At 43.2% G+C, this 1,153,433-nt stretch overlaps 4 protein-coding genes and 1 pseudogene across 18 annotated transcripts; 3 read left to right on the top strand and 2 right to left on the bottom strand.

Moving 5' to 3' along the window:
• Positions 1-209,076: 209,076 nt before the first annotated feature.
• HUNK (hormonally up-regulated Neu-associated kinase) lies at positions 209,077-322,438 on the bottom strand. Of its 2 annotated transcripts, XM_033856016.2 has the most exons (11): positions 321,570-322,437; positions 275,034-275,326; positions 263,015-263,070; positions 257,068-257,203; positions 243,941-244,068; positions 235,639-235,774; positions 230,223-230,385; positions 226,267-226,350; positions 221,139-221,186; positions 215,453-215,633; positions 209,077-212,399 (listed from the first exon to the last, which is right to left on the bottom strand). In XM_033856016.2, the coding sequence occupies exons 1-11, from the start codon at positions 321,828-321,830 to the stop codon at positions 211,741-211,743; spliced, it is 2,145 nt and encodes a 714-aa protein (XP_033711907.1). In that variant the 5' UTR covers positions 321,831-322,437; the 3' UTR covers positions 209,077-211,740. The 2 variants fall into 2 exon arrangements, with proteins under 2 accessions (XP_033711907.1, XP_073660539.1); XM_073804438.1 differs by lacking the exon at positions 221,139-221,186 and having other exon boundaries at positions 321,570-322,438.
• Positions 322,439-439,480: 117,042 nt separating this feature from the next.
• On the top strand, positions 439,481-495,810 carry SCAF4 (SR-related CTD associated factor 4). 4 transcript variants are annotated; one of them, XM_019922480.3, is made up of 20 exons: positions 439,481-439,935; positions 460,542-460,625; positions 461,527-461,571; positions 463,084-463,245; positions 464,406-464,541; positions 464,868-465,007; positions 465,632-465,802; positions 470,256-470,473; positions 470,828-470,936; positions 472,357-472,521; positions 473,054-473,139; positions 473,820-474,010; positions 474,944-475,044; positions 475,488-475,601; positions 476,458-476,614; positions 478,217-478,374; positions 480,098-480,263; positions 480,353-480,439; positions 480,596-480,787; positions 494,526-495,810. In XM_019922480.3, exons 1-20 carry the CDS (start codon positions 439,906-439,908, stop codon positions 495,446-495,448), a joined length of 3,435 nt encoding a protein of 1,144 aa, XP_019778039.2. In that variant the 5' UTR covers positions 439,481-439,905; the 3' UTR covers positions 495,449-495,810. The 4 variants fall into 4 exon arrangements, with proteins under 4 accessions (XP_019778039.2, XP_073660538.1, XP_019778041.2 ...); XM_073804437.1 differs by having other exon boundaries at positions 465,626-465,802; positions 470,259-470,473; XM_019922482.3 differs by having other exon boundaries at positions 465,626-465,802; positions 480,662-480,787.
• Positions 495,811-498,028: 2,218 nt separating this feature from the next.
• SOD1 (superoxide dismutase 1) lies at positions 498,029-505,640 on the bottom strand. The gene is made up of 5 exons (XM_004322979.4): positions 505,475-505,640; positions 502,245-502,338; positions 500,476-500,545; positions 499,544-499,661; positions 498,029-498,440 (listed from the first exon to the last, which is right to left on the bottom strand). The coding sequence occupies exons 1-5, from the start codon at positions 505,544-505,546 to the stop codon at positions 498,333-498,335; spliced, it is 462 nt and encodes a 153-aa protein (XP_004323027.1). The 5' UTR covers positions 505,547-505,640; the 3' UTR covers positions 498,029-498,332.
• Positions 505,641-505,782: 142 nt separating this feature from the next.
• TIAM1 (TIAM Rac1 associated GEF 1) lies at positions 505,783-1,010,732 on the top strand. 11 transcript variants are annotated; one of them, XM_073804432.1, is made up of 33 exons: positions 505,783-505,929; positions 507,882-507,970; positions 517,449-517,679; positions 528,214-528,324; positions 696,114-696,166; positions 735,907-736,074; positions 864,041-864,218; positions 873,676-874,652; positions 890,675-891,122; positions 897,063-897,235; positions 912,167-912,391; positions 914,273-914,458; positions 920,202-920,348; positions 921,845-921,886; positions 922,888-922,962; positions 925,431-925,601; positions 931,641-931,745; positions 938,912-938,993; positions 944,563-944,649; positions 952,799-953,023; positions 967,026-967,129; positions 976,638-976,817; positions 978,131-978,199; positions 978,512-978,637; positions 984,021-984,129; positions 987,596-987,775; positions 987,872-987,990; positions 994,647-994,755; positions 998,739-998,797; positions 999,714-999,816; positions 1,002,267-1,002,354; positions 1,004,292-1,004,464; positions 1,008,292-1,010,732. In XM_073804432.1, the coding sequence occupies exons 8-33, from the start codon at positions 873,687-873,689 to the stop codon at positions 1,008,759-1,008,761; spliced, it is 4,821 nt and encodes a 1,606-aa protein (XP_073660533.1). In that variant the 5' UTR covers positions 505,783-505,929; positions 507,882-507,970; positions 517,449-517,679; positions 528,214-528,324; positions 696,114-696,166; positions 735,907-736,074; positions 864,041-864,218; positions 873,676-873,686; the 3' UTR covers positions 1,008,762-1,010,732. The 11 variants fall into 11 exon arrangements, with proteins under 11 accessions (XP_073660533.1, XP_073660532.1, XP_073660535.1 ...); XM_073804431.1 differs by having other exon boundaries at positions 507,878-507,970; XM_073804434.1 differs by lacking the exon at positions 517,449-517,679.
• Positions 594,776-605,713, top strand: LOC141278611 (small ubiquitin-related modifier 2 pseudogene; annotated as a pseudogene).
• Positions 1,010,733-1,153,433: the final 142,701 nt, after the last annotated feature.

Genomic DNA, 1,153,433 nt, shown 5'->3' with positions numbered 1-1,153,433 from the left:
CCACCACCCTAGCCCCATGCCCTCCAGATGCATGCAGCATGTTTGCTCTGATGGGAACTGACCGTTTCTTCTCAAGGCCCTGCACACCCCTGTCCCCTTCCCATGCCTCCTGAGTTCTCAGTGACATTGTCCTCCTCCTTGTGCCCTGGTCGCAAAACCCTAGAGTCACACAGCCTCTTCGCCATTCCTTGCCCCACCTCCAGTCAACTGTCAGGTGCCCTCTCTTCTTTCCCAAAGCCTCTTCTTCCCCTCCCTGCCCATTTCTCCGTTACCATTTATCCTTATTCAGGCTTCATTATTTCTTGCCTGAATTATTGCTTAGTTGGTCTTCATGCTTTAATTCCTACCCCCTGATCCAATGAACTCACCATTGTCAAATGAATCTTCTCACGTTCGGTGTTACATCATAGCACACGGAATACAGTTCTCTTAATCTGAGACTCCAGTTCTCCTGATCTGGCCCCAGATGGCTTCCCAGCTATATCGCCCACTTTTCCTATCTGGCACTCTAAGCTTTTGTCAACCAGAACACGCTTGTGTCTCACCCCTGCCCTTTTTCTATATATAGAGAGTTCTTACTGTCCTTCGGGGTCCTGCTTGAATGCCACTTCTTCCAGGAAGCCCTTGCTGATTTCTCAGTCAGAAGTAACTTCTCCCACCTCACCATTCCTGAATCACTTCAGGATGTTCTTCTTGCCTCATATGATTTCATATAATAATTTTGTGGGAAACTTTCCTGCAAGACTAGGATTTTTTTTTCCCCATGGCCCAATGTGTTACGAGACCTTGTGTGCTGGAGATAATTAATACTTGTTAAATAAGAGAAGAATTTTAATCCCTTGTCTACTTTGTACAGTTATGATGATAAACGGAAAAATGTCTAAGCTGAGAAAAAATTTTATACCCAAGCATTCTGAATTGCTTTTAATATTTCAGAACTGACATATAAGACTAAAACGAAACTGCCCCAAAATGCAGTGGTGGTGTGGGGTTAGAAAATTCATTGTTAGCCAATGTAAATAGGAATTCAAAGGAAAAATACCAAGTTGAACTCATTTACGTGTGTAATTACCCACCTGTGATCACTCCACTGTCTTATGTATTCCATCTTTCTCCTCCCACATCCAGTTAAAAATACTTTGTATCATTTTTTTTTCCTAACCAAATACAATGAATTCTTGGAATTGGGGGTGGGGTGTGGATGCAACTCTGCCACTTGAAGCAAGATGCAAACGGGCCTCACGTGTGCAGTCAGTGTGGGACAGAAGCTAAGCAGATAGACATTTAAGCCACATTCAAATATGCAAGAGGAGGTTTGGAAATAAATGGCATTGGAAATATCTTGCTGCTTTTAGCTATCAGGAAAGCCATGAGAGAAAACCACAGCTCTTAATAACGTGGAAATCCACCCTATGGTAACCTGAAATTGTTGCTTCCTCTCATGAGAAGGTACTTGATAGGGTAGGAAGGTGTCAGGGGCTTTGCCTTCTCAAGACACTCTTTTTGCACGTAGTAAAGGATGTCTCAGAGCTTGGGGAGAGAGGCCCTTAAGCTTGAAGAGGCAAAAGAAAAGTGGTTATTTGGGTTCCTTAGTGTCTGGGAGTGGGAAGGAGTTGTAACCCCTGGGGATGCTCTCCCGGGCGCCTGTGGTCCACAGTGCAGGGCTCCTGTTGGAGCAGCCCTGGCTCACCCAGAGGGAAGGGGCCTTCCCGCGAGCCCCTGGCCACTCCCAGCATGGGCATCGCTTCCCAGACCCCGCCAGGCCCGCTGTGAACCAGAACCCGAATTCAACAAGACCCCCGGTAATCCACATGCACGTTCACGTTTGAGATGCGCTGCTTAGAGGACAGGGAATAAACGCCCCTTTCGTAGGCTCATCTGTTTGGTCACGATTATTAATGCCTCTGAACACCATAGTCACTTTTTCAGCGCCTCATTTGACACTTGTAAAGTAGGTTAGTATTACTCTCTGGCCTTTGAGGTTTTTTTTTTTCTTAATCAAACCACAAGGGGTCGCATTTCACCACATAAATACTCATCGCGTCCAGCCTGATCACATCCACAGCGGCAGTCGGAGTTGCTGCAGAAGCCGCTTCCCAGAAGTAGGCCCCTGAGCCTCAACCTGGAGTCCATCCGTCTCAGCTCTCGTAACCAAGCTCCTTAATTAAAGTAACGGGCAAGGCTTCTCCCCGCCAGCCCCCGACCAGTGCCAAGGGCTTGGGTTACGCCCATTCATTCTGAAATTGTCCACACCTACACTCCCACAAGCTTTCCCCCAAGAGATTTACATTTTACACTGGGAAGTTAATGATGTTTTCTCTTTCAGTCATTTCTTATGTTTCCATGACTCAGGTTCATTACTAGGTCCCCTCCCCCAGTGCTTCTGAGACCTTAATGCTGTGTTTGCCAGCTCCCTTTGGAATTGCCAAGAGGGGTGTCAGCCTTCCCAAGGAAGCACATTTCTGATCACCTGGCCCATGTGTCTGACTCACAAGACTTCCCAGGAATCCTCGCCTCTATCAGTACCATTTATTCATTTGGAAACATTAAGGGACACTATTATTTCTTTATAGGATGAGGCATCAAAAGCATTTTATTCATATTAAAACATTTCCCAACATCTTAAATAAATTCAGACAATTCCATTTTGAATCAGACTTCTATTCACCGAAGCAGAAGATTGTTTCTTTTATACTCGTTCATTAAATTATTTTGCTCAACAGAATATAGCTGAGGCAAACAAACAATGCTGCGAGGTCGGACCAGACTAGGAAGCCTGGTGCCTTAGGGTGTGGGTCCCGCTGTGCTCTAACTAGCAGAGCAATTCGCATCCTCGGCTTCCTATCTCCCAGCCTCGGTTTCCTCAACTGTATAATGAGGAGGCTGAACTAGAATGGTCTATATGTCTCCTCCTTTAATTAATCCAGTAAAAGCAATCAGAAGTTTTGTTGTTTTAATTAAGCCTTGATTGGAAATCGGAAACTGATAGCTATCAGCTATCTCTATCAATAGCTGGTAGAGAATCTTACCAAGCGTCTGTAATCTGATGGGCATCGACAGTCGTAGGTGGCTGGCAGCTGGCGCGTCTTGAAGATATTCTTGAATCAGCTCACAGAATCCTGAATAGGATTCACACATGGGTGTGTGAGCATTTAACAGCGTCTCTGGTCACCAATGTTTGATTGAGAATCTTAATTATTAAAATACATTAGTGATTTCTTTTGTCACTACTTGAGTTGCTTTCAGTGAAAAAAATACACCTCCTTCTGTAGTCGTTTCACTTTTGCTTGTCCCCCTGTTCTCTCCCCCGGTCCCATCACTGTGTCCCCTTAGCAAAGACATAACCAACCAGAACTTAAATTAGTCAGGGTTGGATGTCAGCCACAGGGTAGGGCGAGTGAAATCCCGTGATACCAGCTCACCAGGCAGAGTTTCCAAGGCAACCGCTGTTGTCTGTATCTTCACTCTGAAGGGAAACCTGGGAGAATCTCGTCCTGACGTGGCTCCGAAGAGAACCAGCGTGGGGTGAAATGATCTGTGAATGAGGAGACTTTGATTCCAGCCCTGTGTTTGTTTTACCTCTGTAAGGATAGATCTTATTCACATTTATTTTCTCTAGCTCTGAAATGAGGATTTGAATTGAACTATTTGGGGATGGGCAGTTAAAAACAGATTTAAAATATATACACACTACGGGTCTGAGAATCACTAGATGATCTTCCAGTGATGAAGAAGTGACAGAGTCAGAAGTCTCACAGGAAAAAGAAATAATTTTTGCCATTAAATGAAGGGTTAGCATGGGCCAAGATGCAGATAAAAGGGCAGAGAACAGTCCCCAACCAGAACAGCTTCCATCTTCAAGATTTTCTCATTGTTAGTGAAACTATAACATTTATTGTCCAAACCAAGACACATCAGAGGGTAAAAGGGGGAGATATAGTAATTAAAGGTCAGGCCAGGATGACAGATGTAAACCTTCCCAGGCTAGCCTGTGTGTACATCACCCCATCTTTTGCGCTGCATGGTAAGAAGGCTTTGGAACAAAGAGCCCCTCGGCTAAAAGAGTTTGAAAACCGCTAGGCTCAAGTGATGAAGATTCCGGGTCATCTGTTGAGACTTAATCAGGTGGGAGTGGAATAGAAAAATGGAGAAACATGGGAGGGTTTGAACAGTCATTCAGGGAGACTTGACAGGGAATCAAACAGAAATGAATGGAAAAGGCTTGGAGGTCTTGATTGTCGCTGAGGGAACACAGTTTTCGTTGGCCCCAGTCAGCAGATTTGTGACTTTATCCAGTCAAGACTAGAGTAATTACGATTTACCTTTGAGCAGGTTTCTGGGGAAAAAAAAATCCCAACACAATAAACATGAAAACAGTTTGTGGTTATGATTAATCTTGTTTTTTGTAAAGAAATTCACTCAAAGTGGACATCAGTAAGCTTATGAAATATACTTATTGTTATCCTCAAAGAAATAAACTGAGTTTGCCATATATTGCAAGTTAATGATAAGATAAAATAAATGGAAAAGGCTGCAGTCCTTTTATAGTGTTAAATATACTTACCTCAGGTGTAAGCACATGTTTGTTTTTTAGCCAGATGAGTTTTCCTGATGGAATAATCTTAAAAGTTTAAAATTATGTCTTACTTCGGGCTACTATAACAAAATACCACAGACTGAGTGGCTTATAAGCAACAGAAATTTATTTCTCACAGTTCTGGAGGCTGGAAGTCTAAGAGCCGGGGGGCAGTACCACTGGGTTCTGGGAAGAACCCTCTTCCAGGTTGCAGACAGCTGTTTTCTTGTTTCCTCATGTGGTGGCGAGAGGGTCAGAGAACTCTCTGGGGTCTCTTTTATAAGGGCACTAATCTCATTTATGAGGGCTCCACCTTCATGACCCAATAGGCCTCACCTCCTAATAATATCACACTGGGAGTTAACATTTCAACATATGAATTTGGGGTGGGGGGCAAAACACAAGCATTCAGATCATTGAAAAGTAATCCAGAAATGTACTTTTATTGTAGAAAAATTAGAAAATACAGGTAACTGAAATAAAGACAATAAAACCATCTGTAAATCTAAACACTATTAGTATTTTAGTGTGGATCCTTCCACAGTATTTCCTGTGCATTTATTTATACGTATAATTATGAAAATGACAGCTGCAGTAATTATTATTATTAATTATGAAGTTTTCCATGTTAACAAACATACTTTTACAACATTGTTTTAATGACTGTATAATAGTTCACAGTATTGAATAGTTCATTTAACCAAACTCCTGGCATTAGGTAGAAGTTTGTTTCCAGACGTTTTGTATTATAAACAATGTGGTATTGAACATCTTCTAGTGAAATCTTTGTGCACATATAGTGAATGAACCTGGAGTGTGTGATGCAGCGGTAGGTCTGAGGGCTGAGATCTGCTAGCTCTGGGCTCCGTTTGTGATTCACCTGTGGAATGAACACACGATAAGAATGGAAGAGGAGATGTGGGTTTTGGTTCCCACCCAGATACACAACCCTGAGCATGTCACTTAACCATTTCATGGTTCAGTTTTCTTATTTGTAATGACTTTACAAAAAAATAGAGATGATGAATGAATCTGACCCTTGAACTGGACAAATGTAAGGATTAGATGGGGTAAGTTATAAAGCCATTTACTGTATAGGGACATATTCTTTTCTTTCCAAAATGCTATTTAAAATTTTTCTATTACGTCAACTAAAACGGTTTCTAATTTTTGACATTCTCCAGAAGATGGATTTTTCCGAGCCAATCAACAAGTGTTGGGTAATTTGGAAGTTGTGGTCCCTGAATGGGCACTTCCAGGCAGAAGCTAATAGAAAGCTACAGGCGAATCAGGCAGCCTGGCCACCTCCTGGATGATCACACACCAAAGGCAGAGGGAGCACGCGGCTCGCAGAGGCAGCACCCCTTGCTGTGTGATCCCGGGGGGCGGGGAGTTCGCTCCCTGGCCCCTTCACCCTCCCTCCGGCTCCCATCAGCCAGGAGGCTACTCTGAAGCTGGAGAGTGATTTGGGCCTGATCCTGTCCAGCCTGAGAGAGACAGAGGCCAGCCTGCTGTCAGAGATAACAACAGCTGTTACAAGGGAAGTCTGGGGAAAATATTTTAACGAAGAATCCTGGGAATTCCAGCTCCAGTTGGGTGAGGGCCCCAAAGGGACAAGTAGGGAGCATGAATGGAAATTTGCGGCCTGAGGACAAGGGACAAGCCTACAGCTGGAAACTGCATGCCTCCCACGTACCTGTCACTCATCCATAAGAGGGAAAAGCAAAGGGCGAAATGCTATCCACCAAACATGAAGGGGTCTAGAGCCTTCCTGCCCTCTGTTCCTTGTCCCCAGGATGCCCCACGCTGGTGGGCGGGCACCATTCACACGGTGTTCTGCGAGATACTGCATCCCCTCGTGCTGGAGAGGCCCCATGGGCCGCACACACTCTGTCTCTTTCCTCCTCCCCTGCCTCGGGGAGATGTTGAGTGCATAGTAGGTGCTCATTTTGTGCTCACCAAATGGAGGAGTAAACAGTACCGGACACAGAGAGGGGAAGCTGAGGCCCTCCTACCCACCCACGGGAGACCTTGGCACCCCTAGCCTGCCAGCGATGCGGCCTGCAGGACCTGCACGTTAATTCTCAGCTTCCTAAAGAAAATAACTTTATTCCCACCCACATAGGAGGAAGAGGTCTTGGGTTAGAAGGAAAGGGGTAAATGCAAAATTGTAAAGACAACAATTCTGAGTTATCTGAAATGTGCATTGTAAAGCTAACATAGTTTCCATCCATGGAGAGGTCCCCAAACTGGAACTCAGCGTGGTAGGAGTCCATCTGAGTTAAGTAAGGGAGAAAGCAAAGGCTAGTTCTGGCCACATGCTGGAGCTGACCAACAAGAGTCCACTCATTTTACTAGAGCAGAGACGGACAAGTGCTAGGTTTTGAAAAGAACTTTCTTTGTTGTAGGTATCTCGGTTGCAATTTTTTAAAGTTCTCCCAGCTAACTTAAGTATGATATATAATGCTGACCAATTAAACATCCCAGCACATTTCCCCAACTCTCTTAAGCTGTATGATGATGGAGTGGAAGATGGGGGGCCCTATTAGTAAAACTGACCTTTATTTTATTTGCTATTTATAGAGAAAGACTTGTAGTACCTGAAAAATATGAGGCAGTGTCCTATTTTAGGCCATAAACAATGAAACACGAATGCATCCTAGAGTCATTAATCTCATGTGCACATAGAGACGGTCTCCTGCCTGCAGGAAATAGAGGCTGGAAAAAGGCGTTCGTTTGGAGTAAATAGCTAACTTTTGTGGTGACCTTCAAATATCAAGTTTCTATTTTTGTTTGACGACTTCAGTTTTTCAATTGCTGGCAAATCATAATGGGAGGGACAGATTGATATGGGTTTATTCTCTTAAATGTTAAGTTCGCGAAGAGATATTCAAAAGCTCCACTTGGGGGCTGAGAGGTTAAAGGTTATGTCTCTGTTTTGAGCTTCCCAGACCCCAGCATAAAGTGTTTAAGGGGAAACATTTTTTTTTTTTAATTGAAGCATACTTCATTTACAATGCTGTGTTAGTTTCTGGTGTACAACAAAGTGATTCAGATATATATACACATATATATACTTTTAACTATTTTTTCCATTATAATTTATTACAAGATATTGAATATAGTTCCCTGTGCTACACAGTAGGACCTTGTTGTTTGTCCGTTTTATATGTAGTAGTTCATATCTGCAAACTCCTAATTTATCCCTCCCCACCCCTTCCCCTTTGGTAACCATAAGTTTGTTTTCTGTGTCTGGGTTTCTGTTTTGTAAATGAGTTCATTTGTATCATTTGTTTAGTTTCCACATATAAGTGATATCATATGATATTTGTCTTTGTCTGACTTACTTTGCTTAGTATGATAATCTCTAGGTCCATCTGTGTTACTGCAAATGGTATTATTTCATTCTTTTTTATGGCTGAATAGTATTCCACTGTATGTATGTATGTATGTATTCGTGTGTGTGTGTATACACACACACACACACACACACACCACATCTTCTTTATCCATTCATCTGTCGATGGACATTTAGGTTGTTCCCATGTTTTGGCTATTGTAAATAGTGCTGCTACGAACATTGTGGTGCATGTATCTTTTCCAATTTGTTTTCTCTGAATATATGCCCAGGAGCGAGATTGCAGGATCACATGGTAACTCTATTTTTAGTGTTTTGAGGAACCTTCATACTGTTCTCCATAGTGGCAGCACCAAGTTACATAGAGAGAATCATTTCTTAAGGAGAAGTGATGGTTAGTGATCTAAGAATTTGGGGTTAGACAACTTGAAGAGAAGGAGTGTGGGAGAAAAGAAGAGATAGCAAGAGACAAAGACAGACAGACAGTCAGGCACTGTGAGTTGAATTGGTACTTTTAGGAGCCGCAGAAATCATCCTGGAATATTGTTTCCTCAAGGTTGTTCACGCAGGTGAGAGAAAGACTCACTTATACCTCGTTACCTCTTAAGAGACAGCGTTGGAGGAAATGTGTTAGAAACCCTTCCTTCCCCTTCTTTGCCACCTCCAGGGCTCACAATTCTATCAGACCTTCTGGACTGAGAAAGAGGGGAGAAGAGGGGGTAGTAGCAGAATAGCCACACCAGGGAGTCTGGGTGGTTAGAGAAAAATTAGATCTTATACCTGTGCAATCAACCTATGGGCAGCAAGGCTCCTTCCAGAAGCCCTGGGGGCTCCGCTGGCCCCCAGCTGGGGGAGCCAAGTGCTGGAGACTAAAGACTATGGGCAGGGAAGGGGTGGGTGGCTGCACGTGAGCCCCCTGGGGGACTGGAGAGACAGCATGTGGAGTCCTGGCAGTCTGGGTGTCAGAGCAGGGTGACCTGGTCTGGCTCCCAGCCGGTCAACATGGGAAATGGTCAGCATGCTGGTTACACCTATGTGTCTCTACAAAGATAACTGGCTGTCTTTAGGGATTTGTTATGGGGAGAGGGAGGCTTGGTTGGTACAGAACATCTATATTGTTCAAAAAAAAATTTTTTTTTAACTAGTGTGTATTTTATAATTAGGAAAAAAACCCCAGTATAGATATTTTCATTTTGGGGGAAAAAAATTGGGGCATGAATCAGGGCTCAGTTAGGTTCAGTGTTAGGGACTGGTGGGCCCCATGCTGCTGGTTGGCTCATGGGCTGGGCCTAACGTCAGGGAAAGAATGTTGGGTCTGAAGTCACAAGGTGGCGCTTTTGTTTCTGTCCTGCTCTTTCCCATCAGGGAGCAGCCATCTTCTGAGCCTCAGTGTTTTCCTCTGTGAAATGGGGTGGTTGAAAGGCTTAAATGACACCTCACAGAGCGGTTGAGAGGCTTAGGTGAAAACTCCCCATAAACATTGTAAGGTCTCACCAACAAGTTTGTGTGATTTTTTCCCCACTGAGACTGGAAGATCCATGGGGTCTCCCCTTTGCTTTCACCTCCAAGACAGAGTCAACTATCACTCATGTATGAGAGAAACACGAACGTCAGCAATGAGTGTCTGCTTAGCATTTCGATTGCCTTTATGCTGTGTCTTTCTTCAGCTGGTAATCCTGTTTTGGGGAGACAAGGAGATGCAGCATATCTGCAGGGCTCTGTACACACAGACTGTTGCATGGAGGGGGAAAAAGACCCCCATGCTCAGCCTCTCACCTCAGGTCTGTAAATTGTCAGCGAATAATGCCCCTTCATTGCTCTGCGAGGCTGTGGTAGGAGGCCGGGGTCCCCACCCAGACTTCAGGACACCGTGCTGAAATGCAAGATGGTGAGGACCTATCAGCCATCGTTCTCTCTGCCAGCAAACTCTTGAATCTTGCCCAGCCTGGGAAGTTTAATGACAGCTAAGAAAGCGATCTTGGATTTATTTTGGGGGCTTTCCAAAGCTCGAGGGGAAAAGTAATTTTATTTATATAAAGAAGAAAAAAATACCCAGAAACCTTTTGCCAGCTGAGGCCTTTCTTCACCTTTTTTTCCTAGCTTCTTGACTCCTGTAACTTCCTGAGCCTGGAGTAAGGCAAGTTTACTGTCTCGAACAAAGGGTGGTTTATATTCTTTTGCTGTAAGACAGATGGGGGAAGGGGAGGAAGGAAGAGAGACTCTGGGTTCAGATCTTTCTTTCTAGAGAATATGAAGTTCTTCTGGTGAAGTAACTCCCCTGGTCCATAGGTTAAATAAATATCACACATATGGCAAAAGTTAGAGAGGACTCATGAAGTCCATGGGGCCAGAACGATGTCTTGTTGGTATTGAGTGAAACAAAGAATTCCACTGAGAGCCTATGTTAAGATCTCTGACCCCGTTAGGTCTGAATAAAGAAGGGCAGAAAGATGAGTTAATTTCTGACACTAGTTTTATTTCCCTTTGGCTCCAATGGTTTGAACATGCTGTGTATTCGTCTATGTTCTGGTCTACAAATGGGACCCAGTCCATGTGTTCGATTTGACTTAACATGCTTTTATTGAGCACCTACTATATACCTGGCTTCTCGCTGAGTATTGTAGGCAGACAACCAAAGAGATATACCAACAAGGGCCGTGTGGAGAATGGAAAGAGCATGAGTACGAATCCAGCACCTGGGACCTTGGGCTAGCTACTAATGGCATTAAATCTCAGCTCCCTTGTCTGTAAGATGGGGAGAGATCACCTAGAGGAGAAATTAAACTGCATGAGATAACATATATAAATGTCCTGAAGTTCTTTGGATTGCAAGGAACAAAACCCTCTTCAGACAAATTTGACCAAGAAAGGGAGTTGGGTGTTGGAAGGGCACTGGGGTCTCTCCTGGAATTCACTGAAAGGTTAAGTGTAGGGGCCAGTGGGAGGGCCGGACCGGGGCTATGCTGGGGTCTCGGCAGCGGGAGTGTCTTCCCCACAAAGTCTCCAGGACAAGGTTCCACTCCATTGCCGCTCCCTGTGCCTTGCTTCGCTCTGCCTCTCATCAGGGGGCGTCTGTGTGGCTGAGGGAGGCAGGGCCTGGCCTAGCAGCATGGGGAGGATGGGGCATGGCTGCCATAACAAAGTTCCACAGACCAGGAAGGGTGGGGCAGGAAGCTTAAACCACAGAAGTTGATTTCCTCACAGTCCTGGAGGCTGGAAGTCTGAGATCAAGGTGTTGGCAGGTGTTTCTCCTCTCTCCTTGGCTTGCCCATGGGGGTCTTCTCACCGTGTCCTCAAGTGGTGTTTCCCCTGTGGAGGATCTGTGTGCTAATGTCCTCTTCTTATAATGGCACCAATCACATTGGATTAGGGCCCACCCTGGTGGCCTCATTCTTGATTACCTCTTTAAGGACCCTATGTCTGAACGCGGTCACACTCTGAGGTGCTGGGGTTTAGAATATCAGATATGAATTTTTGTGGCACACAGTTCAGCCCAGACCAATGCCCTCCAGCAAAGAGGGTTGTCATGGGCTGGGAAGACAAGCCCACAGTTGTCTGCTCTAGAACAGCCTGAGATCAGGGCTGGGAACGTAGGAGTCTCTTTTGAAATGTGGGTCCTCTCCTCTTCTCCCTGCAAAACACCGCAAAACACTCATCCTTCTCCAGGGGAGATGCTGCCTGCCTGGGGCCATGAAAAAAATCTCGAGCCCTGGGGAGGACACAAACTTGGGACTTGGGAGTTTGGGTCTGTGTTGTGCCACTGCTCACCAAGTGGGTCAGAGATGTCACCTTTCAAGTCTGTTTCTTGTGTGTGAGATGGGGAGGGTAGGTAGAGGTGAGTGGGCGCAATGGCCTGAGGATTCCATGATTCCAAGCCGTGCACTAGTTAAGGGCAGAGTGCCAAAGTGAGGGGTAAGTAATTGGTGTTGGCTCAAGTCACTGGGAAAGGTTTTGCGCCTGCTTAGAATGGAATGTTTCCCATAATCTTTGCTTGGGCTGGGGCCAGCCATCCTCCAGGACTGACTGACTTTTTTGGTCAAAAGTAACTCATCTCTTTTTCTTCTGGCCAAACAAAACCAAAAAACAAGAAACACCCTCAAACCAGCCCCCCCCCCAAACAAACAAAACCGAAACAAAGAAACTTCTGCCCTTCAGAGCCAAAGCAGCACAGGTTTTGGGGGGAGTCTCAGAGAAAGACACTTTCTGCTTGCTCCCCTCAGCCGTCACCCTGTCTGCCGGGCTCCAGCTCTGGCCGACTCTGCTGGAATCTCTTTGCGCAGCTCCAGATGCTGCCCTGGAAATTCCGAAGTCCAGTTACTGAGAGAGAAGCCTCTGAAACGGGTCAACCTGGACCTTGGTGACAAAGTGAAGGAGTTAGAACAAGAGTCAGACAATCGAAGAGTAGGAATATTTCCTCAGCTCTGGTTCTGGAATGTTCCCACAAGGAGCATGCCGTCGGTTGACTGTTCATTTGAATGACTTGGGGCTTTTCCTTTACTCAGAAACCCTTGTTGGGGTTAAGGGGCTCAATACACCGCACTCTCCCTTCCTTGCCTGAATCCTGCAATAACTGATGATCAGAAGAAAGGGACAGAGGATGAGCCCCCAGGGCACAGTCATGTCTCCTAATAGAAGCCATAGAGTCAGACACAGGCCCGTAAAACCAGTGGTTAAGAAGGAACAGACCAAGCGGTGTGTCCCAGATCTAAACGCCAGGGGCTGAGTGATGCTGGTTTGCTGACTCTTTCCAACAAATGACGGAAGAGTCACTGAGGGTCTTTCCAGTGAGAGGCTGAGTGTTATGCTAGGAAATGTCCTGCCTGAGGAGAGGAAATGTAAGAACAGGGAAGAAAAGCGTCTCCTCCATACTGCTGTCTCCCCAAGACACGCACCCAAGACATTCAGGTGTGAGAGGTTCGATAGGACACCAGCAGGACACCAGCAGCTTAACACGGAGTACGCGCTGCTGGCCCTCCTTGCCTTTGGAAGTCCTACGGCTAGACCACCACCAGGAACTCCTCCCTGGGTTCCTCCTTCCCAAGACTTGTCCTCCTCTTGTGTTGCAGGATCCTCTGTACCTTGAAGGGACTCTGCAAAATTCTCCTTCTTCATTTTAGCAGTTCATCTCCTCCACATCTAAGGAACGTTAAGTGACTCTGCTATCATCTACTTTGGCATTCACCCTTTATCATCTCAGAAGAGCCAGCAGGGACTCTGCAGTTTCTCTCTCCTTCGCCTGTGTAGGTGGAAGGGAACAATTTAGATATTTACTTTTCCACTGAGGATGAAAAATGCCACCCTCCATTAGAAGGCAGAAGTGACTACAACCAGTTTGGGTGTGCGGGAGAATTCATTTACAGTTTATGACCCTACCATAATGGGCTAAATGATCCCCTAAGCATTTAAGAGGGTAATGAAGTGAATGATCGGTTAACCAATTAAGACTGTAACTTTGAGAACGTGTGAATGACAGGGCTAATGCGATTTTCTGAACGGAATCCAGATTTCAGCTCCACTTGTGCAATAGTCCATTTTTTCCCCTCTAATTTAAATTGCTGCCTAAATTATTTACTGAATATGTACGTTGCTCTGGTTTGGGACTCTATTTTATGTCCACTGATCCATTTGTTGCTGTGTCCGCAGCACACTTCGAAAACTATGATAACCTTATGGTATATTTTGATATTTCCTAGAATCCTCCCACTGTTATGCTTTTCCCAAAGTTTCTTGGCTTCATGTACAGATTTTTAGCTCCCATTGATTTTTTAAAAATCAGCTTTATTGAGGTATAATTTACGTATGATAACATTAGTGGAAAATAGAGTCAGTGTACAATTTGATGAGTTTTGACAAATGGATACAGTCCTGTGACCGCCATTACAATGATGATATAGAACATTTCCATCACCCAACAAAATTCTTTCGTGCCCTTCTGCAGTCAATCTCCTTCTTACCTCTGGCCCCTGGTAACTGCGGTTCTTTCTTTTGTTACTAGGGTTTTCCCTTTTCTAGAACTTTATATGAAGGGAATCAGACAGTGTGCAGTCTTCAGTATCTGACTTTTCTCATTAACCTACTGCTTTTGAGATCCTCCATGTTATTGCAGGAATCAGGGGTTTGTTCCTTTTTATTGCTGGTGGTGACCCATTGTATGGATATACTTGCAGTTGGTTTATCTAGTCATCCGATGATGGGCATTTGGGTTGTTTCCAATTTTTGATTATTATGAATAAAACTTGGAATGAACATTTGCATAAAAACCTTTGAGTGGTCATATGGTAAGTTTAGGTTTACCTTTATAAGAAAAGTTTAGGAGTTCTCGTTTCTCTGCATCCTCATCAGCACTTGCTGTTGTCAGATTTTTAATTTTAGCTGTTCTAATAGGGGGGCAGTGGTATCTCACTGGCATTTTAATTTGCATTTGCCTAAGGACTAATGATGAACACCTGTTCATGTGCTTGTCTGTCACCTATACTACTTTTTGGTAAACTGTGTCTGTTTAAGCTTTTGGACTTTAAAAAACATTGGGATGTTTGTTTTCTTACGGCTGATTTTGGGGAGTTCTTGATATATTCTAGATACAAGTCCCCTTTATCAGACACGTGATTTTCAAATAGGTAGCTTGTCTTTTTATTCTCTGAACAGCGTTTTCACAGAGCAAAAGTTTCTAACTGCGATGAAGTCCAATTTAACAATCTTATCTTCTCTGACGTCCTGAAAACTCTTGGCCAAAATCAAGATCACAAAGATTTTCTCTTATGTTTTCTTCTAAAAAGTCTAAAGTTTTGTTTTTCGTTTTGGTTTATGGTCTGTTTGAATTAGCTTTTGTAGAAGGTGTGACGTTTGTGCTAAAGGTCTGGGTTTTTTGTTTTTCTTTTTGGCCTATGGACGTCTAGTCGGCAGCACCATTTGTTGAAAACGTCATCCATCTTCCATTGAATCATTTCTCACCTTTGTGAAAAATTGGTCGTATTTGCGTGAGTCTGTTTCTAGGTTCACTATTCAGTTCCTCCAACACCACACTGTCCTGGGGAGATGGATCAACAAATGAACAGAGAGTTCACTCATTTGTTAGGACTGAGCTCACACCTGTATTGGCAGAATTCTCTTAAAACGTTACCAGGCAGAACTGGCCTCCGCACCGTAAATCCTCACTGCCCCTTCCTTCGATCACAGCTCCACAGCCCTGTCAGCTTTTGGAGGGCAGGGATGGTGACATTCCTTTCTCTAAGCGTGGCACAGGGCCGTCACATAGGGGACGCTCAATAATATTTGTTGAATAAAATGAGTAACCATGGACCAGCTGCAAACTGGTCTACTTTTAAGAAGACACAGGAAGTCACGTTTTGAGGCAGGCTTTTTGCTCACAGAATAACTTTCACAAACGAGGAGCAGACAGAGACATTTTGCCATGCAGCAGCGCTGAGAAACAGTTTTTTAAAGTATAATGTAATTCAGGTGAAGAAATATATTTGTGTCCTATGACTTTTTTCCCCAAAGTGAAATGGTTGTATTAAGTCCTGCGGAAAAAGATGACAATGTGTTTTTATATCTAAGATTATCTATTTCTTGCAATAAAAGAACATGAAGGAGGAAACTGGCACTGCTTTTCAGCTTCGAAAATGTCCATATTCAGGTAGATTTGAGAAGTGACAGCCAGTAGAAGCTTTATCATCCTTCTTCCTGAAGTGGCTTACAGCTCACACTGGGAAACCAGTCAGTCTCAGGCTGTTTCTTGCTGTTGTAAAGAGTTTTTTTTTTGTAAGGAATTAACTGTCAAGTGATCGACAAGCAAAGTTGCTTTGAGCCTTCAGTGAGGTGTGGAAATAGCTTGATAACGCAGTCTTTCAAAATGGTGCTGTTGATAATGAAATGTTACCTGTTGCGGATTGACATGTGTTATCTTCTGTGCATCAGGGGACGAAGGGGGTGTCAGAAACCCAGCCTGAGATCCCCGGTCCCTTCTCTGATTCTGTTTTCCTTGCTTCAGACTGTCGGGTCTAGCAGACAAATAACGAGACTGGGAAAGTAGCCTCTGAGTCTCTCTAAATTTTCAAAGACTTTACGTGTCTTCCTTCTCAAAAAGGGACATACTCAGGACGTAACACATCATCCTAGCACCCCATCTTCGTTGATGGAGAAGTATGGGCCAGTGACCATTTTCAAGTTGCCACTTTGGTGTCAGATCTATGAACGTTGTCCCTCTTACTTTCTTGAGCATTTCCGATTGTCGATTTGACACTTTGCTTCTTCAAATAAAGCAGTTCTCCACTGGAAGGTTGCTTGGATTTTAATTGCGTTCCCTTCAGTTGGTGAAGAACTTATTTGTTTTAATTTATTTTAAGTATAGTTGATTTACAATGGTGTGTTAGTTTCTGCTGTATAGCAAAGTGACTCAGTTATACATATATACTTTTTCATATTCTTTTCCATTATGGTTTATTACAGGGTACTGAATATTGTTCCCTGTGCTATACAGTAGGACTTTGTGGTTTATCCATCCTATATGTAGGAGTTTGCATCAGCTAATGCCAAACTCTCAATCTAGCCCTCCCTCTTCCCCCTCCCCCTTGGCAACCACAAGTCTGTTCTCTATGTCTGTGAGTCTGTTTCTGTTTTGTAGGTAAGTTCATTTGTGTCATATTTTAGATTCCACATGTAAGTGATATCATATAGTATTTGTCTTTCTCTTTCTGACTTACTTCACTTAGTATGATAATCTCTAGGTTAGCCATGTTCCTGCAAATGGCATTTTTTCATTCTTTTTATGGCTGAGTAGTATTCCATTATACATATATACCACATCTTCTTCATCCATTCATCTGTTGATGGACATTTGGTTGTTTCCATGTCTTGGCTATTGTGAATAGTGCTACTATGAATATAGGGGTGCATGTATCTTTTTAAATTATAGTTTTTGTCCAGATATATGCCCAGGAGTGGGATTGCTGGATCATATGGTAATTCTATTTTCAGTTTTTTGAGGAACCTCCATACTGTTTTCCATAGTGGCTGCACCAATTTACATTCCCTGGTTGGTGAAGAATTTAACTTCTACTTTCATAATAGTACACCAAATGGTTTTACTTGAATCTGACAGTGAATGGTCAAAGCTGTGAAATTGTATATGAAAGTTATGAACTGGTAAGTACCCTCTCTACTGACTTTGAAAAAAACGTGAGTATAAAATCACTATGGCCTTTCTAAAAACACTGAAAGCCAAATACAACCTTGACATTTAAATGTGACTTTGAGGGGTAGGACCACATTTCAGCAGCGTAAGAGGCCTCATTTTTTGCTCCTTTATTTAAAGAGAAATATCTAAATATTTAACCAGCAACTGTCAAGTCTCCCAGAAGTGAGCCATGAACAAAACTTCCTGTGTTATGGGGACTGTAGTGGCTGTTAGGAAAATAAGTCACAAATAAATGAAACCAGGGAGGAGGCACGTAAATGGCCTCTGCTGTAATTGTTCACTGAGAAGTGAGCTCTACACACATTTTCTTTAGTCATTAAAAAAGAAAACAAAAGCCAAGCCAACCGACGCTCAGAAATAGCAATGAAATTGTGACTTACATAAACCTTTCTGACACGGATGCTTGCGGCAGCTCACGTGTATAGAGTGTGCGTATGAAGATAGCTATGTAGATATGATCGGGAGTCGACTTTTATTGTGTACCTGAGTCTTATTTAATCTTGACAACAACGTCGTGGGCTCCTATTATTCCCATTTTACAGATGGAGAAACTGAGGCTGGCTCTATCTCCTGATTTTGCCCAGGGTCACATAACTGGTCCTTGTTGGTTCTCTTCATCTCCAGACCCTTCCAGCACTGATGTTCCTGAGTGTCCCCTACAGACATGGGTCTGTGATTCCCACATGGTTTCTGGCAATTAAGATCCAATCCTAACATCGAAGTTTCCTCTTTCTTTCCTCAGAACTTCTTTTGTTTTCGCGGTACCAAGAAGAAACAGAAGTCTGTGTTTCAGGAAACGTGATCGGGAATAACCCAGGAGCCCCTTGCTGTCAAATCACACTGTCTTTTTCCTTTTAACCCATGAAAGACTTTCTCCTTAGGAAATGCCCTGGGCATGTAATTAATGTGCCGATCCTGTAGCACTTTTTTTCCACGAAGAGCTTGATAGAGTTGGAGGCTTCTTTATTTAAGAAACAGCAGGGCTTCCCTGGTGGTGCAGTGGTTGAGAGTCCGCCTGCCAACGCAGGGGACATGGGTTCGTGCCCTGGTCCGGGAAGATCGCACATGCTGTGGAGCGGCTGGGCCCGGGAACCATGGCCGCTGAGCCTGCGCGTCCGGAGCCTGTGCTCTGCAACAGGAGAGGCCACAGCAGTGAGAGGCCCGCGTAGAAAAAAAAAAAAAAAGAAACACCAAACACCAAACCTGAGGGCAGAACTCAGCTGAGCCATTCCCTTTTCTTCCTTGTCGCTTCTCCGTGACCAGAATACTATCAAAGTTTCCCGAGGACACTGTCAAGAACCTCACACGCATACCCGGCCCCTCCACTGGGACCTTTCTCTGGTTAGAGTCATGAATAACAGAGAGGGCCGCTCAAGAAAGGATGATGATGGGTATCCTCCCTCTTCGGCCTTCTTCTCAGCATTTCGGGGTGAAACTGATTGGAATTTTAGTTTCTGTCAGAACTTATCAGTATCTGGTAGGCTCTGAAGATTTTTTGAGGTGGGCTAGAAGACTGTTTCTGGGAACCAGACATTGCACAGATGGCTTCAACTTCAAGTTCGGGTAAAATAACCTTCCCCCTGTCCCTCGCTCCTGCCTCCCCACGGGAAAACGAATCCCTGATATTTATAATAATTGATATTTGTGCTGGGAATCAACTTCTCCTGGTCATCCTGAAAGCAAGGGTAGAAAAGATATACCTTGGAATTATATGAAAGCTTTTTCTTTTAAAAAGCCCCTCCCTCATCCTTATTAAAAGGGTTACATTTGTATGTTAAGAAGAAAGTAAAAATTACTTATAGTCCCACTGCACAGGTATAAACACTATTAATATTTTGTTAAGATTTTTTCCCCAGTGCTCATATATGATTTTTTTAAAACACAACTGAAATTAAAAAGTCAATGTTATGTCAACAAGAGGAATCTGCATCTGCGGTACGCAGGCCTCTCACTGTTGGGGCCTCTCCCGTTGTGGAACAGAGGCTCCGGACGCGCAGGCTCAGCGGCCATGGCTCACAGCCCCAGCCACTCTGCGGCATGTGGGATCTTCCCAGACCGGGGCACGAACCCGTATCCCCTGCATCGGAAGGCGGACTCTCAACCACTGCGCCACCGGGGAAGCCTGGAATCTATATCTCTTATGCAGAACTAAGAAAGGTTTTGTTTGTTTGTTTTAGGAAACTAATCCTCACAGTGTGAGGTTGGAATGATTATTTAGATGTTTTGCAGAAAAGCAAACTGCCTTGACCTGGAGGACTCCTAATGTCCTTCTCCCTCTATCCATGGCCCCCAAACTCCCCCCTCCTTCTTGACAGCAGCAGCAGGCAGAGACAAGAGTGCTTTGACTTAATGGAGGTCACTGGAAGCGGTGCATTCTTTAAGATGCAGGAGGTGTTACCTGAGAACTGCGTTCACTTCTTGGTGGGTGTTGAGGCAAAAGACACAATGAAGCCAAAGATCAAGAGAGGGAAGGATGTATTATTACTTGTAGCCAGTAAGGAGCGCACCGGGGATCTTCCCCAAAGCAGTGTCTCCCTAAACAGCAAAACTGGGGAAGTTTCTTTGTTTTTTTTAAATTTTTATTTTATTTATTTATTTTTGGCTGCGTTGGGTCTTCGTTGCTGCGCGCGGGCTTTCTCTAGCTGCGGCGAGCGGGGACTACTCTTCGCTGCGGTGCGTGGGCTTCTCATTGCGGTGGCTTCTCTTGTTGCGGAGCACGGGCTCTAGGCGCGCGGGCTTCCGTAGTTGTGGCTCACGGGCTCTAGAGCGCAGGCTCAGTAGTTGTGATGCACGGGCTTAGTTGCTCCGCAGCATGTGGGATCTTCCTGGACCAGGGCTCGAACCCGTGTTCCCTGCATCGGCAGGTGGATTCTTAACCACTGCACCACTAGGGAAGCCCCAAACTGGGGAAGTTTTAAGCTAAGGGTACACGTATTTTCATGAAGGGGCTTGGGCAGTCGACAGAGTCCAAGCTTTAGTTGACTGAAGTCATGAGGGTCAGAAAAGGTCAACATTGTCCTCCCTCAGGTTCCAGTTGATGTGGTGGTTGAGCTTCAGCCTAATCTTTACCATTGAAACAGAACTGGGAGTCTTTACAACTGATATTATCAATATTATCTTTGCTATTGGTACTTCTCTTGCCTGATAACATCATTTGTTTCCGCATGCCTTTGTTCCCTTAAGATCATTAGTTACTGAGACCTGTTCAAGGGCAAGCACTGTGGCCAGGCTTACATCACAAAATGGCTCAGGCCCAAAATGGCTTCTCTTCTGTCAAGACAGCAGTGCCTGCTTCTCTTTCCCTGGGGACCCCCCACCCTTTCTGGTTACAGAGGGACTTGGCACCTGTGGCCCTCTGAGGAAGGGAGGGGTGGCAGGGGCTAGAAAAACTAGGGTGTAGTGAGGATGGTATTGGGGTTGACTGAGGAAGGGGCAAGGGGATAACGGAGAGGGAGTGGTGACGAAGGGGTGTTAAAGAGGAAACCACAGGCCCAAAATGGCATCACTTGTGCTAAAGCCCAAGATACCAAACCTAGATTTAATCCCTGCCCTAATTGCAGTTTCGACCTTCCCCAGGAGAGTATCCCTTATAGGCCAGTCTGGAATTTTCTGGTCAGAACCAATGAGGTGATCTGTCACGTGGGCCCTCTCCACCCCCGCCCCCCGTACCCTTCCCCCAAGGAAGCAGAGGTAACCTGCATGATGGGCCCTCCCCCTCCCCCCAACAGAAGGTGACCTGACTTGAAAACAATCCTTTTTTTTCCCTTTTTCTGTTAGCTTCCTTGCTCCACCCTCCTTCTACCTATAAAAACCTTTCATTTTTGTACAACCCCTTGAAATGCTATTTTAGTTACTGGATGAGATTCTGCCCAATTCATGAAGCTTTGAATAAAGCCCATTGGATCTTCAAATGTACTCGGTTGAATTTTGTTTTTTAAAGGGGAAAAGCCAGCATGACCGAGACCAGGGTTTCATCTGTCCCTACGTCCCCTGCAGCTTGCTCACAGCGAGGCAGGGTCATGGGACACGTCGTGATTAAAGTAGGTGGAAGTAACGTCAATGACTTCCAGGTTGAAGTAAAGAGGAGCTGGTGTGTGAGCCCCCAGCTGCCTCTTCTCCCTCTGCGGGGACCAAGGTAGCCTTACTTTACAGATGGTGCACTCCAGACCCCTGACAGACTCCACAGACTTTTGGCAGGCGAGTGTGTTAAGCCACTGAGATTTGGGGGTGTTTCTTACCACAGCAGAACCTATTCTCTCCTGACTAATTTAGCCGTGCGCCTTCCCACAGTGGAGGCTGAAAGTGACAGAACCTTGCCGTTTTTGTCTTGCGCGTGGCTAGGTGTGGGCGGTTGCCCATCGGCACAGGTGGGGACCTACCGTGGGGCTTCAGAAAATGACTTTCTTGCCTCAAGAAAAGAGATGAGTGAGGAGAAACTGCTTTTTTCCCTTCTTAAATTTTTTTTAAAATTAAGATATAATTGACATATACATCGGTTTCAGCTGTATAACATAATTATTTGATATAAGTTCATATTGCAAAATGATTACTGCAATAAGTCTAATTAGCATCCGTCATCACACAGTCACACATTTTTTTTCTTGTGATGAGAACTTTTAAGATCTACTCTCCTAGCAACTTTTCAAATATACAATACAGTATTATTAACTATGGTCACCATGTTGTACGTTACATCCCTATGACTTATTTATTTTATAAATGGAAGTTTGTACCATTCTCTTCTTTTGGCAAATGCTGTCGTATGTGGATATGGTGCTTGGGGCTGTGGCAGCCTCATTGTGATCATGAGGGGAGACACCACTGACATTCTAAGGATGGAAGAGCAGAAATATGGAAAGCATGGGTCCTTAATGACATCATAAAGCCAAGGAACAACCTTAGGCCTCCCTGTCTCTTTGCTTTTGGTTGAGTCAGTTTAGAACACCCTTATCATTTTAATCACTTTTAGTTGGTTCTTCACCTATTTGCAGTCAAAGTATTCTAGCTGTCTGTTTAATGTTAAGCAGTACACTAACAATAAAACCATTAATATTATCATTTTTCTAATTATTAACAATATAATTTTATAATTTTGCATTTGTGAGATGCTACACTTAGAAAACACATTTAAGGGCAGGGCTTATTCCCCAAAGATTCTTGTTTTATAAGAGGATTTATCAGATAGAATTGTTTCAACTAGCAGTAACCTGTCTGCACTTCAGTGATGAATTTTATAATTACCATATGGTGAAAGGATTAGGAGCCATCTGTAAATTGATTATCAAACCCAAGTAAAGTTTAATGATAACACTGAATAAAATTATTAGGGCTTAACCCATTGCAAGTGTTCAGTAAAAGGCAGCCATTAGTACTAGTATGCTTATGTCAATGGAGCTATACTTTTTGAACAAAGATGCCACTGGCAGGAGCACAGGAATGCTGAATCTGTCTCTATACAGCAACAACCTGGCAACCTCGGTGGCTTGTAACAACATCAAGGTTTATTTCTCACTCGTGCTGCAAGCTCATCTCAGGTCAGCTGGGGCTCTGCTCTCATCACCTGCAGTTCAAAGGCTGATAGAGCAGCCTCTGTCTACAACATCACTGGTCTCATGGTAGAGGGAGGGGAGAGGCCATGAACCATGTGCTGGCCTTTAAACTTCTACCTGTAAGTGACACACATCGCTTCTGCCCACATTTCATTGGCCAAAGCAAGTGGATGGTGGGGGGAGGGAAACCACAAGAGGAAGACAGAATTTGGTGAACAGTAATACAATGTACCAGAGGCCCTGAATGGGAGTGTCTGAGACTTTTAAGTCAGCCCAGTGTCCCTAAAAAGGACAGTGTCCTTCTCAGGTCGTTACCTACGTTCCTGGCATCTTCTCTCTCTAATAGCTGTCCCCCCAATCCATTCTCTTTTCTCTCTCAGAAATAGAAGGCTTAATTTTTAGCTGGACTCAAGGCTGTCAGATTAAGTCTTCCCTTTCCCAGTCTCCTTGGCAGTTAAGTGTGGCTGTGTATCTAACTCTTGGTCAATAGAAAGTGAGCCAAAGTGATACATGATCCAGATCATCCTCTTAAAAGGAAAGGGCAGGGCTTCCCTGGTGGCGCAGTGGTTGAGACTCCGCCTGCCAACACAGGGGACACGGGTTCGTGCCCCGGTCCGGGAAGATCCCACATGCTGCGGAGCGGCTGGGCCCGTGAGCCATGGCCGCTGAGCCTGCGCGTCCGGAGCCTGTGCTCCGCAACGGGAGAGGCCACAACAGTGAGAGGCCCGCGTACCACAAAAAAAAAAAAAAAAAAAAAGGAAAGGGCAGATCCCCCCTCCTCTACCCTTTCCCACCTCCAGGCAGCTGAAATTTAGCACTGTGCTGGACCATCAGTGGACAAAAGTGACAGTCTAAGGATGACAAATCAACAAGGTACTAGGAATTTGTACCCCTTCGAGATCTATGCCATACCAGCCTGTACTTTTGCACGAGAGATAAATAGATTTTGATTTAGTTTTTGCCATTATAATTTTGAGTTTTAGTTCAGCAGTCTTACCCATTTTCCACCCAATACACTCCTTTGTTTTTCTTTGGTAAAACTCAGCTGGCATTAAACAATAGGGTGAAAACAAGCAAGGTTATATTTAGTAGGAAAGACGTCCATTTGCAGCTAGTTTCCTGATGCTCTTAAGACGGTGTACCTGCTCCTCAACTAGCTCACCCAGCCAAGGAGAGTGAGAAACGCCTTCAGCTATTAGACATGACAGCTTCTTGGAGGAAAGATGTACTTCTTTAACTGCATCTTTTCCCACTTTGTTCTGCGGGCATCCTTCCTGTCGAAACACTTGTCCTAAATGGTGGACTGAGGAAGAAGAAATATGGACAGACAGGTCTGCAAATCATACCTAAACCCTGTGTCACAACAAAGGAGTCACAAGGCTCCTTACTCTCCTTTGCCTTTGCAGAGGCCAATAGTTAAATTGGCGAGTCATCTAGGCTTCTAGCTTCTTTGTTGATGTTTATTATTTTTTTAAAACCCAACTGCCACTTTTTTTTTTTTTTTTTTTTTTTTTTTTTTTTTTTTTTTTTTTTTTTTTGCGGTATGTGGGCCTTTCGCTCTCCCGTTGCGGAGCACAGGCTCCGGACACGCAGGCGCAGCGGCCATGGCTCACGGGCCCAGCCGCTCCGCGGCATGTGGGATCTTCCCGGACCGGGGCACGAACCTGTGTCCCCTGCATCAGCAGGCAGAGTCTCAACCACTGCGCCACCAGGGAAGCCTGATGTTTCTTTTTTTGCTGGTGTAATTTCTCCCATTTGTTAGTATTATTCCCAGTAGAGATGTCAAACAGGTTTCACCTCATGTATCAACTCGTATATTGGTAGTGGCTGCACGGCCACAATGTTGAGAAGGATTCTGTGTCGCATGTCTTAGGTTGGGTTCCCCGAAGCAGAACCTGAATCAGGGATTCTGATGCTCTGGGTTTATTGAGGGAGGACTCTTTGGAGAAAGGGAGTGAAGGAAGCCATACAGGGCAGGGGAAGGAGCTACAGAAGAACGTGGTCGCGGTGCAGCCTAGCTTCAGCCTGATCCCAGTGGGGTCCCTGGAGCATGAATCACATCTCAGAGTTGGTCTCACCTTGAGGCAAGGGCGCCGTTCTTTTGTGGCCCCTGATTAGCCAGTTATCGGTTGTAGGCTGCCTTGGGGGAGGTACCTCCCCCTTCATCGATGGCAGTTCTCTGGAGATGAGAGCAGCTGTGAGCCTCTAGCAGCCGACCTTCGTAACAGCTGGGAGATGGAAGGGCATACTTTCCAGTAAATGGGATCTGGGTGGGACACCAACAGCATCTATTACTCTGCAGTCATGCTCAGGGTACAGGTATTGTGATCAGTTAGTAATGTCTTCCATGGGCATGGGCCCCACCTCTGTAGAGACTCATGCTATGAGAATAGGAAGGGCTAAAATAGGGTCTGCTCTGTCAACATCTCTACTAAGAGGTTTGGTTATGAGGGGTATGAAAATTACGGAACAAGACTTGTGTTATGGCCCAGCCATTGCCTTAGAAATTGAAGGCTGGCATGACCTATTTCCTGAGGACTCAGAAGCAGAACTTGATGGTAAGGTCCTTTGGCTGCAAGCAACAGAATTTATCCCTGGTTAACTTCAGCACATTTGGGACTATGGAAAGGAAACTGGGAGAGCTTGCAGAATCAAAGAAAGATCTTAAGGCTGAGCAGGAATTAGGGCTACCCCAGGGACCGCAGCAGCAGAATCTCATGGACCGCTTCCTGGGGTGGTGACGTAACACTCAGCTTCAATCACTTTTGGTCTCTATGTTTCAGTTTCTCTCACTCTTTTAAATCAGCTTTTCATTTAGAATAGTTTCAGATTTACTGAAAAGTTGCAAAAACGTTGGAAAGATTTCCTACACCCAGTTTCCCGATGGTTAACATTGCTATGGTGCACTTGCCACAGCTAATGAAGTGACATCCATACCTTACGGCTAACTAAACTCCATGGCTTATTCAGATTTGCTTGGTTTTTACCCAATGTCCTTTTCCATGCCAGGATCCCATCCAAGGCACCACATTACATTTAGCAGTCAAGACTCCTTTGGCTCCTCTAGACTGTGCGTTTCCAGACTTCCCTTGTTTCTGACGACATTGACAGTTTTGAAGAGTGCTGTTCAGGTATTTTGTAGAATATGCTTAACTTTGTGTTTCTTTTAAATTTTGGCCCAGTTTGAGTCCAGCACCTTCCTCCTTGGATCAAATGACCATTGCCAGGGGCAAGGTGAGGCAGAGCAGGGCCACGGGGGATCTTTGCGAATCCCAGCCACCTCGGTTTATGCCTACAACCCCAGAGATCAAACCAGGGCCTCCTCCCTGCAAGATCAGATGACCTGAGTCACAACTCCCAGCAAGATGAGTACATGCGCCCAAGACAGTAAAGTAAGAATTGGCATAGAACCGATGGCTAAGGTCAAGCAATTACAGAGAAGTAACCTAAGTGATTCTGACCAGAACCAAATATGTGACTGCTACATACTTTATTCTCTGTGCCTAAGCTTAACATAAGCCAATAAGCCTGAAATTCCTTCTCCATTGCTAGACATTTCGATTACCGTGTTGCAGGAAGGGGGATCCCTTCCAGGGCCCGAGAGTGGGCTCTTGTCTAACTCTTGGAAATGAATTGTCCGAGGAGACACACGTGCTGAGAAAGCAAAAGACTTTATTGAGAAGGGGCGCCCGGGCAGGGAGCAGCAGGTAAGGGAGCCCAGGAGAACGCTCTTATTTCTTTGCTAGGATGTAAATGTTAAGGAAACTCAGACAATTACCCTTCTGTGGCTACGTTTTGTTTTCAAATAGAAACAACCTTGCTGTGTACGTCAAAGCTGGACAAGATAAAATGATAATTTCCACGTTCCTGATGATTCTTCTAACCTCTGTTCACTGTCTAGTAAATACCCTGTAGAGAAGGAGGGAGGAAAGGCAAGATTTTAAGGCCACCATTTTTTTTTTGGTAACGGGTTTATTGAGATAGAATTCACATACCATACCATTTACCTATTTAAAGTATATAATTCAGTGGTTTTGACTACATTCACAGAGTTGTGAAACCATCACCACAACCAATTTAATTTAAAAAAATTTAAAAACTTTTGGTCATGCCAAAAGTTCCCCAACCAGGGCTTGAACCCAGGCCGCCACAGTGAGAGCACTGAGTCCTAACCACTGGACCGCCAGGGAATTCCCAGTCAATTTTAGAACATTCTTGTCACTTGTTCAAAAAGAAACCCCAGCCAGAGGCAACCACAAACCTTCTCTCTGTCTCTATTCTGGACATTTCATAGAAACAGAATTGTATAATATGTGATCCTTTTTTTTTTATATTCTTTTTTTTTTTTTTTTTTTCCCTGTACGCGGGCCTCTCACCGCTGTGGCCTCTCCCGTTGCGGAGCACAGGCTCCGGACGCGCAGGCGCAGCGGCCATGGCTCACGGGCCCAGCCGCTCCGCGGCATGTGGGATCCTCCCGGACCGGGGCACGAACCCGCGTCTCCTGCATCGGCAGGCGGACTCTCACCACTGCGCCACCAGGGAAGCCCCAATATGTGATCCTTTGTGACTGGCTCCTTTCACCTATAGCATGTTTGCAAGGTTAATCCATGTTGTAGCATATTTCAGCACTCCTTTCTTATTGCCAAATAATAATATTTCATGGTATTTACATACCACATTTTATTTATCCATTCATCTATGGATGGGTTGTTTCCTTTTTTTTTTTTTGGCTATTTTGAGTAGACTCCTAGGATTATTTGTGTATATGTTTCTGCGTGAACATACGTCTTTATTTCCCTGAGATGTATACCTAGGGGTTGAATTGCTAGGTCATAGGTTAAACTGGATCTTTTAAATAATATAACGTGCCAACTCTGGGAAGCAGGCTCAGTAGTTGTGGCTCACGGGCCCAGCTGCTCTGTGGCATGTGGGATCTTCCCGGACCGGGGCACGAACCCGTGTCCCCTGCATCGGCAGGCGGACTCCCAACCACTGCGCCACCAGGGAAGCCCAAACAGAGATTTCTTAAATGCCCAGAACGAATAAGTCTCTAAATCTTTGTGAGGGCTCTGTGTGTGTATTGGGTGTTTACCTTTAACACTCAGACAAGTAGTTTACAACTTTGCCTTAGCCTTTACTTCCTGCTTGCACAGAGCCACAAGGTCAGTCAGAATTGAGAGCTTAAGACCTCCTCAGGTCTTGCCTGAGCGTGACACAGCTGTGGTCGTGCCCACAGTCCTATGCGTGTGTGTGGCCTTCTAGATTCCCAGGAATATGTCAGAGCTTTGAAAAGCCCCCTCTGAATAACTCATCCCCCAGACTTTCCTTTTAAGCTTTTTGGTTGGCTTATTGTTTGCCTTGGCTGTTATGCACTGTCCCAGGCAGCCATGATGTTAAACAACTGTCTCTGATTGTTTTTGACAAATGTCTTGAAGAAAAGGCTGTTTTTACTTGGAGAGCTCTGAGTCAAGAAAAGACAGTCTTGCTAGTGAGTTTAAAACCGCTAGGTGGCATTTTGGGGGTTCCCAGGAGCTCCGGTTCTTTATGTCTCAGTGCAGAAAGAACTCAGGGAGAGGCAAAGTGATAGATAAAAGTGTTTTAGGGCTTCCCTGGTGGCACAGTGGTTGAGGGTCTTCCTGCCAATGCAGGGGACATGGGTTCGAGCCCTGGTCTGGGAAGATCCCACATGCCACAGAGCAGCTGGGCCCGTGAGCCACAACTACTGAGCCTGCGCGTCTGGAGCTTGTGCTCCGGAACAAGAGAGGTCGCGACAGTGAGAGGCCCGCGCACCGCGATAAGGAGTGGCCCCCGCTCGCCGCAACTGGAGAAAGCCCTCGCACAGAAACAAAGACCCAACACAGCCAAAAATAACTAAATAAAATAAATAAATTAATTAATTAAAAAAAAAAAGCAGTGTTTTATTAGAATAGGATGCTTGTGAGGCTTACAAGCGGGCCAGCAAGAGGGTGCCACGCCCCAAGAACTTAGTGGGCTACAGTTTTATAATCAAAGGAAAAGTGGGGAGGGGAAAAGACCACCTTCTTCCTCATTCTTGAGTAGGCGTCAAGCTTCCATCATCAGCTCCTCCTTCATGTCAGGTGGGGGAGTTTTCCTGTCCCTACATGGTCAAGTCGGGACTGTCATGGCACAATGGAAATGAACAAAAAGGTGGTAACACATGCTAAAAATGGTAAATCATCTCAGGTTTTAGTATAATGTCACCTTTTCCTTATATTTTCGTTTTTAGTGCGTGCAGAGGAGTGTGTCCTAGGAATCATCACCTTACTGAACTCACTGGGCACGATATGTGTCTCATGCCACCATTGTTTTATTGTTTCGAGACGTCTCATGCTTCTGTTGCATGGTTTTGTTGCTAAGCAAGCCTGCTTGGTTTTGCGGTTAAGCAAACCTGCTTTCTTGAGTGATCATTAACTTACAGGGGTCTCCCACACATTTTTCTTTACTTACCATCCTCTAGTGGGATTAACTCTTTAATTACCTACTTTGTCCCGTTACTCTGTATCTATCAAGTTCTTCCAGGAACCACCAGACTGGTCAGATAAAGATAGTTGTCTGGAGACGAGGCTTTGAAGGAGCTCCAACCCTGTTCTGCCCTACTCAATGGCTGCCAGGATGCTGGTTTTCACTGATTGTGAGCTACTGGTTTTCATGAGTACTACAGATCTGAGAGTGAGTGGATGGGACTAGAGCAAGTTAAAATGCTACAAAGTTCTCTGCTCTTACAAAGATTCAGCCATTTCTCTTTAATAAGTGCACCTAGATTGCTGCTAGCCTTTGGCTAATTTCTACATTTTTGAAAATTTGGATTTTGACAGTTTTTTGCCAGTGTTTTTATCGAGGGGTGGTGTTTCAGAGATTCTTGGTCCACTATTTTTTTTTAAATTTTTTTGGCCATGCAGTATGGCTTACAGGATCTTAGTTTCCCAACCAGGAATCAAACCTGAGCCCCAGCAGTGAAAGTGCCGTGTCCTAACCACTGGACCGCCAGGTAACTCCCACTGGTCCACCATGTTTGCTGACATCCCACACGATGCATTTTACGATGAGGACACCACAAAGTTTTGGAACTTCCTTAGAATCTTAGATTTCTCATCATGGTCTAAACTTTGATATTCTATCTTGCTATCTTTTCGTTTCTATAGTTACAAATAATGGGAAAACCTACCATCAAACAGCTTACACTAAACTGTGTCTTTCCATTTCTGGTTCAGATATCTAGGTTACACTAATCATGAAACAAAGTCATCACATGCCAGAGAAATAGGTGACTAATGGCTCATCAAAATAATCCAGGAGCCTCCTAATCCTCTAGAGGACAAAGGGCAAAGAAGAAAGACAGCAGTTCATGTGCAAACAAAAAGAAGATGTCTACACTCAGCCAGGCTCTGTCTTCCCTCTAGAGCTAGGGTGATATATCCTGACCTCCTTTAAGTCCTGGACTATTCCCTAGTAGACATTATTAGCACATGACCCAACCCCACACGCACCTCACGCCACTATCCCTTGCTTCTTGGCCTATCTGGGTCCCATTTTCTGGGAAATCAGCCTTGTGGGGAAGCCACCCTCTTTCCTGTTTAGGAACAGCTAGTGGAAAAGCTTTTAACAGTCAGGCCAGAGCCAGAGATATCTCCCAGATGTTGCCCCACAATGCCGCCTCGGTAAGTTTTGGTGGAAAAAGTGATTTAGACCGGACAGTGTGAGTGCAGGGAGAAGACGCCCCCTGGGGCAGGGCAGGAGAGAGAGCAAGCAAGCCTGGGCAGCAGACTGCTGACCCTGATTTGCAATGTCTCTTTCAGAGGCTTTCAAATCACATTAGGCTGTGGCTGTCACTGACTTGATAAGCAATGTCGGAATTGCCAATAGCTCTTCCGCTTGGCCTCACCAGGTGGCCCAAGCCCCTTGGGAGTCAATGTTTGCCGTCTCCAGGCATTGCTTGGCCTACTTCCCTGCCCCCCGACTGCCCTACCTGCCTCCCAGATGCCTTTCTTCTCACAGAGTCCCAGGTGTTCCCCCTTGGCATCCTGGACTCAGTTACCAGACACAGGTGCAGGGTGTGCTCTGGCATGGCTAGATTTTGTCCAACCAGTGGTCTCAACCCTGGCTTCACATCAGAATCATTTGGGGAACTTTTAAAAATGCTGAGAGACGTCCCTGGTGGTCCAGGGGTTAAGCGCTTCCACCGCAGGGGGCGCGGGTTCGATCCCTGGCGGGGGAACTAAGATCCCACAGGCCACATTGCACAGCCCAAAACACAAAAACAACAGCAACAAAAAATGACCGAAACCTGAATCCCACTTTAGGCCAATTAAATCAGAGGCTCTGGGAGGGGCCTGTGATTTTCAGATGAGGAGACTGAGGCCATGAGCAGGTGACTTCCCAATTCTGCACAGTTGGTGAGTGGACTGGACTCCAGCATTCGGACGCTCAGCCCAGGGCCCACTGTACTATTATTAATATTGCGGTTGTCTCTACTCATAATTTTGAATCCAGGTTTCTGAAGCTAGACTCCTCACACTGTTAAGACTTTTATTCCTAGATATGGTAATAGGGGTTTAAGGATTCTTAAAAGCTTAATAAAAATTATGACTTAGTCTGTGATTAGAACACATGGGCTTCTGCTTAGTAAGTATACATTTCTTGGAAGACAAAAAGCTTTTAAAGTCTAAGAGCTCACAGAAGAAAATTAACAAAGCGGTCAACCTTTTGTTAAAAAAAGAAAGTTGGGAAGTGTGGCACAAAGTTTCCCGAACTAGGACTCTTGTGACCTTGTCTAAATCCAGGTCTCTTACCCTCCAAGGTTCTGGCTGGTGGGTCTGGCATTGTCGGAAATGTCAACGGATTGAATGCAATGAACGATCTAGGCAGAGCCTCACCAGCGGCCAAGATGTGGTGAACGCTCTGAGTGAACGGCCAGGGGAATGTGGTGGAGCCTCGTGTCTCATCCCAGAGTGGAGGCTTCCAGGCTTTTCAGGTGGACTTGGTTGCTTTGCTCATCGGAGAAGAAAAGTGGAGGAGTGAAGCATGGGCGGGCCAGAGGGTGAGGGAGCATGACCTTTCATGGTGTGATTCCCCTCCCTGGTGAGCTCTTCCTAGAGGACAAGAGAAAAAGGAAAGAAACAGACAGACGTGTTTCCTTCCGTGCTCCCTGTGGCAGGCTGAATAATGGCCCCCAAATACGTCCACATCGTAATCCCCTGTTAATTGTCCTAGCTTATCCAGATGGGCCCAATGTAATCGCATGGGCCCTTATCAGAGGGAGTCAGGAGGGTCAGGGTCAGAGCGGAGATGTGACCACAGATGCACAGGTCAGAGTGACACGGCCACGTGACAACAAAAAGCTGGAAAAAGCAAGGAACTGGATCTTCCCCTAGAGATTTCAGAGAGAACCGGTCCTGCCAACACCTTGACTTTAGCCCACGGAGACTGATTTTGGACGTCTGACCTCAAGAACATTAGAAGAGTTCCTGCGAATAATACTAACAGTCATATAGCTAATTTTTTTCAGTTAAAAAAATTAATACTTGAATACAGTCCATACTTGAAAGAGAGAAAAGGGCATATAATGCAAAGAGACTCTCTCTCCTCTCCTATCTCCCAGCCACCTGTTTCTTCCCTTCTCTGGAAGGAACTGCAGTTAACCACTTTCTTGTGGATACTTCCAGGGCAATTCTGCATATACAGAAGCATATATGTACATAAACATACATGTTGTGCAGATAGTCGCATATTATACACAGTACTGCGTACTTTCTCTTTTCACTTCATATTATCATGGAGCTCATTCTGTTTCAGAATGTACAGTGTTGATTCTTGTTTTCAACGGCAGTGTTGATTTCCTTTGTACGTACGTGTCTTCATTTTTACAACCAGTCATTTACTGATAGACATTTGGGTTGTTTCCAATCTCTTTCCAGTTCAAACAATACTGCTCTGAATACCCTAGGAATACTGCATTTTGTGTATATGTAAGATACCCACGGGATAAAATCCTAGAAGAAGGATGACTCTGCTAAGGGGAGGATGCACTTTTTATCTGGATAGAGATTTTATTTGCCAAGGTGCCCATATCAGAGATTGTACCAATTCACCCTCCCAGCAGCAATGTTTGAACTTGTCTGTTCCTCAGCCCCTGGCAACGCAATGTGTCATCTGACTTGATCGTCTCCAGCAACTTGACAGGTAAAAACTTGAAGACTTTGCTCAGCTCTGCAAATGGAGTCTGGAGAAGTACTGGGCCTCAAGTTGAGTCACCAGCGTCCAAGCCTGGAAAGTCTCCTGCCTTGTGTCCTCAGCAGCTGCCCCCCTACCTTGGCCAGGGGGCTTCTGAACCGAGACCAGCATCTCCTGTTCCTCACATGGCCCTCGGCTCTCCTGGAGGAGCTGGTGTGAGAGTGTGACTTCTCCAGCTCCTTCTTGAACAACATCCTTTATGGCTGGATAACAGTTAGGGCCCTGCAGCTGAGAAAGCAAAGTCTGGGGCATCCAGGGACAGGATGGCAGCAGTGAGATGCTTCATGTTCCTGCGACCCTGGAAGGTCGAAGGATGAAGGCATGACTGCATTTTCAGGACGCATTAAAGTCACGCCTTGTGATCGCTCTGCATTTGACACATGTCAGGCCTCTCTGAGTAATGTGAATAACAGCTTTATATAAGGGGAAGTCATCCGGCCGCTCAAACAAAAAACACACAGGTCGCCTTGATGTGCGTCTTTCCTCTCCCACTTGACGTGCCTCTGTCCCATCTCCCTGCAGCAGGTTGATTTCATGAATAGCATAATCAGCCCATACTCACCCTCTGGTTAAAAAGCATTATTAATTTTAGATTTTCTCTCTTCCACAAGCTTCTTATTCACCAAACAGTTCCCCACAGGTATCTATGACACTAAAATCAGAGTGTGTGGGGAGGGATGGAGTGCAGCCCAGGGAGTGTCTTTGTGGGTACTGAGATAGAGGACTGGGAGAGGAAAAAATGGAGTTTGGGGTCTTATCAGATATTTAGTCTCTGAAAAACTTAAAGTGACTCTCTCAATGCAGCTGGGTGGGGATTAAATCATGTAGTGTGGGCTATGCTCTTTGTACATAGGATCCTGGTCATCTTTCTTTTCCTTCTGCTTTCTGCTGTTGCAGTTTGTGTTATTATGAAGTCCATTTGGAGAAATGTCTGGCCTGGCCAAATGGTCAGCAACAGGGACAGGAAGCTCGTTAGTTTTCTAATCCCCCGTCCAGCATAGATCCTTCCCTACAACTTGAATCATGGTTGCCCGCCTAGGATTGCCCTCAGAGTACAGCTGAAAGTTGGTGGGGAGAGGGCTGAGTTTGCCTATCTCTAGGGCACCTTGCAGAAAGGATCGTAGGGAGATGGTAGCCATCTCCCAAAACAGACCCTGTCATTAGAAGATGGTGTCTGAGGTGTCAGTTAAAAACTACAGTTGGAAGGGGGTGCAGATAATTTCCCGATTGAAAATGAGAGAGAAGAGGGAGGTGTGATTTGGTGGAGCAGTTGCAATTTCTTCCTCCTTCATCTCTCCAGTTGAAAATCCTGCCCATTGGTTGACTTGTGTGGGCTGTTGACTGGTTGGACAAAGAAGGAGCTTACATATAAATTTAAAAGTCATCTTAAAGAAATAAGAGTCGCTCTACTTTTAGTGCCTCCATTAAAAACGAGTGGGTCATATTGTTCATCTTTTCCTCAACAGCCATGAAATTGCTCTGATTTATCGGAGAAAACATCTCTGCTTCCCAAACTTTGTTCCAAGTGAGCAATGAAATTAATTTTCAAGGACTGTCTGTGATCATGACATCATAGCGTTCCCTGAGTTGAAGTGGGAGTGGGGCACAAGGCACATTAAAATACATCAGTTCTATTCAATAGGCAATGTCAGCCCAAAGCCCTTCTTGACGCTGTGTCAGAAATGCATAAGGACATGGAATCGAAAAAACAGTACAAAATAACTTATTTACAAAACAGACTCACAGACATAGAAAACAAACTTACGGTTACCAAAAGGGAGGGCGGGGAGGGGTAAATTATGAGTATGGGATTAACAGATACACACTATCATACAGAAAATAGATAAACAACAAGGGTTTACTGTATAGCACAAGGGAACTATATTCAATATCTTGTAATTACCTGTAATGGAAAAGAATCAAAAAATATTATATATATATATACACACACACACATATATGTATAACCAAATCACTTTGCTGTATACCTGAAACTAACACAACATTATAAATCAACCATACTTCACTAAAAAAACGCATAAGGAAATGGTGGGACAGTGCACAAAATAAATACAAATGGCTAATAAAGAAGAGAGGTCACCCTCTCCAGGTATCCAAGTGGGCGAATCAAAACGACACCAAAGGACTTCCCTGCTGGCGCAGTGGTTAAGAATCCGCCTGCCACTGCAGGAGACACAGGTTCGAGTCCTGGTCTGGGAAGATCCCACATGCCACGGAGCAACCAAGCCCATGAGCCACAACTACTGAGCCTGCGCTCTAGAGCCCGCGAGCCACAACTACTGATCCCACACGCCTAGAGCCCATGCTCCACAACAAGAGAAGCCACCTCAATGAGAAGTTCGCGCCCCACAACAAAGAGTAGCCCCCCGCTGGCTGCAACTAGAGAAAGCCCGTGCATAACAACGAAGACCCAACACAGTCAAAAATAAATAAATAACAAAATATATAAAAACAAACAAAAAAACAACACCAAGATACTTCTTTTTTGTCTCCTAATTGTTTTTGTCTTCAAATTATTAAAGCTACTTGAAAAATAATTCTCAATGTGGGTGAGGGGTAAGGATAATTATAATAGTATTATTAATAATCATAATGACATAAACACCAGGGTTTTTACTATGAGCTAGTGCTAAAAATTCTTTTTTTACAAATAACAATTCATTTCGTTCTCACTGCAGTTCTATGGGGTGGGTGGTATTTTTATTGCCATAGTCAGCTTGAAGAAACAGTATGGAAAGTTTACAGGAAATGCCTAAGTTCACACAGCTAAGAAGTGGGTACCAGCACTTCCCAGTAGAGCTGCTGGAGTCTTCAAGAGGAGAACCTGTCTGGGGAAGTGTTTCCTTCCCAAGGCTGGAGAGGCAGTCGAAGGAAGAGCTGGATTAAGAGATCAGCTTGGTGCTTTGTGACCACCTGGAGGGGTGGGATAGGGAGGGCGGGAGGGAGGGAGACGCAAGAGGGAAGAGATATGGGAACATAAGTATAATTGATTCCCTTTGTTATAAAGCAGAAACTAACACACCATTGTAAAGCAATTATACTCCAATAAAGATGTAAAAAAAAAAAAAAGTCAAACAGCACCATTCCCTATTCTATGGCCTTGGGCACACTAGGCAACTTCTCTGAGTTTTGATTTCTTTACCAGAACAACTGGGTTGATGTTCCTCCGAAGAGAAGTGAGATCAAATGTAATAATTTGGGCATGTGGAAGCCCTTTGCTAACCTGGAGTCCTGGGCAAGGTGCTAAAGCAAAGACTCGGCCCCCTGCTCTTCCGGGACTCTGTTAATTAAGCAAGCGAGCCTGTGTGAGGAGGAAAGATCTCAAAGGGTCCATTTAACCTGTCAAAAGCACAAGACTGAATAAACTTTGGCAAACTGTCCCTAAAATGCTTTAACATACGCTAAGCTTTTTGTGAGAGCAGTTCTCATCCATCTCTAGGAACCCGTCCAGGTTTAACATGCTTCGATTCTATTTTTTCAGAGTTTATTATTATCTAGAGGATTCCATGAAAGGCAAAGTAACTCTTAAAGCCACACTGTATCAAATGAATTTTCCTTTAGATGAGCTGCCTTACATCAGTAGAATGGCTCCTTCAAGAACAAGAGCCACAGCGACTACCTGGCTTAGAAGCACCTGCGTGTTTGCCTAAGAAGAGAATCTGACAACCAGCGGTGCCATTTCCAACCATTTCAAACGAGGGGAGTTTGCCCATTGCTTGGCTCTGTTTCCCCCATTGGAAGGGAGGCCTGGTGACGAGAAGTTCAAGCACATGGATCAGCCTCTACAGAACGGACACATGATGTAGTTATACTGTACGTACCACCTACGACCAAAATTGAGACGGAAGTCCACGTTTATGCTGGGTTGTTCAAAAGGACCTAGAAGGTCAAAGCTCATATAAATTGGTGGTTCCTAGACTTTGGAGGAAGGGTCACAAAATTTGATAAAACAAGAGAAACTCTCTAGAAAAACACATGTCCACATATCCATGGAAAATTTTGTGTGCAGTTTCAGGAGCCTCTAGATTAAGAATCTCTGATGGAGAGCGAGAGCGAGAGCGAGAGCGAGCGAGAGAGAGAGAGAGAGAGAGAGAGAGAGAGAGAAAGGTGGAGAAGAAAAGAAATACACTAAAACCTCAACTAAAGTTTTCTCTTGAGCCTTGCATTTAGTCCGGGACTTTAAGGCACATGTAGGATGGGTTATAGAGTTTGCAGGACCCCATGCCAAATGAAAATGCAGGGGCCCCTCGCTCAAAAATTATGAGGAACTGTGAGGCAGCAATAGCAGAGCTGTGGACGAAGCATGGGGTCCTTCTGCATGGGGCACACGCCTGGGAGTTGGCTCCGGTTACAGGAGGCAAAGAGGCACAGTGGGCTCTTCGGTCTGGTTTTGAAACCATAGCCTTGTATTGCAATATCCTGCACTGAGAAATGGTTGGTGAACTTAGCATTAAAATTTTCTTTTAAACGTCAACACGATCTTCCTATTTATGGTGGATAAACCAAAAAAATTAAAAACAATAAAAAATCCCACACAAGCCAGTCACTTTCCCTCCTTAGGCCAATGTTGCACTGCTAGCAAGAGACGCAGCAACTCTACCCACAGCAGACAGCTGTGTACAGACGGGCAGAAAACACGCTGTCTGGCAGCGTGCCAAATACCCCGGCCAGTGGGTCTAGCAGGCCAGCTGCCCTGGGATAGCTGAGAGGCGTCACCTTTGAAGTTTGATGATTCTGAAGTGTGACCCCTTTAACAGGTTTATATTCATCAGAGTATCACATAGGCATGGTGTAAAAAAAAAAGAACGTTTCCCAATGACTTCTGTGAAAAAACAGCTGTCCCTGAACCTACTACCCTCTACCTTCCATCTTTCGTTCCAGGCCTTTCGACTCTTGAGCCGTTTCCTGTGGTATTTACCAACACTTCTCCAGTTAAGATGGCCATCTGCGATTTCTGGATTCATCGCTTTTCATCATTATCTGCTGACTTCTGGAAATAGACATTTGTTATTTGTAGAGTTTTGATATTTTTTGAACACTCCTCGTATTCTGGCCATTTCCTGTGTGCTGAAGATAGAAGCCATAAAAATTGCATTCTCAGCCTCCCTTACAGCTGGGGTGTAGAGATGTAATTGAGACTTCATCAGTCAGATGCACCTGCTAGAGTTTTGATTCCGAAGTGAGCACGTGAGGAAAGGGGCCTATAGGGGAAGGAGTCTTCTGGCACCCATGGTCGTGTAGGGTCTGGCTTTCGTGAGTCTCTGATGCACGGTCCTGGGTGTCAGTGGTGTGACGTGCTGGCTGCAGCATAGGTGCTGGGCCCTGGAGACAGTGAGGTGTCCACCAGTGCAGCCCATGGTGAGTTAGGTGTTGTTCCTGGAGATTCTAGAATGCTATCTGATTTGATAACCCATCCCCTACTTTAACAAGCCAGAGTGGAGTCTGTTGTTTGCAACTAAGAGCCTTGACTTACACTCTGGGTGGAGGAAGCTGTGGCTCTCCCACCCTGCTCATCTCCCATTATGGTCCCATCACCATTTTTGGTTACATCAGTCTTCAGTGTTTATGTGGTTAGGACAGTATAAATGTTGCTTATTGTTGAGCCAAGTTGCATATTATGTTAAAATGGGACCCCCCTTTTTTCTCTCAATTTAGACTGAATCTCCAAGACGACAGATGCTGCTGATTCTCACATTCCAAAGTGAGGCCCGAGGCTGCCTGAGCAGGACTTGCAATGGAGAATCCAATAACTGGGTTCTGCTCTTAGCCGACCAGCCAGCTCCAGCCTGTAAAGAAAGGCTGTAGAAGCCTAGGGGATTGCAGATTAGGTGAATATTTTTGGAGAGAGCTGTCAGAGTGCCGAGGATCCTAACACCAACACCCTCCCACCCCGACAGCGACATACACGGGAGAGAGGTGTGAGAAACTTTTCTTTCACCTCCAGCCTAGGGAAAGAGGCTTCAGTGGGTCCCCTCAGAGCCTGATCTAAATCTCCAAGAGCTCAAAGGGACTTAGTAGGTGGTATCTGAATCATGTCTGAAAAATCTAAAAGGGAGACCTGTGACTCTGATGATGGAGACAAAAGAGGTGGTGGCATGGGGGATGCCCTGCACTCCCAGAGTTCATCAGAGCAAAGGTTGAAGGACACTAAGCCCTGGGGCAGATGGCCCACATGAGAGAGATCATCTTATGTCCAAGAGGCCAGCCTGGAGGGGCATGGTGTCCCAAAGAGAGGGGTAGACCACTGGTTTCTCAGGAGCCAAAGGGGGAAAAATTGGTGGCCAGATGGGGAAAGGCATTTGCCTCTGCCAAGAGAATTACAGGTGAGAAACCCCCAAGAATTGTTGAGGTGAGGGTATCTCCAAAACCCGCACAAAAGTACACCATAAGAGAAGGCATCATCTTCAAATACACGCCCAGCTCAGAAACAGCTTTGCCATTTCACGACACCACTCATCAAATAAAGCCTTTCTTGCCCCCCTTACCTCTCTTTTCTTCCCTCTGTTCCCACCCTAAAGGGGCCAGAACTCTTGCTTAGCAAGCTGAGACTAGAGAGAGGAAACACAAGGCTGAGCTGCCCACCCCCTGTGACAGCCAACCTGCCATAGACCTAAATAGTCAGAGGGCATTAGGTAGGTCTGGAGATTTTAATTACTGAAACAAGACATTTTTATGATTTCTGATGGCCAGGGAGCTTTTAAATTATTTAATAAAGACCACTGTATACACATACAAATCAGAGAACTTGCTCTAGATTTCATTCAAAGAGTGGGGCAAAAACTAGCTTTGCAGAGTGGATTTAAGTAGGGGGTGGGGGAAGAAGAATGAAGTGGGGCTTGTTTTCAGTGCAGGTAGTTTATTTGAGATGCAATCCCAGAAACCAGGAGTGATGGAGCTGGGAGAATGAGACAGAGAAGAAAGACAAAGCCATACAAAGGTGTATTAGTGAAGTCATGGAGGTAGGCAAGGGTGGCTCAATCCTGCCGGGACTTTTGAGGAGTATACAGACTGCCTCTCAGAACTGGCCATCCAGTGCATGGAAGGCTGTGACATTTATCTATCAATGCCACGTCTTCTTTGTTGAAAGTTATATTCTAGGGTTGCTGTGTTAAATTACCTCTAAGTTTTTATGACTCTTTCAGTGTCGTAATTACACACATTTCTATTTCTTGTATATTTTTTTGTTTATTTTTTCCCCAGAGTTAATGATTGCTTCATTTGCTTCATTTGCTTCATATTCCATGAACCCCTCTAATTGCCCCATCAACAATTTGTTTTACAAATGTGCAAACATGTCCTGTAATTCATTTGTTTGATTTCCTCTTCCTGCTGACTTCCTCCCTACGGCCTCCACACCTTCAGCAGGATGGTTCTTGTCCTTCTCTTTACTTGCTTCCTGAAACTTTCTTGTGCCTCTCTCTGAATTGAATCTATGAGTTCAGTGAATTGGATCCATGCCTTTCTAGTTCTTAATTTGCTCCTTGGTTTAGCAGGAAAAAAACTCCCCAGTATCTTCAAAGCATGTGCTGCAAGGTAAAATTTCCAGGGCTTGTACTTGTCAAATGTTTTTATTCCACCTTCACACTTGATTGATTTTTAGTTGGGTACAGATTGCTAGGTTGAAACACACTTTTAGGTAGAATTTTAAAGGTATCACTATCTTGTTTTCTAGCTTCCAGGGATGATATTGAGAAGTAAGGTGCCGTTCTAAATTCACCCCTTAGTATGTAGTCTGATTCCCCTCTCAGTCTCTAAAAACCTCAATATCTTTCTTTCTCTTTGGAATCTGAAATTTCATGATGACATGTACTAAGCATTCAGTGAGCCCTTTCAACTTGGAAACTAATTTCCTTAAGTTCTGAGGAAAATATCCTGCTCTGTTTTTTTCTTTATTATTAAGCCTTTATTCTTTTTTAAAAGAGCAGCTTAAGGTTCACAGCAAAATTGAGGTAAAGGTACAGAGATTTCCCATGTACACTTGGCCCCCATACATGCATAGACTCCCCCATTATTGACATTCCCCAGAGAGGTACATTTGTTACAATTGATGAACCTATATCATAATCACCCGAAGTTTAGAGCTTACATTATGGCTCACTCTTGGTATTGAAATTCTGTGGGTTGGACAAATGTATAATGACATTTATTCATCATTATTGTATCATAGAGAGTATTTGCACTGCCCTAAAATTTCTCTGTGCTTCACCTATTAATCCCTCCCTTCCCAATCCCTAGCAACCGCTGATCTTTTACTATCTTCATAGTTTTGCCTTTTCCAGAATGTGTCACACAGTTGGAATTGTATAGTACGTAGTCTTTTCAGATTGGTTTCTTTCACTTAGTAATATGCACTTTTTTTTTTTTTTTAGTAATATGCACTTTTTAAAATAACATAGTTTTCCTCCTTATTTTCTCTATTCCTTCTTTCTGGAACTCCTCTTGGTAGGATTTTAGACCTCCTGAACTGATCCTCTGTCTTTTATTTTATGTTTTATATTTCTAGTCTTTTTGTTCTACTTTCTGACAGAGTTTCTTAATGTTGTCTCCCACCTTTATTATGAGAGTATTTTTAAAACCTTCTATTACATAAAAAACTTTTCCAGGAAAACAGAGTAGAGGTTACTCAGAAAATTAAAAACAGAATTATCGTATGTTCCAGAAATTTAACTTCTAGCTATATACTCAAAAGGATTGAAGCAGGGTCTTGAAAAATATTTGTATAGCCATGTTCATAGCAGCCTTATTCACAATAAACAAGAGGTAGAAGCAACCCAAGAGTCCACTGATGGATGAATGGGTAAGCAAAGGGTGGTGTAGACATACAATGGAATATTATTCAGCCTTAAAAAGGAAGGAAATTCTTACACATTCTACAACATGGATGAGCCTTGAGAACATTACGCTAAATGAAATTAGCTAGTCACAAAAAGACAAATACTGTATGATTCCACTTATAGGAGGAATCTAGAGTAGTCAAATTCATAGAGATAGAAAGTAGAATGGTGGTTGTCAGGGACTGGGGAGAGAGGAGAACAGAGAGTCATTGTTTAATGGGAACAGTAAACAATACTACAAATACTTCAATTTGGCAAAACGGAAAGTGTTCTGGAGATAGAGGGATGGGAGTGATGGTTGTCCAACAATGTGACTTAATGCCACTGAACTGTGCACTTAGAAATGGTTAAGATGGCAAATTTTGTGTTATGTGTGTTTCCACAATTAAAAAAATTTCCCAAGAGCTATTTTCTATCCTCTGTTTTACAAAGCGCCTTGTGCTTGTTTCGAGAATTCAAAATCTTCTCATCTTTCTGAGGAATGAATTTTCCTGTAGAAGTTGTTTTGTGTTTGTAAAAAACGTATATTTTTCTGTTTCTAACAGTACCTCTAGAACTCAGGGTTTCTTTATTCCTAGTTTGTTTTGGTATTCGTCTTTCATGTTGAGGGCTTTCCTCAAACACCAGGCAAAACTCAGATTTCTGTTCATGTTTGAGTGAGGTAAGGAAGAGCTGAGTGGAAATCCTCTGTGTGGGGAGGGGCTTCTTGATGGGTAGGTTTCACTGTACAGTCAGGGGAAAATGAGGCAGCCTTTTCAATTGGGAATCTGAAAATGGCCACATCTGGAGGTCTTTATCCTGGGGCTCTTTCTTCAGAATCTCAAGAGGAAAGTTTAACTGCCTTCCAGGGTTCTGAGAAAGAGTGGAGTAAGTGTACAAGGATTCCACCCTTTTGTAAATAGACTTTTGCTTGGTTCCCATATTTTCAACCCAATTTCCCCATTTCCCTCTTGCTTGCTTAATTCCTTGAGTTGAGAGCCTCTTTAGTTCAATTTCTCTAGAGAACAAGTTTCCTATCTCAGGTCCAGGAGACGAGGATGGGAAAAGTAGAGATTCACTTGTCTTGTGTACAGTTGAAATTGTCCTCTTTTTCAGCCTTGAGACCTCCTCTCACTTCCTGTGTCCCTGTTGTCTCTGCTTCCTGGGCTTTCCCATGGTTCCCTGGGGTGGGGACTGGCTCACTTCTCTGATTTTTCCTCTGAGGTTTCTTTAGTTCTACTAGTCATTTACCCCCCCCCCCCTTCATCTACTTTGTAATCTATCTGGGCTCCTGTGTCATTCTTTTCATCCTCATGGGCTTACCATTAAAAATTTTCCTCTACTGTCATTTTTATAGAGTTTGGGGAGGAAGAGGAGAAAAACAGGCAAGGTTAATCTGTTTAAGTAGGAGCCACAACTGTTGACTTAAAAAAAATCCACACTATTAGAGAAATGTCATTCTTGCTTCTGATTCATCAACTTGGGTTCATCACACCCCATTTCTCAGAAACTGGCCAACTTTATTCAAATACTGGGCCAACCTTGCAAGATAAGCCATTCGTTTGAGTGAACAACAAATCATATGGCGTCTGCAATGACAGAGCCTGCCCAGGTAGCTGTCTGCTCTGAAGAAGCTTGTCCTGCTTAGATTAGTTCTTCTTCTCTTTATCCTCAGTCGAATACTTCTGTATGTAGTAAAGGGTTTTGGTTAGCTACGTATACATGTTTTTTGCTCAGGTTGTTAATATGTCAACATCAAAGTCTACGTATTGTAGGCAACCTTTTGTGGCAGAAACCGTTAATTTCCTACCCAACAACTGTCCTCTACGCCTTTACCAACAGAACCCCAATTTGGTTTAGGGCAGTAATATTCCCATATTTAAAATTAACTCTCCATCTCCCGGTCTTCTTTACAGATAAGAGAATTCTGACCAATGAGATGCAAGATGGATGGGACTTCCGGGAAAGCTGTTTTAAATGGAGCTCACTCAGCTGGCATGAAGCTTTTGGCCCTTGTTCTTCCCCTGATTCTTGACTAGACCGTGGGCAGGGTGCTGAGGCTGGAGCAGACATCTTACAGCCGTTAGCTGACCAACGTGAGGATCGAAGCCACACGGCAAAGATGGCTGATGGCAGGACGGAAGGAGGCTGCATCTCTGATGGCACTGTCGGAGCCACCATGTCAGGTCTGGTTGGCTTACCTCTGAATTTCTTGTTTTATGAGAAAACAAAACCTATAATATCTTTCAGCCACTATTGAGTCACATTTGCAGTTACTAGCAACTGAATGCAGCCCACGCTGACACAGATTCCCTCTGTGTCTTTTATTGTGAGTCTGTGCTCAGTTTTATGGTCGGAGGAGACTATGGTCTATGATGACACGGCAGATGCTGCTGGTGCCTCACGTGTCACCTCTCTGTGCTCAGCATTTCTCTGCACACCAGCCTGATTGCCTCCATCTGGCCAGCACCAGTGACCCTGCCTGAGGGCTTCCTACAGCCACTGGGGACTGCTCTGTTTACCTGTGGGGCAGGCTGGAAGGATGTTCCAGGGAATTAACGTTCCCCTCCTCTTCACATCCAAGAGCATCCTTCACCCAATGCCTGATGGGGTCGGTGTATCAAAACCCTGGTTCCCTTGCCTCTCTGGTGGATAATTCTGAGGCAGGTTCTACATTGGCTGCCAGGGTTCCCCTGGGGTCCTGGGGGCAAGAGAGAGCTCCACTTGCTCACAGTAGTCACTGGCTTTCTAGCATATAACTTAGCAGCTGTCTCCCTTTTTCTGTCTCGTGTCCCCACTCTCCCACCAGAGTTTTCTGGGATCACCTCCCAGATCAACTACCTGCACTAGAATCTCAGTCTCAGGGTCTGCTCCTGGGGGAACCCAAACCAAGATGATGGAATTTTACCCAGGGTTGCTTTGAGGTCACGAAAGTTAACGGGAGCCCAGAAGTTTTTGTATGCCCTTTGCATGTACCCAGCTAGTCTTTGCAGAGAAATCTCAGGCAATGATTCCTGCTAACCCAGCACTGCAGGGCCTCTGGCTGGCAATCTTTTTGGTGATTCTTTTCCTCCTCCACAACTTTCTGTGATCCAGATGCCCCAGGTGGCAGCCCGAGAAAGAGGCATCAGTGTGAGGCCCAGGTTGGCAGACATCCTGATGGGGGTTGTTGTGGGCAGCCGAGAGGACTGGGCATAAAATGCAAAAGTAAGGAGAGGACATCAACCCCAGCTCTATAGTTTATAGCTGAACAAAAATGCTCACGATTTCTGGAAAGCTAGGCATGGTTTACCCTAGGTAGCCCACTTCTTCCTTCTCTGGTTCTCCTACTTACTGAAGCTCATCTCAGAAAATAATGTGTCTTCCAAGTAGCCTGTGAAATAACCTGAGTTTGTAGTATTTTTCAGAATAAGGAGCATATTTGAGGAACACGGCTAGATCTCATGTTCTTCATTTTCAAAAAAAAAAAGCTCTGAATTAAATTATTCTGCCTCATTGACAGACAGGGATTCAGAAATTAGTGAGACCCAGAGTCTTGGCATCAGGTGCGATCAAACCCACACTCGGTCTAGAATATTCCACACTGTATGAAGGCAAACTTGTTCCCTTAGACCAGGGGTCAGCAAACTACTGCCTGCAAGCCAAATCGGGTCCAGTGCCTATTTTTGTAAATAAAGTTTCACTGGATACAGCCATACTCATTTGTTTACATAATGGCAGTGGCTGCAGGGCTACAGGGATGGAGGTGACTAGTTGTGGCAGAGACTACGTGGCCTGCAAAACTTAAACTATTTACTATCTGGACCTTTACAGAAAAATTGCACCGACCCCTGTATTAGGCAACCTCCAAGTATCCCAACCCAACCTGCCCCTTCAAGCAACACCTCCTTCAGCCTTACCCTCCCCCGTCCCCCATCCCACCGCAAGTGCCAATCCATCCCACCTCAATTCCTGGAATGGTGCTTCTGAAACTCTAATGTTTAATGGCGATCATTTGTTGGAAACACAGGCTCTGATTCAGTACCTCTGGGATGCAGCACAAGACTGCATTTCTAACAAGCTCCGCAAGACTGATGCTGCTGGTCTGAGGGCCACCGTTTGAGAAGCAAGGTTCTAGAAGACTGGATTTTTCTCACCAGGACAAGCAACTTCTTCTCACTGTTTCTCATGGTTTGGCATTGTCAGGCGAATACCACCCCATCCCTGACCCACTTCCTTCCCTTACACAGACACACACACACACACACATAGACACACCCAGACACACACACACACCCCTTAGTACAGGAATATGGCATCACTGCCTCCCCTTTCCCATGAGTTCTGGTCTTCAGCCTGAGCAGCATTTTCAAGAGTTAAAGAGCTGTGAGGCCGACAGCAGGAGAGATGCCAGAACTCTAATTGGTCTCTCTTTTTATATTTAGTTTGCTATTAGATAATGCTCGACACCTGTTCTCTAGACAGATCTGTTTTTAATCTCTTTGATTTCACTTTCTTGGACACGTGGCCACACAGACATGTTGCACCGCATGAGTAATGCAACGAAAGCCAAACAAAATAGCCGTCTCTTTGGAATTAGAAGCACGACAGGGACTAAAAACAACCGAGGCCGGGTTTGGGCCAAGCATGAGGTGCTGGTGGAGAAAACAGCTCTGCGGCTGGAGTTCGCCCCCTACCACTTCGCTCTAGCTTGCTTTCCTCCCCTTGACTGAAGCTCCAGGGAGTCTGAAATGCATTTGCCACCCTCAGGATGAAAAGGGAGGAGGTGACAAGGAAACTCTCCTCTGCCGGCTGTGTGGCTGTGCTTTAATCAGAGAGCAGGCAGAAGGTTTCTCCAGAAGCGATCTAAATATTTCTAATTTTGATTTATTTCATTTGTGTGAAGTTGCCTAAAATATGCAGTTTCAGCCTGAGGGATCCTGAGACCTTTCCCCAAATGCTGCAAGCGAACCAGAAATGTTGAATCCATTTAAAAACCCTTCTTCTTGGGTCCCTAGGCTTTATTATCTGTTTGGCTATAGCTGGAACTTATTGATAGATGTGGAGATTCAAATCATGCAACACCTGTAGATGGGCAGCTCATGTCAACCACACTGTATTGGGGAAGAAATAGGTAGCAAAACCTCAGAGGGCTACAGCTATGGGGGTAGATTTCAATCTGACATAAGGAACCACCACAGGACAACGTCTTTTTTGAACCAGTGAGGACAGATATTGTGAAGAGAGTGCTTGGCTTACAAATTGTCTTCGTTCTGAAAGCTACCCTGATCCCAAACTTCCCCAGTCTAACACGGTGAAGAGAAACTCAACTGGGGTGTTAACAGAAAACTGTAGCAGGTCATTTTTTTAAAAAGAGGGTCACCTTAATGTACATCCTTAAATTAGGACTTTCCTGTCCTAGCTCTCCTGAAACATTCTGCAACTTTTTTTCCACTCACAAAATGAAAATGCAGTGTTAGGTGACTGAGTCAGTGTTTGTAATGTTTGATTTTATTTTTTATTGACGTATAGTTGATTTACTATGTTGTGTTAGTTTATGCTGTACAGCAAAGTGATTCAGTTACACACACACACACACATGTGTATATATATATATATATATATATATATATATATATATATTAGATTCTTTTCCATTATGGTTTATTACAGGATATTGAATATAGTTTCCGGTGTTATACAGTAGGACCTTGTTGTTTATATAGTAGTTTGTATCTGCTAATCCCAAACTCCTAATTTATCAGTTTGATTTTATTTTAAGTTTTCAGTGTTATGTTTTGGACAGAGGTGAGGCCACACCCAAGTGCTCCTGGGAGAGGTCACACCTGAGGGCATAGATCTATGCAGTCAAAAATGGGATCACCGGGCTTCCCTGGTGGTGCAGTGGTTGAGAGTCCACCTGCTGATACAGGGGACACGGGTTCGTGCCCCGGTCCGGGAGGATCCCACGTGCCGCAGAGCGGCTGGGCCCGTGAGCCATGGCCGCTGAGCCTCCGCGTCCGGAGCCTGTGCTCCGCAACGGGAGAGGCCACAACCGTGAGAGGCCCGCGTACCGCAAAAAAAAAAAAAAAAAAAAAAAAAAAAAAGGATCACTGAGCTGCATGGTGCTGTAGAAACACAAGCGGTGATGAGCCTGTGCCTTGGAGTCTGAATGTGGGTTTGTTACAGACAGGAAGACTAAACATCTCTGCTATTGGAGTGGCGACCATGACAGAAGGAAGCGTTGGGTCCTGAACTGGCTCCAGGTAAGTGTGTTGGGTGACGCCAAGTGCCCCCAGTGCCTGGCCCTTCAGTCCCAGCCACCCTCCCACCAGCAGGCTGTGCTGGGAAAACAGACCATACCCAGCCAGCAGCCTCGTCCCAGGACCTCACCAGGACCCCTCCTGCTGGCTCTCTCGAGCCCTGGGCCTTCTCTACAACATCCCTAAGGCTTCAGCCCTGACTCTACACTCCAATATGAGATGTCTACTTCCTGCCTTTCTCTTCCCCTCACCTGGGCTACCAGCCTTGGCTCCTGGCAGACAAGACACACACACACTCATGGGACCCCTGCCAGGGCCGGGGAGTCAGCAACCAGGGGACGAGAGAAGCAGGGGATCCATCTAGAAACAGGCTGTCCCTCAGCTACTTCTGACTGAGGTGTTTTCCAGGACAAAAGCATGAAGGGCTTGGAACTGAACCCCAGAACCATGCAGTATGTTACTCTCAGTTTATGGGATTAGTATTCGCCACACAGTAAACTTGGATTAGTTCATGTCATAGGATGGGCTCAGTCATTTTAATCCTACTGCCCTGGGGTTAAGATATTATAAAGGATAGACCCTTCCCTGGGAAGTGGAAACTGCAGGCTGTTTCTGTCTGCATGAACCACATGTCACACAAACCCAACCTTTGTACCATGGACCTAGGCCTAGATGGTTATTAGCTGGGGTTCTCCAGAGAAACAGAACCAATGGGAAATGCAGAGAGATTTATTATAAGGAATTGGCTCACGTGATTATGGTAGCTGAGGGGTCCTGAGCTCTGCAGTTGGCGAGCTCGAGGCCCAGGAGAGCCAATGGTGTGGTCCTACTTCGAGTCTGAGTCTGAAGGCAGAAGGGCGATGCCCCAGCTTGGAGACAGTCAGGCAGAGAGAGTGAGGTCTCCCTTACTCAGCCTTTTCTGCTATTCAGACCTTCAGTGGGTTGGATGAGGCCCGAAGCATCCACCCCATTGGGGAAGGTCATCTCCTTGACTCAGTCCACTGACTCAAATGATGATCTCATCCAGAAACACCCTCACAGGCACACCCAGAATAATATTTGACCAGATATACGGGCAGCCTGTGGTCCAGGCAAGTCGACACATAAAATGAACCATCACAGATAGACTAGAATTTTTTTTTTTTTGCAGTACGTGACCTCTCACTGCTGTGGCCTCTCCCGTTGCGGAGCACAGGCTCCGGACGTGCAGGCTCAGCGGCCATGGCTCACGGGCCCAGCTGCTCCGCGGCATGTGGGGTCTTCCCAGACCAGGGCACGAACCCGTGTCCCCTGCATCGGCAGGCGGACTCTCAACCACTGCGCCACCAGGGAAGCCCTAGAATTTTTTTTTTAATATAAATTTATTTATTTATGGCTGCGTTGGGTCTTCGTTGCTGCGTGTGGGCTTTTCTCTAGTTGCGGCGAGCAGGGGCTACTCTTCATGGCGGTGTGCGGGCTTCTCATTGCGGTGGCTTCTCTTGTTGCAGAGCACGGGCTCTAGGCGTGCGGGCTTCAGTAGTTGTGGCTCACGGGCTCAGTAATTGTGGTGCACGGGCTTAGTTGCTCCACGGCACATGGGATCTTCCTGGACCAGGGCTTGAACCTGTGTCCCCTGCGTTGGCAGGCAGATTCTTAACCACTGCGCCACCAGGGAAGTCCCAGACTAGAATTTTAAATCATCCCCTCCCTTCCTCCCTTCCTTCAGGTTTCTCTGGAGCATAAAGTCTATATTTAAAAATAATACTCCCACAATATCCTCTGTGCACAGAGAGAATCTTCCTTGAGAGTTTTGCCAGAAAAGTTCCAGAGAGGACCCTGGTTGGTCTGGTTTGGGTCAACTACTCATCCCTGAAAAACTCACATCCCTTTAAAACTCACCTCCTTGAAAAAGTCCACAGGGACAAGACTGGCCAGCTTGGGTCACCAGCCAGTCCCTGCGATGAGGCAAGCAGTGTTCCTACACCAGTGCTCTGGAATCTACTGGAATCTACGGACCTGCAAATTCAGGAGGTTGGTGAACTTGATCTAAGAACTTGTAGTTTTATTTTAACTGTCCTCTAACTGAAATTGAACGTTTCCTTTAATGACAAACATAGGCCAGTAGTATTAATAGTGCCTTCAGCTTTGAAACCAGTAGACATCACAGATCTATTTTGTATCATACAACAGTTAAGGCAGACACCTCGAAATGTCAGTTGTGCTCATCACCACTCCAAAAGGGTTGTAATTATTAGGTCTGCCCCAGACCTTGGTAGTGTGTTCATAAAGAAACACGGATATAACTATATCACGGTTGATAATCTTTTCGATAACTGTCTTTCAATAGAGTTGGTTCCCGTTGTAACATTATGTGTCTTATTTCATGAATTTCAAAACTTTTTTCTGAGGAAGCGTCCACAGGCTTCACCAGATGGCCAAAGGGGTCCCTGCCAGGGATTGACTGAGTCACGTGGTGAGTGGAGGAAGGAAAAAGCAGTACCTGCACGAAGACTCAGGCACGTACAAAGTAGTAGATACTTCTGCTCCTTCTGGCGGGATGTAAGCATTTTTGCACTGATTTGGACCTAACTGTCCTTATAGAGAAACTGTAACTGAGCAGGACCCTATGGGGACTTCCTGGGACACACCCTCCCCCGCATGTCCTCCCCCTGCCTCTTATCTGTAGAAAAACTTCAGCCAAAGAATAAATTTAATCAGAGAAGTGAGAAAATGCAGTAGTGAAAGAAAACAGTCAAAAAAGACAATAATAATTTAGCCATTAAACAAAGTCAAGGACCTTTTGTTCCTCCTCAAGGGCTACAGATAATATCCTGAGACGTATCCTGTGAGCTGTCTTACAGATGCTGAAACTGCCACCAGGTGGAAGAAGTTAACTACATGATGACCAGACTGTAGCCATGACGTAAGCTGCTTCATCTTGCACAACTCTAAGAACTGGTCTCAAGAAAATGGGAACAACAGCTCTGCTTCTAATTAACAGAGAATTGGACTAGATCAATAGTTCTTAGTCTGTTCAAGTAAAAGGGCTCTTGTCATTTTAAAATTCAGCAGTGGTGGGGAGTTGTAGGGTTAAGTGTAAATATCATTAATTGCATGAGTGGAGAAAAGGTAAATGTGCCTATGGAATGGCAGACCCTTTGCAGAAACTCTTGGAACCCACAGCTTGTAGACCACTGAATTAGATGATCTCTGAATCCTTTCCACTCCAAAATTGAATGCTTTTCGTCTCTTACCTTTATTTTATATATTAGCCCTAGAGTAATTAAAAGTATATTTGTTAATCAAAAAAAAAAAAAGAGAGGGCTTCCCTGGTGGCACAGTGGTTGAGAGTCCGCCTGCCGATGCAGGGGACGCGGGTTCACGCCTCGGTCCGGGAAGATCCCACATGCTGCGGAGTGGCTGGGCCCGTGAGCCATGGCCGCTGAGCCTGTGCGTCCAGAGCCTGTGCTCCGCCACAGGAGAGGCCACAACAGTGAGAGGCCCGCGTACCGCCAAAAAAAAACAAAAACAAAACAAAACAAACAAACAAAAAAAGAGAATGGGAACAAAACAATCCTGGAATTGAAGATTAACTGTGCTTAAAACAATCAAGATGTTGCTGATCAGAACACTGCATGATCAATTTCAAGATGACCGTCAGAGCTGACTGTGCTGTTCTGCACGTAGCCCCCTCCCTTCGCCTGTGCACCCCTGAAACTCCCCTTTAAAACCTCTTGCCCCCGATCAGTAGTTGGGAGTTGATTCTTGGACATGAGTCTGCCTTTTTCCCAGGTTGCCGGGCTTCTGAATAGAGCAGGCTTTCTTTTCCCACCAACACTTGTCTCCCAAGCCTTGGCTTTCGAGCAATGAGCAGCTGAACCTGAGTTGTGTAACGAACGCATCTTGTATCCACCTCCTGACAAGGCACAGATCTCAGTGGTTGTTGAATGAATGTGTCCTGTTTCCCTTAAACTCTAGGTATGGGCAGGTGAATCAAGTGCTTTCCATGTGGAGGGGAAGGAACACAGCACGGGCAGGGCTGAGGGGGCTTTGATGGGCTCCCTCTTCACCTCGTGGTAGAAAACAGAAGCCTGCAGAGTTTAAGTGACTGAAGATTGCAGTTGCCAGTCATTGATGATTTTGGATGTGCAAGTGTCTTTCGATTTCTTTTCCTGAAAGCTTTCCTCCATTCCTTTATTCTGGCCACACAGAGGGACTTACTAAGACAATGGTTGTTTTCCCATTTCTTGCACAGGTACAGGGATGTGCATGAAAAGGCACAGGTGTGACTCCTCCGACTTCTGGAGAGTTTAAAAATACTGTGTCCACTTCACTGGGGGTGACTGAGATTCCCCGTCACCACAGCCCTATTGTTTCAGAACTGTGGTTCCCAAGTGGGGGCAATTTTGCCTCCCAGGGGCCACTGAGCAATGTCTTGAAGACACTTTTGGATGTCACAACTGCTCCACTGGGTAGAAGTGAAGAATGCTGCTAAACAACTCACAATGCACAGGGCAGCCTCTCAACAACGAATTCTCTGGCCTCAAATAGCAGTCGAGCCAATGTTGAGAAACCACTTCAGAATTGTCCCCAAAGCTCTCCTGGCCAGTGGCAGAGGCGCATACTACAGTGTCAGAAAAATTAAATAAAACCAAAGCAGGGACAAATCTGCTGTCTTGAAAAAAAAAGGAATAGTTTAACAGGTTACAATTGGAAGCAGTGGCCCTCTTAAAGAAAATACCTTTCTTAGAGAAAGAGAATGGCTTTCAGGGCAACATGGAAAAAGGAAACAGAGACCTTTTCTTTCTTTCTAAAGATTCATTCTCTTGAAGTTATTTATGCAATTCCAGAGCTCCTTATTGTTCACCTTGACTGCATATCATCTATCTATCTTTATTATTAATATTTTTATTATCTACCTGTCATCCACCATCTATCGTGTCAAGAACAAATTGCTCAAACTTTAGTAAAATGGAATGACATCATTTCCCTTTGGGCCAAGACACATGAGTTCCTATTTCTGTTGCTGCCAGGGGATCTGGCCGTGGATTTCTGATTCTAATCGGCAGTGGCTGGAAGGCCCCACTAACGCAGACCTTTGCTTGTGAACTCTTCAGGATTTGGAAGACCTTTCTCCTTACTATTGAGGATGGTACAACACCAGGATCCCCAGGCCCGGCCACTCACACCCTCTCCTTAACTGTGCTGACCGCCCCTGGGGGAGGCTCCCAGGCCAGAGGAGGGATCCTTTCAGCTCATGTTAAAATGAAACAAGACAAAATTAACATCGGAGACAGATTCTGGGCACAGAACCTTTGCCGTCTTCCCTCATGTTTCATTATCCTGAAAGGAATGTGTTGCTCCTGTCCTTGTCTCATTTGATGCTGATTTCATCTGACGTAATCAGGTAGACTAGAGATGGGGGCGGGGCCAGGGGCCACTTACAAGCAGGATGCAGTTGTCTGCCTCACAGCTGCTCGTAGCCCTGGATGCTGTGAGTGGGAGAGACCTGAGGGTGGGTGGACAGGTGACTGCTCCTGTCTTCCAAGGGGCTGCCCCTGACAGTGGGTTATTCATCTTGCATGTTTCGACTTGCATCTTTGGACTAAAGGAGAAGGAGGAAGGAGAAGCTTGGGGGCGCCTGAGCTGAGGAGGGAGGGGAGATGGTAGAGTGTGGGAGAATGGAGGTGAAGGGGTAGCGTTTCTACCACACCCACCACGTCCCACTGTTGGATGCTTTGATGCCCCTTAGAGGATGAGGCTGAGACAAGAGGCTGAGAGAGGTGAACCCATGAGAGACCGCATGAGACTCTAGAACATGCAGACGACAGAGTTGGGGGCTGGGGGCTGGTCTCTGTCCTCCCCCCATAGCTCCAGTGTGGCCTCAGAGCCCTGGGGCTTCAGGGCACCTCAGCAGAGCTGGCCAAGCTCTGGACCTGGGGAGGGGCACAGACGTGAAGGAGGCCCGATGTGGAGACCAGAGGGAGATCTGAGTGGAATTGTCCTTGAGCAGAGGTGAGACCCCAGGGCAGGGTAGGGGTGGAGGTTGCCATCCTGCTCTCAAGTGGAGGGTTTCGTATGAGGATCACTGTGACAACATGTGCAGGTGTGGGATGCCCATCCTGTCCTGGGGCTAGCCCATAGGATCAGGGGGCTCACAGGACCAGTGATTGGGGGTCTGGGGTCTGGGTACAGGAGTCAACAGAGCCCGGAAAGCAGACTGCAAAGTAGGTTCAATTAATACCGTTGCCCTAGTCTGTTCAGGTTGCTATAACAAAATACCATAGACTGTGTGGCTTATAAACGACAGCAATGTATTTCTCACAGTTCTGCAGGGCAGTCCAAGATCAAGGTGCTGGTTGATTTGGTGTCTGGTGAGAGCTTCCTGGTTCACAGACAGCTAACTTCTCACTATGTCCTCACATGGTGGAAGTGGTGATGGAGTTTCTGGCGTCTCTATTATAAGGACACTAATCCCATCATAAGGACCCCACCGTCAATCCCTAATCACCTCCAAAGGTCCCGCTTTTTAAGACCATCGCACTGGGGGTTAGGATTTAACAATGAATGGACATTCAGTCCATAACAAGCATGATTTATGGTGTCACTTCCCTCTGAAGGGTTTCATTTTGCTCTGGCCCCCAAACATTCAAGACCCCCTGAAGTTGAGGGAGAAAGAGCATAGGTAAAAGCGTGGCATGAATTTTATGCTGAAAACTGGAGATGGATTTGGGGCTGCGGGATACAGTAAATTTCTGCACCTTTGGAGAGAACAGACATCGTGAGGCACCAGCTATTAATTGTGAACTTCAGACTATAAACGTCCTTTCACTCATTTATTTGTTTAATGGGCATTTATCTGTCATGCACCTATTATATGTTGAGTCGGGGGGTGCAGACATGACCACAATGTAGTTTCTACCTTCAAAGGTAGGAACAGTCCTGTGGGCTAAACAGGTCCCTATGGCTGAACTCAGATTATAAATCCAGCATATAAGATGTCTTGCTCCTTCTTTCTACACTTCTGTTTCATTTTCAGGGAAACCTGTGTTCCTTGGAAGATGAGGGCGCATACAGGGAATGTATTTATAACACATAGGACTCAATTGTGCCAGTTCAATAAGACTTGCAGTAGCAGAAGTACCACAAAATGGCCAGGAGTGGCAGGACGTAGAAATAATAAATGCAGAATTTCTAGGTCAAGCTGAACTTCCACGGGTCTAAAGATGGCTGGAAACTCTTTTCATGGCTTCACTGCCTATTTATTACTCCCAGGCAGTGAGGCCAAAGTTGTCAAATGGTCACACACCATCTGCACCACAGTTGCCTTTGTCATATTTGATGGTTGGTTCACTTTACAGGAGCTGCAGGGGTGAGCCTTCTCCTGAGAGTGTGGTGCTGTCACTGCAGAAGCTGAGGACAGAGGGAAATTAAAGTAGTGAAGGGACTTACTTTGGGTACCTTGTTTAGTGATTTTTTTTTAAACTTGGAGACTATGGGCTTCTTTCAACCCCAGCAATTGTCTGCAACATTTTGTGGGTAGGTGGGATATACATTTGGGGGGAGAGAAGGTCTATGTATTTCATCAGCTTCTCAGGGGTGTCTATCACCAATGCTCATCATCAACTCTCAAAACAGAATCAAAGGTTTGGAACCATCAGGGCATCTTCTGTTTCTCATTTTTCCTCTGTATAACAGAGATGAGTGGCACCTTTAAGACACCAGGAGGGTTTATGCATTACTGTCGCCTGCAACTGGCATCACCAAGCTGCAAGCGAGGAAGAAGGAAATAAAGGAAAAAGAGAGAGACTGAGGTTGACGCAGTTGATGACTGCGTTTCAGGAGAGGAAGAAGGGGGAAATAGTAAAAAAAAATAATAATAGTGGAGAAAAAGAACTACATTTCACTACCTCATGACCCTTTGAGGGCTACTTGAAAATAATTGAGTTTTCCGTGGCACGTGGTTGAATTCTTCTGTAATCTTCACATTTGCTAATGGATCTTTAGACTTTTGTAGACCCAGACTTATGATGTCAAGGATGGGGTGGAAGAGAAGGTGAGAGTCGTTCATTTCCTGAGTGTTTGTTTGGTAATGGCTCAGTGCTGGGTGCTGTGATAGGAGCACAACAAGGAAAATTCATTGCTCTAGATACCCCAGAGTCCAGTGGGGAGAAAAATACACACAGAAAACTAAGAATGTATAGAAGGGTAGTGAGAGAGGTGGGCATAGAGGGTTACAGGAAGCACAGAGAAGGGACCTCAGGCTGGGTGAGGTGATGTAGGAGGTACCTGCAACTGACACTATTTGAGCCAGTTCTTAAAGGGTGAGGGAGTGAGTCACGTGAAGTGAGTTTGAGGGTAAAAAGTAAACGATAAAGGGGTGAGAGAAATCGCAAGGGGGAGAACCAAGACCATAGCATCTGGAAGTGCTAGGAGTACAAAGTATGAGGCAGGAAGCTGGCAGACACAAGGCTGGAGATCTGGGCAAAGACCAGACCACGAAGGGCCTGGAATGTCTCTTCCTGCCTCACTTCTGATACACCCGCACTCTGATCCCCGGCTTTTTGCACACAGCCTGCTTCCCATGGTTCCTTGTGCTCTTCAATGATGTTACAGCTCCTCAGCTGTTTCTCCAGGAAGTGGATTTTATTTTAAGAGGATCCTATAGATAGCCCGATAGGAGAGAAATGAACCCTTGAGAAAATTCCTGCTTCTTTCTTTGAATGTGCCTTGGGCTTTAGAAATTCCTTTGATGGGCTCTGACATTCACTGGTTTGATGACCTCTGCTGGGAGCTAGTTCTCCAGGGGAGAATTCTTTGCACATGAACAGAGGCACTCTTATTTTGTTGCAGACTCTCTTTTGTGTAACAAACAGTCCGGAAGATAGAGTGAATGAACGTCTTCCTCCAGGGCGAAGGACAGGCGTGTTGACTGCTCACTGTAAAAGATTTGAGTTCCGTAAGCTGAGGGTTCCTCTCTGTGTGTACAGGGGATGCTTGGCCTGCTTTGTGTCGCTCTGAGGGAACTGGGCTTGGGGAAACTGCACAAAAGCTGACACTTTGCCTACGGCTATTGCTGTGAGTCATAAAGTCCTTTGTCTCTGACCCGGGAGGTTTGTGCCTCCTGGAAGCATCCGTGAAACTGGGACTGGTTACCTTAGTCAGCTTAGACTGCTTTAACAAAATACCATAGACTGGGTGGCGTAAACAACAGACTTTTATTTCTCACAGTTCTGGAGTCTGGAAGTCCAAGGTCAGGGTGCCAGCGTGGTCGGGTTCTGATGAGAGCTCTCCTCTTTGTTACTCTGTCCTCACATGGTGGTGAGAGAGCTCTGGTTTCTTCTTATAAGGACACTAATCTCATGGTGAGATCCCACCCGTTTACATCCCAAAGGCCCCACCTCCAGATACCATCACATGGGGGAGTAGACCATGTATGAATCTGTGGCAGGGGGACACATTCAGTTCATAACCCCTGCTGACCTGTCAGCTTGCAAATAGGGTAGCATCTCAGACCCTTCACAGTTCTGGGCAGCTTCTTCCTAATAATCCAAGGAATAAGGAATTACCTGCGCATCTCTGACCCCACAGTACTCTGTGTCTATTCCTATTATAGCTCATATCCCACTATTGAGATTTCTTACGTGAGGGCCTCCTCTGCTGTTATCAGCCTTGGCCTTAAAAGAATGGGCTGCATTTTTACACAGTCTGATTTAAAAAATTTTTTTTTACTAAAGTACAGTTGACTTACAATTCTGTGTTAGTTTCAAGTGTACAGCAAAGTGATTCAGTTTTGTGTGTATATATATATATATATATATATATATATATATATATTCTTTTTCTGATTCTTTTCCATTATAAGTTATTATGAATATAGTTCCCTGTGCTATACAGTAGGTCCTTGTTGTTTACCTGTTTTATATATAGTGGTGTGTATCTGTTCATCCCAAACTCCCAGTTTATCCCTCCCTTCCCCTGACTTTCCTGTTTGGTAACCATAATATTGTTTTCTACGTCTGTGAGTCTGTTTCTGTTTTGTAAGTAAGTTCACTTGTAACATATTTTTTAGATTCCACAAATAAGTGATACTGTACTTGTTTTTTTCTGTCTGACTTACTTCACTTAGTATGATCATCTCTAGGTCCATCCATGTTGCTGCAAATGGCATTATTTCATTCTTTTTAATGTAACTAGCCTATTTTCATATCCCCAGAACATATATTATGGGGACACATAGTAGATGCTCAATAAATGTTTGGGATTCAGTTGAGGCAGAAACTATGCATATTGGTTCTGAAAAGAGGTAGCAATCAAGAGGTGAATTTCTTCTACTCCTTTGGTCTCAGGTTGACTAACTGTCTTCTTGGAGGTGAACCCCGAACTCAAGACCACCTGCTGAAACCGCCCATTTTCTGTGGACCTTAGTGCTGAATTACCTACAACCAGCCACTGCCCTAGCCCTTGAATCAGCTTCAAAATATGACACTGGCAGAAGGCAAACTTTCCAAGTTCAGGCCCCAGGAAAATAAAATTAAGTAAATAGGAATGTAACACCAGGTGGCCTGAAAGGACAGAGCTGGCGTGCAGGATTAACTGGCTGGTAATAAAAGCTGTCATTTCAGAGTGTCATCGTTGGCAGGTTATTTATTAGCTCTCCCCTTTAGATACCAAATGTCAAATGTGTTAATGTGTAGAAACCAAACCTTCCCCTCCAGCTGCTCCAGTGTCAGGCTGCCAGCTGCATTGTCTCCTTTGCAGGTCTTGCCAGGAGTCCAGCATTCATATGGCACGTTATGCCTGCCATACTGCACTTAAGAAAGGCCAGATGAGGCCAACTTGGCCTCATAGTCAGTCTGTCAATCATTATGCTGCATTGTGCGTGGAATTATACGCACAAACCTTTGTTCTCGGTTAGAATGGGCTCTCTCTGGACCCCGTGCACCAGACAGGAACGTATGGTTTGTTTCACCAACTGTTGCCTGGAATCAGAGGTGTATCTATCAATTCAGTGCTCATGAAGGCTTAGGGAATTGCAAAATGCCTGATATGAGAAACATTTTGCCCATGTGAATCGTACTTTGTTTATAGACTGCCCTTAGGCAATCTCTTTGTCCCTCCCTGTCTCTCTTTCATTCTTTCTTACACATACACATGTACCCTAAGTTAGTTTTATATACATCATTCGGTTCTTTACTGTATCTGCAACTAAAGCACAAAGTTTAACCTCAAGTAACCAAATACTACATTGCATAATCTGAGAACAAATGCAACCCTGATCAATCAAGTTTGGAGATCATTCCCATTGTTAAGCAAACATCAAGCTAACAAGCGTTACCCCCAGCATCCCTCCCTTTACACAGCCCCAGCACCACTGGGGAGGCCAAAAGAACGGAAGTTCTGAAGGAGCCTATAGGTGCCTGGGAGATGCAAGTGAACACGCCCGTGTTATGACCTTGCTAGCTTGTACTCTGCTCGTTATTCAAGACAAAATTATTTGGGACAGAATAGACGTGTGGTCAGAGAAAAGGGTTTCCGGAATGTTGCCTGAGTCATGGTGATTGTCGCCACTTTTTGGGGGGTGGAGTTGCTATCGAGGCTACAGAGTATCAGAAATTAAAGGGACTATGCCGGTGTTGCCTTCAAGCCATACGCTGGGGTCTCCACGGCATCTGGGACTAAGATGGGGACGTGGGAAGCTACCTGTGCACTGTCAGTGGCTAAATTAAAACACCCCAGCTGCCTGGAGTGTACATTGAACAGGACCCCGTGCAGGTGCTGTGGAAGGTAAGAGTGATAACGAGCTGAAGGGAATGTACCTGCCCTCAGGTGTAATTTACCAGGGATGCAAAACTCAGATGGGTGAGAATTTCCACCAGAGTGCGAGACGAGGTGTCCGGGAATACTACGGGGCAGTACACCGTTGCTAGGCAACAGGTGTAGCCCCGGGGCTGTGGGTGCAGAGGAAACGGAGATGTGGGCCCTGGGAGCATCACGGTGCTGTGGGAGTTCAGGAGGGTCTTGGTGGACACTGAGAACTAGGCGGATGGAGAGAGATAACGGGCGTTCCTAGGAGGGGAGAGTGATAGGAGCAGGGCCCAGAGGCAGCGAGTATTGTTGGGGTAAAAAGGGACCCAATTAGGAGCTCCTCTCTTCCCTTCCTGAGAAATAGGAAAAGGAATAAGGTAGATGGGAGGCAAATATTGGGTTGGTCAAAAAGTTCATTTGGGTTTTCCATACGATGTTATGGAAAAACCCATACGAGCTTTTTGGCAAACCATATATATATATATATATATATATATATATATATATGTAAAATCACTTTTATTACTGAAAAATCTGGTATTGGAGGATGTTGGTAGCACTGACATAAGGGGGGTGGCTTCCTAGCACACTCGCCGGCAGCCTGGGAGGAGCTGACTCTGAAAACATGGGCCTGTGTCCACCAAGTGGCCAGCTTGGCTCTCAAGATAAAGAGGGAAGAGAGAGGGGCTGGGCTATGAGGCCCTGTTCCTTCTCCCAAACCCACCGTCAGAGAAGTCTGTCCTCCCCCAGGGGAGCTTCGCCCTAATGGAAACCAGTTGCAGGGGAGATGGGACCCCCTTGAATTACAGGGTTCAGGGAATGGTTAATAGGCCCTTATGAATTGGCCAGGTTAGATGGAGGCCAAATGAAGTCTCTTGACTGACAAGCAAAGGAGCCTGGTGTTTCCTATCAATGGGGACCACTGAAAATTTCAGAAACGGATTTAAGCACCTTTTGGGGGGAGATTCACCTATGACTGAAGTGTGGGATGGGTTTCCCCAACGAAGAGACTGTAGGAGAAAGGCTGGCAGGAACTGGTCCAGAGTTAACGCAGGAAGGGCCTGAACTAGTGGGTCAGCGGTGGGTGGTCCAGGAGCTCCATGAAGAGGCAGAATGGCTGAGATCCTGTGGTTGGTTGTGAGGGACAAGGGAAGGGAGCAGCCAGGAGGAGCCAGGGTTTTGTTCCCAGAAGACGGGGAGCAGGGTGTTTCCTGAATAGAAATGAAGGCGTCCACCCAGGGAGCCCAACCTCTTATGGCCGTGGGGATAACTTACCATATATACATATTGAGTTGGAAGCAAAAGTGGGGCATCCAAATGGTCCTATAGACTGGGGTGCAGGAGAGAGGGGGGAGATGTGTAAGTCTGAGGGGGAGGCAGTTACCAGAAGGAGGTGGGAAGGTTTCAGATGCCACAGAAGTCAGGTCGGATGAGGACAGATTGGAAACCAATGTGTGGTAATTGGGATGTCGCTGGTGACCTTTTCACAGTCAACGCAAGAACAGAGACTGAGAAAAGATTTCAAATGTTCTATTTCCTAAAGAGGAACCCATGGAACCTGTATCTGGCTTTTTCTGTTCAACCTGGTGGCAGAATTATGAGTGAATAAGAAGATGGCATTTGGACATTTTATCTGTCATTTCCTTTCTTATCTGATCAATATGGAAATGAAATCCCAGTTTTTAAGCTTCCCTTGATGATGTCTTTGAAAATGTCCTGCCTCGTGGTCTCATCCCGGGAGAAGGAGTGAAAACAAGCAAATCATGTCTGGAGGGCAGTATCATCGGCAGCATCTCTTGACCCAGGATGATGAGCTGGTGGAATCCCAGATGTTCCCACGTGGCCGTTATGATGCTGGGGGCTTCCTCAAGTGGCTATTTTGACACAGCCCTTGTGATAGAAATAAGGAAGAGGGTGAGACTCAGGAATGGGTATAGACAGAAAGGGGATTCAGAGATTGAGTTAGAAATGCCTGATACTCATAGAACTTGGACATTTAAAAAACTCAAAAGGGCTTCCCTGGTGGCACAGTGGTTGAGAGTCTGCCTGCCGATGCAGGGGACACGGGTTCGTGCCCCGGTCTGGGAGGATCCCACATGCTGCAGAGCGGCTGGGCCCGTGAGCCATGGCCACTGAGCCTGTGCGTCCGGAGCCTGTGCTCCGCAATGGGAGAGGCCACAACAGTGAGAGGCCCACGTACCGCAAAAAAAAAAAAAAAAAAAAAAAAAACTCAAAAGAATGCCATTCTCTTAAACATAGCCCTTGAAGGATGTTCTGTTAGTCAGTGTTCTCCAGAAAAACAACCTATAGGATGTCTATGGATAGATATAAGAAGAGGTTTATTATCAGAATTGGCTCACATGGTTATGGAGGCTGAGAAGACCCGCAATATGCTGTCTGCAAGCTGGAGACCCAGGAAGGCAGGTGGTGGAGCTTCAGTCCAAGTCTGAAGACCCGAGAACCAGGAGAGACAGTGTCTGAGGGCAGGAGGAGAAGGACGTCCCAGCTCAAGAGAAGAGAGTGATTTGACCCTTCCTGTGCTCTTTTGTTCTATTCAGGCCCCCAGGGGATTGCATGATGCCCACAGCCTTGGGGAAAGTGATCTTCTTTGCTCAGTCTACTGATAGAAATGTTCCAGAAACACCCTCATAGACACAACCAGAAATAATGTTTTACCAGCTTTCTGGGCCTCCCTTAGCCCAGCCAAGCTGACACACAAAATTAGTCAAGTTAATACATTACATTAATTATAACAAAATTATAAACATAGTCTGTGTGTGTCGCCAAATATAAAATGTTTTTATGTAGTTCATGAGGGATTGCCTTCAGGTTCTGTGGCTTACTCTTTCCATGAACAATAGTCAATTTTCCTCTTTAGAAGGTAGATTTGGGTTGCAGAAAACAGCAAAGAGCAATTCAGAGCCAAGTCTCTGTAGATGGGTTTTGAAACGTGAAGCCAAGTGAACCATGCAAGGTGAATGACGGACCTAGGAAATACTGTTCTGTACTGGGACACAATTTCCTTCCAACACTCCTGAACTGGCCTAGGAAATCAGTTTCTTAGGAAAAACACCCAAAGTAAGCATGCCACCATGGTCAGGACAGCCACTCCCAAGGCGGTCATTTTGATAAGGGACACGTCTCCCTAAGGGTTGCATGTCTTCTAATCCTTAGGGAGACATGTCCCTTTTCAAAATGAGACATATTCCTTTTCAAAATGGTTATGAAAAGTCATTCTTATGAGTTTATGTTAATAAATCACTTTATATTATTGTTCTTGTCTATGAGAAAAGATAGGTACAAAACTCATATGGTTTGGTAAAAATATCATGATGTTTCCAGTTTACAGCTGTTGCAAAAAGAAATTGCACATTTTATTACTTAATTTTCTTGGTGCTGTATTACTAAAACATACTCCGTAACAATGGTGGTCTGGGTGTTTTATGTAATCTGAATGCGATGGACCCTTTGTCGTGGTGAATTTAACAGGTGTAGTTTCAATATCAGAGGTCCATGATGTGTACGGCTTTGTAATTTTGCTGAAGTAGGATTTTGGTTTAATGGGTTAAAAAGTTTGTGTGTCTATGTGCGTGGGATGGGGGTGGGTGGGTGAAGGGTACTGGTACATGAGGTAACTGGTTCTTGAATCCTTGCTTTCACATGATATCAACTTTTGTACTGATAAACCTATTTTCATTGGGAAAAACTCATCCCTAGGAGAAATGGGGGCAGTTGTGCTATTTCGCCACTTGGGAATCTAGGGACATTTTGGAAGATGTCCTTCAAGAAGGTTGAGGACTTACCATCTTGCACATATACGCATCTCTGCGTGCTTCTCCCTCTTTTGAAAACATAGTCAATATAAGAGATGTCTTTCCTTCCCTAGAATAGAATAGTGGAATTGGATGGGATCTTGGAGATCATTTTCCTTACTTCAGAGGCAAGAAACCAGGTCTCTAAGAAGTCAGTCAGAACCCAGCCCCACACTGTGGGTTTCTGCCCGAGCTGGATTCCAAGCCTGCAGATCCCTGTGCTTTTTCTACTGCACCATGTTCTCGGGTGAATCTATTCCCCGCCTGAGCTCTCTGCTTCAAGAAGCATCTGTGGAAAGCTAAGTGCCAACTCTGCTTATGATGAGCCCACCTGAGGTTCACTCACCGTTGCAGGTGTCAGTGTGGTGAGCAGTGCTGAATGATAAAATGGAACTTCTCTGCAGAACTCAGAAGCAAGAAGGAGGCAGAGCCTGCTTTCAATATATATGACTTTTAGGGCTTCCCTGGTGGCGCAGTGGTTGAGAGTCCGCCTGCTGATGCAGGGGACACAGGTTTGTGCCCCGGTCCGGGAAGATCCCACATGCCGCGGAGCGTGTCCGGAGCCTGTGCTCCGCAACAGGAGAGGCCACAACAGTGAGAGGCCCGCGTACCGCAAAAAAAAAAAAAAAAAAAAAAAAATATATATATATATATATATATATATATATATATATGATTTTTAAAGAACCACGTGCAGTTGGCCTCATTTAAAAATCGGACCTTTTTTTGGTCTGTTTATAGGTCCTTTTAGAAACTTGAGTTGGGAACATTCCTGGATCAGTATTTCCTAACGGATAAGAAGTGAAATGCAGACCATGGGGAGGCGAGTGCCTAAGAAGTCACTAACACTCTGCCTCTTGAGCCGTGGCAGACATGGCCGGTTGATCACAGCCTGCTGCTCCTTCCCATGAGCCCAAGCGTGACCTCAGAATCCTTCTCAACAGGCAGCCACGATCAATCAATCAGAATTGATGCACCAGATGAAAACCAGTCCTGATACTGCAGCTTGCTCCAACAGAGCTGTCATAGGAGATTATCTATCTATCTATCTATCTATCTATCTATCTATCTATCTATCTATCATCTATCTAATATAAATATATATTTACATATTATATAGCAATAATGATGGTGGTAAGAATAACAACTAACATTTACTGAGTCCTTACTGTGCACCCTTGCAGACCCTTGCAAAACATTTTACTGATAATATCTCATTTCTTTTCAAGACAACCTTATAAATATGTGTGAATATTCTCATTTTACAAATAAGGAACCTGAGGCGGGGAGAGGTTGAGTAGTGTGCCTAAAATCTCGGACCTGTTAGTAGAAGACTGCCCAAATCATCTACTTTCTGAGGTCACACTCTTAATCACTCTGCTACGTTTACTAGTTTCTAGATGCTGATGAGGGACTGACAAACAAGCACTTGCCCCACATCCAATCCTGCACAGAGATCTACCAGGATCTTCATTTCCATCATTTCTGTTTCCTTGACCCCTCTTCGCCTGGCTTCCTCTGGACTTCCATCTGTCATCTAGAGGCCAGATGTCTCTTGGCTCTTTGGCCTTGGGACATGAGATTCCCATTGTCCTGGCCACTTCTAATGAAATTAGAAGACCTGTCAGAGGCAGCAGGCAGGCAGGTTTCACTGGCTCAAAGGTCAGTGTTGTGCTGACCTCACCTCCGAGATCCATTCTAGTAGGCAGTGTCAGTGGCTGGCACAGACCCCCTGGCTCTCAGAGCCCCAGCTCTCCTTATCCTGCTCACTGGCCAGTCCTCTCACTCAAGATAAGATAGAGGAGGACCCACCCCCCCCCATCACCCATTAGGAAGAATTGATGGACCCAGTTCACTCTTCAGGAAGAGTTGTGGACCTCCTGCTCTAAGATCCAACATCCAGAAAGACATAAATGTGATACTTGCTACCCATCAGTAGGTCAGAAGGAGGAGTTCATTGGATTAATTTGTAGAAAGAAGGTCCTTAAGAATTAAACTCTGACACTACCATGTGTTGGCAAAGATATGGAATACCAGGCATCTCCCATACCCTGGGGTCAGTAGTGTAATTGCTAAACCACTTTGGAGAGTCCTTTGGTGGCATCTAGGAAAGTGGACAATGTGTTATGGACTGAATGTTTGTGTATCCCCCCCAAATTCATATGTTGAAACTCTAATCTCCAATGTGATGTTAGTAGGAGGTGGGATCTTTAGAAGGTAATTCGGATTAGATGAGGTCATGAGAGAGGTGTCCCCATTAATGGGATTAGTGCCCTTATAAGAACCACAGGAGGTCTTGCTTGCTCTGTCTGCTCTCTGCTATGTGGGAATACAAGAAGTTGGCAGTGCAACCCAGAAGAGGGTTCTCACCCTGATCTCAGACTTCCAGCCTTCAGAACTGTGAGAAATAAATTTCCATTATTTACAAACCACCCAGTGTATGGTGCTTTGTTATAGCCACCCAAACTGACTAAGACTGTCATTCAACTTGACAGTGTGCTATTCCTCATTTATGAACTAGAACGCCTTAAACCTGTACCTCCTTTTCCAGAAAGTTGGTGATCATGATGTGCAGAGCACTAAAAGCACTGAGTAAAACAGAAGAAAAGAAGAGTGACCTGGCAGTGAGAAATCCTTCAATGTCAGATATGAATCCAGAAGGGCAAATCAGTGCTGCAGGTGGCAGTTAATCCAAGGATCATCAGCAAGCTGCTGGTGGACAAGAGTGTTGATATGTGTGTGTGTGTGTGTGCATGTACACATGTGCTTGAGGGAGGTTATAGGAGATGATCTGGGGCCCACATAAGGTTTGAGGGTGAATCAGAGACCACCTGCCCCTACTAAACCTGAGACCTCCCCCAAAGAAAGCCAAGACCTCCAGAAGCAGGCAACCAAGAAGAAACACTGTCTCACCAAAGTAAAATATGAAGATTCTTAACTATGTTGGCTTTGACTCTGAATATAGGGGAAAAGAAAGGTAAGAGTCTCAAGCATTCCTAATTTCAAGACTTCTCTCACGTGAATTTAAAACTGGAATTCATTCTGTGTATGATCACTGGGATCCATCTCTCAGATATTGAAATCAGCAAGGAGAAATATAAAATATGTATTTTATATGTTTAAAGAAATAAAGGAGAGTATTGAAAGTTAAATGAAGGGATAAGGCACATTACAATGGACAAGAAAGATTAATAAAATTATGGATATAAAAATATAATAATTGAGATTAAAAACTCAGATGGTTGGGTTAAAGAGCAGATTAGGCAGCTGAAGATAGAGATTGAGAAATTATTGAGAATGCAGCATAGAGAAACAAAGGATGAAAATAAGAAAGATGAATTAAGGGATATGAAAGGCAGACTGAAAAGGTCTTACATGGATTTAATCAAAAGGAAAGACTGGAGAGAAAGATGAAGATGCAATATCTGAAGAGAGAATGGTTTAGAATTTCCTCCAAATGATGACAGATGAATGAGTAGATTCAGGAAGCTCAGTGTATGCCCTACGGGATAAAGAAGATGTACCTTGTACTTGATAGAACACTAAGACAAAGAGAAGATTTTAAATGAGAAAAGACACATTACCTGTAAAGGAATGACAATTAGATTGATAGCTGACTTCTCAAAATCAGCAATAGAAGCAAGACAACATTAAGATAATATCTTCAAAATGCTGAAAGAAACCATTGTCAGTCTAGAATTATAGAGCTGACGATACAGGCTACTAAGTGGATATTTATTAGTAACTTCAAAGAATATAATTCAGGAGGAAAAGAAATGAATCCAGAAGGAAAATACAGTAAGAAAAAGGGAAAAACAAAAATGTAAGCATTTGGATAAACCCAAGGAAACAATGACTATATAAAACTACAACAAAATTAATAAAGTCTAACTTCTTCAAAAATGTCTTGACTTTTTGTCCCTCTGCATTTCCATATAAATTTTAGAATAGGTTGTTAATTTCCAGGAAAAAAAAATTGCTGTGATTTTTATTGGATCAGTTTGGAGATAAGTGACAGCTTTCCAATGTTGCATCTTTCCATCCATGGACATGGTCTATCCCTTCATTTACTAATAGTTATTAATTTGTAATATAATATTAAGAACAATGTTTTATAGCTTATGTGTAAAATCTTTTTCTAGATTTATTCCCACAATTTTGATTTTTTTGATGTTATTGTAAATGATGTTTTAAAGTTTTCTAATTTCAGCCTTTTTGTATAGAAGTACAATTGATTTTTCTAAGGTGACCTTTTATCCAATAACATCGCTAAAATTACTTAATAGTCTGTCTGACTGAAAGTTCTTTGGAGTTTTCTACACACGCGATCATGTAATCATGCCATGTGGGAAGAATGAAAAGTTTAATTTCTTCCTTTACAGTTCCTACATTTTTCTGTGTGCCTTTTTGCAGTGGCTAGGACCTTCAGTACAATATAAAGAGACATGGTGAAAGTAGGTGTTCTTGTTTTATTCTTTATCTCAGGTGGGAAGCTTTCAATAATTCACCATCAATATCATATTTGATGTAAGAATTTTTTATAAAAGATATTCTTATCAGATGGAGAAAGTTCTATTCCTAGTTTGTTAAAATTTTGATCATGAATGGATATGAAATTTATCAGATGCTTTTCTGCATCTATCAAATGGTCATATAATTTACCTTATGTATTCTGTTAATATTGTAAATTTATTAACTGATTTTTAAATTTTAAGCTAGCAGCATCGTTTATCTGGAATAAATACAACTAGATCATGAACGGTTAACCATTTTATTTAGCACTGGATCTGACTTGCTGATATTTTATTTAGGATGTTTGCATCTGCTTTCTATTTTTTCCTCTCAAAACAGGGCAACAGATTTACTGTAGTAATAACCTGATATTTTAGTTACAAAAATTTCTTTCTTCTGATGAGAACTTTAAAGAGCTACTCCCTTAGCATCTTTTCAAATGTGCAACAGGGTATTATTAACTATAGTCATCATGCTATACATTATATTCCCATGCTTATTCATTTTATTATGGAAGTTTGTACCTTTTGACTCCTGTCACTCATTTCACTCACCCCTCTTCCCCTGCTTCTGGCAAACACCAATCGGTTCTCTCTATCTACGAGCTGTTTTTTTTGTTTGTTTGTTTTCAGAGTCTACATGTAAGTGAGATTATATGGCATTTATCTTTCTCTCTCTGATTTACTTATTAGCAGAATGCCCTCAAGATCCATCCATGTTGTCACAAATTGCAAGATTTCACTCTTCTTTACGGCTGAATAATATTCCATTGTGTGTGTGTGTGTGTGTGTGTGTGTGTGTGTGTGTGTGTGTGTGTGTATACACCAATTTTTCTTTTTCTGTTCATCTGTTGATGGACATTTAGGTTGTTTCCATGTGTTGGCTATTGTAAATAGTGCAGCAATAAACATGGGTGTGCAGATACCTTTTCAAATTAATGCTTTTGTTCTTTGAATAAATACCCAAAAGTGAAATTGCTGGATCATATGGTTGTTCTATTTTTAATTTTTTGAGGAACCTCCATACCGTTTTCCTCAGTGGCTGCTCCAATTTACATTCCTACTAACAAGGCATGAGGGTTCCCGTTTCTTCACGTCCTCACTTATTATTTCTCTCTCCCTCTCTCTTTTTTTTTTATAATAACCATTCTAACAGGTGTGATGTGACATCTCATTATGGTTTTTTTTTTTTACATCTTTACTGTAGTATAATTGCTTTACAATGGTGTGTTAGTTTCTGCTTTATAACAAAGTGAATCAGTTATACATATACATATGTTCCCATATCTCTTCCTAATTGCATCTCCCTCCCTCCCATCTTCCCTATCCCACCCCTCCAGGTGGTCACAAAGCACCGAGCTGATCTCCCTGTGCTACGTGGCTGCTTCCCACTAGCTATCCATTTTACATTTGGTAGTGTATATATGTCCATGCCACTCTCTCACTTTGTCACAGCTTACCCTTCCCCCTCCCCATATCCTCAAGTCCATTCTCTAGTAGGTCTGCGTCTTTATTCCTGTCTTACCCCTACGTTTTTCATGACATTTTTTCCCTTAAATTCCATATATATGTGTTAGCATATGGTATTTGTCTTTCTCTTTCTGACTTACTTCACTCTGTATGACAGACTCTAGGTCCACCCACCTCATTACAAATAGCTCAATTTTGTTTCTTTTTATGGTTGAGTAATATTCCATTGTATATATGTGCCACATCTTCTTTATCCATTCATCCAATGATGGACACTTAGGTTGTTTCCATCTCCTGGCTATTGTAAATAGAGCTGCAATGAACATTTTGGTACATGACTCTTTTTGAATTATGGTTTCCTCAGGGTATATGCCCAGTAGTGGGATTGCTGGGTCATATGGTAGTTCTATTTATAGTTTTTTAAGGAACCTCCATACTGTTCTCCATAGTGGCTGTACCAATTCACATTCCAACCAGCAGTGCAAGAGTGTTCCCTTTTCTCCACACCCTCTCCAGCATTTATTGTTTGTAGATTTTTTGATGATGGCCATTCTGACTGGTGTGAGATGATATTTCATTGTAGTTTTGATTTGCATTTATCTAATGATTAATGATGTTGAGCATTCTTTCATGTGTTTGTTGGCAATCTGTATATCTTCTTTGGAGAAATGTCTATTTAGGTTTTCTGCCCATTTTTGGATTGGGTTGTTTGTTTTTTTGTTATTGAGCTGCATGAGCTGCTTGTAAATTTTGGAGATTAATCCTTTGTCAGTTGCTTCATTTGCAAATATTTTCTCCCATTCTGAGGGTTGTCTTTTGGTCTTGTTTATGGTTTCCTTTGCTGTGCAAAAGCTTTGAAATTTCATTAGGTCCCATTTGTTCATTTTTGGTTTTATTTCCATTTCTCTAGGAGGTGGGTCAAAAAGGATCCTGCTGTGATTTATGTCATAGAGTGTTCTGCCTATGTTTTCCTCTAAGAGTTCGATAGTTTCTGGCCTTACATTTAGGTCTTTAATCCATTTTGAGCTTATTTTTGTGTATGGTGTTAGGGAGTGATCTAATCTCATACTTTTACATGTACCTGTCCAGTTTTCCCAGCACCACTTATTGAAGAGGCTCTCCTTTCTCCACTGTACATTCCTGCCTCCTTTATCAAAGATAAGGTGACCATATGTGTGTGGGTTTATCTCTGGGCTTTCTATCCTGTTCCATTGATCTATATTTCTGTTTTTGTGCCAGTACCATACTGGCTTGATTACTGTATCTTTGTAGTATAGTCTGAAGTCAGGGAGCCTAATTCCTCCAGCTCTGTTTTTCGTTCTCAAGATTGCTTTGGCTATTCAGGGTCTTTTGTCATTATGGTTTTGATTTTCATTTCCCTGATGATTAGTGATGTTGGGTATCTTTTCATGTACCTGTGGCCATTTGTGTGTCTTTTTTTTTGGGAAAAAATGTTTATTCAGATACTCTGTCTACTTTTTAATTGGATTGTTTCCTTGCTATTGAGTTTCATGAGTTCCTTATATATTGTGGATATTAACCCCTTATTTGATATATGATGCAGGGACTTCCCTGGTAGTCCAGTGGTTAAGACTCCATGCTTCCACTGCAGAGGGTGCAGATTTGATCCCTGACCCTGCAGAGGGTCAGGGAACTACTATCCCACATGCCATGAGGGATCATAATGGATACAAATATTTTCTCCCATTTAGTAGGTTGCCTTTTCATTTTGTTGATGGTTTCCTTTGCTGTGCAAATCTTTTTAGTTTGATGTAGTCCCACTTGTTTACTTTTGCTTTTGTTGCCTTTGCTTTAGTGTCAAATCCAAAAAATCATTGCCAACACTGATGTCATGGAGCTTACTATGCTTTCTTTTTGGGGTTTTATTATCTTAGGTCTTACATTCAATCCATTTTGAGTTAATTTTTGTGTATGGTGTAAGATAGTGGTCCAGTTTCATTCTTGTGCATGTGGCTGTCCAGTTTTCCCAGCACCACTTATTGAGGACACTGTCCTTTCCCATTGTACATTCTTGGCTCCTTTGTTATAAATTAATTGACCTTTTATCATTGAGAAATATTGTGTTTATCTCTAATAATGCTTCTTGATTGAAAGTCCAACTTAATTGATAGCTAAGCCAGCATTCTTTTAGTGTTTGCACAGCATATATTTTTCATTCTTTTACTTTCAATGTTCTTATATTTAAGGCATCTTGTAAGCAGCATATATATTTTTAAAAAATCCAGTATGACAATCTCTACTATTTTTAAATAACTTTATTCAGATATAATTCACATACCATAAATCCACCATTTTAAAATGTAAACTTCACTGGTTTTTGGTATATCCACAGAGTTTTGCAACCATAACAACTATCTAATTTTAGATCATTTTTATTAATCCCAAAAGAAACCCATTAACAGTCCATTAACAGTCACTCTTCATTACCCCCACCTTCCACCCCTGGCAAACACCAATCTACTTTCTGTCTCTGTGGATTTGCCTATTCTGAACATTTCACTGGAATCATACAATATGTGGTATTTTGAGACTGGCTTCTTTCACTTAACATAATGTTTTCAAGGTTCATCATCAGTACTTCATTCTTTTTATTGCCAAATCATATTCCAGAGTATGAATATACCACAGTTTGTTTATTCATTTATCCATTGATGGACATTTGGTGTATTTCTGCTTTTTGGCTCTTATGAAAAATGCTGCTAGGAGCATTCAAGTACAACTTTTTGTATAAACATATGGTTTCATTTCTCTTGGATATATATGTGGGAGTGGAACTACTGGGTCATATGGTAGCTATATGTTTAGTATTTTGAGGAACTGCCAAACACAGTTCCAAAATTACTGCACCATTTTACAATCTCACCAGCAATGCATGAGAATTCCAAATTTTCCACATCTTTGCCCACACTTGTTATGATCTATCTTGATCCTAGCCATCTTAGTGGGTGTGAAGTGGTATCTTATTGTGTTTTTGATTTACATTTCCTTAGTGACTAATGATATTGAACATCTTTTCAAGTGTTGGTTGGCCATTGACATATCTTCTTTTCAGAAATGCCTATCCAAATCCTTTACTCATTTTTAAATTGGGATACTTGTGTTTTTATAGTTGTAAGAGTTATTTATAAATTCTGAATACAAGTCCCTTATCAGGTATGTGATTTACAAATATGTTTTTCCATTCTATCAGTTGTCTATTTCTCTTCCTTGATGGTGTTCTTTGAAGCATAAATTTTTAAAATTTTGATTAAGTCCAATTTATCTAATTATTTCCTTTGTTGATTTTGGTGTCATATGTAAGAAACTATTGCCTAACTCAAGGTCATGAAGATTTACATGTATGTTTTCTTCTAAGTGTGTTATAATTTTAGATCCTACATTTAGATCTGTGACCCATTTTGATTTATTTGACCATAAAAGTGAGAGTTAATTTCTGCACTCTCAATTCTATTCCATTGATTTATTTGTCTATCCTTATGCCAGTACACACGATTTTGTTGTAAGTTTTGAAGTTGGGAAGTGTAAGTTCTCCAACTTTGTTCTTTTTCAAAATTGCTTTGGCTATTCTGGGTCCCTTGCATTTCCATATGAATTTTAGGATCATCTTGTCAATTTCTGTAAAAATAAAAAGACATCTGGGATTTTGATAGGATTGCATTGAATCAGTAGATCAGTCTGGTGGAGTATTGCCCTCCTAACAGTGATCTTCTGATCCATGAACATGGGCTATCTTTGCATATTTTAAGGTATTTTTTTCTTTCTTTCAACAATGTTTTATAGTTTTCAGGGTACAAATTTTTTGCTTGTTTTATTAAATTTATTCCCAGGTATTTTATTCTTTTTGATGTTATTATAAATAAAATTGTTTTTAACATCCTTTTCATATTATTTATTGTTAGTGTATAGAAATACAAATGATTTTTGTGTATTGATCTGCATCCTACACCCCTGCTGAACTTATTTATTAGTTTAAATGGTTTTTCTGTGGATTCCTTATGATTTTGTAATAAAAAATTTTTTATATGCAAGATCATGCCATCTGTCAATATAAATAATTTATTTCTGCTTTTCCAATCTGGATGAATTTTATTTCATTTTCTTGTCTAATCATTCTAGTACATTGTTGAGTAGAAGTGGCAAGAATGGACATGTTTGTCTTGTTCCTCATTTTAGGAGAAAGTATTCATTCTTTCACCATTGAGTATGATGCTAGCCGTGGATTTTTCCTAGATGTCCTTTATCAGGTTGAAGAAGTTCCTTCATTTTCTTAGTTTATTGAGTGTTTTACAATGAAAGGGTTTTGGATTTTGTCAGATGCTTTTTCTGTGTCTATTGAGATTATCATATTGTTCCTCTCCCTTTATATTTGGAATATTGTGTATTACATTGATTGGTTTTTGGATGTTAAATCAACACTGCATTCCTTGAATGAATTCCACTCAGTCGTAGTATATTATCCTTTTATATGCTGCTGACTTTGGATTGCTAGAATTTTATAGACGATGTTTGCATGTATATTCCTTCCAGGACTCACATTATGCATCTGTTGGTAAATTTGATGTTGTCCTACAGTCTTTGAAGCTCTGTTAATTTTTCTTTGTTGTTTTTTCTTTTTGTTCTTTATGTCATTTCAGTAGACATACCTTCAAGCTTGTTAATTCTTTCTTCTGCCAGCTGAAATCTGCTGTCAAACTCCTGTAGTGAATTTCTCATTTCAGTTATTCTACTTTCCTACTCTATATTTTCTATTTGGTTGTTTTAAATAATTTCTATTTCTTTATATTTCCTGTTTGGTGAGATATTGGTCTCATATTTTTCATTAATTCTCTGGATATGATTTATTTTAGTTCTTTGAACATATTTACAATAGCTGATTTAAAGTCTTTGTGTAGTAAGATCAACATCTGGGCTCACTCAGGAATAGTTTTTATTGACTGCTTCTTTTCCTGTAATGGGCCATATTTATCTGTTTCTTTGCAAGTCTTGCCATTTTTTGTTGGATAGTGAACATTTAAAATAATACAATGTGGCGGGGCTTCCCTGGTGGCGCAGTGGTTGAGAGTCCGCCTGCCGATGCAGGGGACATGGGTTCGTGCCCCGGTCCGGGAGGATCCCACATGCCGCGGAGCGGATGGGCCCGTGAGCCATGGCCGCTGAGCCTGCGCATCCGGAGCCTGTGCTCCGCAACGGGAGAGGCCACAACAGTGAGAGGCCCGCGTACCGCAAAAAAAAAAAAATACAATGCGGCAACTCTGGAAATCAGTTCATCCCTGCCCCTCAACATTTGCTGTTGTTTATTACTGTCATTGTTTCTTTTTTGTTTGTTTGTTTAGTCACTTTCCTGGACTTATTCTATAAAGATTTATTCTTTGTTGTGAGTGGCCACTGGAGTTCTGCTTGGCTAACTTAATGCTTATCTAGTTATTAGACAAAGATTTCCTAAATGTCTTGAACCAGTAAGTATCCCAGCCTTTGCCAAGTAGCTCTGCGTGTGTGTTGGGGTATACATTCAATGTTCTGGTAATTTACAGTTCTGCTGCTCTCTTCATTTACTGCTTGTACAGAGCCCCAAGGTCAACCAAAGGTTAGGGCCTTCTCAGGTATTTCCTAGGCATGCATGCAGTTTGACCCATGAGCATGAGCTTCTAGATTCAAGGAACATGTTGGAGTTATTCAAAGCCCCCTATGGACATCTCATTCCCCACATTTTCCTTTAGTGTTTTTGGCCAGCTCTTGTTTGGCTCAACTCGTCTTGCCAATTGAGGCAGCTGTAATGTTAATTAATTGGCTCTGACTGCTTTTGACAAATGCCCACTGAGCAAGCTCTGAGCCAGGTCAATTAAGAGAAGGCTTTATGAATAGGGTTTTCCAGGGAACTGACAGAAAGGTCAGATAGTGACAGTTCTCTGGGAATGGGTTCTTGGGAAGAGCTTCAAACATATTCTGCCCCTTCCAGTGGCTGTTAAGTGGCTTTTTTCACAATTACTGTGGTTGTGAGTCTGCTGATTTTTAAGGCTACCACATAGCTATACAGAGGTGGGAATATGGTAAGTTAAAACACCACAAACTGACTGTCCTTACCAAGATTTAGCTGTTTTCCTTGAACAAATATTCCTCATATCAGCAAGCATTTGGTTAAATTCTAGAGTTCTGAAAAAGTTCATCTTGATAATTTTTTTGCCATTGTTTTCTTTGTGCTTATGAAGGAGTGGAATTTTGGAGGTCTTTATTCTGTCAGCCCAGAAGTGTCTGCCCAATCTTTGATTTTTTTTTTCCTGTGCCGTGCAGCTTGTGAGACCTTAGTTCTCCCTCCAGGGATTGAACCCAGCCCCGGCAGTGAAAGCACCAAGTCTTAACCACTGGACCGCCAGAGAATTCCTCCAATTTTTAAATTGGAGTACTTAAATTGTTTACATTGAATGAATTACTCTAATATATTTGTGTTTATATCCACTATTCTATTGTATATATTCTATTTGTTGCATCTACTTTATTTTCCTTTTCCCGTTAATTCTATGCTTTAAAAAGAACGATTATGTTTTACCATTTCCCTTCTGTTAGCTTGTTAAACATGTATATATATATATATATATATATACTTTTTTTTTTTTTTTTGCGGTACGCGGACCTCTCGCTGTTGTGGCCTCTCCCGTTGCGGAGCACAGGCTCCGGACATGCAGGCTCAGTGGCCATGGCTCACGGGCCCAGCCGCTCCGTGGCATGTGGGATCTTCCTGGACCGGGGCACGAACCCGTATCCCCTGCATCGGCAGGTGGACTCTCAGCCACTGCGCCACCAGGGAAGCCCAAGAATCTTTTATTAATTAATACCTTTGCCACTTCCCGGTTAATGTTAGGGCCTTAAAACATTTTGACTCAATTTTCCTCCCTCTTACTTCTTATAATATTATTGTATGCATTTTTATTCACATATACAGGAAGCCACACAATACATTATTATTATTTTTCCAGTCAATAGACATTTTGTTTTGCCCATATATTTATCCTTTCTGTTGCCTTAATTCCTTCATACATTTGTATCTGCCTGAAGAAGTCACTTTAGTATTTCCTTAACACAAGTCTGCTAGCAACAACACCTGAAAAATTCCTTTATTTCTCTCTCACTTTTATGAGATGTTTTTTTCTGGGTGTACAGTTCTACGTTGGCATTTATTTTCTCTTAGCATTTTGTTTATTTTTTTTTATTAATTAATTTTTTTTTGCGGTACGCGGCCTCTTCCTGTTGTGGCCTCTCCCGTTGTGGATCACAGGCTCCGGACGCGCAGGCTCAGCGGCCATGGCTCACGGGCCTAGCCGCTCCGCGGCATGTGGGATCTTCCCGGACCGGGGCACGAACCCGTGTCCCCTGCATCGGCAGGCGGACTCTCAACTACTGCGCCACCAGGGAAGCCCCTCTTAGCGTTTTAAAAATGACCTCTGCCTTAGTCTGCTCAGGCTGCTATAACAAAATACCACACACTGGGTGGATTAAACAACAGACATTTATTTCTCATAGTTCTGAGGCTAGGGAGTCCAAGATCAGGGTGCTGGTTGATCCAGCTCCTGGTAAGGCCTCTCTTCCTGTCTTGCTGAAGATCATCTTCTTGCTCTGTCCTCACGTGGTGGAGACAGAGAGCATAGCTCTCTCGTTGCTTCTTATAAGGCACTAACCCTGGATAGTTGTTTTTTGGTCCTGATTTTTGGTGTCCTGACAATCTTAGATTGAATGCTGGGAGTGTGTGTGATAAATTATGGAGCTCTGGATGAAGCTATGTGCCTCCATAGGGGATTCGACCTACATCCTGGCAGCCAACAGAAGGAAGATCGACTCAAGACTGATTTGTGGCTTTTGTTAGGCTTGGTCTGAGAAGTGGGAAGCATTTTAGGGTTTCTTCTCCTCGGTGAGTCCTGAAGTTGAATTTTAATTTCTCATCACTGTGAAAGCACTAAAAACTTTGTTTTTCAGCTGTTTCCGCTTGACTTTTTAGCACCATGCCTGCTAAGAAGAAAATACTTCAATAGGAAGACTGATGTTGAGTGTCAGGCCCACTTCTCTGCTTTTTTTTCTCTCCCGAATCTGGACCTCTCAAGACCTGGTTGCTTTGGCATCCACAAACTTCAATTTTTGTCTCTCTCGCCTTGTGAGATTTTTATATAGCTCTGCTGGCTTTTCAGACCCCCCCCAAAAGTTGGCAAATGCCTCAAGGGGAAAAGCTTCATGCAAAAACGTGGGCTTCTTCAATGCAGTTTCCTTCTCTCTGGCATCTGCTGTCTCAAGTCCTGGCATCCTTAAAAGCCCTTTAATGCCTTCAAACAGGTTTTTTTTTTTTCCTTTTAATCCAGCTCTTCCTGTTTTTTTTTATGGGAGCATTGACCTGCTAAGAAGTTACTCCATTATAGCTAGAATTAAATGTTTGAATTTAACTTTTTTAATAGACAAGAGAAGCAAAGTTCCCTTCCTGTGGGTCATGCATTGAATGTGACTAGTTGAAGAATTGATATCCTTTCTCTCCATTCCACATGGCTGGGAGAAGGCACATTTATTGCTTCTCTTGGCTCCTGTGACAAAAGGTAAGCAGAGCAGCCACTTTTGGGATACTGATACGGAAAGGAAATGCAAGTTCATAACCTTGATCTGGGTTGACATGCCAAACTTGAGGCCACCAGATTCCTTTTAGAGCCAGGCGTGAGGGTAAATGTCCTAGCGCTGTGAGCATTCCTCTTTCTCTAGTTGCCTTCTAAAGTGATGGAGAAGAGCGGGAAGGGATAATGGAAGATGCAAGATTTAAGATACAGGAGGATTCACCAAGAGAACTGGGCAGTCTGCTTATAAATGTTTCTGTAGCCTTAGAGCTGTATCCACCCAGCAAAAAAGTGAAGTGGTAATTTGGCAAACATGATCATTAGTTATCTAATTTGGCTGTTTACTCCAATCAAGTTAATTGGTTAACTGCGAGGTTTCCACCCCTCTTTGAATTACTCAGGGACAGCAAAAGAGAAGGGGGATTAAACCATGCATCTGATGCTTTCCTATATAGCTGATGAAAATGTCTTTAGGGAATAGCTATTTGGCCTTTAAGATACTTTATGATGAGACTTTTCTTGCATTTTCTTTGAAAAATAACAGAAGAGGCTCAGCTGGATTTCCAGCCCATTAACTGACTTAGGTACTGAGATTAGGCCAATTTTTCACTCCCAGGTTCCAGACATTATTTAGCCATGGATCCAACAAGATGCACTTAAGAGCAAGATGGAAAACTTCTGCAGAGGCTGGCCATGTGTCCCTGGCCTTGGAGAAGAGAGTGTGGAGGCAGCATTCAGTTCACTTTCAGAATTTTATGTCCCTGCATTGAAGATTATTATATACCCTTCCATATTCATTCATTCATTCATTCATTCATTCATTATTGAACATGGGTAATGTGCCAGGCACTATACTAGGTATGGCAGATGCAAAGATTAATGAGCCAGGATCCTTGTCCAGAGGAATTCCACATCTGGTTAGAGAGCAGGGGTGGGCTGTAAGTCAGTGACGTTACTATGGATGAGCAACGTAATAGGGGAGGCATGTACTACGAACGTTGGGTGCACCGAGTTGGGAAGATGGAGTCTGCTTGAGTGGGTCAGAGAAGGTTTGTTTCATAGAATTAGAAGTTAAAACTGTTAAGTGAAATGTAAATAAGATCCCTCCCCCCCCCGGAGGGGCAGAGGTTGAAGAGGAAAGTGTTCTAAGCATGACAACAGCACACGTGAAGACACACGGAGCAGCGTGTTCTTTAGGGGAGCTGCGGGGTGCTCACTGAGCCTGGAGCTTGGGGTGCAGGCTGGAAAGTGGGGACTCTCATGCAGTGCTCAGGGAGTCCTTGGAGAGTTTTAAAGGGGAAAAATCACTTGGCCAACTTTGGAAAGGTCACTGTAACCAGATGAGCAGAGACTCTGGAAGCAGCAGGAGACGATTCAAGGCCAGGGCCACTTTGTTTCTTTTTTTCAGTTTTAGTCAGGTTTATTAACATCTATTTTTCTTTTTCTTTTTTTAAAATTTTTATTGGAATATAGTTGATTTCAATGTTGTGTTAGCTTCAGGTGTACAGCAAAGTTATACATGTACATATATTCACTCTTCTTTAGATTAACGTCTACTTTTTATACATGAAAATTCACCCTTTTTCATTTTTTAGTTTTGACACTCATACAATCATGTAATCACCATCACAGTCAGGACTGTTCCATCGCCCTCTAAGATTCCTTTGTATTCCGTTTTAACCGCCCCTCCCCCAACCTAGCCCTCCGCAACCACTGATCTGTTTTCTGTCTTTATTACAATTTTGCTTTTACAGAATGTCAGATAAATAGAACCATGCCTTATGTCGCCTTTTGAGTCTGGCTTCTTTTACTTAACATAATGCGTTTGATTTTTGTCCACGTTGTTACAGGTATCAGTAAGTCCTTCCTTTTTATTGTCAAATAGCCTCCCATCATATGGATGTACCAGTTTTTTTATTCATCCACCAGTCAAAAGACAATTGAGTTGTTTACATTTTTGACTAATGATGCTGAGCATCTTTTCATGTGCTTATTTGCTATTCATTTGTCTTTTCTGGTAAAGTGTTTGTTCAAATATTTTGCCCATTTAAAAAACTGGGTTGGGGCTTCCCCGGTGGCGCAGTGGTTGAGAATCTGCCTGCTAATGCAGGGGACACGGGTTTGCGCCCTGGTCCGGGAAGATCCCACATGTCGCGGAACAACTAGGCCCGTGAGCCACAACTACTGAGCCTGCGCGTCTGGAGCCTGTGCTCCGCAACGAAAGGCCGTGATAGTGAGAGGCCTGCACGCCGCGATGAAGAGTGGCCCCCGCTTGCCGCAACTAGAGAAAGCCCTCGCACAGAAACGAAGACCCAACGCAGCTAAAAATAAATAAATACATAAATAAATTAAAAAAAATAAACTGGGTTGTTTTCTTTTTTTATAATTTATTGGACTATAATTGCTTTACAATGTTGTGTTAGTTTCTGCTGTACAAAGAAGTGACTCAGCTATATGTATACGAGAACGGACATGTGGACACGGGGTGGAGGGGGGAAGGGGAGGGTGGGACGAATTGGGAGATTAGGATTGACTTATATACACTACCATGCACAAAATAGATGGCTAGCGGGAACATGTTATAAAGCACAGGAAGCTCAGCTCGGTGCTCGGTGATGACCTACATGGATGGGATGGGCAGGTGGGGTGGGAGGGAGGTCCAAGAGGCAAGGCCACTTTTTCACTGTAGCTTTGAGGAAGTTCCTAGATACCACTGAGCTTAAAGAAAATAGGATAATAACACATTCCTTGAAATATTGTTGAGAGAATTAGAAATGACATCTATAAACTACCTAGAACAGTATCTGAAATTTGTCATTATAATTATTGCAGGATTAATATAATGGATTGGAAAGTAGAAGAGTCTCTGAGTCAAGAGTCCTGGGTTCTGATCCTAGTCTTGCTTCTGACTAGATGAGTATCTTTTGGCCTATTTCCTAACCTTTCTGAACCCATTTTTGTACTGGTAGATATCTATTTATTCAATAAACATTTATTAAGGACCCTATGTGTGCAGCCCTGTGCTAGCAGTGGAGTTAACATCAGTGAACAACTAGGCACAATTTCTCCCCAAACCCGTAACTCCAGTCTAATATGGGAAAAAAAAAATCAGAAAGTTCCAACAGTGGGGCAGCCTACAAGATACCTGACCAGTACTCCTCAAAACTGTCAATGTCATCAAAAATAAGAGAAACTCTGAGAAACTGTCACAGCCGAGAGGAACCAAAGGAGACATGACAATGAAATGTAATGTGGTCTCCTGGATGAGATTCTTGAACAGAGAAAGGACATTAGGTAAAAATCAAGGAAACCTAAATAAGTATCGACTTTAATAATAATGTATCAGTATTGATTCATTAATTGGAACAAATATACCATACTAATGTAAAATGTCACTAATAGAGAGAATTGTGTAGCGGAGGCAGGGGGCTATATGGAAACTGCATTAGCTTCTCAATTTTTCTGTAACTCTATAAACATGGTCTAAAAAATAAAATCCATTAAAAACTGGCATGGTCCCTGACCTTGCAGAATTACTCTGTGAAGTGGGAATAAGAAAACTGACTCATAGGGAGGTCTTGAGATCTAATGACAAGCTTATAAATGAGTTCACACAAGGTAAGTGCACGTGAGTTGATGACTAAATGTTTTTTCTCCTTTTTACTGAGTTCCACTGATCTTCGTAAATATTTAAAATCTCACATCCATACATTCATCTACATATGCAAATATCTATTGATCATTTACATATTATCCTCTGTGTGGTAGTCATGTGTGTAGTATATTTGCAAACATTCTGGTTCAAGTTTACTCCTAGGCACATGGAAGGATTGCATTTCCCTGCCATGTTTGAAGTGAGGTATGTCCATGGATCTGCTTTGGCCAATGGAAGACAAGAAGAAATGAATTGCATCCTGATGGGTGGGAGCTTTCCGCACAAGTGTGCACGTCACCACTTAACGTTTTCCTCACTGGGATGTCAGCCAAAATATATCCAGGGAAGTGGAATCACTATGAATGTTATGGGATAAGGGATTGATTTCAGGAATTAGATCTTACACAATGGTGGGAGGAACTGGGGAAGTGAAGGTCTGGAAAGGAGAGTTAGAGGCGTAGAGATGAAGTTATTAGTCAGTCTTCCTTACACACTGGTGTGAGTGGACAAGTTGGAACGTTCAGGGGAATCTGAGAGGCCTGTTACATCCAGCCACTGAAGTGGGACCAAGAGCAGGAAGCTTCTGGAGGTATCCATGGAAAGTTGCTGCCTGAGTGCATCTGCCACTAAGTCTGGCAGTGAGCCTGGGACCACTGTTGGTGATTGGGATCTATATTCCGGAAGATGAGTTGGATATGGAACAGAGGAAGCAAGGACAAGCTGAGATCCCCTGGGCATCTCTGTATGTGCCATTTCTGTATCTGATGATACCCTTTAGAGAGAAATTGTGCTGCTTCACTTTTGCCTCTCAAACCTTTTTTCAAATTCCCTTTTTAACCCAGAACCATACAGGGAAGAGAATTCTGGAAGTGAAATTTCCAATTTAACCAAGTGGTCCACAGAAAACTCCAGCACAGTTTACTAGCTTGGAATCTACACACACATCTTTTAACCATTAATTCCAGATAAGAGCAATAGAAAAATAACTCATCCACCTAACATGATGAACAACTATCTGTGTACAACCAAAAATATCCTAACTTCTCCCCCAAAGAGGATACACAAAGTCTCCAGAGTTTTTGATGAAAATTCAGATAGTATTCAAATTTTGTTCTCATATATGTAATGTGTCATTTTCTTCTGGTTGCTTTTAAGATTTTCTCTTTATTTTTGGCATTTAGCAGTGATGTGCCTAGGTATGGTTTTCTCCATATTTACAGCTTCTTAAATCTGTAAATTTATGTCTTTCACCAAATTTGGGAAAATGTCATCCATTATTTATTAAAATATTTCTCTGTCCCAATTTCTCTCAACTCTCCCAAGATTCTAACTATTTTCTATATGTTAAAACTTTGATAGATTTTTTAACTGGTTCCTGAGGCTCTGTTAATTTTTCAATCTTGTTTTTTTTCTGTTGTTGTTTTTTTTTTTAGATTGAATAATTTCTATGGATCTATCTTCAAGTTCATTGATTCTTTATTATTTCCATCCTGCTTTCAAGCACATACAGTGAACTTTTAATTTCAGATTGTGTTTTTCAGTTCTAGAATTTCTATTTGGCTCATTTTTATGGTTTCTAGTTCTCTGTCTTTCTTTAAGTCAATGAATGGAGTTCAAAAGACGTTTTAAAATCCAAGACTGCTAATTTCAACATCTGTTTGGTCCCTATTGATTGCCTTTTCTCTTGAGAATGGATGACATTTCCTTGGTCCTTCATATGTGGAGTAGTCTTTTTTTTATTATGCCCTGGATATTATGAAATTTCTGTTGTGGAATTCTGGATTCTGCTATATTCTTTCACAGACAGTTGATTTACTTTTTGCTTTCTTTGCTTTAGCGTCTAATTAATTTAGTTGAACTCAAACTACAAACTCACCTTTAATGTTCCCAAGCCATATTGTCATTCCTGATATAGCTCTTTTAATTGTATGACAATAATAGGTTTAAGTGTGGGCTTCCCCTCTACTAAATTGTAAGCTTGTTAAAGTTAGTAACTGAGTTTTATTCATCTTTGTGTCCTTTACACACAGCTTAGTGTTGCACACAGTGGCCTTGCTACAATGCTGGATGCATGAATGGGGTAATGAGTCATGTAATTCAGGAAACATCCACCAAACCAGAACTGTTATAAAGAAGACCCAGCAACCAAGAGGAAAAGCTGGGAGTCTTATGAGTATATGTCAACTTCCACCTTCCTATGCTTGGTGTCATTATCAGTTGTTATCCACTACCAAGAATGTGGGCCTCAGCTACATTTAATCTTCAATATTTACACCCTCATCTATTATTCCCTAAAGAGTACACATTATAACAAAGCCCGATTACAGTAAAATAATTAAAACAGCAGATAGTGATTATTTAATCATTACTTCAGCTGCATTTCAATAATGCGGAATTAATCTAAAAAGTATAAAAATGAATCACAATTCAAACCCACAATTCAAGCCTACTTTATTTATTCATTTGATAAACATTTGAGAACCTGTGCTGTCGCAGGTACTAGGTTCCAGAAATATAAAAGTTAATAAGCACAGTTCCTGTCCTCAAGAGGTGAGGAAAATACAGAGGTTAATCATTTAATCAGTTATTTGTAGATTCTACAGATCTTTGTTGAGCACTTATTTTGTGCTGGGAACTTTGCTAGGATGCAGGATACAATAATGAGAAGGTGGACAATTCTCTGTCCTCAGGGAACTCAGAGTTTTTCTGGAAACTATTAACTCTAAGAGAGGTTTTCTTATATTGCAGTCATTCACGTACTACTCTCCCTCTCCCCCACCCCCTCGGCTCATACAATATGTACCGCTAATTCATATTTTACTTGTCTCACTCTTTAAAATCTTAATTTAATTTAAAAAGAAAGATTATATCACAGATTGGATATGCTACTTATGCTTTTCAAATTCACATTAAAAGTGAATGATTATTAAAATACAAAATGACTAAATTCAAAATACCAAGTATTGTATGTCCCACAGTCTGGGAAACACTGCTTTAAGCGTGCTAAATGTTGTTAAAAAGATATTTATAAAGTACATAAAGTGCAATAGGTATGTTAAAGGAGTTATTACTCCTGTCTGTGTTTATAAGGAAGGCTTTGCAGAATAGTCTCCTTGAGGGAAGTCCTAGTATCCCCTTCACCATTTTATCCTCTGTCGTAGTCAAAATAATAGCCCCCCTTCCAAAGATGTCCACATCCTAATCAGAACTTATGAATATAATACATTACAAGGTGAAGGGGTTTTAAGGTTGCAGATGAAATTCAACTTTCTAATCAGCTGGTTTTAAGATAAAGAACTTACGCTGAATGATCTGGATGGGCTCAATGAAATCAAAGAGGACCTTAGGGCTTCCCTGGTGGCGCAGTGGTTGAGAGTCCGCCTGCCGATGCAGGGGACACGGGTTCGTGCCCCGGTCCGGGAAGATCCCACATGCCGCGGAGCGGCTAGGCCCATAAGCCATGGCCGCTGAGCCAGCACGTCCGGAGCCTGTGCTCCGCAACGAGAGAGGCCACGACGGTGAGAGGCCCACATAACGCAAAAAAAAAAAAAAAAAGAAAAGAGGACCTTAAAAGCAGAAGCGGGAGGTGGAAGAGAGAATGATTTGATGTGAAAAGGACTCTACTGCTACTGCTGGCTGTAAAGATGAAGGAAGGGTCCATGAGCCAGGGAAATCATGTGGCCTCTAGAATCTGGAAAAGGCAAGAAAACACATTCTCCAGAAAGTCACGCAGCCTTGATATTAGCCCAGTAACCCATGCTGGATTTCTAGCCTACGGAAGTCTAAGATATTTTGTGTTGTTTTAAGTCACTGAAGTTTGTGATCATTTGTTACAGCAGCCATAGGGACCTAACACAACCCCACAGTGCCAGATGCATCTTAGACATTGGCTAAAGATAAACCAAACTGAATGGGGTCGTCACTCTAATTTCTTTAGGGGCATGGACCTCACCTTTTTGTCCGTTGTAGACCTAGTAGCTGCAATCACATCTAGAAAATAGTTGCAGGTCAATGACTATTTTGAGTGCATTTTGAAGGAAGGCACTATTTGAACTGGCTGATCAAGAATGGGTCGGATAGATTGAGATATTGGGATTGACATATACATACTACTGTATATAAAATAGGTAACTAATAAGGACCTACTGTATAGCACAGGGAACTCTACTCAGTACTCTGTAATGGCCTATATGGGAAAAGAAGCTAAAAAAGAGTGGATATATGTATAACTGATCCACTTTGCTGTACACCTGAAACTAACATAACATTGTAAATCAACTACACTCCAATAAAAATTAAAAAAAGAAATGGATTGAAGTTTACTATGCATGGAAATAGATTGAGGAAGGGCTCCGAAGATGGGGGGAGCGTTTGAGCAAAGACATCAATGCTTATGGTGTGTTCGGAGAAATAAATGATTCTCTGGCAGAAGACAGCGCGCTCAAGGAGAGTGAGTGATAACTAACCCAGGGCAGTGGCAGGCAGCAGAAGAGGAAGGGCCTTGGGTGGCATGACCAGTAGTTTAATTTGAGTCCTGAGCACCACAGGTAGTCACGTGTCAATCTCCTTCTATGTGGCATTAAAGGCCATAGGGGCTTGCACGCTCTCCAAGTTGGTTTCTTCATAACATCTCCTGGAATCTTGATTTTCTGGAACCAGGATCCTTGCAATTCATGCAGATGTTTTGGGAGAAGGTCTGATCTTATGGGCTTGGGTTCTTGGGCCGGGGGTCAAGTCTTGCACAACAGGAATGGCCAGAGAGAGGAAGCTAAGCAGCCTGAGAACCTGGGTGACTCCCAGGCTCCCTTGAGTTCCCTCCCTGAAGTTGCTGATGAGTTGTCAAAGTTTCCATCATAAACCCCACACTCCACGTGTTCTCGGTGTAGCCACAGAGATGTGCATGGCGTCGGGGGCTGGGGTGTGAGGGCTTAGCTCTGGAGGCACTGCTTCCTCTCTTTTCCTGTGCGTTTTCTAGAGAGCTTGGTTTGCCTTCTTAGAGTTATGGCGGGGAATAAAGGGACAGTAATAAGTTCCAGATGCTTTTATTTTTCTCCTTCTATAATTGGAAACAAAAATATAGCATGGCTTTTAAATTGAAAGTGTCAGAGAGGAATGATGCTTTTAGCTCGGGGTTTTAGCTGTGATTTAGAGCCCAGCTTGAGGCTGTGGCCGTCGTCACCACACACCAGCTCGGTCACACTGCTCCCTGCAGACCCAGCTCCAGGCTTTATCTCAGAGGCTGAATGAGGTTCAACTGTGAGTCCTATTTTAAGAAACTCTAATATATGAAACCCACACTTGCAAAGCAGATAGATGTGGGTGGGGTGAGCGGCCACGCATTCAAAGGGTGATTGTTTTGCAGAAGGCCATACACCCGACTCTTTTAATTGCAGCTCCCTTGGTGCACCTAAAAGTTTCCCCACACATCATTAATTTTTGAGGAAGGGGACAAAGAAACTTCCAGCCGATGTTCCAAATGTAAAGTACCAAGTGAAGATCAATTAAAAAAACCAAGAGACCAGAATCTTGAAATATAAAGTGATATTGAGAAGAAAGAATGCTTGAATGACCACGGACTCATTTGTACTTTTCTGGAGACCTTGAAAGCCATCGTGTGAAGACCTGACTCCGAGCCATACTTGGAATTGGAAACCTCGTGAGTTAGACAAAGAGATCCTCCTGAACATGCAGGAGGAAACACCTATTTCAATTTAGATCCTTTGGAAAGCTGCACTCTTCCTTTGGCCAATTGCTGTTACAAAATGGAACAGTGAGGAAAGTCGGATTCGGATTTAGACTGTGGGAAAGCACTTGGCCTCCACTATAAGGCATAATAATAGCAGATTACATTCTCTCCAGGGAGATCATCTTTAACACAAAGCAGATCCTAGCCGCCCCCTACCCCCAATCTAAAGCAGGCCAGGATGGGAAGATAAAGCTAAATAAACGGCCACTCCATCCTGACATGATTTGCACAGCATACTGGTACGGAGAGGAATTCTGGCTCCCAGTGCTAAAATTTAAGACTGGCCTCTTACCTCTTGTTCCTAGCAAGCCAAATAGTTCAAATTCTCTTTTGATGCCAAAACTCAGGTCAGTCTTGATGAGCAATAGAGGCTGTCTCCCTCATTCTCTCACCGCCTGCTCTCCCATTGTCTTTTATGTTTTCCTCTTGCAACCATGCAAGTAATTACTCCTCAGCACGTTGAGCTGCCATCCATTGAGTACCTATGCTGTGCTGGCCACCTTACAGAGGTACGTGTTGTTACTGCCGTTCTCCAGACCCTTAAATTGATCAGCCAGTTCCAAAGCCTATAGTCTTCCCCTACATTCTGCCCTGTCTAATCGTAAGTAGCCCGTGATGTGGTATAAAGAGGTTGCTCGGTGGTTTTTAACCCTTTTGGAAATCTTACCAAGGTTGGGGCTCTACCCTGGACCTATTAAGTCAGAGCCTCTGGGGTCTAAGCATGTGTGTCTTAAATCTGCTCACTGTGATTCAGACGCACAGTGGGGCTAACAGGCACTGCAGGAGCGTCTTAGGTGATGCGAGGTATAAGGGGAGATTTGAAAGCTGACCCCCTTTCAGGGAGCCCTCCGTTCCGCCATGGGTACTGAAGCCCACCCACTCATTGCCTCTCATATGGTCTGAGAAATTAATCAGCGAGACCGAGGCAAAGTCATGCTCCTCATTCCTGGCAGGTCTTCTGACTCTAGTCTAGCTCTTTCCTGACCTTCTGAGTTGGCCGGGTAGTTCAATAGGAAACCTTGGGGTCCATGTCCATCCCCCTTACATCCTAGAGCCAGGTTTCTGTCCCTCCCCTCTGTCTCTCTCTCCTATTAGTTCTGAGGACCTGAAGAGGCCTCCCAGGAAGTCTTTCCCCGTTCCTATGGGAAACTTGCTAAGCCCTAACGACACAATGTTTAAAATATGGAGGAAAAAAGGAGAAAACTTGAGAGTCACCCATGTTTCCATTTTGTTGATATCTCCATTCCACTGAATATTCACAGGGTCCAACCTGCAAGGGGAGGTGGGCTAGGCAGAGCCTCTAAGCTAATGTGATTTTCTGCAGTTGGGGGATTCCTCAGGCTCTAACCCCCTACACCACGGAAGCCAGGGACCGCTGGAGCTGAGCTTCTAAAAGCAGACACAAACCCACTCTTCCTCTCTGGGTAAACTTACTTCAAGCCTAGGTCCCCTTAGAAGGATGTGGAATGTGTGATTTTCCGAAAAACGTCTTTACAGCCATGATTGTCTTTTTGGAACTCAGCTTATGTAAATAATTAAGGGTGTGCTCCCACAGCTAGTTATGAATGTTCACTGTAACATTGATTTTACTGAGAAAACTTGGAAACAACCCAAATTGCCAATAAGAAAGGATTAGATAAATGAATCACGTCACTACCGAAGACCATGGTGTACGTTCCTGCTCTGGAGCATGGAAGGTTATTTATTATATTTTAAATGCCAAAAGTAGGTCACAAAACAATATGGACACTATGATCTCATTTTTGCATCTGGAAAAATGCATACCAAACTATTAATAATCACTATCTCTGGGTGGGGATTGAAGGTGGTTTTTCTTTCCCCCTCCTTGGTGTGTCTGTATTTTCTAATAATAATAATAAAGAATGTATAGTCCTTGTTCAATTGGTCCAAATCTAATGCTGGTATTGAGTGAGGACAGGATTGAAAGTGAGGCAGAAAGGAGAGGGAACACAGGCCCCCTACACGATCTCCAAAGGCATAAAGGCCGTGTCCCCATTCACATGTTACACCAACTCCACTTCCCAGCCACCATGGACGTCAGCAGGCATGACATGCATTACTTACCAGCAAGGCCTTCATATGTTTTTAATTAACCAGAAGAGAAAACAGGTAGAACCAGACTCCACAGTGGCTACACTCTGTCTGAGGTTGCCTCAAAGAGTTGTAAACCTTCAACGCAAAGCGACCCAACCCCAAAGACAGTTGAACTGAGGAATACACACTTCCTTTCCTGTTGCGGCTGGGCAGGGCGGCTCCCAGGTTTGGAGCAATTGTGATAAGAGATGGGCATCATGCAGAGGGAGTCACAGTATCACTGTCGTCTCTGGGAAAGCTGGGTTTGGAGACCACGGTTAGTTCTCTTAGCCAAGTGGTGCGGCTAATCCTTCACCCCAGAATGAGGCTGGACCACAGCTCTGTTAGTGGCCACCTGGAACGGCTCCAGGCATCCCCGTGGTGTCCTGCCCTGTATGACTCCCAGCATCCCAGAGCTCCCTACAGTCTCGCAGAGCCCCCTGAAGAGGGGGGGTGGTCTGAGTTCTCCAGTGAAACACATCCATCAGTCCCAACACCTCCTCAGGGGAGGATTAAGAAGGAGAAAGGCCCAGAGTGTTATTCTAAAGTAAGGGTCAGCAAACCACTCCCCTGGGCAACATTCGGCTCCCTGCCTGTTTTTGTAAATGAGTTTTATTGGAACACAGCCACGTGCGTTCATTTATGTATCATCTAAGGCTGCTGTCATGCTCCAACAGCATAGCTGAAGAGTAGTGACAGAAACCATATGGCCCAGAAAGCCAAATATTGTTGACCTCCGCTCTACAGGATGTCTCGCCAGGAAAACGAAAGAAGAGGGACGTTTTTGTCTGTTCTGGGACACACACTCTCCTGGTGGTCCTCCCCTCTCTGGACCATGCTGCTTGATTTCAAGTGCCAGTCCTTGGATATTAAAGTTCATCGAGATCCATGCACCCCAATGTTCACAGCAGCACTATTCACAATAGCCAAGGCATGGAACCACCTAAGTGTCCATCAACAGACGAATGGATAAAGATGTGGTACATACGTACAATGGAATACTACTCAGCCGTAAAAAGGAATGAAATAATGCCATTTGCAGCAATATGGATGGACCTAGACATTATCATACTAAGTGAAGTAAGTCAGACAGAGAAAGACAAATATCATATGATATCACTTACATGTGGAATCTAAAAAAATGGTATAAATGAACTTATTTATAAAACAGAAATAGATTCACAGACATGGAAAGCAAACTTATGGTTACCAAAGGCGAAAGGTGGGGGGAGGGATAAATTAGGAGTTTGGGATTAACTGATACCCACTACTATATAGAAAATAGATAATCAACAAGGACCTACTATAGAGCACAGGGAACTATATTCAATACCTTGTAATCATCTATAATGCAAAAGAATCTGAAAAAGAATGTATACATAAATACACATATATGTATGTATAACTGAATCAGTTTTCTGTACACCCAAAACTAATGCAACCTTGAAAATCAACTCTACTTCAATTTAAAAAAAATGAAAAAATAAAGATCATCTGGCTTTTTTCCTCAGCCTCTCCTCTCGTCATTCTATATTCTCAAAACCTGCTCTCGGATGTCTCAAAGACCTTTCAGATCACACACTTGTTAGCCTAGGGTGACCCTATAATTGATTGGTCCAAACCAGGGCATTTGGGGGAATAACAAATTCTGGACAAGACTTTGAGATAATAGGCATAACTTGGATTGTGCCAGAGAAACTGAGAAGTAGGGTCATTTTAGATGAAAACACTATTTCTCTTCTTTCCCCAAACCTGGGTCCTTCTCAGTAGCCCCCAGTGGCTCTGGCATCACCACCTTGCACATGGTACAGAGAGGAAACCCAGGACATATCCTTTACACCACCTTCTCCCTCACTCCCCACCTCCAATCCATCACCAACTCCTTCTTCCTGCACTCTTTGGAATCCACCCACTTCTCCCCCCAGCTTGGCTGCTACATCCAAGTCCAAACAGCTACCATATCTTGTCTGGGCTTCTCAAGAGCTTCCACACTGACCCACTGGCTTCAGCCCCTCCCACCTCCTCGCTGTGCAGCAGCCAGACTGATTCCTCTGAAACATCGGTCTGATTGGGCTACCCCTGTGTGTAAAGCAAGTGGTTTCCCCATGTCTTTAGGACAGAGATAAAGTCCTTACACCTGGACCCTCAGGCCTACACAGGCCGCCTTCTGCCCCCATCCAATGACCTTCTTTCTTTGTACGTTTAGGTAACACTTGAAAGCTTCCAGAGCCTTCTGGGTCTTCCTACAGATTATTCCCTGTAGCTGGAAAGCTCCTTCCCCCAGTGGAGTTCAGGTCTCTGTTTAAATCTCCCTCGCTGTCCACACAAGGCCATTACCACGTCACCACCTGTCATGCACCCTCATGGCACTTACTGCAGACTGTAGTCACAGCACGGTGGTTATCTGCTTACTGACCATCTCCCACACCACAGGCTGCCTGAAGGTGGAGTTCACGTCTCTTTGCTCACTGTTATACCTCAGCACCTCACTCAATGTCAGCGCATGTTCACACTCAACAAATATCTGTCTAAAGGATGATGAAACAGGACAGCATCTCTGCCTACGCCGTCACATCACCTTCTCCCCTTACGTGTCAAAACCCCCTCTTCTATAAGTTCTTATACGGACACTCGTGATGGTACTGAGGGCCCACCAGACAATCTCCTCATCTCAAAATCCTCAACTTAACTACATCTGCAAAGACCCTTTTCCCTAATATGGTCATATTGACAGGTTCCAAAGATTAGGATGTGGACATATCTCTGTGATGGGGGTGGGGGGAGGAGGGGGGAGAGCATTTCCACCTACCATGGGGACATAGGACTAGATGTGGCCCAACATTTCCTGTGGCCCAGGAAAAAAAGAACTGTCTTGGGAAATTCAGGATGAAAACCTCTGCAAACTAGAAGACAGAATAGATTTCGATGACCATGGGGGAGAAATATCCTTAAGATGTTTCCCACCGGGGTCAAAACGGACACCATTGTTGTCCCTTCCCCACTCTTGTCTTCTCTGCCCACAAACAAAGATCGCTTCCCCAGGCAGAGGGCTCAGATGAGAGCCAGTTCCTATCCAATTGTTGAGATTCATGCCTGACGAGTCCGTGGAAAGATGCCAGAACTCACATTTGCTCCATAAAGTTGGACAAAAAGCTTCGTCTCATATAGCTTCAGTTTCCCCAATGATAAATCAAGTTGTCTCTTTCCAAGGGAGCGATTGGTATTTTTCTTGCCATTTCTCATGTGTCCTGGGACAGTAGCGTTAATATAAAGCATCGTTCTGTTTACCGTTCTAGTTCCTTGCAAGGACTGAATCTTACCCTCAAGGCTACTTCTTTCAGCTGCGAACTCTCCAGCTGCCTTTAAAAATAACAACAAAAGTCCACCCCAACACCTCTCAGTCACCACACACCTGGGTCTTTTCAACTTTCAGGAGGTGTCCCCTTCAACTTTTCCTTGAAGTATACAAGAGTCATCAGCTATCTCAAACTGCACTGATAAACAGGTCCTCTGTGATCAGGACTTAGAACATCTTTTAAAAGGTGTAGCTTCCTGAAACAATTAAAAGTGTGCAAACATAGGGCTCTGGCCACAAATAAATGCTACTGTATTTTTAGAAGGCTGGGTTCTTTCGTTTTTAGGTAATGAGTCCAATTCGATTCCTATACACCTCAGTGTTCCTTCTGCGGTTTAACTTTGAGCACCTTGTGCTTCTATGCAGCTTTCTGAAATGGCAAGGCTTCTGGGTGTGCTATTTATGAGGGAGAATTGGGGTGAGGTTCCATTTTTGGCAAAGGGTAAAAATAAAGATTTTTCTCCTGAGTGGGCCCCTCTCAGAATCCAGCCCAGCCGCTAGGTCTACACTGGGCACACGTGTACAGCATATGCCAGGCTTGCCTCCGAAGAGAGATTATGAATCACTCTGCCTGGCTCCACTCTGGGGAGCTTTAAATCACGCTGCTGCTGCAACATGTAAAGCAGTGTTTGATTTTCTGGGAAGGAGGTTATGGATATTTTTTTGCAGTAAAAGATGAACAGTGAATACAGTCGGTCCCCACCGTGAGGACTTAAGAAAAACAAACTAAAAGATGACCCTCAGACCACTTCCCCACCACAGGGAGCTTCCAGACCCTTTTCCTGGAAGCTCCCTGTGGTGGGTGGTGGGATGGTGGCAGTCCTGTGAGAGGGTGAGTTCATTTCTTCAATCAACAAATGTTTCTGGAAGCCCTCCCCTGTGCATTGGGGAAACACTGGGGTCGTGTAGAAAACAGTGAGCTGGGGGTCATAGTGTGTGTTGCCTTTTAATGAAGTGAGTCACTCCTAGCTTTTCCAAAATCACAATCCTAACAGCAAACTGATTCATAATGACCAAGTTCAAGTGCAGATGCGGCGTTTCACGTGTACAGAGGTCCGTTCTCCCTATCCATTGCAAGTGAAGAGAGCTGACCTCGTCTGGATTATAGTTTGGGGACTCCAAGACTTTTCTGGGGGTTTGGAGAGATTCTGGAAATTAGACAGAATCAAATGTGGTATCTGCTGGGACCACACTCCTCCAGGACCCTCCAGGTTTGGGTCAAAGCCACTCAACCCCCTGGGACCACCCTGGGAGTGTTCGCAATCTGCCAGGTCCCAGGGGATCCCCAAGGTGCCAAAGCCCCCAGCTGCTGTAGGAACTCAGGAGGAAAAAGACAAAAATGGATTGATTCAACCAGAGCCCAAACTCAGGAGGCAGGAGGCCTCTGGGACACCTCCCGCTGAGGGCATGAAATGTACGAGACTCTCAGGGTTGTGCCTACAGGGAGGGCAGAGTGAGAGGCAGTCAGGGGCCCGCGCAAATAAAGCCGGAGAGAGGGCCGATGCTGGTGAGGATGGGGTGATGGCCAAGGCTGAAAAAGTCTGGAGACGCAGAGGAGAGGAGGAGGTGGGGGGAGGAAGGAGATACGAGGAGACTTGAAAGGGGAGATGCTAATGGACCCATCCGCCTTCAATGCCAGCATCTGCTGTTCTGCTGAGGGAAACCTTTTCACGCAGATGGGTTTTTACACAATCATGCCATCTTCCACCAGCGACCATTCTCATCCATCTTGCTCTCTACTCCAACCCTCATTAGAACTCCAAGCTCCCTGCTCCCCGCAAAAGAGTTACTTCATTAAAAAGACATTGGCTAAACGGGTAACTCAGGAGCTGGGCTGAGAGTGGGACCGCAGCCTCCTTTCCAGAGAGGCTGATTCTGCCCCGCCTCCATCCACAAGTTCCCCACCGGAGTCCCTTCTTTCTGCACTCACTTTGTGCTTTCCAACTCCATCCCAGAAAGGCCTTGTGCCTCAGGGTCATGTGGAATTTTCTGGAATACAGCATACAGACTGACAAAGCCTCAGGAGATGTATCTCCAAGCACAGACCTAGACGGATCCCTAGCCAGTCCCTTGGCTTTTTCTGGTCAGGTATATGTTGAGTTTGGTTAGGGTTCAAGCTGCCTTCCTGGTGACACCTTCTAGAGTGGTGGCCCTCCAACCCATCTTCCCCCTCCCTCTTCCTTTTCTGGAACCTGTAGGTGTTGCCTCTGCCCCAGTAGGCTTGGGGTCCTGGGGAAGTCCCCCCACTGCCTATGATTAAACATCCTAAGGAGGGGTGTTTTTGGACCAGGCCCTTTGCTCTGTTCTGGGCCGTTGGGGGAGTGGGTGCTGCTTTTTGACTAGACTTGCCAGCTGGGAATTTACGGGGGACAGGAGAATCACCCGCATACGATGTTCCAGTTAAACGCTGGCTGTGTTTGCTCCCAGCTTCCCATAAAGATGTTCACATCTTTTTAAGACAGGAAGCACTTAATTCTCTTTACTGACAAGACATTAAATATCAAAATAGAAAGAAAAGAAAACCAACATTAGTACCAGGCACACACCATCTTTTCTTACTTCACTTGTATCATTAGGGGCCCATCTCACACGGTCTATGCTTAGCTGATTTCAAACAAATGCTCACTGTTGGTTTCCTGTTATTTTGTTTCACTAAGAAGGTCTGAGTCCCTTGGTCTGCCTCTTCCCACGGTGGACAATCTCCTCTTTCTGGAAGAGTCTGGAATAATCTTCCTCGTGATGCAAATCCTTCCCTGCAGAAACACAGTGTATTCAAGGAAAAAGCACAGAATTGGAAATCAGACAGATTTAGATGTGAATCTTTGTTCAGCTCTGTGTCCTTCAACAAGTGATTTCATCTCTCTGAGCCCTGGTTTTCTTATTTGTACAATGGTCGAACCTAACTTCATTGCCTACTAGCTGTGTGACCTGGGGCTAGTTACTTAACCTCTCTGGGCCTTAATTTTCTTTTATCTGTGAAATGGGGTAAACACTGATATCTGTTTCAGGGTTGTTGCTGTTACTGAGTTACTATGTGTAAAGCGATTAGCTCTGCGCCTGGCACATGGCAAGCATGATGTGAGGGTTTGCTATCAGGATTATAATGGGTGGTTGTATGGACTGGATGAATGAGATGAGTATGTATGTCAAGCACTTTGCACATGGGAGGTACTTGTCCAACCTATTCCCCCTCCCCTAACTCCTTCCGTGCCCCCCTGCCAGCATCCTCAACTTCTCCCTGATGCTCATCTATGAACAGGTGTCTGTCCAAAGGCAGGCCTCACCTGGTCTCTTTCTCAGCAGCCCTGACCTAAACTGCATGTATCTGCACTGACCCCACCATCTTCTGTCAGGTTTAGTTCCCCTCTTCAGTTTGAAGCCGAGTGGATGACTAAGCATGCCTCTTACAGAGACCATTCCTGCTTTTCAATATAAATAACATTCAACAAGAAAAATTAAGCCCACGGGGCTTCCCTGGTGGCGCAGTGGTTGAGAGTCCGCCTGCCGATGCAGGCGACGCGGGTTCGTGCCCCGGTCCGGGAGGATCCCACATGCCGCGGAGCGGCTGGGCCCGTGGGCCATGGCCGCTGAGCCTGCGCGTCCGGAGCCTGTGCTCTGCAATGGGAGAGGCCACAACAGTGAGAGGCCCGTGTACCGCAAAAAAAAAAAAAAAAGAGAAAAAGAAAAATTAAGCCCACATATAGTGTGGCCGATTAAATACGGCCCAAACTTTTGCAGCTCAAGAAGTGGAGTCTATTTGTCCACCTTTTGAAACTGGGCTTGTGACTTCCTTTGACTAATAAGATGCAGTCAAAGTAATTTTGTCTGACTTCCAGAACCAGAACACTGCCATGAGGATGTCACGTAAGGAAGCTGGTCTAACCTGCTGGAAGATGAGGGGCCATGGGGCGAACTGAGGTGAAGCTCGTACTAACTGCTTCTGCTAAATTCTTACCCACTCATGTAGTCTGTGTCCCTAAGTAAACTTGACTAACACCACGGAATGTAGATGTTAAAAAGAATTCCTCAGAGATGGCTCTTTTGGAAAAGGTATTCCAATGCCACGTGCACATCTTGAGGTCTTCTCCAGGGTGTGTTGGGTGCCAGGGATTGGAATGAGATGCAGGTCTTTGTAGTGGAAGAGTTTATCCAGGCTTGTCAAGCATTTTGGAGCTTTAATCATGAAGGTCACACCCTGAATGGAAAATGCTCCCAGTTAAATTGTAGACAGGGCCAGGAGTGGAGAGGGACAGCCATTTTATTACTAGGGTGAATGAAATGTTCCCTGTGAATTGCTCTATCTCTGTAATTCCAGTGTGACTTAATTCTGCACTTTAGAGACCATGAAAGCAGAGATCAGAGGAAAGTTGTGTCTGGAGTTTCAGTCGGCATCAGACTCTTTTTGTATTTGACATGGACTCTGTCAACATGGAATCCAGAGCTTAGAGTAGAAAGGAGAAGTGCAAATGTGATAAAGGGATTTTACACCATCTGAGAAATGCAAGTCTTTCTCTAGGCAGGGAAGAAGTTCTCAGTGAGGAAAATGGGAGTATGATGGTGGCATAGAGTGGTTAAGAACTTGGACTGTGGTATCGAACACATCTAATTTCAAATTCTGCTTTTGCCATTTACTAACTAGTTGTAGCAGTTACATATTGCTGTGTAACAAACCACCGCAATTCTTAGTGGCTTCAATTAACAACCATACACTTGTTCAGAATTCTACAGTTTAGATTGGTATGTATCTGTTAATCCCCAAATTTTAATTTATTCCTCCCACTCCCTTTCCCTTTTGGTAACCACAAGTTTATTTTCTATATCTGTGAGTCTGTTTCTGTTTTATAAATAAATTCATTTGTATTATTTTTTTAGATTCCACATATATGTGACATCATATAATATTTGTCTTTCTCTGCCTGACTTACTTCACTCAGTATGATAATCTCTAAGTCCATCCATGTTGCTGCAAATGGCAATATTTCATTCATTTTTATGGCTGAGTAATATTCCATTGTGTGTGTGTGTGTGTGTGTGTGTGTGTATGTGTGTGTGTGTGTGTGTGTATACCTCATCTTCTCTATCCACCACCTGTTGATAGACATTTAGGTTGCTTCCATGTCTTGGCTACTGTAAAGAGTGCTGCTATGAACATTGGGGTGCATGTATGTTTTCAAATTAGAGTTTTCATTTTTTCCAGGTATATGTTCAGGAGTGGGATTGCAGGATCATATGGTAGTTCTATTTTTAGTAGTTTTATTTTTAGGTTTTTAAAGAAACTCCATACTGTTTTCCATAGTGACTGCACCAATTTACATTCCCACCAGCAGTGTAGGAGGGTTCCTTTTTTCCACACCCTTTCCAGCATTTATTATTTGTAGACTTTTTAATGATGGCCATTCTGACTGGTGTGAGGTGAAACCTCATTGTGGTGTTTTTTATTTTTATTTTTTTGCTGTACGCGGGCCTCTCACTGTTGTGGCCTCTCCCGTTGCGGAGCACAGGCTCCGGACACGCAGGCTCAGCAGCCATGGCTCACGGGCCCAGCCACTCCACGGCATGTGGGATCTTCCAGGACCGGGGCACGAACCCGTTTCCCCTGTATCGGCAGATGGACTCTCAACCACTGCGCCACCAGGGAAGCCCCCCTCACTGTGGTTGTGATTTGCATTTCTCTAATAATTAGCAATGTGAAACATCTTTTCATGTGCTTATTGGCTATCTGTATGTCTTCTTTGGAGAAGTGTCTATGTAGGTCTTCTGCCCATTTTTTGATTGGGTTGTTTGGGTTTTTTTTTGGATAGTGAGTTGTATGAGCTGTTTGTATATTTTGGAAATTAAACCCTTGCTGGTCGCATCATTTGCAAATATTTTCTCCCATTCCATAGGTTGTCTTTTTGTTTTGTTTATGGTTTCCTTTGCTGTGCAAAAGCTTTTAAGTTTGATTAGGTACCATTTGTTTACTTTTACTTTTACTTCTTTTGCCTTCGGAGGCTGATCTAAGAAGATACTGTTATGATTTACGTTGGAGAATGTTTTGCCTACATTCTCTTCTAGGAGTTTTTTGGTGTCTTATATTTAAGTCTTTAAGCCATTTTGAGTTTATTTTTGTGTATGGTGTGAGGATGTGTTCTAACTTCATTGATTTACATGCAGCTGTCCAGCTTTCCCAACTCCACTTGCTGAAGAGACTGTCTTTTCTCCATTGTATATTCTTGCCTCCTTTGTCAAAGAGTAATTGACCATAGGTGTGTGGCTTTATTTCCGGGCTCTCTATTCTGTTCCATTGATCCATATGTTTGTTTTGGTGCCAATAACATACAATACAGTTTTGATTACTGTAGCTTTGTAGCATTGTCTGAAGTCTGGGAGCTTTGTTCTTTTTCCTCAGGATTGCTTTAGCAATCCTGGGTCTTTTGTGGTTTTATATAAATTTTAAGATTATTTGCTCTAGTTCTGTGAAAAACGTCACAGATAATTTGATAGGGATCATACTGAATCTGTAGATTGCTTTGGGTAGTATGGCCATTTTAACAATATTAATTCTTCCAATCCCTGGAGCTTTCCTAACAACTCCAAACCAGCTGCACATACCCAGCCAGGTCAGATCCCTGGGGCCACATTGTTAGGTGTCCACCCCAAAGGGCTTCATTTCTTCAATTCCTCAGGTGTGAGGTGTTTATGAGTGCAGACTTTAGAGCCAGGTGGCCTGGGTCCTAACCCTGGCTCATCTATTGCTTGATGACTTGTGATTGGGGGACAATTTATTCTCTATAAAATGGGAATAGTGATAACCTACCTCGTGGGTTATTCTGAGGATTACCTGTGCTAATACACCTGCCACCTCTAGAACAGTGCCTGGCACACAGCAGGCACTGAGTCAGTCATTCTTGTTATTACTTAGGCTCTGTAGCATTTGCCATTATTAACGGACCCCTCTTTTTGGTCCTCTTCACCCCACACCTCTATTATGTAGCATTAATATTGGCTGCTGCTTTAATTATTATTGTTTTTGTACATTCATTCAATCTTTCCCCTTTTCTTCATTTATTCAAACACTGCCTGCCTGCCTTCCATATATTAATCACTTTGCTAGACACAGGGGACAAAAAAATCAATTCAGCTGCAGTCTTTGTCCTTGTGAAGACAGTCCATTAAGCAAACGCTTTAAAAATCCCAACAGCAAGAAAGTACACGGAAGTGTGATAAAGGCTTTGGTAAGGGCAGCAGGATGCTATAGGAGCCCAGAGTGGAAGCAACCACTACAGCCTTTTTTGTAGTGTTCTAAAATGCTGTTACAATAAATTATGCTGGGATAACTGGGCCATTACCTGAGGCTTGCACATATCTTGGCTGCACTTCACTTGGATTTTGACTGTAACTGGATTTGACTTGTATTTAGTGGCTCCATTTCCTCAGGGTTGAAAATGAGGTCACATCTTTCAGGAATGGGACTTGACAGTGAGTAGCATTTCTTCTTGGTGAATTGCTTATCGGGAGGAGGACCATCACATGGCACTGCGTATAGTGAACTTGGTATGTTACAGCTAGGCTGGTGGACCAAGTTGTTCCAGTAATGGAGTTTTAAAAAAAATTAATCTGGGGCTTCCTTGGTGGCGCAGTGGTTGAGAGTCTGCCTGCCAATGCAGGGGACACAGGTTCGTGCCCCAGTCCGGGAAGATCCCACATGCCGCGGAGCGGCTGCGCCCGTGAGCCATGGTCGCTGAGCCTGTGTCTGGAGCCTGTGCTCCGCAAGGGGAGAGGCCACAACAGTGAGAGGCCTGCGTACCGCAACAAAAAAAAAAAAAAAAAAAAAAAAAAAAATTAATCTGTACTTCTAATAAAGAAATCCATGGTCCTAGTTTAAAAAGTCAAACAGTATTAAAAGGCTTCTATTGAAAACAGCAGTCCCCTGACCAATGCCTCCCCTTCTATTTAATCTCTCTTCCCCCGAGGGAAACACTTCCAAGTCTTTTAAGATGTCTCTTATGGTTTGCCTCTGTGTTTCTAAATAAATATGTGTATATTGCTATTTCTTGACTTCTCTACTTTGGATGTTTTTGTACCCTGCCCCTCCCCCAGTACCCACCTACACGTCTCTGCCTCCCCAGCCTTCCAATTTTTTAATATATATACATAACTATGTTTGGTCAAATAGTATTTAAGGTTTGTATTTTTTTGACCGTGTAGATACAATCGCAGCTGAACCACAGAGTTGACCATGATTACTTTTTCTTTCTCATACAGAGATTTTGTTTTCCTAGAGTTAGTAATTGCCTCATTTTAAAATTTGCTTAATTTTCTCTGTGCTTACCATGAATCCACTGTCTCTATCAGAGCTTAAATCCCTTTGAATACTAGCGCATCAAGCTCCATTTTTATCTTAGATACATCTCTTCTGGACAATTTCTGGACTTGCCTCCAGAAAGACTCCAGACACCAATTCTGTCGCTTCCCTTTACACTCATAGCAGGATTTCCCTTCCTTACCACCATGAGTGTTCACTTCAACTCTTTCCCATGTTGGATCCTTTATTTCCTTAACTTCACATGGTCTTCCTTTAAAAAATTACTTCCTTGTTTTGGTGGAGCGTCTTAGTAGGTGGAGCCCATGAATGTCTGAAAATAACTTCATTCTACCTCCAGTTTGATTGCTAGACTCTCTGGTGTGATGTTTAATTTTTTGTGTCAGCTTGCCTGGACTAAGGGATGCCCAGATAGCTGGTAAAACATTATTTCTGGGTGTGTCTGTGAGGGTGTTTCCAGATGAGATTAGCATTTGATTCAATAGACTGAGTAAAGAAGATCCACCCTCACCATTGTGGGCAGGTCCAAATAGAACAAGAAAGTGAAGGAAGGGCAACTCACCTCTTTCTTCTTGAGTTGGGCATCCACCTTCTCTTGCCCTTGGATATCAGAGCTCCTGGTTCTCAGGCCTTTAAATCCTGGGACTTATACCAGTGGCTGCTCAGTTCCCAGGTCTTCAGTCTCAAACGGAATTATGCCACTGACTTCCTGGTTATTCACCTTGCAGACGGCAGACTGTGGGACTTCTCAGCCTTCACAAGTGCAAGAGTAAATCTCCTCTTATCTATACCTGTATCTATATCATCTATAGCTATATTATCCATATCTCCTATGGGATGTGCTTTTCTGGAGAACTCTGACTAACATAGCTGGGTATACAATTTTAGTTTACGTATAATTTTCACTCCGTTTTAAAAGCATTGTTCCATTCTTTTCCAGATTCTATTATTACTATTGAAAAGTCTAATACCATTCTAATTCCAAATCCTCTATATATGACCTAGTTTTTTTCTTTCCTCCCTGGAATTTTTCGGATATTTTCCTGTGCCAGCTCTTCTAAAATCTTCCAATGGTTTGCTTTCATGTGTGTCTCTTTTTCATTCTTTGTGAGGGAGACTCAAGGTAGTCCTTTCAATCGGGAGACAAATGCTTTCAGTTGGAAATTTTTTTCTGTATTTGTTCTTTAATAACATGCTTCCCTCTACATTCTCTTTTCTCTTTTTCTAAAACCCCTATTATTCAGCTCCTATTATTTTGTTGGCAAACTTAGACTAATTCATAGATTTTTTTTAAACATATTTATTGGAGTATAATTGCTTTACAATGGTGTGTTAGTTTCTGCTGTATAACAAAGTGAATCAGCTATACATATACATACATCCCCATGTCTCCTCCCTTCTGCGTCTCCCTCCCACCCTCCCTATCCCACCCTTCTAGGTGGACACAGATCACCGAGCTGATCTCCCTGTGCTATGCGGCTGCTTCCCACTAGCTATCTATTTCACATTTGGTAGTGTATATATGCCCATGCCACTCTCTCACTCTGTCCCAGCTTACCCTTCCCTCTCCCCGTGTCCTCAAGTCCATTCTCTATGTCTGCTAGACTAACTCATAGATTTTCATTGTCTTCTCTTCTCTTTCCTATTTTACATTCTTTGTCTTCTCTCTGGGTGATATTTTCAACTTTATCTTCTTACTCTTTGATTTTTTTTTCTATTAACTAAAAAAGGTATCTCATACTTTGAATTCCCAAGAGCTCTTTCTATACATTCTACAAATACAATATTACCTATTTTTCTTAGCACCAGCTTTTTGTATTAAATTTTTAATACCTTTTCATCTTTCTGAGGAGAACTTAAAAATTTTTAATTTAAAAAATTTCCTTCTGCTCTTGTCCCTCTCTGTCTCTTTTGAGTTCTTCTTGTCTGTTGTTTTTTTCTGTCTGTCATTCATGCCAGAAGTTTTCCCTCGGATGCCTGGTGACACCCTGGTTGTCCATTTTTAGTCAAAAGTGAAGCAAAGGGATTTCCTTTTGGGGTGATGAAATGTTTTGGAACTAGATAGAGGTGCTGGTTATACAATATCGTGAACGTACTAACTGCCACTGAATTGTTCACTTTAAAATGGTTAATTTTATATGATGTGAATTTCACCACAACAAAAATTGAAGAAATAAAAAGAGAGAGAGGCTGTACAGTTTCTCCAGTGAGGAATCTTCAATTTCCTGCCTGGGTACGGGTATAAGTCTGGAACCCCATGTCTGGGAAATCAAGACTGGGGGAAAGGACATGTTGACTTTCACTTAATCTCCTTTTTCTCAGTGTGGCTGTCACCCCACTGCGCTAATCCTGACATCTCTGAGGTCAAAGGCACCTGGGTTCAACCTCTCCAGAGCATAAACTCTGACGCAGTTTGCTGCCGGGTTAGGGAGGGACAGTCCTCTGGCTGTGTCAATCTGAGAGCTTTTCCTCACACTGATTCTGATTTTAGTCCCATCCATATCACTACTGTCCTGGGTTCTGGGGCCTCCAAATCTTGAGACTTTCCAAATTTCGGTTTCCCTCTTGATACTCAGCTGTCTTTAGCTAACCCCCAGACACAGGTTTCTTCACTCTGCTGGCCAGACTGAGTCTTCTTTTTTCTTCCCCCAAGCACAAAGATGCCATCTTTTCGGCCTAAGATGTTCCTCTGAGAGGTTGCTACTGAAGTTGCATTGTCTGAAAGAGGGCAGCGTGGAGACATGTGTGAACACAGGATAGGGGCTGAGATTCTTAGGGCCGAGAATTCCCTTTGGCACTAACTGGATATTTGCACTTGAATGTGCCGAGGGGCTACTCTGCATTGCAGTTTCCTGACTATTTCCTGATCTGTCCAATGGTGGGCTGACGGTAGATGCCCTTGCCAGTCCTTAAAGCCAGTGCTTGGGCAGAGGCCTTTGGAAGATCTGGTGTCGGCCCCTTTGGGAGTTGAGCATGACTCAGAGTCCCTTTGAAACCTCGAGCTGTCATTTAATCCTGTTGGTACCTTTGGAGCAACGTTTTCAACTAGAGGTATAAAGCGCATTAAAAGTAAGAGAATACTGGCAATGCAAGTTAATCCCCAGGGGACAGAACTGTTGAATAGAACAGGTGACTAGAGCTTAGCCTGTTGGCTGAAATGGATATACTTTAAATTTTCATGCATAAAGGATGACTATTAGTTTGGCCTTACATTCCTCCACTCAATGACCCTTCTCCTTCCTTAGATCAAATTCTGGCTCTTTCTGCCTTCACACTGACTTTCCAAATTGCAGTTGAAACTGGGGTGTCTGCAGAACTCATGCCAGAGTAGCTCCTCAGCACATTAGAAAAGCCAAAACAAGCCAATGATGAAGAACAAATATTAATATTCTAAAAAGATAAAAGACAGCCTCATGTACATGCAGATACAACTTTGGAGATGGGGGAAGCCAAAGGTATTTGGGGGGAGTAGGTTTAGGGTACAGAGGGAGATACAGGCAGTTGTAGGATCCCCTTCAGATATATTTTTTTTAAATGCAGAGCCCTTTACAGCTGTATTCAGAATCTAGGCTACTTCTGAAACGCTGCTGTTAATTTTAGAAAATAAGTATTGGAGGCAAGTTTGTGTGGTTTTGGTTTCATAAGTCTTGAGAGAAACTTCCCTTTTACGTGTACATCTCAAATGATTCCTTCCTCCCCTGCCTCCATCTTTCACCCCTCCCTCCTTTTCTGTACCTGGCTTTCTCATCTCCTCTCACTTCCTTCTCTCCTTAAAGCCCCCATCCCGTCTCTCTCTCTCCCTGTTTCCCCAAACACGGCTGAGGCCCCGCACCAAGCTTGGGGGAGGTGGGAGGCATGCAGACCTCCCTCCTCCGACTGCCTTTTTCGCCATCCCATGGCCTCTCCTCCCTGATGTCAGGCCAACCTCTTAGCCCTCTCCACGGGGCCTCTGAATCAATCCCTTCGAGTCCCCAGTGTTTATCTTCCAAGTTGAAAAGTTCAATTGCAGCCCAAAGTGGGGCCTCGGAGGCCGAGCAGGGGAGGGTGGATGTGATAGATTCTGCCCGACCAACAGGACGATGTCCAATACCCACTGAGGGGCCACTCAGGGTTCAACACCCAACGAGGCTGTGCCCGCTGATGATTAACCAGCATGTGAGAGCTGCCAGCTCTCTCTACATGTGCAGTCTGGTCTGCTCATTTCTTCTCTGAAATCTAAATTTCTTCTCATCCCATTTTTGCCTGACTCTCACTTTTTTCTCTTTGGTGCAAATTCTTCAATTCCATATGTCTGTTTTAACTGAGAAGTGCTGCAGGAGCACACATGGTAGAAAGATGATCACAGGTAACATTCCATTGTTCTGCTGCATCCTAGCGAAACCTGTGTTTGGGTCTGACTTATTGGAAGCGGCCAGAAAGGTTAGAGGGGAAACAGCTTCCTTTGATATGTTAAATCGAGTCTATCTTTTTTTTTTTTTTTTTTTTTTGTGGTACGCGGGCCTCTCACTGTTGCGGCCTCTCCCGATTCGGAGCACAGGCTCCGGACGCGCAGGCTCAGCGGCCATGGCTCACGGGCCCAGCCGTTCCGCGGCATGTGGAATCCTCCCAGACCGGGGCACGGACCCGCGTCCCCTGCATCGGCAGGCGGACTCTCAACCACTGCACCACCAGGGAAGGGAAGCCCCTCGAGTCCATCTTTTTGCCTCCTTGATAAATGGGTGGGTTCAAGAGCTTGCTTTTTTTTTTTTTTTAACATCTTTATTGGAGTATAATTGCTTTACAATGGTGTGTTAGTTTCTGCTTTATAACAAAGTGAATCAGCTATACATATACATATATCCCCATATCCCCTCCCTCTTGCGTCTCCCTCCCACCCCTCTAGGTGGTCACAAAGTACCGAGCTGATCTCCCTGTGATATGCTTTTTTAAAAGAAGTGTATTTTTAAACATACCCGCATTCCAAAGGTCTCCGAAGTACCTGTCAAAAGTGATGTGAAATCCTGAGCCTAGGGGAGAAATAGGAGACCCCCAGCTGGGGTCTCCAGGGAAAGATTACGTGGCATCCTGAGTTCCTATGGTTAAGGTGGGGAAACACTGGGAGGCCAATGGATCCACAAATGTTTCCCAGCTGATTTACTGTGCAATTTTGAACCCTTAGTTTCTGCTCCACTATTTCCTTATGTGCAAGATCGGAAAGTATAAAATAAATCCTGAGATGAATTTTCATGGCATCCGCGGTCTGAGTAAGAAGTGCTCTGCCCTGTATACCATTATGTCTAGGCAAAGTAGGATTGGCCAGAAAGTCAGTTGCTAGGTTGGTTTCTGAGGATGTGGTGCCTTGGCTTCTCCATTTACTCACCTTTTGCTCTCAACCTTTCCCAAGCAACCAAGTTGGAAGACATTTAATATTTGTATGTGTCGCAGGAGAATGGGGCATGGGAGGATGGTCATATCCCGGGTCTCGGGCTAGTCCTTGGGATGGGCCGCCAAGTGAGTGTCCTTGGCTTTGTGCAGGAAAGAATTCAAGAGCGAGCCATGGTAAAGTGAAAGCAGGTTCACTGAGAGAGATACACACTCCACAGGCAGAAGGTAGTCCGTCTCAGAAGGTGAGAGCGGCCTCGAAATATGGGGTGGTTAGTTTTTATGGGCTGGGTAATTTCATAGGCTAACATGTGGGAGGATTATTCCAACTATTGTGGGGAAGGGGTGGGGATTTCCAGGAATTGGGCCACTACCCACTTTTTGGCTTTTATGGTCAGCCTGAGAAGTGTCACGGTGCCTGTGGTGTGTCATTTAGCATGCTAATGCATTACAGTGAGACTATAATAGGCTCAAGGTCTACTGGAAGTCAAATCTTCTGCCATCTTGGGCCTAATTGGTTCTACCGGTTTTTGTCATATCCTGTTCTTCTTAATGGCTGTGTCATTCTTTTAATGGTTGTGCCCTGCCCTTTTCTCTCCTGTCACATATGGACAAAGATTCTCTCCTCTACTAAACTCTACTCGTGTTCTTTCAAACTCTTCAACTAGGCTTTGACTTTTGAACTTTCATGTTCGTCTCTGCATTGTCCAATTTTAGCAAGAATCCTGCTAAGTTATTTTTATTTTTTTTAACATCTTTATTGGAGTATAATTGCTTTACAATGGTGTGTTAGTTTCTGCTTTATAACAAAGTGAATCACTTATACATATGCATATGTTCCCATATCTCTTCCCAATTGTGTCTCCCTCTCTCCCACCCTCCCTATCCCACCCCTCTAGGTGGTCACAAAATCCCCACCTTTGATATTTGATCTTTATCCTCCACTGTGCCCCAGGTGATGTCTGATCACCCTGGCCTGCCTTCTGCAAGAATCAGGTTTGGTCAGTTTAGCAAGAATCCCCTCTTACCCCTCTTGTTTCCTCTTAGTCATTTTCCATCCACTGACCCCCACCCTGCTCCTTGGCTCTGAAATCCCATTGACCCAGGTGGTATTCAGAGATGAGTCCAATTTCTCCCCACTGCAGTGGTCCTACACCTATTGCCATGGCCCCCCTTGAATAATCTTCCTTACCACGCTTTCACAAGTGTCATTGAATAATTTGTTCTTTAGAAGTATTTTTTTATTTCAATGATTCGTTTTCTACTTATAATATCAGCCTGTGACGCAGCTGTTATTATTACTATTGTTGCCTCACAGATGAAGAACAAAACCTCAGAGAGGTTGGGTGACTCACTCAACATCACACACACAGTTGGGAACCAAGTCTTTTGACTCCCAAATCCACATGCTTGCTTTCCACCAGAAGCAGAAATGAGGTGCATCTCTAGTTTGAAGAATTCTTGGAGCAAAAAGTGTTAGTGTCAGTGCCGAGTATGGAGTATAATTTTGATGAATTCTTATTCTCTACCCCAATAAACAGGGGCTGTTTTATCTGCTAAAACAGGAAATTGCCAACCCTTATGAACTAGCAGGTGCATTTCCCAAGAAGATCACTATCCTAGCAGCATCTAAGCTTTGAAAAGTACACTGGGAATGGTCTGTTGGATATTTTGGGCCAGATCTCTACCAGGGGACATAGCCAGAGTATTTGAAAGAGCTTTTTTAAGCCCACCAAGCCCTGTGATGAGGTGGTATGTCATCAGAAATGTCACTTGCCTCTCAAATGTTCTCCAAGTCTCCCATTCTCACCAGCAAATCTCAGACTCATTGCCACCGGGCCAAACCAGGAGCTAGAGGACACTCTGGAAGAAATAAATTTGAAAGGAGCCCAGACGTCCTACCATTAAGTCAACAAGCTCAAAAAAAAAGGAACAGAAGAGAATTTGTAGCTCTCATCTCTACTCTGCAGGGGTTGCTAGGAAGTTGTCATTAAAGGTTAATGGCAGTGTGTTTGAGATGAATGCTGTTCTTTATGAAATGACCCAGCAAGGATGTTAGACAGGAAGCCTGGGGGAAAGAAAGCAGGAATCATGTGACCTGGGTCTGAATTCTGGACCAATTATTAACTACTGTGTGACCTTGGAGAAGTCACCATTCCTCTCTTGTCCTCGGATTTCTCATTTGTACAAAGAAGTCGTTGGGTAAGGTGATCCCACTTTTTAAGCCTCTTATATCCATCTGACATTCTTTAATCCTCAGTTTTCTGCCTCAGCTTCCACAGAGCCCTGAGGAAAAGGATCAGGGCAGGCTGTAGCTATTGCGATTGGGCAGAGAGAGTACCTGCCAGCTCCCTGTCCCCAAACATACTAAGGAAATAATAGTGTCACTGCCCCACACAATGCACATTCAAATGGGGATTTACAGTTACAAAGCCTTCCATGTACATTATCTGAATTATTAAGATAAGCAACCCAGTTTTCCCCAGGCTACTGGGAGCCCTGACACATACAGGTATATGGAAAACGTATCTTCCTTGACCAAATGGAAGAGGCAGGGTGAGCCTCCAGACACTGGCCACACTCAGAACTAGACCAGCTGCTTCTCAGTACAAGCTTTTGATCAACCTCTGAGGTGATGATTCTGTTTGTGGTTGTGTGTTTTTATCCCTCCTTCTCCCCTTCCTCCTTTCATCCACCCACCCATCCATCCATCCACCTGCCCATCCATCCATTATCTATCATCCATCTGAAACAGGAGGAAGGGGGCAGGCCACAACCTTTAAAAGAATGACATAGCCACTGAAGATATGACATAAACTGGCTAGAACCCACTAGGTCCAAGATGGCAGAAGATTTGACTTACAGTTGACCTTGAGCCTCATTATACGCTCATTGTAATACATTAGCATATGCTAAACAACACATCCACAGGCGTCATGACAGTTCCGAAGCCAAAAGGGGCCGCTGGCCAAATTCCTGGAAATTCCCGCCCCTTCCCCCAAATATTCAGAATAATCCTCCCACTTATTAGCTTATGAAATTACCTAGCCCATAAAAACTAACTACCTCATATTTTGGGCCCTCTTCTTGTCTGAGATGGCCCACACTCTGTCTGTGGAGTGTGTTTCTACCATGGCCACATTTGCCTTTTGAGACGGATTGCATTCTGTCTATGGAATGTGTATCTCTCTAAATAAATCCACTTCTTACCTATCACTTTGTCTCTCACTGAATTCTCTCTGCGACGAGAGACATGAAGAACCTGAGCTTCATTAAGTCCTGAGGCCAGGTGTGAGATCCTAATTAAAAGACAGTGGGTTCAAGTCCCGGTCTGAGTTGTGCAGTTTCACATCCATCCATCATCCATCCATCTAGCCATCCATCCATCCATTCTATCCATCATCCATCCCTCCAGCATTCACCTGTCTAGTCATTCATCCATCCGTCCTTCCATCATCCACCCATCATCCATCCATCCATCCATCATCCATCCATCCATCATCCATCCACCCATCCATCCATCCATCCATCATCCATCCACCTAGCCATCCATCCATCCATCATCCATCCATCTAGCCATCCATCCATCCATTCTATCCATCATCCATCCCTCCATCATTCACCTGTCTAGTCATTCATCCATCCGTCCTTCCATCATCCACCCATCATCTATCCATCCGTCATTCATCCACCTAGCCATCCATCCATCCATTCTATCCATCATGCATCCTTCCATCATTCACCTGTCTAGTCATTCATCCATCCGTCCTTCCATCATCCACCTAGCCATCCATCCATCCATCATCCATCCACCTAGCCATCCATCTCCCATCTATCTATCATTCTCCAAAAGTATTTACCGAGCACACAACTTGGTTCATAGGGGCTGTGGAAGGTCCTCTGTGAGATACGAAGGACATGTTGGAGATGGGAGCCCTTTTTTGATTTGGGAAGACAAACTCCTGAAGCAAAGATACTGCAGCTAGAACTATCAGTGCAGAGGAGTACAAGGGAGTCATGGGGCCCTCTTCGCCCCTCGCCTCCCCTCTAGCCCCTTCATTCGCTGGGACACCTGTGTAGCAGACCTATCCCTGTCAGACTCCTTCCTTATCTGAAAGTAATTATGGGTCACATTTACACAGCTGAGCAAAGCACATTATGGATCCACTTCACAAAGGCTTCCTGAGCGAACGGCGTTATTATTGCAGCTGAGCCCTCCTATTCACCCCGAGGAATGTCACTGTGGTACGTGGGCCCTAACTTGGTTTTCTCAGAGCATATTAATAATAATAATAAAAAATTAGATGTGTCTTCTTTTGGATAGAGCCTGTTAGTATGACTCCCATTCAACTTGTTATTTTATCATTAACTGTATATAAATGAATAGTTAAAAGGGTAAGTGCTTGCTGTGATATTCGACTCTGACCATCCCACTTTTAAGAGGGCTGTGGTAAACTGGAATTCGTCCAAGGACTATGATTGGTATGGGGAGAAGCGCGTGCTCTAGACCATCCACCACATCGACAACTGGGGACGGTTAGTGTGGGGAAGAACCTCCACACGTTAGAGGGGTTCTCACTGCGGAAGGAGGACGTTTGGCAAGGGTTCACCTCAAAGGTCATAGCTAAGACAGAATCCTAAGGCAGCATTAGTACCACAGAATTTTAGTTCAACATAAGGAACTACTTTTTGAAATAACCAAAATGTCCATTGAATGAGAAATGGATAAATAAGACGTGGCATATCCATACAATGAAATATTATTTAGTAATAAAGAGGAAGGAAACACTGACTCCTGCTACAACATGGATGAACCTTGAAAACATAATGCTCAGTGAAAGAAGCCAGTCACAAAAGGCCACATATTGTATGAATCCATTTATACGAAACGTCCAGAACAGACAAATTCATACAGACACAAAGTAGATCAGTGATTGTCTAGGGCTGGCTGACCGGAGGGAAATGGGGAGTAATTTTTGTGTGGGTGATGGAAATGTTCTAAAATTAATTGGGGTGATGTTTGCACAACTCTGTGAATATATGAAAAACCACTGAGTTGTACACTTTATTTTTTAATTTTCTTATTTTTGGCCACGCCATGCGGCTTGTGGGATCCCAGCTCCCCAACAAGGGATCGAACCCCGCTGAGTCCTAACCACTGGACTGCCAGAGAATTCCCAGGTTGTGCACTTTAAAAGGGTGGATTGGGACTTCCCTGGGGGCACAGTGGTTAAGAATCTGCCTGCAGTGCAGGGGACATGGGTTCGACCCCTGGTCTGGGAAGATCCCACATGCCGCAGAGCAGCTAAGCCCATGAGCCACAACTACTGAGCCTGTGTGCCACAACTATTGAAGCCCGTGCACGTAGAGCCTGTGCTCCGCAACAAGAGAAGGCACCGCAGTGAGAAGCCCGCGCGCCGCAACTAGAGAAAGCCAGCACACAGCAATGAAGACCCAATACAGCCAAAAATAAATAAAATATAAATAAATTTATAAAAACAATAAATGGGTGAATTGTATGGTACGTAAATATCCAAAAAATGCTGTAATAAAAGTTAATTTGCCTGTTTTTAACTTTTAAAAAAGAAACTACTTTTTAACAAGGAGAGTGAAAGAATACACTAGCACAGTCTTCAACCCATGTTAAGCCCTGGGTACAACTGGCTCACTTCTGTTCCCTTGTCTTGTTCAGCAATGGGAAGATTTAGCTGGGGCAGCGAGAACTCCTTTTATCCCTGGAGACACCAGCAAATACTGGGTGACCGTCTGAAGCGGGTACGAAGACGGTTCCTGCAGTGAGAGGGATGGTGGGTCTTGGTTTGGAGTTTCTTGAAAGTAGCGTCTGAGGCTTGGACTTGGGGCAGGTCATAGATTTGGGAGGTGATCCCAGGAGCCAGTGTGAGGAGCAGGGCGAGGGAGGCAGAGAAAGACCTAAGGTCAGATGTATCACCAAGGCAGGGGGCCAGCCCTCCTCGGGAAGGACCCTCCTGAGCACCATATAGAATGCCTCTCCAAATGTTCTGCTTCCCATCCACCACCTTCTCTCCTCACTGGCTGAGGACCGTCCCCAGGTTGTGTTCACCCTCCCACCCTTCCAGCCTGTGCTTGAACGGGAGACGATGGGACCACCACGAGCCCCTGAGGGTTCAAGGAGGGAAGCTGCTGTACAGCGAGCCTGGGGTGAGATGGCAGAGTGAGGTGAGCCTGGGCTCAGACACAACCTTCCTCCACAGCTGAGACTGAACTCAGAGGTGACGCAAGGAGGTGAGTTATGGGCGCCAGACGCGTCCACCACAAAGGGCAATTCTGGTTTACATAAACAACTGAACGGATATGACTTTTTATTTTATTTTATTGGAGTATAGTTGATTTACAATGTTGTGTTAGTTTCAGGTGGACAGCAAAGTGATTCAGTTATCATTCACATATATTCCCTCTTTTTTAGATTTTTTTCCCATCTGGGTTATCACAGTGTACCGTGTAGACTTCCCCGTGCTATATACAGTAGGTTCTTGTTGGCTATCTATCTTATAGTAGTGTGTGTATGTTCATCCCAAGCTCTGGATTTATCCCTCCCTCCACACGTTTCCCGTTTGGTAACCATAAGTTTGTTTTCTATGTCTGTGAATCTGTTTCTGTTTTGTGAATAAGTTCATTTAAAAAAATTAGCTTCCATATATGCGTGATAGCATATGATATTTGTCTATCTCTGTCTGACTTACTTCACTTAGTATGATAATCTCTAGGTCCATCCATGTTGCTGCAAATGGCATTATTTTGGTGTTTTTTTTAATGGCTGAGTAACATTCCACTGTATACATGTACCACATCTTCTTTATCCACTCCTCTGTCAGTGGACATTTAGGTTGCTTCCATGTCTTGGCTATTGTAAATAGTGCTGCAATGAACTTTGGCATGCAATAATCCTTTCAGATTATGGTTTTCTCCAGATAAGTGTCTAAGAGTGGGATTGCTGGGTCATATGGTAGTTCTATTTGTAGTTTTTTAAGGAACCTCCATACTGTTCTCTATAGTGGCTGTACCAATTTACATCCCCACCAACAGTGTAGGAGGGTTCCCTTTTCGGATATGACATTTTTTAAACGAAGTAAAATAAAATAAAAATGCTCAAATGGGATGGCATCTGAAAAATAGCATTTCGGGAATTTTTTGTTTTGTTCCTTGCTAATCGTATCTGTGTGCGTGTGTATGTACTGGGTTGTAACATAAGAGGTCTTTGTTTCTAGGGCCACAGTGAAAAATACTGCTCAGCTGGAACAATCCGTAAATTCTTTCAGAAAGGGAGGTTCATTTTTAAATAAGGGTTTAGGTTGTAGCGGAGAAAATTGAAGAGCTGTGTGTCCTGATGGAAAGAACAGGAGTGAATTATGAGTCCAAGGAGATTTGGGCTCCAGTCTTTGTTTTTTAGGAATGACGTGATCTAGGGCCACTTACCTGACGTAAAGAGATTTATTTTAAGGGATTGGCTCATACAGCTGTGAGGGTCAGCAAGTCTGCAATCTGTAGGGAAGGTCACGAGGCTGGAAACCCAGGCAGGGTTGCTGTGTTACAGTCTTGAGGAAGAATTTCTTCTTCTTTGGGAAATCTCAGCTTTTGCTCTTAAGACCTTCTACTGATTAGATGAGGCCCACCCACATTAAGTTCCTTACTTAAAGTCAGCTGATTGTAGCTGTTAACCGCATCTATAAAATGCCTTCAGAGCAACACCTAGATTAGAATGTGATTAAGTCACTGGTGCTACAGCCCAGCCGAGTGGACACATAAGGGTGACCATCACACCTGATGTGCAGGGATTTGGACTTGTGGCAGCCTCAGTTCCTGTAAGTCCTGCAGCTCCTTGAAGGTAAGCTCATTCTCTGACCGTGTTAAAGTCAAACGCCTTAAGGAGAATAGAATTTGCAGCCTAAAGCTTGTGCTCTTTTATCAGAAATTCCAGAATTTTTTTTTTTTTTTTTTGGCCACACCTTGCAGCATGTGGGATCTTAGTTCCTCAATCAGGGATTGAACCCGCACTCCCTGCAGTGGAATTGTGGAGTCTTAACCACTGGACCGCCAGGGAAGTCCTAGAATTTGTTGTTGTTGTTTTTGGCCACACCTCGCAGCATGCGGGATCTTAGTTTCCTGATCAGGGATCGAATCCGTGCCCCCTGCAGTGGAAGCGTGGAGTCCTAACCACTGGACCGCCAGGGAAGTCCCAGAAATTCTAGAATGTTTGAGCCCAGCTCTGTTCCCAGCTTTACAGCTGAGAGGACACAGACACAGAGAGCTTATCCCACGCTGCAGAGGCCCCACCATGAACGTGTGGTCAAACCCTTGCCTAGTGACACATCTTATCTTTCTTAGAGACAGCCAGGGGTTCCAAAATGATAATTGGCTGTGGGGAAGGAAATACTGTGTTTCAACAGAATCTCAACTACACTGCAACTGGTTCCTATTCTCCTGAACAAGGGGATGATCATGTTTTCATTTGATAGTGAACATTTGTGTGTGTGTGTGTGTGTGTGCGCGGTACGCGGGCCTCTCACTGCTGTGGCCTCTCCCGTTGCAGAGCACAGGCTCCAGACGCGCAGGCTCAGCGGCCATGGCTCACAGGCCCAGCCGCTCCGCGACACGTGGGATCCTCCCAGACCGGGGCACGAACCCGTGTCCCCTGCATCGGCAGGCGGACTCTCAACCACTGCGCCACCAGGGAAGCCCTGATGGTGAACATTTTTGAGAGCACGTCTCCTATGGAGAACAGACCTGATTCCCTTCCTCTTGGGAAGAGAAGGAAGAGGAGAAAGAGAAGGAGGAAAGGGGCGCTACTGCTGTTATGAGAAACTCAACCCACTCCCACATGGCTGGGTTCAGTCATCAGAACCAGATGTGCCTGGGCCCCTCCGTCTCACCACAGGGTGACAAAGCCTGGAAGGGCGGCTGTGGCTTTGTGAAGGCTCTTTGGTGTCTTGGGTGCTGGGGGTCCCTCAGCACAGGGTGGGGAAGGGGCTCTGCAGCAGGAAATACATTGGCCTTTCTCTCAACCCCCCTTCCTCCTTGCCTGCTGGCCTTCTAATCATCTAAACACGGAAGCCACCGCACTCAACTCAGGGTGCCCATGTCTACATATATTCAGTTCCTGCCCTAGCAGAGTTGTCAGCAAGGTTTGAACTGGTCAAGGTCCCAGTCTCTCCTCGGTGAAGAGCTTAGTTGAAGCTATACTTTTATCTGTCTTATAAATTGCAGATCTGTGTAAAATTTCACTTGAGAAAAACAAATTCCACTGCTTATATACAAAAGATCTGGAAAGCATTGCGAAAGATAATGGGAAATTATTTAAGGTGTTCTTCTGAGATGTGATGAGCGTAATATAATATTAATACATAAGGGGAGGGCTTCCCTGGTGGCGCAGTGGTTGAGAGTCCGCCTGCCGAGGCAGGGGATGAGGGTTCGTGCCCCGGTCCAGGAAGATCCCACATGCCGCGGAGCGGCTCCCACAGCAGTGAGAGGCCCGCGTACTGCAAAAAAAATAAATAAATAAATAAGGGGAAAAATGACTCAATCACATATGACCCTCCAAAATCCTTTTTTTTTCAATAGCCTCATTTATTGTCTCCTCTGTACAAGTCAAAGTGTCAAACATCCCTGTACACAGTCAGAAATTATCGAAGAGGCAAAGGTGTACATGACACAAGGCAAGACACATCTTACTTGGACAAAGTTGGGATGGGATGGGACCCAGGAGCCCAGTCCAACATACACATGCATCAGAGACGAGAGTGAGTTAGGGTGCATGGCATTTCTTACCCAAGGGGCAGGGCAGCTCCAGTACCATCCGTGAATGAACAGTGAGTCTGCCCGTTCCAGCAGACCCAGCTGAATACTGGTTTACCCTCAAATGGACAGTAATCTCCCAAGGTTCTCATTTCACACTCAGAGAACAGAATAAGTCCAGCCAGGAATACAATCCACCTTTTAGATGGGAAAAAGCCCTGTCGCTTACAGAAACCTCAGGTTACTTCTAGTTTCTTATTTTTCCTTGTGTGTACATAATAAAACAAAATTAAAAAAATACTGCTTGGCCTCAGAGGGACAATAAACACCTTCTGAAATTAAAAGGACCTAGTGTGATGTTGACTTTTAGTTTTACTTTTGCTCATGGGAAATAGTTGTTACTTACCTTACAGCCAAATTTGTTCAGAGAAGTCATTTCGGTGTTTCCATCAAGCCAAAAAGTGCCATGACCACCTGACATTCTGTGCTGGAGCTGGTCTTTACTTGTATTGATAGGGATCATGGCAAAGAAGTGTGTGCTCTGGCACAGGGGCCAAGGCCAAGAGCAATGAGGGGAAGGACCAGGATGGAGCGCCCCTGTGACAGCTGGTGGCAGCACAGCATGGTGTCACAGGAGCTTAGCCTGGGCTCTGGAGCTTCAGGAACCATAGCATCAAGGAGTCATACATAGCATTTCACAGAATCCTGCGGGGGCACCTGTGGATTTTCTATCTCCTGCATTCTCTCTCCATAACACATGTCCTCCTTCACACCCATTCCGGATCCCAGGATGGAAGAATGTTCTTGTCTTGTCCTTGATCCAGGTTTCTCTCGTAGGCATTTGACTTCAGGCGGGACTTGGAGGGTAACTATGACCCAACACTTGGCTGGGATTTCCTAGTTTCCAACTTCCTCTGTTTCAGCTTTTGTGTGTGTGTTTTATTTTAAAATTAATTAATTTTTGGCTGCGTTGGGTCTTCGTTGCTGCACACGGGCTTCCTCTAGTTGCAGCCAACGGGGGCTACTCTTCGTTGTGGTGCGCGGGCTTCTCATCGCGGTGGCTTCTCTTGTTGTGGAGCACGGGCTCTAGGCGTGCGGGTTTCAGTAGTTGTGGCACTCAGGTTCAGTAGTTGTGGCTCACAGGCTTAGTTGCTCCACAGCATGTGGGATCTTCCCGGACCAGGGCTCGAACCCGTGTCCCCTGCATTGGCAGGCGGATTCTTAACTGCTGCGCCACCAGGGAAGCCCCTCTCTGCTTCAGCTTTCACCTGAGAAACCCAAGCTTTCCTACAGAGTGTCCCTGAGCCTGGGAATCAGCATCACCTCCCTCTTTTGTCTCCTGGCCCCCTTCGTCCACAGGAGAGCAGAAGTGTGCCCTGCTGGTATCCTGACACTCTACCATAGATGTGGGGCTAGGTGAAGAGCAAGATGGCGAAAGGGGGCTGGAAGGAGAGCTGGCCAGGGCCATGTGCACTGTAGTGAGGACTTTGAATTTTATCCCAAGCAAGAGAGGAAGGACTGGAGCATTTTGAGCAAGAGGGTGACAAGATTATTTCAGGCAATTTCTGGTTGTAAAGGCTTTCTGTGCTTTAAATGCGTAAATGGCCTGTAGAAAACAAAAGGAGAAAGATGGACACCAGCTGGGAGGCCATGGCAGTAGTCTAAGGAATAGGAGAGGGAAGGGGGAGGTGAGAAGGAGATGACGATGGAAGGGGAAAAAGATGAGGCAGAAGAGCTGAGACTTGGTCCCGTAGCACGCACGCAGACCCTCTTAATACTAAACCTGGCAGTTAAGGGTTAACTCTTATTCGATTAGAAGGCATTCTCTTGGGCTTTCCTAGAAGGCAGGCGAATGACCCGGTGGTGCCTGTATCAGGCAGAGTGGAGAGGATTTATGTGCGGAAGAGCAGGGGCTTCCCCTCAGCCTCCCTTAAATTAGTCACCATCAGTCACCCAGCAGCCTGAACTCTTGAGCCCCTTTCAGGGAGGCCTGTCCGTTGCTTAGGGGAGGAGGGAAGAATCTGGCCTCCATTCAAGAGAACGAATGTAAGGAAGACAGAAAAGAAACAAGACAAACTTACCGTCAAATGAAATTCAGCATTCAGACAGCACAGCTCCTAGCCGTGTCTAATTCGGCACACAGTTTTAGAAAGTTGCTGTCCTGCACACCCAGCCCCCAGATGAAGGGCATGCTATGATTAGATTTTAATGGGAGAAATATTTCCACTACATACATTGATCACCATGTGTTGAGATTTATAGGGTCATTGATTTTGGTGGAGAAAGGTTTTTTCCCCCCAAGTGATGGGAAAATGTTTCAATAGAACACAGAGCACTGAGAATGAAACTATTTGGTTTTGGCATTGAGGAGAGAGTCACAGATAGTAATAGCTGTCATAGAACTGCTTTAAGGTGTTGCCTGTTAAGCCTAAAAGTAGTGTGTCACTAGCAAGAACAACTATACCAAGACGCAAAATCCTTGGGTAGCATTAAGGAGGTTTTCAACTCCAAGCGGCTTCAACATTCAGGGTCTTATTATCTCACATATCAAGAGGTTGGAGGTTGGCATGTGCAGAGTCGGTAAACTCAGCAGCTTGTTGACATCATGGCTCTATGTCTGCTCACTGAGATTTTTCTGGGCTTTTGCCTTTGGGCCACAAGATGGCTGCTAGCACTCTACGCACTGTAGTTTTATATCACAGTGTCAAAAAGCACAAAGTGTGAGTGGATACATTTTTGTGTGCCAATTTTGATAAAGGAAGAAATCTTTCCCAAACAACCCATAGCAGACCTACTCTTCTCATCTCATTGGCCAAAACTGGGTCGCATGCCTATTCCTAAACCATCCCTGGCAAATTATGAATTACCTCCGTAACGTTGGGTGTACCATCTCTGAGTATACTTCTGCTCAATATCTGTACAAAGTCCTAAGCTGGGTTTCAAATATATCTAGCAACATGCCATGGTTCTATAGACAGAATGTTTGTGTCTTCCTCTCCCCGAATTCATATGTTGAAGCCCTAAACCCCAATGTGATGGTATTAGGAAATGGGGCCTTTGGGTCATAAAGGTAGAGAGCCCTCATCACAGGATTAGTGCTGTTGTAAGAAGAGGTCAGAGGATTCTCTCTGCCATATGAGCACACAGCAGAAGGCAGCTGTCTGCAAGCCAGGAAGAGGGCCCTCAGCAAAACCTGACCATGTTGGCACCCTGATCTCAGACTTCCAGCCTCCAGAACCATGAGAAATAAGTTTCTGTCATTAAGCCCCTTAGCCTTCGATATTTTTCTTGCAGCGGCCCAAACCGACTAATACACATAGTTTATATTTACTGAGTAAATGGACCATGGACCATGGGCCAGGTCACTTGCTCTATGCTTTGCATGTATTGTCTAATCTTTATAATACACAGTGAGTTAGAGATCTCCCTTTTGCAACGGAGGGAATTGGAGCTCTGAAATGTAAGGCAATTTGTCCATGAGCTCATAGAAATAGGGAATTAAAATCTTGTTCTAGCCAACTCTAATGCTTGAACTATTAACACTTCCCTAGGTAAAGTAGGGGGAAGGGAGGACAGATTTACCAGAAACCTATTTTTAAGGAGAGTCCTGGGAGACAACTCATTCTCAGTGAAGAATGAGGCAGGTACGCCCAGACTACGCCATTGAAAAGACTTTGTTGGTCAGAGAGAATAAACAATCTGGAATATAGCATGGCATCTGTTGTCTCAGTCCCTGTTGTCTGAAACATTATAAGACATCAGGGCCCGAATAACACTCCTTGGCTACCTCTCTGAGTTGATACAAAAGTGGAAAAAAATTGGATGACTTAATAGAAATTTATTCTCACAGTTATGGAGGCCAGAAGTCCAAAATCAAGGTGTTGCCTGAGCTGCATCCCACCCAGAAGCTCTAGGGGAGATTCTATTGCCTGGTCCAGCTTCTGGTGGCTGCCAGCATTCCCAGGCTTGTGCCTGCACTACTTCAATCACTGTCTCCATCTTCATGTGGCCATCTTCTCCTCTCTCTGGTATGTCTCTTATAAGGATACTTGCCATTAAATTGGAGACCAACCCATATAATTCAGGATGATCTCATCTTGAGATCCTTAATTTAATTATATCTGCAAAGGCCTTTTCTCCAAATAAGGTCACATGCACAGGTTCTGAGGATTAGGATATAAACATGCCTTCTGGGAAGTCACCATTCAACCCACTATAAGCAAAATAGGGCTTTTTTGGTTTTATGTGACAGCACCACTACCCAAATTACAATAAGCTAATGGAAATCTGTGGGTTTATGAAAATGGAAAGTATAGGGGAGGTTCTAGCTTTCAATAGATCTAAGGGTTAAAATGATATTAGCAGGGTTCTTTTCTATCTTTTGTTCCATTTCTAAGCCCTACTTTTCTCAGCTTGACTTGATTCTTTCTGCAGGCCTTTTCCATGGGGCTATGAACATAGCTCCTGGAAGCCCTGTACTCATAAACTTGCAGTTGAAGAAGACTGGGGTAGCTGTTGATAGCACTATAGAAAGTTCCTAAGGAAGACTCTGATTGACCATCCTGAGTCACACGTCCATTTCTACAGAGGGAAGTGTGGCAGGAGGGACTTTACAATGATTGACAAACCCACTAGAACTACATGGAAGACTGGAAGCATACTTCCTGCAAGGAAGTGATGTTGGATAGACAAACTAAATATGTCTACTACAGGACATTCTTTCCCCCCTCCACTACTTGAATGAAGCATAACTTTACATCTAGAGGGCTCCAGGCCCCTGCTTCCATGAGACAAAATCAGCAGATAACACATTACGTTGCAAATTTGCATCAGGAAATGGTGGAAATGGGGTGGCACCTGAAGGGGGAGAACTTACTTGTGACTCCATGTAAGAAAGATTCCTATATGGAGACCTCAAAATACTTGTTGAAGAAAATTTTATAGGAAATGAGAGCCTGTGTATATATTTACAGACTGGTGGGACCCAGAAATAATGACAAAAGATTCTCAGAAATGTCCCAAATGTTTGAATATTAACACACTTCTAAATAACCTATGGGTCCAGTAAGAAATCACAATGGATATTAAAAAATATTTTGAACTGAATGCTAAGTAAGCTGTGACATATTAAAGCCTGTAAGAATGCAGCTAATGCCATACTTAGAGGGACATTTATAGACTTAAATGCATATATTAGTTGGGGTTGAGGGAGCTGAAAAGATGAGATAGACATAAATTTCAAAAAGTTAGGGGCTTACAAGATAAGGAAGCAACCTAAGTGTCCAACAACAGATGAATGGATAAAGAACATATACACAAAGAAGTACAACTCAGCCATATAAAAGAGTGAAATTTTGCCAGTTGCAGCAACATGGACAGACTTGGAGTACATTATTTTAAGTGAAATAAGTCAGACAGAGAAAGACAAATACTGTATGATCTCACTTATATGTGGGCCCTAAAAAATACAACAAACTACAAACTAGTGAATATAACAAAAACGAAGCAGACTCACAAATATAAAAAACAAACTAGTGGTTACCAGTGGGGAGAGAGAACGGGAGAGGGGCAATTTAGGGGCAGGGGATTAAGAGGTACAAACTATTAGGTATAAAATAAGCTATAAGGATATATTGTACAACACAGGGAATAGATCCAATATTTTATAATACGTGAAGTATAACCTTTAAAACTGTGAATCACTATATTGTACAGCTGTAACTTATATTGTATAGCAACTATACTTCAGTGAAAAAAAAAGAGTGGAAAAACAAAAAGCAAAACAACGACAAAAATAAAAGAAAGTTAGGGACTTAGCCAAAATGAAGGAATTATTGGCTCCTGTAACTGAGAAGTCCAAGTGAATTTCTGTTTTTCAGACACATCTAAATCAAGGTGTCAAAAAATATCATGAGTTAGTAGCTGCCTACCCTGTTTCCCTGCTTGCCTCCGTGTTGACTTTTTTCTCAGGTAGGTTCTGTTCATGTGATGATGAAGATACCCCAGGTTTATATCTTCCAAGTTGAGCAGGAAGATAGTTCAGTGAAGAGAGGAATAAATAGTTCTAAATAGCTCCAGCAAAGCTTTCTCCATTGACTCTGATTCGTCAGGCTTGGGTCACATGCCCACCTCCAAACCAATCAATGTGGCCTTTGGAATCCCACTGGATTTGAATATGAAACAGATGATTTGTGGACATTTTAAAATGTGATCTCTAGGAATCAGCATGTACTCTTAAAAAACAAACCAACCTCATTCATTTTTGTTTTTGTTTTGTTTTTTAATTCAAAAGGCTTCTCCTTCACAAGATTTGATTTCCATTAAGTACTTGACAGTCTATTGTGATATCTTTGTGGTGGATGAGACAGAATCTTAGTGCATTTATAGCTGGTTGAGTTAACCAGTTGGTTGAGTGACGATGATCACGTGATCCTTTTTCTAACTAATTTCCAAGCCATCTGCTTAAAATTTGTTGACTATCAGTGTGACAGGATGTCTCTTCAATTGACATTCTTCTGGAGAATTCTCTTTAACGGTTAACCCAATGCTTTTTTTTTTTTTGGCTGTGTTGCGTGGCATGTGGGATTTTAGTTCCCTGACCAGGGATCGAACCTGCACCCTCTGCATTTGAAGCGCAGCATCTTAACCACTGGATTGGCAGGGAGGTCCCCCCAATGGTTTTTTTTTTTTTTTTTTTTTTGCCTCTGGCAGAATATCTTTTCAGTATTTTTCTTGGACAAATGTATTAAGAAAGTTTTTTTTTTTCAGTTTTGAAAATGATGTGAATGCAAAGTGTAAGATAATATTCTTTGATAAGGGAACATGTTGAATTTGACTACAATTTTGGTTTGAAGGGATTCAGATGAGTTTAAATAGCAATTAATACAAAAGCATGCATTTAGGTTAAAAAATCCTCTTGTCCAAGTTTAGAAGGTGGGGAAACATAACTGGCAGCAACTTATGTGCAAAGTCAAGATCAAAGTAAACCACAGGGCAACCCAGCTCCTAAGGAAAGTACATGCAGCCCGCATATGGAAGACCAGACCAGAGTTAGGGATGTCCAATCCCAGGGGTGCCTGCTGCTTGCTCCAATTCTAACAGTGAGTTTGGTTCCTGGGGCCTCATTTTAAGGGGGCATTGACAATTTGAGAGCGCTCCAATCAAGGCATTCCGATTAGTGAGGAATTTGGAACCATCCTGCGGGAATACTGGATGGAAGAATTGGTTATATTTAGCCCAGGGAACTGGAGATTACAAAAAAGAAAAAAAAGAACAGTTGCTTTTAAATATTAAAGGGTTGTCATGTGGAGGAGGAAGCAGTCTTGATCTTGTTACTCCAGAAGATGCACTAGGAGAATGGGAGGAATTTTTAAGGGAGTAGATTTGACTCAGAATGAGACATTTCCTAATAACTCAAATTGGTAAAAAAAAATGGAGTAAGCACCCCCTTTTCCTGCTGGCGAGCTCTGGCAGGTGCTCAGGGAATTTCTTGAGGCAGAGATGGTATGCATCTACCTATAGGATCCAGGCCTATAGGAGCTGGATTTTACAGTGCTTGGCAGGGCAGGTTGTCTTTCTAAGAATTCTCGTTTGTTTGTTTGTTTATTTGCATGCTGTCAAATGATGTCCTAGGGAGTCCTGCTAAGGATGGACCTCCCTGTGGTGGGATTGGCAGGGAGACAGGTCACTGGGCTCTGGCTCTGGTCCAGGACCTGGGACAGCTCTGACAAGTTGGTTCTCTTGGGGAACTTGCAGACGAGCTGTCCACACTGGCAGCCTACCCAACCACCAGCTGCCTCTGGCTCTACCAGTGTGCTACCCAAACCCATGGGCTTCCGAGGAGGAGGGAAGGGTAGAGGGGCTTGGTTGTCCTCTGTGGTTCTGGTGAGATGCACACAGAGTGCATCTGTACATCTCCTCTAAGTGGCTGAGGAGATGAGGGAAGGGGGGGCCATGAATGTACCAGGAAGGCAGCCAATTTGCCCGCTGAGAAAAACAGAACCTCAAGAGAAGCAGTGAGGCGTATGGGAAAGAACATCTTCATGAGGTGGCTGGGACCAGGTTGCCTGGGTCTGAGTTCCATCTCTGCTACTCACACCTATGAACTCAGGCAAGTGACTTAGCCTCTATGTGCCTCAGTTTCCTCATCCACACAATGGGGGCAGTAATGGTACCTACTTCAGAGAACTGTTAGGATGAAATGAGGTAGTACTTGTAAAGCAGTTGAAACAGTGCCAAGAGCATAGACAGTGCTAAAAAAAAAGTGGTTGCTAAAAAAAAAAAAAATTAAGGTTGTATAGTCTCTGGTTCATACCTTGGTTCTGCTGCTTTCCGGCTGCGTGACATCAAGAAAGTGTCTCAACCTCCCTGGGCCTCTTTTCCATCCATGAAATGGGAATGGTAATGCCAACTCCATAGGGCCGTGCAGGGCAGCGTGTGTAAACTCAGTGGGGCCCCGGCATCTGTCACCAACACTGGTTAATAAGCAAGACATTGAGGACAAACAAGAGTGAATACTTGGCTTCATGATACTATTTCCCAGAAAGATTCCAATAAAAACAAGGTCAGGGAGTCAGAGATCATTTTTTAAGAGCTGCAAGGGGGGCCTGGAGGACCAGATGACCTGCAGTAATAGTAACAACAGCAACAGCAGCAGCAGCAGCAGCAGGAATTCACTGTGTCCCAGGCCCTGGACCAAACACTTCACATACTTTATCCTGTGGAACCCTCAAAAGTCTGTGAGGCGGGGATGACAGATGAAGAAAGTGAGCGTCAGCATAACTCGTTCACACAGTAAAACTCGGGTTGGAAACGATGTCTGCCCGCCCCACACCCACGCTCTGAACCACCAGGCACACGGTCTTGGAGCCACTAAAGACTAAGTTTCAGCAGAACCTAAGGGACCCATGAGGAAAATCTGAGGGTCTTAATGGAACACAAGACTAAATGAGCCAAAACTGTGACCTAGCTACTAAAAAAAAGCAAACATGCTCATTTCGCACAATGTGATCAGCAGACATTTCTGGGCCTGTTCTCATTGTCATCTCATTGTCATCTGCTCCACCCGGGCCTGGCTCTGGAAGTTCAAATACAGCCACGTTTGGATGGCCTGATTTTACTAGAAATTTCCATTGTCCTGGAATGCCTTTAAGGGGAGTTTTCTTCAAGTAGAGATAATCTTTGAAATGCAAACACTCTAGGTCTGGATAGTACCTTAACTGAAGCTCACTGATACTGGGGACAAATTACCAGCATCCTTCCTTCTGCAGACTGGTCCTCGTCTGACTGCCTGCAATGGCAGACGAGATGAGAAGACCCAGCTTGGGAGGTTGGGGGTTTTGAGGGGGTCCAGCTTCCATCCTTGGTGCCTAGGGCTGTGGGGTGTAATCCCTCAAGAGCCTCAGTGTGAAGTCCCAGGCTGTTTCCTGCAAGTCATTTCTCCAAGTGGAGCAGCTGACAGAAGGGTGGGGGGTGGGAGGAGAAAATGGGAAATGAGAGGAAGAGAGAGAGAGAGAGTGAGAGCAAGCAAGCACAAAGGGCAGGATCCCAAATACACAAGGGAGTCAATTAGGGTGGAAGAGTTGAAGTCTAGCAGGGAGGAGACTGGAGCCCACGAGGCTGGGTGTTCTTCCGGGGAAGGTCGGAGGAAAGACAGGGTGGGAGGAAGTGACTCAGGAAAGCAAGCATATTGATGAAGACTTAAGTAACAGAAAGAACACTAGGAATAACTAACAACGCTGTGCACTTATTGTGTCAGGCATTGTATTCCCTCCCAGCCTCATTTTACATAGATACCTCAGGTTACCAGGAAAAGACAGGTAAAGGGTGAACAGGCTGTCAACAGGAAGAGGTCAGGTCAGGTCAAACTTTCATACTTTTCAGAGACCGATAATAGCAACCTGTCGATGAAAATTAATCAATCGTCAATCTAGGAAAGAAGTGGAAACTTTTATTCGAGCCAAATTTGAGGATTATAACCCGGGAAGAAGAGCATCTCAGAGAACTGTGTTTTGACTTCTAACAGGCAGAACAGTTCTCAGAGCTTCCAAAGTTTTTTGGGGATGGAGGGCTGTACATTCAATGACGTATAATTGACAGTTTATACAATCCAGATCTAAGCACCGTCGTGACCCCTTACGAGATCGGGAAGGAATGTTATCTTTTAAGGAGTTGTCTTTTGATGCTAGGAGAATGTTGCTCTTTCTGGTTGAGCAGGTATTTCTGCCAATGGGGGCGGGCTGGTCAATGCATAAGACAGATACACAAGGCACAGTAGGGGAGAGAGAGGAGGCCAAAGGGCAGGAAGAACTTACGTTTAAATTTTTCTTGTCTTGCCATAACATATGAACTTTATTTCACAAAGCCTAGTGCACGGGAATGTTTTGTCCACAGAAGAGAAAATTCATAGAATTTAAGTAACTTGCCCAAGGTCACACAGTAAGTGGAAGAGCCAGTATTTTAACTCAACAGTTTTGGCTCCAGAATGGACTGTATCACGTAGAGCATGAACAGGCCGTTAGCATTGAAATGTGTGATGAAAACCTCTCTATCCTCCCTATGAAGTCTTCAGTAAAACCAACATTGCTCTCCAGTTCTTTTTGTGTAATGGTCTCTTGCTGGGGCTCAGGAAGAGAGGTTATGTCCTGCCTTGAGATGGACCAGGGATGAAAATGAGGGAACGTATGGGAACAGATGACATCAAGGTCACAACAAGTCTTGAACAAGGGGAAAGAAAAATTCTTTCTAAGGCCTCGAGCAGAGGTAGATTTAATCTCTCCACAACATCCTCTCCTGATGAAGCAGTGTCCTGGCGTGCCCAGTCCAAACCTAACCACAGCTTCACAGAAAGAGGTCTAAGCCCATTTCCACATTAAGTTCTGAAACACTCAGAAAAGGCTAAGTGTGCTGCGGTAACAACAGTCCCCAACCCACAGTGACTTACAGCCACAGAAGTTTATTTCTTGCATAAGTTACATGTCCATCACGGGTAGACTACACCCAGCTTCATGTCATCTTCTTTGGGATCTAGGCTGATGAAGCAGCCTTTTTCTGGCCCGTTGTCCAGTTTGGGGAAGAGGGAAAGAACACGCAGCAAACCATGGTCTGGTTCTTAAAGCTTCTGCCTGGACAGGACGCATGTCACATGACTTTGTTAGCGACAGCAAGTCACATGGTCCAGCCTGATGCTGGGGGTTGGGAGGGGGACAGCAGAGTATCACCTCCTTCAGGAAGGGCCAGCACATGTTTTTGAATAATAACACCATCTACGACAGTCTCAGAGCATTAAACCCTTGAGGACAGACCAAAAATTCTACTCTTAGCACCATGACCCAGTAAAGTGTCCTTGCCCCTGATCAAAATGCATCCTGGGGGGAGGAGGGAGGTGTGTGAAAGGGAAGGGGGAGCAGAGAGGGCATCCTGAAGGCCAATTAGTGATGGCAAAGAAAAGGGTACAGTGCAGCATCAGCTGGTAAGTGACAAGGGTGAGTGCCCTTGGCCCAGGGAGGAAGGGAGTTTGCAAAGAGGCCCATGAAGAAGGCAGGCCCAGAGGAGGAGAATCTGGCACTGCCCGGAGCTATTATCTGGTTAGAAAATGGAGCAACTATTTTTCTATGACCCAGTTTTAATACTGTGAGTTTGTAAGGAAGCTGAGGGAGCCAAACTTTAATCTCTAAAGGAGCTTAATTTCTTTAAAAAAAAAAGCACTTCTCTACAGATAAGTACAGTTCAGTTCAAGTCAGAATAGAAAAAGTAAATCAGAGGGGACAGCAGGTGAGGGTGACTGGCTCGGTCTTCTGAGTTCATACCCTCTGGGGTTGACAGTCAGAGGGTGAAAAGGCAAAATAACATCAAAGGATGGCATTCAGCTGAGGGGCCCGAAGGGATTATGACCACGTTTCTTCACAAAACCCACAGCGCACACACTTACAAATGCATTTATGTGAACTGGCCCAGAATCTTTTAAATTAAAATTGTCATCAAGATCTGGAATATAAGGTCATGGGGCCCCCCGGGGTTTCCTACAACTGCTAAAACCGAGGTTCCCTCTCTGGAGTGGAACCATACGATTTGACCTTTCCATGGGCTCTCTGAGAACCTGAATATTTTCTAAAGGGTTCTGGGCCAACTTCCTGAGATAAGAAGCCCTCTGGGTGAAAGTGGTGGATAGTGTTGATTAACAGGCAAAAACAGGTGATGTGTGTGCAGTCATTTCAACAGGAAAGGGAAGGTTCAAGTTTGACTCTCATGTTTTCCGAACACCAATAAGTGTGCGTGATGAAAAGCAAATTACTTATTGATGCAGTTAGGATGTATTTGTTCAGCTGCTTTAACAGAGATGAAAGTAGGAGCAACTTAGATAAGAGAGAAGGCTCGTGTTCCTCTCATCTGAGGTTCGAGCTATCCAGGCAGTCCAAGGTGGGGAGAGTGCAGCAGTTCTGATCCACTGGGTCTGCCAGGGATCCAGGTTCCTTCCTTCTTGCTGCTCCACTGCTACCAGGTTCCTTCCTTCTTGCTGCTCCACTGCTACCTGTGGTCTCACCCTCATTGGACCTGGTCCACTATCCCTAAGTCTGCCTTCCAGGCCGGGTAAGAGGTTTGGAGGGCAAGCAGCTTCCCTGAAGGGCAGGACCCTGGGAGGGCACGTCTCACTTCCACAGCATCCCATTTTCTGGAACTTAGTCACGTGGGCATGGCTGGCTGCAGGGGAAGGTGGGAAATGTAGTCCAGCTGGACAGTTCTGTACCTACCAAGAGGAAGGGAGGGTAGATCCTGGGGAACCATGCTCAGTAAACAGTAAATGATATACACCCCTATGAGTCAATAAACAAAAATTGTATGTTGTCAAAAATCTCTGAATAGGATGCTATAGCTAATAACTACAATTGTGACTATTTCTCAAAGTTAAAAGACTTCATTCATCGTCTTCAGCCTTGGAACCTCTCTTTGGCACCTCCAAGGGCTGCACAGCCACTCACTAGTGTAGCAGATCCAGAAGGGAGATGCTGTTGGTGAACTGGCCCATTGGCCACATGTTGTCTGGTCCCAAAGTCCTCCATTCAGGACAGCTAAGCTTTCAGAGGTCCTGAGCTGCACCATGATCCTGGGAAAAACTGAGGGGAAGACAGAACTTGAGATGGGACCCCCTCCTCCACTGCATCTCCCGGACTCCGGGTGGTACTGCTGGGGCTGCAAGATTCAACATGCCTCTCATCAAAACCGAGCCTCCTGCTTCTTCCCTGCACCTCTCTCCCTACAGAGAAACAAGGCACCTTCCTCTCCTTCGTGTCTTTCTCCATCCCTCTCTTCCTTCAGGTAGAACCCCAAGCCCCCACGGATAGCCAAACAAAAGCCTCGTGCAACTGGCAAGAGAATCCATTTAAAGGCTAGTTTGTATTTGTCCTTCTTACGTAGCCCCTCATCCTCACTTCAAGCGGGTAGCCAGGTTTTGTAATTCTTCGCCAGAGAAGCAAGCTGGCTGACCGCTGTCCCTAAACTCTTGGCATCTCCTTCAGGGCCTTTCCAGTGGTCAGAGTCCCATTACAGTCCCCACAGGCACTCAGGTTTCCATGGAAACTGCAGCACTCTCCTCGGCTGTCCAGGCAGATGCCTCACAATGTCAGGAAAGAGGGCTGGCTGTCAGCGGGGCAGCAGGTGTCCCGTGACAGCAGGGAGGGAGAGTGCGACATCGCCTGCAGGTCTGGGATGACAGCGTGAGGGCCCGGGCAGTGTCCCTGTGAGTTAAGCCGCTGCTAAAAATGGCAGCAGAGACAAGGTTTGCAAAGCAGAAGGACGTGCAGATGAGCCTGGCCTCCTCCCCTTCCCTAGGGCTGGGGAGCTGTCTGGGAGCTGCTTCGGGCCGCTGCCATTGTGGGCAGCCTGACATTCCTGATCTGTGAATCTCACTGGGGCCTCTTAAGGAGACGGACAGATGGACAGATGGAGGAGGGGAGGGGTGGGGGGAGGGGAATGGGAAGAAGGGACAGAGGGGACAGGAGAGAGGGAGGGGAAGAAGCAAGAGAAGGCGTGGGAGGGGAAGGAAAGGGAGGAAAGACGGAAGGAGGGAGGGAGGAAGGAGGGAAGCTCCCGCCCGCAGCTCAGTTTAGGGGCCCAGGCATTTCTAATTCAAGCACCTTCTCATCCCAGGTGTTTCGTTAAACTGAATTCCTCCCTCCGCCTCCACCCCTACCCGTTCCGCCACCCAAAAGATGTGTTGACCTCAGAATTTGACCTTATTCGGAAATAGGGTCATTGCAGATGAAATTAGTTAAGATGAGGTCATACTGGAGCAACCAATCTGAAATACGTACTGTGTGATTTCACCTATATGACATTTAGTAAAGGCAAAATTATAGAGAAAATTCAAAAAGGTCAGTAGTGGCCCTTGGTGTGGGGGAACGGGGAGCGACTAGACAAAGCACCGATGATTTTTAGGGCAGTGAAAATGCTTTGTATGATATTATAATGATGGATACGTGACATCATACATTTGTCTAAACCATAGAATGTACGATACCAAGAGTTAACCCTAAAGTAAACTACAGACTCTGGGTGATTATGATGTTTCAACGAAGGTTCATCCCTGGTTCAAAAAAAATTTTTTTTTGATGACTGACGTTATAATGCAGGAGGATATGCATGTGTGGAAGTAGGGGTGTATTGAAAATCTCTGTACCGCCTTTTCAATTTTGTTGTAAACCAAAAACTTCTCTTTAAAAAACTAAGTCTTTTAAAAACTCAGAAAGCATGTATGGTGCGGGCCAGCGAGAAAAGCAAATGTTGACACTGTCTCGGCATTCTTCCCCCCAGTTATTCATAATGACAATAACCCTCGTGTGGGAGGCCCACCACGTGCCAGGCACTTGGGCACAGACTTTTTACAAGACAAGTGAAAAAAGACTTACTACTTTTCACAGTAACATGACCATTTCTCCCCTTCTACCGAAGAAAACAATTAGGTAACGACCATAAAGCAAGTTCCGGAGAAGTTAAATAGTTTTTTGAGGCCACCCAGCCAATGGCGTGCTTGTATTCAGACCCCAGTCTTTCTGACTCCGAGGATTGTACGATTGTATTCTTTGAACCAATTCTCTCTCTCTCCTTTTTCTTTTGGCTGTGCCACGTGGCTCTCAGGATCTTAGTTCCCCGACCAGGGATTGAACCCAGGCCCATGGTAGTGAAAGTGCCAAGTCCTAACCACCGGACCGCCAGGGAGCTCCCTTGCCACCAATTCTCATAACCGCATTTTGCACTTAAGGAGTCATCAAGATTAGAACTTACATGGGGAGAATCCATCTCTTCAGCGACTCTGGACTATCTCATTATTACACACTGGATTCCAGTAATAATATTCCCCCAAATACAGTGGCTCAAGTGAGATAAAGATTTATTTCTATCTCATGAAACAGTCCAGACAAGTAGTGCAGGGTCACAGCTCAACTATGTGTGGACTCAGGACCTTTCCACCTCCTTGCTTTCCCATCCATAGAGTCTTCTTGAACAACTTGTCAGGGATAGCTCTCCATCACCTCACATTCCAGCCCATGAGAAAGAGACAAGGAAGGAAGGGAGCACGGGCGTGTTTTCTTTTACAGGAACACCCCAGAAGTTGCACACTCTGTACCTGCTCACATCCCAGTGGCCTGAACCTGACCATACATTTGGTCATATTTAGCTGCAAGGGAGGCTGGGAAACATCATCTTTTTAGCTGGATTAACCAAGCTGAAACTTCTATTCTTATGGAAGGGAATAAAGGTTATTGTAGAAGACAATGGCAGTCCCTTTCACAAAATTAATAGAGGAGATTTCCTTAACCAGAGCACATACAGAAGAGATGGAAGTTTGTCCAGGAAGTGGGAATAACCAGAATCAGGACTCTCTGATTTGTTTCCCCAATTTGTGGTCTTGGTCTTCACAGTGACTGTCCTAGTTTGGGTCCTCAAGCCTCTGGACTATTTCACCTGTTCCATACTTGGTCTTTTTAGCTCCTGTTGCTTTCCCATATAATTTTCTACATCACCACCCATATTCTAAAGTGCATTCTAAAATTCAAATCTAATTATGTCAATTCCCTGCTTAAAGCCTTTTGATGGCTCCCCACTGTCTAGAGGACCAAGTCCAATGCGCTTAGCAAAGCACTGGAACCCTGGTCAACTTTGAATGCTCATCTTCGTCTGCCCTCACATCATTACCCTAAGCTGTAGGCGGATGGAGACAATAGCAATTCTCAAAATGCTACATCCTCCCACTTGTATGCAGTGTTTCATTGCCCTTATATATGATGTTTCTTTTGCCTGGAAGGCCCATCTCTGCTTTGTCCTTCAGGTGAACTCAGTCTTCGGTGTACTAAGGAAAAGTATACAGATATCTGCAATATACTTTGAATTGTGTCCAAAAAAGTGAGAAAGTCTGATGGATGGATAGCTGGGTGGAAAGAGGGATAGGTTTGTAATTTTTTTTTAAAGTGTAGTAAAATGTTAATGGTAGATTCAAGCTGTGGGCATATGGCTGTCCACTGTACAATTTTTTAAACTTTGCTATAAGTTTGATATTTTTCATAATAAAGATAAAGAAAAAGACCCCATCACAAAGTGGTTTTAAATGTTTAGTTTTTTTTTTTCTCCCTCAAGTAACAGTTCCAAAGTGAGTGTGCCAGGTTTGTGGGCAGTTCTGTTCCATCTGTTCGTTTAGGGGTGCCAGGCTTGTGGGCAGGGACTCAATTTTTTCCAAGTTATCAAGTCATTGCTCCATTATCCTTTAGACCCAAGGATATTGTCCTCATCTGTGGCCAAAGCTGGACCACTCTGTCCCAGTCCCAAGAGAAAGAAAGACTGCAGGAGGCATGCCCATCTCTCAAGGCCTAGACCCAGCTGTAGACAGCATGACTTCTGTCAACACTCCATTGCAAGAACTGAGTCATATGGCCACATGTGACCACAAAGAAGGCTGGGAAATAAGTAGCGTCGTGCTTAGGAAGAAGGAGAGTATCCCCTACCCTGCGCTCTCTGAGAACACACCAGACAACCATTTATCACACTGTAGTCATTTGAAACCTGCAAACTCATTACAGGAAGAAATAGTGTTTTGCACATCTAGGAATCAAACAGCAATCAAAACCGAACACGAGGCCTGAAATGAGAAAGGTGTTGAAGAAATGTTTGCTAAATGAATTAGTGCGTGAAAATAAAAATGCATAAATAAAAGAAATGAAGAATTATAGTACTTTTTGGACCATACATTTCTCAGTATGTATCTACTTTGATTTGTGGAAAGCAAGCCATCTCTTGATATTGTAGATCTATAATATGCCAACTCATTCAAATCAAGTAATTCTTTATTAATTTAGCCCTCTTTCCCATCCCTCCTCTTTCCTCAATTTTATCTTCATGAGGGATAAGAATTACTCTTTTACAGAGTTTACCAAATAACTTACATGCCTTGGAAGAAAAATATTTCACCTGATTAAGAATGGAAACTCCTTTCCATGTTATTAAAGCACTCAAGTAACACCAGTCTGTATTAAAATAATGTGAAATGGCATATGAAAATTGTCTACTTATTACCATCGACCCATAAGACTTCTACTTGGTTACCATTAAAAAAAATATCTATGTAGGTGCTTAGAAGTAATATATGTTTCTTCCATTATATTCTGTAATTCTAACTTTCATTAACTCATATTGAATTCTTTGCCAATTGATCCAAATTATTGTGTTTTTACTGCACTTCTCCAACATTTAACCTGAGATTTAAAGAAACATGATACTATAATAGATGGCATTTAGCTCAAGTATTAATTGGATCACTATTGAAAAAATAGAATAGGAAATCTTATTTTCTTTCTCGATTTTGATGGGTTTGCCTTATACAAGATACAGAACTGTCCTTTCCAATTCTCATGTCATTTCTTTCTGGTCAATCCAGGGACCTCCTGCTTTTCTGCATTCGCATCAAGATCTCCACATATACCTTTGTTGTAAATAGTGACTTTTCCAGGTTATTTTAACTGTATCTCCTGTGTCTGTATATTGGAGATTATTTTCAGCAAGCTGGTATGATATGCATATGCTAGCCCAGAAGATACAGTGAATTTGGATGGTTCAGCAATTGACTGTCAGAAGAAGGATCTTGTTTGGATAGGTCTGAGCCTGGGTTTGTGCCTGGTAAGAGAAAGCAGTGATATGGAAAAGGGAGACTTTTCTACAAGAGGATAAGCAGAAAGAAGGATGGCTTACCCTGGCTTGGGGATGAAGCAGTGAAGGCTGCAAAGGACAACTAGGAGGTCAAAAGTGGTGGAAAGCGGCTGCTGTGAGCAACCTGGCATGACTGAGAAGAGACCTGTCAACCTGGACATGAGTAAGACTAGAATGTCTCCAAAGTCTAAGATGAAGATACTGATTACTTCTCATGGGAATTTGGCCAGGTGGAGTTCCACTTTTAGGGTTGCAAATTTCAGGACCACCATCAATTTTGTCACAGATAAGTTGGGGGTCTTCAAGACCACTTTCATTCTGACACAAATTGCAAGTTTGAGCCAAGACTGTTACCCAAAAACTAGGTTCACCTCTTGGTGGGTGTTGAGCTAAAAGAAACAACCAAGTAAAAGATCAGGAGAAGGAAGGATTTATTACTTGCAGCAAGTAAGGAGAACACCAGGGATATTTCCCAAAGCACTATCTTCCCAAACAGCAAAATTGGGGAAGTTTTAAGCTACGGGTACACTGCATATTCATGAAGGGGCTTGGGCTGTTGACCGAGTCCAAGCTTTACTTGATGGAAGTCATGAGGGTCAGAAAAGGTTGTCGTCATCCTCCCTTAGGTTCCAGTTGATGTGGCGCTTGAGCTTCAGGCTAATCTTTACCATTGAAACAGAACTGAGAGTCTTTACAACTGATTTATTATCTTTGCTATTGTTAATTATCTTGCATGATGACAATTGTTTGTTCCTGAATTTTTTGTTCCCTTAAGATTATTATTTTTTATTTTATTTAATTTTTCTATTCAGCAGGTTCTTATTAGTTATCCATTTTATATGTATTAGTGTATATATGTCAATCCCAATCCCTTAAGATTATTAATTACTGAGACCTATTCAAGGACACGCATTGTGGCCAGACTTAGATCACAAAATGGCTTAGGCTAAAAATGGCTTCTCTCATGTCAAGAAAGCCATGCCTGGTTCTTTTCCTCCAGGGACCCCTCCCTACCCTATCTACTTACAAGACCACCTTCAGCGTTAACACAACATTGTAAATCTATACTTCAATAAAATAAATTTTTTAAAAAAGACCACCTTTGGGTTCAATAATTTGTTAGAAGGGCTCACAGAGCTCAGAAAAGTCATTATACTCATGGCTCCAGTTCATTAAAGTATTGATAAAAGGATTCTGATTAAAATCAGCCAAGGAAAGAGAGTATAGGGCAGGGTCCAGGAGTCACCAGATGCAAGTTGTCCCAAGAACACCTACTTCTCCATGATATAATATGATGTGCAGCAACATGCATGGAGTATTATTAAGCAGGGGAGCTCAAGCATTGGTGTCCAGAGATTTTATTGGGGGTAGGTCATGTAGACATGGTTGGTGATCTGCATGGCGGACCTTTGTCTCCAGCTTCTCCAAAAGTCAAGTTGATACCACGTGGTCCAATTTCCCCCACCATAAATCACTCTGTTAGCATAGACTTTCTGTCCTGGCCCAAGACCTCCAGATAAACAAAGACACTCTTATCAGGCAGGGCATTCCAAGGGCTTAGAAGCTACTTCAGGAGCTGAGGCAAAGGCCAAACTTTTCTTTGGGAAGGTAAATCCTGTACTGCACACAAGGGTCATTCTTGATTAGTGGCCCTATGCCCAGGGCACATCAAAAGATCAAATCTGTGGCAGAGCATCAGATAGAAACGCACTGTCCTTGTATCCAAGGGGCAACCTCAGAGTTAGCACAGAAAATAAAGCCCCAAAGTCTGGACAGGGAAGATGAGCAGACATGAATAAGGGAGTCATACCCAGGGCTGAGATACTAGAATCGTTTTCTTATTGGGTGCTTATATCCTATGATGCTTGGGTGGGTCTCTCATTAAAAAATCTAGAACTGGAGTGGTCCAACTGAAAAACTTAAAAAAAAAAACCAACCAAATCACATTGGTTGTGATGACTAATCGGGACACCTGAAATTTTCCATCTCTCTATAGCTTGACCTGGTTGTAGAGCAGATAATTATATGCAGAATAATTGACACTCCAATTGTGCTGATGGACAGTCATGGGGCCTGGGTATGGGCATAGATGCGAGGCTCCAAATGGCATCCAAAGAGGGCAAGCTTCCCTTCTCCTTGGGGTGGGAAGCAGCAGTGATCCCAGGTAAATACAAGCTTCCTGAAGAAGATTCTTCACAAGCTCATGAATAGTAGAGTCTGTTCCCATGCCTGTCCTGCCAGGTGAAGAGACAATCTAAAACCAAGCTTCTCCACCATTTCTTAGACTAAGTCATGTTGGACTGGAATGGGATTACCAAGCATGAAGCATTTCTAAAGATCAGATGGAGGATCCTTATAGAAAGACTTTGACAGAGCCTGTAGCCAACGCGTTCACTTAATCAACTTATCCTTAATATTTATTGAACACCTCCTAGGTACCTGTCAATGGATCCAGTTCCAGGGATATCACCATAAATCTCACTCAAAAGGAGCTTATGTTCCACCCTAAGTCAAACATTTATTGAACACCCACTGAGTGTAAAGTGTGCATTCTCTTATTTGTCCAGGGTTTGCATGGATTATGTGATGGTGACATCTGACTGCTCCATGAAAGGTAGTAGTTAGGATCTAGTTGTCTCTCTATCTCCTCTTCCTGAATACCCATGGGTTTCTGAGCTTTGGAGAAGCTCTAGAATCCCTGGTGACCAAGAGAAGGAAACTACTGGTGTGAATGATTAGGGGAAAAGCTGAGGAAATCAGCTGTACACCTGGTACTGAAGTAATGGCTGGAGTACATTCTGATTGGTCAGGTTTGTCCCATACAAGCTGCTAATTCTGAATATCACCTTGGCTGTGTCCTCTCCTTCCAGGGCTCCTCCCCATCAAGGGCTTTCTCTTCTCCAAGAGGAATCCTGATCTGATGGACAAAGATTGCCTTAGAGGGCACTTTCTGGAAACTTCCACTTTTCTCCTTGAATGGTGATTTTCCCCCATCCCACCCCCCAACTTCATAAGCCCTAAGGATTCATCTCTGGGCAATGAGCAAATCTTCAGCATCATTTCACTGTTTCATTCTATCTCAGGACCCGGTGTGGTATTTGATTCTGATAGGGTTTCTTTGTGTGTGAGAAACTCTTCTGAAATCTGCTAACAAGAAAACCAAGTCATATTATACTGCACTGTATGGGAAATCCACACAATTCTCCCCCTCCCTAGTGAGGGTAATCACTGCCAATTCATGATGCTTTTGTGAAAATGAGTTATTTGGAGGGGATCCAAAATAGGCAAAGAAAGGAGGTAACAGATCAGACTGATGGATTTGGTGGCATTAAATCACACAGATTTAAATGTGGTGCACTTTGTAGAGCTGCGTTTTTAATCCTTGCTGAGAATGTTGATTAAAGAAAGAAGTTACCTAGATTTGTGACATTTGGTAATATGATTATATTACCCTTTAAAAATTTTTATTTTTGACTAGATAATATATGCAAGTGTTTTAAAACTCAAAATGACATGCAAATGTACACATTGAGAAGTCATGCTCTTCATCTTCCTGTATATACCCTGCCCCCAGAGGTAACTACGTTTGTATCATTTTATGTTTCTTAATGCAAATACAAGTGATGAAACTTCCTCTTTAGTTTGGGGGATCCCACACCAGAAGAGCTTGTCCCCGCCTCCATAAGCTCAAATTAACAGATACATCCCCAGCCTTCCCCACAGCTGGGGCGAAGTCATATGATCTAGGCTCAGCCAATCAACAACACCTGCCCAAAGTGTGACTTGGAAGGAGGTGACATCCCAGAGCAAGCACAGGGGAGAATCTTCTCATCTCATTTTCAGAGACAGTGAGGCTAGTGGTTCAAACTGCTGCATTTGGGGTCCATGGCCAACGGGGTCAGCAGTGCCCACTGAGGCATTTGCAAAGCCAGATTAACAGCGAATCCAATGAGTCTTTACCTTCAGGCCTCCTCACTTGAATGAGCTTCTTCCAAAGCCTGGAAGCGGGTTCCAGCAACGTGTTGACACATTTTTGTAAAATCTGCAGAAGCCAGATATTTTAACTGCAATTGGTTAAGACTCTTTCCTCTCCAACTAACCCTTTGTCACACTTCCTTTTGGACTATGTGGTGCTGGTATGACTGCAGCACTTTGAGGGGACAAGCTAATTAGGGGGAAGCTGAGTTAGGGTACAGTTAGTTTGGGCTTAGTGTGACACGTTTATGTCATTCATGATTATTTCCATAGTCTTTGCTATCCATCCTGAGGTCAGAATGGCTGCCAGGAACATTTCAACCTCTCACTGTGCCAGTTCACCCAGCCTCTGGTCATGAAGGTGCAGGGACAGAATTTGTACTGCAAAAGGATACGTCCTGACTGCCAGGTCCTGAACTATGTGGAGAGCAGAGGAGAAATAAGATACAAATACACAGAGCCAGAAGCTCGTCTATGGGAAATCCTTCTAAACCTTCAGGATCACAAATGAAACTTGATAGAGGTTTTCCCAAATCTGACAACAGTCCAACAACTTTACACGACGTTGCCAATAATGAGTATGAAGCTGAAAGAAACTTTTCTAAATTATAAAAAATATGAAACAACTTTGGATCTCAGCCAGGTGGGCTGAGATGGGATGAAAGTGGTTCTTTGTCTGTGTGGTCTTCCTCTCCCAAACCTAGAATCTCTATCAAACCATGAGAAAAACAGACAAACCCAAATTGAGGGACATTCTACAAAATACCTATAAAACTCAAAACTGTCCAGGTTACCAAAAAGGAGAGTCTGAGAAACTATCGTAGCCCAGAGGAGCCTAAGGAGACATGGTGGCTAAATGAATGTGATGTGTTATCCTGGAACAGAAAAGAGAGCTTAGGGAAGAACTAATGAAATTCAGATAAAGTGTGGAGTTATTTAATAATGATGTTTCAGTATTGATTCATTCATAACAAATAGATGATAGAGAAAAATGGATAAGGAGTATACAGGAACTCTTTTCACTAGCCTCACATTTGCTGTAAATCTAAAACTCTTCTATATTTTAAAAGTTGCTTAGAAAAGAAATTTGGATCAACCATGCTAAAAGAAAGACTGAATTATCTATTCTCTCTATAGAAAATATTATAAATTACATTTTATAACCCTATTCTTACATAGCCCAAGATTGAAATGGAAAAATGTAATGTGAAGTGTGTCAGGCAAATAATTAAACTATTATGTAATATTCTAGATTTTGTGTTGTTTATGGTATTTATCAGGTTTTTAAATATTTAATTTTTGTGATTTATTTTCTCTCATTCTAAATATTTACTTTTGTGCCTAATTTCCTGTTCATGATTTTTTGTTAGAGAACAGCCCCTCAAAATCCAGATCTGCCCCTGGGTATACGTGTGCAGCCGTGGGCAATAGTGTTATCACGGTACCAGTCTATAGTATGCTGTGGGACATGTGTACTGTTCTTCGGCCTAACCAAAGGCCAAAGATATTTATTTAAATATTGTTTAAATAAATTGCTTTTTTTGCATAAATTATCCATAGTTTGTTTCTGCTGCTTGTAAATGAGAATTTGATGAATAATTTGGGCATAATTTAAAGCAGTGGTTTTAAGCCCTGGCTGTGCATTAGAGTCCCCTGGGGCAGGAGGAGGGAGTTAAAATATACTGATGGCCAATCCCTGATGCTGAACCAGCCTTTCCAAGGCTAGGGCTTAGGCATCAGTAGTTTTTAAAATTCCCTAGATTATTCTAATATTCAGCCAGACTTGAGGACCATTGAATATAGTCTTGTTTCCAAGTGGTCCAAGTCAACTATTCATGTTATGAGTCCTAATTTTGTGCCCATCACTGTTCTAGGAGTGACAGATGCACGGAAGAGTGAAACAGACCATCAAGGACCCCTCAGTCTGGACATCCCAGAGTGAGGTTGAGGTGTCTGGATTTCCCTTTCAGAAGCATCTGAAGAGAAAATTGAATGCACACTGCCTGGAGACAGGAGCAAATGAAAATGTCCAGGAGAGCTGTGTTTTGCTTTATCACATCTAGGGGTAGTGAGAGATTCTGAAAGAGTGTTCTATGAATTCCCAGAAGCTCCCAACCAATTTAAGTCCATGAAGAACCTTCCACCAGAACTCTCAGCTTTGACATTAATGAGGGAAAAGATGATCTCAGATGGCCTGTGGGCACTGAGCCCCGAGCCCCTGCCTTCTTGGAGACCCGACTAACAGCATTGTGTGGTTGTTAAGAAAGAGAGAGAGGGAGAAAGGTTGCTCACAGTAGCAACAAAAATATAAAATACTGAGGAAACAAGTGGTATATAGGATCTGGGGTCAGAAAACTACAAACTTTACTGAATACGTTTTTTAAAACTTACTAGAAAAAATAGAATTGGGAAAGCTTAACATCGTAAACACATTTATTCATCCTAAACTAACTATATACATTCATTAGAATTCCGGTCTCTATCCCAATGAAATTATTTTTGGAACTTGACAATGATTTTAAAGTTGAACTGGCAGAATGGGTGAAACCGGTCGAGTTTTTTTTTTTTTTTAAAGGAGGAGCATTGATTTTACCGGATATTAAAACATATTTTTTAAGTGACAAAAATATAAACAGAATGATACTATCTTAGGAACAAACAGATAAAGAACAGAATGAAAAGTAAAGAAAGAGCTCTACTTATAATAAATAATCAGATATGATAGAGATGGAATTACAATTAAGTGGGGAAGAATGAACCAGTCGATACATCTTTTTGGAATAACTGGCTAACCATTTGGAAAAAATCAAGCTGGATTTCCTCCTCATGACATCCATGGTAATAACTTGCACATGGCTTATATATATTTTTTTAAATGTAAAGGTACCAGAAGGAAAAAGAGGTAAAATTTTATGTAAACTTGTAGTAGGAAAAGCATTCTAAGCATAACACCAAAGGAAATATCAATAAAGTAACATGCTGGGAGAAACGATTATAAAAAAAATATTTTAGTCTTATAAATCTAAAAAACGAAGAAACTTGAAAGGCAAATTACATCTGGGAAAAGAGCTATGACACATGTGACATACATAGGATTTAAGATCTTAAAATACAAAGCTATACTGACAGAAAAAAGAAAGAGGTAAATAGTTCAGTATAAAATAGATGAGATAAAGTAAGAACTAACCATTCTTACAATAAGTGCACACAGCCGATATGAAAAAAAGCATACAACCTCCTTAGTCAATAGAATGCACACGAAAACAAAGCCACTTTTGGCCTAAAAAATTAGCAAAGAAGGTATGGAGAAATAGGTTCATCTCCAAAAAATATCAACTGGTAACATGTTTCTGGAAGACAATTAGGTATTAAGTCTTCACAGTCTTGCAAAGATTCATCTCCTTTGGGGAAGTCATTCTAAGAACTGCTGGTGCAAAAGCACAAAGTTAAGCACGTGGCTAGGCATCAGCAGAGCAAAGAAAGCTTTTTCTTTTAAAATAAAAGAATTGTAGGGGTAGGAGAGAGGGAAGTGGGGAGGGGCAATATAGGGGTAGGCGGTAAAGAGGTACAAACTATTACGTACAATATAAGCTACAAGGATATATTGTACAACATGGGGAATACAACCAGTATTTTACAATAACTGTAAAAAGAGTATAACCTTTAAAAATTGTGAATCACAATATTGTACACCTGTAACTTATGTAATATTATACATCAACTTTACTTCAATAAAAATAGAAAAGGAAAGACTTATATATTTGATATTCAAAAAAGGACCGGAGGAGTATCATCTTAGATAAATCAGAATCTTGCTGAACCTTTTTTATGATTTTACTATTTTTATTTTCTAATCTGAACTAGACAAGGGAATGCAGTGGGAGAAACCATGGTTTCTTTTCACTATTTCATTTATCTTTAGATCTTTTTTTTTTTTTTTGAGAGGCTGCATTTCTTACAAGAGAATCATCAGACACCTCCCTCAAGCCAAGAGAAAATATGTTAAAAGGTCCATGCAGGAGATGGACCTTAGTCCTTGGGACATCAGGGAAGGAGAGGCTATCAGACTCATCCTTAGCAGTATAAAGGTGAAGGTCATCGCTAGAGTGTTCTGTGGTGGGAGAGGGCTGAGACAGGAGCCAGCAAGGGAATCAAAAGATTAAAAAAAAAAAAAATAAAAACTGCTACAAGATGAAAAAAATCCACAAATTTGTCAAATTATAGACAAATTACATTCTAAAACTCTTTGTCTGGAAAAGAAAAAGATTTGGCTAGAGGTTTCCCAGTAGTATAGCAGAAGCAATAGATTTTACTACCTCTCAGTAGCGAGTGGTGACCAACTTGCTTGGGAATGAAGACACTGGTTGGTCCTTCTGGAAGGTTAGCACCCTTGCTGCAGTACCTCGTTGGTCTATGTGGTTCTTTTGGAAAGAGCGTCTCTCAAAAATACTTAGTTCAACTCCCATCCACAGGGCCCTCCACCAGGCCAAGGGAACCATGCTTCTTATCTTTAGATCTTTATCCACACTCTGCATAAAGATATTTAATCTACTATTAATACTTATAGTAATGAAAAACGAGAAAAAACAGTAGATAAAACAATCAACGATTTGTTTCAAATGTATGCACAGTCTTATAATGGAATACGAGGAACCACTCAAAACCATAATTGCAAATTTCTATTTATTGACGTGGTTAGATATTTCCAATTTATGAGAAAGTTCAAAACAAGTTCAAAAACAATCATCTGGTAAGATCCTGTTTTCGTTAAGTAAATATTTAAAAGTGTCTCGATGCACAGAATAAAAGCCCAGAAGAATAAATACTAAAATGGATACAGTTGGGGGCAGATGATGGTTAGCATTTTTAAAATCTGTGTTTTCTAAATTTTCTACAATAAAAATGAATTACTTTGGGGATACAGAAAAGAAGTTAACGGAAACTTTTAGCCACCCAGTTGTAATACTTTCTGGAACAAGGCAGAGTGTAAATTAATTATTTAATTTTTAAAAAATATAGAGCATTCAGTCCATATGCCTGGTCTCATCTCCAAATAACTAGGTACCGTTGACAACGCCGTATATTTGTAAGACTCCTGTAGATTCTAAAATATTTGATCTTCAGGCATCTGTCCTCTTGGTTTTCTTGGCTACCCTGAAAGTGCCTGGAGGTGCTCAGCCCTTGTTAAAGACGAGTGGGTGAACCCCAAAGAGGGGAAGTGGCCTGCCCAGTGTCACGAAGAAGGGCAGAATCCTCACGGGGACTAGACAGGCCCCTGGGGCTGCTGCTTTCCGACCCACGGCTGAAACGTTCAAGGTATTTTGCCAGTCCTTGCTGTACATTCTGTCCAGGCACCTCCTTTTGCAATAGATTCGAGGCCTTTTCCTTCCTCCCTTATTGGGGTAGGGTGCATGGGGACAGGGGTCCCTTATTAGGTCGACATTTGTGGGGCACTGTGAAGAGGCCACAGTCCGCGGGAGAGAGAGAATGTGATCAAATTATAATGCTGTCTCCAAAGGAGATGGTGGAGGCCTAAATACAGCCCAGGAGAGTGACCATCACCCTTGGGGAGCCACAGAGTTTCAAGGAGGGTTGACACCTGAGGAGAATGATGCCTTTGGTCCAGGGAGCCCGACGCTTCCCTGGAGCCTTGCGGGCCTCTCAGGGAGGCCTCACAAAGATGGTCCTCCAGCCTCTCTCCTGTGATCACAGCAAGGGCGGGGGGCGGGCACTCCCAGAGGATGACCCTGGCCCTCCTGTCAGTCCCCTCTTCGCCTTTTCTTTTGTGCTCCCACCACTGGCTCATACCCAAGCTCTTGTTGCCTTCCAGGTGGAGGCAGGCTTGGCCCAAGCCTCCTGGAGCACCGGAGCACAAGCTTGGGAGAAAGGCCGCCCTAAGCTCTGTCTGTGATGCATGCATTGCTGGTACGGAAGGGGCAAGGCCCGGGGAACACTACAGTGTCTGTGTTGTGCTCCGCGTCGCGGCTTCTGTCTCTCTAGAGTGGGGATACTAATGTCTCCATGCAGAACTGTTAGAGAACTGAGGTAATTCAGGTAAAAGACCTGGGAGATAGGAGGTACTCAATAAACATACATCAGTTACCACTTGGACCGCAGTCTCTTCTTCAGGAGAAATGCAAGAGTTGGTGGGGCAGACTTGATGGTCCCAGCCATCTTCGCTCTCTGTGAGCCACCCTCCTCCCAGAGTTAACAGCTCTCAAACGAAGGGAAGGCTTGTCGTCGCCATAGATTTTCCTGAAAAGGTTTTGATATCCATTAGCCAGACACTATAACGAGAATATCTCTTGTTTTTCTAGAAAAATATGGTTTTTAGCCTTCTCTTCTGGCATATTATATTGTTCTTTTATCCTTTCTTTAAAAAAAGTCTTTCAAACTGCTTGCCTTCCATGGAAGAATAGATAGTATATCATTTCTGGAGGGACCTTGTAAATGATTTAATATCTTAATTTAAAGCAAATTTACTGTAAGAAAGTTGCAAAGCTAATATTGATTAAAAACAAAAATTTTTTTTTTTTTTGGGCCCAACTCTGCCCAGCTGCAGAGATCTCAAGTGAGAAACTGGTCTTTCAGCTCCAGTGTTACATGGTGGTGCATTCACGGCCGGCCAAGCGGGAAGCAGCCGTTGGGAGGCAGTTTCCCCGTGGAGATGGATGGGGAGAGGATGGAGAGCCTGGGGGAAGGCTATGGTCCAGGGTTCTCTGAGCTTGGAGCGTGCAGAGCCAGAGCAGGACAGAGCCCCGCAGAGACCAGTGAGCTGGGTGATGGACTCATCCTGGGAGCTCAGGCTGGGAGAGCAGAATGCAAGGGACTCGCCTGACTGCCTTCCCGTCCTTCCCTCATGACCCTTGACCTCCGCCTGCCCTTCCCCCTTCTTCAGTGGAGATACAGTGGGCTGGGGAGCCAACGCACAGAGCATGGAGAAGGACTTTCACCTCCCGAGGTGTGGAATCCAATGGGATAATAACGTATTGAATAGCAGTTTCTCGTTTTCAGATCACATCACAAGTGTTTGCTCGATTCAGACCCAGCTCTCATCAACTCCACTTTGAGGAGGAAAGAGGGACACGAGCGGATCTGGTGACTTGGCCCAGCGTCTGGGAGAGGACCCCAACTTGGGCCTCCTGCTTCCTGCCCACACCCCTTCCAGTGCTGGCCACACCATGCATCATCCTCAAGAACCCCTCGGCCAGGTGCCGCTATGCCTAAACCCAGGAGTCGGGAGCCCAGAGAGGGTGAGTAACCTCCCCATGGTCACCCAGCTGGGTGGTGGGAGCCTGTGAGCCCTCCCTCCAGGCTCTGCCTCTGCTCACCTCACTCCTCTGAGAGTCCACTATGGGCCCCTCCTCCCTCACATGCCTTATTTGATTGACTACTTACAATGTCCCATGATGCCAAGGCCAGATGACTGGTCCGAGCTCATCCAACAAGTTCTTGGAGTGGATCACAAAGACAGGATCCCTTCGGGCTCTTCCAGTGCCAGCCCGGGGCACCTTTCCCACCCGCAGGGCCTGGTGCCACACTCGGCTTGGTCTGGGTTACAGTGACGAGAGCTAAAAGTCCATCGGTCCTCCTGTGTTTATTGTACTGATCACTGATTAATGTTAACTGTAGACAAGGGATAAATTGGATGGAGCTACTGAGAAAGATTTCAGCTCTATTTAAGAGCGTCCCAAGGAGGGGGAAGGTAGGAGTAAGTTCCCCTTGCTAGAGGTATTCACACTCAGAATGGACAGTCACTAGCATGGGTGTCAGAGCGATGACGCATCAGCAGAGGCTAGATCATCTTGACCTCCAAGCTCCTTTCTACACAGGGGCCTAGGAAACACTCCGTGATGGTCTCCCACCAGCTTTGAAACACAGGCATATGTGGACCCAATACTGCCCTCTCCCTATGGAAAAACCAGCTGTAATGGGTTAAATTGTTTCTGTCCCCCCAAAATTCACATGTTGAAGTCCTAACACCCAGTAACCTCAGAATGTGACCAACATTTGGACACAGGGTCATTGCAGATGTAATTAGTTACGATGAGGTCGCACTGCAGCAAAGTGGCCCCAAATCCAATGACTGTGTCTTTATAAAAGGGGGAAATTATGATGCAGACACGCACACGGCGAGAAGGCCATGTCAAGATGCAGGCAGAGATGGGGCTTACGCATCTCCAGGCCAAGGAACAGTGAAGAGTGCCTGGAAAGCACCAGAAGCTAAAGGAGAGGCCTGGAGCAACTTCTCACTCACAGCCCTCCGGAGGCAGCAACCCTGCTGACACCTTGACCTCAACCTCCCAGCCTCCAGACCTGTGGGACAACACATGTGTATTGTCTCAGCCCCCAGCGTGTGGTACCCGAACAGACTGCAATTCCAACTCAGGGCTCCTTTTCTGGCCTGCCAGGGACAGCCACATTTGTTACTTTCTCTGTGGGAGATGGCCCACTTTGCTGCTCTGTTACTCGGGTGCTTGCAGGGGCCTGGCAGCTGAAAGGTTGCTGCTGGGAGACAAAGCTATTCTTGAAATGATCAGGCATGGGGCAACCTCCTGGGCCCAGGAGGCTCTAGCTCTGCTGCACTTTTGAATGATCACCAGGAAGGGAGAAGGCGGCCATCTCCCGGTCAGTGGTCAGAGCCCCACAGGGCTACAAGGACAGAAGGAGGAAATAGAGAAAGAGGCGCCTGGGCAGCCAGAAGCCCTGCTCTACCACCTCCTAATGACCGGCTTTCAGAGCTGGGCTCCCTTTATCCAGACAAGGGTTTCATTCAAGTCAGTAGGGCTCCGTCCTCGGCCCAGTTTCATGCCAGCAGTGCGTAGGCGAATGCACCTTTAGAAACCAGAATCCACGGACCTCAGCATCCTGGGGTTGAGCCCTCAGGGAGGACCCAGGATGGAAGGCCAGGAGCCGTGGCTTCCACCACCACCTCCCAGAGACTCCATGACAACAGCTCACATCCCTCCAGCCCTCACTCTGTGTGAGGCGCTTCACGTGTGCTGCGTCTTTCATCCTCTACCTGCTTTGGGGGTGGGGGGATCCTTTCATTAGCCCATCTCACACACGAGGAAAGTGAGGCACAGATGGATTAAGAAACTTGCCCGAGGCTGCAGCGCTATAGATGGTGGAGCTGAGCTCTGTACTAGTAACCACTGTTCTAAACAGTGTCCACCTTGGCTGTGTCCTCCCCGCTGGGGGCGTCCTCGGGCAGACCGTGGGCAGGCCAGGAGGGCTGATAGAGACCCCAAAGTCGTGAAGGACAAGGTTGAGGGCCTGGTCCAGGCATCGTGTCTCCCCCCGGAGCCTGCTGGCCCTGCTGAACATAAAATCACACCCTGTAGAGCTGAACGGGACCTTGACATTCATACAGTCCCCATTTTTTTCACAAAGAGGCTGAGGTCTAGTGAGGTGAAGTGACTGGTCCCAAACCCCAGAGCAAATTAGTGGCAGAACCAGGCCAAGAGCAGAGGTCCTGGTTTCCGATCCAGCAACCGTTGTTAAATACCATGTTCCATCTTAGCAAGAGGGGGTAATTTTCTTCCACCGCCTGAGAGATTCATAAAGGATGCTGAGAAAACCTTTCTGATCCCCAAGGCCATGATGTATTTGGTCAGGTTTTCCATGGTAGATCTTCCATGGGAGTTTAAAAAATGGGGCAGAGGGACTTCCCTGGTGGCACAGTGGTTAAGAATCTACCTGCCAATGCAGGGGACACAGGTTTGAGCCCTGATCCAGGAAGATCCCACATGCTGTGGAGCAACTAAGCCCGCACGTGCCACAACTACTGAAGCCCGTGCGTCTGGAGCCTGTGCTCTGCAACAAGAGAAGCCACCACAATGAGAAGCCCGCGCACTGCAACTAGAGAAAGCCTGCATGCAGCAACGAAGACCCGAAGCAGCCAAAATTTAATTAATTAATTAATTAATTTTTTAAAAATGGGACAGATACCATAACTCCCAACTGGGACAGGTACCCAACCTGCTGCAGATTCCCCTGAGGGGGAGCAAATGCAGGCTAGAATCTCCCAAGACCATATTTTAGGTGAGAAGTTGAGTGAACTAACCTTTTGTTAAAAGTCCATCAGTCCTCCTAAGCTTATCGTACAGATCACTGATTAATGTGAGCTGAAGACAACGGAATAATTTTAGCACAATATTTTGAGACAGCTGAGAGAGAGATCAACATTTGGTAGTTCTTGAAGCATGTCTACCAAATTTTCCGTCCATTCAACCACTTTTCGATCCATCCATCCATCCCTCCATCTATCCACCCATCCATTCATCCATCCATCCACACATCCATCCATCTACCTATTCATCTGTCCATTTATCCATCCATCTGTCTATCCAATCATCCATTTATTCACTGTTCCTTACTCTGTGAAAAGTATTCTGCTAGACCTTAGGATTTACAAAAGTAAAAATTGAGTTCCTGCCCTCAGGAGAGCTTAGATTCTAGTGGCAGAGTCATGTTGTAAACCTGTAACTACAACTCCTTGTGTTCAGTGAGGGAAATAGTCAAAAACCTGAGGAGGCAGGAGAGAGCTTCTGGAGGGAATGATATTTAGTTGAGCAGGGATTCATTAAGCAGAAAATGGGGGAGGGGGTGGGCATTCCAGATAGAGAGGCAAAGATGAACAACAGCATGGTGTGGGTTAGGCAGGTAATAACCGTAATCCTTGCGTTAGAGTGGAGTTCAAATCATATTTGCAAGGTGTGTTCACAGCTTTTGTCACAATCAATTCTCCAGCAACCCTGTATGGTTGGGAGGGTGATGCCAGGAAAGGAAATGAGCACTTGTTCAGAGTCACAAATAATGCCATCAGCTAGCATCCTCTGAGCCTTCACTGTATGCCAGGCTCTCACAAGCAATCCTTAAGGCATCACCTCTACTTTGCAGATGAGAAAACTGAGACTTAGAGAGGTTAATGAACTCACACACGAGCAGGTGGCAGCGATCTGGACCAGGTCTTCCGAGATGAGCCCAGCCCAGGTTAGATACACCCGTGGTCTCCTTAGTTGATGAGAGTGGACGAGCTGGATGATGAATTTGGTAGTGATCCCAACACTGGAGTTTAAGCCTTGAGTTCCAGCTTCTTCTTTGAATAAAGGCTTCCTATGGGTTGCTCTCAGATAAGCCGACAGGCGGCCCCGAGGAGATGCTGGGAGCAGTGTGATGGGCAAAGCAAGCCCCAGACCCAGAAGAGATGCCACGTCTGCCAGAAACACACCCAATCTCGTAGCAGCCTGAAGTTATTCGTTCCCCAGCACCCACTCCCCTTTCCCTCCTCTCTGCAGATGGATTTTATAAACAAGATAAAATCAGAACCTAAAAACTAAACAGACTCCACAAGGCCTCTTTCACTGGCCAGCACAGCCCACAGTACTATTTTTCCAGATGTTTTCCCAGCCCATTTCTAGGAGAGGCCAGAGGTAACGAGTGCCGGGAGAAAGCAAGTGCTGGAAGGATGAGGGGCCTCAGTACCATCCGAGGGCCAGGAGAGCTGCATCACCTGAACAAACACTGTGCCTCCTTATCTTCTTGTTTTATGACCACCCCTACCCCCACCCTCCTCCTTCTGCCCAGAAACCCACGCTGCATCCTGACTGCTCTCCTCCCAGGAAACACCAGGGCACCGTTAGGTCAGCCCCATTCATCACTTGCAAATGCAGGCCAACAACATTCCCATCATCTGCTGAGAACACACATCCTGAGGTTGGGCAGGGATGGGCTGGAGGAGGGACCAAGCTCCACCACAGGCACCCGGAGAGGCAGGTCAGGGGAAGGGAAGCCCCCAGGCTGGTGATTGTTTAGGGCTCGTGCCTGGTGTGAGTCCTGGCTTCCCTTCTGCCTTACTCAGTAAGGTTTGCAACATAAAATGAGGTTGCAGCTCAGTATCCAACTGCGAAACCACCAGGGTATCAAGACCAAAACATTCCTATTTTACTGTTTAAACTTTGGATTGTGCCGGGAAAACCAGAAGTGCTATTGGATTGGCAAGTTCAGCAAGTCCACTGTATGCCAGCATCACAACTGCAGGGGAAGAGAAATCGTGTGACATGCAGTTATAAAAATAGCCAGTTAAAAAGAAGAAGAAAGAGGAGGGGGAGGGGAGAGGGAGAAGAAGAAGGAGAAGAAGAAGAAGAATCTGCAAGAGACTGTAAGAGACCAAGTTGGGATCTGAATCCTAGGCAGTCTCGCCTAAGAGTCCGTAAGCTTAACTGCTACACCATGGAAGCCACAGCGCCTGGCATCTGCCTTCCCTGGTATTAAGCCTTTGGGTGTCAACAGGCACAGCCAGCCCACTAATCTTGTCAAGAGACCCAGAGGGTAAAAACTGGACCCCCTGCTCCCAGCATTGGAACTTGACGGACTGACGGGGAAGTCCTGGGGGTGGAGAGCAGGCTTCAGTCTGGTCTGGGGCTTGGAGGCTATCCTGTAAGCTCTATTTCTCAAAAGTTCACCTGTGGTAGAATCAATCTGAGGGACTGTTAAAATGTAGAGGTCCAATCCCAGACGCATAGATTTAGCACTTTGGGAGGTGGGACTCTGAGAGTTTGCATTTTAAACAAACCCCACCTCACCCCTCACCTCCCACACTGGCCTCAGTGACACCACTGCCCAGGAAAGCTGCTGGAGCACCGAGGTGACTGCCTGCCTCCCAGCTGACCATTCTGAGCTCACGTCTCTCCTCCCAGGGGCCGGGAGCTCTGAGCCTGCCGTGTGGATAAGCAGGCGGCATTGGCTAACATAGAGGTCTTTCATTTGTTAGGGAGCGATTGTCATCCACGTGGATCGCTGGGTTTTGGGGTCGTGCGTCAGTCAGGGTTCTCCAGAGGAATAGAACCAATAGGAGATACAGGCAAATGGACGGATGGATAGATTAGGGGAGAGATGGATGGATCGATAGATCGACAGGGAGATAGATCTAGACCTAGATCTATCTATCAATGGATCAATGGATCTCTCCATCCATCCATCTATTCATCTAAGGGATTTATTTTGAAAAATAGGCCTGTCAAGTCCCAAATGTATAGGTCGGGCTGGGAGGTTGAATATTCTGGTAAGAGTTGAGGCTACAGTCTCGAGGCAGAATTTCTTCTTCTCCGGGAAACCTCAGTTCTTTGCTCCTAAGGCCTTTCAACTCACTGGATGGGGCTCACCCACCTTATTGAGGGTAATCTCCTTTACTTAAAGTCAACATATGTAAATGTTAACTGCTTCTACAAATACCTTCCCAGAAACACCTAGACTAGTGTTTGATTAAATAACTGGGCACTGTAGCCTGGCCAAGTTGACATATAAAACTAACCATCACAGGGTATTTCTTAATTTATTTATAATTACCCAAGGTAGAACTGGAGGAAAAGAACATTTGTTGAATAACACACAGTAATAAAACTCCACAGCTTATGGCAAAAGCTGACTTCAAAGGAAAAAACAAAACAAAACACCCCACATCTGCTGCCAGAGAGAATCTTTTTAAGCTACTCAAGGCAGAGGATCACTTCAGTACTAAGCTGCCCGGGTTCAGCAGGCAATGACCTTTCATAATCCCTGTCTCATCCTGTCTCCTGGCAGCCCCAAGTTCTGGTCTCATTATGAGTACTTTAATTGCGATGAATGTTCATAAGTATCAAGGAAAAGTAAAATGGTGCCTTAATTACTTTGCCTCCAACCAAATAATTTTCCTAAATATTCTTTCTTTCTTACTAAGGATTTTAAAAGAGACAAGCTTAAAGGTAGGAGCAGGGGGGCAGGGCTGAGGGGAAGATTAACATGTTTTTCCAGGTTGGGGTTCTTAACATGGCGTTTGTGGGTTTCCTGGGGATCCCTGCTATTACGTATAAAATGTGCATGTGTGTTTGTGTGTAAGTGCCTTTTCATGAGGAGAGAATCCATACTTCCATCAGATTCTCAAAATGGTTAATGATTCCCGAATAGGTTCGGGACCTTGTTACAGAGTTTGGAATGATGATTCCATCCCATCTAGAGGACAGTGTGGTGGCTGATCCAAGAACCAAGAACCACATACTGTGATTTTTTTAAAAAATAAACTTTATTTTTTAGAGCAGTTTTATGTTCACCGCAAAATTGAGTGGAAGGTACAGAGATTTCCCATATACTCCCCCCATATACTCCCCACCCACGTGAATACACAACGTCTCCCATTATCAACATGCCCCAGCACTGTGGTACATTTGTTACAATCGATGAACCTACATTGACAAATGATTATCACTCAAAGCCCATTTGGACAAGTGTAGGACATGTATCCACCATTATCGTATCACACAGAGTAGTTTCATTGCTCTGAGAATCCTGTGCTCTGCCGATTCATCGCTCCTTCCCTTCTAACCTCCAGTAACCACGGATCTTTTTACTGTCTCTGTAGTTTTGCCTCTTTCACCATGTCATACAGTTGGAATCTCACAGGACGTAGCCTTTCCAGATTGGCTTCTTTCCCTTGGTAACATGCATTTAAGTTTCCTTCATGTCTTTTCATGGGTTGATAGCTCATTTCTCTCTAGTGCTGGATAATATTCCATTGTCTGATGTGCCACAGTTTATTCATTCATTCACCTAGTGAGGAACATCTGGAAGCATCATCTCGGTTGCTTCCAAGTTTGGGCAATTATGAAGGAAGCTGCTGTAAACATCCATGTGCGATTTTTTGTATAGACATAACTTTTCTACTCCTGTGGGTGAAAGGAGTGTGATTGTTGGATTAATATGAATTTTATAGATCAATGAGGTTTTCTTTAATCTTATGACTTGACCACTAATCAGCCCAGCAGATTGAAAAGCCGGTCCTGAGAGTGGAAAGGCTTCTGTGTTTGAGACAGCACATTCTCAGACTGACCGGTCAGAGGGTTCTGGAGCTATGCAATCTGGGTTCCGAGCTGGGTTCGCCTCTGCCACTTAGCTGCTTGACTGGGCAAGTTACCCACCTTCTCTGTGCCAGTTTCGTCATGTGTAAGATGGGAACGATAATGGCAGCCTCCACCTCATAGGGCTGTGAAGTCTAAGTGAATTAACATGTGTAAAAGGCACAGAGTAAGGGTTGGATTTGATCAAGCTTCCGGGTACCTGGGGTCGGCCCAGGAACCAACCTTTTTAACAAGCTCCCCTGGAGATTCTATTTGCAGGTACAGTTCGCTGTGGACACGGGACTAAACCGAACGTGCCGATTCACAGTGCGGGCCCTGTTTTGCAAATCACCGCTCACGATGCACTGGAATACCTGTGAGCTTCTGAGCCCTAGTGCCGGTGCTGGCTGGTGAGCCAGCTGGGCACGGCCCTGGCTCAGACGGGCCCCCTAGGCTGGGGAGGTGTGACAGGTGCCTGTTACAGCGGCAGAGGCTGCTTCTGGACCCAGGGGCTGCGGTGATGGTGGATGCAACCCAAATGTTTCCTGGCAACCGGGAGGGAACCAAGATGATGTGCGGAGCATCCCAACGGAGGCACGGAGCACAGCCAGTCGTTCCTTCCAGCCCTCCCAAGCCCACACGGGAGCCATCGACATGGCAGCGCCCACCCTCTCGCCTGTTCAAAGACACCTTCCCCAGGAGCCTTCTCCCATCCTCTGCTCCCCAACTTCTCTCTCCGGCCACGCTTTCTCTCTCTTTCGCTTTACGCTGTGGTCCCCCCTTCTCTGCCAAGGTTACAGAGGACCCAGGGGGCATTTAGATTCCCAATCACCCTAGAAGCCGATGGCCTCAGCTCTGGTTCTGCAGGCCTGTAGGCAGATGATGCTTCCAGAAAAATCAGCCAGACCTAGGCCCAGTCACCCAGATGATGCACAGAAGTGCTGGCAGCAGGGACCTAAGTCCATAGGAAGCACTTCAGTGCCCGGTCTGGCAAGAGTGTGGCCCCAAGTCCTGGAAGCCCCTGCACCAGGTGGTGACATGGTGGGAGTCGGAGAACTGGGCCCAAGGTGGCACCCAACTGGAAGGACAGAGACAAGCAGAGAGAGAGGAGGGGGGCCCATGTCAGATTAACTCAAAGGTGAAAAACTGAAGTGTTTGTGCTTCTGGAGGGCCTGCCCACAGCTCAGCCTTGCTCTTGAAAACAGGGCCCGATTCCACAGGCGGACATCAAGTGACTCCAGCTGCGAGGGGGAGGCACCAGGACCCCATCGGGACATGGCCTGAGGACAGCCATACAGTAAGTCACAAATCCCAGCCCCAGCCCCCACCACTGCTACAATTCAGTGCCCTTTGTAGGGGCCGGGCGTGCACGGGGACGCTCTACCACAGCCCTGTAAACTAAGCCTTAGGGTTAGAGGCTCCGAAAGCCAGGAGTGGGGACTCTGGAGCCAGGAAGCCTGGTTCAAACCCCAGCTCTGCCACCGACTAGCTGTGTGGCTTTGAACTCATTTCTTCATTTCTCTGATCCTCTGTTTCCCAATCTGTAAATGGGCATGACATAAAGAGTTCCTGCCTCCGTGAGCTGCTGTGAGATTAAATGGAATTATCCACATAACGTACCAAGCAAAGTGCCTGGCACCCAGGGACAGGAATGGCAGCCGAGGTCACAATGTTACCGTTGTTATTCTTCTTCTTCTTAGGTGGGCTCTGTGAGCTGTGCTCACGTGGCTGTATCAGGGGAGGAAGAGGTAGGCAGGTAGGCAGATTGACACTCCCTGAACAAAGGGATCTGGGTCTACCTAAAAAAGAACATGCTTTTTAAAGTGTGCTTTACATCTGTTTCCCCCGCGCACACTTTAGAGACATATGAACCGACCACAAACCACTTTCCACGTGACCTTGGAAATGCAGACATCAAGCCACGCAGGAGAAGTGCCCAGATTTTCCTCAGATATTCTTGCAGAAACACTGTCTGCCGAAGACAAAGATCTTTCTTTGGTTAAAAAAAAAAAATCATCCATTAGGAATGTCAATAATATTTATATTGAGGGAGGGAGGAAAATAAGGGAGAAATAAAAGCAAAATCCTTCAAGGCTTATTATGATACTAATGTGCAAATCTCTGCACATGTGACCTCTCTCGCCTGGCATGCCATCTGCACACGTTGATCGAGCTTTAGGATAAGAGCCACCACACCCAATTTTACACGTACTATGCCTGCACCCTTCTGGGCTGAGGGCCCAAAGCATCCTATACAAAGGCCATCGTTTCGCAAATGTAGCTGTAGAAAGAGTAGGAGCCACCTGGGCACGGGGACAGGCAGATATGCTGGCGGATGCAAGCAGGAAGCAAGGGAATTGAAAGGAAAGAGAAGTAACCCAGATGCATCCCTAGAGTTAGGACGAGAAAAGGCCAAGACGAGGTGCATGGAGATGGATACATTTGGGGATGGGGCAAAAGGCGGAAAAATGATGGGTGGTGATGCACTGACCCATCATGATCGAGGGCCATGAACCTGAGAGGGGAAACTGAGGCAGGACCTGAACAGGTTGCCTCGGGGTGGACTCCCAGGGCTGCCGTTTCCTGGGGTTGATCCTGACCCAGTGTCTGATTATCCCAGCCATGGTAGTGGGAAACTAGCCGGGAAAGACTTCATGAGCTGCAGCTGACCCTTGAACAACATGGGTTTGAACAGTGTGTGTCCACTTCTATGAGGATTTTTTTTCAACTAATATATTGGAAAATTTTTTTGAGATTTATGTCAATTGAAAAGACTCTCAGAAGAACTGCATAGCCTAGAAAGAAATAGCGAAAGAAGGAAGAAAAAGTTAAGCATGTCATGAATAAAATATATGTATATATATTTGTATATATGCATATATAATAAAATATATGCATAAAATATAGCTATGAATCTATCCTTACATAGGCATAAAGTGAGTGATATTGGATATAAAATTAACAATGTGTTCGTTTTCTTACTGTTTCACAACTTCGCTTTCAAAGAATTACATTACTGTACCGAATGCCTCTCTCCCTGGTAATTGGAGAAACTGCATATCAGCCTATCATCACAGGTAAGTGGTTTTTAAAAAAATGTAACAATGTTTCCAATATTATATTATGAAGATGACTGTAACACTGTGTGCCATGAAAATTTTATAATGATTCATTCATTAGTGGCTCAGCTTGGCTACCGTGAAGCAGTTGTAATGATTACATTAGGCTGCTCCTTCGTTATCAATGCATGAATCATTATACTTGTAAATGAATATGAATTTCTTTTTCACATTATCTTTTCACTTTCGATGTCTAGTGTTAGTAATACATATGACATCTACATTGTTTTGTATCATATAAGATAATACTGTTGTGGGTATGACAGACAATTCATCTTATAAGCAGATGATGTAAATTTACGATATGGATAAATACGGTACATGATTATCAATGTATTTTCTCTTCCTTACAACTTTCTCTTTTTTTTCACTTTTTACAAAAATTTTATTAGCATATAGTTGATTTACAATGTTGTGTTAGTTTCAGGTGTACAGCAAAGTAATCAGTCACACATGTACATATATCCACTCTGTTTTCGATTCTTTTCCCATATAGCCATTACAGAATATTGAGTAGAGTTCCCTGTGCTATACAGTAGGTCCTTATTAGATATCTATTCTCTTATGATTTTCTGAACAACATTTTCTTTTCTCTAGCTGACTTTATTGTAAGAATACATTATATAATGTATATAAAGTACAAATTATGTTTGTACCTAATTGACTATGCTATTGGCAAGGCTTCCACTCAGCAGAAGACCATTAGTAGTTAAGTTTGGGGGCAGTAAAAAGTTATATGTGGAATTTCGGCTGTGACCCTGACCCTCAGGTTGTTCGAGGGCCAACTGTATCATGATTATATGTACTCAAAATATAAACAAATGCATTTGTAATTATAATGATGTTTGTACCTATATGAATATGTTTACTTAAAATGCATCTGCACTGCTTTCCTCCAATGCCTAGCATCCAGGTACATTGGAGGCACTTTGGAAACACTGGTTGAGTAAATGTTGGTCGGTTTAGTGGTGATTTAGGGTCACAGTCCCAAGCAGGAAGCCCCCAGCCAGTCATCCTCTGGATCAGGTAGTAGTGAAACATTTCTTGGTCACATGCTATTCAGACTGTGAGTTCCTAGAGGGCAGGGAAGGTGACCAATGTCCTGGTTGACACCCCACATGGTCCACCTGGTAAATATGTAGACAAATAACATGGCAGAGCAGAAACCAGCAAGGGGAGCTCAGGACTAGCTAAAGGTGTGGCCGAGGATGTGGTCTCCAGGAGACAGATGACCAGACAGAGGAATCTCTGAAAATCCCTGAGTAATGGGACACATATATACACACGTGGGAGAGGAGCCTGGAGGGAGATCTTCACCTGGACGGTCAGTGCGATGCTTCAACAAAGCACGCTGCGCCCACGTGAGTGCCTGAGGTGGAGATACCGCCCCCCAGCCTCGGGCTGATAACTTCAGCAACAAAGTCGTGTCAGAGCCCTCCGATTTGGGGCCGGGGTTGGAGATGGCCTCTGGTACTCCTGCTGAGGATCGCTGCTCTGCGCACAGGAACTTCCAGTGCATGGCAGAGGATCACAGGCTGCTGGGGACAAAAGCTCCCCACCTCCACCCCAGGTCTTATTGGGCAGCTCTGGGGGGTAGCTCAGAGAATCTCCATCTCTTTCTCTCCCTTCTCCCTTCCCCTTCCCGCTCCCCCACCCCCAAGACTACAGGGGGGAGAAAGTCATGCATTAAATGCTTGGAAAGGATTAGTCCATAAAGCCAGATCAGATGGTTAGCTTTGGGGAGGGGGGAGGAGGATGAAGTTAGATCCTTCACTTTAACCTAGACTAAAATTAATTCCAGATGGCTTAAAGAATTAAATATAAAACAAGGAGCCATCAAAAAAAAGAACTTCAAAGGTGCAGCGGGTTAAAGGATGATCCCACAGATGAATTTCCCAAACATAAAAGCAAGGGAAGGAGTCACAAAGAAAGCTTGTTAGATATGAATGCGTAGAGATACAAAGCTTCTCCACAGCAAAAAGACACCCTAAGAAAATTAAAGGGCAAGTCACAAAATATTTGCAACATATACAATAGAGTTAATGTTGTTACTATTTAAAGAATTCTTACAAAACAAAAAATGGAAAAATCAGCAAAATGGGTAAGAAATGCAAATATATTTCATAAAACAAATACAAATGGATAATGTACATAGGAAGATGGTAAAAACAGCTGGAAAAAAAATAAATATGTAAGCCCACAAAAAATTGTAGTTTACTTATCAAAATTAGCAAAAATTTGGAAAATTCTGTCATTCCAAGTATGTGATTCTAATCACATGAGTACGTTGTTATAAATTAGTGCAACTTTTCTGGAAAAGCAAGTGGCAATAAGTATAAAAGATATTAAATACATTCCCACTCTTTGAAAGGCAATTCCTACTTTTGGAATCTGTTCTAAGGAAATAATAAAAGACATAAAGACATGGGTGAAGACTTACATTTAAAGACATTTCATGCAGCCTTATTTATAACATTGGAAAATTGGGAAAAGCCCAAATGTCCATCAGCTGGGAAATCATTTGAAAAAGATACAACCATGTGATGCTGTATCAACTAACCTATGACACCCATAGCTCAATGCTAAATGACTAAGACTATACCACTAGAAAACTATACACAAGTATAATCCCAGTTTTGAAGTGTCTCTCTTCTCCCTCATTTCTCTCTGTGTCTCTGTCTCTCTATCTCTGTCTCTCTTCCCCTCTCAATCTCTCTTTCTCTTTCTTTCTGTCTCTCTCTCCCTCATTCCTCTCTCTGTCTCTGTCTCTATCTCTCTCTCTACCTCTCTTTTTATCTCTCTGTCTCTCCGTTTCTCTCTGTCTCTCACACACACAGATGCACACATACACAACTACAAGGAAATTAACCAAAATATTAATAGAGGTTATCCCTGATAGGTGAGTATATTAATAATATTTTGTACTTTTTAAAACAAGTATATAATACTTCTATGATCAGAAAAATAAACTCACATTCATATTATAAATTACACAGTGAGAACGAGCCCCATCTAATAGCAGTGGGTTCATGGCACGAGCTCTGCTAGCTGGTTGAGTGCACACTCACACGACTGTAGCCATGGCCACCCAGACACTGGAGCCGTGGTTGGGGTATTTTAATAGACCACAGAATATGATGGCAACCTAGGATTCTAGTAAATTCTTCCTCAGGGGACTTTTGTGGAAAATTCCACCCTGAGAGTTACCCAATGTGGACTCACCTCCCCAACTTCTGAAAAAACGGTCAGAGAAAGTGCCTCAGGCTTGGGGTGAGGGGGCGACAGTTTAGAGCAGCAGTCAGCCAACTCTGGCCCAAGGGCCAAATCCAGCCCACCTCATGTTTGGTATATCCTCAAGCTAAGAACAATTTTTATATTTTTCGATGATTCTGTAAGTACCTCTGTAACGTCCTCGAGTTTGACTCTCGGACCACAAAGCCTAAAATATTCACTAGCTGGCTCTTCCCCACACCCTCACCTCCACCTTGGTGTTTGGCTTATTTTCAGTTGGAATGTATGTACACTTCAGTCAAATACTAGTAGCAATTTTCAAAAAGTAGTGCCTTTTTTGAAAACTAACAATGGTGATATTAGTTATGGTTTGGGAGAACATATATGCAAGGAAACTTATTCTCTGGTACTGCTGCGAAGGGTGGACCATTTTCATATCTTTCTTTGCAATAATTTGGAATTACATATCAAAAAGGCTTCATTAATGCAAACTTATTTACCTAGCAATTCCACTTTTCAGAACTTATTCTAAGAAATGTTATATATGTGCACAAAGATCTAGCTATACCAGTGTTCACTGAAGCATTCACCGTGGAATTGAAAAATTGCAACCAGCTTCAATGTCCAGCAACCAGAAACTTGTTGGACATCCATCGATGTAATATTATGTGGCCCTAATACTAACATTATTGATAGACATGAACATACGTTCATGATAAAGAGTAGAGTAAAACAAAATAGATTAGAACAATTATACAATATGATTATTAGCATGCATAGAAAATCCTCTAGAAAAATATAAACAAAAACGCCAGCAGTGGATATCTCTGTGTGATGGGATTGTGGATAATTTTTATTTTTGCCTTTTCTGTTTCTCTGGACTTTAGGACTTTTATACAAGGAACATAGATTATTTTTGCCTCTGCTCCCTTCCCACCCACACAACCTGACAAAGTAGACCAAAAGCTCATAAACATACTGTAACCAAGCAGGACTTTATAGGGCTTTCCTGGAGCAGACCCGACCCTCGCCCCAACCTACCCACCATGTCCTCTACCTGCCTTTTGTCTGTAGAAAAACTTTAGCCTCCTAGGCCTTTCCCAAGTTCCAAAGAGTAAATTTAATCAGAGAAGTGAGAAAATGCAGAAGGAAAGGAAAACAGTCAACCAAGACAAAATAATAATAGTTTAGCCACTAAACGAAGTCAAGGACTTTTAGTTCCTCCTCAAGGACTATAGAGAATATTCTGAGCCATGTCCTTTGAGCTGCTTTGCAGATACTGAAGCCCCCACCAGGGCGAAGAAGTTAATGGCATGCTGCTCACAAGCATGTAGACCCCAGACCAGTTGGAACCAGAAGGTTGATAATGTTGACTCCTGATTACCTCACCACCAACCAATCAGAAGAATGTCCACCAACCAATCAGAAGAATGTCCATGAGCTGATCACACACCCCAAAACCCACCTCCCTCACCCTGTCTTTAAAAACCTTTCCCTGAAAGCCATCAGGGAGTTCAAGCCTTCTAAGCACTAGCTGCCTGGACTCCTTGCTTGGCACCCAGCAATAAATGCTGCACTTTCCTTCAGCACAACCCAGCGTCAGTAGACTGGCTCTACTGCATGCAGGTAAGCAGACCCAAGTTTGGTTCAGTAACAATAGAATCTTACAGACATATCCTATAACATCTTACAGCAGTGTTGTACAAATACTATTTGGAATTAATTTTCGTCTAGGTTGACGTGAAGGATCTAACTTTATCCCTCTCCTCGCCACCCAAGGCCAACCAACTGATCTGATCCTTTGCAAACGTTTAATGTGCACGTATTCCTCCCATTCTGTGTATCTTAACTGCACCAGAAAGGTCCATGTTTCTATTGGCTTTTGCTGCAAAGTAATATACCCAAAATTCAGTGGCTTAAAAGAGCCACCATTTTATTATGTGGTCAAGATGTTGCAAATTGGATAGTTTGGTGGGGAGAGCTTATCTCTGCTCCACATGGTACCAACTTAGTAGCTTGAGCATCTGGGGCTTTCTCACATGGTTCTGCATGGTTCATGTGTCTGGGGCCTCGGCTATCACTATTGGGGTTGGGGGCCTGTCAACTATTCTCCACACGGCTTCTTTACACAGTTAGCTTGGGCTTCTTCTGGCATATTCATCTCTGGGTGATTGGACTTCTTTCATGGCAGCTGACTTCCCCAGAGCACAAAAGCTGAAGCTATTGGACCTTTAAAAAGTATATACACAGAACTGGCTCAGCATAACTCCTGACACACTTTATTCTTTAAAGAAGGTCCAGGCCAACCAAGATTCGGGGGAAGGGAACACTGGGAGGGGCCTGTCTTCACTGGAGGCCACCAAAGAAGCAATCTCCCACACTCAGCATTTACAGGAATATGTTAGCAAGTTCTCTGGAAATGTACACTGGTTGATTACTAATATGATTTATATTTCCGTATATAGAAATTCTTAAACTCAGCAATACTGTGAAAGGAAGATTCGTTATATATTTTACTACTAATTTGCACCTCTGATTTGACATACTGTGTATTTGATCGGTTCAAACATCTTAAACTGACTACTTTTATTTATACACTCAACAAGATAACTGTCCTTAAAATATCAACATCTACTTATCATTCCCTTAAAAGCAGTGAATGGCTTCAGTACATTGGAGCTCACATAGAGCTTAGGCTCCAGACTTTTTTGTTGAGATTCAAGTTAGGCTAAGTATGTTGGATACGAGTTCCAGAAACTTTTCCACCCAGATCAATGTTTCTCACAGATTGTCAGGAGGGACTAAGGGAGGCTACAGACATTCAGCTGAAGTCACTCTAGCTGTGGTGAGCAGGGAGGTGTTGTCTGGTGGGTGGAGGGTAGCATGGAGACCTGGAGGGTCAGCCACGAGATCTCTTGACCTCCCCACCCCACTCGTCTGCACCACCTCCCGCAGGGACCAGAATCTTGCTCCTCAGCTTCCTCTGCTCTCTTCTGTAGTTTTCAACCTCTCCTTGTCTTCTGGTTCATTACCAAAATACTGTAAAACTCAAGTCATCTCAGATTAAGACTATACAAGCAACACACACTAAATGTCCCTCAGCTCCTTGTATCCAACCAAAACTATTGCTGTGCCTTTCTTCTTTTCCCATACCCAACCTCTGACAGAAGAGCCTGTACCTACTGTCTGCCCTTCCCCACCTCCAGCCCTCACCCAGTCTCCACTTTCCCGAGAAGTCCAGACAGAGCTCACCCATGACCACTGCCACCCAATCCCTGATAGATTTTCTTCAACCATGTGGCTGAACTTCTCCACAGCACAGAACACTTTGATCCATCAATCTGCTCTTCTTGAGATATTCTCTTCCTTGGCTTAGTTCTTAGAGCATCTTGGGTCTCTTCCCATCTCTCAGACCAGCCTCCTTCGCAGGCTCCTTTTTCTTCGCCCACACCGTGAATGTTGATGTGCCCCCTAAAGGCTATGCTTGACCCTCTTTTTGCCCTTAAGTTTGTTCCAGACCAGAGGTTCTTAATCTTGAGTCTGGGACTTCATGGTGATTCTGGAACCAGAAATGTTATGAAGATTTTTGAGTGTGTTCTTTTTCTGGCAGGGAGACTAAAGCTTTTAGTAGATTCCGCAAGAGTGCTGTGACCCATTAAAGGGGGAAATCCGTTGTCTTAGGCCACTTCACTTGCTGTCCTGACTTCCTCCATCCTCTGAAGGGTGAAGATTTGTGAATCTTCATGTCCAGCCTCTACATCTTTCTTAAGCCCCAGTCGTGTGTGTTCAACCTAGATGTCTCACAATTATTCTTATGTCACTCAGATCAAACTCAATATATCCAAGACCCAATTTATTATGTTCCCCTGAAACCTGGATCCTTTTTCCCTCTTACCAAAGCTCCCAAGTTAGAAAATAATCTCTTTTCCTGACCCCATATTCAATCAGTGGCCAAGCCCATTAATTCTATTCCTTTTACATCGTTACTGGGCCTGTATCTTTCTGCCATCTCCACCTTATTGCCTTGGTTTAAGTCAGGAGTTGATAAACTTTTTCTATAAAGGGCCAAATAGTAAACATTTTAGGCTTTGTGGGCTGTGTGGTCTCTGTCACAACTACTCAACTCTCTCCTTGTAGCTCAAAGGCAGTCCTAGATAATCAGGAAATAAATAAATGTGCTGTGTCCCAACAGAGCTACTCTTGGACACTGAAGTTTGCATTTTATATAAGTTTTACATGTGACAACATGTTATTCATCTTTTGATTTTTCTCAACCATTTAAAAATGTAAAATCCATTCTTAGCTCCTGGGCCACACAAAAACAGATGGCAAGCCAGATTTGGACCATGGGCCATAGTTTGTCAACTCCTAGCTTAAGACATCACATCTCTTTCCCGAAACAATCTTTCTTTCTCCAGGATTCCTTCCTCAGATCTGCTTCCCACGGCGTTCCTACAGCGATCTTCTTAAGAAGGAAGCTGGGTGCGCCACTCTCCAGCTCTAAACTCTCCAACAGCTCCCCATTAGCCTAAGAGTAGGGTTTCTCAACTTTGGCGTTATCGATACTGGGGACTGGATAATTCTTTGGTGGGCGGGAGAGGGAGGTGCTGTCTTGTGCTTTCAGGATGATCAGCATATCCCTAGCCTCTACCTAGCAGTTGCTAGTAGCATCCTTCCCTCCCCAGTGGTGACAATCAAAAATGTTCAGATACTGGGAAATGGCCTCTGTTGAGAACCCTGGCCCTGGGAGTAAAGCCTGAGCTCCCTGCAGAGCACACAAGGTCCTCCCCGACTCGGCCCTGCCTTGTTTGCTCCCTATGCTCTAGCCACGCTGGGCCACTTGTAGCTCCCCAGGCACACCAGGCTTTTCCTCCCTCCGCTGCCTGCACAAATGCCCTGTCCTCCTGCCCAGTGAGGTAGATGCCGACTTATGGTTCAACGTTTGGTGCCACCCAGTCTTATGACATCGTGGGGAGATTTGAGCTTTTCCTCCACTGCGTCCTCATGGTCAACCCTACATACTTCTGTCAAACCCCCAAAATGTCTTCAAGCCCTGATTTTCATGTTTGTCTCCCACCTTAGATTGTAAGCCCCCTGAGAGCTTGGGTCATGCCTGATTCCTTTCTGTAGCCTCAGCACATGGTTGAATGCATACATTGGTAAACTGATGCTCAGACATTCGGCGTCCATAATGGGAGAGCCCAAGATCAAGGATTTTCATGGTTGAGCCAGAGCTGGAAGACCCATCTGTCCTAATCCCAAGCCCTCTACCCTCACTCTGCCATGTCGACCCCCGAGCCCCAACTGTCGGTTTAGATATCTGAAGACTTTGCTCTTACAAATAAGCGGGAACCATTTCTGGTGAAAAGGATAAATGGGGGAAGACATTTTAGACACATGTTGCTGCGCTATGAAATCTCTGGAATTCACTAGCTGTGCCAATGGGTGAGGGCACACTGCCCTACAGCGTGTGACAGGCCTCTGCGCAAACTCAGACCAAGGTGACCTTGGCTGGATCACCGAGGCTGGATGAGCTGAGGGAAATGGGAACATAAACACAAGATGCACCCAGATCTCAGGAACTCGGATCCTTGCCTGTCACAGAGGATTTTCTAACTGCTGCAAGCTGAGAAAAATTCCTATAATTAACCCATGGTAAAGAATAATATTATGACACATGATTTTTGCAGCAAGCTCTGGAGCACCTCGGAGCCACGGGCAGCCACACTGCTTGCAACAGCCGTGTACTCTCTGAGACACGCAGCTCAAAGGGGGTTTTAGAAAAGCATTCACGGCCCTGAGACATCAAGCATCTGGTTTTTATTTCAGAAACCCAAACCTTAATAAGGCATAGAAGTCGCCAAGAGGATTATAAAACAAAGGCAAGAAATTGACAAGTGGCCCGGACCCTACAGAGCGTGGGGACAGTCCTGCTTGTGCTTCTGAGTGGGAGCAGTGCCGCAGGTAAAGGTCATCTAGCTGGCAATATTACTCCACCCCAAGCCCCTGGTTTGGACACGACGGACGGGCCTCATTCAGGAAGTTCCCTCTGCCTAAGTCAGAACCCTATGCCTCTTCCTGCACTTCCCTCCCACGGGCGCAAACCACCATCAATCTGTGCCCAGGGAAGGGAGCAGGGACCCCCAGACCCCGACTGGAGATTGCAGAGGAGGAAGCACTGGAGAGTATCAGACCTCGATGCCCGGCAGCTGGAGGGCAGGCTGAGACTATCTCTCCAACGTCCATCCTATGGAGGAGGCGCCTGAGGCCAGGGACAGAAACCATCTGCCCGGGGAGGGTCACCTGCTAGAATGGGGTTGAGTGTGCGCTAAGGTTCTGCTTTCTCCCAAACACCCTGCAATAGTGGGCAGGTCCCATAAGTGGTGGTATTTCCACACAGTGGAGAACTACGCAGCCTTCAAGAGAACAAGGTTACTCTTGAAGGATTGATAGGGAACAGTCTTCAAGACACACTGCAAAGTGAAAAAAAGCCAAGTGTGGAAACTCATTCGGGTGGAGAAAGGATTAAACACATGTATTTGCTTGGATGCTGTAGTGGACTGAATTGTATCCCCTCCAGTATCTGTGAATGTGACTTATTTGGAAATAGGATCTTTGCAGATGTTATCAAGTTAGGGATCTTGAGATAAGATCATCCTGGATTTAGGACGGGCCCTAAATCTTAGTTCCCCGACCAGGGATTGAACCCAGGTCTTTGGCAGTGAAAGCAGAGTCCTAACCTCTGGACCACCAGGGAATTCCTGGAGAGGGAGCTTTCAGACACATAGAGAGAAGATATATGAAAATGGAGGCAGAGATTACAATTATGTTGCCACAAACCAAAGAACACCTGGGGCTGTCAGACGCTGGAAGAGGCAAGGAAGGATTCTCCCCTAGACATTTCAGAGGGAGCACAGCCCTACTGACTCCTTGTATTTGGACTTCTGGCCTCCAGAATTGTGAGAGAATAAATTTGCATTTTTTAAAAAATTTGCATTCTTTTAAGCCACCAAGTTTGTGGTCATCTGTTACGGCAGCCCTAGGGAACAAATACTGATGCTAACTGATAAGAATATTTTTGGAAGTTAATTTAGATTTTATTGAATACAAGGTCAGTGTGGAAAAAAAAATCAATAATCAACAAATAATTAGAAAATAAAAGATTTAAACTTTACCATTTATAAGAGGATCAACCATGTTAAATACCTAGGAATAAATTTATAACAAAAGACAGGCAGGACCTCTACACACAAAAAGTAAAATATTATTAAGAAAAAGTAAAGGTTTGATAAATGAAGGTATATATTGAGTTAATGGATTGGAAGGTTCAGGAATGGATTAATGCAGGAGTCACAAGGTAGATGAAATGCAACCACAATCAAAATCTAGGTAGATATTCGTGAAAATTGATAAGCTGATTCTAAAATGTGCGTGAAAGTCCAAAAGTTCAGGAACAGCCAAAACATTTGACAAGAAAGCTAGAACGCTTACCCTTCCTGGAAAGCAAGACTTATTACCAAGCTAGTCATTAAAATAGTGTGTTATCGGCAAAAAGACAGAAACGTAGACCAATGGAACAGAATAAAGCACCCAGGAACAGAACTACGTACAAAGGAACACTTTGGTTTTTGATTTATAGCCAAAGATTTGTACTGCAGAACGGAGGGGAAGTGGGGGCTTTTCAATAAACGATTCTGGGTCAATTGGCTGTCTGTAGGGCAAAATATTTCTCTTATCAGCCCCCTCACACCATACATAGAAATCAATTTCAGATCAGTTATAGGTTTAAATGTGAACAGCAAAACGATAACAATTCTAGAAACACAACAGGGGAATGTCTTCCTGACTTTGGAGTCACCAAAGGTTTCTTCAAGACACATAAAACAATAACCATAGTGGAAAATATTGACTTACTGTATTTCACCAAAACGGAGAACTTCTGTTCATCAAAAGACGCTATTAAGAAACTGGAAAGGAAAAACCTCATAGAAGAGCCTATCCTAATGAGCAGTGAAAATAAAATCAATAAAAAAACAAGTTTGTGGTACTTTGTTATGGCAACCCTGGGAAATTAACGCAGATGCCCAAGACATTTTAGAAATGAGTTTAGATCTGAAATTCCCTGCCATGGGTCTGCCATGGATCAGATCCTGCTGAGGCCACAGCCAGAAGATTTTCAATTAGATCAAAAAATAAAATAAGTGAAAATAAATGAAAAGGTGCTCAGTCTCATTAGTCATCAGAGAAACGCAGATTAAAGCCAAAAGAAAAACCATGCGCACCCGCTCAGAAAAGCTAAAGCGATGAAGCAGACCATTTGGTGGCAAAGATACAGAGCAAGTGGAACTCTTAATACGCTGCTGAGTAGAAGGTCAAATGGCACCGTTTCTGGAAAACGTTGGCAGCATTTACTAATTTGTAAATGTTGTACCTCTATATACTATGTTTACCCAAAGATATGAACAAGAATGTTCATAGCCTCATTATTAGTGATCACTCAAAGATGAAACCACCCAGAAGTCCATTAACAAGAGAATGGATAAAGAAATTATATCTTCATACAATGGCACTAAGTAACAATGAAATGAAGGCAGCACAGCTACAAGCAAAAAAAAATGCAGAGGGAAAGAAGCCCTCCTTAAAAGATGACAAATAGAAAATGTTTCAACACTAACCTATGGTGGTAGAATTCAGAGTAGAGGGAAGGACGTGGGCATCGGAAGGAAACCTGAAGGTCCTGCTGAGGACCCATTGTTTGACCTGGGGTGGGGCTACATTCGTGTGTCCATTTCTGATCATTCATTGGATTGTACATTTATGATGCTTATGTGTGTAAGGTACACTTTCATGTATGTCCCTTAGAGAGCAATTAACATTTTCTTTCTAAAAACTTTAGAAAAGATCAGAAAAGCTCAGACATTCAAAGCAAAACAAAACAAATCTCAAAGGCTTGGAAAAAAACGTTACTGCTGGAAGAGGTAGAAATGAAAGGGCAGTACGATTTCTTAAAGGAAGTGCTCATTCTGAATCCACCACTTTCTTCCTCGTTTCCCTCTTGCTGCACACACTTAGGGAGCAGAAACCCCTCCAATGGGGAGAGAGGAGGGGTGGGAGGGCGGGAGAGAAAGGAAAGATGGGGAGAAAAAATGAGCAGGAGGTATTGGGATCAGAAAGAAGCACCGCCTGACACCTCCTCAAATCCCAGCGCTTTGGCTACCCGGCAGCATTTTGAAAAATACAAATGTTCTTGGAGGGGGGGTGGGGGTCGTCAGACTCTAGCAGTAAAGTATGGATCTATCAGTTAAGCTCATCTTGTGCCCAGCTGATGAGTATTCAAGAATGGGGCCATTTGAGTGGAAGAAAGAAGAAAATGAGTTTGCGGGCCTCTCACTGTTGTGGCCTCTCCCGTTGCGGAGCACAGACTCCGGACGCACAGGCTCAGCGGCCATGGCTCACGGGCCCAGCCGCTCCGCGGCATGTGGGATCTTCCCGGACCGGGGCACGAACCCGCGTCCCCTGCATCGGCAGGCAGACTCCCAACCACTGCGCCACGAGGGAAGCCCTAAAGTGAGATTTTTAAATAGGACCAGTGGGGAAAGGTCAGGCTTAGATGGACGATCGTTAGAAGCCAGCCAGAGGGCAGCGGGGAAGACCCAGGCACACGGGGACAAAGGAAAAGAGCTATTCAAGAGCTCAGAAAAGAGAACCCACCAGCTTCGCAGTCGTGCCAAGTGTCTGCCCACCTGTGTCTCAGGCTTACCCTTCCTGGCCCCCCTGCCCCCCATGATGGTCATTAGAGAATAAACTTCATTCACAACGCGCTGGAGGTACCCCCCCCCCCTACAGGTAACCCGCGTGTCGCCCAGCCCAGCTCTGCCCCATAGATGGATTTAACCTACAGGCTCAGCCCTGCCCTACCCTTGAGGGCCTGAGGGAAGATTATTGGAAGAGCCGGGGTCCCAAGGCTCAGCGGATCATGGTGGCCTGGGGCCGCACAGCTGCTTCCCTGCGGCCCCCTCACTCTCTTGTAGACCTGTCCTCCAAGCACCCCGAGCACCCAGCCTACCCACTACCATCAGGCTCTGCTCAGCCAGCCCACACCAGGCTGGCTGCACCCCCTGCAACCGCATCAGCTGCTGGATCCCCACTCACCTGCCTCACCACGGATGGCCTGTTTGATTTCCAGGCCTGGCTCAGCCCACCACCCCGGAGCTCCACTTGGTCCAGGGGAATATTGCCGTTGCTGCTGTCGCTGGCGAATAGGTACAAAGTTTCTGCTGCGTGACAAGCATCGTTCTATGCACTTTACTGGTGTTCTCATGTGACCTCACGCCAACCATAAGTACTATTTGTTAGCATTCTTATCTTACAGATGAGAAGCTGAGGCACAGAGAGGTTAAGAGACTTGGCCAAGGACACACAGCTGTCACGTGATGGTACCAAGAGTCAGTCTCTTAACCGCCACGTTATGCTGAGTCGGGCAATGAGGAGGCCGGGTCCAGTCACAAAATAACACCCTCAAGATGGGAGGGATCACATACGGCAAGAATGACAAGGGACTCCCAAAGGTGAAGCTGGTGTTATGCTTCCACTCTGGCTGCGGCTGCCAGCTGACAGGAGCACAGCCTCTCTGCACCAGGCTGGGGCTCCAGCCCCCAGCGGGGAAGAAGGAAAGCAGCCTCAGCCCCAGAGCCAACAGGCTGCATGCTGGACTCTGAAGCTGCTGCCCCGGAAGGCTCTGTGGCGGGTCAGGGGCTGCAGAGGCCACAGGCCGAAGGTCCCCGCAGAAGGTGGAGGGACCCAGCCCAGCTACAGCTCCAAGCCCGTGATCTTGTCATCTTCTCGTCCTCCTCCTTTCCCACATCACCCCTTCTGCTTCCTTTCTATTATCTGACATTGCCTCTCGCTGGAATGTTAGTTAGCTCTGTGGGCCTACGGGTCTCATCGCGTGGTTTTTTCGTCGCTGCGTCCCGAGCACCTGGAACTGTGCTGAAGGCATCGTAGAAGCTCAATAGATGTTTATTCAATGAATGAGTGGGAATAAACGCGACAAAATACACGCAGACTTTCGATTGAACGGACTCAGGCCTGCAGGTCATTCTCCAAATTCACCTGTGCCCTTTTCTGGCCTGCTCTGTCCGGGAGGCTGAGTCCCTGCCTGCGCTACCCAGGCCGTCTTGTTGGCTGCTGCCCCAGCAGTAAACGGGAGCACGGGAGGGAAGAGGTTGAGAACAGTTTTCCCCACGCCCTTGACAGGTCCTCATGGGGCCCAGAAGACACCACTTCCTCCCCCTCCCCCCAGGCCCAGGGGTGGGAACAGCATCCCCTCTTGTCAGCACCTGGGAGCCCTCCATCCTTGGTCCTTCCCTCCTCCCTCCACAGCTGAGCCGTCATCACACTCTCTCTATCTGCACCATGTGGGATGAAGTGTTTCTTGCTGGAATCCTGTCTGATAAGACAGGCAACTCTCCTTTTCTACATATATACAAACTAGTGTGGGCATGAATTATCTTTCTTTTTTCTTTAAACATTTTTTTTTTAAATTTTGCGACTCTATTTTTAGACCATTCCCTGTCACTGACATACAAACTAAAAGTGCCTTGTATCTGCACTGTGGTTGTGTGTGTGTGTGTGTGTGTGTGTGTGTGTTTGCCATCAAGGGAAAAGTTTTCTTATAACTGTATAAACTTTCAAACCATCTAAAGAACAAACAATATCTGAAACAAAACGGGAAATGTTTAAAAATTACAAAATAAGAAAAAAATGGTCACAAAATTTTAACTCCCCTAAATTAACCTATGAATTTAGGACTAATCTAATAAAAATATTGTTAAGTATGAATGGAGTGTTGTTGTTTAGGGTTTTTTTCCAATTGTTTTTTAAAAATTAATCAACATTTATTCAGGTAAATGTTCCTTGTACAGACTTCTAATAACAGCTCATGGCATAAAAAAATGGTCTTTATTGTTTTAAGTGTCTGTATCGATGTTAAACTTCAGTGATGGTCAGAGTAAAAATAGACCTTTTATTTAAATCAAAATTCTACAACAGTGCTTATATTATCTAATTCTAGAGGGTCAGATGGTATGAAAATAATGTATTCCTAAGGATTATATTAAGAATATATTAAGAATAAAAATTCATAAGACATATTAAATAAATCTTTATTTAAAAATACTATCCTAAAACAATAATGTTACATCTACTTGAATAATTGTGGCATCGGTTAAACAACAGTAGCTAAACTAAAAAGAAATAAATCAAAATAACTTTAAAGAGAAAACATATGCAGATGTTGTGCTGTGGGAGTATTCAGAACTCAGCGGCTGGGGAAACTGAGTCAAACCAGCAGGTGACCTCAGATCCCTGAGCCCTTAAAGCGTGACTCTCCTGCTTCCTGGGAAGTCTGATGACCCAGGGCATCCCCTGACACTTCGGGGCCCCTGTGGGCTGTGAGTGGTGCCGCAGGAGCACCAGGGCTCCTTGGGAAAGGCTGGAACTTGGCTCGACCTTGGCCAGCGTCTTCCTGTCGTGCTCATTTCCGTTCCTTAGCTCCTTGCGCTTTCTCTCAGTTGACACAGCTGCCATCCCACGTGCTTGAGCTCTTTTCTCATGGACGCAGATCTCCTTTCAATGGTAGGAATTGGTTCTCTTTTTTTTTTTTTTTTTTTTTTTTGCGGTACGTGGGCTTCTCACTGTTGTGGCCTCTCCCGTTGCGGAGCACAGGCTCCGGACACGCAGGCTCAGCGGCCATGGCTCACGGGCCCAGCCGCTCCGTGGCATGTGGGATCTTCCCGGACCGGGGCACGAACCCGTGTCCCCTGCATCGGCAGGCCGACTCTCAACCACTGCGCCACCAGGGAAGCCCGAATTGGTTCTCTTCCACTCTTTGCCCATGTCTTCCACCATCTTCTTATAGAGGTCATGATCCTCAGTCGTGGATTTCACGTTTTTACACACGCTGGGAAGTTTCTCCTCCATTTCTAAGCAGTGCAGTTCCTCCTCAAGAAATTTTTTCTGAAGTTCTGTTAAAAGATATTCAAACATTTCAGGCAGAATTTGAAGCTGCAGTTTCAGCTGCTGAATCTCTCTTTCCGGCTGTGAATTCTTGTACTGCAGAGATGCTTCTTCCACTTCAAGACTTGGTATTTGTACTGGAAGCTCTTCATTCATTTGCTTTTCTTCCCAGAGTGGTCGGGCTATTTCTTTAGGACTCCAAAGGGACACATCGAAGTCAGCATCGCCAATGACACCCTTCAGATCAGCTTCTGACCAATGGATGGATTGAGGGCTGTTTTCTGCTTCCTTCTTTTGTGGGACTTTCGAGTTCCCATCATCCACATGATCTCCAAGGAGGTCAGGTAAGGGGATGGTCTTCAGCGTGTGCTCAGACATTGATGTCGGTTGGCTGATTTTATCATTCAGGATGTGCTCTGTTTGTGGCTTTGACTGCTCCAGACTTTCTTCCTCCTTCATTTTCTGGACTCTCTGCTTCCACCTGGCAATTTCTTGGGCGAGCAGTTCCGAACCTTCTGGAAAACGAGTGGTCTTATTCAAATCATCCATTTTCTTCTGAGGTTGTTCTCCACCCTTCAATGATGCTTTTAAGATGGGTTTTCCATCAGTGACTTGGGAAAGTTGAGGAGGCTGGCTCTCCCGTGCCTTTTCCAGAAAGTCATCATTTCCCCGAAACGAGGACTTGCTCAGCATTGTATTCATTGCTAATAAGCACAGGGTTTGTAACGTGGGAGGGCTGGCCTCCACGCCAGGGCACCTGAGGACTTCAACAGCTTGTGCCTTGGTCCAACACTCTCATTCTCACTACAGGCTTCATCATGGGCAGAACTCCTTTTGCCTAGCAACTTCACACTTCTAAAAGCGTGCTGTCTCTTTACTATCACAACTAGCATCACAGCACATACCAGGATCTCCCAGGGAAAGGCAGGGAGACCTGGGATGTTTGTCAAACTTTCAGAAACCACCGCAAGAGCACCCCGCAGAAAGTGGATCCTGAGGCAGGCAGCAGGCTCTCCAAGGCTGTGAGGGCTCCACAGCTCTGCCTCTGAGAGCCAGGGTCCAGCTGGCCACAGCTAACAGCTCAGAACCCTGCGGAGTGTTCCGTCTTCAAGGTAAACAATTGCTCCGTTAACCAGGGTAGATCTGTTGGGCTGGGGGAGGGGGAGGGGCCAGCCAGGTTCTAGGAAACAGTTCTCCCTAACTGCTCTGAAACAGAAAATGATCTCACTTATACAGGCCCTTGGGGAGGTGGAAAGGGCTGGTCACAGCCTGGAGTTCAGCCACTCTAGGCCCCACCTGGCCCTACACCCAACCTAGGGGATCAAAGCAGGGCCAGGCTATGTCCTTTTTCATATACAAGAGCACATTGGGGCAGATTGGTGGAGCTCTGTCCCCAAGTGAGACCCATTCTCCTGATTTAAAATTTCCTTCTGCTACAGGGAAGCCTGGTCTTGCCCTCAAAGGCCCTGGGGATCTCCCTTCTCTGGGGCTCCCTGTCTTCTTTGTGTGTGGTCACTGTGGACAGGCAGGCAGGGGCACCAGACTGAAAGGTATCCCCGAAGTTATTAACTAAGAGACAAAGATTCCAATCCTAACAACTCAGGAGAAATCATTTGGAACTGGCAAGGTCTTATAATTTCAAGGATTTTCTGTGGAACCAGTTTTGTTCAATCCAAGGATTCCTAGGAGGGGGTGACTCAGCTCCAGAAGCGACACAGTGACTGGAGTTCTTCCTTCATGTTCTTTCTCCATCTTCAGCCCATGCCTCCCAAGGTGGCCCTCAGAGGGTCTCTAATCCACTGAGACCTCTTCAGAAGTGGGCCTCTGGGGAGGGAGTGGGTTCTTCTTCTGGCTGAATTGCCCCCTTTTACTTCATTAAACCACATTTCACTCTCCTAGTATCTCTTTGGTAGACCAGTCTCAGAGCCCCCTTGTCTATCCCCTGGGACTCCACCATGCGTCTCTTATCCCCAGTCCATCTACCTGAGAAGGAAACAAGAGAATTGTCAGCAGAGGCCAGTCTGGGGGTCCTGAGGGGTGTCAGGGCTCAGGCTGCAGGGGCTGTATGGATGGAGAGAGCCGAGGCTCTGACCAGGTCTTGTAGTGAGGGGAGGAGGGGGCCAAGTGCCCACAGTGAGCATTGTTTCTTTTTTAAATTTTTAATCAGACTATTTTTAAAGAGCAGATTTAGGGTCAAAGAAAAATTGAGCAGAAAGTACAGAGATTTTACATATATGTCTTTGTCTCCCTGCAAAATGTCTCCTACTATTACTATCTCGTATTAGTGTGGTGCATCTGTGACTAGTGAACCAAACTGATGCATTATTATTAACTAAAGTCTACCACTTACCTGAGGGCTCACTCTTTGTCCTGTACAGTTTTATGTTTTGGCAAATGGGTAATGTCATGTATCATACATAATAGTGTCACAGCCCTAAAAACCTACTGTCCCCCACCTATTCATCCCTCCCTTTCTCCTCTGGAACTGCTGGAAACCACTGATGACTTCCTTGTTCTGAGGTCCGCTTTGTCTGATATTAATATAGCTACTCTCACTTTCTTTCAATTAGTGTTAGCATGGTATATCTTCCTTCATCCCTTTACTTTTCATCTAATTATGTCTTTAAAGTAGGTTTGTTGTAGACAACATAGAGTTGGGTGTTGTTTTTGATTCATACTGATGGTGTCTGTCATTCAATTCATGTAGTTAGAACTTTGATTTTAAAATGATCATTGCTATATTTGGACTAATATATTTGTTACTGTTTTCTGTTCATTGTCTTTTACTACTTTTTTGGTCTTGCACTCTTTTTTGCCTTCTCTGATTTTAGCTGAGCATTTTACATGATGCCATTTTATCCCCTCTTTTAGCATATCAATTATACTTCTTCTAAAAAAGATATTTAGCAGTTGCCCTTGACTTGCAGTATGCATTTACAACTAATCCAGGTCCACTTTCAAATAACATCATACCACTTTATGTGTAGTACAAACACCTTAGTAACAGAGTATTTCCAATTCCTCTTTTCCATCTCTTGTAACACTACTGTCATTCATATCACTTATCCATAAGCTATAATAACAAAATACATCATTGCTATTATAATTTTGAACAAACTGTTATCTGTTAGATCAATCAAGAATTTTTAAAAATATATTTTATTTTACCTTCGTTTATTTCATCTCTAATTCTCTTCCTTTTTCATGTGGATCTAGGTTTCTAACCTATATCATTTTCCTTCCCTCTGAAGAAATTCTTTTAATTCTTGCAAGGCAGGTCTATTTGATTCAAAAATCAAATTCTCTTGATTTTTTGTTTGTCTGAGAGACTCTTTGTTTCCTCTTCACTTTCGCAGGATAATTGTGCAGAGTACAAAATTCTAGGTTGGTGGGGTTTTTCTTTCAACACTATAAATATTTCATTCCACTATCTTTTTGCTTGAATGGTTTCTGAACAGGAATCCAATGTAATTCTTATCCCTGTTCCTCTATAGGTAAGTGTTTCCCCTCCCTCCCCCAGTTTCTTTCAAGCTTTTCTCTCTGTCTTTGATTTTCTGCAGTTTGAACAGGATATGCTTGGGTGTCGTGTTACTACCATGTGCGTGCTGCTTTACGATCACTGTGTTCCCACAGAATTAAAGTGGGGGATTCCCCTTGCAGACACACACACACACACACACACACACACACACACACACTCTCACACACAGCTCTCCGTTCACGTGGAGAAGTCCAGCAGATGAAGGAAGGGCTATCAGCTTACCTCCCTCTGACTGACTAGTCGTGGACTTTGTTCTACCCAGGATGCCCCAGGGGATAGAGGCACTAGTTCCATGGGGCAGCCTGAAGGGACCTTGTGCCAATGTTCAAAGGACACTATTAAGGACGAGCCTTCCAGATCTTAAAATGAACGCCTGGGAGTGTCTGGCCTTGTCTGGGAGCACTTCAAGCCCCTCACAGAATGACTGGTAAATGCCACCTCCATCCTGAGAGGGCCCCAGACCCATTTCATGCAGCAGGAGACAGAAGGGGTGAGACACAGGGACCTCCACCGTGGGAGGGAGGCAAAGACAAAGGCACCCTGGGTGGCAGCCAGTCACGTGGACGGGGGCCACTGTAAGGTCAGATGATCTCTGGTATCTTCCATGGGTCACAGGTGTGACCCATGTCACTGGACACCCACACATGTGGTTCAATCAGAACACGGCTGGGACCAGGGTGGTTTTGTCCTCACCCATCCCTGTGCTGCAGACACTTGGGTTGAACTTCACATACTTTCCCCTGAATGATGGTTCATGTTCACACGTGAACTTGCTTCTTAACGCACCCCCATTAGTCCAGCTGAAGGTTTCAGGGCCCCACTCCATCCCTGAGTTCAGACAGTCAGGATTATGATCCTCACCCTTCACCCTAACTCTTTGCACTGCACACAGGTACCACAACTGGGCCTTTCTCTGTGTGATCATCGCTCCTTCTCTTATGCTTTTCCCTTGAGAAGCATATGCTCATGTGCATCTTTAGTTCTGGGTTTCAACTTTCCACTGAAACCCAAAATACCACATAATTCAAGGTGTGTATTTGCCAGGCTGAGAGATAGGATAGCTGTGGGTCACCTTGCCCATGTTTCCAGGATGCTGTAAAACATGGTCTAGGAGCTTGTCCACGTAAAATGTAAGATTTATAGATTCTGAGGCACCCTCCTATTTTCTTGATTTAGAATTTCTTGACATGGTTCGGTGTGTGTGTGTGTGTGTGTGTGTGTGTGTGTGTGTGAGCACTCACACATATAAACATTCTCACACACCCACGTACATATCACTCAACTACATGCACACATGCATACATGTGCATACCCCACAGTCACATACACACACACGTTCTTACTTACAGGTACATGCACACTCTCATGCTCACTCACAGGTACACAGTCACACTCCCGGACACTCAGCCACTTTTACACACGTGTGCACGCTCAAGCTCACACACTCTTATTCACATGCGCTCTCTCATGTTCCCTCATGCACACACTCTCAGACACACTCGTTTACTCACTCACACACATGCACACACTCACTCACACACTCTCACACACACCCCTTCCTCCCCTGCATCTAAAGAGATAGTGACCAGCCTTGGACAAAGCTCTGTGGGTCAACTTTGCCCCTCCACCCGGCAGGATGCAGTAGACAGTTGACAAATTCACGGAGTACAGACCAGATGAGACCCCCTGAGGGAGGCCCCTGTGTGTGCGTGTGCGTGTGTGCACACACGTGTGTGTATGTGTGTTTCTGTATGTGTGTGTGCATATGTGTGTGCGTTTGTGCACGAGTGTGTGCGTGCGTGTGTGCATGTATGTGTGTGCGCACTTGTGTGCGTGCTTTCGTGTGTGCATACGTGTGTGTGCGTGTGTGTGCGAGTGTGTGCGTGTGTGCATGTGTTTGTATGTATTTGTGTTGCGTGTGTGTGCATGCATATGCGTGTGCATGCGTTTATGTATGTGTGTGTGCCTGTGTGTGTGCATATGTGTGTGTGCGTACGTGTGTATCTGTGTGTGAGTATGTGTGCGCGTGTGTGCGCATGTGTGTTTGTGCGTGCGTGTGTATGTATGTGCGTGTGCGTGCACTTGTGTGTGCTTTCGTGCGTGCTCGTGTGTGCGTGTGTGCATGTGTGTATGTGCGTGTGTGTGCACTTGTGTGTGTGCTTTCGTGCGTGCGTGTGTGTGCGTGCACGTGTGTGCATGCGTATGTGTGTGTGTGTGTGCGCGCGTGCATATGGCTGGCGGGGCTGCTGAGTGCCTGTGCTCCTCTGGATGGTGGGAGAACTCTGCATGGTCTGCTATTGGCCCAAGGAAGCTGGTGTGAAGGGATGTTTTCTAGGGCAGCCCTCCTGCTGCAGCCTTGGTCCTCTGCTTCTCTCTTGGTTACTATCACCCAGATGATCCGATCATTTCCTCCAAAGCCCTGATCCTGGGGACCCCAGACTTCTTCACACCTTTCCTGCACTGGTGCTCTGCCCTGCCTCTCAGAGGTGGCTTTCTAATATTTGGGAGATACCGGCGGACAAATTATTATCATTCCCTACTCATTCATTCCTGCTTTCGTTCAGTAAATAAACTCTCATCGATTGAGTGCCTCCTACGAGAGAGGCTGTGCTCCAGGTGCTGAGAATCCTGCAGTGAACAAAATAGAGAGGAACTTTGCTCTCATGGGGTGCGTTTTCCAGTTGTGGGGTTGGGATGGAGGGGGCCAAATATAAATAAAAGAAATGACAATGTAAATGCTATAAAGAAACATAAAGTGCAGAGGGAACACGTGTGAGTTGGGATGGAATGTTCCTAGTGATTTACCCCTGCTGGGATGGGAAATCCAGGGACAGCTGGGGCCTCATGCATTTAAAAGGATCACTCTCTTTGCAAATGAAGTGACCAACAAGAGATTAATCTCCAAAATATACAAACAGCTCAGGTGGCTCAATATCTAAAAAACAAACAACCCAATTAAAAAATGGGCAGAAGATCTAAATACAGCAAGTGCCCTACATACGAGCCTTCAAGTTTCGAACTTTCAAAGATGCAAATGTGCATCTGGTTCCAGCGAGGAACCAGAACCTGTGTCATCAACGTCAGGCATGAGTGAAATTGCAGCCCTTCATCTCTTATTGCTGACGATCCTTCAGCTCTACCATCTCCCACCTCCTCTCCCTCCGCCAGTCAGTAGCTCTTCTTGCCTGTTCGCTCGATGCCAGCCCCTGGATGCCAGCTGTTGTACTGTACTGCTGTACTTTTCAAGGTACTGTACTGTAAGATTTAAAATGTTTTCTTTATTTTTTGTGTTTGTTTTTTATGTATTGTTTCTGTGAAAAGTATTATAAACCTATTACAGTACAGTACTATATAGCCGATTGTGTTAGTTGGGTACGTAGGCTAACTTTGTTGGACTTATGAACAAATTGCACTTACAAACACGCTCTCAGAACAGAACTCATTCGTATGAAGGACTTACTGTAGACATTTCTCCAAAGAAGACATACAGATGGCCAAAAAGCACATGAAAAGATGCTCAAAATAGTTAATTATTAGAGCAATGCAAACCAAAATTTCAATGAGGTATCACCTCACACTGGTCAGAATATCCATCATCAAAAAGTCTACAAACAATAAATGCTGGGGAGGGTGTAGAGAAAAGGGAACTCTCCTACACTGTTGGGTGTGGGAGGCTGAAAAGATGAAAACCATCAGGCAATGCAGGGGGATGTTTGAAGAAGGGCAGGCTCAGTGGCCCAAAAGGGCACAGCAATTCTTATGTGTCACACCCTCCAAGGTGGGTCTAACAGCCCCCAGAATCTTCCTTCCGTGGCTACTTTCTTTTCTCTACCCCTTACTGGAACAGAGGGCCCATCGTTTCTCTTCACAAGCCTGCTCGGCCTCTGGAGAGATGGTCTGCCATGCAGACAAGCATTAGGCAGACTGGGTGGGCACCGGTCGTGGCTGGGTGACCTCAGGAAGCTACTATTTCTGTCATGAGTAAATCAGCTGCCTCCCAGGAGTGCTGTGAAGGTTAAATGAAATGATGTACATAAAGGGACAGATAGTAAGTGTGCAGCAAGTGGCAGCTGTCATGGTACACGCCCAGACATACACCAAATGTGGGCAGGAAAGACTGACACACAACCAACCAGACACCGGGCGATATCTGACAGTTCTTCAATGCAAGCATCCATGCATTACAAGCATAGCCAGTGGTTTCTTTGTGTGGCCTGGTTGTGAGTTCATTAATAAAGTAGATGGTGGCCTCTTGGCTTTGCCAAACCCTTTCAGCCAGAGGATGAAACAACTCTTAGCAATCACGATGAACTGCTCACATTCTGAGGCAGAACCAGCTCAACTCTTTTTCAATGTCTGTTCTTGACTACAGGCACTTAACTCTACCGTGATATTATCTAAAGGCAGCGCAAACTTAGCTTTCTCATAAAAAGTAAAGCCAAAACAATAAAATAAAAAGCAGTGTCTGTGACCGCAAAGAGCAGAGTATATTCTGTGGGTGGTAATAAAAGAAGGTCAGGAGGACCCAATCCTGGGACATGGTGTGGCAGACACATCTGGCTGAATCATCAGTATTCTGTCCATTTATTTCCTCGATTAAAAAACAAAAAGTGTTCTGGGGTGAGTGGTGGTGGGGGTGGGCATGTAAGAACGCCCATCCTAGAGGATGAGTCACGATTGGCCCAGCCTGTCTTTCAATCACCTTCCCCTTGGCCAGTGATTGGCCTAGGAGTGAACATGTGACCTAATACTGGCCAATGAGACGTAAGGAGGGATCTGCTGGGGACTTTTGGGGAAGGTTATTTCCGCCCTGATCAAAAGTGAGGCAGGTGAGGGGCCCCCTTCTATCTTGAGGCGCTCACCTTCTCTCTTACCTCCAGTCCTTTGTGAGACATCTCCAGTTCCACGTTGCAAGCTTCCAGAGAACAGGGATGATGTCTCAGTCATAGCTTTACCTTCCAGTTGCTGATTCAGGTAAGAAGTTTAATGAGTTATCACAGACATGTGCAACCCATGTCTGCTCTTTGAATAAAGTCATTCTACAGCCATGGTCCTCAGTTGGGGATGACCTTGCTCCTCCACCCCCAATCCCGGCACCAGGAGTTGCTTGGCAATGTCTGGAGACATTTTTGGTTGTCATGACTGGCCAAGGGGAGGGCTGCTACTGGCATCTAGTGAGGAGAGGCCGGGGATGCTGTTAAACACCCTACAATGCACAGGATGGTCCCCCATAACAAAGAATTATCTGGTCAGGACTCAACAGAGCCGACTCTGAGAAACTCTGCTCTGTAGACAACCAACTAGGGAGCCTTCCTCTCGATTCTTTTCAGTCAAGATGAAATAAATGTTTGAAAACAAAAATTTTTTTGAAGAGTGGAATCTTTTTTTTTTGAAGTATAGTTGACTTACCATACTGTGTTAGTTTCAAGTATACAGCAAAGTAATTCAGATATATAGATATAGATATTCTTTTTTCCCAATTCTTTCCCACTATACTTTATTACAAGATGTTGAATGTAGTTTCCTGTGCTAAACAGTAAATTCTTGTTGTTTATCTATTTTATATACAGTAGTGTGTCTCTGTCAATCCCATACTCTTAATTTATCCCTCTCCCCTACCTTCCCCTTTGGTAACCATAAGTTTGTTTCTATGTCTGTGAGCCTGTTTCTGTTTTGTAAATAAGTTCATTTGTACTATTTTTTAGATTCCACATACAACTGATATCATATGATACTTGTCTTTGTCTGTCTGACTTACTTCACTTAGTATGATAATCTCTAGGCCCATCCATGATGCTGCAAATGGCAGTATTTCATCCTTCTTATGGCTGAGTCATATTCTTAAAGGGTGGAATCTTAAGACACTAGACTCCAGGTTATCTTCGCTGATTAACGAACAAACCTGCATGAACAGTTCGCTGTCAGTAGGGAGACCCTGTTCATACTTCACAATTAGTCTACGGCTCCTCAGCAGGCCAGCAGCATCACACAGCGAGAAGGGCAAGGTTATTCCTCTTTTTTTTTTTAAATTTTTATTGGAGTATAGTTGATTTACAATGTTGTGTTAGTTTCAGGTGTACAACAAAGTGGATCAGTTATACATATACATATATCCACTCCTTTTTAGATTCTTTTCCTATATAGGCCATGACAGAGTATTGAGCAGTGTTCCCTGTGCTATACAGTAGGTCCTTATTAGTTATCTATTTTATACACAGTAGTGTGTATATGTCAATCCCAATCTCCCAATTTATCCCTCCCGCTACCTTTTCTCCCTGGTAACCATAAGTTTGTTTTCTACATCTGTGATTCTATCTCTGTTTTGTAAATAAGTTCATTTGCACCATTTTTTTAGATTCCACATATAAGCGATATCATATGACATTTGTCTTTCTCTGACTTCACTAAGTATGACAATCTCTATATGTATGGAATATTACTCAGCTGTAAAAAAGAACGAAAAAATGCCATTTCCAAGGTTATTCTTTGATAAAGAGGCCAGTGTGACTGGGGTCTCCTCACCTCAAGGCCATGTTCTGGAGCATCAAGGTGAGGTGAGTAGTGGAGCCAGGCTTCTGGTCCATGGGGTGGGATAGCCACTGAAGTGGATGGTGGCAACTCAGATCCTTTCCTTCATTTCTCAGAGAAAAGATCTCTCCACTGACAAAGCACAGCTTGTAAGAAACTCCCCTCACGTGGCCTGTGAGACAAAGAGGGCCTAGAAGAACAAACTGGGGTGACTGTCCCAAGTTTGTGGGACCTCCAGCCAGGTAGGACAGTGACTTGGGGGCTGGTTGCAGTAGATCAGTAGGTGGTGTGGCTGGCTCGTGCTGAGCCAGACCCAAGGCCCAAGCCAGGCAGTGGACAGAATCCTCTGGGGGCCTGAGGATGCCCGGTCTGGTCGGTCTCCCCACCACCTTGTATGGTGGCTTGTTTTGTTTGTTTGTTTCACTTCCAGGAAAACTGCCCTTGCCGTCTCTTTCCCCTGATTTCACTGTGTAATTGATTGTCAAGCTACCACACTGGCCCTTCCAGAAACTGCAAACCTGGCCTGTACAATACAAACAGAATTTCTCCCGAAAGCCCTGTTTCTGTCTGTTGCCTCCGTCCCTTCCCACTGCTCAACCACAAGTGGGGTACAGAGGGGCTATCTCTTCCGCTTGCGAAGCCCTCACGTTTAGTTCCAGGAACACTTTGGCTGGCGAAGGTGATTTCTGAGATTGTCATTTTTCCAGCTAAGCTCCAGGATCCCCCCAGGAGAAGAGAAGGCCTGGGAGGGAGAGGGTGCCAGAGTTCCCACTCTACCCCACGCGGAGGCGGAAATGCAGGCGAATTCACATTATTTCTAGAGAAGGTCCCCAGGGGTGCCTGGGCCCTCTGAGGAGTTTGTGCTTTAATTTAGAATTTCAGGGACCAATGCTGGGATTGGGTGAAAGCCTAGAATATCGGAGAACCCCCTGAGTACCTTTCAACCTCCCTACCTCCTCTCCCAGGCTGGTCCCCAGCTCTCCTGCTGCAAACCCTGCCCCCTGGAAGACAGGAACCTGATAAACTCATTTTTACCGTGGCATTCATGATGTCACCCTGTCTTCTCAGGGATTTAAAAAGCAGCACGGAGCCTCTAAAAAGGAAATTCGAGAGTCTGAGGTCAGAGTGGAGACTTTGTGTTTTAGGTCCTGGGAAACATTCCTTAACTTTTCCTCTCACTGAGTTCTCTGTTCAACCAACTAGCAGCTCCCCTCTTCAGACAACCTGAGTTCCCCAAACACCAGATTGAGAACCCCAATGATTGTAGGGTCCAATGGGTGAAGGTCTTACTTTTACACCTCAGGAGGAGAAAGGAAAGCAAGGCTTTGGCTACACTTGGCACTGAGCTCTGGAAGGACCCCTTAGTGAGACGTTTGTGGCTCTCACTCAGGGACTGTGGACCAAGGACACACACACACGCACGCACGTGTGCACACACGCACCCCACAAAGCCGGAACTGCAGGCAACGCAGCAGGGTGGGGAGAAACGGGTAATCTGAATGAACGATTCAGAAGAACCTCACGCTGTTTCGTAGCCTTCTCTCAGCCCGGGCACAGCTCTGGCTGACCAGACAAGGGACGAGCAGGGGAAGGTTCTCTGTAGCTACAAGAAGTTTAGTTGTGCAGCTGGTTTGCCTGTGGGGTGAAGGGGTCGAGGGAGGGCATGGAGGCCTGGGCTTGCAAACCCTTCCCCTGGGAGTATGGTCCTCTGGAATATGCCGTGACAGGTGCACATGCCCGATGCTTTTCGGTTGCCTCTGTCCTTCCCAGCTCGGCTCTGCGACCTGCGGGGCTGGCCTGCATTTACTGCATCGCCAGCCTCCCTCCACCTGGGGTCGCCAGTGGGAGGCAGCAGCGGAGGGAGATGGAGGGGCAGAGCATGCGCTTGGGCTGTTTATTCTCCAGGGTCCCTTTCTGCTGAGAGGCTCCCAGTTGGCTGTGTCCATCTAGCAAATGTCACTGCTCTGTTGGCGGTCCTCGCCGCTCCACTGTCCTCTTCACCCGGACGTAACCGCTCGCTGTCCCTCCCCTCCAGGCAAGGGGAGGTAAGGGCTCCCGCTGATGTTATCCCCCAGGGTAATGCACCGTCCCTGTTCTTTCTCTAAATCAGCCCACACCTTTGTAAATAGTCCTTTTAGGAAACATCCCTCAATTACCCAGCTTGAGAATACCTGTTTCCTACCAGGATCCAGACCCAGAAGATAAAGAGGAAATGAGCCACTGGGATTCAGACTGGCTCCATGGAGTCTGGTGTGAACCATCACTGTGATGAAAATGATGCGATATTTTCAGACTTCTAGCTCTTTTCCACTCACCATCTGATGTTGAATTGGCCAGCAAAGCCCCCCACCCCGCAATTCTGTTTTCTCCCCCCAAACTGACAATCCACACTCATTTAAGAAACAGCTCTGGTGTGTCCTCTCTCTGTAGTGGGTGGAAATAGAGCTCCAACTTCTCACATGTAAAGCAAGAAAGTTTTTTGCTTTGTAGAAGCAAAAGTTTGTAGAGGAAGGGAAAAGATTTTTACAGAGGGAAAAAAAAGTCCAAAAAAAGTGAAATTATATTTCACTCCCAGGGAGGGTATCTTCCAAACAGGTCTGTGCCCTGAAGTCATTGCTGCCCCAGAAAACATGGTCTTTCTTCCCCCAGCAGCATGCAAGCTCCACAACAGTAGTGATTTTAGACTGTGTTGTTCATTTATACATCCCACGTGATTAGAACAGTGCCTGGCACATAGTGGGTTCAATGACAGGAAAAAGGAAGGAAGGGAAAAGGGGAGGAAAGAAAGGGATGGATAGATCATGGAGATAGATAGATAGATAGGTGATAAATGATTGATGGATAGATATATAGATAGACAGATAGATAGATAATAGATAAATAATACATGAACACAGACCTCTTCCTTAAGCTGAGGGGAGGTATGAGGTACTTCAGGGCCCCAGCATCTTACTAAGACATGAGAGTCAGGGCAAACCCCAGAGATGAAACTCCAAGGGCTGTGGCCTGGGAGGCCAGCCCACCCTGTGTGGCCTCTGGTCAGTGGCGAGGGTGGCCGGCATAGCTGGAAGAAGTAAGACACAGACCTTGTGGTCAGGCCACCAGGTCAAGTCCTTCAGCTGGTTCTCAAACTCTAGGTTCATTAAAATCATCTTGGTTGGGAAGGGGGGCTTGTTTAAAATATTGACTCCAAAACCTTCATTTAAACAAACATCCCTTTGTGATTCTGAGGCAGGTGGTCCCTGGGCCATATTTTGAGAAACATGGCCCCAGAGGACAGAGAAGATTGTTATTCCTGGAGGAGGCCATAGGAGAAGTATAACCTTCCAAGTCATTGAAAAGAGCCCTAAGAGGTGCCTACAGGTGAGCCCACCAGAAGAAACAACCCAGCCTAGAGAACACCTGAAGAAGGACTGCTGGCATAACCCCAGGTACAGGTGTGCAGAGCGATGGAAGCAGAGTTGCCATGAGTCAAGGCAGGGGCTCCCTGCTGTCCTAGGGTCGAATCAGTGCCTGACTCATGGTGAGCTCTCAGCAAACGTGTTAAACGACTGTTTCCAACAAGGAAGGTCTACTGATGATTTCATGGAAACCACATATTTTAATTTGTTTTAGAAATTCTTGGCCTCAGCTGCCCATTGAAATCTCCTGGGGATTTTTGAAACAAAGTCTTGTCATTTGGGTTCCAACCCTGGAGATTCCAATTTAATTGGTCTAGGGTATGGCCTGGGCATTGTTCTTGTTTTGTTTTGTTTTTAAAGCTCCCCAGTGTAATGTACAGTCAAACTGTGAACCAGCGCTTTAGCTGTTAGTGAACTTGTAGGTATTAAGCTGATGTAAAATTGACCTACAAGAAAGGAAAATTCATATGGTTGAACTTGACATTTCATTTGAAGAGTTGGCTTTGCTTCTCTTTTATTCGTGTCTATGCTTGGTTGTCAGAGTTAAAAGCATCTCAGCTCAAATGAAGCCCAGGCAGTTCTGCTTTGGGACACTGAATGAGTAATATCTAAAGACAGGCTGGTCCTGGGTCAGAGAGGGCACAGAAACCCTGTCTTCCACGGGTGATGACTGCATGGAAGCTATGAGAGGCTTGCTCTTCCATTTGGGCCAAATAATGAACTGATTCTGCACCTAAGAGCAAATAAAAGATGCTAATCTGAGCCTGCTTTTCTAATTCACCCTGTAATGTAGGAAAGGTTTAACTGGATCCATGTATGAAATGCTCAGAAATCCATGAAGGTAAGTGCTCTGCAATCATTTCCACTTCTTCATTGATAACTGGAGATCTGGTCCCAGAGAGGACCAGTGCAGGACCAGTGGAAGGAAGGGAAGGGGATGATGGAGGAGGCAAGACACACAATTAGTCACAAGGGAAAAATGAAGCTTCCATCCTTTTTCCTCCCTCTACTGCTGGTCTTTGCTTGGGAAGATGTGAAGGCTGGGGGCTGTGCACACATAGCCCTTGCCTCTGGCACCAACTGCTAAGTTCAGGGGGGCACATTTCCCCACCCTGGGGTTTGATGATTCATTAGAAGGACTCACAGAACTTACTGAAAGCTTTCTACTCACGGTTACAGTTTATTACAGTAAAAGGATGCAGATTAAACTCAGCCAAGGGAAGAGAAGCATAGGGTGGAGCCAAGCAAGATCCAAGTGCAGAGTTCCAGTTGTTCTCTCCCAGTAGAGTCAGGCCAGCATCACTCTCCCAGCACAGGTGTGTGACAGTCCACACAGGGTCCTGCCAACCAGGAAAGCTCAGCAAGCCTTGGAGTCCACAGCCTTTATTGGTGCTCCATCGGTTTCAACCTGGTCAGGCCCCCACGTGGTTGACCTCAGTCTCCAGCTCCTCCAGACGTCAGCTGATACCGCATAACCCAAAGCACCCACCCTAAGTCACATTGTTGATGTGGCTCAAAACTTCCAGGCAAACAAAGACACTCCCATCAAGCATGACATCCCAAGGGCTTGGACGTCCCCTCCTAGAAGCTGAGGACAAAGGCCAGACTCTCTCTGGGCAAGGTTGAATTCTTTCCACACAAAAGACAAGACTTCTTTCTCCCTCAAAGGAATCCTGCCATGCGTCGCATTTGCTTTTCTTCACTGGGCCTCATCAATCTGGACAGACTCAATGCCTCAGCCTGTTTGTCCTTTCTAGGTCAGATGTCATCCCCAAACCCTAATCTAGATTAGTCCTGAGTCCTTGGGGTCCGCCAGTGATGGGAGTGGAGGTTGGTGAGAATAAGGTTGATGCAGCTCTCTGAAACCTTCCATGTAGGTGACGTCTACATGCCTTAAGTATAAGACAAATCTGATTCACTTTTTTTAAAGGTAATCTTGGGATTTTGTCATCTAAAGTTCAGGTCACGAGCAGGTATAACATGAATCTGTCATATTATCTGAGGATATTTAATTCTGTGATGGAGTATAGGAAATGAGATGAGTTGGATGAAATAAGGTGAAGTACAAAGAATGAATAAGCAAGTAGCTTGTAAGACATAAGCAGAATTTGTAAGAAATGTCAAGTATAGATAATAAATTAGTAACCTGTAAGTGATGTTGTATGATTTTTAAAAAAATGGATGGACTAGCAAGACTGCTGCTTACAGATAGAAAGGGATGGAAAGACCAAGTCATAATGTATGGGTCATGCCGCCTCTAAGCTGATTGTTTTGTCATCCCTGGATTGGCCACCCGTCTGTGGCACTCAGTATGTCCCATTCTGAATCCCCATGTGCTCTGCCCAAGGAATGCTGGTAAAACCCACAGCTGTTCAGTAAGCTAGTCGGCAAACTCCAGCTATGACTGGGCATAACTCTCCCTGCATCTCTCCAGCAGAACAAGTGTATGTTGACCCCAGGTGCTTTCTGCCTGCTGACCCCTGCTCAACCTTGGCACCAAACCATCACTGCAGAAGGTTGATGGAGCTGTAGAGACAGGGTGTGTGTATGCCATGTAACCCAGGATTCACGTGGGCTGCCCATTATGCTAACTATGGTAACTACCCCATCCCAGCCCCTTTGCTTCTTGCTGTGTGTTTTAAGTTGACTTAACAAACCATGAGATTCAAGCATCTTAGTTTGGTCTGTGTGCTGTCTGTTCAGGGACCACTGGCATTGTTTTCAGGGTAGGCTACCACTAGATCAAGGTGATTTCCTACACGACAGCAAGGATTAAATATTACAAACTATTATAAAAGGACATACAACTCAGGGGTGGACCCAGCATATCACAGACCTTTAAGGAAGGAAAGAGGAAGGCATAGGCAGGGCTCTCCAGGGGCAGCATCTGCTCCCTCGCATCCCTAGGGAGGAGTCTGAATTTTCACGCAAATGTTGAATCAGACAACCCTCTGCCTTACTGGTTCCCTTGTGGGAAGGAAAAGTCATGAAGCCAGGATTTGGGTATTTCTTTTGCTTCATGCCAATTAAAATACTAGTATTTTACTTTTTAAATGAAAGAGGATCACCATGACCATCTATGATTTTGTCCTCAGAGGCATTCTACCCGAGAGGAGATCAGGATCCAGGACTAAACGTTTTCTCTCTCCAAGTGGAATGATTGAGGAAGAAGGGCCTTGGAAAAATAAATTATCTTAGAAGAGAGATCTTCCCTAAGAGACTGGACTTGGCCTTGGAGGAAAAAGTGGTAATAAAGTGGAGGGAATGTAGCCCTGAGGAGTGGGAGGTGATTTGCTACTGGGGCAGGGGATTGGGTTTGAGAATCTTCCTCTTCTCATCCTTCCTTCCTCTCCCCCAACATCATCCCCTACTCCTTAATAATACACCCTTCTCCTTAATAATCCCCAGTAATTCTGAAATGGCTCCAAGAGAGTTAAGGAAAGAGATGTGGGCCAAATGCTCTGGGAAAAATATAAATGACCAATAAATATAAGATGTTCAACCTCACTAGGAACTCCAGAAATAGGAATTAAAAGCAGCAATACAATTCTTTAGGAGGGTTTTGAACGACTGAGAGAAGTGGTCTCCACTCTTTCCAAGTAAGGAGACCTTTAAGCTTATAACTCCCTAGGTCTGCCTCAAGATGGACATGATTCTGATTTTGGAGGGTTTTTTTTTTTAATGATAGTGAAATACTACCATTATACCGACAAAAGTGGCAGGTATTTGGGGATTTAATAAAAGCATGGTCTCCAGGGTTTATTGAAATCATAATTCATGGCAGTCTTGAGAGATGACAGTCATTTTTTTCTTTGCCATTGGTTTTGTAGAGATTTCATTTGGAGAAATCAGAGTCTATAACCAGCACTGAGTTTTGCAAGAGGAAATTATCCCACCTCTGTGTTACCCAGACCCTTCTCTTTCTTCCTCCTAAAAGACTCTCCCATCTATGCCCTGACCCAGTCCTGCCTGTTCACGTGTGCACTGGATTCTGAGCAACAGAACTATAGAACGAATAAGCTGTCGAAACCTGGGTACCTTCTTCATTAGCAGATCTTCTTCCTTTCCTGCCCAGAGAAAATTGAGATTTGGAAGTTCAGCAAAGAGCTTTCTGGCTGGGTTCCCCTCTGAAATGAAACTGAAACCACCTAGCATCACCTGTGAACAGACATCTACAAGATGGAATGTCTGCATGTCCCCTCCCCCCTTGTCCAGTAGAAGGACAGATTTTTATTCCATACACCAAATGCCATTTCCTATCTCCTTCCCTTCTCAGTTTCCTCCTATTCCATCAGGAAAGAGGAAAGTTCAGAAGTGAACTTGAAACTTCCTGCATTGCAGAAACGCCATAAGGCGTTTCTTTCTCCTGTGAATTGGTCTGTCCATAGCCTACCTCCAAAAGTTACAGCTCTGCAAAATGTCAGAGATACAGGATGAGTGAGGGCCACCTTCTGCAGGGAATCCGGCAGATCCCTTGGAAAGTTCTGCAATCATTCCAAATGAGATGAAGAGATGGAAACGCTTGCACGGGGATCATTAAGAACCATTTTCCAGAATTAATGCAAGAAGATTTGATAACATTTCCCTGGCCACCACCATCGTGACCATCAGGAAAGTTCACCAAAGCAGTTAAATCAAACAGCAGGATGACGTGAAACAGAAATGCTGGCAAAACCTCCTATTTGGACCTTCTTTTATAAACTGGTCTAACTCACTACGGTGGTATGTTTTGCCCCAAGCCTTTGAAACTATCAAGCTGGGGTTTCTGGCTGTCAGGGAGGACCACTGACACACGCCTTGCCTTGAAATTCCTGTCTGTGTCCACCCAGGAGCTGTTTGGCATCACACGGATGGCGACAGGCTGGGTGCCAGACCTGCATGCCTATTCCAGGCAGCGGATGAGGATATCTGAGAGGCTGCCTTTCATCCACAGTTTCCCTGCCCTTTGCCAACATGAACTCCTCTGGGAACCTCCCCACCCATCATGCTGAAAGGGGGCAATGCCTGGTATGTCCCTGCCACTCATACTCCTGGCTCAGACTCTCTGAGGCTGCAGTCAGCTGCCAGAAAGAAAGGTCAGGCTGGGGGAAATACATAGGGGGCCCTGGAAAACCCTATCCCCTCGGCAGCAGTGCCAGGTGCATCTGTGGCAGCCAAGGCAAGGGTCCCACCTCATCCATGTACGCACAGAAGCATCAAGTGGAGGCCAGAGGCCGTAGGCTGTCTTTTAGTCTTGTGTATCTTGCTAATATAGTGGTGACCAGCCTTTGTGGAGGATGCTATAGACTGACTTGTGTTCCCCCACACCCCCCCACCAAATTCTTACGTTGAAGCCCTAACTCCCGTGTGGCTGTATTTGGAGATAGGCCCTATAGGAGGTAATTAAGGTTAAATGAGGTCATAAGGGTGGGGCCCCAATCCTATAGGCCTGGTGCCATTATAAGAAGAGACTCCAGTGATTCTGTCTGCACTTGAACAGAGAAAAGGCCATGTGAGGACACAGCTAGAAATCAACCATCTACAAACCAGGAAGAGAGGTCTCACCAGAAACCAACCCTAACAGCACCTTGATCTTGGACTTTCCAGCCTCCAGAACTGTGAGAAAATACATGTCTGTTGTTCAAGCCACCCATTCTGTGGTGCTTTGTTATGGCAGCCTGAGTAGACTAATACAATAGACTTTGTATGAAAATTGGGCAAGTCCAGGGAAAACCAAGACAAGGCCCTTACCCTACCTAGAGGTCCCCATGCCCTCATTACCCTTCCTGGAAAGCCACAAGTGTATATACTGCAAGCCCCGCTCCCACCATGGGGGGGTCATTGCTCTTTGCCTCATCTCCAAGGAGCACAAGCCAGTGCTGGGCTACCGGCCATCCCCAGGGATGTCAACTCCCTGGCACTTCCACTCCATGCCCTTGCAGGTGAAGCAGATCCAGTGGCAGGCATCTGAAGGACACAGGTGCAAGCATATAGGAGCAAAGCACATGGAAGCTGGGGGATGCACGCGCAGAATGAGTAAAAGGGATTCCTGGACACCTGGACATCAAGAGTGTCCCTTGGTGCTAATATCCTCCCATTTTACAGATGAGCAAATTGAGGTACAGGGAGATTAAGTAATTTGCCCAAAACCAGCGAGCTTTTGTTTGAGACACCTTGATTTCAGACTTCTGGCCTCCAGAACTGTAGGAGAATAAATTTTTGCTGTTCTAAGGCACTCTGTTTGTGGTACTTTGTTATGGCAGCTACAGGAAACTAAGCCAGGAGGGCTCTGTAATTATGGACTCAGGGGAACAGCTGTAAGGGCCCTGGACAGTTGAGGGGTGTTTTATCCAGTGGGGACAGCCAGGGAAGCTGCTAAGGTCCTGAGGTGCAAGGGCCCTGGATTCGATGTCCAGGCAAAACAGTTGCTACTGGAGCAGCTCTGCCTCTGCAATCAGCCATTGCTAGCTTGACGTTCATCTGGACTGAAGCAAACCCCAAACTTTTGTTTTCCCTTCTGAACCTCAAGAACAAGTGTTAGAAATCAGGGCTCCCTATGGACCTGCTATCGCGATATTTCTAAGTCTGGTGGCTTAGTGCACCAATAAGCTGAAAAGGAGCATCACTCACCAAGGCTCTTTCTCCCACTCAGTGTCCCCACTCCAGGTCATCAGGTTCAGGGAGTCACCCAGGACACAGGAGACCCAGTGACCTGCTGGCCTCGAAGCCTGGGAAGAGTAAGCACTACCCTCCCTTCTCTTTACAAGTCCACTCATGGCAGGGAAGCCATAGCCCCGCAGTGGAGTAGGAGGCTGCCAAATAAAATGGTATTTATGGAGAGGTTTTAGTGACAGGGCCAAGTGCTTTTGTTATGTATCTGTATTTTGTTAAGTAAATAAAGCTGGTGGCCACAAAGATTGCATATGCAATTAAAAAGAAAAATAAGGTTTAAAAAATCATATATGTTGACAATCGCACTATGGTTATAGAAGATATTATCACTAGGCACAGCCATTAGGATGGTTATTATCAAAAAGAAAGAATATAGCAAGTGTTTTCAAGGATGTGGAGAAATTAGAACACTTGTGCTTCACTGGTGGGAATGTAAAAATCGTGCAGCCACTATGGCAAACACCATGGCAGTTCCTCAAAGAACTAAACATAGAATTACCACGTGATCCAGCAATTCCACTTCTGGGTATAGACCCCCAAAAAAAGTGACAGCCGGATCTTGAAGAGATATTTGTACACCGATGTTAATGGCAGCATCATTCACAATAGCCAAGAGGTAAAAGCAACTCAAGTACCCATCAATGAATGAATAGATAAAGAAAATGTATTATACATAGTATACATTGTATAGTCATACAATGGACTATTATTCAGCCTCAGAAAGGAAGGAAATTCTGAGACATGCTACAACATGGATGCCCCTTGAAGCCTTTATGCTAAGTGAAATAAGCCAGTCTTGAAAGGACAAATACTGTATGCTTCCACTTATATGAGGTGCCTAGCACAGTCAAATTCAGAGACAGAAAGTAGAATGGAGGTGGTCAGGGGCTTGGGGGAAGGATGATGGGGCATTCTTGTTTAATGGGTCAGGTGTTTTAGTTTTGCAAGATGAAAAATGTTCTAGAGACGGATGGTAGTAACGGTTGCACAACAATGTGAATGTACTTATTGACACTGAATGGGACACTTAAAATTTATGTTTTGTATATTTTACCACAATTAAAAAAAATAAGGGAATTCCCTGGTGGTCCAGTGGTGAGGACTCAGCACCTTCACTGCCATGGCCCCGGGTCAATCCTTGTTTGGGGAACTAAGATCCTGCAAGCTGCGTGGTGCAGCCAAAAATTAAAATAAAATAAAATAAAATAATCACTGGGGGAGGGTACATGGGAACTCTCCATACTAGTTTTGCAACTTGTATGAGCCTAAATTTATTTCTAAATAAAAAGTTAAAAAATAATAGTAAGATGAGCAAACCCTATAAAGGGTAAAACTGTATTTATAAATGCATGGGAAAGAATTACAAATGTTTTTAGGCATGGGATTTGGGGTAAACGGTTTTTCCTTTTTTCCTAACCTTCTAAATTTGCTAAAATGCAACAGTGTTATTACAATTAGGGGGAAAAAATCCCTCACTTTTAAAAAACGCTCTGCTATTTTCTAGTCAAATATAGAAACATGAGTCTCTTGATATTCAAGGGCCAAAACAAAGTCTCATTTTTAGATCCCCAAAGACTCACAAAAAGTTATTCATAGACATATATTTATAGATTTATAAATCTATATTTATAAACACAAATAAGTTTTTATTGAAGGAAATATAATAACCATCCCTATAATGAATGGTGAGATGAAAACCAGAAGAGCAATTGCTGAAAAGACAACAAAGGCATCAGTCCCCGCCCAGGCTAAAGATGGGATGCTCTATTCTGAACAGGAAAGAATGTTATTGCCACAAACAGACTAGTGGCCTTGTCATTGATGATCAGGAAGCTTTTCTACGAAGTTCAGTCACAACCTGGGGGCTCTGGTGTCTTTCATCAGACTCCCCGTCCTTTTCTAACCCCTTCTCCCATAGTAACCCACCCCACAAACTGCAGAGAAAGTTCTTCTCAAGAAGAAACGTCATTTTGAGCAAAAATTCTCATTTCCTAGCTGACTGGCTGTTATAGGTGAAATTGTATCCCCCCCAAAAAAGATAAGTTGGAGTCCTAATCCCCAGTACCTCAGAATGTGACCTTATTTGGAGATAGGGTCTCTATAGAGACAAATAAGTTAAGATGAGGTCATTAGGATGGGCCCTAATCCAAAATGACTGGTGTCCTTAGAAAAAGGGGAAATTTGGATACAGAGACAGACATGAACAGAGGGAAGATGATGTGAAGATGCAGGGAGAAGACAGTCACCTACAAGTCAAGGAGAGCCTGAGACCACCAGAAGCTAGGAGAGAGGCCTGGAGCAGATTCTCCCTCAGAGCCCTCAAAAGAAACTAAACCTGCTGACACCATTATCTCAGACTTGTAGCCTCCAGAATTGTAATACAATATTTTTCTGTTGTTTAAGCCTCCCAGCCTGTAGTACTTTGTCACGGGAGCCCTTGGAAACTAACACACTACCCTTCGTTTCATCTTCCAAGCCAGTACTTGCCTGACAAGCCCATATCAGGCCACTGAAGGGTAGGCTCTGCCTTTGGATCAGCTGTTGTTAAACTCTCCTTCCCAGACCCAAATCTGAAATGGCTGTTTTCCCCTGTGTACCTCAAAGACACAAATTTGTCTTCTGTGTCCCTCCAGCCCTTTTACCTTGTTATTTTCCAGTCTGGTGAATTGCTCACCAAAAAGCTGACTAATTACACTAATACGCAACTGGAAGACCCCTCCCCCAATTCTACCTTGCCACAGTCCAGAGCAAGGACCACAGGACCTGATGACCTTCGGGATCCAAGATGCCAGCCAAACTGGGAGGCTAAAGGCAGGACATGTGGCCCTGTGGTAACCTTGCTAGACAGCTGTTATACAGCCTTGCATTTCCCAGGTCAGTTGGTGCATGGCCACAGCCACAGATCAGGGTGCCAGGTTCCCACCATGGGAGGATTGGATGGTGGCCCCAAACCCACAGCTTGTGGCTTGGCCCAGAATCAAGGGAATTCACAGCTCACACACTACATTGGGGAGGGTGGTTGGTGGGTCCAAATGGGATCATGAGCTTCAACTCTGTGTGGTTTGGCAGCATGAAAAACTGGCAATACTAATACCTCCAAACCTCAAACCTCCCCTGTGTGTGGAGAAAGGACCCTCAGGGAGTCTTCCCCATCCAAATTCTGCAGGGCTGCCCTGCCTGTGCACTACTGACCTCCAGTTCCTTGAAACTGGTGCATGTTGCTTCTCCTGGCTTGGTGGGTGGAAGGACGCTAGGTACAAGGGGGGCAAACAACTTGCCATGCTCTTTACTCTCTGAACTACTAAATTCTTGGGCAATCTCAGCATACATCAAGTCCAGCCAAAGGTCAGATCTTAAAAGCAGGATGAGATCTCTATTCATTTCATTATTCAACAAATGTTTGCTAAGCACCCACTATGCTCCAGGCACAGCTGTTACTGGGAATACAAGATGAGAAAGATATGATTCCGAAGGCTGAAGAGCAGTTGGGGGTAAAACGGGCAAGATGGATGCAGAAATAGACAACTACAAACTAACGTAATAAGTGAAGTGATCAGGATATGCATCAATAGTTATGGGAGAATCAGAGAGGGGCATTGTTGTTGACTGAATAATGCCCCCCACCAAATATCCACATCCTAATCCCCAAAACCTATAAGTATTACTTTTTATGGCAAAAATAACTTTGTAGATGTGATTAACTTAAGGATATAAAGATGTTACCATGTGGGGGAAGTGGGCAGTGCCCTGGATTATCTAGGGCCCTATCTAATCACAGAGGTCCTTACAAAATGGAAGGGAGGGTCAGAGTCAGAAAAAAGAGGTATGATGAAGGAAGCAGAGATAAGAGTGATATAACTTTGAAGTGGCCACAAGCCAAGGAATCCAGGCAGCTGCTAGAAGCTGAAAAGGCAGGAAAACAGCACCTCCAGAAGAAACCAGTCCTGACAACACCTTGATTTTAGCCCCATAAGACTCATTTCAGACTTCTGACCTCTAGAGGTGTAAGAGAATGCATTTGTATTATTTAAGCCATTAAGTTTGTGGTGATTTGTTATAGCAGCAATAGGAAACTAATACAGGCATATGATGACCCACTCCAGGATGGTAGGAGTGGGGACAATGATGTCTCCTTGATAAGAGAACATTGGACGTAGTCTTACAAAATGGGCAGGAAAAGTGGGAGAGAGGGGCCCAGCAGAGAAGACAGCAGATATGTGTGTGGAAATACGAGCAGCTGAGCATGGCTAAAGCACAGTTACAGACAAGGAATGGTAAGAGTTGAGCTTGGAAGATAAGCAGGGACCAGGTTGCACAGAGTATTCTTGCTAAGCAGTGGGGGTTGTAGCCTGTGGCTATTAGGGAGCCAATGAAGGTCTGTAAGTAGGGCAGTGACATGGTCAGAGTTTAATATTAGGAAGATCAGTGACCAAGTGGATGAAGGGTGGATTTCAGGAGACCAGTTAGATGGTTGTTGCAATAGGCTTGACCCAAGATGATAAAGACTGGTGTAAAGGCTATTGAAGGGAAGTGGCTTCAATGAAGGGGTGGAAGAAGCAAGATCCTGAGGTTGGTTGAACGTGGGAGCTGAAGGAGAGGAATCAAGCATGAGAGCTAGGATTCTGGCCTGGGGGCCTCAGGGCAGAAGAAAACAGAATGGAGGAAAGAGAACAGATTCAGAGGGGACACTTGTAAGTCTGGCTTTGCACATGTTGACTTTGAGGTGCCTATGAGATTGCTGAGATTTCCAACCAGAGACTGAACGCTCATGTCTGAAGTTCAGGGAGATATAGATGTTAACAACTTTGGCTTGGAGGGAGGAGCTGAAACAATGACAGTGAGTGAGGTGGTTGGGGATGGGAGGTGGGGACACCAGCATTTAGAAAGCGGTGAGGGGAGAGGAAATCCAGAGACAGACAAAGAAGGAAGAGTCAAAGAGATGAGAGGAGAATCACGGAACTGGGAGGGTAGAGAGTTTCTAGGAAAAAAAGTGTATGAGTCAGCTAGGGCTGCCATAACAAAATACTGCTGGAAGTCCAAGATCAAGGTTGGTTTCTCCTGAGGCCTCTCTCCATGGCTTGTATAGATGGCAGTCTTCTCACTGTGTCCTTACATGCTCTTTCCTCTGTGTTTGTGCATCCCTGATGTGTCTTCCTCTTCTTATAAGTTCCCCCAGTTCTATCCTATTAGGGTCCACCCTTATGACCCCATTTACCCTTAATTACCACCTTAAAGGTCCTATCTCCAAATATAGTCACATTGGGGTTAGGGCATCAATGCATGAATTTGGCAGGGGGATATAATTCAGTCCATAACAGAGACAGTCCAGTGAAATAAATGAAAAATATGCATTATATTTGGCAATGAGGAAGTTCCTAATGATGCTGGAGACCAATTTCAATGACACAGTGGGAGAAGACCAGAAGGCAGTGGTGCCTGGTGGATGGAACAGCGTGAAGAAACGGAAGCAGCAAATGTGAGAATATCTTCAAAAAGTTTGGATATGTTGGGATGAGAAGGGGAAGAGAGGGAACAGATCCAAGTTGGAATTGTGTTGGGTCAAGGTAGGGCAGTACTGGAGGGGCTCACAGTGGTGTATGAGGCTCTACAGAAGATAGCTTGGTGGGGAACTTCTGGCGGTGGTTCCTAGCCAGATGACATGTGGTCCTTCTAAGGAGAGTGTATTAGTCGGGGTTCTCCAGAGAAAGAGAACCAATAGAACATATATACCTATAGAGGTGTACACACACACACACATATATATGGGGAGAGAGAGAGAGACACACACACACACACACACACACACACACGGGGAGAGAGAGAGAGAGAGAGAGAGAGATTTATCATGAGGAATTGGGGACTGAGAAATCCCACAGTCTGCCCTCTGCAAGCTGGAGACCCAGGAAAGCTGGTGATATAATTTAGTCCAAGTCCAAAGACATGAGAACCAGGGGAGGATCTAGTATAAACCCCAGTTCAAAGCCCAGAGATGAGATGAGATGTCCCAGCTCCAGCAGTGAGGCAGGAATAAAAGGGGAGAATCTCTCTTTCCTCTATTTCCTGTTCTATTCAGGCCCCCAATGGATTGGATGATGCCCACCCACCTTGCGGAGGGCCATCTGCTTTACTGAGTCCACCCATTCACATGCGACTCTCTTCTGGAAACAGCCTCACAGACACACTCAAAATTATGTTGAATCTGGGCACTCCATGGCCAGACAAGTTGACATGTAAAATTCATCATCGTAGACAAGACAAACATTTTTGACTCTTTGCACCAGGAATATCAGTCCATCCACTGCAGTGGATTTCTGTGTATCCAAAGGGGTGGCCCGTGAGACTTGTGGAAGTCAAAGACTGATCTTAAAAGGGACTTGCTATAACCCGCCTTTGCCTGACGGCTGCAGGATTTCCCACAGCAAGCAGACAGCTCTGTGCCAGGGGGTTGAAGAGGATGTGCATGTTGCTTCATGTCTGAGTAAAAATGATGGCAGTTTTAAGAGCAAAGAGTCTCCAATTTTGTATAAAATAAAACAATGGGTAAGCTAGACATCTGACTTTTTTTTCAAAAGAAAGCATTGGGAGAAAAAGCCAAGAACATATGGCAAAGAAGAGAGTTCTTGATTGTCATGGAAGGCTTAAGAAAGGAAGGAGCTGGTTCAGCGATGGAGAACGGGGAGTTGCCTTCTCACTCAAAAGAGCAGTGGAAATGCTGAAAGATCGGCACACTGGACAATTAATTGTGAGCATGATGGCTGAAGTGTTACAGTCAGATGGAAGAGGACTTGAACACTAGAGAGATTTCTGTGAAAACTTGCCAAGAATTTTAATTCATGAACTTAAAGCTAAAAAGCCTTGGCATTTGCTCTGATTTTTCAAGGGGGGTTTGAAGAAATGAACAAGCACAGGTTTTTGAGAAAAATAGTAACTAATCATGGAACGTGGTGTTTCTATTATCATCCAGAAGCTAAGTTTCAACATTTATGGTGGAAAACTTCAACATCCCTAAGACTTAAGAAAAACACCCCCTTCAAAAGCAAAAGGGAAGGAAGTGTTCATTTGTTTCTTTTGCAGCAGTGATGTTGTTCATGCTTAATTCATCCCACAAAAGCCAAGAGTTGATCAGATTTTTCTAATGCATAAACACAGAAGTCATTGAGAAATGTTAAATACTTTAAAAAAAAAAAGACTGGCTGTGATTTGCTTCTCAACCATGCCATTGCTTTGGTTCACCACTTACTTTCTGTCACATAGTTTTTGATGAATGAGATTATTTAACTCACTTGATTACCAATCTATGTCACCAGATAAGATTCCAAATGATGTTTAGTTATTAAAATATTTTTAAAATCCCCTCACAAAGGAATTGGACTTGGCACTGTTGATGGCACTCAAAAGAACATAATGAACCAGGGCTCCTTGGGAAAATGGCTGCTTCTAGGACAGAGGCAGGGAATACAAGATGAGCCTGGAGCACCTTAGAATGCCAGAAAGTAAGGGAGTGTTAAAAAAACAGAAGGGAGGAAGCATGTCAAAGGGATGCAGAAACCAACCTGAAAGGGTTCTCAATGCCTAAAACTGGAACAATTTGGGCAACAAAATAAATAATGTATATTGGATTATAACCTAAAGTATAAACCACGAGTCCATACTGATATTAATAAGTGACTGAATAAACAAATGGGCAAAAAGAGACATATCTTTCTTAAAGAAGAATTTCAAATAATGTATGTAATACTCCCTCTTCCCAGAGGTAGAGCTTGATTTCCCCTCTTCTCACTTAGTCACTGGCTTCCAAAAACTAGAAAAAGGGAAAAAGAGGAACTTGACAACAGAGAAACCTGACAACTCTACCTTTACCAAATGATTGAGGTTCATATCATCATGTTGCCATGTGGCTCCCAGGTACGCCCTGGTACAATGGGTTGAGAAGGGTACTTCTTCTCCATGGAATTCCTTACAAAGACCCATACTCTAGTCTACTCATGAGGAAACCAATAGAAAAACCCAGATTAGGAGACATTCTACAGGATACCTGGCCAGTATTCCTTGAGACCCGCAAGGTCATGAAAAACAACAAAAGATTGAGAAACTGCCACAGGCCAGAGGAGACTGGGGAGTCATGACAGTTAAATGGAATGTGGTGTCCTGGATTGGATCATGGGACAGAAATTGTCCTATTAATGGGAAAACTGATGAGACCCAAATGAAGTCTGGAGATTAGTTAATAGTAATGCACCAATGTCAGTTTCTTAGTTGTGACAAATATACTCTAATAAAGTAAGATGTTAACAATGGGGGAAACTGGGTAAGGAATATCCAGGTAAGGGGAACTCTCTGTACTATCTTTGTAATTTTTCTGTAAATCTAACATTTTTCCAAAATAAAAAGTCAATTAAAAAAAGAATATTTTGAATTCCAAGAGAAATACTAAAACAGAATTCCACAAAAGCATTCTGAAAACTGGCAGCAATGCTAGAACACGAGTTCACTTTCTCAAGGGGCTGAATTCAACTGTTTTTGTTTTATGTCAGTGAGGAATCTCTCCCTAGAGAGTGGGACAACTTGTCCATAGCTCCTTAATGCAGATCAAGGCTGAGGACGCAGGCCCCTCGACTCTGGTACTCTGTACAACAGCACAGCAAATTGCCACAAGATAGCTTACACACCTATAGCACTTGCTTTGTATCAGACACTTCTAAGTGTCTTGCATATATTAACTATTTAATCTCATTTAACTTATTATCCCAAATTCTTACTTTGCAGATGGTTCTGGATTTGATGTGTCTTCCACTGCCCCATGCTAAGGGCATGAGAAGAGAGTGGATTTCATACCTCCAGGTGGAGTTCATACTAGCCCTTGGTAGCCCTTCGTCTTTGGAGGGTGGAACTAACAGGATTTGTGAATGGACTAGAGGTGGGAGGTGAGGGGAGAATGTGGTCCAGGATGATGCTCAGGTTGGGGCTTGGGCAAGGAGGCATCTGTGGTGCCCTTCACTACAAGAGGGAGACCAGGAGAATTTGGTCTGAAGAATGAGATAATTTGTTTTGGATACACTGAGTTGAATGTGGTCCTTCTCTGGGGCTTGGTAAACATGCCTGAAACTCCAGAGAATATTCTGATGTGAAGATAGAGTTTTAGGACAAACAGTATGCTGATCCATGGATTTTGTGGAGAATCGAGACTTCATAAACCCCTGGACACAGCATTCCCACAATTCAGCATCCCCCCTCCCCTCCAGGGTTGTCTCTCTGTGAAAGTCTATGTCAGGAGGTGACCAGATTATCAACTTGGTCCCAGTGTCTGCCTTCCTTGGGGTGGACCTGCCAATCACTCCACATGGTCAGATGTGGTTTCTGCTCCTCCCCACCTCTGAGCATCCCAAAGTTTCCACCCAAAGCATCACTTCCTAACATACTCAATTCTGAACATCTCGAGACTTCACAGAGTTGACTCCCCCGTGGTTCCCAAGGCCCTGTGCCAGGTCCAGACTTGCCAGGCCTCTGGTCCTGGTAACAGCAGAAGATGGTGACACATCCATCCACCACGCACCCATCCATCCATCAGCCACTCACCCATCCATCCACCCATCCATCCACCACCCACCCATCCATCCATCAGCCACTCACCCATCCACCCACCCATCCATCCACCACCCACCCATCCATCCATCAGCCACTCACCCATCCACCCACCCATCCATCCACCACCCACCCATCCATCCATCAGCCACTCACCCATCCACCCACCCATCCATCCACCACCCACCCATCCATCCATCAGCCACTCACCCATCCACCCACCCATCCATCCACCACCCACCCATCCATCCATCAGCCACTCACTCATCCACCCACCCATCCATCCACCACCCACCCATCCATCCATCAGCTACTCACCCATCCACTCACCAATCCATCCACCACCTACCCATCCATTCATCATCTACTCACCCATCCACCCACCCATCCATCCACCACCCACCCATCCATCCATCAGCCATTCACCCATCCACCCACCCATCCATCCACCACCCACCCATCCATCCATCAGCCATTCACCCATCCACCCACCCATCCATCCACCACCCACCCATCCATCCATCAGCCATTCACCCATCCACCCACCCATCCATCCACCACCCACCCATCCATCCATCAGCCATTCACCCATCCACCCACCCATCCATCCACCACCTACCCATCCACTCATCATCCACCCACCCATCCATCCACCCATCCATCCACCATCCACCCATCCATCCACCCATCCATCCACCACCTACCCATCGATTCATCATCCACCCACCCATCCATCCACCCATCCATCCACCACCCACCCATCCATCCATCAGCCACTCACCCATTCACCCACTCATCCACCTACTATGCACCCACCCATCCATCCCTGTGTTGGATGTACTCGTGGAGGACCATGAGTACCCAGAGAAGGGCAAGACAAACCATGCTTGGGAAGGTGGAGAGAGCGGTTACACATACCCTCTTCCTTCAAATACTCCTCACAAATCAATTTCCTTCTTTCTATTATCCACCCTTTCTGTGGCCCAAAATTTGCAAGACGGAATGAGTAGACCCCAGACATCGTGACACTCCTAAGCATCCCCAGCCCCTCCTTTAATTCTGGGCTCTTCACGCAGGGTGGTGGGAAGAGAACTGACCATGGAGGCAGATGTTGCCAATGACAAGTTTGAGTTCCTCATGCCTTATTTCTCCATTCTGGCCTCAAATGCATCATCTGTAAATGAGGGAGGTTGACCCTGACTGTGCCTCTTAAAATTATCCCCTGAAATATCCAAAGCAGAGAGGACAATCAGGGGTGGATTCACAATATGCACACTCATTTTGCATCTGAATACATGACATATGTTAGTTTTAAGTAAAAAAACAAAAAAATTGTTTTAATTAGCAGTGAGTTATAAAAGCTGTGCTCCAAGGAGCTGCTTCGTGCTTATCTTGAGAACCCGTTTCCTGTCGCTCTTTGTGGAATGCCCCAAACTCCTGGGGGGGGACTAAGCCCAGGAACTAGGTGACCCCAAGGTCCTTGTGATTCTGTGACTTGGACCCAAAGGCTCTGAAAGTGAGAATGGCTCACGTAATTGAAGTGGCCATGGTGGGAAGGGCTCTGAATGGGCTCTCTGGGGCTCTCTGACTCAGATGGCACGATTCATCTTTCAGTGGAGGGGATGCTGGTCCAGCCAGTGGCCACACCATGTCATTCAGGTTTGAGTAATGGTCATGATTCATCTACAAGACATCATGCAGCTACACATCTGCTCTAGATTTAGACTTTTTCCCTCAAATGTTGACTAAGCTCTCTCTTTTTATGAGCAAGCAAGAGCCCATTTTGGAGAGGCCATTCACAAAGAGAATGGGAAACGGCTTGAATGGAATGTGATTTGAGCACCAGGGCCATGCTCTTCTGTGTGGGTGAAGCAGGATGAATCCGAGAATGGGGACTAATAGTGGCAGCGGCAGACCGGTGACCAGGACGTTCTCTTGGAGTGTCGCCGCGCCTGTGGATGGAACCACCGCTGGAAGTCTACCAAAAGCAATAAGGAAGGAGCTCTCTTTTTCTTCTTTTCAGGTGGTGGGACATTTTGAACATCTGTGGTCTGTGACTGCATTAGTGCTGGTTGTGTGAACTGGGCAAAGCTACCTCAACTTACTTGTAAAATAGAGACAATCTGACCAATCTGAACCCAATCTCACAGGGTTCTTGTGAGGATTAAAGCGGGAGGCCTGAGGGCCAAAGTCTCTGTGGCCTGTTTTTGTCTGCCCACCAGATATTTTTAAAGGGTTGTAGAAAAACAAAAACAAAACACAAAGAAGAACATACCACAGACTGCACGATAATCCACTAAGCGTAAAGTATTTTCTATCTGGCCCTTTACAGAAAAGTCTGTGGGTCTCTGGATTGAAGGAAGAAATATACTTGAAAACAACTGGCTCATGGGTCTAGCATATCGGGGACACTTGGAAAAGGTGGAATTTCACTCCAAAAAAAAGGACAACTTTCTGGGAGTAATTTAGTTGCAAGAAAAGGGTAAATGAGATTCAACATATGGGACAAAATCTGTAGGATTTGTAGAATATATAAATATTACTATTTGGCCTCCCCACCGTGTTAGTCTGCTGGGGCTGCCATAATAAAATACCACAGACCGTGCGGCTTAAACAACCGACATCTATTTCCTCACAGTTCTGGAGGCCAGTAGTCCAAGATCCAGGTGTCAGCATGTTGGCTTTCTCCCGAGGCCTCTCTCCTTGGCTGGCAGACGCTGCCTTCTCATTGTGTTTTCACATGGTCTTTTTCCTCTGTCTGGTGTCCCCTCTGTGTATCCAAATTTCCTCTTCTTATAAGGACACCAGTCAGATTGAATTAGGGTCCACCCTAATGGTGGCCTTTTTAAAACTCACCTCTTTAAAGGCCCTATATCCAAACACAGCCACATTCTGAGGTACGGGGGGTTAGGCCTTCAATCTATGAATTTTTGAGGGCATACAATTCAGCTTATAACACTCTTCTTAAATTAAAGGAAGTATCTATAATTAACAATGCTTATCCCTTTATGTAGAACAAATAGTCCTTACACGTGAAGAGGGGCCATAACTGTGGAACAATGGGAAAGGCCAACCCAATTTTAGGGAACCTTTAAGGGAGAGGCATCTGTACTTCCCCTGTGGCAGAAACATTCACTGCACCCAAAATATCCATATGGTCCCACACATTTCTCAGCCTCTTGCTCACAGGCAGGGCCATAGGACTAGTTCCAGCTCTCACGAAGCTCTCAAGGGCCAGGGGAAGCCCTCCAGCTCGCCCTTCTTGGCTGTAGCAGCTAGAGAAGCTTCATTTTGAGTGGACAGAACTGGAAGCTGGAAGCAGCCTGGATCCCTGAGTCACCACATGGAGGACAGCTACTCTGGAGTCAGCCAAAGTGCATAAATGTTTGTGTAAGTAAGAAATAAAGCTTTATTGCACAAATCCCAGAGATTTGGGGGTGAATTTCTCATAGCAAAGCCTGATCTATCTAACACACTGGCTGTCAGAGAAGAGTACACTGGTGAAGGATCACAGAAGGCACTACGCTCATTTCAGACCTGCCGTGAATTCACTACCTAACCTTGGACAAGCAGCCTTAGTCCTGACACAGGCTTGCACTCTGCCCTTTGTTAGCTGGCTGTGGTAACACGGCCTAGAAAAAATAAATTTTGTTATTCCTGAGGGTTTATATATAATATTAGCCAAAGACTTTCCTTTCAAAATAGCTATGGGGGGACTTCCCTGGTGGCACAGTGGTTAAGAATCCGCCAGCCAATGCAGGGGACATGGGTTCAATCCCTGGTCCGGGAAGATCCCACATGCCACGGAGCAACTAAGCCCGTGTGCCCCAACTACTGAGCCTGCGCTCTAGAGCCCGCGAGCCACAACTACTGAAGCCCACGCACCTAGATCCTGTGCTCCGCAGCAGGAGAAGCCACCGCAATGAGAAGCCCTCGCACCGCAACGAAGAGTAGCCCCCGCTCGCCACAACTAGTGAAAGCCCGCATGCAGCAACGAAGACCCAATGCAGCCAAAAATAAATAAATAAAGTAAATAAATGATTAACAAAACAGCTATGGGCCATCTTCTGAACAAGGAATATGTGTGTAACTAACTCAGGCCCTTAAATTGGATCCATTTATTAAATAAAAATGCAGCGTCCTGGCATTGTCCACTCTGTGATGTGTCACTGGTTAGTCCGAGTTTGCTGCACATTAGTCTACTCTACACTCCCAGAGCTCATGCCCCCAAAGACCTCCTTATCCGCACACCAGCTCAAACGTGGATATACATGTAGAAGGAAATTGCAAAGGCTGAGATGCTTCCCGCCCTTTCCCACCCCCAGGCCCCTTGGAGCCACAGACATCAGCTCTCAGAGATAAGTGTGTGTCCTGAAAACAGGTCCACAGAAACGAAGTGCAAATACAGACGCCATTTGTGTTTGGAACCAGGTGTCTGAAAAGCACCCTTGACCAAAAAAAAAAAAAAAAAAAAAAAAAAACCTGCCACAAATAGTACACTCATTTACCACTCAGGAAATATGCTCCTTTCATTGAAAAGTGATGACATTAAATTGAACCAGTACTGCTCTGCATTATTCTAACTGTGCCTGTAACACTTCGAGGGTCTTACAAAGAAAACAAATACAAAAATCGAGAGGCTTCCAGACCCCCTAAAAATATCAGTCTCACATTCTTTCTGAACTGGTCTCACATTATGACATGGCTATATAGAAAGTATTTTATTGACTTAATCTAGTAAAACCCAGTAGCCTTTTAACAGCTAACATAGATAACGAGGCTATCCAGGGTGGCTGCTTACTTGGGAGATCTGTTGAGAATGAAAGAGTTTTTGTCCGGCTTCAAGAGTTGCCATACTGAGTGAAGTAAGAGAAAGAGAAATATGGTATGATATCACTTATATGTGGAATCTAAAATAAAATGACAAAATGAACTTATTTACAAAGCAGAAACAGACTCACAGATTTAGAGAACGAACTTACGGCTACTGGGGGGAAAGGGAGGGGAGAGGGTTAGGGAGTTTGGGGTTGACATGTACACACTGCTGTATTTAAAATAGATAACCAACGAGGACCTCCTCTATAGCACCTATACAGGACCTCCTGTATAGGGAACTCTGCTCAATATTATGTAACTACCTAAATGGGAAAAGAATTTGAAAAACAATAGATACATGTATATGTATAACTGAATCACTTTGCTGTACACCTGAAACACAACATCGTTAATCAAATGTACTCCTGTATAAAATAAAGTTAAAAAAAAAAAGAGTTGATGGTAGACGGAAGGCGTGTGATGCTCAGGAGCTCTATAACTGAATCACTTTGCTGTACACCTGAAACACAACATCGTTAATCAACTGTACTCCTGTATAAAACAAAGAGTTTAAAAAAAAAAGAGTTGATGGTAGACGGAAAGCGTGTGATGCTCAGGATCTCTATAACTGAATCACTTTGCTGTACACCTGAAACACAACATCGTTAATCAACTGTACTCCCGTATAAAATAAAGAGTTTAAAAAAAAAAAAGAGTTGATGGTAGACAGAAAGCGTGTGATGCTCAGGATCTCAAGAGGCTGCACAATTTTGAGAACAACTTAAAACAGCAAAGACCTGGCCCACGTGGAAACCCCAAAGATACATGCTGTAAGCACAGCCCGATCTGCTGTTGACTTTCCCCTCTGCCCACGGTGGCCATGCTCTCTGATTTCTCTGTGTTCTTTGAGGAAGGTGCCCTGCCCCCCAGACCCACTCAGGGACCCTGGAGAGTCCTTAAACCATTTGGGGTCCCAGTTTTCTCTTCTTCAAAAAAGCTTGGGTTGAACCCCATGATCTCAGGTCCCTTCTGTTCTACATTGTTCTGATTCCTAAAAGAAAACATCATCATCAAAACTAGACACACCTTCTTGCCTCCCCCATCCCCACCCCATCAAACTTCAGAGCGAGCTTTGCATAGTGGAAACTGTGGGCCTCTCACTGTCTACCATGCTGCACCGTACAGGGGAGCCACACTGCAAGGGGGACACAGGGCTTAAGCAAGTCTGTAGATACGAAAAATGTTTTGTGAACAGTTATGAAAGAAGTCAGAACTGGGCCAATCCGAACACCCCGTCTGGACCCCCCTTCCATTCTACTCACCACTCCTCTTCCCCCAACCCTCAAACAAGGACAAAAGCTAGAGGTAATGTTCACAGATGGCATTCTTCATGTGCCATTTTCAGAGTCTACAAGGAAGATCCTGATACCCCCGCCCCCAAAACAGAAAAATGCTGATTCGTCTTGAACTGCCACCTGCCGGACATCAGGCAGATAGATGTTGGCAGACACCCTGTGGCAAGTGAAACGAAGCCAAAAATGCCCTCAGATACCCACACCTTGATTCCCTCTTGTATCCTGTCAGTTCCTGGGCCAAGAACTTTACGTAGAAGATGATACCACTATTTCGCAACGTGCTCTTAGTTTTAAGCTATATTAGCCAATAAATGAAGCAGCCATAGTGAGGGAAAAGTGTATTTCACAGTCGTTATAAAAGTACATATATTTAATAATGGTGACACAAATACAGTCCTTACTTATGACCAGATGGTACAACGAAAGCCGACTTTTCCTCCCGGATGTCACACGAAGATAGTTGTCACTTCCGGCAGTAACTATAGGCTGACTCAGCTCACAGGTGCAGACTACTACTGAGAGACAGTCATGGGTCAAAGAGACAACACGCTTTGTACCTACCAAAGGGATAATCAAGGTCTCCATATAAATATAATAAAATAATAAAGAATTAACATTTCTTCTCTCACTCGATTCCATAGATTTGTCAGGTGCTCACACACACAAAATACAGTTTCCCCCCTTCCTCACTCCCCCCTCACCTCTCACTGGGTTTGGAAGAAACCTGAGTTCACAGTTCAAGTTGCCAGTGGCGATGCATTTGGTCAGTTGTAGGAGAGCCTGCAGCTGCTCTGGAAGCATACGAGGATCGGGGAACACGTCCCAGCAAGCTAACAGCGACACAGAAATGCTCATGTTCTCGAGGCAAGTAAAACACAAGAGAGAGACATAAAGAGCGAGACCAAGTTCACAGGCACGTAGCCTGCAAGCCTGCAGAGTCGGCACTTGCAGCTGGAAACCATCTTCAAAAAGGCTTCTTCGGCGATCAAAAACCAAACACTTCATGTCAAATGGAGAGAGGGACTTTTTCAGATGCTTTTCTTCTCTGGACTTAAAAAGCTCTATTTTCAACGGAAAGTTCCGCAACCCAGTCTGCAGCCATCCAAAGGAGTGCCACCGACGGCGGGGAGCCTGGCTTACTCCCTAGCCCTAGGGCTGGGGCGAGCCCATCAAGGGGGAAGCAGCAGCCCCAGGTCTTGTCAAGGTCAGCCAAGACGGGCCACGGCAGTGGCTTCTGGGGACAGCCAGGTATCCACTGTCTCCTTGCTCAGAGACGTTTGGGGCGGAAGAAGGTCACCAGTGCTGAATGAGAAGAAATGAAGGACCATCCCCACTCCTCTCTGGCACAGGCTGGCTGCCGGTGGAAGGGAAGGCAGGCTTTGCAAATGCTCAAAGGCTGTGGCCTCTGTTCGGGATCAGTGGGCTGGGAGGACTAGCCCTGGGGTGGCCACATTAGTGGTTTCTGGCCGCACCTGCACCAGCCAACAGTTGAAGACTCCAGGCTGCAGTGTAACCTGTCTCCGAACTGACCTCTATCCAACCTGTGCTGATTCTTCTTCTTTTGCCAGTTCTGCTCACCACCAAGGGGTCCCCGCCAAGTGCCAGGGCCCAGACCCCAGTGGAGACAGCCCCCGGGGGGCTCCAAGCTACACACGGTCAGACAACGCTGGGGTTCACAGAACACGTACAGAGGGACGGCACAGACACAGACCCAGAGATGCATCTTTGGTTCCATCCTCGGCAAAAGGTGTGAAAACAGAACATGGACTCAAAGCCTGCGTGAGGAGCGCTGCTGTCCTCAAAGAAGATACGATACTGTATTTTGAACGTGATGCCCTCCAGACGAGCCTCTCACAGCCCACGGCACACTGGCTGAATTCTAAATCACGCCTGTTTCCTTCGGCAGCTTGAAAACCGCATTGCACAGAGCTAATGGCGCCTTCCGAGTACCTCCATCTCCAACCTCAATTCTCTTCTCTCTTTCCAACTATGTGTTACACTTTCCAGCAGGATCAGGGCTCTGTTGATCCGATGGGAAGAACACACGGCCGGCTATGATCTCACCCCTGCTGCAGGCCAGCGTAGGCCACCAGCCGCTCAAAACATCACCCGGGTGAGCTTCGATGCCCTCCACGCTTATCCTCCCGTGAGAACAGGAGTTTGGTGAAATCAATTCTCATCTCTCCATCCAGGTTTTTAAAAATCATGTTGTTTCGGTCTAATGACATCACATAAAGAAAAGTCATCTTCGGAGAAGAGAATTCAACCATTAGCAAGTTTCAACCAAAAGAGAAAAGAAATCTGTCAAGACCTTGCTTGTCCCCATCGGCCCTTTCCTTTCACTGGCATCCCCACTGTTCGGATCGGTCTTCGACCAGATGCCCCTTTTTGCTCAGAGGGGACGGTGCTGGTTTCGGAGGTTCCTGCCTGTCCTCCCCAGGGGTTCATGGGACTGGGCGCTCCAGGTCGCCAACTCTTGCCACCCCTGCAGGGATCCACCTCTATGAAAAGAGGGGAAACCGTGCCTGGGTGAACCAGTTCGTGACGCCGCCATCTGACTGCTGAAAAGAGGACAGTCCGTTGAGAGGCGCACACAGAGCACGAAGTGGAGAAACAGCTCAGAAGGGTCTGTCATCTGAGTGGCCCAGAGCCCGATGCTGGCTTCTCACCCCCAGCGCAGTTGAGGGAGGTGGGTGGAGCGTTCGTGAGTGGGTGGGAGGAAGGAGGCCGTGCATGACTGGAGCTGGATGCACGGGCAGGCAACCCTCCTGGGGGATCCCAGCATCTCCAGGGGGCCCTACTCGGGACTGGGCTGTACGGGCTCTTGGGTCTGTGGGTTTCAGCTGTGGGGACATCGCATGTCAGGAGGAGGTGAGACCGTGAAGGATGCTCTGTGAGAGGCCTTTGAGTCTTCATGCCCTGACAGATGTATGGAGCTGCTCCATTGCTTTCCTTAGAAATGCCAAGAACCCCACTGCTTGCCCAGGTTAACACTGGCCTTTGACCCCGTCAGCCACGTCGAAGGAGAGGCTCACGGGGGCCAGGGGCTGCAGCGGGGGCATGCTGGCCTCCAGGGGCCTGTCTGCGGAGGGCTGCAGGCTCTGATGCCGCTTCCTTAACATCTGTCCGATGCCCATCATGGGGAACCTGCCTCGGCTTTTCACACAGTTCGGGCTCCCCAGGGGCTGTGTGGTGCTGTTGCCGGGCCCCGGGGCTGGGGGACACATGCCCTCCTCTTTGGGGGGGCTGTTCTTATCTTCGTGGGCAAAGGAGACCAGAGTGGGGTGCAAAGGGGTTTGGAGAGGTGACGGGCTTCCGGGCAGCAGGACGGGAGAGAGCGTCCGCTCACCGGGATTCCCTCGAGCCAGGCCTCCAGGGGAGCTCAGAATCCTATAGTGATGGGACGGGGACAGCAGTTCCGTCTGGTCATCACGATCCACAGACTCAAAGGAGCGCACCATATCCAGCATCGGGGGGTCTTCCTTGGCAGGGATGCCAGCGCTCCCAGGCCCCTGCTGAGGGGCCTCTGGTTTCTTGACAATCCTGGGTGTCCTGGGGGGTGGCACAGGGATGAACTCCATGGAGGAGGAAGCCACGCAATTGGAGTCCGAGGTTTTGCGAAAAATATTGCGGCAGCCGAAGGAATCTGCACACCAAGAAAGCAAAGGAAACATGAAGACGGCCGCATGAACAGTGCCAATGGCCCACTCCCGCCTGCTCTGACCTCCAGCTCCACTGAGACAGTGTGTTATCCAGGGAGGTCAGATGGAACCATGAAGTGAGTGTGCTCAGCATCCCATCCTCCCCATGGGGAATCAGACGGTCTTCCTAGAATGGAGGAGACAGAAGGCTGGTGATGGGAGGCCTCCTGGATTCTGATTTGCCTCATGGCTCCAGCTTAACATCTGTTCTCCTGTCGGTTGCTTAAAATTCCGGACCCTGCCGAAGAGCCTTTGAATGACAAGGTCCACGGCGCAACAGAACGACCACAAAACTGGGGAAGCACACGGATACCAGCTCTCTCTGAGGACTTGCAAATTTGGTCCTCAGATAATCAAAGCTGGAAGGAGGGTTTCCCTCGTGACTTTTTAAAAAAAAATGATGGTAAAAATTACATAACATGAATTTTAAAGTGTTTATTTATTACTTAACCACTTTTAAGTGTACAGTTCAGTAGTGTTCAGTACATCCACACTGCTGTGAAACAGAACACTTCACCTTGCAAATCTAACAGTGGTTGCCAGGGGCAACCGGTCTATGAATCTGACTACTCTACGTCCCTTGTATAAGTGGAATACACAGTATTTGTCCTTTTGTGAGCGCCTTGTTTCACTGAGCACGATGTCCGCAAGGTTCCTCCGTGTCAGCATAGCACGGGTCAGAACTCCCTTCCTTTTTAAGGCTCCCTCGTGTTTTTTGGTCTCACCGGAGCCTCACCTAATTCTGAACAGGGGTGAAACACCCTTCCTCTGTATATTTAAGGCAACCAGCTGACCCCCACGGTTTCCATTTCAAGTTGGCACAGACTAGAATCCAGGTTTGCAGACTCTGCCAGAAAAGAAAGGGAAAACCTCCACGAGTTTGGAGGTGAGGGAAGTAAAGCCAAGTTCCTGTGGAACAGGCCCTGTCTTAGCTGCCTTTTCCTACCATCATATTTTATAGGCCCCGTCGGGGCTCAGAGGCAGGAGCAAGCTGCCGCCCCCGGCAGTGATTTCGGGGACAGCCCAGGGCACTGGGAATCCTCTTCACCTTACACAAATAAATACACAGCTCCTGAAATAAACCTCCTCCTCGGGCCAGCACAGATGCCCGAGATTCACTGGCAGAGAGAAGGAAAATTTCATCGATGGCTAACGTCTCCAGTGTTCCAGCTGGCATGTGAGGTCCCTGTCCCTCCGAAATGGCTGCGTGCTCCCAACTTGTAGCCCGGCTTCTCCCTCCGTGCCGTCCTGCTTCCTTCACTTCCCAGAGGTGCAAATCCTGGGAGGACGCCCCTCACACTGGCCCTACTGATCCCCAGCTCAGAGTCAGCCCCGGGGCATACAGCCTGACACTGCATTGTCCCTGCAAGAAGGGCATAGTCACCAGCCCCGACCCTCGAGCGTGACTGCTGGCTCGTCTTCATCCCATCCTGCCCGGCAGGCAGTAGGCTACACTGGTCAGGAGAGAAACTTCTAGAGCCAGGTTGCATGGTTGGAAATCTGGGTGCCGTCACTCACCAGCTCTCTGACTTTGGACAACTCTCTGGGCTATTTCCTCATCTCTAGAAATGGGGGCGAGAATGATTTCCCTGGGTTGAGGCAAGAGTTGAAACACTGCCTACCACACAGTGAGTGGTCAGTGCTAGCAATTATATAGGCTCCGGGGTGCTTCTCAGCAACAGGCTCTCAAATCCCAGGAAAATGCAAAGAAACAGAGGACAGTTGGTCCAGAAAAGTATCAAGAAACGCACTCCATCTCTGGGGCTGCAAAGTTACCCCCAAATATGCAGCCCTGACCTAGATTTTCCTTGGGGAATCCACAGGACGCCACTGCCAAGGGTCCTAACGGGATTTGCTGCCTGTTCCCAAGCCAGAAAGGAGGATCCCCCAAGGAGGGACAAGCACAGTCCCTCCAGTGGGGTCCCTACCTTCCTGAAACCTGCAGAATGAAACTGAACTAAATGGAGGTGTTCTCCTCTGGGTGAGAACCGGTCTCAGAGCCAAATGGACCGCGCTGCTTGGTGCTGTTTGAATCTCTCTGATAATTTCCTGCTTGCCCAGGGAACCACTGGTTGATCTCAGACAGCCAGGGCCCTCCTGGAACCTCAGTCTCTTCGTATTTAAAACAGAGAGATCGAAGACCGGACTCCACAATCTCTCCCATCCGCCGTCTGTAAGGAGAACCTCTCCCCTACCCCCCAGTTGGCCTCAGGATGCTCCCCGGCTCCCTGTGCCCGCCTCCCGGCTCTCAGTGTGTGCTAAGCCTCCCTTCTGCATCGCTGGATGCTTGCCCCAGAGGAAGGAGACCCGTATCGATCAGTTATCTCACGTGCTGGCTGATGAACGAGGCAGAGTAGCCCACACGCGGATCTCATTCGAGCCACCCGATAGCTCTGATGGGTAGATTTCCTCACAAGTGAGGGAACCAATTAAGAACCTCAGAGGGGAGGGAACTTGGGCCGCAACCAACTATAGAGCTGGGTTTGAGCACCCTACCTCCACCCCAAAGCCCACATCACTGCCTCTCAGGGTGCACTTTTCTGGTGAAGGCTCCCACAAGAGCACGCCCCCATCACGGCTCCCGCGCCAAGATCTCTGTCCCTCCAGTACTGAACACCCATTCCTGGCTCCATGATACCATGCACCCCAAGCTCTGCTCCCGCAATGCCACGCACCCTATCTGCTCCTGCAAAACCATTCCTCCGATCTCTGCTCCTTCATCCTGATCTCTACTCCCGTAATACCTTACACCCTGATCTCTGCTCCCACAATCCCGTGCACCCCATCTCTGCTTCCTCAAATCCTGCCCACACCGGTGGACAACACCAGGCAGTCTGGACTTGCTTATTCTCAGGTTGCCTTGCACGCATTAATCCTGCTTTCCCACGGGCACGAGAGGTGTGTCTGTCCCAGGGGCCTACACAGCCACCAGCATGGGGTACACAGCGGCCACGCAGCTGAACACAAATGGCCTGGAGAGCCCCCCGAGCCGACCCACCTTTGTCGGGGAAGCCAGGCTTGGCGGCCTTCCGGTCCTTCAGCAGGGCCCTGGTGCTCTGAATCTGCGTGATGAGCGAGGCTGAGGGCTGTTTGTGCGATGGCAGGCTCTTATCCAACTTCTTGGAAAACGGCCGATGAAGAAAATCCCCTCTTTTCTCTTGTTCTTTGGGCTTTTTATCCTTCCAATCAGAAGCAACATAGGTACTCAGACACACACAAGAATACACAATGGAGTCCCTCTCTGAAGAGTTATCGAATAGAGTTAAGAAACGCCAGTTTTCCAAAACCCTAGGCTCTCAGCTACGTGTTGAACAATGGAAGCGCTGAGGCCCAGCGGATGCTCCAGGGAACCTCCCTCCCTCCGCCTGGGCCACAGCAGCCTTCGGTGGTCCCCAGGTCCCTGCCTTATGCCGTCTTGATGTGTTCCAACAAGGGCAAGGTCATCCCTGGGCAGTCCATTATTCTAGAACAGGCTGAACAAACAGGCAAAGCAGATGAGGACTCCCGGAAACCTGCTGCCTTATTTATAGCAGAGCCCTACGATTCTGCCCACAGTAGTGGTTTTGCAAAGGCAGTTCTACAAAGGCAACGCAACTGCTTCCTCAGTGCTTGTGTGTTCAGTCAAGCCAGGAGGTGGACGAGCAGCCCACGGAGCCCTGAGCCCGCCTAGGTGAGCTTCTGACCCCTTTACCCGCTCTGGGCACGCGGGCTCTTACTTGCGTACTTAAATCGGCACGATGCAACCACTTGTGCTGTCAGTCTTGCCTTTATTTAACTCAATTATAATCCCTCTGCTAGGAGTGAATTTGACTGTTTTATATATCTTCCACCCCACAGCCTCGGGCATGAAGCCAGGCACAGAGAGAAAGCTTAATAAATAGTTATTGAAATATTAAAAAGCAAAAACAAAAAAGCCAGTGGAAACGGAACTGAATTAAAATTAATTGGGTTCAAGCTTCTGGGAAGGGTGATGCTGCGAAGAGGAAGCTTTTTTCTGGCCCTAAAGATTACGTTTGATGTTTACTGTTAAACAGAGGCAACTGAAACCGGACCTCACCACAAGGGAGGGGGGGAAAAAGAGACCGATTTTCACATTTCTTGCCTTAAAACCTTAAGAGCATTTGCAATTCAAGAGAGCTCATCTATTTTTCATTGATGTTGTTGAAAAGCTTCTCAAGGAAACATCCCCTTGCACTCAGGTAGCCCTTTCTAATGAGGATTTTCAGAGCCTTTACGAACTGGGGTTCATTATGTCCAGGTTTTGAGTGGGAAAGAACGACTGGGAAGAGATGGAAAGTGGGGATGCCCAGCACAGCCTTGAGCGTCACCATGAGGACGATAGCTCCCCGGGGCTTACGCCTTGTCACCTGGGGAGGAGTGAAGTGGGATGAAAGCAGAGGTGAAACTTCTGCAAACACCCTCCCCAGCTTCTGGGCAGCCACTGCCACCTTTACTGAGGACGCCTGGAATGCAAGACCCTATTCTAAGAGCACGACCCAGGATGAGGCAAATACTGTTATCCCCTCTTGCAGAGGAGCCTGCAGTGGTGAAGAATTCTCTCAGAATATACCCAGACAAAACTATAATTCAGAAAGAGACATGCACCCCTATGTTCATAGCAGCACTATGCACAATAGCCAAGACATGGAGACGACCTAAATATCTGACAGAGGAATGGATAAAGAAGATGTGGTCCATATATGCAACGGAATACTACTCAGCCATAAAAAAGAACGAACCGTGCCATTTGCAGCAACGTGGAGGCACCTAGAGATGATCATACTAAGTGAAGTGAGTCAGAAAGAGAAAGACAGATAGCATATGATATCACTTATATGTAGAATCTAAAATATGGCACAAATGAACCTCCCTACGAAACAGAAACAGACTCACGGACGTAGAGATGAGACCGGTGGTTGCCGAGGCGGGGGTGGGAGGTGGGGAGGGAGAGGGATGGCCTGGGATTTGGGGCTGGCAGGTGCAAACTATTACATTTAGAACGGGTAAACAACAAGGTCCTACTGTATAGGACACAAAAATAGATTCAATATCCTGTGATACACCATAATGGAAAAGAATATTTAAAAAAAGAATGTCGGACTTCCCTGGTGGTGCAGTGGTTAAGAATCCGCCTGCCAATGCAGGGGACACGGGTTCGAGTCCTGGTCCGGGAGGATCCCACATGCTGTGGAGCAACTGGGCCCGTGCACCACAGCTGCTGAGCCTGTGCTCTAGAGCCTGTGTGCCACAACTACTGAAGCCCACACGCCTAGAGCCCGTGCTTCGCAATAGGAGAATCCACCACAGTGAGAAACCTGCGCACCGCAGCGAGGACCCAACACAGACAAAAATAAAATAAATAAATAACTAAATTTATAAAAGAAAAAGAAAAGAATGTCTACATGTGTATAACTGAGTCACATTCCTGTAAGGCAGAGACTGGCACAACATCGTAAATCAACTATACTTCAATTAAAAAAAAAAAAAAGAATTCATCCAGGAGCCGGACGGCAACTCAGTTGTTCACAGTCCTCCGTGAAAGTCGGTGTTCTTAACCCTTGACTCCACACTGCCCTCCAGAAGCCTGGGGCAGGGCCAGGCGTTTCCAGTGGCATAGAGGAAGGCTGGGCACAGCGACTGCAGGATCAGGGACCACGCTGTAGTCCCAGGGCTCCGGGTCGGCATCTGGAATGCTACAGAGGAGGCCGTGGGCAGGACACTACGGAGGGGGGAAGGGGGCATCTGCTCCAGGCCAAGGCTAAACACAATTCTCCACTGCCCCCCTCTCCCCATTTCTATCAAACACCAACAGGCCCCCGTCTCTACGGCAAAGGAGAGTGAGCTTTCATGCTCCCCAGCCTCCCCCAAAAATCAAAGGGCCTGTCCTGAAAAGTCTGGCAGAATTCCATCCTTTTGCTCTGTTCTATCTCTGTTTTTATGAGAAAACTCATAAGTTCTACCTGATAACACCTTAAACAGGAAAAAAGAAATCAAACACGCTTCGTGATACATTGTAAAACAAGAGTATTTGGAAGAAAAAACGAAACTGGAGTCCCCCCCTCCCCCCGCCCCCAGCCCCTTTTTAAGGATTTTTTTAAGAATGATGAGCACGCCTTCCTCTGGGCTGCCCTGCGTTCCCTACGCTCAGACGGCTTCCTGCCGACGGCTTCCTGGGTCCGGCTCAGCCCTTTTCTAACTCTCCGTGGGTTCTCAAAGCTAAAGGTTCCAGATGCAAACTTTCGGGGGGCCAATATCACCACCCAGATAGAGTTCATCGGGATAACCCGCTGGGTCAGTCAGTCCCGGTGGAAGGGTCACCAGCCCCCAGGAAACAAGTTTGCTTACAAGCAGCCATCCTCATGCCTTCCAAACACAGGTTACAGATGCAACTGATTATCCAATTCTACCTTTTCATTTGCATGGCCTATTTTCTCCAAAAGAGATTTCCCAGGGAGCAGGACGCTAAATTGCCTTATGTAACAGAAACAGATCTTCAGGAGGACTAATTACGCTCCCCCTTTGACATGCCTGCACCCATTCCCGCGCACCCCACCCAGCAACGCTGGCTGCCTTCGGGTCTCTTTGGTTTCCCTTTGATTCTCACGGGAGGGCGGTGCGCCCCTCCCCCGCGTGCGCCTAAGGTTGGGCCGTGGAGCTGAAGCTTCAGGGGTCTTCTCTGCCCCCTCACGCCCGGTCCGCACCCCCAAGGCAGATCCAAGAGGAGGCCACAAGCAAACCCCGCACAAAACAGCTTCTTGTTTTCTTTCAACCATGTTCCAACCACCACACATGTGCGTGGACATTTACAAAGCTGGACACTTTGAAAATGTGACCCCTTAAAGGATTATCTACCCAAGACTCTTTGGATGTCGTGGATTGTTTGATGGAGGAGAGGGAGAAACCAGTGAGTGAGGATCCACTGGGCTACGGGAGGGAGGTGTCTGCAGGCTCGGCAGCCGGGCCGGGGGGTATGGGGGAGCCAGTCCTCAGCTTCTGAGATCTGAGCTCCAGGGCGCGGGTCCCCTTAGACTCTTCCCTGCGACTCCAGGCTCCTGGCTCCAAAGAGCCGAAGCCCTCCCCCTGCCTTTCCCGTTTTGCTCCTGAAGGTATGGCCAGGTGACCTTCAGCAAGTCATTTCCCCTTGAGGGACGGGCCTCCCCATCTATAACCAAAAGGGCGGATCCTTCCTAAGCTCTTCGGTTATATAAATGAACCCCACATCTCGCCTGCTTCACTGTCTGAAAGGCAAAGGCATTCATTCAACAAGGACAGATGCGGCCACGCCTCCTGGGCCCACCCCCTCAGCCCCGCACCCCCGAGGCTGCAGGAGGAAGTGCTGCCCAGCCGGGCCACCTGCCCCTCACGCGGTGCAGAACTGACCACAGGGTGTCAGTGATGGCACAGCGGAGGGGCCAGGGGACTGGGGGCGAGCTACAGCTGTCCTCTTTGAGGAGCCTTCAAGTCCATTCAGCTTGGGCTTTCTGGAGCCTGGTGTCCCCTTCATGATGAGACAACCTCACCTGGATGTTTGGAACATCAGAACCAGGTGCGGATCGTGGACACCTGGGATGGCCCAGGGGCCCAGGTGTTGTCTGCTGGATGATTTTGGCTCCTTGCGGCCCATCCCATAAGGGAAAGCCACAGAGGCCTGATTTCGCCATAGGAAACAACCAACTGAGTTGAGAAAAAAGAGGGCTTGGTTCATAAATTAGGCCACTGAGCCGGGAAGCCCTGGACTGTTGTAAACCCCACTTCTTTTTTTTTTTTTAATAGAGGATGATGTTGAATAAGTATGTCCTCATTAATTAATTAATCTATTTATTTATTTATTTTTGGCTGTGTTGGGTCTTCGTTTCTGTGCGAGGGCTTTCTCTAGTTGCGGTGAGCGGGGACCACTCTTCATCGCAGCGCACGGGCCTCTCACTATCACGGCCTCTCTTGTTGCGGAGCACAGGCTCCAGACACGCAGGCTCAGTAATTGTGGCTCACGGGCCTAGTTGCTCCGCGGTATGTGGGATCTTCCTAGACCAGGGCTCGAACCTGTGTCCCCTGCATTGGCAGTCAGATTCTCAACCACTGCGCCAAACCCCACTTCTTTACAGGTAGAAACACGAACGCATAGCCAAGAGTGTAGTTTTAGCAAGACAATAAAAAAAATGGTCAACTACGCATAGACAGCACTGATCTGATCTGAGGGATTCTGACAAATCCACTTACAACAGGATTCTGCATGGTGGAATTCAGGACAGGCTGGAGGTGTGCAAGGTCCAGAGCCCTGGGCAGAGATCTGCCAACCTTCAGGGTCATAGGTGATGGTTACTTTCATGTGTCAAGTTGGCTAGGCCAGGGTACCCCGTGTCTAGTCAAACACCAGTCTAGGTGCTACGGTGAAGGTATATGGTAGACGTGACTGACATTTACATTGGTAGGCTTTGAGTAAAGCAGATTAGCCTCTACAGTCTGGGTGGGCCTCGTGTAATCAGTTAAAGGCCTTAAGAGAAAAAGACTGAGGTGTCCTGAGGAAGAAGGGATTCTGCCTCCAGGAGACATGGGGATGAAGCTGAAACATCAGCCCTTCCCTGGGTGTCCAAGCATCACACACACACACACACACACACACACACTATTGGTTCTGTTTCTCTGGAGAACTCTGAGTAATCCAACATAACCCCCCAAGTTCTTACCTGCACAGCGTGAAATTCGAGGTCTCTTGTCCAGGTGCCCAGGGAGGCCTGTAAAAAGCAGCATTTTTCAACAATTCAAGAAGCTTCACTTGCTGTTTATTTCCTAAGCTCTACCCCCTCCCACTTGCAGCTCCGGTTGAGGATTCTCCATTTCAAAGTTTATAGACGAGAAGCCAAACTGTCGTGGAAGCAGGCAGCAGATGTCCTAACGCCTGCCCTGGATAGATTTTCTAGGCAACATTTTTATTAAAGTCTAGGACACATAACACAAGGGTGCTCTGATGATGAGTAAGGAGTTCAATATGTTGCCTCAAACAGCAAAACCACATCGCAATGGCACCCTGATCAAGACACAGAACCCAGCTGGCACCTGGAAGTCCCTCATTCCCAGCATCCTCTCCCTGTCCCCAAAGGTAACCACTGTTCTGATTGCTAACAATTCAGCTTGACCTGATTCCATACTTGATTTTAAAAATTTGTACACGGGCTTCCCTGGTGGCGCAGTGGTTGAGAGTCCGCCTGCCGATGCAGGGGACACGGGTTCGTGCCCCGGTCCAGGAGGATCCCACATGCCGCGGAGCGGCTGGGCCCGTGAGCCATGGCCTCTGAGCCTGAGCGTCCGGAGCCTGTGCTCCGCAACGGGAGAGGCCACAACAGTGAGAGGCCCGCGTACCGCAAAAAAAAAGAAAAAAAAAATTTGTACAGATTTTAAAATGACACAAAGAAAAATCATTGTAATATTTTACCTTTAAACTTACAGTCCCCGTTATGGGTTTAATTTTATTCCCCCCACATTGATATGTTGGAGTCCTAACCCCCCAGACCTCAGAATGTGGCCTTACTTGAAGACAGGGTCAGGACAGGCCCATCACATCCTCTTTGAAGCTTGGGGGAGGGGGGAGTATGAAAGTTTGCTCTCCTTTGCCTTTGAGAAGAAGGAGTGTTGGTGTTACCTTGACAGAAGTAAGTTAAGATGAGGTCATCAGGGTGCGTTCTAGTGCAATGTCACTGGTATTCTAATAGGAAGGGGGAAATTGGTCACACACACACACACACACACGCACACACACACACACACAGAACGCCATGTGAAGATGAAAGCGGAGATCGGGGTGATGTTTTTACAAGCTAAAGAATGCCAGAGATTGCCAGGAGCCACCAGAAGCTAGGAGGCGTGAAAGATTCTCCCTCACAACCCTCGGAGGGAACCAATCCTGCAGACACCTCGACCTTGGGTTTCTGGCCTCCAGAACTGGGAGACAATACACTTCTGTTGTTTAAGCCACTCAGTTTGTGCGACTTGGTTATGGCGGCCCTAGCAAACGAATACAGTCCCTCCACACCCCTGCACAACTTTTCTTCCAAAACTGCAGTGTTACTTTGACACGACAGAGAAGCCCTCCAGTCCTAACTTACATTTTGCTACAAATTAGCATTATTCTTCAGGACTAAACAAACTTGGCTCCTGGCTCTCCACAGCTTTAATAAGCCAGTTTAGAGATGATGACTTTTCTGCCACGACCCCCATGGTCCCCCAGGGCCTCTGTCTTAGGAAAAGGAATCTCTGGGGCACATGCCTAAGGTGAGACAAGTGTCCCACTTTTCCAGACATAATCTCTGCCTGTTACAGGAAGAAGAGGGGAAGAAAGTGGTAAAGTCATAAAATGACGGCACTGTAGTCCCAAGAGGGAAGCTCTTTCCACTTAATTCAGCTCCTCCGTCTCCTTGGAGAAAAAGAACCAGGATCGAGAAGAAGAGACCATCACGTGCCCTCAGTGCCCGGACACGGCCGCGGAGCCGCTCCCCAGCCGGCTTGTGTACAACCTTGAACTTCATTCCACGGTTCCTGCTCACAACACCTCCCGCCCCTGCCACTTGGCCGCTTCTCCTCCTGGACCAGCTGATGGTAACTGGGAAGAACCCCACAGAGGCTCTGAGTGGGCTTTACCTGGAAAATCTGGCTTCTTTCAGACTTTCTCACCACTTTTTCTAACTGGCCCCATTCCACTTTCTAGGTTCCAACAGAGAGAGGAGTTGCATCATCTAGTCAGAGCCTGTAATTTAATTAGCACAAGGATTGCTGCAGTTTGGAGAAAACAAGTGGATCACAGAAAATTGAAATGCTGTCTTCCCATTAGCGTTCCTATTGAAACCCTAACCATTAAATATTTCGACAAATGTTTTAAAATGCTTACTATGTGTTTTCCGGGCCAAATGAAATAATCAGCTGAGAATAATAATCTGGATGAAAAAAAGAGGCCCCTTTCCCATCGCGGTTCTGACACTTAACACACAAGCAGGGCAGGGTACTAGGGCAACCAAGGACATGGGCGTCAGCCACGTGGCTTAGAGCTGCCTAGGCACACACATAGCAGCATGCGGTACGTCTAAGTTTGTGTTATTACCTGAGGCCCTAAACAGTCAAACCAAGAGGCAGGGGAGCCTAACAGTGAATTCACCCCAGCCGAGGTGCCTACCCTCCCTGCAAGTGACTGTAAGAGGTCCCTCCCTGCCACAGGGCATGGCCATCAGGTGATGATAATTCGACTTGCACGCTATGGTGCAGGGGGTCCCCTACTTTAATCAAGCTAGGTGTCCCACCTGGAAGGTTCGACCTTCCCCAGATGCTGGCCCAATTCTATTTTCTGAGACTAGAGCCAAGGTCCACTTGATTATTTCGTCTGTTCATCTAGCAAATATTTATTGAGCCTCTACTGGGTGCCAGGCATTGTGTAGGCTCTAGGGACACCGTGAGGAGCAAAAGTGACACCGTCCCTGCTCTTAAGGAACTCACAGTCCGGAGTGGGGAAGACATGATAATCAAATAATCCCTGAACAAACAGAACCCTGCCAATGCGACAAGCCCCAGGAAGCAGAATGTGTGTGACCGTGTGTACTGGAGGGATGCAACCCAATGGCAGAGGTCAGAGGACGGCAGGGGTCCACGAGGACGTGAGCTGAAGTGGGAGCTGAAGATACACATTAACTCAGCAGAGAGGGGTGGGGAGAACATTCTGGAAGAGAGAACAGGGTGTGGCCAGCCCTGGCAGCCAAGAGAGCACAGAGTCTCAAGGCCCACGGGACTGAGCATGAAGCAAGAAGCAGGGCTGTGTGCGGGGCCTGGGAGACAAGGCTGGAGTTGCTGGCAAAGCCAGTTCAATCCGGGGCGTGGTGGCCACATCACAGAGTTTGCCTTCCAGGTTAAGGAAGCCTTTGAAGGTTTCAAGCGGGGAAGTGACATGGTCTGATTTGAGTGTAAATCGCTCGCTCTGGCCGGTGTGTGGACGGAGCGCCAGGTAGTCACGGGGAAGGAGCGGGACCAGTTAGGAAGGAGGCTGCAGCTGAGGTCCACGCAAGAGGTGATGGTGGCGAGGATGGGTCGGATGGAGAGTGGAGGGGTTGGAGAGTTTCAGGAGTCAAACCAGCAGAACTTGGCGACAGACTGGCTCTCGGGGTGAGGGAAAGGAATACAAAGGTCTTCCAGGTTTCTGCCCTGTACTGAGGGTGGGGATGCCATTTGCAGACAGAAAATAGGGGCCAGGGGTGGGGGGAGATGGGGGAAGAGAGGTGGGGTTGGTTCCAGGCCTGCTGGATTTGAGACACCTTCATTCACGCCACAGAAGGTTCAGTAAGCAACTGGCCGGAGGGGTGTGGAGCTCAGGGGAGTCTGGCCCTACACCATCTCTGCTCTCCCTCTCCCAGCCCTAGAAGCCATGCTCCCCGCCCAGCCCCAGTCCGCACCCCCCTGCTACCCCTCCAAAAGCTTATCTCCGTCCTCAGCATGCTGGTGCCTCACAGCCAGTCGCAGAGGAAGGAGGCCTGCAGCCTGGGGTCAAGGCCAGGGCCCACCCTGGCTGCTCTGAATGCATGCCCTTCCCCCCCCATCACGGGTGTTCCTTCCTCTGCCTCCCAGCCCGCCTGCTCCCCAGCCCTTCTTCACTGCCGGTGGCAGCGACGGAGAGATCTCTGTTCACGGTCCTCACTCCCCCCAGTCCACGCAATCTCCTTTCTGCCTTCTCCACCTCCTCCAGGACGAGAAACCGCTCAGCTGTCACCACTGGCTGCTTTTACTTGACCTTTCCCATGTCCTCCCTGGCATCCCTCCCTCCTGGGTCTCCGGCTGCCCCGTTATCTTCGCTAGCTTCTCTGTCATCAGCGTCTCCTTTTCTCTGCCTCCTTAAATGGTACCATCCCCCAGGCTGTGTAGATTGACCAGCCCCGCCCTCCTCCTGCAGCTACCCCAGCCGACCCCCGCCTCGATGCTCAGGGGTGGCCGCATTTACACGTGGTGCCGGCAGTTCAGCAGCCCCGTCACCGGCGTCACTGGGCTGGCCTGGGCCGTGTCCCACTTGCTTTCTGCTGCCGCTGTGGAGCGCAGCCCGGCTCGTTCCATATTCCACGGAAATGCACTGAGAAGACAGGCGGGCCCCACTGCACAAAACAGCAAATGAGGAGTCCTGGTGGCGGGACCCTTACCCTGTGTTCCAGGCCTTGGATCTCGAGTTCCCAGGCACAGTCTCTTAACAAGCATGTATTTGGGGTCCAAATTTGGGGCGATATGATACCAGTTTTTACTCTGAAATCAAAGCATCTTGGTATTTTCTCTCAGGTACGTTCCAGGTAGCGTCAAGTCATCAGGGACAGCTGACTGGAAAGGACTGTTCCACATACTTTTTCCTGTTCCTCACTGTACTTTGTTCTCCTGATGCCAAGTGTTACATACACTTATATTTTTCAGCACCTTGTTTTTAACCTCTTGGAGATCTGACAGCGGATTCCAACCTTGATTCCACTGGGAACCATCCAGGGAGCTTTAAAAAATACTGACCCCCGATCTCGTTGGAGATCGAGAATGGATCGATGGAATCAGTCTGAGGTACGGCCTGGGCATCCAGATGTTAAAATGCTCCTCAGGGATTCCACTATGTGGCCACAGCTGAGAACCACAGTCTAGAGACTGAACGATGGTGGTCCCGCTGTAAACCATGTCTCAAAGGCTCAGTTAAGTCAGTATTTGTCTTTGGCTACTTCTGTGTCTACAATCATGGGTTTCCTTTCCCCGCTTCCCCCCAGAATGGAAATCCACTCTTCCTAAGAGATCCTGGGGTTTGCTCTGGGGGCCACTCACCTCATAGGGCTCCTTGGTGGGCCTGCACTTTTCTATCTGGTAGAGCTGGGTCTTGTAACAGACGCTGTCCTGGATGTCGGATTTCTACCAGAGGAGAAGAGAAAAAAAGCCTGGCTTAACTCACAGGAAATAGAAATGTCCATTAAGCATTCATTAATTTTTAAACCAGCGCTTGGCTGAGAAAAGGCAGAAAGGGGTTGGCAAGGCACTTAATTGCAGTGCAAAGCCTCATCCAAGGACGAAGTGTGGGGAGAGCTCGGCACCCAGGATCAGGTGACCTACTTCTGTTCCTGGCTCTGCCAGGAAAGGGCCAGGTGACCCTGGGCACATCACTGCTCCTTGCCGGGCCTCAGTCCTTTCATCGGTGCTTGAAGGCCACTCTAAGACATGAAAAATGGATAAATAACAAGGACCTACTGTGCAGCACAGGGAGCTAGATTTAATATCTTGTAATAACCTATAATGGAAAATAATCTGAAAAAGAATATATACATATATATATATATATATATGTACAACTGAATCACTTTGCTGTATACCTGAAACTAACACAACACTGTACATCAACTATACTTCAATTAAAAAAAAAAAGCCCTAGTTCCTGCCCCCCGCCCCGATAAATGTCACAGCAATTCATAATATAGCTTAAGGAAGAAGACAGAGAACCACACCTAAGATGATCTAGGGGCACCGTTTAGGTGCAATCCTCTCTGGCGACAGGTGAAATTAAATGACTGATTAATTTTTCAGCCAACGAATATTCACAAAATGCCTTTACAGGCTCTCCAAATTAAAATCCACGCTTCTAGGTTTTAGAAAGAGGAAACAAGAATCAAGGGATAAGGGGAGAAATGGCAAATAATTAAGTTACAATATTTTACTTTTTTTTTTTTTTTTGCAGGTTATTAGTCATCCATTTTGTACACATCAGTGTATACATGTCAATCCCAATCGCCCAATACAATATTTTACTTTTTAGTTCACTAGTTTTGCTTTCAAAATTATACACGGTTGTTAGTAATTGGTTAATGATATTCATAACTGGCACAGTACACAGGTGCAATTAAATTAGCCTTGTGTGGAAATTACTGAGTGGACCAGCTATGGCTGTCTGTGGGGAATAATTCATTCTTAAAAGCAGCCACCCACCTAGACAGTGGTTCCCACACCAGCTATGTCCTATGATTTAAAGTTTAAGTGTGAAACAGACAATAAAATAAGAAAGAACCTTCTCCAGTTAGAACTAAGTTAGTTGAGTTTCCAGGAACTTCTCAGGAAACAAAACCACAGAGCTTTGCAACACTGCACCATTTGTAACCCTGATGCTGGGCAAACACAGCAGATGGCAAGACAGCCAGAGAAGGCAAGACATACCCTAAGAGCTTCACACAAATGTCTCTTACTTGGAATGAGCCGTGTGATTAAGAGTGTGAGTAACCAAAGTTTGCATCTGTAGATGTGGAGGTAGACATAAGAAAGAAACTAGGGTTTCCCTGGTGGTGCAGTGGTTAGGAATCCGCCTGCCAATGCAGGGGACGCGGGTTTGAGCCCTGGTCTGGGAAGATCCCACGTGCCGCGGAGCAACTAAGCCCATGCACCACAACGACTGAACCTGCGCTCTAGAGCCCGTGAGCCACAACTACTGAGCCTGCGTGCCGCAAATTCTGAAGCCCGCATGCCTAGAGCCGGTGTTCCGCGATGAGAAGCCCTCACACCGCAACGAAGAGTAGCCCCCGCTCGCTGGAACTAGAGAAAGCCCGTGCGTAGCAACGAAGACCCAACACAGACAAAAATAAAAAATATAATTTAAATAAGGAAAGAAACTATTTTAAAAACAAAAGCCCCTCTATCTTATTGATCAGTATCCAGAAAACTGGTTCTTCCAAAAGAAGAATGTTTGAATCTGCTAGCTCACTCAGCAAAGTAGCAATGTCATCCTTTAAATATGTGAAATCATAAACTTTAGAGTCAGTTTCATGGAAACATTTTTTAAAACGAATTTTTGAACAACATTCATCATTTCAAAAAGAAAATCAGCGTGTGACCCTCCTCTGTTCCTTTTACTTGGGAACTACTTGTCCCTAGCATGGTGGTTCCTAAATGGTGTGACCTTGAGCCCATATGAGTGAAAAAAGTTGTTAGCAGGCATCTACAATATGTGCACATTTATTTATAAATTATAAGCATGTACTGTACTAACATATCGTGTACATTATAAAACAGACAATAAAATAGGAATTTAAAAGGATAAGATAAGAAAGAAATATAGGACATATGGTCTTCTTATAAAAGAGAAATGGCTTCAAGTCTAACATGTCTTTTAAGCTCATCATCATAGGTGAACAGAGGACCTCTGTCCTCTGGTGTGAGAGAATTTCCTAATCCCTCCTATCACATAATAAAATGATGTAAATAACATACTATGTATCAAAGGTCCAGTCTTTCTGAACTCCACTTCTCTCCTGCAGTAGCTTTCCCGTGACCATGACACGGGCTCTGAAATCCAGCTGCATATCTGTTCCCTTCCGAAGTGTTGTCCCATCACTGCTTCTGGAGCACGTTTTTTTCCCCCATAAAACATTGCTCTTATTTTTAAATGCCTTTTACTATAATGTTTCTTCTCATGTACATCATTCCTTTGGTGGCTCACCAAAAAAAAAGGTGTCCTGTGGATCATTTCCTGTTGAAGCCAAATCTAGGAAATACCCTAAGCTGAATCCGCTTCGAAACATCTGTACTTTTGTTCCGTTGTTTAACAACTCTCCCGTCAAGCTTCTTCATCTATTCGGCAATGTTTTCTAGATGTCTCCCCAATCCATTTGCTAATGAGAGACACATTCTGATCATGCTGTCTTCTGGGCATGATTTTGGTCATTTTCTCCCTCATCAGGGAGAACAGCATTTCCCCAACTATTGGTGAATTTTCACCTTTAGCTTTAATGTAAAAACCTCATAAAAGGTTTGTAAGCCTATTGTTTAGTGCAATGTTGTGTGATATCGGGCTATCACATGACTTTAAATAGTACGGAAAACTCTAGAAGTTCCTCTTTACGCTCTGGATTCTAAACGTCTTCCTAACAGTGATGACCCCATACAACCTGATCTCAAGGCGCCATACAGGCAAGGTGAAGGTCATCCTTCAGGAATGGGTATGAAATCAAATTTCAGATGGGCTTCCTGACAATTCCAGGTTTCTCTGGCTGACTTCCTGTTAGATCTGGTCAGTCCTCACCATTCTGAGTAGGAGAAACAGAAGAAGTGATATGCAGAATCCATACTGCCTGGGATCCAGTTTTCTTTTAACCATTGGAAAGAGTTGATTTAGTCAAAACTACATACTGAAGCATGTAAATTCCCTCATCCAGGCATGTATGAACTTCATGAGGCGGAAGGATGAAGGTGACCAAAGCATGAGGGTACCATGGTCCAAAACAGGCTCCCAGCTCTACCTCCTTCATCTTCAACACACGCGACACCTGGACTATCTGATGCCCAGACTGAGTGAAGGGGCCAAGGTTTCACTTTTGTTTTCTAGAGAAGTAAATGTAAATAGTGGCTTTCTCATCTACCATGCTTTAGAGGTGAATGCTTGAGGGGCTCTGCTCCCCAACTTTTATGATTACACAAGCCCCAGTGCATCTAAGTGGGGACCCCAAGGAGAAAAGAGAAACAGAGCCAAAAAGGCAACAAGAAGCTGAAAGGAACAGAGGCTTGAATCTCTCACGAGTCTGCCCAGAGCTTAACTCTGTGGGAGAATATTTTTAAAACACCTCAGATAAAAAGCGCTCCCTGAGAAGCAGGTTTTGCTACTATTGTATCCCACCTTCAGGAAACTCAGCCTCACATTAGTTTCAATTAACAGCTCAGATCAAGTGTCAGTAACTGGGAAACACTTCAAGTGTCAGAGCTCGTTTTTCCACAGAGAGCAGAGAAAACCACGGCGGGGCTCCACTCACCCCTGACAAATAGCGCTCGAGCTTCTTGTTTAAGAGGAAGTAGATGGCAAGGATGTGGCAGGCGCGGTTGGAGAGCACGGTGTTGATCACGTCGCTGTTCTTGTAGCCCAGCTTCTCCGTCATGTGCAGCACCACACTCGGGCTCAGGTCTTCCAGGGAAATCCTGGGGGGCGGAGGGACAGAGAACCAGTCACCTCTCCACTGTGGCTGAGAGGCTCCAGGGCCTCCTTAGCGATGCTCACAAACATGACAGCACAGAAATCGCCCCCCCCCCCCGCACAACACACACACACGCCCCCTCATGAACAATCAGTCCATTCATTCACTCATTCATTCACTTGACTTTATTTTTTTTGCGGTACACGGGCCTCTCACTGTTGTGGCCTCTCCCGTTGCGGAGCACAGGCTCCGGACGCGCAGGCTCAGGGGCCACGGCTCACGGGCCCAGCCGCTCCGCGGCATGTGGGACCTTCCCGGACTGGGGCACGAACCCGTGTCCCCTGCATCGGCAGGCGGACTCTCAACCACTGCGCCACCAGGGAAGCCCTCACTTGACTTTTTATTATGAAAAGTTACATATTCAGAAAAGTAAAGGGAATAGTCTAATAGCTTATGTGTGTACCCAGTTCCTGGTTGAACCAGTTGTTAACACTTTGGCTTTCTTTCTTCCTTCCTTCCTCCATCTCTCCCTCCCTTCCTTTCTTTCCTAAAGTATTTTAAATCACAAACATCATGACATCTTCTTTCCTAAACACCTCGACATGCATCTTTAAAAACCAAGGACATCTCCGTAGAACCACAATACCATCAACAACCCAACAAACTGTTAGTAATCTCTTAATATTCTCTGATATCTAGAATATATTCAAATTTCCCCAGTTGTCCCAAATTTCTTTACAATTTGACATGTTTTCCTTAAAATGTATTTATTGGAGATGGGGTGGGGCCCACACTTAGGTTGGGTGGAAGCTGAGTTGGGAAAGGAGGGTGTTCAGGAGACAGCCCAGAGCGTGTTTGAAGGAACAATGTGAGTTCACAGTTCACAAATAGGGGATTTGGGGCTCAGCTGTAAAGTAAAGTGCTCTCAGAGGACAGGTTAAAGCTTCTACACAGGAGTATTATGAAGATAAACTCCTTGGGATAAAATGCCAAAGAAATGAACGCTAGGCATTCATTTAACCACTCATTCATTCATTCATTTATTCAACAAGTCCCTGCCTCAGGGAGTTTACATTCCAGTGGGGAAGAGAGAAAATAAATTCATTTATTCTTCATGACAGTCTTCTGAGTAGGTACCATTATTATCCCCATTTTACAGATGGAGAAGCTGAGGGCCACAACAGGGAAGTAACTTGCCCAGGGACACACAGGCAAGAAGTGGCAGATATGGAGAACACAAAAACAGGCTGAGGGGCATACAGAGTATGTGTGTTGGTAGTGGAGGTGTGTCATCAGAGAGAACGTGCTACAGTCCTTAAGAGAGATGCAAATACAGTACTCTGTGAGCAGAAGGCGAGCACATCTGGCTAGAGAGCTCTGTAACCACCGCCAAAGAGTCTGAAGACATTTCTGGTGGAACCTCAGAACCATAACAGTAGGAAAACCCACACAGTATAACCCCATAATGGTGCAGAAGAGGAAACCGACTTGCCAGGTTCACAGGCCCGTTAGTAGGGGCAGCAAGGGCAGACCTAGGTCTCTTGACCATTGCAACCTAGGTCAGCTCTCCCTCTATTTGGCTAAGTGCCGTCCAAAGAAAAGGTGCCCAAGAAACCACAAAATCTGCTTTCCTCACTCCTGTTGGCTACGAAATCACAAATTCTAGAAAGCAGGTTGGAGTATGGTTGGTATGATTAATGGTTAAAAATAAAAACGTTTGTTTAAAAAGGATACAATTACGTGAAGATTGACACAAGCACTTAACACAGAAAGCACAACTGTTTGAAACTATCTGGTAACAACCGCGTGCCAGCAGCCCTGCCCTAGGTCAATGACACCACTGCTGCTTGACCTCACTCCTGGCCAATGAGATCACTGACATTGGCCAACCAGACCACAGCCTCACGGCCTCACCTTCCAGCCAATCAGATCATGAGTTTTGTGACCCTCCCCCCCACCCCTGGCCAATCACCCACAGCTACACACGGATGGCCCCACCCCCTACCAGGAGCAGGCCCTGGAAGGGAGGGTGCTCTGGGTGTGGGATGCCACCAGGGTGGGGCTGGGGGTGGAGGAGAGAGGAAGAAAATGAGGAGGGGGAGACACCCCGTCTCTGCCGTTTGTACCCGTGTCTTCCAAATCAGGTGAACTCTGCCCAGCATAGACTGTGGACTGGCTCTTGACTGAGAGTAATATTTTAAACATTTTCAATAAGCAATGCATATATTTAGTGCTCTCTTGTATCAGTTGTTGAACCTGTGTTATCTCTCCAAGTTTCTTTCTTTTTTAAATTTTATTTATTTTTTATACAGCAGGTTCTTATTAGTTATCCATTTTATACATATTAGTGTATATATGTCAATCCCAATCTCCCAGTTCATCCCACCACCAACCCCTCCCCCCCACCGCTTTCCCCCATTGGTGGATGAAGAAGATGTGGCACATATATACAATGGAATATTACTCAGCCATAAAAGGAAATGAAATTGGGTCATTTGTAGAGATGCGGCTGAATCTAGAGACTGTCATACAGAGTGAAGTAACTCAGAAAGAGAGAAACAAATACCGTATATTAACGCATATATGTGTAACCTAGAAAAATGGTACAGATGAACTGGTTTGCAGGGCAGAAATTGAGACACAGATGTAGAGAACAAACGTATCTCTCCAAGTTTTGATGATATAGACAATGGTAAAACATGTTCCAGAACACTAGGTATAATTTTGAGTAAATTTGCATTTTATTCCACTTTGGTCTAATTCCGTCCTGTGAACCAATGACCTGCTTTCCCTCCCACTCATCTCCAGAGCTAACTGGAGGTGTGGGAGAGTGTCCAGGCCCAGGCAGGACAGGAAGGAGGTATCCAGGGTCGGCTCTAAAAAAAAATGTCTGCTCCCAGAACAGGGAGGGGAGCCTGGCACACAGCAAACATCTGTGACTAACTGGCATGAACATTTATTATAAAGAGTTTACATTTAAAGACATTTTCCTCTTGCCTCATGGGGATATCAACTTGGAGGCCCAAACAAATTAACAGAAGGCTTTAAAGAAGAGTGATATAAAACACAGGACCTTTGTTTTCTCTCTTTCCCAGAAGTAAAACATTGACAACGTCTAAAATAATTAAATCTGGGGCTATGAATGTTGGGAAACTATAAAATAGACTTTATAAAGAAAATATTCCTTTCCCTGGTCACATATTCTTATTCCCTTTATCTGTGTGCTGGTAAAACCAGAAAACTAATCATCAGAAGCACATTTTTTTTTGCATTATATATTTTTCACAATAAAGACTGTAAATAACTCGTGTCTTTTCCAATAGTTGCGATTTCTGGTTCCATTACTTAAAAACTGGACATCGATTTGCCTCTAGTATAAAATGCGTAACGAACCTTACCTAAACAGAAGATATTCAGCTGCTGTTTTCCTTAATATACAAGCTCTTAACCAGTTTTACAATCTACCCAACTAGATCATGTGCAGCCTGCATTGCTTTCGACCAAGTCCAAATGCAGAAATGACCCATCTGGCAAAGCCAGTATAGGTTACTAGAATTGAAGTTTTAATCTACAAAAGCCTGTTTATAAGCTACAAAATGAGATGCCTGGGCCTGAATCTTTGTGAATGAAGATGTGGTCAGCAAGGAGGGGGGGACTGTATTTTTAACAGCGGCTTCACTTCCTTTAACAGCTGCTGCATCGAGTGGATTGATTCTGCTCATTTAGACCGTGATTACATTAGGCTAATGACCCATTTGGCTGCCACCGGCGCCTCCTCCTTTACAGAGAGCACACCTGGGCGTCCCAGGCAGCATGAGCCCTGGTGACGGGGCATGGCGCCTCGGCTTTGCTTTCCGTCTCATGCTGGGCTAATATTCCCGGTGTCTATTTCAGGTACTAGCTCAAACCGAGCCAGCACTGGAAACCAGCAGTCTATTTCCAGGTTCCCTTGGTAACCTAAGTAACCTAGACTTTGTTTACATTACCTCCCACAAGTCAAATGCTAGAATTGTAGATGACAGCTATCTATGGCCATGGTGAGTGCAAATGTGGCCCAGTAGCCAGGAGGCGGGTCCAGCACCGTCCACCCACACCCCCTGAAGTTCTTCTAGAACTTCCTCCCCAAGACGGAGCTCTGCCTGCCCATCTCACTTGGAGAAGTCAGTGCTGCAACTTTCATAAGTCTTGGTGGATGTTTCCAGACCTTCCTGGGCATTTTGAAGATATGATCACAGAAGACACCTCTTCCCTGCCCTGTCAGTGCTCTACCTGTCCCACTTCATCAGTGGTTCTCTTGTCTTCATCTGAGCTTCAGATCTAGAATGTGCAGGCCACTCCAGGTCTGAAGAAAGAAGGGACTCAAGGTAGGTCCCAGTCCTGGGGGGTATTGGACCCATAGGTCCTCACGTTGGCTCTAAAGTCACCAAGGGGAGGGTCCTCATTCCTCCACTCGGGCTAGTTAACAATATGTCAGATGAGTAGGGAAAAGTACAAGGAAATGTTTTCCTGTACCTGCTTTCAAATCTGTACTCGACACCCGCGCATGGGGACACGTGGGCCATCATGAGGTGTCCCTCAGTGACACCTGAGGACTCCTGTGGACTCCTGCCTGTAAGCTTCCCTAAAGATTCCTCCTCACAGAAATGGCACAGGGAGACACGGCCCGAAGCAAAGGACTCCAGCTCTTGACTTTTCTTTCTGCCCCCAACATTTCAGGGCAGGGGACTTAGGGCTGAAACAAACATCGGAGCAAAGAAGTGGCAGAAGAGGAGCCCGGGGGATGGTTTGAAAAGGGAGAGAGGCGATTCCACTGGATTCCGGCCGATGCCGACAGGAGAGCTCTTGAGTGGAACACACACACACACACACACACACACACACTCAAACAGACACACACAGACACACACACACTCACTCAGGTCATAGCTAGTCTACACGGTCCCTTGGTGTGAATTAGAAAGAGGTGCTGCTCTGGAAAAACGCACGCCCTCGGGAGCAGGTTTGATAAGGGGAGTGCGGCCTGATTTCAGCGCCCGCACGCCCTCCGCCGGGCGCCCCCTGCAGGGCGCACTCTGCACAGCCACACGGGCCGGCCCCGCCTTCACTTCCGCTTGTGTGTGCAGTGGGGAAGGGCGGCCAAGAGAAGACGTGGCCTTTGCTTGAATCACGTGAAGCTTCCTGTCCAGAACTATTCAGGGGCTCGTAAGACAGGCCCCATCTTGCCCGAGGAGGAGTCCCTCTGTGTGCACTTGATTACCTGTTGGGATAGGTGACATTGCATGGCGCTTTGCCCATGTAATTCTCATTAAGCCAGCGATTCGCCAGTGCCTGCTGGATATTGGGCCTCTTCACAGGATCTGGTTCCAGGAGAGAACGCAGGAAGTTCACGGCTCCTGCAAAGACATTCAGCAGAGAACACGCACGTGTTACAGGCTGAAGGAAGACCCAGGGCAGGGGACCCACCACACCTCCCGAGCCACTGCTGATCTATTTTCTGGATCTCTGGGAGTCATAAGCCAAGAGTTTAAGATATCTGTCCAAGAGGTGCACCTGGAACACGGTAGAGCACGAACCAGTACGGGTCTCCCCACATCCTGTACTTCCCCAAACCACCTGTGGTCTTATGGTCCACCGCTGTGGTTTTTTTCTCTGGCCCACTGCTAAAGGTGAGCCAAAGAGGGAGGAAAGAAAGTAAAAAGACAATGCTTGATCTCAAGGTAGGTTTTGAGGAATATATATATATTATTATATATATAATATAATTATATATTTATATATTATATATATACAAATTCTTTTCTCTTTATAGGTTATTACAAAATACTGAGTATAGTTCCCTGTGCTATACATGCATCCTTTAAGATTATAACAGTGGAGACAACTACACAACATGGGAAAATACGTTTATAATGCACATGAAGGTCACAGGCTCCAAAATTGTTCAGCAGGAGAATATGCAGGTCTTCCTATGGACAAGGAATGCCAGGGATTCCTTCAAAATGAAGATGGTCTGTCTTGCTTGAGCTTTGGGACCAGGATATTTTCTTATTTATACTCATTGTATGAAGCATTGTGATATTATCCTTGCAAGAGAAAAAAAATACTCTTTTATGTAGCTTTGTACATGATATCCAATTTCCAATATACCAAGTAATAGATTCCGGAAAATAATCTTAATTTGCTTGGTCACCAAACTTTTCTGTCTTCTCTCCAAAGCTATTTTTCAGTTTTCTAAGATAATCTAAGTTTTCGGTGATAAGTCATAAAAATTCTCACTTTCTCACAGGCTTTAGCTGTCATTTCAAAAACTGTCCTTTACAGAATGATGGGTGTTACTGTCAACCATCTTTTGCGGGGTAAAAATGAAGCCATCAAAAGAGGAGCTAACTCTGATGCCAGAATCAACCCCAAAGAAATAGCCTTTGCTAGTTCAGGACCCCAGGTAACCTCTCCAGGTGGGTTCCCACACAGTTGATGAGGTCACCAGAAGGTCATTTCCCTTTGAGAACGTTGTGGGTAAAAATACATGCGTAGATGCGAGAACAGTCAATGAGGCACATTAACTATTCTAAGTTTTATAGCTGGGTCTCCAAATAAAACTTTTCTAAAATGTTCTTCAATGCTCTGAAAAGCAAGTGGGGCTTCAAAAGAGGGGTTCCTCTTGTTGGAACCTCTATCTCCCTTCTCTCACCTCCCCTATATTGTAAGGTCATTTCTATTTGCTTTATCGGGGCATCTATTGGTCAAAGAAAAAAAGATGTGAGCTAAATGAGTTGAAACGGGGAGGCTATTCAGTAAATGATGTTTCTTTTACAGACATCTCTGTTGCTTACCCTCAAAGGACCTGAACAGCAACCCAGGCTTTCTCAGAGTATGATTAACTAAGCTAAGAACAGAGCTAAGAACAGACTGGATGTGTGTTTTTGTTCTATTTTCAGAACAAGCGCTCTGCGCCTTCACAAATTGCTGATGAGCACAAGTAATTTTAGTTCAGATCTCTACTGGTGAATTTTCTTTCTGTGGACATCAAAAATATTGCCTTACTATCCAAAAAGGACTTAGAAAACATGCTTACAGCTCTTTGAAGTTTGTGTTAGGGTCTTGAATATCCCTATGACTCAAGAGCAAAAGGGATTAAAATACTCTCCACTGTCCTGGAAAGCCATGGGGGGCACAGCCATGAGTCCCAGCCCGTCTTCTAAGCTAGCGCTTGGGGTCTCCACTCGGGCTCAAGCGTAGGGATGGCCCACACGGGGCGCACTCCCTGTCTGTGCTCCATGTCACAGAAGGTACGCACTCCTCCAGTGCAAAACCTGTTACCTCCATGAGCTTCAGCTTTTCCAAAGTCTGGACTGGCTTGTGTGAGCTCCTGACACTGTGCCTAGGGAAATAGCCGCAGGAGACAGACGAAGCCATCAAACATTTTGCTCCAGTGCCGCCCATGGAACGACAGCTGGGGTCTCCCACACCTGAAGCTCCTTCCTCATCACCTCCCAGGAGGAAGCAGCAACAACAATCATTGGACAGTTGAGGCTTCTCAGAAAACTTTTTTTTCATATATATGTATGTATGTGTGTGTGTGTGTGTGTGTGTGTATATATATATATATATATACACACACACACACACACACACACATATATAAAAATATATGTATTCTTTTTCAGACTCTTTTTCGTTATAGGTTATACACAAGGTACTGAATATAATTCCCTGTGCTATACAGTAGGGCCTTGTTGTTTATCTATTTTATATATAGTACTATGTAACTGTTAATCCCAAATTCCAAATTTATCTCCCCCCACCACTGCCCTTCCCCTTTGGTAACCATAAGTTTGTTTCCTCTGCCTGTGAGTCTATTTCTTTTTTGCAAATAAGTTCATTTAAATCATTTTTTTTAGATTCCATATGTAAGTGATATCCTATATTTGTTTTTCTCTGTCTGACTAACTTCACTTATGACAATCTCTAGGTCCATCCAAATTGCTGCAAATGGCATTATTTCATTCTCTTTTTTATGGCTGAGTAATATTCCATTGTACATATATACCACATCTTCTTTATCCATTCATCTGTTGCTGGACATTTAGGGTGCTTCCATGTCTTGGCTATTGTAAATTGTGCTGCTGTAAACATTGGGGTGCACATATCTTTTCCAAGTAGAGTTTTCTCCAGATATATGCCCAGGAGTGGGATTGCTGGGTCATATGGTAGTTCTATTTTAGTTTTTTAAGAAACCTCCATACTGTTCTCCATAGTGGCTGCACCAATTTACATTCCCACCAACAATGTAGGAGGGTTCCTTTTTCTCCACACCCTCTCCAGCATTAATTATTTGTAGGTTTTTTGATGGTGGCCATTCTGACCAGTGTGAGGTGATATGTCATTGTAGTTTTGATTTGCATTTCTCTAAAAATGAGCGATGTTGAGCAACTTTTCATGTGCCTGTTGCCATCTCAGCAATCTTAACTGGCTTTGGCTCAACCCTCACAAATGCTAACACCCCACCTTCAGCATCACTTCAGTGACTTCATGGTGCAAAACCCTCTAGATCTTAACTGAGTGTCTGGAATATATTCTAGGTGCCATCATTGAGGTGTAGTGATGAAAAGGTAAATGTGAAAACCATGAAGGGCATTCACAACTCTGTGATGTACAAGCACCAACAAGCAGAAAGAGGAACTGTCTAGAAGCCAGAATTGGCAAGATCCCAACAGCTTAAGCTTTCAAAGTACATGGTGGAGAAGAGAGGCAATTCTTCAAAAGCGTGCAGAACAGACTCACAAGGGCAATAACACTGTGCTCTTTTTCAGCTCAAATATGGCAAAAATTTTTCCAACTTAATCCAAAAAAAAGAGTGCTATTATACAACAGACGTGGAAAGATCATCACAAACATGAATGACAGGGGACTTCCCTGGTGGCACAGTGGTTAAGACTCCATGCTCCCAATGCAGGGGGCCCGGGTTTGATCCCTGGTCAGGGAACTAGATCCCACATGCATGCCACACCTAAGGGTCCGCATGCTGCAACTAAGGAGCCCACGTGCCGCAACGAAGGAGCTGGTGAGCCACAACTAAGGAGCCCGCCTGCCGCAACTGAGACCCAGCGCAACCAAATAAATATTCTCAAAAAAAGGATGAATGATAGAATCATCAAATTAATAAAGATGTGTTAGTGAGACACAATAAAATGGCATATCCTCAATTCGGATGTTTCCATTTTGATATTACTCAAAACATGAGGACAACAGATAAAACCACCAAATCTGGGGTGGGGAGGGGAGTGGAGGCATCTTATACTGAATAACATAAAGAAAGATAGGGAAGCAACCCAGTATAGTCGGGAAGTTCAGGTTTGGGGGTCAAGCAGATGCAAATGAAAAACCAGAGAAGCTATATGACCTCACCGAGACTCAGTTTCCTCCTTAATAAGTTGGGAATAATAGAACTTACCTTACAGAGTTGTTTTGAGAACAGGAGGTGCTATGGAAAGCACTTACCAATGGCCATTCAGTAAATGACAGCTACTCCTGTTACTGTAAGCTTGTATTCTGGGATGTAAACGAGGCAGTATCATACAGTAGCACAAATGAAAGTGGGCCAGGCACGGTGGAAGGGAGAAGTGGTAAACTCGGGGTGCAGAGAACAAAGGGTTGGAGAAGCAGGGGGCTGATGGAAGGGCAGTGGCTGATCCCCCAAACTGAAGTCATTCCCTCTGTAAACAAGATGACCTGAGCTTCCTCAGCAGCTGGGGCACAGCTCTGGGCCCTACCGCATGGAGCCAGATCCCATATCTGAGTAGTCAAATGAATCTATGGGCTGCCTTCCCAGACCACACACTTTAACACAAGTGCCAGAGACTTAGATTCCCTGAGCAACTACTATGTGCCAACGCTATGTTTTGTACCTGGCACAAAGGGTTAAAGCCCAAGTTGAGTAGATATACACATATCCCAATGGCAAAAGAATAAAAGGGGGAGGAAAATGTCCACATTCCTTCATTGTAAAATCAGGTATAGAAATGCACTTCATGCTTGTTCATGTCTGACCGGTCAAGACCACAGCATCCTGTAGGAATGTGAAGACCTTTAACAAGCACACACAAAGCTTAAGGCCAAAGTCAAAACTGTCTGCCCAGCGCAGGAGCCACGTGAGCTTGGACACCAACTCCAGGGATGCTGACATTGCTGGGAACATTTCTAATTTTTCTTCTGTGGAATTTCCTTTGGATTTTTTATTTTTTAACATTTTCAGGGGTGCAACTTTTACTTCTTTAAGGGTAAATTTAATTGTCACAATCAGAAGACACTTAGAGCCTAGACTGCTAAGGCCAGATAATAGTACTGGGGTAAAAACAAGTTTGGTTCAGAAGTAATGAGACTGATTTCCTCGTGCTCTTACTCTACCTTTCCTTGCCCTGCTGCCCAACCCTCCTCAGTGATGATGGCAGGGGCCACTGACCACCCCCCGCCCCCACTCCTCCTCCTACAGCCTGTGGCTCACACTGATAATGCTGTTTGGTCAACGGATATTTCTGGCTTTCTGCCTTCCAGATATATGGTAGGGTTGCCCTTCCTCAGTTCCTTTAGCTGGGTGAAGCCATGTGACATGTTTTAGAAAGTTAGGAGTTATGAGTGGAATGTTGGTGGAAGATTTCACTGCTGACAAGAGACCTTCTAGATTTCTCTTTCCCTCTGCACGCATCAGATACATTTGAAATGGTGGCTGCCCCATTGGTCTGGGACCCTGACTAATTAAAATGAGCAGAACCCTTTGACCTTTGATCCAACTCTCCACAGGCATAAAGCAGGAATGAGAAATGAATCTTTGTTGAATTCCCTGGTGGTCCAGTGGTTAGGACTCTGTGCTTCCAATGCAGGGGGCACGGGTTCAATCCCTGGTCGGGGAGCTAAGATCCCGCATGCGACATGGCGTGACCAAAAAAAAAGAGAATCTTTGCTGTCTTATGCCACCGAGATCTGGGGGCTGTTTGTTACTGCAGCATAACCTGGGCTATCCTGACTAATACAGTGAGAAGCAGCTCCAGCTCTTTAGGGTCTCACTGGGATTCAAAGTGAACACTGTCTGCCTTTTCCAGGCATGAGGATACAAACAACCTCCTATTGTTCTTTGTATTGGGCCACTTAAGACAAAACAGGCTCTGAATCATAAGAGGAACTTCAGAATCACTCTGAAAGATGGCAGTACTTATGACAATATAACTCTTAAAGAGACTACCTTGAAAGACTGAATTTATTTATAAACATTAAATCTTTTTTGTTACCACAATGAGGTATCATTAGACCCTATCAGAATGGCTAAAATAAAAAGTAGTGAGAGTATCAGATGCTGGCAAGGATGCAGAGAAACTGGATCACTCACACATTGCTAGAGAGAATGCCAAGTGGTACAGCCACTCAGAACAGGAGTGTTAACAGTTCCTTACAAACCAAACATGTGCTTACTATACAACCCAGCGATTTCACTCCTAGGCATTCATCTCAGAGAAATGAAAACATGTTCACACAAAAACCTGTACATGAATGTTGACAGAATATTTATTCATAGTAGCTGGAGACTGGAAGCAACCAGTTGTCCTTCAATGGGTGAATATTTACACTATGGTATATCTATACCATGGACTACTACTCAGCAAGAAAAAGGTACAAAGGATTGATACATGCAACAACTTGGACGGGTCCCAAAGGAATTATGCTGAGTGACAAAAAGTGATATATATATAAATATACAGCATTTTTGAAAGGACACATGATAGAGTTGGAGAACATGTTAGTGGTTGCCAGGGGTTAATTAGGAGGCAGGGAGGTGGCTGTCGCTAAAGAAGGGTAGGACAAGGAATCCTGGTCCTGGGACTGTTCCCTACCTTGACTGTGTACTGTCACATGACTCTGCACGTGTGATGAAACTGCATAGAACTAAATACACACCAACACACACAGGTGCAGGCATATCTCAATAAGCTCAGTGGATTCTAACAAGGTCCTGGTGGTGATATTAAACTACAGTTACTTAAGATCCTACCAATGGGGGAAACTGGGTGAAGGGTAAACATATCTCGCTGTATGATTTCTCACTGCTGCATGTGAATCCACAATTACACCACAACAAAAAGGTGTTTAAAAATTGTAATTGGTTAAAAAACAACAACAACAAAAACCTATCTTTATTCTCTATCCCCTTATCCTGGTTTATCTTATTTTCTTTAGAGCATTTAAACTATTAAACATCACACGTGTTTGTTTATATGTTATTTTTTTGCCTCCCCTGCTGATAGGTATGCTCTATAAGGGTAGAGACTGTTTTATTCTCCTGGTGCCTAGAGCATTCCTAGCACAGAGTTGATGCCCAGGACATATTCATGGAATAAGTGAATGAATGTGAAATATGGAAGGAATGAATGAATGTGCTTTCATTGCAGCACTTTCAACATTTCCGAAAGCTCTAAAACATAAAGATAACAATTCAATCAACATTTTTCACATTTTCTAACTCCAGGAGTTATGGCTCTTGGTACAGAACTATTTCTTTTACAACGACAGAACTGTGTAACTCATCTTTCTAAGTACGTAATGCCTGCTTTGCTTTCAGCCTCCAGAGATTCGAACCTCCCCAGCAGAGGTGAAAGTATGAACCGAATTAGATAATTACCTATAGGAATGCATTTCATCTTGGGTGCCATTTGGCAAGCATTAAATTCCGGGTCAGCCTCATGGATGCTTTATAAACTCAAGAAGAAAATACCTGATAGCAGTCAAACAAAAATGCTATATTTTAACCATGTTTCATACATTGAAATTAAATAATTACTCCTTTTTTCTTTCTTGGCCACAGGCCTGATCTTAGTGAAGCTGAGTTTATTCTAAGGAGCCAATTAAATGAATGTCGAGGCCAAGCCAAGGCCAGGAACTTGAAGTGAATTGTGAAACAAACCAAAGAACAAACTGTACTAATCTGCTGGATCTGAAACCAAACCTTAATACGAACTGTTTACTGAAACGTGAACCAGGTAAAGTTGAGTGTACTTTCCAAACACACCTGATGATTCAGTTTAATCAAGTAACCAAACCTATATATATTTAAAAGCTCCTGAACAGGCTCAAAAACTCACATTGCTAAACAAATCCCAGACCAAAGTTGAATGAAACTAATATTTCTTTACAGTGACTTGACTAAGGAAGACACAACAGAAACGTGATGTTCAATTCTTTTCAAAGTCAACATTATAATATGGTGAGTTTTAAAACAAGCCAGCCTGAAAGTATTTTTCCAAGGGAGACTATACGATCCTTTTGATATGTGTATTTTGTGCAGAAGGAGGAAGTTAGGGGTTCAGAATTACAACGGAAAAAGAAAGGATTGAGGAGAGTGCCTCCTTAGGGATGGGAAACCCAACCATATTTTGCGACTTAGCTTTAATACTAGGAAGAGACCGAGTACAATCAGAGGGTCGTCCTAACTCCAGTGCTGCAAAACAAACACTGCTTCCAGTGGTCAGAGTGCAGCCCTGGACCCTGAATCGGAGTGGCAGGTGCATTACCTGTGGAGAGCTGGGTGGGAAGGGGGTTCATTTCCTTGTCCACCATCTTCTGGTACAAAGCCCTCAGGCTAAAAGGCTCCACCGTGAAAGGCAGGGTCCCGGTCAGCATGGCATACATGTTCACACCTCTGAAAAGAGAGACACCAGAGCATGAGACCAGAAGAAGACCCCGGGGAGAGGAGGACAAAGAGGACATGGGCTTGGGGAAGCTGCAGTCCTGCCACTTTCATGTCCACCGCGGTGCTCCTTCCTGGTCATTTTCTAGAACACTCAGCTCTTCTCTGAAACAGCAAATGTGAAAGGCGTTGGTGAAAGCAGAACTCTGACGATTTGCACAGGCAATCAGAAGAGGTTAAAGAGCTTCAACATGATACAAATGAACTTATTTACAAAACAGAAACAGATTCACAGACATAGAAACTTATGGTTACCAAAAGGGGAAGGGGGGGATAAATTAGGAGTTTGGGGTTAACAGATACACACTACTATATATAAAATTGATAAACAACAAGGATCTACTGTATAGCACAGGGAACGCTACTCAATATTCTGTAATAACCTATTATGGGAAAAGGATGAGAAAAAGAATGGATATATGTATAACTGAATCACTTTGCTGTACACCTGAAACTAACACAGTATTGTAAATCAACCATACTCCAATATAAAATTAAATTAATAATTAATAAATAAAGAGCTTCAAGAGCTATCCCAGTAAGGAGGGGAAACTATGTCCCTTCCTTCTGGAAGGAAGTCCAGACCAAATGATGTGAAAAATACCTGGGGAACCTCATATAAATAGGAACCTCGAATAAAAGTAGGTCTGCCGTGATGTGGTTTTCCAAGTACAGTTTAAAAGGTGGATCCTGCAGGAGGCCAGACCAAAAACTACACAGCAAGACCCTGCCCAGGAGGTCAAGTCACGGCATAGCCGGCGTGCCTGGCTACCACTCAGCCCTTTGAGACAGAAGTCTCAGAGCCCACACTGGTGTTCTGCTCTTCCCTTGAGTTCTGTTTTGGCCTGACCCTGGAGAAATTCCTTTGGGGGTGGGGAGGGGAAAGGAAGTCTCTTTCCCACTTTTATTCTCTATCTTATTGTTTATTGAGAGATTCGGCCACCCAGCTCTGGACCAGTATCTCAGATGTGGTCAGAATACCTTCCGAACGGGCTTAACTATACTTCTATCCAAAGCCAAGCTAGAGAGCAGCAACATCTCTTGGAGGATTTTTATTTTCCTGATGTGAAATCCTAATATCATTTTGATGAGATTTCCTGATGGGGATGAAATGCCTTGCCTGCCAAGAGGTCTGAAGTGTTCAAAAGAGCCCAAGGGAATGTTTTAAAAAGAGGCAACAGGATCTCCAGTCAAAACAAATCCAATGAGACGGACTGAAATGAAGACCCTTGGGGCCCGATTCCACCAAGGCGCCTCTGAATCACAGCGCTCTGGAGAAGGACAGGTACAGAGCCCACAGGCTCCAGCTAGAGATCATTCTCGAATTGCAGGCATATGCCAAGACCCAGCTCCTGCTCTGTAACTCGCAGTCGAGTTAGGGAGACTGATACGTCAACATTCATTCCACAGATGCTTGCAGGTCGGCTCTCTGCCCCAGGCAGTGGAATAGATGCTGGCTCTGGGGCGGGTGGGGAGCCAGACAAGGAGCCGCCATCTTGGACTTAGAATTGGGTGAAGGCTGACAGCCAGCAAGTCAACAAATAAACAAGCACAGTTCTTTCCAATAGCGAGTGCAGAGGGGGTACGAAAATGCTGAACTCTGCTGCCCTTGACACCAGAGGAGTGGAATTAAGGGCGACAGAGGACTATAATAAGTACGTGAAGATGGGAGGCCTCTCAGGGGTAAGTATATGTGTGTGAGCTTATCTGTCTTGGCCGGCTGGATATGAGGAAACACTGTGTAGACCAAGAAATGGGGACAAGAATGAACAAAGCACATGCAGAGCCGTTTAGAGCAGCGTTTTCCTGTGTGTGCTCAGTGGAACACGTTTCCCAGGACAAGCATAGATGTTGGGTGAATAAACCTTCTATGGCCAGATAATGTGGGGAGTAGTCACCTGGCATTAAGTGGATGGGGGCTCAGAATGAGCAGGAGACTGTGTCATGTTGTTATTAAAGTCTGAACGGGAGGGATGGCGTGCAGTGGAAAGAGAAAGGCAAATCAGCAATAGAGACGTCTGAAGGGGATGCAAGATGCAAACATGGAAAGCCGGATGGTGGTGGTGAGCGTGATAGAAGACAGGAAGCTGGGAGGAGAGCCAGTTTGGGGGCAGAGGGAAGGGGTGTTAGGGGATGTAACCTGTCTGAGAAACTGGGATGCAGTGCTGCATTGTGGGTCTGTTTGAGGCAGAGCCAACCATCCTTGCTTGGAGGACGCTTGGAGACTGATGAGAGGGGAGAACTAAGAGGGCCTCCAAATTTTATCGTTTTTGCATCAAAGGGGTCTTGGACACACGGCTCTTATGGATGGAAACCCCATGAGACACTCCACGAGGTTGTTGCTGGAGACCCCTGAAGAACCTCAAACAGCTTCCAACCTCCGTAAGGCAGCTCGGGCCATTCAGGGCAATGCATGGGGAGGGGCTTCAGATACGAAGGCCAAAGGCTACAACTTCTACCGGTTGGCTGTGGGACACGACCAGTCAATCCTGTCCCCGCTCACCTCTGTGTGCCTTAATCCTGGCTCTGACACTCACACCTAAAGCTGAACAGCCTGGTACTTAAACAATATCATCTTTCCCACAGGTGTTTTACGGTACCCAACCCATACAGTGATTCTCAAACTGAGGCCCAGGGACACAACTTCAGGGGCTCAGCAGTCCTACTTTTGCTTTTCTTGTGGTGACAATACTAAAACATTTGACAAAGCCCAACCAGGGACATGGGCCGGCCGCCATGTAACCCAGTCACCCTCCAACTGTACACACTTGACTGCAGTGCCTGCTTTTGCGTTTGTGTTTACCAACACACACTTTTATTAAGGTGTGTGCTAACATATATCACCTTTATTATCATAGGCCAATGAGAACGGAGCCGAGGTGGACTTAATTTGTCAGTGATGTCTCTGTGCTTATATCTGTGGGAAAGAAAGCCTCCTGATTACCTGAAGAGTGTGGTGGTTCCCAAAGTGTGGTCCTCAGGCCAGCAGCCGAGGCATCACCTGGGAACTTGTTAGAAATGCAAATTCTGGGGCCCCGCGCCAGACCTACTGAGTTTGAAACTCTGGGGGTAGGCACCCGCCCCCCACGTGCTTCCCGTGCACACCCAAGGTTAAAAGCCACTCAAAGAGTGAAAAGTGGTGAGTGAGTGCAGTGATCACAAGCTGGGACTGAGCAGCTCAGAAAGCCTGTGCCCAGCGGTGAGAGCCACACTCAGACCGCGTACAGCAATTCAGCTCCCACCCACAGGAGCCTTAGCATTTAGTGAATGTTGCTCATTTGAATATTTGGGGGTTCTTTTAGTCTTGGTTAGATTTAACTTGTAAATGAGTTTTGGTTTTTCATTTCTACAGGACCCTAAATAAAAGGAGTTTAATTTTTTTTTTTTTTTTTTTGCGGTGCGCAGGCCTCTCACTGTTGTGGCCTCTCCCGTTGCGGAGCACAGGCTCCGGATGCGCAGGCTCAGTGGCCATGGCTCACGGGCCCAGCCGCTCCGCGGCATGTGGGATCTTCCCGGACCGGGGCACGAACCCGTGTCCCCTGCATCGGCAGGCGGACTCTCAACCACTGCGCCACCAGGGAAGCCCAAAAGGAGTTTAATTTTACATGCAAGCACAATAAGTAAAACTTAAATAAAAATCACGAGTCAACACGCGGGGTTATAAGAGTGAACGATACTGAAGTTTGACGAATATCGCCCTCTGACCGTTTCTATTTCCCTTTATCTTTAGGGACACAGAGCATCCTGTGACAGGTGGGGTGCCTGAAATAGTGCAGAATGCTACATAAGGTAGCATGTTATGGTAATGGGACGGGGATCCAACTGAAGAAGTTTGGTGAGTGTGGTATATGGGGTCAGAGAACTGACTCTAAAAGCTTTATGAACTTTCTTCCTTCAAGGAGTTCTTAAGACGTCAAACCGCTTGTCTCCTTGTTACCCCTGGCTGCAAAAGATGACAGAAATCTCCTCCAGGGCTTCCCTGGTGGCGCAGTGGTTAAGAATCCGCCTGCCAATGCAGGGGACACGGGTTCGAGCCCTGGTCCGGGAAGATCCCACATGCTGCGGAGCAACTAAGCCTGTGTGCCACAACTACAGAGCCTGCATTCTAGAGCCTGCGAGCCACAACTACTGAGGCCGCGTGCCACAACTACTGAAGCCCGCGCGCCTAGAGTCCATGCTCCGCAACAAAAGAAGCCACCGCAATGAGAAGCCCGCGCACCACAACAAAGAGTAGCCCCGCTCACCACATCTAGAAAAGCCCGCGCACAGCAACAAAGACCCAAAGCAGCCCAAAAAAAAAAAAAAAAAAAAAAAATCTCCTCCAGTCGCTGCCCCTCTCCACAATCTGGCGGTGACCACAGATAAAGGTAGCAGATGCTTGTCTTAAAAATGGTGCCCATGAACTCTGTGGTCAGACCAGGATCGAGCAAGTGGTTTTTATAGTAATTCTACCTGATTATTTCACCAAACTCACTCCAGGTTTCCATTTCTCTTGGAGGAGTTTATCATCAACAAAAAACAGTCACAAATCTGTAAAGAAGACCCAGCTCTCTCATCCAGCGTCTCTCATCTATAAAACGTGGATAATAATAGTACCTACATCTCAGGCTGTATGAGGGTCAAATGAACTAAGCCACAGAAAGTGCTGAATGCTGTGCCTGGCATAAGTTTACTGCTTGATAAATGTGACCTGTCATTTCATCACAAAACTTTTAAAAACGAGAGATAAAAAGCTCCCATTATATTTGTACCTTATTGCCAAATAATAATAGAAACGTACATTAATAGTCCTACAGCCTCAGCAGATTTGAAAAGGGAAACCAGACTGAGCATCTTAATTCCCCTCCCCTAGAGTTTTCATACACGTTTAATATCTGGATAAAGAGAAATCCAGTCCCTTTGACATTTCAGAAGGATGTGAGAATACCAAGGGGGAAATGTGGAATGCGGTTTATAAACCTCTGTAATCCCATAGAATTAGTAGGAGTTTCAAAACATGCTCAGAATTTCCTGATGTGTCTTTTGAAACACGGCCCATGGGCTTTCTAGCTTCTCCATGGCAGACATGGGGCCCCCAAGAACCACAGGTAGTTTTAAAGAAAGAAAGTAATGAGATGCTGGGATGAAGGAGGGCAGCAAGCACATACAATTCAGGGTTTTCCAAGCAGAAAGAAATAAGGATGGAAGCAAATCCAGAGAGGCTGGCCAGGTGGAATACTGTGATGTCAAGAAAGAAGGAAAAAGTGCCACTGAAGGGCAGCTGGAAGAAGAGAGGAAGGGGCCCCAGGAAATGTAAATGTGGAATCTTTGGGATTAAATCAGGAGCCAAATGGTGGTCCTGATATTAATCCGAAACACAAAAATATTCCCTGGAGGAAAAGTTGGGGTATCACCTGGCATCTCCGAAAGGAAAGACATAGAGTCGCAGCTCCCTGGAGAAGTCAGCCAGCAACTTTAACAAGACACAAGGGACAAAGCAATTGGCAGAGCTATGGTGTCAGGGGAGGGTGTGGATACGGGTTCTCACAGGGCCGGTGGGCAGCCCAGTTTATACCAGGGTGAAGCTGAGAGAACCTTCAGCTGACACACCTTGCTTCTGTGTGATTCTTCAAGAAAGAAACTGCCTTGGAAAAATTAAAACTCTCCACTTAAAATCAATAGCCTTCCATCTTTCAGTATCAGTTTTCAGTACAACTTCTGATTTAAGGTCTTAAAAACAGAGCAGGAACAGATCCATCCATTTGGTAAATCTCAAAGTTCACAACTGCTCCATTCAATGGTCTGTGTTCAGCAAGAAATCATTTTCTTGTGGATTTTAAGGCTTCCCCCCCCTCCCCCCACACACACTTTTCCTTTTCCTCTCCTATTTTAAATGCACGTGCTGGCTACAAAAACAAAAAAGTCTTGTATTTTATAACTGAAAAAGCTCAAAAGCTAAAGAAACCTTCTCTTTTAAAAGTCAAAGGCTCTAAACTACCCAAAAGAAGCCATCAGGCTCCTCTTTCTGCCTGCTTCTCCTGCCATCTTTCATTTTAAGGGGGCCTGAATGAAGAGAAAACGCTATCCTTCCAGATTTGAGCCCTGGAAGTAGCTGATGGTGTCTGGCAGTACTTTTACAAAACAGAGTCTGAGGACTGGAACAAATTCTCCCGCTGTCCCTCCTGAATGCTTAGGTCTATATGGGGATAGTAGGGCTGGGAACAAGATGTCACCCCTCGGCCAACTTGTCTACCCAAAGAGACAGCACTGGAACAGAGATTTCCCACAAAGTGAAAACAGACTCACTGAGCCTGGGAAGGTGGTCTGGGTGTATCGTGCAGGACACTCCACTAAGTACCAGGTCTTCACAAAAATGCTTCCCTCACCTCAGATGCCCCCACGAAAGCAAAGAGCGACTTTGGTGAAAAAATGTTGCATTCTCAATGTTTTGGGGATAGAACTCTCACTTTCTGTTTTCCCTACCCTTAGAGAGTCACGGAAGTTCTCCCAAGAGCATTGTAATATTTTGAAAATTAAGTTAATTTGGATTCTTTTCATTTCAAAAGTACATCTGCATTAAAGGGTTTTTTTAATTAGCATATATGCCACTCTGAGGAAAAGTCAGTTGCCATAAAAAAAGTTCACTGCACCAGAATGGGTATTTAATATTTGTGTCTGAAATTTCAAAATTCACTGGAGATAGAGATATAGATATTTCATTCACAGGGGTTAAAGGAAAGAAGCGAATGATCTTAAAGGTATTCATAGGGCTTCCCTGGTGGCGCAGTGGTTGAGAGTCCGCTTGCCGATGCAGGGGACACGGGATCGTGCCCCGGTCTGGGAGGATCCCACGTGCCGCGGAGCGGCTGGGCCCGTGAGCCGTGGCCGCTGAGCCTGCGCGTCCGGAGCCTGTGCTCCGCAACGGGAGAGGCCACAACAGTGAGAGGCCCGCGTACGGCAAAAAAAAAAAAGAAAAAAAAAGGTATTCATATATAGTTCAAATACAAAAACAATGACCATTGAAAATAACGGGAGTCCCCCAAGATGGCACACGTCTTTTTCCATTTCCATTGTTAATTCCTGATTCACTAGAGGAGGAGGATCCTGGGGGCCCCATTTGTGGGGAAGAGCTTTCTTTCCCAAGCTTTCCTTGAATGACAAGCTGGTTTTCTCCCTGAGTCAGTGTCAGAAGTCTTGAAGAAAGGCCCCATCCCTCTGTCAAGGTCCAAAAGAAACCTCTGGAGATGGGAGTTTGCTTTGATTTCGGAAGCAAACTCTTCATTTTATTTTTTCAGAACAATAAAAGGGATGTTTTATAATACTGGTGTCTGACCCAGGGAGAAAATTGGTCCCACTTTCACTCTCTTTTTAAACAGCCTTTAAAATTAAATTCTCTTTGGGTTTTCCATTTCCAATGCCGCCAGCAAAGTCGTGGGCACCAAACAGAAACCTAACCAGTGTCTCAGACACAAACATCCCAAAGCAGTGGAAAATTAATCTCTCAAGGAAGGTTCTGAAGTTTTGTTTTCTCCAAGATTAAGAGCAAGAGGAATCAGACTTTTCACAACTTCCCGCCTTTGAACAGGCTGTTCCCTCTGCCTGGAAAGTTTCCCCTCCTTTTCTCCATCTGGCAAACTCCATGTCATCCCTCAGGAGCAGATTAAAGGCTCCTCTGATGCCTTCTTGAATTTAACCCAGCTGGGCATCCTCATTTGTTCTCAGCACCGTGCCTCCTGACATGCTCTATTTGTTTTCAGGTGAGACTTCTAGGTCACCTATAAGCAGGTATCTTGGTCAGCTTGGGCTGCCATAACAAAATACCACCGACAGGGTAGTTTAACCACCAGAAATTTATTTTCTCACAGTTCTGGAGGCTGGAAGTCTGGATCAGGGTGCCAACGTGGCCAGGTTCCGGGGAGGTCTCTTTTCCTGGCTTGTAGACAGCCACCTTCTCCCCGTGTCCTCACACGTCAGGGAGTAAGCAAGTTCTTCTTAAAAGAACACCAATGCCATCATGAAGGCTCCACCCTCATGACCTGCCAAAGGTTCCACTTCCAAATACCATCACACTGGGGGTTACGGCTACAAAATATGAATTTGGGGGGGAACACACTTGTCCATAGGAGTAGATAAGTATGTTCAATTGCAAAACACACAAACAAAAAAAGACAAAGGCCACAAATTCCTTGCTACTCCCCCATCAGGGGGTGGAATCTCTCTCTCCTCTTGACTCTGGGCTTTGCCCAAAGAGACATGAGAAAAGGTAACACAGAGGCATCTTGAAAAGTGCTTCTGCACCAAGGCTTGTCCTCTCTTGCTCCAGGGACTCTCCCACCATTATGTGAATGAAATTCTACATGTTGGTGGTTTTCTTTTGTTTCTGGTTTTCATGCAGCCAATAATGTACGGGGAACAGCAAGGACTGAGACTTCGGTATATGGTCTGACCTTTTGGTGACCTCTGCTGGGGGGCTGTGAGGGGTGACCAAGACTTCAGCTAGTCCGTTTCACTTGTCAGTTAGCGCACTTGATTCACTGGGAAGGAGAATGGCTCTTGGGATCTGGAGTGGTGAGTTTTTACTCACCTTTCACCTTTCCTGAGATTGCAGAGCTTAAACAAAGGAAATCTCACAATTCTGGAGGCGCAGAGTCTGTGATGAAGGTGTTGGCAGTGTTGGTGTCTCCTGAGGGCAGTGAATGAGCATCTGTTCCTTGCTGCTCCCTGAGCCTCTGGTGGTCTGCTGGCCATCTGGGGTTCCTTGGCTTCTAGATCCATCACCCTGATCCCTGCCTTCATTGTCACATAGTCTTCTCTCTGTGTCCAAATTTCCCCTTTATGTGAGGACACAATCATATTGGACTACAGCCCATCCTAATGACCTCATTTAGCTCATTAAAGACCCAATCTCTAAGTAAGGTCATATTCTGAGGTCCTGGGGTTTAGGACTCCAACATACCTTTTTCTGGAGGGACACAAGTCAATCCATAACTTTTTGTTGCCCACCTGCTTATAATTGTCCAATAGTCTCTCACTACCTTTAGTGCAAAATTCAAACCCCTTCCCACCCCTTCCCACTCTACAGCCTTCACACATCCTGTTCTGTCTGCCTACAGCCTTCTCCCACACCTTCTTCTTCCCATAGCTGATTCTTCTCATACTTAGGATTTGGCTTTGAGGTCTTCTCAAGAGGCCACCCCCAGCCTTGTTCCCTGCATCCCGCCCACTTCTTCCACAGCCATTACCGCACTGAGTTTACAGCTTTTTAAAAAATTGTCCGTCTGCCCCACTAGTCTGTAAATCCTACAAGAGGAAGTACAACATAGTAGAAACAGTAGAGGGTGACGATGAAAGGCAGACTCCAGAGTCAAACCCCCTCGGTCCATCTTGGCTTGATCGCACACAAGCTGTGTGTGTTATCTGGGCAAGTGCCTTCAGCTCTTCATGCCTCAGTGTCCTCATCTGTAAAGTGGGACAACAAAGCGTTCCCTTGAAGCGCTGTGAGGCAGACGAGATGAGCTAAAACTCGCAGAGCCCTTGGAACGCTGCTCGTCACTCAGCGGGAGGTATGTGAGGGTTAACAGTGATCATTACAGGAGCAGGACGGACCATTGTGCACTCAGAACTCGGCACAGGGCCTGACTCCACAAATATCTGCTGAATGAACAAATCTCTAGTAAGCCAATATAGGGCTCACATAGCTTCCTTTTGTTTTTCAAGCTTTATCAACAGCTTCTAAAAAGGGCCGAGTTTATACCATCCCTGTGAATTAGGTGTGGGTCATGTGGTCTCATCCCCTAGGGAATGTTCCAGAGTGTCAGCTAACACAGAGCTGCTCTGGGGAAACCTTGTTTCTAAGAAGGAATAAAACATGACCCTTTGTAGCTGAGCAAGGGTAAGAATTTACTCCACCTCAACTCCCCACCTCAGGGCACCAGAACAGGGACTCAAGGGGCTGCGGTTTCTGGTCTACCTGGACGCATCCCACACGGGCCTCCAGAGCTTTGCCGTGATCAGCTGAAGCCCAGTGTCTGTAAAGTGTCTGACCGTTTATCAAAGGCTTTGACATACATTACTTGATGGTATCATGACTAAGAATATTGGCCCTATTAGAGCTTTCAGGAGACTTTCAGCTGCACATCATCTTCTGGAAAAAAATGCGATTAAGTGGAGGTTAGCAAAGAAGTGTCCAGCTGCCCCAGACACAGCCCTACCAGGCCAGCAGCCAGGGTGGAGGCGGGAGGCGAGAGTCCGGGCATCCTGGTCTTGGGTCATCTCCATTCCTCCTGCAGCTTCCCCTTTACCTGCCCTCCTCCGAGGCCACCATTACTTCTGGGTAGAATCACTGGATGGATGGCGACACAGCAGGTGGCAATGGACCATGTCCCTTTACTTTATTTTATTTATTTATTTTTTAATTTATTTATCTTTGGTTGCGTTGGGTCTTCGTTGCTGCGCGCGGGCTTTCTCTAGTTGCGGCGAGCATGGGCTACTCTTCACTGCGGTGCGTAGGCTTCTTATTGTGGTGGCTTCTCTTGTTGCGGAACACAGGCTCTAGGCATGCGGGCTTCAGTAGTTGTGGCACGTGGGCTCAGTAGTTGTGGCTCGCGGGCTCAGTAGCTGTGGCTCACGGGCTCTAGAGCTCAGGCTCAGCAGTTGTGGTGCACGGGCTTAGTTGCTCCGCGGAATGTGGGATCTTCCTGGACCAGGGCTCGAACCCGTGTCCCCTGCATTGGCAGGCAGATTCTCAACCACTGTGCCCCCAGAGAAGTCCCAAGTCCCTTTATTTTAATCATGGGGCCCCAAAACTAAGAAGTGGAGCATCTGTGGTCACTAAATGTGGATTCCTTTCCCACGTCAAGGGACTCAGAAGAAGAAGTAGGAACAAAGTCCGAGCTTAATACTGACCCTCAGATGGTGCTGTCTTTTGCAGCCTGTGCTTTTCATTTTCCTTTGTATTTCCCCACACAGGATAAATGATTTGTCCCCATCTTAGTGTTAGCACAAGGGGACGAGTGACCCCAGGCTGGTTATAAGGCCAGGCGCTCTCCTACAGCTCTGACAATCCACTGGCTTCTTCCTTCCTGCCTTCCTGCCTTCCTTCCTTCCTTCCTTCTACCAGCAGTTCTAGACTTTGCGGAGGTGCCTGCTTTGTTAGTCGTGGGCCAGAAAGGGTCCCTCTCACACAGGCTGAGCTTCATCACCATGACAACCAGGGACGACACTGTATTATCCAGTCCCCTCTAGAGCAGGACCTCAAGAGCAAACTGTCACCTCTTCTCCAACCTCTCTTTCCCTTTGATCACTATGTCGCCCACCCCACTGCCTGTCACCACAGTTTTACGTGACACCCCTGAACCCCTGGTCTTTCAGACTCCCCATTCTCCACATTTTTTTTTTTTTTTGGTACACAGATCATCCCTCTGAAAGCTTTCCATTTAGCCTAAATACGTACCCTAACTGTTAAGCAGAGAGAATGATTATAGACTCAAACTTTCATAGTCACCCATTAATAAGTAAATACTTATTAAGGGCAGATTATGTACCAGACACTTATGACACCAAGAATGGATTTCACCTGTGTATTGACTCTGATCCATTGGTGTTGGCTGCCTGGAGGGCTGTGTTGAGAAGGATTCTGAGGCCCGTCTGGGCACAGTATAAAAAGAGTCTGGGATTAGCATTGCCAGTCACACCACCCAGCGCACCTCAAAGAGAAGGTATCCTCTGCCTCTGCTTCCTTCTGCCACTCCCCCCTACCCCAGTGGCCCCCAGCAAGTCAGCAGCACACGGCACCCTCTCTACCTGCAGCCTTCACACATCCTCTGGAGAGAGGGAAGGAACCGGGAGCTCAGGCTGAGGCGTGAAGAGCCCTGAGTGCAAAGCGCAGCTCCCACACCTACAGGCTGGGTGGCTCTGGGCCACTCTAACTACAGAGCTGCCCTCCTGTCTGTGTAAAAGAGGGTAAGAGCCGGCCTCACAGGTTGTCCTGAGGAGCAAAGGGGACAGTTAGCTTCCTTCGTTCCTTCTTTCCTACCTTCCTTCTTCCCTCCCTCCAACCCTCTCCAGCCCAGGCTCTGTGCCAGGTGCTGGCATCCCCGGAACAAGAGATGGACTCTGCAGTGGTGACACTGGACAAACACCGGAATGTGGGAGTGGACGGGCCATTCAAAGAGCTGGGAAATGGCATTCCAGGCAAAACCAACAGCGAGTGCTGGCCAGGGGGGAGGGGGATGGGGGGGCTTGAGCAAAATAGGTGAAGGGGATTAAGAGGCACAAACTTCCGGTTATAAAATAAATAAGTTACTGAGATGTAACCTACAGCATAGGGAATATAGTCAATAATACGGCAATAACTTTGTACAGTGACAGATGGTTGCTAGACCTATTGTGGTGACCAGTGTGTAATATACCTAAATGTCGAACCACTGTGTTGTACACCCGAAACTAATACGATATTATACGCCAACTCTACTTCAATAAAAGAAAAGAAACAGCGAGTGCAAAGCCCAGAGGTGGGGAAGACAAAACAGAAGCTGACATGTGTGAAGAACCGTGAGCAGAGGGTGGGGTGATAGGTGCAGAGGCAGGAGAGGTGGGCAGACCCATGAGGTCTGGGGCCAGGCAGCAAGGCTGGGATTTACGCTGATGCTGGTGAAAAGCTTTGGGAGACTCCAAGCAGGGGAAGGATATGAGTGACCCGTGAAACCAGAACGTGATCTCGGCGAGGGCACGCCTCTGTTTTCTTCCCTTCCGGCACGTTAATGAATTTTGATAAAGGCCTTTCGGGCAGTTGGTGGAGAAAAGACAGAAAGAACAGAGGTGGAAATCAGGACCCCAAAGAATCACTGCATATATATCCCAGAGCCTATAATTATAATTCATGCTCATCAAATACTCAAAGGTTATTTCATAAGAAGGGAACAGCGGAGACAGCAGGAGGGCGCATTCAGTCTTAGAAGCTCAATAACTCACATGGACCAGACATCGATTTTGGGGCCGTATTTCTTCCTGGCAAGGAGTTCGGGCGCGGCGTACGCGGGGCTGCCACACTGTGTGCTGAACGGGTCGGAGTGGCCCAGGATCCCGGCACAGTTGCTCAAACCAAAGTCTGCAAAGAGGGGAGGACAAAACCAGCCCTGAATTAGAAAACCATGGAAATGAAAAAGGGGGGAGGGTTGGGGGAAGCAGCAGGAAAGGAAACATTCTCTCGGGCTAACACATCATTTCACATCCAAAAGGAAACCCAGCAGCTGTGAACCGTAACCTCTGGGTATGGGTCTCAAGACAAAAGTTCCCTTGCTGAACTGGAAACATTTTCTATCAGGCCTCACAGTCAAATCCAGCGAGAGCTAAAAAGTATGTTGAACCAAAACATATTTTCATCAAATCTTGGAAATGAGTCATCCAGAAAAAAAGACAGGCTTGCTTTCTAGGACTAAAGGCAGAAGGAGAAAACGAGCAGAAGTCCTTGGAGTCGGCCTGCTGGCTTCCAAGTGGCCAAGTGGGAAAAAGCCGAAGGAAGATTGATTTTCTCTGGCTGGTGTTGGTGTCACCCCAGGTGACATGCGATCCCACCAGTTAGAGCTGACTTTTTTGGCTGAATTCTTTCCTTTCATGCAAGTCTCTTAAAAATGCTCCTAATGCATGAGGCAACATATGGTGATTTGACGAGGGGGGAAAAATACACCCAACAATTTAGACAACGCTGAGCGTTGGCCGGAAAAATAACGCCAGAAAGATAGCAATGAGAACTAGACTAAATGACCTCCTAGCATTGCTTTGGTCCTGGATGATTAAGGCCGGGGGGAAGAAGAAAGAAGCGCCCGGCACATCTAAAGCCATACTGGGTCCATTGTGCCTTTTGTGCTGTGTTTACTTTTGATCTTACAGATCCTGTAACTGACAGGTCATTAGAGGGCTGTTAGTGTTAGGTGCTCATCTGATATCTTTCCTCCATCTTCGTTGATTGAAGAATTAAGAGCATGGCTCCTCCTTTGAACTTCAATGTAAATATTATGGTTCTGGTCCCCAAACAGAAGGCTCAGGCCCCGGGGCTCAGTCAGAAAGGGGCTGTGGTCGGAGACAGGCTCCACATCGGGAACAAAACCCTCGCACTTTCTCAGCTGGCAAGATATACATCTAATTTCGTTGACTGTTTTCTCCTTGAGGCTAACACGTCTCCACCTGCAAAGCCATGGCTCTCGTGAAAGCTGCGGAAAAGCTCAGGAAAGGAGAGACACAGGGTGGGTCTGTGCTATGAGTCCGCGAAGCTACTCACACACCACGGATAAAGATGCACCACCAAAACTTCTCCCCACAGTCGCTGGTGTAAGCCGTATAAGGAAAGAGCGCTTCTGAACAGAACCCCAGGACTTCCCTGGTGGCTCAGTGGTTAGGAATCCGCCTGCCAATGCCGGGCACGTGGGTTCGAGCCCTGGTCCAGGAAGATCCCACACGCCGCGGAGCAGCTAAGCCCATGCGTCACAACCACTGAGCCTGCAGTCTAGAGCCCGCGAGCCACAACTACTGAGCCCGTATGCCACAACTACTGAAGCCTGCGTGCCTAGAGCCCGTGCTCCGCAACACGAGAAGCCACCACGATGAGAGGTCCACACGGCAATGAAGAGTAGCCCCTGCTTGCCGCAACTTGAAAAAGCCCGCGTGCAGCAACGAAGACCCAAAGCAGCCAAAAATAAATAAATAAAATGTTAAAAATAAATAAATAGAACCCCATCCAAGCAGAGCTCTGAAAACACATCAAGGCTCTGAAGATCACCCAAACTCTTCAGCTCAAGATTCGAATGAAGAATCAGAACCAAAACTGGGGTGAGGAAACCAACCAGGAATGCTGCCTGTTCACATACTTGACTCTTCCTTTGTTTGGGAGAGTTTTTTAAAATATGATTTTATTCCTTCCTCTTAATCTCCCTCCTCCTCTCTTCCTCTGCTCTCTACTCTTCCACTCCCACCCTGACAAATAGGGGGACAAAAGGCCCCGATTTCTTTTCCCATCGGCCCAGCCTGCAATAGCAGGCCGCACGTAACCTGCCCAAAAAGGCCCTTCCGGGGCTCCACGGCTCTCCTGGATTAGCAGGAGATCTCTGTTCAAAAGGATCTGAGGGCCCTGCTCTCAGGTCCCACCCTGTAGTATCACTGAAGTAGGAGAAGTGGGGGCATCACAAGTAGAAAAATCATATTGAGCTTTAAACTGAATGGCGTTTAAAATTCCCAAAGGAAATTTAAGGAAGCAACCAGTGTGTGAAGATCACCCACTCTGGTAAGACGGAGAGGCAGCGCCATGGAATACACATCATATTAACCGGGCCAACATTTCAAGGAATATTTCTTTAACAGTCATGTTAGAGGCCCAATCTCCTAAGAGCCCCTAAACTAAAAGCCTCCCTTTCGAATCTCCGTGGGGTTCCATTAACTGTGCAGTGGTTGAGAGTCCGCCTGCCGATGTAGGGAACGTGGGTTCGTGCCCCGGTCTGGGAAGATCCCACACGCCGCGGAGCGGCTGGGCCCGTGAGCCATGGCCGCTGAGCCTGCGCGTCCGGAGCCTGTGCTCCACGACAGGAGAGGCCACAACAGTGAGAGGCCCGCGTACCGCAAAAAAAAACACAAAAAAACAAAAAAACCCACAACTCCTTCAATTACTCCCTCACCTCCTGACTTGGGGTCTACAACAAAGTGCTTGATCTTAAAAGAGGGCAGCGGAGGGGAGATAAGAGACCAGATCACCCCCTGTGCTCCCAGGCAAGCTTGTGCACACAGCGTCTTGCCTTGTCTTAAGTTTCAAGAAGATAAATAAGAAGAGGATCTGGGGAATGCAGAAGATAAAATCTACATTTAAGTGACTTATGTTGACCTAGTCGAAAGGGTTTAATTTAAAATATATTGTAGAGAAATAACTAATATGTTTCACATTCATAACTGTAATTATTAAAATTTTACACATATGCCTATAATTAGAATTGTGAAACTAGGGAGAAGTTGGCCTCCCAGTAATGTCACATGGGTCTGCCTCAATTAGATTTGGTAAACGCATAAGCCAATTATCACTCAATTTTCTGGGAGCTACACAATGAATTTGAAAAGACGTCGTCCAAATGAACGCTGTTTTGGAAAACTGAAGTGCAAAACCGTTTTAAGTTGTGGCTGATACATTTTAAGATTATACTAAACTAAAAACATCAAACTGCTTTTTTTTTTTTTAAAGGGGGTGCGGGGGAAGGATCCTGATTAAATCAAATCTCATTCCAGCTAATTCTAGTTAACTTGAAACATGGCTTACATGGCTTAAGTAAATTTATTTAAATCAGATTATTTCAAAGAGAAACTATTAAGAGAAAATGGTAATAGCTATAATCAACCTTTGAATAAACAACTAGGTAATTCCTTTGAAGAAAAGGTTCAAAGGACTTTCAAGTTGCAAAAGGACAGTTGTAGAGACATTTGATCCAAATTGCCCAACCCAGGGGCAAGAAAACCCACAAGACACTGGGCCTTCCTTGCCTCCAGCATCTTCCCTCCCCTCCTTCGGCCTCCTCTTTATGAAAAAAATGAGGAAACACAGATTCTGCTAAACAAAACGCAACTCCCAGCTGCCCTCTGGGATGGCATAATGTCTCCTTCCATTAGGAGTTTGGTTTTAGCAGATCATGAGAGAAGTAGGCGCCAAGTGAAAAGTTCTAACAAAGGGACATCTAATTATCAGAGCCTCTTTTCCAGCCATTTTGGGAATTCCAGTTTCTGACATGGCCCATTTTGTCTGGATGAGCTGAAATCCCTGCGTGGGTACCAATCCAGCATTTGTCAAGCTGGGAGATGATGATTGAGTAAAATGGTCCCTGGTATCCAAAGGGTCCACCTCTCATCCCAAGGCAACTGTGGGCTCTAATTTAGGTCCATCCTGTCTTCATCTTATTTGTACCGGTCTCCTCTAAGAGGGTTTATTATGCAGCCAATCTGTGAGCTACTTATTAAATGCATCTGCTGTTGACAAGAGATTGGTTCTTCGAGGATCTTCTCAGCAACGAAAAGATCTGTGCTTTTCAACACTGTATACTCTCACAAATGGTCGTCTAGGGCTATCATTTGAAGAGAGAGAAGGGAAAGCAAGCACAGGGGCAGACAGGGAGGCAAAGTGAAGGGAAGAAACAGTGTAGGGGATGCTGGGTGGGTAGGGAGACCCCCTGCCGGTGGCCTGCTCTTTGCTGGAATTACCAGCCTCAGTATAGACGGTGCGCAGGGGAAGTGAATTATTCTTACTCGTACGGTCGTGGACATCCAGCCTTCACACAACCTTTTCTCTTACAATCTCTGCAGCTTTAGGGCAACTCTGTGACTGTCACCTACACACTTGCCAAAGACAAGTTCCAGGTCACCCTGCCAGGGAACCTAAAAAACAATCTCCTTTCCTCCATCCCTCACCGGAACATGCCTTTGTTTAATGCCGCAGATCCTGGAAACCAGGACCAGAAAGACATCCTGCAGGCATTTCAATGTCTGCCTTGTTTAGCGCTGCTGCATTTGGCCCTCAGGACAACTCAAATGCAGTAGTAAAACAATCTGATTTAAAAAAAAATTCTTTGAATCATCCAGGAATCTTTTAACAATACCTCCTATAAAATCTTTGGGGAAAAAAAACTGGTTTCCTCTTAATTGTTAATCTCCTAATAATGGGTGTATTTATCAACGCCTGTCAGTGGTGCCTAATCGCGCAGCCAAGGGGTCTGGAGTCCCTTGCAGTCTCTTGACTGTTACTGGGTTGGAAGCCAGCTGGACTCCCAAAGAATATAACTGGTCACTTGAATGATATGTTTTAGAAAGTCTTGAGATGGTTTTCAGTATTTGACAAACAAAATTTCCTTCTTGGGTACAAAAGTTAAAATTCACAAAGTTTGGGCTTCCCTGGTGGCGCAGTGGTTGAGAGTCCGCCTGCAGATGCAGGGGACAGGGGTTCGTGCCCCAGTCCGAGAAGATTCCACATGCCGCGGAGCGGCTGGGCCCGTGAGCCATGGCCGCTGAGCCTGCGCGTCCGGAGCCTGTGCTCCGCAACGGGAGAGGCCACAACAGTGAGAGGCCCGCGTACCGCAAAAAAAAAAAAAAAAAAAAAAAAAAAAAAAAAAAATCACAAAGTTCTATTGATCCTTCTCTTTTCTTCTAATATAAAGTTTTTTCAAGCCATTGAGGTGGAAGAAATTACTTGCACTTGAGGTGGGAAAAGAAAGAAAGGAATAAAAGATGATGCTAAAATCTGGGTGGAAAAATGATGCCCTGAGATTTTGCCAAGAGCAACAAGACAGGCAAACAAAAGCAGAAATTCTAGAGAATAAGCCATGGAGTGAATTCTCTTCTGGACCCTGACTTGTGAACCAATTATGATTCACTCCATCCTGGACCCTCCTTCCGATTGGGACAGACCTCTAAAGGGTCCCTCTGTGGGGATTTCTCTTTGCACGACCATCAGTGTACTACAGGGCTTGGCTAAAGATATTCAAATGAGAAGGTAGGTCACATTCCCCCTTATTTCAGTGCCTCTACATTCACTGAAAAGTAAAATAAGGCATGGCCAAGCTAAGGGCGGCATTTCTGAACCAAACTATTTTCCACTATTTTTAAGAAGCGTTCTCGTGAATTCAGATAAAAAGAAGCCCTATAAAAGTTCAGCTCCGTCTGACTTAACAGAGAAGCAGAAGTTTGAAGAATCCTAAGAACATGTTTTATGTCTAAATTATTCAAATTAATTTTCTTTTTCAAAACCATTGTTAAATGTTGCAGGTAAAAGGAGGTGAACTAGAAGTATTGTCTGGGGTTTAGAGATAGATCATGATAATTTTCAAAGTCAGAAACAAATAACTGAGAATTGATAACACAGCACTTAAAGGATAATCTTGCTTTAAAAAAAAAGTCATACCAATCAGCTTGATATTATTGTCTTCATCTAGCAGCAAGTTTTCTATCTTCAAGTCTCTGAAATAAACAAAACCACACAACATTTCAGACAAGCACTTGAAACAGTGGAATGACATTTTGCTTCTGAAGGGAAACAAACTGCTTTAGAGCCACTTTGAACCAACCCATAAGGCTTTCTGCCAAAACTCACACAATCAATAAGTAAATATTTATAAAACATGATATAAGTAATTGCTGCAGACTGAAAAAGCTAAAGGATTTCAGATAAGATGGGGAGCAGGAAGGGCAGAACCAATAAGCTTCCAAAAGAAATGGGACCAAAGCTGAAACTTGGAAGTTATTAAGACCGGGAGACAGTGGAAGCATCACTCAAGGCAGGCACTGTTGGAACAGTCAGGGAAATACAAATGTGGCCACGTGTTTGTGAGACGGTGAGCAAAACCCACCAGAGTAAGGAAGATTCAGGGAAACAGTTTTTTAAAAAAAAAATGGAAAGCTAACATAATTATCGGTCCTACAACCTCCATGCTTGGAGCCCAATCCACAAATTGGCAAGTGATAATACATTAATCGATTTAGCAATCAGCTATTATGGTGGGTAGAAAAGTAGACCCCAAAGATGTCAGGGTCCTAATCCTTGGTATTATGCCCGAGGATGTGTTAACATTACATGACCAAAGGAAATTAAGTTTGCAGATGGAATGAAGATTGCTAATCAGATGGGTGACTTTGATCATGGACACTGAGATGATTCAGAAGGTGGGAGGGAGAAATGCACTCAGGGTCATGCTGAGTGTGAGGGGCCTGTGGTATCTGTACAAGCTGACTGTAAGCCCCTTGAAGGCAGGAAACACGTCTGCCTTGCTTACCACTATGCCCCAGTACCTTTGCACATTCCATACTCAGCAAATACCGATGAATCTACATTACCAAAGAGATCATTTGGGATTTCAGAAGGAAAAAACACAGGCAAAAGTATAAACCTCTTTATACTTGAGCCTCTTAAGTTGCAGCCTGTCAATTCAGACACACCATGAACATTAAATATGTAAGAATATTCTTCCCTTCTGTACACACACAAAATGATCTCTTCCATCGTTTTGAAACACAGCATCCTTGGTCCAGCTTTTATTTTCCCACTTCTGAAAAGAGACATGGCCAATAGGATTATTTTTGTCCTCTTATCGCTATTGTTAGAACTAGAATAGTGTGGTCATGATAAACAAAAATGGCAACTGATAGCACTTCTTCAAAGTGCAGAGGCAAGGGGAGCAGCAGTTGCTAGGACTGTGGTAGCCAGGAGAGCAAAAGTGTCCCATTTAACGGGGACAGTGTCTCACAGCTTGGTCTCAGCACTGCCACCTCATCCTGCTTCCCAAGAGAAGCCAGAAATCTAGATTCGATCCCAGTTTTTTAAATGTTGGCAACAAATTCACATTTAAAACAACAATAACAATCACAGTGCGTGGGCCAACCTTGCAGGCAAGATCCAGCCTACAGACTATCAATTTTCAACCTCAGTATGGGTAGAAGCTGAGCCTGGAAAGGACATGAGATGCCCAGGGAGAGGGAAGAGAATGAGGGTGAAAAGACCAAGGACGACATGCTGGTGGGAACACCGACATTCAGAGCGGGCTGGGAAGGAAGAGTCGGGGAAGTATTGGCCCAGGACGACAAAAGGGCAGCATTTCAAGACGAGAAGAGTTAAGGAGTCAAGTGCAGAAAAAGGTGGGCTCTAAACAGTGACCAGTGGATTTCAAAATTGGAAGGTGGCCGGTAGCCTTAAGGCTGGACACTTGAATAAGGGAGATTGCGTTGAACCTGGCAGCTGGGGAAGGTAAATCGATAGTCTCTAATCCGCATGCACCAGCAACGGGAAGAACTGTATACCTGCACTTCAATTCAAATGAAACGATACACTTGGAAAACTGTGCCAGGCTTTAAAAGATGTCACATATGTCCAAATGCAGGGTGACCCCCAGTGCAAGATGTTCCTCCGCACTTTCCCAGTGGGAGGACCCTGCCCCTCAGAAGGGTTTTTGGAAAACACAAATATATAAATTTTAGAAATGCAATGAAATTATCAAATGACTATTTATACTATTGACCTACGAAGCGGCACCTTCCTAGTTAAGAGCATATACTACCATCTTAACATAATTAATTGTAGAAATATTGTTCCCACACCCTCACATTTTACGACACAATTTCATTCAAACGTGTGGCAGGCAGGGGCAGGATGAATCCTGCTTCAGGTGATTCAGCAGAATCATCGCCCGCTGTTTCCAGTGTAAGATGATCTTTAAGTTGATTGGATATTTGAGATAAAGCACTTTTCGAATCTGTCTGTGACGCGCGCTTGCCGGAAATATTATCCCAAGTCATTTAAATAACAAGAGCCCATTTAAAATCTCTATAAATTATCTGCTGAGTGAATCGATTTTAGAGTGGTCTCACAAACTATCACAATTGTGAGTCATCTCTCTTTAGAAGTTATTATTAAAGCCACGCAAAATGCCTCCCCTTCTGTTGGTTTCCTCAGGCGACTTCTAGAGTTCCCAAAGTCCTCAGTGAGTCAGGTCAAGGTTAACTGGTCCTTTGTTGTTGAAAATAAAGAAATGGAGATTGTGCCCCCATACTGTCAGAGACTTTGCAAGCACTCTGTAAGGCACGTGTTCTTTCCTGAAGAGAATGGGGACAGAAGACAGCACCCTTATATTCAAGCAAATACGGTAATTCCCAGCCACTTGCACAGACTCAGAAAAACAGTGTGCCAGCAATAGCCCAAACTGTGATTCTGCGAAAACTGATTATAAAGCAGCAGCATTATTTTAATCTAAAGGAGAGCCACAGTTTGTTTCCAGCAAAATTAAACCTCTTTCCCTGGGAAGCATGGAAGCCACACTAGGGCATTAAAGGAGATATTTGGTTCAGAACAAATACTATAAAGAAAAACGGCTTAAAGAGGCGAGGGAAAAGAATGCAACTGTCGAGAGTAATAAGACTAAGCTGGATAATTCTGGGGCCACAAAAGCCCAGAGAACAACCACAGCGATTAGAAGAATGATATAAATAGAAGGCTAAAACGAGAAAAATGTAGAAGAAAAAAAAAGCCCACTTTTAAAACCGGGAAAATGTCATATAACCAGGGGAGAAGGCATTAAAATGTAATTATTAGGCAAAATGAGAAAAATGAAATCAGTTTTTCTTTTCACCCATTGCATCCCATAGCCACCCACCCCAACCCCTAGGAAAAATGCTCAGAACAAACTTGGTTAATGGCTTGTTTACCCATACCCTTTGGTCAAGGATTTCAGTGATAACCAATCTAACTGCCTCCATGACTAGTTAATGGAAAGGTAGCTACATCAGTATCTGCCCAGATCAATGTACTTAATCTACCCAAATGAAGGGAACATTCAACCTCTTTTGGCTTTATTTCCACCTCCTGCTTTGTCTTTGGAGATTTAAATAGAAAAAGGAGAAGAAGACTTTCCTTCTGACTCTTTAGGAAAAAAGGGTCTAAAATCATATTTTAAAAAGTCGTTTTAGCCTAGGTATTTACCCAAACGTGTTGAAAACTTATGGACACGAATGTTTACAGCAGCTTCATTCGTAATTGTCAAAACTTGGAAGCAACCAAGATATCCTTCAGTAGGTGAATGGATAAACAAATTGGGGGACATCTCAGATAATGGAATATTATTCAGCCGTAAGAAGAAATGAGTTATCAAGCCATGGAGGAACCCTAAATGCATGTTTTTAAATGAAAGAAAGTAGTATGAACATACTACATACTGTATGATTCCAAATTCTGGAAAAGACAAAACTATAGACAGTGAAAAAAATCACTGGTTGCCAGAGGTTGCAGGAGGAGGGCTAGAATGAATAGGTTGAACACAATTTTTTAGGGTGGTAAAATTATTCTGTATACTATAATGGTGGCTACCTGACATCATGCATTTGTCAAAACCCATAGAATGTATAACACAAAGAGTATCCTAATGTACTAGGTACCCTAATGAACCCTAATGTAAACTGCGGATGTTAGTTAATAAGAATGTATCAATATTGGTTCACCAATTGTAACCAATATCCTACACTATCATAAGACACTAATAATTGGGAAAACAATGTGGAAGGGAGGTGGGAACTCTGCAGTTCTGCACAATTTTTCTGTAAACCTAAAACTGCTTTTAAAAAGAAAATCTAGGGCTTCCCTGGTGGCGCAGTGGTTGAGAGTCCACCTGCCGATGCAGGGGTTGCGGGTTCGTGCCCCAGTCCAGGAAGATCCCACATGCCGTGGAGCGGCTGGGCCCATGAGTCATGGCCGCTGAACCTGCGCGTCCAGAGCCTGTGCTCCGCAACGGGAGAGGCCACAACAGTGAGAGGCCCGCGTACCGCAAAAAAAAAAAAAAAAAAAAATCTACTAATTTTTTAAGTAGCTCTTGGATATTTTCTCCCTTCCTAGGAGATCAGTACTAGGAATGCTATGGCTACCACCAAGTACCTCATTCAGGATGTTCACTGTGGAGCATCCTTACCACCTGAAGTTAATTATGAATCCATTCAGCACAGTGGGCCACTCAGACCCTCTGCCCAGCTACTCAACATATGACCCCAAAGGCCAAAAACTGAAAGATAACTACATGAGTAATAAAAGAAGGATGAACTTATTCACAGGTTTTAGTGTTAGTGTATCACAATGTACCTTAAATATATAATACACAGAAACTCACAAACACACACACACACACACACACACACACACACACACACGCACGCACACACTGGCAGGCCTCTATAATCCAGAAAACCTCCCCCATAGTCCATGTGAAAAGCATGGTTTTTAGCTCCATCCCGAAAGCAAAATATTTGTCTGTGTTAAGTGTCAGATCTGTCAGATGGGAAGGAAGGTTCTGACAGCTGACTGGTCTGCACTTGATGATGGGGTAATGCTCAATTTCATATTTATGGTCCTTGATTGGATTTAGCACTTCGTGGAGACGAGAGAGAAGTGGAGGGCTCTTCCTCCCGTCCTGCAGTGTGAGAAGTTCCTCTCTGTGTCTGGCAAACTTGAGGTGGTGTGAACTTGCAACTGAAAGCCAAAGGGAAGGAAAGAAAATGGTCCCTGGATGGACAGGAAATAGCTTTTCCTTGGCCAAAGGGGCTTCCAAGAGGAGTCAGGACAAGCAAGAAAGGGGATGGGGCACATGTGGAGGATCCACTGACTAGGACAGTGCTAGGGGACAGGAGTGGCAATGGTGTGTCTTAGGAACAAAGGAGAGTATCCAGTGAAGTGGCCTTTGGCAAAGCACGAGGCAGCCAAGCCCAGAGTGCAGGCTCAGATGCTTCTGGACCCGTCTCTAGTAACTGGGCAGTTCCAGGGAAAATGCCCAGTGGGACTCATCATGGCGGCCCTCGGCAGACCAAACAGTGTTTGGGGGTGGGGAGTGGGGGTGGGTAGGCATCTTTCCAGAGACTGAGAGAAGGCCCAAGGGGACAGCCCTAATCACCAGCCCTTTGTTCTAGGTTATTTCAAAAGAACAAGCTCGAACAGGCCGCAGCTAATAATTAAAGGTTCACCCACAGGCTACCAAGCACCCCTCCCCCTGCCCGCCCACCCACCCAGAGGTTCCTTGCATTTCTTTAAAGATGATAATCTCTAAGATTTGGAGACTGGCCACAAGGAACTCTGCCCTCCCAGACTGAGGGGTGGAGGGGAGGGCCTTGTTGCCATAACAAACACAGGGTCCTGGGGCGCCATGGGGGAGGGGAGGGCCAGGACCGCCAGGACGCTGCAGAGCGGGAATGTGGGTGTGCGTGCTTACGGGAAAAGCACACATCCGTGCATGGGTACTCGTATGAGACTGCATGTGTGTGAATATGTGTTGCACGCCCACCCACGTGTGTGCGAGCACACGTGTGCGTGTGTACGTGTCTGTGTGCACCTGCACACACACGCTTCCAGAATACCGGGATGGGAATGAAGGAAGAGTTCCTCCCCTGGGCCTCACCTGGCCATGCAGTGAGGGTGGAAGGTCGGGCCTCTAACAGACCCCGGGCCTAAACTGAGGGGTGGGAAACTCGAGAGCCTCCAGGGGCCACTCAGGGCTGAGACCCAAGATGAAAGTGAGGAACTGAGGGGCATAAACTGGAGGCTGCCAGGCTTCCAGGGAAGGGAGAAGAGGACAGAGGGAGACATGGGGGAGCTGGGAAAGAGCTGGTGAAGGCCCAGGGTGGAGGGGCTGAGCAAGGCCTGGTCCAACACGAGAGCCTGGGGAGGGAAGGAGACGGGCTCTGGAGGCTGGGTCTCTCTCACTGACCCGCTGAGCCGCCCTGGGCAAGTTACATAAACTCTCTGGGCATCTGATTCTTCTTTGGAAAATGGCGTCATGAGAAGGGCCACCTGGCAGGGCCATTCACGGCGGAAATGAGAAAATGGGCCACTCTCAGCTGAGTAACCACTAATAGGTAAGAGGTGAGAGGCTGGTGTGGCCAGGGGAGGATATGAAGTTAAAGGTTCTAAGACAAAGTGAATGGGGAGACTCCAGGAAAGACTTAAATGGTTCACTTGGTGATAAGCAAACAGTACTGGGGGGCATGAGCCCTCAAAGGAAAGGTCAGAGAGAAGGGGCCCGGGCAGGAGGTGGGGAGCCTGGACCAAACCCACAGAGGATTAGGTCTGGGGGAGAATGCTGTACCTGTGGAGATGGCCACAAGATGGATTTCAGTCATAAGCTAAGAATAAAGCATTCCAGAAAAGCACATAATTCCCCAAGGCAATAAGCATTTTGCCGTGAACAAGAGGTGTTTCTGTTTTCGTTTTTGATTAGGTTTTATCTTCAGAAGCACTGTATTAAAACCAAATGATTTTTTAATCTTTGATTTATTTACAAGATGGGCAATTTGGTAAAACATAAGAACAATTTGTTAAGCATGTACCTGATTTATTTATTCAAAATGAAACCTTTATTGAGTTCCTACAATGCTCCGGAAACAAATTCTGTTTATAAAATGAAAGAGCTGGTCATTCACTAAAAAGATGCCACTCTACAAATTGTGACCTGAAAAATAAACAAATTGGTATGAAGTCAATGAAGAAACTCCCTTAAAATTCCAGGGAGAATATGGAATATTCCAGAAAGAACACGAATGGGTGACCAAAAGCTTCCATCCCAGTGCTAATTCTGACACTAACTGTATCCGTTCAGTTTCCCTTCATTTATCCAACAAAGTCTCTCTGTGTGAGTACTGGGCTGGGCGCTGGGCTATATGGTGGCCTATGCAGAAGACAGATAGCAAGCAAGCCAGTTATCTTGTGAAAAGTGTTTGGAAATCAAAGTAGAAGGTGCCGGGGAATCTATGACCAGGGGTCCTAGCCTGGAGGGCATCCTGGAGGACGTGAGCTTCCTAGCTGGGACCCGAAGGATGAATACGATTCATCCAAAGATTGCAAGGGCAGTACAAGCAGAGAACAGCTGTGAGGCCTTGAGCACACAGAACTCAGCCTCGGTGGATAAAGTGAATGAGGTGGACTCAATGGTAGTTACGGCAAAAACGTACTCAGTATTTCCTAAGGGTCTCGGTGTTAAGCATTTTACATGAACTGACTCATTTAATCCTCACAACAACAACATGAAGTGGATAATCCCTTATACCTGCTGTGTAGCTCTGGAAGGCGAGGCAAAAAAGCCTAAGTGATTTGCCCAGTGCAGCTGTTTTTTTCCTCATAAATTTATTTATTTTATTTATTTATTATTTTTGGCTGCATTGGGTCTTTGTTGCTGTGTGCGGGCTTTCTCTAGTTGCGGCGAGCAGGGGCTACTCTTCGTTGTGATGCGCAGGTTTCTCATTGCGGTGGCTTCTCTTGTTGCGGAGCATGGGCTCTAGACACGCGGGCTTCAGTAGTTGTGGCTCGTGGGCTTCAGTAGTTGTGGCACGCAGGCTCAGTAGCTGTGGCTCACAGGCTCTAGAGCACAGGCTCAGTAGTTGTGGCGCATGGGCTTAGTTGCTCCGTGGCATGTGGGATCTTCCTGGACCAGGGCTCAAACCCGTGTCCCCTGCATTGGCAGGCGGATTCTCAACCATCACGCCACCAGGGAAGTCCAGCCACAGTGCAGCTTTTAAGTGGTAGACCCCGCACGTGGACGCAGGCGGTCTGGCTTTAAAATCCACATGGCCGACCACCGTGCAACCCAGTCCACAAAGTTGTCACGTTTTTTCAAACTCAATTAAACAAAAAACCTCTGATCTATATAACCAGCACCTCCAGATATGTGCTCAGGCCCTGGTATCTCCAACAGCCCCCGATATGAGCAGAAGTCGCTCCCTTCTCGTGTGCCTTGTCCTCTCTCCCCTCTCCAAGGAAACTTAAAAGTTAAAACAACTTCTTAAAACCCCCCACCAGTACAGGACGGGCTTGCTTCTTGTCAGGCCCCTAAGAACAAAGAAGACTCCCCTCTCTTGCCCCATAGTCCTCCCAAGTGCAGAAGGTCCTTCCCCAATACTGATGAGTGAATAAAGACATGGCTCTGGGAGCAGCCGTGCTGACACACAGGCTCCCGTTCACTTTGATCGTCTGTGTCTCTCTCCCGGTCCTCGGGCCCCTATGGCTTGTCTCTTCCTGCTTAGGGGATGGCGGTACTGTGTTACCCAGGTATGTTTTTTCTGTACAGTTTGATTGGACTTTGTTATTTTGAATGAAGAGAGGAATCTCAAAGTAGCCTCTTGGCAGAATCAGTATTCTTGATGATGGATGTGAAGAGTCAACGTTCTTCGTACAATAGGAAAATCATCAGATTTGGGCACCCTGCTGGGTGAGCCCAGAAGAGAAAATGAAAAAAAGAAAAGAAACCCTCATTAGATTTTAAACCGAAAGCATCTCAGGCAATCCTCAAATGGTGTAATGAAGAAGTTAAGACCATATTCTAACTTTGCAAACGTGAACGACAACCGTGTTGTAGAAGACACAGAAGCTATGGCAGGTCCAGTTTTAAATGAAGTTCTCTGCCAGCTAAGGAAATCTGCTTTATAGACGTTCAGTTTCCTTTTTTCCCTTCTACTTGCAATAGTTACAAGATTTTTAAAGATTTGCTTCCTTTAAATGATATTTAAATGGTTCTGGAGAGAGAATTAAATATTTAGATTTAATTTCACAGGAAATGAGGGCTCTGCTAGGCATTAAGTTGATGATGACATGACGATATAGGACCAGCCTCATCAGGAGCTGTGCTTTTTAGAGCATCCTCTAACACATGACCAAAAGCCCTTTAAATCATATAATGTAGCCACCAAAATTCATCCTAAATCCTTTCGGAAGATCCAATCTGTTTGCTCACAACTCTTCCCGCCAGGGACTCCAGGACATCTCTGAAATGCTATCTAAACTCTCTTACTCATTTGAAAAATCTAACCTCAAAATAAATTATGAAATTCACTCCACCTCCATAGCATAAAGGAGAAGATTCTCCACCACTGAAAAAGGCTACAGCATATAGGATACCGGCCAGATTACGGCTGCTAAAAATGAGGCGTATAGAACCTTTCGAAATCAAGACAGTCCAGGTACAGCCACCCATGAATATATTCTAAACAAACATTTTCCTGTGCTGTCTCAACCACCTGATCACCTGTGCCCAGATGTGCACAGGTGACACTCATTAACATGATTTCTAGAGAAGAAAATAAAGAACTGCTCCGAAACAACACCTGTATTTCCAATCTTCCCTAACTTTAAAAGATCTGAGCCTTTGCCACTATTGGCTGATGAATATATTTCCAGGGAGGGGGGAAGTAGAACGCTGGATATTGGAGAGAGAAAAAGCACACCGTCTTTGCTATCAAAACATTATTAAATTCATTCCTTTGACATTCTGACAGTAATTGCACTGAGAGGGATTGGATTTTGTTAAAATTACTTTAAAATGGTTGTTGAGAATTTCCTGTGGGAGGGACCAGCGAGCGATGCACAGCCTTTGCTGGCTTTCCCTTTGTTGTCCTCAAAGCTCCAAGCTCGGTGCACATCTGATCTCTGACAGCACGAAACCCTTGTAATAACACCTTGAGTCTCTTGGAAAGCTCTTCCCCGGGTTCTGTCTTCTGCCGTGACCAGCTGAGTGGGTAACCCAAGCTGATTCATTCCTGAGGTTTCTGCCTTTGTCATCTTAGTCACCAAAGACAGAAGCAGAAGCACTTACGACCATCATTTTCCTAATAACGGCAGAGCTCTGACACGGCAGGTTACACAAGGGTATTGTTGGAAAGAGCCAAAAATAGCGTTATTCACTTAAAATTTCTGAATGTTCCCTTCCTTGCTGATCGAAACTCCAAGAGTTCTAATGAATCGTGATTTCGTGACAATGTGTGTGACTAAAAATATGTACAAGGAGAGGTTTTCTTACCTTAGTGAGAAAAGGATGCGCCTGAATGGGGGCTGGCCAAGGCTGGCTCCCTCCCCCCAGTGCCACCCCTCTGCCCCTGAGCCCGGGACCTCCCCACAGTGTCCCAGATTCAAGCACCCAAGGTAGAGCATCCCCCGGTGCCAATCCCATTGGTTAAGTTAAGTGAAAGAAGCCACTTATAAAAGACCATATATTGTTTCCATTTATATGAAACGTCCAGAATAGGCAAGTTCATAGAGACAGAAAGCAGATTGGTGCTTATTACCGGGGGCTGCTGGGAGGGCTGGGAATGGGGGGGCGACTGCCAATGGGTACAGGGTTTCTCGTTCGGGGCGATGGAAATATTGTAAAATTAGACAGTGGTGATAGTTGCACAACTCTGTGAATATACTGAAAATGACTGACTTGTACACTTTAAAATGGTGGCTTTTATGGTATGTGAGTTGTATCTCAATACAAAAACTTTTAAACGTATGTGTGTGCACATATATATAATTCCTTGCTCTTGCTTTTGTAAATGAGAATCAAACGTGAGCCCTAAGTTTTCTCAACAACCCGGAGTAGCTGTGAATTATGACTCCGTGAAGGAAGAAGTACGCATTTATCGGTGAAGTCAACGCTTTCCTGGGAGGGAAAGAGAGCGCTTTCATTTTCTTATTTTATTGTATCGCATTGACCTCATTTAGTCTAGCGCTAAAGTCAGCACCCACCACCAACGGCAACACGGCTAAGAATCCTGTTTCCACTCGGTTTGCTTGCAAAGCTCCTCCTCAGGAAGGAACAGGCTGTTTAAAAAAAAAAGGTTGATTTTCATAATTATCTGCAACGTTGGTTTGGCTTATGGAGAACATGCCTAACTTTCAAGGGCAAGTTCACACTTCACGCGGTGATTCAGTGCCATTGAATGAAACAGCTATTAAGCGACTACCATATGTAAAGCAAATACGATGAAAGCACCGTCGCTCGCTGAAAAACAACCTCACGCCATCTTAACATTGATGCTTCTTTCAGGCACCTGAGCAACTGTTCTCATTACTTTGCAAATAATAATAATGAGAGCCGCCAACACTAAACGTGTCCCTTACTGTGTACCAAACGCTGTCCCAAGCTCTTTCCGTATATATATAGTTTTTCTTTAATTTTTTTTTTTTTTTTGGCCATGCCGTGCGGCATGCAGGATCTATTTCCCCGACCAGGGATCGAACCCAGGCCCCCTCCATTGGGAGAGTGGAGTTTTAACCGCTGGACCACCAGGGAAGTCCCTCTTTCTGTATATTAACTCATTTCCCCTTATACCAACCATGAGATAAGTATCACGAATATTCCCATTTTACAGAAGAAGAAACTGAGGTTCAGAGAGGTTAACTAACTAGCCCAGAGGCACACAACAATTAAAGGAGAGAGCCAGGATGCAAACCCAGGCAACTCTGACTTCAAACATTATTCTTTTAACCTCATGTTAGCATTAACCCGACTCACAAAACAAGTCCATGAAACAAAACTTCAGAAGAATTGTAAAACAGGCTGCAAGGATTCAACCTTGCTTGGAGCACGCTGGAGCGCAGTGCCGTCCACTCAGCACAGAACTGGCGATCAGCATCATGGTGCGGCCCTTACCTGTGGACCACCCCGGCCCGGTGCAGGTGCTCCACCGCAGAGATGAGCTGCCTGATGTATCTGCGGGCTTCGGATTCCTCCAGCCGCTTCTTCTCATATATCTTGTGCATCAGGTTGCCCCCAGGACACAGCTCCATGACCAGGTAGTAGCTGTTTTCTGTCTCTAAGATATCAAGGAGCTGGGTGATGTTAGGGTGGCGGATCATCTGCTGGATCTGCCCCTCTCGCCGAAGGTTTTTGGTGACATAGGTGTCTTTTTTGGCTCTCTTCTTGTCGATGACTTTTATGGCCACCTAAGGAGACACCAAGAATATGGCTGTTGTCAGACACTGCAGGCAAAGTTTATTCCCTGACTATTCACAAAACTCTAGGAAAATACATAGCTGCTCATCTGCACCAGGAGAAAAACTTTATCTGAAATAGCATCAAGGGAGAAAAGAAAGATGTAACATCAGCGAAGATCGAAAGATTCAATTATGAAGGACGAGAATGAAATTTACTCAAGCAAACTCAAACGGTGGTCCGGAAGCCTCCGTGAAGAGTCAGCGTTGAACTTGGTTCTCCGCAGGGTGAAACACCAAGTTCTCCTCCAGCAAAGGGCCCCTCCCCGCTCCCTCTCCGGCCTCGCCACCATCCCTCCAAGTTGGGTCCCCCATGACTCCATTTCTGAAACGACCAAATCTGCCCCATCTTCAGTTCTAGGGCGTGTTTAGGGAGCTGGGGGATGCAACGCCCAGTGATGTGGCACCCCTGCCCTTCCTCCCAACCCTTTCTCTGCCCTGTACCAGGACCTCAGGCCAGGCCACCTCTGTCCAATGGTTACCTCTTGCCCTGTGAATCACTGTACAGGTTACCTCTTGGCCCCAAGTCCAGAGAGGTATCTCAACTGCCCACTGGATGCCCCTCCTGGGTCACTTCCCCCACAATCAACATGTCACATGTGTGGACCCTCCAGCTTTTTATAAAGGGAGGGAAGGGGGGAGGGAGGGACAGGAGAATGGAAGTAACGATGGCATGAGGGAGGAGAAGGGAAGATTGTCCCTTCTGCCCAAGTCTGCACCCTTCCCCACTCTCCCTTCCTTCAACGGCTGTCACCAATCCACTCACCTGGCCTTCAAACACACCACCGTTTGGCCCTCTTCTTTTCTTACTATGTCTTCGCTCCTCTCTAACGTGACCAGCCAGGGACATCACGTCAATGACTTCTGCTAACTGCCTTCCTCACTTTCCCTTCCTCTCTGTTCCCATGCCAGGTCGGGTTCATTTAGGACCTTGTTTCGCAGCACCCAGACGCATTGTCGCTACGTGAGATTCCAGCAACCCAAGGGATGTTCTCATACAAGGCTACCAAGCCACTGGGCTGCAGGACAAAAACAGTGGGCCTACCATTTCTATTTATTTCCTTTTTGTAATTATATTTTTTAACGGCTTCATAATGCACTCAATGTGCAGAGGTGTGATATAGATCAATCAGCAAATGATTGATAGATGACAGATAGATAGATAGATGTTTGCAGCAAGGGGCTCAAACGTTATTTTCTTGACAGAAGTTTGTAATAAAATGAAATAAAAGTCTATCCACCACTAGCCTGGACTATGACATCAGCGTGCTACCTCTTTTTCTCGATGCTCATCCTGGCCCCTCGAATTCATACTCGAAATCAGTGGGTCTGGAACTCTGATTTCTTGCTTAAAGCTCTTCGGCGGCTCCCTGCTGCCCACAGAGCAAGGTCCACAGCCTCAGGCAAGCCCTGAAGCTCCCTCCCCATCAGCCCCGCCACTGTCCAGCCCCGGCTCCCAGCTCCCCGGGGCGGGTCTCCTCACTGCCCAGACCACACGTTCTGCTACTCTCCAAGCCTGCACTCACAAGCCCACTTCACCCCTTCAAATCCGCCTGGTCCTGCAGACGCTAACTCCAGGCCCACCTCCCTTCCAGGAAGTCTCTTCAGCCCTCCTTCCTTACACTCTCACCACACCCACTGTCTGCGATACCATTTAAAGCTCCCACCCCTCCCTTAAAACAGGGGCTGCTCCCCCCTCACCACACACAGCACTTTATAAACAATGAGTGAACGACAGGTCACTAACTGAGCAAATCAGTGAACCTTTTTTTTTAACCATTGAAGCAAAAATAGCTGTAACAGCTTAATCTAGTATCTCTTCTGGGGAACAGTCTTTTTTTAAGCTTTTTTTAAATTGTGATATAATTGACCTATAACAGTGTATTAGTTTGTACAACATAAGGATTTGGTATATGTATATATTGGGAAATGGTCACCACAGTAAGTTTAGTTAACATCCATCACCAGTTACAAATTTGTGTGTGTGTGTAATGACAACCATCAAGATCTTCAGTATTAGCAACGTTCAAATATACAATACAGTATTGTTAACTGCAGTCACCAGGCTGTGCATTACATCCTCAGGACTTATAACCGGAAGTGTGTATCTTTGGACCACCTTCACCCGTATTCATGGAGATTTTCAGGCCCTTAAACCAAAGATATGACTAAGACGGGACAATCAGCCATTGGACCAGACAAGCTGGGGGCCTGTACTAGCCCTGGGCCATGAGAGGTTGGTGCTGTCAGCCCACAGAAGCGGGCTGTAGTTTGGCCTACGAGTCCAGTATATATGAAACTAAAAGCTTTAAAAACTGTACTCCTTTGTGTGTATATATGTATAACACATACGTATACATATATATACATACAAATATATATCCATCGTCTTGTGGAGGTGGAGAGAAAGAGGAATGCTGGAAAGTACAATCAGATTCTGTCTTTGCTCGAGTCTACGTTGCAATGTTTCAAAAATTACACTCTTTGGCAGTGAAATCCTCAAAGGTACTCTGAATAAGTAGTCTGAAAACCCAGCAGTAAAACGATCTGCCTTTCTTAACAGAGCACACAATTATTATTAGGATAATTTATTTAGCTCTTTAATTGCCTGGAGTAGGTTATACAATGGCCACCCAGAGACGTTAAGGCCCCATCTGTGGACCAGGTGAAAGGGACCTTATTTGGAAAAAGTGAAGGATGTTGAGATGAGATTCACCTAGATTATCTGGGTGGGCCCTAAATGTCATCACAAGTGTCCTTATAAAATAGAGGCAGTGGGAGATGTCACACGAATACACAGAGAAGTGGCGAATGGGGCAGAGGTGGCAGGGATGAGCCACAAGCCAAGGAATGGTGCAGCCACCAGAAGCCGGGAGAGGCAAAGGACGGATCCCCCTAGAGCCGTCAGAGGGAGCACTAGCCCTGTCGACACCTTGATTTTGGCCCAATGAAATCGACTGTGGACTTCTGGCCTCCAGAACTGTGAGAGAATGAATTTCTGTTGTTTTGTGATAACGCATTACGGCGGGAAACTAACACACCAGGTGTCTGTTCCACCATCATGTGCCATCTTGGTTCCCAAGTTCTACTGTTTCTGAGAGTCCCTCTGTGAAAACCCTGCACCCTTAGGCAGCCTCACCTGGAGAAGGTTTTCTATAAAGCTCCCTCTCTATTTTTAAACACCCTTACTTGTAAGCGACCTTAAACTTATAAGCTCTGCATTGATAATACTGAAAATGGAATCCGTTCTTGATTACACAAAACCATTTAATCAACGTCATCTGTAACAACTGAAAAGGGAAAAACTAAATTGGAAGTTAAGGAAAAGGCAGTGATCAATGATCAGCAAAGGGAGGCATCTAATTTAATCTGACAGTAATCAGAGATTTACAGGCACTAATTCTACCCGGGGGGAGCCCAGTGTGATGATGGGTCTCTAGCTGAAAAGATAAACTGCTTTAGTCAGGGGAGTTTTAAAGAGTAAAATTAAATCTGCACAGACTGACTGAGGCCCCAAGTCCCAGGGCCACACTGGAACTCCCAAGCTGGTCCTCAAGTGTGGGAGGGAGGGGAGGGGAGGGTGTCAGGGGAGTTTCTGAGTTGCATCCTGAGCACATTGGGACAGGAAGTTTTGCTGTGAAAGGTCAATAAAACGAAGACTCCAACCCTTCGATGGATCCAAGTTGCAAAGCCTCCTGAAATTTTACAGAGGAAGCCGTTTTCAAAGATTGTCCCCATATTTCCGAGTAAGTAGCAGTCTTAAGGTGCTAGGAACTTAGTAGAGAGACATTAACACAGCGCCAGTATACCACAGCTGAAACTGATCACTCATCAACTTCTTATTAAGAAGTTGCACTTCTGTGACTTCCCTGGTGGTGTAATGGTTAAGAATCCACCTGCCAATGCAGGGGACACGGGTTCGAGCCCTGGTCCGGGAAGTTCCCACATGCCGCGGAGCAACTAAGCCCGTGTACCGCAACTACTGAGCCTGTGCTCTAGAGCCCGTGAGCCACAGCTACTGAGCCCGCGTGCCACAGCTACTGAAGCCTGCGCACCTAGAGCCCGTGCTCCGCAGCAAGAGAAGCCACCGCAGTGAGAAGCCCGTGCACCTCAATGAATAGTAGCCCCGGCTCGACGCAACTGGAGAAAGCCCGCGCGCAGCAACGAAGACCAAACGTCACCAAAGAAAAGAAGTTGCACTTCTCACAGTATGGCAACTCCCACCCCCCCCCCCACGCCCCCGCGGCTCCCGCCAAAAAAATACCTATCAATGATGGATAAAATCAGCAAACTTTTAAATAACTAAGCTCATACGAAAGAAAAGGAAACCCTCCAAGGCCAAGAAAAAAAAAAGTGAGTAGATCTAAGATGAGGAGAGGGCAGCTATGGGGTAGTGAAATAGAAGATACAGGAAAGAAGGAGTGACTGCAAGGAAGGATCCTGAGGAAGGAAAGGAAGAGGTGGCAGAGCGCTCTGCAGGGATGGGAAGCACGACTCCCTCCCACACGGGAAGGAGGAGGGACCGAAGCGTGTGAATCCCAATTCTCCAGGAGAGGCGCCAGCTGCAGAAAGGTATTCATGCTTAATGGCCCCTGTGACGTATTAGGAGAAAAATTCCAACACAGAATTGTACTTAGAATGCGGGATGCACAAAATCACATGGCTGCAGTCACGGCACACACTCTCACAAACCAATTGGTACCTAAGATAACGTACGTAAAGCACTCAGTACAATGTCCGGCACATAGTAAGAGCGCCTGAAATTGACATTCTTATTATCATTTTACTTTCACTGAGGCAACCTGTAGAGGGTGAAAAGCGTTTAAGCTTAATTCAGCCAAGAAGAAAATGTGCACTTCCTTGACCTGTCGCTTTGGCATATTTCAAAAAAGAAAAAGAAGCCTGAACCTCATTTCAGTGTTTTGAACTCTCTGGAATAGAGTTGCTTTTAAATCCCAAGGAGGAGGTTTAATATCAGTCTAGTCTCTCATCTTCTTTAAATATTGACTTAGTTGAGACTGTCTACGTAGGATCAGAGTTAACAGGATTTAAAATTCATCCCTTCATCCTGGATCACCGTTCACTGCCTTTAAAATTCATTCCTCTGAAACACATCGAGGGGTTGTTCACGTAGCCGATCTCCAAAATGAAAATGCAGATGCAAAACGGATGCATCTTCCATACAACGGAGAGGGAGGGAAACACCGATCAAAGAAACTACTCTTTAATATCACAGCAATATACATATATGTTTTACCCATCGTACAATGCATGCTGTGTAAGTTCAGCCTTTCTTTAATTAAAGCAAGTTTATACCATGATGTTTTAAATAATCAGAATGCACAGGGAATAGAAGGCTGTCATCAGCAGGATTTTCTTTTTACATGGAAATTAGCCAAAAAGAGCTTCCTTTCCAGAACATCTTGGTTTCTTAATAAATACTGTATGTTAAACTCAACTGAATCTTTTCGTCTTCAGCAAACATTTATTAACCACCTAAAATATACGTGACACTGTTCTACATGCCAAGAGTACACCATGAGAGAGATACGGATCTTCAGGCCCATTTGCGGCCATAATTCAGATTTTTTATAGTGGTTTAAAATGACCATCTGTCATGGGCTGAACTGTCTCCGCCCACACACCCCACCCCCAAATTCACATGTTGAAGCCTTAATCCCTAATGTAACTATATTTGGAGATAGGGCTTTTAGGAGGTAAAAAGGTTAAATGAGGTCATAAGGGTGGGGACCTAATCTAATAGGATTGGTGTCCATATGAGAAAAGGAAGAGATACCAGAGATCTCTCTCTCCACACATGCACAGAGGAAAGGCCATGTGAGGACACAGCAAGAGGAAGGCCATCTACAAACCAAGGAGAGAAGCCTCACTAGGAAGTAACCCTACTGGCACCTTGATCTTGGACTTCCTGCCTCCACAACTGTGAGAAAATAAACGTCTGTCACTTAAGCCATCCAGTCTGTGGTCTTTTGTTATGGCCACCCGAGCAGACTAATGGACCACTCGAGTATCGTACAATTCTACTATGCAGAAGAGTGTAACTGTAAGAACCAAGGGCTAACGTCCATTCTCCAAGGACTGGGGTCAGATCTGATAGTTCCTTTCCTGCCCTCTCCCAGTTTTCCACACCCCAGCAGTTCAGAGGGTGGAACGGCACAGCAGCCAGACATACAGATTCCGAGGTTGGATGCCTTGACTTCAAAGCCTGCCTCTGCCACCCAGTAGCTTGGACCTTAGTTTCCTCGCTGTTATAAAAAACGGGGGTGGGGGGGGGCGGCTTCTCTTCCCTGGTGGCGCAGTGGTTAAGAGTCCGCCTGCTGGTGCAGCAGACACAGGTTTGTGCCTCGGTCCGGGAAGATCCCACATGCCACGGAGCGGCTGGGCCCATGAGCCATGGCCGCTGAGCCTGCGCGTCTGGAGCCTGTGCTCCGCGACGGGAGAGGCCACAACAGTGAGAGGCCCGCGTACCGCAAAAAAAAAAAAAACAACAACAAAAACCGGATGGGGGATAATAGTACCTATCTCGTGGAGATGTTGGGGATATAAATGAGGAAACCCAGGAAGGATGGTGCGCACCGGGAACATTTCTGGAAGCCCTCGGTAAGTGTCCACTGTTAGGATTTGCATGTTTTGTGCAGGAAGAGAAGCCAGGAAGCCCCTGCCACCCAGCCTCCATCCCCATCACTCCCCCTCGTCAGGGTCCCCAGTGCCTCTCGACCACCCAGTCCACAAGGTCACTCTCCCTCCTTGTCTCCTGCTTTTCCTCCCAGCCCAGTCTTCCCAAGGTTCTGCCCCAGGCCCCATCCTTCCTCACATTAGGGATGTACGGTCCATCTCCTCCACTTCCAGGACTCCTACGACCGTTCATATGCTGACCAGTCCCAACACCTCCATCCTGCTGACGCCTCTTCCCCGAGCTCTGACGGCCCCGTGGACACCTCCCATTTGGGTGATCCACTGGCTCTCCAAACCCATCACTTCCCCCTGGTCCTCCCTGGGGCTCCCCAGCTCAGCCTGAAGCACCTCCCTCCATAGGTGTCCTTGCACCCCAGCTGTGCATCTTCCTCCACCCAGCGCACCGCTAGTCCCCCACCTAACTAATCACTGGGGCCAGTCACCTCCACCTGCTAAGACCTCCCCACCCCCGCTCTTCCCCCATTCCATCTGCTGCCTGCTGCACCACCATCCTCTCCTGCCCAGATGTCTCCCAACTCCGCCCACCACTGCCTGAAATTCCCTCCCACACAGGGCTGTCTGGGTCAGGCCAACTCCCAACTCCCACTCCTCTCTCCAACCTCAGATTACAGTTTGCTTCTCCATCCCAGACTGGCTCGGGCCACCCTGCAGTTCTCCAGCTGTCACACCCATCACACACACTCTTAACGGTGTGGGACACCCTCCACTGTCATTTCCAGGAAGGCAGGACTTGCCCAGCCTCCCCACTTTTGTGTTCCTGGCTTCCACACCGTGCTTGGCTCATTTAGGACAAGTACGTGAGAGAAAGAAAAAAAAAAAAGAACAAAAGGTCCCAGCAGTCTGCTACAGTGGGTCAGGATGGTGAGCTGGGGGTCATCTCTACGCCTGCCTTGGGTAAGCTGGCAGCTCGAGCCCTCCCCTTCCTAAGCTACAACACAGGCAGACCAAAAGCCTTCCCTTCAACCATTAAGGTTATAAAACGTGATGCCACCTGTGGACGTGGTTTCAGCTCGTGCGTGACTGTGACGCGGAAACACTCCCTTCCCCTTTTGAGAGATGTCACCTCGTCAGAGGCTTCCCTAACCAGCCTAATTAGCGCTGCACCCACGCCCTCCAGCCCCGCCCCCAAGGCAACACTCATAATCCCCTTACTCTATTCTGGTTTTCCACTGGGCTCCGATAGGACATTCCTCCTTCACAGCATCAAATTCTCCCAGATTTGGGGATCAGCCCTGCTGATCACCCTTCTTCAAGCCTCATCCTTTTCGTAGAATACTCTTCCAGAACCCCAATCCCCGTTGCCACTTCAAACAGTGCTCACCCTTCCACGACCTGTGCCGAGCAGTGTCAGGAACAGAGAAGAAGCTCAAGGAACGTGTACTGGACCAATGACACAGCCAACAATTGTGCAGGTTAAGGAGAGAGGAAGGGAGAAAGGGAGGGTGGGGGAGAGGGAAGATGGATGGATGGCTCCGGTCCTTCCCACTTACATGTGAGCTTTGTGGATCCCCGGATAGAAGCCAGACGATGTACCCTAAATGCCCACGCTAGAAAACAGATTAGATGACATGGAACAAACAGTATCCTTGGTGACCCTCTCTGGGAGAGCCAGAGCAGACAGAGAAATTCAGAAGCCCTGCTAAGCTAAAGGAGGTGTATTGTGGTCCCCTGCTCACCACGTGTGGACTGGAGCTGCCCAGCCATCCTGCTGCAGAAAGCAGTTTCTTACCTCCTGAGGGTCTGGCTGAGAGCTGGGAGAAGTCACCCAGGAGAAGGGGTGCTGGAGGACACCCATGACCAGCGGTGAAGAGTGCCGTCTGGGGACCTGGTGTCCACCACAGAAGCAGCCTCACTCTTCCCCCTCATGCCCGCTAAGTCCCTCCTACCCCAACATCTTATTCTGGCCTGTGCCCCTGCCATGTACCCTTTCTCCCTCCTAAACTTGTCTGAACCATCTGTCACCTTCTCTAGAACAGCTAATCTAGAGGGGCAGGAAAGTTCCCCCAAGGCAAGGACCACCCAAAAGCACCCAGAATCCCCATTTCTCCCAGAGAAAGAGCCAAAGTCCTGACAGCGCCTGGACACCCATCTCCCTCCCATCTCCTCTCATTCCCTCTGCTCACTTGCAGGCCTTCCTGTAGGTCCACGAGTGTGACAGGTGTATTCCCGCCCTGGCCATACACTCTCTCCCTCACCTCCAAGACTTGCCGAGACGTCACTGCTCAGAGAGGCTCCCGTGACCCACCTATTTACAGCCACACCTGGCACTCACCCTCCCCTCAATCCAGTCTATTTGTCCCCATAGTGTTCATCACCTCTTAAATCCTATAGAACTCACTGACTGAGTGTGGAATCTGCCTGACCCATGGCAGCTCTAGAAGGGAAGAAACAGTTCTTTGTCTCCTTTGCTGTCATGTTTTCAGCATCCAGAATCGTCTCTGGCTCATAGACAACATTCAATAAATATTTCTTGAATGAATGAATGAATGCAAGTGCAGTTGGAAGAAAAAGATTCTATTAACTATATCAGAACTTGTTATGGACCAAGTTGTGTCTCCCCTCAAATTCATATGTTAAAAGGCCTAACCCGCAATGTGACTACTTGGAGATGGCTCTTTACAGAGGTAATTAAGGTTAAATGAGGACATAAGGCTGGGGCCCTGATCCAATAAGACTGGTGTCCTTGTAAGAAGAGGAAGAGACACCAGGGATCCACTCACAGACAGAAAAAGCCATGCGAGGACACCGCAAGAAGATGGCCATCTGGAAGCCGAGGAGAGAGGCCTCAAGAGAAATCTAACCTGCTGACACCTTGATCTTGGACTTCCAGCCTCCAGAACTGTGAGACAATAAATTTGTTGTTTAAGCTACCTAGCTGTGGTATTTTGTTAGGGCAGCTTGAGCAGACTAATACAGAATCTTCATGAAAGTTATCAGTGATGATAGGATGACTTGCTCTGTAGATCTCATTACAACAATGATATCTAGGTGACCATGCTGGCTGAAGTGAGTTGAGCAGGGGTGAGCTGGAGGGGACATCCCAAAAGCCATGAAGAAAACAGCAAGGGACTGAGGACTCTGAGGCTCTAGCCCAAGGCTGAATTCGGTGTAAAAGGGCTGAAAACTGTGGTGATTAGCGTGACCCAGTGGGAAGATTTGAAAATAAATTGGTTTCACGCCTTTTTCCCGTAGAAACAGTGTATGTGTAAATGGATTGGAGTAGAGAGTGTGCCTGTGCGGAGGATACTTACTTAACAGAAAGCAGAAAATATCCTCTGCTGGCTTTATAATTAATTTCAGGGTAGCTCCAATTCACAGAGAAATGATGCTGGACAGCACACACAAATAGCTCTTTTATGGGGCCCATTAATTACTGCTATTTATGTCACAGAGCACAACAGCTCTGACCCCTGGCTCCCCGCCGGCTGTCTCTGTGGAAATGAGGGGGGAAAGTTTCTTTCCCCAGTTTAAACAACAGAGCTCATTAGGGCTGATCTCGGTGACGAGAGCAGAACTCAGTGCTGGGCAGATGTGAGCAGAACCCAGCTCGCGGTGCAGGGCTGGGAGACCCTCCCACACCCACCCTGGGAAGTTCTGAAGCCACCATCACCGGGGTTCCCTGCGCCCTGACTCCAGCTCCGATTCAGAAAGCAAATCACGTCCTGACACCCTAGAAACATCCCGTGGGTGGGAAACCAGAAACTGGTTCCTGCAAGGAGGAAAAACGCAAAGCACAGAATTTTGAGAGAGCTATGTAGACCGGCCAGGCTGCCCCCAAAGGGCAGCAGGTGTGCAGTTGTTGGAATTCTTATCAAAAGCCCGCCTACTTAGTTAGAATATGCATGCCTCATTTGTCGTCAGAATGTATTTATTATCCACAAGGATAAAAGTAACCCCCAATTCCCTGCCCAGTTGGAATTCACCACAGCTCATGAATCCTATGGGGAGATGAGAATTAAACGATGAATTAAAACAGGTAGTGCTAGAATCATTCCTCCCTGGTTTTGGAAAAGGTTCAAAAAGCCCCAGCTCAGTAACAGATTACAAGTTTTTTGAGACCATGGGTAATTCATCTTGGTATTCCGCACAGTGCCTGGCTCCGAAAGTACCAAATATATTAAATCGATAAATATATTGGTTAAAAAACTGAATGTCCATTTGTCTCAAATACTCTTCAACTCCGATCCCCCCAGGAGCCTCTTCCTGCTCCAGTTCTAACTCCGCCCCACTTTTGAATGACCCAGAATGTAACTCGGGGCCAATATGGAGGAAGCCACAAATTACATCATCTAGAAGCAAATCGATCCGTGGAATCCAAAAGATAATGGGATGGTTAGGCTTGACTACCCCTCGCCAGCCATCAATGTCAACTGGCTGGAAACAGCAACTCCCGGCTGCCCGCGGGACACCCACACGGAGAGCCGGCATCCAACCCTCCCATTACAGCCTCTCCAAGATCATACCCACCATGCTCCTCCTCTGAGTGAATCGCTCTCTGTGCTCCCCTCACTGAGGCCATCATCATCCCCACCTATTGGCTGAGCACTTGACTCCCTCCCCTTCTCCCCCCAGCCCCCAATTCCCGTGGCAACCAGTCACCAAGTCTCTTCTGGAAGTTTCCTTCCTCGCCACCCCCACTGCTGCTGGCCCAGCCTCCTAAGGGCTTCCTGGGGCTCCCTCAGGTCTCCACCTTCTTCCTTCTCTACACACTGAGGCATCAGAGGTTTCTTTCTAAGGATGGTTATGATCATCTTCTGTGCTCAGAAACTTTTAAAAGAAACTTGATCCCTTGAGGAGAAATTAAAAATCCTTCATGATCCGGCACAAACCACCACGCCCCCTTACCTCCCCCTCTGCATATTTTTTTTTAAGCAAAATTTTGACTAGCTTACATTCTATCAACTTCCATTTAGCCCGACTGCTGTCAGCCAAATGACATTTTCCTTCTTTAAAGGGTTTCACATAATAGTCATAGTGAGACGTATAGTCATGAAGTTTTTGTTTGTTCTTTATGATTTATTTTTATGTTGAGAAAAGACACCTAATATAAAATCAAGCATTATTTTTTTAACATCTTTATTGGAGTATAGTTGCTTTACAATGTTGTGTTAGTTTCTTCTGTACAACAAAGTGAATCAGCTATATGTATACATATATCCCCATAGCTCCTCCCTCTTAAGTCTCCCTCCCACCCTCCCTATCCCACCCCTCCAGGTGGTCACAAAGCACAGAGCTGATCTCCCTGTGCCATGCGGCTGCTTCCCACTAGCTAGCTATTTTACATTTGGTAGTGTATATATGTCCATGCCACTCTCTCACTTTGTCCCAGTTTACCCTTCCCCCTCCCCATGTCCTCAAGTCCATTCTCTACATCTGCGTCTTTATTCCTGTCCTGCCCTTAGGTTCTTCAGAAACTTTTTTTTTTTTTAGATCCCATATATATGTGTTAGCATACAGTATTTGTTTTTCTCTTTCTGACTTACTTCACTCTGTATGACAGACTCTAGGTCCATCCACCTCACTACAAATAACTCAATTTTGTTTCTTTTTATGGCTGAGTAATATTCCATTGTATATATGTACCACATCTGTATCCATTCATCTGTCGACGGATACTTAGGTTGCTTCCATGTCCTGGCTACTGTAAATAGAGCTGCAATGAACATTATGGTACATGACTCTTTTTGAATTATGGTTTTCTCAGGGTATATGCCCAGTAGTGGGATTGCTGGGTCGTATGGTAATTCTCTTTTTAGTTTTTAAGGAACCTCCATGCTGTTCTCCATAGTGGCTGAACCAATTCACATTCCCACCAGCAGTGCAAGAGGGTTCCCTTTTCTCCACACCCTCTCCGGCATTTATTGTTTGTAGATTTTTTGATGATGGCCATTCTGACCGGTGTGAGGTGATTCCTCAATGTAGTTTAAATCGAGCAGTATTAAGTATACCATTCAGGGGCCTCAAGTACATTCCTATTGTTGTGCACCACCACCCATCTCCAGAACTCTTTTCATCTTGCAAAAGCGAAGCTCCTTATTCTTTAAGCAACAGCTATCTGTGACGCCCTCCTTTGGTAATCACCTTTCTACTCTTTGCTTCCATGGGTTTGATTTTTCAAGATTCCCTATAAGTGAGATCATGCAGTATTTGTTTTTCTGTGTTTGGTTTATTTTACTTAGCATAATGTGCTCCAGGTTTATCCATATTGTCACAAGTGGCAGGAGTTTCTTCTTTCTCATGATTACATAATATTCTATTATATAGATGCCACACTTGCTTTGTCCACCCATCCAACAGATATTTAATTTGTTTCCATATTGTGAATAATTCTTAACAATCTGTTTTATGCTTTCTTTTTCATACTGAGTCTCTGACGTCTGATGTGGATTTTACACTCACGACACATCTCAGTTCAGACCGGGCACACTTCCAGTGTTCCACAGGCAGACGTGGAGAGTGGCCAGGGTTAAACAGGCAGTCCTGGCTCCATGACTTGGACCAAGTCACTCACCCTCTGAGCACAGGACCCAGCACGCTGTCTGCCTGAGACAGAGAACTCAACAAAAAAGCCTGGCGAATGAAGAAAGGAATGAAGAGGTGCTCCTTGGCCTTCATCTGCACATTGTGTAGGAGAACGCCAATCACACAGATTTGTAGTGAGAATAAAATCACACCTTTTGGAGCCAAACCAAGGTCAATCTCCAGAACTGAGAAGTCGCAGGCAAGAAACTTAACCTCAGTAAACCTCAGATTGTCGATCGGTAAACTGGGGGTGATGGTGGTGGCCGGGATACGCCGCATAAAGTGCTCGGCACATAGCGACTGTTCATTAGTTGAGTTAAAACTGAGCAAACAATGGTTACAACACAGTGGGATAAGGATATTACTGCTCTAATCACACCGTGCTAATGTGGAGGGGAAGGAAGGAGGGGAGGGAGGAAGGGAGGAAGGGAGGAAGGGAGGAAGGAAGGATGGAGGGAAAGATGGAAGGAAAAAGGATGGAAGGAAAGAAGGAAGGATGGGAGGAAGGGAGGGAGGAAGGAAAGATGGGAGGGAGGAAGGAAGGATGGGAGGAAGGAAGGATGGAAGGAAGGAAAGAAAAGAGGGAGGGAGGAAAGGAGGAAGGAAGGAAGGAAGGGTAGACTGCAGGGGCAGAAGGGGGGCATCTCATGGAAGCCTTCAAGAAGAGGGACGTACTGCTCACCAGCCCCCAGAAAATGAGGCAGGGCAAAGGCCCGGGGGAGGGAGAAATGCGGTGGTTCCAGAAAAAGAAAGTCAAAAGAATAGTTGTGCACCCACCGAGCACAGGAATCTTTATCAGCCCTCCCGCCTCCAGCGCCCGGGACGGCTGCTGCCCTTTCACACGAGGTCCTCAATCAGTGTCTGCAATGGCTTCCCCGCGCCACACGCACACAAAGCTTCCTTCCTCTCCGCGTAAACCACACGTTAAACATCAGGCCTAGCCCCAGTGCCTGTGCTCTTCAGAACGCGAAAACTAGGTCTTTTTCCCACTCTTGCTCTGATTTATACGCATCCATTTATGGTGTCAGTCTGTGTGAAAGGAGAATTTGTGTTCCTGCAATGACACCATAAATCCTCCCGGTCTCTCTTCCATTTGCTGGGAATCCTGAAAGCTCCGCTTCCACTGACAGCAGATAATGGCTTTTAGGAAGGGCCAGGAATTCACAAGCTGATAACAAAGGGGTTCGGCAGGCAGTGTACGAGTGTTCGCAGGCACTTGTGCACAGGGTGCAGTAGGCTGCGTGGAGAGGGCCTGGGCGAAACCAGAATGCTCCAGTACTTGATTCTTTTTTCGTTTTAATACAGGTTGTTCTTTCAATCATTTTAATTAACGTCTCCCAGTGTATTCGCTTGCAAGGGCTGCCGTAACAAATGACATCAGATCAGGCGGCTTCAACAACAGAAATTTATTTTCTCACAGTCCTAGAGGCTAGAAATCCGAGATCAAGGTGTCAACAGGGTTGGTTTCTTGTGAGGCCTCTCTCCTTGGCTTGCGGATGGCTGTCTTCTACCTGAGTCTTCACGTGGTCCTCCCTCTGTACATGCCTGTGTCCTAACCTCCTCTTCTTTTAAAGACACCACTCAGAGCTTCCCTGGTGGTGCAGTGTTTGGGGGTCCGCCTGCCGATGCAGGGGACACGGGTTCGTGCCCCGGTCTGGGAGGATCCCACATGCCACGGAGAGGCTGGGCCCATGAGCCACGGCCTCTGAGCTTGCGCGTCCGGAGCCTGTGCTCCGCAGTGGGAGATGCCACAACAGTGAGAGGCCCGCGTAACGCAAAAAAAAAAAATTAAATAAACTAATCTGTTTGGCCAAGAATTAAAATTATTTCTCAACTCAACTGGATCGTCAGTACCTAGGAAACATTTTTTGTTATTCTGATGGCAAAAAAGTAACTGATGAAACAACATGAAATATACACACACAGCAACATAAATATTTATATAGTCAAGTCCAATAAAAGAATCATTTCAAGAGAACAGACTATCACAGACTTCAAAAGGATGTTTCCCACTTAAAAGAAAGGGATCACTAACCATGAAAATACATTTTAAATTCTGAGATTTTTTTTTTTTAAGTTTTGGTGGAGGTATACCTGTGATGGGAGTTATTACCCAGTTGATGATTTCCTACACTACTGGGTCCCATACTGTGAATTTCGGCCAAGTACCAGTTATCTATTTCTTCCATCGAAATTAATGGAGCTTTGCTATGTCAAAATCAGGATGGAAAGATTTTAATAGTGTCTTTCATAGGAGACAAAATTTACTGGTTGCAAACCCCACCTCTCCCCCTTGAAAAAGAAAAAAAAATACTTTGATCATTATCATAGTTTTTAAAGTGGATCAGTAGTGATAATCTCATTATATTCAACATATTTTTATCATTACATAAAGAAAAGATTCATAGTGCGAATAGTATTAAAAATTCATTTTGTAGGGCTTCCCTGGTGGCGCAGTGGTTGAGAGTCCGCCTGCCGATGCAGGGGACACGGGTTCGTGCCCCGGTCCGGGAAGATCCCACACGCCGCAGAGCGGCTGGGCCCGTGAGCCATGGCCGCTGAGCCTGCGCGTCCGGAGCCTGTGCTCCGCAACGGGAGAGGCCACAACAGTGAGAGGCCCGCGTACCGCAAAAAAAAAAAAAAAAAAAAAATCATGTTGTAATTAGGATTGGGTCTCTGTGGTCCAGATAACTCGATCAATCAATCAATGTAGGCAACTGTCTGAATAACTGAAGCTATGCAAATATTCAAAGTGGCTAGGGGTCCATTTAGCGATCTAACTTGTCTAGCTGAGCTGTCTGTAAGCATAAAATCAACGAGCTATTTGGGCAACTGCCATTTCTTTGTCAACTGCATAGTGTGAAAACAAATTAAAAAGTACGCGCGTAGACCACAGTCACCAAGCCACAGAAAGCTCAGACTGGGACTAGTCCTGTTTATTAAGTACTTGCCAAGCAAGGCTCTGCAAGACGTTTTACATGTATTGACTCATGTAACTCCCATAGATCCTATTATTTTCCCTTTTTTTTTTTTTTTGGCCACACCGCATGGCACGCGGGATCTTAGTTCCCCAAACCTGGGATGGAACCCGTGCCCGCTGCAATGGAAGCGCAGACTCTTAACCCATGGACCACCAGGGAAGTCCCTTTTTCCCCTTTTTACCAGAGGGGAAACTCTTGTTTTACACAGATTAAGAAACTTGCTCACAGGTCACCCAGCTGGGATCTGGTACAGCCTGAATTTGACTCTCAACCCACAGCTAAGCTCGTCTTGCCATGGAGAGGGGCCATTGGATCTGAGTTGGAGCCCGAGCTAGACTACCCAGTGGATTATTTGATTATTGTAAACAGCTAAATCAGGTAATTCGATGTAACCAAGAAAAACAAAAACAACTTATTTTCCTATCCACATTAGTCACTTAAAAAGCCTAATTCCCAAATCTCTACATCTTCCCACTGCTTAATAAGACATCCTACACGAACTGACTTAGCAAACGGGCAGTAGCTCAATCACCCGCAGGAGCACAGCACTTGGTGAACAGAGAAAGAAATCGTACAGGTGGGACAGTGTGAACCGAAAAGGGCAAGTGACAAGCTTAAACATTAGCTAAACACAGATGTGACTGATGCTGGGACCTTAACTCGAAGACCTCGAAAACTCTCTCCAAGAGGGCCTACCAATTCCTGCCCGTGGGAGAAGTGCTTACAGTGTATCCACAGCCAGGTGTATGGACCAGAGTTATTTCCCAGGGACTAGAGGGGAACAGGGTGGATGGGAATGGTCAGATCCTTCTCTTCACCTCCTTCACCCCTGAGGGAGCATCCCTCTGCCCTGGCAGACTTCATTGCCTCACCCAAGTCAACCTAGCAGACACACCCCAGGCTCTACGGGGTGTCATGGGTTGAACTGTGCCCCAAAACAGTCAAGTTGAAGTCTTAGCCCCCAGTACCTCAGAATGTGACCTTCTTTGACATAAGGTCACTGCAGATGTAATTAGTTAAGATGAGGTCACTAGGGTAGGCCCTGATCCAATGACTGGCATCCATATAAAAAGGGGAAGTTTGGACACAGTCGCACATGGGGAGAAGGCCATGTGAAGGTCAGAGTTATGCTGCCACAAGCCAAGGAACTACCAGAGCTAGAGGGGAGGCCTGGACAGATGCTTTCTAGAGCCTTCAGAAGGAGCCTGGCCCTGTTGACAGCTTCATTTTGGACTTCTGGCCTCCAGGACTGTAAGAAAAGCATTTCTGTTGTTCTAAGCCACCCAGGTTGTGGTTCTTTGTTAGACAGTCCCAGGAAATGCATCCAGGACGCTAGGGTTACTGGCACCCAGTTCATCCTGAAACCTCTGGAAAAATCCTTTCCAACCACTCCATATCCAGTCCATCAGGAAGTTAAAAATAAACCACAATAAACCAGCGGCCGACTTTGGATAAAAGCTTTCTTCCACAGTACTGATTAACTGAGGTCTCACACAGGGCTCGGCAGTCATGTTGCCCAAAGGAAACCCTTGGACGGTGACAAAGCCTCAGAAGTACAGCCAGAGCCTCCACAGGAAGACCTCGGTTCTCCCGAGCTGCCAAGTCCCACCATGTGCGAAACATCAGGAGAAGCACAGAAGAGTATTTATTTTGAGTGACTAAAACCTGGTTCTACCTAAACAGTCCTACGAATTGATGAGGAAGCTAACACATGCTCCCTCATGACCAAGACGTCACATGGAGTGTGAGAGGTGACAGGGGCAGGAAGACACAGAAGCAGGAGAAACTGCTTCTGGTCGGGCAGATCAGGGCAGGCTCCGTGGAAGAAGGGGCATCTCAACGGGGCTGGAAGGGTGGGCCTTCGAGTGGCACCAGCAGGGAGCAGAGGCATGCCACAGGCCCCCGAGAAGGATACTCCAAGGACAGAGAACCCATCTGGCCTGGGTGAACACAAACGCTGATGGGAGAGAAACCAGAACACAGCTCGGGGACTGAACACTGGGAACCCGGGACGCAGGGGAGGGAATTTGGAATCTGCTCTGTAGAGAATAAGAAAACCAACCAATTGAGGGTGGTTTTGTTTTTGTTTTTGTTTTAAGCAGGGCCGTGGCATAGAGTTGGTTTCTAGATGGTTAGGATGGATTCTGGCCCTGAGGATCTGAGGGTGGGGCGGATGAACAAGGACTAAACCTGAATGCAGCCAAGAGACTGGTCAGTGGGTGATAAAATCAAAATGCAACGCGGAAGTGGAACTCACAGGAGCTGTAAATAACCCGGGAGGGGCTGAGGCAGCTGGAGGAGAGGACACCAAGCCTCTGAGCAGAAGAAGCAGGGAAGGCAAAAAGGCGATCGGGGGGCACAGATGGAGACAGATGTGTTTGGGGTGGAAATGTATCCCCTCAAAATGATACACTGAAATCCTAACTCTCAGGACCTCGGAGTGGGCCCTTCTTCGGAAACAGGGCCATTGCAGAAGTAATTAGTTAAGGCAAGAGGAGGTCCTACAGGGGTAGGAAGGGTCCCTTATCCAAGGTGGCTCGTGTCCCCATGGGAAGAGAAGGGACACAAGGAGAATGCCTTGCGAAAACAGAGGGCTACAAACCAAGAAACACAAAGAGGGCTTCCCTGGTGGTGCAGTGGTTGGGAGTCCGCCTGCCGATGCGGGGGACACGGGTTCGTGCCCCAGTCCGGGGGGATCCCGCGTGCCGCAGAGCGGCTGGGCCCGTGAGCCATGGCCGCTGAGCCTGTGTGTCCGGAGCCTGTGCTCCGCAACGGGTGAGGCCACAGCACTGAGAGGCCCGCGTACCGCAAGAAGAAAAAAAAAGAAAAAGAAACACAAAGCTTGCTGGCAAACCGGAAGTTGGAAGAGGGGCAAGGAAAAACTCCCCTACGGGTGTCACAGGGAGCCTCGCCCTGCCGACACCTTGATTTCGGACCTTCTCGTCTCCAGAACTGTCAATGAATTTCTGTTGTTTTAGGCCACCTTGTTCATGGTACTTTGTTTCGGCGGGCCCGGGAAACGGATACAGAATGTGGAAACAGAAGATCTGAGCAGTGTTAGCTCCTCGGCAAATCACCGCCAGCCCTAAAGCCATGTCGTCTGTAGCACTAAGTACGGGATTCAGCTTTCCCCCCATTATACTCATATACCTATCAGAGCAGTGGAAGACGGTGATAACTTATAATCACTGAAACTGTTTCCCCTGTAACATCCATCATCAATGTTAGTGACATTAAGTCATAAAGGAGAGTAAGTTCACAAACGGTGGTCCTCCAGAGGCTCCCAGCGAACTATTTAAGCATACTGATGGGATGCTTTGCGGATATCAAAGTCTTTACTTTCAAATCCATCTCTTTACCAGCAGCAACTGCCTTTCGCCTAAACTTGCCGAACTCCTTACTTCCCTCAGGGCTGGGCCAACGTTAGTCAGCCTCCTCCCCACCCCTGCCCTGGCCCACCCCAATCCACAGCAAAGTTCAACGCTGAGCCTCTCCAAGGGGCGACCCAGAGACAGAGGAGAGGCCTCCAGAGTCCGGAAGGAAAGACAGCTGGCAAAACGCATATTCAATACACTGACTTTTGCCCTAATAAAACCCCAAAATATAAAGCTGGTCTTGATAGTAATCACGAACCATAAGATGGTTCTGCCAGGTGGGGATTCACCAAGGGGCACGTGGGTGAACGTCAAGGCTCAGAAATACTGGACCCAGACATGAGCTGGGAGCCCCACAGATGGGCAGGCTTCCACGGAAGGCAGAGAGCTGAGCAACACAGGGCAGAGTTTCTCAGATCCCCTCTTCTTAGGAAGACACCAGTCCTACTGGATCAGAGCCCACCCGTACAACCTCGTTTTACTGTAATTACCTCTTGCAAGTCCCTATCTCCAAAGACAGCCACATTCTGAGGTCCTAGCGGTGAGGACTCCAACATGGGATTTGGGGGCAGGGGGTGGGAGTTGGGGGATACAGTTCAGCCCATAACAAAAACCCCAAGATGTGCAAGACTTGGATCTCTCTATGGGGATGCTCAAGATGACGGTGGCTCACAACCACTGCAAACACCAAGCACCCGCTTACACACCCTTTCGGGGCAGAAGCCACACTGAGCAACTATACTGAAAAGGTCGCTGATGCCCGGGCACCAGTGAGGCATGGCCCACCCAGCTGTTTGTGATCAATCAAAAGATACTTTCCTAATGTTGAAATTTTCCTCTGTCACAGTGAGACGGATGATCCTCTCAGATTATACACGGAGAAACCCAAAACGATCACGTTCCTTTCCCAGAAAAAACAACAACAGAAACCAACTCTGTTCAAAGACTCTGGCTTCTCATTCCCTCCACTTGCATGTAATTGTCGCTGACCCTTTATTAAGCGGTCACACTATTTACCCATCCAAGGGAGGTATTGTGCCGAGGGGCCTGAGGTGCAATCAGTGCTTTGGGGGAATTTTTCTGTTCAGACTCATAGAGCAGGGTCTATGGGACCCCAGCTGAACAGCTGCTGCAGCTCTTAACACACAGGAAGTCTGAGCCCTGGGCCTCTCCATCGGCTTGAATGATGACTCAGGAGATGGGGTGGGTCACAGGCCTTGAGGCTCCAGTGAAGGGCATTTCCCCAAGATCTTAACATTACATATGCCGGAGTATGTCTTATGTCTTCCGGACAGTGAGTAACACAAACACAACTGAATTTATTTCTCACCCAGATGCTTCATCTTGCTTGGCTTTCTCTTATAGAGCAAAGCAACACAGTGGATGTTTCCAGAGAGGAACCAGGACTGATTCTGCAGAATTTTACTGGAGTTTTCCTAAAACCCTAGGACTCTTCATCTGTCACTCTCTGAGGAAATTTTTTTTTTTTATCTTATTGAAGTATAGTTGATTTACAAGGTTGTGTTAATTTCTGCTGTACAGAAAAGTGATTCAGTTATACATATATTCTTTTTCATATTGTTTTCCATTATGGTTTATCACAAGATATTGAATATAGTTCCCTGTGCTATACAGTAGGGTTTGAGGAAACATTTTCACTGTAATACCATGAGCTCTGTGTTTGTGGTTCATGGCTTGGTTCTGATTCTAGAACCCAGGTTTCCTGAGGGCAGATCTGATTCTTCTGCCTATTCACAGTGCATCTGGTGCCTTACACACACACACACACACACACACACACACACACACACACAAACACCCATTGGAGGGGCCGTTTGGGACAGAAACCCAGACTCCACTTGACTTGCCAACCCATGTGCCCTGGAGGTGCCAGGTACCATGGTGCTGCAGCCACTCGTGGGGGGCATCTTTTTCCAACTGGTCTAGCAAAGGAGACTCCTTTTTCTAAACAGTCTGCCCAGGGCAACACCTTTTTCTAACCAGTCTGTCTAGACATACATGTCTTTTCTAATTTGTACAAAAGCCCATAGAAGTTGCCAGCAGCTGTGCATAATGAAAGAAATCAATAAATGTTTGAATGAAAAAACACATGATCATCTCCAACGGCCAAGTAAAGGTAATGCTTTCTTTAAAAACCATCCACAACTGGGAAACTTCTCCAGCCATGAACGTTCTGACCTCACAGTACACCTAGCAAATGGCTTTAGATTAAGAAATAAATCTTTAAAAAGGACAATATGAAAATGGAAAGAGTGCTCCATGAGTGTAGAGGGAATGATTCAGAAAAAGGAGAAGAAGTCATCAGCTGCTTTCTCTTTTCGCTTCTCTTTCTTCCTTTCCCTTCCCCTCAGCCTTGAATGACCTTCCCTTGTGTAACAAAGCGATCTTAAACAGGCTATCTTCAAAAGTTGACACTGAGTACTTTAAACTCCAAAATTAGCTCTAATTCAAGAAGCATTCCTGTCCCACAGGCAACAGGAAACAATCAATAGTCTATTCTCACATCATAGGATGGCTGGCAGTCAAGTGTAGCTGAAAAAATACAAGAATAAAGTTGCCTTTGAAGGGGGGCTAAGTTTGGGAGGCACTATAGGAAATGGAAACACAGATATTTTGGCAATAATAATCCAATAAAAAATTCTCAATCCAATCCTGGACTCTAAGGAGATCTTAGATCACACTGGAAATAATGGGAACTTCTAGCAAAGGGCCAGTTAACAAATGCAGTGCCATATCCCCAAAACCACAAATGGAGAAGAAATCAGAACCCCTAAAGACAGTAAAATGTTACTGAGTGTTGAGGAAAGAGTTGGCTACCAAATCAAACACATGGAGAACTAAGTTGTCTAATACATTTTTCTAAACCATACCAATCTGGTAACTCGTGGGGAATCACCTATAAATTGACTCTTTCTTCTACTGTTAAAATCATTTTTTACTGTTAAAGGATGCTCAGTGCCAAAAAGGTGACAAGAAGGTCAGGGCAGTATGGATTCAAGGATCAGACCTTCCAAGCACTATGTCACCAATTCAAAAAATGTCAGGGAACCAAATAATACTTAGAAAGAGAAGAAAGGGAAAACCAGGAGACAGAGAAGACAAAAGGCAGAGAGGGTGGGCCGGATGGAGGAATATTCCCTAGGAGCCTGGGAAGCTCCAGGCAGAGGCAGGGAAGGGAAGCGGAATGTTTGGAATGCAGACATCCAGGGCCCTGGGGAGTCCTGCAGACCTTCCAGACCTCAGGGAGGTGCTGACTGCAGAGGTGAGAGATGTAGCCCTAGTCTTTCTTCCTCACCTTCCCTTTATCATTAAAATAAACTCCATCTTCCATGATGAACTGAGTGGGTGTCTGTTAACTCGCTATCTGAAAGAGCCTAATTACAAATCTTTAAGGATTAAATATAAATGTGAAAATAAAACAGAGGAAGATAACCAACTGCCATTTGTTCACTAACACAATATTGAACACATTTTCAGGCTAACTATGTGCTTTACCCATATATACACATACATACACATCAAATACACAGTATATATATATATATTACATACATGTGTATTTTATACACACACATATATATTTAATCAATTTTCTATTGAATTCCCGTGAGATATTATCATTATTTTACAAATACAAAAACTGAAGTTTAGAGGATTTAAACACCTTGCACAAGATCACACAGATACTAGGTAGCAGCAGAAAGGACATAGGAACCCAAGGCTTTCAGCTCCTAAGCCTGTGCTTTAGTACATGACCCCATTAAGTTAAATCATGCAACAGGCTAGAAAATTCAGTCAAAAATCCCTACTCAACACAAAGATTTTTCTGCAGATGACAATGAAACACTGGCAAGACTCACTGATAATGTATAAAGCAAAATCAACAACAAATTCTCTAGTTTACTTAAGCATAAAAAATAAGAGAAAACTAAAGGAAAAAGACTAATTGGTTTAACTATACAAAATATAAAATCTTATGTACCCCCTCCCCAAAAAAGGAGCCATAAAATGAATCAAATCCAAATATCAATTGGGAGAAAATATCTGCAACATAACATATGAAAAAGCTAATATTCTTAATATGTAAAGAGTTAGTGGAAATCAACAAGACAAACAGAAGAAAAATGGGGAAAATCATTACCAGTTGTTAATAAGAGGAAACACATTTTCAATCAAGTACACAAATTACGATAAACTCTACTAATTATCAAAATATGCTTTTTAAAAGTATATACATACTCACATATGTATATGTGTGTGTGTGTGTGTGTGTGTGTGTGTGTGTGTGTGTATATATATATATATATATAGATATATATATATCTGGATCACATGTAACCAGCCCAAACACCTAAACCCACTGATTATTGCTGGGTTGTATAATTACAGGTGATTTTTAATTTCTTCTTCGTGTTTGTGTTTATTTTCCACAAGGAACGAGTGGGGAAAATTATGTTTCATTAATCAGATTAAAAAAGGATATTTTTTTTAAGGTATCTAAAACAGAAGGGGAGTATATAATGAAACATGTCAAGTGTGGTAGCGTTAATAATGAAAATAGGGCTTCCCTGGTGGCGCAGTGGTTGAGAGTCCGCCTGCCAATGCAGCGGACACGGGTTCACGCCCCGGTTCGGGAAGATCCCATGTGCAGTGGAGCGGCTAAGCCCGTGAGCCATGGCCGCTGAGCCTGCGCGTCTGGAGCCTGTGCTCCGCAACGGGAGAGGCCACAACAGTGAGAGGCCCGCGTACCGCAAAAAAAATAAAAATAAAAAAATAATGAAAATACGAGACAGGAGAAGATGGCGGAAGAGTAGGACGCGGAGATCACCTTCCACCCCACAGATACATCAGAAATACATCTACACGTGGAACAACTCCTACAGAACCCCCACTGAACGCTGGCAGAAGACCTCAGACCTCCCAAAAGGCAAGAAACTCCCCACGTACCTGGGTAGGACAAAAGAAAAAAGAAAAAACAGAGACAAAAGAATACGGACGAGACATGCACCAGTGGGAGGGTGCTGTAAAGAAGAAAATGTTTCCATACACTAGGAAGGCCCTTCACGGGCGGAGACTGCGGGTGGCCGAGGCGGGGAGTTCGGCGCCGCGGAGGAGAGCGCAGCCACAGGTGTGCGGCGGGCAAAGCGGAGAGATTCCCGCATGGAGGATCGGGGCCGACCGGCACTCACCAGCCCGAGAGGCTTGTGTGCTCACCCACCAGGGCGGGCGGGGCTGGGAGCTGAGGCTCGGGCTTCGGTGGGAGCGCAGGGAGAGGACTGGGGTTGGCGGCGTGAACACAGCCTGAAGGGTTTAGTGCACCACGGCTGGCCGGGAGGGAGTCCGGGAAAAGTCTGGACCTGCCGAAGAGGCAAGAGACTTTTTCTTCCCTCTCTGTTTCCTGGTGCGCAAAGAGAGGGGATTCAGAGCACCGCTTAAAGGAGCTCCAGAGACGGGCGCGAGCTGCAGCTAACAGCGCGGACCCCAGAGACGGGCATGAGACGCTAAGGCTGGTGCTGCCGCCACCAAGAAGCCTGTGTGCGAGCATAGGTCACTCTCCACACCTCTCCTCCCGGGAGCCTGTGCTGCCCGCCACTGCCAGGGTCCCGTGATCCAGGGACAACTTCCCCGGGAGAAACGCATGGCGCACCTCAGGCTGGTGTAATGTCACACCGGCCTCTGCCGCCGCAGGCTCGCCCCGCATCGGTGCCCCTCCCTCCCCCCGGCCTGAGTGAGCCAGAGCCCCCGAATCAGCGGCTCCTTTAACCCCGTCCTGTCTGAGCGAAGAACAGACTCTCTCCAGCGACCTACAAGCAGAGGCGAGGCCAAATCCAAAGCTGAACACTGGGAGCTGTGAGAACAAAGAAGAGAAAGGGAAATCTCTCCCGGCAGCCTCAGGAGCAGCAGATTAAATCTCCACAAACAACTTGATGTATCCTGCATCTCCGGAATACCTGAATAGACAACGAATCATCCCAAATTGATGAGGTGGACTTTGAGAGCAAGATAGAATATTTTTTCCCCTTTTCCTCTTTTTGTGAGTGTGTACGTGTATACTTCTGTGTGAGAGTTTGTCTGTATAGCTTTGCTTTCACCATTTGTCCTAGGGTTCTGTCCATCCGTTTTTTTTTTGTTTGTTTGTTTTTGTTTTACTTTTTACAATTTTTTTCTTAATAATTATTTTTATTTTAATAACTTATTTTATTTTACTTTATTTTATTTTTTCCTCTTTCTTTCTTTCTACTTTTTCTCCCTTTTATTCTGAGCCGTGTGCATGAAAGGCTCTTGGTGCTGCAGCCAGGAGTCAGTGCTGTGCCACTGAGGTGGGAGGGCCAAGTTCAGGACACTGGTCCACAAGGGACTTCCCAGTTCCATGTAATATCAAACGGTGAAAATCTCCCAGAGATCTCTGTCTCAACACCAAGACCCAGCTTCACTCAACGACCAGCAAGCTACAGTGCTAGACACCCTATGCCAAACAACTAGCAAGACAGGAACACAGCCCCATCCATTAGCAGAGAGGCTGCCTAAAATCATAATAAGGCCACAGACACCCCAAAACACACCACCAGACGTGGACCTGCCCACCAGAAAGACAAGATCCAGCCTCATCCACCAGAACACAGGCACTAGTGCCCTCCACCAGGAAGCCTACACAACCCACTGAACCAACCTTAGCCACTGGGGACAGACACCAAAAACAACGGGAACTACGACCCTGCAGCCTGCAAAAAGGAGACCCCCAAACACAGTAAAATAAGCAAAATGAGATGACAGAAAAGCACACAGCACATGAAAGAGCAAGGTAAAAACCCACCAGACCTAACAAATGAAGAGGAAATAGGCAGTCTACCTGAAAAAGAATTCAGAATAATGATAGTAAATATGATCCAAAATCTTGGAAATAGAATAGAGAAAATGCAAGAAACATTTAACAAGGACCTAGAAGAACTAAAGAGGAAACAAGCAACGATGAACAACACAATAAATGAAATTAAAAATACTCTAGAAGGGATCAATAGCAGAATAACTGAGGCAGAAGAACAGATAAGTGACCTGAAAGATAAAATAGTGGAAATAACTACTGCGGAGCAGAATAAAGAAAAAAGAATGAAAAGAACTGAGGACAGTCTCAGAGACCTCTGGGACAACATTAAACGCACCAACATTTGAATTATAGGGGTCTGAGAAGAGGAAGAGAAAAAGAAAGGGGCTGAGAAAATATTTGAAGAGATTATAATTGAAACCTTCCCTAATATGCAAAAGGAAATAGTTAATCAAGTCCAGGAAGCGCAGAGAGTCCCATACAGGATAAATCCAAGGAGAAACACGCCAAGACACATATTAATCAAACTGTCAAAAATTAAATACAAAGAAAACATAATAAAAGCAGCAAGGGAAAAACAACAAATAACACACAAGGGAATCCCCATAAGGTTAACAGCTGATCTTTCAGCAGAAACTCTGCAAGCCAGAAGGGATTGGCAGGACATATTTAAAGTGATGAAGGAGAAAAACCTACAACCAAGATTACTCTACCCAGCAAGGATCTCATTCAGATTTGATGGAGAAAATAAAACCTTTACAGACAAACAAAAGCTGAGAGAGTTCAGCACCACTAAACCAGCTTTACAACAAATGCTAAAGCAACTTCTCTAGGCAGGAAACACAAGAGAAGGAAAAGATCTACAATAACAAACAAAACAATTAAGAAAATGGGAATAGGAACATATGTATCGATAATTACCTTAAATGTAAATGGATTAAATGCTGCAACCAAAAGACACAGACTGGGTGAATGGATACAAAAACAAGACCCGTATATATGCTGTCTACAAGAGACCCACTTCAGACCTAGGGACACATACAGACTGAAAGTGAGGGGATGGAAAAAGATATCCCATGCAAACGGAAATCAGAAGAAAGCTGGAGTAGCAATTCTCATATCAGAGAAAATAGACTTTAAAATAAAGATTATTAAAAGAGACAAAGAAGGACACTACATAATGATCAAGGGATCGATCCAAGTAGAAGATATAACAATTGTAAATATTTATGCACCCAACATAGGAGCACCTCAATACATAAGGCAAATACTAACAGCCATAAAAGGGGAAATTGACAGTAACACAATCATAGTAGGGGACTTTAACAACCCATTTTACCAATGGACAGATCATCCAAAATGAAAATAAGTAAGGAAACACAAGCTTTAAATGATACATTAAACAAGATGGACTTAATTGATATTTATAGGACATTCCATCCAAAAACAAAACAGTACACATTTTTCTCAAGTGCTCATGGAACATTCTCCAGGATAGATCATATCTTGGGTCACAAATCTAGACTTGGTAAATTTAAGAAAATTGAAATTGCAGCAAGTATCTTTTCTGACCACAACACTATGAGACTAGATACCAATTACAGGAAAAGATCTGTAAAAAATACAAACACATGGAGGCTAAACAATACACTACTTAATAACGAAGTGATCACTGAAGAAATCAAAGAGGAAATCAAAAAAAAACCTAGAAATAAATGACAATGGAGACACGACGACCAAAAACTATGGGATGCAGCAAAAGCAGTTCTAAGAGAGAAGTTTATAGCAATACAATCCTACCTTAAAAAACAGGAAGCATCTCAAATAAACAACCTAACCTTGCACCTAAAGCAATTAGAGAAAGAAGAACAAAAAAACCCCAAAGTTAGCAGAAGGAAAGAAATCATAAAGATCAGATCAGAAATAAATGAAAAAGAAATGAAGGAAACAATAGCAAAGGTCAATAAAACTAAAAGCTGATTCTTTGAGAAGATAAACAAAATTGATAAACAATTAGTCAGACTCAAGAGAGAAGACTCAAATCAATAGATTTAGAAATGAGAAAGGAGAAGTAACAACCGACACTGCAGAAATACAAAGGATCATGAGAGGTTACTACAAGCAACTCTATTCCAATAAAATGGACAACCTGGAAGAAATGGACAAATTCTTAGAAATGCACCACCTTCTGAGACTGAACCAGGAAGAAATGGAAATATGAACAGACCAATCACAAGCCCTGAAATTGAAACTGTGATTAAAAATCTTCCAACAGGGCTTCCCTGGTGGTGCAGTGGTTGCGAATCTGCCTGCCAATGCATGGGACACGGGTTCGAGCCCTGGTCTGGGAAGATCCCACATGCCGCGGAGCAACTGGGCCCGTCAGCCACAATTACTGAGCCTGCACGTCTGGAGCCTGTGCTCTGCCACGAGAAAGGCAGTGATAGTGAGAGGCCCGCGCACCGCAATGAAGAGTGATCCCCTCGTGCCACAACTACAGAAAGCCCTCACACAGAAACGAAGACACAACACAGCCATAAATTAATTAATTAATTAATTTACAAAAAACAAATCTTCCAACAAACAAAAGCCCAGGACCAGATGGCTTCACAGGCAAATTCTATCAGACATTTAGAGAAGAGCTAACACCTATCCTTCTCAAACTCTTCCAAAATATAGCAGAGGGAGGAACATTCCCAAACTCATTCAACGAGGCCACCATCACCCTGATACCAAAACCAGACAAAGATGTCACAAAGAAAGATAACTACAGGCCAATATCACTGATGAACATAGATGCAAAAATCCTCAACAAAATGCTAGAGAACAGAATCCAACAGCACATTAAAAGGATCATACACCATGATCAAGTGGGGTTTATTCCAGGAATGCAAGGATTCTTCAATATACACAAATCAATCAACGTGATACACCATATTAACAAATTGAAGGCGAAAAACCATATGATCATCTCAATAGATGCAGAGAAAGCTTTCGACAAAATTCAACACCCATTTATGATAAAAACCCTGCAGAAAGTAGGCATAGAGGGAACTTTCCTCAACATAATAAAGGCCATATATGACAAACCCACAGCCAACATCGTCCTCAATGGTGAAAAACTGAAACCATTCCCACTAAGATCAGGAATAAGACAAGGTTGCCCACTCTCACCACTCTTACTCAACATAGTTTTGGAAGTTTTAGCCACGGCAATCAGAGAAGAAAAAGAAATAAAAGGAATCCAAATCCGAAAAGAAGAAGTAAAGCTGTCACTGTTTGCAGATGACATGATACTATACATAAAGAATCCTAAAGATGCTACCAGAAAACTACTAGAGCTAATCAATGAATTTGGTAAAGTAGCAGGATACAAAATTTATGCAGAGAAATCTCTGGCATTCTTATACACTAGTGATGAAAAATCTGAAAGTGAAATTAAAAAAACACTCCCGTTTACCATTGCAACAAAAATAATAAAATATCTAGGAATAAACCTACGTAAGGAGACAAAAGACCTGTATGCAGAAAATTATAAGACACTGATGAAAGAAATTAAAGATGATACAAATAGATGGAGAGATATACCATGTCCTTGGATTGGAAGAATCAACACTGTGAAAATGACTATACTACCCAAAGCAATCTACAGATTCAATGCAATCCCTATCAAACTACCACTGGCATTTTTCACAGAAGTAGAACAAAAAATTTCACAATTTGTAATGAAACACAAAAGATACCGAATAGCCAAAGCAATCTTGAAAACAAAAAATGGAGTTGGAGGAATCAGGCTCCCTGACTTCAGAATATGCTACAAAGCTACAGTAATCAAGACACTATGGTACCGGCACAAAAACAGAAATGTAGATCAATGGAACACGATAGAAAGCCCAGAGATAAACCCACGCACATATGGTCACCTTATCTTTGATAAAGGAGGCAAGAATATACAGTGGAGAAAAGAGAGCCTCTTCAATAAGTGGTGCTGGGAAAACTGGACAGCTACATGTAAAAGTATGAGATTAGAACACTCCCTAACACCATACACAAAAATAAGCTCAAAATGGTTTAAAGACCTAAATGTAAGGCCAGACACTATCAAACTCTTAGAGGAAAACATAGGCAGAACACTCTATGACATAAATCACAGGAAGATCCTTTTTGACCCACCTCCTGGAGAAACGGAAATAAAAACAAAAATAAACAAATGGGACCTAATGAAACTTCAAAGCTTTTGCACAGCAAAGGAAACCATAAACAAGACCAAAAGACAACCCTCAGAATGGGAGAAAATATTTGCAAATGAAGCAACTGACAAAGGATTAATCTCCAAAATTTACAAGCCGCTCATGCAGCTCAATAACAAAGAAACAAACAACCCAATCCAAAAATGGGCAGAAGACCTAAATAGACATTTCTCCAAAGAAGATGCCAACAGACACATGAAAGAATGCTCAACATCATTAATCATTAGAGAAATGCAAATCAAAACTACAATGAGATATCATTCCACACCGGTCATAATGGCCATCATCAAAAAATCTACAAACAATAAATGCTGGAGAAGGTGTGGAGAAAAGGGAACACTCTTGCACTGTTGGTGGGAATGTAAATTGATACAGCCACTATGGAGAACAGTATGGAGGTTCCTTAAAAAATTACAAATAGAACTACCATACGACCCAGCAATCCCACTACTGGGCATATACCCTGAGCAAACCATAACTCAAAAAGAGTCATGTACCACAATGTTCATTGCAGCTCTATTTACAATAGCCAGGACATGGAAGCAACCTAAGTGTCCATCGACGATGAATGGATAAAGAAGACGTGGCACACATATACAATGGAATATTACTCAGCCATAAAAAGAAATGAAATTGAGTTATTTGTAGTGAGGTGGATGGACCTAGAGTCTGTCATACAGAGTGAAGTAAGTCAGAAAGAGAAAGACAAATACCGTCTGCTAACACATATATATGGAATCTAAAAAAAAAAAAAAAAGGTTATGAAGAACCTAGGGGCAGGATAGGAATAAAGATGCAGACGTAGAGAATGGACTTGAGGACACGGGGAGAGGGAAGAGTAAGCTGGGAGGAAGTGAGAGAGTGGCATGGACATATATACACTACCAAACGTAAAATAGATAGCTAGTGGGAAGCAGCCGCATAGCACAGGGAGATCAGCTCCGTGCTTTGTGACCACCTAGAGGGGCGGTATAGGGAGGGTGGGAGGGAGGGAGGCGCAAGAGGGAAGAGATATGGGAACATATGTATATGTATAACTGATTCACTTTGTTATAAAGCAGAAACTAACACACCATTGTAAAGCAAGTATACTCCAATAAAGATGTTAAAGAAAATAATGAAAAAAGTATAAGTAAGGGGCTATGCAAGAACAAAATACATGGCAATTAACAAATATTACCCCAGGATTTTTTTTGATAAATTAAAACCCACAAATATTCTAGAATGTGCCAGTGACTAGACTAGCTGAAAAAATTCTAAAACACGAAGTACTTGGTCCAAAATACTTTAAAAATTTATTTAAAAAATATAGCTGATCATAGGAAAAACACGGATTTATACTAGATGATTTACATATATATTTTTAAAAATATGCCCTGCTGAAATCTATAGCACATTATTCCAAGTCTGATTATTGGAAAGAAACCATTTGTTACTCTATGTGCTCTCAGGTGCTTTAATTTAATGGCTTCTACGACAAAAAGCTCATTTTTGATCTAGGAAGAAGCATCTCAGGGTACTGAATTGGGTGGGAGTACCATAGCCATAAAGCACCTTCCCTCCAGAGGGAAATTCAAGTTTCATTATGTCAAATTGGGCTTGAAATTACAGCCACTGCTCACAAATGTTAGTTTTTAATAGAATAAAATGTCATCCCGGGGTTTCCCTGGTGGCGCAGTGGTTGAGAGTCCGCCTGCCGATGCAGGGGACATGGGTTCGTGCCCCGGTCCGGGAAGATCCCACGTGCCGCGGAGCGGCTGGGCCCGTGAGCCATGGCCGCTGAGCCTGCGCGTCCGGAGCCTGTGCTCCGCAACGGGAGAGGCCACAACAGTGAGAGGCCCGCGTACCGCAAAAAAAAAAAAAAAAAAAAAGTGTCATCCCGGGGAACTGACACTTTACAAACCTGAAGAAGTATTTTCAAAACAAGTTTTTTTATTAATATTATAAATGTAAATGTTCAACTGAGAACTGAGTCATCAACTAGTTTCTCTAATTAAATTTTTAACCTGGAATAAAGAATACACTTAAAAACCTCGACTTCTACATCAAAGCAGTAATTCCACCGAAAGACCAGATTACGTAAGTGATAACACTTATCTCTATCCATTTGGTTTCACTAAAGTAGGGCTCAGGTAACATGCTAGAATATTCTGATCCCAGACTTTACAGTCACTTTCCTTGCAGCTTCATTTTCACTTGGGCACTTCCTTCTGTTTGGCTCCAGAGTCCCTTCTTAGCCCAAATGGGGACAGAGCAAAGGCTTAGAAAAGCTAGTCTAGCTCCAACCGTCTGCATAAATAAACTAGGCAAAGGTACTGGGTGTTCTGCATTGTTTTTTAATAAATAATCTGTTCATTCTTGAAGGAGGGTGGTCTAACAAGGAGACTCTCAGGGACTGTTCAGTGAGCTACATAAGACGTGCATTTGCAGCTTACCTTTATTCAAAATCCTCTCTCCCCTCATACAGATTTTTCTCCCTCCAGCGCAAAAGAAAGGTATTAAAACTAAGACTGAATGCTAATCAGAGCTGCTCAAGGTAACTCCTAGTACCCATCGCTTCCTTCATTAAGAAAATCTGCTAGCGGGTCTTCCCTGGTAGCGCAGCGGTTGGGAATCTGCCTGCCAATGCAGGGGACACGGGTTCGAGCCCTGGGAAGAGCCCATGTGCAGTGGAGCAACTGGGCACATGAGCCACAACTACTGAGCCTGCGCGTCTGGAGCCTGCGCTCCGCGACGAGAGGCCGCGACAGTGAGAGGCCCGTGCACCGTGATGAAGAGTGGCCCCCGGTCGCCGCAACTAGAGAAAGCCCTCGCACAGCAACGAAGACCCAACACAGCAAAAATAAATTAATTAATTAAAGAGTGAAATACCTTGTCATTAAAAAAAAAAGAAAATCTGCTACCAAAAAATTATGTGTGGGGACTTCCTTGGTGGTCCAGTGGTTAAGACTTCACCTTCCAATGCAGGGGGTGTGGGCTCGATCCCTGGTTGGGGAGCTAAGATCCCACATGCCTCATGGCCAAGAAAACAAAATATAAAACAGAAGCAATATTGTAACAAATTCAATAAAGACTTTCAAAATGGTTCACATCAAAAAAATCTTTGAAAAGTTGTGTGTGTTTATATTTAGCTCGGTATTATGATTTTTATTTAATAATACACACACACACACACACACACACACAGAGCAGGTTCAATCTCTTCATCTCATTGTGAACTTGTAAAAGATGGCAGACCAGGACCTCTGCCCACACTGGAGACTTGGAGTGCACGGTGAACCTAACATATTGGAGCCCAGGGGTGGGAAAAGCCCCCCTCACCACCCAGGACCACGAGTGGAGGTCTTCGTCCACAACAAGCATCTCAGTTACGCCCAGGGCTTTGGGCTTTGGGGTTTGGTACGTTCATCACTTATTCATGACCTGATTAACTGCTCTTTAATACTTTCATTTGAAAACCCTCAGTAGGATTCCAAATACTGATGAGATGTCTTCTTGGGTTCCTCTGGTTTTGCTGTTATCTTAGGAGTTTCCCCAAATGCAGGACTTTAGAGACTCTTGGGCACCCCGGACGGCTGGTTAACCTAAGCTACAAAACTGGGACAACACTGCCTACTACAAAAGCCACTGTAAGGAATAAATTCTATTCTGCAGCAAAGCATCTAGGACATGGCCTAGCAGATGGTATGCGATCCATAAATGTTAATTATTACTATTGTTATCAGTATTACATCCTCGTGGTCAAAGCAAAGAGCAAGCACGCAATCCTCTCCTGTAGGTTTTTGGTGACTCAGAAGGTCACGAACACCCTGCTCTGCTCCAGGTAGACAAGAGAATCATTGGGATTCAGAACTTCATCCCATCATCTGAAACAGAGAGAGCAAGCCTCCTCGTGGGTGGCTGCTGCATTTTCCGCTTGCTTTGTCCGCCAGCACCATGACCAGGGGGCATCCCTCACTGCTGTTCACCCTTCCTGTGCACAGAGCTCTGGCGAAGAGCAAGTCGTGACCAAGAGAAGAGATTCGTGGAACAGGAGTATGTGAACAGGGCTTCCCTGGTGGCGCAGTGGTTGAGAGTCCGCCTGCCGATGCAGGGGACGCGGGTTCGTGCCCCGGTCCGGGAAGATCCCGCATGCCGCGGAGCGGCTGGGTCCGTGAGCCATGGCCGCTGGGCCTGCGCGTCCGGAGCCTGTGCTCCGCAACGGGAGAGGCCACAGCAGTGAGAGGCCTGCGTACCGAAAAAAAAAAGAGTATCTGAACAGGGTCAGAAGGATGGCCAGACCCCTTACCAAAAAGCCATGGGGCAGGATGTAAGACAACAGAAACTCAGTAGGAGATTAAAATGACAGAGATACAACATCTCTAGTTATTAGAGAAATGCAAATCAACACTACGGAGGCACCACCTCACACCGGCCAGAATGGCCATAATGAAAAAGTCCACAAATAACACTTGCTGGAGAGGGTGTGGAGAAAAGGGAACCCTCCCACACTGCTGGTGGGAATGTAAATTGATACAGCCACTATGGAGAACAGTATGGAGGTTCCTCAGAAAACTAAAAATAGAGCTACCATATGATCCAGCAATCCCACTCCTGGGCATATATCCAGACAAAACTATAATTCAAAAAGATACATGCACCCCTATGTTCATAGCAGCACTATTCACAATAGCCAAGACAAGGAAACAATCTAAATGTCCATTGACACATGAATGGATAAAGAAAATGTGGTACACGGAACTCCCTGGCAGTCCAGTGGTTAGGACTTGGCTTTTTCACTGCTGTGGCCCCGGGTTCAATCCCTGGTCAGGGAACTAAGATCCTGCAAGCCGCAAAGCACAGCCGAAAAAGAAAAAGAAGATGTGGTACATATGTATAATGGAATACTACTCAGCCATAAAAAAGGATGAAATCATGCCCTTTGCAGCAACATGGATACAACTAGAGATTATCATACTAAGTGAAGTGAGTCAGAAAGAGAAAGACAAACACCATACGATATCGCTTATATGTAGAATCTAAAGTATGACACAAATGAACCTATCTATGAAACAGAAACAGAATCATGGACATAGAGAACAGACTGATGGTTGCCAAGGGGGAGGAGGTTGGGGGAGTTTGGGATGAGCAGATGTAAGCTTTTATATATAGGCTGGATAAACAGCAAGGTTCTACTGTGCAGCACAGAGAACTATATTCCATATCCTATGATAAACCATAATGGAAAAGAATATAAAAAAGGAATATATATATATATACATATATATATACAGACACACACACACACATATATAAAACTGAATCACTTTGCTATACAGCAGAAACTAACACAACATTGTAAGTCAACTATATTTCAAAAAAAAAAAAACCACGACAGAGATAACGCAAGGAAAGGGATGAGAACGAATCAAATGGCTCAGAGAACAGGCAAGACAAGCAAGCAGGTTTGCTAAACGTTTCGGCAGCAATTTGGCTAAGAGACTGATAAACTTATAAAAAAATCTTTAGTTAAAGAGACAGAATCCAAAACTCCATATATCTCCATGGGAAACATCCAAAGGAATGTATGTTTGCAAATAGCAACGTCGCCCATCTGCTGCAGTGTTGGTACGTTTTCTCAGGAAAGAGCTGAGGGTCCATTAACAGTCCCATGACACTGCAGGATATCTTTCTGTCTCTGGCTGGTCCCTCTGATACCTAGGTGACTTCCTTAACAAGTCCCTGCAGAAGGCACAGCTGTCCTGGGTCTGGGATTTTTCCCAAAGAGCGCCAGCTGAACAAGCTGTCCAATCTCCTCACTGCTCACACAGGCGCACCCAGGAGCTGCAAGGAAGTGAGAGAGACAGGGCTGTCAAACCGTTCCCGGCCAAGGAATTCCCTGGTGGCCCAGTGGTTGGGACTCCATGCTTTCACTGATGGAGCCCGGATTCGATCCCTGGTCGAGGAACTAAGATCCCGTAAGCTCTGTGGCACAACCAAAAAAACAAAACAAAACCATTCCGGCCAACCGTCCTCATGGCCTGGGGAGATCAAAGCATTCTTTGATCCATTCAGAAAATATTGACTGAGCACCGTCTCTGTACCAGATACTATTCTAGCCACCAAGCATAAAGCAGTGATCCTTTCCTCATGGGGCTTACGGTCTAATGGGGAGAAAAATAATAAACATATGAACACAGAAATACATACCATGGGGTCAGGTGATGGTATGAATTGAATGGAGTCCCCCCCCAATTCATCTGTTTAAGTCCTTTCTTAGTCTGTTCAGGCTGCTATAACAAATACCATAGGCCAAATAGCTTATAAGTAACAGACATTTATTTCTCACAGTTCTGCAGGCTGGGAAGTCCAAGACCAAGGCAGATGTGGCGTCTGGTGAGATCACTCTTCCTGGTTCCTAGACAGCATCTTCTTGCTATAGCCTCACATGGAAGAACAGGCAAAAGAGCTTTCTAGGGTCTCTTTTTTAAGACCAGGAATCCCATTCATAAGGGCTCTGTCCACATGGCCTAATCACCTCCAAAAGGCCCTACCTCCTAATACCGTCACATTGGGGATTAGGTTTTAACCTATGAACTTTGAGGGGACACAAACATTCAGACTAACCCCCAGTACCTCAGAATTTCACCTTATTCGGCAATAATGATCTTGACAGAGGTCATCAAGTGAGGTCATTAGGATGGACCCTAGTACGACTGATGCGCTCATAAAAAGGGGAAATGTGGACACAGAGACAGACACACACAGAGGAAAACAATGTGAAAATACACAGAGAGAAGAAAGCTATCCCCAAATATCCCCAAACCAAGGAGAGAGGCCTAGAGCAGATCCTGCCCTCACAGCTCTCAGGAGGAACCAACCCTGCCAACACCTTGATTTTGGGCTCTGGCCTCCAAAACTGTGTGGCAATAAGTCTCTGCTCTTTAAGCCACCCAGTGCATGGTACTTTGTTACAGCAGCCCTAGCAAACTAATACAGGTGGTGAGAAGCACTTTGAGGAAAGACAAAGCAGGGTGAGGGGGCAGAGAGTGACAAGGGACAGGAGCAATAGAGAGGGTCATCAGAGCGAGGCCATGCTGCCCTCCAGGACTCCAAACAGGCCCCGTTCACTCCACCAGTACCACCCGCCGGAATGCTTCGAGCGTGGACAAAATAGCCCCAAAGGGTCCCAGGAATATTTTTACACACGTGCTTACACTTGACTCGGTGCATTTTATGTCCAAGTTAAGAGGCAGCTATTGCTCCTTAAAAGGTTTTCATTTCCCTCGATGCTCCCTCTTTCTCTTTCTTCTCAACCATCCACCATCAACTGTATCTATCACCTTTCCCATGAAGAAATAATGGGACACGATTCAAACATGTCCTAGCAAGAGTCAACGTCTTCCAAAAATCTGTCCACACTCTATCATGCCCTTTCTCTGTGACCCAGGCATGGTGGGGGACAGGAAGGCAGAAATTAGGCATGCCAAGCCAAGGTCACAGTCATAGAATCACCTGCCTAGCCCGAGTGTAACCTGCAACTTCAGCCCAGTTAGTACAGGTGCTAACACGCCAAGGTGATCCAAATCCTGATCCCAACATACAAACCTCCATTCAGACAGCATTGCTGACACAGATGGGCAACGAAGCAGTGGCTCTTAACATTTTGGGGGTAAATAATTCCTTGTAGAATCTGGTGAAGTCATGGATCCTTGCCCCAGAAATATAATTATACACATACAATTTGTAGGGGTCCATGGAACCGCAAAGCTCCTTATGGCCCCTCACTAGTTAGTAGAATCCAGGGAAATAACCTCTGCAATGGTGAGGATGACCAAGAAACAAAGACAAAGAATAAGCAGGGAGCAAGCAAGGTGGAGGAGGCTTCAAAATATATCACTGGAAGAGGACTGATGGCCTTAAAATATAAAAAGTGCCTATAAATCAATAAGAAGAAGACCAAAAACCCAAGGGAAGATGGAGAATGGACATGAACAATTAACAGAAATGAAATCCAAATTGTTTTTGGACATATGAAATATGTTCAATTCACTTACAAATATGATAAACTACACATAAAAAAGATACCATGTTTAATCTACTAGATAGGCAAAGATCAGAAAGTTTGAGAGTACCTTATATTGATAAAGATGTGGAAAGAAACTCACATACCAGGTTGATGGAAGTATAAACTAGGACAACCTCTTCGGCAGGCAATTTGGCAATATTCGTCAACAGTTAAAAGTCATACCCTTGGGAATTCCCCCGTAGTCCAGTGGTTAGGACTCAGAGCTTTCACTGCAGGAACCCAGGTTCGATCCCTGGTTGGGGAACTAAGATCCCACAAGCTGCACAGTGTGGCCAAAAAAAAAAGAGTCATACCCTTTCGCCTAAGACTAGGAATTTATCCCTCAGATATACCTGAAACATTTACAAGATGACACAAAGGCACAGATATTTACTGCTGCACTATTGGGGAATATGAAAAAATTGTATACAACCTAAATGTCCATTCTTTAATTGTGCTTAATTCCTTAAGTAATGTCCATTGGCATACTTATCAAGGAATGACTAAGTAAACATGTTACCTCCATACGATGAATACTATGCAGTAATTGAAAAGAGTAAGGCAATTCTGTAGTAATTTGGGGGAAGGATGTTCAAGATATATTGTTAAGTGAAAAAAGCAACATACTGAACAGCATGTATAGTGTAAAAATATATTTCCCTATATCTATACCTTTACAAATGCATGCATATGGAGTATCAAATGTATGTACACTTGTATGCAGATAGAGTATGTTTGGAAGGATACACAGGAAACTAGAAGTGGGGTTGCCTCTGGGGAGAGGAACCCGTCACTGAGGCACACAGGTAAAGGCAGAATTACCTCTCACTGCATCCCCTCTTGAAACCTTTCCATTTAAGACCACGTGTCTGTATTTCCTATTGCAGACTTTAGCCAAACGAATCTTAAAACACACACACACGTGATTAAAAACCAGAAAGAATCCAGTAATTAGAAACTGCATAGCTGTAGGGAAGAGCCGGTTCGCTGGAGGTAGACGTGGTAAGAGGGTGTTAAGAGATGGCTCCCTCCCGAGCAATCCTTCCTGTCACCCGAATGTCCCGAATCATGACTCTGTTTCGCAACAATCCAATTTCCCACAGCTCAGGAGTGATGGGGGAGGGACGATCTCTCCCACTGTCTCTGACTAGACACGCTGGTCGACAAGTTAGCCTGACTCTGTGGACATAAAGTCCTCAAGAGAAAACACATAGAACACATGAAAGTACCCCAAAGGTACCCACAAACCCAACAGTGAGCCCTGAGCATCCTACGTGAAAAGAAACGTGAGGCCAGAGTATTCCCAGGATGCTCCCTGTTAGGAAGTAGACTGTGGCTGTTCCCTCATTTCAGGTGGAGAAGCATCATAACCAGGTGGGTAAGGTAGGGCGGGAAGCTGCCCACTTTGTTTACGGATCCGGCCTAGACTCAGATCAAGACCCTGGACTCTGGCCTGTCTCTCCCAGTAAGCAGTGGACACCTGGCCGCGCTGCACCACTTCCCTTTCTGGACTAAGAACTTCCTCCCCAGCTGCTGACCTCTGCTGCGAGCTCACCCCGGGAACTACCCTCAGCAAGTGTCCAAAGCCACGCCCCTTCCCAGGGCAGCCCTCATCCAATGACGGGTCCAGGGTCCAAAGTTACAAAGGCTCAGTCCCCTCGCCCCAACCTGGATACCTCAGTAGCTATAAAGATGCAGAGCCCCAGCTTGGACCTCTCACCTCCGGAGTGCAGCATGGCATGGGCAGGGGGCTTCAGCTGGGACTGCATCGGGGCCCAACTTCTGCCTCTGCCCCATGCTGCCTTGCCCCTCTCCTCGCCTCTCCTCCCCTCACAGGTGCTGGTCCCGAGTATACACCGTAAGACCACATTCCCCTCCTTCCTTATAAGGAGAGGGAGATTTGGAGACAGAGAAGACACACAGGGGAAAGAAGGGCATATGAAGGCAGAGGCAGAGATTGGGGTGTTGCATCCACAAGCCAAGGGATGCCGGGGATGGTCAGCAAACACCAGAAGCTGCAAAAGGCGTGGAAAGATCCTCCCCTAGAGCTTTCAGAGGTTCTGCCAACACCTTGATTTTGGACCGCTGGCTTCCAGAAGGCTAAAAGAATACATTTCTGTTGTTTTAAGCCGCCCAGTTCGTGGTCATTTGTTAGGGCAGCCCTAGCAATAGAGAAGAGAAGGTCAGAGGAAAAATCTACTCAGGGCATACCTCCACGTAGTCAACAAAGGTAAGGACACCAGCGAGTTGGTTCTCACCTGCCCAGGGCTGCTTCTAGCAACTAATGAGAAAATGCATGGAAGACCCTGAACATGCCACAAGGCGCTATACCGCTGAGCTGGCGTTCAGGAGACAGGAGAGGCAATAGCTCTGTCTACCTTTGTAAAATTATCTACCTCCTCGGGTACCATTCAGGTCCCGTGGTTCACGCCTTTCCTGCTGGTCGTCCTACCAGCCAGCACCATTTCATCAGAGAGCATGAAATTCAATTCAGGTCAGCACTTGAAAGTGGCCAGGGCCCAGGCTGAGCAGAGGAAGAGGTTTCACCAGTTTGCTAAAAGTAAGGCTTGGGGATTATCTACGGGTTTCAATTAACCAAGAGAGCAGGTCGCTGGGTTACCATGAATAATCGAGATGGGGCGTACATCCCGAGGTAAACGATACTTGGTGTCCAAACCACCTTCCCACAGGACACCCAGTCTGCTCCTCTCTCTGGGCAGACACGGCTGCCACTCCCCACACCTCCTGGAAAAGTTAACCCCTGGGATGGATGACTGCCACGCGGCACTGGAACAGCCACCAGCGTGCGGACCACTGTCGTTGAGCCCAGCCTGTGCCGGTGACTCCACACCCGCAGAGAAAATGTCAGGCTGTGTCCTCTTCGTGGGCACTATTCAGCACTGTTGTGCTGACTCAAAGCGCCCTTTGAAGTCCATGGGACCTGCGTATCAATGAACACTGAGAAGTGAGCCCAAAGTGCCAATTTCCATCATTCACAAGGACTTCAAAAAGATGAGGCAGGGCAGGAAGTTCAAAAAGATTGTGCCTGTGAACTGCAGCATGCAATCTCGGAAACTATAGGCACTGCTTTATCACAAGCAACACACTGAGCAGGTGCTTTTCCCCAATGCCTTTCGCTTGCCAAGAAATCCCTGCTGGGGACTAATAGGAATTTCCAGTTCCCCAGGCATTTCTTGAGCCTCAGAGCTATTACCCCTAAATTTCTAGCACTTAAAAAAAAAAAAAATACAGGATTTAGCACCTGTTTGTTTCCGAAATACTTGCTAAAAACAGATCTGCCAAAAGGCCACCTCTAAAATTAGTCATATTTCCTGATCCAAAAAACATAGTAAATTGTATTTTTAGTAACTCCTTCACTCCAGGTATCTGGTGCTGTCATGCTTGAAGCATAATTATTGGCAACTTACTAAGCAAGCAACCCTTATTTTTAGCCCCAAAATAGCTCCAATGAAAGTGATAAACAGGTTTGTTTTTTTTTTTAACCAAGGGTTAGAACAAGGTAAACATCTCAACCAATCATTTTCTGTACCTAACTTTGTCTCTCAGAGAGACTTAATCACACAAAAAAGTAACTGTGGCCTCAACTATTTTTCCCTTTTTGCAGCTTTGCCTACCTGTGGAACCTGCTCTATACTTGAGATACCCCTATGCTCTTCTCTCTAAGCCTCTGCAACTATATTTTTTCATCTTTAAAATGAATAACCTATCATGTACCAGAGACTGTGCATTTCGTAGGTATTGGGGACCGATACCGCGGCCGCAAGCACACCTCTTCCTGCACATTTCAAAGTTATCACTTAATACTCCTGCACAGCAACTTTGCTCTTTGTCTCAAAGCCACTGAGAATCCTTTTTTTCAAAGTCTGATTTTGTGATCATTTTCCCTTGTCTAATCATCAACTTAGTCAAAGACAGACTGAGAACGTGCGGGTTAAGAGTTTCACATGATCGAGTGAATGATTTATTTTCAAAGCCGCGTTAACGGAGGATGGCAGCAACTCAAAGCTACAGGAGGACAAAATTAGGTCTTGCCCAAAGCCATCCTTTCTTTTCCAGTGGTAAAAGGGCACTAGATTCAAATGACTTTCAAACAACTTCGGAGAGAGGCTGGCCAAAAAAAAAAAAAAAAATACTGTCCCGCAGGCAGTGGTGGGAAAAGGAGCCTCTTGATAAGATAGGATTGAAGCCTGATTGAAAGTCAGGAAAAAGCGGCTCCGTTTGTCAGACGGACTCAGACGGTAATTCTCAGCGAGCCATGTAGGATGGCACCCAAAGCTTTTTGGAAACGAGCGCCAAGTCAAAACACAACACACACACACACACCCTAAGCCAGCAACACTCTGGCTGTTGGCATAAATCACCCAACACAACGTGCACAGTTTGAGACTGCAACTGCAGGCGTGGGGGTACCTCCCCTTCTTCCCTTTCTCCATCCCCCTTTGCAGATTTTTCGTGAACTGATTCCTCAGGACGGGCTGCCCTGGATCCTTCCACTCAGGGGATGGCGTGGGGGGGATACATTTATTTCTTAGGACAGCCTTCATGACTTAATTCCCCTCCCGCGGTGGTCTGTGTCCTTTCCAAAAAAAAGGAATAGAGAAAAGTGAAGTGCTTTCTCCAGAAAGTATGCACCTCTGCAAAGGGGGAATTATTGAAGGGAGGGGCCCTTCTGGAACACTCACATCACCCACTCTGGGGACACTTCGTCTCCTCCCTTCCTCTGGGTCCTGTCACCTCGAGGTCTCCCCTTGTTTGGCTCACAGGAGTAACCCCTCTCTGGGTGAAAACCCTCTTAATAGGTCACCTTGTAAAGAGACCTGGAGGCTGCAAATAGTGTGAGGTTGACTTCACCTTTGTTTTGGCCTTAGTAAGACATTATCCAGCACATGAGTGGGGCTGGGGACTCATGAACTCAGCAATACTTCCCAGGCAGAATCATGTACACACACACACACACACACACACACACACACAAACATTTTAATCTCTACGATCTGCCAAAAACCAAATCTTTTAGTTAAGCATTAAGGTGTTGGATCTGGGAGATAAAAAGCTATGAATGACACCCATTGTTTCTTTCAAGCTGGCCATTAAGTGAACTAAAACCCAGATTTCTCACGACGCCTGCATTCCCTGAGCACTGATTCTCAGGGCTGAAGTAGGGCACATCGGAAAAATCTCTCAACCTCCTTCTCCACTCTAAGAACCACATTCCTTAACTAGATCCAATCAATTAGTCCAGCACAATAATTTTACGTCCAATTAGTTGTTCCTCCCCTTGTGGAGAGGAAGTGAGATGCATCATTTAAGAAAGACAAGATGAGATAAACGGGCGTTAGCACCTAAGGGTGAGGGGGAATCCTCACCGGACCCCATCCGGGCAGGAATTCCCCACATTTCAGTGAGCCTTCGGGCCCAGCACTGAGCTCCAGAACCCAAGCATCGGGCTAGGGACTGAGCTCTGAGTGCATCCGCGGGCAGTGCAGCCAAAACGAACAGCCTGATGTTAAGAAGCAAAAATGCAGCGGAGAGGAGCCGGACCCACAGCACGGACCGGAAAGGGGAAGGCAGCCCGAAGCAGCTGAGCCGCAGGGCAGGGGAAGCAAGCGTGCCTCTAACGTTGCCCATTCTGCTGTCAGCATAACGCCCCGTCTCTTTTTGCTAAGTTTCAAGAGGAAACACACACAACTAGACTGAATCCTATACATTTCGAATCAAAATAAAGTTCTACCCCCGTGTGCCGGGCACGGAGAATTGAGCGCACTGTAGTTAGCTGGCTGGGGCCTCGGGCATCCCTGTGCCATGACGGGATGTGTAAGTTCCCAGCCCACTGCGAACCCAGGAGTAAACGGTGCCGCGCTCCCTTTGGACTAGAATGAGGTTTGGAGTTTTTTGGTTTTGTTTTTGTTTTTCTTCTTCTTCTCCTTTGAAGAGTTACTCAATTCAGTGAGTTCATCCTGAACACTCCCATTATGCATGGAAATGCAAGCAAGAGGCACTTTGAGAACTGCTCACTCTAACCCCACTTACCCAAAACAAAGGGCACCCCACCCAGAGCGGCTGTAGGAAAAGGACAAGTGACAAGGGTGATGGAGACCTGCGCTCAAATGCAAGGGGCTCCAGGACACACTGGGGAACCGAGGAGGGAGATTACAGACAGGTGAGGCTTGGGACTGGCGGGCAGGGCAGCTCGCCCAGTAATCAGAGGTCACACGGCAGTGCACTCCCAGGAACTTCCAGGCCGGACAGAGGATCCCAGGGCAGAGGGTGGAAGGGCAGGTAGGAGGCCTGGAGCTTCCCACTCCCACCCACACTGCTGATGCCTCCCTGGTGAATGGGCCACAAAAAGGGGCTACTACCCCACCTGTGCTGAGCAAGCCCCAGCCTGGGGGGAGCCTTGAGTCTCAGAGGATCATGAGCTTGGGGCAACCCCAGCCTGAAGCAGCTCCAAGCTTAGGGTAAGTCCCAGGCTGGGGCAGCCTCCCGGCTGGAGCCTCACCTCAGAAGTAAGTCATCATATTACGGGTTTCTTCTCACAGATCTAAGTTACAACTTCGGTCTAGCTGAGGCTTGCCTGGCAAGGGTTCACACACTGCTAACGTCTCACAAGGCTGGAAGGGGTACCCTTGCAGGTGTCTGGGGTTCCTCCTTTGCTTTCCCCTCTTCTAGGAAGATAAGAAGGCGTCTCCCAACCTCTGAAATCTGGGGAGAGCGGTGTGTAGTTCTGTATCTGCCAGAGCAGGATCCTTACTGCAGCTCCCACCCCAGCGGCTGGAGTGAGGAGGGAAGGAGGGGGTGATATGGGGATGCAGGGGTGGGAAGGGTGGGTGGAGGGAGGAGCGGCGCGTGAAAACCCTCCTGTGAGCACGCAAAACTTCCCCTAGCTGCCGCAGCCCACAAGCGGGTACGTCCCTGGGCTCTCGTCCTTCTCCCACCTCCTACCCAGAGCCCAGGGTGCGGATCAGACTCTAAGTTCCCCCAAGGGCTGGCTAATCGGCTCTCCCACCCTCAGCGTAAGGGCCCACGCACTCCATTCCTGGCTCCAGTCTCTCCACTGGTCTGCCGCCCCTACCGGCCCGGAGATCAGAGTCCCCCAGACCCCAGCCCTCCCCACCCCCGCGCTGGTGTCCGCCAGGCGGCGCCCTTCGAGGAGCAAAAAAAGGCTGCGGGCGGCTTCGCGGAGAAACCAGTCGCCCCCCAGGGAAAGTGACCCCAGATCGCCCCTCGGGAAAGGCCGGTATCCCGGCTGCGAGGGTCTGCGCGCGCGCCTGGCTCGACCCCACTTTCAACCCGAGAGGAAAAGCCGACGGAGCGGGAGGCGCCCGTCCGGGGCTCCGCAGCCAGACTCGCAGCGCAGGGCTCTCCGCAGGGTCCCCGCCGCCCCTGCCTCCCCGATCCCCCAACCCGAAGGCCAGGGGCCGGCGCCCCGGGCGGCTCACCTTCTCTCCGGTCAGCACGTGCAGCCCCTCGCGCACCTTGGCGAAGGAGCCCTCGCCCAGCTTCCTGCTGCCTATGAGGTAGTTGCCCACGCGCTTGTGGTGCTGGAAGTCGCGGAGCCGCTCGCGGGGCACGCCGCTCACCCAGGCCGGCAGGAAACTTCCCTCGCAGGCCGCCGCCGGCCTGGCCGCGTCCTCGGCGCCGCCGCCGCCCCCGGGCGCCGCCGGCTCGCCCAGGAGCCCGTCCCCCGCCGCCGCCGGCATCACGCTTGCCCGCTGCCCGCGCCGCTCCGGCTCTGCTCCCACGGGCGCGGCTCCTCCTCCTAGTCCGGCCCACGCGACTCCCCCGGCTCCTCCCGCCGCCACCCCGGGCCCGGCCCCGCCCGGCCCGCGGCTCCCGCGCCCCGGGCCGCCGCCGAGCGCCGCGCGCAGACAATAGCGGTCGCCCAGGCCACAGGGTACCGGGGACCCGCCCACAAGAAGTTCTTCTTCAGGGGGTCGCCCGGGCCCCTTTCGGGACCCCGAGACCCTGCCCGGGGTCCCGTCCGGGCGGCTAGTGACAGTCGCCCCGCTCGGGTGCGCGGGGAACAAGCCGGCTGCGGAGGGGCGGGCGGGGGGGGGGGGGGTGGCGCGGTCCGGTGCCCGGTCCCGGAGCCGGGGTGCCTGGTCCCGGAGCCCGGGCGCCTCGGCAGCCTCCGCCCTAGCCGCCGCGGGCTGGCCCGCACGGGCTCGTGTCCGGCTCGCTGGCTCCTAGCTGCGGCCGCCCGAGAGCAGCGCGCGGCGGGCTGCAGGCGCCCTCTGGAAGGCAGCAGAAGAAAGCCCCGTTCAGTTTGAATTTGCAGAAATTTAATCCGGGCGCGGGCGGCGGGAACAGATGCGAGCTCCACTCTGCAGCCTGTACACTTTCAAATCCCTCGTAGCCCCTCCTTCCCCGCGCGCAACAGCCAAACTCGACCCTCGCCGGAGAGGGGAGGGCCCTGGGAGGGGAGCAGCGGAGTGGGCGGCGGAGCCACCTGAGCGCCGGACAGGGGGACCTCGCGCTGCCTCGGAGACGCGCGCTCCCGGGACGCCCAAGTCGGGCCGCCTCCGGCTGCGCCTCTCGCCTAGATTCGGGGCTCGGGCTTTCTGGACCTTTCGGCGAAGAAATCCCCCACTACCAGCCGCACCCACCCCGGGCAGGAGGAAGGGAGGGAGGCTCTCTCGAACCCGGTGGACTGTGGGTTAGGTGCCCGGTGTGCAGCCCCGGGCGTGGCACATAGTAGGACCCTCTGGACCCTGGATGGGTGGATAGATGGATGGGTGGAAGGATGGAGAGGTGGCGGGGCGTCTGCCCGGGCTCACACCAGACGGGAACGCTGTGTTGGAGGAGGAGCAGCCGCAACAATACTAGTAGCAGCAGCAACGTAGGAACCAGGGCATTTGCTGCCTCTGCTCGTACGTTTACACCTTCTCTGCTTTCCATTGAAATGATGCCGGTGATTGCAGGATGCGATGGACCAGCGCTCCCTGCTCCTGGAGGCTTTTGTTCTGTGCGCGCCCTGACTCTGCTCATCCCTCGTAAACAAGTGCAGCTGCCCTGACCACTCTGATCTTCTCCAGGATCCCCAGCGTCTTCTCAAACCAAAAATGAGGAATCTCGTGGCAGGGAGGGGGGAGGAAGGGGGAGGCATTTACAAAATGCTACCTGTTGAGCAGCCAGATAAAAGGCACCAGCGTTTCAAGCATACTTAACCCCTGACATTACAGCATCAGAGTTCAAAGGCAGGATTCGGTCCTCAAGTTCCTTTCACTACTGACTCCGCTGTAAACAATTATGGTATGATCCACGTCAGTGCTCTGAGATAGGGGCGGGGCGGGAAGAGGAGGTGGTGCACAGCAGTCGTTAATCCAGTGTCTTGGGGGCTTTCTGACCCATGTGAAAAGTGACCCAGAGGAACGCCTGTTTTAAGTAGATCTAATTTTAAATATGCTATGATCGACTACTCACGTGTTATGACTGGGGTTGTTTTCCATCAGTCTCCTCATTGTTCCCTCTTCTCAATATTAAAAATACACTTTCAAATGTTTTTCTTGCTGTGCTTAAGGGACTTCATTACTCCCACCCCACCCCCATAATTTCCACAAGGCCAATCAAATCGCTATAATGTCTCCGATTCAATGATCAAATTTTAGGACAGTAACCTGGCGGAAGAAGGGGGCTATATGACCAGCACTGAGTGAATGTTCAACAACGATCTGATGGACGAGGAATATGGAGCTCACTTTGGGATCAAAACCATTCTGCATCTTCTTTCTGAAAAGGTTTTAGAGTTTCCCCAGTTAGTAGCCTATGTGTTAATAGAGTATGAATTTCTTTAAATTTTAGGATAATTCGCTCTGTATGAAAATTTAGAAATTACTTTATTATAGAATAAGGCAAATGTCAGAGACAGTTCATCAAATTACCTTTATGGCCTAAAAAAAAAAAAAAAAAAGCTAGCCAATTCAGGCACAAAAATGGTGGAAGATATTTACAATGAAATAGAGATTTTCTTTCCTTTTAATTATCCTCTCGGGGTGGAGGTCAGGAAAGGAGTGAAGAAGAGAGAAAATCCAGGCCCATTAATTCTTTTTCAAGCCTGATGCCTGGGTTTGATTCAAGTTCACTGCTAATTCCATCAGCTGGGATGGATGCCAAAGAGAAGTTCAAATCTTACCCTTCCTGGGCTTAGTAACTGGTTTTTGAACTATAGGTCCTGTCCTCTGAAATGGCCTTGTTTAATAAGGAATAAGCCCAGAAATTCCTTTATGTAGGACAAATTAGTACACGAAACAATGGACTGCCCTCATGTTAGATACGTAGGAAACATCTTGTTGAAAGTCCCAGTCCAGCATTGAAGATTCTCTACTAATTATTCCAAACTATATGTCTTCTCTTGCTGTGGGATGTCCCTGAGCACTACATTTCAGCTGTCTTTATCCGGGATGGGGCTTCCTCCCCTCTGCACCTTTTTTCTTTTGGCTGCATAGGGTCTTTTAGTTGCGGCACGCAGGATCTTCCTTGTGGCACGCGGGATCTTTGTCGAGGCATGCAGGATCTTTCATTGCAGCGCTGGCTCTTTGTTGTGATGCGTGGGCTTCTCTCTAGTTGAGGTGTGCGTGTTTTCCATTCTCTAGTTGTGGTGCACAGGCTCCAGGGCGTGTGGGCTCTGTAGTTGTGGCGTGTGGGTTCCAGAGCATGTGGGCACTGTAGTTTAACAACAGTGAGCTGCAATAGGCTGATCGCTCGTCCTTCTCTCTTACTCTATATCACTCATTCTTCTTAAGTTCTGTATTACTTCCTGTGAATATCTTTCTTCTCTTTTAGACTTTTTGAGAACAAGAGATTCTATTTGCCCTAGAGAACCTAGCACAGTGCCCTGAGACACGGTCATCATTCAATATATATTTGCATAAATGAAAGCAATCGTGGGACTTCCCTAGTGGTGCAGTGGTTAAGAATCTGCCTGCCAATGCAGAGGTCACAGGTTCGTTCCCTGGTCCAGGAAGATCCCACATGCCATGGAGCAACTAAGCCCATGTGCCACAACTACTGAGCCTGTGCTCTAGAGCCCGTGAGCCACAACTACTGAAGCCTGCTCGCCCTAAAGTCCACACGCTGCAATTACCGAGCCCACGCACCGCAACTACTGAAGCCCACGCGCTGCAACTACTGAAGCCCATGCACCTAGAGCCCATGCTCCTCAACAAGAGAAGCCGCTGCAATAAGAAGTCCACGCACCACAATGAAAGGTAGCCCCCGCTCGCCACAACCAGAGACAGCCCACGCACAGCAATGAAGACCCAATGCAGCCAAAAAATAAATTTAGAAAAAAAAAGAAAGCAATCGTTCACGGATTCTCAAATGAGTGGAGCTTCATTGCTCCAGACAGCAAGATCCCCTCTGTCCTGGTGGAAGACACTTCTAATAACTTTCTAAAAGCGTTTGCAGTTATATTGTTCGTTGCCTATGGGTAATCAACAAATATAATTGTTTGTCTTGTCAAAGATGGGCCATTCTCTAATTCGGATGCATTAACCCTTTAAAAAACATTACCAATTACAGTGGGCTGGAAAGCCGTGAAAAGCTTTCTCAGTTGACTTGTACCAGCTGCCTCCTTCCCGTCTCTTTCACCATCTCCTCCTTCCATATGGCTGGGAGACTGTCTATGTGCTCCCACAGAATGCCAGCTAGGAGACCCAGCTGGAAGCAGTCAAAGACAATTAGAAGTAATCAGCTGGCACGACCAGGAAATGAAAGTTGTCTGGAGGGGGTTAGGATGGCAGAAGCTGGCTTGTGACAGGAGAAGGAACGGAGAGCAAAGCAAAGAGAGCAGGCATGAAGAAACTTTGCCTGGAAGACATTCTCTGAACCCTATACGTTAATTCTCCCCAAACAAAGCTTCCAGTAAATCCCAGAGGCAGGACTTGAACACCTGTCCCCAGAGTTCACGTGCACCGTTATCTTTTCACAGCACTCGGCTGTTGAATGTGCACAGTGCAAAGGCTGAGGAAGGCGGGGTCCCTCAGTCACAGACGGGGGTGTGGAGGCAACCTAAGCTGGCACTGGAGAGCAGAACGTGCAACACCCCGCAGTGATGTCCTTCTCTGAAAATGAATCGTGACTCACCACCTCCCCGTGCCTCAGTCTCCTCCATCTGTAAAAGTGGGATATTAAGGAAGCGTGAGGCTTAAATGAGATGATGTACACAAGCACTCAGCCTAGCACCTGGCACTTAGAAACACACGGTGAACTTTAGCTCTCACTCCTTCCATCAATACCGTGAGCATCACAACCCTGGGAGAGGTCACTCAAGAAGGCCCCAGAATTCCACAAACACAACTACCCTTATTACTGAGGAAGCCAATGCATTTTCTCCAGGTGGGATCACTTCCCTGAATCCAGAGTCCTGTGACCAAACCCTCTTCTTCTCCACCAGGCTGTCTGAAAGGATCTGAGACTTAAACTGGGCTCAACACACCACACACACACACACACCCTGCTCCACTCCTATTCCAGGGTTGCACCCCAACTCACCCCCAAATCTAAGAATCATCCTTTGCTTCCTCTCCTTCCTGAGCCTCGTATCCAGTCCCTCAGCAAATGCTGTGGGTTCTACTTTCACAACACAGCCACATGTGACCATGGCTGGCCATTCTCACCATCGTCACCTTCTTCAAGCTACCATCCTCTCTCTCCTCCTAACTGGTATCCCTTGCTTCCATAGCAAAGCCCAAACCATGCCCTAAAAATGGGAATCCTATCACAACACCACTTCCCTTCCCCAAACTGTCCAACAGAGCCGCCACCACAGAAATGATGCCCACATGCCTTATCCTGGCGCAGCCCCTGCTTCCCCCTTCAGCATCCGGCCTCCCGAGAGTCACTAGCGGTACCTCCCTCCTGCCCCGACTGCAAGCCACCCAGCTCCTTTCCACCTCAAGGCTCTTACCCTCGCTTTTCCCTCTGTGCCAATGGCACACTTCTCCTCGATCTTGGTGTGGTCTGTCCCTCCCTTCATTCAGGGTTCTGCGCTCTGGACCAGAGAGCAGGGAGACCTCCCCAGGTCCCCTCATTGCCATCCTCTAACCCCAAACTCTACTCCATATTTCCTTGTGCCATTTGGTCAGTAGCTGACAGAAGGGTGCACATTCATTTGTTTAGAGCACGTCTCTCTCTCCCTCTAGACTTTAAGGTCCATGCAGCCAGGACGTTGGCCGTATCCCAACCCCCGTGCATGCCCGGCATATTGTAGGAGCTCAGCAACACCTGTGGAACCCCATCTCAACTCCTGATATGCCCATGCACGGAGTCTGGATGGTGGTACCAAGCCTGCCCTCCTGCGACTGCTTCCCAGCAGCACTGAGGTGATGTCTTCCAACAAGATCCTGATGGCTGCCCCCAAGGGAGCTCAAGGTTTATCATGGTTGAACCTCCATCAGGCCCCAAGAGCCAGATATCATGGCTATTTCAGTAAGAAAAATGTACCGCCCACCTCACAGCCACACGGGAGCCTGGGCTTTAGGATTCCACAGCTAAGGTTTGGTCCCTTCCTCCAAATTCCAGAGAGAGGCTATTGAGAAGGATTGGAAGTTAAAATATTTTACAGGAAGTGATCATCACATACACTCCTCTGGACCGTTTCTCCTTGCCTGCACTTCTCCTTGGCAGTCAACTCCAAGAGCACGCCCGAGAACTACGAGGCCCTTCCCCCTCCCTTTACTTCTCTGACCTGTCTCTCCCTATTCACTCCAGTGAAGCCACACTTCTCCTGCAGTGGGCCCTTTATGTTTTCTATCCCCTGGAATAGCTTTCTCCCAAGTATCTGCAGAGCCAGCCCCCTCACTGTCTTTGGGTCTTGGCTCAGAGGTCACCCGCTCTGTGAGCCTGTGACTGACCTCTTCATTTACAGCACAGACGTCCGCCAGGCTACCTCGTCCCCTATCCCCCTGCCCCTTCTCTGCTTGATGTTTCTTCCTGGCACTTAACACCATGTGACAAATCATATATTTTCCTTATTTATTTTGTTTACTATCTGTCTCCCTCCCTAGAGTGGAGGCTCCATGAGGGCGGGGATTTCTTGTTCAGTGTCCTAGGCGCGGTACCAGGCACACAGGAAGTACTCAATACAAATCTGTCGTGATTAAATGAATTTGTAATTCACAGGTTCTCCCGTTGCTGAAGAGGGGACCATAATAAATGAGAAAGCAGAAGAAAGAAACACAGCAAAACTGAGTTCTGTTAGAGAAAGCTTACATCAAAAAGAAAGAATTGAGGGCTTCCCCGGTGGCGCAGTGGTTGAGAGTCCGCCTGCCGATGCAGGGGACACGGGTTCGTGCCCCGGTCCGGGAAGATCCCACATGCCGCGGAGCGGCTGGGCCCGTGAGCCATGGCCGCTGAGCCTGCGCGTCTGGAGCCTGTGCTCCGCAACGGGAGAGGCCACAGCAGTGAGAGGCCCGCGTACCACAAAAAAAAAAAAAAATTGAAAAAAAAATCAATATTTATGCCGCAAAGATAAACCTCCATAACAAGCTCCACATTTGTAGGATGGCAGGAAGGGAAAGGTTATTATCAGCACTAAGGCTTGTAATACGTGGCCTCCATTTACAGCTGCGAACGTCCGTCCATTTCTTGCTGGGGACTGGGCAGAACCATGCAGCATCATCAGGTCCACAGTGGCACCTGGAGAGTGCGCACACACAGTGGGGCAACTCTAAAATGTGACCCGTAGGTGGAGGGTCAGTGAGTGGAAGGGCATTCTGGAACTGAGCTCACTCACCAGTCACATGTCAGGCACTCACGCAGGCTGATGGCAGAAGCCTGCTCTGGACGGTCAGCGGCCAGACTCAGACAACAAGAATCAGGCGCCCCCTGCTGGTTGACTCAGCTCTGCTTTCCCACCACAGCCCAAGGAGCCACAGACAGAACACCAGTCTAGAAACAAGAAACCTCCTCACTCGCTGGCTTAGTGACCCTCAGCAGGGCACTTATTATCTCTGACATCAGTTTTCTCCACCTGTAAAGGGAATAACTCCTTTCTGTCATTCCTAGTTCCCAGGAATGTCCCCTGGATAAAATGAGGCAAATACGCATGCATGTACCACGAAAATAGAAGCTATTTTGGTCATTGCTGTCTTAAGTCAAAATGGAAAGTGGGGCTTCCCTGGTGGTGCAGTGGTTGAGAGTCCGCCTGCCGATGCAGAGGACACGGGTTCGTGCCCCGGTCCGGGAAGATCCCACATGCCGCGGAGCGGCTGGGCCCGTGAGCCACGGCCCCACCATCTTGAAGGTCTCTTCTCATTGTGGTTTTGATGTGCACTTCCCTGATGATTAGTGAAGTTGAGCACCTTTTCATGTACCTGTTGGCCGTCTGTGTATCTTCTTTTGAGAAATGTCTATTCGGGTCCTTTGCCCATTTATCAATATAGTTATCTGCTTTTTGCTATTGTTACATGAGTTTCTTATATATTTTGGATATTAACCCCTTATCAGATGTGTGGTTTGCAAATATTTTCTCCTATTCTGTAGGTTGCGTTTTCATTTTCTTGATTGTTTATTTTGCTGTGAAGAAGAATTTCATTTTGATGCAATCCCACTTATCTATTTTTGCTTTTGGTGTCAGATTAAAAAATATATATTGCCCAGCTTGTTAGATCCTATATGCCAGGAGAGTACTCCCAAATTGATAGGCTCTCCTTTATCTAACTTTATATTCCACACCCCTTCATCCAGCATCTGAGAATTCAGTTCCTTGTGTTCTTTTTCCACTTCTGCCAGCACATGTCGGCTAGGTCCTGAAGCATATGGTTGCATTGTTCCCTTATTCAGACCAGCACTTTACCGGCTGTGTTATGTTGTGACTTAATCCTAACTATTGCCCTCTTGGCCAGAAGGGGAGGTTGGACCAAGACCTCTGCAACGTGCCCAAGCAAGAAGAATGTGCTAGCCCTTAACAAGGAGATGAGACTACAATAGTAAAGAAAAGTGAGTCCTCCGGTGTCAAGATGGACATGAAAAGTAAAAGAAATGCAATATATACGGAGAAAACTATAATTTGAAAAGATATATTCACTTCAATGTTAATTGCAGCACTATTTACAATAGTCAAGACATGGAAGCAACCTAAATGTCAGATGACATTTGAATGGATAACAGATGAATGGATAAAGAAGATGTGGTGTGTGCATATATATACACAATGGAATAATACTCGGCCATAAAAAATGAAATAATGCCCTTTGCAGCAACATGGATGGACTTAGAGATTATCATACTAAGTGAAGTAGGTCAGAAAGAGAAAGACAAACACCATATGATATCACTTATATGTGGAATCTAATATATGACACAAATGAACTTATCTACGAAACAGAAATAGACTCACAGACGTAGAGAACAGACTTGTGGTTGCCAAGGGGTGGGGCGGGTGGGGGAAGGATGGATTGAGAGTTTGGGATTAGGCGATGCAAACTATTATATGTAGAATGGATAAACAACAAAGTCCTACTGTATAGCACAGGGAACTATATTCAATATCTTGTGATAAACCATAATGGAAAAGAATATGAAAAAGAATGTGTATATATCTACGATGGAATCACTGTACAGTAGAAATTAACACAACACTGTAAATCAACTATACTTCAATAAAATCTTTTCAAAAGTAAAAGAAAAGTGAAAGTGAAATGCTACTTTTAGGTCAAAAGCATAAAACTTAAAATACAAACCAATCTCAAAAGAGAATCAGTAAAGAATATGCACATTTCAGCTTATACAAACAAATCTAAATGCACAATAGCGGGGCTTCCCTGGTGGCGCAGTGGTTGAGAGTCCGCCTGCCGATGCAGGGGACACGGGTTCGTGCCCCGGTCCGGGAAGATCCCACATGCTGCAGAGCAGCTGGGCCCGTGGGCCATGGCCACTGAGCCTGCACGTCCGGAGCCTGTGCTCCGCAATGGGAGAGGCCGCAACGGTGAGAGGTCTGCGTACCACAAAAATAAATAAATAAATAAATGCACAATAGCAAACTAAGAGTCCAGACTTATACCAAAGATGTAATAAAAGGTTTCAATGAGGTCCACCTTAATTAAAGTCAAAATTATAGCTTTTTGGTGATACATTACACTGTGCAAAAGAAAACAGGCATAAAAATAAAGCTTTGGCAACTGACTTATGGTGTACCTTCACTTCCAAGAGAATGCTGAAGACTGCCAAGGAAGAAAAAACCCAGGCACCAAGATGAAAACAACAACTCGATGGAAATATTCTAAGAGAAACCCCTGGGTTTTCTTTTTTCCATTTAATACGCAGGAAAAAAGAAATGTAAGACGTCATTGATGAGCTGACATAGTGAAGTATTTCTATTTCAGTTTACTTATGCTATCAATGCATTTCTGGACTTCCTGGGATTTTTTTTCTTCCTGTTTTGTTAAGATGTAATCGACATAGGGCTTCCCTGGTGGCGCAGTGGTTGAGAGTCCGCCTGTTGATGCAGGGGACACGGGTTCGTGCCCCGGTCCGGGAGGATCCCACATGCCGCGGAGTGGCTGGGCCCGTGAGCCATGGCCGCTGAGCCTGTGCGTCCGGAGCCTGTGCTCTGCAACGGGAGAGGCCACAACAGTGAGAGGCCCGCGTACCACACACACAAAAAAAGATATAATCGACATAGAGCACTGTATAAGTTTAAAGTGTACAACATAGTGATTTGACTTAACATACATCATGCAATGATTACGACAGTAAGTTTACTGAACACCATCATCTCATATACATATAAAATTAAAGAAATAAAAAATATTTTTCCTTGTGATGAGAACTCAGCATTTACTCTCTTAACTTTCATATATAACAATACGGCAGTGTTAATTATATTTACCATGTCGTGTATTACACCCCTTGTGCTTATTTATCTTAAAACTGGAAGTTTGTACCTTTTGACCACCTTCATCCAATTCCTCCTACCCCTACCCCCCACCTCTGGTAATCACAAATCTGATCGCTTTTTCTATGAGTTTGTTTGCTTGTTTTTGAAGTAAAACTGACCTACAACACTATGTTCGTCCCTGTTATACAACATAGTGATTTGATATTTCTGTACATGTCAAAATGATCACCATGATAAGTTTAGTTATGATACGTCACCATACAAAGATATTAGCATAGCTATCGACTATATTCCCCACACTGTACCTAGCAATATATACCTCTATCATCTATCTATCTATCTATCATCTATCATCTATGTATTTCAAGTTGCTGATCTCTTAAGTTCAGACTCATTGTAACAGTCCTGCATTTTATTCACCCCCTCCCAAATTTACTGCTTTTGACATCATATTTTACATCTTTTTGTTTTGTGAATCCATTAACTACTTCTTGTGGATATAGATGATTTTACTACTTTTGTCTTTAACCTTCCCTACTAGCTTTGGGCGTGGACGATTTACTACCTTTACTGTATATTTGCCTTGTAATTTTCATGTTACTAGTCATGGCCCTTTCTTTTATGCATAGAGAAGTCCCTCTAACATTTCTTGTAAAGCTGGTTTTGTGGAGCTGAACTCTCTTAGATTTGCTTGTCCGTAAAACTTTCGATCGCTCCTTCAAATCTGAATGAAAGCCTTGCCAGGTAGCGTATTCTTGGTTATAGGTTTTTGCCTTTCATCACTTTAAATATATTGCGCCACTCCCTTCTCACCTCCAAAGTTTCTGCTGAAAAGTTAGCGGATAGCTTTATGGGAGTTCCCTTGTATGTAACTTGTTGCTTTCCCCTTGCTGCTCTTAATATTGTCTCTTTAATTTTTGCCATTTTAATTACAGTGTGCTCTGGTGTGTTCCTCTTTGGGTTCATCCTGTTTGGGACTCTCTCTGCTTTCTGGACCTGGAGGTCTTTTCTTTTCCCAGGTTAGGGAAGTTTTCAGCTATTATTTCTCCAAAAATGTTCTCTGCCCACCCCCCTCTCTCCTCTCCTTCTGGGACCCCTATAATGTGAATGTTACTGAGCTTGATATTGTCCCAAAGGTCTCTTAAACTGTCCTCATTTCTTTTTATTCTTTTTTATTTTTTTTTCTGTTCAGCATCAGTGATTTCCACTACTCTGTTTTTCAGCTTGCTGATCCGTTCCTCTGTATCATCTATTCTACTGTTGATTCCTTCCCGTGGAGTTTTCATCTCAGTGATTGTATTCTTCATCTCTGTTTGGTTCTTCTTTATATTTTCCAACTCATTGTTAAAAGCTTCCAACTTCTCACTCTGTTCATCCATTCTTCTCCCAAATTCTTTGAACATCTTTATGATCATTACCTTGAAGTCTTTATCAGGTAGACTGCTTACTCCACTTCACTTAGTTCTTCTTCTGGGGTTTTATCTTGTTTCTTTGTTTATAACATGTTTCTCTGGCATCTCATTTTCCTTAATTTGATCTTTTTAATTTCTACGTATCTGGTAGGTTGCTGACTTTTCCCAACCCTGGAGAAGTGGCAGTCTCCTCTTTTTTTAGGAGACATTCTATGCATCTCAACAGTGCACTACCCTCTGGTCACCAAAGCCATATACTCTAGGAGCGCCCCCTATGTGAGCTATGTGGGTCTTTCTGTTGTTGCAGGCTGACTACTGTGGGTGGTCTGGTAGGCATGACTGGCCCCCAGTCTGGTTGGTTGCCAGGTCCTGCCTTGTGCAGAGGCTGGTTTCTGGGGCCAGAGCATGCGGCTGTGGGTTGTGTGGTCCTAGGGTTCCCAGGGCTAATGCTGGGTTCTGGGGTGGGTGGTTGTGAGGCCAGGGATCCCGGATCTAGTGGTGGACTATTGGTGGGTGGGCCCAGTTCCTGAAAACAGCTGGCTGTGGTGTCTGGGATGTCCCAAATCTGGTGTTGGCCTGTTGGTGAGTGGGGTTGGATCCTGGGGCAGCTGGCTGAGGGGTCCAAAGTGTCTCAGTGCTGGTATCAGCCTGCTGGACAGGGCTGAGGCCCAGGGGATCCCAGGACTGGTGCCAGCTCACTGGTGGGTGGAGCCAGGTCCTGAGTCTCTGGTGGACAGGGCTGGATCCCGGGGCAGTTGTGGGCTCAGGGGGGCTTAGGACAGCAGGCCTGCTGGCGGGTGGGGCTATGTCTCTGCCCAGCTAGTATCTTGGCCTGAGGCCTCCCAGTACTAGTGCAGAAAGGCTGATGTATGGGGCCAGGTTTTGGTGCCAGTAAGCTAGAGGGAGGATTCCAAAGTGGTGCTTGCCGACATCGGTGTCCACATGGTAGAACCAGCTTCCCAGGATAGATGCCGCCAGTGTCTATGTCCCCAGGGTGAGCTGCAGTTGCCTCCTGCCTCTCCAGGAGATTCTCCAGGATCAGCAGGTGGGGCTGACCCAGGCTCCCTTCAGATTACTGCTTCTGCCCTGGATCTCAGAGCACGTGAGATTTTGTGTGCGCCCTTTAAGAGTGGAGTCTCTATTTCCCACAGCCCCCAGGTCTCCTGAAAATAAACCCCACTGGCCTTCAAAGCTAAATGTTCTGAGGGCTTATCTTCCAGGTGCAGGACCCCTGGACTGTGGAACCCGATGTGGGGCTTAGACCCCTCACTCCCTGGGGAGAACTTCTGCAATTGTAATTATCCTTCTGTTGTGGGTCACCTTTGGGGGAGTATGGGTCTTGACTAAACCACATCTCTGCCCCTCCTACCTGTCTCATTGTGGTTTCTTCTTTATGTCTTTGGTTAGAGATCTCTTCTGCTAATCTTCTGGTTTTATTTATCAGTAGTTGCTCTGTAAATAGTCATAACCTTGGTGTGGCCATGGGAGGAGATGAGCTCAGGGTCTTCCTACTCCACCATCTTGGCCACTCCTCTTCCTGGGATTTTAATTAAGAATAAACATATCTTGGGGATATTTTTTACAATTTCTGCAAACTCTAAATAGAATCAGACAACTCTGATGTGGACCGGAGACTTTGTGTGGGGACTATGGAAATATCTGGAATTCTTCACAGGTGGCAGGAATTCTTCATCCTCATACTCAATGGTAAAAAACTGATAACTTTTCCCCTAAGTTGCAACATCTCAACTCTGAGTGATGGATAGAGACCACCAATGACAGGGGTAAACTCCTTTATCAAGGATCTTCTGGACCTCATAAAAATGGCAGAAAATAATACAGACAGTCTTAAGTGTCCAGTGTTATCTTTCAGGGCTGAGACATCTCTGGAACCCTGTTGACCTTACACAACCAGGACTCCTGTTACAAATGCATAATTCTTGAATAATGTAAGCCCCCCAAATCCTAGCTAATACAAAGTACAAATACCTTGGTATAACAAAAATTTTCTGGGTCCAGTGAAAACAAAATGTGGACTGAATCTGTTAAATGAACTTATATGAGCTAATTTCACATCTGTAAAAATTTGTTTATTAAATTTTTTTTAAAAAGATCTTAAATGGTTACTTATGTTATCTTTTTAAACTCAATGTGTTTCCCCTTCAGGTGCAAATGTTCGTCTTCTTCCTAGAGCCCAGAGAAGCAACTGGGAGAAAGTGCCAGTATCCCTAATGAGGAAGCAATGTTTGAGCCCATCATCATATACTCAAGGATGTAAAGCTGTGGCTGGACCAAGATTCAAACTAATTTCAAAGAATTCCTCATGATTCTGGAGGTCACTTAATTGACATAGGAAGAGGATATGTTAAATGGGCGAGAACTTAGAAAGATATAGTAGGAAACCACTGCTAACAAAGATCTCAGTACTGTTCATTAGAAGCTAACATCAGTAATAGTGACAATGTCATTGCACATAAACCCTGCTACAGGATAGTAATCTGCTGCTACTATAACATGGCCAAAGAAAATTACTGTAATTCCTCTCAATGGATGCAGAAAAAGCATTTGACAAAATTCAACATCCATTCATGATAAAAACTCTCAACACTCTGGGTATAGAAAGAGCATACTAACATAATAAAGGCCATATACGATAAGCCCACAGATACCGTCATACTCAATGGTGAAAAGCTGAAAACTTTTCCTCTAAGATTAGGAACAAGGAACAAAGATCCCCACTCTCACCACTTTTATTAAGCATAGTACTGGAAGTCCTAGCCAGAGCAATAAGCAAGGAAAAGAAATAAAAAGCATCCAAATCGAAAAGGCAGAAGTAGGGCTTCCCTGGTGGCGCAGTGGTTGAGAGTCCGCCTGCCGATGCAGAGGGCACGGGTTCATGCCCTGGTCCGGGAGGATCCCACATGCCGCGGAGTGGCTGGGCCCGTGGGCCATGGCCGCTGAGCCTGCGCATCCGGAGCCTGTGCTCCGCAACGGGAGAGGCCACAGCAGTGGTAAAAAAAAAAAGGCGTACCGCAAAAAAAAAAAAAAAAAAAAAAGGCAGAAGTAAAACTGTTTCTATTTGCAGATGGCATGAACCTATATATATAAAAGACCAAAGACTCCCTTAAAAAACTGTTAGAACTAATAAATTCAATAAAATTGCAGGATACAAAATTAATATATAAAAATCAGTTGCACTTCTAGACACTAACAATGAAAAATCAGCAAGAGAAATTAAGAAAACAATCCCATTTTCAACTGCACCAAAAAAGAATAAAATACCAAGGTATAAATTTAACCAAGAAGTTAAAGATTTGTAAACTGAAAACTATAAGACTTTGGTGAAGGAAATTAAAGAAAACACAAATAAATGGAAAGATATTCCATGCTTGTGGATTGGAAGAATTAATACTGTTAAAATGCCCATACTACCCAAAGCAATCTATAGATTCAATGTAATTCCTATCAGAATTCCATCACATTTTTCACAGAAATGAAAAAACAATCCTAAAATTTGTATGTAACCACAAAGACCTTGAATAGCTAAAGCAATCTTGAGAAAGAAGAACAAAGCTGGAGGCATCACACTCCCTAATTTCAAACTATATTACAAAGCTATAGTAATCAAAGCAGTAAGTATTGGCATAAAAACAGACACATTGATCAGTGGAACAGAATAGAGAGCCCAGAAATAAACCCATGCATGTATGGCCAATCAATTTATGACAAAGGAGAATATACAATAGGGAAAGGATAATGGCTTCAATAAATGGTGTTGGGAAAACTGGACAGCACATGCAGAAGAATGAAACTGGACCCCTATCTTACACCATAGACAACAGTCAACTCAAAATGGATTAAAGACTTGAACATAAGACCTGAAATCATAAAGTTCCTAGAAGAAAACATAGGCAATGACAACTTTAACATCAATCTTGGCAATTTATTTGTTGGATTTGACATCAAAAACAAAGGCAGCAAAAGCAAAATAAAAGGTGGGACTACATCAAACTCAAACTAAAAAGCTTCTGTACATCAAAGGAAGCCATCAACAAAATGAAAAGACATCTACAGAATGGGAGAAAATATTTGCAAATAATGCATCAGATAAGACGTTAATATCCAAAATATATAAAGAACTCATACAACTGAATAGTAAAAATACAAACAATCTGATTTTAAAATGGGCAGGGGAACTAAATAGATGTTTTTCATAGAAGACAGATACAAGGCCAACAGGTACATGAAAAGATATTCAACATCACTAATCTTCAGGAAAATGCAAATCAAAACCACAGTGAGGTATCACCTCATGCCTGTTAGAATGGCTATCATCAAAAAGACAAGACATAACAAGTGTTGGCAAGGCTTGAGGGAAACTGGAACCCTTGTGCACTGGTAGTAAGAATGTAAATTGGTGCAGCCACCTTGGAAAACTATGGAGATTCCTCAAAATAAAAATAGAACTACTGTATAACCCATCAATTCCACTTCTGAATATATATCTGAAGGAAACAAAAAGACCATCTTGAAGAGATATCTGCACCCCATATTCATTGCAGCATTACTTGCAATAGCCAAGACATGGAAGCAACCTAAGTGCCCATCAACAGGTGCATAGATAAAGAAAATGTGTGTATATATACAATGGAATATTAATCAGTCACAAAAAGAAGGAAATGCTGCCATTTGGGACAACATGGATGGACCTTGAAGACATTATCGTAAGGGAAATAAATCAGAGAAAGAAAATACTGTATGATCTCACCTATGTGGAATCTACAGAAACCAAATTCATAGAAACAGAGATTAAATTGGTAGTTGCCAGAGTTGTAGAAGGGAGGGGTGAAGGTGGTCAAAAAGTACAAAATCCCACTTACCAGATACATAAGTTCTGAGGATGTAATGTACAGTATCATGACTGCAATACTGTATTGTATATTTGAAAAGTGCTTAAAGAGTAGATCTTAAAAATTCTCATTGTAAGATTAAAAAATTGTAACTGTATGAGGTAATGGATATTGAATAAACTCAACGTGGTAATCATTTAACAATATATACAAGTATCAAAACATTATGTTGTACAGTTTAAAGTAATACAATGTTATATGCTGATTATATTTCAATCAAAGTGGGGGGGGGGGAGAAAATTACTATAAATCACTTTATTTTTAATCTAAAAATTAGAAGCTTTAGTATTTTATTCCACTGATAGCATTTGCTCTAAGGGAGATAGAGACACAAACAGATAAATGTATGTTTTACAGGCCATCTTCCTGATAAGGTTGAGGTAGTTGTCCATCACACTGGCTAACCTAAATATGAGGTACCATGAAACCAACTGGTTTATAGAATGTGCAACATTTAAGCATGCACAACTTACGATACAAGCTTAGGGAGAGCTTGATTATACGTAGATGATAAATTGTAAATGCAGCTACAGCTGCGTTATGTGATATGATAGCCTGTTTCTTTACTCCGCAACTGTAGTGAGACTATAAAAGTTAGATTATGCATCAGTATAACACCCATCATTAACATAACTAAAGGTGTGTCACAATGAAAGAGACAAGATGGTCACTAAGAGGATTAAAACTCACAGAACAATCGTTTCTAAAAGATGAAATGTCATATCACTATCATAAAACAAAAAACTAGAATCGTCTCTTTGTGTACATCTAGGCTCCAGGTTTTTGTTCAAGCAAGTTTGCAGTCATGTAGCACAAGTAATGTGCTACAGTCACGCCTCTCACCCTGCAATTTTCTTTGCTACATAGAACTGTGATGAATTGGTTTGCAGGGGGATTCAATTACTAGGGACACATTTCATTTTCAAATCTGAACATTTTTGCAAAGATGGATATTTTTAGAAAGCCTCCTAATATTGCTTTTCAGAAGCTCTACTGATTTTATTGAAATCAAAAAAGCAAAAGCCATAAAGATCAACATTTAGAATAGGCAAAAAAAAAAGTATGCTTTATTGTTCTAAAGAAAATAAATCTAATTTAAAACATGCAAGAAAGATTTTGTTGACTGTTCAGTTTCAGTTTCTCAGAAATGAGAAAATCATAATGAATGAATATATGTGAAAGATCTTGAAAGTGTATATACCTTTTGACCCACAATTTTACTCCTAGGAATTTATCCTTAAAAGAATTATTAACAAAAATGCATAAAGACATACACACAAATAGGTTTACTGCAGTATTTACTTACAGCAAAATACTGGGAAATATTCAATTGCCTAATACTACAAGATCAAATACGTAAAGTCCAGTACCTCTGAAAATGTGCAACTACACAGACATATTGTGGTGCAGAAGAATATTTATGGACATGGGAAAGTTTTAATATTAAGTGAAAAATATTATAATGTTAAGGGTACTTATAGAAGTGATGGTTGAGTAAAAAGGACATATGTGTATACAGTCCCTGCGTTGAAAAAAATTAGCAGAAGCATTATTTTAATAGTGATTACCTCTAGGTAGTAGAATAAGTGTGATATTTCTTTTGTTTGGCTTGGGCTTTTCTGTTTATGCAATCAATAAATGCTCGTTGTTTATCTTCTGTGTACTAGGAACTGTTAGGTGCTGAATGTGTGAGATGGTTTGAAAACATCACCTTAATTTTTTCTTCAGCTTTATTGAGATATATTTGACATATAACATTGTATAAATTTAAGGTGTACAACGTGATGATTTCATATATGCATATATGGTGAAATGATTACCACAGTAAGGTTAGTTAGCGCATCTATTCTCTCACATAGTTAACTTCTGTGTGCTATGTGTATGTGTGTGTGTGTCTGTGGTGAGAAAATTTAAGGTGTACCCTCTTAGCAACTTTCAAGTATGCAATAGAGTATTGTTAACTATAGTCACCATGCTGTACATTAGGGGCTCAGAACTCATTCATCTTTTTTTTTTTTTTTCATTCATCTTATAACTGGAAGATTGTAGCCTTTGACCACCTTCACACATTTCCTTACCCCACCCCCCTTAACCGCCCAGTTAACCAAGCCTCTTCCACCTGGAGTTCTCAGAATGCTCATTGCCCAAACACTCCCCTTGGATACTCCCACCCTGAACCCAGTCACTGTGCTGTGAGACACCCAACTCACAGGTGAGGCACGTGGAGGTGCTGGGGTCAACAGTCTCAGTGGAGCCCGTCCCTCAACCAGCCCAGCCTAGGCCCCAGGCAGGTCAGTGAAGGAGCCACCCAGGATATGGTTCTTGCAGCCTCTGCTCTTTCCACCTTGAGTCCTGCCAGCTGAGACCAAGACATCCTGGAGTAGAGAATATTCATCCCCATGGTGCCCTTTCCAAATTCCTCACCCTCAGAATGTGTTAGCACAATAAAATAATTGCTGTTTAATGCCACTAACTTTGGGGTGCTTTGTTACACAGCAAAGATAACCAGAACAGCATGAGACAGTGAAGAATAATAAATAAGATTATGGGTTCTTCTCCATTGTTTTTTTATTGTTCTTTATTACTATCTGCTGTATATGTAATCTACTTTACTTCTTTATCTTGTCTATCGTATTAATCAGTATTCTCCACAGAAACAGAACCAATAGGAGATATACATAGAAAGAGAGAGAGAGTGACTTTAAGGAATTAGGTCACATGATTGGGTGTTTGGCAAGTCTTACGTCTGCAAGGCAGGCCAGCAGGCTGGAGACCCATGAAAGAGGAGAAGTTGGAGTCTCTAGTCTTACGGCAGGCAGGAAGCAGAATTCCTTCTTCCTCGGGAGACCTCTCAGTCTTGTCTCTTAAGGCTGTCAACTGACTGATCAAGGGCCACTGACACAGCAGGGGACAATCCTCTTTATGCAAAGTCTACTGACTGAAATGTTAATTACATCAAAAAAAATACCTTCACAGCAACATCCAGACGCATTTGACCAAACACTGGCTACCATGACCTAGCCAAGTTAACACAAAAAATGTACCATTTCATCTGATCTCTGATTCTCTCCACTGGAACACAACCTCCATGTGGGCAGGAATTCTCATCTGAGTCACTGTTCCAACACAGGGAACAATGCCTGGCACTTAGCAGGCACTCGTTAAATATTTATGGAATCAGGGGCTTCCCCGGTGGCGCAGTGGTTGAGAGTCCACCTGTCGATGCAGGGGGCACGAGTTCGTGCCCCGGTCCGGGAAGATCCCACATGCCGCGGAGCGGCTGGGCCCGTGAGCCATGGCCGCTGAGCCTGCGTGTCCGGAGCCCGTGCTCCGCAACGGGAGAGGCCACAACAGTGAGAGGCCCGCGTACCGCAAATAAAAAAAAAATTATGGAATCACTAGGTTAGTGTGTGAATTGACTGGGGCAGTCACTTTACTCAAGTGGTCAGGGAAGACCTCTCTGAAGAAGCAATATTTGGACAGAGACCCAAAGACTGAGAAGGAAGGACAGTCAAGAAGCAGAGACCCACAACTGCTACTGCACAGATCTGGGGACAAGCATGTTCATAGAGGGAGGGAATTTGCTGTGGCTGAAGCCCTGGAAACAAGGGGCAGAGCGATAAGATGTGGTGCTGGACCGTGATGCTCATTGACACTAGATGCCATTAGAGCCTAGCAGTCAGGGAACCTTTGCACAGATTGGAGAAAAGCACCCTCTCCTCAGAGCAGAGGTTCTTCCTGTGGCAGGACACAGACCCAGGCTCAGGCCATATATCAGCCCTTGGACATGGTGGCCAGGAGCCCAGAGCAGGACACAAACTGCCCCACTGTATCCAGTGGCTCCGCTTCCAGCTCAGTGTAAGGCATTTGGACTTCATCCTGCGATGCGTGAGGGTGACAACTGTTGATTTGCATTTTAGTAACACAACTCTGACTTTTTGGAAGAAGACGAAGACCCTATAAAAGCTACTGTGCAGACAAGTGACAAAGCTCTCTTGGGCAAGTGGCATGGCGACAATGTGCAGAGAGGGGCACAGATCTGACATCTATTTTGGAAGTTGGACAGCAGGATTGATGATGGATTCAATGTAGGGGGTGAAGGAAAGGAGGAGAGGGGAGTAATGAGAAAACAGTCTTCAGTGGCTCCAAATCTGGGGCTCAGGCAGCTGGGTGGGTGCCTGCCATGGCTAAGACAGCCCAGCCTCATGAGGAGTGAGTGTCAGGTGGAGGGTCGCGTAGGGGTCTGGGTGCGGGGAAAGATCCGGAGCTCTGGCAGACATCAGGTGGACATAGTAAACAGGTTTTTGGACACACAAACCTGGAACTCAGAGGAGAAGAATGGGTGAGGATATAAATTTGGGGATCCATAGCATATAGATGAATTGAAGCTCTGGGCCTGGATGAGATCACCCAGGAACTGGGGTAGAACAGAGAAGACAGAACAGTCAGGCTAAGCCCTCCAACTTTTCTCCGATGCATTTCTAATTTCCAAGTTTTCTGCACTCAGCATAAAAAAAGTTTGAATTAGGAAAAAGAAATGAATAAAGATCTTCTTCCAAAAGATAAAAAGCCATTGTATCGAGGTTCCTCCCCATGGGAAACACATGGCCCACTCGGAAGGGAAATGCAAGCTGATTCAATGAAGGGAGGACGAGCCATAAAAGTGTGGGCAGCGTTGAGGGAAGCCAGCAGAGAAGGGAAGCCTTCTGAGCTCAGGAAAGCAGGAGCGCCTCCCACCCCTGGGCCTGGAGGAGCGAGAGGCAGCAGGGGTGTGGAGCTGTGGATGGCAGCCCTTCCACAAACCGTGCCCAGTGGGGAGGCGGCTGGGGGGACATGCTCCCACCTGTGTCTCCCTGTCCACTCTCCCCGATGCCCAGACCCAGTGGGAATCCGGAGGGCAAGGAGCCAAGTTGGTGCCGTTTGGGAAGTTGGCTTCTGTGATGCCCAGGAGGGTGGAGATGCTGAGGGCAGCCCTGGGAGGGGAAGGAGGGGGAACGGGGCAGGGTGGCCACCTGCCCTTGCCACACAGAGCAGCTGCAGGTCCTTGAGCTTAAGGTTTTTCTGGAATGAGTCAAACACCAGCCTACCGCATCACCCCAGCTGTGGGACACGCACAGCAAGCTCTCTGGGTGGTCCCACGGGATCCCCTTTCCCTAGACTTAGGAAGAAGTGCAAGCACCCCTACCTCCCTTTTGGGGTGAAGAGACCCCGAATTTGTCAACCACCCTCTCTAAGGAAGACCCTCCTCTAGCCTCCCTCTTAGCTCTTTTGTGCACCCTGTATTTTCGAGAAACTAAGAGTCTTAAAACCCTTCTGCCAACCCTTCCTGGTTCTCTCACTTGGAAAGTGGGACATGGCATCTCTTGAGAACCCAGCTAAAATAAGATGAAAACAACTCCATTATCACTTCCTGTCACCCACGTACAGATGCGAATTTAATATTTGACACAATGGGCATCTAAATCAGAAAAGACCAGCCATTCAATAAATAATGGGACACGTGGTTATCAACTAAGGGCAAAACTTAAATCCCCACTTCACACCGTTCATACAAATAAATTGCATCAGGATTAAAGTGTCATTTTAAAGGATTAGCTGGAAATAGAGGATAACATGTTCATCCTCAACCTTCTTAAGAGACAAAAATAAAAAACCACACACACACAAAAAGGGCCCCACCCCCTGGGCTCTGAAATCTATCGCTGTGTGGCACTGAGGCCACCCATTTTCCCATGAGCTCCTCCCAGGCAGTGATGGAGCACAGTGGGGATACTAAGGCAGCCTGGGAGCAGGTCTGGCTTCACCGGCACAAGACCCACGCAGTCACACAGAACATTCCACTCATAAGGGCCCCGTACTTGGTTGAATGCTCTGCTGTTAAAAATTTGTTAACAAGAGGTCCTGCATGTTCACTTCACACCGGGCCCTACATATGATGTAGCTGGTCCTGCCTGGGAGATGGGCGACCCCCAGGTGGGCTCAAGAACTACCTGGTATCCTTGCAGAATCTTCCTTAAACTGCTTGTCGGTCTGGGACCTTTCCACCCAACCCTCCCTCCCTTCTCTTGAGGTCTGCTGACTCTCCTGAATTTTCCTGGCCGCCTTCCGCATTTTCTCACAGGCATCTGCCCTAATAAAAACCTTGCTGCTTAAGCCCATTTCAATGTCTGCTTCTGGGAGGAAGCTTAAGCGATGCCAAGGGCGGTCAGACAATACAGGCAGAAAGATGGGGATTTGTGACTACCCCATCCACCATGTGGCGGGCGAAGAGGATGCTGTCTGGGCCGGTAGGTCACAAAGCAGCAGCTCAATTGCTAAAGATTTCACTGGTGGTGGCCTGGGAAGGTATCCTGGTGGTAGGGCATGCTCCGGCAGGGGCCATGATGCGGGCATATGAAAAACCTGTGGGGAAAGCCTACAGAGACAGCAGCATCAGCTGAGTTATGCTAAGTCACGCTGAGGCCCTGCAGAAGCAGGAAATGGCAGCGCGTGAGAGCTAGAGCACCTCAGTGGATACTCGCAAAGAGGCCCAGATCAGCTGCAGAAGAAGGATAGACACAGGCTAGCAGCAGGCTAAGACCTGATTCGGCTGCAGGTAGCTCCAGAGATGTCTGACTGCCCAGCCAAGGCAGGTGTGGGATGCGCAGGTCAAGGCCCTGGTGAGGACAACCTGGATGGGGGTAACCCAGCCTGTGGAATAAAGCCAAACAGAAACAAGGAGAGACAAGAGACAGAAATGACACAACATGACATGAGGCTCTGGATTCAGCCATACCTAAAGCCAAATCCATCTCTGGGCTTTTCAGCTTTGAGAACCAGTATTATTCCCTTTCTCTAAAAGCAGTTTGAATCTAACTGCTGCCATTTGCAGTGCAGAGTCCAGTCATAGCTTCCCTTTATGTATCTTTTTGCACAGATAAGCATCTCTTCTCTATGTATTCCAGCTCCAGCAAGAATATCTATATGTTTTCCTTCATTTTTTTGCAGAAAGAGGGAAATCATAGATTCACACAGAGCATGATTCGGTAAGCTGGTCTTGTTTGAATCAAGAAACTCCTGATGGTAGTCTGGAATCCATTTCATTACTTCATTCTCTGCAACCCCCTTTGAGGCTTCCTCTTGGCAGACAATGAGTTTTACATAGGATAGCTCCAGATTACTTTTTAAGCCCTGTCTTATACAATCTGGCTCTGGAACTAAGCTCCTCCGTTTCTTGGGATTTACAGCCTGGCTTTCTGCTGATGTGAATTTCTTCTAAATCTTTAGAAGTTCCAGACGTTTTTCCTTCTAATATTATTTTGAAAAGACACAATAGATGTAGGGTTGAGGGAATGGATATTGCGGTTTCTTTACCCAATGATGGAGGGAAGTTCTTACTTAGTTGTAGTAATAAAAATCTCAAGATTATTTTAACCTCATTTCAGCTTTTCTCATAATTCAAAAAAGCACACAATCGTGGACTTCTACTCAGAGATAATGGCTTATAGGGTTGGGATTTGAGAATGCATTGGTACATGATTATTTATTGTATGAAGTTGTTTAATTGACAAATATTTACTGAATACTATAGCACTTTGCACGATCGTTCTCAAATATTTGCTGCCCCTCCCTATGGAAAGATTATATTTCCCTGTGCCAGTGACATCAGGTGAAAAGTCTGTAGCAGTGACGTGTCATTTCCAAGCAGAAGCTGTAAGAAGCAATGTAAGTTTTGCCATGTTCTGTTTTTACCACTGCCATGGGCCAGCAATGTTTTAGCTTGAGTCTGCTCTGTCAGCTTGAGTCCCAAAGTAGGAGGATATGTAAACAGAGCCACAAAAGATGTGCAATGGACATCCAATATAAGCAAGAAATAATGGACCTAGCAATTGTCATACTGAGGGAGGTAAGTCAGAAAGACAAAGACAAATATCATATGATATTGTGCATACGTGGAATCTAAAAACAATGGTACAAATGAACTTTTTTACAAAACAGAAATACACTCACAAATGTAGAAAACAAACTTATGGTAACCAAGGGTGAAAGGGAGGAGGGATAAACTGAGGGATTGACATATACACACCACTATATATAAAATGGATAACTAATAAGAACCTACTATATAACACAGAGAACTCTACTCAATACTCTGTAATGGCCTATATGGGAAAAGAATCTAAAAAAAGAGTGGATACATGTATATGTATAAATGGATTCGCTTTGCTGTACACCTGAAACTAACACAAGATTGTAAATCAACTATACGCCAATAAAAATTTAATTAAATATACATATAAGCAAGAAATAAATCTTTTGTGTTGTAAGCCACTGAGATTTGGGGGTCATTTGTTATAGCAGCTTCATATAACCTACCCTGAATAACACAGAGTGCCCACTATATGCTTATCATTGAGCTGGATGAATAATTTATTTACACATACAACTATAAGGCTATGGCCCCCAAATAGCTTTGCTTAATAGAAACTTCTTTTAAACAAGGGTACTATATCAGAGACGATTTCAAACTTTCTTTAAGCAGCAGAGCCCTCCTTATGCAGAACACCAACTATTAAACTGATACCAGCAGAATTGCTCTGGTTGAAAGAGTGGGGGCCAGGAACTTGGCAGTTCTATCTCCCCAAAGACCATACTCAAGCCAGTGTCAGACATCTGACCAGCACTCAGTGAGTATTCGTTGAGTAAACAAACAAATAGATTATTTCCTGCAGAATTCTTTGAAGACTCTCTGGGGAACTCTATATAGGTCCGTAGAGTAGAGTTTAAAATTTCCATAGTAACAGTATGGTCTTATAGGAAGTTTCAGAATTAGTTGTCAGATTCCTATATACAGACTAAGAGGACAAGAGCAGAGATGGTAAAAATTCTGATTTTATTTCAGCCAATTGTTTCTACGTCTTTCCAATCACAATTCTATCAGAGATGCTAATGATTGTTATTAAATAGTTTTAAGGGTTTTCTATGACATCTTTTCCATGATCCAGCCAACAGAAGAGATGCTAATAAATAGAAGGGAAAAAAAACAAATAAAAAATATCTAATAATTCACACATTGGGTCCTAAAACAATAATTCAACCCCCTGTGTTCAGACTGCATGTTAGGGAAGTCTCTAAAAAACTGATAAGTTTAGAAAACTGGCTCAAAATGATACTTTCAATGTAACAAGAATTCCTTTCCTTACTAAATCTCTCTCTTTCTCTCTCTTCCCATAAGGGTAGCCTGCTAGACATAGGAGCCTAATGCTCATATTATTCCAGTAACGGTGATCTCTCAGCAAAAGACTTTTTAAAAACAATAATAGGAGGGGGCAAGCTGTGCTGGCAAGATGACAGGCTGAGATAAAATAAACCCCCCTCCAAAAACTCCTAGATATGCTGCCTAAAATATAGGGGTTTTATGGGGTTTTTTATTTGTTTATTTATTTATTTATTTATTTATGGCTGTGTTGGGTCTTTGTTGCTGCGTGTGGGCTTTCTCTAGTTGCAGCAAGCAGGGGCTACTCTTACTTGCGGTGTGGGCTTCTCATTGGGTGGCTTCTCTTGCTGTGGAGCATGGGCTCTAGGCGCGTGGGCTTCAGTAGTTGTGGAACACAGGCTCAGTAGTTGTAGCTCGCAGGCTCTAGAGCGCAGGCTCAGTAGTTGTGGCGTACGGGCTTAGTTGCTCCATGGCATGTGGGATCTTCCCAAACCAGGGATCAAACCCATGTCCCCTGCATTGGCAGGCAGATTCTTAACCACTGTGCCACCAGGGAAGTCCCTACAATATAGTTTTTAAAAATCTTTTTAAATGTTATAGTTGAGCTCACAAGAAAGAAAGAAGAAATCCCAGGGCCAGGTAGAAGAGAGAACTGAAAACTGCTGTGTGAGCTGACACTGCAGATACAAGGGCAGGTGGGTGGAGTCTGTTCCAAATGACAAAGGACTTGAGTTTCAGTGTTCATGTGTTCACCCTGAGCTGAGGCCCAGGGTGAGATGAAGAAGGAAGAGTGAAAAACCCCACATGGAGTTTACTTGTCAAATAGCTGCAACCTCAGCAAAAGAGTGGACCAGAAAATATCATCCATCAGCAGAGCCAGTAGTTAGGGAAGAAAGCTCGTCTGTTTTCTGCTTGGGCTCTGGGTAAAAAATAAAAGAAAATTAAAACTTTAAGCCATGGCTTCACGTATCTGAGATTATAATTTTACTAATTGTAGAGTCTAGGAAACATCAAATTGGAAATTAATATAGAAATTGGTCATGGACCAGGGAAAAAACACAGGGGAGAAGAAAATACAAGATGATCTCTTAGAGTCTCTGCAAAGAAAGCCACACTAGACTGCCACAATGTAGAAGCCTTGCTAAAGATGAACTTTCAAATATATTACATTATATATTATATATACATATATTCATATATATGTATGTATGTAAACACACACACAATCCACAGAGACCATAAGACAAATATTGCAATATAAATAAGCGGATTAGAAACCCTAAAACTTTAAGATTTTAAAAATGAAGAATGTGGAAAATAATAAAATTTAAATATGCCTAAAATAAGTAAAGACTTAAATAGGAGATATGAAACCCTAAAAAGTGAACAGGTAACTATAAACGAGAACAAGGAGATCTGAAAAAAAAAAAAACAAAAAGCAAATAGAAATTCCAGAAATGCAAAATATATTAAATGACATTAAATATTAATAAACAGAAAAGCAGCAGATTAGACACAGCTAAAAAGAGAATTGATGCATTGGAAGATAGATATGGTGAAATTACTCAGAATGAAATACAGGAAAACAAACAAAAAAATGTAGTACAGCCACTATGGGACACAGTATGGAGGATTCTCAAAAAATTAAAGATAGAACTACCACATGATCCAGCAACTCCAGTTCTGGGAATATATCCAAAGGAAATGAAAACACTAACTCCAAAGGATGCCTGCACCCCCATGTTCACAGCATTATTTATAGTAGCCAAGACGTGGAAATAACCTAAGTGTCCATCAATGGATGAATGGATAAAGAAATTGGGTAAAGAAATTATACATATACATGTATAACAAAATATTATTCGGCCATGAAAATGAGGAAATCCTATCATTTGAGATAACATGGATGAGCAATGGAGGCATTATGCTGAGTGAAATAAGTCAGACAGAGAAAGCCAAATACTGTATGATCTCACTTTTACATGAAATCTAAAACTAAAAAGTCAAACACATAGAAAAAGGGATCAGACTTGTGGTTACCAGAGGAAGAGGGTGGGGGAAGGGGGAATTAGAGGAAGGTGGTCAAAAGGTACAAACTTCAGTTATAACATAAGGAAATACTAGGGATGTAACGTACAACATGAAGACTATAGCTAACACTGCTGTATGATGCATAGTAAAGACGTTAAGAGAGTAAATTCTAAGAGTTCTCATCACAAAATAATTTTTTGTCCTTTTTTCTTCATTTTTTTTCTTTTTATTGTATCCATATGATAAGATAGATGTTAGTTAAATATATTGTGGTAATCATTTCACAAAATATGTAAATCAATATATATAAATATTTATAAATCATTAAATATCTATATATGTAAATATTTACACAATATATGTAAATCATGTAACCCATCATGCTGTATGTCTTAAACTTACACAGTGATGTATGTCAATTATGTCTCAGTAAAACTGGAAAAAGAAATGAAAGAAAGAAAAACAGATGGAAGAGTGGTTAAGAGACTTGTAGAATGGGGACTTCCCTGGTGGTCCGGGAGTAAGACTCCATGCTCCCAATGCAGGGGGCCCAGGTTTGATTCCTGGCTGGGGAACTAGATCCTGCATGCATGCCACAACTAAAAAGTCTGCATGCCACAACTAAGAAGTTGACATGCCACAACTAAGAAAGATCCCACATGCTGCAATGAAGATCCCGCTTGCCACAACTAAGACCTGGTGCAGTCAAATTAAATAAATAAACAATAAATTACTTAAATAAATATTTTTTTAAAAGAGACTTGTAGGATAAAGTTAGAATATCTAATATAGTTCCTCAGAATTTCATGGGAGAGAAGAAATATTGCAATATAAAATATTTCCTAGGATCTTGGTGTCTTAAATATGACACTAAAAGCACAAGCAACTTAAGAAAAAATAGATAAATTGGACTTCATCAAAATTAAAAACTTTTATGCCTCAAAGAACACCATCAAGAATGTGAAAAGACAATCCACAGAATGGGAGAAAATATTTGTAATTCATATATCTGATAAGTGGCTTGCACCTACAATGTAAAAAAGTTACAACTCAACAGTAAAAAGACAACCCAATTAAAAAGTGAGCAGGGCTTCCCTGGTGGCGCAGTGGTTGAGAGTCCACCTGTTGATGCAGGGGACACGGGTTCATGCCCCTGTCCAGGAAGATCCCGCATGCCGCGGAGCGGCTGGGCCCGTGAGCCATGGCCACTGAGCCTGCGCATCCGGAGCCTGTGCTCCACAATGGGAGAGGCCACAACAGTGAGAGGCCCGCGTACCACAAAAATAAATAAATAAATAAAATAGTGAGCAAATGATCTGAGTAGATATTTCTCCAAAGAAAACATAAAAATGGACAATAACTACATACAAAGATGTTCAACAGTATTAGTCATTAGAGAAATGCAAATCAAAACCACAATGAGATACACCCACCAGGATGACTACAATCAAAAAGACAGACAATAACAAGTGTTGGTGAGGATGTGGAGAAACTGGAATCCTCATGCATAGCTGATGGGATTGTAAAACGGTAGTGCCCCTTTGGAAAACAGTTTGATAATTCCTCAAAAACAAGCACAGAATTACCATATGATCTAGTAATTCCTCTTCTTGGTATCCACCCAAAAGAACTGAAAACAGACGTTTGAATAAAGACGTGTGCGTGAATACTCATAGCACTATTATTCATAATAACCAAAAAGTAGAAATAACCAAAATGTCCATCAACTGATGAATGGATAAACAAGATGTAGTATATTCATACAATGGAATATTTTTTTGGCCATAAAAAGGAATACTAAAACACGCTACAACCTGGATGAATGTTGAAAGTATTATGCTATGTGAAAGAAGCCAGTCTCAAAAGACCACATAATCCATAATTCTATTTATGTGAAGTATCCCAGATAGGCAAACACATAGAGACAGAAAGTAAATCAGTGGTTGTCAGTGAGGAATGGGGAATGAACGCTCACTGGGTATGGGATTTCTCGTTGGCACGATAAAAATGTTCTGAAGTTAGATAGTGAGTATGATTGCACAATTTTGTAAATAAACCCAAAGCCACTGAATTGTACACTTTAAAAGGGTGAATCTTATGCTATGTTCATTGTATCTAATTTTTTTTAATGATTAAAAACTATGAATGAGGAAATAGACAACCCTAAATACAATAATGCTTTGATTGAGAAACGGTTGCCAGGAAAAGCAAGAGGTTATAAGTTAATTCTGTTGTTTAAAAACACACACACACACAACTGCAGAGCTTCCAGTTCTCAGTTCACACTGATACTAGTTTTTAAAGAGTAATGAACAGGACTGCCACTTGTGGTGGTACTCAACTGGAAAAATAAATATTAATTTCTAGGGCGGATACATGGAGCTGAGACAATAGTAAAGGGAAAGAGCCAGCCCACAGTGCCTGGCAGGCAGGGAAGAAGATGAAAAAAGACCCCAGGTTCACCCTTGTTCTACCTTCGGGCCTCCCACCAGTGCCTTCCAATGGCCAAACGCAAATGGAATCCAGAGGTCAAGGAAGTCCACTGATGGACGCTGTAAGGATCAACTTTCCAAGATACTGAGCCGCGTAGATGGCTGGGGAGCAGAACCGGAGAGACAAAGGAAGAATGCACAGTACCCATTATTAATTCATTTTGCGTAAGATTTAAGTTAGAGGAGAATCTATGTTGCCCAGTTTGGACCCGGTTCTTACCTCTTGGGTAGGGAAGGACAGAGCTTTTTTTTTCTTTTGCGTCACGCAGGCCTCTCACTGTTGTGGCCTCTCCCGTTGCGGAGCACAGGCTCCGGACGCGCAGGCTCAGCGGCCATGGCTCACGGGCTTAGCTGCTCCGCGGCATGTGGGATCTTCCCGGACCGGGGCACGAACCCGCGTCCCCTGCATCGGCAGGCGGACTCTCAACCACTGCGCCACCAGAGAAGCCCAGAGCATATTGATTTGCTCTCACATTAAGACATTAAGAAGTAAATCAAGGTACTTTGAGGAAGATAAGGCAACCTGGTTTCCAGAGAGTGATACCCACCATGGACATCTTTTAGAACTTAAAAAAAAAAAGACTTTAGTACTTTTGTAATCCCAAACAACTGGCTACAACACAAAAATGAAAATGAAATGGACTGTAAAACTAACTGGCACCTGGTCATTGGGTCTTCGCTATCCATGAGAGGTTAAAAATCCAGTGAAAGGTTAAAAGTGAATCTCTGTAAACAATGATAAAGGAATTGCTTCCCTCCTCTGCACAGCTCTGCGTTAGTGTCTGTGGGAGAGGAGCAGTGTCTGACAGCTCAAGTCTAGGTCACAGAGTTGTATTTCTTCATGCCATCCCAGGGACATTGACTCCGAGGTCCTCTCTACCGAGCATTGGATATAGCACACAGTGGTCAAGGTAACTTGTCCAAGATGACTCAGCTGGTATGTGGTTGATCCAAGAACAAAAGAAGAACCCTTGTTTTCTCCACGATGCCATACTTTCTAGAGATATTCTAGTCAACAGCAAGCTCTAATGGCTAATGAGGCAACTGGGGACTAGAGAGAAGAGTTGCCCAATGTCACACAGCTAGTTACTGAAAAAGGCAGAATAAGCTAGTCTTCTGATTCCTAAACCAGTGCATTTTCCATTACACAATGGAGAATAGAGAGAATTTCATTATTTTGCACTTGCTTGTTCTCCCCATCATGAAATGGAAGCAAAAGGGATGAATGAGTGAGAAACAGGAGAGAACATAACTGAGCTCTGTATTTTATCTAAGTCCCTTTTCTTTCATTGGGAATGCATGAGCGAAACTGACATGAATAGCTCTCCACGTGCTTCCAATACTGGAGGGCACCACATAGAGCAGTAAGAGTATGCACCGTCAGAAACAGTATGCAAATTCGGATGTGAGGAAAACTCATTTGATTCTCCATCTGTCTCCCTATTTAATTACTTAGCCATAAATTAACACTTTTTACTAGCTACATTCAGCGAATGTGATCAATTCATTGACTTTAATTTCAAATATGGGAAATTTTTGACTTTCAAGTATTTAGCCTCTTAATTTACTTTCACATTTGGAAATCTAAATTAACTATCAAAATCTACCCAAATACAATGTTGGGAATATTTTCCTATTTGTCTTCTCATGAAGATATTTCTTTGATTGAATCATTGATGATGCTTTTTTGGAAACACTGTTTATTTCCCCTAAAGGGCAAGAAAATAAAGCGTTTTTAGCATTTAAAGTATACGTATATAGGAAGTGTACAGGAAGCCTATCATGGATAGTGTGAACTCATGGTCTTAAAGACACAGAGCCTGTAACTCTGCTTGAATTTGCTTACAGTCTGACAAGATGAGCACATTCTGCCTTCCCTACACTCACCTTGTCAGACTTTCATCAACAGAAAAGGAACAGCACTTTCCAGCCCTCTCTTGTGCATATTCTCTTAAACAGGGCAACTTTCCAGCTTCTCTGTTGGTGAGATCACCCCTTATTTACTGTGTAATCACAATGTATCAAACCACTGTGTAGGCCCAACAGAGAAATAAAGAGGATGAGATGACTTCTGGTATTAGAATATCAGGGATGAGAGAACAAGCTCACACGAGGTAGAAAATGTTAAGGAAACATAATAACATAACTACAAATATGTATTTGCATGTACTAGTATACACTGTACTGATATCCTACCTCTACTTATACCTTGCCCACAGAATCCCAGGTTTGTTTAGGAAGGTAATGTACCCAGCTCCGAGCAATGGATCAGGATTGAAGCCAGTCATGGCAATCCTGCTCCCTAAATTCCCAGATCTCTTGCAACTACAGAGAGCCATGGGACACAATCCTAGCTAACAAAATATAATAGGAAGACTTCTGTGGGCTTCTAGAAAAGCTTCTGTCTCCTTGATATAAGCTCTGAGGTGCCCCTCCCACCCTTTCCTGTTATGAATGTAAATGTGATATTTGGAGTGGTGAAGCCATCTTGAGATTGTGAGTGAAAGGCAGAAAGAACTGCCAAGATGCCAGCCCTACAATCTTTGAATGCCTGAACTAATGCCAGGAACCACCTACATTAGGACTTCTTATTGTATGAGAAAAGTAAATCTTTTGTTACATGCAACTGAATGCATTCCTAACCAATATGTATATAGGTTGCAAAATATATTTAAGTACAAAAGTACTAAAATACATTCATAAAAGAAGAGTTACTGGAAAACTAAGAGTTAGTTCAATGTCTGCTCTCAATTAGCCTCAGAACACCCAGCTGGTCCAATTTCAGTTCCTCAGTTGGGTGCTGATTCATCAACCCACTAAGACAGTGGGTTCTAAAGTGTGGTCTTCAGGCTGGAACAAATGCAAGAGAGAGATGTGTTGGTGTTTTGAGTGATGTACTTAGCAAGTACTGGAAGGGAAGACAGGCACTGAATGTTCTGACTGGCTTCACTGTTCCAACTCATCATGGACAGAGTGCTGGGAAGTTGCTGAGCCTCCTGGCTAAGAAGTTCCAAGGTTAAACCCTCTGGAATCAGGTGAGAAGCTTCTCAATAGTCCTCATAGTTCCAGAAAAAAGCCAGAGCTGGGCCCAAAGTGATCTACAAATTCAACACAATCCCTATCAAAATTCCAACAACTTTTTCTTTTTAAAAATGAGAAAAACAATTCTCAAATTCCTATGGAATTGGTGAAGGTTGGGGGGGAGCTCTGAATAGCCAAAGCAATCTTGAAAAAGAACAAAGTCGGAGAACTCAACACTTCTCAATTTCAAAACATACAACGAAGAGAAAGTAATCTCCGAAGGGTAGTATTGGCATAAGGATAGACAGAACAGAATTGAGAGTCCAGAAATAAACCCATACATATATGCATCAACTGACTCTTGACCAGGGTTCAAGACCATTCAGTGGGAAAAGAACAGTCTCTTCAACTGATGGTGCTGAGACAACTGGATTTTCATATGCAAACGAATAAAGTTGGACACGTACTTTATACTATATACAAAAATTAACTCAGAAGGAATCAATGGGGGCTTCTCTGGTGGCGCAGTGGTTGAGAGTCCGCCTACCGATGCAGGGGACACGGGTTCGTGCCCCGGTCCGGGAAGATCGCACATGCCACAGAGCGGCTGGGCCTGTGAGCCATGGCTGCTGAGCCTGCATGTCCGGAGCCTGTGCTCCGCAACGGGAGAGGCCACAACAGTGAGAGGCCCGCGTACCACAAAAAAAAAAAAAAAAAGGAATCAATGACCTAAATATAATAATTAAAACCATAGAAGTCTTAAAAGAAAACATAGAGGTAACTCTTCATAACCTTCGATTTGGCAATTCTCAGATTCTTAGATATAACACGAAAGCACAACCCACAAAAGAAAACATAGATAAGCTGGACTTGATTAAAATGAAAACATTTTTTCCATCAAAATACAAAAAGACGACCTACAGAATGAGAGAAAATATTTGTCAATTCTATATCTGATAAGGATTTTATATCCAGAATATATAAAGAGCTCCTACAACTCAACAAAACAAACAACCCAATTTTACAATGAACAAAAGAAGATACACAAATGACCAATAAGCACATGAAAAGATGCTTAACATCATTAGTCACGAGGGAAATGCAAATGAAAATCACAATGAGATACCACTTCACACTTAATAGGATGACTATAAAAACAAAAACAAAACCAGAAATTAACAAGTGTTGGTAAGAAGGTGGAGAAATTGGAAGCTCCACACATTGATGTTGAAAATGTAAACTGGTGTGGCCACCATGGAAAACAGTTTAGTAGTTCCTCCAAAATCTAAGCATAGAATTACCATATAACCCAGCAATTCCACTCTTACAGGTGAATGAGGGCCGTTGGGAGGACAGAATGGAAAGTTATTGGTTAATGGTACTGGTTCAAACTCTCAGGAGCTTCCCAGGTAAAACTGGCCCCTGTACACAGAGGGCAGGGAGGAACCAAGGAAGAGGCAGATCATTCCAGATCAGTAGGTGGCGGTTTTAATAAGCAAGAGGTTTTTCTTGGGCTACTACAAGACGAGTAGATCTCTGCACCCGTCTGCCAGAATCTTAAAAGTTTATAGAGAGGACTTAACAGGGTTCAGTCACATATAAACCGTCCAGATGGTCCCAACAACACATTGCTCTTTCAAGGCTGCGTCCTTCAAAGTAGTTCCCATGCTGAGAACAGTGGGCAGAACTTACCTTCCAAGGACAGGGGAGGAGGTGAGGTGCCTCTGATTGCCCAGGTCTAGCTCATGGTTCAACTGGTGGTCACATCCTCTCAATGACCTCCTCCAACAAATGGGTACAAAGTTTCTGTGTGGGGTGATGGAAAAGCTTTGGAACCAGATAGCAGTTATGGTTGCACAACTCTGTGAATGTACTTAATGCCACCTTAAAGTGGTTAAAATGGCAAGTTTTATGTTTTATATATTTTACCGCAATTTTTAAAAATTAAATTAAATTGAAGAAGCAAGAGCTGGGGCCCACTATACAGGCAAAGAATCTTTAAAAGAGTGGATATATGTATATATACAACTGATTCACTTTGCTGTACACCTGAAACTAACACAACATTGTAAATCAACGACACTCCAATAAAAAAAAATTTTTTTTAAGAAAATTAGATAGCTTACCTTCACACACACAGGAACAAAGAGCTGGTGCCCAGAGCCCTGGTGAAGGGAGTCACATTCATCCTGCTCTTGGTTCTATGAGAACCCAAAGATTCCTGAACAAGAGCCCTGGAATACCTGCTCAGCAACAAAAATTGACTGTTTCAAGGTCACTGCCCTGGGGAAGTTGGGTTTTCCCTCCTCCTTTTAATTAGTGACCACAGCTGGTTATAATGAAGGTATCTTTTCCCATGACTTTTCTCTGAGAGAGGATTTACTGACAGTCTGAGAAGCACATAAAGCACCTTCCTTTTACCGGAGCATAGTTTCTTGTTTCCTTCCTTACCGTTCTCCTGTAATTCGGGTGGCTGAGTAACCCAAGTGACTGCCAACTAAATAGGCCTCATCCACAGAGCAGCAAGGTCTGTCCTTCCCCTACTTAAATGTCACCTTCCTTTCAGTCAGGCCTTCCCATGTGGAGCCCATGTGCTCTAGTGGCCCCTCAACCTAGCCCATGGTTGCAGGGAGACAGGGGAGAGTAAATTATTAGAACTCTTGTATTAATTTCCCATCTCTTCCTTTTTAACCTCGATTTTTATATGTGTTTTGTAATGTTGATAATATATTAGTATAGTAGCACATGTATGTTATTGACAAAAATAAATATACATATATATCGGAGGGGCATGCTTACAATTTTTCCTTACTGATAAAGGTATTTGCTCAAAAAAGGTAGGACACCAAGGCTTTAGGACCTTTGGGGGAAGGATTTGCAGCCCATCCCTTCTGAGCTGGGGTTTGCTATGGACAAATATTTTATGATTCCACTCATATGAGGTACCTAAAATAGGAAACTTCACAGAGACGGAAAGTGGATTTTGTGTTGCTTCCTTTTCATAACTGAAGCTCTTGGCCCCCTTTCCATGCTGGCCCTTGGGCTGGGCCTCTTCTTTATCCACAAATGACTGATGGCACAAAACCAGTTTTCATATCAGAACTCAAGGGCAATAGAAAGGGATTATAACCTGTAATAGTAAGCAACTTATAATTAAATAGTTGACATCAGTGTTCTGGAATGTTCCTTGTTTATTCTCACCACTGGGAACTTTGCTCGGCCCATCTCCTCCTCAGGCCCTGGCTCTTACCAAGTTGCTGGGCCCCTCCTCTCATGAAAGAAGCCTTCTCCATCTTTCTAGAACCTCCTCCCTTACAGACTTCCAGCAATTTCCAGATTCCTGCTATTTGATTACACATAACGGTACAGCTCCATCACTGTTCACATCTCCTCTTCCAGACTTTATGCAGACTTTGCCTTGGACAACCAGAATCTCCCTATGAAAGCAATTCTTTCCTTGGGCAGATTCGTGTGAGCCTCAAGGATCCGAATTACATAAGCATTTATTTAAAACACAGATTCCCGGGCCCCCAGCCCAGTGCTACTGAATCCAGTTGCTGGTGGGTGTGGCCTGGGAAGCTGCTCCCCCATGATTCTGGGGCTCAATGAGGTTGGAGAACCACTGGCCTCTCAAGTAGAGACTCAACCTGTGGAGACAGTTGAAACTTGAACAACATGGGAGTTAGGAGCGCCCCCTCCCTTTATAGTAAACCCTCCATATATGTGGTTCTCCATATCCACGGTTCGGCCTCCGCAGTTTCAACCAACCAGTGGATTATGCAGTACTGTAGTATTTACTATTGAAAAAAAATCCCTGTGTAAGTGGACCCACTCAGTTCAAACTCATGTTGTTCAAGGGTCAACTGTATTTGTTTTTCTTTCTGTTACAGCTGATTTGCTACTGAATGTATTGGACAAAATTATCTTTTGCCTTGTTACCCATGCCACACCTGTGTTCAGAGTACTTTTCCAAACCACACCTCTGACAAGTGTTTCAATGTAACCCTCCAGGTAGATGAGCCCAACAGGTACACAGTTTACAGGGGGCCCTGTAACGATTAGAAAAAGGCATCCCTTACTCTGGGGATACAACCCCACACAAGGGTGAGACACTTGCCAAGCAGATGTGGGCTGGGGTTCAGCTGGGAAAGGAAGCAACTTACACACCCCTGCCTTTGGTATAAACCTATCAAAATAATAATCATTTTAGCTCCTTCTCTCAGATTTTGGGCTCCCCAGAGTAAAGTGGCCAGGAGCTAGTGCCTAAACTTCCTGGGAGCAGGACAGCAAACAGCTGAAGCATCTACATCCAAGCTGCTATGAAAGGCTTGTCTTCCTGATGACTGTTAAAGAACAAATCATTCTGACACTTGTTAAAACAGTAAGGAAGACTTTATTTAGGGTTATTGCAATAGGTGTCAACACTATCACAACAAGGGAGAGAGACTGGGCTCAACTCTGAATGCAAAGATGGGTTGGAACTTATAGGCAAGGGCCAGGATAAGGGGGCCAGTTATAGGCAAGGGCCAGGGTAAGGGGGCCAGTGGATGGGAAATTATAAAAGGAGACATCAAGAGTAAGGGGGTCTTGCTGAAGGTAGCCAAGGTGATCAGATATCAAGGGTGGGGGATGAAGAATTTGATCACATATCAAGAGTGATATCAAGATATCGAGTAGAGAGATTCTCTTTTAACTGACTTAGCAGGATTCTTGCTACAGCTAGGCTATGCAAACCCTGAAGGGAGAGGGGTCAAAGTGGAGGCACAGCTGAGAAGAAGGCTTAGAGGAGTCCAACTAAGTTTTGGTCAAAGCGAGAATCTTCGTCATTACTCAACAGAATCATAGTTTGTCTTCGTGATTACTCCATGTTGTCATTCTGGTCTGAAACACAGCCAGGGGCTATTAAGTTATGCTGGGTGGGATGTTCCTTCACCAGGTATGCCCAGGAGATGGCTTCCAAATTCTTAAGTCTCCCTCTAATATTTTGATTGTCACTATTCTTATTACTCTGTTAACTGTCATTTTTGTGCTTGTCATCATACTTGCCTTTCCTATTTGCTGCTTCCAGTCTGCTGTAAACTAGGGAGCCAGACTGCTAGCTTTGAGTGAAATATTTCTAATTAGAATAGTGGGACTAGAATGCTAGAATTCTGGTTGATTGTTCTGGGAGATCTCTGGTCAAAATCCCTTTTAAAAACCTGGCACTACTCATCCTCTCCATTTATAATTTTACTCCTTCCTTCTGGGAGGGAAAAAAACCAATATCCATAAGTGTTGTATTCAAGAAATAAAAGCTGGGTGTTATCTCCTTCAGAGTTGTAAATTTCACAGCATTGCAACAAATTAAATACATGGATGCTTGCAAACCTTTTGCAAGAGATCTGTTCCAAAGAACCGAAAGGGGCGGGTCCATTAGGCCTGCCCCAATCAGGCAATGGAGATGTGATTGGACGTTGTTGCTGTCAGTCACATTTGCGCCAAGAGAGGCTGTGAAAGGTCCCACACTTTCTCCTCCTTCTGAGCAGTTGTAGGGTCCTCTGCAAGTAGGACGGTCCTGGTCTGGCTCAGACCCGTGCAAACATAAATCATCTCACCAACAGAACAGAAGTCTGCTTGATTATATCTAAAAGATGTATTATATTTTTTGAATAGAAAATAAGGGGAAAGCAAAATGACTCTTTGAGGATCCTAGGTGTCCTGAAATATTGATTGACATCATCACCAAGAATTAGACTTGAATCAAAGGAGAAGATCCACTCTTGATTTTGGCCAACAAATGCAGTGCCTTTTTAATGTTTTAAAGTTAAAATAACACTTCTTTTTCAACTATTAGGGTCTAAAATAAGAAGGGAGAGATGGAATGAGAACCAGAGGAGCTTTCCTGTGAACACAGCTGGTAAACTTCTGGGCATGGATTTTGTGAGATTGAAGCTTACTGACTTATAAAGTGTCCAGCTTTCTTCAAAGCTTCTATGGGTAAATTCCAAATGGCTGAGCTCGCAGGGTGATGAGTTGCTCCCTTAAGGAAAAAAAAAAATCAATGTAAATAATTTGCACTTAGAGAGCACTGCTTTGTTCTAACATACATTCTTTTGCCATGGTAAAATTTCAGGTAGGTTAGGAGATTTCCTTCTGTGAAGCCAAGGGCTTCTCTTTCTTGCTCGTGAGGATCCAGGCAGCCTTTTCTTGCTTGGGCACTGGGTCTATGCCCTATCATCACAGCCCTCCCCTGGGTGGCCGCAGATGGTCTCCATGGCTGACTCCCTGATTACGGAAATGTTGTCTCATTCTAACTCAGCGTTCTTCAATAATTTCAGGCTATAAATCTATATTAAGAGTGTGACTGTAGGGGGGGGGAGGGTGACTGAAATTAAAATTCCACAAAATAATTCTTAACCCTTGTATTAATTTGTTAGGTCTGCCATAATAAAAGTTCCACAGACTGGGTGGTTTAAACAACAGAAATTTATTTTCTCCACAGTTCTGGAGCCTAGAAGTTAAGATCAAGATGTTGACAGAGTTGGTTCCTTCTGAGGCCTCTCTCCCAGCTTGTATATGGCTGCCTTCTTGCTGGGTCCTCACATGACTGTCCCTCTGTATGTCTGTGTCCTAACCTCCTTCTTCTAAGTATACCCAAATATTGGATTAGGACACACTCTAATGGTGGCGTGTTAACTTAATTACCACTTTAAAGACTACCTCCAGGACTTCCCTGATGGTCCAGTGGTTAAGACTCTATGCTTCTACTGCCTGGGGCATGGGTTCCATCCCTGGTCGGGGAGCTATCATCCCGCATGCTGCGTGGCCAAAAAATAAATAAATAAATAGACTGTCTCTGAATATAGTCACTTTCTGAAGTGCTGGGGGTTAGGACTTCAGCACATGAATTTTGGAGGGACACAGTTCAGCCCACAACACTCTTTTTGCATGCATCCAGTGCAGTCTGTTATTTTGTACTCTGTTCTGTTTTTCAAAAATACATGGTGAGATGCTCTAAAATTTGATTTCATGACCCAATAACAGGACACAACCCAGAGTTTGAAAAACACGATTTAACACCTTGGCGTTACTCTGTAGTCTGATGATTGGCAAATAAAACCTTGATAAAGAGTCAGAAAACACAGCCTTCAGATGCTGATCGTGATCCTTGCCTGTCCTTAGGGAGAAGTGAAAAGAGCAAAAGCTTTGGGTGAGTCATACCCAGATAGAAATCCCAGCTTTATCACTCACTCACCGCGTGGTCCTGATCTGACCAGATGGACCACTGAAATATTCTGGCTTCCTTCCTTCCTGGTTTTGTAAGTCCAAGATGGTGAACCCTTAGATCCTGATTCCAGAATTAAATGTTGGTCCTTCTATATCCTTTGGTCTCCCCAGAAAAAATCACACAGATTATCAGCAGAATGGGGCAGTACTTCCTCAAGGGAAATTTTATTCCTCATTCACACAAATTCCCCCATAAATCAGAAACCTTGTTTTCTTTGGGTCTGCTTTACAACCATCCCTCTTCCCCATGCCTCAGAGAACTGAGTTTTCATGTTACATAAAGGAGTTCCTATAATTAGTGTTTCTAATTTGAATTATTTTTTAAAGGATTGTTAACATCTTTACCTTTTCTTTCAATTTAATTCCCAGTGAATTTCTTTTGTGCATAATTAGGTTTTTCTTTCTTTTGAAAAAAGAAGTTTTTAGGTATTAAAAAAGATGAGCTGGTTATTAAATACGAATTTAAATTCTTGCCACCTACATCTCAATGTTCAGTGACGTTTCTTGGGTGCTCAACATCAAATAATCCTGTCCTCCAAGAAAGGTGGGCAGGTGCCATTTATGAAGATGAAGATGTGATATCTTCCTGGGAGAAGTTAAGTACACAGAGTAGACCTGAACTGGAGACCTGCAGGTTAAGAGAAAAGGAAAATTCAGAGGCAAGTACCCAGAAAAAACACTGTACACAAGAGAACCTAAAAGGAAGCTCTCATTTGGAGAGAAAAGAAACATAGGTACCCTGAGCTGCTAGGACAGCAGACACTTTCATCAAAACCTACATTGGAGCATTTTCTACTTTCTGGCTAAGAAAATGAGGTGAAAGGTGCATTTTAGAAGGAAATGATCTCAGCACCATTTTTAAGAAGAGAAAGAATACCTGTGGTGGCCAAGATGGAAAGAATTTCTTGACCACTTTTTGATTATATGTTTCTCCCTTTCCTCTTCATCTTCACGCACTTCTTTCCATCTCTACAATCTCACTTTATTCTGTCATCTCACTACCCCATTTCCACAATTTTGGTTGCTTTCTCTTTTTTCTTTTTCCTTCTCCCTTTTAGAGGCATCTTTAAGTATTGCTACACCTCGCCTAAGCCCGTACCCCTCATCCACAAATCTCTACCCCATCATGTGGAGTTTAAGGCATCAGAGACTCTTGACTTGGATTCTAGATTTTGTGGTACACACACTGCTATGCTATGTTATACTTTGGTCCCTGCTGTCTGAGAGCCTACAATCTTTAAGTATTGCTACACCTCGCCTAAGCCCGTACCCCTCATCCACAAATCTCTACCCCATCATGTGGAGTTTAAGGCATCAGAGACTCTTGACTTGGATTCTAGATTTTGTGGTACACACACTGCTATGCTATGTTATACTTTGGTCCCTGCTGTCTGAGAGCCTACAATCTATATAGACAATATGAAGTGGTCAGCTTTTGCTGGATAACAAACAGTCTCCCAAATTTCAGAGGCTTCCAGCATCAAACCTTTATTTCTCACTCCTGTTATAGGAGGGCTGCAGTTCAGGCAAGATGACTTCAGGTTTGCTTCACATGTCTTCTCACTCTGGGACCCAGAATGGAGAAACAGCCCCATGCGTCATGCTGTTCTCTTGCAGAGGGCAGGAGCTCCAGTGGCCAAGCCAAACCACACAACTGCATCAAAAGCTTCTGCTCTGAAGTGGCCTCAGTCCTGTCTGCTCACATTTCACTAGCTACAGCAAGTCGCATGGCTGAGTCTGTCAATATACTCCACCTCCAGGGAGGGAACAAAGAGTTGTGACCAAAACTAAACATACAACAGACAAATGTGTGGACATATGAACAAGCAAGAGACCAGTACCATGCAAGAGCAGACATCTAGTAGCTGATGATTAATGAATCAGTATTTTCACCAATCTGGGTAACTGTCTTTTAAAAAGGTATTCTTTTGGGGGTAAAAAAGTTAATTGTGGTTATTGTAAAAAGTTAGGAAAATATGGGGGTAAAAGAATAAACAGGAAAGAAAAAACCATCCATAATATTGCTACCCAGAGACAATTTTAGTGTATCTTCTTCAGGAATTTTATCTATAAGTGGGTGTGAGGGGGAGACGATATTTAAAGTGTGATTATACTTCAAGGTTTTATATCCTGCTTTTCTTTGTTAACATTGTGTGCCTTTCCCCAGGTCAGTAAAAATCCATCACAAATCTCATATTATATAAATGTGTTATACTTATTTTTATTATGTAGAACAACAACTTACTTTACCTACTCCTATTATGGTACATTTAATCTGCCTCTGAATTTTTATGCTACTGTAAATATTTCTGCAATGAACATCCTTATAAATACATTTTTGTGGTATCTATGATTATTTCCTAAAGATAGAATTTATTGAGTTATAATTGAATACAGTATACTACATGTATTTAAAGTGTGAAATTTGGAAAGCGTTGACATATGTATACATGCATGAAACCATCACCACAATCAGTAATGGATAATCAACATATCCATAACTTCCAAAAGTTTCCTTCTGCCTCTTTGTAATCCCGCCCTCTCATTCCTACCCACCCTACTCAAACTATTAAGCACCTTTCTGTCACTATAGATAAATTTGCTTTTTTAGAATTTTATAAAAATTAGAACCATACAGTATGTACTTTTCCTGTCTGGCTTCCATCACTCACATAATTAGCAATTCATCCATGTTGTTGCATGTATCAATTATACTTCCTTTCTTTTTATTGGGCAGTAGTATTCCACTGTATGGTTATACCACATTTTTTTTTTTTTTTTTTTTTTTGGCTGCGTTGGGTCTTCATTGCTGTATACGGGCTTTTCTCTAGTTGTATACCACACTTTTATCCATTCATCTGTTCATGGACATTTCACTTATTTCCACAATCAAAACTTGTTTCCAGTTTTGGGCAATTACACATACAGCTCATATGAATATTCATGCTTAAATCTTTGTATGGACATCTGCTTGCATTTTTTTTTCACATCTTTATTGGAGTATAAATGCTTTACAATGTTGTGTTAGTTTCTGCTGTATAACAAAGTGAATCAGCTATATCTATACATCTATCCCCATACCTCCTCCCTCTTGAGCCTCCCTCCCACCCTCCTTACCCCAACCCTCTAAGTCGTCACAAAGCACCGAACTGATCTCCCTGTGCCATGCAACAGCTTCCCACTAGCCATCTATTTTACATTTGGTAGTGTATATACGTCAATGCTACTCTCTCACTACATCCCAGCTTTCTCTTCCCCCCCATGCCCTCAAGTCCGTTCTCTATGCCTGCGTCTTCATTCCTGCCCTGCCACTAGGTTCATCAGTACCACTTTTTAAAATTCCACATATATGCGTATTTGCTTTTCTCTTTCTGAATTACTTCACTCTGTATGACAGATTCTAGGTCCATTCACCTCACTACAAATAACTCAATTTCATTCTTTTTTTATGGCTGAGTAATATTCCATTTATATATGTGCCACATCTTCTTTACCCAATCATCTGTTGATGGACATTTAGGTTGCTTCCATGTCCTGACTATTGTAAATAGAGCTGCAATGAACATTGTGGTACATGACTCTTTTTGAATTATGGTTTTCTCAGGGTATATGCCCAGCAGTGAGATTGCTGGGTCGTATGGTAGTTCTATTTTTAGTTTTTTAAGGAACCTCCATACTGTTCTCCATAGTGGCTGTATCAATTTACATTCCCACCAACTCTGCAAGAGGTTCCCTTTTCTCCACACCCTCTCCAGCATTTATTGTTTGTAGATTTTTTGATGATGGCCATTATGACTGGTGTGAGGTGATATCTCATTGTAGTTTTGATTTGCATTTCTCTAATTAGTGATGTTGAGCATCTTTTCATGCATTTGTTGGCTATCTGTATATCTTCTTTGGAGAAATGTCTATTTAAGTCTTCCACCCATTTTTGATTGGGTTGTTTGTTTTTTTTTTGATATTGAGCTGCATGATCTGCTTGTATATTTTGGAGATAATCCTTTTTCAGTTGCTTCATTTGAAAATATTTTCTCCCATTCTGAAGGTTGTCTTTTCGTCTTGTTTATGGTTTCCTTTGCTGTGCAAAAGCTTTTAAGATTCATTAGGTCCCATTTGTTTAGTTTTTATTTCCCTTACTCTAGGAGGTGGGTCAAAAAGGATCTTGCTGTGATTTATGTCATAGAGTGTTCTGCCTATTTTTTCCTCTAAGAGTTTTATAGTATCTGGCCTTACATTTAGGTCTTTAATCCATTTTGAGTTTATTTTTTGTGTGTGGTGTTAGGGTGTGTTCTAATTTCTTTCTTTCACATGTAGCTGTCCATTTTTTCCAGCACCACTTATTGAAGAAGCTGTCTTTTCTCCATTGTATATTCTTGCCTCCTTTGTCAAAGATAAGGTGACCATATGTGCGTGGGTTTATCTCTGGGCTTTCTGTCTTGTTCCATTGGTCTATATTTCTGTTTTTGTGCCAGTATCATACTGTCTTGATTACTGTAGCTTTGTAGTACAGTCTGAAGTCAGGGAGCCTGATTCCTCCAGCTCTGTTTTTCTTTCTCAAGATTGCTTTGGCTATTCAGGATCCTTTGTGTTTCCATACAAATTGTAAAATTTCTTGTTCTAGCTCTGTGAAAAAATACCACTGGTAATTTTTATTTTATTTTTTAATATCTTTATTGGAGTATAATTGCTTTACAGAGGTGTGTTAGTTTCAGCTTTAAAACAAAGTGAATCAGCTCATTGCCACTAGTAATTTGATAGGGATTGCACTGAACCTGTAGATTGCTTTGGGTAGTATAGTCATTTTCACAGTATTGATTCTTCCAATCCAGGAGCATGGTATATCTCTCCATCTGTTTATGTTATCTTTGATTTCTTTCATCAGTGTTTTATAGTTTTCTGAGTACAGGTCTTTTGTCTCCTTAGGTAGGTTTATTCCTAGGTATTTTATTCTTTTTGTTGTGATGGTAAATGGGATTGTTTCCTTATTTTCTCTGCCTGAGCTTTCGTTGTTAGTGTATAGGAATGCAAAGATTTCCGTGCATTAATTTTGTATCCTGCAACCTTACCAAATTCATTGATTAGTTCTAGTGGCTTTTCTGATGGCATCTTTAGGATTTTCTATGTATAATATGTCATTGGCAAACAGTGATAGCTTTACTTCTTCCTTTCCTATTTGGATTCCTTTTATTTCTTTTTCTTCTCTGATTGCCATGGCTAGGACTTCCAAAACTATGTTGAATAATAGTGGTGAGAGTGGACATCCTTGTCTTGTTCCTGATCTTAGAGGAAATGTTTTCAGTTTTTCACCATTGAGAATGATGTTTGCTGTGGGTTTGTCATATATGGCCTTTATTATTTTGAGGTAGGGTCCCTCTTGCCCACTTTCTGGAGAGTTTTTATCATAAATGGGTGTTGAATTTCATCAAAAGCATTTTCTGCATCTATTGAGATGACCATATGGTTTTGCTCCTTCAATTTTTTTATATGGTGTATCACATTGATTGACTGGCGTATATTGAAGACTCCTTGCATCCCTGGGGTAAATCCCACTTGATCATAGTGTATGATCCTTTTAATGTATTGTTGGATTCTATTTGCTAGTATTTTGTTGAGGATTTTTGTGTCTATGTTTATCAGTGATACTGGTCTATAATTTTCTTTTTTTGTGATATCTTTGTCTAGTTTTGGTATCAGGGTGATGGTGGCCTTGTAGAACGAGTTTGGGAGTGTTCCTCACTCTGCAATTTTTTGGAAGAGTTTGAGAAGGATAGGTGTTAACTCTTCTCTAAATGTTTGATAGAATTCGTCTGTGAAGCCATCTGGTCCTGGGCTTCCATTTGTTGGAAGATTTTTAATTACAGTTTCAATTTCATTACCTGTGATTCGTCTGTTTACATTTTCTAATTCTTCCTGGTTCAGTCTTGGAAGGTTGTACTTTTCCAAGAATTTGTCCGTTTCTTCCAGGTTGTCCATTTTATTGGCATATAGTTGCTTGTATAAGTCTCTTATGACCTTTTGTATTTCTGCGGTGTCAGTTGTAATCTCTCCTTTTTCATTTCTAATTTTATTGATTTGAGTCCTCTCCCTTTTTTTCTTGATGAGTCTTGCTAAAAGTTTACCAATTTTGTTTATCTTCTCAGAGAACCAGCTTTTTGTTTTATTGATCTTTGTTATTGTTTTCTTTGTGTCTATTTCATTTATTTCTGCTCTGATCTTTATGATTTCTTTCCTTCTACTAATTTTAGATTTTCTTTGTTCTTCTTTTTCTAGTTGCTTTAGGCTTAAGGTTACATTGTTTATTTGAGATTTTTCTTGTTTCTTGAGGTGAGCTTGAATTGCTATGAACTTCTCTCTTAGAACTGCTTTTGCTGTGTCCCGTAGGTTTTGGATCATTGTGTTTTCATTGTCATTGTTTTTAGGTATTTTTTTATTTCCTCTTTGATGTCTTCAATGATCTCTTGGTTACTTAGCATCACACTGTTTAGCCTCCATGTATTTGTGTTTTTTACTGTTTTTTTCCTGTAATTGATTTCTAATCTCATAGCGTTGTTGTCAGAAAAGATGCTTGATAAGATTTCAATTTTCTTAAATTTTCCAAGGTTTGATTTGTGACCCAGAATGTGATCTATTCTGGAGAATGTTCCATGTGCACTTGAGAATAATGTGTATTCTTCCACTTTAGGGTGGAATGTCCTAAAAATATCAATTAAGTCTATCTGGTCTATTGTGTCATTTAAAGCTTGTTTTTCCTTATTTATTTTCGGTCTGGATAATCTGTCTATTGGTGCAAGTGGGATGTTAAAGTCTCCCACTATTATTGTGTTATGGCCAATTTCTCCTTTTATGGCTGTTAGCATTCGCCTCATGTATTGAGGTGTTCCTATGCTGGGAGCATAAATATTTATAATTGTTATGTTTTCTTCTTGGATTGATCCTTTGATCATTATGTAGTGTCCTTCCTTATCTCTTGTAACAGTCTTTATTTTAAAATCTATATTACCTGATGTGAGTATTGCTACTCCAGCTTTCTTGTGATTTCCATTTGTATGGAATATCTTTTTCAATCCCCTCACTTTCAGTCTGTATGTGTCCCTAGGTCTGAAGTGGGCTGCTTGTAGACAGCATATATACGGGTTTTGTTTTTGTATCCATTCAGCCAGTCTGTGGCTTTTGGTTGGGGCATTTAATCCATTTACATTCAAGGTGATTATCGATATGCATGTTCCTATTACCATTTTCTTAATTGATTTGGGTTTGTTTTTGTGGGTCTTTTTCTTCTCTTGTGTTTCCCACTTAGAGAAGTTCCTTTAGCATTTGTTGTAAAGCTGGTTTGGTGGTGCTGAATTCTTGTAGCTTTTGCTTGTCTGTAAAGCTTTTGATTTCTCCATTGAATCTGAATGACAGTCTTGCTGGGTGGAGAGTAATCTTGGTTGTAGTTTTTTCCCTTTCATCACTTTAAATATGTCCTGCCACACCCTTCTGGCTTGCAGAGTTGCTGCTGAAAGATCAGCTGTTAACCTTATGGGGATTCCCTTGTATGTCATTTGTTGCTTTTCTCTTGTTGTTTTTAATATTTTTCTTTGTATTTATTTTTTGATAGTTTGATTAATATGTGTCTCAGTGTGTTTCTCTTTGTGTTTATCCTGTATGGGACTCTCTGTGCTTCCTGGATTTAATTGACTATTTCCTTTCCCATGTTAGGGAAGTTTTTGACTATAATTTCTTCAAATATTTTCTCAGACCCTTTCTATTTCTCTTCTTCTTCTGGGACCCCTATAAGTCTAATGTCGGTGCATTTAATGTTGTCCCAGAGGTCTCTGAGACTGTCCTCAATTCTTTTCATTCTTTTTTCTTTATCCTACTCCGTGGCAGTTACTTCCAACATTCTATATTCCAGCTCACTTATCCATTCTTCTGCCTCAGTTATTCTGCTATTGATTCCTTCTAGAGTATTTTTAATTTCAGTTATTGTGTTGTTCATCATTGGCTGTTTGCTCTTTAGTTCTTCTAGATTCTTGTTAAATGTTTCTTGTATTTTCTCCATTCTGTTTCCAAGATTTTGGATCATCTTTATTATCATTACTCTGAATCATTTTTCAGGTAGTTTGCCTATTTTGTCTTCATTTATTTGGTCTTGTAGGTTTTTACTTTGCTCTTTCATCTGTAACATTTTTTTTGTCATTTCTTTTTTTTTTTTTTTTTTTTTTTTTTTTTTTGTGGAGCTGTATTCCTGTGTTACTGGTTGGCCTGAGTCGTCCAGCACTGAAGTTGGCAGGCAGTTGGACAGAGCCGCATCTTGGGCTGAAATGAGGGCCTGTGGGTGGCCTCACCCAATTAATATCCCCTGGGGTCTGAGGTTCTCTGTTAGTCCAGCGGTTTGGACTCAGAGCTCCCACCACAGGAACTCAGGCCTGACCTCCAGCCTGGGAACCAAGATCCTGCAAGTCATGTGGCATGGCAAAAAAAAAAGAAAGAAAGAAAGAAAGAAAAAAAGGAGCAGTACAATAACAAAGTGTAAAAAAACAAAATAAAATTAGAAAGATAAAAAATATATTAGGAAAAATAAAAATATAATTGAAAGAACTGCAGCAAGGTAAAATAAAGCCACACAGAAAGAAGAAAGAAAAAGAGAAGGTGTGGGGGGGGGGGAACAAGCCAAAAGGAGAGAACAATAACAAAGTTAAACAATAAAATTAAATTAGAAAAATAAAAGATTTATTAGAAAAAATAAAAATATAAATGAATCAACAACAACGAATCAACAAGGTAAAACAGACCTGAATCTAAAAGAGGGGAAAAAAAAAGCCTTGGCTATGGGGGTGGAGTTTAGGCAGGGGTGGAACTTAGGCAGGGGCGGGGTTTAAGGTGGGATGGGACCTAGGCTCAGGATCCATGCAACCAGAAAAGGCCTTGAGTGCTGGGCCTAGGCTGGACGACATTCAAGCATGGGGCAGGGCCTCTGCTTAGGACCTGCGCAGACGGGGAGGGGCAGCATGTCCAAAGGAGGGTCTCTGGAGTGTGGGGTTCTAGAGTTTGGAGGTAAGTCCCTGGGTGAGGGTGTGTGGATGGGGTTTAGGCCCAGTGCGGTTGGAGGGGGTCTCAGAGGGGGTCTCCGAGTGTAGAGGTGGAGCCCTGGGTGGGGGTGTAGGGGCGGGGCTTGTGCTCTGCACTCCGGGAGGGAGGCTCCGAGGGCAGAGGAATAGACCCGGGAGCCCAGCAGGCTCCCCGGTGCCACAGTGGACAGGTAAAGCGCTGGCCCTGTTCCCTTCTGTTCCTCTGTGTCCCTCCCCCACCATCTCCCCCAGGGTCTCCCCCATCCCCCTAACCATGGGTGGGTCCCGCTGGATGTAGGACACCCTCCCCTCCGCCAGCCGCCCCTCAGGGTGCTGGTCCCGGAGGTCCAGCCTTTGCTTTAGCTCCCCCTTCCCTCCCTCCCACTTCTTCAGGACCCCCATGGCTGGAGGGGGCCTCGGTGGGCAGAGGATCAGGCCTGGGATCTCAGCAGGCTCCCTGGGGCCCAAGTGGGCAGGGGAAACCTGACCACCCTCCCTTTGGATCCTCTGTCCTCCCAATGGTCCCCCAGTTTCCCGCTTCGGGCGTGGGATCCCTTCCCATCCCCCACCCACCCCTCAGGGACTCCAGTCCCGTCCCGCCTCCACTTCTCCTCCCCCTTCACTCGCCCCATGGCCCATGTCCTACCCGGTCACTGGGGGTTCCTCCTGTCCCCTTAGGTGTCCGTGGTCCACCACTGGTGCCTGGTAGGTGCCCTAGTTGTGTGGAGACACGAATTACACGTCCTCATCGTCCGCCATCTTGACTCCGCCCTCCATCTGCTTACATTTCTCTGGGGTAAATACCAAGAGTGGGATGGCTGGTAGGTAAGAAACCGCCAAACTGTTCCAAAGTATTTGTACTATTTTATATTCCCACCAGCAGTATATGAGAGTTTAATATACAGCTCATCAGTACTTAGTTTGGCCAGTCTTCTTAATTTTAGCGATTGTATTAAGTATGTAGTAATATCTCAGTGTAGTTTTAATTTGGATTTCCCTAATGACTAATGATATGAGCATTTTTTCATGTGTTTATTTGCCATCTTTTTGGGTGAAGTATCTTCTCAAATTTTTTGCCCACTTAAAAAACAGTTCAGGGACTTCCCTTGTGGCACAGTGCTTAAGAATCCGCCTGCCAAAAGACCTAAATAGACATTTCTCCAAAGAAGACATACAGATTGCCAACAAACACATGAAAGGATGCTCAATGTCACTAATCATTAGAGAAATGCAAATCAAAACTACAATGAGGTATCACCTCACACCAGTCAGAATGGCCGTCATCAAAAAATCTACAAACAATAAATGCTGGAGAGGGTGTGGAGAAAAGGGAACCCTCCTGCACTGTTGGTGGGAATGTAAATTGATACAGCCACTATGGAGAACAGTATGCAGGTTCCTTAAAAAAATAAAAATAGAACTATCATACGACCCAGCAATCCCACTACTAGGCATATACCTTGAGAAAACCATAATGCAAAAAGTCTCATGTACCACAATGTTCATTGCAGCTCTATTTACCATATTCAGGACATGGAAGCAACCTAAGTTTCCATCGACAGATGAATGGATAAAGAAGATGTGGCACGGGCCTCCCTGGAGGCTCAGTGGTTGAGAGTCCGCCTGCTGATGCAGTGGACACGGGTTCGTACTCTGTATACAAGTCCTTTATCAGAAATATGATTTGAAAAACATTGTCTCCCTATTTGTGGGTTGTCTTTTCATTCTCTTATAGGGACTTATGAAGAGAAAAAAGTAATTTTTAAAAAATTTACTGTGGTAAGAACATGTAACATGAGATCTACCCTCTTAACAAATTTTTAAGAGTTAATACATTATTGTTGACCCTAGGTGCAATGTTGTGCAGCAGGTCTCTAGGGCTTATTCATCTTGCTTGATTGAAAGTTTATGCCCATTGATTAGTAACACACTCCCCATTTTTTCCAGCCCCTGTTATCCACCATTCTGCTCTTTGATCCTATGAGTTTGACTATTTTAGATACTTCATATAAGTGGAGTCATACAGTATTTGTCTTTGTGTGACTGGCTTCTTTCACTTAGCATAATGTCCTCAATTTTCATTCATGGCGTTACATATTACAGAAAGTCCTTTTTTAAGGCTGAATAGTATTCCACTGTATCATGTACCACATTTTCTCTATTCATCCACTGTCTACGGACTTTTAGGTTGTTTCCACATCTTGGCTATTGCGAAGAGTGCTGCAATAAATATAGGAGTGCTGATCTCTTTGAGATCCTTGTTTCAATTGTTTTAGATAAACACCCAGAAGTGGGATTACTGGATCATATAGTAGTTCTATTGTTAATTGTTTGAGGAAGCTCCATACTGTTTTCCATAATAGTTGTCCTATTTTGCATTCCTGCCTACAGTGTGCAAAGGTTCCAGTTTCTCTATGTCCTTGCCAACACTTGTTATCTTCTGTTTTTTTGATAATAGCTATCCAGAGAAGTGTGAGGTGATAGATCTCCTGTGGTTTTAATTTGTGCTTCCCTGATGATTAGTGACATTGAACATTTTTTCATACACCTGGTACACATTTGTATGTCTTCTTTGGAGAAATGTCTATTCAAACCCTTAGCCTATTGTTTAATTGGATTATTAGTTTCTTCACTATTGAGTTATAAAGGTTCTTTATACATTTTGGAGATTAACCACATAACAGATATATGGTTTGCAAATATTTTCTACAATTCCGTGTGTTGCCTTTTCACTCTGTTGATTACTCCTTTTGCTGTGCAGAAACTTTAGTTTGGTGTAGTCCTACTTGCTTATTTTTGGTTTTATTGCCTGTGTCATATTCATAAAATTGTCAAGATCTATGTTATGGTACTTCTACCCTACATTTTGTTCTAGGAGTTTCATACTTTCTGGTTGTATGGTTAAGCCTTTAATTCATTTTGAGGTGATTTTTTTAGTATATGTGCTGCTGAAGCAAGCACGAGGTGATTTTTTTTTTATATGATGTATAAGAGTCCAATTTCTTTTGTTTGCATGTGGATATCCAGTTTTTCCAACACCAGTTGCTGAAAAGACTAAAAATTTTTTTTTTTTTTTCTTTTTGCAGTACGCGGGCCTCTCACTGTTGTGGCCTCTCCCGTTGCGGAGCACAGGCTCCGGACGCACAGGCCCAGTGGCCATGGCTCACGGGCCCAGCCGCCCCGCGGCATGTGGGATCCTCCCGGACCGGGGCATGAACCCACGTCCCCTGCATCAGCAGGCGGACTCTCAAGCACTGCACCACCAGGGAAGCCCTAAAATATTTTTAATTCTGATGAAGTCCAACTTAACAACTTTCTTTTCTTTTATGTTTTGGTGGGTTTTTAAATTCTGTTAATGTGAATTATCATTTACTTTATTTTGTTTTATTATTATTTTGTTAATATAAATTACATTGACGGAGGTTCAAATATTAAATCAATCTTGCAAATTCCGTTTAGTCATGATATATTATTACTTTTACATATTGTTGAATTCAATTTGCTAAAATTTTTTTCTATTTTCTTTTTTTTATTGAGGTATAGTTGATTTACAATATTAGTTTCAGGTGTACAATATAGTGATTCAAAATTTTTATAAGTTATACTCCATTTAAAGTTATTATAAAATATTGACTATATTTCCTGGGCTCTACAATATATCCTTGTAACATTTATTTTATACATAGTAGTTTGTACCTCTTAATCCCCTACCCCTATCTTGCCCCTCCTCCCCACTGGCAACTACTAGTTTGTTCTCTATATCTGTGAGTTTGGGTTTTTTTGTTATAGTCACAGTTTGTTTTATTTTTTAGATTCCACATATAAGTGATATACAGTACTTGTCTTTCTCTGTCTGACATTTCACTTAGCATAATACCCTCCAATCTTGTTATGGCTGAGTAATATTGCATGGTATATATATACCACATCTTCTTTATCCATTCATCTGTTGATGAACGCTTAGGTTGCTTCCATATCTCGGCAGTTGTAAATAATGCTGTTATGAACGTTGGAGTGCATATCTTTTTGAATTAGTGTTTTCAGGGTTTTTTTGGATATATACCCAGGAGTGGAATTGCTGGGTCATATGGCAGTTCTATTTTTAGTTTTTTGAGAAACCTTTATACCGTTTTCCACAGTGGCTACACCAATTTAATTCCCATCAACAGTGTATGAGTGTTCTCTTGGGAAAGTTTTAAAGTAGTTTTTAAATTTCCTTAATAGACATAGGGCTAACTATTTCTTCCTGGATGAGGTTTAGTAGTTTATGCCATTTACCAACTGTGTCTTTTTCATCTAAGTTATATATAGGCATAAAATTGTTCATAATATTATCCTTTAACTATCTGTAGAATCTGTAGTGATTTGGACCTCTTTCATTCTTAATATTGGTCTCACTTTTTTAAAATAAACTTTGAATTTTAAAATAGTTTTAAGGATTTCCCTGGCAGTCCAGTGGTTAGGACTCCGTGTTTTCACTGCCGAGGGCCTGAGTTCAATCCCTGGTCGGGGAGCTAAGATCTCAGAAGCCGCGTGGCACAGCCAGTAAATAAATAAATAAATAAATAAATAAATAAATAAATAAAATAGTTTTAGATTTACAGAAAATTTGTGAAGATAATACAGAGAATTCCTATATGTCCTACCTACTTTCCCCTATGTTAACATCTTCCATTAGTATCGTGAACTTGTCAGTTAATGGACCAATGTTGATACATTATTATTAAAGTTCATACTTTATTCAGTATAATAAATTCTTTTTTTCACCTCATCCTTTTTCTGTTCCAGATTCCATCCAGGATACCACATTATATTTTGTCATCATTACTCCTTAGGCTCCTCTTCCCGTGACAGTTTCTCAGATTTTCCTTGCTTTTGATGACTTTGATAGTTCTGTGGAGTACTAATTAGGAATTTTTTAGAATGTGCCTCAATTTGGGTGTGTCCGATTTTTGTCTCATGATTGGACAGGGGTTATGGGTCTGGGGAAAAAAGACCAGAGAGATAAAGTGCCGTTCTCATTATCTTATATCAAGGGTACACACTTTCAGTATGACTTAACACTGTTGATGTTGACCTTGACCACTGGCTGAGGTCGTGTGTGTCAGGACTCTCCACTGAAAAGTTACCCTCTTCTCCTCCCTTTCCATATCATACTATTTAGAAGAAAGTCCCTTTGTGTGTTGCACACTTGAGGAGTGGGTTTTTATGCACCATCTCCTTGAGAACATAGTGTCTACATAAATTATTTGGAAATTTCTGCACAAGAGATTTTTTTCCCTCACTTATTTATTCAGCCACTTATTTATATTAGTATGTACTAATGGATATTTATTTTATACTTTGGGTTATAATCCAATATACTTTGATTATTTTGTGCTCAAATTGTCCCAGCTTTGGCCATTGGGGGTTCTTTCAGCTGTGTCCCTTTGACACATCTCCACCATTGAGGGGGGTGGCAGTTGTAGTGGGGTTTTTGGTAGCACTTCCTTATTTTCTGGCACCACAAGATGCTCCACGTTCATCTTGGATATTTTTACCCCAGTCTTAAAAGCAGATGTCTCTTTTTTTCTTTTTTCTTTTCTTCAGTCAAATAATAGTAAGTTAAGTCCAAAAGGGGAATATTTCCAGACTTGGTTAATATGGAGACCAAAAAATCAAGGACCCGGGCTTCCCTGGTGGCTCAGTGGTTGAGAGTCCGCCTGCCGATGCAGGGGACACGGGTTCGTGCCCCAGTCCGGGAGGATCCCACGTGCCGCGGAGCGGCTAGGTTCGTGAGCCATGGCCGCTGAGCCTGCGCGTCCGGAGCCTGTGCTCCGCAACGGGAGAGGCCACAACAGTAAGAGGCCCGCGTACCGCAAAAAAAAAAAAAAAAAAAAAAAAAATCAAGGACCCAAACTAACTGTTTTCCTTTTTACCATCCTCGGTATGCTGGTTTATCCTTTAGGTGGGCTCCTCTAATGGTCCCAAAAAGGCTACCATATTTCCAGGCATCACCTCTTTTTTTTTTCTTTTTTTTCTTTTTGCAGTACACGGACCTCTTACTGCTGTGGCCTCTCCCGTTGCAGAGCACAGGCTCCGGACGCGCAGGCTCAGCGGCCATGGCTCACGGGTCTAGCCGCTCTGCGGCATGTGGCATCTTCCCGGACCGGGACACGTGTCCCCTGCATTTGCAGGCGGACTCTCAACCACTGCGCCACCAGGGAAGCCCCAGGCATCACCTCTTTACAACCCACACAAGAAGCTGAAAAAGGAGCATGCCCACCTCTTTTAAAAGCAAAGGAAAATTTCCTCTAAGATCCTTACCAGATTTCCCCTCTCATCTCATTGTGTCACAAACCCATTCATAAACCAAACCCTGGGAAGGGAAAACAAGATTCCCTATTCTGTGCCTGGGGGCACTGCAAGGCCGTCCTAATCTGAATAGCATTGCCACACTTTGGAGAGTAATTAAAAATGGGATTCTGTTCACGTGGAAGAAGGGAAGCTGGCGTAACTGCTGTATGCAGGTAACTAACGGTGTCTGCCATAGAAAGCTATAATAATTAGATATCTCAGGAATACATCTTCTTTGATAGAAGAGACATCAGTCCACTCTGGGATTTAGGCAGAAAGTGTGTGTTGGGTTGGGAAGAGGTCGTGGAGTCATTACTGAGAATAACTGGTGAGGGCCTTGAAAAGCCATAGTGCTACAAAAGTTTCTCTCTTTCATCTTTTCTTTAGCTTTCTTCCATTGTCCTTCTAATTATTTTAACAACTGCCCTCCTCCCCCCTCCAAATTCTTTTATGACTTTTCCTGCTTGAGGTCTTTTTTCTTTAAGTTTCTAAATTACCAGACTCCCTCTAGGCACTAAACAAAATGATAAGCAAAGCATCTGTAAAAGGCCTCAGGAGCACAATGAAAGAGTTTAGGTCTCTGCCCTCTGCCCTGGAATATTTTTGATAGCTTGACAAAGGTACAATGAGAATCAACAAAGGAGAAATTTCTTTATTCCAAACCAATAGTCTTGAAGCACGTGGGCTTAATGTGGACTAAAGGAAAGTGGGCAGGGGGTAGGAAAGTACCTGCGGGAAGGGAAGAAACAGAAAAGAAAATATGACACTGTCTTCAAGATTTACAACACAAAAAAATTAGAAAACAAAGCAACGTTCCCACTGGTGCCCAACACAACACCCTACACTCCAAATAAGTTCGCCTCTCTCTCCTTTTTTCTCCTCACTGTGCTTATTATAGCAATTAGCACATGGTCAGCTAGAGGTAATGAAAAACTGTAAACTCCTAGGGGGTTACTTTTTTCACATATTAAGATGTCCAGAGGGAAGGCCTGGCATTAGTTTAGCTCATTAGGAACCCAGCACTTTCTACTCTGCCACCCTCCATTTGTTGGCTTTTTGTCTTTGTGTCTGTTGCTTCATGGTCACAAGATGGCTGCCACAGCTCCTGGATTCATGACTGCCTTCAAAGTCAGGATGCAGTGAGGCAGTCAGAAAGAGAGGGCTGATGTTCCTGCCTTCCATCAAGGGAATCAAAATACTTTTCACAAGCCTTCAACAGACTTCCCCTTTGTCTCACTAAGCACCTTGGTCACATGACCCCTCACTGGCTACAGCAAAAGTGAGTACATAGCAAACAGGATTAGCTTAGCCATGATTGGCTTAAAACCAATCCCAATTCATCCCTAAGAGCTGGGCATATTGCTGCCTCCTCACCCTCTCAAAAAAAAAAAAAAAAAAAAAAAAATCAGAGAAAGAAAGCAGAGAAATGGCAGGTAACCAGGTCTGCCAAGTTCATCTACACATGTGCCTTTCATCCTGTTCACCTCACCTGTAGTGGCTTCACCGACCCCCTCCTCTTACTCAGGATCAGTTCATACCTCAAGACCCCAGCTGACCTTGCTGCCTTTAGGACCCACCCAGGACCGCAGCCCCACCCTGAGAGGCGGGCTCAACTGACCAACGTCTCTGGCCCAGTGGAAGAGTCTGATTTCCTGGGTTTGAATCCCAGCCAAACCTCTTTCTAGTTTCAGCCTTTAGAAATTGTTTTGACCTTCCAGGAGTGAGGACACTTCAGTTCCCACATCTGTCCAAAGAACGTGAATAGAGTGACTGGCCCGAAGCTGTCTTCGGTTTTAAAAAACTGGTTGGATGGATGGATCGTACATACCTCCACAGAACCACTGAAAAGATTAAGTGAGACATGTATCTGAAAAATCTGAACGACTCCTGGCATGTAGTAAATGCTCATTAGACACAGGTAGAAACCAGTCGTATCACTGCCCTGCTTCAAAACCTTCAATCGTTTCAGTCAGCCTTACGGAAAAGGATCGAGTCCAACCTGTTTAAACAATCTGGCCTTTGCCTACCTTTGGGACTCAGCTGTCATGCTTGTGGCTCCACTGACCCTGTCACTCACCTGCACACCTGCTTCTCCCACCCATTCATCTTTCATGCCCTGGCCCAGGAGGCTCTTCCTCCTGGGGACTTCACCACTGCTCCTCTCACAAGCCATGCCAGGTAAAGTTCCCAGGGCGACGGGAAGTTGGAACGTCTGAGAGCTCAGGGAGAATTTTGGGAGCCGGAGAGCAAGAAAGCATCCTCTCAAATCTGTACCTCCAAGGCCCAGGCTACAACTCCCCTCACCCCTCCACCTCCCCCCACTCCCCCCTCACCCCTGCCCCCCATCCCTGAGAAGTTCTGCGTCTGGGGAAGTTGAGGGAACCAGGGCTGCAGCTCAGACCACGATACCGCGCAGGATGGAACTACAAAGAGGGGCATGTTCCTCGAGAAACCAAGCCCTCAGAACTCAGAAAGACCCCATAATTACCCAGGAACCTACAGTGTGCCAAGAGTTATAGTTGCAGTCTCCTGAGATGCCTCGTTTTGTAATATTTTCTTATACTCCTATGTGCACGTGCAAAGTTAAACTGCTCATCTTCTCTTTCTCCCAGCCCCTTCTCCCCCACTATCTCTGTCCACGGGCTGCCCCGCAGCCCATCCTCCCAGGCATCTTTCATCCTCTGGTCTCCACGTGGTGGTGGGACTCACACCCTTCCCACGGCACCGCCCCTCCACTGCCCCACTGCGCAAGCTCAGACCTTGCTCTCACTCCTCCAAGACTCCGCATCTCAAGCCCCTCCCTGCTCTCATCCGTCCTGCCTACAGAGCCTGGACCCCTTCCTAAACCACCGCTGTCATCCCCTCAGCTCAGACACCTTCACTGGCTCCCCGGTGTTTCCGTTAGGTGCAGACGTCTCACCTGGCGCTCTAGACCCTGCACAGTGAGTCCTCAAGTGCATTTCGGTCCGGCTTTCTTTGGCCTCCTCCTCCCCTTTTTTCTTTCTTTGTTTAGAAACAGGTCATACATTCGAGAGTGTTCATAAGAGATGTACAAATTATTCTTGTAAGGACCACACCTGTGAAACCACCACTCACGGTAAGACTCGACGGATGTGTGGAGTTTGTTAGATGGCCACTCATCTCTCTGCTCCCCACTCCCCGCCCCCCTCAGCTATTCTCCTGACTCCAAGAGCTGACACTCCCCTGACATCTGCAGAACCATTCCCTTGATTTCTTTACAGTTTTGCCACCTATTCCTTTTTTTTTTAAATAATGTAGTTATGACTTAGATTTTATTTTTTAATTAATTTATTTATTTTGGGGCCTGCACCACGCAGCTTGCGGGATCTTAGTTCCCCAACCAGGGATTGAACCCAGGCTCTCACCAGTGAAAGTGGGGAGTCCTAACCACTGGACCCCCCAGGGAATTCCCTGCCACCTATTTCTAAATGGCATACTGTTTAGCGTCACCAGGTTCTGAATTTTCTATAGCTTGTATCATTCTACATTTATTGTGCTGTGACTTTTTAATGGTTTTTTGAGATACGATTCATATACCATGCAATTCACCCATTTAAAGTGTACAATTCAATGGTGTTAGTTCATTTAGTATATTTAAGCTAACCATCATCTCAGTCTAATTTTAGAAAACTTTATCATCCCCAAAAGAAGCCCTGCCCCGCAACCCTGGGCAACCAGTAATCAACTTTCTCTCTATATAGATCTGCCTATTCCATTCTATTTCAGATGAATGGAATCACGCTCATTTGGCCTTTTGCACACTCTGTGCCCTTATTCACCCAGACTGTTCTTCTCCCCTCGTGTGTGGAACACTTCTTCGTTCTGTCTGGAGAGCCTGCCCGCCCACTGCTGCCCAGCCAGGGCTGTCAGTTTCTGCAGGACCCAACCCCAGTTATCTCTTTTCCGTGAAGCCATTCCTCTTTTCCTTTTTTTTTTTTTTTTTTTTTTTTTTTTTGGCAGAATCCTAGTTCCCCGACCAGGGATTGGAACTGCGCCCTCAGCAGTGAAAGCCCGGAACCCTAACCACTGGACTGCCAGGGAATTCCCAAAGCCATTCCTCCTTCCCATGCCACCCTGTGTGATGCTTTCCTCGTTAAATTCTCAAAATATGCTGCGTGTCAGTTTGTCTGGGGGGGTCCAGTGTCTCCCCACTAGCCTGTCAGTTTCTGGGAGGCTGAGGGCCTTGCTTGGTTCTGTTCTCTGTTGGTCCCTAGAGCCAGCTCTGAGCCTGGCACGTAACTGGTGTCCAGTGAGTATGTGCTGAGAGAGCGAGGGACATGCGTGTCATTCTGTTTTAGATCACCGTCATGCGTGAATATAACTAGTACTCCAATGAGAGGGACTCACTAGGTACAATCAGAAGTGATGTTTTCTTTCCCCTGAAAGGGCTTGTCTGACCTGTTCACAGAGCAGTGCCACAGGGGCTGGATCGTCCCCTGCTCCCAGATGAAATCTCAGGTAGGCCCCGTGGCTTCCAGCTCACGTTCCCGCTGGCGTTCCCAACGTCCAACCCATATAATAGTCAAATCTCCGTTTTAAAGTTAAAACTCCTCCCTAGGTCAGTTGAGGTCTCCTTCCGGCTGGCACCTGGAAGCATGTGGTTGGTTTCTCCTCTCCTTCCCTTGCCTTGTCTGCACTTTCTGACCTCTCCATGGTTAGAATCAAGAGGGGCAAAGGTAAGTATCCATCAGCCAAAGCTCGTGTGTGAAGCCAGCTCTTTCTCTGAGCATCCCTCCTGCTCCCCCTTCCCCTGGAACCTGGGGATATTTTCCACCTGTCATGCCCTTGACTCAGGCAGAAGCATCCCATCTAGTTGGTCACCTAAGAGCCCTCCCTTGGTCCCTGGTCACCTAGCAATACCTCTCACTTCCTTCTGCTCTTAGAATTCTCCATGGCAATCTCACAGGGCTCTCTCTCACGTGGTTCACCCCTGCTCTGCATTGAACTTGCATCTTTGGCCTGTGGTCATCGGAAGTGCCGACACACGGGCTTCTTCTCTGTGGCCTCAGCCAGCCCCCTGCCTGTGAGCATCCACAGGCCCGAATCCGACTCTGGTCCCTGAGTGACCTAAGTTCCTGGGACACTGAATGTCATCTCTAAAAGGCATCACTTGAAGCTACCCTCACAGACTGAGGAAAGAAGGTAGCGCCCCACTCCTGCTCCATGGACGGGTAAAGCATATTGTACGCTGCCTATTTCTCTTCAAAGCAACCCTCCACTAACCTCCAGCCCCTCTCTCAGCCTCTTGGATGTTTTGTATAGGCTGCAGCTATAGGTGATCAGCTGGCGGCTTTGAAGCTGGTTTCCAATGACCTCCTTTGCAGTCCTGCCTGGGAAACCACACACCTCACCTTGGAATGTGCTCTTTCACCTACCGACTTGGGGCCTGGGGCCTGGGCTTCCCTGGTGGTGCAGTGGTTGATAGTCCGCCTGCCGATGCAGGGGACGCGGGTTCGTGCCCCGGTCCGGGAGGATCCCACATGCCGCGGAGCGGCTAGGTTCGTGAGCCATGGCCGCTGAGCCTGCGCGTCCGGAGCCTGTGCTCCGCAACGGGAGAGGCCACAACAGTGAGAGGCCCGCGTACCGGAAAAAAAAAAAAAAAACTGAGACAAGAGTCCCATTTTAAGTCCTGTACTTGTCTCATCCCTTCGTGAGAATGTACGCTCCTGGAAGCAGGCACTCTGCCATTCTCGTCTCCACTGCCTTCTCCCCTCTTACCTGGTGCTTGGCGGTGCCGTGCTCAAGGTGCTGGGAAGTATTTTAGAGGAAAATCCCCGTGGCACTCAGCCAGGAGCATGAAGGAGCATGGAAGAAGAAAAGCAGAAGAGTCCAATTCTGGGGTGATGACTCGAGAGCGAGGCTTTAGACGTTTCGTTTGAGAAGTTACTCAGGCTTGGAAGCTATTTTTCAATGAAATCAGAAATCTGCCCCGTCCGGTTGCCTCTGGCATTGAGTCAAAAACAAGTCTATAATGTAAGTAATGTCATACAGATTGACCTTACAATGCTGAGAATGCAGAAAATAGAAATCATGAGGGAATTCCCTGGTTGCCTAGTGGTTAGGTCTCCAAGTTCTTACTGCCAAGGGCCTGGGTTTGATCCCTGGTCGGGGAACTAAGATCCCGCATGCTGCGTGGTGTGGCCAAATAAAAAAAAGAAAGAAAGAAAGAAAGAAACAATGAGGTTTTAAGAGGAAACAAAGGAGCACTCTGACAGCATCTAGGTCCCTCCAGTGATTTTTCTAGGTAACTCTGTTCCCAAAAATCAGACCTGTCACCCACCACTTCTTTGGGATATTAGGAAACATATTGGTCCATTTGTTTAGACCTGGTCAAGGTACATGCTCAAAGTCTTGGACATACGGAGAAGCAGAATTTATTAGCAGGATGAAGAGTCCTGGGATAAGACACCAAAAGGTGTCCAACTCCTAGCTAAGCAACAAATCTGGGGTGCTATACTGAGAACTGGATCTCATCACTTTGCAATCAGTGTCTCTGTTACATCCTAAACTTACGGGGTTACACTCATTTGTTTGACACTAGGTAGGAATTCTGAGTTAAGGGCTCCAAACTTGTCCCTTCTACTAAATTCCCTGCCTTGGTTTCAGCCACCAGCCTCTTCTCAAAAGGTCCACTGTAGAAATGGCCCAAGATTTTGACCTACCTCTCCCCTCCCCCATTATTGCTATTCAACCTACCTCACGAGTACCTTCCCAATCCACCACCTCCTCTCCATCCCCGCCACGGCCCCCAGTCAGGTCTTCACCATCATCCACCAAGTGGACTTGTACAAAAGAGCTTTATAAGTGGTTCATTTCACTACCTACCAGTCTTTCTTACCTGTATGCCTGCTATGGACTTAGTTGTGTCCCCCCAGAAATTCACATGTAGAAGTCCTAACCCCCAGTACCTCAGAATGTAACCATATTTGGAGATAAGGTCTTTAAAGAGTATATAAGTTAAAATCAAGTCTTTAGGGGGACCCTAATCCAGGATGACCGCTTTTCTTATAAGAGGAGGGAATCTGGACACAGACATGCACACATGGAGAGAAGGTCGTGTGAAGACAGAGGGAGAAGGTGGCCATCTACCAGCCAAGGGGAGAGGTCTCAGAAGAAACCAACCTTGCCAACACCTTGATCTCAGACTTCGAGCCTCCAGGACTGTGAGAAAATAAATGTCTGTTGTTTCAGCCACACAGTCTGTGATATTTTGCTATGGCAACAAACTAATACAATGCCCATTAGCTTCCTACGCATAGACCTGTACGTTCTCCTGTTTAAAACCCTTCTAGAGGGAATTCCCTGGCAGTCCAGTGTTTAGGACTCTGCAGTCTCAGTGCCAGGGGCCGGCGTTCGATCCCTGGTCAGGGAACTAAGATCCCACAAGCTGCGCAGTGTGGCCAAATAAATAAGTTAAATAAAACCCTTGTACAGCTCTCAGCCTCCCTGTTTCCTTTGGGGTCAGGTTCAAAGTCCTTATGGCACACCTAGCCCTTCCTCCAAGGCCACTGATGTCATCTCCTGCTCACCTCTCCTGGTCCACGTCACCATCCCCAATAGCATAACCCAACACATCAACACAGACCTCAGCACACACTGTGCCTTGACCACCTCCCTGACTTGGCACTTCTGTCACCTCTGTCTGGGATCACCCCCTCTGTGCCTCCCTCATCCTTCAAGACTGGCTCAAACGTCACTTTCCCATGATATCTTCTCCCAGGTAGAGTTTGTCCCCCATCCTCTGTGCACTCCTAGCAGTTTGTCTATTGTTTGCACTGAGCTCCTTGAGGCAGAGACAGTGTTTTACTCATCAGCACAACTATAGCACATAGTAGGTGCTTAATAAATATTTGTTGACTGACTGATGTTATGTACTTAATATTTGTCTTCCCCTCCAAATTCATAGGTTGAAGCCCTAACTTCCAATGTAATGGTATTTGGAGATGGGGCTTTTGGGAGGTGATTAGGGTTAGATGAGGTCATGAGGGTGAGACCCTCATGATGAGATTAGTGCCCTTATAAGAAGAGACAACGGAGTGCTTCTCTCTCTCTCTCTCTGTCTCCCTCCTCCCTCTTTCCCTCCCCTGTCTCCCCACACCCCCACCCTGCTCCCTCCCTTCTCTCTCTCCTTCCCTCACTCCACCCTGCCATGAGAGGACACAGCAAGAAATCAGCCACCTACCAGCCAGAAAAACAGCTCTCACCAGCAACCGAATTGGCCAGCATCCTGCCTCCAGAACTGTGAGAAAAGTTCATTTCTGTCATGTAAGCCATCTAGTCTATAGTATTCTGGTATGGCAGCCCAAGCTGACTAAAACAGCTGGGTGGCAGAATAATGCAGGGCTGTACCCCCCACTATTTTAACCAAGGACTCCTCCCCAGACCTGGGAATTGTTTCCTTACGTGGTCACTGTCTGACACTCAGTCTCAGGCAATCCCCATCTATCTTGTTTTCCTGACACTGATGAGCTCCCTTGGGTCCTTAGAGCTTTTGCATGTGTAGAGCATTGTCTGAGCTGTATGGCCTTAACCAAGGACTCCTCCCCAGACCTGGGAATTGTTTCCTTACGCGGTCACTGTCTGACACTCAGTCTCAGGCAATCCCCATCTATCTTGTTTTCCTGACACTGATGAGCTCTCTTGGGTCCTTAGAGGTTTTGCACGTGTATAGCATTGTCTGAGCTGTATCGCCTTTCTAGCCACTTTCTGTTTTCGGGGCTTAATAATTGCATTTGACTTTTACCAAAAAGTATGCATTTTGTTTTTTCCACCCTGAAAATTCCTTGTGCCTTTCTTTTGCCAGGAGCCTGTTTGTGTAAATGGACGCTTCCCAGTCACCTCCCTCACAGGTCTTTGCCAATATCACCCGATTACAGTTGGAGTATTCTGTCCAAGAGAGATGGTGCCTCAGTCGGAAGCTTAAACCCAGCCTGAGCTGCTTTCCTCCGTGCAAACCCAGGACTCTTCAAATTCTTCTCTCGTTATGTAATTGTAATTCCCACAGGCTTGCTCCAAAAACGTTTGTAATATTGCACCTTCAAGCATGCATAAATCACTCTAATAACTTACATTAGTTTAAACGTACATGAAACTGGCATAGAAATATAACCCACCTGGGATTCCGGAGCTCCATTTCAGAGCTGGCCATTGTCTCCTTCTACACATATGCAGATAAAACTGTTGTGTCAACAAAGAAAGTTCTTGGCGAAGAAGCGACATTTTCTCTCCTGTATTACTGACATTTCAATAAGCCTTTCCCCAACCTACCTTACAACTTGCCCTGTGAAGAAGTCTGAGAGCTTGCAGAGAAATTGCAGGGCAGTAAGCTGAGTGTTTGCTTACTTTCTCTGGTGTCAAGGAGCCTAGAGGGGGGTGATGAAGTGTGCCTGGATCGCCTAAGGGGAAAAACTCCACTGAATTGAGATTTGGAGCGCGTAGAGGGGGAGGAGATACAGCCATGGTCTACCACGGCAGGGTTCAATACTGGAGCAACTAGCCACATGCCGCTATTTAAACTGACATTAGTTGAAATGAACTAAAAGCGACAACGCCATTTTTCAGTCCCTCTAATCACCTTTGAGCGCTCGAGAGCCACCTGTAGTGGCTACTGTACTGGAGAGGGCAGTTATAGAATATTTCCATCATTGCAGAAAATTCTATTCGGCAGCTCTGATCTATAAGCAAGTAATGCTTATAAGGAAGACCAAAATGTGAAGCTCCTACCATTAAAATGTGTTGGAGGGCTTCCCTGGTGGCGCAGTGGTGAGAGTCCGCCTGCCGATGCAGGGAACGCGGGTTCGTGCCCTGGTCTGGGAAGATCCCACATGCCGCGGAGCGGCTGGGCCCGTGAGCCATGGCCGCTGAGCCTGCGCGTCCGGAGCCTGTGCTCCGCAACGGGAGAGGCCACAACAGTGAGAGGCCCGCGTACCGCAAAAAAAAAAAAAAAAAAAAAAATGTGTTGGAAAAATATGGAATGGATTTGGGTAACCGTAATAAGAGTAAAACATAATTTTTTTTAAAAGGCACTCAGATTTTCTCTCAATGCTGGTGAAAGATATAACTGTAAATGGAACAGAACCTTTAAAAATTATATAAAAAAATAAAAATTAAAAAAAAAGTTTAAAAAAATGGTGAAAGAAAGAAATGAAGGGCAGAGAGAAGAAAAGAAGATAGTGAGATGGTTATCAGCACTAAGGTGTCTCCTTGAAGATCAAGAGAACCCACCACATCTACAGCACAGGAAAGCCAGTGGCCAGGGACCAACTTGTCTGAAGCCCCATCTGAAGGTGGCAGGCACGTTCTCATCTGAAGAAGTGGCTTCAAAGACGTGATCGTGCAGACATGATCATGGGCCATGTTTGATGTGGCTGTTTAAAGACCTAATATGAGGAAGGAGGGTGATGTCACCTTTAAATCGCTCCCAACCCCTATTTACACATGGCTTCCTCTTCTTAAGGTCACGGTGGATGACTGGCCAGTGGTGCAATAACCTATGTGGGTGCCACCACTGGGGGAAAAAACACACACAGGCAAAGGAACTGGTTGCACTTGTTCAAGATGCCAGGAAAGAAACCCCAAGAATCTGTAATCCCAAGGAGTCTTGGTATTCAGACTCAGGGGCTCATGACAGTGAGTGATGCCCATGTTCCTGGCTTCTCTAACCTACCAGCCCATCTCTCTAGGTCTTTAAACCTTTGCTCTGTTTGGTAAGACTCCATCCCTTCCTCCACTGTCAAGTAGTAAATGGCTAGTGTACATCCTACAGCCATATTGATTTTTCAAGACTCGTTAACAGCCATCCTGCAAGAGTAGCCTTGGCTTCTGGGCTCCGTGAAGTCTAACGAAAATCAGGTTTGCTGACTCCTCACTCTGTTCACCCTGTCTGCTGGGCTAGCCAAGAATGGAATTATCCAAACAAGCTCTGGAACTGGGCAGGATCATAAATGTGAGTGTGACCCAGCCAGGGCTGACGTGCCAACGCCTGTGCTTTCTTATTCACAAAACCCTAGCCAAGTGTGGGGCCTCGAAGCACAATTCATATTCTACTGCTGAGCAACGATCGCAGAGTGAACTGCTTCCAGAAGTTCCACAGACGGGCAGCATGTTAGTGGCGAAGCCCGGCGATGATCCCCTCTGCCTCGCGCTGTGACCAGCGGAGAGGCGATGACAAGAGGCAAACCCAGGCCTGGAGACAGGCCCCGCCCCCAGCCTGGGCTCTGGTCCTGCTCACCCCCTCCTTTTCCCCCCTCCCCCAGCGCTGTCACCCACCCTCTCACCAAAACAAGGAGCAGGGGAATGTCTCTGCACCCACATTTGGGGGCTGGCAAGCTTGTTCACCACCCGAGGTCCAGAGTATAACCATAAACTCTCAGGGATCTTTTAAGAAGGCTATGTGCATACTGGCATGCACACACACGCACAACATACACACACAACATACACACACACAACATACACACACACACACAACATACCCACACAATATACACACAACATACACACACAAGATACACACACACAACACACACACACAACATACACACACACACAACATACCCACAAAATATACACACACACACAACATACACACACAAGATACACACACACAACACACACAACATACCCACACAACATACCCACACAACGTACATACACACACACAACGTAATCACACAACGTACATACACACACACAACATACACAAATATGCACCCATTCCCCAAACACATAAGTACCTACACAATCATGTACACATATTCATACACATGTATCTATACACACATATACACAACATACAAACTCACAAATATATACATACGCACCGTGCATATATACACACATGCAACATACACACTTAAACACACTCAGACAACATACACACTCACACATACACACACACAACACACACACATCTACATGCTTACATGCTCTGGACAGCGCTGTTCTGCTTGGCTCAGCTTTAAGCTGCCCGGGAATAGGAAACAAGCTCCGGAAGTGGGGCCTCGCCTCCCCCCTCCCCTTTAGCAGCAGCTCTGGAGAGGGGTCGGGGGGCACATCTGTGCTGAAGCCTTTCCCACTTCTGCCCCATCCCAGAGGCATTCGCCATCAGCCTGAGCTCAGGGCAGAGCGTGGGCTGCTCTTCAGTGTTTTAGCTGTACTGTCACATCAGCTCCATCTCTCATTACAAGACATATGTCATCTATTGATAGAATGTCATGTGGTCTATGATATTACATGTATGGTACATAAAACATATATGAGCGATGTAAAGGATATCTATGAATAGGCCAACCAGAGAAGAGGCGGGGGGAGGAGCAATGCAAGAGCTCTCCAACAGGAATCCGACAGCACAGTTAGAAACTGGCCCCGTGGTAAGTCAGACAGCGAAAGACAAATATCATATGATATCACTCATATGGAATCTAAAAAAAGGGGACAAATGAACTTAATTTACAAAACAGAAGTAGAGTCACAGATGTAGAAAACAAACATGTTTATCAGGGGAAAAGGGGGGAGGGATAAATTGGGAGATTGGGATTGACATAATACACACTACTATATATAAAATAGATAATAATAAATACCTACTGTATAGCACAGGGAACTCTACTCAATACTCTGTAATAGTCTATATGGGAGAAGAATCTAAAAAAAGAGTGGATATATGTATATGTATAACTGATTCACTTTGCTGTACACCTGAAACTAACACAACATTGTAAATCAACTACACTCCAATAAATTGTTTTTAGTGTAACCATAAAAGAAAAAGAAATCGGCCCTGTAGCCCACCAGTAATGCGGCCTGGGCCCTGGGCTCTTTGCATATAATCCCTTTCACACACAAGTCAGGCACCTGTGGCCTCTTCTAATCCACTGAGAGGCTCATGCTGCAATCTGCAGGAATTCAGCTATTTCAAAGGAATCGAGAAGAAATAAGGATGGAAGGGCAGAAACGTACATTTTTAAAGGTGGAGCTCACTGGCTAATGATACCTGGGTTTCAGGCTGTGCGGCATGCTCTCCGAGGCTTCTGCAAACGTGAACTAATCAGCCTGTTCTCAGAGGTGGGCGCACATGTGAGTTGTTACCACTCGAGCTAGCAGAACCACTTAGCTCTGTCACACTTCTTGTAGCAATATGCCAAATAATCACTAAAAACACACTGGGTTTAAAATACCTGGATCTAAACTGATAGACCTGGGGGAATCTGTGAAGCCGCTCATGCATTCGAATTCGAATTCTCCCTCTTCTCTCCTAGCTCTTGGCTGCTATACGTTCTTCTAGACTCTGATGGCCACTCAGTTATTTCCCTCCTCCACAAAGCCTTCCCCAGCTAGGCTTGCTCTAAAATCAATCCTTCTCTGTAGTGACCAACTGTCCTGTTTTGTCCTGGACTGTCTCACTTTTAACATTCCAAGTCCCATGTCCCAGGAGACCCCTTAGTCCTGGCTGGTCACCCTGAGACTCTCACCACCCTACAGGATTGGTAGCATGTGATTTTGCTATTAATTACACTGTATGCTGTCTAGTAATATAACCTACTGATTCACATGCTGAGTTTGTCCCAACTGCTCAAGTCAAGTGTCCTTTCTTAATCTCCTTGGTATACCTAATTTGGGCACCAAGACTTGCACGTTGACTTCATTTCTTTAAATACCAGGTCTCTGCTATGACACAATACAAAATAAGACCCCCGCCCCCCACAACAATGGTTTCACCTGTAAAGGCAGGATGGAGCCTTCCCACCAAGTGATGTCTTGAGCTCCAATCCTCAAGATTGAAGGTCCAGACAAAGAAGGACCTACGGATTTTGCCCTGATTAGTAGAAGAGCTCTGAGAGGCCAACTCTTCTCAGTTGGTCCCAACTGGGGTTGTTTAAATGCAGGTTCCTCCAGCCCGTCCTCAGAACTTCTGACTTCAGACTGCAGCTCCCCTGATGATTCTGATTCAACTGGTCCTTGAAAATTAGAGTAGAAACCCTTTCATCAGACCCTGCTGGGGACTAGTTGTTGGTTGCCAATCAAAAGGACCACTTACAGTGAAAATCCATTTAAAAAAATAAAAAGATACATACTTACCATACTTACCTTAAACACTTCCTTGTAACTTAAAACACGTAAATGTCCATTGCTTCACCTACCTCTTGAGGAATGACCAAAGTCTTTCTTGGGTATAGGTTTGCTGATTGTATGTCTTCATTGTTTTTCTTGTATAAATCACATTCATGTATTTCTAGTTTTGACTACTTTAAAATAGAACAAGAACTTAAAGACACTTGTGAAGTGCTCTGTGTGTGGAATCCTTCTAGATCTTGGCAATATTTTTTCAAATCTTTTTACAGTTGTCTTAACCACACCAAATTCAGCAAAAATTTTGAGCAACTCACATGTGTTGAGTCTCACAGAAGCATTTAACGTAGTTCACATAGATACAACTCTATGACGTAGTTTTTTTTTGCATAAAAGATAAGTTACATGAAAAAAGAAATCCTTGTTTCTTTGTTCATCGATTTATTCCAAGCCTGAAGAACAAAGCCTGGTATGTTGTTGGTGTTCAATTTGTTTTTCTTAAAAAAAAAAAAGTTCACATAATATTTAATTTATTAGTTATAGTAATAAGTACAACCAGCATACAGATATTTGGGAGCTAACACCTGACTTGGTAAACACAGCAGCTAAATCCGCAAGTGGGTGAGAGAGTGGTCAATTAGCTCTGTGATTCAACTTACCATGGGTACCTGTTATGTGTTTTGGAGGCAATGGAGAGTGCCCATTAAGCTGGGGAGTCAAGTGAAGGTTTGTCATGAGACTTTCCTCTCTCCTGATAAGATAAGGAGCCTAGGTCAACTGAGGCCCGAGAGACAGAAAGAAGTCAGGTAGAACTTCTCCAATTTCCAGTTTGCCAAGGAGTTCTTCTCCCAAAGAAATCATTTAAAGTCTTTCAACCCCTTCTAAATAGCTAGGGGTTGCTGTGATTTCCAGCAGGGGGTACACATCCTGCCACCATTTTAAGAGCAAGATACCCACTTACTTCCTGATGTTCTTTATTCATGTCCTCCTTTGCCAAGAATGCATCTGATTAAAATCATCTGAAGCTGGAACAAACACAACATTGTAAATCAACTATAATCCAATAAAATTTTTTTAAAAAGTCATTTGAGACCACATCTAGAATGACATCAGAGATTCAGACTGCCTTGTATGATCCTAGTGTTACATCAGCAATGAGAAACCTGGGACAAGTTCTTTACCTTCTCTCTACCTTGCTGATAACAATTCATGGGGTTATTGTGAAAACTCATGAGATAACACAGGTGAAGATTTTGAACCCAACATGTTGTTAATGTATCTGTATCTGTGCTGTGCTTCTTTCTCAGGGCCTAGTGAGTGTCAAAAACAAATAAGCAAAAAAACAAAAAAAATTGTTGATTGAATTTCTGCTCCTACCACAGAAGAATGAGTTTTCAGTGCCCTGATCCACTGCATGTAATTAACATTTGCTTCTTCAGATTTCAGACCACTTTTGTTTCTGGGACAATCAAAACTTATGGCAAGAGGCAAGTAGAGAATACCGTACTTTCAGACAGATTGGGAAGACTGCAGAAGATTCAAGGAGTGACGTGGGTCTTGTCATTGTCCAACAGGCTCTCTCTCAGACCCCAGCTCATTAGAAACGTAATATTACATTTACTGGATGAAACCTTACCTAGCCATTAAAATGGATTGCTTTCTATTGATAATGGAAAATGATTACAGTATTAGTTTAAGATTTAAAAAGCAACCATTCATTTAGGCATTCATTTATTAATGTGGAGCCATGGCAAATAAAACAGATGCTATCCTTGGCTTCATGAAATATATGTTCTTCTAAGATGGCTTAGGATTCTTGGGCTGTGAGCTGCAGCTAATGTTTGAATGGTTGGTCATGAACTTGGAAGGAACAATATTGGAGAACTAGTAACAGGATTTGAGAAGGTATGTGGATGGGCTTCTAGGAGAGTGCCTCAAATGCAAACTCACTAAAAGACTCTCACTCCACAGTGTTCCCAATGGGTACTCAATAAACCAATGGACAAGATGCCCACTCCTGTAGCTATTGGTCAGTCTCCTCCCCAGCCACCCCAGTGGTGGTTCAATGGACTCATGAGCAAAGAGGCCATGGAGGTGGGAGTGGAACATACTGATGGACTCGAAGACACAGATTTCACTGAGGCTAACCTCCCTCCCTCCAGCACTGAGGTCCAACTTGCAAATGGGATGAATCATCCTTTATCCCCTAATACTGTCTTCCCTGGATGGACCAGCCTGCTACCTGGTGGCAGATGGACTGAATTCAATCCCTTCTATCATGAGGCATCAGCATTTGTCCTCATGGATATAAACACATTCTGGATTTGGACTTGTTTTCTGCACCTGTCATTCTTTGGTCAGCATCACCATCTACCATCAAATTGTGTCTGTCTAAGGAACACACATTACAGGGAAAAAAAGGTGAAAGAGCTGCTGCATTTATAATTCACTGGTCCTACATTGTACACTTTCACCCAGAAATAGCTTTGCAAGCAGACCAAAAAAAAAGATGTGTTGTTGGTTGCATTTGATTGCTCTTGACTATCAACAGGGAAACAGGGCTGCTGCTACAAACTAAAGGCAATTGGAGATGGATGGAACCCATGGATCATTGGGCTATCTCTTAATATTACTGTGCCCAATGGTAAAAAACCAATCAAGGGCTATAGAAACACACTTCAGGCAAGACCACCAAGATTTCAGAACTCTTAGAATGAAAGTTTGTATCATCTCATCAGGTTCAGAACCCTGACCAAGTGAGATGCTGTCTGAGTTCAAAAGAAACATGGTGGTAGTGGAGGGGAGATATATTCATCAACTTAATCCTCTTGACCAAATACAGAAATGAACTCCTTAATTTTCTTCCTCACTAAAATATATATGTTGGTATTTTAACTAACTTTCTTCTCCTTTCTCCCACTATTTTATATCAGGTGATGGTTATTACCCTTACAAATTTTCCCAGAGATTACAAAATATCAAAATGAAATCATTATGGAACAGATGAGAAATGGTCATGGCCCAGAGATCCTGAACTCCAAGCTGGACTCAGAAGCAATGAGACTTTGAGTCACCTATATTTAGGAGGTGAGAGCATATTTTCAATGGCATGAATGATGGTTGTTAGGTGGGAAGTATAAGTATAGGGATAAGAGTATATGTTATTGGGCTGCTGAAGGGGTACACGCTGAAGGACAATTGACTGCCCAGCTTCTCATTCCCCACACAGAGCCTCCAAGGAATACAAAGACAACCACCCCTGATACGTGCTGGAAATGACAGATGTTTTCTTCCCCAACCTCCTTGGACCCAGATTCCTTGCATCAGACACATCCACATGGACGGCAGATGAGGAATACGTGCTGATACGAAGCCAGAATGGCAGAGAATTCTGTGTATGTGTGTGTTACAGTGGCAGGAGGATTGAGGCGGAGGCACGGTAGCAGCAAAAATGGCAGAGGGATGGTGATTAGAGGCATGGAGTTCCTGGGTCAGCAATGGAAGCCAAGGCATCCGGGGCAGGCTGTGGCATCACTGTCCTCTCTGTGGTGTAGTTGTAGACATTTTTTTTTCCTTTGCTTTCTAGTTCCAAGCCTAGTTCTTCAGCCCTCCAGAAGCTTCCAATAAATACCTATTATTCTTGTAGGAAATTCCTTTTCTACTTATATCAGCCATTTTGTCTTGCATACAACTAAAAATACTGACTGATTCTGAATATGCAAGAAGGGTAATTAAATACCCCTTCATAACCTGACCCACACCTCAGTTCTGCTATTCAGACGAGGCTACTTTGAACTAAATTCTTCTCCCTTCTTTCTGTTTTCACATTTCAGCAACCTGTCTGGATCCTGATTCTTGCCTCTGCTATGTACCTTTGCCTAATGTTTCCAGGGGTTCATCCAACTCCAGGGCAGCAGGGCCCAATCTCTCTGTTCTGGAAAAGCAGGCTTTTTTTTTTTTCCCTTTGCATTTCTTTAAAAAATTTTTTGTTATATTGGAGTGTAGTTGATTAACAATGTTGTATTAGTTTCAGGTGTACAGTAAAGTGATTCAGTTATACACATACATGTATCTATTCTTTTTCAAATTCTTTTCCCATTTAGGTTTTTACAGAATATTGAGCAGACTTCCCTGTGCTATAGAGTAGGTCCTTGTTGGTTACCTATCTTAAATATAGCAGTGTGTACATGTACAGTCCCAAACTCCCGATCTATGCCTCCCCCCAACCCTTCCCGCCTGGTAACCATAAGTTTTCTCTAAGTCTGTGAGTAAAACAAGACTTTTAGACTCTAACAACTTGGGAAAAACAGAGATTGTATTTGGTTTGAAGGAAGGCTCACAAGGTCTTATTACTGTGTTTCTAAGTTTCCACTAATTGTCTTCCCTTTTGGGGGGAACCTCACATTCTTTCTCATTGGATGTTTTTGTATTTGTTTTTCCTTTATCTGACAGCCTGGCTTGATGGCTGCAGTTTTTGCTACTGAAAAGTGATTAGCCATCCTCTTGATACCAGAGCCTGAGCCCCAACACTTGTCCCACTGCTTCTGCAGGGCCCTCAACACTGACACTCTCCTTCCTCGGTGATTATAAATTTCCAGGGCCCCAAAAAGTAGCCTCAATCTTTCTGATTAGATTAGAGTTGATTTGAAGGGTACCATCAAATACTACATCAAATGTATTGGTCACTATACCTGACCAGGAACCACAGGACAACCCAGGCAATCTCAGACCATTTTCTCCACCTTCTTGAAATACCCAGGTACCTACTGATCTCAGACAAAGTGGGCAGGCTTTGCCTCCCTGATTTGAACCAAATACCTCAAACAGGTATTCTGAGGCTCTACCATGAGTCCCAGGGATGTCTTTCTCATTTCTCCAAGGAGATTTGGAATCCTCACACAAACAGGATTTCTGGTTACCTCTGGTACCCCAGTGTCTCCAAGTGGACAGACAGGTTAGGCCTAGATCATGACCCTCACATGCAACGAGACAAGCAGTGCAGTCAGTTGTGAGGCAACCTGTTTTGGTTTGCCTTGGACGGTACCAGTTTTAGCACTGACAGTCTTACATCCCAGGAAAACCCTCAGTCCCAGAAAAACTGGGACAACTGGTCAACCTAAAAATCCGCCAAAGTGGAAAAAAAAAAGAATGCCTACAAGCAGAGATCAACTGCATGTTGGCACAAGTAGTTTTTTTTTTTCCTTTGTGTCTATACACAGTGCATTTTCTTAGATCTACCAAAATGCTAAAGTAATTATGTCCCCTCTTTATCATAGCTTGAAAATATTCATAGAAGTCTTGGAGCCGGCTTTCTTCCAGCCGGCTGACTGCTTAGTGAAGCATTTCCCCGCTTAGCTGCTTCAATCTTCTCGCTTTTCATCATTTTAGCTGATCTCTTCTGGAACCTCTGCCAATTTGTCTGCATCTTCTTCATACCATGGTACTCCGGATTGAACGCCAGGCACGTTTGTGTAGACTTTCACCTCCCCATCTCATTAGGTGCCTCAGGCAGCAAACGCAGCAAACCCATGTAAGCACCTTGTCCAATTATTGTAATTGCTTTTAAGACACATACACACAGACAGATACGCTTTGTTAGTCAAGAGAATTAAACACCATCCCTTTTGGTTAAAAAAGGCAGGGCAATAATCTTGGAACACTGATGAGCATAACAGTAGGAAGGGAAGTGGATGGCGTTCTGAGGAGCTTCTTAGAGATCCAGCTCTGCCCCAACAGCTGGGAAACCTTGGAGACAGCCTGGCTTTTCGTTTTCTCATGAATAAAAATGAAGGTTTAGAGAGGTCATCACAAAAGTCCTGAAGAGCTATTTGGGAAAAGACAGACACTACTTCAGGATAACGTTTCATCCAGTGGATCTCAATAGAGGTGGAGCTGAATCACTTTTGCTAAGTACACCGGCTTTTCCAGCGCACTGGCTGCTGCCCCTCCAAGGCAAGTCAACATTTGGAGAAAGGGGAAAGAGACATTTCTGCTTTATGGAAGTTCTTCTAGTGATTATGATAGTGACCGTGGTAGGCTAAATAATGCCGCCTCTTAATCCCTGGAACCCGTGAATATGTTAGGTTACATGGCATAAGGTATTGAGTTGCAGATAGAATTAAGATTGCTAATCAGCTGACCTTAGGTAAATTACACTGAATTATCCAGGTGGGTCCAATGTAATCCCCAGGATCTTTAAAAGTGGAAGCAGGGGCAGAAGAATAGGTCAGAATACTCGATGTGAGAAGGACTCTTTCTGCCATTGCTGGCTTTGGAGATGGAAGAAGGGCCACAAACCAAGAAACATGGGCAGCCTCTGGAGCCTGGAAAAGGCAAGGAACAAATTCTCCCCTAGAGTCTCCAGAAGGAATGCAGCCCCACTGACAACTTGATTTTAACCCAATGAGACCCATTTTGGACCCCTGACCTTCAGAAATATAAGATAATACATCTGTGTTGTTTCAAGCCACTAAATACGTGTCATCTTGTTGCAGCAGCAACAGGAAACAAAAACAGTGACCTCTGGGGCCAATGTGCAGACACATACACTCACTCTCACACACATTCGCACACACTCATGTGGTCACACTCACATACATATTCCCACCAACCCACACTGTCTTTCATGTGCACACTCATGTACACTCTCGCACACTCGCATACACTGACACACACACGCACTATTCACTCACATACCCATGCACACGCACTCACTCCTCACACATGCTCCCTCGCATATACACACTCATTCACACACATACTCACACACTTGTCCTTAAAAATGAATCCATGCAATTGCCCTGGACTTTATGGAATAATACGTAGAGGCTTTTCAGTGTCCCCAGGAGAAAACTTTAAATCTCTTCTAACCATACCAAGAAATAATTGGCAGTGAAAGAAGCTATGGAACGTGATGGGCGTTCTGGCAAACTCAGCTTCTGCCAGGCTCACTCTCAGTGACCTTACCCCACCCCACCCACACTCCCCCAGGGGAGCATCTCTCCTTCATCTCACGCCCCCCTCACCCCCTTCATCCCCTCCCCCACCTTGCCAATCTCCCTCCCTTGGCTTGAAAGAAGCTCCTTACTTTCTGTGCTACTCAACACAGCAAACTCTTAGACCAAGAGGATAACCAGCCATAAGACTGCTCTCCTTGCTCCTTTCCTCCCTGATGCTTCCCTCCTCCAAGATGCATTTGAAATGCTCTTCCTGATACCAGGATCTGATTTTCTTTTCATTTGCTTAAAACTTCCGAGGCATTTAGGGCACAACTTAGCACTGCAGTTCGTGGCGCTCGTTGGGGTCCGCGGACGGCTAATCTGATGGGAAAAGTACTGGGCGTGGAGTCAAGAGGCTACAGGCTAGTCCTGGCTTATCACGTTATTTTGTGGTCCCTTAATTACAAAATATGTCACTCTCCACAAAATAAATTAGGCTGCTGGTCTCTAAACCCCACGCGAAATGTTTCATTGTGAGAGTGTTTATGTTCAGTGGGAATGTTCTGTGTCCCTCAGAAATTAAAAGCTCCTTCAGGGCATGAGTTGAGCTTCTATTTATTTTTAATTCAGCGCCACACCTAGTAAAATGTGCCGCATCCTGTGGGTGTCCAGTAGGTGTGGGTTGATTGACTGCTGGCCTCAAAGGAAGAAAGCATGACTCAATTCAAATAGTACAAATTATGAATCCACTTAGGAAGGAAAACTGCTGTGCGGGCATGAATTTGGATCTTCCTCACATCACCAGTGACATTTTGGAACTCTATGTCTAAATGTGTAACAACTTTTAGCCTGCTATAAAATAATTATTAGCATCATTATAGCTTCATGCTGTAATTATGTTTTTACAGCAGAAAGTGTTTCATGTGAAAGCTAGACTTCCTTACTTTATTTAGAAGGCAACTGTTATGAGCTAAATTTTGTTCCCCCAAATTCATACGTTGAAGGCCTGACCCCAGTACCTCAGAATGTGACTACACTTTGAGATAAGGTCTTTAAAGAGGCAATTCAGTTCAAATCAGGTCATTAGAGTGGCCCGAATTCAATATGACTGGTGTCTTTGTAGGAAAAGGAGATTAGGACACAGACACATACAGAGACAGGACTGTGTAAAGACTCAGGGAGAAGATGGCCATCTACAAGCCAAGGAGAAGAGACTCAGAAGAAATCTTACTGATGCCTCGATCTCAGACTTCTAGCCTGTAGGACTGTTAGAAAATTAATTTCTATTGTTTAAGCTACCAGTCTGTGGTACATTTTTTTTTTTTTTTTTTTTTTTTTTGGCAGTACGCGGGCATCTCACTGTTGTGGCTTCTCCCATTGCAGAGCACGGGCTCTGGACGCACAGGCTCAGCAGCCATGACTCACGGGCCCAGCCGCTCCGTGACATGTGGGATCTTCCTGGACCGGGTCACGAATCCATGTCCCCTGCATCGGCAGGCGGACTCTCAGCCACCGCGCCACCAGGGAAGCCCTGTGGTACATTTTTATGACAGCGCTAGTAATCAAATATAGCAAGTATATAGGCAAATTTTGTTTATTTCAGATGTTTGTGGAAAACATATTCATTTTGAAATTACATACTTAATACCTGATCGTTGTAAAACATTTTTGTAAAGGGAAAAGAAAACAGAAATTTGATGAAATTTATATTTCCCCTTCCCTTACCACTGGTGCAAATCCTTCCAAAACTTTTAAAAAACAAAAATATATGCATATAAATATAAAAAATTTTTAAGTGGATAATACACATACAGTCTATAATCAACTTTTTACTAAATATGTGTCCATTTTGTTCTTCCCTTTTAATAAATTTAAATTTAATAGCTGTCTAGTTCTCCATTATATAAATGTATGATAACTCAATCAGTCCTCTTGTTTCACAGGTAAGCTTTTTCCTGGTTTTTACTTTCATCTGATAAACAATGCACACTTTGCATTTGCCTGGTAGCTTCCTTCGGATAAATAGGAGATCGCTGTATCAAAAAGAATGCAGTTTCCAGACTTCTGATACTTTTTTTTTTTTTTTTTTTTTTGCTGCATGGCTTGAGGGGTCTCAGTTCCCTGACCAGGGACTGAACCCAGGCCACAGCAGTGAAAGCCCGGAATCCTAACCACTAGGCCACCACCATTTTTAAGAGACTCATTTTGTTCTCCACCTAGTCCTCCGTACCTCAAACGAGGCCCAGCACAAAATAGAGGCCAGTCAACATCTGTTGACTTCATCAATGTTGCCAGATGAGGTAGAGTTACTCATATCATGTCATTTCTAAATCTATTTTAAGATGCCATAAAATTAAAAGTTATTTTATGTGCACAGCCATGTGTGAAACAGATAGCTAGTGGGAACCTGCTGTATAGTGCAGGGAGCTCAGTTCGGTGCTCTGTGGTGACCTAGATGGATGGGATGGCAGGTGGGAGGGAGGTCCAAGAGGGAGCGGATATATGTATACATATAACTGATTCACTTCGTTGTACAGCCGAAACTAACACAACATTGTAAAGCAAATATACCCCAATAAAAAGAAAAAAGTTATTTGAAGACCCAGAATTCACGGTTAGTCAGAGACTGGCAGCAATGAGGGCCCATTGGTGCCTTCAATCTCATGTACATCAGAGAATCTTACCTATAGCATCTGAATCAGAGTGACACATCTCCCAGGTGACGTTGCTCTCAAAAATCTGCACTTTTGGCAATGTATGGACTTGGAAAGAGTGGAAGTGGTTAGCCTAAATCATTTGCCACTATTAGAAAAACGAAACAAAAAACTAAACCCACACATTCACACATACGCACCTCACCCAAGCTCAGCTTCCTAGAAGGCCGGCATGTAATGCCTCTGTCTTAGCCCATTCAGGCTGCTATAACAAAATACCGTAGACTGAGTGGCTTATAAATGACAGAAATTGATTTCTCACAGTTCTAGAGGGCGGGAAGTTCAAAATCAAAGTGCCAACTCATGCAGTGTCTGGTGAGAACCTGCTTCTAGGCGGCCATCTTTCCACTGTAAGCTCACATGGGCTAAAGGGTGAGAGAGCTCTGTGGGGTCCCTTTTATAAGAGCACTAATCCCATCATGGGGGCTCCACCTTCATGACCTAATCACCTCCCAAAGGACCCACCCCCTAATGCCATCATAAGAGGGTTAAGTTTCAACATAGGAATTTTGGGGTGGCACATTGAGTTCATTGCAACCCCCTCTTCAACAGAGATAAGAAAAGCAACACCTTGCCTATAGCAGTGGACTGTCTTTATATTAAATTTTGCGTAATGTATATTTCATCACACGCACACACCCACCCACCCACACACACACACACACACACACAAACTAGAGATACTGATAACATAGAAAAAAAAATAAGCAACAGCAAAAAAAGTCCTGCAGATTTCCAAAATTCTCCGAGAGTGGAACTGCACAATTAAGCATCAAATATGCTTTTTAAAATAGAGGCCCAGGGAATTCCCTGTCGGTCCAGTGGTTAGGACCCGGCGCTTTCACTGCCAGGTTGGGTTCAATCCCTGGTTGGGGAACTAAGATCCCACAAGCCTCGCAGCGAGGCCAAAAAAAAAAAAAAAAAAACTGAGGCCCAAACACTATACTTTAAACGGGGAATGATGCAAGTGTGAAGGAGAATATCTCAGGGATGCCAAATTGGTTTTCTCTCAAGTTCCATTGATTGCTGGAAGTTGACCGAAGTGCTATGGTGAGAAGGCATCTAACCTGCCTTTGAACTCAGCAAGGAAGATCACCTAAATCTATCAACAGTGCCTTCCAAGGGCAAAAGAATGAGGCAAGGGTGGCCATGTGTCACATGTGTGCGGACTCAGAAATGTAAACCCTCTTACTCTGGACATCTTCTGCCTGTGAATGAAGCCTAAAATCAAAACAGCTTTTTGGGGCTTCCCTGGTGGCGCAGTGGTTGAGAGTCCGCCTGCCGATGCAGGGGACCTGGGTTCGTGCCCCGGTCCGGGAAAATCCCACGTGTTGCGGAGAAGCTGGACCCGTGAGCCATGGCCGCTGAGCCTGCGCGTCTGGAGCCTGTGCTCCGCAACGGGAGAGGCCACAACAGTGAGAGGCCCACGTACCGCAAAAAAAATAACAGCTTTTTGGCAGGAAAAAAAATGCAATTGACATATCAAGCTCCATCTTCCCACATTTTGCAAAACATTTCAGAATTTAAAGCAAAGAAGAAACATTGGGTTCAAATATTCAAAACCATATGTATTTCGCTCAACAAGAGAAACTCACTGTGACAGAGAAATAGGGGAAAAAAATAGAACGGCTTAGTAGATCTATAAAGCCTGGTTTGGGGAGCAGTCTGGAGGTATTTACACTCAGGCAGCTCCAAAATTCAAACACCGAGTAAAATTCTTCCATGTATTAACTTGGATCACATTTTCCTTCCATAGTCTGCCCTCTGGTGACGTTACTATGAAGCAAACTCATCTGAGATTGAATTTACTGAGGGAAAAGGGGGAGGGTAAGGAGAAACGGGCCAATTCTGCCCTAAGACCTTCTAATGATGGAGGAAATATTCTGTGGCTGCTGGTGATGGTGCTGGTGATAATGCTGGTGGTGATGACGGCTGTAATATCTAATCCACATGTAACTTTCCTCCATGCCTGGCTCTGCTGCAAATGCTTTACATACATTCATTAATGTAATCATCACAACAGTCTTCTGGGGCAGGTACTTTTATGATACCTACTCAGACGTGAGGAAACCCAAGCAAGAAACCGAGAGGTCCGTAACACCCTGCTCTAAAATATTAATTAAATAAAATTTCCTAATAGTTTGTTCCTAATTAAAGTTTCGTTAAGATGCTCTCTCAAAGGAAATGTATAAACTGGTTAGTGAAGGCCATCAGTCATTCACACATGTGTGTGAAGTACCTTAATCAAATATTACTCCAAATACTTGGGAGTTTTCATTGAAGGTGGGAAGGGAGGGGTGGCATTGGAGGAGAAGCGCCTGAAGAATAGGCTTGAGGGGAGGGGCTGCTGTAGTTGGAGGGGCTTGACTCAGGCAGTGAGAAGGCACATGCATTTGAGTCAGAAACAGGGTGTCAAGCAATCCCACTACTGGGCATATAGCCTGAGAAAACCATAATTCAGAAAGAGTCATGTACCACAATGTTCATTGCAGCTCTATTTGCAGTAGCCAGGACATGGAAGCAACCTAAGTGTCCATCGACAGATGAATGGATAAAGAAGATGTGGCACATATATACAATGGAATATTACTCAGCCATAAAAAGAAGCAAAATTGAGTTATTTGTAGTGAGGTGGATGGACTTAGAGTCTGTCATACAGAGTGAAGTAAATCAGAAAGAGAAAAACAAATACTGTATGCTAACACATATATATGGAATCTTAAAAAAAAAAAAAGAAGGTTCTGAAGAACCTAGGGGCAGGACAGGAATAAAGACACAGATGTAGAGAATGAACTTGAGGACATGGGGAGGGGGAAGGGTAAGCTGGGACAAAGTGAGAGAGTGTCATGGACATATATACACTACCAAATGAAAAATAGATAGCTAGTGGGAAGCAGCCGCATAGCACAGGGAGATCAGCGCGGTGCTTTGTGACCACCTAGAGGGGTGGGATAGGGAAGGTGGGAGGGAGGGAGACGCAAGAGGGACGAGATATGGGGATATATGTATATGTATAACTGATTCACTTTGTTATACAGCAGAAACTAACACACCATTGTAAAGCAGTTATACTCCAATAAAGATGTTAAAAAAAAAGAAAAAAAAGAAATCGGGTTTTCAGAAAACGGGAGGGTTCCAAGCATGAGGCTTATTTTCCTTGTAAATTTTCCAAGAGACTGCTCTTGACATGTATGACCTTGGTTTATTTTTCTGGTACTGTCATGGATTCCATCCTTATAAAGCTGGTACAGGGCTTCCCAAGACCACGTATTGGTTAAGGTTGTCACTGGAAATCATTACCATGATGGTTTCAACTGCCTAGTAATTGTATCAGCGTCCCAAATAACCAAAACATGTATTTAGGAATAGGCTTAGAAAGGTTTAATGTATTCACCAACTACGTTTTAACAAAAGGGAAAGGGGATGGGGTTGGGAGGGTAGAGAAGATGATAAAATAGCCCTGGTGAGTTGATTTGACTCGGTATCATGATTTCCTCAGGATTTGGAATAGTGTAGATGCTCAGTGAATGTTTGCTGATAATAACTAAAGGGATGAATTCATGAAATATACCAGGGACATCTCTAAAGCAAGAAGTCTGATTCGACATCAGTGACGTCACTGTCAATCTCTTTCAGTTTCCACGGATAACACATCTGTAGTCATATTTTACGTGGATTTTAACCCCTGGATTCTGAAATCATTGCGTCTCTGAGTGACGATACTGAGGGGATGTGGATGACATGTCCATTACGAAACAAGACGTGACTGTTGGTCTGATATGATTCATGGATTTGTGTCAATGGATGGGATTTAACAGCAGATGCTTTATTAGGGACATGATGTGATGTGCAGGTAACATCAGTTGGTGGTAAGTATTTCACAGAGCATTCAGGTAGGGTGGAAAAGAGTGCCTGGTGAAAAGGGTGAAAAGTTGTGAGAACTTTAGATTGGGAGATGAGAAGGACTTCCCTGAGCAGATGACATTTAAGCTGAAACTCGGATGATCACAGGAGCCACCATGAGAAGATGGGGACCCCGCACGTGCAGCGTCCACGGAAAGAAGGTGTGGCATAGACTGCGAAGGAATAGGTAGGGAGAAGGGTCTGCAAAAGTAGGAAGGCCGTGACCGGGTGGGACTTTCTAAGCTAGGGAAAGGATCTTGGCTTCTGTTTTAAGTGCTATAGGGAAGCCTAGGTGGGTGGTGACGGCTTAAGGGAGTGGCACGGTGTGATTGTAAAGAACACTGGCTGTGTTTGAGGAATTGGTTAAAAAGGACAAGTGAGGCAGCAGGGGAACCAAGAGGAAGGTCCTTGGCAGAAGTCCAGGCCAGCAATCACGGTGGCTCTGCTAGGCTGGAAGACAGAGGGTGAAGAGAGAAGGGCAGAGTCGGGATGTGTCTTAGGAGAGTGGGCAGGACCTTTTTGGGGATTAGTGGAAGAGGAAAAAGAACGGACTCAAGGATTGGATTTGGGGCCTGAGCTGCTCAGAGGATACGGGTGCCACTTACGGAAATGCGGAAGACCGTGGTTGGAGTCATTGGTTCTTCTCCTTTTGGACGTGGAGAAGGAAGCAGATCCAGAATTTATTTTAGCCTCATTAATTTTGAAATGCCTCTTTGACATTGGGGAGGAATTCAGGACATTGGAGGACATTGGAGATGCGGGCCTGAAATTCTAGCGAGAGGCAGCCGAGTAGCCGATGCGTGTAGGTAACAAAGAATGCATGTGCGCTGCATCTGTCACATCGTGGAGCACGTTCTGCGTGCCTGAGCCCAGTAAGCGCACAGCCTCCTTGTGACGGAGTTACTACTTCTGCACTTTTACTGGTTAATATTAACACTTTGCGTCTGTGTCTCCTGTTAGAGTTGCCTAAGCACTTCTCCAAGGGCTGTCTCTGTCACATTTCGCTCCTGTAAATCACACTGGGAATTAGAAGGCCTGGGCAATGGTGGCCATAAGGACAGGAATTATACCTGTAGAAACTTATACCTGTTGAGACACACAGATGACGTCAGAGGGTATGCACACCTGTGCTTATTCTCTAAAAAAAAAAAACAGTTTTTTTTTTGTGATGGACACAAGAGCCCTCTGCTGTTCAGACTGGGCGTATCCATTAACTACAATTTTTCAGCTGAACTGTGTGCAACTATTGAATCAGAATTCTCTTTAATTTTTGTAAAATGTTCTTGGAATAGAAATCCTACATGATGTATAGACTGATGTGTATAAAATTGATGACTAATAAGAACCTGCTGCATAAGAGAATAAAGAAAGAGGGCTTCCCTGGTGGCGCAGTGGTTGAGAGTCCGCCTGCCGATGCAGGGGACACGGGTTTATGCCCCGGTCCGGGAAGATCCCACATGCCGCAGAGCGGCTGGGCCCGTGAGCCATGGCCGCCGAGCCTGCGCATCCGGAGCCTGTGCTCCGCAACGAGAGAGGCCGCAACAGTGAGAGGCCCACGCACCGTAAAAAAAAAAAAAGCATCTGGCGCCAGGCAAGGTACTTTGGGCATCATTATCTGCCCTGGAGAATTGCTATGTGGCATAACAACTAATTAATAGCAAAGGGCTCTTGACACCTATAAATCCAGATGTCAGTGTTCAGTGGTAAAAACAGATACGCACATTACGGTAGAAGTGGTATGGAGCGTGACTGGCCCAAATAGTGCTTCCAGGCTACAGCTGGAATCTCACTAAATTTTAAACAAGTTAGGTTTGTACCGACAGGATTTTTCCAAAACCATTGGTTTCCTTGGCCTCCTGCACAGCTAAATGGGACAGTCCCTGGAGAGGTAGGCGGGTTTCCTGATAGGTCACACCTCCCTGGGCAGGCCTGCTCAGCCCCCCACAGGAAAGCCATGGTCTCATCTTCATCAGCCATTGAATCTTGCTTAACCCAAGACTGACAAGACCAAAACATATCCCGCTGGCGGCCTCCTGCCTTGTGACAGGGTCAGCTGTGTTGAAAGCAGAGCTGACCCCCAGCAGTAGGTGACTGAAAGAATTGTAACAATGCCCTCTTCTCATCGGGAAATGAAATGTGTTGCAAAGCAATTCTTATAAATCATTAGGGGTCCAAATACAGACCACTGAGACACATAGGTGTTCTGACACAGCCTAATTGGGGTGCTTTTGGAGCAGCAGTGAGCCTGTAACTTGTGAACCACTGCAGAGCAAAAATGAGAACCAAGAGATGTGATTGCAGGACCCTCTTATCACATGCACGAGGAGGGCTGGACCAGGAAGCTCACTGTAGCAGTGTTTGTATGTTGAAAAACCCCCAGGAACAATCTAAACGTCAGAACATCAGTAAAGGAATAGCTAAATAAAATGTGACATGTCCATAGGATAGAATTCTAGACAACAGTAGAAAGACATTATCTCTCTCTCTCTCTCTCTCTCTCTCTCTCTCTCTCTCTCTCTCTGTCTCTCTGTCTCTCTCACTGGTGTGTGTGTGTGTGTGTGTGTGTGTGTGTGTGTGTGTGTGTGTGTGTGTTTGGCTATCAAAAATTTAGTATCGAGTGAAAGTAAGTTTCTAAATGAACATCCAATATAGTATCATGTGTTTTATAAACATATAAAATAATGTTATATTTTTTCATGGAAAATATATTTAAAGGTATACGATATATATTTTTGATGAGCCAGAAGGATACTTGGCAAATTTATAGCACAGATTATCTTAGAAGAAGGAGAGGATGCAGGGACTGGGGAAGGATCAATGGGACTTCCGTTCACTTTGAAAAATTTTATTTGTTATATGTATATGTATATATAAAAGACCAAGCAAATATGTCATGGTTCATCCTGATGGTGAGAGAAGAGGGGTAGGAGAAGGAGAGACAGGAAGAAGGAGCTAACTGCTTTCATTTGGCAGACAGGGCTCTTGGCAAAAAAACCACAAGGAGCCCCGTCCCTCCCTCCCTGCTGCACTTTGAAGAGAGAGAGGAACCTGTTCTCTCTACCCTGCAGGCCCCCTGCATGGCACCCAGGGGGGATGCTCAACGCAGCTTCCACTCCATTTCTGCACAAGCTGAAAGACTTGCTTCTCCCGTCTCCCTCCTCAAGGCCACAGACGACAGCCTTGGAGCAGGGACACCTGTGATGTCAGCCCAGGGGTGACTTCCCAGGAAGGTCACAGAAGTGTCTTGTAGGCCAGTGGCACGCCCCTTCCTGGCAACAAGCATTGATCACAAGACCAAGGGCAAATTATAGCCTTTGCGGCCCATGTGTGGCTGTGTCTAGTCACCCAGCTCAGAGGGAAATTCCCTCAGTTAGACTTGTCCTTGGTCAGGGGAGAGTGTCCGCTTCCTGCTCTGCCCACCTCTTCTCACGGAAAGATCCCCAGTCTCAAGTGTCTGTCCAGCGTTTTGGGGAACGTGGGACTCTAAAGGGGTGGATCCTTCACGCTCCCCACCTCCCCTGCTCCGGTCTAGGAGCTCTGCCCCCTCCACACCTTGCCCTCACATCCTTCAAGATCTCGGCTTGCAAGATCTTAGTTCCCTGACCAGGGACTGAACCCTGGCACTCAACAGTGAAACCGCGGAGTCCTAACCACTGGACCAGAGAATTCCCCCTCAAGATCTTCTTAAGTCTCCAGGTCCTTCTTTCATCTGGGTCAGAGGTATGTATCCCTTTCGGCTCCTGTGTGTCCTGGGGGCAACCTCAGCAGAGAGGAAGGAAAATACTCAGAAAACCAACTGTTTTCTCTGCTCTGATGGAGACCCCTGCTCCCTGCGCATTAGCTGGGTTGATCCTTCCACACTAGCAAGTGGATTTTCTATTATTCCTATTTGGCAGGTGAGGAAACTAAGGCGTTGACTCGACCCCGTACCTGGTCTCACTAAGGAAGAGTTCCATTTCTCTCCTTCCTCTTCCCTCCAAGGCAAGTCTTTTGAGATAGAGAATTGGGGAGGGGAGAAAAAAAACCACAGAGGCAAGCAGGGGAGGGAGCAGGGACCAGGGGAGTATTTTAGGTGGGGTGTCTTGAGAACAGCATCTGTGTTGTACATTTGCAGTGAATGGGAGAGAGGAAAGGGGGATTTTCAGAGCTACAGTGATTATGGGTTTCCTCGAGTACAGGAAATAGATGAAACAAATCTGAGATATTTTGAAATGACGGTTGGTTATTGAGACTGTCTTATTTTGAAGGCAACAACATATTGTAGCCAATCCATGAGGGTCATACCTTTAGAAGCTTTGTAGTAATTAAGTGAGGACCAGGGTCTGACCTGAGGCCTCTGGGGTCTGGCACCATGTCCTTTCCACTGGCCCTGGCTGCCTGTCCCACTGTTCTCATGACCTTGACCTAGACCTGGGGCAGTTGGACTGTTGAAGAGCCTATCAGTTAATGCTTAGCCTCTGATATATTGAGGCCCCTGAGCACCCACTGGTGACTGGGCACAGCCAACCTTACCTACAGCATCCTCTCTGCTGGAGAAGATCTGCCCCTGTGTCCTGCTGGCAGTGCCCCATTTCCTCCTCAAGGCCACCACCTGACCAGTGAGGGGCCATGGAACCAGGATGGGGCAAGGAAACTTCTCGCTGGGACTGTGGGTAAGCAAAAAAAAAAAAACAGAGGAGAGAGTAGAACTTACACATACATGGAAATAAGAGGCCAAAGATTAAGATGACCGAGAGGAATCTGAGGAACCAGAAGCAGGACCCAAAGCTTACTGTTCTGGTAAGCCTAGCATCCCTTCCCCCATCCATCTCTTCCTTCATTCACTTGCTCATTCATCCATTTACTCTACAAATGGGTCTGGCACTGAACTCTGTGCCGGGGGCACCATGGAGAACCCTACAATGCTCTAGTCCTTGAGTGTTCACATACCAGTGAAGGAGGACAGAAGGTTCGTTCACTTTTTTCCGTAAGGAGGCTCTAGTAGCGCTTAGTTGCCTTTAACTTCTTTTGAAACAATTTTGTTAGACTGTACTGTGACCGCTGTCATATCAGCATGCATTTTTTAAAAAGTCATCAAAATTGGTGATAGGCCATTTTAATATTGAAGATGAAAGAAAAAAAGCAACATTTTCAGCCTATGATGCTTTATTATTCCAAGAAAGGTAAAAATACAACTGAAACGCAAAAAAAGATTTGCACAGTGTATGGAGAAGGTGTTGTGACTGATTGTGTCAAAAGTGGTTTGTGAACTTTCATGCTGGAGATTTCTCGCTGGACGACGCTCCACGATCGGGTAGACCAGTTGAAGTTGATGACGATCGAATCCAGACATGAATTGAGAACCATCAACCTTATACCATGTGGGAGATAGCCGACATACTACAAATATTCAGATCAAGTGCTGAAAATCATTTTCACCAGCTTGATTACGTTAATCGCTTTGATGTTTAGGTTCCACATAAGTTAAGCGAAGAAAACCTTCCTGATTGTATTTTCTCATGCTATTCTCTACTTAAATGTAACAAAAACATTTTTAAAACAAATTGTGACAGGTGATGAAAAGTGGATTCTGTGTAACAATGTGGCAGGGAAGACATCATGGGGCAAGCGAAATGAACCACCATCAACCACACCAAAGGCCAGTCTTCATCCAAAGAAGGTGATGTTGTGTATATGGTGGTATTGGAAGGGATCTGGAATTAGTCAACAGAAAACCCATAATCTTCCCTCAGGATAACACAAGACCGCATGTTTCTTGGATGACCAAGCAAAAACTGTTTCAGCTTGATTGGGAAGTTCTGATTTGTCCACCGTATTCACCAGACATTGCACCTTTGGATTTCCATTTATTTCGGTCTTTACAAAATTCTCTTAATTGAAAAAATTTCAATTCCCTGGAAGACTGTAAAAGGCACCTGGAACAGTTCTTTGCTCAAAAAGGTAAAAAGTTTTGGGAAGATGGAAGGGTGAATACATTGTTCAATAAAGTTCTTGATGAAAATGAAAAATGTGTCTTCTATTTTTACTTAAAAACCAAAAGAACTTTTTGGCCAACCCAATATAAGGTCAAGTGGCGGTAAGTGCTACAAAGAAAAATAAATTTGAGCAGGGAGACGACGAAAGCCTAGAGTGAGGCTGGCTTCTTCAGTTTGGGTGGCCAGGGAAGGCCTCTGAGAAGGTGACGTGGCCACTTGGATAAAGGAAGAGGGTGTTCCAATAGCAAGTGCAAAGGCCCTGAGGCAGGACCCTGCTAAGGAACTCTGAGAAACCAGTGTTGCTAGCCCAAGGGAGCAAGGAGAAGAGTGGCAGAAAATGTGAAGAAGGAACAGCAAAGGGCTTCCCTGGTGGCGCGGTGGTTGAGAGTCCGCCTGCCGATGCAGGGGACACGGGTTCGTGCCCCGGTCCGGGAGGATCCCACATGCCGCGGAGCGGCTGGGCCCGTGAGCCATGCCCGCTGAGCCTGTGCTTCCGGAGCCTGTGCTCCGCAATGGGAGAGGCCACAACAGTGAGAGGCCCGCGTAATGCAAAAAAAAAAAAAAAAAAAAAGAAACAGCAAAGCTTAGACCATGGAGATTTTGTCAGCCAATAAAAGGACAGATTCTTTTATTTTTAAGTAAGATGGTAACCCATTGAAGAGTTTTATGCAGGGGAGTGTTATGATCTGATTTTTTTTTTTTTAATGTAGCCCTAACTTGGCCATACTCAAGTCAGCAGGGCCCTCTTTTGAGTCCCAGAGCCAGAAATCTCTGAAACTAACCCATTTCTCAGCCCTCTTCCTAGATTCAAATCTTCTTTCCTCCTTTTCCAGCTATTTGCCTCATTTTTCTTGTGTGTTGATTCACGCTTCTTGCCCCCGAAGCCTGCCAGCCCCAAGATGTACTTCTACAACGGTTCTATCACTTATCTGTCAACTTCCGGCCCAGGAGCCCCAGCAAAAGTTGCAAAAGGCATATTTGCATCTCACCCGCAACAGTAGAGCAAAAAGGGGGCACAGCTGTAATAAACAAATAGTTGGAGGTAGGAAGTTCTAAAGCTAAAAGAGGAGGGAAAATGATTCCAACACAACTAAATATAGATTCCGCTGTGGACCATGTTGCTGAGGTGCAGGCTTTTACAGAAGACGTTCAGTTTTGCTTAAGACCCTTTGCAATCATTCTTAAGCTGTACATTAAGGGGCCCTTAGGGAAGGGCCACCCGTTGCCTTACAGATGGGAAGCTTGAAGTAGCTCACCGAGGGTCACAAGGCTGCTGAGTGTCAGGGCTCAGCTCCATCCCAGGCTCGTGACAACCAACCAAGGCCTCTTTTGATAACCCTAGGAAAAGATTTATGAAAGGCTGGACAACAATAAAATAAGCTTATGTAACATTTCTCCCCAGTGCAAATTAAGAAACTGATTTGAGGAACAGAAACTTGGTGAAGGCTTGCCTACCTACAAAAGGCGCTGCAGAGAAAGTTGAATACTTAAAATAGAAGAAAATAGAAGAATGGTCTGTCAGGGGACTGGGAACATTATTTCTGCTCTGAATAACTGAGAGGTTGCCTGTGAAAAAGCTTACACTCAAACTTGGAAATTTCAAAGTCTGATGTAAGTTTCTCCAGTAGACCATAAAATAACCAACATTTGCAGAGTTTAGGAGTTTGCAAATCCCGGTCATCATAAACATCCGCTCGTTTAGTCTTCACAGTAATCCCAAGAGGAACTGAAAATCGGTATCATCATGATCTCCATTCTACAGCTGAGGAGACTGAGGCTCAGAGAAATTAAATGACTTCCTAAACTCAAACAGCTGAACTTTGGACCTCAGTCTGCTGAATTTTTTTCACAAGCTATAGAAGAGGGAAACTCAAGCGTGAAGGTAGCACGATGTGGATTTGAATCCCAGCTTTGCTACTCACTTACTACACCTAGGCCTCAGTTGACTCATCTGTAAAATAGAAAAAATAACACCTCCGTGGTAGCCATTGTGAGAATTAAGTGAAGGAATGTATAAAAAGCACCCAGATCAGTGCCTGACACAATGCAGGTCTTTGTCATTATTACTATTTACAGCTTCTTTTCATTAATCTCAATTTACAGCCTTTCTAGCCACTCTTTGCTTAACACATGACTTAACAGACACAGGGGAGGCTTAAAGACACAGGGGAGGCTTCTTTTTTTTGGTCTCACTCCTTCATTCATTGGCTTGGCTTCTTATTGAGAAAGATGTTGGCCTGGTGTAAGCAGAGATTCACTTATTAAAAGAATCAGTCGAGTCACCAGGAAGTAAATGTGACAGAGAAGATGGTCAGCACTTCATTCATTCATCCAATAAATATTAATGAAGTTTCTATCATACGCTGAGCTCTAGGGAGACTATGGTGAACCAGGCAGGGAAGCCCTGGGTCTCAGGGAATTTACAGAGAAAGCAAACATCAAGCAAGTCATCACCAACTGTCTTAGTCCGTTCCATCTGCTGTAACAAAATGCCATAGACTGAGGCTTAAAAACAACAGAAATTTACTTCTCATACTTCTAGGGGCTGGAAGGTCCAAGATCAAGGTGTTGGCAGATCCCGTGTCTGCTGAGAATCCGCTCCCTGGTTCATAGATGGCTGTATTCTGACTATGCCCTCACACAGCAGAGGAGGGGAGGGGTCTCTCTGGGGTCTCTTTTATAAGGACACTAATTCCATGACCTAATCACCCCCCACAGGCCATCACCTTGAGGATTAGGATTTCAACACATACATTTTAGGGAGACACAACCATTTAGACTATATCAAGAACTTAGATACCTCTGGTCCCCTGGCTTTTTGGGGTTTCAGAATCAATACACAAACAGAGCTCCTTCCTCCCCATCTGCCTCCTCCACTTGTCCACAAAATCATCTCCAATTAATGAGCATCAAATCTAAGCAGAGAAAATAATTAAGTCCTCAGTGATTCCCATCACTGCCACTCACATTCCATTGCTAAGAACTAATGACGTGACTGTACCTGGACGTAGCCCTTGACTGGGCAGTCACTTTCCACACTGGGGAGGGGAGAGCATAAATTTTTGGTGGTCAACTGGTCACCTATGTCGCTACCAGAAAGAAGGGCAAACATATCAGTAATTATAACACCTAATGAAAATAACACAGGAAAGTTAAATATAAAGATGTGGAAAGAGATAGAAAAAGGCATGCCAGGTACATATTAAAGGCATGCCAGGTAGAAAATTATCACCTACCAAATATGTCACAAACCTTTATGACCTAAAAATCTTAGCCTCAAAATATATAAAGCAAACCCTGATAGAAATGTGAGGAGACACTGAAAAACTCTTGTAATGGGTGACTTTATTATTTTTTAAGCCTTTCTTTTTTAAAAAAATAAATTTATTTCTTTATTTAATTTTTGGCTGCGTTGGGTCTTTGTTGCTGCACGCGGGCTTTCACTAGTTGCGGCAAGTGGGGGGCTACACTTCGTTGCGGTGCACAGGCTTCTCATTGCAGTGGCTTCTCTTGTTGCAGAGCACGAGCTCTAGGCACACGGGCTCAGTAGTTGTGGCACACGGGCTTAGTTGCTCCACAGCATGTGGGATCTTCCCAGACCAGGGCTCGAACCTGTGTCCCCTGCATTGGCAGGCGGATTCTTAACCACTGCGCCACCAGGGAAGTCTTGTAATTGGTGACTTTAAACACACCTCTCAGAAATTGGCTGATTATTACAAAAATGAATACGGCTCGAGAAGTCCCACCTAATACAATTAACAATTATCATTTAACAGGTATCTGGAGAGAAATAACTTTTTACCCAACAGAGATTACACAATCTTTTCAAAATTTCATGAGACATTCTCCAAGTGTATTAGGTCACAAAAGAAATCATAACACAAAATCCCAAAAGGAAAACTCTGAGAGTACATATTCATGAACTATAATGGAATAAATTAGAAAATAATAACAGAAAGATAACCATCAAAAAATCTATCCTCTTGGATATTTTACAACATTCAGCTAAGTCCTAGGTTTTAAAGGGAATAAAACTGGAAATTATAAGCTATTTAGAATCACAAGAGCACTTACAGAGAGAAGTAAGTCAGAAAGAGAAAAACAAATATTGTACATTAACGCATATATGTGGAATCTAGAAAATGGTACAGATGAAGAGGTTTGCAAGGCAGAAATAGAGACACAGAATGTAGAGAACAAACGTATGGACACCAAGGCAGGAAAGCGGGGGTGGGTGATGGTGGTGGGATGAATTGGGAGACTGGGATTGACATGTATACACTAATATGTATAAAATAGGTAACTAATAAGAACCTGCTGTATAAATAAATAAATAAATAAATATTTTTTAAAAAAGAATCACGGGAGCGCTACATATGTATCAAAGTTGATAAGGCAGCATTCAGAGGAGAACTATATAGCCTTAAACACATATAACACTGATAGAAAACCAGAAAGGTTGAAAATGAATGAATCAACCAAGTTTTCAACTCAAGAAGCTGGGGGGAGATGGGGAGAAGAGAGATAGAAAATAAATCTGAAGAAAGTTGAAGAAAGGAACCAGGGAAGATCAAAGTAGAAATTAATGAAAATTTAAAAAGACAATAGACTCGATTAACTGGTTCTTTGAAGGAATTAATGGAAAGACAAACCTTTGGCATACCTGTCGAAAGAAAAAAGGCAAAATATTAAGTCAAAAATTGTAAGAATATTACCTTTGTGGCAAGCTTTTAGAAAATCTGTAGATGAAGTGAGTAACTTCCTAGGGAAATATTCGTTATAAAGATTCATCCAAGGAAAGGCAGGAAACTTGAATAGAATCTCAACCATAGAAGAAAGTGAAGAGCTATTCAAAGATCTACTAAAATAGGCATCAGTTCAGAGGGATTTTCAGGTAGATTCTACCAGATCTTTAGAGAAGAGATAAATCTATATAAACTGTTTTCAGAGCCTGGAAAAGACAGGAAGCTTATCTAATCATTTTATAGATTCCATACTAGGATACACCCTTACTCTCCACATATATGTGTAGATGGTATATATATGGTGTGTATATATGGTAGAAATACACACACACACACATATATATATATACCTCACTTAAAACAAAAATACAAAATTCCACATCCAGCAGTGTATTAAAGGAATCATGAAAAAGGGTCATTCTAGGAATGTATAGATGTTTCAATATTAAGAATCTATCAAAGAGGGACTTCCCTGGTGGTGCAGTGGTTAAGAATCTGCCTGATAATGCAGGGGACACTGGTTCGATCCCTGGTCCGGGAAGATCCCACATGCCATGGAGCAACTAAACCCGTGCGCCACGACTACTGAGCCCACGTGCCACAACTACTGAAGCCCGCGCGCCTAGAGCCCATGCTCCGCAACAAGAGAAGCCACCACAATGAGAAGCCCGCGCACCACAACGAAGAGTAGCCCCCGCTTGCCGCAACTAGAGAAAGCCTGCGTGCAACAACAAAGACGCAACGCAGCCAAAAATAATAAATAAATAAATTTATTTAAAAAAAGAATCTATCAAAGAGATGAAAGTAGAAAAACCATATGCATTCACAGATGTTTTAGAGGCTTTTGCTAAAATTCACCACCCATTTGAGATAGCAAACCAGGAGAAGAAATGTCTTAAACCTGATAAAGTGTGTTAATAACCTAAGCAAGTTCCATTTCATGGGTCAAATATCATAAATCCTTCCCATAAAAGTCAGAGATAAGACAAGATTCCTATTCAACATTGCGCTGCAGGTACTAAATACATCAAGACCAGGAAAAGCGAATGCTATTCATTGACAAGTCTTTTCTTTGGGTCAACAGAACCAATTGTCTATATCTGTTTGCATTTTACAGTTTAAAAAGAGTTCCATAAGTACTATCTCCTGCAACCCTCACAGTGTGCAGGTGAGATGAGGACAAAGATTGTCATCCCAGCTTTGAGGATGAGGAACCTCAGGGACATGGCACTTTTAGATTTCCCTAAAGACACAGGGCCGGTAAGCAGTGATGGAGGAATAGACCCCAGGTTTTCTTATTCTTAATCAAGTTCTTCCTCGATGCCAGGGAGCCTCAGTTAAAACACAATACACCTCGTTGCTACCAATGACTGACACTGGCCAGGCCACTGTGCCTCTGAACAAGTTGGGGTCCCAGGAGCAAACTGGGGTGAAGACGGGGGGACATTGCATGGTGACTAAGACGGAAAGAAGAGAGAGGGTGCTGAGGACAAACATTCTTGGTGCCACGGCATATAACCCTAGACGCTGTTTAACAGATGATGCTGGCCAACGCTCAAGGGTGCACCAGGCACTCTCCCAGGCACCTGTCTATGTCAATCATTTAATCTTCAGAGCTCTCATGAGGTTGGCACTATTAATATTACTCCCATTTTACAGATAACAAAGTTGAGCAATGCACCCCAGCTTATGGATTTAGCAAGGGTAGTACCAGGATTTGAACCCAGGCAGCCTGGCTCCAGGGTCTTTGCTCAAAATCACTATAGTGTCTTTAAGCCAGTACCCTGGTTCCGGGGGTGAGACCAGAAACCAACCTGCCATGTGTGTATTTTAGATATAAAAAAAAAATCATCAGAGCATCAATTTGCTCACTCCAGTTTTCTGATATTGCTGAGGCCAGGAGGAGGGCAAAGGTTCTAACATACACACAATCTGCTTAGAAACATCTGTTTTTATTAAGTATCAGTTTTGCTGCCTCCTAAAATTAGACTTAGCCAAGAGAAAGGAAACAGTGTTCCCCTCAGCTTGCTCCCTTCACACTATAGACCTGTGCACTGAATCTTACTCAATAAGAACAAAAAAACAAAATCAGGAAAAAAATATGATTGCCCTGTTAGGACCCTAGATAGGGACTATAAAGTGTTATTTTAAAGAATTACAAAACAAAAAGAAAGAAACAAAGAAAAAGGGGGTGGGGATATTAGGGGAACAAAAGAAAAAAAACAGAATTACCCACATAATTATAATTCATTGCTCAAAACTTCTGCACCTTTCCCCAGGGAAATGCAATCCCTATTGAGGCATAGCCAGCTAGGGAAGAATGCTGTTGCCTTAAAAAACAAAAACAAAAACTCTTTTTAAAATAAAAAAACCTTTTTTTAAATTAGAGTATAATTGATTTACAATGTTGTGTTAGTTTCTGGTGTACAGCAAAGTGATTCAGTTATATATATATATATATATATATATATATGTATATATATACACACACACACACAAATATATTCTTTTTCAGATTCTTTTCCATTATAGGTTATTACAAGACACTGAATATAGTTCCCAATTCAAAACTTCTTTTATCTGCAGCTATAGTCATTTCTTATGTCAAAGGTCCTTGATGCTTTTCCCATACCCCCAACCTGTCTCTAGACCTTGTTGCATTTCCCAGAGAGAGCCTGTTAACCCTGTGGTCTAGTCTAGTTTTTCCCTTAGCACATATGTTTATAAGCATAGTTAGATAATCTCAACTCTATGTTCACATGGACCTGCTGGATAATATCCAAACAGAATTACTTTACTTTGTACAATGTGTTCCTTCATCTTGGAAGACCTTTCCCAACCCAGGGATATCCTGTGCTTCCTTTAAGACCTAGTTCACCTCTTCCAGGAAGTCCTCCCTAATGACACCATCACATGGGCTCCAGTAAAACCCATACAACACACCCACAACAGTACTTCCTTTAGCACTTCCCACGTTATAATATTTTTTTTTAACTTGTCAGATTTTCACCTGAAATTGCAGTCTCCATGAGGGCAGGGACACTGTTCAGATCTATGTTTATTCAGATCTATGTCTCCACTGCCTTTGGATTAAGAAATAAATTAGTATTTCAAGTTTATTGATTTGTCCTAAAAATTTAAGATCAATGCTTTCAAATATACTAAATATATATTATAATATTTTTAATAAATAGGCTTTAAAGTTTTAAATTTTCATAAATAGTAAATTTTAGATAGAGGTAACTTAGAAACAATTTATAATGTTTCTAATAAGGACATTATAAATAATGTTTCTAAGGAAGTAATGAAACAAGGGTCCTTTGGCATTAGCAATATATTTGGACACTTCCTTAGGAATTTTGTATAAAAAACCCATAAACTATCTCAATAAATCAGAATGCAGACAAGGATTGGGACAGCTACTGTCATTTAGGTGATAATATTTCTTTACCAAAGTAATAATTAGAGAAAAATATCCAAGGAAATAGGATAAAAATAAAAATCTTTGCATTGATACTTTGCGTAGGGGGAGGGGAAAAAAGAGGGAGTTATGAATGATTTTGATAAATGGATGGAAGGAAGATCAGGTATTAAATCTTACCCAGACTGGGATGGTAATAATGTCACTTTGCCAGAGAAGTCAATGAAAATGTCGTAGATAATAAGTACAGAATCTGTCAATCTGAATAGTAACATACATTAAAGATTTATGAAGCGATGTCCTTACATTATAGAATGATAGGAGTTATGTCTAGGGGAGACAGATTCTTAGAGTGACAGGTATTACAGGAGAATACTGCGACAATTTTAAGAACTTTAAAGACAAATTGCCAAAAATGATCCGTGAGAAGCAATTCCACTGAAAGAACCAGATGTGAGGTAACTCTCACGTAGCCACTAATAGATCATTTTAAAACGTAAAACATCAGGACATTAAAAATGCACAACGGTATAACCCCACTCCAGGCACGTAAACTGGATCTGTTTATGCAGGAAACATATGTCGTGGGCCCCAAACTATTTTCCCAAGGGAGAAATCATAATGAATTTGATCTGATCCATCCAAATTCTTCTCCTTGAATCTCTTATAAGCACAGATGTAGAAGATGAATACCTGAGATTAAGAGGGTGACAAGGCAATCACGAAAGAGTGGAAAGCTAGCTGTTATAACACGGGACCAAACTTGGGAACTGCTCTGTTTCAGGAAGTGTATGCGAGGTAGGGGGTGGGGACAGCACAAGACCTAGGCCCCCATTTCGCTTTGATCTGATCTCGGGGGAGATGAATCACTCCTTTGATCTAAAGGAGAGCCTCAGATCATAAGACACGTTTGAGGAGGAAAATGAGCCTCCTCAAATACAGAAGAGCCAAATCCACAACTTCTTGGCGGGCATTGGGTAGGCAATGACAATCTGCACTTGATGTAATAATAACAACAATAATAATAGTTGCCCCTTATTTGTGATATAGGTAAGGTGGGTGAACAGTTTTATATTCGTAATCCAATAGAAACAAGAAGGAAATATTTATCTTTTTTGAATCTAAAAAGTGTGAGATTTCCTCTCTCTTAAAGACCTTAAAACCCAAGTATTTCTCTAAAAAAGATGTATCTAAAATAGAGGAGTCGGCAAACGTTTTGTGTAAAGGGTCAGATAATAAATGTTTTAAGCTTTTCGGGCCATAGGTTCTCTGCTATAACTACATGACTCTGCCACTGTAGCATGAAAGCAGCCATAGGCGATATGCAGATGAATGGGCATGGCAGTGTTCCAATAAAACTTTATTTCTAAAAACAAGCAGTGGGCCACATTTGGCCCATAGTATGCCTACCCCAATCTAAAACACTGTTCAAAAAGTAACAAATAATGGGCTTTTACATAAAACATTCTTTCATGCATAGTAGGCAAAGACAAACCAGATCAAAATGACACTAGTATTTGAGGAGAGATACTTGAAGGTGACAATTAATGGTGGTGATGATGGCAAGTAACAAGGGAAGAAAAAAAGCATGTTTATTTATTATTTAACAAATGCTTACACAGTGCTTACTAAGTTCCAGGCTCTAGTCCAAATGCTTTATAAATATTAGCTCATTTAGTTCCCAAAACAACCCTATCATAAACAGCCATTATTATCCCCATCTTACAGATAAGGAAACTAAGACATAAAGAGGCTGTCACTTGCCCATCATCAAAACGCTAGTAATGATGGGAAGACAAGAAAGTCAAATTAGGAGAGACTCTCATAGAAATATTATCGGAAGACTAAATTAAAATTCCCTTCCACAACTAACTAGCTAGACCATGTAACTAGCTGGTATACACTCCTCTCTAAGTACCTCAGAAAACTGTGATCATAATGCTGCCCTCCCTTTTGATTGCACAGAGTCCCTGCATCTCTCAAACGTGATTATGCATTGGAAAGGGCTTCATTACTTCTATTTGCTTCCACAATATGTTAGTTGATATCAATACTCAGTTATGAAGCACTGGGATATAAACACCAATAGATCTGTTATTTTCTCGGATATGAAAATCAACAACCGAAATAGGAAATGTAGTATTTATACTAGAACCAAAATTCATGAATGATCACTGTGACCATCTCAGCCTTGCAGAATTCAAACATAAAACCTGCCTCTTGGACTTCCCTGGTGGTGCAGTGGTTAAGAATCCGCCTGCCAGTGCAAGGGACACGGGTTCAAGCCCTGGTCCAGGAAGATCCCACATGCCGTGGAGCAACTAAGCCCGTGTGCCACAACTACTGAGCCTGTGCTCTAGAGCACAACTAGAGCTCTAGAGTGCCACAACTACTGAAGCCCGCGTGCCTAGAGCCCATGCTGCAACAAGAGAAGACACTGCAATGAGAAGCCTGCGCACCACAGCAAAGAGTAGCAGCCCCTGCTCGCCACAACTAGAGAAAGCCCGCACGCAGCAAGGAAGACCCAACATAGCCAAAAATAAAATAAAATAAAAAAAGAAATTAAAAAAAAGAAATATAAATGCTTCCATATATGAAAAATAAATTAGAATTTAATTGACAACTTCTAATAAAAAAATTTTTAAATAAATAAAACCTGCCTCATCAATGTCCTGGGCTCTAAAATGATTTTTCACATATATGAATTAATTTGATGCTAACAACAATTGTTTTGCATACTAGAAATCTAAGATTCAGAGAATCAAGTTCACCTTATTAAATCGTATTAAAAACCAATTCCCTGGACTCTGTCCAAGGCTTCATAATAGTAAAGTAGCTCAATGTGAGGGACATGGTACAGTGAGGCATAAACAGGTTTATCATTTTACTTGCATAAGTATTTTCTAAATGCTTAATAGTGCCCATTTATTTGTATTACTTGGAATTGAGTTGTCAACATAAATTTTTTGGTAATTAAAGTGTATTTCTTTCATTATAAAACTATACATTTCAATCTTTCTTTTTTAAATAAATAAATTTATTTATTTATTTATTTTTGGCTGCGTTGGGTCTTCGTTGCATAGCGCAAGCTTTCTCTAGTTGTGGCGAGCGGGTGGTACGCGGGTTTCTCATTGTAGTGGCTTCTCTTTGTCGCGGAGCACAGGCTCTAGGTGTGCGGGCTTCAGTAGTTGTGGCACGCAGGCTCAGTAGTTGTGGCCCACGGGCCTAGCTGCTCTCTGGCATGTGGGATCTTCCTGGGCCAGGGATCGAACCTGTGTCCCCTGCATTGGCAGGCAGATTCTTAACCTCTGTGCCACCAGGGAAGTCCCTCAATCATTCTTTAATCTATTTATTTCCTTTCATGTCAATATTCACACATGTTATATTGCCATCTTAGTCCAGATTCTAGCCACTCTCATCTTGCAGGACAGTAGTGATTATTATAAAGGAATACCAGTTCTGGAGGATGCCATTAGGAGCTATAAATGCAGAAGATTTTATATTGAATCAATTAAGATATTCTCAATTATGAATAACTGCATAAACTGGCTTTAACAATAAGGAAATGTATTGACTGTCATAATTCTAAGTCCAGAAGTAGAGCAGGCTTCAGGGTTGGTTTAATCCAGCAGATCCAGCAGATCCAGATTCATAGTTGTTAGACAGCAAAGGGATGAAATGGATCAGGGGAGGCATTTGTCATTGTTTTTGGCTGAGTAGCCTCTGAACCTCCTTATGTTTGGGATAAGAATCTGGATTTATTTTCCCAGATTATAAATTCTGGTGGAAAGCAAACTCTAATTACCTATGATTGAAACTGAAAAACAGATTTGTCAGTCCCCAGGCACTTTTGTAGCTAAGGTGTAGGCAAATGACCTAGACCTGGTCAACTGGACACCTCTCCTTCCCTCAGTCATCCCCAGAGATGAATCAGTAGCAAGTGACCCAAGGAAGCAGGGTCAGAATAGAATCTGAATGGTCTGCCTGGAAGGGATCTTTCACCATGGTTAATTGACCATGGAATTTCTAGGACCAAAATCATAAGGAGCTCATAAACAGAGGCATGGTCTGAGACACTTCAGGAGAGATTCTCAAATGCTAGACCTGAATTAGTTTACAGACCCAGAGCCTCTTGAATGAAGGAAAGGTCAGGAACTCTTGGTGAGGAACACTACAATATGATCACAAATATATATTGAAAATCCTCATTTTGATCTTCCTCCAAAACAGTTACCATCATTAATCAGAATAAATGTGTACTAGAGAAGCGAAAATACCTAGATCTTCAGAGCATTGTTAGAAACTGGGTCTGTTACTAATGCTAACTCCTATGGAAGCAGAATACCACTGTTGTCTACCAGTCAGAGAGATTTATGGGGAGTAAGGTAATAAATTGAGTTTTGACTTAAGTTTGTCTTCATTAGGCTCAAAGAGCCCCCAAATCTGTATTTATTTCCTCAGCTTACAAAGGTATAACAGGAACCGATACACACAACAGAGTAATTCTCCACTTTGGCTCTCTAAAATCCATGAACTAAGGGTCATTATGATAGGAATGGCCAAGTGCAAACTGATGGAGCTCTCCCTACATAAAATAGCACATCATAAGTAATATCACATCCCTAGGAGAATTTCAGAGGTTAAAAGACCTGAAAGATCCAGAGGTGATGATTGCTACCACATTCCCATTTAACTTTCTAGTTCGGCCAGTGAAGAAAACCAGATTGGTCTTGGGGAGTAACAGTAGATTATTATAATCTTAATCAGTTACACCTGCTGTTCCAGCAGGCTTCATTTGACAGAAGCAAACATACAGAGACCCTGGCACTTGGTATGCATCTATGAATTTGCCAAAAGCGTGTTTTCTCTATCCCAACACCCAAAGAACACCAGAAGCAGGTGTTTGTTTGTTTGCTTGTTTGTTTTACCTGGCAAGGACGATAGTACACCTTTACTATCTTACTTCAGTATTATGTTACTTCTCTGATACTGTGCCACAGTTTGGTCTACAGGAATCTCAGTTGTCCAAAGGACATCAAGTTGACAGAATCCAGGGAGCTGAAGTAGCAGACACCCAGGATGACTGGGTTAGACAATTCACATCAAAGCGTGGAAGTTGGACTTCCCTGGTGGAGCAGTGCTTGAGAAACTGCCTGCCAATGCAGGGGACACAGGTTCGAGCCCTGGTCTGGGAAGATCCCACGTGCCACGGAGCAACGAGGCACGTGAGCCACAACTACTGAGCCTGCGTGTCTGGAGCCTGTGCTCCGTAAAAAGAGAGGCCGCGATAGTGAGAGGCCCGTACACCGCGATGAAGAGTGGCCCCCGCTAGCTGCAACTAGAGAAAGCCCTTGCACAGAAACGAAGACCCAACACAGCCAAAAATAAATAAATTAATTAATTTTTAAAAAATGTGGAAGCTAAGTTCATAAAACTACATCAGATTTGGGGTAGTGGATTTGAGGAAGAGGTGGGGGAAGGGGTCCAATAATGGAGGACATGTAGGGCTCTCTCTCCAAGAGTACGCTGTTACACCTTGCAAGCCCTATCCCTGGGAGTCGGGTGCCATGTTTTGACTTTAGACTTGTATAATACATTGGGTGTGCCATCTGACTCCATGGGTGACTCAACTCTCAGTTTGGAGAGGAAGAAAGTCCAGAGCTGGTCCAGGCTGTAGTATCAGCAACTCTGCCATTTAGCACTTGTGATCCAGCTAATCCAATGAGGTCTGACATGTCTCTGGCCATTTGGGATACAATAGAGTCTGTGGCAGGCTCTGATAGGAGAACCAAACAGATGACCCTATGGTTCTAGCAAATAACAAACAAACCTCTCAGCAAATAACAAACCTTTAGAGAACCAGCTCTTGGGTTGCTATGCTACCAGGCAGCATGACATAGTGATTGGGAGCTCGGGCTGGCTTTAGGCTGCCTGAGGTTGAATCTCATCTCTGCCACTTACTAATTGTGAGACTGTGGACCACAGCTTATCCTTCCTTTGTCTTGGTTCCCTACCCATAAAGCTGGCTTAACAGTAGAGACTTGCCGGGAGGATTCAATGTGCTCACGCGTGAGAAGGGCCTGGCATGGCGTCTGGCACGTGTGAGTGCTCATAACTATTAGTTATCATATCCCATATGTTGAACAAGCATGAATCGCACCACAAACAAAACCTTAGTTGTGTTTCCCCTCACCCCTTCAACCTCTCCTCAGTGAAATTAGTCTTCTCATGAGCCTAGATGAAACTCTAGGAGGTCCTAGAGCTTTTCTACTCATTTCTAGGTAATAAGTGAGTCACCTTAAGTCACAGTTTCAATTTACTACTTAAATGGCAGAAAACTCAACTTGACAGTGTTAAATCCTCACCCCTCCTTGACTTTTTGTCTGGAAGCTTCTGCTCCTCCTCTGCCCCTGCTCATGTCCTCCCCAACTTGCCAGTTGTTAGTGTGGTACCACCAGGGGGAAGCAGGAGGGGGGAAGGAGGAGAGAAGGTGTCTAGACCAGCTCTCGTTTTGCTGGTGGCTTCATGCTGAGTCTCAGGTCTGACAGATGGTTAGTGTCGGATCTCCCTCATGGGTGTTTTGGTGGGTTCTTTAGAGGTTTTTCTCTGAATTCTTTTCTTCCCCTCTTCCTTTGACCACGAAGGATGTACCTATTCTGTGTGGTCTTTTGCAATTCCTTCTTTAATCTCTGGGCACGCAATACCTGGTCAGCTCTAGCCTCTTTCTGTCAAGGTCTCCAGGTGGCCTATCCAATAAGACCCCAAATGAACCACATCACTGCTTTCCGTCTCCCACTCAATCCTGAGGGGTCCTCAGGAAACACTCAGAGTCACTTCCCCTACCCACCCTGGATCCAGGCGTCACAACCCTGGTTCTGCCACCAGGAAAGATCTTACCCTCTAGATTCCTTAGGCGTCAGACCCCCAGCCCGTGGGCTACATTAGTTGCCTTAGGCGTGGTTTATACCTGTCTCCCACCCTCCACAGAACACATTTCAAAACTCTCCCAGTGACCCCTGAAGTCTTCCTCATGAAGCATGAGATTAGAAGTCAGCAAACTTTGCTTGAAGAGAGCTGGGTAGTATATTTTAGGCTTTGTGGGCTCCAGGTCTGTGTCATAACTACTCAGTTCTGTGTTGTAGCTTGAAACACAATATATGGACAATATAGACAATACGTAACCCAATCAGCATGATTGTGTCTCAGTAAAACTTTACTTATTTATTTATTGTAGCATATTCTTGTTTAAAAAAACTCCGAGTGTTTTTTTTTTTAAATTGCTTATCTATTTTTTGGCTGCGTTGGGTCTTCATTGCTGCACGCAGGCTTTCTCTAGCTGTGGAGAACGGGGGTTACTCTTCACTGCCCTGCACGGGCTTCTCAGAGCTCAGGGCGCAGGCTCAGTAGTTGTGGCGCACGGGCTTAGTTGCTCCTCAGCATGTGGGATCTTCCCGGACCAGGGCTCAGAACCCGTGTCCCCTGCATTGGCAGGCGGATTCTCAACCACTGCGCCACCAGGGAAGTCCCAAAACTTCACTTATGAAAAGGTGATGACCAAACCCAAAGTTTGCCGAATGGGAGGGTCGTAGTCCTCTACCCCTCGTCTCACTTCCCAATTATGTGGGTTGGAAGCAGCCGCTTTCTCATTACCAATCTCCTTACACCAATTCCTCTCTCTTTGTAATCTGACCACTTTTATCATCTCAAAGTGGGGAAGGATGTTTAAGAGTTTAAGAAACACTTTCTCAGACATTTCCCTTGAAAATGTTCGCACATGGACTTGCCTCACCAACACTTTTGTAACTGATAACAAATTGTCCACTCATGTGGCACCTTAATTGAAAATGAGGCAGGAAATGTTTTAAATGCGTTAGCCTGGAGAGGGCTGCAGACTCCAGCTGGTGCCTCCAGTAGAGAACTGAAGGCTGTGCCTTGAAAGTCACAGAGTGAACTGAGTTCCTTTCTCAAAAAAGGCATAGCTATTGTCCTCCATTCTATCATAGGCTGTTTGCTTTCTTAAAGAACGTGGCAACACCCTCAGTTTCCTTGTTAACTGGGGTGTGACATTACAGCAGCCTTGTTGTGACTTGCTGTAAAACAGATGTCACTGGGGGTTATGGAGGTGCCTAGAACTGGTTTCCTTTAAAAAGAACGGCCCTGACAACTTTGCCTTGATGAGTTCTTGTGTCTGCTTTCTACAGATGTTTCTGTCTCCTTCCTCACTGTCAGCCTGTCAGCAGTCACTTCACATTGCTGTCAGTTTGCCTATCCCTAGCAGCCTCCTTCCCTATTTTGCTACCTTTAATGTGCTTGGACTTAAAAATCAAAGACTCAAGGTGTTAGAATTGTTGGATAATTGTAGTAAGAGTGAGGGCTGAGTGACTGTCCAGTTGGTAGCATATATGGTCTTAATATGTGGACAATAAGACATCTATTTTGGCTGCTTACAGAATTGTTTTTATTTGTCTGTTTAGATGGAACATTTATTGTGGCTGCTTACAGATATTATCCATTCACTCATCCTTCATTTATTTATCTTTTGCTTGAATGCAAGGGTTCAGCCGTGCGGCTAATATTTTGCCCCCAGAAATGACCTTTGTTTTGGATGGGGTTAGAATCGCTTTTTTAATCTTCTGATTGATTTATGTACTCACAAATGTATAGAATTTTATATAAATGCATACATGTGATCTATGTATTTTTTGGACACCTTTTTTTTTTTGCTTTCATCCTCTCCTGCCTTCATCTACATATCCACATTAGGGCTCCTTTCCCAGCTGTGATGTAGCATGTGCCAACAACTGGGTTTATATCCTTCCACATTTTCTGCATATGCGTATACAGTCACACAACACACACTCACACGTGGAGTGTCTTTTGTTTAGATGGCAGTCAATCTTTGTTGTCCACTCAACAGCCATACCTTAGGGCCGTTCCTCCCACTTGTTCTTTGTTAACAGAATTTATTTGTTCCGATAGTATGCAAAGATCTCTTGGTATGAAGAAAGTCACCCATATTCTAGCTCTAAAAAATGAATCTGGATTGGTTTTAAATAGGGAATCTCATTCTTCTTTTCCTTTGTTTAGAGATGATCGTATAGCTCAGTTCTGGTAAATAAGAGGTAAGGAGAACTGTGTAAAAAAGTTCCTTTTTTTAATATAAGGAAACGTACTATGCCTGCTGGATTTCACAATGGGGCCACTTGAGATTCATGACCATCACTATTACCTGAGAATCAGATATCTCAATCAAAATACCAATAGAATTTGTTTTTTCTCCAAAATTGACAAGCTTTAGCTAAAATATATAAGGAACTGCAAAGGAACTAGCATATCCAGGATAATCTTGAAGAACAACAAAATTGGAGGACTTACTGATTTCAAAACTTTAACCATAAACTATAGTAATCAATACAGTGTGTTATTAGTGACCAAAGGAACAGAATAATAAGTTAGTTCATAAATACACCCACACATATGCAGCCATTTTTTCACAAAAATGTCAATGCAATTCATTGGGGGTGGGGAAGAAGGCTTTTCAATAAATGGGGAAGGAACAACTTCTTAAAAAATGAAACTTGAATCCTATCTCACACATACACAAAAATTAATTTGAGGTGAACCATAGACCTAATACAAGCTTTAAAACTATAAAGCTTCTAGAAGAAAACAAGGCAGATATCTTCATGACCTCAGGACAGGCAAAGATTTCTTAGCCAGAATACAAAAAGGATTTAAATATAAAAGAAAAAATTACTACATTTTACTACATAATAATCAAAAGCTTCTGGAGACTTCAGCTTCTAGTGATGAGGTAGTAACAAGGTTCAGATTTACCCTTCTGCTGTAAAAAAATATTTGAAAACTGGAAAATTTATAGGAAACAACAATTTTCAGAAAATGGACAAAAGGCAAATTACTGATGGGGAAACAAATATAAGAATTATCAAAGACTTCTCGGGAGAAACTATGCAAACAAGAAAACACACATACAATGTGTGTTTGTACGTGTGAGATAACACACATAACAATGCTGGGGGGGGAATCCTGTAAATGTAGTATTCTATACCCACTGAAAATATCAAAAATAAAAATGAAATATAGGCTTTTTCAGGTAAACAAAAGCAGAGAGATTTTCAGTGATAGTAGACGTGCGCTAAAAGAAATATTAAAGGAACTTTTTCAGGAAGAAAGAAATGAATACCAGATGGAAACTTGGATCTATATAAATGAATGAAGAGCACTGGAAATGTTAAATATGTGGGAAAATATAAAAGGATTATCTTGTTTTTTAAATGTCTTTAAAAGAAAAAAGACTGGGAATTCCCTTGTGGTCCAGTGGTTAGGACTCAGCACTTTCACAGCCGTGGCCCGGGTTTGATCCCTGGTCAGGGAACTAAGATCCCACAGACCACGCAGCATGGCCAAGATTAAAAAAAAGAAAAAAAAGGAAAAGAAAAGAAAAATGACTGTCTAAAGCAAAAACGATACTAATGTGTTGTGGACATATGTAGGAGTAAAATACAGGACAACTGAGCACAAGGGTTGGACAGAACACAGATAGATTAAAAGTAAAAGCGTGAAAAATATATATCATGAAAATATTGATCGTAAGAAAGCTAGGGATTCCCTGGTGGTGTAGTGGTTAAGAATCTGCCTACCAATGCAGGGGACACAGGTTAGAGCCCTGGTCCAGGAAGATCCCACATGCCGTGGAGCAACTAAGCCTGGGCACCACAACTACTGAGCCTGCACTCTAGAGCCCACGCACCACAACTACTGAGCCCCTGCGCCACAACTACTGAGCCCGCACTCCACAACTACTGAAGCCCGCACACCTAGAATCCATGCTCTGTAACAAGAGAAGCCACTGCAATGAGAAGCCCGCACACTGCAATGAAGAGCAGCCCCCGCTTGCCACAACTAGAGAAAGCCCACGCACAGCAATGAAGACCCAACGCAGCCAAAAATAAATAAAATAAAATAAATAAATTTTTTTAAAAAAGAAATTGCATGGTATTAAAAAAAATTTTTTTAAGAAAGCTAGAGTGGCTATATCAATATCAGACAAAATAGATTTCAGTCTCAATAAATTTAAAAGGACTGAAGTCACACAAAGTATGACCTCTGACCACAATGAAATTAAATTATAAACCAACACCAGAAAGATATTTGAAAAATTCCCAAATATTTTGTATTGTATTCCCAAATGTATTGTATGTAAATAATACATTTCTAAATAACTCATGGATAAAAGAAGAAACTACAAGGGAAATTACAAATACTTTGAACTAAACAGAAATGGAAACACAACACATCAAAAAACATTTCTTTTTCAACACATCAAAATTTTGAGAGGGAAATTTCCTTTTTTTTTTCTGGCCATGCTGCGGGGCATGGAGGATCTTAGTTCCGGGGCCAGGGATCAAACCCATGCTCCCTTCAGTGGAAGCACAGAGTCTTAGCCCCTGGACCACCAGGGAATTCCCTAGAGAGAAACTGAAAGTTTTAAATGCTTATACTACAAAAAAATATGTCTCAAATCAGTGATCTATGCTCCCACTTCAAGAAGCTAGAAGATGGGGCTTCCCTGGTGGCGCAGTGGTTGAGAGTCCGCCTGCCGATGCAGGGGACGCGGGTTTGTACTCCGGTCCGGGAGGATCCCACATGCCGCGGAGTGGCTGGGCCCGTGAGCCACAACTACTGAGCCTGCGCGTCTGGAGCCTGTGCTCCGCAACGAGAGGCCGCGATAGTGAGAGGCCCGCGCACCGCGATGAAGAGTGGCCCCCGCTCGCCACAACTGGAGAAAGCCCTCGCACAGAAATGAAGACACAACACAGCCAAAAATAAATAACTAAATAAATAAGAAGCTAGAAGAGCAAATTAAATACAAAGCTAGCAGAATAAAGAAAATAATAAAGAGTGAAAATCAATGAACCAGAAAGTACACAAACAGTAGAGCTAATCAATAAAACCAAAACTCTTTCTTCAAAAACATCAACAAGATAAGTACACCTCTAACAACACTGAACAAGAAAATTCTAAAAAGGACATTCAAGTGACCAACATCAGGGTTGAAAGAGGCAGTATCACCACAAACATAAAGAAGATAATAAGAGAATATTATGAAAAACTTTATGCCAATAGATCATCAACCTTTAAATAGACAAATTTCTCAAAAAATACAAATTATCAAAACTGGCTCAAAATAATAGAGCACCCAAAGAGCCCTATATCAATTTTAAAATTGAATTATTAATATAAAACCTTCCCATAAAGAAGACTTTAGGCCCACATGGTTTCACTGGTGAATTCTAACAAAATCTTAAGGAAGAAATAATAGCAATTCTATGCAAACTCTTTCAGAAAATAGAGGAAGGAGGAACTACTTCTCAACACATTTGATGAGGACAGACTATTCGGACACCAAAACCATTACAAGAAAAAGAAACTACAAACCAGTATCACTCATAAACATAGAAGTTAATATTCTTGACAGAATATTTGCAGACTGAATCCAGCAATGTATAAAAAGGGTAATACCCCGCGACCAGTGGTATGTGTTCAGGAATGCCAGGTTGGTTTAACATTCAAAAACCAATCAATGTAATTCACCATTAAAACAGAATAAAATAGAAAAACCATACGGGCCTCTCAATAGACATGGAAACTGCATCTGACAAAATATAACACCCACTCATGATTTAAAAGATTTTTTTAAAAACTCTCAATAAACTAATAGAAAGGAACTTCCTCAACCTGTTATAGGGCATCTATGAAAAACCTACAGCTAACAATGTAATGGTGAAAGAATGTTTACCCCTGAAATAAGACACAGGATAACGATGTCCACCTTTCCCTCCTTTTATTTAAAATTGCCTAGAGGGGTGGGATAGGGAGGGTGGGAGGAAAGTTCAAGAGGGAGGGGATATGGGGTATATGTATACATATAGCTGTTTCACTTTTTTGTACAGCAGAAACTAACACATTGTAAAGCAATTATACTCCAATAAAGGTGAAAAGTAAAATAAAATAAAATTGTAATGGAGGACTAAGTGCAAACAAGAAAAATAAATAAAAGACATACAGAGTGGCTAGAAAAACATAAAACTGTCTTCCTGCAAGACATGATCATGTATAAATGGCCAATATGCATATGAAAAAATGCTCAACATCAGGGCCAGGTATTAGACTCTGGGGAAGTAGTCCCTGAGGAAGGAATCTATCTGTTTGTGGACAGGCTTTCTCTAGTTACGGCGAGCGGGGGCTACGCTTCGTTGCGGTGCGCAGGCTTCTCATTGTGGTGCCTTACCCTGTTGCAGAACACAGGCTCTAGGCGCACAGGCTTCAGTAGTTGTGGCACACGGGCTCAGTAGTTGCGGCACGCAGGCTCAGTAGTTGTGGCACGTAGGCTCTAGAGAGCAGGCTCAGTAGTTATGGTGCACAGGCTCAGTTGCTCCGTGGCATGTGGGATCCTCCCAGACCAGGGATTGAACCCGTGTCCCCTGCATTGGCAGGCGGATTCTTAACCACTGCACCACCAGAGTAGTCCTGGAATGTATCTGTTTTTGCTTACTGCAATATCCTAAATACCCAGTGCAGTGCCTGTCCATAGTAGGTGTTTGCCTTTATTTTGTGAATGAATGAATAAAAGGGCAAATGTTAGATTGTGGTAGTTCGGTCCTGAGAGGTCACACTTCACTTCAGTCAAGACAATTTTAATATTTCAATTTTGGAAAAAGAATCTTAGATCCCTATTCTTAAGTAAGACAGAATATGGCTAAGAGAAACTGTTTTCCTTTAGCAGTTACTTTTGATGGTTAATTTTCTGTGTCATCTGGCCTGGGCCACCAGATACCGAGATAAGTTATTTCTGGGTGTGTCTGTGACGGTGTTTTGGATGAGATTAGCGTCTGAACTGATGGAACCACAAAAATAGAATGCCCTCTCCAATGCAGGTGGGCATCAGCCAATCCACTGAGGGTCTGAACAGAACAGAGGTGGAAAATGGAGGAATTAGCTCTTTTTTTTCCTGCCTCACTGCAAGAGCTGGGACATCTCATCTTCTCCTGCCCTTGCACTGGTTTTCAGGCCATGGCCTAGGACTGCCCACCAGTTTTCTTTCCTTTTTTTTTTTTAAATAATATTTTGTGTTTTTAAGGGCCTTGAGTTTTGTGGGGGTGTTTTTTAGAAACTTATTTATTTTGGGCTGTGTTGTGTCTTCGTTGCTGTGCGCGGGCTTTCTCTGGTTGCAGCGAGCGGGGGCTACTCTTCATTGCGGTGCACGGGCTTCTCATTGTGGTGGTTTCTCTTTTTGCGGAGCACGGGCTCTAGGCGTGCAGGCTTCAGTAGTTGTGGCTCGCAGGCTCTAGAGTGCAGACTCAGTAGCTGTGGCACACGGGCTTAGTTGCTCCACGGCATGGGGGATCTTCCTGGACCAGGGTTCGAACCTGTGTCCCCTGCATTGGCAGGCGGATTCTTAACCACTGCACCACCAGGGAAGTTCCCCACCAGCTTTCTTGATACTCTAGCTTGCAGATGGCAGATTTTACGTATATATGTATCTCCATATACAGTCATCCCTTGGTGTCCGAGGGGGATTAGTTCCAGGACCTGTTGTGGATACCAATACCGAGGGATGCTCAAGTCCCACAGTCTACCCTCTGTATTCACCAGTTCTGCATGAACGGATTCTACCAAGTGTGGATGATGTATTAAGTTTGCTATCCACATTTGGTTGAATTTGTGGATGCAGAACCTGAGGATATGTAGGGCCAACTATATATTTACTGAAAAAAATCTGCATATAAGGGGACCCACATAGTTCAAACCTGTATTTTTCAAGGATCAACCCTATATAAAATATATATGGAAAAAAAATATAGATATATTAATGGTATATATATGAGAATATAGAGAGAGAATATATATTTTAATATACACATATATATATATATTTATTCTAATGGTCTGTTTCTCTGGAGAACCCTAACTGATACATTACTCATATGCTCATATGTTTACTATCATAAATAAGATTGTCTATCCAAAATACTTTAGGGTTGCTACACACTTATCTGTATGATTTCTTTTTGTAAGGAGCTTACTCTTTATGATTACAAAGGTAATACATGCCTTCTGTATGGAGTCTAGAAAGTGCTGAAAAATTAAGTAGAAAGTGAAAATTCCCTAAAATCCCATCACCCCAATGGACATTGAGCTCTTCCTTCTTCCACTTCCTGTTTTCCTCATAGTTTTTTCCACTATTTTGGCACTAACAACATAAAGGGCATGGAGATAGAGATTGGCACAAAAAGGAATCAGGTGGGTCCCTTGGGGACAGAGGGGGATGGACGTCCATGTGGAATTTTCTAGTGGGTAGTTGGAAATGTAAACCAGGAGAGATTTCAGATCTCTAAGTGGGGAGGGAGAGGGGTCACAGAGGTGTCAGGTGAAATCTCAGGAAGGGGAGGAAGCTGGCCAGAGAAGGAAAGCAGGCCAAGAAGAAAGGAAGAATCTTGTACAGTATCATTAGTTTATACTTGCTCCAGAAAGTATATGGGGTAACGCATTAGAAAGAATCGGTTTTCTCTTGAATTCTTATCTATGAATGTTCTTCTGGGCTCTTCAGGAGTGAGATGCTTTCTTTCTGTATTCTCCACACCTGCAGACTGTAGCCAGCATTCTTTTCAAGAGAGTGAGTTGACATGTGAAGGGCACAGAATTAACCAGAATACTACTTTCTGAATGCCATCTTTTCTTTCCTCTGAATATTGATTTCATCTACTCTTTTTAAAAACAAGTTTGTTTGGAATGGCTTTTCAGAACTGTCTATTTCCACACACACATTATGAATAAAGAATCTGTTTAAATCAATGTTCTTTGAGAGAAGGCAAGTTTGCAAGTGGATAAAATGTCTTGCTGATTCTTGTCGCATGCATTTATGATCCTCCAGCCATCTTTTTAATAGGCTGCATTCCTACTGCTTCAAGGTGTGCTCACAAAGGACAGATCTCATGAGTTTTTGTTATTAGCCCCTAATTTCCTATTGTACGATTTGACTTGTGTGCCTAGAGAGACAGAGACAGAAGTCCAGCAGTAGTTCTGCAAGTGGTTGCCAGACGTCCCAAAGCAGATAGAGGTGCTGCCTCTATCTTCTGAAAAGAAAAGTGGTAGGAAATGCTGCCAAGGCACCCAAAGCCTAGTCAACAACACATATTCCCCAAACAACTTGTTTAAAAGGCCTCCCAAACACTATAACATATAAACCAGACAACTCTATACAGAAAAGAACCCCCTGAATCTAAATTATCTACCTCAAACACAAGGATATCAGATGTCAAATCTTGTTCCTTGTACGTTCATATCTCAGTAGAATGGTGCACAGGAAATGTTCTCCTCCTGGCCATCATTCCCTCAGTTCAGCAGCCATTACAGAGCTCAATAGCTATCATGCATTGAGTCCCAAATGCAAAATGTCTGAAGCTGAACTCACCACCTTCCCCCCAGCTCAAGACTTCAAACTTCCTTAGGCAAATCCATTTCCCTGACTCACAGGAGGAAAGAAGATTACAGATATGAGCTGGGGGAGAAGGAATTCCATTAGGCTTTGTGGGCCCATTTTTAAGATCTGCCACGGTTCACAGAAAGAGGGAGAGGAAGGGCAAGGGCACAGCAGACTTTTCCGGATAATAACAAGACAAGGTAAGATGTGCTATAGCCGGGTCATGGAAGCATATGGTGGGAGACGTTGAGTCTGGCTAGGAGGAGAGTTGGGAAGCTTTTCAGCACAGTGCATGACACAAAGTAGGTGACTGATAAGTGATTAATGATTGAAAGGAGGTAATGTCTGAATATCAACCTGATGCTAAATGGGCCTGCCTACATGGAGAAGCCGGGAGAGATTTTACATGAGAGCAAAAAAGGCAAGCTGTGTCAATTCCCAGACGTGTCCAGGAAATGACAAAACTTGGGTTGTGCCCTGGCAGTAGGCTGGCAACATGGTATGGGGGTCTTGGACAGGATTTGGTAGACAATGGAGATCCAGAAAAGCCAAAGGGTAGATCTACTAAGAACTATATTTCCTTTTTTATTGGCCACACCGCATAGCACTCGGGATCAAACCCGTGCCCCCTACAGTGGAAGCGCGGAGTCTTAACCACTGGACCGCCAGGGAAGTCCCCAAGAACTATATTTTCTAATGCAATGTTGGTGGTCCTATGTATGACTACTCTGAGAGAAGCAAAATGGGCTTAAAAAAATATAATCGTAGTTCAGCTGAGAGATAAAAAGGGAGTGAAACGAAGTAGATGTTAGATGGGCCCCCAAAGAATACTTTTTTTTTCCTTCAACAAATAATTAAGAGTACACATCATCTCACATCCTAAAAGAAACAAGTACACTCCTCCTTCATCCTGCAGCTTTTCCCTGGGGCCCTCACAAACTTGCCTTCACAGTCAAGGCTGTAAAATATCTCCTGCTGCCTTCCCTTCGTTCTTTTTTTTTTTTTTAATGTATTTATCTACTTATTTGGTTGCACCGGGTCTTTTTTTAAATTTATTTATTTTTGGCTGCGTTGGTTCTTTGTTGCTGTGCACGGGCTTTCTCTAGTTGCAGAGAGCAGGGGCTACTCTTTGTTGCAGTGGGTGTGCTTCTCATTGAGGTGGCTCCTCTTGTTGCAGAGCACGGGCTCTAGGCGTGCAGGCTCCAGTAGTTGTGGCGCACGGGCTCAGTTGCTCCGTGGCATGTGGGATCTTCCCAGACCAGGGATCAAACCCGTGTCCCCTGCATTGGCAGGCGGGTTCTTAACCACTGCACCACCAGGGAAGTCCCTACACCGGGTCTTAATTGTGACAAGGGGGGTCCTCAGTTGCGGCTCCATGGCTCCTTAGTTGTGGCATGAGAACTCTTAGTTGTGGCACGCATGTGGGATCTAGTTCCCAGACCAGGGATCGAATCTGGGCTCCCTGCATTGGGAGTGCGGAGTCTTATCCACTGCGCCACCAGGGAAGTCCCTGCATTCCCTTCTTGAGGGCACATCAGTTCGGCTTTGGCCCTCTCCACTCCTGCCAACGTTCCTCCTGAGATCCCATTGCTAGCAGGTACTTCCTAACCTTTACCTTGCTGACTTCTACCTTCAGCACCGGACCAGGCTGACCGATTCTCCTATGCTCTTTCTCGGCCTGTTCTCACTCTAGCTTCTTACCCCTCACATAGCTGAGTTTCCAGTTTCGTGTCCCTTTGTCAGTTTCAGCTCCTCCCAGCATGCTTTGCACTACTGACTCCCAGACCTCCACCTCCTCTCAGCCATCTCTCCTGACTCCACACGTGTTTACCCAACTGCCTCTTAGACACCTTCACTTATTTGCGCCAGGGGCAGCTCAAACTCCACAGGCACCAGAAGGAGATCATCTGGCCTTGGGCATGTTAGCTAACTGAATTGGGTCTCACTTCCTCAACTATAAAACAGGGGCATTACCAATAGCCACGTCACACAGAAGCACATTAAATTAAACGAAATAACACAGAATGGCATGTCAGACCCCTGGCACATGGTAAACGATCTACAAGTGTTAAACCATTACTGTGACTTCACTCAAACCCATTCCTTCCTACCCATATATTCCCTAACTTATAAACCCACCACCCATGTCCTTCATCAAGCAAATACCTAGAGCATCCTCCTTGATACCTCCCTCTTCCTTAACCTCATAGTTGTTCTGTCCCAACCCATCCATTTCCCTTCTTAAGTACCTGAGCTTGTCTCTCCTCTACTCCATTGCCTTAAGCTCTCAGCATCCCCTGGGCTGAGGGCTAGGGCTATTCTTTCCCTGACCCCACTCTTGCTCCTCTACACATTAGTCGTGAAAGAGCATATTGCATGACACCACTCTCCTCTTAAAAGCTTTCAATGGCTTCCCACTGCCTTGGGGACAAAATCCAAACTCCTTGGAAGGACACAGAGGCTCTTCAGGACCTGGTCTCAGTCCTCCTCCTTACTCCATAAGCTCCAGCTCGTCTTCCTTGGGTAATGCCACAGTACTCGTCAAGCTCAGTTAGGCCACAGTGCCTTCTCCAACCACTCTTGCTGCTTCTTCCAGATGTAGCTCAGGTGCCACTTCCTCTAAAAAGCTTTCCTGGACTTCCAGTCAGATGAATATCTTTGTCTTTGTTCCACAGAGTCTCTGCCCTAACACTTACCATGCTTTAGTTATTACCTGCTCATTTGCCTATCCTCTCCCACTAAATCGAGCTGCCTGCGGGAAAGAAAAGTATCTTTTAATTTCCATATTCCCAGAACCCAGCACAGTGCCCGGCAGGCAGTAGGTTGCACGGGAAGTTAATCAGAACAGTCTTTCCACCTAAAAGGAAACGTGGTTTGGGGAATCGATATTAGTGTTTAGCGAATCCACTCCTCTCGCGGTACAAGGCTGCACAGGGGTTCCTTTAGGCCTGCGTGGATATCCAGTGCCTGCATGTCCTTCTCGGGGCTTCAGCTCAGGCAGATTTAACCCTCACGATTAGGGCAGACACAGGACTGCATCGGCAGAGCCTGCACGGGAGCCTGCAAATGCACGCTCAGCGGGCTGAGGTCAAATCCTGAGCCCTTTGTTCCAGGCGGCGGAGGGCAAGTGGCTCCGAGCCCGCCAGCCCTGACGAGTGCAGGGCCTGCCTGGGCAGAATGGCACACAAAAACGCACCGGGGAGCGCCGTGTCGGGCAGGGGCGCGCGTGTGCACTGGCCCTCTCCGTGCCAGACTCCTGGCCCTGGGACCCCGCGCTCGCCGGCGCCCCTCTCGGGGACCCAGTCTCTGGGATAAGCCGACTTCTCGGCCCGCGGCCGCAGCGGGCGGGAAAGCACTCCGTTGCCCAGCGTCACGCGCTAGCGGCTGGGCGGGCGGCGCGCGCGCACGCGCGGGGCGGGACGGGGCGGGGCGGGGCCAGCGGGGGCGGGGCGGGGCGGGGCTGGAGCCGGGCACAGGAAGAGCTGGGAGGCCCAAGCCGTCCCAGCGTGCCCCGCGCGGCGTGGACTCGGGCAGCTGCCGCCATCCCGCTGGCGAGGAGGAGAGAGAGGCCCGCCCGCTTGCCGGTCGGGCCAGTGTGGGCTAGTGCGTGAGGGCGCGGGGGGCCGTGTCAGCGAGACGCAGAGCGCAGCCGCCACCACCAAACGGACATGTTGGAGCCCAGGGCCGCCGCCGCCTCTTTTTCCTTATCCTCCGAACGGGACTGAGAGGGGGCCCGCCACCCCGCCGCCTCTGCCTCGGCCGCCCGCCCCGCCGCCTCGGCCGCAGCCTCTTCCTGCCCGGCCTCCAGCTCCGCAGCTCATCGCCTCCGCCGGCCCCTCAGGCCCGGCCGGTTCCCCGGCCCCGCTCCGCCGCGGCGCGAGGTCTATGTGACCGGCGGGCCCGGAGCAGCCGCCGCCGCAGCGCGAACATGGACGCCGTCAACGCCTTCAACCAAGAGGTAAGGGGTGCTTGGAACAGGAGGGTGCCGGGCCTGCCGTGGAGTCGGGGCGTCGTTTCTCCTGCCGCCGGAGGTTTAAAGCTTAGGTCGGGGTGGGGACTCTTCCTGCCCCGGTTCCGGGGCGGCGGGGCCTGCGCGGAGCGGCCTGTGGCCCGGGGAGGTCGCGGCGGCCGCGGGAGCCGACCCCACACCCCTCCCCCACCTCCCACTCCCGGGCGGCGACCTCGGGCTGCCCCTCTCGCCCCCTTCCGGCCTTCTCCAGCCCGCGTCGGCGCCGGTGCCTCTAACTTCGCCCTCTTTCAGGTCCGGGTGCTCTCGCTCTCTGCTCCCAGCCCCGTATTGGCTTCGCGGTACCGGGAGCCCGCAAGGGGCTAAGAAAGAAGCGCGGGCGGGCGTAGGGGGCGGGGGGAGCCGGAGCATCTGCTGGTCGCAGGGCTGGCGGAGCGGCGGCCTCGGCTCTCCTGTTGCTCGGGCCGCGGCGCGACAGCGGCTGGACTCTGATCCCGGGTCGGGGAGGAGTTGGAGAGGGTGTTCATCCCTCTCCCCCGGGATTCCTACACTTGGGAAATGGGCTTAATAAACGGGGCTCCTTATCTTACCGAGTCGTGAACCCAACCCTCTTATGGGCTCTGTGGCCCCAACGTGACACCTAAAAAGTTGAATGGGAGGGAAGAGTATTCGCTCCGCCTTAGACCGCTAGAATGCCGGCTTTGGCCTCCAGTCCCCCACCCTTGCACCCTTCTCTCGGCAGTTAATTCTCGGCTCCCTTCTTTGGGAGCATTTACATGTGAAAACCTCCCAAAACCGGGAACAAAGCTGCCTGCCGCCCTAAAGCTCTCTGGTTGTATCTCCAGACATTCCAGGTGCTGTTTTTGAAGCGTAGAGTCCACACATTTCTATTTTTCAGAATCGATTTGAGGGGAGAGGTCTTGACCATTGATGATTTAAAATGTAGTTACAGAATGGAAACAATTGTCATGTGTTGAGTTGGATTATCTTCCTTTTCCAAATAACTAAAGGTAAACCCAGCACTGAAGAAGTCAGATGTAGTAGTGTAGTACTAGATGTCTTGGGACAGCGTTAAAAACTTGGTGCATCTCACAGTGAGATTTTTGTAGTTTCACTTGTGACAGAATTAGGGTGCAGTAACTTTCACTTTGCAGTGCTATAATATCGTACCCTCCACTAACACTGCAGTTAGCACCGTTTATTGCTTTATCAATTATCCTAGAAATGATTTGTCTTCAACTGATGGATACATAACATGTCTTAACTGCAGAAGTTGGGCAGTGTCTTGTAAAGTTCAGTATTGATTATTTTCAAAATGATGAAATAGTATTTCCTCATTTTTGATGGCTAGAGAATTTGTGATAATGCTCCAAAGATTTCAGGGTTGGAAGTTGACTTTGTTTCCTTAAGGCAAAATACACTGGAATGTTGGCTTCATGAGGGCAGGGAGTTTCTGTTCTTTGCTTTCTCCCCCCACCCAGCATAGCACATGGTTGGCAAATACTTGTTGAATGAATAAGACTTTATACAAATGGTACAATTTTTTAGAAGATAAGTACATTTCTTTCTCAAGATAAAAACTTTTTGAATGGTTTTAATGAACAAAGAGGAGGGTTTTTAGTGTATTCTTAAGATCAGAAGTATTTAATTCTGATTGAGACATTATGGAAGTTCACATTAAGCACATTATTAAGCAAAGTGTCTTATGTTAATTCTGGAAAAATGTCATCAGTAGTTTTTACTTTGAAAACCAAAATTAGGAATGATACTGACTCCTTGAAAAAGGAAAATGGTATTTTAACCTTTTTAAATGTACAAAATGAGAATTTTCTTATCATTGATCATTTTCCTCTTTAAATAATTTCTATTTCCATTCCTAGTCTTTATCACTGCAAATTGCATTATGTTAGGTGTATGTTACCAATTCCAACTCTCTTCTGCCAGACTTTCTTCCCAAAACACTTTTTTCTGGAGAAAATAGTCTGACTTTAAAATCCATCTCCTTGTGCCTGCCTGATTGTAGTGCTTCTCAGTTAATTCCCCCCATTCATGAAATGTTATTGATTAGTTCAAATCTGTAACTTCAAATCTCCCAAATCTTCATTTTGCAAACCTGCTTAGCTGTAAAGCTGTGTCCTTAATACGATGGCACTACTATTGAGGACCTCTGTCCCATAGGAGCCTAAACTAATAGAGGACACAAAACTTAAGCAAGTAGCTTTAATATGGGATAGAATGGCTTCCTTTGGGGCCCTTGTAGAGTACTGTGGGATGGCCGTGGGGGATTAGACTTGGATGGAGAAGAAAGTGTCAGTCTCAGGATTTCCGAAGGTGTTGGAAAAGTAATTCAGAGGCTACAGTGGTGAGAAATAAGGAACAGTAGTTTGACTCCTGAGACTACTGGAAAGTAAGAATCATTAAGGTATCAATAATTTTGGGTCTGACAAGTTTTACATCTCTGATGTGTTTGAATTTCATTTTTTTTTTCCAGGTCGTGGATAAATTGAAGGTTTTAAGTAGTGGAGTGATAATCAAAATACTGCTTGATTTGTAGTATATATTGGAGAAGGCAGAGGTTTGGAGAAATTTGGCGGGTTGGGGACTGAGGTAGGAGAAGCAAGTAGAATCTGAACTTGGCACGTCTGTAGAGGGAGTGGAGAGGAGGGGAAGGATGTGGACCAGAAGAATCCATGGACTTGACATCTGGTAGGTTTAGAAGCACCTTTTGCCCCCACATTCTGAGTGCTGGGAGAGGGGGGATGCTGTTAACATGACAAGCAGTCATCAAAAGTATATTTAGTGGATGGGAAAATATGCTCGATTTTGAACAGCTTGAGTTTGAGTGGAACAGTCGTGTAGAAATTTTTGGCAAGCAGTTGGTCATGTAGGACTCAAACTTGGAAGCAAGAGTTAGAGGGAGACATCAGGGAGTCACTCTCAGATGTGCCCTAGAGAAAATTGAGAGGGGGAGACAAAGGAATTAATATTTAATAAGCATCTATATAGCATGTCAGTCACTTTATATATACATATCTAAGTTAATACTCCTACAACCTTGCGTAGACGTCCATTTATAGGTGAGAAAACTGATTTTCAAAGAAGTTGAATAATAATTCTCTCAAGGGCATACTACTAGTTAATGGCAGAGCTGAGATTTGAATACAGATGGTCCCCTCTTAATTGCTGCCTGAAGATAATATTTTATATAATACCAGGGGAGTGGTCACAGGTTAAGACTTAAGTAAGAAAAAGGCCACAAAATTCTTTGAGGGTAATGGAATCTGTAGTTTAAAGTTGAATGGTGATAGGAGAGATAAGGAAATAAGAGGTAGCAAATGTAAAGTAGTTGGGGTTTTTTGTTTGTTTTTGTTGTTTTAGAAGTTTGGTTGGAGGTATTCCCAGGGAAAAGTTGCTTCAAGGATGAAGGGAAGGAAGAATAATTAACAGTGTAGTAGGCACTGGTGCTAGCCCTTTGGTATGTTTATATAGTGTGTATATATAAAGTCTTAACCTAAGTAAGTGGTGTTCAAGCCCTGGTCTCTATTAGATGGGCATAGAAGTTAAAGCATGTTGAGGGACGGAATGTGCAAAAAAAAAGCATAGTTTAAAGCAGCCAGAGGGATTGGTTAACTTAGAGCAAAATTGTGGATGAGAGGAAGGGAACAGATCTGAGGCACAGGTAAAAGAGGTCAGTATATCTGTGATAAGAGAGGAAGGAAGATAAAAAAAGCCAAGGTTATTAAAGGCATTTTGACAGGACTTTTATGACAAGACACTGTGTTAAGTGTTGTAAAAGATGGAAAGATGAGTAAAAAAAATCAGTGATACTTAATTGTGTTCTATTATGTTTATATATACTCCTTAATAAGAAGGGTTTGGTAGTTCATAAGTTTGTTGAATGGATAAAGGTTATAGATAGGATTTTTTAAATCTGTAGATTGCATTTTTAGCCTTTAATCAGTCTTCGCTAAATCCAAAAGAAGAGCTCTTCCCTCTCCCTCACTTTTTTTTTTTGGGGGGGCAACATCTGTGATTTTAAGATGTTTAAAGTACAAAAAACGTGCAGAGAATATAACAAGAATCGACAGTTGTTATTTATGTGTTTTTAATTTTAAAATAAAGTATTATAAAGTCCTTCTTTCCTCCCATCCCCTCTATCCCCGCCCCCCCAGTCAGAAGCAATCAAGTAATGAATTTAGTATAATATCAATCTCTGGTCCTTAAACATATTCTATATTTTGATATACATGAGTAGTATATTGTACATATTCCGCAATGCTTTTTTGCTTAAACATTATTAATACTGTATATTAAGATTTAGTTCTTTCTAACTGCTGTGTAGTATGCTATTATTTGAATAGACCATAATTTATTTATCTGGTTCCCCAGTTGATGAACATTTGTTTCTCATTTGTTACTGACAAACACTGCAATGAACTTTCTCAATCATGTCTCTTTGTGGAAGAGTTTCTCTAGGACAGCTGTTCTCAAACTTTGGAGTTTGGCTCGTTTAAACTCTTAAAAGTTAAGGACCACAGAGAGCTTTTGTATCTATGGGTTATATCTTGATATTTACCATATCAGAAATTTAAGCTGAGAAATACATTTATTAAAAATGATGTACCTATTGCATGTTAACATAAATAACATTTCTAATGAAAAATAACATTTCCAAAACAAAAAAAATTAGAAGAGTGACATGGTTTTATATTTTTGCAAATCTCATTTAAACTTACGTTTAATAAAACTTGAATTCTTGTATATACTTTTTCATTCAGTCTCTTGCATCAGGTAGCCTCTGGAAAACTGCTGTATACTTGTGAGAAAATGAATGAAAAGGGCAAGAAATGTCTTAGTATTGATATGAAAACAGTTTTTACCTCACAGACCACTGAAAGGAACTCAGACACCCTCTTCCCCACACCGCTCCCCACAGCCCCCAGGATCCTGGAGTTACTTTGTGAGAACTACTTTATCGAGGTGTGGTATGCATATAATGCTACTTTGAAGTGCAGGAAGAAAATATGAGTGCTTTTATATTTGTTTATCTTTAAAATCAGACAAATTAAACTTTATGAGTAATTTTAATACATGAATCGACTTTGCTGCTCTTATTCACTTGGGCTGACAGTCTTGAATCATGTTACTCTGAAGGAAGAATTGAGCTCCACATCTCATTGGGGAGCCTGCCACTCTTCCTATTCCCACTGGAAATTGTTCTGTATGAACTATTGTATATTTTACCTATTGATTACTAGGCATGATTGTCTTCTAGAATTTAGGTCATATGATGAGTATTGTAAAGCATTTTTTTTTAACCTGTAATGTCAGTCTGGTTGCTTTTTGATCATTCCTTTCTTCTTTGAGAGGTCTATCTAAAGAAGTGGACAAAGATTTGAAACACGGTTCTTACTGTGTGGAAGAGATGTAGAGGACCAGGGCAACAGAAGTAAAATTGGAGGTTTCTCTTGACTCATTTGACAATGTCACGCTGTTAATCACAGGAGTTGGGATACTAAAAGTTATAGTTTTGTTCCTCTGCTCTTTCTTGACTCAGAGAATTGCTTATCTCTGACAACAGTAGAGGTCTGGCTTTATGGTGAGTGGAATAAAGCTGGCTCTTCAGAGCTTTCTGTAGCAGGATTTATCACTGATGTTCTTGTTGAAAATATTCCTCTCCCTAGTCTCTCATTTTGTTTAGTATTTTGTTTCAGAAAAATGTGTGGACGTATGATAAGGAACTGATTCAGAGAAAAATTGGAGTAATGGAAAAGTTGGCTTGTAAATCTTGTGAAACAGGATTCAGGAGATAAAAGTACCTAATAAAAAGTTGACAAAATGGTAGTTGGTTTTTGTATGTGTATGTTTTGTTTGTTTTGTGGGAGTTTTTTTGTTTTGTTTTCGGCTGCGTTGGGTCTTTGTTGCTGTGCACGGGCTTCTGTTGTTGTGGAGCACGGGCTCTAGGCACCCGGGCTTCAGTAGTTGTGGCACACGGGCTTAGGTGCTCTGTGGCATGTGGCATCTTCCTGCACCAGGCCTTGAACCCGTGTCCCCTGCATTAGCAGGCAGAATCTTAACCACTGCGCCACCAGGGAAGTCCCTGTATGTGTATGTTTTTGTGGGAGTGTTTTTTTGTTTACCAGGTACAAATTGTAGGTTGCTGTCCTCGACATGGAGCCCAAGTGAATATATAATTCACTTAATCATTACAGGAAACTTTTTTTTTGAGGCATAGTCGGTTAACAATATTGTGTTAGTTTCAGGTGTGCAGCATAGATTCCGTTTTTTTTTTGCAGATTATATTCCATTATATGTTATTATATTATTACAGAATATTGGGTATCTCTGTGCTATACAGTAAATCCTTGTTGCTTATCTATTTTATATATAGTAATTTGTATCTGTTAATCCCATACGCCCCCCCCTCTCCTTTTTGGTAACCGTAAGCTTGTTTTCTGTGTCTGGGAGTCTGTTTCTGTTTTGTACATAGATTCATTGCATTATTTTTTAGATTCCATATATAAGTGATATCATACAGTACTTGTCTTTCTCTGACTTATTTCACTAAACATTCTTTAGTTTCATCCATGTTGCTGCAAATGGTAATATTTCAATTTTTATGGCTGAGTAATATTCAGTTGTGTATATATACCACATTTTCTTTATCCGTGCACCTGTTGATGGGCACTTAAGTTGCTTCCGCGTCTTGGCTATTGTGAGTAGTGCTGGTATCGAACGCTGGGGTGCATGTATCTTTTTGAATTAGAATTTTTGTTTTTTCTGGATATATACCCAGGAATAGAATTGCTGAATCATGTGGTAGTTCTAATTTAGTTTTTTAGGGAACTTCCATACTGTTTTCCATAGTGGCTGCACCAATTTATATTCCCACGAACAGTGTAGGAGAGTTCCCTTTTCCCCGTACCCTCTCCAGCATTTATTTGTAGACTTTGATGATGGCCGTTCTGACCCATGTGAGGTGATACCTCATTGTCATTTTGATCTGCATTTCTCTAGTAATTAGCGATGTTGAGCATCTTTTCATGTGCCTGTTAGCCATCTGTGTGTCTTTGAAAAAATGTCTATTTAAGTCTTCTGCCCATTTTTGGTTTCGTTTTTTTGATATTGAGTTGTATGACAGGTTACTTTTCTATAGATGTCTGCCTGCATTTAAAATTCATTTCAGATACACCTTGATAACATGATAGGAAAAAAGTTGTTAACATAAATGATGAACTTTTAGTGTTATTGATATTTGTTGAGATAATATGTGGAATCTTTTTTTTTTTTTTAGCATACTTCAGAGCAACAGCATGCAGATTTAATAATAAGCCTAAAACAAGTTACGCTATGTTATCAGGTAGTATATAGGATAAGCAGCTTAGCTATTAACAGTTGAAGTTTTGGTAGAGTTGGTAATAGTTAAATTTGTATTAGGCCTTACTAAGATCTGTTGAGAGCTTAGTCTTGAAGAGACATGTCTACATTTCTGTGTTAATAGTAAGTGTAATTAAAATGTACTGTCATGATTTTTTTTTGAGAACTAGAAGATTGCTCAAACAGTATTGTAAGTTATTATGCTCCAGTCACCTTGATCCTTTTCAATATTTGCATGGTTTGTCGATTACTTTTTATTGTGTTATAGTTAGAGCTCTTTATTGGTGCTTGTGAATTCATGGATAAATACATAGAAACTTTGATAATACTGATGAAGCATTGTACAGGTTAGTAGTGAATTCAACAAGAAATCCAGTGAAACTCTGGAGTTAAGAATTAGAAGCCAAGCCACTATGGAGAACAGTATGGAGGTTCCTTAAAAAACTAAAAATAGAACTACTGTATGACCCGGCAGTCCCACTACTGGGCATATACCCTGAGAAAACCATAATTCAAAAAGAGTCATGTGGGCTTCCCCGGTGGCGCAGTGGTTGAGAGTCCGCCTGCCGATGCAGGGGACACGGGTTCGTGCCCCGGTCCGGGAAGATCCCACATGCCGCGGAGCGGCTGGGCCCGTGAGCCATGGCCGCTGAGCCTGCGCGTCCGGAGCCTGTGCTCCGCAACGGGAGAGGCCACAGCAGTGAGAGGCCCGCATACAGCAAAAAAAAAAAAAAAAAAAAAAAAAGTCATGTACCACAATGTTCATTGCAGCTCTATTTACAGTAGCCAGGACATGGAAGCAACCTAAGTATCCGTCGACAGATGAATGGATACAGATGTGGTACATATATACAATGGAATATTTCTCAGCCATAAAAAGAAATAAAATTGAGTTATTTGTAGTGAGGTGGATGGACCTAGAGTCTGTCATAGAGTGAAGTAAGTCAGAAAGAGAAAAATAAATACCGTCTGCTAACACATATATATGGAATCTAAAAAAAAAAAAAGGTTATGAAGAACCTAGGGGCAGGACAGGAATAAAGATGCAGACGTAGAGAATGGACTTGAGGACGCGGGGAGGGGGAAGGGTAAGCTGGGACGAAGTGAGAGAGTGGCAAGGACATATATACACTACCAAATGTAAAATAGATAGCTAGTGGGAATCAGCCGCATAGCACAGGGAGATCAGCTCAGTGCTTTGTGACCACCTAGAGGGGTGGGATAGGGAGAGTGGGAGGGGGGAGACGCAAGAAGGTGGAGATATGGGGATATATGTATAGCTGATTCACTTTGTTATAAAGCAGAAACTAACACACCATTGTAAGCAGTTATACTCCAATAAAGATGTTTAAAAAAAAAAGAATTAGAAACCAAGGTTTAGATTGGGGGGCGGTTGGGAGATAGCAGGGCTCAGTGAAAAGTAGAAGGTCATCCAACTACCCCTTGAAAGTTATAATTGGTGTTTGGATAATTTGTGACTTTTGGTGTAAATCCATGTGGGTCACTTGGAAGAGATCGTAGAGCAGTAGTGTACCTAGCATATTTGACATCCAGAGCAGAACTGTCTTCTTTTTCTTTCTTCTAACACATTCATCTTCTACAACAAAACTGTTCTCAGAAATAATCATGAAATTGGCCAGGAAAGAAATTTGAACTTCATGCCGGTTACAAATAAATATTACAACAGAGAGAATTAATTGATTAATATTTTTAAATTTCATTAATACTTTTTTGATAAAAGTAGAAAATTTTATCTACATCCTGCTCTGTCACAGTAATGAATAATAATATTCCAGTTTCTTTTTAAGCCTTAACTTCTGCATATTTGTCAATGATTGTCAGTTGATTTTCACAATATTTGAGTTCAGTAGACAGTTATAGTCAGATTTAGCAATTTTACCTTCACCTGTAAGTGACTGAAAAAACACTTCTCATTAATTCTAATTACTAAAGGTTGTATGTGAAGCAGCACATATACAGTAGTTGGGACGACTTAAACATAAGGTTTCCTTTAGCAGAAATTTAGAAAAAGCTCACTTCACAGTAAATTCTAGAAGTCACAATACTGTCCATGTCTTTTTTTGGCATCGATTCTAGTGACTTCCAAACGTACTCTCAGTCAAAAAATTTTCACTAAAATATTTTCACCCAGAGTTTCAGTGTAGGTCTCTATTATGATTGGTGAACATCTTTGAAATTATGTGTAATGGCATTCTCCATAATTTTTGTTCATGGATCATCAAGCTTTGTGTTTCTTTGTTAAAGACTAATTCTGGCTGTTTTTAAGTATTTACACCAGAAAAAAAAGATATATCAGGAAAGAAGACTTGCAAACAGCTATCATACTTTAAACGTACCATTTAAACATACGAATATATATACATAGGAACTACAGAATTGCAGACGTAAACTGACCCTGAGGAGAGTGCAGGCCATCCTGAACCTCTTTGTAGTCATTCTCCAAATGAACAGGTGTAACGAATCTGCATGTTCTATGCACTGATCATATAACTGGAAGGTTTCCTAATGAAATTCCACTTAGAATAGATTGCTTATTAAAGGATACATAATAAAAATGTACAGATTTGATGTTTATGTATTAAAAACTTATCAGTTACCACAGCAGTAGTTTAAAACAAGAATCTCAGTCAACAAAATGTTTTAGGGGAAGGAATATTTTATCCCTGATATTATTTAGAATTGCTAGCATTTGGTGATAAATAAAACAATTCTCAAACAGTTTTATTGTTTTATTTAGAGTCTTTATAGACAGTTCACCCACTTTCTGCCTTCCCCTGGGTGGACTTTTCCCACTGTCCCTCTCTAGGTGTGTTATTACTTTGGAGAGCGATAGTTGACTAACCCTATAGTCTGTAAATCTTTTTCTGCAATATCCCCTAAATATCTTTATGCACTTTACCATGAGTATTCCACTTTATTCCTCCTTTTGTCAGAGGTTAGTTTTAGCTGATGTAGAATTATAATACCCTGCTTAAAGGAAACCTATAATAAGGAAATTTATGGTAATATCGCTTTTAAGCTTTTAGGAAACATAAAATACTCTTTTAAACTTTAATGGTCATATATTATCTAGTTTACTGTAATTAAGAGTTGCTGGATGATAAATCACTTTAGAAAGGATAGCCACATTTGGGATTCAGAGATACATTCAAATCTTTATAAAGGCCTTAACCATTTCTGAGTAAATACAAGAGCATATTTTATAAAGTTAGGGGTTTTTTAAATATATGAAATAATCCAAAATGGGCAAATCCATAGAGATAGAAAGTAGTTTATTGGTGGTGGTATGAGGGAGGAATGGGAAGTGACTGCTAATGGGTATGGAATTTCTTTGGGGTGTAATGAAATATTCTGAAATTAAATAGTGTTGATGGTTGTATAACTCTGAATATAGCAAAAACTACAGAGCTGTACATTTTAAAGGGGTGAGTTTTATGGTATATTAATTATATCTCAAAGCTGTTTAAAGAAAAACACAAAAAAGTCAGGTTTTAACACCGTTTTCATTGTTTTGTTGCTTGATCTTATTTTCTATCAGGTTGAAAACAATATCTCTTAGCTACTGAGTGGCTCTGGAAGTTATTTTGTTGATCCTGAATCCTAAGTTTGTTCAAAGGATATCTTTAGTTTTTACATGCTATTTTAAGAAGTAATCCAGTGGAGCCAGTTCAAGGGAAGGACAGGAAATGAATCCTGCATTTGCTCATTAAATACCAACCAGATGCCAGCATACCAGTTAGGTGTTTTATATATGCCTTTACCTTCCTTCCATTTTAGAGGTAAGGAAACGGGAGGGGTGGTGTGATTTGACAGAGTACTGTAAGAGGCTGCCTGAGCCCAGTCTACAGCCCCACATGGCTACTCGGAAGTTTTTTGAGCAGCTGACCTTTGTCTATTGTTTATGAAGGGAGAGGGCTCCCTAAACAACTTTTGTATATTTGAAGAAAGGTAGCAAGGCACTGTAATGTATATTTGTGGAAGGATTCGCCAAAGTTTAAGAATGATGAAGTTTGGGAGTTTTTAAGTCATCCACAATAATGCAATAGATGCAATCAATGTTTAAAACTTAAGATATGCTTTTAGGTGTTTATGTTTCATTTACTAATTTATATTCACAATTAAAATTTAAAATTAATTAGGGATTTTATAAATGTTAGCATTTTCAGTTTTAATCCCATTCTTTTGTATAGATCTAGTCATTACAACTTTGTGGGAGAAAAATAGGTATAGATAAAATATATAATATATGAGATAATTTTTTTTCTTCTAATCAGATGATTTTATATCCTGGAACAAATTTTTATTTCTTCGATTGAGGTCTGGAAGGAACTATGTAATTCATAAAAATGTTTTATGGCCAACTTTGGGTGGACACAAAGTTTACTTAGTGAGGCACAGTAAAAGTGATTTTGAAACCTGGCGTCTATGCTAGTAAAGTAGAGTAATGGCATGGATAAAATATTTGGCATTTCCTAAAATCACATCCTGACCTATTTCTCGAACAAGTGAAAAGGAAGTTGAGGATTGATTGCAGTTCAGTGAATCAAAATGGAGGTAAGGAATAAAAAATGACCTGTTGTAGTAAGTGGAACTGAAGGAGTTAAAAGCCCTGATTCGGGGGAGGCAGCCTTGGTTCTAAAGTAAAAAGTTTGAGTGAAGGGTAGACCCTTGGAAATTGTAAGGGAGTTAGTCTTAGTTGAAGAATAAATTAGGGCATACTTTGAAGCAAGGTAGCAAGTGAGTTGTCAGAAATTAACTACTTAGAAAATTAGTGCTGCCAGCAGCAAATGGTAACAGAATTAGGAGTTGGTGATATAATTAAAAAGTGATGAAGTTTAAACTCCTGTTTGCTATATTACTATATTCTATTTTCATAAAGCACATAGAAACTTAAGTAGTTAACTTGAAAGTGGTTTCGTATTTAATATTAACTATATATTTGAACTTATATGTGTGTACTTTGTAAAGCATTTCTCTAAATTCTGGAACCAGGAGAAAAGTTTATGTTTGTGGGAAAGTGTAGTAAGGTAAAGAAGTGTAGACCTAAGTATGAAAAATTTTAAAACTCTTTAAACTTGAGAATATTATTTGCAGGTTTGTTGTTTGTAAAAATATCTGGCTTGGAAGCTTTAGAAGTCTGAAAAGTGACTTTTATGGAGAAATAAATAGAACTATTTTGTAGTGTTTAAGTCAAAGTAAAGACCCTGCTCTGTAGGAGCAGGAGAACAGTACAGTTTCTTTTTCTCATCTCTGTTTTAAAGAGCCATGTAAATTTGCTCTATTGTTAGGTATATTTTGTATTAATGCCAGACCTGTCTTGTCTCCAGACAGTCCTCTAAGCAAGTGGAAAATTGGTTAATTATTTGCGTTTCAAAGGATTTGACTCTCTGGAAAGTAAATAGAGTTTACATGGGAGTAAATCATATGTCAGTAATTAAAAGGGATGCTTTCTTTAATGCACAGATGTCAAAAATATATTTAAGAAATTTTTCAGATTTGGGTTTTATGTGCACAGAGGCTTCAGTTACAAAGATTTAAAATGGCAAATTTTATTTTTAAAATTTTGTTTTAGCAATTTTGAAAAGTTGTATTAAAGGTTTACAAGGCATTGATTTAAACATAACTTAACTTCAAAGACACGATTTACTCCACGGACAGGTTGTACCTGATAATGATGATTCTGTATATTTTACAGTCAAGTTGGAGAAATGCATTTTTGTGTCTCAGACACAAAGTTTTTCATTGTTAATCCATGAATTTTAATTTTTTCATTTTAAAATTAGTGCAAATTATGGGACTTCCCTGGTGGTCCAGTGGTAAAGAATCCACCTTCCAATGCAGGGGATGTGGGTTTGATCCCCAGTTGGGGAACTAATATCCCACATGCTGTGGGGCAACTCAGCCTGCGCGCCACAACTACTGAGCTCGCACACCACAACGAAGATCCCGAGTGCTGCAACTAAGACCCGAAGCAGCCAAAAAAAATAAAGAAAATAAGTAAATTAAATAAATATTTTTTAAAAAGAATGAGAAATCACAACAAAATAAAAAAATGTTTAAAAATAAAGTTTATAAAAAAAATAAAATTAATGCAAATTAGGTAAATTTAAGCTAGAAAATAAGAAAGTATTCTACCAAATACCATTAACATTTTAGAGTATTTCAGTCTTTTTTTCCCTTCCACTTGTGTATGGAAACTTTATATATGGTTACCAGATCTTTTCAATAACATGAATTATCTTCTAATTTTAAAAGTCATCTTGGGAAATTTGGGAACATCTGATTATTTTAGATAAATTTCTAAAAGTGGAATTGTTGGTTTAAAAGATATGGACTTTTTTAGTTCTTTGCTTCATGCTAATCTACATTCATGACAGTTAGATAATTGAAGAACTGTATCTCATTGTCTTAATTTATACCTTTTTGACTACTGATAAGACTGAACATTTTTTTTCTATATTAGTTTGGGGTTCTCTTTGTTAATTGCGTTACTCTCCTATGTACAGTTTTCAGTTTTATTTTCTCTCTTACTGTTTGTATGTGCTATTGATTAACTCATATGCAATATTCTGCTTTCAGGTAGAGTGGCATAATGATACTTGTCTAGCATGTGCTTGCAGCTCCCCTTTCCCTGTGTGCCCCACCTCTCTCCCCCTCTCCTCCCCCCCCCCCCCACATACACCTGTTCCCCCCATCACATTAAATGCCCAGTATTACGAGAGTATTACCTTTTGGTAAAGGCATAAACTGAAATGCCAGGTAAGAAGGGACTGTAATTGTTCTAGCAGTAAGTGTTTTACGGAGCTATCTTCAGGCTATAATTAGATAGACAAAAAAGCATCTTTGTGGAGATGATGATTTTAAAAGATTTTTCCACTAAGTTTTGTTTTGTTAAATTTAATGTGTACTTTTTTTTTTTTTTTTTTTTTTTTGCGGTACGCGGGCCTCTCACTATTGTGGCCTCCCGTTGCGGAGCACAGGCTCCGGACGCGCAGGCCCAGCGGCCATGGCTCACGGGCCCAACCGCTCCACGGCACGTGGGATCCTCCCGGCACGAACCTGCGTCCCCTGCATCGGCAGGCGGACTCTCAACCACTGCACCACCAGGGAAGCCCTAATGTGTACTTTTATAAAATATATTTTACAAGCAAACATTTAAGTTATGTTGGCTTTAACTCTTGATTTGGTTGAAGCCAGTGTATCAGATTTGATGAGTCAGATGAACGAAAGAGGAGGGAAGACTGTAGGCTTGAACACTTTGATATCTTCATCTGTCAGAAGGGAGATTTGAGTACCAGCCTGTTACTGTGAGTGTATGTATTTCTGTTTGGAAGCATTCAAATTTTTTCCTGAAATTGAACTTTGTAATTATTAATAACAGGAGCTTAAGCCAGAATTTATCATTTTGGAGGTCATAATAGCAAAGGAAGGAGTACTAGATATAATCAGTATAATTCATTATAAAATAAAGTTAAGGAAAGCAAATACTTAAAAGTTTAAGTGGGGGGAAGGTAGGGGTAAGTATCCCATTGAAAGAGATTCTGTCTAGAGATATCTAGTCACTAGGAGCCAGAACAGATTCTCACAGGCCAAATTAAACATTTTTCTTTTGTAAAGTTTGTTTGTCTAGTGATGACTCTAAACCAAATATTTCAGAAAGATATTTGTCATGATTTCATCATGAATAAATTTTAAAAATACATAGGATGAGAGTATTGTTAAGTGAATTTTAGCTGACTGGCAGGGCCCAAGGAATATCACATAAGGTCATCCTACAAGTAGGTCCTGTTTTTAATATTTAAAAAACCATGGGGTTGGAGGAAGCCATATAAAGTAGTTTGTGAAATTTGCAAACTGATTGGAATAGCTGCTACACTGAAAACAGAAAATCATTTCCAGACTACCTAAGTAGATTGAAAGTACTGTCAGAAACCAACATAAAATCAACATGAAGATCTAGTTTTGATAAAGATTCCAGTGAAAACAGTCTGAGGGTTTCAGTTGATTATAAAGGTGAGTTAATAATTAAGCAGTATTTTTAAAAAATAATAAATGATCTCCCCTACCCCAGGATGTCCATGTTCTGAATCCTAGAACCTGTGAATATGTTTCCTTACCTGGCAAAAGAGACTTTGCAGATGTGATTAAGGGTTTGAGTTGAGTTAATTATCCTGCATTATCTGGATGAACCCAGTGTAACCCCAAGGGTCCTTCCTTGAGAGAGGCAGGAAAGTCAGAGAAAGTGCTCTGACAGTGGAAGCAGAGGTTAGGGAAGAGAGAAGATGCTATGCTGCCAGCTTTGTAGATGGAAGAAGCAGCTATGAGCCAAAGGAATTTATGCACACTTTGGCTAGAAAAGGCAAGAAATAGATTTTGACCTAGAGCGCCCAGAACGAAGGCAGCCCTGCCAACACCTTGTTTTCAGACTAGTGAGATTCTTTTTTTAAAAACAAGGTACAGTTTTATTTATTTTTAAATTTATTTATTTTTGGCAGTGTTGGGTCTTTGTTGCTCCGTGCAGGCTTCCTCTAGTTACGGTGGGCGGGGGCTACTCTTCCTTGTGGTGCACGGGCTTCTCATTGCGGTGGCTTCTCGTTGCGGAGCATGGGCTCTAGGCGTGCAAGCTTCAGTAGTTTTGGCACGCAGGCTTAGTTGCTCCGCGGCATGTGGGATCTTCCCGGACCAAGGCTCGAACCCATGTCCCCTGCATTGGCAGGCAGATGCTTAAACACTGCGCCACCAGGGAAGTCTGGAGATTCTGACTTCCAGAAGTGTTGTTTTAAGCTAATGTGTTACTGCAGGAATAGGAAACTAATACAAAAGACAATCCACTAGATTCTACAGGAATATATCCGGGCTCTGTTTATTTTGGTTTATTATACTTGAAAGGAATTAGCCAGGATAGTCGGATCTAGGAATCATATCATTTGGCTAGTAGTTGAAGAAGATAAGAGAAAGGGAAACATGCTTAGTTATATTTATTTTATCACATGAGAAAGATCACTGTTGGTCTGTGCTCCAGAGGCAAAACTAGAACAGGAGAAGGAGGGAAGGTTATCAGAAGGGAGATTTGGGGTCAGTACAAAGAAGACTGCTGTAACCGTTGGGTAAGGTTAGTTATGAGTTATTAAGCCTGTGGACTAATATGGGACCTGCCGGGTGTATTGTGAAAGCAGTTCTGAATTTGGTATGAGTACTGGATTACATACTAAGGTGCTATACAGCTTTAACACTCTTTGATACTACTGTATTTTCAGTATAGAGAAAATTTCTCTAAATTCAGTCAGCACTTGAATAGTAGATGTAATACAAAAAAGGTATTATGGTAAGCCATAACAAAAAATTAAACTCGAGGTGTGTGTCAAGATTCCCAGGGCATTATATACCTCTATTTACTGAGCCATTTATATGTCAGGTACTAGGCTAAGAGATTTATATACATTATCTCATTTAATCTTAACAGTCTTACGAGGTGAAGTGAGTGCTATTAATCCTTTTTTTCAGATTTCAGAAATCCTTGATATTTAGAAAAGGTTAACTAAACTTGTCAATGTTTATACTGTTAATAAATAGCAGAGTATCATGTTACTTTGACTAACCCCCAAACACTATGAATTCTACAGGTGTCATGGGCCAAATATGCTCCTTCCTTATCTTCTTTTGAAACTGTTCTTTATTGATATAAGGGATCGTTGTGAGTGATTATTCATAATTTTTCGAATACTTTGTAAATCAGGCATCCAGCAGAGCAGTGTTCATATTTAGTATTTTCTAATAGTTATTTAGCTGGTGACAGCAAAAAGACAAACTCATATCTGTTGCTGACAAGTATTTTTTTCTTACTAAGGCTTTCTAAGGAGGTTTTGTACCTTTTGGGTCCTACTGCTGCTATTATTTTATATAAGAGAATTGCATGGTTTTCTCTGGCTGCTTTGACACATTTGTTTTCTTTGACAGATTACATTAATTCTGAATGCAGATCTGTAATAACAGGGAGAACACTGCACCTAGTGATGTTTATTGGGCACTTGCCCTGTTGCAGATGATATACTAGTCGTTCATACACAAAAGCTAATTTATAACATTTGACCTTGCCAAATACCTTTAATTTCTGTTATTTTCTGGTGTTCCTTTGTGCAACTCCCTTCTCTGTACCACATTGAAATACTTGGTATACCCTAGTTAATTATATCATCTTTGTTCTCGTCTTACTCATCCTCATGGCTTTGATTCTGTGACCTTTCAGTTTCTAGCAGAACCTCTTCTTTGTTCAAGATGCATTTTCCAGTCTGCTGATATCTCTACCTGAATATTCAGTAGGCATCCCAAATTAAATTCATTATGTCTTATCATTATCCCTGAATCAATACAGTATACATATAGACAGGCACAGATGCCTACTTGATATTTTGTCTGTGTTCCCCATCATAGTTAATGGTCTCTGCATGTATTTAGTCAATAAGCAGCAATTGTATAAGGAGATGACTATGCTATTAAGGATTGTAAGCTTTAAAATCAACAAATTATAGTCCAGACCCGTTCCCTGGGCATCATCCGAAAACAGATGCAATCCCTTTGGGTATCATCTCAAAATAGGTGTAACAATCTATGTTAATTGTTAATATGATTAAATAAGATAATGTACCGTCAAAGGTAATTCTTCCTTATACATAAGCACTCAGTGTTGGTTCCCTCCTCTTTTCCTGAGTTGTGCCGCCTTTAGTGGAATAAACACCCTTCCTCTGTCTCTTAGATGGTAGCACTTGAATGCTCTCTTGCTGTTCTATTGCCTGTAGTCTGTATTTTAATTTTTTTAAATAAATTATGATTTAAGTATAAACTGTGGAACGTTTCATCGGAAGATACCACTGGTCTGTCTTCTGTGCTCAGTTGTCTGTTTTGTTTTGTTTTAATATGGGGAGTTCCCTACTGCGGAAATAATCAAGAAGTGCTATTTGGGACATTAAATGAATATTAGCTCTGGCTTAGGCTTCATTGAAATATGAGTCTCTTAAGCTTTTAATGGCCAGAGAAGTAGTTCTCACTGTTGCTTATTCTTTTTTTTTTTTTTTTTTTTTTTTTTTTTTTGTGGCTGTGTTGGGTATTTGTTGCTGCGCATGGGCTTTTTCTAGTTGCGGCGAGCGGGGGCTACTCTTCGTCGTGGTGCTCGGGCTTCTCACTGCAGTGGTTTCTCTTGTTGTGGAGCACGGGCTCTAGGCCCGTGGGCTTCAGTAGTTGTGGCACGTGGGCTCAGTAGTTGTGGCTCGCAGGCTCAGTAGTTGTGGTGCATGGGCTTATTAGCTGCTCTGCGGCATGTGGGATCTTCCCAGACCAGGAATTGAACCCATGTCCCCTGCACTGGCAGGCGGATTCTTAACCACTGTGCCACCAGGGAAGTCCCACTGTTGCTTATTCTTAAGATCCATGTGTAAACTTTTTTGTCTCCCCTTTCTCTGCTTTAAGGTCCAGAGAAGGAAATAGAACCACGGTAATAAACAACTGTCTTAATAACTTTTATAACTTAGAAATGGGCAGAACATGCCCTTTTATAAAATGTGTGCTGTATATTTCATGCAGTGTTGATATTTTTCAGTTTGTGTTGAAGTTGAAATATTTTAAATCATTTCGTATTTTCTCATTGGTTTTTATAGTTTCAAAGATTACTGTCTCCTTTCTAATTGTTTTTCAATTAGTGAGCTTTTATTCTCAAGGAGAATTTTAATTATGTTGGTAAATAAAATGATAAAGAATGACCTTATTTACTTAATCTCTTTTTAAAAAATGAATTTCTGTGTTAATACCTTTGTGTTTTTCCCATTTTCTGTATCTTAGTATTATTTAATGGAAAAATTCTACTTTTCTCTGCTTAGGCAGGGTATGTATCTGGTTCTTATATTGATTATATCTTTCATTGCGTACTTTTTCTAAAAATTACTGTTACCGTTGTCTGTAGTCCATTGTGTCTGTAGTTTTGAAAAGCTGTGAAAATTCTGTTACCAGGGAATTTAAGGTATGTTGCTAGGTAGGGCTATTTATTCTGGGAAAGGAGACTTTTGTTCTTTAGGGTAGCCTCTTAGTAGTGGTCTAGTAAAGATGGTCTATGTCTTAGGGGTTCCATATTTGAAATACCAACATTAATTAGAAAGAAATGGAAACATGGTTCATATAAGGTTGATAATGCTCAGGAAGCCCTGAAACTTATTTCAAGATGTATTTTTAGAAGAGTATGTGTGTGTCTATGATTAAAACAAAACAAAAACAAGAATTTAAGAAGCTAGATATAAGCTTAATGTCTTTTATCTTTGTAACCCTCTATGGGCTATCATTATATCTTGGTTGGATTTAAACTTCAGGGGGAAGGAGTATGCATGTGTGGTTAAGTCTCCTGTGAGCACCTGATTGCTGGATTTACTGTAGTGAGATTTGTTAAATATGGTGTCATTTTTATTCCTGACTAAATCAAGAAATTGTGAATTCAGGCTTTATAATGGCATGTTAAATTTCTTGCCTGATGTAATACATGTGTTTCTCCAAATGAACGTTAGAATTATTTGAAGTTCTCCAAAATCTCAATGAGGTTTGGAATGAAATATTAAATATTGAGTCACAGTATTGCCATTTTCAGTACAGGAACATGGTGTGTTTGTTTCCATTCAAATCATTTTTGAGTTCTCCAGCAAAGTTTTGTAATTTTTTCTGTTACAGATTTTGTAAATATTTTACCTTTTTCCCCCTCTTTTGCTACTTTTAATATGATTTTTTTCCCATTGTATTTTCGAAGTGGTGATGCCAGTATGTAGGAAAGCTCTTGTTTTTCTTTACTAGACGAATTATTAAACTTAGTTCCAAAAATTTATTAGTCTTTTTTTTTTTTTTTTTTTTTTTGCGGTACACGGGCCTCTCACTGTTGTGGCCTCTCCCGTTGCGGAGCACAGGCTCCGGATGCGCAGGCTCAGCGGCCATGGCTCAGGGGCCCAGCCGCTCCGTGGCATGATCCGTGGGATCTTCCCGGACCGGGGCACGAACCCGTGTCCCCTGCATCGGCAGGTGGACTCTCAACCACTGCACCACCAGGGAAGCCCCCAAAATTTATTATTCTTTTAGTTAATATATTACAAATACATTTGTAGAACTGAAGGATTAACCTCTAATTTTACTTGTAATTAAAACATTTTTTTCCTCTTTTTCTGTTTTTTAAGCTCTTTTCACTTATGGATATGAAGCCTCCCATCTCTCGAGCCAAGATGATTCTCATCACGAAAGCTGCTATTAAAGCTATTAAGGTAAGCGTAAAAGAAATGTATTTAATTTGGAAAATGTTTTTGAAATTTTGAAAATGTTATTGTTAAATGTGAGAATTCATCTTGTGAATTAGTTCAGGCCTGAATCGAAGAACATTCACCAGGTTTTGCTGAAAGTACATAATAATACAGTATGGTGCATCTACATTGTAACATATTATTTCAAAACCTGTTTTGTTGTTAATATTTTCCCTTTATATTTTTTAGCTTTACTGAGGTATAATTGACAAATTCAGTAATATAATGTAATAGAACATGATTTGATACACATGTACATTGTGAAATGATTACCTCAGTTAAGCCAATTGACACGTCCATCACCTCACATAATTGCCTTTTTTGTGTGTGGTGCTAAAAAAAGTTGAACTCATTGAAGTAGAGAGTAGAATGGCAGAGGGTTTTTTGTTTGTTTTGTTTTGTTTTGATTTAATTCTTATCATAAATCAGTGGAGTATTAGCTTCATTTTTATTTAAAAACCTTGGACTTCATGAAATTAAATGTCTTACCCAGTCACACCTTGAATAAGTGAGTCTCTTTAAAAACTGCATTATTTAGTTCCAGTTCCATTGTTCTTAGCCCTCTCATAAAGTTCCTTAATAAACTACTTTATGAAGATTCACTGATTAAAAATCTAAGAAAAGGACCTTGTGTTTGGGGGAATTTTTGTAGTTTTCTGTTTTAGTTTGTAGTTTCATTATGATGTGTTAAGATTTTTTCAGTTGTTGACTATGGGTTGACTATGGATTATTTCCCATGTTTTTTCAGTATCATCTTGGGAATTAATTCAAATTGTGCAAATTTCAAGATTTTTAAGTATTTTCTAATTACAAGGAATGTAGAAGTATGTAAACTGGATAATGATTTTCTTTTCATTCTTTTCAGCTTTATAAGCATGTAGTTCAAATAGTGGAAAAGTTCATCAAGAAGGTAACTATCCATTTATTTATTACCTCATTTTAGTTGTGATCAGTATTTGTAATTTACTTTGTAAATAGTAATTTGGATAATTGCTTCTAAAGCCACTCTACAGAAAAGTTGTCACTAGAAGTTCTTTTTAATCACTAGAGTTTTTTTTTTTTTTCCTAACAAAACAAAAATTTATAGCAGTACTGTTTGAGCACTTACTATGAGGTAGGATTCAACAACAGTTTCTTCTCTACTGAACAGGACTCTTCCTTGAGCCTGATGTGCTTTCTCTCCCCTTTGCCCTGTCTGCTCTGTTGACATTTAACTCATCTTGGAGTACTTCAAATGAAATCACTTCTTAAAGTTTTTCCAACTTTCCCCTGCTCCCGTCATAATTAAACAGTTTTTCACTTCTACGATTATATGGTGTGACTAGCACACGTCTTTCTCAGTAAAGGACTGAGAACGGAGGCTTACTTAGATATCCTTGTCTTCTCCCCCAACCTGGAGCTATGCCATGTAGTACACTCTAATAAATGTGTGTGGGAGTGTCTCTGGTCCATGGCCATTTAATACTGGCTGTGAGATAGGAGTTAGAGCTCCAACAGACTAAAAAGTATAGTCAATAGAGGTTTTTATAGTAGCAAATCAAAGTACCAGTAAATAAAACGGAAAAACAATTAAAATTACCTATATGCCACCACCCCAGTTATGATGAATATTTACTCATGTTTTAGTATGTACATTTATAAAAGGAAAATGAAGACATAGGCTGATGGATAACCTGCTTTTCCCACGGAATTTATTATAAACATCTGCAAAGTATTCTAACATATGATTGTTTTTCACGATTTACTAAGCCAGTTCCCTATTACTGGCCATTTCACTTCAGTGGCTAGCCTTGTGGAAAAAATTCAGAGGCATCTTAATTGTTTTCCTTAGGATAAATTTCTAGAAATAGACTTGATGGATCAAATAAGGCTTTACTTTTATTGCTAAATCTTTTGTAAAGGTTGTACCACCAGAAATGTGTGCAGGTGTCTGTCTATTCATTTTACCTTGTCAATTTGAAAGGCCAAAAATGACCTCTCCTTTCAGTTTTTGTTTCTCTGGTACTGTACTTTAATAGAATTGAAATTGATATGTTGTTAAAATGATGTCCTTGATAATTTTAAAAGGTAAAAATTATTTTTTTGAGCAGGATGAATTACAGCAGAGATTTATCCATAATAAGTGGATTTGTATGGAGGTGGCTTAGGGATTGGTAAAGTCATGTTGATTCTGGGAAGTTGTGTGTGGGGAGACAGAGGGATCAGAGAAAAATGAAATATTGGGGGTCTGAAGTATCAAGAGAATGGCAATTCTGTACAGACCTGTGGGAAATTTGACAAGCTAGCCAGTGAGAACTAAACATTCAAGTAGTTTCTAAATAGAAGTAATTCTTGGATATATAGTTTCATGAAAGTGAGATTAATGGGTGTCAAATTGTGATTTGCTTTTCCTGTATTGAATTTACATCTTTAATCTTCGTAGTGTAAACCAGAATACAAGGTTCCGGGATTATATGTAATCGACTCAATTGTGAGACAGTCTCGTCATCAGTTTGGAACTGATAAAGATGTTTTTGGGCCAAGATTCTCTAAAAACATAACTGCCACATTCCAGTATTTGTATCTTTGTCCATCTGAAGATAAGGTAGAGTTTATAATTTTTAAATTAAGCTTGTATTCTTGTTTTGGTTTTGTTTTTGTATCTACTTAAATCTATTTAAATGTATATTAGATATTTAAAGCCTACTGTATTACTAGAAAGATAATCATGCACTTGAAACAAAACCCAGTTTTTTCTGTAGTAGTCATATCTGTTTTCTTGGGAAGTCCTTCAGGAATGTTGTACTGTTGAAATATAAAAGGAGCACAGTCTTGCTTTAAGAAGACATTGTTGGAAAGATTTCTTGTGGTTGAATGGTAAAGAAATTCTGCAAGTAGAGGAGAGCAGTGCTTATCTCAGATTGTTGCTTATTCCAAAAGGAAGGGACCAATAATTGATGGCTTTCCCCAGCATATGGAGCTGCTAGAATGTAAATGGTATTCATTAGCAATCAGACTACAGTATTTAATTCCTCACATTTATAGCTGGTTTTACTATGTACTATAAAAAGATAGAAAAACATTATAGACAGAAAACTAGACTCCAGTAAGTGGGAGAAATGCACTGGTAGACTCAGAATAATGAAGACTGGAGACTACAATAAACGGCATATAAATTTGAGTGTTATGGATTCTGTATATTCTTGAAGGAATGCTCTTGTGGGGAAAATATACAAGAGAAAAGAAGATCATTCCATGAGTAGGAAATAAGAGTTACAACCATGAATAACACGTTTTCTCTGGATCTCCTTCATATTTACTAGTCCACAAAACAATTTACCTAACAATTACAGGCCAATAATGGTCTTAAATATTTTAACTGTTATAGTCATCCCGGCAAATTCTTCACTTCTGTAAGATAAATGGTTGTTTCTTTGTACTCATAAGTAAAATATAATGGAAACTTCAGATACATTTTTAAGTATTATAATGCATTTCTTTTGATTCTCTAGGTTATATTTCTTTTCTCTTTCTTTCCTCCCTTCTGTTTCTTACTCTAGATTGCACTACTGAAGAAAGGTCAGTTAGTGTAGTTTAACCAGGTTGTAATTCTGATGATAGATTTTTTTCTGTTTATGAAAACAGATATAGCATGGAAATATTAGCCTGGGGTGGTTTTTTTTTTTCCTCCTCTTTTTGTCAGAGATATAATAAATTATTTATGCAAATATTTATTGTATATTTATGTTTTCTCACACATAACAGAGTAAAATAGTTCGTGTGCTGAACCTTTGGCAAAAAAATGGAGTATTCAAAATTGAAATCATTCAACCGCTTTTGGACATGGCAGCAGGAACCAGTAATGCCGCCCCAGTAACAGAAAATGTTACTAATAATGAAGGTATGGCAGATGTATCTGTGAGCTTAGAAGATGGTATAATTTTTTGTGCATGAAGTGTTTGGAGTCTGTTTATAGTGATGGAAGTTTTCTATAAGAAGGAAACTTGAGTTTACATCTTAGAAGGTATAGTTTTCTTCCCATAATTCTTATTTCTAATAAAAGTATTCAGTGCTTGTTACTGTATAGGCTGTATTACCATAATCTGTATTTTTTACTCTATGTTAAACTGAATGCAGTATTATTTTAGTAAAGAAGCTTAATGGAGATTGAAAGGAACATTTATGAGTTAAAGTTTACCGAGTGCTTAATGATATTTTCTTTTTTAGGTTCACCTCCACCTCCAGTTAAAGTTTCTTCTGAACCCTCACAAGCCACTACAAACTCCATACCAACTGTACCACAGTTGCCCAGCTCTGATGCTTTTGCTGCTGTGGCCCAACTGTTTCAGACAACTCAAGGTCAACAGGTAAACTGCCTATCCAAAGATTAAATTGTTTGCAGTTAGGTACTGTTGTCAGTTCTTATTTTTCATTCCTAGTTAATGAGCACATTGTGGGGAGGAAATATTTCTACTTTTCAAATAGAAAGGCCTTTACTAGGAAGGGAAGGGATACTACGTAGGGATAATAGGGGAAATGTGGGAAACAAGGGAACAGCATACTGAGAAATAGCAGTACCCCTTTGCAGAGAACTGCAGAACCGCTGAGTGGTGGTATTGTTGCTCACAATTCTAGCATTTCCAGATTTCAAAATTATTTGGATTGGTGGAGATGATTTTTTTTACACTTTTTTAGAAAACATATTTACCTTGTTCACAATTCAGTGTATTTTCTCTTTTCTCTGACCATCATTTTCTACTGTTGGGGTATCAGCATACATTTTTAACCTTAAGTGACACATCTTATATCCCTGATACATTCATTCACAATAAACGTAACCATTATTAAAAGGTTGGTTCCTTTTTCCAGTTTACTCTGTGCCTATGCTATTTTGAGTCACCATTAAGGTTTTTTTTTAGTAAATTAACTTTTGATACTGTGATTATACTTTATTATGTGGTTTATCAGTCTTCCCATTCTTTAAGCTTCAGCAGATCCTTCAGACTTTTCAACAGCCTCCAAAACCACAGTCTCCCGCCATTGACAATGCTGTGATGGCTCAGGTTCAGGCTATCACAGCTCAGTTAAAGACAGCTCCTACACAACCACCTGAACAAAAAGCTGCTTTCCCCCAACCTGAACAAAAAACTGCATTTGACAAGGTATGCTTCTCTCACATAACCCACCCCATTGTTTACATCACTCAACTTGGAATGTGGAAGTTACCCCTTCTCTAGCTTCTCTGGCTTGTTCATTTTGTTGTTTTGTAATTTGAGGGATTTTCCCCCTCGACATCAAAACATTGATTATTATTCCTGGTTAAAAATCTAATATATACTCATTGCACAATTTTCAATATAAAGGAAAAGTAAACAGTGTAAAGGAAAGTAAACAGGGGAACATTCACCATTAACCCCCATACGTGAAGGTAACTACTGTAACATTTTGCTGTGTATCTTTTCAGAATTAATTTCCTGGATATATGCTTTTCTTTTTTGGTCATTATATATGTGTGTGCATATATAAAAGTGTGTGTTTTTAGTATATATATATACACATATATATACATACACACTGTTTTTAACTTGCTTGTTTTGATATTAATCCTCTTGTCTCTTTGTTGTTGTTAAGGTTAATAGATGTAAATCTACACATTTACTGAGTGCTTGTTAGGAGTATTCCATTACATAGAGACATCACAATTTAGCCATTCCCCTATTGATAGACATTTAAGTTGCTTTCTGTTTTCTGCTGTTAAAGACATTAGTTACCATATCTATAATATGAGGGTTTGGGTTGGTTGAGTGTCTTCCAACTTCTCTGTTGGGCCTTCATTATGTTTAAGGAGCTGCCACTAAGGATATAGATGTGCTGGATATGCCTAGCTTAGAGCTTCCTGTTGAAATGTTAGCCCAGACAACTCCACTCTTGTCTGTTTATGTCATGTCTATTTACTGGATTTATGACTATATACAGTTTCATCTCATTTTACAAGTTGCAGTGCAAAAACCACAAAAGTTTGAAAATCCTAGAACGAAGTATCTTTCAATCATCTCTAAAATTTTTGATTCTTTCTAACATTCTAAGATACAAAACTTTATTGCTGGTAGTCCAAATTAAGAATCCATATGATAATTACTGCTTGTTATTCTAGTACAAAAGAAGTACATGCTTTTAGGGAAAAAATTGCAAATAATACAGAAAGTTCTAAAGTAGAAAGGGAAATCAGTTCCACTCTGCTTTGAACAGAGTTGTGTATGTTCCCATCCATATGTGAACATAAATTGTTATGTATTGTGGTTTTGTTTTTTAGTCTTCTGTGTTGTGTTGTGATTAGGAAAACTCTCTGAACTTGTATTAAAAATTCTCTTTCTTCTAGTAGTTTTATATTTTTGTTTTTCATGTTTGTCTCAATCTATCGAGAACCTATTTTAGAATATGGTTCAAGATAGTTAAATCTTTGTTTTGGAAATAGCCAATTCTCACAATTCTTGTCATACATTTAATTCCCATTTGTTTCTGTGTCTGTCTTTGGACACTGTTCTGTCCCACTAATATCTTTGTTTATTTCTGCAACATAACAGTTTAAACACTTGCAACTTGTATTTCATTTCTAGATGTGTTCTCTGCCCTTACTCTTTTTCAGGCATTCTTTGGCTATTCTTGGGCATATGTGTTAGGGTTCTCCAGAGAAGCAGAACCAGTTATACACAGAGACACACAAAGGGGAGAAAGGGAGGGATTTTCTTTAAGGAATTGGCCCACACAGTTGTTGAGGCTGGCAAATTTGAAATTTGTAGGTCAGAGTGGCAGGCTGGAAATTCAGGTAAGAGTTAATGCTGCAGTCTTGAGTCTGAATTCTGCAAGGCAAGGTTTTCATGTTGCTGTCTTGAGAATGCCTTTTTTGGGAAACCTAAACCTAAGTCCTTGCTCTTAAGGCCTTTGATTGGTTGAGGCACAGCCACATTATAGAGTGTATTTCTTTATTCATAGGCTCCTAATTTAAATGTTAATCACTTTTTTTTCCCTTGCTGCACCATGCAGCTTATGGGACCTTAGTACCCAACTAGGGATTGAACCCAGGCCCTGAGAACACGGAGTCCTAACCACTGGACCGCCAGGGAATTCCCAATGTTTTCTTTGTTTTGTTTTGTTTTGTTTGTTTGTTTTTGGCCATGCACATGTGGTTTGTGGGGATCCCCGACCACGGATTGAACCTGGGCCCATGGCAGTGAAAGGGCAGGTCCCAACCATTGGACCACCAGGGAATAATTCCCTGTTAATCACATTTTTAAAATACCTTCACAGCAACATCTATATTAATTCTCCCGTTGCAGAGCACAGGCTCTGGACACGCAGGCTCAGTGGCCATGGCTCACAGGCCCAGCCGCTCCGCGGCACGTGGGATCTTCCCGGTCCGGGGCACCAGCAGGCGGACTCTCAACCACTGCGCCACCAGGGAAGCCCTATATTAATCTTTGACCAAACAACTGGGCACCATAACCTGGCCAAGTTAACACATATAATTGATCATCACAGCATACTTTACCAGATGAACTTTAGCATAAATTTTTATGAATTTATAGGTTAATTTAACAAGTACTGATAATTTCTTACACAGAATCTCAATTTATTAGATTTTTAATATGTCATACATTTCTTGTGTCATTTATTCTTAGATGTTTACTCATTTTTCATGTTTAGTGTTTCATAACACTTTTGTTTAGTTAATAATGCCATGCAGGAAAACTACTGATTTTTATTTTATGTTGTAAATTATCATGGTATTAGAAGCTTAGTTTTCTAGTTGTTCTCTTAGATTTTCTAGGCTACTAAATTTGACTTTTCCCATTCAACATCTAGGCCTGTTTCTTTTTCTTTTCTTACTGTTCTGGTGGCTAGGACTTCCAAAAAAGAAATGTTGAGTAATAGCAGTGCTACTGACATGCTTGTTTTGTTGTTAATTTGAATTACAACTAATTCCTGTAGTGTTTTATCTTAAGTGGGTTGGCCAATGTTTGTTAGTTATATTAAGTTTAGAAAAAGGAATTCTGTGCTTTTCCTTTGACTGTAAAGGTCTATTTTAAGCTAGTCAGACAGCTGACTGGGAACAGTTTTTCTATTTTGGCTGCTTCATAGATCTTCAGTTTCCTAAAAAGCAACAGAAATGTCTTTAGATAGTAGAGATCTCAGTTTAATTTTTTAATTGCTTCAAATCTTCTCCCAAGCAATAGGTATAAATCGTAAAACTTTAAGGAACATGTATATATGCGATAAACTGCAAAGATCATAGGCTTTGTGGTTTTTTTGTAGACAGTTTAGACCCAGGTTTTAATTTTGGCTCCTGTCATTGACTCTATCTTGATGTTGAGTTAGTATTCACTGTGTACCACTGTAAAAGAGCTATGGTAGTACCTATATTTTTTTATTGCCATGAGGGTTAAGTAAGCTAACGTGCGTAAAGCAGCAAGGTGCCTGGGCCATGTTAGATCGCTCTGTTATAAGAACTTTTAGTCACGTGGCCTAGAATTATGAAGAAAGAAACAGAAGTGTTGTCCAAGAAGGGGACTTCCTTTCCTAATTTAAAAATCTGTTGTCCAATAAAGTAGAACCAGAATTTCCAGGCAGAACTATCACAGAACAATACAAATTTAGGAATTTGAGGTTGGAAATCCATGAGCAGGAAGGGCACAGCCTGAGAGAAATGACAGCCTTGTTGGATGCCAGAGACTGAGGGCTTTGAGGTAGAAAAGACCATTGTCCACATCCTAATTGTACATGTATTAACTGTACAGTCTTGGTCATGTTTCTTAATTACCCGAGCCTTAGTCTCCTTGTCTGTAAGAAGAAGAAGCTATATCTACGTTGCATGTTTCTTTTGATGATGAAATATTGTGTATAATCTATCAAAACACAGTAGTGGTTGCATTACTTTCATTCCTTCTTTTCTGAGTAAATGTAACCATATTTTTAAACGGCTCTTCTTCTAGACACGTGATCCTGTGAAGTGCACTGATTGGTTTTTTTGATTTTTTGTTTTTTTTTTAATGAAAGTTTCTGGTAATCTAAGGTGGGTTGTGAAGTTTTAAGAAAGAAGCAAGTGCACAGGTAGACTTTGCAGCCCTGTCTGTGCCATTCTCTTTTTTATTTTTCATATTCTCGATCAAGCGGCATATGGACATTTTTCTGTAGGCATTTATAATGATTGGATAAGATGGTCTTTCTTTCTGTACATTTTACAAAGCCGACTGAAAATGTGTACCCATTTTCATATGTGCAAAGTTCCAAAAGTTTTTAGTCTAGGAAAATGAATGGGTAAAATCTTTCTATCACTAAATTAGTTATAAAATCATATAGAAAATAGTCAAAAAGAAAACACTGTACTTAGAATTGGGGAAGAAAAACAGAATTTTTTAAAGTGTCTTTTCAAAATGGCATTTGTGTAAAAATTGTCTGTGAACTAGGGTCCTAAGAGGCATGTGGGAAGGTAAAATTGTACATGACAGCATTGCGGGATTATAGATGGTGGTAAATACCTGTTTTTATAAAGTTTTTTGTTCAGTGAATCACAGTCTGAATTTTAAAATGGAAAATTGACATACACACCTATTCCAGAAGCTACTTGATAGATTTGATTACGATGATGAGCCGGAAGCTGTGGAAGAATCGAAGAAGGAAGATGCTGCCGCTGCTGCCGCCGCCGCCGCCGCCGCTGCTGCGACCGCCGCTGCCGCCGCCACCACAGCACCTGCTGCTGCTGTTGCGCCCCCTGCATCTGCTGCTGCTGTACCTTCTGTTGCTGCGACTGCTGCTTCTCCTCCACAGGCACCCTTGTGAGTTGCTTTCTTTTGATTCCTCAGCAGATAGAGATTTGGTAGTCATTATAAGGCATAATGCAAGTAACACTTAATAACAAAATCATTTTTCATATAGTCTTTTAAAATTCTTTTTTTAAATTGTGGTATTTGGAGTTTTCTTCTGAATGGAGAGGAGATCCTGTCAGATTTACAATAAAAAATGACTTTTGGGGAAAATGCTGTGTTTAAGTTAATACAGGCAAATATATGATTCAGTAAAGTGTTGATTATTAATAACTCCTGAACAGCATTCTTTAAGTTTCTGTAGTATAAATGTGGCTAAGATTCATGTGTTTTCGAATGGGTGAAAAGACTACTCATCTTTTTTAGTGGATTTCCTGGAGATGGCATGCAGCAACCAGCATATACCCAGCACCAAAACATGGATCAGTTTCAACCTCGAATGATGGCAATACAGCAGGATCCAGTGCACCATCAGGTAGAGGCATTTTTCTTATAGCTGAGTTTTAATAACTGAAGATCTATTCATTAGAGCATATGGGTTGCACTTCCCAGACCACTGTTACTTAGCTGTGTGCATGGCTAAATACTATAGCTACAGTAAAAGCTGTTGAGTACATAACTGATTTGAGTTGCTTTTGCTTTAATTAAAACAAGGATGCTAAACATTACATGCTGATAATTTAATAGGCATTTTTGTTTAAATAATTTAGAGAGAGATTGTGGTTCTGTTTCAGGGAACTGGCCTGTTTAGTTATACAGCTATTTCCCTTGTGAGAAGCCTTTTTTTCTTTTTTTTTTTTTTTGCGGTACGCGGGCCTCTCACCGTTGTGGCCTCTCCTGTTGCGGATCACAGGCTCCGGACATGCAGGCTCAGCGGCCATGGCTCACGGGCCCAGCTGCTCCGCGGCATGTGGGATCCTCCCGCACCGGGGCACGAACCCATCTCCCCTGCATTGGCAGGCGGACTCTCAACCACTGCGCCACCAGGGAAGCCCAGTAAAGTATTTTTTAATTAAAGTATATATGTTGGTTTTTTTAGACATAATGCTATTGCACACTTAATAAACTACAGTATAGTGTAAACATAACTTTTACATGCTCTGGAAAACCAAAAAATTCATGTGACTTGCTTTATTGCGATATTCGCTTTATTACAGTGGCCTGGAATCGAATCTGAGATGTGCCTGTATTTGGTCATATGAAATTGATATTGTGATTTTAATGACTTGCTGAGGAATGAAGTTTGAAAAATATTTTATAAGCCTGTTTAAAATACAAAGAAGGCCTATGAACTTATTTCCAGATGTTTAACAATTGCTGAAAGTTTATTAATAATTTAGAAAGAATATTTTGTGATACTATAATGGCATTACAATTATACTTTTAATTCTATTAGCGTTGGAATGTCACATGTAGAAAATTGTTACATTGTGGCATAATTACTCTCTTTATTATGATATTTGAAACCCTAAATATCAAACCCTAAGTATTATGTATTCAACCCTAGGCATGTTGGTTGAAACTCCCCTTGGCGTAAAATGTTTAAAATATACCTAGAAGTCAATTCTTCTAGCCACTTTTCCTGCCCCCAAAGCTTAATTGCCTTTAAAGTTGAAGAGAGACAGTTTGCGATAGAGAGTACCTTTGAGTTTAAGTTCAGTCTGTCACATTGCTTCCTCATATAAATGAAGTTATGTTTTTAAATTATAAAACCAGATCATGTATTCATAATTTTAAAACGAGTTGTAGGATTTTTACCCTGTATTCTTGGATATATAACAATTCTTTGAATAAAGATTGTACCAATAGGAATTGTCAGTCATGGTTCCTTGATCAAGGTTTTTTTTTTTTAATTACTTAAAGTCTGCTTGTACAATTTTTTTAAAAAACAAAAGGTTCCACTTCCTCCTAATGGACAGATGCCAGGATTTGGCCTTCTTCCTACACCTCCATTTCCTCCCATGGCTCAGTCTGTGATTCCTCCAACTCCACCCGTGCAGCAGCCTTTCCAAACTTCCTTTCAGGCACAAAGTGAACCACTTACACAAAAGGCACATCAGGTAAAACTTCATTCTCAGATTGTTGATTATCTGTATGGTTCCCTTGATTTATAAATAGATTGCTGCCTGTTGGCTTGTTATCTTCCATTTTGAATATGAAGAAAGACTATTACTTCAGGCACAGATTTGCCCTCTCTGTGAGCGAAGTTTTTCATTTGGAAAGTGGACATCATAATACTACAAATTTCCATACAGTTTGTGAGGATTGAGATAGAGTATAGAATGTTTAAACAGTGCCTAATTCACTGCTTTAGGTGATGGTTGGTAAACACAGTATGTAACTTTTACGAAATAATTTCCAGAAGTAGATCAGTATTTCTTCTAATCTTGTAAACCATATAAAAAAAACTTTTCCCACTCATGGCCAGTCATTATTAAACTAGTAATTTGGTCTCAAGTAACCAAAAGAGAACTTTCAGGGCAAGAGATTTGTAATTTAGCATTTTTTAGATTTTTGTCCCGTTTTTTTCTATTTATAATTGCCACTTTCTCTTTTAATGATGGGTTTTGTGTTTTGTTTTTCTTTTTAAAGGAAATGGAAGTAGAACAACCTTGTATTCAAGAGGTTAAGCGGCACATGTCCGATAACAGAAAGTCAAGATCTAGATCAGCATCCAGGTAGTTTATAGAAAATGTTAATCCAAATCTGTATGTTTTAGGAGCGATAGAATTTAAAATCTAGTTGGATTGTTTTCAGATGCCCAGGACTAATAAAATAACACTTGGTATGTTTGTATGCATGTGTGGATTGGGGGTAGGAGAAGTATTAATTTTAAAAAACTAAGTCATCTTAACCCACATATTTTCCCTTTGAGTTGCTTTAATGCCTATTTACAGATATACATGGAATCATAAGATTTATGTATTCAGAGTTCTTTTACCAATTTATCAACCCAAAAAAGTGGAAAGAGAATAAGTAATACTGTAATCGGATTACATGTTTTAATTCCCACAGAAAAGACTTTACTGAGAAGATAGAGAATAGTAGTCAGTATATCTCAATGATGACATTAGCTTCTTCACTATAAAGATGTCATTTAGTATAGTACCAGAGGTACCAAAGATGGGAGGTACTTTTATAAGTTAGCATCTTTATTTATCTCATTTATAATATATTTGTGCTTTCTAACTTTGAGCATATTAAAAATCTTTAAAATGAATTCCCTGCTGTCAAATTCTTACATACCCAAACATTAAATTACCTAGTTGTATTTTTTCTTTTTCAGATTAACACGTGCTTACATTTTCTTTTTTACCTCCATGTGTTAATCCATTCTCCCTCGTTCTGAAAATATTAGGTCACCAAAAAGGAGACGATCTCGATCTGGTTCTAGAACTCGAAGGTCTCGTCATCGACGTTCTCGATCTCGGTCCAGAGATAGACGCCGGCATTCTCCTAGATCTCGATCCCAAGAAAGAAGGGATCGGGAAAAAGAAAGAGAGCGCCGACAAAAAGGCCTTCCTCAAATCAAACCAGAAACTGCTAGTGGTACGTGAACGTTTATATTCAAATTTCCTGCATTTTTTTTCATGTCATGAGTTTAAAATGTTTTATAACTGTTAGCAGAATACCACTTTATGAGGTCTTACTCATTTGTGCTTTGGCATATACCCTTGGATTTGCCTTTGTACATTAAGCCAGCTGTAAAGCAGCAATGAGGAGCGAACCAAACTAACGATGAGGAAGTGTGTCTTGAATCGAATGTATGATACAGAGTCATTAACTAGTTCTCCTACACATGGTGGAAAGGTGGGGTTTTTTCCCCCTAGAATAACTAGTGCCCTCTTTTATAAAGATTTATGATTTACAGAATGTACTAGCTTACATTATCTCCCAAATTTCATGATGTGTTTAGAATATGTTTAATAAGGTGTGCTAGACATATTCTTGATACAACTCTAGCTATTAATGAAATTTTAATTTATAGTATAACTAGGGCATATATAAAACTTCTGACTCTGCAAGGCTTATTACCGAGGACACAACATGAAACAAAACTCATATACACTCGACAGTTGGAAAGGAACAGCTACATGCAGTGAACAAAAGCACTGAATTGGTTGGTGATCAAGATAGTTGGGATCAAGTCTTAGCTCTTGTGTTCACTTGCCAAGGGCGATCTTGGGCAAAATACTGCTTCTCTGGCCCTAGTTTACGTAGATGAAATCTTCAGATGTGTCTTCAAAAAGACCAATTTTTTTTTACCAACTCATAGGTGTACCTTTCACTATCCTGGTTCCATTTCTGGAAGTACTACCACAACTTTCTAGAATTTTTTAAATGTATTTGGGGTTTTCTACTTAAACTTGTGGTATCTTAATGTAACTCATGCATATCTTCTTTAATGATTTTTTTCATGTAAAGTACAGTGCTGTTCATTATTGAATGTGTATATTTTTATGATTATAATTTTATTTTAAGTTTGTAGTACTACACTCTGGGTGGGACAGCTGGACAAAAGGACTACTCAGCAGGATGTTGCCAGTCTCTTAGAAGAGTTTGGTCCAATTGAATCAATTAATGTGAGTATTTATTAAATCACTTAATGACAGTAGATAGATGTGACTAATGTTACTCTATGAAATTAAGGACTTGAAACCTAAGTTAAAATTTTCCCATGTTTGTAGAAGATGTGGCTAGCGTTCAGGTGTTCTGAGTTCATGTTTAGCATTTAACTACATTTCTTGGGTCACCAAGTTTAATCTAAAACCTTTTTCTAAAAAGTTTTTCTAAAAAAGTCTTTATATAACAAAGCTTGGGAACTGTAGATTTGTCGATAATTGGAAGTTGAGACCAAACTGGAACCACCAATTTAACAATTTAATCTCCAGTTATAGAACTCTGGCTCTGGAGGGTGCAGGGGGTTTGAATTGGGCTTGTTGGAACTGATTACGTAGTATTGTATCTTGTTGCTTTTTTATTTTTTTGTTACTATATTTTATAATATTAAAATCTTTTGGAGCAGATGATTCCTCCCAGAGGTTGTGCCTATATTGTTATGGTTCATAGGCAAGATGCTAACCGTGCCCTGCAGAAACTGAGCCGAGGAAACTATAAAGTGAACCAGAAATCCATAAAGGTACTGTTTTATAGTTTATAATTCATTCCTTTTAAAACCTAATATATAATATTATGTGACTTTTTAAAAAAAACTGTAATTTTGGACACGGGGCATTATCTGTGCATCTTTTTTTAAAGAGGTTATCTCCTAAGAGTTAAAATAAAATTTTAAATGTTAGGTGCATGGTAGAATTTTGTCTTTTTTTTTAAAGGTAGGTAAGTTCATCAAGGTATTTACTTGGCGCTTTAAATATAATGTCATTTTGTAAAATATTTTGTCATTCAGAAAATTTTGTATTCTTCACATTTTAATTTTAAAGTTTGCCATCTCATCTTAGAACTATGAAAAATACTCACTGAAGATAGAGGAAAAGATATAGGTACATGGGTATTACTCTGAGGGGCCAGAGTCAGTGTTTCCTTAATGTTATAATACCATGTTCTACCTTTGGATCGCACCGCAAAAGGATTTTGTCTGATGTTGAGTAATTCCGAGTTACCCAAGACTTTTAAAAGTGCTCCCCACTTTTTTATGCTGAGTTGTATAGGGAACTTCAGCCTGTCCCTGATAAACTTTTTCCTTTTCTCTTAAGTTTTATGCTGCCTGGGTTTGCGGGGTGGTGGGTGGTTGGAAGAGTGAGTAAGGAAGTGATTGCCAGTCAGATTTCCATCCTAGGAGAAACAAAGTGAGATGGTAGGGTAACCAGTTTCTTAGCACCGAATAAAGTTTTGAGTGAGATCCAGAGAAAGCCAGGCCAGATTGCTCCCTTGCTGACAAAGTCTGAGTAATTAGAATCATGAGGAACAGTTAACTCTCAATTTATGACATTCTTCTCCTTTCCTTTCTTTTTATATTTTAACAAATGGTGAAATAGATTGCCTGGGCCTTAAACAAAGGAATAAAGGCAGATTATAAGCAGTACTGGGATGTAGAACTTGGTGTTACTTATATTCCGTGGGACAAAGTCAAGCCTGAAGAACTGGAGAGTTTTTGTGAAGGAGGAATGTTGGACAGTGATACACTTAATCCAGGTAAAGCAGTATTTAATTTTTTTAAAAAAATTCATCTGTTTGCTTGATAGTGCTATGACAAATGTTTATTCTTTGCCTTAGGATCTGAATTTCGAGATTTTTCAAATACCCACTATGTGGGTGCCAGTCTCTCCATTATAATAAACTGAGGGAACAACAGTGAATAAGACAAATGTGGTCCTTGCCCTTATGCAACTTACATTTAGTGGGAGAACTTACACTTAGTGGGAGAGTTGCAGACACAAATAAATACTGATTATGGGCTTAATTATTATAGTATTAAGTGGATCTTAGGTAGAATTTTTCACTGTAAAAACCTAACAGATCAAATGAGTCTCAAACTGAACATTGTTAGTAAAATCCACTGTTTCATAGTAATTTCTTAGAAAATGTTTAAATGTCCAGAGAAACCATCAAAAGTAAACGTGTAAGACAAGGAGGTGCAGTTATTTGTAGGCTGAATATTAAAAATGCCAGGTTGATAGTGGAATTGCATTGGGAAAAATGGCAGCTTGTGGGGGCATAACCTGAAGATTGATAGATAGCAGGATGAAAGGAGCACAGGGTGGCATGGCAAAGTACAGTAAATACTTAAAGCATTAAAGAACTTCAGTCAGGAGTGATGATTTGAAAAGCCAAAAGGCAGTGAAACAATGCTGGACTTTCCCCATACACCACCTCCTCCCTCCTTGGTGCGTAATGCCTTCGCTTAAGGATTGGACTAGGTTTCTGTTCAGGCAGACAGGTATTGAGGGTCTACTATGTGCCAGGCATTCTGGGAGACTCTGGTCCAGGGTAAAAAGAATCCTGCTCCTCCCTCCCAGGGTCTTTAATCCAAACAATACACTGTTGTGGTTTAGAACAGAGACTTTAGAGCCAAATATGCCTGGGTTGAATCCCACCTCTGCCACTACTAGGTATGTGACTTTGGGCAAATTGTCTTTTGTTTTCACCTCTTGAGAAATGGGAATAATAATAGTAGGACCTACTTATAGATGGTACTTATAGCTGGTTATGAGAATTAAATAAATATATATATAGCTTAGAACTGTGCCTGGCACGTAAGTAAGCATTCTTTTTGCATGTTTGCTATTGTTAATTTAAATAATTAATGTTTATGAGATCAGCATAGGCATTTCTTTAATAATCAGAATGCTCTCTGTTTTGGGTTTGGTTTTTTTTTAATTTATTTTTGGCTGCCAAAAATAAATTGGGTCTTCGTTGCTGAGTGCGGGCTTTTCTCTAGTTGTGGCAAGTGGGGGCTACTCTTCGTTGTGGTGCACGGGCTTCTCATTGTGGTGGCTTCTCTTGTTGCAGAGCACGGGCTCTAGGCACTCAGGCTTCAGTAGTTGTGGCTCACAGGCTCTAGAGCACAGGCTCAGTAGTCGTGGTGCACAGGCTTAGTTGCTCCGTGGCACGTGGGATCTTCCCGGACCAGGGCTCGAACCCACGTCCCCTGCATTGGCAGGTGGATTCCTAACCACTGCGCCACCAGGGAAGTCCTGCTTTCTGATTTTAATATCAACATTTAAAAAATCATTTCTGGGTTTAAAGTTATAAGCTGAAATGTAAGCTTTTCTTAAATTTCTTTAACTCTCATAGATTGGAAGGGAATTCCCAAAAAGCATGAAAATGAAGTTGCTCAAAATGGAGGGGCAGAAACCTCACACACAGAACCAGTATCACCCATACCTAAGCCTTTACCTGTGCCTGTCCCTCCTATTCCTGTTCCTGCACCTATAACAGTACCACCTCCACAGGTAAGACTATTTGGGGCATTGTTTAAACTTTTAGAAAGATACCTTTCTAAGTCTTACTATAGATGTATGTCTAGATTCATAGTCAAAGATATGAGTGCATATTAATTTTTTGTGTGTTGGTATGTCAGACCTATTATTTATAAATGCTTTTAAAAACCAGAATAAATTTCATATTGCCTTACATCTGTCGAGATTATTCAGTGTCTTACCTCATAACCTTTTTGACTTGAGATGTGATTTTCCTGTTACATGTTAAGAGCTAAGTAAGTAATGTTTTGGTAAAAATTATAAATACTTGACCCATACTTTTATATATGATCCATTAGATTTTTCTTTTCTTTCAATACCTTCTTTCCCCAATTTCTCACATTAAAACTGAATCAGATAAATCTGAGCTATCACAAAACTGGGTTGCCTAGCTTCTTCATTTTTCGTAGTGTTAGGAGAAAATTACATGCTTTGATACATACTTAGCTGTGATATTTTATAAATGGAGTCCTCAAATTGGCACTCTTTAGCTGACCTTTTGGATATGCCTTCCAGTGCAGGTTCTAAATAAGATTCAATGAAAGTCAAAGAAACTTGACTAATCTCTTAAGATTGATTATACTTTTTTGTAACAATAGCTAACATATGTTGGGTATTTATTAAGTGCCAGGCACTAGCACTTAATATTTATTCACTCTTTAATCCCCATAATTATGTGAGGTTGGCACTTTTCCATTTTACAGATGAGTAAACTGAGGTACGGCTAGGAAGTGTAATGTAAGTAGCTTGCTCAAGGTCACAAAATGACCTGAAAGGGGGACCAGGCACTTTGACCCTAAGGACCTGTGATCTTAGTCACTGTGCAGATTAGCAGGTAGCTTTTTTTTTTTTTTTTTTTTTTTTTGCGGTACGCGGGCCTCACTGTTGTGGCCTCTCCCGTTGCGGAGCACAGGCTCCGGACGCGCAGGCTCAGCGGCCATGGCTCACGGGCCCAGCCGCTGCGCGGCACGTGGGATCTTCCCGGACCGGGGCACGAGCCACCAGGGAAGTCCCGAGAAATACAACTTTTAAAAAAGCTCCCTGGTGGCGCAGTGGTTGACAGTCCGCCTGCCGGTGCAGGGGACACGGGCTCGTGCCCCGGTCCGGGAAGATCCCACGTGCCGCGCAGCGGCTGGGCCCGTGAGCCATGGCCGCTGAGCCTGCGCGTCCGGAGCCTGTGCTCCGCAACGGGAGAGGCCACAACAGTGAGGCCCGCGTACCGCAAAAAAAAAAAAAAAAGTTGTATTTCTCAAACTTATTGACCTAACCATGAGACATTTTTTAACATATTAATATTCTAGCAGAACACCAATACAGGTGCTGGTGAATTACAGTGTGAGTTTGCTGTCATAAAGTAGAGAGTAAATATGTGATTTCTCGGAATTCCTTGGTGGTCCAGTGGTTACGACTCCATGCTTCCACTGCAGGGGGCACAGGTTTGACCCCTGGTCAGGGTACTAAGATCCCGCATGCCGCGCGGTGCGGCCAAATAGAAAAAGGGAAAAAATATGTGGTTTCTATTGTTTAGGGGTAGGTGCAGATTACCACCTGTTATCTAATAAGTGTACTCACATAATAAGCACAATTTAGAGATTCCGTTTTTCAAATTTTCTCAACAAGGTATTTTCTTTGTCTCTACACACTGTGGGTGGGAGGGTGGCTGGATTTGTGCCTTCATTTTCCATTTTCTTTCTAGGTCCCACCACATCAGCCGGGACCTCCTGTAGTTGGTGCTCTCCAGCCACCCACTTTCACGCCTCCTTTGGGAATTCCCCCTCCAGGCTTTGGTCCTGGTGTTCCTCCTCCTCCACCTCCTCCACCGTTTCTGCGCCCAGGATTCAACCCAATGCATTTACCACCAGGTACACTAAGTTATTTGAGAAGACATTCTTTTTTTAGAGCCTGAAATAAAGTGACACAACTTCAGTTGACATTATTTTTCTTATTCTAGGTTTTCTTCCTCCTGGACCCCCACCTCCTATAACTCCACCAGTATCCATTCCTCCTCCTCACACTCCACCAATAAACATCCCAAACTGTAAGCATGTTTTTCCTTTGTGTTCACTTGTCCTCTTGGAATTGAGAGTAGGAGGGAGAATGGACCAGTAATAGGACCTATAGTATGGCAAAAGAATGTTGACCGGGAGATAATTATTTATTCAGCTTCACATGTTGATGTAATTATATTCCTTAGCTACTATCGCTGGTATAAATGAAGACACTACAAAAGACTTATCTATTGGAAATCCCATTCCAACAGTGGTGTCTGGGGCTAGAGGAAACGCCGAGTCTGGTGACAGTGTGAAAATGTATGGTTCTGCTGTGCCACCTGCTGCACCCACGAATCTGCCCACCCCTCCTGTAACCCAGCCTGTTTCACTTCTTGGTAAGTTAAGTTTTTTATCATTAGTTTTCTTTCCCCTGCCCAAGTTAGGCTTTTTATATAAACAATGCTACTTTTGGTAAAACGTTCTCTGAGGCTATTTTTCTTTGAGGAAGATCTTTCTCTTAAATATGTGTACTTTAGTCTTTACCAAGAATATGCTCAAGAGACAGCCTCAAAAATGAAATCATGTTTGTTTGTCTGTCTTGAATAAAAGTTTGGATTTGCACATCTTAATTTGGTATAGCAAAGTGATTAAACTAATCTCTATAAAAAGGAGTTGGTACATAGTCCATGATGAACAAAACCCCAGACATCGCAGCTTTATAAGAGAGAGCATTTCTTTAACAATGTGGGTTTTTTCCCTGTCTGGATTAATTTTTATACATTTAAAATCCCTGGACTTTGGTAGCATTCTCTGTGGGCTAGCAAAGAAATTATCTTTGATACATTGCCAAAAAATGGCTTTGTTACCTGAGTGCCAGTTACACAGCCTGAGGCAATGCTTTTTCCACTGACCCCTCAGTTTTCTCCTGCAAGAGTTCATCTGTTGTATTCTTTACCCACAACTCTACTTCTGTGATCCATGGAAGTGTGGTTTAGATTGTTTACATCTTTAGGAGGCCTTACCCTTGCTTGCTTGAATTATAAGTGAATATGTCATATACTTGTTATAGTGACCATCCTATAACAATTAATAAATTGTTGTATTTGAAGTGATATTGCCAAATATAATTAACACTTGATTCTCCTAATGGGTAGTTAATTCATCCTTAGTGTTAAAATATTCTAGTCCTATGAGCCCATTGTATTTTTCAGAGGTATGTGTGTGCAAATGTTCGCTTTCATAATCTTAGGTTTTTTAAGGAAAGAGCATATTGGTTACTTGTGGAATGTAGGACTGTGGGACATTGGTTTGTGATGTAGGACTTTTACTTTTCACCTACAGCTTTCAGTACTGTTGGAAATTTTCACTTCGTTGCATGTACTACATTTATAATAAAAATCAATTTGTTTTTAAATGGCATGCTGTTTTCTGCCCTCTCCAAGACTGAGTTTAGGCTGATAATAAACTTGATTTTTATTTCTTTTAGTACACAGACTGGGTAATGGTAAAAGAGGATTTAGGGTTAAAATTTGTCACAAGTAATGTAGTGTAGTCATCATAATGATGGAAAATGATTTGTTTAATGGGGAAGTTGCTTAAGAGGTCTGTGCCCTAATGGAAGTCATAGTAGAAGGAACAGTGAACTAGGAGCCAGGAAACCTTAATATCCTTGGATCTCAGTTTTGTTATGATTCTCCACCCCCCCCATATTTGTAATAAGATGGTTACACAAGAATCAAAGAATCTAAGTTGGGTAGAATTTTCTGATCAGCTTCTTTCCTCCACCCCACACGCATGCTCCTGATTGTGAATTCTCTTTGAAATGAAGTTTCCTACTCTGGTATCCATGGGTATTAGGCCACCTGAGACTGTTTACAGAATTTCATGCATTTGTGGTTTTTTTCTGGTCTTAGTAAATTCACTGAATGAATGAAAAGATTTCCTCATCTCCAAGACTTTAATAACTGCTACTTTCGAACAACCTTTAAGAACAAATAACCCAGGGAGTTCCCTGGTGGCTTAGTGGTTAGGATTCTGGGCTTTCACTGCTGTGGCCCGGGTTCATTCCCTGGTCGGGAAACTGAGATCCCACAAGCCACACGGTGCAGGCCCCCCCCCCCCAAAAAAAAAGAATAAATTACCTGCCTTTTATTTAACATTTATGTCTTGGAGACTCTGCCCTTTTATTTCTTATCACTACTGAAATGTATAATTTAAACTCTCAGCCAACATGTGAAACAAAATAAAACACAAATCAAAAGTTGGTGAGCATGAAAAATAAACTTAGTAAGCTAGTCACTGCTAGAAAAATAATTAAATTTCTTAGGATTTATCATTATCTAACATACCTATTTGGATGTCCATCTCCTCCCATCCCCAAGAATGGAAGCTCCATGAGAGAGGAACATTATTATGTAAGTGGGTGGATGGATGGTTTTCAGTGTAGGACTGTTTATACTTCACCTCTGATGATGATCTTTGTCTGTAACTTATAAAACAAAATTTAGAAATTGAAGGCTGTTCCAGATCTGGAAAGGTTAAAATATGACATAACATAAAAATGAAAACTTTTGTTAAAATAGGCACTTTTAACTAAACTGCAGTAGTTTAGTTGAATCATGAGAAAGAGAGCCTTCCATTTTCCTTCAATTAGAAATCTTGAAAAGAATATCCCATGAATTTGACCTTTTATAGAAATGAGACTTTTTAATGCATATGCAAATAAAGGATTTAACCAAAAGACTAGTCACAATTCCATCATTTTGATAAAGGAATATTGTAATCACATGCAATATTGTAGCACTAAAGGATCAGTAAATAGGTTGAATATTGTTGATGTTAACCAAGTAACAGAATACTAGAACTAAGATGCTTTCAGGTTTTCTCTTGGTGCTCTAATGTTTTCTCTTACGATAATAAAAAGCAGTGTTAAACTACACAGAAAACTTTAAGCCTAGAAGGTGATACTAAACTTGCTTCTTCAACTGTGAGAAAAGGAATGAAATGTCACACCGGGGTGTTGTGATCATTCAGTTGGGCTAACATATATAAACAACTGACATGGGGCCTGCCACAGAGTAGGCACTCAGTGAATGGTGGGTGCTTATTACAGGTAAGGAATGTCATAGACGATATTTAGCATACCTAGAGAAGAGTACTGGAAATTCTAAAATTATATTACTTACTTGTGATTTATTTAAAACTGTTATAATTGTCAGCAGAGGAAGCAGCCTTTTTAGGAAAGTATGTATCTTGGCGTGGTTGCCTCAGATATTTCATGGTATATTAGACCAGGAGATAAGTTCACATGTATTAAAGTTCCATCAGTTGGCTTACTGAGAAAATGTGTGTTAGTCATAGTGGCATTTCATTTAAATAGCACAATATGGTATCTGTATTCTTCCTATTAATGATACTCAAATTGTTTTCTTACAATGGAAGCTAAATGTATCCTTGAGACTTAACTGAGTTCTTGGATCCTAATTTCTGAAATGTGGCAATTATATTTTTGAAGTAGAGGGGCCAAAAAAAAGATTTCAACAAACATCTTCCGAAATTCTGTTGTAGGCCCTGGTTATGAAGGAGGTGGTGGGGTGCTTTAAGGATGGTTTGGTGTAAAGAATTTTCTGAATGATCAGACTTAAGTGTGGATGTTAGTTTGGGAGTGATGACTACCTGTTTCTTGAATTGGGCTGAAGTAGCCCTCGCAGCCAGATTTGTAGGGAACCACCTCCATCTTTTAGAGATTTTGATGATTTTAGTAACTGATAATCTGAAAACATAAAACTATTTGATGCACAATAATCACTCATTATCACTTGATTTTAAAGGAATCTGTTCTTAGTACCTCACACTTCAAAATAGCTAGAGCAGTGGTCATTTCATAAAAGCTAAAGGAAACAGTTTACAGTTGTTGACCATTTAGGAGAGAAGGCATATTAAAGGTGATAGCAATTCATCAGTACATTCTCTTTACTGTATAAGTGTATGTGTTTACTTTTCCAAACTTTTGTATATGTATCTCTAATACAATGTACAGCATATTTTTATTTAAAATTTCATTGTAAATGTGAAATTTGGGTTACTTTGGTGTTCCAAACAATAAAAAAATACACAAAAAAATGTTTGTTTGTGTTACATATCTCTATTGTGTTACCAGCATATCCATAATATCTTTTCAAGGAAAAATTAAGCTAAATCGGATTCATTCCTATTGTGGAAAATTAAAGTCTCTTCTCTTGCCAGATACATTTACTCATTAATTGTTATTATACAGAGATTCTCTACAGTTTTGTCACACTGCTATAGATGATGGTAAAATTTATAAATAAGAATTGGGTATGTGTAAGATTGCTTCTTATTGATAATATTTGTTACCAGATATTTAAAGCAAAAGTCACAGATTGGTAGCCTACAGGCTGACTTGCTAGGCAGTAGTATGATGTATACTTCATGCTTGATTTTCACACATCCTTGCCTGGCCTCGATAGGCATTTGATGTTCCAAACTTTGGACACTTCAAGAATTATATAGACAGAATTGGTTTGTGAATTAAACAGGCGTGTTCGCTTTTATGCAATAACTATCTATGATGAATAATTTTACTATCAAGTTCTGTAATTCCATTTGACTCTTGAACAACGCGGTGATTAGGGGCGCCAACTCCCATGCAGTAAAAACTCCACACATAACTTTATAGTTGGCCCTCCATATCCGAGGTCCCACATCTGCAGATTCAACCAACTACGGATCATGTAGTACGTATTTACCGGAAAAAAAAAAATCTGTGTATAAGTGGGTCCGTACAGTTCAAACCTGTGTTATTCAAGGGTCAACTGTACTTTAAAATTGATATTTGACTTGTGATTTCACTTAGCTTTAGATTTTTCTGCCTAGAATTTTGATACTTTTATAATTAGTAATTTTCAACACTATAAATTAGAACATTAGAGCACCAATCTACTAGTGTGAATAACATTCAAAGGAAACCTGAAGAAAATTCTCAAAAGTTTTTTTTAATGGTAACACCTAATTTTTTAAACACTTGTTGCATTTTAATATTCTTCCTTATTGTAGACTTTGTTACAATATTGGTTATGTTAAATTATAACCCAGAGGGGTCTACCAGATGTTTGTTTATCCTTTAAAAGTGTTCTTTGAAAGCTTTAAAATATTTGAATTGGTACTCTAAATATTGCATTATATTATTCCACTATGTTTCTTTTCCCAAATACTCATCACAGTGCCATCAACTTTGTATATAACATTGTTCAATGAATGTTTTAATAGTGATCGATCCACAGCAGATATTTACCTTGGATATGAATTTATGCATGAATACACACTATATTTTCTCAGAAGGCGAAGCAGTTCAAACAAAACATGGAGAAGGTCTTGCACGAAAACTTGAAAGCTGCTTATCATATTGTCTCCATCTCTCTCTGCACTTCCTAGGCTGCAGAACTCCAGCCTAAAGAGTCTCTTTTAAGTTTAAATCTCTCTGCCGTCTCTTTGGGCCTGAGGAAGGTGGGAGGGGCAGAAACTCTGGGCTCTAGATTGATTTTGGTAGACAAAGATAATGCTGTGAAGAATTTCAGGTAAGATTTTTTCCAGCTAACATTGAAAATAAAATTTCCTATGGATGATCTCATTCAGTGATGGATTACCAGTATATCCCAAGCTTCTTGACTCTAATAGTACAACTCTTTAACTCTTAAGTCACAGCTGTTATACTTTGCCAGTTACAATAAAATAGCAATTCATATACAAATTCTTAAAAAACGACTATAAATGAGCCATAGGGAAATTGACCAAACCTTATTGTACGTTATTTTGCAAAAAATCCAAGGAGACATTTTAAAGAGATAGTAGTCTCTGATTCTTCATTTGAAATTATGGTTTTCATGTATTAGATTTTATCAAAACATAATGTGCCCCATGCTAAAAATAGATACACGTGTTAGTCTGCCTGCACTATATGTTATTGAAAACTCAAATTTCTTTTAGCAATCTTTTGCTACCATTCTAAGAACGATTTTTTTTTTGGTATAGTAATGTATAATGCAATCTAAAATGTGCTCTCTCTCATTCTTTGAAAACTAGCTCCTCATTTTTCCATTCTCCCCTTCTCCCATCACAGTGCCTCCTGTAAGAATCACCTGGGAGTCTTTTCAAAATAATTAGGGCCTAAATGTAGTTAACTGGTGAATCTAGGCGAAGGAAATACATGTATGGGTTGTACTGTTATTTCAATTTTCTGAAGGTTTGTAGTTAAAAAAAAAAAAACACCACTTTTAATGATTAAACAAATACATACATATATATGCCTTGGGGCTCTCAGGGCATTGGTGGGAGAGATAAGAGTGGCTGGTATATCTTTTTCCTTGTATGAACAAATTTTGAGTTAGGTCCATGCACAATGCCACAGTGACATTCATTCGTTTGGAATCAAGAAAAGGTGGAACTGCGACTAGGAGCGGAAAAGGCGGTTGTGAAAGAACATTGCAGCTTTTCTCAAAATTTCAGATATTCATAGGTTTACAATGGAAAGAGACTCACCGCCCTGGGGGAGAGACCTGGACCTTGTAGCCACTGCTTTTGCCCCCCGAGAGGTATCTTGTTGATGAGTTTAGTCATCCCTTATGCCACCACCATTCGTTCATTCATACGTTCAACATGTATTTACTCGAGTACCTGCTGTGTGCCAGGCACCCTTCTGGGTACTAGAGATCCCTGAATGACAAGACAGGGCCTTTCTTCCTGGAGCTTACGTTCTAGTGGGGACTTAGATAGTAAGTAAACTAATAATTTCCCATGAAGCTATTCCTATGAAGAGAGTAAAGCAGAGAACGGGATTGGAGGAATGTCGTTTGAGATGTACTCTTTTATATAGGGTGGCCAAGGAAGGCTTCTAAGGAGGTAATACAGAGAAATAATAGAGGAAAGAGCCATAGAGACACAGGGAAAACATCTCATTTAGAGGAGAACAGAAGGGGAGCTTGGACTGAGAACAGACTTGGCTTGTTGGAGGGACTACAGTGGGCTGCTAGGGTTGAGCAGTGCAATCATACGGAAGAGCGGCAGGTGATGAGTTCAGAACTGGTTGTCAGGGGCCAGTCAGAGTACAACAAGAAGTATAGGTCTTAAACACTTTAAATCTGGTTTCCATTTTTCAAAGGATTATGGATGGCTGTTCTATAGAAAGCAAACTACAGGCGTTGGTAAGAGTGGAAAGAGGAGACTGGTTTGGATGCCACTGGAGTAGATGAGATTAGAGTGCTAACAGCTTGCACTAGGATGGCACAGCAGAGGTAACAAGCATTTGGATTCTGAACTTATTTTGAAGATACAGCCTTCAGAATGGCCTTATTATATATGTGAGAGAAAGGAGTCAAGGACGACTATGTTTTTGACCTGAGCAATTTAGTTGAGTGTAATTGCCATTCCTCAGATGGGCAAATCTCAAAGAGGAGTGGGTTTAGGATGAGGATGTCAAGTTAAATGTTGGATGTTTTAACTTCGACATTCAGGTGCAGATGACAACTAAACAACTGGTAAAGTCTAAAGATGTAAATTCTGGTGTAGTCAGCAAATAAAAATAATATTTACAGCCACCAGAGTATGTGAGATTACCTAGTGAGGGAATGTAGTGAGAGGGATGAGCCCAGGAAAACGTCAGCATTTAGCAGTTGAAGATATGATACGGAGAGCTAAGACATGATGGGAACTCTTCTAAGGAGTTTGTATATATATCAGTCATTTAAGCCTTACAGTTCTTTGAAGTCAACACAGTTATCCCCAGTTTGTAGATGGGGAATCAGAGGCGTAAAGAGATGAAGTGACCTGCCCAAGGTCACAGCTCCATGTGGCAGCACCTAGAATTCAAGGTACACTTATTCCGGCACCTGTGCTTTTTAACCACTGTCCTCTACTGTTCCATCCAGCAAAGGATACTGAGAAGGTGCAGCTAGAGGGCTAGGAAGCAAAAGTAGAGGAAGGTATTTCGGAAGCCCAGTAAAGAAAGTTCCTAGGAAGGAGGGAGAGATCAACTATCAGATGCCATTTTTGGGTCAAAGAAGAGTGCTGAGACTTGCTAACGGGATTTATCAAAATGAAGGCTTCTGGATGACCTTGAGAAATGTGGTTTTATTGGAGTGATGGGTTCACAAGTATATATAGATAGGGTCAGGAGAGAATGAGAGATACAAGAAATGGATACAATGATTTTGGACATCTCTCTGAGGAGATGTGCTATATAGGGGAACAGTGAAACGGCGGTGAGCTGAAGGGAGATAGAAGGTGAGGGCAGTTCTTTCGTGTTTATTTCTAAAAGACAACTCTAGCATGTTCATTATTGGAAAACCCAGTAGAGGGGAAATTTTTGTTGCAAGAAAGAAGAGAGATTCTCTAGGTTGATATTATGTAGGTGAGGGTATGGATTCTGAGTTTGAACGTGGGGCACAGATGTTGACAGATGGAAGGAGTAATACAGATACAGGTGCAGGTAAATCGGTAGATTTGGTGGTAGGTAGGTGGATTAAAAAAGCCTTTCTAAAAGTCCTTTTTTAAAAAAATATATACCAACTAGGATAAATAAAATGTATTTCCATTTAACAATACTTGATAATGAAAAGAAATGAAGTACTTATACATGCTACAACGTGGATGGGCCTTGAAAAGATATGCTAAGTGAAAGAAGCCAGTCACAAAGGGTCACGTATTGTATGATTCCACATTTATGAAATGTCCAGAATAGGCAAGTCCATAGAGACAGAAAATAAAATGTATGGTTGCCTGGGGGTTGGGATGGAGTTGGGGGGAAACAGGAAATGATGGTTAATGGATACAGGGTTTCTTTTGAGATGATGAAAATGTTCTAAAATTTATTTCGATGGTTGCCCAACTCTGAATATATTTAAAAAAACATTGAATTACACCCTTTATGTGGGTGAATTGTAGGCTATGTGAATTTTACCTCCCAGAAGCTATATAAAACCAGCTAAGAATAGACAGGATTAAGGAGAAACAGGAACATGTGAAATAGATATCCAGAAACATAAGAATGTGAATTGACTAGGGAAATTAGAATTGCTGGCCAGGATTAAGGGAGCATTTGTGGTTGTAGTTATAAATAAAATGAGACCAGTCAGCATGTCGGAGGTGGTGCCCAGCCATATTCAGGTGCAGGTTAGGTAGAAGAGTTGCATTTAAAGCCGGTGTTGAGGTTTTTCCAGGCAACATGGTAAGGGAGAACCGTGGACTCCAAGACAGGTAAGGAGGAAAGTAAAGACGTGAAGGGCATTGGGGACTTGATCCTAGTGGGATTGAAGGTTGTTTTGGGAAAGAGGGTCAGAGAGTGGGGTACTTGAAAATGAGAATTCAGAAGTGATAAAGTTACTTGTAATGAAAGGTCCAGGACTTCCTAGAGGCGTTGGCTGTGGTAGAATGCAAGACAAGATGATGGGCGGAGAAGAGGTAGAAGAACTGCCCTTTCTACTGATTCTCTGCCCTTCCTTTTTGTGTGTGTGAAAGATCCAACTTAAATTTACATCCTCCATGAAAGGGTTCAACTAACATTCTCCTGACATTTCAAGGTCCATACTGGTCTCCAGTCATGATATCAGCCTTCCCCTCCTTCACCACCCCTTTAATCTTTTAACATACCTGTTCTTTATTTCCCATAATTACCAACGTCTTCGCTATAGAAAGCACTGGCACCTCCCCTTTAATCTTGGTTTTTACTTTTTGTGAAAGTGGGTTTTTTTTGATTCATCATAGGAAATAGCCTTGGTTATTTAAACTTCAGTGTATTTCTTATACTTCTTGAATTGAAGTAGAGACATTTGGGGCTGTCACTTTTTTGGTCTGCCTTAAAATCTTGCTGTATTAGGAAATTTGGAGTCTTCTGTCTATAGTGTGAGTTTCCCCAGGTCTGAACTCTTCCCTTTTTTGTTTCATCCATGTTCTGGATAAGTTAACACCATGGTTCTTCTGAGCTCTGTACATTTAATCAATCACTTCAGCACATTTCCACCAGGTGTAGCCTAGGCCCCTCCAACTCTCAGTATTAACATGTGAAATTTGTTGTCTGTCTCCGAAAATTGTTCCTCTTTCTAAATTCCTGCATTGAGTTGATGCCTTCATCCACCCACTCATTCGAAGCAGCTATGTTCCTCCATCTCATATTCTGCCAGTCCTGCCTACTAAAGGGCTTAAATCTGTTCATCTCCCGCACGTCGTTCAGTTGTCTCTCACCTCTTTTCCCTAGATTCTTGGAATAAGAGCCTAACTACTATTCAGTGTCCTCTGCCTCCTTGCTTTCCTGTATGCTATTTGCTGGAGGGGTCTTTCAGAAATGAACATGAGGATCATCCCTGCTAAAAATTTCTCTGCGGTTTTCCCACCACTCTAGATCAGAGTCCAGGTTCCTTTCCATGGCATATAAGACCTGGATTGCCCCGGCCTAACTGTTCAGCCTCACAAACCTCATTTGTTTCTTTTTTAATTGATAGCAATCTGTTTTCATACAGATTCTTTCTTGCTGCTTCAATAATAAACCTCATCTTTTCTCTCCTTGATTCTCATCAAAAGACATTCTGTTGCAATTCTCAGAACAACACACTTTACTGCTTCACTTTGCTAATAATATAATAGGCCTTTCCAGAAGCCGCTGTTCTCTTTAACCAGTAATGTCCTTCCTTAAATTGGCCTTGAATGTTCTTCCTTTCCTTTGGGACCCAATTCAGACATTCCCCTGGGACTCCCGCTCAGATTCACACACACTGACTTTGTCAGTTCCACCTTTGTCACCATAATAGTGTGTGCCGTCTCCTATTGACAGCAATTGACATTTGTCTGTTTCTACTAGGTTATGTGCTGTTTGAAGGAAAAGATTATTACTTTTTTTAATCTTTATATCCCCAGCACATTAAATATGTTAATAATGTAAAGCTTAGATGTTCAACATATGTATGAATAAATAAATTTTTTAAAGTTTTTAACTCTAGAAAACTTGTCAGGTATTTCACGTCATACTTCCAAACAAAATGAATAATTGCTTTGAATGTCCTTTAGACTTGGGTAACTCACTGTGTATTCCATTGGTATATGCATCATGACAGCTTTCCTAATAAAAATAAAAATGAAATTCAGCTCTTATGCCTACCAAGGGCTTATGCCACCTGATATATTTTTTAATTAAATATAACTGTTATTATAAAAGCAGTACTTTTTTGTTCACTGCAGAACAACAGAAGAGAAAAAAATATCTAATTCCACCACTTCTGTGCCCTGAAGGCCAACATTTGGAGCTGTGGGAATTCTATTGGGGGAATCTGTAAACTTTGTTGGTCTGTAAAGGGTTAAAAGGAAATCAGCTTATTTACAAAAGAGGGAAAGAATTTGAATAATATTTTAAGTAAATCCGAAATACAAATATCCACATATATGGAATAGATGAATTAGGCTATGTTTTTCTCTTTATAAAAAATGTGCTTTGTAGGAGTTTTAAATATATGGGTACTGTAAAAGTTAACCCTGTTAAATGAACCTGTATGTACCCTCAAATGCATGTTATAAAAAACTTAGAGATGTGTTGCTAGAGATCGGTTTATATTTTACAAAGAAGCATTGCCCATTTGCTCTCTTCTGTACAAGATTGAGGTTGGCCTTGCTTCCTTTGGCAGCTGTCAGATTGGTAGCTGAGGAAGCCATCATTATGGGGAAATCAGGAATAGGACCTTCCCATTGTCCTGCAAAGGTCTGTTTCCTCTTAAAGGTTCATCTGAACTTAATTCTTCTGTTACAATAAGATGCTTTGAACCCCTTCCTCATTTTTCTAGTGTTATTTAAAACTTGCTATTGGCCCCTTGAGCATATCGTTAGGTATTGGAATGTGCCACAACAAGTCTTTAACAGAGTAAACATTTACCGGTTTCATCCTTGAGTAAAGCTGGTGGGAAAGTAAAGTTCAATTTGTTGAAGTGTGCTTCTCTATATGATGACTCTATTGAAGGAGGCTGTATATGGGTGCACATTTTATGTTGCTTGTTTTGAGTTAAAGTCCACAAATGTTGCGGCTCTACGATTTCTTTAAAAGGTGGGAGCAAGGACATATCTTAGGTGTCTTGTTGTCCCTTGTATGGTATGTACTCAATATATGTTCACTAAATGATATGAGAATGTTAGTTTGCCATGAATTTTATATCAGTCTGTGATAATAGTATAAGCTCTGTAATATATTCATTGTCTGGGATTTCCTGAGGAGAGTGTAAAGAGTCTATGGGGTCTTGGCCTTGTTCATCCAATTCATCATTTCTGGCTTTTCACTATGGTAATTAGCATTTCTCAACTTTAGGCCTGACATATGGAAGCATAATTTTTTCCCAGTTACCAAAGTGCTTGGTGGATATTGGGGGACCAGGAGAGGCCAGTAAGGTCTCAATGATCAGAAAAGAAAAATGTGTTTTTGCAAAGTGAAATATTTAGTGTTAGGATACTTATCGTCTGTCAAAATAGATGTGTAGAATAATAATTTCAGCACTTAACTGTGTGCCAAGCTCTGAGCTCATGCTTATGTACTTTATCCCATTTAATCTCAACAAGAGGCAGGTATTATTATCCCCATTTCTGAGGCATGTGTCCAAGGTTGCTCCTATGTGAGATCCTTTTCACTGAATGTATTTCTCTTTAAGCATTTAAAAGAAGGTACTCTGTTTAAGTAAATACCAAGGCGGTGAGTCTTCATGTTAAGAGTTATAAACTGATGCACATAACATTTTCCAGTCTACTCTGTTTGGTGCCTAAGTCTGACAGAATAGTATTGGACCGTATGTCCTGAGGAACAAAAACTGAAGTAGAAATTCTTGTCTATCATATTAGTATTAATTGTTTATACAGAAAATCTAGGAGCAAATAGGACTTGTTAAATGTTTGCTAAAGTGAATGGAAGTGATTGAAACTGTAAACATAAAATAATATGATGCTGGGGACAAAAAGGTGAAGTATTGGGTTTGCTCTCCGGTGGTTTTTCTGTCAGTGTCACGCAAGCATTTTTCTCACCATTGCCAGTTGATGGTCATAACGCACAACTTGCTCAAAGGCATTTCTGCAGTACATGGGTAAATGGCACATTCTGACAATATCTGGAACATTTTCCTTTATTAGAATAACTCTTGTTGGTCATAGTATTTGCCTTGTGATGTTTATATTTGCAGAGAAATAAATTGAGAGAGACCACGATACCTGTTACTTAAGTTGTGAACCACAACAGATCGTCCTTTTCCATGGTATTATAAATGATGGGTTGAATTTGATTCTTGAAGCATAAGCACACTCCTGTAAATGGGAAATAAAGGCATTGTCACTTTCAGCAGCAGCACTAACTTTATCAGTTTTGCCACCTTTGGGAAAGTGAATAGAAGGTGACTGGCTGGGCACGCAGCATTGTTCAGCAGTCATTTTGGCATAGCAGTTTACACGTTATGCTGTGGTTTGAAGAGGGACTTGTAAAAATAAACTCTATGTTTGTGCATGGATCTTTATTTTATAAACATTAAAGTAATGCTTACTGCATAATAACTGCACAAAGCATTTTAATGACAGAATCAAAGAAACCTCCCTCTTCACTGGATTTTCTGGGTCATTGACCCCATTTTTTCCTAGTAAAAAGTCAAATTAAGACTTAGAGTAAGAAGTTTTCTTCTAAGAGTACACCTGAAATAACCTTCAGTTGGGTCAAATAGTTCAGTTCTTTATCTCATTATTTCTTTTATCTCAGCACACATGTGTTTCTCAAGTATTTTGAGTGGTAAACAGCTACTAGTCAAGGCTATAGAAGGAGATTCTGACGTACTCTTTCCAAAATTTGGTATATTACGATTTCTTTTTGCAGCTTATTTTGACCTGTATCTATATTAGGTAGACGTGTATACATAGTATGTGTCTCCAGGACTGCTTGCCCTGCCTTGTTACTGGGCTGTCACATTTTTCTGCTAGGTAGACAGGCAGACAGTATGAAATTTGAATTTGGGGTTGAATTTCATTTTGCTTCAAGCCCCACAGGAAATAATTGGAAATAGAATATGCTGTCTTCTATGTTATTTTATTTACACTTTAATTTTTATTGCCTTGCAGGTACTCAAGGAGTAATTGGGCTCCAAGCCCCATCCACTGGTCTTCTTGGTGCCCGACCTGGCCTGATCCCACTCCAGCGCCCGCCAGGAATGCCTCCACCTCACCTGCCACGCTTTCCTCTGATGCCGCCTCGCCCCATGCCTCCACATATGATGCATAGAGGTCCGCCACCAGGCCCCGGGGGCTTCGGGATGCCTCCGCCTCATGGAATGAAAGGTCCCTTTCCTCCCCACGGCCCCTTTGTCCGGCCCGGTGGAGTGCCAGGGCTCGGGGGCCCAGGGCCAGGCCCAGGGGGTCCCGAGGAGAGAGATGGAAGGCAGCCGCAGCAGCAGCAGCAGCAGCAGCAGCAGCCGCCGCCGGCACCGCAGGCGCAGCAACAGCCACCGACGCAGCCACCGCAGCCGCCGCCGACGCAGCCACAGCCGTTTAGAAACGATAACAGGCAGCAGTTCACTTCAGGTAGAGACCAAGAAAGGTTTGGAAGAAGATCTTTTGGAAATAGGGTGGAAAATGACCGGGAACGGTATGGGAACCGTAATGATGATAGAGAGAATAGTAATCGTGAAAGGAGAGAGTGGGGAAGAAGGAGCCCTGACCGGGACAGGCACAGAGACTTGGAAGAGAGGAATAGACGCTCTAGTGGGCATCGAGACAGAGAGAGAGATTCTAGAGATAGAGAGTCTCGTAGAGAGAAGGAGGAAAACCGAGGCAAGGAGAAGCCTGAGGTGACAGACAGGGCAGGCGGTAACAAAACCGTTGAACCTCCCATTAGCCAAGTGGGAAATGTAGACACTGTTTCAGAACTTGATAAGGGGGAGTCTGAGTCTGCAGTTGTAAAACCTTCTGAAGAGTTACCTGCTGAGGCTACCTCATCCGTTGAACCTGAAAAGGATTCTGGCTCAGCAGCCGAGGCTCCTCGTTAGAGACTGGAATTTGTCCACATGTGACAGTGACACTTCCTGGAGTGTAGAGCTTGAAGTGTACAGATGCTGTATTATACTTGCTCCTGCTATATCACAGCCCCGCAGTAGTTGGTGGGGAATTGTAAGCAATTTGATTGCTTCCCTTCTATTTAAAAATAGCCACAAAATAACAAAAAATACTGAAAATATGAATAAATATTACCCTTTTTGCTGTAACTTTTTAAAAGTTTTGACTTTAAAAAGTTTACAAATCGTAATTAGAAGTGCTCTCTATTTTTTTTTTTTAATTTAAGACAAGGTAACGGTGAAAGCTCCTCAAAAACAATAGGGATGTTTTTAATAAACTCTATTTTCGTAACAAACTTTAATGTGTGCTATTCTTCCTACACTGCATTAAGGTGGAAAAGGATTGTTCACCATCAAAGTTTGAGCTGTTAATACTGTGTTGGAGTCTAAATTAGACTTGTATATTTGATGGAAATAGACATCTTTATGTAGTTAGTCTCAAACACCTCATTTGTAATATTTTTTATTTTTAGCATTTCAATCATAAGGCAAAGGTTAGTGGTTTTAATGTTAACTGAAAAGCTTGTTTTGGAATTCAGTCAAGGTCTTCTTTTTTTGCCATTGACTTTGTGGTAAATGTTGCCCTAAATAATTAATTGTAAAAAAATTTTTTCGCTGGGGGAAAAACTGGACCCCAACATTACCCGTTGTACTATAAATTATCTGATTGCCTGGGTATTACTTATTTAGAAAGAAGGTTGGGTGTTTTTCTTAACCATCCCATGAAATTTTTCAAAAGGGTGAAAGAAATCAAGGTTTGTATTTGCAACCTAAGAGCTTATGGTCTTACCTGTTTAAGGACTTAAATGCAACCTATTGTTTCTACAAGCCTCGCCTGTTGCCTTTCTTTACCATTTTTTAAAGTCCCCTGCTGGGCAGAGGTAAACTGAACTTTTTGCCACTTACAAAGTACTTTCTCTCTTTTCCTTAAAATTGTTGGGTTAACTAGGAAAAATAGTCGTAGGTTATCCAAGAGCTATTACATGAACACATCCAAAGCCAAATCAAACCTATACCTGAAATAGTAAAGAAAAGCAGTTACATAAAGCTGCTTACCTAGTGCCAAGGAAAAGACCGTTAACATAATCCTAGTACTTTCGGCCTTGAAGCTTTTTTCTTCTTAAATCACATTTTTAAACTGTCATTGTTTCAGTGTGCGTAAGATAACTTTTTTCTTTACCCTCATCCCCAGGCGAGAAGCTGCTTTATTACTTTGGTTTTGAGTTTTCTGCAGCAAGACCTTTGTTTTGATGGGGGGAAAATGTATTTATCTAGGGCAGTGTTCTTGAGTCCCTGCCTTTGGAAAGTAAGAGAAAATCCGGTTTCATATATGCAGATTTGAGTTATAAAATTTATCCTGTTTTATGTTGGCCCACTGAGAAGTTTAAAAGTCCCAGCTGAAACTGCTTTTGGAAATAAAAATACACCTGACTGATTAGTGTTCAGATTTCAAGGACTCGCAGCCCTGTATTTCCAATTGAAAGTATTAAGGGTCACCCTACTTGCACATGACAAAACCCCGAAAGTACCAAGTGGTAGTAATTACACTTGAGGCTTTAAAGGACACAAGCAAGTCCTGTATTTGAGTCTTATCCCATTTATGTAACAAAACTGTACATTATGAAATCTGTTTGTTAGTGTTTGTTTTTAAATTCCCTACCTGATGGTAGTTGTAACCATTATTGTGAGCATACTGTTATCACCAATTTAAAACTTTGAAAACACACACAGACTACAAATTCTTACTCTAAATTAGCTTTTCCTCTCCTAAGTGACCTTCGCTTGATAAAGTCCATCATATAATTTACGACCAACCAAAACTGTTGCTTATCTGGCTTCCCTATCAGAAGTAATATTATAACCCACCGTCAAACCTGAGTTAGATTAACACTTAAAAGCATTCTCTTACAGGTACATATTTCCATTAAGAGAAACAGACTTGAATTCACTAACTGGGTGTGTCAGTTCTTGTATTTAAACAAACAGAACCCACAATCAAACATTTCTTTGCTTCCACCTTACAGTGGCATAATGTATTTCTTTAAGGAGCTTATCTGAAAGCAGATTGTGCCAACCTCTACTTTTATTATAAACTAAACGTTCACAGTTCTACAAAAATGCAGTATGTGCTATTTGACAGGTAGGTAAGTCTTCTCAGCTACCTGAAACTCTAACTAACTTGCCATTCACAATTTCACTGAAAGTTATCAAAGGGCTCTCTTAAACTGTAACATCTACTTTTTAAAATAAAGGTACCACTTTAATTTCCCTAAAGCTAACAAAGGATAGCCTATTTGTCTGAGATTAAAGTTCAGCTTAGTCTTAGCTAAATGTACCAGTTGCTAACATTTTAAACATTCTGATCTCATTTAGAACACTTTCAAAAAAGAGCTCTATGGAAGTTAATACCCGTCAACATATTACTAAATCTGTTCCATTCAAGCTCTGTGTATGAGTATCAGAGCTAATTTAGAATTTCAACTTAGATACTTTAATAGGCTCAAAATACAGTAGTGCCACAGAGAATGTTTATTGCAGGCTTGAGAACTGAAGAAATTCAGACAAATAATATCCATATGTGACTAAGTTTGGCAAAATACAGAGACCACTGAAACAAGACACTTTGAGTATGAGTCTTATAAAATTATACAAATCTTCAAGTGATCATGAATCAGTTCTTATTACAGGTACTTAAAGCAATTAAAAGTCACACAAAATACACTTTTAAGGTTACGGTGTTTAATGTTTCTCTAAATTTCTACAACTAGCAAGATAACATATGCATTACTAGGACTCAAGACCACCTCCTAGGGAATGTTTATTGGGCGATCCCAATTACACCACAGGCCAAACGACTTCCAGCGTTTCCTGTCTTTGTACTTTCTTCATTTCCACCTCTGCCCAAGTCATCTGGTTTTTCATGGACCTTTAAAAAATTTTAAGAACACATTAACTTAGGGCTATCAAGCAATTACCGTATCTTCTCAACAATACCCAAAAGACTTTTAAGAACCATTTAATATTAGAAAATAACATGTTAAAATAATTTTACTAGGAGGAAAGTATACTAATATTTAATCTAATAGTAAAAAGTAGAAACTACTCCTCAAAGCTTTTTCTTGATAAAGCAAAGAAATAGTTACCCTCAAACACTAGGTAAGCAGTGCTATCTCTAAATGAAATACAAAAAACCCACACAATTAGGTTACACGGCTGCCACATGCTGAATCCAACATGAGAAATTCTAGTAATCTCAGTTACAGTAGTCATTCTTTTATTGTATAAATTGCTTTGGGGGAAAAAAAAGTAAACAACAAAAAAGAATATCAAAATCATGCCTAATTACGGACCCATAAACAAGAGGTAATCCTAAAAATATCTTGACGTATTCGAGCAGTAGTATTTTAAATTTTGCTCATCAAACACTGATACGTGATTTTTCTGCTTCACAACTACAGGTGAAGAAAATTCTAAGAATAAAAGGGTCAACTGAAAGGAGGTGTCTCCTGAATGTTAACTGTCCTCTGGGGCAGGCAAAAGGGAGCCTATCCTAGGTGGTGGTCTGTATGAACCAGATGCAGCTCTACGTAACTTGGGGCAACTGCTTCCCACATATTAAACAAGTGGTGATAACTTGCAGACATGAATGAGTATTAGTATTGAGGTCTATCCGATTTCAGACCTCAGACGCTCTGGTTAACTACAAGGGGGAAACCCAGTAGTGGCAAGAAAGTCTGGCCATTTAAAAACTAGATGAAGACCACTCCTGTTTCTGTAACACAGATCTAATTAATACGATCTAATGTAATCTACTTTATTACCGCATCTTAGCAAAACAGTGTTCTTAACTGACCTAGATCATTAATTATTCTTCACTGTAGTCATCCAATAAAATAATTGCTTTTCCTAATCTGAACTAAAAGTACAATTTATATGGATCCTTAGAAACCAGGACTAATAATCATGAAAACATATGTGACCATGTGTTAGAAGTAATTTTATGCATATTCTTATTATATGAACACTTACCACCATTGTGCGGCCAATGATGGAATGGTCTCCACAGAGTGAGATTACGGAATCTTCAATACGCACTTCGGCCACACCATTCTGGTCAGCCTTCACATTGCCCAGGTCTCCAACATGCCTAACGTTGAAAAAGCATTAGAAGGATCAGGACTGGTTTCTATTTAACTTTACTTCATGAGCTAAATTAAAAATGGACTGAGTCAGATATGTAAGGGTGGGCTAAGAGGTGGATATAGTCTGTATCAAATAGAACCCACTTTTCCAGACTGACAAAACCCTGAAAAACATGTAAGTTTAAAAACAAGTAGCTAGATGTTCTAGACACACAGCTCTTCAAACACAGGCTTCAAGTCTATAAAGCAATGCTCTGGGAAGAGTGGTAGGACGGGGTGCACCTCTAATTTCACAGATAAAGGACCAAAGGGTAAACTCTGAGTTACTGAGTTACGCCTGTTACTTCCTGGCATGGCAGAGCTATGCCCCTAGGCCTCTGATATAAAAATAAATTAATCCTTGTCCTTAAATTTAATATTTTCCTGAAAGGCTCTCAGAAAACAAACACAAATGGGAGTCTCACTGAATTTTCAATATCAAATTTTTATCTACAAACCTTCCAGTGTTTCACAATGGTTTATTTTGCTAGTGGTTGACAGTACTGTTATTCATGACATTTCCTGTATTAGATCCCTTTGACACTTGTATGAGCTCTATATTCAATAAATGCTACAAAACCAAATCGTTTTAAGTGTCCCTATTTAATTCCTTAGCCCAAGGGGTAAGCCATTCCAGCACTTGGGGGCAAGGGGTTACATGGGGGCAACAAACTCAAGAGCAGAGGTGCAATTATCTTAGCATGCAATCTGCAGGTCATATACCCATACTGCCCCCTCAAAGCCGTCGCTATTATTTCAAAAAGAGTTAAGGTCACTCACCTCTCTTCATCCTCTGGCCCACCGTGTTTTTTGGATAGAGGGTTAAAGTGAGGACCTGCACTGGTACAGCCTGTTTACGGGGGAAAAAAAAAGTGCTAAATTATGAATCAAAATTCCAAAGTAAGTTCTCAAAAGAAACTGGTCATTGCTAAAAACCTCAAATGGAGAAAGTACTGACCCACACTGTGACTTCTAGGCTAATAAAAACAGAAAGCAACACATTAAACAAAACGGGCAGGGAGTAAAGACATTCTAACCACTGTGTAACACTGGTGAAGTTAAATTAATACCCTTCTCTGGTCTCTGGTTTCTTCACTGCCCTGTAAAATGAGAAGGCCAAGACTTGATCTTCAATGGTTCTTCTGTTAAAATCCCAAGATTATGATCCTACTTCATTAGACAACAGCACACCTCAACTACAAAAAACTTATCTCCCCAGCAACATACTACCAGGCAGCTCTCCTGTTTATGGCCTTTACTTTGCGTGCAGAATATAAAACGGCACCTTAATCCAAGGGCTGCTGCCCGGCACAACTCTGGGGCATTCAGACTGTACTCTGTAAAAATGGCACTCCAGTGCACCAGGGAACAGCGTTCACATAGAACACAACCACGACAATGCAGGAGGCTCTTTCATGACATGGTTCTTCATTCAACAGCTGACAGAAAGTTTCCCCTGTTTAGAGCTTTTATCCATCCTCTACCCAGGGAGAAGACATGCAGGTTACAGAAAGTAGCACAGTAAGTCAGAGCCACAGAGCAATCACCTGCCAAAGCAGAAGCAGGTAAAACCAAAAAAAAAAAAACACGACTTGAGGAATTTTTTTTAGTTAATAATTTATTTTGGCTGCACCGGGTCTTCGTTGCGGCATGCAGACTCCTAGTTGCAGCATGCATGCGGGATCTAGTTCCCCAACCAGGGATCCAACCCGGGCCCCCTGCATTGGGAGCGTGGAGTCTTACCCACTGGACCACCAGGGAAGTCCCAGGACTTTTTATAATTGTTGAAATGGATCAAATCTGATCATTAAATCACTATTTACAGAAACCAAATTATGGAACATTAAAAACAAGTTCTAAGACAGAGGGGATATATGTATACATATAGCTGATTCACTTCACTGTACAGCAGAAACCAACACAACATTGTAAAGCAATTATACTCCAACACACACACACACACACACACACACACGTACGTTCCAGCACAATGAATTAAGTTCTCACCATAAAAAGTCTAAACACTAAGTTTACTCAAATATGGCAATTTAACCCATAAGCTTTTGTTGACTTGCTTCTAAACCCAACTTGAGAAAATGGAAGCACAATCCAAAGTGTGAAGAGTTTACACCCCCTCATCAGTTTGTACCTTGCCCCCCGCCCCCGCTAAGGCCCTTAGGCTAGAAGCGCAGAGCTACCTCGCAGGGTTATGCAGATAAATGCACCCTGCTTGCCACACCCGCCCTCAAGCCCCAGCTCACCAACACCTGGGAGTAAAGGGGAAGGTCAGAAAGAAGCTGCGTTTTTACTTAAAACACACCTGAGACTCTGACATAATCAACCCATAATCACAAAACATCAACTCCTTCTCCTTCCATTCCACACGGAAGAGTCAAAAGCCATTTATATCCCTGAGATCGACTTTAGTAGTCATATTAACTTGACTTTTAAAAAAACTGTCACGAGTTTTTAATGTTTGGGGGTAACTCTACTCGGTGTATCTTACTAGGTGAAATAACTGTCAGTCACTAAACCAGCACAGCACCCACCTTGTGTATTATCTCCAAATTGATGGACATGGAATCCATGATCGCCTTCAGTCAATCCTGTAATGGATCCCGATACCACGACCGTCCCATCTTCCTTTATTCAAAGAAAAGTGCAAGAAGTTTGAGACAGCAAATGCTTCTGAACAAAGAAAACAGTTGAATTATCTTTATCACTCACAGGAAAGTGAAAAGAACATGGACTCAGGAGTCGAAAAATCTGTGTCCAAATCCCAGGTCCGCCGGGAGCAGTGAACCTCCAGCAAGCTGCTAAGCTACTCTATTCATACGTAATATGAATAAGTTCTTGTTTATTATGTAAATACTTCGAATAGGTCGTACTTGCGCATAGTGAGTGTATGTGTACAAATCAAACTTTTGAACCCAAATGTTAGCACATCATACACTTTTTAGCACCCTACTTTCTTCATGCACTCTTCTATGTTAGCAATCATACAAATCTGCCTTAAAAAGAAAAACAATATCCAACTTGCTACCCTAGGATCCCTGTTCTCCACTCTCTACCAGAGGGGTGTTGACCCGTTTCCGGCGTGGATATCTTTGATTTACAGCCAGAAAATATCCTACCTCACTGCCCCTGGGGGACTGATCCTAGTCCAAACAGAAGTACTGCTTTCTCAAGTCTTTTTAGGCATTGAAACCTAGATAACCTTTCCACTACAGAGACCAAAAAGAAAGGACAATGAAACACTAAAACAGGTGGAAAAAAACACACTGCAATTCAGGCAATGTTGATGGATAATGGTACCGCATGCTACATATAGAAATCAAAGAAGTTACTTCTACAGCTACAAAGAGATCTTAGGAAGTAAAATAAAATAGACACAGCATCCACACCATATAGTAATACACGACGGTGTCTTTGTTTTTTAAAAAGCCAGGGCCAACAGTTACAAGAGGTGTTAGCCTTGAAGATCGTACTTTCCACTGGCTAGATACCACTGCTCAACGGAAGTAGCCTGGCAACTGCTGCCTCTTGTGTTTCTTTTTGAGAATAGATACACTATGATTCTTCTACGTACAACCTTTAATTTTGGAGAACCCCAAATGTGAAAGTAATTCCCCCAAACACGCCATGTTATCAAGAGCACAGACAGACAAACATGGCAGGTTCTTCCAAGCCTCCACTTAATTGGTAATGCATAGAGCACAAGAAGTTCAACAGTAAGCTGCCTGGGTACAACCCTGCAGGGACCAGGCTATTGTCTCAAATGAGTAAAACAGGTCAGGGAAGCAGGAGGAATGTAAACCGGTCCAGCACAGCGTTGCCCTGGGCTAATGAAGGCTCAGTATGGGCAGATCTCCAGATTTTTCAAGAGAAGCTAAGAATTTGGACTTAATAGGTGAAAATTTCCGATTTTTGAAAACTGGAAACTAATCCAAACTTTTAAACACTCAATAGGCCAAGAAATACAGTTTATTGTCAATTTAATACATCTGCATATCCAAGGGTCTTTATCAGGTACAAAGAGCACCACCAAAATGATGCTGGAACTTAAAGGAGGGGCCATAGAAGCTGCTCAGGGAAGGTGGAAAAACCAGTTTAACTTCTGAATGCAACACCACGAGCCGTTTTCTCAATGGCCACAGGGCAAGAATCCCTCAGAGACTTCTTAGGTTCTCTAGTGGAGAGAGAGAGGATGGACAAAACAAAAGTCTTGCAAATGAAAACAGCAAAATTCAGTCAAATATCAAAGAGCCTTTTCTAGAAAATTTGGAAACCACCTAAAGGAAAAAAATTAAGCTCAAATATAAGCTCTCTCGTTTAAATCTCACAGATGGGGGACACTTACCTAGATTACTTTGCATGTCCTCTCACATTTCCATAAACCACTTTAACGACTAAATCTCATTCATATTCCCTCATGATTAACAAGCCAACATAAACAATTTTCCACCCACTGGTAACCTCACTAAGATCTGGGGGGACAGGCTTATCACAAGCACCTTCCTCACAACACCTGTGTTTTGCAGTGTCATCAATGAGTATGTCTGTACACTTTATTTTACAAGATTTGTTCAGGGGTTTATCCACCTGCATCTCAGTTAACAGGCCCACGGGTAGAGAAATTTCAAAGTCACTTTACAGGGAATTTGTTTAAACGAATGCTCCAAGAACAGAAGTGACAATTCCATGCAATGGAAATACTCTAGGTGTCCTAACATTGGACTTCCAAACCTCATCCACTACCCTCTACCAACAGGAATTCTCAATCCTCCGTGCACTGTTAAGAACCACTTTGGAAGCTTTAAAAAGAGCAACACTCAGACTGCACCCCATCAGGTTTTCATGTAATTGATCCGGAGTTGAGCCCTGCTATCTGTATTTTAAAAGCTCCCCAAATGAGTCTGCTGTGCACCCAGAGTTAAAAATCGCTCCTCTGGAAAACCCCCAACCATGGAGGCTGTTAGATCTCTGGCTTTTGGAGCTCTGACCAGGGCCGTCCTCTTTGCCCTTAGAGGATGACCCTGACCTAGAGCAGGGGTCAGCAAACTTTTCTGTAAAGGATCACTGTCACCTACTCTTGTTTTCACGACCCTTTAAACACAAACATATAAAACCATAAATATATAAAAGCCACTCAGCTCGAGAGCTGTACAAACACCGCCTCGGGACAGATTAGGCCCGCGGGCCGCAGTCTGCAGACCACCTGAACTAGAGAGTTCAAGGTGGAAAGTCCCAAACGGATACGGATGCTACGAAACCCAGACGGCCCAGCCGCATCCGCCACCCCCGGGTCTCAAGGACCGGCCAGGCCTCAGACTGCGCAACTCAGCATCCGCGGTATCTCAGGACCCAGAATCTGAGCCCGCAAGAAGGGCCACAGCGTCCTCAAGCACCTCAGGTCTCCGCCCGGGCCTACGGACGCCGAGGAGGCGCCAGGGCAACCGGCTTTCCTCTCACGCTTTCTCTCCTTCCGAAACTCGCGGTGGTCGGCACCCACCGGGCCGGCCGGGTGTTCCCTCCCTACACTCCCGCCCAGGCCTCGCCACGCACAGCCGCTGCTGGGCTCGCCCGGTGACTCAGCACTCCGCGGCCGCGCGCGGCTGTCGGCTCTGAGGGCGCCGCACGGCCGAGGACCCGGGGGGCGCCGACCCGCCGACCCACGCGCCGGGTGCGTGGCGAGGTCGGCCCGAGGCCCCGCCGGCCGCTCCCGGGCACAGGTGTGCGGGCACGGCCTCGCCGCCGGTCTCCCCCCGCCGGTCCTTGCCTTTTGTTCGAAGTGGATAGTACCCTGCACCGGGCCGTCGCCCTTCAGCACGCATACAGCCTTCGTCACCATGACTCACGGGGACGCGCTCCGGTCCACTGCGAAGACCAGAGAAGAAGCGGGAAACACGGCCGAGGACGCCAACGCAAACCGAGGACGCAGCACCGCGCCGAGCCGCGGCACCTTTATATGCCGGGCCGCCGCACCCCGCCCACCCTGGCCCGGAACCAATCGCCGCCCGCGTTCTCAGCCCGCTCCCCACGGGACGCGAGTGGCCGGGAATCACCGGGGGCGGGGCCAAAGGGCTGCTTGGGGCGCCTTGCCTTTCGCGCTGCCGGCTCCCTCCGCCCGGCGCCCGTAAAACGCCCAGAAACCTGGAACGGCGAAGAACAGCAGCCCTTCTTCTCCAAAGGGTGTAGTCCGTGGATTGCAGTACACAAAATAAGGAAAATGAGGTATACGCGGCACGCCTTGAAGATCTGAAGTCCCTTTGTCTGGAAATGTAGTTAGTTATAACTGACTTTGGTCATAATATTGTCGCATTTGTTTTTTTAAAAGTTGGGACTGTCAAGCTGGGTGCTTTTGATAGCTTTTACTTTTTAATTGTCTTGTGTTTTGGGTTTCGGAGGGTATGTAAAGTCCACGCATCTCAGCCCCTGGTCTCACCTTTTCTTCCCCGCAATTTTCGTAGTCCAAAACGTATAGAGTTACTTGGTTATCAGAATTGTGTATTCTTTTCGAATATTTCCTGTTTGGCAAGGCCGCAAACGTGAAAATACCAAAGAATGTCAACTGATTGATTTCTCCATACCTCTGCGTTTTGTCTGACTCTGCTGCCCCAAATGTCAAGGAAAAGGGTAGAAGGGGTGAATAATTTATGATACCTCCGTACCTCAGAGTATTTCTTATCCTTCACGGACAAGACTTCAAAAACATGAAATGAGCAAACAGTACAAACTACTTCTGTGGGTTTTTATTTAAAAGTATACACATATTTACTTGTGCGCTCAGAAATCTAGAAAGATGTACAAAGAGACTATGGGTGGGTACCTTTGGGGAGTGCAAATTAAACTTTTACTAATGTTCTCTCAAAAAATTTTTTTACGATACATGTGCATTTGTCTGCCACAGTTTGGCTTAGAATGAGAATTCCCCTCCCCCCGCCAACACACACACATACTTTTGTTGGCAGAACAGTTTGATAAACCAGGGGGCTGGGGAGGGGAGCATCAAGAGAAGGATTTTCATCTTCCCTCCCTTCGGGGCTGCCTGAATAACAAAGATGAGTGAACTGTTTTCAGAGGTGAGGTTAATTTAACCTGGAAGTATGCCTTAGACTTACCCAGAAAACTCATTAAACTGCAGGTTGCTATGTTTCTGACTCAGCGAGTCTGGGGTGGGAACCTGGAATTTACATTCCTACCTTGTGCCCAGGTAGCGCTGATGCTGGCACTTTGAGAAACTCTGACTTGCAGGTGTTGTTCATGCCCAGTGAAGTATGCAAGTTGAGGGCAAGAGCTGGACCTACTTGACTCAAAAGAGGAGATAGAGAAAGCATCCCGAAAAGAAACTTGGAGTCAAGGGGACCCAATAAGGGACACACCTAAGGGAGAAGAGCTTTGGCTACTGGGGATTTCTGTTTTTGTTTTGTGGGATTGAAATCCTTCCCATCTCCCCATGAACTCCAATGCAATCTGCATTTCCCTCTAATGCTCCGTAGGGAGGATTTAGTTGTAAGGATGATGAAACACTGACACGTAGTTCAAGGCCAGAGTGAAACAAGGCAGAAGCTGATTCAACCACATCTTGGCTGTCCATAACTTATTTATTGAATTACACCCTTGGACTCAAAGGCATCTTCTGTCAGAGATACACAATCCACATTTTTTTATCATCCTCTTGAAAGTATACATATTTGTAATTTTGCTTGTTGTACTTACTAGCATTTCCCAGATAGCTGACTTGTGCTAGGCAATTGCATAAATGTGCAAATTCCAGCCACAGGGTCTTTGCCCAAGGCCAGAGTTTCTCTTTGGCTTCAAAATTCCAGGAAGTTGGAATCAGATTTCAGTTCGCTGGCCAACAAAGCAGCCCATGTACAGAGTGGCCCTGGGACCCTGAGTCCCTCCTCTTTTGAGATATGTAGACAAAGCCTGGGTCAGTGCCAGGGCTTGTGTCATGCAGGATTAGAGGACCCCTGGGGTTTATTCCTATGACCACCCTCACACCTGGGCAAGGGGGTCCCACACTTTAGAGGACCCTGTTCTGTTCCTCTCAGGCCATATTTCCCCTGGGGGGTGTTTTGCCAAGAAAATGCTTCCACCCAGAATTTTACCCCTCCTTCTAGAACAAGGTTAAGGAATATAAATATGTGATCTTGAACAGTATTTGTTTGCTTCTAAGGCAGCCTGTGCGGATGAATAAGCAGTTTACCGTGTGTCATTCTGGCATTCCTGGGGATGAAAATCGGTGTTTGGGGACCTCTGTGGTTAAGAGGTAAGCAAGAAGGTAGACCAGAAATTCGGTCTGGCGTTTCCATCCTTTTCTCTTCCTCTCCTTCCTTTCTTAGGACTCACTCTTCCCCTTTCTCCTTTATCTCATCTCTCTCTTTCCCCAAATCATTTTTTTCTTCTGTAATCCCAAGGTGATTCCCCCCTTTACACCTTCCTCATGCTCAGGAAATAAGTAGTTTTTTAATTTCCTTCACATCACACATCACAAAGGGATTATCACCAAGACCTTTGTTGATGAAAAATATGTTTTTATATGAATTGTAGGAAAATGTCAGAACTAGGGAAAATACAAAAGAAGCAAAGTACAAAGAGAGAAGCTTTTTAAAATATTTATTTATTTATTATTTGTATTTTTGGCTGCGTTGGGTCTTCGTTGCTGCGCGCCGGGCTTTCTCTAGTTGCAGTGAGCGAGGGCTACTCGTTGTTGCGGTGCGTGGGCTTCTCATTGTGGTGGCTTCTCTTGTTGTGGAGCACAGACTCTAGGCGCACGGGCTTCAGTAGCAGCACGCGGGCTCAGTAGTTGTGGCGCATGGGCTCTAGAGCGCAAGCTCAGTAGTTGTGGCGCACAGGCTTAGGTGCTCCGCAGCATGTGGGATCTTCCCAGACCAGGGATCGAACCCATGTCCCCTGCATTGGCAGGCGGATTCTTAACCACTTCGCCACCAGGGAAGTCCCAAGAGAGGCTTTTTTAAATGCTAAGAAATAAATGCACTAATAACTAGGAAGCAGGGACTTCCCTGGTGGTCCAGTGGTTAAGATTCCACGCTTCCAATGCAGGGGGTGCAGGTTCAATCCCTGGTAAGGGAACTAAGATCCCACATGCTGCACGGTGCAGCCAAAAAATAAAAACAAAATAACTAGGAAGCAAATTAAAAACAGTTAAAGGCAGTATTAGCTAGTCCTACCTGCATATATTTAATGCTAGTAAATTTCAAAAACTGGAAGCTATTACCAGTAAACACTGTGAGAAGATTATATCCCAGAATCACAAAGTATCTGAGGCATTTTTTGTTTTGTTTTTTGTTTTTTGCGGTACGCGGGCCTCTCACTGCTGTGGCCTCTCCCATTGCGGAGCACAGGCTCCAGACGCGCAGGCTCAGCGGCCATGGCTCACGGGCCCAGCCGCTCCGCGGCATGTGGGATCTTCCTGGACCTGGGCACGAACCCGTGTCCCCTGCATCGGCAGGCGGACTCTCAACCACTGCACCACCAGGGAAGCCCTCTGAGGCATTTTTGAAAGTTGGAGAGGGAAAATTATAAAAATTAATTTATATTGTTAGTAAACAGGAGTGAACAGCCTGGGATTAGAAATTTGCAAACTATAATTGAGAGTTAGCTGTATATTTAATAATCTTGGCTATAACCTGTCATACGGTCTCTGTTTAGCAGTTGCAGCCTGGGCTCAGGCCCACTCTGGCCCACTGTATCATCTTGGGTAATTCTCTCTAGAACTCAACTGTAGATCAGAGGCACCTGGGTTGGGTACAGTGCTTGTCCACAGTGGCTGCACCTCAGAACCACCTGGGAGATTTTTGAAAACAGTGTGCTTGGGCCCAATTATATTCACAGCTTCAAATTGCATATATTTAAACAGTAAATGCACATTACATTGCTGTAAGATACGTAAGATACCAACAATGGTTTTCACTGGAAATAGGCTGCTTACCTTGGCACTTTCCATCCCATGAAGAAAATAAACTTATATTTGATTAAACAAGCATAACCAGGTTTCTGTTACATGAGGTCGAAACAATTTCTAGCTGACGAGATAAGAAGCCACAAAAGGAGTTTTAGCAGGAAGCAGCTTGATGGTGTTCATGGGTGAGGTCAGGGTGCATCTGGGTGCCTGAGAAACCTCGAAGTGCTGAGCCGGAAGTGTCCTTTTGGACACAGATGTGAACCTCAGGGTCACCCCTAAGTGTAGGCTCTATATCAAACTCAACACACGTGCTATTCAGATTTGTAAGGAAAATGTAGTTACTCGTTCACTTTAGGGGATATAATTGTCTTCACGATTCCCTACCACTCGGGGTAGGCAACTGGTGAGACTTAAGCATCAATGACATTTTCTCGGGTTCGTCTGGTTTAAACAGTCTCTTTAGAGCAGTGATCCTCAAACGTTAATATACCTTAGAATCAGCTGGAAGGCTTGTTAAAACTCAGATTGCTGGTCCCCAACCCCAGAAGTTTTTTCTTTAAAAAAAAAAAAAGCACTTTATTAATATATAGTTTATATGCTATAAAAAATTCACCCATTGTAAGTATACACTTAAGCGATATTTTTAGTACATTTATGTAATTGGCAACCATTACCAAAATGCAGTTTTAGAACATTTCCATCAGCATAGGAGATTTCATCTGGTTTTTGCTTAAGCCATTCTCTCACTCCGAGCCCTAGTCAACCACTGATCTACGTTTTTCTCTATAAATTTACTTTATCTGGACATTTCTTATAAATGGAATCATACAGTATGTAGTGTATGATTTTGCACCTGGCTTCTTAGCGTAATGTTTTAGAGCTTAATCTATGTTGTAGCATATTTTGGTAGTTTGCTCCTTACGTCTAAAAGAGTACTCCATTGCCGAATATACCATAAATTGTTTTTCCAGTCACAGGTTGGTGGACATTTGTGTTGTTGAATTGTGTCCCCTCCAAAATTCATATGTTGAAGTCCTAACCACCTCGAAATGTGACCTTGTTTGGAAATAGGATTTTGGAAATGAAATTAGTTAATATGAAATCATACTGGAGTAGGGTAGACCCCTTATGGAATATGATTAGTATCCTTATAAAAAGGAAATTTGGACACAGATAGGCAGACAAGGAGAACAACATGTGAAGATGAAGGCAGAGATCAGGGTGATGGTTCTAGAAGCCAAGGAAAGCCAAACATTGCCAGCAAACCCCAAGAAGCTGGGGGAGAGGCATGGGACAAATTCTCTCTCACAGCCTCAGAAGGAACCAACCTTGCTGACACCTTGATCTCAGACTTCTAGTCTCCAGAACTGAGACAATTCAATTACTGTTATGTAAGCCACTTTGTTACAGAAGCTCTAGCAGACTAATGCAAGATGATTTCCAGGTTTTGAATATTATGAATAATGCTGCCAAGAACATTGGTATACACATCTGTGTGGACGTACAGTTTCATTTCTCTTTAGTTTGCTTTTTAACTTTTGTCCAATTCTTTTAAAACCTGCCAAACAATATTTCAGTGGTTATATTATTTTATATTCCCATCAGCAAGACAAAGGTTCCACTTTCTCCACATCCTTGCCAACACTTGCTGTTGTTTATCTTTTTTTATTATATCCATTCCAGTGAGTATGTAGTGGTATTTTATTGTACTTTTATTTTGCATTTCCCTAACGACTAATGATGTTGAGCATCTTTTCATGTGCTTATTAGCTATTTATATATCTTCTTTGATGAAATGTCTATGCCAGTCTATTCCCATTTTTGGCCTTATCACACTGGCTGGAACCTCCAGTGCAATGTTGAGATATTTGGGTTGTTGAAGTGGTGAGAGTTGAGATATTTGGGTTGTTCTCAATAGTTAGGGGAAGCATTCAGTCTCTTACCATTAAGTGTGATATTTGCTGTAGGTTTTTCATAGATGCCCTTTATCCAGGTTGAGGAAATTCCCATCTATGCCTAGTTTGTTTACATGAAGGAGGTTAGCTTTTGTCAAATGATGTTTCTGCATCTATTAAGATGATCATGTGGTTTTTGTCCTTTGTTCTATTTATCTAGTGTGCTACATTGATAGAGTTTCAGATGTTTAATCAACCGTGCATTCCTGTAATAAATCCCATTTGAACGGAGTATATAATCCTTTGTATGTGTTGTGAATTTGATTTGTTAATATCTGTAATGTTATTTTCTTGTGATTCTTTATTTGATATCAGGATAATACTGGTGTCATTGAATGAATTGAGAAGCCATCCATACTCAGGCTTTTCTTTGTGAGAAGATTGTTCATCACTAATTCAGTTTCTTATTAGAATTCATTTTAGATTTTCTATTTCTCCTTGATTCAGTTTTGGTAATGTATGTCTTCTAAAGAATTTGTCCACTTCACCTAAATTGTGTAATTCGTTGATATAGAGTTGGTCATAATATTTTCTTATAAATTTTAAATTTCTATAGGGGTGGTAGTAGTGTCCCTGCCGTCATTACTGATTTTGCCTATTTCTTTGTTGCTCTTATTTTCTTGCTCAATCTTAACTAAACAGTCGTCAGTTCTGTTAACGTTTTTCAAAGAACCAACTTTTGTTTCTGTTTTTGTATTTTGGCCACACCGTACGGCTTGTGGGATCTTAGTTCCCCAACCAGGGGTCAAACTCCGGTGGAATCCTAACCACTGGACCTCCAGGGAATTCCCCTCAAAGAACCAACTTTTGGTTTCACTGATTTTCTTAATTGTTCTTCTGTTTTCTGTTTCACTGATTTCCAACCTAATCTTTATTATGTCTTTCCTTCTGCTTGCCTGGGGTTTATTTTGCTTTTCTTTTGTCTAGTTTCTTAAGGTGGAAGCATTGTTTATTGATTTGAAATCTTTCTTCTTTTCTAGTGTGGGTATTTAAAACTATAAATTTCCCTCTAAGCATTGCATTAGCTACACCCATAACATGATACGTCACATTTTCATTTTAATATAATTTGAGATATTCTCTAATTGCTCTCATGATTTCTTTTTTCACTCATGCATTAAAGTATAGTGCTTAACTTCCAAATATTAGGATTCCCCAAATTTCCTTCCGTTGTGTTTTTTGTTGTTGTTGTTGTTGTTTTGGGTTTTCTTGGCCATGCCACACGGCATGTGGGATCTTAGTTCCCTGACCAGGGATCTAACCCACATCCCCTGCAGTGCAAGCACTGGAAGGGCAGAGTCTTAACCACTGGACCGCCAGGGAAGTCTTTCTAATTTAATTCCACGGTGAGTTAAAAGAATAGACTCTGTATGATTTCACTGCTTTTAAATATAGTGAGATTTGTTTTATGGCCTAGCGCTTGATCTATTCTGGAGAATGTTCCACCTGCTCTTGAAATGAACGTGATTATGCAGTTGTTTGGTGAAATATTCTACATATATCATTAGGTTGCGTAGGTTGATAGTGTTTTTTAAGTCCTCCGTACCTTTGCTGATTTTCTGTCTGCTTTTTCTATAACTAATTGAGAGTGGGATATTGAAATCTCCAACTACTATTATTTTGTTGTCTACATTTCCTTTTTTTAATGACTGAAGTATAGTTGACTTACAATGTTGTGTTTCTGGTGTACAGCAAAGTGATTCAGATTCTTTTCCATTATAGTTTATTACAAGATATTAAATACAGTTCTCCGTGCTGTACAGTAGGACCTCGTTGTTTACCTGTTTTATATATAGTAGTTTGTATGTGCTAATTCCAAAGTCCTAACTTATCCCTGCCCCCCCAACCCTGGCCCTTTCCCCTGTGGCAAAACCATAAGTTTGTTTTCTCTGACTGTGAATCTGTTTCTGTTTTATAAATAAGTTCATTTGTATCAATTTTTAGATTCCACATATAAGTGATTCATATGATATTTGTCTTTCTGTGTCTGACTTCACTTAGTATGATAATATCTAGGTCCATCCATGTTGCTGCAAGTGGCATTATTTCAATTTATTATGGCTGAGTAGTATTCCATTATGTATGTATACATACCACCTCTTCTTTACCATTCATCTGTCAGTGGGCATTTAGGTTGCTTCCATGTCTTGGCTCTTGTAAATAGTACTGCTATGTACATTGGGATGCATGTATCTTTTTCGAATTAGAGTTTTCTCTGGATATATGCCCAGGAGTGGGATTGCTGGACCATATGGTAACTCTACTTTTAGGTTTTTAAGGAACTTCCATGCCAGTTCTCCATAGTGGCTGTATCAATTTACATTCCCACCAACAGTGTAGGAGGGTTCCCTTTTCTCCACACCCTCTCCACATTTATTATTTGTGTCTACATTTCCATTTAATTTTCTCCATTTTCTTTCATGTTTTTGAGGTTCTGGTAGTAGATGCGTATATATTTATAATTGTTATACCTTCCTGATATAGTGGCTCTTTTATCATTTTGGAACATCTCTGTCTTTAGTAATATTTCTTTGTCTTAACATCTATTTTAGCTGATATCCATATAGCTACTCCAACTCTCTTATGGTTACTGTTTTCATGGCATATCTTTTTCCGTCTTTTTACTTTCAACCTATTTATGTCTCTGAATCTAAGGTGTTCTCTTGCAGACAGTACATAGTTGACTCTTACCCTTTTTGTCCAATATGAATATCCCTGCTCTTTGATTGGATTGTAGACCATTCAAATTTAATGTAATTAATAATATGTTTGGATTTACTTTTGCCGTTTTGCTGTTTGTTTCCTATACGTCTCTTATCTTCTTTGTTTCTCTGTTCCTCTTTTACTGCCTTCTTTTGTGTTAAAAATTTTTTTTAGAATATCATTTAAATTCCTCTGTTAATTTTCTTACTATTTAAAAATTTATTTTATTAGTGGTTGCTCTATAGATTGCAACATCTTAACTTACCAAAATCCAGTTGTGATTAATACTAATTTAATTCTGGTAAAATATAGAAACTTGGCTCCAGTATACCTCCATTCTCTCCTCTCACCTTTATATTATTACAGTTATATGTATTACATTTATATGTAGTATAAACCCAACAATAAAGTGTTATGATTATTGCTTTACACAATCTTATGTCTTTTAAAGAAATCAGGAGAAGAAATAAGGAAAATATATTTATAGAGTCTTTCATATTAACCCACATATTTACCATTTCCAGTGCTTTTCATTTCTTCCCATGTGTTCAAATTGCAATCTGATGTCACTTCCTTTCAGTCTGAAGGACTTTCTGTAATACGTCTTGAAAGGCAAGGCTGTCATCACTTCCATTAACAATGCTTCTGGATGTAAGCATCACCCACTACACCCGATCAATTGAGACCCCTTTAATCACAGCACCATAACTGCCAGTCCTCACGGCCTGGCCAGCCCTGGCAGAACCTCCACACCCACTGGGCTGGAGGAGATGGAAGCAGTACTGGCAAGCATGCCTCGGATATCCACTATTCTTATCCGAAGTTCAGCAGTTTTCAGACATAAACACTTCTCAGATTGTCGTACGTCTTTGGTCAATTTCCAGGGCACTTAAATGTTGTTCTTGTCAATTTTTTTTAGCTTTACGGTTGCTATCTGGGGAGAGGATTTGCTAACCACTTCACTTGGCCGTAGCCGGAAGTCTGCTTCCTCCCCATGTTTCTGATTCATTAGACCTGAGGTGTAGCTGGAGAATTTGAATTTTAATGAGTTCTCAGGTAATACTAATGCTGATGCTGCTGGCCCAGGGACCACACTTTGAAACCCACTGCTTTAGGTTAAATCAATCTCCTTCAGATGTGAAAACAACTTTCTCAGATATGAATTCATATCAGCACACATAAAATTTTATTTTAAACTTGCTGCAGGGGAACAAGGCATCCAATAAAACCAGTTCAGATATTTCCTTTTGGTGGAAACTTTTGGTAGAAGTAAAGGTTACTAGATCATTTTGTTAACATTAGTTTCAAGACAGGCCTGTCGGGTGAAACACTCTCTGTTCACACCAGCCTGATGGTCAACAATTCGGGTGATTCATAACAAGACACGCCAGTAAGTCTAGCAGCCCACGGGAGCTCTTAATCTCATCAGAGTCTACAAGAAAATTGCTCAATTATTTTATCAGGAATGCTAGACACTTTCCACAGGAGGTTGTTGATTTTACCAGGCCCCTCTGTTCTTCTCCAGACGGCCCTCCTCAGGTAGTGGAAGTGGACAGTTTTCTCTCTCATGTGTAACTGCCGAGTTTCCTCCCTTTCCTGCTGTTGCACCCCAGGATGGACTCTGGGCATCTAGTTGGCAGAAGTCAGGCAGCAATAGAGGAGGGCACTGCCTATCCACGTGTTGTCATCAGGATCCCCGTTGGTTTCTGCTGCACAGCAGCTGGTCCATTCTGCTTCTGGACCGGTGACAGCTATGGCGTGACTCGTCCCACCACTATCATCTGTGGTTCCGACCACTGCCATCTTGTCACCAAATCTCCACTTCTTTTGCATGGCCCCCAGTCTTCTGCTGGTCCCCAGTCAACTCGGCCTTTTCGTATCCCAACAAGGGGGCCCACAGGAACGTCAGGTGCTAGGCACAGGCCACATTTTACTTCTCCAACTTTTCTATCCTGACAGCTCCCTCTACACCCCACTGCCCTGCCCTGGCACCATGTTGAAATGTATCCACATGGACCCTCTCTTAAAACTTTGTTCCTCCTCCACCCACCTTTGTATGAATGCCACTGGCATTCCTGAAGTTGTCAAGATCTTCCATTGCATCTGGGTGTTTCTACCTCAGCCCTCAGCACTCACAGGGAGAGAGGAAGTGAGGACCCAAGTGGCACACGCCACTTGCTTGCTCTACAGCTCCCTCCTTTTCCCTCCCTTCCCATAATGTTGCAGGAAGAGTGTTTTACTTTCTCCACCTCAGAGGATCTCAAACTTTCGCTGCATCAGAACCCCTTGGAGGGCTTATTAAAGCACAGATGACTCAACCCCATCCCCAGAGTTTGTAATTCAGCAGGTCTGAGATGGGGCCTGAGAATGTGCATTTCTAACACGTTCCCAGGAGATGCTGCTGCTGCTGGTGCTAACCACACTTTAAGAACCACTGATCTACCTTCTCTCCTGATTTCTTGCTACCCCTGATCTCAAGTAAAATCCTATTGTCTTTTTGCAAAACTTGATACTTGGTTTGTTAATGGATGCTAAAGGGACTTAGAAAATCCTTTCTTCTCAACAAAAGATTTTCAAACTATTATCTTCTAAGGTGGGGATGACTATAATTTATTGTCCAGACAGGGATACCTTTGATGCTTAAATGGGTTAATAATAATAATAATGCCAGGACCACAAGAGTAGTCCGGACTGCCTTAGGCAGACCAAGATGCCTGTTCACCCCATGCTACGGCCTCAAGAAAATCATCTTTGGAACTCAAAGCAATTACTTCCTTGTTCTAGGAGTAAACAAGCTCTCCTTCCCTGGGACAAAGAGGTTGGTGGCTCAAAGTTGAAGATGGAAGGGCTTCCCTGGTGGCCCAGTGGTTGAGAGTCCGCCTGCAGATGCAGGGGACACGGGTTCGTGCCCTGGTCCGGGAAGATCCCACGTGCCATGGAGCAACTAAGCCTGTGAGCCATGGCCACTGAGCCTGCGCGTCCGGAACCTGTGCTCCACAACGGGAGAGGCCACAGCAGTGAAAGGCCCGCGTACCGCAAAAAAAAAAACAAAAAACAAACAAACAAACAAAAAAACTTGGAGATGGAAGACTGCCAGGGAATGTGATTTAAGAGGGAAACAAAACACAGTGGTTTAATATTTTCAAAACATATCCCCATTACAGTAAGTCCTCTACATACGAACCAAGTTGCGAACTTTCAAAGAGGCGAACGTGCGTTCCATCAGCGTCAGGTGTGAGTAGAATTGCAGCCCTCCGTCTCCTGTTGCTGACGACCCTTCAGCTCTACCATCTCCCACCTCCTCTACCTCCTCCAGTCAGTAGTTCTTCTTGCCTGTTCACTCGATGCCAGCCCCTGGATGCCAGCTGTTGTACTGTACTGCTGTACTTTTCAAGGTACTGTACTGTAAGATTAAAAATGTTTTCGTGTGTGTGTGTGTGTGTGTGTGTGTGTGTGTGTGTGTGTTTATGTATTATTTGTGTGAAAAGTATTATAAACCTATTACAGTACAGTACTATATAGCCGATTGTGTTAGTTGGGTACCTAGGCTAACTTTGTTGGACTTACGAACAAACTGGACTTAGAAACATGCTCTCGGAAGAGAACTCGTTCGTATGTAGGGGACTTCCTGTATATACATTTGGAGTTAACCGCCTATAGCACCAAAGCGCCTAACTAGCCTGTGGGCACAAAATAAAGGCAGTTTGCATTTCCTCCTGGCACAAGCCTCACCAGCTCTATTGGAAATTAGCCCTTTTCTTCCTCACCCCGTGTCCTTAGTTATTTCTGGGCATGCCCAAAGTAGCAGCTCACAAGTGCCCACAAACCAGAATGTCAGCTGCAGCCCCCATATGGCCTTGTCCTTCCTCTTCTGCTCAGGCTTCTTGTTCCCATCCGTAGTCCATAGAGCCACCTGGAGAAGTGTCACTCCTGCAGCTTCCCATCATGGGGACCCCGTTCTAGGCCAAGGGTGCTCCCTCGTCTCTGGTACCAGAGCATGGCTGGGTTTTATGCAGAGCCTCTCCCCCAACTTCCTGCCACACTTTGTTTCCTGGGCCCCAAGTTGGATTTTTTTTTTTTTTTTTTGGTCCACGCCACGCAGCATGTGGGATCTTAGTTCCTCAATCAGGGATTGAATCTGCACCCCCTGCAGTGGAAGCATGGAGTCTTAACCACTGGACCACCAGGGAAGTCCCAAGTTGGATGTAATTTGAAGGCAACACAAATAGGATTTGCTGATGGTTAGAATATTGGGTGCAAGAGGAGAGGAGTCCAGGCTGATTCCAGGGTTTTGACTCAGTGAATGAGGTTGTTATTAATTAGGATGGTTGGGAAGAGTGTAGATGGAGCAGGTTTTCTTTGGAAAAGATCAGTAGATTCATTTTGGACACAGTTTGTGATGTCTTTTCAATATCTAAGATAAGAAAGGTAATAATGGACCTTCCCTTTCAACTTCTATGCCATTACCGTAGACAGAACTATAAAGATTATTTTCCAATTCCAGCAGGCACTGTTGAGTGCCTGCCCAACTGTCCTGTTCCCTTTATTCCACACTGGCAGAACCCTGATTTTGTTCCAGTGTCTAACCTCACCTGTGTGACTGGAGAAAATGCTGGTTGTCTAAACCTGCCAGGGTCACCCCATTCTGCATGTCAGTGAGGAGTAGAAGGGTAAGCCTGACGCCCACTCAATTCGGGTCAATGAGACGTGGGGGGCAGTCATTTGGAGGCTTCTGGGAAATGTTCTTTCTTTAAAAAAGATTTACAGAAAGAATTGGTCTGGCTTTTTCTCCTGGATGTCCTAGGGCAACCATCCTGCAAACATGATGTGAGTAAAAACAAGCTGAGGATGGTCAAGCTGAAAGATAGCATTTTCCAGCCCATTAGTTAACTAACGGGAACCATCCTCTCTCTGGATCTCTTCCGCAAGATAACGCACCCCTTGATTCGTTAAGCCACTTTGAGAAGGGTTTTCTTCACTTGCCTGTTAAAGCATCCTAACTGGTACACAAAGGAAGGAGAGAAAGTCATCCTGAGGAGGAAACCACAGAAAGTTCAGGGCAGTAGATTAAGGTGCCCGTTTGTCACTGGCAAGGTCAGGCCAGTACCAGCAGCAGGGCAATTTCCAGTGCAAAGAACTGACTGGATTATGAACTTGAACTAGAAACTGCTTGTATTGTCATAGGTCTCTACTTTTTCTTTGCCAGAGAGGGCCGGTGTTTTACACTGTAGGGGTATCTGTGCCCAAGGCCTTATCATCTCCTGTCAACTCCAAGCTCCGCCCTCCTACACAAGACTGTCCTAAGCGCAGAGTCAAGTCCATGAATTGCTTTCACACTTCCTATTCCACTTTGTGCTCACAAGCGCCTGTTAGGAGGCCAGGCATATCCCCAGTTTACAAACTGAGAATTAAGACTTTGGGGAGGTGATCACAGCCTAGAAATGGCAAAACCCCGACTCGAACCAGGGTAGATTCCAGGCCGGCACTCTTTGACCCAAACCATGAAATTTGTTTTAAAGTCTAAAATGACATCATTGTTCTTACTTGGTTATTCTAATTTTACATGTTAAGCATGATTAAAGTAACTAAACATTGTAAGACTCCCATGTGTCTGGATTCAAACAAAACACACACTAAATACCTAAGGTCTCTAGGGTATGTTTGGTTTTCTGTTACTCAAAATAACAATAATTTTCTTTCATATGCCACTTGATCAAGACTGTTTTTGCCCTTACCAGTTTTCTTACAAACGTGTTTTGAGTTAACCTTTTAATGCCTTATATAACAGGGTTCAGAATCACATTAATTCTAGAAGTGACCTTTTTATTACTCTTGACAATTAACAGGTATTTAAATTTATAGCAATCCTGTTACATATGCAATTCGTTGTGTGTGAACCAGCATGGTATGTTTTTCTTCTCATAAAGCTCTTCATTTGCATTGGAATAAAAACTGCATTGGTTTGAAGTGAGAAATTTAGTCCAGTTTTACCAGGAAGGGAAGTCAAACCAGTTCCGCTGGGAGGAAAAGTTGTTCGATTTGGTTTTGTTAAGAGCCGGTTATTTCAACAGGAAAATGAGTTTATTTGGGAATAGCAGAGGAATTACAATTCAGGACGGTAAACTATGGCGAACCATAGGCAAGTCCTAAAAAAGTGGTTCTTAATAAGTTGGTTTGAGAGTGAGTGTGGAATGTCCCTACTGTTTATTTTTGTTTTGAAGATGAGAAATATTCCAGAAATGTTAATGTGCTGTATTTTTCAAAGAGCAAATCATTTTTTAAATGTTCCAGGAAAGTTTGATTTTGACAAAATGTGTACGAGGTGAAAGGAAGTTTATCCTCTAATTATTCGTGTACACATTTTATAGTGAAAACACCCTTATTAACCAGGACATCTGGGGTAGAGTATTGATTCTTTTCTCTGGTGTTCTTGTATCTCAGTTTCTTCTTCTACAGAACGAGGGGTTGACAAGATGGATGAGTTTCTTGTTACTGCTATAACACATTACCACAGACTTAGTGTTTTAAAACAACACAGATTTATTTTCTTGTGTTTCTGGAGGTCAGAAGTCAGATGGGGGTCTCACTGGGCTAAAACCATGGTATTAGCAGATCCTTGTTCCCTTCTGGAGTGTCTTGTGGTGAATCCATTTCTTTGCCTTCTCCAGTATCTAGAGGCTGCCTGCATTCCTTGGCTCATGGCCATTCCCTCCATCTTCAAGGCCAGAGTCAGCAATGGCCAATTGAGTCTTTCTCACATTACATCACTCTGACACTGACTTTTCTGCCTCCTTCTCCCACTTGTAAGGATCCTTGTGATTACATTGACCCAGCTCAGCCAGAATTATCTCTTTATTTTTTTATTTTATTTTTTAAAATAAATAAATAAATTTATTTGTTTATTTATTTATTTTTGTCTGTGTTGGGTCTTCATTGCTGCGCGCAGTCTTTCTCTAGTTGTGGCGAGCAGGGGCTACTCTTTGTTGCGGTGCACAGGCTTCTCATTGCAATGGCTTCTCTTGTTGCAGAGCAAAGGCTCTAGGCGTGCGGTCTTCAGTAGTTGTGGCTCACGGGCTCAGTAGTTGTGGCTCGCGTAGTTGTGGCTCACGGGCTCAGTAGTTGTGGCTCGCAGGCTCTAGAGTGCAGGCTCTGTAGTTGTGGCGCACGGGGTAAGTTGCTCCGCGGCATGTGGGATCTTCCCGGACCAGGGCTTGAACCCGTGTCCCCTGCATTGGCAGGCACATTCTCAACCACTGCGCCACCAGGGAAGTCCCACCTCTTTATTTTAAGGTCAGATGATTAGCAACCTAAATTCCATCTGTGAACTTAATTCCTCTTTGCCATATAACCTAATATGTTCACAGGTTCTGGAGATTAGGATGTGGACATCTTTGGGAGCCGTTATTCTGCCTACCACACTAGGCAATCTCTTAGATCTTTCCAATTCAAAATGTTATGAAAAAACTCAGTATAATTGTCCTCCATTACTGTAACTTTAAAGTGCAATAAATAAAGCCCAAACAACTAGGTTATAGGGAAAGAAGTAGAATGATATTTTATTAATTGTTTAAATTTTATTTTTATGAAAGGAACTATATTCACATAGTTCAAAATCCAAAGCATAGGGCTTCCCTGGTGGCGCAGTGGTTGAGAGTCTGCCTGCCAATGCAGGGGACACGGGTTCGTGCCCCGGTCCGGGAAGATCCCACATGCTGTGGAGCAGCTGGGCCCGTGAGCCATGGCCGCTGAGCCTGCGCGTCCGGAGCCTGTGCTCCACAACGGGAGAGGCCACAACAGTGAGATGCCCACGTTCTGCAAAAAAAAAAAAAAATCCAAAGCATAATAAGGAATAGGTTGAGGGTCTCACACCCATCCCTAGTCACGTGTATGTATCATTACTGAGCCATCCCCTACTGTATTGCTTTCCTAGGGCTGCCATAACAAATTATAACTAACTGGATAGGTTAAAATAACAGAAATGTATTCTCCCACAGTTCTGGAGGACAGATGTCCAAAATCAGGGTGTCAACAGAGTTCTGATCCCTCCAGAGGCTCTAAGGAAGATGTCTTCCTTGCCTCCTCCAGCTTCTGGAAGCTCCAGGCATTCCTTGGCTTGTGGCTATATCACTCCAATCTCTGCCTCCATGGGCACATGGCCTTCTTCCCTGTGTGTATGTGTGTGTGTCCTCTCCTCTTCTTATAAGGACACCAGACATTGGTTTAGGGTCCACCCTAATCCAGTATGACCTCATCTTAACTAATTATATCTAGAAAGATCCTATTTCCAAATAAGGTCACATTCACAGGTGCTAATTGTTAGGACTCGAACTTACCTTTGGATGGACACGTGGAAGTTTTCAGTTATTTGCTATTAGAACAGAGGCTGCATGTTTTCTTATGGACTTGTACGGGTATTCTTATGGATTTGTGAAATGCCTCTGAAATACAGATTCCTAAAAGCGTAAATGCTGAGCCATAGGGGTTTTTTTGGCCAAATTGTGTTTCAAAAAGGTTGCAGTTATTTCCATCCCCACCCTCAGTGTTTGTTTCCGTACAGCCTCATCAAACTTCCGTAATACCGGTCTCTTTATCTGCCAGTCTGAGAGGTAAAAATAAGATCTCATTTTAAATTGCCATTTATTTGATTATTCATGCAAATGAGCACACTTCCTTGTGTTTATTGACTTTCTAAGTCTGTGAATTGCTAGTTCCCTCTTGAGCAGCTGATCTATTTTTTGTTTAATCCACTTCAGGCACTTTTGGTCACCATCTTTTCTTTGTTCTTTCTCTTAAATGGAGCTTGATCTTTTACGTAAATCTAAGACAAGAGATTGTGTGAAAGTCCATACCTACAGTGAAGGAGTATTTGCTTTTCAGGGCTAATTTTCTATGATACAGCTCTGACGTGAGTAGGCAAAGTACCTCATAAGAGTATGGTATCCGTGGTGGTTGTAATTTCTGGCAAGAAAGAGGGAGAGAGGGAGGACAGTTATATCAGAAATGAGGTATGTTTGAAAGTGTGTCAGTGGGTGGGAGTTTATACAAAACTGTGAGAAGGTGAAATCCCTTTTTCTCTTTTTTTTAAATGAGAAGCCTTCGGCTGGGTTATCAAACTGGTGGTAAACATCCAACAGACTGCACGTTCATCCTGAGTTTCTCTTCCCAGCACAGAGTCATTTAGTTTGTAATTAAGAAAAGTGAGGAGGGTAACTCCACTTCTGGGTACACATCCAAAAGAACTGAAAACAGGACATGATCAGGTATCTGTACACCCAGGTTCATAGTAGCATAATTCACAAGAGGCAAGATGTGGGCACAACCCAGATGTCCATGGACAGATCAATAGATAAACAAAATGTGGTCTATCAATACAACAGAATATTATTCAGCCTAAAAAGGAAAGAAATTCTGACACAGGCTACAACAGGTGAACCTTGAGGACATTACGCTATCCTTTTTTTTTTTTTTTTTTGCTGTACGTGGGCCTCTCACTGTTGTGGCCTCTACCGTTGCCGAGCACAGGCTCCGGACGCGCAGGCTCAGCGGCCATGGCTCACGGGCCCAGCCGCTCCACGGCATGTGGGATCTTCCCGGACCGGGGCACGAACCCGTGTCTCCTGCATCGGCAGGCGGACTCTCAACCACTGCGCCACCAGGGAAGCCCTACGCTATGCTTTTGAGTGAGACACAAAAGGACAAATACGGCTTGATTTCACTTATGTGAAGTATCTAGATAGTCAAACTCATAGACACAGAAAGTAGAGTAGTAGTTGCCAGGGACTGGAAGAAGGAGGGAATGGGAAGTTGTTTAATGGGTACACAGTCTCAGTTTTGTGAGATGGCAAGAGTTCTGGAGATGGATGGTGGTGGTGGATACACAATAATGTGAATGTACCTGATGCCACTGAACTGTACACTTAAAAATGGCTGAGATGGTAAATTTTATGTTATGTGTATTTTACCACAATTTAAAAATTTAAATTTAAAAATGTAAAATTCATGTTGTATATATTTTACCGCAATTAAAAATAAATGGAAGGAGGGAAGGAAGGAACAGTGAAGAGTGAAGAGCGGTTGTTTTTAACATCATTTCACAGCAGGTAATTTCCAACACAAGAGGCAACCCCAGGACAGCAGGCCCTGTAACTGAATTCTACTCTCAGTCCTTTACAGCCAGGCCTCGTCTCCAACCCACTGGCTGCAAGAAGTCTTCTAGAAATCAGAAATGGCTCCTTGTCTAGAACTGGCAGCGTACAGCACTGCTTAAAGATGAAAAATCGGTAGTTCACTGGGATTCCTGTGTTGCAGGGTCAGTTTTTGTTGAAGAAAAGTAGAGTATAACATCCTTCAGGGATCCTTTGTTCATGCAGAGGCATCAGTGGTGGCTACAAATCCCTTGCATTGTAGGTGACTAAGGAAGAAAAGACTTGCACTGCCCCCCTGCCAACAGGAAGCTGTTTAGTATGCAGTTAAGAATAGTGGGGTGGGGGAAGGTTTTTTGCCCTGGTTCTCACACCAGGCACTCATCCAGCCACCCCTTACCAGCTCTTCACCTGCAAGAAGGTGATGTATCCCAGCTAAATGTCTGGATCAGTGTCTGGCATCCATAAGCATTTGAGAATGAGTAACTTCCATCCCTACCCCAAACAGCTGGTTGGATATGTGAACCCAAGGCCTTTCTTGGGGACTGGGGACTTGTCTCACCCCTGCCGCCACCCCCCCTCTGCCCAGCATGCCAGAGCCCTCGGGTCCAAGGATCTAGAATAGGCCTGAGGAGAAAGGAGAGCTGGCTAGGAGGTCCCCCTGCAGGCCTGAAGCCTAAACTTCTCCTACCAGTTCTGGGGGAAGGAGCGGTTGACTTACGTGTGATCCCTTCTGGGCCATTTGAATTTACCATGCTAGGGTACTGGGTAATCTTTTTTCAAAAATATTTTATTATATATTTTTAAAATGCTTAACTATTAAAAATACTACTAAGATAAATTTTATAAGATGTAAGATTCACCTCTGGTTGAGACGGTTAAAAACAAGACAACAGGCCCCAAATGGAGTCGCTTATGTTAAGCCCCATGTCACCAAACCAAGACAACTTAATTACAGTTTCTGCTCTCCTAGAAATGGAATCTTTAACTGGTCAATCAGGAATCACCTGATTCCTAGAATCGCCTGACTCCTAGCACTAGTTAGGTAATCTGCCTGACAAACTCGAAAGGAAAGTAACCTGCTGTAACCACCTGGCATTTTTGCCTAGTATAACGTCCTTGTTTCTGCTCCCTTCTACCTATAAAAGTCTTTCATTTTGTACAGCTCCTCAGAGCTCCTTTCCACTTCCTAGATTGGATGCTGCCCGAATCAAATTAACTTTTGCTCAAACTCTTAAAACATTTAATACACCTCAGTTTATTTTTTGACAAGACAGAGGTAGAGTTTTCAGGTCTCAGAGAGTTTTTCCCTTCAGAATGAAAAATAACTGAAAGCCATCTCACAGCGGTGCCTTTCTTCAACTTTGACCTCGCCTACCCTGCTCATCATTAAGCCTCCAGTGCCAGCATAGCGCTGGGCACAGGGTAAACCCTCAGTAGGTATTTGATGATTAAATCAATTGATGTCAAAACAAAATGCGGGATACTTATGATCCCCAATTCTGCATTTTCCTAAAGAAAGGATATTTGGGGCTTTCCTGGTGGCGCAGTGGTTGAGAGTCTGCCTGCCGATGCAGGGGACATGGGTTCGTGCCCCCGTCCGGGAGGATCCCATATGCTGCGGAGCGGCTGGGCCCGTGAGCCATGGCCTCTGAGCCTGCGCGTCCGGAGCCTGTGCTCCGCAATGGGAGAGGCTACAACAGTGAGAGGCCCGCGTACCGCAAAAAAAAAAAAAAAAAAAAAAAAAGGATATTTGGGTCATGGTATGGTAATGTAATTAAATATATACTTGGTCCTCGTCCATTTCTGACACAGAGCTCCTAAAATCCTTGCAATTTCCTAAGTGACTAGAAGGATGAATGTTCTTTTTTATGTTAATGAGATGACTTTTGGATCCCCCTAAGCGTGGGAGTTGGTTGCCAGAAGAACTGACCACGTGATTAGAGGCTGAACCTTTTGGTCCCACCCCCTCACCCCCAGGGAGGGGAGAGGGGCTGGAGGTCGAGTCAGCCACCAATGGCCAATGACTTAATCAATGATGCCTATGAAATGAAGCTTCCGGAAAACCCCCAAAAGATAGGGTTTGGAGAGCTTCTGAGCTGGTGAACACTTGGAGATGGGGGGAGAATGGTATGCCTGGAGAGGGCATGGAGACTCCATGCCCCTTCCCCATTCCTTGCCTTACGAATCTCTTCCATCTGGCTGTTCATATCCTTTTATAATACACCAGTAATCTAGTGAATTAAATGTTTCTCTGAGTTCTGTGAGCTACTCTAGTAAATTAATCAAACTCAAGGAGGGGTCTTGTTGGAACCTCCAATCGACACTGTAGCTGGTTGGTCAGAAGCACAGGTGATCAGCTGGCCTTATGCCTGGCTTCCGAAGCTGGGGAAGGGGGTAGGCGTGTGAGACTGAGCCCTTAACCTGTGGGATACGATGCCATCTCTGAGTGGGCAGTGTCAGAATAGAGTTGAATTGTGGGACACTGAGCTGGTGTCTGGAGACTTGTTGGATAGTGTTGGGAACCACCCTCCCTACTGCCACCAACACCCTCCCCTCGCACAATGGAATGGAATTGGTGCTAGAAACATTTTACATAGAAACCAGCCGGGTATATAATATTTATTGTTCATTAATTGAGGTGATAGATGAGGACCTCTGATTTTAGGCCTGGCTGAGATTCCCAGATGCTTAAAACTGGAGAAAGAAGGAAAGTATCTAACTGGAGTTGTGGAAGCCCAAGATGCTGGGAAATCCCTTTCAGGGCGACCAGAATGGCCCATGTGATGGGAAGTCATATTTTGACTGAGTCATATTCACACTGAAGACACAGAGAAAGAGTCAGCCATGAAACTGATGGTTGAACAGATCAGGTGTCTGGGATGAATCCACAGACCTCCAGATTTGGAAGACTGTAACAGACCCCCGTCTGGGAGTGTCAGCTGAAGCCCCAGACCAAGCATGTAATTGAGGGAGTTCCCTGATGGCCTAGTGGTTAGAATTCCGGGCTTTCACTGCCGTGGCCTGGGTTCAGTCCCTGATCAGGGAGCTGAGATCCTGTAAGCCACAAGGCATAACCCAAAAAAAAAAAAAAAAAAAGAAAGAAAACATCTGTCTGTGGCCCTGGCATCCTATCCAAAGAAGGCTGGAGGAGCATGGAAATCCTGAGAAGGACACTGGGTGGGCTGGAGGACCTCGAGAGAAAACAAAACTCTGTCCTCCTCCTTCAGGATAGCCCAGTGTGTGGAGAAAGCCTGTGAGGTGAACCAAAAAGTTTTTTCTCCTCCCTCCCAGCCCCCCTCGCCACGCCACCCCCAATCCCCTGCTCTCTTTCCTCTCCCCTCCCCCATCCCTAAATAGTAAGGCTTGGCGGCCTCCTCTCAATTGACCTTTGTCTGATTTGGAGGTGGAAGATTTTTGCAAGTGTCAACAACAGTCCCACAGTGAATAAAGCTGTGAACTTACCCCTTTTGTACAAATTGCAAGGCAATCTTCATTGTAACATTACCTCAACTGGGAAATGTAATTCGATGGAAGAAAGAGGTTTGCTAATCTTTCAGATTCCCCCCTTTTTTTTTTCTTTTTAAAATTATGTGTTGCCCAAGCTGAAAATTGGCACCACCTATGGGTTCTGGATGCAATGAAGTCAGAAATGATACTGAGGCCAGCTGGGCCTGACGCAACAGCCCAGTGGGGTCAAACTGACGTTTTTCTTCCATTTTTGATGAGTGGAGAAAAACACTGGTTGTGAATTCTCAATAACCAGTCTACTGTACTTTTCTTGCAGACTGGCTGTTGCTGTCCGTTTCCCAGTCCTGCTGTTTAGCCAAGTGGGATTCTTCTTCATGCCAGTTACGTGGGCGCAGAGGCTGGACTCTTCCTCCAAGGTCATGAGCAGGTACCCTCCCTTGTATGAATGTATCACAAGGAAAGGGCATTGTGTAATAAAGATTTACCCTTGCCCAAAGAGAGATCTGCTCTTTGCCCTCAGCTCCCCAGAGGTGATCTCTAAGCCCTTAGGCTCTCCTGCCTGATAAGAGTGCCTTTGTGTTGTGGAACCAAATGTAGGTCCACTTGCCCACGGGCTGGCGGTAAAGCCAATCTACTGACACCAGATTGTGGTGAAGAAAAGTGCAGCGTTTATTGTAAGGCACCAGACGAAGAGTCCAGTGCGGCTAATGCTCAAAACACTTGCACTCAGGGAGGTGTTTTTAAAGGCAAAGTGAGGGAGGGGAGTCCCAGGGTGAGTGATCAGCTCATGCACTGTTCTCTGATTGGTTGATGGTGAGTGGTGGTAACATTATCAGTCATTAGGCTCCAGTAGGTCCAGGGGCTATGTGCTCATGGTCATCATATAGTTCGCTTTCTCCATTTGGTGGTGCTTTTAGCATCTGTAAAACAGCTCAGGAAATGTGCATCTGATACTGTTATCTAGGCGCTTCAGAGAGGAGCTAAAGCAGAGGACGTGGGGGGAGGGGTCTGTCCCCGGCAGGCCCCATAGTGTCCTGATCAGTTACATTTGTTTACCCGGACGCGGAGTAGGAACCTCTCCTGACTGCGCCCTATTTATCTCTTCTCTTGGCCGGTTTTCGTCTGTATCTTTTTGCTATAATAAAGCGTAACTGTGAGTATAACAGCTTTCAGCAAGTTCTGAGGGTCCTTCTAGTGAGTCACTGAACTTGGCGGTGGTTGTAGGGACCCTGAGCTGGCCTCTGGTGTCAGAAGTGAGAGTAGTCTTGGGGACAGTTCCCTGACTTTGCAGGCACTGACTAGGACTCTATGCTCATGGTCTCTGGACTGGACTCTCCTCTCACTGGCTGGGTGAGCTGCTTCGTCTCTCCGGGCCCCTTTGCCTCAGCACTCAGCAGGGAGGGTTCTCTGTACCCTCTGGGGGAGGTTGCTGTGGAGGCTGAGACAGGAGTGAGAGGGAGGGCTGTGCGAGTTGTCCAGCTGCACGGAAATGTGCCCCCTTGGTGCCGGTGGACTGAGTGCCCTCTCACGTTTGGGCACGTTTGACGACGATGGTGATATTAGTGACGATCCCATTCCTACAGTCTGACAGACCTCATCTGTCTAGACAGGGAGGAGAGAGGGGCTGGGGCCAAAGAATAAGCACCTGGAGCCCAAATGGAAGCCATTTCTCTAAAATAAGGTCTTAGGAGCCACTTACTGGAAGTGGTGGAAGGATGCAACCTCTCTGCACACGGTGAGACACACCTAAGTGACGATGCACCTGTCATTCATCAGAAGAGCAGAAACTCAATATCTTGACAAACCACTCTGTGGCGAGGCTGGAAGTGGGCACCACAAAATGGTCCAACCTCTGCTGAGGGGAATTGAGCAATAGCTAAGAAAATTACAGAGTATTTACCCTTTGACCTAGAAATAGCACTTCTGGGTACTACCCTCAATTACCTCTAGCAATACAAAAAAAACTGTGATGGTTATTTATTACAGCATAATTTGTAACGCAGAATATTCAAAACAACCTAAATGTCCATATGTAAGAAATTGTTTGAATAAATTATAGCATGTCCACACAAGGAAGTAGCACATTGCTATAAAAACCAACAATGAACTGATACAGAGTGATATCCAGATATATGGTTACATGCAAAACACAAACAATCAAAGTTCACCAAAATGACTATAGATGTCATAACACCTTGAGTAAAAAAGAATCTGTGGGGCTTCCCTGGTGGCGCAGTGGTTGAGAGTCCGCCTGCCGATGCAGGAGACACGGGTGCGTGCCCCAGTCCGGGAAGATCCCACATGCCGCGGAGCGGCTGGGCCCGTGAGCCATGGCCGCTGAGCCTGCACGTCCGGAGCCTGTGCTCCGCAACGGGAGGGGCCACAACAGTGAGAGGCCCTCGTACCGCAAAAAAAAAAAAAGAGAGAGAGGACAGCACCTTTCAGAACCATAATTCCTTTGTCACACATCAGAAAATTAATTCCCTAATAACATTTTGTGCACAGCACATATTCAAATTTTCCCAGTTGTCCTTTAAAAACCACTTTATTACAGCTGGTTTGTTTGAGTTAATGTAGGACAATTCCCTGCTTTTCCTGCGTTAAATGCCGGTGTCTTATTGAGCAAGCCAAATCAGTTTTCCTGCAAAATGTCCCACATTTTAGATTTGGTTGGTTGCTCCCTCATGGGGTCATTTAACCTGTCTCCTTTACTTCCTGTGACCTGGAATTTAGACCTAAAATCCTGCTCAGACTTAACAAAAATATTAAACAAAATATTAACAAAAATATTAAATATTGAAGTAAGAATACTTCAGTGCAGTGTCTTGTGCTTTGTATTTCAACACACCAGGTTGCTCAAAATAATCCGGTTGCCCCATTGCTAACGATGCTAAGATTTGGTGAGTTCTGGTGATGAGAGCCTGATCCCTCATGGAAGAATTTTGTTTCCCTCTTTCAACCAGCAAGTATCCTCTGGCATGACACTTGACACTCTGTCCCCCATCAGTCTTTCACCCAAAGGTTTTCTCATCTATTGATTAATGTTGCCTGAATCAATTATTTTATCAGAGTTTGCAAAATGGTGATTTTATACTATGATTTTTCCATATTAATTAGCTGGTATTGAAACAGAACAGGACCCTATGGTCCTTGCCCCACCCCATGTCCTCAGCCTGCCTTTTGTCTGTGAAAAAACTTTAGCTAAAGAATAAGTCTGATCAGAGAAGTGAGAAAATGCAGAAACAAAGGAAAACAGTCCAACAGGACTAAATAATAATAGTTTAGTCATTAAGCATAGTCAAGGACCATTAGTTCCTTCTCAAGGGCTATAGATGATATTCTGAGCCATATCTTGTGAGCTGTCTTATAGATACTGAAACTCCTACCAGGTGGGAGAAGTTAACTACAATGATGACCAGACTGTAGCCATGCCGTAAGCTGCCACAATTCCAAGAATTGGCCTCAAGGAAATGGGAACACACTGACCCTGGAACTGAAGATTAACTGTACTTAAAACAATCAAGATGACGCTGGTCAGACCACCGATGACCAATTTCAAGATGACCGTCAGAGCTGACTGTGCTGTTTCTGCACGTAGCCCTCTCCCTCCGTCTATGAAAGCCCTTGGCCCATGATTGTCATTTGTAGGGGGAGTCGACCTTTGGACAGGAGTCCGCCCCACCCCCATTGCTGACATCCAAAATTAAGCAAACTTTCCTTTCCACCAACTTTGCCTCTTTATTGGCTTTTGAGCAGCGAACAGCTGGACCCTGCTTTTGGTTACAGTATCCTTCTGTAAAACAGAGCCCTTTCTCATCATTCAGGCCTATTTGGTCACCCTGAAATATAGTTCCTAAAGTGAAGGCAAGATAATTATTCAGTTATTTCCCTTCAATGATCATTTTTCAGAGTAAGTAAGTTACCTCCAGTGGTGACAGACACATTCTTCTTGGGGAGGAACTTTGTCTTTTGGTTGAATATCATAATCAGTTCATGGTTTGGGGGAGCAGGTTTTTTTGGGTCTCATTCTAGGGTTGCAAATAAAAATAGGATTACAGTCAGACCTGTATAGCCTCAGGTTCTGCATTTGTGGATGCAAATAACCATGGACCAAAAATACTCCAAATAAAAAGAAAATTCCAAAAAGTTCCAAAAATCAAAACTTGAATTTGCTGTGTGGCAGCAACTAGCATTTACATTGTACTTACAACTATTTACACAGTGTTTACATTGTATTAAGTATTATAAGTAATCTAAAGATGATTTAAAGTATACGGGAGGGTGTGGGTAGGTTATATGCAAATACGACGCCATTTTGTATGAGGGATTTGAGCATCCTTGGATTCTAGTATCTGCTGAGGGTCCTGAAACCAATCTCCTGCAGGTACAAAGGGACAGCTGTATTTTTGTTTTGCTTTTACCTTGTTAACTCATAATTTTCTGTTTTATCCATGTTGCAATATGAAACAGGTTTATTACTTTTAACTGGTGAGCACTATACTTTAAACGTTCCTCTACTACACTTTAATTATAAATCCCCTTGGGTTGGGCACCAAGGTTACTGCCAGTACTTTGTGTGAGTACTTAATTTATTTTAAGTACTGCCAGTACTTAATTTATTTTAAAATATATATATATATATATTTATTTATTTATTTTTGGCTGCGTTGGGTCTGTGTTGCTGCGCGTGGGCTTTCTCTAGTTCTGGCGAGCAGGGGCTACTCTTCGTTGCGGTGTTGGGCTTCTCATTGCGGTGGCTTCTCTTGTTGCGGAGTATGGGCTCTAGGCACACAGGCTTCAGTAGTTGTGGCACATGGGCTCAGTAGTTGTGGCTCGTGGGCTCTAGAGTGCAGGCTCAGTAGTTGTGGCGCACGGGCTTAGTTGCTCCGCGGCATGTGGGATCTTCCTGGACCAGGGCTCGAACCCGTGTCCCCTGCATTGGCAGGTGGATTCTTAACCATTGTGCCACCAGGGAAGCCCAGAGGGTTAATTTTATGTGTCAACCGACTGGGCCCGAAGGTGCCCAGACATTTAGTCAAACATAATTCTGGGTTTGTCTGTGGGGTGTTTTGGATGAGATTAACATTTGAATTGCTAAACTGAGTAAAGGAGATTGCCCTCCCTAGTGTGGGTGGGCATCATCCAGTCAGTTGAAGACCTGAATAGAACAAAATGGCTGAATGAGGGGAAACTTCCCCCTGAGTGCTTGAGCTGGGACGTCGGTCTTCTCCTGCCCTCACCTGCAACATACGACAGCGGCTCTCCTGGGTCTTAGGCTTTTGTCCCCATGCTGAGCCACAGCCACCCTCTGCCTCCACAGGAGACCCTTAATACCAGCAGGTAGGTCTGGCCCAGGCTCTGATGAGGCCACTGCTTTTTCCCCTGGGTCCTGGTGCACACGAGACCTTGTGTGCACCCTCCAAGAGTGGAGTCTCTGTTTCCCCCAGTCCCGCAGAATTCCTGCAGTCAAGCCCGGCTGGCCTTCAAAGCCACACGCTCTGGGGGCTCCTCCTCCCGAGGCCAGGCCCCAGGCTGGGAAAGCTGACATGGGGATAAGGACTTTCACTGCTGTGGGAGAACCTCTGCCGTATAATCATTTTCCAGTTTGTGGGTCACCCACCTGGCGGGTATGGGATTTGATTTTATCGTGATTGTGCCCCTCCTACCGTCTCACTCTGGCTTCTTCTTTGTCTTTGGATACAGGATATCTTTTCCGGTAGCTTCCAGTGATTTTTTGGTCCGTGGTTGTTCAGCAGTTTGTTGTGATTTTTTTTTTTTTTTTTTTTTTTTTGCGGTACGCGGGCCTCTCACTGGTGCAGCCTTTCCCGTTGCAGAGCACAGGCTCCGGACGCGCAGGCTCAGCGGCCATGGCTCACGGGCCCAGCTGCTCCGCGGCACGTGGGATCTTCCTGGACCGAGGCACGAACCCGTGTCACCTTCATCGGCAGGCGGACTCTCAACCACTGCGCCACCAGGGAAGCCCCAGTCTGCAGTTTTTAAGACAGACTTTCCATGGGTCTGCCTATGCTGGCATTTTTGTGTCAGGATTGGAGAGGTCTCTTTCACATTTCTATCCAAACTGAAATTATTGATGACTCCTTTGGGGACAGTTATAAAGAGGGCTTGTAATGCAAAATCAGGCCACTTTAATAGTGCACCGTAGTCTCAGGAAATGTGTTCAGTAAATCTGACAGCAGCCCAGACCATCACTCTTAAAGTCACATCCAACATACGTTTACATATAACTCACATGAAATCAATTATACATACACACTGGGGACAGGGGCAAGGAGAGAAAGAGAGACAGAGAGAATATGAATTTACATCATGAAGATTTTTGCCTGCTATTCCCATCAATAAGCTTATTGCCTAGAGTAGGAGGAAGATTGGAGATTGGAATCAAATATTCCTTCACAAGATCTCAGTTTCTAGGTAACTCTCATGGTGTGAGGATCTCACTTTGTGAATGTGATTCTACTATTTTAAGTATATATTTCTTTTTTCTATAATAAGGCCCTGAATACCCAAGCAATTACTTCAGCTGATGCTCAGTTGAAAACAAAGACACAGAGACAGCAATTTGCTCATCTCTGGGGTCAGGGCAAAGGACTGTTTTGGACAGCCAATATATCCCTCATTAACATACTGTGTAAAGATGGTCCCTAATTGAGAACTTAAGATTCATGAGAGTAATCTTGGCAATACTAAATTCCAGCCTTTTATGTAGCTCTTAAAACTAAGCTCCTGAGAAAGCGGACCACTGTTTTTATCCTGCAAAAGGGCTGTATCAGTCAGAGTTCTCCAGAGACGTAGAACAAATAGGATGTGTATATATGTATGTAGGTATTTGTGTGTGGGGGGGGGGGGGGGCGGGTGGTGTGTGTGTGTGTGCGTGTGTGTGTGTGATATACATAAGACAGACTGATTTTAAGAAATTGGCTTATTTGGGAGGTTATTTTTAAACATTTATTTATTTAACTTTTTAAATTATTTTTTAATTGAAGTATAGTTGACTTACAGTATCGTGTTAGTTTCAGGTGTATAGCACAGTTGATTCATATATATATATTTTTTCAGATTCTTTTCCCTTATAGGTTATTACAAAATACTGAGTACAGTTCCCTGTGCTATACAGTTATACACTAGGTCCTTGTTGGTTATCGATTTTTTAAATATTTATTTATTTATTTGGCTGTGCTGGGTCTTAGTTGCAGCACATGGGATCTTCTTGTGGCATGCAGGATCTGTTTGTAGTTGCGGCATGGGGATCTTTAGTTGCAGCATGCAGGATCTAGTTCCCTAACCAGGGATCAAACCCGGGCCCCCTGCATTGGGAGAGCAGAGTCTTAACCACTGGACCACCAGGGAAGTCCCGGTTATCTATTTTATGTATAGTAATGTGTATATGTTAATCTGAACCTCCTAATTTATCCCTCTCTCTGTCCCCCTTTCCCCTTTGGTAATCATAAGTTTGTTTTCAGTGTCTGTGTGTCTCTTTCTGTTTTGAAATAAGTCCTTTTTTTTTTTTTTTTTTTTTTTTAGATTTCACATATAAGTGATTTGTCTTTCTCTGCCTGGCTTACTTCATTTAGTACGATACTCTCTAGGTCCATCCATGTTGCTCCAAATGGCATTGTTTCATTCTTTTTTATGGCAGAGTAATATTCCATTGTGTATATGTACCACATCTTCTTTATCCATTCATCTGTCAATGGATATTTAGGTTGCTTCCATGTCTTGGCTATTGTAAATAGTGCCACAATGAACACCGGACTGCATGTATCTTTTTGAATTATGGTTTTCTCCAGACATATGACCAGAAATGGGACTGTAGGATCATATGGTAACCCTAGTTTGTTTGTTTGTTTTTAACATCTTTATTGAAGTATAATTGCTTTACAATGTTGTGTTACTTTCTGCTGTATAACAAAATGAATCAGCTCTATCTATACATATATCCCCATATCTCTTCCTTGCATATCCTTCCCTCCCACCCTCCCTATCCCACCCCTCTAGGTGGTCACAAAGCATCAAGCTGATCTCCCTGTGCTATGCGGCTGCTTCCCACTAGCTAGCTATTTTACATTTGGTCGTGTATATATGTCCATGCCACTCTCTCACTTTGTCACAGCTTACCCTTCCCCCTCCCCGTGTCCTCAAGTCCATTCTCTACGTCTGCATCTTTATTCCTGTCCTGCCCCTAGGTTCATCAGAACCTGGTTTTTTTGGGGTTTGTTTTTAGATTCCATATATATGTGTTAGCATACGGTATTTGTTTTTATCTTTCTGACTTACTTCACTCTGTATGACAGACTCTAGGTCCATCCACCTCACTACAAGTAATTCAGTTTCTTTTTTTATGGCTGAGTAATATTCCATTGTATATATGTGCCACATCTTCTTTATCCATTCATCTGTCGATGGACACTTAGGTTGCTTCCATGTCCTGGCTATTGTAAATAGAGCTGCAATGAACATTGTGGTACATGACTCTTTTTGAATTATGGTTTTCTCAGGGTATATGCCCAGTAGTGGGATTGCTGTGTCATATGGTAGTTCTATATTTAGTTTTTTGTTTTGTTTTTGTTTTGTTTTGCAGTACACGGGCCTCTCACTGCTGTGGCCTCTCCCATTGCGGAGCACAGGCTCTGGATGCGCAGGCCCAGCGGCCATGGCTCACAGGCCTAGCCGCTCCGCGGCATGTGGAATCTTCCCAGACAGGGGCACGAACCCGTGTCCCCTGCATTGGTAGGTGGACTCTCAACCACTGCGCCACCAGGGAAGCCCTATTTTTAGTTTTTTAAGGAACCTCCATACTGTCCTCCATAGTGGCTGTATCAATTTACATTCCCACCAACAGTGCAAGAGGGTTCCCTTTTCTCCACACCCTCTCCAGCATTTATTGTTTGTAGATTTTTTTTAATGCTAAAAGACATTTTATTTAATTAATTTATTTATTTATTATCATCTTTATTGGAGTATAATTGCTTTACAGTGGTGTGTTAGTTTCTGCTTTATAACAAAGTGAATCAGTTATATATATACATATGTCCCCATATCTCTTCCCTCTTGCATCTCCCTCCCTCCCACCCTCCCTATCCTACCCCTCTAGGTGGTCACAAAGCACAAAGCTGATCCCCCTATGCTATGCAGCTGCTTCCCTGTAGATTTTTTGATGATGGCCATTCTGACCCGTGTGAGGTGATACCTCATTGTAGTTTTGATTCCCATTTCTCTAATGATTAGGGATGTTGAGCATCCTTTCATGTGTTTGTTGGCAATCTGTATGTCTTCTTTGGAGAAATGTCTTTTGACGTCTTCTGCCCATTTTTGGATTGAGTTGTTTGTTTTTTTGATATTGAGCTGCATGAGCTGCTTGTATATTTTGGAGATTAATCCTTTGTCAATGGCTTCGTTTGCAAATATCTTCTCCCATTCTGAGGGTTGTCTTTTCATCCTGTTTATAGTTTCCTTTGCTGTGCAAAAAGTTTTAAGTTTCATTAGGTCCCATTTGTTCATTTTTGTTTTTATTTCCATTTCTGTACGAGGTGGGTCAAAAAGGATCTTGCTGTGATTTATGCCATAGGGTGTTCTGCCTATGTTTTCTTCTAAGAGTTTTTTAGTTTCTAGTGTTACATTTAGGTCTTTAATCCATTTTGAGGTTTTTTTTGTGTATGGTGTTAGGAAGTATTCTAATTTCATTCTTTAACATGTAGCTCTCCAGTTTACCCAGCACCACTTATTGAAGAGGCTGTCCTTTCTCCATTATATATTCTTGCCTTCTTTATCAAAGATAACGTGACCATGTGTGCGAGGGTTTATCTCTGGGCTTTCTATCCTGTTCCATTGATCTATATTTCTGCTTTTGTGCCAGTACCATACTGTCCTGATTACTGTAACTTTGAGGTATAGTCTGATATCAGGGAGCCTGATTCCTCCAGCTCTGTTCTTCTTTCTCAAGATTGCTTTGGCTATTCGGTGTCTTTTGTGTTTCCATACAAATTGTGAAAGTTTTTGGTCTAGTTCTGTGAAAAATGCCATTGGTAGTTTAATAGGGATTGCACTGAATCTGTACATTGCTTTGGGTAGTATAATCATTTTCACAATGTTGATTCTTCCAATCCAAGAACATGGTATATCTCTCCATCTGTTTGTATCATCTTCAATTTCTTTCACCAGTGTCTTATAGTTTTCTGCCTACAGGTCTTTTGTTTCCTTAGGTAGGCTTATTCCTAGATATTTTATTCTTTTTGTTGCAATGGTAAATGGGAGTGTTTCCTTAATTTCTCTTTCAGATTTTTCATCATTAGCATATAGGAATGCAAGAGATTTCTGTGCATTAATTTTGTATCCTGCTACTTTACCAAATTCACTGATTAGCTCTAGTAGTTTTCTGGTAGCATGTTTAGGATTCTCTATGTATAGTATCATGTCATCTGCAAACAGTGACAGCTTTACTTCTTCTTTTCCAATTTGGGTTCCTTTTATTTCTTTTTCTTCTCTGATATTTGTGGCTCAAACTTCCAAAACTATGTTGAATAATAGTGGTGAGAGTGGGCAACCTTGTCTTGTTCCTGATCTTAGAGGAAATGGTTTCAGCTTTTCACCATTGAGAATGATGTTGGCTGTGGGTTTGTCATATATGGCCTTTATTATGTTGAGGTAGGTTCCCTCTATGCCTACTTTCTGGAGAGTTTTTTATCATAAATGAGTGTTGAATTTTGTCAAAAGCGTTTTCTGCATCTTGAGATTATCATATGGTTTTTATCCTTCAGTTTGTTAATATGGTTTATCACATTGATTCATTTGCGTATATTGAAGAATCCTTGCATTCCTGGGATAAACCCCACTTGATCATGATGTATGATCCTTGTAATGTGCTGTTGGATACTGTTTCCTAGTATTTTGTTGATGATTTTTGCATCTATGTTCATTAATGATATTGGTCTGTAGTATTCTTTTTTTGTGACATCTTTGTCTGGTTTTGGTATCAGGGTGATGGTGGCCTTGTAGAATGAGTTTGGGAGTGTTCCTCCCTCTGCTATATTTTGGAAGATTTTGAGAAGGATAGGTGTTAGCTCTTCTCTAAATGTCTGATAGAATTTGCCTGTGAAGCCATCTGGTCCTGGGCTTTTGTTTGTCGGAAGATTTTTTATCATTAAAGATTTTAAATTTTTAATCACTGATTTTTCAATTTCAGTGCTTGTGATCAGTCTGTTTATATTTTCTGTTTCTTCCTGGTTCAGTCTCAGAAGGTTGTGCTTTTCTAAGAATTTGCCCATTTCTTCCAGGTTGTCCATGTTATTGGCATAGAGTTGCTTGTAGTAATCTCTCATGATCCTTTGTATTTCTGAAGTGTCAGTTGTTACTTCTCCTTTTTCATTTCTATTTCTGTTGATTTGAGTCTTCTCCCTTTTTTTCCTGATGAGTCTGGTTAATGGTTTATCAATTTTGTTTATCTTCTCAAAGAACCAGCTTTTAGTTTTATTGATCTTTGCTATTGTTTCCTTCATTTCTTTTTCATTTATTTCTGATCTGATTTTTATGATTTCTTTCCTTCTGGTAACTTTGGGGTTTTTTTGTTCTTCTTTCTCTAATTGCTTCAGATGTAAGATTAGGTTGTTTATTTGAGATTTGTCTTGGTTCTTGAGGTAGGATTGTATTGCTATAAACTTCCCTCTTAGAACTGCTTTTGCTGCATCCCATAGGTTTTGGGTCGTAGTGTTTTCATTGTCATTTGTATGTAGGTATTTTTTGATTTCCTCTTTGATTTCTTCAGTGATCTCTTGGTTATTTAGTAGCATATTGTTTAGCCTCCATGTGTTTGTATTTTTTACAGTTTGTTTCCTGTAATTGATACCTAGTCTCATAGCGTTATGGTCAGAAAATTTACTTGATACGATTTCAATTTTCTTAAATTTACCAAGGCTTGATTTGTGACCCAAAATATGATCTATCCTAGAGAATGTTCCATGAGCGCTTGAGAAGAAGGTGTATTCTGTTGTTTTTGATGGAATGTCCTATGAATATCAAGTCCATCTTATCTAATGTGTCATTTAAAGCTTGTGTTTCCTTACTTATTTTCATTTTGGATGATCTGTCCATTGGTGAAAGTGGGGTGTTAAAATCCCCTACTATGATTGTGTTAATGTCAATTTCTTGTTTTATGGCTGTTAGCATTTGCCTTATGTGTTGAGGTGCTCCTATGTTGGGTGCATAAATATTTACAATTGTTATATCTTCTTCTTGGATTGATCCCTTGATCATTATGTAGTGTCCTTCTTTGTCTCTTGTAATAATCTTTATTTTAAAGTCTATTTTGTCTGATATGAGAATTGCTACTCCAGCTTTCTTTTGATTTCCATTTGCATGGAATATCATTTTCCATCCCATCACTTTCAGTCTGTATGTGCCCCTAGGTCTGAAGTGGGTCTCTTGTAGACAGCATATATATGGGTCTTGTTTTTGTATCCATTCACCCAGTCTGTGTCTTTTGGTTGCAGCATTTAATCCATTTACATTTAAGGTAATTATCCATATGTATGTTCCTATTCCCATTTTCTTAATTGTTTTGGGTTTGTTTTTGTGGGTCTTTTCCTTCTCTTGTGTTTCCTGCCTAGAGAAGTTCCTTTAGCATTTGTTATAAAGCTGGTTTGCTGGTGCTGAATTCTCTTAGCTTTTGCTTGTCTGTAAAGGTTTTAATTTCTCCATCGAATCTGAATGAGATCCTTGCTGGGTAGAGTAATCTTGGTTGTAGGTTATTCCCTTTCATCACTTTAAATATGTCCTGCCACTCCCTTCTGGCTTGCAGAGTTTCTGCTGAAAGATCAGCTGTTAACCTTATGGGGATTCTTTTGTATGTTATCTGTTGCTTTTCCCTTGTTGCTTTTAATAATTTTTCTTTGTAGTTAATTTTTGATAGTTTGATTAATATATGTCTTGGCATGTTTCTCCTTGGATTTATCCTGTATGGGACTCTCTGCGCTTCCTGGACTTGATTGACTATTTCCTTTCCCATGTAAGGGAAGTTTTCAACTATAATCTCTTCAAATATTTTCTCAGACCCTTTCTTTTTCTCTTCTTCTTCCAAGACCCCTGTAATTCGAATGTTGGTGCCTTTAATGATCCAGAGACTCTGAGACTGTCCTCAATTTTTTTAATCCTTTTTTGTTTATTCTGCTCTGCAGTAGTTATTTCCACTATTTTATCTTCCAGGTCACTTATCCATTCTTCTGCCTCAGTTATTCTCATATTGATTCCTTCTAGAGAATTTTTAATTTCATTTATTGTGTTGTTCATCATTGTTTGTTTGCTCTTTAGTTCTTCTAGGTCCTTGTTAAACATTTCTTGCATTGTCTCCATTCTATTTCCAAGATTTGGGATCATCTTTACTACCATTACTCTGAATTCTTTTTCAGGTAGACTGCCTATTTCCTCTTCATTTGTTTGTTCTGGTGGGTTTTTACCTTGCTACTTCATCTGCTGTATATTTCTCTGTCTTCTCATTTTGTTTAACTTACTGTGTTTGGGATCCTCTTTTTGCAGGCTGCAGTTTCATAGTTCCAGTTGTTTTTTGTGTCTGCTCCCAGTGGGTGAGGTTGGTTCAGTGGCTTGTGTACGGTTTCTGGTGGAGGGGACTGGTGCCTGTGTTCTGGTGGGTGGGGCTGGATCTTGTCTTTCTGTTGGGCAGGGCCGCGTCCGGTGGTGTGTTTTCAGGTGTCTGTGAACTTAGTATGATCTTAGGCAGCCTCTCTGATAATGGGTGGGGTTGTGTTCCTGTCTTGCTAGTTGATTAGCATGAGGCGTCCAGCGCTGTAGCTTGCTGACTGTTGGGTGGAGCTGGGTCTTAGCATTGAGACAGAGTTCTCTGGGACAGCTCTCGCTGATTGATATTACATGGGTCTGGGATGTCTCTGGTGGTCCAATGTCCTGAGCTCGGCTCTCTCACCTCAGGGGCTCAGGCCTGACACCAGGCTGGAGCGCCAAGGCCCTGTCAGCCACATGGCTCAGAAGAAAAGGGAGAAAAAAAGAAAGAAAAAAACATTAAAAAAATTTTTTAATTATTAAAATTTAAGAAAATAATAATAAAAGAAGAGAGCAACCAAACCAATAAACAAATCCACCAATGATAACAAGCACTAAAAACTATACTAAGGGGCTTCCCTGGTGGCGCAGTGGTTGAGAATCTGCCTGCTAATGCAGGGGACACGGGTTCAAGCCCTGGTCTGGGAAGATCCCACATGCTGCAGAGCAAGTAGGCCTGTGAGCCACAACTACTGAGCCTGTGCATCCAGAGCCTGTGCTCCACAACGAGAGAGGCCGCGATAGTGAGAGGCTCGCGCACGGTGATGAAGAGTGGCCCCTGCTTGCCACAACTAGAGAAAGCCCTCGCACAGAAATGAAGACCCAACACAGCCAAAAATAAATAAGTAAATAAATAAAAAGCCAAGCATTTGAAGCCCTTTAAATAAAAAAAAAAAAAAAAAAAAAAAAAAAAAAAAAAACTATACTAAGATAAACAAAAAAATCAGAAACAAATCAGTCACAGACAGCAAACCCCAAGTCCACACTTGCTCCCAAAGTCCACTGCCTCAATTTTGGGATGATTCGTTGTCTATTCAGGTATTCCAGAGATGCAGGGTAAATCAAGTTGATTGTCGAGGTTTAATCTGCTGCTTCTGAGGCTGCTGGGAGAGATTTCCCTTTCTCTTCTTTGTTCGCACAGCTCCCGGGGTTCAGCTGTGGTTTTGGTCCCATCTCTGCATGTAGGTCACCCTCAGGCATCTGTTCCCCGCCCAGACAGGAGGGGGTTAAAGCAACGGCTGATTAGGGGGCTCTGGCTCACTCAGGCTGGGGGGAGGGAGAGGTACGGATGTGGGGCGAGCCTGCGGCGGCAGAGGCCAACATGATGTTGCACCAGCCTGAGGCGCGCCGTGTGTTCTCCCGGGGAAGTTGTCCCTGGATCACGGGACCCTGGCAGTGGCGGGCTGCACAGGCTCCCGGGAGGGGAGGTGTGGATAGTGACTTGTGCTCGCACACAGGCTTCTTGGTGGCTGCAGCAGCAGCCTTAGTGTTTCATGCCTGTCTCTGGGGTCCGCGCTGATAGCCACGGCTCGCGCCCATCTTTGGAGCTCGTTGAGGTGGTGCTCTGCCTTCTGTGGGTGCACGGGGAAGGAATCCCCTCTCCTCACGCACCCCAAAACAATGGTCTCTTGCCTCTTCGGCAGGTCCAGACTTTTTCCCGGACTCCCTCCCGTCTAGCTGTGGCACACTAGCCCCCTTCAGGCTGTGTTCACGCCGCCAACCCCAGTCCTCTCCCTGCGATCCGACCGAAGCCCGAGCCTCAGCTCCCAGCACGCGCCCCTCCCAGTGGTTGAGCAGACAAGCCTCTTGGGCTGGTGAGTGCTGGTTGGCACCGATCTTCTGTGCGGGAATCTCTCCGCTTTGCCCTCTGCACCTCTGTTGCTGCGCTCTCCTCTGTGGCTCCAAAGCTTCCCCCTGCCCCCCGCCCACCCCCCGTCTCAACCAGTGAAGGGGCTTCTAGTGTGTGGAAACTTTTCCTCCTTCTCAGCTCCTTCCCAGAGGTGCAGGTCCCGTCCCTATTCTTTTGACTCTGTTTTTTCTTTTTTCTTTTGCCCTACCCAGGTACATGGGGAGTTTCTTGCCTTTGGGGAAGTCTGAGGTCTTCTGCCAGCGTTCAGTAGGTGTTCTGTAGGAGTTGTTCCACATGTAGATGTATTTTTGATGTATTTGTGGGGAGGAAGCTGATCTCCACGTCTTACTCTGCCATCCTGAAGGCCCCCTCTCTGTGTTTAGTTTTTTAAGAAACCTCCGTACTGTTCTCCATAGTGGCTGTACCAATTTACATTCCCACCAGCAGTGTAGGAGGGTTCCCTTTTGTCCACACCCTCTCCAGCATTTGTTATTTGTAGACTTTTTGATGATGGCCATTCTGACTAGTGTGACGTGATACCTCATTGTAGTTTTGATTTGCTTTTCTCTAATAATTAGCGATGTTGAGCATCTCTTCATGTAACTTTTGGCCAGAAATTGGCTCATTTGATTATGGGGGCTGGCAAGTCCTAAATACACAGGGCAGGCTGGCAGGCTAAAGACCCAGGAAAGAGTTAATGCTGCAGCCTTGAGTCTGAAATCAGGTTGGAGGCAGAATTCCTTCCTGTTCTGGGGACCTCGATCTTTTCTCTTAAGCTCTTCGACTGGTTGATTGAGGGTCATCCACTTGTGCAGGGTAATGTATTTTACTCAAAGTCTACTGATTTAAATATTAGTCACATCTAAAAAAAATACCTTCACAGCAACATCTAGACTGGTAGTTGACCAAACAACTGGTACCACAGCCAAGCGGACACATGAAATTAACCATCACAATGCCTCGAAGGAAATCCACTGAATGGACAAAATCCCAATTAATCCCTTCATTGACTTCATTCCATTGTCTTTGTCATCAAGAGCAATAATTCCTTTTTGACATATAAAACTGGAATCCAGAAGATGGAGGAAAAATACCAGTTCCTTTCCCTTAGAGTCATCAAGACATAGTCCTTGGAACTCTGCATGGACAATTGCTGTACCTTCAGAAGTGGGAGCAGAAGTGGAATTGGAGGAAGGCCCCAGGAGAATTCTCAACAGAACCAAAGCATGTGATGTTTGCTGATACCTCCTTACAGAAGCTGAAGTTTCTGGGCTGCAGAGTCAGAAAGCCCCAGGGAAGGAGCTTCTGCCAGACAGGCCAGGGAGCGCCTCCCGAGGAGGGGGTCCTGAGACCATCCTGCATGGAGCCTTCCGGGGAGGGGGCGAAGGGGCTGCTGAGAAACCCCATAATCAGCCCTATTAAACAAATTTGATCCTTTGAAGAATGGAAAAATGTAGGGAGAACTGTATTGTCTATTTATAAATTACCAACAACAGCTGAGCAGAATGTGGAGCAGATGGGCATTAAACAAATCAAATTTGTTTATTTATTTAATATATTACTAATTTATATAAATATATTTATTTAACTTGCTGTGATATCATGGTGGAATCAGCCTGGCCATACTTCCTAGATCACAAGTATTTCACACCAAGCCAGGAACTCGCAGCAACAAATAAAAGGTTGATTCCACCTTTGTCCTAACATCAGAGGAATTTATCTCATGTTAATATATTTCCCCTCCATACTCACCATCTTCCTCTGAATCCATCTCCTGTTGTGCCGGCAGATGGAGAGAAGAATGAATGCATGGCGTAGGCACATGCAGAGTCAAGCCCCCTCTGGGATCCACAGGGATCCGTTTTCTCTCCTGGAAGCTATTGGCATCAACAATATTACAGCATATTAATGAGTAGTAAAAGGCGGAGAAATGATACCACCATTCCGTGACTCTTTCCTGCCCTTGCACAGGGGCAGAGCTTTCTTACGTGGTCATAATTCTGGATGTCTGTCTAGTCGGAGTCCCAGCAGGTAACTGAAGATACATGGAATTCTGGAAAGAAGGTAACAAAGCATTGGTTTCCCCAGTAGCTGCAGGGTTATTGGATACCAAGAAGGGTGGAGGGACCTTAGAGACCAGTAGCAATAGTAGAGACAAGGGAAAGAAACAGTGTTACTGAGCCTTGTGAGAGTTGGATCCAGAGAGGAGAAGCCAGACCTGCTGCAGGAAGTGGGACTGGGGAGGGGAGGTGGGGCAGGAAGTACAGGGAAGAAATACCCTGGCCTCTGTCTCCTCCCGCTCTCTGATCTCTCTCCTTTTTTCTTTTTGGCCTCACTACCTGGCTTACGTACGGGATCTTGGTTCCCTGACCAGGGATTGAACTTGGGCCCTGGTGGTGAAAGCACCGAGTCCTAAGCCCTGGACTGCCAGGGAGTTCCCTCTGATCTCTTCTTGATACCTCTCATTGGCCAAGCCAGAGGGAACGGAAACTCAGATAGTACATCCACCAGGGTCAGCCCCCAGGGCACAGACAGGGGCTGAGAAGGGCAGAGAATGGGGATGGGTCTAGAGGGGCAGATGGAGAATAACCCACACAGCCTTGTAATTGTATCACATGCTTCAAGCCCCTACAATTAGTGTCTTAGGAAGCATCCCTCCTTCCCCCAACAAATCTGGTTAAAGTGGATTGTCACCTGCACTTACTAACCAAGAAACACCAGTATTTCCTGAGAAGGTGTTAATCTCCCAGTGTCAGTGTCCTTGAAGGGATGTTTGTGAGGGGTAGGGGGTGGACTTGTGCCTTGGGGGCCAGTGTCACTAAGAAGAGCTGTGGTCGTGCTTCTTTATTCTGCCTACACACCACAATCACTCATTCAGCCTTCACGAGGGGAGGCTCTCAGGAGAAGGGGAGAGGGAAAAATAGGATGGGGAAAGAGAGAGAGTAACTAAGCAAGGAATTCACCACCTCCTTGAAGTGTGTGTGGCCTGGAGAGCTCAAAAACCTCCCCACGGGGAACAGCGAGTGTCCTTGAGAGTGTGGAGAAACTGGAACCCTTGCGCATTGCTGATGCAGGTGTAAAATGGAGCAGCTCCTGTGGAAAACAGTTTAACACAGAATTACCATATGATCCAGCAGTTCTGACGCACGAGGGGAAGGGGCAGGGCACAACCTTTAGAAGAATGACATAGCCATAGGACATGACAAAAATGGGTTAGAACCAACTAGGTCCAAGATGGCGGAAGACTTGACTTCTAGTGAACCTTGAACCTCATTATATGCTCATTTTAATACATTAGCTAAATGACATACCCCAGCGCCACAACAGTGCTGAGGCTAACCATAAAAGGCCAAAAGGCAGGTGGTGGCCCAATTCCTGGAAATCTCCACCCCTTCCCCCAAATAGTTGGAATAATCCTTCTGCTCATTAGCCTATGAAATTACCCAGCCCATAAAAACTAACCACACCGGGACTTCCCTGGTGGTCCAGCCGTTTAGACTCCATGCTCCCAATATAAGGGGCCCGGGTTCGATCCCTGGTCAGGGAACTAGATCCTGCATGCATGCCGCAACTAAAAGATACCGCATGCCGCAGCTAAAGATCCCACACACAGCGACGAAGATCCTGCGTGATGCAACTAAGACCTGGCACAGCCAAATAAATAAATATTTTTAAAAAAGAAGAAAGAAAAGAAGCTAACCGTGCCATATTTCGGGGGCCATCTCGCCTTCTGAGATGGCCCACACTCTGTCTGTGGAGTGTTTCGCTCTAAATAAATCTACTTCTGACTTATCACTTCATCTCCGAATTCTTTCGTGAGGAGGCAAGAACCTTAAATTCACTGGGAACAGTCCCACTCCTGGGTGTGTACCCAAAGGAACTGAAAGCAAGGGCTCAAACGGATGCCTGTACCTCAGTCTTCATAGCAACGTTATTCACAACAGCTGAAGGTAGGAACAACCCATAAGTCCAGCAGCAGATGAATCAGCAGATGAATAGATAGAAAAACAGATGCTATGTCCGTATAATGGAATATTCGTCAACCTTAAAAAGGAAGAAAATCTTGATACCTGCTAGGTTGTGTTGGTCCCAGCCTACTGATGGTAATGCTGTGGGCTAGGAATGCGTGCAGGCGCTCGCGCCACAAACACTTCCTCACTGGGACCAAAGCCAGAACTTATTACTCACAGGTCCTGGAGGGTTCATCCACCAAAGCCCATACAGCAAGCTCGTGGCTTGAGAGAGAACGAGAGAGCATGAGAGCAGACCTGGGGTTCTGCCTTTACTGGGGTCTGAGGATGGGGTGTCTAGGGTTTTGCAGGTTCACTCATTGTTGGTTATTTTTTTTTTAATACATTTATTTATTTATTTTTGGCTGTGCTGGGTCTGCGTTGCTGCTCGCGGGCTTTCTCTAGTTGTGGTGAGGGGGCTACTCTTTGTTGTGGTGTGTGGGCTTCTCAGTGCGGTGGCTTCTTTTTGTTGTGGAGCACGGTCTCTAGGCACGAGGGCTTCAGTAGTTGCGGCATGCGGGCTCAGTAGTTGCGGTTCGCGGCCTCCAGGGCACAGGCTCAGTAGTTGTGGTGCACAGGCTTAGTTACTCGGCGGCATGTGGGATCCCCCTGGACCAGGGCTCGAACCCATGTCCCCTGCATTGGCAGGCGGATTCTTAACCACTGTGCCACCAGGCAAGTCCCTTGTTGGTTAATTTGAAGCATAGAGCAGGAATCAGGACCTGGGAACGTGGAGGCAGGTCACCAAAGCAGTCAGTTACCTAGGTTGTCCAGGGCTTTCTCAAAGGGGACCTGCATGGGTGGGGGAGGCCTAGTTCCTCATCTAGTTGTTTAGCTAATAGCTGTGTCGCACAGCGGGCAATGTGCTTATTCAAAATGATGTCTTTTAAAGTTGATCCCTCAACAATCCAAAGCTTAATGTGGGTATTTACACTACATGCTACAATACTGATGAGCCTTGAAGTCGTTATGCTAAGTGAAATGATCCAGTCACAGAGGGACCAAAACTGTCTGAGGCCACTTATACATGGTACCTAGAATGAGCAAATTCATAGACACAGAAAGTAAAACAGAGATTACTGGGGGCTGAGGGGACAGGTGACTGGGGAGTTATCATTTAATGAGTATAGAGTTTCAGTTTAGGATGACGAAAAGTTCTAGAGATGGATGGTGGTGATGGCTGTACAACAAAATAAATGTACTTAATGCCATTAAATTGTACATTTAAAAATTGTTAAAATAAGGCTTCCCTGGTGGTGCAGTGGTTGAGAGTCCGCCTGCCGATGCAGGGGACACGGGTTCGTACCCCAGTCCGGGAGGATCCCACATGCCGCGGAGCGGCTGGGCCCATGAGCCATGGCCGCTGAGCCTGCGCGTCCGGAGCCTGTGCTCCGCAACGGGAGAGGCCACAGCAGTGAGAGGCCCACGTACTGCAAAAAAAAAAAAAAAAAAATTGTTAAAATAAAAAAAAAAAAAGGAACTTCCCTGTTGGGCCAGTGATTAGGAATCCACCTTCCAATGCAGGGGATGCAGGTTCGATCCCTGGTCGGGGAACTATGATCCCACATGCCGTGTGGCAACTAAGAAGCCTGCGCGCTCTAGAGCCTGCACGCGCCACAACTAGGGAGGCCACGTGCCACAACTAGAAAGCCTGTGTGCCACAACTAGAGAGAAGCCCATGCACCACAACTAAGACCCAACGCAGCCAAATAAATTTTTTTAAAAACTGTGTTAAAATGGTAAATTTTATAAAATGGATATTTTACCACATACACGTAAAGAATTAAAACAAAACCTCCCCAGATGCTTCCAAAGTGGATGTGCAGCCAAGTCCTGTCTTCGGGGCAGGAGCTGCCCCAGAGTGGGCCCTGCCTTGCTCCAGCGCCCGGGCTCCCATGTGGGGCCTCTACCTTGGACCCCTGGTCCCAATCACTGAACCTGGCTTCCCTCTGTGGTCCCCGATTTACCATCCCCCTGAAGCCCTTTGTTCTCTCGCATTCCTGGCCCCTGGCTTTCCCTTCTTCCCAAGCCCTGTCTTCCCAGCCTTCCCTTCTCCCTCTCCTCCACTCAGGTCCTCACTATGCCAACCCAGTTGCCCAATTGGCGTTTCATCCCACAGGCTGGAGCAGGGCTGCAGAAGCCTGAGCTGAGATTTGGGCCATGCCTCTGACCCTCCCAGGTGGGGCTGTGCCTTCCAGCTCACCCTGACGCCCTCTGCCCAAAACTCAGTGGCCACCAAGCCTGGGCCACGCTCTTCCAGTTCCCCTGCCATCGTCAAGGTGGGCAATACAGCATGGAGGGTCAGAGTGCCAACTTTAGAGCCAGATGGCCTGGGCTCCACTACTTTACCAGCTGTGCACCTTCGGGCAATAGTTTAACCTCTCTGTGCCCCAACATTCTCACCTGTGACAGTGCTAACAAATGTGCCGCTCAGAGGATCACTGCCAGGAAGTTGAGGGCGACTGTGTTACGGGATCCTCTCTGCCTATCTGGACACCCTCCTTTCTACTCCCTGGACTCCCTCATATGCATGGACGCCCCTGGCCCCCATCCATCTCCTGTCAGAGTTCCACCAATTAAGTATAAACTGCGGGAAAGCGCTGACCCCGTCACCCATCTTTTCTTCTCTCTTCTCTATTATCCAGAGCTTTCCCTACCCTTGGAGTGACAGCTCAAGTTCCACTTTTTTTTTCCAGAACCTTCTCCGGGCCCTCTAACTGGCCTGCTGAGCTCTCTCTCTCTGAGGCCGCTCTGCCTTGATGGTCAGGAGTGCTCCGTGGGAGAACTATTTCTCCTTTCATTTTGCCCAAGTGGAAATGAACTTCCTATATGGAATACAGGACCTCGTCATTATTTATCTTTATTTCTGTGCCCTCAGTAAAAATAAAGACGGGAACTGTACAGATGCTGCTGACCTCCTGCCCAGATTCCCTTGACTAGGTCAGTCGTGCTGTGTTGATCATGGATCACAGCTACCCCTTCTCCAGAGAAGTGCACAGGGCACAGGGCCTGGGAAGCTATGCTCCCTCAGCCCACAGCTGGTGACCCCCTGAACAGGCAGACACAAAGCCAGCCCCCTGCTCTAAGTGGAACCAGCTCTGTGGAGCCGCTCATGCCAGAGCTTCCTGTGGGATCAACGTGAAGTTAGTCTCCAGCTACAACCGCACCTTTGCTTAGTCTACTATCTTCCTACCCCATCCTGCTGTCCTCATCCCCTTCCCTGAGAGCCACCCCCCCAGTAAATCCTAGAACAAGAATCCCTCTCAGGCTCTGCTGCTGAGGAACCTGACCTAGGACACTAGTTAACCTGTACTTGCTTTGTACTAGACACTATTCTGAGCATTTTACTGATATTAGTAAGTTCAAAGCACACCCATTAATAATGAACAAGATCTATGACTTTTATATTTCTGTAACCCCTACAACTCAGCAAATTCCTGCTGGCTGGCAGGTGATACAGCAGCCTTCTATCATTCTGGCTCCTCTCTTGTCCATACTCTCTTCTGGTAGAATTCTGATCTTCCTCAACTCCTTCACTCTCCCTGACTGCGGATTGAGTGGGGCTGACCCATTCCCCAGGTTCAGAGATGGGCACATGACCCAGACCTTGCCAATCAGGGCATTCCATTTCTATGGCCACAGTCATGGGCTCAGGGATGGGCACATGATCCATGCCAGGCCAGTAGAACTCAACTCCTGTCATGTCACTGGACCTATTGGGAAAGAGAAGTTTTCTTCCCACCGGGGTTGCTTAATTGGGAGGATGGGCGTCCAGGGCTACCTGCAGCCATCTTGCCACCGTGAGGAAAACCTGCCCCCAAGCAAAACCATCAGGGAAGAAAGTAGAGCCAGAACACCTAGAGAGACATGGATTCCTGTTACCAAGCAAGCATGTGGATCCAGCCATCCCACCCTTTTAGTTTTAGGCCAATAAATTCTCTTTTCTGCTTAATCCAGTGTGAGTCAGATTTTGTTTACTCTCACTGAAATTATCCTGACTAGCATGGATTGATTTCTTAACAGGATACCAATGAACATTTATGGGAACACTATTACGTAACAGGGCCACCCCGTTCATGTTACATTCATTTCATTACCTCATAAATTTTCAAAATCGCTTTGCCAAAATCACTTAAGAACGGTAGTGAATGAACACCACATATGTCACGGAAGAATTTTCAAAAAGTGGTGTTCCCCCATACGCTTTTTAGTTTTAACATTTAAAAAATCATTCTTCACGATCAGTTTAAGTTGCTGCAAAGGACGTAATTACTCCCATACTGTAGGCATTGACATTTTCAAATAAAACTCGTACATCACTTTTTCAGTTATGAAGTTCTACTTACGCAAGATGAATACATCCTGGAGATCTGCCTGCCCTGCAACATTGTGCTTATGGTTAACTGTTCTGTGTTGTACACATAAAAATTTGTTAAGAGGGTAGATCTCATGATAAGTGTTCTTACCGCAAACAAACAAATAAAATCTCTCAGATCACTTTTTAAAATGCATGTTGTGGCACCTTAATACCCCAGTGATTTAATGCCCATCATGATCCATTTACAAAATAGTGAACAAACCCTTTTAACGGTCAGAAATTTCGCATCATTCCTTTCCTCCTTCAACTTGTGTTTCTGTTCCACGTATCTATGGAGTTCTACCCAAATATATGTTAGAAGAGCTTTTGTTGATCACCCATCATTTCTCTCCAACAAAATTGTATACATCTACATATTTTCAATTTCCTATGATCATAAGGCTGTAAGGTGTAAATTTTCTTTCATTTGTATTACTGTACAATTACAGTGATCAGTAGTATACAATCAATTAAAACAACAAATATACTGACAATTATAAAACATAAAAAGTAACTTTATTAGAAATATGTATCTTAATGAGATGGATGATTTTTTGGTGACACTGAGTTTATCTTGCTGGTAACAAATATAACTTACTGCTAGAATGAAGCAGGCTTTGGCATCAACTCTGTCCCCACTTTTCATATAGAAAACTACTGTGGAAAACTACTCAGCAATAAAAAAAAATTGATTCATGGAACAACTTGGATGAATTTCAAGGGCATTATGACTCAAAAAAGCCAATCTCAAAAAGTCAGATACTGTATGATGCGATTTATATAACACTCTTGAAAGGTCAATATTCAGAGACAGAGAACAAATTAGTGGTCACCAGGGGGTAGCGATGGTGGGGGGGAGGGGTGGATGTGAGAATAAAGGAGCAGCGCCAGGAAGATCTTTGTGGTGATGGCATAGTTCTATACTTTGATTGTAGTGGTGGTTCTGTGAACCTACACATGTGATAAAATGGTAAAAGCTATTCACACACACACTGCACCGGTATCAGTTTCCTGGCTTTGATATTATACTGCAGCTACAGAAGATTAACCATTGAGGGAAGCTGGTTGAAGGGTATGTCGGACCTCTGTATTATCTTTGCAACCTCCTGTAAATCTATAATTATCTCATACTTTTTATTTTTTAAATTTTGTTTATTCATTCATTCATTCATTCATTTTGTTGGCTGTGCAGCCCAGCTTGCAGGATCTTAGTTCCCCGACCAGGGATTGAACCTGGGCCCACAATGGTGAAAGCACAGTGTCCTAACCACTAGACTGCCAGGAAATTCCCTCTAGTACTTTTTTTTTTTAAAAAAGATACATGCTCAGAGAAACTGGCTGGCTTCACATAAATCAGAAGATGGTCTGGAAGGAGTTTTGTTACGGCCATGTCTTTCAATTCTTTAAATTTCTTCAGCATACTATGCCAGAAATCATTTAGTCATCTTTCATCAAATTTCATTTTAACGCTGTATTAATGGGCAATTCAATTAGGTCCTCCTGTAATTTTGTTTCAAACAATGCATGAGAAACGACCTGATTCATCAGGACTCGTGACTCAGTCCTCAGTCACTTCTCTTGCGTCCACAGAGATACTGCCATTTCCCTTTTGTTGGGTGCCCCAGAACACCAAAAATGTGCCGAAGGACGGGACACTTTAGTGAGACTGAGGGTGGGTGACAGGGACGCTTCCTCTGTAAAGTGGGAGAAGATTAATTATAAAGAGGGAGGGAGACTGAAAACCAGCTTGGCGCTGCATCCACCCTAGTTGTCAGGTGGACCAACCTTGGAAAAGATAGTAAACGGAAGTTGAGGCTCTGGAAACTGTCTCTTCCTTTGGAAAGTTATCAAGACACGCCATCACCCCGGGGTGAAGCCAGACCCCATTCAAAGATCCTATTAATAGTTCAGTTTTTATATCAGAGGGAAAAAGCTAAGTTAAGTCATTTTATATCAAGTCATTTTATATCAGAGGAAAGCTAAGTTAAGTCATTCACCTGACAGCACCCAGCAAGCCAATGAACTGGAATTGGCTTGAACTCAGGTGACTAACTCCATTTTCTTTCAACCACACTGTCTTATGCAAAGAAGGTTTCTGTATTTTCCCTAGTTATCACATGGGTAAGTGCAAAATCAGGCATTTGTGGGCTTCAGAATTTGCCTTGTGTGTTACAGTTTCGAACACTGTTAATACTACCTTCTGAGCACACAAGTTCTGGAAAAGATAGGTTGTACAAGAATACAAAGAAAACATTAATCATTAATTTCCTCCTTACCGCCCCCCGCCAAGAAATCCAGCTTCAATTGTCACAGAATTGTTGCATTGTGACCAGCAGGTGGCACCACCACCTCACAGTTGTCTTGGTGACCTAGTTGATTGCTGACTCATTGATTTGGGGAAAATTCCATTTTGTCCTCAGCAGTAGATTAAGGTGAAATGGAAACAACGTTTGCAGCTCTTTCCTTCTCTCCCACTTTGGCTTCTTCATGTTTTTTCCCCCTCAAAGATGGGCAGCGTCAACATCTAGCTCTAGCTGATTTGGTTTCCTTGGAATTTCACATCTTTGGTGCCTAAGAGGAGTTTAGCCTGTAGTTTTGGCTGTGACTAGGTGAAGAATAAATATGTTGTAAAAACTCACCGAGCACTTTGCTTGGATCGCCTCATTTAATCCTTGCAGTACGACGAGGAGGCAAGTTCTGTTTTGATAACAGTGGTTCAGGCCTGGGACACCTGGATTCTGTTTTATTGTTTTGGGAAATGTTCATAAAATGTTACATCATCAGTTTTTCTCATTGGAAGTTTATTATTTACAAACCCTTCTTGGATAATGTGGTCTGTTCTGGGTGACTACAATAAAATGGGATGAAGATCAAATGATCCATAACTATATATATGATAATTTCATTTATAACTATTAAACACACATATAATATTTATATTTATTATATAAATATATACGTGTATGTGTGTGGTATACACTGTGTGTGAGGCCAGTGGGTACCAATCCTCACCAACTCACCTGGCTTAAAGGAGATGTGTACATGGCTCCTTTCCAGATGAAATGCTGTTACTAAATATCACTATATGGCAAAAGATTACCAAGCCCAGTAATTAGATTAATCCGGTGTTACCCAGCTAAACCCCTTACCATGCAAATAAAGATATCATGATCCAAAGAAGTGATGATTCACTTAAGACACACAGTAGCAGCAGTGGCACAGCCCTGATTCCCTGTCCCTATAGCAGAGTTCCTTCCAGATATACAGCTCTGACCTGTGGATTTAAAAAAAAAAATTCTGAATACAGGCTTCTCATTTATCTCTCATTTATCTCTTGATAAATGTCATCTTCCTGATTTGGGCTTTGTGACAGTTTAGATTTCCTTTTAAATATTAAATCTGTCATCTAACTAATTGATAATCTATCAAATGTTGTGCTATTTACAACTTTGATAATGTCTTCTATGTTCTCTTCTACGTGGCCAGGTTTGAGGACAGACCATTCACAAATGTCATTTAGGGTCATACTGACTCATTAAACCCAGGACTGGCTATATAATTTGTGGGGTCCAGTGCAAAATGAAAATACATGGCCTCTTGTTCAAAACTTCAGAGTTTCAAGACAGAGACCAGAGAGCACTAAACAAAGTGTGGGCCCTTCTGAGTGTGAAACTCTGCAAGACTACACAGATCACACAGTCATGAAACCAGCTCTGATTAAGCTTCTTTGGTTTTAATCATCCAGCATGCTACAAATTGCATTCTTTAAAGTACGTCCATTGGAATTGCTTCCAGCTGTGAATAACAAAAATCCCCACAAACAATGGCTTAAGCAAGTAAGATTTTCCTTTTTCCACGTAATGAAAGATCCAGAGGCAGATAAAGGACTTCTGCCCTTCTCTCTTCCTTTCCCACTCTCTTTACAGGCCAGCTTTGTCCTCCTGACACAGGATAGCTGCAGAATCTCAAACCATCATATCCGCATTCCCGCTGGGAAGAATGAGGCATGGCACAGAGGCTTCTCCTCTTAAGCGTTTGCCTTTTTAATTCAGGAAGTGAAAACCTCTTCAGGGGTTTCTGCCTACATCTCCTTGACCAGAACTCTCACGTGGCCATTTAGATGCAAGGGAGGCTGGGAATTAGTGTCCCACTGTCCAGCCTCAAGTCGAGAAAGGGGTGGAAATGGGTGTGGGAAGTATTTCAATGATCTATTGCTGCAGAACAACTACCCCAAAACGTCGTGGCTTAAAGCAAGCATTTTATTAAATCTCATGACTGGAAGTCAGGCATTTGGGTGGGGCTCAGCTGGGTGATACTGATGGGGGTCACTTGGTAGCTGAGTCTGTGCAAAGAGGCCAAAACAGCTTCCCTCACATATCTGGCATGTCGGTGGGGACGGCTGGGAGGCTGAGTTCAGCTGGGAGATTCTACACGTGGCCTTTCCAGCATGGCGCTCTCAAGTGGTCAAACTTCTTACATGGCAGCTCGGAGCTCCCAGAAGGTGTTCCCAGAGAGTGTTCCAGCATCAGAGCAGAAATTGCGCAGCCTTTATGACTAGGTTTTGCAATTCCAGAGAGTCACTTGCATTGGACTCCTTTTTTTTTTTCAGAGTATAGTTGATTTACAATATTGCATTACTTTCTGCTGTACAGCAAAGTGTATCAGTTATACATATATCTATATCCACTCTTTTTTAGATTCTTTTCCCTTAGAGATCATTACAGAGTACTGAGAAGAGTTCCCTGTGCTATACAGTAGTAGGTCCTTATTAGTTATCTATTTTATATATAGTAGTGTGTATATTTCAATCCCAGTCTCCCAATTTAATCCTCCCCCCTGCCTCCCCACCCCCCAGTAACCGTAATTTTGTTTTCTACATCTTAATCAAACCTGTCTAGATCCAAAAGAGAAGACACAGACCCAGCAGTGTAGTGAAGCCAGCTTAGATTGGCCAGCAACATTTTCAAGAATTTTGCAAGTTGGTTGTCAAACACAGACTTGAAATAAGTCACAGTGGGAGTATTTACACCACAGAAATTGGCAAACACTACAAATCAGGACTTTTTCCCTCAGAAAACCAGTTGTTAAGCATTTAGTGGCATAACACTGCATAGAACTCACCTCTCTACCCGGAAAGTATCAAAGCATTTGCATCCACAGCAAGCCAACCTCAGTATCCTTCAGATAAGCTTTCTCTGGTCCAACCCACATTTCTGTGTGGTCCACAAGGGTATCATGAAAGATCTTGTCGAATGCTTTCTACAATCTATGACCCACTAGTCTAGCAACTCCATACAAAGACAAAATTCAGATGTTTTGGGCTCAGCTTGTTCTAAAAGAACCAGTGCAAGCTCCTAGCATCACCACTTTCTTTCCACATCCTCAGTTACTTGTTCTAGAATTTTTTTTCAGGAATTATTTTGGTGTGTAATTTCTGAAAGCCTCCTCTTTAATTTTTCCTTTCTTGAAAATTAAGATAAACTTTTTTTAAACTTTTAAGTGTGTGGTATAATACACGTACAGAAAAGGGCATAAAATATAAATATGTACTGATTGATAAATAACTACAGATCGAAAATTCCTGGAACTACCCACAATCAGTAAGCTGAATGTCAGGAGAATCCCAGAAACCCAATATGTGTCTCTCCCAAGAGGAATCCCCTCCTTCCCCTTGGGGAACCACTTTTCTGGCTTTAGTGGAATTTACTCCCCTGTTTTCTTCATAGTTCCAGCAATTTTCTGTGTATTCCTAAGTCACATTGTTGAACTATTGAGTGTTCTAGGAATGGAACCAGACTGTATGGATAACTGGGAAAAACTTTGCCCAAATCTGACCTTTTAGTGCTTCTTTCTTTTGCCACAGTTTATCAAAGATTAATGAGATTGATTTCACAACCATAGTTGTATAATCTTTCAGAAAATTTTAGGCCCAAACTGTCTAAATCATGGATGTGGTACCATGAGATTTCATCAGTATTCTTCAAAATGTTAACTTCTCAGGAAATAAGAGATTGAAAATTTAAATATGGTTTCTGCTGAGCTCTCCTCTATCAAATCTACGTAGAGAAAAGAAAAATAATTGTTACAAATAGTACAGTATATATAAAACTTCATCTATAAATAATGTATAAAATATTATACGTACAGATATTACACAACACTGTTTATACTTGCATTCTACCCATATTTAGCCCTCCAGTTCCCACCCTGTGTTTTATGTGCTTCTCAGTGGGGCTGTGTTGACAAGATGCTCTCTTCTCGACTAGGCGTTCACCTTGGGCCCCCCCAGCCCCTCAGTTTTAGCAAGAATCCTACTAAGTAACTGTATTTATTTGTTTAATTGAAGTATAGTTGATTTACAGTGTTGTGTTAATTTCTGCTGTACAGCAAAGTGATTTGGTTTTATATATATAAACACACACACATATATATATACACACACATATATATACACATACATATATATATTCTTTTTTTAATATTCTTTTCCATTGTGGTTTATCACAGGATAGTGAATATAGTTCCCTGTGCGGCACAGTAGGACCTTGTTGTTTGTCCATTCTATATATAATAGCTTACATCTGCTGACCCCAGCCTCCCACTCCATCCCTCCCCCTGGCAACCACCAGTCTGTTCTCCGTGTCTCTGTGTGTCTGCTTCTGTTTCATAGATAAGTTCATTTATGTCCTATTTTCGATTCCACACATAAGTGATATCATGTGGTATTTGTCTTTCTCTTTCTGACTCACTTCACTTCTACTACGTCACTTTAAAGAGAATCCCTCACCCTTGATACCTGATCAATTTCCTCATCTCCAAACTTTCATGTGTAAGTCCTCACCCTGCCTTTAGCAAGAACGCTGTTCAGTCAGTTTAGCAAGGATCCCTCTACCCTGATGTTTCCTCTCAGTAATTTTCCACGCTCTGGCCTGGTCACCCTGCTCCTTGGCTATAAATCCCCCCCTTTGTCCCTGTTGTGCTTGGAGTTGAACCCCATCTGTCTCCCCTGTGGCTCCTCATTGGAGTAATTTTTCCTTTAACACCTTCTTAAATCCAGGTATCATCCGTGGTGTTAGCTGATCTCTGCTTCTCTCGTCTTACTCATAGGCATTGAAATGCCAATTTTTCTTCTTCTCCTCAAGGCCCACTGCTTAAACTTGGTGTCGTTAAAAAAATAAACAAAAAAAATCCTAGTGTTTCTCAGCCTATTTTAGCCAGTCTCGCACCTGGAAACCTGCAAGGGCCCTGAAGGAGGGGGAGAGAAATCAGCCTCCACCCCAGGCCGGCCATCTGTCCCCCCACATCCCCGCTGCCAGCCTCATTGCACACACACATAGGCACGCACACACACACACACACACACACCCCTTGCCTACTCTCCTGATAAATGCCCTGCACAGAGGGGTGAGGAATGTGGACCACCCCAGATCTCTCAGGATTCCCTCAGAGACTGAGCTATTTTATCGCAAAGCCGTTGGTGACCCTACAGTATCTTCTGCACTTTACTAGGTTCCCCATTTCACACTTTATTCTGTTACACGCCAGAGACCTTTAACAGAGACTGAGGCTCTATCCTGTGTGAGGCGCTGTGTGCAGGTGCCCTGGTGAATGAAAAAGGATGACAACACAAGAGGATAATTCATCACGTAGTGAAAGAAGGAACAGCAAATCTTTCTCCCTTCAAACAACCACATGAAATGTTCAAAACCAAACAAGCAGTTCATGGTCTAGGCGGGGCTGGGGGGAAGCTTCTGCCCTAAAATACGAGTCCCAGGGAGACTGAGATCTCTAAGAGAATACGGTGTGATTTGGGGACCTGAGGGGACTTGACTGAGCCTGGCTGGCGGGGGACAGGAGAGCACTCCTGTGTGAGGGGGCAGCTTGAATCAGTGTGTGGAGACCCGGCTCTCCTCCCTCCCGCCCACCCCCAGCCTGTTCTTCCCCCGTATCCCATGTTGTATTAGTTTGCTGGGGCTGCCACAGACTGGATGCCTTCAACTACAGAAACTTATTTTCTCACAGTTCTGGAGGCTAAAGTCCAAGATCAAGGTGTCGGCAGGTTTGGTTTCTTCTGAAGTCTCTCCCCTTGGCTTGTAGATGGCCTCCTTGCTGTGTCCTCACATGGTCTTTCTTTTGTATACATGCATCCCTGCTGCTTCTCGGTGTGTCTGTGTGTCCTAATCTCCTCTTCTTATAAGGACACGAGTTATCTTGGATCAGGGCCCACACATATGACTTCATTTTACCTTAATCGCCTCTTTAAAGGCTCCTTCTCCACAGACAGTCACATTCGGAGGCGCTAGGGGTTAGAACTCTGGCCTGTGAATGTTGAGGGGACACAATTCAGCCCATAACACCTATCTTGGTCAGTGGTGTCACCATTCACGACCACGAGGCAACAAACGTGAGAAAAGTTGAAAAAACCTGGATCCTTGAAGACACCAGTGTCCTTGTTAGATGAACAATACATGTACTTGTGGTTTAAGTCACTGCCAGTCAGGTGTTTTGCCACTTGAAGGAAAGCGTTCCTGCCTGGTACATTTCTCCTGCATCTTGCACAGTACCTAGCATACAGCAAGCATTCAATAAGTATGTGCAAACAAAGGAACTCTCCTGCTTCAAAGCCTTCAGGAGCTCTGCATCCCCTTTCATGAGGCTGAAGCTCCTTAGCAGACCATATGAGACCTGCTTCCTGCTCAACATCTGGTCTCATCCCACGTCTCCAGCTTCCACTCCCTCTCCACCCCTCCCTTGGGCAGAGTCAATCTTTTTTTTTTTTTTTTTTCTGTACGTGGGCCTCTCACTGTTGTGGCCTCTCCCGTTGCGGATCACAGGCTCCGGATGCGCAGGCTCAGCGGCCATGGCTCACGGGCCCAGCCGCTCCGCGGCATGTGGGATCTTCCCGGACCGGGGCACGAACCCGCGTCCCCTGCATTGGCAGGCGGACTCTCAACCACTGCACCACCAGGGAAGCCCCAGAGTCAATCTTTTTGCTGCATATAATTAATCAAGAGGGGGGCAGGGAGAACCAACAAAAGAGCAGAGGGCCGAGCGCATTCCCAGGGCTTGGGGAGGCAGAGAGAGGTACGTGCGAATGACTCGGAGGCGATGCAGCCCTAGAGCAGGAGGGGACTCTCTTAGCGGACAAGGGTGGGGAGGTCTTCAAAGCACGGCTGGAAAGACCAAAGCTTGGGTGAGTGATTGGGAGGTCCTTGAAGAGACACAGGAAGAAGGAAACACAAGGTTAAGGAAAGATTACTTTCTTTTCACAAAACCAGGAACCATGGTGAACTGGGCTGCCATAACAAAGTACCACAAACTAGGTGGATTCAAACAACAAACATTTATTATCTTGCAGATCTGGAGGCCAGAAGTCCAAAATCAAGGTGTCATTTGACAGAGTTGATTCCTTCTTGGAGGCTCAAAGGAAACTCTGTTCCACGTCTCTCTCGTAGCTTACGGTAGTTGCCAGAAATCCTTGGCGTTCCTAGGCTTCTAGCTACATAATTCCAATCTCTGCCCCCACTGCCACATACTGTCTTCCTACTATGTGTTTCCATCTCTGTGTTTCTTCTATTCTTCTCATGAGGACATCAGTCATATTGAGTTAAGGATCAACCCCACTCTCTTATGACCTCGTCTTAATTTACATCTTTTCTTTTTTTGGCCTGCAGCTTGTGGAATCTTAGTTCCCTGACCTGGGCCCCTGGCAGTGAAAGCAATGAGTCCTAATCACTGGACCACCAGGGAATTCCCTTAATTTATATCTGAATCACACAGGCAAAGACTGCATTTCCAAATAACGTCACGTTCACCCGTGCCAAAATCTGTGTTGATTTGCTAGAGCCACCATAACAGAGCACCATAAATTTTGTGGCTTCAACAGCAGACGTTTATTGGCCTTATAGTTCTGGAGGCTAGAAGTCCAAAATCAAGATGTCAGCAGCGTTGGTTCCTCCTGAGGGCCGTGAGGGAGCAGCTGCTCCGTGGCTCTGTCCTCCGCGTGTAGATGGCCATCTTCTCTCTGTGTCTCTCCACATCGTCTTCCCTCCATGCTTGTCAGGATCCAACGTAGCCTTTTGTGGGACACAACTAGACTTTCAGCAGTCCTTCGGCATGGACGTTCACGCTAAGGGGACGTTCCGAAGGCTAGTAGCTGACCACCTGAGAGCTCTGTGAAGGCGAGGGTGGGGATTTATCATTACATTTTTTTAAAACATCTTTTTTTTTGCGGTACGCGGGCTTCTCACTGTTGTGGCCTCTCCCGTTGTGGAGCACAGGCTCCGGATGTGCAGGCTCAGCAGCCATGGCTCACGGGCCCAGCCGCTCCGTGGCATGCGGGATCCTCCCGGACCGGGGCACGAACCCGTGTCCCCTGCATCGGCAGGCGGACTCTCAACCACTGCGCCACCAGGGAAGCCCTGCTGTTCCTTTCTTTACTACGCAATGAGCTATCTTCTTGTGTCTTAGTTTTTATTCTCCATAGCACGTGACACAGTCCATCATATGGAATAGGGTCTCAGTAAAGGTCCATGGAGCGTAATGGGTTTTATTTTCTGTGTACCCCGGGCAGCAGGGCCAGTGCCTGGCATTTATAGCAGAGGATATGGTACAGGTTGGTAATTGGGAGGCTAGACTTTCATATTGGACAGATTGGGTGCAAATCCCAGCTTTGCCTTGTTTTGGCTCTATGACCCTGGATATTAACCCCCCTAAGCCTCTACTTGCTCATCTGTAGAATGGGAACCATAAGAATATCTACCCCATGTGGTGGTTTTGAGGAAAAAAATTATTTAGTGCAGATATTCAGCACTGTGCGTGGCTCATGGCAAGTGCTTACTAAGTGCTGACCCCTGGTGGGCACACATGAAAGTGTATTGACTTGAACTGCGTAGCAGCACAATATTCCCAGTCCAGAATACCTTTCAGCATTTCAGCGCGCATCGTAGAACATGGGGCAGTGCCTGGCTTTTCTTCTGCCGAGTCCAGCCCTAACATAACTTGCCGAGCCATAAGGCACACTAGATAACTTTCCCACAACGGCTGTAAGCAGGAACATCAGAGGAAGCTCCTGGGCTTTATTCATCTGAAGGCAGTGATCATCTAATGCAAAGGTTCATTTCCATGGTTACGAACTTTGCTTTGGTTTGTTTGATCTTGGAATCCAGGTCTCCTTGTTACTGCATCTGATTCACAATTCAACTTAAAGAGAAAAAACGTCAGAGGGAGGGAGGGAGAGCTGCTTGGCAGGAGACACAATAGAGTGAGTGGGTGGGGCCTTGTCTACCTAATAGCCCCAAAGAGTGGGTGGAGAACCTGCATTTGTTCTGCATCCTTGGCAAGTCAGAACACGGAGAGGAATGATGTGAGTCCATGGCAGGATTCCACTGGCTGTGGCAAACAGAGGGCAGAGGGAGCTCACAGATAAGCCATTTACGTTCCCAACAGAGGCTGAGCAGATTCCTCACCTGCTCCCCACTGCCCCCCACCCCCCGCCCCCGCCCAAACTTTGCAGGACTCTGTTGAGCCTGGGTACACAGAACGCCTGGCCGAATAGTCTTAGGGTCAACCCCAGATCAAAACGAACCTTGGCTTCCAAAAGGCAAAAGATGAAAAAGACTGGCAAAAGGGCTTGCCTTGCAAAAGGGTGCTGGCTCCAGACCCTACACTGGCACCTAAAAACATCCTCATCACCTCCAGGTAGAAGAAAGTGATTGGAGCTTGGGGAGGAGGGTCTCTGCTACACGGGGTTGACTCTGAGATTTCCTGGAAGTGTGGCGGACAGTGGGGAGAGGAGTAAAGGTTGATGGGGCAAAATACAGCTAGTTGGTTACAATCCTCTCACTATTTATTTATTTGTTTGTTTATTTATTTATTGGCCACAGGATCCTAGTTTCCCGACGAGGGATCGAACCTGGGACCCTGGCAGTGAGAGCACCAAGTCCCAACCACTGGACCACCAGGGAATTCCCACAATCCTCTCACATTTTAAATTACGATGAGTTACCGGGACTTCCTGGTGGTCCAGTGGTAAAGAATCCACCTTCCAATGCCGGGGACATGGGTTCGATCCCTGGTCAGGGAACTAAGATCCCACACGCCTCGGGGCACCTAAGCCCTTGCACCACAACTACAGAGCCCACGCACCCTGGAGCCTGCACGCCACAACTAGAAGAGAAGCCCTCACGCCACAACTAGAGAGAAGCCCTCGTGCCGCAACAAAAGATCCCGCATGTCTCAACGAAGATTCTGCATGCCTCAACGAAGATCCTGTGTGCCTCAACTAAGACCTGACACAGCCAAAAATAAATTAATAAATAAATCTTAAGAAAAATAAAGAGTTATCATTTCTGACATCTGCTTTATGTCAGGCCCCAAATGAGGTGATTTCCTTATGTTATTTCTGGTCCTTAACAACTCTCAAGGTGGACCACATGGGTCCATTTATCTATGACTGTGAAATAAACCAACCCAAAGTAAGTGACGTGAAACCACAGCGACTTTACTATGCTTGCAGATTCTCTGGGTCAGAATTTGGAAAGAGCGGCCTGGGGACAGCTTGTCTTTGTTCTACGATGTCTGGGGCCTTAGCTGACATGTTCCAGCACCAATCCTCCGATACCAAGTGGTGTCCTAAAATACAATTCAGTTCTGACACTAACTACCTGGGGTGAGCACGGACGCCACAAGTTGAGAGCAGAGTGCTTCACAAGAGTGGCCCCACTTCATCAGACACCAGCCATAAACCCACCTGCACTTCTGTTGAGCCAGTTACAAATTCGATGCTTCCCACAACGCCCACAGGTTTGATAATTAATTAGAATTATTCACCGAACTCAGGAAAGTGCTATATTGACAATTACTATTTTATTATAAAGGATACAAATGAACAACCAGATGAAGAGGTACACAGGGTGAGGTCTGGGTGGGTCCTGAGCACAGGAACTTCTGTCCCCATGGAGTCAGGGTGCACCACCCTCCCAGTAGATAGAGATGGTCACCACCCTGGATGCTTTCCCCAGCCTCGATGTCCAGAGTTTTTATCCACGTTTAATTATGTAGACTTGATTGATGAAGTCGTTGGCCTGTGATTGCATGCAATCTCCAGCCCCCCTTCTCTCCCTGGAGGATGGTGGGTGAGGCTGAAAGTCCTCGCCCTCTAATCACTTAGTCTTTCTGGTGAGCAGCCACTCCAGGGATTTATGAAATCTGAGCCAGGAACTATGGACAAAGACCAGATATATTTCTTAGTACATGACAGAGTCATTGAACCTCTGAGTCTGAGTAACCTATTTTTTTTTTAATTTATTTTATTGAAGTATAGTTGACTTAACAATGGTGTGTTAATTTCTGCTGTACAGCAAAGTGGTTCAGGTATACATATATATACACATTGTTTTTCATACTTTTTTCTCTTACGGTTTACCACAGGATATTGAATATAGTTCTGTGCGCTCTACAGTTTATCCATTCTATATATAACAGTTTGGGGACTTCCCTGATAGCGCAGTGGTTCAGAAGCCTCCTGCCAGTGCAGGGGACACGGGTTTGAGCCCTGGTCCAGGAAGATCCCACATGCCGCGGAGCAACTAAGCCCATGCACCACAACTACTGAGTCTGTGCTCTAGAGCCCTCGAGCCACAGCTGCTGAAGCCTGCACACCACAACTACTGAGCCCGCATGCCACAACTACTGATGCCTGTGCACCTAGAGCCCATGCTCCACAAGAAAGAGAAGCCACGGTAATGAGAAGACCGTGCACCCCAACGAAGGGTAGCCCCCCTCGCTGCAACGAGAGAAAGCTCGCACCCAGCAATGAAGACCTAATGCAGCTGAAAATAAATAATTAATTTAAAAAGTAGTTTTCATCTGCTCACCCCAAACTCCCACTCCACCCCTCCTCCCCCTCCCCTCCCCCTTGGGAACCACAAGTCTGTTCTCTATGTCTGTAAGTCTATTTCTGTTCTACAGATAAGTTCATTTGTGTATATTCTAGATTCCTCATGTAAGTGATATCGTATGATATTTGTCTTTCTCTTTCTGACTTACTTCACTTAGTACGATAATCTCTAGGTCCATCCATGTTGCTGCAGATGGCATTATTTCATTCTTTTATGGCTGAGTAGTATTCCAGTGTAGATATGTACCGTATCTTCTTTAACCATTCATCTGTCGATGGGCATTTAGGTTGTTTTCATGTCTTGGTTATTGTGAATAGTGCTGCTATGAACATAGGGGTGCATATCTTTTTTTGAATTATAGGTTTGTTCCGATATATGCCCAAGAGTGGGCTGGATCATAGCGTATGAGTTACCTTCTATTTGAATGAAGTGTTGTGGCAGAGGAATTTTCCAAAGATAACCTCAACAATGTCTCCCATTCCATATGCTCTTCTTTTTTTTTTTTTTTTTTGCAGTACGCGGGCCTCTCACTGTTGTGGCCTCTCCCATTGTGGAACACAGGCTCCGGACGCACAGGCTCAGCAACCATGGCTCACGGGCCCAGCCGCTCCGCGGCATGTGGGATCTTCCCGGACTGGGGCACGAACCCATGTCCCCTGCACCGGCAGGCGGACTCTCAACCACTGCGCCACCAGGGAAGCCCCCACATGCTCTTCTTACAATGAGACTTTAACCCTCTTACCATCAAGAGGTGAACTTGAATCTCAGCAAGGGCAGAAGAGACACTATGTGACTTCCATGTCTATAAAAGGCAATACAGTTTCCTCCGGGCTCCCTCTCTTGGGATATTTGCCCTTGGGACTTGCCATGCTGTAAGGAAGCCCAAACACATGAAGAGGCCTCATGGAGGTATCCCACTGACAGCCCCAGCTGAGGTCCCCCAGACAGTATCAACACTAGGCATGAGAGTGATGAGTCTTCAGATGATTCTGGCCCCAGCCATTGAGACTTCCCAGCTGTGGTATAATAATAAATATTGTATATGGTCTTTATCCCCATTCTTGGCACAGAACTTCAAAAACCCTTGGAATTTCCTAAGTGATATGAGTTTCTTTTTTATTCGAATGACTGACCCATTGTGGCCTCTAGCTAGCTTCGAGAAGGCAGTCACCAGAAAGACCAATCATGTAAAGTTTTTAGCCACCCATTCTCCAGGGAGAGAAGAGCTCTGTTAAAAACTCTTGAGGGACTTCCCTGGCGGTCCAGTGGTTAAGTCTCTGCGCTTCCACTGCAGGGGGCTTGGGTTCGATATTTAGCTAGGGAATTAAAGATCCCACATGCTGCGCGGCACGGCCAAAGGAAAATAAAATAAAAACTCTTGAACCACAAGATCTGGAGAACTTCCAGATTGCATCCCCATGTCAGGAGGGTAACACGCTCCAGCTCCACACTTGGACCCTTCCTGACTTAGTACCTCTTCATCTGGCTGTTCATTTGCATCCTTTACAATAAACCAGCAAACATAAGTGTTTTCCTGAGTTCTGTGAGTCAGTCTAGCAAATTACCAAATTTGGAGAGGGGGGCCAAGAGAACCCGAAGTCTGTAGTTGGCCAGGCAGAAGTGTGGGTAGCCTGGACTCCCCATTTGCAGCTGGATCTAAAGTGAGGGCAGTCTGAGCCCTTTAGCTTGCAGGTAAATGGTATCAGCCCTTTAACTCCAGGCAGACAGTATCAGCATTAAATTGAATTGTTGGTTGCACAGTTGATGCCAGTGAGCTGGTTGTTGATGTGGGAAAAACGTCACGCAGACTCCCCTGGGCCATAAGCTTCTAAGTGCTGGCTCTGAGATCTAAATCCAATCTACCTGGGTTCAAGGCACTCTATCTACGTTATTGCACTGTGATACCAAAACCCCTAAAGTAAAATCCCTTTGCATATCAACTTCTCTCCTCTAGCGGCCAGCTAACCATCATCGGACCTGCCATGATCCCCTCGATGCTCCTTGATCCTCTTTTATCATCCTTTAAACCATTTATTCTCAAATTTTATTTCTGCCAAGAAACTGAGGACAGGTGTGTTCCCATGAACAGTGCGCTCCCTTTGGGGTCCCAGTTCACAGGCTGTGGCACAGATGAGGGAGCTCCAGGGATGTTCTATGGCACTAATATTAATCCCACACTTTTTTCTTCACTCTAAGGCACACTGAGAGCACAAGTGGGGAGAGGGGACGCATTATTGGGATAACATTGCAATCCACCATAAAACGTATAAAAAATGAATCCTTTGCCACATTTGGTACTTACATATTTTTCCTAATAATCACCAACCAGCCAGCTTTGCCACTGGCGGAGGCACCATGGTTCGGGTCCACAGCTTCAGACACTTGGATGTGGTAGACCTGCCATGTCAACAGGTAAATTTTCTTTCTACAAATCCAACTTGCAACCATCCCTATATTGGTTGTTTTATTGTTCACTCACTTTACATATTTTCCTTAAAACCTGAAGGTCTTTTATCAGATGCAATGTGGCTCTAACCTCCTTCTGTTCAACGGTTTTTATTCAATATTTATTTATTTACTTTTTTGGCCGCACTGTGCGGCTTGCGGGATCTTAGTTCCCCAACCAGGGATTGAACCGGGGGCCACGGCAGTGAAAACGCCAAGTCCTAACCACTGGACCGCCAGGGAACTCCCTATATTCACTAATTTTCAGCCCGGCATTCCTGTCCCCTCCCAGGTAGGTCATTCCTTTGTCTTCTTCCACTATCTCTACATCCTCTTTTATTGATTCTTCCCTGCTTGTTCACATCTTCCAAGGCTAAAAGCCTCTTCAACAGGCTCCTAATGAAGAAGAAGTTCACAAGATGTGCTGTCTCAGGTGCAGTGACTCAACTCAGGAGCCCAATCATCTTAGTCTTCTAGGGCTGCCATAACAAAATACGTAGATGGGGTGGCTTAAACAACAGAAACTTATTTTCTCACAGTTCTGGAGGCTGGAATCCTGTTTTGATTCTTGGTGAGGGCCCTCTTCCTGGCTTGCAGACAGCTGCCTTCTTGCTGCATGCTCACATGGGGGAGAGAGAGAACAAGCTCTCCTGTATCTCTTATAAGGACGCTAATCCCATCACGGGGCCCCACCCTCTCATGACCTCATCTAAATCTAATCCGTTCCCAAAGGCCCCACCTCCAGATGCCACCACATCGGGAGTTAGGGCTTCAAATACAAATTTTGGGAAGACAGTGTTGTCCATAGTACTGATGGATGCATGGTAGAAGCTGACAAAGCTTTTAAGCTTGAGCAACATCTCCCCCAGGGCTAGCTGGCAGTGCAAGTGGGGAAACACAGTCAATTGTTCCAAAGAGCTTTCTATTCAGATTTCCCAGTTTCCCATTTCTCTCATGCATGCAACGTAGAACAGAAGGGCTTGGAAGATAGACTACCTAGGGTTTGAATCATAGTTTCTCTACTTACTAGCTGTGTGACCTTAGGCATGTAGCTTAACCTCTCTGTGCCAATAATGATACCTACCTTATAGCATATTTGGGGTGGGGGGGCATTATATGACATATGAAGGTAATGTGCTCAGCACTTATTGAGCCTTTTAAAAAATGTTAGCTATTATTCTTCCCATCTAATAGTAGAAGTAAGCTTGTTGAAAAAGTATAAAAAGTAGTCTCTTGTTGAAAGGGTATAAAATGTAGAAAAGGAAAGAGAAAGGGAAAGATAAGAGTGGGAGGGAAAAACTGGTGTGGAGAGGCAGTTAGGACAAGTCTCTGGCAGGATTTACCCACTGCCCTGAAGCAGTGCTATCCAATAGAAATGTAATGCAACCCACACATGTGAGCATGAATCAAAACACACATGTATAATAATTTTAATTTTTCTAGTAGACACATTAAAAAACTAAAAAGGGAATTCCCTGGTCGTCCAGTGGTTAGGACTCGGTGCTTTCACTACCAGGGCCCGGGTGCAATCCCTGGTCAGGGAACTAAGATCCCACAGCTGCACAGCATGGCCAAACAAACAAACAAAAACACAAACAACAATAACAAAAAAATGTAAATAGAGACTGGTGAAATTAATTTTAATATCTTTTTTTAAACCCAATTTATTTAACTCAATATATAATAATATATTTTATGCAATGCAATATTTAACACAATATATTGACTACTGTATGAAATCAATCTAAAAATATTAATGTGATATTTTACATTCTTTATTCATACTGTCTTTGAAATCCAGGGTGTATTTCATGCTTACAGTACATCCTTTTTTTTTTTTTCCCCATGATTGTACCATAGCGTATTTGCATATTTTGAACTGCTTCAGTTATTTTGCCATGATGGCGGTGAACATATGGACATCCTTGCACATAAATTAGTCTGTTAATTTCCATAGAAGTGGAATTCCCAGGTCAAAGAGTGGAACATTCTTAGAATCTTTTAGACGATGTATTTTGCAAGCTGCTTTCCAGAAGAATTTTCCATGTTTATATTCCCATCAGCTATGAATGATTACCATCAAAAAACAAAACTTTGTTGAATTGTAGTAAACAGTTTTTAAATTTTGCCTTAATGTAATTTATTTCTTTAATATGTTTGTTTATTTATTTATTTATTTATTTATTTTTGGCTGAGTTAGGTCTTTGTTGCTGTGCACGGGCTTTCTCTAGTTGCGGCGAGCGGGGGCTACTCTTCGTTGCAGTGCGCGGGCTTCTCATTGTGGTAGCTTCTCTTGTTGCAGAGCGCGGGCTCTAGGCTCGCGGGCTTCAGTAGTTGTGGCACACAGGATTAGTTGCTCCATGGCATGTGGGATCTTCCCGGACCAGGGCTCAAACCCATGTCCCCTGCATTGGCAGGTGGATTCTTAACCACTGCGCCACCAGGGAAGCCTGCCTTTATGTAATTTAATTTAAAAACTTTTAATGGTGCTTTTAATTTGCTTTCTTTTGATAACTAGTGAGAATGAACACTTTAATGTTTATTAGCCATCTGTATTTCTTCTGAGAATTGCTCATTTTATTATTGGGGTATTAGCATATTATCAATATTATCAATTTTGGGTGTACATTTTATGTAATCTTTATGGAAAATAATTTCCCATTTTTATGTGGTTTTAAATTTTATTTATATCTATGATTTTTTAAAAGCTAAAGCTTTTTACAGATTTACAACTAGTAGATAAATAAGTCCTGAAGAGCTAATCTACAACAGAGTGATCAGAGCCAACAATACTGTATTATAAGCTTCAAGTTGCTAAGCGAGTGGATCTTAATTATTCCCACCACAAAAACAAAATAATTATGTGACAAGATAGAGGTGTTAGCTAACAAATGATGGTAATAATATTGCAGTATATAAATGTATCAAATAAACACTTTGTTTACCTTAAATCTGCACAATGTTATGTGTCAATTATATCTTTTTCTTTCTTTTTTTTTTTTTTGCCACACTGCTGCAGCTTGCAGGATCTTAGTTTCCCCACCGGGGGTCGAACCCAGGCCCCCAGCAGTGAAAGCATGGAGTCACTGAGTCCTAACCACTGGACCGCCAGGGAATTCCCAATTGTATCTAAATGAAAATACACTTTTCAAAAATAATGTTTGTGAAAGTACCTAGCAGAGTATCTGGCATAAATATAATTTATTTTCCTTTTTAAAATTAATATTTGTCAAAAAAAAGCTTTTAATTTTTTTTTAAAAGGTCTCATTTTCTTGGTGGTTTCTTCTGTCGTTCATATTCTTAGACACTCAGGGGCCATCTGAAGGTCACCTAGGTTTTCTGTATTTGCCCTTGCTTTTAATTTTTTCATCTTTCAGGAGTTAATTTTGATATATGAAGTGAGGTATCAACCTTTATTCCCCTACCCACCCATTATAGCCAGTTTGCTTACAGCCCGTCTTCATTCAGGCAAGCCCCATTTCAAGTGCTTGTGACCACGCGTGGCCAGCAGGGACCGGGGTGGCTAGCACAGGTCTACCGTTTCAGACATTCACTCTCATGTCCCTGAGTATTTGCCATGACTTGCAGGCGCCGTGTAGAGAGGATATTTTTAGCAGTTGTTGACACATCGCGGCTCCAGGCAGCAAGCATCCAGCTCGTGGCTGCGTCAGTATCCTTCCCTTGTCATGACGTCACCTGATTTCTTTTAAGGCATCGGAGCCCTCCTTTTAGCTTCCCACTTGAGGGCTGATATTTAAGGGCCTGTTTTGGTTCCATCTTCCCCTTTGAATTCATGTAACCCATGGCAACCCTGAGGCTCCTGGAGCTGACTGCTGTGTTCAGTTTCCACAAGGCTGAGTTGAGAAGTGGGAAAAGGAGTTGGCCGCAGCGTGGAAAATGGCGGTAGGGCCACAGGGAGATAATGCTTTGGCAAACTTGATGGCTCGTTAACCATACAAACCCTCTGAGGGGCATGTGACTCTCCCTCAGAGCTTTCATTAGTGGAATGAAGTCCCGAGAGCAGAGTTAGAGAGCCCAGGATCTGGGGGTTGGGCTCCCCGTGAGCCACCGGGCCGCATGTGGATAAACCATGTGTTCACAGCCACATCACCCACCTGGGTCAGTCTCTCAAAACCGTGCTCTTACAATTATGCCTGGGGGATGGCTTGAACAGGGCCACTGCCCAACTCCAGAAGGTCCCATTACCATTGCATTTTATAGAGATTGGTACACCCTAGACTATGTATCTTCTTGGAATACAACAAGGAATATGTGCCCCTCCCCATTTGTACAACCTGCCTCCCTACTTGACGAGGCCATTTGGAAAAGGAGTCAAGAGATCTGGCTCTGATCCCGACTCCGTCACTGACCAGTTCTGCAACCTCTCTCTGAGGCCATTTTCCTCATCGTAAAGAGTGATTCCATGGGTTGATCTGGATTTTGAGGGATTCTTCTTTGTGGGTGCTCTAGCACCCTCCAGTTCTTTGTGTTCATGTTTTTGAGAGTAAAGGACCACCCTTGGGAAGACAGCTGAAAAGAGAATGGATTGGTAGATGGCATCATCTTCATGTACCTCTTTATAAACAGCAGCCCAGGGCCTACAGGACTAAACCCAAGTCTCTTTGAAGGTCCCTAAGGTCCCACCCTCTCCAAACTCATGCCCCACTTCTCCATCTCTCTCATCCGGTGTTGTAATTATAACATCTTCTCAAGGTCTCAGTACCCCCAGTCTGTAACTCCGTTTTTCCTCCAGCTCTTTCCTCTTCCCCTCTTGAAGTGGGAAACCCTCCTACAGATTCAACTTCGAGGCTGACTCCTACAGGGAGGCCTCTCTGATTCACTGTGGCTGAGTCAAAGCCCCTAAGACACAAAACTTGAATACAATTCACTCCATTCCTGAGTGTGGGCAGGCAGAATGTGAGTGTGGACAGAGCCTCATTCCTCATGTTCTCATGCTTCCTAGGACAACCCCCACCCATAGGGATTCTCCTGTGAATTCCAGTTTTTCTATTTTCAACTCTGCATTACCTTTGCATTAAACAGGAAAAAAAAGTAAGATAAATGATTATGGACTCAACGCAGATTATACTCAGTGATGGATGTCTGAATTCCCAATCTCAAGTTCTCTTTGCGTTTTGAGGATAGAACCCTATGCTTCAAGCTGCCATTTAACCCAGCCTGCCCTGTCCTTCACCTTAATCACTCATTCTATCAGTTAGGTTTGGCAAGAGAGGAATGCTAAAATTTCTTTTGAATTTACACATTTGAACATGGATAAGCCCTCCCCCCCTTATATAAAAATAACATATTAGAATAGTTAGGGGTGTTAAAAATAGGGCTCCCAGATAAAATGAAAGACAAACAGTGAAATTTGAATTTCAGGTAAATGGTAAATAAACTTCTTAGTATAACTATGTCCCAGTGTATAACGTCCTTACTGTGGGACATACACTAAAAACTACTTTACTATTTATCTGAAATTCAAATATAACTGGTGACCTCTATTTTTATTTGCTAAACCTGGCCACCCTACTTAGAAGTCACCTCCCCTAACTTCCCTTCAGCACAGGACCACCTTTGACAACATCGTTTACATGTGATCCTGTTGTCTTTTTTTTTTGGCTGCATTGGGTCTTAGTTGCTGTGCACAGGCTTTCTCTAGTTGTGGTGAGTGGGGACTACTGTTTGTTGCAGTACTTGGGCTCTAGGTGCGCGGGCTTCAGTAGTTGTGGCGCACGGGCTTAGTTACTCTGAGGCATGTGGGATCTTCCCGGACCAGGGCTCGAACGTGTGTCCCCTGCATTGGCAGGTGGATTCTTAACCACTGCGCCACCAGGGAAGTCCCTTGTCTTTCTTAAATCGTCTTAGGAGACAGTCCATATAATTCTGGACAATGTTCATCGTGAGAAAGTGCTTTGTTATAGCGAAGCGAAGTCTGATTTCCATATTTTTCATCCAGTGTTATTCTAGTCTCATTACTATTCTTTCTTTCTCTTTTTTTTAATCCACTTCTTATTTTTTGCTTAGTTTTATTTATTTATTTATTTATTTATGGCTGAGCAGCTTGCGGGAGATTAGTTCCCAGACCAGGGGGATTGAACCTTCACCCTCAGCAGTGAAAGTGCAAAGTCCTAACCACTGGACTGCCAGGTAATTCCCCTCATCGCTATTTTTTAATAATAATTTTTAAAACTACATATTTTGGGACTTCCTTGGTGGTGCAATGGTTGAGAATCTGCCTGCCAATGCAGGGGACACAGGTTTGAGCCATGGTCCAGGAAGATCTCACATGCTGCAGAGCAACTGGGCTCATGTGCCACAACTACTGAGCCTGCGCTGTAGAGCCGGTGAGCCACAACTACTGAGGCCGCATGCCGCAGCTACTGCAGCCCACGTGCCTAGAGCCCGTGCTCTGCAACAAAGAGAAGCCACGGCAATGAGAAGGCCACGCACCACAACAAAGAGTAGCCCCCGCTCTCAGCAACTAGAGAAAGCCCACACGAAGACCCAACGCAGCCAAAAACTAAATAAACAAATAAACTTATTTAAAAAAAAACAACTACATATTTTGCTTACAGAAAAGTTTATACCACAAACAGCAGTTCCCTGTTCCATTCTTTCCCATTCCAGAGCATTTCTTTCTAAACTTTTAGTTCTTTCTTCTGGTAGACACTTAATAAGCAGTATTAAGTGCTACTTCATTACTATTTTATTATTTTTGCAAATTTTATTATAAAAATTTTCAAACATTCAAAAGTAGGGAGAACATTATAATAAGCCACATGTATCCCTCACCCAGTTTCCATCATGATCAACTCATAAACCATCTTGTTTCACCTAGACTCCCATACTCTATCCCTCCCCTTTCTCCCACCACCGGCACCAAGATATCATATCATTTTACCTATAAATGCTGCAAGTACCTATAAATGCTGCAAGTACAGCTACTTCTTTATTCAGCACTTTGGATCTTGTCTATTGAGTCTGTCTTAGACCCTTAGGGCTGCTATAGCAAAATAGCACAGACTGGGTGGCTTACAAGCAACAGAAATGTATCTCTTAAAATGCTGGAAGCTGGGAAGTCCAAGATCAAGGCATCAGCAGATTCAGTGTCTGATGAGGACCCACTTCCTGGTTCATAGACAGCTCACTATGGCAGGAGGGACAGGGGAGCTCTCTGGGTGTCTTATATAAGGGCTCTAATCTTATTCATGAGGGCTCCACCCTCATGACCTAATCACCTGCCCCAAATCCCCACCTCCTAATACCATCACATTGGGGGTTAGGATTTCAACATATGAATTTTGTGGAGGGGACACAAACATTCGGTCTATAGCAGGGTCCTAATATACAAGATCATTCAGCACATGGAAGCCATCCGTTGTCCCTCATTTACTTCCTCTTACCCTCCCAAAAGTTATATGATGATTTTTGGTTAAACCAATATTTCAGAGTTTACTTATTATGATTAAATGAAATATCAGTCATTGGTGAGCCAAGTAGAATACCATGGCTATGTTTCCTTTCTTGTACACCATTTTGCTCTTCTTGGAGTTTATAAGTACTTCTTTTTCATAATAGTCCCCCAGTATCTGTCCTTCTCTTCTTTCTTGTCATAATAGAAATCCCCTACCCAGTTTGTTACATGGTACCCAGAGAAACAGAACCAATAAGAACCAATAGGAGATATACATATATATATATATGGAGAGAGAGAGAGATTTTTGAGAGAGAGAAAGGGGTCACGTACAAAAAAGAAAAAGAGAGAGAGAGAATCAGGATGCAATCCCAGAAGCTAGAAGACAATGAAGCAATACCTTCAAAAATATGAAGGAAAATTTTCAAAGCACCAATCTATACATAGTCAAACTATACAAAGTGATTCTCAATTTTCTTCTTTTATATTGACTCCTCTCTCTCAAAATCTCTCTCTCCCTGTCTCTGTCTCTGTCTCTCTCCCTCTTTTCCTTTGGGAGCTTGCTTTGTCTGCAGCATTCTAAAATGCCATAATGACATATCTTGAGGGTTTTTCCTCTTCTTGCTGGGCACACAGGAATTGGGAAACTCATATCTCTCAATTCTGGAGCATTTTCTTTTTATTTCCATGATAATTTTCTCTCTGTTTTCTCACTTCTTCCTTTCTACAATTTATATATGATGTAGATGGTTACACCTCATGTACTTCTAAATTTTAAAATCTTATGTCTTCTGTTTTACTTGCTCTGTCTTGTGTGTGTGTGTGTGTGTGTGTGTGTGTGTGATTTCCTCAGTTTTATCTCCCCAGCCATTAGTTAAATTTTTATTTCAGCTATAAAATATTTTAACAGTATATTGTTCTTGTTCTGGGGATGCGATATGTTCCTTGTTCTTCTCTGAGGAAATGAATTATGGGTTTAAAATTTTTGCTATTCTATTCTCTGAATTTTCTCTGTTTCCTTCAAAAACTTCAAAACAAACTTCTGTTTGGTTTTGGTCTTTGCTTTCATCTTTGACAACAGCTAGTTGTGATCATGTGACAGTTCTGGCCAGGGAGCTGTGAAGGGAAGTCGGCGAACTCCTGGGAAAGCTTTTCCTGTCTTGACAAGAAGACAATATGGCTGGCTTGCCCACCTCTTCCCTTCTTCCTGCTCTGAGTTTAAATGTGATGCCTGAAGCTGGTTCAGAGGACACAAGGTGGTAGTTCTCAAAATGTTGTCTGAGATATGTTGTCTGAGGAACTTTCAGGGGTCAAACTGTGTTAGTATTAATATCAAGACATTATTTCCTTTGTCCTTGTTCTTTCATGAGTATACAGTGGAGTTTTCCAGAGGCTGGCTGACGTGTGATGTCGTTTTCATTCTGACAGCCAATGAATGCATGATTGTGTATTCTTGGGTTTTTGAATTTTTTCTATCTTAATTTCTTTTCTTTAAGCATTTAAAATTATTTTATTTTATTTATTTATTTATTTTTGGTTGTGTTGGGTCTTCATTGCACGCGGGCTTTCTCTCATTGTGGCGAGTGGGGGCTACTCTTCATTGCAGTGCACAGGCTTCTCATTGCGGTGGCTTCTCTTGTTGCGGAGCACGGGCTCTAGGTGAGCGGGCTTCAGTAGTTGTGGCTCGTGGGCTTAGTTGCTCCACGGCATGTGGGATCTTCCTGGACCAGGGACTGAATCTGTGTCCCCTGCACTGGCAGATGGATTCTTAACCACTGTGCCACCAGGAAGTCCCTCAATCTTAATTTCTAATAAAGCAAATATCAGTAGGTATAACTCATATGAACAAAAGTACTTTAGTGCCCTCAATCATTTTTAAGAGTCTAAAGGGGTCCAGAGACCAAGAAGATTGAAAACCACAGAAGTAAAAAAAACAAAAAAAACTCGCTGACATTGCTAACTGGCTGAACTAATGCCAACTTCCACCTACTTCCAGTTTTGTTGTTGTTGTTATATGAAAGAAACAAGCCTATATTTATTTAAGTACTGTTGACTGGGTTCTCTTACCTGCAACCGAATATATCTTAACCAATAATAGCCAGGGAACCTGTCATTTTGTTTGTTCATTGAGAGCACCAAATGTTGGTATCTACAGGGTTTTTCCTCTGGGGCATTTTTGTTTCTCCAAAAAAACCTAATCAAGTTCTTGCCTAGAGCTTAAGCAGGAGGATGGAGGCTGGGAGTCTCACCATCCAGTATGTGAGCTTCCACTGAGAGACTCTGTTTTCAGTGTGGTGCCTCTACCACCCCATTTATCCCCTAGCATCTCTGACCTAGGCTTCTCCACTGCAGTTTTGCCTCACACTTCTACTCTCCTCTGGGCAGAGTTGGTGGCCACCGAACCCCTTCGTGTAGAATGAGGCCAGGACATGAGGGTCTCTCTGCTCCTTATCTTCTCTTTCCATAATGTTTCTTTCCCTCTTTCTGTCCTATCACGTCTCACTCCTACTTCTCTGCTTCCTGTGCCTGACCTCCTGAAACGTTTCCAGGTTCTGTAGAATACAGCGCTGGTTTCTCCTTGGCTTCCCCCTCTGGAGGCATCTGCTCAGCTCTCACAGCTTCTTCATCCACCTACCATTTTAAAATATTTTGTTATACACCTTGTCTGCTGTTGCCTATTCTCTCATCTCTCATTGTCTTTAACCTTTGGACCATGTCTAGTATAAAACTACTAGATTTGATTTTCTGACTTAAGAAGCAAAACCTCCCTAGGTACTTATACAACTGTCAAAAATGTAAAAAAATCAAAGTTTTTTTAAAAATTAAAAAAAAAATTTTGGCCACACCACGCATCTGGTGGGATCTTAGTTCCCTGACCGGGGATCGCACCCTCAGCAGTGAAAGTGTAGAGTTCTAACCACTGGACCAATTGTGGGACTTCCCTGGTGGCACAGTGGTTAAGAATCCACCTGCCAATGCAGGGGACACAGGTTCGAGCCCTGGTCTGGGAAGATCCCACATGCCACGGAGCAACTAAGCCCGTGCGCCACAACTACTGAGCCTGCACTCTACAGCCCGCAAGCCACAACTACTGAAGCCCATGTGCTACAACTACAGAAGCCCACGCACCTAGAGCCAGAGTGCCACACGAGAAGCCACTGCAATGAGAAGCCCGCGCACCTCAATGAAGAGTAGCCCCCGCTCGCCACAACTAGAGAAAGCCTGCGCACAGCAACAAAGACCCAACGCAGCCAAAAATAGAAAAATAAATAAATTTATTTTTTTTAAAAAGATACCAATTGGTTATCAACTTGGTCAATCCCCCCCGCCTTTTATTTTAATTGGGTCTTTGAGAAAAAGAAAGATAAATGCATATGCTCAATCTCCCCGGTTCAACCAGAAGCTCTTCTAACGTTACAACCCTTCTCACATCTGAAGTCAGCTTCCTGCTGGGTGTGTCTTCTCCATCTCCACATGCCCACTTCCTCAGTGGCTCTCATGGGACATGGTTATTACAGTCTCACTAAGGGTGTCCCCTGCAGCATACTCTTCAGATGAACTTCTCAGAATGCCTGTTTCATAAATATCCTGTCCAGATCTGCACACAGTTCTCCAGAGTGACAGGGGAAGTTTTCAGATATCCTTTTTAATTTTTAAAAACTCTTTAAAAATTTATTTTATGGAAGTATAGTTGATTTACAATGTTGTGTTAATTTCTGCTGTACAGCAAAGTGATTCCGTTATACATATATATACATTATTTTTCATATTCTTTCTATTATGGTTTATCACAGGGTATGGAATATAGTTCTCTGTGCTATACAGTAGGACCTTGTTGTTTATCCATTCTGTATATAATATATAGTTTGAATCTGCTAATCCCAAACTCCCAATCCATCCCTCCCCACCTCCCCTCCTCCTTGGGAACCACAAGTCTGTTCTCTCTCTGTGAGTCTGTTTTTGTTTCATAGATAAGTTCATTTGTGTCATATTTTAGATTCCACATATAAGTGATATCATATTGTTATAGGGTGTGTATGTGACCCAGTAATTCTACCCTTTGTTATGACATAGCAGTAATGCAAGCATATGCCCACGAAAAGCCCTGAACCGGAAGTTCAGTGCAGTATTATTCATAACAGCCCTCAACTGGAAACTCCACAGATGTCCATCAACACTGGATGTGTAACGTGTGCTGTGTTCACCCAGTGGAACACTACCCAGCAATGAGGTGAATGATCTACAACCACGTACAGTGCAGATGACTCTCATGAGAGAATTTACTGCATGATTCCATTTATATCAGGTGCAAAACAAATCTATCATCAGAAGTTAAGACAGAGGTTGCCCTGGGGGAGAGGTAGTAATGAGAATGGAATGTGACGGGGCTTCTGTTCTGCTTCTGTTCCGTTTCTTGATGAAGGTTCTGTGCTCAGTTTGTGAAAATTCTTCAAGCCCTACATTTAGATATGTGCATGTGTCTTGCAAGTAGGTTATACTTTAGTAAATAGTGAGTGGTTTTTTAAAAAAACTTAGGCAGAAAGGAGTAGTTTTATCATCCCGGAAAAATTGGGCTACCTGCTTAAGGACAGTAATATTGCACATCAGACAGAGGTTTTTGCTGAGACGGGGATCTGGGCTGCACGCATTCTGGACAAATCTCAAACTTAGGAAGAATCCACTGAACCCTTTTTATGGTTATCAAAACAAGGGGCCCTCGAGCCCATGCCCTTGGTGTAACTGGATTACATCCATCTTCTGGGTCTCGATCACTCCACTCCCCAATTCTCACCCCACCCCAATTTGACTCACAGCCTCCACTCCTGCTTTACAGAACTTCCTTTTCCGCTTGGTTGCTTTTCCTTTTATCTCCAGGTATCTGATTGTCTTGCCATCTGGCATTTTCATTCCATCAACTCTTTTACATTCTTCTGTGATTCTTTCTCAACCCCTTTTTATTTTATCACCTGCTTTGGGTGGTTGGGATTTTGCATTAACGTTCCTCATCTTTTTAAGCCCTGGTTAAATTCTGGATTCTTTCCTGGCCTTCCTGCCCTGCAAGGCCACGTCTCATCAGGCTGGAGTCTGTCTTTCTCTCTTGGGCTTGTCTGTTTTCCTTCCTATCACTCCTAATGACACAGACATGACCTGATGGGCGGATAGCGCACGTTTTCCTTCTCTTGCTTGGTTTAGTTTTATTCAGCAAACTCCACGCCATGTTTGCTTCGGTTGGGGAGGTGGTGATGGTGCTGTTGAGTCATCCTGTTGAGCCTGCTGGCACAGACTGAGATACGTAGTAAACTGAACATTCTAGGCCTTTTTTTTCACAAGATCAGCGATTTCTGTGCACTTGGTATTCTGAACCCGTGAGCCAGATTTTCCATTTATCCTGATTACATTTCAAACGTTAGATCTTATCCATTATTCCAGCCTGTCAAGATATTTTCTGATCTTAATTCAGTCGCCCAAGATCACATTCATCCCTCCAAGCTCCTGATAGGCCTCCATCTCGGCATTCAGTGATGACAGTGCCCGTCAGAGGAGGACAAGCGCTGTGGATGGTGCCTCGGTGCCGACCACGGCTGCTTGCTCCAGATAAAGAGAGAGCAGATGATGGACAGCCGCCCAGTCAAGGATTTGGTATTTAAAGGATAGACTCTTGGATCCTTCTTTTTCTTACACTTCTGGCTTCCAGTTCAACACCTCAGTTTCTTGGACCTGCTCTTCCAAGGCTGTGGACCAGAGATGGGGGTTGTAAAAGAAAGTTTCAAAGATAGGTTCCTGAGTGGCTTTCCGGCCACTTTTTTGTATTTCCTGTTCTACCCTTGGAGTCCACAGTGAAGATGACCAGAGCGGTAGGCTTTCCAGCTGCATTAGAGAGTGTACGCAAACCTCCTAACTGTCCAAATGGGGAAACTGAGGTGCAGTCAAATTAAATTCCTGGCCTGGTCTTGGCCTTGTTTCTGGACGATGGTGCCAGGGCTGGAAAACTAGTCCCTTTGCTCCAAACTGGACCATCTCAGCCAGGTGACCATGGCCTATGCCTGCTCCCACTTCCTGGAGGGCCAATGTGCCTCCAGAGTTTTCCGGAAAACATTCGTTTCTTTCTTTTTTTTTTTTTTTTTTTTGGTACTTAAAATTTTTTTTATTTTTTTACTATTTATTCATTTATTTTTACTGTTTAAATTAAAACATTTATTGAAGTATAGTTTGTTTACCTTTGGTAACCAGAAGTCTGTTTTCTATGTCTGTGAGTCTATTTTTGTTTTGTAAATAAGTTCATTTGTATCATTTTTAGATTCCACATACAAGTAATATCATATGCTATCATAATTTTTATTATTTATTTTTAATGAGTTATAGTTGATGTATGACAATATTATAGAAGTTTTAGGTGTACAATATTATGTAAGTTTTAGATGTACAACATAGTAATTCTCTAGTTTTAAAGGTTATGTTCCATTTATATTTATTATAAAATATTGGCTGTATGCCCTGTACTGTACTGTATATCTTTGTTGCTTATCTATTTTATTTATAGTGCTTTGTATCTCTCAATCCCTTACCCCTGTCTTGCCCCTCCCGCTTCCCTCTCTCCACTGGTAACCACTAGTTTGTTCTCCATAGCTGTGAGTCTGTTTCCTTTTTGTTATATTCACTAGTTTAGAAAACATTAGTTTCTTATTAAAATATACAAGGATAGATGGTGGCATAGAATGCAAAAACCACTTGGATTTTAAAAATGAAACAAGAGGATCAAAGAAATGTGCATTTACTAATTACTTGGGGCATGGATGCCAGATCCCTCCAACAGTACAAAAATAGATTATTTAACCTCATGGAACAATTTTAAAGAAGAGAAATAAGACTTCAGATAGACGTAATGAATGTAACAGCACTGCTTGTAGAGGTACATCTACGGGGAGGGGGTTCCATCATTTTTTCCTTTCTGGTATTATTATTATTATAAGCTATTTGTAGAGTGTGACCAGTGCATAGAACATAAAAGAAAACGTTTTCTTCCAGCTAAGAAACCTTTGTCAGGTTACTGGGTATGTCACGGAGTCCTCTCTATGACATACAGTTTCATTCGTTTAGCTTTATGAGGACATCGGCCAGTTCTTGCAAAATTCCAAGGAAGCAGAAAGACTACCTGATTGAGACCCATTTCCCCTGGCTGTGGACTGACTCTGTTATCCACAGTTAATGGTGAGTAACTCTGGCTGGCATCCTTTTGTAGGCACATTTCTAACCCAAGAACGTCTTTCAGCTCTGAGCATTGTCAAACTGAATGTTGCTATGAGACCGCAGCTATTTATTCTCCCAAGATGTTTTCTGAAAGAACTGTGATGGGGCTCTGGTAACAGAGTATATTTTTCATAGCTCCAAAATCATTTTTATTCTCTCTTCTTTAAAAAGAAAAAAAGACCCCCACCATTTGTATAACATTTCCCGTGAATACATTGGAATGTTAGAGGGGCGATGCATGCCAGAAGTCTTGGCAGGTAGGAGCCCTTTCCACTGTTTAATTTCTGTTTTAATCTGATGATGTTGTAGAAGGTAAATTTGCCTTGAAAAGCCAAGGATCATCAAGATTTCACTGAATGCTCCAATTGTGTGCATAAAGGGTTAAAAATATCCCCCCCCCTTTAACCTCTTGGATACCTCTTGGAATAATAGATACAGATACATGGGTTTTAGAGTAAATACGTTATCAATATCTTCTTCAATCAGTACCTTGGTGGGTGCATGTTTATTTCACAATAGAGATGTGTATAGAGAATATCTATTGATCTTGCCTGCCCATTATCCTTTCCTTCTTTTTCAGCTAAAACACCTCAGTTTTCCTTGGGGACCCATTCTCTCCAGGGGTGATGGTCAAAATATGTAAAAACTGGAGTGACATGTGTACTACCATGCTCGACCAATCAGGGTGGATGTTGACTGTAACAGCCGTTGAACCCAGCCTTCCTCATTAGATACACTTTCAATGAGTCTTGAAACTGAGATGCCCTGCCCTTCCTTCTCCAAGGGCCAGGCATGAACCAAGCGAGGCCAAACAGATTCTATGTCCTGCGAATTTGCATATTGATCAGCAACACAGGCAGGGTTGAAAACACTTGGCACGGGTGTGTCCCGAAGGTGTGGCCCTGGAAGCGCCAGCTTCCTGTCCTTTCTAAGACCTCATTGCTCAGCTTTTTCTTTGATTCTATAAGCTACCACCTTATCCACCCAATACATTTTGTTTTTTGCTTATATTTCCCAGAATTCATTTCTGTTGCTTGCAACCAAGAAACTCTAAGACAGTAATTCAGAAAATAAGATAGTAAAACAAATTTTCCATAATGGGAAGGAATCCTGTTTTCCTGAGTAATTTTATTATAAAATTGTAGAAATAATTCTGTGGAAGGAAAAAAAAAGCCTTCAAAAGAATAAGTAGGAAATATGATGAAAATGAAATTAAGAAAAGCAGAGTTGTGGGGCAAAGCACTCAGTTTACTGGTTGGTGTGACAAAGGACTTGAACCAAATAGAGCAGAAGTGCTAAGCTTTCTGTGACTTGCTATCCCTACCTGGGTTTTTTTAAAAAAATTTATTTAAAGTAGCTTCCTACCTTTAGAATTCCCCTTTGACCTTTAGTCACTAGATTAAATCCTCCAGAACATGTTTCTTGAACTCCAATGCACATATAAATTGCTTGGAAGATTTTTCTTTTCTTTCTTTTTCTTTCCTTCTTTCTTTCTTTTCTTTCTTTCTTTCCTTCTTTCTTTCTTACTTTCCTTCTTTCTTTCTTCCTTCCTTCCTCCCTCCCTTCCTTCCTTCCTTCCTTCCTTCCTTCCTTTCCTTTCCTTTCTTTTGCACCAGATCTTAGTTGCGGCACACGGGGTCTTTAGTTGCAGCATGCGGTATCTTTTTTAGTTGCAGCTTGTGGACTCTTAGTTGCAGTATCCATGCGGGATATAGTTCCCTGACCAGGGATCGAACCTGGGCCCCCCTACACTGGGAGCGTGGAGTCTTACCCTCTGGACCACCAGGGAAGTCCAGATCTTTTTCTTTTTAATGTAATATTTTATTTGTTGAGGGGTGGATACATCCTTCATTTCTTTCTTTTTTTTTTTTTTGATAAATTTATTTATTTTTGGCTGCGTTGGGTCTTTGTTGCTGTGCACAGGCTTTCTCTAGTTGTGGAGAGCAGGGGCTGCTCTTCCTTGAGCAGGCTTCTCATTGCGCTGGCTTCTCTTGTTGCAGAGCACGGGCTCTAGACGTGCGGGCTTCAGTAGTTGTGGCTTGTGGGCTCTAGAGCGCAGGCTCAGTAGTGGCACATGGGCTTAGTTGCTCCGTGGCATGTGGGATCTTCCCAGACCAGGGCTTGAACCAGTGTCTCCTTCATTGGCAGGTGGATTCTTAACCACTGTGCCACCAGGGAAGCCCCACCCCCTTTTTTTTTAATTGAAGTATAGTTGATTTACAACATTGTGTTAGTTTCAGGTGTACAGCAAAGTAATTCAGTTACACATACATATATATATCTATTTTTTTCAGATTCTTTTCCCTTATAGGTTATTACAAAATATTGAGTACAGTTCCCTATGCTACACAGTAGGTCCTTGTTGGTTATCTGTTTTACATATAGTAGTGTGTATATGTTAATCCCAAATTCCTAATTTACCCTCCCCCCTTCCCCTTTGGTAACCATAAGTTTGTTTTCTATGTGTGTGGTGGAGGATCTTATTAAAATGCAGTCTAGGGCTTCCCTGGTGGCGCAGTGGCTCAGAGTCCGCCTGCCGATGCAGGGGACACGGGTTCGTGCCCCGGTCCAGGAAGATCCCACATGCGGCGGAGCGGCTGGGCCCATGAGCCATGGCCGCTAAGCCTGTGCGTCCGGAGCCTGTGCTCCGCGGCAGGAGAGGCCACGGCAGTGAGGGGCCCGCGTACTGGAAAAAAAAAAAAAAAATGCAGTCTGATTTTACATTTCCATCGAGTCCCAGTGATGCCAGAGGACCACAATTTGAACAGCGAGGCTCCAGGTCAGAATATTTTGCTCCAGCCCAGGTTTCTCAGATTCCCCATTCAGGGCTTCCAGACTACCTCCCTTTGTCTCTGTAGAGCACACTTGTCGTACCACTCCAAGCCGGCAGGCAGCAACAGCGCCCTCCTAGAGTCCCTGCTGAACTGATTCCTCGCCAAGAACCAGTTGGTATATTTCAGAAGGATTCACGTAAAGGGAGCTTAAGAATCTCCAAAGTAAGCGTATTTCATAGCATTTGGTTATAGTTTGAACCTCCAAGCAAAATGACCACTGAGGGGGGAATTCCTGCTAAGTATTCTGATAACCCTTTCTGTTTTCTTCTGATTTAAAAATCATCTGTCCGTGCCTCACTGTGGAGATTTGGCTCTCTACATGTGTAATTGGAAAGTAAGAGGCGCTTTAGCAAAACCTGCTGCAGTTAGATTTTAGAGGGCTTCCTCACGTGTTATCGTACTGCTAGAAGAATCTTTACTACCGCTATTATTCCCATTTTACAGATGAGAAAACAAAAGCACAGAGAAGAGGATTTAGTGACTTGTCTACTGCAACATAGGGAATGGGGAACAGATGAGATATAGCCTTGAGCTTCTGCTCAAAATGCTCAGTCTTTACTGTGTATGGAGAAACAAACAACTACAGCAATAACAACAAACAAACAACGCAAAAACCCAACACCTGGGTTCTTTTCTGCACTAAACCTGGTTCTTCTCAACAACGTTGAAATTTAACTAATCTTTGTTAAGGTTAATGGTTTAAATTTGAGGAATTCCTGGGTTCCTGATCACAGGAACTGGAATACAGAGAGTTCTGGGCATAACTTCTCCCTAAATACAATGATACACTTTGGATAAAATGATCTGTGGTTGCAAGTCTTCTAGAAACTTTGTATTTATTTACCACAGCCAAGGAGTCCCTGTCCTACATGTGGTATCAAAATTCCCTTTGAAAAATTTCTGGGGAGGTTAGGCGTTAAAGTAGAGGGAACATTTTGAATACATTTAGAATAAAACAAAGGCTTTTTTGTGCTTGCGTGGAGGGGAGTTTAGGGGAGTCGATGTCTCATCTTGGAGAACCTCCCACAGGTTTTGCAGCCACAGTAAACTCTGGGGGCTACTCCCACCCCCTTCCTTCACCCCTCCCCCCACCATCCAATCTGGTGCAAGGAAGTTGCTGTCACCCCAAAGCCAAGCATAGCGGGTTCTTGAGCATCGAATCTCAGGGTGGGAAGGGCTGCTATGGGTGATCTCAAGGAACCTCAAGATCTTCAAGCATTTTGCAAAATGGGTTCTGCGGGATGTTAACACAGAGTATTAGGGGGACAATGTTTCCGTGGCCACACCACGGGTCAGTTGAGAAACACTGATTTAAATGAAGTCACAGAAGTTTCTTTTCCCCAGGGCTTCTTGGAGGTGTTCGTGTGCGTGTGTGTGCGGAGGGGAGATCTTTAAGAATGGGGCTTGTGCTCTGCTTCCCAGTTAGGAGGTGAAGGAACCTCTTGTTCCTGGAACATCTGAGGCTTACAGAACACCCTGTGAAAATCCTCATCTAGTTCCTCTTGCCCCACAGACAGTGCCAGCTCCATGGCAAGTGCAGTCACGGGGCCCAAGATCCCTTTAATGCTCTGCTGTCACCGTCTTGAAATTCTTAGTAAGTTCTGAACAAGGGGCTCTGTTACCCGAAAACTGGGTTCACCTCTTGGCGGGTGTTGAGCCAATAGACACAACCGAGTCAAAGATCTGGAGAAGGAAGGATTTATTATTACTTGCAGCAAGTAAGGAGAACACTGGGGATCAGTGTCTCCCCAGATAGCAAGATTGGGGAAGTTTTAAGCTAAGGGTCCATGCACATTCATGAATGGGCTTGAGCAGAGGAGAATTCAGCGTAGAATTGGGGCAAAGGTCGACAGAGTCCAAGCTTTAGTTGATAGAAGTCACGAGGGTCCACATCATCATTCCTTCCTCCACCTGGGTGGGGACTTTAGTTCCTGCAGATCCCAAAGATGTGTATCTATCAGATTGTTATATATCTCTCTCTTGAGGAGGAACTAGGACTCTGTTTTATTGCGGAACTATTGTTTCTGGACAGCTCTTCCTTCATTCCTGCATACCGTCACTTCTCTTAAGATCCTTGATTACTGAGACCTGTTCAAGGGCAAGCACTGTGGCCATACTTACATCACAGAATAGCTTCTCTTATGTCAAGAAAGCCATGCCTGGTTCTCTTTCTCTGGGGACCCCCTACCCTATCTGCTTACAGCTCTGCACCTGGGTTTTGCACTGGGCCCTACAAATGATGTAGCTGTCCCTGCCTACGGAGGACCCAGAGGAGGCCTAAATGTTTTCTAGTCTTTCCTCTCCTTTCTCTCTGTACTCTTCTTAGCTTCCTCTTTCCACCCGTGCTGGCTCCCTCCTCCCGTATCTCCTCCTGCTTCCCTACTTTCTGCATCTTCCATCCTCTTCCTTAGGCCTTCCCTTTACCCTCTGTCTTCTACCCATGGACGTATGATCATTTCTCCAGCCCAAATTTACAGCTCCCTGGAATAAAGCTCTCTAATGTTTCCTTAGCTCTCTTTGCACTTGTGATGGGATGTGCCACGTACTGTAGCAAAGTGCACACTCTGGGGGGTGGTCAGCCCTGAATTGTGCTGTCAAAATAATACCTGATGTTATCGCTCTGCTCCAGGCACTGCTGCATTCTCTAGTTTGTATCTGGGAATTCAGGGAGAGAAGCACAGAACACAGAAGAAAGCAGAAAGAGAACACATTTCGATGGTCTTTAAAGCAGTCCTTTCCGAGACTAATAGGCTCTTTTGTCTAAACGTATTACATTAATGATTTGAAGTGAAATATTGTTAGCACCCTCTTACAGTTAAAGGAAAGGATCAGTGCAGTGCCCCTCAGCACATCAAGGGAAGCGTCAGAACAGAAGACGGGTTACAGCATCTCTCACTGACAACCGGGAAGGACCCACTTACCATAACAAGGCAAACTTCCCTGCAGGCTTTCAGAGTCATCAAAGACCACCCTTCCTGTCCAACCCTGTTACCACCTCTCTCCCTTAACTTCCATTGTTGTCAAGGCGTTTTTTTGTTTGTTTGTTTTTGTTGTTTTTGTTTTGGCAAGTAATATAAATTTAAATCAAACCACTGTGAGGAAAGAAAAGGAGATATATTGGTTCCTTATAACTGAGCAGTATAAGGGTTGGGAATGGCTTCAGGTATAGCTGGATTCAGGAGTCCAAATGATGTCATCTGGACTCCTTGCCCCCTCCTTCTCTGTGATCCCTACTTTCCTTTGGGACATATTCTCTGTCCAGATCTCGCCACATAGAGGCCAAATTGCCCCCTCAGTTTACACTCTTCATGGCTTATGATTTAGGGAAAATGTCATTCTCCCAAGGGTTCTGTAGCAAAACTGGAGGGGAGATTCTGATTGGCCCAGCCAGGTTATGAGTCATAGCTGATGAGCCCACCCCTCAGCCAATCACAGTGACCTGGAAAATGCAGTGTGCTGGGATTGGCCCATGAGGGTCACATGCCCACCCACCTGCTGCTGGTGGTGGTGGTGCTGGAAGGAAGAATGAACTCTTGCCCAATAAGGTAGGGTGGGTTCTCTTAAAAAAGAGGGTTCCAGGGCTTCCCTGGTGGCGCAGTGGTTAAGAATCCGCCTGCCAACATAGGGGACATAGGTTCAAGCCCTGGTCCGGGAAGATCCCACATGCCGCGGGGCAACTAAGCCCGTGTGCCACAACTACTGAGCCCGTGCACCTAGAACCCACCTGAATGAGAAGCCCGTGCACCGCAACAAAGAGTAGCCCTTGCTCACCACAACTAGAGAAAGCCCGAGCGCAGCAATGAAGACCCAATGTGGCCAAAAATAAATAAATAAAATAAATTTATTTAAAAAAAAAAAAGAGGGTTCCTAGTACTAGAAGAGGAAATGTGTGTCCAAAATGACAGCTCAGGTGACGCTCCCTTCTCGGTCTGTCCCATGACTCCTCCCCTGTCCCACACTTTGCTTACATCTGCCTCAGGGCGTTTTCTCCACTTTCCTAAACCCAACCAGGCCCCTCAGGGCTGAACCCATAATGACACTCAGAAAGTACTTTCTGTGTTCTTTTGGGAGCCAGTAGAACACTGAAGAGGTTTCACAAGGGAGACAGATCCTTTGTTGATTTGAAGACAGGTATCCTAGCTACGTATCTTCATCATGCTTCTGTGAGACTCTGTGCTGGTCAAGGCTTTTTAGTTGAAAGGATCAGAGAGACACAGGAGTTAGTATAAATGAAAGGGCGGTGGGCTCAAAGGAGTCGAGGGCATCTCCTGGAACCAGAGAACAGCTAGCTGAACCCGGGGGACTCTGGAAGCCCTGGGGCTCTAAGATGAGACCAGTCCTGCGGGTGGTCTGGGGAGAGACGGCCTCCCGACCTCGTGTCTGTCTGTCTGCTCGGTGCTCCTGCCTCCCTCAGCAGCTGCCTGTGTCTGATTGCTCTTCCCTGTGCTCTCTGGGAGAGGTGGCGGGCTGGCGTCGGTACCTTTTAGTTCCCATGCCCACCATCCTCTGGGGCTCTTTGCTTGGGTTTTTGAGGAAAAAAAAGAACACATTTGATCACTGAGCAACCCATGTGTCAGCTGTCTTTGGGCATCGCCCACTAGTCCAGTAGTCTGTTCATCGGGGTCATGTAGCACACACATGGTTGACCAGGCCATGGGTGGGAGTGGGTCTCAGAAGAGTGGGTGTGGGCTGGGCAGGCGCCCCAAAACATGACTCCTATGGGTACGTGGAGCAGCTGTTTCACAGGCTAATCGGTTAAATCTCACACAAGGCCACCCAGCCAGGGAGAGGTGACTCGGGTGTCTGTCCGCTGCTTTTTGGTCACTTCTAATGAAGAGGGGATGCCCAAAGCCCTGAGCGTTGATTAGCTCCCTGAGGCCACAAGGCTCTGGGGAAGGAGCCAGGCAAGAGGCTGGGTTTCAGTGGACCCCACAGTGAGTACTGAACTAGACCCTGGAGTGGAGAGGAATTAAGACACTGGGGGACTTCCCTGGTGGCTCAGTGGTTGGGAGTCCACCTGCCAATGCAGGGGACACGGGTTCGAGCCCTGGTCCGGGAAGATCCCACATGCCACGGAGCAACTAAGCCCGTGCGCCACGACTACTGAGCCCACGTGCCACAACTACTGAAGCCCGCGTGCCTAGAGCCCGTGCTCCGCAACAAGAGAAGCCACCGCAATGAGAAGCCTGTGCACCGCAACGAAGAAGTAGCCCCTGCTCGCGGCAGCTAGAGAAAAACCGTGCGCAGCAACGAAGGCCCAATGCAGCCAAAAATAGTAAAAAAAATAAAAAACAGGGCTTCCCTGGTGGCGCAGAGGTTGAGAGTCCGCCTGCTGATGCAGGGGACATGGGTTCGTGCCCTGGTCCGGGAAGATCCCACATGCCGCGGAGCGGCTGGGCCCGTGAGCCATGGCCACTGAGCCTGTGTGTCCGGAGCCTGTGCTCCACAACGGGAGAGGCCACGGCAGTGAGAGGCCCGCTTACCGCAAAAAAAAATAAAAATAAAAAATAAAAAACAATTCATATTCACTACTTAGCAAAGTATGTGTAATTGAGAGATTTGTTCATTTGGGGTTTCATAAAAGGTTAGCTGATTTGTTGACGTTAAAAGAGCATTAACCGAGAAGCCATGTTTAAATAACTGAATATTTTTCGAAATCTAGCATGTGCTCCCAGGGGCTGGAGGCCTGGTGAGGATCTTGACACATTCGTGGGCTTGTGACATGTCCAACGACTGTGGCCTTAAAGGGATTTAGGTTGAGTGTGGCCAGATCTGCTTTCTAAAATAAACAATCCAGAAACCTGAATTTTGGGGAAGTCTCTCAATTTTTTGCATATTGGCAACAGTCTTAAAATTTTAAAGCACTGAGGGCCAAACTAAACCAGATTTATGGGCTTGATTCAGTGAGAGGGTTGTCACTTTTCACCATCAAAAGAAGTCCCTTGGGCTTCCCGGGTGGCGCAGTGGTTGAGAGTGCCTGCCGATGCGGGGGACGCGGGTTCGTGCCCCGGTCCGGGAAGATCCCACATGCCGTGGAGCGGCTGGGCCCGTGAGCCATGGCCGCTGAGGCTGCACGTCCGGAGCCTGTGCTCCACAACGGGAGAGGCCACAACAGTGAGAGGCCCGCGTACCCAAAAAAAAAAAAAAAAAAGAAGAAGTCCCTTATTTGAGAGGTAAGATCACAGAAGCCCAGGGCAGAGAGGGAGCAGTTGCAGAAGGACAGACAGGCCTGGGGGATCTTTCCAGGCCAGCCAGGTGGTGCTTCCCTTCACTGAGAGGTTAGTGGCTTGCCCAAGAGAGCAGAAGCTCATGTAGACTCTGAATTCCCCTTCAGCACGGGAGAATTCTCTCCTCCAGTTGCTGGGAAGGTTGTCCACTGACAGCTCGCAGCTATGCACCTTCTCTGGAAACTGGTTTCACTCCAGAAAGTTGCCTCCACAAAATACACCCCTTTCTCAGGGCAGCTGGCATCCAATGAACCCCCAATCCACCCCACTTTGTCCTGAAGGGCCAGCCCCGCTCTGAGCTCCCCACGGGGTGGGCTGAGGCCTTCGTTGAGACCGCATGGCAGGGAGACCTCTCCCTCCATCCCGTCCAGCCTGTCTCTTCCCCACACGCTCTCGATGCCGTGGGCTCTCCCTGCAGGCTAAGCTCTAACTCTGCTCCGGACCCCCTGGAACATGACCTGTGACCCTTAGATCCCCTCTGTCTCTTTTCTGTGTCCCAAGTAAGTGTATTTTAATGAGCAAGGCCAACCTAAGATAGTAGCAATTTTTTTTAATTAATTTATTTTATTTTATTTATTTTTGGCTACGTTGGGTCTTCATTGCGGTGTGCGGGCTTCTCATTGTGGTGGCTTCTCTTGCTGCGGAGCATGGGCTCTAAGCTCGCAGACTCAGTAGTTGTGGCGCATGGGCTTAGTTGCTCCGTGGCATGTGGGATCTTCCAGGACCAGGGCTTGAACCCGTGTCTCCTGCATTGGCAGGGGGATTCTTAACCACTGCGCCACCAGGGAAGCCCGATAGTAGCAATTTTTGATGAAGACATTTTCCTCAGAGATTTTTCTTCAAGAGATCTAATTTGAACAGAGCCTCCCTTTACACACACCCATTCAAAACACAGGGCCTAATGAAAACATGTAAGAGCCACGCAGGAACCTCTTTTTTTCAGGCCAGCATAATCATTTTTTTTTGGGGGGGATATAATCGACGTATAACATTATACTTGTTTAGAGTATACAACATAATGATTTGACCTTTGTATATACTGTGAATGATTGCAACAAGTCCAGTAAACATCTATCAGCACTCATAGTTACAAAACATTTTTTTCCTTGTGATGAGAACTTCAAAATCCACTCTCTTAGCAATTTTCAAGTATACAATACGGTATTATTTTATTTTATTTTATTTTTCTTGCGGTACGCGGACCTCTCACTGCTGCGGCCTCTCCCGTTGCGGAGCACAGGCTCCGGACGCGCAGGCTCAGCGGCCATGGCTCACGGGCCCAGCCGCTCCGCGGCATGTGGGATCTTCCCGGACCGGGGCACGAACCCATGTCCCCTGCACCGACAGGCAGACTCTCAACCACTGTGCCACCAGGGAAGCCCACAATACAGTATTATTAACTATAGTCATCATGCTCTACATTACACCCCCAGGACTTATGTTTTTTATAACTGCAAGTTTGAACCTTCTGACCCCCTTTACCCATTGCCCTGATACCTTCGACTCCCCATCCCTGTCAACCATCAATAAGTTCTCGGTTCTCTGTATCTATGAGCTTGGTTTTTTGTTTCTGTTTTGTTTTAGATTCTACATGTAGATGAGATTATACAGTATTTTCACTTAGCATAATGTCCTCAAGGTCCATCCATGTTGTCCCAAATGGCAAGATTTCATTCTTTTTCATGGCTGAATAATATTCCTTTGTATATCTATACCATATTTTCTTTAACCATTCATCCATCCATGGACACTTAAGTTGTTTCCATGTCTTGGCTATTGTAAATAATGCTGCAGTGAACATGGGGGTGCATATATTTTTTGAGTTAGTGTCTTCATTTTCTTCAGGTAAATACACAGAGGAGGAATTGCTGGATCATACAATAGTTCTATTTTTAAATTTTTGAGGAACCGCCATACTGCTTTCCACAGTGGCTGCACTAATTTACATTCCCACCAACAGTGCACAAGGAGTCCCTTTTCTCCACATCTTTGTCAACATTCGTTAACTGTTGTCTTTTCAATAATAGCCATTCTGACAGGTGTGAGGTAATACCTCACTGTGGTTTTGATCTGCAGAGAGCCTTCTGGAATGCTTGTTCAACAAACGAACTGCCTCTCCCTTCAAGTGTCAAACCTGAGTGAGTTTGCAATCCCTGTCGCCGGCATCTGATGAAACAATATTCCAGACTAGAATATTCTAGTCTTACAATTCTCATTGTAAGACTAGAGGCTAAGACCTGGGTCACAGTGTTTCTACCTGTGTTAGATGTCAGGATTCTCCAGAGGCCAGTCCTTGGAATCAACTCAGGAATTGATGGGAGTCATTTAAATAAACCAGGTTCAGGGAGAAAAAGGCACTGGTTGGGGGTGCTGGGAATTTTACTTCTTTTGCCTAATGACTATATGAATAAAGTTACTCACTTGAACCTTTCTCTTCTAAGTCTAAACAGCCCTCCTTGGAAGGATTTATTTTATATAGCATCTTTGGAAGGACTATTCATTTTTATTAATAGTAATAACGATACTGGAGTGGATATCATAGGAGAGAGGGTCCAAGCAGATGAGAATGAGAAGGAAAATGATCACACTCCCCTACTACATTTGCAGATTCAAGGGGAATAGTTAAATATCAACTGAGATCAGGATGACAGCTATTACATATTTTCCCAGGGCTGCTATTAAATAAATATTAAATATTTATTTAATAAATTTATTTTATAAACAATAAATTATCCATTTAATTTATTTAATAATGTAATCATGAACTTAATTTAATAATTAAATGGATTTATTTAATAAATAAAATTATTGAATAAATTTATTTATTTATAATTAAATATTAAATACATATTGTTTCCTCCTCAGCTCCACTCACTACCTCTTTTACAGTGTCTACCTAACTGTGAACCCAAGCTCAGGTGAAAGAAATTAAGGAGTAATATAAATTCTGAAGGTACTTAAGACAATGTTGTAATATAGTATCATTTCAGGACCAGAATCTTCTGGTCTTGGCCTGCACGTGTTTTCAGGATCAGAACAAGAAGAACATTTGCCATCTTCCCACTTAATGACCTCAAAAGTAAACCTCTGCCCTTTTCAGACTCTCCTACTACAAAACAAGCCGGCTCTCTTCCCCAGCCCCCCATCCTCTCCAAGTCATAATGGAAAGTGCAAGAGTTTTAAAGACGGGGTTTGACTTTTGCAAACAGGAAGTGTGGATGAAAGCAAAGCTAAGTCAGGTATAGAGTAAAACAAATTTAATCTGTCCAAAGCTGAGAACAATTAGTTCCAAATATTTATAAATTTTTTTCTTGAATAAGGGGGTCCTTATTCTGAGCGAAGAATTCAAACTGGTAGACAGGTTTCTTGGAAAGGATGATGCTCAAACTTCTCTTAGTAACAAACCCTTTAGGAAAAAGGGAATGCATTTAGCAAGGGAAGGAAAGAAATGGTACATACTATTTTGATTTTGAGGCCTAGGAAGATATGATTGTGTAACTGGTTTAGCATTCTGGGGTGGAAACATCCTGAAACCATGGTATATGATAAATTTGGTCTCCTTTCTGAAAGGGTTACAGCCTGGGAAAGAGCTGTTATTCTAGAAGTTTGGCCTGTTACTTGATAAAGCTGAGTTTTAAGAGTAATAGGGAAAAATACCCTTATAAACCAGTAAGAAAATGTCAAAATATTCAAAATAAAAATAGGCAATTTAAAAAGTTAAAAAAAAGAGTAATAGGGAAACATAAAATCTAACAATTGTTTTAAAATAAATAATAAATAAAAATAAACGCGCTCTCCCTCCTCCACCGCTGCCGCCTCCCTCTTCTGCGGCTCTCGGTACTGCTTGTGTGCTCGTTCGGTGCGGACCTGGTCCCTCTTTTGGGAACTGGCCGCAGGGGAGACTCCTGCGCTTGCCATGGCCGTGGCCGAGGAAAAGCCCAAGGAAGGAGTCAAGACTGAGAACAACGATCGTATTAATTTGAAGGTGGCGGGGCAGGATGGTGGTGCAGTTGAAGATTAAGAGGCATATACACCACTGAGTAAACGAATGAAAGCCTATTGTGAACGACAGGGTTTGCCAATCAGGCAGATCAGATTCCGATTTGATGGGCAGCCAATCAATGAAACAGACACACCTGCACCGTTGGAAATGGAGGATGAAGATACAATTGATGCGTTTCAGCAGCAGACAGAAGGTGTCTACTAAAAAGGGAACCTGCTACTTTACGCCAGAATTCTGTTCCTCCGGACCAAGAAGACATTCTCAATTAGAAAACCGCAATTTGGTTCCACCACATCCTGACTACTACAGTATAGTTCCTCTATTCTTTCATTTTCCCTTTCCCCGTTCCTTTATTGTACCTAAAGTAACTGGTGTATGTGCACAAGCTTATTGCATTTTTTTTTTAACTAAATGGCCAACAGTATGTTTTGATCGACATCAAATGGAGATGGAATGGGGAAAAATACTGGTTCTGTGAAGATAACCCCTTTTCTCCATTAGTGGTATGCTCATCAGCTCTTATCTTTATATTCCAGTAAGTTATTTCGCTCTCACTGTTTTAAAAAAAAGAACAACATAAAAATTCTTGCAAACCTTGTTCGACTGGAGAATTTTAATGTTTTTCATTTATCATTGTAAAACCAAGGACAATTTTATAATTTTTTTGAACGTAGCTGTCACATGTAGGGCAATCTGTCTTTAAGTAGGGATAAATTACTCTAAAAGAAATGAATCCTAGATAGTTTTCCCTTCAAGTCAAGCATCTTGTTGTTTAAATACACTTCTTGTTTAAAAAACAAACAAACAAACTGAGCACGGCTCCTGAAATGCACCTTATTTTCATTATTTCCCATGAAGTGGGTGTAGTAGGAAGAATAAAGGCCTCCAAGGATGTCCATTATCTAATCCCTAGAATTTGTGACTATGTTATGTTATGTGGCAACGAGGAGCTAAGCACATGGAATTAGGCTGCTGATCAGCTGACTTTGGAATGGGGAGATTAGCCTGGATTATCCAGGTGGGCGCAATATAATCACGAGGGTCCTTAAAAGCCTGTGCAGGAGGCAGCACAGACGCAGTGTCAGAGTGATGCAGCATGAGAAAGATGCCATTGGCCAGAGCTGGCCTTGAAGGTGGAAGGGACCCATGCACCAAGGAATATGGGCAGCCTCAACAAACTGGAAAAGGGAAGAAAACAGATTCTCCCCGAGAGTCTCGAGAAAGGAATGCAGCCCTGCCCACACCCTGATTTTAGCCCCGTGAGTCCCATTTCAGACTTCTGACCTCCAGATAGTACATTTGTGTTGTTTCACTAAGTTTGTAGTAACTTGTTACGGCAGCAGTAGGAAAGTAATGTAGAAGGTCAGTCAAGTAGAAACAAAATTCACTTATGGAACTTCTTATTTAGTTTTTAAAATAATATTGATACCATCAAGGTACACAGCTGTTTTATGCTCAGATATTTTGTTCCACATGACCCACTTCTACAAAGTACCAGTTAGTCCTGTTTTGTACACATTTTTTCTTTGGGGTAAAAACTAGTGTTTATTACATGAAACACTTTTTTTTGACCAGGAGGGATTATTTTGTCCTTTATTAGCTGGCTTTTAGAAATGATTTACAACAAAGTCCAAGCTTTTTATTTCCAATAAGGAATTATCTTGGAGTAGCGAATAGTGGAAAAATGGTTGTGAGCCTTTTATATTTCCATCAGCTGTCCCCAGATAATATAGGTGTGATAAATGAATTCATGGGGAAAAATGCCTGGGTAGCTGCAATTTATAATGTTTTTCAGTTACTAATTTATATGTTAGAACACAGGGGTTTGATCAATCAAAGAGAATCATTTGCAATAACAGGGATTCTAAGAGCCTGGGATGTTGCTTCCTACATACCACAAGTTTTGAGACGATAAAAGCAACACTTGTTTTAGAAGGAAAAAAAGAAAAAAAATTGTAAATGCTGAGAGGAATGAATAATGCAGCTATTGAAAGGCACCTATAGACAGAGCTGAGTCACAGACATGCAATAATTCAGACTATTCGGAACGCTGTGAGAAAAGGGTGCTTTTCCCAAGCTGGAGTGTCTCTGCCTCCTGCCCTGGACGTGGTACTCCCCCCACCCTCCCTGGGGCTCCTACACATGTTTGATTCTAAAGCTCCACAATCATTATTGTCCTTCACTCTCAGGCTTTTTAAAAGAAAACCCTTAGACGTCTCCATAACACATTTTCCCTCTCCTTTTCAAAAGGAAGAGAAGAAAGCCTTCTGAGGAGAGAAGATACCTTTTCAGTGACCCTTGTAACCAACCAAAGAATTCAATTCAATCCAACAAAGAGTTACTCAGATAAGAGAACTGACCCAAACACGATGGGGAAAGGGTTTGATGCTGATTACAAATCCTCAGCTGTTGTGCATTTATTCTTCACAGTTAGAAGAGGTGGTGGCGGGACTTCCCTGGCGGTCCAGTGGTTAAGACTCCGTGCTTCTAGTGCAGGGGGCACGGGTTTGATCCCTGGTCAGGGAACTAAGATCTCATATGTCGCGAGGTGCGGCCAAAAAAAGAAGTAGAGAGCTGATACTTGCTATGGACTGAATTGTGCCCCCCCCCCCGCCCCCGCCAACTTCCTGTGTTGAAGTCCTAACCCTTAGTACCTCAGAATGGGACTGTATTTGGAGACAGGGCCTTTAAAGAGGTGATTACCCTAAAAGGGGGTCCTTAGCCTGGGGCCTAATCCCATATGACTGGTGTCCTTATAAGAAGAGGGGATTAGGACAGCGGGGAACACCAGGGATGCTTACACGTGGAGGAAAGACCATGTGCGGACACAGTGAGAAGGCAGCCACTTGCAAGCCAAAAAGAGTGGTCTCAGCCCTGCCCACACCTTGATCTCAGAGTTCCAGCCTTCTGAACAGCAAGAGAATCCACTTCTGTTGTGTAAGCCAGCCAGTCTGCAGTGCCTTGTCAGGGCAGCCTGAGCAAATGAATACAGTACGTACTAAAGCGAAACTCTCGGACCCCATTGGAGACATCACAGTTGTGACTTAGCAGCAGCCCAGACAGAAACTCTTGGGTGCCAGCGTGGAAGCCTGATGCTGGCTCCTGCCAGAGGCTCAGCACTGCCCTTCCACCCTGGCCAGCAGTATTCAATTCTTGCTTGACCCCTTTGCCTCTTTCCCTGTGCACCTCGGAAGCCTGGGGAAGCCGTGGCTTCTCCGCCTTTGCATCTCTCCCTGTCTTCAGCCCCGGATGTTACACAGCACAGAGCAGGCAGTTTTAAATGCTGGTTAAATCAGGGCTTGTCTCTAGTCAGTGTGCATTCCTTACCTCCCCCCAAAAGTATGGTAATGATGACCATCCATGTCTACACTAAATGGACCAACAGACTCTCTGAGAAGATGGGACAGTGGGTCAGGATGGGACATGAGGTCTTCCAGTCGGGATTCCTGCAGACACTCTGTCCCACGTTGGATTCCTCCAAAATTGACTAGTCTTCTGCCTCTGGGCAGACACCGGACTGGGCCATGGGAACGTGAGGATGAAGGAGCCGTCCCCTGTAGGAGCAGGTAGAGCTGTCCTCTCTTCCCTAGAATACAATGTGATAAGCGTCATACCCGTGGGCTGCCTGCACCAGCTCTGAAGATGGAGTGACAGGTTCTGTTTGGGAGGCCAGGCAATCCAGGGCTAGGAAAGCAACTGGAGATCCAGCCTGGGGGGATGAGGCAGTGGCCCGCTGACCTTGGCAAATTACTCAGTCTCTTTATGGTTTAAGTGGAAGCTATAGAACATATTTTGGAAAGTTGGTGTAAATATAAAATGAAAAATTGAATTAGAAACTGCATAATGGGACTTCCCTGGTGGCACAGAGGTTAAGAATCCACCTGCCAATGCAGGGGACCTGGGTTCGAGCCCTGGTTCGGGAAGATTCCACATGCTGCAGAGCAACTAAGCCCGTGCGCCACAACTACTGAGCCTGCACTCTAGAGCCTGTGAGCCACAACTACTGAAGCCTGTGCCCTAGAGCCCGTGAGCCACAACTACTGAGCCCACGTGCCACAACTACTGAAGCCCGCGTGCCTAGAGCCCATGCTCTGCAACAAGAGAAGCCACTGCCATGAGAAGCCCGCGCACTGCAACGAAGAGTAGCCCCCTCTCGCCGCAACTAGAGAAAGTCCGCGTGCAGCAACAAAGACCCAACACAGCCAAAAATAAATAAATAAATAAATAAATATTTTAAAAAAGAAACTGCATAATGTAATGCCTCACACATCGTAGGTGATTAGTAACCATGAGGAAGAAGAGAGCCCCTCAAAGGAGATGATGGGGGCTTCCCTGGTGACACAGTGGTTGAGAGTCCGCCTGCCGATGCAGGGGACACAGGTTCGTGCCCTGGTCTGGGAAGATCCCACATGCCGCGGAGCGGCTGGGCCTGTGAGCCATGGCCGCTGAGCCTGCGCGTCCGGAGCCTGTGCTCTGCAACGGGAGAGGCCACAACAGTGAGAGGCCCGCGTACCACCAAAAAAAAAAAAAAAAAAAAAACAGGAGATGATGGGCCAGCCTGACCTCGAACAGAGAACAGGAGCACGCCGAACAGAGGAGAACTTGGATGGAAAGCGGTAGACCAGGCAGAGGACCAAGGAGAAAAAAGGTGCTGTTCGGGGAGCCTTGAGTCACCCCATGTCAATGTTAGGAATGTTGTGGGAAATCAGGAAGGCAGAAAGGGACTTCAGCGCCAGGTGAAAAAGTGCCAGGCCTTTGTTCTATATTTAGCAGAGAGACTTTTCCAGAGAGTGTGTGACAGAGGGGTAGAAGGTGGAAGTAGAGGAGGAAGGGGTAGGGTCAGTCCAAGCTGCTTCCCATTTTTCCAGCCTGGGCTCTGCTTCCTTAGATGGTAAGGCCAGAAACTGACCTGGGAAACAGAAGAGGTTAGTGGGACTTGTTTGTTGTTGTTTGGGGAAGGTGTGAAGTAGACACGATGAGATTATGCTCATGTTAAGTTCATGAGGCTTTTGGAGTATCCAGGGAGAGATGCCTAGTGAGCTTGTCGAAAAAGAGTCTAGCCTTTTGTCAATCGGTCAGGGATCCATTGTGTCCCCAACATGGGCTGAGTACTGTTCTAAGTTTTTCCTGTATCACCACATCTCATAACATCCCTGTGAGAGTGACAATGTCATGAGCCTCATTTTAAAGACGAGGGCTGTGATGGACTGAATTGTGTCTGTCCACAGCGCCCCTGCCCCAATTCATATGTTGAAGCCCTAACCCCCAATGTGACTATTTGGAGATAAGGCCTTATGGGAGATAATTAAGGTTATTTTAAAAATTAATTAATTATTTATTTTGGCTGCGCTGGGTCTTCGTTGCCGCACACGGGCTTCTCTAGTTACGGCACGCGGGCTCAGTAGTTGCTGCACGCGTGCTTAGTTGCAGCATGTGGGATCTTAGTTCCTGACCAGGGATCAAACCCGGGCCCTCTGCATTGCAAGCATGGAGTCTTAACCACTGGACTGCCAGGGAAGTCCTGATAATTTAGGTTAAATGAGGTCATAAGGGTGGGGGCCTGGTGCAATAGGGCTGGTGTCCTCATAAGAAGAGGAAGAGACATCAGAGCTCTCTCTCAGTGTGTGCACAGAGGAATGGCCACGTGAGGTCATAGTGAGAAGGCAGCTGTCTGCAAGCCAGCAGGAGAGGTCTCACCAGAAACCAACCCTGACGGCACCTTGATCTTGAACTTCTAGGCTCCAGAACTGTAAGGAAAATGAATTTCTTTAATTTTTTTAAAGATTTTTTTGATGTGTACCGTTTTTAAAGTCTTTATTGAATTTGTTATAATATTGCTTCTATTTTGTGTTCTCTTTTTCTGACCACAAAGCATGTGGGACCTTAGCTCGCTGACCAGGGATCGAACCCACACCCCCTGTGCTGGAAGGTGAAGTCTCAACCACTGGACCACCAGGGAAGTCCCTTTTTAATTTATTTTAAATTAAAGTAAATGGTTAAGTTACCCAGTCTACAGCATTCTGTTATGGCAGCCCAAGATGACTAATACAAGGGCAATTAAGCACAGAGACACTAAGTAACTTGTCCAAGGTCACACAGCTGGGAAGGAACAGAGGCAAGATTTGGCTTAGGGCAGAATCTTTACTTTTAACCACTAGCCTCTTTGCTTTTAACTACTGCCTCTCTAGGCAGTGTGTGTGTGTGTGTGTGTGTGTGTGTGTGTGTGTGTAGGGGCAACATCTCCACGTGAATGGAGAAAAAATGGGGCTGTCACTTTATTTCGAGAGGAGAGGTTGATTTCTGGGGCCCCACTGCACCGGTGTGCCTACCCTTGAAGCCTTGTGACTGTTGTGCTGAGGCTGCATGGCCACGTTCCAAGCTTCTCCATACACTTCTGTGAGACTAGGGAGGAGGACGCTTCTGTAGAATGGAGAATAAATGTGTGGTCTGAGGCAGGCGGAGCTGCAGACATGTGCTCTGGCATGTTCTGTTTCTTGCATGTTGCCCAGGTGCTGGAGGCATGGGAAAGGGTGGGAAAGGCTCTGCCCGGCCCTCACCCTCACCCTCACGCTCACCGGGCCAGCAGCACCTGTGAACTAAGTGAAGAGAGAATCCAATAGGCTACAATCTGGCGAATCATCCAGAGATCCACCACCATACAGTAGTTACAGTTTGTTTTAAGATGAGCTTTCGTGCTTTCCCATGTAGATGAGTTAAAGATCGGGCTGGGGCAGGTGGAGGTGGAAAAAATAAAATCAGATTGGTTTTCACTTGGAGACCCGTGGATGCATTCCTGGTAATTGTTTCATTTATTTATTTTTATTTATTTAATTGGCGTATAGTTGCTTTACAATGCTGTGTTAATTTCTGCTGTACAGCAAAGTGATGCAGTGATCCATATATATACATTTTTTAAAATATTCTTTTCCATTATGGTTTATCATAGGATATGGAATATAGTTCTCTGTGCCGCACAGTAGAACCTTGCTGTTTATCCATCCTCTATATAAAAGCTTACATCTGCTGACCGCAAACTTCCACTCCATCCCTCCCCCACCCCCCTCCCTCTTGGCAACCGCCAGTCTGTTCTCTATGTCCGTGATTCTCTTTCTGTCCTGGTAATTGTTTTTTTGTTGTTGTTTTGTTTTTCTGGTAATTGTTTTTGATTCTCAACTCTTTCTCCTCATTTTGAGGAGGGTTCCGCCCCCCCACCCCGGTTGTTTGTCTGTCCCCTTGCCTTGGAGTCCCTGAAATATTCCACAGCTCTGTCCCTGCCAACTCTGCAGCAGTGCTGCCATTGCTCAGAGCCTGTTCACAGCCAAGTGGGAGAGTTTCTCCACAAACTTCCATTTCGGTGAAAACAGAAAATAAAATGCAACCAAGCACGTTACAAGGGGGAGGCAGTGCTAGGTTCCTTGGCTGTGAGGCGGCCTGATTTGCCTGGCCCGTCCTCTCTGACCTTGACTTTCTTTGTATTGGTCTGGCCTGCTACTTTGCATACTGAGGCTTCCTTGGTCTTTTCTCTGTAACTGAAGGTTTGTCACGACTGGGAAAGTGTCCCGCCTTCCCAAGTCCTCTTCTGAACGCTCTTTCACCCCACTCCTAACATCTGTCCTTAGGGAAGAGAGCCTTGGTTAAACAAATTCTTTACTAAGAAGTTGTTTTTAATATTGTCACTCCTCCCAGGTGACTTTGCGTGTTCCGAGAGGGCTGATGTGTTTCCCAACACTACGTGCGGATGAATCACCTGAAGCATTTATTGTGCTGTAGATTCAGATTCAGTGTGTCTGGGATGAGGCCTCCCCGAGACCCTGCATTTCTGACACTGGGCGGTGACGTTGCTGCTGGCCCGTGGACCTCACTCTGAGTAGCCAGGCTATAGACGAACACTGAATGGGCGAATGGTTGTGAGGAACGCTACTGGAATGGGTATTAGTCAGGGCTCTCCAAAGAAACAAACCAGTAGGAGGTATCTATATTTAGACAGATCGATATAGATATATAAAGAGATTTATTATAAGAAACCGACTCATGTGATTATGGAAGCTGAGAAGTCCCAAGATCTGTAATTGGCAGGCTGGAGACCCAGGAGAGCTGGTGGTGTCAGTTACAGTCTGAAGGCCTGCAGGCTGGGACCCAAGAAGAACTGGTGTTTCAGTTTGAGTCTGAAGGCAGGAAAGGACCCATGTCTCAGGGAATTTCCTGGTGGTCCAGTGGTTAGGACTCTGTGCTTTCACTGTGGAGGGTATAGGTTCGATCCCTGGTTGGGGAACTAAGATCCCGCAAGCTGCGTGGTGGGGCCAGAAAAAAAAAAAAAAAGACTCATGTCTCAGTTCACATCATCAGGCAGGAGGAATTCTGTCTTGCTCCCAGGAGGGTCAGCCTTCTGGTTCTATTCAGGCCTTCAACTGACTGAGTGAGGCCACCTCACATTAGCAAGGGCAATCTGCTTTACTCAGTCTACTGATTGAAACGTTAACCTCCTCCAGAAACACCTTCACAGACATACCTAGACCAAATGTTTGGACATCCCCCCCCCCCCCCGCCCTCATGCCCTCGTCAAGTTGACACATAAAATGAACCCTCACAGGACGGGAGTGTGTATCCTCCTCTGGGGTTTTCATGGCCCCTGGGCTGTCCTGGCTAGTCTTCTTGGAATTCTCTAGCGAGAAGATCCAAGTGTGTCCCCTTGTAAGCTGAGTGTTCATTGCTGCACCTCATCTAAAAGCTCTCAAGGGCATCTCTCTACATGACACCTGGCTATGCTCCATCCATTCTGGCATATAAAGGACAAATGCTACTTTACATTTATGTTCAACCTCTTAATTTATTTATACTGAGTGCCTGCTCTGGGAAAGGTACAAACTGGGGCTCAGGGAGGACCAAGGGTGAGACACCCCAGAGTGGCAGGGGTGTAGAAGGGACAGGCTACTTAATTTGTAGGGCCCAGAGCAAAAGGGAAATTGTAGGCTTGTGGTTCAAAAATTAGGATTTTTTGCTTGCCAATGCAGGGGACACGGGTTCGAGCCCTGGTCCAGGAAGATCCCACATGCCGCGGAGCAACTAGACCTGTGCGCCACAACTACTGAGACTGTGCTCTGGAGCCCGCGAACCACAACTACTGAAGCCCACGTGCCGCAACTACTGAAGCCCGAGTGCCTAGAGCCCGTGCTCTGCAACAAGAGAAGCCACCGCAATGAGAAGCCTGTGCACCGCAATGAAGAGTAGCCCCCGCTTGCCGTAACTAGAGAAAGCCTGTGTGCAGCAACGAAGACCCAACGCAGCCAAAAAAAAAAAAAAAAAAAATTAGGATTTTTAAAGGCAGCATTGGCAGAGCAATAAACCAAGTATGGGGCCCTTCTGAGTGCAGGACCCTGTGGGAGTGCACGGGTCATATGCCCGTGAAGCTGGTCCTGGGTATTGGGGAAGGAGGGAGGAAACAATATGGTGGAAGGAGCGGAGGGAGAGTCAGCTTAGGGGCCAGATGGAAACGCTGGCCTATTGATTTGTGCCTCTTTTTCTGTGTGTGTGTGTGTTATTGTTTTTTGTAGTCAATGTGTATTTTTAAATTATTTATTAATTTATTTTTATTTTTTGGCCACTCTGTCTGGCATGTGGGATCTTAATTCCCTGATCAGGGATCGAACACATGCCCCCTGCACTGGAAGCGTGGAGTCTTAACCACTGGACTGCCAGGGAAGTCCCAATTTGTGCCCCTTTAAGTTTTCTTCCTTCCCTCCCTCCCTGCCTTCTTTCCTCCCCTCCCCTTTTTTTCTCAATAAATTTATTTAATTTATTTATTTTTGGCTGTGTTGGGTCTTTGTTGCTGCGTGTGGGCTTTCTTTAGTTGTGGCGAGAGGGCGCTACTCTTCATTGCAGTGCACGGGCTTCTCTTGTTGCAGAGCACAGGCTCTAGGCACTCGGGCTTCAGTAGTTGTGGCACACAGGCTTAGTTGCTCCGTGGCATGTGGGATCTTCCCGGACCAGGGCTTGAACCCATGTCCCCTGCATTGGCAGGTAGATTCTTAACCACTACGCTATCAGGGAAGTCCCTAGGTTAGGTTTTAAAGTCATCGTCCAGCTGTTTCTCATAGGTCTAGAGGAGTGATTCTCAAAAGGAAACCATCCCAAGAATGGCTTACCAGGAGGCAGACATTCCACTTTCTCCGAACCTATTGTCAGGGCCTTGGTATTCATGCGTGACCTGGCTGATTGGTTAGAGAAATGCTCAGGAAGATATAAAACAGAGGTCCCTGCCAGTAAAATATGACTAACTAGAACTTTCTTGTTCTAGATTTTAACTCAAACTGTCTACTAATCTTTGAGGCAATCTGTCAGGTGAAGGGGGTTCTTGGCAAGAGATTGAGGATGAGTCAGAGCAAACTCACAACAGATGCTTTGGAAAACCACTCACCTCTCTCTTGGTGGGTTCCCAAGTAAATGATAACTCAACCAGTAAGTGCTTTTGTGACAAATATATTTATTTTTAATTTTTTTTTTTGTCACGCCACACAGCATGCAGGATCCTAGTTCCCCAACCAGGGATCAAACCCGTGTCCCCTGCAGTGGAAGCACAGAGTCTTAACCACAGGACTGCCAGGGAAGTCGTGAGATATGTGTCTTTTTAATAAGCTGCCTCATGTCCTTTTAAAAAGAGGTCATCCACAAATAAATGACAGAAAAGAAAATAAGTGCCAAAGTCCTCGTTTTAGGAAACACAGGAGGCTAATTCATTCATTCTGTAAATATTTACTGAGCAATTACTTTGTGCCAGGCTCAGTTCTAGACACCACAGCAGGATTACAGCAGGAAATGAAAGAGACCACAGCCCTGCCCTCTGGGAGCATCAGTTCGAATGGAAGGTGGAGGTAGAAACAGAGGCTGCTGCAGGGCTGCCTAGAGAGGAGGGTGTGGGCTTATCTTTGTGGTTTAGATACGGGGAGATAGTGAGAAAGGCCATTTTCTGTGACTTAGCTATGACCATATTTAGTGAGGCTTTCAGTAAGTTATGGGGAAGAAAATGTTGACTTGTAGTTGAAATTAGGGTCATGAACTAGAAATATAACTTCTGTGGGTTCTTTTATCCTAAACCCTTAATTCTACCCTTAAAACTCCACTTTTTAAAAATTTTTTATTGCCACTGCTGTGTTCTTTTGAGATGTCAACGGTGCCCTCAGGAGATGGGACGCCAGATGGCATTTGTCTGTGTTTTAATCAAAACACCCCATTCTCTTCGACATGGTGTGAAGCAGCAGCATTCTGTGCTGAGCAGAGAGACAAGAAACAGTACAGATACCTGTAATAGCTTTTCTGATTTCAAGGGCAAGAAATGTACCCAAAGGCTAGGTCAGCCTAATTTCATTAACTTCAGTGGTGACACCATTATTGTGGGAACAAACCCTCCCATAGTCAGCCCTGAGCAGATTCCGAGAGGCAAAGTCCTAATGTGTTGATATAGGTGGGGCTGAGGGACAGAACGATTGACGAAAAGCCCCAAATGGTGGTTTCCTATGTATCCATCTCCCCTTTATGGGCAGGGCTAAGCATTTCTCTTCTACTGTCTCCTTCATGGTTTTCAACCACTTAATGAAATGTTATTATCCAATTAAAAAAATTAGGAAACTGTGGGTCAGAGAGTTTAGTTCACTTAGGTAAGCCCAATAGCTAACTTATATGAGTGCATACTGTGTGCTGTGCGACTTCTTTTTAATCCCTTCAACATCCTTGTGGATTAGGTGGTATTACTCCTGTTTTACAGAATTAAAAAGCGAGGCTAACAAAAGATTAAATAACTTGCACAAAGCTCTGGAGGTGGAAAGCGGTGGAGCTTGGATTCAAACCAGCCAGTGTAACTCCAGAGTTTTTCCTCTCCACCGCTTTTCCGATTTCTTAGGAGCAGAAAGAGCTATGCCCAAGGCAATCAGATGGCCACTCTGAGGACTCATCTGAAGCTGTCTTGCAACCATGTTACCTCCTTAACAGGAGGGCCATGATGGCAGTAGACCTCAGTGAGGCAGAGAAGAAATAATTTTGGGGGGGAGGGGAGTTACAAGTGACAGATACTCATTATATTATTTAAATATAATTTCAGCTGCTGTACCAGAAACCCAAGTATCAGAGGCATAATAAAACAAAGATTGCTTTCTCTGACATGCAATAGTCTTGGTGTTGGCGTGTGTGTGTGTGTTTCTCATATATATATTCCCCTTCCAAGATGGTGGCTTGTAATAGGTTAAGAAATTGCTCTTTCTCCTGGGATGAAAAGCTTCACAAAGGAATGACTCTCCATTGAGAAGTCTGGGCAAGGTCTTGGTTGAGATGAGGTCTTTCTTTGAAAGTGTGTCTTTTGGAAAATCTCTCAAACTTCACTCAACATTCTTGCAATACCCATTATGGGACCTGGTGGACATATCACTCTGAGATCTACTATCCTAACCATTCTTCTCAAACTGATGTTTTAGAAACATTTCGGATCTTTAAAGCTCTTGCTTCTTTTTTTTGCGCCTCTATAATTCATTGATAAGTATTTTTGAGAGCCCCAAATGTGCCAGGTACGGTGATAGGCACTGGGATACAGCAGAGAGCAAGGTAGCTGAGAATCTGGATCCAGTGAAGTGCTGTGCTGGTGGAGGAGACCATAATTAACTGGCAATTTCAGCCTCCTTTAATACAGGGGTTGGTGGGAGGACTGGGGGTAGGAGATATGGGTGCCTGACCTTAACTGGATTCGGCAGGTTTCCAGTATCTACAAGACCGTATGCTGCAGTTGGAGTTCAGCAAAAGTCTGCTGCATGGATGCACTGGCTGTTAAGCTAGGATCTGGAGAATGGGTGGGAATTAGTCAAGTGAAGGGAAAGTATGAGGGTGGGGTGGGGAGTGGGGCGGGCTCTGCGCAAAAGGAGGAGACCCAGAAGGGAGAGAGCACAATGAGATTTTTCTGTTTAGAAGGATGATTTTGCAAAGTGGAAAGTGTGGAGAGTAGATTTCAGGAGGCAAGGCCCGGGGTGGAAAGAGATGGGAGACCTTTGATGCGGTTGGGGGAGAAAGCATTGGGGAAGACGGCGTGGATTTAGGAGGAGGCTAGAAGAGATGGGAGAAGGAGGAGGGAAGAGAAGTCAAGGATGACTTCCAGTGTTCCAGTTGAGTTTTAAGCTCTAGGACACAGGCATTTCTTTTTGCGGATTCTTTTTGTTTTCAGCCAGATAACCCCGGGGGCACAGGCCTCCCCCCTCCCTCAGGGCGACTGGGTCCACTGAATCAGGTTGTAGTGAATATTCACCCCAGCCTTTGTTCTTAATGGTGGTGTCCAAAGCTCTTAAGGCGAGGAGGAAGCATTGACGGGTGTGGGGAAGAGATTTCGTTAGCGTCTCTACTGCCGGAGTCCGGGTTTCCTCTTCCTTACAATCTCGCCAAAGGTAAATGGCAAACATCGTTTCCGGATTTTACAGAAGAGACCAGGAGGCAGGTCTGTGTGAATTTAGCCCGAGTCGCATACTGCTCAGTAGGTGAATGTGAGCCTGTGATTTCAAGTGTACTTGCTGGGCAAGATGAGTCAACCCGGTGAGTCCTGGACTCCCCAGGATTCGGTTAAGGCCACCGTGCCCTACCTGGAGCTTGGTTAGCGTCTAACGCCTCCCAGCATCCACAGGAAGAAAACCTTAGGGTTTTTTCTTCTCGTCCAAAAGTTCCTGTCTCCCCCTAGAGTCAGGCACACGCCTCCCAAGCCAGACCACGTGTCACAGGTACAACGTTTTTTGGCTCTTCCCCTCCCCCCGTTCCGTTCTTCTTTCCTCTCTGCCTTAGGTGGCAGGAAAATCCTTTACCTCGGACCAATCCCACTGATACCGAGCCGCGCGCGCGCGCGCGCGCCAACTCGAGCTCCATCTCTCTACGTCATTGGCCACCTCCACCTATGCACAGTGACAGGCAGCTTCGCGGACCTATTGCGGGAGGAGGCGGAGGCCGCTCGGCCCTCCCAGAGCTGCTTTGTTAGGGGCTTCCTCGCTGTTCCCCAGCCGCCGCGCCTCCGCTGCCTTCCCCTGCTCTACCCAAGCCGCGCCGCCGGAGCCTAGTGGGAAGGCAGTCCCGGCGTGCGTGGCGGGGGAACCTCTCCGGCCGCGTGCCGCGGGCGGGGATGCAGCCCGGGTGCCCAGCGTGCGCCTGTTGTCACTCTCCAGCCCAACTCCGAACGCCCCGCTCATGTGTCCGCCGTCTCTGATTGGCTGTCCGGAGGCGGAGCGATTGTCAGGCGGACCAATCGGAACTCGGTTTCCCACGGGCTTCCACGGACCCGCCCCCTAGGCGGCTGGCGGAGGCACCCTGACAGCTCCCATTGGCAGACTGGCTAAGGGGCCGAAGCGAGGCCGGGCAGAGCAGCGCCGCCGCCGTCGGGCGCGCAGCTCTGCAGCGCCGCGAACGCCTCTGTGTCCGCAGCCCCCGGAGCCCCGCGGCCCCGCATTGTCCCTGGCCCCCTGGCGGAGATCCGGGACGAACGTCGCGGGTGAGTACCGCGAGCCTGGGGAGTGCCGGCCGGCCGGCTGGAGCCGCCCCGAGGGACGGCAGTGAGGACGCCCGGAGCCTCTCTGCCCGTGACGGGCACGTCCTGACCCCAGTCTCCGGCACATTGGGGCTCCCGGCGGGTCCTAGCTCCCCCCGATTGGGCTTTACTCGTATTGTTTTGGCGATCCCACACTTGGGAGGTGGGGAGCTGGCGAGGGGAGGCAAGGGGAGACATCCTTCGCTCGAGGGAGCAGTCAGGAGGGAGACGAGCCAGTGGCTCCCAGGTGAGGTGCCTGGCGCCGAATGGAAGTGACAGTGTCCAGGCGTTGGCATTCGGTCTTCCCGGCAGCAGGAGGTCAGCGTTGACCTGCGGCGGCGGCGGCACTTTGTATTTGTCGGCTGATTTTTATCAACTTCGGGGAGGGCGTGCGTGTGCTTGCGTGTGTCTCTCTGTGTGTGTCTCCGTCCCTGACTTGGGCACCTCCAGGCCTGGGTTTTCGGCGACGCTGACTGGGCGGTCACCTTGGCTATCCGTGTCACGCTCGGGACCCGACTCACGGGGCGGAGAGCCTGGGGATTGGCACACAGGGCCGGGGACCCGCCGCAGACCTGGGAGGGGACATTTAAAGCGGCCTCCTGCGGGAGCGCAGACAATGACTCGTCCGGGCGCGGGATCCTGGGGGCTGTGCGTCGGGTCCCCGCGCCGGATCGCCGTCCCGCCTAGCTCTCTTGCAGGCTCGGCCGCTCGGATGCTGCTGCGCTGCGCCGCTCCGCTCATCGCCCAGCTGGGGACCCGCGTGGGGCCCGCTTTTGTTTACAGACCTCGCCATTGGGCGAGAGCTGCGCGCTGCGCTCCCCCGGCTGCCGCCGCGAGCCCCCCTCCGAGCTGGGAGAAGTTGGTGCATGCTGTCAGGTGACGCCCCCTCCCCGGGCCTCCTGGCGAGATGCTGCGGGGAATAGACGCCCAGACGGCGCCTTCGTGCCCAGTCCCCGCTGCGCACTGCATTCCCAGGCTCCCTACACCCAGAGGCCCTCTCGCATTGGCGGCCGTCGGGGCGCTGACTAAGCCACGCTCACCTCCCTTCCAGTGGCATCCTCTGGGCTCGTTCCCAAGCCGGTCCAGGTGGATTCCGAGTCTGCCTTTTCCTGCGTGTTAGCAAGTCTTGAAGGACGCGCGCGAGCCCTTGGGGACGCTGGCCAATCCGTGCCCTTTTCAGTGGTACCCACGCAGCCCCGCGGAGCAGCTGTGGGGCATTCTTCACTCAGAGCGGATCGGGTTACCCGCGCGTGCTGACTTGGCGTCCACTTTGTTTGAGCTGGAACAGAGGTTGAGAGCCTGGGCGCTGAGGTCAAAAACCCTGCTTCCAGTGCCTGCTCAGCGTCACTCACGAGCTGGGTGATCTGTTCCAGACCGAGCTACTTAATCGCCCTGCGTCTCAGTTTCTGGGTCTGTAAAGTGGGGATAATGTGTATCCCTATTTGTGGGAGTGGGAGTGGGAGTTAAACGACAATATAAATCAACTGGCGCAGTGACTGCTACGTACGAAACACTGGAACAATGTTTCCCTGTTAGAGGGAATCTGTTGCAGAGGATGGCCCCTTGTCTCTTCCCCTTTCTGCAGTTTTCCATTTTCCCAACTCCTATTTTATTTTAAAAAGCATGAGGGATTGCTGTTTTCAGCTTCAAACAGGGCTTGTTTTACTTGCTCTTAGGTTTCACTCTACTTATCTAATCGCTTACAGCTCTTTTCTTTTGTATTTGAATTTCCATTAGGTTTTAGTTTCTTCTTCCTTCCTTCTTCCTTAAGGCTCTGCTGAGACCCAGGCCTGGGTTTGGAGGAGGAAACCTTGTCCAGGTGGGAAGTGGTTGCCGCTGAACCAATGGCCGCTGTGCAAAGTGAATAATACCCGGATGGAGGGAGGTTTGAACAAAGAGATACCTGGAGGCTGGGAGGGAGTACTTCCTGGTAGAAGTGAAATTTGAGCTGTGTCTTGTAGCAGAAGTTTGGTAAATCGCTGGTTTCTAGAATATGCTCTTTTGTACCCCACCGTAAAACTCCGCCAGGGAGGTTGTCTTGGAGTGGTAAACACCGAAGTTCCTGGGTAATTATCTTTGAATAGAAGAGAAATATACCTTAGAAGGAGGCTGTTGTCTAACTAGGGAAAGTAGAAGAGGAGAATTGATTTCATTGAATATCTTCAAAATGCTGTCAATGTGTTTTGACTTGTTTTTCCTTTGCTCCATCAGCACTGCTGATTTCCTTCAGGCAAAGAGAGAAGCCAGTTTCAGACAGGAAAAAACAAAAACAAGAAAAGCCCCTCCGTAACCTATAATCAGATGAATAAATAGTTTGAAAAAGACCATCTCAGGCTTGGCTACAGAATAAGGTACTGAAAAAAAATGCTTCTCGTTACAACACCCTTTTGCCTGTTGGAGCAAATTATTGAGTTGGGTCAATAACACCTCATTGAACATAGATCCCAGGGGCCTTTACTGACCAAAACAAGCAAACAAACAAACAAGAAGTAGGTGAGGGACTTGCAGTTTGTCCAGTGGGAGATAAGCCCACAGGGAATGTTCCCCATACCCTCTGCTCCCCTGGGCCTACCTCAGTCACCCCAAGTGGAGGCTCCTCATACAAGCCACGGGGTCACTAGCATTATTGCTGGATGCCGGTGGATAAACGTGATAACCTATTTATTTAAAATCCCAGTCGCAGGGCTTCCCTGGTGGCACAGTGGTTGAGAATCTGCCTGCCAATGCAGGGGACACGGGTTCGAGCCCTGGTCTGGGAAGATCCCACATGCCTCGGAGCAACTAGGCCCGTGAGCCACAACTACTGAGCCTGCGTGTCTGGAACCTGTGCTCCGCAACAAGAGAGGCTGCGATGGTGAGAAGCCCGCGCACCGCAGTGAAGAGTGGCCCCCGCTTGCCGCAACTAGAGAAAGCCCTGGCACAGAAACAAAAGACCCAACACAGCCAAAAATAAATAAATTAATTAATAAAAAGATAAAATAAAATCCCAGTCGCAGAAATGATTCTGATCCTTCCTGCACTTGTTCTGGGAATTCTCTGGCCCTTAGGGATGCTTGAAGGCAGCTTTGCCCCCTGCTGCTGCCTGGGGATCAAATCAGTTGGGGGCCTGGACTTAAAAGGGAGCACGTGGTCAGGAAATCTCATTAGCCGACCATTTAACTGCACTCTAATGCACATCCAAAGAGCTAGGACAAAGACTTCCTCTCCTTTCCCCCTGCAGTTGTCTCTCCCAGGTCCCCACTCTTCCCCTCCCCGTCTAAGACCAGAAAGAAGACTTGGTGCTGGCCTGTCTCCCCCATGTTCCGCACCAAATTCCTGGAGTTCTGGCGAGCGGTCAGTACCCCGGGCGTTCTGGAGCGCCTGGGCGGAAATTTCTCCCCAAAGCTTTGCTGAGGGCCTGCTAGGTGCGCGTGGTAACACCTCTCCTTTCCCTTCCGCAATGCAAGGAGGTTACTTACTGCCTGAAGGAGACGCGTATTGTGAGACAGCACTTTAATAGATGCGAACTTCAAGCCTATGCTTTCCCAAATGAGGAATGCAGGTAAGAGCGTGGGAATCACATCCAAGCCTTGCCTAGAAGCCGGTGATGGCAGGGAGCTTCTGCCTGAGTCAGGTGGCTTGAGGGTGAGAAGGCAGAGAGAGAATTTGGTTCCTGTGGGCAGTGTACAGAGGGTCCTGTGGAATTCCTGAATCCCTAGGTGCAGGCTTGTGGATGAGAAAGAGCCTTTTTCACTGTGTCCAGTCATTTGGCCTCCTGTGTCTAAAACAGTGTTTCACTGGGGATGTGTGTGTGTTTATACATATATGTATATATACATATTCATTTTCCTTTCTAAATTAAGCAAATGGGTAGAGTGTATGTTTCCATGTCCCCCTTCTTTCCCGCCCCCCGTCACTATGGGACCAGAAGAAACAGATTTGCAAGGCCCCCAGCCAAATTCTTCTGTTTTTCACAATTCTAAACTTCAGGTCACTTCATCTCTAAATATTTAGTTTTATATAATAATTCCTGTGTTTTTTAAAAAAACTATCATCATTGTAGGCCAAATCCCTTATTTAAATTTCTTTGTCTTAATTAAATAAAGGAGGCATTCAAAAAATAAAGCAATACTCAGCCAGGAACAAAGTTTTTGGAAAATAAAACAATGCTCTAGTGTAAAAGGTACAAAATATTAATAGTTAGGTAGTTAGGTGGGTTTTCCCCTTCCATCCCCTTCCCACCCTCCACACCCCTCTAGCCTAAGACTTTCATTGTTCCTGTGGTCTCCAGGGACCTCATTAAGACATTCACAAAGGCCTAGACTGTGGGTATGGAGCGATTCCTCCTGGACTCGTGTGAGATTCTTCTAGAAGACCTTGGAGCTCTTGCTAGGTGGAGAGAGATTCTTCCCTCGTTGGGCCGAGGCTGAGCTCAGAGCCTTGCGTTTGGCTGCAAGTGGGGTCTCAGTTCACTGAAATAGCAGCAAAAAAAAAAAAAACCTGGCACAATATAAGAGCCAATCAATTGTGTGCATCCAAAGGGTGCTGAACAAAGAGTGATGATTCAGTGAAGACCACGTGGGAGGGAAGGTGCTTTCAGTTGAGCGCATCCTCAGTTTCTGAATGGGCCGAGGCCCTTTGAGCTTTGGTGCTGTCGCGGAGTTTCTTTCCGTAAAGGGAGACTTGGATGTAGCATTTTGGAGCCAAGCAAGAAGGTACCGCGTGTGTTCTGGCTCGGGCCACTTTGAATTCATGAAGGAGGAGAAGTGAAAGGGAGGAGGAAAGTGTCTTTGGTTAAAAAACAAAACAAAACAGTATCCCCCTGCATTATTTAATTCCAGCTTCTACAGGAGGATTTTATTAAAGACCAAAGGATGAGTATAGAGGTGAGTGTACAGGTGTGTGAGGAGATGCGTGACTGGGAGACAGTGGACCTGGGACCAAGCTTGGCTTGGGGTGGGCGGGGAGTGGATGGGGGATAGGCGAAGGAGATTCAGTTGCTTGTCCTTAAAAACCCCAAACACAGTTCTCTGTGGCTGTGGAGGAGACAGGATACCCTGCCTAACCGCCCTCCTCCTGGGCCAGGAGATGCTCACCTGGTAAACACAGATCCATTCTAGTTCTTGCTCCTGGCTTCCTCTGCCCTCTGCGGAGGGGATAATGGAAAGTCACCAGGTCAACTCTGGGGGACGGGAAGTCAGGGGGAGTCCTGGGTTTGGCAATCCTCCCTGTGGAGCTGTCAGGACCACGGAAGTGGAGTGGATGGGGTTTTCCGCTTGCTTTTCAGAAGAGAAGGTGGGCCTCAGGTCTGCAGGTTGAATCTGAAGGGCCCTCCGGAGGGGGTCTGCTTTGCCTCCCCTTTCCCCCAGCCACGTGGGTGGCCCCCTGGGTCTTTGCGGGAGAGATTCCAGCCCAAAGCCTGACCATCCCAGGGTTTCTCAGATCCTGGGGACAAGATCTCTTATGACCCAACTGCATCTCCTGCGCAGGGCACAGAGCGCTTGGCCGCATTCTGGGCAAAAGAAGATTTTGAGCAGGACTATCTAAGAGAGTCAGGAACTCATTAGCTGGTTCCCACTTGATTTGGGGGCAGTGTTTTAGAGGCTCAGAACTGTGGTTTATTCTCGCCATGACCTTCAGATGTGCATTTTGGTTTTTCTGGACTTAACAGGAGCCTGACCTAACTACTGAGCTACTGTGTTAGTTTTGGTCTCTTTTGCAAAATGTTCATCTTTTGTTTGGCTGCACGGCGTGGCTAGTGGGATCTTAGTTCCCTGACCAGGGATTGAACCCGGGCCCTCGGCAGTGAAAGTGTCGAGTCCTAACCCCTGGACCACCAATTCCCCAAAATGTGCACCTTGATCTCCTCACACACATACAAGGATATCCATGGAGAGTGGGAATGTGGGGGGCAAGTTCTTTATCGTGCTGTAGCCCCCTGGGTTCTGATAACCATGGAGTCCCTTTCCATACCTGTAAGGCCCCTAGATCTCTGGGGTACCCTGGTCACTCCTGGTCATGCCTGTTGCCTGGCTTCATGACTAATTCTACCATCTGACATTCTCAGCCCCAGTTTGGCTGCCTGGAATCTTGAGTTCCAAGTGTCAGAATTGTAACCCTGATTATGTTTAAGTAACTGTGTAGTATACTTTCCCAGTTGGGAACTCCTGCTGTGTCCTGAGAATGCCCTATGTGCTTTCTTTCATTGAAAAAGTCTTTGGATCCAAAAGTTGTTAGGACTTTTGAATATTCTTGCCATGGTGAAGCTCTGGCCTTATGACGCTTCGTAACTGCCACAGAGAGGGTAGGGGCTCTGTATGTTTTTCTTGTTCTCTTAAGGATCTAACATACATTTCCAAACTGCCTAACTAGGGATGCAGTCCTTGTCTATGAAACGTGAGTCAATTTTGCTGTAATATATTGAAATCACAGTTTCACTCAGGGATGATGACCCACTTCAGTATTTTTCCTGACGTCAAGTATATTCTTATTTCACGTGGATTCTTCAACTCAAGGAATGCCAAGTTTGATTTGTTTCTGAAAACGATGTGCAAAGTAATGATTCCATGTAGTATTAACAAACTAATAGGATAGATGAGCTTGTCGTGAAGAGCATGTTCTGTCCCCATTTTGTTTTTTTTTCCGCCCACTCCTGTACTCTCCAGAAATAATCACTTCTGTTCATTTTTGTTTTTAGTTCTACAGGTTGTCTTTATATCACTAAATAATCTGTTTATGCCACTTTTATTTATTGACTTCCTGTTCTGATAAATGACAATTTAGCTTACTTATTGCTTCTTATTTCCTTTATTCTCCAGATTTTTATGATTATATTTATAGTTCAATCTTTGTTACTTATATGGACTCATTTAGTTCCATCAACCAATGACAGGGACTCTTACCTCCTTCCCCTTTGTAAAATGAGAATATCAGTGTCCTGACCTATCTTTCCTCTCCCCGTCCCTTCCTGTTACACCTACAGCTTCTGTCAGATGTCAGGGTTGGTGAGATTGTGTTCATAAGCACGACGAAGTCTTCTGTGCCTTGTCTATTTTTTGTTTTGATAATGGCTTTATTAAGATATGATTTACATACTATGCAATTCAGTTCTTTAAAGTGTACAGTTCAGTGGGTTTTGGTATATTTACAGAGTTTAGCAGCCATCACTGTAATCAATTTTAGAACATTTTCATCAACTCCAAAGGAAACCCACATCCGTTATCACTTGCTTCCCTTCCATACTCATCCCGCCAGCCTCCAGTAACCACTAATCTATATTCCGTCTCTGTAGATTTGCCTACTCTGGACATCACATATAAATGGAATCATATAATATGTGGTCTTTTGTGACTATCTTCTATCAGCATAACGTTTTCAAGGGTCTTCCGTGTTGTGGCATGTCAGTACTTCATTACTTTTTATTGATGAACAGTATTTCATTATATGGATATACCACATTTTATTTATATTCATTCATCAGTTGATGGGCATTTGGGTTATTTCCACCTGTTGACTATTGTGAATAGTTGCTGCTGTAAACGTTAGTGTACAAATATTTGTTTGAATACTTGTTTTAAATTCTTTTTGGTATATACCTAGGAGTGGAATTGCTGGGTCATATGGTAATTCTATGTTTAAACTTCTGAGGAACTGCTAGATTGTTTTCCAAAGTGACTGTACCATCTTACATTCCCACTAGCAGTGAATGAAGATTCCAGTTTCTCCATATCCTTGCATTTATTATTACCTGTTTTTTTGTTTGTGGTCATCCTAGTGGGTGATAGGAGCTATCTCCTTTCGGTTTTGATTTGCATTTCCCTGGTACCTAATAATGTTGAGCATCTTTTCATGTGCTCGTTGGCTAATTGTGTATTTTCTTTGGATAAATGTCTGTTCAGACCCTTTGTTCATTTTAAAATTTGGTTTCTGTCTCTTAAATTGTGAGGATTCTTTGCATATTCTAGATATAAGTTCCTTGTCAGATATATGATTTGCAAACATTTTCTTCATTCTGTAGATAATCATTTCACTTTTCTGATGGCATCCTTTACATACTGTTTGCTTTTGAAAAGCTGAAGAGCAATAAAGGTGTTTGCTTAGTTATGACTGTCAATAACTGTCAACTTTGCACTCCATAGCCAGGCTATACTAGTTTCATATTTTCTATAGCTATACTGGCATGACTTAAGTTATAGATTGAGAAAAGAAGCCCTGGAGAGACATTATATTTTAAATCTCTGATTTCACATTAAAAAAAAGAGCAATACTTTGTTTACTTTAAAAACTGTGTGAATGACTGAGTTATTTAATTTATTTACCAAAGCTGCGGAAGGGTATATTTCCAAGGTGACTTGAAAGGGAGCTGTCTTTGGGTATCAGCTTTTGGGTGATAAATTTTTTTTGTTGGTTGAAATATTTTTTATTGTGTTATGTTAGGACAGGGGTTCTTAACTGGGGCCAATTTTGCTCACCAGGCAACATTTGGAAATGTCTGGAGATATTTTTGTTTGTTCTACTGGAGAAGTACCTAGCATCTGCCTAGAAGCAAGGAGATACCTGGCATCTAGCTGGTACAGGCCAGGTATGTTGCTAACATCCAGCAATGCATGGGGCAGTTCCCCAGGCGAAGAATTATCTGGTCCATAGTCAGTGGTGCTGAGGTTGGGAAACCCTGCATTCAAAAGACACAAATACTGTTAGAGATCTGCCTATTTAAGTTTCTTTACATAGAAAAGGAGCTTATGTTTTGTAGATATTTGGAAGCTAGCTATCTTGAGGCATCAGATTATTTTGGTTATTTTAAACACTCTGGTTATTATTTTAGCAGGAATTAAATTAATAAAGTGTCTTTCTTTTTTCAGACAGAGTTCTAAAAAATTGGATAATAATTTCAGGCGTTTTGGGCTTCTCAGTGCATGACTAAGTTCCAGTATTTAAAGGCTTCCGGATGTTGCTAATAACTGTTCCCTGAATTCTGCTCTGGTCCCTGTTATGGGAGGGAAAAATATTTGCAGGCTGATAATTATAATGTTCCTCTTCTTAAGCAGCTTGTGGAGCATGAAAAATAGTTTTAGAAAAAATGTTCCAAGTGCAGCGCAAGATCTACTGTGAGGTTTTAGAAAAAGTCTTATGAATGTTGGAATAATTATCTCACCTTGAAACGTCTGATTAGAAATTATTTCAATTCTACAGTTATGCCACTGAAACTTTAACATTTCATTGTCATTTAAAAACTTAAGCCTCATAACTATGGTTTTCAATTAACCTAAACAATTTAACAATCTAATTGTTTTAAAATTGATTGAAAAAATGAATCCTGTGGTTTTTTTCCTTATTTTTTCCTTCCCTTCTTTGACAGTTAATTGCTTTAATTTGGGGATCGAATGCCTTGAATGCCTGCAACTTTGGTCCTGTGACCGCTCACCAGTTGGATCAAAGCATTTAAATTACCTTAAAGAAAAAGGTTTGTGGGAGCCTGTGGCATGATTTCAGCTCAGTTCAAGTAAGAGAACCCAAATGACCTTCTCTTTCTTGGAGGAAATAGGGTCAAAAGCAGATGGACGTCTTTGGTAGGTGCTGCAGATTAGTTGAGGACCTCAGAGTCTTTAGAGGTGCAAGGGAACGGCCTGTTCTTTAAACCAGGACTAGTTAATGTAGCTTATTTGAGTGAGAAGGGCTGAAATTATTCCTCACAGATCGCCTCTGAATTTTAATTGCAGTAATTTGTGTCTTTTTAGCCCGTGATACAGCAGTTCTGAATCCCATCTAACTTATGAAAAGTGAATTTATAGGCCTGCTAGCAACTAGCAATTGGCCATGTATAACTTCTGGACATTATTACAGCATATGGACCCAGCTCCTCCAACATTCTGGGGCCCAGCCACAGCTAAGACAGCCAAGGGTTATACGTGCAGGTCTATACATACAGCTCTTCGGGGAGACTGGTACCGAGGGCAGAAGGTATGGTCTTGGTTGCTGTGTTATGGTTGCTAGAAAACCATAATTTGGGAAAAAAGGGAACTCTCATAAGGAGATAGTAACGTACCTTAAATATTAAGGTTTCCATCATGGAAAAGTTATTTGGTGGAATTCTGAAGTGGACAGCTTAATTAGGACATGAGTCAAGTTTGATAGTTTAATGCCCTGAGTATTTCATCTAACTTAAGGATGCTGTGAGAGTCATGTTTTTGAATTTCCTCCTTTAGTTTGAATAAAATCTCTCTGGCCTCTGGCAGTGTTAAAATGGTTAATGGCCTTTGATTACCTGGGCTCACCCTTCTCCATTTTTCTCAGACGTTCTGTGGGTTTTTCCTTACACTTTCTTTGTCTGTCCGGATGATTCTTCCCAAATAACTCATCTTCAGAGTATTTTTTTCTTTAATTATAAAGTATTTCTCTTAAATACATCAGATACCAATAGTAAATATAGCCAAATAGCAACAACGAATGTCTTTTAGTGTTGAAGGTAAGTGCAAATCTTATTTTCCTAGGCATAGTTTTCTCTAACTGAAAGACTTTACAATCAGTACGGGTTAATAGTATAATCAGAAGAAAATTACATTAATTAAATACACGTTCATCTTTGGGTAGGTGGCAAGTAGTAGAAACTTAATCTCCCAATTTTTTTTTTTTTTGTAATCCACTTACCCATGGGGATTAATAGCGAAGTGTCTTCTTAAAAGTTAGGATTTCGGGAAGAATAAAGACTGTGGATTCTGGCCCTGGAAAGAACAAAGATGAGAAAGCCCACGGGGGCAGCCAAGAATCCCAGGGATTAAATATCAATGGAAGGATTAGCCCCATTGTTGACTGATCCTATCAGGATAGGATTGAACCCAGACCCTCCATCATCAGAGAGTTGTTGACCTTCGAGGGTTGACTGCATCCCTGTCTTTATACCCCTTTCCCCTTGGACAGTAGTCTTACATCCACAGTTCCAATCACAGTTGTGCCTCATGACCTCAGTTTTTCTCTAGGATTGCTTCCTTGTTCATGAACTAGCCCATCTTCTCTGAAGGTCCTAAAGCACTGATGATTTTCAAGTCAAACTTAATTCATGTTTGTGCAGGGGCTGCTAGTAAAAGGTGCCTCAAACTGGATGACCTAAGACAATAGACATTTATTCTCTCATAGTGCTGGATGTTCAAAATCAAGATGTTGGCAAGGCCACGTTCTCTCCAAAGGTTCCAGGGTAGAATCTTTCCTTGCCTTTTTCAGCTTCTGCAGGCCGTTGGCATTCCTGGGCTTGTGACATCACTCCAATCTCAGCCTCCTTCTTCACACGGCCATCTTCTCTTGTGGCTGTGTGTCTGTTTATAAATCTCTTCCTCTCTCTATTAAGATACAAATTATTGGATGTAGGACCCATCCTAATCCTATATGACCTCATCTTAACTTGACTATGTCTGCAAAGACCCAATTTCCAAATAAGGTCATAGTCACAGTTACTACAGGTTAGGGCTTAAACATATCTTTTTGGGGGACACAGTTTAACCCCCAAGGATGTCCAACCACCCCATTAGACTGCCGTTAAAATCACTTAAGAACATGTAATATGGGTGTGTACTTACTGCTGGGAAATGTGACTTTCCTAAAGCTTAGCTCTGATATGTCACCATGTGTTTTAAGCTTTCAAAGACTCTATCTAGTCCTTTGGTCCCAGCCCTGCTTTCCCATTTTATCTCTCAGGCCTCCTTTCTCAAATACTTAGAGCCAGTGAAACAGGAGTCCTGTTTGCCCTGGGATGTATCCTATTCTCATTTTTTTGCATGCATTGTGTCTAGATCTGGACTGTTCCTATTTTTGCTTGCCCTTCTTCCAGGTCTGGTTGAAATCAGCCATCCTTATGCCGTTTCCTTGATGTTCTAGTGTTTAATGGTTCTTTTATTTTATTTATTTATTTTTGGCTGTGCCACACGGCTTGCAGGATCTTAATTCCCTGACCAGGAATCGAACTCGGGCCCCCGCAGTGAAAGTGCTGAGTCCTAACCACTGGACCATCAGGGAGTTCCCTAATGGCTCTTTTAGGTGTGTTATCATAGTCTGTGTCTCTGTGAACACTTCTCCTAGGCTGCAAACTTTTTTTTTTTCTTCTCCTGGAAAGTCTTCTCAAAAGTTTGTCATTTGGATTTCACAATCACTTCAAGAAAGGTCCTACTAAGCACACTCTATGGTCAAGAAAAATCATGGCTTGGAAGGTTCACAATTAGCCCAAAGAAACCAAGTGGAGAGGCCCAGCTGGAAATCTCACTAAATCTTTGGGCACCAAATGGCAAGTGATTACCATGGTATTGCAGATTACAGGTCATCATACGCTCCCAATAGACATTGAAGAGAAGCCCCAAAGACAGAACAGTTACCCAGTTTGCCTGGGAAGATTTGTGGATTCTGGGATCCCCAGAGGGGACATGAAAATGGGGTTGACCCTAGACTGCAGACTTTTTGAGGGCAGGGTCTCAACCAAACTGATCTTGGTTTTGCCCATGGCGCCCCTGGGGAGGAGCTCGATATAGGTTAGGATACACTTGCCCCCAGCTTACAACATCCGCTATCAGGATATATGCATGGTGCTCTGGTCTTTGCCAAGACGGTGGGCTCTACAAGGTGGCAGCTAAGGGATGAGAAGCCTAAGGCGGTAAAGGCTGTACTCAGGAGAGACTAGGCACAGGCATATTCCCTAAGGACCCACTGGCAACGGCCCACTGGCAAGAAGGTGTCTTAGTTGCTGGTGAGCAGTCTTCAGCCAGGATGAAGCTGATGCTGTAGCAAGAGTGAAAACTAGGCAGCATGCATTCTGAGGGGGAAGATGGGTGGGTGGGTGTCTTAGTTCGAGTTGCTGTAATGAAACAGCATAGGCTGGGTGAATTAAACAGCAGACATTTACTTCTCACAGTTCTGGAGGCTGGAAGTCCTGAGATCAGGGTACCTGAATGGTCAGGTTCTTGGGGAGAGCCCTCTTCCTGGTTGTGGCTTCAACAACCTTTGAAGATGGTTGGCCTTCAACAATGGCCTTTCCTTGTTGCATGCACACACAGAGAATTCTTCTCTTGTCTTCTTTTTATAAGGACATTATATTTCATCATGGGGGCTCCACCATCATGACCGGATCTAAATCTAATTACCTCTCCAAATTGCACCCCCCCCCCCATCACAGTGGGGATTAGGGCTTCACCATGTGAGTTTTTAGAGGATACAAATATTCGGTCCATAGCGGTGAGCAAGCATCCAGGCACACAGTTTGGAACCCACGGATAAACAGGAACCAGAAAACAAAAAGTACGAGAGCACTGCACCAATATGTCTTTCATTCTGAGGTGAGCTGTTCCATACCTGGACTTTGTTAAGGGTCATGGGGGCTCGGGGCTAAGCAGCCCAGGACCTAGACTGCAGATGGATGGGGGAGGAATTTATACCTGGATAGTGAAATTCTCTGTGCAGAAAATAATGGAAGAGCCTGAGGGTGGAAGTGAGGGATGGGGGCTGGTAGAAACAGCAGGAGGTGGAGTCCTGTGCCTGCAGGACTGTGGCTGGGAGGTGAAAGCATCCCACAATATGCAGAGGGACCACATGGTAAAGGGGATCTTCACGGAGGGTGGTCCCTTGATGGGTGACTTGTAGCATGTGGTGGGTGCAGTGTTGAGAGCAGAGCATTAATTGCATGTGACCACAGAGGGACGGATGAAGGCCACTGGCTCTAGAGAAAGTGAATCTCAAATTGCTGGTTGAAATCAGATAAGGGTTCAGGCCTCTGCTTTGGCACTGGCAAACTATTTGCTAGTCGGGGGCAGCAGGAGCTTCTAAAGGAACTTTGTGCTGCACAGATCAGCTGACTCTTTAAAATGTATTTTTATTTGCTGTATGTTTGTTTTAAGAACAATCAAGTACATTTAAAAGGGGCCATTCTCCAACATTGCTGCTATGAGAACACATTGTTGCTTTTGGTATTTCTCTGTTCTTTCTTATCTTTTCCTGCCCTTTTTACATATTTGTAACTCTTGCATAGATACAGCTTTGTATTTTGATTCTTTTCGTGGGACATTGCATTATCAACTCCTATAAAGGAGCAGCGTGGACAAATGTAAAAAGAACTGTGCTTACACGCAGGTACAGACTACTCGTGGGGATAAACTGATGATGACATTTGTTGATGGAAGTTCTGTTGAGCTGAAAGAATTGGCAAAATGTCTGGCCCATTAAGAAAATGGATTCTGTGATTAGTTTTAAAACTAGGCCAAACAACAAGGTCCTACTGTATAGCACAGGGAACTGTACTCAATATCCTGTGATAAACCATAATGGAAAAGAATATGAAAAAGAATATATATATATATATAACTGAATCACTTTGCTGTACAGCAGAAATTAATATAACATTGTAAAATCAACTATACTTCAATAAAATTAAAAAAAAACTAATGGGAAAAATCTAGACTTCAGAAAAAAGAACAATAATTACAATTCATTGAATCATATCAGATATGTAAAATTTCATAATAACGTAAAACGTAACAAACCTCACTGGTTGCCACTGAAGTTTACTAGGGCACCAGCGTATCTGCAAATTGATAAATAAAAAGAAAGAAATCAGCAAAAAAAAAACCACACAAAACCAACAACCACAACAACAAAAGTAGGCAAACCAACTAGTTTTTCTGCAATCAGATTTGTAAAGCAACATATATCCCTTGGGTTAGTCTTTGTTTTTGACATAGCATCCCTTCCTTAAATGCCTTCTGTCATTTCAGGTCAGTAGGGAGACCACATAATAATTGTATGGTATCTGTTTCAAGACATTTTCTTTTGAGTTTTATAAAGTAAGTTGGTATTAAACTTTTATCAATTAAGAAAATATAAAAGTAGTGTATATAAAATATAAGCAAGTATGGTTATGTCCATACTTGTTGTTTACGATGGTCACATGTTCCAGTGAGCTAATCACTTACATAACCATCCTCCTGTAATTGAATATTTGTTGTGTTTCTTTTTTTAATCACTATCTTAAGATTCCTTGAAGTTCTTGATGTATACTTTGCTTTTTTCCTTTTTTTTTTTAAACTTGTTTTTCTCAGGCTAAATTCTCAGGATATGGTATTTGTATTAAATATGACATTTAAAAAATGGCTCTTGACTTGAATTACCAAACTGAAACTGTGCACCTCAGACTGGGACTCGAACCCACGTGGCTGGGATTGGAACCTGGCCAAAACCCATGGTCTTTCAACTGACATCACACACCTGGTTTCAGGACTTAATGAAGGTCAGGTTCTTAATGCCCCATCTCAGAAAGAATTCAGTGAGAGACAAAGTGATGGGTAAGAAGCGGATTTATTTAGAGAGAGACACATTCCACAGACAGAGTGTGGGCCATCTCAGAAGGTGAGAAAGGCACCGGGGTACGGGATTGTCAGTTTTTATAGGGGTGGGTAATTTCATAGGCTAATGAGTGGGGGGAGTATTCCAGCTATTTCGGGAAGGGGCGGGGATTTCCAGGAATCGGGCCACCGCCCACTTTTTGATCCTTTTGGTTGGCCTTGGAACTGTCATGGCACCTGTGGGTGTGTCATTTAGCTTGCTGATGTGTTATAGTGAGCGTATACTGAGGCTCAAGGTCTAGTGGAAGTCGACTTGTCCGCCATCTTGGACCCATTTGGCTCTAATCAGTTTATGTCATGTCCTCGGGCTATGTCATTCTTTCAAAGGTTGTGCCCTGACGCCTTCCCTCCTGTTTCAAAACTGCTTTAAACGTTTTGATCAAAAAAAAAAAAAAAGTCTTGATCAGTTCATATGTGTGAGTATATTAACGTCACCATGCCTAATCTGCACTGGGTCTTAATTATTTAATTTTATTTTGTTACTGTTAACATAATAATAATCTCTCTCTTTGCTTTTCAGGTAGACTGAACTTTTTGTGTTTATGATTTTGAACATTGTTTCAAGCTTTTAGAAAACACCATTCTTGGCTTATCTCTTAAATCCTTTACATTCTCTGGAGCAAAATAAATAAAAAACAAGGAAGAACTTTCTTTGGATTCCTCATCTGTGAGAGAATGAGGTTGAAGCAGAATTGTTCCGAGAGCCTTTCTAGCTTCCAACGTCCCGGTCTTTGGGTTTATGAACCCAAAGTTTAAAAAGTGACTGGGATGCAACATTAAGAGTTCTGATGCCCAGGCTGGTGAAATGGTTGTAGATGACCTGTTGCGGCTAGTTTTTGTTTTTGTTTGTTTTTTGTTAATAGAGTTTGGTTTATAGAGCAGTTTTAGTTCATAGCAAAATGGAGCCAAAGTTGAGAGAGTTTCCGTATATCCCCTGTCTCCACACATGCACAGCCTGCCCCATGATCGACGGCCCTCACCAGAGTGCTGCATTGGTTACAATCAACGAATCTACACCGACACATCATTACCTAGAATCCATAGTTTACATCAGGGCTCGCGGTTGGTTGGTGCACATTCTGTGTGTTTGGATTAATGTGTAGTGACATATAACTACCATGAGAGTGCCATCTAGTAGTTTCAGTGCCTTAAAAATCCTCTGTGCTCTGCCTGTTCATCTCTCTTTCCCCCCAGCCCCTGGCAACCACTGATCTTTTTGCCGTCTCCATAGCCTTGCCTTTTCCAGTGTGTCGTGTATTTGAGTTGTGGCTGGTTTTGAGGACGCTGACATCACTGTTGAGAATCATCCCTCAGGAGTCTTTCCCCACCATTCCCTGCACTTCTACTGTGATTGCCTCTAGATGGGGATTTTAGAGTTGGAGGGATTGATAAGGTCCTCCCAACTCCAGAATCTTCTCTGTGACACCCTGGCTGAGGAATGTCACGTGAGCCTTTGCTGCCATTGTCATTATGGAGCTGAGAGGAGAACAGAAGACCGAGAGGCAGAGAGGCTGGGTTCCAGCCCTGGCTCTGACTTGCATTAGCTGAGTCACCTGCCCTTTCTGAGGCTGGCCCTTCCATTGTCCCTTTGTGGAGTGATGCCAAGTGATGCCTGCTCCCCCGTTGTAGGGTTGACACGAGATACGTGCAGGCTGGCCTTTGTTAACACCAAAGGAAGGTACAAAAGGCAGTCTGAAGAGGCTGATGCTGGGCAGCCTGGTCCTTGGTTGAGCCAGTGAATCGTTAGAAAGTTGTTCCCTGCAGGGAATGGAGGTCTGTCTCCCCGAAACCTCCTCCCGTTGATGCCAGCTGTGTCCTGTTGGGACACAGCCAACCCTGCCCCATAAGCATTTGTGGTTGGCTGTCTTGCCTCCCCCCGTCTCACTCCGGAAGCTCTTTCCAAGCGAAACTTCTCTGCTCCTTCATCTATCCCTTGTATCACGTGGATTCTTCTTCTTCTTCTCCTTCTCCTTTCAGATTCTGTAATATATTTTAGTAGGGAGATGTCAATTTAACTAAAAGCATGAAGACTTTCTTTTTTCAATTCATTTTGCCTTTTTGTTGACGTATAGTTAGCTTACAATGTTGTGTTAGTTCCAGGTGTACAGCAAAGTGATTCAGTTTTATATATATATATTTCAGATTATTTTCCATTATAGGTTATTACAAGATACTGAACATAGTTCCCTGTGCTATGCAGTAGGTCCTTGCTGTTTGTCTATTTTGTGTATAGTAGTTTGTATCTGTTAATCCCATACTCCTAATTTATCCCTCCTCCCCTCCCTTTCCCCTTGGTAACCATAAGTTTGTTTTCTTGGTCTGAGTCTGTTTTTATTTTGTATATAGATTAATTTGTATTATTTTTTAGATTCCACATTTAAGTGATGTCATATAATATTTGTCTTTCTCTGTCTGACTTCACTAAGTATAATATTCTCTTAGGTCCATGCATGTTGCTGCAAGTGGCAATATTTCATTCTTTTTTATGGCTTAGTAGTATTCCATTACACACACACACACACACAAGCGCACGTATGTATGTATATATATACATACCATATCTTCTTAAGCCAGTCGTCTGTTGATGGGCACTTGAGTTGTTTCCATCACATGGGTTCTTTAGTTCTGTGAACACGCAATTCAGCATTTCAAATTATGGTATAAAGAAGTGTTGTGGGCTTAATTTTATGCCCTCAAATTCGTATACTGAGGCCCTGACCCCAAAGTACCTCAGAATGTAACTGCCTTTGGAACTAGAGCCTATAAAGAAGTAAGGTAAAATGAGGTCATTAGGGTGGCCCTAATCCAATCTGACTGGTGTCCTTATAAAAAGAGGAAATTTGGACACATGCACAGACACCAGAGATGCCTGAACACAGAGGCAGGACCAGGTGAGCCCACAGCGAGCAGGCAGCCATCTACAAGATGAGGAGAGAGGCCTCAGGAGAAACCGACCTGCCAGCACCTTGATCTCAGACTTCCCAGCCTCCAGAGCTGCGAGAAAACGCATTTCTGTTGTTTAAGCCGCCCCGTCTGTGGTGCTTTGTTATGGCAGCCGTGGCGGACCAGGACGGGGAGAGAATTCAGTTTTATCCCCATCTTCCCACCTCTTTTCATTTTCAGTGTCTTATTGCAGCCCCTTCTACACTTTTCTTATTGAACTTTTTTGGGGAATTAATGAGACTTTCAGATCAAATGCTGCCCTTTATCTTATACTTTCTTCTGGGAAAGAATGAGGAGTCACTTTTTTACAGGTAAATGAGTAATAGTTTTATAAATGGTGTTTAGGACGATGACCGTTAGACTGGCTACCTTTGATAGATCTTTTCTTTTGTTCTGGGCCTTTTTGCTACTTTACACATCACCATTAAGAAATCCTTACTAACAAGGACCTACTGTATAGCACAGGGAACGCTACTCAATATTCTTTTTTTTTTGCTACACTGCGTGGCACATGGGATCTTAGTTCCCTGACCAAGGAGCGAACCCGTGCTCCCTGCAGTGGAAGCGCAGAATCCCAGCCACTGAACCGCCAGGGAAGTCCCTCTACTCAGTATTCTGTAATAACCTGAATGGGAAAAGAATTTGAAGAAGAATAGATATATGTATATAGATAACTGAATCACTGCGCTGTACACCAGAAACTAATGCAGCATGGTAAATCAACTATACTCCAATATAAGAAAAAGAAAAGAAATCCTTGCGCGGTGGGTATTGCCATTCCATCTGATGGATGAGAAAGTGGGGAAGCAGAGAGAGATGACACGAGCAAGGCCACACAATGCGGATTTCGTGGATCCACAAAATCTACGTTCAGCAGCCGGTGACAGCACCTGGGCGGTTATGGGGGCTGGGATAGGCTGATTCCATACCCCTCCTCAGATTAGTCCATGTGACCTGCCCTACCGAGCAGACTGTTCATTGTGGAATCCGTAACCCACTCTCGTTTTTCCTCTCATTTAATGCAATCCAATAGCTCAGAGCACTCTGTCAGAGGTAGTTTATTTGGGCAAGACCATTTAGGAATGGCAGAGATTTCCTGTGCAGAGATTTTATATAGGTGATGTGTGTGTGCTTGTGAAGGCAGATGGATGTTTAAGTGTGTGTGAGGCGAAGGACGGCAGACTCCAGGAGCCTGGGGACCACTCAGGGCTGTAACCCTCACTCCCGCACCAGCCGTCCGGCTCCTCCAGGCCTTCTGCGTTTCCCATTTACAGGGCCCTTTCACTGTTATGACACCTGTTTAAATCTGGTGTTTCCATTACGCAGGGCCTGGTAGGTGGCTGGAGTTGGCAGCTGGGCAGGGACCATGTGTGCAGCTCCCAAGCTCAGGCAGATGCCCCTCCTCCCGCCACTTCTCGTGGAAAATCCATTTTTGGTATTTTGTTTCAGTGAGAAAAGCATACAAATATTTTCAGGGGCCCCCATCTCCCCTACCCTTCTTGCTTGCAGCTAAAATTTCATCCTTTGAGGATGGGGGCCAAATCTCTTTTGAAACAAAGAAAGCACTAATGAAAACATTATTGTCTTCACATTTCTTTTGGGGAAAAAAGATGATTTTTAAAGCACGTTATGTAGACTTTGTTCCGTGAAATTCCGTGACATTAGATTTGCATGGCAACAGCTTTCTGTGTCATTCCCCCCCTAGAATTATCGACATCATCAAGCCAGGAGAGCTTTGCTGTAGACAGGGTGATGTCAGCTCCATTTAGCAGATAGGAAGCTGTTTACCAACAGTTGTATCTATAAATGCTTATTTTTAAAAAAAATCAAAATTGAAATGTAACATGCATGTAGAAAAGTATATATTATTTTAAGTATCTAGCTTGATGAATTTTTATAAATTCATGTAGCCAGCGTTCGGATCCAGAATCAGAACATGCTGAGACCCCACAGCCTCCCTTGTGCCCCTTCCTGGCAGCACGCCTCTAAGAGCAACGTCCATCCTGGCGGTTTCTAACACCATAGAATAAAGTAAGGTGTACATGAAGACGTCATACTCTCACTCTGTCCCTGTTTACCCCCTTCTTTCTACGCCCTCAGCTATCTATATACTTTTCTTGGTTTCTTGTGAATCCTTGCAGGTTTATGTGTTTAGGTAAATAAAGGTGTATATTCTAAATTTTGCACTTTTCCAAGAGATAGCACCCCATCCTCACTCCACGACATCTTGCTGTATATCTTCCCTACGTCTCCCCACTCAGTCCTGCCATTGTTCAGGCCCCTAGGTATTGGGTTGAATATGGTCCCCCTCCCTCCCAAACTCGTGTCCCCTGGAACCTCAAAATGTGTCCTTATTTGGAAACAAGGTCTTTTCTTTGCGGATGTAATTAGTTAAGAGGAGGTCACTGGGGGGGGGGCGGGAAAGCGTAGGGTGGGCCCTAACTCCCATGGTTTCAGACTCAGAGACACAGACACACGGGAGAAGGCTGTGATGGTGGAAGCAGGAATCGGAGTGATGTCCCGACAAGCTGTGGGCTGCCGGAAGCCGCCAGAAGCTGGAAGAGAAGCTGGAAGAGACAGAGAAGGATCCTTTCCTAGAGCCTCTGGAGGGAGTGCAGCCCTGCTGACACCTTCATCCTGGACTTTTAACCTCAGAACCAAGACAGTGAACTTGCATCGTTTTCAGCCACCCAGTTTGCGGCACTTTGTTTTGGAAGCTGTAGCACACTAATACACTCTCCTCGCCCTCTCTCCCGAAGCGTGCGTCCGCCTCCCCACCGTCTCGTCTTTACACCTCGGCGCATTTTCCCCGTGGACTCAGCTGTCCCTCTAAAATGTGTGTGATCATGTCCCTCTATCAGAGTCCCCATTGTTTACCAGATGAAGTCCAAGCTTCTTGGCCTGGTGTCTGTCCCCGGTGCCGTCCCTTCTGCCTCACATCTTGCTCACCCCAGCCTTGCCCCTTCAACCCTGAGGTGGACACACATTGGCAGCTGCCAGCAGGGTGGCTGTGTCTGGATTGAAGGGCACTGGGGTGATACTGAATTTGATGCACGTAGATGGCTCTTCTGGGCTCCAGTGGTCCACCACTGTCCTCACGGCACCCTTCATGGAAGGGTTCTTGCACTTAAATTATTGATACTTTCCTGGCCTCCAAGGTGATCCAGGTTGCAGCCTTTGCTGAGAAATTCACAAACACAACTTGCTCCCGTGTGTGCCGGTACTGGGCCATAGAGGGAAGGGCAGTAACCCAGAGCTGGACGGCTGGGTTTGTCCTGTCTGCTTGGCCACTTACTAACAGAATGACCTTGAACAATTTATATTCTTACTCCATGCCTCAGTTTTCTCATCTGTCAAATGGGGATGATAATAGTACCTACCTCATAGGGCTGTTGTGAGGAGTAGATGAGTTAATTCCTATAGATGTTTCCAGAGGGCCTGGCCCCTAGTAAGAGCTCAAGAAGCTCTTTGCTGAGCTGGATTTCTCTCCTTCTGGTCTCGTCTGGCTTACTTTTTAAGGCTCAGAGCAGGCACCGTCAGCTCTAGAAAGCCTTTTGGGACCTTCTCTGCTGGCATAATAATGCATTGTCTTCAGTTAATCTGTTGAGGCCCTGAAGTCCTTGAGGGCATGCCCATTCTAGACCTCGGTCAATGCCATTCCTAGCATGGGACCTCGTACGCCTTCAGTTTGGTGCTTTCTTAGGAAAAGAATGAGTAATGAATTGACTGTCTTCCCAGGTGTCACACAGTGGATCGTGCCAGGGCTGTATTTCAGACTCTGAAGTCAGCTGAAAAGCCTTGCCTGGGGGCTTTTCTGTGCCCACGGGAGGTGTGGGGAGCGTCTAAGCTCTATGTGAGATCACGGTGATGGGAAGCAGGAAAGATCTTGGTGGAGAAGCAGCCTGCGGGCTGACTTAACAATTAAAGGGACTTGCCGCCGTCCCGAAGCTCCTGTGGGATCTGAGAGACCCGGGTCTTTTTTACTTTTATTTTTATTTATTTATTTGTTTATGTTTGGCCACGCCTTGCAGGTTGTAGGATCTTAGTTCCCTGACCAGGGGTTGAACGTGGGCCGTTGCCAGTGAAAGTGTGGAGTCCTAACCACTGGACCGCCAGGGAAATCCCGATTTTTATTTATTTTCAAATTTTTAAAAAACATAAAATAACTTGGCTTTGAGTTTTTAAAATGACTACCTTATATATACATAAATCATCTGGACCCCTGATGTTCAAACTAGACTATAGTGATCAAGTGATGACTAATGGTTGGGTGACTTGGTCCATAGGAAACTGGTGGAAAAGAGAAACATTTCATCCTGAATTCTTTAGATTCTGATCTGTTCCCTACCTGGTTCGGGAAGTGAGGAAGGAGGGTGTCCTGGGGTGGGAACACTCTGCACCCAGGCTGGGCATAGACACTGTTAGAACGCATCCCTGTGAACAACTCTTCACAACTGTGCATCTTACTGGGAGTCAAGCTCCGTGAAATGGAGAAAATAGGCAAAAAAGGAAATGTAAAATAGAACGTTGGAAAAGGGGAGTTCTTGCACTGGAAATGCTCCCTACATCATGTTTTTTTTTTTCTTTTTTTTGGCCGTGCCGCGTGGCTTGTGGGAACTTAGTTCCCCGACCAGGGATCGAACCCGTGCCCCCTGCAGTGGAAGCTCGGAGTCCTAACCACTGGACCGCCAGTGAAGTCCTGCTCCTTATTTGTTGTTTGTGCAACATTTGGTTGAAGAACAGGCCATGCGGATGCTTGGATGCTGTGATGCTGGCCTGGGTGACACACTGCACCACGGCCTTCATGGCACGGGCTGGGGAGAGTGGGGACCTGGGTTTTTCGATGGCGGGCCGAGCTCATTCCCAACCCCACAGGGCCTCAAATAGGGCCATCTTTCCACAAAGCTCTGTAAAGCTTGGTGTCCATACCTTTCATGAATTTTAAGGAATCAGAGCTAATTTAAATATGCTTCAGCTTTTAGGTGATACAAAAAAAAACTGGGTGAAGAAGAACTTCCTGCATCAACTTAGAGCAAGAAGGACCCTGAGAAGAACTGTCAAGCAGTGCAAATACCCTGACAGTGATTGTTTTTTTAGGATTCTTTGGACGGTGAAGACTCAGTGACGGGCAGGCAGAAATTAAGATTCTTAAGCGCTGATTTTGGTTGCGTTGGTTTGTCCTGGAACTTAGAACAGGGCAGGCTGTTAACTCAGGGGGCTCAGTTTCCTGTAGTTAAAGATGCTTGGTTTCTCAATGCAGGCACTGAAAGTTAACGACTTTTTAATAAGGCCAGATGATCCACAAAAGAAAAGACGTCCTGGCCCGCCTGTTGGGCTTAGAAGTTAATAGTGAGTTCGGAAACGTTTTGTTTCAGCCGCTACTGTGGTTTCTTGTACCTAGGAGGTGCTCAATAAATATCTCGTGTTTTCTGTTCTATTGAGGATTATTAGGTCTTTGGATCTGAAAATCGGGACCCTGGCGAGGTTCTCCTGATTCTAGGTGGCTATTTCTGACAGAACGAAGGTTGTGTTTGCCCCTTGGGGTGGGGGTGGGGCTGAGTGAAAGAAAAGTTCAGCATATCCTATGATTAGACACTTAAGAGATCAGAGTCCTTGGGACTTCCCTGGTGGTTCAGCGATTAAGACTCCGCGTTCCCAATGTAGGGGACCCGGGTTCGATCCCTGGTCAGGGAACTACAGCCCGCATGCCACACCTAAAGATCCCCCATGCCGCAAAGAAGATTCTGCGTGTCCCAACTAAGACCCAGCGCAGCCAAATAAATAAGTTATTTTTTTAAAAAAGAGAGAGATCGGGAATCCTTCATACTTCAGAAACTCTTTATCTAATCTCATTGCCTCCTGGCCACACATAGAGCATCTGTAGCTGTACTGCCCACTGTGGTGGCCACTAGCCACGTGGGGCTACTGTCCTTGAAATATGGGTTGTCTGATTTCTCCAAAGAGGACATACAGATGGCCAATAGGCACAGGAAAAGATGCTAAACATCGATAATTACTAGAGAAATGCAGATCAAAACTACAATGAGGTACCACCTCACATCGGTCAGTAGGACCATCATTAAAAAGTCTACAAATAACACATGATGGAGAGGGTGTGGAGAAAAGGGAACCCTCCTACACTGTTGGTGAGAATGTAAATCGTATGCAGCCACAATGGAAAATAGTATGGAGTTCCTCAAAAAACTGAAAATAGAGTTGCCATATGATCTAGCAGTCCCACTCCTGGGCATATACTCAGATAAAACTATAATTCGAAAAGTTACATGCACCCCTATGTTCATAGCAGCGCTCTTCACAGTAGCCAAGATATGGAAACAACCTAAATGTCCACTGACAGATGAATGGATAAAGAAGATGCGTACATATATATAAAAAAGAATGAAATAATGCCATTTGCAACAACATAGATGGAAGATGGACCTAGAGATTATCATACTAAGCAGAGTAACCCAGAAAAAGACAAATACCGTATGATATCACATATATGTGGAATCTAAAGTACAATACAAATCAACATATCTACGAAACAACAGACTCACAGATACAGAGAACAGACTTGTGGTTGCCAAGGGAGAGGCGGGTAGGGGAGGGAAGGAATGGGAGTTTGAGATTAGCAGATGCAAACTATTATATGGAGGATGGATAAACAACAAGGTCCTGTTGTATAGCACAGGGAACTACATTCAGTGTTCTGTGACAAACCATAATGGAAAAGAATATGAAAAAGAATGTATATATATATATATATATGTATAACTGAGTCACTTTGTTGTGCAGAAGAAATGAACACAACATTGTAAGTCAACTATACTTCAATAAAATAAAATTAAAAAAAAGACATATGGGTGGTCTGAATTATTTGTGCTGTGAGCATAAACTGCAGCCCAGGTTTCAAAAACTGAGTAGAAAAGAGAAGAATGTAAGATAGCTCATGAATAATTTTATATTGATTTATTATATAATAATTTATTATATGTTAAAATAATATTGGTGATATACGGGGTTGAATAAAATAGGTTATTAATTTAACCTTTTCACTTGTTAAAAATGTAGCTCCTAGAACATTGAAGATGTTTTTTATTGGATAGCACCGGTCACCACGGCTGCTCTTGTATCTTCCCAGGATCACCTGCTAGAGTGGGTGGAGTCTCTCTTATTTCAGGAATCTCTTAGTTCTGACGGGCTCTCCAAAGTGTGTTTGAAACCAGGCTGTGGCTGGCTTCAAAATGACAAATGGAAGGGAGAGCGACTTACAGTGAGTTTTCATAACCAGCTCCCTGGAAGGACAGAGGAATTTTCTCTGCAGCAGAAAATTAATTAAGGCAAATTTAGATGATCGGGTAGACACCCTAGCAGCACATTTTATGGATAATAATAGCACTGCATATTTAATTGCTTGACTTCCTTTTAAAAGCTTAAGAATAAAGAAGTAAGAGTCGTCATAAAATCCTAAAATAGTTTTAAGAGAAATTAATCATGAGTGTAGAAGCAGTAGCATAGTGAAGGAGCGGAGGTGCAGTGTATCATGACGAGATCTCATGCATTGCTTTGTCGTATGCATAATGGTCCATCGGTGTTGGGCTGTTCGGGGGAGGCATCCAAGACTGTGCCTGGTTGTAGTTGTTTTCGAGGGATGTTTCTCTGCCTTCTCCACTCCTGCCCCATGGCCGAATAATTCGTTAGTCCTTGCATCATTAAACTGCATGTAGAAGAATGAACTTAATGCCTATTTGCGCGGCTCGCTGTTGGTTTCATGTTTATTTCCCTCGCTGTTGGTTGCTGATTTGTTTCTCCTGATCGATGCCAAAATCCTTGCAAGGGGAGATCTTGTTTTATATTTTTAACTCCTGTATTGTTGAACATAAAATAACATGTTCAGTTTGTGTTTGTTAATGGCTATAGTTTCTGGTTCATTAAAAAAAACACAGGGCTTCCCTAGTGGCTCAGTGGTTGAGAGTCCACCTGCCGATGCAGGGGACGCGGGTTCGTGCCCCGGTCCGGGAAGATCCCACATGCCGCGGGGCGGCTGGGCCCGTGAGCCATGGCCGCTGAGCCTGCGCGTCCGGAGCCTGTGCTCCGCAACGGGAGAGGCCACAACAGTGAGAGGCCCGCGTACCGAAAAAAAAAAAAGAAAGCAGATCATTCATTTTGCTTCTTATCTGCCCTCTTTCCCCTTCTGAACCCACTCTCTCCATTCTTTTCACCATCACTCTCCCTGCTTTTTTTCCTCTAAGGTATAGGTCACATGGAGAAGTCCTAAAAAAATGCATGTTCAGCTGGCCTGGCTGCACCTTTTTTTTTTTTTTTTAAACCAATAAAGCCTTGCCTTAACTGAGTGTCACTTTATTTATTTATTTATTTTTATTTGGCCACCTCTCCCCTTCCTTCTGCACAGCCTCCTCTCACTAAGGCAGCCGCAGGGCTGGAAGGCCCTCACGTGGTACCCAGTGGCTGGCTCACAGCACAGACTTGCCTTGGACAAGAGCCAGACCCAGGGTTGGAGCTGGGCAAACACTATTGCAGCAGGGAGCCGATTGGAAGGAGGCCCAGGGTGGAGTACCCATGGGCTCAGTGGAGGCCTGGTTTTACTTAAGATATTCCAAACAGTGAAGGGGGAGTAAACAGTTTGCTAATTAAATCTGGAGGTGGCAGAAAATTTGGAGGTGTTGCAAAGCCCTCTGCACACAGAGGACGTTGGGAGAACACAAAGAGCTGTAGAAAAGGTGAGGCAGGGCTTGGGGAGATGAGATTCTGCCTGGAAAAGTACAAGCCGCCATCTGGAGAGAAATTAGCCATGGTAGTGTGCTCTGTGGGGTGTAAGTCAGTGGCGCTGTGATTGACTTGGAGCCAGAACTGTTAAGTTCTGTTTCTTGTTCTTGATAGTCAGTAGTAGTCGTTTATTTTTTTTGACCCCTAAATTTATTACTCAGGAGTAGGGCCAGCCCTGCTGTGTTTATAAGGCCCGGCCTTAAAGGTAAACTGATAAGAGGTGTGTTCCTCTAAAATCATTTGCTCGTTTGCTTCCATTTGCTTTGTCTCTGGACCCCGAGGGTGGCCAGGGGTCCAGGATCTTGGAGGTTGGTTCTAGGAACTGGAAGCGTGGCTGACCAGCTGGTGGGAGCAGCTGCCCACTCAGTGTGGATCAGAAGGCGCCCTGCTTCTGGGTGTGTGTCCGCCAGCAGGGATCCTGCCATCGGTCCCTGGGGTACCCGACAGTTTATAGGTTTATAGATCTCCCGCCTTCACGGCCCTGCGGCTTCCTAGGAGCTTCATAATCATATGCATAATGCTTTAGTGCTCTGAGCCAACTTGCATTTGCCAGTTTGAAAAACGACAGTCTTATGATGGGAAACAGGATTACCTCGAGGGTGAAGAGCAGCGACTTGGGGAGCTAGATGTCTGTTCAGGTCTCTGGGCGATCTTGGCCAAGTTGCTTCATTTCTCAGCCTCAACTTCCTTATCTGTAAAATGACCCGACAGTTAGAGATGTAGATAGAGACCTTTGCTTGGGAGTGAACTTCAGCTGTAAAAACGTTAACTGTCCCTGAACTCAGTATAGATCATACTCAGAACCTTTTCAATATGAGTTCAGAGGAGACCCTACCAGATGAGGTTGCCCTGGGAGATGGCATTGACACTAGATAAGAACTGGGAGAAAAATGGTGACGTCAAGCACAGCAGAGCTGATGCAGGACAGAGTTTCACATTTGAGTTTCCTGATGTGGTTGTATCAATGCCATATTATCTTCTTGCCTTCCGACATGTGAGAGTAAATAAATGTTTGCAGGGGGGGTTACATAAGCAATGATAGCTCCTTACTTAAGCAAAGATGATGACCAGTAAATGATGTGACGTCCTTGATGGAGGTGAGGGAAACTGACAGGGGTCACAGAGGGTCGACTCTTCCCCCTGAGAGCATCTTGCATTGGCTCTTGTGGACACTCGCCTGAGAAGAAAGGGGCCTGAGAGAGGCTTTCCGTGGAACTGAAGGAGGAAAGGTGAGTAAGTTGGAGGTTATAGGCTTCAAGTTTATAAACACGTCTGTATAGCGGCTTTGCAATGCCTGTCGCTCTCTACATTTGAAGAGGAACTATTTTGGGGAGAGGAGGATTGTTGGATGGGTGACCTAATTTGTTTCCTTTGTTTCCTTCTGGCCTGAACTGGGCAGGCAACCCTGACCCACAAGGTCTTAAACTGCCTGAAAGGAAATCCATTTGCTGATAGAGAAGATATACTTGGAGATAAAGAAGAGAATGTTTTGCTGACAGCTTCCGCTGCTTGGTTCTGGCTTTAGTCAAAGTATTAAAGAGCTGGTGACTGGACCACACTCCTCCAGTGTCTGAAATCTTACCCTTGGAACTCAAGCCAGACCATAATTACAGTGGTTATTGTTTCTTAATTGTTTTATCTGCATTCGCTTTCTCTCCCTAATCCAATGAGGTTGAGGACTCTGAGGGCAGAGTTCATGACTCCACTTTCCACCATGACTGGACTCAATAAATACCTGGCTGAAGGGTTAAAGAGGGATTTAACTTCCATAATTTATATTCTTCCTGTTTCCTAAAAGGACATAATGAATACAAGTGAATTTTTATCTGGAGAAATATTTTATTTATTTATTTATCTATCTATCTATCTATCTATCTTACAAGACATGTATGTTAAGTAGATTTTATTTATTTGGCCACACTGTGAGACATGTGGGATCTTAATTCCCTGACCAGGGATCAAACCTGTACCCCCCACAGTGGAAGTGTGGTGTCTTAACCACTGGACCGCCAGGGAAGTCCCTGGAGAAATATTTTATTTATTATTATTTTTTAATAAATTTATTTTATTTGTTTATTTTTGGCTGCTTTGGGTCTTCATTGCTGCATGCGGGCTTTCTCTAGTTGCAGCGAGTGGGGGCTACTCTTCGTTGCAGTGCACGGGCTTCTCATTGTGGTGGCTTCTCTTGTTACGGAGCACGGGCTCTAGGCGTGTGGGCTTCAGTAGTTGTAGCACGTGGGTTCTGTAGTTGTGGCTCGTGGGCTCTAGAGCACAGGCTCAGCAGTTGTGGCGCACGGGCTTAGCTGCTCCGCGGCATGTGGGATCTTCCCCGACCAGGGCTCGAACCCGTGTCCCCTGCATTGGCAGGCGGATTCTTAACCACAGCACCACCAGGGAAGCCCTGGAGAAATATTTTAAATACAAGTCGGTATACTTAGCGCCTTGGTATTCCTGCCTACCCTGGAAGAAATATCTTTATTGATCATCACTCCCTTCATCCCCCTTCAGTCCCTACTCTCCCTAGTAATCTAGTTCTTTCTGTGAATGAATGACTTGGTGTTTAAATACTGAGGTCTCATCCACCATCCACCCCCTTCTGTGCTGGGAAGCTTAGAATCATCCCTGTTTGAGGCTTCCCATCTCAGATATATTAACCCTGTCATGCGTGTATCGACAGACTGTTGGGATGAACTGACGCGGAGCTTCCAGTCTGTTTCTGTTTGTGTAGGCAAGGGAGACATTTTCTTGGGGGAGAATTTCTTTCTGAAGGACCGTGATGGGCTTGGTCAGAGACGAGCATTGGGAGACTGTTGACTGGCCACTAGGAGCTTAGGGGGTGGAGACTGGGAGATGGGAGATGTGGAGGAGGTTCCAGTTTGGGGTTGGACTTGCTGACCTCTGAGATCCTTTCTATACCTTCGGGAGGGTCAGCACTTGCCCAGGAGTAAATGACTACAGTCGGGAAAGTTAGCTCTGAGATCCATCAGGGCAAAGGGGGAACTGGCAAAAATGCCTGCTTTTTGCTTCCTAGATCTGCATGCTCTTTGTTTTTATTTTATTTTTTCAATTTTTATTTTATACTGGAGTATAGTTGATTAACAGTGCAGTGTTAGTTTCAGGTAGGTGTACAGCCAAACGATTCAGTTAGACATATATCTATTCTTTTTCAAATTCTTTTCCCATTTAGGTCATTCCAGAGTACTGAGCAGAGTTCCCTGTGCTCTACAGTAGGTCCTTGTTGGTTATCTGTTTTAAATATAGCAGTGTGTACACTGCATGCTCTTTGAATGTGTTATTCATCTTTGTCTTGACCTTAGTGGGTACTCAATAACTGTTTGTTATTGAAATCATAAATTGGAGCTTTAAATTGCCTCTGCCAAGCGTCGAGACCTTTTATTTTTAGAAGTTTCCACGAGGCATTGTAAGTGTGGCACAGGTTTCCTGCAAAGTTGAGAGGCAGGTAACCTGCCCGAAGAGTCTAATAACTTGGGTTTCCCCCATCCTCTCTCTACCGAAACTTGCTTTCTAGCAAATGCCTGTGTCAGCACGAATGCTTTCCAGTGGGTGGGATGAGGGGTCTCAGTTCAAGGCGAGGCCAGGAGACCCAGGCTGCTAGGTTAACAGAGACAGGAGGTATGAGGAATTTGGTGGGGGGCTCTGTATTGCTTTGGGGAGCTTCTAGCTCCAGCTCTTGCTGGGGTGACGCAAGAGTGTGTCAAATGGATTGTCTGTGCTGGAACCTGCTCCTCAGGTGCCTCGTCCCGAGTGGGTGGCCTGGACATCTTTGGAAGTTCTTAAAAGTTTGACAGAAGATCAAGATCAAGAAACACACGGAGAGGGCTTCCCTGGTGGCGCAGTGGTTGAGAGTCCGCCTGCCGATGCAGGGGACATGGGTTCGTGCCCCGGTCCGGGAAGATGCCGCATGCCGCGGAGCGGCTGGGCCCGTGAGCCATGGCCGCTGAGCCTGCGCGTCCGGAGCCTGTGCTCCACAACGGGAGAGGCCACAACAGTGAGAGGCCCGCGTACCGCGAAAAAAAAAAAAAAAAAAAAGAAACACAGAGACCACAAGCTTTTGAGATTCCCACACAGATGCTATGAAGGTAAAGTACATGAAGATCTATGTGACCTCAAACTCACCAGAAGGATTCCCTTGTATGGGCCTCGAGGTCTGTGTGAAAGTTGAGAAGCGTCGTCATATTGTCTTAGAAGGAAGGGGAGTCATGGGACTTCCTGGGCGACTTCCTCTCCAGGTGATCTAGTGAATAGTTCTTTCTCTATTCAGATTGACTTAAAAGGTGTAGAAGGTCATTAATTTGCTAAATGAACTCAACTCATAGTGCCCCTGACCACAGACAAAATAGTTACATGTAAGCTGGTCTAGACGTTTCCAGAAGTTTCCGCAATGCAGGATGCATTCAACAGAGTCAGTCAAAACAGGTGACTGGGCCTTTGACCTCATTTGGTTGTGCTGCCTGCTCTCCACTGCTTCTACTTTCTTTCCATTCTTCCCCCTTCTCAGTCTGCTGCTGAGAGAACGCACATCTGATCCTGTTTGGTAACTCACAGGCCCAGTGGTGCTGCATGGGCGTCACCTCTGCCAGCCAGGCCTAAAAGCACAGCACGGTGGTAAGTGCCCAGGTGATGAGGTCAGGTAGACCAGGTTTGCAGTTACCAAGTGATGAGGCCAAGCTGACCAGATTCACTTGGGTCAGCAATTTTACATCTCGTCCCCTCAAATTCTATCTTCACATGGAAGATGGGGAATAATAAATGTCCCTGGTGTAGGGGTTAATAGCACGGCTCTGGGACCAAGCTGCCTGGGTTTGAATCTGCCCTATCACTGTGAGCTGTGTGATTTGGGGCAGGTCACTTGACTCTGCCTCAGTTGGCTCATCTGTAAAATAGGATTGTTGGGAGGAGTCAATGGCTCCTCCCAGATATGCTAAAAGCCTAGGAGAGTGCAAGGCGGACATTAAGTGTTGTGTAAGTTTTTGCTCTAATGAATTACCTGAAGGGGCATTACGTGAGCAGATGGAATATAAAACACTTGGGCAGAGTGTGGGCTCAATACACTTCAGCTCATTTGCTTGTTAATCTTGGCAGAGAATAAATTCCGATTATATTTCCTCATTTCCTATTGGATCTTCCATTTTCCTGTTTCAGAGCTCTCAGGATCAAAACCAGCACCAGCAAATGAAGGGAAATCTTGTTGCTTGTTGCCATGTAGCAAGGGGAGAGCACTGGGCTTTGGAGTTAGACAGAATAGACTTTTTTATTTTTATTTTTTGCGTTACGCGGGCCTCTCACTGCTGTGGCCTCTCCCGTTGTGGAGCACAGGCTCCGGACGCGCAGGCTCAGCGGCCATGGCTCACGGGCCCAGCCGCTCCGCGGCACGTGGGATCTTCCCGGACCGGGGCACGAACCTGTGTCTCCTGCATCGGCAGGCGGACTCCCAACCACTGCGCCACCAGGGAAGCCCCAGAACAGACTTTTGAGTCCTGGTTCTGACATTGACTAGCCATGAAATTTGACCCTGAGTTTGTTTCACCTGAGCAATGGGAATTAGGATACTTGGAGGCGAAGCTGGGTATGTAGTATTATCCATTTTATTGGTGAGCGGACAGGTTCAGAGATTTGCCCACAGTCACACAGTTAGCCTAGAAGCTCTACAGACTGTGTCCAGGGTTGTCCTGGAGTTCTGTTATTTCATTGCACCATCCTCTGAAATAATGGTCTTTTTCTGCTTTTTCAAAGTCTAGACATTTTCCTTAAAAGAGTCTTACCTGAGCGGTTCATGTGACTTGTCTCAGTTGAGAAGGGGTTTCTGCTGCTTATAGAAATGCGTTGTGTTCCCGCAGAACTGTCTTAATTGCACTATTTGGGACTTTTTTTTGCAAAAGCATTTTATTTAACTCTTCAGTTCATTAACTATATTTAGTGAAAATTGCACCTAATAAAGTTTTGGGGCACTCTTTTTATGTCTTAGTGCTGTAGCTCTGTTGTTTGATAACATTGTAGAGAGAAAAATAAATATAACTTAGATGTTTTATTTGACTTACTTCTCTTTGTTGGTACCTTTGGTAAGGTGTGAAAAACTGAAAAGAGAAATCTTATTTTGCAGTGGAGTTACTGCTGTTTAAAAAACGGTGTTGGGTGCCAGGACAAAGCTGTTCAAAGCCCCGAATGGTAATGGTCCACTGAGAATGGTTGAGAATGTGCTACAATTTAAAAATTTGTTTTACAGATGGATGAAGAATTACAGTGGCTGCTCCTAAACTTAAACAATAGATTTTGTGGTCGTAGCTTAAAAGCGTGTCATGTTGGGCTCCTGGGTAGTATAGTTACTGGAATGGGGAAACAAAATTGTCATTTTTTTTTTTTTTTGGCCACACCACACAGCTTGCAGGATCTTAGTTCCCCGACCAGGGATTGAACCTGTGCCCTCGGCAATGAAAGCTCGAAGTCCTAACCACTGGACCGCCAGGGAATTCCCTTAATTTGCTATTTAAATTGGTTGAAGTGAAAGAAACTTCTAGTTATCACTATTTTCAACTATTGATATGTTACTGCCAATGATGCCATTTGGATAAAACTGTGCACAGAGGACTGCGTCAGTTGAAAACATGGGTCTTCGAAATGTTGCAGACCATTGGTGCTAGAGCACCCTTTTAGAGGACTGGTGGTCCATTTCACTCACTACTGAGCCTGAGGCTTAGAAGCAATGGCTTCCCTAGAACATAAGTGTGTTCAGTAATTTCATGGTAGGGACATTATTTATTTCTTAACAGCTGGAGTTTCTGCTCACCTTTACTTCTTAGAGGTTCAGTTGCATATGTGTGTTTCACATCATCCTTTGTGATGTGAAAACCAAGGCTCAGAGAGGTTAAGTAATTTGCCCAAGGTCACACAGAAGTGAGTACTGGAGCCTTCTGTTTTCTGAAATTCCAGAATATGAACTTTAAAAAAAACTCTAGAAACTGTTTTTTTTTTTTTTGGGAGGGGGGCGCTGCGGGTGAGTAATTTAAACTAAGACTTCCAGCTTGGTATTTTGCCAACTTTCTGTTATTTCTTGTTATCTGACCATAAAATAGAAAGCCAACCTCATTAAGAATTTTAGGATGAGGGTTTTTTTTTCAGAGAAGATGGCAAAGTTGAGGTAATTAAGAGTAAATCTAACAATCTATCCCTTCTTAAGAAGTTCAGGAATAATAAGCAGGCATAAAGCCGCTTGATGTGTGAGTTCATGTACTTAGGGAAGGAGACGAAGCAAGCAAGCATCGTTTATTAAGCACCTGCTCTGTGGCGGGCTGTGTTCTTTCACTCATGCTGTGTATAAACCGCTGACGTTAGTAAGGTGTGGGTCCTTTCCAGGATTTATTGTCTCATTATGAAGCAGGTGTTGCTCACCCATGGAAAAGGTGGCAGAAGCCTGGGGGGTTTTTAATTGGTCCAGTGTGGGGAGTTGGTGGGCAAAGCAGGTCTCGAATTCGGCTTCTGATTCCAAGACCAGAGTTCCTTCTCCTGCCCCACAGCCTGTGTTACATAATGTTTCTTTATGTTTATATGCAACATAAATCTCCAGTTGGACGGCTGGGAAGTGCTTTTGGCTGGCTTTGTTGCTTCAGCTGTCTGAGAAGAATGGCTTTCATAAACACGGAGAGGGAATTGGGTTTTCACTTTGTGATAATTCATATTACAGAAGTGGGAAAGATCATTATCACGGGAATTCCATGAATCCCTGAAGCAGTGGGTCCTAAATGAGTTCACCTGCCCTAGGATGGTCACGTTTTTCTCTTTTGATATTTAATACCACTGATACCTTTTTTTAAAGACAAGTTTCCTGAATGAACATTTAAAACTCAAAAGAAAGGAAAAATAAAACCTCATCCATAAGCTCTTCATTCTTTTTCTTTTTTTAAATTGAAGTATATTTGATTTACAGTGTTTCAGGTGTACAGCAAAGTGATTCAGTTATACATTAAACTCATTCATTTTTTAAAAAGTATTTTATTTATTTGGTTGTGCTGGGTGGGCTCCTTAGTTGCTGCTCAAAGGCTCCTTAGTTGCGGCTCAAGGGCTCCTTAGTTGTGGCATGCAAACTGTTAGTTGCAGCATGCATGTGGGCTCTAGTTCCCTGACCAGGGATCGAACCCTGGGCCCCCTGCCTTGGGAGTGCAGAGTCTTAACCACTGCGCCACCAGGGACGTCCCTAAACTCATAGTTCTTAAACAGCTATTGCTAGTGTTTGTTTGTTTTGGTTTTTTTTTTTTACTGTGGTATTATATAAAACATAAAATTTACCATTTTAATCATTTTCAAGTGTTTTCAGCGACATTGAATACATTCACATTGTAGTACAACCATCACCACCATCCATCTCCAGAACTTTTTTTTTTTAAATAAATAAATTTATTTAATTTTTGGCTGCGTTGGGTCCCCGTTTCTGTGCGAGGACTTTCTTTAGTTGCGGCGAGCGGGGGCCACTCTTCATCGCGGTGCGCGGGCCTCTCACTGTCGCAGCCTCTCTTGTTGCGGAGCACAGGCTCCAGACGCGCAGGCTCAGTAGCTGTGGCTCACGGGCTTAGTTGCTCCGTGGCATGTGGGATCTTCCCAGACCAGGGCTCGAACCCGTGTCCCCTGCATTGGCAGGCAGACTCTCAACCACTGCACCACCAGGGAAGCCCCAAACTGAAGCTCCATACCCATTAAACTATAACTCCACATTCCTCCCTCCCCTGGCAGCTACCATTTTACTCCCTGTGTCTACGAGCTTGACTGTTCAAAATACTTCATGTAAGTGGAGTCATATAGTATTTGTCCTTTTGTGATTGGCTGATTTCACTTAGCATAATGTCCTCAAGTTTTCATCTGGATCGTAGATGTGTCATCATTTCCTTCCTTCAAGGCTAAATAATATTCCATTGTATGTGCATAGCACATTTTGTATCTGTTTATCGGATAAGATACTTTGATTTTTTCCACATCTTGACTAACGTGAATAATGCTGGTATAAACATGAGTGTACAAATATCTGTCTGAGTCCCTGCTTTCAGTTCTTTTGAGTGGATACCCATAAGTGAATTGCTGGATCATTCATGATAATTCTGTTTCATTTTTTTTTTAAATAAATTTATTTATTTATTTTTGGCTGCATTGGGTCTTCGTTGCTGCACGCGGGCTTTCTCTAGTTGCAGTGAGCGGGGGCTACTCTTCGTAGCGGTGTGTGGGCTTCTCATTGTGGTGGCTTCTCTCGTTGTGGAGCACCGGCTCTAGGCGCACGGGCCTCAGCAGTTGTGGCACGTGGGCTCCGTAGTTGTGGCTCACGGGCTCACTTACTCTGAGGCATGTGGGATCCTCCCGGACCAGGGCTCGAACCCGTGTCCCCTGCATTGGCAGGTGGACTCTTAACCACTGCACCACCAGGGAAGCCCTCTACGTCTAATTTTTTGAGGAAATGCCACACTATTTTCCTCAGCAGCTGCACTAATTTGCATTCCCACCAGCAGTTCACAAGGCTTCTGATTTCTCCACCGTTCCTCACCATTATGTGTTATTTTCTTTTTTGATAATGGCCATCCTAATGCATATGTAGTGATGTCTCATTGTAGTTTTTGTTTTTTTGTTTGTTTGTTAGATCCCACGTATATCCTTTTATTTTATTTTATCTTTTTTAACATCTTTATTAGAGTATAATTGCTTTACAGTGGTGTGTTAGTTTCTGCTTTGTAACAGAGTGAATCAGCTATACATATACATGTATCCCCATATCTCCTCCCTCTTACATCTCCCTCCCACCTTCCCTATCCCACCCCTCTAGGGGGACACAAAGCACCGAGCTGATCTCCCTGTGCTATGCAGCTGCTTCCCACTAGCTATCTGTTTTACGTTTGGTAGTGTATATATGTCCATGCCACTCTCTCACTTCGTCCTCATTGTAGTTTTGTGGTTTTTTTTGCGGTACGCGGGCCTCTTACTGTTGTGGCCTCTCCCGTTGCGGAGCACAGGCTCCGGACGCTCAGGCTCAGCGGCCATGGCTCACGGGCCCAGCCGCTCTGCGGCATGTGGGAATCTTCCCGGACCGGGGCACGAACCCGCGTCCCCTGCATCGGCAGGCGGACTCTCAACCACTGCGCCACCAGGGAAGCCCCTCATTGTAGTTTTGATGTGCATTTCCCTACTGATTAGTGATGTTGAACATCTTTTCATGTGCTTATTGTTAGTATTTTACAATATTATTGTTATTATTTAAGAGTATTATTGTTAGTGCTTATCCTTCCAAGTGTCTACCTTGGCACTTGTTTCTCTTTTTTCTTTTCAGAATGTAATCATGGCCTACACAAAACTATGTTTGAAATATTCTGTGTTTACCACCGACTGTCTTCATCAGCAGGTTTAGATTAGAGTTGCAGCAAAGTGCAGACCCATCTGGTTGGTGCTGTATTTAGTGATAATTTTCACCACCCCAAACTCTTCTTCTTAGGAAACCCAAGATCATTGGGGTGTTAGCAGCTATCTGTCAGTAATGCTCCAGAGCCATGCACATCGTGAATACTCTTCTGGATTCCAAATAGAAGGCTCTGGGGTTTATTTTGGAGTGAAAGGAGTCTTAGGACCAGTTATAACTTTTTTTTAGATCCTGATGCCCGGAGAGTTGGGGACAGCCTGTCTGTGACATGTATGACCTCATAACTTGGACCCTTCCATAAATGGGTTAATGGCATTGCTTTGATTTCTAAATAGAAAATAGTGTTTATGGAATCAGCACATCCTTCTCTCCCGTGGTGGTGTTCTAAACTTCCTTTTGTCTTTTATTTGGAATCTGGAGAGCGTTTTTCATAGAGACAGTGTTCTGAGGGTGACTTTCCCAGGCTGTCCCTGAGGACAAGGGAACCCGCATGTCGATTCACTGCAAGGCATGCTGGGAAGATCAGACTGATGGAGTTTGCACTTGGCTTTGTCCCATCCCTGTGACTGTCCCACACCACCGAGCCAGAGTTTCCTCATCCATAACATGGGGATAATACTGGCCAGCATGCATTGTTGTTGGGAAAAAGAAGTGAACTGATTAATGAATGTATTAGTTTCCTAAGCCACAAATTTGGTGGTTTAAAGAGTGCTAGTTTCCCTCCCATTTCTGGAAGCCAGAAGTCCAAAATAAGTCTCACTGGCTTGAAATCAAGATTGTCGACAGGGGTACACTTCCTCCAAGACTGTAGGGGAGAATCTGTACCCTGCCTGTTCCAGCTTCAGGTGACTGCCTGCATTCCTTGGCTTGTGGCCACATCACTCCCATGTTTGCCTCTGTGTATCTTCTCCTCTTGTATCTATGAAATCTCCCTCTGCCTCCATTTTAGTAGGATACCCATGACTGCATTTTGGTTAAGATCCTCAACTTAATTATATCTTTTACCATGTAAGGTAATATTCACAGGTTTTGGGGATTAGGGTTTAGGAATATCTTGGGGGACATTTTTTAGCCTTCCACAATGAGCAAAAATATAGTATTCTCCACCAGTGGTTTTATGTGATTGGGATTGTCTTAAAGTTGCTTACACAGATCGCCTGAGATACGTGGTGGAGCAGGGAGCAGTTATGGCTTTCACCCACACACTGTGAGTATTTAAGCCCCTGGCACAGTGCCTGGCGAAAGACACCAGTACCTACTAGTTTATTATATTTCTAAGAAGTTTTTGCTACACTGTCCTGATTCTCATTGCTTTATTCTAATATCGTTTTGTCCGTCTTTTCTTCTTTTTTTAAATCCCGGATGGACTTAGTTGTGTGGGCACCAATAACATGTTGAATTTTGCAGGGTTGGGACTGGGGATCAATAGCTCTGATGAGGCAAGAGGACGTTATGCCAATTATTGAGGGTTAATCACACATAGGTAATTCCCTTCCTTTGGGAGCCCATGGGGCTGGTTCCAGTGGAGCTGGTGAAGACCCCTCGTGAGACACAAACCCGTGTCTTTTCCAACATTCCTGAGTATGTTTTCACCTGCGCAAGGAATCTTACGTTGGACCATGGCCGTGACTGGGAGCTTTGCATTTATTTTTCTTAAATCACCTGCTGCCCAGAAATACTGACCAATTCCAGCTTCATTCTGTAGGGAACGGGTGTTGCTATCATTATGTGCCTGAATGTATGTGGTGGGTGGAGGTGTAGTCGTAGCCTGTAAAGTTGCGGATTTCACGCTGCCTTTTCTGGTTCTAGAAGAGGTTTCTTAGGTTAATTCACCAAGCATGTGTTTATTGGGTGCCAGGCTCTGAGGGGCTTACAGGATGGAGTTCCTAATCTAAGTGGGTCGAGGTGGGATAAAGTATTGATTACGGCTATAGCACTGGGCGCCAAGCTTGAGTGGGCATCAGAACCTGATTTAACCAGAGGTCTTGTTAAAGCACGAATTGCTGGCCCAGAGTTTCTGATTTAGCGGGTCTGGGGTGGAGGGCAAGAATTTTGACAGTGATGCTGCTGGGACCACACTTTGAGAACCGCTGTGCACTGGGGTCAGGCAGGACAGAGTATCTAACCCAACCTGCAGGTCAGAAAGGCTTCACAGAGGTGGGGTGGGGGGGTTCCAGCTAGACTTCAAAGGATGGATTGGATTTTCATAGATGGACAGAAGAAGCTGGAGGCATTCCAGGGAAATGAGGTGTCTGTGGCGGGGTAGCGAATGGAAGGTCATGATTTTGGAGGGGCGGCCTGTGGGTGGAGAGCAAAGAAAGGGGCAGAGGCAGTGGACAAACTCTACTGTGTCTGTAGAGCCGGTGTAGACCCCTTGGAGGGTCATTTGGTCAAGGGCACAGGAATCTTGGGTTTCTGTAAAAGTGCTGTCACGTCTACGGAAAGCTAAGAGTGCCCGTTGGCAAAGAGTTGCCAAACCAGGTGAGGCCCTTCCACGCGCTTCTGTGACAGAATCTCGGGATGGATTGGGAAGCTGCATGTACATATGTGATAGAAATACTGAGGGTTGGAAGCAAGAAATAATGTGGCTGTGCTTGCTTTCCATCTCTTCCGACTTGGATCACAGGCTTTCCACTTGAACAAAGTTGGCTTTGTCCTGTGGTCCCCCCCAGCTTCAGGCTCCAGGAGACCTGATTTTTGCAGAGAGAGGGCAGTTCAGCTACACGGTCGGGGACCACACGGAGACCTACAGGCATGGGCTCTGCAGTTCAAATCCTGGAGGATTTGAGGACTGTGGTCGTATCAAGATTGAATTTTTTACTTTCTTCCTACCTTGTAACTTAACATTTTCAGCCACTGCATTCCTGACCCTGTACATTGGTAGGTCACCTTTAGAACCCTAGAAGCAAAACCTGGAATTTGCAAATTCTCTTGTTCGGCCAGTTTGGTTGGATAATTGCCTTTTCAGTTGCAAACAGTTTTTACTTTCTTTAGTCCTGGATTTGCATTATGTTTTGGGGCAAACATCTTTGATTCTACAGTGGTAAGTCTGTTCAACTCTTAGATCATGAGGTGGAAGGAATTGGGGATGGGGTGGGAGAAGGGGGCCGTCAGAGCAGCTTTTGAGATACAAGGCATTTCCCCCTGCCCTGCCCCCCACCCCAGTAATGTCCCTCTGTTGTAATTCTTTGGGGGAATGTGCTGGAACATTGTTTTTTTTTTTTTTTAAGGGATGAGTGACTTTTTTTTAACATTTTTATTGGAGTATAATTGCTTTACAGTGGTGTGTTAGTTTCTGCTTTATAACAAAGTGTATCAGCTATACATATACATATATCCCCATATCTCTTCCTTCTTGCATCTCCCTCCCTCCTACCTCCCTATCCCACCCTTCTAGGTGGTCACAAAGCACCGAGCTGATCTCCCTGTGCTGTGCGGCTGCTTCCCACTAGCTATCTATTTTACATTTGGTAGTGTATATATGTCCATGCCACTCTCTCACTTCGTCCCAGCTTACCCTTCCCCCTCCCCGTGTCCTCCAGTCCATGCTCTAGTAGGTCTGTGTCTTTATTCCCTTCTTGCCCCTAGGTTCTTCATGACCTTTTTTTTTTTTATTTAGATTCCATACATATGTGTTAGCATATGGTATTTGTTTTGCTCTTTCTGACTTACTCTACTCTGTATGACAGACTCTAGGTCCATCCACCTCACTAAATAACTCAATTTCGTGGAACATTGTTTTTACAAGCAGATCTGGTATGATGTAAAGATAGCAACTGACAGGCGTGATTCCTGATGGGAGACTCCTTTAAAACAAATTCAGAATGTCACTTTTTCAATAAAGGTGTGTTATGGTTTCTGAGGGGCTTATTTTGACAGTCTGATTCCACTACTAAAGAACGTAGAAGGCATGACTAGTACTGAGAGGGTGAGAGTTTGTGGGTTACCTACCCTCTAGGCGGCTGTGTGGTAGTGATTCAGAGTTTGCACTGTGGTGATGGATGTTAACTAGACTTACTGTGGGGATCGTTTGCAGTATATACATATATTGAATGAATATGTTGCACACCTGAAACTAATATAATGCTGTTATGTTCAATTATGTCTCAGTTAAAAATGATTAAAACAAGTTTGCATTTTACAAGATGGTAGCATTGAAACTCAAAAGGAAATCTGCTTAATGATGAACATGGGCATCTGAAATATTGAGAAAATTGACTAAGAGATCAACCTAAGCTGCATGTTCTAGTGGGGAAGAGCACGGAACTCGGTTGCTTGGGCTTGAATCCCAGCTCCAAGAGCCTGAGAAGCTACTTGCCCAAAGTTGAGTGACTTCTCAGGATCTTAGTTTCCTCATCTGTAAAATGGGCATAATAATACAGTTCAGCTATCTCACAGGGTCATTGTGAAGATTAAATGAGCTAGTATGTGTGAAGAGCTTACAACAGTGCCTGGTGCACAGGGCATGTGTATGTATGGAACATATATATGGCACATGTGTATAAATGTTTATTAAAATAAATTGCTTTCCAGGAAGATAAGAATAGTGTTGAAAGAGAGTAAATGTTAACTTTACTGACTTTTTGCACAGAGCTGTTAACCCTCTCGAAACCCTGCATAGTCTTCAATGTCCAATTTTATGTAGTTTGTTCTAGAACACTCATGTTTTCTCTGTGATTATCTTAGACTCTGAAAAGAAAAGAGGCGCTGGGACTTTTCCTCAGAATTTAGTCCCTGACGTTACATATTTTGGGAAAAGAAGAGCAGGAAGAGTCTTCCAGAGGGTCGTTTCTTTGGTTTCCCATCTGTGGGTTATAAGGCATTTGTTGGTTTATTCAAGGCTGTTGTGATAACATTAAAAAATTGCAGTAGAATAAAAAATTTGGGTGCATCCCACCTGATAAAGGTAGGTGTTGTGTAAGACATTTTTTGTGTTATGTACCTGTGGGCTAGGTTTACCATGGGACCCTAACTCACAGCCCTCCTTTGTCTCCACCTGCCAGGATGGTGTCTCTTGTCTATTTCTACCAGTCAGTTCCAGCTGCCCGTCAATTCCACATGGATTTTCAAATTAGATTTTCTTAAAAATATTTTCTCCTTGCCTTAACAACCAGGTGTAAGCTTGGGGTTTTAAGACTTTTGAAATATTTTTTTTGAAATATTTAAAAAAATTGTTCCTTTTTGCTCTTCTCTTTCCTGGAACTTTGGTGAATTTTGACGTTGCACGTGGTCAGTCCAGGGTCAGGGAAGCCTGATCCAAGAGTTTTCGGGATGTCACACGCAACTGAGAGAAGCATGCTTTGGTGACATAACTCTTTGTTAGGACTGACCAAACCTTTTAATAGCTTCAGCTCTGTACCAGGCATATAGTGCTTTATAAATATTACTTCATTTGATTTTCATGATAGTATGAACTAGATGATATTATTATTATCATTATCATCATCATCATCATCCCCTTTTTACAGATGAGGAAAACTGAGGCTCCAAGGGCATGACTTGGCCAAGGTCGAGTGGCTGGTGACAGAGCAGGGATCTAAGTGTAGGCATTCTGGCTATAGAGACAGTGCTGACAATCACTCTGCTGCATTGTAAATACATTTTTGAATTTTATTTAAAGGTAATAATTTTTAAAATTGAAGTATAGTTGATTTATAAAGCTAATAATGTTGACTGAAGCTTCCTATTTTGGGGTGGGGGGGACATTCTGCGCGGCTTGCAGGATCTTAGTTCCCCAACCAGGGATTGAACCCATGCCCTCAGCAATGAAAGAGCGGAGTCCTAACCACCAGACCTCCAGGAAATTCCCTGAGGCTTTCTATTTATTGCTAAGTGGCTTCAGAGGTCCAAACGTTCAGTGCCAGCAACCTGCTCAAGCTGGGGTTCCTAAGCTTAGCACCTAGGGTTGCCCTAACAAAGTACCACAGATGGGGTGACTTAACTCAGATTTATTCTGTCACAGTTCTGGAGGCTACAAGTCGAAAGTCCAGGTGTTGGCAGGGCCTCGTTCCTTCTGAAGGCTCTAGGGGATGATCCGTTACATTCTTCTCTCCTAGATTCAAGGTTGCCAACAGTCCTTGGTGTCCCTTGGCCTGTTGGCCCATCACTCCAATCTTTGCCTCTGTTGGAAGGACACCAGTCATATTAGATTAGTGGCCCAGTCTACTCCAGTGTATCCTCATCTTAAAGGACTACAGCTGCAATGACCCAACTGTAGAATGTAAATGATTTCCAGATAAGGTCACTGTTATGGGCTGAACGGGATGTGTGTGTCCCTCACCTTCACATATTGAAACCTTAACACGCAGTGATACAGAATGTGAGAATGTGACCGTATTTAGAGATGGGGGCCTTTGAAGAGGTAACTCAGTTAAAATGAGCCCTTACGGTGGGCCCTTATCTGATCTGACTAGTGTCCTTATGAGAAAATGAAATTTGGACACACACACATCAGGGATGCATGAGCACAGAGGGAGACCACGTGAGGACACAGTGAGAAGGTGGCCATCTACAAGCCGAGGAGAGAGAACTCAGGGAAAACCAACCCTGCTGACACCTTGATCTCAGACTTCCACTTCCAGAACGGTGAGAAAATAAATTTCTGTTATTTAAGCCACCAAGTCTCTGGTACTTTGTTATGACAGCCCTAGCTTACAGTCACATTCACAGGGACTAGGCTTAGGACTTCAGCATATCTTTTGGAGGGACACAGTTGAACCCAGAGCACCAGGATTTCACCTTTCAGATTAGGAGGTCCTTTAATGACCATCCTGGTAAGATGTTGGTTCTGGTCTGAGGTTATATAGAAGGGCAACTTTTCACTTCTTTCCAGCCTGGGCACTAATATACCTGCCTGAAAGAAAGAAACATGCCTCCTGTGGCCTGGGGAGGGCCCTGGAGGCCGAATTCAGCGGCTGACTCATCCTCCAAGTTTGCGGGCTTTAGAAGCACATGGGAACTTGCTTGCTGGTAGCAAGAGCTGTCAGCCTAGGTAGTGCGGCCGCCTAAGGGAGAGGGACACGCAGTGCCGCCTTCTCCTCAAGGGAAGAGCATCTGACGTTTATCCCTTTTAAAGATGATCTTCCTCTGACAGTGCCAAGCACTAGGGGTGGGTCTGGCGCTCACTCCTCACCCCGCCCCTCCCCTCCCCTCCCCTCCCCTCCCCTCCCCTCCCCCTCCCCTCCCCTCCCCTCCCCTCCCTCCCCTCCCCTCCCCTCCCCTCCCCTCCCCCTCCCCCTGGCAGGCTTGAAACAGCATGTAGACTTATTCTCCCAAGTCTGAGATCAAGGTGTTAGCCGAGGCTCGGTCCCTCTGGAGGCCCTAGGAAAGAATCCATCCTTGCTTCTTCCTAGCTCCTGGTTGCTCCCAGCAATTCTTAGAGTTCCTCTGCTAGTAGCTGCATCATTCCAGACTCTGCCTCCATCCTCATCTCTGCCCCCATCCTCACCTCTGCCCCATCCCCTCCCTCTCCCCTCCTCCTCCCCTCCCCTCCCCGTCCCCTCCCCTCCCCTCCCCTCCCTTCCCCTCTCAGGTCCTCCTGGGGAATGGGAGAGGCACAGCTTCCCTGGGGAAGGCGATGAGGCATTGCTATGAGGCGCTGGTTATTTTTGCTTCCTTCCTGGGTGTGGGTGTTTGTGTTGACAGCGGCGGAGGAGGCTCGGTGACGGCGCTGGAACGCTCGGGTGCCGGTGGGGCGCGTCGGAGGTGGTGCCTGTGCTAGGCCGATGACTGGGCGCTCACGTGGCCCTGGGGGCTTTGCAGGACTCTGGGAGAACCGGATTTGCTCCTCTTGGCTGGGGGTCCCATTCCGTCCTTCATGGCACATGCGGGGGAGGGGGCTGCCTCATGTGCAAGTGGGGGAGTCTCCTTGTGGGGACCCCTGTCTCAGCGGGCAAGCTTTGGTGGCGGTCCTGAGGAATCGTTGTGCGGGGTGCTCTCCATTCCCCGCCCCCCCCACCCCCCCCAGTCTCCATCAAATCTCAGCGCAGTGAATTCAAACATAAACCTTGGGTAGATCAGTGTGTTCTCTCTGACACCCCTTGGGATTGGGTCTCAACTCGGCCTCTGATTCCACTAGAAGTATGTGTGTTCATTACGTTGGAGGGGACGGGGGGAGTTACTAGCCTTTAGCCCAGTTTGCTAACCATTCTGCAGTGTGTCATACCCCAAATGCCAGTAGTGTCCCTGTTGCCCTCCTGTAGGAACAATCTGGAACTGCCCCTGCTGGGGCAGTTGGAAAAGCCCACCTGGGGATATTGAAATGCAGACACCCAACAGATTCGGAAATTGAGATTCAGGTCAACAGGCCTGGATCAGAAGCGGCTATTTGATTAGGAATTTCGAGATGAAAGTCTAGTTCTTATTTATTTATTTGGCTGCGTCGGGAGTTTTAGTTGGGGCACGCGGGATGTTCAGCATACGGGATCTTCGTTGTGGCATTGGGGCTTCTCTCTAGTTGCGGTGCGCAGGCTTAGTTGTCCCACGGCATGTGGGATCTTAGTTCCCAGACTAGGGATCGAACCCTCGTCCCCTGCATTGGAAGGTGGATGCTTAACTACTGGACCAACAGGGAAGTCCCGAAAGTCTAGTTCTTTATTTTTCTTTCTCTCCCCTCCACACACCAAGAAAAGATACACAAGAATCCCAGTCTGGGGCTTTTTCCGCATTCCACCCTGTATTAGTTTCCTGGGGCTGCAGTAACAAAATCCTTCAAACTGGGTGGCTTAAAACAGCATGTAGACTTATTCTAGCAGTTCAGGAGGCTGGAAGTCTGAGATCAAGGTGTTAGCTGAGGCACGGTCCCTCTGGAGGCCCTAGGGAAGAATCCATCCTTGCTTCTTCTTAGCTCCTGGTTGCTCCCAGCAGTTCTTAGAGTTCCTCTGCTTGTAGCTGCATCATTCCAGACTCTGCCTCCATCCTCACCTGTCCTTCCCCTGAGTCTGTCTCTTTGCCCAAATTTCTCTCTTCTTATCAAGATACCAGCCATCGGAATAGGGCCCACCCCAATCCAGTGTGACCTCATCTTAATTTACTCATCTGCAAAGACTCTATTTCCAAATAAGGTCACATTCACAGGTTCCGGGGTCAGGACTTCAGCATATATCTGAGGGACAGATTTGGGGGACACAACTGAACCCACAGTGCACCCCCACTACTGCCATTGTGTTGCCACTCTAAAATGCTTTATGTTATGATTGATGTTAGAGGCACTGCTTCCTGCATCAATTTTATTATTGTCTGTTTCTTCCCTCTTTGTTTGAGATCAGTCTTTTTTTTTTTTTTAATTTGGCCACACCACGTGGCATGTGAAATCTTAGTTTTCCGACCAGGGATCAAACCTGTGCCCCTGCAGTAGAAGCGTGGAGTCTTAACCACTGGACCACCAGGGAAGTCCCTCGGAGTCACTCTTTTGATTGTCTCTCCCCCAACTCCCCTGTCCTGCCCTTCCCTGCTAAATCTTTTCAGTCATTATCCTCTGCTCTGTCAAGTCTCTGATGACAACACACTTCTATCTGGACATTTCTGTTTTGTGCCTTTCCGGGGGAGGTACACACTCTCCTAAGATCCTTCATGGTACTCGCTATGCAGATGAAACAGATATTTGTCCGTGATCTGATTCCTGTCTGTCTGTCCCACTAGATTGTAAACCCCGACAAGATGAGGGACCATGACTTTAGCTCGTGATTGATTGTACCTTCCTATCTAGCCCAAGACCTAGCGTAGAGCTGGTGTTTTTAAACATTAGTTGAATAAAAAGGAAAACTTGCTTTTCTATTAATTATAGTTAGGGAGAAGTGTGAAATGATTTTAAAAAGATACACATATCTCCCCCCAAAATTAAAAATAGAATTACTGTATGATCCAGCAGTTCCCCTTCTGGGTATATATCCAAAAGAATTGAAAGCAGGGACTTGAAGAGGTATTTGTACACCCATGTTCACAGCAGCATCATCACAATGGCCAAAAAAGTCAAAGCAACTTGTGTCCACTGATGGATGAATGGATAAACAAATGGTGGTATATATGTGCAATGGCACATTACTCAGCTTTAAGAAGGAAGGAAATTCTGACACATGGATGAACCTTGAGGACATTACGCTAAGTGAGGTAAGTCAACCACAAAAAGAGGAATACTGTATGATCCCGCTTGCACGAGGTACTGAGAGGACTCACATCCATGGAGACAGAAAGTAGAGGGCTGGTGGCCAGGGGCTGGGAGGAGGGCATAGGGAGTTATTGTTTAATGGGTACAGAGTTTCAGTTTCACAAGATGCAAAGAGTTGTGGAGATAGATGGTGGTGATGGTCACACAGCAAGGTAAACATAATACCACTGAGCTGTACACTTAAAAATGGTTCAGATGATATATTTAATGTTCTGTGTAGTTTACCCCACCCCCCCACACACACTGATACGGAAGGATACAAAAAAAACCCACCCCACGTTTCTGTGCATCTGCTGTGTGTGTGAAAGAGACTGAGTGGGGTTGGAGAGTGTTACAGAGGAGAGGAAGGGAGAAATGAATGGGGAGACAGCCAGAGGAGTGGCGAATGCCTGTTGTGAGGGAAAGTTGGACTGGGGGGAAAAGCATCTGTGTAGTTATCAGTGCTTGTGGTCGTAAGCAGAGCTCTGTCTTCAGCTAGCTGTGGGATCTTGAACAAATCAATTGTTTCCTATTGTGGGCATCGGCTTTGGAAGGAAGCTGGCATAGTAACCTCTAAAGATCTTTCTAGCTTGAAAGACTTCAGAGGTTTGGAGCATCTAACAAGGTAACACTGATGCACTGATTTTTTTTTTCTTCACAATTCTCTGCAATGCCTACACTCAGTGGGTGCTCTCCTCATCTTGCTGGCTCCAGAGCGCAAGTTGGAAGGAGTCATCTTTCGGTCAAGAATTTCCAGTCTTTTTAATGGTACCAGTTAATTCGGGCTAAGAACACATTTAACTTTTTCGCAGTCTTCCTTCGCTCTTATCTAGTTGCCACATCTCCTAGCTTTAAAATTTTCTTCACAGATGTAGAAAACAAACTTGTGGTTACCAGGGGTGAAGAGGGGGGAAGGATAAATTGGGAGATTGGGATTGACGTATACACAGTGTTATATATAAAATAGATAACTAGTAAGGAGCTATTGTATAGCACAGGGAACTCTACTCAATACTCTGTAGTGGCCTATATGGGAAAAGAAGCTAAAAAAGAGTGGATATATATGTATATGTATAACCGATTCACTTTGCCGTACACCTGAAACTAATAAAACGTTGTAAATCAACTATACTGCAATAAAAATTAGAAAAATAAGTGAAACATTTGGCACCCTAAAAAAGTTTTCCTTGGCCCTGGCCCTTTATTTTAACATTCATACTTTTGGTCTTCTTGGCTTCTAATTATTCATGGCTGATAATAGTAACTCCTGTATATAGCTAAGCTTTTTGTGTGAATTATATCATCGAAACCTTATGTCAACCCTGTGAGGTGGATTCATGATCTCTATTTTATGGACAAGGAATCTGAGTGGTTAAGTAACTTGCTTGACCTTGAGGTCACCCAGCTGGGCAGTGGGTGAGTTGTGATTGAACCTGGTTTCTTCTGAGCTACGCACGCACCATGGATACTGCTCTAGGCTAATGCAGTCCTCTGTGTCCTAGGTCCCTTTATGGCAGGGACAATATCTTTGTATTTTTGGTCCCTCTGAGGTCTCCAGTACAGGCCTGTCAGAGACGAATGCAATATTTTCGAAGGTACTTGATAGTTTCTTTAAGAGGAATAATTCCTGGGCATTCCCTGGTGGTCAAGTGGTTAGGACTCTCACTGGAAAGGCAGTGCTTTCACTGCTGGGGGGCCTGGGTTCGATCCCTGGTCGGGGAACTAGGGTTAGGGTTAGGGTTAGGATTAGGGTCGAGGAACTAGGATCCCACAAGCCGTGCAGCATGGCCAAAAAAAAAAAAAAAAAAGAGAGGAATCATTCCTGTCACGCTCTGTCAGGAAAGGAATATCTCTTGTGCTGAGCAGACCACAGTAGTCAAGTTCTGAGCTTCTGGGGAGAAGAGTTAGGTTCCTCTAAAAATTTCCTTTATAGAATAAAGAGCAGTTATTAGCAAGTGTAGTATCCTGTGACAAAGGCAGGCTAACTTAACATCAGAAAGGATGACTCAGGATCTGAGCATAGGAAAGCCAAACTGGGCTCCTGCATTTCCCCTCCGCTGCAGGACTCATCAGTCCCTTTTTGCACCCAGAGACCCTCACACAGAGAACTAGCCTTAGGTCCACTGCTTTGAGCTCACTAGGAAGTAGGATGTTTCCTCACTTTGGAAGTATTCGTGTTGCCGTCTTCTCAAAACTAACAGAGGAAGGAACACTGTAGGTCCTAGCCACCCGTATTGCTTTCATTTCTTAAACCAGCATTTTTGAACTTGGAGGGATGGGACTTGTTCTCAGGGTGGCTTCTGGTAGAGAACTTGCACCATCAGATACACTTTCTCTTTGATAAAGTGGCAACCTCATCCTTGGAAAGTATAAAAGGAGAGTGAGTTACCCCAAAGGAGTGGATTCTTTGCTGTCAGCTGACATGCTCACTCTTCTGGACGTGCCCTTGCATCTCCGTGAAGATTAAATCAAGCCGCTCTTTTGCCTGCAAACACAACTAATCTCAGGCTGATCAGTTCCCCTAACAGGGCTGTTCACTGAAGTTCCAGGTTGCCCTGTAGTGCCTCTGTAGGCAAGCAGGGACCTGTAACTCCCATGCAAGTCAAGACAGGCAACAGACCAACAACATCACCTTGCTCATACCTCACCTGGAAAGAAGTCACGCTTCCTTTGGAAGATTCAGGCTCTTGTTTACTGTTGGATTGGGCCCAGGTCAAGAGGGGAGACAGTGAATCTTTTATCCATTTGCAAATGATACCTGATAGGCATTAATTAGAGACCTGCTCTGGGAAAGTGGATGGGCTGATCCCAACTCCTCCGTTGGAATACCTAGAGTATTTAGTGTATTGAATCATCCCGAGAATTTTAGAGTTGGAAGGGGCCATAGTTTGGCCCTCACATTTGATGGTTGTGAAAACATCAGCTCTTTAGCAATTTGGCCCAGATAAGTTCTATCATGGAGTGGGCTGTCGTAAGCTCTCCCCAAAGTCGTACACCACCTGGGCTAGAATGTCCCAGTCTGTACTGGCAATGTCCTCAGCCCTGAGGCCACTGAGGTGGAAAGACAGCCTTCTAGAAACTTGGGGTGGGGAACAAGGAAGAGGCTTAAGATTCAAATAATACAGGAAGGACTAAGCTAGAAGTCCTCCCACACAGAGACCCCTGGGTCACCTTTCACATTTGCTCCATGCTCAGTGAATCTTGGTGTCTTGCACAGAGCCTGGGGTTGGTCCTTTTAGGGTGATGTGTGGAGTTGCTCATCCACAAGGTATGTTCACTCTACTCAGACTCAGCAGAACAGACTTGGTGCTGGCCAGTGGGGTGAGGGCAGGCCTTACGGTGTGAACACTGGAAACAGGGACTGTCTCTCTGGGTGGAAGGTGGGAATTGGGTCTGTCCCATCTTTCAAAGCTGAGTGTTAGACTTTGCAGTGTAATTGATCTCATTGCGTCCCTCCCTGAATGCACATAATCAGGACCCAACTCTTGCACTCACAGTGGACCACAGCTAGCAAAGCCTCTTGTGATGTTCATTTTGTCTTATAAAGACTCACCTTGCATGGGTTTGGCCTCCTACTGTACCTGCGTGTTCATGTTGTGGGTGGAGCAGTGTACGGAGTGCCCTGATGGAGACAGAAGGCCTGACCGGTCTATTAACAGCAACCATTTTTGCGATTTGGGGTCATTCTCAGTGCCAGTCTTCTTATCTATAAAAGCAAGTAGAGAGCCCAGGTGATCTCCAGCAATGAAATATTCTGACTGTAAGATTCATGGGACTTCCTCTCTGAGATCTTTCTTTGCCTCTTCTTTTCCTTTTTTTTTTTGGTTTTTTTTTTCCATTTTGAATTCGTTCCTGCCAAGGCATATTCATCATCCTAACTCCGCTATGAGGTTTGCTTGTGAGGATTCCTTGCTTGACTGATTGCCTTTCCTTAAATTTCCTTTGCCCTCCCTCAAATGGAGATGCTCCCTAGCAGAGAAATGGCAGGCAGCCAAAGTTGGAGATTTCTGTCACCTGGATTAGCAATTCTTGAATAATTAAGAGCTGAGCGTAAAGGGAAACTATGAAATGCATCAGAGGGTGCACTCCAGGGTGAACCAGGAAACCGAAGACAGATGATCTGGGCGAAAACCATCTTAAGGCAGCTTCCTGAATTGAGCAGAAACTCCTCTCACCTGATCCATTATCTCAGCATCATAGTTTCCTCTTTTCTCTAGCGAGAATCCTACCCCTAGTTCTGTCTTCTGCCCTAGTTCTTGGTGCTGCCCCGGATTCAGGTGTTGCTGGTGATGGTGGCCGAGGAAGAAATCAATGCCTTCTTATTGCTTCCTGGCAGGGGTTGTGGGTCCCAGAGTGTCCTGTCTGGTATTTCTCTCTTCACTGTTCTCTAAGACATGTCACCTGGTGGACTGGTTTGGTGACCTTATTAGAACCAGCTCTATTGAGTCATTAATTCTGTAATTACATTCCTTGACACTGGAAATTTCCCTAAGCCCCCAAAATAGCTAGGTGAAAGCTGGAAAATCTGGTGGAACCGGGAAGGGAGGAGAATAAAAACAATGGCCAAAGCCATGACCACTCTTGTCTCACTCCGGTTGAGTCTTATCAGATAGCTAATAACTGTACATGCAACCTGTTGGACCCACATATCCAAACAAACGGCTTCTTTGTTCAAACCATTTAATGGATTTTGTGGATTCCAGCGAGGATACCATTGGTGTTGATGGAATAGCAGGTTGTCTTAGTCCATTTGGGCTGCTATAATGAAATAACCAGAGACTGTGTGGCAGCAAAACAACAGAAATTTGGGACCTCCATGATGGCGCAGTGGTTGAGAATCCGCCTGCCAATGCACGGGACACAGATTCGAGCCCTGGTCCAGGAAGATCCCACATGCCGCAGAGCAACTAAGCCCATGCGCCACAACTATCGAGCCTGCGTTCTAGAGCCCACGAGCCACAACTACTGAGCCCCCGTGCCACGACTACTGAAGCCTGCATGCTCTAGAGCCCATGCTTCGCAACAAGAGAAGCCACTGCAATGAGAAGTCCATGCACCGCAATGAAGAGTAGCCCCCGCTTGCCACAAGTAGAGAAAAAGCCCATGCACAGCAACAAAGACCCAACACAGCCAAAAAATAAAAATAAATAAATTAAAAAAAAAATTAAACAAAAACAGACATTTATTTCTCATAGTTCTGGAGCTTGGACGTCTAGGTTCAGGGTGCCAGCATGGTCGGGTTCCTGTGAGGGCCCTCTTCTGGGTTGCAGACTGCCAACGTCTTGCTGTGTCCTCTCATGGTGGAAGGGCCGAGGGAGCTCTGTGGGATCTCTTTTATAGGGGCACTAATCCCATTCATGAGGACTCCACCCTTCTGATCTAAGCACCTCTCAAAGGCCCACGTCCTAATGCCATCACCTTAGGCATTAGGATTTCAACATATGAAGTTTGAGGGAACACAAAGATTCAGACCATGGCACAGGTAGATATGGAAGACCAAAGGAAGGGGTTGGACTTGGCTAACTTTGGTTGGGTAAAGTGAGACCCAAGCATCACTTCTATTCCTTCTAGCTACATAGACATCTAGAAAGTGATTTTCTGCTTTGGTTTGACCCTTCTTTGTCTTCTTTCCATCCCAGTTGACCTATGGTTGGCTGCCAGCAGGTTGTAACATCAAAAAAAATCCAGGCACCTCTCCTCCTTGCTAGAAGAAGTGGTCAGCAGTCTTACTGGGTGGGGCATGTTTCAGCGTCTCTGGGAAGGTAGAAAGTGTGTGGGGTGTGAACCTGCCTCTGCAGTGGTGGGGTTCATGGTCCTGACCTTCTGCACTATATTAGAAGGTCATTTTTTAGCTGTGTCTTCATCCCTCTGGGAAGAATGAAGAACCCCAAATAGTGGATGCTCCCAGTAGGAAGGGGGCAGGGAGGAAGAGGAGGCAAAAGAGAAAAAAGGCCAATAAAACACCCGTGTATTTCTCATATCTCTCTTTCTTCTGCAAAGGCTTGTTACTGAAGATCGCCTTTCCTGGAATGTTATTTATATTTGTGAAAGTATCTTATTTCCTGAGGCATGTCAGGAATTTCATTTTTCCTTTAAAGAGGGAGAGCGGGAGGTGGATGTATTAGTTTCCTAGGGCTGCTGCAACAAAGTACCAAAACTAGGTGAATTAAGGCAACATTTATTCTCTCATGGTCTGGAGGCTAGAATTCCAAAGTCGAGGTGTCAGCAGGGTTGGTTCTCCCTGGAGGCTCTTTGGGACAGTCTGTTCCATGCCTCTTCCCAGCTTCTGGTGGTTGCCGACAGTCCTTGGTGTTCTTGGCTTGTAGGCGTATCATCCGGCCTCAGCCTGCAACATACCTTTTCGGCGTGTTCAACCCATAACCGAGGCTTTATTTATTGAGTCTGATGTAAGCAGATGAGGGAGAAAAGCTTTGTTAGCCAAGGGTCTGCTACATGGCAGGCTCTGTTAGGCACTTTCAATTTTAACTGCTAATTAAATTTCATTATTAGGACAGTTCTGAAAGTAGGCGTTGTTTTTTCCATTTTATAGTTGAGGAAACTGAGTCTCAGAAGATAAGTAACTGGCCCAATCACATACAGCCCTTCAGGGAGAGCTGGGTTGGAATCCAGGTTTCTAACAACTAGGTGCTCTTTTCATGTGCTGTGTGCCCTTCCTCTCTGCTGCTGCCTGTCTTTTTTTTTAATTTATTTTTTTAATTTTATATGGGAGCATAGTTGATTAACAACGTGCCCATCGTGCCTTCTTAGGACAATGGAGTAGCTAGCACTCCAGGCTGATGGGATGAGTGCATCCTTACGATGTCTGTAATTGACGTTTGTTTCCCTCTGCTAGACTGGGAGTTCCTCAGTCCATTATCTTTAAGTTCTGGGGGAGAAGGACCCTCTTTTACTCAACTCATGTCCTGCTTTCTTACTCTCCCCCTTCGCCTGTTCAGATGCTAATATCAATTAAATTTCTCATTACAGTTCCTGTGGCAGTTTCAGGCACAAACACACACACAGATGTGCCCAGCCAAGTACTCCCCCAAAGCACTAGAGACTGAGTGATGGAGCTGAGATCTGAGAGCAGCCGTGGGTTTCCTTAAGGGACAAAGAGGTGCCTCGGGGTCCCCTGCCTGGTGTTCTGACAGCCAGAAAGTCCGATGAGTTCTGGAAGCTACCTTCTCACTCTGGCTTCCCCAGACATGGTATCTTCTTATCTTCCTATTGTTGTCTGAGAACTTGCCCAGTCCCCATGAAGTTTAACAGAGGGTGAGTCTAGACAGGTGAGAAGCTCCATTTCCCCATTCTGAATTGCTGGATACTGAAATCCTATATGAGCATCTTGGAAAGTCTTAAAAATATTGCATAGGTTCAAGAATGTCTTTCCTTCGGTGACACAACCTATGAATGGCTTGTAGGCGTTCTCTCCAAGGGTGGACGGCTGCTCCAAGGCAGTTGGATGTTGTTTCTATTTGGTCATATCCTGCTGAGGAATGGGTTTCCGCCAGCACCAGCTCCCGGAGCTGTTCACCAGGACTTTGCTGGCTGTGGCCGTCACATGCAGGACAGATGGACCGTGTGCCAGATGATTACTTCTTAGAATGAACAATATCAGTGTGGAAAACACGGCTATGGGGAATTGTCTGTTGGAAGTAAATTACATAGTTTATTTCAGGGGAAATTTCTATCCAATTTAGGCTGCAACTTGATAGCACATATTTTCCAAGCCCCCAGCTCTGCTGGTCTGGAACAAGTCCTTTCTAAGTAGGCAGCTCTCCAAGCACAGCGACCCATGGGGTCACATCTGGGCAGGACCCTGCCAGGTGGCTTTAATTCCATTTTCTATGTTTCTCTGGTCTGAGCTACCCCAAACCATATGCTTTTACAGTTATTTTCCTTTAACGTCTTTTTCAAGGCAATTGTATTTTGTTTATTTACATATTTGAATAGGTAATAATATAGTCACATAGTTCAAAATTAAAAATATGTAAGAGAGTTTATAATGAAAACTTCCCTTCTACCTCTCTTCCTCAACTACCCTATTCCCCCTACAGAGAAGCTACGAATGTTTCCAGTTTCTTAGGTGTCATTACCGGTATATAGCGATAACTACACGTATGTGTGTATATCTATATCTATCTGTGTCTATGTATCTATATATTTATCTCCTCCCTCCCTCTTTTCCTCTCTGCCTTTTACACAAATGGTAGCATTCCATGCATCCTATTCTGGATCTGTTCATTTTATCACTTAACAGTGGATTTTAAAGATCTTATCAATATATAGCTTCCTCATTCTTACAACTGTTTGTTTTGATATTTCTTCAAACTTACAGAAAAGTTGCAAGAATCGTGTAAGAAACTTTCATAGACCCTTCACCCAAATTTACCAGTTATCTGCCCCATTTGCTCTTATAATTCTCTCCATGTATATAAATATATATCTACACACATTTACACCTGCACATATTTATCCATATATACATATGTACACTTAAACACCCATTTATACACACACACACACACACACACTTTTCTTTCCCCCGATCCATTTGAGAGTGCATTGGAAGCATCATGTCTCTTTGCTTTACAAGTACTTTACTGTGTCGTCCCTAAGAACACAGACAGACATCTTTTCATATACTCAGAGAACCTTTAATCACATTGTAAGTGCACTTTTCTCCAAGTCTGATTTTGTGTTGATTCTGTGGGTATATGTTTTTGTTAATTTTTAGGGCCAATCTAGTGTGACTTTTCATTTGTAGGGGTGTAGAAGGATAAAACATGTTATATCATATTGAGCCCATGAGGTGTTCTTTCTTGGGCCTGAAGCTCTTCCCCACTCTGGCCTCTCCTGTAGTTTTAGCTGATCTTCTATACAGTCAGCCCTCCGTATCCCCAGGTTATGGAGGTTGAATGTGCTGATTCAACCAATTCGATCTGCAGTTGGTTAAATCCGCGGACATGGCACAGCGGATACGGTGGGCTAACTGTACCACGCCATTTTACACAAGGTACTTGAGCATTGCGGAGTTTGGTATCTGTAGCGGGTCCTAGAAGCAGTCCTCCCGTGGCTGCCGAGGGACAACTGTACCTTCCTCATGTTTGCTCTAGGACAAAGAGTATTCTTTATTGCAAACGAGAAGGCAGAGTGTTCCTCTTGATTCTTGGGGCTTCGTCTCTCTGCTTCTTGGACTGGATCATTTGCAGTAGAAGATGGAGGCAGGAGGCGTGTCCTAGGGACACTTTGCATCATTATCTAGTGCATAATGTGCATTAGGAGCCTGTCAAAAGTACAGAAAAAATGAGATCCATCCGATCCCTTCAGACAAGGAGTCTAATTCAGTTTAGCAGGTATTTGTGGAGCTGTCCACTCTGTGCCAGCCACGCTGCCGGCCCTGGGGCTATACACCATGCTGTGCCCCGAGTTAGTGCAGAGGTCCCCACTCGACGCTTCTCCAGCACCACACCTTATCACCCACGGCTGCTGGATTCGTTTTTCTGAAGCGCAGCTCCAGAGTGTCACTGCCAAGTCACACTTCACCTAACCTTCCCTTGCCTGTCAGACCAAGGCAGGTGCCTCAGCCTGGCCTCAAGTCCCACCAGGTCTCTCTGTCTGTTTTTTGTTTGTTAACTCATGGTTTGCCTGTACCTACCATGCATTCCAGCCCAACTTGATACTAAGCACTGTTCCCAGAATTCTTGGAGTTTTCTCTTTCTTTGCTTTTGCTTAAGCTGCTCCAACTCTCTGAAAATGCCTGTCTACCAAGTTCTTCATCCTTAAAGAGCCATTTCCAGTGACACGTCTCTCATGAAGCCTTCCTTAAAATTCTCAACTCAAGATCTCTTCCTCTTTTAAAGCTTTCTATTATTTCATATCTCTTTTTAATCATTGGTTGTTTGTGTGCCCTGTGTTTGTGCATTTACCCCTCTCATACTCCTCTCTCCTGATCGGATTACACTTTTTTTTGCGGGCCTCTCACTGCTCTGGCCTCTCCCGTTGCGGAGCACAGGCTCTGGACGCACAGGCTCAGCGGCCATGGCTCACGGGCCCAGCCGCTCCGCGGCATGTGGGATGTTCCCGGACCTGGGCACGAACCCGTGTCCCCTGCATCGGCAGGCGGACTCTCAACCACTGCGCCACCACGGAAGCGCGGATTACACATTCTTAAAAGTTTAAATTCATCCTCCTTCCCACTCTCCCTCACTTCCCATGTTCGAGAAAGAACTATCTCTGAAACCTGGTTGAATTCTCCATAGACCTACACTACACCTGACGTGTAGCTGGCTCTCAGATATTTGCAGGATTGAGCTTAATGAAAGGAAGGAGGTCACTGAGTGGTTTTGGTAAATTACAGTCACGGATGTCTGGGGATGTTCACATATCCATTAAAAACGTAAACAACTTCATTTCAAAAATGTACACATATTAGCTATCTACGTAACTTCATTAAAAAGGCAATTTCATTAAAATACACTTTAAGGATCTTTATCTCCCCAAATTCACTTCTTGTCTTCCCACTGAACACATGTGCACTTTTTTTGGAATCAGTATATATGTAATGTGATACATGGATTTTTTTCACTTAACATTTCATATATATACATTTAAAAGCAATTATTTTTAATGCCCAGGTAGTCTCAGGAAGATAGTTCTTAAAGAATAAACTGTAGGCAGATAGAAGAGAGATCTTCTGTCTCGTCAGATGGTGTTATCATTTGTTATATGTCTGTTTTCTGCGGATAGAAAGCCTTACGTGAAATTCATATCTTTAACAAGATGATTAAAGAACTGACTATTATATACTGCTTATGCCTCTCACCAACCTCTCCATTCCTTAAAAAATTGCCTTGTAAGTTTTCCTTTCCCCAAGTCTTATGGATTCATGAGTCAGTTTATTTAAAGTCTAAATTTGGAGAAGCCTTTTAACAGCTGGTAGTCTGTGAATTGCTAAAGCAGAAGAGATAAATGCGTACGTTCTTTCACATCCTCGCTTTCATTGCTCTTCTCATGTGGCCCTAGAGCCCCCCTCTTCTACCTTTTGAATATGTTTTAAAGGATATCATCTGTGTGACCTTCTGTTGGAGTGAGCTACAGTCAGGGTGCAGAAGAGGCAGAGTTGGGAAAGAGATTGGTAACTGACAGGAAGTCATTATAAAGGTTCTAGTCACCTGTCCTCTCACTGCCTTGCTGGGGATCTGGTCCCTACCATCTGACACATTCTCGTTCAGCACTGAGGCGGTGGGATCTCAAAGTCTTAGTTGTGAGCCTTGGTATAGGGTTCTATCAGTGAGGATGTTTTGACTGCTAGAAACAAAAGACCCAACTAAAAGTATCTTAAAACAACATGGGGGTTACTATCTCACATGATGATTCCAGGGTTAATTCAGTGATGCCATCACAATTGAGTTCTTTTTTTTTTTTTTTTTTTCGGTACGCGGGCCTCTCACTGTTGTGGCCTCTCCCGTTGTGGAGCACAGGCTCCGGACGCGCAGGCTCAGCGGCCATGGCTCACGGGCCCAGCCGCTCCGCGGCATGTGGGATCTTCCCGAACCGGGGCACGAACCCGTGTCCCCTGCATCGGCAGGCGGACTCTCAACCACTGCGCCACCAGGGAAGCCCCACAATTGAGTTCTTTGGTTCCATTTTCCCGCTCCACTATCCTCAGGGTATTTGCTTGATCCTCGGCTTATTCCTATACAGTGGCGAGGATGGCATCTGGAGTTGCAACACTGCAAGTACCTGTAACAGTACTTGGTAAAAAGTGATAGGCACTTCCTGCATCTTGCTTTTTTTTCCATAGGGGATGCAAACTCTTCCCAGAGCTGCACAGCCAACATCTCCTCTTGTTCTGTTGGCTAGAACCTGGTCACGTGTCAGGCTCTAACCCAATCACAGGCACGGAGGAGTAGGATGTTTCTGATTGGTTCATGTCAGACCTAATTCAGACTGGGGGAGGTCATTCTCCAGTCCACTGTGGTCTGAGAATGGTGACCTTGAACAGTCACTGTTCTGTTGGTAAGGAGGGAGGCACCCAGCTGTGACTCTTAGGATCGTAACTACAGATCGATTCTTCTTATTATTTTAAAATTAATTAATTAATTAATTTTTGGCTGCGTTGGGTCTTCGTTGCTGCGCGCGGGCTTTCTCTAGTTGTGGTGAGCAGGGGCTACTCTTTGTTGCAATGCGTGGTCTTCTCATTGTGGTGGCTTCTCTTGTTGCAGAGCACAAGCTCTAGGCGCACGGGCTTCAGCAGTTGCAGCAAGCAGGCTCAGTAGTTGTGGCTCACAGGCTCTAGAGCGCTGGCTCAGTCAGTAGTTGCGGTGCACAGGCTTAGTTGCTCCACGGCATGTGGGATCTTCCTGGACCAGGGCTCGAACCCGTGTCCCCTGCATTGGCAGGCAGATTCTTAACCACTGCGCCACCATGGAAGTCCCCAGCCATTTTTTAATTAACAGGAAGGATAACAAAAAAGATGCAGTAGATAATGAGCATCCGTACATTGTGTAGGGTTTTTTTTATGGTGGAAAGAGACTTAGATACAATAGATACAAATTCTATGGGAAACAATAGGAAAAGCAAACTTTTCCGTATCCCTTAGAATTCTTTCCCTTTTTTTCCCTAAAACAAACTTTCACATTAGGCTCTGGGTACAAAAAGTCTGATTTTTCTCTCACTCCTACCGGTTAATTAAACTGTTGAAAGGAAATTTTAATGGTCTGGAAACCTTATTTTTCTAGAAGCTGTCTTTGAGTATTTCGAGCACGGAGACAGTCAGGCGTGGTGAGGGGTTTGACGTGGCCGCCCACGGCTCACCCCCTCTGGGCACTTTCCGCTGTGAGATGCATGAGCTGCTGACAAGCTGTCTGGGACTCAGGGGCGTCTTTACTCAGGAGCGGATCCCTTGCAGGTGTGCTGTGGGCACAGCCTCTGGGGGATGACTTCCCAGTGCCGGTTACCATGGAGGCTGCGATGGGCCCGAGTGACCCAGGGTGTCCCCTCACGTCTGCCAAGTGGCGTCTGCACCTCTTCCGTCAGCACAGTTATTATTACCTTACAGGTGGATATGCCTGTCTTGACTGTCTTGGCAGGAATTTTTGTTTTGTTTATTGTTTCTTTTCTGCCCATAAAAGGCATTTTTGTTGGAGAGAATGTAGAAATACAGGAAGGTACAGAGAAGAAAACAAAAGTGGACCAAATCCCATCACTTGTAAACAGCTGCTGTTAACGTTTCGATCTTTTTCCTCATACATCTCTATGTCCTGCCTCCCTCTTTCCTCCCTTTGTTTCTTTCCTTCCCTTTGGCTTTTTTTTTTTAGTCAGCATGTAAAGAGGATCACACAGAATATAGATATAATTTTATACTTTCCCCCAGTTAATACAGTGTCTGGGGTCGGGCCGATTGGACCCAAGTCCTCCTCTACGCAGTGTGTGACCTCTGTGTTCCTCAGTTTCCTAATCTGTGAAAGGGGATGAGGGTTGTTTGAGGACTCATTGTAAAGATCTCCGTGCAGTGCTCAGGCTGGTGCCAGCATTAGTGTTCTCTTATGTCTCGGTGACCAAACCCGCAACCCCCGACCCCTGGGACTGTGAAGTAGGGCTGAAAACCCTAGCTTCTGGCAAAGGAAAACAGGATGTCCTGGGTAGCTTAGAGCAGGGTTTCTTTTTTTTTTTTTTCGGTACACGGGCCTCTTCCTGTTGTGGCCTCTCCCGTGGCGGAGCACAGGCTCCGGACGCCCAGGCTCAGTGGCCATGGCTCACGGGCCCAGCCGCTCCGCAGCATGTGGGATCTTCCCGGACCGGGATACGAACCCGTGTCCCCTGCATCGGCAGGCGGACTCTCCACCACTGCGCCACCAGGGAAGCCCAGAGCAGGGTTTCTTAACCTTGGCACTATTGACCTTCAGGCTGCATGCATCTTTGTTGTGAGGGGCTGTCCCATGCCTTGCAAGGCTCTGCCCACTAGAGGCTCTAGCACCCCTCCCCCAGCTCCACACATTGTCAAAGTCACCTTGGGTTGAGATCCACTGGGCTGACTACTCAGGATTATCGCCTGGGGCTGTGCATGGGCACCTGGAACAACACTGATGGGCCGCCAGCGTGTGCACCCGTGAAGGTTGGGCACAAGCTTCGCCCACCTCCTTTCCCGGTCTCTGAGTACCTGTCATGCATTTGGTTTGAAGCTTCAGGATCCAGCTGTCCTAGAATCGAAGGAAAGACCCGCCCCTGGCTGTGTCACCATGTCACAGCCAGGGCCACTTCCTGTCTTTTCTTGCCTCCAGATTGAGATGCCTGTGGCCCCAGTGAATCATCAGGCCAAGGGGCCGCCCAACAGGAAGGTCTCCGAGTAGTGATGGGACTCCCATTCTGTCCCTGTGGGCTGTGGGCAAGGCAACTTCGCACAAGGTGCTGCTTCTCCAAGACTCCTCCAAATCAAAGACCACTGGGCTCCAGCGGAGACTGGTACAACATTGTAAATCAACTACAGTTCAATTAAAAACAAACAACCACCACTGGGCTCTAATGGTCTTGGGGCTCCCCATGAGGAAGGGCGGCCCAGCCCATTCCCTTCTCCACTGAGAGCCTGGCAAGATTGCTGAGCTCAATCATGAGGAGCGGTCGAACGGAGCGCTGCATGGTTCAAACCCACCGCTAAGCCCAGAGCAGCAGTCAGGACACAGAGGATTTGTCATACGTAAATGAAGTGCTCAGTACATCTCGCTGTGGATGCTCCCTTGGCCCCTGTTATCCTGACCCTGAAGGATGTCATTTCACCCACCTGTGGTTCTCCTTTTTTTTTTTTTTTTTTTTTTTTTTTTTTTTGCCGTACGTGGGCCTCTCACTGTTGTGGCCTCTCCCGTCACGGAGCTCAGGCTCCAGACACGCAGGCTCAGCGGCCATGGCTCACGGGCCCAGCCACTCCGCGGCATGTGGGATCTTCCCGGACCGGGGCACGAACCCGTGTCCCCTGCATCGGCAGGCGGACTCTCAACCCCTGTGCACCAGGGAAGCCCTGTGGTTCTCCTTTGACTTAGTGGCAGGATGATGGTGGCGCAGCTGGCCTCCAGGGAGCAGTGAGGAGTTTTATTACAATTTTTAAAGGTTACTTTCCATTTACAGCTATCACAAAATGTTGGCTCTATTCCTTGTGTTGCACATTACATTCTTCAGCCTATCTTACACTCAATCGTTTGTACCTCCTTCTTCCCCACCCCTGTATTGCCCCCCACTCCCCACTGGTAACCAGTAGTTTGTTCTCTGTATCTGTGAGTCTGTTTCTTTTTTGTTTCGTTCACTAGTTTGTTGTATTTTTTAAATTCCACATGTAAGAGATACAGAGTATTTCTCTTTCTCTGTCTGACTTATTTCACTTAGCATAATGCCTTCCAAGTCCACCCCTGTCGCTGCAAATGACAAAATTTTGTTCTTTTTTATGACCAAGTAGTATTCCATTGTATATATAACACCTCTTCTTCATCCATTCATTTGTTGATGGACACTTAGGTTGCTTCCGTATCTTGGCAATTGTAAATAATGCTGCTGTGAACGTTGGGGTGCATATATCTTTTTGAATTAGTGTTTTGTTTTTTTTCGGATATATGTCCAGGAGTGGAATTGCTGGGTCATATGGTAGTTCTGTTTTTAGTTTTTTGAGAAACCTCCATACCGTTCTCCATAGTGGCTGCACCAATTTACATTCCCACGTACAGTGCACAAGCGTTCCCTTTCCTTCACATCTCTAAAGTTTGACTTATCGTTCCAGAGTTAGCCTTTTGGCTCCTCTCTGCCTCCTGTTTCCACACTCTCAGGCAATGGTGGTATTAAACGCTTCCACTTCTTTGTCTTGGGATTGCCATCTGAATTTTACGGGCTCCTAGAAGATGCCTCAATGACTTATAAAATGTTCACGCAACAACCAGCCTCTTGGTGTCTGCATCCCTGCATGGTTGCTACCGTAAGTGATGTGAGGATAAGAATGGCCCGGCCTGAGAAACACCTGGGGCTGCTTTCCTGGGACCAGTGGGAGGATGCGTGGGCTACAGAGGGAGGAGTGGGAAGGAGGTTGGTGCCCTAGACTTGCTGTTAACTCACTGTTCCTTTGTGGCTTTATTATCCCAAGGGAGACCTTCATGGCACACAACCCACCTGACCACTTGTGGTCTTTGCTCTGTCTTGTGGCAATGGTGTTACCTGCAGGCTCTGTTCCTGGGCCGCCATACATGGTAAAAGAATGGAGTGTCATTTTCTAGCTCTTGACCTGGCTGTACCTGGGAAGACCCCAGATCATGAGGATGACATGGCTGGGGTCAGGGTCCTCCACGGCCTGTAGGGTCCCCATCCTACAGGGGTGAGTGGGAAGATGAAATTTCAGGACACACAGGGCTGTGGGGCTTTGGGGCCTGATGGATAGCTGGGCCCTGAGTGGGTTTACCCATGTAGGACGTGGTGGATGAAGGATTTGAAACTCACAGAATTCCGCTCCTCCAGATTTCCATCAATTCTTTCTTTCTGTTCGTCTCCCTGATTTTCACATTGGTTAAGAAGAGCTGCTCTTCAAGGAAGGTCCTTGTTCAGAGGCAGCTGGGTTTGGAGGCCACCCAAAATGTCTGCATAGGGCTTCCCTGGTGGCGCAGTGGTTGGGAGTCTGCCTGCTGATGCAGGGGACACGGGTTCGTGCTCCGGTCCGGGAAGATCCCACGTGCCGCGGAGCGGCTGGGCCCGTGAGCCATGGCCGCTGAGCCTGCGCGTCCGGAGCCTGTGCTCCACAGCGGGAGAGGCCACAACAGTGAGAGGCCCGCGTACTGCAAAAAAAAAAAAAAAAAAATGTCTGCTCCACGGTGTTAATTCAATAAGCGGGTATTGAAGTCTTGATGTAGCGGGTTCATACCTGTTGGGTATGTGCCCTTAGGTGCAGCAGGACCTAAAGCAGACGCAGTCCCCGCTGCAGCAGCGTCCTGCTGGAGTCCACGGGGCCATGGAGAGTGATAGGCGGTTGGGATACAGTGTGCTTAATGGATTTTCCGACTCCTTTTTCAACAATAATCAGAGGTCTGTGACACCCTGCTTCCCTCCCGTTTTCCAAGGCTGCCCCGGTTCTGCTTGGGAGTGCCTGGGCTGGACTCCACTTTCCAACCTGCTGGGGACAAGGGACATTGTTTCCGGCTCTCCATGCAGATTTGTCGGGCTGCTCCTCGACAGGGTGGGCAGACTCTTGCAGCATTGACTAGATTTACAGTTGCCGCTCTCCATGCTTGATTTTGTTGCCCTCTTGAGTGCTGGAAGGGCCCACGGTGCCACTGTCCTGGGTGTCACCACGAATCTTTGCCCCTGGGGATCCTCTGGTTATCCTAGAATGAATGGAAGAGGCTGTCACAGAGCAGCTGCTCCTACTCTGAGACATCCACAAAGCAAGAAATGAGTCTCACCATGTTGCAAGTGTGACATGTGTTTGAAAATAAAGTTTTAATTAGAAGGAGCATTTCTCAGCCTCAACCTGGTGCTGGCTGTCTTAACACTGAGACTGAAATAAACCAGCCCCCGCTCCTTGGCACGACACCCACTCTGCCATTTACACACTGACTCTTTCGGGCGGAAGCATGTGGTGTAGTTGTGTGTGTGTGCCTTTTCAAGACCTCGGACTTCATTAAACAGAGGAGAGGGGTGGTGGTTGCCCCCAGGGTGGTGGGGTCTGAGGCACCATTTGCTTTACTGACTGTGGTCTACTTATCTTCTTTTTATGTTTTGACTGTGCCGCGCGGTGCACGGGATCTTAGTTCCCTGGCCAGGGATTGAACCCAGGCTGTGGCAGTGAAAGTGTGGAGTCCTAACCACTGGGCCGCCAGGGAAGTCCCGCTCTTTATCTTCATTTATGTTTAGAAGATGCCTCCTTTCTAAATGTGAGTCTGAGGACTTGATGGCAGGAGTCGGCATGAGAGAGGCAGCATGATGTGGTGTGAGGCCAGGACCATGGCCTCGGAGCCAGATACATCTGGGTTCGTATCTTTTTTTTTTTTGCAGTACGCGGGCCTCTCACTGCTGTGGCCTCTCCCGTTGCGGAGCACAGGCTCCGGACGCGCAGGCTCAGCGGCCATGGCTCACGGGCCCAGCCGCTCCGCGGCATGTGGGATATTCCCGGACCGGGGCACGAACCCATGTCCCCTGAATCGGCAGGCGGACTCTCAACCCCTGCGCCACCAGGGAAGCCCCGTATCTTTCTTTATTAACTATCGGCGTGGCTTTGGGCAGGCCTCTTAGCCTCTGTGCTTTTGTACCGTCATTTTAATATTGGTACGACAGCTTCTCTACCGGTTTGACAGTGATGATTATAGATTATATATGCACAGAACCTGACACAGTAGGAGGCTAGATAAATGGTATCCATTATTATGATAATTTAATGGTTGGTACAGTCTTTACCTTGATCTGGGTCACTGCCAAGGTCTCCCACGATGTTTTCCGCATTAGGGTGGCCTTGCCTGGGGCTGCTTCTGGTTTGGCTAAGGACTGGCAAGCCTGAAATGAACTTGGCCAGATGCACACAGGCTGGCAGGTGGGTGTGTCCCCGAATGTCAGCTTGCTCATCGCTTCACCCTTCTGCTGCGCTTATGTGCTCCCGCCCTGTGCTCTTTCCTCCCACCTGCCAGCAAAGCCATTACCAGACAGAAACAAAGCATATTGCTACAGCCTAGGGAACTAAAAAAGAATCCCTTTCTTGATTTTCTCATGCCAGGTGCATCCCAGGTGACTAGAAGTTTGGATCTTTAGGTGTGCGTGCAAGTCAAGTTGCGTGATTAGCAAGAAGTCCCCTCAACAAGGAGCTTAGGGCTCAGGTTAGAGGTATCAACATCACCTTGGGGTCTGGGTTGGATTTTATTGTTGAGCTGTGAAGAACATTGGTGGTCATCCAAACTCACCTTTGTCTTAATACAGGAACCCCTTTTATAACATCTGTGACCTATAGGCCTCTATCTGTTCCCCTGAATACTACTAGAGATCAAAATTCTATCACAGGGCTTCCCTGATGGCGCAATGGTTGAGAGTCCGCCTGCCGATGCAGGGGACACAGGTTCGTGCCCCGGTCCGGGAAGATCCCACATGCCGCGGAGCGGCTGGACCCGTGAGCCATGGCCGCTGAGCCTGTGCGTCCGGAGCCTGTGCTCCGCAACAGGAGAGGCCACAACAGTGAGAGGCCCGCGTACCGCAAAAAAAAAAAAAATTCTATCACAAAGCAGCCTCTTTCCATTTTGGGGGGGCATCTCTAATTTTAATTTATGTTGAGCTGAAATCCCCTCTTCTGGTGCCTTCACCAGTTGGCCCGAGAGCCCTCAAGTATCTGAAGACTGTGGCTGTGTCTTCCCTTTATCTCTCTTTCCAGGTTAAACTTCGCCATTTCCTATAGCTCTCATACCTTGGGCTTTGTTTTTAGACCACACAGGATTCTTTTTTAAATAAATCTATTTATTTTATTTATGGCTGCGTTGGGTCTTCGTTGCTACAAGCAGGCTTTCTCTAGTTGCGGCGAGCGGGGGCTACTCTTCATTGAGGTACGTGGGCTTCTTATTGCAGTGGCTTCTCTTGTTGTGGAGCACAGGCTGTAGGTGCATGGGCTTCAGTAGTTGTGGCACGTGGGTTCAGTAGTTGTGGCTCGCGGGCTCTAGAGCGCAGGCTCTAGTTGTGGCGCACGGGCTTAGTTGCTCCGCGGCATGTGGGGTCTTCCTGGACCAGGGTTCGAACCCGTGTCTCCTGCCTTGGCAGGTGGATTCTTAACCACTGTGCCACCAGGGAAGCCCCACACAGGATTCTTGCTGCTTCCTTTTCTGGGTTGTTCTCCAAACTGTCAAAGACCTCTTTGAAATGAGTTGGGTTTCCTGTAGCTGATCCCATTATTCCAGCTGTGCTTTGATCACGATCCTTCATTTTTGTAGATCCCTTCCTAGCTTTTATGGCATGTCGTGTTTTCTTTTTTCTTTCACAGCCACACGACACAGTCGTCTCCTTGAGCTTTCCGTTTTCTAGATGACATGGAATCACATTTGTTCCTGTCTTTCCCACCTGTTCTTGTGTTGTTGATTGTATTTTAACGTATGTTTCTAAGAGAAGTTTGTACAGATCTAGATTAAATTTTATTTTTAGTGTGTCTAGATCATTCCATTGCCTCTATCAGGTCAGTTAGTGAGTTACAAGCAAAAGTGTACTTCTGTTCTATAGTTTGGACATAGGATGGTTTCTTAAGAAGATATTCATTTCAGAGTACTCCCACCTCTTTAACCCTGATGTTCAATGATACTAGCCACCACCAGCAGTCTAAACAATTGGCAGGTACGAGGAAAGAAGAGATGAAGAGAAAAAAAATGGCTCTGTAGTGCATGGAAGCAACTTAAATGTCCACTGACAGATGAATGTATAAAGGAAATGTGGTATATGTGTATATATATATATATATATATATAGAGAGAGAGAGAGAGAGAGAGAGAGAGAGAGAGAGAGAGAGGGAGAGAGAGAGAGAGGAATATTACTCAGCCATGAAAAAGAGTGAAATAATGCCATTTGCAGCAACATGGGTGGACCTAGAGATTATCATACTAAGTGAAGTAAGTCAGACAGAGAAAGACATACCATATGGTATCACTTATGTAGAATCTAAAAAAATGATACAAATGAACTTATTTACAAAGCAGAAATAGAGTCACAGACATAGAAAACAAACTTATGGTTCCCAAAGGGGAAATGAGGGGGTGGGGTAAATTAGGAGTTTGGGATTATCAGATACATGCTACTATATATAAAATAGATAAACAACAGGGACCTACCGTGTGGTATAGGGAACTGTATTCAATATATTGTAATAACCTAAAATGGAAAAGAATCTGAAAAAGTTTCATGTATACCTAAATATGCACCAATCAAAATTTAAAAAAAAACTATTAAGGGGAATGTGACAGATGGCACTAGAAATAAAAACTCAAAGAATTTTTAAAAAATGGGTCTATAGTGGAAAGTTGTGAGTTCCCACTATTAACTTAAATTAATTAATTTATTTATTTTAGGAGTATAGTTGATTTACAATGTTGTGTTAGTTTCAGGGGTACAGCAAAGTGACTCAGTTATACATATACATACATCCATTATTTCTGAGATCCTTTTCCCATTAAGTTGTTACAGGATATTGAGTAGAGTTCCCTTTGTTATACAGTAGGTCCTTGTTGATTATCTGTTTGTTATATAGTAGTGTGTATATGTTAATCCCAAACTCCTAATTAATCCCTCACCCTCCTTTCCCATTCAGTAACCATAAGTTTGTTTTCTATGTCTGTGAGTCTATTTCTGCTTTGTAAATAAGTTCATTTGTATCATTTTTTTACATTCCACATATAAGTGATATCATATTTGTCTTCTCTGTCTGACTTACTTCACTTAGTATGATAATCTTTAGGTCCATCCATATTGCTACAGATGGCATTATTTCATTCTTATTTATGGCTGAGTAATATTCCATTCTATATATGTACCACACCTTCTTTATCTATCCATTCATCTGTCGATGGACATTTAGGTTGCTTCCATGCCTTGGCTATTGTAAATAGTGCTGCAGTGAACATTGGGGTACATGTCTCTTTTTGAATTATGATTTTCTCTAGATATAAGCCCAGGAGTGGGATTGCCAGATCATATGGTAGTTCTTTTTCTAGTTATTTAAGGTGTTCTCCATAGTGGTTGTACCAATTTACATTCCCACCAATAGGGTAGGAAGGTTCCCTTTTCTTCACACCCTCTCCAGCATTTATTGTTTGTAGACTTTTTTTTTTTTTTTTTTGCGGTACACGGGCCTCTCACTGTTGTGGCCTCTCCTGTTGCGGAGCACAGGCTCTGGACGCGCAGGCTCAGCGGCCATGGCTCACGGGCCCAGCCGCTCCGCAGCATGTGGGATCTTCCCAGACTGAGGCATGAACCCATGTCGCCTGCATTGGCAGGCGGACTCTCAACCACTGCGCCACCAGGGAAGCCCTGTTTGTAGACTTTTTGATGATGGCCATTCTGACTGGTGTGAGGTGATACCTCATTGTAGTTTTGATTTGCATTTCTCTAGTAATTAGTGATGTTGAGCATCTTTTCATGTGCTTTTTAGCTATCTGTATGTCTTCTTTGGAGAAATGTGTATTTAGATCTTCTGCCCATTGTTTTTGATTGGGTTGTTTGTTTTTTTGATATCGAGTTGCATGAGCTGTTTGTATATTTTGGAGATGAACCCCTTGTCAGTCGCTTCATTTGCAAATATTTTCTCCCATTCTGAGGGTTGTCTTTTTGTTTTGTTGATGGTTTCCTTTGCTCTGCAAAAACTTTTAAGTTTAATTAGGTCCCATTTGTTTATTTTTATTTTTATTTTCATTGCTCTAGGAGGTGGTTGCAGAAAGATATTCCTGTGATTTATGTCAGAGAGTATTCTGCCTATGTTTTCCTCTAAGAGTTTTAAAGTGTCCAGTCTTACATTTAGGTCTTTAATCCATTTTGAGTTTCTTTTGTGTATGGTGTTAGAGAATGTTCTAACTTCATTCTTTTACATGTAGCTGTCCAGTTTTCCCAGCACCAGTTATTGAAGAGGCTGTCTTTTCTCCATTGTATATTCTTGCCTCCTTTGTCATAGATTAATTGACCATAGGTATGTGAGTTTATTTCTGGGCTTTCTATCCTGTTGCATTTATCTATAAGTCTGTTTTTGTGCCAGTACCATGCTGTTTTGATTACTGTAGCTTTGTGGTATATAGTCTGAAGTCAGGGAGCCTGATTCCTCCAGCTCCATTTTTCTTTCTCAAGATTGCTTTGGCTATTTGGGGTCTTTTGTGTTTGCATACAAATTAAAATACTTTTTGTTCTAGTTCTGTGAAAAATGTCATTGGTAATTTAATAGAGATTGCATTGAATCTGTTGATTGCCTTGGGTAGTATAGTCATTTTGACAATATTGATTCTTCCAGTCCAAGAATGTGTAATATCTTTCTATCTATTTGTGTCATCTTTGGTTTCTTTCATCAGCGTCTTATAGTTTTCAGAGTACACGTCTTTTGTCACCTTAGGTAGGTTTATTCTTAGGCATTTTATTCTTTTTGATGGGTTGGTAAATGGAATTGTTTTCTTAATTTCTCTGTCTGATCTTTCATTGTTAGTTATAGAATTGCAAGAGATTTCTGTGTATTAATTTTGTATCCTGCAACTTTACTGAATTCGTTGATGAGCTCTAGTAGTTTTCTGGTAGCATCTTTAGGATTATCTACGTATAGTTTCATGTCATCTGCAAGTAGTGGCAGTTTTACTTCTTCTTTTCCAATTTGTATTCCTTTTATTTCTTTTACTTCTCTAATTGCCATTGCTAGGACTTCCAAAACTATGTTGAATAAAAGTGGTGAGAGTGGACATCCTTGTCTTGTTTCTGATCTTAGAGGAAATGCTTTCAGCTTTTCACCATTAAGTATGGTGTTAGCTGTAGGTTTGTCATATATGGCCTTTATTATGTTGAGGTATGTTCCCTTTATGCCCCCTTTCTGGAGAGTTGTTTTTTTTTAATCATAAATTGGTGTTGAATTTTGTCAAAAGCTTTTTCTGCGTCTACTGAGATGATCATATGGTATTTGTTCTTCAGTTTGTTAATGTGGTGTATTACACTGATTGATTTGCGGGTATTGAAAAATCCTTGCGTCCCTGGGTTAAATCCCACTTGCTCATGGTGTATGATCCTTTTAATATAATGTTGGATTTCATTTGCTAGTATTTTGTTGAGGATTCTTGCATCTATGTTCATCTGTGATATTGATCTGTAATTTTCTTTTTTTGTGGTATCTTTGTCTGGTTTTGGTATCAGGGTGATGGTGCCTTCATAGAATGAGTTTGGGAGTATTCCTTGCCCTGCAATTTTTTGGAATAGTTTCAGAAGGATAGGTGTTAACTCTTTTCTAAATGTGTTATTATTATTTTTTTTAATGGTGGCAGCTTATTCGAGTCTACAGGCCAACGGACATTACCTGTGTCCAAGTAGTTCTGGCTTGATACTTAAGTAGGACGGCACTTGAACCAGTCTTACTAATAAGCTTAAAATTTTCAGAGTTTTCCCCCAGCATGGAAAAGCTGTTCCTCTTGGGTAGTTTAGTAGGTGACTAAGTACTATCTGGCTTGGAAGAGCCCAGGCCTAATCACCTTTATTAGCTCTCAATGGTAACTAACTGGACTTTTCTCTTCTATTCTTCTTAACATCTTTAACAAAGACTTTTACCTTTTTTCGTCTTCTTGTTGAATACTTGACTTGCTGTAATAAGTCAGAACAGTGATTCTCATTGAAAGAATGTAGGATTTGCTGTCAGAAGATGTGGGTTGGACTCCTGGCTCCCCACCCAGTAGTCCTGGGACTATGGTCAAGATACAAAATTTTCATGAGTCTCAGCTGCTTCCCTTGTACCTGAGAGTGTGGGAGTGTCATGAGAATTCAGTGATGGAGCTATGTGAAGGGCACTGCCAAGGTTTGAAGGGTGATAATTATTGCCCCCCTTCTCACCCCAGAGTTTAGAGCCAGTTGACGAAGCTAACAGAGAATTCAGACAGACAGGGGTCAGAAGATCAGCATTATTACAGAAAAAGCTGGTTGGAAAACAGGCTTAGAGGTGAGGGATAAATGGGCTTGCTCACCTCCCTTCCCCACTTGTAGGGCTGGTCAACCCCAGGAACAGGGCAGAGAAGGAAAAAGTAAGTCTGGAAGGTGATTGGCTCCAAAAGAGAGAATCCAGAAGACACCAGGCATCATGTGTTCAGTATCTTCTCCCAATCTGCCAACTAGGGAAGTCCTCTTCTTTCCTGGGAGGAGTGAGTTAGGGGATGTTGAAAGAGAGCTTGTATTAGTTTCCTAGGGCTGCCACAGCAAAGTATCTCAAACTGGGCCACTTAAACAACAGAAACTTATTGTCTCACAGTTCTGGAGGCTGAAAGTCCAAGGTCAAGTTTCCCCCTGAATGCTGTGAGGGAGAATCTGTTACATGCTTTTTCCCCCAGCTTTTGGCAGTTTGCTAGCAGTCATTGGAGTTCCTTGGCTTGTGGCATTGTCACCCTGATCTCTTCCTTCATCTTCACATGGTGTTCTCCCAGTGTGCCCGTCTATGTCCAAATTTCCCCTTTTTTATGAAGACGCTAGTCATATTGGATTGGAGGCCACCCGACTCCAGTATGACCTTATATTAACTAATAACATCTGCAGTGACCCTATTTCCAAATAAGATCACATTATGACGTTCTTGGGGGTTAAGACTTTGACATAGGAAGTTGGGTGGGGGACATAATTCAACCCAGAACAGAGGTCTAGTTTTTTCCTTCCAGGAGAGTGGAGAAAGATTCTTTCCCTCGTGAAGCATAGTAGGTATTTGTACCCAGTAGGTGCTCAGTAGTTTTCCGTTATGGACTGAATTGTGGTTCCCCTCACCAAATTCATATGTTGAAACTCTATGCCCTCCCCCCATCCCCCCGTGACTGCATTTGGACATAGGGCCTTTAAGAAGATAATTAAGGTTAAATGAGATCAAAAGTGTGGGTCCATAATCCAATAGGGATCACGTCCTTATAAGGAGGGGAAGAGACACCAGAGCTCCTTCTCTCTCTGTGTGTACACAGAGGAAATGCCATGTGAGGACACAGTGAGAAGGTGGCCAGCTATAAGCCGAGGAAGAAAGATCTCCCCAGAAGCCAACCCTACGGGCACCTTGATCTTGGACTTTCAGCCTCCAGAACTGTGAGACAATACATTTCTGTTGTTTAGGTCACCCAGCCTGTGGTGTTTTGTTATGGCAGCCCAAGCAGACGAAGACGTTTCCTTTTTCTCCAGTGGTGACAGCTGTGTGTAGCTCCACTCACAGTAATACTGGCCATCGTTGAGGTCAGCGTTGGTGAGCCTGCCTTACTCTGGCACAGGGCAGTGTGGTAGCTTCTGGTCTGTGTTATTTTTAGTCTTCTGTCTTCACTTAATGGATTGGATAGCTAAGGATGAGAAAGCTTAAGTAGTTGCTTGAAGCCACTTTAATAGATTAGGCAATGGAACCCCAGGGTGAATCCCAATGCACTCAGAGCTCGCTTGGGTAAATCCAGGGCAAATATATTTAATTCTTTATTTAAAAACGCAATTCATAGTGACATGTGGCTGTCATTGAGTAGCAAAGAAATGAAACAAAGTGGGTCAGTGACACACTGCACTGTTTTGTGGTAAATATAGGTTAACTGCTTTAATGGAAAACCACAATCTAGGGGAAAGTGGACTTGAAAAGCTTAAACTCTTGAAAAATCTCCAATGATGCAGTTATGACTGGGATAGAATAAGTGCAGCTCTTTGAGGCTAAAACCTTTCACCAGTAAACACGTTTGCTCCGCCTTGCGGTTAAAACTGTTGCTTTATTTCAAAATGTACTTATTGGGGGGTGACTGTGTGCCTGGGTTTGTGCTGAGCTTTGGGCACCAGGAGCTAGGATGCATAGGTGCTGAATCAGCTGAGAGCTTAGTGGGGCTGGCTACATGGACAGTGGCCACTCTGCATTGTAGGTGTTGCCTGAGAGGGCAGAGGGAGGTCATTACAGCATGCGGTGGGAGCATGCCGGGTGCGGGGGTTATCTCACGCAGACTAAGGGCAGACCTCAGGGATGGCTTTCCTAAAAGAGGTGATACTTGAGCTGAGTTTTGGGCAAATTCCGGTTATTCAGGCAAAGCTGAGTAATGGTGTTTCAGGCAGAGAATAAAGTAAGTGTGTCCGCATGGAGATAATGGGGGGATAGCCACTTGGAGGACTGTTTACACATAGATACTGCCGCTTCGTCTCCATTCTCCCCTTCTTTTCCTTCTTCCTTCTATTCCATCAGTGATGTTTTTTTTTGGTAAAGTGACTTCAGGGGTGAATAAGAGGGCCTGATTTGTAGTGTTTGTCGATTTCCATGATGTAAATATTCCCATCACGTCTGATTCCAAGCTACCAACATGATGTCGATTGGCCCACAATATTTTAAAACTTTTTAACAATTGGTCATAAGCCTGTACAATCCCACTCAGTAGACCACTGCTTCCCATCCATCCATCATCTGTCCATTCATCATCCATCATTCATCTATCATTCATCCATCCATCTATCATCTGTCCATTCATTCATCCATCTATCATCCACCCATCTGTCCATTCATTCATCCATCCGTCTTCCATTATCCATCCATCTATCCATTCATCATCCATCGATCATCCATCCACCTGTCCATCCATCCATCTATTCATTTATTCATCCATCCGTCTTCCCTTATCCATCCATCCATTCATCATCCATCTATTATCCGTCCATCCACCTATTCATCCATCCATCTATCAATCTATTATCCACCCACCTATCCATCCATCCATCTATCCATTATCCGTCCATCTATCCATCTAACATCCATCCATCCATCCACCCACCTATCCATCTATCCATCTATCCATCTGTTATCCATCCAACTATCCATCCATCCATCCATTATCCATCCACCTATTCATCCATCCATCCATCTGTTATCCATCCAACAATCCATCCATCCATCCATCCATCTAACATCCATCCATCCATCCACCCACCTATCCATCCATCCATCTGTCCCTCCGTCTTTCTTCCATCTATCCATCCATCCATCCATTCATCCGTCTGTCCACAAACATAGTTTAACCAAACAGAATCATAGGAATAAGTCATATTAAAGATTTTAGAGTTCCGTTCGTTAAGTCTTCTCATTTTATAGATAAGAAAACTGACATCTAGAGAGAGGAACTGACATTCTTCAAGTCTGTTTGTAGAGCTGAGGTTAAGACGGTCGGCTTCAGAATTTAAGTCCGCAGCTGTCTCCCTTAAGTAAAGAAAATACAACCTGAAATATGACTTGGTAATTGCCCAGTTGGGGCAATGTGGAATTCACGTAGCACACACCACAGTTCTGTCAGTCTCTGCTTTTCTGTGACAGTCCTAACGCTCATGAAAGTGTTTTTGTTGTTCCTTAATAGTCGCTGGCTCCCAGCAGGCTCCAAATTTCCTTCGCAGGGGGTTCAAAATGTCCCTGTTGAAATAACATTCTTCTCCCACTTTGTAGCACTGGGCTTCAGAATTTAATTTAGCAGTTGACCCTTGATATCAGTCTTCGATGTTTCTGGATTTCATTTCTCTCTCTTTCTCTTTTTTTGTGATATAGATGTCTCTCCTTTGAGACTCCAACTCAAGGTACCCATTTGTGGTGTGAACCAGCTGCTTCTTGGGAGCCCTGTTTGTGTTGGGCTGAATTTCCTGGGAAATATCTACTGATTTGAAAAGAAATTTCTTTCCTTATTCCTGGGCTTCTAGAAGTATGTCTTGGAGCTTTTGGGAGATGAATAATTGAATAATTGATACTGCTTTTGACAGTCTTTATTGTTATTTATTTCTTTTTTACTGAGGTGTAGTTGATGTACAGTATTATGTAAGTTTCAGGTATATAACATAATGATTCCCAATTTTTAAAGGTTATATTCCATTTATAGTTATTATAAAATGTTGGCTCTGTTCCTTGTTGGTCTTTAAATTGTTGTCAACTCAGAGAGGAAGGGCGACTCTTACTATATGAGAAGCTTTATTTTGAAACTGTGGACAAATGGTCTGGTGAATTGAATATTCCAGAGGACTCTATTTAAAACTAGCTTCTATGTTGTAATGTTGAGTGAAAAAAGCAAGATGCTGGGATATGCCTAGGATGCCACTTTCGTTAAAAGTAAGTAAACAAATTGGCACTTACCTCTGGGGAGTGAAAATGAGGGTAGTAATGACTTGAAGAGAAAACTTTCGACCTTTTAACTTTATATGTTTCTGTATTGTTTATTTTTCTCTTTTTGATTATAAGCACGTAATAAAGCAAACCCAGACTAAACAGAAAGCCTGGCTATATTTTAATAGGACTCACCCGGGTATGGGCAATAACCTTTCTATTGTCTTCTTAAGATAGTTTGCCATTTACCCAATGTAAAGTTTACATGTGTCTAGTATATAAGTTGTAACTTAGTAATTTTATATACAATTAATGTTGGTTGCTAGAAAATCATAATGGCAGACATAGTCAAACTTGCTCAGTATGGGCAGAAATTTAAACTTAAACTTCACTGTGAATTCTCCCTTCACCTTATTATTATTTTTACCAATATTTTTTGTTCTTTGCTGCACCACATGGCACGTGAGATCTTATTTCCCCGACCAGGGGCTGAACCCATGTCCCCTGCATTGGAGCAGAGTCTTAACCCACTGGACCTCCAGGGAAGTCCCTACCAATTGTTTCTTAATGAGGTTGATCATCTACTTGTATGCATGGCCCAAGCTGGTCATTTTTCAGGACTTCCGACAGAGATTCTAAAACTTCCTGGAGGTATTCTGCGAGCTGACTTGGGGCCATTATGTTTTCCCAGGTCTCCTTGACTGTGGTGCTCTCAGCTGCCTCGGACATGGAGAGTCACTCGATTTCACTGGCTTTCCCAGACCAGCATCGTGTTCTCTGATACCAGCCATCCTGCCTTCCCACCTCGTTCCCCTTAAATGAACTTCTTTCCTGTACTTGGCAGTTCATGTCCTCTGTCTTCATCTTTAGGGCATCCTCTGGTGTTCCTGATCTCAAATCAGGAAAAATAAATTGAGTCCCATTCCCTGTGGCTCCAAGCATTTGAAAAGGCAGGGAATATGTGGATTATTGTACAAGAAATAGATCAGTGTGTAATAGCCTAAAATGGAAAAAGAAACGTGACTGCTTATTCAGGCATTTGCGAAATGATGCAGGCTGCCTCTCCCAACTGTCTTTTATAAAAACAATTTCCGGAAATGTGTGGACTAGGTAAATGATATGTTACTGATACAAAGCACAACCGTGATTATACTAGCAGAAGATTATGTTTCCTCTGTTTTACAGTCTGTGTGAATTCCTTTCAAGTTATTAGGTTGAACTGTATGAATTGCCAAATTGAGCTACCAAAAGGGCAGTTTCATCCAATTCAACCTAAGAGAGCTTATTTGCTGAGTTGTAAGACATGGGAAATACGTGTCTGCATAAGGAAAGAACATGAGAGGGACGTGCTTTAAGGAAACTGGGCATCCTTTTTTTATTTGAACCTGTCTCTAATGGTTAGTATTCACTTAGTTGACACTTTGTTGTTGCCTCACTAGCTTTCAGAAAGTATATAGAGCAAAATTGGTTGCCTAGCAACATGTTCCAGCCCAGGAGGGTTGGAGAATGGGTCAGTGATGAGCAATTATGTACAATCAAGTTTAAAAATGCATAGCAGCCTGCTCTATCCATGCTCTGACCACCAGGAAGCATCAGCATTCTGCTGGCTTGGGTTTATGGCTGTTGTATGTGAAGTTATTGCAGTTGTGGTCTGGATCTCATGGTTGCAATTCAGAAAAATTTTGCGCTGGACCAAAGTAGGCTTCTGGTGCCCCTCTGTACATTGGTCCATTTTGCAGAAGCATCTGACATCCATCATTTGGTTGGCTGCCTATCTGGACACTCATCCCTTTGAAAAGTGAAAAGAGAAAATGAAGAATTTGCTTAATTGTGATTGTTTTCATCTCAGCAAATTGGCCTCTCTCAGTGAATCTGTATTTTGCCAAAGAACAAGTACACACAAAATGAGGGACAACGGTCCCCTTACTCAACCCAAATCATTTTTTCAAGAATCACGAATGCTGGGCAGACATTCTCTCTGGAATGGCCCAAGCCCTGAATCATTTCTCCTCCTTCCGTTCCAGCAAAACAGAAGACACATTTCGCATCATCCCGTCCTTACTTAATCTTTCTGTCAGCACCAGTATCAATGGTGTACATCCTGAAAGCAGCAGGAAAGCTAGGAGGCATTTTTATAATGCTGGCAAAGCTAATAGAGCACATTTCATTGTTAAGAATCATTGAGTTTAATTGGCAAATCAATTTTTAGGTCCTTTCCATTTGTATTTTGTTTAATCAACAAAAATAAATCGCCGTGCCAACCTTGAAAGCTCCAAGTCGGAGAACAGTGGCAAATATTTTGTTCGTCCTGCCAAAAGTGCTTTCCAACAGCAATGTCTTAATTGAAGATGATTTATATTCAGAAGCGTTTTATCATTTGTCTGAAGAAGGAAAAAGCTGCGTAAGCAAGTAGTATGCAATCGTTTTTGGCATTGTTTCTGACATTTATCTACACTCTATCCTTCAGATGTTTATAGAAAAGCGACCTTCCCTAGCCCTTCTTGCTAATGATTCAGGCTCCATGTCCTGATGCAGCTGTCAATTAGCCCCTGTAACCTTTGGTGAGAGGTTTTCGCTGAGGAGGACTTCCAAAACCTAGGCTTTCTCCCCTTTTCTGCAGGGTTTTACTGACCCTGAATCCTGATCTCTGGGCCTTTGGTGGAAAATGGCTGGCATCTTAGTGCTGGAAGATGGGCATCCTGAGCGGGCCTGGGAAAAGTGGGCTGCTGTCTTGCTTTTCTGGTAGGAAAACCTCACTAGCCATGCCGACCGTAGCATTTTGGCTTTTTCTGCCTTCCTTGCACTCCAGGGAGGGGGGAGAGATGACAAGAAGTACCATTTATTTGATGCCTACACAGTGTGTTCTCATTTCTCATGACAGCCCTGAGAGGTGAGGGAGCTAAACCCCATGTATCTGGTGAGGAAGCTGAGGTTCAGAGAACATCAGTAACAGTCTGTACGTGGAGTGGCTGCCGTTGGCATCCTGTTCCATTTGTCTCCGGTCATCTTCCCATTTCACTGGTGCTGGGAAGTAGCAAAGAGCCCCCCTCTCCAAATCCCCAGTTTCACTGAAACATGCTTCCCCTCGCAGGGCTCCTGGGGGACAGGTACCATAGCGTGATGGTGGCTGACGCTCTGTGGGCTCTTGCTGTGTGCCTGGCATGTTTCCAAGAGCTTCATGTGTACCCTTAATTCGTGTAAACTTCATTCTCCTCTTAGCTACTTCCATCCTCATCTTACAGATCAGGAAACTGAGGCACGGAGTAGTTGGTGGACTGGTCCAAGGTCACATGGCTAATGGTTGGGGACCATTTGAGTCCAGGTAATCTGCCCCAGCATCTGTGATCTTAGGGGTTTACCTTCCATGGCATGTACCCTTGTTTGTTTGTCCTTCCCCTTGCCTCCAAAGCAGCGGGGAAGATGATGAAGCAAGAGGAAGGGAAAATAGTACAGTTTTATGGACAGTGGAGGCCATTGATTTACTTGCCTCAATTTTGGGCTCATTCATTGATCTTCAGCTGTACTGGGATGCCCTTCCTGCTGCCATCTCTCCATTTCCCATTGGTTCTCGTGCCTCTGCGAAAGCTCCGTCTTCCACGGGGCCCTCTCAGGTTAATGGGAGGCCAGTTGTTTTCCAGGGGTCACCAGGAAACCCACAGTGTGACCTGCACATTACTCAAGGTGCAAAAAAAAGGAACCTCAATAAACCCAGAACCAAACTCAGCAACTCCTAAACAAGGCCCTGTAAGTAACCAGTTCTAGGAAGCTCATGGGATGGTAAAAATCTAGCAACTACCTGAAATTCCGCACATTCTTTGGGAATTTACTAGGGCCCCACTCTCAGCACCTTCAGGTACCAGGGATCAAGTGATCCTCAGATCAAGTGAGGAACAAGGGAGAATTTTCACATTCCCTTGGGGTGGGAAGGCCTACAGCAGGTCAGATCATTTAATATAATGTTGAGGGTAATACCCACAGAGGACAATTTCTGATGCCACGCTCTGTTCAAAGCATTTTGCATATATGAATCATGAGCTGGATGCTGTTATTATCCCCATTTTACAGATGAGAAAATCTGCTCTGTGACATGTGCACGTATATTGTAATTTTAGGAAAGCGAAAATACAAAACACATCTCAGAATCAAGGATGTAGGTGGTATGTGGCTTGTGGGCTGGTGGTGCCAGCGTGTGGCTGCTCTTCAGAGCACAGCTGCCTCCTTATGAGATGGGCCCTGGCGACTAGCTGAGACGTGCAGGGCAATACCACAGCCGGCATTTATTGAGTTACTACTGTATGCCAGACACTAGTCTAAGAAGTTGACATGAATTTTTAAAATCCTCACAGAAGGATAGGTACTATGATTATGATTGTACCTGATTTATGGATGAGGAAACTGAGTCAGTGGGGTATCTAACTTGCCCAAGGCCACCCAGGCAGTACGTGGCAGGGCCAGGTGTCAGCTAAGGCCATCTGGCTCTGGGCTCTGCCTCTGAGGTAAGGCCCCTGGTATAGCCGGGAAAGGGACAGTGGCACAGGGTACGGACATATACAGGCTCCGTATGGGATGGATGTTCCGGTTCCTCTCAGGTGCCCTTGCCCTGGGGGCTCGTCACTCCCTTTTGGCATCCATCCTGGTGTGGAACTGGAGGTGGATTTTTTTTTTTTAATTTATTTGTTTAATTTATTTATTTTTGGCTGCATTGGATCTTCTTTGCGGTGCGTGGGCTTCTCATTGCGGTGGCTTCTCTTGTTGCAGAGCACAGGCTGTACGCATGTGGGCTTCAGTAGTTGCAGCACGTGGGCTCAGTAGTTGTGGCTCGTGGGCTCTAGAGCTCAGGCTCAGGAGTTGTGGCGCAGGGGCTTAGTTGCTCCGCGGCATGTGGGATCTTCCCGGACCAGGGCTTGAACCCGTGTCCCCTGCATTGGCAGGAGGATTCTTAACCACTGCGCCACCAGGGAAGGTTGATTTTTATCAGTCTTTTGTAGGCTTCTGTTTGTACCTGGGATCACCTCACAGTGAAGGAATTAGAGAAGAGCTCTGACATGAATCCTAAAACATCTGGAAAGGCATTTACTAGGTCTTAGAGGCACTTTCTCATTGACCCACACAACAGTCCTATGAAGTTCGTACTGAATGGTAAAGGGAGAAGCTGTATGTAGCCCAGAGAGGGTGAGCCACATATTCTCGGTCACACAGCAGGTGAGGGGTGGAGCTGGGCTCAGGCCACGTACACACATGTCTGTAAGGTAAGGGCTGACTCCACAGTGGGGATCGCCCCTGCCTCCAGATGGGGCCCCTGCCAGCAGCTCTGGGGCATTTCCTGTTGGGTCAGCTCTGCTAGTCTGCTGCTTTCCCTCCTCCTGCTTTGCTGCCTTCCACACTCTCCCTTGCCTCCATGCTCCAAGCTCTTCAGAACAACAGGATGAGATTCTCCTTAGCCCGGAACTGTTTTTGCTATTGCTTGTGCATCCGAGCACCTGGTGAGCTGATGAGCTTTCGAAATGTCACTTGAGTGTTGGGAGCGAGCCGTGAGTGATGAGCTGTGAGTGCCTTGCGGGAACATACCATCGCAGCTGCCTCCCTGGGGCGGGTGGTGGTGGGCCGAGGGGAGGCCATGGTTCCTCCTGCAGCACGGCCCCTCAGAGAGGGCAGGAGGCTGTGTTCCTGCTCCTGCAGCTGGCACGTAGTCCCCACTGTCAGCCTGGTCATTTTTCTTCTCCTGGGCACACGGTGACTGTTTCTGTGCTATGTTTCTCTTTTTTTAAAAAAATTTATCCATTTATTTTTGGCCGCGTTGGGTCTCCGTTGCTGCGCGCGGGCTTTCTCTAGTTGTGGCGAGCGGGAGCTACTCTTCATTGCGGTGCGTGGGCTTCTCACTGCGGTGGCTTCTCTTGTTGCGGAGCATGGGCTTTAGGCACGCAGGCTTCAGTAGTTGTGGCACGTGAGCTCAGTAGTTGTGGCTCACGTGCTCTAGAACGCAGGCGCAGTAGCTGTGGTGCACGGGCTTAGTTGCTCCGTGGCATGTGGGATCTTCCCGGACCAAGGCTCGAACCCGTGTCCCCTACATTGGCAGGCAGATTCTTATCCACGGCGCCACCAGGGAAGTCCCCTGTGCTGTGTTTCTCTTACAGTGCTGGCTCTCCATTTATGGGTTAACTTTTGAGAATACAATTAAATTTTTGACCTTTTTCTTTCTGGATTTCTCTTTTCAGAAAAATGCACATGTATACAAAGTTCCGCATATCAATCCTGGATTTTCATGGGAACCCTTACCCTCAGGGCCTCCTTGAACACATCTCGTTCCCCATACACATACCAGGAAATCTAGCTTAAATTGGGTCCCTAGGGCTTCTCTGGTGGCACAGTGGTTGAGAGTCCGCCTGCCGATGCAGGGGACACGGGTTCGTGCCCGGTCCGGGAAGATCCCGCATGCCGCGGGGCGGCTGGGCCCGTGAGCCATGGCCGCTGAGCCTGCGTGTCCGGAGCCATGGCCGCTGAGCCTGCGCGACCGGAGCCTGTGCTCCGCGACGGGAGAGGCCACAACAGTGAGAGGCCCACGTACCGCCAAAAAAAAAAAAAAAAAATTGGGTCCCCTACTAACCACCACCAATTGAGGGTAAATATGGAAAATTAAAGTTTTGATTCTCTGCCCCTCTTCTTTTTCCATTGCTGTCAGTCAGAAGCTGGGCAGGAAAGTATAAGGCACAGTCAAAGAGGTGACAGAAGAAAGTTCAATAAAGGTGTGTCATGGGGTTGAGAAACAGAAAGGGGGAGTGAGGTACACTGGGGCGATAGGAGGAAACCCCTCTGACTTTGTCCATTCAGACTGTTATAACAGAATAAATGCTATAAATTTCTCATAGTTCTGGAGGCTGGGAAGTCCAAGATCAAGGCACTGGAGGATTCGGTGTCTGCTTCTCGGTTTATAGATGACTGTCACATGACAGAAGGGGGGAGGGAGCTCTCTGGGGTCTCTTTCATAAGGGCGCTAATCCCACTTATGAGTTCTCCACCCTCATGACCTAATCAACTCCCAAAGGCCTCTCCTCCTATTACAATCACATTGGGGATTAGGTTTCAATGTATGAATTTTGAGGGGATATAGTCTATGGCACCCTCCAACCCCTAGAAGTAAGGATAGAGGGAGAGGATCACCTGAGAGAAACTGACCTGTGATGGAGAGACCCCCAGGTGACCCTGCAGGGAGGAAGCAGGGGCATGCATGCTCCTTCCTTCCTTCCCCTCCTCCTACTCTCCTGGCTTCTACTGGTACCTAAGGGGCCAGAGGGCAAGGGAGCCTGGTTGATGCAGGTCATAGAGGTCAGCCTCCCAGGGCACATGTCCCAGTGGTGAGAAGTAATCTAAAGGGCAACCAGAGAATATTTAGTACATCGCCCTTTAGATTCTTAAATAACTTGTATCCTGTGGATGGTACTTTTAAGAGCGCAGGAAGCAGCTCTGTCATCTGGAAATGCTCTCCCTGGGTACTGGGCATCATGGGAAATTGCTTAGCTTGTGCTATGGAGGTTTTGTAATCCTGTTAGTGATTGGAAACTTCCTGTTCTTTTCGGATGCTTTTAAATCCAGTCTTTTACTTTTTTTTTCTATTTTATTTGTATGCCTGTTATTATAAGGTCACTTTAAAAGGCTTCATTATACCTGATGATGATGAACCAGTCTGCTTCAGTATTACAGGGGGTTGTATGTCAATCTCTCATGTGGCATTGTGTTCAAGGGTAGTTTCCCCCTGTCTTATGACAGCTTGATGTTTAGAAATGAGCATTTCTGGAGTTTGGAGACAGAGAAATTATGTCAGGAAGCACTTGAGAAATTAAAACGTGTTATGCAGTGCAAGGTTTTACGAGGCAGCGGGGGTGACTGACGTCACCGAGGTTGGATCTGGGAGTCGGGAATCTGTTACTGGCACCAGCTCATACTTGCTCTGTGACTTTGGGCACCACCTCTAGGCATTTCTATTTGTAAGGTGGAGTTAACGCTACAAACAAAGACTCTCTCCTTAAGCAGACTTCAGTCGGGTTCCTCTGAGTCCTGTTTTTGTCTAGATCTGGACCTTGGCTCCTGTCCTGTCTTTGGCCTGCCTAGCCCAATTTTAGCAAGAATCCTGCTAAGTCAGTTCAGAGAGAATCACCCGCTCTTGATATGTGATCACCCTCGATATCTGATCACCCTAGGCTACCTTCAGCAAAAATCCCATTGCTTGTTTGTTAATAAGAAGCCCCCTACCCTGCTGTCTCCTCTGAGTAATTTTCTGTCCACTGACTGCCTCACTTCGCTTGATTGCTGTAAATCCTCAGGTGTCTTTGCTGTATTCAGAGTTGAGCCCCATCTCTCTCCTATTTTGCAATAGCCCTAAAAAAAGTCTTTCTTACCATTTTAATAAGCATCAGAATAATTTTTTCTTTAACTTTACCCACCAGAAAACCTTGGAATTGTTCAGGATCCTCAAGGACCACCGATCCAACCCCACCCAATGTCGAGAGTGATGTGGAGGTCACTGTGAGGTGTCTAGTAACTCAGGGCAGCGAATGAGGACCCCATTCACTCCCTTGGGGGCTGGTTCTCATTGTAGAGAAGCTCTGTCTCTGTTTCAAGCTCAAAATCTGCCTCCACGTATACTCACTGATCTAAATTCTGCCTTTCCTCAAAACCTGTTCTTCCTTTATTTAAGTGAATAATTTAGCTTCTTAAATTGTAGCCATCTTAATGAAGATAATTTTAAGCTGTGTCTTTTCTTTTTTTTAAATTTATTTACTTATTTTATATTTATTTTTGGCTGTGTTGGGTCTTCGTTGCTGCACGCAGGCTTTCTCTAGTTGCGGTGAGCGGGCTTCTCATTGCAGTGGCTTCTCGTTGTGGAGCACAGGCTCTAGGCACGCGGGCTTCAGTGGTTGTGGCACACGGGCTTCAGTAGTTGTGGCATGTGGGCTCAGTAATTGTGTGGCACATGGGCTTAGTTGTTCCACGGCATGTGGAATCTTCCCGGACCAGGGCTCGAACCCGTGTCCCCTGCATTGGCAGGCGGATTCCTAACGACTGCACCACCAGGGAAGCCCCTAAGCTGTGTCTTTATTGCCTTTCTTGCTTTCAACAGGACTCTGAGCCTGGTTGAACCTATGTTTCCCACTCTGGGAAGATGCATAAGGGTGATGCCTCGGAGGTCTTCTCTCTGTGGACCGTGTCTTTATTTCCTGAACTCTTGGGTTGCCCTGTTCCTCTGCTTCTAATTCTAAGTCCTTTATTTCTTTCCTCTTTTAGCTCTTGCTGATGCCTTGTTTGATACAAGTTTATAAATGATGTGCTTCTTTTCCTTTCATGAAGTAAAGTGCATGGGATTTGTGAAAGCTGTTTGCCACTTACAAGTCTTTTCTTTTTTTAAATTTTCAGATTGATGGCTATTTTCCAGATGTTCACATTATCAGAAGCCTGACCTCCACACGGTATGTATGCTCTGAAGGACCTTTTAGGTCCATCAAGAGTATATAAATACATTAACTTTTTAATTTACTTGTTTATCATTTAGCCCTAAATCTGTCCTTGGTGTTTGTTGAGTTTCACCCCCTATTCTTTCACCTCATTCATGGGTATATTTGAAAAGCAGTGACTTCTACAGGATCAAAACAACCAAAGTTATTTTCTTGAAGAAAGAATTTTAGGATGAAGATTTAAAAAGAAAATCAGATTTACTTATAAATATTTCAATATGGCTCTGAAAAGATAGGGATTCATTTTGTTAAAACATCAACAGAATACTATTATCACACGTAAGAAATGAACAATAATTCATTTCTTAATATCACTGAATATTCATGTTCAGATTTCTTTGATTGTCGAAGAAATATTTTTTCACAGTTAGTTAAAAATACCTCAGAGTAATCAAAGGATTTAAACAAAGTCCACACATTGCATTTGGTTAATATGTCTCTTAAGTCTCTTTATTTATTTATTTAATAACTTTATTTTATTTTATCTCTATTTTTGGCTGCATTGGGTCTTCTTTGCTGCACGTGGGCTTTCTCTAGTTGCAGCGAGCAGGGGCTACTCTTTGTTGTGGTGCACGGGCTTCTCATTGCGGTGGCTTCTCTTGTTGCAGAGCACGGGCTCTAGGCGCACAGGCTTCAGTAGTTGTGGCATGTGGGCTCAGTAGTTGTGGCTCACAGGCTCTAGCGCTCAGGCTCAGTAGTTGTGGCTCACGGGCTTAGTTGCTCCGTGGCATGTGGGATCTTCCCGGACCAGGGTTTGAACCCATGTCTCCTGCATTGGCAGGTGGATTCTTAACCACTGAGCCACCGGGGAAGCCCCTAAGTCTCTTTTAATATGCAGGTTTCCTGTCCCTCTCTTGTTCTGTCTTTTTTTTTTAATTAAAAAACATTCTAAAAATTTTTTAAAATGGCATACTTTTAAACTTATTTACTTAAAAAAATCTTAAATTTAGTTTTGGCTGTGCCACAGGGCATGCGGGATCTTCCCTGACCAGGGATTGAACCCGTGCCCCCTGCATTGGGAGCATGGAGTCTTAACTGCTAGACCACCAGGGAAGTCCTCTTGTTCTGTGTTGTGATATATTTGGTCAAGAAGCTGGATCTTTTGGATATTTTGAATCTCTTGGATCGGGATCTGTGTGTTTCCCCACAATGTAGATTTTGTTGCCAACATTCTGGTGTTGTCATTTAATGTGGGTTTTTTTTTTATAATAAAGGTTTTAAAAAAATTTTTTTTATTTTTGGCTGAGTTGGGTCTTCGTTGCTGTGTGCGGGCTTCTCATTGCAGTGGCTCCTCTTGTGGAGCACGGGCTCTAGGTGCGCAGGCTCAGTAGTTGTGGCACGCGGGCCCTAGAGCATGCGGGCTTCAGTAGTTGCAGGGCGTGACCTTAGTAGTTGTGGTGCGCAGGCTCAGTAGTTGTGGCGCACGGGCTTAGCTGCTCTGCGGCATGTGGGATCTTCCTGGACCAGGGATCGAACCCGTGTCCTCTGCATTGGCAGGGGGATTCTTAACCACTGCACCACCAGGGAAGTCCTAATGTGTTTCTTTGTCCCCAAAATGTCCTATAAACTAAAGTCTTGATCAGATTTAGGTTCAAATTTGGGGACAAGAATATTTCATACATGATAGTGTAACTTCCGTCAGGTGGCATATTCTGAGTGTCACCCAGTTCAGAAGACCAGCCACATGGTAAAGTAGAAGCTGTTTCTGTGAGGGAGAAACACTTGTAGCTTGAGAACAAAGGTTGCTGCGAGCTAATTCCTACCTCCTGTATCTAGTCTTGATTTTCATCTTGGAAGAATACTCTTGGGTATGAAGGGCTATGCTCCATGTCTTGGTGGGTAGTTTCAGATCTACCAGCTTGCTTTGCTTATTCCTGCCATTTCTTACAACAGTCTCCTAAGTGTGCTCTGCCTCACCCCTCCTAACTAGGACACTGTGGACTAGAACTGGGGTAGGCGACTTACAGCCCACGGTTCTGTTTTTATAAATAAATTTTTATTGGAACACAGCCACGCCTGTTTTTTTACGTATTGTCGGTCTTTGCTTTAATTGCTACAGTAGCAGAGTTGAGTAATGGCCTGAACAAAGCCTGAAATATTTACTATTTGGCCCTTTACAAAAAGAAAGTTTGCTGACCTCTGGTCTGGAAGGTAAGCAGAGGATGAATAAGGCTTTAGCGTATGGAGCAAACAAAAATATTTTCTCATCACTGAAATGCCACTCAACCTGAGTACCTGTGAATGTGAAATTCTGTGGCTCACAAATTGTGCCTTAAACCATTAAGATAATTTTGTTTTTCTTTGTTCATTTTTCTACCCATTAGATGACATCATCCTTCTACTTGCTTGGAAATACAATTCAACATGGGTGGGTTCACATTTAATAATGGTGACATTTTACTGGGCAGATAACTGACTTAGTAATCTCCAGATTCAGCATTTGAGTCCTGACTTGCTATACCCTCTTCCTTAGATAGTATAAAGCTTTCTCTTCCACCAGTGTGCTCCTGTGTGGTTTGTTTTCGCCTTTGTATGATGAAGAATTCTCCATCCTTTCAATGAATGTCTCATGCTAAGGGTTTTCAAAATAAGTAGACTTGCATTTTTTTCTCCTAAATGGAACTCAGCTAATTTTATCGAAACTATTCCTTTTGTCTTTTGTCTATATTGTATGCTACATTATTATGGATGGCTTTGGAATTCTTCATGTAAAAAAAAAATTGAAATACAGTTAAAATATACATGACTTTTTTTTCTTAATTGCATCTTAATGTACTAAAAACTAGAGTGTAATTATTAAAAATGATAGAAGGAAAGAATTAAAACAATAAAATTGCTTAGAAAACCTCCTGTTTCATAATGCATTTGGAAATAATTGGTATCATAATGTGTAATTCACAATCTTTCTTTGAAGTATGAAGCTTAAGCTTGGGTGGGCAGGGGACCTCTTAGGATGTGGTGATGTCTGAATTAGTTCCTTCAGTAGCACTTCTGAATCTGTACACAGATTGTAGCCTCTTGCTACCTGCCTTGTTGTGTGTTTTTGTTTGTTTGTTTTTTTGTGATAGAGAGAGGTACTTCCTAGAGGAAGGGCTAGGACAGAGGGTCCTCTAATGCTTTACCAGACACCTCCTACTGCCCTGTTGATTAGGGAAGGGAGGAGGAGAGAAACTGCTTAATATAGGCTGTGGCTTTCGCTCAGGCCACAGGGTAGTTTCCTGGGCAGTTGACGTAGACCAAGCAGAGGACCTTTTTGCCCAGGTGTCAGGTAAGCCTGGGGCTTATGCTTCAAACAGGCTGAGAAGCCTCCTGGGCTTATTTTCTAGACTCATCCCCTCATCTGGCCCTGAGGATCTTATTGCTGAGATGGCCAGAGTTGATGAATCCAAGAAGCAGCACCATCAGCAAAAAGAGGGAAAGGGATTGGACTCCCAGGCTTGGAGTCTGAGCCTCAGTTTGCCTATGGCCCGGGCATTTGTCTCCCCGAGCATTGGGAGACAAGAACACACAAGGAATCAAATAAGGAGAGAACATTCCAGGCAGACCTGAGCTTTTAATCGCTACTCCTTTGGATCAAGCGTTCCTTGCCCAGGACCCACCATATCCAGGCTCCTTCTCAGAGCAGTGGTGGTGCTGGTGGTGATGGTGGTGCTGTTGGTGCTGGTGATGGGGGTGCTGGTGATGCGGGTGGTGGTGGTCCTGGTGGTGGTGGTGGTGGTGGTGCTGGTGGTGGTGGTGGTGGTGGTGCTGGTGGTGGTGGTGGGGGTGCTGGTGGTGATGGGGGTGCTGGTGGTGCTGGTGGTGGTGGTGCTGGTGGTGCTGGTGGTGCTGGTGATGGTGCTGGTGGTGCTGGTGGTGCTGGTGGTGCTGGTGGTGGTGATGGGGGTGCTGGTGGTGATGGGGGTGCTGGTGGTGGTGGTGATGGGGGTGATGGTGATGCGGGTGCTGGTGGTGCTGGTGGTGGTGATGGGGGTGCTGGTGGTGATGGGGGTGCTGGTGGTGCTGGTGGTGATGGTGATGGGGGTGATGGTGATGCGGGTGCTGGTGGTGCTGGTGGTGATGGTGATGGGGGTGATGGTGATGTGGGTGCTGGTGGTGCTGGTGGTGGCGATGGTGATGCGGGTGCTGGTGGTGCTGGTGATGGGGGGAGTGCTGTTCACCACAGCTGGTGCTGATTCCTGAGCCCCAGCCTGCTGGGGGAAGTTAGCTCTGTAAAGGGGTTGAGGTCAAGACAGTCACACCAGAGCTTATCTTTTGAAAGAGTTGTACTGGGGGTGGCAGGCTGGGGAGGCAGCACTGCCCAGTATACTTATTTGAAGAAGACCATTGCTGTTCAGAAATTTGGGGCCTCTTTTCTGGAAATCGCTTTTAGAGTCTGGGGTGTATTCTTTGGAATATCTTCATCAATGGCCAATTTTTCTCTTTTTGGATGGCTTTGATCTTTCAGTAAAATTCTTTTAAAAAAACCTGTTTTTCTTGTTTTAATTTTTTTCGGTAAAATTCAAATGTCACCTTCCCAGACAAGCCTCCCTGAGAACTGAATATGAAGTAGCAGCCCCTCCACACACACACTCCCCACCCCCCCATCACCCGCTGTGTTCGTCGCCCGTCCTTCCCAAGGTCACCGATGGGCCGTGACCTCAATCAGGGGCTGCCAAGGCTCTCAGAGACAAGTCTGCCACACAGTGTAAGTTCTTCAGTTGGATAGTGTCTTAAAAATAGTTTTCCAAGGTGACTACATTGAGGGAATAACTGAGATTCGGAAATATGTGTTCTGATCTATCTTGGGGACCAAACCAAACCAAACCAAGACAGTCTCCTCATCAAATCTCATGTGTTGGCATGGTCTGCAATGTGGGGGCTCAGGCAGGGTGCAGGGTGTCTATCTAACTGTGGTTTTAGACCTTAGGAGCCCCTCCTCTCTCCACCGCACCCCCAGCACAGTTTCACTTGGGTAACCAGGAGATTCACCCCGATCAGAGACTCTCTCCCTCAGAGCTGCTGACACTTTGGGCTGGATACTTCCCCGCGGTGCAGGCTGTCCTGAGCTTTGTGGGATGCCCGCTAGATGCCAGTACCCCGCCCCACCCGTGACAACCGAAGTGTCTCCAGACATTGCCAGATGGCCCTTGGGAAGTGGAGTAAAGTTGCCCTGGTTGAGAACCACTGGTCTAGTGATACACTGTCATACCCAAGACTCTGCCGTTAACCTTTTACACCATCCTTTATCATTTCCATTAGTGTGGATCAAATTTGCTCATGTGTAAGAAAGTACTTTGAAACAATAGCATGTTGTTCAAATTTGGATTATGTTGATGACTGAAGTTTTGTTTTGTAACCTACATTTGTGGTTACAGTTTCTTTGTCACCATTGTCCCCAGTTTTTCCCTTTGTCATTTATGAAATATTCTCCTCCACTGCCGATCTGTTTTCCCTCACCCAACCAAGGAGGATGTCGTCCTTTGCTAATGCGTTGTGTGAGTTTGACACCAAAGATCACAGTCTTGGCTGGAAGAAATCTTGAAGGATTTTTAGGCAATAAATGTCCAATGATGTCCACGTCATCATTATCATTTTGTCCATTCCCGCTGAAGAAACTAAGGCCCAAGGAGGGACAGGGATTCACCTAAGTTGTGGTTACCGGCAGAGCCATGACTGTATGGGTGTTTCTGGGGAATTTTCTTACACTTTTGTTTTCTGTGCGGTTAATGCTGTGATTGGCAGAGTTCTCGGGGGACTCTTACCTGTCCCGTGAGCCCCTTGCTGGAGCCTGAACATTAAGTGTCCCTGTCCTAGGCTTGCCACAGGCCTTGCTAACAAAAAGTTTTCAAAAAAGATGATCAGGGAAGAAATTAGGGGAGTTGGAGAAAGGGAGGGACAGAGGAGTGCTCTGAGGAGACATTTAATGAAAATGGGGAAACTGTGTGAGAAAAACAATGCAAAGGAAATAAGAAGAGGAGGAAAGGGGAACCTCTGATAAAGGAACCAAGGAATTCAATCAACCAAATGCAGTGTGTGGATCTTGTTTAGACGTTGATTTGAACGGACCAACTCTGTGTGTGTGTGTGTGTGTGTGTGTGTGTGTGTCTGTGTGTTGAAACAGGATTGAATAGTTGAATTGGATTATGGGTCCATGGGGATTATGTCCTCATACAACTTGCCGTAGTAAAAAGTTAAAAAGAAATGGAAAGCTGATCAATTTCAGTACATTATCAACTTCTTTGCAATGACACAAAATATAAATAGTGTGAGACATTTGTTAATTTGTAAGTCTTACCTTAAAGAGGCTCTTCCGAGCCTAGCCAACGCTCTCCAGTTTTCCTGGCAAGGTCCCTTTGCTCTGGGTACAGGCACATGTGGAACTCGAGCTGGAGGAAGCTTGTCCTCACCAGGTGGGCAGGGCGCCTGCCTTTCCAGTGGCCCCTGCCCCCGCTCCCCTGATCCCCACGCCAGCAGAGAGCCTGCAGTGTCCCTGGTCAGTTGTGGTCCTCCTGGGAAAGAAACACGAGGGTCTTCCTCCCTGACTGTCCCTGTGCCTTTCTGCCCCGTCCCAGAAATGGTCTGTGGGACCAACTTATTTTTTCCACATATATTTTATTATTTAAATATTATGTAAGTAATATATGCTCTTTGTAAAAACCATGCACAATAAAAATGAAAGTTCCTGTCCTTCTCTCTTTCCCCTCCCATTGATTTTATTGCCTTTTCCAGAAATACATAAATATTTATAATAAAGTTTTTAGGTCTTTTTTGGTTATTACCAGCATGTCAGAGTTTTATTTTCTTTCTTTAATTTTTAATGATGCAAAAATGTTTTTTAAGCAGTCACAGAAAATTGGGAGTATAGCCCCAAAGAATTTTCTTTCCTCCACCCCAACCCCCAATCAACTTTTGCCTGTTCTTCTCATCATGTCCTTATAAGTGAAAGGATCTAGTTCGAATGAGATGTTACATTTAGTTGTCATGTCTCTGAGTACCTGTTATGAACTATGCCTTGTTCTAAACCCTAGGAATGTATCAGCAAAAAATACACACGATAATCTGTCTTTGTGGAGCTTGCATTCTAGTAGGGGAGACAGAAAAACAATAAATGTAACAAATACTAAATCTTGTAGCATGGTATGAGATAAATGCTATAGATCAGGGCTCCCCGACACTCGGGCCGTGGACCGGTACTGGGGCCTGTTAGGAACCGGGCCGCACGGCAGGGGGTGAGCGGCGGGCCAGCGAGCGAAGCTTCATCTGCCGCTCCCCATCGCTCCCCATCGCTCGCATCACCGCCTGAACCATATCCTCCCCCCAGCCTCCCTGGTCTGTGGAAAAATTGTCTTCCACAAAACTGGTCCCTGGTGCCCAAAAGGTTGGGGACCGCTGCTGTAGATAAAAGCATAGCAGGGCACAGGGTCATTGGGCTGCCATTTTAAATACATTGCTCAGGACCAGCCTGATGAGAAAGGGCTTTTGGACAAACACTGAAAGGAAGTGTGGATATCAAGGAAGAATGCTCGGGAAGAGATAATAAGCCAGTGCCAAGGCTTTGAGGAGAGAGCATCCCGGTGTGTGTGAGGAAGGAGGCCAGTGGGCCAGGTCTTTCAGTCTCTGTAGGCCAGTTAATTCTCCACCACCTCCCGCTTTGGGCTGATGCCTTTTTTTTTTTTTTTTTTTTTTTTTTTTTGCGGTAAGCGGGCCTCTCACCGCTGTGGCCTCTCCCGTTCCGGAGCACAGGCTCCGGACGCGCAGGCTCAGCGGCCATGGCTCACGGGCCCAGCCGCTCCGCAGCATGTAGGATCTTCCCGGACCGGAGCACGAACCCGTGTCCCCTGTATCGGCAGGCGGACTCTCAACCACTGCGCCACCAGGGAAGCCCCCTGATTCCTTTTTAACTCATGGAAATGTCTTCATTCTACTCCTGCTCTTTCATCTGATGACTTTTTCTAGGTTCCACCTTTTCTTATATTTCTTGACATTCCCCATTGAAGTTCTCTCTTGTCCTCATGAGTGAGATTTTGGACTATGATTTTGTTGATCCTCTTTGCCACTTCCTGTCTGACTCTGCTTTAACTTGGCCCTGGCCCATCTTCTTTCCCCCGTTGCCTGTTGCTTTGCCTTTTTCTTCGCCTTTCTTAGCACTTTTTGCCTTTGAGAACTTAACCCACCCTCCCTCCCCCAATAGTGCTTACTCTGGAGCAGGTGTTGTTCTAAGCGCTTAACAGTTGTTAATTAATTTAATCATCAGTAGCAACCTTGGGTGATAGGTACTATTTTTTTATTCTTTTAATTTTATGAGTGAGGAAATTGAAGTACAGAGAGAATATGTAATTTGGCCATGGTAACACAGCTGGGAAGTGCTGGGGCTCAGCCCCAGGCCATTTGCTTCAAGCACATGGGCTCTCATCCACTGTGTGATGGACACACGTCCACACGTGTCCTCTCTACTGAGCTTCAGCCCAGTCACTCCAGTTTCTGGGGGATTCACAACAAATAACCACAAACTTAGGGTCTTACAACAACGCACGTGGACTTCCCTGGTGGCGCAGTGGTTAGGAATCCACCTGCCAATGCAGGGGACACAGGTTCGAGCCCTGGTCCAGGAAGGCTCCACATGCCACGGAGCAACTAAGCCCACGCGCCGCAACCACTGAGCCTGCGCTCTAGAGCCCGTGAGGCACAACTACTGGTGCCCGCGTGCCTAAAGCCCGTGCTCCAGAACAAGAGACGCCACCGCAGTGAGAAGCCCACACACCGCAACAAAGAGTAGCCCCCACTCTCCGCAACTAGAGAAAAACCCGCGCGCAGCAACAAAGGCCCGAAGCAGCCAAAAATAAATAAATAAAATAAATTTATTAAAAACAAAAAAACCCCACATGCTTATGATCTCACAGTCCTGTGAGTCAGGAGTCTGGGTGCACCTGAGTGGGTCTTACAAGGCTATAATCAAGGTGTTGGCCAGGCTGCATTCTCATCTGGAGGCTGGTCTGGGGAAGAAACTGCCTCCAAGCTCATTCACGTGGTACCAGAATTCATTTCCCTTCAGCTGTGGGATGGAGAGGCCTGGATTTCTACTGACTGTCAGCTGGAGGTCACTCAGCTCCCAGGGGCCACCCGTAGTTCCTGCCACACGGCCCCGTCCACAGGCAGTTCACAACCTGGCAGTTTGCTTTTCAAAGGCCCAGCATGCTAAGGTGGACTCTTACATAGTGAAATGTCATCAGCGGAGTGACATCCCATCACCTTTGCTGTATTCCATTGGTCAAAGTCAAGTCATAGGTCCCACCCACAATCAAGGAGAGGGGCTTGTCCAAAGGTGAGGATGCTTGAGTCATCTGAGGATGTGCCCTCCATAGCATGGCTTACTGATCTGGGAAATACACCTTGAAACCAGAATTCACTATTTTCCCTCTTCCAACTTCCTGGTATCTGTTAGTGTTATCACTGGTCTTCCAGCCACCAGATTTTCAGTGTGAGTGTTAGCATTGACACCTCTTTTTCTTTGTTATTTTCATTTCACTTGTTTCATGTTTCACCTTTCACTTTTTAAGTCCTCTCCAATTTTCTTTGAAGTGTCCTTGAAATCTGTCTTCCTAAACACTGACTTGCATCTCTATCTCTCTCTGTCTCTGTCTCTGTCTCTGTCTCTGTCTCTGTCTCTCTCTCTCTCTCTCTCTCTCACACACACACACACACACATACTGGTATTGCATCTCCCCTAGAGTCTGATGTTAGCCTAATTGTCCAACCTTTTCCCATTTAGCAGGTTGCTTCGCTATTTTGTTGTCATCCTGTTGGTTCAGAGCATGTCTGTTCCTCCAGGAATGTCCTCAGCACCCCTCTTCCATTCTTTTCCAGCAGATTCCACCTCACCCCCTGCCCCCCAGCCCCGAGCCCCCTTGACCACTCCTTTCTCTGAGCCCCACTTAACGCCTGGTGCTTTCCACCCTGGCTTCGTGTTGGAATCATCAAGATCACTTCAGTTGGATTACTCAACCATGTATAGACTTGGCCAAGTTCCCTCTTCACAGAACATATATATTTTTTATTAAAGTAATGTTGGGTGAATTATCTGAATTTAAAAATGCATGAGAAAAATATGATCTATTAAATCAAGCATGCGGTCTGTCTGGCAGCCTGAACCACCCAGCCCGCCTGGCCCTTTGGCCGGCTCTGCCTGGGGTTGGGAACCCCAGATATCAGCAGGCGTGACGGATGGGCAGCGCCAGTGTGCCTGTGGCCCAGCTGACGGGCTGCGCCTGCTGCTGGAGGCCTGATTTATGTTCACCTCGGAGCTGCAGATCACCCCATGGTATAACACAGACGACAAGGCCTGTCTTAGCTTGTGGGGCCTCAGCCCTATCCATCTTGTGTGAACTTTTTTCCCTCTTAAATTCTCAGTTTGGCTTCTTAGCTTAATTGGCTTCTGGACGGATTAGGCGCTGTTTAGCGATGTCTGAGGTCCACAAGGACTGTTTTGATGGACTCTTCAAGAGGGAAAAGCTGATCGTCTCCCTCTTGGCCCCTCTGTGGGTCAACCCTGTTCTTTGCTGGGTCTGTTGGTTGCATGCCGTGTGCTCTGCACTTTCCTAAATCCTGGGAAGCAAGATGGGTGGGAAGCAGGGCACCCATGAGAAAAAGCAGGCCTTCCTAACAGCAGAACTGGAGGAAGAAGCTGTGGTTATATAGGACCAAGGAAACATGTTGTAGAAGTATCTTGGACTTGCTTCTCTGGAATAGGAGAGAGGCTCTGTTGCTTGTGATGGGGAAGGTGGGAGGGGCCCCTTTTGAAAGGAGCTGGTTTGGGAGGATTCCAGTTCTTTTGGTGGGATATAGAGTTGGCTTTATATTCTGGGAGGGAGGGAGTTGAGTCCTGCCTCTGTCTAATAACAACCAGTGGGCGAAAGGGCAGCCGTGCTCCCCACGGGCCAGGGCGTCCTGCCTTCTATAGCTGCATCCTCCACGGGTAGCTCCTTCCACCATCCCGTAGATTCTTCAGGGAGGGAAGAGGCCGGGTGTGTGGTTGCTGCCTGATACCAGACTGGTTACCCAACGAGAGTCCCCAGGCCCCGTGCACTTTCCTTCTTTTTTTACAGCCTGCCAGGTATTTGCTTTTCTGCCTAATCCAATTATGCCAAGGTGTGGCCATTTTTTGCTTAGTCTTGGTCAGTTGGCAGGGAACTCTCCTGGTACTTTATATAGTACATTGCCCTGATGCCAAACCCAGTCCTCCCCAAGGAAGAAAAGGGACTTTTGTTGTGACACCTGCCAAGCAGTTTTCTCTGTGGAAGTAGCTGGTATTTTTCTTTGGAAACTTTGTGGAGGGAACTAGCAGTTATTAAAAAGGAAAACAAAACAACAGCTACTATTTTTTTCAAGCACCTACTGTGTCTGGCATTGGACTAAGTCCTTAACATCCATTGCTTCATTGACTCGGAACAGTCTGAATAGGTGGATGCTGTTGACGCATATGCTCTTGTAGATGGGGAAACTGAGGCTGGGAGACATCAAGTCCCTTGGTCACAGGGATCTTCAGGAGTGAAAGTCAGGAGACTTAACTGGGTAGAGCTGGACTCTGACCCAAAAAACCCATGCCAAAATTTGGGTATCTGCCAGCCTGTCTTGTAGAGGTTGTCTGTGCCTTCTGATAGCCGTCACAGTTCTGAATGTGGGTTCCTGAGCCATAGGGAAGTTGCAGCCTGAGGTCACAGGTGGAGTTGAGAGTGAATGTTTGCAAAACACCTGTATAGTTGGCCGGTTATGTGTTGGGGCCAGTTATGCCTGTGTTGTGTTGCTTAATCTTACATGTCAACTTGACTGGGCTACCTGGTGCCCAGATATTTGGTTCAAATATTTTTCTGAGTGTTTCTCTGAGGATGTTTTTAAATCGACAGAGTAAAGCAGATTGCTCCATGTAACATGGGTCCAATCAGTTAAAGACCTAAATAGACCAAAAATCTGACCCTCTCCCCACAAAGGCGGAATTCCTCCTGCCTGACTTCACTGTCAAGCTGGGACATTAGTCTTTTCTCCTGCCTTTGGCCTTGGACGGGAGCTATACCCTCAGCTCTCTTGGGTCTTCCGCTTGCCAACTGCAGATCTTGCATTTGTCAGCTTTTGTAATTGTGTGAACCAATTCCTCATAAAGAATCTCTCTCTCTCCCTCTCTCTCTCTCTCTCTCTCTCTCTCTCTCTCTCTCTATATATATATATATTTTTTCTTCTTCTTCTTCCTGTGTCTCTAGAAAACCCTGACTAGCACAAGCACGCATCCTGGGTCACCGCCCATCTCCATATTTCTCAGGTCAGCAGTCATCCAGCTACTGTTCCTATAGGTGCTGCAGGGAAGCATCTGAGCCATAGTCTTTTTACTTCCATTTGGTTTCCTTCATCTTTATCTCTGAACTCACAGCTCAATTTTGAACGCAGAGAGCTCCTTCTTACATTCTTCCTCCTTTTCCAATTATTTTTCAGTGACTTTAGTAAGGAAAAATTCTTCCCCCTTTCACTACTTTCTCCATTTTCTCTGCCTTTTTTCAATCATTTTCTCTTCTTTCCTCTACTCCCCTTGCTTTTCTTTCTTACTCTTATCCTATTTAGAATCCAAAATAGCCCGAATAATTGTGGTTCGGAAGGTTCAAGGTAGTATTGGTATCTTTAGTTTTAACATGAAATTCTTAATAATAAGCAAGACCACTGGTCTCAAGCCCACTCCAGAATTTCCAAGAATGTCTCCAGCCACCCTATTTTTTTCTGATTAAATCTACTTTTCTTTTTCTTTTTTTTAAGATTTATTTATTTATTTGTTTGGTTGGTTGCGCTGGGTCTTAGTTGTGGCAGGCGGGTCCCTTAGTTGCGGCTCACAGGCACCTTAGTTGCGGCAGGCGGGCTCCTTAGTTGTGGCGTGTAAACTCTTAGTTATGGCATGCATGTGGGATCTAGTTCCCTGACCAGGGATTGAACCCGGGCTCCCTGCATTGGGAGTGTGGAGTCTTATCCACTGCGCCACCAGGGAAGTCCCTAAATCTACTTTTCTTTAAGCATGAGCTTTTATGCTGAATAAATTGCTTCCTTTTGAACTTTACTGTTTTGCTTTAATTTTACAGCAAGGTTTGCAAGTTTTCTGTTTTTAGCATTTGTTCTCATTGAAGATGTGCAGCACACCGATTACATTTGGATTGAAAAGGCCTTGTGGACTAGCTGAGGGTGCCCGGGCTGCCGCCTTGGGGCCTATCATTGTAATGGGAAGTCTTCTGTGTCTCATGGCCTGATTGTGGTGAATGACTACCTCCCATTGGTATGTTGGGGATGCTCTGTATTTCTTTTCTGTTTCCTTTACCTTCTCTGCACCTTTCTCATTCATACCTCATCGTTCCCTGGTCTTTGCTCAGTGATACCCAGAAACTTGTCCTTGATCGTGCAGTCCTTGTGCACCTTGAAAGCCCGTGTGTAAGCTTCCATTGGAGGCCCAGTGAGCTCTCCAAAAGTGAGCATCAGTGAATCGTAGCATAGGACAGAAGGAATGGTGCATCTTGCCTCTGCCCTTGGAATGGGGGTCTGGGTCACGAGGCGTGGTATAGCCAGAATTCACATACTGATCTTCAGTAGGTAACAGCACAAGAGGTTGCTTATAATTTTCAGCTGCAGAAATTTCGGCTAAAGGCAGAGTTAGTTTAAACAACACCCCATGCCCCCAAACCACCCTCCCCAAAACCCAAACCAGAAAGGCAGCTACCGAAACCCCAGTCTCCCCTTCGTTTCCCTCTTCCCTGTGACTGTATTCATTTCCCTGTATCAGGGAGGGCTAACTGATAAACTCATTGGATATATTCCAACTCAGGAGGCAATGAATGGTAGTCTTAAGTTAATTCTTGGATTTTACAAGCATTTGGGCTATCCTAGGTCTCCTATGAAGAGAACAGGCTTTTGGATGTTGCCAGGAGTTTGAGTGTCTGAGATCTTTGCCAGGTAGGCTGTGGTGGGGAAGTGTTTGTGACAATAGCCAGAATTCTAGGCAGTTGCTAAGGGTCTGAGTTTCTTTTAATTGCAAATATAGACAACTTCCAGAATGGCAAGGGGAAGCTTAACATCTCCTTGACTTGTCAGATTATTTTCCACAAAATTTGATCTTACGTGGAGTATTTTGAAGCGAGCACTGCCCCTCCTTCAGCAAAACCAAAATGTAATATAAAAGAACTATGGTTAAAGAACATTCTAGAAGACACTTGCACTAAAGCAGAGTAAAGCTTGTTATGGCATTACAGAATGTTAAAGCCATCAGGGGCATAGCGATAAGATTAATTCAAATCTTTCATGTTACAGATTAAGAAACTGAGGCCCTAGATTAAGTGTTTTGCTCAAAGTTAATATTCACTCATCACTATAGACCATTTCTCACATAAGCCTGTGACATTTGGTGTTGCATCCCATATGCCAGGTGACATTTCCCACGGAAACGTTATCTACTTACTGACCATAAAATTGTCTATAGCAGAAGCAGTAGTTGCGTTTGCATCCTCTTATTCTTAGAAAGTGTTGCTGACAATTTTTTTTTATTGTTACGTATTTAATGGCAGACTCCAGTTAATTCAGATATTAGATCATTATTTATCCGAGGTCCTGATAAATAGATAAATAGTCCAGCCTCTTTTTCCTCAAGCTGATAAATTTCACTTCAGTGCTTTTGGGGAATGTAAATATGAAATTAATATTGCAGCAATTAGTCATCTATTCTGAATTTTTTCCTTGCAAATTCCCAGAGCATAAGCATGAAATTCATTAGTCCAGTCCCTTATGCTTTAAAACCATCGTGGCATTGTAGATACTTCTACTCCTCCTTTGAAATTTAATGCAGTAAGGAATTTAGCAGAAACCTGCCTTTATTAATTTATTATTTGTAAGTCAGGAAGCTGTATTCCTCAGTCGCTGTTTTTCTGAGCTGGCTGACTCAGCGCCATGCTTTTCGGCGACAGGAAAGCCAGTGCAAATTCTAAATTGTAGCCTCTACTTCGAGAGTGTATGAAAGTTGTTTGATAACTGCTGTTGTCATTTCCCTGGGAGAACTTATCTTCAGTGCTGTCCTTATAAACACAGGTCTCACTGCTGGGAGCTAAAGAGGTTAGAATTGATTTTCATGAAGTTTTTCACTTAATTAAATCTCATCAATTTCTATCCTCCCAGTGATTTTAATTTGAGACCGAGGAGGGTCCAGGGATGAACAGTTTACAGACTGTGGCTTCTCTTTGGCTGTAGGGAGGCTGCACTCTGAAATCCTTTTCTTATGAAATATGCTCTAAATGACTTGCATGGGAGCCACCTCTGTCTGATGTTCTATGTTACGTAACTGGTCAGATTTATGTTGCCTACAGTGAATTCCAAATCCCAGTTTTTAGGGATTTGCAAGAGGGGTAGGGATACTGTTAGTCTGCTTGAGATTGAAGACTTGGAAGACCATAATAATTCAAGGGTCATAGAAACCATGTCTATAAAAGATGATTCTTTTTGTCCCAAATTAGCATGTCAGAAATGGTACTTAAAAAGCTGAAAGAGATTCACAACTTGGACCACAGGTGTCTCAGGTCTGGGGATTTAAAAAAAGAAAAATTGTTTATTTATTCATTTGGCTGTGCCGGGTCTTAGTTGCAGCATGCAGGATCTGTGTTGCCGTTGTGGCATGTGGGATCTTTAGTTGTGGCATGTGGGATCTTTAGTTGTGGCACGTGGGATCTTTAGTTGCACCGTGCGGGATCTTTGTTGCCGTTGCGGCATGTGGGATCTAGTTCCCTGACCGGGGATCGAACCTGGGCCCCCTGCATTGGGTGTGTGGAGTCTTAGCCACTGGACCACCAGCGAAGTCCCAGATCTGGGAATTTTATTCCACCGGTGGTGGTGGGATGAGTGAGTTTGCTTACAAGAGGGCATTTAAATAGGGCTTGATGATCAAGTAGGGCTTCAACAAGTAGATTTGTAAGTCCAGGCAAGAAAGGCTAAAAGCAGGAGAGAGCACTGAAGGAATATTAAGTCAACTCTGCATGATTATTATTATTTTTTTTTAAAGAAAACATTTGTAATCTTACTGTACAGTACCTTGAAAAGTACAGTAGTCTAGTACAACAGCTGGCACACAGGGGCCGGCATCGAGTGCACAGGCAAGAGGGGTTACTGACTGGAGGAGGGAGAGGAGGTGGGAGATGGTCGAGCTGAAGGATCGTCAGTAATAGGAGACGGGAGGGCAAGCTGCAATTTCACTCACACCTTGCATGATTATTTTTTTAAAACCATTTCCCAAATAACCAGGTCCTTTGTTTAAGGATCAATAGACTCTGAACCCAATTCTAAAAAGTGTTTTGGGCCATAGGGGCATCTTTGCATCTCTAAGGTAATTGTCTTGTGGGAGAAATTTGCCTCCCTCTCTCCCCATAGTAATGTCTGGGGAGCTGGCCCTGAAATGTCTGTTCATTATTTCTTGCTCATTACTAACTAGAAGGTCTAATTATTCCCAATGACTACAGGCGGTTGGGGAATCTGACAGGCTTGGCCATGCCCCACATTGGGCTTTTTGGTCGCCCATTCCTTCCCATCCTTCCTTTCCTTTGTTTTTCAGAGCTAGAGCTGTGAAATGAAAGATGAGAGTCCATGTTTTCTATTTTTTAGGCAGGGATGCTTTCTGCTTAAATTGCTCCAAGGTCTTTAAAAGTTGCTTTCAATCCTGGATAACATATATGTATGGAGAGACATTTGAACTTGGTATTTAGTTATTAGTTCATTGAAACACTGGATCAAACCTGACCAGTCCCTGGAGACTTCTAGTCCTGGCTCTTTTCAGTATTTGCCTGTATGGTCTGGTGTAGGGTACCTCTTCTCTGGCTTATTTCCCTTCCTAAATCTTAATGAGGTTGTTAAAGTGGAGAATTCCAAGGCCCTACCTTGAAAAAGTCTCTCTCCTTGACCAAAGTTTAGACAGGCTCCTCTGGGCCCTCTTTTCAACTAGGCCTCATCCTTGGCCTCTGGTTCTGTCTTTGGCCTGCCCAGCCCAGTCTTAGCAAAGAACCCGGCTCAATTATCCCCTACCCTTGATATCTGACCACTCTTGATATCTGATCAAGTTCCTCATCCCCTACCTTTGGTGTCTAAATCTTTGGCCTGTCTTTAGCAAGAATCCTGTTAGGCAAGTTTAGCAAGAATCCCCCTACTCTTGACATTTCCTTTTAGTGATTTTACATCCACTGTGACCCTCTCACCCTACTCCTTGGCTATAAATCCCCACTTGAACTTGTTGTACCAGAATTGAACCGATCTCTCTCCTCTATTGCAGTACTCTTATTACAATACTCTTGAAGAAAGTCTTCCTTACTGTTGTAGCAAGTGTTAGAATCATTTTTTTCTTTAACAAGATTCTAGACTGTTACTTGTTATGTCTAAGGTGAGATCCTGTGTATTAGCTAGGACCCAGGCTCCTTCCATATCGTGGCTCTGCCATCTCCAGCATGTGCCTTCCATGGTCACCATATTCCTGTGAGTCAAGTCATAGAAGGGGAAAGAGCCTGAAGGCTTGTATGAGGGAGGGCACATCTCTTCCACTCACATTCCATTGGCTAGAATCAAGTCATATGGTCACATTTCTCTTCAAAGGAGGCTGGGCAATGTAGGCCAGAGGAAAAGGGAATGAATTTATGGAACACCAACCCATGTATCTGCATTTTAAATAAGTATCACATGTAATTCTGATGTAGGGGGATACTTGGACCATGCTTTAAGAAATGCTGTACATATTATTGCCAAATATTTTCCAGTCCTGATATTCCATGATTCTATTGTGCTGGGACTTTTTATGTGGAAAAAATGCAAGCAAGTCCTTCCAAAGTGAAAAGGAAAGTTGAACAATCATAGTAGATTTTTCTGCCCATATTCTAGGTTTGGAAATACATGTTGGCCTGTTCAGACCAGCTGATTAAAGGGTCAGTGTTACCGGTACTCTTCTTCCCAGTGGCCCCACGATCGTCTTGCTGCAACTCTTCTGCTTTAGGAACACACCAGGATATTACCTTCTGGTGCCTCATTACATAATGGGGTGCTGAGGACCAGAATGGAGAGCACGGGGGATATGCTTGTTTCCCTTAGCAATTAACTACATTGGGTGGTTTGTCTCTTTAAACCCATTGAAGGCATAAGGGTTTTGCTAACCTCTTCCGATTAGAATCACTGATCTGGGACCCCGAAAACTGACATCCTCTGCTACTGACTTGGTCATTTGTGCTGTGATTTTTACAAAGACCAAAGATTTGGGTTTATTTTATGTCAGGAATTATGCTAAAAGCAGACACGGGGGTAGCGTAATGATCAATTTTCCTTAACTCCACCAAGTTAGTGGAGTGAAAAGAAACATTTAGATCTGCATGAGATATGGTTTGAGCAAATTGCAGTTGTAAAGAGAAACTAGACTGTGAATACAGAGGCTTTGAATGAGGCTTTTTTTGGGTTTCTAATTTCTCAACACCATCAGTTGCTAAGCTACGGGCAGATATGACAGAGGCTAGTGGATACTTTCTAGATTGAATATAATACTGACACCAAACAATATCAGGGTAGAATACTTACTGTATGTGGCCTTTGTTATTATCTTGTTTCCTCATCCTAACATGAGGAGGTTGTTTTACCAGACGCGGGAAACTGAGGCTGAGGTACACAGAGCTTCAGCAAGCGTGTGAGATTACATTGTGGGTAATCAAGACCTTGCTGATAATCAGAAGCAGAAGTAATCCATGGTTTTGTTCCTTCTCAGTCTGGTTTGTTCTGCATTAGCCATTATATTCTTGGGCAACCAGTGGATTTTGGAGAGAGCCCTCTCTCTCTTTCTTTTTACACATAGATTACATGGTATAGAAGCAAGTGGTTCCATTTCCTTTCATGAAAATGATGGTTTCTGGGTTAGCATTCAGTACTGCCAGCTTTGTGTTAGCTCTATTTCTTACCAGCCTTTGATGGTGTACAGTGTGCTCAGATAGTATAGGAAGCTTAAAAATATTAATGACTGGCCAACTATAAATTCTTTTAGGGATCATTTCATAGAATGTTACCAGTCAGATGCATTTGAAAGAATAGAATGCTCTTAAGGTTTCTGTTACGCTTCTTATGGAGTCAAGGGAAGATGGTATTAGGTCTCTTTGCAGCCAAGTCCAGTCTTAAACACTGTGCCAACTCCTTCCTCCGGTCCAGCTGCCTCTGTTGAGTTAATGGAAATGGCAAACTGCCCTTTCCCAGTCCATGGCAGACATCACTCACTGCCGTAATATTGTTCTGTGGATATGACATCAGGTGAATTGATGTCCAATTGATCATAGCTAGCATATTAGTTGAAACTTAATTCTCAACTCTGGTTGACCATAAACCTGCCTTTATTATGAAATAACTAAATGATCAATTTAGGTTAGTAGTTCTCAACGGGAGATGAAGTTGTCTTCCAGAAGACATTTGGCATTGTTTGGTGTTATTTTTTGTTGTCACAACTCTGGGGTTTGCTGCTGGTATCTAGTGGGTGGAGGCAAGGGGTACTGCTAAACATCTTACAATGTGCTAAACCCCTCCACCTCTCATGACAAAGAATGACCCAGCTTCAATGCCAATAGTGCCAAGGTTATGAAACCCTGATTTGATCTTTGGAGGGTCTCTGAACAGTGAATCAGGAGTAAGAAGTAGGACATAGACGAGGACTTGGGAGAGAGAATAGGATATCTGGAAGAAAAGGAGAGAAAGCATTTATAGCTTAACACATAAGCTTAAGGTAGGTCTGTGCAAAGATCTATTAGTTCCCTTCAGTGCCCTGTTTGAGAAACACAACATAAGAATGTCAACTCTTGGAGAAGAACACAGAATATGTATGTGTGGTTTGGTAACATGGTTACTCCTTGGACCCTTTTGTCGTCTGGTGCTTAAGGGGGTTAGTAAAGAGTAGCTGATGAGGGTAGCTGATCTGTTCATAAGTGTCTGCATCTTCACTTTCAAAAGGTTGATTTTTATTAACAAAGCAACCTGAGATTTGGACAGAGATCTATCCACATAATGTCTATTCCAAGCTATTGGAAGCAATCTACCTGTCCAAAACCAAAGACATGGTTAAATGATGGCATATCCATGTAACATAATTTGAATATTTTTTAAATGACATGAGGACATTTTTAGGACATGTTACATAAAATAAATTAGATAAATAACTGTATATATGATATGATCTTAACTTGGCTATATTTACACTAAAAATTGACTAGAAGGCTTAGAGTTTCAACAGTGAAGAATGTTTTCTTTATACTTTGATGTATTTTCCAAATTTTCTTTAGTGAAGACAGGTTTCTATTGAGATGAGAAAAATGTAAATAGTTTAGAGTTAGCTACGAGTGATGAAGTTTCTATGTTTAAAAGAAATGAAGGGGACTTCCCTCGTGGCACAGTGGATAAGGCTCCGTGCTCCCAGCGCAGGGGGCCTGGGTTTGATCCCTGGTTAAGGAACTGGATCCCACACGCATGCCGCAACTAAGAGTTTGCATGCCACAACTAAGGAGCCCGTGTGCCGCAACTAAGGAGCCGGTGAGCCACAACTAAGACCTGGCGCAACCAAATAAATAAATATTTTTTAAAAAATAAAAGAAATGAATTCATCATTTGAGACAAAGGTCATTTATCAAGTGGCAGCTATCTGCCAGAGATGGTGCTAGACACATCAGAGGCCAGTAAATTGTTACCTTCCACCGTGGTGGAGTATAGGTTCTGATGTAGGGGTGGGAATAGAGTTCTGTGGCACAACAGCAGTCAGAATAGATATGAAGGAAGGCTTCACTGAAGAGGTGGCATGTAAGAAGGATCTTGATGGCAGCATAGGAGTTTATGAGGTAAAGAAGGGCTGAGAAACACCAGACTAGTTTTAAAATTGCTTCCTTTTTAAAAATTTTTTATTGGAGTATAGTTGATTTATAATGTATTAGTTCCTGCTCTACAGCAAAGTGAATCAGTTATACATCTATCCACTCTTTTTTTAGATTCTTTTTCCATATAGGTCATTGCAGAGTACTGAGTAGAGTTCCTTGTGCTATAGAGTAGGTCCTTATTAGTTATCTATTTTAATGTATAGTAGTGTGTATATGTTAATCCCAAACTCACAATTTATCTCTCACTGCCCCCTCTTCCCCCCTGGTAAACCATAAGTTTGTTTTCTACATCTGTGACTGCATTTCTGTTTTGTACATAAATTCATTTAGACCATAAAATTGCTTCCTGAACTGTGAATGGGAGTTGCGGGTCAGTTCCGTCCCGTAATCTGTAAATTGCTGTGTGAATGAAAGTTATTATTATGCTTTTTAATAAAGTCATTATAAAAGTCATTATAATGCTGCTGGTGGCAGAAGTGTGTGACTCAGGGCTTTTTTCCCACTGGTCCTTTTTTATACAACAGTTAGACGGATCATTTTCCATGAGTTAATTACAATTTTGTTTACATTGCTCCACAAGGCATTCTGTGGCCTTAGAGGCACATATCTTTAGAGTAACATTACATTCCTAGGTCTAAAAAAGAAGTCTTTTTAAACCTTGTTGTGTTACCTTGTGGCTTTAAACTCTAGGACTAAGAGGCTTTCAAAGGCCAACTTGAATGAAGTTGGATGTTGCTTTTAGACGTTGAGATCGTTTGAAATCTGAAATTGCCACTGTGGAATGTGGATTCCGTTGTTCCTCTACAAATAGGTTCAATATAGGCAGTGGGCCCAAAAGTTCTTGACGTGAAGCTCGGGATCACTCTTAGTGAGGAAGCGACGGATTAATCTGCTTGGTACCGAAGGACGTCTAACTGGTCTGTTTAGGTTGATCTAAACATGAATAGATTAGGAAATTGGAAAAGAGGGTAGATACATGCTGCCTGAGATTTTTAACCATAATACATTATTCATTCACTAGTTAATGAATGGAGCAGTTATTCATTGTGTGCCTACTGTGTGCCAGCCCAGAGGTCACTTATCTGGCAAACTCTACTCCCCAGAAGAATGCAGACAACCCGGGAGGTCAAGCTGTTAACCCAGATGCCACAGCAGTCCTCATACCAGTGCTGCTGGCTTCATCCTGGAAGGTCACTGTGGGTCCGGGACAGAGCTTGCCTCTTCCTCTCCCCAGGTGCTGTGGAGTTTGGGAATCAGAAGAATGGAAGAGGTGGTAACAATCTGTTAGGAAGAGAGGAAATCCAAAGTCCTTATAAGAGAACGCTTGAATTTAAAGACTTCAGAAGTGTTGAGAAGAAATCTTTCCAGCTCCTAACCATGTTCTTCACAATCTTCACAACATAATAATAGATGCCCGTTTGTCATCAAGAAAACAAATGGTTCTGCGTTCAGTAATCTCTTTGCCGTGGTTGTTTCAAATGGCAGATTGGCATGTAATCTATTTCAGCTCCTCTCCTCCACTCTGGGAGACCTCGGGGCTCCTCCTGGCTTCCCTCTCCTGGGAGTCATAGCGTTCAACTCCTTTATTTCCAGTCTGTTAGGGGTCAGTGTCCTGTGCTCCTGCTGTCCACGGTCTGAGAACCATTGTTTCATATATTTTGTCCATTAAAAAAAATTGGTAAGATAGAGTTCTCTTATGATTCTGCAGTCCCACTCCTGGGCATTTATCTGGAGAAAACTATCATTCGAAAAGATCCATGCACCCCAACTTTCATAGCAGCACATTTATAATAGCCAAGACATGGAAGCAGCCTAAGTGTCCATCGACAGATGAATGGATCAAGAAGATGTGGTATATATACACAATGGAATATTACTCAGCCATAGAAAAGAATGAGATAATGCCATTTGCAGCAACATGGATGGACCTAGAGATTATCATACTGAGTGAAGTAACCCATGCAAAGACAAATATCATAGGCTATTGCTTATATGTGGAATCTAAAAAAAAAGATACAAATGAACTTATTTACAAAACAGAAATAGACTTAACAGACATAGAAAACAAATTTATGGTTATCAAAGCGGAAAGGCAGGGGGGGAGTGATAAATTAGGAGGTTGGGATGAACATATACACACTACTATATATAAAATAGATAACCAACAAGGACCTACTGTATAGCACAGGGAGTTATACTCAGTATTTTCTAATAACCTATAAGGGAAAAGAATCTGAAAAACGTATATGTATAACTGAATCACTGTGCTGTACACCTGAAACTAACATGACATTGTAAATCAACTATATTTCAATTAAAAAAAATTGTTTCCGTTGGGTGTATAGATCTAGCCCCTGTTATTTCATCTTGGCTAGAGGTAGAAGTTGTGTAATATATTTAACAATGTTTTCTTTCTCTTTCAAAATAGATTTTAAGAAATTTAAAAAAAAATAATTTGACCGTTTAAAAATATTAAGCTTCAGGCTTCCCTGGTGGCGCAGTGGTTGGGAGTCCGCCTGCCGATGCAGGGGACGCGGGTTCGTGCCCCAGTCCGGGAAGATCCCACATGCCGCGGAGCGGTTGGTCCCGTGAGCCATGGCCGCTGAGCCTGCATGTCCGGAGCCTGTGCTCCGCAACGGGAGAGGCCACAACAGTGAGAGGCCTGCATACCGCAAAAAAAAAAAAAAAATTAAGCTTCAGTTAACACAGCAAATTCACATATATGGAGCAGCATGTTCTCTGACAGTCTTTGATAATTAAGTTGTTTCTGTGTATGAGACTGGAGTTACAGTAGATCAGTATATAAGCCAATTATCATCCTCATCTTAAAGCATAATTAAAATTCCTCTTCTCAGCCCTCAGGGGTACAATTCCTTTTTTTTTTTTTTTTTCTTTAAATTTGCTGCCTCTTCTTCGTGTGTTTTGAGAAATTGTTCTTAAAGAAAGCCTTGAGTTTCCAAAATTTGGGGGTGATTGTCATCTCTTCGGACTTAAAGTATGGACTGTCACACATAATTGCAGTTGAAATAGATATCAAATTACTCGATCTATTTTCAGAGGTTATCATCATCAATGACATAACCGATGTGTTTGTCTTCATTCTCTTTCTACCTGGTTTGCTCAGTCTAATCACCCGAACGTTGTCAATTTGGGATTAAAGTGCATTTCGGAAGATTTTGGCTTTTAAAGAGCATATGGTAAATTGAGCTCTTCTCCAGAGGCCCTCATGATACCAGTAACTATAAATGGCACTGCTCATCCTAGTGAAGGCTTTCTTATCTTTTAAAGGTCAGGATCAAATCTCCCAACCCTTACCTGGCTCCCTTGCTCTGAAGAGCTCTGGTTTTCAATTCCTCTGGTACTTATTAACTCCAATTACTTATTTACCTGCCTTAAGTCGTTTTTGAAATGAGGTGAGCGATAGAATGGGAAGAGAATATAAAAGGCCTTTACTTCCCTCTTGGATCAAGGCATACCTATATATAAATTGTTGTTTGTTTCATGTTTCCTTTGCAGGTTCACTTGGCATTGCTCTGAGTATCAGTAACACAGAGCACATCTCCCCCAGTGCCTCCTTATCATTCATTCAGCCACCAGAGTTGTTCCCCAACATGTAGCTCTGATCATTGTCACTCCCCTTTGACAGGAGTTACTGCATACACATTACAGACCCATCTTTATGATGTGGTGTTCAAGACCCCAGATTCTCTTCCAGGTCTATCTCCATCACACGTTATGTTTCAGTTGTAGGGCTCTTGCCGTTGCTGGGACATGCTGTGTATTTTACACCTCTTGTGTGTTTGCTTCCACTGTTTCCCTGCAGAATCTTTCTCCCTGTGCCTTCCCCTCCCAAATCATGCATGTTGGGACATCTTCCCAGCCTTGACATGTGGAATTGCTTCTTCTCTTGTCTGGATTCCTAGAACTTTCTCACAAAGTGGCTTGATGGTGTGTCTGGGAAGGTGATCACTGTTACCAGGAAGGTAATGTATAAGCCTTGAAGGTCAGATGACCCAGGTACTGCTCCTGGGTTTAGCATTGCCAATCCACCCTATCATTGTGCGGGTAGAAGAGGAGGGGCAGAATTAACAACACTGAAGGGAAAATGGTCTAGGCTTTGGGAAAATGGTCTAGGCTTTTACCACTGAGAAGTTGGGAGCAGAAGAGCAGCCAGGTATTCTCTGTCCATCTCCTCCTATTTCTGGCTTTATTTCCTGTCACCTGGAGCAACAGAGAAATTACAATGGTTATGTAAAACATGGAGAGCTTTTCACAAAGAGTGTGTGGAAAAAAGATCTTGGATTTTTGACATTTTTACCCCATACTTATTAAGGTTTCCAGATTTTACAAAGGTATAAACAAGAAAATAGTCATCAGATTCCATGCAACTGCACATCACGTTATATATTGCATGTTAGTGAGGTTAGCCATGTGTGGGCAAAAGGATTGTATTTATTTATTTTTATTGAAGTATAGTTGATGTATGTTATTATTTATACGTTACAGGTGTACAGTATAGCGATTCACAGTTTTTAAAGGTTATACTCCACTTATAGTTATTATAAAATATTGACTGTATTCCCCATGTTGTACAATATATCCTGGTAGCTTATTTAATACTTGATAGTCTGTTCCCCTTACTCTCCTACCCCTGTATTGCCCCTCTCCACTTCCCTGTCCCCACTGGTAACCACTAGTTTGTTCTCTGTATCAGGATTTTCTTTTTTAAAGTAAAATAAGTAAAGATATTTCTAACTAATTCTGAACACCTGCTAAGTGCCAGGCACTGTTCTTGGGCCTTTGAGATGAAAGAATGAATAAAGCATAGTCCCCACGTTTAAGGGTCTCATAGTCCTAGCTCAGCCGTTATCACACGTGGTCCCCAGACCAGCAGCAGCAGCAGCATCTGGGAAATCGTTAGGAATCTGCATTCCTGAGCCCTACCCCAGACCTACTGAATCGGGCACTCTGGGGGTGTGGCCTAGCAATGTGAATTTTCACAAGCCCTCCAGCTGGAGAGAGACTCAACACAGTCTGGTTGTAGCTGCTGAACACATGTTGAGTTGATCAGGGAGTAATTGGATAGATGTAGTTGATGCCTTTGGAGAGTCAGGTAGGTCTTCAGACGAATGAAGTTCAAGTTAAATCTTAACTGGTGAGTGGTTGTTCTTCAGACGAATAAGGGCGAGAAGGAGAGTATTTCAAGTCAAGAGAACCACATGCAAAAGTACAGAACAATCGGACTTCCCTGGTGGCCCAGTGGTTAAGAATCCGCCTGCCAATGCAGGGGACATGGGTTCAAGCCCTGGTCTGGGAAGACCCCACATGCCGCGGAGCAACTAAGCCCGTGCGCCACAACTACTGAGCCTGTGCTCTAGAGCCTGCGAGCCACAGCTACTGAGCCCATGTGTCACAACTGCTGAAGCCTGCACGCCTAGAGCCGTGCTATTCAGCAAGGGAAGCCACTGCAATGAGAAGCCCACGCACCACAAGGAAGAGTAGCCCCCGCTTGCCGCAACTAGAGAAAAGCCCACACGCAGAAACGAAGACCCAACGCAGCCAAAAATAAATAAATAAATAAATGGGGGGGAAGAAAAGTACAGAGCAGTCAAAGGACTTGGTCGCCTCTGGGGATCACAATTACTATTGTCATTATGTTGTTCTTATTACTATTACTCTTATATCAGGGTCATAATATAAGCTAAGTTGGCGAGATCGGTAGCCAGATCGTGCTGAGAAGTTTGGCTCTTCTCCTGGAAAATAACCGAATGGTTTTTAGCAGTGAAGTGAAGTAATATCAGGTTTGCAATTTTGTTGGACATACACAAAAAAACAGAGCGTTTTCTAAATTACAAAAGAAGTTTTTGTGATGTATTCAAAACCTAAGCTGAGATTAAAGGAGGAAAAATGTAAAGAATTCAGAACTTAATTTTTACTATTTATAACCTTAAACAATTAAAAAAATTTAATAGACTATTTTTTTACAGCAGTTTTAGGTTTATAGAAATATTGAACAGAGGGTACAGAGATTTCCCGTGTACCCCTTGCCTCCACACATGCATACCCTCCCCCTTCATCTACATTCACAACCAGAGTGGTACATATGTTACAATTGGTGAACCTGCCCTGATATATCATTATCTAGGTTATGTTAGGGTTCACTCTTGGTCTTGTACATTTTACGGGTTTGGACAAATTTATAATGACTTGTATTTACCATTGTAATTATCATACAGAATAGTTGCACTGCCCTAAAAATCCTGCCTCCCTCCCCCAAGCTCCTGGCAACCAGTGATTCCTTTACCATCTCCATAGTTTCGCCTTTTCCAGAATGTTGTATAGTTGGAACCATATGGTATATAACCTTCTCAGATTGGCTGCTTTGATTTAGTGACAGCATTTAAGGTTCCTGCACGTCTTTTCGTGGCTGGATAGCTCATTTCTTTTCTTTTTGTTTTTATTTTATTTTATTATTTTTTTTGGCTGTGTTGGGTCTTAGTTGCTGCGCACGGGCTTTCTCTAGTTGCAGCGAGCAGGGGCTACTCCTCAGTGTGGTGCGCGGGCTTCTCATCGTGGTGGCTTCTCTTGTTGCGGAGCACGGGCTTTAGGCACGTGGGCTCAGTCGTTGTGGCATGCGGGCTCTAGAGCGCAGGCTCAGTAGTTGTGGCGCATGGGCTTAGTTGGTACACAGCATGTGGGTCTTCCCGAACCAGGAATCGAACCCATGTCCCCTGCATTGACAGGTGGATTCTTAACCACTGCACCACCAGGAAAGTCCAGCTCATTTCTTTATAGAATAATATTCCATTGTCTGGATGTACCACAGTTTGTCCATTGACCTACTGAAGGACATCTTGGTTGTTTCTAAGTTTTGGCAGTTATGAATAAAACTGCTATTGATATCTGAGTGCAGGTTTTTGTGTGGATGTAAGTTTTTAACCCCTTTGGGTAAATACCAAGGAATGCGGTTAATGGATTGTATGGTAAGAGTATGTTTAATTTTGTAAGGAACCACCAAATTGCCTCCCAAAGTGGCTGTACCATTTTGCGTTCCCACCAGCAATGAATGAGAGTTGCTGTTGCTCCACATCCTTGTCAGCATTTGGTGCTGTCAGGGTTCTGGATTTTGGCCATTCAAGTAGGTGTGTAGTGGTATCTCACTGTTGTTCTGGTTTGCATTTCTCTGATCACATCTGACGTGGAGCATCTCTTCATACCCTGATTTTCCATCCGTGTATCTTCTTTGGTGAGGTGTCTTTGGCCCATTTTTTTTTTTTTTTTTGTGGTACGCGGGCCTCTCACTGTTGTGGCCTCTCCCGTTGTAGAGCACAGGCTCCGGACGCGCAGGCTCAGCGGCCATGGCTCACGGGCCCAGCCGCTCCACGGCATATGGGATCTTCCCAGACTGGGGCACGAACCCGTGTCCCCTGCATTGGCAGGTAGACTCTCAACCACCGCGCCGCCAGGCAAGCCCTGGCCCATTTTTTAATTGGGTTGTTTGTGTTCTTGTCGTTGAGTTTTAAGAGTTGTTTGTATATTTTAGATAACAGTCGTTTATCAGAAGTGTCTTTTGCAAATGTTTTCTTCCAGTTTGTGACTTGCCTTCTCATTCTCTTGTGATTGTCCTTTGCAGAGGAGAAGTTTTTAATTTTAATGAAATCCAGATTATCAGTTATTTCTTTCATGGATCATGCTTCTGGTGTTGTATCTAAAAAATCATTGCCAGAGCCAAGGTCATCTAGGTTTTCTTCTATGGTATCTTTTATGGTTTCATATTTTAGTTTTATAGTTTTACATTTAGGTCGTGATCCATTTTGAGTTGATTTTTGTAAAGGGCATAAGGTCTGTTTCTAGATTCTTCTTTTTACATGTGGATGTCCAGTTGTTCCAGCACCATCTGTTGAAAAGACTGTATTTTCTCTGTGGTATTTCCTTTTCTCCTTTGTCAAAGATCAGTCCACTCTATTTATTCAGATCTGTTTCTCGGCTCTCTGTTTTGTTCCATTGATCTATTTGTGTATTCTTTTGCCAATACCACACTGTCTTGATTACCATAACTTTGTTGAAAGTCTTGAAGTTGGGTAGTGTCAATCCTCCAACTTTGCTCTTCTTATTCAATATTACTTTGGCTATTTTGGGTCTTTAGCTTCTCCACATAGTCTTAAATAATTTTAATTCTAAAAAAAAATAGAGGGACTTCCCTGGTGGCTCAGTGGTTAAGAATTGCCTACCAATACAGGGGACATGGGTTTGAGCCCTGGTCCGGGAAGATCCCACATGCCGCAGAGCAACTAAGCCTGTGTGCCGCAACTACTGAGCCTGAGCTTTAGAGCCTGCGAGCCACAACTACTGAGCCCACGCGCCGCAACTACTGAAGCCCATGTGCTCTAGGTCCCACGTGCTGCAACTGAGCCCACATGCTGCAACTACTGAAGCCCGCACACCTAGAGCCCATGCTCCGCAACAAGAGAAGCCACCCCAATGAGAAGCCCGCGCACTGCAATGAAGAGTAGCACCTGCTCGCTGCAACTAGAGAAAGTCCGCATGCAACAACAGACCCAACGCAGCCAAAAATGAATAAATAAATAAAATTTATTAAAAAATAGAGAAAACTTATAGAAAGTTAAAAAATTACAAAATACCAGAAGAAAGAAACAAAAGCTAATTTCTAGTTCAACCTAGATTGAACTGTTTACCTTTCAGTTGTACTTTGATGGAGTCTTTTTTTCTCTTTGTCCTGTGTTTATTATTTATAGTATGTGTAATAAATAAATTTAATTTCTGTCTTGACATTTCTCCTCATTTAATGGGAAAAATGGTTGTGTTGCAAATTCCTTAAATACTCTGTAAATATCTGTTTTAACAAGTGTTTAACATTCTGTGGAGTGCTATACTGAAGTTTACTTGAATCTCATTTGCATGCATTGCTTATGTATCAGTTAGGGTTTGGTGAGTATATTAGTCAGGGTTCTCCAGAGAAACAGAACAAACCAATAGAGTCTACCCCTCTCTCTCTCTGTGTCTCTGAGATGTTGAGATTTATTATAGGAATTGGTTCATGCAATTATGATTGCTGAGAAGTCTCATGATCTGCCTGCTCTTTGCAAGCTGGAGACCCAAGAAAGCCAGTTGTGTAATTGAATCAGAATCTGAAGGCCTGAGAACTAGGGCAGCTGATGGTGTAAGTCCTGGTCCCAGTGTGAAGGCCTGAGAACCAGGAGTGCCAATGTCTGAGGGCAGGAGAAGATGAATGTCCTAGGCCAGAGAGAGCAAACTCACCCTTCCTCCACCATTTTGTTCTACTCAGGCCCCCAGTGAATTGGATGATATCCACCCACATTAGTGAGGGTGATCAGTTTTCACTCAGTCTACTGATACAAATGCAAATCTCATCCAGAAACACCCTTGCAGACACACCCAGAAATAATGTTTTACTAACTGTCTAGGCATCCCTTAGTCTAGTCATGTAGGTACATAAAGTTAACCATCATAGTGAGGGGTGTGGAAATGGGATTTCTCATGGGAAGTTGACCCCGTGCACTTGTGGGAGCTGCAAGAGGTCTGTGGAAGGCTGCTGTCTCTGCGTTTGGCTGGACATGTCAGGAAGAACAGCCGCAGGTGGAGCGGGGAGAGCCAGGACACATGGAAGCCCAAGTCTCTCACGACCTCCCACCTTGATGATGACTCAGGGTGACTTGCAGAAGACGCCCTGCCCCTGCCCTTGGAGCTGCACATGTGTCTGGCTCAGGAGCTGAAGGGGCTGTCCCCACTGCCGCACCGTAAGGAGCTTACCACCGTGACCCCATCTGCTTCTCCACCTGTGCTTTCAGATCCTGGGTGAACTCCCCTCATGGCCTATCCTAAACCAGTACTGCCCAGGAGAGGGGATTCTGGGAAATGTAGTTCCTGTTTAGCTACAATGACAGTACAAAACCCTCCGGTGTTCATGTCTAATTTGTATTCTATTGTGACTAAATACTGCAGAGGATGTCTTTATTTCCATCTGGCGCTTCTTCTAAATTTTGGATCATTTCTTGAGGATAGATCCTCAGAAGAGGAATTTATTAGGTTAAAGAATCTAAACATTGTAAAGAGTCTTACGTGTTGCCAATTTACACAAAAACATTGTACCAGTGGCGCCACCAGGAGAGAGCATGAAAAATCTTCTCTTACTGCATAGTGGCTAATACTGAGCAGTGTATTCTTTCTCCTGTAACATCTTGAGGTTTTTATTTGAGTTGTTTATTCATGTCCTTTAGGTGAAGGTTTTTTTTTTTTTTGGTTTGTTTGTTTAATTAAATCAACTTGGGAACAAGTAAAGACAGGTGGAAGTTACATGCTTGGAATCTTGAGAGAATCACTTAGTAGATCTTGTGAGTAATAGGTAAACCATCCTGTCTTATTCTGGGGAGGTAGTAATTGTCACAGCAATAAAATCAGAGGGCTAATTAGTTGACATGGATATAGGAACGGGTATTAGCAAGTGCACTGAAAGTTAGAAGCTCATTTGGTGTAAAGTTGTAAAGTTCTCTGTGGTCACATCTCAGTTTCTGTAGAGTATTTTGGGATAGTTTTTGATTGCAAGGAGCGAATTATTTGCTTTCTCTTTTTAAAAAGTTTTTTTCCCCTCCCTAATACTTCTAATTTTAATTGGTGACCTCTAACCCTAAAAACATAATCTGTCATTTTCATCTCTCTTGGCTCTTGTCTTTTCCTCTGTAACATCTGTCCTGTTGATTGCAGGCTCCAGTCCTTACTTACAAACCTCTTCTTACTATGCAGATGACTTTCCTTCCTTGTTAATTTCTACAAGGAACTGGCATGAAAACCAAAACTTCATGAAGACCACGGTTAAAAAACCGTGTTGTCGGGCTTCCCTGGTGGCGCAGTGGTTGAGAGTCCACCTGCCGATGCAGGGGACGCGGGTTTGTGCCCCGGTCCGGGAGGATCCCACATGCCGCGGAGCGGCTGGGCCCGTGAGCCATGGCCACTGAGCCTGCGCGTCCGGAGCCTGTGCTCCGCAACGGGAGAGGCCACAACAGTGAGAGGCCCGCGTACCGCAAAAAAACACAAACAAACCGTGTTGTCTATGACTCTATGTAGAGCAGAATGTTTGGGCTTTGTCTGTGTTGTGGCTTTTGCCAGTATGTCTTGTCAAGGGACTTGCACAAGTTTGTGAATCAGATATTAGACCAAATTCCACCAACTTCTGAGTTTTAAGTTGTATTTAATATTCCCTTTAAAGAATGGACCACAGTTGGTTCCCCCAACTCGCGGCCCCCCAGAATCAAGCAGTCAACCCCTGACCCAGTTTTAATATAAATCAAACTTACATTTTCATACACCATAAAGTTTGAATATGTCTGTTTTCTAACTCAAGCTAAAAGTAGCTGAAATGTATTGGCTTGTGATGGTGTGCTTAGTTCCACTCAAGATGGAATGATTCCGCGGAGCCCCCAGCCCACGAAGATAGCTTCTCATCTGGGGAGAGGAATGTGGTGTGGAGTTTCATCTCTACCCTGGCCACTCAAAGTGGCAAAGAGTGGTTCCTGGGACCAGCGTCGCACCTGCATCATTTGGGAGCCTGTTAGAAATACAGGTTCTCAGGCCTCACCCAGGCAAACCAGAGCCTGCATTTTCACGAGATCCCCGGTTGATTCTATGCTCAGTTCAGTCTGAGAAGCTCTGTCCTGGAGAAAGCTGTCTGACCTGCTCAGACCTCATCACTGGCTACCCTTTGCAGCCACCCCTTACCTTCTGGCAGGACTTTGTTCTGGGAACGCTCAGACCTGTGGAGTGGCCTCTATTTTATTGATCTGTGTACTGATCAGTGCTGCTGAGATTTGCTAAAATTCTTGAAATTCCCTGGAAGCAGTCCCTTGGAGAAACGGACTCTTATTTCTCTATCAGTGAAGTCTGACCGAGCAGAACGTGCTTCGCCTTTTTATGTGAGCATTCTGCTGGCTCTGGGAGGGCCACGCTGCAGAGTGTGGTTAGGATAAGAGTGAGGACACTTGAGGTTGGACCTCTCTCTCTTTTTTAAAAAAAATTATTGTAAATTGTGATAAAATACACGTAACATGAAATTCATCATTTTAACCATTTCGAAGTGTACAGGTCGGTAGTGAGTATGTTCACATTGCTGTGTAATCAATTTGTAGAACTCTTTCTATCTTGCAAAACTGAAACTGTACCCATGAAACCACAGTTCCCTATTCTTTCCTCCCCCAGCCCCTGGCAACCACCCTTCTACTTTCTATTTCTAATGGATTCAATTATCCTAGGTCCCTCATATAAGTGGAATCATACAGTATTTGTTCTTTTGTGTCTGGCTTCTTTTGCTTAGCATAATGTCTCAAGTTTCATTCATGTTGTAGCACGTGGCAGGGATTCCTTCCTTTCTAAGGCTGAATAATACCCTCTTGAATATATCTATCACGTTTTGTTTAACCAGTCACCTGTCCACGGATACTTGGGTTGCTTCCATCTTTTGACTGTTGTAAATGATGCTACTGTGATGGAGTTTGGCCCTTAAGCTACTACAAACTGGATGTAAGACCTTAGACAAATCACTGAACTTCTGCATCTCAGTTTCCAGTACTTTAAAAATTCAGATGCTTTCAAGCATTCTCTGAAGTTCTAGTTATAGGATACTAAATAAAATCAAATCTGCATCTATTCAAAAATTATATGTCTTCTAGAGATTTCCCTGGTTTCTCCTGATGATACCATTTACCCTTCTTGAGCTGACTTAATCTTGGAGTATCCTCAACTGCAGAACTTGTATAACTTTTTTTGGAACAGCTTTACTGAGATATAATTCATATACCACGTGATTCACCATGTAAAGTGGACAAGCCAGTGATTTTTAGCATATTCGCAGGGCTGTGCGATGATCACCACAGTCAATTTCAGAAGAGACCTTATACCCATCCAAAGTCACTGCCAGTTTCCCTCCAGACCTCCCCCTCCCCCCACCCTAGACAATCACTAATCTACTTTCTGTCTCTAGGGACTTGCCTATTGTGGATGTTTCATATAAACGGGATCATAAATTTGTGGCCTTTTGTGACTGGCTTCTTTAACTCAGCATAATGTTTGCAAGGTTTCTGTCTAACTTTCCAAGATGTCAACTGATCTCACATGTGAGGGGTTCGTTTATCACCATTTGATTGCTCCTAAGGCCAAGAGCCAGATGTAGGACTGGGGCCAAGAGATAGAGCAGTAAATACCAGACACATCCCCTTGGCTCTAAAGAGCTCTCTGTCTTGTGGGGAAGATGGACATTAAGTGAATTTCTACCTAGATATTAATCACAAAGTGCTGATTTCTGTAATGGAGAAACTTCGGGTGCTTTGAAAGTGTATAATGGGCAGAGGTGAGGGGAGCTCTGACTTGCCACATCTTCAGGATGCTTGCTGTCCACAGATCTCACACTGGGACATCCCTCCAATCAGTGTCTATTAAGTGACTCTGTTGGCGATGATGATGTGGTAAAAAGTGAGACCCTGTTCGTGTCCTTGAGGAGCTCACCCTGTCATAAGGCAGACAGCCCATGCTGATGGGTGCCCCAGAGTCTGGACCGTGGGTACTGGAACATGGGTGGATCTCCCTGAAGCATTCAAGGGAATCTTTAGGGGGAGCAGTGATGATGCCTGATTGGGATTTTGACAGATGAATAAAATGTCTTAGGAAGCCACCATGTGTGCGGAGGGAAGGGAACTTCTGAACAGAGGTCACGAGCAAAAGTGTAAAGATACTCAGTGTGTTCATCAGGGATGGGACATCAAGAAGCCTGTTGTGGCCACAGCCTGGGGACCAGCTACAGGATGGAGGCAGGGAGGGTTGTGAAGTATCTTAAAGCAAAGGGTGGAAGCTTTATCCTACAGATCTCAGATTTGCATCCTTTAATTCTGGTACCCTCAGCGTTCCCCTCCTAATTATGACTCAGCATGAGTGGGAGTGGAGGTGGCATATCCCCTAGAGGCTTTTCTGGAGGACACCACACTCTTCCGGAGGGAGCTGGTTCCTTCGAAGTGTCAGTGCTGAAGGTGTCAGAACTTTTTAAAGCACTTCTTTTAGATTCACTGGGACATAGAAACATGAGAAGTTGGGAGACAGGCAGGAAGGAGTTGAATGGTGCCAGCAGCTGCAGGGTATCAAGTTTTTCTTGGCCTAAACTTACAGGTGGAAATGGATGCTATGAGCTGCCATTTATGGCTAGTACCTGTCATGCCTGGTAAATAGATGTGAGATCTTGGACCAGACCATCATAGCTTTAGGGCCTACTTCATCAAACATCACCTACCTTGATATCTAGGATCCTACAAGATGATCAAAAATGTTGTGGCATGCAAGATCCAGCCATTACCATTTCCAGGCAATCTAACCATCATGGTGTATGTGTTTTAACCGAAATAAAGTTGACTTACCATATTATATTAGTTTCAGGTATATATAGTGTTACGTTTTGATGTATTATTACCCAGGACCATTTGTAGATTCGTTCCTTTACTCATCCAACACTACATTTATTATATGCTGCTAGCTCTAGTTTGTGTGCATTCAAAGATAGATGCATCCCCACCCTTGAGTACCCTACACGGTAATCAGGGAAGTAGCCCATGGTTGCAGACGTAGAGTTCATATTGTCAGCAGGCCTCCCCAGCATGCAGTTGCATTGGCATTGGTAATTAACGTTGTCATCCTTGCTTTTACCTGGGCCTGTGGAACTCTTATTCACCTGTAGCATCTTTTAGAATTTCTGTGGGTTCCCCAAGAATGGCATCAAATGGACCTGAGGCTGATCACCGTTGCTCACAGCCACCAGGAGTATCTGCCTTGTCCTTCTCTTGCTGTGCCTCCGTCCGTCAGCCCCCCTGCTGTAAGAGCTGCTTGAAGGACTGTGTCGCTCAAATCTTTATGATGAGAATAGATAAGTCCTTGCCAAGGGGCATGTTGCATGCAGAGATGCTGGATAACAGCTCTCTGACATCTGAGATTTTGTCACCTGGGAACTAAAGTGTCGGATCCCCGAGACTGGCCAAGCCTCATGACACAGCTCCTTCAAGGTCTACCCTAGGGACTTCCTGGTGGTCCAGTGGTTAGACTTCACCTTCCAATGCAGGGTGTGTGTGTTCGATCCCTGGTCATGGAGCTAAGATCTCACATGCCTCATGGCCAAAAAACCAAAACATAAGAAAACCAGAAGCAATATTGTGACAAATTCAATAAAGACTTTAAAAATGGTCCATATCAAAAAAATAAATCTTTAAAAAAAAAGAAAGTCTACCCTAAATAATCCTCCCATACCGCATGATGTCCACCCCATGGTAGAGTACTAGGTACCTAGTACTAGAGTACTAGGTTACTCTAGTACTAGGTACTCTGCTTATTATTGTGTGTATGGGAATCTGAAATTATCTTGTTTATTGAGTAGTAATGATCTTTTATTGCACTCTTACAAGTATCAACTCAGTGAATCCTGGCAACTGTGGTGGGTAGAGCTTGTCCCGGGATTCGAGGCCAGGCAGTCTGGCTCCAGAGTCCAGCTCCTAGCCACTACGTGTGTGTTTATTATGTCTTTACCTACAAGAATATCAATTCTGTGGAGCTCATCTTTCTGGGTACCAAGAACATTCGTTCTTCGTAGGCTCTCGAGAGATGGTGAATGAATGAGTGAGTGGTCAGTTCATGGTCAGGGAGACTTCTTGGAGGCAGTCAAGCCTGTGGTGATGAGTGCAGGAGTAGCCAGGCAAAGGCGGGTGCCAAGGAGGTGCAGGACATTCCTGGCAGCAGTCATGGATGGTGTGAGCTCAGGCATGAAGGGGTCACGTGCTCTGGGGTTGCTGGAGAGGGACCTGAGAGACCAGGCTGGAGAGGTACGTAGATGGGCATCTCCAAAGAGGATGTTTCTGTTCTATGTACATGTTGAATCCCCAGCAGAGTCTTTCTAAGTGTGAGCAGGAATCCAGCTTTGTCAGAACGTGAGGGTACTTGTTAAAAACATACTATCGATTGCATCAGGGTCTGGGATGGGAGGGCTCAGGAGTCTGCATTCTAATGCTCTTGCCGGGTAATGCTTATGCACACAGATGCTTAGGAACCTCTGGTCTGAGAAACAAGATAACTGCTAATAAACTCTTAACGTTATTTACGTCTTTCAGCTTTTCTTCCTAACTGTCTCCCACTCCCTATACCCGTCTGAGATGGAGCTATAAAGTAATGTGTGTCTTTAGCACACTTTCCTTCTGGTAATCCTGTCTTAGCTTGAGCAGTTTTAACAATAGCGTCATAGACTTAAACGACACACATTTATTTCTCATGGTTCTGAAGACTGGGAAGTCCAAGATCAAGGCACGGGTGAGAGTCATCTTCCTGGCTTGTAGAGGAACATCTTCTGTTGTATCCTCTGACAGCAGAGAGAGAGATTCTCCCATGTCTCTTCTTAGAAGGGCACTAATTCCATTCATGAGAACTCTACCCTTATGACCTAATCAGCTCCCCAAAAGGCCCACCTCCAGATAACATCACATTGGGGATTAGGGCTTCAACATATGAATTCTGGGGGGACACAAACATTCAGTCCATAGCAATCCTTCTTTGTGTGTTTATCTTCTCTTGTCTTTGGGACTTCTGCTTGTACGCTGTATTAGTGCACTAGGGCTGTCCTAACAAATCACCACCAGCTTGGTGGCTTACAACAGAATTCCATTCTCTCATATTTCTGGAGTCCAGAAGTCCAAAGTCTAGGTGTTGGCAGAGTCATGCTTCTTCTGAAGGCTCTAGGAACGAAACCTTCCTTGCCTCTTCTTGGCTTCTGGTGGCTTCCGGCAGTCTCTAGCATTCCTCGACTTGTAGCTGCACCAATCAATTTCTGCCTCTGTCTTCACATGACCTTATTCTCTGTGTGTCTCCTCTTCTTTTAATGCCACCAGTCGTTGGCTTTAGGGCTCATTCTAATCCACTGTGACCTCATCCTAACTTCATTACATCTGCAAAGACCCTACCCTGTTTCCAAATAAGATCCCTTTATGGAGTTACGTGGACAGAACCAGGTGGAGGTGATTTTCAGGGACACCATTCAACTAACTACATAGAAATTTGAGTTCTGAAGGCAATGCTACGTTGTTGAGAAAAGATTTGAGAAGAATAGATTTGGCTAAAACCACCATCACCAAAGCGGTAACAACAACAGACAAATCAGGTGGTCACTTCAATTCTAAATTGGTGCAACATTTTGGACAATCTTGCATTCTTTGCTGAGCACCTATGTTGAATTCATTTATCTTCAGAGGCTTCAAGTTGACTTGCATACAGGATGCTGGAAAATTCTTTCACAAATATCCCTTAATAAGCCTTCCTGAAATAGTTGTTTTTCACACTCAATTCCTTGAGATTTTTGAAGTGTCCAGAGGGGTGTTGGGAAAGTGGGAGGCTCTGACCCCTAGGTCTGTCCACAGGCAGAGTGGCTGATCTCACTCGCCTGGACCATGCTTTTGGCCCCAAGGAGTTTTCTTCCTTTCAAAGCCTGTTTTCTGTACTATGATGTATTATTATGTGACAAAGTCAAGTGTATGTTTCTAATCCAGTCTAATCCATGTACCACTTTTTTCAGGGAGCTCAAACTTTCCTGATAGATATTTTTCCTAAAGTCACCCTTTTAAAAATTGCATAGTAGTTCTTCATAGGGATGTAGCAGACTTTAACTTGTTTCTTCTGGTTCAACATTTAGTTTTCCACGTCTTGATTTTCTTAGTTGTGGGGCTTATGTATAAATCTTTGCTTTATTTATTTATTTTTTTTTTGTGGTACGCGGGCCTCTCACTGCCGTGGCCTCTCCCGTTGCAGAGCACAGGCTCCGACGCGCAGGCCCAGCGGCCATGGCCCACGGGCCCAGCTGCTCCGCGGCATGCAGGATCCTCCTGGACCGGGGCACAAACCCGTATCCCCTGCACTGGCAGGCGGACTCTCAACCACTGCGCCACCAGGGAAGCCCTGCATCTTTTATTATATCTCTAGATTAAAAATTCGAGATACAGATTTACTGGATCCAAGGGTGTGAACTTTAAATGCGTCTAATGTATTTTACTGCTGAATTCGTGTCCAGAAGGAGTATTTTAAGTGCTGTCGTATCAGCGTCTAAATGTGCTCATCTTAGCAGTTCCCTTGCAAGTACTGATGAGGTTTATCTGTTCACGAAGGGTCAAGTTCTTGGGGAAGGTGGCATTTTGCTTGAGGTGGGTCTTCTTTACTTTAAATACATGTTTAAAATGGCCCATCTGTATACAAAATATGTCACCACCCTGTTTTTATCACTTTGTTGTTTAATGATGATGCATCTCTTGCTTACTGGTACCGGTGAATCTTTTTGTTATTTTACATTGCTTCCAAGAAATAAATTTCTCATGCATTCACGGACATATGCAATAATGATCCCAAGAGTAACTCCCCATGCCTGAGTGCCGTCCAGGTAAGGGGTGCATTCATGAATGATCTCACTGAATTCTCATCGTAGAGAGGAGGAGGGGGAGGCCAGAGGTGTTTAGTGACTCGCCCAAGGCCTTGGACGTGGCCAGCGCTGAGCTCGTTGCAGGGTGGGGGTTACTGGCTGGGAAGCTGTGGGGTATCAGCCGTGCCTGGGGGAGACCGAGGGAGGGGCGCAGAGAGCGCTTTGCTTGCACCTTCGGCTGTGACTCAGTGGAGGGACGGCAGGCCTGGGACACAGCTGGGCTTTAAAGCCACCGGAGTGTGTAACACTGACCCCCTCTTTCTTTTGTTTGGCGGCAGGAAAAGAAGGGCCGGTTCTGAGAGGCCTCGCCACACACCTCGCTCTGAAGGGCTGTTCTTTGAGACCGATTACTGTGCGGAGTCCTGAGCCGTCGGCGTTGGCCGGCTGCCTTTCTTCCCTGGCGGTGCGCCTGTTCTCCATGTTAACAGGGGAGCTCCCACGAGAAGGTCGGTCTTGGTTTCCTTTTCATTTGGGGTGACCTCTCTAACTCCCCATGTTTAAAGCTGGACTGAGTTCATTGATCGCTTTTCTGCTGAGAGCTGCCGTGCAGAGGGCCTGAAGGGCTGCAGAAATCTCTCTTTCATCCAGAGTCACGAGCTCTCCCTTGTTAGGGCTGCCGCGGTGCTTCTGTCCAGAGCTGCTGGGGTAGGTGAGGGGGGACACCCCTGGATGTTCTTAAATCCATGTTGGTAGCAGGTGCATCGACCCTAACTCAAGACAGCAGCTGTGTGGTGCGTGCGTGCATTCAGTGGGGCCTTTTCCAGAATTGGCCCCTCTGCTCTTGTCTTGCCCTTCCACCATCTGTCCCCAGACAGTAGCCAGGGGGCACCTTTTAGGTCAGACACACCACTCAAAACCTTCCTGTGCTTTTCAAACACGCTCCCCACCTGTCAGCATCACAACCAAAGTGTTTACAGTGGTTTCAGGGTCCGGCAGGAGCTCCCCCCTCCCCCCTCTACTTTCTCCCCTTGCTTCCTCCACTCTGGCTGTGGCTCAGATATACCAGGCAGACCCCTGCCTCAAAGCCCCCGTCCTGCCTGTTCTCTCTGCCTGGAGCCCTTTTCCCCTGGGAACCACGTGGGGTGCCCGCCACACCTTCAGGTGTGGGTTCCATCGTGTCTCCTTTTCAGTGAGACTGTCATGCCAGGTCAGCATGTTGAAAACCACCATGAATGTATCCTCTGCATCCCTGACTGTGTAGTTAGAATGTGGCTGACAGTGTTTGCAGTGTCTGTGGTGCCCATGGGGACCGTAGGTGTGACCGATCTGCGAAGGTTCTGGAATGGATACTCCTGTTCTCTGCCTTCTTGATGGCAAGAGAATATCTTGCCTATTACGGCAGAATCCCTATTAGAGACCATGCGTTTCGTTCCTGTGACTTGTGGCGATTCAGCTCCAGATCAGGGTCTTTGCTTGGGTCATATTTCATATTACTTCGATTCACTTCAGAGGCCACGGCCAGGTGACCCAAAATAGTCTCCCAAGTTCTGATAGTGTTGGAAGATCCCTGTAGTTCCAGCCGTGAGACCCTCTCAGGCTAAGTCTGCTTGTAGAATTTAACTGCCTAATTAGTGAGGGATGGTGGTGAGATGCGTATTCAATAAATCCCTGCGTTTATCATGGCTTAATGGAAAATATCTAGGCCTCGCAGAACAACAGAAGGTTAGTACTCCTTGGTTCAGATAGAATGAGAGCATCTCTTTATGAATCCCAGGGGCAGGCGGATAGCTATGAAAGTCCTCACTGCTCTAAGCAGCTGTTTTCAGTGGGTCTGATCAGGTTGCAAGGTGAAGCAAAGGGTACGTTTAGACCCTTCGCTCTTTCCCAGTGTTTTAGTTGCGTTTGCTCATTTCCTAGTTTGGTTTGTATCTGTTGATTGTTTACTGTGTGTGAAGCAGCAGAGTTGGTGCTGGGGCTCCTGGGGGTTGATGACTATCAAGGAGTTTATAATTTGTGGAGAAGATGGACGTGATGATCAGTAACTGTAACATAAGCCTGAATCTGTGTCAGAGTGTAAGTACAGTGGGGCAGAGGCCCTGAGCAGGGACTAAAGATCACTTTGTGGGATGCACAGCCCTTGAGGTGGATCCTGCAGGGTGAGTAGAAGGTGAGCAAGTGTTGGGGGGTGAGGATGTGGGGAAGGTGTGCAGGGCTGGGGGAGGGGCAGCAGGGCTCAATGGGGGAGGAAGAGAACTCATTCTGTGGTGCTGGTGGGTGGGGTTTGTGAGGGCCTGTGCGGAAGGGAAAAGAGAAAGTTCGGTGGGAATTGTGTTGTGGAGGCCTTTTTAAAGGTAGCACTAAGGAGTTTGAATTGTACCAGCAGAAAATAAAAACCCACGGAGAGTCATTCAGGAGGGGAGAATGACACCTACCATCCGTCTTTCAGAGAAATCCCTCGGGTACCATCGGGAAGGCCGGTTGGCTGGTGGAGGTGTGGATGGAGGCCTCTTAGGAGCTAGGTGAGAGATGAGCTTTACCTGGGTGGTGGCCGAGAGCCAGACACGGAAGAGATGGGTGGAAGAGACGATGTGAAGAAAGCATCCTGTTGGGTCATGGCCAGAAACAGAGGCCAGTATTCTTTCCAAATCACCCAGGAGCTTAAAAGACCCCAAATTCCCTTCCTTAGGCAGTAAAATGCAGTCACAGGGCCCTTGAAAGGAAAACAATATCAAGAAAATGGAGGAGATGCTGAGAATGTTAAACCCAGAAGAGGCAGCGGCAGTCCCATCATCGCACCATATGATGGAGGAGAGAAAAGTCTTGGTACCAAGGAAAGCAACCCGGGAGCAGGCAAGGTGGTACATTTTAGTTGCATTGGTTTCTAGCAACAGTAATTGATCAACCCACGTCCCTGATTCCTGGATTAGAAAACGGAGGGAGAGAAGGGGCACGTGCTTCCAGTTTCTACACACGGGTGTGTGGACTTTGAGAGGATATCTTCAGTGGCTATGCTTACAGAAGGTAATTTGTTCACTAACTCAACGGGTTTGCTTAATGGCGACTTAGCTTTCATCTCTGGGAGGACCATGTGCTTCAGTGACGGCCACGAATATTATGACTGATGTTGTTAATAAGATAATCAGTACTGGAATACTACTATAAATTCTTGCTAACTTTGCTAAAAATTCCCAGCCTTGTGTTAAGCACATTATAAAGCTATCTTAGATGGAACGGGATTCTCTCTCTTTGGGGGCCAAAGGGTAAGAAGACCTTGTAAAACTGAGGCTCTCCCATGTGTTTTGTATCAAGTGCTAATGTCATGTGAGTTTTAGTGTTACAGGTGGAGGGAGTCGCTCATTGCTGGAAGAATCACAGAGAACATTCCCCATCTGTCAGGGGCTACTCCTTTTCTCGTGGCTTCCTGCCTTCGTGGACCCGTCTGACCAGCTGAGCGTGTAGGGCTTTCTCCGGGCCACTTGCAGGAGGGGTCCTCAGAGAAGCTGACTCTTTCAAGTCAGGGCTTGCTTTCTCCTCTCGTGGGCGGTGCACGTCCGTCTGCATATTCCGGGACTCTCTTAGTTTGCTTGATAGATTTGTTTGGACGTGACCTTTCCCAGTTCCTCTTCCCTGGGTTTTTGCCTGCTGAGGAAATGAGCCTCAGATTCCATCCATCTGCACCGGTGGCAACAGAAGAGAGAATTTCTCTTTTCTGTGGTCCAGGTCCAACGGCGCAGACACCTGTCGTTCAGAGGCCCATACTGTTCTGGTTGGTATCCCTTCCTGCTGCAGAGACTTTTTATATCCTAGTTCTGGAAGTCATCAAGTCGGACAAGAGACAAGGAGGAGGCGGGGGAGGGTCCTCGGCTGACCTGGGATGATTTTACTGATTGTGCTCCAGACACATAGGAAGAGCTGTTTCCCCCACCTCCGTCCATCCATAATTGGTCCTGTTAGGAAATGTTTCCTGTTTGTGGTTGATTCATTCTGAGAGCTTCTCGTGTCTTTTGGGATTCTTCACTGTTAGATTTGAGAAGAAAGAGGACAACTTCTCTTTTAAGTCTGATGCAAACCATCTGAGCCAGACGTGTACATATGCGGTAGATTTATGTGTTTCTTATGGACATTCAACTGCTCCCCTGGCTGTTAAGGAAATCCATATGAGGAAGGGAGCCTGTATGTTGGTATCCTCAGATTGTGTGTCCTAATGTTACAAAGCAAATGAATCCTGACTATTTTTGAGGCTTGTCAGAGTTTTTTCTCTGCGGCTCTGGAATTTTCTCTCTTGTGCTTTCAGAGTGGCCAGATCTATGGGCTCCCGGGAGCTTTGCTCTGGAGAGATTGCTGATGTGGGATGAAGTACAGGGGTGAGGAAACAAATCATAACTCTTCCTTTAGGCCTTTGCCATCTGCCCAATGTCTTGTTTGCAGTCCCCATGAACTTGGAAGAATGCTCCCTGAGCACCACTCCCATCCATCCACCAGGGTCATTGTGCGGATTTCCAGATGTTGAACTTGGGCAGGTGACGTAACCCCAGCTGGTGTTGCAGGGGGACCAGCCAAGTCACGCTCATGACTTTGGGATTCAGTGTCCATCTCATTTAGAGGCAGGAACCCTGTGGAGGGAGATGATGCCTGGTTTGCCTGTTTGCATGTTCGTTGCCTGCACCTTCCCTGACACTGAGGTCTGGACCTGGTGTCAAGTACAGGCACACGTGATGAGGGGACTAGCCAGCTCTAGACAGTACATTTCATCTGCTTATTTTGAAGAAGCAGGATAATGCTCCATTTTATAATATCCCTTTCTCAGGGGCACAAAGACAGGGACTTGATGCAAGGGAGAATAATGTAGTCTACAATGAGAAGTGCAGATGAGTGACACAAATTAGTGTGTGAGGGGAGATCTTCCCATCTAGACACAGGAGTATCTGAGGAAGGAATATTATTATATTGATTATCATCTTCTTTCTTGAAAAGAGCAGATGAAATATACTTTCTAATATATTTATTAGAAATAAATATATTTATATATAAATATATATATAATTTCTGCCCAATTCTGCACTCCATACATACATACATTGGATACCCAGGAGCTGGTAAACCGTAGGCTGCAGGCCAAATCTGACCTGTCACCTGTTTTTGTAAATAAAATTTATTGGAACATGGCCACGCCCATTTGTTTATTTCAGCGGCTGCTTTTGCACTTTATATGGCAGAGTTGAACGGGCCCCAAAGTTTGAAAGATTTCCTCCCTGGTTTCTTATAGAAACTTTGCTAGTGTTTGTTCTTTATCCACCCTTATCTAGACAGAGAAATTTAGGATGTCCCCCTTTATTTAAAATCTCTAGTTTTTAATATTTGCTGCTTTTTATTATTTTAAATTTAACCCACAGCTGCTCCTGCTCCTCTTCTCTTAGCTCTTGGATTATTTCAGGAGTTTCATTTTCAGTGGGATGCTGTTTCCCTCTTGAGGATATTTGGAATTATGTGCTGGGGGGAAGCTTTTAAAATCGGGAGTCAGCACTGATATTGCAGGGGCAGGGAGAGGTTCGAAATAGTCCCCAGACTGAAGGACAGCTCCATCTAAGTGTCCAGAGCACAGTCATTTTGTGAGCTACTTACCTGGATTTGGTTTTTGTCCCTGGTTTAAAGTTTTTCAGGGGATCTTTGTAACATCTCCCAGTGATGAGATGACCTTAATGTTTTACACTCCTGCTGCTTTCACACTTTTGTGTAAGTTACCATCAGACACAGGAGACCATCGAGTAACTTATCTGCCTGCCAATGACAGGGGGAACTCACTACGACTGCTGTCTCTCTCTCCGTTTCTCTCTGTCTGTCTTACATACACACATTCACGGCTGCAACCTCAGTGCTGTCTTCTGTCCACCCTAAAGACTCTGCGTCAGTCAATTTCCAGGATAGGATGTTCCTCTCATTTCTTTGACTTGTGTAGTGCTGGAGAAAACTTGGATCTCCTATTTCTCTCATAGGAATCATCAGCCTTTGTAAATCCTGCTTAAAAAAAAAAATCTTCTTAGCTCTTCACACTCCCGCTAGTTGGCGCTCTTTGCTTCTGGGACCAGGCTTATAGCTTTCAGCCAAAGGAAGCTAGCTGGGCTCCCCGACTGACGAGGGAGGCCTGGTGGGGGATGGATGTTTCCTATGGCCCAGAGACAGCAGCAAGGTTCCCAGAGAGATGGAGAGAGGGGCAGGGGTGTGATTGCAGGAAGGAGGGGGTTAGCAGTGTCCCAAGGGCATTGGGGCTCAGGGTGGGGTGTGATCGTGGCCCATGGGTGGAGGACCAATGTGCTTGGATCTGAGTAGCACGAAGTCAGTGCAGAGTGACAGTGGACCATGGAACCTCTGTCATTCTAGAGAGATGTGGAACCGGAGCTGGAGTAGAGGTTGCCTGTGAGAGGCAACCCGATTTTGAGACTTCCAGAGAGACCTAAGAAAGGAGAAAGTCTGAGTTTCTGCCATTTGCAAGGAGGGTGACGGACATGGACGGAGGAGCTATGTGTTTGAGACTTCCATAGGGCCACCACCCTGGTGAAGCCTGGGGGATGTTTGAGTAACACACACGATGGGGTTTCCATGGCCTGAGGCAGTGGTGCTCGAACTCTAGCGTGCATCAGAATCACCCGGAAGCCTTGTTAAACAAGCTCGCCCCGCCCCTAGGGTTTCTGATTCAGTAGGTTTCCAGTGGGGCCTCAAAAATTTGCATTTTTAACAAGTTCCCAGGAGCTGCTGCTGCTGCTTGTGGTCGGGGGACCACACCTGGAGAACCACTGGCCTAAGTGTAGAAGAGATAGACAGTGAAATCCGTTAGTGTCCTTAAAATGGAACTAAACTATGATTATAAGATGGAAAATAAAGCTGACTGCATCTTAAGAGCAGTTAGTAACTTGGTCCCCATCGGGTTGATCACTGTGTCAGAATTTCTAGGTTCTAGGAAGGGTTAAGCTAGTTTAGCCAAAATGCGATTGAGCAAAGAACATGCTAGCAGAGACTTTCATTAAAATCTAATTCCTCTGCATTTGGGGAATTTATTCACTATAAACAGGAAGAGCGTTTCAAAACTGAGTTTTGGCTCTTTGTAATTTTTTTTTTTTTTTTTGTTTGCTCTTTGTAATTTTGAATCCTTTTAGCTGACTCAGTAAAGAGAGTCCCTCATTTGAACTTTTCTTTATAAAAGAAGATAATTCAAGGGCCTCGGTGGTTCCCTTCCTTCACTGTCTGGGTTTGTCTTCTCCATATCAGGATGACCATTTGATGTCAGTGGGCCTGAATTTTCAATTGACACACTCTCATTTCTTCTTTTTTTATTTTTGATTATAACAGATACTTATATAAGATTTGTACACAAATGTAAAGATAACTAAAATATAAACAAAAATGCTAAACAGTCAGACACATAATAAACAGTGTAGCTGTATGCTTCAGAAATATCCTGAATGTGCTAGATTGATCTGGAATAAACTCTAGGTCTTTTTTTTTTTTTTTTTTTCTGAGCTGAAGATTATTTATTGGGAATTCAGAAAAATTGCATCCTTCACGTGACCCACAGTTACATTTCCTTTGTACTTCAATTAGGTTCACCGTGCTGCAGGTTTTCTGTATAATCTTGGAAATGCACCTAATACACATTTTGGCTAAGTACCAAATGTTAAAATCAGTTTTCAATAGAAGCAAATACTGCAGCTGAATATCACCATAAAAATATGAAATCTGGGGACTTCTCTGGTGGTCCAGTGGTAAAGAATCCGCCTTCCAATGCAGGGGACGTGGGTTCGATCCCAGGTCCGGGAACCGAGATCCCACATGCCACCAGGCAGCTAAGCCTGCGCGCCGCAACTACAGAGCCCACGCACCTTGGAGCCCGTGTGCCACAACTAGAGAGAGAGAACCCCCGTGCCACAACTAGAGAGAAGCCCGTGTGCCGCAACGAAGAGCCCACGTGCCGCAACTAACACCGGGCACGGCCAAAAATTAAAATAAATAAATAAACAAAATGTTAAAAGAAGAAAAGCCTTTGCTTTAAAAAAAGTATGAAATCTAAGCCTCAAGATTACATAAAAGATTTATCAAAAAATTTTAAATTACAGTTACTAAAAATTATAATTATTTTGTTAAAGTTTGGCATACCGTAAGATAGTAATTATTTAGTGCTCTCATCTGCTCAGTTAGCACTACTAAAATGATCCTCACTTTCAGTGGAAACTCTAGGTCTTTAAAAGAACTGATGTCTGTGCCGTAAGTTAGGATTTACTTTCTATAAGGGGAAGATACATCAAAACTGCCCCGAGCCTTTTCAAATGCAAAAGTGCAGCTTTCAGATCTCTTAATTCCTTCTCTGTTCACATTAGGTGGATCTGTCACTCATCGAGTCCTTATAAACCCTTATGAGAATTAATTTGAGTCAAGTGACTCACCTGAAAAGGACGGTATTGAAAACCTTGACCTTGGACTTGGAGCCTGCTTCCTGGTGGCTCGAGCCATTGACTTTCAGTTTTACCCCGGGTATCTGTTTGCTCCTGCCTCAGCACCAGTGGTAGCAGCAAGGCTTGGGGCTGAGCAACACTCTGGGTCCTTCCGAGCTGTATTTATTTACACATTGTTGGGATTTTGGCCAAGGCTTTTGGTCTTCTGCGTGTGTGGGTCTCACCATCTGTGAACCCCATTGATGGTGTGTAAATTAATAAAGAGCTCTGTGAGTCCACTTTTGGGGTGCCAAGAAGAATCATAATAAATAATATGAAACAGCTCCAGGGATTTTAGCATATTTACAATTTTGGCTTCACACACTTAGGGATTTGGAGTCATTTTCTTTTACAAAACTGGCTTGAAAATCATGCATCGGGCTTCTTTTGTGTGATTGGCAGCATTTCGGAAACCACGAAGATCCTTGCTTCTCAGAATTGTTTCGTGCGAACCCTGTCTGTATGGGCCAAAACTCTGCTCCATATAAGGCCTTCCTTTACTGGGAATCCCTCTCTCCATCCCAGGGATGTCGGTGGTGGGTGACCATGAACGTATCCTCTGTGGAAGAGTGCCAAGTAGGAAAAAGAATGGCGTGGCCAGTAGTTTCAGTGTTATTAGGGTGGCTGGTATGTTTTAATAGAATTATCTGCAGGACTTCAAAAACCTGTCTGATGGCCCAGGCTTCGTGAGAGACCGTGCACTATTTGGGGGAATTTGTTGATTTTAAGGTGAAAGGTGGACAAGGGAGGGGCAGGGCGGTACACTGCCCTGTACACTGTGACTTTCACAAGTCTGCCCTGTTGAAGTTTATCCAAACCTTTAGATTTCTCAATCTTAGACCTTCACCATCTGTGACTCACAGGTTCTGTGAGTGCAATACTCAGGCTAGAAGCTAAGAAAGGTGTTTCTTTGGGGTTGGGGACACCTGCATGGTCTCATCCTTCTATGTCCCCATACTTGGTGATATACGATTCTTCCAGAATGAAAGCTGCACTTTCTTTTATCTTAGATTCATGAAGTTTGGGACCTAGGCGCTCAATAAAAAGTTATTGGAGCAACTACAACAATAACAACAACAATTATAATAGCAGACAACCCTGTAAGGGCGCTTGCTCTATGGCAGGCACTGTGCTGAACCCTGGACACGTATTCACTTATTGAAATACTCATGAGAATCTTGTGTGGCAGGATCCTAATCCTATCATTGTCTCCGTTTTCCAGATGGAAACTGCCACAGAAAATTTAAGTAACCTGCCCAAAGTTACTTGGGTAGTAAATGGTGGTATATGCACCCGGGGAGATACTACCGGGATTTGATTCCTCCATCATGCAATTCTTTGTTCTTAATCATTGTGCTGCAGACCCAGTACTAAAGTTCTCACAAACCTAATAGATTATAGAGATGCCTGGATTTTGTCTTGGAAACTGCTCAAGAATGCCAATATCAGAGGCTATAAAATTTTCTTGAAAGATTGTATAAGTCTTAAGCCAGGGAGCTCAATTTGTGTTACCTGACACTTTGAGCTGGGCTAGGGGTGGAGAATGAACTACATAAATAACTGCTAAGGTGCTGATCTCCAAGGGGGCTTGCATGTCTGGGTACCTTTGGGAAGAGTTTAGGATAACAGTTTCTTAGACTGCTTCTTGTGTTTTGAATTCCACTGGAGCCAGTTCTTTAGACTTTTAGAGCCAAACTGGTTGAAGTTCATTCAGGTTAAGTCTTAGGAGGAGGTGAGTTTTGTGGGTGAGAGATTCTGCTGGTTTTGCTTTTCTTAATCATCTTTAATTGTCCCTCTGATTTGTGTGTGTGTGTGTGTGTGTGTGTGTGAGAGAGAGAGAGAGAGAGAGAGCGGGTGTTGGGGACAGTGGGCTAGGGACGGGGTATTAGTTAGTGGTACAGCAAAGCCGGGAGTTCAGTAGGGAACTGGTCCATGGTGAGATTAGGCTGAGGAAGTTAACTTTCTTGGACTCCTTGCAGAGAGTGTAAACTCAGTGGAAATGCCCCCTTGCTGGCTGCCACTCCCAGGACTGGGATGATGTGTTCTTAGCATTGCACCTGCAAGTTTTGAGGCTTAATATCAAAGTATTAGAATCTAGGAGGAAAAGGGAACTGCTTATATGGGCAAAGCCCTGCAAAACTAGTTATAAATGTGATAAAGGGCTTTTCTTTTTAACCTATGTAGTTGTAGACTCACAAGAAGTTGAAAAATAATACAGAGTGGTTCTATGTACCCATCACCCAGTGGTGACATCTTGCTTAACTATAGTGCATTATCAGAACCAGGAAATTGGTATTGGCACAATACAATTAACAAAACTACAGATCATACTGGGATCTCACCTGTTTTTACGTGTACTTGTTTTTTGTTGTTATTGTTGTCGGGAGTTAGTGTATATAATTTGATCAGTGTTTCTTTTCTTTTTTTTCATTTTGATATGTTTTATTTAACCTAATACAACCAAAGTATCAATATTATTATTTCAACATGTAAGCAATATAGAAATTATTAATGAGGTATTTTACCGTCTTTTTTTTTGTACTGACTCTTTGATGATTTTATTTATCATTTTATTTATTATTTTTTAACATCTTTTTTGGAGTGTAATTGCTTTACAATGGTGTGTTAGTTTCCGCTTTATAACAAAGTGAATCAGCTATACACATACATATGTCCCCATATCTCTTCCCTCTTGCATCTCCCTCCCTCATGATCAGTGTTGCTTGATACGCAGGAGAACCTCTGACTAAGGCTGTAATAACTATTTTGCAGATACATGATTTTTACTTTAACGCTGTTTGTCTGAATGTTTTTAACTCAGCAAACAGTTGAATGGAATGTGAATTCCAGCAGCCGATTTATGGAATAAACACCAAGCCATTTGGTCATTTATATTTATGGTCTTGAACTCTTTGGGGGATATTATCTTCATTTTTGTTGCCTTACAGAGGGAGGATATTTTCTAGCGATAAAGGATAATTCAAGGTCGTTGTGTCATATTAAGAACTCTTGGAGGGAATGATAAACAGATGTTGTTATCCCTGGAAGAGGAGGGGGTAGACTTTGATTAATCAGATAAAAGGTATGGACTGATGGGATGCAAAGATCATGGATGCAATTTCATGATAACTGTTAGAGTGGATTTATTTTCCAAATGACAGCCCTGGATGAGCTTGGGCTAACTGTCGGCTGTCTGGCTGAATGTGATTAATTGCTTCTGCCTCCGTGATCCCATCACGCTTTGTTGAGACTTCCAATTAGCCTCTGTCACTATCTGCTCTGGATCTGAGCTGTTTGTCCGGGACGGGGGCTGGGGGGGGGGGGCTGTCTTCTCAGCTAGGCTAGGAATTCTTTGAGGGCAGGGACTGTCCAATACATGTTTTGACGTTTCTCTTCCTCCCAGGATCAAGCAGAGCACAAGGGATCTCTATTCTTCTGCCTCTAGCCATTTCCAGACTGTTCCTTATTCTAGCCTCACTTCTTTACATATTTAACCAGGCATCTGTTTGCACATTATGTATATTTGAAACCCATAAGGCTTAATCCTTGATAGATTATTGTGTAACTTGGGACCATCATGAGTCAGGCTGGCTTTGATTCTGTTGGAACAGCACTAATGGCTTGAGAGCCTGGTTGATTTTCTTCTTCAAAAAAGCACTGGAAAGTTCTTGTTTATTTTTTTCGCTATAGTATAAAGACTTTTGAAAAAGTATATTCATCTTGTATACTTAACTGTTAACACCTGGGAAAATTATTTAAAATTCTTCTGACTCACGGCTGCCTCTTGGGGTTGGTCTTTTCAGGGAGTTTGCAGTGGTCTGTGATTGCGACGTTTTCAAGGCTGTGGTGCCTTGTCTTCCTTGAGACCTAAGGAGAGTAAGGTTTTCAGTCACCTTCTCTAATAGGGTAGTAACAGGGAGGTGAAATACTGTGTCTTGGGGATCCTTTGGTTATAATGAAATGGAAAGAAGTTCTCAGATAAACTCATATAAACATGGTGTTACTGAAGAAATATGAGAATATGCCCTGGGTAGTCAAGGAAGGTAGTAGAAAAATCAGAAAGGGATGCCAGTCTCACATTTTTCAGAGACCCATGTAGTCGGTAATTTTTGCTTTTCTCTCTGAGGCTCTGCTGTTCTCTTGCCTCTACTAGCAGACTGGCTTCCTTGCTTGATCTGTTTTCTCAGGTTTACTGCTCCAAATGGCTTTGAATTGGTACAATGTTGCTCTAGTCCAGTACTACACAGGCTTTCCTTTAACATCTCCGTCTCCCAGTGTCTCAATTCCAAATTTTTAAGTGAGAGTCTGTTTGGCCCATAAGGAGTCATGTATCCATCTCTGGTCTACCCAGCTGTTGCTGGGATGCAGGGGTCATATGTGCTTTGGGTGGTCCCAGACAGGTCCAGGCAGGCTCTCAAGAAGGCGGAGTTGGTGGGAGACAATGATTGGCATGGCCGCCATATCCCAATCAAGGAACAATTCACCATTGTTCCTGTTTGGCTCTCGGTTACATTAAGAAAGTAGGGCCCATTCCTTTTTGGCCTTGTCTCAGCCTCTAACTTTTTCCAGTTGGAATTTCAGGTCTAGGCAGTAGACTGGGGAAGAGGTACAGAAGTGCTAGTTTGCCTGTAGGTAATGAAGAGTGGGTTACTAACACTAATTAAAACCAGGGGTGGTTGGATACTTGACCAGTCAATATTTAATTTAAGAAATATTTTAATTCATGACTTTGAATGAAATGAATGCATTTGAATTTCTTTCTATATGCAGTTGTTTACTTTTTGAATTCTTAACTTAGACCTAAAAAAAATTCATACTGATTGTTCGGAGATTCCAGTTTTATTGCCAAGAACTTCTGTTGTGTGTTGAAGTCTTTGGATGACAAGGGTGCAGTGACAGAATGGCAAGAAGGAGAAGAAGGGTGGGTAAAGATCTGAAGGCCTCATTTCCCCACAAACTAGCTGTGTCACCTTGGTAACTTATTTCTTTGAAGCTTATCTGTAAAATGGAGTAAGAAGAGCCTCCATCTTACAATGTTGTTCAGAGGATTTAATCAGACAATATATTGAATAATATATTATTTAATATATCATCTCATTGAACTGTATTTCATCAAATTTTATGTCATATTTACACTGAATTACATTGAATTTTGTATCATCAAATACATTATTATATTATTTGAAAGGTACTTTTTAGGCCCTCAGGATATATGAGTGAAATTTGCTAAGGTCTTGCCCTCCTGGAGCTTATATTTTAGTGTATGCTCTCACTCCTCTAATTTAGAAATCAAAAAAGAGTGGTTTCCTTACCTTTTTTCCAATTCTATAAAAAGTTAGAATTTTCTAATTCTTATAAAAGTGAGACCATGTAGCAGGCAGGTAGACTTATTTGTCTTTTGAGAGCCAGGGTATGTGAATTATATGTATGCAAGAACATGATCAAGAGCCATTAAAAATCCATGAAATGTCCACATGCTTTGAAAAAGGTCTCTTTTTCGAGGAAAAAGTTAAATGAGCTTTATTTGAGTTAAGGGAATAAATAAAATTTGTGAGAGACATTTATGAGCGGATATCTTGTCTTTGATGACCCAGGGAAAGACATTCCTGTTTGTGCAGGGAGTAACTCACTTTGCTTTTATGAAATCAAAGTTAAACATCTTAATGGGTTTTAATAATCCTAAATGTCATATTGAATTTAAGTTTGGACAATTTCAGATAACACCTCTTTTTAATTGCTATGGTTTACTTATCTCTTGGGCTATAGCATATTCTCAACACATAAAATCCTACATTTTTAAAACTTTCATATTTTGCAACCTTTGTTATGAGAAATAGAAACTTTTGGAGGCAGGCTGATTTAGATGGAAGGAAATATTTTCTTCCCCCCGGTGGATCCAAACAAGTCATTCTGCCTGCCAAAGGAAGCAATTTCCTTTCTTTGCCTTGGGATTGGAAGCAATAATATATTGGATACAATGATTTAATCTAGTTGACCTAAACTTTAATTTATTCTTTGTTTAGCATTTATAGATTGTTATATAGCCTAAAGCCACTGCAGTTTGAAATGGTACAAAGAATTTAAGGATATGCTGGTTGAAATTTTACAGACAGAACTTATCTAAGCCAGTATAAAAAATAATTTCATTGCTTTATAGACGAATCGTATATGTGGGCGTATCAATGTCATGTCTAAAATGTTAAAGATCTATAATAATAAAAGTTAGTACTTTTTATCACACGTAGTTAGCATTAGTGAGGAAAGCAACCAGTTCCATCTTGTGGAATTAACTTGGGCTTTGCTAGTTCTTTGGAGTTTCTGGCAGCGTCTTTAATTGTTTGAGAAGAGACAGAGCTTGGTGACAAGAGATGCCAATGTTTACGTTTCTTTTTCCTTCATCAGTGACACAGGGCAAGTGATCAGCTCCATGTTTTCATGTCACACTAAATAATTTCCCCAAATGGTCAAGGCCCTGGTTATTATAATTGGCATAATTTTTCTCCTTCACTAAGGGAACACCAGGTAATCTTCGGACCCAGCAACAATGAACGTTGCTTTAACAATGCCTCAGCAAGCATTTAGCGGTGCTGACACTTCCACCACTTACCCATGTGCCTGGCCACATGCTTAGGTTGTTGGACGTAAGGGAGAATAGAAAAGATGTGGGCTCCTTCCCAGGGCTACGTTCGTTTTCATTTTTTAGTGGATTAAAATTATGTGGTGGCTTATTTAAAAGAATCTGCACACTTCTATCTGTAACGTAAACCATTACCCTTGTGTGGGAAAGCGGCCAGGTCTCCCGCAGGCCCACCTCCTCCATAGTTACTCATTCAGAAGGACAGCATAAAAAGTAAGATTGTTTCAAAAATTTCTAGGCCTTCGTGAAAACAGGTGCTTCCTTTGTGAGTTCAAATTAGTGAATGTATGCCGTCATTTCAACCCAATTTTAACCCTGGTTCTAAAGAACAAAGACATTTTCTTTGCCCTGAAGATTGACATTTGCTTGCAAAGATTGGGCACTTCCTGTGACCCTAGGTCCAATTCTGCCTCATTGGGGGGCGGGGGGTGTGGAAGGGAAGGCGGGACATTGGTGCCTGGTCTTCCACTGCAGTGGGAGGGGCTCAGAGTCTGTGCATATCTGCACAGAGGCAGGCTGTAGCTTGCTTAGATATTTATCAGGAACTTTCTGGTGCATTTACTCCATAAGTTAGCAGTGAAAAAGGCTGCCGTCCCTTTGTTCCCAGTTAATTGTCAGTGTTGAAACCTGTTGCCTCTGCACCTTCTGATCTGCCTCTCCCGTGCTTTTTTCTACATTTCTTTCACTTTCCCTGCCAGAAAGCAGCCCCGGCATCTTCACATTCTGATTTCTGGAGTGGAATGAAAGAGTTTCTTTCTGTAGAGAGAGATTTTGTTTTATACAGAGCTGCCTTTGATGGGTAAGACTTCCCTCAAAAGATTTAGAACGTGAAGTGTTGGCATCCAGCCATGGAGGACAGTCATAAATTGTAATTTGAACGAGGTTTCATCAAGTCTTGGTCCTGTCATCTCATTGCTGGCAGGGGATGTTGGACATTCTGTGAAACCAAGAGCTGCTTTGGTCAATGTGACTGTAATACTTTAGAGACACCGTGTTGAGATCTATAGTATGAGTTTAAGGTATTCAGGCAGTTAACATGATGTTCTGAAGAGTAGGAATAATGATCCCAAATTGATGCTAAGGAATGCTTTTAATTTATACATAGCTATAGCTTTACAAGTGGCAAGATGTCTTGCCAACCTTTTCTTTGTCTAAATTTTGACAGAGGATAGGTGATATGATTTCTGGTTCATTTTAGAGAAAATGAGAATGAACTTTCTGGGCAATTTTAAAATTTCTGGTTAAAAAAAAAGGCAACCTGAAGCAAATCTGACAAAATGTAATATGCTTATTTCAGGTGGCAGGTATAAAGATGTTTATATATTGATCTCTACTTTTCTTATTTTTTTCAAAAGAAAGAAAAAAAGTGGGAGGAAAAGGGAAGAGAGAAAGGAAGCAAAAAAGCAAATGAAAGCATGGACCCTTAACAATGCTTTAAAAAATTATTTTTACTTTTTATTGAAGTATGGTTGATGTACAATATTACATACGTTATGGTGTACACTATAGTGATTCACAATTTTTAAAGTTTATACTCCATTTACAATTATTGTAAAATGTTGGCTATATTCCCTGTGTTGTACAGTATATCCTTGTAGCTTATTTTATACATAATAGTTTGTACCTCCTAATTCCCTACGCTTATATTGTCTCTCACCCGCTTCCCTCTCCCCACTGGTAACCACTTGTTTCCTCTATCTGTGTGTCTGTTTCTTTTTTGTTATGTTTGCTAGTTTGTATTTTTTTAGGTTCCACATATAAGTAATATCATATAGTACTTGTCTTTGTCTGATTTACTTCACTTACCATTAACACCCTCCAAGTCCACCCATGTTGTTGCAAATGGCAAGATTTTATTCTTTTTTAGGGATGAGTAATATTCCATTGCATATATGTACCGCATCTTCTTAGTCCATTTATCTGTTGATGGACACTTAGGTTGCTTCCATATCTTGGCTACTGTAAATAATGCTGCTATAAACATTGGGGTGCATGTATCTTTTTGAATTAGTGTTTTTGTTTTTTTCGGGCATATACCCAGGAATGGAATTGCTGGGTCATGTGGTAGTTTTATTTTTAGTTTTTTGAGAAACCTCCATACTGTTTTCTATGGTAGTTGCACCAATTTACATTCCCATCAACAGTGTATGAGGATTTCCCTTTCCTCCGCGTCCTCTTAATAGTGCTTTCTGGTGCAAAAAGACCTGTGTAACTCCCATTTACCAGTGCAACAAAAAGAATAAAATACCTAATAATAAACCTACCTAAGGAGACAAAAAACCTGTATGCAGAAAACTATAAGACACTGCTGAAAGAAATTAAAGATGATACAAACAGATGGAGAGATATACCAGTTCTTGGATTGGAAGAATCAACACTGTGAAAATGACTATACTGCCCAAGGCAATCTACAGATCCAATGCAATCCCTATCAAACTACCAATGGCATTTTTCACAGAACTAGAACAAAAACTTTCACAATATGTATGGAAACACAAAAGACCCCGAATAGCCAAAGCAATCTTGAGAAAGAAAAACGGAGCTGGAGGAATCAGGCTCCCAGACTTCAGACTATACTACAGGACTACAGTAATCAAGACAGCATGGTACTGGCACAACAACAGAAATATAGATCAATGGAGCAGGATAGAAAGCCCAGAGATAAACCCACGCACCTATGGTCACCTTAGTTTTGATAAAGGAGGCAAGAATATACGATGGAGAAAAGACAGCCTCTTCAATAAGTGGTGCTGGGAAACCTGGACAGCTACATGTAAAAGAATGAAATTAGAATACTCCCTAATACCATACACAAAAATAAACTCAAAATGGATTAAAGACCTAAATGGAAGGCCAGACACTATCAAACTCTTAGAGGAAAACATAGGCAGAACACTTTATGACATAAATCACAGAAAGATCCTTTTTGACCCACCTCCTAGAGAAATGGAAATAAAACCAAAAATGAACAAATGGGACCTAATGAAACTTAAAAACTTTTACACAGCAAAGGAAACCATAAATAAGACGAAAAGAAAACCCTCAGAATAGGAGAAAATATTTGCAGATGAAGCAACTGACAAAGGATTAATCTCCAAAATTTACAAACAGCTCATGCAGCTCAATATCATAAAAACAAACAACCCAATCCAAAAATGGGCAGAAGACCTAAATAGATGTTTCTCCAGAGAAGATATACAGATATCCACCAAACACATGAAACAATGCTCAACATCACTAATCATTAGAGAAATGCAAATCAAAACTTCAATGAAGTATCACCTCACACCAGTCAGAATGGCCATCATCAAACAATCTACAAACAATAAATGCTGGAGAGGGTGTGGAGAAAAGGGAACCTTCTTGCCCTGTTGGTGGGAATGTAAATTGATACAGCCACTATGGAGGACTGTTTGGAGGTTCCTTAAAATACTAAAAGTAGAACTACCATATGACCCAGCAATCCCACTATTGGGCATATACCCTGAGAAAACCATAATTCAAAAAGAGTCATGTACCAAAATGTTCATTGCAGCTCTATTTACAATAGTCAAGACATGGAAGCAACCTAAGTGTCCATTGACAGATGAATGGATAAAGAAGATGTGGCACATATATACAATGGAATATTACTCCACCATAAAGAGAAACAAAGTTGAGTTATTTGTAGTGAGGTGGATGGACCTGGAGTTGTCATACAGAGTGAAGTAAGTCAGAAAGAGAAAAATAAATACCGTATGCTAACACATATATACGGAATCTAAAAAAAAAAGGTTCTGAAGAACCTAGGGACAGGACAGGAATAAATACGCAGACATAGAGAATGGACTTGAGGACACGGGGAGGGGGAAGGGTAAGCTGGGACGAAGTGAGAGAGTGGCATGGACACATATACACTACCAAACGTAAAATAGATAGCCAGTGGGAAGCAGCCGCATAGCAGAGGGAGATCAGCTCAGTGCTTTGTGTCCACCTAGAGGGGCTGGATAGGGAGGGTGGGAGGGAGACGCAAGAGGGAGGGGATATGGGGATACATGTATATATATAGCTGATTCACTTTGTTATAAAGCAGAAACTAACACACCATTGTAAAGCAATTATACTCCAATAAAGATGTTAAAAAAAAAAAAAGACCTGTGTAAGAACTTGGTCCTGTCTCTGTGGCTTTGGCCAAGCCAACTTCCCTGCCTCAGTTTTTGTCATATTAAACTGACATTTATAAAAGAGCATGATAGTCCTTTTTAAAGAGATAATATCTCTGCAGAGCCAAACACACTGCTTAGCGCATAAAAGATACCTCAGCAATCTTAGTTTCCATTCATTACCTTTTCGATGTAGCATCACAGATCTTTAGCTGAATTGAACGTAGACTCTTATCTGCCTGGTCTTCATACTGGTCTTGCTAAAATGTTGTTCCCTTAGGTGAAGTGGACAGAAGAGGTTTTTTTTTCCCCGTTAGCTTAATCAGACTTATTGAGGACCAGCTCTGAACCAGATACATTGGGAATGAGATGAACCGAATCTCTGCTTCCATGGAGCTGACATTCCAGGGGGATGTAGAAAACAAGTTTCAGGTGGCGAAAGTGAGATGAAAGAGGATAGGCACTGAGAGATGGGGGTATCTATTTTAGACCGGGGAGGGGGGCTGGGAGTACTTCTCAGATGAGGTGTCATCTTGAGATCTGTACGGACGGAGGGAACAAGCCTTGTAGAAATCTTGGGAAAGAACATTCAGGCCGAGGGAATTGGGCGTGGGTTGAAGAACTACAAGAGCTTGTGTGGAAAGGCAGAAAGAGTAGGGAGTGAGGCCACAGCCCAGATCACCTTCAAGAGCTTCTTGCTTGGGTTTTATTTGCGTGAGATAGGAAGCGACATACTTGAACCCCAAAGCTGGCCGCTCTCCTCCTCTAAAGAGACTTCGTTAGACGTGTTTTGCAGAGAAGATGGAAAATAATAGTGTATCTGTTGCTTTGATTACAATTCCCATTGTATAATAATTAACTGCTAGCTGTAATGAGAGGACTTCCTCTAATTTCATTTAGCACCTTGGGGACCTCTATTAGTCTGTATCCCAATCAATTTCGCAGCCGTTAAGGGGGAAAAAGGCATATTGCTGATGAATTTTAAATCTAGTGGGGAGAACGGTCCATCTGTTTGTACTCGGCTGCACTGTCTTAATTTCTTTCAGTTTGTAAGGCTCCCCCAACTCTGCCCAGGCCCTCTTTTCTGGCTTGCTGATGCAGTCATGTGGCGTGTTGTTTTCCTAATTAGGACATCCTTTCATAGATAGCTGTTAATGAATTCCACGCGTCCTGCATCCTTTTGGTAACCTCTTTTGGTAACCTCGCAAATTCGGATAACAAAAATTTTCAGCTGACAGCCAAAGGAACATGTGTCCCCTCCCCAAGACAGATGCCTTAGTCAATATTTATTCTCATGTCTAGCACCTTTTACTACCCTCTTATCCTCTAGGTAAGTTCATTTATGTGGAGAAATGTAATCACATCTGTTTTCTCAGTTGGGTGGGACAATAAGTTCTCCTGTCCTAGAAAATACAGCGAAGGTTCTCCTCTTTGTCTGGTTGGCATATGGGGTGACTTGCTGTGTTTAGATAACCCCGGCCTGTCTCTGCTGCTCTTGTGAAAGCCCTTCTTACTGTCCCATCACCTCAGAGGCGCTCTCCCCAGCGGGTGGCTTCGCTTTGGAGGTGAGCGGTGATCTGTGTTGGGCTCTTTGTTACTTCACTAGAAACAGTCCCTTGAGAAGCAGGGCCGTCTCCAGACAGCTCAGTCTTATTAGTTTTGAAATAAGGCCTGTAGCTTGTTGGTATGATCACTCCACACCGTAGAAGAAACCAAGACTTACCAGCAAGGACCTGGAGGGAATGGCTGCCCAGTGCTGGCAGCAGAGTCATCATCAACGGGAGTCCTGAATCAACTCATGTGTTCTGACTAGCCTGTGTGTGTGTGCGCGTGTGTGTGTATCTGTGTCTGTGTGTGTGCGTGTGTGCGTGCGTGCGTGTGTATCTGTGTCTGTGTGTGTGTGTAAAAATGAATCGAATTATTTTTTATACTTGTTTGGGGTTCACAGCAAAACTGAGCAGAAAGCACAGAGAGTTCCTGCACACCTCTTGTCCCTCACCCCTACCCCGACCCCCAGCCTCTCCTCCTCAAACCTCCCCCCCACCCCCGCCCACGGAGTGGGTCAGTTGTTAGAATCTGTGAACCTGTATCAACACGTCATTATCACCAAGAGTCCATAGTTACGTTAGGGTTCACTCTTTGTGTTGTACATTCTGTGAGTTTTGACAAATGCATAATGATCTGTATCCAGCATTATAGTATCCTATAGAAGAGTTTCACTGCCCTAAAAGTCCTCTGTGCTCCCCCTAAGTATCCCTCCCTCCTCCCTAATCCCTGGCAACCACTGATCTTTTTATGCCTTTTCCAGAATGTCGTATAATTGGAATCATGCAGTATGTAGCCTTTTCAGATTGTCTTCTTTCACTTAGTAATACACATTTAAGGCTCTTCCATGACTTTTTGTGGTTTGATAGCTCATTTCTTTTTAGCGCTGAGTAATATTCTATTGTATGACCTACCCTAGTTTATTTATCCAGTTACAGATCGAAGAATGTCTTGGTTGCTTCCAGGTTTGGGCAACTATGAATAAAGATGCTATAAACATTTGTGTGCAGATTTTTGTGTGGATATAATATATATGTATATTTATATTATATACATATTAAGGGAAGTTTTATTTTTTCTGATTATGAAAAAATATGTACTCAGTTGTATAAATTTGAAAAATGTAAAAAAAGAAAAATTTTAAAATTCAGTACAAGTCTATCTATTAATTTAATGTAATAAAACACATGAAATGGGAGCTGTCTTGGAAAATGTAGGACATATGGTAATTATAGCCTATAATAGTGGTAAAGACAGGAAAGATTTAAGGGTATTCTAAATGCTGGTTCTGTTTCCATGAAAACTGCTTCTTAAGTGACGTTTTATGATAATCAACATTCAAACAAAGACTGTCAGCTTTGCAAAATAGCTAATTTAGAAGTCCCTTGAACGACTGACCTCCAAGGAGGTACTGAGATTCTTCCCTTAAAAAATCCAAATATATTTTAGCCATGACCCTTAGTGCCGGTGGAGGGGAATCATTCATGTGGAGTCCGGGGGATCAGATGCATGTATATTTTAGAATGCCTGATGGGACTGCTTGGGTTGTAGGGGCGTTTGTATCTCCTGGCCGTCTTCTGGTGGAGAGGTGGAGGATGCAGCTGGGGGGATGGGGGCGCATGGAGTAGCAGTGCCTGAAGAGCAACCCCAGAAGTGGGCATAAGTTGACCCAGGCATCCTGTTGCTTTTCATTATTCTTTTTTTTTTTTTAAAAGAATATTCATAGGCTTCTTGTGAATTTTTTTAAAATTTATTTTATTGAAGTATAGTTGATTTACAATGTTGTGTTAGTTTCTGGTGGACAGCAAAGTGATTCAGTTATATACATATATATACATGTAAACATACATACATACATACATATGTGTGTGTGTGTGTATATATATATATATATATATATATATATAAATAATAGTTTGCATCTGCTAATCCCAAACTCCCAGTCCATCCCTTCCCCCTAGCTGCACCCCCCAACCCTCAACCACAGATTTGTTCTCTACGTCTGTGAGTCTGTTTCTGTTTTGTAGATTTGTGTCATATTTTAGATTCCACATATAAGTGATATCACATGGTATTTGTCTTTCTCTATCTGACTTACTTCACTTAGTATGACAGTCTGTAGGTCCATCCATGTTGTTGCAAATGACATCATCTCATTCTTTTTTATGGCTGAGTAATATTCCAGTGTGTGTGTGTGTGTGCGCGCGTGTGTGCGTGCACACACGCACACACGCGCACACACACACACACACGCACACCACCTCTTCTTTATCCATTCTCATTCTTTTTCTTTTTTTTCGGCCACGCCCTGCAGCTTGTGGGATGTGGGATCTTGATTCCCCAACCAGGGACTGAACCCACGCCTTTGGCAGTGTAAGCACGGAGTCCTAACCACTGAACCACCAGGGAATTCCCTCATTATTCATTTTTAACAAGGCAAACAAACCGTAACTCAACTTAAAAAGATTTTTTCGTGATTTCTGGAATGGGAGTATATGCCTAGCAACTTTTAAAAAAAATTTAGTTTTCAATATCCACCGTCTCTTTTTGTAGAAAAGCTGGTCTGCAGCAAGAGTACAAAGTAAGGCTTATGTAACCTATATCTAAATATATCAATTTATAAGAAGTTGTAAATCAAGCTAATAAATGATAAAATAAAAGATGTTTTATTCTCCTACTTAACAAATAAACTTCCATAATGACCTGTTAAACTGGATTCAGAGTTAGAATGATTAGACTCCTTGAAATACCACAAGGGATCCTGGAGGTGGGGGGTAGCCAGCCCCTAGCCCATGGCCCATCCTTATCCCCCCACCCCCAGCTCCATCTTGGACTGTGGACCCTACGACCTACATAAACAAGCACCCTCTATAAACTCCACAGGTGGCTGCCCTGGGGCATAAGAGTGCACAGTCTCTAACCCCACACTTGGTAGGACAGAACTAAGAAAGTCTTTGGAGGGGCTTTGCACTAGGACCAGTGTACCTGGGTGTGTTCTGGAGAGGGGTAGGGCTGGCCTGTGTGCGTGTGCATCTGCTTGTCTTCTGGGAAGAGCATGGCTGGTGGAGGGGCAGAGGAGGCCCTCTGATGGGAGTGCCCAGGTCTGGCCCTTCTTCCCTGCTATTAGAGATGATTCTGGAAAAAGGGACCCAGAGTCACTAGGAATCTTTGAGCTTTGGTTTTGATCTCAGAAAAGTTAGCCATCACTTTTAACATCGTGAAAGTAGAGTGAGAATCGTCCACTTTTCAATACGTTGGAATTCAGCAGCACACAGTTCAAAAGTTGTTGTTTTTATCAGGTGGATGTCGTTGTATTCTGGCGTAGGTTCATTGAGAAAGCTCTAGGCTTGATCAGATAGTGCAATATACATTTATATACGTTTTTGGTTTTTTGTTTTCTTTTGGTCTTTTCACTCTTCAAGAACCGTAATGAAGTAATGAAGTTTTGCCTAAAAGCTGACTCTTGGTCTCGGATCCTAGAGATCATGGTTTCCTTTTGAACTAATGTAATGATTCACCTCCTGGAATCTCCCTAATGGTATTAATTCTCACAACATCTGTGATTGTGTAGACGTTCCCATGTTCTTAATTCTGGCTTTGAAGGCATTCTCATGAGATGAGCTCATTTCAGTACATAGGAATAGTAAAAGTCAAGGTCGAGTTTAAATTGGAAGGGGTGTTTCTAAAGGGTAGGATAGTGAAGTTCTCATATATACTGATGAATCATTTGTCATTTTTCGTAGTAATAATATAAAGGTTTTACAAACTGTTTATGAGCGAAGATCTCAAAATACTTTAGAGATGTGTGGAGCAATGAACAATGTTGGAGTCCTGAGGTCCTGTTCCGGTGATACGAGTGTATTCAAGTAATGCTTTGTTTTTACATCACCAGTTATTTAATCAAGATGGGAAATATGGTGACCATTAATATCATATGTAGAGAGGTGGGTACTCAGGATGGGTAATGTGACTTCCCCCCAAGACCAGAGTGCTCACTTACGTGTTCTCTCACTCTTGCTTTGCAAAGTCTTTGTGCTCGCTAAAAAAAAAATTTCTGATGAGATTAAATCAGATGTCTGTTTAAGATGAGGAGGCGTGTACAGAAAAGAGATATATTCCAGGGTTTTTGTTTTTGTTTTTGTTTTTTTCCCCCACTGCTAGAAATATCCCTGACTACTGAATGTAATGAAATAAATTTGTCACGTTGGACGTAGTGCATGGTGGGGCGCAGAATGAAGAGGCTGAAACTCAGAGTGGAGGCCTGACGTTTATGGTTATAAATGTGAACTTTAGGAATTGGTTTATAAAGAGGGACACCAGTGCTAAAATAGATAAATTGAAGCTTGTTCTCATTAAGTAGGTTAGATAGTTCATCAAATACTGGTTCAAATCTCTCTCTCTGAAGGTTAGAAGCAAGAGATTAAACATCAGGGTCCAAGGCAGGGGACTGTGATCATTCAGCGAACCGGCCAGTTCAGATGAATATAAAATGCAGTTGAGCAAAGTGTGTATACCTGGTGCCTAGCACAGTGGCAAGCACCTCAGGACCCAAAGACCAAATCTGGTCCACTGCCTCTTTTGTTTGTCCCTTAAGCCAGGGGTCCCCAACCTCTGGCATCTAATGCCCGATGGTCTGAGGTGGAGCTGATGTAATAATAATAGAGATACAGTGTGAGTAAATATAATGCACTGGAATCATCCGGAAACCATCACCCCACCCCTGGTCCGTGGAAGCATTGTCTTCCACGAAACCAGTCCCTGGTGCCAAAAACGTTGGGGACCACTGCCTTTAGCTAAGATTGAGTTTTATATTTTTAAATGGTTGAAAAAAATATCATAAGGAGAATAACACTTTGTGATATAAGAAAACTATATGAAATTCAATTTCAGTGTCCATGAATAAAGTTTTATTGGAATGCAGCCATGCGTGTTCATTCATATACTGCCTCTGGCTGCTTTCACAGTGTGGTGGCAGAGTTGAGTAGGTGTGACAGAGACCATATGGCCCGGAAAGCCTAAAATATTTACTGTCTGTCCCTTTGCAGAACATATTTGCTGAACCCTGGCTTAGTGGAAACAGAGCTAGATGCTGCTGGCAGCCCATGCCCTTCCTTCCATCTTCTTATCTTTTTTCTTTTTTTAAAAAAAATTTTTTTTATTTATTTTTATTTTTGGCTGTGTTGGGTCTTGGTTGCTGTGCGGGGGCTTTCTCTAGTTGCGACGAGCGGGGGCTACTCTTCGTTGCGGTTCGCGGGCTTCTCATTGGGTGGCCTCTCTTGTTGCGGAGCACGGGCTCTAGGTGCGCGGGCTTCAGTAGTTGTGACAGTTGGGCTCAGTAGTTGTGGCTCGTGGGCTCTAGAGCGCAGGCTCCGTAGTTGTGGCTAACCTACTTAGTTGCTCCGCGGCATGTGGGATCTTCCCGGACCAGGGCTCAAACCCGGGTCCCCTGCATTGGCAGGCGGATTCTTACCCACTGTGCCACCAGGGAAGCCCCTCTTTTTTCTAATACATGAATGAATGCGTTTTTAATTATATTGATAAGTAACACTTATTACCAGTTTCCAATTTATTTAACCTATAATAACTCTGTGATGTAGATACAATTATTATCCCCATTTTACAGGTAAAAAAATTGAGCCATAGGAAACACAGCAACTACACAAGTGAGCAGTCGAGATGGACTTCTGTTGACTCTGATTTTTATATTTAAAACAAACTCAAACAGTCCTGAAGTATAAAATAAAATCTAGAATAACTCAAGGAAGTTAGAAAATTAATTAAAAAATGAGGTACCTTCCCTCTTTGACACTTTTTTTATTTGATGATGTGTTTCTTTGATTACTTTTATTTCCAAAGCCCCTTTGGATGTTAGATATTTCCCTGAGTATCCTAATTGTTTGATCCACTCATTCAAATCAGAATTCCTGTGTGTCCAGTGCTGTGCTAGACACCCGGGACACATCTGTGAACACGACAGGATGCACAGCCCAGAGTGAGCTACAAGAATATGCCATCTGCGAGCCAGTGTCTTCACATGTTCCACTTAGATTCTAGCAATTTGTATCTCTCCTCAGGTGTTCAACTGCAGATGATAATTTTGAAATGGCAGGTCCCAGCGGATAGAGGAGCAGCTGTCAGGTCAGGAAACCTGTCTGCCCACTGGCCCAGATCTTTCTGATGATTTGCGGCATAACCTTGGAAACGTCTTTTCATTTTCCATTCCAGATTTTCATTCTGGAGAGTGCAAGATATCAGGAAATTAAGCTGGAATTAACGAAATCAGAGGCCCTAAATGATGTCACGAGCTCTGCTTTTTGTAATTCACACGCCTTCCTTGTTTACATGGACACAGCTTGTTGGTATGTAACTTTAGGATGTAGATACGTACAAACAACATGATACATGCAACCAAATGTGGACACAAGAACTGCTGCTTCCCTTGGCATACCTGGAGCTGCCAGTGGGTGAACTAGGAAGGGGTGCAGTACGGGCAAGGCCAGGGCCAGCTGGGGTAGTCTGTGAAAGCACATTTGGAACTTTGCAAGGTTTGCAAGGCAGAGTGAGAAAACTGGGTGTGTGAAGAGGTGTGCGGATGGGATACGCTTACCAATTTTTTGAGTTCCTGGTGAGTTACATATAGCCCAGGGTCAGGCACAAAAGAGGTCTTCTCTAAACATCATTCTACAAAGTCTTCATACTGCTCTCTGGCCCATGGCGCTTAGAGAATCACCATATGTTTAGACTGAGACGCTAGGAATAAATAAAACATTTTATTCTAAGTGTTCTAAGTTTATAATGAAGGTGATTGTGTTTTATACTTTTTAAAGGTATTTATGATACTGAGAAATATGGTTCAGACATTACAGTACACTTTAATAGTTCACAAAGGTGAAAATGATTAATTGTCCATATTGAAGACACAGAAGTGTAATTCTTAAACTAAAAATGTTACATGGGTCGCTATTTTGCACTATTTTGAATCGTACACCTTTATTTATTTTTAAGTTTATTTGCTGCACTTTCTATAGCAAAGACCTTGACTTTTTATTTTCCCCCAGACTTATTGAGGTATAATTGACCCATAAGCATTGTTTATATTTAAGGTATACAACATGATGTACATATACATTGTGGAATGATGACCATACATCACGTAACATAGTTACCTTTTTTTGTGGTATGAATACTTAAGATCTGCTCTCTTAGCAAATTTCAATACAGTATTGAAATACAGTACAGTATTATTAACTATAGTCACCATGTTGTATATTAGATATCCAGATCTTATTCATACTAACTGAAACTTTGTACTCTTTGACCAACACCCGCTCATTTTCCCCACCCTCTGCCCCTGGCAACCATGACTTGTGTACATTCCACATAAGTGAGCTCATGCAGTATTTGTCTTTCTGTGTCTGGTGTATTTAACTTAGCATATAATGTCCTCCAGGTTCTTCCATTTGTTGCAAATAGCAGGATTGCTTTCTTTTCAAGGACAAATTGCCTTCTTTTTCAAGGCTGAATAATATTGACATATATATAAAACCTCATTTCCTTTATCCATTCATCTGTTGATGGACACTTAGGTTGTTCCATATTTCCATATCTTGGCTATTTTGAATAATGCTGCAGTGAACATGGGAGTGTACATATCCATTCAAGATCCAGATTTCATTTCTTTTGGATGTATACCCGGAAGTGGGATTGCTGAATCATGTGGTAGTTCTATTTTTTTTTTTTAATTTAGTTTTTATTTTTGGCTGCATTGGGTCTTTGTTGCTGCGCGCAGGCTTTCTCTAGTAGTGGCGAGCAGGGGCTACTCTTCGTTGCAGTATGTGGGCTTCTCATTGTGGTGGCTTCTCTTGTTGTGGAGCACAGGCTCTAGGTGCACAGACTTCAGTAGTTGCGGCACGCAGGCTTCAGTAGTTGCACTGCGTGGGCTTCAATAGTTGTGGCACGAGGGCTTGGTAGTTGTGGCTCATGGGCTCTAGAGTGCAGGCTCAGTAGTTGTGGCCCACGGGCTTAGTTGCTCCGTGGCATGGGGGATCTTCCTAGAACAGGGCTCGAACCTGTGTCCGCTGCATTAGCAGGTGGATTCTTAACCACTGCGCCACCAGGGAGGTCTGGTAGTTGTATTTTTAATTTGTTGAGCAGTCTCCACAATGTTTTCCTTAATGGCTGTACAAATTTCCACTTGGTGTGCAAGGGTTCCCTTTTCCCTACATCCTTGCTGACTCTTGTTATCTTTTGTCTTTTTGGATAATAGCCATTCTAACAGGTGTGAAGCGATATCTCATGGTGGTTTTTATTTCCATTTCTCTGATAATGAGTGATGTTGAGCCCCTTTTCATATGCATGTTGGCCCTATGTATGTCTTCTTTTGAGAAATATCTATTCAGGGCCTTTGCTCATTTTGAAATTCAGTTATCTTCTTTTTTTGGTATTCAGTTGTTTGATATATATATTCTTTTATATATTTTGGGTATGAACCTCTGGTAATGATTTGCAAATATTTTCTCAAACTTCATAGGTCATCTTTTCACTCTGGTGATGGTTTCCTTTGCTATGCAGAAGCTTTTTAGTTTGATGTAGTCCCACTTATTTATTTTTTTCTTATCTTAGCTGTGTCAGATCCAAAACAATCATTGCCCAGACCAAGGTATAGTAGTTTTTTCCCCTATGTTTTCTTTTATGAGTTTTATAGTTTCATGTCTTATGTTTAAGTTGTTAATCAATTTTGAGTTGATTTTTATATATAGTGTGAGATAGGGTTCAGTATCATTCTTCTGAATGTGGATATCCAGTTTTCCCCAAAGCATTTATTGAAGAGACATTGTATATTCTTGGTTCCCTTGTCATAAATTAATTGGCCACATATGCATTGGTTTATTTCTAGGCCCTCTATTTTGTTCCAATGGCCTATATGTCTGCTTTTAATGCAAATATCATACTGTTTTGATTACTGTGGCTTTGTAAAATATTTTAAAATCAGGAAGTGTGATGTCTCCAGTTTTGTTCTTTCTTACTCAAGGTTGCTTTGGTTATTTGGGATCCTTTGTGGTTCCATATGCATTTTAGTTTTCTTTTCCTATTTCTGTGAAAAAATGCCTGGAATTCTGGAATTTTGAAAGGGATTGCCCTGAATCTGTAGGTCACTTTAAGTAGTTATGGGACATTTTAACATTCTACCAATCTTTGAACATGGGATATCTTTCCATTTAGTTGTTTCTTCAGTTTCTTTCATCAATGCTTTATAGTTTTCAGTGTGTACATCTTTCACCTCCCTGGTTAAATTTATTCCTAAGTATTTTATTCTTTTTGATGCTATTATAAATGGGATTGTTTTCTTAATTTCCTTTTTGCATAGGTATTGTTTGTGTATAGAAATGCACAATTTTTGTATGTGTAGTTCTAACAGTTTTTTTTGTGGAGTCTTTAGGGTTTTCTGATACAAGATCATTTCATCTGCAGAGACAATTTAACTTCTTCCCTTCTGATTTGGATACTTTTTATTTCTTTTTCTTACCTAATTGCTTTGGGTGCAATTTCCAGTAATATGTTGAATAGAAGTGTTGAGAGTGGGCATCTTTGTCTTGTTCCTGATCTTAGAGGAAAAGCTTTCAGTTTTTCACCATTGAGAATGATGTTAGCTGTGGGCTTGTCAGATATCCTTCTATACCTAAATTGTTGAAAGTTTTTATCATGAAAAGATGTTGAATTTTGTCAACTGCTTTTCCTGCATCTATTGAGAAGATGTATGCTTTTTCCCTTCATTCTGTTAATGTGGTGTATCACACGTATGCTTATGTTGAACTGTCCTTATATACAGGGATAAATCCTACTTGATTATGTTTTATGATCCTTTTAATGCACTATTGAATTTGGTTTGCTAGTATTTTGTTGATGACTTTTACATCTATTTCATCAGGGATATTGGCCTGTAATTTTCTTTTCTTGTAGTGCCCTTGTCTGGCTTTGGTAGGATAATTTTGGCCTCATGAGTTTGGAAGTGTTTCCTCCCCTTTAAGTTTTTGGAAGGGTTTGGGATGGGTTGGCATTAATTCTTTAAGTGTTTGGCAGAATTCACCAGTGAAGCGATAGGGAAAGACCTTGACTTTTATTATCTCATTTTAAATATCCTCAACTGACTGCCAATTTTTAAAGATTTTGTTTTATACAGTATAAAAAGAAAGAGCACAGATACTTCAAGTCTATGTCATTCTGTATACTACATTCCTCTCACTGGCTACTTTTTTTGGAGAACAGGGTCATTGGAGTTATTCTGTGTTTGGGGAAAAAAGAGACCAAAGAGCTGTCAGGAGGTTGTTAGACTTTGTGATAATTTATTTTTTTAATGTCTTTAATAAGATACAGAGCAGCCTGATAGCTAGTGGTCAGAAATGTTGAGATTGGAGATTTTATGTATTTGATTTGCTATTGTGACTTTGTCAAAATATATAACTAATCTCTTTGCTGTTCATTTCCTCCTACCCTTAAGTTGGTACTAAACGGGTGTGAGCCTGCATAGTCACGCTTTGTGTCACGTGTGGTTTTAGGCAGTGGTTTTCATGTTTCCTTGTGGCTCTGCATACAGGTACATAATTGACTGATGAATGCTGAGACTTCTAGCCATGTGGGTCTCTGGTGTTTGCATATGAGCTCACAAAAGCATTGCATGTGAGAGCTGCTTACCATTTTGTTCCATTCCTTCCCCCGTTTTAATCTCTGATTCAGGAATTTCCACTTGACCCAGTTTAGATGTCTCCTGCACAAATCTCTTCTCAGTGTTTCATTGGTCTGCTTGGTATTATAATTGAAGAAGGAGACTGCGTTATCTGTGTCCTCTTGAAAGGCTTGGTACATTGCATATAAGAACTTGTTGGGGCTTCCCTGGTGGCACAGTGGTTGGGAATCTGCCTGCCAATGCAGGGGACGTGGGTTCGAGCCCTGGTCTGGGAAGATCCTGCATGCCACAGAGCAACTAGGCCCGTGAGCCACAACTACTGAGCCTGCGCGTCTGGAGCTTGTGCTCCACAACAAGAGAGGCCGCAACAGTGAGAGGCCCGCGCACTGCGACGAGGAGTGGCCCCAGCTCGCCGCAACTAGAGAAAGCCCTCGCACAGAAACGAAGACCCAACACAGCCAAAAATAAATAAGTAAATAAAAATTAAAAAAAAAAGAACTTGTTGGTTTTGTTGTTAGTTTTATGTGTGTATGTATTTGTGGATTTATAAAGCTAGCATTGGAGTGCTGCTTTATGCCAGGTCCTTGCTTAGCAGTTTATATGAGTTATTTCATTTATTTTTCACAATAATCCAATGAGAGAGGCACTATTTCTTTCCTTACTTTACATATAGGTAAACTGTGGCTTGGAGAAGTTAAGTGGAGCATCAGAGGTCATTCAGCTTTTGAGTGGTGGAGATGGGATTCGAACTAGTTCTGATTCCAAAGCCCCTGTTCCTACCCAATCTGGTATAATGCAAGTTGTATTAAATTAAATGTATAGCCTGCTTTATGAAAGTTGTGTATGTTAACGTTAGAATTTTGACCATTTTAATGTACTAGAAAAACTGTGGTACCAAGTACATTCCTTTTCTTTATATCGTGACTGGTAATGGGATTGATTACCTTCTAATGGACTTTTTCTTTCAAACAACTTAAGTGAGCTATAATTTACATATCACACAATTCATCCATTTAAAGTGTACACTTCAATAGTGTTTAGGATATTCACAGAGTTTGACAACCATCCCCACAATCATTTTTAGAACAAAAGAAGCTCTGTAACATTACCAGTCACTCCTCATTCGCCCCCAAACCTCTCCACCCATCTCCAGCCCCAGGCAACCATTAACCTAATTTGTCTCCAGATTTGCCTGTTCTGGATATCTCGTATAAGTGGAATCGTACAATGTATGGTCTTTTGTGTCTAGCTTCTTTCACTTAGCATAATGTTTTCAAGTTTCATCCGTGTTGTGGCACGTATCAGCACTTCATTTCTTTTTATTGCCAAATAATATCACATTGTATGGATTTATATATTTTATTTAGCCATTCATCTGTTGATGGACACTTGGGTTATTTCCACTCTTTGGCTTTTGCAAGTAATGCTGGTGTGACACATTCACGTACAAGATTTTTTGTGGACATATGTTATCATTTACCTAGGAATGAAATTGCTGGGTCATACGGTAACTCTAGGTTTACTATTTTAGGGACTACCAGACTATTTTCCGAAGGAGCTGCACCGTTTTCCATTTCCATCAGTGACGTATGAGGCTTCTTTACATACTTGCTAATACTTGTGATTATCTATCTTTTTGACAATAGGCATTCTCATGAGTGTGAAGTGGTATCTTACTGTGGTTTTGATTTTTCCTCCCTTACTGGCTAATGCTGAGTGTGCATCTTTTCATGTGAAACTGACTTTTTTTTTAAGTTATTGAATGAAAAAATGTCACTTTATATTATTGTTTTTATTTACTTTTTTTGAATTTTATTTTATTTTTTTATACTGCAGGTTCTTATTAGTTATCTATTTTATACATATTAGTGTATATATGTCAATCCCAATCTCCCAATTCATCACACCACCACCACCACCCTCCCACCTCCTGCCCCGTGCTTTCCCCCCTTGGTGTCCATACATTTGTTCTTTACCTCTGTGTCTCTGCTTCTGCCTTGCAAACCGGTTCATCTGTACTATTTTCCTAGATTCCACATGTATGCGTTAATATACAATATTTGTTTTTCTTTCTGACTTACTTCATTCTGTATGACAGTCTCTGCATATGACCCCATTTCGTTCCTTTTTATGGCTGAGTAATATTCCATTGTATATATGTACCACATCTTCTTTATCCATTTGTCTGTCGATGGGCATTTAGGTTGCTTCCATGACCTGGCTATTGTAAATAGTGCTGCAGTGAACATTGGGGTGCATGTGTCTTTTTGAATTATGGTTTTCTCTGGGTATATGCCCAGTAGTGGGATTGATGGGTCATGTGATAATTCTATTTTTAGTTTTTTAAGGAACCTGCATACTGTTCTCCATAGTGGCTGTGTCAATTTACATTCCCACCAACAGTGCAAGAGGGTTCTCTTTCATCTACACCCTCTCCAGCATTTGTTGTTTGTAGATTTTCTGATGATGCCCATTCTAACTGGTGTGAGGTGATATCTCATTGTAGTTTTGATTTGCATTTCTCCAATAATTAGTGATGTTGAGCTTCTTTTCATGTGCCTCTTGGCCATCTGTATATCTTCTTTGGAGAAATGTCTGTTTAGATCTTCTGCCCATTTTTTGATTGGGTTGTTTGTTTCTTTAATATTGAGCTGCATGAGCTGTTTATATATTTTGGAGATTAATCCTTTGTTCATTGATTCATTTGCAAATATTTTCTCCCATTCTGAGGGTTGTCTTTTCGTCTTGTTTATAGTTTCCTTCACTGTGCAAAAGTTTTTAAGTTTCATTAGGTCCCACTTGTTTATTTTTGTTTTTATTTCCATTACTCTAGAAGGTGGGTCAAAAAAGATCTTGCTGTGATTTATGTCAAAGAGTGTTCTTCCTATGTTTTCCTCTAAGAGTTTTATAGTGTCCTGCCTTATATTTAGGTCTTTAATCCATTTTTAGTCTATTTTTGTGTATGGTGTAAGGGAGTGTTGTGATTTCCTTCTTTTACATGTAGCTGTCCAGTTTTCCCAGCACCACTTATTGGAGACATTGCCTTTTCTCCATTTTATATCCTTGCCTCCTTTGTCATAGATTAGTTGACCATCAGTGCATGGGTTTATGTCTGAGCTTTCTATATTGTTCCATTGATCTATATTTCTGTTTTTGTGCCGGTACCATATTGTCTTGATTACTGTAGCTTTGTAGTATAGTCTGAAGTCAGGGAGCCTGATTCCTCTAGTTCCGTCTTTTCCCCTCAAGATTGCTGTGGCTATTTGGGGTCTTTTGTGTCTCCATACAAATTTTAAGATTTTTTGTTCTAGTTCTGTAAAACATGCCATTGGTAATTTGATAGGATTGAATCTGTAGATTGCTTTGGGTAATATAGTCATTTTGACAATACTGATTCTTCCAATCCAAGAATGTGTAATATCTTTCCGTCTATTTATGTCATCTTCAGTTTCTTTCATCAGCATCTTATAGTTTTCAGAGTACAGGTCTTTTGTTTCCCTAGGTAGGTTTCTTCTTAGGTATTTTATTGTTTTTGATGGGTTGGTAAGTGGGATTGTTTTCTTAATTTCACTTTCTGATCTTTTTGTTAGTTATAGAATTGTAAGAGATTTCTGTGTATTAATTTTGTATCCTGCAACTTTACTGAATTCGTTGCTGAGCTCTAGTAGTTTTCTGGTAGCATCTTTGGGATTTTCTACGTATAGTATCATGTCATCTGCAAACAGTGACAGTTTTACTTCTTTTCCAATTTGGAATCCTTTTATTTCTCTTTCTTCTCTAATTGCCATTGCTAGGACTTGCAGAACTATGTTGAATAAAAGTGGTGAAAGTGGACATCCTTGTCTTGTTCCTGATCTTAGAGGAAATGCTTTCAGCTTTTCACCACTGAGGATGATGTTCGCTGTGGGTTTGTTGTGTATGGCCTTTATTATGTTGAGGTAGGTTCCCTCTGTACTCACTTTCTGGAGAGCTTTTATCATAAACTGGTGTTGAATTTTGCCAAAAGCTTTTTCTGCATCTCTTGAGATGATCATATGGTTTTTATTCTTCAGTTTGTTAATATGGTGTGTCACATTGATTGATTTGCGTATATTGAAGAATCCTTGCCTTCCTGGGATAAATTCCACTTGATCATGGTATGTGATCCTTTCAATGTGTTGTTGGATTCTGTTTGTTAGTATTTTGTTGAGGATTTTTGCATCTATATTCTTCAGTGATATTGGTCTGTAATTTTCTTTTTTTGTAGTATCTTTGTCTGGTTTTGGTATCAGGGTGATGGTGGCCTCCTAGAATGAGTTTGGGAGTGTTCCTTCCTCTGCAATTTTTTGGAAGAGTTTGAGAAGGATGGGTGTTAGCTCTTCTCTAAATGTTTGATAGAATTCACCTGTGAAGCCATCTAGTCCTGGACTTCTGTTTGTTGGAAGATTTTAAATCACAGTTTCAATTTCATTGCTTATGATTGGTCTGTTCATGGTTTCTATTTCTTCCTGGTTCAGTCTTAGAAGGTTATATCTTTCTAAGCATTTGCCCATTTCTTCCAGGTTTTCCATTTTATTGGCATAGAGTTGCTAGTAGTAGTCACTTATGATGGTTTATATTTCTGTGGTGTCCGTTGTAACTTCTCCTTTTTTCATTTCTAATTCTATTGATTTGAGTCCTCTTTCTCTTATTTCTTGGTGAGTCTGGCTAAAGGTTTATCAGTTTTGTTTATCTTCTCAAAGAACTATCTTTTAGTTTTACTGATCTTTGCTATTGTTTTCTTTGTTCATATTTCATTTATTTCTGCTCTGATCTTTATGATTTCTTTCCTTCTACTAACTTTGGGTTTTGTTTGTTCTTCTTTCTCTAGTTCCTTTAGGTGTAAGGTTAGATAGTTTATTTGAGATTTTTCTTGTTTCTTGAGGTAGGATTGTGTTGCTATAAACTTCCCTCTTCAAACTGCTTTTGCTATATCCCATAGGTTTTGGGTCATCGTGTTTTCATTGTCATTTGTTTCTAGGTATTTTTTGATTTCCTCTTTGATTTCTTCAGTGATCCCTTGGTTATTTAGTTACATATTGCTTAGCCTCCATGTGTTTGTGTTTCTTACATTTTTTTTCCCTGTGATTGATTTTCTAATCTCATAGCATTGTGGTCAGAAAAGATGCTTGATGTGGTTTCAGTTTTCTTAAATTTACTGAGGCTTGATTTGTGACCCAAGATGCAATCTATCCTGGAGAATGTTCCGTGTGCACTTGAGAAGAAAGTGTAATCTGCTGTTTTCGGATGGAATGTCCTATAAGTATCAATTAAATCTATCTTGTCTATTGTGTCATTTAAAACTTGTGTCTCCTTATTAATTTTCTGTCTCGATGATCTGTCCGTTGGTGTAAGTGAGGTGTTAAAGTCCCCCACTATTATTGTGTTACTGTCGATTTCCTCTTTATAGCTGTTAGCATTTGCCTTATATATTGAGGTGCTCCTATGTTGGGTGCATATCTATTTATAATTGTTATATCTTCTTCTTGGGTTGATCCCTTGATCATTCTGTAGTGTCCTTCCTTGTCTCTTGTAACATTCTTTATTTTAAAGTCTATTTTATCTGATATGAGTGTTGCTACTCCAGTTTTCTTTTGATTTCCATTTGCATGGAATATCTTTTTCCATCCCCTCACTTTCAGTCTGTATGTGTCCCTAGGTCTGAACTGGGTCTCTTCTAGACAGCATATATATGGGTCTTATATTTGTATCCATTCAGCAAGCCTTTAATCCATTGGAGCTTTTGGTTGGAGCATTTAATCCATTCACATTTAAGGTAATTATCGATATGTATATTCCTATTACCATTTTCTTAATTGTTTTGGGTTTGTTTTTATAGGTCCTTTTCTTCTCTTGTGTTTCCCACTTAGAGAAGTTCCTTTAGCATTTGTTGTAGAGCTGGTTTGGTGGTGCTGAATTCTCTTAGCTTTTTGCTTGTCTGTAAAGCTTCTATTTCTCCACCGAATCTGAGTGAGATCCTTGCCAGGTAGAGTAACCTTGGTTGTAGGTTCTTCCCTTTCATCACTTTAAATATATCGTGCCCCTCCGTTCTGGCTTGTAGTGTTTCTGCTGAGAAATTAGTTGTTAACCTTATGGGAGTTCCCTTGTATGTTATTTGTCGTTTTTCCCTTGTTGCTTTTAATAATTTTTCTTTGTCTTTAATTTTTGTCAGTTTGATTACTGTGTGTCTCAGTGTGTTTCTCCTTGAGTTTATCCTTCCTGGGCCTCTCTGCACTTCCTGGACTTGGGTGGCTATTTCCTTTCCCATGTTAGGGAAGTTTTCGACTATTATCTCTTCAAATATTTTCTCAGGTACTTTCTCTCTCTCTTCTCCTTCTGGGACCTGTATAATGCGAATGTTGTTGCGTTTAATGTTGTCCCAGAGGCCTCTTAGGTTGTCTTCATTTCTTTTCATTCTTTTTTCTTTATTCTGTTCCATGGCAGTGAATTCCACCATTGTGTCTTCCAGGTCACTTATCCATTCTTTTGCCTCAGTTATTCTGCTATTTATTCCTTCTAGTGTATTTTTCATTTCAGTTATTGTATTGTTCTTCTCTGTTTGTTTGTTCTTTAATTCTTCTAGGTCTTTGTTAAAGATTTCTTGCATCTTCTTGATGTTTGCCTCCATTTTTTTCCCGAGGTCCTGGATCATCTTCACTATCATTATTCTGAATTCTTTTTCTGGAAGGTTGCCCATCTCCACTTCATTTAGTTGTTTTTCTGGGGTTTTATCTTGTTCCTTCATCTGGTACATAGTCCTCTGCCTTTTCATTCTGTCTATCTTTCTGTGAATGTGGTTTTCATTCCACAGGCTGCAGGACTGTAGTTCTTCTTGCTTCTGCTGTCTGCCCTCTGGTGTGAAACTGACTTTTAATTATAGATTTTGTGTGTGTGTTCCTTTGAAGTAAGTAACACCTGTGCTGGTGTTGACATTTTCTTGTCTCCTTAAGTATTATCAATTTAAAATCGCACGTAGAGTTGCATCTAACTTGTCTGAAGTCCAACCGTGGGTGATTCTTTGGCCAAGGGCATGGCCTGGTGTTTTGGAAGCAGAAATTATTCATTACTTCATTGACGTCAATCTGTGGGATAAACTGTATGGCTGAAAACATGCATGGGAGAAGGATAAGCTTCATGGACTAGTGGAAGCGAACTAAAGATGAGGGTAAAACAGTTGAAAAGTCGTGAGTGTTAAAAGTTCAGGTGTCCTGGGGAAAGAATGAGATATATGTGGGCTGGATTTGAAGCTGGTTGGAACACACTAAAAAAAAAATGTTCATTAATGAATCAGCACCAAACTGGGGGGATATCTGTAGTTTATTCCACAAATTGCTCAATACCTGAAGAATACCTTGCATGGTAACTTACATGGGACACTCACTTGTTACACGAGAATACAGTTTTTTTGTTTAGCTAGGACTCATGTTTGTAAGTAACAGGAATCAACTCAGGATCACATAAGTTTGTTTTTTGTTGCTTTCTTAAGGAGGTTGGTGTCAAAGTTTTATAAAGATACAGAATACCTCCTAGTATATCTGTCTAGGGATTATACCCATTGGGAAGGCCATCAGGATTCTGGACTCCCTGGTCCACTTGGTTCCTCTTGTCTTTGCTAATCTGTGTCATTTTTTTCTCTCCTGTAGCCTTTCAGTATTTTTCTCTTGTTCCTGAATTGACGTGCCTAAAAATGTGGCTGCCAATAGTTTCTGAACCTGAATACTACATCTGGATAGAAGACCTTTAGGACGTTCAGTACAAACTCTGAATAAATTCAGCAGCCCAGCATGGCAGGCAGAACCTGTGACATATCATTTAAAAAGCACCATGTAATGCCCTACACAGAGTTTGGGGAAAAGAAGAAAATAGAAGAGACTGTTGTACACTTACGGGACAGGGAAGGTAGGCCTTGTAGCAGTGCATGTCAGAAAACGTGATGTGGTTACTAGAAATGAATGAACCCATCTTGGGCTAAGGGAAACATGTCCTGGTCCCACTGGTTGTTCATCAGTTCCGCCCAGTGCTTGAGGACTGTGTCTAGCTCCTTGACTGGCATTAGAAGGAGAACTTTGAGAAAGTGGAGTAGTCAGAGGAGCAGAACCAAAATTAGTAATAGGAAACCTTGGTGGTGGAAACAGTAAAAAGAGAGAAGACCACTTCCTTCTGCTATTTGAAAGGTTAGCATACAGAAAAGATAGAGATTTAGTCTGGTTTCTCCAGCAGAGGGGTATTGCAGATTTTCTAACTCTTAGAAACAGAGTAAGGAGTGGCCTATAATTTTGTGCTTTCTAGATGGGGCTGTATTACCATGCATCCAGGATATTATAGCTATAGGTGGTGTTCTAGATTTCCTCTGTACTTTTTTTTTTTTTCTTAAAGAAGATGTTGGGGGTAGGAGTTTATTAATTAATTAATTTATTTTTGTTGTGTTGGGTCTTCGTTTCTGTGCAAGGGCTTTCTCTAGTTGTGGCAAGCGGGGGCCACTCTTCATCGTGGTGCGCGGGCCTCTCACTATCGCGGCCTCTCTTTTTGCGGAGCACAGGCTCAGTAGTTGTGGCTCACGGGCCTAGTTGCTCCGCGGCACGTGGGATCCTCCCGGACCGGGGCACGAACCCGTGTCCCCTGCATCGGCAGGCAGACTCTCAACCACTGCACCACCAGGGAAGCCCTTTAATGCCATTTGATCATGGTATTAGTCAGCATTTAGGCAGTATAATTGGGCCATATGGAAATGTAATACGTAGATGGTAGCTGTGTGAGACACATACTTGGACCTATGTTGTTTTTTATGTGAACGACTCTCAGGGTTGCGGGTATGGAAAATGTTCTTTCTGCATTATTTGAGGCCTGTTTTACATTTCAGCCAGCCTCTCCATCACCCAGAAATCCCTCCAGTCATCGTGTCCTCCTTCTGCTGCATGTGTTTGGGGGAACACTAACTAATTTTGATGGTAGCCTAAGTAAAATGCAATTAGGGAGATCTTGTGCCAAACACGCATCTGCTCCAGTGTTTGCCTTCATCGTTGTGCATAATCAGGAGTTTGCTTTCAACACTGTACAGCCTTTCCCGTGAAAAAGTGAAATAGAGAGGGTGCCGCAGGAGGCTTGGTTCCCCTGCATACCACGGGCTACTGGAAAGGAAGCCTAACACTTTGAGGGAGCATTGGTGGTTTAAGGAGAATCATTTTCTTGGTGATCGCTCTTATGGTCAGAGACTTAGATGCATATACGAGGACTGGTGCGTGAGCATGTGTGCGTGTGTCTGCAGGCACGCGTGAGTGTACACACCCCTGCATGCTGTGTGTTTTAGTTCTACGGGGGAAGCACAGTTAAGGAAATAGAGAACAAGACAGCTTAAAAAAGAAAGAGGGGACTTCCCTGGTGGCGTAGTGGTTAAGAATCCGCCTGCCAATGCAGGGGACATGGGTTCAAGTCCTGGTCCAGGAAGATACCACATGCCACGGAGCAACTAGCCCATGCGGCGTAACTACTGAGCCCGCAGGCCTAGAGCCCGTGCTCCTCAGCAAGAGAAGCCACTGCAATGAGAAGCCTGCGCACCGCAATGAAGAGTAACCCCTACTCACTGCAACCAGAGAAAGCCTGCACGCAGCAACGAAGACCCAATGCAGCCAAAAATAAATAAATAAATTTATATTAAAAAAAAACAAAGGGAAAGATATGGCATCCCAATTTATGAGACAGGTAATTAACATTCAGCTATAAAACTAAAAGACACTTGAAGGATATAGATAGCAATATTAATACAAAAGGGCTCTCATTTCTTTTTTAGTCTTAGGAAACAGATTTACTTTAGAAATGAAGCTGAGTTTTTCTTCTCTTTTTTTTTATTGTATGGGTTAATTTGGAGCCAAAGGGTGTGTGAAACTTGAGATATTTAGTATCTGGCTTTTTTGAGACAAGGAGATAAATGCACTTGGTAAAAACATAAATCTTCATGTATGCGATAAAGTTATTTATTTTTCCTTTTATATATATGAGTGATTATGGTGGAAAGTCTGAAAAAATGTGAGGAAGCGGAAATAATTGCCTATTTACGCATCAGTATAAATCATGCTCATACTGTGATGTTTTTTCTATTCTTCTTTTCCCTTATTATTTGAATATACACGTGTATAACATATGGAGATGCGTGCCTATACATACACAAATGTTATACATTTTTTCACACAGTCACTTCAGTTACCTGGATATAGATGACTGTACTATTTTAGTGGCTTTTAGTATGTTGGTGGTTATTTGAAGTCACTTTTTCTATTAAACATTGGTTTTTCGATATTTCGTTTATCTGAAATGCTGGTTAAATTCAACCCCACACTGGATGTTTCTGAGGATGTTGTTTAATAGTAAAGAGTATAAAGAATAAAGAGCCCAAATTAAGTGTTCAGAAGTGGGCACATTGCTTGTGTTGAAAACAGAGAATTCTGGTTCAAGGTCTAAAACTAAAACATCTATCACGCTTGGTTATAAAGTATAGGTCATGCTTTTCTAAAGAGCAGAAATTACGCCCCTTCTCTGGCATTTCTTGCTAAATTGCTTCCTGCTTCTCCTTACCACTTAAACCTAGACCAAACTGCAGTTCTTAAGGTTTGGAAATAGAGTTTTAGTCTTTTTTTGGGAGCATAAATATATTTAAAATAATTCAATGGTCAGAGGAATGATGAGTATTTGTTTTTCTTTTACAAATATATTCCAAAATTATCCGTTGTTCAGTTCTGGTTTTGCTCTTAGAAGTTGAATAAATACTTTCTAGGAATCAAATATTGTCCCCTGTTACTTTGGAAAATTTTTCTCCTTGTGGAGGACTTGGTGTTTTCCTTCCTGCTCAGCAGTGCTTTGACAGGATGGGCTTCTTACCAGAGGTAGCGTGATGGTGGGACGTGAAGAACCTGTATCAGGATGACCTAGGGAGTCTCAAGATACGGAGCATCCCTCCCCAACCCCCATTCTTGTCCATCTCTTCCTTCCTCAACTGAGAGGCTGTATCAGTTTCTTTGCTTTTGGGGTGTGGAACGGAGTGTATGTGTGAGTTTATAAAAGTTCCCCAGATGCCATCAATGTGGGTGGAGGAGAGGGCTCCAACGGGCATCTGGATGTATGCTTAGAGAATATTCCGTATGCCTCGGTGTACAGAGGAAGCTAAGAGAAGTTTGAGAAGAAATTGTCACAGCTTTGGAGAGAAAACTTAAGACACTGTAGTGGACGTTTCTGACAGTCTACTCAGCGTTCATCCCCATCTTCTTACCAGCGCCTGGTGTGTGATTTGTGCCCATTGAGCACTAGCTGTGTAATTTGGGAAGAATTGATTCTCCCCAGCGTTGGTATTCTTCGCAGTGCCGAGCACTGATCAGGTTGGGCCTGAAGCTCACACAGAATTTTCTGTAATTGCTGCAGCACTAACATGAAGAGGCTTTCCTGAAGAAGGGCATGGCTGTTGGTTTCAGGTGTTCTACAGCTGTCAAGGAGGGCGAAGAGCTTTCAGAGTGACCACTGTCATGGGGTGGGGTCTGGTGACCTTGGCCAGGATTAAGCCTGAATGAGAAGAGAAAAAGCATCTGGGGAGCTTTTGCTTCTGTGACTGTAGTTTTCAGGGGGCAAGGGGTGGGCAATAATCAGAGGGGATTGTAGGACCAAAGGAGGGGTTTTTACTTTAGAAGGTAGGGGAGTAGTCAGTATATTTATGTAGTGAACGTCTAAAGCTGATCATTTCCGTGCATTAGCCCAAGTTATCTGTGCCCGTTAGACTTCACCTCAAATGTAACGTCTCTCCAAATGAGCTGACGTTCTCATCTCTATTCCTCCCTTTCAAAAAAAGAAAAAAAAAAAATCCTGACACCATCTTGTTTCTCTTGCTCTGTTCTCTCCTTATTCTATTCCGCTCCCTATTGTATCCTCAGTGTTTTGCACGGTGCACGTCACACATTAGATGCTCAAGAAATATTTATTATCTGAATAAAGTAAAGGTTGGTTCTATCTTTATGTCGTCTTGGTTTGTGGTGTCTCTAGCTACCTAGTTTCTCAAGCCCTTCTCCCCTTCTCTTTCCTTCTTCCCTCCATCCCTTCCCTTCATCTCTGTGGCTACTGTCCCAGTTTAGACTTTTGCCCTCCCTTGCCAGTCATGGCTGTTCTCCCATAGCTCTCAGTGGTTCTCAGGTTCTGGCCAAGCAGAGGTTGGCCATAGATGCTCCCTTAAATCCCCAAAGCCTCCATGTTTCATATAGGGATTCAGTTAAAACCTTTTTTTCCTCTTACAGCGGGGGTGAGCAAAGGATGAGTTACAAGCTGTGCAGTTATCAGACGAATGTAATAGAACCATTGACAGTTGGTCCTGAAGGATTTCCTCAAGTCCAGATGCTGAGATGTTAAGAATCCCCAGCCAGTGATTGCTTTGGTGCCTTTAGACCTTGGATGGCGTAACCAGGCGATGTTTTCCTACATTTTCAGTGGGAAAAAAGAGTTGTTACCTTCAGGTATGCTGGAGGTTATGAGAAAGTGAACAAAGTATGCCAGCACACGAGGTATGACTAGAGGATGATGAGGGCTACTGACTGGACAGCTGGACGGATTATTTGTCCACCACAGTCATACCTCATGTATGTTAACGCCCCGGGTTGTTTTCATTTTTTTTCTTTTGGTGTCTGCAGTTGAATGAATCACATTTCAAGAATAGTCTATTGTTAACTGGGAAGCTCACTTTGGGGAGAACCCAAGGTCACAGAGGGCTGGATCTGAAAATACGACAGTCACCCTATGACCCTGGGAACTGCCTTTGGCTCAGCTCGGTGAAGCTGGGCCGAGGAGTGAATGAATCTGAGAGCCTGTTACGGAAAACCTAGGATCTGAGTCTTCACAGAACCTGAAGCGTTAGAAGGACGTACCTTATTTGTTTTGCTGCCTGATGAGAAGGCAACTAACTATACAAGTGAGGAATGTCGGTCGGGTGCTAGGAGGTCTCGTTACCAGTTATTCCATGTAGGTTGGTTAAACAGCCATGCCAGAACCCAAGTGGTTCAACCTTTGGTTCTATTCAAGGTTCAAAGTCTATTTTTTTCCCTAGGGAAACATTGCACTTGTGTCATTGTCACATTGGAAAAATATTTTATTTTTTACTTTTTAAATTTTTATTGAAGGATAGTTGATTTACAATGTTGTGTTAATTTCTGCTGTACAACAGAGTGATTCAGTTATACATATGTACACATTCTTTTTCCTATTCTTTTCCATTGTGGTTTATCACAGGATATTGAATACAGTTCCCTGTGCGATACAGTAGGACTTTGTCGTTTATCCATTCTGTATCACACTGGAAAAACATTTTGAAGGGACTAAAAACATGCAGGAACAGATTGTCATCCAGTAACTCTGGAGTGTGTCTCACATTACATTTTCATCCCCTGTCCTTTCCCTCTGACGACCCTTTGGAAGATGGTTGGGTGAATGACTCAACCTCTGTTGGCTGGACCCTCAGCTGTAAAATGAGGGGAAAGGTAAGGAGCTAAATGAGCTTTCATCTCCTTTCTGCCACTGCATTCTGGGGGCCTGGGGAGCAAGACAGCAGCCAGTCCTGTGTCCTGAATGATAAGGCAAGTTGGCAGAGCTGGCCAGGACTCCCAAGCCAAATCAACTAAAGAACTCCAGAGTTTTCTTTTGCCCCGTCTTGACTGTCCATATGTTTCCAATCACTGCTTTGTGTAATATAAACTAAAACTCTCCAAGTACTTGTCTTGAAGTTATTGTCAGGGACTTTTGGTTACTGGTCAGAAAACAAAGCTCTAGTGATTTGGGCTGTGAGACTCTGGCCCTCGTGTTGGCGCTGTGTTAGCGCTCTGAAGAGCCCTGTACCTGGGGGCCAAACTCAAATGATCACAGACCAGGGAGGCTGTGTCAGTCAGTGAGTGCCAGGGAGACAGGGGGGGTGGGGGTGGGCGGCAGGCAGGCTATACCCCAGGGCTTGTTGCTGTGGTCCAGTGTTGCCAGACCTTTCTGTTTTTTAAGAGAAGTTGGAAATCCTGAAGTCTTCTTCTCATTTTTAAATGTTGGATCAAAAAGGAAAAAACATTTTTTAAAAACAGTCCCACAATCCAAACAAAATATGTCTGTAGGCCACACACACCCTCAGGCCACCCAGAGGCATTTTCTGGGCGTTCAGACCACAGTATTTCTTGTACATACAATTCTTTATTGACAATTTCGAACATTCACGAGAGAATAGTATATTGAACCCTATACAAACTCTTCTGTTGCCCAGCTTCAAGGATTAGCAATTTATGGCCAATCTGCTTTCATCTAAAATCCCCACACACAAACACACACACGCGCACACACACACACACACACACACACACACACACACCCATCCTGGATTATTTTGATGCAAATCCCAGACACTGTATCATCTCATCTGTAAATATGTCAGTATATGTTGCAAAAAAGATACATAAAAAACCATACTGACCGTAACTGGTTAATAATATAAAATATCTAGTCAGTTTTCAAATTTATCCCCCGTCTGATAATTTTTTAATGGTTTTTTGAATCATGATGCAAATTATACCCATATATTGCCACTGATGGATACATGTCTTAAGTGTCATATAATCAATAAGCTCCCTGCTATTCTCTTTCTTTCTTTCTTTCTTTTTCTCTTTACTTTATTAAAATGACTTCAGTCTTTGACCTATCAAGTTTCCTATTTTCTGGATTTTGCTGATTGAATCCCTGTGGCTTTGTTCAGAATTTGCTTGTGAATTCAGTATCTTCAGTTTGATAGTATAGAGGAGTTGAGATACTCGTATTTTAGCAGTTTTGCCTTATTTTTCTTCTGCTATTGGAGGGTTTAGACTATAAGTTCATGCTTTACAGGGTTTTTCTCCTGGTAATAGGATACTATCCGATGTCTGCCTAATGTCCTTTTTTCTTTACAAGTAAGAGTGTAGTGGGGATGATCAGATCTAAGATCTTATCAGCCTATAGCTGGTTTTCATGGATCTATTTGAAGCCTGTATGCTTTCCTGAAATGCTCCGTGCTGCCTCATGATGTGAAAACTTGGTTCCTATTTTTACTTTTTCAAACTCCTGGCCGCACATAGGAAGCCTACAGAATCACTTTGGATTAGAATATTTTGGATTTGAAATCAAGGCACACTGTGGCACTCTAATTAAAAATGCTATGTGTATGGCTCAGCTCAAGTGAAGACTTTGTTGAACTACAAACAGTAATAAATTGCAGAAACGATTCACTTGGAGTTTTAGGAAAGGTTATTTGGAAAGCTTAAAACCAATTATTTTGAAATATTAAAGGCCTTTTAAAAATGGAGCCGAAGATACAAAGTAGGGAGTTATTAATATGTCTTAAGTGCTTTCCCTTAAAACCTTTCATGAAGTTAAAATAATTGGTGGATTTCTTTTGTCAACTTACCAGCAGGTTGGTTCAAGTTCCTTGGACATAATGCATATAACTAAGTTTGAATTCAGAGAAAGCATTTCAAAATTAATTCTTTTAATATGAATCTTTGCATGAAGTGTCTAGTATTACTGAGATAAGCTTCCTGTGGCCTTACTTATAGGTGGCCTATTTTGGGGGTTCAGCACATTGAATCCTTGGAACTCAGCGTCCGATTTTGTTTTTTAGGCCTTCATTTGTGGTCCATGAAGCAGTTCAGAGAAGACAAATGACCGATAAAGTTGTACTGATAATATGATTCGAAGTAAGCTGTCATTTAAAGTAAAATATTATCATATAGTGGCCCATGAGGATGCAGAATACACTAACACACAAGGACAGGTGTGTAAATAATGTGAACAGTGAGCTGACCTACGGCAGCAACCATGACGAATGATGTCGTTACTAAACCGTGAAGAAATGAAATGTTGCCACCTTGGTTGAGAAACAAGACGATGTCTCCTGGTTGTCTGTTCCTAACTCCAGGAAGGATGCACGAGGTCTGTCAGATTTTCTAGGTACCCTTAATGGCATTGTGCCTTTGGTAAGAAGAAACCACTCTTGCCAAATTCACTGGGCGGGTAAGCTTGGGTTGAACACCAAGGTATTCAGGTTTCGTTGCTTTCTCCACAAAGAAAAAGAATAGAAAACCATTTAAAATGGGTAGCTAGTGAATTAAAAAAAATGTATCACGTTATTCTCATCTGTCTGCCTGGTACATCTAGTTCCATTCTGTTGACTAGGAAACTAAGTCTTAGTGCAACTTGATTTTAAAACTAGCGGTTACTGACAGACCTAGAAATAGAAAAGTGATGTCACACCCTTTAAGCTCTGTGGACCCTCCTGGCTGTTCATGGTATTTATAACCCCCAGTACTGTCGAGTCTCTTTATAAGGGGCAGGGTGGGTGGGGGGTAGATGCTGAACCAGCTTGAGTTATGCAGTCGGGGGTCTCTTTCCCTCCACCCATCTCTCCTTTTCTCCCTCCGTCTCCTCTTTTCTTCTTTCTTGTTTACCTGTCTACCTGCCTTCCTGCCTTGCTTTACAGTTCTGGCTCTGGAGCCAGCCTTTAGGATCTATTGAAATCTGAATAGTCCTGAGTCATTTCCACACGGATTCTCCTGTGGTTCTCTGTGTTCTTTTTGTACACAGGTTTGATCCCTAGCACGCTTCTTCTAAAAATTTCCAGTGAAGTATTTAATTTTTAAAAAATTTTAAATTTTTTATTGAAGTATAGTTGATTTACAATCTTGTGCCAATCTCTGCTGCACGGCGAAGTGACTCAGTTAGACACATATACACATTCTTTTTTTATATTCTTTTCCTTTAGAATTTATCACAGGATATTGAAGATAGTTCCCTGTGCTATATACAGCAGGACCTTGTTGTTTATCCATTCTAAATGTAGTAGTTTGCACCTGCCAACACCAATACAATGAAGTATTTAAAATAGCCTCTAAGCATCATCTCTTTAATAGCTTCTGTCTTCCAGGGAAATATACAGATACTGTAGAGGAAGCCTGTGCATAGGGTCCAGCTTCAAAGTGCTCATCGTGAAGATGACATTGAACTTTCTCCTGGGGATGGTCTGGATCGACGGATGAGAGAGGAAGGGAAGGTGCTGCAGCGGGTCCATTGCACATTGATCCCCCAACTCAGGAGTCAAGGGCAACATGTTTTTCATCCTCTGCTAACGGAGGGGCATATCTCCATTCATTTGGGACCTGCATATATTAAGTAACATCTATGGGGCCACGGCAAGAATAAGGTAACTGGCTTCCCGTCTTATGTAGTGTGACAAACCAGAGTTGCTTTTGACAAAGGGCAAAATCCAGCTTCAGGATGCAGTTTACTTTCTGTGTCCTTTGTCAAGCATCCCAAGGGAGTAATATTTATGGCTGTGATATCAGACAGTGGGAGGCCTGGTAGCTGGGGTTGCGATTCCTGGATCGCCCCTCCCATCACACTTGAACAGTGGGATTCTGTGGTGCCGAGGAGTCTGATTCGATTCAGGGGATACGTATCAAGCATCTGTTATGTTCCAGGTACTGAGACATGCTTGAGATAAAGGATTATGTGAGACATAGACCTCGCCCATAAGGTACTTACAGCCAGTGCGTGAAACAGACACGTAATCACATCCATGGAGAACCGTGTGTGATCAAGGCAGAAGGAGAAGTATATCAGAGGACAGAGTACAGACATGCCCACTGTGTGGGACCTACTGGAGAGATCTTCTCTCCTGGTCACTGTCCTGAGGGTTTGGAGATTGGATCCCCAATCCTCAAACTACAGTCTGAAGACAAAATTCTGCTTGTTTCCTGTTTTTATAAGCCCCTTACATTTTACATTTTTAAATGGTTGGGGGAAACAAATCAAAAGAAGAAGAAGAAATCGTAACATGAAAATTATATGAAATTCAAATTTCAGTGTCCAAAATGAAAGAAAGCTCTATTGGAACAAAGCTGTACTGTTTCCATATTGTCTATGGTTGCGTTTACATTACAGTGGCCGAATTACGTAGTCACCGTAGAGACTGTGTGGCCCACGTGGCTGCCGTAAGAGAGTACTGCCCACGGGGTGGCTTAAACAATGTAAATTTATTTTCTCACAATGCTGGAGGTTAGAAGTGTGAGGCCAAGGTGTTGGCAGGGTTGATTCTTTCTGAGGCCTCTCTGCTTGGCTTGCAGGTGGCTGTTTTCTCCCTGTGTCTTCACATGGTTTTCCCTTTGTAACTGTGTCCTAATCTCCTCTTCTTATAATGACACCAATCCTCCTGGATTAGGGCCCACCCATATGAACTAATTTTAACTTAATTACTTCTTTAAAGACCCTATCTGCAAATACAGTCGTATTCTGTCATATTCTGAGGTACTAGGGGTTAGAACATATGAATTTTGGGAGACCCAATTAAGCCCATAATACGCATAAAGCCTAAAGCCTAAAACATTTTCTATCCGCTCTTTTTTATTTATTTATTTAATTTAATTTTATTTTATTTTTATTTTTTGCGGTACGCGGGCCTCTCACTGTTGTGGCCTCTCCCATTGAGGAGCACAGGCTCTGGACGCGCAGGCTCAGCGGCCATGGCTCACGGGCCCAGCCACTCCGCGTCATGTGGGACCCTCCCGGACCGGGGCACGAACCCGTGTCCCCTGCATCAGCAGGCGGACTCTCAACCACTGCGCCACCAGGGAAGCCCTCTTTTTTATTTATTTATTTTTTGGCCGTGCCACACAGCTTGTGGGATCTTAGTTCCCCGACCAGGGATCGAACCTGCGCCCTCGGCAGTGAAAGCTCGGAGTCCTAACCGCTGGACTTCCAGGGAATTCCCTACTATCTGTTCTTCACAGAAAAAATCTGCCCACTCTGGCCTATGCCATTGCACAATTTTGGTGTGGTCTGCTTGCCCTCCTTATTCTCCCCTCCATCAGCACACACCCATTTGGTTGTAACTGTCACCATTCTCTTCTTAGTTTATCCATCCATCCATCCATGGTTTTTGGCCACCATGGCATCAGCTGCTCCAAGATTTGTTTACAGAGAATACAGAACTCTTACCAACCATTCCTGTAGGTTGAGCTGTGTTTTACTCTCCATCCGTGGCTGATGTTCCAGTATTTTCCCAGTTCCACTATTCCACTCTCAAACATAGATTCCTCTGCTCCCCAATAACTCAACTCCAGTTGCTGGATGCAAGGCCCACAGAGTGGGTATTCAGCAGAAAACTCTGAAGGGCTTCTCATTTGATCATAATTTTAGGTTGACAAATGGAACCCCGTTCATTAAGCTCCGAGAGAGGTATGTACAAGCAGTTTCATTTTTTTTTTTTTTTTTTTTTTTTGCTGTACGGGGACCTCTCACTGTGTGGCCTCTCCCGTTGAGGAGCACAGGCTCTGGACGCGCAGGCTCAGCGGCCATGGCTCACGGGCCCAGCCGCTCCGCGGCATGTGGGATCCTCCCGGACCGGGGCATGAACCCGCGTCCCCGGCATCGGCAGGCGGACTCCCAACCACTGCGCCACCAGGGAAACCCAAGCAGTTTCATTTTTACATGGAACTTTGCTTAACAAATTTACTCCACCTGGGATACTTTTAAATTTTTTGTGGCCCATAGAAATGTAAAACAATGCAGTACGGGGGCGGGGGGTGGGGGTGGGGGTGGGGGGGGTGGCGGTGCTCTAATCGACTCTAGGAACTGGGCGTTCTGTGAAGCTCACCATGGAATTACTTAAGAAAGCAATTGGCTGGTGCAACGAGGAATGCATTTTTATCTTCTTATAAAACGCTGAAATTATGTGCTTTATTATCAAGATAATGGAGAGATGTATGAAGTCAATGCAAATGACTCCTGCGGCCCTGAATGTTCTCCCCTGTTGTCAAGGAGCAATTTTGCTCTGTGCTTTTCCTCACAGTGTTTCTTCCTTGAAACTGAAGACCACTGATCTCTTTTAAAGCAAAATGCTTCAGAAAATATACCGGAAGCGGCTTTTTTTTTTTCTTTCTGTTGTTCCATTACATGTGGTTGCAGAGGCACTTCCTTTGGTTGCCCCAAGCATGGAGTTTCCTCAAAACTAGAGACGTTTCTTTTGGAAGAGCTTTACGATCATAATCTGGATATCGCAGAAGCATCTTTAGCCACTGCTCCGTTTTCACTTCCTAATTTGGGGCTGATCACCATTCTCACAGAAGAGAGGAAAATCTGAGATATTCGCCATGTGGTCATTCAACATTTGGAAAAGAAAAGACAAAGATTAAATAAAGAAATAAATACAAAATCAGGGAGAAAATGCACACATAGGGTACAGTTTTAAAAGAAATAAAAAGAGAAAGCTTAGATTCTGCTTATAAGCGAACTTATTTACAAAATGGGAACAGACTCACAGACTTAGAGAATGAACTCATGGTTACCAGGGGGAAGCGTTGAGGGGAGGGATAGTTAGGGAGTTTCAGATTGTAGGTACGCACTGCTACATTTAGAATGGATAACCAACAAGGACCTACTGTACAGCACAGGGAACTCTGCTCAGTTATATCGCAACCTAAATGGGAAACGAATTTAGAAAAGAATAGATACATGTATATGTATAACTGAATCACTTTGCTGTACACCTGAAACTAACACAACATTGTTAGTCAACTGTACTCCAATATAAAATAAAAAGTTAAAAAAGAAAGAAGAGAAAGCTTAGGTACTCACAAAATATTTTTTCATAAACATGTGTAGAGGTGTGCTGGGGATCGCAGGGACAGATCTTTGCTTCTTACTCCAGTAGAACAGCAACATCAACAACAAAACCATAAAAAAAAAGAAAAATGAAATCCCAACGCTATTAGTTAGAACTTCGTGTTGCAAGGTTTAGAAATCCAAGTTGATTTAACGTCAAAATGGGAACATATTGGACCCTGTAAGGAGTAGGATAAAGCTGGACTCGGGGAACAGTTGGATCTAGGGAAGTCAGCACATCAGGCCTCTCTTTCTGTCTTTCATCCCAGTTTTTCCGAGTCAGATTAGATTTTTCTCAGTCTAATTTGAATGCAGCAGAGACATGGCTACCAGCAGCTCTAGGCTGACTTCCTCAGTTTAAAAAATTATTCGCGGGCGTCCCTGGTGGCGCAGTGGTTGAGAGTCCGCCTGCCGATGCAGGGGACACGGGTTCGTGCCCCGGTCCGGGAGGATCCCACATGCCGCGGAGCGGTTGGGCCCGTGAACCATGGCCGCTGAGCCTGCGCGTCCGGAGCCTGTGCTCCGCAGCGGGAGAGGCCGCAACTGTGAGAGGCCCGCGTACCGCAAAAAAAAAAAAAAAATTCCCAAGGAAGTTCTCTGATTGGCTAATATATATAGTTAACCCACCTTTGGACCAATCACTGTGTCCGGGGGCTTGAGGTTTAATGATTATCCCAGCCTGGACCATGTGCTCATCTTTGTGTCTGGGGATGGTGGAAGGAGAAAGTGTGGAGGTGTGAAGTGTGCAGAGAAAAATAGTAACAAACAAAGGAGGAAAGGAATGGTTCCCATCACCACACCTAGGCAAAACAGACATCAGAGAACTTGATGTTCCTGTTTCTAGGCTGGATACTAATCAGAAATTAAAGAAATGAACTGCCTCACTGTGCAGGTAGGAAAGACAGAGTGCTCATTGCCCCAAGAGGTGATAGATGGGCCTTTCTTTAAAAATAAAAATATAGCACATTCATGGGTAATGGATCCATGATTCATCATGAGGACAAAGGCAAACACTGTTGGGTGGATGGCTTGAATCTTTGGGCTCAGTGTGGGGGTGACCACCGCCCCTTTCTCACTTCCTTTCTGGTGCCCCTGGGTTGTAAGCCTCGGGCCCATAGCTCATGCTGTCCAGGGACTCCAGAGAAGAAGTAGGGAAGAGGGTGAGGGTTCTGAATCCACTCTTACCTGCAAGAGGTATATTCTTATGCTGACCATATACATAAACATGTATGTATATGTGTGTGGGGGGGCATATACATACATAAATATATATGCCATATCTGTCTATCAATCATCTAATCAATTATTTTTATGACAATATTCCTTAAAGAAGACTCACCAGAATCTATAACCATATGACCTCCTATTAGTTTAATGGTTGGAGGAGAATGCCTTGATGCACTAAGTATCCCCTTTAGAACAAGTACGTCATCTTATGTGTCATTAACTGTCTTACTCATTAAACTTTTTTTTTTTTTTTTTCCTTTTTTTGCCGTACGTGGGCCTCTCACTGTTGTGGCCTCTCCCGTTGCGGAGCACAGCCTCCAGACGCGCAGGCTCAGCGGCCATGGCTCACGGGCCCAACCGCTCCGCGGCGTGTGGGATCCTCCAGGACCAGGGCACGAACCCGTGTCCCCTGCATCGGCAGGCGGAGTCTCAACCACTGCGCCACCAGGGAAGCCCGTTAGTTAGTTTTCATGTGGATTTTATTAAACTCTTTTTAAGTTGTGAAATCTGCCACACATCCAGAATAGTACACTTGAATGTACAGCCTAATGGGGGTGTGGGCATCACCAGCTCAAGAAATGGAACCTTGTCAGCCCTCCAGAAGACCTCCCCTCCATCCTCAATCACAATCTCCTCCCACCTCCTAAAGATAACAACTGGGCTAGACTTCTATGGAATCATGTTTTTGCTTTTCTTCACAGGTTTATTACTCAAGCATGTCTCTCTGAGCACTGTAGTTTAGTTTTGCTTGTTTTTGAACCTTATATGAGTGGGGTCATTCTTCACTTACTCTTTTAGGTCTCGCTTCATTTCCTCACTTTTTAAAAATGAGATTCATTTCTGTTATGTGTAGGTCTAATTGTCTATTTTCATTAGTACACAGTTTCACTGTATGAATAGACTTTAACTGATGTAGCCATTCTAGTGCTAGTGAAATTTGGGTTAGTTCTAGCATTTGGCTACTGTGAATAACGCTGCAAAGAACTTTTGGGGACATCTTTCCCAGTGCACACGTGCATGCATTTCTTGGGGTTTATCACTAGGAGTGGAATTGCTGATTCTTCATCTTTAATAGAGAAAAGGTGGTTGACCCAGTTCCATGCTCCCCAAGAGTGTAAAGGAGTTCCTGGTGTTTCAGGTCCTCAGGGACACCTGGCATTATCACTCATTTTAATTCTAGCTGTTCTAGTAATAAGTGGATTTCCTGGGTTTAATTTACATTTTCCTGATAATCAATAAGGCTAAGCTCCTGCTCATAGGTTTATTGGCCATTTGGAATATCCTCTTTTATGGCCTGCCTGTTCAAATCACTTGTCATTTTTCTATTTGGTAGTTGGTCTTTTTCTTATTGATATATTGTGTGTGTGTGTGTGTGTGTGTGTGTGTGTTAACATATTCTGGATAATATCCTTTTGTTGACTCTATGAATTGTAAAGATTGTCTCCCAGTGTGGCTTGTCTTTCATTCTCTTATTTATTAATTAAATAAATAAGTTTTTATCCTGAATGTAATCAGAATTATTAGTAATTTGCCTTTTATGTCTGACCTATTTAAATAAAACCTCTTTTTGACCCAAGATTACCCATAGGTACCTGAGATTACAAAATCTTACATAAATGGCATTTTTATCCTTCCCAGATAATACTGGGATATTAGAGTGATTTAACTCTCTTTGCCCCCAGCTGGTTTATAGGATACTGTTATAGTATGTCATTTTTCTTTTATATTATTATTTTAAACGTCCTAAGACATTATGATTTTATTACTGTCTTAAATGGCCTTTATTTCTACAATATGGAGTTCTCAGTTGGCAGTTCTTCTCTTTGAACACTTAGAAGAACCCATTCGTCATCCTTTGGCTTCTGTTCTGTGGAGAAGTCAGCTGGCCACCCAGTGGATGGTTTGCAGGCATCAGTCTTCTTCTTACTACTTGTACCATTTTTCTATCTTTGGCTTTTCCAGTTCTCTGACATGTCAAGGTGTACATATCTTTTTATTTCTTCTGTTTGGGGTTTGTAGGACTTGGATCTTTGCCTTTATGAATCTTGAATTTGTGTTTTTTTGAAATTTCCAGGCTGTATTTCTTTTGCCCTTTTCTCTTTTCTCTGGCATGTTGCACCTTTTTGCTGTATTCTCTGTGTCTCTTAACTTCTCTTTCTCTATTTTTCATATTTTTGTCCCTCCCTTCTACCAACTAGTGTTGTAAAAAAGAAATACTATTTATTCACTCAACAAATGGTCTTTTTGGTCCTACTGTGTTCCAGGCACTGTCCGGGGTAGTTGAAATACTTCAGTGAACAAAAGAGACAAAGATCTCTGTCTTTGGGAATTATCATTAAGTAGTAAACAGTAGTTTGTTAATTGTGTTAGCTATCATTATTACTTCTTCATTTCAATTAATTAAACTTAAATGATATAATGTGTTAAGGAAAGCAGATCTGCTTTGGGAAGAAGGGCGGTCTGTGGTGGGGAAGTGCGCCCAGTTAGGGTACAATAATAATAAGGTACCATTTGAATGAAGACTTAAAGAATGTAAAGGAATTAGCCAACGGCATATCTGGAATGTTCCAGAAAGATGGATCATGTCTGGAAAGTTCAAGGAACATCAAGGAGGCTAAAGGAGCGTGAGCAAAGGTAGAAGGAGCAGAAGACGAGGTCAGAGAGGTAATGATGAGGCCCAAGCAAGAGGTGCCAGGCTTTGTAGGCCCCTCCTAGGAGTTTGGGTTTTACCCCTGGGTTGAGCAGATGAAGGATGTGGTCTCATTTTCACATTAAAAGGGTCCCCCTGGCTCCTGGGATGAGAATGGACTGTAGATGGGCATGTGTAGAAATAAGGGGACTTGTAGGAGGCTGTGCTGTGGTCCAGCAGGGAGAGGATGGAGCTCAGAGTATAGTGGCAGCAGTGGAGGTGTTGAGAAGTGACTTAGATTTAGAGGCAAAAAAATCATATTTTCATACCTATGCAAATGCTCCAGTAGGATGAGGGAATTTGATGGTGTGGAGGAGAGAGAGGGAAATTGCTAGAGCATTGTCCTTGAGTGGAGGGAGGGGGATGCAGAGGGTCTAGGCACAGGTGGAGGGATTGGTTTGAGGTAGGATGTGGATGGTTATCTAAGATCCCAGGCAGCAGGGTAGAGTGGGTGCAGATAGATGCTTGTTGGTAAATATAGATAGACAGTCTAGGAAGTGGTGGTGGTCCTATGTGATTGCTTCAATTTTGTCGGAGAAGTAGGATGAAAAATCATCAGCTGAGAAGCAAGATGGGGAGAAATTATTGGGCATCTGGGAAGAGAAGAGTAGATGGGAACTTCATGAGTGGGTGTGAATGGACTGGGAACTTTGGTTTTTTTAATTTTTTTTAATTTTTATTGGAGTATAGTTGATTTACAATGTTGTGTTAGTTTCTGCTGTACAGCAAAGTGAATCAGCTATACATATACATATATCCACTCTTTTTTTAGATTCTGTTCCCATATAGGCCATTACAGAGTATTGAGTAGCGTTCCCTGTACTATGCAGTAGGTCCTTGTTGCTTATCTGTTTTATATATAGTAGTGTGTATATGTCAATCCCAATCTCCCAATTTATCCCTCCTCCCACCTTTCCCCTTTGGTAACCATACATTTGTTTTCTATGTCTGTGAGTCTATTTCTGCATTGTATATAAGTTCATTTGTACCATTTTTTTTTAGATTCCACACATAAATGATATCATATGATATTTGTCTTTCTCTGCCTGACTTCACTCAGTATGACTGTCTCTAGGTCCATCCATGTTGCTGCAAATGGTATTATTTCGTTCTTTTTTATGGCTGAGTAATATTCCATTGTATATATGTACCACATCTTCTTTATCCACTCCTCTGTCAATGGACATTTAGGTTACTTCCATGCCCTGGCTATTGTAAATAGTGCTGCAGTGAACACTGGAGTGCATTCATGAGTGGATGTGAATGGACTGGGAACTTTGGTGGCAGATTGCTGATTTCATTTAAAGGCACTTGATATTAGTGGTCATGGGTTTAAAGTAAGACAAGTGGGTTGTTGTTTTGTTTTTTTTCCCCCTCAGCCAGAGCCAACTGTCTGGGTGCAGTTACAAACCAGGCACTTTGTTGGATTTGACCACGTTAGCATATTTGCCAAACAGATGGGACCAAGTAATAGAGGGGCAAGGAAGTAAGAAAGAGAATTTAATGATGGGCCATGGAGGGCTGTGAGGAAGCCGGCTGGGAGGGCCAGCAGGAGGTGGAGGGGTATTTGGGTTAGGGCCTGAGAAGGAGTGGTCCGGGAGGACGGGAGCCAGTGAACTGAGGGTGGGATCCTTGAGGTTGACTTTATGGAGGCGTTATTGGCATCTTTCCCCCTTTCTGTTAACAACCCTATGTATTTTGGGTGCTCTGTCGGAGCAGTTCCACGTGTAGGTGTATTTCTGATGCATCTGTGGGGAGGAAGGTGATCTCCGCGTCCTACTCTTCCGCCATCTTCTCCTGTCTCCCTCCATCCTATGTATTTTGGAGATTCAGCATGCAGTGTCTTGAAAATTCTTAGTGAGGGTTACAAGTCGCAAAGCCCAACTATTTGTGTATTGGTGGAATAAATGTATACTTCTCCCCTTGTTCACTATTTCCCTTCTTGCTATGTGGGATTCTAAAGGAAAGTGGCAGAGAACTTTGCTCTGTGGTTTAAGGAGCGATCTCAGGCCTGGGTGGTCTTGATCATGCTTCTGATCTTGGTTATCATCACGAGGGTCTATTCAGTTTCAGTCCACAGATATTTGTTGAGGGTCCACCATGTACCAAGCACTCTTCTAGGTACTTGAGATAGAGTTGAGAGCAAAATAGATAAAAGTCCCTGCTCTTGTGGAACTTACATTCTAGTGGGTGGGGAGAGAAACAATAAATAAGAAAATAGGAAAATAAGAAAATTTAGTGTGTATAAAGGAGGAGAAAATAAAGCAGGGAAGTGGGAAAGGAGATGTGTCGGGGGAGAGAGGTGGGGGAAGGCAGCTGGGGGAGTGGCTGGGAGGACCCCACAGAGAAGGTACCTTGAGTAAAGAGCTGAGGTCTGTGGTCCATTTATATTTAGAACAAATGCTGGGCCCCATGGGAGCAAATAGCACGAGCTGGCACTACAGCCTTATGAAAACGAAATCCCATGCTGATGCCAAAGGCCAAGAATATTGTTTTTGGTTATTGAAGTCCACGGAGTCAGTAGGCTCCATGTATGTGCTGGTAGTGTCTATGAGCCTGGAAATGGGCAGTTCATTAACAGCTGTATTTGATATTTTTTTGTGGGGGGTGGGTAGGGGGTCTTCCTTCAGGAGGCTGCTGACCTCAGACCCAGCCGCCCTGACTAATTTTCGCCAACGGAAAGTTATGTGTGGACGGGATTACAGCTGTTCTTGAATGGGCTGAGTTCATCTGTGGCCAGAAAAACCAACAAAGGCCCTCAGGATACAGGGCTTTGGGAGGAGTGACGAGTCTGAGTCATAAGCCCAAGCCTGAGCAAGTCGTGTGAACGCGTTGGAGCCGAGCCAGCCCTCCGCAAGGATTCTCAAGCTTGGCGGGTTGGCGTCCTTGTGACCCAATGCTGAGAAGTTCCTTTTCTCAGAAGCCACGAAGCTGGGAGTGGAAGACTGAGCTGTGGTGATTCAGGTGATCTAGTGAAGCAGTGGTCAGCCTGCTTCCACGAGCCTCCTCTATACCAACCAGCAGGCATGCGTAACTCTTGGTACCTACGTCAAGAGCAGTGTGTCATCCTGTGAAACACCTGCTGTACGTTACCAGGAAGTCTGGGAGAGTGCGAACTGGTTGAGCTCAGGCAAGATTCTGCTCATCATGTATTTCTTTTGGCTGTGAACCAACATTGCACATAGCTTAGTATAAAATACCCACCCGATGGTTCATTATCTCAACCCGGACCTTGAACTTGCCTCTTGCAGGAGATCTTGCTTATGGGAGAGGCCCCTTTGAACGTATTTAGAAATTTTCTACGTGTGTATGAGGCATATTCCTTGACTGTTGCCCAGTTTAACTTGCTCATCTTAGATACTTTGTTCAGTCATCTTTCTCAGACAGGGTGATGATTACCTTCTAGGAGCTTCATGACAAACCCTGAAATATGTTCTTTTCCCACTACATTTGGCCTCGGGAGGGAGATGAGGTGCCCCGTGAGTAAGTGCAGCCTTCAGGAATCAGACTCAGCTCTGTGACTTTGTGAGCCCAGAATCTGAATACTAAAGGTGATAAGAATAATATAGACAAACGCAGTGCGTGTGAGGCTGCCCAGGTCAGTGACGATGACAAGCCTACAGGCCAACTGTAGCAATAAGATCCGGGAGAGCTGGGGTTCCAGCCTAAGTGAGGCCAAGTTCGAATTTCAGACCTGCCTCCTACTTGTTGAGTAGCTTCGGGCAGGGCAGCTCACGTAACCTCTGTGTCTCAGTCTCTTTTTCTGTAGAATGGGTCCAGTCATAGTACTTTGTTGAGTTGGCATGAGGACCAGGTACAAAAATAGATGAGCAGACCCCAGCCCTATGGTTTTCACAAAGTACTCAGGAAATGTCAGTGACAGCCTTGCATAGCCTCATGAGCGAGATACTATTATAACCCATTTTACAGATGAGGGACTGGGGCTTTACAAAAATTTAGGTGATAGGCTTGTGACCAGAAAAGGAATTCCTGGCCAGTCTAGGCCTGTTGAATGGGATAAATGCGTAAAATGTGGTGTGTCAAGATGTGTGCCGTTTAGTACTTTCAGTTGGTAATTTGAATTTGATTTATTTCCTCCTCTTTCGGTTCTCGACTTAGATCCCACCCTCTCTGTCTTCATATTCTGCTTTGCCATTTGGGATTGGGATGGGTTACTGGAAGTGGATCCATGACATTCCGTACAGGTGTGACACCTGGCACCTGGGAAAGCTCTTGATGTGCAAAGGTGTGCCTCGTTTTGTCTTCATGCTTATAAGAGATTGAATTTTATAGATTAGACAATCCCATTTTATCACTTACAATCAGAGAAAAATTTGCTCTTTCAGGTGTAGGATTAAGATCTTGGTGATGTGACAAGGAGAAAGGCACCTTTTAAAGCTTGGTTAATGTGCTTAAAGTTTCGATTACTTTTGGTTTTAACAGCAGTATTTTGAAAAGCTACCTGTACCTGAGCCAGTAGGCTGAAAATGATATGTCTTTTTTGAATCATTAAAAAAAATTGTGGTAAAAAATATATAGCATAAAATTTGCCATTTTAACCATTTTTATGTGTATAATTCAGTGACAGTAATTACATTCACAATGTCGTACAGCCATCACCGCTCTTTACATCCCAAACTTTTTCATCACCCCAAGAAACACTGTAACCATTAAGCAATAACTCTCCATTTCCCCTGCCCCTCAGCGTCTGGTAACCTCTAAGCTCCTCTTTCTCTCCATGAATTTGCCTATTCTAGATATTTCATATAAGTGGGATCATACACTAGTTGTCCTTTTGTGTCTGACCTTGTCGCTTAGCATAATATTTTCAAGGTTCGTCTGTATTGTAACATGAATCAAAACTCCATCCTTTTAATGACTGAGTAATATTCCACTACGTGGACCAGACCACGTTCTGTTTATCCATTCACCTGCTGATGGACACCTGGTTTGTTTTCACTTTCTACCTGTTGTGAATAATTCTGCAGTGAACATTCATGTGCACGTGAGAAATGATGCTGTTTTTCAGCATCTGTAGAGATATATTTTAACTTCTCGGGACTCTAGGAGTAGGACTTCCCTAACTGGGGGAGTCCTTGTCTTTGACCATGGCACCCCCATGACCCCTTGGGCGTACCTGAATGTGTCCCATGTCTCTACCAGGCTTCCCCCACAGTCTTGCCAAGCTCACCACAGTGATTTGGGAGGATGCTGTCTGCTGGTGAATCAGCCTGCCTTCAGCCATCCTAGATTGACTGTATCCTTCCATCCCAGGTCTCTGATCCTCCTGTTTGCTTGCTTGGGATTGAGCCAAGAATTTTCTCATGCGTCCAGTTATTATGGTTAGCTCTTAGTTTCAGATGGGATCAATGTATATCACTTTTTATTTATATATGCCTTTTGTACTGTGTTGGGGTACAGAATTATATTTGCATATACTGTCTTTAATGTTTATTTGATGGAATTTTTTTTAAAAGCAGGTAATAATTGAGTTGGTGGCATGTACAGCAGGTTTGTTTCAGTAGATCTGGCTTCTAGGCTGAATCTGCCATCATTTTATTCTGTGAGCCTGAGGGGGGTCACTTAACCCTCTGACCTCAGATGAATGAGTGATTTGTAAGATCCCCTCCCCCCTTTCTGCTCTTAGGTATATGGGTCTGTGACCCTCCATGTGTCTATTGCCTTACCTCAGGCCATTTAATATTTTGAGATACAGGCTTGTTGTATTTCCTGATTGAAAATAACCTTTGCAGTTGGATCTTTGTTTAGGGAAAATGGTACCCTGTGCTCCTAGAGACCATAAAATCTCATGCCTGAGCGCTTGGAAGGGAATGCAAGACAAGTGGATTCCATTAGCATGTTCCCAACATTAGAAGTCCCCTAATTGTAATTGATTATGTCCCTGTCACTAGCAGAGAGCTCTGTCAGGTGTCAGGTGTTAGAAATGCATCTGTGGGTGTGGTCCTTTTCTCTTCACCATTGTACCCAAGTGTTTGGTGTGTCCTTCCCACCCAGCTTCACCTGGATATGTTCCGGTCCAGAAAATGTGAAATGACAATTACTGATGTATTTTAATATAAAATAAAAGTATTCTCGCTCATGAAAAACAAAACCAAATACTGTTTTATTAGCTGTCCCTGGTGAGTGCCAAGGGCTGATGTGGCTCACCGTTAGTGACACTCTTTTTTTGTTTGTTTTTAGTTTTTTTGGTGGTATGCGGGCCTCTCACTGTTGTGGCCTCTCCTGTTGCGGAGCACAGGCGCCGGACGCGCAGGCTCAGCGGCCATGGCTCGTGGGCCCAGCTGCTCTGCGGCATGTGGGATCTTCCTGGACCGGGGCACGAACCCGTGTCCCCTGCATCGGCAGGTGGACTCTCAACCACTGCACCACCAGGGAAGCCCTAGTGACACTCTTGAGGGGACTTGATGCTTCTCCACAATAGGGACTCGACAGGGAGGGCTCAAGAGGTCTCTCTGTGGCTCTGGGGTCTTGGAAGGGCCCCTGCTCTCTTATCTGACATGTAACTAGTGTCTCAACTGTACTTTATCCATTACCAAAATATTGTAGTAATATCAACATAAAAACATCAGAAACATTCTACACACTACCATAGCTTGAGATACAGGCTTTGCTTCTTTCCTGATTGGAAACTGACTTTGCCTGTGTAATGCCCTTTACTGTTTAGGGAAAATATTAGGCATGTGCCCGTACAAAACCTGTTAACCTATGCAGCCCATCGTCAAAGGCATCGATTTCAACTTCCCATTTCACTGAAGGGGAAGCTGGATGGCTTGCTTTAAGTTTCTCACCTGGCTGTTGGTGGAGCCTGGACTTGAACAAGGTCGTCTTACTTCCTGTCCTTGCTTCTCCCAGGACCAGATGAGGCCTCCCCATTGGGAAAGCTCCCTGACCCGGCTTTTCCAGGAGGCTCTGCAGTACTGAACGGTAAGGTTATCCTGGCTACATGTTCTTTGGAAAGAAGGCGGGTCTGAAAATTAGAACTTGACTTCTTATCTTTGTCCTTTCGTTATTCAGCGTGATCCGACTTTCAGTGCCAGTGGTAATCATTATTGTTTACTGTGGCCAAGCAGAGAGATGCCTGAAAGATCCCACACCAGTGAGAACCCAGATGCTCTCACCCCCAGCAACCACATGTACCTCTTGTGCAAGGCACACAGGGCCCTTGGAAGCGACAGCTTCACTGTGTGTGTGGGTAGGACAGCATCTGGCCCCCTATGGGCGATTGCTAGTAGGGGCTAAGGGTTCACGGACTTTTCCTCTGTCTTCTTTGTTACCTTTATCCTCTGGTTGCACTTCCTCCCCTCTCCCCTTCACCCTTCCAGTTACAAGCGTGGGTTCAGTTATACGTATGTGGGCCACCACTGAGTCCTGAAACTCTCGACCTTGGCATGTGAGATAAAAGTTGTTCTGTAAAGAAATGTAATTTGGGGCAGCAAAAGCCAATGAGAATTTTAAAATCATGGAAACATATAATTGGAAGATATATATATATATATATATATATATATATATATATATATATATTTCCCCCCCCCCCACCCCGGCTAGGAAGCCAGAGAAAATTAATTTGAACACCATCATTTAAATTGTTGAGGAAAGTGAAGCCTGCAGATTTTAGGGAACTTGCCACACACTCAAGTCACTGCAGTGTATCCTGGAGGTTGCCTCTAAAAGCAAACTATTAGAGTTCGCTTGGCCTCTTTTTCGCAGACATTGTATTTCTCAGGAATATTTCTGCTTACTGGTTAGGCATTCTGTTTTCAGACAGAGAAAACTATGTTAAGAGTCTTTAAGTTTGGTGGGTACAGAGTTTCAAGTTGTAAAACGTTCTTGTATCAAATCAAATTTAATGAGGGCTTTGCATATCAAGACATTGCCTGAAAGGACAAACCTTGGTTTTCTGTCAGAGAGAAGGAAGGCCTCGTCCAGGGCTGAATCAAGGGTTTTCAAACATGTCAGTTTCCTGAGCGGATCCTCAGATCACCAAGCCCGGGAGTGGGTGGGATGGATCCATATTTAGACTTTCAATCAGCTTCAAATATAAAAAATTGATTTTGGCAATCAGTTGTCAGCCAGCTGCAAAATGTATTCATGAATAAGCTTCTGAATTTCCATGGTGACATCATAGGATTAACAGGATCTGTGTTTGGATCTGTAATTATGCTGGGGAATGTCTTTTTATTTGGATTCAGCTCATTTGACTGTGTTAATTAACACCCCTTCTGGGCCTCACCTAGCTTGATGAGGAGAACACACTTTCTCCCCAGCTTTGCTGCTGATACAAGGTGACACAGGTGATGGCAGGTTGGTGTGAGCACTGCTTACCTTGTTCCTGGGAACCCTCCTTCCTAGCTCCGTATGCAAGCTGGGGATGGTGGTGGGGAGCTCCATTGCAGGCACTGGTAACAACTTTGCAGACCTTGTCAGTTCAGCTGATTGTAATGCTTTTGGGTTAAGCTTTCTCGATTCCTGAGCAGGTTGGTTTTGAAGACCCTTGAACAGATAATCCAGAAGCTTCTTGTTTAAGGAAGGCATTTGTGTTGTCGAGAGCACAATTTAAAAGGAATTTTAAAAGCCAGTTATTGTTGATCTAATGCAATAGCTGTATGCAGTGAGATCTACAATGCAATTGTAGATCTAAGCAAGTTAAAGACTGAGTAAAAATCTTTGGGGAGGATAAACTCTCTGGAATTTTTTGGTTTCTTAGTGTAAATTCAACTGACAAAGGGAAGGAGAGAAGTTTAATTCTTTGTGGCTTTCTTCCCCACGTACCAAATGGTGTTTCCCAACAGGTATTAATTGAGTGATTAATTAATTATAATTAATTATGCCTGTTGAGCTAGCTCTTGTGTAAATATCCATTTACAGTATAAATACCATATAAGGGCATCATGGCTTGTAGTTTTTTTCAAAATGTTTTTTGTTTTTGCTTTTTTAAACATTTTAATTTATATTTTTCAAAAGGAAGGAGGTACAAACTTTATATCTGCAAATAATTCTAAGCCTCTTGATAGTGAAATACTAAGCTTATTGAATCAGATTGTGGAAATTTGAGAGCCTACAGAAATGGGAAAAATAATGCTGGATGACTTTTAATATAAGTGAAAATAAACATTTTGGAAAAATATTCCAAATTTTTGGATTAGTGACATGGTGGTGTTGGTCTAGCACCATCACTTAGTAAAGGCTTTTGAAAACATTTACAGTAGACATTAGCGTATGAAAAACTTCTTACCCAACATGAAACTAAAAATAATAAAAATAAAATAGAGCATTATAAATTATGGAGCAAGTTTAATTTTGCTCATTCCTAGGAAAAAAGAAAAACATTTTAGTTTTACATTAAACATGCTGTGTTCAGTGCCTATCTTATCTACTTAAATGTTGTATTATGCTATTATGATGCCATTTAAATTTGGAAAACAGTATATATTTTGAAGACCTGAAATCAAACCTATAAAATGAGGAGGCTAGCTTTTAATCTTTTTTTTTCCCCCATGTGTGGTAGTGCGTGATTATTTTTGTGACTTGTTTCATTTAACATCGTCCCCAGGTTTATCCTGATGGTGGATAATTGTTAAAAACAAAAGTCAGTTGTGCGCCCTCTACTGGTTGCATTTCTCTGGAACAGAAATACAGTACTTTCACGCTTAAGTTCATTTCTTTTGGTCTGGCTCATAACTGTGGTCGCTTTTTCTTTTCCTAAATTCATATGACTTTTTAAAAGCAAAATGAGTGGCATCAGAAACCTCAGGTTAAGAAGCTGGTAACTTAAGGAGGGCTCAAGTGTCTTCCTTAACGCCAATTTGTCAAGTGGTGTTTGGAGGGGACCCACAGCTTGGCACTCTTCCTTCTGTTATAGGAGTAAGCGCTTTGGTGCACAGAGACGTCCCACTGTGAGGCTGGTGGCCGCTGCTTGGGGACCTCTTGGGTTCTGATCTTGACGGGCTTTCACCTGTGTCAGGTCTTTGGCAATCTGTCAGCCACTGAACGAAACCAACAGGTTTTCTATGCACTCACAGGTCACTCAGACTCTTGAACTCAGGGTGCCCTGCGGATTCCCCCAGAAGCAAGTATAGGGGACTCTTTATTTCCTGGCCTGAGAGGTGAGCAATAAAGTGGGGTACTCCTTCAGTTTAATCCCACATGCATTTATTGAGAACCTACCATCTGTTAGGTTTCAAGGGCGATTTAAGATGAACAAACCCACTGCCCCCTGCCTGGCCACACCTCCCCCCACTCCCCAGCAACAGCAAAACTCTTTCTTATTCAAGAAAGAAAAAAAAAATGTGGCATTCCAGTTAAAAGAAATACTTATTAGGTAATGATAAGACCAGAAAAACCTGTAGAAAAGATGTCTCCACTTTGTAAGTCCTTCACCCTGACCGGTAAACTTTGTGGTGTTTGCATTCTTTTTCTTGTAAGTGATTTGTAACTTGCTTTTCGATAAGCTGTAATGAGATTAAATGTCCTTCCTGTTCTCAATGGAGTGTCTCCTGCTAGTGACCGTCAATAGAGAAATGACTGATGTGTCCGGGATAAGCCTGACCCCATGTATCTTTCACATGTCTTTCACTTTGCACACCTTGCCTCCTTCCCCAACCATGCAGTGATTATAAAGCTGATACTCTGGCTTTCCATCCTCTTCCTCCCACCCCTTCTTGATTATCATCCTCCAATTTCAACACAAGTTGTTGGCTTAGTGAGCTGCATGGACCTGAGGCTGTGCCCCAAGCCAGTAAACTGCTTTACTGATTCTGACCCCAGTGCCCAGTTTCTTCTGAGCCCACATAGATGGTTCTCAGCCATCAAATGCTGCACAGTGGAAATGAAGGAGAAATGCTGTGCTATATTTTCGTAGGTCCCAGGAGAGTCTCTTTATAATGTTGATGGTCATAGATGGAATAAGTCAATTAATCGACAGTTGATAGTGAAACCTCTATGTGAGAGTTTCTCACTAGCAGCATTGGCATCTTAGGCTAGATAACGCTTTGCTGTAGGAGGCTTTCCTGTGCTTTTTAAGATGGTTAGCAGCATCCCTGACTTTCACCGATTAGATGCTAATAGCACCCCCAAGTCGTGACAACCAAGAATGTCTCCAGACATTGCTACATATTCCCTGGGGGCAAAGTCACCTCCTGTTAAGGACCACTGCTCTATCCACTCTCTTTTCATTCTGCTCCTTCAGAAGTCTTCATGGGCATTCTCTTGTTTGTTTGCTTCATTCATTTATCAAATAGTTATTACATTTCTACTTATGCTAGCCTCTCTGCAAGGTAGTGGGAATATAAAGATGAACTAGGCATCTACTTCTTATTCAATTTTGAATCAGTTTTGAACGGATCATGGTTTTTACCATTTTGATTTTTATCATGATTTTCTTGAAGGTTCCCTTTTCTGAGTATTGCTCCCAGCCTATAATAACTCCAGCAGGCACTTGAGCAATTAGGACTTCTTTCATGATGAATGCTGTGTTTCTATTTCTGTAGGCTGTTTGTTTGAAAAAAAAAGCCCCTTACAATGCGGGTCAGTATCCTTGGCTTTTGACACAGCTATTAATTAACCTTGTAAAACGATAATGCTGTATTAATCTATCAGTTTCGTCCATGAATGCTTCAACTCTTTCAGATACGGCCTCTTGCTTGTCATTCCAGATATCCTATTTTCTTATACTGTGATTTCTTTCATTCTCTTTAACCAGCCACCTGAGGCTTGATTTAATGTCTAGTCCTTTTAAGTTTTACTTAACTTAACTTCTGTTTGGGAAATAAGAGCAAGCCCAGGTGAAAGATACTCATTGGATTGCTTTCGGGTGAACTTTGTTAGCATGTGTCCTTTAGAATTTTTAGAAACTGATACAAAAATTGCTCTTGGGAAATCAAATTTATAGCAGTTATATTTCAAAGAGGAGGAAAACGGGGATGCATTTCAGGGAGGTGTTTACAGATGGCTTCAACAAGATTGGTAATTTTAATTTTTTGTGTTGCATGGTTCATTATATTATTTTCAAATATATTTCTGTATATCTGAAATATTTTGTAATAAGCTTTAAAGGAAAGATAGCCAGCTGAAAGGTGTTTTTTAAAAATAAATTTATTTATTTTATTATTTTATTTATTTATCGTTTCTGGCTGCATTGTGTCATCGTTGCTGCATGCGGGCTTTCTCTAGTTGCAGCGAGCGGGGGCTACTCTGCGGTGCGCAGGCTTCTCATTGTGGTCGCTTCTCTTGTTGTGGAGCACGGGCTCTAGGCATGTGAGCTTCAGAAGTTGTGGCACGTGGGCTCAGTAGTTGTGGCTCTTGGGCTCAGTAGTTGTGGTGCGTGGGCTCTAGAGCGCAGGCTCAGTAGTTGTGGCGCACCGGCTTAGTTGCTCCGCGGCATGTGGGATCTTCCCGGACCAGGGCTCGAACCCGTGTCCCCTTCACTGGCAGGTGGATTCTCAACCACTGCGCCACCAGGGAAGCCCTGAAAGGTGTTTTTTTGTTTGTTTGTTTTCCTTTTTTTCCCTGTCCTCCACTATTTTAAACTAGATGTTCAGGAATTAGGTCTCCACTTGCTAAAGCGCCCACATTCCTGCCGGGGAAGAGGGGGTGCTGAGCAGTTATTGAAGATTTATAGCCTCTTAAATCCGGTAAGAGGCACTGCTTTCTTGCCATGTGCTATCGAAAAATAATTTGAAAAGAACTTAGGCTTTCTGCAGGGCGACCAGGTTCATCTGTAAAATGGTTAAAACCTGTTAGGAATTAATTTCCCCTAAGGATGGGAGGAGCTGAGCGCAGGGGAGTTTGCGGCGTTGCCAGCTCCAAAGGGGAGAATTAAACTGGAGGAGGCGGAGAGCAGGGAGGTGACGGTGGGCGGGGAGGAGCCACAAACCCTCTCCAACACACCCAAATGACCAGATTCATCATAGCACGAAACTTCACAAGTTACGCCCACTCCCACTGCCAGAAGCCGGGGGAAGGCTGCTGCTTCCTCATTTGTGTTACTGGAAGTTTGAGAGATGGGAAGCAAGACGCGAGAAGCATGTGCGCCTTGCTGAGCAGTGGTGAGCTTGAATTTAAAAACCCTTTCTTTTCACCGGCAAATTTCTTTGTATTGGGTGGTGTGGGCCAGCCTCGGAGGGTGGCTCTGGGCTAGGAGAGGCGGGATGAGAGCCCCGGGTTCTGCAGCTGCCGCTCGGGGACTTGTGCGCCCCGAGCCCCACTCCCGGGGCCGGCGAGCCGCGACTCCACGCTGCCCTGGGGCTGCCCAGCGACGCCACCCATGTAAGTTTTAGCTTCAGGGAAAAGGGGTTCGGGCTTCGAAAGCGCTTCACTTGCCTTCTGTAACCAGGGACCGCGCACAGAGTCCGGGATTGGGAAGGAGGCTGTGGGATCATGTTACCCACCAAAGATGCGCCCTGTCCCCAAAGGTCCTGCTGCGCGTTCAGTAATTACGGCTCAGTGTCTTTGAAAATGAACCCCGTGAAAGTCTTGGGATTTAAGTGACAAAAACTTCCAAATTAATACCTGAAGCTGTGGCACCCAGCAGGCTCCTGGATGGGAGTTCTGGAGTGAGGCATCCATCGGAATTCTCGGTTTCTCGTTAATTTTGTGTCTGATTTAAGTGAGTTCAGCTCAAGGCTTCCTGGCTCTTGAGGTGTTATATATGTTTATGTGGATCTTTTTTCTTTTTTGAAAAATGTTAGTTTTTCTGTGGCAGCTGGTTTATCTTTAGATTGATTGCCTAAGTCAATTTCGGTTGGGAAGGGGAGAGGAAGTTTGGGTGGAGTGTGGTACCGGGGTTGGGATGATTGCAAGAGACACTTCATACGTCTCACTAAACGATGAACTTGGCCAAGTGCAAACATTCTTTAGGTTTTGTTTCGAGGCCCTCAGGAGCTTTCATTTGACACGTGTGGTGTTTACTCACTGCAGAGGGAGTTAGGTGGAGGCTTTAGGGTTAACTGTTATCTGTGTCATCTATTTCATATCTGATCAGCAGGTCAGTACAGAGCAGTGTGAGCTGTGTGTGTGTGTGTGTGTGTTTTGTAAGCTAATGCTTTGTAAGAATTTTTAGAGAATTGTCTTCCTTTTAGGGCCAGAAAAGAAGGTTAATAAATGTGTGGATCTCACTCTATTTGTAGAAAACCAAATTGCATTTTACAAATGTTTCTCCCAGTTCTGGGGTGGGTGCGATTAGGAGGATGTTAGTAGCTGATTCTGTCATCCTTCTAATACCAGAACGGAAGAACCTGGCTTTCCCAGCCCACTTGAACTTCGGGGCTCAGGGGACAGGTTGCTGTGGCCACAGTTTTACATAGTTTGCTTTCACCCTCCACCTTCCCTGAAGTTTATGATACAGAAGTAAAATGAAATTACTTTTCAACCACTCTAGACATGTCCCAGGGAGGAACAACAGGCTGCATGGTCCAGGCTGGCACGGCTGCTGGAGCCCTGCTTTCTAGCTTGCTATGGGCTCAGAAAGAACATGCAGATACATACGAACTTGCTGCTGATTCCTCCTACCTCCCAAGGAACCTTTAGCAACTCACCCAACAGGAAAGACAACCAGACTGGATCTGGTGATAGTTCTGGTGAAACTGACTAATAGACCCTCGTTGGTGGAGTTTTATGGAACAGGAATCCTCCTCTGGAGAAAGGGGAATATATTATTCATAAAGGTTTCTAGACACTGTCACGTGGGACTGCTGGGGAACATCACACAGACATTTGAAATTCGGTTAATTCTACTCTATGACCTTGCAGGTGTTATAACTTCTGTATCATTTTTTTTTCTTACAGTTCCTTTACGTCTCCCATAAATAACCTGGTGTGGCTCTGCCTATTTGAATTTTTTTTTAAATTTATTGCAGGTTCAATTTGTTCAATAGCAATAGGACCATTAAGACAATCTTGGTTTAGTAGCTAGTTTTGTTTTTTTAAATGGAAATTTTCCCATTTCATTAAAAAATTTATTGGCATAAAGTTACACATAATATTCTTTCATAATATTTTTAAAGACTATAGCATCTGTAGAAATGTTTCCTTTTTCATTTCTGGCGTTGCTTATTTGTGCCTTTTCTCTTTTCTTCTTGATCAGCCTTGCTAAAGTATCATCAGTTTTATTGGTCTTTTGAAAGACCCAACCTTGGTTTTGTTTGTATTTTAAATGAAGCATAAACAAAGACTACTTCTTTTAAATTTACATGCATTTAAAAAATTCTGCCCTGTGGAACTCTGTCAAAAAAGATCTCAAGATCCTGTAAAACTAAGTAACTGAGTCTACTGGTTGTGTGAAGACATTATGTATTTATCTTTATGTGTCTTTGACATAATGTTTTTTAGTTTTATGAAAACATACCTTGTATTCTTGAGTATTACACACGTTGGATCAAGTTGTTGTAAGGTGGGTTTTGTATATTCACTGGGACACACCCTGCGAGATTGTTTTAGAAGCATCTAACTAGAACTTACACAAGGCTTGCTGGGAATTTAATGTGGATTGGAGGTGCTTTCAACCCGCTTCACAATGCAGGTTAACTTTGTACTGAGGCACAGAAAATTTGCTGTAATGACTGAGGAAGAATGTTTCATTTTGGTTCATATTTAATGCATGAGCCTTGGCATTTTGGTTTTCTCAGAAAATCTTTCTGAGTATGTGGCAGTATAAGAACAAGAACTTCGGAGGCAGAAGGAGCTGGGTTTGAATTCCTGCTCTGTCACTTTTAGCTGAGTGGCCCCGGGAAAATTACCTAACCTCTCTGAGCCTGCATTTCCCCTACTGTGAGATGGAAATAATGAAAACTGCTTTGGGGGGGCGGCTGCTGTGAGATTTCTATATGAGTTATCATGTAAGGTACCTGTCTTGTGGTTTGGCACAAAGTAGACACTTATTAAATTGTAGTACACTGAGTATTTTCCTCTCCTACCCTTTTCCAATACTATAGTTCTCTCAGTGCCTTCCTTCAAGGTCATTGCAACAGAATAAAACAATACCACTTCTATCATTTGTTTTTTCTTCATTATGGGGAGATGGAATTACCAGGGGCACTTTCCACATTTTCAGTATTTTCATCTTATCCTAGTTGATTGGTGGTAAACTGGCTGTATATTCTTTCCCCATCACTTTTAATTTTATCTTCCTGGGATCATTGTTATTTTTCCCTTCAGTTCATCTCACCTCCTTGAGGGTCTCACTTCTGTGTTCTTATTTCCTCCCTCCCTCCCTCTCTCCCTCCCTCCCTCCCTTCCTCCCTTCCTTCTTTCCTTTCTTCCTCCCTTTTTTTTTTTTTGCTGTCTTTAGGGTACAAATGAAACGGGTACAAAGCTCAAAACTTGGCAGAAACTGGTTTGTAAGTTAGCGGGGTTGCTTCTTTAAAGGCAAAGTTTGTTTAGTTACTCACAGAATTGAACTGTGAGGTAGACAGGGAGAATTGAACTGGGAGGTAGACGGGGCGGTGATCACCATATCGAGTTTGTATCGCCGCTGCATTTTCCTAGAATATTTTTCCTGAGCTTGCAGTTCCTCTGTGCTTTGGGGGGAAGTGTGGATTGTTGGATGCTACGGCTGATCTCATAACCAAGAAGGGAAAGGAAGAACACGGGGTGGAGGAGGTTGGCTGGTTAATATTCCCGCACAAAGGATTATAGTGTTATTGAAGTCACCAAACTAGCTGTTTGCTCCGTGGGGTTTCTCCACTGAAAAGATCCTGGGGAATCTACGGCATAATTAGTTAATATTTATTTAGGCATCCAGTATTGCAAAGTGCTGAACAGGGCACAGGAAGGGATTGTGAACCGGGAAAAGGCTTTATGGGGCGGTGCCAACGTCATTTGCTGTTCTGCCCAAGGAGTGAGTCTTGGTTTGCATTTTGTGGAGTGAATTGGCCTCTGCCATGGAGTTACTTTCCAAGACAGCAGATTGATTAACTAACTACCCTTGGTCTGGCCTGTCCGCTCTGCCCCCGAGTGCGGACTAACAGCACCGGAGCTGCTGTTTGTTTTAGCTGGTGTTTATGAGGATGGAGAGCAAGAGAGCCCCTCGTCTTCCTTAGCGTTTTACAGCACCGCTTCCCCAGTTGATTTTGATTCTCTTGCTTGACCACAAAGTATGAGCATGGTGTTCATTGGTAAAACTTTTGGGAGAGAGGTCATCACTTTTGGAAAGCTGTATGTTTTAATGGTTCGGGGTGGATTTGTGAGATCTTGGACTAGATCATAGAGCCTCATGTGATACCTTGGAATCCTACGCTTTAGTGTTTGAGAATTCTGACTTTCATAAATTATGAGCTTTGGGTGGGCAAAAATAAGCGTGGCCAAAGTGCTTTCTACAAAGCCTTCGTGGAATAAGGGCCTGGTAAATGCTTCTTTGACCATTAAAATATGAATACTAAATACTGATTTATTTAGTGTCTACAACATATGAGGTACTTTTCCTGCATTATCTCATTAAGGTTTGAGAGGAGGAGCTTGCAACCTCTAGAGGAATATAAAAAATGAGCACGAAACCCATTCTTTACCTGTGTCTGCTCTTGTAGGCAGAACCACAGTGGGCTGAGGCCCACCTTTCTGGACCCGAAGGCCAGGAGGAGGGGAGGAGGGTTGGTACCATGGGGTGTGATGCTCTGAATCCTGGCCTCTCACCTAGAATGTGTGAGCTGCCCCTGCGGATGGCACGTCTGGAGACCTTGCGAAACCTCTTCTGTTTGGGATGGAGCAAGTGGGGTATTTGCTGAAGGCTGGGACGTGAAGAGTCAAGCTTTTAAAGACCTTCTTGTCTTAGATCCTGCCCGAATCCTCCTGTTCAGGACAATAGGAGGTTCCTTCTTTGTGACTGTTGTTTGGGTGGGAAGAGGGGTTCTGCTTCTACCCAGCCAGAATCTGAGCCTTTGAAATTGATTTCCTGGGAATCCTCTGATGCGGGGTCCCTTTCTTCTTGGGTCATTGCATGGACAGGCCAGTCTTTCGGGCTTGATGAGGCGGGGGTAGGGGTGCACCCCAAGGCAGGGCCACCGTGAGCTGGGTGGGTCTGCCCCTTGTGACCCTTCACCCCTGTGCACCGATTCCTTACGCCTTGAGTCATGAGGAAGAAGACTCCCGTGGATTCTGATTCTATTATTTTAGAGACTTTCCAGGGTAACCTTCCTACCTTTGTTTTCCTGGCTTCTCCTTTGCCTGCCCTCATGACACCAGAAAAGGGAAACAAGGAATCCATTTGGACAGCAGCAGGGGAAGCTTGGTATCGGAACGGGCTTTTTCTGGGCTGTTGGACAGGAGATCATGTTATTTTGAACAGAGAGGGTGAGCCGCCATCTAAACTTCATCTAACCTGGGAAGTGGGTGTGGTTACAGTGGAATATTTCACGTGGGCGTCACTGCTGTGCTCAGATGGGATGTCATCATTGCATGAGAGGCAAGGGGCTTCCCGCTGGAAGGATCCAATGGTAAAGGAGCACGATGTGCGGGCACTTGGAGGAAAGAAATCTGTTCCAGAGACCCCTTTCCTACTTCCTGTGTGTGGCACGAGGCTCTTCTAGGGAAGTCCAGCAAAAAGGGACTCGTGCCCTTCAGTTCCTTCTGCCATGTGGGGACCGTGACGTGTGCCCTGAGCAACCCCCCTCTACTTCACTGGGAGAGAATGATTTAGACCAAAAGGGGCTTTATAACTACACAGAGTTGTACTTATTCTTTTCAAGTTTGCCTTCCTCCCAAAAACAAAGCCACCCAAGCCTTGTTAGTAGGTACATAATTCTGTGTTACTTAACATGTATCAGATTTTGGTCCTATGCTTGTTGATCCAGGATTTGAACAAAAGATGTGACACCGATTTGATGGAGACGGTGAATCACAGGTGCTTCCTGAGGCATGAGCCCTGCAATTTAAAAAAAAAATGTTTTTTTAAACTGTATTAAGAACCCAACATGCGATCTACCGTCTGATCAGATTTTTAAATGTACAATACAGTATGAGCAATAGATACAGCATCTTACAGCGAGTCTCTGGAAACTACCCATCCGGTGTAACTGAAATTTAATACCTGTTGATTAGCACCTCCCCATTCCCCCTCCCTCCAGCCCCTGGCAACCAGCATTCTGTCCTTCACTTTCATGAGTTTGACTATTTTAGATACCTCATGTAAGTGGAGTCACGCAACATTTGTCTTTCTGAGACTGGCTTATTTCACACAGCATAATGTTCTTAGGGTTCATCCGTGCTGTCACATATGGCAGGATATCCTTCTTTTTGAAGGCTGAATAATATTCTGGAGTGTGCGTGCACGCATGTGCATGTGTGCACGTGTGCACGCATGTGCACGTGTGCACGCGTGTATACCGCCTTTTTTCCCCCTCATTCCTCCATCGATGGACATTTAGGTGGTTTCCCCATTTTGACTACTGTGAATAATGCTGCAGTGAACAGTGCTGATATCTTTTTGAGATCCTGCTTTTATTTCTTTGGGGTAAATACCCAGATGTGGGATTGCTGGATCATATGGTAGTTCTATTTTTAGCTTTCTTCTGTGACGGCTGCGCGCTTTTGCATTCTAATCCCTGTAGTCTGTAGTTTCCCACCAGCATCGCAGGCCTGCTTTGTGGGTCTCGGTGACCTGTTCTTCCTGTCTTACCTGTTCTCCTGGCCGCCTGAATCCAGACTGGCAGCTTTAGCCACGCCTTCCTCTGTCTGCACATGGCAGCCTGGAGACCTCTCACTCTACTTTACATCCCATTGTATTGTCATAATTGGGTTATTGGCTTTTTTTTAAGGGGCAAAAATAATATAAAGGATAACACAATAATGATAAAAACAACGATTAACCCCTTGAGCACATGCCGTCTGTGCTCTGTCCCCATCCTTTCAGATCCATGTTATCTTTCGTGCATATAAGCTTCCCACACGTGCTTTCACCCCACCAGCCAGCAACCCCTTCTCTTTGTTGGCCAGCTGGCCTCAGGGTTTGATTCCCCTTTGACTGGAATCCTTGTACCCCTGGGGCAGTCCTTAGCTAGGGCTGACCGTCAGGAGGGCACAGGTATTTCAGGACAGCTCTGAGGTTTCCCCTGTCCTGTCTCCAAAGAGCCCCTGTGGCTTCCTTCTCCTACTCTCCAAACTGGTTTTCTCTGGAAATGCTTCTAACAAGTAACTTAAACACGAGTTCTCATCTGCGGCTTAAGTAACTTGTTCCAAGTAACAGCGTTAGAAGCGGGGGGTGGGGGTGGGGGTGGGGGAGAGCTAGGGTTTGAAACCCGGTCGCCTGACTCCAGGGGCTGTGCTCTCAACCAGAGCGCTTCCGTGTGTCTCTCCAAGGCGGGACTACTCATCCTTTTCTGTATATTTGCCTCATCGTGGATTATAAAGACTGCCATGGCGTATTTTGTAAATGCTTGCTTGATGAGTGGCTGAACAACCCAGCTGACCTTTGCACTGTCCCCAAACAGCCTTACTGAGTCCTGTCACTGGGCAGGTGTCCACTGGCTCTCCTCCTGGAGTGACTTTTCCCCAGCTGTCTTTCGGAGTCAGTGCAAGCCCACCTCCTCCTTGCTGCCTTTCCAGCCTGTTGCAGCCCAGAGTTATTCTCTTTTCCCCTCGAACCAGTATTATTTGTCAGATGTTGCCTCTTCTGTCTTCTCTCCTCCCAACCCGACTGTAAATCCTTGAGTGCTGCGATGGTGCCCAGAACCACACAGTAAGCGTTTGGTGATTTGATTCTTTGGGGATTAATCAAAACCTGGTCCAAGCTGTCCAAAGAAATGCCACGGTTGTTTCCGGGTTCTATGAATGAAGGGAAATCACGAGGTCAAGGGGACAAAATTGAAAAAATGAAATAAGTGAGGCAGCAAATCTAAAAATTGTTAGACCATTTTTGGGCAAGCCCGTGTGCGCGTCTTCACGCTGCAGCTGTTCCAGCTGAATCACAGGGTGGATAGATCATCTCTTGGCTTCAGGCACGGTGGCTAGCCGTCTTCCCCCGAGGGAATTTAAGCAGACCTATGTGATGAATAATGTAGATTCTCTTCCACTTCTTGGGATGTGGTTTGACAAACTTTATGAAAATGGTAGGTGAAGGATGTCAAGTGTCTTTCTTTCCCCCCATTTGAAAAATGACCATGATGTCCCTTAGTAGAGTTTGTGTGTTGAGTTTGAGCTGGTGGTCAGCCTCACCGTCCACAGAGGCCTCTCCTCTTGGGCCAACTGGGTGTGCCCCCATTGTGAGGTCCTGGAAGGAGGGCTGCGCTGGAACTGAAGATGCAGAGGAGAAGAGACCACGTACACTGAGCACCTACTGTGTACCTGGGATTCTGCCCAGTGCTGTCAACAGAGTCCGCGATGGAACCTCACCACCACCTTGGACGTGCTGTCCTTCCCAAGTCCGGCTTATGGAACCCACGTGACTTCACCAAACTCACACCGATGCGGTGCTCCTGGATTTGAACTGTGGTTTATCTGACTTTTACATCCATGACCACTCTCACGCATCTTGACCTGCCGTTCTAGATATAGACAGAGGTGTTTAGGTGAGGATTCTAGAATTCTGAGACCCCTGGGTTTGTTTCTGATCTCTACCTTTTCTACCTTAGCCAATTCCTCTTAGCACTTCATCGTTCATGAATTTGGTAAAGTCGGTATTGCCCGAAGTACCATGTTTAGGTAGGACTTTTTGGGGGTGAGTTGTGTCATATTTGAAAAATATTACAAAATTACTGCAAAATTAGGGAGCTGATTTTATTTTTAGATGCGTACCCACAGGTGAAACGTATCAAGCCCGTTCCTTGCACACCCTCAGGAAAGTTAGATAGTTTCAGCTTTCTTTCTAAGAAGAAGGAACCTCTCCAGGCAGACTGAGGACTTTCTTGTCACTTACTCTGTAGCACATGCAGCCTGGGGTGTCCTTGCCTTGGGTATGATGCAGCAGGATGCCCAGGATTCTTCGGTCGTCCTGTCCCTCTCCTGCCCACATTGCATAAACATTGGCATGGCAGGGACAGATGGCCACTCCGGGGGCTCCTTTGATGTCACATTTGGTTGCCTGGGTAGGGGGTAGGGGTGGTTGCCGCCAGTCTCCGTGGGAGGAGAGGCTGACTGGGAAATACCCACTTGACAGTGGGTAAACAAAAGCTTAACTCCAGAGGAGCTGGGTGCCCTGATGCGTGTGCAGGCTGGGCTGCAACGGAGTCAGGTTTACATAAGTGTGTTTAGCTTGGGAAGAAGCCAGTTAGCGCAAAGCACAGGCTTTTCCCTCTGCTCCTAAATGATGCTCCGTGGAGTTCTGTTTTATTTTGAGAATGTGAGTGGACTGGGGTGGGGAAGAGAGAGATGGGACTGCAGATAATTACTTTCAGAGCTAGAAAAAAGAATTCATTCCAGAGGCCTGGGTTATCTTTGCTGGAGGTGCAGGCGAAAGTGTCTGAAATCCCAGGAGAGTTGAGAGAGAGAGTGGTGGGGACCCTGTTATCAGTGGGCCCCTTTGCTGGTCCTACAGCATCAATCTGTACAATGGGGACTGGAGGCTTTGATGGAAATGGGAAGCGTGGTAATGAAGAACCCCCAGACGGGGTGGGCATGAGGCAGCAGAGTCACGCCTGGACGAAAAATCAAGGGCTGACAGCCTGTGACAATCAAATAGTTTGTGGTTTTAGCTTTAGAAGGAACACTGGAGGTAATTGCAGTTGCCTGCATGCAAACTCCAAGCATGGAGTTCCATCCAAGTGGAAAAGGCAAAAGCCACAAGGGTTGATTGAAAAAGCTTTTCCTAGTCCAGCCTCTGGGTAATAACTGTAGCTATTTATTTCTCTAATGCATTTACAAACCAAATTGAGATAATGTATTCAAGTTAACGGATTGACATCTAGTTACTAGGCTTCCTACTGATTGGGAGGGGGAAGGGGGGTTAGTTTATTTATTCATTCCACAAGTCACTCATTGGGTAGCTATGGGTATTGTCCTTGGAGGTGTCCTCGGGTGATTCAGTGAGGTGTGAGCGCAGCTCACACGCCCTCAAGGAGCTTATAGTGTAGAAGGGGAGAAAAGATAATTCCATGGGAAAGTTAGTAGGGGGCCAAAGAGGAGAGATATCATCTAGAATTTTGGTACATTTGAAGGGTCAGGACATTTGTCATTCAATGGTGAAATGATTGGGAAAATCATTAATAATAATATTATTACTAATTTCTCTTGTTTATTAAGTATTTGCTCTCTGGACTAGTCCATTTGCTCATGGACTAACACATTTAATCTTCCCCATGACCCAATGAACTATTATCATTCCAGCTTTACAGGTGAGGAAAGTGAGGCAGAGAGAGAGAGAGAGAGAGACAGAGACAGAGACAGAGACAGACATAAGCGTGACACAGCTGTGCACAGTTAAGTCCAGGTAGACACGTGGGCAGTTTGCACGCCCAACTCCCCCAGGCCTCTGTGGCTCTTCCCAATTCTGATTTTCCTGTGTTGCTGGGACAGTCCGTACATCTTCAGTGTTTCTTTCTGTCTAAGAGTCAGCAGCAAACCACCAATATGAGCAATTAGTTTCTGCTCCACTCTTTTCAGTATTTAGAGGAATCTAGTTTGTGTGGATGTCTGATGGGCCATTCAGTCATGAAAAGATCTAACCTACTGACTTTAGATCCTTGGAGGGTGATTTCAATTATCGTGTAAATAGCATGACTATGAACATGGGAGTTGTATTACTCAGTTCCTTGGTCGTGGTTCCATTGTCAGTGTTGATACTGCTAGAAATTATCTCCTGCTAGGGCACAGCGAGTTTTCTCTTTTGGCGAATGGTCATTTTTATTTTTTTAAAAAATGAGGTGAGGGAGGTAAATAAACTCAGTCATTTGTGTTGAAACAAAGTGATTATCATTATTTGCTAGTGTTTATTCAGTAAAATATGAAAAGAACACTGGGCTACAAGTGAAGAGACCCAAGTTTTCTTGACTTGAGCTCTTCCTAACCCTTGGACATTTGGTGAGCCAGTTGCTTGGGTCAGGAAATTATATCCTTGGGGTCCTTGTGACGTACAGAAGTTTCTCTCTATATGGTAAGCCTGTAATAGGGGTATTATGTATCAAGACTCAACTTTTAGCTTGATATTGCTGTGTTGTTTGTTTAAACATGTTGTTTTAGACCCGGATGCTGCAGCTGGATTTTGTTTTTGGTGTTGTATTTAAAATATTGTGTTATCTTCTTTCTTTCTTTCTTTCTTTTCTTTCCTTTCTTTCCTTCTTTCTTTTTTATTCCAGGAGTAGGGGGTTTCATATAGGATGGAAATGGAAACTAAAGAAGAGATTGGATCTGGAAGTAATTTTCAGCAGTGGAGAAATTAACCAAAATGGGGAAACACACCATTTTGCTGCTAGATAAAGGGAACACAGGAGTGTATACTTGCTTTCTCCGAGTAATCAGATACATTATACATGGATTACTTTTTCATTGGGACTTTATGGTTTAAAAGAAAGCAAAAAGCAGATCTGAATATTAAATATTTCCGTCTTTTCAAGAACACATCAAGTTGGCATTTAAACTCGGATTGCCTGCCTTTTATTTCTACAATTTGAAATCAGGTTGAAATCCTGCAAGTGGGGGCATTAGTTCGGGTGACCCCTGTCAGTTTATCCATCTGGCCTCCTCTCTGGTCTTTTTTTAAACTCACAAGTGGGAGTGGGTATGAAAGCCCAGGAATACTTTGAATGTGGTAGATACAGGATGTGGGAAATTTGTCTGCAAAATGTCAGCCTTGAGTAGACATTTTGTAAATGTCTACATTTACAAATATGAAATGGAAGGCCTTCTGAACTGCCTTGTGATTCGATTTGAGTTTTTAAAGCTGGTGTGGTACGGTCGAGGATTTCGGTCCTGAGTAGTATGGTTGCGTGGGAATTCATTTTGATTTTAGAAACTGAGAGTGAATTTTGACTTCAGAAATCGTTGAGAAGTGATTTCTACTGGTGTTTCATGTCCTACACGTTTGGGCTCTTGGGTACCATCTTTGCTCACGTCTCCCCTGAGAGGTGCTGTGGCGGGTAGTCCTTTGAGCCGTGAGGGCCTTAGGGCCTGCAGTCTGTGTTTGGAGGTGGTAAGCTGCTCTTTTCTAAAGAGATGGATCTCTCTGACTTGAGATGCCCACCTTTCTCTGGTTTTTGTTTAATAGTTAGTATGTGGATGTTGACATAGTTGATTGAATGCATGCTTACTTTTCTAATTTGTTTCTATAACTGTGTCCAGGGACTTTTATGAATCTTTGTCTGGAAATTTGTCATAATCTTGGTTGAATACTTGGTGGAATGTTCAGATGCATTTACCAGTTAGCAATTGTTTTTAGCACCTACTGTGTGCCTTACTTAGTGAGAGGCTCGTGGAATTCAGGCATGGATAGATATGTCAGGTATGGTAGATCCCGCAACAGAACTCAGGAGCTGGTGGTACCAGTTGGGGAAAATGGACTAAGTGGAATGGAATTGACAAGGAAGTCCCACAGAGAGACGTTATTAATAGGGACAAAAGAAAATATTCAAAACCTGTATGACGTTTCAGAGTTTATAATCCATTTGAAGTGCTTGAAAAAACCATAGTGTTGGAAATGAATTCATGTGTGTATAAATCTAAAACCAGACTTCTTTGACAAATTTAACTTCTCAAAAATATTCTTAGAAAGAGGGACTTTCTTCGAGAGTGTGAAGCTATTTTGTCTTCAACTCGCTAAGGTTGTGCTTTACATTTCTCTCTCTCTCCCTAAGATGCTATTAAAAACGTACAAGCATCGGCACAAAAACCCTGCACACGGATGCCTGTAGCATCTTTATTCATAGTTGCTAGAACTTGGAAGCAACCAAGATGTCCTTCAGTAGGTGAATGGATAAATAAACTGTGGAACATCCAGACAATGGAATGTTATTCAAGGCTAAAAACTATCTTTCAAGCCATGAAAAGACATGGAGGAAACTTAAATGCATGTTACCAAGTGAAAGAAGCTAGTCTAAGAAAGTTACGTACTGCATGACTCCAACCATATGACGTGCTGGAAAAGGCAAAACTATGGGGGGTGGGGCCAGGATGAATAGTCAGAGCACAGGATTTTTTCTTTTTAATTAATTAATTAATTCATGACTGCGTTGGGTCTTCCGTTGCTGCGCGTGGGCTTTCTCTAGTTGCGGCAAGTGGGGGCTACTGTTTGTTGCGGTGTGTGGGCTCATTGCGGTGGCTTCTCTGGTTGTGGAGCGCGGGCTCAGTAGTTGTGGCACAGGGGCTCAGTAGTTGTGGCTCATGGGCTCTAGAGTGCAAGTTCTGTAGTTGTGGCTCATGGGCTTAGTTGTTCCGTGGCATTTGGGACCTTCCCGGACCAGGACTTGAACCCACATCCCCTGCATTGGCAGGTGGATTCTTAAGCACTGCGCCACCAGGGAAGTCCTTAAGGATGCAGTTTTTGACGAACTGATTCCTTGGGTAGATTCCATGTGAGCCAGTCTTCCCTGCGTGGGGCATGGTGAGGGAGGAGCTGGGCTTGATAGTATTTGAAAGTGCTGTAGTCTGGGGACCGGAAATGGCCCAATCCTGCCTTGATCCTGTTACCTTTCTGCCAGGGGTCGCTATGGGCACAGGGCATATTAACATGGAACTGAGTGAGTTCAAAGATTTTTCCAGAAGTTTACATCAGCGTTTCTCCTTGAAACCTTTTACTTTTTTGAAGTCATCATTCACGTCTTCCACAAATATTTATCGAGCCCCTCACTTAGGGCCATGCGCACTTCCAGGTTGTGAGGGTATAGGAGTGAGTGAGACCCAGAAGAATCTCTGCACGCGTGTGTAGACATTCTAGGGGCGGAAGATAGGCAGTGATGAAGTAGTTAAAACGTGGAGTGTGTTGGAAGGTGATCATTGTGGTGGAGAACCAGGGAGCTAGGAAGGGAGCTAGGAAGTGCTGGGAGTTTGAACTTTTAAACAAGGGGGTTAGGGAATTGCATGGGTGACTTCGAAACAAAGGTGGCAAGGGGTTAAGGGAGTGAGATCTTTTGTTAACAGATGGGGAGTGATCCAGGTAGAGGGGCTGAGGTTGGGCCTGGCATGTTGGAGGCCACTGGGACCTGGCTGGAGAGAGCAAGGGGGAGACTCCAGGAGGTGAGTGTGGTCAGGGGAGGGGGCAGTAGGAGGGAGGCCTTTGGAGGATGGTGGGAGGGAGACATGATCTGACTGAGGTTTTTTTTTTTTTAAATTTTTTTTTTTAATCTGTTTTCCAGGGCAGTTATTTCCTTCTGTCTCATTTATTTATTTTTTATTTTTGCTGTGTTGGGTCTTCGTTTCTGCGCAAGGGCTTTCTCCAGTTGTGGCAAGTGGGGGCCACTCTTCATCGCTGTGCGTGGGCCTCTCACTGTCGCGGCCTCTCTTGTTGCGGAGCACAGGCTCCAGACGCGCAGGCTCAGTACTTGTAGCTCATGGGCCCAGTTGCTCCGTGGCATGTGGGATATTCCCAGACCAGGGCTCGAACCCGTGTCCCCTGCATTAGCAGGCAGATTTTCAACCACTGCGCCACCAGGGAAGCCCCCTGACTGAGGTTTTAATAGGATCCTTCTGCCTGCAGTGTTGAGAGTAAGCCAGACAGCCTTCTCCTTCTCACCCGTGTGGCCAGTAATCCTCATGTCTGAGCAGTGATTCGACTTTGTTATGGCTCACACAGCCCTGATCCCACTGGTGTTATTGGGTCTCTATTAGTAAGTTTTTTGTTTATTTGTTTGTTTTTGACTTCTCTAGGTGCAAATCTCTTTCTTCATAGCTGATGAGGAAAAGGTCTTTAACCATGCCTGGGTAGGTACCTGATGAGTTCCATATGGAGTTCAAGAGTGCTTGAGAGGGCTTCCCTGGTAGGTGCAGTGGTTGAGAGCCCGCCTGCCGATTCAGGGGACACGGGTTTGTGCCCTGGTCCGGGAAGATCCCACATGCCGCGGAGCGGCTGGGCCCGTGAGCCATGGCCGCTGAGCCTGCGCGTCCACTCCGTAACGGGAGAGGCCACGACAGTGAGAGGCCCGCGTACTGCAAAAACAAAACAAAACAAAACAAAACAAACAAACAAAAAAAGAGTGCTCGAGAAATGCTCCAAGATCATTCAGGGTTCTCTGCAGTCAGATGCTTCATTTACCTTCAAAACAGAAAAATCCTCCTCTTCTTTTGCTCTGAGAGCCCCTTTCTTGTCTGTAATCAGGTTCGACTCTCTTTTCCACTTCACACACCCCATTTTGGTTCAGTCTGATCATGTTTTGGTTCTTAGAAAAGTGAACCATTTGTCCTATGTGTTACCTCCTCATGATGGCCTGAACATAGCTGGAGGGTACCTGAGCCTTTCAAAAATCCCTTCCTAAATATTTTGGTATTTGACCCTCGTTAGCCCATTTTAAGTGTCATGCGGTAAACTTGTCCACAGATGTTAGTTTACCAGTGTACTTTGAACAGAATAATAATAACTTTCACATCGGGTCACCTTTGCATCTAGGGATCTTAAACCCCAAGTGCACAGTAATTAAACCTCACATCAATGGAAGGTAGGGAAGGGATGGAAGGGGATGGCTTTAATCACCACTGCAAAGAACTTAGAGGGACAGCCTCTGGGCCCAACACAATAAGAGGGATTTTGCGTTTCACGAATGCCTTTCATCTAGCATCTTAAGTCCTTGGCAAGTATTACCTGGTGGGTAGTGTATTACCATGCACATCTACAGGGAGAGGGCTACAGGGACTTGCCCTAGTTCTTCAGTACTATCATTGCAGAGGACTTCTTTTTTCCTAGTTCATGGGTCCTTATGGCTTATTATGGATTGTCTGGGATCTCATAGTGTGGACTGAAGTATGGTAGAGTTGACTGATAAGGTTGTTTGATTTTCTTTCCATTTTTTGGTTTGATATTCCAATAGGTAAGGAGTTCCTTTTTCAATGTCAGCTGCGTTCCAAGTTGGTAATGGATAATTCTCATGTAGGGGCCTGAGACATCTCCCTCACCTTAACCCTGTTTCTCCAGAAAGTTTCCCAAGTGAATTGGGTCAACAGAAAGGCAGGAGAGAGCCATGTCTTTCTCCAGAAGAAGCTGCTTGAGTTCATTCCTGATAAATGAGGGCATTGGTTTAAAAAATGGAACAGAACCAAAAAATACAAATGGGAAGATGTTACGGTCATAGTCATTGATGGATGGAGAATTCAGCTGCTAACCTGTGGGAGGGAAGTGAAGGATCTGGCTCTCGCCAGGATCAGAGTGTTTATACGCACAGCCGCAGTCCTTCTGGAGCCAGAGCCAGGGGTCATTCCACAAGGGGACGCTGCATGGCAGTTGGGAAAGGCAGACGTTGGCAGCACATGGGAATGGTGTGAAATACACAGTTTGCAGAGAGGTGGGCTTCTTTATTTTATCTTTTTTTGATTTTTAAAAAATTGAATTATAGTCAGTATACAATGTTGTATTAATTTCTGCTGTACAGCAAAGTCATTCAGTTATATATATGCATTCATTTTATAAAAATATTCTTTTCCATTATGGTTTTTCATAGGATACTGAATATAGTTCTCTGTGCTGTACGGTAGGACCTTGTTGCTTCTCCATTCCGTATATAATAGCTTACATCTGCTCACCCCAGCCTCCCAACCCCCTCCCCCTTGGCAACCACCAGTCTCTTCTCTATGTCTGTGAGTCTGTTTCTGTTTTGTAGATAGGTTCATTTGTGCCATATTTTACATCCCACATATAAGTGATATCATATGGTATTTGTCTTTCTCTTTCTGACTTCATTTAGTATGATAATCTCTAGTTCCATCTATGTTGTTGCAAATGGCATTATTTCGTTCTTTTTATGGCTGAGTAATATTCCGTTGTGTATATGGACCACATCTTTATCCTTTCCTCTGTCAGTGGACATTTAGGTTGTTTCCATGTCTTGGCTACTGTAAATAGTGCTGCTATGAACATAGGGGTGCATGTATCTTTTTGGATTAGAGTTTTGTCTGGATATATTGGACTTCTTTATTTTAAATAGAGTCTTCAGCTCTATTTTTAGAAATTCCCAAATGCCACTATAAAGTATGTTACTGATTTTATAATGTAATATTGCCTTATTTAGAGTTGCATGTGGAAATAAACAACATAATGGAAAAATGTTGAGTAGTATGGTTCTTTTGAATGTCTCCTCCATGTGGCACCTCCAGCCCATTGATTCCTGGTTTCTTTCCATCTTTATGACCTAAGAGGTAGAAAGATATCCATATTTCCACAGGTAAAAGATAAACGTGTGTATTATTTTAGATGAAGGCCCTTCTGAGTCAATTCCAAAAGCACACCCTCAGAACGTGTGTTTCCATGACTGTCCGTGAGCACTGTTGAACTGTCAAAAATCCTTAATTGTTTTAGTGTTGGTGTGTTTGTTTACCTTGGTGGAACAGTAATGGAAAGATCATCTGTTCTTATGTGGTGGGATTTCCTTGTGCTCCGGGAGCTCTAGTTGGTGAGAACATTACTGGAATGTTCCTTAAATACATAAATAATTTCTGCAAAGAAATGACCTAGAAATCCACTTAGTTGTTTGGAAGCCAAAACATGCAAACATCTTTGCCTTCAGCGTGAACGTCAGACTTTCAAGTTGGGTAGCTAATGTTTGCTTATGGCCGTGTCAAGAGCCCTGTAGATGGAATCCTAGAATTCTGAGGTAGCTCTCCGAAAGGTAGAGACAGAAAAAAAGGCTAAGAGCAGCAGACAGAATAAAAATCATAGTTCTAGCACTTACTAGCTGTGTGACCTTGGATAAGTCACTTAAACTCTCTGTGTGTTGGATTCTTCATTTATAAATTGTGGGTATTTTCCTTCTAGAACTGTTAAGAAGATTAATATATTTCTCCAGTGTCTGAGTTATGGTTGGTCCCCTCCCCCAAACTGTCAGCTTTATTGTTGTTGTCATTATTTCTCTGCTCTTAGGCTGGAGTCAAATGAGTGATATTGGGGCTTTTAAAAGACTTCTATTTTTTTCTCCTATTAAACCTTTGTTGGATTTAACCAGTTCTAAGCCAGTTCTCTCCATTTCCTGTCTGTGGAGCTCCATTAACTGCAGTAGGTGGACATCGTGAAATGATTGTGATTGACATGATTATCCGGCCCCTGTTTTCTGTTTCCTCTCCTGATGTGTCTATAGCACTACTTTTCATGGCTTCTGTATGACTAGTCTGTGTTTCTTAACTTTGGCTGTGAAGGTCAGAAGCGCACCTAGTAATTTCCCATGAACTTCACCAGCGAACCCGTTTCCTGAAGAAACATTTGGCTAACTGCTTCCTGGCTGAGGGGCTCATGCCTGAGCTATGTGGGAGGATCAATGAGCCACACTTGGCTCTAATTATCAGTGACTGCTTACCACTATCATGGAAATAGAAATAGAGGCGTACGTGTTCTATACAAGTATTTAAAAAATTCATTTGGTTTGGGACATACAATTGAGTAGTGACCAGTTCAGTAGCTGGACTAGAGAACCTAGTATGGGATGGATATTGCAGGTGGAGATCCGTCGGGGGCAGCTCCTGTCTCAGTGTGGCAGAGGTGACAGGAATGTCATTGCATAGTGCCAAAGAGAAAGGCAGTGACAACAATAGAAGTCCATCTAGGAGGGGGCAGGGTGTTGAGGCTAAGAATGCGGATTCAGGAGCTATACTGCCTGGGTGGGGGACCAGCTCTGTCACAGATCACTAGAGTGACTGTGGGCAAATTACAGTCCTCTTGGGGCTTCTGTTCCTTCCCCCATAAGATGGGGGACAGTGGTACCCACCTCATCAAGTTGTTGCAAATAGTCAATGGATTAGCATGTGTCAGAACTTAGAGGAGTGCCCAGCACTGGCACACCTTCAGTAAATGTGAGCTAGAACTGTCCTCTACATCGTGATGAGGCAGATGGAATACGTGAGTGTGAGTGATGGACTCTGGTCGGGGAGGGGAAGAGGAGGCAAGGAAGATTTGAGAGAAGTTGAACTCCAAGCTAGCCTCTTCTTTCTCTTTTGTAAATAATATTTTAAAATGATCATGCACCTTCATTACAGAAAAGTCGGAATATAGAGACAAGCAAAAAGAGAAGAATCAAAACTACCCCTTGGCCTGCCTCCAGAGGTACCCACTATTGACATGTAGCATATTTCCTTCTAGACTTCTTTCTTCCTTCTCCCTGAGTTGGATTTTGAAAGATGTCAGGGAAGGTTAATGTTTTCTTACACTTAATTCCATCAATTTGGTTACATCAATATGTTATATAAGGAGCAATTTTTACTTGCTTTTAAAATTCTGTCATGAAATATTTCAAAAAACACAGAAGAGCATGGAGGGGGCAGTGTCTAGATTGGGCTCAAATCATGTGGAGAAGACTGCGGTCTTAGGAAGGGGGGAGGTGAAGGCCGACTAAACGTACTGAGTGTCCCCTTAGGTCTGTCCCTGTGTTGGGCTTTTCAGGCAGGTGACTTCCTGTATCCCTACAGTAACCATCTGAGGTTAATCCCCAGCCCCCCACCCCCTTTTTGATCCTGTAACTAAGGAGGCTTTGAGAGGTTGAAGAATTCTCCCACCCTAGCACATGAATCAGCGTAGAGCTGGAAGTGTCGTGAGCTTGATACCACCTAACCTGAATGCTGTTTCCTCTTCACAGCTGCCTCAGGGCCCCCTGACTCAACCATCTTTGTCCTTCTTTTATGTTGTGAATATTTTTTTTTTGACAAATTATATTTGGAAGCATACAGTGAACAAAATTGAGCTGATTTTTTTGTGGTAAAATATATATAACAAAAGATTTACCATTTTAAACATCTTTAAATGAACAATTCAGCCAACTTAAGTATATTCATGACGTTGTGCAACCTTTACCACTATCTTTTTCCAGAGCTTTTCCTCATCCCAAACAGAAACTCTGTACCCATTAAGCAATAACATCCCCACCTCCAACTTCTGTTTTACATTCTGTCTCTACAAATTTGCGTATTCCAGATAGGCAATTCTTCACATAAGTGGAATACTTGTTCTTTTGTGACTGGTCGACCTATTTTACTTAGCATAATGCTTTCAAGCTTCATTCCTGTCCTAGCGTGTATCAGAAATTGTATTTCTTTTCGTTGACTGAATAGTATTTCATTACGTATACATACTACATTTTGTTTATCCGTTCATCTGCCAGTGGACATTTATGTTTCCACCTTTTGGCTATTGTGAATAGTGTAGCTATGAACATTCGTCATAGAACTCAATGAGAACAACAACAGAAAAACAACCCAATTTTAAAAATGGACAAATAGACATTTCTCCAAAGAAGATATACGTATGACCAATAAGCACATGAAAATATGCTCAGCATCATTAGTCATTAGGGAAATGCATATCAAAACCACAATGAGATCACTGTCCACCCACTGGAATAGCTATAATAAAAAAAAGGAAAATATCAAGTGTTAGTGAACACATGGAGAAATCGGAACCCTTGACATTGCTGTTGAGAATGCAAAATGGTGCAGCTACTGTGGAAAAGATTTTGATGGTTCCTCAAATTGTTAAGCATAAAATTACCGTATGACTCAGTGATTCCACTCCTAGGTATGTGCCCCAAAGAATTGAAAACAGGGACTCAAACAGATACTTTATACCAATTGAGCTCATTTTGAATGTGCATTATTATTCTTGTTTATCAATTCATCTTTCCTAAAGATGATTTACTTATGTTGCCATCTGGGCATTTAGCATGGAGAGCAGCAGAAATGAGAGCTCCAGAAAAAAACCCCACCTACACAATACAATGAAACTGAAGCCCTAGAGACACAAAAAGTTTGGTTCTACCACGGAGGCCAGCTTGTCATGTCAAGACACAAAGGGAACGTTTTGAAGGAGAATCCGGGCTGAATCAGATTTCTTCTGTCTAATAACATTGTCAAGATAATGATAAAATAATGTCAAGAAGATTTATCTACAGAACTTTTTTCTTCTAGTCTCAGAGCCCCAAAGATTTATTTCCCAAGTATTAGATTTTCTTGGTTGTACCGTGATGAAATTGGCAGGTCTTGCTAATCAGAGTTGGGAATAGAAAAATCTACTTAGAACATTTGTTTTGAGTTCTTAGGTAGTTATTCTGCAGAGTTGAGTCTCTTGACCACCTATTAACCATTGATAATTTATCCTGAACTTAAAGCCTTAGGGGGTGTATCAAAATATTCACACTTGAATACTTCTTATTCTGGAAATGCACTTTGAATTATAGAATGAAATACTCTCTCTGCAAAGATCTGGGAGCTGTAACTGCCCAAAGTGTTGTTAACTCCACCCTGCAGCCCTGCCATTAGTTCTGTGACTGGGCATTCACCTAAAGAAAGATACCTTTTGGGCTTCCCTGGTGGCGCAGTGGTTGAGAATCTGCCTGCCAGTGCAGGGGGCACGGGTTCGAGCCCTGGTCTGGGAAGATCCCACGTGCCGCGGAGCAACTAGGCCCGTGAGCCACAACTACTGAGCCTGCGCGTCTGGAGCCTGTGCTCCGCAACAAGAGAGGCCACGACAGTGAGAGGCCCGTGCACCGCGATGAAGAGTGGCTCCCGCTCGCCACAACTAGAGAAAGCCCTCGCACAGAAACGAAGACCCAACACAGCCAAAAATAAATAAATAAATTTATTAAAAAAAAAAAAAAGAAAGATACCTTTTTTCTGAAATCCTCTCTTGAGCTGGGTCAGTAGTTACCTGTTTTAGTTTCTCTGCTGGGTGGCAGCTGCTTAAGGATGGGTATATGTAATATAGTTGTCTGATTAAGTTGGCACAGGTAGTCTGTCCTAAAATTACGAAGTAACAGCCGAATCAAGCACAGTCTTTTTTTTTCTTTTTAATTCATTGATTTTTAATATATTCACAGAACTGTGCAATAATCAACACAATCAATTTTTAGAGTGTTTAAATTACCCCCATCCCCCCAAAACCCATGTACCCATCAGTTGTCACTCCCTGTTCTCCCCACCCTTACTCCCGTCTAGCTCTAAGAAATCATTAATTTACTCTATTTTTTTTTTTTATGGATTTGCCTATCCTGGATATTTTTTTTTATACAAATGGAATCATATAATATGTGGTCTTTTGTAACTGGCTTCTCTCATTGAGCATAATGTTTGCCCATGTTGTAGTGTGTAGCCTACTTTCATTCCTTTTTATTGATGAATAATATGTCAGTATATGGATATACCACATTTTGTTTATCCATCCATCCATGGATGGACATTTGGGTTGTCCCTTATTAGGTACATGATTTACAGATATTTTTTTCCCATTCTATGGGTTGTTCAAGCACAGTCTTTCAAGTGCTGTCAACCCACTTGAAATCCAGAATGTGGAGAGGATCGAGCCAGTGGGATTTGAGAAGCTCTCCTCCCTGCCCAAGTTCTGAACCAACTGGGAAAGACAGAGGAGTCAGCAGGGGGAGACCAAAAAGTCAGCTTCGTTATTGATAGATGTGGGATTGGAGGTTGTGGCTTAGAAGTAGGGCAACAGTAAGATTCTTGAAATCCTTACCTGGAAGAGTTAGATGGACTTGCCCACCTATGCAGACCTAGCCCTGGACAATAGTAGGTGGCCCCCCTACTAAAATTACCTTCTAAACTCACCTACCACATGATCCAGAGTGGGTCAGACCTTGGGTTCTCCGTGGGCCTGGGAGACCCCAAAGAGAGAGGGAAGAGAGAGGCTTGAGCTAGGCATGCGGGGGTCATTTTCCCAAACTAGGTGAGTGACCCTGCCCACCCATCCCCGTTAGCAGTCCAAGCAGTCAGTGAAGCCAGGGAGTTTCCTGTGCTTTACTGTACATGGATCTTCCCCAGGGAAGGAAACCTCAGGCCTGGGGACGTGGTACACATGTTCCATCGGGATGAATGCTATCATAGTTCCCAAACAATTATTTTATCACCTTTGATCTGATAAAAGCGAACCACTTAGAGTCTTGATGCATTTTCAGTGAGAGGGCTGATTCTGCCCCAACCATAGGGTGAGGAGAAGGCCACGTTTGTGTGTGTGTTTTTTTAAAAAAATTTATTTATTTTTGGCTGCATTGGGTCTTCGTTGCTGCATGCAGGCTTTCTCTAGTTGCGGTGAGGGGGGCTACTCTTCGTTGTGGTGCACGGGCTTCTCATTGCGGTGGCTTCTCGTTGCAGAGCACGGGCTCTAGGCGCACGGGCTTCAGTAGTTGTGGCACGCAGGCTCGGTAGTTGTGGCTCACAGGCTCAGTAGTTGTGGCTCACGGGCTCTAGAGCGCAGGCTCACTAGTGGCGCACGGGCTTACTTGCTCCGTGGCATGTGGGATCTTCCCAGACCAGGGCTCAAACCCATGTCCCCTGCATTGGCAGGTGGATTCTTAACCACTGAGCCACCAGGGAAGTCCCACGTTTTTGTCTTAATAGACATTCAGGTGTTTACTCCCCATAAAATGCTCCCCTTTGTGAAATGCGGACACCCCTTTTCATCCGAGGGTGGCTGCACTTCACGATTGTCTAAATCAGTGCAAACCTTTTCTTGAAATATTTCGGCTGTTTAATTAGGAATAAGCAGTGATGAAGCAATGATTTTGAAAGTAATTACCTTAACATTCTGTCAGTTCTCTGTTGGACAGAAAATGTAGGTAGGTGACAGTCTTCCGTTCTGCAGATTCCAGAATCCTAGTGTCGTAGCGCTAGGACACCACAAGGGCATCAGGGACCCTCTAGTTTAACCCCCTCTCCTAATTTAACACCCAGAATCTTAATATGGTCAATCTTCCTTGGTAGACACTCAAGTTTGTAGAATAAATGAATGAATGCTGTATATGTTCTGCTCTATTGCTACTCTTTCTTTTGTGACATAATTTCATGGCCATCTTGGCTGGAATGACCTGCTCTCCTGGCATGTTAATTTTATTTATATATAGGGGAAGCTTTATGTAGTTTGGTTGCCAGGTTTGGTGACCCTCATGAGATAAATACATTCATACACAAAACTTCTGTGGGTTCCACTCATTTGAAAAGCTGGTAAAAGCCATGGAAGTGCTCTTTTTACAAATGCAGATATGCCTATGCACATAATTTTGTCTCCAATTCCAGAAGGTTCAAAGGCCTTTGAAAGTTCTCCAGGGATCCTACTCTGAGAACCTTTGTTTTAGCGTCAACTCCCAAGACCTATGCAGAATTGCTAAAGTGAGCAAGGTTATGTGACCCCTGCCCTTTAAAAGCATGAATGTTTAAAAGAAATACAAATAGCTTCATGTGGAGACTTGTAATTTCCATCTGGGCAGTGATTTTTAACTGAGGGTTGAGACCCTTTTGGGGTTTATTAAATAATGTTAGTGGTTTGGGGCCAACATTACCAAAACAAGGTAATGGAACATAATAGTAAAGAAACCAGGCTATACATCTATATATTGAGTTGAGATGAAAAATATGGGCCCCAGTTTGAGAAGCCTGATGTCTGCTCTGCTTGTTTTGCTATATATATTTAGGGCAGTGGGAGCAATTTAAAGAAATTCATGCTTTCTTTTCATGATCTGTTTTGACTGTGTTGGCCCTTTTTTCTTCCTTATAAAAAAGGTCCAAGAGTCCACTGGTTCCACTAACATTTTAATGTCTTGACAGCCTATCCCAAGTCATCACTTATCCACAGTTGTGAAAATAAGCTTAAATCCTACTCTTGAAGGCTCTCCTGATTTTTCTTTATATTCAGTCTTTTTTTCCTCCTCTCCAGCTAAGTAAAGATCAGTGTGATCCCCACCAGGCCACCACTTAAGCACTTTTAGATAAGAGACTTAATGTTCCTAGACTCAGTTTCCTCATCTGTAAAATGATCCTGATAATGATAATTTCCTTCTCCCAGGATTATTGGGAAGATTATGAGTTTACACATGTAGAATGCATAGCATAAATCCTCAATAAGCATTAATCAGTATTCCTAGTAGTGGTTGAATTGTTTGTATACCGTAAGGGAATTGCATTTTTTAAAAATAAATTTATTTATTTATTTATTTTTGGCTGCATTGGGTCCTTGTTGCTGCGCGCGGGCTTCTCATTGCAGTGACTTCTCTTGTTGCCGAGCGTGGGCTCTAGGTGTGCAGGCTTCAGCAGTTGCACACCTGCCTGCAAGTAGTTGTGGCGCACGGGCTTAGTTGCTCAGTAGTTGTGGCGCACGGGCTTAGTTGCTCAGCAACATGTGGAACCTTCCCGGACCAGGGCTCGAACCTGTGTGCCTGGCATTGGCAGGCGGATTCTTAACCACTGCGCCACCAGGGAAGCCCGAGGAATCTCATTTTATACTTCCTTTAGAACTTCTCAGAATCCATCCATTTGGGCTGCATTTACCAAGGAGATGAGCACTCTGGTGATGTTCTTGTTTTAAAAGCATCTGCCTATCAATTTTTTTAAAATGTACTCTATTTAACTCCTCATTTTTTTGGTATAAATTATTTTGCCCCCGCATGTCATAAATGACATTAAAAGAACAGTCTCTCTTTCCTCTCTTTGGATTGTGAACCAGCATTCTGTTCACTTACAAATGTTACAAATGTTGCAAGTGTTGATTTTTGGAACCCATATGGGAGTCTCCACAAAGACTCAGAATATCATTAAAACTCAAGTGCCAGGATCTGTTATTAAAGTAAATGTGGTAAAAAAAAAAATTCTCAGAGTTAAGTGACTTTCCTGGTGTTTTTCCCCCTCAGAAGTACTTTTTGTAGGTACTGTGTCAATCTTTAAGGAAAGGAGTTTATTGAATTTCCAGAGTTATCAACAATGCTCAAAGCAAATATTTCCCCCGAATCAATGTATTCAAATTCTTATAAATTTATTTATTTATTATTTCTTTTTGGCTGTGTTGGGTCTTCGTTGTGCACGGGCTTTCTCTAGATGTGGCGAGCAGGGGCTACTCTTTGTTGCTGTGTGCGGGCTTCTCATTGCGGTGGCTTCTCGTTGTGGAGCACAGGCTCTAGGCACGCGGGCTTCAGTAGTTGTGGCACGCAGGCTCAGTAGTTATGGCTCATAGGCTCTAGAGCGCAGGCTCAGTAGTTGTGGCGCACGGGCTTAGTTACTCCGTGACATGTGGAATCTTCCCGGACCAGGGCTCGAACCTGTGTCCCCTGCATTGACAGGCGGATTCTTAACCACTGCACCACCAGGGAAGTTGTCAAATTCTTAGAAGAGATAATTTATGCATGAAAATCTTGCTTCTCTACCACTCAGTGTATTGCCAGAAGATTTAAGTTAAAGCTCGTTGTAGCTTATAATATATAGGATGTACTCTATGCATATAAATATTATTTTTTGCTCCAGTAGCTGCTGTAATTTAAAGGTTGTGTGTGATGTGAATTTGAGAAGGTTGCTGAGCTCTCTCTCGTGGGGCAGCCCTACCTTCATTAAAATGCTTCCTGACACTCCTTTCTGTTCCATGCCCTGCCCTGTTCATTCCTTCCATCTACATAATGTTTTCATATTCTCTTTTCTTCCTTTCACTCTCTCTAGCTATAAAAACTTTCCCCTCGGAAGGAATGCAGTTACTAGTATCTGGCAGAATTCTATAGGAAAAGGCCATCTATCTAGCGTCCAATGGACCAACGTTGGAATTCCCACTCAGCTACTTCTAAGAATTTGGGCAACACCATTGACCTCTCTGAGCTTCAGTTTGTTGTCTGTAAAAGGGGCCTCCTATTATCTGTGGATTCAGTGAATGGTTCATACTGATAAGGCGCAAGTTTACTTCTCTGAAAGGTATGTGTTTCTCGAGAAATAATTAAAAATCAACATTTAACAGTGGATTTTTTGGTTATTATTCAGCTGGGTAGGGAATGTATTTTGTGAACGAGGGGAGTCTTCTTAGAACCCCTGAAATCTCTTTATTTCTGTTTTCCTACTGTTTGCAAGGGCTCTGACATTACATGCTGAGTGATAGGTGCTAATGATAACTTTTATTGATCCATCTTTTACGTTCCAAGTCAAGTATGTGCTTTTGCATATTATTACATTTAATTGTCACTGGTCATTTGGGGGTAGGATGGTGGTGGTACAGTGTTACTAGGAACAATCACTAGAACTGACTTCTTACCATTTACAGATGAGACATTGAAGTTTAGTGATGTTGAGAGACTCACCCCATAGTCTTCCTGGCCCTCGAGGCTAATTTCTCAGTCACTGTTCAATCCTCTCTTTCCCTGTGAAGAGGTAGACAGAGATAATTAGACTGCTGAGTCAAAAATGGGGTGTCCCATCCACCGCCCCCACCCCCCGCCCCCGTCTCCCCAGTCCAAGAACTGCCCTTTGTGCACTGCTACACTCCAACACGGAGGAAATGGACCTGTTCTGAAATTGACCCATAGACCCAGGTGTGGGAGGATGAGTCTTTTAAGAAATTACTAAGTTGACTCAAACATGATGATAAACCACCTCCCATGGCTGTTTGGGCCAAAATCTGTGTCCCAAGTTACCGGGAACCTTGGTGGACATTTTTGGAGTGATTTCACTTCCATGTTTAAAGCTTCTATCTTTCACTGGGTGGTGTCATTGAAGAGAAAACACTTTCTTAGTAATATCAGCTGTTCCCTAGGTGGGGTCCTTCCCCTTTTTAGAAAACTGGCAGCTCAATTCAGGGCCTCCTGTCTCGCTTTGGAGGATATTAATTCCCCAGAGTGAGCAATTTTTGACCCTGTTCCTCTCTGTGCACCAACAAAGCAGTGTCAGAAAACGTTTCGTGACAGTGAAGACGCTGGGCAAGGGAATCCAGGTTTTCCTCCTTGGTTCCAGCACCAGCGTAAGACGGTTCATGATTTACATATTGTGAGTCCTGCCAAGCCGATGCAGGTGTTGCTGACTTGTGAAGACATGTCGACTCTCCTTTCTCTAAAGAAAGGTTGAGATGCGGTCCTTTGTCATAGGGATCACGCTGTGCCAGTCACCGAGCTACACGTCAGTGTCTAAAAATACAGATTACACTGTGCTGTAGAAGTAAACATTTTGCCGTACTGCCTTGAATAGGTTTTCTTTCAATGAATTTCGTCCTCCTTCCTGCTCACATCCCACGTTGCTGGGTAGCCCTTCCTTTAGGGTTGCTGGCTGTGATGATGAGATCATCTTAGTTGGCTTTGCCTTTTTGGTGTCAGTAAATTGTTAGGAGAGAACACAGTCGCTGGGAGTTTCCACGTGGGAGTGGTTAACTTCTACTTCTGAAAGGTAGCTAGTAAGGCTGGGTTTTCAGGAATCCAGTATGTCTCAGTTGTAAGTCTGTGAAATTAAGTTCACTTCCATGATGGTAAATTTCGAAGGATTTTTTTGGAGCTGGTAGCTCCAAAAGAAGCTCCCCAGAAGATTCTCACCGAAGTTCTTTAACCCAAGGCAGTTTTTTGTCTAGATAGGCTGACCCCTTTAACATACAACCCCAGATTTCAGTGGCTTCGTATACTCGGAGGTTTATGATGGCCCTCGTCAATCTATTGCAGGTTCTCTTTCTTCACAAGGTCATCCAGGGACCCAAGGCTGCTCCACCTGCTTGGCTTCTGGCTTCTCTGCATTTGATGTGTAGGGAAGAGAAGAGGCACCACCCGGAGGGTCTCAGGGGAGGTGTCAGGGCTAGATTCTGGAAGTGGCCAACATTATATGAGTTTGTATTCCATTGGCTGTGACACAGGCACGTGGCCCCCGCATAGGTTTTTTTGTCTGGGCTGGGAAGCTACATTTCCTCACTTCCCAGGTGAAAAAGGAATAAATTTAACGTCACAATTTCATGTTATAAACTTAATCTTAAGCGTTTCTGAAGGTGAGGTGTGTCTCTTAGGAAGACCTTGACAGGGGATTGACTTGGTAGCTCGTTATTTGATCTGAATTCCGGATTTATTTTTACCTTAGGTGTTCATGAGCTTCCCGCGAATGGGGAAGAAGGGAATTCTTTTTTTTTTTTAAGTGCTGCACTGGGGACTTTGCTTTTTTGCCTGATGATGTATTTATAACCTGTGTAAAGATCCAAAATTAACGTCTGGTCATGCATGATGCATTCTAGTTATAATCAGATTTGGGTTTTTCAGATGGTTCCTCTGTGGATCTGTGCTAACTTCAGAGATTATTCCCTGATGTCTGTCTTTGTACCTCACCTTGCCCTGAGTTTCAGGGTTAGAAGGCCACGTCATCGAGTTTCCTCGTTTGAGCAGCAGCTCTCTTGACTTTCAGGAGGATCCCAGCCAGACTTTCCTATCCAGGAGTGTGGAATTCCAGCCGTGTGATTTTTTTCCACCTAAGACATGTTTTCCCCTATAAATTCCAAAGCTTTTCATCTTTAATAATAATTTTGGAAGCATTTAAAACATTTCATACTTTCTCAGTCATCTTCAACAGAGTATGTGGAGCATAATTTAATCTGTAGTCAGTTTTTTCTTTCTTTCTTTTTTTTTTCTGTCCAGCTGAGATTTGGTCAAGTAGAAGTTATTGAGGTTGGAAGGCCCAGAAAGGCTGAGGCCATGAAGCTAATTGCACTGTTCTTCTCATGTTGCTTCATTTCCTCCTGTCACATCTGGTGTGGTATTCTGTCCCTTCTTCCTCCTTCCCATCAGCCACTGGTCCCTTGAACTCTCTGCCTTTGGTTTACTGTTGGCTGTCACACCAGATAACTCAGTGTGTTAAATCAAGAATCAATAGGTTCTAAATGAGGACTTACAACAGAGAGACTCCCGCTACTGACAGAGTCAAGTTCACACTCCTCATCTCGTGGTCTACAGCCTTTGGCAGCTGGTTAGTCTGGTCCTGGCTGGTTGCACAAATTGCAGCCACCCCACGCTCATCACACACACACTGCACCCTCTTTCTGAGCCACACCAAGTTATAATCCTCATAAACCATATCATTGTAATAAATATCAATGAATGTTAATTGAGTATTTACTATGTGCCAGGGTCTTTTGTAGAATATATTGAAGCATGAAACCTTCCCAGAGACCAAGACATTTAGACTATATTGAATGTAGATCAAATTCTCAAATATTTAAAATAGTTAAATATTGTGTTATTAATATATACTATTACATATCACATATTTATAATTTAATAATTAAGTATAGATTAAATGTTACCTATATAGGTGCGTGTGGCATACATTAAAGCGTTTAACCGTATCAAGGACGGGCTGGGTAATGTTATTCTGTCCCTTTTACAAACGGAGAAAGGAAATGCAGAGGTTACATAACTTACCCAAGGTCACACGGCTAGGGGGCGCCAGAGCAACCCATTGTGTAGTGCTGACTGCCTGAAGTAGCTAGACTCCCATGGGTGAATTTTCCTCCCCAGCCCTTTATTCTACTTGGGGGAGCCCCTTATTTCTATGCTCAAAATTCAGTGGAGACTCAACATCTTCCTGTAACTTGCCCCTCTTCTCATGCTGTCTCTTTCCTGAACAGAAGCAAATCTGTGCTCAGAAATGAGATCATTACACATTCCATCTATCTGCAAGCCCCCGTTTCTGCTAGACTGGAGCTCCTCGAGGACAGGGCCAGGGCTGGGGAGGCCTTTGTTCAATGCTGGTGGAATTGATCAGCATGAGAGATTATCATGCCAGCTTCCCATTTTCCAGATGACAAAACCGAGGCTCAGTGTGGTTGCATCGCAGAGCTGTCTGGGAGGATCTGGGACTAGTACCGTTGTGTTCCGAGTCTGCGGCAATTGGACTTTGAAAGCAGAACACTCGGCAGTTATTTTGGTCTGGTTCCTTAGTTCCTGGCAGTGTTCTGGCTGGCGGGAGGTGTTCCTGAGTGTACCATGCGCTTAACATGCACTTGGAGTGATAACAACAGTTGTAGGAGTGGCTTGGCATGAAAAGACAGAGCAGGGCCCTGAGTTTACACCAACCTGCTGACTGAGGGTTCAGATATTCTGGTGAGGACAGAAGGGCACATGAACATGTGTGGCTAAAGGGATTTTGTTTGATTTTTTCCTAAGGTGAAACTAGCGAATTTTATACATCCTTTCATTCCTCCTCATATGTAATGTAGCAAATCACTTGCTAAATTATGTCTCCTTGTACAAATGATCCATAACTGTTCTGTCCCTGTGTATGTAACTTAGAATAAACAAACAATCAGACTTCAAATTTTGTTTTTAATTTGAGATTGTCACAAACTTTGGGAAAAGTTGGCACTATCGTATAAAGAATGTTGTTTTCTCTCAGTCATTTGGGAGTACATTGCTATTACCCCCAGGCATGAGTGTTTTTTTTCCTATAAGCAAGGGCACTCTACTACACAACCACCCTACAGGGCTCAAAATCATGAAATGAGCTGATACATTACCGTCAGCTCCACATCACACCCTCTTCCACTCTTGTCATTTGTCCCCAGTGCCATTTCAAGTAACAGGTGTTTCCAGTTAGCAGCATGTGATGCCTTGAGTTGTCATGTGTCTTCAGATGCCTTCAGTCGGGAACAGCTCCCCCATCTTGGTGCTCATGACTTTGACTCTGTTGAAGAGCCCAGGCCAGTTATTTTGTTGCACGTCCGTCAGTTTGGCTTTGCTTGAGGCTTTCTCGAGATCAGATCCACATTCCACACCATTGGCAGACACACTAAATGGTGATGGTGTGTCCTTCCCACTGTGTCTTCCCTGGGAACTCCCAACGTGGACCCACCCCATTTCGGATGATAGTCACTCACCGTAGTCTCTTGGTTAAGATGGCATCTGCCAGCCTTCCCTGCTAGGAAGTTATTCTTTTCCCCTTTGTTAGTAAACTTTTTTTTTTTTTTCTGCGGTACGCGGGCCTCTCACTGTTGCGGACTCTCCCGCTGCAGAGCACAGGCTCCAGACGCCCAGGCTTAGCGGCTATGGCTCACGGGCCCAGCCGCTCCGTGGCATGTGGGATCTTCCCGGACCGGGGCACGAACCCGTGTCCCCTGCATTGGCAGGCGGACTCTCAACCACTGCGCCACCAGGGAAGCCCAGTAAACGTTTTATAGAGAGACTTTGAAACGGTGTCGAACCCCTATTTCTCAACAAACTTCGAGTTTACTTATTTATAGCTATATGGACTCATGGTTTCCTATTTTAGTCAATGGTTATACTGTGTTAGTGGTAGTATTTATTTTGATAACTCAGGTCCTCCCTGATTGGACCTGTGGGGGTCCCTTCAGGAGGGCTCCTCTGTGCTCTTCTGTCCAGCATTCCTCACTCTGGCTGGACTCTGATTAACCCTGGATCCTTCCCTTTGTGGGTGCCACCCCTACCCTGCTTGGGCTCTGGCACGCCTGTGCCAGGCCACTCCTGTGAGTGGATACCCTCCCCACTGTAGTTTTTAAAAAACTCATGTTTTTTTTTAAAAATGCATACTTCTGGAGAGGGTGTGGAGAAAAGGGAACCCTCCTACACTGTTGGTGGGAATGTAAATTGGTACAGCCACTATGGAGAACAGTATGGAGGTTCCTCAAATACCTAAAAATAGAGTTGCCAGATGATCCAGCAATCCCACTCCTGGGCATATACCCAGACAAAACTATAATTCAAAAAGATACATGCACCCCTATGTTCATAGCAGCACTATTCACAATAGCCAAGGCATGGAAATGATCTAAATGCCCATCAACAGATGAATGGATAAAGAAGATGTGGTAATATACATACATATATATATATATATATATATATATATATACACACACACACACATAGATATACAATGGAATATTAGTCATTAAGAAGAATGAAATAATGCCATCTGCAGCAACGTGGATGGACCTAGAGATTATCATACTAATTGTAGTAAGTCAGAAAGAGAAAGACATATATGATACTGCTTATATATGGAATCTAAAAAAAGGGTACAAATGAACTTACCTACAAAACAGAAACAGACTCACAGACATAGAGAATAGACTTGTGATTGCCAAGGGGGTGGGGATTAGGGATGGATTGGGAGTTTGGGGTTAGCAGGTGCAAACTATTATGTAGAGGATGGATAAACAACAAGGTCCTGCTGTACAACACAGGGAACTATATTCGATATTCTGTGATAAACCATAATGGAAAAGAATATGAAAAAGACTGTATATGTATATATGTATAACTGAGTCACTCTGCTTTACAGCAGAAATTAACGCAACATTGTAAATCAACTATACTTCAATAAAATTTAAAAGAAAGTATATTTCACATTATCTTGGGGTCAGTATACTATAGACATATTAATGAAGGTTTTAAGATTGCCAATAAACACTTGAAAGAATGCTCAACATCATTAATCATTAGAGAAATGCAAATCAAAACTACAATGAGATATCATCTCACACCGGTCAGAATGGCCATCATGAAAAAATCTACAAACAATGCTGGAGAGGGTGTGGAGAAAAGGGAACACTCTCGCACTGCTGGTGGGAATGTGAATTCGTACAGCCACTATGGAGGACAGTATGGAGGTTCCTCAAAAAGCTACAAATAGAACTACCATAGAACCCAGCAATCCCACTACTGGGCATATACCCTGAGAAAACCATAATTCAAAAAGAGTCATGTACCAAAATGTTCATTGCAGCTCTATTTACAATAGGCAGGACATGGAAACATCCTAAGTGTCCATCATCGGATGAATGGATAAAGAAGATGTGGCACATATATACGATGGAATATTACTCAGTCATAAAAACAAACAAAATTGAGTTATTTGTAGTGAGGTGGATGGACCTAGAGTCTGTCATACAGAGTGAAGTACGTCAGAAAGAGAAAGACAAATGCAGTATGCTAACACATATATATGGAATCTAAAAAAAAAAATGTCATGAAGAACCTAGGGGTAAGACGGGAATAAAGACACAGACCTACTAGAGAATGGACTTCAGGATATGGGGAGGGGGAAGGGTAAGCTGGGACAAAGTGAGAGAGTGGCATGGACATATATACACTACCAAATGTAAAACCGGTAGCTAGTGGGAAGCAGCCACATAGCACAGGGAGAGCAGCTCAGTGCTTTGTGACTGCCTAGAGGGTGGGAGGGAGGGAGATGCAAGAGGGTCGGTATATGGGAATATATGTATATGTATGGCTGATTCACTTCGTTATACAGCAGAAACTAACACACCATTGTAAAGCAATTATACTCCAATAAAGATGTTTAAAAAAAAATGAAGGTTTTAGGGGAGAACTGGTTTTGTTCCTCAACTGAAAAAACCCCAACGAAGCCTGTTTAGAATTTGTAGCCGGTATGGAGGGGAGCTTCTGTGCTCCAGGCACATTTTTTTTTTTTTTTTGCGGTATGCGGGCCTCTCATCGTTGTGGCCCCTCCCGCTGCGGAGCACAGGCTCCGGACGCGCAGGCTCAGCGGCCATGGCTCACGGGGCCCAGCCACTCCGCGGCATGTGGGATCCCCCCGGACCGGGGCACGAACCCGTGTCCCCTGCATCGGCAGGCGGACTCTCAACCACCAGGCGCCACCAGGGAAGCCCCCAGGGAAGCCCCCAGGCACATTCTTAAACAAATTACTAAAAGACTTAGGAGAAGTTCAGTCATGTTAAAAACCCAAGGTTTGAAATTGCTGTCATCACTTTCTTCTCCACAACTGGGTTGTGGAGAAAAAAAGATTTGCAAGGTGATAGAAGGGCATCTGCTCAAGGAGAGTTGGGTTGGGAGGAAGGGCGGCTCACAGGAACCTGCGAGGATTACTTTTTAACTGTTCCCCGTGGTTCTGGAAGGGAGGGGAAAAGGTGAGAACCACTTTTATTTATTTATTTATTTATTTTTAATTGTCTGTGCTCATCTCTCCTTCCTCCCCTTTCCTCTTCTTTCCCGTCCTTATCCATGCTGCCCAATCTTGTGCCCCAAACACTCATTCATCACCACTTACATCTCTATATGACTAACTCAGATTTGCCGCTCTCAAAATCATCAACTACAATTCTTGGCCCCAAATTTAATTTTTAAAAATTGTTTATAGATAGATTTTTTTTTAAAGAAAGATTTTAGTGAAACAGTGATCATAGTGAACATGTTCAGTGGCACATCCTTGTTAAGAAAAAAAATATAAAATGTATACTGTTGGGACTTCCCTGGCGGTCCAGTGGTTAAGACTCCCTGCTCCCAATGCACGGGGCAAGGGTTGGATCCCTGGTCTGGGAACTGAGATCTGGCATGCCACGTGGCCAAAAAAATAAATAAAGGAAAACCCTTCTCAACAACTGATCAGTCTATTAGAAGAAACATTAAGAGGGAAAAAGAAAACTGTATTTAAAAATAAATAATTAAAAAAATAAAATTTATACTATTTACTTTATAAATATGTCTTCTCTGCCCCCTTCTCTCTCTCCCTCCCCCTCCCTCCCTCCCTCCCTCTCTCTCTCTGTCTCTCTCTGTCTCTTTCTCTCTCTCTCTCTCTCTCTCTCTCTCTCTCTCTCTCTCTCTCTCTCTCTCTCTCTCTCTCTCGCCAGGCAGTTTCTTTTTTTTCTTTTTTTTTTTTTTACATCTTTATTGGAGTATAATTGCTTTACAATGGTGTGTTAGTTTCTGCTTTATAACAAAGTGAATCAGTTATACATATACATATGTTCCCACATCTGTTCCCTCTTGCGTCTCCCTCCCTCCAACCCTCCGTATCCCACCCCTCTAGGTGGTCACAAAGCACCGAGCTGATCTCCCTGTGCTATGCAGCTGCTTCCCACTAGCTATCTACCTTACGTTTGGTAGTGTATATATGTCCATGCCTCTCTCTCGCTTTGTCACAGCTTACCCTTCCCCCTCCCCATATCCTCAAGTCCATTCTCTAGTAGGTCTGTGTCTTTATTCCTGTCTTACCCCTAGGTTCTTCATGACATTTTTTAAGATTGGGATTTAGTCGGTATATACCTGATTCCTTTTGGACCCTAAGCTTCCAAGATTTCCTTTCTTTTTTCCCGTCCTCTCTGTTTTTCTTCACTCCACAGGCTGCTGTTATTTCTGTGGTTGCTGTTTTTCATTTTTCATACCTCTGGTACCAACTTAGGAAACCTTTAGGTTGGCTTGGAGTTTCTGAGGAAATTGAAAAAAAGGACCTTTTCTTTGCTTTAGGAGTAAATAGAATATATGAATGTATCTGTAGCTTTCACAGCCAAATAGAGGCCAAAACTCTCAGGAACCCCACCAAGTGAGTGTCTTACATTTTATTGCTTTTGGTGAGCCATACCTTGGGATAGAGTTTCATACATATTCACGATATCATTTGCTTTTGGCTTTATCTTAGTCATTCTTCCCCAAAGAGTGTTTTTTTTTAAGGTCTTTTTTGTTTTAACAATTATAAATCATTTTGATGCTGATAACTGGGAAGGCAGTGCCATGCTGCTCTATAATCCAGAAGTTACTTAAAATTGACTGTGGATAGTATTGGGGGAGAGTTTTGCAAGATATTTGACATCTCAACTATATGTTGAATAACACTGTTTTTATTCTCTGAGTCTTATATCCCACCTGGATAGCAGGGGCAGGTCAACGGCATATGTCTGGCATACTTTGATGAACTTACCTAGAGGATAATTCCTATCTGAGCTTCCTCTTTATGCTTCTCAGTTCTAACTGTGTCCTGATTTAATGCCCTTGTCTGTATTCCATAGTTATAAGGGTTGTATAATAAGAGTCTAGAGAAGAATAAGAAATGCAACCCAGGGTTTTTATTGTATAGTTTTAAATTCCACTCTATTAATCTAGCTCTTGAGGCCCTGTAGGAACAGGCCACTCGTCTCCAGGCCTGGGCTTGTGGGGTCAGAGTTGATGGGCCACCTCGACCTCTTCCCAACCTTAAGCACTAAGCACCGTGTCTCAGCTGTAATAGCTGTTGTTTACGCTTGATAACAAAAAGTGATCACGTCATGTAATCGCACTCTGTAGAGGAACTCTGCCCTAAAATTCACAATTCAGATCTGACCTTTCTGTCTCTTCCATCCGTAACTGGGGGTTTCTACTCAAACATATGAGTCATATTTTTGGTGCTGGCTTTTCTGAGTCAGTTTAACAGCCAACACATTTTATTCTTGGCACCTCCTACCATGAGATAGCAGGTATTTGGGTTTTATCCCTCAAAACTGTGACCTTTTAAACCTAAATAGTATATCTATATTTTATTTTTAGTTTATTTATATTTAGTAAGTCTGATTTGCTTTGTGCATTCCTGAAAAGTCCTGGGGCAAAAAATAAATAACGTTTTGCCATTGGCAATATTCTTTCCAAGACACTGAAATTTTTGTCTCTGGTTATCTTCAATCAGCATGGTTACTTATATTTAGAAGATGCATGTGCTGTGACTTTAATTTGGGTAGCAATAATCTTTTCAAAAAGCTTGCAAAGGCATACAAGAGCGAGAGGATGGGTGTATCATTTTACAAGGCGGTGGTCTTTTGGGTTGTCACTTCTCATCTTTATGCTTCATCATTGAAGAGGGATACCAGATACCCCTAGTGACTATTGTTATGTGCCGTGCCTTACTACTCCATTTGAAGGCTTCATGTGTTTTGTTTTCACTGTAATCAGTAAGGAAAAAGATTTCATACGTTCAGGCACTGATTTCACTAATTTTATTTTTCTTACTTGCTTTTTTGGGAAAGCTTCTAATTGTGGTGCAAGAGCCTGGAGATTATGGTTACTAATCAATATTTAGATGTAATGAAAGATTGCATATCCCCCCCCCCCCCCCACCCAGGGTATCATTTATGGTGTCATGTCTTATGTTTAAGTCTTTAAGCCATTTTGAGTGTATTTTTGTGTATGGTGTGAGGGAGTGTTCTAACTTCATTGATTTACATGTGGCTGTCCAGCTTTCCCAACACCACTTGCCAAAGAGACTGTCTTTTCTCCATTGTGTATTCTTGCTTCCTTTGTTGAAGATTATTTGACTGTAGATTGTGGGTTTATTTCTGGGCTCTCTATTCCATTGATCCATATTTCTGTTTTTGTGCCAATACCGTGCTGTTTTGATTACTGTAGCTTTGTAGTATAGTCTGAAGTCTGTCCTCCAGGATATCATTTATTGATTACTTCCATGGCTCAGACAGTGGCCTGGGTGATTTCCAATGGATTGTCCTGTTTACCCATATTATTCTCATTCTACCAGTGAGGAAACCGAGTCTTCATGATGTGAAGTAACGGTCCCGGTGATTTGGGTATTAAGTAGCTTCAAAATTTCCACCCAGTTCTGTCTGTCTCCACCATCCATCCTCTGAGCACTAATCTCTTAGTCCTGACCACTTGATGGCTAGTGACATAATGAAATGCAGCTGAGTTTGAGATGACTGTGGTCTGGGAACAGCCCTTATTTTGGCTGATGCTGTTGGGTGTCTTTCACAGTTGCTCAAGCCCTGTTCATTATCTGTTTCAGATTTCATTTTGAGATTAATTAATTAACCCTTAAGGGCTTTTCCCATTGTGTCAAGTTCAATAAAAAGAAGCTGACAAACTCCCATTAGAAATTGAACATATGTAACAAACAAACAGCACAAGCCTCAACAAGAACTAACAGTTGGCAGGGTTAGTGTTTGCTCCACTGAAGCCTGGGCCAATGTCAGCAGTTAATTGCATTCTCAGAAATATCATGGAAGCAGGGGAGGGTGGTGGGGTAGTCACATGGCCAGGTTTACTCCTGGAAAGCCAGGGCTGTGTTTTCCTTCATTCTGAAAGGCATGGAGAAGATTTAGTTTTGATTACATCCCAGAGGGAGATATCGAGGTCTTTCTGAGAATTAAATATGCATAACGTATTACAAGTTAATTTTGAATAGTTCATTTCTGTGTCTTAAAGGTTTGGGGATACACTGTATTAAAAACACAATATAAAAACAACAAACCTATGATTAGAAATGTCATTTCATGGCTGTTGATGTTTTTGTTTCAATGAGTGGGAAGAAGCCATTAATGGGATACATTAAACTCCAAATTGAAGTATTGTTGCTGTATAAAATCACCTGTAAAACCTGTATTCCTTTTCACCCTGCACTTCCTTCTTCTGATATATTTGTTTAATACAGAGTAAAATATTTGTTTCTTTCTCTGACTCATTTATACCAGAATTTATAAAAAAGGTTTCGGGGGCATGTATACCATTATGCTTTTTATTTTTTTTAAAGCTTGTATTCCAGTAGTCACGTATACACGTAGATATGTATGCATATACACACCACCCCTCACACACATATACATGAGCCCTAAGTGGATCAGATTTGATCCATGTCCAGTGAGTAAGAATTCTAAGAGCCAAGGATGATGCCAGGTTAGTCATTATTATCTTTCTCATGGTCTGTGTTGTACTTTTGTGGTTGATGGAAAGATATGGGTGAGTGAAGATCTAGGAAATTGGAGAGGGAAGATTACCACATGAGGATAGTGCTGGTCATGATATTGATACTTGGAGTTGCCAATTAATTAAACAGCTTGATTACTTGGCTCTTTCTTCTGCGAGGAGAGGCTGAATCTATATAAATGAGTACCTTTCATTAGATGAGTTCGTACAGTAGTAACCCATCAAATACTTTCTCACAGGCTGTTCACAGATATTCTGCAAAATAAAGTTGCACAATTAAGAAAGTTTGGAAAACACTGGATTAAATAAAGTGAAATCCATTTCTTGACTGCAAGCGTTGGAATTCCCAGCTCTGATCACAGAATGCATATTCCTTAAAGTATTTATAAACATTCCCTGTATATCTCCAGAATGTGTACAAATGTTGGAAGAGAGTGTGGGGTTGAGAATTGAGTACGTGTATGAGTACACTCTTCCACCCACTCAACAATAGACATGTCACTTAGAAAGAAACAAGTGTGAGAGTTTATACATATGCCTTTCCTCCAAGTTGCTGAGATCATTAAATGATCTCATGTATATAGAAATGCTTTTCAAATTTTGAAGCACTCTGAAAACATTAGTTATTAATAAACCCTCTACTTTTTAAATTGTGGTATTATATACATAACATAAAATTTACCATTTTAACCATTTTTAGGTGTACAGTTCAATGGCATTAAGTATATTCACATTGTTTTGCAACCATTGCCACCATCCATCTCCAGAACTTCTTTCTTCCCAACCTGAAACTCTATGCCCATTAAACACTGACTCCCCCTTTCCCCCACCCCCTGGCAACCACCATGCTACTTTCTCTCTCAATGACTATTCTAGGTACCTCATATAAGTGGAATTGTACAGTATTTGTCCTATTTCACTCGGAATAATATCTTCAAGTATATCCTATGATTTTTTATGATGTGGGATTTTAATTTATTTTCTTAATTCACTCACCCCTGGTGCCATTCTTTTTTTTTTTTTTTTTTTTTTTTTTTTTGCCATAACGCGGGCCTCTCACTGTTGTGGCCTCTCCCGTTGCGGAGTCCGGACGCGCAGGCTCAGCGGCCATGGCTCACCGGCCCAGCCACTCTGCGGCATGTGGGATCTTCCCGGACCGGGGCACGAACCCGTGTCCCCTGCATTGGCAGGCGGACTCTCAACCACTGCGCCACCAGGGAAGCCCCCCCCCCCCCCCGGTGCCGTTCTTTTAACACATAGCACATTGACAGAGAATGCACGTATTCCTAGTGTTCTTCTAGAATAGCCCTGAATAGGCAGTACCCACAATTTTAGGAGAGGAGCTTTTATGGACGTGCCTTTGAGAAAAGCTGATCAAGAATCTAGTCCATCCTTGAAGGAATCAAAAGGTACAAATTTCCAGTTATAAGTACTAAGGAAATAATGTATTCCATGATGTATATATTTATCTCTGCTGCACATTATATAGGAAAGTTGCTAAGAGGGTAAATCCTCAGAGTTCTCATCACAAGGAAACGTTTTTTCTATTTCTTTAATTTTGTACCTGTACGAGATGATGGATGGTCACTAAACTTACTGTGATCGTTTCATGATGTATGTAAGTCAAATCATTTTGCTGTACACCTGGAACTTGCACGGTGCTCTACATCAATTATATCTTAATAAAACTGGAAGAAAAATGCATTTTAAAAAATTAAAAAAAAAAAGAATCTAGTCCATCCTCAAATTAGAACTAAAGTGACCCAGAGCTCTCCCTGACAAGCAGACATACTTCGTTTCTTCTTGAATCAGTGTTTGAAATAGTAGAGACCTGAGTTTCAACCCCTAAGTATTCGTTATTATCTAGATGCTTTATGCACAAGATTTTTTAAATTTTATATTTCATCATTTTTACCTGTCTTAAAATGGTGGCTCTTGATATGGGGCTCTTTTGGGGAAATCCTCTGTAACTTTCAGGATGAAAAAAATCATCCATTTCAAAACTAAATAGCCTAAAATTTGAAATGACCTGTTCTTATTTATTAAAGCCTTTGGAGTGTGTGTGTGTGTGTGTGTGTGTGTGTGTGTGTGTGTGTGTGTGTGTGTGTTTTAGAATGAATATTCTCCTCTATACCATGATTTTATAGCAAAATTATTTTCAAATACCCATTATTAATCCCCATTATTAGAAATGTTTCCTTTTCTAAGGATTTTCAATATTCTGATTATAGATGAAATGGTGCCAAAATGATCATATTTTTTCCTAAGTAATCACAACACATCGCTTAAAAAAATCACAGTCAAATTAAACTGGCATCTTGTCCTATTGTGCATATTCTTGTCATCAAATGTATGTTTTTACCTTTGCCCTCTTTAGAGCATATTTTTTCATTGTAAATAGTATTAGCGGCATCAGCGTGCTTTAGCATTAAAATTTTCATTAAAATACTAAAATGGTAAATTTTAGTATTCATTTTTCATAGCACTCTGAGCTCATCATAGACAACCTGATTGCTCTTAGGTCTTTTACTGCATTTTTGGGGTCCTTGTCTCATCTTACCTCCCCACCCCCGAGATCCTTAAGACGCTTTAAGGTGCCTTGAGCCTTCTCTATCTTAGCATCCCCAGGGAATCTTGGACCGCGCCAGCCACGGAGAAGATTCTCAGCACACATTGAAATTGAATTGGGTTGAGTTGAATTGAGATTTAGGTCTGGAAGCAAAAATTGAAGGGATTTTTTTTTTTAGATGAAAAACGTCAGGATCTTATTTACCTTTATGGAGAACCACGCCGAGCTGGTACAGCACAGATGGCAGCCTGTTCCTGTGAGTGTGGGGATGGAGTGAGAGAAACAGAACAAAACAGGTGGCTTTAGAGCTGGCATCCTGGTGCCAACATTAGCTTGGGCCGCACTTCCCTGTGCTTGTGTGAGTGAGGCATCGGCAGAACCAGAAGGCTGATGTTATTTTGATCACGAGCTTTATTTAGTGAATACACTTGATTAGTCCCCCTCCTTCTTCTTCTGGATGCTATTTTGAATGGAAAATCACTACTGGAAAAACAAATCCCTACACTGATGATGTACACAGTACCTCTTTTCTCCCTGTCACATACCACACCCAGCTTTGGGCTCCTTATTCTACGTTTCGAAAGTGCTTACTACATGCTAGATTTTACTGAGGAAGCATCCGAAGCCATAGAGAAATGAAATGATTTGTCCCAAGTTAACAAGTTTTCCTGGTGCTCAAAGAGGAATACCTATGGCGCCCCCACTGGGTGTGTTCTTTGGTTTGGTCCTTGAAAATTCAAGGTCCCTGCCCTGGAGAGAAGCAGAATTAGAACTCCTGAGCCAAATCTCTCTGCTTGTTTTCTGTCAAGGTGAATATTTTCAGAAAGGGGTACACTTAGGGCTTGGGAGGGCTGTGCTCATACCCAAGGCTTCCAAGGGGTGGTTTGGTTTAACTGTGGGCTTGTTGGTTCCAGCCAGCTGGGAGGAATTGCTTCCCCAGTGTGATGCATTAGTCACGAGCAGAGTGTAGGAGGTGGTGAACCATCAGACACCCCGACACCCTGCCCCCCCTGCTGGGGGGTCAATTTTAAGGTCAATTTTAAGCCCAGCTGCATCAGAATTGAGGACTTGCTGGGGATACCCCTACCCACACCCTGCTGTGTGCTTGAAATCTTGGCTCAGGTGGGAGAGGGTGGTGGTTTCAGATCCAAGGCTAGGGCAGAAATGGCGTCACAGGGAAGCTTATGTACCTAGGATGCATAATTTGTTCATGTGTGTGAGGGGTGGGGGCAGACTAAGCGGCGGGTCGGGAGTTGGCGTACCTGTGTTTTCCCATCTGCGCATATATATATATATATATATATATATTTATATATATATTTATATTTATATATATATAAATATATATATATTTATATTATATATATATATATATTTTATATATATATATATATATATATATATATATATATATTTGCTGTACGCGGGCCTCTCACTGTTGTGGCCTCCGGCCACGCAGGCTCAGCGGCCATGGCTCACGGGTCCAGCAGCTCCGCGGCATGTGGGATCTTCCCGGACCGGGGCACGAACCCGTGTCCCCTGCATCGGCAGGCGGACTCTCAACCACCGCGCCACCAGGGAAGCCCTGCAAATATATTTTGATGCTGTTCTCCATGTTGAAGTAAAAGAGAGCCACAACTCTGAATGTTGTTGGCTACTAGGAGACTTAAGCTTGGAGGGATGCTTTTGTCTAGAAATATATGGCAAAGTTGACATCATGAAAGTCAGGCCACTCTCTCAGTGACCCCTTCATGACCTGAAGCCTGGGGTGACCAGGGACACCCCAAGTAGACCTTTCTTCAGAGCTCAAGTCAGGTGGACTTGTGGGCTGGTATTCAGTCTAGAACACCTGCTGGCTATTCAGTTGTAAACATTCTAGATGGGATACTTTTTTTTTTTTTTGGTACGCAGGCCTCTCACTCTTGTGGCCTCTCCCGTTGCGGAGCACAGGCTCCGGACGTCCAGGCTCAGCGGCCACGGCTCACATGGCCCAGCCGCTCCGTGGCACGTGGGATCTTCCCGGACTGGGGCACGAACCCGTGTCCCCTGCATCGGCAGGCGGACTCTCAACCACTGCGCCACCAGGGAAGCCCTGTATGGGAATACATTTTATTCTGTTTGTTCCTTTGGCTGATATTGACACCATTACTAGGTACTGGAGAAAAAGTCTACTGGGACATGGGATGGTTAATATTATATGTTAACTTGACTAGGCTGTGGTGCCCAGTAATTTGGTTAAATACTAGTCTAGAGGTGGCTGTGGGGTTTTCCTGTTTTGTTTTGTTTTTCGTATGTCAGGCACTCTTCATGTACTTTTTTTTTTATAATTTTTATTGGAGTATGGTTGATTTACTTTCTGCTGTACGGCAAAGTGAATTAGTTATACATATACATGTATCCACTCTTTTTTAGATTCTTTTCCCATATAAGCCATTACAGAGTACTGAGTAGAGTTGAGTTCCCTGTACCTGCTATACAGTAGGTCCTTATTAGTTATCTATTTTAGGTATAGTAGTGTGTATATGTCAATCCCAATCTCCCAATCTATCCCTCCCCCGCTTTGCCCCCGGTAACCATAGTTTTATTTTCTACATCTGTGACTCTATTTCTGTTTTGTAAATAAGTTCATTTGTACTTTTTTCTTTTTAGATTCCACATATAAGTGATATCATATGATTATTTGTCTTTCTCTGACTTACGTCACTCAGTCTGACAGTCTCTAGTTGCATCCATGTTGCTGCAAATGGCATTATTTTGTTCTTTTTTATGACTGAGTAATATTCCATTGTATATACGTACGACATCTTCTTTATCCACTCCTCTGTTGATGGACACTTAGGTTGCTTCCATGTCTTGGTTATTGTAAATAGTGCTGCAGTGAACACTGGGGTGATGGTATCTTTTCGAATCATGGTTTTCTTCGGATATACGCCCAGGAGTGGGATTGCTGGATCATATGGTAGTCCGTCCGTCCTTCCTTCCTCCCTCCCTCCCTCCCTCCCTATATTTTTTAGATGTGATTTAGCATTTAAATCAGACATTGAGTAAAGCAGATTATCCCCCCATAATGTGAATGGGCCTCATTCAATCACTTGAAGGCCTTAAAAGTAGACTAAGGTCCTCTAGAAGGAAGCGATTCTACTCCAAATGACTTTGAACTCAAGACAGCAACATCAACTCTTCCCTGGGTCTCCAGTCTGCTGGTTTGCCCTGCAGATTATGGATTTGCCAGACCTTGCAATCTCATGAGCCAGTGCCTTGACATACTTATCCATCCATCCATCCGTCCATCCATGCATCCGTATCCTGTTGGTTTAGTTTCTCTGGAGAACCTTGACTAATACAGGGGCCATGTGCCGTGGAACCATGTGATAAAAAGTAATGAGCTGTGGTCCCTTCTTTCATGGAACTTGTGATCCTACAAGAGGAGATGGATTAAGACAGGTATTCAAATAACTGATAACTGCGGGGATTCAGAAGAGAAAAGTGATGAAGAATATCTTGGAAGAACAGAGCTTTGTAAAATTTTTCAATAAAACACTCCATAAAAAGGGAATTAATCTCTAACCACTCCATGTGCCGTTTTATTTTGGGGGGAAGATGGGTATTTCATCTTAGAAAATCATATACATTTAAAATTTTATTCCGTTATCAATCTGCACCAACACCCCTGCTCTCCTTAACCTTCTGAGTAAATCTTTGAGTAAAACTGACTCTTCTGAAAGTTGTTCCTTTAGTCCTGTGGCTCTTGTCTCTGCTGGGTGTGCCAGGGGTGTTTGTACATCATCTAGCAGTGCAGGGGTTGACGTGGCGGCATTCTTGAAGGACACTGAATGTATCTTGAATGTGCATTAGTTTGGTTTTGCAGTGATGTATAACATTGAGTGGTTTGGGCAGAAAAGATGGATATTAGTGATGGGGATTAAAGGCAAAAAGACTTGCATTAAAAGGATTAAGAATAGGGGGACAGCGTAGATATAGAGATACTTTAGGGACCTTGGAGAAAGAAAAGGGGAAGAAGAGGAAAATTTGGAAAGAAAGAAATGAACATGATGAAACCCTAACTAAATACCAATGAAGGATGTCTTCACACACGCTGCCTCACTTCATCTCCAGCACAGATCTACAAGGGGGATTTCCTATTTTGCAGTTGGAGAAAGTGGTCCCTAGGGATGGTAAGTGACTCACTCAAGGTCATGGGGACATTGAATGGCAGATGAAGACTAGCTCTGACTGCATCCAGACTCCCTGTTGCATTTATAAATCTGGCTGCCTTCTGGGAGGGATCGTAAGTGTGGAAGGTTTTCAGCCAGAATGGTGTGTCAAATTTGAGCAATCAGTGGGGTAGCCATATGTAGGTGTCCAGAGCAGCTTAGAAAGAGGGATTTGTGCTGAAGACCGAGATTTAGGTAGATGACAGTGTGGAAGGAAGGAAGGAAGTTTGTTAAAGAGAAAAGTACTCCATCTGGAGAGCTAGATATGAGGTTGTGGCGGAAACTACATTTGGGGTGAGAGATGCAGTTGAGAAGTATAAGGTCATGGATGGAATCCAAGGGGAGGGAGCATTTTTTTTGGAGTGGGGGCAGATCAGCAGGGTCAGATGCTGATGGGAGGCCTCCAGTGAGAGGTCCTTTTGTCACCTGGATTGGAAGCTGGGGGGGGGGGGGGAGAGGGAGAGAAAGAGAGAGAGAGGATTCCTTCCAGAAGAGGAAACCGTGTTTACCCACCTATGAGGATCAAAATTTTGTTCAAAAATCTTCTGTTAAATGATTTTTCTCTATGTGTTACTGTTAGCCTTTATTCTTCCAGACTATGTAATTGAAATTTCTTGACTATTTATCCTGGCTGTGTCTGAGATAATCCCCACTGAACAGTGCAGCGATGTTTGGAAACGTGTTTTTGTTTACTGCTGCTTTTTTTTTTTTTTTTTCGGTACGCGGGCCTCTCGCTGCTGTGGCCTCTCCCGTTGCGGAGCGCAGGCTCCGGACGCGCAGGCTCAGCGGCCATGGCTCATGGGCCCAGCCGCTCCGCGGCATGTGGGATCTTCCCGGACCGGGGCACGAACCCGTGTCCCCTGCATCGGCAGGCAGACTCTCAACCACTGCGCCACCAGGGAAGCCCTGCTTACTGCTTCTTGGCCAGCCATTGTATTGTCTTCCAGGGGTTGGGGATGAGGAAGTTGCAATGAGTCCTTCCTTTGTGTATCATTTTCTTTTTCTGCATATGGCATGGTTTTATTAACGACTGGTGAAGGGGTATTGATTACTGCCTTGATTGCAAAAACACAATTTAATGGCCCCTCTAGAGCTAGTGCTGTCAGCAGATAATTTCAGAGCAGCCTAAGGTTTTCAGCATGTGTCTACCGACCTGGTCTTCTGAATGGTGATATTCCCTTCTTGAAGATTCTGGGAGATTTTGACAGTGCTGTTATGTTGCTTCACAGTAAGCCCGAGATGTAGGTAAAGTTACAGAGGCATTCCTATGAGTTTTCCATTAACTGTCTTTCCTTATTTTTTCTTAGTTTCCAGACTGGTTTTCTCTGTCCTAGAACAGTGGTCTTCAATATTGGATATATGTGCAAGATGATTTCATTAGGGTGTGGGAAGGACATTTCAGAATTTGTATTTCTCTCTCTGTTATGCATTTAAATTTCTGTGTACTTCTGTTCAGTTCAAATAAATTACGCACATTATAAACAGATACAGAAATTGAAAATGTACATAATTTATTTGAACAATAGCCCAGATATGTAATTTATACATTGATTAAATAAGTGAGAGCACACACTCATTCTGTTTCGGGTGAGCATGCTTGGAACGATTTTATTGAATGGGGATTCCCATAAAGCCATTTGCACACTAGTGCCCTGGACAGGAGTGTCCTCATTAATTCTTAGCAGGCAGGGCCTGGTGTCTTTCGCTCGCCTTGTGCGTGGCCTCATAGATATTACTTGGCAATGAATGTCAAGCTTTTAAAGCTAGTTGCTATCATACAAGGAACAGATTTGCTTTGTGATTGCGTGTATCGGTTTTTCTGCTCTAGGACTTTGATGTACTCCTGTTGTAGAAATGTTCCCGTAACCTCCCAGGAGCTGTCTTTGTGTTGAAGAGGTTGATTATCCTCTTATGACGTCAGGGGGGTGCGTGTGTGCTTTGTTTGATTTTTTTTTTTTCCTTCTGCTTTTAAAAATCCAGTGTGCAATGACTTTGGCTGCTTTTTATTTTTCTCCCAATTTGTTACTTGTCTAGGATGAATGTTAGTTGTTATTTAGCCAAAAAGATCTTGTACCAGTCTTTAAAGTAAGAATTTGTTTTCCATCTCGCATTTCTGGGGTTAATCTCAGTGGCACTTTTTGCCTTAATCACGTCACCTGTTTACTGTAAAAAGAATGCCCAGCAGAGAGAATCTCATGGTGGTTTCCATTATAATACTTACAGGTTTTGACTTAAGCAAGTTAAAAAAATGTGGAGTTCTTTTCAAGTATAGGGACCATAGAAACTTCTCGACCATCCTCTTAATTTTATTTTATTTATTTATTTTTAATAAATTTATTTTATTTATTTCTTTTTGGCTGCGTTGAGTCTTTGTTGCTGCGCACAGGCTTTCTCTAGTTGCGGCGAGCGGGGGCTACTCTTCGTTGTGGTGTGCAGGCTTCTCATTACAGTGGCTTCTCTTGTTGTGGAGCACGGGCTCGAGGTGTGCTGGCTTGGCTCAGTAGTTGTGACGCACGGGCCCAGTTGCTCCATGGCATGTGGATCTTCCCTGAGCAGGGATCAAACCCGTGTCCCTTGCATTGGTAGGTGGATTCTTAACCACTGCGCCACAAGGGAAGTCCCCATCCTCTTAATTTTAAAGGGGATGGATGGTCAGAAAGGTTGGATTGAGTTCCTTGTGGCCCCATAGTTAGTGCGTGTCTTTCCTGCCATCTCTCTGTCCCCATTGCCGTGTGCCCCACTCCTACCGTCCCTATCGTGGTCACTAGCAGACCATAACTAACTCAGAGCATTGCCTGAAATCTGCCTGGTGTTGCACAGCTGTCAACTTCTCATCTCACCCGCTCACAGAAAGGTGAAGTGAGTGCCCTTAACTGCTACCTTTCTTCGAAGTGATGCTCAGGCACAGTTATTTATACATTGCAGGTGCATTCCACTGTGCTTGGCACAGCTTTGGAACATCAGCCTTGCAGCCAGTGATCTTATTTAATTTATTACCCCCATCCCAAGGTGTGAGCAAGGGCCATAGTGGGTGTTCCTGTGGCCCTAGGGAGTCTGGGGAGCTGAACTCAAAGCTGATTTACATTTTAACTTCGTGGCACCAAACTTGAGGCATCAAGCTTTTCTTTTTGTGTTAACTTGTCAATGCTGTTTAATCCATTTATTATTATAGGTCTTGGCTTAGTCAGTAAAAGTGTAGTTGAGATAGTGCTTTTAACTTGTGGCCTCTCGCAGGTTATCAGATGTGTGGGTTTTGTTGTTGTTGTTAAGTTCTTTGATTATACAATTGGCCAATATTTGTGTCTCCATTTTGATATCCTTCCTGATCTAAGCATTTTGGGAGGGTATCCTTCCTTCCTTCCTTCCTTCCCTCCTTCCTTCCTTCCTTCCTTCCTTCCTTCCCTCCTTCCTTCCTTCCTTCCTTCCTTCCCTCCTTCCTTCCTTCCTTCCCTCCCTCCTTCCTTCCTTCCTTCCTTCCTTCCTTCCTTCCTTCCTTCCTTCCTTCCTTCCTTCCTTTGTGCTGAGGCCTTGAGTGGAATGGACATCAGATTTCCAGTAGGATCGCTGCTGCCCGTGAATTTTGGCCTCTCAGGCACAAGACTTTTGAATTGGGTGCCTCATTTGCCATCACAGTGGAAGGTGTTATTATCACCTTCTGTTTTGTCAGTTACCAAACTGCAAATACCGGAGGTGTCTCTCCCTTCTTTTTCTCGTCTCCTCCTTATTTCTCACAGGTGTATGTGTGGCCACCAAGTTCTGGGGACTCTACCTGCTCACTCATAGCACAGAATGACGGAACAGGGGGACGTAGGACAGCCTCATTGCCCCAGGGCTCTCACTGTCCAAGTGAAGGCCACCTTACCTCCTCCAGGCACTGCCTGATGGGTTGGTTGCAACAGACCTCCACCTTCTCTTTCACGTTACCCCAGGGGATGCGGAGGGATGGGGGAGAGAAAATGTTCGATCCTGTAACTCCCCTAATCAAATCCCATCACAGACTCCATTGCACATAATCATGTCTAATTTCTCTGTGTAGCATCCGTAACCCCAACCCATCTTTTTAAAGGCCTCATCACTTCGAGCTCTTTTCCATGCACTTCTCTACAACGTTGGACTGATGCTTTCATTCCTCAGAGCCTTTGCTCTTTTCCTGGAACGCTCTGCCCTTCTTTTTTGCAAACTCCCTCTTATCCCTGTTCATTTCCTCCCATCCTCACAAGCCAGGCCAAATCTGATGAACCCTTCACGACCAGATTTGACTGATAGTTTCCCCTGGCAGAATTAGTCTGTTTTTTTCCCATCACCCACTATTTTTAAAAAATTATTTAAGTTTTTAATTGAAGTATAGTTGATTTACCATGTTTCAGGTATATAGCGAAGTGAGTCAGTTATACATATATGTATAATTTTTTTCAGATTCTTTCCCATTATTGGTTATTACAAGATAGTGAATATATTTCCCTGTACTATACAGTAGATCCTTGTTGTTTATTTGATATATAGTAATGTATATCTGTTCATCCCAAATTCCCAGTTTATCCCTCCCTGTCCCCCCATCATTCACTATTAATAAGGCCAGATTAGCCTTTACAGCCCTGTCTCAGAGTGGACAAATGTCCATCATTTTCTTAGGCTGCGGGCACCGTAAGGAAACGGTCTATTTTCTCGTCGCAGACATAATGTAGGTGCTCAATAAATATTGATTGAGTTGAACTGAATTGGTAACAATCAGTAAAGTTCTTATGTAGACAATCTGCTTTACCCAAATAATTCACAAGCAGTTTTTAGATAGTTATAACTATTTAAAAATCTATTCTTATATCCCCTCTTTCATAACATGCTAACCATTGTAAGACACACCCCTCTTTTATGTACCACCAAGCAAGGAAGAAAATGGTGCCGATTTTTATCACACCATTGTGATTGTGAGATAGTATATTCAACTTCAGAGACCTTCAACATGAAAAATCTGTTTCTTAGAGTCAGTGAAATAAGGAATTGTCTTTTACCTGTTAGAGCTTGTAGTCTTAAATATATAACTGCAAAACAATTTGAATTGATTTGCAAGTACTAAATTTAAGTCATTTTAAAAGGTTTTCCCATTTTAAAGTGAGGAGAGAGTAAAGGAGCATTTTAGGCTAAGTACGCAGGGATTGACTTGGGAAATAGTGTTCTGTCACTCTGTCTTATGACTGAGCCTTAGTCTTTTTCTTTGAAAAGATGAAGACTTGCAGGTAAAGAATCACTGCTATTTTGAAAATCCTTGGAAGGAATTCCTTTAAAATTTTTGTAAAAATTATTTTATTTGACTTTGAAGGTTCTTTGCTGCACTGAAATTTGATTAAAATCCTATCTTCTCACCTAAATACATATCAAGATTAATGTCCCCCTAGCAATGGTGTTACATGGGACCCCGTGACAGCTTCACTTTTTAGGTTGGGCAGCTGTGTTTTCCACCTTTCATGTTTGCTCATTGACTTGTGGTTATTAAATCAACTTGCTAATCAGATATTCACATGCAGGTAGAAACTTAACATTTCTAGCTTTTCTTAATGATTGGTTCAGTAATCTATATTTTAAAAAAATAATGGTCTTTTATTTTTCACTATCTAATACATTCCTATATAGCATACTATTTCAATTTAAGATTTTTTTCCCATTTTACTGAGAAATAATTGACAAACATCACTGTATAAGTGTAAGGCATACAGCATGATGGTTTGACTTACGTATACTGTGACATGATTAAGATTTAATTTAAATTGACACAATGAGGATACTTAATAAGTTTTCAAATGGATGTATGGTCAACTTTTCAAATTTTTAGTATATGCACCTGTATTTCTTAACAACATTTCTAGCTTTTCTTCCTTCCTCTTCATCCTTGGTATCTGGATTACCCAGTTCTCTCTTAAACCATTTTCTCCTAGAGAAGTTTGCCATCTTGTACACACCTTCCACCAACACAAGTACCACAGTGGTGGGAACAGAACCAAGGAGGATGTACCAGGTGCCCAGGGGGAGCGATTCCTTCTGATGGGCCCTTTAGCCTCAGAGCATAAAGGACCAACAGCGTGGATTCAGTGCACCCCCGCCTGGTGGCCCCTCAGAGGGACTTGTGATATCTCCTCTGTCCTCTATGACAAAGGCAGTCCCAGCCCTCCTTGCTGGCAGGCAGAGTTGCCACACCGGCCACCTGCATGCCTGGCCTCACTCCAGGGAGCTCTTGTCTGATTCACAGAGTGACCCTCCCTTTCTGAGTGGGAAAGGCAGCTCCGGGCCAGGGAGCTGTGCCTCGGGTGGTGGCGAAGGAATGAAATTGCCAGGATGACCAAGTCGTGCTCTGCTTTCCGGTGAGGGAAAAGGACTCCTTGACATCCTGACTGTATTTTAGGCTGAAGGACTTCCTTCTTGGCTGCATGATGAGAGAACAGGTGAAGGGAAAGACCAGGTTGCAGGGGCTGGAGACCATCATGGAAATTGCAAGCTGCCGTTTCCTACTTTTGGGTCACATGGGCGAGCCCGGAGAAAGTCTTAGAGGCAGGCCTCTAAGGGTCTGAGTATCCCGTCTTTTATGGTATACCTTCCTCTCCAGGGCTCACACAAGGCCAAGGCTGTGTCCTTTAGAATGGAGACTCCCCTATCTGCCTTCCAGGTTCAGCCTCAGCCTTGGATAGCCAGAGGAAATGAGAACCAAATTCCTCTCCTTGAGCTTCAGTCTTTGACAGTGAAAGAGGAGCTGCCCTCCTCCACTCTGTGTGGTGTCTCAGGAAATGAGGCCCTTCCTGAGCTCAGTGAGGCTCCTGCAGCTGATGTGGGGATGGGAAGCAGGTCTGCTGAAGGGAAGACTCCTGGGCGACTCGAGTCTGGAAAAGATGCTGTTGGGTAATGTGATCATGTTTTGAAATCTCTTCTAAACTAAGACATTGTTATATTTTCGAGAAGATTATTCTGAAGTGCAGTTGAAAGATTATACACTCTCTTGTGTTTCACAGGAGTTATGGAAGCAGCTGCAGCAGAGTACCATCCCCTCCCACTGTCCTCTGTGGGCACCTGGATACCCTAGTTCTCTCACTAGGAACTCTGTTAACTTAAGCCACAACAGACATCAGCATCAGAAGTTAACTGCAGTCAGCTCCATTTCCATTTTCTTTTGAGATCAGTTGTTCCATTCTCTCTTACAATGCCATGGGCGTGCGTTTTCGAGGTGACTCAGACTTGAAATTGATCCAGGAGCCCAGAGCTGAACTCTCACATCGTATGGTCACTACGCTTGGAATGGTGGGTGGAATTCTCAAGAGTTCAGTAGCTTCATGGCTTCTGAGTAGGAGTGATGCTGCTTAGAGTTTTGAAAAATTATGTGATTCTCGTGGTCTGTCCTGAAAAACACCCCATGAAATCCATTTCAGTAAGCTGGGGCCTCCTTTGAGCCCTTTTTAGAGCCAAGCAGCGGGGGCTGTTTGGGAGATCTGATGGCAGCTCTGTAACACTGCCCTTTGGGACTGGTGGTTTCCAAACACTTTGCAGTGAATGATGCAATGCTGGAGTTGAGTTGTATGCACTGGCATTTGTCAGTGTCCAAGTATAGTTGCAAGACAATAAACACGAAGAACCTGGGGAAACTAAAGAGTCATATTTTGGTCTAAAGCCACTTACATGATGCCAGTCAGATCGTAAGCATTCCTTAAATGGTACATCTCCCTGAGTGGGGGGAAGAATATATTACTTCACTTTGAAATGCACTGACGTGACTCCTATGAAATACAGTCGCGTCTGTTCCAGATGAACCTGTTGGTTAAGTATTGCCAAAGATTCACTGTTCTAAAATTAAAGTTATCATTTTAGTAGAAATTTCTCGACTGACTTAGCTAGCTGAAGAATATCGATTCTATGAACGTTTCCTCACTTAGTTACCTTGGGATGCATTTGGATATGCTGAGAAGTTGCATTGCTCAAAATCAGGGCAGTCTTTGGATAGGGGAACTTTCAGGAATTTTGTTTGGCTGATTTGGGCGTCTGTTTTTACTTGCCTTGGAAAACATGGTTGGGCTAAAACCATTTCATCCATGCTTTAGGGAATAGGAATTTGGAAGCCCTGTCTAGCTCATTCATCTGTGTTGAGGGATCATCTTTTTTTTTATGCGTTACGCGGGCCTCTCACTGCTGTGGCCTCTCCCGTTGCGGAGCACAGACTCCGGACGCGCAGGCTCAGCGGCCATGGCTCACGGGCCCAGCCGCTCCACGGCATGTGGGATCCTCCCAGACCGGGGTACAAACCCACGTCCCCTGCATTGGCAGGCGGACTCTCAACCACTGCACCACCAGGGAAGCCCACAGTCTCAGTTTTTACACAAACCAGACAAGCTCACCCCTGATGGAACTGTCCCTTTATGCCAGGTGAGGTATGGCCGTCTGGTAGCACAAGCCAGCTACCCTTGGGCATCGAGCCAGAGAGCTCCATCTCCCTCATGCTTACCACCCCTCAGCCCAGCACTCTTTGGAGAGCAAGCAGGTATTTAAAGAGATTTTCCTGGAGGGTAAGCAGCCTCTCTACCACTCAGGATCATACCTTTTCAGACCTTCTGTCCCTGAACTGTGATTTTTTTCCTTTAATCCATTATGAAGACAAGAATCAGCCATATGAAACTTGTCGCTGAGCCCATGTGAAAGGATGTGGTTCAAAAAACGTGGCTCGTTGTATCACAGTGGGCTCAAAGGACCACTGGTGGAAATTCCTGTCTGATCTTGGTACCTAGAACGTTTGTCCTTCTTCTGAGCAATTGATTAGGACATTGTGAATTTTACAACTGCCCTGTTTTCCCTGTATGAGTTGGCTGTACCAAAAGCTTGCTGTCAAACTGAGCCAGCTGGGTAGATTGATAGGGTCTGCGTTGTTACCTTGATTCTGCCCTCCTTCACTTTGTCTTAACCTTTGGATTCCTTTTATTATTCCAGTAATAATTTCTCCTATTCTATTTTAGATAATGTATCTTTGGAAGTCACTCCTGAGTCCTTTTTTTTTTTTTTTGGTTGCATTGGGTCTTCATTGCTGCACGCGGGCTTTCGCTAGTTGTGGTGAACAGGGGCTACTCTTTGTTGCAGTGCACGGGCTTCTCATTGCATTGGCTTCTCTTGTTGCAGAGCATGGGCTCTAGGTGTGCGGGCTTCAGTAGTTGCAGCATGTGGGCTTCAGTAGTTGTGGCACGCAGGCCCTAGGACGCACGGGCTTCAGTAGTTGTGGCACACGGACTTAGTTGCTCAGCGGCATGTGGGATCTTCCCAGACCAGGGATTGAACCCGTTTCCCCTGCATTGGCAGGCAGATTCCCAACCGCTCTGCCACCAGGGACGTCCCCTGACTCCTTTATTGAATATAATAATGGTTAAAATCATAAGTAAAGAAAATGACTGATGAATTTTTCTTTAACCTTAATTTCTGAACCATTAAAAAATTTCCAGTGTCCTAGATTAATCCATCTGTCTGTTCATCCAAGGCTGATTTTTGGACTAAATATGAATACTAAAATCTAAATTCTTCTGGTGCTTATTGCATATAAAAATATTAAGGATTTCTGACGTGTTTAGGATTTAGATCCAACACTACTACTCCCAGACCACTTTAAGTTTCAGGGTAAGGGGAAAACTTTCTGATTCTCATTAATTCAGTAATATGAAACACTTTTGGGCACTAAATCATCATGAACAGCGTAAGAATTAACATACTTTTGTAGTCCTATATAGTTTATAGTGTTTTGTTTTGATTCTCTAATTTCTGTCTTATAACAACCTTTTCAGGTAGGTGTTAAGTAAAGTAGATAATATTACACATCGTTATTTTTCCTGCTAAGTGTCAGAATGGGTAGTTTACTTACCCAAGGTCACATAAGTTAGTAAGTAATAGAGCCTGGTATATGAACTTAGGTATTTTGAGGGCAAGTACAATATCCTTTTCTCTATACACTTTGTTTTTGTTTTTTTTTTTGTTTGTTTTGTTTTTGCGGTACGCGGGCCTCTCACTGTTGTGGCCTCTCCCGTTGCGGAGCACAGGCTCCGGACGCGCAGGCTCAGCGGCCATGGCTCACGAGCCCAGCCCCTCCGCGGCGTGTGGGATCTTCCCGGACCGGGGCACGAACCCGTGTCCCCTGCATCGGCAGGCGGACTCTCAACCACTGCGCCACCAGGGAAGCCCTCTCTATACACTTTGATTCCTGGAACTTGCAAACACTTAAAAGTGACAGGATGCCTCTTATGACTGTTTCCTAAAGGTGAAAAAGAAAGTTCTGGTGTGGCAGACATTGTAGGAAAAGCCATGGATTAACTGCCGTGGACACCGCATCTCTGACAGTTGTCATATTTTCATCTCACGTGAGACTGTCGGGTTGGAGTGATGGGACCCCTGAGCCCTGTCTATTTTTGAGGTATCTGAAGTCTGGGATTAGTTTTGGTAATTCCTTCCCCTCCTCCAGCTCACACACTTCCCTGTGAAAACTGGTAATTTGACACCTGACACAGAAATTGACTATACGGGTTGAGACGAATCTGAGTGAGACTGTGAAACGCGGCACATTTATCGTTCACTTCACTCGGGGTCATCTTAATGTAATGCAGGCCATCCTGGTCCTGCCAGATTTTGTCAGGTTTGTGCCTGTGCGGGGGCTGTGGCTAATTGAGTCAATCACATCTTCCAGCTGGATTAATGAATTCCCCTATTGTCTCACAACACATTTAAGGCGACCAGTTTCAACTTAGAACATAGACCCAGTTTCAGTGAGTTAGGTACCATGTTTTAAGGAAGCCCCCATGATAGTGGCCCTTCTGTAGCATCCTCCTTACCATTTACAAATGTTGAATAATAGTGGAAATAATCGCTGATATTTATTGAGAACTGACCAAGGGGTAGGCGCTAAGCTAATTAGGTAACATAGATGATCTCATTTAATGCTTGTATCAACAGAATGGCTTAGGAACTCTTATCCCCATTTGTAGAGGAATAAATTGACATTTAGAGTTTGCCTCAAATCACCTTGCAAGTAAGTGGCAAGGCTGTGATTTGACGCCTGTAGTGGGACTCCAGGCTTGAACTCCCAACACTGAGTTTGGTGCTTAGCTGCCTCCCGACGAAGTTGAATTCTTTGCAGCTCTTAAAGAAAACCTGGAGTCCTGGTGGCTCTCGGGTTGCCGTGGTATATACCTTCACAAGGCCGTGGAGGACTTAACCCACTGTGAGTGCTCGATACATACTGAGTGCTTGATGACACACTGCAACCTTAGCATATTTGCTGATTGCAAAGAACAAACTATGTGCAACCTTAGCATATTTGCTGATTGCAAAGAACAACTATGTGTCTCTTCATCCATCTGTATCAGGGGTCAGTTCCACAGCCAGGCTCACAGGTAAAAATTTTTTTCCCACCAAAATCAGAAAAAAAAATCATAGCAAATAAACAGTTTTGTTTTCCTGCATGTTTTATAAACCATGCCTGGTAACTTTCACTTTCTTCCCCATGTAGTTCTTCTGCCCAGGGGTTAGAAGAATATAACAGAGAAACATTTTAATTCTGGTAGTAGAATATGGACTTTTTTTTTTGTTTAAGTATAAAAAAAATGCATTTTCAGCCTCCGTTGTGCAGGTGGAGGACAGCCGCCTGCAAGGCCCGGTTTGCCAGCAAGAAACCAGCCTTGCAAATTATTGGCAGCTGGTACTGTAATGAGTCCATTTCAATATAAATGGGCTGTTGCTTATTAATTTCTGCCAGTTCCTAAGCAATTCAGGAACCGCTTTGAAAATTTAAAACTTTGCAGAGATCAGCTTAAGGAGGATGCCTGGGAAAGAGAGGGAACAGGACAGCAGTGGGAGAATTATGGGAAGGACATGTATTGTAGGGTAATAATGGGGTATTGCTGAGAGCTCTGCTCCTCTCCTGGCAAGCGTGAGTCACCAAGTTTACGGCGAAATAGCACGTTTTCCAAGATAGAACTGTAACTTCACTTATTGTGCTGTTCTCTATGGATGTATATATTTATTTATTTACTGTCTTGGTGTGGCAGCCTTCTACACCAGGAGGCAGTTTTCTCCGTGGTCCTGTGCAAGCTGTTTGTCATCTTGGGTTCCCACCTTTATTTCTTTCTTTATTTTTGGCTGCGTTGGGTCTTCCTTGCTGACCGTGGGCTCTCTCTAGTTGCGGCGAGCGGGGGCTGCTCTTTGTTGCAATTGCGGTGGCTTCTCTTGTTGCGGAGCACGGGCTCTAGGCGCGCGGGCTTCAGTAGTTGTGGCACGTGGGTTCAGTAGTTGTGGCTCGCGGGCTCTAGAGTGCAGCCTTAGTAATTGTGGCGCACGGGCTTATTAGTTGCTCCGCGGCATGTGGGATGTTCCCGGACCAGGGCTCGAACCCGTGTCCCCCGCATTGGCAGACGGATTCTTTTTTTTTTTTTTTGCGGTACGTGGGCCTCTCACTGCTGCGGCCCCTCCCGCCACAGAGCATAGGCTCCGGACGCGCAGGCTCAGCGGCCATGGCTCACGGGCCCAGCCGCTCCGCGGCACGTGGGATCCTCCCGGACCGGGGCACGAACCCGCGTCCCCCGCATCGGCAGGCGGACTCTCAACCACTGCGCCACCAGGGAAGCCCAGCAGTCGGATTCTTAACCTCTGTGTCACCAGGAAAGTCCTCGGGTTCCCACCTTGATGAAGCCACCAGCAATAGGTGCCACCTGTGGGCAGCGCCACAGAGGAATGGTCCGTAGGAGAGGAATGAGGGCAGCCACCCCAAGGAAGCCCTCGGGGCTTTCTCCTGTCTTTAGTATCTGCAGTCTCACCTCAGAAGGCAGGCTTTAGAAAAAAAAGACCATTAATACTGCTTGTTTGTGGAACTTATTTTGAAAATATGTATATGATGAGAAGGTCTATGTACTGAATTTGGTCTTTTGTTTAACTGTCTTTTAGCATTTTCTTCAACTTCTCTGGTAAATATAGCTCTACTTTGAGAATAACTGAGATGCCCTTGTTTCCTTTCATTCATCTCTGTTGTGACTTTTTAAACTTTAAGAGGGAACCATGGACACCATTTCCCAGTAACCTGTTTCTGTTATGCGATACCTTCATCTTTAGAGTTAGATGAAAATGATAAAATAACTGAGTTTGTCAGGCTCTTTATTACCGTGACTGTAAATATGCTTGTGTTTATTGATTTATCTGATTATGTCTGTTATTTTATACCTGTAGCTAAATGTGGCATTGTTCAATTTGGTATTTGTGTGGTATTTCACACAAAATGGATGTTGGAGACTTGACGTAAATGGGCTCGATGGAAAATTCCTATCTCCTGTGTTCTGGCTAACCATTTGCTTTCTCTTTTTCTGTCCTCTCCAGGTTTTGGAGACATTCTCATAGACTCAGATGAGACTGTGATGGCCACCCCGAGGGGCCAGTGCTAATACGTTTCCCAGCCCCAGTCATTGTTCATCCTGACATCATTTCCAATCTCAATATCTAAATGCCACAGTGCTCTTGGGGCAAGTTGGGCTGGGAACCACTGTTGCCTTGTAAGGTAAGTTTGTGTATGTGTATCTGAGCCTGTGTATATCCCCATGAATTAATGGTGATGCCTCAGAGGTGGTGAGACAGATACATTTTAGCAGAATTGCCATTGCTGTGTTGTATGTAGCTTGTGGAAGAAAGAATTTGGAGTCACTTTTTTTGGATTAAGGTTACACCCATCTAACAAGTCAAAAGTATTAGCATTAAAACTAAAAAAAAAGAAAAAAGCAGAAGCAGGTACCTGTCTTTTTCCCCCTGTGAATTGCCCTCAGGATCTTCTACATTTATTCCCGAGCTTTGCCATCTTTAGATGGGATTGTGTTTGAAAAAGGCAATCCCAGCTTCAAAATCTTACTTCAAAACAATGATATATTTTGTTTCTAGTTTGGATAATCTTTTAAAAAGCAAAATAAATACAGTCAAAATAATAATCTTTCTAAATCAAAGATCATCTTTTATTTGTTGCAAAACTTTCCTGTTTAGTCTCCTGTGTTAGGGGTATTTGTGTGTGACTTGGCAAAACGCTTTTCATGGGTTTGTAAAGATTTAGCAAAAACTTTCAGAACTTTGTCTCAGTTTAATCTTAGCTCTTTTCCCCCAACCCCCCTATCCTGTCTTCAGGCTCAGCCTCCAGTAGGAAAAAAACAGGCTTGAAACCAAGCCCTCCCACTAGAATCTAATTTTAAATTTGCAATCTGTTGTCCTGTGATTTTTGCTTCAAATTTAACTTTGAAATAAATACATTTCATCCTTTCTTTTGCAGTTTTGGAGGTCTGTTTTCAAGTCATAGAAGGGTAATCATTACGTTTATTTTAATAAGTTTTTAAATACCTCGGGAGGGGTCAACAATTTTATTAATAATAATCATAATTTATATACATCATTAGATGCCTTATGCTTGGATTTCACAGTGCCCTTATCAGCAAGAGAAACCTTGCTTTAATAGTTAACTTTTGACTTGAATATAAGTTGGGTCATCTTGCGCCCACTAATGGGCTCTAATATTTTATATTTTTGGAATACCCTTATTATAGGCAATCTGAGTGATGAGCATTTCCATTGAGAAGAGCTGTACGGAAACTTTAATTTATTTAAATGGCCAGTGTAATAACAAGTAAGGCATGGTCCCTGCCACCGGGAGATTATAATAAAATGCGAGGGGTCTACGTACAAAGCCAGACAAGTGTGTCAGTGTGCAAATAACCATGCCACAGACACGATGTGAGGAGGTCGAGCAAAGTGCCATTGGAACATAGAGAAAGAGTGATTAAATTCCAGCTCCATAGTATTTTCTTTATCTTAGGTAATTTTCTGGAGCCATCTGTTTTAAGTTTGGGTTTGGTGCTGTTTAATTGTAGCTGTCAGTGTGGTACCCCCATCCTTACTCTCTTCAATTATCCAAGAAACCTAGGAACTTAAAGCATTTATTTATTTTTTTTCTTTCCTTAAAATGAATTGCAGGTTTAGTGTAACTTTGGAAAATACAATAAACAAAGTATAATTTTGAAAATTAAAATTGCCCATAATCACTCTATCGAGGATAGTAACTTAAAAATATTTTATACGTCTGTATATTCCTTCTCTCTCTCTCTCACTCTCTCTCTCTCTCTCTTTCTCTTTTTTCCTCTCCCTTTCCCTCCGTCTTCCTGTGTGTGTGGTGGCGGGGAGAGGGAGAGAGAGAAAGTAAAATATTGTTAACATTCTTAAATTTTTAATCTCCTCAAAGCCAATATCTTGGATGTGCATCTCAAATGTAAGTTTTGACTTGCTGAGAATAAGAAGAGTTTTGCTCCAGAGATGTTTGACCCTAATAGTAGAATTATCTTTTTGATGATCTACTCCTGAACAGGGCAAGCCCTGGCAGGCTGACCCACAAGGCTGGGCTTTGATCATGTGGAACATTCCTGTTCTTCAGCTAAAGGGTGGGGCATTCTGTCATCTGTTTGGAGTACTGCTTGAACTTCTGGTCTCATCTAGGGAATTAGACATCCTAAACCATAAAAATATTATTATAACCTCCTTAGATCTCAAGGTGATGAGGTTATTTCTCGTTTCCCTTGTGTCTTCTTCTTTCTCTCCCTCTTTTTTCCCTCTGACTAAAACTAGTAGAGTATTTTTCTTTGTTCTCTCTGCCCAGAGACTTTGACCATGGGTGGCTTTCTATTAACTGGAATGTTTTCTCATGCAGTACTAAGAAAACCTCACATTGGCATGATTGAAAAATTCAGCTTATGTTATAGCTTGGATCATACAGGTTTTTCCTTTCTTTTTAATTTGTGTTGTACTTCTCCACTCATGTATAATAATTGATGTTCACGGTGATCTTGCATAGATGTTGCAAGCAATTAAAATTTTCATTTATTTCAAGAGTGTTTACCTTTACTCAGAGAACACAGTTATACAAGTTGCTTTAAAAGTTTGATAATTCCAACCTCTGGGTCACCTTGGGGTTGGCATCTATTGACTGTCCTTTCCCCTGAGAACTGGTTAGATTTTCCTGGTTCTTTGGAATGCATTGTGGACATTTTGAGTATTATGTTGGGAGAATCTAGGTCCTGTGAAAATCATCTAGAGAACGTTGAATTTTCTTTTTTGCTTTTTTAGCGGGTAATCAACCTGGCTAGGTTCAGATGGCAAGTTCTGTCTGACCTCCTGTGGGTGGTGACTCTCATGTCAGTTCAGTTTTCAAAGCCTTTGCTCTGAGGCTGTAGGTTTATTCCACACAGGTGCCACTTGGGAGCTAGACTGGGAGGTGGGCTGTGGTTTATATCATAATTCAGTTCTCAAAGCCTTTGCTGTCTTGCTTTGGGTCAGTCCCAGGTATGTGCACTTGAGGGGTGAGCCTGGGACTTGTGTAGATGTACATAGCATTAGATGATTTGTTTCCTCCAGCTCTTTTTTCCTCTGAGATCCCGCTCACTCTTTGACTTGCAGGGATCATTATTCTTAGTTTCTTTGGCTAGAATGACAGGGTATGTCTCGGGAGTTTTTGCTGCCTGTGCCACAGCTGGACTGTGTGCTTACCCTCCATGCAAGGTTGGAAGAGTAAAGTAATAAAAACAAAAATGGGAAACTCACTCTTGTTAGAGTGGCTTCTTCAGGTTTTGACTCCCACCCCCAATCCATCTGCTTTTGCTTACTCTTTGGAATTCCTCGGGTGGTTGGTTTTTCCTTTGGTCCAGAGTTTTTAGTATTTATCATTGGGAGAAAGATCAGCTGTGGTGTCTTAACTTCATCTTAGCTGGTACCAACATTAGCATTTCAGTTTTGTTCATACTGTGTTAGAGACAGAAGCCCAATCCCTAGTTAATCAACTCTACTTCTCTATTTAGTCTCACTATAGACCATTGTTTTGGTTTACTTTGTATTTCTTGATAGTATTATACTAGATAATGCTCAATACATGCTTATTTTTTATTGCCTAACTTGTTGAAAAAGAGGATTCAAAAACATTTCATGTTGAAGAATCCTCACTTTTAAACAAAAATTTCATTTAACCAGAGTATTCCAGTTAGTTAAGGCTTTAACTTTTTATTTTGAAATAATTATAGAAATCGTACACAATAAGTATACCCTTAACCTAGTTTCCCCTAATGGTTGCATCGTACATAATTGCAGTAAACTACCAAAGCCAGGAATGTGACATTTTTTCCAGTGTGTGTGAATAGTTCTATATTATTTTATCACATAAGGCTTAGTAGGCTAATAAATTTATAAAAGCTGTCCCTGAGAAAGGACCACCTACCAGATGTATGTATAAACATTTCTAATGACTGTACCTTTTTTTTTTTTAAATTGAAGTATAGTTGATTTACAATGTTGTGTTAGTTTTGAGTGTACAGCACAGTGATTCAGTTATACATACATATATATATATCTATTCTTTTTCACATTCTTTTCTGTTATAGGTTATTCCAAAATACTGAGTATATAGTTCCTTGTGCTTTACAGTTGGTCCTTGTTGGTTGCCTATTTTATATATAGTAGCGTATATATGTTAATCCCAAACTCGTAATTTATCCCTCCCCCCTTTCCCTTTTGGTAACTGTAAGTTTGTTTTCTATGTCTGTGGGTCTATTTCTATTTTGTAAATAAGTTCATTTGTGTCTTTTTTTTTCAGATTCCTAAGTGATATCGTATGATATTTGTCTTTCTCTGTCTGATTTACTTCACTTAGTATGATAATCTCTAGGTCCATTCATGTTGCTGCAAGTGGCATTATTTCATTCTTTTTTATGGCTGAGTAATATTCCATATTGTGTATGTGTGTTTGTGTGTATAGATAGATAGATAGATAAAGATACATCTTCTTTACCCATTCACCTGTGAATGGACATTTAGGCTGCTTCTGTGTCTTGGCTATTGTATATAGTGCTGCCTGTACTTATTGATAAAGTTCCTTAAGATACCTTTTAACTATTTCAATGAGTACAGTAAGCCCCTTACATACGAACGAGTTCCATTCTGAGAGCGCATTCGTAAGTCCAGTTTGTTTGTAAGTCCAACAAAGTTAGTCTAGGTACACAACTAACATAATCGGCTATATAGTAGTATTTAATTTGATGGGATTTAAAGGAAGTTTCTATGAGTACTTGAAAAATTTAACTCCTCACTTAAAGAGAAAGATCATGGTGTTGGGAAGAATGGGAAAGTCACACTCCCTCTAGTGTCCTTGGTCTCTGGCCCTGAGAATCTCTTGATTTTCTGATATCTACTTTCAGATGACCCCTTCCCATCACGTCACTATGTCTCCTTTGCCCCCATTTTCTCTGGATCATCTCAGGCTGAGCAGTTCTGCACTGTCTACCCTGACAACGAGGAGATGTATCCTCTCGATTCCAAACCCCTTTCCTAAACTTCTGAGGGAATAGCTCCAAAAAGAGGAAGAATGTGGGAATTAAGTGACATGAGACAGGAGCAAGGCCTTAATTTGCTGCCCAGGTAATTGAAGTTTGGGGAGTGCAGTGAAGCAGGGCAAGCTGAAGCCCTCAAGTCAGTTCACAGATCAGGGTGATCCCAAACCCAGTGGCCTGGAGTGAGGGACCTGCACCGGTCTGCAGGTGGAAGGGACCCAGAGAACAGCACACAGCCTGGAAACCGGCGTGTTGTCTAGGCACTCTGATATAGAAGAGCTGGCATATTTAAGGCCAATGTGTGTTTTCCCTAGTTCACATTGTGCTAACATTCTCATCTGTTTTCTGTTGTAGTTGCATGAGTTTGAATTTTTACATTCTAGATTAAAGTTTATTTTGTCCTTCATTCATTCATTCATTCATGCAGTATTTTTCCACTGAGCACCTACTGTCTTTCAGGCAGTGTTCTAGGCACTGCAGATACAGCAATAAACAAGACAAGCAAACTTTCAGTCCTACCCCAGAGGCTTAGTTTCTAGTGGGGAAGGATAGAGAATAAAAAAGATAAGTATCTCTTTTCCTGCCCTGCAAATAGGTTCATCAGTATCATTTTTCTAGATTCTATATATATGTGTTAATATATGATATTTTTCTCTTTCTGACTTACGTCACTCTGTATGGCAGACTCTAGGTTCATCCACATCACTGCAAGTCACCCAATTTCATTCCTTTTTATGGCTGAGTAATTTTCCATTGTATATATGTACCACACGCAGATGAAGAGAATGGACTTGTGGACACAGAGGGGGAAGGGGAGGGTTTGACAAACTGAGAGAGTAGCATTGACATACATACACTACCATGTGTAAAATAGACAGCTAGTGGGAAGCTGCTGCATAGCACAGGGAGCTCAGCTTGGTGCTCTTTGATGACCTGGAGGGGTGGGATGGGGGTGGGTGGGAGGGAGGCTGAAGAGGGGATATATATATAACATACAGCTGATTCACTTTGTTGTACAGCAGAAACTAAGACAACATTGTAAAGCAAATATACTCCAAAAAAAAAAAAAGGTAAGTAAGTGAAACACATTTTTTGTTACAATTATGATAAATGCTAAGGAGGGGGAAAAAATCAAAGAAGAGGGATAAGAAATGTCGAGTTCTGAGGGTTGTCCTTTTGATAGGGACGCCAGGAAAGGCCTTTCTGAGAAGGTGATATTTGAGTCAAGATCGGAACAAACTGGAAAGAGTGAGCCAGATGTAGATTTGTGAAAACTGGAGGGTTGCAGGCAGAGGATGGAGCATGAGCAAAGGCCCTGGGGCAGGCCAGGAAGCCAGACCTTAGACCATTGGAAAGAAAGTGTAAGACTTGAGGTTTGAATTCGGAGAACTGTTCCTATGTTACAGTCTTGCGCACTACTTCCTGCTTAATATCCCTCCCACTAACTACCCCCAGAAAGTGCAAGCTATTTGGGGCCACTAACATTCTACATAAGGAAATCAGTAACGAGTGTAATGAGTTAAAAAATGGTAACATTTTCCAGCTTGCAGTCGAGCACCTTCATTCTGACGCTCTGCTCTTCTGTTTCTAGCCCAGTTTTTGCATTTCAACCTGTTCTCCTCCCCCTTAATCCTTCCCCTCTTACCTAGTGACTGTGTGATGATTATGTTGGTAAAGTGCTGATGACTACTTTTTGCTTTTGTTACTAAAATGCATGAACGTTTATTTACTCATCACACATAGAACACTTGTAGTCTCTCTAGAGGCTACAGAAAAAGTGAAAGCCACTTTCTGCCCAGAGTTGCTTCCAGACTCACAGGAACAAACAAAGCCTGTGCAACTGTAAAATATAAACCAAGTTTTTTGTTTGTAATAAAAATAAATGATAAGGGTTAAGTAGGAGAGAGCAGGAAGAAATGAAGATGCTGAAAGTAGCTGGCATTTTACATTTGTGTGTGAAAAGGGTTAGGATTTTCAATTCACCCATGTTCTGGGGGTTGCCCGTGGGATGGGGGTTGTCCCTGAAAGAGGAGATTGTGTTTGTTGTATGCAGTAAGCAGTTTTAATTTTTCATGCTTATGTTATTTCAGGGTCCCCCACGTGGGCCTTCGTGGTTCTCACTGACCTTTCAGGAAAAGCTTTTACATGAAGGGGTGTTTCAGCAGTCCCTAGAAACATTTTTCTGCTAAGTTGAGTTGCTTCAGACTTCCTGCTGACTCTGCTTAGATCATCCCCTGAGAATTTCTTCTCGGTAGGATTTAAGAGATTTGGCATTCATCTCTAAACTCTAGTTCTAAAGATAAAAATGGCTTCTTTCCTACCTTGGCTGGCTGAAAAGAATCTTGCTACTAAAAATGCTATTAATATAACAGACCCATCAGAGCAATGCAGGGAGTGCTGTAATTCTTGAAGGTTGGGGCCATTTCCTTTAGGAAACCTCTCCTGAGGCTTTTAACTTGATTAGTTTTCTGTTGGCAGAAACAAGCCTAACCAGAAATTTGTTGTTGAGAATATGCCTGTGAATTTATATTTGCAAACTTTTGATGTGTACAGTAGAGGAGGGTACCTCCTAGCACATTTGAGGTGACAGTTTTGCCTTTCTATACCTCAGTTTCTGTCACCATCATTCTTTCCTTCTTTTAACTGTAAATCTGTGTGATTCTTAAAATGGGACTGTGGCTAACACCTGTTCTAAGCTTTTAATTACTTATTGGCAAAACATATAGATACATAGACACATCCAGGTATCTTAATGTACGCTTAAAAACAAAAATCAAGAACCCTGAGAAATTGGTCATGGCCTTTAGCATTACTTTAGATGCTTATTTATTTTACTTGCAAAAATGTAGTACATGATATTCTTAGGAATGTAGATAACACAAGTTATGCATGGACAGTGCATCTTTTCATTTTCCCTACACCAAGTTGAGTTTCTGTGTTTTTTCTTGGCTTCTTAAAGACGTCAGCCAGGGAGGCGTGAACTTATTGCTTTGAAGTATGCTTGCTACTAGTAAAAGGAAGATTCTCTTTCTTGGAAACTTCGCTCTCAGAATCATACGACGTGTGACCTGGTAGGGAATAGTCCAGTATGGGAATAGCTTCACATCTGGTGTCTGTATGAATTACCTCTGAACTCATCGGAAGATTCAATGGAGGAGGTTTTTCCCTTCCTGTTGCCACAAATTTCATTTCAGTGAAGATGTGCTTATAGGAGTTTCAGCCACCTTTGAGACTGAACAGTGGGATTATAGAGTGGTTCTGGATCAATGTGAATGTATATTATGTTTCAGGGTGTTTCAAACTGTAATGGTTACAATAAATTTGTTCCTGTTTTCCTCTGGTACCTTTCACTTTTTTGTTTATTGTATCCCTTCCCTGGCTAGAATATAAGTTTCATGAGCGTGGGGAATGTGTGTCTTTTGTTGTCTGCTGTATCTCTGGCTTCTAGAATGTGGTAGGTGCTCAGTATATATTTTCTGAATGAAGGACTATGTAGATGATTGGAAGAATCAGCTCAGGGATGTGCCCAGCTACTCTATTTTTCTTCTTTCCTTTCTGGCCATTTTCATGTGTGTATCTTAAGTGTGTACCACTTAACTAGTCTAGAGAAACCTCATTGCTGAGCAAGGAGAATAAGGCTAAAGAGAGTCACACATGTTGAACTTTGAGGATTTTTCTATTTTCCGCTCTGGGTAACAGTCCTCAGACCAATGAGAGAGACTGGAAAAATGTTAAGGAAGGAGTTGAATTAACCTGGGTAGCCCCAAAAGGCTGAATGATATTTAGTGATTTCATCATGTGAATTTCTGTTTGCAGGGCACTCTGTACCAGATTAATGTTCTCAGGTTGGATTTGCTCCCAGAAATAAACCCATTAGTTTAGCTGCTAAGCAGAGAGTGGGGTTCCTATTTCATTTTGCCCATCTCCCTCTCCCTATCCACTTCACAGCCCCTACCCGAACCTCCCAATCAGGGTTTTCAGAATGCTGTGGAATTAAGGTAAAAACCCTTTTCCTTCTTGAGTTCGATTTATTAGGAAGAGTTGATTGGACTTACATCTTGAGCTTTTCCATTTTTGATTGATTTTGAAGTGTAGATGGAGTCAGAATGAAACAAAACCATTGGGAGAGAGGGAGGTTATCCAATGCACCTCTGAGTTTTGCTTGGTTTTTTGAAATGTGTAATTTCAAACAGGAAGTTACTCATTTGGCAGACACCTTGGTTTGTACTTTTCAGAGTTTTTAGTTTATGGATAGGCATAGAGCTTTAAATATACACCTGTAGAGTTTAAGTAGAAGAAGACAACGGTTGCCAGCTCAATGAAAGCAGCCCTGTGCTGTGCCAGGTGGGCAGCTACCCTCCGGGCAGAGACAAGTGTAATTCTCTAATGATTTTATTTATGTTCTTATTTCATATCTCCGCAGGAGTAATCTCAGTACATGATGTTAGTTCTCACCTGCTACCACGTAAAAGTCCAAGTACCTGCCAGGTGCACATAGGTGCGCTGTTATCTGCCAAGCTGGCTGCCGTCCCTGTGTGCTGAACTCTTCCTGTTAACTGCCTATACCCATTGGATGACTCAATGATCCCCTCTTTTTTTTTTTCTTTGCTACAGACCATAAAGCCATGGGAAACGCAGAAAGTCAAAATGTAGTGCATGAGTTTTATGGAGAAAAGCATGCGAGCCTGGGGCGCAAACACACGTCGCGCTCCCTGCGCCTGTCGCACAAGGTGCGGCGGACCAGGCACGCCTCCTCGGGGAAGGTGATCCACAGGACCTCCGAAGTGACCACCCGATCCAGCAGCACTCCCAGTATCCCCCAGTCCCTGGCTGAAAATGGCTTGGAGCCCTTCTCCCAAGAAGGCACCCTGGAGGACTTCGGGAGCCCCATTTGGGTGGACCGAGTGGATATGGGCTTGAGACCCGTGTCTTACACGGATTCTTCTGTCAGTCCCAGTGTAGGCAGCAGCATTGTCCTCGCAGCAGCCTCTGTGCAGAGCATGCCAGACTCGGAGGAGAGCCGGCTTTACGGGGATGACGCTACGTACTTGGCGGAGGGAGGCAGGAGGCAGCATCCCTATACATCCGATGGGCCCACTTTCACGGAGACGGCGAGCTTTAAGAAGAAACGCTCCAAATCTGCAGACATCTGGCGGGAGGACAGCCTGGAATTCTCACTCTCTGATCTGAGCCAAGAACATTTAACAAGCAACGAAGAGATCTTGGGTTCTGCCGAAGAGAAAGATTGCGAGGAGACTCGGGGGATGGAAGCCCCAGCGAGTCCGCGGCAGCTCAGTACCTGTCAACGTGCCAATTCACTGGGGGATTTGTATGCTCCCCAGAAAACCTCCGGGGTGACGGCAGACGGGGGGCGGAGGGGCAAATTTGCAGGCTACTGTCGGAATTTGGTGTCTGATATTCCTGATCTTGGGAACCATAAGATGCCACCAGCTGCTGCCGAAGAGGCTCTTCCGTACAGTAATTATAACACACTTCCCTGTAGGAAATCTCACTGTCTTTCTGAAGGTGCCACCAACCCACAAATGAGCCATAACAACAGCATGCAAGGCAGAAGAGCAAAAACAACTCAGGTAAAGTGACTGGAATCTGTTTCAATATTTTGGAGATGATGCATGACTTTAAGTGCATGAGTTTGCTCTTACACGATTCCCATCTTTTAGCCGGGTTTTGTTTGCCTGGTGGGTGCTGCAGCCGATGCTGTTTCTCTGGAGATGCAGCGCTCTTCTGCTTCGCCCCTCTTGCAGTTCTGTGGTGAAGGGGTGGGGATTAAGGAGTAAGCGTAGATGTGTGTCGGGGATGTGATGAGAGTGGGAATAAAGCTGATGAGTTCACATTGGGAAGCTGCCTCTCCAACTCAGCTCTTCAGCGGCATCTCACTCCTTCTGAGCTTCCTTCCTAACGTGGTTCTATCCGTGGACAGATGGGGATGGTGGGGTGTGGACTCTGGGAACTTACTTCTTCAGCGCCACAGGTGGGAAGAGGTTAGTCGGCTGCTCGTTGGAGGAGGTGTTTTTGATTCAGGGCGGGCTCTGGTCATTTGTCAGCTGCTCTCAGAGGTTGGCAGGCTGACTGCCTTACCAGGAGCCATTTCAATTTCCTGTTCCTTGCAAGGCCGGCCAGCCCTCTCTCTGGAGGGAGGTGTTGCGGAAGGAATAACATGGGTGGGTTCCAGTTCTACGCTGCAGCCAGCTAGTTTTTGACCTTGGACAAACCCTGACTTCTAGTTGCTCTTCTGAACAGTGGGGTAAAGATGCTCGACTCACCTACTTCGGGGTCCAGGGCATGAAAGAGTGGGTGTGAAAACATTTTTCAAAGATTTAAAACGTATCTTACTTATGAAAGGAAGTCCCGTTACCTTCATTAGTAATGGTAATTAACGTGGAGATAATAACGTGTCAAGTAATCCTGCATGCCTCCATCCTTTTCTGGTCCTGCAGTTCCCTTAACGTGGAGATAATAACGTGTCAAGTAATCCTGCATATGCCTCCGTCCTTTTCTGGTCCTGCAGTTCCCTGTAGTGGAGTTCTGGGAGTCCTGGCTTCTGTTGAGGATGGGTTGGTAGTTTGCAAGGTGGTGCTTCAGATCCGGAATCCAGATTGGGCCCATTTGCCTTGAAAGGTGTATTGGCCACCAGGGTGTCCAGCGAATACCACTGAGGTCAGCTGGAAAACGGCAGGTGTGCTCTGACCTGGCCAGCAGTGCATGGTGTTCACCTTCTGGTCTTGCTTCAGTGCAAGTCAAAGTTACTCGAGGGTTATTTTGAGGCTCAATTCTCTTGGGAAGGGTGTCTAAATATAATGGGCAGATGGGATGGTGGGGAACCTGGGGAGGAGGGCAAAGGAAATTGGCACTAGATTGTCTGTGTTCCTGCCCAAGAGCAAGTTTTTTTGTTTTGTTTTGTTTTTAAGTATTCAAAATCTCAGGTCTCTAATTTTATTTTGGAATTTTAAATCCCCGTATACAAGTCGTCTGGGGATACAGTTTTTTTCTTTTTTTTTTTTTTTGTACCACTGTAGATTTCTATATTAGAATAATTGAAATTTACTATATATTCCTCTGGGTTGATATAGGTTAAAGGAGTCTGTGTTTGACCTTTTCCTCTTCTTTTTTAAAAGATATTTTAAACCGTGGTAAAAGTACACATGACATTTACCATCTTGGCATTTTTAAGTGTATGGTTGAGGGGTATTAAGTACATCCACACTGTTGTGTACCCTTCATCTTCAGAACTCTTTTCATCTCGTAGAACTGAAATTCTGTCCCCATTAAACAAAAGTTCTCTGTTTCCCCCTTTCCCCAGCCCCTGGCAACCACCGTTCTACTTTCTGTCTCAGTGAATTTGGCTCTAGAGACCTTGTAAGAGTGGAATCATGTAGTATTTGTCTTTTTGTGACAGGCTTATTTCATTTAGGTTGATATCCTCAAGGTTCACACGTTGTACCATGTGTCAGAAGCGCCCTCCTTTTTAAGGCTGAATAATATTCCACTGTATGTATATAACACTCCCCCCACAGCCCCCATTCATCCACTGAAGGACAAGTTTTGCTGATGGTGTCCAAGCCAGGTATCCTGGCTCCACGTCTTCTTGCCTGAGTAACTTTGGGCACAATTTTTTTTAATTAATTAATTTATGTATGGCTGTGTTGGGTCTTCGTCTCTGTGCGAGGGCTTTCTCTAGTTGTGGCAAGCGGGGGCCACTCTTAGTCACGGTGTGCGGGCCTCTCACTATCGAGGCCTCTGTTGTTGCAGAGCACAGGCTCCAGACGCGCAGGCTCAGCAGTTGTGGCTCACGGGCCCAGTTGCTCTGCGGCATGTGGGATCTTCCCAGACCAGGGCTCGAACCCGTGTCCCCTGCATTGGCAGGCAGATTCTCAACCACTGCGCCACCAGGGAAGCCCTAGGCACAATTTTTAAGTCTCTGGAAGGCTTAATTTCTTCATCTGTCAAATGGGAATAATAATAAAGTTTCTGAGAAAATGGAATGTGAAGGCCAGCGCTTGGTACTTTAGAATCTACCCATAAGGGACAATGCGTAAGTTGATGTAATTTTCATTATTATTAGTGTTGTATGAGTTGAGGACTCAAGGTAGTTTTGTGTTTATATCAAACTTTGTGTTAGAAACAAAATTATTAAAAAGGCTGATTCTGAGGTTTGAGAAGGTGAGTGTGAATGTTGCCTCTAGATGCACTCCTTGAATTTTTCTCCATTTCTCTTCTGAAGCAAGATTATGATGATAGAAACGACTGAATTACCCTGCTGTGGTCCCTCTGCCTACCCTGGCCGGGCTCTTCCTACACTGGCAACTTGACAGGTTGGGACGCAGGTGAGATAGGTGCCCTATTAAAGGGTCACCTGAAAGGCACTGCAGGCTCTGTCCTGAAGACATTGCCAGATTGGCAGTGCAGACCTGATTGGAAGAAATGGTCTCCTGGCCCTCAGCAGTTAAAAGGAACCTCACCTGGGACTGTCACTTTTACCTGGAACGATGCTAAGTTAGCGCACATTCTGTGTAAGATTTGACGGGGTGCCAGGTGGTATTCTGGCTCCCTAGCTCCAGGTCTCCAACACTGCGGGACAGTTGGACCTCTGCTTCCCCCCACTCCCCACTGATGGGGCTGTGAGCCTTTGAGTCATGGCCACCCCCGGAAGAGGGGCAGAGCCGGTATCGCTGAAAGTTCTCATGTGTAATCGTTGTACGACATTTCCATTCTTTGGCTCGTCGCCTTCTAAAATCGTTAATGTATGAAAGTGAGATCGTCTCAGCCTGGTGTCTCGTAAAGCACTGTGGTAGCTTAATGTAACGCAAAGTGCAACAGGACTAGGCATCCTAAGAAGTACATTTGGATCCCGGCTCGCTCCTTACTAAACGGTGACCTTGGGCAAGTCACTCCATCACTGGCCCCTTCTCTGACCGGGGTGAGTGACACCAGCCTCTGACAGGGCCATTAGGAGAACCAAGTGGGATTCCATGCATGGAAGCCTTTTGCAGAGTGTATAAAGTGAACGGAAGTCTTATTTTTGTATCGACTTTACGTGTTGAGTGAAGATCTTTAATGACTTGAAACAAACCCCAGAATTATTCACAACACTGTCCATCCACCCACACTTCCTAGTCTAAGTTTGGTGTGATCATCCAGTGCAATTTCTTGAGAACCCACTATGTTCCAAACAGTGTATTTTAAGAGGCAGTGGGTGTGGAGACTTCCTTGAAAAGAATTCTTTTTTTCTTTTTTTTGTGTTGGTAAAAGTTTCTGACCCAGGGGCCCTCTCCGGCAAGTTTGGATCGTAGATATTAAGGCCTCCTCATCTGCCCCGGTGATGTGGTTGAATCTGTAATCGTCTTGTCAGCAGTTTTACTCCCCAGAAAAGAGCTCCTGGCGGGCATTTCGCCAAGGTCATGGCCTCTGAGCCTGAGAGACAATATGTTTTATCTGAACTAACATGAACAACATCTTTTTATTTGAAAATGATCAAAAATGTGTCTGCCACACACTGAGTGCTAAGAAATTATATTTGTCCAATTCAGTCTACTTGAGTATGTGTCGTGTACCTCCTGCATAAAAGTCTTATCTTGTCGGTCAGTCTGCTACTCATTTGTTGGGAGGATTTACCCAGACTACTGACAGCAGAGTTTATTTGTACTGACTTCTGTAAAATCCCAGGTAGCTTGCCCCTTGATGCAATGAATGCCTCATTGGTATTTTGGCCTGAACTTTACTCTCAGTGTCCCCATGGTTAACGGACAGAGGAAGGGGCAGCCTGGTGTCAGGCAAAGAAGAGGTTCTGGAGTCCAGCAGGTCTGAGCTTGTGAGTTTGAACCCTGTTACCTATGTAACCTAGAAGGATCTCAGTGCCTCTTGAATGAGGGTTCCACACAGGAATGAATGTAACACTCCTGGCACCATATCTTGCATGTATTAGATGCTCCGTAAATAATGGTTATGAGTTACGATGGTAAAGTTTGGTTTCATTGTGTAGAGTTCAGCTCTCCTGTGTTGCTAAGGCTATCAGCGGGTGAGGGGGAGCGAGGAAACTGCCAGTCGATGGAGTGTCCTTGAGCCACGTTCTGTGCTTGAAAGGGAAGCTTTGGCTTGGAGCTGTCCTGCGTAACGCCTGAGGAGGGCTTCATTCATCCACTTGGGAGATGAAAGACTGTGAACAGCTGTGCTGAGGATGTCTCAGGGGGCCGCCACCTTGGGAGGGAGCGGGCGGCCCCCCCCAGAGCTCCTCGCGGGGACGTGGCGCTGGTGCTAAGGTTTGTGTGCTGGTCCAGCTTCTGACACCCTCTTCCCGCCGTGGTATATGGAGTGGGATTGACAGAAGACAGAGCTCCTGGCCCCTGAGCACCTCTGCGGGGGTTCATTTCAGCCTGATGGCGAGTTGCCAACTCTCCCATCACTTTTCAGGGGAGGAAGTCAACCTAAGGAGATTAGGTGACAGGGTCTCACGACTGGATTGAAGTCCAGGTCTTCTGACCCACAGACCAGGGTCCTTTCTTCAGAAGCAAACCCACACCACACTGCCTCCCCATGTTCAAACAGGTTTCAGCTCACGTGCTCTCAGATTTTAACATCAAAACCCCCCAGTTCTGGTACAGAAGCCAAACAGGGTGGTGGGCTGAAAAGAAAATAGTAACTGTCCACTACCGTGGCCCGAATCAGCAGTCCCTGAGAGAGATGACCAAAGGCGACTTTATTTTTTATTTGTATGTTTTTAAATTGAAGTATAGTTGATTTACAATGTTGTGTTAACTTCTGCTGCCGTACAGCAAACTGATTCAGTTATACATATATATACCTTCTTTTTCATGTTCTTTTCCATTACGGTTTATCACAGGATATCGAATATAGTTCCCTATGCTATACAGTAGGACCTTGTTTTTTATTCATTCTATGTATAATAATTTGCATCTGCTAATCCCAACCTCCCACTCCATCTCCCCGCCACCTTCCCCTCGGCAACAAGTCTGTTCTCTACGTCTGAGTCTATTTCTGTTTCGTAGGTAAGTTCATTTGTGTCATATTTTAGATTCCATATGTAAGTGATATCGTATGGTATTGTCTTTGTCTGACTTACTTCACTTAGTATGATAATCTCTAGTTCTATCTATGTTGCTGCAAATGGCATTATTATTATTTTTTTATGGCTGAGTAGTATTCCATTGTATATATGTACCACATCTTCCTTATCCATTCATCTGTCGATGGACATTTAGGTTGTTTCCATATCTTGGCTATTGTGAATAGTGCTGCTGTGAACATAGGGGTGCATGTATCTTTTTGAATTATAGTTTTGTCTGCATATATATGCCCAGGAGTGGGATTGCTGGATCATATGGTAGCTCTGTTTGTAGTTTTTTGAGGAACTTTCATACTGTTTTCCACAGTGGCTGCACCAACTTACATTCCCACCAACTGTGTATTAGCGTTCCCTTTTCGCCACACCCTCTCCGGCTTTTGTTACTTGTAGCCATTTTAATGATGGCCATTCTGACTGGTGTGAGGTGATATACCTCATCGCAGTTTTGATTTGCATTTCTCTAATAATTAGCGATGTTGAGCATCTTTTCGTGTGCCTGTTGGCCATCTGTATGTCTTTTTTGGAGACATGCCAAAGATGACTTTAGAAGGCTGTATCCCTGAGGACCTTCTTGCTTGGATAAACAAGTTAATAGGATTGGTGATTTCAGCAAGATAAAGGGTGCAGCACGATCAGAAGAAGATCTTGAGTTCCTATAAAAGTTGTGTTGATTTTTAAAATTTTGTTTCGTTTTACACTTAGTTTAAATGGTTCAGGGATAATAAATATGTTCCCTGAGCTGAGAACTGACATCAGCATCCAGAGATTCCTAACCTTTGGTCACAGATTCCTTTGCGAATCAGATGAAAAATTTGGATCTTTTGGGATCAACACAAGAGACCACCCTTTTGCATATCATTTCAGGGGATCCACGGGTCCTCCAAGGTCCATCGAGAAGCTTCTGGTTAAGAACCTCAGGTTAATTATTTTCTTTAATTAATTTTTATTGGAGTATAGTTGCTTTACAGTGTTGTGTTAGCTTCTACAGCACAGCAAAATGAATCACCCATACGTATACATAACACCCCCTCCCTTCTGGATTTCCCATCCGTTTAGGACAACACAGTGCATTAAGTGCATTAACTCCACTTAATGCACTGTGGTGTCCTAAACCGGAGGGAAATCCCAAAGGGAGGGGATGCTATGTGTGTTTCCCTCAGTTGTCTATTTTATACATAGTATCAATAGTGTATATGTGTGTGTTCCCCTCAGTTGTCTATTTTATACATAGTATCAATAGTGTATATGTATCAATCCCAATCTCCCAGTTCCTCCCACCCCACTCCCTCCCCCCTTGGTACCCATACATTTGAAGACCCTTAGGTTAATTCTTCGTGAAACAAGATATTTTCATATAAAATCCATTTAAAAAAACCTCTCTTCTTTCGCGGCTCCTGTTTGATGCTTCTTTTTTGCCTTCCTTTTGATTTTTCTTTTTCTGCCACGTAAGTTAAGCAATGAGGTATTTATTTTGGAAAACAGCCCACCCATTTCAACAAGAATATCCCTCTTCTTTGCCAAGATCTTCTTTTGAGGAGTGGGAGGGTGAGAAGGTAGCTGAGACATGGCTTGTATCAGAAGTTCTCAGACTCCTTTATACTCTTAAAAAGTGTTACAGACTCCAAAGGGCTTCTGTCCGTGTGGGTTATATCTATAAATATTTATCACATTAGAAAATGAAACAGAAATGTAAAAAAAAAACTTGTTAATTCATCTTAAAATAGCAGCAATAAACCATTACATGTTCACATAAATAACTTTATTTTTTAAATTTTATTTTCTAAAATTAAAAAAAAAAGCCAGAAGAAGGGCATTGTTTTGTATTTTTGCAAATCTCTACAATTTCTGGCTTATCAGAAGACACTAGAGTCTCATATCTGCTTCTGCATTCACTCTCTTGCGACATGCTGTTTTGGTTGGACTATATGAGGAAAGCCTGGCTTCGAACAGATAGTTGGTAAAGGGAGGACCTTAGGGACCCCCTGAAATTATTTAAGGACCCCTGGTCCTCACTTGGAGAGCTGTTTATTTATGCTAATATAGTCTGGGGAGGCCCAAGCCTTTGAAAATCACATTCTTAGTTTAGTCGGTGAGGAGAGGAGCCTCTGTGTCCCTCAGTGTAAGTCGTGTCCCACAGTAACGTGCCATTGCTGGTTTCCCAGCATAACTGAGGAGGATAAAGGGCTGGGACCAGGAGCTTGGAGGCCTCCCAGCCAGCCTGCTGTGCAGCCCTGGGAGCATCTCCACGGATCCGCAGGGCAGAACTTAGGAAACGCCCACCAGCTTTTCTCTCTGTGTTGGGGCCCAGTGTGCTTTGAACTTCCTGTTGACAGAATATCTAGTTTGGGCCATAAAACAGCCCAATATGTCTTTCTCACTTTCTCTCCTTTTAAAAAGATGAAAGAAAAAACATGTAAGTGAGCTCTGGTTGTCTCCATAAAAGACGTAATAAATGCGGATGGCTGGAAGATGTGGAAGTCAAGCTTTCCAGTGGGGGCTCAGTTGTGACTTCAACTGGAGTTGAGCGTGAGTTGAGCCTGGAAATGACTACACCGTTAAATCAAACTAAAATGTGTTCCATGAGAAACGCTTTTCTTGGTTGGAGAGGAGGGTGGAAGATGAACAGCAGTTAACTTGTTCAACAGTGTTTGTGGGTTTTTTTTGGAAGTGCCTACGCCATGCCAGACACTATTCTTGGTGCCTTGGAATGCATCAAGAAGAGATCCCTGAGCTCAGGAAGTTAGTTGGGGTGAAGTGGAGGTGTGTCTGCAGCAAACAGTCAGCATAACAAGTACATGGCATGCTATGGGGAAAAGAGAGCAAGGCAACGAAGACCAGGCAGCCGGGAATGCGCGGCAATTCCGGATCAGGTGGTTGGGTCGGGCCCCGCCCCTCGGGATGGGCAGACTTGGGTAGGGATTTGGAAGGGAGATGGGAATTGGCCATTGATTTGAAAGGTGGGAGTGTGCCCTGCACCTTTGAGGAAGAACAAAGAGGCCAACGTGGCTGGAGCAGAGTTGGGCAGGGGGAGGGGAGGCGGGGGGTGGGGGTGGGAAGGGAATGCTGCAGAGAAGCGGCACGGGGATTGGAGGAGGGAAAGAGAAGGCTTCCAGCTGTGGGAAGAGGGACTTTGAGCTGAACCTTGAAGGATCAGTGTTCCTGGAATTCCTGGACGCAAGAAAAGTTGGGAGCATACTCCGGCATGAGTTCTTCAGTTTCACTGGTGGCTGCGTGCATCCAAAGGTCCAGTGCTAAGGCTGGACGTTGGTGGAGGGCCTGGATGGACAGCCTTGGGGGCCCTCACCTTGCTCCTGGGAGACTTACCCAGCCATGGCATGCAGGATGGATCGATGGGCGGAAGGTAGTTAGAACAGAGAGTCTGTGGCTGAACCAGGGATGTGGCACTAGGAAAAGAAGAAGAGGGACTAGGGATGTGATATATCCTGAGGTCCTGAGGAGGGGAAGGGTGACGACAGGGTTTGAGACAAGCACATAGAAAAACAGATGAAAGCAGAGAAGATGATTCACGGACTTAGACATAGAGCTGTCCCCAATCTGGAGTTACCTGAGGCAACATTTCAAGCATTTGCCAACTTACTTCTGAGACTCTTCTGGGCAGCAGTAAGAACTTCAGCAGTTGTAATTGAGAGAAATTTTGAGTGACTCCGTTGTAAATCATTAGAGAGGATGGGACTGAGTGCTGGAAACTTTAAAGGGCATGGAGATTTTGCCTGAGGAAGGAAAGAGGAAGGAAATAGAAACAGGGTTTTAGAAACGTCTCAAAGGGAACTGGGACCCATGTAAAGAGGCTAAGAGTGGGAGGTCAAGAGGTACAGTTTACAAACTTCGGAATCAAAAATTCAAAATGGGGGCTTCCCTGGTGGCGCAGTGGTTGAGAGTCCGCCTGCCGATGCGGGGGACGCGGGTTCGTGCCCCGGTCCGGGAGGATCCCACGTGCCGCGGAGCGGCTGGGCCCGTGAGCCATGGCCGCTGAGCCTGCGCGTCCGGAGCCTGTGCTGCGTGGCGGGAGGGGCCGCAGCAGTGAGAGGCCCGCGTACCGCCAAAAAAAAAAAAAAAAAAAAATCAAAATGGCACTGGCTCTTTGTGTAGAGAGAGGAAAGAAAAAAACCTTACAGTATGGCAAATGGATGCTGCAGTATTTCTGTAAATCAAGAGTGGCAATTATTAGTAGCAGAGCCTAGCAGTTACTTACAGCATAGGAAACATCATTTTCTTAGTTTATTGTGCAGTTTTGCGAATGTGAAAATAATTCAAGGGGATTACATTGGCTCGCACCAGCCTTGGTGGGCCTGTGTATTTTTCCCATGAGACCTTGTTTTTCCCAAGTTCCTCAGCAACACCCATTCTTTCATGCTAGTGCAGGAAGCTAGTAAGCGAGATCAGGCAGCGTCTTCTCTCCTTGGGCTGAGATGTAAGTAAGGCTGAGGATGGACATGACAGTAATTAGAGTTAACACTCTTGTGCAGGTACTGTGTGCTGGGCACCATTCTAGAAACTTGTGTTACCTCAATCTCACATCTTACAAAGTGTCTTACAAAGTAAATATTGTTGCTATTCCCATTATACAGGTGAGGAGACTGAGGCATGGATTGGTTCAAAATAACTTGCCCAGACATGACATTTGCTGCATTGAGATTACCACGGGAGGGTATACGAAGAGTATAGTAGAGTGTAGTACTGAGCGTACCAAGGAGAGAATGTTGGAAACCAAAGACAGTGCTTATGTGTGTGCATGTGTGGCGGAGGGGCGTCCTTAGATTTGGGAGATAAGATGAAGATGATAAGCCAGAGGGGGAATGTTTTAGAATTTAATGAGGCAGAAATTGTTCTAATTCAAGGCTTCTGAAGGTCAAAATCTCCTCCCCCAGGGACGTCCCTGGTGGCCCAGTGGTTAAGAATCCATACGTCCACTGCAGGGGGCGCGGGTTCTATCCCTGGTTGGGGAATTAAGATCCCGCGTGCCTCGTGGCATGGCCAAAAAAAAAAAAAAAAAAAAAACCTCCTCTCCCCATTGAAATTCTGTGAACTCTTTTCTTCTGTATTTACCTTCTCTCTACAGGTGTATTGAAGCAAAGCTGGATTCAACGGGGAAATTAAACAAAGTGACCAACATACCAGTTCCTAACTGCATTCGACTTGTAACTACAAGTTGCCAATTGACCCTCCTGGTCCCTGACTTGTCCCAGGGCCCTTGAACTTTGTGGCTAATTAGCTCTTCAAAATTGTGTCCACACATCTTTAGCACAGCAAACCTGTCCCTCAGAGTCTTTCTGAATTCCCTGGTGGAAACAACTTGAGCCTTTGCCACAATGTGTCTTTAGCCTATGTTCATGCTGGGTGACCCTCCTCCAGTTTTCAAGGCAGTGAAAACAGGCTTTGAATTTACCTCTTGCTGCCTCCACTTTAGCACCAGAGCTCATTTCAGCATTTGCTGCCTGGCTAAAATGACAAAGAAAACTCTTGCCTGGCAGCTGTCGAATGTTTGGGGCAACAGCTGGCCACTTGTGCATCCAATGGGAAAGTGCATGCATTCATGCTGGGAGACTGCCAGTGGAATGGAAATCGGTGAGTGCTCGAAGAATCTGGCTTGGGAGGACTTGTCCAGGAAGAGCAGGATTGAAGAGCCTCTGTATTCCGTGAATGTTGTTTATAATTGGAAGCCTCTTCTGTGGAGTGGTTCTAACATGGGGAGTTTATTTTGAGCTAGTTTTAGGAAATCTTTGGCTGGATCATGCACCATGTTGGGAGTTACTTCTGTGTCTAGCTAGGGTCTTACCATTTCCCTTGATCTCCTCTGACTTTTGCTTTAAGTTTCAGTATTTGGTTAAATAATCTAGGACTGATCGTATGCTAAGACATCTAACTAGAGAAGAAGGAACATGCCTCGCATTTGCAATAAAGAGTGCTGGGCTTCCGTGGGAATTTTCCCTGGGGTTGATCATCTGGATTTCTTGCCTTTGGAAGAGTGGGGTGGTTGACAGGGGCTTTTTTTTTTTTTTTTTTTTTTTTGCGGTACGCGGGCCTCTCACTGTTGTGGCCTCTCCCGTTGTGGAGCACAGGCTCCAGACGCACAGGCTCAGCACCCGTGGCTCATGGGCCCAGCCGCTCCGCGGCATGTGGGATCCTCCTGGACCGGGGCACGAACCCGCGTCCCCTGCATCGACAGGCGGACTCTCAACCACTGCGTCACCAGGGAAGCCCTACAGGGGCTTTTAAGTGTGGGGAGAGTCAGGTTTCTCCTGTGTGAAGTGTCCTTGAGACGGAGGTCGGTAGGAGGAGGAGCCCTTGGGAAAGGTGCACCAGGAATGTTTGCATCACAGTGATGCTGTCTTTCTTCTGAGCTGTTGGAAGCTGTATCACAGTGGTGTGCATCCTGCCATTTGAGAAGGATGGGCCTTTAGGATGCAGCCTTGGAGCGCTCTTTCAGTGTGTGAACCTCGTGCCTCTACATCAGTGTATCTGTCTTTGGTTTGTTCTAGAGATTCTGAGACCTGTTAACTTGTAATTCTCGTGTGGCACTTAGGCATCTGGAGCCCTGCTGTAGATGACTGTCTCCCACACTCAAGGTGTAGGGGGATGTGGAGTCCCGTTGACCATTCAGGTGTGGAGCAATGCCTCTGGCTGGGTGGACATCATTTCCCACAATGCTGGAGCAAGGGTTTCTGGGTATTTGGCACATCCCAAGCTTCATGACCAAATAGAGGCTGGAGCTGGGCAGCCACCGTCCGTTTCTGGACAGGCTGGGTCACATATCAGTGGGAGGATGTGTACCACTTAGCCTGCTTAACCACTGTGGAAAGCAGGTGGAGCTGGCTTGGATCACAGATCCGGGAGCATTCTCCAGTGGCTACGCTCCCAAAGTGTGCCAGCTCCGCTGGGGCCAGCAGGCCTCTTAACCTGGAGTAATCACTTCTTTGCTCGATTTAATGGTCGTCCCAGAGTTGAATACACACAGCCTGGGCCATTGCAGGGTTGCAGTGTCAGTTGGCATGAGCACGTGTTCAAGCCTGACAAAGAGGTGAGTGTCTATCGAGGCCTCAACTCTTAGTTGCAGTAGAGACATCAAGGCATTCTGTAGGAGTTCATGGTTTGTGGGCATGTAGTAGACTGTTAAGAGACACGCCTGTCCAGTGTCTGCCTCTGTTTCCCTCATCTTCTTTTTCATCTTCTCCTTCTCCTTCCGTCCACTTTTGAGTCTGAGCTCTTTGCTGGGAAACTCAAGGCATATAGATGCACAGTCACTCAGTTGTGCTGGGAAAACCTAGAAGGGGCACTGTTGAGAAACAGAAGGGAAGGCATGGAGTTGACTATTGAGACAGGATCCAGTCAGGTGCTCCCTGCGGCTGAGCCATGGGGCCATCTTGTCCAATGGAAAAGGTCGTTGGAGGCATGGGCTCCAACCTCCAATCTGCCACCTGCCACACTTGTGACTTTCTAAACCTCAGCATCTCCATGCATTCACCAAGGGGATGGTTTGGCGAGGTTCCTTCCTGTTCCAGAGCTTTGGGAATTACAAGATGCCTGGAATTAATTTCTCCTTTTTGTTCTGAAGTCTTTCTCTTATGACCTAGAGAGGATACCTGTGTAGCTGATCTTACAGAGGAGCAGCTCATCTCTTTTCATTTTTGAGGCGAGTTTATAGCTGGTTTTGTCACTTCTTCCAGAGAAGGACTGAGGCATGTGAAAATGAATCCAGATGTTGGTGAGAATCACACAAACTCCGCATCTCCCACCACCCATGGTTATCTTGAATAATCACTGATGGCCAAATTTACTTATTAGATCAAAAGGGATATGTATGGTAAATGTCCTTGCCAGAGAGAAATGTGGGTTGGTAACAGCACTCCCCTGTTTGTATAGAGGACTTTGACCTACTAGATCTGGGTCCTTGATGACCATTGGTGGAGGGTAACAGGCAGGACAGCAGATGGCCAAGTGACAGAACCAGTAGTCACAGGGTCTGCGTCTGAGCCGCATCCATGGTTTCTTTGACACTCTTGAGTCCCTCTACATCCCAGGGACCTAAACTGCATCGCAAATGTTGTTGGTCCTTAGAAACTCGCTTAACCACTTCCTGCTACTATGTCCCTTCTTACCTCCTCCTTGTTTTTTCTTTTCTTTTTTCAAATTTTTTTTTACTGTTCTTTTAAAATTAATTAATTAATTAATTTATTTTTGGCTGTGTTGGGTCTTCATTTCTGTGCGAGGGCTTTCTCTAGTTGCGGCAAGTGGAGGGCCACTCTTCATCGCGGTGTGCGGGCCTCTCACTGTTGCGGCCTCTCTTGTTGTGGAGCACAGGCTCCAGACGTGCAGGCTCAGTAGTTGTGGTTCACGGGCCCAGTTGCTCCACGGCATGTGGGATCTTCCCAGACCAGGGCTCGAACCCGTGTCCCCTGCATTGGCAGGCAGATTCTCAACCACTGTGCCACCAAGGAAGCCCCTCTTTTTTTTTTTTAAATAAACTTTTTATTTTAGAACAGCTTTAGAATTACATAAACATTGCAAAGATAGTAGAAAGGGTTCCCATATACCACACACCCAGTTAACCTTGAGCTCTTGGCCGAGGTGGTATTTGCCAGGTTTTTCCACTGTCAAATTTCTACCCTTTGCACACTGTACTCCTTGTTGTGTGTTTTTGTGTTTTTTGAAGGTGTACAGTGTGATGATTTAATATATGTATATAGTGTGAAATGATTACCAAAATCAAATTAATTAACATATCCATCACTCACATAATTACCCCTTCCTCCCTCCCTCCCTCCCTTCCTTCCTTTATCTCTCTCTCTCTTTCTTTCTTTTGTGGTGAGAACACTTACGATCTACTTTCCTAGCAAATTCCAAGGATACAACATGGTATCATTAACTAGAGTCATCAGGCTATATATCAGATCCGCAGAACTTGTTATAATAACTAAAAGTTTGTAAACTTCACCAACGTCTCCCCATTTCTCCGGGCCCTCACCCTCTGGCAACCACCATTCTACCCTCTGGTTCTGTGAGTTTTACATTTTTACGTTCCACATAGAAGTCAATCATACAGTATTTGTCTTTCTGTGTCTCCTTTGCTTGTTTTCCTGTCTGGCTATGCCCATTTTAAGTTGCTCACTTAGGACCTATTCGTGACGCACGTGAACTCTGAGGGCCCTAATTTAGAATTGACCAGGTGAGATTTGCGGAGACATGGGCACAGCACCTGTCTGGGCCTCGTGCAGGGTGATATTAGTATGTGGCTTGTCTCGTTCTGCCTACCCTGCCACTGCCTCTCATCAAAGATTTGAACGCAAAGCATTGATTTATATGGCAATCGGAATAGCCCGTTAGTTTTTACATTTTCAAGCCATAATTAACTATTTATGAGACTAAAGGCTTAACAAGTGGTTAAGTCCCCAAACCACATATTACTTTGCTGTCTCTTCCTATGTCAGACTCACATTCCGATTCTCTCCCTTTGAGAAAAACCAGTCTAATTTCTTATCCATGAGACTGTCGAGCTGTGCTGTCCAGTACTGCTGTCATTTTCCTCCCTTGATGACTACCATTATTCAATCATTGTTTATGGAAATGCCTTTAGCACTTCAGAGCAATTAAGATTCTGATTTAAGAACAGATCTTCCTGTCCCGGAAATGTTCAACACGCAAGCAGGCGCAGTGCTTTGGAAGTTCCAAACGTTTTTAAACTGGGAATTGATACCCGCCACCTCCTGGCAGTGCCCCAAGCTGTCCCTTGGCCCAGGGGCGGTGAGTAGCTTGCTTCGGGCTCCTAGCATCCCAGCTTTGAAAGGGCAAGGTAATTGGAGAGCCTGCATGGGAGCTGTGAGCCCCACAGACTTTTTTAGCTCAATGTGAGAAGTGAGAAGCTGCTTGTTTTCAAGAAGCAAAGCTGATTGGAGCCCGAGGACTCTTCCCTGCTCCTGGGCTGTGGTCCTTGCTGGGTGAGTGGGTGAGGTAGCACACTAGTTTCCTTTTTAGTCACCAGATTATAGAATAGACCCCTAACTAGGCCCTTCGTTAAAAAAAAAAAAAAGTTATCAGTAAAGACTTCATTATCCCTTGGAACCCCCTACTTCTGGAATAACTCATCAGTCAGCAGAATACCCTAGAGCTCCAGGCACGCTGACGAGGGTGAGGGTGCAGAGCTCACTCAGCAGGGCAGTGGGAGCATCTCAGTAGCTGATTTGCCAATTACCTGAAAGTCAGATAATTGATAAGTTTTCTGAAATCTTGCTTGCTTTCTGAAAAATGTTTCTTGAACATTCCAAATTGTTGGCATTCATACCGGGGCAGCTTCATGGTTTTCCTGAGCTGCTCTGCGGGCACGTTGGGTTTGTGCGGGTCAGGGGGGTGAGGAGTAATTGGTCCAGGAGAGGCTGGGAGCAGTGATGCCCTGTGGGTTGCCTGCAGCTACACAGCCCCTGGCTGGACCGACAGAAGCCCCTGGGTTACTTCCCTGCATGATGCATGTCTTCTTTTTTCTCCCTTTCGGCTCCCAAGGATGTTAATGCGGGCGAGGGTAGCGAGTTTGCCGACAGTGGGATCGAAGGGGCCACCACCGACACGGACCTCCTGTCCAGGCGATCCAATGCCACCAACTCCAGCTACTCACCCCCCACCGGCCGCGCCTTTGTGGGCAGCGACAGCGGCAGCAGCTCCACCGGGGACGCAGCCCGCCAGGGGGTGTACGAGAATTTCCGACGGGAGCTGGAGATGAGCACCACCAACAGTGAGAGCCTGGAGGAGGCCGGCTCGGCGCACAGCGACGAGCAGAGCAGCGGTACCCTGAGCTCCCCGGGCCAGTCCGATATCCTGCTCACGGCCGCTCAGGGCACGGTGCGTAAGGCCGGAGCCCTGGCAGTCAAGAACTTCCTGGTGCACAAGAAGAACAAGAAGGTGGAGTCGGCCACCCGGAGGAAGTGGAAGCACTACTGGGTGTCCTTGAAAGGTGAGAGAGGGAGCATCCTTCCTGCAGTGCTGGGTACATCCTGTGCTCCGTGGTGCACCTGTGCAAATGATGTTTTTCAGTTACATGGAACTTCTATTTCATGCTAATTTCAAAACTTATTTTGTGGTGGTAAGAATACTTAACGTGAGATCTACCTTCTTAGCATAATTTTGGGTGTACGTTACGGTATTGTTGACTAAGGCACGCAGTCGCACAGCACACCTAGAACATAATCATCTTATCTAGCTGAAACTTTGTCCCTTGATGAGTCACTCCCCATTTTCCTTCTCCACCAATGTTTTATTTTCTTTACTGTTTCACAGTTAAGCTATTGGAGCCTCTCGTCTAGTTTTCTCATATATACAGCTGGTTCTCCTGACAGTTTGAAAGGCTTGAGTTCTAAAAGAATATTTTTTTGGAATCATTCCAAAACAAGTGCCTCCCGAAGTGACGTTTTGGAGGGAAAAATCACTGGTTTGAAGCTTATGAAATTGTCATTTGGGGGGTAAAAACTGATGGAATATTGCTAATTTCATGGGGCTCAACCCAGTGCTTAATGGAATGTCTGAGCCATCTATGTTTGTGAAAACGTCACTGTTTTATGGTCAGACTTTGAATATTTGAGTGTATGTGTGTATATATAGAGATATATATCTGTATCATGTCTATATATCTATATACAATGGTATATCTGTATACCATCGTCTTTCTTTTCATTAGTAAGCATAATACATTTATGTCTTGCTATTCATTATCGCTTTACACACACTTTAGAAGTATGTATATGTATTTTTGCACATCTGCATATATCTTGGTAGTGTAGAAATTGTAACACATTTGTGAGCTCTGTGTCTTAAAAAGAAAAACACTTCTCAAGACCGCTTAGAATCTTTGACACAAGATGGATTTGAAGCAGGGTTAGTACATGGCAGGATAGGTTAGACAGGTTAAGAAGCATGAAGGATGGGTCCAGGAGGAAGAAGCCTGGGCTCAGCTGGTGTGGTGCACCCATGACTCCATCTGACCCTGGATTTCACCAACTGTGGCTGGTGCAGAACAGCCAATCCTAGAGGCATGGAACAGCCTAGAGCTCTGTGCAGTGGTGTAAACCCCCCAGGGACATGCAGGGTTTGGGTGGGCCCCATTACTAATGCTGCCAGCTGTTGCTTCAGTACCTGGTGAAACAGAAAGGGAGCATGTTAATTAGACTGTAGGTCTTGCTGCATGTCACTGAGACCCACAATGACAGTGCCTCAAGCAAGACAGAACTTTATTTTCCTTCCACCTAGCAGAGGTGGAGCGTCTGAGAGTGATGGGCTGACTCTTTGCTGTTAAGTCATCCAGAAGCCAGAATTCCTTTTGTCGTCCAGAAGCCAGAATTCCTTTTGTCGTTGCTTAACTGTCCCTAGAGCGTTGTGTTAGTCTGAAAGATTAGGATAGCTCACCAGCGGGTCCAGGTTCCAGCAGAAAAATGGGGGAAGTGGAGGGTGTATCCCTCTGCACTGAGGGTACAACCTGGAAATTGCCTGCATCTCTTCTGCTTCCATCGCATTGGCCAGAAATGAGTCCAGCCTAGCTGCAAGGGAGGCAGGGATGGGCCCAGCTGAGCACTGGGGTTTCTATTACTGCAGAAGAAAGGGGGTTGTGTGTTTTAGGGAACAACCAACTGTCCCATAGAGGAGTCTTTCCTCTTGACAGCCAGTGTAGGGTAGCTTCCCCTACTGCCAAGAGCCTGTGTGTCTAATGTTGCTGCATGTTTAGGGTGGGATGCTGTCTTTCTCTTCATGTCTAGCTTTTAAGACTTGCTGGGTTATTTCATCTTGTTGCTCCACTTCCAAGGATGTCTCAGGAAGAGTCAGGTTCTTTCTCATGTCCTTTTCTCATTTGAAAAGTCTACCTTAGTGGTTTCAAAGTTTGAATAGATGTGGAGTTCTGGAAACCATAGTATCTTCTGTGGAAAAATCACAGGAATTACTGATATTAAGCTTTAAATTTTATTTTCTATACTAAATCAGATACCATAATATAGTCTATATAAAGTGTATATGAAATTTTGAACACACATGTGAAATAAGAATATTGAATTTGAGCAAATTCTATCAAGTGTATATGAAATTTTGAACACACATGTGAAATAAGAATATTGAATTTGAGCAAATTCTATCAGTTTACACATACGCACAGCACACTTTGCTTTTAGTTTTCCATCGTGAATTGGGAAACATGTATTTGATGTCATGGTCCTGCTTGTGAAACACAGATGTCCATTCTGTGGGAGCATTTTGGAGAACTGCTACTGTTTTTTTTCACACGGGACCTGCCTTGACTTAATTTAGAGGCACTACAGGGTCATGTCTGAGGGGCCCTGCTCTCTGCTCCTCCCCTAAATGTCCACACCACTGGACACTGCAACCTCTGTTCCCTTTAGCAGCCCATCTTATTGTTCATTTTGTTAACTAATGCTGAGTTGTTAACAACATGATTAGAAGACCACCTGCAGTCACGGTCACCTGAGATGCTTCCTGGGGTATATCCATACCTGCTGAATCTCACAGTTTGGAGGTGGGGCCCTGTATTAGTCCCTGTACTAGAGCTGCTATAACAGAGTACCACAGACTGGGTGGCTTAAACCAAAGAACTTTATTTTTTCACAGTCCTGGAGCCTAGAAATCTCAGATCAAGGTGTCATCAGGTTTGGTGTTTTCTGAGGCCTCACTCCTGGGCTTGCAAATGGCCGTCTTCTTCTAGTATCTTCACGTCCTCCCTCTGTACCTGTCTATGTCCAAATCCCCTCTTCTTATAAGGACAGCGGTCATATTGGATTAGGGCCCACCCTTATGACCTCGTTTAATTTTAATGACCTCTGTAAAGACCTTATCTCCAAATACAGCCATATTCGGAGGCCCTGGGTTAGGACATCGGCATAGGAACTTGGGGGGATATAATTCAGCCCATGACAGGCCCAGAATTTGTGGTTTAAACAGGCTTCCCAGGTGATTCTTACACTAAATATGAGAATAACACCGTTAGTGGCGTAGAATAAAAATAATTAGGTGATTTTTTACTTGGGACGTGGAAGCGGGGGCTGTTTTGTTTCTGCTGCTCCTTTAGAGAATAAATGATCAAGGAAGGCAAGGTGTGGGTGCTCAGCTCACACACCCATTAGAGGAGGGAGGCTTCACTTTCTTGGTGACCCAGATCTGAGTGACACAGTCTGTCAGGATCCAGGCCCAGAGCACAGAGCTGCCGAGTCCTTTGCTTCTTGCTCCTGACAGGTCCCATTATACATTGACAGACCTGGGGCTTGTCCTTGCCAGTCAGAGGCGGGGCTTGCTGCTGACTTGGGCTTGGATATGGAGAAATAAAAAGCAGAGTGCCTGGGAACCGTAGGCTAGGAAATTCTCCTAAGGTTCTTTCACTTTTGACAGAATAATTAATTTTACGAAAAAAGGTTTTATTTAGAATTAATCTCTGGAGTGTCTCCATCCACAACTGAAAAGCATACAGATTATGTTCAAGTGAAGATGAAGGTATATGGACCTGTTACCAGGGACCACGTGGTTCCCAGATTTGCTGCTTCTCATTAATCTTAAAATTGGAACATGTAGGGCTTCCCTGGTGGCGCAGTGGTTGGGAGTCCGCCTGCCGATGCGGGGGACGCGGGTTTGTGCCCCGGTCCGGGAGGATCCCACGTGGTGCGGAGCGGCTGGGCCCGTGAGCCATGGCCGCTGAGCCTGCGCGTCCGGAGCCTGTGCTCCGCAACGGGAGGGGCCACAACAGTGAGAGCGCCGCGTACAGGAAAAAAAAAAAAAAATAGGAACATGTAGATAATTGAGTACAAGCTGATTTTTAACCACCCACTGTCACGGGCGATTGTAAACCAACTTTGAAAAATTATGAAAACATCAATTTGGGAAGACATAAGATGTTCAATGTGATGTGTGGATGCCCCGTATCCATCATCTGTAGGCTTCAGTCTCTGTTCTCAAACTATGGTAAAGCTGTGTTGCTCTTTTTCTGTTACGGATTTGTTCATCATTAGCGTAATATTAGTCCTAAGGATTATTTAGAGCAGGGTTTCTCAACAGAAGGCCTATTGACATTTTCTGGATAATTCTTTGTCATGTGGCCTGTCCTGGGCATTGTAGGATGTTTAGCAATATCCCTGTCCGCTACTCGCCTCCTTCTGTTCCCCACCCCCAAGTTGTGACAGCCAAAAATGTCTCCCGACTTCACCAAATGTCCCTCATTCAGCAAGATTACCCCACCTCAGGAACCTCGGGTTTGGAGGAAAAGGGCCTCCCCTTTCCATTTCTTTTCTCTTTGTGTCTCTGAATCTATGTTAGCTTAAGACATGGAAAGAGGAGGTATAGATGATTCCGAACGTGACCTCTGTGTTCCTGTAAAAACTTGAGATCTTCAAAATAACAGGAATTATAAGAAAAACAGGGTTGGGGCAGAACACTCCGTAAGTATATAATTAAATTATATGTAAGCAACTTATTACTACAAAACCTAAAGAAATAGAAAACAAAACCCTACTAAAATTACTCTCATAACATTCCTAATTTCCAACAAGAAATATCACAGAAAACGTACAACCTTAAGAAAAAAATGTGAATATAACTTGAATGGATTAGAGGAAGAGTTGAAACTCCTGAATTATGGAGACAAGGGCAATAGTTATAAAACCATGAAATTCAGGAACACCGTGCAATAGACTTTTAGGCAGAGCTCACGGTCAGGCTGTACCAAGGCAAACACTGTGAAACGAGTGGGCCTCGCGTGCCTGCGTGCTGCGTGCGTCTGTGCTGGGGGACCTTAAATCCAGCAGCTGTTACATGCTCCTGTGAAATATTACGGGCTGGGAAAAATCGCCTTTGCACTCATGTGACTTCCATTGATCCCCATCGTTCTACGTTGTCAGTTACAAATTTGCTTTACAGAAGTTCATACTGCAGGCGAGTAGATTGTACTCGGAAGTCTTTGTGATTCACATAAACGGTGGCCCTTGCTTGTGGTAAGGAAGATGTTGAAGACGGACCAGGTGGCTTATGTTGAAGTTAAAGAGTCAGAAAGCTGGGCCCAGGTTTCCCCTGAAATGATGACTTGAGAGCAAGTGCTCAGTGAGTAATTACTAATAAAGTGCGCCTCACATGTAGGCCATGACGGAGGGTATCTATTGAACCCACCTTGCCACAAATGTAGGAGAGGTTTCTATTGCTCCTGTCTCATTTAGTTTCACAGTATAATTTAGTGTGGACCAGGCCTCTGGCCTCCCCCAGGCCTTCACATGTGTGCCATGTGTTTCCTCTTCCAGTAGGAGCAAGGACATGGCTGATCTCTAGCAAAACATTTTATAGAAAAGATCTGAGACTAAAAGTCTGTCATTTCATTCCTTAACCTGAAAGCACCTAAAGCCAGTGTTATAGTTTGTTTTCTCCAAGGGCATAGTCAAAAAACCCAATAAATTGTGTTCTCTGGTTGCATATCCTGTGAGACATATTGGGAGGGACTCCAGTGGGACAGAACTGGTGCCGGTCCTCACTCAGTGGTGCTTGCTGTTCAGGCCCGAGGAGCTGAATTTACAGCCACCACTGGCCAGAGGAGCCATCAGACCCCCGTATGCCTGTGAGGATATCTGTCACATTCTAAAACAGGAAGTAAGATCTTAAAGAACTTGAGGGTATGAATGACGAAACTGTGATTTAAGAGTCTTAACATTGTAAATCAACTATACTTCAATTAAAAAAAAAAAAGTCTCTGTCCAAGCCCATCCAAGACTTAGTACAAGCATGGCCCCATTCTCTTTACTTCCTAGGTTTCACACTCATTTCCAGCCCTTTCCTGGTAACAGGGCACAAGCAACAGTTTCCACTACAGACTTTTTTGTTGCATGAGCACCAGATACTCACACGGACCCCCATTCTGTTTCCTCAGGGTGCACACTCTTTTTCTACGAGAGCGATGGTAGGTCTGGAATAGACCACAACAGCATCCCCAAGCATGCCGTCTGGGTGGAGAACAGCATCGTGCAGGCCGTGCCTGAGCACCCCAAGAAGGACTTTGTCTTCTGCCTCAGCAATTCCCTGGGTGATGCCTTCCTTTTCCAGGTTTGTTGGGCTCCTCCTTTGCAGAGCATTTCAAATCTCTTACCAGATACCTCCGTCTCCTGCCCATGTACCTCACCCTGTTTTCCTTTGAGTGGTGGGTTCTATCTTTTGCACATTATAGGAACAAAAACGATGAATGACAAAATAAATGTCTCTACTGAGTTCCAGGAATGATTGAACTCACCCAGAGGCCTCCACAGTGAAGCCCGAGGAGGGGTGTGGGTTGAAGGATTTTTCACTGTAGTCTTGATATCATTTGTGTAGCACTTTAGAGAAAGGATCATGAATTCCTTAATTTAGACATGATTTGCACTGTCAAAATTTTTCATCATAATATGTTCTCTTCTAATATTACTCATAAAGTAAAATCATGACATCCCAGAGATGACTAGCTATACCCAACCAGTTTTTCTTCCTCATCTTTTCAGAACTTCAGAATGAAAGTTCTTGAAGTTTGATGGTTAATTGTATTAAAAAATACCAACCTGCTTATCGCTTCAGGGTTAACATTTGCTTCTATAGGGAATCCTTTGAGTTTGGTCAGTTGTGATACACTTTTTGTGGTGTTAATTAGGCTTTCTTCATTTATTCCCACAATACAGGAATTCCTCAAGCCTTTATTCCATGCTTCCTATGTGCTATGCACAGCGATATTGAGAATACCAAGAAGATATTTTGATACAGTTTCTACACTTAAAAGTGTTCACATGTAATATGGGAGACAGACATTGGAATGAATTGATCTTTATGATGTGGTAAACCTTGACAGTGAATGGTAGCGTAGGGATGAACTGAATGAAATTGACAGTGAGGATATTCCATGCCACAGAGAGAGTTGCAATTAAGGCATGGCAGAGAGTAATAGGTTATTTCACCATGTTTCTGGGTTTGTCCCCTATAGTTATTTCCATTTGGGCAATTAAAGTAAGGAATATAAAGTAGTAACTTTGTGAACAATCAAAAAGCATGTATTTTTTCTCTTTTAATCTATGATGTAAAACACACATAATGAAGAGTGCACAAACATAAATTTATTGCTCAATGAAGTGTCACAAAGTAACCGCCACCCAGGCCAAGAAACAGAAGGTTCTGGCACCCTACAACCTTACATGAATCCATTCAGCTTACTGGTTGAATAGAGTGAACATGTATTATATTATCTAAGCCAGAACACTTTTGTTCATCTGGGAATGTCTTCATTTCTCCTTCATTTTTGAAGATAGTTTTGCTGGATATAGAATTCTTGATTGACAGTCTTATTTCAGTGCTTTGAAAATGTCACTCTATTGCCATCTGGCCCTCATAGATTCTAATGAGAAATCACCTGTTAATCTTAAGAGGATCCCTTTTATAGATAAGTTGCTTTGTTCTTGCTACTTTGGGGGTTTTATATTTGTCTTTAAACAGTTTGATTATGATATGTTTAAATATTGATTTCTTTCAGTTTATTATACCCGGAATTCATTGAGTTTCTCGGATGTACTGATGTATATACATGTTTGAATCACATTTGGAAAATTTTCAGCTGTTACTTTTCCAAATAATCTTCCTGCTCATGTCTCTTCTCTCTTCTCCTTCTGGGACACCTATTATGTTTAAGTTAGTATGCTTGATTGTGTCTCATAGATCTCTGAGACTCTGTTCATCTTTCTGTATTCTGTTTTTGTTTTGTTTCTTAGACTGAATAGTCTCAGTTGACCTACTTCAAGTTCACTGATTCTTTTTTTTTTGCCAGTTCAAATCTGCTCTTGAGCCCCTCTGTTGAATTTTTCACTTCATTTAGTCTACATTTTAACTTTAGAATTTGTATTTGGTTCTTTTTAAAAGAGAATAATTTTTATTTCACTACTGATATTCTCTAATGATTGGAGAGATTACCTTAAGTGCCCAGAAGTAATAAATGTCTTACTCTTTCCCAAGGACCTCTGTATGTACCTCTTTAACACTTAGGCAGTTAGTTTACAGCTCTGCCGTAGTCTTCACCTCTGCTTGCACAGAGCCTCAAGATCAGCCTGAGGGGTGAGCACAGGGCCTTCTCAGGGTCTTCAGAGCATGTGTACAGTTCTGTGCATGTATGTGACCTTGTAAATTCTGAGGACTATGGATATCTTACTCCCCAGCTTTTCCTAAAGTTTCTCAGTCAACTCATTTTTGCCCCAGCTGTTACCACAACCTCAGGCAACTGTGATATTAAACAGTTGTCACTGATTGCTTTCTACAAACAGGCCTGGAGTAAAGGGTTGTGTACATGGATGAGTTCTGAGTCAAGTCCAATAGCTACAAGCCCTGTGAATGGGGATTTCTTATGCAGTATTAAACAGGTCAGATAATGACTTTTCTGAGAACGGTGTTTTGGGGGAGCTCCAAACCCATTCTGCCCCCTTCAGTGGCTGTGTTTTTTTTGTTTTGTTTTGTTTTTTTTGCGGTACGCGGGCCTCTCACCGTTGTGGCCTCTCCTGTTGCGGAGCGCAGGCTCTGGATGCGCAGGCTCAGCGGCCATGGCTCACGGGCCCAGCCGCTCCACGGCATGTGGGATCTTCCCGGACCGGGGCACGAACCCGTGTCCCCTGCATCGGCAGGCGGACTCTCAACCACTGCGCCACCAGGGAAGCCCCTTCAGTGGCTGTTTGACTGCTGGTTTTCAACATGAATGTGGAGATAGAGAGATGATGATGAGAATAGTGCATTAAGATACGCTTATACTTAATATTGTTACTGAGATTCAGCCTTTTTTTTTCCAATAAATGCACCTCAAGTCACAAGACTTAATTTCCAGAGTTCTGAAAAAGTCCATCTTGACAATTTTTGCCAGTGTTGTTATTGCTTTTATGGAGGATCATCTTTTTGAGGTTCTTATTCTCCCATTGCTTCTGATGGACTCACGAGGACACTTTAGAGACTAGACAATTTTAAGAATTATAGCAGCACTATTAACAATTACGCCAGGATAATAGGCATAAGTTTCAATAGTCCTAGGCTAACTGGGATGTATGACAACCTTTCCATGTGTACATTTGAGTTGACCCCAGTTTGTAGGGATCCTGAGCTGTATTGCTATGAGTATTCATTCTTCTATCTATGTTCAGGATACATTTGTCCACATTTCTTTTCGTACATACCTACGACTGGCATTGCTGGGTCATGGGATATATGCACACATTCAAGTCTGCTAGATACTGTCAGTTTCCAAAATTACTGAAATAATTTATGCTCCCATCAGCAGCCTAGGAGAATTCCAGTTCTTCCTCATCCTTGTCCACACGTGTTACTGTCAGATCTTTTTTAAAAAACTATTAGTGTGAAGTTGAGCACATTTTTATGGGTTTAATGACTATTTCAATATCATCTTCTGTGAAGTTTTTATTTCAGTCTCCTGCCTCTTTTTCCATTTAGTCGTCTTACTTCTCTTGATGATTCGTAGCAGTTTTTTACATATTTTGTATCTCATCTCTTTGTTGATTATATGCATTGCAGATATCCTTTTCCATTAGGTGGCTAGCCTTCTACTCTCTTCAAGTTATTCTTTGTTATACCAAAACTTTTAGATTTTAATGTAGTCTCATTTCTCTAGTCATCCCTAATGGGTAGCGCTTTGTGTATCCTATTAAAAAAATCTACATGCTCTGTCTCCTGAAAATATTCCTCTATATAACTTATAAACCATTGTGTTTCCAAATCTAGCATACCTTTTTATTAATTAATGGGATATCTTGCAAATGAGGAAATGCCTAACTACTCTAACAATAATAACATTATTATGATATCAGCAGTTATCTTTTACTGCGCCCTTATTGTATGCCACCGCCTTGAAAGTGTTTTACAATGTGAATCCCCTTAATTCTTCCGGAAATCAGTGAGTTAGATTGTGTATCCATATTTTGACTAATTGATGTGGCTTGTGTACCCCCTTCTGTGAAGCTAAGGCTTACAAAGGCTAATGATTGGATGTCAAGTCACAGTTACTGAGTGTTGGGGCTGGATTCAAACCCAGCCTCTCTTTCGCTGAAGCCCCTTATTGTCTAAGTATATTATTTATCCCAATACTGTTATTACTTAACCCTAAGAAGAACATGGGCAAGAATCAGTGATTACAGTAAAAAGTGACTTTTTCTCATTCTTAGAATTAAGCCACTCATTGGGAATATTTCAAAACTGTAACTTGATTTTGGCCATTCTTGCCTCATTATACAGGTTAGATGATAATCTCATTGATTTCAGGATACTCTCTTTTTTACCTGGACACCCATGATGTGAATTCCTTTTGAAAGGACTTTCCTGGCCATAAAATTGCTAATAGAATCTGAATACCCATTAGGTCACATTGAATAAAATTCTTCTGTGGCAACATAGGACCTTATTCATGAAAACCTCTGTGTCCTCTTGTTTCGGTGAACTTTTTATGCTACTTACATGGGATAGAGCACAAAATGAACCTTTTCAGAGGAAATTACTGCTCTTTGGGATCCATGAGGGCATTTTCTACCTTCTACTTATTGTAATCCACATGACTCTGGAGGGGCTGAATTTGAAAGGAACCTGTGTGTGTAGGGGGTGAGGCTAAAGCGAGGGAGATCAAGCACGATTATGGAAATAATTTGTAGGTTATTCCAGCCCCAGGGCTCAGTTCAGTGCACACAGTTTCCAGAGCTCGTATGCTTCTGATCTGATGCTGTTATTCAGATTCGCGCATGGAAAGGAGATTCATGTTACCAGCAGAAGTAGAAAAGGGGTTTTGTGTGCCGGATGGGGGTGGGAATGGGCATGAATGTTAGAGCAGCTTATATAGAGGAAGTGCTACCCTGTCTGCAAAGGGAGGCTATAGCTCCTGCATTTAAACTATTTTAATTAGCGTTCTTCCCTCCAACTGGAAGCCAGAAATAGCACCCATCACCTACAAAGTACCGTTTCCTCTCGGCCCTCTCTTCATCCATTACGGGAGGATGTTACATACAATTCCAAAAAGCTCAGTGACTTGTATGGTAACGTATCCTAATATTAGTTTTAAATTCCTGTATTAAATGCCTTGGGAACATAGTTAGCAGGCAGAGTAAGAATGATGCCTGATTGGGTAGAAAATCATATGCAATTATATATCTAAAGAAGTGTAGAAAATATTATCTCTAAGGGGTCATTGCCTTTCCATAGAATATTTCTTATCATTAGGAATGTCACTTGTATGAGGCTACAGTATGCATATATATATATATATATGTATATATATTTTTTTTTTTTTTGCTGATCCCAAACTCCTTATTTTTATAGCATGCATATTTTTAAAAGACCCTTTTAAAAGAAGAAGAGTATTTGTATCTTTATGTTGAGTTGGGGATTGGATGTGATAATGCAAGTCAGGTATCTGATAGCAAATGCTCAATAAATGTTATAGTTAGCATTTTAATTATAAGAAAAAGAGACTAGTTCCCCAAGTATCTTTACAGAAGTTGAGTGTGGCTTCTCTGTGAAAAGTCTAAGGCTTTGAGTTTTATCATGCTCTGGGGAATTATCTTCAAGTGCCACATCTAGTTCTGTGTGTCAGACTCGATGAAGGTCATTGGCATATGCCCTGGACAAGGGCAACCAGATTAAGAAAAAATCTGGAAATCCTCTTTCACAAGGAGCATCAAGTGGACTTGGTAGAAAAGACTTTAGAAAGGATTTAGTATCTTGGACTTGAGTAGATTAACATCCAGCCTCCCTCATAAGGTAGGCACCATCTCTGCAAGGCCCCCGCAGCTGGTCAGCCTGGACAGCTGGACAGCTGTCCATCCCTGGGAAGCTCTCAGCTCTTTAACCATCTATTTTGTTAGTTGGCTCCAAGTTCTAGAAAGTTCTTCGCCATGTTGAGATAATACGTTCTTTCCGGTGACTTTTGCCATTTCCCTTTGCTTCCATATTCTCCCCCAGAATTTAAAGTAAGCCTTTCCTGCTTATTCTTTCTCATAACCTTCTAAATACTTGAAAACAGCTCTCATTTCCCTCCACCATGTCTCCTGTTTAGGTCTCCCTGCTTGAGGTTTCCGAGCCAGTCTCCCTGTGATTCAGTTCCTCTCCTTGACGTTCTGTCTTGTAATCGTGTTCCAGAGCCTGACACCCTGTCAGGTTCCGCCCTGTGCTGCCCGCATTTCAGTTCCTGTTCCTCTCATTTCGTCCATGATGCTGGTGTCAATTCCTTAATTTACTAGAAACCACAACAAACGGATGACTCATACCCAGCTTGGGGTCTATCCAGCCCTCAGCATCAAAGTCTTCTTCATCTTATTTTAATATATTTTTTGAAAAGTCCAAATGCAGAACTTAGATTTACCTCTTTGAAATTTTATCTTTGCGGTTTTCGTCCGTCTAATGAAATCATCTACGATCTTAATTTGATCTTCCCTGATGTTTATATCCCTCCTAACTTAGAGTTATCTACAGATCTGACAGATTCAATGTTTGGTCTGTATTCTCATTGTTAAGTGTTGACTGGGTCTCTAGCTAAGTCCTGTTTTCTCATCACTGTAGATCGTTTCCCTGCCTCTCGCCAGCCACTTCAGAAATATTTACCTTTGGTTTTGGCATAAATTAGTTGTGAAGAAGGGTCACCAATGGCATGTGTGGAACTCCAGGCCAAATTTTTTAATCTCTGTAAAGAATTGGACTCAACCCAGATCATCTTGTCAGCACCATTCTGGTGGCTCAATCTCATACCATCTGGTGAAAGAAATAGCAGATATGACCCATGAGCCATATAGACTCAAGTTCAAGAGCTCCTTAGGGCATCCTATTAATGCCCCATTTGGGACAGAGGATCAGAGAGCTCCCTGAAGGGGAGAAAGTGAATGGGGTCCCTCCTGGACCCTGCCCATTCCCAGTACCAGAGGGGGCCTTTTCAGAGGATGAGGTGCCATTGGCCCTGCTCTAAGGAGAGTATTATGGGAGCGTATGGATGTTGAAGTGCAAAATGATGCACAGGGCTGGCAATCGTTTGCAGTGCATGCCCTACTATTAGTGTGTTCAGAGGTTTCTCCTCATATGTTAAAAGTACAGTGCAGAGATATAATTGTGGCTGAGTTAGATTTTAGCATATAATTTGTATTCTGTTACGTATCATCCAAATAATGTTACTAACAGTATTCCTCTTCCTTTTTACAATATTTTAAATTTGTATTTAAGTCAATATGAACAGATAGCTTCATTTATTTATTTATGTATGTAATTGAAGTTTAGTTGATTTACAATGTTGTATTTGTTTCAGGTGTACGGCAAAGTGATTCAGTTTTATGTATATATATTCTTTTTCAGATTCTTTTCCATTATAGTTTATTACAAGATGTCGAATGTAGTTCCCTGTGCTACACGGTAGAACCTGGTTGTTTATCTAATTTATATGTAATAGTTTGTATCTGCTAATCCCAAACTCCTAATTAATCCCCCTGCCCCCTGCTGCCTTTCCCCTTTGATAACCACGAGTTTGTTTTCTATGTCTGTGAGTCTGTTTCTGTTTTGAACACGTAGTTTTAAATAATTCAATTAACCTGAAAAGAATTGAAGTGAAATTCTCTTCCCATACTTCCTTACCCTCTCTTCCAATCATCACTCCCTTAAGCAACTGTACTCCACTCTTTTAACTGGTTGCTTTTTTTGTTGTTTTGTTTTGTTTGTTTGCTTTTTCTTGCATTTACCCTCCTTTCTCATCAATATGCTTATACTGTTACTGACCAGGATTCTTGGACTCCTTAATCAATAGAAACTGGTAAGAGGCCAGATGAGAGGTTCTGGCAAGGCTTTACTGGGACTGGAGCTGCAACATGAGGGAGAAAAACAAGTAACAGTTTCCCTTGCTCACTCTCTGAAGGGGGGCAAGCTTGACCCTTAAATGGGGTGAGGGTGGGGATGGATTGGTGGGTCGGGCAGGAGGGGTGTTTGCCCACCCCCTTGGTGGTGCTATGCGCAGGGATCATGCTCAGTACCCTGCTTTTGCTCCTGACACCTCAAAAGTGGCAGTTGGGTTTTTGGTCTTTTTGTATCTTATTGTTCATAATTTGCTCCAGCTGCACATGTATGCAGTTATTTTTAGTCCCTTATAGTTACTTTGTATTCTCTTGCTGGTGGAGATGTTTGTCCAGGTGCAAGTAATGCAGCAAAGGGTCCCAGCCTGTCTCCATACTATTTCTTAACTGACCTTAGACATTAACTACTGATTTTCTGTTGTGATAGATGAATATCTAGCTGTATTATATACACATTCTCCTTTCCTCATCTTCTCTATGGTTCCATGAACATTTGGGATTAAGTCTGTAGTCCCTGTTATGCTGTTTTGATGTCGCCATGCTGTATGACCATATAAACAGTATTAGCTGCTGAGCCAAATAGTGTACTATCATTTTATTTCCTTTTTTGAACAACATTTTGTTTTTTGCCCGTAGTTAATGATTATCGTTTTTTTTTTTCCTCTTTAATTTGCTTATTTCTGGTTACTTCACAATATTTTCTAAATCTCCAATTCATTAAATAGTTGATTAGGACTGTTTTCTTTCCCCTGGAGCCTGCCCTCCCCTGGCCCTCTATCCTCCTGCTTCAGTCTCGTCTCTCTCTAGGCCTCATGCATGACAGTCACCATGTTAACTCATCCATGTGCTCTGGTGTCTGCCTTTTATGCTGGAGGCTTTTCGTCACATGTCCGGTGATCCTTAGCTGTCTGACCACATTTAAGCATGCGATACCAAAGAAGCGCTTGGTTCTCATCAGTGCCCGTTGTCATCTACTGGGGGCTATGACAGCATGAACAGATTGGGAGGCCTTCTGTGGAGGGGGTCCGGTTGATAATATTTGTTGGCCTTTTCTGGGGGCTACTCAGCTTTGCCATGGCCGCTCACGGGGTCAGGTTTCCGTGTATTCCTTTGTTTGCAGTAAACAGTTCCTTCTTTTTTTGTGTCTGGCTTCCAGGAGTCTGGAGCCTCTCTTATTCTTGAAAGAGTTCACCCGGGGTGGGTGAGAGGTGGGGAGGTAAGGGTGGGAGTGGTGCCCAGTTACATGACTTTCTCCAGTGGATGAGAGGAGCCCCAGGTTACAATTATGGGGTCCTATCTGTCATTCTCTTTATAGGTATTACCACTGATGGTTTAATTAAGTCTTGTATGAATAAAACTCTAAAATGTGTTAAGCAGAGAACCAATGAGAAAAAAAGACTTTTCAGGAACTCACACAGGAACTTCATTCCCACCTAGCCTCTTAAAATGAATGCATAACTTTATTCTCCTTTTTGTTTTTTTTAAAGTGGAAAAACGTTCAACCTACTTTACAATTATTCTTGTGCTTCTATAAACTCAAATTATTTTATTTTAGTTTCCTAGATCTGGTACCACCTCTCTTGTTTAAAGTGAATTTCCCTTTTCCTGCCACTCACGTAAACCATTGATCATCTGGAATCACGAAGTATCCTCCATCCATTTGGGTAATTGAAGCTGGATCTATTTAAATACATGATGAAGCCCTGTGCTTCATCTTAACTCTGCGCTCAAAGGGGCTCTTATGCAAAATGCACTTTTTGCTGATTCTATTCCTCTGTCATCAAGCACTGTGCTTATTCCCTTCACTGAACTTGATACAGTATTTATGGCATCCCCAGCAGGCAGAAAGGAAGAAGCACACAATTCGCTCTCTCTGCCTGTCTGCTGCTGTTTGTTTAGTGGAAAGTGACGCATGTGGAAGAAGTTGAGACGGGACCACTTGGTGGTCTCTCCTTCCTGCCTTTTTGACCCCTAGATTCTGATGGAGGGCGCTGGAGTGGACCTGTTATCCGTAGTTAAACTTGCCTGGTTCGAGAAGGTGATGCAAGGTTGGAGGCTTTGAAAAGCTTTTTCTAGCATGTCAGAGTTTAAATCCTGGCGTGGCCACACTGGAGAACACTGTATCAATTTAGTGGTCTGCTGTGATCAGCTCAGAAGTTAAGTGTTAAGCCTGCAAACGGCTAGGAACTGTTTCAAGAGTTGTCTCTCCTTAACCTGCTGCTGACAGCAGTCAGCGCCGTCTTTGCCCACCCTCTCAGTCACACGTAGCCCGTGTATGCCGCTGCCAAAGGACAGACTCTGCTGAAAAGCTCATTTAGTGAATTGTCCTTCTTAGAAATTGATTTGTCCTAATGGTAGAGAATGGCAGAGACCGCTGTTTTATTTAGGCAGGACAGTAGGAGCAAAAATTCTCTCTAATGGAGCTGCCTTCAGCCTCTGACAGGTTTTAAAAGCAGTTGGAGACTTGAGCGTCCTTAATGGTTAAAAGGCCGATGGCTAAATTTTTCATAACGTTGTGATCATACTTTTCTAAACATCTTTCTCTGTGTTATGAGACTTGGTATGTTTTTTCCCCTTCTTTTTATTTTATCTTATTTAAAAATTTTTAAGTTGTGCTAAAATATATATGACATACCATCTTAACTGTGTCCAAGTGCACAGTTCAGCGGCATTAAGTGTGTTCACATTGTTCTGCACCCATCACCACCATCCATCTCCAGAGCTCTTTTCATCTTGTAGAGCTGAAACTCTGTACCCATCCAACTCCCCATTTTCCTCTTCCCCTAACCACTGGCAACCACCATCTTCCTTTCCCTTAAATAAATAAATTCCAGGATAGCTACACCTTTCAAAGGATGTTTAGCTTCATCAACTAGTATCGGTTTCCTTCATTTCCACCTCTTAAGTGGGAGGCAAACATAAACTCTCTGACATGAGAATGGGGTGTGTTGCCCCTGGCTGAGTTTGAGGAGAATCTCACAGGCGGAAGGAAGAAGGGGCTCTCTTTACATTAAGTGAAGAGACCAAAAAGCTGTTGTTCTGCAGAACCTATCAGCTTGTGGCTCCTTTTGGAGGGTAACAGTGTATTATACAGACTCTTATTTAAAAAACATCACTTATTTTGAAATGGAATTCTTACTTTGCTAGTGTATCAGTCAGGATGGGTTAGATTATGCTGCAGTAAGGAACAACCCTCACATCTCCATGGCTTAACATACCTTTTCATTCTGGCCCTGTGTCTGTAGGACATTGGCTATGAAGCTCTTCTCATCCTAGACACTTAGGGACCCAGGCTGACGGAAGCTCCATCTTGCCCCACAATTCCAGGACTGCAAGCAAAGGGACAAGAATTGGGTGAATCAGGCTTTTGTTAACTAGTAACACATGGTGCTTCTACTCAGATTCATTGGCCCCAGCCAAGTGGCATAGCCACACCTAACTTCACAGGGACCAGGAAAACTCCATCCCTCTGTGTCCCTAGGGAGAGCTCGAAAGGAGTGGGCAACACTAAAAACCCCACAGCTAGGTTTTTAGAGCAATTGGTGAGAGCTGGGGGGCGGGGCTCTGGAGTGGTGTGTGTAGCATATTAAAAAAAATCTTTTTTAAAGAATAGGATTGACGGAGATCAGGGTTTATAATAAATGACTGTGTCATCTCTAATTTTACTGGCTTTAGTTTCTTCATCTGTAAAATCGTCACCTGGACCCCTTCTAGATGAATATATTTATTTAAAATGTTACGTTTGTAACTTGTATTTAGCAGAGTTTGTATCAGGAGTTTTAAGCTCTTTCTAACTATTCCTCAGATATTATGTCAGGGTTGTAGGTATTTACTTTTCTTCCCCTGGGCTGGGGGTGGGGGAGGGGAGGGGAGGCAGAGATGAGTGAGGATCGTCTTGGGGGAATACATACTGACCTCTCACTGAGCACTGATGCACCAGCTGTTTTTACTGGAGACCCATCCTCTCCTCATTAGTGACATGCTACCTCTGCATGGATTCCATCTGAAACACCCCCCAATATCCTTTTCACATGGGTGAAAACACCAGCTCCCTTCACATCTAAAAGCTCCTTGTTTCCATGGAGCTGTGCATACAAAGGGGAAAAGCATATTTTGGCTCAGGGGACTAGCTGTTTATCAGATGCTGCCAGGCACTTTAGAGGACAAAGAAGTGATGCTGGAAAAGGTCATGCTGTTGGGAACTTCCATTACAACCTTGCAGTGACAATTTTTCCTGAAAAATAGACTCTGAAGGGTAATATTTTTTAAGATAGTTATAGAAAAATTATGCTTAAATATTAGGGTAATATATCTTGGAAGGATCTTTTAAAAACTGTCTATTAAAGGATACCATATACACAGAAAAGTACACATCTTGATGATGTTTCACAAGCTGGGCACACTCGTGACATAACACTCACATAACCAGCACCCAGATCCAGAAGCAGAATGTGGCCAGCACCCCGGAGACCTCCCTGTGCCTCCTTCCAGATGCTCCCCCTCTGCCCACAATTCCCATCAAACAACTCTTCTGACTTCTAACAGTGTATGTTAGTTTTTGCCTGTGTTTGTACTTTATATAAATAGAGTCTTATAGTCTGTACTCTTCCGTGTCTGGCTTCTTTTCCTCGATGTTACGTGTGTGAGATTTATCCATGTTGTAGTGGGTAGTTACTGGTCTTTCATCCTCGTTGCTGTGTAGTATGGCACTGTGTGGTTCTACACATTATTCACTCATTCTCCTGTAGACAGGTGTTGGGATAGTTTCTAGTTTTGTCCATTGCAAGTTGTACTGCTGTGAGCATTTTGGGACATATATTTTCGTGAGCACAGGAATGCATTTCTGTTGAGAATAGACCCACGAGTGCATTTCAGGGGTCACAAGGTGTGCATATATTCCACTTTAGGAGGTAGTACCAAATAGTTTTCCAAACCAGTTAGACCAGTTTACTCTCCAGCAGCTCATAAGAACTCTGGTTGCTCCATATTTTCACCAGCACTTGGTGTTTTCTTCTTGGAAGTTTTTCTTTCAGAAAAGAATCCTTACTTGATCATTTTCCCGTCTGAACTGATTCCTTCTCTAATAAATTTTAGAAAGTGGGGGGAAGGGGGTGGTGAATAACCCCATCTGGGAAAATACCCACTGACGCGGAGGCCCGGAGAGACAGCAAACGTTTTAGTTGCACCAGGCAGGAGGAAGCACGGTGGTTTTATATGTTGGGGGATCTTAAACTCTGGGTTTTTCTTGAATAACTTTAAAGTGATACACAAAGACAAAATGTAACGTAGTTACTTTCCAAGAGGAGATTAAATATTAAGAATTCGAAGTGGCGTTTTTAACTCTCAAAGAATTAAAGGAGGGAATGGGGGGTGAAATGGATAAAGGTAGTCAGTTCTAAGCTTAGTCAGTGCTAAGCTTCCAATTATAAGATGATTAAGTCCTAGGTGTGTAGTGGAAAAAAAGATGAATCTCATATACACACATTGCCTTTTTTCCTAACTTTCTCTACCTACAAGTGTTTACCTTTGACTTCCATTGTCTTTTTCTCTTCTTCTTTTCCCACTCAGTCCTCACAAAATGATTCCATTTGCTTTATCAGGTGGTACTTCTGTTGTTTCTTTAGGAGAATTTCTAGCTATTGAAGTTTTCTTTAGATACAGGCAAATATTTTGTCGTAAACATAACAACTGACAGATTGTCTAGGTTTGTCCAGTGTGTGGTGTCTCTGCTGGCAGACACCATTTGTAACATTTGATGCAGTTTCTTTTGTGGAATATGATGAGATTCAGAAATAACATAGACACCTGCAGTGGTGCCTTCACTTACATTTCAGTCATGTGGGTGGGGTCCTCTTAATAGAATTTTGTTTGCAAACCATGGCTCAAATGAGTCAGGAAACTAAGAAGATGCATCAGAGGGAAAAAAAAAACCAACACAGTGTTTTGTGCGTGAAAAATGATGCCGTCAGCTACTTTAATATTGAAGTAGCCAAATAGACCCTTTGTTCAGATGAGCTAACTTCTGAGCATTTACTAAACTTCTCTAGGTTTGAGGCAATACTCATTGATTGAGTTCCTAAAGAATTAATCATGGCACATTGTTCCACATGAGCTATTCCCCCAGCTTTTGCCTTTCAGAACACTGTGAGTCACAAGCAAGCCCACTTTGAGGTTACCTGCCCATTGGTGGGTGTTACCCAGCGTTGTCTTTAAATCCCCTTTGACCTGGTCATTCTTAGTGGCTGGGATCCTGCTGAGTGGTTGCTATTCCTAGACACTTCCCCAAGACAGTATTGCTTCTCATTCCTTGAACTACCTTCCCAGCCCTAGTTTTGTCATGGCTGCTTGGCTCTGGCAGGGGACCTGTGGATTGGGGTCACTGTGGTTCACTGGGGAAAGGTTTGTTGCATCTTCCTTGGCCAATAATATCCCTCAGCCACACTCTCACCATGGAACTGACCAGTCCTGTCTGGAAACTGACCTTTGCTTCACAGCAAGCCACTTAACTGGAAACTAAGCTGTCTGTATAGGATTATCACATATACAAGTATTTTAGTGCAAACTACCGTAGCCTGGGTGGCTTAGAAACATTCTGGAGGCTGGAAGTCTGAGATCAGGGTGGAAGCATGGTTGGGTTCTGGTCAGGCCCATTCTGTGATTCATAGATGGCTGTCTCCTTGTTGTGTCCTCACACGGTAGAAGGGAGCTAGCTAGCTCTTTGGCCTCTTTCTTAGAACGGCACTAATCCCCTGTATGAAGGCTCCACCCTTATGACCTAATTACCTCCCAAAGTCCCCACCTCCTAATACCATCACACTGGGGGTTATGATTTCAATGTTTGAATTGGGGAGTGGGGGACACAAATGTTCGGTCCACTGCAACAAGTGAGTTCAGTAAGTACATTGGGTGAGCAGACATGGTGGCCTCATTCCCGTCAGCTGTTGGGGGCTGGGGGTGGGGTGGGGGGCTTGGTGTCTGACCTAAGACTAACTTCTTTTAGGTGTTCTCTGAAGGAGGAGTTCAGAAAGGTTAGCCTTCCTCATGGGCTGTCTAGACCTGCCTCCTTGACTCCCAGCCATGGCTTGTCTGGAAATGCACTGGTTTGTCTATGATAACCTAAGAGGTGGCTGTTTCTTCTTGGTCCCCATCTCCCCCATCACAGACCACCAGCCAGACGGAGCTGGAGAACTGGATCACTGCCATCCATTCTGCCTGTGCAGCCGCTGTCGCAAGGCACCATCACAAAGAAGACACGCTCCAACTGCTGAAGTCGGAAATCAAAAAACTGGAACAGAAGATTGATATGGATGAAAAGATGAAGAAAATGGGCGAAATGCAGCTGTCTTCAGTCACTGATTCAAAGAAGAAGAAAACTATATTAGATCAGGTAATTGTTCTTCCGTGTTTAGACGTGGGCAAAATCCTTAGGTCTCGAAAGTTTTTCTGCTGCCTTGGAATCGAGAAACAGTATTGGTTATCTCACTGTCAGCCTGTCATCCTGACTGCTAAATTCTTTATTGTGACTGTCAGTTTTCCTCACCCATTGTTCACAGTTGATTGTTATGAACTAAAGGGAACAATATTAAATTGAATGAAAGACAGAAATCTAATAGCAGAGCCCACCTGCTCCTACCAGTGGCATGCTGTTCTTGGGGATCTGTTGGAAAGTCTGCAATTTCATTCCCCACGTTATCAGGTTAACTTGGTGCTTAACTGTGATGGGGATTTATTCCTGACTCCTCAATAAATTTAGACTTCTAAATTTAGGGGAAAGGTAGAGTGTGTTTTAAAAATATATGTATAAATTGCTGTATTTGTACACAAGCATATTTCATGCTGAAAAGGAAAGATTTCGTGAGATAAGAGAGGACATTTTTGCCTTCAATTTAGTTGTTTAAAAGTCAGTGATAGCCACCCAGTAACACTTTGAAACTTTGCCTAATATGTTGGGAAATAATTATGTGAATAAATACTATTTAAATAATTGACCAGCATGTGATCTTCCATGTTTCTGTCTATTCTTTCCCTCTATGACCCGGTACTGTATTTCTTTTAAAGAGAGGTCAAATTTACATAACACAAAATTAACCACTTTAAAGCGTACAGTTCAGTGGCATTTAGTACATTTACAAGGTTGAGTAACCACGACCTCTGTCTGGTTGCAAAACATTGTCATCTACCTCAGAAGGAAACCCGTACCTTTTAAGCGGTTGTCCCCCTCTGCCCCGGCATTCTGTCTCTGTGGATTTACCAATTTCGGATGTTGCGTACAAATGCACTTGCATAATATGTGACGTTTTGTGTCTGACACCTTTTAGTTAGCGTAATGTTTTGGAGATAGATCCTCATTTCAGTATGTATTCTTCATTCCTTTTATGGCTGAATCTTATTCCATTGTATGTATACACCACAATTTGTGTACCCGTTCATCTGTTGATAGACGTTTGGGCTGTTTCCATTATGTGACTGTTGTGAATAGTGCTGTGGATATGTGTTTACAGTAACACTGTATTTTAAGTTGAAGTAAAAAGGTAGATATCAACCATTAATCAACATCCACATCACAGCTAACATCTCTGAGCCTCCACTATAAGCCAGACCCTGGTCCCACTCTTATTCTTGCATTGTCTTATTCAACCATCACATCAGCCTCAGGAGGTAGGTATTATTTTGCCATTTTGAAAAATGTGGAAATACCTTGGATATATCCTCTGGTTGGAACTATGTATTCCAGAGTCTGGGTCTACGCCATCTAGTTTTCCACTGTCCCACCCTGTACTCTCTACCACCCACCTCTTCCCAAAAGCTCTTGGCCTATTTGCCTCTGATTTTGAAATCACCTCGCTTTTCTTCTTCTCTGTCTTCCTATGAAAAGCCACCTCTTGGTAAGTCATATAATTCTCCAGTGCTGGAAATCCTCCATTTTTTTACGTCTTCTCCCTTGGGTTTGTGGTCCAGAGCCTGGAGCTGATGGACCTATCATGGCCGCAAATGTGAAATCTATGATGGGAGGGAAGAGAGCAACTAAGGATATCTCTTCTATTTATCATACTGAATTTATGTCTATAGATGTTTGCAGAAAAGCATGTAAGCTATGGAAACAATAATACTTGACCTATTACCTAAGAAATTTAGGGTACCTGGTATTTACCCCTTAGGACTACAATTAATACGTTTATAACAGAAATTTGTACATTTGTGTGGGATAAAATTAACCTTTGTTTTCCCTCTCTCTCCCCACTCTTTTCCCATATTTTCCCCACTGTAGATCTTTGTTTGGGAGCAGAATCTTGAACAGTTCCAAATGGACCTGTTTCGCTACCGCTGTTACTTAGCCAGCCTCCAAGGTGGGGAGCTGCCCAACCCTAAAAGGCTACTTGCCTTTGCAAGCCGTCCAACGAAAGTGGCAATGGGCCGCCTTGGAATCTTTTCTGTATCATCTTTTCATGCGCTGGTGAGTAGAAGCTGATGTATTTTTGAAAAATATTCATCTTGACTGTTAATCCTGAGCCCGACTTGACAAGAGTCTCTGAAGTCGTTTTCTAGTTTACTGCTCTGTGTGGATTTCTGATATGTCCTCCCTTGGTCACGGATGCAAATCTTCACTTGAATCTATTCTGACATTTATTACTTAAGCCTCTCTTGATGGGCCCTTAATTATTGTGCAAAGAAAATATGAAAGGTATTACCTTAAGAGATCTTTGCATGTGGTGCTGTGGATAACTCATGGCATTTTTAGGCAGTGTCATGTTTTTAACCCCAATACGTACTTTTTATATTTACCTCATGGAAATGGTAAGTGGAAAGCTTGTTCTCTCATACATAAATGTGTTTTTTCTCTCTCTCACTTGCCCACGTGAAAACACGTACACCGTATATTGAACATAGATCTCTTTGGAAATCTTCCTTTTCACTTTATTTTTTACCATGGTTTTGGTGACCATAAATACCTGAGGCATTTGAAGAAGGCCATGACCTTCTGTGTTTATCAGCCCAACGTACGTAGTTGCTTGGGGAAGAGAATTTTCATCTGACCTCCAGAGCGGCAGGTTGTGTAGTTGTATGTTTGCAATCTGTAATTTCATGTACATGCTAAATTGCGAACAGCTTTATGTGCTTTGGGCCCCTTTCTTCTCAAAAATTGCTATGCGAGTAACATGGTTTTAACCCATCCAAATCGACACCCACTTAAAATGTACCGCACCTTAGCACATTTGCTGTGAAATTAAATGTTAAGTCCTAGGTTCCAGAAACCGCCTTGAAGAACCTTAGCTGTGCTGCTCTTGGCTTGCCGTGTCAGCTGTACCCTGCAATTGAATTCAGAGCTGTAATTCAGTCAGAGCCGTTTGTATTCTTTATAAATAGATTAGCGTCATCATTCAGATAATTGGGGCAGATTTACATTTTTAAAGAAGTCTTAAACAAATTTCTGGAGTTATTAAAACTGGCATCCCGATTTGTTCGACTAATTACAGCTCAGCTCTTGGTCTCCCTGGCTACCACCTCTCCATATAGCTATTAAGTCCTGTTTTTTAGTAGGCATGGATCAAAGTGCTGTGATGAATGAATCTGGCAGTTTTCAGTTTGTGGCTCTCGGTCTGTTTCTGTGAGACCTGGACACCACTTTGTAACTTAGCCAAATCTCAGTTTGCCTGCTCTGCAAAAATATTGGGATACAAATTCTCGTTTACCACACTGAGAATGTCGTAAATCGAGGGAGCATTTTTATTTAGGAAGCTTCTGATGCCCGTGATGTGGCATCAGTATTAATACTAAATCCCAAGCTATCCAGAAGGCTCTTTCCTTCTCCTGGGCTTGGTAGACTTCGGAGAAAATAATTTTGCTGTCTACCTAAAACTTCTATGCCTTTATTATTTTCTTCAAAGCCATTGGAGCTAACCTCTCAGAGACGGGGAAGTAGAAGCCACTGAATTACCCTTCCATAATTTATCTCCAGACCTTCTAATTTCCCCTGTCTCAGTATCTGTGATTTGCATGTACTTTTCTTTTGATGGGCAGGCTATTAAAATCTGACCAGCAGAAGATGGGGGTGGGAGTGTTAGTAACTCTTTTAGGTTTATTTGGTCAGTGATTTTGAAGGAGAATATTTAATTCCATATGTGCCACTCTCTGTTCCTTTGTTCTTTTTTTTTCTTTTTTTCTTTTTTTTTTGCTAGCTGCAACAGTGACATGGTTCTGGGTGTGTATATGTCCTTGCAAACTTCTCTTTTCCGTGAGAGGTTTCAATCAGACAGAACAAGTTAAGCAAGCCTGTTGGGTATCTCTTCCTGTTTGTTGCTCTATCTCCTATAGAAGATCCTGGGCAGGGAATTTTTACTGTCTGATTTATTGGATACTTATTTTTTCCTTCTTTCCTTGTCATTTGACCCCAGAGAATTTTTTTCTCCTGGGGTTGAAACATTCTTCAATTTAGCCTTTGTCCAGACTTTTTTTTTTCTTCCTTCTATTAAGTGGGGAGCATGGGAGGAGGAGGTGTGAGGGCAACAGGGCTAGAGGAGGAGATTTGAGCTACACTTTAAGTACCGTTCACCAGGAGGGCTTCCCATCATGCTCAGTGATTTTTAGTAATTAACTGAAGGGTCCCCGCTGTACTCTTTGAAAGAAGGTTATCATTGTTCTTGTTTGCACAGATGAGCAGAATGATAGAGTAATCAGGTTCCGGCCACAAAGAGAGGCATTGTCTGGGCCAAGATCATTGAGAAACTCTTGAGCTCTTGTCCAGCAGTTCTTTTGCCAGCTTTTTTTCCTCTTCCTCTAAATCCCTTTGCTCATTTTGAGTCATTATTGTCTTGGGAGCAGCAGTAACTTTTGCAGTTTACAAGGCCCCCAACAGTTTAGAGTAGTTACTATAAGAACCTTAAATAAACAGTCCATTTGTTAAACAGACTAAACTAACTGGTCAGCTGGTAACTGAGAGTATTTATGGTTGCTTGCCTTTCTCTTCTGGACTGTGTTTTTCTAAAATTATACACGAAAGAGTTACTGTTTAATTGTTGTGACTGTGGTATGTAGGATATCTGCTTCTGCTTTTCCGTGTTTGTTTAATTATTCATTCAGTCAATAAATAAATGTGAGTGCCTGGCGTATGTCAGTTACTATCCTCTGATTAGGGTTATAGCAGCGAACGACTCCAGAGTTCTTGTCCTATTGGAGCCCATCTTCTTGTGGGAGAGATGATAATAAAGAAATAAACAATCAGGCAGACACAAGAAGTTCAGATATTGATGTGTGCTATCACACACACACACACACACACACACACACACACACACACACACACACACAGGGTCAACCCTTTGTTTCCACGGGTTCTGCATCTGGGGATTCAACCAACCATGGATTGAAAATATTCAAAAAAATAAATTACAAAAAGTTCCAAAGAGCAAATCTTGAATTTGCCCAACTATTTACATAATATTTACATTGTCCTTACAACTATTTACATAGATTTACGTAGTATTAGGTATTATAAGTAACCTAGAGATGACTTGAAGTACACAGGAGATTGTTATGTAGGTCATATGTAAATGCTGTGCCGTTTTATATAAGGGACTTGCGGAGGGGAGGATTTTGGTATCTTCGGGGATCCTGGAACCAATTCCCCATGGATACTGAGGCACAGATGTGTGTGTGTGTTTGGGTATGTGTGTGTGTCTGCCTACATGTGTGTGTATATGTATCTATGTATAAACATGAGACTGCATGTATTTTTTTTCTAGAATTTTTAGCTCTAATACCATTTATACAGTGGTTCTTAGCATCATTTTGTGGTGATAAGCTTAACTGATATTGACATAGTTAGGTGAACATCTATGTGTGTCAGCACATTATCATTTATTCCTTTTATAACCTTTGTTTACCTTTAGCTTAGAAAGTGAAGACAATAGAGAAGAGAAAATGTTTACATATTTAACATAAACACGTGCCCTTTGTTGATTTTGTTCCCTACAACACCTTGAGTGTAATAGTGGGTTAGAACTCTTTCTGGGAGCCCTTTACCACCATTGTCTCGAGTACCACATTTTCACATACCCTGATCTGGGTTTTCTTATGTGCTAAGCTGAGAAAATACAAGACCTCTCAGCTCCCTCCTCTTTTTTGTTTGGGACTAAAACTTTCCCGCTAATACCCTCGTAGAGAAACTGTTCTGATTCCTGGTTTTGATAGATGTGGGGGGTCTTTGCCAATCTACTCATGGGGCTTCCAGGGTGTTTGACCCTGTCAATACTGAAAACCCCAGAAGGGTGTGCCTTGTAACCAACGTGCTGAATGCTGGGGGGGGGGTCCCCTGTGTTACCCAACAGTATTCATCCCTGAGAATGCTGCCAGTTGGCAGCCGTCACACTGGGAGTTGACCGTGTGGGAATCTATGACAAGTAGGTTCCAAGATATATACCTCCAGTGACAAAGAGCAGGCGGGGAAGTTTCAAGTCTAACTCGCAGTACCTCCTGACACTCCCTCTTTTGAAAGGAGAGCCCATGGGTGGCCTATTGAGACCTCCTGGCAGAAGTTCCCTCAAGTTCCTGGGACTTTGCTTACAACCTGTAGTATAAGGCTCAAGCCTGAAGGATTGCCTGGGAAGACGATGTGGAGTCCTCAGAGATCTTGCATGTGCCTGAGTGGCGATCACAGTGGCAGATTTAGTTTGGCATGTTCCCTTCTGCAATATTGAACTATTTATCTGGGTCGCTGGCACCTTGCAAATATCTCAACAGAGTTTAGCTTCCTTTTAAAAAAAAAAATACAATTTTTTTCCCGAAGTTAAAATTTGTTTTAATAAAAAGATGCATACCGTATTTTAAGTGAAAATGACAGAATTGCCAAATACGTTCAGTACATTCCCATTTTTGTAAAACGATTATATAGATATTTGCTTGGAAATAAAGTCTGGAAGGATGTAAGCAAAAAATTAATTGTGGTAGTTTTCATGTTTCGGGAGAGGAGGAAAGTGAAGGATAATGGAAAAACCCCTCCTTTCGAGGACCATTTCTGGAAATTACAAATACAGTAAGTCCCCTACATACAAACGACTTCTGTTCCAAGAGTGCATTCGCAAGTCCAATTTGTTCGGAAGTCCAATGAAGTTAGGCTAGGTACCCAACTAACACGATTGGCTGTATAGCACTGTACAGTAATAGGTTTATAATACTTTTCACACAAATAATGCATAAAAAACAAACACAAAAAATAAAGAAAACATTTTTAATCTTACAGTACAGTACCTCGAAAAGTATAGTAGTACAGTCCAACAGCTGGCATACAGGGGCTGGCATCGAGTGAACAGGCAAGAAGAGTTACGACTGGAGGAGGGAGAGGAGGTGGGAGATGATAGAGCTGAAGGATCCTCAGCAACAGGAGATGGAGGGCAAGCTGCAATTTTACTCACGCCTGACGTTGATGGCTCAGGTCCTGGTTCCTCGCTGGAACCAGATGCACGTTCGCATCTTTGAAAGTTTGCAACTTGAAGGTTCATATATAGGGGACTTAGTGTAACCCTTCTACTTCCCCTTGACCAGAACTTCATCACAAGCCCATGCCCTGCTACAAGGAAAATAAGTTCACTTCGGTCAGCCAGATGGTCAGCTATGTTTGGGGTTTCTCTAAGGCAGAAGGGACATTGATATTGGGGGACAGCTATCACTTGCCTAATAAGGAAAGTGATTTCATGTAATTCTGAGACAACTAAATAGAAGAGATTGGTAAATTTAGATTCAATATGGAATCACAGGAACCAAAATGTGCTGTCTTCACTATTTTTGCTGACACTCAGCCATCATTTTTTGTTAGAGCGAAGAAACAACTCTGTACCATTTGGAGAGAATCTCAAGAAAGTATGGTTAGTTTAACTTGATGCTGGAGTTCAGGGATGTGACCAGAAGGGTATCTAATTCTTGGAAACCTAGCATACATTCCATTACTATTTTACGTATTTTTACTGATGTTTTCAGACAGTGATTGAGTTTGCCAACCTTTCGTTTATATTTTGAATCTAGGAAGGGCCCTCAAAGCCCCTATATGTGTAAGTCATGGATGAAATGCTTTGGGTGGTGGGGTCAGGGTTGGCTGGCATGAGGGGGAAGGGGCTTTTGGAGGGTGGGACTTACAGGACGGCTTGGGGAACAGGTGAGTGGTCTTGACACATCTCTTGTTGATATCCCCTCTTGCCGTTCCTCAGGTGGCTGCTCGCACTGGTGAAACTGGAGTCAGAAGACGTACTCAGGCCATGTCCAGATCTGCCAGCAAGAGGAGGAGCAGGTTTTCTTCTCTTTGGGGTCTGGACACTACCTCCAAAAAGAAGCAGGGACGCCCAAGCATCAATCAGGTAGGTTCCAGGGTGGATGAGAAAGCAAGCGTAGATTGCTCCCACGGACACCTCACTTTGGGGTGTGCATGTGTGTGCATTGTTCCTTGATTGATACTGTTATATCACATCAACTAGCTGACACAAAGAAGTTAGTTGTGCTAGATGCTTTTTTTTTTTTTTTTTTTTTTTTTTGGTACGCGGCCTCTCACTGTCCGGACGCGCAGGCTCAGCGGCCATGGCTCACGGGCCCAGCCGCTCTGCGGCATGTGGGATCTTCCTGGACCAGGGCATGAACCCGTGTCCCCTGCATCGGCAGGCGGCCTCTCAACCACAGCGCCACCAGGGAAGCCCCTAGATGCTTTAAATAGATAACGTATACCCATAACATTGAACTCTGCTATTAGTCTATCACCAAGCTCCAGTCTCCCACCTGCAACCTTTCCAAACCCTGGGTAATTACAGAGGTACTGAAAGTGCACTTCTTCCTGAGTTTTCAGAAGAAAAGCAGGGCCTGATGATGAAGCCAAGTGGGCACCTGAGCAGTCTTTTAAGCTGCCTCTGGCACTGGATCAAAGGCAGCCTCCAGGGGAATCTGATTGTTTCTTTGCCCTTGACTTTTGGGGGTTGACATTAAATGGGCAGTTCTTCTGCCTACTTACATCAGGAACCAGGAATCCGAGAGCGCTCACTCACCACTGTGACTCCCTTCTACTACCCAGGTGCCAGGGCTTGAAGGGGACCTACCTCAGTGCATCATGAGTGGCACCCCCTAGGGTGCTGCATCATTGGGCCTCTGTTAACCAAATGCTCTGGCCTCATAACTTTGACTTTTTTACTAGCTAAGTCCACTTTCCTGCGGGAGTTACTTCTGGGAAACTCTCCATTGTCATTGTCATCCGCCTTCTTTGGCTTTGAGAAACAAGTGGCTCCAGAGCCGCTTCAGATTTTAAGAACTGGAAGAACATAGGTATTTGTCTTTCAGGAGAAGGAGAACGTCCAGTGCATGAGCCGTAGAGGCACTGAGCAGTTTGAGGTCATGACTAGGATTGCCAATTTGACCTATTCACTCTGAGCCCGTAGGCAAAGTGAGAATTCCATTGACTGACTCAATAAAAAAGATCTCATCATTTATTCGACCAGTTCAGCCATTAGTTTACTTAAGAACTGACATTTAAAAAATAAATTAATCGTGAAAGCTGATGTATTACGTCCTTAGCTGACCACCACACTCATTGTTTCCACCTGGAGTGTCTGGACCGTTGGTGGAACTTGCAGGGGACCAGACGAGCAGATGGGAAGAGGCTGAGCGTTCATGCAGTTTGTTCTCTGGTCTTTGGGGAGAGTAGAGCATCATCAAGTTTGCTACCTGGGGTTTTGCTTCTGTGTAAATCCGAAGAAGAAACTGTTTGGAGGAAAGTCAGTATTTCTTCGGAAAAATCGCACGAGACTTGATGCTCTTGGTTAAACCTGCAAAAGGGTGGCATTAACAATCAGCATTTCCCCCCTTGTTTCAGGAGGTGGTGGTGTCCTTTTGTGTGCATCGTTCGGCATTGCAGGTGACTCAGACGGACACTGTAAATACACGTCAGGGTTCGCAGCTGGAAGTTTGGGTTGTATTTCTCTTCTATTGAAAGCCTTAGTTCACTTGTGTGCTTCTACCTTATGGGTGCCCACTTATGTTACAGTCCATTGCTGCTGAAACATATGCCTGAATTTAAATGAATCCAAGAGAATGTTTTAACTTTTTCTTTTAATCAAAGGACCATGTAATGTCTTACAAACAATTCTTGTTATTCTCTCTTACAGTAAGAGTTTAAAAAAACCTCTTACTTAGCCGTAAGTATACCAATAGAAAGTTACTTGTTAATTTAGTACTTTGAAATGGATAAAAATTGTATGTTTCTATATATCTCATTTGCATTGGAGCAAAGACTTTTTCTTAACCATGTATATCATACCGACCGTACACAATCGGTTGAGAGCAAACCTATGAAATTTTCCCATGTGTTTAGGTTTTGACTACCTAGTGGCATTGGTACCCTGATGTGATTTTAGTCATATCTTTAAGTTAGCAGGATTCATTAAATTTCAAAGGATAGACAAGTTTCTATTTTTTAAATAAGAAACTTTTCCTTGGTGTTATGGTAATATAATTATAAACATATGTTCTCAGGTTCTGAGGTAAAAAGTAAACTCATTATTATTGATAAATTTCTGATTAGGTATGTGATGCTGTAGCTGAAATTCTTCACTGTGAATGAATCTGGTTCATTGCATTTGCAGGTTTATTTTCTTTAAATTTAGATGAATTGTCCAGATCTAAAGCCAATTTAAAAAAATTGCCCAAGACGTGGGAAGTGATCTGATATAGATAGAGGGATGATTTTCATGGTCTTTTAGCTAGTACATTATTTTACCTACTTCAGGATTTGATGTAAGAGTATCTGAAACTTCTGTAATGTTTTCTAATAGTCAGGCCTGTTTTCATCCCCCTTCTCATGCTTCATTTGCCCTTTTGCCCAGATTTCTTCTTAAGATGATACTTTTGTGTACGCAGGTGTTCGGTGAGGGAACTGAGGCTGTAAAGAAATCCTTAGAGGGAATATTTGATGACACTGTTCCAGATGGCAAGGTAAAAACAAACACATGTTCCTTTTCCAAAAGTACCACAAATACATCAACACTACACAATGCAGTGGTTTCTTGGGATCCTAAGATTAAGTACACTCAGTATTAAAAACTGAAATGATCGGTCCTTTAAAATTATGTAACAGGTCGAGAAGAGATGGAAAACTTGATAACAGTAAGAATATTCTCCTGCTGACGTAACATTTTCAATAACTATCATTTGAATGTTGAAGTTTCCATGTAGACTATAAGAGGAAATTGTGGGGTACTGGGTAGCAGAATATTTTATGCCATTGTTAATTCCTCTCATATACAACTTTCTTCTCAAGAGGTGAGTTCTTACTGCCCTCCCTCTCTACCCACACATGCTGCTTTTTTCCTTCAATTAATTTCAAAGAACTGTTCTGACAGTTTGTTCTTTAAAAACAAAATGCGTTTGCCTCCCAAGACAAGCGTTCGATTAAAGATGCCCAGACTTGATTCAACCTTGTGCTCGGATTTAAAAGGGTCTTTCCAACTGCTCTGATTGAAAGCCCATAAAGAATATTGATTTTTTTTTTCTAGGCCGCTTTTTTTCAGCCTCTAAATAAATGGACATTCCTTGTTTTAAAGACCCTAATGATGATACAAGCGGCCTCGTTGCTGGGGGCAGTGGGGGGATTCTGGTGTTGATAATGGGACCTTGGTATGATCCTCTGGTTCTTGGACTCAGAATCAATAGGACAGGGTTCAGCTCTCGGTGGCCATGCAGCCGAGCAATGGCTTGCCCCTCGTTCTAGATGGAGCTGAGCCTCCAAAATCAGAGTGTAGTAGGGGAGTTCTGGCTGTTGGGGGGAGGGGGGGTAAGAGTGGCCGTGGACAGGCCTTCTCTCCCTTGGATACCTAAACTACTCCTGGATTATGTCATCGTGGATATAAAGGCTGCTGTCCTTGGAAATACCCATCCACAGCACTCTCTCTGAGCATCTGTCTGTTTCTGATGAAATTAAATTGCTGTTCTTATGTGCAATCCAAGCATAGATGTTTTTGATGTTCATGTAGTCATTTCTGAAGTTAGCTAATTCATCTTGCATACCATTATTAGTGCACTTTTAATTTTCCCCAGGCACACAGATCCTGGAAGCTGCAGAAGTTGTTCCACTGGATTTCTGTGTCGCTTTTTTGTTTTTCCAAGATACCCCTTTATCCTCCTCCTTGGCTGGAATGCCTTGTTCTCAAAGAGCAGGTTAGATGCAAAACTTGGGCCGATGTAGTGCTAAGGGCAGTTATTTTAGGTGGCATGTAAGGACAGAATGGGAAGATTCCAATGATAGTTAATGGGATTTGGGCAAGTTGATTGCGTTCTGACAGTTCCTTCCCTGGGGTTCAGTTTATCTATGAAAGCCACACCATTCAAAGGCAGAGCTGAAATTGTCTTCTCAATTGAATTGAGTTTAGTAGCCTTTACAAAAATCTTTTCCCCATTCTGGGATCTGTTCTTTTTACATATGGAAGTTGTTATGTTACTACTTCTCAGCCTTCGTTTGGAAACTTGTTTCTTCTTATAATTTGCTGATAGTGCCAAGTGTTCAGTAATCTGTAGATATGTATTTACCAATCCGTGGCCTGGATGTAAATGACATATTGAGCATCAGTATTATTTTTCCATTGCTAAAATCTAATGGAATGATTTCTCTGCTTATTTCAGAGAGATTAGGCTCCTAATATTTCATCAATCTGTGGAGCGTTTTTAGCTTTAGCTGTTTAGCTGACTTAGATATAACCCAGCTGCTGAAGGGTATACATAGGACATGGCTCCTCCCACCCTTAGAAACTTGGTGCTACTCCCTGATGTAGAGGATGGAGTGATGGCAACAGCCTAAGAAGGCCAGAAAGCTGGTCTTTGAAGTTCTCTAAGCCTCATCTGGGAAATGAGGCTGTCTCTCTCCCAGAGTTACATCAGATGTCGAATGTGAGCACACAAACGATGCTGCTTGTCAGTAGGTAATGCCAGAACATCATCTTTTCTTTAAAAATTTCTTTGCAGCCTCATGGTTGCCTTTGAAACATATAGCTCACATGGTAGATAGGCTTTGCTGGAGGAATCTCAGCTCTAAATTTAAATGGGTTTGTGGAAGAAATCATGGCAATAAAGCCGAACCGAATGGATAGCCCATTTCTTTCTTCTTTTTTTTTTTTTCCATTTCTTTCTTTCTTCCAATTTTGAAACCCACTCAATCATGCAATGCCCACCCGTGGTTGCCGTGGATCAGGTGCGAGGTCTGTCTCTCTTCTGAGACATCTTTCCTACCTCCAGGAAGCTCCTTTCTCTATAATTTCTTCTTTTCTCGGAGGAGCTCTCTGTCCTTCACCACTGCCGCCACTTCTGCCCTGGGCCCTTTTCATTGGAGTGGATAATTCCTGTGTGCCATCTGGGGATCTAGATCTTGAGAAACTAACTTGCTGCTCTGCTAACTTTATTTCTTATCGTAGAGGGAGAAAGAAATGGTCTTACCCAGCGTCCACCAGCACAACCCTGACTGTGACATTTGGGTCCACGAGTATTTCACTCCGTCCTGGTTCTGTCTGCCAAATAATAAGCCAGTTCTGACAGCCGTCCGGCCAGGGGACACAGCCCGGGACACCCTGGAGCTGATCTGCAAGGTATGAGGCTACTTGGGGTTGCTTTCTTGAGAAGAACAGAATGCAGCGGAGGAATCCATGAACACTCAGAAGCGTGTGGCAGGGGAGGGTACTTTCAAGAACATCTCCATTTCATTTCAGAGCAGCTTTGGATTTCTTTGTGATAATATGCCTAATAAGTGGAAGTGAATTCTTCAGCGCTGGGAGGAGAGGGATTCTTTTAAGTAGCCTCTTTCAACATGTGTACTCGATAGATTTGTGATAAGCGTCTTCCATGCTCATTGCACAAGGTTTAGAGAATTCAGGTAAAGGACAAAGCAGAAAATTAAGGCACCCTTGCTTTACAATTCAGAGATCACCTCAGTGAACATTTTGGCATCACATTATGTGCACTATTTGTAACCTGTTCTTTTGACAGTAACTCATACACGGGCATCTCTAGGGTAGGGAAAAACTGAAATAATAAATATAAATTTGACCTCCATGATGAGAAATTCCTCTTCCTAGGAACACACAATTAGCCTCTTTTGTTTTTTAGAGACAAATGATTGAGCTCACTTCCTCTGTTTTTACCTTACGCTGTAGAAACTTCTTGATCTTTTTCAAGGTAATCCCTGTTTCTTTTTTTTTTTTTTTTCTCCCTCCCTGAAGGACAGGTGGATGAATTGGATTGCCTTGAGTGAGGGAAGGGAAAGAGGAAAGAAAGGAGCTTTCCTAACATGCCTGCTTTTCTTTTACATAATTAATAGCATTAATAGTCTTATTTAGTAGTCATATCAAGTCTGGGCAAGAACGATACGTCCCCATTGTACAGATGGAGAAGGCCAGGCTCAGAGAGCCTTAGTTCCTTGCCTGAGTTCACATCACAGTCATAATCACTTGCAAAGGAGGTTTTGAATCCATATCTGGCTGTTCCAAACTTAGATGTATCCCTTTGTGCCAAGTGGATGGTCACAAGAACTGTCAGGAGTCAGGAAGGATGGTCCGTAAGGGGTGGAAGAATCTAGAATATATTCTTAGGAGAGTGAAATGGTCTTCTCTGAGGCCACTAAAGGGAAAGTGGAAACCTTTTCTGTCATCATTTTATCCTAGAAGAAGCTGGATGAATACAGTGGTATTTTTGGACCTCCTCATTCAACACAGTGGTTTATAAATGTGGAATAACTTTCACTACCTCAGTTCTATAATTCTGCAATCAGCAATTTTTGTACTTAAAAAAATAAATCACTAGGGCTTTGATAAAGGAAAAATATGGCTTCATATGAAGGGGAAATGGAACACTCTGGCTCAGATAAGCCTGTTGGATTGTCTTCTGTGGAGGAAAAGTAGAAGGACCATTTGTTTCAGGACAAAGCTACAATCAGCTCCCACATGGGTGTTAAAAATAAATGATGCACTCTTGCATGCTTTGACTCCTTCAAGTACACGAATTCTAGCTTTTTAAAGATAATGGTATTTCTGTTCACATTTTTCATTTTAATTACTTAACAAAATTGGTCTATTGAGGATTTCTGCATTCTTTTATTTATAGATTAGCACGATTCTTTAGAGACCCATTAATATTCTGCAGAGCTGTGGGAAGTATTCTCAGAACTGCAGCTGAAGGTGTCAGAAGTAGGACTCTGGGCTTTTTGTATAAGCCAGACTCTGGAGGGTCCTTCCAAGGAGTTGCCTTGCTTTGGAGCCTCCTGTGTACATTGGCTTTAGACTCCATCAGATATCAGAGGGTAGGTCAGAGTTCAGCAATAAACATTGATTGGTGGAAAATTGAACAGTGACTGGGGAAAAGAGTGATTTTAGGTACTTCTCAAGCTTTTGCTTAGATAGAAACTAAGGGAATCAGGGAGGAATAATACTGTCGTGGCCACTTAGAGACCATCTTTAGATAATGAGTTAGACCAGTTCCCCTGTAAAGGGTTTATTTCTGTCACTTGACAGGGTTTTTAATGGCATCATGACGACACACATGCCTTTCTCTAACAAGAGAAGGTCATCCCACTCAGTTTTTCTTGAATCCTCAGGTTTTTTCCCCCAAAACATAGAAGAAAATAAGGTGTGGAACAAGCTTACATCTCTTGAGTTTAAAAACAGAAAAATTTTGTGTGCACTTTAAGAAACTGATGGTCTCCAGAAAAGCACCTGTGTAGGATAAATTATATAGTGTGCTTGGAGCCAGGCACCTTCTAAAGCTTGCTGCTTCGGAAAACACTTCATTGTAATTAGTGGAGCCGATTTTATTCTTCAGAGGGAAAGAGATAATGGGGAAAACAGTGCCACATGTTATTAATGATCTGATTAATGTTGAGTGATTTTTTTTTTTCTCTTGGAGGAGGGACTGAAAACAACGGTGATTGTCAGAATGTCTGTCTTTTATTTCTTTATTGTCGTTCTCAACTTTGGTGATGGGTGCTTTCTCTAATATTTAATAATCAATCTTTTTCTTCTGTCTCTTGCATTCAGCCATTCTCTTTCCTATTCTGTCTGATCCACATCATTTCACATCAGTTTGTCATCTGCCATCCGAGCACCAGTCAAGTTCTGGTACAGTAACTGTTTCAAGATCTACATTTCATGTGCAATTCATGTTATGAGTGTTATGAAAGTGATAGTTGCTAAATATAGCAGGTAACCGTGTTAGCCTGTGGGTTGTGGACATGTTCTGATCATTGCAATTACTAAAATAATTGCAAAGAAATTCATTTATTCATACTTGTTATTATTCACGTGTGACCATTGGTATTTATTTCATGGCTTCACTCTGTAGACCTATGGCCTTGGATATTCTAATAACCATGGACATTAAAAACAATAAAAATCACCTCGAAGGGGAGGATAAGTCTCTTTGGAAATTCTGCAGTAGCACTTTGTGTGTGTGTGTGTGTGTGTGCGCGCATGTGTGTGTGCGTGCGTGCGTGCGTGCACGTGTGGATCTCTGGATGTCCTAACTGCATGCGTTTATGTTTCCTGAAGAAGTTTGATTGAAATGGAAGAATATGAGGAGACATGGAAGAACAAAACATTGGTGGATTTCAAGATCGTGTTATTCTCTGTTTTAATGGACTCAAACTATTTGTTGAAAAGACCTACATTATGTTTTGTTGTTTCATCCTTTGAAGGAGTCATAGGAAGATGAAAAATTTTTAAAACATGCCAACTAAACAAATAATATTTGTCTTATGGTATGATTTGGGACTGCATTGTCTCAAAATGAATCAAATGCTTTCTACGTAACTTAATGAACACTGGAAAACAAATTTGGACCATTGAAGTTGTTTTCCCAGCTGAATTTCTCTTACGTTGTAATTGAACATTTTACAAGTGTAAAGCAGGCCAAATCGTTAGAATTACTATCTTAAAATATTCATTAATATTTGGAATTTTTTCTTGCACATAGATGTATTGTGAACATGGTAAGTTGTTAAACCTGCCTTGATACTGACTTGTAAATATTGGAGGAGCATGAAATTCTTGAGAGTTCTGATGATCTGATTTAGTTAATTCATTACGATTTTCCCTTTATGTTAGACCAGCCATGACTAATGGGGGCTCATAATTGAGAAACATTTACCAAAATGATAAGACACATGGGTATGTTGATCCAAAGTCCCATTTTTAAGGTAACTATTTACTGACCAAACCACGGGCTCTTGGGTTACAAATAAGATCATTATAATTGTTATGTTGGTTACATGTGCTCATTTTTATTTTTCGAAGTTATCAAGACATTATTGTAACTTAAGGAAGTTTGAAAAATACGGTGGTGGAGGGGAAGACGGCCAGAGCCACCCTTATTCCTGTTGCTCTGTTCTCTTTGCTTTGTTAAACACTTCAAGGTGTCGGCCGTTATTTGGCGTTCTCTGTGTATCTGTATAAATGTTTTCAGCGTGGTAGCATTTAAGGAATGATGTCTCCATCAGGACCACCTTAAGACGTGGCACCAAACATCTCTCTTTCACACTGAGGTTTCGGGAGCCCGAAGCTTCTTAGGTGAGGTGGCTATTATGGTCTGGTTTCCAGAAGACTGTCTAAGTGGCAGCCCCATTGGGAGTGTCTACAAAGTGTTGATTAATGATGACGATAAAGTTTCCGGGTGGATTTGTTCCTGTTGACCAAGACGCCATGAAGTTTCATTTCTCTTTCCCTCCCACCTCAGTTGGAAACAGATGGTGAACCAAAATATTTTGCTTCTAATTAAAGATTTCAGTGGGGATCTAGGTCAGTGGGAAGCATTTGCAGCTTTTATCTCTGTGAGGGAAACTTTTCTTGCTTATCGTAGCACCCTGAGTATTATTAATTTGTTGTTTGTCTCAGCGGCTCTTTGACAAGCAGTAGGTAGCACACTTTGAAACTTCCCTGCTTTTGCTTCCCTGGCTTACCCACCCACCCTGGTTATTTGACATCAATGATCTGGGTCTGGCAGACACTGAGCGTTTGATTTTCAGTACCGACAGCGGAAACCCGAAAGCCAGGTGCAAGGAAGGTGCTGCCTCAGTGGTGCCTGTGTTCAGACGGTGGGCTTCAGACTATCACGTTACTCAGAAAAGGATACACGTTGGAGGTTCCCGAGAATCACTATAGAAAACTTCTTTATCATTCTGCTAGGCGTTTAGAACAAACTCACTTCTACTTTCCATAGCCATGCTTTTCTCTAGTGCAGGATCCCTGTCTTGCATGTGTGTTTAATTACGAGGCAAAGTCATCACTGTCGCCAGCTCCCATGTTCTGCAGGCCCCTTCCCACACTCCTGAAGACTGCTTCACGCGGTATCTGGCACACTTCAGAATTAGTTAGGTGTAATTGAATGACTATTATTGGAATAATTATTAGAATGTTCTTAGCTTGGCTTTAAAATTTGGGGCCGGGGGGAAGAAGGTAAACAGAAAGAGCATTAAACCAGTGAAAAATTAACTTCGCTTATTTTGAAATAATTCTCATCAGTTGAGCTTTTGGTGTGAAGAGATTTTATATTGATGAAAAATTTCAAATTTACAAAGAGTAGGCAATAATGTAATAAACTTCTGTGTCACCATCACCAAGGTTCTATAATATCAAATTATGTTTCTCCATTGACTAACTCACTCCCACCCCCTGCTCTGAATGATTTTGGAAGCAGATTCCAGACATCATATCTTTACTAGTACTTCAGGATAAATCTCTAAAAGATAAGGATGCTTTAAAAAAAGACTTGATGGAAACATTTTCTCTCTAGCAATACATTTTCATGTAACTTGCATGTAACTTTTGAAGAGCATTTTTTTCTTTTTTCCTCTGCATCTTCTTGAATGTGAATTGAGGATGTTAGTTATAAAACCATGTTTCCACTGTTGCCTTTTCCACAAAGTTAATTCACGAATGACTTTCTAGATGGAAAAAAGTCATTTGACCCATCCTGAGCAGTGGAGAAGGCCTGGAAATTTCAATCCTTAACTGCTTCAGAATTGTTTTCTTTGGGCAAGTCATTCATTGTGTTTCCAAAGTTGGACACGTGCCTGTCTTCGCTGCCCCCGGAGGGAGTCTCACTCTGGGTGTATATAAATAAGACTGAAATCCAAATGCCTTGTCTATACACCAACTCACTTGCAAATGAACTGTGAACAACTGTCCCAGTGTCCCCATGTGGTTAAAAAAATAAGTTTGCCTGGGCACAGATTTCTTCTGTCACTGTAAATCCTTCCTTGCCTTTCTTGTCACTTTTCTTCTCCAATCACCTTTGTATGTTGGAAATTATGTTTAAAGGCCTTTTGGGTCCGATAGGTTTTCTTGCAAACCCAGTGTTAAAGAGCGTAATGGATGAGATAAGCAGAAGTGAAGATGTGACTTTTTTGTTTCCATTGATCATAAGATACCCGTGGGATATTATTAATATATTCAATGAAAATTAAAGTTTGGTTTTGGGTGTAAACCTTTTAAGAAGTATAGAAATTTTACACCTCCCTTCAGTAGCAAATCACCATTATTCTCAGGAATAGATGACAGTACATCAGTGGAAAACTAATTATGTCTATTTACTATTGAAAAGACATTTTCTCTTCTCCTCTTTTTTTTTTGTTTTGGTCCCAGGCACATAGACTGGATCATTCTGCTCATTACCTGCGCCTGAAATTTCTAATAGAAAACAAAATGCAACACTACGTGCCAAAGCCCGAGGAGGACATTTATGAGCTGGTAATGTTTATGTCTGTTGTCCAAGTACATTCTGTAGGAGATTATTTTTAAATTATATGTGTGCTCATGCTAATTGTGGTTGGTGGAGTGGAACAAATTCTAAAATAAATGAGCCTTATTCAGCGCTCTTAAGTTTGTGGAGATGGCCTTACATATCACAATATTTTTGCAGAGTGAAAATGCCACCTTAGTTTATGTGGGGAACGATGCTGTGCTATCATGAAAAAGTGAAATCCAGAACTGACTCTCAGATAGAATTTTAGTTATTATGCCTAGCTTTCGTTGTAGCTTTGACAGGCTTATGTTTTAAATGGGTGACTCAAAGGTGAGCTGGCTGTTGTCAGATAAAAAGTACTAACTCCAATTTTGTATGACTTCTCCCTGCATGTTGAAATTGATGGGTCAAATCCTGTTGGGTGAAAAAGCTGCCATCTAATTATGTGTCCTGGCCTTTTGGAATTGTATTTATTATAGAGATTCTTGGGCACACTTATGTGGGTTTGAGTTTCATTATGGGACTTGGGTTCTGAACTGTATCTGGATTTTTATATTGACTCTGTTGCTTACTAATTATGTGGTCTTGGCAAAAAAAAAAAAAAAAATGAGGTGATAATACTTTCTAGGATTTCGCAAAGATTAGAGATAACGGTTCACATAGTAGATGCTCAATAAATGGTTGTCATGGTAACATGGCAAAATAATGACAAGTTCCTTTTTCGTTAGCCAAAGGGTGCTTTTTTCAGTTCCAGGAAAGAAACATTTTGGGAGCAAGGCCCCCTCTCTTGGAGTTTGTTCTTCTTTCTCTGCACTTAGTCATTCCTCTGGGGGCCACCGAGCTTCTTGCCATGGATCTGTGAATGATAACAGTATGACTTCAGACAGGCTTTCACCACAGAAAACAGAACTGAAAATTGAAACCCGAATAGTCTCTTTTTGAAAAGGGGAAGCGTGATTTAAAATTTAGTATATTTAGTAGGGAATTTTGTTTCTAATCAATTTTTTTTGAGGTTTACTTTCTCTGCAATAAAGCATCAATTTTGAGCACACAATTTCATGAGTTTTGGCAAATGTATACAGACAGTGGTGTTTCCAGCATTACAGTCATAATTTAGAACTGCGGTCCCCAACCTTTTTGGCACCAGGGACAATTGTTTCGTGGAAGACAGTTTTTCCACAGACCGGGGGGTGGGGGGTGGTTTGGGGATGATTCAAGCGCATTACATTTATTGTGCACTTTATTATTATTACATTGTAGTATATAATGAAATAATTATACAACTCACCATAATGCAGCATCAGTGGGAGCCCTGAACTTGTTTTCCTGCAACTAGATGGTCCTATCTGGGGGTGATGGGAGACAGTGACACCTGAAGTGTGTTGCTTATGTCTAGTCTACTCCGTAAGATGCAGCTTAATTGTCACTTGTCAGTCACTGATAGGGTTTTGATATGAGTCTGCAAGCAATTGATTTATTATGGTCTCTGTGGAGTCAAACCTCTCTGCTAATGATAATCTGTATTTGCAGCCGCTCCCCAGTGCTAGCATCACCACCTCGGCTCCACCTCAGATCATCAGGCATTAGATTCTCATAAGGAGCGTGCAACCTAGACCCCTCGCATGTGCAATTCACAGTAGGGTTCACGCTCCTATGAGGATCTAATGCCACCGCGGACCTGACAGGAGGCAGAGTTCAGGCGGCAATGCGAGTGATGGGGAGCGGCTCTAAATACAGATGAAGCTTTGCTTGCTCGCCTGCTGTTCACCTCCTGCTGTGTGGCCCGGTTCCTAACAGGCTCCTGTTCCGTGGCCCGGGGGTTGGGGACCTCTGATTTAGAACACTTCTGTCATCTTAAAAACTTCCCTCATGTCCCTCTAAGTGTTTTCAATGAAATATAAGAGAGGGTGTGCTTTTATACACTCTTATCATGTCACGAAATAGAAGAACGAAATAACCATTTTCAACCATCGCTTAAATCACTAAGTTTAACACAGAGGAGGGTACTTTTAACAGTGGCTGATTTATTTTTTTCTCTGACATGGGGAAAGCCCTGACTCTGTGCTCCGTGAGTAGAGGAGAGAAAGCCCTTTTTCTTACTTAAGAAAGAAAAGTGCTTTGCCGGTAACACTGGAACAGCTATTAGGCCATATATTTTGCATTTCAGAGTTAATGAATCTTTTGTGTCGTAAATGACAGGGGTCATGCCTAAGCAACTTCCATGTCCTTCATATCTTACACACAGTACATGCTTAAGACATACCTTATGAAATTATATTGACTCTTTTATTATTTTTAAGTTTTGGCCATTTTGCGGTCTCATCCAGTATAGGAGACTAAGGTGTGCCACACTTACTCTGTATCTACACTGCTATATATATATATTATAATTACAATTATTTAAAAAAAGAATCCAAAATACAGAGAGATTATGGTATTCTTTCTTGCCCTGTTACAGAAGGTCTCCAGCTCTGAGATTCCTGAGGAAGTAAACAGTACTCACTTTACTGTTCAGATTGTGAGTGAGTATTGCTCACGGGCACCTCTGTCTTTACCAAGATTTTAAACTCTTTTGTTCTTAGGATATCTTTGGCAGCCTGGTAAAGCCTCTAGGTCCCATATCAGAATAATGTTTTCAATTGCATGAAATATATAGAATACATAGGATTACCTATGGCCTAATTGTGTTGAAATAGTCATCAAAACTATTTTTAAAATTATAGATAATATACGTGCTTACTTATTAGCTCATTAAATAACAAGACCCAGCGTAGGTCTAACACCTGCCACTGTTTTGAAGTAGTGATGAGCATAACTGGTATTTTGAGATCCTGGCAGCAACTAGAATATGGTATAAAAATACTGTGATTTCTGTTTCTGACAAGGTCGCAGGCATTGCTCGTATTGCCGTGTTTGTTGCCTCCATTCATTTATAATTGAAGGAAATGCTAAGTCTCAGTTACAGGTTAGGGAATATAAAAATTTCAGGCTTTTTCACTATCCCAGTTCACAGACCCCTTGAATTCTATCCATACATCCATGGTTTCCAATCCGTGCTTTCGGCCATTAAGCTGGTATGAAATGTCATTCCAGGGCAGGGGGTTTCTGAACACACAGTGTTCTTGGATGCCTTTTGAGATTTTACAGGTATTGGATTTATTGTCCCTTACTGAACAAGTATCGGGCCACTTATGGCTAATTGGTTTCCATAACCCACCCCCATTTTATTTTATTTTATTTTATTTTTAATTTATTTTTTTTTTGCAGTATGCGTGCCTCTCACTGTTGTGGCCTCTCCCGTTGCGGAGCACGGGCTCCGGACGCGCAGGCTCAGCTGCCATGGCTCACGGGCCCAGCCGCTCCGCGGCATGTGGGATCCTCACGGACCGGGGCACGAACCCGTGTCCCCCGCATCGGCAGGCGGACTCTCAACCACTGCGCCACCAGGGAAGCCCCTCCATTTTATTTTTGATGGACTAGGGAAGCTCACACATGTTTGAAGTCCTGTCCTGAAAAATGACTCCTTCATAGATGACTGTCCCAAAACATTTTATTCTCTGCTACTGTTTTGTCAAGTATTCTTGAGTAGTAAGGTCAATAGTTATTAGCGAAAGTGTGTACTACATTTTAAAGATCTTTTTGGAGGGTCTGGTGCATTTATTTGGTGGGGCTGGGGATTCTTTTGCTTATGAAAGACCATGAATAGTTAGTTTTCTACTTATCTGCTTTGCTAATATAAGTAATACCCGTTTGGCTACTTTTTCATGATCAGTTGGTTATTGGGTCCAATCTGTAGAATGATAATGAATATGGAGGCACTGGGTTTTTTGAAAACCCACATTAAATATGTTTTTCTTAAAGTGACAGGTGGGAATAAAGAGTTTGCAGAAACACTGATTGATTGATTGATTCATTCATCCCGCAAATATTTATTTAGTGTTTATTGTGTTCCTGGCACCATGCTAGCTGTTCTAGGCACTGAGATACACAGAAAAATCTCTACTCTTCGTGGAAAATACATTCACGTTTGTGGATACAGATATAAAAACATGTAAATATTTTTAACAAAGACAAATAAATGTGTAATATTTCCCGGGATGTCAAGAGCGGGGAAAGAAAACGTTAGGACAAACAGATAGAGAAAGATAGACATCTAAAAGCGATTGCGCTGCTCCTTTAGGTGTGATGTTTGAATAGCGTGGTGAGTGAGGTGAGAACGTGAGTCATAGAGGTATTTTGGAGGAAAGTGTTCTAGGCTCAGGAAACAAAGCTGGGTAAGGCCTGGCAAGGGGAGGGGGGTGATAGTAGAGGTAGTTTACTCATGTTTGAGGAGGATCAGTGAGGAGGGTAAGTGAGGGAGTGGTAGGGAGAGGGAAGGCGGGGTGGGGAGGGGTTTGGATGCACAAGGAGGGAGGATGCAGAAGAGTGACCAGGAGGGCTTGTAGGGCCCAGGTGAGAAGGGAAATCCCCAGAGAGGAAGGGCATTATTTGACTCCTGTCTTAATAGGCTCGCTGTGGCTACTGTGTGGCCCATGAACCTTAGGGCCTTAGGGAAAAGGCTGGGAGAGCAGGCAGGAGGCTAGTGAGCTGTTGTTCAGGCCATGGGTGATGGTCGCTTGGACCAGGCACGCCAAGGAGACCTGGTAGGAAATGAATGTGATTTCGTGATAATTCAAGCGCCAGGGTAATCAGATTGTTTCTTAACGTCTGATGGTGTTTAATCTGCTTTTTGAAAAGAGGGAAAACATGCAGCATCACTGATTTAATAAAAATAAAGGGGTCTTCCCTGGTGGCGCAGTGGTTAAGAATCCACCTGCCAATGCAGGGGACACGGGTTCGAGCCCTGGTCCGGGAAAGATCCCACATGCCGCGGAGCAACTAAGCCCGGGCACCACAACTACTGAGCCTGTGCTCTAGAGCCCGTGAGCCACGACTACTGAGCCCCCCACGCACCTAGAGCCCCTGTTCTGCAACAGGGTAAGCCACCGCAACAAGAAGCCCGCACACCGCAGCAAAGAGTGGCCCCCTCTCGCCGCAACTAGAGAAAGCCTGCGTGCAGCAATGAAGACCCAACACAGCCATAAATAAATTTAATAAATAAATGGAATGTGTGTGATACTTCTTTGCTAAAGATACATTTAAAGCTACGAAATTTCTGGTTTCAGATATTATGACTGCATCGAAAATATATTTTAAAGTGCAGCTCCTTCTTGAAATTTTACAGGTTTTAGAGATTTTTATCAAACCCAATTTTAGTCCAGCCAGCCTAAGGACAGTGGTCAAGGGCCCTGTCTATATTATACTAAGTTATTGTCTGAAACTGGTAAAAAACACAAAGACTTTCACCCCAATTACAAAGAAGAGAGGAGGTAATATTATAAACAAATAGCAAAGCTTATTTACAAAGCTAAATTCCCACGGGATCTATGGACAACCATTTGGAATTTTCCAGAGATGATTAGAACAAACGGTGATATACTGCCACCTAGGGGGAGAGTTTGGCTCTCAAGGAAATTGAAAAAACTAAGGTTCAAAGTAAGTCGAAGTGAATACATTTCATAACATTTTATTGAGCATTCCATGACATTACAAAATAATCATGAAATTGATTATATTTGGTATGTATAGTTTTGGTGACTGTAATTTTCTGAACTAAAGATCAGTAGATCTAATAGAACTGATTTCCTCTAACTTCAGAATGCATTGGTTTGAAACTTCTTCTGAAGTATAGAAAGAAAACCACATAAAGTTATGCCCTCAACATGAAGTTACGCATTTGGTGGAAGTGGCATTAAATTAGGGAGTTCTAGAGGATCTAGGCCGTTGGGTCAATGTTCCCAGCCCCTGCCCCACCCCTTGGCTTTCTAGTATTACAGCAGCCCGTTTTCCAGACTCCTGAATCCTAAATATTCTGCTCACTTCTCCCACCTGTCAACTGCCCTAAGAAAGTGAAGAGAAAGAAACCTGCACTTTTTTCATACTTGTCTGAACAAAATTATTTCTGGACAAATGACTGAGATGGGGGCAAGTTTAAATAATCACCGAGACTTCTCTTTAATGCTAAAGGACAGTTCTCTGTTATTGACTTTGGCTCAAAATAGATTTTCATTTTGAAATTAAATGACAAATTTTAAGTTCTATATGAGCGTTTGACACGTCAATATGTTTTGGAATTTCTATCATAAAGTTTGGAAGTGGTCTTTGGCTTACTTACTGAAGAAGTAAGGTTTGGTACCCTTTACTGTGGTACCCCTGAGTCCCACTAGGAAACAGTCTGGGAGGCATTATAGTGTAATGGGGAGAACTTCAGGGCTGGAGCAAGTGAGACCTGGGTTCAAATCCCAGCTCTGCCCAGGCTGGCCTTTTGACCTTAGGAAAGTACTTTCTCTGTAGCCTTTTTCTCGTCATTTGTAAAATGGGGATCACATTTGTCTCATAGAGAGCATGTGAGGGGCAGGAACACATGGTAAAACCTTCATAAGTTACTGTCCATGATGATGCTAGGTCCAGACATCTAAGCATGAAGTATAAATTAAATTAATTGAAATAAAGTTTCTCTGTGAACTGCCAGTTTCTCTTATTTTTTTTCCCATGTTTTCTTGGGTTTCTGAGAGAGGTGATTGATTTATGTACTTCAGTTTTTTCAGTAATTTGGTATAATCTAATGGCTAAAAGAGAATATTGTCATTTATATAATCTGTCATCTGTTTTACTGCTATAATTTTTCTCTGCATATTTGTACTCTTGTGGACTTTTTGAGCCAAAATGGTATATGAACAGAAGAGAATGGAAGCACAGAGATTTCTCCTCTTCCTACGGATCCCATATCAAGATCTTTATAACCTCTTCTTGATGTTAATAATTTTTTCCCCAGTACTGAAGATTTTCGATTACCTTAGCATTCTTTTTCAGATGTGTGATAGATAATAGGGTGGGAAAAGACATTACAGAGTGATGTCAAGGAATTATTTAGAAACTGGAACTAGAGCTAAATCTGGGAATGTGAGTTATAAGTTTCCACTTTGAGTCTTAATGGGGTCAGTTCAAGAAAGATACTAGGATGTGATGAGAATTGGATTTCAAATTCTGAAAAAATAGATTTACAAATTGATGACTATTTCTAAGTTATTTTTAATGAAGTCTTAATTAGGCTTCTCTTTGTCATTTTCAGCTGTACAAAGAAATTGAAATTTGTCCAAAAGTCACTCAGAACATCCAGATTGAGAAGTCAGATACAGCCGGTGATAATTACGGTATGTTTCCTTCTCTTTGATCTTTGGTGTTCTTCACTTTAAAACAATTCCTGTGTAAACATGCACTTATTTACAATTCCATAAAATGCCTTTGGGGCCTATTTAAAACAGATAGCCCATCTGGCTTCTGTGCTCTGCGGAGCAGCCAAAGTAAGGGGAAAAAGATATTTACCCTGGGTATGACGAAGGTTTTAGCTTTACATTTCTTAACTTTAATCATCGGGGTTCGCCTGTCATAGAAAAGAAATGGATCCATTGGGAGGAGATTATTTTATCTTATGATATACCCTAGTAATGAAGAAATTATCCTTTCGCACCTCTGTCCCCCAAATATATGTATTATTCTCCTTTCCCTCACAAATGATGTTAAAGGAACTTGTTTTGGTGGGAGTTGGGGTCCCCAAGACCACCTCTGGGTTTTTTGGTTCACTAAGAGGACCCGCTGGACTCAGCTTATTCATGACCATGGTTTATTCCAGCAAAACTATACAAAAGAGCATCAGTAAAAGGGAGAGGCACGTGGGGTGAAGAGCGCAGAAACCAGGTACAAGCTTCCAGAGTCCTCCCCAGTCACACAGAAGTCCATAATTCCCCCAGCCACAAGCTGTGACAATGCGTGTGAACTGTGGTCTGGTAGGAAGTTTGTTAGTGACTCAGTGCCCAGGAATTTTATTGAGAGGCTGGTCAGGGAGGCACCCTCTGCCTAGCATAGACCCAAATTCCAGCCTCCCAGGAGGAAAGCAGGTGTTCAGCACAAACCACATTGTTTGTACAGATTTTAGACACAATGAGCTACATTAGGGTGTTGGGAACCCTCCCAAAATCCAAGTTCCCAGATACCAGCCAGGATCCAAACTGAGAAGCAGGCCTTTCAGAGAATAGCCGTCAGGCTTGCCATGTTAAGGCTTTCCTATGGTCTACCTTCTGGTATAGTTAAGTATGTAATCCTTTCCATAGATTTAAGACTAGTCGTCTTAGCATTACACTTTATGACTTGGATAGTAGTGAAGTTGGTGCTCGAGTGAACTACGTAGGGAAACCCATATGCCATATCAGGGCTAGATCCGTCAGGAGGGCGAGGTTAGCTGAGGCAATGACAGTCACCAAAGCCCAGCGGCTCCAAACAGTGACATTCTTTCTCCTGTTCACCATGCATCCTCTGTGGGTTGGCTGGGACCCTTTCTGTATGTTATCCTCACTCTAGGACCCAGGCCTGCGGCACCTGCCACCTGGGACATTGTCTGTCTCTTGGCAAAGGAGAAAGAGGGAAGGTGGTGATCTGGGTGCCGGCTCACTCCCAATTCACTCGTCAAAGCACGTGACTGGAGGGGGGGATGGGTAGGTGGGCAGAAGAGTAGTCCTACTATGTACTGGAAAAGAGGAGAACTAGAAGGTCTGGTGGAAAGACCTAAAGGTCACTGCACATGCTTGCTTACTGCGTACTTCTCTCTGAATTAACTTATTAGGCTTTTTCACATTTGAAAGCCTTCAAACCCTTTACCGGGCAGCAGCATCTTCAGTATTCCTGCCGAAGCCTCTCCCGCAGGCAGCCAGTCCACCTCTCAGAGCACTCACTGGAGTGCTTTGGCCTAATGAAGAGAACCGAATTTCCAACCCCTGGCCACTTGCGTTACACCCTCACGCTGTTTACTTCTTGACCTTAAAACTAAAGACAGCATTAAAGCCAGAGGACGGTTTTTGATGGCAAGGGATCAATGTGTCTGAAGGCTTATTATGCAGCAGAAGCATGACCTCAGTAATTAAAGCAGTAATTGGTAGCAGTGCTACAAATGAGCATCTGGGTCCTCCAAACTGAATTGTACCATATCCCTTACTCTTTTGTCTTTGGTTTAGTTACTTTCTCTAAGGGGAAAATGTAGCAAGAAGCAAGAGAGGGCTGAATTTCACAGCTCTTGGAATCCAATGCCAAGGTGGACTGGTTTTGGGGACTTCCCTGGCAGTCTAGTGGTTAAGACTGCGCTTCCACTGCAGGGGGCGTGGGTTCCATCCCTGGTTGGGGAACTAAGGTCCCATGTGCCGTGCAGCGCAGCCAAAGAAAAAAAAAGAGGGTTTGGTTTGGTTTGGGGACTCAGGAATAGAAACTGGGCATAGAACCGCTGTATTTTTTATACTTTTTTTTATTAAAGTGGCTGAAGTACTCACAGAACCTGTTCAGATTTCCATGCTGAAGCTATTTCAGGGCATCAGACATCAACCCAGAGGGTACTGTTGGCCGTGCTGCTCACATGACCTGACATAAAGAAGCAGGGGTTTGGGGGTTTTGTTTTCATTTCGGATCTGTCATGGAGCACCCCTGCTTTTGTAAACTACAAAATCCCTTGCTTAGCGGTTGTGGCAGTGTCAGACGATGAGGTTCGCAGTGCTCAGTCTTGCTTTCTGTCCTTACATCGCTGTCAGTTGCAGCCTATCTGTAGTGGTTCCTGGACTTCACCTTGGAAGGCCACCATGCATGGCTAATAACCTTGGGTAAAATCATTTATTCTCAGTGCCCAGTTCGATGTTGGCAGAAGGCGTTCCCACAAGCAGCTAAAGAGTCCCCGAGTCCTAAGAAGACCTGGTTGTCTCTGACCTCAGAATCTACCAAGGATTCTAAGTTCAGCCCACCTCTCTCTGACATTAGCACCTTAGTGCAGCTTCTATACATCAATTTCAGTATCTGTAAGTTCCTAGCACACATCAGCACACATACAAGATCTAACTATAAACCAGATGCTGCTTTCTATTGTAGAACGCTTTAGGGAGGAAATTATGACTTAATAATTCCACTGACTAAACAAATGGAAAGATTTAACACTTGCCTAATTTCTCTCTCTTGCCCCTCCCTCTACCTCAGCCCTCAGGACTCTCTCAGACTTGTTGTTGAAGTTGGTTCAAATAGTTTTGTAATAGACTAAGCATGATCCCCTAGGCCGCCTCGAAGTGGATGAATGCATCGTTTCAGCAACTGAGTATTCCTTCTTCTCTGGGGACTGCTTAGACTATTAGACTTTTGGTCTTGCGTCCCCTCTATGTCAGAGGTGTCTGCACTTTTCTCACTTTCTCTCTTTCATGGTATCCTGGACTCTGGTTCTGAGTACTTCTATTTTGTTTACTTTGTTGTCCTGATTTTTCTTTGGTCATGAATTTCAGTATGCGGAACTTCTGGTTATTTAACAGATGAGTCTGTCTTCTTCGTTTCTTCACTCAGTTTTAATCACTTCCTTCGTTCTCAAGATCATATGCTATTCATGGTGCCTCCTGGTCTTTGTAATTCTAAGCCTTCTGATGGGTATCGGATATATTGGGTTTATATTGAATAACTCTCTCTGTCTTCTGTTGGCAGTCATTTGGACCGCATTACATTTGTCTGCTGGGAATTAGATTGTTGCTATCCTATTTAAAAGAAAAAACTATTCTGACGTGGGCGGCTGACATCAAAAAGTCTACAAATAACAAATTTTGGCAAGGATGTGGAGAAAAGGGAACCTTTCTACACCGTTGGTGGGAATGTAAATTAGTGCAGCCTCTATGGAAAACAGTATAGAGGGTCCTTAAAAAACTAAAAATAGAACTACCATATGATCCAGCAATCCCACTCCTGGATATATATCCGGAAAAAACAAAAACGAATTCCAAAAGATACATGCACCCCAAAGTTCATAGCAGCACTATTTACAATAGCCTGCACGTGGATACAGTGGAATATTATTCAGCCAAAGAAAAGAATGGAATATTGCCATTGGTAGCAATATGGATGTGCCCAGAGGACATTATTTCACAGCTTTAGTGAAATAAGTCAGACAGAGAAAGACGAATACTGTATGATATCACTTACATATGGAATCTAAAAAATAATACAAATGAGTACATATTTGTTACTGTAGGAGATGGTTACAATCCCCACCTTCCCTCCATTGTGCAAATTATTGGCATCTTGAAATGGAGGCTGCTCCTTGGGACTCTTGACACCCTTCATGGTAAGGAAGGAAGGTAGCAAATGAATACCCATCTCCACTGACTTTGGTTTAAGGTGACTTGCAGTAGGCTGTCAACACATCACCTCTCCTGACAATGTGTTCCTTTTATTTTTAATAGAATAAAATTTGAATTAAAAAATTTGGTCTCAGAACTTTATAAAATGGTAGGAGTTTAGAAAGGAAATGCCTGTATTTTAATGAATTCTCTTCATCCTCTCCCTGTTGTAGTCCTTGATTCTTATCTATTCTAACAGATAAAGGAAAAAGAAAATCTCCGCTGCGATGCAGATAAATGCACCTGTGTTAAGGCTAATGTCATTTAAGTGGCTCGTGTCTAAAATTATTTTTATTTCAGTGGGACTTCTTGAAGAGTAATCTGAAAGTTAGAAGTTGCTGTAAGAATGGAATTTAAAATAAGAGAATAAAATAAAGACTTTGGAAAGTCCTCAGGGGGTGGGCTCGTATAGTTCCCTATCCGAGGGAGTTTCGGTACCCTAGTGGGTGATGGCATCTGGCAGTTTTGCCTACGTGTGGGTATCTATTTCCTGGTCCTGTGAATGATACAAAAAAAAACATGTGTTCATTATGACATTAACTGAGAAGTCTCAGTGAGTCCCTGGGCCCCAGTCTTTTAATTAATTATTCTATTTTGTCGTTAGTTGCCTGTTTGTTTTTTTAAACCACTCTTTTTTTCCTTTGCCTAAGCCTTATTTTTCTCCCAGAGCTGAAATCATTCGTGTCATATCTTTACAATTGTATTAATTTCCATTGCCCTTTTAAGATTATCTACCAAAGTATTTTATCCTGAGGGAAAGTCGGTGTTGGTTGTGGACATTCCATTGATCGATCAGAAAGAGTTTTACGTGAGACTGTCTAGAAACAGACGTGACCAAGTCTTGCAGCCATAGGATTGGGAGCACTTAGAACCTCAGGGCCTTGTTCTGCCTTATTTTCCGAAGGATGTAGCAAAACCCAAGATTAATTAACTAATGGGCTTTGAGCTCTGGAAGCCTAGACAGGTATAAGATAATCTTATGATCAGACACTAGGAGAATGTGCAGTCCATCAGTTTCAATATGAAGAAGGATTTCTAAAGTTTGTTGCTACTTCTCCCTGTTTGCAGAATTTTACTAATTAAAGCAGTGTCCACACAGCAATATATATGGAGGAACACACAGCATACAGTTGTTCTGTTGTGACATGTCCTAGGACATAGATTTGCTGAAAAAAGTCAAGGGGACCCAGATGAGATAAGCTGATTGTTTCTGTTTTGTGCTATGGAGGGAACTGTGAAAAAAAAAAAGGCAAAACTATGGCATTTATTAGCAAGCAGGGTAAAACAAAATCATTTTCTTCCGTTTGAGTTGATACGTAGGTTGTATGAAGATAGATGTACCTGGTAATATTAATTTTTACCGTGACTTCTTTTAGAGTGATCTAAACATACATTTTTCTGCTTTGTGAAACAATACAAACAAGGAAAAACTATAACCCCAAGCAATGAACATACCTAGTTCACAGCAGATTCTTCTTACTGTTCGCTCAACACTCAGAGGGTGTGAGCCTTACCTGGCTGTCCCTGTGTTTCCTAGGCTTTTCACTTTCTTCTGTGGAAGAAGATGGTGTTCGAAGGCTCTACGTGAATAGCGTAAAGGAAACTGGCTTAGCTTCCAAGAAAGGTAAGTTATTAAGTGTCTTGTCTTGACTTGTTTGTCTTCAGTTCCCTTTTGCGTTTCTCTAGTTGGCGGATGAGAAGGATATGCCCAAAGGGTTCACCCCTGAAGAGTATTTAAATGTTGTCTCATCAAAAACTCTTCCAGGGAATATGAGTATTATTTCCATCAGCTCAATTGTGCAAGGAATGTTGCCTTCTTGGATTTGAAATCGGATTTTGAGCCCGTCTCCATGGGGTTGATGGGAAATTCCCTTCTACTCAGAAGTGGTTGTCCTTCCCTACCATCTGGGATGGAATGGAGGTCCCAGGGATCTTCTTGAAGCAGATTATTTGGGAAGACCCCTCCGTGCTTTGGTCTGCACTGGTTGAAGCTGACATGGGCCCTTGCCTGAGCTTGCAAAGCTCCATCATGTTCTTTTGCTGCCATTCGTAGAGGAATCTTTGTAGAAGTTGAGAACCTAGGGGTTCAGGATCCTGACTTCCTGCCCTCCTTTGAGAGCTCTTCCCTGCTACACCCTGCCTGTGGCCCATAGTGTTGTCTGTCTAGGCTACTTGTGGAACCCCAGCTCTCCATACTTCTACTCTGAGAGAATCATTTCAACCTACGTTAGTTTCCTAGGGCTGCAGGAGCAAATGGTCACAAACTGGGTGATTCAAATCAATAGAATGTATTCTCACACAGAGGCCTTTCAAACTTCCGGCCTCCTGATGTATTCTCATCAGGAGGCCGGAAGTTTGAAATCAAGGTATTGGCAGGGTTGTTTCTTTCTGGAGCCTCTGCAGGAAGAATCTGTTTCATGGTTCTTTCTGGATTCTGCTGGCTGCTAGTAGCCCATGGCGTCCCTGGCTTGTAGCTGCATCACTCTGATTTCTGCCTCTGTCCTCACATGGCCCTCTTTCCCATGTGTCTCTCCATCTTTACATGGCCTTCTTACAAGAACACCAGTCATTGGATTTAGGACCCACCCTACTCTGGTATGACTTCGTCCTGACTTAATTACATCTGCAAAGACCCTCTCTCCAAATAACGTCACGTTCTGGGTGGACATGACTTTTGGGGGGAACCTGGGCAGGTAGGTAGGGCTTAAAATCCACCTTCATTTCATTCTTCTTGCTATGGAATTTTTAGGTTCATCCAGGCAGTGGCAAAATAATGCCCATTGAATATGAAAGTCCAACATGTCTTGGTCAGTTACACTTGGATGTGATACCTGTATCTGTTCTGCTAGAGGACAGTGGAGCAGCTGGGAGAGGATGGAATGCCTGCCTACCTTTCCCACCTCCTCCCGTGTTCTGGGGCAGCTTAGTTCTGCGTGTTCATGGCTTACAAGCTCCCTGTGCAGCGTACTTTGCCCTGTGCTGTCAGCACTGGAGAAGTGCTACCCGCAGACTTGGCTCTGCACAGAGATGGCAGAGGTGTGCCCAATCAGAAACAAAGTGCAAGTAATTTATCCACTGCTAACGGCCATGGACAAGGATTTTCCTTCATTTTCCTTCCATATTTTCGAGGCCAAAGGCAGTCCAGAGGCCAGAGTTTGACGCATTCAAAGCGTATCTCAGCTAAGAGCAGAGGTGACGGGGTTTATTCCCCTTTAAACCCCAATCTGATTTTTATCTCTTTCAGCACGAATGTGCCGGTTGGCGTGCGGGGGTGGGGAAATACGCTGCCCTGGTTTTTAGTCACATCCTGTTTTAGTCCTTTGAATCCAGGAACACTGGTGTTAGATAACAACAAACGGTCGTCTGCTGCAACTCCCTTGCCCCATATAACACTGTTCTCTGCGGATGCAAGAGTGGTGCCCATTTGTCCACCTAGGTCGCAAACTATTCCCAGTATCCCACCTGCAGAGGGCTGTGTCGGGAGAGATATTTGATGTTAAACGTAACCGCTATGCGAAGACCTCCCAATAACGGAGAGTTCCCTGTGGACCATACGGCCTCTTTGTGGGCGTCTCTGATTATAAAACATCCTTCTCCCTCAGCTTCCGTTCACTGTTTGCCTCCTCGTTTATAGCCAGCCATTGGTGTTCATGATGTGCTTCATGTTAAAACTGCTAAGTCTTTTCCACATTTGACACTTCCAGATCTTTCAACAAGTCATTAGAATGTAGAATACAACTCTGGTCATTGCCCTCTGGACACTCTCCAGATGCTAGTTCTGCTAGAGGACGGTCCAGGTTTTAGTGTTTCTGAAAATGACCAGAATGTGGTGCCAGGAAGGAGCATCTGGTAGCACGCAGCCTAATGAGATCTGAATATTCTGTTTGTATTAATTGAACCTACACTTGATTTATTTTTCTTAGCCACCTTGGGCTTTTGGCCTGTGATGGGCTGATGGGTAATCCCCATATTCCTGCTTTCTCTTGCCTACCTTTTGCTCTGTGTCGGATCTCATGTTGGCTGTACTTGTAGAACTGACTTTTGGAACCAAACTGTGTTTACACTTATCTGTGTTCATCTTGGGCCTGTTTGGCGCATTGCTCTGCTCTTGGAATCATCTGAGGTTGGGATCAGGCATCTTCTTTGCTGTCATCTAAGTGTCTTCCAGATGGCTCCACAGGACACAGAGAAAGCTCTGTGCTGTATTTTTCTACACAGATAGATTAGATGCTTCACAAATTTTACCGTGGGTGGGTGGTGGGGGTCATTTTTGAGTAGGCTCAAAAATTCCAAAAAACAGTTTTCCTCTTTGTTCTACCAAATATTAATAATGAGAGTTAATGTCTTGAATATCTTCCACATGCCAAGTGCTGTGCAAAGAGTTTTATATGGATTATTTTGTTGAATCTCATTTAATCCATGCCCCTCTTTACGTATGAGGAAACTGAGGCTGGGAGAGATTCAGGAACATGCCCACGGGCACAGAGCTGTTACACAGTGGGGTTGTGACAGAAGGACCCCAACAAGGTACTTCATTGCCCACCACTGCTGGGCCCCCTGCTCTCACTTATTAATACTGAGACTAGCTCACTCAGGTAGGCCCTGTATTAGTTTCCTAGGGTTGCCATAACAAACTACCACATATTGGGTGGCTTAAGAAACAGAACTGGATAAAACTAAAAGCTGGTTCTTTGAGAAGATAAACAGAATTGATAAACCATTAGCCAGACTCATCAAGAAAAAAAGGGAGAAGACTCAAATCAATAGAATTAGAAATGAAAAAGAAGTAACAACTGACACTGCAGAAATACAAAGGATCATGAGAGACTGCTATAAGCAACTATATGCCAGTAAAATGGACAACCTGGAAGAAATGGACAAATTCTTAGAAAAGCACAACCTTCCAAGAATGAACCAGGAAGAAATAGAAAATATAAACAGACCAATCACAAGCACTGAAATTGAGAATGTGATTAAAAATCTTCCGACAAACAAAAGCCCAGGACCAGGTGGCTTCACAGGCAAATTATGTCAAACATTTAGAGAAGACCGAACACTTATCCTTCTCAAACTCTTCCAAAATATAACAGAGGGAGGAGCACTCCCCAACTCATTCTACGAGGCCATCATCACCCTGATACCAAAACCAGACAAAGATGTCACAAAGAAGGAAAACCACAGGCCAATATCACTGATGAACATGGATGCAAAAATCCTCAACAAAATACTAGCAAACAGAATCCAACAGCACATTAAAAGGATCATACACCATGATCAAGTGGGGTTTATCCCAGGAATGCAAGGATTCTTCAATATACGCAAATCAGTCAGTGTGATACACCATATTAACAAATTGAAGGAGAAAAACCATACGATCATCTCAATAGATTCAGACAAAGCTTTTGACAAAATTCAACACCCATTTATGATAAAAACTCTCCAGAAAGTAGGCATAGAGGGAACTTACCTCAACATAATAAAGGCTGTACATGAGCCAGCATCATTCTCAATGGTGAAAAACTGAAACCATTTCCTCTAAGATCAGGAAGAAGACAAGGTTATCTACTCTCACCACTGTTATCCAACATAGTTTTGGAAGTTTTAGCCACAGCAATCAGAGAAGAAAAAGAAATAAAGGGAATCCAAATCCGAAAAGAAGAAGTAAAGCTGTCACTGTTTGCAGATGACATGATACTATACATAGAGAATCCTAAAGATGCTACCAGAAAACTACTAGAGCTAATCAATGAATTTGGTGAAGTAGCAGGATACAAAATTAATGCACAGAAATCTCTTGCATTCCTATACACTAATGATGAAAAATCTGAAAGCAAAATTAAGGAAACACTCCCATTTACCAATACAACCAAAAGAATAAAATACCTAGGAATAAACCTACCTAGGGAGACAAAAGACCTGTATGCAGAAAACTATAAGACACTGATGGAAGAAATTTAAGAGATGGAGAGATATACCATATTCTTGGATTGGAAGAAGCAACATTGTGAAAATGACTCTACTACCCAAAGCAATCTACAGATTCAGTGCAATCCCTATCAAACTACGAATGGCATTTTTCACAGAACCAGAACAAAAATTTTCACAATTTGTATGGAAACACAAAAGACCCTGAATGGCCAAAGCAACCTTGAGAAAGAAAAACGGAGCTGGAGGAATCAGGCTCCCAGACTTCGGACTCTACTACAAAGCTACAGTAAACAAGACAGTATGGTACAGGCACAGAAACAGAAATATAGATCAATGGAACACGATAGAAAGCCCAGAGAAAAACCCACGCACATATGGTCACCTTATCTTTGATAAAGGAGGCAAGAATATACAGTGGAGAAAGGACAGCCTCTTCAATAAGTGGTGCTGGGAAAACTGGACAGTTACCTGTAAAAGAACGAAATTAGAACACTCCTTAACACCATACACAAAAATAAACTCAAAATGGATTAAAGACCTAAATGTAAGGCCAGACACTATCAAACTCTTAGAGGAAAACATAGGCAGAACACTCTATGACATACATCACAGCAGGATCCTTTTTGACCCACCTCCTAGAGAAATGGAAATAAAACCAAAAATAAACAAATGGGACCTAATGAAACTTCAAAGCTTTTGCACAGCAAAGGAAAGCATAAACAAGACGAAAAGGCAACCCTCAGAATGGGAGAAAATATTTGCAAATAAAGCAGCAGACAAAAGATTAATCTCCAAAATATGCAAGCAGCTCATGCAACTCAATATCAAAAAAAAAAAAACCAAACAACCCAATCCAAAAATGACCAGAAGACTTAAACAGACATTTCTCCAGAGAAGATACAGAGATTACCAACAAACACATGAAAGGATGCTCAACATCACTAATCATTAGAGAAATGCAAATCAAAACTACAATGAGGTATCACCTCACACCAGTCAGAATGGCCATCATCAAAAAATCTACAAACAGTAAATGCTGGAGAAGGTGTGGAGAAAAGGGAACCCTCTTGCACTGTTGGTGGGAATGTAAATTGATACAGCCACTATGGAGAACAGTATGGAGGTTCCTTCAAAAACTAAAAATAGAACTACCATAGAACCCAGCAATCCCACTACTGGGCATATACCCTGAGAAAACCATAATTCAAAAAGAGTCATGTACCACAGTGTTCACTGCAGCTCTATTTACAATAGCCAGGACATGGAAGCAACCTAAGTGTCTATTGACAGATGAATGGATAAAGAAGATGTGACACATGTATACAATGAAATATTACTCAGCCATAAAAAGAAAGGAAATTGAGTTATTTGTAGTGAGGTAGATGGACCTAGAGTCTGTCATACAGAGTGAAGTAAGTCTGAAAGAGAAAAACAAATACTGTATGCTAACACATATATATGGAATCTAAAAACAAAACCAAAACCAAAATGGCTCTGAGGAACCTAGGAGCAGGACAGGCAGAAAGATGCAGACGTAGAGAATGGACTTGAGGACACGGGGAGGGGGAAGTGTAAGCTGGCACGAAGTGAGAGAGTGGCACGGACATATATACACCACCAAACGTAAAATAGATAGCTAGTGGGAAGCAGCTGCATAGCACAGGGAGATCAGCTCAGTGCTTTGTGACCACCTAGAGGGGTGGGATAGGGAGGGTGGGAGGGAGATGAAAGAGGAAGGGGATATGGGGATATATGTATACATATAGCTGATTCACTTTGTTATAAAGCAGAAATTAACACACCATTGTAAAGCAATTATACTCCAATAAAGATGTTAGAAAAAAAAAAAAACCCAGAACTTTATTCTCCCACAGTTCTGGAGGACAGAGTCTGAAACCAACGTGTGTGCAGGGCTGTGGTCCCTGGGAGGTTCAAGGGGAGAATCCTTTCTCGCTTCTTCCTTCATCTGGAGGCTCCAGGTGTGGCCGCATCGCTGCAATCTCATCCTCCATCTTCACATAACATTCTCCTCTTCTCTCTGTGTCTCTCTTTTGTGTGTCTCTTACAAGGACACTTTTCAGTGGGTTCAGGACCCATCAGATAATCCAGCATGATTTTATCTCAAGATCTTTTACTGAATTACAGCTGCAAAGATCCTGTTTCCCAATAAGCTTGCATTCCCAGGTTTTGGGACATGGACATATCTTTTTAGGGGCCACCCTTCAACCCACTACACATTGTTATTCAGCCAGTCACAGCAACCTAGAAATTCTTTTTTTAAAAATTATTTTATTTTTATTTATTTAGTTTTTGGCCGAGTGGCTTGCGGGATCTTAGTTCCCTGACCAGGGATTGAACCTGGACCCTAGGCAGTGAGAGCCCAGAGTCCTAACCACTGGACCACCAGGGAATTCCCGCCAACCTAAAAATTCTTTTAAAAAAACAAAAAACTTGCAGATGGTTTTAGTTTTTAAGTCGTTTTTTCTTTTTCTCCTTATTTTACCTCCTCTAATATCTAACGAAAAGAATTGTCTCCAAGAGAACACTTAAAAACCAATAACTGCCTTTCCCATGTGGAAATTTTGTGTTTTCAAGTCAAATGCTGTGATGCCAAAATCTTTCACCTAAAAAATGGAATGGTTAGTCTCCCAGAATTCTGCCTCTGACGTGGAGGAAAACCTTCTCATTTCTCCCCCATTGCCTCCTCACCTGCGATGTTTCTTGGAGTATTTTATGATAGAAAATTGATTTCAAGTATTTTGGAAACCTGAGTAAAGCTGGCCGATAGGTGTGACCCGGTGAAGTTGGGAAGTGAGAACTTCTCTGCGGAATTATTTTTCTGTGGAATCAGAGTGAGAACTGCGGGTGTGCCTGAGGGACTGTGTGGCTTTGCGTTTGGCAGTTCATCCTTTGTCTCTGCCCTTCAGTCACTCCCTTTTTCAAGTTAGTTTTTCCACAAACAAACTTAGAAAATAAGAAATATTCTTAGAAAATAAGAATCAGACTCCTTTCTTCTTCTTAACTGAAGGGAAATCTTATTTCCTCTCCTGTTCTTCCCTAATCTCTCCCTCTCTCAAACTGCTGGAATGTTCTTGTAATGTCAGGGGGACCTGCCCCGGGTCAGTCACAAGTTCTTGTTCTCCTAGGCTGAGCTGGTTCACGGCTGCTCCTCTGGGTCCCAAGCTTCGGCAGCTCCCCAGCATGCTTTGCAAAAGTAGCAGAACCTTTGGGGACCTTCAAAAGGCCATTCACCCCTAGGTCCTGATGCAGTTTCAAATAAAAGGTGGGGGAGGGGAAAATATGATTGCATTTGGTTCCATAAACTATCATCTCTCAATGTGTTTGGAATAAGATGACCTTCAGTGGTTGTAGCCGAGGAGATGCCTGCATTTTGATTCCGTAGAAATGATTCATAGACTTGAGCTGGCTGTGCACACGTGTCCACCGTAGCACAAGAAGGCATAGAAATGGCTGCAGTCGGGGAGCCTTTCCGTCTTTTCCCCTCAAAGTGCCAGGACGATAGCCAGAATTAGCATTTGCGAGGAGCAATTGGCAGATGCTTAGAGAACATAGATTCAAGAAGGAATAAATTTGTTTAGCTGGTGTATTCAGGACGGGATGGGCGTGCTGTGACATCCCAGTCTAGAACCTTCCAGACCCAAAGACCACGTGATCACCTGATGATCCCCTTTGCGCACTACAGCCTGTTTGCAGCAACACCTATAACAGGAGGGCTCGGTGTGCCCTTTCGAAACAGGGCGTCTAAGATGCTGTGATCTGATTTGACGCTGCAGCTGCTTTTATGCGTGTGTGACATTAAACATTTTCCGTCTCGCGTTTGGCAGGCCTGAAAGCGGGAGATGAGATTCTTGAGATCAATAATCGTGCTGCGGGCACCCTGAATGCCTCCGTGCTCAAAGATTTCCTCGCGCAGCTGTCCCTGGGCCTCCTGGTGAGGACCTACCCGGAGCTGGAGGGAGAAGCAGAGCTGCTGGGGAGCCCGCCCCTCCGGCTGGACGGCCCCGCCGACCTCAGCGAGAACCCTCTCGCCTTTCTCACCAGCAACACAGGTATGGCTGTGCACCGGGCTGCCCCTCGGAGGCTGCCCACGCGGCTTGCGTGTTTCTGTGGATTTCCTGCATCTGGTAGGTCAGCTAAGATGTGTAAGATGAGCAGATTACTGAGCTTCCTGTCGAAATTTCAAAGGGGCCAGGAGCTCCTGTGCCGGTGGAACTGCTGTTTGGCTGCAATGGAAATCTTTGTCGTGCTGCTCTTGTTGGTCATTTGGGAGAAAGATACATGGGTGGAGGCCACTGTCTCTTGGCTGTGGACGAGAGTTGGAGACACAGAAGTGCCAGGAATCACTTAAGATGCTGGGGCTCTTGGTGCTCTCTTCCCTGCCGTCCGTGGCACCATCCCCCAAATCACCCAGCCCTGCTTTTCCTTCTGTGGAAGAGGAAGATGTGGGGTGAGATGGCCAGAGTGGAAATATGCCCAGAACTGGTGTTTGGTCAACTTTTCTCTTGGGCCCTTGTGACCTAGAGTCTGGACAGGAGCCCATCGGTGGAACCCCCTGCCCTGCCCCATCTGCCACTTCTCCTGTTTACACGTTTCTTCCCACTCCATCTGGCAACTTTATACTCATTCAGAAAGGGACAGCTTGAATGCTGCCTGCCCCGGGGAGCCTTCCTGGCACCCCACCAAGCTCCTCAGGACCCTGCGAAGACATCTTTCACGTGGGCCCTGCTCCTCTTACACTCTTCTTACTTGCTTGCCTCTCTCTCCTGAGTTTGTTTCCTGGTACGAGGCTTAGGTTTTCTTCCCCTTGCTACACAGGCGCCCATTCTTGTTCAGCGGGAGAATCAGGGAGCAAGCCCATAGGGGAACAGATTACTGCTGTCACTTATCTCACCATGACCTGGTTCTAGAGTTGGGGTTGATCTGGTAAGCTGGAGTTTGGGATTTATTTTCTCTTTAACACTCGGCTTAGAAGAAGTCTTCATTTTCCACTTCTGAGTGTAGGTACTCTGAGTATTCTTATTTTTCGAAGTCCCTTCTGAAGCTTGGCTTGGTAAGAATAAATCACAGGCGGATGCCTTGTGACAGTTCATCCTTTTATTGGGTGGTTCCCTAGGAGAATCTGACAAGTTGAGGCTCGAGAGAATCAATCACACTTAGTTACTGTTGACTTCTGACTCATTTTGTCATTGTAGTACCCACACGCCAATCACATCTTTAGAAAAGGACCCCAGGGAGCTGGGTACCCTTTAAAAAATTTTTTTTTTAATTTTTTATTGAAGTACAATTGAATTACAATGTTGTGTTAATTACTGTTGTACAGCAAAGTGACTCAGTGATACATATATATATATACATTATTTTTCATATTCTTTCCTCTTATGGTTTATCACAGGATATTGACTATAGAACCTTGTTGTTTATCCATTCTATATATAATAGCTTACGTCTGCTAACCCCAAACTCCCACTCCACCCCTCCCCCGCCTCCCTTCCCCTTGGCAACAACCAGTCTGTTCTGTATGTCCCTGATTTTGTTTCTGTTTCACAGATAGGTCCATTTGTGTCATATTTTAGATTCCACATATAAGTGATATCGTATGGTATTTGTCTTTATCTAACCAGGGAGCTGTGTACCCTTAATGATAGGGAATGGATACCATGAAGGTTGTTCTTTTATGTGACCACAAGATGGCAGGCTCAATCCCGTAAAACTCCGTTCACCGTGGTTTCTGTAAAATGACTGAGTAAGGCGTGTTGTGTTAGATTAGGTTACTGAAAGGACTTTATAAGGTCTGGATGTACATACTACGAACAACAGTGTGTACTCAACCTTTTTTGGATGTTTTTTCCTGTCTGAGCCCTTCCTGTGGGTTATGGATATAAAGTAGGTGTTGGCAAACTAAGACCCCCTGGCCAAATCCAGACTATGGCCTGTTTCTGTGAATAAAGTTTTATTAGAACACAGTCACGCCCATTCATTTATGTTTTGTCTCTGGCTGCTTTCCCATCGCAATGGCAGAGCTGAGTAGTTATGACTGGGACTCATGGTCTGCAAGGCTGAAAATATTTACTATCTGGCCCTTTACAGACCCCTGATATAAAGTGTGATTGCTCATGATTTGTTCCTTTAAACCCAGTCATAGTTTTGATATATTTCTTTCTTTTGAAAAAAGATTTGTGTGTGTGTGCGTGCGTTTGCACATGCACACAGTTTGCCAAGTTTTAAAACCTTTTATTAAATTTTTTTTTAATTTAAAAATGTGTTTGTACATAGGTGTCTGGGGAATATTTGAGTATATTTTGTATCTATAGCCCTATCCTGTCAGCAGCTGACCTTACATCCTCCTTCAGACCAGACACCTTTGTAATCTGCATGCTACATCCACTGAACCTACTGTTGTTTAAACCACATTAAAACTTTCATTTTGGAATCATCCGTAGAAGATTTAGTTATTTGTTTCCAGATCATAACTTGGAACTGACATTTCTTAAGTATTTGCTCTGTCCCAGACATTAATCTGGATGTGGAAAGTTATAATGATGACTATGACATGATTCTGTCCTCATACTTAACATTTTAGTGTAGTCCTTTGTTTTTTAATTGCTTCACCTTTTAATATTTTGTAGGGATCAGAAATCCTTCAGAGCCAAGTGTGCGTGGTCAAGTTAGGTAATCTCCGTGGTTCCAGAATACAGCATGAAAGTAAAGGCACAGTGTGGGTTTTCTGGAAAGTTTCTAAGTTGGTTTCAACATTAATAAGTTCCAGAAGAATTCTCAGATGCTCTCAGTCGTGGTGGCCCCATCGGACTGCCTGGAGGCAAGCAGTCACTCAGGCTCCCCACCTGGGTCTCAGCGTGTTTGCCTCCTGGTTACTGCCATTTCCTAGTCCCTATTTACCAGTGCAGGATAAAAGAGGGGGCAAGTAAACAGGATAAAACAACCTGAAAGATGGTTCCATAGTGAGGCAGAGTTTATGAAGCAGTGTGCACAGACAGCTGCAGTGACGATAGAAAACAACTGAGAAAGTGTGTACAATGGGCAGGCTGGACTATAGCCTTCATCTAAATATAGAAGTAACTAAAAATAAGAAGCCTCCTGAGTGACGGATTTGAGGTTTGATGCAGGTTAGGGTGGTCATAGTGGATGTGAGGCAGCCTTGATGGAAAGCCTGGCCGGGTCCACAGGCACCCTGGCTGGTGCCCATCTGTAGGAGGCTGGGTCTGTGGATTGCCCCATTTTACGAGTCCAAGTATGCAGATGTGGCCTTGATGCTGCCCTGATAATTCTGATTGAAATATGTGATTAGCTCTCAGGGCTGGATTATTTCTGAAGCCTCTTTTGTGGAGAGGTTTGTTTCCTCCAGGTAGAAGTATCACTACCTAGTGGCTAAGAGTGGGCTCTGGAACCAGGTTCCTTGGGAATGCGTCCTATTTTTATGTTTATTAGCTTCATGACTCTGAACAGATTACGCTTAATCTCTCTGTGCCCCGTGTCCCTGTGCATAAAATGGGGATCGTACCACACCACTGTCGAACGCGGTTGTTGTGAGGAATGACTGAGTGATGAAAGTGAGGTGTTTAGAATATGTTCTAAGAGGGACTCAAACGTTATGCATTCAAAGCACAGTCTCTTGTGGGGATGGGAAGATTCTCTAGCTAGTAACCAGAGGCTGCTCGGTTTTGATCTCCTCCCTGCCCTCTCTTCCACTTCAATCTGCACCAGGTGGATTGTCTGATAACTAAGTTTATGAAGTATACTTAAGGTAGTTTCCTTCCCCAAGTAGAAAGAAGTAGATTCTGCAGACTAGAAGGCTGAGACCCCTGGGCCCCTTTTCAGAGATCAGGATTCCCTTGGTCTGAGGTCGGGGCTGTGTTTGCACGTGTTAGATGGTTGCTTAAAAATCCTTAGGTGATTCTAACGTGCAGCTAAGATTGGAGGCTACTCCCTTAGGTCACCGACTATTCTTGGTTAGTGATCCTCTTTTTTTCATCTGGGTGGAATGGTAAGATGATTGGAATCTTACGGTCCCATGCAGACCATCTACAGGGGTGTTTGTGGATAACATTCTGTGGTCTGCTTCATGGAGATTTCTGTAATGACAACCTGGTAGGTAAACTCCTGCATCCTCCTCTTCCTCGGTATAGGAGGGACACATGGTGACTGGATTGCCGTGTTGGCTTGGAAAGCCAGGGACTGGAGAATAGATTCCATCCTAAGTGTTCTCTCAATAAGACTCAGTTTCCATTCTTGGCCATTGGCCATCCACGTGTCCTTGCTGAAATCTTCCTGGGGCTATTCTTCATCATTTTTCTTGTTCTTTTTTTTTTTTTTTTTTCCAACAGTTGTTTAGGGACAGACTGGTAAGAAAATGGGGGAAGAGGATCCAGGCAAAAAGCTAGTTCCTTCAGTGGCTATTACTTTAGAAAGAGCCTGAAGTGAAGGGGAAGCTGGCGTAGGAAGTTGCAAAACTCTGTTTCTGTGAGCTTTCCAAAAAGCCTCTGTAATGTTCCTGTGTGATTTATTTTGAATACTGATCTCATCTGGTGCTACTGACAATTGGGGCCAGATAATTCTTTGTTGTGGGAGGCTGTCCTGTGCCTTCACGTTAGCAGTATTCCTACAAACAACTCTCAGCTAGTCGTTTTTAACCCCCTCCCCCCAAGTTGTGTCAAAAATAATCTTCAGACATTGCTAAATGTCCCCACAGGGGCAAAGTCTCCAGTTGAAAGCACTGGCCTGGTTGATTAGAATGTATATACCTACACTCCCCAGCTAGGGAACTGTTACAGTGAACGTCAATATAGGAAAGCAGGGCTTCCCTGGTGGTGCAGTGGTTGAGAGTCCGCCTGTCGATGCAGGGGACACGGGTTCATGCCCCGGTCCGGGAAGATCCCACATGCCGCGGAGCGGCTGGGCCCGTGAGCCATGGCCGCTGAGCCTGCGCATCCGGAGCCTGTGCTCTGCAATGGGAGAGGCCACAGCAGTGAGAGGACCGTGTACCGCAAAAAAAAAAAAAAAAAAAAAAAAAAAATATATATATATATATAGGAAAGCAAATCTAGATCTAAAATTATTTTAAAAATAAGTTTCAGAAAAGCAAAAGCCCCCAATTTTATGCAAGTTATAAAAATCATAATTCAAGGGGCAAACATGGTATCTTTCCGAGGCTTCAAAATGTCTGTTTGTCTCTCTCACTTTAAGTTCTGTCCTTAAGGCTCACATTCATTTGACTTTAGCACTGGTTTCTACCTGTTAAAGACAATTAGGGCCAGCCTTGGGTTTGGAGAGTCAGCCCCCTTGATCTTACTCTGTCTGATGCTGAGTGAAAGATGGCAATCCGCAGTGAGCACAGATAGCCCTCCTGCAGGAAGTAGATTAAGCACCCTTTGCTGTAACAGGAAAGGCTTCTGTGACAGCCAGGAGAGCCAAGGCATCTTGGTCAGAGCAAGGAGTCGTTAAGCACTCAGCAGCCTTTGATTTGCCAGGCAGTGCTTGCTTCCCTGCAGTGCCTGTGAAATGCAAGGTTCTATTTTGGGCTGATGTTCCGTGCGGATTGTCTGGTGCTCCATTCTGCAAACAGAAGACAACCAGACAGCAGGAGGGGCAGCCAAGAAAGAGGAACTGCACAGATTTACCTTCCTACAAACAGATGTGGTCCCATTCTCCAGATTCACTGAAGTCTCACAGATACCAGTAGCACATGGCCTTCTAGTTGTTTGTCGATAAAATGTGGAGCCATGTGCGTTTTGTAAACTGTCTGTGTGCGATGCTTATCGTCACACAGCACATGGCCCGCTTCTGTGGGCCCTGCTAGGGAAACCCTAACACCTAGTCCTGATTTCCAGCTGCATTTGATTAATGACACCCGTTGAGTCCTGTGTGTGGAAAAAAATGTCGGTTCAGAGATTAAGAGCCTCCATTTGTATCATTTTAAAGAACGTTAGTGGATTATATATTATTTGAGTTTCACAACAAGCTGATAGGATTGGGAAGGACTATATCTACAGTTTTTATGGATTAAAAAAATGTTCTCTGGAGAGAAACAGACACTGGGGTTTTGTGAAATTTGGTTGGAAAGAAGTTATTATTTGTCTCCCAAGTTAAAATTGTAGTGTTTTTCCTTTTTTTTTTTTTCATAGTGTATATTTAGCTCTCCCCAGTTTTTTTTTCCTTTATAAATTGTTTTGGTTTTGTTTTCTTAGCTTGGGGGAGGGGCAGGTGTTTATGCTGATCTTATATGAGTGTGTCTATGGAATTCTTATTCTTATATGACAGTAAAATGGCTGAAAAGCAAAATAAAATCATCGCTTAATGATGAGATTCCAGCTAAATGTCTTCATTGGCCGCGTCTAACCTTTTCTTACTCCCTTCCCCTCAGTCGTTTTTTTCACTCAGTAACCAGTTATGATTGGTTCCTCTTCGGAAATGTTTGAATTGGAGAATCTGCTAGTTTAACTTACGTTGTTCATGTATCTCATAAGGCAAAGATTTTTTTCCTTCCTCCATTAAATTCTTGGTGAATGCGTCTCATCCAAGTAAATCAAAGATAAATCAAAATGTAAGCTTACGTTCATGTGTTTGCACTGCCCCTGACCTCATTGCTGTCTCTCCGGCTAATGGTGAGTGGGACGTGCTAGCAGCAAAGGTTTCCTCTGTCACAAAACCATCACATTATGATGTGAAAATAATTTGAAGAAGCAGAGAAGTGATCACACCTGTTCACAACAATGAATGTTATTTATGGCCGCTTTTGAGATAGTCTATAGGTCCTGTCCTGCTGGGCCTCAGCCCTGCCCTGTACTGCCTCATTCTCTGAGACTGTCCACCCACTGTTCATCTTTTTTTTTTTTTTTAATTGGGGTAGAACTGACATATAACATTATATTAGTTTCAGGTGTACAACATCACGATTTGATATTTGTATACATTGCAAAATGATCACCACAATGTCTAGTTAACATCCATCACCACACATAGTTACAATTTTTTTCTTGTGATGAGAACTTTTGAGATCTACTTTCTTAGCAAATCTCAAATATACAACATAGCGTTATTAACTATAGTCGTCATGCTGTACATGACATCCCCAGGACTTATGCATTATAGCTGTAAATTTATACCTTTTGACCCATTTCACCCACCTGCCCCCCAACCCCCTACCTCTGACAACCCCCAGTCTGTTCTCTGTATCTGTGAGGGTTTTTTTGTTTGTTTTTGTTTTGCTTGTTTTGTTTTAGATTCCACACATAAGTGAGATCATACAGTATTTGCTTTTCTCTGACTGGCTTATTTCCCTTAAGCATAATGCCCTCAAGGTCCATCCATGTTTTTGCAAAGAGTAGATTTCCTTCCTTTTTATGGCTGAATAATTCTCCACTGTATACCCCTGCTCATCCTTTGTCTCTTTAGTTTTGGCTCTGCTTCCTCTCTGTGCTGCCACGCGTTAACTGGCGCCTCTTTTATGCCAGGTGGTGATGTGCTAAGTGCTGGGCATAGAGTGAAGTGGGACAGGAAGTTCCCTGCTTTGATTACTTCCTCAACCACCTCTCAGCCTTGTCTTCAGCTTTCTGGAGCTGTCTGCATGTGTACTGGTAATTAAATGGGGACAGGTACCTCCACCACAAAGGGAATAATCCCTTCAGGGTCTGCTCTTAGAGGAAGGTTTCTTGTGGTAAAGGAAGAGTAGGAAGTCTCAAATCTGTGTTTGTATAAGCCTCTTCAGCTGGAAGGTGTTCAGAGAAGGCCTTGAAGTGTGAGAGCAAAAACAGGACTTTTTCCTGGTTTGGATTCCCTGTTCCTGCCATGCCAGAGTCTCTCTTCAGCATTCTTAAAGGGCACCACTGTCAATTCCTGCCTCCCTGGCTCTCTTAGATGACTAAGTTCCCCCTAACCACGTGTTGGCTATCTACTGCTATGTAACAAACCACCCAAAACAACCATTTAATTTGCTCACTGTGCTCAGCAGTTTGGGCCGGGCTCAGCTGGACGGTTGTTCTGCTCTCCTTGCCTCAGTCACTCTTGTGACTTTGTCATCTGGGCTTGACTGGGGCTGGTTTAAGATGGCCTTACTCACATATTTGGTGATTGGTGGGCTGGACCCCTCTTTCCTTGAGGTCTCTCATCCTCAATAAACTAGCTTGGGGGTTTCATTGTATGGTGGGTCCAGGGTTCCTGGGGGACCAGACAAGAACCTGCAAAGCCACTTGTAGCCTTAGCTCAGAAGGCTTCATATATCACCACTTATGTCACATTCTGTTGGCCCAAGCAAGTCACAAACCAGGCCAACCCAAATTCATGGGGTGGGGTCATTGACACAAAGATCCGTGCTTAAAGGGATGGGAGGAATCATCACTGTCATCTTTGCCAATTGTCTACCACAACTGCATTGCCTTTTCTCTTTCTCTCCTATTTTATTAATTTTTATCTTCAGAAGCATAGCTAACAGGGTAAAAAAAGAATATATACTGTAGAATCAGATAGACCCACAGTTATTGATTCATAGGACTTCTTTTATATTCTAGATATTAATATTTTTTGCCAGTTATATGTGTTGAAGATAACTTTTCTCAGTCTATAATGTATCTTGTTGCCTTTATGGTGCCTTTTGACAAAGAAAAGTTTTTAATTTTAGTAAAATCTGATTTTCTATCTCATAGGATTTGTGCTTTTTATATCCTGTTTAAGAAATCCTTCTCTCTCCCCTGGGCAACAAACGTTTTCTTCTATATTTCCTTCTGAAAGATTTATAGTTTGGACTGTTCACTTTCTGGTTTATACCTCCCTGGTACTGATTCTTATGAATGATGTGAGTTAGGGTTCAGCTTTTTATTTTCCCATGTGGGTAATCTGCTGTCCTAGCCACATTATCAAATGTTCCATTCTTTTCCCCTGGATCTGCAGTGACACATCTGCTGTACATCACACTTCCATACACGGGTGGGGCTGTTTCTGGGACTCTCTGTTCTGTTAGCCTGTCTTCTTGCTAATTCTGCACTGCCTTATATTATTGTAACTTTAAATACATTTTGATATCTGGTAGGGAAAGTATCCCAGTCTTGTTTTTCTTCTCTAAAACTGTCTTTGGTATTACTAGCCTTTTGTTCTTTCATAACAAATTTAGTTCCAAAAATAATGCTGCCAGTGTGGTCTGTCTGAATTCGGATTCTTTGGCATTTGTTGAGATTTGTGTTATGGCCTCATATGTGGGCTCTTTGCATAAACTGCTAGTCCTTGTGAATAGGGTTTAAAATTCATGGATCAAGCATAATAATTCTTGATGTTTACATCTTCTATAGTCTGACTAAATCTATTTTGTGTGGCATTTGGAGAGCGTTCTTTACGTTTGCCTAATATATTTCCCATCCCTATACTTTCAGTCTTCTGTGTCTTTTTGTTTAGGTCTATTTCTTGCCTATAGGCATATAGGTGGGGCTTTGTATGACATTATTCTGGTTTTTATCTAAACATGAAGTTTAAATATTGAGTTTAGTCTACATTACATTTATTTAGAAGACCCATGTATTTTGTCTCATTTCTATCATCGTATTTTGCTGTCTTGATCTTGTTTGTTCTTCCTGCCCTTTCCTGTACTCTCTTTTGGCTGAATTTCTAAACTCCACTTTCCCCTTTCAACTTATACAGTCTAATTCTTTTCTTTTAGTGGTTGCCCTTAAAATTTTAACATGATTTCTAACAAAACAAGACCAAATTCTTTTTACTTCTCACTTGAAGCATAAAAGGACCATGAAATGGTTTAAATACAATCACCCACCATTGCTTTAGTTTCATCTTATATGTTTTACCTCCAGATGCCTTTTTGGATGTGTGTGGAGTGTTGTTTTATACACTACGACTTGCCCGTGTGAATATCAGCTCTCTATTTATCTCTCTGGTAACCTCGTATACCAGATTATACATGTGTGCGTGTGTGTATGTGTTTTCCCACCCAAAGTACATCCTTTAGAGAATTTTTTTTAGCAAGGTTCTGTATTAGTAAACTTGCTCACTCTTTGTCAAATGATTTTTATTATATTTTTCTTCTTGAATACTATTTTAGCTTGAAATACAATTGTGTTGATAGTTTGAGCATTTGAGAATTTCTGTGCTCTAGTGAGATAATGTCTTCAGATAGGCCTTCCTAGCTTCTTTCTTCAACTCTTATCCTTATCCATTGAGTGTTTAATTTCAGTGATTATAGTTCTTATTTCTAAAAAATTTACTAATTTACCTGGTCTTTTCTGAAAGTCTCTCTTTTCTTGTCCCCTGCCCCCTTTTTTTTTAAAGCATACTCGTTTGACAATCTCTATCTGATAATTGCGGTATTATTCCTTGGGAGTCTTGTTGTAGCTGTTGCTTCTCCCTCGTGGGGACTTGCTTCTCCTGTGTTTATAATAATGGATTATAGGTTCTTGTTTGACCCAGCTTATGTGTGTCTGACCATTAATATGATCCCATCATTAAGGATGAATCCCTCTAGAGCAGACTTATTTTGGCTTCCGCCAGATGCCCTTGGAATACAAATTTAGAACAACTTTATGGCAATTTTTCATCTTGAGGATCACGGACTGAATTCCTGTATTGAAGTCCTAACCCCTGATGTGAGGGTTATTAGGAGTTGGGGGCCGTTGGGAGGTAATTAAGTTTAGACGAAGTTATGAGCTGGATTAGTGTCCTTGTAAGAAGAGGAAGAGAGACCAGGGTTCACCCCCTCTCTCCTTGCACACACAAAGAGCAGTCATGTAGGTGCCCAGTGAGGTGGTGGCCATCTGCAAGCCAGGGAAAGGGCCTCACCAAGGAAAGAATCTGCTGGCACCCTGATTTTTGATTTCCAACCTCCAGAACGGAGAGAAATAAATGTCTGTTGTTTAAGCGACCCAGTCTGCAGTCCTAGTTACAGCAGCCTGAGCAGACTAAGACATTGGAGTCCCCAGAATGTAGGACATAGTGTAAATTTGAATCTCAAACACCCGTGCAGCCAGCCTGTGGTTGTCACCTCCAAGAAGAAACCCTTCTTCCTCCATCCCCACTCATCCCAGAGTATGGGCAGAGTTAAATCAGCTTCCTTTTTCCTTCTTTTTTTTTTTTTTTTCTCTTTTTCCAGTGAGTACTTTTGAAAAAAAATCTTTGTGAGTCTTTTTGGGGTAAAAGTGTAGCCCTTCAAAGGAACCATATGAATGTGGGAGATTTGATTCTAACTCTCCAGTTTGTACTGACCCAACAGTTGTTTTCTGTCTCACGGCTTCACAGTTGACACCAAAGGCTCCAGGGCTGTGGTTCCCAAGCTGAGATGGTTCTGCTGTTGGGCTCTGTAGGGGTGTGTGTTTGATTGTCACAGTGGCTGCGGAGTGCTCAAGGTACTTAGAACCCAGGAGCCCGGGGGGGGGGGGGGGGGCTAGTGCCCTGTGTACCTGCCATGTGTACAGTTTTCCTCCTAAACGTTTTCCCCTCCTGACACCAACAGGTTCCCGCTCCCTTTGGGAAACACTGCTCTAGGGTTTGGAGTTTGGGGACTGATGGATTACTCAGCACAGCCATGGCTTTGGGACTGGCCCACCCCTCCTGCTTCCTTTGTCTTCTTCATTTTGGGCTCTGGGGATTTCTTGGAGCTCAGCTTTATGTTTAAAAAGGATTTGGGGAGACTTCCCTGGTGGTCCAGTGGTTAAGACTCTGTGCTTCCACTGCAGAGGGCACGGGTTCAGTCCCTGGTCAGAGAACTATCCGCATGCTGCATGGTGCAGCCAAAAAAATAATAATAATGGGGCTTCCCTGGTGGCGCAGTGGTTGAGAGTCCGCCTGCCAGTGGGGGGGACACGGGTTCGTGCCCCGGTCCGGGAGGATCCCGCGTGCCGCGGAGCGGCTGGGCCCGTGGGCCAAGGCCGCTGGGCCTGCGCGTCCGGAGCCTGTGCTCCGCAGCGGGAGAGGCCACAGCAGTGAGAGGCCCGCGTACCGCAAAAACAAAAACAAAAACAACAACAACAAAAAGTAATAATGAAAAAAATATAAAAAGAATTTTGTTCTATTTTATTGATACTTAGAATTTCTAAGTGTTTTGTAGAATTAGGGTTTTTTTGCTTCCTTTTTAGGATACCTGACCCACAGTATTGTTAACAATGAAAATCCTTTCATTCCTTTTCCCACTATTTTGTGAGCAACCTCTAGAGCCCAGGCATTATGATAAACAGTGGAGATATGCAGGGTCACAGTGTTTGGCTGTACCATCTGGAGGTCGCCATTATGCAGATTACAGCGTGAAGGTGACCTTGTGTACAGCCTCGCCACCCTGCTTAGTGCTGAGGGAGCGTGGTTCCTGCCATCTCAGAGCTTAGCGCTGTTCAAATCTTCCCCTTCTTTCTAGCCCCAGAATCTAGGTCATTGCCCCCATTTAAAGTATTCAACCACTCTTTTTTCCTCTGGTCGTGACGGTGTGACATTGTTGATATCCACCAAGTTAAGTGGGCCTCTCTCTTGGATGGCTCCCACCATGTTATTGAGTGAGCAAGTAATTAAAAGAAGTGCAAGAACATCGTAGAGCCAGAACTCTGCGACTAGGTGCGGGGAGGCGAGGGGGTTCGGACAGAAACTTACAAACCATAGAAAGTAGGCATTCGCTTCATTGCTGCTTCATTCCAGAGGAGGGGAAGGGGACCACAGGACGCAGCCTTGGAGCGAGGTTTGCTCAGGGATTGGCTTCTTTCCTTAGTTTCCCAACCAACCTGGAATTTGATCAGAAAGTCATGCTAAACAGCTTGTGACTGTAACCGTGTCATTGGAATAAGGCAGCCTCTTTGCAGACTGACGCTTTCATCCAAAGAGTCAGAAAGTGGCTCCTTCTCTTCTCTCCTCTTTCTTCCCTTCTCTTCTTCTCGTCTTTCTTCCCTTCTCTCTCATCGGGTTAGAGTGATGGTGCTGTAGTCCCTGACCCAGTGCCTGACATATTCTAAGATAATGGTCATCAAACCACTGTCTTACCAGACTAGCTAGAGGTTTGTAAATATACTAGGGACTTGTTATTCCAAGTGTGGACCATGGACCTCTTGATTGATAACATCTTGGAGCTTGTAAGAAATGCAGAATCATAGGTCCAACCATATACCTACTGAATCCGAATCTGCATAACATGAACCCCCAGGCAGTTCAGATGCTCTTTAAATCTGAGAATCCCCCCAGAGGAAAGAGATCTTAATGTTCTCTTCCCCACTGCAGGGGGCTACCATAGCCAACCACTGTAGTAGGGACTTGGTAAAATAGGAAAGAAAGTTGCCTGCACTTTTGCATACATAGGATATGGTGGGAAGAGTGGGTGAAGTTTGCCAGGTAATCTATATGAAAGTTATTATTTTTTTAGTGTTCTTCTCAGAATGGTTTATTCAGTTATTTTAGCAATGAAGTAATTGATCCAGCAATTAATTTGATTATAAATCAATCAAATAATTTAATTTTATTTAAATTTTATTTCATAGATAGATGGATAGTAAATTATTGTCTTTGTCAGCTGGGGCTGCTGTGACAGAATACCACAGACCGGGTGTCTTAAACAACAGATATTTATTTCTCACAGTTTTGGAGGCTGGGAAGTTCAAGATCTGGGTTCCTGCTGAGGGCTCTCTTCTGGCTTGCAGACAGCTGCATTTTCTCTGTGTCCTTACATGAGAGGAGGGGAGCTCTGGTGGAGGCCCATCCTCAAGACCTCATCTAAACCTACTTAGCTCCCAAAGGCCTCATCTCCACATACAGTCCCATTGGGGATTAGGGCTTCAGCGTATGAAATTGAGGGGGGACATAAATATTCAGTCCACAGCAATGATTGTATATTATAAAATATGTATTATAAATAATAAAAATATACTGTGTTATAAAATAATAATAATAGTGGTAACAATAAAAACAACAAAAAGTGACATTTATTGAACCAAGATCATGGAGCACGTACTTGGAGCGTCTAACAATATAGGTACACGTCATGAGCTTGACCCCACACTCCCTTGCACTGGCATGGCTTATAGCAATGACTGTACGTGCTGACCCATGTGTTCTTCTGACTTCACCTTGCAGGGCACAGCCTCTGCAGCCAGCAGGGCAGTAGTCCTGAGAGTGCTCCGGAGGAGACCGAAGGGCCAGACTTGGAATCCTCAGATGAGACTGATCACAGCAGCAAGGTGAGAGATTTCCATTTGCACATCCCATGTCTTGAACCACCAAAGAATCACAGCTAACACGTCACCTCTGCAGCTGTATGTGGTTAGAAGGCCCCTCCACGGGACCAAAGTGTTTTTACTTCTGAGATGTCACTAAATAGGATATGAAATCCAAATTATAGTCTTGAGAACAAACCCATACGTGAGAATATAGGGCAGAGCTCACTCTTAATGAATTAAAGTCTCATTTCATCCTGTTTCCTTCTTATGCTTCCATATATGTATGACAAAACAGCATCTAAAATGTGTACAATTGGGTCTGTTATACTTTCTTGCTACTCATGGTTTCTATAACAGACTCCCTTTGCATTATCTCTGTTTAGCTCTTGTGAAAGGTGAGCACCTTTTTTTTTCATTAAAGGGAAAGAAACAATCTTTTTGTTTAATCCAAATACAGTGATTCTTACCCGGTTGAGCACTGTGACAAAGCTCTTATCCTGACCCTTTGGTGCAACTGCGAATTTGTTTTCCATAATTCATCATGCTTTTATTCCACTTCCTAAAGAGTTCTCTGTGTCAATAACCTCTTCTCATCACAGTCTCCAGAGTATAACAATTTGAAAACTCTGTTACCTGTATCTGAAAGACCCCCCCCCCCCCCGTAAAAACAGTGATACGTGATTATGTCCGTATTTATTCGTCTTCTGTTTTCAGAATGTCGTTGACATATTTATGTTGGTCCCCCTGTCTGTCTCCTATTCTTTTGCTTGACCTTGACCAGTCCCTTAACCTGAGCAAATCATGTAACTTTAAATTATACCTTTGTTTTTCTCATCTACAATATCAGGTGATTCTTGCCTTTGTCCAGTAATTGGATGACTGGCTGGGTCAAAAATATAACTGATATTGATAATGGAAATATACTCTTCAAATCCGAATGATTATTTCAAAAACCTACATTTCTCTGTGTATACTTTTCTGCCTCTTTTTGTCTTTATATATCTTTGTAGGACTTTCTTGAGTGCATATGTTAGACTATCTTCAGCATTGCTTTTATCCATATGTTTCTCTTTTGCCATCATAGGATCATCACTCTCAGTGTCTAAGTTGAGCGCAGTATAAAATTTAATATTTTAAAGTAATTTTAATGTTTATAAATTTAATATTTGTAGACTGAAAGGGCTTTATGTTGTTGGTTATTAATTAAAAAGCCAGTAAACGGAAACATGCATGTTTCATTTAAAGGCAAAAAAACAAACAAAAGCTGTTTAAAGTTACTTTTTATTTTTGTGGCCTTTTACCTACTTTTTCGGGGAGGTGGGGGAGGGTGAGTGGCCCTCAAAAGAAACAGATATTTCCGTGTGAGGTAAGATATTTTGAAAGCTATTTATTAAATGGTTCTATTATTAAACTAAAAATGTTAATTCTCAGTTTCTAATTTGATTTGGGAGTACAGTTATTTTTCCTGTATCTAAGACATTTATTTCTGAATACTTTTTAACTTGGATCATTTTTACCTCACTATAATAGCCGTGTTCCACTCCCTTTGTGGATTTTGAGAGATTGTTTCCATTTTAAATATAGTGAGTCATGAAGTCCCAAACAGGGTCCTCTATAATATGGGGTTCTGGCAGCAGAGAGGAAGGAAGAGGCCCCAGGGTTTTGTTGACTCATCCCAGGTGCCTCTCTGATTTCATGGTTCTTTCTCCTGAGAACAAGACCCTGAAACGTGCCTGGAACAGCCAGGGTCAAGTATAGGAGCAGGCGATGAGGTTCCTGGATTTCACTGTAGAAATGCGCGGTAGGCTCTCATAAAGGAGAATATCTTTGAAGTTATTGACAAGTTTGGGTAATGATCTGAGTATTTTTAAAGATCATAAGGTGGACTCATTGACACCATAGGTTCACAGTCCTTTTTTTATAGACTGGATGTACGGAGCACTGTGTGATTCTGTACCTGAAAATACTCCTGGTGTTGGTTTGATTCAGATTTTATCTTCTTTATTTGAATGATTTTGTTATTAGTAATAAATGAGAGCTAATACCTAGGTAGTGTCTTGTATATATTAGATATTAACCTCTCATTCTCACAATACCACTGAGAGATAGACACTGCTATTCCCCCTATTTTATAGGTGGCAATATTGGAACAGAGAGGTTAAGCCACTTACTGAAGGTCACACAGCTCTGAGATGACAAAACGAGGCTCTCTGTTGTTAACTGCTTTGCTGAAATGACCTTCTGGCCAGATTGTTAAGGTCTGGTATTAAATACCAGGTTTCAAAAAAGGAAGGAAGGAATTAATTAGTGATAGTATAAGCCAGTTTAGATATACAGTTGAACCTTGAACAACACGCGGTTGAATTGTGAGGGTCCACTTATATGTGGATTTTTTTCCAATAGTAAATAGTATTACCAATCTGCAGTGGGTTGAATCTACGGATACGGAACCGTGGATGCGGACGAACCACGTGGATACGGAAGAACTACGTATATGGGGGTAGGGGGGAGTATAAGTTATACGTGGATTTTTGACTGCAAGGATATTCGGCACCTCTAACCCCCGAGTTGTTTAAGAGGCAACTGTATACTCATTAGCCACTTAAATATTTTTCTAATGCTTAAGCTTCGTGAAATATTTTTCTAACGCTTAAGCTTCGTGTCTTTTTTCATGATTTAAAGTAAGAGCAAGTGTATATCTTAAGTTTCTTGATTAAGGATCAATATTTTTTGATGCGGCTCCTATATCAGTGTGTCATTTTTCTTGAGGATAAACCAAACATTTGTAGTTAAGCTGTAAGCTGCCTAAAAGTGGAAGGATGATTTAGCCTTAATGTGAATGCACCAGGCTGGGTGTAGAATGTAAAAACTAGATAAATAGATAAACAAACAAATGAATAAATGAAATGAAACAGGACATCATTTTTTATCTGCCTGAATACGTGAGGGCTGTCGATTCTTTTTGTTTATTTCTTTAATATTTTTGCTGCTCTTCCTAAATGAATCATTTTGTGAAACAGTGGGCAGGATAAAGAGAATGCACGTTAGAGTTTTGTGTGTTGTTACAAATTTTTTTTAGAGGGCAGCTTTTGCGGCACGTGGTCTTCGGGGGTTGAGCAAGTAGGTAATTGTGAGTTTGTTGCTGAGCCGTGGTGACACGGGACTGTCACATCCACGGGGCTGGGGTGTGGGACTTCCACACCGCAGGGACAGTCTGGCGGCCTTTCTCTTTATAAGCCGCGTCCTTCCTCTTATGACTGTGGGTGACAACCTCAGAGGACCTCCTCACCCCCCCCCCCCCCCACCCACTTGTTTCCCTGCTTCTAATTGAAAACTCTTGTCTCTGGAAACGAATGCTAATTAGCTCCGGGCAGTCCTATCATGCATTCCAGACCCCCTGGCAGCTGTGATTTTGTTTTCCACTTAGCCAATGTATGAGAATCATTTTCAGAGCATTTCCAATTGGAAAGCCTTCTTTTTTCTTTTCAATCCAAATTGTTGTTGTCTTGGAAGTGTTTGGTTTTTGTAACAAAGCATTCGGGGGACATTGTGAAAATATGAACTGTTAAAAAATGTTTTGGTTTTTAGTGTCTGCTCTCAACTCTGTGAGGGGTGTCTTCAAAGTTTGAGCCGGGCGGGTTTAATATTCCTGTGCAGTGCAGGATGCAGGCCAATCAGCTGATCTCAGTCTGCAGGGTAGAGACGCTCACATCCCCGGGAGGCGTTTTTTTTTTTTTTTTTTGCATTGTTTTCTTGCCTCCTGGCTCTCCCTTTCTGGAACTTCTGCTGTTTAGCCAGGTGAAAACAAAGCATAAATTCTGGTTTATCGGTTAGCCTTTGACTCCCTCCCAGAGGGCACTGACGGGCAGAGGGGGCTGTTGTCGGGTCGCGCTGTCGCTGTCCTTGCTCTGTAGAGATGCAGCCGTAGGTCTTCATGGCACAGCCGGCATGGGCTGTCTGCATGGGAGGATGCTCTCTCAGGAGCCAGAAGGCATTTGGTGCTCTCCGAGTATTTTAAGAAACTTCTGTTTCTTTGTGGAACGTGTCAGGAGGTAGAATTATCATGAGAATACCTTCCCGATGATGTCTGCTTTGTGGAAAATAAAGCGCAAGCCCAGGATTGAAAACAGTGGCAAGTCCGGTGATTCTGTATATCGGACGCTTCACCTGGTGAGCACTGTTTGAATTCTATCTTGCTAGCCTTTGTGTATGTTACGACTTTCTAGCTGATTTGTTTCCCAGTTCAAATGATGGTGATATGCTTGTCCCATGTCTCCATATTGCAGCCTTCTGCCCTTTAGATCCCCTTGTGGATAGAGAATATACATTTTAACATGGGAGTGGGGGGCATCAGTAGTTGGAGTGAAGTCGAGTTTGCCAAGAATCTTTACACATATCTGTTTTTTCATTTCTAAATGACAGAAAGGTGGGTTGTTATTATTATTTTTAAAATTAATCGTCACTTGAATGTTTCCCTTTTTCTTTTGGGTGTTGAGATTTTGAACATGTTTGTGTTACATGTGTGATAAGTCTCCCCATCTCCACCTCCAAACGGGTAGCCTAAGTATTCAGCAAGCATTTCTGGAAGAAGAATGTTCAACTTGCCTCCTACAAAGTTTTAAGTGCTTTTGACTTTATTTCTGGTTACTTATGAAGCAGGTGGATTTACATGTGTTGGCCCAGGGAATGTATTAATGATTTAATGTCAACTGACCTATATTGTGTATGCCAATTCCTATGGTAACTGTTGCCTCTTTAATAAGAAAAATTTTTAGTGGGTTAAGGGGGAGGAATAATTTAAAATCAAGTTAAACCATTTAATAGTTAAATATTAATATCAGAGTCTGTTGACTATTAGATTTCGTGTCACTTAATGAAATTGAACTTGGACAGTGAGTACACGTGATTTACTCAAGCAAGCCTTTATCCTTATGGAATGTTTCTTCTTCAAAGTTTGTTCAAAAGGAGACCAAAAAGATGCCAGAGAACTATAGGGGTTATCATTGTATATGAGGGTCTCTGAAATTATGGAATATGTTACTTTGGTGTTTGTTTCCCAAAAAAGCTTAAATAAAGGCTATAAGATTTCAGGCCACTCTGGCCCCTTTTAAATCTGTGGGAAGTGTTAAATCGGTCAGACTCAAAGGACAGTTTTAGAACTCTGAACTCATCCCGAGATAGAAATTGCCTTTAGTGGTTGCATAACAGGAAGAGCTTTAACAGCTGGGTAGCTTGGGTTGGTAGTGTGTACTTGAAAGCCTACCCCCCTCTTTTTGTACTTTCTTTTCATCTTCCACAGGAAGAAAGTGATATTATAAACATTGAACTTCATGCAGACCTCAGTAAACGAGCCCATTTCCTCCTTCAGTTGTCATGTTCATTTCTGTGCGTTGGGTGGGTAACTCTTCATCCTGACAGTAGAACAGCTCTGCTACCCTTTAACAGTTTTAACTGGCAGCTCTGAAATGCCCATAAGCGCTTTTTGTGTCCATGGTGACTGATGGCAGTCCTCAAACGGGGAGAGGTTTGGACTTGGAGAAACTGTGTCTGTCTTCTTCCTTCCAGCAATCCTTTGCTACTTGTACCGATTCCAGGAAACTTGGCTTTTAGGAGCTATGTTGAGGACCTCTCATGGCAGCTCTCTTTCTGGGCTACGGTGCTTGATGTGCAAATGACCAGAATGCCATGTATCACTCAGTGGGAGAGTGAGGAAAGCACCGCACTCAGCTCCTTCTACATCCTATATCCTGGCCAAGCTACATGGAGAAGCTCCTAATGGGTTTTTTTAAATTAATTTTTATTGGAGCATAGTTGCTTTACAATATTGTGTTCGTTTCTACCGTACAGCAAAGTGAATCAGCTATACGAATCCATATATCCCCTCTTTTTTGGATTTCCTTCCCATTAAGGTCACCACAGAGCATTGAGTAGCGTTCCCTGAGCTATACAGTATGTTCTCATTAGTTATCTATTTTATACATAGTATCAATAGTGTATGTATGTCAATTCCAATCTCCCAGTTCATCTCCCCCCGCCGACCCCAGGTCCTAATAGGTTTTGATGCAGACAAGTTTGGCCACAGTATGGGGGCAGGGGGACTTAAGAACTGGGCCACAACATGTAAAATCTCTAGGTTAGAGGTATTCTAAAGGCGACCTGCATTTCATTTTTTGGGGGGGTAATATTTTAGTAAAACAAAATTCTCACACTTGATGATATCCTTTGAAGTTGTTTCCAAGCAAAAATTTCATTAAGAGCCTTATAAGTAATACTCCTTGACGATATATACAATATAACTTGTTATTCTGTCTTTTTGTTTGTTTATTTATTTTATTAAATTTATTTATTATTTATTTAGATAACATGGAATTGACAGTAAAAAGATTATGTCCATATTGACCCAGTTCCTTGGTAAACCTGAGAGTTTATAACTTGAATCAGAGAAGGGGCTTGCCAGTGGAGAAACTGCTTCCCCCCCACCCCCCGATAAATCTATCTTTGCTTAGGAAGGCTGTGTCTTATAAGGAAGGGATGCCTAAGGCTCTGAACTCTCAGAAGAGGACTCAAGGATATTTTTAGGTATCCCCTGGGATGCTAAAGGTATTTCCTAATATAATCCGGGAGGGGTGTGCCAGGAAGAAGGTGGGGAGCCTGGCTGTTTGACGGGGGGTTGGGTAGGAGATGGCTAGGTATAGAGCACTAGAGCCCTGGCCCTCATCTCACTAACCTGAGCTTTCCCTGAGTTTTTCCCTGAGCTTAAAACTCAGAATACTGAACCTTAGAGGTGGTGGACTTGACATAGGCAAAGTCAGGAACCCTACTCACACTCTTAAAAATGGAAACCTTAAAGTATTTATCGTGAAACGGAGGGAACGAAAACCCAGAAACTCCATGTCATGCCTTTCATTATTCAAGCCAGATATTGCTGAGAATGGCAACAAGTCAGCGTGGTGCAAATTGGGAGCACAAAGGGAAATGTCTTTTGAATTTCCTGCCTTTGATATGTCAGAGTCCCAAGGTTATAACTTGCCTTTTTCTTAAAGTGTGGGACATCCTTGGTGTAATCTGTGAGGACATTGGAGTTCTCATGGCAACTTGTCTAAATGATAAAACTGCAGAAAGGTCTCCTGTGTCTCTGATGGGAATATGGGAATGGATTTAGGTATCATGAGTAACAGCTGTGTTATTAATTTGTATGTAAATGACAGGCAGCTGTGGTTATTGTTGGGACATTTAGAAAAGCATTGTTTAAGCGAAGGTGCCAGTTATACATTTGTTGTTTTGATGAGTGACAAATCAAAGTGACAGAGGAGAGTTTGGGATTAGCTGGAGGGCAGGGCACTTAAGCTGTCAGCTGTTATCACACTGTCTTTCCTTGGGATTTTCATTTGGTGAGGCACAACCCCACTTCCATGATGTCTGTGTTATAATGCAGTTGCCTTTTACAGTTATCATGAGATCATCTAAAAGGCGTGTGGACGTTTTTGTTAAAATGGACCTACTTGTTCCTTTTTAATTATTAGGACAAAGCCATATTTAACTGTTTATATTGAATGATGACACTGAGTTTGTAAAACCCTAACATAACTAAATCAAACTGTTTATTTCTACTGAAACAGGCTGTGATTAAAAAAAGGAGTTTTTCTTTTTTAACAGCCTTATTGGGTTATAAGTCACATGCTTTACAGTTCAGCCCATTTGGGTGAGTTTTTCATCAGTCACCAAAGGGAGAATTCTTTGTGGGGATAGTCAGTGTCTGACACACTGATTCCGTAGGGAACATTTAACAGTGCCACTGACAGGTAACTAATACATCCCGGCATATAAGACCAGGATCTGCGCTAGCAATAAATAAGCTGTGTAACCATAAGAAAATTGGATCAATAATTACGTGGATTTGGGTCCTGGCTCTGCTCTTTCCTGTCATGACATTGCTGCTAATGCATCCTTGTTAAGTTCTGATTTCCCATGTCCTTGTCCTGTCTTTATTCCGGGCTTCCTTCCCTTTGGGCTATGCTAATGAGGGAAAGGCAATATGCTAATGAGGAGAAGGCATGCTAATGTTAGCTACCTTCCTCTGTGTTTAAGAATTACCCCCATGGGATACACTTGGTTTGGTTCCTCTGCCTACCACGAAATGCCAGCCTTGACTTTCAGCTCTTGGCACCAACAGTTGTTTTCGGCAGGATGGTCTTCTCAGGATGTTCGCTTTCAAGAGTGAGCAGGTGGGATACCCACCTACTCCCTCCTGAAAGTAATCCTTTATCTGCGCAGGTCTGTATTGGAAATACTTTGTGCCTAGGGGTGAATTGGACAATAGAAACAGGGAAGAGCAGTCCAAGAAGATATGCAAGGAGATATGCATGAGATATTTGCAGAGTGGTACATTCGAACAAATACTAATAAATTAATAAACTAGATGTTGTGCTACAAAATAGCCTTTGGAGTAATACCATAGAGAGCTTTAAAAAAATGCTAACACTTGCACATCCTGTCCTAGAGATTCGGATCGAATTGATCTGGATGGTGCACTGGGCACTGGGAGGTTTAAAAACTCCCCAGGTAATTCCTACATGCAACCAGGGTGGGGAATTACTGATTCCACAGGATTTTCAGTGGTCCATCTTCAACCCTTGCTTTGAAGAACTGTTTTGCATAACTTGAAAAGTTGGAATTTTAGAATTCTAGATTCCCAAACTTCCACCTGAATCATCCTGGACAGAGATTGGGTGGGGAGTGAGCTCTCCTATTGAGGTCTTTTTCAGGGGTCAATGCCCCTTAGTTTTAGTTGGAGGAGGGGGGAGGTGGTGGGTGCTGGTGGTGGTGGAATCTTTCTGCCTTGGAGAAGTTGGAGAGACAGAAACTTAAAAAATATATATATATGTATATATATATATATGTATATGTATATGTATATATGTATATATATATATATCCGTTGTTATCTAGAGAGTTGCCTCCGTGTCAACTTTTAATAGAGACAGAAGACTCTGCTTATAAAATCATCTTCCAGCTTTGCAAAGTAAATATGTATAGTGCAGTGAACTGAGAGTCTGATAATGAATTACCCTTGTATTTTGGGTGAAATGCACTTGTCCGTATCTTCCTCTCCTCATTGGAGAGCTTCTTGCAGAGTAATTAAGGACACAGGCTTTGAGCCATGCTGCCTGGTTCAGATCCGAGCTGTGCAATCTTGGATGAGTTACTTAACCTCTCCTGGCCTCTGTTGTCTCGACTGTAAAATAGGAATGATAATAGCCCTCACTTACCAAGTGGGAGGATTAAATGAATCAGACCAGTGCCTGGCATGCAGTGATCATTCAGTATATGTCAGCAGTTGTTATTATGGTTGTTATGAGCATTCAGTGAGCTCTCAGATGTGTGGAGCAATTTGGGGAAACGAGAGATGTGATTCATGTGTGGCAGTTCATTAACCAGGAAGAACATCTTTAGGAGGGACAGATGTCAGACAAGTCTCTCTAGTGAGGGATAACTTCGTCTGTCTTGCCTTTTCATCTGTGCTCTGAAGAGCACGGAACAGGTGGCCGCATTTTGCCGCAGTCTGCACGAGATGAACTCCTCTGACCCGAGCCCATCCCCCCAGGACTCTGCCGGGCCTCAGCTGGCCACCATGAGACAGCTCACGGACGCCGATAAGCTGCGCAAGGTCATCTGTGAGCTCCTGGAGACGGAGCGCACCTATGTGAAAGTACGTCTTCTCCTGCCCTGCATCCTTCCTTCCGTCCTTCGGAAGGATGCAGGCTCTGTGTTGATACTGATGTTGACTAACAGCAAAGCCAGATCACCGTCTTGAAGGGTATCTTGGTCTCTCTATGGAATTTGGCCTTGATTCTGAATGTTACGATCTCCTTTTGTGTTTTAGGGAAGCGTATCTATTCTTATAGCACTTCGTTGATATAAATAACTGATTGATTGACTCAGAAAGGAGATGATGGTGGATGTTAAGTGAACCTTCTGACCTTTCTAAATATGTTGTTGAGCTCATACTAAAATTGAATTCGTTTTTGACAAATTCAACTAGTAGTATCTTCACAATCTACTTTGAGTCTAGGCAGAAAGATATCAGGTCTGTTTTGTGTTATCATTTGTTCTGACATTTAGTTATATTCCTGAAACTATATCATTTGTTCCTATATAATTTATAATACATACAACTATTGTTTAAAAATGATTAAAGAAGACAATTTAAAAGTGATAAAAACTTTATTTAAAACTTTATTCATGAAGTGGACAGTCTCCTTTTGTAGAACTGTAAAATGGGACAGAAGGCAAGAAGCTTTCATAGGGTAAAGAATAAAGAACAAGGAAGAGACAAGTAGATAATACTTGATTGGCCGGGGCCACGTAGTCAACCTTGGTTGGGGTGAGAAGGCCCAGAGTTGGCCTGGCATTTGGAAATTGGCTGAGTGGATATACTACGTTCTGGTCAAGTGGTGTATTGACAGGCACACAAAAATGATCTAAATTTGGGTTTGCTGACCCGACACCCCAGGCAGAAATGGCTCCATCTTGGGCCTGGAAAGTTATTTCAACACTATATAATTTATAATATATTCCTATAACTATATAATTCATCTAATTATGATAATTGTATAATGATATACTCCTCTAACTGTATAATTTAGTTATGTTTAGTTCCATGTTACAATAGTATGATCTGTTTTAGTCTTTAAGTCAGAGGTCAGCAAGTTATGGTCCTTGGGCCAAATCCAACTCTCTGCCTGTTTTTACAAATAAAGTTTTATTGGAACACAGCCACACACATTCACTTATGTATTATTTATGCCACTTTCCTGTACAGCAGCAGAGTTAAATAGTTGCAACAGAGACCATATGGCCTGCAAAGTCTGAAATATCTTGAGAAAAGTTTGGCTCACTTCTGCCTCAATGGACCTCAGTGACGTAAAGACTGAAATGTTAGCATTTGGGACATAATTTTTTTTTCTTTAGATTCTTTATAGACTTTTAGATGTGCTAATCACATATTCTTTCAACCCTTAGGACTTAAACTGTCTCATGGAGAGATACCTAAAACCTCTTCAAAAAGAAACTTTTCTCACCCAAGATGAGGTATGGTGGCAATTGTCTGAACTTCGTGAGGGTCACACTATAGCTTGACTTGGTGAAGAGGAAGGACTGGGGAGTACACACAATACTGAAAGCATTTTGAATTCATTTAATTGTAATAAATAGATCAAATTATTGCCTGCGGAGCTCTTGGTGTGCACTTGGAGAGGAAGGAGGGAGCTGCCCCACCTTCTGGTGGTGGGAGCATTACCGTAATTTATAAATATGGGTAGAAAAACTTTGAAATCAGAAGCAAATAAAGGTTCTGCACACTAATGAAATACGGGGTTGATGAAATTCTTTTGCATTTTCCAGCTTGATGTGCTCTTTGGAAATTTAACTGAAATGGTAGAGTTTCAAGTAGAATTCCTTAAAACTCTAGAAGATGGAGTGAGATTGGTACCTGATCTGGAAAAGCTTGAGAAAGTTGATCAATTTAAGGTAAGTCTCATCCTCAAATAGTGTAAAGCTTCCTCTTAATGTCAAGGGTGGGCTATCCTATAGGTCAAGTCGAATCTCCTAATAACACATCGCAGGAGGCATTGTTGCCGTGGTCTTGAGTCTTCACTGAACTGCCAGTGGAGTCATTTCCTAAAGGGAGTCTGAGAGGGGAACGCACTGCATCTTGCTTTTCTGGCTGAGGTAGAACCAGTGCCACTGACTTGCATTAAACTGGTGTATCTGCTGCCTTCTGCTTTGGAAGATGTGCCTACCCTTTGTTCTGTTTATGTAGGGACCTTTAATACTTGCTATTAACAAATTAGACTAGCACTCTTGGTTTTCCAATAAACAAATTAACTTATCTTGTTCTGGGAAACTGGTTAATGGAAGTGCTTATCAATTATCTAGGAGGAAGACAATCTTCCAGCACACAATGTCCTTGTAGCCTTTTTTTTTTAAATTTATTTATTTTTTAATTTATTTTATTTTTGGCTGCGTTGGGTCTTTGTTGCTGTGCGTGGGCTTTTCTCTAGTTGCAGCGAGCGGGGGCTACTCTTCACTGCAGTGCACAGGCTTCTCATTGCGGTGGCTTCTCTTGTTGCGGAGCACAGGCTCTAGGCGCGCAGGCTTCAGTAGTTGCGGTGCACTGGCTCAGTAGTGGCTCCCGGGCTCTAGTGCGCAGGCTCAGTAGTTGCGGCGCACGGGCTTAGTTACTCCATGGCATGTGGGATCTTCCCAGACCAGGGCTTGAGCCCGTGTCCCCTGCATTGACAGGAGGATTCTTAACCACTACACCACCAGGGAAGCCATGTCCTTGTAGCCTTAGTGAGGATTTATGACTAGTACCTCAGTGAGGATGCTGACAGCTTGTCTCCTTCTCCTTGGTTGGCTTTCCCTTATTGCAGAAATTTCCTGTGCTGTGTTTCTGATTGACAAGCGTTCACTGATTTGTGCACAATGGTGTTGGCTTACATGTCACCCTCATGTACTTTTAAAAAACAGATTAATTGAGGTACAATTGATAGACAATACACTACATATATTTAAAGTGTACAGTTTGATGAATTTTGACATACATGTACACCTGTGAAACCATCACTTCAATCAGGATAATGAACACAATATCACCCCTAATTGTTGTTCCTGCTCTTTCGTGATTCCTCTCTCCTTCCTCTTTTCGGCTGCCTCTTAGCCACGGGCAACTATGTCTGCTTTCTGTGACTACAGATTAGTTAGCATTCTGGAATTTTATATAAATGGAAACGTATAGCATGTACACTTTTTTATGTGGTATCGTTTACTGTGTAATTATATTGAGTTCCATCCCTGTTGTTACATATACCCATGATTATTTTTTATTGCTGAGTAGTGTTCCATTGTGTGGATGCACTGCACTTTGTGATCCTTTCCCCTTTCTTGGGCATTTGGGTTTTTTCCAGTTTTTGGTGATTACACGTAAAGCTGCTGGGAACATTTATGTACAAGTTTTAGTATGAATATATGCTTCCATTTCTCTTGGGTAAATACCTAGGAATGGAATGGTTAGGTCATATGGTAAGTGTATGTTTAACGTTTTAAGAAACAGTGGAACTATTTTCCAAACCGGTTCCAGTGTACAGTCCCACCAGCTGTTCGTCCTCATTCTTACAACAAGGTCGGGTCACTCTTGAGTTTTAGCCATTTTAGCAGGTAGGTGGTGGCACTTCATTGTGGCTTTAATTTTAGTTTCTCTAATGACATGACTATGAGTATCTTTCTATGTGCTAATTTGCTTTCAATATATCCTCTTTGGTGAAGTGTCTTTTCAAATCATTTGCCCATTTATTATATTGGATTGTTTTCTTATTGTTGAGTTTTGAGAGTTCTTTGGAAATTTTGTGTATGAGCCCTTAACCGATATATGATTTGTAAATATTTTCTCCTTGTCATACAGTATCTCCCAAAGAGAAGTTTTTTTTTTTAAGTTGATTTCTTTTTTTTTAATTGAGTAGAGTTGATTTACAATGTTATGTTAGTTTCAGGTGTATAGCAGAGTGATTCAGTTACACACATACATACGTATACGTCTGTTCTTTTTCAGAGTCTTTTCCCTTATAGGGTTATTACAAAATATTGAGTATAGTTCCCTGTGCTATACAATAGGTCCTTGTTGGTTATATATTTTATATATGGTAGTATGCATATGTTAATCCCAACCTCCTAATTTATCCCTCCCCTGAGAAGTTTTTATTTTTTAATGAAATCCAAGTTTTCAAATTTTTTCTCTTTTGGGTCATACTTTTGCTGTCTTATCTATGAACTCTTTGCCTAAACCAGGGTCATAAAGATTTTCTCCTAAAAGTTTCATAATTTGGGGATTTATATTTAGGTCTCTGATCTGGTGTGAATCAAAGTCAATTTTTTTGCATATGAATATTTAATGTTTCTAGCACTATTTTTTGAAATGACTATCCTTCAGTCCTTTTCCACTGAATTGCTTTTGTGCTTGTGTTGAACTTGGGTTCAGTTGTCCATATAGGTGGGAACCCTCATACACTTTGACTCTCTTCTAACACTTGCAGAAACCTGGCTGTGTAATGTTAGTATGTATACAGGTTTGTAGGATGAGATGAAGACTACCCCTTCGATATATTTTTGTGTGTCATCTCTTTACAGTCCCTCTGCAACAGGAGTCATTTAGAATGCACACACATATTCATACACATAAGCATATGGACATATATTCATGTATAGTTCTCTATTTTTATTTGGATGTAATTTTAGACTTACAGAAAGGTTGCAAGGATAGTATAAAGAATTCCCAGATAGCCTTCTCCCAGCCTTCTTCCAAATGTTAACACATTTGCTTTATCCTTTCTCTCCCTACCTATTTCCTTTATGTGTGTGTGTGTGTGTGTGTGTGTGTTTCTCTGTATATAGAATATTATTGTTTTCTCTGAACCATTTAAGTGTAAGTTGCAGGCTTAATATCCCTTTAACCCTAGCTACTGCATATAGTTCATTTTTGTGTGTTCAGAAATTGCTTGTGTTAGTTCGTTTTTCTTCTCTTCAGGGTAGTTGGTCATACTGTCCATTTGAAGTACAGTGTGGTTCATTGATAAATTAATTAATAGGATATTAGAACACCATGATAAGGGCCAGTAGTTTGTCAGTTAATCAAAAAGTTGCTTAATGTGGAACATAATAAAAATGCGGACAGACCGGAAAACATTTGGTTTTAATCTAAAATATCTAACATTCATTCTATTCATGTAGCAGGCTTTTGCTGTGAGTCCAGTTCTTTGCGTTTAGAGTCAGTTGATCACTTCAGGAGAGTTTAGTTATCAGAACGGTGATATGAACATAACTGTGTTGTGAGCAGAGTTCTTCTAGGGAGGGGTTGGTGCGTGATCCTTTTAGCAAGTTTACTCTAAGCAGTCAGTGCTGTAAATTCCATTTAAGTGGAACTTTCTTCCCCGACCTTCATTTCACTAATTTAGTGCCTCATCTGACCCTCTCCATTCCATCTGTCAGACATGACAACTGGTGCACATTCAATAGTCTTGGCCCCGGGGCTGCTCTCTGGCACTTCTGAGTTGGCTTCTGGACAGTCAGCGTTCACTCTTAAACCTGTTGCTGTTGGTTTCCGCCATTGCTGCTTCATTTAAATCCTGATTATATATTTGTCAAAAATATAAACACTTGTTAAAATATTCAAATTGTGTTGCCTAAGACAGTATTAGAAAAAAAAATTGGTCCTGAGGTCAAATAAGTTTTGATAAAATTTCCCCTTGGAAGTTTGCAGTGTCCGTCAGCCAGTGAGAGGCTCTGGGAAGTCCTGCAGAAGAGAAACACAGGGGAAATGCAGCCTTTGTGTAGAAACCCCTCATGTTTGTGCACACTTTGTGCTCTGAGATCATTTTTTAAGGCTGGAAGAAGAAATGAATACCTTAATGTTCTGTCTGTGTTTGCTGTATGGTATGTGCCTAGTAAATATAAAGTTAAATGAATGGCTTGATATGGCTAAAGTAAGACATTACAATCGAGCTTTTTCTTCTATATTTTTTCTCATTTGATTGTTGAATATAGCTCAAAGGATGACTATACCTACAGAGTCAGACTGCCCCTCCCAAAACCCTCTCGGTCAAGGGGGTGAGGTTTGGGAGGGATGGGGCTTGAGAAGTAAAGGAGGAAAAATACAACATGTAGGAAAATAATTTAGGCCTCTAATTACCAGTTATGTGTGGTTCATAATAAACCTTTTTTGTTTTTAATATTCTATCAGATTTCTCTACATTGTTCATTCAATAAAGTGCACTTTGTGGAACCCAATTTATCACTCAAATCCAAAACACACATACATGGAGTCTAAAAAATAAAAAGTGGTTCTGAAGAACCTAGGGGCAGGACAGGAATAAAGACGCAGATGTAGAGAATGGACTTGAGGACACGGGGTGGGGGAAGGGTAAGCCGGGACGAAGTGAGAGAGTGGCATGGACATATACACACTACCAAATGTAAAACAGATAGCTAGTGGGAAGCAGCCACATAGCACAGGGAGATCAGCTCGGTGCTTTGTGTCCACCTAGAGGGGTGGGATAGGGAGGATGGGAGGGAGACGCGAGAGGGAGGGGATATGGGGATATGTTTATATGTATAGCTTCTTTTTTTGCTTTGAACATACGTTTTAAATTTTAAATTTAAATAAGCAGTAGCTCTTTCTGAACTAGAATAGATCATTGTGAAACCTCATAGATACTTTTCTGAGGCCTGTTACATATATTTCTATAAAATGTGTAAGATAAAAAGTATCCCACCTCAGGCATATTAAATTCCTAATAGGGAAAGTCTCCACCTAGTTTTGATCCTGTTGGGGCAGAGGGTATGGCCTGGGAGACAGTACTAATTCCTTAGTTGAGTCTATTTCTTATGTTCTTATCTATTCCTGCTAGAAGAGAGCATGGCATTGGAGAGGGTGGAGTTAGTGATGTGTTTTCTATTTCGGGAGATATATGCGTTTCCTGCCTTTATTTGGTTTGTCACTTCTACCTCCCAACAGGAACTAATGAGAGAATTCAGATTTCTGTCTTTTCCAAAATGCCGTATCTACTTTCTCGGTAACATTCAAACATCCCAGATAGGTCACTGAAAGACACAAGCCTGGAAAACCAGTGACATCTTGACTGTAATTACCGAGAAAGCCAAATCCAGCATCTATTACACCAACATGTAAACCCACACACGTTCCCATAGGCCATCAGTGAGCTGAGACAGGCTGTGACAGGTGTGAGTGGTGCTGATTTGTGGGGAGAGTCAGGCAGCTGCGAGCTCCCTGCTATATCCTGCTGATATTTCCACATGAGGAGGACCCTAACCTAACTGCATTGTTTCTTGTTAAATCCAGAAGGTGCTCTTCTCTCTGGGGGGATCCTTTCTGTATTATGCCGACCGCTTCAAGCTCTACAGTGCCTTCTGTGCTAGCCACACGAAGGTCCCCAAGGTTCTGGTGAAAGGTAAGGCCTGGGAGGACTGGGTAGCAGGTGGGCCTGTTCATTGTCAGTTCACATCTGTGTGGCCAACTGTGGTTGGGGGCTTTTGGACAGAAATCGGAGTCATTGTTGTGCCGGATGGATGTTCCAACAGGCCACAAATTAAGGGTATGGTTGTTCCTCGGTATCTGTGGGGGATTGGTTCCAGGACCTGCCCCCGGCCCCCCGCATGGATACCAAAATTCGAGGATGCTCAAGTCTGTTATATAAAGTGCGTAGTGTGTGCGTATAACCTGTGCACATCCTCCCGTACACTTTAAATCATCTCTAGATTATTTATAATACCTAATAAAATATAAGTGCCATGTAAATAGCTGTCCGTGTGCAGTGTATTCAAGTTTTGCTTTTTGGAACTTTCTGGAATTTTTTTTTCCCAGATATATCCTATCCATGGTGAGTTGAATTCACAATGCAGAACCTGTGGATAGAACCTGTAGATACGGGGGCCCGGCTGTACTGAGAAATGAAATGCATTATATCTTGAATTAACAGTTTTGTCAATTTTCTTACCATCAACGTTTTGACTCAGTTATTTGGGGCCAGAATTGATGAGTCATTTTGCAATTATGCAGAAACGTAGGGAGTTTAGAATTCCCCTGCTTTATTTCTATTTTTCATTAATTTTGTTATAACCTACCACACTTCATATACCTTTTTCTGGCATTTCATTTTTCCCTCACCTATTTTTGTTCTCAGGTGTGTGCTAATAGTCACCACCATCACTACTAAAATTGTTTCAATTATTTACAAAAATCATTCCAGCTGTAATTATATTTTGCATGGAAAAGAACAGAATTTTTAGATTGGCAAGCTGCTGTTCCTAAGTGTTCTAGGAAGATGATGGGGTGTTCGGAGAGTCTCCAGAGAGTTGTTTCGCTTCCATAGTTCTGCATGTGACTGTTGATAGGTTCAAGGATTAGAGAAACATGTCCTTGGTAAACAGTAGAACCAATAGAAAGTTCGATTTCAAAGAATCTCTGGCAATCAGCCTGCTCTTCTTTAACACTTTACTGTGGCTGCCATGTAAACAGCTGCTGAATTTGTAAGTAATTTACTTATATTTATGTTTGTTGCCAAAGAGAACTAGCTTGATTTAATTCAAAACATATTATAATAAACATTAATACAACACAGGTCTCTGGACAACAAAAGATCCTGCCCTAGATAATGCCATACTTAATGATAGTCGTAGTCTAGGCAAAAGAGTTCTACTTCAGCACAAAAATTTAAAGGGAACCTGGGAATTTCCTTGTCCTGCTGTAGGACAAGGAAATTGTCCCGCTGTATGGCCTAGTCTGTGGTTTTGCACATGCTGAATTGGTCATATAGTTCTGTGTGTGTGCATCTTTTTAAACTTTAATTGAATGCTATGTTATGAGAGTTTTTAACATAACAGTGTTAGAGCACTTTGCTCTATGGTAAAATTATATACTCATGAGAGTTCTTAAAGCAATTGTGTTATTTTTAATCCTTTGATTAGATTAAATTCTGCCCCTATAGATTTTTAAAATTCAAAACCATTATTTGTTGCACCTGAAAAATATTAGAAAATCCTTCAAAACCATCCCTTAAGACATTAGGTGTGACCCACAATTTTCTAATGGCCAGATGTGCCAAGAAGATGAAGAGAACTCTTTGAGGACAAATAGCCTATGATTCTTAACAGACTCCCATCTAGGTTGCATGGGAGTGATGCCCTTTACCGCTCAAAGAGCTGAGAACCGTGCCCTCTTTTGCCCTGATGTGTGAAATACACTTGATGGGTTAAACGCACATGGACGTGTTTTTGGGCATGAGGACTTCAGGGGGAATTCCTAGGCCCCTTATGGGCATGGACCAAGACTTGGGATGTCCACGGAAGCTGCAGCCTCCGCATGCATCAGCTCTGGGCCTGGGCTCGCTTCCGAGGCCATGGGCTTCTTCTCAGTCACCTCATTCCCAGTCTTCTTTCCCTTCAAGGATTTGGTGGCTGGACCCGTGGAGTCTGATTGCTCTTAATGGGGCTTAAACAGATGAAAAGATTGTAGTCTTTCCAAGGCCTTCCCCACATGATTGCTGTTTTTCTTAATTGAATAAAGATACTGAGAAGAATCATGTTACAGTTTCATGGTGTCCTTTTATAACATCTTCTGTTCTTAGCTCACATTCCTAATTACTGGAGACGGAAATATATTTTTATCAGAAGCTTAAAAAATATATGCCTACAGTTAGTCACTTTGATATATTGTCCTTTCTTCTAACCATTCTTTGCCCTCACTTCAGCCTCTCTCTCTGCCATTTCTTTGCACCTGGAGGGCGTAAGTCGTGTCTTCCTAATTATCCACTGGCAGGTACCTTTGTAATTGTCTGGGGACCCACAACTCCCCAGGGCTGCTTTTCAGCCCCGCTGGGACACAGATAAATGCTCAGCTGGTGAGGAAAGTGCTGCCTGAGTTACCTTAGGTCAGATGTATGTTTCCCTCTGAAATAAATCCTAATAGCTCGTATCACCGAATTAACATAGAACAGATCTTAAAAGGCGTTCACTGCAGGGGATCAGCCTTGCTCCACTTACCAGAGCTGCAAGGTGCCGCTGCTGCTTTTTATTTTCCTGCCTTTTCTCAAAAGAGGTTCTACCAGCAAGGAAATGCTTGAAGGATTAGAAAAACTGGCGTAAGGAGTGTTTTCAAACGTAGGCTTTCATATTATTCAGACATGGTGAGGCCAACAGATCAGGAGACAGTTGCCATCAGAAAGATAGTTTGTTACTCACGGCTCCCAAGAGAAGGGGGAGCACTACGCCATGCAGGGCCATGGGGGGAAGCACCACAGCCCACCAGGAGACAGGATGAGTGAGGGGGAAGACATGGGCAAGACCCTTTATTGTGGTTTCTGCAGGAAGGAGTGGGTGAGGCAGGGTAAACAGGTTTAGGATTGGGTAATTTGAATAATCTCAGCAGGCTCTGGGGTGGAGGGGCAGGGGAGATAGTGGCCTAGAAAACGCTAACAGAAGAGGGAAGGAGGCAGGTGGCTCTGCACTGGTTGGCTTGCATGTGAAAGGCATGCTTCCAACTGAGTCCTTTACCATCTAGGAAGTGGCTAGCTCTGAGATGGGCAGTTTCCCCAGGGTCTGTAAGGCCTCAGACGTCAAAGTATCAGAATAAGAAGACATTCTTAATGCAAGGACGATGAACAGCAGCCCCTGAAAGTCCATGTGTATGAGATTGACAGACTCTGCTATCCCTTAACTCACTGGGCCGCCCCTCAAATAAACAAATAAATCTGATGGACAGGCCCTTCCAGTTGTGCCTCTGAGCCCTCTTTCCCCCCTCTGACAACTCACTGGACTCTCAGTCCTGTGAAAAGGCACCTTGGAATTAGTGAGTGAAATTGTGAGAAAGGGAGTCATTTCGACATCCTGCCCAGACAACCTGTATTTAAACTCTTCCAGCCAAGATGGACGCGGCTTTCAAGGCGTTCCTGGATGCCCAGAACCCGAAGCAGCAACACTCGTCCACTCTGGAGTCTTACCTCATCAAGCCCATCCAGAGGATCCTCAAGTACCCACTTCTGCTGAAGGAGCTTTTTGCTCTGACGGACGCGGAGAGTGAGGAACACTACCACTTGGATTGTGAGTCATGGGCCCCTGAGATCCGCTCCTTGCTCGGGTCTCCACGAGAGCCTTTAAACAGCCTTTTCATTTATTTCATGACCTGTTTTCTTCTAGTGGCCATCAAGACTATGAATAAGGTTGCAAGTCATATCAATGAAATGCAGAAAATCCATGAAGAATTTGGGGCTGTGTTTGACCAGCTGATTGCTGAACAGACCGGTGAGAAAAAAGAGGTAAGGACCCCCACTTCTTCCCAGCACACCTATCCATAGAGCTGGGCTGGTTTGTTTCTTTTTAAGGTGCTATTTGTAAGTAAAAGAGTTACAAGGATAGTGTTTTTGTGGGTGAAACCTTTTTTTAAGTTAAAGTATAATTAATTTACAGTGTTGTGTTAGTTTCTGGTGTACAACAAAGTAATTCAGCTTCTTTTTGAGATTCTTTTCCATTGTAGTTAATTACAGGACATTGGATATAGTTCCCTGTGCTATACAGTAAGACCTTGTCATTTATCTATTTTAAATATTAGTAGTTTGTATCTGCTAATCCCAAACTCCTAATTTTCCCATCTCTCTCCCCCCTACTTTCCCTCTGGTAATCGTAAGTTTGTTTTATATGTCTCTGAGTCTGTTTCTGTTCTGTAAATCAGTTCATTTGTATCATTTTTTAGATTCCATATATAAGTGATGCCATACGATATTTGTCTTTCTCTGTCAGACTTACTTCACTTAGTGTGATAACCTCTAGGTCCGTCCATGTTGCTGCAAATAGCATTATTTCATTCTTTTTTATGGCTAAGTAATATTCCATTGTGTATATGTACCACATCTTCTTTATCCATTCCTCTGTCAATGGATATTTAGGTTAATTCCATGTCTTGGCTATTGTAAATAGTGCTGCAGTGAACATTGGGGTGCATGTATCTTTTCGACTTAGAATTTTCTCCAGACATATGCCCAGGAGTGGGACTGCTGGATCATATGGTAGTTCTATTTTTAGTTTTTTAAGAAACCTCCATACTGTTTTCCATAGTGGCTGCACCAGTTTACATTCCCATGTTGGTGGAACTTTTATCCTTTACGCAAGGCTACACTGTGAATTTTCTTTCTCAGCTGAATTATTTCTTAATATAGGAAACATGTCCTGATTCCACCCCTTCACCCTCGAGACCTCTGGTTTTGTTTTGTGTTAAATGTGAGAGTGAATTTCCATGACCGTAACTTGGGCTGTTTCTCTAAACACCAATGAAGGCGGAGGCTATATCCCCAGAGATTAGAATAATAACCGGCATGTAGTATGTACTCAATAAATACTTGTTGAGTGAATGAAAGTTTCAAATGACTATGAATCTTTTTTTTTTAAGTCTGCCTGAAAATCTACTTAGAAGAATTAGTCACAGGAACAGATATACTTGAGAAAACCGTAGCATGAACTCTAAGTTGTGCCTGAGTTATTGAGAAGAGCTTATGTGAATAAAAATGCTGATAATATTAAAATGAATCAGTATATCATTACAGATATGATATGTAATGATATTCATCCGTGCCTCTGTACCTCACGATTTGATTGGAATATTGTCCTCGTTTTGCTTTCTGCCTCAAAAAAGGAGACAAGCTGGGAGGGAACTATGAAGAAAAACTCTCTTGCTGTGATTGGAAAGAGGGGGAAGGGCAGTGGGGCGGTGGGGGAGAGAATGGGTGTAAGGCTTGGTTGTTTAGTCTAGACGTGAAAACAGCCTTATCTTCAGAGGTATAAAGGGTTATTATCTAGGTTCACGTTTATGTCCTCAGTGAAACAAAACAAGGTTTCGGACTACTAAAAGATTTTTCAGAAAAAGGTAAATTCATGATATCTCATAGAGATGTACAAGTGAACACATATGAAGGAATTTATTTTACTCAGATGATGTGAGGGAACCAGACAGTCAAAATAGCACAGGTATATGTATGAAGTGAAGAAATGTCAAGATGATTTGTGAATGGAGACAAATTGGTTTCTCTACAGCACGAGGAAGTCGCTACCAGACTAGAGAGAATTTATACATTTATCTGTTACCTACGCCTTACGAAGAGTGGCAAAGGAGTTCAAAGGCTCATAGATACAGGGCTGGACTCTGATAGCCCAGGAGGGTGTGCATAGTTTTCCACTGAAATACAATTTATTTTTTCAACATGGATATTTCAGGCAGAGCGTGAGAATGTTCTCAGTCTACCAGGCAGATAATTTAATCTATCAGAGTGTAGAAAGGATGGACACTGCTACTCTTGATTTAGTTCCCATTTTCTTGTAAAACTATTATAGTAAGAAAAACATACTATGTTTATTAAAGAAAAGGGCAAACCTCAGAGAAAGGCAAGGAGAAAAATTATCTATGATCTCAAAACGTAAAACCTCTTGATCTTTTGGTGTTTATTTTAATTTTTACAAAAGTATGTATATTATATACTTGAATATTAAATATAGTTCTTTATATATTCTTGAATATTTTGGAAGTTATTTTGTACCTTGAAATTTTTTATAGTGAACAAAGAATTATTTAATTTTCATGTTATTTTAAATGATTCAAAAGAATCCTTGAAATTATTGTAGAATATTTTATTGTGTGATTGAACAATGATTTACTTAATTCCTATTGTCAGGCAGTTCGCTTGGCTTCATTTATTGATGACTATGAATAATACTGCAGACGTTTTAGATCATAAGGCTTCTTCCATCCTGTATTTTAGTTTATTTCATTTTGACAGGAGTGAATTTTATTGGGTCATGGAAATGAATAATTTCAGTGTATTTCATTATATTTTTCATTATATTCTGAATTGATTTCTGAATTTTAATGAGAGCAAAGCACCATTATGCTAAAGACTAGAAGGTGATATGGATAGATTGCAAAGACTTTAGAAAAAAAGATGAATACGATTCAAAAGTCAGAGACTATAAAAGGGGATATGGCTTTGGTGAGACTGCCTGTCCTCTAAAATAAAATTCTGTCAACCAAGTAAGAAATCTTTCCAACGAGGAACAAAGAGATACAGTGCTATACACAGCAGTCTCTTGTGAGCAGAGATTTTGTTAGGAAAAAAAAAAAAAGTGCAAAAGATGGAAGGAGGGACATTTGATCATATACCAGTATTACAGGGTAGGAAAGTCCTATATCAGTATTAGGATGTCTGAAGACCGGAAAAATGAAGGCTTGGAGAGGATACCAGAGAGAGCGCTGAAAGATTATGTCTTAGCACTATAGGAAGAATAAGAAAGAAATAGGCCCCTAAAAGGGGCCATAGGTATTGTAGCCAAATACAAATTGATTACTCAAAGAAAATGACTCAGATCTACTTGATCTCTTTTTTTCTCCATAGAAGAGAATGGTCTTCTAACTGGAAAGGATAGAGTGGTCTTGATTCCACAAAAATGAAACCACAGGGAGAACGGTCCTGGGGAAATAGGATGCTCTGTGCCAACATCAGTTATAATTCTGCAACAGTACTTACAGCAAGCAGTATATTGGAACAGCCATGGAAACAGCCTATAGAGGCAGACATTTACAAGTTATGGCCTGATTTTCACAAAGGTGATTCCTGATCCTTGAGTAACCTTTTAATGGCAATATCCAGGAAAAAACCTAGACTGGTACTGTGAACAGTTGGTAAACAGGAATGGGAATATTTATCAGTATCTACTGGGAATGGTAGGTCTATACTGAAATGGTAACATTCCAGGGACACAGAGTACCTGATGCTATCACCAACCAACTGTCCCCAGGAGGTCCCTGAAGACAGATATCCACAGAGGACAAAGAAACATTTTATGATGAAGCTGGACCTTCAGTCCCTACCCCGTGTTAAACTCTAGGGAGTTGGGCTGGACCACACAGAGCAAGCATCCCTCTTGCCTAGGTCAGATGAAGAAAAGGCCAAGGAGGGCATTTCCCCTTAAAAGAAGGGCTCGGAAAACCTGACTCAGCAAGGCATCCCAGTCCTTGTTGGGGTAGAGGCCTTTTAGCGGAACTCAGTCTCAGAGTTGTTTTTTTGTTTTGTTTTTTTTGCGGTACGCGGGCCTCTCACTGTCGTGGCCTCTCCCGTTGCGGAGCACAGGCTCCAGACGCGCAGGCTCATTGGCCACGGCTCACAGGCCCAGCTGCTCCGCGGCACGTGGGATCTTCCCGGACCAGGGCACGAACCCGCGTCCCCTGCATCGGCAGGCGGACTCTCGACCACTGTGCCACCAGGGAAGCCCAGTCTCAGAGTTTTGATAGGATGTTGGAAAGGGGACCAGTGGAAGGCCAGGGGAGAGGCTGTTGGCCAGAGGGAGCAGCCCTGACCCCCTTAATACATTTACAGTGTGGAAACTTGTCAAGAGAGAGGAACCATGTGCACTGGGACTGTATCAGCCTGTTTTTACCAGGTAACAAAGAACTAAAAATCTTAGTGTTCACTACAGCAAGTACTTGTATTTCACTCACAGGGTGTGGGTCAGGTGGGCTTTGGCTCGTCTTGGTGAGCTTCAGAGCTTAGGTCTCAGCGTGTTCCATGTCTCTTCATTCTGGGATCCAGGCTGAAGCAGCAGTGATTGTCTTGAGCATGTCCTTTCCATGGCTGGAAGGCAGAAGCTTATGAGGGCTGGTAGAAACTTCTGATACCAAGTCCACGGCCCAACTCATATGGCCAAGCCCAGAGACTTTGGGGCTTAGCGTAGTCTAGTGGGAAGTACTAGAAAATCACATGGTGGAAGGTGGAGATACATAGAGGGAGGAAGTAGAGTTTGGGTAATGATCTACCCCAGTGATCTTTAATCACTTTTTAAAAATGGAAGTATAGTCGATTTACAATTTTGTGTTAATTTCTGCTATACAGCAAAGGAAATCAGTTATATATGTACACTCTTTTTTAATATTCTTTTCCATTATGGTTTATCACAAGATATTGGATATAGTTCCCTGTGCTATACAGTAGGACCTTGCTGTTTATCCATCCTATATATCCTAGTTTGCATCTGCTAACCCCAAACTCCCACTCCATTTCCCCACTCCCCTTGGCAGCTACAAGTCTGTTCTCTATGTCTGTGAGTCTGTTTCTGTTTCATAGATAAGTTAATTTGTGTCATAGTTTAGATTCCACATATAGGTGGTATCATATGGTATTTGTCTTTCTCTTTCTGACTTATTTTAGTTAGTATGATAATCTCTAATTCCATCCATGCTACTGCAAATGACATTGTTTTGTTCTTTTTTTATTGCTGAGTAGTAGTCCATCGTATATATGTACCACATCTTCTTTATCCATCCATCTGTTGATGGACACTTAGGTTGTTCCTATGTCCTGGCTATTGTATCAATAAATAGCACTGCAATGAACATAGGGTTGCATGTATCTTTTTGAATTATAGTTTTGTCTGGATATATGCCCAGGAGTGGGATTGTTGGATCATATGGCATTTAATCACTTTTAAAAACATTCCCTCTAAGGCTGTGGACCAGAATGGTTCCAAGGAATTTGACTTATGTATGTACCACTCCGCTGTGGTGTGTGGGGCGTGGATAGTGGAGACTATATAGTTCCCTTAGTGTATACTCACCTGGGTGTTTGGTTGACTAGTTACTTAATATGTACAAAGTAATACAGTTGCTTAATGTTTTTAACCATTGACGGTACTACTAATAATATTGCTCAATAATAATTGGAGTAATTATTAATTATTATAATGATCCCAACCATTATAGTGGCAGCAATACCACTGTATTCTGTACTGCTGGAACCCCATCTGCAGCACTGTAGCCTGACCTGGTGGCTTGAGAAGGGCAGTGTCAAATGACACCGTGCCCCATGGAGGGCTGCGCGGCAGCTGTTGTATCTAGAAACCCAGTCAGATCAAAAGCAGCAAAAAAAAAACAAACCCAGAGCCATTTGTCCTTGAAGCTCAACATCAAGTTTTCAAATATTCAAATTGCTGCTTTGAGGAAGAAGGACTCGGGCTTGGTTTCTGTGGACGCAGAGCAGAAGTGAGAGGCTGGTGGGCGGGTGCTTCAGGGAGGCGTGCTAGAGGGAGACCCTCCTAACAATTTATGGTGTTTCCCAGTGGGATGGACCGTGGACTCTGATTTCTGCAAAGCCTTGTGCTCTGACATGTTTGCACAGGGAGCACATTGAGAGACCAGATGATCCTTTCGCCTGTGATTAGGATGCTGAGTGGGTGGGAGGATGGGATTCTGATAGACTTGGAAGTGGGCCAAGGACTCCAGTGAAAAAGGCACACATGACTCTTGTGAGGTGTAGACACCAGTGGAATCTCAGGATCATCATGTCTCTACAAGGAGAAGAGGAACTTGTCCATCTGAGATGGTTTAGATTTGACCTTCGGGGACACAACACTAGACCTCATGGTTTCCAGAGCTGCACAAGCTTAAAGAACAATCTCCCAACTCCTCAGTTGGCTTCTTTTCCCTCTTCTAAAGTGAAATGAAATCTTCCTTAAAATGAGTCGGAAGAAGAAGAAATAATTGATCCCACTGCTTCCCAGAAGACCCTGGCTCCAAAGGGAGTTAAACTCCGGTGGCAATGTCTGCAGTTTCCCGGGCTGGATCTTTGTTGTCGACAGCCATTTGTGCTCCTTAGCTAACTCTCCATTTGAACACAAACCCGCTCCAATTTTGTTCATCAGTTTCGACAGGTTTACTGCGTGTGAATTTCAGAGGCCCGATTTGTACCTTTTGGCCACCTTATTCTTGAAATTCTGATAGGCAAGCAGGATAAGGGAAAAAAAGTTGACCAAATGAGAGACATTATTTGGAGACATTATTTTCTTGAAGTTGAGTTGACACCAGCCTGTTGAATTTTAAAATGTCATGGATATCTGAGTGTTTTTAACATCGCCCAGTAAGTTTTGCCCTGGATTTCAGGTTGCAGATCTGAGCATGGGAGACCTGCTTTTGCACACCACTGTGATCTGGCCAAACCCGCCGGCCTCGCTGGGAAAGTGGAAAAAGGAGCCCGAACTGGCAGCTTTTGGTATGTGTCACGAGAAGGTTTGGAGGGGAAGAGGGAGGCTGGCTTATTTTTCGCAGTTAAGTTAACCTTTCTTTTCCAAGACACAATTTATTAAAATATAGTTAATTACAGTTTTCTGCATTGCCTTCCTGCTGTGGCCACCAACATGTCACAGATACTAAATTAAACCTTCCAGCTAAGTATGACGAACGTGGCCACCCAGCTACCAAGAGGGAGGGAATGGCTGTTCAGGTCTCCCCCAGGTATAGACATATGGGCAGGAAAAGAGTTTTTTTAAGCTGCTGCTCTGAATATCTTTTCAAAATAATAAGTTAATAATAAACCAAGGAAAAATCAAGTGAAAAATCAAGACAAAACTATCTGTGTTTCTGAGCTCCCCAGTCCTTTTATTCTCTTCCCAACTCTGTGTTGCTCTGTGTGATGCCAGGATTCAGGGCATGATTCTCACCTCACCTGTTGTGGCATCACTGGACGCCTTGATCCGTTACGAGGTGCTTCTCAATCGCATTGTGGCCAACAGCGGCGAAAGTAGTGATGTTTGCGAATGATTAATTTTCCAATAAGCCAGTTCAGATGGATGCAGTTGCTGCAATTAGAAATCTCATGTGGTTATGTTGTAAAATGCTTTTTGAGTGAGAAAAACTATGGGTTAGTCCACTGGGCACTGTACATATTCAGGAGACATGGCTCACTGTTGTGCGTAAATGCTTGTACAGCATGCAGTGTTATTCCTGGGTATAAAATGGTCAGTCATGATCAGTGATCAGTGTTCATGCTTTTGTTTTAGGTTGTGTCTTTTCCTAGCCTCCCACTAGAAGATTCATGGGCAGGAACATAGTATAAAGGAAGTCTAGTATTTCCATTCTCCTTCCTTACCTTATCTTTCTGGGGGCAGAAGAGGGAGGGTGTTCCTGCTTCCTGCTTCTTTAACTGAACTCTTTTTTTTCTTTTACGATGTGAACAGTGCATTCCCAAATGGAACATCCTAGTGATATTAAAATCAGAGTATTTAATACAAAGATTTATTGGACTTCCTAAGTAGATGACTCAGCTTTCATTGAAAACCTTAGTGATATTCCTAAAGGTTCCAAAGAGCCACTGTAGCTGTGGATGCCATTTCATTAAAAATAATAAAGGAGCCTATAAATGTGAAGGAAAAACATGTGACTAAATATGACATACAGCGGAGTAGTGGGGTATTTTGACATGCTGGTGGGTTTTGATAGTAGTGGATATTTTGGGCAGGGGGAGGGATACTGTCTGTTTTGCTTTGTTTTGTTTTTCCATCATTAACAGTTGCATTTCTTATGTGGCAATTTCTTCTTGGAGAGGTCTGGGAGCTTTCTGATGCTTCTGAGTAGGTCACTTATGGGGTGTAGGATTCTGAAGGAAATGATCCAAACCGTCTCTCTCCCTCTTTCTGATGCTGGGCTATTGGTGAACCATTCCAGAGTTCAACATTGGGATTTTTGATGCCTGTCTCCTGAATTTTACATATTTCCTATAGTTAGAAATAAACAGATTTAGAAAAAGAAAATCCTTTGACTGGGACAAAGTAGGAGGTTGGCAGACTAATTCTGTAAAAGGCCACATAGTAAATATTTTAGGCTTCACAGACCAAGAGGCCATAAGTAGCCAGACGCAGCTGTAGACAGTATGTAAACAAATGGGCACTAGTATTGGCGGGTTGTGCGGAAACAGGCAGGCCCTAGTTTGCCAGCCTGTTATAGAAAGGGTTCAGGAGAATGCCAGTTTTGAGGTTTGAGGGGCAACGTATGTGTTTGGCTCAAGGCAGGCTGTCGTCATCGTAATGAGCTTATTTACGGATTCCCAGTCCTTAAAAGGTGACATGTTTGGCAGTTTTGGTGTGATTTTTAAGTAGCAAGCAGAACTAACAGAGCCTTAGAAATGTGTTTTTTTTGTTTTGTTTTGTGTTGTTTGCGGTACGCGGGCCTCTCACTGTTGTGGCCCCTCCCGTTGCGGAGCACAGGCTCCAGACGCGCAGGCTCAGCGGCCATGGCTCACGGGCCCAGCCGCTCCGCGGCTCGTGGGATCTTCCCAGTCTGGAGCACAAACCCGTGTCCCCTGCATCGGCAGGCGGACTCTGAACCACTGCACCACCAGGGAAGCCCTAGAAATGTGTTTTGAAACAAGGAAGAGTTGCTGTGAGGGAAGTAACTTAATTACCACTGAACAGGCAGCTTTGGGGTTAAAATGTGGTTGTCTTGTTTCCGTTGCTCTGATCTCAGGACATAGTGCTGCTTTCTTCCGAAAACAAAGTTGACCGGCTGCCCACCCAGCACCTTGATGTTTTACTCCCAGGACGGCTGTTTGTACTCAGGGCTGACCATCACCACCTTTAAAAGAAGGAAAGAGATAGTTTGTTTAGGTTTCAGCCTTAAAGGGTGTTAGATGTTCACCTTTGGGGATATCGAAAGAGGGATTTAGGCTGGTCAGGGCAGCCAGGCGTTTTGGACATCAAGGCCATGTCTGAAGGGATGGGCAGCACTTGGAGTCAGCTGAGTGATGATCGGCTGCAGATCAGGGAGAGATCAAGGCGGAAGTGCTCATAGCCCAGACTGAGGTCCACTCTGGCCCTACCGCTGTGATCCTAGATGGTCCAGGTAAACCGAGGCAGACCAGTAGCCTTCTTAGAGTCACAGCAACAACCTCATTGAGCCCTGGTCCCAGTGAGATGGTGGGTCTTCTGAGACTAAGTTCACTGGCAACCTCACCCTCTCGTGCAGTGGAGCTCCCTCCGTTTTAAAGGGACCTGCTGTCCTGAGCACTGATTTCTGAAGGCTTCATGGTAAGGACAGAGGGCCACCTCGGGTGCTCCTGTGCAGCCTCCATGCAGAGCTGGTGTGGCCTCCTGGGGTCAGTGGGAACCTCACAGTCTGTCCTCTGGGACTTTTACGAAGTCAGGTGCTGTGACAGCTCAGACCCAGTGCCTGGGGTCCGCTTCTTTGTACCCGAAAGCTTTTTTTCCTGCAGTCTTACACAAAGGGAGCCTGATGGGTCAGTAGGATAAAAAATGATAAAACATGTACCAGACACGTTGGGTTAGTCTGCAGAGAGTCTGGGAGCCTGGGGAGCCTGTCCCTGAGAATTCCCTGTAATTGTGTGTCTGGTACACCAGGTGTGCCCCCTCCAGCTGCCATGTGACTAACGTGGTCCCTGCTATGCCTTGGGGTCAGAGTGTGAAGGGAGATGGAGACCCTGATACAGGGAGCCAAGGATGGGCTGGGGTCACCCTTCCTTGTCATTCTGGACACCAATTCTTCTTTCCTCTCCAGGGGGAGTCAGAATCACTGAGTGCTGAACGTTCTTGGCGTTGTTTAAGGAATTCTGTGGAAGATTATGCATAAGTCCATTGTATCTTCCCCCACCCCCAAAGAATATAAGAATAAAACTACAGACTCCCTGCTTCTAAATAGTTTATTGCGATTCATCCTGTTTGGAAAAAGTAAAATTGCATTCTACTTCCTAAACTAATTTTTATTTATTGAGGTCAAAAAACATGAATTACATTTCCTGAATTAGGAGCACTCTGCGTGTGTGTAATATTAGCTTAATTTGCATAAATATAAGTTACCGTAAGCATTATTATTATTGATGTTCGTATTGTTCCTGCAGCTGCTGAACTAGTACATTTTTGTTAAATGTGTATACGCTGAAGTTTTAAGCCTGAATCGATACCATAGTGAAAATATATTTTACCCAAAAGTTTCCATTGGGGCAGGAGGGTTTATTTCCATCTCTTCAGGCTTTTTCTGTTTATCTGGGACCTGGAAAATTTTGTCTTAACAGGTTTTTGCATCTCTCAGATGTGCTGAGTGAGTGGAGGGTGGAATGGGAGCCGATTCATGGGGACTGTCTGTCCTCTTCATAACGGTAGTGTTTGTTACCACAAGTTATTGAAAGTGAAGGGGAAAACCCAACCCCTTATGTGCCCTAACTGCCTTCATTTTCTGTTTTTCCAGTCTTCAAAACTGCTGTGGTCCTTGTGTACAAAGATGGTTCCAAACAGAAGAGGAAACTTGTAAGACTTCTTATTTCACCCCATAGTTTCAAAGTATCTCCCTTGCTATCTGTTCCTCAGCTGTATCTGCGTACTTGTAATTCTGCACCTTTGTCGGGCGTGAGTGTTTTATGATTTTTTTTGAGTGTTTTATGACTTTTTTTAAGTATTGCTGAGGACTTAAGGAAATTGCCCATCCTGCCTTCCTGCAGGCAGACTCACGTTTAGAGCATGAAAGTAAACAGCTATTGGGCCTACCATGGCCAGAACCTACCTTCCTAATACTATTTTTATCCACTGCCTGTTCTTCCTGCCCCTCTGTGCTTGTTTGGGATCCTTTTCTCTTTCTTCCTTTGTCTCTCTCTGGCCTGACTTTGGTTAGCAAGCTTATTCGCGCACCCTCAGCAGATTGGTCCCATGGCCTCTGGCTTGCTGCTGGGTGAACAAAAGTGCACACGGGGGAGTGACCCGGGGTTCCAGCATCACTGCTTTGTTGTTGTTCTTGTTGGGTTTTCTTTTGAAAATTAAAACAATTTATTTATTTGTTTTAATGACATATTTTAAAAATTTTATTATTTTATTGAAGTATAGCTGATTTATAGTGTTGTGCCCGTCTCTGCTGTACAGCAAAGTGACTCAGTTACACACATGTAGACATTCCTTTTGTTATATTCTATTCCATTATGGTTTATCACAGGATATTGAATAGAGTTCCCTGTGCTCCGCAGTAGGACCTTGTTGTTTCTCCATTCTCTATGTAATAGTTTACATCTGCTCACCCCAAGTTCGCAGTCCTTCCCTCCCCCATACCCCTCCCCCTTGGCAACCACAAGTCTGTTCTCTATGTCTGCAACATCACTGGTTTAGAAAGTGTGTGCGGGTCTGGTCCGGGCTGAGCACAGACTTCTCATGCACCTAGTTCCTTCTCTTCCTGCAGGTAGGATCTCACAGGCTTTCAATTTACGAGGACTGGGACCCCTTCCGATTTCGACACATGATTCCTACCGAAGCTTTGCAGGTTCGAGCTTTGGCAAGTGCAGGTAAACTCTGAAACAGGTTGGGTACCTATTTCTGTGTATGTATGAATTGTTTTTCTGAATCCACACTCTTGGTTCTAACCACCCTACCATCTTTTTCCTTCTATGCTTAAGTCTCCTTTCCCTCAGTCTCTCCATTGCCTCTTATTTACCCAGCTGTTTATTAAATGAATGAACTAAGTGAATGGAGGTAGTGCCTTTAATATTGTTCCAAGGAATTCTATTCATTCTGTTATATATATTAATAATACTGCAGGGACTCACATCTAAGTAGCAATGAGTCTTGTACTTCTGGGAAGAATCTTTGTGACCATCAGCAGACAAAGCCTATGTAAATAACTCACTTGGCTTTTAACTGGGAGACCCAAAAAGACCACCCGAAGCCCAAAAAACACGATTGAATACATTCTTTCTTCCTGAAGCCTTACAAATCTTTACCTTTGTATCAGCACGAAATGTCAGTTCTTTTTCTATGACCCACGTAGCCGTGAAGCAAGTTGTTAGGTAGTGATGAAGGTACTTGCTAAGATGATTAGTTGATGCTTCAGCACATGAGAAGAGAAGTGAATGTCAGCACGGTATTGACTAAGAATAGCAATATTGCTATGACTCGGAGGCCCCATCCAGGGCTTAATTTGAGGCTGTTTTAGGGAGGAGCAATCAGCAATGGTTCTCCCGGGCACACCTGAGAGGGAGCACCTTTGGGGTCAAGTGGAAACTCTCGGGACACCCCTATTCCCGTCCCACTTGGACAGCAGGTACAGCTTTCTGGTTGTAAGAGGGGCCATGGAAGTGGACCTCTGCAGGTGCACAGTGGATCTGTATTTCTCTTTTGTGTTTCTGGCATCTAGCATGAACGATAAGTTCTTCATGTCCGGTTGGTGTCACTCATTTTCTCCCCGTTTTCATTTGTCACCTCCATGAGCCATAAAATTGGCTCTAATCCTTATAGAACCACCTCTTCCCTAGTCCAGTGTCATGAGGAAAAACCTTCTGCAGTATTTGGGAAACCTCCAGTTACCCACCCAAGTTAAAGTAGATGCCACGTCCTTCTCAGTTGTTATGCATTGCAGGAGGAGAACTCAAATGCAGAAACCACGTCTGGCAAATGTATTGGGGATGATTATTTGCCTTAAGAAGGTTTCTGTCTAACCTACTGGCCCAGAGGACCCTTGTGCCTTTTTAGCTTTGATTTGATTTGTAAAATTGATTTACACATGAATTTTCAGGCCCTTATACATCATAGGTCTACAAACAGCTATAATAATATTTTGAGGTTTGGGCACTTAAACACTAGCATTGTCTTACTTTGCAATCTTAGATGATGAATTATCTAGTTCATATGTTTCCTTGCGCCTGGTTTATAAATAGGAAAGCGTATGCTTATAACAAACCGCAAAGGCTCCTTAGCCAGGAATTTTGCCTTCATTGAGGACGAAATACATGAAGAATTTAAGTTTGGAAAACAAAGCCAGCTTTGTGAAGATGATATTCCGTTCCCGCCCTCGGCTTTTCATTCAAATCAAGTTTAAAATCAAGATAAAAGTTTATTTTAATGGACTTACAGAGACTAGCCAACACATCTCTTGTTATGAAATAAATTCCAGTGGATATGAGAATCAGAAGATGGAAATTTCTAGATTTCGTCTTCGTTTGGGAAAACCTGTGAAACTGTCTGCATCTGGGTCCTGCTTGGTTAAATAATGTGGGCACGATGAGAGTTTGTAACTAGGGTTTTGAACCATTAGGTAAGGATGAGACTTCACGACGTGCAGTCTTGAGGTCTGCAGTGAATTGTTTCTTTCATAAACACTAATGATGAATAACCCGGCAAAATAATATGATATTCAGGCACTGAAAGACTTAGAAGTTGTTTCTAAATATAACTGTTTCTCACTTTCTCAGTGTACCATTCTGGCTTCCTTCAGGTTGGGTGCTGTGGGCAGGCTGAGAAAGAGGAATCCCATTCGTTCCCAGGACGTGCTTGTCCAGGGCACTAGTCCCAGTCGCTCAGGGGGAAGGCTGTGCTGCAGATGGCAGGGGCCTGCCTCTTTATATCACTGGCCTGATGAAATCAGCACTGGAATCTTGGGCTCTGTCTAGTCCAACTGTTGCCAAAACAACTAATCACTTAATTAAAATAGTTCAGCCAAACGAGCTGTGCAGCTAAAAGGGTCAGTTTTTCCATCAATATGATTGACTGATTGTCCTTTTAGACCATCCAGAAGGAGATTTTAGCAACTGGTAATTTTCCAAGCATTCTTTTTCTTCACGCCCATTAAGTTCTCAATCATTTTGTCTCTTGAGATCACAGGATAGGAATGAAGTTTCTTTGGTCATATGTGGCTCTGCTCTCTTTAATCCTACACCAAAGCATGGGAAATGCTTTTGTAAAAATGCAAATAAATCTCTTTGAAACATACTCTCATTCGTCCTTGTTTTAATTTCTCTAGATGCAGAAGCAAATGCTGTGTGTGAAATTGTCCACGTAAAATCGGAGTCTGAAGGGAGGCCGGAGAGGGTCTTCCACCTGTGCTGCAGGTGAGCCTGGAGCCGTGAAGTGTGGAGGTGCCGCCCAGGGGGAAGGGATGTGACAGTGCTTGGTGTCCCCAACCCCTCTGGGTTCTGCACACCAGCCTGTGCATCCCTAGAAGCTACATTCTTTCTCTTGTGCACTTGAGAAAGTATTTAACACTTATCAAGTAACAGTAATCAGATAAATTAAACTCATTTTATCAGAATGTAGACAGTAACCTGGTTAATATCTTTCTAAAAGGAAATCGGAATTTTCACGTATATATTTGACATTGAAACGAGGGCTTTCTTCCTATACGTACATTTGGTGGGTTAGAAGGACATGGTTGTCTCATGTTTTGTTTGGGTGTTTGGGTGCATCATTTATACTGTAACATCTCTGAGGCACAGCAGATGGAGAGTCACCTGGGAGGAGGTGAGGGTGTGTGCAGTGTTGCTGGGATTCCTCGTCGTGTGGGGGAAACTTCGACCTAGGGAGGCTGGCTCAAGTGACTCAGGTTCACCTACGGATCTGGAGTGGAAGCTGAACTTACGATGTGGGCTTCCACTTCCTTCTTCTTCTTCTTTCCCTCCTCTCACCATCCCCTCGTCTTCCTCATCTTCCTCCTTTTTGGGCTCTGTCGTTAAGAATTTGAGAATTGTACTTTTCTCAAGTGCAGCCAGTTCTCTCTCTCTCTCTTATTTTTGGCCTAAAGACACCAGGCTGGATGGTGCCAACAGCCAGCATTCTGATACATTTGGCTTTAAATATGATCTGTACTCCATGATGCTTTAATTTTATCATAGGTGCTTAGTAATTTATTCAGTACTTACCCCACACCGTGGGTAGTATACTATGGGTTGCCCACACACACAATAGAAACTCAACAGAATCAATATTTTATGGTTGTTAGTAATATTTTATAACGTGGCTGCTGATACAGTAAGAAGGCACGTTTAGGGAGACGCAAGAGGTATTACATGCATTATTTCACTTAGTCAGACCGAGCTGCTGTTATTCCATTTTACAAATGGGGCGCCAAGGCTCACAGAGGGTACTTGGCTAAAACCTTATAGCAAATGAATACTGAGTTCAAACTCAGTGGGTTTGACTTCAAAGCCCATGTTTTGTGTTTCTTCATTGCCTCTTTGTTGGATGTTGGGTGACAGGGATCAACAAATCCAGATCCCAGGAAGCTGTTGGAACTAGAATTGAATTTTTTTTTCAGATAATCTACATGTGGTTTAGCACCATCTTTACAGTCTATTTAGGCTAATCTGCTTGCGACTTTGTTGATAAATCCACAGGGTCCAATGAGGCCGCCCGTAGAGATGCCATATTCATTGTTAATAAGGAATGCCAGCTAAAACTTGCCTGGGTAAAACTATTAAGAACTTAACAAGAAAAATAACTAACCTAAGAGGCACTTTTTTTATCGTGCAAATTGGGAGGATTTTCCAGTTCTTACCAATGTAACTTTAATATTTACATGCTGACGTGTGTCATGGAAGGTGTTGATATTTAACAGGCATTGATATACAACTCAGAGGAAACGAAGGATGTTGGGACATCAGTTTCCAAGTGCGCTGCAGAGCAGCAAGAATCTTGTGGTTCCTTTGTCTGTAAAACATTTTAGACTGAAAGGCTCTGCCTTAAGTACCAAGAGCAGAATCTGGCAACTTTGTGGTGCAAAATCCATCTCTCCATCAATCTATTCATTTATGGGCTGCTCGGTCCCAAATTGGCTGCGGGAGATGAATCACAAAGCATAAAGGGAAAGGAATACGTGTTCTTTATCTCCAGCGGTGAAAACACTGCTGGTCGGCAGTGAAATTGGAGTCGCGGCCTCAGTCTTTAACCTTTGGTCCTCAGGGATGTTTGTTTGGCTGCACCTGATAACATCAGAAGTTCCATCGTGTGTTCAGTGCTGTTTCCCTAATAGGTGTAAATCTTCTTTTCATAGCTCCCCAGAGAGCAGAAAGGAGTTCTTGAAGGCTGTGCATTCCATCCTGCGTGATAAGCACAGAAGACAGCTCCTGAAGACCGAAAGCCTTCCCTCGTCCCAGCAATATGTCCCTTTTGGAGGAAAACGATTGTGTGCGCTGAAAGGGGCCAGGCCAGCCATGAACAGGGCAGGTACTGTGGGGATTCAGACGTTCAAGATCCCTGTCATCCCCACTCCACTGTAGAACTGACGTCCTCATTGAGCAAGACTTAGACGTGTCCTTGCGGGGGCTAACGCTGGAGTACATTCTGCCCTGGTGTGAGGTTCCCGGCCCTTGCCTCCCTCCCTTGGTTGAAGCCTCTTGCCCTCCCTCAAGCTTTCCCTTCGCTGCCCTCCTCCTTCTGGCTGGTGAGCTCCCCTCTCATTTGCCAAGCTGGGAGGTGAGCGCATTCTCTTTCTAGAGGGGCTGTCTTAGCCCACTTGCCGAATGAGAGTTGCTGCTTTGCATGACAGCCAGCTTTGTCCAGCAAAAAGCAGTGTGTGATGTCTCAGCATAGTCACAGCCCACCGTTCTGAGAACGTGGTGGCTTTGTCCTCGAGAAACAACAGCCATGCCTATTCTCAGTAAGGAGGCCATGTTTGGTAGACCAGATGACCCATCAGATTTTTACCCTCACTTTGGGCCTGCAACTTTATTTCTAGCTTCCATGTTCATTTAGGGAAGCCTTGAGCTGCTATTAGAAAAGAGGAATCTGGAGTTCAAGTAGTCCCAGGGTAAATATTCTTTTAGGACTTATTCTACCACCTTGAAGCAGCAAACATCAATACTACTACCTGTAAATGGCATTAAAGTCTATCTAGGAAGAAAGATATTTTCATAACACTTAGGTATTAATGACATCAAGACATTAACATTTTTTAATCACTCCTTTCTTAAGAGGCAGTCCAGAATTTTGCAGGGAAGATTCCAATAAAAGAGGCTTCCTTTGCATTTGACAGAAAGGCTTCTGATCTCTGTTCTAAAGAATTTTCCTCCTGTTCTCAATTGTGTTGAAGAGGCAGGTATGGTACTGTGAATGGTTGAAGGTTTTCATAGACATAACCCTGATAGAGTATATTATACTCTTTAAGTACTTTAGTTTAACTAATGTTAAGGGGCTAGTTATCTTATATCTATTCTCCAATCAGTTGATAAGTGTTTACTGAAAACCTGGTATGGTGAACCCCTAGTACTCTTCTGGGCTCACCAGTGTCTTGCCTACTTCCCTATCCACAATTTCTCATGGAGTCCTCATGTAAAAAGCTTTCTCATCCCTTTAGAGCTCACAGCAGAGAACTTCACCTTGGAATTGTCTCCTTTGTTCCTTTTACTTGCCACGTATATTTAATTAGGATCGGGAATATGCGTGCCAACCTCAGGAAACCCCACCTGTCTTTGGTCGGGTTTCTGTTGTTAGTCGAGGAACCTAAAGTCAGAGCTGCATTTACTTTGAAACTAAGCATTTTTAGTCTGTAGGACACTCAGAAGTTTTCCTGCTGAGATCCCTCTGGGAAGAGAACAGAGTTGCTACAACCTACCGCATCATCTTGAACATCAAGGGAGAGAGCCTTGATGTCAGAGCCTGTCGGCTTTGGCTGATGGGAAGATTTGCTGCCTGGTGGCTCATTTTTGGCTGAAGAAAGTCTTTATCACTCTGCTTTTGAAGCACCTCGCTATTGTCAGGATCTTCCAATTAGGTGATTTAAAAATGGTGTTGGAATGGGTCGGCACAGTACTAGCTAGTCAGTCTTAATAGTGAACAGTGGAAATACTCAAATCAAAGATTGTCTCCTGGAACCCCGTAAGACTGGCTGGGTTTTTTTTTTTTTTCGGTACCCGGGACTCTCACTGTTGTGGTCTCTCCCGTTGCGGAGCACAGGCTCCGGATGCGCAGGCTCAGTGGCCATGGCTCACGGGCCCAGCCACTCTGCGGCATGTGGGATCTTCCCGGACCAGGGCACGAACCCGTGTCCCCTGCATTGGCAGGCGGACTCTCAACCACTGCGCCACCAGGGAAGGCTGGCTGGGTTATTCTTACGCTTCATTATGCATTGTCATGAATACCCAGCTAGTTTATTTCTCTTTTTGCTCGGTAAAGGCAAATAGCCAGTCTCCCTTAGTCTAAAAGCACTTTATGTCTGCCAGTAACCTAACTACACGTTTTTTGTTTTTCCAACATTTTCTTATGAAAATTTTCAGGCATCTAGAACAAATGAAAGAATTGTATACATTCATACCTACTGTCTGTAATATTTTTTATATTTTCATTGTCACATATTTATTCATCTGTCATCCATCAACTCATCTTACTTTTGACACATACTTTACTCCTAAATACTTAAACCTGCACATCATTGACAGATATTTCCAATATCCCAGTTTGGAATTGAGGTAAATCTAATAGAGTGATTGGAGAGAGCCAGGCTCCACTCTGGTGGTACTGAGATAAAATTGAACAGTAATTTCTGCATCTTTCCAATGGAGTAATAGTAGTAGTGGTAGTAGTTTTGTTTTTTTTTTTAATTCTTTCTTTTTTCCATTTTTCCTGGAAATGATTTGCATTCCCCTCCTTGAGTGAGAGTGGTGTCTATTTACTCCATGCTTTAAGATGATAGAACACTCAGGAATGATGATGGAAGCACAGGGATCTGAGACAGAGGATGGTCAGAGCGGGTGCCAGTTTAGACCACTGCCCAGCTCACTGACCTTGTACCTGCTGTATTTGAAGTCAAGGCTGCATTTGGCGGTAATTGTGAATAGTCACCTTACTTCTAGCAGCACTGAAGCAGTTTAATGGTTTTTCAGGCTTAGATTTCAGGAAAGTAGCTCCTAAGTGGTATCTAGGCTCCTGCCTCCCACTGGAAAGCCCATGGTACATTTCAATATCCAGGGAGAAGTGGCAGCGTTTCCATGTGTCTTTGTGTGTGTGTGTGTGTGTGTGTGTGTGTGTGTGTGTGTGTGTGTGTGTGTGAGATTGTTTGCTTGATTGGGTGGTGTCTTTTGTTTGTTTTTAATAATACTGGCTTCCTAGAGGGCAGTAGGGTGAAAGAATGAATTCAAAGATTTGTTTTTCTTAACTCTTAGTCACTTTATCTAGCACTTTGTTAATCAGCTGCTTGGGTGTTGTGTTATTTATTTCTCCTTCCACTCCGGCACTGGTAGTTTAATTGCTTTGTAGAAGAGAAATTGGGGATACACAGAACAGAGACAGGAGGGACGAAGGCTCACATTTGCTTTAGCCTCAAGTTCACATGGGTCTTTGTCAGAAAGAGGACTTAATATCTCTGAGACCCACTCTTTCTGTAGCTTCTCCAAAAACAGTGCTGTGCCCTTAAGGTACCTGCAGATCCTCGAGAAATGTTACATTCAGTTTTCCAGAAAGCAATATAACTTGGACCAGTGTTTTTCCCTCCTTGATATATCATGGTGATTTCTACAAAGACAATGAAACTCTGGAGGCCTCCCCCATCCTTACTAAAGATTTATTCCAGCTAAATGACTCTAGGACAGCCCTGGGAGATTCCCAGAGCACTGTGACATGGGCCATGGTCGGAACTGAGGGCACTGATTAATCCCAACATCAGTGGTGCACTCGACAGCAGCAAGAATCTGCACTCCCTGTCTCCCAGGTGCACAGGGTAGAGAAATTATTTCAGAGGGAGTTGAATCCCCTTTCCCCCGTAACCTACAACCCACCCATATGCCGCCCCCAGCTGCCCCCCGTCCTTGCCCTTCCATCGATAGCTGTAACATCCTCCACGTCCAGACACCTGTGCAAGGTAAAGACCCCAAGACAAAAAAAAAAAAAGACCCCAAGACAGACTGGTGAAATCCGGACTTTAAGCCCCAAATGACATCCAGGTCCTGAATGCATATCATGTAGTCTTTCCTTTCCTCTTCTTGTATTTGCTTTCTGGATTTGCATCGCACGTAAAGCATGTGGGCGTTTTATTTTTATATTTTTGTGTGTGTGCGCAGTGTCCGCCCCAAGCAAGTCTCTTGGGAGGAGGAGGCGGCGACTGGCCCGAAACAGGTTTACCATTGATTCTGATGCCATCTCCGCCAGCAGCCCGGAGAAAGAGTCCCAGCAGCACCCCGGGGGCGGGGACACTGACCGCTGGGTAGAGGAACAGTTTGACCTTACTCAGTACGAGGAGCACGATGACGTCAAGGAGACAGACATCCTCAGTGACGATGATGAGTTCTGTGAGTCCGTGAAGGGCGCTGCGGCGGACCGAGACCTGCAGGAGCGGCTTCAGGCCGCCTCCATCAGTCAGCGGGAGAGATGCCAGAAGGCCCTGGATAGTCACGCATCCCGCATGACGCAGCTCAAGAAGCAAGCCGCCCTTTCGGGCGTCAACGGAGGCCCGGAGAGCACGAGCGACGAGGTCATTTGGGTTAGGCGTGAAGACTTTGCCCCCTCCAGGAAGCTGAACACTGAGATCTGACGGCCACGTGCCCCGGTAGAGACAGTCCTTGTAGATACGTCTCCCGCCCCGCCCCTACTCCACGCCCCTCCCGGATTCGCGAGGGGGAGAATGTTCCCTTTAAGTCGCACTCTTGCACACACGGTTTCGGCAGCTGACTTTGTTCTGAAGCCATGTAGCCGCCCAACTTTCTCGTTTCTAACAACATCGGAAAGAATCGTTCAAGAATCCCAAATCAGCTTGAGTCCTATCTCTCTATATTACCAAGGGCTTTTATTTATTCTCAATCAGGGCCTAAAGAATTAAAAACAAAAAAACAAAAAATTCTATAGCACTGGAAAGCAAATTACCCCAGGAGTTGAAGTATGTACTACAGATTAGTTTAAAGGGTAGCACACGAAAAAATAAAAGATTCTATCTGAAATCAATCCAGGAGCCATCTCCTAGTTGGGGAGACAAAGCAACTGTACAGCTTGCAGTGTTCTTACTCCTTTCCCTCTTAAATGTCTGAGAATATCTGTGTATTTTAAGAATGTGTGAGGAGAAGGTGGAGATTTACGTTTCCATGAGCCTTTTTCTTTTTTTTCCTCTTCTGTTTAGGTCTATGGCTGGTCTTACTCGATGTCGGTGTTCGGAAGTTCTAGTTTTGCATAGAATTATAAAGATGCCAAACTCCTTGGAAAGAGATCCAAATTTATCACTTGAAAAAAAAAACACTATTTTTTGTATTTTACCTGAGATGCAGGGGGCACAAACAGATGAGACTTTTACACAGTGTTAGTGTAACTCTGAGTTTAAAAAAATGAGGATTTTACCTTTTACAGAGAGAGTGAGACGTGGTGATTTTATATTTATATATGAAAGGCCAACAAGATGCTTAGGAGAAACTTTTCCCAAGAAGCAGCTTTGTTTTTGTTTTCTTTTTTTTTTAATTTAAATGTTTGAATCTCTATTTGAGATGGGAGCTTGGTTGGATTAAACGTGACACCGGGATGGGCAATGTGTGTGTCTGTTGCACATGGCGGGGGAGGGGTGACTCCTCCTCGTGGGGTTGCCATGGTGATCATTGGTTTTCCCATCATAGTTGCATCTTCATCCATAGATTACCTACTCCTTCCCTGACAGTCCATAACCAAACTGTTTAACAAAACCACCTCTTCAAAAACATGTCTTGGGTTTAACGCCTTCTTCATGCCAACAAAACAGGGTAAACATGCTAAAAAAACTAATGTTCTAAACAGATTTCCAAACAGGAAGAACAAAAACAAGTTAAAGCACTTTCAATATTTTCTTTTTTTAAAAAAAAGGTTTATAGCTTTTTTTTTTTTTTCCCATTTCACAATGTCCACTTCCTAAGAAAGGTTTAAATAATATGAAAACTTTCTTTTTGGGGAAAATATCTATTTGATGTTTGACACATCAGTAGGTACTTTAAAGACCTGAATTTTATAGTAGCTTTAGGAATTATATTTTATAAAAATCAGTTATGACTTTATATTTCCAGACAATAGAGAGTTCAGACCATCATGCTCTTGTGCCCCTGCTTGCTTTACCTGCTTTCCCACCCTGTATCCCTCCCCTTTCGGGTTTCCAGGGCTTTGAGCTTGATCTTTTGAGAGTTTTATTCTATTAAATTTTTGCTATATCTTCTGATTTTCTTAAAGAGCTTTAGGATGATTTCTATACCCTTCGTATCACTGCATTGTTCCATTTCATCTCCAGTTCGATTGTGTCTGGGTGGAAAAACTGAAGCAGAGGCTTCTAATAGTCCCATTTACCAGTCCCAGTGCAACGGGTTTGTCTGAAAATGCTGGAAAGTCTGGTGCTTGGAGAGGGTGCCATTGTCTCTTGTACATAAGGTCATGATGTGTCTATGTCAAAAGTTCTTATATATTTCTTTTATAAGCTGAAAGAAGGTCTATTTTTATGTTTTTAGGTCTATGAATGGAACGTTGTAAATGCCTGTCAAACAATAAAAAATATTGAAAAGTGTCTGGACAGTCCTGTGCCTTTTTGGGTGGGAGGATGGATGTGAACTGTAGAATATGTGGGAGAAGATACCTAAGGATGCCTTTTTTTTGGATAAATAAATATCGTGACCATCAAGGGAAAGCTGATTTGGTGGAGCTTGAAGTTTTTTTTATCTTTTTAATTGAGGTATAATTGATATATAACATCGATAGTTTCAGATACTAAACATAATGTACATGTTGCAAAACGACCACCACAAAAAGCCTAGTTAACATCCATCGTCATCCACAGTTATAAAAAAGATTTTTCTGTGATGAAAACCTTCAAGACCCACTCTCCTAAGCTACTTTCGAATATGCAATACAGTGTTACGAGCTACAGCCCCCATGCTGTATATTACATCCCCATGGCTTATTGCGTAACAGGAAGTTTGTACCTTTTGATGTCCTTCACCTTTTTTGCCCATCCCCCCACCCCACCTCAGGCAACCACCTCTGTTCTCTATATCCATGAGCTTGGTTTATTTGTGTTTTTTTGTTCGTTTTTTAGATTCCACATATACATGAGATGATAATGGTGTTTATCGTTTGCTGTCGGTAGAGCTTGAAGCTTTTTTTGTTTTAAATGTTATTGGAGCATAGTTGATTTACAGTGTTGTGTTAGTTTCAGGTGTACAGCAAAGTGATTCAGTTATACATATACATATATTCATTCTTTTTCAGATTCTTTTCCCATCTAGGTTATTACAGACTACTGAAGTAGAGTTCCCTGTGCCATACAGCAGGTCCTGGTTGGTTATCTATTTTATATATAGTAGCGTGTGTATGTTAATCCCAAGCTCCTAATTTATTCCTCCCCCCACGTTTCCCCTTTGGTAACCATAAGTTTGTTTTCAGAATCTGTGTCTGTCTTTGTTTTGTAAGTAAGTTCATTTATATCATTTTTTAAAAATTAGATTCCACATATGAGTGATGTATCTGTCAGTAGAGCTTGAAGTTTTAACAACAACGACAAAAAGAATTACAGTTCCTCGACATCTTGGTCTACTGATAGTGGAGAATACGAAATAGCACAGATACGGATCTGTACCCGCGCTGAGCACTCTTTTCCAGTATCCTGCGCCCTCCTGGTGCGAGCAGGGAGAGGGGTGCCTGGGGAAGAATTGGGGTGAAGTGCAGAGCTTAGACTGACCTGGGCGGGTGAGCTCTTGAACACAAGATCTGCCTCTACCTTTTGTCCCTGGGGGTCTTGCTGCCTGAGTCTTCCACAGGCTCACAGAAAAAGTAAATGCGGTTTTGGGCTGCCTCACCTTTCCCTTTCAGAGCCCCAGATCTCATTCCTCCCCAATCCCTTAAGAACCTTCCCCGTCAAAGTTGACCTTACCCACCCCTCCCCTCCAGGTGAATAGGTTTTCTCTGCCTGCCTTCCCTAAAATAAAAGAGTTCCTCTCACAGCCACAGGTGAGCGGTTCCTGGATGAACAGCATCAACGTCAGATCCTAGGAGCTTGTTAGGAATGCACCCAGACCTACTAAAGCGGGACCTGCATTTTAACAGGATACCCAGGTGATACAAATGCATGTTCAAGTTTGAGAAGTGTTGGTTTGGCAGTCTCTAAACGTTTTGATGTTGAGCAGTGATCTGGAGCACATACCTTTTTAAGTATATTCAGGCTCTGCTGTACCAATATATACATTTTAAGATACAAAAAGATTTCTTCCTGTACCCGTTGTATTTCTTTGGGGAGATAACTGAAGGACACCTGATGCAACTATTCCAACACGTTGCACTCGGTATAAGTGAGAATTAGGCAGTTTGGGCTGCCTTCCAGTTTCTGAATCTGTCAGTGTGGAAAAATTGAGGGCTTGAAGTCAAGTATACAGAAATAACCATTCCTTTTTACCTGAACTTAATTTCTTTTTTGGGCTCGCATCCCACCAGGCTGGCAGAACATGCCCTCGTTTCACCTTTCTCTCCCTGGTTGTCAAGATTTGGAGGTAATAAGGGTGGAGTCCTCCCTCCAGTCTTGGGGTCCATTCATCCACCGAGGTAGCTCTAGCCACGACCATTGTCCTGGTCAATGTCCACAGGCTCTGTCAAGTTGGCTGGTGTGCTCTCCAGGGTTTCCTTTTGCCCAGCTCAGGTTTCCCACCTTTGCAACCAGGTCCGTTGCATGCTGTGTCCCCCGCTGGTATGTTACCAGGATGCCTTTCCTAATCTTGCCCCTTCCACCCCTCAGGCCTCCCTCTCCTGCCTGCATCCCCAGGCAGTGGATATGCCTTTCTGTGTGTGGGTGGGTTGGATGAGAGTGTGGGGTGCAGTGTAGACTAGCCCTTACTTTTTCCTCCGACTTTTTGTTGATATCCAATTTGTAACCGAGTCTTACAGGCAATTTCTGCTTTTCATCTTGCTACAAGCCTATCCCGGAGTAGGGAATCCCTGTGACAGTCCCTTCTTAGAGGTAAGTATTGGGCAGGTAGGGAAGAGGGAGAAATGAAAATACAGGGAGAAAAATAAAAAAAAATACTTAAAATATTCGGCCACTTATTTATAAAGCATATGAGATCAGAATTGCAGTGTCACATTCTCCACAGCCTTCTCTAAAAGATGCCAATGTTTGAAGGAAGAACAAAGAATATTCAAAACACAAATCATGAATGTGAAGAGTTCTATAAACCCCACATGAGTAGGGATGCTGTTGGTAAGTTACCAGCTTCGATTGAAGCAGAGGTAGAAACCCTCCCAAAACAAAACCCTGGATCACTTTGTTTATACTGTCCTTCCTGTTAAAACCCTCTGCCGCTAATATCAATAGAATGCCTTATATACTAAATATCACTCATCTGTAATGGTTTATTCTGGTCTGTTCCACCGTTTCTACAGTATGAAACAACTTTTAGCCTATAAATTACCCTGTTGAAGTAAGGCAATGTCACCATCAACCATGGCCACTACCTCCACCATGTGCTCAGTGTAAAGTGATGCATAGACAAGTCCTCCCATCACTGCTTTTAACAGCAGACTCTTAACTGTGGGCTGGTGCTTTCTAACTGGTGGGTTCGAGGTCCTCTGCTGTTGTCCAGTGATTTCAGATTATAATCCACCTATTCACATAGCATTATCTGGATAGTCAATTACTATCAGATAGGGGAGGCATGACACATTTTTTTTTTAAACCTAAATGCAGGATCCTTAATATTTAAAAAATCAGGAACCACTATAGAACATAACCTCTATTTTCCTTATTGTTTCAATATGCTCCACACCCAGACCAAACCAAAGTTGGGTTTTTTGGCCAGTGGGACCCTAACCGAGTTGCTGTCATCTTTCTGAGCCCCAGCTCTATCCTCTCTGGCTTCAGGGCTTAATCTCTTTTTCTGAGAGCCATTTGAGGATTCCTGGGCTGTTCCCAAGAGCTACTTCATTTCTGATTTTGGCGTCTTCCTCTTAGAACGTCCTGTATTCTGTTGTGCTCTGCTCTGTTTTCTGCCTGGTAGCATTACCTTGAGCTTTAGACGATAATGGTTGGTTAATTATTACACCTTCACTTTCAATCAAGATGTTAACATTTTGGCTTGTGTCCTCCTGACTGGTTTCTTGAATACATGCATGTGTGCAAACACACACACACAATGGGTTCATACTATTTTATTAACCTGATTTTTAGCTTTTATGATACAAATTGTGGACATTTTCCTATGACATTATACATAGGCCTATATCACTCTAAGTCATAACTCCATAGAAATCCATGTTAATGAATGGACTGGTTTACCATAATTTATATATCCAATTCCCTGCTGATGGACAGTAAGAATTCTAGTTTTTATCATTATAAAAAAATACCACGGGGCTTCCTTGGTGGCGCAGTGGTTGAGAGTCCGCCTGCCGATGCGGGGGACACGGGTTTGTGCCCTGGTCCGGGAGGATCCCACGTGCCGCGGAGCGGCTGGGCCTCTGAGCCATGGCCGCTGAGCCTGCGCGTCCGGAGCCTGTGCTCCGCAACGGGAGAGGCCACAACAGTGAGAGGCCCGCTTACCTCGAAAAAAAAAAAAATACTGTGAACATCCATGTTGCATACTCTTTGTGCAGGGGTCCAATTATGTCCTTAGAGTACAGTCATAGAAATAGCTTTGGGTGCATTTACATGCGTTTTAAAGATTTTGACTTACATTTCTAAATTGTAGGCTGCCGTACTCCTGTTTGGCTTCTGGTGAGTGGTCAAGATCCTATTTCCTATCTAGTGTCTTTACTTTGTCACAGAAATGCCTGTGGCTTTGCTGAGGGAAACTAGCTTTTTCACCTGAGCTTGTATTTAGATTCTTGGGCTGGATATGCTTGGTGAGCTGGGCCTCCTCTCTGTTCCATCCTCCTTCCTCCAGTCCATATTCAGTTTTACTGGAATGTTCAGCCGTTGGTCTATAGGGTATTTATGGTGATTTGAGTTGAACATCAAAGCATTCTCCCTTTCAGAACTCCAGGGATTTTAAATATCCTTCACCTCATTCACGCTGCTTCTTGTTTTGCCGCCAGATTTAAATGAAAGTTGAGCTTTTATAGTAGAGATAAAATCAATTTTATATCACAGACATGCTTGGGCAATCCGTTCTTCCCAGCATATACTAATAAAGGAAATGACATTTTCTTTTTTTGTTTGTTTGTTTTTATTTTTGCGGTACGCAGGCCTCTCACTGCTGTGGCCTCTCCCGTTGCGGAGCACAGGCTCCGGACGCGCAGGCCCAGCAGCCATGGCTCACGGGCCCAGCCGCTCTGCGGCATGTGGGATCTTACCGGACCGGGGCATGAACCCGTGTCCCCTGCATCGGCAGGCGGACTCTCAACCACTGTGCCACCAGGGAAGCCCGGAAATGACATTTTCAAAGAAATAAGTATTTATAGACCTTTTTTTTTTTTAGATTTAAATAAGACTTAATTGTTGAAACAGAGATGCCACAGGATCAAGCTCTGGCTCAAGTGGACCACAATTTAACAACTCATTAATAAAATCCAGCAGATGGGAAAGTGGTTACAACACCAAGAATAGGATTACTTAGTGTGGGGAATGAATGGAAAATCAAGGTAGGCATGGGTGATTGGATGAAATTTTTGTTCACTTGCAACAAATCATGATGTCTTATTAACAGCCATTATGGGAAAAGAAAGCTTTTTGTAGAACAGGGAAAGGGACAATGGTAGATTTTCGATAAGCCATTCAAGTCTCGGGGAGTTTCTCACCACGAGAGAGAGAAAGATGAATAGATACAACAGAGCAGTGATTTCCTTGAACCAAAATGTGACTTTCCAGGGGTTTCAAGGGAGCCAATAGTTTAAGGAGAATACACACCCAAATATTCTCTCCTAAAATTCATCCAATGTGCCTGTGATGGACGTGTAACTTCCCTCCGTACTCTTTCACAGTCTTATTTCTACCACTTTATAAAAGAAAGAGACTTCTCATCTTTCCCACATCACATGTAGGGGGAGAAAACCTCTGGGACATCAAACAAAGAGACACAGAAAAATAGCATGTTGAGAAAGTCAATGACTACTAACCAGGATGCTAATCCCTTTATAAATCAGGTGGTCTCAAATTTGCTTTCAGTCACTTTGAAAGAGGACTTAAGTTGTCAGGTGAGAAATCAGTAAAAATAATTGTTGATGATATCTCTTATTTTTGTTATATAATTCAAGAGGTCGAGGAATCGAGTGGCACCACCGTAATATAACTCCTTTCACTCCCCAACAAGGTTTCTCTGTGCTTGTATCTGTAAAAATGAAAAGTAGAAACGCAGTTGATGCCAAATTCTATCTGTATCTATAGCTAAAAGTAAGAGCCATTCATGGATACATGAACTAATTGGAGAAAAAACCCGAACATTTCTGTGCCATGAAGATATCACCTTCAGTGAAATTTTACCATTTACATTTAATAATTTTTAATTTATATTTTCATATTGATCAATTATGTACCGATAATAATTATAATCATAACTCAATCCAAAAGTGATTTTTTAATAGTTGGAGGTTTATGGTCATGGAAAATGCCAAAACTTTTAACAAATAAACTTATGTAGATATTTTTATCGTAAAGTAGTGTGTTAGGGTAATAGGGGATTCAAAACCTGAATTCAAAGGAAAAAGAAATGATGTGAAATTTTTCAGTTTTTAAATATATATTTTAAATGGATGATGGGCATAAATTGTCACAGTATTTAGATTATGTTACATACATTAAAAGTGACCTAATAGTTTTGTTTTAAAACATCAAATTTTACAGTACATGAGTGAATCAGTTGCTATGTAACAAACCACCCTAAAGTTTAGTGGCTTCATACAACAAATATTTCTGATGTTCATGATTCTGTGGGTCAGCAGGCAGTTCTGGTCTTGACTGGGTTGGTCGAACTCTGAGGTCAGCTGGTAGCTCAGCTCAGCTGGGACTGGATGGTCTCACATCCTATGGCCTCATTCATGTCTGTCAGTTGGAAGCTTGCTGGGTCTAGGTATCCTCAGATGAGATAGCTTCTTTCTGTTCTACGTGGCCTCTCTTCCACCAGTGGCTAGCATAGGCTTCTTTACATAGTATCTTATTCAGCTAGGGCTGCTGTAACAAACATCATAGACTGGGTGGCTTAAACAACAGACATTCATTTCTCACAGTTATGGAGTCTGGAAATACAACATCAAGTTCCCAGCAGATTGAAATCCTGATGACAGCCCGTGCCCTGGCTTGTAGACAGCTACCTTCTCTCTGTGTCCTCACATGGCCTTTCCTCCAAGCATATGTGGAGAGAGATCTATCTCTCTTCTATTAAGGGCACTAATCCCCTCATAAGTGTCCCACCCTCATGAACTAATCTAAACCCTATCTCCTCTCAAAGGGCCCACCTCCTAATACCATCACATTGGTTGTTAGGACTTCAACATACAAATTCTGGGGGGAACACAAACATTCAATCTGTAACACGTGGTGGCCTCAGGGTTCCGAAGAGCATGGGGACCAAGCCCCAATGCACATGCCATTTTCAAGCCTCTCCCTAACTCAAGTTTGCTTATGTCCCATTGGCTAAAGCAAGTCATGTCACCAAACCCAGAGGCAGGTTGGGAAAGAACTGCCTAAAGGCATGGATCCAGGGAGGTGTGACTCATTAGGGACCATTACTGCAACAATCTACCACAGCCAGAAATAACATCCTTTGAAATGATTTAAATTAATAATGGAAAACATTTAGATGTTAATGAGAGAGGGTACATAGTTTTAAAAAAGTATTTGGGGGACATTCTGAGAAAAAATTGAAAACTATTGCCTGAGAAATTGGGATTATTTTAGAGGGCAGTCCACGCTTTCTCACCTTCCACTCTCCATTGGGCATCAGGGAAGCTGAATGGATGGAAAGTGATGGGCTTTGGCACGGGATGCCTGTGTGCTGAACCCTGACATTTTGTCTACCAGCTGTGTGATCCTGGGCAAGGCACCAAACCCTTCTGAGTCTGTTTCCTCTCCTCAGATGTGGGTTAACAATACCTACTTTATCATGTGACTCAATTAATGGTCACTTTCTACTTCCTCCCACCCCGTACCCAGGACCTCAGTCAACCTCATGGACATCTCAATTTATCAATGAGATAATAACCTGGTACCAAGTTTGCTTTGGAACCTTCAAGTGAAAGATGGTCTTTGTTGGGAAACATCTGGAAAATATTCTTTTTTTTTTTGCGGTACACGGGCCTCTCACTGCTGTGGCCTCTCCTGCTGTGGAGCACAGGTTCTGGACACGCAGGCTCAGTGGCTATGGCTCACAGACCCAGCCGCTCTGCGGCATGTGGGATCCTCCCGGACTGGGGCACGAACCCGCGTCCCCTGCATCGGCAGGCGGATTCCCAACCACTGCGCCACCAGGGAAGCCCTGGAAAATATTCTTATTAGGGATTTGTATTCACTTGTAAAGTTATTCATCACCCCATTAAATATGCAAAAGTATATCTAGACTGAACAGTGATATACATGATTAGAATAAGAAAGTTTTTATATAGAACTTAAAAGAAATGGAAAAACGGCCTTGCAAGTGCATTTAACTTATGTACATGATTTTTGAAACAAACTTGGAAGCTTTGATCAAAATAGCAATTAGTGGATGTGTCCTATGTCACTTACCATAGTACTCAATAATTCATAGGTAGATGGCTGAGTCTGATGCACCCCGATTTTAACATCAGAAAAGAATGAAAACCCATTGCACAATCTGTCTTAGCTAGGATAGGAAAAATTTACTAAAATCTTTTTTTTTGCTTGATTTTTATGTTACTCAGATGACTCTAAATATGTAAAGAAATCTAAAACACAAATATGCATAGAATTCCACAAACTATTTTTCATTTTTTTTCCCTTCTTTTTCTTACTAAATCTTATCCAGGGCACATGCAATTTCTCTCAGTTAAAATCACATCATTGACTCAATTTTTATAAGGAACACATTTGGGAATCCTACCATAGTTTTACTGATACTTCCTTTCCCCATCATTTTTTTTTCAAACTCTTCAATCAGTTGATGGTTCTTGAAATTATTATTTTTTAGTTGATATATTTTTTTAAATTACAATTGACTTATTTTCTTCTGCTCATTTTTCTTAATAACCTGAAGAAGTTGGTTTGGTTTTTATTTATGGAGAGCTGTCTTCTGAAGACCTACACCCTCCAGCAATATCTCTAATCCTGGGAGTGGACCACATGGCTGCCACTACTGTGTGGTGGGGCTGAAGAGGGGGAACCCTCTGCCCTGGATCTTGTTTTCATAAGTAAATAAATGGTAATGACTTTCTTCAAGGAAATGTTCCTACTGTACCTTAGTGGACATTATGTGTAAGAAATCTTGACATTATAAAAATAAAATTCCCTTAGGGAGGTAGAAAGGAAGCTGGTGTGTCAGACTGGAAAAGGCCAGGTCCTTTGTTAGGCTTCAGAATGACAAACAGTTCTGCTTTATTAACTGAGAACTAGATAAGAGATACAGACTTACAGGGTGTTTCTGAGTGGGAGAGGGATGTTTTTAAAAGTGAATTTTAAAATTGAGGTAGGGCTTCCCTGGTGGCACAGTGGTTAAGAATCCACCTGACAATGCGGGGGACACGGGTTCGAGCCCTGGTCCGGGAAGATCCCACGTGCTGGGGAGCAACTAAGCCCATGTGCTACAACTGAGCCTGTGCTCTAGAGCCCGAGAGCCACAACTACTAAAGCCCTCGAGCCTAGAGCCCGTGCTCCGCAACAAGAGAAGCCACTGCAATGAGAAGCCCGCGCAACCCAACGAAGACCCAATGCAGCCAAAAGTAAACAAATAAATAATTTTTAAAAAATTGGGGTAGAACAGATATACAAAGTGCACAACATAAATGAATACCTTTGATTTTTTTTGTTTTTGTTTTTGTTTTTTTTTTGTGGTACGCAGGCCTCTCACTGTTGTGGCCTCTCCTGTTGCGGAGCACAGGCTCCGGACGTGCAGACCCAGCGGCCATGGCTCATGGGCCCAGCCACCCCGCGGCATGTGGGATCTTCCCGGACCGGGACACGAACCCGTGTACCCTGCATCAGCAGGCGGACTCTCAACCACTGCGCCACCAGGGAAGCCCTACCTTTGATTTTTGTATGTTTACCCCATGTTACCACTACTCAGAGCAAGATATAGAACATTTCCTGTACCCCATAAAGTTCCCTGTATCTCTTCCAGTCAAAACCCACCCCCTTCCTTGGGTCACCACTATTACGACTTCTGTCATTGCTGGGGACTAAATGTTTGTGTCCCCCTGCCCCCCAGCCCCAATCATATGTTGAAGTCCCAGTCCCCATTGGGATGGTATTAGGAGGTGGGACCTCTGGAGATGATCAGGTTATGAGGGCAGAGCCCTCATGAATGGGATTAGTGCCCTTATAAATGACATGGAAGAGATCATTTCCACCACATGAAGACATAGCAAGAATGCAGCATTCTGCAAACAGGGAAGGGGGCCTTCACCAGACACTGAATCTGCTCAGCACCTTGATCTTGGGCTTAGCCTCCAGAACTGTGAGAAATAAGTTTCTATGGTTTAAGCCACCCAACCTCTGGTCTTTTGTTATAGAAACACTAACTACTAAGATCATCATACTTGATTAGTTCTGCTTGCTTTTGAACTTCACATAAATGGGAGCAGATAGCGTGCACTCTCTTATGGCTGGCTTGCTTCACTCAACTGAAATTGGTAAGATTCGTCTGTGTGTCCTAGTAGTACATTCTGTACCTTTGTTGCTAGATTTTATTGCATGAATAACTCCAAGTTTGTCTATCCATTGGTTGATGGGTCTTAGGCTGCCCAAGTGAAGGGATGACACCCACCATCAAGGCTACAAAGTGACTCATGGGACCAGACTCCACTGCTTGCCTCAGACAAGTAATTCATTTATTCAACAAATATGTATTGATTTTTTTGAAATTGAAGTATAGTGGATTTAAAATATTGTGTTAGTTTCAGGAGTACAGCAAAGTGATTTTGTTTCACATATATTTTGTTTCACATATATTGTTTCACATATATTGTTTCACATATATTTTGTTTCACATATATTTTGTTTCACATATGTTTCACATATATATATATTTTCAGATTATTTTCCATTATAGTTATTACAAGATATTGAATATAATTCCCTGTGCTATAGAGTAGGTCCTTGTTGTTTATCTGTTTTGTCTATAGGAGTGTATATCTGCTAATCCCAAACTCCTAATTTATCCCTCTCTCCTCCCTTTCCCCTTTGGCAACCATAGTTTGTTTTCTAAGTCTGTGAGTCTGTTTCTGTTTTGTAAAGATACATTTGTATTATTTTTTAGATTCCACATATAAGTGATGTCATATAACATTTGTCTTTCTCTACCTGACTTACTTCACTTAGTATGATAATCTCTAGATCCATCCATGTTGCTGCAAATGGCAATATTTCATTCTTTTTTATGGCTGAGTAATATTCCATTTTATATATATATATATATATATATATATATATAAAATGGAATATTACTCAGCCATATATATATCTCACATATTCTTTATCCATTCCTCTGTTGATGGACATTTAGGTTGTTTCCATGTCTTGGCTATTGTAAATAGTGCTGCTATGAACACTGGGGTGCATGTGTCTTTTTGAATTAGAGTTTTTGTCTTTTCCAGATATGTGCCCAGGAGTGGGGTTGCTGGATCACTCGTGAGCACCTGCTCTGTGTGTGAAGGCCCAGGCACTGTTCTGTGTGCTGGAGGAGTCAAGGAAGCACACAACCAAATCCTTAACCTCATGGAGCTGACACTGTAGTGGGAAGGGATGGGTATGGATGCTGAGCTGCATGTGTGCCCGGCCAATCCTAGCAACCAAATGGAGAACTTGGGAGAGGGTTTCAAGCTCCAGCAAAAGGCTGACACTTTCAGGGATCAGTGCCGTGGGGACTTTGGAGAAAGGTGAGAGTGACCTCCCCAAGGTCAAGAGAGGTCATCCTAAAGCCACACAGGGAACCGATTTTGAAGAACCTTCTTCACCATCCTTTCTTAGATGGAGACTACACATTAGGAACCCAGTTCTAAAGGACCTGGAGTTTCCATCAATCCTGGCAGGTGCATAAAGTGTGGAGAGTTTGACCTGTTTAAAGTGCAGTCAACACCTGAAACTAACACAACATTGTAAATCAACTATACTCTAATAAAAAGTTTTTAAAAATTGATATAATGAACCATGGTACACAATTTGAAAAAAAAATAAATATATAAAGTACAGTTAAGTTTAGCTCCCCAGAACAAGAACTAGAGGAAATTCCCCAGGATTGTTTCAGATGGAGTCACAGACGGGCTAAGGGAAAGATTAGGATCTATGAAAATGTCAAAATAGAACCTTGACAGGGGTTTAAAATAGAAGTTTCATGATTTTTTTTCCATTTCCCAATTTTTAAAATTGAAGTATAGTTAATTTACAATGTTGTGTTAGTTTCAGGTGTACAGCAAAGTGATTCAGTCATATATATATATATATATACATATATATATATATACATATATATATATATTCTTTTTCAGATTCTTTTCCATTATGGGTTATTTCAAGATATTGAGTAGAGTTCTCTGTGCTCTACAGTAGGTCCTTGTTGTTTCCCTGTTTTATATATAGTAGTGTGTATATGTTAATCCCATAATCCTAATTTATCTCCCTGCCCATCACCTTTGGTAACCATAAATTTGTCTTCTATGTCTTTGAGTCTATTTCTGCTTTGTAAATAAGTTCATTTGTATTATTTTTTAAAATTCCACCTATAGGTGATACATGATTTTTAACTTGCCATATTTGTTATTTTTATTTCCTGTTTCTTCAATGAAATTTCAACTGAAATTTAAAAAAATGCTGGTTTATTTTTTGGGGACAGCAATAAAATGGGGAATCATTCCATCGATACCGACTCCGCATCCTCACTGCTAATATCTGGTAACTGAACTTGGGATGTGGCAGCTCTGAAGAGGAGGGGCACGTGGAGAATCCCTGGCTCTTTCCGGAGGAGTGGCAGTGAGTGATGCACAGACAGTGAAGGGACCAGGCAAGTGGAAGTTCCCACCCCCATCCTCCCAGCTGCCTCCCGCTGCTGCTCCGTGTCTCTGGGCTTCTTGTAGTCCTGGAAGAGGCCAGCCCTTCCTCCAGAGAGGAAGCACATGATAGTTCAATGTGCACACCGGACGTCTTCTGGTGGCAACAGGAGAAATGTAATCAGGAAATCTTACCCATCTGTGGTACTCAACCCCAGGCAGCTTTGAAAATATACTGGGAGACTGGGATTGACATATATACACTAATATGTATAAAATGGATAACTAATAAGAACCTCCTGTATAAAAAAATAAAGTAAAATTCAAAAATTCAAAAAAAAATAGCAAAAAAAAAAAAAAAAAAGAAGAAAGAAAATATACTAATGCCAGGACTCACCTCAGACCAGGAGAATCACAATCTCTGGGTTGGGATCAGTGCATCAGTGTATTTTTTTTAAATGCTAGGCTATGTAAAATCCCTACTTTTATTCATTTTATATGAGTAGTAGAGAGTCCCAGAGCTTTTTTTCAGTCTTTGGAAAAGCTTAATGAAATGATACATCAACCTTCAAAAAGGATCTGAGATGAACTCAAATATTACATTTCTTCACTTTGAACTGGACTCATAGTAACTCAGTGCAATCACCCTTGTACACTCATGCTGATAGGAATGATGGATATATTTCCCTATCTGTGACACTTATAAAATTAAATGCATGATTAGTAAGTGCGATTTGGTGGCCAAAAGGAAACCCTTTAAATTCTGAGGTGACCACAGTTAGGAAAAATACACCAGGAGGGAGGGCATTGGTGATAGAAAAGTCTGGAGCCATGCAGTTCGGTCATTTAAACTCCATAGCAAGGTGGGATAGATTAGTAAATGAAGAAGCACAGAAGCTGACTTCTGGGATTCTATTTCTGTGTTTACTATAAAGAAAAAAGAAGGACGACCCACTTGTAGCCCCAGGGAGAACTTCCTAAAAGCCAAAGAACAGAGGAGACATGCAGAATTGGAAGAACCTCAAAGCCAGATCAAAAAATGTTGAACCCAGGTAGGTTACCTTTAGGCAAAGAGAATTGAAAAGTATCACTCACTGGACTCCTACTACCCCAAGATTAAATTTCACATCCATTTGCAAAAATAAAAGAGTGAGCCCAACATTAACTATTATATACCTATTATGGACTAATTCTAGAGGTAATAATATCTAACCTCTTTCTCTCCTTTTTTTCTTTCTTTCTCTCTCCCTCTCTCTTTCTTCCTCCTCCCTTTCTTTCCTTCTTCCTTCCTTCCTTCCTTCCTTCCTTCCTTCCTTCCTTCCTTCCTTCCTTTCCTCTGTCTCTCTGTCCCTCCTTCCCTCCCTCTTTCCCTCCCTCCTTCCCTCCCTCCTTCCTTCCCCTCTCTTTCTCTCTGTCTCTTTCTTTTGCAAGAGCTTGGCTCATAAACTTGGCTCATAAACATTTAATAAATGCTGGTAACAACAACAACAAAAACATTTTTTCCATTTGTGTTGATAGCAACTCAGTTCCTTTGGTTCCAAGATACAGTACTTTTGGACCTCTTAAATATTAGATATAATTGACATGCTGCATTATATTAGTTTCAGATATAAAACGTAGTGATTCCAAATTTGTATATACTGTAAAATGCTCACCACAGTAACTCCAGTTAACATCCACTGCACATAGTTACAATTTGTGTGTGTGTGAGATGAAAACTTTTAAGATTTATTCTCTTAGCAGCTGTCAAATGTATAATACACTATTATTAACTATAGTCCCCATGCTGTACATGACATCCCCATGACATTTGTTTTATAGATGGGAGTTTGTACTTTTTAACCCCTTCACCCATTTCGTTCAATTCGCCACTCTTCCTCTGGTAACCACCAATCTGTTTTCTGGGATCCATGAGTTTGTTTGTTTGCTTTTTAGATTCCACATATAAGTGAAGTCATACACTATTTGTCTTTCCTTTCTGCCTTAGCATAATTCCCTCCAAGTCCATCCATGTTGGCGCAAATGGCAAAATTCATTCTTTTTTATAAAGTTGAGTAATATTTAATTGTATATGTATATACCACATCTTCTTTATCCATTCATCTATTGTTGGACACTTAGGTCGCTTCCATATCTTAGCTATTGTAAATAATGCTACAATGAATATGGGGGGGGGGTACATATGTGTTTTCGAGTTAGCTTTTCACTTTGATGTGGTCCCACTTGTTTATTTTTGCTTTTGTAGCCTTTGCTTTTGGTGTCATATCCAAAAAAATTTATCCTTCAGATAAATACCCGGAAGGGGGATTGCTGGATCACATGGTAACTCTGTTTTTAATTTCTTGAGGAACCTCTATATTGTTTTTGTTTTCTATAGTGGTTGTACTAATTTACATTACTACCAAGAGTGCACAAGGTTTCCCTTTTATCCTCATCGTTGGCAACACTTGCTTTTTCTTGTTTTTCTGATAATAGCTATTCTAACAGGTGTGAGGTGATCTATCATTGTGGTTTTGATTTGCATTTCCCTGATGATTAGTGATGTTGAGCACCTTTTCATGTACCTGGTGGCCATCTGTGTGTATGTCTTCCTTGGAAAAATGTCTATTCAGATCCTCTGCCCATTTTTTAATCAGATTTTTTTTTTTTTTTTTGCTATTGAGTTGTATGAGTTCTTCACATATTGTGGATATTAACTGTTTATCAGATATATAATTTGCAAATATTTTCTGCCATCCCATAGGCTGTCTTTTCATTTTATTGATGGTTACCCTTTGCTGTGCAGAAGCTTTTCACTTTGATGTGGTCCTACTTGTTTATTTTTGCTTTTGTAGCCTTTGCTTTTGGTGTCAAATCCAAAAAAAATCATTGTCTCCTGTGTTTCCTTCTAGGATTTTTGTGGTTTCAGGCCTAACAGTCAAGTCTTTAATTGATCTTGAGCTAACTTTTGTGTACGGTACAATATAGTGGTCCAGTGTTACTCTCTTGCATGTGGGTGTCCAGTTTTCCTAACATCATTAATTGGAGAGACCGTCCCTTCCCCATTGTATATTCTTGGCTGTTTTGTCGTAAGTTAATTGACCCTAACCTATTTCTAATTTGTTTCTTTACATTAACTTTTACTTTAGAAAATAAATGTTTAATATTATCACTTAAGCAAAGAGGCATGTATAAGTATTATAGGATTTATAGTAGCAGCAAATAGATAGATGGCACAGAGAGAGAGACAGAGAAAGAGAGAGAGAGACAGAAGTTAAATGAACGATTCATGCTAAAGAATTTTACCAGCAGTTAACAAGAATAGCGTAGAGCTACATGCACTGACTTTGGTGTATTTAGAAGCACCCAGGTGATTCTAATGCATCAGTAGAGCCCTGAACTACAGGTCTGTATCAACCACAGGCAAGAAACCTAATCCTTTTCTTGTTATCTTGTAATTGGATTGTAAATTATTGGATTTAATTTACCTTTGTAATTTGAAAACCCATACATCTAACTAGCATTTATTGAGCACCTATTATATACAGGAGATTGGGGACATAATATGGATAAGCATAATTCCTGCCCCAAGGAGCTCACAATCTGGCAAAATGAACGCATGAAATAAATGCCCCGATACACGCATGTCCATATGATGCTTCATTCACGGAAGGCCGTTTTCTCTTCCTTCCCCAGCACTTCCTGCAAAGGAGATGGATATCTGAAGTAGGAATGGGGAAGCAAAATGCAACATGATGATTTTCAAGGATGTGAAATCTAAAATCCCTTGCACTTATTGAAGTACAGTCACTTGAATCATTCTTTTTTGTGTTTATGTTTAAAAGTAAATGAATGTAAGTTCAAATTTATGCAGTTTATTTATACTACTATAAATTAATAATAAATTTAAATGGGGGGAAACTCACTTAGTTGTCCCATTATCCTACTTCTTATTCTTTAGTCTGTAAAGTGACACAAGAAGGCACATGCAATGGATCTAGTTGCCCAGACATAACCATTGCTACCATTTTGGGTATCATCTTCCATCTCCCCACTGCCATTTTTATATGTATATGTATATATCTAGCTAATATACACATATAAATACATGCGTATTTAAAGGGAGTCATATTGTACCTTATTATACTGTGGTCTGATTTTTTTTTCACTTACCGTGCATCATTAATAGTGTCACTAAGCTTCCTTTAATATACTTTTTAAAAATTGGAGTATAGTTGATTTACAATGTTGTGTTAGTTTCTGCTGTACAGCAAAGTGAGTCCATTATACATACACATATATCCACCCTTTTTAAGATTCTGTTCCCATATAGGTCATTACAGAGTATTGAATAGATTTCCCTGTACTATACAGTAGGTCCTTATTAGTTATCTATTTTATATATAGTAGTGTGTATATATCAATCCCTTTAGGTGGTTATAAAGATTTCTTTTGAGTGGATACACCATATGCACCCTCAAATACTTGCTGCAAAATTGAGGGTCTCAAATTTGATAATTTTGGATGTTTGGATTATTTATGTTTTTGGCTAATTGTAAATGAAACATTGTGAAGTGACCCTCACCTGTAAAGTAGTTTCATCTGGCATTTGCGTCCCTTTTATAGATTTCAAAGCACCTTGTTATATGTTATTCGGTGTGACCCTCACAAAATCCTGTGAGATGGATTGGGCAGATATCTTTGTTGCTAAATTAGAGGTGAGAAAAGAAGTCTCAAAGAAATTGTGACTTGCACCATAGCAGCCTTTCTGTTAAGTGTTAATGACCAGGATTAGACCCCCACTAAGAGGGACAGACTGGCAAATCCACGCCATTCCAGCCAGAAATTCATTGATTGGCGGTAATAACAATTCTAGAATTATAGGTATCAGGACGCTGTTTCTGCTTCTTTGAAAAAGAACAGACGGAACGTTCTGGCCTCTAAAAGCCTCCAACGGTATTTCCTTTATGGGTTTATCTGGTTATTAGGGATGATAATAGGACTAAATCCGCATTAACCTCCACGTTAAAAGCTCTTTACCAAAGCAGCTTTGAAAGTCCCATGTGTACACCACTGCCCCCTGCTGGAGACCTTCCAGATGGCCTCAAGTTTTTCTTTTGCACCGTAGACGCAGGGAGGAGCTGAACTTGATTTAGTAATGAGACTGTGAGTTCGAGGGAGTGAGGTGGGGGGAGGAGAGCAAGGGAGCTGGAATCTGTCTCAAGTTCGTCTTTCAGCTGAAGGGAGAGCTGTGGCCTCGCAAGGGGTTGCTGCTGCTCTGGGTTGGGGTCTGGTCATCAGTAAATTTAAAAGCATCCTGGTGATTCTGATGTATCAGCAGAGCCTTGAGCTACAGGTCTACGTCAACCACAGACAAGAAACCTAGTCCCTTTTTCCTTGTCTGTTACATAATTGGATTGAAAATTATTGAATCTAATTTACCTTGAAAATTCATATGTCTGACTGACTCAAACTCTGGCAGTGAAGAGCTAGACAATGCTTTTCACCTTAATAAAGTCATAAAGAGTATAAAGATAATAGAAAGTTGGCTGCCAGTGCTGTTTATTGAGCAAGTTTTTTCAGACCTATGGCTTTGACTGAGTAATCAGGGTGTGGAAGGATTGTGTTCCAAATCTCATTTTACCTCAGCACCCTGTGGGTCCTCTGGCTGGATGAGGGCCCTTCCACTGCAGCCCTGCATGAGGGCAGCTCTCCGTGTGATAGGGAAGAACGAATCTAACTCCATTTTAGGTCTGTTCCTTTAACTTTAACCTTTGCATTCGCTTGCTTTTGCTACAAGTTAATCAGGAAAGGGATATTGCCTATAAGCTTTAATTATACATAATGACCCATCTCTGGGCACCCTGCCTCCCAGGTAATGAGCATTAAGCTAAAATACCTTTGTTTAGCTCACAGCAAACATCCTGACCAGATCCACCTGTGAATGGCTGCAGGAAATAAATTAACACATGCTCTCTGGAGGCTGATCAGAACCAGGACTTTACCTTCTCCCCTTTTAGTATAATAGTCTGAATTCTAACTTGGAAAAGATGGTTCTTTGGGGCACTAGTCCACCATCTTCTCGGTTAGCTGGCTTTCGGAATTAAGTCTCTATTCCTTGCCCCAGCAACTCATCTCTCTCGATTTATTGGCCTGTTGTGTGGCAAGCAGTACCAGCTTGGACTTGGTAACATCTGGTGCCCCCTGGTGATAGATCAATGAAGCGCCGTGTATTCCTCTTTGGAACCAGAGCTGAGTGGGCTAAGAAGGACCCTTGGAGGTCATCTTTTCTAACTTCTCTCATTCTACAGGCGAGGAACTGAGACCCGCAGTGGTGACGTGGATTTCCCAGGCTCACACAACACGGTAACTGGGTTAAGTGGGGTTTAGCTGGGGTGCATTTTTCATGGATGGGAGACAGCGACTCAGGCTTCTGAGGTACAAGGCTTGGAGATGAGAATCAGCTGGGGATGGTGAGTTAGAACAGCTCCTGGGGGCCACTCACAAGGACCCCAGGTGATGGTTCGTGGCACTCACTGAGCCTGACAATCTGGAAACTTTTTGAGCTATAGACTTACAAGTCCCTCAGGCCATTCCTCAAACTGAATTGATTATATCCAGCCTCACTTTGTCTTCCTCTATTATGTTTCTTCTCAGTAGATGGCATCACCTGCTATTGGACTGATCAAGCTGGACAGCTAGTCACGTCTCTGTCGTCCAATCCATTACTGAGTCCGTCTCTTGAATTTTGAAAAAATAACCAGTTTACTTATTTAGTTCCCATTTCCTACATCGGCTTCCTTGTCTTCCATTTGAGGCTCTGTTTCCACCCAGAATCTGTACAGGTCAGCAGCACCTATGCTCCCAAACTCCTGTGCCGGTCTTCCCAGTTCAATAGTTCTACTTGGAGTCTTTGCTTGATCTACAACAAAGCAACTGTTTTTGCAAGTTAAGAAAGTGAAAAGACAACCTACAGAATGGGAGAAAATATTTGCAAATCATACATACGATAAGTGTTTATTATCCAGAATATAAAAACACCTACAATTTCACAACAAAAAGACAAACAACCCAATTAAAAAATGGACAAAGGACTTGAATAGACATTTTTCCAAAAAAGATATACAAATGGCCAATCAGTGCGTGAAAAGATGCTAAACATCTTTAGTTATTTGGGAAATGCAAGTCAGAATCATAACAAGATACTACTTCACACCTGCTATGATGGTGATAATCAAAAAGCAGAAAATAACAAGCAAGGATGCGGGTAGATTGAAACAGTTGTATGTTGTGGGTGAGAATGTAAAATGGTGCAGATGCTGTGAAAAATACTTTAGCAGTTTCCCAAAAAGTTAAATATAGAATTACCACATGACCCAGCAATTCTTCTCCTTAGGTATTGAATAATTGAAACAATAATTGAAATAATTGAAAACAGGGACTCAAACAGATACTTGTACATCATTCTTCATTGCAGCATTATTCACAATAGCCAAAAGGTGGAAAAAGCCCAAGGGTCCATCAACAGATGAATGGATAAACAGACTACCTACCAGAATATTATTTATGGCTGGAATATAATTCACCCATGTACAGGAAAACAGTTTTAATACATGCTATGACAATGGGTGAACCTTGAAAACAGTATGCTAAGGGAAATAAGCCAGACACAAAAGGTCAAATATTGTATGAGTCCACTTACATGAAAAATCTAGAATAGGCAACTTCACGGAGACAGAAAGTAGATTGGAGGTTACCAGGGGTGCCAGAGCGGGAAGCTGTGAGGGAAATGGGGAGTGACTGTTTGTTGGGTACACAGTTTCTGTTTAGGGTGCTGAAAAAGTTTTGGGAAGAGATAGCGGTGGTGGTCACACAAAATTGGGAATGTAATTAATGCTATACTTCAAAGTCGTTAAAATGATTTGTGTTGCCCACACTTTACCATAATCAAAGAAACGTTTCTCTTCAGTGTTTTAAAAGACTAAATGTAAAAACAGAAGAGCTGATACACAAATGTTGGCTGCACAGTTTAATTAATTATAGCTGTATCGTACTCAGTGATACCCACCCAGAAAGGGGTCCAGCCTTACCAAGCCTCTCCTACCTGCCTAGTGCTTCACAAACTCTCTCCTGGAGTCGTCGGAACAAACCCTGAACAGGTGTTACTCTGCCCATTTTACAGTTGGGAAAACAGACTGTTAAGCCTTGGCTCAAAGTTACCTATTTATATAAACCCAGCTTTCAAATCCAAGTCTAACTGGCTCCAAATGGAGCCCAAGGGAGCCATCGTGACCTCATGGAGAGCTCAGATGTTCTGCTACTTCTGTTACTTTGGAGCAGTAAGTGTAGTCTTTACTCCTGAATTATATTTCGGAAAAGTTCCTTTATCATAAGAGGATAAATTTGACTTGGCTTTCCATAATTTATCAGGGGGAGAAGATCTCTCTGAAGAAGGGTAGATTGTGAGCAAGGTCATATCTACGTCTGCTTTCTCACTGGGTTTGTTGAAACATCATCCTCCGGCACTGACTCTGAGTTGAGTTTTCTAGTTTATGGGGTTTATTTCAGTGCACATGGCAGATTTATTAAACTGTGAATGCAGTTCTTTTTCAATGTATCAATAGTAATTCACCCATCTTTGAAGTCTGAACTTCGCTGAGAGAGAAGTTCTTGAATTTCCTTCATGTGACCAGAAGAGGTCGCTTTTTCACTATGAATATTTTTATGGTCCAAGGCAAATTCAAGAATATTGCTCTGACCAAAAATTATCCTTTTACTCTCTCTCTCTCTCTCTCTCTCTCTCTCTCTCTCTCTCTCTCTCATCTCTTCGTTCCTCCTTCCCTTCCTCCATCCACCCTTTTTTATCCCTCTCCCATTATTTTAATCAGCATCAGATGTGATAGCAGGAGAGTGATGTTTCTGCTCGTCACATTCCCTGAACCTCTTTCCTACTGAGTACAGTACCGCCTAATGGCAAACTCCCCGAGTAAATGGACCAAAAGGCAAGGACATTTAACCTTCCCCTTTACTAGCTTTCATTTTTGTGTGTAAACAGTTGAACATCCGTGTAGCTGAGGTTCAGTGTTCCTTTTTTTCACTGTCCTGGCCCCAGAGAGGGCAACGGTGGGAGTTGTTTAGAAAAATCCATTGTCAAATCGGGAAGCCTGAGATTCTGACATTTGACAGGTAAAACTCATTTTCTGCCTGGAGTTTAGCTTTCCAGAAGTTCTTTTGTTAAGGAATTCACAGGAAATTTAGGTTTTTTTTTTTTTTTTAACTGATTACGAATAAATTATTTTAGAAAAAATATTTCTTTTTTAGTTTTTTCACCCCAGTTTTTATCTTCTTTTCTCTTCCGTATCTCCACCTGTGTTATTCAAGAGCGGTATCCACTTAAGGTTTCAGTTGGGAGTTTTAACAATCAAAATCAGATTTTATCAATTAGAAAAATTTGATTAAATATTAAAAAGAACTTTGGAGTGCAAGAAATAAGGGGGCCAGTGTGTGTGTGTGTGTGTGTGTGTGTATGTTGGGAGGTGGGAAAGGTGTGTCGCAAATACAAATGTCCTCTATTTTAAATTACCTTGACGTGAGGAAAATTAATCATTTACTTTAAGTGTGAGGTGACCTAGAGCTCCAAAGAAATGTTGCCTGTCTGCAGAGGTGCTGCATCCCCAGCTTGGTTGGTGAGACCTTCAATGGACTTGGTCCTTGTGTCTTGGACTCCATAGTTTTTAAGGACCTGAAATGTCCTGGGGACGAGGGGTTAGGAGGGAGACAATCTTCCTCTGTTGTAGTCAATATTATCCCTGCTTTTCCTTCAAACCAGCAAGGGGAGCCTGCCCACCAGGTGGGTCGCAACCAAATTTTCCTTTGCTTGTGTAACCTTGAGCCAGTCTCTTATTACTCTGCCAGGTTTCAGCTGTCCCAGTCACAAATGTACATGTGGAATTATGTTATCTGCTAGATTTTCCAAATGCAGTTTTAGGATTCCTACTGTCTTAATCTCTGAGGCAACATGATCTGACTCTGATTTACTATCCCAATTGTATTAGTCAGGGTTCTTCAGAGAAATGGAACTAATGGGAATTTTATTTATATATATATATATATATATATATATATATATATATATATATATATATATAATCCCAAGGGATAACAGCACCAGGCCAGCAATGCCTAGAACCTACAGCTTCCCCAGGCGTTCTGCCCTGCCAGAAACAGGGACTTTGGAGAAAACCATAAAGAAGCAAAGCTGGAGTGAGAAGTTATAGGTCCCAGGCCAGCAGTAATTACAATATCTGTGTTTATTTTTCTCTTAGTTCTGGAAACCCTTTTGCCCGTACTCTAAGACTTTATTTGGACAGGAGTGGGAAAAAGGAAGGTGAACCAATAAAATGAATGAACAAGAGCAGACCTTTGGAGCCCAACTTCCTGGATTTCAGTGCCAATTCTTCCATTTACGATCTAGGTGGGCAAGCTTTAAAAATTCTTTTTGTCATCATTTTCTCATCTCAAAAAATCAGATAAAAAGAACACCTGCCTTGTGGGATTGTTGAGAAGAGTAAATTATTTAAATTTGTATGTTTGTGTTTAATAAGTGACAGCTATCACCACAATAATGATTATTTTAGCCAACTTTTAACTATGCTTTTTAGGAGATCAGCTTCTTCCTTCCTACTTATGACCCATCAACAAGAGTGAGCGGTATTCTTTTTTGTGAAAAACACTGTCCTGGGCCCCAGTTCCTGCCCTCACAGTATTCACTATCAAGTTGAAAGGTAAGCTCAACGTATTAGTAAATTCTAGACAAATAGTCCAAGAGGAGCCTGCTGTAGGAATGTGTTTCAGAGGTCACAGGTCACACTTTTGGGTCTCCCATGGTGGCTGTTTTGCTGATACCCCTTCAGAGAGGAAGAATCGTCATGGCCGGGGTGAACAAGAGCTGGGGTGAACCGATGCACTGGGTGTTACAGGCTGAAAACCATGCAACAAGATGGAAAAGGTGATTATACATGTAGAGTATATTGTATATAATTATAATACGTATATTATACTATACAATATATATTATATGTATCTGATGAAGGATTATTATGTGTGATTTACAAATCAATAAGAGGAAAAACTCAAAACAAAAAATGGACATTTCAAATTGGTGATTCACTAAATGTGAAAGCTAAATGTCTAGTCGACATGAAAAGATGTTCGACCTCACTAGGAATGAGGGATACACAAATGAATTCCACAGTGAGATAATATTTTGCACCATCAGTTGAGCAAAAAATAAAGACAGATAATACCACGTGTGGATAAGGATCTGGAGAAATGGGAGTTATCAGTCATGATTGGTAGGATTGTGTCACTAGTAACTTGAGAGGGAAATTTGTCACTATTTAGCAAATTTAAAGATTCTGTAGTCCTCAACTCAGCCATTCCACTTCTAAGCATGGATGATATTTGACGTACTTAACATCCCAGAGGGCAAGGCACCCACCAATAAGGATTTGCACCTTCTCCAGTCAGAATGGAGGCTTCCTGTACCCAGTGGGTGTATGTTTCTTGCTAAAAACATGCTGAATATCCGCCCTGCTTCTGGGAATATTCCCTAGAAACTGTACACAGTGGATACATGGAAAGATAAGTGTATAAGAATGTTTACTGCAACATCATTTATAAAAAAAAAGTAATAAAGCAATCTAACTGTCCAGAAATGAGTGAATAAGTACACATGTGTCTATTATCCAATAGAATACAGCAGTGAAAAGTGGATAAATCTCAGAAACCTGAAGTTTAGGGAACTAGCAATGGCAATGCTGTAAATAGAGTTTGAAAACAAAGCAATACTATATTTACATGTAATAACAGTTGAAAGCATGCATGGGAATGACCATCACCGTTCAGAATATTGGTTATTTCTGGGGAAGGAGAGAAAGGAGGGAGAGGGTGAGGGGGACTTCAGCCTGATGACTTGTCTCTTAAAAAACGATGAGGAACAAGCATGGAAGATGGTTAGGATTTGATCAACCCGGTGATTGGTCCCCAGACACTCAGTGTGCCATTCTTTCTATTCCGTGTGATGGAAGTATTTTACAGTGCAAATTTAAAAAGTCTACTTAAACAAGGTTACGAGCTACAGATCAGTTTTCAATGGTCTCTGGGCAAGTGGCTTCTGCAATGCTGAGTTCTTTCTTGCTTTTCACCACTGCCCTTCAGGAAAGATCCTTCCCCTTCCACCCTTACTCCCACCTGCCCCTCAGCTCAGAGCCCCTTTCCCTTTGCCAGTTTCACCCCTGGGATGAGGCTGAAATGCCATTTTGCGGCTCTTCAATCTCTAAGTGTGCTTCTGTGCCCACCTGTCCCACTCAGAGATCCCTGTTATCCAATGGCGCTGTACTTGAACTTGGGACATCATTACAGACGGCTCCAGAACACTGGTTGTCACAACATTCTTCATTAACTTGAAAGTGTCAACCTCTCGTCCTCAGCCAGGCTTCACAGACCTGCCTCGAAAGCAAATGGTGTTCTTTCTTGGCATCTTAACTAGGAGGCTCTGCAGTGCCCGTGGGCTGACCTCCATCTGACGGATGCTGCCCATGTAAGATTTACGACTCCACTTGAAAGCCTGAGGCTTTGGAGGAAGCGACGGAACACAGGTGCTTCAATGAACAAGGCGAGTACCTCTGACAAGGCACATGCAAAAGCTCTGAGAAGTTGCTGAAACACACTGATTTCTTCCAGAGATGACCCTTTTCATGCTGCTTTCTGGCGTAACATTTAATGTATTCTGTCCTTTCCTTTGAATTGGGTTAGATTTAACGGTGCTCCCAGCCCAACAGAAAGGACCGACTGGAGTTCATTTCTTGACGGATCATAATTTAGAGATTCTGGCTTTGGGGTGATTGGAAGTGGATACAAATCGATCCCTGGGTTTCTGACTGGAGGAAGCAAATCTGAAGAAGGGACATTTATATTTGGGAACTCTCTTGACCCTTTCCCCAGTTCCTGGGGTCACGTGAGAGAGCTGGGTGTGTGTTTGGGGCACCATGGTCTGGCAGATTGAACGTGGGCTCTGAAGTTAGACCTGGTTTTGAACCTCGTTGTGTGGCTTTGGGTAATTTATTTTACCTTATCTAAGGGCTTTGATTCCCTCAATTACAAAGTGAGGGAGGGGTGCCTTCCATTGAGAAGCTGAGTCAGCATTAAATAAGATGGTGGCTAGATGGCGGCCCGTGCAGTACGGGGTACCCGACTCATTCCTTCTTTTCGCCAACCCTCACCCATAGCTCAGACACTTCAAATCCCCGGGGTCCTGCAGTTGCTATTTCCTTCCTTACTCATGCAAATCTGCTCGTAGGAAGGTTTTAACTGGGGGCAGGTGGGAGGGGGTAATGGAGGAGTGAGGCAGGGGGCTGCAGGGGAGTCTGTGTGGAGGTGGGGGGAAGGAGGCTGTGAGGGTCTTTCATGGTCATCATAAGTTACTGCCTGGTGTTACCCAGTTATCCAGTTTTTACAAAAGTTAATCTCTAATTATGAAATCAAAAGCTCTCTTGATCCAGTTTCTGGGATGGTGGGAGTCGGGGACAGAGGGCTGTCCCAGCTCCGGAATCATACCCTAGCCTGTTTCCTTTGTCATCCATGCCTGTAGTCAACCGCATCACAAAAGGGGAAGGCTACCCAGGCCTTTTTCAATCCACTTGGGAGCTAGCTGAGTAGAGGCAAAGCTTCACTGTTCTCCTATTGAGGCCAAAAAGGCAATTGTCAGATTCACCAGTGGTGTTTTAATGGACTGAGTCCTGTTTTGGAACAAGAGCTGTTTGGTCTTTTGACTTTTCTGAGCCTCAGTTTCCTCATCTGTCACAAGGCAGGGTGTCAATTCTGTCCCAGCCTACTACTGGGGATATGGAATGAGAAAGTAGATGAAAAAGCATTTGTAAACAAGTGCTATGTAGATCTCAAACGTCATTAGTACCCGTGCCTGCAGCCTTTACAGATGCTGCCTCGGGGAAGAGGAATGTGAATTGGCCACTGCTTCCAGCAGGACGTGAGGCAATGTCCTTACCTAGTTAACCTCATGCTCAGTACATTCTGCTCTCTTTCATGTCAACAAATCGATTATTTTGTACAGCATTTCCCTGAAGGCCAGAAGAAGGGTTTAGAGATGCTGATAGGAGTCAAATGTAATCACTGACTTCGAGCCAGAAAGATGGGATAACTCAGTGCCTTAGTAGTCAGAACTGGGGTGAAGTCATAGAAAACTGTACCACAAGTAAAATGAAGGTTTTGATTTGTCCTTTCACTTTTTCTTGGTCTAATTTTAAAGCCACAAAATGATAGGCATTATTAGTCAAATGAATATTGGCTTTCAGAGTGTTCTCATGAAAACTTATCAGTTATCATTTATGTTCTTGGGGTCCAGGGTGTTTTGAGCCCAGAATTTGTTAGTTGTAAGTGAAAGAAAGTTAATCAACTCAAACTAAGGAAAAAAGGACATGTTTACCTCACTTCACTGGAAAGCTCAAGGGTAGATAAGCTGGATTCAGGGGCTGCAAGGTTGTCTCAGGGCTTGACCTAGTTTTCTCTCATCCCAGCTCATCTCTTTTCTGTGCTGGTTGATCTCAGCCCCATGTTCCCCTGTGGTCCCAAGGTGGCTCTCAGGATCCCCATCCAATCACCCATTGCATTGAAAGACAGACAATTGCCTTATACTATCCCTTACAGGCAGACAATGAGAAACCATGGATGATAACCTCATCAGTGTCTCCAGGGAAACTTAGGTCCCTGTAAGGACGCAAAGCTCATAAATCTGCTGCATGTAGAGTTGCACGTTTCATTTATAGTAAATTTAATTTTCTCCCATCTCTGGCTGGTCCCCCTTTCCTGAGAACTGCTCATTTCACCGAATGAAAGGTAATTCACAGTTCAAGTGTTTACACCAGGGCATGTCAGCCCACATTGCTGGGGAGCAGGTCACGTGCATTTTATTTAGTGCTTGGCCCACCTGCACTGACTTTGGCATCATCACTCTCGCTGCTTCTCCCGGCTCCCAGGGGTTCTGCGGTAATTAGCAAGAGCACCTGGAAAGCTCTAGGCGCTCCTTAAAAATTGAAGTGCCACGTGATGTTACTCTGCGACTAGAAAGGATGGTGGATCACAAGGCGGGGCTGATGCAGGTCTCTCTTGCACCCTCCATCACTGGGAACCAGCCCCTTCGTCACAGTGGATGGAAAGCTTCACACCTGTCTGCGGCATTTGGGTGAGTGAGGTCCCATGGTGAGAGCTTTGCATGGTCCTGTGTAGGCACAGTCAGCTCAGATGGGTGAATGCGGAATTAGTTTCCCTTCGGTGGCATCATCTGTGCTGTGCTCCCAGAAGAAACTCAGGGCTGTGGTTCACTCTTCCCACCACCTTGTCGCCTAAGTGAAAGTTATCAAACCCGCCAGTGCCCCTTCCATGTGGACTACAGAAGTCTCATAATCTGTCTCTCTGTTGTCTCCGCCTCCCTTCTCATTACCGTCGCAGGATTATCTTCTGGAAGCGTGTACGTATGTCATTCCTCAGCGGCTAACTCTCTCCCTGCTCGCCTCAAAGCTACCAAATAACAGCGCAACTCTGTAGCCTGGCTCTGAACACCCTCCTAGGTCTGGGAGTTACCTACCTCTTACAAAGCTCTTTTTCTCGTCTCCTTAATGATCCCTCTACTCTCCCATACGATCGGCTTCCTGCTACTTTGAATGATCTTGACTAACTGTGTGTCAGCTTCCTTACTTGTGTAATAAGGTAACGATGATTATCTCCCCTGGACACAGTGGTAGATTAAATGGAATATTTTATAGAAAGAGGCTAGGATGGTGCCTGGCACATTCATGGGCTATCAGAATGCTGGTTGTTATTATTATAATCTCTCCTTCCTGGCTCAGCCTGAGAACTGTTTCTTTTCTGATGCCGTTCCCAGTCCTTGGTCTTGAGGGATTTTTCCTTCCACTGAAATCCCGAAGTGCCGTCTCCACATCATAATTTGGTATCATGGAAAAATTATCATGTATTTACAGTTTGTATCAAGTCCTATTTTACATGTCTTTCTGATTTGCTAAGCTTCAGATTCCCTTGTGTTATATCTTTATTTTTCTTTTCAATATGTCTCAGACTACAACTTCCTCTGTGGTAAGGGCTCTCTGGGTAGCTGCCAGCTGACCTCGAAGCCCCTGGCTCACCTCGGCCACGGCTATGCGCCATGGCTATTGTGACTGCCATCGTGCTCATGGAAGCAAGAGCCAGGGCAGGTCCAGGGCTCAAGGGTTGCAGAGATGGCCTGTGGCCAAGAAGGGACGAGGTGGAGGTACAGCCTAGTTTTCCTGGGGAAGAGTTGTCTGAAATAGTTTGCTGAGGCCCTGAATGCAATCACTAAAGAGTGAGGCCAGGAAGGTTTGAGGTTCCGAGCCCCTACCCAAGTCTGTCCTGAAAAGGTGGCTCTAGAGACAGAGGGTCAGTTGTGTTGGCTTTGGAGCTGGCCAAGACCAGGCTCATGGGGCACTGCTCTGTTCCGAGTCTACCACGTCAGAACTGAGATGAAGGGCCATAACTCGGGTGTTCGAACTGGCTCCCTAGTGGCTGCTCAGAGGGGCCAGGTCACACAACTTGGGTGAACTTGGACCAGCAAGAGGCAGGAGACAGGAATGAGCCTGCAGGTAAATTGTTCTCCTTCCCTCCCCCATTTGGTTCTTGGGTCCCAGTTTCCAGGCAGCATCTGGAGACAGTCCATGAGAGTGGGCAGAATGTACTTTATGGGTAAGGGTCCACCTTCTATTTGCTGTATTTTCTACTCTGCTATCCTTTCCCCCTCACTCTGGCTTCCAACGCATTGCACTCCCCAAGTAAACAGGCTGCAGATGTTGCCTGTTTCCTAGGGCACCCTGCCAAGAAAACGTTACTCTGTTATCTTTCTCTTCTCTCCTAGCCTCTCCTCTCCTCTGTTCTTCTTGCCTCCTTTGTTCTCCTCTGTCCCTTTTATTTTGTTTCAAATAAGATCATAGAGAGTAGTTTTTCGGGGGAGGAGTCCCAATGCTTCTTCATCTTTGGGGCTAATGCCCTAAGGAATCGTGGGGGTGGTAGCTTTCTGAGCAGGATTCAGGATGCTGATCTTAATAAAATAAACGTGGGTGCACTCAATTGTAAGTAATCCCTTGTATGTACATTCATTCATTTTCATATTTGCCCAAAAGATTAAATGGGAGAGTCATTATTTTCTTTACAAAAGAGTTCACATAAACTTCTATCACACATAGATAATGATTTGATTCATCACTTTCAGCTGGCAATGAACTTTGCAGTTGTAATCCTTGTGTAAGAGGCCATGAGGAGGCTGGCCATTGCTGAGAGCTGCTGCTCTGAAGTGAAGACAGATCCACTCTTCCTATTCTTCCCTGAAAGTTGGGGGTAGTGCTGGCTTTCCTTTGCTCTCTCATTGCCTCTACAGTGGGGGAAATGCTAAATACTCTGTCTGAAAACCCTCCATCTCAGCACTGGGGTCCTTCACAAATGTCTGACATGGCTACGTAGCCACTCGTGTGTGTGTGTGTGTGTGTGTGTGTGTGTGTGTGTGTGTGTGTGTGTATGCGAGGGGGTGGGGCTGGTAAGTAGAATAATGGTCTCCTGAAATATCTACCTCTGAATCCCTGAAACCTGTGACTAGGTAACCTTACGTGGCATGAGGGACTTTGTAGACAGGATGACGTTGAGGGCTCTGTGATGGGAAGATTATCTCCGATTACTCAGGTGGCCCCTAAATGCAATCACAAATGTCCTCATGAGAGGGAAGCAGGAATATGAGTCTGAGAGATTTGATGATGCTATTCTGCTGGCTTTGAAGATGGAAGAAGGGCCCATGAGTCAACAAATGAAGGCCACCTTTCTGGGAGCTGGGAAAGACAAGGAAACAGGATTTCCCCCTGAGCCTCTGGAATGAATATGCCCAAGAGCTCCCTGTGTCTTATAAATGTGGACAAAAACTAGAGGCAGGTCAAGATTGCACAGAACGCTTACGAGCTCCCACCGCAAACACGGGAAGGAAATGCTTTTAAAAGCAGTCCATTCACCTCATTGTTATTCCTCCAGCAGAACATCTCCCTCCTGTGCCCTAATCAGCTCTGTGACCCAAATGTGCCTCAGTGCTTTATTATGAGTTGGCCAAAAAGTTCGTTTGGGTTTTCTGTAAGATGTTAAGGATCTTACAGCCTTGGACCTTACCAAGTTCTAAATGGGAGGAGAGGAGACTTGGGCTCCCCGTAGAGGTCAGGGTTTGTGTGTGGCCAGCCTTGACATATTATGTGGAGGCAGAGTCACACATTCTCATGTCACTGCTAACATTGGGCTGCACGGGTCCTTCTCTCCTGGATGCCTGTGACTCCTTTCACGTGTGTTTGCAGGATGTGCTGGTTTATCATTCCAGGGACTCAGGTTGCTGGCGACAGAAACTCATTGTACCTAATGAAGGGAAAATAGAGAAAGATATCGAAAGGATATGAGATGCCCATAGAACTGAAGGAAAGTATGAATAAATAAGCCATAAGCAAGACAAGAACCTGGACAGAGTTGGAGAAATGGTGGGTAGTGTCTGTGGGCCATCTTTCCGATGAATCTAATCGTTTTCCAGTTGTTTTCTCTCTTTGAATCTCTCTGCACAAAATCTGGGTAGGAATGGGGAAAACCTGGCCTTGGTTTATCTCCCGTTGGTCAGAGGAGGGAAGGGCACCTTGAATGAGAAATAGCTTTGTCAAAACCATCAGCCCTAGATGATCTCTATCCCGAGGGAGGAGGAAAGGCAAGGAATTGTTCCCCAAATCAGTGAGATGAGGTTTGGGTTGCCAGCAATGACAGCTATCATCTCGAGACAGCTAGAAGTTCTCTAATGTTTCACATGGGAGGACAGTTTTGTCTATTCACTTTCATCGTAGACTTTAGGGTTTCTGAACAAATTTGTCAAGGCTTAAACATGAGGGTGCTTATAAACTGGGTAATAAACACTAGAGCAGAGGGACGATCGGAAGAGGTTGAGATGACTCTGACTCATGACTTTATTTTCATCCTGAAGCACAAAAAGGTAAATGACATCTTGTACAACAAGTTCTGAGTTTCTAAGAGAAGTTTGTACACAGAGTTAATGTATTATTGAGAAAAGCCTGGACTTCTGAGGTGGAAGGATTTATCAAGTTGAGTTTGTTTATTTTTTTTTTGGCGGGGTGTGACTTCTTTTCTTTATAATATGAAATTAGGAAATTAGGAATAGGAAATAATATTTCATAGGGATTTTTGTAAGATGTGTGAAGCTCTTGGTATATATCAAGCCCTTAATAAATGCTAGCTTCCTTCTCTGTGTGTTTATGTGTATGTTTCTCTTTTTATATGAATCGTATGTACTAATGTAGTTTTCCTTTCCCTGTAATGAGCTGCAGAGCAATTCTCTTCCATTTTATTTTTCTGCTTTGGAGCTGGTGTTGGTAAGTGGTGCAAATAGCAGACTAGACTGTGTCTATCCCAAGGTCCGTATTACAAACATACAATCATTTTCCCCTTAACTATAGATGAAGCTATTTATATACCTGGTTGTCTTAAACATCTCAGGTAGCAATCGTCAGCTGTAGTTGAAAGGCAAAATGAAATCCTCTGTGGATTTGAATCATACCTAGAAGCAAAATCATGTAGTTATGAGTGCTTGGTTGGGCAAAGTAAAAGAAATGTATTAAAACACCTAAATTGCACTGAATTGTAGTTGTGTCATTCATTGCAATTTAAGTATTCTAAAAGATTTCTTTTTATTTGTTCAACCAGTCCCTCATATTGAAATGCCTTGATGGGGTGAGTCTTCCAAATATTTAAATGAGGCTGAAAGTAGAAATTGGCATAGAAATAAACAAGAAGCTGTTTAGGGAGGCATCTAGGGGGTGAAGGAAATAACTTTGGAACATGTACAAGGAGGAACAAGTCATCTTGGAAAATACAGTAAACAAAATTTACCCATTGGCCCCAAGCCATGGGAGAAATTAACCCAGGGAACCCAGAACATGGAGAATGGCCTTCAACATCAGAATAGAATTTGAAATCCAGCCTTGCCTCTTCCTGGTAGCTGATTGACTTTGGACACATTTCTCAGACTCTATGATTTTCATTGTTCTCATCTGTCAAATGAGGCTAAATAATAACTTCATCTGCAGGGTTATTGTGAGAATTAAATAAGAAGGTAAAGGACTTTGGAGTGATCGGAACATACAAAACATTCGATAAATGATGCTGTGTTACTAGTTTAATACATTGAATAATACGTGTTCTGAGATATAAAAATTTTCATTCATTAAGAATATACCTGAAAATGATGCCTTTGTTTATAATTGATAATCTTATTAATTTTCACATACTAATGCTGAACCTTGTACAGCATGAAAGAAAAAACATGGACTCTGGGGGCAGACAGATTTCATTCTCTTCTGCTTGGGAACTGAGAGGTTTGGCAAGTCACTATAGCTTGCTGAATCTCAGTGTATTTATCCACACAGTGGGGATAAAAACTTATCTGTTGGAGTTTTGGGAGGATTATGAAATAACCAATGAAAATTGCCTGAGTATACAGAGTATGCAATAAACACTAGTTCTTTTCCCCCCATGGTATTATTCTGAGCCTATCGTAATCCTATTATATCTCATAGTCACCTCAGAATATGGATAGCATATAGAATCTTACAAATGGTATATAATATATTATAACGGAATCATAGAATATAAAATTTGAATGTACATCTGGTGAAAATGTAGTTTAAACACTGCTGATTGATGTGCTAATATCTTCTGAAGCATCCCTGGCTAAGTAAATTGCTAGTTAGTTTCTGTGATACCTAGACCCTCACTACCTTAGAATGGAGAGGCAGTTCCATTTATAGGCAGCTTTAATTGTCAGGAAGTTCTCTGTATTGAACGGAAAGCTTCTCTTGGCGATTTTCCCTCGATAGCCAGAGTTCTAGATCCTGAGGAGCTCCATATCACAGCCCTCTGTGTACTTCAAGTCTGCTCTCATAGAACAGCACCTGGCCTGTATTGAAGATTTCCTAAATGAATGAAGGAACGAATGAATGAGCAAATGAGACAAGAAATGAGAACTGTTTAACAGTATTAATGCTTTACTGTCTCTGCTGAGAGTGTTAGCACGTTTTCTTTTGCATTATATTGTATCATTCACGGTAAAATAAGGCAAGTAGAGTCATTATGTGTTTTATAGAATAAGATTTATTATAGGAGTAAGGCCTTACACAATTATGGAAGAAGCTGGAGAGGTAAGGGTTTGAAAAGAGGAGTTGAGGGATCAGAGAAACATCATTAACCAGGCTTTCTGAAGCACTAGCACAAGTGGACCAGTGCAGGGCTCACAAAGAATATGAGAAGGCAGGGACGTTGCCTGGGAAGGGGGCCTGGGGGAGGCGTCTAAGGAAGGCTGTCACCTCTGCACCTGGCTGTTGGTCAGTGGGTCAGTGTATTAGTCAGGGTTTTCCAAAGAAACAGAACCAATGCAGGAGTAAATACATATACATATATATATATTTGTATTTATTTATATATAGATTTATTATATATACATATATAATATATACAATATTTACGTATGTACATGTATATATACATATATATGTGTATGTGTATATATAGAAAGGTTTATTATAAGGAATTGGCTCGCATGATTATGGAGACTGGGAAGTCAAAAATCTGCAGTGTGTGGGGCTTTCCTGGTGGCGCAGTGGTTGAGAGTCCACCTGCCGATGCAAGGGATGAGGGTTCGTGCCCCGGTCCAGGATGATCCCACATGCCACGAAGCGGCTGGGCCCGTGGGCCATGGCCGCTGAGCCTGCGCATCCGGAGCCTGTGCTCCGCGACGGGAGAGGCCACAGCAGTGAGAGGCCCGCGTACCGCCAAAAAAAAAAAAAAAAAAAAAAAATCTGCAGTGTGTGCCAGCAGGCTTGCGACTCAGGAGAGCTGACAGTGCAGTCCTGGTCCTAAGACAGTCTGCTGGAGAATTGTCTCTTGCTGCAGAAGGCCAGTCTTTTTGTTTAGTTCAGGCCTTCAACTGTTTGGATGAGGCCCACCCACATTCTAGAAGGCAATCTGCTTTACCCAATGTTCACTGATTTAAATGTTAATCACATCCAAAAAAAACACCCTCTGGGGTGACACGTAACATTCACCATCACAGTCATCAGGGCTGGCAGTTAAGAAGAGTTGGATACAGAGGAGGGAAGAGCAAGGATAGAAGCTGGAACCTGCCAGCACTTCTGCCTCTATCCTTTATTGCATCTAACTGGTGATCTTCAAAGAATAATGGATACTGTTCACTTTGTCTTCCAAATCTTGCATTTCCTGGGAGGGGATTCAGGGACTCTTAAAGCTGGTAGACAAGTTGACGTAGTATAAAGGCAGCACATTCCACTCCCTATCTACTTGGCATCCATACACACCCTCTTAACCCATATTTAACTTTCTAACATGATGCAACGATCCCTCAAACAACCTAAAACATGCTACCCCTATTTCCCCCCAAAGATACAAAGTCTCAGCGGTCACTTAATCCATCTCCAGGTGATGTTATTCCTTTTTGAGCTGCATCATGCTCTTTCTTTGATATCTTGTAACTTAAATACTGAGATAAAAGACTAACCAACTATTGAAATGTCTGATGATAGATATTAGGGTGATGGGAGAGGGGGAAGAAAAGAAAAATAATTGGTTAATATATGCACAAATATTCATACCAAAGTAAGAAGAACAATGCTTAAAATTACTGCAGTTCTTGTTGCTATAACTACTCAGGTGGACCTACCTGGTTTTTAATTTCCTTCTTCCTCTGCCCATTCTGGCTGGTCATGGTTTTTGCCTGGCAGGATGTCCCAAACTTGCTTTCGTTGTTACAGTTATTTAACAATGATACAGCCAGTTATAACTTCATGCTCATAAAGTTTTTCCCCCCAGCTGGTACCATAACTGAGTTATCAAAAGGCCATTCAGTTGTTCTGTCAGACCAGTGATGGATCGGGAGTGACTAGTGACTTCCATATACATGAGCTCATTGTCACACTTTGTTGGATGTGATATAATTCCCAAGTTGATCACGAGGCTCTGTGGAATACTATGATAAACAATGAGGCATTCTCTGGGTCCTTAAATATTGATTTTTGGCAGAAGCATTGTGGGCAGAAAAGGCAAATTCCTACGTAGAGCAAGTATCTCTTTCAGTGAGAACAGAGCACTGCCCCTTCCATGATGCCTGTGGATGACTGGATGGTTCTCCCAGGGAACGATTCTGTATCAGAGATTCAGTGTTGGGCTCTGCTGCTGGCAGATTGAACAGTCAGCAGTGGCTGGGTCAGACCAGTGTTACCCCGTGTATAATCTCCGTCCCTGTCACCATGGCCATTTGGTTAAAGAGGCTTTGGGGCAAGGGCTGGGGTGTCTTGGAAAAGAGCCACGTAGACATCTACAGAATAGGTCATCTTGTATCCCTGATTATCCTCCTCTGTTCAGGTGCCTCTTTAATGACCATTCACATAAAATCCAAACATCCTCACACTGGGCCCATTCAGAGAGCTCAGTCCATATACCTCTTCCCAAGACCTATTTTATCATGACTTTTTTTCTCTAATCCTGTGTTCCTCCTAAGTCTTTGTCCATAAGCTTACTGCCCGTGAGTCAGTGTAGATCTCTATGTCTGGCCATCTGTCCTTGCTTAAAATTCTGTCTACTGGGAGGATTTTACTTCACTGTTGCCCTTTAGGACCACTGCAGAGTGGGGCTGTGGTGCTGCAGTTGTCTATTTTGGGGTAACGGCAGAATATCCTGCAGAACCATCTATAAATCAGGTCTAAAAGTTTTCTTCCTCAATCAACTGATTATTAGGAACTCCCCATGAGACCATATCTATCACTACTTAGCTAACCTCTTGCTGAGCCTGGTGGCTTCAAATAACAACCATTTTATTTGCTTGCTGTTCTGAGAGTCAGGAATTTAGAAAGGACACTGTGGAGACAGCTCATCTCTCTCCATGTGATGTCTGCTGGAGCTGGGCCATTCCATATGGCTTCTTCACTCGCTGGTCTGGTGGTTCAGCTTGGCTGGCTTGACGCTGGTCATATATCTGGGGCCTCAGTTCTCACTGTCAACTAGACTTCTGGGCTCTTCTCCATGGCCTCCCTCTCTCTTTGTGTCATCTCTGGATCATCTTCCAGTAGGACAGCTGTATGTCTTACATGAATTCTCAGGGCTTCTAATAGCAAAAAAGCAGAGGTTCTAGGCCTTCTTAAAGCTTAGACCCAGAACTGGCATAGTGTTGCCACCACTGTATTCTAGTGCTTATTAAGCAAGTTGGGCCCAGCATAGATTCAAGGGGCAGGCACTGCACAAGGGCATGAATATTGGAAGGCATACATCTTTGGGAACTTCTGTATCTGACTAGTATATATACCACCAAAATGTTTTAAAAGAATATTTTGTTGTTCATATAAAACCCTAATAAAATAAAACCCTAATAGCTCTGTAACTTATAATTTATAGACAGAGGATATATATAAACAACATACATATATATAAACAATATTCAGGGCTTCTCCTAACATCAGGCTATAGGAATACACTGATATTGATAGCTCTCGAGTAGAAGATGAATTCATTCTCTTATGTCCTTGTTTGGCTACCACAGGAGTGGTAAATAAAATGTCCCTAGCCAGTCAACTTATTTCTCCTCTGCTGGTCATTGGCTGTTATCAAACCATTGGAATAAACTAGTTTGGCAGGTTTATTGGGCATTGCCCCAAATTTGGGGCAATGCCCCAAATTACTAGATAACATTTAAAAATATAATCCCGTGTGTTTTTTCTTCTTTTTACTCCTTTTGGCAATGAAGTTCTTTTATCATTTAAACTAATCCACAAACTGTAGGCTGTCAGGAAAGGAAGGACCCAAAAGAACACAATGTGAACAAACACTCAAATTCTTGGCTTTTAGTTGTAACACAGGCTTTAAAAATTCTTGGTAGAGCCCATAGTCTGAAAGCCACAGCATTATAGGTTTGTAATGCCCAGACATCTTAATAGAGAAAAGTATGTGAGGCTTTAAAGTAGCCATTGCCTGGAGGACAGAGAACATAGAGTTTATATCACAAACAATAGAAAAGGGGGAGATGTGAGATGACCAAGAGCAGTATTCCCTCCAAAAAGCATAAGCAGTTGCTTTCCCTTCCTAGCATCACTGAGATATAATTGACATGTACCTTTGTATAAGTTTAAGATGTACAGTGTAATGATTTGATATGTCTGTATTGCAAAATGATTACCATAATAGTGTTAACACGTCTATCACCTCACATAGTTACAATTTTTTGTGTGCGTGATAAGAACTTTTAAATCTACTCTCTTAGCAACTTTCAAATATACAGTGCTGTGTTGTTAACTATAGTCACCATGCTGAACTTTACAAACGTAGAATTTATCTTCCACCACCTTCACTCATTTCCACCCCCCTCCCAGCAACCACCAGTCTCTCCTGTTTCTATGAGTTTGGTTTTTCTAGATTCCATATAAGAGTGAAATCATACATTAATTGTCTTCCTCTGTCTGACTTATTTCACTTAGCATAATACCCTTGAAGTTCATCCATAGTGTCACAAATGGCAAGACTTCCTTCTTTTATTATGGCTGAGTAATATTCCATTGTATATGTATATCAAATTTTCTTCATTCATTCATCCATTGATGGACACTTAGGTTGTTTCAATTGGCTATTGTAAATAATGCTGCAATAAAGTGAGGGTGCATTTATCTCTCTGAGATAGTGATTTCATTTCCTTTGGGTATATACCCAGAAGTGGAAATGATGGATCATATGGTGTTTCTTTAAAAACTTTTTTCTATTTTTCAGTTTTTTGAGGACCCTCTGTACTGTTTTCTGTAGTGGTCCATACACAGTATACAGTCCCACCAACAGTGCACAAGGGTTCTCTTTTCTCCACACCCTCCCCAGCACTTGTTATTTCTTATATTTTTGATAATAACAATTCTAATAGGTATGAGGTGATATCTAATTCTGGTTTTGATTTCCCTGATTAGTGTTGCTGAGTACCATTTCATATACCTGTTGGCCATTTGAATATTTTCTTTGGAAAAATGTCTGTCCAAGGTCTTTGCCCATTTTCTAATTGGATTATTTATTTTTTGTCTATTGAGTTGTATGTATTTCTTACATATTTTGGATATTAACATCTCATCAAATATGTGGCTTGTGTATTTTCTCCCATTCTGTAGGTTGACTTTTCATTTTTTTGATTGTTTCTTTTGCTATGTAGAAGCTTTTTAGTTTGATGTAGTCCTACTTGCTTATTTTTGCTTTTGTGGCTTGTGCTCTGAATCTCATAACCATAAAAATCATTGCCAAGACTGATGTCAAGAAGCTTTTTCTCTAAGAGTTTTATGACTTCAGGTCTTACATTTAAGTATTTAATCCATTTCCGGTTAATTTTTAATCCATTTTGAGTTAATTTGTCAGTTTCTAATTAAGTGAAGCGTACATCTACCCCATGATCCAGCAATTTTACAGGTGGATATTTCCCCAGGAGAAATGAAAATATATGTCCAAAAAAGACTTGTATGTGAAAGTTCATAGCAGCTTTATTCATAACAACAACAACAACAAAAAAAACCCACCTTGAAAATAACCCAAATGTTCATTCGGTAGCTGGATTAACAAATGGCACACTATTCATAAAATACAATAAAATGGAACAAACTACTGACACACAAGACAACATGAATGAATCAAAAACATGATGCTGAGTAAATGAAGCCAGACGCCAAAGAGTATGTACTGCATGATTTCAGTTCCATGAAATTCCAGACGCACAGAACTAATCTTTGATGATAGAAATCACGAGTGCCTGCCTGGGGGTGGGGATTGACTGGGAAGGGCATAAGAAGAATTTCTGGGTGATAGGATATTCTATATGTTGACAAGTGTACACGTTACACAGGTGTATGCATTTGTTAAAACTAATCAAACTGTACACACTCTATGTTGTACTATATGTAAATTATATTTCAATAAAAGGAGTAGATAAAAGTTCACCCAGCTGGTGTGAAGTGGCGATTCAGAGAGAAAGTATATATGATTTGGATGCTGGTAGGTGTTGGAGATGCCTCTCTCCAGCCTTATTCACTGTATTTTCTTTCTCATATCCCAAGAATGTCCAACGTGGCATCTGAGCTAGCCAGCTATGGTGCCCAGGGGATGAGCTGAGAGAGCCCCAGGGTCTAGAGCTCCCTGTGTGTGGAGCAGGATAAAGCCACTGAGAGTTGCCTAATGCCTTTTTGTGTCTTCCCCCTGGCTCTATCCAAGGTGGGCTGGGGCATTCTAGGACAGAACTAATGGACCTAGAGACTTGGAGTTGGGTCGGAGGAAGTCAGCTGTGGATGCTGTCTATAGTTGTCTCTTCCAACTGACACAGGCACAATGTAAACAACCCACTATTCGAAACCACTGCCAGGGAGAAAGGTGCTGGGGAAAAGGCTTGTGATGACAGACTTTAAATCTTAAATTGCTACATTAAAAAATGGCAGTGATGGAGTTTACCTTGAGTGGCAAGATTAGGTGTTTCAACTGCCAAAGAGAAATGAGCTCTCAGGAGCCTAGATGATTCAGATAAAGAGAAATGAGTGAAATCATGTTTCTGTTTATCTGAGTGGTTTACTCATTACACTTGGGTAAAGACTGCTCATACCTGGTCCACTGTAGATGCTCAGGGTTACTTATTTATTTAATTTTATTTTATTCATTTTTTTGTGTTTTTTTAATGTCTTATGGATTTTCAAATTTTGTAAACTTGAAGATTTAAGGTGACCTTAGTTATTTAAGTTTTTCCCAGGGATTTTAAAAATATTTAATTAATTAATTAATTAATTTGGTTGCACCAGGTCTTAGTTGCAGCAGGCAGGCTCCTTAGTTGTGGCATGTGGGCTCCTTTGTTGTGGCATGTGAACTCTTAGTTGTAGCATGCATGTGGGCTCTAGTTCCCTGACTGGGGATTGAATCCAGACCCCCTACATTGGGAGCGTGGAGTCTTATCCACTGTGCCACCAGGGAAGTCCCTCAGGGTTATTTAAAAGACTCTTTCTCTCTCTTTCCATCGGCCAAATAATCTTCAACAACGTAAGGCTATAAATGTAAAAGTAAGTCCTATATCATCTACCAGTGGTAATGTGGGCTCAACTGAAGTATCAGGGAAGAACTCCAGACATCAAATTCATAGGTTTCCAAAGATTAATATGAAGTGATATTTAGAAATATGAAATTACCTGTGGAAAGTAATTCCTGTACTTGTAGACTGAAAGATGATTTTTTCCATTAATTTCAGGATGAATGGCATCTGGAAAAAACACTGACAGAAATTTAAAAATTACTTTGTTAGCAACCTTTTATAAGTTTTTATGGACTTGAACATATTTTATTTGATTTTTCTGATAATTTCAGTTATTTGCATCAATGAACAATTTCATTAGGTAATATTTAACGAATTTCCAACACCAAAGTCCTCACTTATGAAAAAACCACCTCTTTATGTGGGGTATAGTAAAGCCCCAGCTAGGTGATCTACATTTAACAGGTAAAATTATTCATAGTATGATAGTTAATGACATACTTGTTAATGACATACAAGTAGAGAAATTTTACCCACTGAGCTAAAGTAGGGTCTTCTATTTTTTTTTTTTTTGCGGTACGCGGGCTTCTCACTGCTGTGGCCTCTCCCGCTGCGGAGCACAGGCTCTGGACACGCAGGCTCAGCGGCCATGGCTCACGGGCCCAGCCGCTCTGCGGCATGTGGGATCTTCCTGGACCGGGACACGAACCAGTGTCCCCTGCATCGGCAGGTGGACTCTCAACCACTGCGCCACCAGGGCAGCCCAGGGGTCTTCTATTTTTATTGTTTATTTTCAGGCTAATTCATTCATTCCTGAGTTTCTCCTACGAAATCCATTATTATTTTTCTAAAAGGGACTAGTTTACTCTCTCCTGACAGTTCCTTATGGATGTTTAAGTCACCTTCCAGGAAAAATGCAGTAAACTGTAGCATTTTAAGCACTAGAAGCACATAACTTTTCCAGAAAGTAGACAAAGCTGTATGGTCAAGGAACACCTAGGCACTGACTCTGTTCTAACTCCCAAGGAAGATAAAGCTTTGCTGCATTGAGCTGGGTTCAAGACCCAGGAGAACTTGATGTTTGTAAATATTTCATTAAATGGAAGCGCTCAGATATTTTAATGTAAATGCTTTTGGAATGATGACATAAGCCCTGAGTACAGAAGGGCAGTGGCCTGGCAGTTTTCCAGATTCACCAAGACCTTACCTTGAGCAAAAAAGGTCAATGGTGGCTACAAGCCCTGCATTAGTTACTTTCAGGGTGAAGGGAGAACTTGTTGAAATATGTGGCATTTGTTCCAGCCCTGCATGGTCACTGTACTTTCAATAAGGTTTGCATCCTTGATGAAGTAGAGTGAGAATTTAATCTCACTGTGAGGGGTAGGTTTGTGGTTATATAGCCCACCAGAAAAATCCTTAAAAACTCTGGAAAGATTTTATTCTTCCTTTGCAAAAAGAAGCATTTTTTAGAGTAGGTAAGATCTAAGTTTTCAGGGGTTAAGGTTCAACATAATCACCCCAAGGATGTGAGGGTATTTCTGAAAGTAGCTTGCCATTGTTTCTTGGTTGGCTGAACTTCAGCTGAGCAGGGAGATTTTAGTGTTAGCAGTGCTCAAGTTAAACATGAAAAATCATTTTGAGATTTGAGAAAGAGGAGCTGATATAAATATTATTGTATGGACTAAGTTGTGTCCCCTGCCACATTGATATGTTGAAGCCCTAACCCCCAATGTAACTGTATTTGGAGATAGGGTCTTTAGGAGGTAATTAAGGTTAAGTGTGTTATAAGGATGGGATCCTAATTTGATAGGATTAGTGTCCTTATAAGAAAGGAAGAGAGACCATAGCTCTGTCTGTTTTTCTCTGTGCCATGTGAGAACACAGCAAAAAGACAACCATCTACAAGCCAAGAGAAGAGGTCCTCCAAATGAAACCTACCTTGCCAGCACCTTGATCTTGGACTTCCCAACCTCCAAAACTGTGAGAAATGAATTTCTGTTGTTTAAACCACCCAGTCTATGATATTTTATTATGGCAGCCTGAGCAGACAAATATCATTACTGAGGACCAACTTTAACATTTGTTGAGTCCCACAAACTATGTATGCTTGCTCCCTTGTTAAATTTATTTAATCAGATGTTTTGCAATCACATGCAAACACACACACACACACACACACACACACACACACACACACACACACACACACACACAGATGATACCAGTAATAACCTTTAGAAGTGGGCATAGTGGTAAAGCCACATCCCAGGTGAAAGGAGGATCTGGGTGACATCAGTGGGTTTTACAGTCACTGGCCACCTTACCTGGCTTCATCCTCTTGTTACATCTCACAGTGGAACCACACAGGTCTATATATACTACAAGTCCCCAGCAAAGCAACCTATTTCCCTCTAGACCAAGATTTCTTTTTTAAAAAAAATTTTATTGAAGTAGAGTTGATTTACAAATGTGTTAATTTCTGCTGTACAGCAAAGTAACCCAGTTATATATATATATATACTTTTTTCATTATGGTTTATCAGAGGATATTGAATATTGTTCCCTGTGCTATACAGTAGTACCTTGTTGTTTATCCATCCTATATATAATAGTTTGCGTCTGCTAACCCCAAACTCCCAATCCATTCCTCCCCCACCCCCCCATCCCGCTTAGCAACCACAAGTCTGTTCTCTATGTCTGTGAGTCTGTTTCTGTTTCATAGACATGTTCATTTGTGTCGTATTTTAGATTCCACATATAAGTGATATTATATGGTATCTGTCTTTCTCTTTCTAACTTACTTCACTTAGTATGATAATCTCTAGGTCCATCCATGTTTCTGCAGATGGCATTATTTCATTCTTTCTAAAGGCTGAGTAATATTCCACTGTGTGTGTGTGTGTATATATATATATATATACACACCACAACTTCTTTATCCATTCATCTGTTGATGGACATTTAGGTTGTCTCCATGTCTTGGCTATTGTAAATAGTGCTGCTACAAACATAGGAGTGCATTTAACTTTTTTTTATTATTATACATTTATTTATTATTTTTGGCTGCATTAGGTCTTCATTGCTGTGCGCAGGCTGTCTCTAGTTGTGGCGAGCGGGGGCTACTTTGTTGTGGTGCGCGGGCTTCTCATTGTGGTGGCTTCTCTTGTTGCAGAGCACAGGCTCTAGGCACACAGGCTCTAGAGCACAGGTTCAGTAGTTGTGGCGCATGGGCTTAGCTGCTCCATGGCATGTGGGATCTTCCCAGACCAGAGCTCAGACCCATGTCCTGTGCATTGGCAGGCAGATTCTTAACCACTGTTCCCTAGGGAAGTCCCGCATGTACCTTTTTGAATTATAGATTTTTGGGGTATATGCCAGGAGTGGGATTGCTAGATCATATGGCAATTCTATTTTTAGTTTTTTGAGGAAACTCCATACCGGTTTCCATAGTGGGTCCATCAATTTACATTCCCACCAACAGTGTAAGAGGGTTCTGATTTCTCCATACCCTCTCCAGCATTTATTATTTGTAGACTTTTTAATGATGGCCATTCTGACTGATGTGACATGGTACCTCGCTGTAGTTTTCATTTCCATTTCTCTAATAATTAGTGATGGTGAGCATTTTATCATGTGCCTATTGGCCACCTGTTTGTCTTTGGAGAAATATCTAAATATTTAGGTCTTCTGCTCATTCTTTGATTGGGTTGTTTCTTTGTTATTGAATTATATGAGTTGTTTGTATATTTTGGAAATTAAGCCCATGTCAGTTGCATCATTTGCAAATATTTTCTCCCACTCCATAAGTTGTTTTTTCATTTTCTTTATGGTTTCCTTTGCTGTGCAAAAGCTTGTAACTTTGATTAGGTCCCATTTGTTTATTTCTGTTGCCTGAGGAGACAGACCTAAGAAAACATTGGTACAATTTATGTCAGAGAATATTATGCCTATGTTCTCTTCTAGGAGTTTTATGGTGTTTTATATTTAAGTCTTTAAGCCATTTTGAGTTTATTTTTGTGTATGGTGTGAGGGTGTGTTCTAACTTCATTGATTTACATATGGCTATCTAACTTTCCCAACACCACTTGCTGAAGAGACTGTCTTTTCCCATTTATATTCTTCCCTTGTTTGTTGAAGGTTAATTGTCCATAGGTGTGTGGGTTTATTCCTGGGCTCTCTATTCTGTTCCATTGATCCATGTGTCTGTTTTTGTGCCAATACTATGCTGTTTTGATTACTGTAGCTTGGTAGTATTGTCCGAAGTCTGAGAGGGTTATGCTTCCTGCTTTGTTCTTTTTCCTCAGGATTGCTTTGGCAATTCTGGGTCTTTTATGGGTCCATATAATTTTAGGATTATTTGTTCTAGTTCTATGCAAAATGTCATGGGTAATTTGATAGGGATTGCATTAAATCTATAAATTGCTTTGGGTAGTATGGCCATTTTAACAATATTATTTCTTCTAATCTAAGACAATGGGATATCTTTCCATTTCTTTGAATTGTCTTCAGTTTCCTTTATTAATGTTTTGTAGTTCTCAGCATATAAGTCTTTCACCTCCTTGGTGAGCTCTATTCCTAAGTATTTTATTTTTTTTGGATGCAATTTTTAAAAGAGATTTTTGGCTTATATTCCCTTTTTGATATTTCATTGTTAATGTAAAGAAACACAACCCATTTCTGTATGTTAATCTTGTATCCTGCTACCTTGCTGAATTTGTTTATCAGTTCTAGTAGTTTTTATGGAATCTTTAGGGTTTTCTACATAGAATATCATGTCATCTGCATATAATGACAATTTTACCTCTTCCCTGCCAATTTCAATACATTTTATTTCTTTTTCTTGTCTGATTGCTGTAGCTAGGACTGCCAATACTATGTTGAAGAGAAGTGGTGAGAGTGGGCATCCTTGTTCCAGTTTTTAGCGGGAAGGCTTTCAGCTTTTCACAGTAGAATATTATATTGGATATGGGTTCTATAAATAGCTTTTATTATGTTGAGATGTTCCCTCTCTACACACTTACAGAGTTTTTATCATGAATGGATGTTGAATTTTATCAGATTGATAAAATTGATGTGATTTTATCAAATGTTTTTTCTGCATCATTGAGATGATCATGTGATTGTCTTTTCTTTTGTTCATGTGGTGTATCAAATTGATTTTGTGTATGGTAAACAATCCTTGAGACCCTGGGATGAATTCAACTTGGTGAGGTTATATGATCTTTTTTTTTGGTTTTCTTTATTGGAGTATAATTGCTTTACAATGGTGTGTTAATTTTTGTTGTATAACAGTGAATCAGCTATACGTATACATATATCATCATATCCCCTCCCTCTTGCGTCTCCCTCCCACCATCACTATCCCTCACCTCTAGGTGGTCACAAAGCAGGGAGCTGACCTTCCTGTACTATACGGCTGCTTCCCACAGTTATCTATTTTACATTTGGTAGTATATATGTCAATGCCACTCTCTCACTTCATCCTAGCTTATGCTTACCCCTCCCTGTGTCCTCAAGTCCATTCTCTATGTATGCGTCTTTATTCCTGTCCTGCTCCTAGGTACTTCAGAACCATTTTTAATTTTTTTAAGAATCCATATATATTTGTTAGCATACAGTATTTGTTTTTCTCTTTCTAACTTACCTCACTCTGAATGACAGACTCTAGGTCTCCACCTCACTACAAATAACTGAATTTCATTTCTTTTTATGGCTGAGTAATATTCCATTGTATATATGTGCCCATCTTCTTTATCCATTCATCTGTTGATGGACACTTAAGTTGCTTCCACATCCTAGCTATTGTAAATAGTGCTACAATGAAAATTGTGGTACTGACTCTTTTCGAATTATTGTTTTCTCAGGGTATATGCCCAGTAGTGGGACTGCTGATAGTTCTATTTTTAGTTTCATAAGGAACTTTCATACTGTTCTTCATAGTGGCTGTATCAATTTACATTCCCACCAACAGTGCAAGAGGGTTCTCTGCTCTCCACACCCTCTCCAGCAGTTACTGTTTGTAGATTTTTTGATTATGGCCATTCTGACTGGTGTGAGGTGATACCTCATTAATAATAGGTGATGTTGAGCATTCTTTCCTGTGTTTCTTGCCAATCAGTGTATATTCTTTGGAGAATGTCTATTTAGATCTTCTGCCCATTTTTCGATTGCGTTGCTTGTTGTTTTGATATTGAGCTGCATGAGCTGCTTGTATATTTGGGAGATTAATCCTTTGTCACTTGCTTCGTTTGCAAATATTTTCTCCCATTCTGAGGGTTGTCTTTTCGTCTTGTTTATGGTTTCCTTTGCTGTGCAAAAGCTTTGAAGTTTAATTAAGTCCCATTTGTTTATTTTTACTTCCATTACTCTAGGAGGTGGGTCAAAAAGGATCTTGCTGTGATTTATGTCATAGAGTGTTCTCCCTATGTTTTCTTCTAAGAGATTTATAGTGTCTGGCCTTACTTTTAGGTCTTTAATCCATTTTGAGTTTACTTTTGTGTATGCTGTTAGGGAGTGTTCTAATTTCATTCTTTTACATGTACCTGTCCAGTTTTCCCAGCACCACTTATTAAAGAGGCTGCCTTTTCTCCATTGTATACTCTTGCCTCCTTTATCAGAGATAAGGTGACCATATGTGCATGGGTTTATCTCTGGGCTTTCTATCCTGTTCCATTGATCTACATTTCTGTATTTGTGCCAGTACCATACTGTCTTGATTACTGTAGCTTTGTAGTATAGTCTGAAGTCCAGGAGCCTGATTCTATGACCTCCATTTTTCTTAAGATTGCTTTGGCTATTCAGGGTCTTTTGTGTTTCCATACAAATTGTGAAATATTTTATTCTACTTCTGTGAAAAATGCTGTTAGTAGTTTGATAGGGATTGCACTGAATCTGTAGATTGCTTTGGATAGTATAGACATTTTCACAATGTTGCTTCTTCCAATCCAAGAATATGGTATATCTCTCCATCTCTTAAATTTCTTCCATCAGTGTCTTATAGTTTTCTGCATACAGGTCTTTTGTCTCCCTAGGTAGGTTTATTCCTAGGTATTTTATTCTTTTGGTTGTATTGGTAAATGGGAGTGTTTCCTTAATTTTGCTTTCAGATTTTTCATCATTAGTGTATAGGAATGCAAGAGATTTCTGTGCATTAATTTTGTATCCTGCTACTTCACCAAATTCATTGATTAGCTCTAGTAGTTTTCTGGTAGCATCTTTAGGATTCTCTATGTATAGGATCATGTCATCTGCAAACAGTGACAGCTTTACTTCTTCTTTTCCAATTTTGATTCCTTTTATTTCTTTTTCTTCTCTGATTGCTATGCCCAAAACTTCAAAAACTCTGTTGAATAATAGTTGTGAGAGTGGCCAGCCATGTCTTCTTCCTGATCTTAGTGGAAATGGTTTCAGTTTTTCACCATTAAGAACAATGTTGGCTGTGGGTTTGTCATATATGGCCTTTATTTGTTGAGGTAAGTTCCCTCTATGCCTACTTTCTGCAGGGTTTTTATCATAAATCGGTGTTGAATTTTGTCAAAAGATTTTTCTGCATCTATTGAGATTATCATATGGTTTTTCTCCTTCAATTTGTTAATGTGGTGTATCACATTGATTGATTTGCATATATTGAAGAACCCTTGCATTCATGGGATAAACCCCACTTGATCATGGTGTATGATCCTTTTAATGTGCTGTTGGATTCCGTTTGCTAGTATTTTGCTGAGGATATTTGCATCTATGTTCATCAGTAATATTGGCCTGTAGTTTTTTTGTGACGTCTGGTTTTGGTATCAGGGTGATGGTGGCCTCGTAGAATGAGTTTGGGAGTGTTCCTCCCTCTGCTATATTTTGGAAGAGTTTGAGAAGGATAGGTGTTAGCTCTTCTGTAAATGTTTGATAGAATTCATTTGTGAAGCCATCTGGTCCTGAGCTTTTGTTTGTTGGAAGATTTTAAATCACAGTTTCAATTTCAGTGCTTGGGATTGATCTGTTTATATGTTCTATTTCTTCCTGGTTCAGTCTCAGAAGGTTGTGCTTTTCTAAGAATTTGTCCATTTCTTCCAGGTTGTCCATTTTATTGGCATATAATTGCTTGTAGTATTCTCTCATGACCCTTTGTATTTCTGCAGTGTCAGTTGTTACTTCTCCTTTTTCATTTATAATTCTATTGATTTGAGCCTTTTCCCTTTTTTGATTTTGATGAGTGAGTCTGGCTAATGGTTTGTCAATTTTGTTTATCTTCTCAAAGAAGCAGCTTTTAGTTCTGTTGATCTCTGTGATTGTTTCCTTCATTTCTTTTTCATTTATGTCTGATCTGATTTTTATGATTTCTTTCCTTCTGCCAACTTTGGGTTTTTTGTGTTCTTTCTCTAATTGCTTTAGGTGTTGGGTTATGTTGTTTATTTGAGACTTGTCTTGTTTCTTCAGGTAGGATTGTATTGCTACAAACTTCCCTCTTAAAACTGCTTTTTGCTGCATCCCATAGGCTTTGAGTCATTGTATTACATTGTCATTTGTTTCTAGGTACTTTTTTATTTCCCCTTTGATTTCTTCAGTCATCTCTTCGTTATTTAGAAGTGTATTGTTTAGCCTCTATATGTTTGTATTTTTTACAGTTTCTTTTTTTATGTCTTTATTAAAGTATAATTGCTTTACAATGGTGTATTAGTTTGTATTTTATAACAAAGTGAATCAGTTATACATATATTGTATGTTCCCATATCTCTTCCCTCTTGTGTCTCCCTCCCTCCCACCCTTCCTATCCCACTCCTCTAGGTGGTCACAAAGCACCGAGCTGATCTCCCTGTGCTCTGCGGCTGCTTCCCACTAGCTATCTATTTTACATTGGTAGTATATATATGTCCATGCCACTCTCTCACTATGTCACAGCTTACCGTTCCCCCTACCCATATCCTCAAGTCCATTCTCTAGTAGGTCTGTGTCTTTATTCCTGTCTTACCCCTAGGTTCTTCATGACATTTCATTTTTCCTTAGATTCCATATATATGTGTTAGAATATGGTATTTGTCTTTCTCTTTCTGACTTACTTCACTCTGTATGACAGACTCTAGGTCCATCCACCTCACTACAAATAACTCAATTTCATTTCGTTTTATGGCTGAAGAATATTCCATTGTATATATGGGCCACATCTTCTTTATCCATTCATCAGAAGATGGGCACTTAGGTTGTTTCCACCTCCTGGCTATTATAAATAGAGCGTCAATGAACATTTTGGTACATGACTCTTTTTGAATTATGGTTTTCTCAGGGTATATGCCCAGTAGTGGGATTGCTGGGTCATATGATAGTTCTATTTGTAGGTTTTGAAGGAACCTCCATACTGTTCTCCATAGTGGCTGTACCAATTCACATTCCCACCAGCAGTGCAAGAGTGTTCCCCTTTCTCCACACCCTCTCCAGCATTTATTGTTTCTAGATTTTTTGCTGATGGCCATTCTGACTGGTGTGAGATGATATCTCATTGTAGTTTTGATTTGCATTTCTCTAATGATTAATGATGTTGATCATTCTTCATGTGTTTGTTGGCAATATGTATATCTTCTTTGGAGAAATGTCTATTTAGGTCTTCTGCCCATTTTTGGATTGGGTTGTTTGTTTTTTTGTTATTGAGCTGCATGAGCTACTTGTAAATTTTGGAGATTAATCTTTTGTCAGTTGCTTGATTTGCAAATATTTTCTCCCATTCTGAGGGCTGTCTTTTGGTCTTGTTTATGTTTTCCTTTGCTGTTCAAAAGCTTTGAAGTTTCATTAGGTCCCATTTGTTTATTTTTGTTTTTATTTCCATTTCTCTAGCAGGTGGGTCAAAAAGGATCTTGCTGTGATGTATGTCATAGTGTTCTGCCTATGTTTTCCTCTAAGAGTTTGATAATTTCTGGCCATACAATTAGGTCTTTATTCCATTTTGAGCTTATTTTTGTGTATGGTGTTAGGGAGTGTTCTAATCTCATACTTTTACTTGTACCTGTCCAGTTTTCCCAGCACCACTTATTGAAGAGGCTGTCTTTTCTCCTTTGTACATTCCTGCCTGCTTTATCAAAGATAAAGTGACCATATGTGTGTGGGTTTATCTCTGGGCTTTCTATCCTGTTCCATTGATCTATCTTTCTGTTTTTGTGCCAGTACCATACTGTCTTGATTACTGTAGCTTTGTAGTATAGTCTGAAGTCAGGGAGCCTGATTCCTTCAGCTCCGTTTTTCGTTCTCAAGTATGCTTTGGCTATTTGGGATCTTTTGTGTTTCCATACAAATTGTGAAATTTTTTGTTCTAGTTCTGTGAAAAATGCCAGTGGTAGTTTGATAGGGATTGCATTGAATCTGTAGATTGCTTTGGGTAGTAGAGTCATTTTCACAATGTTGATTCTTCCAAACCAAGAACATGGTACACCTCTCCATCTATTTGTATCATCCTCAGTTTCTTTCATCAGTGTCTTAAAATTTTCTGCATACAGGTCTTTTGTCTCCTTAGGTAGGTTTATTTCTAGATATTTTATTATTTTTGTTGCAATGGTAAATGGGAGTGTTTTCTTGATTTCACTTTCAAATTTTCCATCATTAGTGTATAGGAATGCCTGAGATTTCTGTGCATTAATTTTATATCCTGCTACTTTACCAAATTCATTGATTAGCTCTAGTAGTTTTCTGGTAGCATCTTTAGGATTCTCTATGTACAGTGTCATGTCATCTGCAAAGAGTGACAGCTTTACTTCTTCTTTTCCAATTTGGATTCCTTTTATTTCTCTTTTTTCTCTGATTTCTGTGGCCAAAACTTCCAAAAATATGTTGATTGAGAGTGGTGAGAGTGGGCAACCTTGTCTTCTTCCTGATCTTAGTGGAAATGCTTTCAGTTTTTCACCATTGAGGATGATGTTGGCTGTCGGTTTGTCATATATGGCCTTTATTATGGTGAGGAAAGTTCCCTCTATGCCTACTTTCTGGAGGGTTTTTTATGATAAATGGGTGTTGAATTTTGTCAAAAGCTTTCTCTGCATCTATTGAGATGATCATATGGTTTTTCTCCTTCAATTTGTTAATATGGTGTATCACATTGATTGAGTTGCATATATTGAAGAATCCTTGCATTCCTGGAATAAACCCCACTTGATCATGGTGTATGATCCTTTTAATGTGCTGTTGGATTCTGTTTGCTAGTATTTTGAGGATTTTTGCATCTATGTTCATTAGTGATATTGGCCTGTAGTTTTCTTTCTTTGTGACATCCTTGTCTGTTTTTGGTATCAGGGTGATGGTGGCCTTGTAGAATGAGTTTGGGAGTGTTCCTCCCTCCACTATATTTTGGAAGAGTTTGAGAAGGATAGGTGTTAGCTCTTCTCTAAATGGTTGATAGAATTCACCTGTGAAGCCATCTGGTCCTGGGCTTTTTATTTGTTGAAAGATTTTTAATCACAGTTTCCATTTCAGTGTTTGTGATTGGTCTGTTCATATTTTCAATTTCTTCCTGATTCAGTCTTAGCAGTTTGTGCATTTCTAAGAATTTGTCCATTTCTTCCAGGTTGTCCATTTTATTGGCATAGAATTGCTTGTAGTAATCTCTCATGATCTTTTGTATTTCTGCAGTGTCAGTTGTTACTTCTCCTTTTTCATTTCTAAATCTATTGATTTGAGTCTTCTCCCTTTTTTTCTTGATGAGTCTGGCTAATGGTTTATCAATTTTGTTTATCTTCTCAAAGAACCAGCTTTTTGTTTTATTGATCTTTGCTATTGTTTTCTTCATTTCTTTTTCATTTATTTCTGATCTGGTCTTTATGATTTCTTTCCTTGTGCTAACTTTGGGGTTTTTTGTTCTTCTTTCTCTAATTGCTTTAGGTGCAAGGTTAGGTTGTTTATTCGAGATGTTTCCTGTTTCTTCAGGTAGGATTGTATTGCTATAAACTTCCCTCTTAGAATTGCTTTTGCTGCATCCCATAGGTTTTGAGTCTTCGTGTCTCCATTGTCATTTGTTTCTAGATATTTTTTGATTTCCTCTTTGATTTGTACAGTGATCACTTCATTATTAAGTAGTGTATTGTTTAGCCTCGATGTGTTTGTATTTTTTACAGATCTTGTCCTGTAATTGATACCTAATTTCATAGCATTGTGGTTGGAAAAGATACTTGATACAATTTCAGTTTTCTTAAGTTTACCAAGGCTTGATTTGTGACCCAAGATATGATCTATCCTGGAGAATATTTCATGAGCACTTGAGAAGAAAGTGTATTCTGTTGTTTTTGGATGGAATGTCCTATAAATGTCTAATAAGTCCATCGTGTTTAATGTGCCATTTAAAGCTTGTGTTTTCTTATATTTCTCATTTTGGATGATCTGTCCATTGGTGAAAGTGGGGTGTTAAAGTCCCCTACTATGGTTGTGTTAAGGTCGATTCCCCCTTTTATGGTTGTTAGCATTTGGCTTACGTATTGAGGTGCTCCTATGTTGGGTGCATAAATATTTACAATTGTTATATCTTCTTCTTGGATTGATCTCTTGATCATTATGTAGTATCCATTTTTGTCTCTTGTGATAGTTTTTATTTTAAAGTCTATTTTGTCTGATATGAGAATTGGTACTCCATCTTTCTTTTGGTATCCGTTTGCATGGAATATCTTTTTCTATCACTTCACTTTCAGTCTGTATGTGTCTCTAGGTCTGAAGTTGGTCTCTTGTAGACAGCATATATATGGGTCTTGTTTTTGTATCCATTCAGCCAGTCTGTGTCTTTTGGTGGGAGCATTTAATCCATTTACATTTAAGGTAATTATCTATATGTATGTTCCTGTTCTCATTCTCTTAATTGTTTTGGGTTTGTTATTGTAGGTCTTTTCTTTCTCTTGTGCTTCCTGCCTAAAGAAGTTCCTTTAGCATTTGTTGTAAATCTGGTTTGTTGTGCTGAATTCTCTTAGCTTTTGCTTGTTTTTAAAGGTTTTAATTTCTCCATTGAATCTGAATGAGATCTTGCTGGGTAATCTTGGTTGTAGGTTTTTCTCCTTCATCACTTTAAATATGTCCTGCAAGTCCCTTCTGGCTTGCAGAGTTTCTGCTGAAAGATCAGCTGTTAACCTTATTGGGATTCCCTTGTGTGTTATTTGTTGTTTTTCCCTTGCTGTTTTTAATATGTTTTCTTTGTATTTAATTTTTGACAGTTTGATTAATATGTGTCCTGGCATGTTTCTCCTTGGATTTATCCTGTTTGGGACTCTCTGCGCTTCCTGGACTTGATTAACTATTTCCTTTCCCATATTAGGGAAGTTTTCAACTAAAAACTCTTCAAATATTTTCTCAGTCCCTTTCTTTTTCGCTTCTTCTTCTGGAACACCTATAATTCGAATGTTGGTGCATTTAATGTTGTCCCAGAGGTCTTTGAGAGTGTCCTCAGTTCTTTTCATTCTTTTTTCTTTATTCTGCTCTGCAGTAGTTATCTTCCAGGTCACTTATCTGTTCTTTTGCCTCAGTTATTCTGCTACTGATCCCCTCTAGAGTATTTTTAATTTCATTTATTGTGTTATTCATAGTTGCTTGTGTCCTCTTTAGTTCTTCTAGGTCCTTGTTAAATGTTTCTTGCATTTTGTCTATTCTGTTTCCAAGATTTTGGATCATCTTTACTATCATTATTCTGAATTCTTTTTCAGGTAGACTGCCTATTTCCTCTTCATTTCTTAGGTCTGGTGGGTTTTTATCTTGCTCCTTCATCTGCTGTGTGTTTTTCTGTCTTCTCATTTTGCTTATCTTAACTGTGTTTCAGGTCTCCTTCTTGCAAGCTGGAGGTTCATACTTCCCGTTGTTTTTGGTGTCTGTCCCCTGTGGCTAAAGTTGGTTCAGTGGGTTTTGTAGGCTTCCTAGTGGAGGGGACTAGTGCCTGTGTTCTAGTGGATGAGGCTGGATCTTGTCTCTCTGGTGGGCAGGTCCATGTCTGGTGGTGTGTTTTGGGGTGTCTGTGGACTTATTATGATTTTAGGCAGCCTCTCTGCTAATGGGTGGGGTTGTGTTCCTGTCTTGCTAGTTGTTTGGCATAGGGTGTCCAGCACTGTAACTTGCTGGTCATTGAGTGAAGCCTGGTGTTGGTGTTGAGATGGAGATCTCTGGGAGATTTTTGCCATTTATTATTATGTGGAGCTGGGAGGTCTCTTGTGGACCAGTGTCCTGAAGTTGGCTCTCCCACCTCAGAGGCACAGCACAGAGCACAGCTGGGTGCAGCACCAAGAGCCTTTCATCCACATGGCTCAGAATAAAAGGGGAAAAAGTAGAAAGAAAGAAAGAAAGAGGATAAAACAAAAAAAAAGATAAAATAAAATAAAGTTATTAGAATAAAAAATAATTAAGAAAAAAATTAAAAAAGGACAGATAGAACCCCAGTACAAATGGTGACAGCAAAGCTATACAAACAAAATCTCACACAGCAGCATACACATACACACTCACAAAAAGAGGAAAGGGGGAAAAATAATAAATCTTGCTCCCAAAGCCCACCTCCTCAATTTGGGATGATTCATTGTCTATTCAGGTATTCCACAGATGCAGGGTACATCAAGTTGATCGTGGAGCTTTAATCCGCTGCTTCTGAGGCTGCTGGAAGAGATTTCCCTTTCTCTTCTTTGTTTGCACACCTCCCGGGGTTCAGCTTTGGATTTGGCCCCGCCTCTGCATGTAGGTCGCCGGAGGGCGTCTGTTCTTCGCTCTGACAGGACGGGGTTAAAAGAGCAGCTGATTCGGGGGCTCTGGGTCACTCAGGCCGGGGGGAGGGAGGGGCACAATGTAGGGCGAGCCTGAGACAGCAGAGGCCAGCAGGACTTTGCACCAGCCTGAGGCGTGCCGTGTGTTCTCCCAAGGAAGTTGTCCCTGGATCCTGGGACCCTGGCAGTGGCAGGCTGCACAGGCTCCCCGGAAGGGAGGTGTGGAGAGTGACCTGTGCTCACACACAGGCTTCTTGGTGGCAGCAGCAGCAGCCTTAGCATCTCATGCCTATCTCTGGTGTCCATGCTGTTAGCCATGGCTCGTGCCCATCTCTGGAGCTCCTTTAAGCAATGCTCTTAATCCCCTCTCCTCACGCACCAGGAAACAAAGAGGGAAGAAAAAGTCTCTTGCCTCTTTGGGAGGTCCAGATTTTTTCCCAGACTGCCTCCTGGCTAGCTGTGATGCACTAACCCCCTCCAGGGTGTGTTCATGCTGCCTACCCCAGTCCTCTCCCTGTGCTCTGACCGAAGCCCGAGCCTCAGCTCCCAGCCCCGCCCACCCTGGCGGGTGAGCAGACAAGCCTCTCAGGCTGGTGAGTGCTGGTCAGCATCTTTCCTCTGTGTGGGAATCTCTCCACTTTGCCCTCTGCACCCCTGTTGCTGTGCTGTCCTCCACTGCTCCAAAGCCTCCCCCCTCCACCACCCACAGTCTCCGCTTGTTAAGGGGCTTCTAGTGTGTGGAAATGTTTCCTCCTTCACAGCTCCCTCCCACTGGTGCAGGTCCTTTTCCTATTCTTTTGTCTCTATTTATTCTTTTTTCTTTTGCCCTACCCAGGTTCGTGGGGAGTTTCTTGCCTTTTGTGAGGTCTGAGGTCTTCTACCAGCATTCAGTAGGTGTTCTCTAGGAGTTGTTCCACGTGTAGATGTATTTCTGATGTATCTGTGGGGAGGAAGATGATCTCCATGTCTTACTCTTCCACCATCTTCCCCCTCTCTATACAGTTTTCTTTGTATTTAATTTTTGACAGTTTGATTAATATGTATCTTGGTGTGTTTCTCCTTGGATTTATCCTGTATGGGACTCTGTACTTCTTGGACTTCATTGACTATTTCCTTTCCCATATTAGGGAAGTTTTCAACTAAAAACTCTTCAAATATTTTCTCAGTCCCTTTCTTTTTCTCTTCCTCTTGGACTCTTATAAGTCGAATGTTGTTGCATTTAATGTTGTCCCAGAGGTCCTGAGACTGTCCTTAATTCTTTTCTTTCTTTTTTCCCTATTCTTCTCTGCAGTAGTTATTTCCACTATTTTATCTTCCAGGTCATGCATCCGTTCTTCTGACTGAGTTATTCTGCTATTGATTCCTTCTAGAGAATTTTTAATTTTATTTATTGTGTTGTATGTCATTATTTATTTTCTCTTTAGTTCTTCTAGGTCCTTGTTAAATGTTTCTTGTATTTTCTCCATTTTATTTCCAAGATTTTGTATCATCTTTACTATCATTACTCTGAATTCTTTCTCAGGTAGACTGCCTATTTCCTCTTCATTTGTTAGGTCTGGTGGGTTTTCATCTTGCTCCTTCATCTGCTGTGTTTTTGTGTCTTCTCATTTTGCTTATCTTACTGTGTTTGGGGTCTCCTTTTTGCAGGCTGCAGGTTCGTAGTTCCCAGTGTTTTTGGTGTCTGCCCCCAGTGGCTAAGGTTGGTTCAGTGGATTGTGTAGGCTTCCTGGTGGAGGGGACTAGTGCCTGTGTTCTGGTGGGTGAGGCTGGATCTTGTCTTTCTGGTGGGCAGGACCATGTCCGGTGATGTGTTTTGGGGTGTCTGTGAACTTACTATGATTTTAGACAGCCTCTCTGCTAATGGTTGGGGTTTTGTTCCTGTCTTGCTAGTTGTTTGGTATGGGGTGTCCAGCCCTGGTGCTTGCTGGTCATTGAGTGGAGCTGGGTCATAGCATTGAGATGGAGAGCTCTGGGAGAGCTCTTGCTGATTGATATTATGTGGAGCTGGAAGGTCTCTGGTGATCCATGTCCTCAACTCGGGTCTCCCACCTCAGAGGCTCTGATCTGACACCTGGCTGGAGCACCAAGACACTGTCAGCCACATGTCTCAGAAGAAAAGGGAGAAAAAAAAAAGAAAAAAAAATACAATAAAGTTATTAAAATAAAAAATTTTAACTATTAATATAAAAATACAAAATAGTAATAAAAAAAGAAAGGAAGACAGCAAGCAAACCAGTAAACAAACCCACCAATGATAACAAGCACTAAAAACTATACTAGGATAAACATAAAAATCAGAAACTAGTCAGTCACATACAGCATTTCCCAAGTCTACAGTTACTTCCAGTGTCCACTGCCTCCATTTTGTGATGATTCATTGTCTATTCAGGTATTTCACAGAGGCAGGGTACATCAAGTTGATTGTGGAGATTTAATCTGCTGCTCCTGAGGCTGCATGGAGAAATTTCCCTTTCTCTTCTTTGTTTGCACAGCTCCTGTGGTTCAGGTTTGAATTTGGCCCTGCCTCTGCATATAGGTCACCGTCTGGTGTCTGTTCTTCACCCAGACAGGAGGTGGTTAAAGGAGCAGCTGATTTGGGGGCTCTGGCTCACTCAGGCTGGGGGGAGGGAGGGGTACGGAATGTGGGCCGAGCCTGCAGTGGCAGAGATCGGCATGACGTTGCAACACCCTGAGGCACGCCATGTGTTCTCCTGGGGAAATTGCCCCTGGATCACAGGACCTTGCCAGTGGAGGGCTGAACAGGCTCTTGGGAGGGGAGGTGTGGATAGTTCTGTGCTCGCACACAGGCTTCTTGGTGGCTGCAGTAGCAGCTTTAGCATTTCATGCCCATCTCTGGTGTCTGCACTGATAGTCGCGTCTCGCTCCTGTCTCTGAAGCTCATCTAGGCGGTGCTCTGAATCCCCTCTCCTCGTGCACCCCGAAAAAATGGTCTCTTGACTCTTAGGCTGGTCCAGACTTTTTCCTGGACTCCCTCCCAGGCTAGCCGTGGTGCACTAACCTCCTGCAGTCTGTGTTCACGCCACCAGTCCTCTCCCTGTGCTCCGACCGAAGCCCAAGCCTCAGCTCCCAGCACCCCCCCGCCCCGGTGGGTGAGCAGACAAGCCTCTCAGGCTGGTGAGTGGTGGTCTGCACCGATCCTCTGTGTGGAAATCTCTCCACTTTGTCCTCTGCACCCTTGTTGCTGTGCTCTCCTCTCTGGCTCCAAAGCTCCCCCCCCCACTCCCTCCCCCCCGTCTCTGCCAGTGAATGGGCTTCCTAGTGTGTCCAAACTTTTCCTCCTTCACAGCTCCTTCCCAGAGTTGCAGGTCCCATCCCTATTCTTTTGTCTCTGTTTCTTCTTTTTTCTTTTGCCCTACCCAGTTATGTGGGGCATTTCTTACCTTTTGGGAAGCCAGTAGGTGTTCTGTAGGAGTTTTTCCACATGTAGAGGTATTTTTGTTGTATATGTGGAGAGGAAGGTGATCTCTGCGTCTTACTTCTCCACCATCTTGAAGGTCCTCCTGTTGTATATGACCTTTTTTATGTGTTGTTGGATTAGGTTTGCTAATATTTTGTTGAGAATTTTTACATCTATATTTATCAAAGGTAGTGCCCTTTAATTTTCTTTTTTGATAGTGTCTTTGTCTGGTTTTGTTATCAGGGTGATGGTGACTTCATAGAATGTCTTTGGGAGTGTTCCTTCTTCAATCTTTTGAATGAGTTTGAGAAGGATTGGTATAAGTTCTTCTTTGTATGTTTGGTAGAATCCATGTTTGATGCCATCTGGTCCTGGACTTTTGTTTGTATGGAGTTAAAAAAATTTTTTTTTATTACAGATTCTATTTCATTTCTAGTGATCAACCTGTTCAAGTTATCTATTTCTTCTTGATTCAGTTTTTGTTGGCTGTATGTTTCCAGAAAGTTGTCCTTTTCTTCTAGGTTGTCAAATTTGTTGGCATAAAATTGTTCATAGTTTTCTTTTATGGTTTTTTGTATTTCTGCAGTATCAGTTGTGATTTCTCCTTTTTCACTTCTTACTTCATTTATCTGGGTCTTCTCTCTTTTCTTCTTGGTGAGCCTGGCCAGAGATTTGTCAATTTTGTTTACCCTTTCAATCAGCTCTTGGTTTTATTGATTTTTCTATTATTTTGTTTTTTAAAATCTCTATTTCCTCTCTAATCTTTATTATCTCCTTCCTTCTGTTGACTTTAGGTTTTGTTCTTCTTTTACTAACTCTTTTAGGTAGTGGATTAGGTTGTTTGAGATTTTTCTTGTTTCATATAGAAGTTCTGTATTGCTATGAACTTCTAGTAAGTGCTTTTGCTGCATCCCATAGATTTTTGTATGGTTTTCATTGTCATTTGCCTCAAGGAATTTGTATATTTCTTCTTTGATTTCCTCCTTGACCCATTGGGTTTTTTTTTGTTTTTTTTTTTTGTGTGGTACGCGGGCCTCTCACTGTTGTGGCCTCTCCCGTTGTGAAGCACAGGCTCCGGACGTGCAGGCTCAGCGGCCATGGCTCACGGGCGCAGCTGCTCCACAGTATGTGGGATCTTCCCGGACTGGGGCACGAACCCATGTCCGCTGCATCGGCAGGCGGACTCTCAACCACTGTGCCACCAGGGAAGACCACCATTGTTTTTTTAGTAGCATGTTGTTTAGTCTCTGTGTAATTGTTTTCTTCTTTTTCTGTGGTTGATTTCTAGTTTCATGCTGCTGTGGTCAGAAGAGTTGCTTGAAATAATTTGTATATTCTTAAATTTGTTGAGGTTTGTTTTATGCCCTAATATGTGGTCAATCCTAGGGAATGTTCCATGTGCACTTGAAAAGAATGTGTATTCTGGGTTTTTCTTTGGATGTAATGTCCTGAAAATATCAATGAAATCTAACTGTTCTATTGTATCATTTGGGATCTCCATTGCCTTATTGATTTTCTGTCTCAAAGATCTATGTGTTGATGTGAGTGGGGTGTTAAAGTCATCTATTATTATTGTATTCTTGTCAATTTCTCCCTTTAGGTCTGTTAGTGTTCGTTCTATGTATTTGGGTGCTCTTATATTGGGTGCATATATATTGATGAGTGTAAAATCCTCTCTTTGTATTGATCTTTTTACCATTATATAGTGTTCTTCTTTATCTTTCTATAACATTTGTTTTAAAGTCTATTTTGTCCAGTATGAGTATTGCAAACCCTGCTTTCTTGTCATGTTTTCATCCCCTCACTTTCAATCTGTGTGTCCTTTGACCTAAAGTGTGTCTCTTGTAGGCAGCTTATTGTAGGCTCTTGTATATATATATATATGTGTGTATATATATATATATATATATATATATACACACACACACACATATATATATATATTTTAATCCAATCTGCCATTCTGTATCTTTTGATGGCAGCATTTAGTCCATTGATAGATATATATTTATTGCCATTTTAAACTTTGTTTTCCCATTGATTTTGTATTTCTTCTTTGTCCCTTTTTCTTTTTCCTTTTGTGGTTTGATGATTTTCTTTTGTATTATGCTTATGTTCTCTTCTTCTTATGAATCTACTGTATGTTTTTGATTTGTGGTTGCTCTGTTTTTCAACTATGTTAATCTCTTTCTGTATCTACTTGCTTTAGATTGGTAGTCATATAGGTTCAAACACATTCTAGAAAAAAAAGTGTACATTTTCTTACTCTCCTTCCCCACATCTTATGATTTTGATGTCCTCTTTTACATCTTCATGTTCATGATTTTGCCATTCATTGTTACTATCATCACTTTCACAGAATTTTTTATTATTATTTTTAAATCTGTGTACTGGCTTATTTAACTGATTTACTTTCCAATTGTGATTTTCTCTTTCCTATAACTTCTTTTCTATTTAGAAGAGACCTTTCAATAATTCCTTTAGGATAGGTTTAGTATTGCTGTATTCTTTTAGTTTTTGCTTGTCTGAGAAATTCTTTATCTCTTTCTGTTAAATGATAATCTTGCTGTGTAGAGTATCCTAGGTTGCAGATTCTTCCTGAATATACCTTGCCACTCCCTTCTGGCCTGCAGTGTTTCTTTGGAGAAATCAGCTGGTAGCCTTATGGGGTTCCCTTGTAATTAACTCTTTGTTTTTCTCTTATTCCTTTAGAGTCCTCACTTTAACTTTTGCCATTTTAATTATAATGTCTTAGTGTAGGTTTGGGTTTATCTTGTTTGGGATCCTCTGTGCTTCCTGTACCTGGATATCTGTTTCCTTCTTTAGATTTGGGAAGTTTTCAGCCACAATTTCTTCAAATACGTTTTCAATCCCCTTTTCTCTTTCTTCTCCTTCTGGGACTCTATTATGCATAGATTGGCATGCTTTGTATTATCCCATAGCTCTCTTATATTTCTTTCTTCTTCTTTTTTTTTTTAGTTTCCATCTGTTGTTCTAATTGGGTGATTTCCATTATTCTATCTTCCAGATCACTTATTCATTCTTCTGCATTATTCGTCTGCTATTCATAGCATTTAGTCCAGCTTTCATCTCTGCAAATGAGTTTTCTCATTTTTCTTGGATCCTTCTTATAGTTTCTAGTTCCTTTGTATAGCTATCTGCATTTTTGTTGATAGCTTTTAATTCCTTCAGTAATTTTATTATTATCTATTTTTTGAACTCTGTGTCTGTCTATTAGACTGAAGAAGTCTGTTTCATTGTTCTTTCAGGGGAATTCTCTTGATATTTTAATTGGGAGTGTTTTTTCTGCTTCTTCATTTTACTTATATTTATTTCTCTTCCTCTATGTGTTTAGGAGAAACAATTATCTACTGTAGTCTTGGAGGGCTATTTTTATATAGGAGTGTCTCTTTGTAGCCTGCATGGTTTAATATTTTTTTGGTGAGAGGGTGGTTTTTAGTATGGATGCCTATTGCCTCTTTCCTCAGTGTATACTGGCCAAAATCCTACCTGTGCTCCTTCAAGTCTGACCACAGGCAATTGCAAAGCTTCTCCTGGCAGGTTCTACAGGAGAGGCTGCTGTGTCCACGCTAGCCTCAGTGCACAGTTGGTGTACTGAGGTCCCTGAAGGGAGCTGCAGTCAAGGACTCAGGTCTCTCTGATTCCTCCATCTCCATCCCACCATCCAAGCTCATTCATATTCCTCCATCTCCATCCCACCGTCCAAGCTCATTCATATTCCTCCATCTCCATCCCACCGTCCAGGCTCACTCATATATCTGTATTTAACTACATTCCCAGCCCAGACACATCCAGTTGGGGGGAGTCTCCTTTTCTGGAGACTTAACAGAGACATTTTTCAGGCACCTCCACCAAGACTTTCCTCTCTGGGGGGGCCTTGACTAAAAGGATCTTCTCCACTTCACACTCTGACTCTACTTTTCAACTCCTAGCACTTAGCCTCTTCCCTCCCCTGAGGGGCAAAATGGAACAAAGAGAAACCAGCACTGCTCTTTTCCTTTGCCTCTTAGCTTTACTTATGCAGTAAGTGAATAAGGATCTGGTTGTTACTTTTAATTTGGTTCGTTGTCTTAACTGACCACCTTGACAACTGGCAGCTTGACACAAACCAAAGGGCTTCATGAGGTCTCTTATTCAGAATTTCACATTTCCCTAGAAGTAACCATTTAGGAGACATCTGCACAGAAAACATGAATATCTTTAGATGGAGGTCTCTTATAGACCTGGTGAAAACCAGGGAGCCCCAAATGACCCTTCTCCTCAAGAGTTCAGGTAGACTCCTCACATGGCCAATAATCTGATTTTGGTTCTATTCAGCAGCTGGGAAACTGATGAACACACCCCATCAAATTCTGGCTTTCTTGGCCAAATACTCCTGCCACCATGGTCACCCATGGCCTGGAGTGTTACTCAGACAATCAAACTACTATTATAGCAGAAACCTGGTCATCCGAATGGGTGCCAATCATAAGAGTAGGCTCAGCCCAAAGAACAGCCTTGCTGTGCCATCCTTAGGGACCCTCACTGATGCATTTATGCACACACTGAGATTTACGTGAATTTATTTCACTCAACAGTGTTTACTGACCTGTTTTGTGTTTTCAGTATCTTGGAACAGAGGCCTTACTGCTCCAGTGTAACTGAGTTGGACGGGAAGAGGAGGGGAGAGAATTTACTTTTTTGTTGAGCAGCAAGCTTCAAGATCTATGACAAGTGGGGAGGAGACAAGATAGAGGAGTATAAGGACTTGAGTTCACCTCCTTTCATGAAAACACTAAAGTAACAACTAACTGCAGAACACACAAAGTTTCAGCTGCACTGGGACCCAGGGCAAAGCAATGACTCCATAAGAGCCTGGGCCAGACCTACCTGAGGGTCTTGGAGGGTCTCCTGGGGATGTGGGGGTCAGATGTGGCTCACTATTGGGGCAAGGATACTGGTGGCAGAGGCCCCAGGAACTATTCATTGGTGTGAGCTCTCCTGGAAGTCACAGTTTTGGTACCAAGATAGGGCCCCACCCAACAGCCCATAGGCTCCGGTGCTGGGACACCTCAGGCCAAACAGCCAACGGGGTGAGAACACAGCACCACCTATCAGCAGACAGGCTGCCTAAAGTCATCCTGAGCCCACAGATGCCTCCAAACACACCCTTGACATGGCCCTGCCCACCAGAGGGACAAGACCCATCTCCACCCACCAGTGGGCAGGCATCAGTCCCTCCCCCCAGGAAACCTGCACAAGCCCCAGGACCAACCTCACTCACCAGGAGGCAGGCACCAGAAGCAAGTGGAAATATGATCCTGCAGCCTGCAGAATGGACACCACAAACAAACACAGAAAGACAAAATGAGATGGAAGACAAATATGTTTCAAACTCCAGAAGCACAGCTAAATAAAGTAGAGATAGGCAATCTGCCTGAAAAAGAATCCAGAGTAACGATAGATCTTGGAAAAAGAATGGAGGAAAAAGAATGGAGGCACAGACTGAGAAGATACAAGATATGTTTAACAAAGAGCTAGATTTAAAGAACAAACAAACAGATATGAATACAATAACTGAAATGAAAAAATACACTAGAAGGAATTAATAGAATAAATGAGACAGAAGAATGAATAAGTGAGCTGGAAGACAGATTGGTGGAAATCATGCCATGGAACAAAGAAGAATGAAAGGAAATGAGAACAATTTAAGAGACTTCTGGGGCAATGTTAAATGCATGAACATTCACATTATAGGGGTCCCAGAAGGAGAAGAGAGAGAGAAAGGCCCTGAGAAAATATTTGAAGAGAGAATAGCTGAAAAATTCCCTAACGTGAGAAAGGAAACACTCACTCAAGGAAGTGCAGAGTCCCATACAGGATAAACCCAAGGAGGAATACGCTGAGACATATATTAATCAAATTGACAAAAATTAAAGACAAAAAGAAAATATTGAAAGCAACAAGGGAAAAGCAACAAATAACGTAAAAGGGAATTCCTATAAGGTTATCAGCTGATTTTTGAGCAGAAACCCTGCAGGCCAGAAGGGAGTGTCACTATATGTTTAAAGTGATGAAAGGGAAAAAATCTACAACCAAGAGTACTCTACGAAGCAAGGCTCTCATTCAGATTTGACAGAGAAATCAAAAGCTTTACAGACAAGCAAAAGTTGAGAGAATTTAGCACCACCAGACCAGCTTTACAATAAATCCTAAAGGAACTTCTCTAGGTGGAAGAGAAAAGGCCACAACTAAACAAGAAAATTATGAATGGGAAAGTTCATCAGTAAAGGCAAACATACGGTAAAGGTAGGAAATCATCCACAAAAGAAGTATGATATCAAAACTAGCAATCATGAGAAGAGAGCACAAATGCAGGATATTGGAAATACATTAGAAATTAAGAGACCAGCAACTTAATATTGTACATATACAGACTTAATATTGTACATATAGCAAAACCTCATGGTAACTGTGAACTGAAAATCTATAATAAATACACACACAAAAAAGAAAAAGCAATCCAAACACAACACTAAAGACAGTCATCAAATCACAAGAGAACAAAAGAGGAAGGGAAGAAAAAAGAACTACAAAAAGAAATCCAAAACAATTAACAAAATGGCAATAGGAACATACATATTGATAATGACCTTATATGTAAATGGATTAAATGCTCCAACCCAAAATCATAGACTGGCCGAATGGATGCAAAAACAAGACCCATATATATGCTGGCTACAAAAGACCCACTTCAGATCTAGGGACACATAGAGAGTGAAAGTGAGGGTATGGAAAAAGGTATTCCATGCAAATGGAAATCAAAGAAAGCTGGTGTAGCAATACTAATGTCAGACAAAATAGATTTTAAAATAAAGACTGTTACAAGAGACAAAGAAGGACATTACATAATGATCAAAGTATCAATCCAAAGAAGATATTATAACATTGTAAATATATAGGCACCCAGCATAGGAACACCTCAATATATAAGGCAAACACTAACAGCCATAAAAGGAGAAATTGACAGTAACAGAATAATAGTGGGGGACTTTTAACACCCCATTTACATCAATGGACAGATCATCCAGACAAAATCAATAAGGAAACACAGGCCTTAAATGACATATTAGACCAGATGAATTTAATTGATATTTATAGAACATTCCAAAAGAAGCAGAATACACATTCTTCTCAAGTGCACAAGGAAAAATATACAATCTTCTCAAGTGCACAAGGAACATTCTCCAGGATAGACTACATGCTTGGCCACAGAGCAAGCCTCGGTAACTTTAAGGAAATTGAAATCATATCAAGCATCTTTTCTGACCACAACACTATGAGGCCACCAACACCCTGATACCAAAACCAGACAAAGATACCATAAAAAAAGAAAATTATAGGCCAATATCACTGATGAACATAGATGCAAAAACTCTCAACAAAATACTAGCAAACTGAATCCAACAATACATTAAAAGATCACACACCATGGTCAAGTGGGATTTATCCCAGGATGCAAGGATTTTTCAATAGCTGCAAATCAATCAGTGTGATACACAACATTAACAAATTGAAGAATAAGGCTTCCCTGGTGGCGCAGTGGTTGAGAGTCCGCCTGCCAATGCACAGGACACGGGTTTGTGCCCTGGTCTGGGAAGATCCCACGTGCCGTGGAGCGGCTGGGCCTGTGAGCCATGGTCGCTGAGCCTGCATGTCCGGAGCCTGTGCTCCACAACAGGAGAGGCCACAACAGTGAGAGGCCCATGTACCACAAAAAAAAAAACCCCAAAACAAACAAACAAAAAACGAAATTGAAGAATAAAAACCATATGATCATCTCAATTGATGCAGAAAATGCTTTTGTCAAAAATTCAACACCCATTTATGATAAAAAACTCTCCAGAAAGTGGGCATAGAGGGAACCTACCTCAACATAATAAAGTCAATATATGACAAACCCACAGCTGACATCATACTCAAGGGTGAAAAGCTGAAAGCATTTCCTCTAAGATCAGGAACAATTTGTATGGAAACACAAAAGACCCCCAAATAACCAAAGAAATCATGAGAAAGAAAAAGGTTGCTGGAGGAATTAGGCTCCCTGTCTGAAGACTATACTACAAAGCTAGAGTCATCAAAACAGTATGGTAACGGTAATTCCCTGGTGGTCCAGCTATTAGGACTTGGCGCTGTCACTGACAGGGACTGGGTTCAATCCCTGGTTGGGGAATTAAGATCCTGCAAGCTGTGTGGTGTGGCCAAAACAAACAAACAAACAACACACATACACAAAAAAAACCAGTATGCTATTGGCACAAAAACAAATATAGCTTAATGGAACAGGATAGAAAGCCCAGAAATAAACCTACACACCCATGGTCAATTAATCTACAGCAAAGAAGGCAATAATATACAATGGAGAAAAGACAGTGTCTTCAATAAGTGATGCTGGAAAAACTGGACAGCCACATGTAAAAGAATGTAATTAGAACATTCTCTAAAACCATACACAAAAATAAACTCAAAATGGATTAAAGACCTAAATGTAAAACCAGATGCTATAAAATCTTAGAGGAAAACATAGGCAGAACACTCTTTGACATAAATTGCTGCAATATCTTTTTGGATCCACCTCCTAGGGTAATGATAATAAAAACAAAAATATACAAATGGGAACTAGTTAAGCTTAAAAGCTTTTGCACAGCAAAGGAAACTATAAAAAAACAAAAAGACAACCTACAGAATGTGAGAAAATATTTGCAATAGAAGCCACTGACAAGGGATTACTCTCCAAAATATGCAAACAGCTCATGCAGCTCAATATCAGAAAAACAAACAATCCAATCAAAAAATGGGTAGAAGATCTAAATAGACATTTCTCCAAAGAAGACATACAGGAGGCCAAAAAGCACATGAAAAATTCTCAATGTCACTAATTACTAGAGAAATGCAAATCAAAACTACAATGAAGTATCCCCTCACACTGGTTAGAATGGACCTCATCAAAAGGTCTACAAACAACAAATGCTGGAGAGGGTGTGGGGAAAAGGGAACCCTCTTGCACTGTTGGTGGGAATGTAAATTGATACAGCCACTATGGAGAACAGTATGGAGGTTCCTTATAAAACTAAAAATAGAACTACCATATGATCTAGCAATCTCATTCTTGGGCATATATCCAGAGAAAACCGTAATTTGAAAAGATACATGCACCCCAAATGTTCATTGGAGCACTATTTACAATAGCCAAGACATGGAAGCAACTTGAAAGTCCATCAACTGATGAATGGATAAAGAGAATGTGGTACATATATACACAATGGAATATTACTCAGCCATAAAAAGAATAAAATAATGCCATTTTCAGCAAGATAGATGGGCTAAGAGATTATCATACTAAGTGACCTAAGTCAGACAGAATGACAAATATCATATGATATCACTTACATGTGGAATCTAAAATAATGATACAAATGAACTTATTTACAAAACAGAAACAGACTCATGGGACTTTCCCCAGTGGCACAGTGGATAAGAATCTGCCTGTCAATGCAGGGGACACAGGTTCGATCCCTGGTCCGGGAAGATCCCACATGCTGCAGAGCAACTAAGCCGTGTACCACAACTACTGAGCCTGTGCTCTAGAGCCCGTGAGCCACAACTACTGAGCCTGTGTGCCACAACTACTGAAGCCCACGTGCCTAGAGCCCATGCTCCACAGCAAGGGAAGCCACCGCAAGGAGAAGCCCACGCACTGCAACGAAGAGTAGCTCCCACTCGCCACGACTAGAGAAAGCCTGCACACAGCAATGAAGACCCAATGCAGCCAAAGAAAAAAAAAACCAAACTTTTAGTTACCAATGGGGAAAAGTTGGGCGGAAGGATAAAATAGGAGCTTAGGATTAACATTCACACACTACCACATATAGAATAGATAACCAACAAGGACCTACTGTATAGCACAGGGAACCCTATGCAATACTCTGTAATAACCTATATGGCAAAAGAATCTGAGAAATGGATATATGTATATGTGTAACTGAATCACTTTGCTGTACACCTGAAACTAACACAATGTTGTAAATCAACTATACTCCAATATAAAATAAAAATAAAAAAAAATTGCATGTCACCCCCTCAATTAAAAAAAAAAGATCTATGACAAGTAATTTCATAAACCTTAACCCATGTAATCCTTCCGCTAGTGCCATTTTATAGAAGAGGATATGGACTCAGAGAGAAGTTAGGCAAATGTCCTGAGGTGACAAGTGGTGCAGTTGGGATGTGATTGCACAGCCTGTGTATTTTCCACCCAGCACAGTGTTTCCCTGTACCATGAGGTCAGCTCAGTGCAACTTGCTGTAGTCTATTAAAGTTATTCATTATGTGATAAGACTACTATATTTATGTTTGTATTAGTCTTCTCAGGCTGCCATAACAAAACTCCACAGACTGAGTGGCTTAAATGGCAAAAATTTGTTCTTGCACTGTTCTAGAAGCTGGAAGCCCAAGATCAAGGTGTCGGCAGATTTGGCTTCTTCTGAGTTCTCTCTTTGGTTTGCAGCGGGCCCTCCTCTCACTGTGTCCTCGTGTGGTCTTTCCTCTGTGTGCGGACATCCCTGATGTCTCTCTGTGTGTCCAGATTTGCTCTTCTTATAAGGGTACTGGGCAGATTGGATTAGGGCCCACCTTAACAGCTGCAGTGAACATAATTTTTGAATACTTCTTTTAAGGCCCTGTCTCCAAATATAGTCCCATTCTGAGATACTGTGTGTTAGGGCTTCAACTTATGAATTTGGGGGGGCTACAATTCAGCATATAACCAGATTCATACTGCCAGAGTTGGGCTGTGTAGGACCAAGGACCATCCTTGGGGTGCAGAGGACCCCAAAGAAAATCATAATTTCCTCTATTTCCATACAAGCTTTGCAGAGTGGAAAATTAGATTAGAATTGACAAAAGGGGAAGAGTTGAAAGGTACATTGTGAAAGAAATAAATGGCAGCTGATGAAACCACTTCCTCTTCTCCTCCATCCCTCTGCTGCCCCTCTGAGATGCTTACTTATTGATCAGTTATTCGTTTATTCAAACATCATTTACCTGGTCCCGATTCTGTACTGAGGCAGCATGCTAGATGTTGAGGATGCCCCAGCATTACCCCTGTTTGCATGGGGCTTCCCTTCCTGTAGAGGAAACAGAAGGTAACAAACACCATAATTACACACTGGCATAAGCACTGTAGCTGGGCTGGTGCAGGATGTGTTTGGGGTTGGTGGTTGGGTATGGTTTCTTAAGGTGGTGATGTTTAGGCAGAGACCTGAACCACGAAAAGGAGCTGCCTCCTGAAAAGTTGATGGAAGAGGTTTCCAGACAGAGGAAACTTCTTGGCAAGTGTGAGGTCTTTCAGCAAGAAAGAAATGTTCTAGGAACCGACTGAGCCCAGGTTGGTAGCACAGAGTGAGGCTGGAGAGAAAAGCAGGAAAGAGTGTTCAGAAACTGTTGGCTGTGTAAGAGTATCCCAAACTGGGGACAATTACCCTTTTATGAAACCCATTCAAAGGATGAGCTTCTGGCAGAGCTGGTGCAGATCAGGCCTTGCTCGTGTAATAAGATTTGAAGGAAGTACTGAGGGCTGTCCTAAACCAGAAATCTAGCTTTCACAATCCTTAGCATCTATTTATAGAGCCTGCCGTTCTATCACTAAAGCATCATTTATCTTTCAAATACCTTTGCTTTGTCTGGAAAGAGGCTCCTGTTTAAGTACAGATAACCGTGGCAGCTTACCTCATTAGACCTATCCTCGGGAGTGGAGCAGTTGGTTGGGGAATAATATTTGTTTTGGGCCCTGTCTGAGCCATATGCAACTCTGAAACTGGCCTCTTTAACAACATCATCTATTTTTTCCCTTGAGTATTTCTGATATTCTTTTCCCTGTCTCCCCACTGTCCCAGTCTTTCCCTGCTCCCTTCTGCACACAGCTTGGGACTCAGTGTGCACACATCATGTCCTCATTTCTGTCTCAGATTTCTCACCTTGCAAACTTCAGCCACACCTATGTTGCAGACCCCACATCTTGAGCAATTGGATCATCTGCTTTCTCCATCTTGACTGTACTTTCTGAGACACACTGAAGAAAATCTCATAACCTTGCTGGTTGGCTGTGAGATCCCCCTCACTGCTGATACATCTTTGCCAGATGTCCTTTCTCCAAACTCGAATTCATTAACACATTTCTCTTCTTTAGGCTTCTTGGTATATGCAGAGAAATAGCCCGTGTTTTGAAATCACAGTTGTGGGTTCCAAACCCCACTGTTCTTTTCTACTTACAGCTGGGTGGTCCTGGCCATGCTATTTAGCTTCCCTGAGCTTCTGCTTCCTTATCTCTAAAACAGGTTTAATAAAAGCTGTTCACTGTGTTCAGTTTGAATGAGGTAAACTGTTCAGCAGTTAGTTTGGTGACTAGACTGGTGATAGATGATAAGCAATGTAGATTCTCTTCTTCTTGTCTCAAAGCTCCAAGAACAGATGATACGTTAGTAGAACCTCCAGAGTCTAAGGAACATTATGCAGCCTCTTTAGAGGAAGCCAGGCCAACTCCTGGCTGTGAATCCCATGTGATTGCCAACATCAGAGGCAAAGGTCTTCCTTCATCAGTCCTGCTCTCCAGCGTGGTGTCCTATCTCTAATCACAATAAATTATGTCTCAGTCTCATAAATTCAAGGAACACTGCTAAATTTTCTTCTCTTTATACCCAAGGCCGAAGTTCATGTTGAATTTAATCAGGATGGAAGTGGAAACAGGATTAAGCAACCTACAAGATATATGTGTGACAACTAATAAATATATTTCAGTACAACTCCCACTGCCTGGAGAGGAAAAAGAGCAACAGAGCCACGACAGCTATCAAAAAAGGAAAAATAATTAATGGCAATGAGCAGAAAATGATTGCAATGTAATCACGTTGCTCATGACCCACAGGCTGGAAAAATTAATTTAAAGGGCATTTTCCATATCTTCTGAGTAGATATCAAAGATAAAATACAATTTTTATTTGTATTTTTTATACAATTTTTATTTGTATAAAAGGCTTCCCTGGTGGTTCAGTGGTTAGGAATCCGCCTGCAATGCAGGGGACATGGGTTCGAGCCATGGTCTGGGAAGATCCCACGTGCCGCGGAGCAACTGGGCCTGTCTGCCACAACTACTAGCCTGTGCTCTAGAGCCCGTGAGCCACAACCACTGAGCCCACATGCCATAACTACTGAAGCCCGCACGCCTAGAGCCCGTGCTCTGTAACAAGAGAAGCCACCGCAATAGGAAGCCTGTGCACCGCAACGAAGAGTAGGGCCCCCTCGCCACAACTACAGAAAACCTGCACGCAGCAACGAAGACCCAATGCAGCCAAAAATAAATAAATAAATTTATTAAAAAAAATACAATTAAAAAATGTAGGCAGTGTTTTATGATAGCTGCATGGTCAACTCTAAATTACTCTTTAATGTAGGGAGGTAGGAGGTTGACCAGAAAGCTTGAAAATGACTTACAGAAAGCATGTCACTCTTTAGTACTACTATGTGCCTTGAGTAACTTCTAGGTTAGAGCATATAAAGGGGTTCCATATTCCTGTCTGTTATAAATGTAAGCATGATGAATATCCACTACTGCGATTCTTCAGTATTTTATTGTGAAAGTCAGTCATGTCATAGACAACATTCATAACTAAATAGCATACCATTGCATGAATATAGCATGATTATTCATTCCACCATTGGTGGACATTTAAGTAGTCTCCATGTGGGAACATTCATAGCCATGTATCTTTTCTAGGAGTAAGAGTATACTAGATGTATACGTAGTCATAGAACTTCACCTGAACTCCAAGGTAACTCAACAGCTCCCGTCACTTTTACTCACCCTTACATATACAGATAGGAGGTAATTTAATGCCAGGATATTTGATCTACCTGATGCTGTCTCTTAAAATTTCCTGGGCCTGGGGCATTTCCACATCAATAATACAGTCAGTGGCAAACTGAGCCCCTTGGTTAAGAGATGGCATCTCTGCATCCTTAAATGCCATTTCATAAACAGAGTTTCTCTTAAACCATTTTTAAATTTTTCAGAAGGAGAAGCAAGTCCCCTTCAAACATTTATGGTTTTTTTTTATTAACCCTCTGTTAATGTGATTTGGGGGCATTTACTTTTTTCTAACCAAGGATATTATATGGAATGCAGTTAAATGCAGCAACTATTTATTTAGCAACTATTATGAATACTGAATATGCTGAGTGTTGTGAAAGACATCAAGTCACACAAAACAGAGTCCTAGCTCTCATGAAGCAAACATTCTCCTCACTGAGAAAATATTTAAGCCCTTCACTTCATTCAAAAAAATACAAAATGTTATCCACCTCACTCCTCCAAAATCCAGATACCTGACAACTTTGTCTGTTGAGGACTTAGCCAAGAAGCAAACTCATTGTAAAATAGATGCCACAAAGTGCATTCACTACACACATGGGATTCCCTTGGTGCTTACTCATAGACTAGAAATACTTTTTATGTGCCCACAATGTTTATTAAGCTAGCCATCTGGTTTATAAACCTACCACAAGTCAGAACTCACAAATAAAAAGAGGCAAGCAGGGTAGCAAGGACTAGTGACAGCAAACTTGTGACAGCAATGGAAAAAAACCAAAGAGTGTAAAAAAAAGCAGATAAGCACACTGACGTCTTTAATGATGTACCCAAGGACAAACTGGCCTTCATGAATCAGTAGGTCCTAAGGCACTTCTGCATTTCTTTCATCAGAGCCCAGGAACAGCTGCACCTATTACTGGCCTTGGTGCATTGAGATAAAGTCAACTCAGTCTATTCTAGGTAAGAAGGAAAGTGAATGTGCAGTAAATTTTTAAGAATTTCTATATAAAGGGTTATACTTTTTTTTTTTTTTTTTTTTTTTGCGGTACGCGGGCCTCTCACTGTTGTGGCCTCTCCCGTTGCAGAGCACAGGCTCCGGACGCGCAGGCTCAGCGGCCATGGCTCACTGGTCCAGCCGCTCCGCGGCACGTGGGACCCTCCGGGACCGGGGCACAAACCCGCGTCCCCTGCGTCGGCAGGCGGACTCTCAACCACTGCGCCACCAGGGAAGCCCAAGGGTAACACTTTTTAAAAGCTCTGATGCTTAAATCAACGACATTTTTTCTAGGTCAGAAACTCAGGTACCTCTTACCTATCATTTCTTAAGCTCTGTTATATGCCATGAGCTATATATATATCCCTCTACCTCAAAGAGAAAGACCGTTATCCTTACTAAATTGAGATTCAGAGAGGTTAAGAAATTTTCCCAAAGTCACACATCTGCTATCTGATTGATTCAAGATACAAACTCTTGACTTTCTGACTCCAAAATCCACGATGTGTCATTATACCACATGGCTTTATTGATCCCAGAGTCACCTTTCTAAGGGTTACTAAAATGATGCCTTTTTCTCCATGTATATTTCCTAAAATTAATAGTAAAGTGTTGAAGTATATAACACGGTTATCAGCACGCTTGATTTACATATTTGCCTCAGGGAATAATTAGATATCCAGGTTGCTACTGTGGTTAATTTGTACCTACCACACGCCCCAGTGCCCTGTGGAGGGAACATATGAAGAAGCCTTTCAGCTGACTGCTGAGTTCTCTAGAGTTCTCTAGATCCCGGAGTTCAAACACTGCAGGGGGACAGGGGCAGGCTCACACCAGAACTTCTGCAGGTCAGCCTGGCAGTGAATGAGGGAGGGTATTCTGTCTAATTTCAACACAGATATAGAGGCATATTGACATGGGCATATTGACTTGGCAAATGAAAAGACCTCAGAGTTTTGTTCTAAAAAAGCAGTTTACGGAAAGACCTGGGATAGAAAGAAAGCTCTTGGGTACACCCAGTGACATCCTTTGGAGGAGGGATCAAGGCCAGATTCCTGGAGGTCACAATTCATCTAGACATATATTTAGGAAGAGCAGGACCAGAACTAAGAGGGAGCTCAAAACTCCAGAATCAAAATAAATAACATTTTAATGCAATACTTTAAAAAATGAAAATTAATACAAAAAGTTCATGATAAACAAAATATCATAAGTTAAATAAAAACAGGATTAGTGTTACTGTTTTTTCCTTTTGCTTCAGGATTCACAGTGGCTTTGCACAACACTAACAGAGAGTTAACATAAATGTTCCTTTAAAAAAGGAGGGTGAATACATGGCTGTAGAAAGATGGTGATGTGGGAGATTATTTTTAAATTACAAGGGTCACTAGATGGAGGAAATAATAATTACCTTCCTGGAGTCTTTTAATTCTCAGTTGTACCTCTGTTCAAAATATCCCCAGTGAGAGCCATGGTCAAGGAAAGCAGCCTAAAAGTACCATTAAATTGTAGACCTGTTGATGTTGGGCTTGGCCCTGTGACTTACTTGGCTTGTGGAACATGGGAAGAAGTGAAAGTGTGATGTACCAAGCCTAGGCCTTAAGAGACATCCCATGTTTCCACTCACTTTCCTTCTATCATTGCCATGAAAAGAACATGCCCCAGGTAGCCTGCTGGTCCCAAAAGAATGAGAGTCACATGAACCCAAGATAAGCCAAATCCATGGTCTGAAGCCATGCCCAGCCAATCACGTTGGAATCATCAGGGCTGCCCAGTCTCCCTCAGAGATGCATGAATAGACAAGGCTTATTATTGAGGGATTTTTGTGGTTGTCTGTTACACAGCAATAGTTGACTGATACATTGTCAATAAGCCAAAACATTCAGTAATTTCTTAAGCCTCTGCATAGATCACTGATTATCAACCCTAAGTGTACAGTAGAATTGCATGGACAGCTTGTTAAAAATAACCAATACCCAGGCCCCCACCTCAGACCAGTTGTTTCAGAATCTCTAGTGGTGGTTCTTGGGCATCAGTCACTTTTAAAAGCTCCTCAGTTGATTTTCAAATGTGCAGCCAGGGTCGATAACATTGATGAAGATTAAGATACAAAAATCTTATCACCAGCCTGAAGAAGTATATCTGTATGTTCATTTGCTATGGCTGGGCCATCCTTCTCCCATACTACAGAGGTTTGATTGAAAGCAGGCTTGGCTGGGAGTTAAACAGTGTTTAAGATGCCCATATGGTGAGGTAACTAATATGCCTGGTGAGGTGCTAGAAACAGAGGATTATACTATAATGTATGTGCTATGAAAATATTGTGTGGATAGCAAATCTAAACATATTCAACAAAAAACTGAATAGATAGAGAATGGAAGTTAATGTGTGGATTCGAACTAAGGGGGAAAAAGGAGAATTGATGAAACACAGAAATCAAGAACTAGGAGTAGAAAAGCAAAAATTGGTTAGAAGTTTGCTGTGGATTCCAACAGTATTAGAATCATCTAGGAAATGTAGAATCCCAGGTCCCATCCCACATCTCCTTAATCAGAATCTGAATTTTAATGAAATACCCAGGTGATCTGTATATATATGTATATATATTCAGGTTAGAGACGCACTAGCTTAGAAGGATCCAGGAAATGAAGTGCACGTACCTCCAGATGATTTTTATATTCTTCTCACGTATGACTGTATGACCAGGTCAAGTACAATTAAAGGGGATGAGGTGTGACATGAAATGTCAGGTGTGCAGACATCCAATTAATCCAATAGCTATTCTAATTATTTAAATTTCATACTTTAAAAAATGAGGGTTAAGACACCAGAGATTCTGATTTAATCTGAGGTAAGACCCAAGCATAGGCATTTTTTTTAACTACCAAGATAATTCTGAGCAGCCGATGTTGAAAATCACCACTTTCTGTCCTTTAAAATTAAAATCTGAACTGCTGAAAGACTGTCTTCATCAGCTATGATTCCAGAAATAGTATTAATATATATGCTTTTATTTATTTTTTTCTTATTTTTTAAATTAAAAAACATTTTATTGGAGTATAGTTGCTTTACAATGTTGTGTTAGTTTCAGGTGTACAGCAAAGTGAATCAGTTATACATATACATAGATCCACTCTTTTTTAGATTCCTTTCCTTAATATATATGTTTTTAAAACTTAGCTGCCTCTGTATCAATCTTGGTTCAACCCTTTACAAGCTGTATGACTTTGGGCAAGTCACTTAATCTGTTTGCCTCAGTGCTCTCATCCATACAAAAGGGATAATAATGGTAAGTACTTCATAGCATCGTCATGGAGAGTAAATGACTTGTGTGTATGAAGTACTTAAGAAAAATATCTGGTATAGAGTTAGACTTGGTAAATGTAAGCAAAAATGATGCAGATAAGGCAAATTTGGAATTAGAGGAATGAATTGAGTGTTATGGGCTGAATGTTTTGTATCCCCCCAAAATTCATATGTTGAAGCCCTAGCTCTTGATATGATGTATTTGAAAGTGGGGTCATTGGGAGGTAATTAGGTTTAGATGAGGTCATGAGGGTGGGGCCTTCATGATGGGATTAATGCCCTTATAAGCAGAAGAGGACAGAGAAATCTCTCTCTTCGAACACATACGCTGAGCAAAGGCCATGTGAGCACACAATGAGAAAATGGTCATCTGCAGACCAGGAAAATAGCTCTTCCTAGACACCACATCTGCCAGCACCTTGATCTTGGACTTATAGCCTTCAGAACTGTTAGAAATAAGTGTCTGCTGTTTAAGTCACATGGTCTATGGTATTTTGTTATAGCAGCCTACATGGACTAAGACCCTGATACAATTGTATATAGTCTGAGAGAATTATGCCAGGAAGCTCATAAATAAGGATAAATTAGTTGGCAAAAATTGAGATCTACCATTCTGGATAGGATCTAAATAAACTCTTTTTATGGCAAGAAATTTTCTCCTGAGGTCCTGTCCTATTTCCTTATGATTCATCTGATATTTTAAGGTGAACTGGATAACTGCCCCTGCTGAGGAGAAACCTAGAATCCTGAAGAGAAGAAATGTGGGATCTGGTATCAGAGGGTCTCAGGTCCTATCCCAACTCTGCTTAAACTCTGACCTCTTTACTACTGGGCATATACCCAGACAAAACTATAATTTGAAAAGATACACCCACCCCTATGTTCACAGCAGCACTACTTACAATAGCCAAGACATGGAAATGACCTAAATGTCCATCAACAGATGACTGGATAAAAAAGATATGGTATATACAATGGAATATTACTCAGCCATTAAGATGAATGAAATAATGACATTTTCAGCAACATGGATGGACCTAGAGATTCTCATACTAAGCAAAGGAAGTCAGAAAGAGAAAGACAAATACCATGTGGTATCCCCTATATGTGAAATCTAAACTGTGACACAAATGAACATATATATGGAACAGAAACAGACTCACAGAGAATAGTCTTGTGGTTGCCAAGGGGGAGAAGGGGTAGAAGAGGGAAGTACTGGGAGTTTAGGCTTAGCAGATGCAAACTATTATACAAAGGATGGATAAACAACAAGGTCCTACTGTATAGCACAGGGAACTATATTCAATATCCTCTGATAAACCATATTGGAAAAGGATATGAAAAAAAATATGTGTATAACGGAGTCACTTTGCTGTACAGCAGAAATTACACAATATTGTAAATCAACTATACTTCAATAAAATTAAAAAAACAAAAACTCTTACCTCTTTGAGCCACGATTTGTTCATCTACCAAAAGGAAATAATGACAAAGTGGTATACAGATAAAATTAAATAAACTGGTGTCTGAGAAAAACATTCTGAAAGTATCCTGTGAAGGTTAATTGTTATTATTCACAGAGAAACGTTTTCCAAAACACCTTGAGCATTAGGCTGACTCTTCCGTAGGTTCCAAAAATTTCCTAAAGACATTGGAGATCTTGTCTCCATCTTAATGTCTCTATTCCCATAATTTCCAGGCTTCTGTTAGACATCTAGTCAGGTTTTAAAATAGCAAGTTCAAAGGGGAAGTAATCATTTTCAATGAAGTCTTAAGTTAATTATCTAGTACAGTGAAAAATAAATAAGGACTCGTTTAAATAATCAATAAATCTAGACCTTGACCAGAGATGTGCATGCATTTTTTCCCAGCCATGTTCCACAAGTTTCTGATTGGCATTTATCTTTACTCAGGTTCACTGCATGTAGTTGTGCAGGTCGTGCACTGCGTACACAAGGGGGTGACATCACACAGACTAAATAAAGCTCTCTCAACCTATGCAGAGCAGACCTACCCAGCTCTACATGGCAGCCTGATTTGGCCAACCACTTTCCTGTCTCACGCAGGGAGCTATTTTCTGAGAAAGGACCCATGGATAAATCATCTTTACCTTCCAAATTCCCTACTGATCAAATCTTGTTAATCCCAGCCTTCCTGTCCCCTATAATCACCACCAGCTGATAGATGCTGAGAAAAGCTGGGTTCATAGGCTTACCACCTGCATAGTAGCACCAGGCCCTGTACTTGTTTAGTGCTCTGCTGTCTCCATCTTGAAAGTCATAATAATTTTTTAAACAAGGAGCCCCATATGTTCATTTTCTACTAGGTGCTGCAAGTTATGAAGCCAGTCCTCATGCTTAGAGTAAATAAAATTCAAAAACTCATCAAACTGTATCCAGGTTTTGGAACGCTTATAAGCAGATTGCTACCAGGGATTTATATATATTAAGACAGTGACCTGCGCACACCTCCCTAGGAAAACTACTTCAGAATCATTTGGGGAGTTTTAGAGTATGCAGATTCCTGGGCCCCATAGGCTGGAGATTCTGATACAGTAGGTCTGGGTCTTGGTTATATTCTGTTTTTTTTTTTTTTTTTTTAATACCACAAGTCATTTTGATATGCAGCCAGGTCAGAATATTATTGCTTTGGGACATGCCAGGCTGGTCTTATTAAGAAGTGGAATCAGGAGGACTGAATTTGAGTTAAAGCTCATAAGCTCTCCTTTGAGTGTTCACTGAGATTAGGGCAGCTACCTACTCTGAGGCTCTATCATAATTCCTTTTCTAGGAGCCTAAGAAAAGGACCTTAGACCTTGAACATGGGAGAAATGGTTTTTAAAAGCCAGGGGTCTTTTAATTAGATGATGTTAAAACCTAAGATTAAAAGATAAGAGATTTTTGCTTTTTTTCCCTTCCTCCTGTCACTAGATTTTTAGTGACTGGAGAGTATGTCCCAAAACACCCCTGAAGGACTGCGACCTAAGAAGAGAGAAAATGGGGAGGGAAAACGAGAAGATATGTTGGTGCATGAATGCTGCTTCTGGAAAGTTCCATGGATGGAAGGATGTTCCAGGTGTGTATTTCAAGCAATAACTGAGCACAGGGTCAGATTGTGAGGTGTAATAAACTCTCCTTAGCTGAGGTTTCTAATGAGGACCCGGCCCTGGCATATTTGTCTTTCTGGAGGGTTCCCAGCTCCCCAAGGTGGCAGCTGGCCCTCCTCCATGAGCTCAGCAAGAGTTCCGCCCCTGCTGCTCCCAGGGCTGAGACTCCTCACAGGAGACCAGAGCTCTGCATGGTCACAGCATGTCACATGTGCTGTTTTCAAGTCTCTCTGTTGTTTGTGTGTTTCTTTGTTTGGTTTTGTTTGTTTGTGACAGGTTTCTATATGTTGTCTAGATAAATAAACTAGTAGGTAAACCACCATTATATCCTAAAGGTTTGTTTGGAGAGAATCATTGTCAGTTTCTCCCCTGCAGGGAAGAAAGAGTTCCTATATATTAGGCAACTTTTGGAAAATCTTTCTAAATAGAAAGTAAATTCATTCAATCAGATTTATTCAAGGCTAGCTGATATCAGGAAAATTATGACAGAACATCCCTGAATCATTATAGAACATTATTTGCAAGTAGGAGTAGAGGAACAGGGACAGAAACATCTCCCTGGCCAGATTAAATCCCTTCCCATGACTACAACCGTCCACTTTAGGACAGCTGAGCTCTCAAGCCTCCTTCCCCAGAGCCCTGGAGAAATGTTTCAGACACCCTGTCTATTTTTGAGAGTTAAACTGGTAAAAGACCCGAGGAGTCTCTTCCTGGTGTGACATCCTCCCACTCCCCAGTGCATGACATGGGTTAAATGGAGTCTGGTCCAAGGTCAGAACTGATGCTTAGTGACTCCCAAGCTCTCACTTCACAGACTTCCTATACAGAGCCAGATTCCCTTCACCTGGCAGTGCTCTGAAGAGACGCGTCGCTATCTCAAGGGAATACTCTAGCTTTTAATTTAATGGTTGCCAAGATCAGCAATCTTAGAAGTGTGGTTGTCAACTCTCCTAGGAGGCTTCTTCAAAGATCCAAAGGATCCCGAGGAACTTACTCTCCAAAGTGTTAAAAGAGGCCGTGCTAGGCTCATAAATCATAGGGAAAAAAGACATCTGGACTTCCCTCTGAAAGGCTATGATCTAGGTTGTCTTAACCACACTTTTTTATCCATTCAAGTAATTAAAATGTGAACAAATAAAATATTAGTAGAAGCAGATAAAATATTTACAGATTTCAGCAGAGTTTTTAATAGCACTAAGTCCGTGAAGGACTGCATAGAAAATTGGAGAAGATCAGCTCTTTGGAATACAGGAGACTGCAGATCAGGGCTCAGAGGGAACAAGGGTGAGAAATGGGCTGAAAATAGGGGATTCACGAATGGTCTTTACTCAGAACAACAGCATTCATTGGGCCCTGTACCTTGGTCACCCACCTACCTCCACTCAAGGCTGGAGATACTGGGCCTGAAGAGAAGGAAATTCAGTCTAGTTCCTACATGGTCCAAGAATAACCCACCCTCACAGCTATGTAAACTCCAGCTAGCGGTTTTCAACTTTCCACATCAACTGCAAGACAACCGCAGAACTCTTGATGATATTTGCAGAACCACATGAATGTTAAAGATCCTGGCAATGGTGAGAGAGGAGAGGAGGGAACAAGAAGGGGAAAGTCAGGGGTGTTAACATAGAGAATATAGAGGGAGGGAGTTGTGATAAAATTTAGGAAATGCAAAAAACAAAGCACTACACTGTTATTTAAAGTTGCAATGGGACTTCCCTGGTGGCGCAGTGGTTAAGAATCTGCCTGCCAATAGAGTCTGTCTGCAGGGGACACAGGTTCAAGCCCTGGTCTGGGAAGATCCCACATACTGCAGAGGAACTAAGCCCATGTGCCACAACTACTGAGCCCATGCGCCACAACTACTGAAGCCCACGTGCATAGAGCCTGTGCTCCACAACAATAGAAGCCAATGCAATGAGTGCACCGCAACGAAGAGTAGCCCCTGCTCGCTGCAGCTAGACAAAGCCCGCATGGGGCAACGAAGGCACAATGCAGCCAAAAAAAAAAAAAAAAAAAGATTAACTTTAGCATTAAAAAAAGAAAATAAAGTTGCAACGATGACCAATAGAAGTAGAATGATAATAACATAAAAAGACTAATGAGAGGAAGGGAAGGGGGGAATCACGTGGTATGAGTGAGCTAATCCTTTATCATCATGAAATAAATAAATCAATAAGTGACACCTAATTTTTTTTATATCAAATAATTATCTGGAGTTGTGAAGTTACACAGAAGTAAAACAAAAATGATTACAAGGGCTTTTCTTTGGGGAGTAGAACTGCTGATTAGAAAGGGGTAGAGGTGAGACCATTGCTTTTTATAAAATCTTTAGTATCATATCATTGTTTTCATGCATATGTATGAGGTGATAATGCAGGTGAACTCTGGAGACCTTACCATCTGTGTGATTTTAGGCAACTTCACCTAATTTCTCCATGCCTCATGTCATTTATATAAAGGTTGGATTAATAATAATGTTTACCCCATATTGTTGGAAGAATTTAGTGGGATGATGTAATTAAAGTGTTTAGCACAATGACTGAACAAGAGTAACATCAATAAAGACTGGCTATAATCATAATTATTATAACTTGCTTTTATCCACTTAATACATCATTAACAGCTCTACAGATTAAGACACATAGCTCTAACTCACTCCTTGGTAGCTGCATTATAGTCCACAGTATGGGCTGCTATACTCACAATCCTTTTTGGGTCTCACTGATCTGAAATTCAGGGTCAGAGAGACAGTTGTATTGTGTCTTTGGTCTCAGATGCACTTTATAAGACTTTGGAAAAGAAATAAGGAGTATTATTCAAGGAATAATGTTAACCTCTTCCATCAAGCCAACCAATGGCAAACTAGTAGAGCAATATTATTCATGCTATTGGATCTTATAAACTCCATCATAACTTTATCAAATGAGGTTAAAGTGGGTACAATTTTTGAAGAAGCAGTTAATAGTTAATTTGACATAAAGAAGCATGTTCTTCCACAAATGTTCCTCCTAACCAAGGCCAACAGCCTTACCACTGTGTGCCAAATGATCCAAGGGATCCAGGCAACTCCACAAAGGCCCAGCTCCAGGACTGGGCAAGGAAAAACATGAAATCCACAACTAGATAACACCAGCTCCGAGTTTACCTTCATATACGGAAGGCAGCAAATAAATACAAGCAGAATCCCAGGATTATATAACATTTTGATTTAGAGTTGTGATTAGCAAAACTACATCCATGTCTTCAGGGACAGTTTATCATAGTAGTACTTTGCTGATGTGGTTTCAGAAAATTATATTAAATGAAAAATCCTGTAGAACAGATGTGTTCACAAGTCCCTGTCCACCTAGCAGTTGATCTGTTTAATGAAAACACTGTTATGGTTCAGAATTAGTGCTTTCTACTGTTACAGTATTGTTATATTAGAGACCCAGAGGAGTAGAGAAGGTTGAAAAGGAATGAGAGTGAGGAAATTGCCAGAACTAGGGGTCAGGGATAGAATATCTCCAAGGCAGGTACCTCAATATGGTACAGAGGAAAGGAGATGAAAAAGACGTGTTATTGAAAAAAAGGAAGAAATAGCAAAACGAGGACATAGAAACAGAATGCCTGTTTTATTTAGATAAACAAAATCAAGTAAATAACACCACCACTGTGCTCTAATACATTCCACTTAAATATAATTGGAATGTAACAGAGCTACTTCCATTTCTCTCAAATGTATCGAAATGAGATTTTACAAGCATTCACAAGCAATTCCTTCCCCGAATCATCCTTGTACCAGGGGGAGTCCTATGACCACTTTGCTTGTTTTCAAAAGTCATGGATGAATTTCTATTTAGTTCCTCCACAACAGTTCAATTTGTAGTGGCTGTTTGGCTAGCTTTGGAATAATCAATTATGTTTTGTCTCCAAAGCACGCAAGAACAACCCCATTTGAGGATTTGCTGCAGAGAAGCGGTCTCTACAGTGCTATGGACTGATTCATGCTCTCCCTAAAATTCATATGTTGAAGGCCTAACCCCCAATGTGATGGTATTAAGAGGTTGGGACTTTGGAAGTAATTAGATCATGACGGTGGAGGACCCATGATGGGATTAGTGTCTCTCTCTCCATCTCCCTCCTTCTCTCTCCCTCTCACTCTCTTTCCCTCTCTCCCTCCCTACCCCTCTCATTCTCTCTCCTCCCTCTCTCTCTCTCCCTCCCTCTTTCCCTCTCTCCCCCCTCTCCTTCTCCCTCTCTCTCATTCTCTCCCCCTCTCCCCCATTCTCCCTTCTCTCTCTCCCTCCTCTCTCCCCCACTCTATCTCCCCCCCCTCTCTCCCTCCTTCCCCCACATGAAGACACAATGAGAAGGCACCTATCTACAAGCCATCAGGAGAGCCCTAACCAGGAACCAAATTGGCTGGCACCTTGATCTTAGATTTCACAGCCTCCAGGAATATGAGAAATCTGTCTGTTGTTTAAACCATCCAGCCTCTGGTATTTTGTTATGGTAGTCTTAGCTAAGACATACGGATGTGTAACATGTTTCTCTTTCTGTTCTGCATGTGTTTACATTTAACAGAAATCACCCAGCAAGATCCTTACCACCAAAGAGCTACGCTTCCAATCAACACAAAGCCCGATTCCCACCGTACATCCTATTCATCTTGAAACCACAAAGAAGGTAAATTTTATCTGATTAAAGATAAGATAATTTTGAAGAAAGCCAGTAATTTAATTTTGGATGATAGCAGAGTGAGCTAAAAACAATAAAGGTTAACCTTGGAAAGAATAACATTGGCAGTTTTAAATGACACAAAACAGAAGGATGAAACATCAACTTATTCTTGAATGCTAACCCTAGCTACGAACAACCAAAAGTGTTGAGATTTTTATCAAATAGCATGCCTCCTTCCTTAAGAGGCCACCACACACATTTCTAACTTTATTTAGAGTTGTATTTAGTTAGAGTTGTTTAGTTAGAGTTAGAAACTTTAGTTGAGTTTCTTTTAAAACATAAAACGTTCAGACCAAAACTGGGAAAATGTTTCTCATTAAAAGGAATGTAAAACAAATATTTTCAAAAATCTATCCCCTAAGATATTTATAAAGTGACACCAACTCTGTATTTTCACATATCTCAGAAACTGCCTGCAATAGAATAGCTCTTGTTGAAAAAAAAAAAATGCAAATGTCTTATCTTAATTTGCTGATGCAGGCAGCAATAGAGTTCCTTTACATTTAAACCAAAATGTACAGCTTGAATTTGTCTTTTTCCATTGCCTTTATTAAAAAAGATGAATATATGTATGGTTCTTTTATAGTTTGCAATGCACATACATTAGTGCATTTACTCTTTCCAAAAAACCTGTTAATTTAGTAATATTATCATCCTTATTTTTTTTTCAGAGAAGTAATTGGATGCTAGAGAGGGAAAGGAATTTCCCAAATGTTAATAAATGCAAAAGTGGTACAGCTAGAATTCAGCAGAACACAGCCTTTTGTAGGGTACATCTTGTTCTCCCCTCACAAATGAAATATGGTCCTCCCCCAACAAACACCCACACATATACATAAGATGTAACTTGTTTCAGAGACTGATTACAATCGGCCACATATTTGAGAAGATTTTCACAGACTTGGGGTCTTTGATGACCAATTTCTCCTTATGGTCTAGAGTCCCTGTTTTGATTACTTAGTGACTTGCAAATTAGATTGTCCCCAAGGACAGTCAGACCCACCAAGTCCCCAGTGGACCCACTTCAACAGCATTTTTTATTGTTAATTCAAATAATACACATAAAAACCTTGAAGCCTGTCCTATCTTTAATATCAATCAACTAATCAATCAATAAAGCTTTCTTTCTTCACTCTCATTAAACAATTTTTTTGGAAGCCTTCCTGTGATGATCAGTTTGCCTGTTAAAATTATGTTATTCAATATTTTTTAAAAAATATGTATTGACTTGAAATAAAAGACTGCTCAGCATTTTTCCATCCCTCTGACTTCAGAGACCACCTCGAAGAGAGGTTCTAAATGAGACCACCCTGCTAAATTGTCTAGACCTGGTGAAGAACACTCAAGCACGAAAACAACATGGCAGGCTTCACTGGGCATGTGACTCTCATAAGTGAGAAACTAGCCTTGTAGTTAAGTGCACCCATGCTGGAATGAGACCATTTGGGTTTGCATCTTGACCTTACGATTTTCACTAACACTGAGAATGGGGGCAAATTATTTAATAGTTCTCATAATAAGGTAATGAGTTAAATATGAAGTGAGTAAATAGAGGTAAGTACTTCAAAAAGTATCAGGCACATAGAAACTGCTATAGAAGTATTAGCTGTTATTATTACTGTCATAGCCATGTAAAAAAATTCTCCCTCTTGAACCTTCAGGAACAAAAAAATAATTTTTAAAGCAGTTTCATCGCAAAAACTCACTCATTTTTTTTTCCTTTTTGTTTCCAAGTCAGAGCTCTGCAAACTACAGCACATGGGCCAAATCCAGCCCGCTACCTGTTTTTGTACAACCAGCAAACTAAGAACGGCTTTTACCTTTTTAAATGGTTGAAAAAATATCAAAAGAAGAAACTATTTCATGTCACATGAAAATTACATGAAATGTATGTTTAGTGTGCTTAAATAAAGTATAAATGGTACCCAGCAATGCTCATTCATTTACATAGTGTCTGTGGCTGCTTTTGGGGTACAAGGCAGAATTCAATAGTTACAACAGAGACCCAATGACCCACAAAGCCTAAAGCACCTACTATCTGGCCCTTATAGAAGAAGTTTGCCAACCCACATTACAGGTAATTGATGTGTGCTCTATAAAATTCAGAATAATCCAGTGAACTGAGGGAGGTGCAAATAGGTCTTGAACGAAACAATTCATATTCAGGAAAATCAAGAGATAATATTCAACTGCTTAGTATTATTCCTTCTGAGGAGTTCAAGCAAACATATAGCAAAGAAGACCATTGAAATTATGGCTAAATTTTAATTATAAACTAAATTTTTTATATTGGGTGGGATTTGCTTATTCATTATAATCAAACATTATCTGAGGTCACATTATAGATGCCCAGTTTTTTATTCTAAAAATTACTAAAAATGTATAGGAAACTCTATTTCAATCTCCTGCACCGTGAACTTTAAAGCTTTTTTTCCCCTCATTTTTAACACATTGCATATTATTCCTCCTTTTAAAAGTCAAATTTTGAATCCAAATAATTAAAAATTAACCATGAGGGCTTCCCTGGTGGCACAGTGGTTAAGAATCCTCCTGCCAATCCAGTTTCAAGCCCTGGTCCAGGAAGATCCCACATGCCGTGGAGCAACTAAGCCCGTGCGCCTCAACTACTGAGCTTGCGCTCTAGAGCCCACGAGCCACAACTACTGAGCCCGCGTGCCTAGAGCCCGTGCTCCACAACAAGAAAGCCACTGCAATGAGAAGCCTGCACACCACAACGAAGAGTAGCCCCCGCTCGCTGCAACTAGAGAAAAGTCCGTGCACAGCAAAAAAGACCCAACGCAGTCAAAAATAAATAAATTAAGTAAATAAAATAAAAAAAAATTAACCATGAAATAAGTTTACCTAGCTTACCCACTCCCTCATTTGTCTCCAGGGTCCTTCTCGTTCCCCTGAGTAGAATTTGTTTTCTTTCTTCAATGGCCATAATCCCATACTTAGTCTTCTAAGTAATTTTTTTCACTCCTTATTACTAAAATATTCACATTTAGAATTTTCCCATCATGATTCTTCTCACCCAAACCCTTCCTAGCACTATCTTCAATGTTCCTCACCACGCAGAAAATCTTTCTTACACTTTGGTGAGGCAAAGTAGAACAATAAAATCAAAAGTTGCGTTCACGTCAGTAGTTTTTACTTGTTTATTTTAAGTGTTTTCTTCTTGCATTATTCTAATGGATTTATTTTTTTTCCTAGAAAGTTTTTCTTACAAGTTTGTGCAACAACAGCTCTGGGTGTGTTGTGGATAGTCAAGAGCTAGGACTTAAGCTCATTTGAAAGGGAAGAGAGATACACACTACTATACATAAAATAGATAAACAACAAGGACTTACTGTATAGCACTGGGGACTGTATTTAATATCTTGTAATAACCTGTAATGGAAAAGAACCTTAAAAAGAATATATATATAATATATATTACATATATATACTGTATATATACAACTGTATGTATAACTGAATCACTTTGCTGTATACCTGAAACTGGCACAACACTGTAAATCAACTATACTTCAATTAAAAAAAAAAGTGAAGGGAGAAAGGGTCTCAGACTTGAATACCCCACCCTCTCAGCTATGGCTTCTAACCCCTCCAGGACAGGAGCTAAGGAAGGAGAAGAGGAAAGAAACCACTTAATTGGCACCGCTGTAATCTAGCTTTGGTTCTAGCTGGTGTTTAAAGCTGATTCTGTTGTAGAATGCTTTGTGTGTTCTTTAGACAACATGTCCATGTCGGGAATCTCTCACCTGTAGTTGCCTTGATGAGGGTCAGTTTACCCTCTTGCTAATAGCTTAGTATGCCTCTGTCAGCCTTGGCATCTAGTGGCATCTCCAACCCCTTCTTGTTGAAACTTTCTTGCTTCCCCTAGAAGCCCTTGGGGTGGGATCTAAAACAACTCTAAGCTGGTGCTTTCACAGGTGGCCTTCATCTGGCCCCAGGCGACAGGAACTTCTGACCCATGATCAGAGACAGCACATCACCTCCCAAACACAGCCCTGTCCTCTGCTGCCACACGCTAGGTCAGCCAGCCTCTCACTCTTGGAGACATTTTTGTAGGCATATGTTACAAACTATAGGATTTACAGCTCAGGCTCTGCACATGACCACCTTGAAGCCCTGTCTCTTGACTTGAGAAAGAAGAATCCCTTTAATGTTGGGAGGTGAGAGATCAAGGGAGAGAAATATGAAACTTGGGTGAAACGTGAAACTCAAAGTCCCAACTTTTCCTAAATAAATCCTCTCTCCAAGCTCCAGGCAGGCTCTTCTCCCATATGCCATGATCTCTTTCATAGCCTGGGGTAGGCAGCCAGCTAAGAGTCACAAAACAGGGTTTTGACTACCTCCTTTGCAAGTCCTGATTAGGAGGCCCAGTTTCTCACTTTGGAATGTGGGAATAGTTGAGACTTATTACCTGGGAATCTCAACTAAAAATGAGACAGCAAAGAGTCCTAGTAAAAGAGAAACTATTTGTCCTACACGTTTAAATTTACCTGTGAATTTTTTATCTCAGGATGAATACCAAAAAAAAAAAAAATTGGTTTTCTCATAATGTCTCTAGTTTATCAACATTGAAAATCCTTACTCTGAGAAATAAAGTATATACAGTAACCCATTTAAGCATGTTCTTAAAACAAGCCAACAGAACAAATATCTTTGATGTATGGCTAAAATCTGGGGCCGTGATGAAATCTTAATCTCATTTTTCTTCTCAGTCTCTAGGCTTCTGTCCTTTACTTTGATCCACCCTGTACAAAGCTATTGGCAAATGTATCCCTGAATTTGATGTTATAAATTGTATGTAAATTCACACACCTTGTAACAGAAATGGCAACTTGTAAATCATGACACAGCAATGACTCAGCAGTTTGAAGCCCTCCCAACAACTATATGGAGCTTCATCCACAATTCTCCCTTGGGAAGCTTCTTTGATGATTGAGGAGGTCAGTAGACAAACAGGCATCTGCCTTCCCTAAGTGCTGCCAGACATCACCCAACGAGAATCCCAAAGATGAGGAGAAAGGAAAATAAAGAATTTTTTAAAAATAAAGAAATATATATGGGGCACAGTCCAGCAGAACTGGATATCTGAATAAGCATAGAGAGAGAGGTTGACAATTGACATTGAGAGGTTGCCCAGGTCACACTGGGTAGTTATTTTATCTCTCTGGGCCACCACCTGATCATTTCGAAATATAGAGAGATAAGGAAAATAATTCCTAAGATTCTGGGATCCTAACTAGGGTTGAGGCAATTACGTCCACCTTATGCTGATTTTCTCTGAGCACCAAATCTAACTAGATTAGATTCATCAGGATGCATATAAGGAATATTCCATAACGATTTCCTACAACAGGGATAGGCAAATTGTGGGCCACCAGCCAAATCTGACTGCTGCCTGTTTTTGAATTGATACAACCTGTGAGCTAAGCATGATTTTTGTTTTCAAATGATTGAAAAGAATTAAAAGAAAAATATTTCATGACAGGTGAAAATTACATGAAATTCAATTTTCAGTTTCTATAAACATAGTTGAATGGAAACATGCCACGCTCATTTGTATTGTCTATAGCTGCTTTCACACTACAGTGGCAGAGCAGAGTAGCTGGACAGAGACCAAAGGGTGCACAAAGCCTAGAACATTTATTCTGACGCTTTGCAGAGAAAATTTGTCAACACTGCTCTGTAATCATTAATAAGATCATGGACAAGGAAGCTGCATCAGTACAAAGGGGTAGTCTGGGTTCCCATTCACTTCCTAAAACCGTGGTAGATGTCTCCAAATTAGCACTGGCATCTCTGTCTTCTACTCAAAATGAAAACACTCCCAGGAGGTCTCTTTGGTACTCCAGAAGCATAAAATAAGGTGGGGAGAGGAGATGGAAGAAGGAAAAAAAAGATCAACGGAGTTGCCTTAGTCATTTCTCACATACAAATGATCTAAAAGTTGAACTTTAGACTCCTGGTAAACCAAAGGGATTGAACCAGCTAATCTGTGCTTCATTCCAGGTCTAAACTGCTCTGATCTCCTCTCTATTTTTATTCTCTTTCAGGCCTCAGAGTTTCAAAATCTTACTCTTATCCTATTAAGAATAACTACGAAAATAGAAGTTGGCCTTAGAATATTAGTTTAGAGATATCGGGGACTCCTGTACTAGAGACTGAAGCCTTTAAAGGATGTGAACTTTCCATCTCCAAATGCTTACTTCCAAAGATTTGTCAGGAACATGTAAACCAAGAATGAGTTCATACTTGTGGCTGACTACCAACACACAGTTGCCGTTAGAGTATAAACTTCCCAGCGAAGCTGTGACTTTCCTTCATTAAATAGATAATCCCTCAAGGGCAGAATCCACGTCAGCCTCTGCTCTCCTCAAAGGGCCTTGTACCTTGTAAGATGCCATCATAAGTAGTGGTTGAATAAATGTTTTACTTATTCAGAAAGTTTACTTTTTCATTTCATGCTGCATATGTATGTTAATTCATAACATAATTCTGGATATTTTGATACATTTTAATATGGTAATATTAATTTAAATAAGCATTTGCATGCACACATCACTATGCAGTACGTAAAGAATTCAACATACATAAATGAAATACAACAGACACGCTACCTGTCCCTAAAGACCAATCCAGAAATTTGGGTCACATAGACCAAAATAATGTCCATTCACTACGTGAGAAATCTGTCATGTGAAGTTAGCACTATGAAAATAGTTCCCCAAAATGACAAGGAAATATAATCCATTTGTAAATATGCATGAAGCAAACAGCAAATTTATAGGGAAACAACACAAATGGTTTTTAACTGTTGAATCTGTGTAAACATTTGGGGACAAGACAAATCGAAGAATACATCTCCTAGGTAATGGTGAAGATATTCTTTGGATAACTCTCTCCTAGAAGTTATTATTTTCCCTCCTCAAGCCAAGAATATTTATAGAATTTCTCTCATCACAACATGAATCCACAGGCGATTGCAGCAGTGTTATCTACAAAAGAAATTAGCAGAGCCTACCTCAAGAAGAATTTAGAGGAAGTTTGTACCATCAGCATTTGTATGGAATGTGCAGTTAGCCACTAAGAGCATAAAGCATTAAAATAATAGAAACACAGTGGCTAAAGGTCTCTGTACTGCAGAGACAATTCAGAATATATATGTTCGCTGACACAAAAACTCACTCCTAAGTTCAAAGAAAACTTTCTTTTATTATTGAAAAGAGCTACTGGGCCAAATAGATTCTACTAACCTTTGTCATCAATGTCCTGGGCCCCAGAACAAGAGTAATGTTCAGGGTTTTAGGTGCCATAGAGTGGAAACCAACTCTGATTACTTGATGGCAAAAAGCAATTTATCCAACGGATGTGGAGTAAATCACAGGGTTCAGGCAAAGCTAACCAATCAAGCACAGAAAGTGGGCAAAATAAGTGGGAGGCCAGACCACAGCCAAAATCATGACAATGGAACTCTATGCAGGACCCTATTTTGGCCCCATTACTACAGCACCACCGCTAACCTCACTGCCACTAGATAGTGGAAACCACTGCCACCACTCCAAGACGAATTCGAGAATGCCCCCCCTGCTTCTTTGTACCACTGCCCCAGAGTCAAAGTCCAAGGCAGGAACACGGTAGGCTTAGCTTTGGTCAAATACCTGTTCCCTAGCATCAAGGGAATGGGAGAAGAACATCTTGAAATAAACTCTCTTAATGAGAATCAAGGTCCTGCTTCCCCAAATCTTAAACTTTCTTCAAAATAGGGATGGTTTTCAGATGTGAGACTACTATCCTTTTTTGGATGTGCCTCCCTTTTCACAAGGAGTTGTAAAATAAACACAGATATCACTCTTACATAAGAGAGGGAATAAATTACAATGCATAATGAAATATAATTCTGGGAACATATAACTGTTCCATGGTCAACCCCATCTTATAGGGAAAAAAACACTTCACTTCTGTGTGTGTTCTAGTTCTTCCAGAATTGAAACCAATGAGAAAGACGTTGAGGTCAGCTCCTCCCATCCCTTTCACAGCCACATGCTGCAGACACTCCAGTTCCACTGGGCTGTGGCCGTTTGGGCAAGATTAGAAGACAGTAGAGGACAGCAAGAGGGTTAGGTCCAGGGAAAGGAGGAAAGGCCTCAATGTCCATGTTTACCCCAACAGTGAAGTGCGTGAAGGGAGGTGTGCAGGCAACTCCACAGCAACAGGGAAGAGATCCAGAACCGGAGCATCCCTAACTAACAATGAGACAATTACAGACGGTCAGAGCAGCAATATCGTTCATCAATTCCTAACCAGTCCAGATACGGAAGGCTGATCAATAACACCATTATGTGCAGCCAACATTCTGACTTCGGCCTTGGACTACAAGGCCCCAGACTCCATCAGGGACCCTCACAGGCCTGGGGTTCATCAAAACCTAAAGCCATCCAGTTTCCTTCTTTTTCAAAAAATTAATTTTTATTGGAGTATGGTTGCCTTACAATGTTGTGTTAGCCTCCACTGCACAACAAAATGAATCAGCCATACACATACAGATATCCCCTCCCTTTTGGATTTCCTTCCCATTTAGGTTGCCACAGTGCATTAGGCAGAGTTCCCTGTGCTATACAGTATGTTCCCATCAGTTGTCTATTTTATACATAGTATCAATAATGTATATGTGTCAATCCTGGTCTCCCAATTCCTCCCACCCCACCCCTTTCCCCCTTGGTATCCATACATTTGTTCTCTGCGTCTGTGTCTCTATTTCTGTAAAGCCATCCAGTTTCTAATTGTTTCTCTTTCATAATCAAACAGAAACTCAAGACTGTATTTCTAAACTTCTTTAGAATGCTTTGGAAACTTAGAGGAATATTTTGCTTACTCAGTCGCTCAGCTGGATTATGAAGTTCTGACAAGCCAGGCCAATAGATAATAAGACAAGAAGAATGGTTTTTGTTTAGGAAAAAAAGGCACCATTTTAAAAATGACATATATTCACTGACACAATGTACATTACAGTATGACAAGTACCTCCACTATATTATTAAAATTACGCTTTAAACTATCCATATGTCTTTCCTAGGAGAATTATTTCCTAGTGACTGAAACTAGAAACGTTTGTCAGATCTAAGGGAAGGAAGGAGGTGGTCCTTGTTGCTGAGAAAATAATAAGTACCCAATCTTCATAGCAGAAATGATAATCTGGAACCAAAGGATTGAATATGGCCCAGGATCAGGTCTGGATTTACCTGGTTTGCTCTCCAGGTTCCTATCCTCAGGGCACAGATACACAAGGGGCTGGTGGTATACTGGGCTGATGAACTGATACCAGTGAGGCCACATTAATTCAGCCCAGTAGGGAGGAAAGGGGCTGGGTACCCCACCCCAGAACCAAGCATACCCAGACAACCCTTCTAAGGCTTGGCGAAGGTGTCCTGTAATTAGGCATTAACATCTAATAAGTAATAAGTGAATACCATTATAAAGCACTTTGCAAATGGAGAAGACCGTATGAGTACCTATTGTTAATAATAATGGTGCTCTAAACTATTTACAGCAGCCATGACATAGAAACAACCTAAACGTGCATCAACGGAGGAATAGGTAAAGAAGATGTGGTACATATAGACAATGGACTATTACTCAGCCATAAAAAAGAACGAAATAATGCCATTTGCAACAACACGGATGGACCTAGAGATTGTGATACTGAGTGAAGTAAGTCAGACAAAGACAAATATATGATATCACTTGTATGTGGAATCTAAAAAGAAAGAGTACAAATGAACTTATCTACAAAACAGAAAAAGAGCTACAGATGTAGAAAACAAATTTATGATTACCGGGGGTTAGGCGGGGATTGATAAATTGGGAGATTGTGATTGACATATACACACTGCTATATATAAAATAGAAAACTAGTAAGAACCTACTCTATAGCACAGGGCAGTCTACTCAATATTCTATAATGGCCTAAATGGGAAAGGAATCTAAAAAAGAGTGGATATATGTATATGCATAACTGATTCACTTTGTTGTACACCTGAAATTAACACAACATTGTAAAGCACTATACTCCAATAAATATTAAGAAAAAATAATAATGGTGCTCTAGTAGTCACAACATTCAGGAAGCAGTTTAGTCCTAGGTAGCCTCAGCAGGGAGACCACTAATGTCCGAAGGGCTAAGCACAAAATGTTTCGATACCTTCCCTGGCTGGAAGGCTGCCCAGAAAAGAAGGCAAGCCTACAGAGCTCTTGAGTTGATGTCTGAGAGCTCCAATGAAGATGCAAGCATTGCCAGGGGAAAATCATTACATTTCTTTAAGGGATATTTGGAGCAGCAGTCTCCTTTGTAGGTTTATAAAAGTGGCCCCCTTCAGAGCCCATAGAATAAGAAACGGAGAAAATATTTAAATAATATCAAAGGCTCAGCCACCTTTGCAGCCACTTTCATAATCACAATTAATTCAAGGAGGAGGGTAAAGGGCATGTGTTGTCCTCTAGCACAATTTCAACAAAAAAGTATTCCAATTCCTTTACATTCTGTTTTTTTTTAAATGCATTATTTTCCTTGAAGTAATCATGGCATTTTGCAGAGACTTGAATTTTTATTTTATTTTGTTTATTTCTAGTTATGCAAAAATTTTCATTGTAGCATTTATTGAAATCTGGCAGCCTTTATTCATTTGTTCATTATTTGAATGTTTACAGTGCTGAAAGTGGGCACTGCGCAGAGAGATTTTTTTGTCTCATTACATTCTCTAATTTTTATATGTATTTAGGCTTTTCTCTTCATCTCCATGATAAACCTCTAGAGACCAAGGACAATATGCGGGGTGCTGCTTTGGGTTCCTTCTGGGACTCACAGTAATTCTCACTGTGAATCGGTTACATGATGAAATTGACAAAATAAGGGATCTTTTGATTGGACATTTCTAATTTCAATATTCAGAACCCTTCAAGCAATTTTAAAAAATATAATCTAGGCAGCAGTGAAGTTCACCTTTGCTTTAAAGTCCCTCTTTCTTAATTCAGGTTAATCATTTCAACAGCATCACGGGGAAGAGAGTTCAGTACCTGAGGACAAAGCAAGCGTGCTCAAGAACTTCCCAAGTTCTCTTCTTTTTCACAGTTGACAGGTCACTACGGCTCACTTAAAGGAGAGGAAAAGACCGGTAGTTTTTTCTAACAAAAAGTTTTGGAACACTTTGAGGACTTCCTCTTTTGAGTGCTTTTGATAAGAAATATCTTATTGAATTTTCCATTTATCTACAAAAGCAATATACAGTCAGTGCCCCCAAGCAAACAACACAGAGACATTAAGGAAAAACCAGAGAAAAGAACTCATTCCTGCCCCTTCCTATCCAGTGCCAACATTTTGGAGTACTCTTCCATGTTTTTTTATTAAGCTCAAACATATCAAAAGATGTTTATTCACATATCTTTTTGCTTTCTGTTTTGTTTTCAATATCGATATCATATAACACATATTACTTTGCAACTTGCTTCTTTTTTACTCGACAGTGCATAAGGGACACTCCTCCAAGTCACTGTATCATTAATTTTCCTTTCTTCTAGTATCTGTGTTATATTCCCTTATATAGCTGTACAATTTTTTTACCCCTAATATTTCCTATCACTGAACATTCAGATATTTTCCATTTACACAGGTCATGTCATCTGTCTGACCCTCAGTTTTCACTGTAAGCTTCTCTCCACTTTAAAATTTAGAATTTACTTAAAATAAAATCCAGTTCTTTAAAAAAAAAAACTTTTTTCTGGGTAAAATTCATAAATATTTATTTAACTGAGTTTCTTAAAACTACTTTGGATTTGAACTTTAGAACACTGTGATAGTCCTGAGGAGCATAAGAATATTCTAGAATCATCCTTTATAACAGGGAATGTGCATAATTCTATAATTCCTTTAAAATAATTAAAATAAGGGATTGAAAGTTCTGGCATATTTCTATTACTATGACACAGAAATATATATATATATATATTTATATTTATACAAACATTTTCTACTGGGTGTTCTGGGGAACACTGTCCTGGGAAATGCTAATAGTGATTAAATATGTTTAGGAAAACGCTGTTTTGAACTAAATATGCAATTTTTTAAATTCTGATTTTTCTTCTGAAGGTGATCACTTCCTAACCTCTTCCCTTAGCTTCTCTGTTAAGAAATGGGGGTACCTCTCCAGACTGGTCAGTGCAATAGAGAGAACTTCACACTGCAATCTCTCTATACCATGTACATACAGTCACTGGGAAAATGCATGCAACACTGCCCCAAGCTCCCTTTTATCCCAAACACATTGTCATTGCTGAAACATTAAGCAATCGGTCAAGACAGAAGTAAAAATTCATCTTCCTCACTTCGTCTGTGCCCTCAATCTCTTTTATTATTAAAGTTGAAATGAAAGTGACATTTGGATTCACTAATCATTCATGAGAAACTACCTGAAAGTACAGGACAAAGTGGCTTAGTTTTAACTTAGAAATCAGAATGTGCCTGAAACACAGGCATATGACAATTCAGTTCTCACCTCAAGCAATAGAGGAAAATGAGGCTTGGCCTTCAGTTACCCACATTGGGGAAAGTAGAGGCCAATCCTGGGAATTCAAAATGGCCTGAGGCCTTTTCACAAAGCCCAGCGTGAGGCCTCCCACCCACCCTCACTCACAATTCAATACTTTCTTTCACAGTGCATCAAAGGAATTCATAGGAATTAATAATCATAGGAATTATCTTTTTCTAACTGGTTGATATCCAAAATATATGAGTATTCTCTCCCGTGGAAATAACAGGGCTAGAGACTGAGAATAAAAAGAAACTTTTCCCAAAAGACTAACTCTAAGTAGAACAATAGGCCAAACACTCAGAGGTAAGGGCCACGGGATGCTAAGTGACAAGGGCCAAACGGGATCACCGCTATCCTCAGAAATGAGAACTCCTGCATTTTCCAGAACAAAACTTCTCAGGCAGACAGGAGGACCAGCTGAGTCAGAATTACCCTGGGCTTGATTAAAAAAAAAAAAGACTGACCTGACCCAGACCTACCTCATCAGACCACAAAGGTGTGTTCCCTGGAATCAAGCCTTTTTACAAGCATCCCAGAAGATTCTGACAGACACAAAAAATTTAAAACCATAGGAACCATGGCGGTGCTCTAAGTGTGGTCCCTAATCCAGCAGCATCCAAAGCACCTGCATCTTATTACATTTAGAATGGATAAACAACAAGATCCTACTGTACAGCACAGGGAACTATATCCAATCTCCTGGGATAAACCATAATGGAGAAGAATATTAAAAAAAAAGAATGTATATATGCATATAACTGAGTCACTTTGCTGTATAGCAGAAATTAACACAACATTGTAAATCAGCTGTACTTCAATTAAAAAAAAGAACCAAAGCACCTGGATCTTGTTAGAAATACACATTCTGTAGTACCTCAGACCTACTGATTCAGAAATTCTGGTGGGAGCTCAGCAACCTCTCTGTTTAAGAAGGCTTCCAGGTGATCCTGACACATGCCAAAGTTTGAGAAGCACTGCCATGGTGCACTTCTGCAGGACTCAGTTTGGAAAATATGGAATGGCCAATGAGAACACAAGAATTTAAAGATGGAAGCCATTACTTGAAGCTGAGATAAAATGTAGAGCCTTAAGAGGGGCGCTCATGTTTAGGGCAGGGGACTTAAATTATGGATGACTTAGTGGAAAGAAGAAGAAAGGGCACTCGAGACAAAGGGAAGAACAGGAGAAAATTATAATAGGCAGGAATATGCATCTGTCCAGGGTCAATAATCAGTTCAGCACCCATGAAAATTTCATGCCATTTTTTAAAAAGTTATTCCTAGGGACTGGTATATTTTTATTTATTTAATTTTTATTTTTTATTTTTTTGGCTGCGTCGGGTCTTAGTTGCAGCACAAGGGACCTTCGTTGAGGCACCTGGGGATCCTTTGCTGCGGCACATGGGCTCTTCGTTGTGGCGCGGGCTTCTCTCTAGTTGTAGCGTGTGGGCTTCTCTCTAGTTGTGGTGTGCGGGTTTTTCTCTTCTCTAGTTGTGGTGCGCAGGCTCCAGAGCACATGGGCTCTGTAGTTTGCAGCACGTAGGCTCTCAGGTTGAGGCGCACGAGCTCAGTAGTTGTGGTGCACGGGCCTAGGTGCCCTTTGGCATGTGGGATCTTAGGTCTCTGACCAGGGATCAAACCCACGTCCCCTGCACTGGAAGGTGGATTCTTTACCACTGGACCACCAGGGAAGTCCCTCATGCCGTTTCTGAGTTACAGAAATTACAGTTGTACAGTCGTGCTAAACTGGGATCTGGCAGAACTTAAAAGTAACGGTGAAGAGTGTGGACCTTCTTGTTCAGACATTGAGGAAACATTAAAGGATAATTGGGTGAGGAATAACAAGCCACAAATGGGTAATTAAAAGTCTTGCAATATTTCAGAAATAATGTGATAAGGGTCTGGATTAGGGTGATGGCTGTGAGAAGCAAAGTTATCAAATAGATACAGGAGGCTTCAAGAAGTAAAGATGGGCTGTACTTGGTGTTTGAATGGGATGCGGGAGAGTAAAGGAGGAGGAGGAAAAGAGAGGGAGAAGGGAAAAAATTAAGTGACCAAAGGTGACAACCCAGCTTCTAGGCTAATAAATCAGGAGCATTTATGAACACGGGAAATTCTGAAGGGGGTGCATGTTTTGGGGGGATCAGAGACTGAGCCTTCTTATTATTTTTCAATCATCTCCACTCTTTACATCACTAGCAGTTCTCAGAACAAATTGATCTGCTGTGAAGGAGAGAAAGACAATAATTCTACAAGATATGTAGCAACTGGATATCAGTCCTCTCTGGCTGACAGAAGGAGAAAGTCTAAAATTACAAAAAAGTTTTTGTTTCTTCATATTACATCTGAAGAACAACTGTGATTGTAAGCCTCAACTCTTCTAGGAAATTCCTCTGGGAAGCTAGGATATTGGCTTTCATTTCAGCTATCTAAAGACGCCCTGCTTAATCAGATGTATGCCTGACCTAGAGTACCTGGAATTTCGAATTTGCCAACAGAAAACTTGTCTTTACCTTTGCCTTCTCATGAAAATATATCGGTGAAGGAGGCCAACTTTGAAGCTGTCTGGCAGCATGTTTTTGCTTCTGTCTCCTCTCATTAATGCTATGCAAGGATATGGCTAAAACGTGTGAAAAATTTAGGATGGGGGCATAGAAAAACCTGCACAGTGCCAGCATTCTTGCTTAATTCTTTTCTCTGTGGCAGGCCTTCTGGAAAGCAGTGCTAACATGCCTGGGTGTACTGATGGGTGCTAGAATAGACAGTAATAAAACATTAAAGGTCACTTTCCGGTTTAGGATTTGGAGACGGCCAGGTTCCAGGCAGAACTGACTTGGGTTCTGCCAAAAAGGGTCAGGCCCTGGACCTTGGAGAGGGTACTCAGAGGACTGGCAACATACACCAGGGAGGTAGGGATGCCTGGGAAAAACTGCTGCTGCTGACTGAAAGAGCTCCCAATGACCAGAGCTGGAAAAATTTGAGCAATAAAATAAATAACGTAGTACTGGATTATACGAATAAGCTCATATATAAAAATTGTATATGGATTGCAGTAAGTCACCTACATACGAACATTCAAGTTGCAAACTTTCAAAGATGCGAACGTTCCCCTGTATGCCAGCTGTTATACTCTACTACTGTACTTCTCAAAGTACTGTACTGTAAGATTAAAAATGTTTTCTTTCTTTTTTGTGTTTGTTTTTTATGTATTATTTGTGTGAAAAGTATTATAAACCTATTACAGTACAGTACTATACAGTAAGTCCCCTACATACGAACAAGTTCTGTTCCGAGAGTGCGTTCATAAGTTCAACTAACACAATCGGCTCTATAGTACTGTACTGTAATAGGTTTATAATACCTTTCACACAAATAATACATAAAAAACAAACAAAAAAATAAAGAAAACATTTTAAATCTTACAGTACTCTACCTTGGAAAGTACAGTAGTACAGTACAACAGCTGGCATTACAGGGGCACATTTGCATCTTTGAAAGTTTGCAACTTGAAGGTTCATATGTAGGGGACTTACTGCATAGCCAATTGAGTTAGTTGGGTACCTAGGCTAACTTTGCTGGACTTATGAACAAATTGGACTTACAGACGTGCTCTCACAACGGGACTCATTAGTATGTAGGGGACTTACTGCATATACAAAAGTCCATATATAAAAAGCATAAGTATCCATAGCCCATACTGATTGCATCAGTTTCCTATGGCTGCCATAACAAACTAGGTGGCTTAAAACAACAGAAATTTCTAAAGTTCTAAAGGCCAGAAGTCTGGAATCAAGGTGTCAGCAGGGCAATGCTCTGTGATGGGATCTATGGGAGAATCTATTCTTTGCCTCTTTAGCTCCTGGTAGCTCCACACAGTGCTTTACTTGTGGCTACATCACTCCAATCTCTGCCTTCATTTTCGCATGGCCTTCTCCTCTGTTTTCTTTCTATTATAAGAACACTTGTCTGGTAGGATGAATTGGGAGACTGGGATTGACATATATGCATTAATATGTATAAAATAGATAACTAATAAGAACCTTCTCTATAAAAAATAAAATTCAAAAAAATCATATACAATTTTGAAAAATGTAAAAAAATTAAAAATGATTATCTAGGGATGAATTGGGAGATTGGGATTGACATATATACACTAATATGTATAAATAGATAACTAATAAGAACCTGCAGTATAGCATAGGGAACTCTACTTCACTCTGCTGTACAGTAGAAACTAACACAACATTGTAAAATAACTTTACCCCAACAACAAAAAAAAGACTATCTATTGATCATTTCCTTATGTAAGGAAAAAAAAAAAGAAAGAAAAAGAACACATGTTCTTGGATTTAGGACCCACCTAGATGATTCAGGATGATCTCATCTCAAGATCCTTATTTAATTACATTTGCAAAGACCCATTTCCCAAATAAGGTCACACTCACAGGCTGCAAGGGCTAGGATGTGGACATATCTTTTGGGGGGCCGCCGTTCAATCTGCTACACTGATATAAACACATGATTGAATACCTACATAAATCAATGGGAGGGAATAGACAAATCTCCAGTGCTTAAAATTCTAAATAATATATGTAGATACTCCCCCTGAAAGGAGATGGAGCACAATTCCCCTTTCCTTAAATGTGAGCTTCACATAGTGAATTCTGTCCAAAGAGTACAGTACAGGAAGGGGTGGAGAGAGACTAACTTTACTGACAAATGCTAGCTCAGCTGAAGGATAAAGGTTAACATCTACAGTGACAAGTCATGTTAATAACATGTACCTCTCATATGCTATGATGAGAATGACATTTGACCTCTGTGTTCCTCCTTCCAAAAGCCCATAACCGCAGTCTAGCTGTGAAAAAGCATCAGACGGACCTGAACTAAAAGACAGTCTACAAAATACCTGACCAGTACTCCTCAAAGTTGTCAACGGCCTCCAAACCAAGAAAAGCTTGAAAATTTGCCATAGTCTAAAGGGCCTAAGGAGATATGACAACCGAATGTAACACGGGATGCTGGAAGAGAAATGGGTCATTAGCAAAAATTAAGGAAATCTAAATAAAGTATGGACATTCGTTAATAACTAAGTATCAATATTGGTTCATTAGTTGTGCAAATGTTACCATTCTAAGATACAGATACTGGGTGTATGGGAACTCCCTGTGCTGTATTTGCAACTTTTCTATTAATCTAAAACTATTCTAAAATTTAAAAAAAAGGTTATTTTAAGATATGTATATTGTTACATTCCTGTGATAATGGGATGAGGGTCTAATTCAGGGTTTCTGAGCCTTAGTACCATTGACATTTTGTTGAAGCAACTCTCCTGTGCATTGTAGGATGTTAAACAGCATCCCTGGCCTCTACTCACTAGATGCCAGTAGAATCTGTGCCCATCTCCACCCCACTGTGGACAATCAAATGTGTCTCCTTCTGATATTGTCAAATATTAGTTGCTGTTATTATAATCTTTATTTTATAATAATTCCTTATCATTATTTTACAATTCTATTCTTCACCCTAAGAAAGATTAATAACATCCTACCAGCAAAGGAGAGGCACCCTTGAATTAAAACACAGCCCCTCAAATCCTGAAGAGTGGAGGCAGCCCAGGAGAGCAATGCAATGCATGTTGGCAGCTCATCCCGAATGTTTTCATCTGTGACCTAAGCTGAGTAACCAGCTTTTTGAACAGCTAACTTTGCTGAGATTCAGTCAGGAACAGGCTTTATTTTTTCTCCAGTCACTTTCAACCTGCCTCTTTTGAGCTCTTTTCTCACTTCTTGACGGTGTCTCAGACAGATAATGGAGATCTTCGGTCAGTTTCAGTAGTTAGAAGAGCCTCCTTATAAAATGATCCCAGCTGACCCGACTTACTAATTTAATGTAAGCTTCAGCCTCAGGTCCATTTCACAGCACAAGCCTGGCCCTTGAGTGGGGCTGTGCAGTGTCCACACTCCTCTTCCCTCTGCATCCTGCTTCCTGAACCTCCAGATTCCAGCAGGTGGGAACAGGATCAGAGAAAAAGAGAAGTCTCTCATCCAAAGTGCTGCTGGGTTTCCCCTTGGGCAGAGGGCCACGTGATGGCTCTTTCTTGGGGCGCAAGAAGGGTTTTCCAAAGCTCATGGGGAGCCCTGCCTTGGGGGTGATCTGCCCCCCTGATGACTTTTTGCCCCAGCCCCAGTCCCCACTCCTGCCCTGGTGGTCCATCTGCACAACTGCTACTGCTGGAATTCCCTGACCACCAAAATCGTCTTGGGCCTTGTATCTTTGGGACAATTTTTGCCAGGTTACCACCCATGACTTCATTTTCCCCATAGAAATGCTCACATTGTATCACACAAAAAGGTGAGTGTAGCTCTCCCTAGCTGCCTTCTCTAGTCTTCCAGACATCACAGACTGCTCCTATCAGCCTTCTCCCTGTGCAGTTACAAAGACAAGAGGGATAAGCTAGTACATTCCTGTATATGTGCAAACTCCAGGGAACATGGTCAGTTTCTCTCAGGAAGGATCTCACCACCCCTCACTGCACTAGGATGGACCTGTGGATACCCTCAGCTCAGCCAGCCTCCAGCCAGTGAGGCAGCTTCCCTTCTGGGGGTCAAACTCAGACTCTGAGAGGTTACCTTGGAGCCCTAGTGCTCACTTGGCATGCTGCGGGGGGGGCACTACCTCCCTCCCTAAGGCTCTCTACTACATCAAGAACCAACTACTTCCATAAAACCCCATTCTATAACTCTCCCCTTGAATGAGCTCTCCAGAAACTTCTTGTCTTCTTTATGCATAGAATGTGGGAGTAGCATGTCACCTTCAACATTCTGTTAATCTGTGTATAGTTGTATTATAAATGGCATTGTTTAAATTCTTGGCAGTTAGAAATGCTGACCACAGTGTATCCCACTAGATATGGTAAGAGGTAGACATTATTGCATACATAGAAGCTCAGCTGGGTGGGCACCATGAAGGAAAATTCAAAAAGGACACTTGGAAAACAGAGCAGTCATGGTAGGAAGAAAACATAAAGGAGAAATAAACCCATCACATGCAAGCATCATGAAGACCTTACCCAGACCCCTTGGCCCTTTGGGGTTCTGCAGTCATACAAGGAAGAGAAGATCAATCTTGTTCATACAAATGGGGAGAGTATGTGGTTGTCACAAAGCCCCTCTCAGGGAACTGGGGATGACCAGACTTAGCATAGCTCTAAAGTGAACCACCTGAGCCAGGCTCACATCAGAAAGAGGAGAGAAAGAAAAAATCTTTATTCCAACACAGCCTCCTGATTTAACCTCCATGACCACAGGGGGAGTCAGGCTGGCACTAATTTGGAGATGTTTGCACTTGGCACCTCCTAACTCATCTTTGACAGCTCCAGGAGACCATGTGCTGCTCACCTCTACATCTTGGCATTTGGATTCTTTCTGCTTAGATCAGAAACATTCCAAATTACATAGATCTTACATATTAAACAAAGGAAGAGTATCCCAAAACATAAGGAACAGCAGGTAATCGTGATATGTTATAGATAAGGAACTAACAGATGCTAGAGGATTGTGACATTACCCAACTAGGAGAACCTTTGGAAGGAAATATTATCAGGACAACCTGGACTCCAGTCAGTCCCGCATTCCTTGGGGTGGAGGAGGAAGAGTTAAAGGGAATCAGAACAGCTCCTGAACTTCCCCCAAAACATTCCTAGATTCACTCAATTCAGAGATACCATCAACTTTGAGATGCAACCCCCAAAATGGGGTAAAATAAAGAGATATCAAAACTTTAAATATCTGTTTCAATACTAAAGTGCTTCCTGCTTTAGAAATATTAAAATAGGAGGGAGAATCAGGAAAACAGAATAATTAAATGGCTCCTAGACTAGAAAAAACTTTGAAAAGTCCTTTAGCTGACCATGTGCATTCAGGCAGGCCCCTACATTCTCACCCAAATCAAAGGAAGTCTGGATAATTTTAAAGATTAGGCTTTTTTTCATTTTCAGTGGCATTCCCTCAGCGGGAGTGAATTATAATTTGCCACTGGTATAAATAAGAGAAAGTAAAAGTGCATATAATTTGCATACTAAAAATTGGAATATTAACGAAGACAAATCACTCTTCTCAGTGGAATGGTCTACCACTAAGTTCCTCCCTTTTACTCTACTTTTAACTTGGCTTAGAGAAAAATTAAAACAAACAAATGAAAAACAGAGAGGGAACAAGAACTCTATTTAGAAAGCACCCTAGCTTTGTGATTTTAGTCATGAATTTCAATAGATGTATTAGTGTTTTTAAATATGTGGTACACACATATTAAGCTTCTTGTGCTTAAAACCAGCTCTTATAAGAATTAGAAATTAGGATCTGCTCAATTACAGAGAAAAATCTAATCTGGGATTTAATAAATCATATACTGAAAACTCTTCATTTTACAACACTGTGAGGAAATGGTGAAGCCCAGTCTTTGGAGTTAGCAGAACTAGGCTGGAAATTGAACTCTCTGACTTACTTGGGTATGCCACTTCTATTCTTGTGTTTTGATTTATAAAATGTTGCAGATAATTCCTAGATATTAAATTCAAGATTAAACCAAATAATGTGTGTAAAGCACTTTACACAGTATCAGGCATTCAGTAGGTTTTAAATCTATTCTATCATCCCTGCCCTTCAAAAAAATTATAGGGTTTCAAAGTAAATGTTAATTTTATTATTTATTTATTTATTTTTTGCGGTACGCGGGCCTCTCACTGTTGTGACCTCTTCTGTTGTGGTGCACAGGCTCGGTACACGCAGGCTCAGCGGCCATGGCTCACGGGCCCAGCTGCTCCGCGGCATGTGGGATCTTCCCGGACCGGGGCATGAACCCGTGTCCCCTGCATCGGCAGGCAGACTCTCAACCACTGCACCACCAGGGAAGCCCGTAAATGTTAATTTTAAAGTGAATTGCCTTGTTATTAATTTAGCTGATTTAGACCTCAACTTTCATGGGAAATTAGAAAGAACTTTGTTTTTATTTAATAAGCAAATGGTACCTACTTCATGCCAGGCACGGTGCAAGGGGCAGCTGAGCATGGCAGGTGCCCTCAGAGCAGTGACTGACCACCTAGGAGGCTCTGTGGAGATGGAGGTACTGGAGAACAGCAAGTTGTCTGGGAGGCAGGGGTCAAGTCAAGGACAGTTGACTGCCATATTCTTCAGAAGGGAGGGAATCTATTATCATCATGTCCATCAGCCAAGGACCCAGGGAGTAGACCACAAATTCTGTCTGCATATCTGCTGGAGTATCAAAAGCTCCAGAAATGCCTGGGTTCCTTCAAGTTCATTCTTCCAGGGACTTCCTGAAAGTATTCAAGTCAAATTCCTGCCCTACTTGGCTTCCTTTTCTTTTGCCTCAGGATTTCATTTCCCACAGCCCCTGTGTTTTTCATTGTGTTTCATGGCTCTCCCTTACATTGAGTCTGATTCCTGATGTCTCTTCGTGAGACCACCCTCCCCAGAAAAGCCTTGGAAACTCCCATGGAATCTAAGTTTAGAAAAGCAATTTATTTCTAAGAGTGTCCTTGGAGGCTCACTCTAGACCAGAGGCTTACCTTTTGGGACTTAACAATTGTTTCTACAGAATCACAATGACCTCCTCATGCCATTGCAAAAAAGGGTCTAGGATCCAATTCAGGGTCCAAGGTAGAAAGGAGGTCAGCATTGAGGGGACAGGGCCTGAGATGTGAAGCCACTAAGTCACTATGGAAGAGGCTGAGCACTGATATACCAGCAAGATGAAGCCATTGGCCTAGGAAAGAAACAAACTCTACAAATTAACATACCAGCTCCAGACCTCTGAGTGTGGAAGTTGATGGATGCAGAGTGCTCCTGATCTCAAGCACAATTGAAGTTCCCTGGGATTTTGGCTTAAGGAAGGCTAATAGAGATCAAAATAAAGAGAAAACCCACTGCCTGCAGAAGGCTCCTGTAGCTAGAAAGAAAATTAAATATTTGGGAAAATTTTAAAGACCAATTTGGCAAGGACTCAAATGGAGGAGAAGAGTGCCATCCTATGAGACTGGTGAGGTAAGGAAAGGAGTGGAACATGAATTTAAACACCAAAGGAGGATCTCAGACCAAAGACAAGATGGCAGAGTAGAAGTAGAAGGACGTGAGCTCACCTCCTCTCACAAAAAGAAAAAAGTCACAACTAATGGTTTAACAACCGTCGATGAAAAAGACTGGAACCTGCAAAAAAAAAAGATATTCTACTCCCAAAGACAAAGAAGAAGCCACAATGAGATGGAGAGTTCTGAGCCCCATGTCAGGCTCCCCACTCTGGGGTCCTGGCATCAGGAGGAGCCCCCAGAGCATTTGGCTTTGAAGGCCAGTGGGGCTTGATTGCAGGAGCTCCACAGGACTGTGGGAAACAGAAACTCCACTCTTGGAGGGTACACATAAGGTGTTGTGCACACCAGGGGAAAAAGCAGTGATTGCCTAGGAGCCTGGGCCAGATCTACCTGCTGATTTTGGAGGGTCTCCTGGGAAAGTGGAGGGCAGTGGTGGCTCACTACAGGGACAAGGACACTGACGACGGAGGAACTGGGGAGTACTCATTGGCTTGAGCTGTCCTGGAGGCCGCCATTTTGATGCCAAGACCTGGCCCCAACCAACAGTCCATAAGCTCCAGTGCTGGGAGGCCTCAGGCCAAACAGCCAACAGGGCAGGAACAGCACCCCACCTATCAGCAGACGGGCTGCTTAAAGTCTTCCTGAGTCCACTGCTGCCTCTAAACACACCCCCTGACATGGTCCTGCCCATCAAAGGGACAAGACCCAGCTCCACTCACCAGTGGGCAGGCACAGGTCCCTCCCACCAGGCAGCCTGCATAAATCTCTTAGATCAGCCTCACCCCCTAGGGGGCAGACACCAGAAGCAAGAGGAACTAGAGTCCGTCAGCCTGTGGGACCACAAACAGAAAGTTAGACAAAATGAAATGGTAGAGGGGTATGTTCCAGAGGAGGGAACAAGATAAAACCCCAGAAGAACAACTAAGTGAAGTGGAGATAGGAAATCTACCTAAAAAAGAATTCAGAGTAATGATAGTAAAGGTAATCCAAGATCTTGGAAAAAGAATGGAGACACAGACCAAGAAGATACAAGAAATATTTAACAAAGAGCTAGAAGATATAAAAGACAAACAGAGTTGAACAATACAATAACTGAAATGAAAAAACACAAGAAGGAATAAATGAAGCAGAAGAATGGATAAGTGAGCTGGAAGACAGAATGATGGAAATCCTGCCACCGAATAAAGAAAAATGAATGAAAAGAAATGAGGACAGTTTCAGAGACCTCTGAGACAACATTAAATGTACTAACATTCACATTATAAGGGTCCCAGAAGAAGAGGAAGAGAAAGGACCTGAGAAAATATTCGAAGATATTATAGCTGAAAACTTCCCTAACTTGAGAAAGGAAACACTCAAGTGCAGGAAGCACAGAGAGTACCATACAGGATGAACCCAAGGAGGTATATGCTGAGACACATTAATCAAACTGTAAAAAACACTGAAGACAAAGAAAAAATATTAAAAGCATCAAGGGAAAAGCAACAAATGAAATACAAGGGAATCCCCATAAGGTTATCAGCTGATATTTCAGCAGAAACTCTGCAGGCCAGAAGGGAGTGTCAAGATATATTTAAAGTGATGAAAGGGAAAAACCTACAACCAAGAATACTTTAGCCAGCAAGGCTCTCATTTGGATTCAATGGAGAAGTCAAAAACTTTAAAGACAAACGAAAGCTAACAGAATTCAGCACCACCCAACCAGCTTTACAACAAATGCTAAAAGAATTTCTCTAGGTGCAAAAGCATAGGCCACAACTAGAAATAAGAAAATTACCAATGGGAAAGCTTACCAGTAAAGGCAGACATACAGCAAATGTAGGAAACCATCCACACACAAATATGATATCAAAACCAAAAATGAGAAGAAGAGAGTACAAATGCAGGATATTGGAAATGCATTTGAAATTAAGAGACCAGCAACTTAAAACAATCTTGCTTATATATAGACTGATATATCAAAATGTTATGGGAACTGCAAACCAAAAATCTACAATAGATACACACACAAAAAAGAAAAAGGAATCCAAACACAACACTAAAGTTAGTTATCAAATCACAAGAGAATAAAACAAAAGAGGAAGGGAAGAAAAAAGACCTATAAAAACAAATCAAAATCAATGAAAAAAATGGCAATAAGAATATACATACTGGTAATTACCTTAAATGTAAATGGATTAAATGCTCCAACCAAAACACAGACTGCCTGAATGGATACAAAAACAACACCCATATATATCTGTCTACAAGAGACCCACTTCAGATCTAGGGATACATACAGACTGAAAGTGAGGGGCTGGTAAATGGTATTCCATGCAAATGGAAATCAAAAGAAAGCTGGAGTAGCAATACTCACATCAGACAAAATAGACTTTAAAATAAACACTGTTACAAGAGACAAAGAAGGATACTACATAACAATCAAGGGATCAATCCAAGAAGAAGACATAACAATTGTAAACATATATGCACCCAAAATAGGAGCACCTCAATATATAAAGCAAATATTAACAGTTATAAAAGGAGAAACTGACAGTAACACAATAATAGTGGGGGACTTTAACACCCTACTTACCTCAATGGACAGTTCATCCAGACAGAAAATCAATAAGGAAACACAGGACTTAAATGACACATTAGACCAGATGGACTTAACTGATGTTTATAGAGCATCTCAACTGAAAGCAGCAGAATATGCATTCTTTTCAAATACACATAGAACATTCTCTAGGATAGAACATATAATGGACCATAAAGCAAGCCTCAGTAAACTTAAGAAAATTAAAATCATATCAAGCATCTTTTCTGACCACAATGCTATAAGATTAAAAATCAACTTCAAGGAAAAAACTGTAAAAAACAGAAACACGTGGAGGCTAAACAATATGCTACTCAACAACCAATGGATCACCAAAGAAATAAAAGAGGAAGTCAAACAACATCTAGAGACAAAAGAAAATGAAAACATGATGACCCAAAACCTATGGGACGCAGCAAAAGCAGTTCTAAGAGGGAAGTTTATAACAATACCATCTTACTTCAGGAAACAAGAATAATCCCAAATAAACAACTTAACTTTACACCTAAGGCAACTAGAGAAAACAAACAAAATCCAAAGTTAGCAGAAGGAAAGAAATCATAAAGATCAGAGCAGAAATAAATGAAATAGAGATAAAGAAAACAGTAGAAAAGATCAACGAAACTAAAAGCTGGTTCTTTGAAAACATAAACAAAATTGATAAACCTTTAGCTAGACTCATCAAGAAAAAAACAGGGCTCAAATGAATAAAATTACAAATGAAAAAGAAGTTACAACTGACACCACAGAAATATAAAGGATCATAAAAGAGTACTATAAGCAGTTATATGCCAATAAAATGGACAAGCTAGAAGAAATGGACAGATTCTTAGAAAGGTACAATCTCCCAAAACTGAACCAGGAAGAAACAGAAAATATGAATAGACCAATCACAAGTACTGAAATTGAAACTGTGATTAAAAAAACTTCCAACAAACAAAAACCCAGGACCAGATGGCTTCACAAGTGAATTCTAGCAAACACTTAGAGAAGAGTTAACACCTATCCTTCTGAAACTATTTCAAAAAATTGCAGAGTAAGGAACACTCCCAAACTCATTCTATGAGACCACCAGCACTCTGATACCAAATCCAGACAAATATATCACAAGAAAAGAAAATCACAGGCCAGTATCACTGATGAAAATAGTTACAAAAATCCTTAACAAAATACTAGCCAACTGAATCCAACAATACATTGAAAGGATTATACACCATGATCAAGTGGGATTTATCCCAGGAATGCAAGGATTCTTCAATATCCACAAATCAACCAGTGTGATACACCACATTAACAAACTGAAGAATAAAAACCACATGATCATCTCAGTAGATGCAGAAAACTTTTGACAAAATTCAACACCGATTTATGATAAAAACTCTCCAGAAAGGGGGCATTGAGGGAACATACCTCAACATAATAAAGGCTATATATGACAAACTCATGGCTAACATAATACTTAATGGTGAAAAGCTGAAAGCATTTCCTCTAAGATCAGCAACAAGACAAGGATGTCCACTCTTGCCACTTTCAGTCAACATAGTTTTGGAAGTCCTAGCCATGGCAACTAGAGAAGAGAAAGAAATAAAAGGAATCCAGATTGGAAATGAAGAAGTAAAACTGTCACTGTTTGCAGATGACATAATACTATACTTAGAAAAACCCTAAAGATGCTACCAGAAAACTACTAGAGCTCTTCAATGAATTTGGTAAAGTTGCAGGATACAAAATTAATACACAGAAATCTGTTGCATTTCTACACACTAACAACAAAAGATCAGAGAGATAAATTAAGGAAATAATCCCATCTAGTATTGCATGAAAAGAATGAAATATCTAAGAATAAACATACCTAAGGAGGCAAAAGACCTGTACTCCAAAGACTATAAGACACTGATGAAATAAATCAAAGACAAAACAAACAAATGGAAAGATATATCATGTTCTTGGATTTCAAGAATCAATATTGTCAAAATGACTATACTAACCAAGGTAATCTATTGAGTCAATGCAACCCCTATCAAATTACCAATGCCATTTTTTTTTTACAGATCTAGAACAAAAAATCTTAACATTTGCATGGAAACACAAAAGACCCCGAATAGCCAAAGCAATCTTGAGAAAGAAAAATGGAGCTGGAGGAATCAGGCTCCCTGACTTCAGACTATACGATAAAGCTACAGTAATCAAAACAGGATGGCAGTGGCACAAAAACAGAAATATAGATCAATGGAACAGGATAGGAAGCCCAGAAATAAATCCACACACCTATGGTCAATTAATCTATGACCAAGGAGGCAAGACTATACAAAGGAGAAAAGACAGTATCTTCAATAAGTGGTGCTGGGAAAACTGGACAGTCTCATGTAAAAGAATGAAATTAGAACATTCTCTAACACCATACACAAAAATAAACACAAAATGGGTAAAAGACCTAAACGTAAGAATGGATACTATAAAAGTCTTAGAGGAAAACATAGGCACAACACTTTTTGACATAAATCACAGCAATATCTTTTTGGATTCACCTCCTAGAGTAATGAAAATAAAAACAAAAATAAACAAATAGGACCTAATTAAACTTAAAAGCTTTTGCACAGCAAAGGAAATCAAAAATAAAATGTAAATAGAACCCACAGAATGGGAGAAAATATTTGCAAACAACGTGATCAATAAGGGATTAATCTCCAAAATATTCAAACATCTCATGCAGCTCAATATCAAAAAAAACAAACAACCCAATCAAAATATGGACGGAAGATCTAAATAGACATTTCTCCAAAGAAGACATACAGATGGCCAAAAGACACATGAAAAGATGCTCAACATTGCCAATTATCAGAGAAATGCAAATCAAAACTACAATGAGGTATCACTTCACACTGGTCAGAATGGCTATCAACAAAATATCTACAAACAGTAAATGCTGGAGAGGGTGTGGAGAAAAGGGAACCCTCCTACACTGTTGGTGGGAATGTAAATTGGTACAACCACTTTGGAAAACAGTACTGAGGTTCCTTATGAAACTAAAAATAGAGCTACCTTATGATCCAGCAATCCCAATCCTGTGCATTTATCCAGAGGAAATCATACTTCTAAAAGATACATGCACCCTGAAGTTCACTGCAGCACTATTTACAATAGCCAAGACATGGAAGCAACCTAAATGTCCATTGACAGAGGAATGGATAGAGAAGATGTGTACATATATACAATAGAATATTACTCAGCCATAAAAAAGAATGAAATAATGCATTTTGCAGCAACATGAATGGACTTTAGATTATCATACTAAATGAAGTAAGTCAAAGATAAAATATCATGTGTTAGCACTTATATGTGGAATCAAAAAAATTATTCAAATGAACTTATTTACAAAACAGAAAGAGACTCACAGACTTAGCAAACAAACTTATGGTACCCAATGGGAAAGGTGGCAGGGGAGGGATAAATTAGGAAGTTGGGATTAACATATACACACTGCTTTATAGAAAATAATCAACATGGACCTACTGTATACCACAGGGAACTCTACTCAATATTGTGTAATAACCTATATGGAAAAATCTGAATAAAATAGATATATGTATAACTAAATCAGTTTGCTGTACGCCTGAAACCAACACAACATTGTAAATCTACTCCAATGTAAAATAAAAATTAAAAAAAAAGGCACTTCTGGGGCTTCCCTGGTAGTGTAGTGGTTAAGAATCCACCTCCCAATGCAGGAGACAAGGGTTCGAGCCCTGGTCCAGGAAGATCCCACATGCCGCGGAGCAACTAAGCCCATGTGCCACAACTACTGAGCCTGTGCTCTAGAGCCCGTGAGCTACAACTACTGAGCCCGCGTGCCACAACTAATGAAGCCTACGCACCTAGAGCCTGTGCTCCACAACAATAGAAGCCACCACAATGAGAAGCCTGTGCACCGCAACGAAGAGTAGCTCCCGCTTGCCACAACTACAGAAACCCCATGCGCAGCAACAAAGACCCAATGCAGCCAAAGATAATAAATAAATAAATAAAATAAATTTAAAAAAAAAAAAGGCATTTTTGTGGCATCCATGTTACCTAGTATGCAGTTGGATATGTGCCTCTGAATCTCAGAAGAGGTCTTGGATTGAAAAAATAATTTTATGTTTTTTTCACAATAAAAATTAAAATAAAGAAAATCCCCTCCCCCCAAATAAAATAACACACCAAAGAACATTTGAAAGAGGAGTCTTCAGAAGATTTAGGAAGCCCTGACCTCCCTCTGAGCCACCTTGTTCTTGCTCTGACATTTCTCTGCCTGCTTTGATTTTTCTTTTCAAGCCACAGATTCACACTGGGCACAGCACTGAGCAGACTCCACGGCCTGGCACATTTTCCCACCAGATATTCACTCCTAACGGAGGCTGATTTATGTATAAATTGTCTCAGCATAACAGGTGACACCTTGTGACTTGGCTGTCCTTCATTGTCAACAAGAGCCCCCAATAAGACCTGAAACCTTTCTTTCTTGCCTGCCTGGTGACTCTGCACCTGTTATTCGCAGTGCCTCCTCACTCACCCCTCGACTTGCTGGCAGAGGCTGAGGCTGCTAATGGTAAGCGCTCCCCTCCCCACAGCTGCCCCTCCCAGATTTTATGTCCAAGAGGCAGAGGGAAGAGGGGGAGACACGGGCACCTCCATCCTCGCATCTGATGAAAACAGTCACTGGGAGTTGGATCAGGCAGGGTCCTTGAAGGGGGACTTCTGTTCCAGAACCATCCCCAAGCTGTTAACACCTTTGCATCTCATTTGGCAAATGCTCTAAGACCAAATGACTTTGGGATAAACTCTTGCCTAAGGTTGGGTCAGTAGCTCTGACTGGATGCTCCCGAATGAGATAAAGAGAGAGAGAGAGGAATTTTCTAGATTAAGACCTTCCAGGAAAATAATGTGAGGCTAATTAAAAATAATTTAAATACAGGTGAGGTTCCCAGGGCAAAACACATCCCTTCTGACTGCAAGGATTAGAAAAATTCCATTAAAAAAACCCAATGCTATCAAGCCCAGTTTTCAAGCATTTGGCTTTCCTCTGAATTTTTGCAGGAAATATAAATTGCTAACACATTACAAAGAACCTCACCCAATGCTATCAAGCCGTTTTCAAGCATTTGGTTTTCCTCTGAATTTTTGCAGGAAATATAAATTGTAACACATTACAAAGAATCTCACCCAGCAGCACAAGCCAGAGTGCTTACATGGCACAATCTTGATGTTCTCAGCCCACCCTCAGTAACTGATTCGTTCTCATGACATGAATAATTTGTTATCCAAATGCAAGTATGATTAAAAGTTTCTCCTAAGAGTCCAAAAATAATACTGTGAGATTCTGAGTTGACTCAGTTACTCTTTGGTTCTTAAAATGCAAGAAAAAAAGTGGATATAAAATGAAGTGTATCCCTGAAATCTTCCTATTTGAACCTAATTAGTTTATTTCATGATCCATAGCCTACTAATTGCACGTGTCAGAAATAATAGACGTTAGCACTTAACGTGGTACTTACAATATGCCAGTTACTGTTTTAAGTGCTTTTACGAACTCAATTACTCCCCAAAACTATTTTAGGTGTTATGATTATAATATCCCCCCCTTTGTTTTCTTTTAAAGTAGTTATGTATTCAGTATTTTATTTATTTTTGGCTGTGTTGGGTCTTCGTTTCTGTGAGAGGGCTTTCTCCAGTTGCAGCAAGAGGGGTCCACTCTTCATCGCGGTGCACGGGCCTCTCACTATCGCGGCCTCTCTTGTTGCGGAACACAGGCTCTGGACACGTAGGCTCAGTAGTTGTGGCTCACAGGCCTAGTTGCTCCGCGGCATGTGGGATCTTCCCAGACCAGGGCTCGAACCTGTGTCCCCTGCATTGGCAGGCAGATTCTCAACCACTGCGCCACCAGGGAAGCCCATAATCCCCCTTTTTAAAGGTGATGGAACAGGGCACAGAGAGGTTAAGTGGCGTGGCAGAGATCAAACAGTTTATCTAGTAAGAGGTTGAGACTGGATTCTCACCCATTCTAGGTTTAGTGTCTGTGCTTTTACCCATTATGTCTCTTTAAAAATGTCATATGGGTGAAAAAGTGAATCTTTTTCAACATGGTTGGAAAAGTGTTTTTGTTGTTTTATTAACTGGGGGGTATTCAGAGTCTCCAACCAACATTTGATAGTTACGTGATTGCTTGTGTTGAAAAGAACCTTGGAGACCATGTCATTTAACCCCTTCCTATTTTTTAACAAGGAAATTGAGGCTCAATAAAGTGATTTCCTTGAGAACTAGGATTTGGGTCTTTTCCTCCCTGTCAATTGTGATGAGAGGGCCAGGAAACAGGTGCCTGGATTTAGGTACCAAGTACCATTAATTAACCTTGGGTTAATCCTGAACAATTCTCTTAGTCCTAAAATGAAAGACTTAAAATAGATGTGTTCCAGGGTTTCTTCAGGCTCTACTTTCTGTGATTCTAAGTTGAGTGACATGCCCAGGATCAAATAGTTTTGTAAACAAGGGAGACACAGAGGAAGGGCAGGAAAGTCAAGTCTAATTTCTAAGAGGAGTGTGGAGGAGTGGGGCTCCATCACTTGAGTGGGAACATAATTCTCCATATTCTCCTCTAGGGACTGGTTTGAGGAGCAAGAAAGGAGGAAATCAGAATATTAACACCTTCACCTGATGTTTGTGTGCATTAAAGCAGGCGCTAGAGGGGATGGTCCACTGTAGAGTGGAGCTCAGTAATGTATCCCCAATTATGCAAAGGTAGGTTTGGAGCTGAGCTGGAGCTGGAATTCTAAATAACTATGTACATTCAAGCACAGAGGAATTGCCTTCACTGGGGAGCCTGAGGGTTGAGGGCCTGTAAAACTGCAGAAGAGAGTTGTAGGAAAGAAAGCAGATGGTCAAGCAACGTGTAGGGATGACTAAAGAAATTTTAATGTCCTCTGTTTTTTTGTGACTATGAAAAATAATACGCTCACACAAAATATACCCACCCCTCCTCCCCAAAAAAGAAAAGTTCAGCAAAGTCTGTTACACTGATGCCTTATTTGGGAAGGTTTTTGTGAACATAAAAAGGCAGGGAGGTCAAGTTCCAAATCTGGTTTGAAGGTGAGCAGAGAGGGAATAACAGTAGGACAGAAGATGGGATTAAAATACGTCAATTTCCTAGGAGAAGAAGACCAAGCCTGAGTGACCTTGAGAACATGAGCTCCCAGACGTTTGCAAAAATCTTGATGGGGACATTGCACCTTCCTCAGAGTTTTGTCTTGACCCCAATATACTGTTATCTTCTCTCTAAGAACAGAGTGAATCTTGGATGATATCTAGGTTATAGCTAGAACAGTTAAATAGCAGAATGAAGGCTCCCCAGTCGAGACGCATGTGGGAAAAATTAATGATCTTAACCTGAGCCTTATTGACATGTTAGGGTGGATAATTCCTTGTTGTGAGGTGGTTGTGCTGTGCATGGTAGGAGATTCAGCAGCATCCCTGGCTTCCACCCACTGGATGCCAGTAGTATTCTCTGCCCAAGTTGTGACAATCAAAATGTCTCCAGATATTCCCAAATATCCCCTGGGGGCAAAAGTGTCCCCAGTTGAGATCCACTGGAGAAGAGTCAAGTGATAAGAACGTCACCTAAACTTAGAGGTGAGGTGCTGAAACGAAAACAAACAAACACCAACAACAAACCCCAATAGTCAAAATCAACACCTCATGTAACACTTTAAGGCACTTTACTCACGTTAATCAAGCTGAAAAAAAATTGGCAATGATTATATTCAAAGTCTTATCACAAATTATTTTAACAAGTACCCTCCAGAGGCCCACTGTGTTTTTTAATTTTATTTTTTAAATACCCATCATGTCTCCCTCTTCGGGCTGTCAGCTTTCTTCTCCAGTTAAAATTTAGCAGAAGAGTTATTATTTCATTTTTTTTCTCTTCTTTATGCTTGTCAAAGTTTAATCAGCCTGATTACCAGATTGAAAATGAATGGTTGTAAAATGCTAGTTTCTAAAGAGATCAATCAACACAATCGTGCACACCTGATAAAGGGTTCCAACAGCAGGTCCCCTGTTCCAAGAAACTGTGGCCTTCAAGACAGGTTTACTGCATAATAGATTAACCCTCCTATTACCAGAAAAGACTATGAACTAACTTCTCACTCCTTGAATGAATTATAATAGCTAATTAAGCAAAGTGCTGTATCAAAGATTCTTAACTCTCCTTGATGAGGTACAGGAGGTTGGGGCAGAGTGTCTGAAAATCTCAAGTTAGAAGAAGTGTTATGGGTTGAATTATGTGCCCCCCCAAATTCATATACTAATGTCCTAGCCCCCAGTACCTCAGATCATGTCCTGATTTGGTAGTAGGGTCATTGCTGATGTAATTAGTTAGGATGAGGTCATACTGGTGTAGAGTGGGCCCCTAATCCAATATGACTGGTGTTTTAGAAAAGAGGGGAATTAGGACACAGACATGCAGACAGGGAGAAGTCCATGAGAAGATGAAGGCAGAGATCAGGTGATGCATTGACACACCAAGGAACACCACAGATTGCCAGAAGACCACCGGAACCTGGAAGTGAGGCCTGGAACATAGTCTCCTTCACAGACTTCCAAAGGAACCAACCTTGACAATACCTAGATCTCAGACTTCTAGCCTCCAGTACTGTGAGACAATAAATTTCTCTGGTACAGAAGCCCTAGCGAACATTATATTAATATATATAATCTGTTCTCATTTACCTCTGTCCTGTCATATTCAGGGCATGTCGCTAAATGATCTTCCATCAGACTGACATGGCTACAATAATATCTCCCAGTAGGCTCAAACAAATAGCATCAGCATAAATAACCTTTAAAAAGTGAGTACAGTTCAAAGACTCATCTACACAGTTGCATCAGAACCAAGAGGTCCTAGGAATTCTGACACTTCCCAGACGACTTCTGGATTTCAGATATGATTGTTTATGAGGTTAAGCTCAAAGACATTGGCCCTCGCAGCTCTAAAACTGGTTTTCCTTTACTACTACCTGGATTAGTCAGGGTTCTCCAGAGAAACAAAAGCAGTGTGCTCCTTTGTATAGATATATATGAACATATAACTTCATATATAAAGTTAGATGAGAGATAGAGAGATAGGTAGATAGATGGATAGATAAAGGATTTATTATGAGGAATTGGCTCACGTGATTATGAAGGCTGAGAAATCCCACATCTGCCAATTGCAAGCTGGAGACCCAGGGAAGCCAAATCTGAAGACCTGAGAACCAAGGGAGTCTATGGTATAAGTCCTCATCTGAGGGCAGGAGAAGATGAGATGAGATGTCCTAGTTCAAGCAGTGAGACAGGAAAGAAAGGGGCAAATCCCTCTTTCCTTCACCTTTTGTTCTATTCAGGCCCTCAGTTGATTATGTAATGCCCACCCACGTTAGGAAGGGCCATTTTTTTTCCTGAGTCCACTGATTCAAATGCTGATTTCATCTGGAAACACCTTCACAGACATGCCCAGAAATAATGTTTCATCTGGATACCCTGTGGCCAGTCAAGTTGACACATACAATTAACCATCGTACTACCAGAACATACTTTCTATTTCTTTGTGTGAGCTCCAGAAGTTTGTATGAAATAGGTTTTTTAAATGTACTTTTCTTTTTATGTCACTTATATAGCTGCAACTAAAGGAAGGCACAGTGCTCTCAAATGCCTTATTTAAGTGGTTATAAGGAAAATGACTTCAGAAAATGCACAATTTTCTCCAAAGGCGTCCAATTCCCTTTTCCCAAATCTTTAACTTTCTGAAAACAGGTTTAACAAAGGTAATCCACACCTATCACATGGACTATGTTTTGGATCACATTTATAAATTGGCTGTGTTATGAAGCATTTTCCCATAGTAAAAATAGTATGAAGGAAATTCAGAATCTTGGCAGGTCCAAAAAAACCTATTTAATCCATAACGTTAGTGAACTACCATTCTCAAAAGAGCAGGCTGAATTTGAGGTGCTAGAAACATGGGTTCATGTACTTCAAAAGGGAAAATAATTTTTTAAAAATGTTTTAATCCTCATTTTTTATTTTAGTGCCAGACAGATGTGAATATTTTCATATTAAGTGCAACAGGTCATTAAATTGGGGCTTCTCCTATCTCAGTATCGATTTGGGCACCACCAAAAAATTCTCATGATTGTGAGACTCAAACCTCCACAAAGGAAATTTACAATGACAATTGAAGACCTGTTCCAAGACTCACCAATTTCAAGAAGAGAAAAGTTTAAAGTGGGTGGCCATTTAGAAGAAAATTTTCTTTGTCAAGAGCTGCTGCCATGCTTCAGTTGACTACCCTGCCCCACCAAGAGGAGAGGATTATGAGGGTGCTGCCTTCTCCATCTCAAGCCTGGTGAGAGGGACTTCTATGTACTCTCAGTTGCTTTAACTTGTGTTCTCTGCAGTTGAGTTACTCTGAGGACAGATGAGTATTCACCGCAAGAAAAGCTCAATGAAATGGTGAAATTTCAACTTCTGACTATGATGGCCCAGCTTACATTAAAAAAACTTCCCCTGGGGTAAATGACAAAAGCTGAATTTTGTTTAAAGAAGCTGTTTAAATCATGAAGGGTCAAGCAAGGAAGCCAAGACTTGAGGGGTCAAGATCTAGAGAGAAAGGAAATGCACTGATGTGATAATAGTCTCTTCCACATTTCTCCTACAGGTGGTTGCCAATTTCTCAGTTGCATGGAAAAGAAAGCTAAAGAGCCAAACATAAACTGGGAGCTAAGAGTCCAAAAAGCTAAACAGGGCTTTGTCTGTTTCAAAGTGCTATAAAGACAAAATACAGAGTTCAAGGCTGCATGACCCCTGAAAGTCTACACCCTGGGAGTAAGGGTATCCAGAGTTAGATCCAACCTGGGTTAGGACTGACTGATCTGGATCAGGATGATTTGTTTCCACTATACCTGCCTACCAGAAAAAGGGTAGATCTCTCTGAAGAAAGATCATCCAAAGCCTCTATAATTTTTTATGTGTAATATCTAACAATCAAAGAATTCCAGGCATGCCAAGAAATAGAACCAAGTGATTGTAAAAAAAAAAGATAAAATAGACAGTAGAAACACACTCAAAGTTCATTATGCCTTTAAAATATGTGATTGATATGTTCAAGAATATAGATGGCAAGATGGAGAATTTCATCAGAGAACTGAAATTTATTAAGGAAAAAATAGAAATTTTAGAAATAAAATAATTCAGTCACTGAAATTAATAACTAAAGAAATAGAGTCAACACCAGATTAGATAAGTAGCAGAAAAGATTGATGAACTGAAAGATATTGCTCAGTAGAAAAATAGCCATACTGAAGCATGAGAGAAGAAAAAAAAGAAAAAAGAGAAAATACTTAAGAGTGGAACAGCTCTGTGGAACAAGGTAAAAAAACCCTAAAACATGTATAAATAGGGTCCCAGAAGGAAAGGGAAGAGAGAATGAATAGCAGAAATATTTGAAGAGGTTATAAGTGAGAATTTCCTAGCACTGGTGAAAGACACTAAGCCACAGACTCAAGAAGTTCTATACACCACATGCAAAACAAACATGAAGAAAACCACACCTAGGCACATCATGGCAAAAACTGTTATATCAAAGTATGGAATTTCCAGAACACTCTTTTCCTGCTGTAGGCTGGTTTCTATGAAGAGACATCTTGACTCTCCTTTCTTGATCAAAGTCACCCTATCTAATGGTAACCAGGAAAGGAAAATTTCTCTTTAGCAACTCAGTCAAGCTGCTCATTTCTTGAATTGGAAAATGCACTCATGTTATTTGCTTTAATCTATGGCAGAGAGTGCTGGCTGCCTTCTGAGCTCTGTTCTCTTTACAAACAATGAGCCTAGCTAAAACCAAACAAAAACAGAATCCCTCTGGGAAAAGAGATTCCCCAGCATCTATTATGGATGGAAATAGCCACATGACAACTGTCCTTGCCAGTGACAAGTAGAAGTTCTTACATGGAGCTTCCAGTAAGCACCTTAAAACGGGAGTAGAATCAGTTGGCAAACAGCATGTTTGCCCCTTGTGTTTACCTCTTTCTTCCTACTTGAAAAGCAGCTGTAATGGCTGGAGCTGCAATAGTCATATTACAACTGACAGTAAGAGAAAATCCCCAAATTACAGATATTGATCTTAACATCCTTGAACTGCTCCATCAGTGATGGGCTACTTATCAAGACTTCTTTGTTATTAGAGAGAATAATAACACCTGTCTTATATAAGTCACTGTTATTTGGGTTGTTTGATATATGCAGCTGAAACCAATCCCTGTTAGAGCTTCTCTCTCCTTGTGGCTTGAAATAATCCCGCAATGAATCCTTCCATTGAGTTCAGCTGGTTGTTACTTTGAGGCAAAGAGAAGCCTCAAAATACCTGGCCTCAAGGAAAACCAATCAGCATCTTATTCACACATGGTACCCTTTGAACATAGGGAAGAGACAGTTTAATACAGCATATATGATCATCAAATTCCGGGCCGTTGCTAAATGAAAATCTGAGTGGGAAAGATGCCAGTCAACCTCAGTTTCATTTCTGGGACTTACAGCAGTTCAGAGACCACAGAATTTCATCATCTGTCTCAGATTCAAAACAAAGGGAAAGTGAGGGAACTAGTTTCCTTCTAAATCGGAGCCTAAGGTGAAGGATCAGCTTATTTTTCTAATCCATCACAGAGTGATAATTTTGTAAAATACCGTAAAAATGAATTGTTAGGAAAGTGAAATTTTAAAAAAGTATACAGAATACTAGTCTTAATATTGTATCATTAGATTCTAGAGTCATAAAGCAAATTATCAAATTGCTTTTTTTTTTTTTTTAAGTTTCTTAATCTTGGGGCTTCCCTGGTGGTGCAGGGGTTGGGAGTCCGCCTGCCGTTGCAGGGGACATGAGCTCGTGCCCCGGTCTGGGAGGATCCTGCATGCCACGGAGCGGCTGGGCCCGTGAGCCATGGCCGCTGGGCCTGCGCGTCCGGAGCCTGTGCTCCGCGACGGGAGGGGCCGTGGCGGTGAGAGGGGCCGTGGCGGTGAGAGGTCCGCGTAACGCAAAAAAAAAAAAAAAGTTTCTTAATCTTATTCTCAATTTCAGTACTTATCATGGTCTGCTAACAAACACTTCATAGCCTGGCCCTGGTCCACAGAACACACTTTGAGTAGACAGTTCTAGATTTGTCTTAGTCTGCTAGGATTACTATCACAATGTGCCACAGACTGGGTGGCTTAAACAACAGAAATTTCTTTTCTTACTGTTCTGGAGGCTGGAAGTCCAAGATCAAGGTGTCAGCAGATTTGCTTTCTCATGAGGCCTCTCTCCTCTGCATGTAGGTGGCTGCTTTCTTGCTGTGTCCTCACCTGGCCTTTCCTCTGTGTGAGCACATCCCAGGTGTCTTTCTCTCCTTTTATAAGGATAAGGGCCCCACCCACTGATCTCATTAAAATTAATTGCCTCCTTAGAGGCCCCATCTCCAAATACCATCCCATTGGAGGTTAGGGATTCAATGTATGAATTTGGAGGGGACAACAAAGATCACGGTGACAAACAAGCTTGTAAATCTCTCCATCTTTATCCCCCTCTTTTTCATCTGCTCTGTTTATCTTTAAATAGATATCTTCCAAAGAATATTTAAAGGACCAAAAAAAATTTTTTTAATGAATATTTCAAAGTACAATTGAACAAAGCAATAACTTTTGGACAAATAACCCAACATTTTCTCACCGTGACACTGAACTTGCTATTTTTTTTTTTAACATCTTTATTGGGGTATAATTACTTTACAATGGTGTGTTAGTTTCTGCTTTATAACAAAGTGAATCAGTTATACATATACATATGTTCCCGTATCTCTTCCCTCTTGCGTCTCCCTCCCTCGCACCCTCCCTATCCCACCCCTCCAGGCTGTCACAAAGCACCGAGCCAATATCCCTGTGTCATGCGGCTGCTTCCCACTAGCTATCTACCTTACTACGTTTGTTAGTGTGTATACGTCCATGACTCTCTCTCGCCCCATCACAGCTCACCCTTCCCCCTCCCCATAACCTCAAGTCCGTTCTCTAGGAGGTCTGCGTCTTTATTCCTGCCTTACCCCTAGGTTCTTCATGACATTTTTTTTTCTTAAATTCCATATATATGTGTTAGCATACTGTATTTGTCTTTTTCTTTCTGACTTACTTCACTGTGTATGACAGACTCTAGGTCTATCCACCTCATTACAAATAGCTCAATTTCGTTTCTTTTTATGGCTGAGTAATATTCCATTGTATATATGTGCCACATCTTCTTTATCCATTCATCCGATGATGGGCACTTAGGTTGTTTCCATCTCCGGGCTATTGTAAATAGAGCTGCGATGAACATTTTGGTACATGACTCTTTTTGAATTATGGTTTTCTCAGGGTATATGCCCAGTAGTGGGATTGCTGGGTCATGTGGTAGTTCTATTTGTAGTTTTTTAAGGAACCTCCATACTGTTCTCCATAGTGGCTGAACCAATTCACATTCCCACCAGCAGTGCAAGAGGGTTCCCTTTTCTCCACACCCTCTCCAGCATTTATTGTTTCTAGATTTTTTGCTGATGGCCATTCTGACTGGTGTGAGATGATATCTCATTGTAGTTTTGATTTGCATTTCTCTAATGATTAATGATGTTGAGCATTCTTTCATGTGTTTGTTGGCAGTCTGTATATCTTCTTTGGAGAAATGTCTATTTAGGTCTTCTGCCCATTTTTGGATTGGGTTGTTTGTTTTTTTGTTGTTGAACTGCATGAGCTGCTTGTAAATTTTGGAGATTAATCCTTTGTCGGTTGCTTCATTTGCAAATATTTTCTCCCATTCTGAGGGTTGTCTTTTGGTCTTGTTTATGGTTTCCTTTGCTGTGCAAAAGCTTTGAAGTTTCATTAGGTCCCATTTGTTTATTTTTGTTTTTATTTCCATTACTCTAGGGGGTGGGTCAGAAAGAATCTTGCTGTGATTTATGTCATAGAGTGTTCTGCCTATGTTTTCCTCTAAGAATTTGATAGTTTCTGGCCTTATATTTAGGTCTTTAATCCATTTTGAGCTTATTTTTGTGTATGGTGTTAGGGAGTGTTCTAATTTCATTCTTTTACATGTACCTGTCCAGTTTTCCCAGCACCACTTGCTATTTTTTCAGGGCTTTTTTCTGTTTACATTTTGCTTAGGTTTCCTTGGGATTTCATTTTGATGTGTGAGTTCTAGTGTGTGTTCCCTTAGTTCAGTGACAGGGATGGAGCTAGTAGAGGACAGAATTGTAAGTCAGATGGTTTTCATAACACTTTTGTAAGAAAGTGTTGTAATATTTCTGTGCTAGAAGCTATCTCTATCCCTTGCCAGCTGTACCTTCTCTCGTGTGTGCCCAAGCAGATCAAATATTTTGTCAGGAAGCACATGAATCACAAAAGTATTGACTTTGTCTTGGAGTAGAGATTTTTTTTTTCCTTTCCCTGTGACAGCATAAATGTGTACTGTCAGACCTCATATTCTGTTCCTAAGGATGTGTTCATTTCTTTTTCTATTTCCATAGCAATCTGCTGATTTAACTCACATGTCTCTAGGAAGTAATTGTTCCAGAAATCTGGCCCATTCAACCCAATATCTGTAATCAGTTCTACTTTTGGCACAATGTCTGGTTCCGTGAGTCTACTCTTGTTGATAACCCTCTCTCCGAAAATGGTGATTGTCAGACGACCTAAAATTGTATTTGTAATCAACAAAAAAAGTTTGAAAATCTTGCTGTACATCATCTACATTTAAAAGCCCTTCAAAGAAAATATAGCCACTCAGAAAGTGCATTCTTAAGTATTTACAATTTTTTTATAGGAAGAAATAAATTAGAATTTTTAAGAAAGCAATTATGTATAGACTGCAAAAATACACTTTTAAATAACTTTTTTTCCTAATTGTCATGTTTCATCATGCAAACTTTTGGATTTTATTAAATCTACAGATAAAGATCAGAAAAAAATTTCTTGTGGTACCCATGCCCACCTATAAGTGTTGTGAATGTTCATACATCTGGTCATATTTTAAACTGTATTTCTAATTTTTCTGTTCCCATGGAAGCATTTTGCATTATTAAGACTCACTTATAATGACCTGTCTTAGCCTTTGTTTTTTAATCTGCAAAAATTGGAGAGTTGGACTAAAAGTTTGGAGGCACTTTAATTTTTTTATTCTTTCTACTGAACTGCATGCTTATCATCTTGTTGCTGTTCTTGTTATAAAATATCACGTTACATCTCTTCAACTAGAATGTGAGTTCCCAGGAGCAGAATTCATACCTGCTTTACATTCCCTATAGCACCGCTACTCAAAATACAGGTCCTCAAACTATTTGTTACTGATCCCTGATGAGGTCAGGAGCTGGCACCAAAATGTATTTCAACCACGTGGTAAATCAACTATGTCACTAAGCACACTATTTAGTTCAACCCAGATTTTTTTCTTAGCAGGACTTTCTTAATGAAGAAGCTATGCGTTGATTCACCCTCTGGTACAACCTCCTTTCTTATCATAACAAATGGTTTCAGGAAGAGTACCAGTCTGCAGGCCACACTTTAAGCAGCTCTGGTCTATAGAGTCTTACAAAAGGTTCTCAATAAGCATTTATTGTTTGACAAATGGCTCATCTATTCAATTAATAAACATTGATTGAGCATCCATGATGGAACAAAGAACTGAGAGGGTCTATGGTGGGGGGACACACAAACCTGTAGGTGTTTACAATCTATTGAACAAGATGACATATTTTTAAATAATCAAGTAGAAAATAGAACCATAGATTTATAAGCAAGGCACAAATATGACTCCATGGGAGTACAACAGAGAGAAAGAATCCATTCAACAAGGCACTGGGAAGGGGAAATCTGGGAACTTCTTCTTGAAAAAGGGGTAAAATGTTGAATGATGGAGTAGGGTATGGGGGTCAAACTCCAGGAGTAGAAGCAAGAAAACAGGAAGCCTTAGGCATGTTTGGGAGACTGCCCAAGTTTGAACAATGCCTTTCTCATTATTTGATGCTGGATAAGTCTTTAACCTCTGCACATTCCCTTTTCCTTTTTATTCCTTACTATTCTGTCAAAAGGAGAATAATAGAAAAAGCATTCATCTCATACGATGAAGATCACATGGCTTAATTCAAGGAAAGTGCTTAGAGCAGTGGTCGGTGCTCAGTAATTGTCAACTCTTGCTGTTCTTATTATCATTCATCACATTATTATTGTGGGATGTTAACTTCACAGTAGCTTTTTGCAGCTTTTAGTGCTTTTGGTTTTATGCTGTGGAAAATAAAAAGCTACTTAAGGCTTAAAACCACTATAGGAGAGAGAGTAGGAAAAAGAGGATTGAGGTCAGAAACGTGATGATTGCCTATAATTACGGAGCAAAAGGAGAAAGGAAAAATCAGCAAAGGACACAGAAGGCATATCTAGGAGATAGGAAGAGAACCAGGTAAAAAACCAGCACATGGATCTGAGCTAAGAAAAAAGGTTTTGGCAAAATAAGGCCATTAACAGAGTCAACTATTGTAAAAAAAAAAAAAAAGGAGGATGGTTACTAAGAAAAGAAAAAAAGGTAGTTGAACTTGAGAATGATGAGGTCATTCACAACAACCTGTAAGAGAATTTCTTTAGGGGTGCTGGACTGTAAGAGGTTGAGGAGAGTAAACGGTAAGAAGTGGAAGCAGTAAGGATAATACACTCCTATTCCTTTGTGAGTATTTACTTTCTGTGACTGAATGTGCAAGCTTATAGGCCACTGAAATGACAGCCAATCTCCCTTATAGATGTGTCATAGACATCTCTTGTTTTGCCTGTTTCACTCCATCCCCTGCCCTTTCTGGAAACTATTTCTACCCCCACGGCAAAACTTAGAGCTGACATGAGGAATGTATGGACTTTTCAGTGTGAAATCAGAGAGAAAGCATGAGTCAGTCTTCTCCCCATTGGAGAATTTTAAAACGAAAAACTTGGCACTGTCAGCAGTCATATTTCTCCTCTGCTGGAATAAGCCAGTCTGCGAAAAAAGATAATGACTCCAGTTTTCAGAGAAAAGTAGATTTGAGAAATGGAGAGAAATAATCCTAAGGGCAACTAGACCCTAGTTCCAATTATTTCTGAGGCACAGCTGTGTTAATGCCTCTCTGGTGGTTTATCCACATTTCCTTGGATTCCATGAGTCAGCCCATCCACCTTCTTGTCTTAGGTATTCTGAATTAGACACCCATTCCTTGAGACTTAAAATTACCTAACACAAGACGAGATGTGTTGTAGCAAAGGCTTGGTAAATGTTGGATAGTATTAAAACAGTAGTTGAGAATGGCAGCATGGTATACTTTGAGTGAAGAAGGAATAAAGAACTCCACACAGCCTAAGATACACTGTGTGGGGACTCGGGAATATTTCCAGAAAAAGGGCATGAGGTTTTTAATCTTCATTTGCAAATATTTTTTCTCCTCCTTGGGCAAGGTAAGTTTCATCCCTGGTTTTTATATTTTCAGTTTTCCTGTTTACCGAGAATTACACTTTCCACTGAGAGACATTGTTCCAGAGATTAAATTTCATAATGTATTTTTCAAATTTGTTGTCAATCATAATTATTTTACTATCTTCATTAAAGAGCATTTTCTTGCATTTCTAGAGAAATCTGAGGCTTCTGAGGGTTTCAGTGTCATCAGCTGGCTGGTACATGTGGTCTTCTTATACAATGAGATGGCTCATTCTACATTTCAAATTATAAATGGAAACAACAGGCACATCCTCAACAGAGCTGGTATTTGAACATGTAAATTCCCAGCTTCCTGCCTTTTATTCGGGTAACTCTATTTTTAATCCTGCTTTACAAACCCACACATCTCTTCTTCTTCCCTGTTGACGGTATATTCCAACTGTGTCTGCTTGCTGAGGTCCTCAAAACACAAATGTAAGAATCTCTCTACACCTTGATTAGATATGCTTCTTGAGAACTGCAGTAATCTTATAGAAAGTCTCACCACTTTCTATCTTAAAATCTGGGACACTGGGCAGCTCCTAACTAGTTATATACCAGGCATGTAAGGAAATAAACAAAGCTTACAGGTAGAATCCCTGGACAGTCAAGAGAAAAAATTCTACTTAACTGGATTGGCAAACAGTATAATCAACATCTCACTAGGATGTTGTACCAGACATAAAACAAAACAGTTTTGTGGAGAAGTAACTGTTCTGTGGAAACCTGAAATGCTTAGTGGCCTAAAGGGAAATTTCCCAAATCTTACTTCAAAAGAAATAGGCAAGAACACACAGATACCACGCTGTGATAATTCGATAAAGAACTGCAACAGACTTGGCCAACACCTCACAGTGAGTTACAGGACTTCCAGATTCTCTAAATTACCTCAACTCAGAGCCCAAACTCTCAGTTTAGGACTGCCAAATGGAGCTCATGCTTACCATGTAAGCTGTAAATCAAACTAAAAAGGACGGGTTTTATTTCATTGTTGGTAGCGTGTTGTTTCCATCTTAGTTTACGCTTCTTTCAAGGCATCGCTTCTTTTCTCTACTAAGTAATTGTGAATCATACTTGGACAGTACTGTATATTGTGCTTTTCAATCCCTTTTCATGTTTGTTTTCTAATTCATTTTCCATAGATAAGACTGCTCTTGTCTGTATTTCACAGATGAAACTCAGAGAGGTTAAGTGATGTCTTAAGCAAAGTCCACAGCAGAACCCACCACCCGGGAAGGTGTAGGAGGAAAGAAGGTGAGTCTTACCTTTGACATGATGTTCTGGCAGTCCATACAGGCTCTCTCATCCAGGTCATGGGACAACTTGGAGTCCAGTCACTCCTAGGGCATTGTGTGAAGCCTTGAGAAGTACCTGCAGGAAGGGGGCACCTGTTTAGTACAGCACTGTGTTAAATATGTGAATCTGATGCTTTGACACCTTGGGGTCTTGCTGACCCTGGAGGGACTGCCTCTCCCACGGCTAGCCAGTTCCTAAAGGTAGTAAAAGACTCACCCTACAAGCATGCCTTTTGTAGGCAAACCAACTTACCCATCTCCTACCCCCTAACTACCTCTTTTATCAGACTCTTACATTCTGGGACCACTATTCCCCTGGCCTAATCACACCAGGGCCAGGTACCAGGACAGCCTGTATGGCCCAAAGCCCACTGAAATTATTCAAACTAGCCAATCCTAAGCCTGCTAACACTGCCTCATCCGTTCCTTCATGCAGAAAACACAATAAAGGCTCTTGCCCATGTTTTCCTCTTGCTTCTTCTGCCCCCTGACCAACCCTGGTACTTCCCCTTTAACCCTTAGTGACCCCCTCCTTTAGGAAACTTCTAGCAACAAACTGTCTTGTCAATGGTAATTGTTTCCTGATCTGTTGACCTTGCCATACCTGAGTAATAATAAAACCTACATTTTAAAATAAGCACATTTGAAAATTAAGATAAACTGGGACCAGGCAGATGAAAGATGAGGATGAGAATTGTAGAACAGTCTCCTTTTAAGGGTAGATCCTCTGCCAGGAGGAAATGAATTGACTTCCCTACACCAAACCAGCCCTACAGCAAGTTCCCAATGATCCTAACATCTGAGCTAGCCCTCCTGTACCTCCCCAGAATCATCACATTTGCGATCCACGTGATTTCTGAATTGGAAGATTTTCTGCTCAGCTTGACTCATCCCTCCAAGGTGAAACAGCTACAAAAAGCAGAGAAGAACTGGCCCAGCTGATGATGAATGTCTAAATAAAAAATCACAATAGTCTGTATAGCACAGGGAACTCTAAATACTCTGTAATCACCTATATAGGAAAAGAATCTAAAAAAAAGGTGGATATATGTATATGTATAACTGATTCACTTTGCTGTATACCTGAAACTAATACAACATTGTAAATCAACTATACTCCAATAACAATTAATTAAAAAAAAAGAAATCACAATAGTCCTCCTCTAACACATCCTCACACAGGTTCCCATCATAAGTTTGTTCCATCAGTTCAGGGCTTGCGCAGGGAAGGGATGGGTTAGAAGGTGGCTTAAATTCCAGTACAACACATTTGCATTATAAGGGACGTATTGGGCATCTGCCCTCATTCTTTAAGGTCTGTATTGGAGGTAATTTGGGAACTGGAACGAGCTTTGGAAATTTATTCTGAAGTTGGGAGTGGGAGATGGGGATAGGACCAGCTTTTTTTTTTTTTTCTACTTGTGGTTTTCTCTAGGTACTTTGACACACGACAGCCAGAGAGAAGAAAAGTTCTCATATATTTGAAATGCAATCTGCCTGTTAGAGAGTGGTTTTAAGGTATTATATTTCTCTTTTTATTTCAAAGAGCAGATAAAAATGGAGAACTGTTAGCTATTCTAAGAATCACATATTCATAATTATCAATTTGAATTCCTATTGCAAATACTTCCTATTGCAACCACAGTGAAGTGATTTATCATCAAATATATCTCAGGGTTTTAATTGTGTGCACTTGAATGTATTTGCATATTCTCAGCACACTTCATCATTTTCATTTCTGATAAAGCACTTCAAAAGAAACTAGGCTCTCTCAGTTCAAAAATGTATTGTTCTTGCATATCTCTAAAAATGATGGGTAATTGCTATCATATTCTGAATATGTTTAGGATTGAAGGTAACCTGGATTTTATAAAATGGTGCCACTTGACTAAGATTTCAAAAATGCTGGTCTAGGTGTCCAACGTTTAATGTTATTCACATCCACACTCTGTATAATGTTATTTAATGAGTTCTTGTGTGGCAGTTGAAAGTGCCACAAGTATTTCCCTTGAAAGTGAAACTTTCTAAAAGCCCATCTCTTTCCTGCCAGGTTCTTAAGGAGCCAAGAAGCTACAAAGGGGAAGAAAGATGCTGACAGGACTCTCCAGACTAATAAGACATTAACCAATTACCAATTAACCAATTAACCATTAACCCAATTAACCAATTGGGTCCTTTTCTGTGGCTCCCTCCCTCATTTTCCTCCCATCACTGACTCATGTTCCCCAGCATCATGTTTTTCTTCTCAAGGGATAAAAAGACCCAGAAAGTTATGAACAAATTAATGCACCACATATGAAAAGAAGTAATATTAAACCTATTTATAACTCCAACAAGAGGAGTACAAATTCAACTTTCCCATCACCAACAAAAACCCCCCAAAACTAATAATTTGCACAAAGCCTGCTGGTGTTATTTACACATTCCACTCATCTAATGCTTTCTTTTATTTGTGCACCTAAAGTGCATATTGATATAAATTCCTAGACAGTGGAAAGATCTTTGGCAGAGCTGAAGATTTCTCACTGAAAATTAACTCTAGTCTACCCAAATGTATTAACTCAATTCTCCTAGATGCAAAAAGACACTAAGTAACATAGCTTTAAAACATTTAAAGCAAAAATGGACAGAAATATAGGAAATACGTGCAATTATAGTACAATATTTTAACATACTTTTCCCAAGAATAGATCAAACACAAAATAAATTGGTAAGGATATAGATTTGAACAATACACAAAACAGTGTCTAATCCACATTATCTAGTACACTGTGTCCTCAGAATACACAACTTTTTCAAGTATATGAAAAATACTTATAAAAATGGACCACTTAGTACAGTTAATGTGAGTCCTATAAAGTGTCAAAGAATTGGTATTATATAGATCATTTTTTAACTACAAAGCAATTTTGTAATTATTACTTATAATAAACAAAAATATAAGTGAAAATCCACATATGTTCAGAACTTTAAAAGCACAAATTTAATAACTCATAGGTAAAAGAAGAAATCATAAGGGAAATGGTAAAATATTTAGAATTAGAATAATAACAAAAATAGTACACATCCCATAAACCTTGTGAAAGAAAGGCAGGGTAGTGTTTATGGTGAAATTTGTAGTGTAACGTGATTATAATAGAAAAGTAAAAGGGCTGAAAACTTATCTAAGCATCCAGAGAACATTAAAGGACGAAAATATAAAGATAAGAACATAAAATGAGAGTGAACAAATACACAATAGAGAGGAATGGTAATAGGAAAAAGATAATAAAAATTTTATGAATGTGAAAATTTAGATGACATGGGCAGATCCTTGAAAAATATAATTTACAAAATTGCCTAAAGAGGAATAAAAAACAATTAATGTGCTATTAACATTTTTAAAAATTGAATCAGTTAAAAAGTTTTTCTAAGAAAAGAAGAGATACTTCCCAAGTAATTTTAGCATAATCTTGTATAAAAAACTACAGGTCAACTCACTCATGAATAACAATTTCATATACATATAAAATATGGTTCATTTAGAAATAAAAAGAATGAAATAGTAAGCCATTAGAGGACAAAGATATTTACAACATATGTAGCTGACAAAAACTTATACCCATGATTTAATAAAAAATAAAAAAAAATTTCTATTAGTCAATGAGAAAAAAGAAATACTACCCAATTAAAGAGGAGAGGAGATAGAAAAATTAGATCTGATAAGTCTTCTCAAAAGAGGATATTCAAATAATTAATCATAGCAAATGTGTGTGTGTGTGTGTGTGTGTATGTGGGTGTTCCTAGGAATAAATTTAACAGAATATGTGTAAGACTTTTATAGACATGTTGATTATTAAAAGAAGTTCTAATTAAATGAAGAGATACAAAATATACTATGTTCGTGAATTGGGAGAAGCAATAGCAAAACAAGTCAGATCACTGCAAATTGATCTATAGATTAATTGCATTATAGATTAAATGCATTATCAATTAAAGTTGCAATGAATTTGTGTGTATGTGTATATGTAACTTGTCAAAAAATTTTTCAAAATATATATGAAAGATCGTTGGGACAGGAATAACCAAGACATTCTAAAAAGACAGAAAGTTATTGAAGCTTACTTATAGATATCAAGAATTCTTATAAAGCTTTGATAAATATGACACTATCATATTATCATCAGGAAAGGTAAATAGATGAATGAAACAAAGAATTCAAAACACACTTGAAATGTGATTTATGTCAGAGTAAGCATTGCAAGTTAGTGGGGAAAAGATAGACTTATTATTTTTTTTTTTGCCTGCACATGTGGGATCTTAGTTCCCCAACCTGAGATGGAACCCGTGCCCCCTGCAGTGGAGGCACAAAGTCCTAACCACTGGACAATCAGGGAAGTCCCCAAGGATAGACTTTTAATACACATGACTGGAGCAATTGTTACTGGTGTGGAAAAAAATGAAATCAAAACCCTACTTTACCTCATGCATAAAAACCAATTCTAGGTTTACTAAAGATTTAAATATGAAGGACAAAACTATACATTTTTAGGCATAACATAGGATGACATCTTTGTGACATTAGGGATAAGGAAAAATTTCTTAAGCAAAAACTGTAAATAATAAAAGAAGATATGGGTAAATTAGCTAAAGTAAAAGTGAGAACTTTTATTCACAAAAAGATATGAAAAAGAAAGTAAAAATACAAGCCACAGACTGGTAGAGCATGTTTGCCATATGAATTATTAACAAAGGAATAGTATGTAGAGTATATAAAGAACCTCTATGAACCGTTAAGAAAAAATGCAAATGATGGATAGAAAATTGAAAAAAAAAGATTTGCACAGATCTTCAGAGAGAGTAAATCCAAATGTCCAAACAAATATAAGCAAGATTCTCAGCCTTGTTAGTCATCAAGAAAATGAAAATTTCAACCACAATGAGATACTATATTACCACTACCAGACTGGCAAAAGTTAAGAATACTGGCAAAATCTAAAGTTGGCAAGGATGTGGAGTTACTCTTCTCATGAGATTATAAATTAAGGCAAACATCTTTGAAAATTGCATCACCCAGCAAGTACTTCTAGAAGACAATTGTATAGCCATCACAGCATTTTTTTTGTAATGGAAGGAAAAAGAGGAACAATTCAAGTGTCCATCAACCATAGGAGGGATAAATAAACTGCATGATAGGCATACAATAAAACACTGTATTCTTGTGAAGAGTAATGAATTACACAGATAAGTAAAAACATGGATAAATCTCAGGAACATAATGTTGAACTAAAAAACAAGTAGCATAAGACATACACTCTATTTTTGTCAATATTAAGTTCAAAACACGCAACACTGGAAAATATATTATTTAGGAAATTACCATCTAGGAAAACTAAAAAGAGAGAGAGAGAGTGAGAGAGAATGATAAACATAAATTTCAGCAGAGTGGTTTCCTTTGAGCTGAGTGAGAGGGGATGGGACAGGGACTTCAAAGATAACAGCAATTATATTTGGTGGTGGTAACTGGGTAGAATACTTCAATAGTCTTGTGTTATTAGTCTTTATATTTTGTGTATATTTTACAAGTATTTTTATCTCAATATTTAAGAGAAATGTTTTAAATTTAATTTTCATTTTATATTAGAGTATATTTGATTTACAATGTTGTGTTAGTTTCAGGTATACAGCAAAGTGATTCAGTTATACATATACATATATCCATTCTTTTTCAGATTCTTTTCCCATATCGGTTATTACAGAATATATTGAGTAGAGTTTCCTGTACTGTACAGTAGGTCCTTGTTGATTATCTATTTTATATATAGTAGTGTGTGTATGTTAATCCCAGCCTCCTAATTTATCCCTCCCACCTTTCCACTTTACTCGCCCTGCCACCTTTCCACCATAAGTTTTTTTCGCAGTCTGTGAGCCTGTTTCTAATTTGTAAATGAGTTCATTTGTATCATGTTTTTAGACTCCACATATAAGTGATATCATATGATATTTGTCTTTCTCTGTCTGACTTCACTTAGTATGGCAATCTCTAGGTCCATCCATGTTGCTGCAAATGGCATTATTTCATTCTTCTTTATTTTTAAAGAATAATCTTTAAGAATTAGTTCACAAGTGTTGGTGGGACAGATAGCTGGAACGTGTATATTCTGGCTGAAATATGCCAGGACAATCAAAAGAGTCAGCTGCAGAACCTCAGCCTTGGAAGTGGTGGTACAGAAGACAGAAGCCCAGGAGAGAGGCTCAGATGTAGGAAAAAGGGCTGGGGATCCAGTTACTAGAATGAGGTTATAAGAAAGGGTTGGATCCCTAAGAATTAAGCCAGAACCCAATTAGGGCTCAGAACTCTAAGTGATGTAGCATTAAAACTGAGCCACATTGAATTATTGTCCTGGGTTACCCCACCAAGAAAAAGCATGTATTATTGAGCTAGTATGTGGAGTTGAATGTAAAGGAGATGCTTAAGAGAATCCAGCTGTGAGAATCAAAAGGCTGACAGGATGAGAGAGAGGTTAAGCAGGTCTTTATATCATCTTCCAAAAAAAGAATTTTCTTATTTTCTTCTCATCTCACAGGTAGAGACTCTGAAAGAAGTTACAGTGACTTCTCTCAAGTCATTTTATCATCATTTTGGAACCAGAAATAGAATTCACCTGTTTTAACTGCTTTTATTGATGCCACCACTAACCTATGCTCCTTCATTCATAAATGACTTAGTGGTTATACACATTTTACAGAGGAGACCAGCCATGATTTACAGGCCAAGGTGTCTTAGGCAAGGTTTTATTTCCTTGTTTTCATGATTCCCATCTTTTTTATGCTCTGAAAACAGCAGCTGTGCCAGACAATAGTCAACAGAAAAAGCAAAGAACTCATTTATAAAGCAGAGGACAAAAATAGTTTGTCCAGCATTTATACTGTGCTCTTTGGGGCTCAGGGTCAAAGATTTCAGTTTGAGTTTTCTTTTTTTAAAAAATAAATAAATGTATTTATTTATTTACTGATTTATTTATGTATTTTTGGCGCTTTGGGTCTTTGTTGCTGCTTGTGAGCTTTCTCTAGTTGTGGCGAGTGGGGGCCACTCTTCGATGTGGTGCGTGGGCTTCTCATGATGGTGGCTTCTCTTGTTGTGGAGCATGGGCTCCAGGCAGGCGGGCTTCAGTAGCTGTGGCACGCAGGCTCAGTAGTTGTGGCTCACAGGCTTAGTTGCTCTGCAGCACATGAGATCTTCCCGGACCAGGGCTCGAACCCATGCCCCCTGTATTGGCAGGCAGATTCCTAACCACTGCGCAACCAGGGAAGTCCCCAGTTTGAGTTTTCTTTAGTTACCTAAACTTAGTTGTTTTTCTACACCAAAATGATTTTCAATGTCTATTTATAAAACAATGGGTGTGAGGTTCTAGCAAATGCCCACCAGTTGGATCACTACTGAAATGGAAATGGCATGGTTTAAACAAATCAAAAGCATATAACTGAGGTCCCTAAAAGACATTTTGTTGGCAAAATCCAAGAGGCTATGATAATGAAATATGTCTAAAAATGAGAGTAGAAAAACAAACTGTAAAACATTTCCCTATGTAAATGTCAGAACTGCGTCAGACATTAGCTCCATCTTTAGAGGTAATTTTGCCCCAAAGAGTAAGATTTAGCAATCATGCTTCCTAAAGGAAAGAAGATTTTTGTTTAAGTAAATAAAAACACGTTTAAACAATCCAAATCTATTACTAGTTTTCTATGTGGCATTATGCAAGTCTCCTAACCTCTGGACTTCTGTTTCCTCGCTGGCAAAGGGCTCAGAGACACCTGCCATTCCTGGTTCCCCAAAGAGAAATATGTATGAGAGCACCTCACTGAATATTAAGAGCCATTCAAAGTATGTATCTGAAGTGCAGGCAGAATTGGCCTCCATGAAATTTTCTCATGGTAATTTTAGGAAAACTATGGAGAAATTTTGGTAGAAGATGGGACAGCTCATTTTTTCTTTTTTCCATTTTAATCTTTTTTTTTTTTGTATTGAAGTATAGGTGATTTACAATGTTGTGTTAGTTTCAGGTGTACAGCAAAGTGATTCAGTTATATATATATATATACATATATATATATATAATCTTTTTCAGATTCTTTTCCATTATAGGTTATTACAAGATATTCAATATAGTTCCCTGTGCTATACAGTAGGTCCTTGTTGTTTATCTATTTTATATATAGTAGTGTGCATCTGTTAATCACAAACTCCTAATTCATCCCTCCCTCCCCCACCTTTACCCTTTGGTAACCATAAGTTTGTTTTCTATATGAGTCTATTTCTGTTTTGTAAACAAGTTTCTTTGTATTATTATTTTTTAGAATCCTCACATAAGTAATATCATATGATATTTGTCTTTCTCTGTCTGACTTGCTTTACTTAGTATGATAATCTCTAGGTCCATCCATGTTGCTACAAATGGCACTATTTCCTTCTTTTTTATGGCTAAGTATTATTCTGTTTTATATATACTGAATATATGCAGAAGACGCATATACCACATCTTCATCTGTTCATCTACGACATGTTTCGATTCACAATTGATTGATCAAATTACCCAAAGAAGGTAGAATGATGGATTTTTTTTAAAATCTGAGGGAATACATTCGTTTTCTATTACTGTAAAACAAGTTACTCTATATTTAGCAGCTTAAACAACACATCTTATTATCTCACAATTCTGTAGGTCAGAAATTTAGTGAGCTTGACTGGGTTCTTTACCTAGGATTTCACAAGACCAAAGTCAGCCTGGCTGAGCTGTTATCTGGAGGCTCAGGATATGAAACTAATTCCAAGCTCAATCAGGTTGTGGTTATAGGTCTGAGGCGCCTGTTTCCTTTCTGGCCGTTAGCTAAGAGCTGCTATCTGCTCCTTAAAGGGTGCCCAGGTTTCACATGGGGCCCCTTTCATCTTCAAAGCCAGCAACTGTATTGAATTTCCCTCATGCACTGAATCTCAGAATTCCTTTTCTGCTACCTGTCTAGAAACTCTCTGCTATCAAGGAGTCATGTGATTAGTCGAGCCCACCCAAATAAGGGTTAACTGTGTCACAACATAACACAATCACGGGAGTGATATTTCCTCAAATTGCCAGCTTCCACGGATTCAGGGAAGAATATTTTTCTGTAGGCCATTGCAGAAATTCTGCCTGTCACAGAGGAAGTAAGGCATAACATTTAGGAACATGGGTTTTGGTGAAGCTGACTTGGTTTCAAATTCCAGCTCTGTAATTTGACTGGATCTGTGTTTAAAATGAGATAAGTTGCTAAATCTCCCTAAGCTTTACTTTCTTTAGATTGCCATCTACTTAGGGGCAGGGAGTTCTAATAACCACTTCCCATATGCTTTGCATGGTGTCAAGAACATGTCAGTGTTCAATATTATTCGAAAGGATGAATGACTAACTGAGTGAATGGTAGCTAACATTGAAAGTCATCTCCAACACATACCATAAAGCTATATTTGGCTCCATTTTGCCAATGTTTGTTTGTTTGTTTTTCATTGACTTGGGTCAATGAGCTGACCCAAATTGACTTGGATCAACGAATAAGGACATATAAGAAATGCACATTAAAGAAGTAAGTGCAACAAAGCTGGGCCAATCTTTGGATGACAGAACCCAAGATTTCTCCATCACATTTACATTTGGGTTAAACCAACAAATTAGTTTCAAAATGGAGCAAAGGGCCCCCTTAGATGTGTAAAACAATCCAGCTCTGGTTGAGGAAAGTGGCCAGAGCAGAGACTACTGAGTCACCCTCTCCTGGACACATAGAGACATGTGACTGAACTCTCACCAATGGGAAAGTGAACAGAACTAATGTGTTACATCCCATCCCAAGCAGTGAAGAGAAGGTTTGACTTCTCCATGTTCTCTCCTCTCCCTTCAGCATGACTAGAACAATAAGATACAGGATGGAATAGGCTCAGATCCCTAAGCAATTGCCGAAGAACCCCAAGGAGAGCTGCCTGACTTGTATAAGACTGAGACAAAACTCATAAATAAACCTTACTGGATTAAGCCACTGAGAATTGAGGGTGTATTTGTTACAGCAGCATAGTCTAGCTATCCTACTACAGAAACATTATTTCAAGTCATAAATACAAATAGTCCTTGATCTGAAGTCAACTGGGATTCAATGGTCTTACCACAAATTAGACATTACAGAGGACCTAGCAAAAGCATACATCTTTATTTATAGGTATTTATCATTTATAGTCCAGTTATAATAGATAAGAAAATAACCAATAAATCAGGGGCATTTGCAAAACACATAGTTTCCTTTTTTCTTTTTTTACTACTTCTAAGCACCTTCCAAATTCGCAAGCAATGCTGAAAAATTATTCCTAACGGGTGGCCTGAAACTTATTATAGCCCAGATGATTAATGCCAGTTTCAATTTGAGCATGTAAGGGTGGTTTTAAAGCCTCAGGCTTAGCACTTGGATGCGGGCATGGAATGCTACCCCTTCCTGGGGCATCAGAATGATCTTTGAAGCCTTCCTTGACAGTATGACATGAGATTGGCACACTATTTAGCTGGTAAGTTGGAAATGAATGCACAGTTTTTTTCCAAGCCTTGAAAGTTTAATCCATCTTATGTGAGATAAATCTCAGCAAACATTCAGGGAAAGCTGAATTTAGGGAGAGGCTTATGTGTGGTATATTTCTTCTGTCAAGTAGAAGATATTAGCCAGCAGTGGGGTCATAAAAGAAACAGCCTGGGAAGATGGCGGAAGAGTAAGACGCGGAGATCACCTTCCTCCCCACAGATACACCAGAAATACATCTACATGCGGAACAACTCCTACAGAACACCTACTGAATGCTGGCAGAAGACCTCAGATCTCCCAAAAGGCAAGAAACTCCCCACGTACCTGGGTAGGGCAAAAGAAAAAAAGAATAAACAGAGACAAAAGAATAGGGACGGGACCTGCACCAGTGGGAGGGAGCCGTGAAGGAGGAGAGGTTTCAGGACACTAGGAAGCTCCTTCGCGGGCGAAGACTGCAGGTGGCGGAGGGGGGAAGCTTCAGGGCCGTGGAGGAGAGTGCAGCCACAGGGGTGCAGAGGGCAAAGTGGGGAAATTACCGCACGGAGGATCTGTGCCGAGCGGCACTCACCAGCCCGAGAGGCTTGTGTGCTCCCCCGCCAGGGCGGGCGGGGCTGGGAGCTGAGGCTCGGGCTTCAGTCTGAGCGCAGGGAGAGGATTGGGGTGGGCGGCGTGAACACAGCCTAAAGGGGGTTAGTGCACCACGGCTAACCGGGAGGGAGTCCGGGGAAAAGTCTGGACCTGCCGAAGAGGCAAGAGACTTTTTCTTCCCTCTTTGTTTCCTGGTGAGCGAGGAGAGGGGATTAAGAGCGCTGCTTAAAGGAGCTCCAGAGAAGGGCGCGAGCCGCGGCTAAAAGTGCGGACCCCAGAGACGGGCATGAGACGCTAAGGCTGCTGCTGCCGCCACCAAAGAAGCTTGTGTGCGAACTCAGGTCATATCCACACACCCCTTCCGGGGAGCCTGTGCAGCCCGCCACTGCCAGGGTCCCGGGATCCAGGGAAAACTTCCCTGGGAGAAGGCACGGCGTGCCTCAGGCTGGTGCAACGTCACGCCGGCTTCTGCCACCGCAGGCTCGCCCTGCACTCCGTGCCCCTCCCTCCCCCCGGCCTGAGTGAGCCAGAACCCCCGAATCAGGGGCTCCTTTAAACCCATCCTGTCTGAACGAAGAACAGACGCCCTGCGGCGACCTACACGCAGAGGCGGGGCCAAATCCAAAGCTGAGCCCCAGGAGCTGTGCGAACAAAGGAGAAAGGGAAATCTCTCCCAGCAGCCTCAGAAGCAGCGGATTAAAGCTCCACAATCAACTTGATGTACCTGCATCTGTGGAATACCTGAATAGACAATGAATCATCCCAAATTGAGGAGGTGGACTTTGAGAGCAAGATTTATGATTTTTTCCCCTTTTCCTCTTTTTGTGAGGGTGTATGTGTATGCTTCTGTGTGAGATTTTGTCTGTATAGCTTTGCTTCCACCATTTGTCCTAGGATTCTATCCGTCCGTTTTTTTTTTTTCTTTTCTTTTTGCGGTACGCGGGCCTCTCACTGTTGTAGCCTCTCCCATTGCAGAGCACAGGTTCCGGCACAGGCTCTGGACGCGCAGGCTCAGCGACAACGGCTCACGGGCCCAGCCGCTCGGCGGCACATGGGATCCTCCCGGACCAGCGCACGAATCCGTGTCCCCTGCATCGGCAGGTGGACTCTCAACCACTGCACCACCAGGGAAACCCTATCCATCCGTTTTTGTTTTTTTAAGTCTTAAAAAAATTTTTTTCTTAATAATTATTTTTTATTTTAATAACTATTTTATTTTATCTTACTTTATTTTATCTTCTTTCTTTCTTTTTCTTTCTTTCTTTCCTTCCCTCCTTCCTCCCTCCCTCCCTTCTTCCTTCGTTCCTTCTTCCCTCCTTCCTTCCTTTCTTCTTTCCTCCCTCCCTCACTCCCTCCCTCCTTTCTTCATTCCTTCCTTTCTTCCTTCTTCCTTCCTTCCTTTCTTTCTCTCTCTCTCCCTTTCTTTCTCTCTCTCTCCCTTTCTTTCTCTCTCTCTCGCTTTCTTTCTTTCTTCCTTTCTTTCTTTCTTTCTTTCTTTCATTTTTC

This window comes from Tursiops truncatus, chromosome 4 (assembly GCF_011762595.2).
Source record: "Tursiops truncatus isolate mTurTru1 chromosome 4, mTurTru1.mat.Y, whole genome shotgun sequence".
In the NCBI taxonomy this organism is placed as follows: domain Eukaryota; kingdom Metazoa; phylum Chordata; class Mammalia; order Artiodactyla; family Delphinidae; genus Tursiops; species Tursiops truncatus.
The sequence above is the reverse complement of the archived record's forward strand: the minus strand, read 5'-3'. Positions and strand labels throughout refer to the sequence as shown.

Bases quoted from the DNA above. Each gene is read 5' to 3' on its own strand.
- HUNK (XM_033856016.2), bottom strand. From the start codon at position 321,830: ATGCCGGCGGCGGCGGGGGACGGGCTCCTGGGCGAGCCGGCGGCGCCC. The intron at 275,327-321,569 runs GTGAGCCGCCCG...GTGTCTCCTTAG, and splicing joins ACGTGCTGACCGGAGAGAAG to GTGGCCATAAAAGTCATCGA. The intron at 263,071-275,033 runs GTAAGGGCCGCA...TGTTTATTTCAG, and splicing joins CGGGCCGGGGTGGTCCACAG to AGACTTGAAGATAGAAAACT.
- SOD1 (XM_004322979.4), bottom strand. From the start codon at position 505,546: ATGGTGACGAAGGCTGTATGCGTGCTGAAGGGCGACGGCCCGGTGCAG. The intron at 502,339-505,474 runs GCAAGGACCGGC...CTTTGAATAAAG, and splicing joins CTATCCACTTCGAACAAAAG to GAAGATGGGACGGTCGTGGT. The intron at 499,662-500,475 runs GTGAGTGACCTT...TTTCAACGTTAG, and splicing joins GGGCCAGAGGATGAAGAGAG to GCATGTTGGAGACCTGGGCA.
- SCAF4 (XM_019922478.3), top strand. From the start codon at position 439,906: ATGGACGCCGTCAACGCCTTCAACCAAGAG. The intron at 470,474-470,827 runs GTGAGTTGCTTT...CATCTTTTTTAG, and splicing joins TCTCCTCCACAGGCACCCTT to TGGATTTCCTGGAGATGGCA. The intron at 480,788-494,525 runs GTAAGTTAAGTT...ATTGCCTTGCAG, and splicing joins CCAGCCTGTTTCACTTCTTG to GTACTCAAGGAGTAATTGGG.
- TIAM1 (XM_073804434.1), top strand. From the start codon at position 873,687: ATGGGAAACGCAGAAAGTCAAAATGTAGTGCATGAGTTTTATGGAGAA. The intron at 953,024-967,025 runs GTATGGCTGTGC...TTCACCTTGCAG, and splicing joins CTTTCTCACCAGCAACACAG to GGCACAGCCTCTGCAGCCAG. The intron at 976,818-978,130 runs GTACGTCTTCTC...TTCAACCCTTAG, and splicing joins CGGAGCGCACCTATGTGAAA to GACTTAAACTGTCTCATGGA.